Source organism: Leptinotarsa decemlineata, unplaced genomic scaffold (genome assembly GCF_025532065.1).
Source record: "Leptinotarsa decemlineata unplaced genomic scaffold, Ldec_3_MD MMD2_tig00026328_RagTag_RagTag, whole genome shotgun sequence".
Taxonomy (NCBI): Eukaryota; Metazoa; Arthropoda; class Insecta; order Coleoptera; family Chrysomelidae; genus Leptinotarsa; species Leptinotarsa decemlineata.
Genome location: NW_027412688.1, coordinates 29,441,590 through 30,594,272, shown reverse-complemented (window position 1 = coordinate 30,594,272; position 1,152,683 = coordinate 29,441,590). Strand labels below are relative to the sequence as shown.

General features: G+C 35.3%; 12 protein-coding genes and 2 non-coding genes across 17 annotated transcripts; 6 read left to right on the top strand and 8 right to left on the bottom strand.

Annotated features, from left to right (window-relative positions):
* The first annotated feature begins 63,840 nt into the window (after positions 1 to 63,840).
* Positions 63,841 to 69,915, top strand: Dhod (dihydroorotate dehydrogenase 2). 3 transcript variants are annotated; one of them, XM_023156260.2, is made up of 2 exons: positions 63,841 to 63,999; positions 66,336 to 69,915. In XM_023156260.2, the coding sequence occupies exon 2, from the start codon at positions 66,352 to 66,354 to the stop codon at positions 67,504 to 67,506; it is 1,155 nt and encodes a 384-aa protein (XP_023012028.2). In that variant the 5' UTR covers positions 63,841 to 63,999; positions 66,336 to 66,351; the 3' UTR covers positions 67,507 to 69,915. The 3 variants fall into 3 exon arrangements, with proteins under 3 accessions (XP_023012028.2, XP_074038097.1, XP_074038098.1); XM_074181996.1 differs by lacking the exon at positions 63,841 to 63,999 and adding an exon at positions 64,050 to 64,068; XM_074181997.1 differs by lacking the exon at positions 63,841 to 63,999 and adding an exon at positions 64,086 to 64,195.
* A 73,087-nt stretch (positions 69,916 to 143,002) lies between these two features.
* Positions 143,003 to 147,605, top strand: LOC141485524 (uncharacterized). Its single transcript, XM_074182357.1, has 2 exons — positions 143,003 to 144,360; positions 145,860 to 147,605. The coding sequence occupies exon 2, from the start codon at positions 146,538 to 146,540 to the stop codon at positions 147,543 to 147,545; it is 1,008 nt and encodes a 335-aa protein (XP_074038458.1). The 5' UTR covers positions 143,003 to 144,360; positions 145,860 to 146,537; the 3' UTR covers positions 147,546 to 147,605.
* A 15,423-nt stretch (positions 147,606 to 163,028) lies between these two features.
* Positions 163,029 to 182,223, top strand: LOC111503967 (uncharacterized). The gene is made up of 6 exons (XM_023158420.2): positions 163,029 to 163,844; positions 169,862 to 170,376; positions 173,884 to 173,983; positions 176,397 to 176,498; positions 181,651 to 181,806; positions 181,862 to 182,223. Exons 1-6 carry the CDS (start codon positions 163,620 to 163,622, stop codon positions 181,910 to 181,912), a joined length of 1,149 nt encoding a protein of 382 aa, XP_023014188.2. The 5' UTR covers positions 163,029 to 163,619; the 3' UTR covers positions 181,913 to 182,223.
* A 69,283-nt stretch (positions 182,224 to 251,506) lies between these two features.
* On the bottom strand, positions 251,507 to 258,893 carry LOC111503971 (facilitated trehalose transporter Tret1). Its single transcript, XM_023158425.2, is given in 3 exon segments — positions 251,507 to 252,999; positions 253,001 to 253,454; positions 258,720 to 258,893. Coding segments are annotated over 3 exon segments (1,440 nt in total). The 5' UTR covers positions 258,775 to 258,893; the 3' UTR covers positions 251,507 to 252,068.
* Positions 258,894 to 297,369: 38,476 nt separating this feature from the next.
* LOC111503969 (uncharacterized) lies at positions 297,370 to 301,523 on the bottom strand. Its single transcript, XR_012467327.1, has 2 exons — positions 300,764 to 301,523; positions 297,370 to 298,657 (listed from the first exon to the last, which is right to left on the bottom strand). It is a non-coding gene; the product is annotated as an uncharacterized protein (transcript).
* A 1,438-nt stretch (positions 301,524 to 302,961) lies between these two features.
* Ak3 (Adenylate kinase 3) lies at positions 302,962 to 308,652 on the top strand. Its single transcript, XM_023158424.2, has 4 exons — positions 302,962 to 303,303; positions 303,977 to 304,096; positions 306,909 to 307,081; positions 308,351 to 308,652. The coding sequence occupies exons 1-4, from the start codon at positions 303,162 to 303,164 to the stop codon at positions 308,585 to 308,587; spliced, it is 672 nt and encodes a 223-aa protein (XP_023014192.2). The 5' UTR covers positions 302,962 to 303,161; the 3' UTR covers positions 308,588 to 308,652.
* Positions 308,653 to 312,255: 3,603 nt separating this feature from the next.
* Positions 312,256 to 327,124, top strand: LOC111503965 (very long chain fatty acid elongase AAEL008004). Of its 2 annotated transcripts, XM_023158418.2 has the most exons (6): positions 312,256 to 312,415; positions 320,176 to 320,363; positions 324,925 to 325,056; positions 326,097 to 326,339; positions 326,753 to 326,939; positions 326,996 to 327,124. In XM_023158418.2, the coding sequence occupies exons 1-5, from the start codon at positions 312,355 to 312,357 to the stop codon at positions 326,936 to 326,938; spliced, it is 810 nt and encodes a 269-aa protein (XP_023014186.2). In that variant the 5' UTR covers positions 312,256 to 312,354; the 3' UTR covers position 326,939; positions 326,996 to 327,124. The 2 variants fall into 2 exon arrangements, with proteins under 2 accessions (XP_023014186.2, XP_023014187.2); XM_023158419.2 differs by lacking the exon at positions 324,925 to 325,056.
* A 3,987-nt stretch (positions 327,125 to 331,111) lies between these two features.
* On the bottom strand, positions 331,112 to 382,447 carry LOC111503968 (voltage-dependent calcium channel subunit alpha-2/delta-3). The gene is made up of 23 exons (XM_074182077.1): positions 382,137 to 382,447; positions 375,334 to 375,415; positions 373,819 to 373,929; positions 372,124 to 372,276; positions 370,677 to 370,938; positions 368,223 to 368,354; positions 365,311 to 365,573; positions 361,516 to 361,645; positions 352,057 to 352,236; positions 350,446 to 350,729; positions 350,300 to 350,386; positions 348,461 to 348,532; positions 346,624 to 346,698; positions 346,111 to 346,215; positions 342,696 to 342,770; positions 342,297 to 342,478; positions 341,465 to 341,538; positions 339,729 to 340,040; positions 339,082 to 339,221; positions 337,386 to 337,751; positions 337,080 to 337,327; positions 332,263 to 332,494; positions 331,112 to 331,394 (listed from the first exon to the last, which is right to left on the bottom strand). The coding sequence occupies exons 1-23, from the start codon at positions 382,250 to 382,252 to the stop codon at positions 331,341 to 331,343; spliced, it is 3,735 nt and encodes a 1,244-aa protein (XP_074038178.1). The 5' UTR covers positions 382,253 to 382,447; the 3' UTR covers positions 331,112 to 331,340.
* A 71,079-nt stretch (positions 382,448 to 453,526) lies between these two features.
* On the top strand, positions 453,527 to 1,139,292 carry beat-IIIc (beaten path IIIc). Its single transcript, XM_023158843.2, has 6 exons — positions 453,527 to 453,913; positions 957,318 to 957,523; positions 1,022,970 to 1,023,105; positions 1,083,002 to 1,083,178; positions 1,095,960 to 1,096,181; positions 1,130,388 to 1,139,292. The coding sequence occupies exons 1-6, from the start codon at positions 453,868 to 453,870 to the stop codon at positions 1,130,471 to 1,130,473; spliced, it is 873 nt and encodes a 290-aa protein (XP_023014611.1). The 5' UTR covers positions 453,527 to 453,867; the 3' UTR covers positions 1,130,474 to 1,139,292.
* LOC141485496 (uncharacterized) lies at positions 536,751 to 537,602 on the bottom strand. The gene has a single exon (XM_074182308.1). It carries the CDS (start codon positions 537,585 to 537,587, stop codon positions 536,859 to 536,861), a length of 729 nt encoding a protein of 242 aa, XP_074038409.1. The 5' UTR covers positions 537,588 to 537,602; the 3' UTR covers positions 536,751 to 536,858.
* On the bottom strand, positions 548,649 to 549,571 carry LOC141485477 (uncharacterized). The gene has a single exon (XM_074182270.1). The coding sequence runs from the start codon at positions 549,564 to 549,566 to the stop codon at positions 548,805 to 548,807; it is 762 nt and encodes a 253-aa protein (XP_074038371.1). The 5' UTR covers positions 549,567 to 549,571; the 3' UTR covers positions 548,649 to 548,804.
* On the bottom strand, positions 692,451 to 692,522 carry TRNAG-UCC (transfer RNA glycine (anticodon UCC)). The gene has a single exon. It is a non-coding gene; the product is annotated as a tRNA-Gly (tRNA).
* On the bottom strand, positions 697,810 to 699,028 carry LOC141485536 (uncharacterized). The gene is made up of 2 exons (XM_074182374.1): positions 698,928 to 699,028; positions 697,810 to 698,685 (listed from the first exon to the last, which is right to left on the bottom strand). The coding sequence occupies exons 1-2, from the start codon at positions 699,012 to 699,014 to the stop codon at positions 697,810 to 697,812; spliced, it is 963 nt and encodes a 320-aa protein (XP_074038475.1). The 5' UTR covers positions 699,015 to 699,028.
* On the bottom strand, positions 1,073,588 to 1,077,849 carry LOC141485535 (uncharacterized). The gene is made up of 4 exons (XM_074182372.1): positions 1,077,492 to 1,077,849; positions 1,077,244 to 1,077,297; positions 1,077,053 to 1,077,157; positions 1,073,588 to 1,073,709 (listed from the first exon to the last, which is right to left on the bottom strand). Exons 1-4 carry the CDS (start codon positions 1,077,604 to 1,077,606, stop codon positions 1,073,588 to 1,073,590), a joined length of 396 nt encoding a protein of 131 aa, XP_074038473.1. The 5' UTR covers positions 1,077,607 to 1,077,849.
* Positions 1,139,293 to 1,152,683: the final 13,391 nt, after the last annotated feature.

Genomic DNA, 1,152,683 nt, shown 5'->3' with positions numbered 1-1,152,683 from the left:
TAGGTATTTTGGAACAAACTCATTGATTTTCTGGAGATTATTTTGGAGAATTATTTTAGATAAGACAATCTCCAGAAAATCAATGAGTTTGTTCCCAAAATCAAGTTTCTGTTACAATACTGTTTACAATAGTAAAATTTTTTTCGTAGTCCCCATAAAAAATGGGTAAAAAAAATATAACTTCGCTTGGATAACCGTGACTTCAAATCTCGATGTATTTTTTAATGCTGAACAACTTTTTTAATTAACATTTCTCGAAATTTTTCAAAATAAGAGTACTTAACGATTGTCTCAAAATCAAATATTTGAAGGCTTCTCGTATATTACGTATGTTTTACTCTATTTTGTTGGTGCATATTCAGTTTTAGAGGATGCACAAACGTTCATCAAGAGTAACATTTTGTCTAAAAACCCTTAACAAACAAGTTTCCCATGTGGTGCATACTTTGGTGATTACACTGTATAATTTTGTTTTGCTGCATCATGTTTCATTTTGTGAAACTATTGTGAAATTATTGCTCGCCCCTCGTATTTCCAAACTGTTTAAAAACACCGAGATTTTTAACCAAAATAATTATGAAAAAACGTGAGCAAAAAACCGTTGGAATATTAAACTGATTAATGAATGGTAGGAAGTTGAACTAATTTGAACGATCGAAACGCTGATTTTTTCACTGAACAAAAAAACCAATACTACACTCGAATATCTGCAAAAAATTACGAATTGAAATAAATACTCGCCTATCGAGAGAAAATCGTATTTTTGTATACAATTGGTTGAAGTTTCTGTCCTTTTTTCAGTTTCACCAACAGTATATTGGAAACTGATGAATATAAATCTAATCAAACTGATCATAAAACAATTCAATAAATGTATTCTCTGATTTCCAAACTGAAATATGATCGAGTAATCGGGTAATTGAATTCCGAAAAAAACGTCTTTTCATGTTATTTGAAAGCAATTATTCTATTGGGAAAAATTGAATGTGATAATAGGTTATATCAAAACATTATTTTTTATGAACTTTTTTCCATCTGAAATGTCCCAAGAGAAAAATGAAAAATTGTTTTCTCATTTATTATTTCTCTTTCTTTCACAAAAATTATTCATTTTTCACAATGATTGGTGAAAACTCCTTTTTTTCTGAGTGATCCAAAAGTTTTTGTATAGAACATTCAGTGAAAAATTTCATTTCGCTTTTAAATCTAGGGGAACATCTCGTTTTCAACTGAAAAAACCCATATGTTGATAAAGGTTTTTTTTCGAAATAATGGTTTTTCTTCATTAAATTATGTACTGATTGGTTGTACAAGATTTTTTATGGTATGATGCTTTCGACCGAGTTGTAAATAAGAATTCCCAGAGAAATGTTAAGAACTATACTACCATATAATATTTGAACCTGTGAGCACTTCTATATGAACATTTTTCACTACATATAGCCTGAGTAAAAACATTTTTTCCATTAGTTACATAAAAAATTACACATATATCATTTATGAGGGTCCATAGCTCATCTAGCTTCTTATCTAGATCGTCCAGGTTTTAATTCAGCGGGATTCTTTTTCAGATATCTATCGGCTATAATATGTATTGTATTTGAAAAAGAAGATGAAAAAACAAAAGATTGGTAACAATAAAAAAGTCAAGATCTTAACTTTGCCATACGGAGAATTGAGAAATTGAAAATCAAAGCAGATGAAACAATCCAACAACGGTTGGAACCGCAAAACTGTAGTCAACCCCGGTAAATTGTTGCGTAAATTCAACGTATTTTTCAAGATCGAAAATGCGCTATTCATCATAAATTCAATTCGTATTTTACTGTTTCCTATGGGAAAAGAAGAAAATACAAATTTTTCATAGAAATTTTCAAAATTTTATCGATCAGGAGAGATGAGAATTCTCAGAAGAAAACTGAATGAATAGTAGAATTTATGATGTCTTACCTGTTCCTATTCTTTGACTATCAAAATTTGAATTTTCTGGATAAGACATTTTTATACTTCACTTGTATCTATACGAGTAACAAGAATACTTTTCAATCACAATATACTTCCCTGAGCACAATGGTATGAGTCTTTCAAATGTATTGAAATGCTCAATTTATAGAAATCATCCCCACCTGAATTTTCATCCCATAAGACGTAACTAGGAAGTCTATGCCGAGAAAAATTTTACCCGTACACACCCTCGAAGGGGTGTGTGCAGGTAAACTAAAGCTTTGTCCTGCACCTCTCGGAAAATGAATTTGTGTGAAGATTGAATAATCAGAGAGATATTACTTTCGAGTATTCCAGGATTCCTAGAAAAAAATTCTGTGAATTTTACTACTTTATAACATTTCATCCTGTGAGCACTCCCATATGTATCAATTCCACGACTGAGTAAAAACATGTTTTCCATTAGTTACAAAAAAGAATTTTATGCATTTCTCATTTATGAGTGTCAATAGCTTATTGGTAGAATTCTAGCTCCTTATCTCGGTCGTCCTAGGTTCGAATCCCAGCAAGATTCATTTTTCAGACATCCATCATCTGTACATAGGTATTGTAATTTGAGGAAAAAAAAGATAGAAAATTATTGTGCTCATTATGAAAAAAAAGTAAAGTCGATCTTAGTCGAACGATGACATGGTGTAAAATTTGGGGTAGAAAATCATCTTTCTGTTTAAAATCTGTTTTTCCGTTAATCAGCTGTCGCCCCCATAAGAACGACAACTCTCAGAAGTTGAGAAACTTGTGCGAGCTAAGGACTAACGAGGTATTATCTTTTAACGTGTGATTCCTAACATAATTCAGTATTTTCACTACTATATGCCCTATTGGGAAGAACTTGATGCGGCGAGTAGGTTATATCAAAAAATAACTTTGTGTGTACTGTTTCTCCATCTGAAATATTCCAAATGAACATTTTTTTCATTTATCTTTAATCATTTTACGAAAATCATTACTTTTTTACAATGTTCGCTACCTTTTTTTATTTTCTGAATGATTCGGAAATTTTTTAATAAAACATTCAGTGAAAAGTATTGTTCTGATCTCAATCAAGCCTTTTGAAATATCTCGTTTTCTACTCAAAACACTCATATGCTGGAAATAGTTTTTTTCAAACCATAGTTGTTTTTTTTATTGAATTATCTACTCAGGCATGCTAGATTGGTTGTGCAGGATTTTTTATAAACCCATGTTGATGTGACCAATTTGTAAATAAGAAATCCCAGTTTTTAGAAATTGTACGACTTCATAATATATCAACCTATGAGCACTTCCATATGTATTTATTCGACAACATGAGGCCTGAGTAAAAACATGTTTTCCATCAGTTACAAAAAAGAATTTCACGCCCTCCTTATTCATGAGTGTCAATAGCTCATTGGTAGAATTCTAGCTCCTTATCTCGGTCGTCCTGGGTTCAAATCCCAGTAAGATTAATTTTTCAGACATCCATCAGCTGTATATATGTATTGTTATTTGAAGAAAAAAAAAGACAGGAAATTATTGTGCTCATTATAAAAAAAAATTGAATTGAAGGGGTTATATTTTTAGGAGTGATTATAAAAATGCGAGTAGGTTAAATCAAAAAATAACTTTGTATGTACTGTTTTCCATCTGGAATATTGAAAATGAAAAAAAAATTCATTTATCTTTTATCATTTTACGAATATCATCAATTTTTTATAATGTTCGATACCTTTTTTTATTTTCTGAATGATCCGGAAACTTTAGGATAAGAAATTTAGTGAAAAGTATTGTTCTGATCTTAAACCTTTTGAAATATCTCATTTTTAACTCAAAACACTCATATGCTGAAAATATTTTTTTTTTCAAATCATTATTATTTTTTTTTTATTGAATTATTCACTCACGTATGCTAGATTGGTTGTGCAGGATTTTTTTATAAACCCATGCTGATCGTCTGATGTGACCGAGTTGTAAATAAGAAATCGCATTTGAATTGAAGGGGTTATATTTTTAGGAGTGGTTAATTTTTTGGGAAAGAAAGTTTTTGGCTTTCTACTACTCCATCTGATACAAAAAAAGGGATGAGAGAATCTTCCAAAGAAAGGAAGGAAGTAGTCAATTTGAAACTCATACATGAATGTGTAGATCATGCAAAGAAGTAACTTTCAGATACAAACTGAAAGAAAGTCCTCCTGAAACAGCTACTTTCATATAAACATTGAATTACACGAAAGAAAATAATTCTTTCGAAACAAATACTTCTATATGAACACTGAATTATACAGAAGATACTTTTCTCTACTCAGTTTGTATTTCAAACATTTGTTGTGGAATAAGAATCAGATATCATTCACATGAGTTCTACTTTGAATGAATGGTAATAAATTGTACTCACATAGAACAGTGTCACCCTCACTGGTATACACCGATGTTTCGCCTTAAGACACTTGCCGTAAGGCTCTTCAGTACTAAATTGGATAACATTATAGAAAATACACACACTTCATTCATGAATGAATTATTCTGTGATATTCAAAATCCTAATTCATGAATGAAGTGTGTGTATTTTCTATAATGTTATCGAATTTGGTACTGAAGAGCCTTGGTGCAAGTGTCTTAAAGCGAAACATCGGTGTATACCAGTGAGGGTGACAGTGTTCTATGTGAGTACAATTTATTACCATTCATTCAAAGTAGAACTCATGTGAATGATATCTGATTCTTGTTCAACAACAAATGTTTGAAATACAAACTGAGTAGAGAAAAGTATCTTCTGTATAATTCAGTGTTCATATAGAAGTATTTGTTTCGAAAGAATTATTTTCTTTCGTGTAATTCAATGTTTATATGAAAGTAGCTGTTTCAGGATGACTTTCTTTCAGTTTATATCTGAAAGTTACTTCTTTGCATGATCTACACATTCATATATGAGTTTCAAATTGTTTACTTCCTTCCTTTCTTTGGAAGATTCTCTCATCCCTTTTTGTTTGTATCAGATGGAATAGTAGAAAGCCAAAAACTTTCTTTCCAAGAAATCGCAGTTTTTAGAAATTATACGAGTTTTTAATATTTCATCCTGTGAGTAAAAACATGTTTTCCAACAGTTACAAAAAAGAAGTTTACGCATATCTTATTCATGAGTGTCAATAGCTCATTGGTAGAATTCTAGCTCTTTATCTCGGTCGTCCTGCGTTCGAATCCCAGTAAGATTCATTTTTTAGACATCCATCAGCTGTACATATGTATTTGTAATTTGAAGAAAAAAAAGCAAAATTATTGTGCTCATTATAAAAAAAATTATAGTCGATCTTAGACGAACGATGACATGGGGTAAAATTTCGGGTAGAAAATCATTATTCAGTATTTTCACTACTGTATGTCCTATCGGGAAGAATTGAATGCGAGTAGGTTATATAAAAAAATAACTTTGTATGCACTGTTTCTCCATCTAAAATATTAAAAATGAAAAAAATTTTTCATTTATCTTTTATCATTTTACGAAAATCGTTAATTTTTTACAATGTTCGATACCTTTTTTTTATTTTCTGAATGAAAATTTTTTGATGAAAAATTCAGTAAAAAGTATTGTTCTGATCTTAAACCTTTTGAAATATTTTCTCGTTTTTAACTCAAAACACTCATATGCTGAAAAATTTTTTTTTCAAACCAGAGTTGTTTTTTTTCATTAAATTATCCACTCAGGCATGCCAGATTGGCTGTGCAGGATTTTTTTATAAACCCATGTTGATCGGTCTGATGTGACCAAGTTGTAAATAAGAAATCCCAGTTTTTAGAAATTATACGACTTTATGATATTCCATCCTGTGAGCACTTCCATACGTATTTATTCGACAACATGACGCCTGAGAAAAAACATGTTTGCTTAGGAAAATAATTCCATGCATTTATAGTTTATAAGGGTCAATAGTCAATAGCTCATTGGTAAAATTCTAGCTCCTTATCTCGGTCGTCCTGGGTTCGAATCCCAGCCAGATTTATTTTCAGACATCCATCAACTGTACATAGATATTGAAATTTGAAATGATTCAAAATTATTGTGCTTATTATGAAAAATAAATATATAGTGAAAATTAATAAAAAATTGGTATTAATAAAAAAGTCAAGACCTAAATTCTGCCATATGGAAATCGAGAAACTGAAAATCAAAGCAGATGATACAATAGAAAAATTGAATCTGACAATCATTTGCTGCAGCAGTCTCAACCTGTAGTTAACCCCAGTAAATAACCGCATGAATTTGATGTATTTTTTACTATTGAAAATGCCCTATTCGTCGTTAACTTCATTCGTATTTTGCAATTTTTTCTATAGAAAAAAGAATGGAATAAAAATTTTTTATTACAATTTTTAATATTTTCTCGATCAGAAAAAATAATTGTCCAGGAAAAAATCTGATTCAATAGTAGAATCGATGGTGTCTTACCTAATCCTGTTCTTTGGCTATCAAAAGTTGAATTTTCTGGATTAGACATTTTTATATTTTACTTGTATGTATACTGAGAGCAAGAATGCTTTTAAAACACAATGAACTTTTCAGAGCACACTGGTATGAGTGTCTCAAATGTGATAGAATGTCCTATTTATATAAATTACCCCCACCTGGGTTTCCCTCCTATAATACGAAACTAGGAAATCTATGCCAGGAAAAATTTTACCTGGAAACGCCTTCAATAGTAATTATTCAAATTTGGTTTCTGACGTGGAATTAAAGCTTTGTCCTAAACCCAAGAAGAATTCAATTTGTCTGAGGATTAATTTTAAAATTGACAGAGTGTTCATAATTTCGAGAATTTCCAGAAATTATACAACTTCATAATATTTCATCCAATGACCACTTTTATATGAGTATTTTTCACTGTATGAAGCCTGAGTGAAAATATGTTTTTCCTTTTTTTTACAAAGAATAATTTCAGGCATTTATTATTTATAAGGGTCAATAGCTTATCGGTAGAATTCTTGCTGCTCATCTCGGTCGTCCTAGGTACGTTCTTCAGATAACCATCGGCTGTAAAACGTATTGTTTTCGAAGAGAAAAAAAATCGAATGATGAATATTGTGCATTATGAAAGAAATTGATTATAGTTGATCTTAGGTACGAGAGAAGACATGAGACATATTATCAACAATGATAATATAACAAATAGTTGGAAGTCAGAGTTAGGAGTTAAGAGAACCAGATGAAATCCATATTGAAAACCAACTTTTGGATAACCTAAAACGATAAATCATCAGTACCAACTCACCATGCTCTTATACATTTTCATCCAATCTTCTCACAATATATTATACTGAGGTCACTTTAGTTTCTGTTTTTTCTTTTTTATCAAAATTAATTTTTTGACGTTAATGTAACGATTTATTCTATAGTCAAAATTTCCATTATAGTTTTTATTCACTTTCTGAGATCCAAATGTGATTCAGGTTATGTTATGATTATAAAACAATATATTGTACTGAGGTCACTTTTGTTTCTGTTTATCCTTTTTCATAAAAATTATTTTTTTTATGTCAATGTAACGCTTTTTTCTATAGTAAAAATTTCCATCATAGTTATTACTTTCTGTGATCCAAATGTGATTCAGGTGATGTTATGTTTTTTAAACAATATATTATACTGAGGTCACTTTTCTATCAAAATTAGATTTTCGACGTGAACGTCACCCTAAGGTCAGTTCTTCATCAAAATTGTTTTTTTGACGTTAATGTTACGCTTTTTTTCTACAGTCAAAATTTCCGTCATAGTTTGTATTCACTTTCTGAGATCCAAATGTGATTAAGGTAATGTTATATGCATACAACAATATCTGTATCTGTAGAGTAGGGAGGGTGAGTGTAAGCCCACGCACTTAGGCCACATGTGACCCATTGTACATCCTCCCAAGGAGTTGTCCTCCTAGGTCGTCGTCCATCCTGTCCTTTCCAGGAAGGTGAACAGGTCGCTGGGAGACATCTCCTTTATATCGGCAGGTGTAGGCCAAGACTCGCCGAACACACACTCTCTTATTGACGATAACTCCGGGCACTCGCACAGGACATGCCTGACAGTCTCATCTTCCTGTTCACACATCCTGCATAGAGGTGTGTCCACTAGCCCCATATTATGTAGGTGTTTCCTTAGCTGACAGTGGCCAGTCAGAAATCCTACTGTAAGGCGTATATTTTTCCTGGTCATCGCCGGATATTTCTTCGGCGCCAGCTTCCCAGGGTCGCCCAAGGTGATCCTGGCAAGATTACATCCTTTGATTTCATCCCATCTCTTTAAAGATTGAGCATGGGTGTAACATTTGACTAGTTCCGCAAATGTCGAAGTCATCAGGCCGTGGGTGGCGCTTGGTCCTAAAATTCTTAGTCCAGCCGCTTCCTTGGCTAAAGAGTCGGCAATGCGATTACCTTCACTCCTTTCGTGCCCTTTAACCCACCTCAGGATAATGTTATTATCTACCAAGGCTTCGGCTAAATCTTGGTGGCACTCTAGTGCTAGCCCTGAAGTAACACGGTGTCTGTTCAAGGCTAATAGTGCTTGTCTGCTATCAGTGCAGATTGTTATGTTTTTGCCCGAAATTCTTTTCTTGGTTATTTCTTTTGTGGCGATTGAGATACCAGCCGGTTCTGTTTGGACCACGCTGGTATTTCTTTCCAATCCCCATTTAATCCTTAGGCTTAGTGATCTGGAGTACACTCCACATCCTGAACCTTCTTTGGTTTTTGAGCCATCTGTATAAATCCGTATTGCATTTGTAGCATCTGACTCTGTGTTCTGCTTAATTTGTATTTTGTATGGTTTATTAAACACAATCCTGGGTTCAATTGCATCGCTTGTTGCCTGCAGCAGAGGTTGCGCAGTAAGCGCTTCCCGCCATAGGCCCAGCCTCAATTGACCCATTCCTACTTCTAGGTTTACACCAGCCGTGTGCAATCGTACCATGGCCATTAACGCAACCTCCTTAACGTACAGATCCAGAGGGGTCAGACCCGTGATTAATTCCATTGCCGCGGTTGGTGTTGTTCTCATGGCTCCTGTGATGTTTAAACAAGCCAGTCGCTGTATTTGATATAATTTTTGGATGGCCGTTGCTTGTAGAACTTTCAGTCCTCATGCAATGGCTCCATACGTTAACATAGGTCTTATTATTGCAGTGTAGATCCAGGTGACTACACGGGGTGAAAGACCCCATGCGCGTCCCACTGTCCTCCGACATTGCTCATAAGCCACGTATGCTCTTTTTGCTCTACTCTGTAGATGAGAGTTCCATGTTAGCTTCTTGTCGAGGATAATACCAAGGTATTTCACCTCTTCAGAGAAGTTTAGTTGGCTTTTGAAGATTTCGGGAGGTTTTAAGCCCGTTAAACTTCTTTTCCTGGTGAAAAGGACCATCTCAGTCTTCTTGGGATTGATCGACAGTGAGTATTCCTTACACCATGTTTCTATCAATTTGAGCCCATCCTGCGCTCTATCGCACAGTGTGTTTACAAATTTGCCGGTCTGCAAGATAACTATGTCATCTGCGTATGCAATTGTGTAGAAATCATTTTTGTTAAGGTGATTAATTAGGGTATCCAATACAACAATATATTTTACTGAGGTCACTTTTGTTTCTTTTTTTTATTTTTTATCAAAATACATTTTTTGACGTTGATAAAACGCTTTTTTCTATAGTCAAAGTTTTCATCATAGTTTGTATTTACTTTCTGAGATCCAAATGTAATGTTATGTTTATAAAACAATATATTAAAATGAGGTCACTTTTCTATCAAAATTATTTTTTCGACGTTAACGTCACCCTTTTTTCTATAGTAAAAATTTGCATCAGAGTTTGTATTCACTTTCTGAGATCCAAATGTGATTCAGGTTATGTTATGTTCATACAACAATATATCATACTGAGGTCATTTTTGTTTCGGGTTTTCCATTTTTCTATAGTAAAAATTTCCATCATAGTTATTACTTTCTGTGATCTGATCCATATCTGATTCAGGTAATGTTATGTGCATACAACTACATATTTTACTGAGGTCACTTTTGTTTCTTTTTTTTATTGTTTATCAAAATAATTTTTTTGACGTTAATATAACGTTTTTTTCTATAGACAAAATTTCCATCATAGTTTGTATTTACTTTCTGAGATCCAGATGTATTGTTATGTTCATAAAACAATATATTATACTGAAGTCACTTCATCAAAATTATATTTTTGACGTTAATGTAACCCTTTTTTCTACAGTCAAAATTTCTGTCATAGTTTGTATTTACTTTCTGAGATCCAAATGTGATTCAGGTTATGTTGTGTTCATACAACAATATATCATACTGAGGTCACTTTTGTTTCGTGTTTTCCATTTTTATCAAAATTTTTTTTTTGGCGTTAATGTAACGCTTTTTTCTATAGTAAAAATATCCATCATAGTTATTACTTTCTGTGATCTGATCCAAATGTGATTCAGGTAATGTTATGTGCATATAACTACATATTTTACTGAGGTCACTTTTGTTTCTTTTTTTTTTATTTTTTATCAAAATGATTTTGACGTTAATGTAACGCTTTTTTCTATAATAAAAATTTCCATCATAGTTATTACTTTCTGTGATCTGATCCAAATGTGATTCAGGTAATGTTATGTGCATACAACTACATATTTCACTGAGGTTACTTTTGTTTTTTATTTTTTATTTTTTATCAAAATAATTTTTTTGACGTTAATATAACCCTTTTTTCTATAGTAAAAATTTCCATCATAGTTATTACTTTCTGTGATCTGATCCAAATGTGATTCAGCTAATGTTATGTGCATACAACTACATATTTTACCGAGGTCACTTTTGTTTCTTTTTTTTTTTTTATCAAAATAATTTTTTTGTGACGTTAATGTAACGCTTTTTTCTATAGTAAAAATTTCCATCATAGTTATTGATTTCTGTGATCTGATCCAAATGTAATTCAGGTAATGTTATGTGCATACAACTACATATTTTACTGAGGTCACTTTTTTTTAATTTTTTATCAAAATAATTTTTTTGACGTTAATGTAACTCTTTTTTCTATAGGCAAAATTTCCATCATAGTTTGTATTTACTTTCTGAGATCCATATGTATTGTTATGTTCATAAAACAATATATTATACTGAAATCACTTCTTCATCAAAATTATATTTTTGACGTTAATGTAACGCTTTTTTTCTACAGTTAAAATTTCCGTCATAGTTTGTATTTACTTTCTGAGATCCAAATGTGATTCAGGTTATGCTTTGTTGTCACAATAATATATTATTCTGAGGTCACTTTTGCTTCAGTTTCTTTTTTTTTATCAAAATTATTTCTTTGACGGTCATCCAATATTTCTTACAATATATTATACTGAGGTCACTTTAGTTTCTGTTTTTTCTTTTTTATCAAAATTAATTTTTTGACGTTGATGTAACGCTTTTTTCTATTGTCAGAATTTCCGTAATAGTTTGTATTTACTCTCTGAGATCCAAATGTGATTCAGGTTATGTTACGTTCATACAACAATATATTATACTGAGGTCACTTTTGTTTCTGTTTTTTCTCTTTTACCAAAATTATTTTTTTGACTTTGATGTAACGCTTTTTCTATAGTCAAAATTTCCATCACAGTTTGTATTTACTTCCTGAGATCCAATGTGATTCAAGTTGTTATGTTCATACAGCGATATATTATACTGAGGTTATTTTTGTTTCTGTTTTTTCTTTTTTATCATTTTTTATCATCAAATCATTTGTTTGACGTTAATATGACGACATAGTTTGTATCTACTTTTCTGAGATTCAAATGTGATTCAGGTTATGTTATGTTCATAAAACAATATATTATACTGTAGTCACATTTTTATCAAAAATATTTTTTTACGTTAATGTCCATTATAGTTTGTATTTACTTTCTGAGATCCAAATGTGATTCAGGTAATGTTATGTTCATTCAACGATATTACACTGAGGTCACTTTGTTTTTAACGATGAGATTGGAACCTTTGGTGTGAAAGTTGAATAACTTTTTTCAAGATCAATTGCCCTAACACCAAACTGATATTTTTGCACTCGACGCGCGTTTCGCCCTAACACCAAACTGATATTTTTGCACTCGACGCGCTAACTTTGTTGGCGAAACGCGCGTCGAGTGCAAAAATATCAGTTTGGTGTTAGGACAATTGATCTCGAAAAAAGTTATTTACTTTATTTCTGTTTTTCTTTTTTATCAAAATCATTTATTGACGGTAACATAACGCTTTTTTACATAGTCAAAATTTCCATAATAGTTTGTATTTACTTTCTGAGATCCAAATGTGATTCAGTTAATGTTATGTTCATGCAACTTTATATTATAGTGAGGTCACTTTTGTTTCTGTTTTTTCATAATTATTTTTTTGACATTAATTGAACGTTTTATTGTGTAGTGAAAATGTATGTTATGTCATGTTCGTAAAACGTCGGATTACTTTCGAAACATGAAACAGACATGAAACAGACTCTACAATAGAGATTTGAACAAAATCTCCAGAAAAAAACGTTATGAAGTTATAGTTGAAAACGCTAGAAAGAAAATTTTATTTCCCGAGTGTACTTTAAGAATAGTCAAAGATGTATGGAAAAATTAAATATTTCTAGTAAAATAAAGTAATTTCTATTACAGTATCATTTCGAGTTTTATATTAGATACTTAATATGCTACTGAAAAATGTCTATATCATTACAGAATCTCGAAAAAAATGTTAGGAAAAAATGGCCAACAATGAGATTAAAAATAAACACGAGTAAAATTGAAGCTAAAGTGGATCCCAAATTGAAATTCTTTGTCCACAATGTCTCGTATATTCTCAGCTCTATCCAAGCTCCTTCATATTTTTTTTGTTGTTTTGAAATTAGCGAAATTACATGTTTCGATACTTCTGCGGGTAGACTGGATGAATGTAAAAAGTTGAAACTTTCATTGTCTTAACACATAATTCTGAAGTCTATGGAAAAATGAATGAATTGACGATTAATAAAAATAATACATGATTGAAAATACCAGAAAATAACCCAAATATTCAGGCGAGCTATTTGAAACATAAATTTGGTCAAAAAAAAAGAAAAAAAATTATTACAAATAAATATACAATGGGCGAAAACACTGAGTTGTGGAGGAAATAAATCCTTTTCACAAATAAAAATATCTGAATTTGTTAAATTTTTAAACCGTTGACTGAAGACTATTTATTTGTGGAGAAATGAGCCACCGAAGTTCCATTGCTCAGAGCTTTCCTTGAATAATATTTGTTGTCTTTATAAATAGCGATAGCAAAATAATTTGAATTTCTGGAACTCTGACCCGCGATTTCTGAGTAAAGCATGTTTTCGTATTACTACTACTACTATATCAACGGTTTGGCCCTGGAACTATATAATTGTTGAAGTTATGATGATTATGACATACAATTCAATCCATTCATTACCTTTTTTGCTAAAAAAAATGTAAGGTTCGCCAATACACAAATTATTCAATGATGAGAATAGAAATAAATATAAAATTACAATACATCCACTGTATACATTTTTACACATATATACATACACAAATGTACATCAAGTTTCAACTCAATGTGAGCATTCATCAATTGCATATATTGGATTATTGATTCAAGAAAATTAACAAAGATTTCAAACCAAGTTACATCACGACGTTTCGATTGTTAGTATCCACAATCGTCATCGGGTAATGATTTATCTTTAAATTTTTGCTTGTTTTCAATTTTATCCGTTTTTATGTCCTTTTCAATCTGTATTCATTTTTATTCTGTTCCTTGATTACCTATATCGTTCGATTTATTATATTCTCATTTCACGTATTATTGCCTAATATAATTGATATTTTAGCTATTCATTATAACTTCATTTGTTATTTCATAGATTTCGAATCATAGTAGAATCATAGTAAACAATGGAATTCCGAACTAATAAAATTCACGATGGAACATTGTCAACGACTGTCAAACAAATTCACTTCTACTCGAGTATTTTCAGTATAAGTATGAAGATCTCAAAATTTTTTTTCGAGCACATTCAAACAATACTCTTCATAGAAAGTTTTTGGCTTTCTACTACTCCATCTGATACAAAAAAAATGGATGAGAGAATCTTCCAAAGAAAGGAAGGATTAATCAATTTGAAAATAAGCAACTCTATACATGGATGTGTAGATCATGCAAAGAAGTAACTTTCAGACACAAACTGAAAGAAAGTCCTCCTGAAACAGCTACTTTCATATAAACATTGAATTACACGAAAGAAAAAATTCTTTCGAAACAAATACTTCTATATGAACACTGAATTATACAGAAGATACTTTTCTCTATTCAGTTTGTATATCGAACATTCGTGAAGGAATAAGAATCAGATATCATTCACATGAGTTCTACTTTGATTGATTAATTCTTCCTTTCTTTGGAAGATTCTCTCATCCATTTTTTTTCGTATCAGATGGAGTAGTAGAAAGCCAAAAACTTTCTTTCCCAAAAAATTAATCACTTCTAAAAATATAACCCTTTCAAATCACTCTTCATAGCTATTTGCAATTCTACAGTGTCACCATTAAAGTGCGCATCATATTGGAAACTTTTTTTTCGAAAAGTTTCAATGAAGTTTAACTTCGGTACTTCTTTGTGCTTCAAATTTAACTTAAAATAATGCGGCCAACTGCGACCCACTGCGTTCAGTGGGTCGCAGTTGGCCGAATTTTTAATTTGGAAAAACATTGATCAAGTGCATTTCTAAATCGAATTCAACAAAAAGTTACTCAAAAAAGTTGTGTCTAGGGCAATTTTATATCCATATGCCAAATTTTATGCAACTAGGATAAAGTTAACGTTTTGCTTATTTTTGACAGATATCCCCTTTATTTTAAAAAACAAGTTCAGTTAATTGTCATCAATTCATGTATACATAACAAACTCATCATGGAGTTTAACTTTTCCTATACATTTTTACTCATACGGACATTTTTAGAGAGAAATTAAAAATTTGCCAATTAAATTTTTACATGACTGGTGCAAAGTTTCAATCACTTGGCTATTTTCTTAAACAAACCTGCGATTTCGAAAAAGCGGAGGTAACAAAAAAAAATGCAATTTATTATTATTATAAATTTCAAACAACAATGATATCATAGAAAATACAAATGGTTACAAAAAATGACTTGTTGATCTAAATGAGGTTGTCAAACACTTATAGCCTACATTTCAGTATGTCGTCCTCCACGTCCAATACAAATTATGGTCCATCTGTAACTGCATTTTTAATAAATCGGGGATTTTAATTTGCACAGCACTCGCGAATGGTATTTTCCAGATGTTGTATGTAAACAGTCTACTTCGGTACACTTTTTGTATCAGGTAACCCCACAAGAAAAAGTCTGTAGGCGTCAAGTCGGGTGAGTTAGTTGGCCAATAATGTTTCCAGTTACTTCCAATAACTTTGCCTCTGAACATTTGTTGGAGGGACTGTTTTACAGCAACCATGTGATGTATTGGTACACTATCAAGCTGATACCATAGGTCGTATTCAATATTCAAAAGCATATTATCTGAAACTTCACTAACCTCATTATTTGAACGGTTGAGATAACCGACGGATGATGAATTTTCCCTAAAGAAAAATGGCCCAATTATTTGGTCATTAAGTATTCCACACCATACATTAGTTTTAAAGGAATACTGATCACCACATTCAACTGTGAAATTGGGATTTTCTTGGGCCCACCATCAGCATTCTTGAGAACTTACCGTTCCATTTGAAGAGAACGTTGCTTCATCTGTCCATAAAATTTTATACAGAAACTTTACATTGTCTTCTCTCCCTCCTTGAAACCAGAATGCAAACCCCAAATGGACATCAATATCTCTTTCTTTCAATGTGTTAATAAATTTTGGCTTGTAAGGCCAAAATTCATTCTTAAATAAAAATTTTCTAAAATTTATTCTTGAATAAAATTTTTCTAACACTTTCTCTCTTGTAATCGGTATTTTTTATAATATCAGTTATGCTCGTTTGCCCGTGTTCAATATTTTTTAAACAAATGTTAAGTTGGGCCTCGTCATCATATTTACTTTGAGTGTGCTTTTTCTTAAATTAATTTGTTACAGATCCTGTTTCTCTGAATTTCGACATTATCCTTGACACAGTAGTATGTTGAACATTTTTTTCTGGATGCCATTCATTAAAAATGTTAGCTACTTGCCGGTATGGTGTATTCTCACCACATATTAAAACTATTTCTATTCTTTCCTGAAGAGACAACACTACTTCAACAATAACTGTTCAAAATTTGACAAGTAAATCAACAATTTGACACTATCATAGCAAGACCATAGCAAAACATGTCAAGACCTACTTAAAATTTGTATTCAACGTGATTAAGCATCCTTACCGCCTTAGTGTTTATAAATAATCTGTAAATACTGAATATTGAAATTTTAATGTAATTTCAACTCTAGTAATTTTAATAATACTTGTTTCAGTTTTAGAGTTGTGTCTGCTTTTTTAAAATTGAAGGTACTGACGTTTGTTTAAGAAAATAGCCAAGTGATTGAAACTTTGCACCAGTCATGTTAAAATTTTTATAGCAAATTTTTAGATTTTAGAGAAATCTCTAAAAATGTCCGTATGAGTAAAAATGTATCAGAACAGTTAAATTTCATGATGAGTTTGTTATGTATACATGAATTGATGACAATTAACCGAACTTGTTTTTTAAAATAAAAAGGATATCTGTCAAAAATAGGCAAAACGTTTACTTTATCCTAGTTGCATAAAATTTGGCTTATGGATATAAAATTGCCGTAGACACAACTTTTTCAAGTAAGTTTTTGTTAAATTCGATCTGGAAATGCACTTCTTCAATTTTTTCCAAAAAAAAAGTTTAATTTGTTTAGTTTTAATGAGCGGGTATAACATTTTTGTGAACAGAATATGGAATAAAACTCATATGATGGTTCTTGAATAGTCCAAGAGAAGTACAACTATGTCCAATTCTCATTATAAAATGCAGAGTGGGTTAACAGGGCTTTTTGAAATATACTTGGTTTATACAGATTCAAATTTCATTCTGTCATAGATTTTCACTGTATGAAAAAGTGCTCATTCATAAATTTAGTTTGATTATAACTTGACACGATATTTTTCAACGTTTACTTACTCTCCAGGTAAGTTCGTTTCATATTTATGAAAGACCACACAGCTGCATATAAACATTTTGACATCGAACAACCTTATCGTTTAAATCGAATTATCCCCTTTCACCTAATACATTAAACCCGGCAGACTTTCAATTCCTCAAACTAAAAGCTATCAACCATATACCTGCTATAATCGCAGTGTATTGTTAGTCATCCTGATCATTTCTGAAAAGGCTGTAGGTCAACTTAATTATATAATTGAAAATATACACAAATCAGAAAAGTCTAGGGATATTTTTAAAAATGGCAATAATTTTTTTTTGATCGCTTTAGGAAAAAAAAAAGTTGACGGGTGATTATTAAACGAATGTAACTTACAACAAAATTTATTAAATGGTCAAAAATACTGAGTGCGCATATAAGCAAAACTAAAAAAAAATATGTCTCTTCTTTGGCACCCCGAAAAAAAATCATAATACAAAAAAAATTGAAATCAGTACAAAGTATGGCCTCCACGCTGGTTTATTACGGCCCTACATCTATCGTGCATCGACAAAATGAGATTGTCAATGTCTTGTTGAGGTAATTCTTCGTTGAAGCATGTCCCACACATGCTCGATGGGATTCAGGCATGTGTGGGATTCATTCATGGCACTACATCAACTCCTTCGTTGATGAGTCAGTCAGTCACTAGACGCGGAAGTTTTCACCAACAGCACCAGCAAACGGACGGACGATAGGAAGAAGAATGTTGTCGAGGTACTGTCGAGCTGTGAGGGAGCGATTTGGAAAAAACGAGATCGGTTCTGTCGCCGATCATGAATCCGCTCCATAGCAAATCTGGATTCTTCTGTAAACAAAACTGTGGCCCAATCATTTGCATCCCAGTTTTGATGTTCTTGACACCACTCTAATCTTCTACCGCGGTTGCCTCTCGACAAAGGTGGACATCTAAGTGGCCTTCTGTTGTGGAGATCTGCTTCATGCAGTCGATTTCTGACAGTATCACGACCAATGGTTACCTGTTGCGTCTGCTGCAACACGTTAACCAACTCAGGTGCTGTGATTGTCGGTTGTCTTCTTGCGGTTAAGACCAAAAATCGGTCTTGAACTGCAGTTGTAGCGCGTCCTCGCCCTGGATGTTGTTCGGCTTGACTGCCAGTTTCACGGAAACGCCGCCACAATCGACTGATAACACTTTGGGAGACCCCCAAACGAAGAGCTACATCATTTTGTCGCATGCCACCTTGAAGAAGCCCTACAGCTCTATTCATCTCAGCCAATGGTAAGTAATGGCGTTCCATGTTAAAGCACAATATTTCCAGTTTAATTGCTGAGCAAGAACTGCATAGAATGTACAAACTCGAAACTTTCAGATTATTCATTTTAGCCGAAAACCTACAGTTTGTAAAAAACTTGATAAAAGATTAGTTACCGTTTTTGCAGGCTTTGTTCAACCCATAGAAATCTACAGGGTGGTCGAGTGTACCAATTTAATCGAAATTAAACGACATCATGCGTTAATTTTTATGATATTCAGTATGTTATAAAAATATCCCTAGGCTTTTCCGATGTGTGTATTATATGGGATCGTTCATTAAGTGCTTCTTATCTTTGAATTTAAATAAAACAAAGTGTGAGTAAGGTCATGAAAAATGAGAAATGAAACTTTATGTATGGTAAAAAACATAGGAAGTTTCATTTCTCATCTAACTATTGTTAGTTACAAATAAAAGTGGTGAAAAAGTTATCTAGTCACCACGTTTTATGCTGGCCCTAAAAGTTTTTCTCTTCGAAACCTTTTGTCACATGTAAGACTATCTCTACGATGTACTAGAAAGCATTTCATTATCATTCAGAAAATCTTGAAGCTACAAAGATAAGACATGCTGGGTCGAAACTGAATTCCAAAAAGAATTCCATAATTTGAAAGCAAGTGAATTCTTTCAGTCATCTCATTTCATAGGAAAAGATGATCAACCTACCAAAGATTAATTCAGAGAAAGAGCTGGCCTGGTCTGAGCAGTACTCACTCAGTTGAAAGGAAAACAGTTTAAGTCAATGACATCGACTCTGGTCTTTTTTTGAGACAAAAAACTGTTTTTCTCATTGTGATCTATGCTAATGAAAAACAGCGGTGGCCCTACATTATTTTTCAGGCGGTTCAAAATCTTCTGGTTGCCCCCTACGTAGACAGACAGACAGACAGACAGACAGACAGACAGACAGACAGACAGACAGACAGACAGACAGACAGACAGAATTTATTTAATCATGTTATGAATACAATAAATAAATTTATGACAGGTCAAAAAGAGTGCAGATGCACGCTGTACTGGGTACAAAATTGAAAGATAATATACAATTATTATTGATTATTTGCAATAAAACCTAACTGCTAGGTAGAATAAAATATTAGTGCTACAGAACATCACGTGCAAACGTGTAAACGTAACATTTTTTGTCGAATGTTCGTGAGTAAATTTGAAAGAAGACTATTAGAAATTTAGTTTTTCAGTATAAATCTGATATTAAATGTCTCCAGGTTTCTTAATGGGGTTCAAATGCACAAAATAACATGCTGAAGCAATGCAAATGAGAAAATCCCCTACAATTTTCGAATTGAAGGTTGAAGTAGGTATTTTTTGTACAATAAGTAAAATAAACAAATAGTGGTCCACAAATTGCAATAATTTTTCGAACAATATTATTGTGTACAATTATTAAATAAATAATACAAATTTTGCTTTTCATTGAACAATTTCCAGTAATTTTTTTATTGGAAAAAAATTAAGAACCAAGCAGAGTTTCTGGCAATCTTCACTGTAATAGGTTGAGAATTATGTGTTGAATACCGGAGAAACTCAAAAAGGGATAGATAAATGAATACTAAATGAGAAAATAAGTGTGCATACTATTGATTTTCAATGAAATGAATACAAAAACATGAAAAGAAGTGTTCCTATAGCTTTTCGAAATATTCATGGAACTACTTTTTTCTAGGTAAAAACCGTTATATTCATGCATCTGAAAACGTCTTTCAAAATATACACATTAAATATAAGAAAATGAATGTAACACGGTTAGGATCGACTAGATTAGGTCTAAAGTTAGTGGGTCCATACGACCCTCCACCGCAATCCGTAAGGGTTTATTGTGGCTCAATCCTATTCATAATAAACCAAATAAACCCAGTTTGTATGGTGAGTGGTCTTCCAGGTCAGTGAGTGGATGTACGGCTCTGCCGAACTCTAAAAACCTGATTCAGTCCCCAGCGGGGTAGGCACAAAGTATGTGCTCTGCTGTTTCATAAGTTTCCAAACAGAGGCGACACACACTGTCTTCCGACAGTCCGAGTCTCTGCATATGATGATTCAAATCACATTGCCTGTTAGACATCTTAGTTCATCCCGACTGTAGTCCAACAACTGTTTGGTATCAATCTTCGAAGGGTGAGTAAACGCCTTGGAGTGAGCCAATTCTGGAAGATAGTCCATAAATCTTCTAGCCATCCAGGTGTTCAATCTTCGTTTGGTAAAGCACAAATCGATGTCAATGATAGGTTCTGATCCGATGAAGTCGCTTGCAGCGCCTTCCTATTCAAGGTATCCAGCAGCCTTATTGCCTTCCAGCCATGTATTGCCAGGAACCCAGACCAGAGAAAATCTGCTAAGACTTCCTCTCGAGGAAAGTCGTTTTCGACAATTTGCTACCAATTTAGATGGTGCTCAGTAGGAGCCAAGAGCTTCCAACACCGCTTGACTGTACGAGAATATTTTTATTGACTTGTGTATGAGGTTTGATTCTTCCAATCTCTCCGCACACAATTCAATAGCGTGAATTTTCGCTTGAAATACAGTCGCATAGGTTGCTAGGCAAGTTGATATCTCTGTCCTGGGTCTGCACCAGAACCTGAAGGTGTTTTTGATCCATCTGTGAAGCAACAACTATCTGCTCGTAATATTTCCCTCCTCCGGAGGATCCAGTCCTCTCTACTCGGAAAAAGGACTTTATACGGCAGTTCGTAACAAGGTACATTCTTGTATTTCATCACTTCGGACTTCCATTGTCCAATATAATATAAATTGATTTGAAAACACCGAAAAAACAATGAAAAAATCAATAAGGTTAACCGAAAATAACAATTTAATTAAACGAAAAACTGAAATTACAAAGAAATAACATACAAACAACAACCAAACAAATGAAAATTGAAATAATAATGAATGCTGAAAAATAAAAATCAAAAATTATTATTAACAAAAATTGAAAAATTAAAATTAAAAGATTTCAAACCAAGTTATGTCACGACGTTTCGATTGTTAGTATCCACAATCGTCTTTGGGTGACAACTGGACTTATTCCTACGAGATCTGACTATTTATAGGTCGCACGAGTGCTTTCACCTATCCCCTCTTCACTTTTTCCGCTTCATTGGTTTTCAGCGGGAGATGACCGTTTGGCGGGAATTGGTCGTTTTTCGCTTGATTAAAGGTTTCCATATGTTACGTATCTCTCCGCTAACTTGACTAAATGCGTTGTGGGACAAAATATATGCGGCTTCTTTGAATTTTCTCCTGAACCATTGTTCCTCTTTGTGGATGATTTCAGCTTGAGCCCACTTGATGTTATGTTGATGAGTCCAAACATGCTCTGCTATTCCGGATTTGCTGGTTTCTCCTCGCTGTGTGTGTTTCTTGTGCTCAGCAATGCGAATTTTCAATGGCCTCTTAGTTTCACCGATGTATGATTCTCCGCACTCGCAGGGTACCCGGTAAATGCAATTCTTGGAATCGCAGTCCGCGTTTGGTGGCCTGGTTTTCGTAAGGCTCCTACGGATAGTGTTTCCAGATCCGAAGCAGGTCCTGATGTTGTACTTGGACCCAATCCTTCTTATTCTTTCCGATAATCCTCTGATGTAGGTAAATACAAGTACTGTTTGTGGCGGCTTCTCTTCCTTGTGGAGTTCTTGCTGTCTTCTAGCTAAGGCCTGTTCTACCATCACTCTGGAGTAACCATTCCGTTGTAGGTCATTTTTGATGATGTCTAGTTCCTTTGTATTACAGAGCCCAAAAGCACGGTCTAGTAGATTCTTGATGATTCCTCTCTCAGTCGATTGGTTGGATTTCTGGTTCAGATACTGTCCTGTGTGAGTGGGTTTTCGATATACTGATATTTCCCATTTAGTGTCGGTCATCTTCACCAATACTCCTTAGAAAGGCAATACGTTGTGGACTTCCTTCTCCATTGTGGAAGTGACGGAAGGAATCACGTTGTTGATGTGCTTAAGGAAAGTGTCTAGTTCTGCATTCCCATGGTTCCATATCATGAAGGTGTCATCTACGTATCCCAACCAGAATATATATATATATATATATATATATATATATATATATATATATATATATATATATATATATATATATTGGCTATAATCATACATTGGTGAATCTAAGAGGCCATTGAAAGTTCGCAATGCTGAGCACAAGAAACACACACAGCGAGGAAAAACCAGCAAATCCGGAATAGCACAGCATGTTTGGAAACATCAACATAACATCAAGTGGGCTCAAGCCGAAATCATCCACAAAGAGGGACACTGGTTTAGGTTCATCATGCCAGTTAGACATCTTGCATTACATTATTTGCACTTCAGGCGGCTTGTACCGTTTACACAGTGCCTGCATCTTCCATTGCTTGTGTGTATTGGCCAATGAGCATATGAATCAGTCCTTGATGCAGAATCCGGTCTGTCAGAAACCGGACGATGTATAATTGGTACTCCAATATCAAAGCTGGGTCGACCTCTTCTGGCTTCCTTCCCGCAACGAGACAAACCCATCGCAACCTCCAACCTAAACCGTTTGAGAGGTAAATATTTTTGGTTCAAAACTGCACAATCAATTCTATAAAGTAGCCATGCGTTCACAATCGCCACATCTGAAAGATATGCAAATATGGGGAAGTACCTTGCTTTGTGAGGTGTTTTATAAAGACCCATGAGAGCATTCGCTGTCTCAACACCACCCATATGTTTATTATATTGTTTGACAATTGCTGGAGACTTGATATCTGTTTTTTTCCTCGTAATTTTATTGAATCTCTTCACAGTGTCTATGGGCTCTATGCCATATAGAGTACTGCCTAATAAAACAGCCGTGTATCAACCCATTTCACTACAATAATGCCTTTGTCTTTATCGATTTTGTAGTCATAGCATCCTCTTCCTTGTTTCTGTAAAACTCTGTCAGTTTCTATCGGGCAACTAGCAATTCTATTGGCGCGTAGTGTTCCCAGGCTATTTTCATTTCATCCTTGAGATGCAAGAAGAGTCGCAGACTAGCGAAATAGTTATCAAAAAAAAGAGTCGATTTGCTTGGATCATGAAATGATTTTGCTAAAGCAATTACAGTTGCAGCTCCAACACCCAAGTCAAACTCGTTCACCGTAATTTCATTCGTAGTTCCCTTTAAAACATCAAAGGTACTCGAACCTTGGTAGGGAATAAAATCTAATATATATCTGCTTACACCAGCAATAACAAAAAATTTATACCCCCATTTATGGGTTTGTTTGAAGGTGATTGACAATGTTTCATGATGAATTCCACTAGTTCGGACTTCCATTGTCTACTATATATAATGATTTGAAATCCCTGAAACAACTAAAAAAGAAGAATTGAAAATGAGTAGCTGAAAATAATAATTATATTAACCAAAATAAACCTGAAATGAAATAATAGTGAAATAAAATACAAGTAAAAATAGAACAATTGAATAAATAAAAATAAAGAAATGAAGAAAATGAAAAAAGAAAGAAAATAAAAATAAAATAGTGAATAGATTCCAAGTCACGTTAGTTCACGACGTTTCGATTGTTAGTATCTACAATCGTCTTCGGTTGATGACTGGACTGATTTCTCCGAGAGATGACTATTTATAGGTCGTTCGAGTACTTTCACTTATCCCCGCTTTCCATTTTCCGCTTCACTGGTTCCGTGGGAGATGACCGTTTTGGCGGGAGTTGGCCATTTTTCGCTTGATGATGGGTTTCCATATGTTGCGTATTTCTACGCTGGCTTGGCTGAATACGTTGTTGGACAACATGTATGCGGCTTCCTTGAATTTTCTCCGAAGCCAATGTTCCTCTCTGTGCAAAATCTCAGCTTGGGACCACTTGATGTTGTGTTGATGTGTCCAAACATGGTCTGCTATTCCTGATTTGCTGGTTTCCCCTCGTTGTGTGTGTTTCTTGTGCTCGGTAATGCGAACATTCAATGGCCTCTTAGTTTCACCAATATAGGATTTTACGCACTCACAGGGTATCCGGAAAATGCAATTCTAGGAATCGCAGTCCGCGTTTGGTGACCTGATTTTCGTGAGGCTGCCACGGATAGTGTTACCGGATCTGAAGCAGGTTCTAAAGTTGTACTTGGAACCAATTCGTCTTCCTTGCGAGGCTCCTGCTGTCTTATAGCCAAAGTCTTTTCTACCATCGCTTTGGAGTAGCCATTCCGTTGAAGATCATTTTTGATGATGTCTAGTTCCTTCTCGAGACCTTCCTTTTTATTACAGAGCCCAAAAGCACGGTCTAATAGAGTCTTGACGATTCTTCTTTTAGTCGATTGATGGTGGTTGGATTCGTGGTTCAGATACTGTCCCGTATGAGTGGGTTTTCGGTATACAGATGTTTCCCACTTAGTGTCGGTCCTCTTCACCACAACGTCTAGGAATGGCAATTCGTTGTGGATTTCTTTCTCCATTGTGAAATTGACAGAAGGTCTCACGCTTTTGATGAGTTTCAGTTCAGTATTCCCATGGTTCCATATTATGAAGGTGTCGTCAACATATCTCAACCAGACTCGCGGTTTCTTGTGGGCTTCTTCAATGGCTAGAGTTTCAAACCACTCCATATATATGTTGGCTATGACTGCTGAAAGTGGCGAACCCATTGGCAGTCCCTCATCTTGTCCCTCATATTTATTCATTTGTGCTATTTTTACTTGTATTTTATTCCACTATTATTTCATTTCAGGTTTATTTTGGTTAATATAATTATTATTTTCAGCTACTCATTTCAAACTCTTCTTTTTGAGTTGTTTCAGGGATTTCAAATCATTTTATATAGTAGACAATGGAAGTCCGAACTAGTGAAATATCCATTTATGGGGTTTATTTTTTATATACTGACGGAGATTTCCCGCAAGAGTACCCTCATAAGCAACTATCGTCTCGTCTACAGAGTACTGATTTTCAGTGTGGAATTTTCGAAAATTAGACTGTAGTTTTTCCATCAAAGGGCGGATTTTGGAATACCTGTCCGTTGTGTTACCAGATAGATTTTCATTTTTGTTGAAGTGAATATTACGTCTCAATTTCTTGAAACGTTTGGCTGACATCAAACTTGCTATCTGCTCAATTCGGGTGTGATTTGCCCAAAAGTCTTCGAAAGACTATTATTCCCATCAACAATAATATGGATAAAAAATCGGTTATTTCCTTGGCATTGGTGTCTATGGATTCACCAGTTAGTTGTGTACTATACAGGTTACTCTGGTCGAAAACCAACCGGCTCTTTTCCCTCCACAAAAACAACGTAACTATATTGTAACGTAGCCCGCCACACGTCAAACGGCATGGATATGATTTGGGAGGGTTTTGAAGTTGACGTGACCATATGGTTACGTTGACCATTAAACAACATTAAAATATTCAGGGAGTCGCCCGATAAAGGGTTAATAAATGAAGAAAATATAAATTAAAAAAAGTAAATCCGCCCCCCCCCAAAAAATTTAGAATATCTTAAGAACAGTACATCTGTTTATAACCATTTTTTAAACAAATAGAGCTAAAAAAAATGAAAAAACATTTTTATGTAATTTTAAGTAATAAGAATACGAATGAATTTGAATATTGAAAAAAATGTTTTCATTGCCTTAATTGAATTTTTCACTTCTTAACGTATTTGATCATCAATAACAAAATGGAAAAAAAATTCCAACAGTAATCTTTTTTGAAGGCTTCCAAAAAATGCTTCAAGTGAAAAAAAATTGAGATTTTCAGTTTAAAAATTATCAGGGTTTTTATGTATATATAAAACTTGTACAAAATAGTTAATTAACTGAAGTATATCTAATAAAATAATCACAGGAAATTTTTTCCATGGATTTTTGTTTATTCAAGTGTCTGAAAGGTATGTGAATTTTTTTTCTCAATATTGATATTCAATGGGTTAAAATAATTTTTATTGTTTAAAGGTTTGTATCAATCATCGCGTGCGGGTCGCGCACCGCCCAGTTTTAGCACTATTTTCGCATCTAAATTGAAATTATAAATATTAGTCATAGAGTTCCGGAAGGACTTTTTTTAGAAAATTTCCTCCTCTTTGAGAATCTTCAAATTTTGGATGTCTTTAGTATTTCTCTTTCGAGATATTTTCAAAAAACCAAACCCGCCTTTTTTTTGCCAAATCTCGAAAAAAAGTAGTTTTTATCACAAATATTCATATTGTACGAATTTTCATTATTAATTTCTCCATCAACCAAACAGTACTAACATATACATATAATTGAAGTAGGTATTTTCATTTTCAGAGAATTCCGCTAATCCTCAGTAATGCTGATATCTTTGTTTTGGGATATAGGATAATTTCTTTTGAATTATAATTGTTTTCTTTCGTTAATAGGATTTTCGGGAAACAATGTATAGCTCAATGTTTGTCAGGTAAACCCAGAGTACCTATTGATTTGGAACCCTTTCAGATGTAATTGAGATACCTACTTGGTAAAACATTTACGACGAACATAAGCCTTGAAATGATGATTATGAAATGAATATTTCGAAATGAAATCTCAATTGAGAATGGTTTAACAAACCGAAACCGGTCGAAACAAATGAAAAGCTTGATAGGAGTCAGACTTTCTTTATCCTATATTGTTATCTTTCTTAATGTAAATCCCAATGTTTGTCTGGTATTTCCAGAGTAATAAATAGGAAACTACAAATCAGACAAAAATTATTTTCTTTATCCAGAAGTAATACCAGCAGCATCGTCCTGCTGCTGAATAAACGAAAAACTTCTCCATGAATTTTTCAATTAGTCAGTGTGCTATGATTGAAGACAGGCAGTAAAAAAAATCGAAATAATATGTATCTAAATAATATATATTTTTTCAATAAAGTTTGTGGAGATCAAATCGTTTAGGTATAGTTTGTGAAATTACTATGGATCTTCATCAAGTAACGGCTGAATCAATCAGAAAAAAAAATCTAAAGAAATGAACTTCAAATGTTCAAGCCAGTCGCAGATATACCTACTCGCCTATTAGAAAACAACTACTCCCCTAGCTTATACCACGAACGGCGTTGGATTATATCCGACAGGCGTCAGTGAAGGAATCTTCTCAGAAAATTTCCTGCATATGCAATTGACAATATAACTGAAAGAGTGATTTTCAATTTTGGAACACTAGTAGATCAGTTTCGGGCTCCTTAGCCACTCGTCAGTGCAAGATAGTGGCCATTATCGACCCAAAGTCGATAATGATATTCCGTTATTGAAAATTTAAATCATTTCAGAGTATTTCATTCCTCGCCTCAAGTTGGAACGAACAACAAAAATGTCACTCCATCTAGTAGACGAGGTACTAACTAACTGCATATTCGAAATTTTTCCGAGTGAACCAACAACTATGTGCTCTTACTATTTCCTTCTCCCGGAGGATCCAGTCCTCTGTAATTGGGATTCTGAGTGGTACACAACCATTTGTTTTCCAGTTATCTTCCAAGAAATCAGGAAAACCAACCGCCGAAGACGGATCACTCTTCACCACGACAATGCGAGCTCTCACACATCGTCTCAAACAACTGCAGTTTTGAGCACCCTAAACATCGATTTGATGAGTCATCCGCCGTATAGTCCACTTGACACCTAATGACTTCTTTTCATTCCCGCACGTAAAAAGCAAACTGACAGGTCAACGTTTTCCGACACCTGAAGAAGAGGTTGCTGCATTCAGAATGCATGTTTTGGAGGCAACCCTCGTATTGCGATGTTTGAGTGGAGAAATCAAGCAAAATTGACGTACTCTGCTAAGAAACAAGTGTTGTTATATGAAGAAAATGAACCAGCACAAAAATTCATTCTCGATAATGACTAAAATCAACAGAGTTTTAATTGCTACTTCATGCACCTTATTTGCCAGATTTGGCACCCTCGAAATATTCCTGAACTGGAAGAAATGTCTCAGTGGTCAAAGATTTTCCAAAGATGAAGAAGTAATGTCGGCATTTAATGCCTATTTTGAGGAGCAGAAAAGCTTTTATTATGAAAACGGTATCGAAGATATTAAACGTCGGTAGCAAAAATGTATGGAGCTGCAATTAGATTATGTTGAAAGCTGAATACATTTTGGGTGTCACTCAATAACTCAAACTTTTCTAGATAGGCTATAAAGCGATTATATAGGGCTTTTTCGAATATTTTACTAATTGTCAATAGTAGAGCTATTGGTCTATAATTTTCAATTTGATTTCTATCACCTTTTCTGAAAATTGCTTTTATGTGAGCAATTTTCAATTTATTGGAAAATATGCCATTACTAAGCATCATGTTGACAATCAATGTTAAGGGTTTTGAAAGTTTTTGTGCAGTGAATTTCAGTAGTTTTACAGGAATTTCATCGTATCCGACAGATCTGATGTTTTTTTTATAAATTTCACTTTCAATTGTTGGTGTGAGAAATAGAGTTTGATTCGCTGATGGTAAGCTAGCAGGATTTTTTATTTTATTGTTTGCTGGTTTGGAAAGGAGACTAGCAGGGTTATTTATTTTTTGATTCGCAGGTTCCGAGCATTGATTTATGTAAAAACTATTTATTTTATCTAGAACCAGTTTTTTATTTCCGTTTTCTGTATCTAGGTTTCTTTAAATTCTGTCGCTTTCATTTTTTGCTTTTCCAGTGTAATTTTTAACTAGTGACCATGTTGCCTTTCCTTTATTTGTAGCATTTGAAATATATTGATTGTCACATATTACCTTCGACTTCTTGATAACATTTTTCAGTATTTTCAGTATTGTCGGTATTGTTCATTTGAAATAAGTTGTTTTAATTTCTTTTGATAGAGTTTCTTTTTATTTTTACATGATATTCTAATGCCCTTAGTCATCCAGTTTTTTGTATCTTCATTTTTAGTATTAATTTTTTTGGCTTAAATTTAACATTTTTTAGCTTAATTATTTTATTAATGATAATATCATAAGTCATATTTGGATCATCAGTAGTAGTTAATTCTTTCCAATCAAGAGAGTCTATTTTAAGTCTGAATAGCTCCATCTTTGCTTCAGAGAATATTCTTATGCATTGTGTTGCTTTGGGTCTCGTTTCGCATAATGTGGATGATATTAGGATTTGTCCTTCATGATCAGAAAGTGCAGTATTTAGAATTTTTGATTCATAGTGTTTACTTGTAGAGATAAATATATTATCTACAAGGGTATGTGTAATTCTTGTTGGGTCAAATATGGTTTGATGCATATCATAGGTGATTAAAATGGTAAAAAACACTTTTGTCAGTGCGTCTTTTGTTAGTAGATTTATGTTGAAGTATCCGCATGAGATTATATTAAATTTCGAGAATTTCACTAAACATGCATCTAATATTTTACTCAGTAAGTTAAAAAATATTTTAGTGTCCTCTGAGGGAGGACGATATATACATAATAAAACTATTTGATGTGATGCACTTACAACTGACGAGCATTTAAAATGTCCCTCAACATTGTTTCGATGAAGTTCGGCGAATTCTTCACTATAGGTATTTGTGTCTGATTTGTGTTAAATAGAAGTGCGTAGCCATTGGGATTCATACAGTTCTCTTCATGTTCTGTATACCAGTGTTCAGTGAAACATATATGTAAGTTTAAGGTGTAGGTCTCTTAGTAGAACTTCTATCTCTAGTGTCTTGTATTTTAGACACTGGATATTCTGATGGAAAATCATTATTTCAGGACTCGGAGCATTTTTAGGTATCATAACTGGTGTTTTTTTTTCAACAAATTTTCGTTTGGAACCCTTTTTTAGTGAGTGTTCGTGTATATTAAAATTTAATTTTTTTTTTGTTTTACGTAGTCCACTTGGCACCTAATGACTTCTTTTCATTCCCGCACGTGAAATGCAAACTGACAGGTCAACGTTTTCCGACACCTGAAGAAGAGGTTGATGCATTCAGAATGAATGTTTTGGAGGCAACCCTCGTATTGCGATGTTTGAGTGGAGAAATCAAGCAAAACTTGGCGTACTCTGCTAAGAAACAAGTGTTGTTATATGAAGAAAATGCACCAGCACAAAAATTCATTCTCGATAATGACCAAAATCAACAGAGTTTTAATTGCTACTTCATGCACCTTATTTGCCAGATTTGGCCCCCTCGAAATATTCCTGAACTTGAAGAAATGTCTCAGTGGTCAAAGATTTTCCAAAGAAGAAGAAGTAATGTCGGCATTCAATGGCTATTTTGAGGAGCAGGAAAGCTTTTATTATAAAAACGGTATCGAAGATATTAAACGTCGCTGGTAAAAATGTATGGAGCTGCAAGTAGATTATGTTGAAAGCTAAATACATTTTTTCCAAAATTTTTGTGTTTCCTTTGTTGACAAGGGTTCTTCTTGAACCCTCATTAAGTTGATGTATTCAATGATTTTCCCATTTTTCCATATTAAATGACATTCAGTTTGGCTTATTTCAACCGGAATGCACTATATGATAACATGAGACATTAGATATCTTTCACGAATAACCAAGAAAGGTGACGTTAAAATGCCTCATTGAAAAATAGTATACAGTGAAATCAAGAATAATCAACTATGAGGTGGAATTAAAGCACAATGGACCTCAAATTGAAATTTCCCATCTAGATTGTCGTGTACGCTCTACGGTCTATCCAAACTCCATCGCGTCTTTTTTTTGTCGTTCATAATTCACCGAAATTACACATTTTCATACTGCTGCGAAGTGAAGGTAAGGGACTCGAACTCATGATGCTGTCCCTAGCGAGTCGTTAGCATCCTTGCATGCCCCATAACTCGATATATTTATTCAGCAAAAATGTCAAAGTGTACACTGCGTTAATAAGGGCAACAAAAGCGCGATATCACGAGAGTTTATTGAATGAACGAAAATGGATTCTGAAGCAGTGACATTTTAGCGTAAGCTCAAAAGGGCGATGCAAAAGTCATTAAGAGGAACCAACGCCGTCCAACGAAATGATGCGGAATATTCGGAAGGAGGGAATAGAGATGAACGGTAGCGACAGACCGAGTTAAATGAGTCCATGTTTTCTGAATTTATTCTGGCGATTCCAACGCAACTGACGGTTTCCATGATCTACACTCAGCCTTCTTCCAATACGCGATCCCTGACGAGGGAAGACGTGGCGCGGACGTGGCGTGGACGTCTGTCTCTTTCGAGTATTATCTTTGTGACAATTCTAATGCACACCAAATGTAAAGTTTTCACATATGAGAGACGCGAAAGAAACAAATGGCTCCGACTCGTCTGCTCGATATCCTTTCTGTGTGAATTGGCGCTTAGATTCCGACCTGAGTCGACCTTCTCTTTTGAATTTGTGACAGAATTGACTTGTGATGCTATGTTTGGAACCTTTGTTGTAGTAATGAATATTACTGGAGTTTTTCACCAACACCAAATCGTTATTTTCAACACCTCGACACGTGTTTCGATCACCAAGTTATCATCTTCAAGAGGAAGCTCAAACTGGGACAAAACTCCAATAATATTTATACAATTGGCTGATGAAAACCACAGCTTTCCAAGTGAATCATTATTTTGAGAATTTCTCTGAACAGTTTACAAATCCGCAACACGTGTTTCACCATACAATAAATTTCTCAGGCGTGTTCATACTGATTGAACTTCACTTAGTTATTCATATTTATTATTGCCAATAAGTTCAACATAGTAGGAACTTGGTGAAGAGACTGGTGGAGATTGAAATTAGACAAAATGAACCCGAAGTAGTTGACTGTGCCAAAAATTTAGAAATCTTTATTGATGAGAATATTTGGTTTGAAAACCTGTGAATAATCGGGTATGTATGGCATATGATAATCCTCACCTTTTTGGGTAAATAACCTTCCAGAATCTGGAAAATGAACGAAGCTAAATTAATAAAGAATCTGCTGAAGTGAAATGAAGGACAAATTGAAAAGTTCACTCCGAAAAATGACTGTGTAATATAAACAACTGGATAGTCCAATCAGTCACCAAATTGTCGATTTCATAAATTTTGCTTACAAATGAAAAAAAAAAACAGTAAGAAGTTTTGAGTTCTCCAGAAACGGTATTTCAAAGAAGAAAATATCTATTTTTTAGAGTTCGATCATTGCAATGCGATAGCCTGGTTTTGTCTAGTTTTAATTTCGCTGATTCACTGGTCTGGATTCCTGGATATACTGGCCTGGAAGGCAATGAGGCTGCTGACTCTCTTGCAAGGAAGGGTGCTACAAGCAGCTTCATCAGACCAGAACTTGTTATTGGCATCGCTTCAGGCTTTGCCAAACAAAAATTGAACACCTGGATGGCAAGAAGATTCATGGACTCCTAGCATAATCTTCCAGAATTGGCTGACTCCAAGGCGTTTATTCACCCTTCGAATCATGATACCAAACAGATGTTGGACTACAGTTGGGATGAACTACGATGTTTAAGAGGCCATCTTACAGGTCACTGTCATTTGAATCATCATTTGTAGAGACTCGGACTGTCGAAAGACAGTGTGTATCGCCTTTGTTTGAAAATTGATGGAATAGCAGAGCACATACTCTATGCCTGACACGTTGGGCACCAAATCAGATTTTTAGAGGTCGGCAGAGTCGTACTCTTACCATCTAACCTGAAAGACCACTACTCACCATACAAACTAATCGGCTTCGTTGAAAAACTGGGTTTATTTTGTCGAGTGTTATCATGTGTGAGCCACAATAAACCTTTGCGGGTTGCGGTAGAGGGTCGAACAGACCCACTCACTATTGATCAATGCTATGCGAGAGCCTGGTTTTGTCTAGTTTCAATTTTGCCGATTGTTTATAATGTCCAAATCTAACAATAAAAAATTCAAAAAGTGTCAAATTCTTTTCTGAAGTCAGTTTTCGTGAATATGAAAGAATCACCCATACTTTGCTATTATTATCGGTTGATATATGATGGAATTGACCGATACTTGATGAAAATCCATATGAAAACTAATTTTTATAGTTTTTGTCGTTTCCAACAGTTGCAGTTGGAGCAATTCATCAGAATCTTCGCGTCGAGTTAAAAAACTGGTTAACAGTATTATAGTTATATACATTAGGTTATATATTCGATTATAATATTCAAATAGTTTTGTTTTTGATAATATTGAATTATTTGAATACGTTATCATAAGATAATTCAGAATCACAGCAATACACCGTAGTGAATATTGAAAAATATACCGTGGGGATATATTCTAAGAATATATCATATGGTATATTCCATCGACAATATTCTTAGAATATTCACGAGAGAATAATCCATTTATAGACATCCTATGCACATTCTTTCAAGAATAATCCTGCCATATTCATTCAAGCATATTGTATGAATATTGTATGTACATATTCCAAGAATATCATATGAATATTTGGAATATATACATTCGTTTTATGACATAGAGGGAATATTCCATGAATATCTGGTGCTGTGTGGGTATTGAGATATGGAGCTACAAAAACACTTGACATAAAAAAGGATAAAACTTTTAAAACAACCTAATGAAATAAATCCAATGTCAGATTGAATTTTATATGATTTTAAATGCTCCGTGGATTCCACAATTCATTCTAAATTGATATTTTCATTATTTTCTGAAGAATGGTTTACAACAGATACTCCAAAAAGTATTTCCATCCGTGCTTTCGTGCGTTTCAACGTCGTAAATCCAATCATATCTCTTTGGTGGTATCAAAATGTAATAATCATACTGAACGATAATATTAAATGACATCGTGAAAGAGCAATTGAGCATGAAGAGAATTACTCAAGAATCGGGGTGAATGATGCCGGTGGAAGATTTATACGAAATGGAACTTGTGGATTCTACCGAAATGTTGAAAGCGAGTTGGAATAATTCGTTCCCGCAGTGGGGTCGCTGTTAGACACATGGATTTTGGTGGTCTTTTATAAATTTCATTTCAAACTGAAAGGATAGATTGATTTATACAGAAAAAGTTACGTGAATATTCATAGACTTTTGCAAATATCTTCAATAGTGCTGCACATATTAAAAATTGGAAAAAAGATTCTGGAAGAGCAGAATATTTTCTGGAACAATTCGCATCTTTCGAAATTTCAGCACCAAAATGTATAGTTTGAATTGATTGGTAGTAATACGGGCAAAACAGGTTTTTCGGCTTGCACTCGATTTGGTCGCTATCAGAAAAAATGCCATTAAATATGAAATATTATGGAATTGGCCGATACTCGTTTATAATTCATAACGTAATCAAGTAACAATTTATTGCAAGTTTAATAGAAACGAAGCAAGTGTTTCACGTGGATTAAATGATTGGAACGAGAAAATAACTTTTTAAATAGAATTTATTTTACAAACTAGAGACGACTGTCTCTTACGAGAGTTACAAACAGAATGATAATTAATATAATGTTAACTGGATGCTAAACTGCATGTCGAGATAAGGGATTCCTGGAATATCTCTTACTCAGCTGAATCTCCGTGTGAATAGCCGTGTCGTGGGAACTATGACCACGTAACTCGTGTCTACACTGTTTTTTTACTGCTTCCATGATCACTTTTACTATCATCTCTCACATTCAAATCATAAAATGTTTGAATAATGATTAGTACTGTCACATCTTACTGTGGATCTAGAAGTGATTTCGGATTGGGGTAAAAGTAACCAGATTCAATTCAATGCCACAAAAACCCATGCATCAGTTTTCTCCAAGAAGATGAGTGTATCCGAACTGGATATTATAATGTCAGGCCAAACACTTCCGCTTTCCGCTTCAATAAGTTTGTTGGGGGTTGAAATGGACACCAATATGTCTTGGCACAATCATGTCGCTGGAATTGCAAAGGCTCCTCCTCAATAGCTTGGAACACTATTCCAAACCAGAAAACTGTACACACCTATCCAACTTTTGATGCTATATGAAGTTCCGATCAGACCTTCTTTGGAGTATTGTTCTCATGTATGGAGCTCTGCCCCCAAACATACCCTCAAGTCGCTGAATTCTATCCAGAAAAGAGCCATCCGCCTGATTGAAGACGCGACGTGCAACCTTTATAGCCTGGAACATCGAAGAAAGGTTAGAGATTTGTCTCTCTTCTATAGATACTTTCACGGTAAGTGTTCAAGTGACTCGGCACATTTGATTTCACCAAGAGGGGTACACATCAGAAATAAGCAACGGACTGTGGCTGCTCATCGTTTTGACGTTCAACTCAGTACACCTCGATCTTCAGTGTTTAAGAACTCTTCCATCTGAAGAACTGCGTTCATGTAGAATAAACTTCCTGAGAACGTTTTTCCAAATGGATTCAGTCTTCAGCGATTCAAATCCAATGTGAATCGCTACTTTCACACAGGCACCGCTCTGAGAACGCCGTAAAGAGTTTTCTGTAGTGATGGTGTTTTGTCCTTAACAAAAAGTCGAAAATAACCATTTGAATACATTTTCCACATTCAATAAATATAAAGTCAATACAAAATCTTTAGTTATCAACTTTTCGAGTTGATTTTTTTTTATTTATTTGAAAATAGGAAATCCTGATATAAAACAGGTCCAAAAAGGTAAAAATGGTATATAAAAAGTATTAAAATAGTATAAAAATTCTTCTAAGAATGGAATACGTTCAAATCTAATATATAAAAATGAATGTTTGTTGGTTGGTTGGTTGGTTGGTTGGTAAGTGATAAACTTTTACATCGCTCAACCGATCGTGATGAAACTTGACATGTATGAGTAATTTTTCATAGAGAAGGTTTCTAGGCTATCAATTTTTCTGTAACTCACCACTAAATGGCGCTGTAGAACAATTTGTTGAAAGCACTGTTCTATAACGCTGCGAATGCCTAAGTTCGTTGATTCTGATTCTGTCAAAACATTGGAACAGCAGCGATACAGCAACATAGTACTAGTAATATATAAATACAAGAAGCTAAAGAGCTAGGAATAGAAATGTGTTCCTGAGAATATTGTCCCATAACACAGAATAAATCAGGAGTATCCAGAATAGTTAGTTCCATATTACAATTATACTAGGGCATAAAAACAATTATTCGAGTGTGTAGGTAATGAAATATTCAACATATTACAATGTAACACGAAGTAGCACAATGTATACAGAACACATAAAAGCTCGAACCAATAATACAATCCGATGATGTGAAACATAAAAATTAAAAAAATTCCGAAAATTCATAGAGTACGTGATGTAATATACAATATCACCATTAAAGTGTGCACCACATGGAAAACCTTTTTTCCGAAAAGTTTCAAATGTCAAATTTTATGCAACTAGGATAAAGTTAACGTTTAGTTTATTTTTGACAGATATCCCCTTTATTTTAAAAAACAAGTTCGGTTAATTGTCATCGATTCATGTATACATAACAAACTCATCATGTAGTTTAACTTTTCTGATACATTTTCACTTATACGGACACTTTTAGAGAGAAATTAAAAATTTGCTATAAAAATTTCAACATGACTGGTGCAAAGTTTCAATCACTTGGCTATTTTCTTGAACAAATGTCAGTACCTTCAATTTTTAAAAAGCAGGCACGACTCATAAATAAGTATTAATAAAATTATCAGAGTTGAAATTACATTGAAATTTCAATATTCAGTATTTACAGATTATTTATAAACACTAAAGGGCGGTAAAGATGCTTAATCACGTTGAATACAATTTTCAAGTAAGTCTTGACAAATAAAATGCATGCTATGGTAGTGTTAAGTTGTTGATTTACTTGTCAAATTTTTAACAGTTATTGTTGCAATAATGTTGTCTCTTCAAGAAATAATAAAAATAGTTTTAATATGTGGTGAGTAGCTAACATTTTTAATGAACGGCATCTGGGAAAAAATATTCAACATACCTCTGTGTCAAGGATAATGTCGAAATTCAGAGAAACAAGATCCGTAGCAAATCAATCCAAGAAAAAGCACACTCTAAGTAAATATGATGAGGAGGCCCAACTTAACATTTGTTTAAAAGTTATTGAACACGGGCAAACGAGCATAACCGATATTAAAAAAAATACCGATTACAAGAGAGAAAGTGTTAAAAAAAATTTATTGAAGAATAAATTTTGGCCTTACAAGCCAAAATTTATTACCATATTGGAAGAAAGAGATATTGATGTCCGTTTGTCCAAATTGTAATGTAATTTACCAGTACCTATATGCTTGATTTGATGAATAATTTTCACAAAACTAGTTCAGTGACAAATAACCCCAGAGTACTAAATGCAGTTTCTTCAAGAACTCCACGAGGATGATTATGATAGAAGAATAGAGTTTTATAAAATCATGTCTCATCGGGTCAATACCATCTTCAATCTTCTGTCAAACATCTGTTTCAGCAATGAGTATTGATTTTTTCTGAATGGCAATGTTAATAGACAAAAATGTCGCTATTGGAGTGACGAAAACCCACACAATTTTTGGAAAGGGCATACACAACGAACAAAAAGTTAATGTTTGAGCTGGTATTCTTGAAAATGCCATTATTGGTCTATTATTTCTGACAGAAAACTTGACTGACAATCTGTACCTTGGAATGCTTGAAGAGGCTATCGACCGTTTATAACGGATGCAGTAGGTATTGGACTTCAGTATTTTCTTCCCGTCCGTCAGAGGTTGAACGAGAGATTTCCGGATATATGGATTGGCAGAACAGTTGAATGGCCTCCAAGATCACCGGATTTGACATCCCCAGATTCCTTTTTTTGTGGCATCTTGAATCCGTCGTTAATACAACACAACCTTCTGATATTGAAGAACTTTAAAGACGAATTACAGCAGCAAGCCTGTCAATTCCTAGTGAAGTATTCAGTAATGTTAGAGGGGAATTTAAACATAGACATCATTATTGTTTAGAGCAAAATGGATGACATTTCGAACAGTTTATAAGATTAGCGTGAGTAGATTTTATGTTCGAAATATCTTTCTTGCAATTTAAATTTTGTTATGTAAAAGGACAATAACCAACAAGTAAAAAATCCGACGAGTAATACATTTATTCGTGCCATTCAAGGGTTGAAACAGCGCCACCTACTCTTCTTATCATTTTTATTAAAACAATACAATACAATAATGCATCTCAGAGTAGACAAATTTCAATTAAATGTGTAAGTTTAGAACACAAGTTTTTGGAAACTGCTCATCAAAAAATAAAACGCCGGGGTATCATTGAAAGCAGAATTGAACGACGATCAAAATGATGTGCTACTTGACCTTCTTTTCCATTTGAGATTCTAAGGCTAATATCTACCTCTCTTTCGGGGTTGAACCACGAGGCCTATAAAAAGTCCTTGAAAGTGTCCCCCTTGACTATAAAATTGACCTGTTTTTTGATTCCTCATATTATATACTGAAAGGAGATATTAAGGGTGGAAAGTTTTCAAATTGACACCCTATATATCCTTAAGAATTAGATACATATTCCGTGAATAAAATGACTTTCAATGTCCTGCACATATAAACTGGAAACTCAGCAACAAAATTGATGAATTCAAATATTTTCAAACCTATATTGACTGAATTATTTCAACTGGAAATTCAAAAATCGCCAATTCAAATATATATCAATTAGAGGGATAATTTGATAGGTATATAATGAAAACGAAATCATTAAAAACCACCGACGCGAAAGTTTAATCACTCATTTGAAAAATTGGTAGTTATAACTTCGAGCACAAAAAATATTTCGGGTGATATTTCAGCAATTCACGTTGATATGAAGAATAATTATATCAGCAAAATCTAACTAACTTTACATTTTTCAAAACAAAAAAGAGTGAATTTATTTTTTGAACAGAGAGGTACCTACTCTAAGTTCATTATTGAATAATCTGAATTTCAATGTTCTACACGAATATCTTTAGTGAATTTGTATACCTACCAGTTATCATTGACTCGAAGGGGAATGATGATAAAAAACAAAACGAAAATAAAAAAAAGGATTTCTATCCAAACTTTTTGTCTGCATATTTTTCAACTTTTACTCATTCAGAGATCATACCGAGAGATAAAATCACGAAATATTCATCGATAGAACGATCAATATAATTTAACGTTTGAAGATGATTCCATGCAAATGTTGTCTGCAGCTCCGCTTCAGATAGCCATGCGCAAGGTCCAATTTTGGCACACTCTCTCTAACATATCGAACGGTATTTCACGTAAAAATGCTTCAATAATGTTGCTGGTTTATCCCTGTGGACATGAGCCTCAACATGACCCCACAAAAAATAATCCAAAGGCGTTGAATCACACGATCAAGGCGGCCAATTGACGGCCAATTCGAGTGCCGTGTGACATGTGGTACCGTCTTGTTGAAACCACATGTCAGGCACGTCCAATTATTCCATTTTGGGCAACAAAAAGTCGTCAATCATCACACGGTAGCGCTCGCCATTGACAGTAACGTTCCGGCCATGGCCTTTTTGGAAGAAGTACGGCCCGATGATGCCACCGACCCATAATCCACACCAAACAATGACTTTTTCGGGATGCATCGGTAGCTCTTGCAATGCCTGTCTTCACTCCAGATACTGCAATTTTGCTTGTTAACGTATCCATTCAACCAGAAATGAGCCTTGTCGCTGAAGACAACTTTTCGATAAAAATGTGGATCTTCCTCCAACTTTGCCAGCGCCCATTCACCAAATGTTAGACGATGTGGGAGGTCGTGTGGCTTCAATTCTTGCACCAGCTGTATCTCATAAGATTTTACACCCAAATCCTTTCGCAAAATTTTCCACTTAGTGGAGTAACAGATGCCCAATTGCTGCGAACGGCGGCGAATCGACATTTCACGGTCATCACGAACACTGGCGGATACAGCCACAATATTTTCTTTGGTCCTCACACCACGTATGCGTGTTTGTGGTTTAATGTCCAATAATGTCAAAAACAGTGTTGCCAAAAAGATACCAGCAAAAAAATTACTCATTATGGATAATTTCACGAAAAATATTCAAGTGACTTGGCACATTTGATTCCACCAAGAGTGGTACAGTGTCATCTCCAAAGTATGCACCATACTTAATTATTGTTTATTAAGGGTTTTTCGACAAAAAGTTATTCCTGATAAAAGTTTGTGCATCCCCTAAACATGCACCAACAACACGTATTATACGAGGAGCCTTCAAATATTTGATTTTGTTATCTAGATTTGAAGTTGAGGCCATCTAAGTAAAGTTTTATTTTTTCCCATTTTTTTTTTTCAATTAGGGACTACGAAGAAAAAATTGCTAAAACGATAAATAGGTAGCATTCTGTATACGACGGTTATTTCAAGAGTCTTTAATATCACGAATTATACAACTATGGTGTTAACCACGGTTAATATTTTTGAAAAGTAAATTAATTTTGAAAGTTTTTGGTGCAAAGTTATTTTTACTTTTTGTAACACCGAAAATTACTCAAAATTATACAGTATTGCAACAAGAACTTATGATTCAATTATATCAAATAACAAAATATCAAAATAAGACAAGCATTTCGGAACAAACTCATTGATTTTCTGGAGATTCAACTTGTAACACTTATTTTGGGCAAGAAAATCTCCAGGCATTCAATGAGTTTGTTCACGAGTACCTATTTTATTTTAATGTTTTGTGATTCAATATTGATGAATATTAAGTTTTTGTAACAATACTGTATAATTTAGAGTAATTTTTCAACAAAAAATGAAAAATAACTTTGTACCAAAAACTTTCAAAATTAATTTACTTTTCAAAACACGACAGTTGTGTAATCTGTAATATTACAGGCTTTCCAAATGAACCCTCGTATACAGGATGCTGTCTATTTATCGTCTTAGCCAAAATTTGTTTCTCGTAGTCCCTATTAAAAAAATCGGTTGAAAACTAAAACTTCATTCAGATGACCATGACTTCAAATCTAGATGTATTTTTCAATGCTTAACAACTTTTCCATATGGTGCATACTTTGGGGATGACACTGTTCATATCAGAAATATGTGACGGACTATGGCTGCTCATCGTATTGAGATTCACTCAGTACACCTCGAACTCAACTGTTTAAGAACCCTTTCATCTGAATAACTGCGGTTATGTGGAAAAAACTTTCTGAGAACGTTTTTCTAAATGAATTTAATCTCCAGCGATTCAAATCCAACGTGAATCGCTACTTTCGCACAGGCATCGCTCTGAGAGCGCCTTATGGATTTTTCTGTAGTGCTTGTGTTCTGTCCTTAAAAAAAACCGCAACGAATATTGAAGTTCCTGAAGAGTTCCGACACGGACCAAAATATGTTTTCCAGAGTGAACATTCCGGCATTTCATTCGAAATTAATCACCATTGGTTCTTTCATGCTGTAAATTCATTCCTTGGCATTTTCAGATGCCAGGCGCCTGCGAAAATTGTGTTTTAATGCTGAAAACATAGTGCTGTCAACAATGAATGTTTCGCACTTGGAATGCTCTCGCGAGGAAAAAAAGAAACCCAGGATGCTTCGAGTTGGAAGGATTTCATGACTCACAGCGTTGAGTGAAATACAAAGTAGATGTCACGGCGATAATACTCACGAAACCGGTACAACTCCGAAGCGGATTTCTGTAGAAATAAATAGTTTTCTTTCATATTTCAACTGGTGCTTGAGTGTGAAATGAGTTCGGATGTCAGTTTGGAATATTATCTTTCTGATGGGGTGAAACTCAATTGAATGAATATTTTATAATTTATCGTTATACAGTGTCACCAATTAAGTTTGAATTATATTTTTTAATAACATATGCTTTTATTACGGCATACGTTTCTGTTTCGAATTCTACTGTTTCACTACTGTTACTGAATATCAGCCCTTTTTTTTCGAAATTGTGATCCACTGTATTAGATAATATAATACCTATTGGAATATAAGAAAAACTATTTAATACAGTTTATCGTATGATTTTCACTATAAATAGTGAAAATCGTACAATAAACTGTATTAATTAGTTTTAATATGGATTTTTATCAAGTATCGGCCTGTTCTTTTCAATTATATTGGAATATATTTGCGATTTCTTCATAGTACATTTGGCTGAAAATTTCGTAGGCTAACATAACGAAAATATGATGAAATTTGATTTTATAATTCAATAAAGTTGCCATCGAGGTCGATACAATAATTTTTCGGTGCCATTTTTATAGTACGATTTGTCTTAAACGTCAAAATAGACCTCAGTTTCGACGATTACCTCTTCTTTGGTGCTAAATTTCTTTACAGCAAGCATTTTCTTGAGGTCTGAGAACAGGAAGAAGTCGCTGGGAACCAGAACTGGAGAATATGGTGGACGCGAAAGCAATTCGAAGCCCATTTAATGCAATTCTGACATCGTTTTCCTTGATTTCAACACGGTGTACTGTCTTGATGAAACAGCACTCCCTGTTCAAGATAGTCGATGAATATTATATCATGCACCATGATACCAACCGATTGTTCATACATTGTCACATATCAATGCATAAATTTTCGTTTTTATGGTGAAACATCTTTAAACATCGCTCAGAATCATCAATTCTTCGTTGTTCTTGGTCGATTGTGAGCTCGCGCGGCACCCACTTTGAACAGCGCTTTCGCATATCCAAATATTCATGCACGATAGGTCCAACACGTTCGTTTGATATCTTTACAGTCTCAGCTATCTTGATCAACTCTCTTTGTGGCTATCCAAAATTATTTTGTGACCTTTTCTGATGTTTGTTTCATTCATTCATGATGTTTTCATCGGTCATTTTGGACCTCTTTGGGACATCCACTGCGTGCATGGTCCTCGTTGCTCATTTAACCTTGTTCAAATTCAGCAAACTTCTTCTCAACGACACGTGTTTCGCTATACAGTAGCTTCTTCAAGCTTCAAGTTTTATGCTTGAACCCTTGTAGTGAAAATCATAGAATAAACTCTATTGATTATTTTTTTACATATGGATTTTCATCAAGTAACGGCCAGTTCTATTCAACTCTTCTCAACGGTTGATTTTCCTGGTGCAAAGTCCAAATAATATTCATCATGTCAAGCTTTGGCTTCAACAGTATTTCTTTACGCCAGAAATAAATGTTTCATTAACACACAAAATTCCGTTTTATCCATTCTCTTCAAACTAAGGAAATTTGCTCCACTCAATTAGTCAGACAGCTGTGTAATTTATATAAGTGTCTTTCGAAGGTTAAGGTTAACTACAAAACAGTATCGCCATCTGTGCGTTGGCCTACGAACTTTTCATCCCATCTAGTACATTTTCAAAGTGCACTTCTATCTGTTCAAAACCTATTTCTGCTTGTTTCATAGTTTTCTCAGCATGTTTGTAACATTGAGGCGTTATACTGAATGTCCGTAAGTTTTTCATTCTGATATTTCAGAATTTCTTCAAAAAATTTCTAAATGAAGGAATCCAGCACAGTGAGATCCGTTGAGTGGGCAGACCGCCATACTGGACTTGATGATTAAAATTTCCTATTAAGTAATTAAGAACTTCTCTGATAATAGGGAGAGGTACTTCATTTCATTTCAAGTAAGTTCATCGACTGTTGAAGGTGAATTATTGATACTTGATTTCATTTTGATGAACCTAACCTAACCTTACCCCTATTAACTGAATCGAAAACAAAATTGGGCCAATTATTGAGTTTCCAAAAAGTCACTTTGCAACACTCTTTTTGACGAGCATTTCATCAACCAAGTTGGGGTTTTCAGGAGATGAAGTAGACTTATTCCAAACTGTAAATCTCGTCTCCATGAATATCTAGCAGAGTACATTTTCATTCAATGCAGAAGTGATTGAAAACTATATATACTATATATACAAAAATCTGTAAGGAACTGAATGATGGGAAGAATCATTGCATCCGTGAATACTGGAAAGAAAACAGAGGTGGCGAAGGTATCACCAACAGATACAACACAATTAGATCAGTGATACGTTCCTCAGTCAAAACCCGTAGGCTTAATGGATTGAAAGATATTGGCAACACCTGTTCTATGAACAGTGTACTCCAATGTTTATCCAATACGAGATGGCTACTGGAATATTTTAAAAAGGATTAGTACATGAAAGATATCAATACTAATATTTTTAGTAGGGAGGGTACTTTGATCAAAGCTTTTGCAGAAGTTATCAAGGAATTGTGGTCAGAAGAGTCATCTGATAGAGCAGTGAACACAGTCTCCTTAAAAAGTCAGATTCAGAGTTTTGCCCCTCGATTCATGGGTCACGTGCATCAAGACGCCCAGGAGCTCCTTCGTCATCTTTTACCAGGTTTACATGATGACGTTGATAGAATTATTCAAGAACCCAAACCTGCCTTAATGGAAATTAACGAAAAATTGATCGACAGCGGAAAAGCACAAGAGTCATGGCTGATTTATTTGAGTACATATAAAAGATTGTAGATAATTTCGTTGGTCAATTGAAATTCACGATGAAGTGCACACATTGTGGACACTCGACTGTGACCTTCGATCCTTTCTGGGATTTGTCACCCATACCACAAAGAACTGACCAATTGAGTTTATCACAGTGCTTGGATTTCTTCACAAGAGAGGAAACTTTGGATGGACATCAAAAACCGACGTTTTTTCTCTTGAATCTATTTCTGAGGCCTTTGACCATGTGTGACATGAGGGTTTGCTGGCCAAACTTCGATGCTATGGGTTGTCGGATCATTTCTGTGTATGACTCTTCAGTTTCCTGAAAGAACGTTCCCTGCAAGTGACCGTCGATGAATATTTTTCGAATACTTTCACCATCAAGGCTGGTGTTCCCCATGGATCCATATTGTCTGCAACCCTTTTTGAATTGTATATCAACGACTTATTGAGAAAAACCAAGAATCCAATATATTGCTTTGCTGATAATAGCACACTTGTCTCGTCATTCCATTCGAATTCCTGGACATCGACTGCATATCTCAATGAGGATGTGAAAGTGATTTAGAACTGGGGTGAAAGTAACTAGGTTCCATTCAATGCCACAAAAACCCAGGCGTCGGTTTTCTCCAAGAAGATACATGTCTCCGGATATAACCGGATATAATGTCAGGTGAGACAATTCCGTTTTCTGCTTCGATAAGTTTGTTGGGGGTTAAAATGGACATCAATGTGTCATGGCTCAATCATGTCGCTGGAAATGCAAATACTGCTTCTCAAAAGCTTGGAAGACTGTTCCGAACCAGAAAACTGTACACACCTCAGCAACTTTTGATAAAGCTCAGATCAGACCACCTTAGGGATTTTCCTGTAGTGCTTGTGTTTTGTCCTTAAAAAAAACAAATTATTTATATTCGTTTCCAAGAACACGCAGCACATATCCGATTTTTTAGTCTAGAGGAATTTGGTGTCATTCAATACACTTTGAAAAACGGCCATTGAGTTGAAAGAAACTGTCTGAAATTGTTGACCTCGGTACATGACCCTAGATTCTTGGATGTTTTCGAAATTCTGGACCTAGCAAAGTGTGGCAAATGAACAGAGACAAAGGTAACGTCACAGCTCCATATAAATCGGTTTGTTGAAACTAGCGAAAACTTCATCTGTAAAATTTCTACCCGAAATCATCGATGTGTGTCTGAAAATGGAAGATATGAATAGTGGTCAGGTTAAGTGTGAAAAATCATTCTGCTTCAACTCCTGATATCGCCATTCATAATAATATTTTTGGAAGACTAAACAAGGTCACATAGTATTACGCATCTCATATCACTAACGCCCCGAGCTCTGATGGATTCATTTGAATGTTAGAGTGAGATATTACGAGTTTCCCTAATATGCTGTGATATTGCTTTCTATACTAATTACTTTACGTATGCTGACGGTTTCTCGAAGTGATTGAACGTTGTAATAATTGCCGTTAGCATCTACGTTAATATTCATGAATTGAGCCCTTTTCGAGATTGGCTTCATTACTAATATTGAGAGGGAATTTCATGAGCCATTATCGTCCCTTTTGAATAAGCAAAGAAGGACATCATTTATTATCAATAGCAAATTCACAAAGGAGTTTCGAGTTTTATTTGTAGATGGAAATGTGAATATTTTCATTGAAACAGTCAGCCTGTTATATGTATGTTCATTACCCTGTATCATAAATAGTAAGCTAGGGTGGTTGTCATGACGGCAGGTAACAAGAATAGAGGTACAACTAAAAGGTACAAAAACTGTTGGGAGAACTAAAAGATAATAAAGTTTGTTTCCCTTCATTGATGTTTTGAGAGGGTTATAACTTGGTGTCAGAAGTGGGATAATGAAATGTTCTCTTTGAATATATTATTTGAGTGGTTTTGGATCAATACAAAGCCTGAGGTATTCATCTGTTGTTCTACGATCATCAAACTATTCACCCAATTGGTAGGATAATATTTTGAAAACCCATAATTGGCCCGGAACTGAAGTCAACTACAATAAATTTGATAAACTGAACTATATCTCTGAATTGGCATTTCAATGTTATTGCACCTAAAGGTTTAAAAAGAAAATTACTGTAAGTTGTGAAGCAGAGCTTCAAATTTGGAATAGGAATGATTTGTTCCAGATGCATGATGGGTAAACTGCTACTGTCACTACCAGAATCAAGCTCGAATTTCAATTTGCAATTTTCAATCATGATCATTTCATATCATAAATTATTATTTCCTACACGAAATTCATTCAAAAATAATTCGACAGCGGACTCATCTTGCTCTTCGTCCTGAATCCAGCTCATTGTTTTTTCTATCTGTAGACTTCCTCTGCTAACATTTTCCTTCGACCTTGCGGATTGACCTTTTCATCTTTCTTGTAGTAACATTCTTCTGCAAAATGCCCTTTTGCTTGACAAATTGCACAGGTTTTTACACAAGCAGGGCATTTTTGAATTTTCTTTACAGCATCAACTTCTTCTTCGGATTTCATTGTTTTTAAATAGATCAACGATAATCTATAATCATCACTACACTTATATCCGAATCCATTATTAGCCTGAATTGACGATCTCTAATCATTCTTTCTTCATATCTTGTATTGCACTGACGATTTGAACATATAAAATCACATAATCTGGCTTGCTTCATTGGCTCAGTGAGATACTGCTCAATTAACCTTGATTCCCCTTGGACTAGGTTATTGAAATTAAATAATTCCATAGGTATGCTTTTTCTCGGTAGAAAATGATCATCAAAGGCAGCCAGTAGTTTCACAATTGTTGATTTCTGGTCTTCGTTAAACGTATTATATACAGTGCATTTCTTTAACTCAAAAAATTGAAATTTGGGATTGAAAATCCTCCACATTACTCCAGAAAAGTAAGAAACAATTTGGATACTACTTTACCCGGTCATTGGATTGGACGTCGAGGTCCTACAGAATGGCCAGCCCATTCGCCAGTTTTGACACCTTTGAACTTTTTTTTATGAGGCTATTTGGAGCAAAAGGTGTACGAAACTGAACCTGCTTCAATACTGTGTTGGGAAATGTTCCGCGTGAAATATCGGATGGACTGTTCATATTTCAAAAAGTTCAAGGCAACCATTTCGAGCATCTTCTGAACTGACCCCAGGCTTGTTACCTTTTACTGTGTAGTTAAATGTCTATGTATTCAGGCAATTATTGAGTGTTTCGCCATTTTGTAGTAGTTGAAGATATTGACATTATATCCTAGGATTGTGAAGCATTTGTCAGGATCTTCAAAATATTTTTCATTTAATATTTTTCCCAGATGGCGCCTTGTCGCCATCATGAAAGTTTCATCTGTCAATTTCACTTCAGAATAAAATATTCATGCATTAATTTGATTATCCCAAATTTCACTTTTTTGAGTTGACCCGAATCTGATCATCTATTCTGAATACATAACAAAATTCCTTTTTGTGGGTTCCAAAAATGTATGATACTTCCAAACGTAGAGAGAAAGCAATTTAGTTGAGAATGAGGTATTCACAAAGATGTTCAGATAATGCATGTAATATGAAATAGTAACGATGTATAATTTCACTATCATCATCCTCAATGACAGATTTCGAAGTTTCGAAATCAAGCACGTAATTTATTCATAACATTTCGACTTCATGTTACGGAATAGTTGAATCTACTCATATCATGGCGACAATATGTAGAGATATTCATAAACTTTTTGTATTAACATAGAGAAGCAGAAAGCTGGAAAATGCCTTTTCCGAAAACTGAAAAATTTATACTCTCCTAAAAATATATCCCCCCAACGTATTCAAAAAATACAGTCTAATGTGACATTTCCACATTACCAATGATCAGCAAGATCAGTTGGTTCTATCATAGGTATTTCTGAAGAAAACCCCTACGGGATTTTTTGGCCCTTTAGTAATATGCGGTTTTGTAAACCCGTAGAGTTTTGATGGAGAAGTAGAAAGCCAGAACCTTTCTTCACAAAAAATTGATACCTTCTGAAAATATATCCCTTTCAATTCAGACATGCACTTATGAAACATACCTGTCTTTTTCTCTCTCGAAAAATCTATCAAAATACCAAATTCCATGAGTCTTTATTTCCAGAGCAACTTTCATCGTTTTTCAGTGTCAAATAAAAAAAATAATTTGGCAATTTCGTCAAATTCTCCCCATAATATTGCTTTCACGTAGTTTCGAAATCGATCATGTCAAAATTACTCTGATATGACAAGAGTCAAATCAGAAACGAATACTAGTGATTTTTCTAAATCTGACCAAACTATTGCAATAACGAAGTTCTGGAATTATTCATGTCAGAATTACATTGATATGCATTCATCAACTAAAAAGTAATATGGAAGAAAAATTCGAAAAACATTTATGTCATTCAATGATCCCACTAATTTTATTTTGGGACTTTCATCTAACTTCTCTCTACTGGATTCAACAGGTTTTGGAATCCATCGAACTTCATCGAAATCTGTCATTATCAAAATATTCATAAGTGGAAATATATTAAACGACATATCCTTCGAATATTATTTACTTTTACTTTTTTATGATTACGATGAAATTCTGTATAATAAAATTAACTCTGCTGAGTTCAAAGGAGTGATTAATCAGAATTTTCATGGACGTTCCCAAATTGAATTGAATTGAGATATTAAGATAATATAGTTTTCAAATTTGATGCCCTCATAACTTTTTTTATGATGAACAAATTACGACGATATCGGAATAAAAAAATCAAATTTTTCGATATTTCTAATTGAAACTGAATATACAGAATATACAATCGGGCTCATTAGAGAGTACCTACTCTGAAAGAATTCCGATTTTCAATTCTGGAATATCATTGACTTTAGGTCGATGATTGTCACTATCTTGCACTGACGAGTGGCTAATGAGCCCGAAACCGGTCTGCAAGTGTGCCCATTCCAAAATTGAGGCTCGACTCTTTCAGTTGTATTGCCAATTGCATATGCAGGAAATTTTCTGTGAAGATTCCTACACTGACGCCTGTCAGATATATTCCAACGCCATTCGTGGTATTATCCAGTGGAGTAGTAGTTTCCTGATAGACGTCAGTCCATTCAACCTACTATGTAGGTATATGGAGACTGGCCTGAACGTTTTAAGTTCATTTGCTTTAGATTTGTTGACTGCCAGTCTTCAAGCATAGCCCACTGACTAATAAGAAAACTTGGAGTTATATGTACCAACGAAATTTTCTACATTCTTAGAGTTAGTTATATTTACTCAAATAAATCAGCCATGACTCTTGTGCTTTTCCGCTGTCGCTCAATCTTTCGTTAATCTCCGTTAAGGTCGGTTTAGGTTTCTCAATAATTGTATTAACGTCATCATGCAAACTTTATAAAGTATTACCAAGGAACTCCTGGGCGTCTTGATGCGCATGACCCATGAATCGAGGGGCAAAACTCTGAATCTGACTTTTTAAGCAGACTGTGTTCACTGAAAATTAATTCATAATATTTATATCCTGATAGACTCCTCAAATGTCTGCCTAGTGAATGTAGAAATAATTCCAATCGGTTGAGAAATATGTTTTATAGGGGTGCTTTCGTTTTGAATGCATGGCATTGTACCTATAAAAAGAGTTTGTCATTGAATAAACTGATTTCTTTTCTCTATGGAAAATTCCGGAGCTTCAATAATGGGGCCTAGACTGCCACGCCATTGAGCCAACAAGTATTGAACTAGCAACATTGCTGTCAAACGTAATATATTTTGGTAGATATTCATTATCATTATTATAATTTTCATCAGCCCATTTATCTACTTGTCCCCGCGTGTTCAACAACAATCAATACATGAGTTGTACTAGATAGTGAGTTCATTACCGAAGTCAGCATTCGCAGATTGGTTTCTCTCATTTCATGCTGAAAACATCAATCTCCGCGATCATTAATAACATTTAACATTAACCTTTCAGTGTCAGTACGAAATGTGGAGTTGCTGTGTTAATTTACTCCGCCTTTGTTTCGAATGTAGCGTGAAATGCCGAAATGAAGTTTGTTTTTGTGGTTGCCGTTCCGATTGCGTATTTCCAATTTTCTAGAATTCAGTTGACGAAATTCGTTTGTGATGAATATTCTGAACACATGCTTCTGTAACAACCGAAAAGGAATTGATACCGGATAAAATGGGGTTACTTTGTCTACTTTGAAGTTTGAAACATCTGTCATTGCCAAACCATTAATTAGTGTGTTCAGCTAGTTCAAGTAAAACATGGATTGCTAAATTAACATAGTAACCCAAATATACATACGTTATTAAAGCGTAATCACCATGCACATTTGCCTCTATTGGATGAAATGAACAAGCTTCCTTACGCTGGCCAATCAGATTTAACGGCAATCGGCTGGCGGGATTCATTGTTACAGTGTCGAAGTGGCCCGTTTCGTTTCAACGCCTGTGGTGTGTACATGTATTTTGAAGTTTGCAATTTTTGAAATGTCAAGTATTGATACGGTTGAAAATATAAAATGAAATTTCTGTCGTTCTTTAGTGCGACTCTGTACAAGCAGCCTTGTCTGGGAGACCACGTGCACTATGCAAGATAATGTTTTGGAGCACTTAGATGGACAGAGTTAAGTTACAGACCGGCAAACACACATTTCTCTCTGTTTGAAGGTGGTTGACAATGTTTCGTGGTGTATTTCATCAGTTCGGACTTCCTATGTCTAATATAATATGAATTGTTTGAAATTTCTGAAAAAAATTGGAAAAGATTAACCGAAAATAACGATTTTATTAAACAAAACCTGAAATTACAAAGAAATAACATACAAGCAAGAACCAAAAAAAAAATTGAAATAATAATTAATTTCAAGCTAATTTCAAGCTAAAAATCAAAAAATCAATTAAGAACTATTATTGACAAAAAGGGAAAAATAAAAATTGAAAGATTCCAAACCAAGTTACGTCACAACGTTTCAATTGTTAGTATCCACAATCATCTTCGGGTGATAACTGGACTCATTTCTCCGAGATCTGACTATTTATAGGTCGTTCCAGTGCTTTCACCTATCCCCTCTTCCCTCTCTCCGCTTCATTGGTTTTAGCGGAAGATGACCGTTTGGCGGGAGTTGGTCGTTTTTCGCTTGATTAGAGGTTTCCACATATTACGTATCTCTACGCTAGCTTGACTGAATGCGTTGTTGGACAATATAACGCGGCTTCTTTGAATTTTCTCCTAAACCTGTGTTACTCTTTGAGGATGATTTCAGCTTGAGCCCACTTGATGTTATGTTGATGAGTCCAAACATGCTCTGCTATTCCGGATTTGCTGGTTTATCCTCGCTGTGTGTGTTTCTTGTGCTCAGCAATGCGAACTTTCAATGGCCTCTTAGTTTCACCGATGTATGATTCTCCGCACTCGCAGGGTATCCGGTAAATGCAATTCTTGGAATCGCAGTCCGCGTTTGGTGGTCTGGTTTTTGTGAGGCTGCTACGAATAATGTTTCTAGATCTGAAGCAGGTCCTGATGTTACACTTGGACCTAATCCTTCTTATCCTTTCCGATAGTCCTCTGATGAAGGGAAGTACAAGTACTGGTTGTGGCGGCTTCTCCTCTTTGTGGAGCTCTTGCTGTCTTCTAGCTAAGGCCTGTTCTACCATCACTATGGAGTAACCATTCAGTTGTAGGTCATTTTTGATGATGCCTAGTTCCTTTTTGAGACCTTCCTTTGTTTTACAGAGCCCGAAAACACGGTATAGTGGAGTCTTGATGATTCCTCTCTTAGTTGATTGATGGTGGTTGGATTTCTGGTTCAGGTACTGTCATGTGTGAGTAGGTTTTTGATATACAGATGTTTCCCAATTAGTGTCGGTCCTCTTCACGTCTAAGAAAGGCAATTCGTTGTAGACTTCCTTCTCCAGGAATTTCAAATCAATTTATATTATATTAGTCAATGGAAGTCCGAACTGATGAAATAAACATTTCTCTCTTATTTGGTTTGGTTTCAGAGCTTACGAATCAGAGAGCAGGTCAGACTTAGGTCAGACTTATCATACAAGAGGTTTGTAATATAGGTATAATTTGTAGGAAAAGAATAAAATTTTGGAAAATGTGAAATCAACATGTAGGTATCTAATATATACCATCATTAAATCACCAAAAATAAACTTCAATGAATATTGGGAAAAAATGATGAAAATTTATGTTTCTGAGATGAATACTAATGCGTTCATCGAAAAGATCATAAAAGTATAGAACTAGATTCTACGTTTTATATACTTAGATGGGCTAATTGAGTGCTTTGGTCATGAAAATTCAATTTAACGACAAATAACTTTCATTTAATTCAGTGTGTACACTAAATAATCATTTCAACTGACTTCCTGCTGCGAAATTATGATTTTTTTTCTGAAAGTATTTCTGTGGAATCAAAAACTACTCACTATAGATCACTGGAAATGAACTCCATATTGGCTGAAGTTCAGTCATCTCCCCAAATTTTTAAAAATGTTTCGTGTTATATTCCTTATATTTTACCTCACAGAAAGGGTGGACTTGAAAGTTTCCAACCTCAACATGAAGATGGCAGCACTCGTAAATATAAGCTGTTACATTGTGATGTTCATTTGACAGTTACTCACTAAAGTTTCAGCCATTTTAGATGCGCAGTTTTTATGTAAAAGTCGTTTGAGTGAGTTGAGCTCGATTATCGAGCCGTCAATAAATATTTGCATTTGAACGGCAAAACGCCTACGCAAATCAAAGATGAATTCTGTGTATGGGGGCTATCTTATGAAAAAAAACATTACACAAGCTTACTCCGCATTATCAAAACAACGCACCGTCTCACACTTCAACGGTCGCCATAATGAAAATCCACGAATTGCGGTTAGAACTGCTTGACCATCCGCCTTACTTACCAGATCTAGCCCCAAGCGACTTCTTTTTGTTTCCTCATTTAAATTTCGAGCACGGAGGGCACATATTTTCATCAAATGAAGAGGCAATCACCTTCGTGAACAATTATATCGCAGACGAAAACGCCGAATACAATTTGGACGGGTTACAGAGATGGGAGCATCGTTGGGCAAATTGTGTAGAGTTTGAAGAAGACTACTACACAATAGATGAATTTATACTTGAAGTTGGTAATGTCAGATCACTGTTATTGTGACGTATATATCGTAACAGGTTTATTCATCTATTTTTTTTACTTATATTTTCATATGTATGTGTGTATGTGTTTGTTTTACAATGTGTGTCACGTTTTTTTTTTAGTCAAATGACATTTTATAATATTACACATTTATATTATACCTGAGAAATGTGACCTGTCCCATCTAGATAATGTAGCACAAAAGACTAATGAATCTATATATGTATATATATATATATATATATATATATATATATATATATATATATATTTATGTTGAAAAAAAAATTGAAATAATGCCTTTGTTAGGTCGGGAACGTTGTAGACCACCCTCGTATAAGACAGATCGATATAATTAGGACATATTACCTCTGTCCAAATTTATTTTTCTAATCCCAAAATATTGTTTTATGAAATATACGATATTTGCATTCTTCCAAAGGAAATTTATGCTTTCATAAACTCTTCATTTCCTTTAGCAAAGATCGTGATATTATTTTGAACTTTTATTTATCTGTGAAATTTTATGGAACGTTAAATCTCTGAGACGTCTTCCATGGGTTTATGGGAGAGTTTTATATCGCGTGAAATGACTATCTCCCGTAAAGACGACATATATTGTTGAAAATAAACAACGGAAAAGCAAGAAAGAACCGGAATTTTTCTGTGCGAAACTTTAATAATTTTATTTTTCAATGAATAATCACAACTGAGTAGTATGTATTTGAATTTTGAAAAATATTGATTACTCTAGTGATTTGCGGTTGATGGTTCACAATTCTGAAGTGCGACATATTTTATAGTTTTCACCTATTCGAATCTTTGTATGAAACTATGGAAATAGTAAAAGTACAACTTTCAAATTGTTGAAGCATTGAAATACTGTATATTCTTACCATCTCATGGATTGGTTCATTATTAGGAATGTCACATGACAAATGAAGTGTTAACATAGATAGAATTTTCTGGGACTACTCAAAATATTACTAAGAGGATTTAAATTTGAGTTGAAGTCACAACCAACGGATAAATCGTAGTTTTTATATTTTACGCATAATATAATCAATTATTCATGCAATATATCTAAAAATATATCGAACTCACCCAATGTACTCCTATTTGGTGCTTCCTATCTTCAAATTCAAATGAGAAAAAGTGTGTTTGAGATATCATCAACATCTATCATTCGTTTGAAAGAACTATTGATGCCATTATGTGTGGATCCAATTTTTCATGACTCTTGCGCATATATCAGGCTGAATTTGACCAATGGCATTGGTTATGTTGGCTTTGAGGACCGCTGTGGTTTGTGGCTTATTCGCATACACCTGCGACTGAAGAAAACACCACAAAATAAAATCTAACGGGGTCAAATCGCCCAATTTCAGTGACCAGTCCACATCACCTCCACGTGAGATGATCATGCCCTCATCCACTATGGCATGAGCTATGTAGCACGTAGTGCCATCCTGTTGAAACCACATATCATTGGTGTCCAGATCATCCAATCCAAGCCAAAAGAAGTTGAAAATCTAGTGCTTGCTGTTGATAGTGATGGCCTGACAAACATCGTTCTGAAAGAAACATGGATTGATGACGCCGCCATCCCAAAATCCACACCAAACAGTGACTTTTTCAGAATGACTTGGACGCTCTTGGATCTCATGTGGATTGGTATCGTCCCAAATTCGACAGTTCTGTTCTGTTCACGTACTCATTCATTCAGAAATGGGCCTCGAGTGCCTTGGATCCTCCTGCACCCTATCACAGACTGCGGCGATATTTTCAGCATATCTTGCCTTTCATCGACTTAGGGGTGTTGGTCGATCGTTTACTGAACTAATGGACTGAATTTTTCCACTACATTGCGAAAGACATTTTCGGTAGGAAGATTATGCGAACATACAATGAGCGAAGCGCGCGGTACGTTGCTTGATGATAATAACCACCATTTTGATTGAAATCTGTTTAAAATCTGTTTTTCCGTCAATAAGCAGTCGCTTCCATACGAACGACAACTCTCAGAACGACAACTCCAAGGACTAACGAGGTCTTACCTTCTAACGTGTGATTCCTAACACGAATGAAATTCCATGCTGTAAGTGGGACTCAAAAAATGAGGCTGTGAGTGAGGCTGAAAGTCCAAGTTCCGGGAGATAACACTAATAATATAACAACCTGAAGATACCTTATTTCTGAGAGATGTTATGTGAGACTCAAAATTCAAACTACTATCAATGTGCAAGCCACGAATTTTTCTATCAGGTTTACAGGTAATCGCTCGTGACTCCCCTTTTACTCGTTCTAAATCCCACTTGAATGTTATTAAGTTGGTTTCCAAAATATTCAGAGTCAGCAAATTTGCATTACACCTATTTTTGATTGTTTTATTATCTTCGGAAATGGATTGCGCCATCCTTGCGCCAAGAAAATATAGTATCATCTGCAAACAACGTGAAGTTTTCAGAAATATCAAGGCTAGGCATATTGTTGATATAAAATGAAAAAAGAATAGGGCCTGAAACTGACCCTTGGGGAACTCCATATATAATTTTTTTTCCATAACAATATGAACGTGGATCTTCTTCTACAAACTGAGAGAACATGAATTGAAGCATTTCGTTTCAAAGTATCTTCCTGGGAATTCTCAAGTCTCTTCCTGGATTTGACAAGCAGTTCATGTTTTGTTATCATTTGTTTCCATGGGTTTTTGTTATTAGCTTAGGCCTCTTCAGAGATGGGTTAGTATAACATCGGTTTATCCCGTGGGTTGGGCTACCTATCAGGCGCGTCCCCAGGTGGCGGACAGGGGAACTACTAGGGGACTGAAGGCCCTGTCCGGAAAGCCAATGTGGTCTCACGGACGGAGTCGGCGGATTCCTGGTCAGTGGCAGAAATAAGTAGGGTGGGTGGAACTGAAACCCCCCAAAGGCTTTTGCAAAACATGCCACCGTGGACCAGCCTACCCAAGATAGGGTGTAAGAAATCGTGCCGACAGCTGAATGGCCGCAGGGTGATACGCGGTCACAAACGATTCCCTTGGGAAACTAGGCGAAACCTCATTGTAATCAGCCTACCTCTGGTAATGGGGGCTCTGTCAGAGGTGACCAACTCTTCCTTTGCTATTCGTGGGAACACACATGAATGAAACAACAGAAACAATAAAAACAAAAACCAATCCCGAAGCTGGACAGAAGTGCTCACCTCAATCTGAGGTGATGGATGGGGATGAACAGAAATGTCCATCCCAATCTACCGCTTGGAATGAGGCTGGACATAGCAGATTACCTCCAACAGCAAGGGCACTTCCTGTGGAGGGCGCCAAGAGCTCCGCCTTGAATAAAGGCAAGGAACCGGCTGCCCCCGCAGGAAAGCTCCCTCACTTGTGCACCTCCATGGAGGGAACCTCAAGAAGGTTGAAGAAGCCGCGTAACGACAGTAACATCGCTGCACCTTCCAAAACCTTCGCGGAGGCCACCGTGAGATACCTCAAGGTTGCCAAGGAGAGTGTGTGTTCGGCGAGTCTTGGCCTATACCTGCCAATATAAAGGAGATGTCTCTTAGTGACCTGTTCACCTTCCTGGAAAGGACAGGATGGACGATACAGGATGGACGATGACCTAGGAGGCGACTCCTCGGAAGGATGTACAATGGGTCACATGTGGCCTAAGTGCTGTGAGTCTACACTCACCCTCTCTACTCTACAGATACATCGGTTTATTACATTTGGTTTGACATTGTTTCCCTCGTTCTATGTTACTACATCTTGAATCACTAGTAGGTTAGAGGGACGACATTTACGGCCGGGCTTCATCTCTAAGGTGATGTTCTGTCTTTCTTCTTCTCTCTTATGTGCGGTGATCTAGTCTTTTCTTCTTCTGCATTGGTTGTGGTGGTTTGGTCTTCTTCTTATTTCCTGAGCAGTGTGGAGTGGTGTACAATAGCGGTAGTCAGTTGTCGAATAGGGTTGACGTGGTCTCACTTCATGGCCAGATAGTGGATTCCAGAGTATCCATTATTTGCCTGTGTTCCCAGTTTCTTTGAATTCTTCTGGTGGTCTCACTCAATTGTAAGATGTTTTTGAAGGGTATTTTGAGATTTGTTCATTTTCTAATTGTCTACCTTCTGACAAACAATATTTTTTTTACATAAAACCAATCGATACAATGTTAAATGCATTTTGGATCTCTTGTAGCCCTGATCATTTCGGGACAATACTGTAGACGGAGGCCGAAATATAGAAAGCAGTGTCACTGCTGTGTCAGAAATGCCTCCTCATCATCATCATTCTGTAGTATGTACCACTACACAACAAAAAACGACCAATTTTTCCTCTCTTTGAGGTCAAATTGAGAAGAATCTTTCATATTGGAAATCGTTTGAACACGACTGAAATGAAAAATCGACAACCGCTTCTAGCACCAAATAGAATATCCTCGCATAATAAATATTTACTGTTATTGATCTCTGGGTGTTTCCGACAAATAGCCAAAACAGAATCAAATCAGAATCGAAGCATCTGATGTGGGAACGTCCGAATTATCTTTACGGAGTTGCGTTTGAACTCTGTCGGGGGTATACTCAGATAAATTGGACTGCTTTGTAGTGTTGGGGACAGAATGTGTTTGTGTTTACAACGATAGAGTTGAATGAAATTTAATAAGTGAAGCGTTTTGTTGACGAACACGAGCTTTGTTGGAATAGGTTTGGATTTGTTAGAACATTCCAGAGTTACACAACTGTGAATGACTTGTATGTTATGAACTAGAGTTATGCAGAGAATAAATTTCGGAATACTTCAGTTTTGTGTATTATAATCCATAAAAACTCAGTTAAACTAATATTTCAAGGAGGATATAGTTGTGTGACAATATTGTCACAGATAGTGTTCGACTGATTTAGATTGCTCCTATGTGGACAACGTAATCCTCTGGAAACAAACATATGGGGAGCTTTCTTCCAAATTAACATGATTTATCGATCGGTCGTTCGGTAGCCGGTCGGTTCGACGTGGGTGCTTTGTTCACTCACTCAAATCGACCGCCGTGTTGGTCGGTGGTTCGACCCCAGGCTGAACGATCGATTTTCACTTGCTATCGTCCAACCCGTGTTAGGAATCATACGTTGAAAGGTAAAACCTCGTTAGTTCTTAGTTCGCACAAGTTTCGACTTCTGAGGGTTGCCGTTCCTAGGGGTGCGACAGCTGGCTAACAGAAAAAACAGATTTCAACATAACAGATATAATTCCAATGTTTCATTGGTGTTCAAGTGCTAACCTGATACCAGACCTGATATTCTCAATAAATTTCAGTGAATCGCTTAACTATAGAACAAATAGATATCTGAAACTCTTGATTTTACAGTTCTACATTCAATATTATGGTGGACTGCCCATGATGAGAGTCTAGTTGGTTTCATGCACTCCCACGATATGTATATATTGAACGAAAGAGTTTACTGACAAGAAAACGAAAAATTAAATGACGTTACTTCAAATCTAATATGGCCGACGACCCAAGATGACGGACTAGTTTTCAAAGCACCCCTGAGATATGGGAAAAAATGAAAGGTTTCGTTGAAAAGGATAAAAAAACCGAAATAACAGCTGGCGTCAATGTTTTGGTTGTTTTTCGGGTTTCGCTATAGTCTTTGGTTATTATCTTCAAACGTTTCAACTGCAACTGCGGCAGTCATTTTTGGTGCGTGGTCGAAGTACTCTTCTTGACGTCTCAACTGAAGTTTTCATTTCAACCGTGTCATTTATGAGTCTGATTTTTCGCACACTTTCTCTAATGGCGCGTTCACACGTACTTTCAGTGCGATTCGGATGACTACGCTTTTTTATAGCGATTTTCAATGCTGTGTGCCAGATCTTCATTAGATATGTTCTCTCTTCCTTTCTGTTGGAGTTCTCTTGATGTTTGTATATTTCTATGGCTCAAGAATACATTCTTGTTGAATAATGATTCCACGATGGTAGCCTCTCGGTATTTTCGAACATAATCTTGTGTTTCCCGTCGGACAGTGCATGTTCAGCGACTGCAGACTTCTCGGTCTATACCAATCGACAACTCCGCTTGTGCTCGACTAGGCAGGTACCAATTCTTCTTGTCGTCTGACCGAAAGAGACTTCAACACAAGTTCATTGAATCTTGTAAACTCCCGCTGATTTGAGTTGATCTCTGCTGTATTTTGCTGGTCTCACATATTCCGATATTTTTTTCGTTAGTTTGAATACGGTGTTAATTTTCTCTTTCTTTAGAATTTTCCTGATTCTGTTGGTGACACCTTCTATGTATGGCAGAAAGACAGTGGCTTGTGGTTGATCGTCACTTATGTTTCTCTTCTTCTCACTTGGACGCTTAGCGCTGAATATGTATTTTCATTTCGTAGCTGTTGGCATGTAACGCACTCGTTAGGTCCTTCGTCGACGTACCTTTCTTCACCTACTCTAAGCTCTTTTCACTAAGGTGTTGATGACGGTTCTTCGTTTCTGTTTTGGATGATGTAGGTATCGTATGGTATGGTATGGTATGGTAGGTATGTAAGGATCTATCTGTGAGTGTATTCTTCCTGTACATCTTTTGGCCAAGTTGATTACCTTTCTTTATGACTGAAATATCAAGAAATGGAATTTGGAGGTTTTCTTCTAATTCAATGGTGAACTGGACTTTTGAATGAAAGCTAATCAGATGATTTAGGAAGTTCTAAAGTTCTTCTTATCCATGGCTCAGAACAATGAACGTGTCAGTTCTTCGGTTATTTTTCTGAAGTTTGAACGGCTCTTTCTTCAAATTTTTCCATGTGGAAATTCACCACTACTGGGCTAAATGGACTGCCAATGGCCACTCTATTTACTTGTTCAGGAAAGGTTTTATTCCTTCTGAAAATAATTTGTCATTAGTGACTGTCGAAATAAATTGATACCTTGTGGAAAGATATTCTCTATGTAGCTGAGGGATTTCAATAGTGGTATATTTGTGAATGGGGATACAATATCAAAGCTAACTAGAATGTCATTTTGCTCCAAGGTGATCCCTTTCAAATGTTTGTTATAGTTTTTTAGGTACATCCATGATATGGCTATTGTTGCTAGATTCAGCTGTGCAGATGAATGAGAATTCAACATCTAACTTGATCTTGACCTTGGTAATTCTTTCGGAAACGGAACAACGTGTTCCGCTTACCAAGCATCATCAGGAACTGCAAAGACTGAGTCTTATTCATCTCCTGATGATGATTCCTATCAAACTGAAAGAAAAAGAATGTAATCAATCTTTCACAAATTACAAAGAAACTATTGAACAAAGGAATCTTTGGATACTATTATCTTCATGATAGAGTACTGATAACCCTGTTCGTTTCATTTGTATATGAACAATTATGCTTTCAGTTATCAGAATCAACAAACTACTGGGAATGATTTGATTAAAAAACAAACACGGCAGGATTGTTGTCCATTACTCGAATTTAATCATCGCAGTTCGGATTTGAAGAGGTGGACCTGAATTTAGAACCGTTTGTTTGCCTATGAATGATTTCTGCATATTCATTACAAATCATGGGCTGGGATAAGTTACAATCATTCGCAACACCTTCACTTGGAGCATATGAACAGATAAACGTATTGTAGGATTTTGTATGAGGAGTAGGTTAGATATAGTTCATAACTATTCATAGGATGCATGCTTACTAGAAATTGCTAGGGGGACCCAACACAATTGAACATCGGGACAGTTTGATACAATAAAGAAAGCTAAACTCTGCTTTCTACTCATTAATATAATTTTCACTACTTGATTTGGTGATATTTGTATTTATTGCCTAACTGAATATTATAATGAATCGACTGATAGCAATTGCGGTTGACAATGGGTTTAAAGACGAATTAATAAACAAAATGCTTCGAGACGTTTTTCCTATTGATAAGTTAGATAATCAAAATCAAAATTATAGAGCTTTAACGTATTTTGGACAAACAACGTAAAAAGTGGCTTCATTTTTGAGGAAACGAGATGATAAAATTGCATGTAGAACAAATAATACGTTGGGAAAGTTTGTTCAAAATAATAAAGACAAAACATCCAAATTAGAGAAATCAGGAGTATATAAATTAAAGTGTGGAACGTTTCGAATCCAGGAACATCATACGACCTATGTAAATGAGAAAACAAATTCAATATATTCAAATCATCTTCTGAAAGAAAAGCATATCTTTGAAGAAGAGTTCGGAATTTTGCACATAGAAAATAAATGTTCGAAACTGAATCATATGAAAGCAATGGAAATCAATAAACTTAAAAATTCAAACATTTTAATGAATGACCAACTGGATTTGAATAGATCACCATTACTGGACTTGTTCTTTTAAAAACCGAGATAGAATTATTATTGATGTAGATGTGAGGTAATATGCTTCAGGTGATCATGATCATCAGGTACCTTAGATAGAGGTTTAGGTTTTTTTTTTGGTGGTAGGCTAAATATATATATATATATATATATATATATATATATATATATATATATATATATATATTCCAAATAAAGTTTGTGGAGATCACTATTGATCTTCATCAAGCAAAGGCCTAATCAATCAGAAAAAAAAACATTCTGTCAGATTCCAGTGGGACGTTTGATACCCTCAATCACACTCTTTCATTTGGCATTCACAGATATATAGGGCTTTTGGGTACAGCTATTTGTTTATCAGAACATTATCTGTGAAATAGATTCCAGAAAGTTTCTTTTGACAACATAGAGTTTAACTATTTTCCACTCATATCTGTAGTACCACAGGGCTCAATATTGGGTGCCGTGTTGTTATCTCTTCACTCCGCCAATCTTCTTAGAAGTATTCAGCAATGCAACATTCATTGTCATGCGGATGATACCCAAATAAACTGGTGCTTCAACCTTTCAAAAAAATATAATAACCGCACTCCCTTTTTTACATTTCTGAAACTTCATCTGAGAAGAAGGCTATATTTTGAACGTTTTCGATGAATAATTCCAAAGAGTTAAATAATCATACTCCGGTTTACCGCATCTTTGTTACGCCAATGCATTGGATGAGCTGACGTACGTATTTATCTGAAGTGTGACTGCGGTGTTGCCTAAATGTAAAATATTTCAGATTATGATTGTGCAATGACGATTAATTCGATTGTCAGGTCTCATATTGTTTGGAGAATTTCGAAATACAATAACTGGAATTTGAAAATCTGCTGAAATGAAACAATAACAAATATCAGTTAGTATTAATTTATAGAACGGACCATCAATCGAATACCTATAGGTTAATATAATCGAGGTGGATGAATACAGAATTTTTCTGTATTAAAATTCACTGAAATACAAAACACTACTGTAATATACATAGAAGTCCTGGATAGACAATGTTTTTCCTCATTGTCTCTAAGTCTCTGAGTACCTAATTGAAATACCTATCTAAATATCTATGAACACTTTTGTGAAGAAAAAAGTTCAACCATGTACATCTGGAACTACATTTGTCGAAAAATCATTGAAAAAACGACATTTTTGTGATCATGTTGTGCAGCGAATAAATCCAGTGAATCGTCACTTCTATAGGTGATCTCCTCGAATAATTTCAGCATGATGCTGCTGTAAGATGAACGAGAAATTTCTGCGAGACTCTGTGGATATCTTGCATGAATGTCTGTCGAAAATATTTAATATCTAGGGTGGTATAAGCCGAGAAAATAGTTGTTTTCCGACAGGCATTTACCAGAACCTACGCGGTGTAGGAAGCTGATAGAGATGAATATTATAAGATTTTATTTGGAAATATTTATTACTAAAACATAAAATTGGCAACAATGTACAAATAAATCGTTCTATATGGTGACAGGACAGGAACAAGAACCTTCATTCTTTTGACTTTTGCAGATTGTAAATTGAAGGTTGAATTTGATCATAGTTAAAAGTGCGTAGTGACTTTTTTGAAGGATAATAGTGTGAGAAGGATTTGTTGACTATTTAAAAGTGAGTAAAGATTACAACTAGAAGACATGCTGGTGTGCATGTGAATTTAACATAACCTATAAATCCAGTGTAAGGGAACAATCAATTTTTAGAGTATTCAGTCATTTGAACTGTATTATTTCTGTACAAAATGCTTTTCATATACAATGTGTCGAAGATAAGGAGGGCCAGTATGATAAATCGCAAACTGTAAGAGGTACAAGTCAAATAAACTAAGAAAAAGTTGACTATTTGGAAATGTTATAAAATTTGAAAAATTCCAATAATGAAGCTGTTCAGTGAAGTTGTCGCCAAAAAGGTTATCTTATAACTCAATTGTCTATTGTTCGAAGACTGATTAATATGTTCAATAGCCATCTTTTACAGCTTGAAAAGTGGCAATGAGATTTTATTTTTGTTTTTTTAACATCTTCTCAAGTAACATCAGGAAAAAATGCAAAGGAAATTCTCGAATTTCGGTTCTTTTCGAGTATCTCCGGAAATAAAAATGTTCTGAATTTGGAAATGTCAGTTGAATAAGAATACTTTAGTTTAACCGACTTTGTAACCCAGTGACGGCTCGTGCATTGGAGAACAGGGGAGGCTAAAGTCATATAGACTATATACACACAGAAAAGCCCGCCGGAGGCGCGAAAATTTTTATGTTGTTGCACCATTTGTTTAATACTAAAGTTAGGGCATGGCAATACGTAAAAAGTGCATGTGAAGCTATGGACTTTATTTTAGTTTGTGAACCATTTAAATGGCCGGCCATGACCGCAGCCCCATCATAGGTTTTCGCAATTAACTTTTGCCTAAAATTGTAGGTGTCACACGTACGAATTAAAAAATTAAACAAATCGTCAGCTGTGCGCCCAGATGAAACATCATGAAAACCCATAAAACGTTCTACCACATTACCATCTTTGACATATCTAAAAACGATTGAAAGTTGTGATGTACAGGTAATATCGGTAGTTTCATCAATTTCCCATGAAAAAAAAGAAACACTTTCTATCTCTTTGCTTATATTTTCCTTAATAATATATGCCACACTGTCAATAATAAGCTCATTTTGGATGGTTTTTGAGGTGCCCGAAAAACGCTACCGTTTAAAAAAGTGCCAAATTGTGAATCATATTTGCCCCATAACACGAGGTAAATTTTTTAAATCGGAGTATCCTATTTTAGATCTCGTTTGGTATTCGTTTTGTACGGAAAATAAAAGGACATGGTCCTTTTCTTCGGAAATTTGATGCATTTCGTATCCAAAAGGTACAAAATTCATCTACCTCTAATTCTCAATCTCGAAAGAAGAGACAGGATTTCGCATAAGTTTAAGGAAATGGGATGGTTAAGTATGTATAATCGGCTGTTTATAAAATCATTAAAACGAATACAGCTGAATATCTTAATTTGAGGAGAAAGAACCTTATGGATATTCCAATGCATAATAAAGAAATATAAGTTATAGCGATCTCAGATTGCTATAACTACCTCTTTACTGGATATTCTCAATTTTGCATTGACTTTGAATTCCTTCAAAAAAAATTGCTGACACAACAATGATATAACTTATAGTGAATAAAATGCATTTTTGTAGTTTAAATTTGTTCAACCAGTGGTATATTATAAGTATTAATCAATTATATAGGTTAGGGTACTTATTTATAATAAGTAGGTAAATTTTTCATTAATGAATTATCATTATTATATTTTCAGGGGAGTGTGGAAGAATCGGTCAACTGACCTAATTCTACTCCTTTTGTTTTGCAGTCTTCTTTTGGTTAGGTTTCACAGTTCTGTAATTATTCCACCGGCAGACAATAAACAATTTATTATTATTATGTTTGTATCCATATAGTTTTTCTCCATGAAGACAGTTCACTATTACGTGAACATTACTGTAAATGAAGAGTCAGAAACGAGTGGCAACTGAAACGTACAACAAACAAGGTACAAGAAACTCATTTCTACTCACTAAGCTACCACTAATGGCAAGTTATCGAAACTTGTTAATCTCAATTAACGCGTTCATTAGTCCTATAATAGGTAACACATTTTTTCAATTGTGAAACACTCAAGTTTGGAGTGCTGTTTATTTTTTTTTCCAAATTTTCTACACACCCCTAGATGAGATATGATTATATACTGAATTTTTTCTCCTTCATCAATGTGTACCTACCATCACAGCTCGTTTATTTTGTCATAAGTTTTGCAAAACCAAATCAGCAGCTCTCTTTCAAGTTGAAATTTTACATGTCACTCATAAAAATATTATACCAAATTGAAGAATTTTCGTTGTTAAAGTTTCAAAAATATATTTCTGCAAATTCATCTATACATTTTTTTTCCAGGAAAAAGAGCCTGAACATGAGTAGAAAGTTGAAATCCCTCTTCACCGTAACAGTAGCTGGCTATGCGACTTATGGTGTCCTAAGCTTCTGTAAAGGAAACGAAAATTTTTATAAGAACACCATCATGCCTCTTGTTCGTAAAATCGATCCAGAAAATGCGCACAAACTAGCTGTGTTTGCAAGCAAATACAGATTGATTCCCAAGAGTACCTATAAGGATTCCGAAATCCTCAAAGTCAACATTTTTGGTAGACAATTCTCGAATCCCGTTGGCATTGCGGCAGGTTTCGACAAAGACGGTGAAGCGGTGCTTGGTCTACAAGATATAGGCTTTGGATTTGTTGAAATAGGATCTATAACCCCCAAACCTCAGCCGGGAAATGAAAAGCCCCGTGTCTTCAGGTTAGCAGAGGATCATGCTGTCATTAACAGATACGGTTTCAATAGTGAAGGACACGATGATGTGCTGGCCAGGATCCAGAATTTGAGACGAAACGAAAAAGAGTTGGTAGTTTTGGGTGTTAATTTAGGAAAAAATAAAACCTCAGTTGATCCAATTGAAGATTATATGGAAGGCATCAAGAAATTTGGAACAATTGCTGATTACCTGGTCATCAATGTCAGCAGTCCCAATACTCCTGGATTGAGATCGATGCAAAATAAAGACATTTTGAGAAATCTCCTTAGCAAAGTGGTGGAGGCTAGAAATAATCTGCCAATCAAAGAGAAACCGTGCCTCCTTTTAAAACTGGCTCCTGATTTATCCATGCAGGAAAAGCAAGACATAGCCGATGTACTGAAGCAGAAGGAATGTAGAGTTGATGGTTTGATTGTTTGCAACACGACCGTAGACAGGCCTTCATCCCTGACCTCCGAATGGAAAGGTGAAACTGGTGGATTGAGTGGAAAGCCCTTGAAAGACATGTCTACGGAGATGATCCGTGACATGAGCAAGTTGACTGGTAGGATGCCCATAATAGGCGTAGGAGGCATTTCTACAGGCCAAGATGCTTATGAAAAAATTAAAGCCGGCGCTTGTTTAGTGCAGCTGTATACATCGATGGTTTATGAGGGTCCACCAGTTGTTGCCAAAGTAAAGAGGGAACTTGAGCAACTGTTGAAACAAGATGGGTACAAGAATGTATCGGAGGCAATAGGACAGGAAAAGTGATCTATCCAGAGTTGAGTTCCTTCTTCTTCTAGGAGAAATTGAAGAAAGAGTATACACAAGTTTTAAGTAGAATCTGTCGGCTACTTGTGAGACGGAAGATTTGTCATATGGAATTAGAGTCACTTTCGAGATGGAAGATTGGTCATATTGAATGAAAGTGTCAGTTCCGCGAAGGAAACTAATGATAATTTCGGGAGTTGAGAAAGTATAAGATACCAGTCCATATGTTTCTGTACGGTACTTTCTATTTGAAAAATTGTTATGAAAATTCATAAAGTTATTGAGTAAATTAGTTTGTATTGATAACTTATCATAAAATCTTGAAAGTTAATTTATTGATGAGGCTTGAAAATGTTTGTACATTGGTATATACAATTTATATACATTGATGTAAAAATGCGTATCTGCCTATAATTTTTGTTAAAATTCCGACGAATCTGAGAAAAGACATATAAATGAAAGAATGTATATCGAATGGGTAGGATTTTGGTAATTCCAAGGTGAAGTTGCATAAGTGAATAATTTTTTACTTCAATGTCGAATTGTGACAAATGTGAAATTTTTGTTCATAGGTACTTATTTCATTGAAATTGGAAACTTATTCATGTGTGAATTTTCATTGAACAAAATTTTACTTTGTCTATCAAATATGTGATGTACAGTTAGCCTTCATAATTTTGTTGGTAACATAGATCATGAGATACAAATCATTTCACAGAATTATTTTTTTTGTTTTTGTTTGATTCATGCAAAAAAAGAGACAGTAACTCTTGAATTCCGAATGATTGAAAATTATTATAATGATTTTGAGAGAATAATTCTAATGTATTCATGATGTGTTTCATTCAATTGAGAAAACATGATATCAGAAAGACACCTGGTGAATCAACAATCATTTTTGAATATTTCAAGATATAAATAATTCAAAACATTTCATAGTCTTTTTCATACTGAAGTTTTTCTGTTTAATAGTAATTGCCTTGATATTCATTATGTTCAATTTCTGTTGAAAATGATGTTTCAATATCTCTGGTTGCACAAAAAAAATTATGAAAAATTGAGTTTTTGAGCTTATTCAAATCTATATTGAACAAAATTTAAGTCCAAATGGTCAGAATATGTATTCAAAAGTACTGTATTTTAATGTTCACCTCATGAATATGCAATTAGACAACCCTTGCCGAAACAATATAGCTCAGGTAACAGACTGGGAATTGTCTATAGAATTGAAAATAATTGTCCTTTCTTAAACTTCTCTGAATTCCTAATGTTTGCTAAATTCTTTCAAGTAACATAATCCTTAATAATATGGTGGAGTTGCCCAATACTAGATGAAAATCCAACATAAATCCTTAGGTTTATTTTTTCTCTTGACATGACTTGAAAAACTACTGAAAAAAGCTTTCAAATTATTTTTTTGTACAATAAATAGAGCTTGATGTCTTGAAGTCTATGAAATAACTGTGATCAGTTATTTCGTAGATAAGAAGAAGTAACTCAATAATGGCTCGTTGAAATCATTTACAACAATTACGTACTCGTCTGAAAAACTTTATGCAGAATCACAATCTTCAACCTGCAAGCAACTGTATCTACAATGCCTTCTGACATAAAGCAAATCCCCCCTGCCGACTATTCACACAATACAAGATTCCGTTATAAAACCTCTAAATAGTACAGCCAAAAACCAACGATTCTTTGTCTAACTCTGTCCACTAGTATATGCCCAACTTCCCCGAAAAATGGAAGGTTTACCAACATTTAAATTCAAGAGAGCTTTGAGAACTTGGTTCTTAATCATTTCATTTCAACCGATGATGAAAAAATCATAGATGATTGTACTTTTTTTCAATTTATAACGTTCCATTGAAACATTAAGATCCAAATTAGAAATAGCTTCACAAACAGTAATAGTGTAATAGGGAGGGTGTAGTTTTTTCCTGTACAAGGTCAAACCTTAATAGAAACGAAGCTGCATTTCGGTGTTATTTGCTGTTTCTTCTTTGAGTACTGTGTTTAACCTTATCCTACTTCCTCCTGTGGATTTCTACTTACATCCACTGTGATTTTGAGTTCAAAATTTTTTCCCTGTGCTCAAGATGTATACTTACAGAAACTCAAAATTTTCACTTGACTGATACATTAGAATATTGTAACTTGTTCATTTGTAACATAAGAAATCATTTGATTTGATGGACACGTAGTTCCATCTTACTTTTATAATAGCGAATTGTTATGGTTAGAATTAGATATTATACCTTTGATATTACAATTTATATTTATATTTTCATAAATTGATAAATTATATCATTTTCTCACCACTTACAAGCATCTTATTTGCTTCCGTGGGCTGCTCCATATTTATTTGTATATATTTTTGTTTCTTTATGAATATATGTTAAATAATTATTGGCAGATATATTATTTCATTATTTTTTTTATTACTGCTCATCTTAAAAAAAACTCATTGAGTTTAAAAAAATGGATTCTTAGACCATTATAGGTAGTTCTTGAAATTTGTATGTTACACATTTTTATGAATTTTTGGAAATATTTAAATTCCGTTTCGTTATGGAAAATGAGTACTCAATTACAGAACATTTGATATGTATTTTTCTGTATCATTTCTGAAATTCATTTTAAAAAAAGTCTCACACTCCTCTTTATGTATAATGGTGTATTAGGAAAAGGGAGTTTAAAAGTTCAATGAATTCACTCAGAGAAAACATTATATTATATCTGAAGAGGAAATATTTCAGTAGAAAAGATTTTTTGGGAAAAAACTTTTTGGACTTTTCTTCCAGTTTGTGTCCGAAAAAACTTCTGCGTATGATCTACACATCTTTATAAAGATCTAGTTTTAAATTATACTCTTAAAAATAAACTGTTAATTCACTGCGAAGTTTTTCCATATTCAATAAATATTTTTTTCTCGGAATCGTTCCATTTTCCGTGATTTGAATGAATATACCAATAAAGAAAATCGGGAGAAATTGAATTGCTTGATCTATAAAATTGAATATACTGTATATGTTCGAAACGGAGTTTGAAAGTTAATACGTTAAAAATTCACTTCAGTTTTTCAAAAACCCAGTCCTATCTATTATGTTTCATATGGAATGACAATAAACTTCCAAAATTCTCTTTTTTTTGAAAAGTCAGAGATTAATGATGACACTTTTCCAATTCATTTCTTAATAAGTATATTCCATTTGAAGGAAACCTGTTACTTTCAGCTATTTTTTCAATTGCATTTTGGTCAATATTTTTGCAAGACAAATCCATAGGAGATTCAACTATATTAGGTTCGTCTTTGAACAGATAACAGTTTTATTTTAAGGAGTCCATTGACGTCTTTGAACAATCGCATCATTTGTATTTCAGTCAAATTTTCATTTTAAAACTCTTATTTCGAATTAATTTGATAGCTCGTTATCATTGTGTGGTATGACCCATTTTAACTTCCAATAAGAAAGGATTGAAAAGCAAAAACTATTATGTTGTGTTATAATCACAACTTGTATCCTTTTCATTTAAAAATTATCCCACTGAAAATTGGCACATTTATGTTCTCAAAAACAATATTTGCTCCCAAAATAGTCAATTCAAAAAAGCTGTAAACAGAAAAGTTTTGTTCCGCCATTTTTGTTGTGGACGATGGTGAAGAATTATAAGTATTTTTCACTCGCTGAAATTGATCATCTTTCCCACAAATTCAAACTCGCTTCAAAATTACATATTCACCTAGCTGGAAAATTGTGTCCTCATTGAATTTGATGCGCCCCTGTAGAGAATTAATTCGACTTGATGTTCAGGAAAAGTCAATTAACGGGTATTGCCAGACATTTCGTAATTATCGTTCATCTCAAAATTGATCGATCCCAATCTGTGTATCCACTGGGAAACTGGGAAAAGGAGTTCGGAAAATATTAAGATTAATTTTCTGAGAAGCTTATCGAGAAAGATTGATTATTGATTGAGACTTGAAGTCACGACAGATGCAGAGATTTAGTTATAAGAAAATAATGCAAGTGATGAGTATTTACATTTAGTTTTATGATTTGTTGTTTGAATACCACCAAAATTAATTATGTATACGATAACAATATTAGATGCATATCAATAATACAGAGTATAACTGAATAAGTGTAAAACATTCAAGGAGTTGATTCCTCATCGAAAAAAAGCTAGAATCTTTCATATAAAGAAATATCATTGGAGCATCCCTTGTTAAGATACAGCCCCTTAAAGGGGCGCAACCTCTAAAATTTATTTCCAATGTAACTTTTTGTCTTATTATTTGTTTACCATTTTAAAATTCATTTCCGATAGCCTGTTCCATTCTAAACTAAAAATGTCTCTTGGGTTTTTTGCCCAAAATAAACCAGTTCGCAGCAAAAAATTATTTTACGAACAACTATAGACATACATCGTCATAAATACGAACTGGATTTATTGTTATTTTGTAGTTAGTACATGCATTAAACGATTAAAGGGTAATAAGCAAAACTAATTTATTAATAACAAAACACAACATGTAGAAATCATAGTAAATGTTCAATATGTCTACCTTCAGACATTACGCATACGTCTAGACGTCTGCGCATTGAGCCACGTATTCGCTCAAATATTCCTGGAGTCTCTCTGATAACCCTGCACGCATCGATGATGCGGTTTCTTAAGTCGTCTACATCGCGAACTGAAGTACGATAAACCAAATGCTGTAAATTACCCCGAATAGAGAAATCGAGAGGATTGAGATCCGGGGATCGAGCGGGCCAGTTCTGTGGTCCTCCTCAACCTATCCACTGATTTGCATATGTTTCAGTTAAGTGCTGACGTGCTACTCGACTAAAATGAGCGGGAGCCCCATCATGCATAAAAAACATATCCCTTCTGACGCCCAAAAGAACGTCCTCCAGCAGTACTGAACGTATGCCTCACCCTTTAATTGAGGAGGTAGAAAATGAGGCCCAATTAAATCATCCACAATAACTCCGAGACACACGTTAAAAAAACTGCTTTTGATGGTTAGTTTCGACAATAGCGTGAGGGTTTTAATCAGCCCATATGTGGTAATTATGAAAATTAATAATCTTGTCCCGAGAAAAAATACATTCGTCTGTGAATTCTATCGTCTTCAGAAAGTCACAATTTCTTCTGATCATTTCCAGCATCCAATTGCAAAATTTAAGACGGTTCGGAAAGTCTCGGGGTAACAGTGCCTGTACTCGTCGCAGATGGTAAGGGTATAAGAGTTGTTCCTTTAAAATTTGAAATACCGTCATATGATCAACATTTAGCTGGAAAGCAATCTTTCTAGTACTGGTAGTAGGTTGTTCTTCAGTCAAATCAAGTACTGCTTCCTCAAGCTGTGGTGTTCGTACTCATCTCTTGTTTAATATAATTGTAATTTTTCAGTTGATCTCTCTTTTAATTTTTTACAGATTCTTTCATGTATTTCAAATCAATTTATATCATATTAGACAATAGAAGTCGGAACTAATGAAATGTACTGACAAACATTGTCAACTACCTTTAAACAGACCTTTGGATTATTCTCCCAAAATATATAAAAACATCCCTGTAACTGTAAAAGTTGAAATTTGCTTAACATCAACATAATATGCAGACAATCGAATTTTTCACGGTTTTTTGTTGGTTTTAGTGAATTTTCATTTCTTGATTCTGTTGTATGGATTATTCAAATACAAAATTAATTATATTCGAAGGCAAAAACATTTCATGAGAAGTTTTGGGCCTTAACAAGTTATTTCACCGAAACATCCTATTGCAGCTACTGTATTCGCAGTACAAAAACTCAACAATATAGTGTGAACTGCAGTCAATTACCAAAACAATAAAAGTTTAATCATATGAAAATACATTTATTTACAAATCATCACGAAGAACGGCAATATGTACAATTGGAATGACTACATGAAATTATTTTGATCAATCGACCCGACTTCATTGGTACAATTTCAAAATCATATGATGATTTAAATCAAATAAGTACCTCACGATTCAATACGATTCAACTGATAGTGTCATTATCTTCACGGACTGATCTCAACATTTTTTTATTGAAAGAACATTGTGAAACATCAATATTCTCAGTATTCTTATGATAATCAATTGTTAGGTTGAACTATTTCTGTTGTAAGGTTTCAACATATCGAAATAAGATAGTTTATTTTTTTGGTAACTGAATCACTGATCACTTTCAGCTGAATCTTTTGTTTCCAAATATTTTCAATGATTTCAGTTGACATATATTTATAACTTTCAAATGAAATTCGTAATCTTTCATATTTGCCACTAAGATCGTTGATATCAATTTCATTCGAAGGTGCTTAATCTCTACAGCCACCAAATACATTCACTCACTATCACCCACTCCAAAAATAAATAATTCATCTTCTGTCCCTCAGTGTAACCGAGAAATTATCTTGTAGATTTCTTCTCTGGGAATCTTTTCGGCTTCACGATGGTGAACCGGGAATTCTTTGTGGCCAAACCAAGATTCTTTTGCTAGAGCAGCTGCTATGGAAGGGTTCTTGTAAAACGGGTTCAAAAGTTCGTGAGGCAGCTGGGATTCATCAACTGAGTTCTGAACAACTGCATGGTGGGAAAGGTCCTGGGCTTGGGGAGCGGGCACTACCCCTGGAACGGGATACTGTAGTTGGCTGCTAAATGTTTGTGGGAAGAACTGAGTGTTGAAATCTATCAGTGGAGCAGAATCCACTGAAGCAATGGCGATCGTTACTAAGGCTACGAAGAACCTCATGATGCTCTGAAAAAAAAGTTTCTGTTAATTCTCAAGTAACGTGTAACGATCAAAACAAAATCGATATATGTGATTCTCCTAATGTATTTCATTATGAGTATTTCATTATGAAAAATGTTAGAGACTGCATTAAGTTACAAAAAGATCTACATTTTATGAAAAAAATGTTTTTCGATGTTGAAAATGTACCAGAATGACTATATCACTATAGGAAAAACCCTGTTGAAGTTGAATATATATTAAATGGAGAAACTCTTAAGAATTGCCAAGAGGTCAAGGATCTAGGTGTAACATATCATAATGTTTTGTCGTTTGCAAATCATATTCATGTAATAATCAGTTCTTCAGATCGTATGTTGGGATACTCAATGAGACAAACTGAAACTTTAGTATATACTGGTTTGACCTACATTAGAATTTGCTACAATAATATGGTCAGAAGGAAGTCGGACAATACTGCAGAAAGTTGAATAAAGAACGAAACAAGTTTCAGAGATACATGTATTTTAAAAAATATCATACTAGAGCAGATCATATCACATCAGTAAGAAGAATTTCTGGAAAAAAGGCTTACATGTTGTTTTTTCTTTACAAAATTACCCATACAATAATGAATTCTCCTGAATTGTTAGCTTTTATCGAATTCAGTGTACCTCTTCATAGAATAAAAGCTACTTTCAATATACCTCGATTGGTAACAACAACTTGAGTTCCTCTTGCGGCCCTGATTCGACTATACAACAACTTCAATGCATTGATTGATTTGGATTGGACTAAATTTTTTTAAATACATCATGATGGACATGTGATGCAGAAATTGTCAATTTCCACTGTAGAGTTTTGGGCGAAAACCACAAGTCAATTTATATACTACTGATCAATCCGATATTGGAGTTTTTGTTGTTTCGAATGAATTTGATATGTAAGCCGTATCCAAGTTTCAAAAAAACAGTGAGGTTATTGGTGGGCTTCCCAAAATATGTTGATGTCCTGTGACGCTCACTATCATTTCTTGAATATACATGGTAAATGACGTTTGTTTACACGCTTTATATTAGCTCCACCTGTATGTATGTATGTATGTTTGTTTGTTTGTACAGCTTGTCAAATATAGGAAGAGGTTTGAGAATTCTCCCTCTTTCTCTCTCTGTCTCTCTCGCTCTCATAGTCTTCTAACGAACGCACATCAGGTGAGCGGTAACTGAATTCAGAAACCCCTTCCTACATTTCACAAGCTGTAACTCTCAAGCTTCTGTATTTGACAGAAACATCGACATTATTGCCTGATCTATTCGCGGGCAGATTGCGCTGTACATAATTTCCTGGATATATCGACATTATTGCTTGATCTATTCGCGGGCAGATGGCGATGTACGCAACCTTCTCGATATGTCGACATTATTGCTTGATCTATTCACTTTACATGTATTTCTTCATTTGGAAAAAGCATTTTTGTTATTAACACACGCGCCTGCTGCCTTATTATAACCCTCCAAAATTTTGATAAAATAGATATAGTTTAAAAAGACTAAAAAACACGCTTGTATAGCACACTAAACTAAAAAAGAAAAATAAATATAGTTTATAAAACTAAAAAACACGCTTTCAAAGAACATCGAAATAAAAGTTTGAAAATATTTTTTTTAAATAAAAAATACTGGTATTATTGTGAAAAAAGCGTGGGCGCTTTGTGCTATATTTTTTGTATATCAAGTGATCGTCGCTTTTTTCACAATAATACTGATATTTTTCGTTCGTTATTATTTTAAGCTTATTAAAAAAAATAACTTTTCAGTTCGATTTTCTTCAAAAGCGTGTTTTTAAGTTTTGTAAACTGTATTTATTTTCTTTTTTTTTTGAAGAGTGGGGTCCATAGTATCTAACTTGTAACTGTTGTTGACAACAATCGGTTTGATAGAACTGATTATCTGGCTTGTCGCAGACTACATTCGGGAAAACATTTCTATGATTATCATTAACTGGTTGATCGATATCGAATTGATAAACAATGGACTACTCAGTTGTGGAAACCTTCAATCAAAATAACGTGTAGCAAATATTGGATATTGAATCCATATCTATTCCCCAACTGCTCATCAATTCGAGAAATGATTCAATTTCATCGGATAACCCGAGCCGAATGTTCTGTTTTATAGCCCGTAGATAGTTTATCTCAATATATCAACAATGGTGAAATGCAATAAACAGAACAAACAAGTATATAATAGGAAGTATTTCCAATCCGGGATACATACGGAAAATAGTGTTTTCATGTGCAATGTTTCGTGTATCTAGCGGTGATTGCGATGGCTGTTAAAACAAGTAGCTATTTTGACCAAATGATGTGAAGGATAAAACTATTCTAGTTTTGGGCTAAGCGTGAGAGATACTCATACTCAACTTTTCTGATCATTTCAAAACATTCAAACTGGAATATTGTTGAAATTTTGCTTGTAAAATATTTTCGGTTTGAATAATTTTTCTATTTGGAGAATTCTTGAAACTTTGTTTGTTATTTACTATCTCATAAACTATTATCACAGTGCCAGATTCCTAAAGAATAAATAAAGTTTTGAAAAACTAAAAAACACACTTTTAGAGAAAATCGAATTAAAAAGATAAAAATATTTTTTTTAATAAGCTTAAAACAATAACGAACGAAAAATACAAAGCGCCAGGTTCAGTGAATAATTTTATTTTTCAATCTTTTGATTTGATATGTATGTCAAGCACTTCAAATCAAAATTTTCGATTTTTTGAAATATTTGAGTAACTGAATTTTTTAGGTGTACAATTTACGATAAAGTTTTCATTGTTGAAATCCATATTCTAGTTTGCTTTCAAATAATAGAATTAGACTTTGAAATTTATCTCCCGTTTCGTTCAAAACTTTTTTCTGTACTTAATCACGGGTAATCGAAAATATTTAAATATCTAAATATTTCATCTGTGAAACAAAATGTCGCTAGCACTTAGAATTCTTAAAATATGTTTTTTTATTTTGATTTTCTTTCGATCAACCTATCGAGGATGTTACGTACAGCGCCATCTGCCCGCAAATAGATCAAGAAATATCAAGGAGATCACGTACATAGCCATCTGCCCGCGAATAGATCAAGCAATAATGCCGATAATTCTGTCGATACAGATCCCGAGCTTGATAGTTACGAGCAAACAATCATATATACAAACAAACATACATACTTACTTATATACATACATACAGGTGAAGCTAATATAAAGCGTGTGAAAAAATATTATTTTAGATAAATTCACAATTTGACCAGATTGTATAATATTTCATTTAGTTCTTTGAAACGTATCTATAAAACACGGCAAACTTTCGGAATTTGCATACAACAAAGCACTGTATTTCCAATGCCAAACAATGGCATCATCTTTCCTTGTGAAAATGGTTTCGAAAATGTTTCTTGGATCACCATTATCATCACAAAGGTGAGTTTTTCTTCAATATGTACAGTGTCTGTTCAAAAAATAAGGTAAATTTAAATTTTTCGTACGAAGTAGTTCCTCTCAGAAATAACACACTTGTTGTCTTTAATCTTCCCAGCATTTCCGATATGCACTTTCTGCTATGTCCTTGGTCTCTCTCAGCGATTCAATTGTCGCAAAACGCCGTCCTTTCAAAGGTCTCTTCATTCTTGGACAAAAAAAAAGTCGCAACGGGACAAGTTTAGTGAATAGGCATGCAATTGCTTGGTGAATAGGCATGCAATTGCTTGGTGAATAGGCATGCAATAGGTTGCTTAGGCATGATTACGGTGTTGGTTTGTCCAAAATATTACGAACAAGCAATAATGAGGAAACGCTACATTATCCTGATGCAAAAGCCATGAATTATTTTTCCAAAATAACAAATGTTTTCTTCGTATTGCTTCTCGCAAGAGAAGCACAAATTCTACATAATACACCTTTTCAACCGTACTACCATTTGCAAATAACTCCTGATGCACTTCGCCACGGTAATCGAAGGGAACAGTGATCAAAACCTTGACATTTTTTCGAACTTGGCGTGCCTTTTTCTGGTCTTGGCTCTCCTGGGCTTCTCCATTGGGACGATGGAACTTTGATTTCTATGCCCATGATTCGTCTCCTGTTATGACCCTTTCAAGCAAATCTGAATCGCTGTTGACGTCATTCAACAATTCCTGAGCTATTTTCTTGAGACGGTGTTTTCGGTCAAAATTCAGCAATTTTGGATTGAACTTGCTGAAACATGCTGAAAATCTGATCCTGTTAACATTTGTTTGGAATGGGTGTACCACCATAAAAAAAATCATCAGTTAAATGTGCGTAACACAAGAAAATTCAACATTCACATAATTTTTTTAACAGTCAACGTACACCTGTCACTTCTAAGTTTATATTATTACAGCTCGAACTACAATTTCAAGCACTCCTTCATTCGTAGAACCGTTTCCCTGTGTAATAAACTTCCTGAAATAGTTTTTCCAAATGAATATAATCTATAGCGATTTAAATCGCAAATATCGCGCAAGCAACTGCACTCAGAACATTGTGAGAATTTTTTTCTAAGATTTTTGTGTATCTCTATAAAAAATGAATTGATCAGCTACTGCAATTCTATATTTTTTCAGCCTCAGTCTCTTTGCACTTCTGGCAGTAAACTCATCTCTTGATATCGGTTACGTAGTTTAGTTTTTAGATATCCTTCATTCGACTTGCATAGCTTTGTGGGTGTTGCTATGAACTCAATTTAGAACATTGCCAACGTATTCAGAAGTTATTATCTAGTGAATCGAGTTTACCTTGCTTTGTTAGTTCAAATAACAAGGCCGAATTGTCGGAGATTTAGTTACCTTGCGGCACAGTTGTCTCGGATGTTTCCTGTACCGCACCCTTCTATTGTTAATTCCACCAGTTGAAGATTGATTGACATCGGATAAATGTATAAACATTGTGGGTTTTTGCGAATAATTTCCAACCAAAGATTCTGTCGGGTTGGGAGCATATACTGTGCGGTCGAGAATAGTAGTTCATTTCTTAAACTTTTAAAGCAAGGCTCACACTGACAGGGAACATGCCGTGACGGATTAGGTTAGGTTAGGTTAGCTCCAAAGTGAATTTGACCTATTCGACCCTCCACCGCAACCCACAGGGCTTTATTGTGGCTCACACCTGATCACACTCGACCAAATGAACCCAGCTTCTTAACGGAGCCGATTAGTTTGTATGGTGAGTGGTCTTTCAAGTCAGATGGTAAGAGTATGGCTCTGCCAAACTCTGAAAACCTGATTCGGTCCCCAGTGGGGCAGGTACAAAGTATGGGCTCTGCTATTCCATCATTTCCCAAACAGAGGCGATACACACTGTCTTCCGACAGTCCGAGTCTCTGCATATGATGATTAAAAAAACAGTGCCCTGTAAGAAGGCCTAATAGGCATCATCCCTTCTAAAGTCCAACAACTGTTTGGTATCAAGCTTCGAAGGGTAAATAAATTCTTTGGAGTGAGCCAATCCTGGAAGATTCTGCCAGAAGTCCATAAATCTTCTTACCATCCAGGTGTTCAATCTTTGGCAAAGCCAAAAGTGATGCCAATGACAGAGTCTGGTCCGATAGAGCTACTTGCAGCAGCCTTTTTTGCAAAGGAGTCAGCAGCCTCATTGTCTTCCAGGCCAGTATGGTCAGGAATCCAGACCAAAGACAATCTGTTGAGTCTTCCTATCGAGAAGAGTAGTTTTTTTTGGCAATTTGCTACCAATTTAGACGTTGCTCGGTAGAGCTTCCAATCCAAGAGCTTCCAACGCAGCTTATCTGTTCTAGAATATTGTAATTGACTTGTGTATGAGGTTGGATCCTTTCAATCTCTCCGCACACAATTCAATAGCGTAAATTTCCACTTGAAATACAGTCGCATAGGTTCTTAGACAGGTTTATATCTCTGTACTGGGTTTGCGACTGAAAACACCTGCACCAGAACCTGAAGGTGTTTTTGATCCATCTGTGAACCAACAATTATCTGCCAGGACGGAAATATGACGTGAAGTTTCATTTCTCTTTCTATAGTTCTTTTTGGGGGACGCGCCCTGAGGCAGGTAACGGACAGGCTTATGCCGGGGGGGGGGGGGTCGGGACGGGCCAGACACATGCCATGACGTCTTCGCTAGAAGAACGAAAACTTCCAGTGCCTGTTCCAGGTCGTCCTCCCATCCCTGCTCGTTTCTCCTCATGGCTTATATTTGACCTTGGATTCAAACGATCTATGAAGATATCACGAGATATTAACGCGTCTTTACTTCAGCCGTTTGGATTGTAGCTGTAAAAATATGGAGAATTTCGAGGAAAAATTGATGTGTTATCCAACAATACACTGTATTGATTGATTTTTCCGATAAATTATATTACGATGTAAAAGTGAAAAATTGTTCGGCAGTAGGTAGCAGAAAAAATGGAAACGACTGATAGGAACTAGATTATTGTGTTGTTGGTGAAATAGTTTCCCTAACTCTGTAGATGACATTACGTTGTCACGGTACACTACCGACCGAAGAAACGAAATAATTTTTGAAAGCGTCTTTGACAGAGGAAGAACTGACTAACGTCTTCGGTTCATTCGGGATGGATCCCAGCTCCCTTACCCTTTCGGCTGATTTTTGTCAAAGGAGGACAAATGGGTTCATGACTGAGGGGATAGCGGTATAAAGTCCTCAGGCATCAATACCGCCCTTTACGGGATACTCCTACCTGGCTGGGGTGGGATGGGTGAAAAAGCTATTCGTCCGATAACGGAGGACATGACGGCCTCTTTCGTCAGAGTGTCGGGGCCTTCTATATCGGGAGGGGTCGTCTACAGCGTAATCTGTAGCTTCCCCAACTAAGAGAGGAAGAACCGAGCAGGAAGGAAAAGAAGAAGGTGGGAAAACAGGGCACGGCATCCCGCTCCGCCGTATTGCGTGGAGGAGGTAGTTGCTTACCGCAGGGGGGTGAAGTTTCAGGTATGATTTCCATATCAGAATTAGTCCCACCCGAAATAAAAATTGGCTTGTTTTTTGAAATAAATTTTCGATTACACGTCCGTTTCTGACTTACAGGGGAAGTCATGTTTTTGTTGGAACGCCCTGTATGATAGTGGGACGACAGCCGATCGAACTGACGTTGGTGGTTTGCTCCACCCACTCAGTCCATCGCTCTGTGAACCGGTGGTTTGAACCGCAAAGCCGACCGACCGATTTTCACTTCCTATCGTCCAACCCGTGCTCGAAATCACACGTTGAAAGGTAAGACCTCGTTAGTTCTCAGCTCGCACAAAATTCGACTATTGAAAGTTGTCGTTCATAGGGGTGCGACAGCTGGTTAACGGAAAAATCGAATTGAAACTTGTTACTGTCACCCCAATTCGAAATCACTTCTATATCATCATTAAAATATGCAACCTTCTGCTGCTGGTGAAGATGTGCCTCCGTAGCCGATGTTCTGAATCCAAATGGAATGACGAGACAAGTGTGCTATCCTCCATAGTAATTGCTTCCAAATAACGTCATATTTCACCTTCTTTATCTGTATCTGTAGAGTAGGAAGGGTGATTGTAAGCCTACAGCACTTAGGCCAGCACTCAGGCCAAACGTTTTTTTTTCAGGCTTGTTTATGAGTACTCTAACTGAAATCTACACACTCGCTGCTTTATATATAAGTATTATTGCACAATGAACCATAAAACAGCTGAGAAAAAAGTAAATTTGTGCAGAAATAACGATGAAGCATGGTGGAACAATGTGCAGAGGGGACGTGGTGTATGCAATTATTTGTCTATCCTGATCGTCAGGCATATCCTATGCGAGTGCTCGGAGTTATCGTCAATAAGAGAGTGTGTGTTCGGCGAGTCTTGGCCTACACCTGCCGATATGAAGAAGATGTCTCCCAGTGACCTGTCCCCCTTTCCCGAAAGGACAGGATGGACGATGAACTAGGAGGACAACGTCTCGTGAGGATGTACAGTGGGTCACATGTGGTCAAAGTGCTGTGGGCTTACACTCACCTTCCCTTCTCTACAGATACAGATGAAGAAGGTGAAATAAGAGGTTATTTGGTGGCAATTACTACGGACGTCAGCACACTTGTCTCTTCATTCCATTTGGATTCCAGGACATCGGCTACGGAGGCACATCTTCACCGGCAGCAGAAGGTTGCATATCTTAATGATGATATAGAAGTGATTTCGAATTGTGGTGACGGTAACCAGGTTCAATTCAATGCCACAAAAACCCATCGGCATCGGTTTTCTCCAGAAAGATAAATGTCTACGAACCGGATATAATAATGTCAGATCAGACGATTCCTCTTTCTGCTTCGATAAGTTTGTTGGGTGTTAAAATGAACACCAATATGTCTTGGCATGTCATGTCGCTGGAATGACAGAAGCTGCTTCTTAAAAGTTTGGAACACAGTTCCGAACCAGAAAACTGTACACACCTCAGCTTCTTTTGGTGCATTATAAAGCTCAGATCAGACCTTCTTTGAAGTATTGTTTTCATGTATGGAGCTGTGCCCCCGAACATACCCAGAAGTTATTGGATTCCATCCAGATAAGAGCCATTTATACCTGATTGGAGACGCGAACATCACGTGAAACTTTGATAGCTCTGAACATTGAAGAAAGGTTGGAGATTTGTCCCTTTCACGGGAGGTGTTCAAGTGACTTGGCACATTTGATTTCACCAAGAACTACCAGAACTACCCGACGGACTGTGGCTGCTCATCGTTTCGAAGTTCAACTCAGTACACCTCGAACTTCACCGTTTAAGAACTCTTTCATCTGAAGAACTGCGTTTATGTGGAATAAACTTCCTGAGATTGTTTTTCCAAATGGATTTAATATGTAGCAATTCAAATCCAATGTGAAAAGCTACTTTCGCACAGACACCGCTCTGAAAGCGCCTTAAGGATTTTTCTGTAGTGCTTGTATTTTGTCCTTAAAAAAAAGGAGGGAGAACGCCGCATTTCTCCTTCAGAATCATGTCCTGCTCTTTATTTCACGTAAATACAACTGTTTTTTTAATATTTTCCAAAATTCTCATAGGTTTGCCTTGTATTACATTTTCTTCAATGTCATAATTACATATTTCTGAAAATTTTTGTATATTCGAACTTGAGGAGTAGGCTATCAGTTATTAATTTTCTTCTTGTTCAGTCATTATAAAATTAATTGAATATTACCCAAGTAGTAAAACTCAAAATGATCATGTTAATAAACTTTTATCACTATCAACAAACCACACCTGTCCAATTTGTCTATTTTAATTTTCGTTTCATTTTCAACATAGTGGACAGACAATATTATCATATTTTGCTGAAGGTAGTTTTAGGCAAATGTTAATATTACCAATGTCAACACTCATTGAAGGTCCCCACATCTACCCAACCAATCGATATTTCGCTTAATGAGTTCCTCAAGTAAACTTGCAGATTGGAGCATCATTAATGCGACTGAACATTCTCGACCGCACGTACAGCCGAACGTGATATGCCAAGTGGATGATCTTGAGTAAGAATCATTCAGTTAGTGAAAGTTCTATTCGCGGTTGTTATGAGATCGATGCGAAGGATTTGAAATATGTCTATGAATCGATATGCTATTCAACTCGCAGTTTCTGAGGAATGTTTCTGAAGTATTTACTGAAACGTTTCCGCAAACACATGCCGTTTGTGATTATGCCACAATTTGATTATATCAATATTGTGATGTTCTTGAAAACTTCTCGATGAATGGAATAGAAAAAAAATATGTCCTTATACTGACTGGGGTGATATAACCTTGATGATGAAATATATTGATCATTTCTGAGAGAAAAATCACTGAAACACACATCCTATGTATGCGTTACTATTGAGACCAAAATAAAAATCCAAATTGTTGATTCACCAAAGTATTAGGTTGTTCGAAAAAGTTTATCCGTTTCAATGTCATGTTTTTTTGTAGCTCCATATCTCAATAAATATTAATTCTACTGTAATATGGCATTTACTCATCGCTAGAAAATCTTATACTGTATATTTGAATGTTTTGCCTATTTTCAGCTAATTACTATATATTTTGGTGTCGTTGGGCAATTTTTGGCCAGGTTTTTTCCATGAATCCAAATTGAACCAAAGCTCTGCCGAAACAGCCCAAATAAATTACACGGGCATTACACAAAAAGTGACAACCATGTGTCACTTTTTGTGTAAAAAAAAATTTCTCTATTTTTTACAATTTCTTTTATTTATCTATTTTTACGTTTGGCGTTGCCTTTGTTTTTTGGTAGTATTTAAAAAAAATATGTCGTGAAAATTTATTCGTATAAAACAAATTGTTTATTGAATAAATAAAGAAAATATAAATTAAAGTAAGTTTTTCTCAGAATAAATAATAATGTTTCCTTAATATTTATATTTAGTAGCAAAAAAATGTTATTCAACAATATTTATATTGTTGGGCAATTTTTGGCCAGGTTTTTTCTATGAATCCAAATTGGACCAAAGCTCTGCCGAAACAGCCCGAAAAATTACACGGGCATTACACAAAAAGTGACAGCCATGTGTCACTTTTTGTGTAAAAAAATTTTTCTTTATTTTTCACACATTTTTTCTGTTTTTCTATTTTAACGTTTGCCGTTGCTTTTCTTTTTTTTGGAGTATTTAAAAAAATATATCGTGAAAATTTATTCGTTCAAAACAAATTGTTTATTGAATAAATGAAGAAAATATAAATTAAAGAAAGTTTTTCTCAGAATAAATGGAAATGTTTCCTTAATATTCATATTTAGTAGCAAAAAAAATTGTTATTCAACTAATGCGTTTTCAAACAATACATTTTTTGTAAGAAACGATTCTATTTTTAAAAATTAATATTCATCACTGATAGAAATCTCCCCAAAAGAATTTCAAATACACTGTTTATAACAATTTTTTAAACAAATAGAGCTAAACATTATGAAAAATAATTTTTATATAACTTTAAATAATGAGAATACGAATGGATTTGAATATTGAAAAACTTTTTTCATTGCTTCAATTGAATTTGTAACTTTTTAGCGTCTTTGATTAATTATAACAGAGTGGAAAATCAGAATTTTTTAATTTTTTCTACAAGAATATTTTTTGAAGGCTTTCAAGAAAAGCTCCAAGTAGTGATTGAAATTTGAGGTTTCCAGTTTAAAAATGATCAGGGTTTTTATATAAATTTAAAACTTGTGAAAATCAGTTAATTAACCAATGATAACTATAAATCTTTTTTGTTAATAACTTTTCAATACAAATCATAAAATTATAAAACAACAACAAAAATTAATTGGCGCTCCGGGGCGACTTCATTAATTCCAGTGGCGCATTTGCTTTTTCAGCTGCAGGAAAACCCGGAAAGACCTGCAGCACCACATCATCTGAATATCTGGATCTGCCAATGTCCTCTCTCTCATAAAACAGAATGTAGGGGGTCTGGGTCTCTAAAGCATATTCAATAAAATAATTACGGAAAAAATGTTTTCCATGAATTTTCTATTATTCAAGTGTCCAGAAGGTATGTACATTTTTTTTAATTAATAATGATATTTTATAGGTTAAAATAATTTTTATTGTTCAAAGGTCCGTATTGGTCAGCGCGTACGGGACGCGTATCGCTTGCGTTTAGCGCTATTTTCGCCTCTAAATTAAAATTATAAATCAAGGATATTTTTTCAAATTTCGGATATTCGCAAAAAAACAAAAGTCCTCCTTTTTTACAAATATGTTTATAACTGTTGCAGTTTTTTCGAGCACCTCTTGAAATTTTTTAAAATGTTGCTAGAGGTCATTCTGAATCGAATGAGCCCTGGATCATAATTTTTGGTGCCCTTGGACAGAAGTTTCAATAAAAGGAACTTGTGACCCAGAATAGTAGTCTATACCTGCCTGTTGGTCATACCGATTTCTTGACTGTCGAGGAATCGTTTCAGTTTATTTATGATCTGACTGAGCTATAAATAACAGCATATTCGTTCAGAAAACCATTCATGGAAATACCTCCGTTTGTGGACCTTTCAGATATTTGAGCTGAGATCGCTATAGTGCTATCGAAGGTATACTCGTTAATCAAAATTGTTGAAGGTTTAAAAAAGAAGGTTTATTGAAGAATCCCTTTCGTGAGCAACGAAATGATTTTGCATTCAACACCTTTTTCTTCTGCTGTCATTGTTTCATTCACATTGTATACTGTATTCTTGTTTATTGTCTATATTATGTAGGTATGATCGATTTTCACTGCAGAATATACTATGTACAAAAAAGAGGTGATTCAACATTTCATTATTGTCTATTTTTCATTGTCTTTCAGCACGTTTTCTTGATCAGGTTTTTTGTAATCCAGATAGGTAGGCAAAATATATTTAAAATAAGTAACCCATACTGTTTTCCTCATGTTTAAAAGAAGAGTTCAGTCAGAGTAAAAGTGTTAGCACATTCACATATGTTGGTACATACTCAAAACAACAGATTGGAATAACGATATGTCATCATTTGTTTATTCATCGAAAGTGAATCTCGAAAAAGTGATTTGATCTTTCCCAATTAGCTACAATGAGGTTGAATAATAAATATCAAAGTTAAGCGAATGCTTCACGGTATATGAATAGAATGGATATGTTTGCATAATGTGCTATGTTACAAGAAGGACATTTCGTGTTTTCGTAATTTTTTTTTGTTCTTTAAGGTCTTCTAGCAGTTATGTCGACATGTATGATGAAAGGAAACAGAATTTAAATTTGTAGTGAAACAATAAATAACACAATGTTCTGATGTGAACGACTATTCAATTAATTAAGCATGACATACGGGGTGTTTCGTAACTGAGCATGGACATGAAATACAAAACAAATCAACAGTTGAGTACTGCCTGGAAATGTATCAGTAAACAGTGGGTTTTCACTCGTATGTGACACAAAAAACACAATTTTCAAACGAAAATCCTCCACTGACAAAATAAATAGTTATCAATGATGATTACAAGGTTGATATTTTCGACTGAATCCTTCTTTAAAATTCATAGAAACAAGCTCTGAGTCAGATCTATCCTATTTCTAAGGAAGATAGTAATTATTATATAACATTAACTTACTTTGATGAACCCTCGAATAGATCGGGAGTATTCATTATCATCAAGATTTACAATGTTTTTATTATTAAAGAAAACTTAGCGATACTAAAAGCGATACTGAGAAAATAGAAGTTATTTGAATGAAAAGCCAGTTCGACAATTTCAAATCATATCTTGGAAAAGGGACAAGAATAATCGCGATTGCATTCTGAATTCTGAAATGCTCCGAAATCAATTGACCCAGAATTCGGAACTATTGGTCAATGACTAATTAGATTTCAATAATTTCTTTTCGTTGGATTTATTTAATGAAGATGTAATTGGTAATTAAATCTAAGTTGAGGTATTATATGTCCAGTTTGATAAGTTTGTTCTTAAAACGGTGAAAATTTATTATGAAAGAGATATATTGATTATGAATTTGCCGGGAAGTATTAATCATTAGGATTCAATTACTGTATTACATAAAAGCACGAAGTAGAAATTGAACTATGCAATAGCTTTTTCAATAGTAAACGCTCGAGGAAGCTATTGCATAGCAAAACACGTGTCGCGGTTTTTGTAAAACCCTTTATAGTGAAAATCATACAATAAACTGTATTAATTATTTTTTTGGGGTTATGGTTAATTTCTAAAAATGTGAATAATATATATACTACCCTGATGTCCAAGGTGGTAAAATATAAGTGAATTTCAAATTCCCAACAAATTCTAAATTACGAAATTCACAAATGACAATTGAGTTCAGAGACAATATACGAAGTACAGAATACATTTTCCATTCTTTCAACAAAGAATGAAGAAGAAATAAAAGAAACTGCCACAAAATCAGTGGAACAAAAGATATACAGAACTCTAGCCAAACATAAGAACAGTTTGACAAAATTGTACTCCCCCAGTTTCCTCTATGGTGAACCTCTACATTTTTATGGTTCACCAAAACTTCACAAACAAAATTGTCCTGGGGAACCATTTGCCTGTTCAATTGATTCTCCGTATCAAAAACTTGCAGAGCACCTGTGAATTTTGAAACCATTGCATTGTCTGCAGATAGAAACAGTTACATGAAAAACCTTCTAACTTAGTTGAAAAACCTTATCGATACAAATTCCTAACGGTGTGTGTTTGTTTATCAATTTTCAGATCAATACACTACCGAAAAATAATAATGATCTACAAAAATAGAGCAGAAGTGAACGCGGAAGCTATTTTGGAGCTTTTGAAATTGTGAACGAATGAAACATTTTCCACTTCAAAGATGATTTTCATCAACAAGGATTTGAAATGGCATTGAGCTCATTTTCGACATGAATTCTAAGTTGAATTTTTATGGAGCATTTTGAGAAAACGTACATTGACTCCTATGAGAATGACCCAAATACATGGTGGATATACGGAAGGAAAAAACCATTTTCAAACAATATTTACATGAACATTGAGTGCTTAGTTCCATAATGTTATCCAAAACAGTGCTGGTGGGGTGATAAGACAAGTGTATTGTCACGAACCTTTGAAGTACACCATTGGGGATGTTAGTGTTCCATGTACAGTTTGTTATTTGGGAACCCATGAACCGATTTAAAAAAAATCCAAATATCAGTACTTGACGAGCTCTATTCCAAAATGAGTTTTGTTTTATTTTCAAGGCCTACTATCACCTGCTCAATGAGTTGAAGTTTCAAGAAGGGCCTTCAGACATTTTTTTATCGAAAAAAGGGATAGCCCATTCGATTCGAGTATATTTCAAACCTCTATATACCAAGTTTCAGCCCAATATAACATACAGTGCGTTATTTTTATGATGACATATTCACAAATTATTGATTTTTTGACTGATCCTGTATAACAAACTAAACACTTCAAAGAAAAGGTGATGTTGCCATTTGAAATGTGAAACAAATGAAATATTCAAATACGAAGTCCCTAGTTCAACCAAAAATCTAAAGTTGGAAATGTTTTATCCATATCGTTTGATTTTTTGGTATAATAGTCAATTAACGATCATAAAAATACTCCTTTATATGATTTTTTAAACATTTGTCTCAACCAAGTGACATATTTTGGCAAAATTCTCATGGTTTCATTTCATACGGTATATTCATATGATTAGATCAATAAGCCAAGCACTGTTTTTCATAGCAGGTTCAGAAACTAAGTTGTCCCTTTTTTCGTTGTTATAATTTTGACAGTTTGGTATCCTCAAACGCTTTCCACAAGTATTTTTGAAGATTTCTGTATCTGTAGAGTAGGGAGGGGGAGTGTAAGCCTACATCACTTAGGCCACATCCTCCCAAGAAGTTGTCATCCTAGGTCATCGTCCATCCTTTCCAGGAAGGTGGACAGGTTACTGGCACACATCTCCTTTATATCGGCAGGTGTAGGCCAAGACTCGACGAACACACACTCTCTTATAGACGATAACTCCGGGAACTCGCATAGGAAATGCCTGACAGTCTCATTTTCCTGTTCACACATCCTGCATAGAGGAGTGTCCACTAGCCCCATATTACGGAGGTGTTTTCTTAGTTGACAGGGGCCAGTCAGAAATCCTACTGTTAAGCGTAGATTTTTCCTGGTCACGCCAGCTATTTCTTCGGCGCTAGCTTCCCAGGGTCGCCCAAGCTGATCCCGCCAAGATTGCATGGGTGTAACATTTGGCTAGTTCCGCAATTTTAGGACTCACTAGGTCCTAAAATTCTTAGTCCAGTCACTTCCTTGGCTAATGAGTCGGCAATGCGATTACCTTAACTCCTGTCGTGCCCTTCAACCCACCTCTGGATAATGTTATTATCTACCGAGGCTCTGGCTAAATCTTGGTGATACTCTAGTACCAGCCCTGAGGTTATACGTTGTCTGTTCAAGGCGAATAGGACTTGTCTGCTGTCAGTGCAGATTGTTATGTTTCTGACAGAATTTCCTTTCCTGGTTATTTCTTTTGTGGCGATACCAGCCAGTTTGTACCACGCTGGTATTTCTTCCCATTTCCCACTTAATCCTTAGGCTCAGTGATCTGGAGTACACTTCACATCCTGAGCCTTTTTTGGTTTTCGAGCCTTGTTGAAGAGTTATAAAAAGGTTTTGCGAGTTTTCAAAATGTTAAATCTCATCTTAGTTGAATTGAGATTGTGCGTTTAGTTGGTGATAATGCTCGACCAACGAGGTTGGTTGCGTAAGAATTCAACAGAAGACACCCAGATCGTGAACCAATTCACCATACAAATGTCTCCATGATCAATACGTTATTCAATAGAGCTAGGAGAGTAAATGAAACACATGTACCGAGAAAAAGAGGAAATATAGACGGACAAATTTTAGAGTACGTTCAAAAAAACCCAAAAAATAGCTTACGGTAGATTTCACGAGATTTGCAAGCTAGTATATCTGTTAGTAAATCTAAAATACGTACATGTTTGAAAAAATTAAGTTATTTGCTTCAAACCGAAAATCATGCACATGTTAGAAAGAGACAATGAGGAACGAAGGTTGGATTTCTGTTTATTCTGCTAAGATGAGTATTTGATTGACAATAACTTTCTAGGCAATATTCTCTTCATTGATGAGGCGATATTTAGCACTAACGGTATAATGTCCATTCATAATTCCAGGTACTGGGCAAGGGAGATTCCGCCCTGGATGATTAATTCAAAAAAACAATATTCAAAATAAATCAATGTCTGGGTAGGAAGATTCAAAAACCGTATAATAGGTCCAGTGTTTTTTAAACGATTTGAAGAAAAGGACAAGACAAAAGTGTGTGAAATAACATCAAGCCAATTGAGGAAGACCAGCCAGATTTTGAGACGACGTTATGAAAAATGTAAAGAGCTCAAAGGAGGAAATATTGAAATCTCTAATATATGAAAGAGCAGTTTCATTTATCAATTAATTTATTTCCATTGTTAGTAATTTTTCTTGAATTAAAAACAAGTTTATAAGTTTTGAATTGTTGGTTTCAATTGAACTAAAGACAACTACATGAAACGATTACAACCTATGTAACTTCGTAGCTGAGAATGCAAAGTATTATTTCATTGAATGGTTACTTCATCTTTTCTGTACAGCTCATAGACTTTCATACAGGGTCAGTCAAAAAATCAAGGACTTTGAATATTATCATCATATAACTAACACCCTGTATGAGATATTGGGCTGAAACTTGGAATCTAAGTGTTCGAAATATGCCCAAATGGAATGGGGTATCCACTTTTCCGATAAAAAATTCCTAATGGTCTTTTTCGAAATTTCCACACATTTGACAGGTCAAAGTCAGCCTTGAAAATGAGAATGAACCATACCTGTCAACATATGTAGATAGAGCTCGTCGAGAATCATAATATGAAAATGTCATTTTTCAAAATCGATTCATGGGCTCCAAAAATCAGGGTGTTGCGGTTTGAAATCGCACACACTGTATATCACCACTCTTTCATATATAATATTTTTTATCAGAGTCATTTCTGTTTCAATTCCGAAACGATTGTTTGAGTACGAACTGAATCGGAAAATTGATTTTCGTGTGAATGAATGTGGAACTACTTTTTTTCGTGTGATTCAATTATCACGTGGAAGTAGTTATTTTGACAAGTTTTTTGTTTCAGTACGTATCTAAACGAAACTTATTCGTATAATCTACATATCTTTATATTGAGGTTATATGGTTTTTATATTCTTTTTCAAATTATTATTTAGTGCCAAAAAGTTTCTTCTCAAATTTTCAGAACTCGTATGAGACCAACAAACTCCTAAGGTGAAACCATAAGTGTCACCAAAGAAAATCACGAAAATATGCGAAAACTGTAATATGATTAGCTCTGTGAAAATAGATCTATGATTCGACTTGTTATTGCTGAGGCGAGAGGTTGATAATGGAAACTTAAACTGAATTCTCGGAAAACATACTGTATATGTATTTATGTAATGTATACTATCGAATGTGACATCTGGATATTTTATACTTTTGAGGTCTACAGAACTATACATCTCAACAAATGATTTTTTCGGGGTTTTGAGAACGAAAAAAGATTAGTTTCCCAAATGTTCATCATCTCGAAAAAGTTGGGTATATAAATTTTATTTTTTCCATAATTTATTGAATCTGCAAACTATTGTGAATTTGTGAACTATTATTGAGTTATCTGTTTATAATTTGCTGAATTGCAAAATATATTAAAAATCAGTGAAAGGGTTTTTATTTCAAATTCCTCCAAATAACCACTTCGCAAACTATCTAAGAGCCCAGTACTATTTTCAAGAAAAGTGTTTCAATTAAAATTTCAATTATCCCATTAAACAGCAATCCTGATGTGCGAAATCACTTTGTCACAAACATTTCAACGGGACAAAACACAACTGACACTGTTCCGTATTTCTGAAACTGCTTCGTTTCACGTTTTTATTTCCGCAAAGCACTTACTTTTTTCGATGTATCCGTTTGAAGAGTGCACTGAAACAAACGTTGATCGTCTACTGTTACCGGTTTGCATTTCAGGGTTCATTTTATATGGAGAATGTACTTCTTGTAAATCGGTTCAATGTTGCCACACGACAATGTCATGTGAAGTATTCGATATTTTTACTGCAAGGTGAAACTATGTCTATTACTAATCAAATCAATATTTTCAAAGAAACGAAAGGAATCGGAACAACCTATATCATTTGAGAGGAAATAAATAATTCATGATTGAAATTTGAAGAATCAAAACAATAATTATGTTTGAAACTTACGGATAATATTGATTTTTTGAGGAATACGGTGGATAGCCTTCCACGAGCTCAAAAATCAATCTAAATCGATAGAAAATCTTCGCAAGTGAAATGCAAAGCAACCTGAACAATTCATTCCAAAAAGTAATGTAACTGGTATAAACGAAATTATTATTAACGATCAAATAATTGAAAATATAAATCGGTTCAACTGGTATAGATTTCATAGGATCAAAAGTCAAAAATTTCGGATGAAACCCTCTACATTCCTACGATTCATTTGGAAGATTCTACAATTGTATTTCCAATAATATAAAACAAGTGACCATTTACATTCAAAATGGCGGCGTAGGAGCCATTTTCTCCTAATTCAATATAGAATAGAATACAATAGAATTTATTGTTTCAATAAAATACATAGACATAATAAATGAACACAGAGAGTATACTGTGTACAGTAAATACAACGCACCATGATGTGTGTGATAATACAATCCGAACAAACAAATATAACAAAACAATAATACAAATTACTACAGAGTAAGCTCGTGTGTTGCAAACAGTAATACCTTACTTTCAAATATGTCTCTAGTGTAACGTTTATAACTGATGTGTCGCTTAATACAGGACTATGAACTCAGACATAATTATTTTCGACAGAATTTAAGTAAAAAAGAAAAAGAGGAAAATAGGCTGAAAAAAGATGAGGGGTAGAGATGTGTCAGCAAATAGCAGTTGAATATAAAGTGTGTGAGTTGGAAAATGAGAATACAACGATTTATTGTATTGGATGATATACCAATTGCAATAACTGGTTGGAATTCTCAACGATCCACGAAGTTATTTTTGATTTGAAGGAATTGAGAAACTTAATATCCCTATTTGATTTATCTACAATATTGTACAATTTTTAACCGAGATAATTAAAACTGTATCTCGTCAACTTACAGTTGAAGGATGGAACTTGTATATTTTTATCAGACACAGCTCTAGTTGTAACACCATCGTAAGATAATACATTAGACGGTCTTCGAGTTTTGTAGGTGAATATCTATAAGTTTTTGAGGTACAGTTCTGTGACTGTTAGGACTCTGAATTCTTTGAAGAGAAGATTAGATGGGTATCTTCTAGGTTTTCAAAGGCAGATCTTGATAATGTATTTCTGTGCTGTAACCAATGATTCCATAATTGTTTTATATGCCGATCCCCATGCTATTATGCAGTACTGCAGTAAGCTTTGTGTGATATCATAGAACACTGTTTTAAGAGTTACAGTAGTCAGTATATTTTTTGGAAGTTCAATTTATAGATGGTTTTTCTCATTTTTGAGACCAGATTAGATATATGCACTTTCCAGTTTAGTATATGGTCAATTATTATTCCCAGATACTTGGAGTTCTCGACATAGCTGATATTTTGTTTGTTGATATTAATGTTTTGTAAGTTATTATTACTATTGTTTATGAAAGGAATTGCTATTGTTTTGTTAATATTCAAAGTGAGTAAATTTATTCAGTCATTTGCTGACAGACAAGATATTTTGGTTTGTTCGGTTGATAACTTCGGGCCAAGAGTTGCCCACGAAAGTAATCGCTGTATCATCGGCATAAGCAGTGAAATTTTCCTGAATATCTAAAGATAACATATCGTTCAGATAAATAACGAATGAAATGGGACCCAAAACCGTACCTTGAGGAACTCCATAGGAAACAGTTTTGTATTCACTCATCGCACCGTTCACCCTAGTACGTTGGATACGATCGGAAAGATACTTTTTCATGAGGTCATGTCCTGGGCCTCTTATTCCATAACTATATAACTTGTTCAGCAGTTTATAGTGGCTCACGGTGTCAAAGGCTTTCTTTGAATCAAGCAAGACCGTGAAGCTTTTTTGGATCTATGGCGGCATTGTGACATCATCTATAAAAGTATTTTTAAACGATTTGTTGTGGTGAGAAATATACGACGAAGATTGTTCAGTTTTTAAACAAAAAGTTTTGAAAGTTGATTTTTTCACCAATAAACGTACTTTTGATTATTTCTTCGATGTCACTCTTCATTCACCTACTTCAGTAATAGGAAGGGGAATTATTGAAACCTCAACATTAAAGTGGAGATCAAATTCATTTGTAAAAACGTTCCCAAGAAGTTTCTTCCACATAAACTCAGTTCTTCAAAAGAAACGATTCTTGAACAGTGAGTTCGAGGTGTACAGAGTTGAACCTCAAGAGGATGAGCAGTCACACACCGTCGCGTATTTCTGATATGTACCGGTTTTGGTGGAAAAAAATGTGCCGAGTCACTTTTCTTATCAGAGGAGAGGAAATCTTAAAAAAGACTACGGTCGTTCCGTAGTGGTGCATTTTCACCTTCTAAAACCTCTTCCCACTGAGCTCCAAGTACTGAAACCGCTTTTGCATTACTTCGGTACTTGAGCAACTGTGTCACTATTAATGCTTTATACAGTGTGTCGATTTCAAAACTCACAATAGGCTATATCTCACGAACGAAAGCTGATATCGAAAAATACTTGAAACCGTTTCTGGGATAGTAATGGTGAACTGAAGTGACATGAAAGAGAACTCACCCCTTAGCCCCACCTGCCAAAACACAAAAAGTTGCAAACCCCTACTTGTGATACATCATCGAAAAGACTATAAAAATGCTATCCAATGGTATGAATAATAAGTATACAGGGTGAAGCAATAATTGTGAAACTTTGGCTTAAATGAAATATTTAATGAGGTTTTTGTTGAATTGCAAATTTATTAAAAATGTCAATTAAGTAAATGTTCAAAGTGGGTTCCGTTGTTTCGAAAACAATAATACAGCCTATTTTCAAATTCTGCACAAACTTTGGCAAATAGTTGTTCTAGTAATGGCGCGACATGCTTGCGTAATTCTATCTCGCAATTCCCCAAGTGACGCAGGTTGAGTTTTATAAACAACTGACTTGAGGTGACCCCACAGAAAAAAGTCAGGTAGCGCCAAGTCTGGTGACCTCGGTGGCCACTCAATGGGACCCCACCTTCCAATCCATTTGTTCGGATAATTAGTATCCAACCAGTGCCTAACTGGAGCTGCATAGTGAGGAAATGCTCCATCTTGTTGGCAGCAAATCTTCGTCTACAGCTAGGTTGTCTTGGTCGTCCCTTTGGTTCTCTAATTCATGCACAATTGAAGTTTCGAAGGTGTTTTCGTTTTTCGAAGTTAAATGTCGCCACTGAAATTGTCTGGTATGAACAGGGACCAATTATAGCATTGCCTAATATTCCTGCTCAAACATTCTGTTTTTCAGGATATTGAGTGTGACCTTCTCTGAATCGATGCGGATTCGCATCGCTCCAGTACCGACAGTTTTGTTTATCTACATTACCATTCGGCATAAAAGTACATTCATGACTGAAACAAATATTTTTTTAACATTCTCGGTTCAACGCGAATTCTTTTAGTTCTGAGTTCACAAAACTCAATTCGTCGGTCTGGATCATCATCGCCTAGTTCTTGAAGAATTTGTGTTTTATACAGGTGAAACTTATGTAATTCCAACGCCTTATAACAGATTCATGTGAAAGTCCTGATGATGACTTGTTGATGCAGTAGGCTCCATTGCAAAATCTCCAAGGACCTCAATTGGGGTTGCTTCATTCAGTAATCTTGGGGCATTCCTTTTTTTATTTTGCACCGATCCCGTTTCTCTAAACTTTTCAACTGAATCGCGAATGTACACGTGACTTACATTTTTGTCCGGATGCCTTTCATGAAATATTTGAGCTGTTTTAAATAACACTGGTTCTGGGAGGCAAATATGAATATTATCTCCACGCGCTCAGGTATGCTGTAAACAATCGTGACAACTACAGCTGAATGACAGTACAGATTGTACAAATGATGGAAACCAATGACATTCAAAAGTCTCAAACAAACCAAAAATTATTGACTCTGACAGAACCCAAATAACAGATCTTTCCAACTCGTTTTGCAAAAATGGCAAATTTAACAAAGATAATAGTCCGGGAGGTAGCATACAAATAAAAAAGTCATAGTAAGCCGACTGATATTGAAGTTCGAACTGACTTTGACAATGGAACCCACTTTGAACATTCACTAAATTGACATTTTTAATGAATTTAATGAATTTAGTTCAACAAAAACCTCATTAAATATTCCATTTAAGCCATTCCATTTAAGCCATTTAAGTTTCACAATGATTGGTTTACTCTGTACAATTATTATTTATACCATTAGTATAAATATACTGTTTTCAATGATGTATCACAAGTAGGGATTTGCAATTTTAACTTTTTGAGTTTTGGTGTGTGGGGCCTAGGGGGTTGATGGGGGTGAGTTCTCTTCCATGTCACTTTAGTTCCCCCTCACTATCCTAGAAACGATTTCAAGCATTTTTCGATATCAGCTTTCGTTCGTGAGATATAGCCCATTGTAACTTTTAAAATTGACACACTGTATAACCGTCCCAAACACTTTTCATCATGTTGCCTGCACAGAAAATTCTTCCCGTTTTGCGTAAAAATGCAATTCTTGCGTCTGGTCACATTGTACAGGTAAAAAGTGTATGCTCTACGTCGTCCTCTATCTGACAGTATGGGCAATTTGGTGATTCAGCTCTCCTGCGAACATAGTGGTTCATCAAGTTCATCAGAAGGTATTCTGTGTTTGTTTGAAGGTGATTGACAATGTTTCGTGATGAATTTCACTAGTTCGGACTTCCATTGTCTACTATATAAAATGATTTGAAATCCCTGAAACAAGTAAAAAAGAATAATTAAAAAAGAATAGCTGAAGATAACAATTATATTAAGCAACAATAAACCTGAAATGAAATGATAGTGAAATAACCTACAAGTAAAAATATAATAATTGAATAAATAAAAATTAAAGGAATGAACAAAGAAAATAATAAAAAGTGTAGAGATTCCAAGTCACGTTAGTTCACGACGTTTCGATTGTTGGTATCTACAATCGTCTTCGGGTGATGACTGGACTGATTCCTCCGAGAGATGACTATTTATAGGTCGTTGAAATACTTTCACTTTCTCTGCTTTCCATTTTCCGCTTCACTGATTCCGTGAGAGATGACCGTTTTGGCGGGAGTTGGCCATTTTTCGTTTGATGATGGGTTTCCATATGTTTCGTATTTCTACGCTGGCCTGGCTGAATACGTTGTTGGACAACATGTATGCGGCTTCCTTGAATTTTCTCCTAAACCAATGTTCCTCTCTGTGCAAGATCTCAGCTTGGGACCACTCGATGTTGTGTTGATGGGTCCAAACATGGTCTGCTATTCCTGATTTGCTGGTTTCTCCTCGCTGTGTGTGCTTCTTGTGCTCGGCAATGCGAACATTCAATGGCCTCTTAGTTTCACCAATATAGGATTTTCCGCACTCACAGGGTATCCGGTAAATGCAATTCTTGGAATCGCAGTCCGCGTTTGGGGGCCTGGTTTTCGTGAGGCTGCTACGGATAGTGTTACCGGATCTGAAACAGGTTCTGATCATTTTATATAGTAGACAATGGAAGTCCGAACTAGTGGTATTCTGTGTTTGCTGTCACTATCGCGGCAACATCATCCGCAAAACCAATAACTTTTATTCCATCAGGCAACTCCAATTTCAGAAAGTCGTCATATAGAATGTTCCATAGAGTTGGGCCCAACACCGACCCTTGGGGTGTGCCGATTCACTTGAACACTTCCCGTGAAAGTATCTATAGAAGGGAGATAAATCTCCAACCTTTTTCCGATGTTCCAGACTATCAATATTGCGCGTCTCCAATCAGGCAGATAGCTCTTTTCTGGATGGAATCCAGCAACTTCAGGGTATGTTTAGGGCATTGAGAGATAAGTATGATCTGCGAATATCGCAACATTCATATTGGGCATATTATCCATAAAGCTGAATATGCAGTATGATTACACATGAAAAATTCAACTATTTATTGCATAACGACACTTTACACTTCTTTATCATAGAGCTATTGGCCAAAACTCGATAACTTCTGTGAGAATTTCGAAATTTCCATCCAAATTTATTGATTTTTCATAGTGTAAAATGAAGTATATCGATGAAATTTCATAGGGAAGATTTTTTAACATAAACTAGACAAAAAATCCTTGCGAAAAGACATTCTCGCTACTATTCGTGCTATTACTATTATTTTGTACCCTGATATTAGTGAATCATTATAGTGAAATGAAATCGTTTTATGAATGAAGATTCAGTGCACAAATCATTATTTCATATCGATCGTCAATCATTGAGTGAAGTTTTATGTCAATTCATGAACGTAATATGAATATTCAATAGCTTGTTTTTCCAACATTGCATGTACACATGAGTTGTTTATTATTCAAATCATCCACATCGAATGTTCTGATTTAGTAACGTAAATTGGGGTCAGACAGTGATAAACATATTATGACGTATAAAAATAATTGAGCTCAAACATCGTCCCTAAGTTCAGTATGAATGAAATTTCTTTTTCTATTCAAGTAGTGCTGATGCCTTGATGATGATTGGTGATTGAGCTACCATGTTATAACATGTCATTGTGATGAAATTGGCTGATACGTTACGTATTCGAATAACACACCTACTATTGTAATATTTTCACTGAATAGTTTACAAAAACGCAAAAACGTGTTTCAATATACAATTGATTTCTCAGGAGTGCTCATAATGTGCTAGTAAAACAACTGTAATGACTCTCATGTGTGTTCATACTGTATGATCTGTGAATATTAGTGGAGTTTAATTCCAACACCAAACCGTTATTTTCAACACTTCGACACGTGTTTCGATCACCAAGTGATTATCTTCAAGAGGTAGATCAAACTGAAGGTGATTACTTCATGGCTGAAACACGTGTCAAGGTGTTGAAATAATGATCAGGTGTTGGGATAAAACTACAGTAATATTCATTGATACACCAAAGGTTCCAAACAGTGAATCACATGTATGATCTGTGATACAAACTGATTATGAAAAGTGATTTTTTCAACTCCTCCCCTTGGCATCAAACCGAAATTTATTTTGACACAGAATTTTCGAATGTATCGATTTATTACTTTTTATATTGATATTTCAAATTTGATTATGAATTTTAGAATTCATGTTGAATACCTACTTTCAATTCTCTATTGGCAAATCGTATATTGCGGACTCCAAACGACAGATGCAAAGTATAAACTACTATATATTCAGGAGTAATATAAATTCAGCAGAGTTTTTGTGTTTCTCAGATGTCTTGTATTTCTGATGATCAAATCCAATAAACGATTACATACCTGAACGGTTTTCTCTATGTGAGTTCATTTTGAAATCAATTATTACCCCTAAATCGCGTATTTCATTTACGTTTTAAATTGGTTTTGTGTAATTCAATAAGAGAATACAGTTATCATTATCAATGCTCTGTATTCATCCTTTTCACTCATAACTAATTCTATTGCCCTAAGTGTTTCCTTTACCTTTTTCTTCACTTTTTTGCGATTCGTTTTTACCGGCTCTTACTTTAAAAATCTCAGAAAACCCAATAAAATAATTCACACCTATACCAATAACTAGCCGCGATTAAGTATAGATAATTCTTATCAATGAGTCCCCCCTCCATGTCCCCTCCTGGGCTGAGTGCCCCGAGCTGTAATCTTCCCCACACATGTGCAAAACATCCCATCTCGTCCATCCACTCCGCTCCTCCGGAACGGTCCCCAACTTACTGATGGGCACTTCAGCAAGATTGACATCTGACGTCTTTCAATCGGAAATCAGCCTTTAGGTGCTTTTACTTCCTAATCTGAACCTTTCTTCTATCGTGACTTTCCTAACTGAATTTTTGCATGGAGTCCCCAAAAACTAACCGGAGACGAGTGTCTTTATATCGTGAGCAAGTATTGTTTCCCAGTGAATCTGAAAATGAAGTGAATTTGAAGTCGCTATTAGGCGACTGAAGTCGCCTAATAGCGACTTTCGGGGGTGGTCTCTGATTCTGCTTCGTTGGCCTCTTGTGTTTGTTCTCCTCTCGGAATCTGGGGTAATCACTATTTAGTGCATTGTATAGATCGCTTAGCACTGTCAAACGTGTCCTCTGCTTGTTGTCTCAAATATGCGTCTACATAGTGTATGTTCAGGTCTAAATCCTGGAATATGTACCGAATAGGTACATATTTTGGAGCGTTAACGGCGGCCCTTACGCACTCGTTCATAAACGACTGGATCTGTCTTCTTTATGTCCCTGCGCACTGGCCCCAGACAGTGCAGGCATACAGGATTATTGGCTGTCTTTATCATCAGCAGTTTCACTTTCAATCCCATGTTGCTTCTTCGACCTATTATTGCTAATAGGTTTTGTCGGGCAGATCTCTCGCCATTCCTATTCTCTGTTGTACGTTAATCTTTCGGCTAGGTTGACTTCCAGGTATCTAGCTTCGTTGGTCCAGGAAATCACTTGTCCTTTGAAGGTGACGTTTCCTTCCGGGTGTCCCATCCTTCGGGACACCCGGAAGGGTGTCCCGACGCTTGTTGCTGCAAGTATGTTCAAATGATGCAATAGGTAACGTTTGCAATAGAATATAATATACTGAACACTACTTCTATAGAAAAATACCAAAAAATAAACCCAATTGAATAACTAGTCAATAATTGCAATGATATACATATGGAAATTCAATAAACTTCTGGAAAATAATCTTACATTCAACAGAACAATTTCACACTGCAAATGTTACTGAATATTCAAACAAGGAACATCTTGATGTACTGAGTTCGACCCACCGAGTTTTGATCAGTAGTTCTAGGTTAATCCACTCAATTGTCCCAAAAACAACAAGCCTGAAAGTGGATATGATGTGATGTTCTCCTACGAAGATGTTATGTATAGGATCGACGCAATACTGAATCAATTCAAGTAAATATAGAAGATTGAGTCTTCTGCCAATCTCGCATAGATGACGTCTTCGTAGGAGGAAATGTCATCACCTCTACCCCGAATTGCTTGCCTCTATCAGCTTCCGGCCAGTGGTTGAAACCGCTTCACCGCTGAATTGACTGAATGTGGTATTGAAAGGTAATTGCTGAATGCAGCGGCGGATTGAATTGAAGTAATTCAAAAACGCTTCAATGATGGAGATTTTGATTCTTGCACCATCTATCAACAAATTTGCAAATCTTGGTTGAACACCCGCATTGCATCAAGAGCGTTAGACATAACAAAATCGAATCAGTGTAAATATCTAGGTTTCTATGCTACTTGGTCTCTTCTTTTCAATTCTTTCATTCGAACATTGGGGTTTTATGCATTGAATGGGATTGAAGGAAATTTTAGCTTGTGGTAATGGCAATATAATTGGAGAATACTTTGGTTTGAGTGATGAAAATCTAGCGGAGATTGATACTGAGGTAACACAAACTTCAGTTTTTACTAGGATGGAACTTGCAGCACATTCAGGCACACAATAGGTACATTTCTACTCATTATTTGATTCTAAAAATGAAATTCGAACGGAATTTCATGAACTCCGGCATCAATTCAATGCTTCAGAGAGCAGAATCGAAGAGTTCGAGAGTTCGGTAGAAGGAATCGTGACGTCACCAGATATATAAAATGAGGAATTGGCTTAAAATCGCTGTCAGTATCAGTATCTGGAGGGTTTTCTACAGTGATCACTTTCCGCTATTTTAGCTGTCAATTTCCTTGAGTTTTGTTAAATAATGTTCCATTAGCAATATCAGTGATGAAACAAATTATCATTGGTCTACAAAATTTTAACTGTTTTTTGTCACATGAAAACTTATATTAAACTTTGAATCTACTAGGGTCACTAACCAATATTGAATCAATGAAAAAAAATTGACACAACAGGTTTTTGTCTTGACATCAAAGCATATATTTTGGTGAAAATTAAAAAAATCAACTATACTCAGAGAAATTATTACTTACTGTACCATAAATATTTATGATGTTCCTGAACATTTGTCTTCTGGTCCTCCTGAGTTTCCAACAATAATCTGCTAGCATTCCTGGGCTCCATTTCCTTTAAAAATGCTTCTTTATTGAGTAAATGTCCTGATGGAATCTCTTCCCTTGTTCGTCAAACATACGTATTTTTTTGGACACATTACACCCCCAAATTTTACCTGAGATTATTAGTTCCTCTATTAAGTCTTTGTGTTTTCGGCTTTATGATTTCCTAGAAAATTTTGGACAACATTCACAAAACATTTCAAGGCAATTTTTTCCTGGTCATTTAGTTATCCTTCAGAGCTCTCATCATTCATGAGTTGTCGTATTTGTTAGCCTACAAATATTCTCCCTTCAATTTTCCCGTCGCTGAGTTTGGGGAATTTCTCTTTCAGATATAAAAATCCACTTACATCTTCACGCATATCTTTTACAAAATATTTCATCAGACCGAGTACAACGGTGGTAAAAGTATGTCATCAGAGTTCACTACAGGCTTATTTTTAACATTTTTACGCCCTGGAGAAAGTGACTCACGCTTACCAAATTTTATTTTAATAGTGACCTTTTTTGTCTCTGCTATCCCATTCGCAAAAAAAACAGCAAAATTTTGTGTTATCAATATGTAGTCCAAGCAAACAATGAATAACTTTTAAATCGCCACAAATTTTCCAAGCGTGTTCACTCTATTTATTTTTTTCAAGAAGAAACTCATATTTTCGTAAGTCTCTTCCATAGTAGAACCATGAGCAACCGGTACTGAAGGGTGTTTGTTTCTGTTATGCAGCAACACTGCTTTCAAACGAGTTTTTGAGAAATCAAAAAATCTTTATTTCCGTAGACCTAAGGAATGCATGGAAAAAGTCACATAACTCAGTACAATTACAATGAGGTCACAATCATAAAACAACATAATTATAAGACATATTATAATATAACATTTAGACCATAAAAGGGATACAAAAATTAAAATTTAAAATTCCAAATCAAACTGAAAAAATTCATCGAGTGAATAAAATACCTTTTCACATAATAGTTTCCGAACTTTTTGTTTGTCAATGAACAATCGCCAGTGACTTGGATCATGTTCAAAATTCAATAAATTCATCACAATATAAATATTATGACAATGGACTAAATCCTTTACTATAGAAAAGTAAGCTTTTATTTCATCGTCACAATGTCGAAAATAAGAAACTTTCGAAAGTAAATTCCAATCTTTTAATCTAGACCCCAAAAGCTCATCCTTTTTTTTTAGACAAATTCAAATCACGTACTAAATCGTTCAGATCACTTTGTGTTTGCGGTTCATAACTTGGGTCACTATCTTCATTTAACTCATGCGAACAAGTTCTTCCGGACTGGATTTGGAGGCTTAAGCACAAGCAGTTCGGGACTATGTAGGATGGGTCTGTTGGCCGAAGAAAAGTTTGGATCCTGGATAGTATGTTTGGACTTCGTTGTAATGCCTTTTATTTTTGTTTGTCTCAAATAAAAGTCCAACCTAATAGGAGTCTCACACACGTTACACAACATCATTCTGGGACCCAGAATTTATCTTGTTGCTGTACATTAAATCCAAAATATTCTTAAAAGCATTGTTCAATTGATGGGGTGAAATTACGATGCTGGGATGTAAAAGCCGATTCTTCACACACATAACAAAACTATCAGGGTTAGTAGAACACTTTCGTTGCATATTTGCGATGTACCTAATGAAAATAAAATGTATGTTGGCTGATGAAATAGTTATACAGCCGCTCAAATGACGTATGTTAAGTCAGAAATGAATATATAGCTGTCACAAAAAAACTGGATGCCATTGAAACAAAATTATTATATATTTATAATGGGGGTAGACCAACATAAACAAAACACATCACAAAGTTCATATGACAAAAACACTGTTGACCTGTGTTATTGTTGAGTAAAATTACAACTGCATAGTAGGAAAAGCATTTTTAAATCCTTTTTTTTGCATTTCTCAAGTCAGCAATGTCAATGTTCGAACTAATTATTGATAACTAAAATTACAACTGCATACCAAAAAAGCATTTATAAATCCTTTCTTTCTTCAACTCTGAAGTGGTAATGGAATCAATACTCATCACAGAAAAAAAGATAATGGGCACATTAGAGCATCCACAATTCGAAATAAAATTTAAACTCAAGGAATTGTGAATTTTATTTCAATAAAATAACTTTTATGAAATTATTTCGTTTTATGAAATCATTTCGTTCGTGCAATGCATCCTTCATTCAGTGAGTGTCAGATTAACCTAGTTCAGTTCTAAGTGAAAGGGTATTACGTATAAAGAATTGTTTTGGCCTCATGTGATGAGATGTACCCATTACCGGAACCAAATCTGTCGATAGATCTGAAAAAGATCATGTGTGTAAGACGACTTCCCTTGACTCGCTTATTCGCCAAGGTAAGGTCAATCCAAGGTCCAGGAGGTGACTCCGGATTCTTCTGACACACATAGTTGCCGATAATTATCGATGTTCAGTTTCATTCTGAATGGTGCACTCCATGAACAAATATATCAAATCAATTGAATTACTTCGAACCGAAACATTTTTTTTTGGTTCCTCTTAACTGGGTTATTGTTATTCTTTGGCATATGACTAGTTACAAAGTAGGTGTGTTGAAAAAATCGAAATATGCACTTACTTGGAAATATAAGTTTATACATATACAAATACAAAATCAGTGAAAATGAAAAAAAAAATATGATTTTTCATGACATTTTGGAAAGGTAAACTTGTATCTTGTACTTGTCTATTATTCTATCAGAATTGGAAGTTGTTCTTTGAGTTTAGCTGCGCTCAATCTAGAAGATGAACTTTCCAATTTTTTTTATGGATAAAATACAAGCACTACAGGAAAATCCTTGAGGTGCTTTCAGAGCGGTGCCTGTGCGAAAGTAGTGATTCACTTTGGATTTGAATCGCTGGAGATTGAATACATTTGGAAAAACGTTCTCAGAAAATGTATTTCACATAAACGCCGTTCTTCTGAAGGAAGAGTTCCCAAACAGTGAAGTTCGAGGTGTACTGTGTTGAACCTCAAAACAATGATCAGCCACAGTCCGTCGTGTACCTCTGATATGTATCGCTCTTGGTGGAATGAAATGTGCCAAGTCACTTCAACACCTCCAGTGGAAGTATCTATAGAAGAGAGAAAAATCTCCAACCTTTCCTCGATATTCCAGACTATCAAGGTTGCAAGGGTTCGCTTCTCCAATCGGGAGGATAGATCTCTTCTGAATGGAATCCAGCAACTTCAGGATATGTTTGGGAGCGGAGCTCCATACATGACAACAATACTCCAAAGAAGGCCTAATCTGAGTTCCATAAAGCATCAAAAATTGCTGAGGTGGCTACAGTTTTCTGGTTCTGAACAGTGTTCCAAGCTTTTGAAGAACAGATTTTGCAATTCCAGCGACATGCTTGTGCCAAGACATATTGGTATCCTTTGTAACCTCCAACAAACTTATCGGAGCAGAAAGCGGAATTGTCTGTATTGAAATTATTATATTCAGCTTAAAAACATTTATCTCTTCAAGGAAAACCGATGCCTGGATTTTTGTGGCATTGAATTGAACCTGGTTATTTTAACCCCAATTCAAAATAACTTCTAGATCCCTATTGAGGTATTCAACCTCCTGCTGCCAGTGGAGATGTGCATCTGCAGCCGATGTCCTGGACTCCAAATATGATGACGAGACAAGTGTTTCTGTATCTGTATCTGTAGAGTAGGGAGGATGAGTGTGAGCCCACAGCACTTAGGCCACATGTGACCCATTGTACATGCTCCCGAGGAGTTGTCCTCCTAGGTCATCGTCCATCCTGTCCTTTTCAGGAAGATGGACAGGTCACTGGGAGACATTTCCTCCATATCGGCAGGTGTAGGCCAAGACTCGTCGAACACACACTCTCTTATTGACGATAACTCCGGGCACCCGCATCGGACAGGCCTGACAGCATCATCTTCCTGTTCACACATCCTGCATAGAGGTATGTCTACTAGCCCCATTTATGGAGGTGTTTCCTTAGTTGACAGTGGCCAGTCATAAATCCTATTGTTGTGCGTAGATTTTTCCTGGTCATCGCCAGATATTACTTTGGCACCAGCTTCTCAGGGTCGCCCAAGGGAATCCTGGCAAGATTGCATCCTTTGATTCCATCCCATCTCTTCGAGGATTGAGCATGGGTGTATCATCTGGCTAGTTCCGCAATTGTCGAAGTCATCAGGCCGTAAGTGTCACTGGGTCCTAAAATTCTTAGTCCAGCCGCTTTTTTGGCTGAAGAGTCGGCAATGCGATTACCTTTACTCCTGTCGTGCCCTTTCACCCACCTTAGGATGATGTTATTATCTACCAAGGCTTTGGCTGAATCTTGGTGACACTCTAGTACCAGCCCCGAGGTTATACGTTGTTGGTTCAAGACTAATAGGGCTTGTCTGCTGTCAGTGCATATTGTTATGTTTTTACCAGAGATTCCTTTCCTGGTTATTTCTTTTGTGGCGATTGAGATACCAGCCAGTTCTGTTTGGACCACGCTGGTATTTCTTCACATTCTCCACTTAATCCTTAGGCTCAGTGATCTGGAGTACACTCCACATCCTGAGCCTTCTTTGGTTTTTGAGCGGTCTGTATATATGCGTATTGCATCTACAGCATCTGACTTTGTGTTCTGCTCAATTTGTATTTTGTAGGGTTTGTTTGAAGGTGATTGGCAATGTTTTATGATGAATATCAATAGTTTGGACTTCCATTGTCTACTATATAAAATGATTTGAAATCCCTGGAACAACTAAAAAAAGAAGAATTCAAAATGAATAGCTGAAAATAACAATTATATTAAGCAAAATTAAACCTGAAATGAAATAATAGTGAAATGAAATACAAGTAAAATAGAACAATTGAACAAAAATAAATAAAAAAAAAGAAATGAAAAAAAAATAAAAATAAAAAGTTTAGAGATTCCAAGTCACGTTAGTTCACGACGTTTCGATTGTTAGGATCTACAATCGTCTTCGGGTGATGACTGATTTTTTATTTTTATACTAAATGGATCCCTGGGGAATACCCCAGTATTCGAAAGATATCCATCGACGGTCACTAGCAGTCAACGTTTTTTCGGGAAGCTGAAAAGCCATACATGAAAATGAGCCTACAAGCCATACCATCGAAGTTTCGCCAGCAAACCCTCATGCCAGACATGGTCAAAGGCTTCAGAAATATCAAGCGCAACAGCTCTTGACTCTCTATGTTTCTCGATTGCGTTATTTCAAATATGGCTGACATACGATAGAAGGTTGCCTGTTGATCTTTGTTTCCGAAAGCCATATTCATGATCACTCAAGATGTTGAAGCCTTCTAAATATTTGAAGATGTGGTGGTTTCTCCATGATGTTTGATATAACCGATAGCAAAACGACTGGTCTCTGTAGTTATTTGAAATAGTTTTCTTGCCTTTTTGGGGAATAGGCTGAACACGAGTAATTTTCCAACCTGAAGGGAAAACCCCTTTCTTGTAAGATAGGTTGAAAAGTCTGAAAAAGTTGCTTGTGTTAGTGGGTGAAATTGTGGATTTTATAAAATTCTGATTAGTAGCTTCATCTACCGACCCGTTGAGATTGGCAAGCAGTTGAGCCTTAATACTCTGATTATGAAGTACTTTGCGTTCATTTATACTAAGTTTGCAGCTGTTGCGAGCATAAACAAACATAATTTGGTTTTCGGCACAGGTATTTTTGCACCATTGCCGGTAGAAGAGATTTTTGGAGGCGACAGCTTGCTCGTAATTTTCGTTAACCAAGGTTTGCCGTTAGAAAGTAGTTTCATTGATAAAGGAACCGGGGGAAATTTCGGAAATGGTCTTGAAAATCCTCCCATCCAGCTGATCTGTAACGCCAAACTTTGGGCTGCTCAGATCGTTCCTTAACATTTATCGGTAATTCAATCAACACTGAAATGAGTTTGTGATTATAAGATACCAATGGAGACTTTACGGTGACTTTCTGGATTCGGTGTTTGTGACTATTTCAATAAATGAGAGATTATGTACAAATACAAAAAATTATAATTTTTTGATTATGTTTTTTTCAGTTGAAGAGACATTCCAAATTACTGGAATTTTCCAATAATAATTATTTTTATGTTAATGGGAATTCAAATATAGGATGTAAAATATAAATTTCTTTTGTAAAATGATTGGAATTACCTGTCTTGCGAGTTTTCTATATTAATAATGAAGGATTATTCATTACACTCAACAGAACTTCAATCAGCGAATAACTTAATAATAAAAGCTTCATTCACCTTCAAATACGTGTATGTGAAACAAGCGTCAATACGAATTTCTTTCGCCCAGATATTTTCCGATTCTGAGATCGTTTCATATTTCATAATACGAATCGAAATATAGCGGACATAAATAAAAATAATCGCGATATGATACATCCATTTGGGAAATTACCTTCGGAATCTACTCACGAAATTGTTTGTGGTCTGATGGGGATTAGAAACAGAAGGAATTACCTTTATCGGTTGGGAGCAAACGGGAATTTCCATAAGCTTGGGCAATAAAATTTTTGAATTATCAGACATCTGGAACAAGATACTGCAGCATGCCGCCACGTGGAGAAATCGATGATGATAATAATTGCGAATTGAGAAGTATGACTGGGATGATATTTTTTGAAGTTACCGTGGGAAAAATGAGTTTGTCCATAATATGGGTAAAAAAAGTGAAAGAATTCGCTTAGAGAAAAATAATAATTCTTTGAAGTTCAAGGTTTTTATTTGTATTCATCAAATTCTCGTTGCAACTGAATAGAATGACCTTAAAGTGGCATGAAAACAAACCTTTTTGCTATAATTCTTTTTTTCATTCCATCAATCACGGGATTTCCAGAATTTAATCCCAAACTCGCTGTTCATGATACATTGCCGGTAACCTCTTGTTATTATTATTTTTAGATGAATATACATTTTTGGTGTGTGGTTTCGAAGAATTAAATTTTTAACAATTGAAACATTATTTACTGGGAAAAAGTATTTTGCAGGAAGTGCAAGTGGTAGTTGAAATATAAATATTAATAAAGACAATATACGCAATTTAGAAGAATTTGAACCGAATTTCCTACTCAACCAAGAGAAGCGTAGTCCTTCCAAATGATTGAATAGAAGAGAGATTGCATTTCATTAGTTCTGACTTCAGTTGTCTACTATGATATAAATTGATTTGAAATCTCTGAAAGAATCTATGAAAAAATTAAAAAAGATTATCTGAAATATAACAATTATATCAAGCAAAAAATAAAATTACAATGAAATAAAATACAGGCTACAACCAAGAAATCCAATAAAATTGAACTATTAACACGAGATGAAAATTGAAAAAATTATCAACAAGAAATGGAAATTATTAAAATAAAGATTCCAAACGAAGTTACTTCATCACGTTTCGATTGTTAGTATCCACAATCGCCTTCGGGTGACTTATTTCTCCGAGAGATGACTATTTATAGGTCATTTAAGTGCTTTCAAGTATTCCCTCTTCTCTCTCTCCGCTTCATCGGTTTTAGCGGAAGCTGACCGTTGGTCGTGTTCCGCTTGATTAGATGTTTCTATATGTTGCGTATCTCTACGCTAGCTTGGCTAAATGCGTTGTTGGAAAACATACAGTGTGGTCCAACGAAAACTTAACACCTCGAGTTTCCGGCGTTAACATGAAAATGTGGAAAATCGCTCGAACCCGTCAATTTCTGATTCGAGGGGGAACAACTGTTCCACTGTTTTCATCCCCGTGACTTCAACCCCCTAACGGGGGTGAGCACAACCCCTTGATTTTGAATAGGGATGAGGGGTGTTGAGATACCTCATTTTGAAGATCTTATCGTGTACTATCTGACCGTAAAATTTCGCTCCAAAATATCCATCGATAACGACATGACAGGTAAAAGAGTGGAAGAGTACGTACTTTTGTGATTACTTTATTAAATGTTCGAAATGGGCACCATCCACTTCCATGCAGTAATATAAGTTTTGCTGAAAACGTTCACGTACATTACTCAAGATGTCTGGTGTAATTTGACGGCATTCATTAATGATCCGAGTTCGCAAATCATCCAGTGACTCAGGCTGGGTAGCGTAAATCTTGGATTTCAGGTGACCCCATAGAAAAAAGTCCAGTGGAGCCAGATCCGGTGATCTGGGTGGCCACTCAATATGTCCCCTTCTTCCAATCCAGGCGTGAGGAAAATTGTCATCTAAAAACTGACGCACCGGTTGAACAAAGTGAGGTGGTGCGCCATCTTGTTGGAAAATGATCGTTTGATGGTCTTCTGCATTCTCCAATACTTGCACGAGGGCTGGATAAATAGCGTTCTCCAATAGATCGAGATAAAGTTGGCCTGTGAGATTACCGGGTAGAAAAAAAAGGCCGATTATGTGATTTCCATAAATACCCGCCCAAACATTTAATTTTTGGGGGCGCTGTGTATACACCTCACGAAATAATCGTGGATTTTCATCTGACCAATACCGACAGTTATGCCGGTTTACAATGCCGTTAAGGTAAAATGAACACTCGTCCGAAAAACAGATATCGAACATGTAGTTTTGTTTGCAGTTAATTATTTCACTGATCACTTCACAGAACTGGAGTCGGCGATCGGGATCATCCTCATTCAGTTCCTGAACCAATCGTATCTTATACGGATGGAATTTATGTTGTTTCAGGATTCTCATGATTGTTGTGCGTGAAACACCAGATACCTCGGACAATTTCCTAGTACTAACGGTCGGATCCATTGCTATATGACCTAAGACAGCCACGTCCCTCGCTTCGTCTCTTTCATGCACCCTCTTTTTGTTTCCAACTGACCCAGTAGCGTCAAATTTGGCAACCAGTTGCACAACGTAAGCAGCGGATACATTTTTTCCAGGATGTCGTTCGTTAAATAAAGCCGCTGTTGTGCGCGCAGAGTCGTTATTTCGGAAAAATAATTTTATCATTTCCACCCTTTCTTCTACGGAATACACCATTTTAATTCCACTACAAATTTACAATCGCTTGTACACACTTGTACCGTTCTTAACAATTCACGATAGACTAAGGTACAAAAACAAGGTCCGTCTACTTTTTTGGACAAAAAATTAACCACTCAATACCTTTGAAATGCGTCGGATACGAATAATATTCTCGAGATAAATTCCATATTGCCTCTTTCACTATTTTCGCTGTTATTTCATTATCGATGGATATTTTGAAGTGAAATTTTACGGGCAGATAGTACACGATAAGATCTTCAAAATGAGGTATCTCAACACCCCTCATCCCTATTCAAAATCAAGGGGTTGTGCTCACCCCCGTTAGGGGGTTGAAGTCACGGGGATGAAAACAGCGGAAAAGTTGTTCCCCCTCGAATCAGCAATTGACGGGTTCGAGCGATTTTCCACATTTTCATGTTAACGCCGGAAAATCGAGGTGTTAAGTTTTCATTGGACCACACTGTATATGCGGCTTCTTCGAATTTCCCCCTAAACTGATGTTCCTCTCTGTGTAAGATCTCAGTTTGGGACCACTCGAAGGTGGATTGATGGATCCAAACATGCTCTGATATTTCTGAATTGCTGGTTTTTCTTCGCTGTGTGTGTTTCCTTTGCTCGACAATGCGAAATTGATGGAAGGACTTACGTTATTGACGTGCTTCAGGAAAGTGTCTAGTTCTTCATTCCCATGAAGGTGTCGAACACGTATCTCAATTAGACTTCTTCAATAGCCAAAGTTTTAAAACACTCCATATATACGGTCGGTAGCCAAGCGGTTCGGCGTGAGTGCTTTGTTCACTCACTCGAATTGACTGCAGTGTTGGTCGGTGGTTCAAGCCCTAGTCTGAACGATCGATCTTCACTTGTTATCGTCCAACCCGTGTTAGGAATCACACGTTAAAAGGCAAGACCTCGTTAATCCTTAGCTCGCACAAGTTTCGACTTCTGAGGGTTGTCGTTCGTAGGGGTGCGACAGCTGGTTAACGGAAAAACAGATTTTTTTTAAACATATTGGCTATTACCGGTGGAAGTGGCGATTCCATTGTCAGTCCGTCATCTTGCGTGAAGAATTCGCCCTTCAGTTGGAAGTAAAATATAAAATTTTTTACAGATTCTTTCACGGATTTCAAATCAATTTATATAATATTAGACAATGGAAGTTTGAACTAATGCAATGCACTACGAAACATTGTCAACCACCTTCAAACGGAAGAGAGATTGACTTGATAAGTTAAAAAGTAATCTATGGAAAATACTTTCCCCACCAGAACAGATTTTTTGTTTCTCATCCTCATCATACGATAAGCAGTTTCAATCGTCTCCTGATGATTCTAACTTGGTTAGCGAAACGCGCGTCGAGAGGGAGCATTTTTGTTCTGGTTAGGAATAAGTATTTTCAATAGAAATAGATTGATATAGGGTTGTACTGAGTGAAATCCTACATTGATAAAGTGACAAAGTGCGGATTTTTCCTGCATTGACGAGAGGTCATACCACGAAACCGGTCTATAGGTGATCTACTTGAATAATTTCAGCATGGTCCTGCTGATTGAACAAGAAACATCTGCGAAACTGACCTTTGTAAGATATCTTGCATAAATGTATATCATATATAATTTAATATCTAGCGTGGTATTGACTGGGCAAGTAGTTGTGTTTCAGCAGGCATTTACCAGAACCTGCGGTGTTCTCCATTCTGAATTTATTCTTCAATTCCAAGAGTAGAGTATCTCATAGCTTCATATATGTTGAGCGACTGAATTGAACAAATACAAAAGAAATGTAGTTGAAATATTATCCTGATAATAAGTTGACATTCTGAAATTTCGTCACTAGTAATGATATTATTTGCATACCATCAAAATAATGAGAGCGAGACGGAGTGTAACGACATTAGGAACACGATATAGTACACATTGGAAATTCTTTACAGTGGCGTAAGCGAAAATTGATAATCTGACACAAGTGAAGCGAAAGGAAGGAATGGGTAATGATGATATAAATATATGACACTTTCCTTACTGTACTAATAATATGATTCTAGTTAGTCTGAATTATTATACAATAGAAATTTTTTCGTGGTTAATAAACATTTTCTTAGGAATATCTGAATATTCAATTGTTATCTGAGCTGAACAAAGTATATAAAAATGGTTTATATCAGAGGGAATATCAAGAACTTAAAATAATATATCAGGATAAATTGAAACATGCTAAAAAAACTAGCAATGATGATAGAATCTCTTCTGCTGATAATAAAGTGAAAGAATCCTGGAAAATCATCAAGGAAACTCAGACTGGTTATTCTGGCAATGCAATACCTTATCTAGAAAGTACTGAAGATGGGGTCATTCTTTCTGATGATTTTGCTATATGCAACCTTTTTAGTGAGTATTTTTCAACTGTTAGCAGTAGCATATCCAAACCTAATACTAAAAATATTAATTATATGTCATCTTCACATCAAAGTATTTTTTTTATATCCAGCAATTAAGATGAACATTGAACAAGTTATCAAAAAGTTTGTGAGAAAAAATCGTCTGGTATTGATGAAATTCCTGGTGTTGATACAAAAAACGTTGCCAATGTAATTTCTGAGCCTTTGACTCATATAGTTAACTCCACTTTCATAGAGGGGAGGTTTCCTGATATACTGAAAAATGTCAAAGGTTTTGCCAATATATGAAAATAAGGGCTCGAGATCTGACTGTGCATCTTACAGGCCTAAATCGCTACTTAGTCAGTTTTCTAAGATTATTGAATACTGTTTCTATCAAAGATTATATGATTAGTTTGAATCATTCAGATTATTTTCTTCTAGTCAAAATGCTTATAGAAGAAATAAATCCACAGTTGGTGCAATTGATCAACTCATTAAACATGTGTTGGAAATTTTGGAAAACAAAGAGCAGACTCTGGGGTTATTTTTTGATTTGAGCACAGCTTTTGACCTCGTTGACCATGACATACTGCTACACAAATTGCAGTTTTATGGTATACGTGACCCTGCATTGAATTGGGTTAGATCTTACCTGACTGGCCGTAGTCAGCTGGTCTGTGTGAATGGTATTAACTCTGTAAGTGAATGTCACTTTTGATGTTCTCATGCTTTTATACCACAGTTTAATTCAGTCAGTGATTTCCTATGGCCTTGAACAGTGGGGCTTATCAGCTGAAGCTGATGAAGTGTTTGTTATTCAGAAAAAGGTAATCAGAATTCTGGCTGGGGCATCTTCAAGTGCAAACTGCAGGCCATTATTCATTCGTTATAGTGTATTAACAATGCCTAGTTTGTATATTTACCAAACTCTGATATATATAAGAAACAATATTTCAATTATTCCTAGAAATTAGCAAATCCATGAACGTTTCACCAGAAATAACCCTCTACTTTATCAGCCTTATAGTAGATTGACAGTATCGAAGAATCACCACATGTGCTGTGGAATTAAACAATATAATAAGCTTTGTAATGACATTAAGTCCTCAAACATCAATGTCTTCAAAAGGCAGCAGCTCAAGGTTTTTCTACTGCAGAAAGCATACTACTCTGTGGATTCTCCTTGAATCATAATCATAATTTGATTGTAGCTTAGTAATTTTATTTTTATTCAAGTTATGCTTTGTATTTGATTTTTTATAATAGTTTGACCTGTTGTATCAGCCAGTATTTTATGATGATGTTTGCCTAATGTGATTGTAAATGAAAACTGATTCAATGAATGTTTGGTTGATTGTTGATTGATTGATATCATGTATGAATCATCTTGTACTGATGTGATGTGATTCAATGATTATTTTTCATCTGCGAATTTGTCCATCCTTTCTGGCATATATATTGATTTGTGCCAAGCAGTTCTGCAGCTGCAGGTTCAGTTTATAGGAGGGATTACGAAATTGAGCTGAAATTATACGGGAGGAAACTGAAGTAAGCGAAATTTGGTGACATCATTAATGAAAATGTAGACACTTCAAGGTGATTCTTTCAACCCAACAGAAAATTTCTGTTGGATCAATTTATTCAACAGTAAATGGATATATCGGTACATTCTTTGATACATTTTCGAACTGTTCTCAGCTATCCAAAGTTTCCAGAGTTTCAAAGTGTTGAGTTGAACATTGTTGTATTGTTTATATTATGTGGAATGTTGTTACCAAAATTAGCTAATGTAGATCGCGTTAAAATAACATTAAAGTAACATCAAATGTGAATATATCAAAATGTGTACCCCTGTGTATTATGGTTGACGTGTTTTTTATTTTTCCTGCAAATCATTGTACAGGAAGTAATTTAGGGTGGCTCGTTTAAAATGAATGCACTGTGTAACTTCTTCAAATGTTACAACATAGAAAATAAAATAAGAATTGTGAAGTGATATATGAATTCCATTTTTGAAATGTCTTATCAAAAAATCCACTTGTATCAAGTATGCCATATTGATAAAATTTGAATATAGTTTCAATTCAGTTTTATTTCTATTCCTCTTACTGCTGAGCCCCAGTTATTCGATTGTCTTCAAAAAACTTATAGTAAACGGTAAATGGAAAATGAGTTTTCTAAAGCAAGTAGAAAGAATAGGTCCACATGAAACATAGACATTTTCCAGAGCGTGAAAGAATAGTATTTGTTATGAAGTGACATTAGGGTCGAGTGGCAAAGGTTTGAATAGATAGAGAACAAGTCATGTTTATTTGGAGTCGACAGTAGTCGAATTTGAGCACGTCCGTAAATGATCATAGTACGTTTCTATAACGAAAGTATGTCTATTGCTATTGTTTCTGTTGATTGCATTTTCGTCACTCAATGAATATATATATATATATATATATATATATATATATATATATATATATATATATATATATATATATATCAGTCATGAAACGGAATAATGAATGTAATTCTCAGAAGTTGAATTCAATTTGCACTATTACATGTTCATGTTCATGAAAGCAGACTCCAACGACTTGCATGCGCGAAGCCAGCATGAGGGATTGGGTTTGAGAAAGATTGTCAACCTGACATCTGTGGTTTCAGAAGCTTTCAGAAAAAAAAATGATTTTTATGCGTTTTCCACCTGCTACTCCCGTCCCGTCCCGTCCCGTCCCGTCCCGTCCCGTCCCGTCCCGTCCCGCCCCGTCCCATCCCGTCCCTTCCCGTCCCGTCCCGTCCCGTCCCGTCCCGTCATGTCCCGTCACGTCATGTCCCGTCCCGTCATGTCCCGTCCCGTCATGTCCCGTCCCGTCCCCCGTCCCGTCCCGTCCCGTCCCGTCCCGTCCCGTCCCGTCATGTCCCGTCCCGTCCCGTCATGTCCCGTCCCGTCATGTCCCGTCCCGTCATGTCCCGTCCCGTCCCGTCCCATCCCGTCCCGTCCCATCCCATCCCATCCCATCCCATCCCATCCCATCCCATCCCATCCCATCCCATCCCATCCCATCCCATCCCATCCCATCCCATCCCATCCCATCCCATCCCATCCCATCCCATCCCATCCCATCCCATCCCATCCCATCCCATCCCATCCCATCCCATCCCATCCCATCCCATCCCATCCCATCCCATCCCATCCCATCCCATCCCATCCCATCCCATCCCATCCCATCCCATCCCATCCCATCCCATCCCATCCCATCCCATCCCATCCCATCCCATCCCATCCCATCCCATCCCATCCCATCCCATCCCATCCCATCCCATCCCATCCCATCCCATCCCATCCCATCCCATCCCATCCCATCCCATCCCATCCCATCCCATCCCATCCCATCCCATCCCATCCCATCCCATCCCATACCATCCATCCCGTCCTTTTCCGTCTCGTCTTGTCCCGTCCCGTCTCGTCTCGTCCCGTCCCGTCCCGTCCCATCCCGTCCGATCATGTCCGAGCCCGTCCCTGTTCGTCCTGTCTAGTCCAGTTCTGTCCCGTCTCGTACCGTGCGTCCCGTTCTGTACGGTTTCGCTCCGTACTGTCCCGTTCGGTCATGTCCCGTCCCATCATGCGTCATACTGTCCCGTTCCATACCGTTCTGCCTCGTTCCGGCCCGTCCTGTCCTGGCCCTGTATTTTTCGTCCTGGCCCGTCCTGCATCGTCCCGGCTCGTTTTGCGCCATTCCGCCACATCGTCTCCCTCTCGTCTCGATCTTTCCTGTTTTTTTCCTTCTTGTCTTGTCCATTTCTTTTTTTCTATAAATGTATGTAAATATTTTTTTGACCGAACAAAACATTTATTCGAGATATGGTTGAGATATATAATTCGTTGTAGAATTTCGGTATGATTAAGTCAAATAGTGTTGTTTGTATGTGAGAGAGGGTATTTTCGATAGTTTCTATATGAAAATATGCAGGATTAATTTCTTATGTTTTCTAATGTGAATTCTGTATGTTTTGTGATTTCATTTTCTCCGCCCGAGCTGATATTTCGTGTCATTTTTTATCTACCCTCTGACTCCTGACAGACACACCCAGAAATTTTGTAGTTAGAAAAAGCGTTTGTTATTTCCATAGCGTGGCAAAATGGAGTTTCCTAGTTTTCAGATAATCGGCTTCCAGAGCAAAGCGAGTGATATTGCTGAAATTCGATGTCGCTGAATATAACGCAATCAGTTTCCATTTACTACAACTTCACATGAAAGATTATCCCATTGAAACAATTCGCGGATGAAAGGTATAGGTGAATGGAGTAGGAATGTGCTTGAAAGTTGAAATCCTGAGTCAGTGTTCCAATTCGTCTACGACATAATTGTGTGAGATTGAAATCAACTTCAATTTCAGCACTCCATACCAGCGAAATTGGAACTGGATCAAGTAAAACAAATTAATCTTTGAACTTTTGGATAAATATACTTTCAAATCATCAATCAAAGTGTTTGTGGAAATTAATAATTTTTATTGGAAGTTTAATTATATAAAGATGTATTATTGATTTCATGTACCTGATTATTTTTCTAATAATATCATCTTCAGACGTGACACTTTCAACAATTTCTTCATCTTTCAGTTTGTCGACAAGATTTCAATGATACGTTTATTCCTATCCAATTTCGTGCTCATCAAATCAGTTGACAAATCCTGTAGAATTCTATATAATGAAATGTGGCTAATGCAGGTACAATCAATAATGACAATCCTTTTTTTGGAAAATTTCCTTCGACCAATACCAATTTTCCACTAATATCATCAAAATCAGTCCGATGAAACTTCTGTTTGTTTGCTCATCAGTACTTGTTATTTTTATCACACGACTGAAAGTAAGAATTACACTAAGGAGAAAAAACTAAAATAAAATTACAATAAAATGAGAAGTGAGCAAAAAATTTAAAATTGAACAATAAACCTTCAATAAAAATTGAAAGATTTCAAGTCAAATTACTTCACGACGTTTTGATAGTTAGTATTCACATTCGTCTTCGGAAGATGACTGGACTACTTCTCCAAGAGAGGTCATTCGTGTGCTTTCACTGTTTCCTCTCTCCGCTTCATCGGTTTAGCGGAAGATGACTGTTTGACGGGAGTTGATCGTTTTTCGCTTGATTATGGGTTTCCATATGTTGCGTATCTCTATGTTAGCTTGGCTGAATGCATCGTTGGACAACATATATTCAGCTTCTTTGAATTTTCTCCTGAACCAGTGTTTTTCCCTGTGGATGATCTCAGCTTGGGACAACTTAATGTTATATTGATGACCTCAAATATGTTCTGCCAATTTTGATTTGCTGGTTATCCTCGCTCTAAGTGTTTCTTGTGCTCGGCAATGTGGATTTTCAATGGCCTCTTAGTTCAACAGACATAGAATTTGTCGTACAAGGTATCCGGTAAATGTTATTTTTGGTGGCCTGTTTTCGTGAGGTTGCTACTGATGTTGTTTCCGAATCTGAAGCAGGTTCTGATGTTGTACTTGGACCCAATTCTTTTTATCCTTTTCGACAATCCTCCGATGAAGGAAAGTGCAAACACTTGCTGTGACGGTTTCTCTTCCTTGCGAGACTCTTGCTGTCTTCTAGCTGAAATCTGTTTCACCATCACTTTGGAGTACCTATTTCCTTGAAGATCTTTTTTGATGATGCCTAGATCTTCCTCGAGACCTTTCTTCATATTACAGAGCCCGAAAGCACGGTCTGCTAGGGCCTTGATGATTCCTCTATTGATAGACTGATGGTAGTTGCATTCATGTTTCAGATAATGTCCGTGTGAGTAGGTTTCCACTTAGTATCGATTCTCTTCACCAATACGTCCGTTGTAGACACTTCCTTCACCAAGATGAGGGTGATGAAAGTTCCTACGCTGTTAATGTGCTTCAGAAAGGTGACTGCTTCTGCATTTCCATAGTTCTATATTATGAAGGTCTTGTCAACGTATCTCAACCGGGGGCTTTTTGTGATCTTGTTCACAGGTCGGAGCGAAAACAATCGAATGACCTATAAATAGTCATCCCTCAGAGGAACAGTCCAGTCATTACCCGAAGACGATTGTTGATACTATCAATCGAAAGTAACCAGAGTAACTTGGCTTGAAATCTTTCAATTGTTTCTCTTTTTGATTGTTCAATTTTTCATTTTTTGCTTGATCTTCATTTTATTGTAATGTCATTTAAAATTTTTTATTAATATAATTGTTATTTCCAGTTATTCATTTCAATTTTTGTTTCCATTTGTTCTTTCAGGGGTTACAAATCATATTATAGACAATGGAAGCCCGAACTGATGAGAAGACTTTTCTACTGATTTTTTTCACGTCGGTAATTACATATCCAAAATTGAAGTATTAGTTCAAAAACCTCGTTTGATCAAGTGTACAATGGAAAGAATATAAAATAATTGTACTTAGTTCCTGAATTCCCGAATGCACTGACGTGACTTGGTGAAAAATTAAAAATAATGACAGTATGCATAATAATTGTTACAGAATTTTCATAAATTTTACTCAAGATGCGTTTTGCTGCATGGCAGCTTTATCAATTAGACTTCACCAGCCTAGCACAACCTCTACGGCAGCCATAGTGACATACTGCTAGGGTAATATGATCGATGTGACGATATTTGGATGGGCAAGGTACAAGATTCACACCTTGAAGACCGCAGAAATTTTCCATTTGGGGACATCTGTTAATTAGCAATATCAGACTCAGCTATACATCTGTACAGGAAAAGTTTATTTCTCCGTCTGATGCATTTTCTGCTTCTGCTTCTCATAAATTGCTTTCTGGTTACACTAACAAGCCTCTTGGGAAGTTGGACTACTGGATTCAAAACGATTACTGATTGCTATTTGTATGAAATGGAAGTTGGTAAATTTGAGGGTATCCTCTTCAGAGACGAAGTTAGTTCACAATGGTTATTTTGGGTTTGGCCCCACTATATTTTTCTTGGTCTAGTTTAGTATACTAGATAGTGGGCTTCCTCTTAGTCTTTGGACATTGCGATTTATGGTCATGATGATAGTGTGATATTGTCCTCAGTGATTGCGTCGAGTGATCCGGGTACAGTAGCAGATGGTCGGTTCTTGGTAGTTTTGTGGTTCAGAAATGCCTGGAGTGAGATTTGAGGCAAGGTTGGAACACTAGAGTGGCTCCTGATTGGGCCTATTCACTATCAGGAACTCGCTGGCGATCAGATGGATGATCTGGAAATGCTCGGGGATGTCCTCCAAGGCTTCTAAGAGTCTGGCTGGGAAACAGCAGCTTCTCTATGTACAGTTGATCTAATATTACAGAGAGAGAGGATATTTATGGTTGTTCACTCGACTTTTATCTCCTATCTGGACTCCTGCTGACTCTGTAGCAAAGGAGGGTGCTGCAAGCAACTTCATCGAAGCAGAACCTGTCATTGGCATCGCTTTAGACTTTGTCAAACAAAGATTGAACACCTGGATGGCAAGAATATTCATGGACTTCTGGCAGAATCTTCCAGGATTGGCTCACTTCAAGGCGTTTATTCACCTTTCGAAGCTTGATAGCTAATAGTTGTTGGACTATAGTAGGAATGAACTACAATGTCTAACAGGCCTTCTCACAGGTCACTATCATTTGAATCATCTTATGCAGAGACTCGGACTGTCACTGAACAGTGTGTGTCGCCTCTGTTTGAAAAATTATCAAACAGCAGAGCACATACTTTGTGCCTGCCCCGCTGGGGATCGAATCAGGTTTTTAGAGTTTGACAGAGCACTGCTCCTGTTTTGGAGGGAACTTTTTCGAGTTCGTGTCCGAGTATGATTTTAATATCTTTGTAAAATATTTATTTTGAATTGAATTGCTTTCTTTTTGTTTTGGAAAGTTGGCGACATGTCCAGAAATGGATAAATAGAAACCTCAAACAATTTAAGTCCAAAATGATGTACCTTTTTAATTTGAACACTTTGCGGCAAGAAAAATTTCATTTGTATTTTCTAAGAACTTTATCAATCTAACACAATCAACCCAATTTTCATAACTACTGTAAATGTAATTATCAACTAATCACGGGATCGTGAAAACCGAAGAAACTCATGAAATTACTGTATTTCGCGAAGCATGTACCTAGCCAGGAAACAATGTTTCCATTAGTGCTTTTTAATTTCAATTATCGTATGTGCAGCAGTCAAGGTTCAAAGATAACAGGTGTTTTTAACTTTTAACAGCAATAAATTTTGATCATGTACAATTGAACACCTCCAGGAGACTTCAGGAACTTTAAATTGTTCATAACAGGGTGTATGAAGTCATCTGCGAAACGTGGGAAACTTTGGGGTGACAAGAAAACTTGATAATATAAGTTAATTCCTAAGTTTGAAACCGCTCCCGGTTACCTGCGTACAAGATATTTCATTATTATTACGCTCGTTCAGTTTGGCGAATACAAGGAGAGAAGGGGAGTAAAAGATATTTATATTTTTCACTCGTGAAGTTGAAATTTAGTTATACAGGGTATTTTCTCACTACGGTACGAAACTGCAAAGGATGATTTGTTAGTTCGTGAGATACAGGACGTTGAAGATGACAAAAAATATTCATGAAATGTCATTAATGTCCTAACACGGATTTGGTTGAAATATGCTAAATTGCATATCATGTACGCCTGCTTTTAAGACCAGCTGACAGTGTTTTGATATCAGTGAAAGTCAGAATTGTCAATTAGCAGTGATTCCATCATGAATAAGTTTTAGTAACGCTGTAATGGCTGACATGCACTCTATTTCATGGATTAGTAAATGGAAATGCGAAAGAAGTACGGAGAATTTACCGGAACAGATATCTTAACAGACTAATTCCATATATGCTAAAACATTTAGGATGTGAAACTGGGAGTTTTGATAAAAATACAGGTGGTGGAATACCAGAAACTATAACAACGCCTGAACTAGAAGAAGCTATACTTGATGCGATAGAAGAAGATCTTTCAAATAGTACCAGGAAGATTGCACTGCAGCTCGGAGTCGGCCCAGTGAATGAATTACGATTTCTTAGCTATTATTATCATTAATTTTCAATTGTATCATATTTATCAACATCAAACCAACTTTACTGATATTTTCCCGTATACAGTGTTTGAAACTAACGAATCATGAGTTCGTTCACTTTACAACATAATTAGACAACTTTATGTCTCACCGTACAAATGAAAAAAGCAACGTGCAAAAGTTCATCTCTCTTTGCAACGTCCTGATGCCATTAACTTGCGACATGACCGAAATTTCCGAGGATAACGACGCAAAATACTACTGGATGCATCCCGAAGATAATGCGACGGATGCCATTGACGCCGTCTACTGTATTTTCCAAATGGTTGAGGTGGGATTATCATTTGTGCCTGTAGAAAACACGTGTTGTTTATTTTATAAAAAAAACTGGACTCTACGGAGCAATTCCTTGAAAAATGCACCACTATATTTTTTTAAATATATTCGGTATACTTTTCTGTATGTAAAGGAAACGTCTATTTCTCGTTTTCAAAATGATGGACATCTTAGGTTCGTTCCAACCAGCGTCAGAAACAGTTTCTGACAGTCAGGATTCTGCGCAGTAATGTGATTGCGTTCCAACGTGAGTTTCCAACCATTAGTAAACTATCAGTTTTCTGTTCCATCCAAGATTCAAACCTGTTCGAAATCTATCAAAAAGGTTTGAGGATTATCTTCTAACCATTAATCTGACGCATGCGTATTCCGTATTACTGTTTCTGTTTTATGTTCATGCAACTTGCAAACAACATAACCTGCAAAAATTGTTATAAAATAACTTACGTATTTGCTGGCGCAGGAAAAATTAGGAATTCTTCAAGTGAACCTGAAATATGAACATCTTTAATTACACAAGTTAACTATTGCGGTGACCTACTTTTACCTCCCAGTTCTATGTTGATTAGTAAATAGAATAGGGATATAAAATACTGCAACCTTCTTTTACTCTTATTTGCTGATGATACCCTTGTATATACGGAAAACTGTGATTTAAAAGAAGCTGTATAAAATATCAATATATCTTTAAAGAACATTGAATTATATCTACAAGTGAATAAACTCAAATTGAATATCAATCAATCTAAGGCAATGATGGTTACAACAAATTCGAATCAAAGAAATATTGATACTAACGACGTTAATATCAGCATATTCAATAATCAACTCACAATTGTAAATGAAATTAAGTACCTAGGATTTTAAAAATTTTCGAGTGGGATACAACCAGACTATCTTAGCAGATATTTAGTTCGAAATAGTGACATTCATTCATATAACACAAGAAATGTAATACATTTTATTAATCCCGAACAAACTATAAGAGTGGAATGAATTCATTGTTCTTTAAAGGTCTAGCTAGTTTCAATAAGTTACTTGATGAAATAAAACATGTAAATTCCTTTAAAGTATTCAAAAAGTTATTAGAATATATCAAATTGTAATACATGACGCACTGTAAAATTATATACGTATATAAATTATTCATATATGCATAACTATATATTGTATATTAGGATTCCTAAAATAAAGTCTACTACTACTACTACTCTCCAGAAATACACTTGATTAGATTTATTTTTAAAGGTTATGTTGAAATTCCATGCCAAACTTCAGTTGAACTATCAGCTGTTCCAATCAGAAATTTCAAATTAATCAGAAACCAATATTTACCAGACATGCGCGTTGACAACGATTTACAAACTGTTGGAAATCTGTTGGTGACTCAAGGTTGGAACGAACCTTATATTGACGTCTCCACAATATGATTTTTTAGGAACGATACATAGCATCAGTTGAATCATATATCCGTTCCTGAAAATACGCTGCCTGTTCAAACAATGAGGTGAATTTTATTCATCTTCGGAAATATTCATTTAGTCATCAATTTTTATTTCGTTTTCTTCGAATTAGCCCCATTCAGATATAATATGCTGGTATGCTGGCGATTCAGTTTTTATTTTCTCAACCGTCGCAAAATGTCGTCCTTTCAATCTTCGGAACAGTAAAAAGTCTCAAGGGAGCAGTCTGGTGAATACGGTGTCTCAAGCATGATTACAGTGTTGTTTTTGGTCAAAAAATTACCAACAAGCAATGACAAACGAGCAGGTGCATTATCGTGATGCAAAAGTGATGAATTGTTTCAAATAAGAAGAAAGTAATACAATTCATGAAATAATGAAATAACAAAAATTAATTGGCGCTCCGGGGCAACTTCATTGATTCCAGTGGCGCATTTGCTTTCTCAGCTGCAGGAAAACCCAGAAAAACCTGCAGCACCACATCATCTGAAGATTTTCATTTGCCGATGTCCTCTCTTTCGTGAAAAAAAATACAGGGTATCTCCAGAGGCTCCAATAAATTCAAGACATCGCCAGAACACTCAGTGAACTACTATCGTCAAATTTAAACCAGTCTGTTTCGTCTTTGACCAATGCGTAATAATGGACAGATTCAACGCCAGAACCACAGTAAACAATGACTGCATGAAGATTATAATAGTGGTCTGCTAGATTGGAGTGTTCTTCTATTTCGAACCTTCGTCAGAGGTTGAGTCATGTTTGAAGATCATCAAAGTTATTGATAAGTTGACTGGTGCCTCAGCTATACTTGTTTTCTCATAATAGTCGGTTAGTTTGGTTTGGCACATGTTTGGCAATACAGTTGATTATCATCCGTTGAAAGTTCCATTCTCAGATGATTTAACAATAAGCTTTGCACGGACTGATTATCAGTTATATTAGGAAATCACATTCGTTTTTTAAAGTAGACAAGTGAGGGTTTTTCCAGCAGAAGATCTACAAACACAAGACGAGATATACTGTATGGAATCATTCAATCCAGAGCGGTCAGAAGTATTGATTCTGCTATTTTTTTGCTCACGAAGGGTATTCAACAAGAACCCCAAGAATTCGGAGCAATCCTCTCATAGTCCTTAAGTGTATCTAGTGGACTTCAAAGACTCCAGGAAATCGTTTGGTGGGAGAGATGATACATTCTCACGAAACTGCAACTGCACGAACAATTGTTTGAGTTTGGTAAATAAGTAGGAAACATTCTCGTTCTCGTTCATCGTTAAAACCTCGTTCTTGAAATTCCTCGTCATGAACAACACTTGTAAAATGCTAAATTTGCTAAATTATCTAATCCAATTTTCTCCGTAAGATTTCCAGAACAACTGTCCACTGATTCGTAAGGAAGAACATGATTCACAGAACTTGCATCAGAACCATTTCTCAAGTTGAAATCGATCCTTCTAAGTGATGACAGGTTTCGTAGAGGGATCGATTTGGCTCTTGCTTCATGGAGCTGAAAGGTAGTCAGAACCACGAGGACTGCAGCTCATATTTGGGGAGCAAGAATGATCTAAGTACACTGACCGCACTGTAGGGGAGAAATTGAATCACTCACTTGAGGATTACCCTTGATAGGAGACTGATGAATACACAAATATCACGGCTTGTATTGCTTTGTATTGCTTCTCGCAAGCGGTGCATTACTTCGAAATAATTCTCGATATTGATCGTAGAAACTGCTTACGCACTACTTTATGGAAATATTAGGAACCAGTTAGCGAAACCTTGACATATCGCGAATTTGGTGAGATTTTTTGATCTTGGCTCTTCTGGGCTCTTCCATTAGGACGATGTGACTTTGGTTTTAATGTCATGAACATATATCTCTGGGGTCCCACAAGGATCCATACTTGGTCCATCATTGTTCTCCATATACTCTTCCCATATTCTGAACAAAATCCGAGTCTACAATGTGCATCTCTACACTGACGATACTCAGCTATACTATAGTTTCAAGTCTCAAGAACTAGAAAATGCATGTGTAGTTATAAATGAGGATTATGTAAAATTTGATTTCTGTACTACTGAATACCTGCCATTTATTTTCCGGAATAATCAGAGTCTACGAAGCAATTCCATTGAAATTGGGAAAAGACACAGTTTGGTGAATCACATCATAACACAAAATGTATCTGTAGAATTCTTAGTGGGTTGAGCTACCTATCGGGCGCGTCTCCAGGTGGCGGATAGGGGAACGGCCAGGGGACTGGGGGCCCTGTCCGGCCTTACGGGCGGGATCGCCGGACTCCTGGTCAGTGGCAGAAATAAGTAGGGTGAGGGGAACTAAAACTCCCCGAAAGCCTTTGCGAAACATGCCACCGTGGACCAGCCTACCCAAGCTAGATGTGAGGAATCGTGTCGACAGCGGGCGAAACCTCATTGTAATCAGGCTACCTCTGGTAATGCGGGGCACTTCCAGAGGTGACCAACTCTTTCCTAGCTTTTCGTGGAAACACACATATATAGAACAAACAAACAAACAGACACAACAAAAACCAATCCCGAGGCTGGACAGAAGTGCTCACCTCAATCTATGGCGGTGGCTGGGGATGAACAGAAATGTAAACGCCAATGTACCGTTCGGAATGAGGCTGGACATAGCAGATTACCTCGTGATGTAATACAAAGGCGGCGCATTTGCGGCGCCGAGGCCAAAAGGAAGAGGTAGGAGTGGCAGCACCTATAAGTGCACCCTCCTCACCTCCCACTCCACCTCCAACAGTAAGGGCGTCAAGATCTCCGCCTTGAATGAAGGCAAGGAACCGGCTGACCCTGAAGGAAAGCGCCCTCACTTGAACACCTCCATTAGGGGAAACCCAGGAAGTTTGAAGAAGCCGCGCAACGACAGTAATGTCGCTGCACCTTCCAAAACCTCAATGTTGCCGAAGAGAGTGTGTGTTTGGCGAGTCTTAGCCTACACCTGCCGATATAAAGGAAGTATTTTCTAGTGACCTGTCCACATTCCTGGAAAGGACAGGATGGACGATAACCTAGGAGGACAACCCTTCAGGTGGATGTACAATGGGTCACTTGTGGCCTAAGTGCTGTGGGTATACACACACCCCCCTACTATATACATACATACATCAGTAGAATTCTAGAATTGCAGGAAAAAATTTCGTCTTTTGAGATTCATCGCCCTTGGATTATATTTTTCAGTTTCATTGGAACGAACTGCTGTACACAATCAGCTCATTTTCATAATGAGTTTCATTGATACTTGAAATTTTACTTTGGAAGTTTTCAAATTGTGATGAGAAGAACTGAAAAGCCAATTAGTTTTCCACGAAAACTAATTTCTGATAAAAATACTCCTTTGATGAATTAGTAACTGAGTTGAGAAATATCAATTTCACTTACTATTTTGACCAATAATTCAACTCCACTATTCCAATCCTCCCACGGAGTTTTTGTTACCCGTATTTTCATTTCGAGTTGTTTTTCAGCGGAAGTTGTTTATCATATGGTAATTCCATTTTTATTATTTCCTGCGGTTCCAGGAGAACTATATTCAGTTAGTAGAAGTTTTGTATGGAAACTCAATACGGAAAAGCAATTTGGGTATTTGAAGAACCTCAACGTGACTACAAATTCAATCAAGTGAAATGGAAAACACTGTAAAATATGTATTGTTTCAGAATCCTTATTGAAAAGTATCCTAGGTATATAATATCGAATTTGCCGCAATCGTTGGAACAAAAGCTCTCAATTTACGTATAAACACAATACCGATTGAAATAGCTGAATTGCAAAGGAAACCTATTGATGAATAAAACAATTTATTATTATTTTCAGATTTCTGCTGATGAAACTGTAGCACCTTGTACTATTTATATTTATTTTATTTAGCGGATGGCTACATCATAGGTGAGTATGTAACAAAAGCATCATTTTCCATTCACAAATACAAATACAAATATTTTCATTGACTGTCTTATCGCAATCAGGAAATCCTATGGAAAATTGGAGAGTTCCCCATCAGGTGTTTAATAGTCTGTCTTCCAGCGCCGCAGTCACAATTTGGGAAAGGTATCTACCGCTATTCGTCCTTATTCTATTAAGCGTTGTCCAGATTCGTCTTAGTTGTGAGTGCTTCTTCTCCTAGTCTTTTTACTACCGATCAATCATGTTGAAGTTTTCTTCGATGAGAATCTCTGTGGGTATCCAATAAGTGAGCGTAGCCTTGATGGTGCCTGATATGGTACGCATAGCTTGAATGATTTGGGCTTCAACACGTTTGTGCTGCCGATCTGGGCAGCACAAACCGATGTGGGCGCTGTGGGACCCCATGTGGGAATTTATTTCGGGTTCTGAGCTTTGCAGCTGTCTTTATCAGAAGTTCTTCGAAGCTTAGCGTTCTGTCGAGAATGACACCCGAATATTTTGGGTGCATATTGTGACTGAGAAGTCTGCCTTCGGAGTTGATTTCAAGTTGGTAGTTGGCCATCCTGTTGTTGAGGTGGAAGCACGATACTTTCGTCTTTGCGGCATTGGTCTGCAATCTCCAATCGCCAAAATATCTCTCAAAGACAGCCAAGTCATTTGTTAGAATTTACTCAGTTATCTCAAACTCCCTATGGTTTGTGGCGAGCGCCCAGCCATCCGCGTAACCAAACTTCTTTGATGTAGTTTCGGGCATGTCTGCAATGTGAAGGCTGAAGAGCAGGGGAGCAATCACCGAACCTTTTGGAAGGCCATTATTCAAGTACATTTTTTTACTTGTTTTGTCGGACACAAAAACTTGTAAAGATCTGTTGGATAGCATGGCATTGATAACATTAGCCTTCTTTCTGCATGAGATAACTTGCTTCAATTCATGTATAACTCCTTATCGCCATACAGTGTCATATGCCGATGACAGGTTTATGGCAGCAGTAGATATTTTTAGTTTCTTTTGAAAGCCAGTTTCCACATAGTTAGTTAGCGCGAGTACTTGGTCTGTGCAGCAGCGATCCGGGCGACATCCTGCTTGTTCCACAGATATATGTTGCAGTATTGAGGATGTCTGTTTTCCAGTTTTTATTTTGGTCAGGGCCCCCGTGACTTCCTCAAAGGTGAAGGGGCTGGCTCAGGGGCGCAAGTGGATTTGATGGTCTTGAGATCTTTTTTAACTTCATTTGTGTGTGCGGTGTTTTGGAATGATCTTGAGGTAGAAGCCATGTGAGACGCCACTTGGTTTGGCGGTTCAGTGGATTGCTATTGCTGAGCTTTTGAAGTAGGGACAAAGCTTGTCTGCTTAATATTTGAATATCTAGATTGTCAACTGTTTCCATCCATTTTTCATGCCAAGCAGCATCAATGCTGTGAAATAGTTCATCTGCAGTTTCCTGCATTTCATCTTCACAAAATTCTTCGTACAGTCTCTCGCTCTCTTCAGTCCATTCTGGTATATACTATTTCAATTCATCTCTTGATAAACCCAACTCAGCACATATCAAACACAACTCTTAACAGATAAGACAGCTTTGATATTTCTGTATCCAAATTTCATGACCTTGAAAATGACAAGTCTCACCTATATTCACAATTATATTACTGGAGTTCAATCCCAAGACCATAACCTTATCTTTAACACCTCGACACGTGTTTCAATCACCAAGTGATCATTTTCAAGCGAAAGATTGATCTTTCTTTCGAAGAACACGTGTTGAGGTGTTAAAAATAACTAAGTGATCATCTTCAAGAGGAAGAACACGTGTCGAGGTATCGAAAATAACCAAATGATCATCTTCAAGAGGAAGATCAATCTTCCTTCCGAAGAACATGTGTTGAGTTGTTGAAAATAACGATTTAGTGTTGGGATTGAACTCCAGTAATATTTATTAGTACACCAAGGGTTCCAAACAGTGCATCTCAAGTATATTCACACTGAAGAATTGTTCAATTCAACTCTTGATTCAACATCTACTGGTATTCTTATTCACAGTCAGATAATCTACTGATATGATATAATCGTCAGTGAACTTTAATGTTTCGAAGAAATTGAATATTTGACTAGATTACTCAAACGAACGAAAGTAAAACTGATGATATTTCATATTATTCATGCCTATACAACAATTTCTGAGGGAGTATTTTGGAAGGAATTATTTGTATCCTCGAAAAATTCCTTCCGAGGTCTGATGAAATTTTTTTGATAATTCTAGATACATTTATGTTATTATTTGAAACATATTACAAATGACAGAAAATGCAAAACACATGTATTCCAGAACCAGTATATAGAAAGTATTTCGTAAAACTCATTTCCTATTCGGTGAATAACAATCTTTACGAATGCAGAGAATCAAGAAATTCATTGTGTGTGTCAGAAGACAAAAAAAATACGATGTGTTTGTAATGCAATATGTAATACTCATCGTTCGTATCATGATGTAAATATTCAACCTATACTTACTCAGAGTTAGCAAAGACATGCCCGAAGAAGCCATTGTATGACGAAACACGTTTTGCTTTTCTGTGAAACTGTTTAGTAAAAATCTCATAATGAATTGTTTTTTGAATACTTCTAGGATTTTCATCAAATATCGACCGATTCCGCCAAATATATGGTGTTTATTTCTCATCTGAGTGTATCACTGTTGAAACACCTGGTAATGAAGAATATCAGGTTCTTGCTTTTTGCCAGGTAAACATATTTCTCTCACCTTTCGATATTTTTTCCCACAATTTCTTCACCATCCATTTCAGGACGAAACGGTTGAGATGCCCCGCTCATTCCTGCGGATGACCCTATTCCTACCGTTTCCTGCAAGAATTGATGTTTTTCGCACCGTTTGATTCCCGGCCAAGATATATTCCTGTATTATGCGGTAAAACCTTCGTGGCAGCGTGCGAACTGAAAGTCAATTGGAACTTGGGACGTTTTTATTAATGCAGGGACTTTTAAGGGTGGGGGTGAATCTGACTGATTGAAGCTATAGGAAAAAAGAACTCTGAGAAATCGCTACACAACTGGCTTGTTAGTCACTAGGGTGTTTTGGGTCTTTCGCTTTGTTCTCATGTTATTTGTCAAGTTCATCACATTATTGCTTCCGATTTATAATGCTATTTGATAGTATCATTCACGAAAAATCATTGATATTGCCTGATATTAGATGACGGAACTTCATCTCGCTTTTCCTAATATGACTAATAACCAGTCCGTGCAAAGCTTATTGTAAAATCATCTGAAAATGGAATTTTTAACAGGTGATGATCGACTGTATTGCCAAACATGCGTTAAACTAACTGACTGTTATAAGGAAACAAGTATAGCTGAGGCACCAATCAATCTAATAATAACACTGATGATCTTCAAACGATACTCAACCTCTGACGGAAGCAAGAAACTCTTTGGAAGGTTCGAAATAGATGAACATTTCAATCTAACAGACCACTATTATAATATTCATGCAGTCATTGTTTACTGTGGTTCTGGCGTTGAATTTGGTCATTATTACGCCTTGGTCAAAGACGAAACGGACTGGTTTAAGTTTGACGATAGTCGTGTCACGAAGTGTTCTGGCGATGCATTGAATCTATTGGAACCTCTGAAGACACGCTACATTTTGTTTTATAAGAGAGAGGACTTTGGTAAATCAAGATCTTCAGATGATGTGGTGCTGCAGGTTTTTTTGGCTTTTCCTGCAGCTAAAGAAACAAATGCACCACTGGAATCAATGAAGTCGCCCCGGAGCCCAAATAATTTTTATTATTGTTTTTAATTGTATCGTTGTTTCAATAAATATTTAAAATTCATTAACTATATGAATAAATTGAATTTGTCGAAAGTACGTATAAATATATGACGGGCAGTTCAAACTCAATATGTCACTACTTGGTTTGTTGTAAGTTCATTCATCTGCAGAACTAACGAGTAGGGCTGGTCTATGCATTTGAGAATTTTTTTCAAGAAATGAGTTTATTAAAGATGTGACCCTATGATGGGAGACTGGTTAGAGATGTATGATTTTTTGGACCACCATACCTACTGAATTATTGGTTGGAATAATGGACTGTAACATTTTTGAGTTAGAAAAATCTTCGTGGATAACATATTGATGGTTGAGCTGCAGTAATACTCGTAGTATTTATGCGAAGTAGGGAATTCTTTCAAATTATCCATTATGCTAGATGGTAGATGCTTCTCCTCAAATGGTAGAGGCTGGTCTCACCTCACATCATCCAGTGAGATGCAAAGTGGAATTGATTTTGAGACAAAATTCCGTGACTATGCCGTTTGTGTTCGTAATGGTCGCCAAGTTTTTGAAAATTTCAAGATCTTGTTTTAATCTTGTCTTGATTTCGAAACAAGACAAGAAATTTTATGTCAATACCAATATTTCTTGTGAAGAAAACAACAAATCTTGAAATATCTTGACTAACTATGAAAACTCTGAAACGTATTTATTTGTGAAAAAGATAATGTATTTTGACGTAACATAACATATTTTGATTCATTGAGAACTTTATTTGCTGAAACGTTTTACAAAAATGTAAGTTGAAAATAATAAATGATATTTACCTAATACATTCTCTTTACCCTGATTTCGATTCATCCAATCTAAAATACTATTACTTCCACATTCATTCGACGCAGAACACTGAAACTTGCTTCGAAAAACTCTTTGTCAAATAACATTCCATGCTTTGCTTTCAAGTGTCTTTTCAACCCAGAAGTCCCAAAAATTTTCATTTTTAGGAGAACACTTTTATTATGTTTTTGAAAACATGGTATAAATTTGACTAATTAATCATTTTTGTTTTGGCCATTGGTACTGATGTCCAACTAATTTCAAAAAAGTCACAGATTTTTTTTCTGCCTGTAGTACTAGTATCGCCTCTAGTACTACTATCACCACTATTCTGTATTGGTGAATGCTGCTGCTTGTTCCTTTTGCTGCCATTATCGCAGACAGCTAGAGTCTCACTGGTTTCAGTTTTGTCATTCTCAGAATTCACACTCGCACTAGTAGTCGCGTTAGTCTCACTGTCTATTTCATATTCACTTGAACCGTAACGCTTACGTTTCTGTATATTGCTTTTTGGTAAACATTCTGAGCCAGAATCGGAACCAATTGACTCAGCAGACATACTATTTACTGAAGAATCATTATCACTCATGATAAAAAATTAAAGATAATTTTAATATAATGTACTTTTTATCACCAATATTCACACACTCGCATCAGAAATATAACGGAACCGGTACAGACTACCACTTTGTAATATTAAACTTACTTAACTGAACGGGATAAAGCATGCAACACTGGACCGAGTCAAGACAAGATATAAGACGTCAAAAAAACGTCAAGAAAAGATTTTTTTAAATTTCCTAATTTCTTCTCAAGACAAGAAGTTGTTATCAAGACAAAAATTCTTGTATTGCCGACCCCCATGGGTTTGATTTCATACGCGGAAGCAGAACAGAAAAAAAATTCATGAAGGAGCTCTTAGCGTCAAAATTGTTTAGAGTGGAACGTTTTCCAAAATATCGAAAGGAATCTATTTTGAGGGTATCATCATGCAGAAGTTTTTGGAAAACCACTATTTGCATTAGTCATCAAGGACCTTCTGGCATAAGTACACAGGAAGCTAGCATGGGAATTGTAGTTGCTGACAGAGACAGATGCTACTTCAAAACCGATTCTAGCGACATCATATGATTCAACTCAGATATCAATCCGATGCACTAATACTATATTCAACATGTATAGGGTTTTCCAACAGGAAACTTCTGAAATTGATAACGGCATTGTTGAAGCTACATCTGTCAAATTAGTTGTCATTTATTCAGTCTGTTTTGCCACTTTGGACGGATATAACATTCAACAACACGTTCAAGTAATTAAATTGTTTTATCAAAATTGGTGTTCTGTTTGAGCAGCGCTTCGCCGAATTTACGGTCGCCATAATCGCCCTACCAAGAGGACTAATCGCAATATGATGGATAAATTCGATTCCACTAGTTCAGTAAACGGTCAACCAACACCCGTACGTTGATGAAACGCAAGATCTGCCGAAAACATCGCCGCTGTCTGTGAGAGTGTGCAGGAAAATCCTAGGCAGTCGATTTCGCGTAGCTCACAAGAACTTGACATTCTGCAGACCAAAATTTGGCAAATTTTGCGTCCTGATTCGGGTCTGCACCGTACAAAATTCAACTGATCCATGAACTGAAGGAAACGACCATAAATAATGATGTGTGTTCGTTGAATGGGCTCTGAAGCAGTTGACAAGTCACCCTAATTTTCATCGAGAAATCATCCTCAGCGATGAGCCCCATTTCTGGATGAATGAGTATATGAATAAGCAAAACTGTCGAATTGGGACTATACCAATCCACATGAGATCCAAGAGCGTCCAATGCATCGCGAAAAAGTCACTGTTTGGTGTGTATTTTGAGCTGGCGGGGTCATCGGTACATATTTCTTTGAGAACGATGTTGGTCAGGCCATCACTTTCAACGGCGACCACTATAGGTCGATGACTACCTACCAATTTCTGTCGGCCTGAATGATTTGGACACCAACGACATGTGATTTCAACAAGATGGCGCTACGTGCCACACGGCTCATGCCACATTAGATATTATGCACGAGCGACATGAAGGCCATGATCATCTCATGTGGAGGTGATCTGAACTGACCACCGAAATCGTGCGATTTCACCCCGTTAGACCTTTTTTGTGGGGTTTTCTCAAGTCGCAGGTATATACGAATAAGCCACAAACCACAGCAATCCTCTAAGTCAACATAACTCATGCAATCATTCAAATTCAGCCTGATATATGCGCCAGAGTCATGGAAAATTGGACGTTTCAGATGCGTTTCGCCTAAAGAAGCCGTGGTGAACATTTGAACGATGTTACATTCCACAGATTTGTGGAATCACACGTTAAAAGGTAAGACCTCGTTAGTCTTCAGCTCGCACAAGTTTCTCAACTTCTGAGAGTTGTCGTTCGTATGGGGGCGGTAGCTGATTAACGGAAAAACAGATTTTAAACAGAACAGATTTTTAAACAGATGATGGCATCAGTAGGACTTTCAAACGAATAAAATAATCTGATGATGTCTCGCACACACACTCAGTTTTTTTTTTCAATTCAAAGATAGGAAGCGCTCAATGAACGACACTTTTTTACTTGTGATCCACTGTTTGGAACTTTTGGTGTAGTAATAAATATTACTGGAGTTTTTTTCCAACACCCAACCGTTATTTTGACACGTCGACACGTGTTTCAATCACCAAGTGATCATCTTCAAGAGGAAGATCAAACTTCTCCTTGAAGATGATCACTTGGAGATCGAAACACGTATTGAGATGTTGAAATAACTGATTGGTGTTTGATCTTCCGCTTGGAGAGAAACTTTGATCTTCCTTTCGAAGGAGATCACTTGGTGATCGAAACACGTTTCGAAGTGTTGAAATAACGGTCTATACAAGACGTGCATTGAAAAATTCTTAGTTATTGTCTGGTCTGATCATTATACATTCATCATTGTTTATTTCAACGTACCGATAAAAAAGGAAGGAGAATCCTTGAAACATGAATATTTTTTGTGAATTTGATGTTGTTTCTGGAACTTGCTAGCCTTACTACGAGTTAGTTGTAATTTGGTAATGGAAACCGAAATCACTTTCATGTCGTTTTGACGTTTTGAATCACTTTCATGCAATCATCTCTAGGATTGTATGAAGTGAAATGTCAACCTCGGAACAAATTCGGAACGAATTGAAACATATTGAGGTTCGAGGTAGTGGACGGACGTGCCGATAACGTCCGTCCACAAAAAAGTGAGTTTAAATTATATCAAAGAGGTTACGTCCATCGCCATCTGCCCGCGAATAGATCAAGCAATAATATCGATATATCAAGGAGGTTACGAACAGCGCCATCTGCCCGCGAATAGATCAAGCAATAATGTCGATGATTCTATCAAATACAGATCCCGACATGAAATGAAAAGGAGAGTTACAAACGAACAAACATACATACATACAGGTGAAACTAATATATGAAGCGTGTAAAAATCGAAAAGTCTTCCGAACAGAAGGCGACAATGAAAATGTTGAATTGTTTTCATCGTAAAAAAGTTAGACAAGAAAGGGGTGGCAGCATTGCTTCGAGCAAGACCGCTGCCCCCCCTTGAAGAAGATCCATCTTCAATAGGAGCCTGGACAAATGTGTCCGAGTGGGAAGCAACGTCCAACAGAATTAGAGAGAGAGAGAGAGAGGAAGAGAGAGAGAAAAAGCGAATGCAAAATGTCAGTGTCCATGTTTTTGTGTGAATAAATTAATTGTGTTGAATGAAAGAAAAGAGAAAAGATTCAATCGGTACTATATCGATAATTAAAAAAGCTGTTGGATATATAGTTGATTATATTATTGATTTCATTGTCTATAAGAGATGAACATTCGCATTCGACGAATCCATTTTTTTTTCTGTCATATAGAAAAATGAATATGCATATATTACATATTACAGAAACCACCCCTTCAGCTGTTGGGTTTGTAGTTTTCTTGTCTTTCGAAGATTTCAGTTCTTGTGGTCAAATAATGTAGAGGCTTGCTAGATTGATGTGTAAGACATATTTCATTTGAGATAAGATGCCTGTTGCTCATTTCATGTCAACTTATTTTTGTTATCGCCTTTTATATCGTCTACCAAATAATACTCTGGTTCTTAGTTTAGAATTTACAGGAACTGTTTTTATCGAGTTTTTATAATCGAACATAAAACAAAAAATTGTTTCAAATATGACAAACATTCCAGAAGTTTCTATTTAAATATTGGTGGAAGTATTACCTTCAACATATCTGAAGTTCCTCTGCTCAAATGTTCTTGAATATAATCTGACAGTTTGGAGAAATTATCCAGGAAGGATTTGCCTATCACACTAGGGTAAGACCCACCATAATCAATTTCATAATCCCCTATAGGTAATTCCCGTTACCGAAGTGCTATTAGGGTTAATGATATGCAAATGTTTTCGGAATGTCTTGACGTAGATACAGGAGACTGGAAACTTTATCGCCCAATATCAATGAATATCCTGCAGCTTAAGTGCAACGAAAGCCTTGTATTTGATGTTGCAGCGGAAATGCCATTTTGGGGGTTATAGAGCATGAAGGGAAGTGGTTTTATTGCATGAGAATTACTGTACTGACTGTACTGATCTGGTTCTATTTTTCATTGGTTTTATAAATGTTTTATCAGAATATTATTCGCATAGGAAAAGTTTTTAGTATGAATTGGTTTCAGTTGCATGTATTTTTCCCTAATTTTTTATTGAACATGAATATTCGATAGAGAAAACTTTTATGCAGTAATAAAGCTCTATTCATACTCATGAATATTCCAATTTTTCCTTCTGTTGGTATACGTCAATGAAATCATCAAAATTAAAAAATTCTGAAACAATTAAATTTTTTTTGTATTTATTCACAATGAGTTTCTTACTTCGAGTTGATAGTCGCATTTGATGTTAATCATCATATGGGAAAATAGATTATAAATGAGAAATTTCAATATTATTTTGAAAATTGCGGTTTCTAATATTTCATGATTTATTATTTCTTCGAAATTGTTCCTGTTCAAAAATGACAAATGATAATTAACTCCATTGGTCTACTTTAATATTCTGCTCTTAGATATGAAAGACATTATTCATTTAAAAACATAGATTTTCACTGACAATGAGTGTTTTTCAAGCTTGGTATTTTAGAAAATAAAGTTTTTGGATGTTTACTTCCCCACTGACAAAAAAAAGTCCTATGGAAATTGATTTCATTTTGAGAGAATAATGAATTTGTAACACCAACTTTTCATTTCAAATAAAGTTGATATAATAATGGCTATAATAATTGATGAAAAACTTTAGGTACGTATTTGAAGAAATAAAGTTGATGATGAAATCTAATGAACGAAACATCGCATCGCAAATTGGTTCATATCAAATTATAATGAATATGAAACATTATGATCGTTTCACTGCCTTTTTTTGTATCAAAAACGAAATTCGGCAATTCTAGTTTTGGCGAATATTTCAATAACAATCACTAATATTTTCGATCGGAGAATGGATCATTCTGTTCTCCAGAATACGAAACTTTTGTCAAATTTGAAGATAATAGCGGGATCAGCTAAAAAACGACCTCTTTATAAATGAGAACGCTTTATCTGAAAAAATAGACTTGTAGTTCCATCTCCCTTAAGGAGACCCCCGAGGTGCGTTCCATAATCAAACTTCCGTCCGGCATGTTCTCCTACTATTCACCTGAAAATGCAAAGAGAGAAAAATAAAGCAATAAGTATTGAAGTGGGGGTCAAATTTAATTCTTTCACGGAATCCAAAATTTAAAACCATTTGACTTTTAGTCATGGTTACGAAAGCATCACAACCTATTGAAACGAGCTGCAGACGCTCTTAATAACATGAAAATACGAATGGGTTCGAAAGTTTTCTTCAAATCAACGATTCCATCAAGAATATTGTTTGCTTTTCTACAGTTTCAAATCTCAAAACCTTGTGTGAATTACCATCTGTTCGGCTTTGCCAAACTACAAAAATCCGATTCGGTCCCCAGCGGGGCAGGCAAAAAGTATGTGTTCTGCTGTTTCATCATTTTTAAAACAGAGGCGACACACACTTTCTTCCGACAGTCCGACTCTCTGCATATGACGATTCAAATGGCAGTGACCTGTAAGAAGGCCTGTTAGACATCGTAGTTCATCCCTACTGTAGTCCAACAACTGTTTAGTATCAAGCATCAAAGCGTGGAGTGAGCCAATCCTGGAAATTTCTGCCAGGCATCCATAAATCTTCTTGCCATCCAGGTGTTCAATCTTTGTTTGGCAAAGCCTAAAACGATGCCAATGACATGTTCTGGTTTGATGAAGCTGCTTGCAGCACCCTAAAAATAAAAAAGCACCAGAGTCTAAGTGAGAGCCAGAAAACTGTTTGACTTCAGTATATTATAAAAAAGATTTAAAGCTTTCTTTTTCCCTATCTTTATACAAAAAATGTAGGACGGAAGATCGCAACTGAGTTCAAAATTAACTCTTAAATATATTATGTATTTATAAAATTATTACAATGTGTTAAAACAACGATAAAAATAAAATAAATACAACAATAAAAATTAATTGGCGCTCCGGGGCGACTTCATTGACTCCAGTGGCGCATTTGCTTTTTTAGCTGCAGGAAAACCCGGAAAAACCTGCAGCACCACATCATCTGAAGATCTTGATCTAACAATGTCCTCTCTCTCATAAAACAAAATGTAGGGTGTCTCCAGAGGCTCCAATAAATTCAATGCATCGCCAGAACACTTCGTGACACGACTATCGTCAAACTTAAACCAGTCCGTTTCTTCTTTGACCAAGGAGTAATAATGACCACATTCAACGCCAGAACCACAGTGAACAATGACTGCATGAATATTGTAACATTGGTCTGCTAGGTTGAAATGTTCATCTATTTCGAACCTTCCAACGAGTTTCTTGCTTCCGTTAGAGGTTGAGTCTTGTTTGAAAACCATCAGTGTTATTATTAGATTGACTGGTGCCTCAGCTATACTTGTTTCCTTATAACAGTCAGTTAGTTTGGCGCATGTTTGACAATACAGTCGATCATCACCTGTTAAAAATTCCATTTTCAGATGATTTAACAATAAGCTTTGCACGGACTGGTAATTAGTCGTATTAGGAAAAGCTAGATGAAGTTCCAGAAATTCACATAAGTTTTCAGTACTTCTTGAACATTTATCACAAAGTAAACAAGTGAGGATTTTTCCAGCAAAGATTTACAAACACAAGACGAGATGGGTTGTACGGAATCATTCAGTCCAGAGCGGCTGGGAGTATTGATTTTGCTATTTTTTTGCTCACGAAGAGTATTCAACAAGAACCCCAAGAATTCGGAACAATCCTCATGTTGTCCTAACGAGTATCTAGTGACTTCAAAGATTCCAGGAAATCGGTTGGAGGGAAAGATGATACCTTCTTACGAAACTGCAGCTGCATGAACAGTTTTTTGAGTTTGATGAATAAGCAGGAAACATTCCCGTTCTCGTTCATCATTAAAACTTCGTTCTTGAAATTCTTCGTCATGAACAACACTTGTAAAATGCTATTCATGTAACAAGTGTTTCCTACATTATCCAATCCAATTTTCTTCTCTAGATTTTCAGGACAACTCTCTACTGATTCGTAAGGAAGAACACGTTTCACAGAATCTCCATAAGAACCATTTCTTAAATAAAGATATGTAGAGCATGCACATAACTTTATATCTGGGACATATTATCGATAGTTACTTTTTTTTTGGAAGTTCTTCATTTCCTAATTTCTGTTGGTGAAGTAGGAAATCAAAATGGGTATCTTTTTTTTTCGAATCTGTTATCGTTGAAGCTGAATTTTATGTTTTCCAGAATGCGTCCAACAAATAATCAGAATATTAAAACTATGTGGGGTGTCACAAACATCCACAATGTTTGGGAGAAAAGGAACATTATATTATATCTAATATCAGGAAGCAACTCAGATAGTGTAAATCAACGGGATAAACGCCTAAGAACCAAATAAGCTTCTCGGGATATTCGATTCGGAAACTGAGAATGAATTTTAAAATTCCGAGACCCGATATTAAGCAATAAATTCATATTATTGCTCCTCTAAGTCGTTTCAGTTATATTAAAATTGTGAATTTATGCTTTGTTCTCCCATAACATTTTGACGTAGAAATCCTCAGAGGTTTATTATATAGCTTACCTAGAGGGAAAAGATAAAATAATTCATCAATATGACCAATCAGTTTTCTACCGCTTTGATCTTTTTTTCATGGCTTCTTATTTTCGACATCTACAATATTGTTAAGGTAACGAATTCATGAAAACGTTGGTGTATGCGGGACACAGTTTCTATCATTTGTTTTCGAAATTGCAAGCAGATTATGTTAGATACGTGGAAATCTTGTTTGTTGCATCGAAGAATTAGGATTAGTTCACAACATAGTGGTACTACTTCATTTCTAAGATGCATAAAATGTTTTAGATTCTCTGGAACATTTATTTTTCCCCTTGAATATGTGCTAAGTATTTAGTCAACAACAGGATATTCTTTTGCAATAGCTCATTGTGAAGGAGTTGCTAATGTGTATTGACACTAATGTGTATTTATGATTGGCCAAAGGTTGGCCAAACAGTAATAACAAAATGTCAGAAAATCTTAAAACTTATTACAGGTATAGAAGTGAGCTAACCATTGATTTTCAAGGGACAAAGTGTAGTAGTTCCACGCACTATGCGTAAGGAAATGATTAACAGAATTCATTATGCCCACATGGGTATTAATAAGTCCGTTAAAGTTGCTCAAGAGTCGGTATTTTGGCCTTTTATGTCTAGTCAGATAAGACAAGCAGTCCAAGAATGTTCAATTTGTCAGAGATTTGGAAAATCTCAAACCAATGAACTATTAGAAACCCATGATATTCCTACCTTACCCTGGAATAAAGTAGGATGCGATATTTATGAAATCAGAAATAAAAAATACCTTCTTTTGATAGACTATTACTCAAAATACATAGAAATAGTGATTCCACTAGTGATAAAGTAATAGAAAATATGAAAGCAACATTTGCACGACACGGGATACCCTTGACGTTGGTATCAGATGGAGGGCCACAATTCACATCACATCTGTTTAAACAATTTTCGTGTGAGTGGAAGTTCAACCATGTGATCTCCTCACCCAGAAACCCTCAGTCTAATGGTATGGCAGAGAGGAATGTACAAACGGCGAAAAACATTTTCAGAAAATGTGCAGCTGATAAAAAAGATATTCATCAGGCACTTTTATATTACCATAGTACACCAATTTTTGAAAATATCTCACCATCCGAAATTTTAATGTCGTGTAAACTTAGAAAAACTTTACCATGTACAAAATCTCAATTGAAACCGGAAATATACCAACAGTATAATAGGAAAGTTATAGAAGATAGACAGATTAAACAAAAAGCTTACTATAACATTAACAAAAAGAACCTACCAGTGTTACAACCTAATACAATGGTATATGTACAGATATTACCAAATTCAGAGTGGCAACCAAGGATGGTCTTAGAACAACTTAGAAATAGGACTTATAAATTATATATGAGCAATGGGTCAATTTTGAAAAGAAATCGTAAATTTATCAAGTTGGATTATAAAAATATAGCGGAAAAACATTGTTCATTTGTACCAAAACCACCTGTGAAAAGTACTAGAGTTGAGGAGAAACATTATATAGAAAGTTTTAATGATAGTAATATGGAAGAATATCAGGATAGGCGAGAAATAGTTGATGATAATGTAGATTTGTCTAGAGAAGGAGATAGAGATGTAGAAAGTGATAATTCAAGTGTAGAATTATTGGAAAACACTCCCCCAGACATTCTCACTTTAAGTGAGAATAATGGGTCAACATTAGGTGAACAAATATCTGAAAGTTCTGATAGTGAACATAGAGTGATAGATTTAGAACAAATGTTTGTAAACGCTTCTAAAATAACATCTTCAAGTAGAGAAGTGAAACCTGTTAAAAGACTTGACTTATAGGGGAGATGTGAAGGAGTTGCTAATGTGTATTGACACTAATGTGTATTTATGATAATTTGGCAACACTGAAATAAACAGTATGAAACTTACTTTTGTTTACTTGACACTCATCAGTGTGAAATCTTACTTGGAATGAATTGCTGTTTCAGGAGGAGAAGTTAAAGAAACAAGTAGGAATCATCAATCTATCGACAGACAAATTATGGAATTTTTGTCGTTTGTGCATTCAATTGCTATAACACGATGGAAAGTTTCCGAAAGAACATGACCTCTTCCCGAAATTCCTTCAAGAGAGTCATTATTTGAAAAAATTCGTGAAGTAGATACTGTTCAGAAGACAATGAAAGTTACGCCAAGGTGAAATACTTTCACAAGCATTGTCAACGTTTTTTCATATCAATGAACTGTTGAAAAAGTTGAGAAAAATCGGTTCTGAATACAAGGATGAAAAATGCTTTAGGGTAGAGCAAACTACTGACAATGATCTTTTGCACTTTCGTGAGTGATTGATTTTCGACAGAGACCAAGCAATATGGGTTCGTTAAAAGTTGTTGTCGAAATATTCATAGAACTGGGCGCCACTCAACTTCATAGAATCGCAAGTAGCAAACATTGAGACAACTAGGAAATTGAACGGGACAAACTGATGAAAACGTATCCTGTGGGGTTCGTTCGTTATAAGTTATCACATAAACAGTAAAATTAAGAAATTCGTACCTGTATATTATGCACAAACAAATACTCCAGTTCTATTATAGAGGTTGATATATTCCGTGGTACGAAAACTGCATTTTTGCAAGATAAGATCACAATTCAGATAAAAAACGCTTACCTGTATGATCATATGACACTTAACCTCTAGGTTTTTTTCATGAAATAGTTGAAAATTGAAGAAAAAAGAAAGATCCGTATTTCAAGCCATATTCGACTTATCAACCTATGCGATAATGGGGTGGTTGGATATTTTAAAATCTTCCAAATTAGAATATCTATAGTGTGATGCAAGAATTGCATGTACCAGATACCATGTAAAAGAGGCAGCAAGAAATGCAATGAGTCTGCATTGGTGATCAAATCGAAAATAGCAGAACATGTTAAACCCACCAATAAACTGAAATAATCCGCAGAGATAGATACTGGTTTATATTGAATAACGAGGCATTCAGTCAAACTGATGTGAAGATCCATTAGCTATAGTTCAATGGACAGTGGCCTGCCCATGTGATCTATAAATAGTCGAAATGAGCTATTACTCAAAAACAATTGTATGTGCTATCAATTGGAACGATATGACGTAGCTTCATTTGGACTCATTTTTGTTTTTACTTCCACTTCTCCACCTTGCAATGAAACAAGCTTCGTAATGTATGATAAAATATCATGCACGAGTAGGGGAGAGTGGGGTAATGACAGTCAAGGGGTAATCGTGGTCGGTATAATATCTCGGTAACGACGGTAACGCAGATCGCTCTGATCGGTGCTGCCTGCTTGCGGCACGATCTCGAACTACTACTCGAACGCGCGCCATCTTGGCAGTCGTCGTTTGGATGTTGACTTGAGTTGGAGTGTTTTTATGTTGCGCCTCATTAGAAAACCTGTCGTTTAAAGTGCTGTTTTCACACGTTTCACTGTTCCCGCTGATAAACCAATGGTCACACAGTATCAAGGTAAGCCCCATTACTATAACCATTGCTGTTTATGAAGGTATTATAACAGGTTGTTGTTGATTTTTTCTTGTGAAATAAAACCATGCGTTCGGGGTAATGGTAGTCATACTGTTTGGGGTAATGGCAGTCATTATGTCAACTGACCATCATTACCCCATTCTTTATCAATTTTTGTTTTGTATGTTTCAGATGGCGAGGAAGTATATTAGAAAAACTGAAAAAGCTAAGTGGACAGCAGAAGACCTTAAAAAAGCTAAACAGGCTGTTGATAATGGCTTATCAATGAGAAAAGCCGCGGAAAATTTTGGAATACCCTTTAGCACATTACAAGTCCGATTAAAGAGCGGTACTGATTCTGACCCACGCTTAGGCAGGAAATGTGACTTTCCTCCTGCCCACGAAGAAGCTCTAGCTGATCATGTAAAGACACTGTCTAAAATTTTCTATGGAATTACAGCAATAAAGTTAAGAAAAATTGCGTTTGAATATGCAGAAAAGAATCATTTAAAACATAGGTTTAACAAAGACACTAAAATGGCTGGCTTAGACTGGATGTATGGTTTTATGCAAAGACACAAGATAAGTGTTAGAAAACCTGAAGCCACAAGCGTAGGAAGAGCTGTAGGGTTTAACAAACAAGAAGTCAATCGTTTTTTTAGTAATTTGGAAGAAGCAGTTAATAAATATAAGTTCAAGGATACAAACATATGGAATGTTGATGAAACAGGGATAACGACAGTGCAGGACCCTGGTCTAATTTTAGCAGAGGGGGGCAAAAACGTGTTGGCTCCATTACCAGCTGGGAAAGAGGCAAAAACATTACCGTTGTATGTGCCATGAGCACAGGGGGGGTCCTACGTCCCTCCTATGTTCATTTTTTCAAGGACGCGTATGTCCCAGTTGTTGGAAAAAAATGGGCCACCAGGATCAATCTACGGCTGTTCAAAGACTGGATGGATAAATGAAGAGCTGTTTTTAACTTGGTTACAACACTTCGCTGAATTTACTCACACAAGTGTAGAGAACAAAATGCTTCTCATATTAGACAACCACAGCACACATTGCTCCGCTGAGGCCTATGCCTTTTGCAGGGAGAATGGAGTGGTTACGGTTTCCTTACCACCGCATACATCGCATAGGCTTCAGCCTTTAGATGTAGTATTTTATTCACCATTGAAATCTGCATATAAGAGGGAGTGTGATTTGTTCATGAAGTCTAAGAACTTAGTGAAGATAACACCATATGATGTAGCCGAGCTTTTTAACAAAGCTTACTCATTAGTTGCTATCATTGCTAAAGCAACAAGTGGATTCAAAAACACTGGGATACATCCATTAAATCCGGGAATCTTTACTGATGAAGACTTCTTGGTAGAAGACATTCTTCAAAAGAATAAGGACTCGACACCAGTGTGTGTGGAAGATACAGTGATTGCTAATAATAAAAACAACCTGCAAAGACCTGTAAGGTCACCTGCAAAGACTGTTGGTATTAATCAGTCCAACCCTATCCAAGTTCCCATTCAAATTGTTTCTCCTATACCCGGATGCAGCACTTCTACCGATGTGCCAACAAGAGGAGCAAGACCTAAGCAGCATTCAGAGATCCTGACCTCCACTCCCATGAAAGAGCGGCTTGAAGAAAAAAAGAGAAAGAAAGAAGAAAAGGAAAAAAAGTATAAGGAAAAACGAGAAAGAAAAGGTCAGCAATGTGCAATGAAGACTAAGATAAAGAAAGAAAAGGTAGAAAAGAAGGGTACAAAATTTGCTGCGATTAAAAAGCATTCACAGCTACAGCATAAGAACATAAAAAGGACATTGTTTGAATCGGACACAGATTCTTCTATGGATGAAGATGACATTTGTATCGATTAGTCAGAAGATGACATTAGCCTATCGGAAATTGGAAAAGACGTCTGCTTTTATTGTGAAGATACAGGCAAAGATGGTGAAATGTGGTATAGATGCACGTCTTGTGGTTTGTGGGTCCATGCTGAATGCTCTGGATGGGACACTCCCGAAGACTATTTGTGCGATCGCTGCTCAAAGAAGTAGATTTGTAATTTTATCAAATCAACTTGTATTTTAATAAAATAATTGACAGGTTATACCGATAACTCATGATTATATCATTGAAATACCCAATATTTCTCATTATATAGTCAGTAAATTGTCAATGACACCTTCGACTGCCATTACCCCAGGGTCGGGGTAATACCAGTCAAAGCTGATATTTTTTGTTTTTGGTGTGAACATAAAAAAGTTAAGTTATAATTACATTTCAAGTCCTTGGTTACTTAGGAGATGTTATAAGTATACTGTTAAGATTGCTAACATTTCAAAAGAGTGAAACAATCATTTTTTATGATTTTTCCCCCTTAGGTGACTACCATTACCCCAGTCTCCCATATATTTCTAATGTTTATTTCTTGTTTCTCCTTCGAAATAGTAACCATACACCAAAAAATACCCATAAAATAGTAGTCAATCTACTGTTTGTGCTTGCTGCATACATATACTTGAATATTGTCCACAACTTCGTTTAACCTTCGTTTAACACATTATTGATAACTTTTAAATTTTTTCGATATTAGCACTCCTAGTGATTGCTCCGGAAATTTCGGTAGACAAATGCTGGATGATTCAGATGCCCTCTATCAACAGGAAATCTAATTCTGACGGAAGGACATCAATAGAAATTTCATCCGATTGAATAACTAATATATGATCTAATACAGGTATTTCCAAAAAATCTAAAACATCATGATTGTGATACTTTATCGCAAACTGATCTCTACTGAAAATATTCCTTTTTAATGAAATGACATTGCTAGGACTTGGATTGAATCAAATATTTGTATGAATTTGGGAAAAAACTTTTCGGATTTCTACTTTTCCATCTTCACACACAAAAATTGTGGATAAAAATTGTTGTAATTGGTGTACTCCGGATGTGAATACGAAGTACAGCAGGAAGGGCATTGCTGTTCGGTGTTGAAAGAATGTCACAAATGGAACCGGATTTGTTAACCTGTTGTAACTGAGGTTAGTGTTCAGAAGACATCAGGAGCCACTGGGTCAAAGCACCTTATACATTACACAACATGGCTTGCTGAAAGTGAGAAACTTTTCCCAAGCTACCATACTAATTAAAAAAGTCCATGCTTTCTATACAAACTTCCTTTGCTACTCGCCTGTCGTTCTCAAAGATATCACGATTATCAAATTCATGGGATCCTGAGTGAGTCTGATAGTTTGATAGTTCATTTGAAATTTCGAGTGTTTAAGTGCTCTCTAGAAGTGCTATAGGAAGAAATGAACCATTATATCCACATATTTACCTTGATTGAGAGAATAGACAACGTTCGAATCGGCCTATGATTATTCCACTGATATACAACATTTGTTCAATCGAATACATTAGTTTCGACACGGACACTATACAGAGGTTCATAGGAGGTGAGTTGAAACGTTTATTTCAGAATGGGTGATTGAGGAAAACCAGCTGAGCAAGGAAGTATTATACTTTTGAGAAAGGTGGGGCATTTATAACAAACCAGTGCAGGTTCCTAAACTGGATTGATATACAACATAAATAATGATCTCCTTAGAACAAATGTATACTCAATTTGTTTATACAGTGTGACATACTTGAGATGAAGATACCCCTTCATTTTAGTTATTTTTGAAAGCGGAGATTTGATTTCTGGTACAGACGTAGACCTTCAGGAGCCGCACTTTCGTAATACTTAGCAAGAGTGGCAGCCTTAAACAAAGCCTACTGCAATCCCGCGAAAATGGCAAATTATCGATATTTTGCTTCTCGATGGACAAACCAAAATAAATTATTGCAGAAAGTTGTTCAGAAATCCATTCTGACCCTGCATACTGATTTTCAAAGCGACATTCAGAATTTAAATTTTTTTATATTCAAGTCCGATTTTCGATTAATGGTTCAAAATAACAAGCTAACGAAATGATAACAAAGTCAAAATGAATGAAGTGAATGTATTGAAATAACTAAAATTGAAAATTATTATTTTATCAAAGGTGAGTTGATCATTTTTTCAAGAACGGAACACAAGCACTACAGGAATATCTTTAAGGCGCTCTCTGAGCGGTACCTGTGCGAAAATAGTGATTCACATTGGATTTGAATCGCTGGAGATTCAATCCATTTGGACAAACGTTCTCAAGAAGTTCATTCCACATAAACGTAGTTCTCCAGATGAAAGAGTTCTTAAAGAGTGAAGTTCGAGGTGTACTGATTTGAACCTCAAAACAATGAGGAGCCACGGTTCGTCATGTTTTGCTGATATGTACCGCTCTTGGCGGAATAAAATGTACCGAGTCGCTTAAACCAGTGTTTCTCAAACTTTTCGAATTCACGGCTCCCTTATGTTTTTTGAAGGTTCTCGCGGCGCCCCGAACGTAAAGACTACACTAGATATTTAATTAATAAAAGTAGGTAGGTGGCTGTCTGAACGGATTGCATTTTGTAATTAACGATACTATCATATTATCACAGGATTTTTATTAATAGGTATTACTCTCAGTTATCTATGTTGTAAAACGTTGTACCTTCAGACTCCCCGTGGCCCACGGCGCCCCAGTAAAGGTTCCACGGCGCCCCAGGGCGCCGCGGCGCACACTTTGAGAAACACTGGCTTAAACCCTTACCGTGATAGTATTTATAGAAGAGAAACAAATATACAACCTTCCTCCGAAGTTCCAGGCTATCAAGGTTGCAGGTAATATTATCGTCTACAATCAGGCGGATGGCTCTTTTCTGGATGGAATATAGCAACTCCATGGTATGCTTATGAGCAGAGCTACATACGTGAGAACAATACTCCACAGAAGGTCTGATCTGAGCTATATAAAGCATCAAAAGTTGCTGAGGTGTGTACAGTTTTCTGGTCCAGAACAGTGTTCCAAGCTTTTGAGGAGCAGCTTTTACAATTCCAGCGATATGATTGTGCCAGGACATATTGGTGTCCATTTTAAACCCTAACAAACTTATTGAAGCCGAAAGCGGAATGATCTTACCTAACATTATTATATCCGCTTCGGAGACATTTATCTGTTTGGAGAAAACCGATGCCTGGGTTTTGGTGTCATTGAATTGAACTCTAGTTTCACCCTAATTTGAAATCAATTCTAGACCCTCATTAAGATTTGCAACCTACTGCTGCCGGTGAAGATGTATATCCGTAGCCGATGTCCTGGAATCTAAATGGGATGACGAGACAACTGTGCTGTCGTCAGCAGAGCAATATATTGGATGCTTGGTTTTTTCCAATTAGTCGTTGATATACAAAAAAAGGGATGGAGACAATACGGATCCCTGGCAAACATCAGCGTTGATAAAGAAAGTATTCAAGAGATATCCATTGACGGCTACTTTCAGGAAACGTTCCTTCAGGAAGCTGAAGAGCCATACACAGAAATGATCCGACAAGCCATATCAGCGAAGTTTGGCCAGCAACCCCACATGTCACACACGGTCAAAGGAGTTACAAATGTAAGTGCAACAGCTCCTGATCCTCCATGTTTCCCGATTGCTTTATTCCAAATATGGGTGACATACGATAGAAGGTCGCCTGTTGATTTTTGTTTTCAAAAGCCGTATTGATGATCGCTCAAGATATTCAAGCCTTCCAAATATTTGAGGATATGGTGGTTTACGACTTTTTCCATGATTTTTGATATCACTGATAGTAAAGCGACTGGTCTATAGTTATTTGGAAGATTTTTCTTTCCCTTTTTGGGAATAGGCTGAACGCGAGGAATGTTTCAACAAGAAGGAAAAACCCCTTTCTTGTAAGACAGGTTGAAAAGTCTGCAAAATACTGGGGCCAGACACCTTGTTGATATTGAACTGTTTCAAAATTCGCCTAACTAGACACTGTCGGCACTGTGGATTCTAGTGTGGAATAGTGTGTGGTGCCTTTCAGGTGGTAGAATTTAGTCGCCTTCACTAGCCTGTTTCCAGTTTTAAGGAGTTTTTCAATTTCCCCTTGAATATGATTGAGTGCGAATTTACCTCATTCTGATTTCTACATCATAACGGATTCATTATTTAAGAATATTGGTTATTCAGAACCAATAATTGAAAATCAGACATGAATATGAAAAGTAAAAAAAATATCAAAATTAGAATTTTGGGTTGGAATTTGTTATGTAGGGTCAAAACCGATTTTCAAGTAACTTTTTTGAATGACTCATTCTGCAGTAGCCTGGGTTCAAGGCTGTTACCCAAGTTAAGTATTGTTAAAATTGCGGCTCATGAAGGTCTATGCCCTCACCAAAAATCAAATATATGCTTTCAAAAATGACTGAAATACAGGGATTTCTCCATCCTAAGTATGTCACACTGTAACAACTTTTATTACATATATTTGGAAACAGAAAAAAAGTGATTTCCGTATAACTTCTGCTCGTGATTTACACATTTTTGTAAGTACTTCTCATCAATGTATTTTATGCACGTCCGGGCGAAAAGTAGCACTTCATCGTCCGGATTTGCGGGCGTAAAATAGCACTTCAGCGCCCCCAGATAAAATGTACACTCTAAGTAGCTTTCAGCATGGAATAATATGACCAAATTGAAGAGGGCTTACGATATTTAGATTTTTCTAGAAAATAGTCAAGAAGAACCCTCTCTGTGTAGTTGTTATTTTTTACATTATTCCCGTTGCACCACCTCACGAACTTTTCATACACTTTGTGGTACATTTTCTTTGATTTACTTGGCAATAAACTCAATTTCGCATTCTTAGCTACTTCACTTATTTCTGGTGGAGTACAATTCACACATTCTTCAACGCTTGAAGACATTACAGAATCATTTATAAATTATCTGCGATCACAAAAATTTACAGTAAATATGGCTACTAGCCTATAGAATCTTATTTCGAAAAATTGACTGAGTTGCCAATGTAACATTCATTTCATCACTTCTTGATTTATTCTGTTTCCGATATTATATGAATACGCAGCCTCGTGGCAGCCTTGGTGTATTTCTATCGTGTCCTGGATATAAAGAGGTATTTATCTACATGACATCAAATATATCGGTCGTGCATAAAATGTATGTATTTCGAGCGTAATATGCACGCTGCGGTGCATAAAAGACTAATTTACGCCCTTGGTACATAAATAACTATCATTTGTTCATTGTTTCGTACGGAGTTTTCAACTTTCTAGATTATTATTGAGAAGTAGAAAGCAAAAATAAATATAGTTTGAGAAAACTATAAAACGCGCTTTTAAACAACATCGAACTTAAAAGTTGAAAACATTTTTTTTGAATAATCTTAGGACAATAACGAACAAAAATTACTAGTATTTTTGTGAAAAAAAGACGAGCGCTTGATATACAAAAAATATGGCACAAAGCGCCCATGCTTCTTTCACAATAATCAATCAATCAATCAATTTATTTCATGAAAAGCAATTGTAACATTGGAAATTTACGAAGAATAAAGAAATCACAAGAAATAAACAAGAATCCTACAAAAGATAATCTTGTTCTTAGGGATCATTGTTGATTTTATTCACTTATCCTAAAGTTATTATGTGCGGTTTCTCGACGGCTAAGTGAGATTAACATGATAGCTATTAGTGAAAAACTCTACAATGTTCAAAGTGTGGTTAGTATACAGTGTCAGACATAAAGTCCACATCAAATGGGATTTTTTTTTGTTCATCTCTTCAAGCAACGTTTGATATCTCCATTAGGTTGTGCTTTAAAAATGATGCCAAATGACATGCATATAACTTTCCTGTCAAATTTGACATTTTTTCCAAAAAATGTTCAAAAAAGAAGTTATTGCTCGAAATTTCGGAAATCGGTAAAGGGAAAAGATTATTGTTTTTTCATTTCTCACCCATATACCAATTTTCAGCTCTCTATTACAAATTTAGTTTTTTTACAGTTTTGCGAAAATTTGACATTTGCCGATTTCTTAAATTTAGCCAAACCTCAACAAAGTTAGTGCTTTATGCCTAACTTATCTTTCCAACGCATTTTTATTACCAATTGCAATTCTAAATACAACTTATTTCGCAAAAATTTAAAACACCAGAAAAAATTATGCCAAAAATGATGCAAAGTTGATACCCTTTTTAAAAACAGATAAATATTTCACTTCATTTCTACTTTTTGCGAAATAATTTGATACATAAGCATAATTAATTCTAACATCTGTTAAAATAAAGTTATAATTTAAATTAAGAACACTAAATCAAATCGAAACATATGCCTAAACCATGTAAATACCAATAGAAATACAGAATAAAAAGTCACATTTCGGTGTGCCTTCCACCACGTTCAATGCAATCAATTATCCTTTTCAAAACATCTTTAACTGCATTCTTTATACTACGGGGTTTCGTGCTTACAACACATTCTCGAATAACTGCCTCTAAATGGTTTATATCTCGAAAAGATCTTTGCTTATACACCTTTTGTTTTAAGTAACCTCACAAGAAGAAATCTAGTGGCATTATATCAGGAGATCTAGGCGGCCAAAAGTGTTCCATATTGCGACTGATTACTTTGCCCCTAAATATTTCCAAAGGACGCTCTTTAACCACCCTTGTAGTATGAATAGGTGCACCATCACACTGATACCACACAACATTTCTTACTTGAAGGGGCATATTATCAAAAACTTCAGATAGTTCGGTATTCACAAAGTGTAGGTAGTCCGCAGAATTTAAATAATGTCTAAAAAAGTATAGTCCTATAATTTGATCGTTCAATATTCGTCTTAAACGAATATTGATTTTGACATTCGATTACGAAATGTGGATTTTCTTTTGCCCACCACCTGCAGTTTTGCGAGCTCAAAACGCCATTTGAAGAGAAGGTCGCTTCTGTCCATAAAATTTTATAAGAAAAATGATAATTTTCTTCTTTTTCCCCTTGAAACCAAAAAGAAAAATACAAGCGCATATCGAAGTCCCTTTCTTTTAATGTATTGATAAATTTCGGTTTATAAGGCGTAAATTTATTTTTGTGTAAAATACGTCGTACAATCTCTCGGTTAACATCTGTTCTATCTGCAATATCTTAAATACTTGTTTTTTTATGTTCTACGACATCCAAACATATTTTTCTGGTGTTTTAAATTTTTGCGAAATAAGTTGTATCTAGAATTGCAATTGGTGATAAAAATGCGTTGGAAAGATAAGTTAGGCATAAAGCACTAACTTTGTTGAGGTTTGGCTAAATTTGAGAAATCGGCAAATGTCAAATATTCGAAAAACTGTAAAAAAACTAAATTTGTACTAGAGAGCTAAAAATTGGTATATGGGTAAAAAAATGAAAAAACAATAATCTTTTCTTCCTACCGATTTTAGAAATTTCGAGCAATAACTGCTTTTCTGAACATTTTTTGGAAAGAATGTCAAATTTGACAGGGAAGAAAAATCACTTGATCGGTCATATGCATGTCATTTGGCCTCATTTTTAAAGCACAACCTGAATGAGATATCAAAAGTTGCTTGAAGAGATGAACAAAAAAAATCCCATTTGATGCGGACTTTATGTGTGATACTGTATAATGTATATTAAAGTATAAAAGTTATACAACACATTTCACACAATGAATATTAGCAATAAATTCAACATATATAAAGTATGGTTAGTAAGTATAATTCAGAATATATTTCGAAACAAAATTGTACATATATACATTGAGATTGGTAATTCAGTCAATTTATTATTCCCAGAATTGAAGAACTAGATGATACATGTGTACACATATACATATATATTTCCTGTCATGATTGGTGGCAATTTCTCATATCAATAAGATCGTGTATTTTTATTCGATTAACGATATTACGATAATACTAGTATTTTCGTTCGTTATTGTTTTAAGCTTATTTAAAAAAAAATTACTTTTCAGTTCGATGTTCTTCAAAAGCGCGTGTTTCAGTTTTTTTAAACTATATTTATTTTTCATTTTTCAGTATCGTATGCTATAAATGCGTTATTTTTTAGTCTTTTTAAACTAAATTAATTTTATCTTAACTTTGGGATCAATCAGCCTATATAGGTTACGTACAGCGCTATCTGCCCGCGAATAGATCAAGCAATAATGTCGATAATGCTGGAGTTACAAACAAACATACGTACATACAGCTGAAGCTAATAAAAGCACGTTGATCAAAGAAAGTTGTTTTTTTCTGGTAAAAATGTTTATTTCTCTCATAATTTTCAAAATCCCTTCGAAATCTCATTAGCGTCAATACTTACAATTATTGGGCAGACTTGTGCGAATTGAAGAAATTTTAAAGTTTTACTATCAATCTCATGATCGATATCCGTCAGGTGATACCTGTTTTCCGTTTCCTGTTAAAAACTGCCTCTGAAAGAAAACCGAGCACAGTCATCTCTCGCTCAACCAAACATCATCAACCATAATGCCAAGAACAACAACTTCGGACAAAGCAATCATTCGTTCTAATTGAAGTTGTTAGCAGTGGCGACGTTCGCTCTCGATCTCTCCACTGACCATTAATATCTGTTCAATACCACCTGCGGCCCTCAGAATCCGATCAGGTCGCACTTCTGCTGCGTTGCCAACTTGGGAAAAGATATGAAAAGATTCGAGAATGAAGTTTGCGACAACTTGAGAAGAAAACCAAAGAAGTGTTTCAGTCGTTTTCAAACTTTTGGAAGATTATTGATGTGAAACATCTATAGACGCACGTGAGACCGATTGCTGGCGTGTCGACGTATTCCGTGGCGACGGGTCGCCATGTGTAAGCGACTATGCGATTCTCTTCTCACTGGTTCGGCATTACGCTATCTCTCGCCACAATGAGATCGGATTCCTATGGAGTATACAGTTGTGTTTCTGATAGTGATAATTCGGAAAATGAAAGCGAGCATTAAGTAAGTTATATTTTATAATTAAATTATAATGTGAATCAATCTGTGCATCAATCCCGCGAATATTTGGTCTATCTCCAGGGTCAGTAAATGTAAAATATATACTTTCTTGGTAGATTGGAATTAACACAATTTTCATAGAACATAGTATTTTTGAATTAATTATTGATTTCAATGTCATTCTTATTGAAAATAATGCACTAAAATTCTTGCCTCAAGGATACTCTTCATAAAGACTGACAGAATTTTATTTAAAAATCAGCTGATAGCAAGTAGTGCACGAAAGTTTTTTTCATTTGTTATTAACAGGAACATCAAAAAATTATTTGATTAATTAATTAATTTTCCAATGATAGTGAAATTGATATTGAAACATTTAGGAATGTTACTGGAATTTTATCCCAACAACACACGTGTTTGGATCACCAAATCTACTAGTCTCAAATTAATTTTACGATGTTGCCTAATCTAATAGTCAGGTGAATATGATAAACAAAATTTTATTTCAACAAGCTATATAGTAATATTATTATCTTTACTCATTTCTACACTCTCATAATAATAATGGTTTATTAGTTCTTCAGATTATGTCTAGCATATTACAGAACAAGTCAGTATAGTACAGTATTAGTTTAAAAAATATTTATAGTGAATATAGTTAATATAATTATCGATGTAAATGAGTGCATGAACGCATGTAAAAGGACTCAATATAATAGTATTGGTGTGTAATTATTTGTGATTGGTTCTTATTACTATATGTAACATAATACACAACAAGTTACTAGGTGTCAGGAACAGTTTGTTGACGTGAATTTTCGATTATACAAATAAGAGACTCAACTTATGAACAGATTACAAATTGCAGATGATACATAAAAACATCTAAAAGCAATAAAACAAGTGGTTTGATGAAATACATAATATGAAAATATGCATGCATACATAAAATATAAAATCAGTTAAAATATGTGTCTTCCAAATACTCACTTATAGAGTGGTCGCTTCTTCAATAAGATATTTTTGACTACTATTTCGAACTCATTCGAAGTAAGATCTTTTTAGAGGTTTGGTAGATGATTAAACAAGGTTATTGCCATGTAATTTGGACAACGTTATGTTTTTTGGAGCCGGCGAGTTTCCCAAATCCTGAATGAGGCCAGCTCTATTTTAGCATATATCAGTATATGTATGACATACAAATAATGGAAAGTCAGAGCTTACTCTCCTGGCCACTCCGACGATATTTCTAACTGCTCTTTTCTGGAGTTTGAGTACCCTATTGGCCTCCTATATTACTCCCCATACTATGATTCCATATGTCATTACTGACTTAAAGTGTGCAAAATATATAATCATCAATACAGATTCTTCGACGGTCTTCCTGAGTTGTTGAAGGAGATAACAATTTGGAGCTAGTTTTTTGCACACTTCATCAATATAGGTAGTCCATGTACAACGTTCCTTCACATGCAGCCCAAGGAACTTCGTATAAGGTACTTGAGTGGACCAGATATTTTGATTTCTTTATTGTCCTTCAAGACTGTTTGCTCTACATTAGTCCCTGTAACTATGAGGAAGGGTCGTCTGCATACATTATACAACTTTATACAAATGTCATTAATGTATGTCAGATATAGCACAGGACCTGAAAGAGAACCCTGGGAAACCCCTACATCATTTATTGTTTTCAACAAAGTGTGATTGTTTGCTCAAACATACTGCATCCTATTTGTCAGATAACTTTTTAGCCAATCATGTACCACTCCTCTGAAACCCTACAGTTCTAGTTTTGTTAAAAGAATTTCTTGGTTGACAAGATCGAATGCCATGCTTCGATTCAAAAAGGTGCAAACCACTCTGTTACCTTTGTCTCACTCCTCCGAAAGTCTATTTAAAAGCGTCACCATTGCATTTGAGTTTGATTTGCCTTTTTGGAACGCATATTGATTCGAGTTCATTGAATCAAACCTATCCAAGTTAACAACAACGGGCATTTATATACCTGTTGTTGGAATGGTTTTGTTGCAAAATATGATGGGCGACTGCTGATTTTTCTGATTTTCCATAATTTAGGTGCGCTAAGTGTTCCTATATCTTATGTTAATAGATCTGTTGGTGTGTCCAAATATTTTGCATCGCAGTCCTTACATATGATTTTGTAAATTCCAGATTTTTCCGTATTCTCGACACTGTCATTTGCGTTGTAGTGTATATTTACCACTTTCATACCTAGTTCCTTGGAAATCACGAATAACTTTGGAAAGATTTTAGGAAATTCGAAGAACTAGTCGAGAATTCGGAAAATTCTGGAATACACCAAATTTAATGTGAGGACTTTAAGGTAACTATACTTTAATGTAATTATACTATATAGCTTGTTGAAGAGATATTTTATTATCAGATTCACCTGCGTGTTAGATTAGGCAATATTTAAAAATTATTTTTCGGCTAGTAGGTGGGGCAACATGTGAAATTTCAAGACAGATCCAGTAATATTCATTACTGCACTAAAGGTTCACTAGGTTTGTAGAATTGGCCGTTGGTTGCCGTTTAAGTCATAAACTGAAATAAATTTTCACAATTTCATTAAATATGTAACAAGTGTACAAATAAATCAGTAATAGATACAAATAATAATGAAATTCTTGAAAAATTAATTATTGCAAATATTAAGTAAACACACATTCTTTTTTGTATTTCTACCGCCTACCGTGAAAGCTACGGTGTGAAAAATGTCTAGAAATGGAAGTTCTGTAATTATTATCATGAATTAAAGTAGTAACTCATTATTCGATGCGAATGAACTTTCAGAAAATATAGAGTCACTATTAGATGTTTCCAAATATCTGGTTTTCCTGGCAAGTAAAGTGGCAACGTGAACTTTCCGCTAATGGTATCAGTACGTCTTCCAGAGTGGTAAATAGCCAGCATTAATCCAGCGGTTTGCCTAGGATTCATTACTCCAAATCCTGCCAATATAATTTCATTTCCTGAAATGTCTGTTTTTACTTTTACTGACATATATCCGCCTAGATCTACATATAGGATTACATGAAGGATATTGATAATCACAAAATAATTTAAGTATTATTTTCCAGCGCACGTTGCTCAGTAGTTAGTGAAGACAATATGTTCGAGAAATCGAGGGTGTTCCATGGTTATTTGGTTAAAGAAATGATTTATAATTATTATGAAAATAAGAAAAACATGCAAGCATAAATCATAAACATAAAAGTCATTGCATTCACATTTTGAAAGTCTACAATAACGAAGAAACATGTTTGTTTGAAGGTGTTTGACAATGTTTTGTGGTCTATTCATTTAGTTCGGACTTCCATTATCTAATATAGTATGAATTGATTTGAAATCCGTGAAAAAATCTGTAAGAAAAAAATTAAAAAGATTAACCGAAAAATAACAATTTTATTCAACAAAAAACTGAAATTACAAAGGAATAACATGCAAGCAACAACGATAAATAAATAAAAAATTGAAATATCAATACAAGCTGAAAAATTAAAAAATATTATTAACAAAAAATTAAAAATTAAAACTGAAAGATTCCAAAGCAAGTGAATTTGAAAAACTCATGAATTAAACTCAACTTTATTCAGTTCAAACTCGCATTTGTTGTAATAACACATATTGAGGAACATTCTCCATTGTATTAAACGACAGATAACTGAAATTACAAAGAAATAACATACAAGCAGAAACCAAAAAAATAAAAATTGAAATATCAACAAAAACTAAAAATTGAAAAATATCATTAACAAAACATGAATAATGAAAATTAAAAGATAAAAATAAGTTATGTCACGACGTTTCGATTGTTAGTATCCTCAATCGTCTTCGGATGATAACTGGACTTATTCCACCGAGATCTGACTATTCATAGATCATTCCAGTGCTTTCACCTATCCCCTCTTCCCTCTCTCCGCTTCATCGGTTTTAGCGGAAGATAACCGTTTGGCTGGAGCCGATCGTTTTTCGCTTGATTAGAGGTTTCCGTATGCTACGTATCTCTACGCTAGCTTGACTAAATGCGTTGTTGGACAACATCTACGAGTCTTCTTTGAATTCACTCCTAAACCAGTATTCCTCTTTGTGGATGATTTCAGCTTGAGCCCACTTGATGTTATGTTTGTGAGTCCAAACATGCTCTGCTATTCCGGATTTACTGGTTCCTCCTAGCTATGTGTGTTTCTTGTGCTCAGCAATGCGAACTTTCAATGGCCTCTTAGTTTCACCGATGTATGATTCTCCGCACTCGCAGGGTATCCGGTAAATGCAGTTCTTGGAATCGCAGTCCGCGTTTGGTGGCCTGGTTTTCGTGAGGCTGCTACGGATAGTGTTCCTAGATCTGAATCAGGTCCTAATGTTATAGTTGGACTCAATCCTTCTTATCCTTTTCGAAGAAACATGTTATATTCCTCTCCTGATGATGCTACTTGGTTAGCAAAACGCGACTTCAGATACAGTATTTTGTTCTTCTGTGGGAAACATGTTTTTGATAGATTCATTTGAATGAATAAAGTAAAAGTTCAAATTCGAAAATGACTTGCATTGAGTCATGAAACTTCTGTTGTTGATAAAGATATACATTGGTACATATTTGGATGAGAAAACGAGTGTTGTGGCTAGAAAGCGATGAACAGCGTGACGAATACTTCGACCTATGTTCCGAAAAATTCGACCTATGGTACCATTATGGCAATAGTTAGAAAGTTCGGACTTCCATTGTCTAAAATGATTTGGAATCTCTGGAACAGAAAGTAAAATAAAAATGAATAGCTAAAATATCAATTATACTAAGCAATGAAACGTGAAATGAAATCTAAGTGAACTGAATGAAATGATCAAGATAAAAGATGAAAATACTACAGATTAAAAAGAAATTAAAAAAATCGACTGAAAACGATAATAAGCAAAAAATCAAAAATCAAATAATTAAAAATACGATCAAAATAAATTCGAACCAAATTACTTTTCACCGAAAGATGACTATTTAAAGGTAATTCGAACGCTTTCACTTTTCTCCTCTTCCCGCCCTCCGCTGCACCGGTTTAGCGGGAGTTGACTGTTTCCATATGTTGCGTATCTCTACGGTAGCTTGGCTGAATGCGTCGTTGAACAACATTCATGCAGCGTCTTTGAACTTCCTCTCAACCCGTTGTTTCTCCCTGTGGATGATCTCAGGTTGGGACAACATGTTTCTATTCCGCATATTTTTTACTTGCTTTCAAAGATATATGGGCTGATCTTTTTGTCATCTAGAAGGTTCTAGAATGATTCGGAATATTCGGGAGACTTCAAAAGAATTCTACGATATTTCGGAACATCCTGAAATATGCTGGAATATGGTGGAACATTTAGAATAATATGGAAAATTTGGGAACATTCCGGAATAGACTGGATCATTATGAAGCGATCAAAGGAGTAAATGATGTATTACTTTCCATTCATGAGAAAAGTTCCGTGTTTACTTTGAAGGCGTGCTTTTGAATGAGGGCTCTAATTTTTACCTTCTTTAAAATTTTAGATTAATCCAGTACTATCCGAACCATTCAAGAAAATTCCACAACAATCCAGATTATTTCTCAACATTCTGGAATGTCCAGGAATGGTCTGAGACATTCAGGAATAATCTGGAATATTCATAAGCATTCTGGAACTTCCCAAATATATCAGATGAATAAAATGTAAATTTTGCAAAAACAATAACTCTACATTATTACTCCTAGAAAACAGGTGAATTATTGGCGATGTATTTAAAAACTTATTCAAATATTAGGTTGATTCTGGTTAATTCTGAAATTTCTTCCAACACCAAACCGTTATTTTGACACATTGACACGTGTTTCGATCACCAAGTGATCATCTTCAAGAGGTGTTGCAAAAAAACTCCAGTAATATTCATTACTACACCAAAGGTTCTAAACAGTGCACACTGGTTAATTCTGGTTGATTCTGAAAGATTAATTGATACAATATTTGTAAAACGTTTTTTTTGACATTTGATGAAAAGAAGATTGATAATGATGAATTAATAGCTTTTTGTTGGTTAAAAATTTGAATATTTGTGTTTATTGACTTCCAGAGATTCCAGCAGGTTTAATTTTCGTCCCTAATTTTATGTATTCAATATGTCATAGTCCATGTTGAAATCTTGGCTATTCCCTAAAAGGTGGCAAGCATGGGTAGAATTAGTTTCCTTAATTTCGAAACTTTTTCAAGATCGGAGATTTCCGTGACTTCTTGTCATTCGTATATAAACTTCTGGGTACAATCCACAAGATGAATTGTAGACCTCTGACCCTGTAGACCCAAGACAAAAATCGGGAGTCTACAGTGGTATGTATTTACAGAACAAAATATTTTTCAAACGAGTTGAATATGAGTATTTGTAGACCTGAACGATATGAATGTCAAAATGTAACCTCTTCGATCACTTATCTCATCGAAAAATGATCTATTCTGTTAGCAATAATTGTATTCAAGATCTGTTCTTTCCTCAAAAAAATTGTGAATCAAAATGCGTAGAGCAGAGATAGCGAATACCTTTTGACAGGAATGACAATCTGGGTGCCAGCAAAAACACTATTCAAATGGAAACAAAACAATAACATCATGATTCAGACAGTTCAAGGTTGAATCTTACTTTTCTCATAATTTCAGTTTATAATATCATTTCATATTTTGTAATACAATCAATGTTTGAACTTATAGATTCAATATTCAAAAGAATGCATTTAAATTCATTTAACGAATTCGATAATGCACTTGTCAACAACATCAATCATCAGAATATTGACATATTGTTCTTTATTGATGATATCGTGGTAATGAGCTAAGAGAAATATACGTGTTTTACATTATCATTATCGTTATAGTTACTCAGAACAGAATGTTCCTTCGGATTATTCAATCTGAGTTGTGGAATTGAATACATTCGTTTATATATCTTCATAAAATGTTTCAGAAAGTAACAGTGAAACATATGACAGGTAAGAATGCTCTGTTATATAATATAGCAAATGAATAACTCTTTTAATGTAAAATTTGAAGTTGAAGAAGATCCCCTTCGAATTTTACTCGATTACAGTGGGTACACTATTATAAAAAATAGAAGAATACATCAACTTGTTTCTTTCGCATTCTTATCCTGCCAACTGGTAATGATTTTGGCTGGTATATTTTATGGATTTTTGTCCAAAGAAAAGCTCAAACCATTTATTTTGGGCATCATATTCCACTTTCCGGTAAGTCAATCGTCTATAAGTATTTTTATATCGAGATAAAAAAACCTGTTCATTTACCACTATGTCTAAACAATTACTTTTCGAAAAAAATGTTGAAAGTGATATCTTGTATACAGCATCTGTTGTTGAATTTGAGTGGGATAAAAAACAACTAGTTATCCAAATGTGATGTGAATGGAGTTATCGAGTGGAAACGTCATTATCAGAGTTTCAAAAAAGCTCATTCATAGAGGTTGATTTTGATTTTGAAATAGATGTCATTTCATATTTTACAGATGGACTGTCAGATGATATAGGTTAGGTTAGGTCTGAAGTATGGTGAGTGGTCTTTCAAATCAGATGGTAGGAGTACGGCTCTGCCGAACTCTAAAATCCTGAATTGGTCCACAGCGGGGCAGGCACAAAGTATATGCTCTGCTGTCCATTATTTTCCAAACAGAGGCGACGCACACTGTCTTCCGACAGTCCAAGTCTCTGCATATGATGATTCAAATGACACTGACCTGTGAGAACGCTTGTTAGACATCGTAGTTCATTTCTACTACATTCCAACAACTATTTGGTATCAAGCTTCGGAAGGTGAGTAAACACCTTGGAGTGAGCCAATCCTGGAAGATTCTGCCAGGGGTCCATAAATCTTCTCGCCATCCAGGTGTTCAATGTTTGTTTGGCAAAGCCTAAAGTGATGCCAATGACAGGTTCTGGTCCGATGAAGCTGCTTGCAGCACCCTGCTTTGCAGGGTCAGCAGCTTTATTTCCTTCCAGGCTAGTATGGCCAGGAATCCAGACCAGAGACAATCTGTCAAGTCTTCCTATCGATGAGAGTCGTTTTAGGCAATTTGCTACCAATTTAGACGTTGCTCGGGAGGAGCCAAGAGCTTTTAACGCCGCATGACTGTCTTTTATTGACTTGTGTATGATGTTGAAATGATATAGATATGTTATTCCATATTCGATTTGACTAACGACTATATCTTCATTTTCGATTATATTGCTAACAACCCAGTGGCAAAAGTGATATCTGCTGTTGGGTTACTCACGAATTCAGATTATTTTCGAAATGAGATATTTCGACCCCTTTGGGTGCTCACATTTTTTCATATGATCGATACTTGATGAAAATTATAACGTATCAAAAGAAAATTCTTTGTAAGGTTTCCACTTGTTTCGCTACACAGTAGCATCTCTCAAAGATGCTATTGTATAGACATAGACATACTTCATTTGACTACGTTTATGTAAGTTTATATTTGTAACAAGTTTCATTACAAAAATTGTATTTGAATAGTCAGTCGAAAACACTATGATATACAGCATGAACAATCAAACACATCAAAACAATAATAACTTTAAAAGCGATTAAAGATATTGAAATAACTAAATATCTGAACGTTCTCATACGAATGGGGTGAGGTGTCTAAATATTCTGCAATAGTGTAGAAACTTAAGTTGATTGGGAACTGTTCCACGTTTTGATTGAAATAATTGGAGGACATAGATGCAACTCAAAAATTATATAGAATAATTTCGGGAGAGTTATATTCATAGCTTTATTCAAACTGTATCTTAAAGGTCTAATTTGATCTGCATGTCGAGTGTTGTAGTCATGGAAATTTGAATTCAGTGAATATTCACGTTTATTTTTATGAATTTCTACTATTTGTTGTGGCCTACAGTGGTCCCTGTAACCTGCCAACGCAAAAGTTTTAAACGCTTTCTTTGAATACTTTCAGTGAATTGGCGGAGCTGCCCCACAATATTGTACCATTGGTCTAATCAACAAGTTCAAAAACATGAAAAATAGAAATGAAGGTCCTAAAAATATGAGCGATGGCTCATTCGATTCGAAATCACCTCTAGAAAAATATTTTTGAAGGATTTTGGTGCAGGTAAAAAATTGCAATTGTTATTAATAAAATAAGAATAAAAAAATGATATTTGGTTTTTCGGTAATAACTGAAAAAATTTTAATATTTGAGCAATTCTGAAAGTTCGTTAAAGAGGAGGAAATTTCCAGTGAAAAAGTCTCGACTCCCGAAACTTTTAATAGACAAATTACGTGAAAAATTCATATCCTATGTTAATAACTGCCATTATTCAATGTTAAAACAGACATAGCTAATTTATCAATTGAAGAAAAAAATTTCATTTTGCAATAGTTATAAAAAATCATAATTAACAAATTAATAACTTTTTATGAACTTTTATCGTATGGAGTATATTTATCAAAAGAGCTCCACGAAGTTTAAAATTTATAGACCAATTATTTTTTTTATCCCATTATTTATGCCAACGGAGATTGAGAAAAAATTTGTTAGTTAACAATTGAATAACTTTTTGAAAATGATGATAAAACTTTCATTTCTACGGGACTCGATTCATTCAAGTGTTAAGAAGGTACTAGATTTTTTTCAAATTTTAAAAATGACATTTTATGTTATAAAAAAATCATTTCTTCTGATAAACTATCTTTAGCGGCAGCGCGGGCATGCCGTAAGAGCCGCGCAGAACCCTTTTCGCAACGTCAAATTAAAATTATAAATAATGGAGATAGAGTTTCGGGAGTCCATACTTTTCTATCGGAAATTTCCTCCTCTTCAATGAACTTTTTTCAAAATTGCCTAAATATCAATATTTTTTGAGTTATTAACGAAAAACTGAATAACTTTTTTCTTAATCTTATTTTGTTAATAACAATTGCAATTTTTTACCTGCACCAAAATCCTTCAAAAACATTTTTCTAGAGGTGATTATGAATCGAATGAGCTATCGCTCATATTTTTAGGATCTTCATCTCTATTTTTCATGTTTTTGAACTTGTAGATTAGACTACATATGCTATATGCGAGTAAAAGAGTGCGTAATAGGTATTCAACAGAACATCTTAACTTACCACTTCCCTGAGTTGTTTTACAATGAAAATCACACTAGACAATAGCAAAACTCGTGTCGCGGTTTTTTAGACTTTCAAGGGGAAATCTTACACTGAAGTGTTTTTTATGTTTTTTTTTATTGCAACAGTGAATCATTCTTCCTTTCATTGATTTTTCCAGGATACGTGAACTAAATTTCATCACGTTATAATATCTCACTGCAACACAAATATCTGTATCAATTTCTTCCTATCGCTTGTGGCGAGGAAAATTCAAAAATATTTTCCCTCACATCATTTGTTACACCTTGAACTTCAGAGATATTTGTATAGAAGACTTCAATATTCATTAATCCTCTCAACAATTAACAGCTTCACGCGAAATGAATTACAGAACAGAATAAAGGCGGCCATTATGTGTGCCTTGAATAAAACACTATTTTCATTTCATAAATGTTCAAGCAATACAGATATTTTGTTGCCCTTTTTGAATAATTTATATACAATATATGTAAAAGTAGTCAGTAGGTTTCCTGTGGCCGATTCGGTCGATTCAGAGATAAAATTAGAAATTCTATATATTCATGATACATTAACGACGTACGTTTCGGTATTTTCGCCATCTTCACTTATAATGAATATTTACAAACTTTATTAATAACACTACTCTATCACAGTGAGTGTAGGATATAAAATTTATAAAATTGACTTCTCGTACATCAACGATGAAAATAAAATTGAAAAAAAGGAGAAAAATATATAAAGTGGTTTGAAAAGCCGTAAACCACCATATCTTCAAATGTTTGGAAGGCTCCAAAGACTTGAGCGATCATCTAATGGCTTTCGGAAACAAAGATCAACAGGCGATTTTCTATCGTATGTCATCCATATTTAAAATAACGCAATCGAGAAACATGGAGATTATGGAGAGTCAAGAGCTGTTGCACTTGATATTTCTAAGGCCTTTGGCAGTGTATGGAATGAGAGTTTGCTGGACAAACTTCGATGCTATGGCTTTCCGGATAACTTTTGTGTATGGCTCTTCAGCTTCCTGAACGAACGTTTCCTGCAAGTGGCGTCGATGGATATCTCTCGAATACATTCACCATCAATGCTGGTGTTCCTCAAGGATTCATATTGTCTCCAAACCTGCAAATCTCCAAACAAAGCAATATATTGCTTTGTTTGGAGATTCCAGGACATCGGCGGATGCACATCTTCACTGGTAGCAGAAGGTTGAACATCTTAATGAGGATCTAGAGGTAATTTCGAATTGGGGTGAAATTAACAAAGTTCATTTCAATGCCACAAAAACCCAGGCATCGGTTTTCGCCAAAAAGATAAATGTTTCCGAATCGGATAATGTCAGTTCACACAATTTCACTTTTCAACTGCTGGATTTCATTCACAAAACAGCCATCCGCCTGATTGGAGACGCGAACATCACTTGCAACCTTGATAGTCTGGAACATTGTACAAAGTTTGGGGATTAGTCTCTCTTCTATAGATACTTTCACGGAAAGTGTTCAAGTAACTTGGCACACTTGATTCCACCAAGAGTGTTACATATCAGAAATACGCGACAGACTGTGGCTGCTCATCGTTTTGAGGTTCAACTCAGTACACCTCGAACTTCATTGTTTAAGAACTCTTCAATTTGGAAAACGGCGTTTATGTGGAATGAACTTCCTGAGAACGTTTTTTCAAATGGCTTTAATCTCCAGCGATTCAAATCCAATGTGAATCACTACTTTCACACAGGCACCGCTCTAAGAGCGCCTCAAGGATTTTTCTGTAGTGCTTGTGTTTTCTCCTTAAAAATAACTTTGTATTGACATTGAATGAGAGGGGAATAAGGTTTTTGATTTAACTTTTCAAATCTCCCAATGAATTTTTTCTGTTTCTCCATTTTATTTTTCGTCTTTGTATGATAAAATTTCTGTATTTTTAGTTTATCAATATTTCAGAACCTGAAGATGGTAAAATGCCGAAACGTCCTTCCTCACTGTGTCATTGAGAATTACTGTATAGTATTTCTAATTCAATTTCTATATCGACCGAATCTGTCATTGAATTCTACTGAATCGATAAAAACGCCCAGAATAATATATCAAAAACTCACATTTCAATAAGTTGCTCTATCTCATGTCACCGTATACACACAGTATAAAACAATAACAAATAAACGATAACAGCATTTTGTTGAAAACAAGTATGTTACCGATACCCTATTGAAATTTTCGAAGATAATCAGTTATTCATATTAGCATTGTCAAATTTTCGTTCAGCGTTCATCGTTCAGCCTGCAGCTTGAACCACCGACCAACACGGCGGACGACTGAGTGAGTGAACAGAGCACGTCGAACCGACCGACTACCAGCTGCCTCTCATAAAATTTTGAAATATATTACCAAATGAGAAATGTTACTGGCAAGTTGTATCAATCCCTACCAGAATTTTATTTAAATAAAGTAATATTTCAGAGCAAATTTAGTTTTTCCATATCAGATATAGGTACTTTTATTTTTTTTTTGATATATAAGTAACATCAAATTCATTATAACATCAAAAACAACAGTACAAAAATAACACATCAAAACGCTCAAAGGTGCGAACTTGTTTCCTCCTTTTCATAAAAGAGGATGTATGCATTTCCACTCACAAGCTATTTAGGTGAAGTTGGTCATTGTATTGTCATTGGTCATTGTTTTCGTGCCACGTGCCAATATAAGGATGTCTGCAGAATGCTGTATAATGTCTGCTGTAGGTAGAGTGTGATTCGAAAATGCATATAGATCATAACGACAAGGAGTCACATTTTTCTGTTTGAGAGAATCTTTCAAAATGAATGCCTAAAATACGGGGAAACAAATAGATCGATAGAGACTTTGTACATTTTCTTCTTTCCTTGCAACTTGAACACGTTGGTTTTTCATGTTCATCCAAATTTCCTCTCTTGTGAAGAAATCCAAGCACTGTGATAAATTCAATTGGCCAGTTCTTTGTGGCATGGGGAGTGTATATTTCAGGAAAGTTGAAACCTAATTGTTGGGAATAAGCTTGTTCCAATATTCTGTTAGTTTGTTGCTATGAACTGATTGAAAACTTTTATTGTAAAATCATTCGCAATAATGTTTTATTTCAGTCTGATGCGGCCTTCTTCACAAGTGTCGTTTATGGTCATGACGTAAACGAATACAAACATATGGTCTTCGAAAACTGTTCTTGTATAGACTCAGGTGGCCCTGTTATTGAGAAAAAGATCAAAAATGAAATTGGATGGGTGATGAGATTATGTTTTATTCCCCTGTTCCTCTCAATATTGATGACAATTTCATTTCTGCCCTTCGTTGGGGACGAAGAAATATTTCTGTTTCAGATCACCATAATGAAGGAATGGTTTGGAAATTGGCTGGTGGGACTTCGTTTTTTCGTTTACCTCATCTTTGCCCTCTTACTGGGAATAAGTGGTTGGATAGTTGGAAGTACCACAATCGTTACAGGATATATCATTTTCCACTTGAAGTTTCAATTCATTCTTTTGGACAGACACTTTGAGAAGCTGAAAAGTTTGGTTAGAGAAAAAAATGAGGATATTCGCCAGCAGGAAGTTCGAAACGGTTTGAAGAATTTCGTAGAGAATCACTTGAGAATAAAAAAGTAAGTGATGTTTGTTCAAGAAATCTGCAGAATATAAACATTAGAAATTATAATCAGTAATGTATACAAATCTACAGAAAGTTATGTTTTTGTACTTTTGACACATCAATTTTCTGTTTTTCATAACAATGCAGATTGAATAATTTTTTTGCCACATATTTTGCACACTGTTTGAAGTTTGTACTTCATAAAATTTCCATCTAATGTGTATGCTCTTGTTGTGATAACTTTGGATATCATCACATATCTTTTGTTGCTTATGGAAAAATCACATAAATATACTCACTTAAAAAAAAAGGAAAACTTTAATTTTTCTCCAAAAGGTTTATTTTTCTCCAAAAATATTCATTTATTCATCAATTTCCATTTTGTATCACTCAAAGTGATCTTCAGATATAATACACCTATGTCAGCATTTTTTCCGATTCCCAAAGCAGTTCTGATATACACTTTTTGGTATGTCCTTGAGCTCTCTCAATGATTCAGATTTTTCCTCCTCATTCGTCACAAACCGCCGTCCTATCATCGGTCTCTTCAATTTTGAGAACAAGAAAAAGTCGCAGAGGTGAAAATCTGGTGAATGCGATGGCTGAGGCACTGCGCTCGTGCCTTTTTTGTCCGAAAAATTACATGATGCAAGCAACGCATAACTTCAAGATAATACCCCTTAATGATCGTACAACCATGTAGCAAGTAAAATCAGTGAGCAAAAGTTCAACATCTGAACGAACTTGGCGTGCTTTTTTGGTCTTGGCTTTAAAGGGCTCCCCCATTGGAACTTTTGGACTTTGATAGACTTTGATGTCATAACCATATAGCCATCATTCGTCACCAGTAATGACCCATTTGAGCAAATTTGGATCGTTGTTGAGGTCATTCCTGACAATTCCTGAGCGATGCTCATGCGACGGTTTTTTTTCACATTGGCTGCCACACGCTTCATGTCTGAAATTTACGAACAAATTGCATGTCATGAGCTAACCGATGTACGAGAACAATTTTTTTTACTTCATTAACATTTATATCGTTTATTGATATACTAGGGTAATACATTTGTTACACAAAATTTCATGTAAATTTTCTAATCCATTTTTCCCATTCTACCCCACAGGTTGACTTCCCTTTCAAAATACTCAATTTGTTTAACTTATTGGTTGACAATGTTTCGTGATGTATTTCATCAGTTGGGACTTCCATTGTCTAATATAATATAAATTGATTTGGAATTTCTGAAAAAAATAAAAAAAAAAAGATTAATCGATAATAACAATTTTATTAAAGAAAAAAACTGAAAATCGAAGAGATGACATACAAGCAACAACCAAAAAAGTAAAAATCGAAATATCAACAAAAGCTGAAAATTAAAAAATATTGTAAACAAAAAATTAAAAATAAAAATCAAAAGATTTCTACGCTAGCGTAGAAATCCGTAACATATGGAAACCTCCAATCAAGCGAAAATCGACCAACTCTCGCCAAACGGTCATCTCCCGCTAAAACCAATGAAGCGATGAGATGGAAGAGGGGATGGGTGAAAGCACTCGAATGACCTATAAATAGTCGAATATCGGAGGAATAAGTCCAGTTATCACCCGAAGATGAATGTGGATACTAACAATCGAAACGTCGTGACATGACTTGTTTTGGAATCTTTTAATTTTTATTTTCCATGTTTTGTTAATAATATTTTTTAATTTCAGTTTTTTTTCGTTTAATACAATTGTTATTATCGGTTGATCTTTTTTTTGTTTTTTTTTTTTGTCAGGGATTACACATTAATTCATATTATATCAGACAATGGAAGTCCGAACTGATGAAATATTATATTTTCTACCTATGAAACGTTCCTTCAATCGAATTTACACCAGAATTCATCAATTGTACATACCTAGTTATAAAAACTATTTCTATTTCAGTGATTGGATTTTTTCTTCAATTGATATTTATTTTTTGTAATATTAGTTCATTTTCTGTGGAATAGAAGTACATATAATGATCTCATCGTGATACATCAGCTTCTTTCAAAAATTTGTTGGTTTTTTAGTTTTTGAAAGTAATTGGGTTTGTCATATAACATAATCATGAGAAAAATAAAAGTTCATTTTTTTGTATGACAGAATGAATGAAAATAAGGAGAAATCACCTTTCAATTTTTTCTCAACATAGTCTTTTCATGACCATTTCTTATCAATGATTGAATCTACAAATTTTGTGTTTTTGTATATTTCTTGGCATTTTCATCAAAAGTTATCGAATTAGTTGAAATATAGATAAGCCTTCTAGAAATATTCATATATGAGAGTTTATTGAAATTGAGCAACAATGTAATGTTCATCAAGCCAAATGAGGATCCAATCCAAATTATTCTTGATATAATTTTTTATGTTTTCATGACTGTCTGAAATATTCACCATCAGAATTCAGTTATGGACCAGGACCAAGGATGAATCCTTGACAATACGAGTTAAAGTTGGAAAAAACAGTTTTGATTACCTATATGAATTTACTGTCATATAATAAACAAACTCTTCCATTTGAAAAATTGTATTAGAGTGGAATAAACTTCATGAGAAAGTTTTCAGAATGAATTCAATCTCCAGCGATTCAAATCAAATGTAAATCGCTACTTTGTTACAGGAACCGTTCCTAAAGGGCCTTTAGGAGTTTGTCCTCAAAAAAATAATTTCGAAATTATTCGTTGAAATCTTCGATTCCAATATTGGTTTTTTTAAATGATACGAGGGGTTCAAATATTTTTATCAATCATTGTAATCACGCGGTTTCTCACAAAATTCCTACGATCAGTGCCATGTAATATCCATGCGTTTTTAAGAGTTTCAATATATTTCGAAAATGCACATCATGTCTGGAAAAAGTCCAGCTCTATAAACAGTGACTTAAGCTTTTGAGTTTCGTCTAGAGAATCCATTTCTACCTTCAATCTGTTAACCCTGTTATGTAATAAAACATGATGTCCCCCAGTTTTTCGCATAGTGATGCCGGTATATCTTTTTCAGTTTTTTTTAATCTTTAGATGATTGTCTAGCTAATATTTTGTTCTCTGACCAAGTTAACAATTTTATTTTTGGATAACCGTCCAATTGAGCCGTAGATAATGTTGCAAATTTCAAGTTTTTCCGATATTTTGAAACTGATTTTCAAAATCATTTGACGTTTTCAGGACAAACTCTTCATCAAATTTATGTCTAATACGATATGAAAAGCTAAACCTTATTTTCATATTTAATAACTCTCTTATGAATTTGAAAAAATGTGGAAAAATTAATGAGTATGATTACTGGCATATTTTCCTCTATTTAAATATTTTTACAATATTGTAATGCAAAATATCTTTCTTTGCTACATTTGATATTTTGAAATTTCATTTTCTCCTTCATTCAATTCAGTAAAACGCTGAAAATGTAAAGCGTCATTGGATTCAATAGTGTCTTCAGTGATGTTTAACAACATCACTGAAGACAACTGATGATTTTTTTTTTTTTTTAGTTTGTATAAGCTACTTTTTCGGAGACAGGATTTTTACATGATAATTCTCACTCCTCCACTGATATTGGCAGTGGTCGCATTTGTGTACTTCATTAAAACAGTAAGTTCATTTCTTTAAGCATGTGACAAGTATCAGGTTCATTTCCATTTCTCATAAAAATAGCGACTTTCGGGAAATAATTTATTTCCTCAATAAAAGAGCTCCGTCATCCGCCGGCCGAATCGAATTCCTATCATCTGATAAAAATCAACCACTCACGTAGGCACAAATGTTCATCGAATATCGTGAAAAATGAGAAATAAAACTTTTTACCACTTGTATACAAGTGACAAAAAAAACATAAGATGTATTATTTCTCATTTTTCATGATGATCTCCTACCACATCCATTAATTTCTTCATCGAATACAAATTTTGTTTAGTCTTCGTATAATATTAAATGATGATAATAGTTTATACACAACGATATAATGGTATGCACAGGTTGTGAATGAAGTAATACCACGGAAGCAGTACGGAGACTTCTTCCATACATACATCCATACACATGGATTAAGGGGCTATTCCTTGGACTATTCTAAGGATATTTTGTCCTTCGATAATTTTTGATAGGGCGCTATGTTTCGAAGATGCGGGGCGGAAACCAATTTCGACAATAACAATTTTGGTAATTTTAAAATTACCAACGTAGCCGAAATAAAAGTATAGCGTACTAGACTGGACTTACCAAGTGTTCCGTTGGTATCTATGAACAACATTCCGATTACTACAAACGGCTGCAGACATTCAATTTGAACAGTATTTCTCGTAAGTGATCATGTATATGTATCAAATAGGTTGAAACTGATTGACTTTCTATTTGATGTGCATTTTATGTGTTTAATATTTCAAGCCTTGTTAGTGAAGTCCTCTATCATGAATAACTATAGTAACACAGAGATGACTGAGATGCATTTCATTCATGCACTTGCTGATGGCAGTTCATTGGAACCTAGGCGGTGTGAACAATTTCCTAATCGTAATGTGCCCAATAGAAAAATGATAAAATCATTGGAGCGAATTGGAGGATCAGGAAGGCCAATAACAGTAAGAACGGTAGAACTAGAAGAGAATGTGCTGGCCATGATAAAAGAAGATCCAGGTACCCCTACTCCAAAAATTGCAAATACTTCAAATGTAAGTAGCGGGATGATTTGGAACATTCTTAGAGACTCTTTCGTATCCATACCACATTAACGAGTTCAGGCACTTCTTGCACGTATTGCATTTCATCAATGGCTTTTGCATACATTGGGTCAAATCCCTCAACTATTGAAGCTTATTGTTTCTACTGATGAAGCCAGTTTCTCAAGAAGTGTCATAAGTAATTTCCTCAATAACCATGTTTGGACTAAAGAAAATCCACATATGGTGCTTGAAGATCGTTTTCAACATCAGTTCTGGTTGAATGTTTGGGTAGAAATTGTAAGTGTCTTCCTAATTGGACCGCTATTTCTACCAGGAAGACTTACCGGCGACGTATACCGCAACTTTTTGGAACAAACGCTACCTCAGTTTCTGGAGGATGTACCATTGGTTACAAGAAATGCAATGTGGATTATGCACGATGGTGCACCAACACATTTCAGCATTTTGGCTAGAACTTTTTCAACAGTAACATACGGAGATCGCTGGATTGGTCGAGGTGGACTTCACTTGCCTGATCGATCACCTAACTTAAAACCCCTGGATTATTTTCTATGGGGCAGTCTGAAGTCAACAGTTTATATTACTTCAGTGATAGACGTGTAAGATTCTGATGTTTCTGAAAGAGTTCGAGAGTCGATGAAGAGAAAATTGGATTTTCGCATCCAAGCGGGGGGTAGTCATTTTTAACAGTTCTTGAAGATTAAGAAACATTACATGTCATAAATTGTTATTGTTGAAAACGATTACCTTCAACGTTGTTGAGGAGGTGTACCTTTTTTACGCGAAGAAGGTGCGTGAATCAGTTTTTTTTTTTCAAAAGTACCAAAAATATACTGTATAAAAGGTTTGGGCGATTTGAAATGAATAATGATAACTTACGCAGCGCCATCTGAATGTAACATGAAAATTAATACAAAATTATGATTTCTCAAGTCAAAAAACCCTGGGTATTGAATTTTGCGCAAATCAATCATTGTTCGCGAAAGTTATTTTAAAAAAACAAACATAAAAATTTATTTTCAACACCCTGTGATACCGAAGCGAAGCATTTCCGGACACCAGCTTATGATTTTTTTTAAATTTTATAAGGAATACGTCACTTGAATATGAAGTACTTATGTTACACCCTTTAGAGGTCATAAACCACTTGTGGGGCTATCAAATTCTATGGTAAGGCACCAGATCTGAAATGAGAATACCCGGAATTTTTTTTAAGGGGAACTATCCGAGAAAAGAACTGCACTACAACAAAGGGACAGAGACAACATTCTCTTTTGGTCCAAAGATAGGTTGTAATGAATATACGAGTATCTGTTCTATTCTAGGAAATAAGTCCACCAAGTAATTTTAGAATGCTGATTGGCCTTGTAACCGGAGCCGTAACTTTCTGCTCTCATTGTATCAATGGACAACTACTGAGCGATGAGGTATGGTAAATATATCACAAAATTTTCTCAAAAATATTTGGGTTCGGCAGAAATGTTCTATTCAAAAATGATGAGTGTTGATTACATGTGATGGAATTGGACGATACTTGATGAAAATCCATAACAAGACTTCATTGGGATATTTTCACTAGACAGTTCACAAAACCGCAACGATTGTAACACGTGTTTCGCTATACACAGTATGGAAACAGTATAGGAAGCTAGTGTATAGCGAAACACGTGTTGCGGTTGTTTTGTAAATTGTCTAGTGAAAATATGACAATTAAGTGTTATTTCGAGACAAACATTTCATATCAACAGATATCCCAAAAGTTTCAACTTTTGAACGAAAGAATGCTGATGTTTTGAATTTTTTTTCATGATAACAATGTTTTTCATTCAATGAATCAGTGATGAAAATAACAAGTTAAAACTGAAATTAACATAATTCAATGAAATGAGTGAGAAAGTTATTCAGAAGTTATTTTTTTATTACAACAATGACGGAGTAAAATAGATGAGCACTATAATTATTCGATTTGAGGAAAAACAAACATTTTTTTGAGTAAAACATTTTTTGGCTTTCTACTTTCCCAACATCAAAAAAAAATCAGGAAACTTTCAATGGAACGAATGCATGAAATAACTACAATAAAAACTTTTTCGAATAACACGAAATGACTACTTTCATATAACCATCGAATATTTACAATGAAAATCAATTGTGTTTATTGTTGGAGAAGTCAAAAGCTATAAAGAAAATTTGTCAAACTGAAAACACATGGTTGAGCACATAAAAAAACCTTCATGCTAAGAGGAAAAGTCCACCGAACGCATAAAAATGAACTTAATCATACGAATATCATACGAGAAACTATGACGTTCTCCGAAAAGAGAGATTTTGACTTTCTACTTCTTCATCTTGATACCAACAAAATCTGGGAATCTTCCAAAGATTAGATTATACAAAGAAGTAACTCTCAGACACGAAGTGGAGGAAACAGCCCAAACAGATACTTTCATATAAATATTCATTGGCGCAGTAACAAGAACCACTTGAAAGTACATACCCAGAAGGTACCGCAAAGAATATCTTTCTGGATAGTCTCAGAACAACATATATCAAAACTTCCTTGAAACCGGTTACCAGGAAATAACAAATGAGCTTATTCACAGGCTGAATACTCCACGCCAACAAAAGTGGACTGAAACTGTCGAAAGCGTCAACTTTCAAACATCGAGCAGGCAGTCGTAGTCACTACTGAGGAAGCTGGGGGAGATGCACGAAAGCATTGATAAACAATAGGCGTAATCCCAAACAGATAAAAAGAGAACTCAAAACCCTGAATGCCGAAGCCATGTGAACGGAATACTCCTGCCCCTTTTCCATTGAGAAAGTACCAAAGGCCATACAGGATATCACAGCGGAAAAGGCTTCAGGATTCGACAACATCCACCCCGAGTTCCTAATAAATTGTGGTAAATACACCAAATGCTGGTTGGCCAAGTTCTCCACGGACATTATGCATTCTGGCAGCGTCCCACCAGAATTCAAACGCTCTAAGGTAATAGTCTTACTGAAACCATGTAAACCTGCCGATAGTCCAAAAAGCTACAGACCAATCGCTCTACAGCTCGTATCCTATGAACTACTGGGAATCCTTGTCCACAATAGAATCAGCTCAGTTATCCTGAAGGCAATACGAGTTGAGCAGGTGGGCTTTCGGTCAAAATCATGATGTGCAGACCAGGTCCTATCAATTACCACCTATATCGAAGCAGGACACCTATAACACCGTATGGAATGAGGGACCGCTCTGCAAGCTCCTCAGAAAAATTCCATGCAAGCAAATAAACCAACTGATATCAAACATGTTTGGTGATCGGACGTTCGGGTTATAATGAACAACAGCATCAGCTCACCAAAGAAACTTAACAACGACCTGCCACAGGGATCAGTGCTCGCTTCGCTTCTCTTCACTTCATATAGAGCGGATATGCCGGAAACAAGGTTGAACAAGTTCGGGTACGCTAATGACTGGGTGCTAGCAACAAGATGTAACTTTATTCACAACGTATACAACGTATACAAATTACAAATAATATTACAAATAATAATTAAAATTTAATAATATAAAATTACTAATAATATATAAATATTTCTTATCCCCTTTCATATATTGGGACCTTTCACCTAAGCGCAAATGCGCTTGTGTTGTGATAGGTATCCCTTTTTTTAAAAGGAGATTTTTATTCTGTCAGACATTTTATATACATTTGATATTTCTGAAGAATGGAGCTTTCAAGTATATGTGTTCAATATAATTTTTCAATAATAAGTTGATTGTAGCGTAGAAATGATTTTATAGCAATTTTGTATTTCTTTATGTCTATAATATTCCTAGACTCGGGTGGTAGTAAATTGAAAAGTTTTGGGCCAAAGCAATATACAGATTTCTGTGAATGTGTGAAAGTTGATTTCTTCATACAGCTTTTTTGTAGAAAATAAACGGTCCTTCTTACAAATAATTTTCACTAATGTGTTTTGCATTATTTGTAAACCTCCTAAATTTTTTTCAAACGTTCCTCCCCATGCTGTAATGCATTACTTAAGAACAGACTCTGCCAGTGCATAATATAAGGTAAGTATGTTCTTACGGGTTAGGATATCTCTCAGGGAGTAAAATTTGTGAATGAGTTGCCTTAGTCTCTTGATCATATACTGCGTATGCTCATCCCATCGTAAATGCTGGTCAATTATGACTCCTAAATATTTAAGTTCAATCGATTTTTCGATCGTAGGACATTGGCAGATATTTTGAGCGCAATTTATTTTATGTATCTTCAAAAACTTTTCATTTGGTTGGTCGCTTTTTGTTAAAGTGATTGTCATAAATTTTGTTTTTCCAACGTTTAGGCTAAGAAGATTAAAATCGAGCCATGCTTTCATCTTTTTCATTTGATTTTCCGCTTTTCTGTAGACTCCTTGCCATGAGTCCCCTGAGAAGATTATGACCGTATCGTCAGTGTAGGATATAATATGTCCCTGAAAGTTTTTAATTTTACTAATACTATTTATGTATACCAAGAATAGAATAGGTCCTAATACAGTACCCTGTGGTACACTCAATCGAACTATCTGAGGAAATCCTAACGGCAGACCTGGAGAGAAAGGCTAAACACTTACGCAATTGGAGACTCTAGCCAAATGCCTCCAAAATAAAAGTTAGCTGCTTCGACCTCAATAACAAACTAGTCAGAGAAGAGGTTAACATACGATTTGATGGTACCAAACCAACCCACAAAAAATACCGAAATACTTGGCGTGACTCCTGATAAGACACTATCATTCAGAGAACACGTAACTTAAACCATCAAGAGGCTGAAAATCAGGACTAATATAATCTAGAAGCTATCTGGTACCACTTGGGGAGCATCGGCTTCTACGCTGCGCTGCTCCGCTCAGGGATTTGTTGTCTCGTCAGCTGAATACTGTACCCCAGCTTGGCTCAACAGTCCGCACACAAAAAAGGTGGACGTCTAACTGAGTAATATCATGAGAATTAATGCTGGTGTCATCAAGTCGACCCCCACTCAGTGGCTCAAAGAACTTAGCCATATCCAACCCCCAAAGCTGCGACGGATAAACGCCCTTACAGGAGAGTACAAAAAGATCATGGAAAATGAAAATCTGCCAATTCATCAAGACCTTGAGGACGCTAATCACAATCGTATCCACTCCAGAAATCCACCAACTAAAACGCCAAGTGCAGCGATGCCAGAGAAGTTCAACCTGACCAATGCATGTACCCAAGAATGGACCACTCAACAAGGCAATAATATGCCCTGCATCACCCAAAAGCTCCCATGGTTTGACCTACCACGCAGAACCCCGTCCACGCTTAACAGAATCACAACGCAATATGGCAGATGTGCATAACTCTTGCACAAATGTGGCAAACAACAACAACAACAAAGGAATGTCCCACAAGATCCTACAACGATGGACCTGAAGACTTTCTGGTGGGAACTGCCGGGACGATGGATTATATTACCTGAATTGATATTCGTTTGTGAAATCCCAAAGTTTGTTTCATTCCCTTATATGTGTAAATTAGCTTTCAGCTAAACTGTGTATGGATAAATAACTGAATTAATAAATATAAACATTGAGTTACACGAATCAAAACTTATATGAACACTGAATTAAACAAAAAACTTTTTTCTCTACTCAGTTTGTATTCCAAACATTCGTTATGGAATTGAATCAGATATCATTCACAGGATCCCTACACAATATAATAAATGAAAAAGGTAAAATTTGACTTACATGGAACACTAACATCCTCACTGGTAGACATCCGATGTTTCGCCGTAAGACACTTGCCTTATCAGCTTTTGAGCACCAAATCTAAATAACATTATGGGAATGTGTGTTTTCCTCTGATTGCCCTCCAGTTTGTTTGAATTAGAGAGCTGTAAACCCACATTTGGAAATGACCGCCAAGAAAATAACTTGAAACCCTGCATATCTTATCCAACCATTGTTTTGATTTTGGTCCAACAATTTGCTCACTAAATCCCTTCGTGCATGAGGCATAGTAGCTTCCTTATCAGAATGGAAACACCTTCCATCAAAGCTGTAATTGGTTTTCGATAAAGTATCAGTAGTCGTGCTCATTACATGAAGAAATTGAAACCAATTTAATGGCGGTATCTTGAAGAACAAGCTCCATCATATATATTTTTTCTACTGTGAATAAAGTTAATACTATCATTATTATTTCTTTCAGACAGTTTCGACACTTACCTATCCACCACTTTCAATGAATGTTTGAAAATGTTCGTGTATTGAATATATTCCATTTTGCAAAGCACTTTTGCCCGACTTCCTAATGCATTTTTGCTGATGGTATTTAAACTTCAGCAGTAATGTCTAGTTTTCAAGATTGTTCAGTATAAACATCACGAAACCACTGGAAAAATTTTCAAATATGCTGTTTAGTAGAAAAAGACTTTGGTTTTTCTTTATCGTGCTCTAGTTCAAAAGTCAACACCTCAATATCTCAAACATAGCGCCTCCATATATTATCATCTACATGAGAAACACTTCGTATTTTTTATGTCGTTGATGATAAGTAATTTATTTCAGTCCAGCAAACTTCACGAAAAGCTCTACTCTTGCGACTGGATAGACTGGAATGAGTCGAATAAGAAATCGATGATGATAATTCTACCTGCAATCAAAGAACCGATGAAAGCATCCTGTTTGGGACTAGTTGATTTGGGTCATCCATATATTTTATTCGTAAGTATGAATTATATTCAGGTGTAACTAGCAATACAATGCGATGAATTTTCAGGTCAGCAGAGCGATTTATAGTCTACTTGCTGTTGCTGTTACTTTATTATGAAAAAAAAAAACGAATCGAGAAAAAAAATGCCGTTCAATATGAAAGTATTGAAAGCATTGCATCATGGAATTCCAATTGTATTGGAAAAAAAATGTTTAATTTACTGAAATCACTGAAAAACTGAAAATGTCTGCACAACGATACTGAAAATTGCAGTTTATTGTAATGCAACATGAATGAATACTACATAGCTATAGAAAACGGCTATTGGAATTTCATTTCACAAGGACAAGTCCTCTCGAAATAATTTTAAAATAGCACTTGGTATTATATGGAAGTACGTCAAAACGATGGGAAATTGTAGAAACGAATGTTTAATAAAGTTGATGTGAAAAAATCATTTTCGTGTAATTTTATGTCCATATTAAAGTAGTTCTCTTCCGTAAAATAAAATGTTCATTCAAGACTTCGAAGGCATTTTTTCCAGTTTGCATCTGAAAGCATTGTTTGTGGATGATGCATACGGATCTTTATGAAAAGTATTGAAACTTTCTATGTTTTCTACCACTTTATTCGAGACTAACGTTACTGCAGTTTCCTCCTATAAGGACCATTTTCAAAGTTATACAGTAATGTAAAAGTTCAATGTATATGAATTGAAGGGGTTATATTTTTAGGAGTGATTAATTTTTTGGGAAAGAAAGTTTTTGGCTTTCACTACTCCATCTGATACAAAAAAAGGGATGAGAGAATCTTGCAAAGAAAGGAAGTAAGTAATCAATTTGAAACTCTATACATGAATGTGTAGATCATGCGAACAAGTAATTTTCAGACACAAACTGAAAGAAAGTCCTCCTGAAACAGCTACTTTCATAAAAACATTGAATTACACGAAAGAAAATAATTCTTTCGAAACAAATACTTCTATATGAACACTGAATTATACAGAAGATACTTTTCTCTACTCAGTTTGTATTTCAAACATTTGTTGTGGAATAAGAATCAGATATCATACACATGAGTTCTACTTTGAATGAATGGTAATAAATTGTACTCACATAGAACACTGCCACCCTCACTGGTATACACCGATGTTTCGTCTTAAGACAATGTATAATTTTGAAAATGTCCTTATACGACGGCTAAAACCATCATTTTGTTTATGAAAAGTGTTCGTGATAGTTATGTTATTTCTTCTGTTCTCTGAAAGTTCTCACAATTTGGGATAGTAATGGAGTCATAGACCCCCAAGGAGTTTCTTTTCCTCAGAAAGTCATGTTGAAATACTTCACATTCAACAAACAAAGAAGTTATAATTTAGGAAAAAATTACATTGATCCCAAGACTGGAAAAAATATAATTGTAAAGAAGAATTTCATTCTAGTGTGTGAAAAAAATTAGTTTTTAATTCACAATAACAAATTACTGAATTAACATGATAATCTTTCCATTTTATTTCGTGAACTAGGATTCAGAACAAAACAGAAAGGTCAGTTATAACAGTAGCTTCATATTCGATCGACGTCATTATTTTTTGTTGAAACAAAGCGCAATCATGTCTTCAACCATTAGAAAAATTCTTTGGTAATGGCCCGCGATCAGTTGTAACTTCAGTTTCGAAATGACCATGTCTCACGTAACTGCTCGGGCTTTTCAGTTTATGAATGGAGGTTGGTAAAAATGATTGCTGCGTGTCCTATTACGAAAGGGATTGGAATCTGTGCGGCACTATTATTCAAAACAAAAAAAATAAGAACTCAAACTATCTGAATGAACAATCCATTTAGGCTATTCTCTACTCACCTATACTGTAGGTGAATGAACTGACACCAGAAAAGAACTAATCCCCCGGCTAATACCACGAAGGGCATTGGATTATATCCAACATGTGTCAGTGCAGGATTACAGGCGATACTACTGCTGGAATCGATTATCAATTACACAGGTCTGCAAAAAAACACTTTTTAAAAAATTGTTTTGATTTCGTTAACTGATATTCATGTAGTTTTTTGCGCTGATTTCAAAAATGGCATTTGTTTTTATCTATCACGTAAGGTTTGCCTACAAAATAAGGATGAAATAATTGAAATGGTACAAAAAAACGAAGAATTGTGGGTTTATTTTCATTATTCCAACATGAAATTAAAGCAATGAAAATCAATTCAACATAGCTAAACTAAGCATAATAGTGATACACAAGTGTTTGCGAAGTGATTATAAGTCTTTGTAACAACGTTTTCTTTTTCCGTCAAAGCTTCTTTTGGTACTTTTTCGGCTGTGTTCTTGTGAATTTTCCTTTTTTAACATCCAACAGTAGTCTGCCATCAAGTGCGTTCCACATCTTTCATGTCTTGATGGAACCGTTCTCCTTGTTCCTCACTTACAGATTTTCGGGAAAGTAGTCCAGATGTGAGTGAAGGAAATGGACTCTGACACTCATGCTGCAGCCCAGCATTTTGTAGTTTTGTATCAATTCAGCAACGGAAGTTTTCTAGTTTGTGTCTTTTTTGTTTCCAAGAAAGCCTTTTATAACAAGTTTGAATGAAGTCCAGGCATTTTTTTTTTTCATTTCCATTTTGATGACAAAGCTTTCACCTTCAAAAAGTGTTTTATGTCAGTCCCAAAGAAGACTCTTCCTTTTAGTTTAGCATCGGATAGACCTGAAAACTTTTCAGAAAGATACTTGAAACAATCTTCTTCTTTTTCTAATGCTTTCACAAACTGTTTCATTAGCCCCAATTTGAATTGGAATGGTGGAAGTAAGGTTTTTTAGGATCCATTAAACTCTGTTTTTCAACTCCAGGATCAGGACCATTTCTTATTGGTCACACCTGCTGGACATAGTGTTGTTTCCTGTCACGCCTATCCCATTCACATAGGAAACATGTAAACTGAGTGTAAACACTTTGAAATAACTTTCAAGTCTTCACAAATGGTCCACTCATGATCAGAGTAGCTGAGCTTATTAAGAACAAATTCAAGATTTTCGTAGCATTCTTTCGAATGGCCTTAGTGTCCAACAGGCACAGAAGCATATTGGTTCCCATTGTGAAGAAGTACAGCTTTCAAACTTCTTTTTGATGAATCGATGAAAAGTCTCCATTTCTCTGGTACATACGTTATGTTGAACATTTCCACGACGCCGGGTACATTGTTGCAGAAAACTAGATCACCCTCTTGTGTAAAAAAAAAGGCAAATTCCCTTTCTCCAAATCGGTATCATGAAAATGAAACACCGCAGGATAACATGTCTTTCTTTGAGTCGTTCAAGTCTGATTGAGAGAGAAGTTTAGAGTCATTGGTACCTGAATCATAGCTGTCATCACTGTCGCTACTGCTACTATGTGTTTTTGCATCTAAATCGTCCAAAATGTTGTCCAAGGTATCTGGAGGTGAAGGAATAGGCAAGTTAGGTCCATGAGGAACAGGGCGAACAGCTGAACGTATGTTCGTGGGGTATAAAATATACTTTCTGTTTTTTGAATTGAAACCTTGCACTGAACTAGAACAAAAATAACAGTCATCACTGTGATTTTTAGGCTCTCTCCAAACCATGGGTACACCAAAACGAAATTATTTTTTCGAACCTAAAAACCCATTTAATAAGAAAGTTTCAGATGAAATTTGTGACTTATCTATAGGTGATAAAAATTTTCTACTATTTTTTCCGTAATCTGCCCAAAAATACTGTTAAAATCATTAGTTGAATATTCTACTCGCAGACCTGCGTTATTGGAAGAGAGCACACTTGCAGACCGTTTTGGACTATTTCACCTCTCGTCAGTAGAGTCCATCATCGACAGGAAGTCGATGATTTCCCATAACATAACTGTCTGCAAACGAGGTAACCAACCGCATATTCGAATTCCCAATTCCTCTCATAAGAAGGAAATTTCACATATAGTAAGGGGGCATACTTGAAATCTGGTTGTAAATCAAATTATCAGAAAGAACAATTCATTCAGGCCAGTCTCAACTCACCTACACTGTTGGCTTATGGCCTAACAATTACTTCCTCAACCCACCTTACCAACTATGACCTTACCTACCCTAATAAAACCCAGATAGAGGACCAATGAAAATATTTTTTTTTTGTTCAATGAATGTCAATCTATCGAAAACTCTTTCTCCTCACCAGAACAAAAATGCTGACTCCCAAAGCACGTTTCGCTGACTAAGTTAGCGTCAGATGACAAAAAACTGCTGGTTTTAGTCCACTGATTACTGATAGTGATGCTTTACATGTATATGATAGAGAACTATAAACTCTAACTGGAATTTTGGAAAATATCTGGATCACAATGCTCCCAAGCGTCTTCATCTTTATTGCAGCGACCTTTTACAACCATAGGATATTTGGAGGTATCTTAGTGAATATACATGGGTTCTACTTCAGATTTGATTAATTTCTTTTGGATAAATATTGGAATGAATATATAAAGCTGTTCCATGTTTTTTTTTTAATTTTGAAAATAAAAATCTATTTGATATGGATAAATGGTGAATTTATCAATTCTACGAATTTTATATACAATTAGGTATGTCCATCGTAATACTTATCTCTCTGACTTGGAGTATATTCAAAGTGGAAATATATAATAAAGTTTCAATGGTCATAAACAAATATTGAAACTGGCTTTTCGTAAGCAGTTAATGAAATGTAGAACTTTTTGCTACATTTATTGTCGAATAAAAGTTGTGAAGAGTAATGAAAACTACGTTTCGAAAATAACGGTCTATATACCGGGTGTTAGAAAAATATATAGTTTACCAAAGATGTATTTCTAAACAGAATATTTGTATATTTTCATCCGATTGAATCCCTTCAAAATAGTTGTTTTGCAAACTTTGGAGTTTTTTGGGTGTATACTGGGTTGTTCCGAAGTTGTGTCGAAATTGCTCCGCTCCAATTATGACATAACAATTATTACTACGTACACAATCACAAATGCCATAACCTCAATTGTCTTTGCGTGCACCACGACAACAGTCATAATTCAACAAACCGAACGTCGTCAACTTGTTTATTGTTTTATTTCTTCATTTTTCAAATATTTCAATAATTATTCTGCTATTCTAGGTAGGGACAAACCCATCAAACCAAAAATCATGAAATTGGTCCAGCCGTCATAAACAGCATCAAAAACACGATTCTGCGACGTTAGCTATCACATAGTTCATGCCAAAATAGTTTTTCAAATAAAATTATTCAAATTATGATAAATATATTACACATATCATCAATTGTTGTTTTGAACGTTCATTTTTTCCAGACTTGTAGAAAATGGCCATTGGGAAACCCATTCCCAAGAATAATGATCCAGCTAGTTATTCTGATCTCAGAATTATCAGTATACTTCCAACCATGAGTAAAATAATAAAAATAATAATCTATTATCACCATCGCAATGTGGTTTCAGGCAGGCTTTTAGCACGGCTACAGCTCTTGCTACTGTTACACAAGACATTGTTGAGGGATTTGATAAGGGAACTACTGGTACTACTAGATTTTTCGAAAGCATTCGATACCATCAATCATGAGCTGATTTGCATGAAACTCAAATATTATGGTTTTGATAGTGCTGCCTTATTTCTCATCTGGTCTTTTTTACTTGGTCGATCTCAAAAAGTTGTTGTTGATGGTCATCACTCCTCACCTCTTGATATTCTATCAGGAGTACCACAGGATTCCATGTTGGGACCTTTATTGTTCATCATTTATACTATTGACATTATCTCGTCCATCCAGAAATGTAAAATACAGGCATATGCTAATGACATACAATTATACATGCACTTTAAAATCGATGAGTATGCTGAGGCACAAAATCTCTTCAACACTGATCTTGATTTGATCAATGGGCTATCAAGTGAACATGATTTTAAAATTAATCCCAATGAAACAATGATGATGCACTTTGGATCGCAGAAGAATCGTAAATTTGCAGAAAACAATTTCCCTTTAGAACTAGGTTATACTATCTTGATTCCTGTCAATACAGCTAAAAACTTAGGGGTCATGCTTGACACCGATCTTAGATTTACTAGTCATGTTAAAAATTCAATGAAAAAAGTTTATATTTCATTGAAACTGTTATACTGTAATCGTTTTATTTTGAGCCAACCTCTACAAAGAATGCTCTGTGATAGTTTGGTGCTAAGCTATTTCAACTACTGTGACTTCATATATGGGCCATACTTATATGATCCAGATGAAAAAAGAATACAAAAAGTGCAAAATTCTGGTTGCCGCCTAATTTATGGACTTATGATAAACATGATTCAATTTCTGAAGCCTTTAAAAACTCCCGCTGGCTCAATATGAAAAACCGTATGATTCATCATTTGGGTTGTTTTGTCCATAAATTGATCACCCTTCCCCATTCTCCTCTTTTAATACAAAAACTAATTCTGCGTGAAGATATTCACTCAAGAAACATTAGACATAAAAACAAATTAACTATGCCACAACATCGCACTGCACAGTTTCAGAGATCATTTCTTTTTGGTGCTGTAAAACTCTATAATTCATTGCCTGAGCAATTGAAGAGATTCAATATCAGGAAATTCAAATACAAATATAAAAATTATATCTACGATAGTCAGTAAAGTCAACTTTTACTTTTCAGACAACAGATCAATTCAATTGAATTATTTATCAACTATCTTTAGAAGGTAATCACAAATTATTATTTTATTTACGGTTCTCATTTTGTGGTACCATCACTGTTAATTGCTTTTATTTTTGTATGTTTGCGTGCATTATGGAGTGGTGCTTGTTGGTTGAGTTAGAGTAGCTTTGAGCTAGACTTCGCCAAGGAGTACCAGAATCTTCTGTAAACTATTTTCATTTTCAAATATATCTTTGTATTGTTTTTTTGTATCATCAATAAAGCCGATTTATTATTATTATTATTATTATTATTATTATGAAACAATTCATTCATATCAGAAATGAGTATTCTCAAATGTATGAGAATGTTTATTTGAAAGTAGTTGTTTCGATCGTTTATGTTTCTAAAAGTTACTCCTTTGCATTAACTACACATCTTTGAATAGAGTTCATTCTGATCAACATTCATGATTGGATGAGTATACGCAGTATATGACCAAGAGACCAAGGCAACTCATTCAGAAATTGTACTCCCTGAGAGATATCCCATTTTGTGAGAACATGCTTACCTTATATTACGCACTCGCAAGTCTGTTCTCAAGTATTGCATTACAGCATGGGTAGGAACTTTTGAAAAATATCTAGGAGGTATGTTCGTTCCCTACAAAAAAGCTTCATGGAGAAATCAACTTATTCAACTTAAAAATTATCCACTTCTACTCTTTTTACAACAAAGCTAATTACCAGAGAACAACTACTGAGAATGAAACCAGTTTTTTGATGTAAAGATCTGTCCATCTGCCTTCATTCACAATAAGTTACTCAGAGAAATTTGTCTATTACTTTGGCACAAACCTTCTCAACCCACTTCCAGTCGAGTCCAAGAATATTGAAGACATAAAGAAATACAAAATTGCTATAAAATCATTTGTACTTCTGAGAAAGAAACCTGATTGTTGATAAAAAGGTCTGTCCATCTGCCTCTATTCAACAAAAGTCACTCAGAAAGATTTGTAAATTACTTTAGCCCAAACTTTTTCAACTCATTACCACTCGAGTCCAAGAATATTATAGACATAAAGAAATATGAAATTGCTATAAACTAATTTGTACTATTGAGAAAAGTCACTCAGAGAGATTTGTACATTACTTTGGCCCAAAACCTTTTCATCTTACTACCACTCGAGTCCAAAAATATTAAGGACATAAATAAATACAAATTTGCTATTGAATCATTTTTACGCTACAATCAACTTATTGAAAATTTATATTCTACATATTTACTTTTGAAATATCAATTCTCCAGAAATACTAAACGTATACTGTCTAACAAAGTGAAAATATCCTGTTAAATATAGTGTACCTAACACAACACAAGCACACTTGCATTTAGATGAGAGATTCAAATATATGAAGGGAGATAAGAAGTATTTATATTATTGCAATAAGTAATTTTGCCTTATCATACCTGTAATCAGCAATCTGTTCATGATAACTGTTACTGTGAAATTAATGTTACTGTTACTGTTTTTTTTTTTTTATTATTTCAAGTTATTAGCGGGGTTCGATACATTTTATATGTCACATGTACTCGTAGGTCACCGGGTAGGCCAATAGCAGGTCTCTGTCGTTGGTAAGATAGACAATCCAGAAGAATGTGGTTTACATCAAGGTTTGTTTGGCAGGTTTCTCATTTTTTGGTCACATTTCGTTGAAGAAGGTGTTGGTGTGTTAAATTGGTATGGCCAGTGCGGAGCCTGATGATAATCACTTGGTACCTTCTACACATCCCCATATATTGGACGGATTCAGTTTCTGGTTTATTTGCAAAAGCTTGTTATTTTGATATTCATGCCATCTGTAATGCCAACTATTCCATATATACGTCTTATTAACGGGCTTTATGTCTGTATATGGTATTTTTGATATAATTTTGGCAGATGGGTTTGCACTGGCCTCTTTTGCAGCCACGTCGGCCTTTTCATTACCAGGAATGCCTATATGGGATGGGATCCAAACCAGTTCGATATTTTTTCCTTGGAGTCTCATCTCATATAACTGTGTCTTGATGTTCTTGATGTTTTGGGCAGGACTGTTGAATGCTGAAGCTCAGAGAATCAGTGAATATTACTGAATCTTTAGCGTTGCGGTTTGTAGAGAGTTCAATCGCTTCCGCTATGGCATGTAGTTCTCCCGTATAAACTGAGCATTCTGGAGGCATGCTGAACTTATAGATGTTGGTCCCTGATATAACTGATGCACCAACTCGTTCATCTTCATGTGTCGTTGATACATCAGTGTAGAGAATGTTAAACTCACTATACTTAGCTTCCATCTCGAAAAATGTTTGAAGGACTTTGGGGTTGGAGGTAATGGACTTAGGAAATATTGTGAGGGAAGTATTACAGGGAGAAATTTCCACAAGCCAGGATGGTGGGCTTTCTTCTTGAGCTGTTAAAGAGGGTGTTAAAGAAAGAGAACCCATGTTTTTTGACTCGTACATCGAATGGATCTCTAGTACTTCTATTATGTTGCGGATTTCTACCAGAAACTTTCGAAAATGTATGTTCATAAGTTGGATGTTGACTATCTGCAGATATTTTGGATGCATATGTTAGGCTGAGGTATTGACGTTTCGTTTTGATAAATTCCAAATTCCAGATTCCAAATATAATTTTCAGTTCAAAAAAAATTGTATGGAGATGGGAAATGGAGAGCCAAAACCTTTCTTTCTCAAAAAGAAGATTCAATATTTCGTTCGAGCCACCGAATACTTTTCCATTCCATTTCCTAGGTGCAGAAAAAATCCTCTGTAACGAAATTTCCGACTAGCAGTCAAGAACATAAAATTCTGTTGTACATTCGACGCCAACGAAGCCTCAGAGTGCAATCCGGGCTTTCGTTCAATGCTCAAACTCGCAAACAAGCCACATAAGAAATTCCCAGCGCAGAATGGCTGCTTTTTCGCCAGATTTTCTTTCCTCGGTCTCATGCGAAACCGGAAAACTTTTCCAGAGGCGAATTCCAAACTCAAATAGAACCGTAAAAACTGAATGAGTTTATCAAGTTCAAATTGTCCTGTTCTTTTCGGTGAACCTATTTATCGTCCCATTTGAAAACTACTGCTCGGATTCTCATTGCTGCAGTATATTTGAAGTGGCGTTTTTCTACAAGGAATCGAGTGCTGAGTGAATGTAAATATCATTTTCCGAATTGATATTTGAGTTTGAATTTCTGTAATATATACTGAATGGATATTTCATTGTAACTATCCAATGAAAGCTGACTGAGCGGAACGAAATAGTGCTTCCAAAATGTAGAAAGGAATCTAATATGAATTGAAATAGGTATATCATAACTTGAACACTTTTCATGAAAGTATATATAAAAGAGAGACAAATCTCAAACCTTTCTACGATGTTTCAGTCTATCAAGGTTGTATTAATAATAATAATAATATATTTATTGCCATGGGTTTCCTATGAAACATCAGCAACGTCAAATACAAAATTACAATTTACAAACACACATATAAATAAATGAGTAAATACTTAAAATTACATCACAATTACGAGTAAGATGTAAAAATATATATATATATATATATATATATATATATAATAATAATAAGACGTTTATTAATCCGAATTCACAATTACATGACCAGTATAATAATACATATATTTTGTGATATACAGATTAATTGGCCTATTGTCAGCTTTCTGATACGAGTTCAGGTGCTGCTGAGGCCCAGAGGGAAAATGTATATACTGAGACTAAGATTATTATATTTCGAACATTATGAAAACTGTCAGGTGAGTACTAAATAGCTTAATGTTGAGAAAGCTTCTCTTTTACCATTCTTTTGAATGACGCCATCGATTTTGTGAAGTCAGTGATCCGAAATTTATTCAGAAGATTTGCCGTGCAGTATGTGAAGGAACGTTTGAATATCCCTTTCTTATGGGAGGGTATAGTTATAATTCCTCTTCTACGAATATTTACATTATGAACATGGCTTCTAAAGATGATTTTTTTGTGTAAATAAGGAGGTTTTTCGTATTTTAAGATTTTATAGAAGAAACAGGTTGTATGAAGTAGTCTTCGATTATACATATTCATCCAACGTATTTCCTTCATTTTATGCGACACTCTCTGTCTTCGCCTTATACCAAATATCAACCTCACACAAAAATTTTGTAATTTCTGAATGCGCCCGGAATCTCTATTATCTAAACACGGCCCATATATGCTATCACAGAAGTTCATGTGTGAGAGAACAATTGAATCACATAGTTCTTTCTTTGTGCTTTGATTTAGAAATTTTCTCTAGGGGTAGATCATTTTCAAATTAGCATAGCCAATTCTCAACTTTGACGTGACATGCTCCGTGAATTTGAGTTTATTGTCAATTATCAAACCCAGATTTCTTGCGGATGTTCTGAAAGAAATAATCTCAATATCTATACTAATGTTCAAAGATGCCTGCAATTCTTCTCTGATTCTATCATTACAAAAAAGTAGAGCCATGGATTTTTTTGGATTGATTTTCAATAAATGTTCATTTGATATTTCAAAAAGTTTTTGCAGATCATAGTTGAGGGAATATTCTGCTGCTGCAGTAACTGATGGGTTAAAAGAAAAGTATAGCTGCGTGTCGTCTGCATATAGATGATACTTGCAAAAAGTTAATGACTTTACGAACTGTGCAGTATAAATCGCATAAAATAATGGACCCAAAATACTTCCTTGAGGTACACCAGTTGTGACAGCAATCGGCGTCGATGTCTGATTTTTATACACTACTCGCTGCAATCTGTTCGTTAGGAATGATTTTATCAAATCGCAAGCTCGCACAGAAAAGCCGATATGATTTAGAATTGCAAATAGAATTCTATGATTCAACATATCGAACGCTTTTGTGTAGTCCAGGAGTACCAGGATCGTTGCCTTACTTTCGTCCATTCCCCTCAGAACATCATCTGACACATCAGTCAATGCAGAGCTACAGCTCTAACCTGGCCGAAAACCTGATTGTTTCGCTGGTAAATAATCTATCGAGTTGATAAATGGTAGTATTTGAGACTCAATGGCTCTTTCGAGCACTTTCGAAAGAACAGGTAGAACCGAAACTGAACGTAAGTGTGAAAACTCTGATGGTGAACTTATTTTTGGCAGAGGATTGACGAGAGCTCCCTTCCATAACTGTGAAAAATAGGAGTTTTTTATACAAGAGTTAATTATATACGTTATATATGGCACAATAAAGGGGCAATATAGTATTATGAGAGTAATATATCACACCCAAATGCTTTAGACTTAATACCTTTCAAAGTTTGAAAAACAAATTCTTCATTCACCTTCACGAATGTAAAAAAATGTGGTAATTTTTCAGCAGTATATTCATCTAGTAAACTAGTGCTTGGCTGGTGAGAGTTTTTACATGAGTCAACAAAGTACCGATTGAGTGCCTCAACGTCCTGTAGTTTTTCTGGTAATGAAGCATTGTTTTTCTTTTTAATGTTTAGTTTTTTCAGTTCTTGCCATTTTTGTTTTTGATTGAGTTTTTTGAATTTATAGTTCAGATACGCTTTTTTTTCGGCCCTTACAGCAGCAGTGACAAAATTTCTCATAGTTTTGTAATGTTCCCTATGTTCCACCATTTTTGTTAAGCGATAACGATTTAGTGATTCATTCCTTAATTTTTGCATTCTGCGTATATTATCTGTAATCCATGGACTATATGGTTTTCTTTTGTTTTTTACGTATCGAACAGGTGCATGATGGTTGAAAAGTTGCAGTAAGTTATCTGTTGAAAAAATAATTTTCTGTTCTATGTTTTCAATCGAGTACAAAATGTCCCATGCTATGTTTTCGAGGTCCCTCTGAAAACAGAGCATATCTATGTTACCTAGAGACCTAAAACCGAATGAATAATTATGACAGGCTTTCAGTTCTACATTCATGGAACAGTAAACGAGCATGTGATCAGATATATCAAGATCCCGAACGCCAGAATCACAAACATCTTGAGAATTGGTGAAAATCAAATCAATAAATATTGAAGAATTGCCAGCTATTCTAGTGGGTTGGTTGATAATTTGTAATAAACCAAATGTGTCCACTAGATTCTTAAGAGTAACCACATAGTTATCATTATTCATGAACATATTGACATTGAAGTCACCTAATATCATAATGTCATCAGTTTCACTGAATAATTCAGTTAAAGTGTCTTCGAAGTGATTTATAAATTGTGCAAAGTTCGAATTGGGAGGGCGATATATATTTCCTATGATAATTTTTCTATTTGGAATTGTAGTTTCAATCCATATCTCTTCCAAAAAGTCTTTGGAATCCTGATACAATATCTTACATTTCAAATGATTTTTTTATATAAATTCCAACACCCCCACCTCTCCCATTCCGATCCTGCCTGATGAAATCATAATCTTTTATTTGTACTATTTCTCCACTTATACCTTCATGCAACCAGCTTTCAGAAATTCCCAGTTTGTCATATTTGAAATTTTCTAAATGATCTCTAACAATATCGAAATCATTGAGAAGCGATATCACATTAATATGTCCGCAATCAAACGTTGTCAATGAAATTTCAATCAGCAAATCAAGAGATAACAAAGTTTATTGATATATTAGATGAATTAAAGAATACAAGAAAATAGATTTTATAAAGTGCTATCCAGATCGAGACGTACAATCAAAAGTTTGTTTTCACTTTTCTTTATTATTACGAGTCACGATTCTTTTTTCTGTTTGTTTTTAAATAGATTTTCTGTTCGAAGTCGCTTCTTCTTTTTCTTCTTGTGTTGATTTTTCTTCTTCCTCGTCGTTCTCAAAATTCAAAGCTTCTTCGAGAGAAAACTTTTTTCCATCGATTACTAATTTGTTTCCTTTGATAACGCAGCTATTGTACTTTCCTGACTTTTCCAATTTCAATCGATAATCTCTGAGATTTTTGTATTCGTTTCGCTGTGCTGGGGTTAAATCCTTAGAAATTGCAATTGGGCTTCCTTTTAGTTTATTTCCGTTGCCAAGAATTTCTCTTTTTTTAGCATACGAGATTAGTTCTATTTTCAATGGTGCTGATCTTGATTTTTCAAGAAGATGGAAATCAGAAATGTCTGTATTTTCTATATTCACCTCAACCCGCTTTCCAATTTCCGAATATATGAAGTCTGCAGAGATCTCTGTTGAAGGTTTATTTATTCCGAAGATGACTATATTTCGTTTGCGTGATGTTCTGTCCAGATTTTCAATTTCAGTCTTAAGCTTTTTATTCTCTTCTTCGAGCTGTTTAATTTTCAAAGTCTGCTCATTAATCTTATTCAATAATTTCTTCTCGGTGGAATCTATAGCACCCTTGAGATCATTTCTGGCTCCTTGAATTTCTTCCAGTATTCGTCTAGAACTCTCCTCTATAACCTTTTTTATTGCTTCATTCATCATTGACATTCGATGTTAATTTTTACCGTGTGAGATCTCCTTAACTGAAGTAACTTTTTACTGGCGAATGAGTGACAAAAAATTATTGTTTTCAGTGTATCTGTCCAATTTATCAGCGAGCCCAGATGATTCGTAAATCCCCGACCTTTCTGTGTTTTCTAGTCTATCTTTTGGATTACCAAGAAGCTGTTGCAATTTATAAGAAGTTTTATATGCAACTTTCATATTCCATATTGGACTGCAGGTATACAATGTCAGGTAACAAATTTTAGTTTATGAGGATTAACCAGACTAGACTAGGTATCAATTTTCTTCTCCTGAGAATGCTAACTTTGTTGTCGAAACGCGCGTCGAGTGCAAAAATATCAGTTTGGTGTTAGGGCAATTGATCTTGGAAAAAGTTATTCAACTTTCACACCAAAGGTTCCAATCTAATCGTTATTATCAGTTGTATCAATAACAAGGGTATATTTTCAGAAGGGATGAGGTTTTGAGTTTGTTTTTGTGTGATTCAATGTTCATATCAAAGTAATTGTTCCTTAAATTTGTTTTCAAGGAAAACAAGTATAAACTTACCAGCACAAGTTTGAATTACTTAATTCGAACTGAAGTTCAGTTATTATTCTCATCTACGTGAGTTTCATCTGAAAAAGTGCGGTGATGATGATAATTATAATAATAAATCGTTTTTATTGACAACACAGATCAAATATAAATGAAGATGAAATGTTACAGGAGATTTTGGTACTCATTGGCGTACTCTAGCTCAGAGCTACTCAAACTAAACCAACAAGCACCACTCCATTATGAATGCGAACATACAGTAATTGAAAAAACAATTAACGGTGATGCTACCACGGCAGGAGAAAAATAAATGAAAATATCAATTATCTAAACAGTTCATAAATCAAATTGATCTGTTGCTTATTTTTTATTGATTTATCCAATAAGCAAATATTGACGTTACTGACTATCATAGATATAATTTACATATTTGTATTTGAATTTTCGGATATTGAATCTCTTCAATTGCTCAAGAAAAGTGTTTTACAGCATCTAAAAAAATCATTTTTGAAACTGTGCAGTGCGATGTCGTTTTTTTCATTTCTAATATTCACGCAGAGTTAGTTTTTGTATCAAAAGAGGACAGTGGAGAAGAGTAATCAATTAATGAACAAAACAACCCAAATGATGTATAATACGATTTTTCATGTTGAGCTAGAGGAAATTTTTGAATACTTCATAAATGGATTCATACTCACGAATTTCATAAATTAGACGGCAACAAGAATTTTGAACTTTTAGTATTTTTTTTCTGAATCATATAAGTATGACCCATATATTGAGTCATAGTAGTTGAAGAGGCTTAGCACGAACTCTCACAAATTTTTTTATGAAGATTGGCTCAAAATAAAACGATTGCAATATAACAGTTCCAAAGGCATACAGGCTTTTCTCTCAAATCTTCAACATGATCAGTGAATCTACGGTCAGTGCTAAGCAAATCCCTTGAGTTTTTAGCTGTACCGACATGGGTCTAGAGAGTATGACTAAGGATTAACTTTCAAATCATGTTCACTTGATAGATAATTGATCAAGTCTACATCAGCATTAAAGAGATTTTATGCCTAAGCATTCTCATCGATTTCAAAATGCATATATTAACTGTATGTTATCAGCATAACCCTGTATTTTACAATTCTTGATGGATGAGATAATTTCAGTAGTATAAATGATGAATAATAAAGATCTCAAAATGGAACCCTCTGGTACTGCAGATAGATAGATAAGGAGTAGTGATCATCAACAAAAACGTTCAGAAATTTACCCAGTTAGTAAAACCGGATGAGAAATAAGGCAGCAATATCAAAACCAAAATGATGATTTCAAAATTCAACTTCATTCACACTGCCTGATAATGTTACAAAAACTGTTGCTGTGAGAAACCACCAGAAATATGTCCAGATGTACCACATTTTTATTTACTTGGGATCGTTATTCTCATTGGAACTCAATGAATAAATAATGGATATGTTTTCATATTCGAAAAGTAAACCAATTTCTAATCATCTTATTCAAAATTATTGCTCCCTTAAATGGAGGTAATGTTCCTAGCACGGGTTGGACGATAAGCACTAGGGGAAAATTGTTCGGTTGTCGGGTTCAAACCACCGTTCCACAACGAACGAACCACTCATGCTAACCAACTTGTCACTGTCCCTTCAATATCACTAGAATATCGTATAATTCACTGTGTCAGATTAATTTATGAAATATGGTCTTCCATTAGCAAAGTCCGCTATAACATCTCAAAACTGCTGGTTATAGTTCCAAAACGGAGACAGAGAAACATTTACAGAATTTATCGACTGAAAGTATTATTGATGGATCACTTTGGAGTGAGAATGAGTGGACGGGAAAGTTATTGCGTCAGCACTGGATTATATTTGTGGTCAACATAAGCCGCACTGGAGATTCCTCCAAAAGAAAACTTAGCGATAGAGGGGAGAATTATCTGAAATAAAACGTTATCCCAACCATAGGCGGCCATCTGTGTTATGGATGGTGAAATTATTGTCTCGTTGGTAATGATTAGAAAATTATCAGGTTAGATTTGTAGATCAATATTATTTTCTATATTGTTGGTTCTGACTTATACAATATTCACTAACTCCCAATATATCTTCTGATAATAGCTTCATATATAAATCTGAAGCTACTTTTACCTCTATTTCACATGAAATGTAAATCGACACGTTAATACTACCCATAATAAATACTTAATTTCCACACTATACATGTGATTCAAGACGCGTGCTACTACACGGTAGTTTCACAAGTTGGACACTCAGTAGGGCAATTTGTTACAAAACTCTTGAAATATTCGTATAACGTTGAGACAAAGGATGAAGGCACGAAAATGGCGACGGTCGAGCGATGGCGAAGCAACGCGAATGGTGGCGATGACATCTGAAGTATAAGTGACGCGCACAAAATGAGCGGTAGTGAAACGGAGCTATCGAGAGATGCCCGGGCGAGAGAATAGCGACGGCAGGGCAGAAGCAACGAAAAAAACTAGTATGATTAGGTTGATCGCGATTCCAGTTCACCTCAGCTCGTAATAAAGGGTTGAAAATTCACCAAAATCACTTTTCTTCATTTATTGAATGAACATCATCTCTAGTTTATGATAACTACGTTCTTTTATTAGTAAATTTGGCGACGTAAACTTGTGTTACAATGACGTCACGTGTTGCTCACAACTCCACTCCAGTACGACTGACCGACCAAAGTTTTGTGCCCACACAAGATACTTCTCGTCATCGCCCCGCACCACGCGGCGCCACCCTGCGGTCGCCATCGCTTGGCCGTCGCGATTTTCGTGCCCTCAGTCAAACACAATTTGAACATCAGAAGAAGAATTGACGATCATGCTACTCGTACTCAAGGAAGTCTTTACGTTTTTTTCCATAGGCTCTCGTTTTCATCAGAGAAATCGATGATTTTCTCAAATTCAAGGAATACTTTTCACTCAATCATAAGAAATCGTGATATCTCATCAGTTTTTTTTCTCTTTGGGTACGATTTCCATACGAGCTGAAAACTCCACGACTCAATTTCACGGTATATAAGAACTACATCAGGCCTATCAGCTAGTGTACGCCTTAGGATGGAGACTGGATATTTCGGATAATTCATTAAATCGACACTTCTCATTTGCTACCACGGAGTGCTAGACAACACTGGTGTCTGTAGGAGTGTCTGGACCTTCTGTCAGGATCCTCTATACTATATAAAAGTGGTAAAACCATAGAAAGTTTCAGTTCTCTTTTCTCCATTACTCTATACTTGTTACTGGAATTATATCCCAACACCACACCGTTATTTTTAACACTTCTATACGTGTTTCAATCACCAAGTGATAATTTTCAAGAGGAAAATTAAACTCCATTCATTCAATCTTCCTTTCAAAGAAGATGTTGGGATAGAACTCTAGTAATATTCAGAGACTTCTGTATTCATCAAGATATGATGGCAAACTGAGCTGTCATCCTGGCAGGATATGACGAATCCCGCAATAATTTCTGACTTCAGGCAACTTCAAGAGGAAGATTGAACTTCATTCATTCAATCTTCCCCTTGATGATGATCACTTGGTGATTGAAACGCGTATCGAGGTGTTAAAAATAATGGTTTGCTGTTGGAGAAGAACTCCAGTAATTTTCAGAAACCTCTATATCCATTAGGCTACTACGGCAAACTGAGGTGTCATCCTGGCAGGACATGACGAATCCCGCAATTTCTGACTCCTGGCAACTAGAATAGAAGAACAAAAAGATCAGGTGCAAAGCCAAGATTTTCAATGTTGTTGAAGACCTATGCATAGATTCATCCTCATGTTAAAGCGAAAGAGGAGTGTTTTTCGCAGATTTTACTTGTACCTTTTGCTGAACGGGTTTCAACTCGATGACATTATAATGAACATCCTGTTCAGCATCGAAAACTATACCATGTTCATCTACCACTCGAATAGCTGCTTCTAGAAGAAATCAGGTCGCAGACCATGCAAGACAGTCCTGGAATCTGATGACTCTTCGAGTACTATTAAAAACTTTTCTGTTTTGCAGATACTTCAAACACAAAATTTCACGGCATTCCTGTCGTCGAAGTGATTATAATCAGGAAACGAACGATTTGGGTTTAAAGCTTCAATCAATTTTTGGTTTCACGCATAAAGATACCTAGTTCTTTCTTGGCAGTTCCGATCACCAAATCTGTTGATGTTTGTGTTAATACATACCACGAAGAGAGTTATTTACGGTGATTGCCTCATAAAAATGAGGTTTTTCAACCCAAGTACGTCTCTTTGGCATTCAGATGGTGTAAAATGATTTCGTCTATGAGATACATTATTTTGTAATTCTAGAATCGTACTGTTTTGAACTGGACCGTTGCACACTTCGCTATCCAGATTTCAATACCGATAGCATGCAGGTACTCTTTCATCACCCATATAATCGAGTAGATCCTTTTTAACAGAGGCCTACAGTTCAAAATTATCCATATAATAGGTTTACTTTATGCCTCCAGTCTCTGGGAGTTTTGCCACTGAATCCATGAGTTTTTCTCAGGGTAACAGATGAAAATAACAGTGGAACACAGAAAACAGAAAACTGAAAGAATATCTCTTCTTAAAGTGACCCTCTCTTCACTCTGGTCAGGTATCGGTGGGTACTTGCTGATTTCTTCCATCACTATTATAATCATCAGTATTTTTATTTTTATCCTCCAAAGAAAGTAATTGATCAAGTCATGAACCCGAAACTCCAACCCATTTGGTGACCATACCAGCATCAATGAACAATGATAACTATCTACAACCGTGAAGTGAGCGGTCATTAGGTCGAAGAATCGTGTATCCCAGACATAGCGAACGATGAATAACAGCCTTCTGCATCCATCCAGTTGGAGTTTCTGTCATTTTGAGCCGGTATGGAAACACTGTAGATTAGTGATGGTATCATACCACCTAGGACTTCTATAATTAGAGTAATCATGTCTGTAGAGTAGACTGCTTGGGGTATACGGAGTTTAAAGAGTAAATCTCGACACCCATCTATTTTTCAATCTTTTTTTAGAATACATCAGCTTCATCTGCAGCTGAAAACTCCACAGCGAATAAAGTTTCACTTTCATAAGCGGGCCTATGAACTTGGCAACTCTCATTCTCTACAATTATTTCAATATCCACCTTCTGATCATAACACAACACTTATTGCTCATCATTATCATAAGTGGTAGGTGGTAATAAGGCCCTCTGAGGGCAGCGTTATGTCGTTGAATATAAGCTAAGACCGCATATGTTGGATATGCCGATAGCAAATGCATTGGAGTCTCTGTCGCTTCATGGCAAGGCCTGCATCTGGTGTCAGGGGCATCTATGCCCATCACGCAACTAGGGTAAACCACCCTATTGGAGACACAATCCTAGCAGGCTGTGAAGAACCTTTCACTTTACGACTCGAGCCCAATCGACCCAAGGAAAGCAAAGTTATTTGCTCTGATAAGCCGGATTCCTTAATTTTAGTGGAGAAAACGTCATTATAATTATCATTATTTCACGGAAGGTTCAGCTGGTCGGATCCTGTCCCGGTACATTTGGGAGGGCAAGCTAGTACCATCAACCAATGACTACGCTCCACATTGTGGGTTACGTGATCATTGGATCCGAAATCATGTACCTTAAGCAAACAGTATAAGTCAAAATAGCAGATTTCTGCATTATCCGTCCAAGATTTCTGCCGAAGTAGAAATGATCTTGAGATTCAAAAAAAGGGCTTCAATTTTCAAAGCAACCTATATTATCCTACCCCACAACAAATATTATCCTACTCTGATGGCCGAATTGCACTACATAATACTCATCAGCTTTTATTATTATTATTGAAATAATATTAATGTATGAAGATCATTTTTGTTTCTGAGTTCCACCCTTTCGAACGTAGTTTTTTCAATACTATTCAACCAACACTTCATGAAATATAGCAATTAGAAAACAACTGGAATGATTTTGTTCATCTTCTCGTAGTCAGCGAAAAACGTTTTTTTATATCTTTGATATTATCGGTTACTTTTCAACCTCGCTGCCTTCGTCAAAACTTTTCAGATTTCATTTACCAAGATCTTGATTTTTTAAATCTATGAGCTATCAAAGTGTTTCAGTAGGAGTGTTGTTGTTGGTGAACTTTCCAGGAAAAATTAAATAACCTTCTTGATGATTCAAATTTTTTCAGAAAGTTATTGAAGAATTTTGAATTTTTTTCATAAAACTCTTCACTGGGTGAAATTCTCCAATATAAAAATGAATGATACCTCATCTCTTCATGGAAATATGAAGCGAGACCATCACGGTTTCAAGTTGATAACTAACTCTTTTATCGAGAATTTTTGACCATACTATTGCACTCGATAGGTAGACTGAAAAATAGGCAGATGAACGGAAAAACCAACCAAACTTCCAATGTCGAATGAAAAAGTTGGGGTCCGCTCTAATGACCGTAATGTAACTAATTTCCAGAGGTCACAGAACAAAAATGTGTATTTTGAAAACATCTCGATGTCACATTGCCGTAGTGCCATATTAGAGGCAAACCCTTGTAATGAACGCAATTCAACCAAGGACGATTGTCAAATGTGCGCCAGTATTAGTTCTTGCTGTTTTGGGGGGAATTATTTATCAGTCGATTTTTGTCATTCGGTGGTTACTTATAACTTCAACCAACCGGGTGGTTTTTCTTTGTATAATAGTGTCTCAGTTCAGAATGTAAGATTTTCCTCCTGAACCATGCTGCTCCTCTAGCAAACTGATTTCAAAATCCAGACTGACGCTCATGAGCCCAGATATCGTGACAGATCTTCATAAATCAACATTGTGAAAAACAAGTTCTTGTGTATCGGTTTCCCGCGATGTTTGCACTCCGCCGACAGTTAACATCGATTTGCTGTTTCAGTAGAATCTGAAACACGAAAACTCTCTTGGTGTCAAAGGCATTGTGAGTGTTTTTCTGAAGAATAATTGTAGTATTTCATTCAGAAATTGAACTGAGAGAGTTGACTACGAATGCTCGATAATACAGTCAATCAGTATTAATTTTCTATCATGAATATTCCGTTCAAATAATCATTTTAGATTTCGTCAAAACACACAGACTCTTTTGGACGATACTGTCTATTCATGATGATGATTTGAGAAATTTGAATTTGACTCTGGTATCTAAATGAGTCATTTCCATTAAATTGTCAACTATGAAGTCTGCTTTGATTCATGTCTTCACCTAGATAATAAATCAAAATATATAGAAATACCATGGTGTAAGCACTTCAACCCCTCGGACCTCTACAGCACACTTGGTTCTTCTCAGTTTAGAGAGATCCAATGTACTTCGGCATTCCATTCACAAAGACACAAAGCACGTACCAATGTTCACATTTGAAGAAGATTGTTGTTCCATCTATCAACATGTGTAAAACCTTGGATTAATTCAATTTCTCGAGGTGAGAGAGATTGTCAAAACAAAAGCGAATCGGTAGAAACACCAGAGTTTCTATGCATCACCACTTATGGTGAATTATTTATAGTAATGAGTTCTCACAGTGTAGCTTCAAAAGCATATTGGGTACACCAATTCAATTCACAAGCCAACTCATGCCACAATATGCAACATTTTTTCTCTTGTGGGTATACCACTCGATCAGAGTCTTGTGTTTTTTCTTTCATCGATCCCTTTTCATAACTTTCAGCAGATGATTCGGAACCATTTGAATGAATATATAAGGTTTGGATTGCATTGGCCTGAAAAAGAATATTGATAGCAACTTAGACTGGAACTAACCTCACAAATCAAATTTCAATGTCCGGAATATGCTCCGCATTGGCAATTACGCATATGGAAATCAATAATTTTTCAATGCGAAATGGATGAAAGGGTTCTATTCTAGGAGGACAGTTTCCAGTCGAACATATTACTAGTATTCGAACATATTATACTCAGTATTAAATAATACTGAAGGTGCTTTGTTCGCTGATGATTTAAAATTTTATAAGAGAATACAAACTGTTAGAGACTGTGTTATTTAGGTTATTTAATTAGAGAATCATTTAATTTTACCAATGTACATTCCCTTAAAATTTTGTGTTATAGTTTAGTAAGGCCCAAATTAGAATTTGGTGGAATAATTTGGCATGGACAATACCAGACTACATTATTCTTGCTATAAAAAAACCAAAACAAATTTTTGAGATACCTATATTATAAAAAGCATCATGCATATCCCGATTATAATGTAGTTAGAACCACCCATCTTAGACATGAATTCAAAATCGAAGATCGAAGATCAAAAGGTGCTTAACATTTTGATGTTTCTCTTTAAATTATTAATAATAAAAGTAATTCACCAACGTTACTATCTTTACTGCGATTTAATGTGCCTCCAAGGGGAATGCGCTCTTCTGTAACATTTAATATCCCTGTTTTACATAGAACTACTAGAGCTCCTCTCGAAATCATGTGTCGACTAGAAAATTATCATAACACACTCAATGATATAGATTGGCCAATAACTCAAATTATGTTCAGAAACATTATAATCAAACAAATTATTAATTCATCATCATAATGCTAAACTGATTATATTTTTTATTTTCCATCTTCGATATCTGGAATATTCCAGTATGCGGAACATTAGACGAAGTTTTTGTTAATTTGAAGTTAAATTAGGTTTGTTTAAAATTGGTTAGATCAGGTAACGTTTGGTAGAGTTAGGTTAAGGTGGGTTAGGTTTTGGTTGGTTATACTGTAATGAGAGAGAGAAACGTAATCAATGTAGAAATTCGTAATATTATTCTTTTAACAAAGATGAACTCCATCCTCAATAACGTGTCTTCACTAAATTATCAATAAGGATATAAATCTGAATCGAAGGGGTTTTATTTTTAGGAGTGATTAATTTTTTGGGAAAGAAAGTTTTTGGCTTTCTACTACTCCATCTGATACAAAAAAAAAGAGATGAGAGAATCTTCCAAAGAAAGGAAGGAAGTAATCAATTTGAAACTCTATACATGAATGTGTAGATCATGCAAAGAAGTAACTTCTTTGCATGATCTACACATTCTCATCTCTTTTTTTTGTATCAGATGGAGTAGTAGAAAGCCAAAAACTTTCTTTCCCAAAAAAGATATGAATCTCAGCTTCACTTTCAGCTCTCATGTTATTATCGTTAAATTCGGAAAGAAATGAAAGTATTTTTGGATCATTGTTTCATGGCTCATGGGCACATGCAGATATAATTTCATCTTTTTTTTCCCGACAACTAAGCACAATACAACAAAAATTAACGAAATCAGAAAGTTGCTACTACAATTGTTCCAATCTGATACTGATATCCAACAAAAAACATGTCACACAATGATTTTCATTATAAATATCAATCGTGTAACCCTCTGCGATGAGACTGAAATAATTATTTCGAAACTACATCAAAAGAGACTTCTTGATTACTGCTATCAAACGAACCAAGTTTCGTACCATAATTTTCTCCTGAACATTTAGTGCAGAATTTTTCTTATTACAATATTAACATCATGTTACTTGGTTGGAGCGAAGGACAAAAACTATATTTGGGTGCCTTCAAGTTATTAAACATGATAATTCAAATGTCCTCAAGATGCTGGAGTAGTGGAAGCAGGTTTATTAATAATTGCGCAACGCTCATCATTGATTCAATCACATTGGACAGCAGAAACTCGAAAAAATTGAGTGTGAACGTTTGCTATGAACTTCACAATGGATACCTCATTGAGTTATATCTCAACACTGGACTACGATATTTCGATATTCTGCTGAACACCTTGTTCGGATTATTAGAATAGATCCCCTTGTTTGAATGATCACTAATGATAGAGCAACAACTTGGTACTACTTCCCATAATTCGCATAAAGTTACACAACATCTAGATGATACGCTCGCTCAGAGGCTATTAGGAAACATGGGTCCAATGCATTGGCCAAACCGTTTTCCTGATATGATTCCACTTGTATGTACCAAATGCCTTCAGTGCATGTCACACCAGCTATGATTACATTGACAGAAGGCCTTTCTGATATCTTTCAAGACCGCCTCTCACCCTTCTAGTGTTACAAATAACGGAGGTACAAAGCCCATAATTTCCACAGTGTAACAAGCCTCGATCTTGGTAAAAAAGGCTGTTTTGTATCTGTATCTGTAGAATAGGGAGGGTGAGTGTAGGCCCACAGCACTTAGGTCACATGTGACTCATTGTACATCGTCCCAAGGAGTTGTCCTTCTAGGTCATCGTTCATCCTGTCCTTTCCAGAAAGACGGACAGGTCATTGGGAGGCAACTCCTTTATATCGGCAAGTGTAGACCAAGACTCGCCAAACACACACTCTCTTATTGACAATAACTCTGGACACTCACATAAGACATGCCTGTTCATACATTCTGCATAGAGGTGTGTCCACTAGCCCCATATTATGGAGGTATTTCCTTAGTTGACAGTGGCAGAATCGAGAGATCATTGGACAACAAAGAATCCACCCTGGGTATATTCATAGATATCGAGAGAGCGTTTGATGAAACAACCTTTCCAACGAAAAAGGGTGTTACATCGGAGGGTAATGCTGGGTAAATAAAAAATCAACTGAGAATTCTATAATATATTTCTTTCGACAATGTAGACGGATGTAAAGGTGATCACTACAAGGTAGTGGCCAGAAGTATACATATGGTTTACAGTGATCAGGTATGTAACCTTGGTTGGTTGCAAACTTATGAATTGATCACGGTTTACCCTTCAGCATTCTTCAGCACGGTTCACCGTTCCTGAAGATAGCCTGCTTCGGAAGTGGTAAAAATATCATCAAACGTATTCCAAAAACACTTTATTGTGAGATTTTCACTAAATTGTTTTACAAAACCGCAACACGTGTTTCGCCATACAATGGCTTCATCTGGCGTGTCTTTCAACTAATTCTACACATTCAATACTAAATATATATATATAGTTTATGGAGTACCTGAAATCAAAGTACCTGTAAACGAAGTACCTGAATTTTAAGTAGCTGATATTTTACCTGAGTTTCTAACGAATTAAATTACCTGCACTTATGTTCCATTTTCACATTTGAAAAAATATATTCAGTAACGGAGAGTTATTGAGTTCTAATTGATCATTCAGTAAATTACCGGTATTCCTGAATCTATTGATTTCTAAACATTCTAGAAGATTAAGTTTCAAACTCTTCTCTTCTAAATGTAACACCTCGTACTCATGATTGAACTCATGTCCTTCTGCTAAAAGATGGTTTGCAAATGTGGAATTGGTCTTTCTATTTACAAAACTACTCCTATGTTCTTTAATTCGTTGGAAAAATGTTCTTCCTGTTTGGCCAATATACAGTTTTGGACAAGAGCCACAAGTCAGCTTATATACTCCTGATCTATCCGACACCAAAGTTTTGTCCTTATTGTTTTTAATAAATTTACTTAGGTTATTATTCGTTCTATAAGCTACGTTTACGCCTTCTTTCTTCGAAAAACGGGCAATATTCCTGTTTGGTTCCCCCACATATGTCAATGTCTTATAACTAACGTTATCGCATCAACAATGATGACATTACAGGATGATTTCTGTTGTAGGCTTCCGGATGTAAAGCGACGAAGATTCCAGTTGTAGGTGGTTGAAGGGAGAATAAGGAAGATTGAATGTGAAAATAAAAAGGCCAAAAAGGAGAATTTGGTAAATTGGCATGTCTTTTTGTTCATACTCGATAAAATGATCCTTACCGTAGATGATGGATGACCTCATTAGATCGTATTGTGAAAACCGAGATATATTACAAATACCCCCAAGACAGTGTGTATGTTATACTTTCAGATAATATATAATATTATTATCTCGTGTTTCTCTATTTTGGTTTCTAAAATCCACAAATGTTTCGAAATGAATGAAATGTTGCGAACCCGCTCAGAGAAACATAATCAAAACTTCTGCTTGATAAGGTCAAAAGTGAACCTTTGTTTCCCTCGGAGAATAAAATTTTTGTGCCAAGATCGAGCTCATCTGACCACCCTGAAGAATATGGAATTGGACAACAAGAATTGATCAAATAAAGAATAAATAATCGTACAGATGAATTATACTTATCACCAGTACTGAATGCAATTATTTCGTGGAATTGCAAAGTGAATTTACTGAAATATTAGACATGTGTTTGTACTCTATGATGTAATGTTACATAAAATCGTAACAAAGGTTTCCATTTCATTCCACTGTATTTTCATTTGTGGCTGTCTCTGATGGATATGAGTTTTTAAGAATAACGTTGATAATAATGTTTAACTTGAATCAAAATGAAAAAATTATCCGTCCCTTCTTGCACATTCACAACCACCGAATTCCAATATTATCCTTCCAAACATATCCTTCATTTAATCTCGGCGGGATATACCTTTTTCATCGGTGATGCTCGTTGAAGCAGGCGCGAAAAGGGCAGAGGTGAAGCCTCCAGCAATATTTCCCATCAACGATAAGCTGATTGCATTTGGAACAGGATATTAGTTCAGCGAGTTAGTTCCAGAAAGTTTCCGTTGTTATGATTGTTTTCGAATAAACTGGAATTCAGTTGTTGTCATTAATCATAAAGTAATATCTCTAAATGACCCGAATTCTATGCACGGGTGTATTTATACTTCCCCGAATTTGACACGGTTTACGATATTCATTTCTCTGTTGATCCTTCACGATATAAACGTTGTTAGAAGTGTATTTCCAAACCTTCACAGAAATAATCTTGAAGTTGGTAGTGTATTTCAAGAACTCTCGATGAAACATTGTTTGACAGTTTGTTCCAAAAGTTTTATTTGTTTTCATGAGTCTGGAGCTGAATCGGACCTCTTTTCTTGACCAGTACCGGCTATTGCTGACACAATTTTCAGTACATTTATTCTATTTTCTCATAATAGGACTCTGTTGTGATGATTTGAGCCGTTTGCATAAAGTTATTGTGATATTCACACCAGCATCTGACTACTATACAATAATCATTGCCTTTTTTGGAAGGTTTTTTTCCTTTGGGAAGTGCCTAGGTGACTCATTTGTATCCAACCATTGTCCTGAACTTCGAGGCTCATCTTTGAAGCAAAAATCTCCGGAACAATATTTCACAAACCAACATCTAATATTTCGTTCATTAATACTATCATTGTCAAAATGTTTTGGCTGTTTCAGCAGCGCTTCGGTTCGATTCGAACACTTAAAAAAAATGGTCAAAAATGGCTTAACGACATCATATAGTCTCAAGCTGAAAAAATGATCGGCATCAATATGTAGGGTGTTAATTGAGTATGTTCCATAAATTCAACAGACAATTCTTTATGTAATTTCAAGACGAAATGTTCATATAAACATGGGTCCGCAAATCCTTCGTTCTTAAGATAGAGGGTGTTGAAATAAAAATAAAAAAAAGTGATTCGTAAATAACTCAAATATCCTTCACCTAATTTCGTTGTGATTTGGCAATGGTATTTATAACATTAAGGAGCTAATTTAGCCCTAACGTAATTCAATTTACTAGGTCAAGTGGCGTCTCGAGCGGGATTTGAACGAATATTTTTGACTTTAAAATGTACGCCACTGACTTTTGTGCAATTTTTATCATTTCTTTGGAATAAGCAAATAGAAATAAAACTTTTTTGTCTCTTGAATCTTTTTTGTATCTTGGTTAGTTCTTACCATGCACCAACCAAGGTGCGTTTTGCAGCATTCGAATTTCCGTGAGCCATTCCATGACAGAAATGCATATCTGCCATTTCAATGTTACTATAGTCTATTTCAAAAGAGTGTAGAGTAATAAATCATGAAGTGTCATAAAATTTGCCTGAATTTCGTTGCCGTCCATGGGCGTAGGCAAATCTTAGGATTATTGAACTTAATAATTAAAGTAAATTAAAAATTACAGACATAGATAATAATAAAAGGCCATTTTTGGGAAGTAATTTGGTCTAAAACTAAGTACCTACATGTATTTAGGTAAGTAAAATTTCTTAAAAAAAGATTAAGATTAATTTTAGTGGTTCTTGTAAACTTATTTAATATGCAATTTGGGTTCATATACTTGAGCATGATTTCTCAAAAAAGGGTTAACACTTAGTTCCGAGGTGCCATGTCATTATAATAATCCCTTTTTGACCCTGCCCACCAATCATGCAATACCTATTAAACCCAGGTAATTAAGAAAAAGGGTTTAAATATATTGTAATGGTGTCTTAAACATTCGAGTTATAATAGTAATTGTTACTACACCAATTAAACGTACAGTGATATTGTGATATAGAAATAGTGAAAAAGTTATAAAATGGGGACATTTACTCCAAAGAAAAGAAGTGTAAAAAATTCTCCGCTATCTGTTTGCGAAAAAGTTATAATTTTAAATGTATATGATTGCATAAAACACGATCACCCTAGTTTGTCTGTGCAAGAAAGTGTTGAGCGATGTGCCCGAATGACTGGAATTGGACAGTCCACGATTTTTAAATTATTGCGAGAAAGAAAGATATCAGGCCAGGTAAGTCCATGCAAGAGAAAATCAGGAAGACCAATAAAAATCTTAGATGAAGACACCAAATGTGACATTCGAAGAAAAGTTCATTCGTTTTATTTTAAAAAGGAAATACCCACTCTTGAAAAAATATTTATCGAGATAAGCCAAGATAACGATATTCCTTTGATATCCAGAAAACTTTTATGGAAAACTTTAAAAAGTATGAATTTTGCCTGGGAAAAGCACAATCGAAAGGCACTATTACTGGAAAGTGATGAAATTGTTTGCTGGAGACGAAAATATTTGACAACTATAAAGCAGTACCGCAGAGAGCAAAAGAAATTTTTTTATCTTGATGAGACGTGGATAAACGAAGGTTATATAGTCAAAAAAATGTGGCAAGATAAAAATATAACAAGTTCTCGCCAAGCTTTCATAGAAGGCCTTCCGACGGGTATTAAAGTGCCTTCGGGAAAAGGGAAGAGGCTTATAATTGCTCACATTGGAAGCGAAGACGGATTTTTAAAAGAAGGTTTGTTAAGCTTTGAGTCGTGCCGGACGGGAGATTATCATGAGGACATGAATTCGGATGTCTTCGAAGACTACTTCGGGGAAATGTTAAAATTTCTTTCAGCTGATTCGGTCGTGGTTATGGATAATGCAAGCTACCACTCAAGGCGCTTAGAGAAGGTACCAACTTCAGCTTGGAGAAAGCAAGAAATTATTAACTGGCTGTCAAAAAAAGGTATTCAGTTTGAGACGAATTCAGTAAAGAAGGAACTACTAGCCATAGTAAAACAACATAAATCTCGCTTCATGAAATATGCCGTAGAAGATGTAGCAGAAAAGTATAAAGTAACTATGCTGCGCCTACCGCCATATCATTGCGAATTAAATCCTATAGAACTTATATGGGCACAAGTTAAAGGATATGTTGCAAGGCACAATACCACATTTAAAATGAAAGATGTCAAGGTATTGTTTGATCAAGCCATTATGGAAATCACATCAGAAAACTGGCAAAAAGCAATCCAGCATGTTTTAAAAGAGGAAGATAAAATGTGGGAACTGGACAACTTGGTCGATCAGGTGGTTGACCCTATAATTATAACACCAGGGGATGATGACAGTTCTTCGGATGAAGACTATACTGATGTAGAATAATTTTATTGAATTGTAAATATACTGTAGCGGGATAAGCAATCTGGACAGAGACCAGTGTATCAGTGACAGTGACACTTTTGCTTAGGTTAGGGTTTAGAATTAAGGGTAGTCTGAATAATTATTTTCTCGGAAGGTTCTCGAAAATTGTACCTAGTAATCTCTAGAACATTCAATTAGGGTATAAATAGAGTGTTGTTAAACGTTAAGGGAAGTTCACAGTTTTAGTATTGTTCAAGTGTCAAATTGTAATAACGTATCCAGTAAAGTTCTTGTCGTTTTTGTGAATAAATTGATTTAAAGTCCCCACAAGTGTTTCAATACGTAAAGTTCGTTCGTGTGTGTTTGTGAGTATTTCCCGATTTCGGTTCGTATATATATTATTGTTACATTTTATATTTTTTTAATAACACTGTTCTGCTGTATTAAATTTTTATTTCCTTTAATATAATTTTTATGAATGCATATTCTTTTGGCAATTATCCCACTAGCGCGCCTCTGGCTCAGTATTTATCCGTCGATAACAATGAACAAATCCCTTAAAACAGGGTGATACCTACCTGCTCTTTATGAAACGACATAATTTTGCAATGCGGACTAGGGAAGTGACAGAATTTATTGACGGATCACCCTGTAGCGCTTTTGAATACTTAATGAGATTTTATTACTCTACACTCTTTTGAAATAGACTATAAATTGAACCATGTTTTACAAAAATGGTTCGAAAAATAACCACTAAACACACTTTTTATAACAATTATAAATTAAAAGCTTATAAAGTTGACAACTTTGAATGCTGCAATCGTTTTCCAAGGCAACCCTTGATAATTACTTATGGTATTTTCAGAAGAGTGAGAAATTCAATGATGTGGCGGCTAGACGGTTGTATTGAAGCCAAAAGAAGCCATTTTCAACACTTAATTTAGTGCAATTCATTAGTCTAGATCAGGGGTCTCCAAACTTTGAAGCCTTCGGGCCATAATGATTTTTTCAGTTTGTTCAAGGGCCAATTTCTGCCCTTAACAATATTTCTAGACTAGGATAGTCGCAAAGTGCGTGACCTAAGCAAACTTACGTTTTTTTTTTGCATTTCAATTATTATTGTGTATTATGACACTTAACGACATCTAGTGGCGAGTAGTGGTACTATGTATTATCTTTTTCAGCTACCCGCTAGATGGCATTAGGCGTAATTAAATATTTGGAATTACCGCGTTGGTTTGAGAAAGTTCTGGTTCTAGCTAGTGTATTCCGATCACCTCGAGATGGCAGTAATAATTGCATATAAAAAGGCTAGCGGCGCAACTGCGAGTTAGTCTGCGTAGGAAAGGCGAAGGAAGCGAAACTTTCTATTGTGAAATAAAGTAACACCCGTCAATAAAAGTATTTTGATTTGACTTATTGTTTTTATGTGTGATTTGTTAGTATGGAAAAGAAGCGAAAAATCGACAGTGAATGCAGAACGATCCAAGAAAAATGGAACTTTCAGTATTTTGTGATTGAGTCCAGTAATAAGGCGCTATGTTCAATTTATAATGAAACCATAGCTGTTCTCAAAGACTATAACATTAAACGACACTACGAATCGACACATCTTCAAAGTTACTCCAAGTATACAGGAAGTTTGCGGAAGGAAAAATTTGAAGCTTTGAAACGCGGACTCAAATCACAGCAATCTTTGTTTACCAAAGCGAATACTGAACAAGAGTCTGCAACTCGCGCCAGCTTTCGTGTGGCTCTTGAAATCGGAAAACGTGGCAAACCATTCACCGATGGAGAAATGATAAAAGAATGCTTGATTGCAGTAGCTGAAGAAATATGCCTCGAAAAGGTGAATTTATTTGAAAGTGTCAGTTTGTCAGCAAACACCGTCGCTCGGAGGATGCAAGACATCGCAGAAAATATATCATCTCAACTGTCTGACAAAAATAGACATTATGAGTGGTTTTCTAGAAAGGAATAAGGAAGGGTTGCAAACTCAATTATTTAGAATCCTTGGAAATTCACAAGCATAAACATTGCGGGTGCAACCTGTTAAATGACCAAATCGTTTTAATTTACTTTCCGGTTTTTAAATTGGCACATGCGCATTGTGAACTGTAAATTCAGTTACTCAATCAAGTACCTGAATGGTATATAGTAGCGAATGTAATGAATCATTGTTATTTTATTGTTCAAGTTTGAGAATGTCCATATAGGACGAAACTGCAGTAACATTAGTTACAAATAAAAGTCGTAAAAAACATAAAAATTTTCATTTCTCTTTTCAAGTACGCAAAGGATGTTTACAGATCTCAATTACTTGATGAGCATCTTAAATCTCTTTTGATAAATGGTACAAGTAAAATTGATCCACAACTACAAAGTATTGTCGGTGGAAAATCACAATTACATAAATCTCATTAGTGTTTTTGTTTTACTGAGATTCATTTAAATTATTAGTTAGTTATTAATATGCTTGAACTTAGATACTTAAGTTAAGTTTTCTTTGTCATCATTTCTGCCGTTAAATTTTACCTTGCAAGTAGGTGAATAAAACCGAGTAATTATCATTCTGTGTTTTCTTCTTCAACTTATCGCAGCAATAGTAGCAACAATTAGGTAATCATTAGCTGTCACGGGCCAGATTGATGACAGTAAATCATTGGCTGTCGCGGGCCGGATTGATGACACTGGCGGGCCGGATTTGGCCCGCGGGCCTTAGACCCCTGGTCTAGATGTTATTATTATTTAATAGTTGTTGTTATTGTTACATACTCAGTAATGAAGAATTGTAGAACTGATGATTTCCAAAAGAAACATTTGATTCCCCTTATTATTACCTGTGAGGTCCAGGGATATGCAATTAGGTCGACTTTTTTTCTTAAAAACTAAGCAAGATACGAAAAAAAATCAAGAGATAAAAAAGTTGTAATTTTGTGAATTTAATGGCAACGTTGTAGGTAATAAAAATATCTATAACTTTTGTATTCACAATTTTCTTATATAACCTCAAAATTTCTGTGAAAACTTCAAATAAACAAATATGGAGAAAAAACCTACGAGAAAGATAATGATTCAGATGGAATTGTGGATAAAGAACCAATGCAGACTGGAAATAATATTGAAGACACTTAGATCTCCCATAATTTATTTTTCTTTTCATTTTTATCATATTCCCCTTCATTTTTGATGGGTTCAATCCAACTGTTATTTTTTTTGGTTTCAAAAATTATCGACCTTGTATCGCTCAAATGACGGGGTAAAGTATTAAAAACAATTCTTTGTATATAACTTTCATTGTAATGAGTAGCTTCAAATGTTACATTCATCTCAGTACAAAATGATATCAGAATTACAAAAACATATGACATAAAGAGTTCATTGTGTAATTGATTACATCATTTTTCTTTGGAAGTTTCCCATATTTTTTTAGTAAAATGATTTTTGAGAAGTGAATAGAAGATGAACTTCAATTTTATCATTCAAAATGATAATATATTCGAGAAGTAGTGTGTAATTATTCAAAAATGCCACCGACAAATTTGGGTGTTTTGTTACTTTATTACTTTTGAGCAGAGTTCTGAATAAATGAAAGAAAACTTCATTAGTTCTATGTTACGCTAGTTTCACACACACCGATTTCGGACGGCCAGTATAAAATCGACCGATATTTTATTGGTAGCGGGTGCTTGCACACTCACCGGATTTTTATCGGTGAAACAATCAGTTGCTTTGTTGTCGTAATTAGCACGCACTACCAAAACGAAGTTAATGCGTAGTAACTACAATTTCACCGAGCATTCGAGACTGGAATGGTCGGTAAAAAACCGGTGAGTATGCAAGAGTGTATTTAGTCATGTACGCCACTACTTCCCGGTACTGCCGGCGATACAGTGGCAGTGGACGGCTGCTCACCGGTATTTTACCGGCGACGATCACCGGTCGGCGTGTGTGCAAGGTCCCGTTCCCACATGTGGTTCACTATTGGAATTTGGACGACCAGTACAAAGTCGGCCGTCCAAAATCGGCCGATATTTTATTGGTAGCGGGTGCTTGCACACTCACCGGAATTTTATCGGCCAAACAATCAGTTGCTTTGTTGTCGTAATTAGCACGCACTACCAAAACGAAGTTGATGCGTAGTAACTACAAAAAACCGGTGAGTATGCAAGAGTGTATTCAGTCATGTACGCCACTGCTTCCCGGTACTGCCGGCGATACAGTGGCAGTGGACGGCTGCTCACCGGTATTTTACCGGCGACGATCACCTGTCGGCGTGTGTGGCAGGTCCCGTTCCCACATGTGGTTCACTATTGGAATTTGGACGACCGGTACAAAGTCGGCCGTCCAAAATCGGTGTGTGTGCAACTAGCGTTAAACTCGCTGTGTGACACCGCTCCCAATTGATTTTATTTATACTATCAGTTGGATGCTAAAAATGTGTTCACTTTCTGACTGCACTGAATTTATCATCTTCCTCTTCGAGCGTGGACCGTGAAAAACTCACATTTCATTTAATCAACTATTTCATTCCAATCTACCTCGATTATCATCTCTTTAATATGTATGAAACCCAACGACTTCTTGCTGTAAGAGATTATTCGTTTTAGCATTTCTGCTATCGCAAAAAGAACATCTCATTACGTTTATCGTTTCATGAAACCGTATAAACGACATTAGCAATGTAAAGTACAGGTAATGAATACCAGAAACCTTTGAAGCAATTGTTGCGTAAAAAGGAGCAATTTGCAAGCAGGGGATATCTGAATATTATTTACAGAAGAAAAGAGAATACAAAACTTTTCCCGCTGAATGTCTTCATTTCCGAGAAGTTAAGAAACGCAGCGGAGAACTTGAGGGGAATGGCGAAGTTTCGGAGAATTTTTGTTTGATTGAAGAGTTGATTACGAGTTTCCATCTAATTTTCGAGTTGAGTAGCTCATTCGAAAGTACTAATTTTTGATGAATTCTAAAGAATATTTATTAGTCAGTGGGCTCTAGGAAAATTTAGTGCCTTTTTTCCACCCTAAGAACATCGCAGAAATTACCAAAATCTGAATGAATATTCCCTAGTGAGGAGGTTTTCTTCTGATGAAAATATTATTTTTAACAGGAAAATTCGGTGGCTTTTGCCAAATAAGTCGATAGTAGGTACGTACGCATGTCGGTGTTATTTCAGATATCTGTCTGATGAATTTATTCGATCAGCATTCACTATTGATAAAAATTTCAAGGATGGTTTCTCTGAAATCTGATTCTTATCCACAATTTCTGTTTGTCTAACTTGAGAGCTATATGGATTTGTTGTTCAGCTGGTCAGCTGGTCAGCTGACAAGAGTGATCTTGTACAAGCGTTTGAAATTTTCTTGTGGAGAATAATTCACCCTGACCTGATTGACGGTCAGTCAGTCTGCGAATAACTTAGTCAGGTAGGTGAGCAAGACAAATGCAGAATATAAATTAGGAGTAATGTGATGAATATATTGAAGGTGCTCTCCCATGGCTGAAGGGTACTACCTCTGGACCATCTTCTGTAATGTCCTCTAAGACAGCTGAAGAACAAACCAGCAGAGATTCCAGCTGATCTGTGGATATTGAAGTTGTACGATCTTCAAGGTACAAGATTTCCACCTTATTGCCAACAGCAATATTCCCGTATGAGAGCATGTGACAATACATGCAGGTAATTTTCGTCCCCAATTTTGGTGAAGCAAAAGTGATCTACGCAGGGGGGTTTTGTTTTCTCTTCTGCTATCACTCATTTTTATTTGATTGGTAGATATTGGGCTTGTCGGATGCTCAAGGTGAAAGATTCTCATCTTGATGGATGGTCGCAACAACCTTTCCATTTGAGAGCATTTTAAAAGTCAGTAGTACCAGAAGATATATGATCAGAAACATCAGCTGACCTTCTGATATAGATTCTACTTCAATTCGGGAGATGAATAATCGAGAAGTTCTTGATCAGATGCTTAATGAAGAAAGGTTGGGGTCGATTGTTCGACATATAACTGAAAGACACCACGAGTGGCTATGGAAATGACCATGGCAGGGACCCGCATTACCGTGACAAGATTGTCTACAACGAGATTGTGTCTGTTGCTTCGAACATTCCTTGGGTGAGTACGACATTTGAAAGCTCTTAACTCCACTGGTAGCACCTCACCTGTTAGAGTTATTCTAACCTGTTTCACCCGGCAGCTGAATTCTTATATATTTCAACGATTCTTCAGAGAAAGAAGATGATATTATGCTTATTTTGGATGTTATGGTTGAATAGGTATCACCAGACAAAAATTATGTCTTTTATACAATGACAAATGAATGTTGAATTCAAATTGTTAAAACTCTTTTTCAAACAGTTATTCAATTTTCACTATGAATATCCCAAGATTTCATAGTATTACATCATAATTCGATTTATCTTTTCAGAAGTAAACTTAGGTGAGGACCTTAAGGTAGATAAAGCTATCACAATGTAAATCAGTGATGAGGTTAGTTAAGATGAAATGAGCGTCTACAATATTATTCGTGAATAATACTTGACGTTGAATATTCAAATTATCTATTCGGAATAGCCTTATAACATCAAAATATCAAAAGACAGACGAAACAAATTTATCGGGTACATATGGTGAATGTTCAGGTAGTTCTTTTGTCGGTTTTCTGAAACATATTACGCCAAAAATGTTCTTTATCATAGTGGGTGGGTGATTATATATTTTGATCGTTATCGGTGAATCCTTCATCAGAACATTGGCGAGCATTAGTAGCCCGTAGAGCGTGGTTTGTCTTGTATTATAATAAATCAGAAATTTTTTGAGGCTGACACCCTCAAATATATATAGTGCTGCAGCGATATATTGGATGGAGATATATCGTTAATACACAATGAGAAAAGTGAGGATCCAACAACTGAACCATGTGACACACCATACTCTTATACTAGCAGAAGACATGACGAACATCCGTAACTCAAGTGAATCACAAATAATGCACTACAACGAAATTCTTGGTGCCAACTTATCTATTAGATATAACTATATGAAGAGGTTCATCATAAATGAGAAGATTGAAATCATGTTGCTTCAGCTGAGATTGATAAAACTTTTTTTTTTTTCAAGAGTTAAGGATTGCAGTTGAGTCACGAAACATGAAAATTACTAAGGAAGCACGGATATCCAGCATTCAAATATCAGTTGGGTACTTCAATATTTTATTCTGGTGATGGAAATATAGAGTAGTGTTTTGTGGTTGGCTGCTTCAAAATTATAGAGGTAACTCAAATTTCATCAGCGTCATTATATTTTTCATTAATTGTAAAATAACTAATTGGGCCTATATTGTTCCAAGGTCAGTTAACAAGAGTAAGGTGTTTCAAAACAAAATCTAGAGTTTTCTTCACGATTCACCGTCATCAGTTTTGCGCTGGATTAACTTCCAACAAAATGGAACTCCTTCTCCAAAACCGGGACGAAGAAACCAGAAGTGATTGAGATTTGATAGACATGCGGAAACTCTCCTCTTCACATATCATTCACCTATACTAAACCACATTCCGATACACATTATAGGTACTCCGGACATTGTCTTAAAGATTGATTGACATCCGGTAAATGAAAAAATATGAATACGAAATGATGACATGGTGATAATTCAATTCAAAAGCGTGAGCAACAATAAATAACTGAGGAAAGCTAAGCGAACTACTTGTATCAGTTAAATAAAGTCGTCAATGGGAAAATGGGACATGTATTTGAAAGAACTCGAACTTTCAATGTGTGGGTTGAATCAAGAACTGCAATGTAAAATGCACATTCTTCATATGTGGATAAAAACGTGAAATGAAAAATGGAATAACGTGACGAAGTAATATTTCATAATGCCACAAGAGAGGCAGCACGTGTTTGACAGATAAGTATTTGGATTTCTTATTGTTTCGTATCCTAGTTGGGGAAATTCCCTTCTTTGAGGTCTTGTCACGTACGCGGTTCTTCTGTTTGGTATCAAGTTCATTTTGTGACCGAGAATGAAACATATGCTCCGGTTGTTGTTGATCGTTGTTGTTTTTGTCGTTGGGCGCCGACCCTCTCCAGTTTCTGTCTATAGATTCAATTCAAACGTGTTTCTGATGAAAGGTAATAAATATCTTCGACTCTTGGTTTTTATTTTAAAATAAAAACGTAAAAAGTTTCTTGCTGAGAGTTAGAGGTTTGTTTTTACACTGTATGAAAAAGTTATTCAATTCAACATAGATAAATGAAACAGGAAGCAAATGGAAGCAGCGAAATAAAGTAAAATGGAAATAATATAAATGAAGAAATGAACGATGAGAGTTAAAATTGCTTTACTTGTCTATTGGAGAACAAGATGCTCAGTTATTCATTCGAGAAAATGAGTATTTTGAAATGAAATTCTCCAAATATTCTTCCATATGTTAGATGCCTGCCAGACAACAACTACTTTCTCCGATGATACCTAGTTGGACTTCGAATCATATATGGCCAGCAAACCAGTATGTTTGACCAGCATGCCACACACGGTCGAAGGCCTCAGAAATATATAGTGCAACAGCCCTTGAATCTTCATGTTTCTCAATTACGTTATGTCAAATATGGGTGACATACGATAGAAGATCGCCTGTTGATCTTTGTTTCCGAAAGCCACATTGATGAACGCTCAAGATATTGAATACTTCCGAATATTGCTTTCTCCATGATTTTTGATAATACTGATAGCAAAGCGAATGATCTGTACTTATTTGGAAGATTTTTCTTGCCCTTTTTAGAAATAGGCTGAACGCGAGCAATCTTACAACGAGAAGAAAAGACGCTTTTCTTGTAAGGGAGGTTGAAAGGTCTGCGAAATACTGGTGTGAGCTTATTGCCTCACTTTTCAAGTAAGACGACGGGCCCTTCATCAGGACCAGACGCCTTGTTGATATTGAGCTGTTTCAAAATTCGCCTGACTAAACGCTGTCGAGAAGTAATTTCCGGCATTGTGGATTCTATTGTGATAGTGTGCAAATTGTTCAGCTAGTTCACCTACTATACTTTATGAAAGTTTGTTGTGTATTTATCGGTTATTAGCTTGGAGTGGTTTCAGATCTCTATGCAATCTATGTTCACATAAAATGGCAAGATATTCAGAGTTGGCAGATGATGGTTATAAGTTCGAGAATTAGACTTTGGAGATATTTATCTACATGGATCAAAGGCAGAGCACGTTGATCCACTTAGTCGGATTCCATTTGAGGGTTACGTTGGTATTCTGAGTATTGATGTTACTATAGATGATTGGCTTCTTGCTGCCTAACTCCAAGATGATCAGACAACAGATGACAGAATACTATAAAATGATGACAAAGTACTGCATGTTCATGCAGTATCTACTTGGAAAGTTTCATAGAGTTTTGCATGTAAAAGAACATTCCTCAACACCTCAATGCGGTAAGGATGCCACAGGGGAATGGACAGATTGGGAGATGTGATGAAACTATAGGAAACTGCGTAGCTATTATGGGTGCTGAAGAAGAAAATGAAGAATTAGATGAGCCATGGGAAACGTGTCCTTATGCCATGTTGGGCCATCAGGACGTGTCCCTGTGCCATGCTGGGTCGTCAACCACCTTCGCTCATTCAGCCTCAACCAGATTGAAATTATTTGGTCCAGTGGCGTCTCAGTGGGTACCATAACCAACAATATTGGGAAAGAGAAGAACGCCACTGAATACAACTTTCTTATTGCTTGTGTTTTCTTCATATCAAGGTCATGTTCAACCTGCAACATCTGATTACATACACGACTGCAATCGATTTGTCATTGATTGCAGACAAGTTCAAAAATACCTGAAGTATTCCTTATGATGAGAAATTTCATGAACAAGAGCCTTCAGATGACCCCTTAACCCTGCATCCGACACGTGGGGTGTGACATACCCAGCCGTAGAAAATTCCATATAACTTTTGGAAAATTGGCGCCTCAGCGTCGGATATATTCAGTAGCTTCCGCATATAGTATCCACTCTCATATTCACATCTCAAATTAGTTGTCGTTTGACGTATGTTTGAATTATACCTGTTATTAAGCGACTAGGGTGCACGAACCCCCACGTGTCTCTATACGTTCCAAAATTGTGCTCATTCAAAGAAAACTAAATCGAGTAATTTTTCAGATTATTTGATAGAAATAGGTGATTAGAAGCGAGTCCTTATGGGATGAAATAGGAAGTGATGATGGAATTGACGAATCTGGTGGTAATGAAATGAGCGATAATGTTAGCATCGTTAGTGACTATCCAGATTCCGAAGATCGGAGGCGAAACTATGGAACCTCCATTCAAAAGACTCAAATAAAATGGTCCAGGAAGGTTTCAAGATTGCCATCGTGCCCGTGATCGAAATACAAAATACATTTGTAACAAATGCAATAAATTCATATGAGTGAACCATGCAGAAATGTATTGCAAATCTTGCGTAGAATTGGCAAATGTTGATGACCTGTAACTTCTTATGATTTTCAATAAACAATTTTTAACTTCCATTTTATGATGTTTTATTATCTGTTTGAACCAGCAATTTGATATTTATTCAGTGGTTTTATATGCAAAAAAAATCTTCGAGTAAATCTATATTTTTTCCATTAAAAGAACCTATTGTTTTGGAAAAGACGGAATATAACGATTAATTGCTCGTTTTGGTAAATCGAAAATTATTTTATTGCAAAAAGAAATATTACAGGGTAGAATTCTCATAACAACTACGTTGAAATTCAAATAAATGTTGATTTTAACAGAAATATCATATTGGGTTTGTAGACACGTGGGGTCACACACCCCACGTGTCTACATATGTTACAAAAGTCCACATGTCGGACGCAGGGTTGAATTGAAATCTAAGTAATTCATATCGGGACTGCGAGCTGGACAATTTTGAGGTCCTGTAAGTCCAATCCGGCGATCAGTTTAGGTGATGTCAAGATATTTACCAGCAAAAACACTGAAATGAGCTAAAGTCCCGTCGTGCACGAACCACATGTTACAAATACCTGCACTTCTGATAAAATGGGTGAATGATCTCGATTGTGATATGGGTATAGGAGGTTTCTTTTAAGAACTTTCCATACGGTTCTTGTGCTCACTTCTAACTGCAGTGCAATCTTTTCGGTACTATTTGAAGGATCTTCTTATATCGCATCAAGTATAGCTTCTTCCAGTTCAGCCGTTGTTATAGTTTCTGGTCTTCCACCACCTGCATTTTCATCAAAACTCTCAGTTTCAGCACATGGAATTACTCTATTAAGGTATCTGTACTGGTGAATTATCCGTGCTTCTTCGGCATTTCCATTCGCTGATTCATAAATGAAGTGCATGTCAGCTATTTCAGCGTTAGTGAAATTATTCATAATGGAGTCTCTGGTAATTGTCGAAAAAGTTGAACTTTCAGTCGATTATTTAAAAAAATGAAGAACTACAAGTAAGTGGTGTTATTTTTTTCAAGCATTGTTGGCTGTGTTGCCCATTGAAACTCGACAGGACTTGATAATTTCAATCTAGTTACTTACTACTTCAAATAATTGTGGCAAATTTTAACCAAAAAGGTGTAGGTATATCTATGATATTTTATGAATACCATTTTTTAAATTTCAACGCCCTTTATCTCAGAAACGGAAAGACTCCAGACATATGTTCATGATTTTTTTTGTTAAAACGACCTAACGAATCACCCTCTCAAGTTTCTTACCCTAGTTGAGAAACACCCTGTAAAGGATTCTCTTATTGAATTGCTAAAAATAAGGAGAGAAAATGAATATCTTCATTATTTCAGAAGGCCACGATCCATTATCTTCACTCGGAAACCACAATTCAATATTCTGATACAAAAATAGATTTTGAATTAGAATATTGTGGTTTATGCTCTTTAGTTCGTTCAGTTTCCAATAGCATGCCTAGTCTAGTTTCTATGTCACTTTTTCTAAAACATTACTTTCAGATCAAATTACTTTACGAATATCCTGTCAAAACATATACTTAAATTGAAAATAATTCACTAGTGTTGAAACATTTCGAAGAATTTCCAATGCGGGAGTATTTTCATCTGTATTTTACCTTTTTTGAATAGTTGGAGCAGATATTAGTTTTTTTATTTGAACTCTAATGCGGTCTCCTAGGGAATTTTACGTTATGAACTTTCACATCCCACTTATATTCATAAATAGCTTCTTACAATGTTTCACATGCAGATGACTTATTCAGGTCATAAAAATAACTCATTACATTCCATCATCATATGATTCAAACATCCGTCAATCGTAAATTTGAATAATAGCTGTCCCATTTCTGATTGAAATATATCATCCCAATCCATTTATGCTACCAACTCATGTCTATAGTAATGAAAAAAGTAGAGAAGAAACGTGAAAGTTATTTTCAGAGAAGAATATATTTATAATACAGTAATTTGTTGTATTGGTCTCACCTTCTCAAGTTCTGGGAAACTTTCATTAACAAAGAAAAATAGAATCAATATTGATTTGGAATAAATATTTCATCACAAACATACTCTTCATCTGTAAACTTTTTCAACATCTGACGGTACAAAAAAAACAATTCCACTCCAATCAGCCATCGGATGATTTTTTCAACCAAAGTTGAGTAGATTGCTGAGTGCTGAAGTAAAACAAACAGAAATAGAATTGACTGGAAGTGGTCTTTAGTATCGAAATACTGAACTGTGTTCGAGTGGAATAATTTCATTAAACGCCCCTGCTGATCAACAGCAGTTCAGAGACTTTCGCCAATTCAATTCATTTCTTCAGATCGTTTGCTATTTTCCAGAGTCTTATACTGAATTACACACGAATGAAGTTGAGTTGCGAAAGATTCAATTAGAGAATCCATTGGGCGTTGACACAAGAAATTGAAGACCGGAACGTGACACAAGGAATTTGTTAGTGAGAAAATGTGCAGTTTTCAGTTTCTACCTGTATATATGAGTCAATATACTTTCGAGTACAAATCGAGTCCCGATAAGCCCAAAACTTGATGTTAACTGTACACATTCCCAGAAAAAACTTATCAAAGTAAAAAATGAGTTAAAATCGTTATTTTGGCACATCCTGTTTCCTTACTATTCGTGTGAAATCATCAACCAAATTTTTTCAAATATATTTCAATTTAATTTCACAATTATTCTAATTCCTACAGAAAAACTTGGAAGTTCACCGACTTGACAATCTTTTAACAACCTTTCAATATATAAACTGATCACAATTTTGTGTAAGAAATCTACTTCAAAATCGTTAATTCTAGAATAGGTTTTCTACGAAGTCTAAGATTGATATATAGGATGAATTGAGGGATTTATCGTTCCTAACAACAAAAGGTAAAATTTTAACGAAAATAATATTCCAAAGATAGTATCAACAATATCTACCAGTATCAAAAATGTGTGAAATGAAACATTTTTGCATAGAAATAGAAATATTCATTTCTTGACAACAATAACAAATGTATACATTCGTCCAAATAGTGATGTAGATCAAATAAGATAAATAGAATGAAATATAATAGTATAAAAATACGATTTACATGATGAACATACAAGTGAAAGATACATAATATCATAATTAAAGACAAGAAGTATGAACATGTCAGAACCAAAGAACAGGATAGTAATCCCAATGGGTTAGGTAGCTAAAAATCGAAACTTTTCGGATAAAATAATCTTATCGGACAAATTGAAAAAGGACTTAGGAAATCTAAAACACTTAGACTGATTAAGAAAAAGAACTGATGATATTGAAATTAAAATTCACTATATAAAAATGAAAAAAGAAGTGGATAAAAATATTAAAAAAGAAAAACGCGAATTCTACGACAACAAAATAAAAAAATCCAGCAATAAATCCAAAGCAATCTGGACAATCACAAATAATTTTACAGGGAAATCCAAAAAACAGAAACAATTAGAAATCTCTTATGAAGGTCATTTAATCACGGATCCAAAGATTATCGCAGATCTATTTGGCAACTACCTATCCACTGTTATTGAAAAAAAAATGACTGAACATTTCGGAAATAATATATCGAAGTCGTGCACAACCTCCAACAGCATAAGTAATTCCCTTGTATTCATATCGGCCACTAAAGAGAAAGTTGAAGAAGTTATCGCTAACTTACCTAATGAAAAATCTACTGGGTTAGATGAAATCCCGGTTGATATAATAAAAAAGTGTGCTTGTATTATATCACAATACCTAAATTGAACAAGCCCAAACACTCTTATTACAAAAAATCTCCCATCAATGCAGGCTGCCGTTTTTTTAACTGTCTTCCGAAAGAAATAAAATACGCAGGATCCCTGGCGGTTTTTAAGTATAGACTTAGGGAATTCCTTATCAGAGAATGTTTCTATACTGTTGAGGAATTTGAATTATACTTTTACATAGTCTATGTTAGTCATCATTGTGCTTGTTTCGCCCTGTTTGTCAATTAAAACTTAATGACACTGTTTTTGACCTATCCTATCTATTGTTAACAATAGTTGAAAGGATTAATAAATATTTTATTTATTTATTCATTTATTTTTTAATGAGGAAGAGTATTACCTACTCACATGCACATGTAACTACATGATCCAAATAATCATCTACGGGGTAAAACCAGTGCTGAGTTAGATATTTACGGTTCTCAATTTTGAATGATATACAAGACATATTGTCATCTTTGGATTATGGCGAAGCATTAAAAAATTATATGCCCAGAAATCTATAGAAGTTCTGTGTTTTTGTAAGTCTGAATAATGGAGGGCAGAGATCACTGTTTTTCCTTGTATTATGAAAGTGTGTGTAATAGTGAGTTCTTTGATACACTATGTTTTTTTTTCACATAAAGAAGACATCATCAAGTTTCCATTTGAATGATTGGGTTGACACATTTCGAATTTCAAATACCGCATTCGTTAACCGAATTTTTCCATTCATAACCAACAATTGGATTTTATTTCATTCATCATCTCTTTGATATAACACAAATAATAATATTATTCTCCATCTACTCCGTATGATGCGAACATTCACATTGACATTTTCTCTCTGGAATACGAAAATGTCCTGGGAAATCATGGTTTCGGCAGATACAATTACAGATTTCATCCAGTGAGCATATTATTTGATTCATTTTTGATTCTCTTCGTTATACCTCATACAGCCCCGCTAGGGTTCTTCTAAATTTTTCGACTAGTAATATAGATTCAACGAATTCGTTTCATTTTTTCAGTTAGGTGTGTTCATTGCGTGGTGATGATAGTTGAATTCACTGACGAAATGGTATTTAAAAAAATTAAATACAAAATGTGCTGGTGACATATTTCTTCTCGTCTGCAGAAAATCGATGTTTCCCAACTGAGAAACTATCTCAATCGATTACCTCTAGACTTGTTTCTAGGTGCTGAAGAACTTCAATTTGTGTAGCAATATTTGAACTGAAACAAAAATTAGAGTTGAGAAATCGTGCTCAGTTGAATTTTCAAAGCCTCAGGTCGGTTAAATACAAAAGGGATCCACTATCAGCACAGGGGTTTATCGCATACAGTGCACTTGTGGGAATGTATACATCGGAAACATCACAAGAGTAATGGAAAAAATACTGGAGGAGCATGAGAGAAACTACAGACTGGGCCAAACAGACAAGTCAGCTGTGGCAGAACACGCAATCAGTGAAGGAAACTACAGGATTTTGTTTGAAAACACGAACGTTATGATAACCAAGTTCAGATACAGATATTATCACATCAGACTACCTGGATCAATATAAACACGCTTCATGTAATGTACTTGAGCCAAAAACAGGTAGAAGCGCACCAAACTACTTGACGAGTCTACGAGCCTACATAAATACGCGTTACGCAGCCGTAATATCCAGTTATCCGAGATAGTAGGTTAGTTCTCTGATTGATTCGGCCGTTACTTGATGAAGATCTATATTAATTCCAATAATCAAAACATGTTTCGCTAACATACACTCGAGAAAGCTACTGTGCTAGAAGAACATGTGATTATATTTTTTCAAATAAAGTTTGTGGAGATCAAATCGTGAGGTGTAGTTTTTGAAAATATAAGGTTGGGTTAGGTCCAAAGTGAGTGTGTTTACTCGCGAGGGATTATTGTGGCTCACACCTATGACATCGTAGTTCATTTCTACTGCAGTCCAACAACTGCAATATTTTGCCGAAAGCTCTCGAATCTTCTTGCCATACAGGTGTTCAATCTTTGTTCGGCAAACCCTGAAGCGATGCCAATGACAGATTGTGGTTCGATGAAGCTGCTTGCAGGACCCTCCTTTTCACGGAAGTCAGCAGCCTCATCGCCTCTTCCAGGCCAGTATGGCTAGAAATCCAGACCAGAGACAATCTGTTAAGTCTTTCTATTGAGGAGAGTCGTTTTTAGCAATTGTTACCGATTTAGCTCGGCTCGGTAGGAGCCAGGAGGTTACTAGGCAGGTTGATATCTCTTTCCTGGGTCTGCGACTCGGGAACGTACTTTATGAGGCATAAAGTCAGAGGTCCTTTCCAGAATGCTGTGACTTCCAGTGTCAACCACCAGTCTGTTGTTCTCTGTATTAAATTGATTTGTGCAATTGGCATATAGCATTGGCATATTTGTGCAATTGGCATATAGACTTGTGCAATATGCACAAGTCTATATGCAGTCCATCTAGCCTCTCTCTCCAGAAAAATGTGGAGTGGAGGTAGATCTAGAAAGATATCCATGGCCGCCGATGGTGTGGAACTGATGGCACCACTGAAGGTGAGACAAGCATGTCTTTGTAAGCCAGAGAGCTTCGCCTGGGTCTTCGTCTGTAAAGCCTTCGACCACCAGGCAATTGCCCCATAAGCGATCATGTCAGAATGTATAAGCCCCTTAAGGAGCTAGCCACTCGCGCCAGCGAAATGTCAGGAAGAAATTCTAAAAATCCACGGCCTTCAAACCCAGAAAATAGTGATACAGGAAACCACGGCAGCAAAAGCCTCAACCATTTTGTCAATCTTTAGTTGCATAGCACCCCATGTTTCAGTTTGAAATGTATGAATTTGAGAGAAATCTGGAAGAAAATACTCACCCAAGTAGCTCGGTAGTGGTATCTGCAAATTTCTATTGAAGCAGTTGTGGAATTGGGATTCTTAATGGAATCGCTGATGATTCTCATAGATAATTTACATCGTTATAATGTAAATAAATGACGATTTCTATTTCAATTTTCATTTGTCTACACTAATGAAATCTAGGTACCCTATATTCGTCATATCCTAATAAAACTCGTATTTTCCAGTGAAAAATCCACTAGCTAGTATGAAACGCTCAATTGAGTTTTCCGGACAGTAACAGTTCGCAACAGGAAAGCTTCAGACAAATGGTTCACATTCTCGTTAACGACGAAAGGACATACAACCGGATTTTCCGTTCTGGATGCGTGCCGGAAGTAACTGTATCATTGAAATTTTCAATAATGAACCCTACATGGATTCAATCGCCGTGAAATAATAGGTCACCGCTGCATAATACACCGATACATGAATATTGAATGGAAATTTCTCGAACAATGGTCAGTTGTGTTGTGAACTGAACTAGAATAAATAGAAAAATAACTCAATAATGAATGTACTCTATTCCCTTGTGGATTTTCTCAAATAGAATGAATTTTTATGTATAAAACAATTTTATATTTTTTGAAGGGTGGGGAAATTCTAAAGAAAAATCGAAAGCATAAACAAATTATTTCTGTATAAATCCTAGTTATTAGTAAAGGAAATTAATTACACAGAAATAACTTTTTCTTATTCACTTTGTTCACTTTGCTGTGCAACACTACAAGAAGTAATAAAATCATTGAATTGATATACATATTTACATCCTGAAATAGTCCCCAATCTCATATTCTAGAATTTTCAACATCAATGATTTGATGTAATTTTTTCATTTAATGTTTTTCTCTCAGTATTTTTATTTATAATGTCATATTCAGAGAATTTAAAAAATTCTCTCTCCTGGAAATATTTCTTCGCCATTTCCACTTCATATTGTGATATTTGAAAACACGTTATTCAAAAAATGACTCTAAAACTTCTGAATGGCGTTGAAGATGTGGCAGCCATCATAGATATATTGTTTTTTTACAAATATTTGAATTTATTATTAAATTGATCAATCAACAGTTATATTTGAATATTTCAATAACAATAATCTATTATCTCCATCGCAATGTGGTTTTAGGCAGGGTTTCAGCACGGCTACAGCTCTTGCTACTGTTACACAAGACATTGTTGAGGGATTTGATAAGGGAATGATCAGCACTCTGGTACTACTAGATTTTTCGAAAGCATTCGATACCATCAATCATGAGCTGATTTGCATGAAACTCAAATATTATGGTTTTGATAGTGCTGCCTTATTTCTCATCTGGTCTTATTTACTTGGTCGATCTCAAAAAGTTGTTGTTGATGGTCATCACTCCTTCCCTCTTGATATTCTATCAGGAGTACCACAGGGTTCCATTTTGGGACCTTTATTGTTCATCATTTATACTACTGACATTATCTCGTCCATCAAGAAATGTAAAATACAGGCGTATGATGATGACATACAATTTACATGCACTTTAAAATCCATGAGTGTGCTGAGGCACAAAATCTCTTCAACACTGATCTTGATTTGATCAATGGGCTATCAAGTGAACATGATTTGAAAATTAATCCTAATAAAATAATGATGATGCACTTTGGATCGCAGAAGAATCGTAAATTTGCAGAAAACAATTTCCGTTTTGAACTAGGTTATACTATCTTGACTCCTGTCAATACAGCTAAAAACTTAGGGGTCATGCTTGACACTGATCTTAGATTTACTAGTCATGTTAAAAATTTAATGAAAAAAGCTTATATGTCATTGAAACTGTTATACTGTAATCGTTTTATTTTGAGCCAACCTCTAAAAAGAATGCTCTGTGATAGTTTGGTGCTAAGCCATTTCAACTACTGTGACTTCATGTATGGGCCATACTTATATGATTCAGATAAAAAAAAATACAAAAAGTGCAAAATTCTTGTTGCCGCCAATTTATGGACTTCGTAAGTATGATTCAATTTCTGAAGCCTTTAAAAACTCCTGCTGGCTCAATATGAAAAACCGTATGATTCATCATTTGGGTTTTGTCCATAAATTGATCACCCTTCCCCATTCTCCTCTTTTAATACAAAAACTAATTCTGCGTTAAAATATTCACTCAAGAAACATCAGAAATAAAAACAAATTAACTATGCCACAACATCGCACTGCACAGTTTCAGAGATCATTTCTTTTTGGTGCTGTAAAACTCTATAATTCATTGCCTGAGCAATTGAAGAGATTCAATATCAGGAAATTCAAATACAAATATAAAAATTATATCTATGATAGTCAGTAATGTCAACTTTTACTTTTTAGACAACAGATCAATTCAATTAAATTATTCATTAACTATCTTTAGAAGGTAATCACAAATTACTATTTTATTTACGGTTCTCATTTCGTGGTACCATCACTGTTAATTGCTTTTATTTTTGTATGTTTGCGTGCATTATGGAGTGGTGCTTGTTGGTTGAGTTAGAGTAGCTTTGAGCTAGACTTCGCCAAGGAGTACCAGAATCTCCTGTAAACTATTTTCATTTTCAAATATATCTTTGTATTGTTTTTTTTTGTATTATCAATAAAGCCGATTTATTATTATTATTATTATTTTTATTTATTATTTCTATTATCGGATACATCAGTAATTACTGTGGTTGATTGTAAGACCGAGACAATAGATTCATGGTATGACAAATAAGATGGATATATTATATAATGAAATCTAGAAATATATTTCAAGAAAACTGCATTGATTTTTGTTCCATGTCTTGTGATAGAAGTTTACCAAGTTATTCATCTTCGGACGCAAAATTCACATTAAGAAATCTTGCTCAAATCAGTGGCAACGAATAGTAGTTTTCTTCTAATTCTTCAGAGTCGATTCTACCGTAGATGTGGGCTCTCTTGTCCCTGCAGTAATATACGGAACGTTACTATCTCTCTTCCTCTCTTCACTTACTTATACCTCCTTCTCAACTTCCGTTCGCCTTGCCGATCACACTTTTCGTAACACTCTTGTCACGCATTCATCAGCTCACTCCTCAAGTCGAACTCTCGTAAAAAAGTTCTATTTCGGAATTACCTCTATTCAAAAATGTGTAGATTATGCAAAGAAGTAACTTTCAGACACAAACTGAAAGAAAATCCGAAAGGAAATCACTTTCAAAACGAATACTTTTATAAGAACAGTAAATTATACAAAAATCACTTTTCTCCACTCGGTTTGTATTCCATTCCATAACATTCGTTATGGAATAGTATCAGATACTATTCACAGGATTGCCACACAGTATAATGAATAAAAGAGGAAAATTTCCTTCGATGTTTCGCCTTCACACACTTCCTTTGAGAGATTTCCACATTTCTTAAACACAGGAAGGTATAAAACTGAATCCTTTCGTTCCCAGAAAATAAATCTCTCCTAAAAATATACCCTTTCAGTTTTACCACAAACCCATTCTGAATTTTCAGAGGATAATTTGATACCTCTTAAAAGTATATTTTCTGTCCATGAAATGATTCTCAGCCTCATGTCGTCAGTTGTTGGTGATGCACTGAAAAATCCTGAATTTTATTTCTGAGATAATGAATATGTACTCTATAGTTGGAATATCTGTTGACCAGTATGATGAATTTGTATACTAATATATCGAAATGAATTTGATGAAATTGTAGACGAATGAAGTTTCAGTCCATCTCAGTATCGAGTTCCATTTCCATAAACCAGTTCCATAAACCAGATGCTAAAACCGTTTGTTGCTCAGCCAATTACTCAACATAACTACAGAAACGTTAAAAACCCTGAAACTTTATATTGGCAGGAACAAAATCCCGGCGAAAACGACGCCGTTTGTAATTTCACCATACTGACTCATTCCAATTCTGAAATGCAACTCCGAAGTAGGCACTAACTGCTATTTGGATGGAGGAATCGTAAAAGTGAACATCTGCACCCGACTACCATGTATTAGAGTGAATTAACGTGTAATTGTAGGAACTCACGAAACTTCGGACTCAGACGCTACTTCTGACTTGCAGACGCTTCATCTTCAAAGACAGAAGTTGGATCGCTCTTGGATTTGACTGAATTAATTTGTATTGGGTAGATACATACTAGTGTCTTTGAGACATGCAAGTATCTCTGTGAGTTTGTCTTGCAGCAATGATCAGGTTGACGACAACAATTTGAATATATGACTGTTTCATTAATGAAAAAAACGATTTTTGACTTTCTATTTCTCCATCATCGAAAAGAAATGAAAATCTTCCAAAGAAACAAAGAAATTCTCAAGAAGATATGGAGATAATGCACAAAAGTTTTTTTTCAGATACTACATACTTTGCCTGTAACTCACGGAGATTCTCAAAGCTCGAATTTCGATATCTATAATTTTTGGGATGCACTGTTTGGAACCTTTGGTGTAGTAATGAATATTACTGGAGTTTGGTTCCAACACCAAACCTTTATTTTCAATACCTCGACACGTGTTTTGATCACCAAGTGATTCTCTTCAAGAGGAAGATTGAACTGTTCAGTCTGTTTATTCTTCCTTTTGAAGATGTTCAATTAGTGTGATTGAAACACGTGTCGAGGTGAGTATTCTAACGCTACGCTGGATACAGTCCATCGAATTTTCTAAACCCTTAGGTGTAAGGGTGAAGTAGGTACGTGAGGAGTTGTTAAGAAGGCTTAAATGTTTTCCTGAGAATAATGGATGGAGTAATTTCTTGTGCACCCTTCTTAGTTTTTGTAGAGAATATCGTCAATGACAAGAAGGGCGTTGTCATCGACGTCTTTAATGAAGAAAAATGTCAAAAGTACCTTAATATACCATGAGGGTTGAGAGAGAAGCCAATGGAATGACGTAACTTCTTAAGCAACCCTGTTGGTTTCGATTGACAATGAAAAGAATGAATTGAAGGAGAAGAAGTGCCAAAAAGGCCTTGATATAAAAGGTAACCCCTTTGGGGTGTTAAAAAGTGGTCCGATGGAGATTAGCCGAGCCAGGCCTCCCCCACATGATATTCTCTGTGACGCATTTGGTAGTTTATTGGAAATTTAATTGACCTTAGGGGTCGTAATGATTGGCGAGTTAGCTTTCCTTGTTCATCTTTTAATGCCTGAACCACTGTGCATGCTGTTTTTGGCGAGTGCGTTGACTTGGGATGTGGGTTGAGCAAATCGGCCATCTGATACCTGCTTCCACGTAACCCCGCTGGATATGGGAATGACAGAATCACTTCTCGTTTTGTAATTCCCTAACGGAATGGCATTCCAACGATGACTCAATCCTAAGGTGTGTGTATCCGTGCCGAGAGGATGAATGATACTGAGCCTATCAGCTGTTCCTACGGAACCTTGAGATACCGGGCGCCCTCTCGTCGTAGCATCGCCTTGTCACGGTAATGCAGGGCTCTGCCGTGATTGACCTTCCTTTCCTAGCTACTCGTGTGACTTTTATGGACAGAGTAAACTTATAAATTTTTCCTGACGGTGAGTCTACAGAGGAGATGGATGTCGAGCTTACGACTCCAACTGACCCCTCTATAAATTTAGATTAGGAGCGAGAGCGTCTCAACTCTCCAACTTCTGATCCAATAACTGAACCTAAAAAAAAGGTTTGGTGATGCAGCCAGGAAACGACTGAGTCGCCTCCTCAAGAGCGGGGTATCTTATGAAATCGCCTTGCAGCAAATTCTTGAGCGGCGTATGCAGAATCTGTCTCAGGTGGAGGAACAAATCCCCCATGAGCAGGTTAGCAAATGTTTGCGCTCAAGTGATGATTCACCAGAACCCGAGGCAAAAAACCCCTGAACAGTTGAGTCTAAGGCATCGTCAGGTATAGCTGACGTGCAAAAACCCTCATATGGGAAGGTTTTCGCGAGTATCAAGGTGAGAATCTTGCACCTCGACTATCCGACTACCTTATTAACGATGAAACAGCAGAGCATATACTTTGTGCCTACTCCGCTGACGACCGAAACAGGTTTTGAGAGTTCGGCAGAGCCGTACTCTTACCCATCTGACTTGAAACACCACTCACCATACAAACTAATCGGCTTCGTTAAGAAGCTGGGTTTATTTGGTCGAGTGTGAATAAGTGTGAGTCACAACAGATCCTTGCGGGTTGCGGTGGAGGGTCGAATAAACCCATTCTCTTTGGAACTAACCTAACCTAACCTAGGGGTCGTAATTTATTCACATTATAGCTAATTTTGGTCCATTTTATTGATGATGAACCATGAATAGAGCTGTTTTGAGGTTTAACACAGACATTTTGCTGAAAAAAGAAAAAATGAATGAGAGTCGTATTATATTATTTTATTTTTCAAATATATAAAACTCATTCTGGTCATTGACAATCGAAACCAACAGGGTTGCTCAAGAAGTTAGTTCATTCTATTGTCTTTTCTCTCAACCCTCGGGGTATATTGAGGTCTTTTTGATATTCTCTCTAGTCATTGACGATATCCTCTACAAGTGCCCATTTGATTGTTCTCAGGGGTACATTTAGGCCTTTTTAACAACTCTTCACGTGCCTAAGTCACTCTTACATCTAAGGGTTGAGAGAACTCGATGGACTGTATCCAGCTTAGCGTTAGTATAACTACTGAAGTGTTGAAAATAACGATTTGGTGTTCGGACTGAATTTCAGTAATCTTCTATAATTTTTATTGTATATTCCACCACAAACTAATTTTTGATGACTGCGAAGTGAAGCTAATTAAGATGGCTGTGATCTATAAAAAACGATATGAAATCGAAGAGTCCGTAGTTGTGAAGTTGGGCTGAAACAAATTATGCGTAGTTTCAGAAACCATCTAAGCCTTTGGCTGGACTCTGACCTCCGATTCCATAAACATTTGATTTTTTATAAACGAAATAAACAGGATAACTGCATTTGCTCATCATAAGGGTAAATTCCACTACATTTCAGAAAAAATATGAAAATCACAAACTTCGTTCCCTTCACCTCCTTGTGACAACTCATTCAGTTTTGATGAAAAATAAATCAGATCATCTACTGAAAAAATATGAAACATTTTCATTCCAGAATAAAGCTCATTCTCATAACCGTAATGAAATAATAATAAGAATAATAACATATTCAATGCCATGGGTTCCCAATGGAACATCAGCAACGTCAAATACAAAATTACAGTTCACAAACATACATATAAATATAAAAGTGAATATTCAAACAATAAACTCACAAGGGAAATATATATATATATATATATATATATATATATATATATATATATATATAACAGAATAACTGCATTTGCTTATCATAAAGGTCTACCGGTGGCTTTTAAATTGAAATCAATATGGGAATGATCAAAAACTACTTATCTATTTATTTTTGATTCTCATGGAATTATTTTCCAGCAGCTTACCTGCATTGATCTTTCTAGATTTCATATCATTTCTAGAAATATGTGGATTCGTTTTCCGATGGCATTTCAGGTTAGCTTTCCAAATTTCTGCTACCGCAGTTGTCGGTTGATTGGTCAAACCACCAACACTGACATAAAAACTTGGCAAGTTGACTTGGGTGTCACACCAATAGGTGGTTCCACTTATGTGTCACTTGCGTTTACGCAGCTATTTTTATCAAGTACTTTCTTGGTTATTCTCATTTTGTCTTCAATCGAGGACCGCCTGCCCCAGTACTGACGATGCCCAATAGGCTGAAACAGCTGTCTACCGGTGGCTCTTAAATTGAAATCAATATGGGAATGTGATCAAAAAGTACTTATCTATTTATATATATATATATATATATATATATATATATATATATATATATATATAGGTTTATATATATTGGGAGTCACCGGTAGACAGCTGTTTCAGCCTATTGGGCATCGTCAGTACTGGGCAGCCGGTCCTCGATTGAAGACTAAATGTGAACAACTTTTCTTGGTTTTTTTGTTGTGTTCTGAATCATTCAATACTATTTTTCAATTATTTTAAAATTCATCAATGAACTTTTTTTTAATGGTCAGGTTGTGAAACAGCATCTCATCATACTTTATTTCACAATCTTGTATTTTGGTTGATCTATGAATTGAGCCCTATCATTGTTATTATTGACTAAATGAGAGAAAAAAGTCGTTTCATAACTACTACTGCCATGTAAACAGTGAATTATACGAATATACCCGTTTTCCATTCAATTTGTACTGCAAACAATTGCTGTAGAATTAAATTAATCATAGAAACGCTACACAACGAAACACATGAAAGAGTATTGATTCCTCTCTCATTCCTGATGGTGTACTTCAAAATTTCGGTACAACACATTTGTCTTATTACATCATCAGCACCCTTTTGGATTACAGTACAGAAAGAAACCCTAATTTTTTTTCATAACATAACGACTCACCGGCAAAACAACTCTGCTCTGGTCACGACGAAAGTACGTATACATATTCGTACTGCTAGTTGATTTGATCCCAGTCATAAGAATTTCGTGTGAACTGGAGAGGAAATGTTTTTTTCGACATTCTGGTTGAGGAAATAAAATGAATAAGAAGCTTATGTTTTTCTGATGAAAATGCTATTTTGAACATTTTTTGAGTATCATTTTGAACATCAGTGTTTTCAAATAATTTCTGAACTATCAACTCAATTTATGATAATAATGATAATAATCATTTCAAACATTTTTATTTCTAGACGCATTTCTACCGAGGAAGCTACGGTATCAGCGAAAGGTCAAGAATCTCGAAAAGTAGGTGTCCCACGATTTCATCGATTAACAGAAATTGTCATGTTTCGAGGTCTGTTCTTTTTTGCTTTTGCGTAACCAAAATGATTCTTCCGTTTGGTTCGCGTGTGATAAAAAGTGGATCCTCTACTACAACAAGAGACGTTCAGGATAGTGGATGGATACGGGTGAGCCACCCAGGAACTTTCCAAAAGAGAGAACCCACCATCACAGCCAAACCATAACAACAGAGTCTTTCTGAAAGGAAATTGACGAAAGGTATCGAAAATTGCTTCAGAAGCAGTCAGCAGTGGTCAACAAGACAGGTCCGATCTCGCTCTATGACAACGCTCGTCCGCACGTTTAACAAATCACCGTAATATTCAATGAATCCAGCGTCGTAGTTCTGCCTCACCCACCATAATCCCTAGTCATTTTTTACGCACTTCTACTCGAATAACTTTCTCACCGGTATAATCAGACTCACTAATCAGACTCACAAAAACGGGAAAACATTTTTAAACAAGTAATAAAAAGGGCAAATTCTTTAGTTACTGTGTGAATTGGAAGTATTTTTCTATAAATAAAAGTTCAGAAATTATACAGATACTTATCTGAAACTTTCAGAGGCTTGAATCTGCCTCGATAAAAACTGATTTTCTCAATGAAAAAATAAGTAACGTTCAAGCCGAACATTCATATTGTCAACTATTTAGTATATCATTCTCGTACTTTGAAATGGAATGGAATACTTATTAGCCTATAATTTGTCTAGTAGTGATCCGCTTATGTGGTTTCAGGTAATTGAAACAACTTATTCAAACACCCTAGAATCAACAATAATTTCAAGACGGTTTTGAGCTCATATCGTATTAGACAGTATAATATCATGCTGCGATTGTTTGAACTGATTCACTTAAGTAGAATATAATGTTATCCGCAAATATTTTGAGTGGAGTATTATGTTTCCAAATATTTGGGAAAACTGCGTGAAGCTGTCTGGAAATTGGGAGGCTTGGTATGCGTTCGCAGATAATTGTAATGTTCTGCAAACAACGACTTGATTTATGACTTCAAATGAATATAAACTAAAGCAGAATAATCAAAGATGCATTGAGCATAAGATAAATAGTTCCCAAAATAAATAAAAAACCATGTGGCAAACCATAAATAATATCCAGAAAAAAAACTATAGGCCCAAAGATATTTCCATTTTTAGTGGAGAACAAAAGGTGTCATTTATTGACATGGCTAGCAATTTTAATGCTCATGTCACGAAAGCGGAAGAACAAAGAGATTATAACCTAAATTTCATGGAAAATATAGTCACACTTCTGCCCAAACTCCATATTTCTCCACCCAATCAAGGAATATGAGGTTTATGATTCAATAAATGAATTAAAGAATTCCAATGCTACCGGAAGAAATAGTCTACCCTCTGACCTATCTGATAAATCTGTCTATGGAACGAGGAATGCTCCCTGAGAAATTAACAGTTGCAATCGTTACCCCAATCTTCAAAAAAGAAGACTCAAATAGCTATGAGAACTATAGAGGGGTAAGTCTTCTCTCTAGTATATCCAAGTTATACGAAATGAATATTAAAAATCAGTTACTATCGTTTCTCCTCAAAAATGAATTACTTTCGACAAACCAGCATGGTTTCATGCAAAATTAAACCACGGAAACAGCTTTGTATGATTTCATAGAACACATTGTAACAACCTCGGAAAACGAACTACAAATTTGTGGTTTGTTCATCGATTTTTCTAGAGCATTTGACTGTGTGGATCACTATGTACTAATCCAGAAAATGCATCGCTATGGGGTTCGTGGAGTTGCCCAAGATTGAATGAGGTCCTATCTAGAGAACAGGTCACAAACAGTGATAATTCCAGGTGTTCACAGTCAGTCCTTGGCCTGCAAGCAAGGAGTTCCACAGGGGTCTATACTCGGACCACTGCTTTTTCTTATTTATGCGAACGACTTGATATAATACCTAAATAGTATTTCAAAGGGAAATTATAGTTGCATTTGCAGACAAATGTTCTGGTCACTGATTGTAATACATTAGCACTTGCAGAAACAAAAGAATCCATATATGAGAAAATGATGGAATGGGGTGATAAAAATCATTCAGCACTAAATATCAGCAAAACAGCATTAGTCGAATTCTCATTGCAGAACACCACAGAAGCTCTTAAAATATATGAAGATAGCCAACTAGAGGTGACATCCAAACCAGAAACAAAAATGCTAGGGCTAATTCTAGATCATAAGCTCAATTGGGGTCCTCATATAGATTCACTATGTGATAAACTACGAAAGAACTGTTATGCACTGAGATTTATGTCGAATCATTGCGGAAGAGAGATTCTCCTAAATCTGTATTATGCAGCTATTGGCTGTCACCTGCGCTAAGGGATCTTAAATTGGGGTATGAGCTCCTCTGCTGAACGAGTATTCATTTTACAAAAGCGCGCGATCAGAATAATTGCTAGTTTGGGTTGGCGACACTCATGTAGAAGTTCATTCAAAGGGCTGGAAATAATCACAGTTGCTGGTCTGTATATATACGAGATGTGTCTCTTCGTTTATAAGAATAAAGAAAAACTTTGCGCAAACCAGCAAGACCACCCATACGCAACTAGAGCTAGGGGGTTGTTGATAGCGAATCCTCACCGAACTTCCCTCTATCAGAAGAGTCACCTATACCTTGTGCCCAAATTATATAACAAGCTAGATGTTTCTACTAAGGACTCAATGAACATCTGCATATTCAAAAGACAATTGAAAAAATTGTTAATTACCTTTATATGTACAGTGTAGTATCTATCATGTTTTGTTGTTTTATATTTCTATATATATATTTGTTTTTAGTTATACATGGACGTCTTCCTTGTTATTATATGTAAATGTTCATTGTAATGATTTCATACTGTTCAACAAGTGAAATAAATACTATTATTATCATTTCCAAAATCAAAAATAGGTGAGAGATGTATTCATTCAAGGAAAGTTACCTAAATGTCTCACTCACAGGCAATTCTCTCAAAGCATTTCATTCAAATCTAGAAAGTATCATGTTCACACAGTAAAAAAAGGACCTCAACATTGAAACACGAGAACAAATTTCCAAAAATAGTTTTACAATAATGATTGAGGTGAATTTCATACACCTGGCAACTCAACATAGTTTGATGACGATATTGCAACTATTTGGTGTGATAGAAATTATTAATTTCCGGCTCACACCAATTTGAAACATACATTCGGCTGAAACCCATATCAAAATTCCTGGGTTGATGAATATCAAAATGAGAAAGATAACCTTACACCGAAAGGCTATACTGAAGGAGTTTCACCAACTGAACGAGTACTGGTGTTAGTAAAAAATTGAACAATAATTATGGTGGCCATATAACCTGAGCAAAGTTAGGTTACGTTACGTGATGGGAGTTATTGCGGGGGTTAGGAGTTACAAGCGGTCCAAAGCATTGGACTCCTAGTTTCTCCTCAAGAGATTCATTCATCTTGAGGAGAGGATATATACGACAGGCAGGGCTTTTCAGGTAGGCATGAACGAGGAGAAGCAGGGGTCCCGCAAGGGTCGTGCTTGTCCCCTCACTTGTACTCGCTATATATGAGTGATTTTCCTATGCTCGAAGGAATGAAAATGGCCATATATGCGGATGATACTGCTATATATGCCCACTCGTTCTCGAGCCTGGTTGCGAGCAAGCAGATCCAAACTCATCTTGATAGAAAGATCACTCCGTATCTGAAAAGGAATATAGGAATACGATATTCCTCAACAAGTCTAGAACGCAACTCGTAAACTTTCGAAAGGAATGCTTCGAGAGATCTTCGAGAGACTACGAGTGGAGAACGAAAGGGTGGAAGAGCAGGAGTTCACGACATACGTGGGATAACCCATATAACCCCAGCTATATAAAGGATAGGTTCAGCGATTTAGAGAACCTACCCTCTGATTGCTAGGAACTCTATCTTCACAATGGAAAATAAATTGCTGATTTATGAATCTATACTAATATAAATGTGGAAGTTTGCGAGGATGGCTGTATGTATGTTTGTGGATTTTTCACGCCTAAACGACTGAACGGATTTTGATGAAACTCCATAAAAATACATCAAAATAATATGTAGGCTACCATTTACAGAGGTTTCATGTATTTTTTATAACAGAGTCGAAAAAATTTGCAGTTTTCTTCGAATTCGTAAGAATGGATGAGTCCTGCAACACTATTGTCTCACCAGAAATATCTGAAATATCTTTTTAGGTGAATTTTACCCGATCTTGATATCTTGTTCCGTTAAAGGTTGAGGGGTTCATGTTTCGTTCTTGTGAGCACCACTCATACAGTATTTCATCAATTCCAATCGGTCAATGAATGAAACTGGAAAAAATCCCTTCAGTTGATTCGACTGAAAAATTTGTCGTTCATACTTCGCATAGCAAGTTTCTCGTAAATCAAAGATACGCAAATATAGAAAATGCTTCGCTGCTAAAAAATCTTGGGAAACCCACAAACCGATGTCTTTGCAGAAGAATTCGCAGACAGGAGCTATTGAATTAGTCTATGTAGAAAATATTGCAGTGACTATGATATTACATACATTTGTATTGAATTGGTAACTGGTTCTTCCTATGTTGGTACAAATGAAATTTCAGCTACCGGAAATTTTATCAGCATCAAAAATCAACGACTCGAACACTAACCAAAATATCAACTCCAAAACCATCAAAACCAAAGGATTTATTACAATAGAGAATATGTAGAAGTTCCTGCGATGAAATAATGAAACTATCTGTTCAGTAATATTTTCTGACTCCGATCAACATCTACACCATTCATTCTCGTTCAGCACAGCCATAATCTCTTTTGTTCTCCACAATCGTTCGTTAGTTTTGTAACTGCAATATAACCGCAGTTAATCATATGCTATTCATTTTAGGGATGAAAATGTATGCAAAACGAGGTAATTCGTTATAAACGTCCACAACATCTGTACGTTCCTTCTGTAGCGAAATGTAACCAATGTTTCACCAACATTTTATTGTGTGGTAGAATGACCAAAAGTTGGCTTGAATGGGATGACTCGTTTCGAGCGTATCTTGTAATTTGAAAAATGTTAGTGTTTCATAGTTATCCAATTTTTTCCCACGAACAGAACATGGATAGTTCACACATCATATTTAACGTGATTGTTTTCTTGAGACTGATGAAATTATTGAAAAATACGATACCAAAACAGAGTTTTGCAGCGATAAAACACTTCTTTCCAACAGCGGTAAAATATCTAGTCATACAGTGTGTAGAAGCCAAATGTAGTAAATTGATTATTTTGGTTAATGTATATATTTCAAAAAAAAAGTTATAATTTGACATTCTTCAACGTAAAAATGCCACCCCTATCTTCAACCCCTTTCGAAAGACAGATACAATCCCTGATTTTTTAAATGGGAAGTATAGGTTTGTGATATATCGTTTGAAGGGTATCTTCATTCTCTTCCCAAAAATGTTATCGCTTTCAAGTTTATTGCAACAATTGAGATAAAATAAATTAAAATCATGTGGTTACCGAAATTCGATTAAATTCACTCAGAAGCTAAACTGTAATGCACAACGTGATGGAATGTGGAATACGAAAATGAACTATGGACGTTAACGATGTAGATGTTCAAAATGTTGCGCATGCGAACAATAATTTTTGATACTGGAATAATCGGATATGTGTTGAGATGGGAAAGAGCTAACCTAACCTAACCTAACCTAACTTAACCTAACCTAACCTAAACAGACTTGAGCATAAACCTGTGATGAGTTCAGCTTGGAAAAAAATGGAATGCCGTTTTCAATCAAATGGTTTCTAGAAATATAGAAATCTCAGCAAATTCGCACATCCCTTTTTTTTTGGTGACTGGGAAAATAAATAATACCCAAGCTAATTATCTATGACTTTGAAAACTGAATCAAAAGAAGCCAATAAGCCTGATGTGCTTCTCGACCATCAAAGTGAAATGATCTTTGTGAAAGCGTTTCCAGCTCCGTGTGAGGTGATTATTGTCAGAAAAGGGTACGAAAAATTTGTATTTTGATTATTGAATTCCTTGGTGAAATAACCCCTTCCTTCTCCTTTCTCTTTAACCTCAGGAATTCTGGTAGGAAAATGCAAGGCACATGATTCTTGAACTCAATGATTACTAATGGCTAGTCACTGGTCATTGTTTATTGACACCGGCCCTACTGACTCGATTCCTGCACCAAATTTCAACATCGACATAATAAAGATGATGACACTTCTTCATCGAGGTAGATGAAATGAATTTGAAATGCATTCTACTATTCTTTCTTATTTTCCTCACTCTTCTGACACGTCATTGGTGAAATGTTTTATTGTAACGTTAAAGAAGGTGATAATCTTCCCCGAAACGTTACTTTTATAGCCGTAATTTTTCAATGGTTCGATATCTCGTTTTTCCAAGTGAACATAACGATGATAGACGCGAAATGTAATACATTTCTCCATTTTAACTGTGTAATGACGAAAATCAAAACATTCAAAATCTCTCTGAAAACCCTAGTTCGAAATCATGAGAATCATTTAACCATTTTGGGTTCACGGCTGGAGCATGAAAAATATAAACGAATTTAATTTCTTTGGCAGTTTTTAGCACAGTAGGCTGGTCCAACGGATTTGAATTGTCAACATTTTGCGTTCACTTCTCTACTAATTTGTTTTGTGTATTTCTAAACTGTTTTTGAAAGCAGCTTTGCCCCTGTCACTTTATTATTACAACGGCAATGTGAACTATTTTCAATTGAAAATCAGAATGAATAATCAGAATTGCAAAGTAATTTTTGAATCAGGAACTTTGAATGTCTAGTGGTGTTATTGAGTACGTGAAATAGGTTAACTTTCAATCTGAAAGTATTTCTACGAATCCTGCTTCAGGAAGCTATTATAGGTATAACAAAGCGCGTGTCTATGGATTTTCATCAACCCTCGGCCAGTTTCAGTCAATCTGTGTATTTTACAAATAACATTACATTATTATTTATATATGTACGCTATAATGTGAATACGAGGCAAAAATCAGATTTTCATATTCCGTACTGCAAGTACAAAATTTTATCAGACTCGCCATCTGTGATGGGAAAAATAATTTTTAATAAGCTGCCAAAATACATGAAGGAAGGCACGCACCGTTAATGAATTCAGTAGAGAGTTGAAAAGAATTTTAATTAATTAATTTAATTAATGTTTTTATAATTTGGCCGAGTTTTTTCTTTTTTAATTTATGATGATTATAAATGTATTTTTACGATTGATACTTTTTTACTTATGATCTTGTTTATGTATCCTTATTTTATTTATAATTTATATGTATTAATTTATATACACATATATGTACATTAATAGTGCGTGTGCTCATGATTTTATGTATGAAATTTGACAATTCCTATACATGTCTAATGGAAAATAAAGATTATTAATTTTTTTTTCCACCGTACTGTGCGCTGGTCAGGCCCTAGCCCCCGAAGCCCCGATACATTCGGGTGGGCGCGCCAGCATTATCAACCAATGACCACTCCCCACACCGTGGGATAAGTGATCATTGGGTCCAAGAATCATGTGCCCTGAGCAAGCGCAGTGAGCCAAGAATGACAGCCTTCTGCATCTGTGCGGCTAAGATTTCTGCCTTAGTGCGGCAAGCCGGTATGATTTTAAGATTCGAGAGTAGAGAGGACATCATTCCACCAAGGACTCCAATATTCAATATTATTATTATTATTATGGGAAAATTTCAAATCGATGAAAAAAATAAACGAGTTCTTGAAACAAATGGTTGGATATTTTTCATGTACTTAGCTTTCCGTAGATGATTAACGTTCCGACAAATAATTCCTCTTCATACTCAAAACCTAAGAAAACATTGGTGAGTGAGTATATAAAATTGTTCCTATTGATGATTTATTAATAATGAATATTAAAACTCGATTTTCATTGAGGATGAATAACAAATGCTTCATTATCAGGTTATATGATTTAGCTAATCGACTTCATTAAGAAGCTGGGTTCATTTGGTCGACTGTAAATAGGTGTGATCTGTAGGCAACCAAGAGTACATGCGGCCTATTGCATATTGCAATGTAATCTAACGGAATACTATGAATAGACACTTACATATAGCAACGTGATTTGGGACTTGTATCTAATAGTTGTGAGTATCCGAACGAGCTGCACAAGAGTTTCGTTTCTGATATGATGCTGGACGGACGTGCCGATAACGACCATCCACAAAGAACGTGCGCAGACGCCATTGTTGGAACTCAGTTTGTGACTGTCCACCATCATAGAATATGCCACAATTGAAATAAATATTTCCTGAAAAGTTATCCGAAATGGACCGGATGTCAACGTGGGAGTGCTGGAGTGGATTCACACAACACCTATTCTCATTTACGCCGATTAGAGGCCAGAATGGACCGGATGTCCACGTGAGAATAGGATTGCATCATTATACAAAAGATATGTGAAAAAAATCAAGACATCTTCCGAATAGGAGGCAACTTAATGAAAAATTCAAAGTGTTTTTATAATAAAAAAGTTCGACAAGAAAAAGGTGGCAGCAGTGCTTCGAGCAAGACCGTTGTGCCCCTTGACGAAGATCCTGTTAGCTTTGATAGGAGCAGGATGGACAAATGCGCCCGAGTCGAAAGCAACGTCCGATAAACCTACAGAGATGGATAGAGAGAGAGAGATAACTAGCTGTACAATATATGATCATAATGACGGAAGTTGCGTCATTAGTTTTCCCTGCAGCAACAAGTTATAAATGGTGTCAGGTTCTTGAAGAACTTTCGCAACTTGCTGGGTGTAGAACAGAAATAGTGTTTTTCCAAGCTTGTTTCCTTTTCCTCGATTGGACTCTTGTTTACTGATCGGAAAAAAACGTGCTGCTAGTAGTGCCAAAATGGAAAACTGTTTCAAACCTCTCGAGTCGCTTGTGCTAGATGAAAATATTTCAGAAAACTGAAGGAGAAATTCTCAAACATTTTATTCATTTGCAAAGGTCACATATTTGGTCAAGTCAAGGATAAATAGGTGGCGTGTTTTTTATCCCTAGTTGGAGACGACGGCCTTGATTTATTTAATAGTTTGACGTTTGAAGCAAGGAACTGAGAAAGAGAATTTTGAAAATGCAACTTTTCCCTCGACATTTTTTTTGTTCTCTTCGTTCTTCTCTTCCTGATCCAGTTACTCGTCTGACTAACACATAATTCTTCATAAATAACGTTATCTGGTCTCGTTTGGAGACAAGACAAGACGAAACCAGACGGAACCACAGGTATGTGATTGTGCCAAGACATATTGTCAAATATGGAAAATAATCATGAAATAATTAAAATTCATTTAGGCGAATACCTGAATTGAAAGACGTTCCAAACTCAACTTCCATATTACAAAAACACTAGGTATTCAGAATTCTATCTTTTAATATTTTAAGTTCATAAACATCGAAATTGATATGATCACAGGATATAGAAATATAAAACAATATCCAAATACGCAAACTTTGCACATATTGTATACCGAGCATTTTACCTTAGTACAGTGACCGGATCAAAGTTGCAATGTCAGCATATAAATCTTCATAAATATTTAGAGAGGTCAAGACAGTATGGAGAAATTCATTTAGTATCTATTGATCTTCAGAAAAGGTTTCAGCAATGCAGCCCATCTCCTGTTTCTTCAATCCTGCTCTGTGGCAATATAATGTGAGTTTTTGGTGATTTATTGTATTTTTGATTAACAGTTAATAACATTAATAAGCCAAGCGAGCATTGAGTTGCGGCAATATCAATATCAAACTTTCCTGGTTGATTTATATCTTCAATTGAGTGTCAATTTTCATTGAATACTTCTACAATTACACAAACTATTTGGAAGCTTCAAAGTGAGTTTACCTGAATGCTGAAACGAGAACGGTGCAAAATCGGTAATTGGAACATCCCGCGAAATTAAACTAAAGAAGTGAATCACTCCACCATTTGAAATGTTGGTACGCCCGCATTGAGAGAACGTGATATGCATTACAAATCGCATCAGTATCAGTTCTATTTGCAACGTATCCCTGAATACGTTTTTATTACTGCACAGAGAGTGAAATGAAAACGTATTAGTGTTGGCTCCGCTACGTGATCGAGTTATCAATTTCACGTGAAAAAGTTGTATCAAGGGGTTACTGGTGAATATCTCCGTAACTCTAAAAACAGCATCGAAAAGTTTTCTCGTAACGAAATACGGCGCCGACGAGTGAAATCAGACCGTTCTAGCCAAAATGTGTATAATTCGAATCTATGATCCAGTCTGTATTAACGAGGTTAAATGATATGAAGATATTGTTTGTTTTTGAGAAACATAGTTAACTCAAAAAGGCAGAGACAGATTTTGAAGCAAAAACCAATGCAAAACATAGGTATTACTTTTTTAACAGTATCACCCTCAAGTTTGATATTCATCAAGAAGTAGCTCATGAAACGGATTATCGACTTACAAATACTTTTTAACTTTTCTTTCCAATGTAGCGATTCTGTGAATGATATCTGGTTCAATTTCATAACGACTTTCTGAAGTACAAACTGATAAGGATGAAGTGTTCTTCATCAGTTCGATGTTCTTGTACCTAGGAGTAGTAGTTTCAAAAGAATGATTTAATGTTTATATGAAAGTAGTTATTTCCAGTTCGTATCTGAAACTTATTTATTTGCGTGATCGGCACATTTTTTCAAATGATTTATTTTGAAACCTATTGTTCAGTTTGTTTCTTAGAAAGTTTGCCACATTTTTTGTATGGAGATGAAAAAGTGCAATACCAAAACTTTTTATTTCTAGAAAATAACGATTTCGAAAATTATTCCAATCATTCTGGAAGAATTTTTGAATATCCTAAACTCCGTTCAATTACTAGTGGTGGTTTCTGAACATCAAATCATTTATGATAACGACCAATTTAATTTTTCTCACCACTCATTAGGTTATTTCAAAAGTTTTGTCCATTATATATACTTATCACTAGAGAATGTTGTTAGGTTACGTTAGGTTAGGTCCAAAGTGAGTGTGTCTCTTCAACCCTCCACCGCAACCCGCGAGGATTTATTGTATCTCACAACTATTCACACTCGACCAAATAAATTCAGCTTCTTAACGAAGCCGATAAGTTTGTATGGTGAGTGTTCTTTTAGGTCAGATACTAAGAGTACGGCCCTGCATATAATGATTTAATTGACAGTGACCTCTAAGAAGCCCTGCTAGACATCGTAGTTCATCCCTATTTCAGTTCAATAACTATTTGTTATCAAGCTTCCAAGGGTGAATAAACGCCTTGGAGTGAGCCAATCCTGGAAGATTCTGCCAGAAGTCCATAAATCTTCTTGCCATACATGAATTCAATATTTGTTTGGCGAAGTCATGCCTAAAGTGATGCCAATGACAGGTTCAGGTCCGATGAAACTGCGTGCAGCACCCTCCTTTGCAAGAGATCCTTATTGCCTTCCAGGCCTGTAGGCCAGGAATCCAGACCAGACAATCGGTTGAGTCTTTCTATCGATGAGAGTCGTTTATGGCAATTTGCTACCAATTCAGACGTTGCTCGGTAGGAGCCAAGAGCTTTCAATGCCGCTTGAGGTTGGATTTTTCCAATCTCTCCGCACATAATTCAATAGCGTAAATTTCCGCTTGAAATACAGTAGCATAGGTTCCTAGGCAGGTTGATATTTCTATGCTGGGTCTGCGACTGATAGCACCTGCACCAGAACCGGAAGGTGTTTTCCATCCATCTGTGAACCAACAACTATCTGCTCCTAATATTTCATTCTCCGACGGATCCAGTCCTCTCTACTCGGGAACAGTACTTCATAAGACAGTTCGAAGTTGACAGTTGGAGGCATGAAGTCAGAGGTCATTTCCAGAATGCTGTGACTTCCAGTGTCAACCTACAGTCTGTTACACTCTGCATTAAATTGATTTGTACAATTGGCAATGTTCACTAATAAACCTGATTTCTTCAGACATTAGAGCAATCTCCAATAAATACAAATTCAAGTCAAAACTGAAAGAACACGTGGATCAAAACTCTGACATATTGAAATCTGTCTATGAACTGGATTCATAATAGAATTTCTCTCTAAGCTATGAATATAAACTGCATCTTATTGTAGGTAATATCTTGAATTAGTAGAACAATCCAACATCACCTTCTCTTCGAATATTACTCTCCTTTCCACAAGTTTTCCTTCCTTCCAACTATCTGTATCAGTCGTATTTACATTGTCAGTATGAGTCTTTGCTTAATTATGCAACAATAATACCTCATTTATATGTATGTGTTCATGTATGTATATGTTTATAGGTTGATACTACAACTCAAGCTCTGCATAGGTAGATTAGCCTTCAAAATTGTTTATTTTTTCATTCATTGTTATACCATTATGAAAATATGTAATTACCTGAATAAATTTATCTTTCTATCTATCTATATGCAGTCCATCTAGCTTCTCTATCCAGAAAAATGTGGAGAAGAGGCAAATCTAGAAGGATATCCATGGCCGCTGACGGTGTGGTACTGATGGCACCACTGATGGCCAGACAAGCCAGTCTCTGTAATCCAGCTTTTTCTGGGCCGTTTCCTGTAAAGCCTTCGGCCACCAGGCAATTGCACTATAAGTGATCATTGGTCTGAGAATCATCACATAAATCCTATGAATTTGTTTGGGACCTAAACCCCAAGTTATCACAAATACTTCGACAAAGGGACAGTCTGGCTTTGTGTAAAACTTTCCTCAAGTGAGCGTTCCGGGTAAGTTTTTTATCAAGGACAATGCCAAGATATTTCACCTCCGTTCCAAATAGAATGACCTCACAATTGAAGGAAAGTGGTGTTAGATAGTCCAACTTTCTCCTTCTGGTAAAGTGGATTATCACAGTGCTGCTGAAGCTGACAGACATCAGCTTCCTCAGGCACCATCTGTAAACAACGTTCATCGTGCTTTGGGGGATATTAGAAGATATCCTTCCCGATGTGGACCTTGCCAAGATGGCAAGGTCATCTGCCTAAGCTTGTAGATCTACTTTTCTTCTGTAGAGGGCATCAAGCAGACTATTAATCAGGAGCGACCATAGAAGAGGAGATAGTACCCCACCTTGAGAGAATGTTGTACTCGATGCAATAATATTGTTGATATTTTTCCAAATTTTGATTTTCCACCCCTTGCCAGCTCATTTATTTTCATCACCGTATTTAAATCGAACAAAAGCGCTGCCAAAATTTATATCAGGTGAAAGCCAAGGGATTTGTTTGAGGACTGAAACAAGAAATATATCATTATAAATCAGTTTAATTTTTTACTGTGAGCGATATGGAAAGTGAAAGCAGTCAAAGCAAACGCAGACGAATGTTTAAGAACGATCGAAAATAACGTACTGAAATATCTAATCCGTTGATAGGTAAAACTTGAATTAATATTATATGATGGTTAGATGCTCAAAATGTTTGCATCACATAGACTATTATTTGTTCAATTTTGCTAAATGACCCCATGAACTGCCTAAAGGTAATACTTTTTCTGCTCTGTACATCATATTGTATATATGTATTTACCTCCATGTCCTGTGCTAGTCAAACCTGAGGAATCGATCCATCCTAGCACTGTTAATTGTTATTGCCTCGCGCTCGGCCATCATGGATCATTGATTTCTTTCTCAGTTTATGAAATACACTCTATATTAAAAAATGAAATGACAAAAATACTGACAACTTTTTTATATTCACTTTCATTCGATCATATTTAGGTTATGTTATCAAAAGAATAGTTTGATGAAACTCTCGGAGTCTAATGACTTTCCATAACCTTTTAGACCCAATGTCTACGAACAGTATTTCTTGATGAATTTCTGTTTCAATGTCAACTCATGAAGCACATTCGTTTGAATAAACGGGTCAATGAAGACATTATTTTCTTTTCCTTCCTATCTGCTGATGTTTGTCTCAGAATATTTTGAATTTCAGTAAAGCTTTTCCCTTTAGTTTCTGGAACATACATGATAGAGAAAATAGTGCAACAAAAGCACAAGCCTCCAAAAATCCAAAATGGTCCAGGGGACCCCATCGAGTCATTCATGTCATTGAAAGTTTTAGTCGTCACAAATGATACTAGATAGCAGAAACTCGAAGTGGCTGAAGCCACAACTTCCCTCACATTGTTAGGGAACAATTCGGCGGTGAGAGTCCAAGGGACTGTAGATATCCCTAGATTGAAGAATAGAATATAAAGAATGAGTGCTGTTAAAGGGATCCACTGTATCCATTTTGCTTCAACATCCGTGTAGTCATGCAAATGAAAGAATACACCCAGCATTATTTGTGCTACACACATCCCTGCACATGAATATATAGTTAAGGGCCTTCTTCCTGCATTATCCACTAGGAATGGGGAGATGAAGCTAGATACAAAGATTGTGAATCCAACTATGAGCGCTGATATGTCAGGAGATATATTAGTACCAGCTGAATCGAAAATCAACGTCAAATGGTAGGTTACTGCGCAGAAGCCGGAAAGCTCCTGGGCAGCTACAAGAACCATACAAATAATGAAAGCTTTTCTTAAGTTTCTATCTTTGATGATACCTAGAATACTTCCTCTCTCATTCATCTTCAAATACGTTTGAATACTGTGGAGATCTTGTTCGGCATCTTTTCTACCAAGAAGCCTCAAGGATTTCTCCGCTTCCTCAGTCCTGCCAACCTGTGCTAGATAATATGGTGACTCTGGTCCAATGACCACAAACAGGATGAGGAATGTTATTGGTATCACAGCTCGAATTAAAAGTCCAGCTGGCTATAAATGGACCAATTGCGTATGGCATGAAGTTGCCAATGGCCCAGAAAACGTTGAGCGTGAGGGACATTGCCCCCCTGTTAGCATCTCTAGACACTTCTGCTATGTACATGGGCAGTAGAGAATATCCTCCACCAACAGACATCCCTCCTATGAATCTAGCAAAATAGTAGGAATATATATTGCCAGAAAAAGCCAGTGTTAGGAAGGAAATTATATGTGGGATGGCTAAGCATAGAAGGCCTACTTTTCTCCCGAATTTTGCTGCTATATAAACGAAGGGATATGGACCAATGACCGCTCCAAAGTTCAAGAGGGAGCCGATCCAAGAGTCTTCTTCTGATGTTATAGGTCGACCTAGTGGATTTACGGATGTATCGTTGGAGTAGAGTTTTGGATACATTGGGGATGCCCATGTCAATGCGGAGTCGCCTGTGATGGCTAGTAAATCAACTGAAATACAAAAAGGTTTCATGATTTATCATATTCACATTATGAAAAGAGTCATTTGAAACATAAATATGAAACAGAAAAAATAAGCCAATGAACGAGAAACGAAATGGATTTCAATACCTCATTTGAAGTCTCAAATAAAAAAAAACAGCACCCAGGTAGAGAAATTGTATTTTCTCAAATGAGCAGTAACGTTTGGCACGTTAGGATTTTGTGTTCGAAGATATTACCAGAGTGGTAGAAAATTATCTGATGGACCGGAAACATCAATTGAAATCAATAATGAAAGTACTCTGTGGTCTGACAACCACGTTTGCTAGCCCAATTTTCAACGTCGTTTTTGTAGTATTACCAATCGCTGATACCGACAACCGATTTGGCAGAAATGTGGAAGGCTCTCCAAGAATATTATTGGAGACCCAACCCACATGTTCCTAGAGAGGCATAGAATAAAGAAAGATTAACGCAGTTGAACTGCCAGGATTCATATGAGGAAATGGATAGATGAACCACTGCTTCAACTTTCCTTCATTTTATGTCTTTTCAGAAAGATATGTGGATTTGGTTTCCAATGGCATTCCTGGAGAGCTTCCCATATTTCTGCTCCATATTTCTGTAGGCACTAAATTCTCAGAAATATTATTGCACGAAAACAAAAATATGGTTGTCAGGTTGTGATTTTATATATTTCATCTTCTCCTAATTGAATCATACCTACACATGCAGCTGAATGGTCACAAGAACAACGTGTTTTATCCATAAAAGAAACTTACTACTAGTGTTATTTTGTTATAAATCATGCCCAGAAGAAAATAACGCCGGCCGCCACTGGAAACCATAAAACGAGCGTGACGTTGCTAAGATCGCACGAATGCACGCTGATTCCCCGCCACTCGAGAAGCAGCGAGAATAATGCTACCGACTCCGACAGAACTTCAAAGAAATTTTTACGACATTTGATTACAATATTTAAAGGCTAGCCACGAAACAGCCAAGTGTACGTTACAGTGTGGTACGCGAAGTGGTCTAGTGAAGCGATACACATTCAAATAATAGTTGAAGTTTAGTTGAAGTATTTGTTGTATTCAAAGTGAAATAAAGTTAAGTTTGATTATTCAGTGTAGTCAGTTATTGGCCAAACTACGGGAAAAAACATAACATTATAATGTAAACGACGTCACAATGTCAGGTACCTACATTTGTAGGAAAAAGTAAAAAAAAAATTTTATACCAGGGGAAATCCAATGGTTTTGTTTGAGGACTGAAACATGGAGAATATCATTATAAATCAGTTCAATTTTTTACTGTGAATTCTGAGCGATAGGGAAAGTGAAAGCACTCAAAGCAAACGCAGACGTCCGAATTTGTCTGAAAGAGAAAAAACTACTATATACATTGTGTATTGGGGGGTCCGTGAACGGAATGAAAATTTGTTGCATAACGACGTATTTGATCTGAGTAGTGATTTAACTGAAGTGTCGATGAGAAATGTTCACAGAATTCTCAAAAACTTTGAAGAAAATAAAGGTAAATATGATGTATTTGAAGACTCCAAAACTAGAGGAAGAAAACAACAAATTCAGTTTGATGATTGCACCAAATATGCTATTCTTAGGAAATTCCATTTGTTCTTTATCCGAAATGAAATCCCAACCTTAACAAAAGTCGCCGCCGAAATGAGTTCCGATGAATCGATGCCCAAAATATCACGACGTGTTTTATTGGGCACATTGAAGCAAATGAACAATAAATCAATGAAAAAAGGTTATATAAGTACTCTTATAGAAATAGAAGGAATTGTTTTGTGGCGAGAAATTACTTGAAGGTAGAAAGAATGAACCTTGAACCAAACTCGTCATGTTCAATGCCTCCTATTATAGCAGACAATTGGAGCAGTCACTAACAACTGCCTGGCAAAAAGCTAATATCATCAACTGGCTTTCTCAAAAAAAAAAAATCAACATTCGACGATACAATGTTGAAAGCCCAATTATTCAAAATTGAAAGGAAAACTTGACTTTGAAGTGGATGAGGTAAAAGGCCCACCACTGCGAGACAAAATGTTGCAGTTATGGGAAAAATGCTTGAAAACTCATCAATACAGTTTTTTGTATGATTTTCTCTATGAAGAGTTTTACAAAAACCGCTTTTTCGTAAAACCCTATATAGTGGGAATCATACAATAAACTGTGTTGATGAGTATCGGCCAAGTTCTATTCAATCAAAAATGCATTAGACACACGATAAAAGAAAAAGAAAAAAAATGGGATCTCGTCACTAGAATGGACATTGCAATTGAATCATTGATTATTTATTACCTTGAATAATAGCGATCGCGATTATTGCTCATCATCCGACGAGTTTTCTTCAAACGATTATGAATAATACTATACTGTAAGTAATTTCAAGTTCATGTGATTAATTCTTTTTGTGATTATTTGAAGAATTTCACAAATATTCAAGGTAGGTTAGGTTAGGTTAGTTCCAAAGTGAGTGGGTCTATTCGACTCTCCACCGCAACCCGCAAAGGTTTATTGTGGCTCACACCTATTCACACTCGACCAAATAAACCCAGCTTCTTAACGAAGCTGATTACTTTGTAGGATGAGTGGTCTTTCAGGTCAGATGATAAGAGTACGGCTCTGCCGAACTCTGAAAACCTGATTCGGTCCCCAGCGGGGCGGACACAAAGTATGTGCTCTGCTGTTTCATCATTTTCCAAACAGAGGCGACATACACTGTCTTTCGACAGTCCGAATCTCTGCATATAATGATTCAAATGACCTGTTAGAAATCGTAGTTCATCCCTCCTTTGCAAGGGAGTCAGCAGCCTCATTGCCTTACAGGCCAGTATCGCCAGGGATCCAAACCAGAGACAATTGGCAATTTGCTACCAATTTAGACGTTTCTCGGTAGGAGTCAAGAGCTTCTAACGCCTCTTGACTGTCCGAGAATATTTTCATTGATTTCACACACAATTCAATATCGTAAATTTCCGCTTGAAATACAGTAGAATACAGAGATATCAAACTCCTAGGGAGATTGATATCTCTGTCCTGGGTCTGTGACTGAAAATACCTGCACCGGAATCGGAAGGTATTTTTGATCCATCTATGAAACAAGAACTATTTGCTCCTAATATTTCCTTCTACGGAGAATCCAGTCCTCTCTACTCGGAAGCAGTACTTTATAAGGCAGTTCGTAGTTGACAGTTGGAGGCATAAAGTCAGAGGTAATTTCCAGAATGCTGTGACTTCCAGTGTAAACCAACAATTGCACTCTGCATTAAATTGATGTCTGCAATTGGCAATGTGTACAAGTATATATGCAATCTATCTAGCCTCTCTCTCCAGAAAAATGCGGAGAGGTGGTAGATTTAGAAAGATCTTCATGACCACTGACTATGTGGTACGGATGTCACCACTGATGGCCGGACAAGCCTGTCTTTGTAAGCCAGAAAGCTTCGCCTAAGCCGTTTTCTGTAAAGCCTTCTTCCACCAGGCAAGTGTTCCATAAGTGATCATTGGTCTGACAATCATCACATTTATCCAATGACTTTTTTTTGGGACCTTAACCCCAAATTTTACCACAACCTTCGACATGTCCATAGGGACAGTTTGGCTTCATGTAAAAAGTTTTCCAAGTGAGCGTTCCAGGTGAGTTTTTCATCAGGGACCATGCCAGGATATTTCACCCCTTTCTAAATGGAATGACCTCACCATTGAGGGGAAGTGGCGTTAGATCGTCCAATTTTCTCCTCCTAGTAGAGGAGAATTTCACAGTTTTGCTGGGACAGACAGACATCTGATTCTTTAGGCACCATGAACAACGTCCATCGTACTTTGGAGGATATAACAAGCTACCCTTCCCAACGTGGACCTTACCAAGATGACAAGGTCATCTGCGTAAGCTTGTAGATCTAATTTTCTTCTGTCGAGGGCATCAAGCAGACTATCCATCAGGAACGACTACAGAAGGGGAGATAGTACCCCACCTTGAGGGCAGCATCTGGTGACCCAGAACCCAATGGCCTCACCTTGAAGAGTCGTAGTTTCAGTTATGTTTACCTGCATGGCATAGATCCAGCCAGTTATGGTCGATTCTATACCTTTCCTAGCCAGAAATGTTCCTATAGATTTATGTAGTGCATTGTCAAATGCTTCTTCGATATCAAGAAATACAGCAACCGTCAAGGGATTGGGAGATTTTCCCTACAAGGTTGTTTAATTCTGAATCTGTCAAATGATAATGGTACCTACTTTTCTCATGAAACATTCTCACGTTTCATAACTTCATCTCCAAAAGATGAAATTTTTCAATAAAAATAACAGTTTGTCATAAAATCAATAACAAAGATTGTTCTCCTTTTAGCAAATCCATCGGTGGACGCATTGTGTCTTTTTTATATAATTAATATAATTTAATTATCATTTGTGAATATAGTTTTCAAATACTAGCAATACACTTGGAGTCGATGTTTCCCCATCTGTTTAGTATTTTTTCCGTTCGTCACTGGATGAGACAGATCAATGCAAAAACGTCACAGTCATAGTATCAACAACCCGATGTGAAACATCGTGAAAAATTGGGTTAGCAAACTTGAGTATCAAACCACCAGGTGATTTCACTTATATCTCGTTGCTTTCATACAGTAATTATGATGAGGATTTGGCATGATTCTCTACAATTTATCTTCAATCGAACACCGCCTGTCCGGTACTGAAATAGATGTAGGCCGGTGGCTCTTACATTGAAATCAAATTGTAGAATGTCGAATTAGTGTTCATCTATTCATATTTTCATAGTTATTAACAAATAGTTGAATCAAATGGAAGTATCTTTTTTTGTAGTATGTTTCTGAATGGATTTTTATCATTAAAACATGAAAAATTCTGTGGGGGCACCAAATTTATGAATTTCCTAGGGCGCGAAAACCTCTAGGGTGTATTATACAAGTTGCAATTCATACTTTTGAAGACGAGGAAGGTCTTTTACTTTCTCAGTTATTTTGGAAACGATTGAAATTCTTTGTAGTTTTCATTGATTTCACACTTTAATAAAAGAAGATATTGAAAAAATGTGTAGAGTACGTGAGAAAACTATGTTTTGAATTAAGTACACATATTTTTCGAATTTGTAAAAACATCTTCAATGTAATCATAAGTGTAGTACTGATGACAATTTTCAATAACGCCTCAAAGATTTTTGAAACAGTTTTTTTTCTAAATATGAAAATATTGACTTAAAAATTGAAAAACTACTCACCAGTACATACCACTAAGAGAGTGTAATCAAAAAACTGCAGTACTTCAAAATTCATTCTCAGTTCATCAAAATAACTACTGCGAAAGATACGATATCATGAGATTCATATCCTCAGTTGCACAATCATTGAAACTGAATTTGATATGGGTATTGAATACCTGTTCGAGAGAACATCAATCTATATTGAACATTATTCAACTGATTAGATGATATTTTATTTTTATCAACCAACTTGTGTTCGAAAACTCCATGTGAAATATAGAAAAATATTGCAGGTGCATGGTTGATTGGAGATTGAAGACTGAAGAGATCAAATACCAACAGAACTTCAGTCCTCTAAATGTCAAACACCAGAGCTGCAGTACTATTATCGACTGGCATTTCACCAACAAAATTGGCTTTTTTAGGAGATGAAATAAACCAATTCTCAATTCTGAAATTGATCTCTATTTATATTCGCTGGTTCAAGCTCCAGGCTGAAGGATCGATTTTCACTTGCTATCGTCCAACCCGTGTTAGAAATCATACGCTGAAAAGTGAGACCTCGTTAGTCCTCAGCTCACACAAGTTTCGACTTCTGAGAGATTTTGTTCGTAGGGGTGCGACAACTGGTTAGCGGAAAAACAGATTTTGAACAGATTCAAGAGTTCTTCCAAATTTTCAAATAGAAGTGCATGATGAACTGTTTGAATGGGACGTTTGTCACTTTCATAGTTCTCGTGCAACACATATTTCCAGACTTCCAAAACTATCCAATATCTAGTGTCATGTACCAATTTCAACAATTTCATACAGTTTTTATCCATCTTATGACGATGCTTCAAAGCCTGTCAAGCGACAATATATTTTTCTGGTTTCAGAAAACGGATATGTTCTGCGTGTTCTTTGAAACGCGTTTCAATAGCTCGCTTAGTATGACTGATATTTTTTTTTCCATTTTCCAATATGTTGTTTTGAGGGTTGCCTAACATTTGTTGATGTGAGCAAGAAGTCCTGAACGCTAGTTTCAAGTTCACCTTTTTTAAAATGTTATCTAATCCGTCTTTTTTTCATACGGAAGGACAATGAACTCCAAATCAATGTTTTTTTGGAAAGTCGAACATTTACTAATTTAGTGAAGATTGTTATTCTGAGTGAAAGTTTCGGTAAGAATTTTTTGCCGAAGAATTCAACTGCTCACCAAGGACCTGATTTCTTTCAATACCTGATATTCATATTTAAAGGGTTGAAATATAATAATGATAATACTTTTATTGCAAAACGATCAACACATCGTCAACACATCAACACAACATCAGGGACAAGTCAAAATGTATTTATAAAATTTATAAATTATTAGGAATGAGAATATTAAGTTTTTGGCTTTCTACTACTCCATCTTGATACAAAAAAAAGGATGAGGGAATCTTCCAAAGAAAGGAAGGGAGTAATCAATTTGAAAATAGGTAACTCTATACATGGATGTGTAGATCATGCAAAGAAGTAATTTTCAGACACAAACTGAAAGAAAGTCCTCCTGAAACAGCTACTCTCATATAAACATTGAATAACACGAAAGAAAAAAATCCTTTCGAAACAAACACTTCTATATGAACACTGAATTATACAGAAGATACTTTTCTCTACTCAGTTTGTATTTCAAATATTCGTTGTGGAATAAAAATCAGATATCGTAATTCATGAATGAATTGTGTGTAATTTCTATAACGTTATCCATTTTGGTACTGAAGAGCCTTAGGGCAAGTGTCTTAAGACGAAACATTGATGTATACCAGTGAGGATGACAGTGTTCCATGTAAGTGCAATTTGTTACCATTCATTCAAAGTAGAACTCATGTGAATGATATCTGATTTTTATTGATATCTGATTTATTGTTATTGCTCGGATATATTATTTCCTGTAACAATAACCGATGTGTCATCAGCAAGCTGATATACTATCAAGTTTCACTGCTTGAGACATATCATTCACAGATAATTGAAGCAGCTGAAACGGACATCAATGCTTTCAAAAGGTGAGAACTAAATTAGAAAATGTTTTTGAAGGAGCTTTTTTTAAATCTTCAATGTTATCAGGAACGATGTGTAAATGAAAAACAGCATATTTTACTTGGTGGAAAATCTATCGAATTCACATGCCAACTTATTGTGAAGAACTGGAAATTTGCCTTGTCTCCACTTTCATAAAGTTCTTCGTTATAAAATGGTTTGGAAACAACCTCTGAGGAATTTATTGAATACCTCCAACTTTACCCACTTTCATGAAAAAATTACGAAAAAAGTATGTCCGTTGTTCAAAAAAACAAGAGCTAGATTTTCCATATCAAAATATTCAATCACCTAAATAGTATTCTAAATAAACGATCGAAATATTAAAAACTAAGAATAATTGTTGCTAACATATTGTACTATTTCTACTGATTACTTTTCTTCGAATCACCCCTTTAGCATTTTTCCACAGTCGTATTTCATTTCGCATAATGGGAATAGCAGAGAGTTCTTCACAAAACAGTGACACTTTGATAAATCTGATGAGTGCGTAACATTTCGTAGGAAGGGGCGCTTTTATTGCAATTTCTAAAGAAGTTTCTCGAGTAAACTTCAGTATGGCAATGAATGGCTCGGGAAAGTGTTTCATTCTTCGCGACACAAAAGAATTCGTGTTTTAATGTTTCCTTAGGTTCAATCAGGAACACGAATCGAAATCTGTCTGAAGATTAGCGGAAAATTACGTATGGAACTTCAGCTGATGTAAATTCTGATGCTACCCTGAATCTATAAGTTGATAGTAAATCAACTTATAGATTCAGATTTACGAAAACTGTTGGAAACTTCCGAAGAATAACGGAAAGCAACTGATATCAAAAATATATGCAGATCATGACTGTAACTATCATTGGTCTTCAACATAAACATTGCATTACACGAAATAATAAGTCCTTACTGAGAATTAACGCCATCTAAACATAGTCCATATAATCATCGCTAAGATTTAGCGAATCACAATAATTTCTGATAAAGAACGTTTTTTGGCTTTCTACTACTCCATCTTAATTGAGAAAATGTGGGAATCTTTCAAAGAAAGGAAGGAACCAATCGATTTTGAATGAGGTAACTTCATACATAGATGTGTAGTCTTCCTGAAACAGCTAGTTTCCTATAAACATTGAATTATACGAAAGAAACATTTTCTCTCAACAAATACTTTCATATGAACACCAAAATATACAGAAAACACTTTTCGCCACTCAATGTGTATTCTAACATTCATTATGGAATCAAATCAGATATCATTCAAAGGATTTCTACACAATATACTAAATGAAGACACTTGCCTTAGGGCGATGACATAGTAATGACATCGAATTGATTTGTGGACGGAATTTATGAATACAAGGTAATGACTAATTAATAATAATAATAATAATAATAATAATGATAATAATAATATTTATTCACCATTTTTGATACACTTGGGTATAAATGGTAAGTCAGTTGTACTACAGGCTAGTAAAGATGCAATGCACTACAACGCACTAATTTAATTTTTCCGAGTGAACTTTTCAGTTTGCCCTTCATTAGACTCCATCAGTTCTCTGTTGATTAAGTTTTGTTCATTTCTTAGATTGTGGAAGATTATATACCCAAAAGAAAGTAAGAAATATACAGAGTGTTTCTCTAGGTGGCACGAAGATTCAGCCAGAGCCTTGGTAGATAATAACATAATCCTGAGGTGTGTTGGAGGGCACGTCAGGAGTGAAGATAATCGCATTGCCAACTCTTCAGCTTAGGAAGCGGAAGCGAAGACTAAGAATTTTAGGCCCAGTGGCACTTACGGCCTGATGACTTCGATAATTGCGGAACTAGACAAATGTCACAGCCATGCTCAATCCCTAAAGAGATGGGATGAAATCAAATGATGCAATCTTGCCAGGATCACCCTGGGTGACCGTGGGAAGCTGGCGCCGAAAAAATATCTGGCGATGACCAGGAAAAATATACGCCTACCAATAAAATATCGGCCGATTTTGGACGGCCGATTTTGTACCGGTCGTCCAAATTCCAATAATGAACCACATGCCACTGCCACTGTATCGCCGGCAGTACCGGGAAGTAGTGGCGTCCATGAGTAAATACACTCTTGCATACTCACCTTTTTTTTACCTACCATTCGCTAGTTGCACACACACCGATTTTGGACGGCCAGTATAAAATCGGCCGAAATTTTATTGGTAGCGGGTGCTTGCACACTCACCGGATTGTTATCGGTCAAACAATCAGTTGCTTTGTTGTCGTAATTAGTACGCACTTCCAAAACGAAGTAATTGCGTATTTGCGTAATTTCACCGAGCATTCGAGACTGAAATGGTCGGTAAAAAACCGGTGAATATGCAAGAGTGTATTTAGTCATGTACGCCGCTACTTCCGGTACTGCCGGCGATACAGTGGCAGTCTGTTCACCGGTATTTTACCGGCGTCGATCACCGGTCGGCGTGTATGCCAGGTCCCGTTCCCACATGTGGTTCACTATTGGAATTTGGACGACCGGTACAAAGTCGGCCGTCCAAAATCGGTGTGTGTGCAACTAGCGTTACTCAGTTTCAATAGTGCGTGCTAATTACGATTTCAATGGGTGACCGGTAAAAATCCAGTGAGTCTGCAAGCACCCGCTACCAATAAAATATTGGCCGATTTTATAATGGCCGTCCAAAATCGGCCTGATGCACCGGTGAGCACCGGTGAGCAGCCGTCCACTGCCACTGTATCGCCGGCAGTACCGGGAAGTAGTGGCGTACATGACTAAATACTCTCTTGCATACTCACCGGTTTTTTACCGACCATTCCTGTCTCGAATGCTCGGTGAAATTGTAGTTACTACGCAATTACTTCGTTTTGGTAGTGCGTGCTGATTACGACAACAAAGCAACTGATTGTTTGACCGATAAAAATCCGGTGAGTGTGCAAGCACCCGCTACCATTAAAATATCGGCCGATTATATCTGGCAATGACCAGGAAAAATATACGCCTACCAATAAAATATCGGCCGATTTTGGACGACCGATTTTGTACCGGTTGTCCAAATTCCAATAGTGAACCACATGTGGGAACGGGACCTGGCACACACGCCGACCGGTGATCGTCGCCGGTAAAATACCGGTGAGCAGTCGTCCACTGCCACTGTATCGCCGGCAGTACCGGGAAGTAGTGGCGTACATGAGTTAATACACTCTTGCATACTCACCGGTTTTTTACCTACCATTCGCTAGTTGCACACACACCGATTTTGGACGGCCTGTATAAAATCGGCCGATATTTTATTGGTAGCGGGTGCTTGCACACTCACCGGATTGTTATCGGTCAAACAATCAGTTGCTTTGTTGTCGTAATAAGTACGCACTACCAAAACAAAGTAATTGCGTAGTAACTACAATTTCACCGAGCATTCGAGACTGAAATGGTCGGTAAAAAACCGGTGAGTATGCAAGAGTGTATTTAGTCATGTACGCCACTACTTCCCGGTACTGCCGGCAATACAGTGGCAGTGGACGGCTGCTCACCGGTATTTTACCGGCGACGATCACCGGTCGGCCTGTGTGCAAGGTCCCGTTCCAACATGTGGTTCACTATTGGAATTTGGACGACCGGTACAAAGTCGGCCGTCCAAAATCGGTGTGTGTGCAACTAGCATAAGGGAACACCTCCACAATATGGGGCTAGTGGACACACCTCTATGCAGGATGTGTGAACAGAAAGATTAAACTGTCAGGCATGTCCTATGCGAATGTCCAAAGTTGTCGTCAATAAGAGAGTGTGTGTTCAGCGAGTCTTGGCCTACACCTGCTGATGTGAAGGAGATGTCTCGCAAAGACCTAACCACCTTCCTGCAAAGGACAGGATGGACGATTACCTAGAAGGACAACTCCTTGGGAGGATGTACAATGGGTCATATGTGGCCTAAGTGTTTTAGCCTACACTCACCCTTCTTACTCTACAGATACAGAGTATTTCATAATTGAAAAGTGATTCTGAACGATTATGATCCTTGAATCATTTTGAGATTTTTTTTTTATTTCTGAGATACAGGATGTTTGAATTCCACAAGAAAACATTTGTTCCCTAATATCTCTGAAATCGCTTCGGCTATTTCTTTCAATTTTGGTATATGCAGAGTATCCTTAAAAATACGTGGTGAGGTTTACTTAGTGTTCGTCAGTGGCGTCCCTATCAACATTACCTGCCATGTTTGTTTGAAGGTGGTTGACAATGTTTCGAGGTGCATGTCGTTAGTTCGGACTTCCATTGTGTAATATGATATGAAATGATTTTAAATCTCTGAAAGAATCTGTGAAAAATACATAACAATAAAAATTGAAAAAGAATGGCTGAAAAACTAACAATTATATTAAGGGAAAAACTGAAATTACCACGATACAACAACAAGCAACAACCAAATAATAAAAAAAAAATTGAACTATTCACACTAAAAACGTCGTGGAGTAACTTGGTTTGGAATCTATTGATTCTTAATTTCCATTTCTTGTTGATATTTTTTTAATTTTCATCTCGTTAATAATTCAATATTTTTTATTTTTTGGTTGCTGCTTGTATTTTATTTCATTGTAGTTTCAGTTTTTTGCTTGATGTAATTGTTATTTTTCAGCTAATCTTTGTTAGTTTTTTCTTTAATTTTTTATTTTTTTACAGATTCATTCAGGGATTTCAAGAGTTATCGCCCGAAGACGATTGTGGATACTAACAATCAAAACGTCGTGAAGTAACTTGGTTTGGAATCTTTTAATTTTGATTTCTTGTTGATAATTTTTTAATTTTCATCTCGTGTTAATAGTTCAATTTTTTATTTTTTTTGGTTGTTGCTTGTATTTTATTTCATTATAATTTAAATTTTTTGTCCAATATAATTGTTATTTTTCAGATAATCTTTTTATTTTTTTTTTATTTTCTATAGATTCTTTCAAGGATTTCAAATCAATTCATATCATATTAGACAATGAGAGTCCGAACTGATGAAATACATCACCTGTCATATTTTTTATCAAAATCCTGATACGCTTCTTTCCTTTTTCCAATATTTTATTTTAATTTCCCCTTATCTAATATATAAAAATGGATGTTTGATGGTTGGTTGGTTGGTTGGTAAGTGATAAACTTCTACATCCCTCAACCGATCGTGATGAAACTTGACATGAATAAGTAATTTTTCATAGAGAAGGTTTTTAGGCCATCAGGTTTTCTGTAACTCGCAACTAGATGGTGGTGTAGAACAATTTTTTGAAAGCACTGTTCTATAACGCTGCGCACGCCTAAGTTCGTTGATTCTGATTCTGTCAAAACATTGGAACAGCCGCGATACAGCAACATAGTACTAATTAGTACTACAACTACCAAATTCTATGCGGGCGAAGCCGCGGGCAACAACTAGTCTCCTCATGAAGATGGTTTACTGTGAAATGTTTTTGAAAAAAAAAATGCGTTCATTTGCTTCGCCATTCGATACTTTCTCTCATTATTAATTTCACAGTTGTGCTAAAAATAATCTAGGCAAGGTTTTCATTTGTTTCTGTTCAAAATTTCCATACTATTTGTAAATTATGTAGCTTTTGTAATGAGTACGCATAAAAATACAGTTTTTATTATTGAAAACAAAAATGTTATGAACAAAAAATACCGAAATCAAATTAGCTGTTCAAAATGTCCGCTTCATGCAAGTGTGCAAGCTTCAGGTCTTCTTCTCATTGTCTTGGTTTCAGAGATATTAGGAAAGAAAAGATTTTTTGTTGAATTTCAAAGTCCAGTCTCTCAGAAATGAAGTGGTTACAGGCCTATGTTCATGTTCATATGACGATTTTTTTCTTCAAATCATGCAGCATGCAATATTAAACACCCTATAATCATCATTAAATATACATTTTTAGATTGGAATTCTCATAGTTTTTTTATATTGTAACTCATACAGGTATAAACATTTTATATATAAATTAATTTCAGATTTTCTTTTCATATTTTGACCTCTAATATTACTCTGAATGTTTGTATCGTTATATTACTTCATATAAGCCTCATATATATATATATATGTATATCCAAACACAAGCAGTACTGATTTCGTGATATTACTTCATTCATAATCTGTACCTTATATTGCTGTGAATAAATTATTATTATTATTATTATAATAGAACAACTCCTCTCAGTTTGTCCATCATCAAACCCGCACAGATTTTGTGTTAAAGGCAAAAATGAAGAGTCACGGGATGTGAATTAACTCGCAGCATAATTCAGTACTTTTTTGTCTATTTCGCCTCCCATATCGCGATGGATTTTTCAGGAGTCATTTCTGATATAACATCCTCACGTCACTTCTGTCAGGTTACTGAATAGAATCCCATCAATATACAAAATGCGGATGGATTTTTCCTGTTTATTTCTTTTCATTCCCTGGTCCGACGTGCCGTATCTGCCATCTCTGCCCCAACCGGAAAAACCTTTTTCTCATTTGAATATCGCATAATATAAGGAGAAATTGCGGTTTCCCATGTTTACTCGGTGTCTACAGGAATCAGAAAGAAGATCGCACGAGATATGAAGTACATTTTCATAATTCGGTAGTCGTTTATCTGTTTTACGTCGCTCCGTATGACGATCTGACCCCATGGAGAAAAGGCTGCCGCTTCATAAGATAAAAAGTATTTGCTACAAGAGGAAATGTTTCAGAGGTCATTTCAGCTCATATTACTTCATATTGAAAGGAATACATTTTTAGGAGGAATTGACTCTTGGAAATGAAAGTTTTAGCATTCTAATTCTTCATCTTCACACTATAAATATGGAATACTTCCAATGCAACGTTTTCATACTCGTTTCTGTATCTTGAGCAAGAAAGCGGTACCTGCATATGCCCATTTGTAATAACTAGCCCTGAGTTGGTGAGGCAATGGCGATTTTTTGTAGAAATTGTAGAATTGCTGAAGAGGGTTATCAAAAGGGTTACATTCAAGAAATACTGTACTCCTCTTCAATACCCGTCTTTGTAGATCAACTAAGTTGAACTCGGATGAAAGACACTACAAGCATATCAATAAAACAAGAAAAACGGTTCACTCGAGAGTTTCAATAGGGTATTGCAGGAACATAAATAGATAGATAGATAGATTCCTTTATTTCCTTCATTATGACGAACATTTACATTTCGTATAGGAATTGTCAAAGCACATACACATATTCAACATAAAACAAGTAAATGGATAAATACGAGGTGAAACAAATACAAATATTCGCATAAAATATGAGTAATCATGAGGCAAAAAGATTAAAATATTCATTCTGTGCATAAAAACAATGGCCGAACAAAAACGACCTCAGTCTATTTCTGAATTTCGTTGGGTTTTCGGTGGTTTTTATTATATTTGGTGATTGATTGAAAATTTTAGGTCCCATTAATTCAGTAGAATTTTGAGTAATTTTATATTCAGGGGTCTTAGTGTATATTAGTCCCTTTTGACGTGTATCAAAATTATGGATATCACTTTTCAGGGTGAAATCGGTTTTGTTCGTAAACACATAGAAGCATAACTCTAAAATATATATGCACACTAGAGTTAAAAGTTTATATCTTTCAAAAATTATTTTGCAGGAATCTCTATGAGAAATATTGAATATACATCGAAGTATTGCTTTTTGTGCAATAAAAACATTCTTGCTCATTGTTGAGTTGCCCCATAAGCAAACACCGTAATGCAACCCGGATTCGACCTGAGCATAATAAACCTTCATCAGTTGGTCTTTATTAAGAACAACCCTCAAATTTCTGAACATATAAGTTACTGAGCTCAACTTGGATACTAGCTGATCACAATGGGCATTCCAATTTAAATTTTCATCCATATGTATACCTAGAAATTTTGCAGTGTGAGTACTTTGCAGGTTTGTGTTATTGATATTCAGATTAAGTGTTTCGACTTTGTTTTGGTAATTATGAAAATGAAACACTTGAGTTTTTTTGGTATTTAAAACTAGATCTTGATTTTTGAGATATTTGGAAGTCAGAGTCATAACATTTTCATATTTATTAATCAAGACATCTGTTCGTTTATCAGATATAAGTAACGATATATCATCTGCATAGGCATAAAATAGAGGGTATGAAATTCCTCTATCTATATTGTTTATATACAGTATGAAGAGAATCGGTCCCAGGATGGATCCCTGTGACACTCCAGCCTGAACCGTTTTCATTTTGGATGTGGAAGAACAGATAGTATCTCCATAATCAAATTTATGAGACACGCATTGATTTCGATTAGTGAGAAACGAAGAAGCCCAATTGAAAGAATTTCCCCTCAGCCCGTAAGATTCCAGAATATTAAAAAATTTTACATGATTGACGCAATCGAACGCCCTGCTTAAATCACATAAAATTGCAACAGGGCACTCGCCCGCATCAATAAACTTCATTAGGTCATCATAAAAACTAAGTAAAGCAGTCTGAGTTGATTTTTCTGATCTGAAACCATGTTGCATTGGTATTATGAAAATTTATGAATTCCATTAAACGTTCCAAAAACGCGTACTCGAAAACCTTAGAGAAGCTCTGGGAAATAGTGATTGGTCTAAAATTCTCTATGGATGATAGTTTTTTGTTTTTTTGAATAGGAATTACTTTTCCAACTTTCAGAACCATTGGAAAAGTACCAGTTAGGAAAGAGAGGTTCACTATATATGTAATTGGTTCAATAATGATGTGCAATATTTTTTCATAATAAAAACAGGTATTTCATGTATACCCGATGATTTTTTGTTTTTCATTTTTGTAATAATCAACTCAAGCAATTCCATTTCACTGTATGGCTTCAGAAACATTGTGTGTGGATTAGAGTCAAAGCCGATGTTGCTAGGGCAGTTTGTATATAATCTTCTACGTTAATACTTTGTACCAAGACTTGAGGCGCTTCAATAAAAAAGTTGTTGAGTTCAGTCACAATAGAAGAAGGATTTTCAATGGTTTGATCTCCTTTTTTGATAACGATATTTCCACATAATTTCTTACCTTTTTTTGAAAGTTCTGATACGACATCCCACAGTGTTCGAGGGTTGTTGTCAGACATAGTTATTTTCTCCTGACAATACCTTTTTTTTTGTTTCATTAATGAGTTTTATATGACTTTTTTTGTTTTGTTTGTACATTTCAGTTGAAGAACAGTTATTTTGCTTTTGACTAAAAAGATGCTTCAATGAGGAACTAGACTTTTTTATTGTATCATCTATCCAGCCTTAATCTTTACTGTTTAAGTACCTTCTCCGTTTAGGAAAACTAATTTCGAAGTTGTACATGAAAATGTCATGGAATTGACGAAAGGCTTCATCACATTTGTCATATGCATAGATGCAGGACCATGGACGTAGAAAAATAAATATAATAATTTATTTTTCTACATCCATGTGCAGGACCAATTTTCCCTCTCTAAAAGGTTTTTAAAATTTGTAATGTTTTCCTCATTGAAGGATCTTTTCATTTCCGTTTGGTCACTGTATTAAGGAATCAGAGTGTCAATATTCTGAAATTTTCTATTTTTTCCAATGATGGTTTGAATGGGACACATAACAAAGGACACTAAACCTAACAACTTTGATAGAAGTCATACTTCCAGAAACCATCTAGGAAACTCGAAGCTGTTGTTTTACACTCCTCCAAATAGACTTCTCTGATTTTTGAGATCCGAGATTCCGGCAGAAGTAGCCAACTCACTACCATACGTCCAAGACGATCTCTCCGTTATGTCCAATAGGTCGGTCGGTAGCCGGTCGGTTTGACGTGGGTGCTTTTTTCACTCACTCGAGTTGACCGCCGTGTTGGTCGGTGGTTCAAGCCCCAGGCTGAACGATTTTCACTTACTATCGTCCAACTCGTATTAGGAATCACACGTTGAGAGGTAAGACCTCGTCAATCCTGAGCTCGCACAAGTTTCGACTTCTGAGGGTTGTCGTTCGTAGGGGTGCGACAGCTGGTTAACAGAGAAACAGATTTTAAAACAGATTTTTTTTAAAACAGATGAAATTGATTCCCGTTTTACGCATTCACTTGATTTAATGCTATTAGTGGTTCTTATAATTTTTTATTTTTGTGCTTGTATGCTTTTTATACATGTACGCTTCTTATGTCGATGTTGACGCTATTGTCCTTGTTATGATTTTGCCTGACAGAACTATAATACAAAGAAACTGTTGTGAGAAAAATCCCAATTACTCTACGATCAGCTAAACTTCAAAATTTCAAAATTATAATCCACTTTGGAATGGATATCGATAAATACCTCAGAGGATGTAATTTATTATTATGGATGATTCTCAACAATTTCACCGCCATCACACAACAGCTTGTCAAACTGAGGAGTCCACTAGATGTGCGTTCGTTAGAAGACTATTAGAGCGAGAGAAAGAGAGAAAAATAATTCTCAAGTCTTCCTAGATTTGACAAGCTGTACGTGTTCTCTATCTGAAGTCACGCACAGAAAATACCCTTTCAAAAATCGGTATCGGTTCAAAGTTCAGGCAATGCTCCTATCTATTACATCCTCCCTTCATACACAGGACGCCCATCGGTTCCAAGAATGACATTACTGAGAGTGGATGTCTCACTCTACGTCAATCACTATGAAAAACAACTCTATGAATGAACAGAAGAAGAAGAGTACTAGTTGACGTCTGTTTGTATACCTAACCGTAACATGAATGAAAATAGTTAAAATAAATAATATGGTCATCGAATAGGTTTCAGCATTCTGATAATGATTTATTTGGAGTACTGCTACGCTACAGACTGCTCAGGAGAATCTGTGATCTGTGAAAGTCTGTTTGAAAAAATCTGATTTTCCGTTAACCAGCTGGCGCATCCCTACGAACGACAACCCTCAGAAGTCAAAATTTGTGCGAGCTAAGGATTAACGAGGTCTTATGAATTTAAAAAAAAATGATATGTAACAATCTACAAGTCAAAAAGTGTTCAGATTGTATCACAAACAATATGAAACGTGGAAAAATGGAATGTTACACTAATGAAATGAAGAGAGCAATTTTTTTCAAACTAATCCCATTACGAAAGTGTGTAGATCATGCAAAGAAGTAATTTCCAAAAACAAACTACCAACTTGCCAACAATTATATTGGGCATGAATTATTTTGATTGGTTACCTGCCACACAGATTCGAAGTTTTCTGAACATCACATATACAGATGTATCTCTGTAGCTGGTCACAAAATAATTTTTTGCTGCGAACTGGTTTGTTTTGGGCAAAAAACCGAAGAAACATTTTTTGTTTTAAATGAAACGGGCTATCGGTAATACATTTTTAAATAGTAAACAAATAATAAGACAAAAAGTTACATTGGAAATAAATTTTAGGGGTTGCGTTTTCCACCCCTTACAACCAAGGGGTAAACCAAATAAATTTCTGGCTAAGTGTCTTTTCGGTAGTACAAAACGTCAGGTTAATTTCAATATTGTAACTTTTTAGTGCTTGTTAAAAAATTTGTTATACAAATTTTATGTGCCCCCTTCAAGGGGCTGTATCTTAACAAGGTATGCTCCAATGAAAATTCTTTATATGAAAGATCCTATCTTTTTTTCGATGAGGAATCACCTCCTTAAATGTTTTACACTTATTTAGTTACACCCTGTATATGAACAGCTTATTGGAAAAAACCATGAATCCAATATATTGCTTTGTAGACGACAGTACACTTGTTTCGTCATTCCATTTGGATTCCAGGACATCGGCAGCGAATGCATATTTTCACCGGCAGCAGGAGGTATATCTTAATTAGGATCTACAAGTAATTTTGAATTGGGGTGGAAGTAACCAGGTTCAACTCAATATCACAAAAACCCAAGCATGATGTTTCTCTTGAAAGATAAATGTCTCCGAACCGTATATGATAATGTCAGGTCAGACAATTCCACTTTTTGCTTGGATAAGTTTGTTGGGGGTTAAAATAGACACCAATATGTCGTGGCACAATTACGTCGCTGGAATTGTAAAAGCCGCTTCTTAACAGCTTGGAGCACTGATCCACTTTGTACAGAAAACTGTACACATGCTTAATAAAACTCTGAGATCAGACTTCCCTTGGAGTATGGTTCTTATGTATGGAGCTTCGTCCCCAAACATACCCTGAAACTGCTGGATTTGCCTGATTGGAGAGGTGAACCTCACTTGCAACCTCGGTAGTCTGGAACATCGAAGAAAGGTTGAAGATTTGCCTATCTTCTATAGATACTTTAATGGGAAGTGTTCATGTGACTTGCAACATTTGATTCCACTAAGAGTGGAACATATCAGAAATACACGACGGACTGTGGCTGCTCATCGTTTTGAGGTTTAAATCAGTACATCTCGAAATTAACTGTTCAAGAAATCTTTCATTTGGAGAACTGCGTTTATGCGTTCTTATGTATGGAGCTTCGTCCCCAAACATACCCTGAAACGGCTGGATTTGCCTGATTGGAGAGGTGAACCTCACTTGCAACCTCGGTAGTCTGGAACATCGAAGAAAGGTTGAAGATTTGCCTATCTTCTATAGATACTTTAACGGGAAGTGTTCATGTGACTTGCCACATTTGATTCCACCAAGAGTGGAACATACCAGAAATACGCGACGGACTGTGGCTGCTCATCGTTTTGAGGTTTAAATCAGTACATCTCGAAATTAACTGTTCAAGAAATCTTTCATTTGGAGAACTGCGTTTATGTGGGGTAAATTCCTGAGACTTTTTCCAAATGGATTCAATCTCCAGTCATTTAAATCCAATGTAAATCACTACTTTCACACAGGCACCGCTCTCAGAGCGCCCTGAGAATTTTCCTGTAGTGCTTGTGTTTTGTTCTTAGTTTTTCTAATTTTTTGTTTGTTTCTTCTCAGATATTTTTCAGATTTCTATATGAATACATCGACAATAAAATATATTCATTTCCATCTTTTGTCCAGCACACGTCACTGGAATATGAATCATGATGTTTGTATTGTATTGTTTTCCAATAAAGGTCGTTGTAGGTAATTACTGCATTTTTTTCATTTTGAATATCCTCGTCAGCTTGACGATACACGAACTTTCTTTCTATATTTTTTTCTACGCCGAAATTAAAAGACTACGTTTATGATTACAGAAACTTTTTCAATTTATTTCTGTTGTGAAAAAATCTTCGGTTTGCGTTATATTATTCTTCACCTGAGTATTGCTGCGTTCAGAATCGAAAGAAAACAAAGAGAATAATATAATTTGAATCCAGATAGACTAGTGTATTTCAGTTAATTTTCCTAGGGTGAGAATTATCATCTGGCACTGCAGCGCATTGAATGTAGATGTGTTTTCATTCGTGCAAGGTGGGCACTCACTATTGGGAAGTTTTATAATGTTATGAAATTTCAGGGGGGAATGGACGAATTGAAAAGAAAGAACCTGAAGAAAACATTATTGAACCTACACACAAAAATTCGCAACCACTAAAAATAAGAGATATCACCTCAAGGGTAGGCAGAACATAACTTATAATTGCATGTAACGACAACGCAAATCGCCATTTTCAATATCTGTTTTTTTGTTCATACAATTCCGATAACTATTGATTTCAAGAGAAAACCTTTTGGACAGGTTTCTTTCTGAATATGAAACTTTCGTTTCATTAGATCTGATTTTCTGTCCACTGCCGAGAGAATGTTCTGTTAGTGCACCTATTTTCAGTAGAGGCGTCAATGATTCTTTGGGTTTCTAGAACGAAAAGGGAATAGTTAACCACTCTGAAGAAAGCTTGGTGAGAAAATTTCATGTATTTCATTTTTTCTTTAATTCGTTTCCTCACTGCATGAAAAAGATGAATTTGTTGAAGGATTGTTAACGTTAATAGAGTTTTATAGAAACTGCTGCTTTCGAAGCGATACTATAATGAAATATTTTAAAGCTTGCTCGCTGAAACAAAGTTTTACAGAGGTCAAACTGACAGCTATACTTATAAATGAGAAAGTCACGCAGATGAATTAGTGACTGTTGAGTACTAATTCATCTGTTTCTCGGTACTGGTGAGTCCTAGGAAGCTGAAATTTTTTAGAAAGGTGCTTCTTGGATCACAGATGCGAGCTAAGAAGCAGGAGAATTTTTAAATATTTCAACTGGGTAGCCCCCGCCGTGGGGGTAAAATTGTTGCGTTTACATATAAAAATTAACTTTTCATTTTCGGAAGCTGAAATTTTGAAAGTAGGTTCATTTTATGTTGTGGGTGTGCAATAAGCAAGGATTTTTAATTATTCCAACTGTCCTCTCCCCACTGGAGATAAAAGGGCCGCGTATACATATAAAACTTACCTTTTCATCAGTGTTTCTCTTCATCGATATAATTTCGGATGCTGAAATTTCGTATTTGGGTTCGTTTCCTGTTGTAAATGTGCAATAGGAATGTATTTTTGAATATTCCAACTGAGGCGCCAGCCGCGGGAAAAGAGGCAAGTTCATAAAATAAAGTTACCTTTTCATCACTGTTCCTCCATGCTCTTATATTTCCGGTGGATGAATGTATATTTAGTATCAGCATTGCACCCGTGCCGAGCCGGGGCGGATTGCTTGTCCTACGTAACTCTCAGAACCTACTTGTGCATCTTCTCCCAATTTCATCACAACCACTGACCCTATCAAATTGAACTAATGGAATCAGCTACTCAGTATGATTGCGACCAAATATCAAAACTTTACATGAATGCTACTACAGAAAATCACAGTTTTCATTTGATATTATGATTATGACAGTGACTAGATTATGACTATGTAATGAAATCGCCGATAATCGATGAAAATCTAAAATTCAAAAAATACTTTGTGAAATTTCCACTAAACGGTTTAACAAACACCCAACACGTGTTTTGCTATAAAATAGATCATTCAGGCTTGTCTTTACGTCTGAAAATAGCTATTTATGATATGAGTGTTGAAAGTAAGGTTTTATTTTGTAACTGAAAAAGTTTGCACTTTTAACACAAATATCATAAACAATTTTTTGTATGTCCTGTTTTCATAGTAAAATAGATAAATTAGATATTTCTATAAAAACACATTTTGACATCTCTTGTCAGTTAACTATTTTCATTTGAATTGAAGGGGTTATATTTTTTGAAGTGATTAATTTTTGGAAAAGAAAGTTTTTGGCTTTCTACTACTCCATCTGATACAAAAAAAGGGATGAGAGAATCTTCCAAAGAAAGGAAGGAAGTAATCAATTTGAAAATAAGTAACTCTATACATGGATGTGTAGATCATGCAAAGAAGTAACTTTCAGACACAAACTGAAAGAAAGTCCTCCTGAAACAGCTACTTTCATATAAACATTGAATTACACGAAAGAAAAAATTCTTTCGAAACAAATACTTCTATATGAACACTGAATTATACAAAAGATACTTTTCTCTACTCAGTTTGTATGTCAAACATTTGTTGTGGAATCAGATATCATTCACATGAGTTCTACTTTGCATGAATGGTAATAAATTGTACTCACATGGAACACTATCACCCTCACTGGTATACACCGATGTTTCGCCTTAAGACACTTGCCCTGAGGCTCTTCAGTACCAAATTGGATAACATCATAGAAAATACACACACTTCATTCATGAATTACGATTTTGAATTTCACGGAATAAGCTTGATCTGCTTATGTCATCGATGACATCGTAATGACATTCATTCACCTATTTGATTTAATCCCAGCCAAGAGGAATCTTATTTGAATTGAAGGGGTTATATTTTTAGGGATGATTAATTTTTGGGAAAGAAAGTTTTTGGCTTTCTACTATATCTGATACAAAAAAAAGGGATGAGAGAATCTCATTTCAAATTGATTACTTCCTTCCTTCCTTTGGAAGATTCCCTCATCCTTTTTTTGTATCAAGATGGAGTAGTAGAAAGCCAAAAACTTTCTCTCTCAAAAATTAATCACTCCCAAAAATATAACCCCTTCATTCAGAGAATATTGAAATATTCATGAATGAAGTGTGTGTATTTTCTATAATGTTATCCAATTTGGTACTGAAGAGCCTTAGGGCAAGTGTCTTAAGGCGAAACATCGGTGTATACCAGTGAGGGTGACAGTGTTCCATGTGAGTACAATTTATTACCATTCATTTAAAGTAGAACTCATGTGAATGATATCTGATTCTTATTCCACAACAAATGTTTGATATACAAACTGTATAATTCAGTGTTCATATAGAAGTATTTGTTTCGAAAGAATTTTTTTCTTTCGTGTAATTCAATGTTTATATGAAAGTAGCTATTTCAGGAGGACTTTCTTTCAGTTTGTGTCTGAAAGTTACTTCTTTGCATGTTCTACACATCCATGTATAGAGTTACTTATTTTTAAATTGATCACTTCCTTCCTTTCTGTGGAAGATTCTCTCATCTCTTTTTTTTGTATCAGATGGAGTAGTAGAAAGCCAAAAACTTTCTTTCCCAAAAACTATTTTCATGTTATCGCATTTGCTGTGAAGTGGCCGTGTCAGGTGACGCCGAATCACCTGGTTACCAACAAACAGTATCGTTTACAGCTCACGCGTTTTATTTAAAGTCACATTCAAAGTTCTTGTTGATGTTTAATGTCTTGCATAATGAAGAACAATAGTGAGGAATTGTGTGTTACTGACGATATTGAAGAGGCTGCAAAAAGAGCTTCAATTGAATTGTTACTAAAAAAATTGGCTCAGCAGTTCGACATCGCATATTCTGATTTTCTTAGCTAATGTAAATTCGAAAACGTCGAAGAAAATTTCAGCAAAACCGTCTTCTTAGCCCATCTAGAAGAGAAATCAAAAATATGGAATTCGTCAACTTTGTGGAGCAAGTTTTCAATGATAGAATCGAGTGCGCTCGTTGAATATTGTGTTGATACAAGCAAATACTTCAAGGTAATAGCATTCTTAAAGCGCAAAAATTAAAGTTATAGGCCCTAAAAATCAAAAACTCTTACGTTTAAACAAGTCCAGAGGTTTATAAATGAGACGCTAGATGAAAAATATTTGATGATAAAACTTGCTACTATTTTCGGAATATATGGAGTCTGCCAGCGTGAAGAGCTGTGTCATTTATTAATAGAAGACATTAAATTAATGGATAAATCATTGATTGTTCAAATTCCAAATATAAAAACGAAAATAGGTCGTCCTTTTCGCATTGTTGGAAAAAACATTGACTATTTTAATAAAGACGTTGCATAACACTTCTCTGTTACCAATTATCAACTTTTTTTTTAATACTCAAATTATTAGTGCAGTACCAACCCAGCTGGTATAAATACGTTTAGGAGAATGCCCTCTACCATTTCTGAGTTTCTGAACCTACCGGAGCCAAACGAATGTACAGGTCATTGTTTCAGAAGGTCTTCTGCTTCTTTGCTAGCAGAAGCAGGTACAAATATAACCGATATTAAGAAGTACTTCCAGGATGGAAGTCTACAACAGTAGCTGAGAGTTACATTATATTCAATCTATTTCCTATAAAAAGGCTATTGCTGAAAGAATAATCCCAACAGCTAGCTTCAGCGTTACAGCATAGTCCTCTTCACGTCAAGGATTGAATGTTAATGTCCATGAAGTTGTCAACTCAGATAGTTCAAATATATTAAAAGGCTCCTCAACATCGTAAGGTATTCATGTCAGCAGTTGTTCTAATTGTACTTTCCATATTAATGTTCATAAATAATAATGATAATAATGTAATTAATGTATATAATACATTTGTAACAGAATTTAATTATATCTATATCTATTGTTCACAATAAAAGTTCCTTGAAAATTGAATAATTATGTTTTGTTTATTGATATATGGTCGAAAACATATTTCAACATCATCTTTTGATACTCTTGACAACTATTAAAGATTCCACTCCAGATGACAGTTGTAAAAAAAAGCTATTGTATAGCGAAACATATGTTACGTTTTTGTAAAACTATTTATTGGAAATCTCACAATGAATTTTACTGACTCACATCACCTAATGAAAATAGGACAACAATAGTTCAATTCAAACTTCACTTCGAGTTTCAACAATAATTGATATATGATATTCGAAAATTTCAATAGCTTAATCAAAACTTTCATGTAATGACATATTATCAATTGGTATCAAAAACTTATTATGAATAGTAGCAGCTGCATTAAAATTGACAAGAATACGCGATTCACAGTTAACGTTCTAGCTGCTTCAAGTAAGAAATCGGACTTGGATGCCGGCTTTGCGGTCTCATAACAATACATGATACGGACTCGGGTTTCATGTTTTTTGTATGATGAAACCACCTTGTTGTGTTACTTTTGATCAAATGTGCTAAACCTGTTTCACTGATCAAAATGAATATTTCATAAAAAAAACTAGAAATTTAGATTTTCGAATATTTTGAGTCAATATTATCCTTATGGGAAATTTTTCACACAAGGCAATTTTATCCCTCATATACAAATTTAAATCGTTCATGATGCCTGCAGTCCCATATTTGAAAATTTTTCAGTTGAATGAATTATTTCGTAAAAAATGATTGGGGGTTCGAATTTTACCGCTCACATCATTTTCTTAGTAAAATTTCAGAAGTTATACAGGGTCCTGCAACAGTGGCGCGGTGTTCCATATCTCTATTTAGGGAAACTGAAATCTAAATTTCTATAATATTACCTCATTACTCGAGCTCGACAGAATAAAAATATTGCCGGTCACACAGGGTGTTCAATTTTTTCTGGGCGGATCCCAACTGTGTTTTTTCAAACGGCAACCTATATTTTTTATCGTTTTTTCGGTTTCTACATAGAAAATGAAAGACACTTCATATATATCTTCACTTCGAAAATATTGACGGTTGTCGAGATATCTAGCATGTCAGGTTTTTTTTTCCAATATTCGTCACTCAGAATATTTGAAATCATAAAGTTGTGCCAAGTCCAATTGTATTTTTTTTTTGGTCAAATATTCTCAAACGATATATCTGACGTCGACCTGTGATATACAGGGTATGAAAAACCGCTTGCCACATATTGTAAATGAAAATTTGCAGAATCTTCCTTAATTTAAATAGAACACCCTGTATATAATTGATCCATGAGGAGCGTCAACAAAACCTCTACAAATTTCTTTGAGTATTCTCTATGGCTAGGTTCAATAGTTTTTCTTAAAAAAGCATTTTTTTCGAAAAATGGTCGTTCTTCCTATTTCTACGCCATGAACTCGATGAAAGACTTTTTTCAAAACGAAATCCATTTGACGACTGATAAGAATGTACGAAAGATATCTTGTTTCAATTTTGTACATTATAGTTTTTCATATTTTTTATTTATATTTTTCTAAAAATGACAACTCTATTGTATCGCCATAATATCAATGATTTTTTTACTGTGAAATCCATATGTGACGGCTGTGATCGAGATCTATATTATGTTTATAACACATTTATTCTCTAAATAGAACACCGTGCAATTTCTTCATTTGATGCATAGTTTTTGTCCAAGCCTTTTCTTAAAATATCGCCCCATGCCTAAAATTACCTGTTGCTAGATAAATAAGTTTTGAATTACACCGCAAAATGTACGTTTTTGAATAATTACAATAATTTCAATAATCTAGAAGTTTGTGCCATATTTTTTCGGTCTAAAACAACCTTCAGCGAATAAAATAAAATTAAGGATTTGTTGAAACTGGATGTATCAATTATTCTAAACATGAGCGCATCAATCCAGCTACTAATGAAGATAATGAATTGCGAGTTCTTCTTGCTGTTGAAGAAGATCCTAGTAAGAGTCAATGACAAATTGGTGAAATAATGGATATAAGTGAGAGATCAGTACAACGAGTTTTGAAGAAACATCGCTTTCATCCATCTCATACTACTGTAGGTATACCGATTTTGAGAAAAGAGTGAGATTTTGCAATTGGGCATTGGGAAAAATTCGTCGAAACGAATATTTTTTCAATAACATTTTATGATCGGATGAATCGACATTCCATAAAAATAGATTTGTGAATCGACATAATTACCATTATTATTCGACAGAAAATCCCCACTTATTGAGACAGGTGGACTATCAATATAGGTGGTCGATAAATGTCTGGGGAAGTATCATTGGAGAATATGTAATTGGTCCATACTTTTTTCAGGTACATATGAATGGAACAATGTATGTTTTGCCCCTGCTCACTATTCGGCAGAAGTGAGAGATCATCTAAATGAAGTATTTCCCAATAAATGTATAGGACGGAATGGGCCTGTACGGTGACCCGCTAGATCATCAGATTTAACAGAACTGGATTTTTTCTCATAAGGATACATGAAAAATATGGTTTACGTCGAGCCACCGAGCCACCTAGCTTCTTCCGAAAATATGCGACTTAGAATAACGAATGCTTTTGGCAGCATTACACCAGCTGTCTTGCGCAGGATAGAACAGTCTTTCAAACATAGACTTCAGCTCTGCATTCAAGAAAATGGAAGACATGTCGAACATATTTTATAAAAGTTTTATTATCAACCTTCATTAAACTCCTTCTTTTTTAGTTTTGTAGTTTATCAGTTGACAAATTTGAATATCTAGAACTTAAGCCCCGAATAATTCATGAATATACACCATAACATGAAAAAAAATTAGTAATATCCACAATGTTTTTTCATCTAATCTTGTTTGGTTTGATATTGCATGATTTATGGGAAAAATTCTGCATCCAATGAAAAAAATAATTTTCCATTTAGAAAAATGTGATAGGTACAAACATTTATATTGTAAAAAAATATTTGTTTGGACACGCTTTAATGTTAAAAATTGAAACAAGATATCTTTCGTACATTATTATCAGTAGTCAAATGGATTACGCTTTGAAAAAAGTCTTTCATAGAGTTTATGGCGTAGAAATAGGAAGAACGACCATTTTTCGAAAAAAATGCTTTTGTAAGAAAAACTATTGAACCTAGCCATAAGGAATACTCAATGAAATTTGTAGAGGTTTCGTTGACGCTTCTTATGGATCAATAATATATAGGTTGTTCCATTTAAAATAAGGAATATTCTGCAAATTTTTATTTACAATATGTGGCAAGCGGTTTTTCATACCCTGTATATCACAGGTCGACTTCAGATACATCCTTTGAGAAAGTTACCATTGTAGAATATTTGATCCAAAAAATAAAATACAATTGGACTTGGCACAACTATATAATTTCAAATATTCTGACTGACGAATATTGGGAAAAAAAAACCTGTCATGCAAGATATCTCGAAAACCGTCCATATTTTCGAAGTGAAGATATACATGAAGTGTCTCTCATTTTCTATGTAGAGGCCGACAAAACGATAAAAAATATAGGTTGCCATATAATAAAATTGCCTTATGTGAAAAATTTCCCATAAGGATAATATTGACTCAAAATATTCGAAAATCTAAATTTCTAGTTTTTTTATGAAATAATAATTTTGACCAGTGATACAGGTTTAGCGCATTTAATCAAAAGTAACACCACAAGGTGGTGTTATCATACAAAAAACATGATGTAACCCCGAGTCCGTATCGTGTACTGTTATGAGACCTGGGATCTGTTGGGAGACTGTTGGGATCCGTCCAGAAAAAATTTGAACACCCTGTGTGACCGCCAATATTTTTATTTTGTCTAGCTCGTGCAATGAGGTGATATTATAGAAATTTAGATTCCTATTTTCCTAAATTGAGATATGGAACACCGCCCCACTGTTGCAGGACCCTGTATATTTGCACAGATTTCAACTGGATGAGTTCGATGCGCTGGAGTTATAACCGCTCAATATTCTATGTCTTATCAATCAAAGTTACTGATTCAATAGTGCCATTTATTGAGCAGTAACTTATCGGAGTCAACTTTTTAATTAACCCTATGAACTTCAACTGAGTTTTTTTTGATATCGCTGTTAACTTTTTAGATTGTAGAGTGTTGAAAGTCCAGAAAACTCATGAGTTTTTCCCTTATATTTCGTTTGGTCATTAAAAACCCATTCAACATATCTGATCTGAGACAAATGAACACACCGAAAAGGTGGAAGTAAAAGTGGATAAATCGCTTTACCATCGAAACCCTGAACAAAACGTAGTGTCGCTTTCCCTGAAAGAATGGCTATAAAGGGAAAATTATGAGTTTTGTAGGGTCGACGCACAACCACAAGAATATAAACCAAGTGACCCTCGCGAGTTACTATGCTGCCAAGTAGCTTCGGGGGTATAAAATTACCAGTCAACAAAAGTGTCAGAAACTTTATAGCCTCGAGATGATAATTTCCTTCCTTTCCTTCAGAGATAACGATAACGAGTGTCCCTGAAAAGTTGAGTTATTTCTTTGAACCTACTTTGAGTATTCACATCCAAACTTGTCGAATGTTGAAAGCAGGTGTAGAATACCTATTTATGATATGAGTGTTAAAAATAAGGTTTTATTTTGTGAGTAGAAAAGTTTGCGAAACGAGCCTAACGAGTTGAGCAATTTCACGAACAAAATAAAACTTACTTCTAACACAAATATCATACAAAGTTTTTTGTAAAACTGTCCTGTTTTCATAATAAAATAGATGAACTTAATATTTCTCCAAAAACACATTTTGACATCTCTTGACAGTTAACTATTTTCATGTTTTCGCAATTTTTGTGAAGGGGCCATGTCAGGTGACACCTAATCACCTATTTACCAAAAAACAGTATTGTTTACAGCTCACGCGTTTCATTTAAAGTCACATTTGAAGTTCATGATGGTGTTTAATGTATACAGGGTGTAACATAAGTACGTTAAAATATTCAAGTGACGTATTCCTGAGACAATTTTAAGAAAAAAAGTCTATATGAAATTTTGCCCGAGAATGCTTCGTTTCGAAAATACGGTGTGTTGAAATTGATTTTTTTTTTGTTCGCTTTTTGAAAATAACTCCTGCAAAAAATGAGTTATTTGCACGAAATTCGGTACCCGTTTTTTTTGACGTGGGAAATCATAATTTCTTATTAATTTTTATGTAAAATCTAGAGGGCGCTGCGTACGCTGTCATCATTCATTTCAAATTGCCCTAACTTTTTTGACAGTAAACTTTTGGTAGGTACTTCTCATCAAAAAACCATAGACCCTATACCTTTTCCAAGTAAAAAAGGTACACCTCCTCAACAAAGCTGGAGGTGATCGTTTTCGAGATATTTACAATTTTCTATATCGATGCATATTACTTTATAGCCAAATTTGATTTCAATAATGTTTGTCACTCTTCGCTTGCAAATTAAGTTAATTGAATCGAGTAGGCTATGAAAGTTTGTTTATAAAAATAGAAGTTCGCTCTCACATTTTTAACGTTTAATTGACAAATTCGCAGTTCGGAGTGATTTTTTGGTACCATGCCCAACTTTGCGAATGCTGAAATGGCTGATTCGGTTTTTGCATACGGCTTGGGTGACGGAAATTCAAGCGAGGCCAGACGCATCTATCAGGAAAGGTATCCCCAACGCGTGACTTCTTGGGTAGCGACATTTGCGAATCTTTTCCGGCGACTTTCCGAATGTGGAAGCTTTGAAACAAATTCTGCAACTGGACGGCCACGGACTACAAGAACTGTAGAATTGGAGGAAGCGGTTCTCGAAAAAATTAGTGAACATCCAGAGACAAGTACAAGAAAAATCAGTCAAACTTTAAATGTGAGTCACATGACAGTTTACAGAATTTCAAAGAAACAGCAATTATATCCTTATCATATTCAGCGTGTCCAGGCACTCACGCTACGTGATTTCCAAACACGTATCAAATTTGCTCAATGGCTTCAAAGAAAAGTCGAAAAACATCTGCAAATTTTATCGAAAATCCCCTTCACAGATGTGGCTAATTTTTCAAGAAATGGTATCATGAACATCCATAACAACCACATCTGGGCGGAAGATAACCCACATGCGATAAAGCAAACTCATTTCCAAGACAGATTCTCTTTTGATGTATGGGTAGGCATAATTGGGGAGTATTTAATTGGGGTCTACTTTCTCACATTACGTTTGAATGGAGATGCTAACCTACATTTTTTTGGACAGGAGCTTCCTCAACTTATGGAAGATGTTCCCATTGGTCTCCGAAATCACTCTTGGTTTATGCACGATAGCTCCTGCTCATTTCAGTGTGATAGCAAGAAATGTTTTAGATGTAGCAAACCCCAACGATGGATAGGAAGAGAATGCACTGAGCATTGGCCCTCGAGGTCACCGGACCTCAATCCCGTCGATTTTTTTTTGGGACACCTAAAATCACTAGTTTATGATAGCCCCATTGAAAACAAGGAAATGTTGAGGGATCACATCATAGCTTGCTGCGAAACGATGAGAAACACTCTGGGCATTTTTCAACTGATGCGGAATTCTTTGATGAGCTTATATTACTGTTGGAGTCGGCACTTTCAACAGTTGTTGTAATAGTTGTTTCATTAAATTTTTATTTGTTTATTTTCCTAATTAATAACATAGTACTCCTCCGAATTGTGTTTTACAAACTCCGAAATTAAACACTTTCTCATTGAATAATTAGGAAAAAGTTGTTTATTTTGACGAGATCCACCACATACTCAGTTATTGTAATGTTCTCAGCAACTTCACTTAGCGCCCAAGGAGCTAAGTAATATGCATCGATATATAAAATTGTAAATATCTCGAAAACGATCATCTCCAGCGTTGTTGAGGAGGTGTACCTTTTTTACTTGAATATTTAAACGTTCTTATGTTACACTCTGTATAATACATTTGTAACAGAATTTAATTTGTATCTTTTCAAAAAAAATCTGTTTAAAATCTGTTTTCCGTTAATCAGATGTCGTCCCCATACAAACGACAACTCTCAGAAGTTGAGAAACTTGTGCGAGCTAAGGACTAACGAGGTCCCACCTTTTAACGTGTGATTCCTAACACGGTATCTATATCTAATGTTCATAATAAAACTTCCTTGAAAATTGGATAATTATATTTTGTTTATTACTATTTGGTCGAAAAAAAGTCGTGTTAAAAATATTTTTAATATTAGTGTTGAGAATATTTTAAACACACTACTTTGTAAACATCTTTTGATACTCTTGACAACTATTAAAAATGTCACTTTTAATGACATTTGTGACATTTTAATGACAATGTATAAAAATACATTTTTGATGGCAGCATTCAATTTCAGTTCAGATCAAAGGTAGGAATGTGATTTTCACATTGCTTTGTCATGAAAAATTAGGGACCAACATGGTTTCCGTTATTTCCTTGCAAGCACTCCAAAAAAAGATTCTGGTTTTTTTTTGAAAATGTTTGTTAATACACGTTGAAACTTTCAATTTCAGCGCTATTACTCCTTCTATATTGTGTATGCCGACACCATAAAGACACCAGTTTGTTCGCTGTATTTCTACCGGGAAACATTCATTCGCTGAAATACTTATTTTAATTAAAAAACTGTCTAAAACGTGTTTATTGGTCGAAATCGACACATGAGATATCACGAGACCACCTTTTATGTTTGAAATAAAAAAGTTTGTAGTGCCCTCTTGGCGAAGAGTAATGTAACAGTATTGTACTCTTTCTTTTGTTCAACTCTTTCTTCCAGGAAAATGAACAGTTCAATAGTGTGAGAAGTCATCTTTGAAGAAAAACATCTGTGCGAAACTAGGCCCGAATAAATATTACTTCTTTAATTACTCACCATTCCTATCTGACGGATGATTCATCCAATTTTCTTGAGCGAGGAAAGAAACCAAAAAACTGAATTAGTATCTGTCGAACATATTGGAACGTCACCTGCGAACCCAATTTGGAACTTTCGATTTTTTCCCATATTTCCTACGTCAACTTCTTGGCCATTTATCCCATATTAGATCGAGAAAAGTCCCTCACCCGAATATTCCACGGCGACGTGCAATATTCCCTCAGTGTTTATTCTAGATTCCCATCAATCAAAGATGAAATCGATGCCATACTAAGCCAACCGTTGGTTGGAAAGTAAATAATGATTGAGCGATTATTTCGGATGCTAAGGGCGTTGAATGTAATGTTGATGTGCCTTGAAGGAAACTTGGGGTAATAACATTCTGGAGAGGATCAATACGAAGTGACTTTTGACAAGGGCTTTTGAATTTCACTCATTTATTCATTAATTTTTTTAGGAATACAAGCAGGACGAACCCAAATACAGTAATCACATATATATTTAAGAATGTTATTCTAAGGAAGAAAAATGCACCAAGCAAGTAGTGATATTCGAGAAATAAGTTCTCTAGGCTTGTCTTTTATGAACTGTTCAACCCAGCAATGCACCCTGAATTACTTCTTCAGCAGATGGAAGCGCAATGTGGTCATCATGATTTCGAAACAGGGCCAGAACCCACTGTTTTCCCAGAATCACCGTCGGATTAGCCTGATATCCTAGACGGCTAAGCTGGCTAAACCCCATGTGCTACAAGGGCTAACAGAAGAAGTTGAGGATCGAAATATTCTACCTAACAAACAATTCGGCTTTAGAAGAACATATTCCGTCGAACTGGAGGCCCTGAAACTGTTCGAGAACTCCATCTCAGAGCTAAACAGAAGAAAAATTTGCATTTAGTACCCTAGATATTCCCAAAACAGGGCCATAACCTGTTGTTCCCTCAGAATCACCGTCGAATTAGGCTGAGGCTAAACGGCTGAGCTGGCTGAACCCCATGTGCTGCAAGGGCTAACAGAATAAGTTGAAGACCAACAACTAACAATTCGGCTTCAGAAGAGTATATTCCTTCGAACTGGAGGCCCTGAAACTGGTCGAAAACTCCATCTCAGAGCTGATCAGGAGAAAAATTTGCATTTAGTCCTCCTTGATATTCTGAAACAGGGCCAGAACCTGTTGTTCCCCCAGAATCACCGTCGAATTAGGCTGATATCCTGAACGGCTAAGCTGGCTGAACCCCATGTGCTGCAAGGGCTACCAGAAGAAGTTGAATAAATAAATGTTCTACATAACAAAAAATTCGGCGTCAGAAGAGCATATTCCGTCGAACTGGAGGCCCTGAAACTGTTCGAGAACTCCATCTCAGAGCTAAACAGGACAAAGAATTTGTATTTAGTTCCCTTGATATTCCGAAACAGGGCCAAAACCTGCTGTTCCCCCAGAATCACCGCCGGATTAGCCTGATATCCTAAACGGCTAAGCTGGCTGAACCCTATGTGCTGCAAGGGCTTACAGAAGAAGTTGGAGATCGAAATGTTCTACCTAACAAACAATTCGGCTTCGGAAGAGCATATTCCGTCGAACTGGAGGCCCTGAAACTGTTCGAGAACTCCATCTCAGAGCTAAACAGGAGAAGGAAATTGTATTTAGTTCCCTTGATATTCCGAAACAGGGCCAAAACCTGCTGTTCCCCCAGAATCACCGTCGGATTAGCCTGATATCCTGGCTGAACCCCATGTGCTGCAAGGGCTAACAGTAGAAGTTGAAGATCGAAATGTTCTACTTAACAAACAATTCGGCTTCGGAAAAGCATATTTCGTCGAACTGGAGGCCCTGAAACTGGTCGAAAACTCCATCTCAGAGCTAAACAGAAGAAAAAATTTGCATTTAGTCCTTCTTGATATTCCGAAACAGGGCCAAAACCTGTTGTTCTTCCAGAATCACCGCCGGATTAGCCTGTTATCCTAAACGGCTAAGCTGGCTAAACCCCATGTGCTACAAGGGCTAACAGAAGAAGTTGAAGACCGAAATGTTCTACCTAGCTAACAATTCGGCTTCAGAAGAGCATATTCCGTCGAACTGAAGGCCCTGAAACTGGTCGAAAACTCCATTTGAGAGCTGAACAGAAGAGAAAATTTGCATTTAGTCCTTCTTGATATTCCAAAACAGGGCGAAAACCTACTGTCCCCCCAGAATCACCGCCGGATTAGCCTGTTATCCTAAATGGCTAAGCTGGCTGAACCCCATTGCTGCAAGGGCTAACAGAAGAAGTTTAAGACCGAAATGTTCTACCTAACAAACAATTCGGTTTCAGAAGAGCATATTCCGTCAAACTGGAGGCCCTGAAACTGGTCGAGAACTCCATCTCAGAGGTGAACAGGAGAAAAAATTTGCATTTAGTCCTTCATGATATTCCGAAACAGGGCCAAAACCTGCTGTTTCCCCAGAATCACCGCCGGATTAGCCTGTTATCCTAAACGGCTAAGCTGGCTGAAACCCATGTGCTGCAAGGGCCAACAGAAGAAGTTGAAGACCAAAATGTTCTACCTAACTGACAATTCGGCTTCAGAAGAGCATATTCCGTCGAACTGGAGGCCCTGAAACTGGTCGAAAACTCCATCTTAGAGCTGAACAGGAGAGAAAATTTGCATTTAGTCCTTCTTGATATTCCGAAACAGGGCCAAAACCTGCTGTTCCCCCAGAATCACCGCCGGATTAGCCTGTTATCCTAAACGGCCAAGCTGGCTGAACCCCATGTGCTGCAAGGGCTAACAGAAGACGGTAAAGGCCGAAATGTTCTACCTAACAAATATATTCCGTCGAACTGGAGGCTCTGGGACTGGTCGAAAACTCTATCTCAGAGATGAACATGAAAAAAAATGTGCACTTAGTCCTCCTCGATATTCTGAAAAAATGTGGTTTCGTGTATCTCAAAATTGCCAACTTTTGACCAAATATTTATGAAACTGCCAATCTTGCTGTTTTTTGATTCTATCTATGAAAATGAGCTAGATTATATTCATGAAAGGAAAGTAAATGCCAAAGTTACAGCTGACCTACATTCAGTATCTGTATCTTTCCTATCGTTTCCTATTTTTCAAATTCATCTTTCGCGGTGCCACCCCGTAATTGCTCTGTTTTTTGATTCGCTTCATATCTCTCCCTCTCAGTTCTTAAATTTTCATTAATGTTGGAACTGAAATATTAACTTTTCATGAATACTATATGAGCACAAAAGTAAGAAAACAACATAAGATAGCAATTAATCTGAACAAGTTAACTTACACCTACAAAAGATGCAATTTTCGCAAGGTCTGTTTATCTCGGAAGATAATATTCACCTTTCATAAACTGAGAGTTATTAAAAGCTCCCAGACGGAAATCCGTTAAAAACTGAATTATTTCTCAAAACCATCAAGTTGTAGGCAAGTTATTAAACTTGCAAGAACACAATGAGCCCTGATGAGAAAATCCTAAACAGTTTCTTCATCATCAATGACGTTTACCTGATGAATAGGGAGAAGGAAGTAGATTATTGTTTTCTCGGCTGTTTTGTCAATGAGAAGTATTTCCTTTACAAGCAGCAATAATGGTAAAATGTACAATAAAGCAGAATGCTCTACAATTCTTGACTTATATACTACGAGAAAAATCAATCCTTGAATTACTAAAGGCTTGATGAAGTCTATAGAAATCAGGCAATATATGTACATCAATACAAACAATATACAGATTACCTCACTATTTTAATCAAAACAACCAAAGTTAACTATCAAAAGCAGAAAATCAAACAAAATAAGAATAATTCCAAGTACTTATTGCAAACTATGAAAACATTAACAGGGAAAGAGAAATCTCGGAATTCCATAAGCAGTACTGTCCACATTAACGAAAATATATCAGACAAACATAAAACATCAAACATTTTCAATGAACTCAGAAACCGGATACTTTTCTCGTCAAAACGAACGTAACGCCATGTTCATGAAACCTATTAATGTAACGGAACAATGAACGTTCTTAAGAATCATAAATATCCGGAAGTGGACGGAATAACTTCCGAAAATATTGAATTGATTAGCGCATATATCATCAAGAAACCACTGGTTTACCTAATTAACATTATTTTTGAGAAAGGTCAATTTCCTGAAAACTTCAAAACCGCTATCATGAAACCATTATTCAAACAAGGTGACACAATGGAAGTGTTAAACTATAGACCAGCTTCAAAAATTAATACAGTGACAAATTATGTAAAAAAAATAATAGAAAATTAGTTAACAGAATTTTTATAAATTAACAAATCACTGTCTGGAAAGCAATTTGGACTGCCATGAAAATAATCAACCGAAGATACATGATAAGCTCAGAAAAAACTCTAAAATACGACGTACCACAAGGAACTATGTTGGGCCCTATTCTATTTAATCTGTAGATTAACTAACTATTCAAAATAACAACACAAGGCTCCATTTTCAGCTTTGCTGATGATAGGTACTGCGATCGTCTATGAAGGCTCATCCTGGCAGTCCCTAAAAACCAAAGTTGAAAAAGACTTCACAAATGTAATATGCTCCTTTCAAACTTGACTACTCACCATCAATTTTCAAGAAACCTTTTTTCTTCCTTTCACATGCTACAGCGATAATCTCTCAACATATAGGCAACTTGAATTCAATATCGGCCTCACAAAGATCCCTTCAGTTTCCCACATTGAATATTTGGAAATTATGATAGACTGTCACCTCAGATGGAACTGCCACGCAGACTGTGTATCAAAAAAAATGAAGAGCATGGCCAACAGGTTTGAAGTCTACAGATAAATATTTGAGTTGAAATCATGTCAATTCCATGTGACACGCTGATTCAAACACATATAACATACGGTATAAAGGTTTGGGATGGTATCGCAGACACCTACTTGAAATCATAAGAGACATCACAAAAATAGATCTTAAAGATCATACTCCGCAAAAACTATAGATACCCAACGGAAACATTATTCACAGAGGCAAAAGCTCTGGATGCCCGACAACTTTACTACCAATCACTAGTCCTCCACCACCATGAAAACAAGCAAAAATTTGAGCTTTTACAGTAAGCATAAAACACGATTCAAATCCAAAACAACAACCATTCCAAGAATTAATACACGAAAATGTCAAAGTTCGTTTATTTACCTCTGTCCAGTCTTATATGCTGATATACCAGATGATCTCCGTAGAATACAATCATTTGGCTAACTTGTATCTGTAATGTACCTACATGAACATCTTATATTTATATAAAAATAATAATAATAATAATAATAATAATAATAATATTTATTCAATCCCTACAGATCACATACAGCATGATATAAGACATGTCACAAATAAAATAAAAACGAGTGATGATAGTTAAATGTACAATCAACAATAATGAAATATCATAATTTAATAGATTTGTCACATATACATGAAAACATGTATAACAGTCATATTCATACATATGAGCAAACACATTTTCATTTTGCATCAAGAAATTCTTTGATACTCTAGTAACATTTGTCTTGCAAATATACTTTCATTTTTGATTTGAAGTAGTTTTTATTCCGTTGCTCTCTCAGATTTGCGAGAAGATGATTGAAAAACTTTATACCTCTCTATGAGGGGCTTTTTTCATAGAATGATGAGCTGTGTGCAGGAATTCTGATGAGGTCTCCGTTCCTTGTTGGGTAACCATGGCAATGAGAAACTGTTTGATACATCTCAATATGTTGCATAAATAGCATTATACATTTGAAAACATGAATACAAGGAAAATACATTGAAAATATGGTCGACACAATTCATCTGGTTTTAGATTGAAAATGAGTCGAATGATTCTTTTTTGGGAAACAAATATTCTATTTGAGTTACTGGAGCATCTGCAGATGTTGTTAAGTTATAGAATATGTTGCAGTAGATTAGAGCATAATATACATTGATGAGTTGATTGGTATTGAACATATGGCATAGTAACTTGTGTTCACTTTTTTGCTTATGGCATCAATATTATTTTCCCAACTCATTCCACTATCTATATAAGTTCCAAGGAATCTCGTAACTTCAGAAAGATGAATAGTGCTATTTTTGACAACCACTTGAATATCAGTCACAGATCTCCACCTAGAATGGAAATGCATACAGACTGTTTTCTCTGCATTCACTATCAAAAATTTTCTTTCACACCAATTCATGAATTCTTCTGCTGAATTATTTAGTTTTTTTTTGTAGGTCTTCAGGACTATCTGCATCAATGGCCAATGTAGTATCATCTGCATAGAGAACTACTGAATTTGTGATATCTATATTATATTTTTTTGTTACCGTTATCTATCGTCTTGTAATATCTGTGTATATATTGTATAAAATAATAAACTACTCAAGAATCTAAAATACTTTCGCCAATGCACAAGAAAAACCTTCTTTTGGGCGCTTCGTACTTATTTACCACCATTTACTGTGAGCAATAGTTATATTGTATATTTGGTGAATAAATTTTATTGTATTGCAATAGTTCAAGTAACAGATAATATCTACAGAGCTTTATATGAAAGTAAATGTTCGATAGGGATCTCCTAGACTTGGCCAAAGCCTTCGACACCGTCAACCATCGCAAATTGATAAGTGTGATGGAAGACGCAGGTTTCAGAAGAATAGTTGGAGATTTGTTCAGATCATATCTCAGCAACGGGATACAGTACCTACGTGCAGATTGAAAATGAAATGAGTGAACCACAAAAGGTAATAACGGGAGTACCTCAGGAAACTGTTTTAGGTCCGGTATTGTTTTTAATCTACATCGATGGTTTGTTTTCTCTTGAAGCAGAAGGGAGTTTATTTTCATTTGCAGATGATATGGTCATTCTGACGAAACTTCGATTGAGGTAAAAAATAAATCAGAGAAGAATCTAATTAAAATGAAAAACTGGCTGAGTGAAATGAAATCAACATTGAATCTGCAAACACCTTAAACCCTGAATGATATTGATTCAATTAATATGATCAAAAACGTTGGGACGTTCATATTAATGAATAAGTCACAAAATTGAGGTGAATACTATTTACATTGAAACATCTGAAAAATATTCTCAGCATCAAATAACTTGAAACTTTATACTACGGCCTGGTGGAATCCCACATCCAATATGGCTTAGAGGCTTGGGGTGAAGTGTACAGCTGCCATGATGAACCTCTAAACTCATTTCACAAATATTTTCTCAAAATAATTTATTTTAGGGAACGCAATTATCCAACACAAAATCTATTTACAGGGTTCTTTGTTTGCAACGTAAAATTAAAATTCAATTATTCTTCGTTGAACATAATCATCATATAAAATATAGAAACAAACGAAGTTTGTAATCGAGAAAACTGTTAAAGCAATAGGCCAAAAATCACATTACTTCCCTGCTCCCAAACTGTATTCACAGGTTCCTCAATCCATTGGGAATATTAATCATATCTGTTTATTCAAAAGGGATCAAGCTGTGGCTTAAAACTCAATCTAAAAGTGACAGTCAAAAACTCAGTAATAGTATTCATCAATCATAATTTCGTTCAACATCAAAAGAGAAAAAATAAAATAAGTATATGTGAAACAAAAAAAATATTATTTTCAAAAGAAATTGTTGAATTACTGATTTTATATTTATCCGTATATATTTGCTTCCAAAACAAATTATATTGAATAAGGCGTCTTTGGCAATGAATATTTTCTTGTATTGTTGAATGCTTCATTATATTGAAAAATTTTTGCCAAAAAAAATTATCCTATCAAATTTGTCTATTTCTAGTCATGTGTGTCGAAATAACCAATGAAACCATCATTACACTGATCACTACCCATGGATAGTTTTCACGGGTAGTTATCACTTATGTCATGACATTGCTAAGCAACCAACACAATAAAGTTGTTTGACATTTCAGTAATTCAATTTATTTCGAAAATGTCACTTCCTCGCTTTGGTGTTCAAAATGATGCGGCAATTGACAAAATCATTGTCAACGGAATATCATTATACGAATTGTTCTTTTAATAACTGTGTGTTCAATAAATAATTTTGTTCGAATTGCAAAAAATTTTCTCACCGAATATCCCTCGAACATTGATAAATAACTCATAATTTTATCACAACTTCCTCAAGCACGTTATTTTAGGTAACATCCCTCCGCCTTCGGCGTCGGGATGTTACCAAATAACGTGCTTTCGAAAACTGTGATAAAATTATTTCGTTAGTTATCAATGTCCTTGGGATATTATAGCTGATAATTTACTGTATACATTTTGTCATTCGTTTAGTCTCAAGAGTACAGTGGAAGAATTGTCTGCAGAGTCCAACACTTCTCCCTTCATTAGTCTTCATCTATTAGGTATTTTTCTTGAAGAATTGCGTTGTATTGCTCTATATATTGGTAAATAATAAATGTATTATTATTAAGTTAGTATTATGAAATGAATAAAGCGTCTCCATAACAATAGTTTTCTTCATGAATACTGGTAATTCAATTCCTATTACATATACAATATTCTTAAAAAGATTAAATACTCTTTTTAATGTTATTGAACTTGTTTTTAAATATATTAGAGATTTTCTGCGTGCAGAATTATATTATATCAGAGGTTAATATCGCACATAAGTTACGGGTTTCAGTGATCTTCATGTTTACTTACAAAGTTTTTTTGTAACTTATTTTTCGTACAATTTCTAAAAATGAATTTCTGGATTTACGAAGACTCAATCCAAACAGAGTTTTCCGGTAACCCCCGGAAAGTACCCAAAGACTAGGCCAGGAAGAAATACATCTGACAGATATTTGATATGAAATTAGTCATTTTCATTTTTGAAAGTTTGCATGGTTACCGAAACGTTCATGATTTGTTCTCGAAAATGATGGATATGAAGGGATGCAAAACTATTACAGAGGGTGTAATTTTGACGAAAAAATTTGAAACTCTTCAATCCCCTACCTTGTGGAGCCTGTACTGAATGTTGAAAAGTACTATTTTAGTGAGGAACAATGTGAGCATAACCACTTTCCCAAAAGTTATTGCATTTCTTGAAAGGAAGGAAGTTGGCTGTTGAGTAAAGTCTTCAACAGCGTGCATATCAACACGTTCTTCAGGAAAGCACATAGTGAAACGTATCTGATGCTGAAGGTGAATCCAACAAAGTATTACGATTGTAGGATAAGATAGTATCAACTCAATTTTCTTTATTTTGAGGTAGCAACAATTATTTGGTTAGCCGTTGGGTGTAGACGAGAAGAACTGACAAAAACGCCAATTGATCTAAAAAACGACAAGAAAGACATATTGCTTGTGAAAATGCAAGATCCCAAAATACGTATTGAGGAGACTTTTGTTGTAATTATGCAAGAAAGTCTACATTTTGCGACATCTATGAGTCAGAATATAACATTAAAAAAAGATTTCATGTTGAATCTAAATAATATATTCGAATAAATCTGTAGATATATTTGGTAAAGTGGATCTATGATGAGATGGTTCGATGCAAACGCAATTTTGAAAAAAAAAGCTTACGTATATCTATGTTTGGATATTTTTGAAATCGGTCGATGAATGATGGAGGAACGGCCAAGCTGAGACTACTGATATTATAAAAATGAACAAAAAAGGGAATGGGAGATTTCTTGAACCAGAATCTCATATTCGAGTGGAAGTGGTTGAAGAAAATTACTTATCTATTGTTGTATCGTCACCACCTCCCTGTATAGTGTGTTTGTCTGATTAAGTAGAGTTTTTGTTTTCATTTTTTTGTTTATATTCTTATCGCGAGAAGACTGTGGTTTTCTGTCTGCCGCGAGAGGAAGAACATATAGACAAAAGGTTCGATTCCGGAGAAAGAACCGAAAGTGCTCGAGAAAACTGCAGTTGTACTGGAAAAGTGCAGTTTCTTATCTCTCTCTCTCTATTTACCGATTCCTCAAGTGTCGTTGTGACCAAAATCAAGGTAAGGAAATCACAGACACGTTATATTCTCTCTTTTTGATATCATTATTATTGTTAGTTAATTCTCATTCATTAGCACCACTGAACAGAACGAACTACTCGATAATTTTCAAAGACCTATTAAAACAGTACACTAAGTTACCCAATATATAACAATTGTTGTGAGCAGTAGAGAACAAATATAAATTGTCGGGATCAGACGGAATTTATTTAGTAATGCTGCAGATAAAAGACCCCAACAAAAGTAGAACTTTGAATAATTTGATATGATAGTAGGACCCCAGAATCAATGAAGTATCCAAGCATATCATGCATTCAGTATGCATGCTCACCTCACAGAAATGATGAGTATGCAACCATTATGTTCGGTTATGGTAGCAACTGACTGTTCTCAGAAGAGGTTTTTCTACTTTGATAACAGTAATAGTTTGACACCGAACGAGGTGATCACAACTTCGTCACAGAGATTCAACACAAGGATAAACCGATAAATGTGGTCTTCTTTGACGACATTGAAGAACTCGACCAATCAAAGCATCAAACGTTCGCTTTATTCAAGGTGGGTTAAGGTCGGGAACTGATAGATTCATCATGGCCTGCCAGGATGGTGTTTTGAACTTGCTGTCGCCATGTCCATCGTATACGGTCTATCCACCGGAATAACGCGGCCCTAAGAGTGCTTTAGTGCCACCTACGTCTCTTTTAGTGTACTGACGAGATACCAGAGGTGAACCACGCTCCGGGGATATCGAATCCGTTGTGACGATTGAGAAATTCCGAATTTTTCGGAACTAGTCATTCCCCACCCTCAGGCTTGAATAATCTAATGAGCCTGATGTAGTTCTCGACTCGGATTAAATCTGTTAATATGGTTTCTTTCAGTAGTCCTCAGTCCTCAGATATGAAATTAAACTGATTTCAAAATATATTTTCATACATGTAATAAAAAATCAATTAACAATGTTTTTGAGTTATTTCACAAGATATATAACAAAATATTTTCAAGTGGTCTAAGTAGCAAATTCATATTTTCGCGATATTCTGAACTCAACTCATTTCACCGTTTGTTTGAATTGAAGGTGGTTGACAGGAATTTCAGATCAATTTATATTATATCAGACAATGAAAGTCCGGAATGATGAAATACATCAACTTATTTCACATGCAATTATACTACAATAGTAATTGGTTTAGACTAAAGTATTATGTGCCTACTGTGAATATACGCAGAACTCACGCATGGATAACAATGTTTTAACAATGTTTAACAATTTTCTAGAAATATAATTCGTTAAAATGTGGGTGCTATTGCTGTCACATCTTTTTGACTAAAAGCAAAACAATTCCTTTCTCAATATTACAATATTTTTTGATTTTCTTTGTAATGTTATTCATGTTTTCTATGTATATCGAACAAACTTTTATGAGCTGCCCTCAATTGATCATCTTCAACAGCAAACTTGCATGTCATCCATATCATACTCTACTTTACCACAAAACACATATTGGCAAGTGATATTTTTCAGTTTCAATTTTTCTATTACTTCGTCTTCATCTGGCATTTTTTCTTCATCGAAGTATCCAATTTCCACAGTTTTCAAATTGGGAAAATCGTCGAAATTGAGACTTTTATATACGCTCATTTCGAATAAAATTGATTCGAGGGAAGTTAATTGATGGAATGCGTCGTAATCAATATCTGAAGAAGTGGTGTTGTGATGGAATGAAAACCGATTTAAATTAGTAAGCTTCAGTATACTGCTACAGTCGACGTTTCCTATTACATTGTCTCTGATACTTAACCCTTCCAAGTTCAGCATATCATCAAAACAGTCTGTACTGATGTTTCCTATTTCAGAATCGGAAATTGACAGGTATTTAAGATTATTCATTCCTGAAAATATATCTTTGTTCAATTGTTCAAACACACATTCAGAGAAAGACAATGATTCCAGATTATTCAGATGTCCGAAGATGGTGGAACTTGGAATTTTCATGTTGGAAAGAGACAAAGACGATATATTTTTACTGTCCTCGAAAATCTCATTTTTGATTGGAAATTTGCTATTACGAATGTCCAATGCTCTCAGTTTTTCAAGTGGTGAAAATGCTTTAGGGAAACAGTCTTCAATTTCGCAACCATCCATATTTATATAATCCATATTGGGTAGTAGAGAGAAAGTGGATGAGTCGATGACACCTGAAACGAGATCAAATAAGTGCTTGATTAATTATATTATTAACACAATATCTTGAAGATATGCTCCTCATTCGTTCAGCAGTAGGATCTTGTTGAAAGCAATCAAGTGATCATTTACAGACCGGTTTCGATTTTATCAGAACAGGACAGATATGCTCAACATAGCATGCTGCCTGGTATACTAGTGATTCGTCAGAGCCAGGAGCTGTTTTAACTTCAATGAAGTAGTAACAGTTCTATTTCATCAATAAAGTCCCAAATAGAACTTTATGGTAAGAACAGAAAACAAAGGACAATTGGGCCGATAACGACTTCATATTCTAGGGTTGTGAAGTATTCGTCAGGAGTTTCAAAATGATGTGTATCAAGACCCCCCTTTCCTTTTAATTTGTTTTCCCAGATGGCACCCAGTCGCCATTTTGAAAGTTTCATCTGTCAATTTCACTTCAAAATGAAGTATTTATGCATTGATTTCATTATCCCAAATTTCAATTTTTTGAGTTGTCCCGTTCAAAAATTAAAAGAGAAGGGACATTAAAGAAATGCACTGTAGACTACGGTTCAAGCCAGAATATAATAAATTCCGTACACATCACGCACGAAACTTGGTAGAATATAATTCCACACTGCCATCCCTTCACTCCTATGTCAAAAAAAACATTCATCAATGTTTACATGAAACTTCTGATGATATGTATCTAGTTATTTTGGATATATCTATTATTTTGCTTCATTTATGGACTGTCCTGGTATTAGGAATAAAGGAACCATCTATATTTCTTTCTAAGCCTATAAATTATAATCAATCTATTTCATGACACGGTTGATCTATACCTGAAAGATATTAACAAATTTCACCTCACGGAGGGGATGACATTTCTAAGAGCGAAATCAATAACACACATGTATACCAATAAGTAATAGCACACAAGGCGCCCTCTAATGAGCAGACGCCAAAGTTATGAAATACGGTGTAAAGGGTCCTTCTCAAAGAAGCAGTGTGTTTGTCAAAAATTGGACTTTCACAGTGAAATTGAAATGACCACTTGGATAAAAACTACATTTATAATAAATATATTTCATGACACGGTTAATGAAAGATTATTAACAAATTTCACCTCACGGAGAAGATGACATTTCTAAGAGCGAAATCAATAATACAAATGTATACCAATGAGTAATAGTACACAAGGCGCCCTCTAATGAGCAGACGCCAAAGTTCTGGAATACAGTGTAAAGGGTCCTTCTCAAAGAAGTAGTGTGTTTGTTAAAAATTGGACTTTAACACTGAAATTGAAATGATCACTTGGATGAAAACTACATTTATAATCGAACCTAGTTCTATTTTTCGACACTTTTTGTCAGTAGATTTTTTAAATCGAGTAGAAACGATGGTCGTGGTGACCAACATTTTATATGAACTTGACAACACCGTAAAACTTTTTCATAGTATATAGGTAATCAAATTTTCTCTTGATAAGTAATAAAGGACCCTATGAGCTTCATCCTCCCATTCACAGAAGTACTGATAAGATACAATTAAAAATGACACTGCTTGACTATGTCAAATTGGTATTTTTATTTATATTTGCAAATAAATTGATGTCAAGTAAAAGACTTTTTTGCATTATGATCCACAAATTAAAGATGTCAATAGAATATGACTGACAGATTTCGATTCATGATCCGTCTATAAACATGTAAACAAAATTGAGTTAATCTCATTTTTCGCGTCGTTTTTGACAAAACAAAAGTTATTGTGTTTACACACTGGGCTTTCTATGTATCCTTGTCATGAATGAACCATTTTCTTTACAGAACTAACCAATGCCTTAATCATTTATTTTTTCGAAAAATACATAGGTCTATTGTTGCCATTTAAAAAATAATATTGACGAAAATGTACTTTTTCCAGCTTGTTCTATTCCTGTATATCATGACAGACAATGTAATTTTCTACCAATTTTTCTGTGATTTTCTGACATCACCCGAGTTCAAATACGAACACTGCCACCTAAATTCAATATTATAAGTAATTCAAAGAGATTTTCTCCTCATTTGAATTTGATTTACTAATTTCCTCATATAAAAATATAAAGCAGTTACCTGAACAATTTTTCATATCCAACCACTCCGCCCCTGGGTAGATTTCACTATCTCCAAACAATTTGATTGGTTCACCTTCTTTCAATATGTAATTTTCACAGTGTACATGGTGACTTGAAGCACCTAGATAAGTTGTCGGTTCCATTTTTCTCTGTAAATCACTTCAAAAGATACAAAACTAGATAGGTATACGTGTTTTGTTTGCATGGATTATTCATTCTAGTCATCTTCCAGTTTATAATATTGTCTATGTTTCCGGTAACTTGAATCTAAATTTCATATGTATATGAGAAATGTCTAATTTCAATTTATGGTTGAACATATTGCACGGTCATACTGTTTATTCACAAACTATTTGTAGAATCTTCGACATTTCAGGTCAAACACCATTTTAATTCTTCTTGAAAGGACAACGCTTCTTACACAAATTACAAATATTTCACGGTAACGTTGATCTAACCACGATACAATGATTTCGGGTTATATTCTGTCTAATATTCCGGTACCGGTAAAGCTCTTTGAAGTCATGAGTGGGGCCGTTCATTTTGAATAATGCCTAAAGGAATATTATGCTTATTCATTTCATTTTCCTGAGTCTTAACGGGAAACTAGTACTGGGTGTTCGTAGAAAGCAGTATTCTGGCAAGCAAATCATTTACCTTAACTATATGATGACAAAATAATTGGAAATTTGCCAATGAAACATGGATGAAATGATATCTGATAACATGAGAAAACTAACGAACCGAGTGGATTGAAATCCGTGATAACATTAGAAATCATCGTCATGATCATAAGAAAACAAATGCGTTTCGCGAATGTATCCGGAGGTGATGAAACTACAATGTTAATCAATTTATTTGTCATAATTTTGAAGAGAGCATGGGGGTAAATTATGAAACTGAATCTATCGAAAATACTTTTCCCTCACCTGAACAAAAATGATATTTCTTGACGCGCGTTGCGCTAACCAAGTTAGCATTATCAGGAGATGACTAAATGGTTTCTAGTCATCAAGATATAAAACTGAATTCAATGAATCATGATTTTCAAGTTATGGTTCATTAATTTTCACTTTTTTGCTATTTCATTCGCTCAAATGAATTAAACAAATTTTCTACTTCAGTCTAATATCGGTGTTTACCTGAGAAGGTTACATTCACAATGATTCAGAAGCTGGTAACATTTGATTCAACTGAAAAGAGAAATGAAAATTTCTATGTTTTTTACCACTTTTATTTGTAACTAACTGCAGTTTCGTCCTATATGGACATTTTCAAACTTAAACAAGAGTTTATTGTTTAAGTTTGAAAATGTCCATATAGGACGAAACTGCAGTAACGTTAGTTACAAATAAAAGTGGTAAAAAACATAGAAATTTTTATTTCTCTTTTCATCATGATTTCCTACCACATAGTAACGGCTACATCCATCAATTTATTTCATTCAACTTCTTTCTACTCTAGTGCCCTTAGTATTCTTTCTTCAGTAGATGATATAAACTAATATCATGAGTAGGAGAACTTTCCCAAAAGTATTCTCTGAGGATGAACAGAATTAAGACACACATATACATAATAAATACTTAGTAGATACAGAAATATAAAAAAAATTTGAATATCATTTCTTCAAAATCACCACTTCTTCTTTTTTCGAAAAATAAAGTTGGCAGATTTGTGAGGTTCCTAAGTTTCAGTTGACAAATTACCGTTGATAAAAATGCATACTATGTGTTAATTGATACTTTTAAATTTATCAACTCACAGATTATTTCATTTACATTTTTTGGCATATTGATCAGTGATTCAATCAAAAATATTTCTTCAATAATAGAAAGTTTTAGCCAAAAATCTTTGTACCTATGCTATTCATGACTACACTCCTGAAACATTCATATGTTTATTTCTAATTATTTTGGATACATTTTCAGCATGTCCAGATTGTTTATCTTGTAGTAAACTTATAAAGAGACACATCAGATCTTTATTATTCTAAATTATCTGCATAATGGATATTATCCATGTAAATGAATTATTAATTACAACCCTGATATTTTATTTCAGAATTAATTTTTAATGGTATATAGTTCCGTTTTCGGTCACTCAGTCACTCTCGATTTTGAAGCCAGCAAGCAAGCCCTTTATATTTATATATTTTGATGAATGGGCACAAGTCTCCCAGAATGAGACAAACGTCTTTCAATACTTTTGTATGAATATTATTTAAAATTACTGTGAACCAAACAGGGTATTAAATTAGAGATACACGCCACTGACAGTAAAAGAAATGTGTGGTTGGTTCATCACTCCAAAGTTCAATAAAATTTCAGTTATCTATGAAAACAGTTTGCTTTATGTATTTGCATCTCATTTAATGGGTTTGTCTGAAGTAACTAAATATGGCTAATGTATTCAAATCTTTGATTCTTGGAGCCCCAGCTTCTGGGAAAGGAACTATTTCTGGCAGGATAATAAAAAATTTCAATTTGGAACATATATCTAGTGGAGATAAGCTGAGGCAGAACATTCAAAACAAAACCGGTGAGAACCTTTTTATTGTTAATCTTTTTGAAAGTACCTGGTATGTGTGATATTAACCTCAATTCAATTTCTTTATTGAAAATTTTGATGTAGAATTTGAATCTGAAAAATCTCCACTAACTTGTTTACTATTCAATTTTTGACGGTCGACAGTGCCACATGCGAGAATTGCTATATTTTAGTTTTCATTCAGTGTCTATACTCCCGTTTTACGTGAACAAAATTAAATTTCAGTCAACCTTAGATAAACAGGTGTTACACTAATGCGGAATGATTTGAGAGTATGTGTTTCAAAGAAATGTGAATGAGTAATTCCAGGTGAAGAAATATGCAATACTTTTCTGAGAAATTTTTTTAGTTTATTTTGGAATCAAGTTCGAAATATCAAAAGAAACAAGTTCTTTTTTAAGAGTTATTTTTTTTATTTACTATATCAAATAATTTTGTTTTTTTTTATTTATGCTATGGGTGTTTTTCTGCAAATTTTCTGTCTCAATTCGAAATTAATATAGAGATTTTCTGTGAATATCGAATTTAATTATAGATTCAGTTTTCAAAATAGTACATCAAATGATATATTCCAAGCAACCTCTTACATTGATCCTGTCCGAAAAATAAATGATATGATATCGCTGAATATTTATTATGGAATTATTCTTATTTTCATTTCTAGCCATTGGCGTTGAAGCCGAGAAATACATAAAAGATGGCAAACTGGTGCCGGACGACATTATGATAAAATTCATCACATCCGAACTGAAAAAATTGCCCAATCAAATGTGGCTGCTAGATGGTAAGTGACAATCATTCGAAACAACATAGATACAGTTTGTTAAATCTAGGAAGAAAATTGAGAATTCTCATAACCTACGCATTCTCCGACAGTAAACATTAGGGAGAAAGAGAATGGAAACTAGCGCTTGTCAAGAAGGACAATCTCCGTCAAATAATAGAATCAATTGATCCATTATTAATTAATTCATTTATTTTTCCAAAACTCTTACATAGACAATACATCAGTAACATCGCAAGTTTGTAACAGTAGTGACAGCGGTGGGATGAAGAAACGTTTAGGCAAGAAGGCGGCGGGCACAGAGTACAACGGAGAAGATGCTGTGTGATTATTCCAACGCTAGCCCAAAAACTGACAAGGAAAGGTCCATTATTTATGAGCAATAGGGAAAATGTTTGGTCTGTCGTTTCCAGTTGACAGTGTTTCTCAAAGTGTTCTCAAATACTCACCCGTGGCCCACCTTTACTGGGGCGCCGTGAGTCACATAACTACTTTTTGTAGTCTTCACGTTCGGGACACCGCGAAAACCTTCAAAAAACATAAGGGAGCCGTGAATCCGGAAAGTTTGAGTGACACTGAATTAACACAATGGAGAAAATCAGACGGCTTGAGTATGATATATATTTTCCACCTTTTGGTGATCACCTAGTCAGTTTTAGCGAGGAGAAAGAAAGCAAAATATTGGAATAGTGCGATAAATACGAAGTGCGAGATTTAAGAGTTCTGTTCAAAAAATAAGGTGAATGTTCAAATTTCGCGGGCTACGTAAATTCCATTAGCGACATTTCATATTGATACACTCATCTCTAGCATATGTTCACAGCTTCAGTTCTTCAGCATGTTCAGTTTGTTGGTGAGAAACATAAAATTAGAAGTATTTTGCGTGTATGGCGATTTCATTCTATATAAATGGAATGGATCAAAGGATTTGCATCAGATTTTGTGTGAAAAATAGAAGCAATTGCTCAAAAATACTTGAAATCTTGACAGTGGTACACGGTTATTGTTCTCTAAGTCTGAAAAATATTTACAAGTGGTACAAGATTTTCACCGAAGGTCGAGAAGATGTAAATGATGATGCTCGCTTCGGATACCCAGCACATCAACAACCGATGAAAATGTTGGGGAAGTGAAGAAAATTTTCATGGAGAATCAACGAGTCACTATTGATAATACTTATAATAATATCAATATATTTCAGAGAATGGTTTACATTCCATTAAGAAAACATCAAACATAAAATGAAACAACGTTACACAATTCCTACGTAAAGGTTTATAACTTATTTAGATACCTACTTCTGAAGTGAATAAGGTTCTAACTTGAACAAAGCTCTTCGACACCTGTTTTGATTTTTTTTCAGTCTCTCTAACATTTTAAGTCTCTTTGGTAATTTATTGAACAACCTTATAGACGCATAGGGTGGATGCCTCTCTGACACTGTCAATTTGTGAATCGGAAAAGATATATTCATATTGCGCTTGGGATAATTATGACTTGGTCTAGCTTCTGAAAATCTAATATTATTTTTGAATAGGTATACTACATTCTCATAGATATAGATCGCATATACCGTCAAGATATTATTTGCCTTGTAGATTCCCCGGCATGACTGATGAAAGTTCAGTTTAAAAGTAACTCTCATAATTCTTTTTTTAATAAGGAATATATCAGAGGTACTACTGCAGCTTCCCCAGAATATTATACCAAATATGAGTAAAGATTCAAAATTCGCAGAATATATAATTTTTAGTGATTTTTCATGGAGGTAGGAGCCAACTAACAATCTCCGTTCTTATAGATGGGTGTTATCAAAGCATCTTTCAATTGTTCGGGAAAGATTCCATGTTCAAAATAGTTATAATTATATGGCAAATAATACTTGCAACGTTATCTATACATTTCATCTTATTAGAGAAGTTGCTGAGGATATCAGCATATCGGTTGGCTCATGTCATGTTATTTTTTCGGAAATTTTGGGTATGAAGCGTGTAGCAGCGAATTTCGTTTCAAAACTGCTGGAATGTTACCTATTTTACCATTCAAATCAACGCCCAAATATCCCAATGAAAGAGCCTAGGTGAGCCAAGACAAAAATGCATGCCAAGGTCGATCCAATGTCAAGGTTTTGTTCACTATTTTCTTCGATAATCGTAGCGTAGTGCATCAGGAGTTTTTGTCACATGGTCGTACGGTCAATAAGTAGTATTATCTTGAAGTTGTGCGCCGCTTAAGAGATGCAATACGAAAAAAACGTCTTGTATTGTGGAAAAAAAAATCATGGCTGCTGTATTACGATAATGCACCAACTCACTCGTCATTGCTTGTTCGTAATTTTTTGCCAACGTATTCACCAGATTTGCCCCCCGCAACTTTTTTCTGTTCCCAATATAGAAAAGACCCATGAAAGGACGGCGTTTTGCAAAGATTGAGAGGTATGAACCGAATCGCTGAGACCTCAAGGTGCAGATCAGAACTCCTTCGGAAATTGGAAAAAAAGCAGGCACAAGTGTGTTATATCGGGGAAAAACTACTTTGAAGGGGACAAAATAGAAATTGACGGATAAATAAGCATTTTTTGAGAAAAATTATAATGGAACTTATATTTTGAACAGACCTCGTATATTGATTTTTTATCCGTCATGAAATCGTTATTGATGAAAATCTTTTTTTAATTTCTGGGAGTCATTATTTTCAACTCTCATTCCATCAAATTGAAACCACGAAACAATATATATTTTTGATAACATGAATAAAATGATTATTCACTTTTTTTCTACTTTTATAAACTCTGGTCTCTTCTATTCACCAGGTTTTCCAAGGACTATTTCTCAAGCCGAAGCACTATGGAAAGTGGAGAAACTGGACTTAGCAATAAATTTGGTTGTGCCATTTCAAGTTATCATCGACAGGGTGAAGGGAAGGTGGGTACATTTACCAAGTGGTCGAGTATACAATGAAGGATTCAATTCGCCAAAGGAAAAGGTAAGTAGAGATGTGTAGAACAAGGTTAACAAGAACAAAAACTTGCTCACAATTTGAATAAAATAAAATATGGAGCCTATGAAGGTTGCTGAAGTTTCGTCTTCAACTGAAGCAACTGAAGCAGATAAAGTCATAGCCCTCACATACCAACAAGTCATACTCACTTTAGTCTTCCATGCTAGCTTGTCTTCATGGTCATTGCTTCGTCGTTTTGTTCAAGCGTCCATAGTAAGTTTGCAGTGAGTCTACCAGCTTTCCATTTTCTCTAATAATTTTTCTTCAGCGGTATTTTGTGAAACTGAAGTTTTCTATTCAGGCATGCTTCCTTATTTCTTGATTCACTAGTTTTATTCTTTGTTTTTCAGCGTTGTTTACCAGTAGCCCACTCCTGATGTTTGTAAGATCGTTATTGTCTTGAAGACTGTCTGTAGTTGTAATCTAGCACAGCAAAATAATAATAAGAGACACCACGAGCATTCTGGAATAGTCAATAACGAAGGCATTATTGTTGCAGGTCGACGACATGTGTACTTGATGGAAAATACTCAGTCTTTTAGCAAAGATATCGTTCAAACCATTTTTTTTTGAAAATAGTGAAGGATATTTTGACTTTTTTAATATTCAAGTTATGCCAAGCCTAACAACGCCATCCAGTTAGGTTTCTCCATAATAACTTCCTAAAAGGCTCTGTAGTGTATGACTTGTTTTAAAAACCACCTTCATACCTAGTTCCTTGAAAATCTTTCCAAAGTTATTCGTCTATTGGTGGTATGGAAGTGAGATATATTCGTCTTGGTTTTCATCATTTTTAGAAGTCGAGATCTTGAGAAAACGTTACTAGCTGCTATTTTCTGTATTCTACGTTTTTCGGTTGTGAGAGGAAAAGTCAAAAGACGATTCATTAGAAAATTCAGCCCAGTACGTTCGTGCTGGGTTTGTGATGTGAACTGTCAAGAATAAACCTTTACGTGCTTGTTTCTTTTCTAAATAAATCGTATTCTAGCCCTCCATAGAATGCGATGTATTTCAACTTCAGTAACTCGAAAATATCTTCCCGTAACCAATTTTTTGTGTGATTACTAAACAATACCAAATATAGTGTGGAAGTGATTGAAGTTCCTGAATCAAAAATATTTACTTCCCACCAAGAGCAGAGAATTTCTTTTCAAACATTTGATAAGTTGAGAATTTCATAATCTGTGGAATATCTTAAAAAAATCTATGGATGTCTCACATCTTTGATTACGTAATTGATTGGGATTTTTTCAGGGCAAAGACGATGTCACTGGTGAACCCTTAGTCCAGAGAGAAGATGACAAACCTGAAGTTGTACTGAAACGTTTAGAACTTTATGAGCGGATGACGAAACCTGTGATAGAGTTCTACAAGGACAAAAAAATTCTGAGAGATTTCCACGGAGAAACGTCCGACGAGATATGGCCGAAAGTTTTAGATTGCTTGGTGACCTATCTACCGCTGCATATAACTTCTGAGAAACAGAGATAATAAATATATAAAAGCGTTTGTTATTGTTCACATGAATACTTATTACATGTATATTTCGAAAGGAAGGTCAAGTTTGTTGTTTTGTTCATATGGTGACACCTTTTTTTTATTTCTATTCACCATCATCTTCCTCTTCAAAATCTCCTTCAGAAATATTCCTTCCAACTCTCCAAATAATATAAACTGCAATCTTTATTATAAACTGATCATATTATCACCGAAACCATCGTTAGGATTTTGACATGTTCTTATAATATGAAGAAAATACAAGTTTTTAGTTGAATTCGAAATATTTCACACAATTTCATTACTTCAAAAATAATGAACAAAATTCATGCTTCGCTTAATTATGTATCGATATGCTAATGAATGGCAATTACGGCACTTTCTGGAGTAATCTAATCTCTATGTAACTGCTTCGTCACTGTTTGTTTGACGGTGGTTGATAATGTTTCGTGGTGCATTTCATTAGTTCGGACTTCCATTGTCTAATATGATATAAATTTATTTGAAATCCCTGAAAGAATGTATAAAAAATTAAAAAGATTAGCTGAAAAATAACAATTATATCAAGCAAAACACCTGAAAAAGAAATTCAACCAATAATACGTGAAAATCAAAAATTATGAACAAGAAATGAAAATTGAAAGATTCCAAGCCAAGTTACTTTACGAAGTTTCGATTGTTAGTATCCACGATCTTCTTCCGGTGATAAATGGATCTGACTATTTATATGTCATTCGAGTGCTTTCACCTATCCCCCTTCCCTCTTTCCGCTTCATCCGCTTCAGCGGGAGCTAAGCGTTTGGCGGGAGTTGGTGGTGTTCCGCTTGATTATAGGTTTCCATATGTTGCGTATCTTTACGCTAGCTTGGGTAAACGCATTGTTGGACAACATATATGCGGCTTCTTTGAATTTTCTTCTAAACCAGTGTTCCTCCTTGTGTATGATTTCAGCTTGAAACCACTGATGTTATATTGATGAGTCCAAATATGCTCTGCTATTCCTGATTTGCTGGTTTCTTCTCGCTGTGTGTGTTTCTTGTTCTCGGCAATGCGAACTTTCAATAGCCTTTTAGTTTCACCGTGTATTATTCTCCGCACTCGCAGGGTATTCGGTAAATGCAATTCTTGGAATCGTATTCCGCGAGAACATATAGATACTTTATTTGAATGACGTATCGGGAGTTAATTCTGCTTTCATTGTTGAGTATTTTCAGAAAACACCTATAAACGGTACATCTTAAAAATCTGTTTGGAATCTGTTTTTCCGGTAACCAGCTGTCGCACCCCTCAGTAGTCGAAACTTGTGTGAGCAAAGGACTAACGAGGTCTTATCTTTTAACGTGTGATTTCTAACACGGGTTGGAACAGTCGATTATACTAACACCAAAATTCTCCATTTCGAACCAGATTCAAATAAAAGTCAATTTATGGAGATGGCTTCAATAAAAATTAAAAAAAAAAAACAAAAAGTCAGACATCGACAACCTCGGCAAAATTTATTCATTTTTACAAAAAAAAAACTGAATACTTCCTGTAATATTAAAACAATAAAACAAAAAGAATTATTTCACATTGTTCAATGTCAAAAAGTTTTGTGTGTATGTATTTAAAATATGTTATTCCGTTAACGAGCTGTCGCACCCCTTTGAACCACAGCTCCCGAAAGTCGAAACTTGTGCGAGCTGAGAACTAACGAGGTCTTACCTTTTGATGTGTGATTCCTAACAGTGTTTGGACGATAGCAAGTGAAAATAAATCGTTCAGCCTGGGGCTTGAACAACCGACTAACACGGCGGTCGATTTAATTGAGTGAATAAATCATCCACTTCGAACCGTTTGGTTTGGAATTGAATGACAGTTTTCCTCATTCACAGTATACTAGCTGATTGAACATGATGTCATGTTCTCTTTTCCATTCAGAGTTATACTTGCTGTCTACTTCAGTTTTCTTTTTGTTTCGTTGGTTTATCATTAGAATTTTGGCATTGTCTCAATTCATATCCTATCGAAATGTGCTCTTTTAATTTGGATTTTCCTATGTCTTAGTATTTATATTATTTTTATATTTTTTCATTTGATGGGTATTGAATTTTCACCAGTATCAGTCTGATCACACACACATGGAATACTGTATACACAAGTTTTTGATTGTTGGTCTCATTTGACGGTTTTATAGGAGTTGATGAAAATTATCAATAACAGGAGATATTTCATACTAAATATAACTTATCAACATCCAGTGTAATGTGTACGAGGAAAATTTCTATTCAATTTCGAAAGATATATTTCAGTATTTTCTATGAGGATTTTGATAATCAATCTGCTCCTGTCTTCGAAAATGATTAGAATTTGAGTTTATACACAGTTTTTCCTTGACTGATTTTTTCTATTTCCCAACTTTTTCAACAGATTGCTGAAAATAATCAGCGGAAAGAAAAAATATTGAGACACTTCTTCATTTCTGAAGACGAAAGTAGATTTCAGCCTCCGAAGATGACTATTCTATAATTTCCCAGCTTTTTTAAAGGCAAAAGTTTTGAAAACGTAATTTCGTAAGGTCGATAAAAACAGATTTTTCTGCACAGAAAAATTACAGAAAAGATTTCAATTTATGGGATACTCACGGATTTTCGCGATTTTTTCTGAGATGATACTACGTGATGGTTCAGAACACTTTTTATTTTTTGTCGGACTCAATTAGTTTTCGAGGTATAGCCCATCAAAGTTTGTATGATGTCATATTTTCCATTTTTCAAGGAATAAACGATTGCAAATCACATATTTTTTTATTCAATACCTATTTTTCCATATCATCGCACTTTTTTCTATCCTTTTCCATTTACTTATTGCTAAGTTTCTTGAAATTATATTGAAATTCCACAATTTGTCACATGCTAACTCAACTTAACTTAATCTAACTCAGTCTAACCTCACTTTAGAATTTCAAAAAACTGAGTATCCTCAACATCTAACCTGACCTCCGAATTCCAAATGGAACGTATTTTCGAATAGTGGAACTTCTGCAATTTATAAAAAGTGATTTGTGTGCTCCTGACAAATTATGGAATTTCATTCTAATTTCAAGAAACTCGGCAATAAGTGATTGAAAAGGGATAGAAAAAGGTGCGATGATATAGAAAAAGTTGTGTTGAATAAAAAAATATGTGAATTGCAATCGTTTATTGCTTAAAAAAAATTAAAATATGACGTCATACAAACTTTGACAGGCTATATCTCGAAAACTAATTGACTACGACAAAAAATAAAAAGTGTTCTGAATTCCTACCATCACGTAGTATCACCCCAGGAAAAATCGCGAAAATCCGTGAGTATCCCATAAAGTATAATTTAGCCAAATTACATTCATTCAGTATAATCAGAAGATACTCAATTCATTTATATTGTGCCCAGATCTCAGGTTTCACAAAATCTGTAATGGATTTGAATGAAAAGTTGACGGTGATGAAATAAACACATACATCTGTCCATTTGTCATATGCAATCGATTTATTCAAGATTGGTATCCATTTAGCGATTTTTTAAATAAATAGCAGCTCTAAGTTTTTTGTTTCCATTGTACATGTTTCACCGGAAATTTCGAAAATTGTGGGCACGCCACTGCCCTTGTTAATAGAAACTCATATGGCGACAATATTTGTCGAATAGATAAAGAAAAATTAGTTCCTTTTGTTGACTTCCAAGCCAAAGTAATTTGAGGCCAACAATTTTGCATTTAACCCATTTTCGTGTTCAAAACAATAATGGCGCTTGTTCTGAAAAAGCTATATCAGGGATATTTTTGGTTATCTCGTGATTTAGCAGGTAAGTTTGAAATTCAATACAGAAATCAAACCTAAAACGATCGAAACAAACTAAATACTTATTATCTTGTAGGTACACACTCCGATTTGCATTTGCAAGAAGTATCTGTATATGATTCATTAGTTTTTTTATATCTTCAGAATCTTATTTGAATATTCATGATAGTACAAATGATGAAAAAATTCAAAGCATCATAAATGAAAATCAATTCATCACGGAGCGTAGGCTTTCATAGCCCGTGTCTAACAAGTTGTTCGATGTTTCCGGGTTTATTAGCTGTGGTCGACAAGTTTTCATACTTTACTTTTCGTCTACTACTGTGGTAGATATCATCAAGGGCGATGCAGCAACGGTCGAAGTGTAGCAACGTGTATTCGTCAGGAGAACGAAAGATTCATAACTTGAATTGTTTGCTACGTTATAAAGATTCATGACACCTTTTCTTGACAGGTGTATGATAAATTAACTGTTCACTTTCCATGGATGTAGTAGGGCTTTCACTCAACTGAGCGACGGGGCCCAGCTGAAAATGGTGCCGATGCGTTTGTATTTATAATGGAACTAGGTTTCGGATAGCAGACTGCTCCTATTTTCATTTCATTATCATACACAGGTTTTCCCCTCTCCACATATAAAATATAATACAGATAAATACTTATACTGAGTATAAACTGAAAATGAACAATTTGGCAGTTAGGTTAGGTCAGGTCCAAAGTGAATTGGTCTATTTGACCCTCCACCACAATCCGAAAGGGTTTAATGTATCTTAGAACTATTCACACTCGACCAAATAAATCCAGCTTTTCAACGAAGCCGATTTGTTTGTGTAGTGAGTGTTCTTTCAGGTCAGAAGGTATGAGTATGGCCTAACTCCAAAAGTCTGATTTAGTTTCCAGCGGGGCAAGTACAAAGTATGTGCTCTGCTGTTTCATAATTCTCCAAACAGAGGCGAAACACACCGTTTTCCGAGAGTCCGAGACTTTGCATATGACGATTCAAAAGACAGGACCTGTAAGAAGGACTGTTAGACATCGTAGTTGAGCCCTATGTTAGTCTAATAATAACTATTTGGTATTGAGCGCGAAAGGGTGAATAAACGCCTCGAAGTGAGCTAATCCTGGAAGATTGTGCCAGAAGTCCATTCATCTTCTTGCCATCTAGGTGTACACTCTTTGTTTGGCAAAGCCTAAAGCGATGCCAATGACAGGTTCTGGTCTGATGAAGCTGCTTGTAGTACCAGACCAATATGGCCAAGAATCCATACCAGAGGAAATCTGTTAAGTCTTCCTATCGAGAAGATTTATTTTTGGCAATTTGCTACCAATTCAGACGTTGCTCGTTATGAGTAAAGAGCTTCCAACACCGCTTGACTGTCCGAGAATATTTTTACCGACTTGTGAATGAGGTTGGATTCTTCCAATCTCTCCGCACACAATTCAATATCGTGAATTTCCGCTTGGAATACAGTCGCATAGGTTCCTAGGCAGGTTGATATCTCTGTTTCTGATCTATCTGTGAACCAACAACTATCTGCTCTTAATATTTCCTTCTCCCAGAGAATCTAGTCCTCTCTACTCGAAAACAGTACTTTATAAGGCAGTTCGTAGTTGACCGTTGGAGACATGAAGTCGGAGGTCATTTCCAGAATGCTGTGACTTCCAATGTCAACCAACAGTTTGTTCCACTCTGCATTAAATTGATTTGTGCAATTGGCAATGTGCACAAGTCCATATGCAGTCCATCCATCCTCTCTCTCCAGAAAAATGTGGAGAGGAGGTAGATCTAGGAGGATATCTATGGCCGCTGATGGTGTGGTACTAATGGCAATACTAATAGCCGGACTCTGAAAGCCAGAGAGCTTCGCCTGGGCTGTTTTCTGTAAAGTCTTTAGCCACCAGGCAATTGCACCATAAGTGATCATTGGTCTGACAATCATTACATAAATCCATTGGATTTGTTTGAGACCTTAACGTCAAGTTCAACCACAAATCCTTCGGCATGTCCATAGGGACAGTCTAGCTTTGTGTAAAACTTTTTCCAAGTGAGCGTTCCAGGTGAGGACAATGCAAAGATATTTCACCTCCATTACAAATGGAATGAACTCGCCATTGAGGGAAAGTGGCGTTAGATCGTCCTATTTTCTTCTGGTGAAGGGGCAATACTACAGTAATAGACAAGACCTGATGTTTGTTCAGTGAATTCCAAATCTGTATTGCAAAATTCATTACCTAATCTAACAAAACGTACTTGATTGTTCCGACCCTTCTTCAATTATTGGGAGAGTCATGTCCATATCTTGTTGATGTTTGCGCTCTCATCCTTATGGTTGAGATTATTCTCATGTTCATGTATTTTATTGGCCTCTTTAAATGGCCTCGCACATGACATTGCCCTCTGGTTTCATACCGTCCGAAGGCAATGTCATGGCTGCCCTCTGAGAGAGCGTGTACTGCGGCAACTCCTTTTATGCTCAGTCGAGCGTGTTTTGAAGCTTACTTTCGTGATTCCACAACTACACGGTATTTGGTATACTCCTGCAACACCAAATCGATCCCTGGGGTATTTTGCTGTCCTGAGACTATTCTCTATCGTTCTTGTGGGCTTCAAAATTGCTCTAATACCATTTTTGCGAAGATACTTCCAATTCTGTCCATCACACTGCTTATATAGTTTACTCCAGTGTCACCATGGAGTGTTTTTGTATAGATCTTATGGCTCGATTGATTTCGGCCTCGTTATATTCGATAACCACATACATTCTTCAGATGATACATTTTCTCTTGTAGCCGGATCACAGATACGTTTTGCTTTCTTTATCAGAGTCTCAATAACCCCTCTCTTCCCCGTGGCATGTTTTGCAAAGGCTTTTGGGAAAAGCCGCCTCTGCAAAACATGCCACCGTGAACCATCCTACCCAAGTTAAGGTGTAAGGAATCGTGCCGACAGCTGAATGGCCACAGGGTGATATGCGGTCATGAACGATCCCCTTGAAGAACTGGGCGAAACCTCATTGTAATCAGCCTACCTCTGGTAATGCAAGGCTCTGCCACGAGTAGCAAGGCTACTCGTGGGAACACACATGAATGAAACAAAGACAAAAACAACAAAAACAAAAACCAATATCGAGTCTGAACAGAACAGCTCATCTCAATCTAAGGCGGTGGCTGGGGATGAATAGAAATGTCCACTCCAATCTACCGCTTGGAATGAGGCTAGACATAGCAGATCACCTCGTGATGTAATACAAAGGTCAATACGAAAGCGCATTTGTGGGAGATAGAGAGCGAAGGGGGCAGGAGTGGCAGCAACTATAAGTGCACCCTTTTCCTCTCCCACTCCACCTTCAACAGTAAGGGCATTTCCTGCGGCGAGTGCCAAGAGCTCCGCCTTGAATAAAGACAAGGAACCGGCCCCTGCAGAAAAGCTCTCTCACTTGTGCACCTCCACGGAGGGAACCCCAAGAAGGTTGAAGAAGCTGTGTAACGACAGTAATGTCGCGGCACCTTTCAAAACCTTCGCAGAGGCCACCATGAGACACCTCAAGGTTGCCAATGAGAGTTTGTGTTCGGCAAGTCTTGGCCTACAGCTGCCAATATAAAGGAGATGTCTCTTAGTGACCTGTCCACCTTCCTGGAAAGGACAGGATGCACGATGGTCTAGGAGGACAACTCCTCGGGAGGATGTACAATGGGTCACATGTGGCCTAAGTGCTGTGGGTCTTCACCCTCCCTCCCTACTCTACAGATACAAATAACCCCTCTCTTCTCACAATATCGTTCCCAACATCATTTACACCCTGTGAAATTGTAACATTCAAGAATATTAGTGGTATATAATATTCGGTCGGTAGTCGGCAGCCAAGCGGTTCGGCGTGGGTGCTTTGTTCACTCACTCGAATTGACTGCCGTGTTGGTCGGTGGTTCAAGCCCTAGTCTGAACGATCGACCTTCACTTGCTACCGTCCAACCCGTGTTAGGAATCACACGTTAAAAGGTAAGACCTCGTTAATCCTTAGCTCGCACAAGTTTCGACTTCTGAGGGTTGTCGTTCGTAGGGGTGCGACAGCTGGTTAACGGAAAAACAGATTTTTTTAAACAGATATGCTTTTCGATCAATTTCGATACCTCCATCGTTTTTAGTAAAAACTCAGTCTGACTTGACTGTGCTATTCATATTTCATCTTTCTTAAGAATTCATCCGGGCTACTATCTACCAACTCCAACACATGAGGCTGGGAGGAGTTTTTTGTCACTTTTTTTTTGGCGTACAAACATGAATCGGCTTTGCTGATGTGTTGAAAATATTATTGAAGCGCTCATTACGACTTGCAAGGCCTTGTTACACGCAGCGTAAGCTTGCTTTAGTTCACACACTGTACCGTCGTATCCATTCGGCTCTTGCGTATGACTTTCGCGTAATTCCTTCAAAATTACTATACAAAAGCGCCATAGAATCATCAATTCAGAAAAATCGCTTGTTGCAGTAATCGAAACAGATAGAACTAATATGTTAGCAATTAAATAGACTATTCGATGTTCCGATATATAGAATGTTGTATAAATGTTTCAGTTTATGTATCAATTGATATTGGTATTCCAATGAAAGGTTTCAATACTAAGGATTTATACCATCGAAGCTGATATGAATTCATTTGCCATTTGGAAAAATCAGCATCTAGTTGAAAATGAAAGTATCAACCGGAAATATAACATATCCTGTACGAGTGACTATCAACAATGTTGTTCATTAAACATGGACAGTAGAGTGCTTCGTTCGATTTTAATAAATTCTCAGGAAACCACCAGAACACATTTGATCGAACGAAAAAATGGTTTTGTTGGATGTCAAACCGACGTTTCCCTCAAGTTTGAACTTTTCCTGAATGGCCAAAAGAAAACTATGCACTCAATTTGTTAGAGGTAAACATTGATAAGTGTCAAACCATTACGATCGCTAAAATCATAAGTCCAATATTCTTTGAATATACATTGAATGATGTAGCTCTTGAAAGAGAAACATTTATTCGCGATCTGAGAGTTGAATTTGATAGAGAAATTAATTTCAATCTTCAAGTAACAGATATTGTGGCAAAAAGTCTCAAAATGCAAAGTTTTGTGTTGAGAATTTCTACTGATTTGTCAGTAAAACAAAAAATATTTTTTATTGTGCTTTCGTAAGAACCATTCTTGAATATTGTTCGGTTATATGAGACCCATACTATAATGTAAATATCGATTTGATTGAGACTGCCCAAGAGAAATTCTTGAGGAATTGTGCTTTTCACTTTGGTATTCAACAAAATGAATATGAGTACAGTCAACTCTTAACCAAGTTGAATATAAAATCATTGGGAGATAGGAGAATTCCTATGAACTTGAGTTTTCTCTTCAAAATCATAAATAGTAAGATAAACTGCCCAGAACTACTTCAACTAATAGGTAACTTTTCATATCAAACAGAAAGATGCGAGAAATCCAGACTTTTTTCATATGAATTGGTTCCATACCAATTATGCTTTGAACAGTCTGATGCCCCGTATTTTGAAGCTGGGAAATCGATATCACAATAACTCAGATCTATTTAAGAAGGCTATAGCCTTTTCAAAGTTTTTCTTTACCTTACTATTTTGTAAGTACCAGATATCTCACATCTTTTTTCTTGTTAGTACCAGAATTGTTTTATCTTTTAGTAATATTTTTTTTCTAGATATTTTTTGTTTTTTTTTTGGTACCTTGGAAGCTGTCTGACTTGTCCATTTAGTCCAAGTCTTCAAAAAACACTGCAGCCTCTTGGGCTTATTGCGTTTATTCTCCCATCTTCTCATGACACCCATTCAATCAGTCTCGTTCCCTGTACTAGTTTGTACAGGTTCCTTGTTGGATGTTCGTCATATTCTTCTGGACGTAATTTCGTACGTCTATATATTGCCTGCCTCCTGTGATTCAGTGCCTCACATTCGCATAAGATGTGTAGAGCTGTTTCTATCCTTTCGTTGCATAATCTGCAGCTGAGGTCTCCGTTGAACAGCCACATTTTATTCAGATGTCCTCTCAGCGGGCAATGACCGGTTAGTAACTCTGTAATTATTCTTAGTCGATCCACACTATATTGAAATAGTTTTTCAGTTCTTTTCTCGCACGGTTCCCTAATGGAGGTTCTACTGTGTTTGTTGCCAGGTAATTTTGTCCTGTACTCTGTGTGCTTCTTATTGATCCATGTCCTAATCTGGTTTCGTACCAATGATTTTGGTACCCCCAGAGCTGGTTCAAGACCGTGTCTAGAGCATTCATCAGCTTTATCATTACCTGTGATTCCTGAATGCCCTGGCACCCAGTACAAAGTTAATTTGTTCCTGTTTGCAAGTTCATTCAATTCTTCATGGCATTTCCAGACCAGTTTTGATGTCACCTTCGGGTTTGTCAGAGCCCCTAGTGCGCTCTTGCTGTCTGTTAAAATATTGATCCGCTCAGTTCTTTGAGGTTTTAATTCAATTAGCCTTGCACACTGCAAGATAGCATACACTTTCGCCTGAAAGACGGATGTGTATAGTCCTAGCGGATAACTAAAGTTCAAATTTCTATCTGCTCGGTATATTCCAGCTCCCGTTTCATGTTTGGTCTTCGATCTATCTGTATACCAGGTGTTTTTTCCAAACAAATTTTTGGGGCGACTCTTGGTCTTCCACTCTTTACGGCTGTAATTCGGTGGGTTTTTCAGTCTGAATTGGCCCATCCTGGCCTTCGACATTATCACAAAGTATAAAGGAGGTAGATTCAGAAGTGTCTCCAATGCAGCTGTTGGGGTAGTTCTCATTGCTCCCGTCATTCCCAAACATGCAAGTCTTTGCACCTTTCCTAGTTTGTTGATGGTTTTAGCTGGTTTTAGCCCCCATGTTTTTCCATAGGTGAGTCTGGCGAGCATCAGTGCTACCACCGCTTTCCTCTTTATCTTGTCCAAGTGTTCGTTCCAGGTCAGTTTGGAATCTAGAATTACTCCCAGATATTTAACCTTCCCCGACACTTGTATCTCTTGACCTCGAAGTTTCAGAGGTCCGAGACCCTCCGTTTTAGTCTTCTTGGTGAATACTTCTATGGTCGATTTGGATGGCCCTTCTTCTTCGGTCCATTTTATTATAATATTCAGGGCCTGCTGCATGTATCCCTTCACTACATTACTGTATTTACCCTGAACTAAGATGACTAAGTCGTCTGCATAGCGCATGCTTTATACCCATTGTGATCCAGGAGACATAATAGCCCATCCATCCATAACAAGGTTCCATAACGGAGGGGATATAACCCCCCTTGAGGACAGCCCCTTGCTACCCGTGCCACGACTGTTTCCCCTATAATGGTTGTATATACCAATCTTTTCCTAAGCATGCAGTCCATCCACCTTCAGCTTGTCTTGTCGATCCCTCTTCTCGTCGACGCCTGGAAGATTGATTCTGACGACATAAGGATTTATCAATATTTTGTTTTTCACACTTTGCTAAATGGTTTGTAAAATTGTGAACTGTAATGTAGACATCAGACATGAGCATTCAAAAATAATTTGTTGTTCCTCACACTTTGTTAAATGTGTTTTTATAAATTGGTTCTGCCGTTGAATAAATAAATAAATAATTCGCAGTCATGCTATATGCAACCTCGAGAAATATTTCATTAGTGGAATTCACCATTCATGCCACTTCTGTAATCAATATAACTGTTTTAGTGTCAGCCTGTTTCATATATTTTTCAGTTAACTTTCTTTTTCAGATCCCAGGAGCGATGATTTCATTATCTCTTCACCTCTGGCAGCGGTGGCATTAGTATTTTCATATGTATACGCAGTTAAATTCTTAGGACCGGAGTTAATGAGGAATAGAAAACCCTTCAATCTCAAAATACTTCTGATTTTATACAACGTACTGCAAATAGTAGCCAATTTTTACCTCATGTATGAGGTACGTGAACTAATTTCCACATCAATTCACTGCGAAACCTTCCAAACATTTTGATAGAGGATTTTATATAGGTTCCACCTGGGTACCAATTATATAAAGATAATGCAATTCGTATCATATTTTCGGAAAGTGAATACAGAATATGGTGGAAATTTTGACGAATACTATGAAAATTTGCACAAAAAAATTGTATAACTACCCACATAGCAATAGATATTCCAGGTATATTTCATGAATATACATTTAAGGATATTGTATTATGCTATGAATATTCCATGAATATATATATCTTCTGGAGAATATTCCCTGGAAGTGTTCCTGGCGAACCTTTGATATATTTTAAGAATATTCCTTGGGAATATTCTTGGAATATCTTATAATATTCTTAGAATATGTAAGGTATATTCTATTAGGAATATTCCAGGAATAGAACCCGAGGAATATTCATAAAATATTCAGGACATTCTTAGTTTATTGTAGGAATATACAATAGGGAAACACCATAGAATATTCTTTAAATATATTTTATGAATATTCTAGGAATATTTGGAATATTCCAAGAATGTGACGAGTAAACGCTATTAGGCATGTAGGTATATATTGCATTTTGATGCAAGATTCACACAAGTAATAAAACACATAATATTATATTTTAAAAACAATATATATTTTAAAAACAATATACACTGAAATATTTGACGTTTTAACCAATATTGAAAATAAAAAATCTAATTTAAAATATTTATTCACTGAATAGAATATTCCTGAATAATGTCATATTACAAAGATTAGAAATGTATTCAAATTAGGATGTTCCTACTCTCAAACAAATGTATACTAAAAAATATACTAAAATAACAACTCTGTGAATTCATCAGCACTAATTAAAAAACAATAAATATATCATTTCATTGAAAAAGAAAAAATGTATTACATCAAGAAATATGTTAGGTTAGGTTTCTCACTTGAAAAAATAAACCCACAAATGAAGTATTTAAAATTAGTGGTATGATGGGTTCTTCAATGAATTTCACTTACTTAAAGTTATCCAAACTTTGCTCACCAGAATAGTTTTCCTTATATTTGTCCAACAATGCATCAGCCAGTGTTTCAATAGTAATACCTGGAACAAAATGTACATTAACGTTCATTATCACTATTTGAAAGTGGCACAATAAAACTGGATTAAAAATCAAATAGATATTTTTCGCCTAGGTTACTCATGAACATTTACAACATTTTATGACTTGGAGAGCAACTTGCATTGTCTTGTTGAAAAGTACTCATTACGTTTTCAATTCCTTGGCGCACCTGCCTGTACCAGGTACCACTCTGTTTCCTTTTGGGCAAATTGATACTATCTTGAAAACGAGTGATGAAAATTATGAAAACAAATGATACAAAAGAATGTGTCATTCACTTATTTTTCTCTATTGAAGATACACAACTGAAATCACTCTAGTTCAAACATGTACTCAGTCAAACCAACAAATCCCACACATCAACTCTCCTCGTACCTAAAATGAGGTATAGTAGGTTAATCACCATGACTTTACTATCGATACTATTGCATTTTACTTACTTTTCTTAAAGACTGAATATATGCAACTCTCCTGTTTGAAGATCCAAAATCAAACTATTCGCTGTACTGCAAATTGGACAACCCCAAATTATAAATGGTACACTGAACGTGACAGAATTATACCTCGATAATAACACCAACACACCATGCATTACACACGCGAACCTGCCACGTCAACCGCCATGTTGAATCAAATGTCGAATTTAACGCAAATGTACCAAGCATTAAGGGATAGCCGCTTTCGCAGAGCTTATTCGACTGTCGCGCGCTACACTTCAATTGACCAATGAGAAACGTTTACTCCAATTCTTCACTTCCCCATTTCTCTGTTTCCAGGATTTTTCGCTTTGTAATTAAATAATTTCAAATACAAAAAGACAAATAGGATGAGAATTAACCAATTTATTGATGCAATTGGTTCATTTATTGGCCCATTCAAATTTTTCTGTCGTTTCCAACAGTTGCTGTTGGAGCAATTCATCCAGAATCTTCGCGTTGAGTTCAAAAACTGGTTAACACTATCAGGGTTATATACATTAGGTTATGCATTCGATTAAGATCTTCAAATATTTTTGTTTTTAATGATATTGAATTATTTGAATACGTTATTATAAGATAATTCAAAATTCCATTGTATAGAATATTCCAAAATATACCGTGGGGATATATTCTAAGAATATACCATATGGTATATTCGATCGACAATATTCTTAGAATATTCAAGGGAGAATAATCCATTTATAGACATTCTATACACATTCTTTCGGGAATAATCCTGCCATATTCATTCAAGCATATTCTATGAATATTCTAAAGGCATGTATATATTCCAAGAATATTCTATGAATATTTGAAATATATACGTTCGTTTTATGATATACAGGGAATATTCCATGAATATCTGGTGCTGTGTGGGTATATACATGTCTAATTTGACAGGGGATGAGAGTATTTTTAGAAGTGATTAATGTTTTGGGAAAGAGGAGTTTTGACTTCATACTCTTCCATTTCCATACAAAAAATGTGGGACCTTTCCAAATGAAGAAATAAAGAAAGCAATTATTATAAACTCTTTGCAAAGAAGTGTAGATCATGCGAAGAATCAACACTCAACAACTAGTTTCACATCCAACATTGAACTACTCGAAAGAAAAAATATTTTCGAAACAACTACGTTTATATGGAATAAATTATACAAAAATAGCTATGTATGACATGAGTGTTGAAAGTAAGGTTTTATTCTGTGAAACGAACAAAATAAAACTCACTTTAAACACAAATATAATATAAAGTTTTTTGTACAACTAATGTTTTCATAATGAAATAGATAAATTTAATATTTCTATAAAAACACATTTCAACATGTCTTGTCAGTTAAATATTTTCATGTTATCACATTTGCTATTAAGTGGTTGTGTCAGGTGACGCTCGTTAAAAATGTTGTTAATACAAGCAAATATTTCAAGGTAATAGCATTCTTAAAGCGGAAAAATGAAACTTATAGGCCAAAAAAATCAAAAACTCTTACGTTTGAATAAGTCCAGAGGTTTATAAATGAGTCGCCAGATGAAAAATATTTGCCGATAAAAGTTGCTACTATTTTCGGAATATATGGAGCCTGCCAGCGTAAAGAGCTGTACCATTTATTGATAGGAGACATTAAATTAACAAATAATTCATTTATTGTTCAAATTCCAAATACATAAACGAAAATAGTTCGTCTTCTTGCATTGTTGTAAAAAACATTGACTATTTTAATAAATACCTTGCATTACGCCTTTCTCTTATCAATCATCAATGTTTATTCTGAAACATTCAAATTATAAGTGCAGTGCCAACCCAGTTGGTGTGAACATGTTTGGGAAAATGCCCTCTACCATTGCTGAGTTTCTGAACCTCCCGGAACCGAAGGAAAATACAGGTCACTGTTTCAGAAGGTCTTCTGCCTCTTTGCTGGCAGAATCAAGAGCAAATATAACGGATATTAAGAAGCACGGAGAATGGATGTCTACAATAGTAGTTGAGGGCTACATCGATCAACCTATTTCTTATAAAAAGGCTATTGTTGAAAGAATAATCCCAACAACTAGCTCCAGCGTTACAGCATCGTCCACTTCACTTCAAGAATTGAATGTTAATGCCCATGAAATTGTCATTTCAGATAGTTCAAATATATTACAAGGTTCTTCAACATCGCAAGGTATTAATATCAGCAGTTGTTGTAATTGTACTTTTCAAATTATTGTTCATAAATAATATTAATAATGTATTTAATGAATATAATACATTTGTAAAAAAATCATGTTAAAAATATTTTCAACGCACTACTTTGTAAATATCATCTTTTAATACTCTTGAAAACCATTAAAATGACACTTTCAATGAGAGTTGTACAATAAAAATTTTCCTATTCAGTTTGTTCTCCAAAAATTCGTTATGGAATTGAATCAGACATCATCCACAGTATTGCAACACAATATAATATATGAAAGGTGAAATTTTACTAACATATAACACTGATATCCCCAATGGCGGACATCGATGTTTCGAAATATGATACTTGCTTCATTGCTGTTTTAGCACCAATCTGGATAATATTACAAGATGAAGCACTAAATTTATTCATAACATCATAACTTTATGTCACGATTGAGTTGAATCTACTCATGTTATCGATGACAGTACGTGATGGCATCTTGTTTAAATTGAAATGGGCATATCTTTAGGTGAGAATAATTTTTAGGAAAGGAAAGTTTCAAAAAAGTTGAAAATTATTTTCAGTTGAGTATTACTAATCGTTCGATTCGAATAAAATAATTTGAAGGTTTTGCAGTAGTTTTTAATTCAAAACACACTTGAAGTATTTTCGAATGTTTTCAAAACGTTTTTTCTCTGACAGTTACGAATTCAGTTTTTGATAGCTCACCCTGTATTCCACAGACTACGATACTGATAATATGAAACTCTATATAATTACAGGGTGCATGTTCCTATAAGAAAATCGGGTGGTCTTGTGTTCCTGTTGACTACTCTCGAAGTTCTGTCGCAATGGCAGAATTGGGATCGGTTCGTAAATTCTTTTGGTTGAAAATGTTCGATTGGATAGATACGGTAAGGACAGTTCACGTCAATATTTTAAGAAAAAAGTAAAACGAAAAGTACACTATATTCCCACTTTCTTTCAGTTTGAACTCAACTGCCCTTGATCACAATTTACATTTGATTTCATTCTTTTCTTCAGATATTGAAAAGTTGAAATATCTATGAAAATTCGTCGTAAATCCGCCTAGTAATAGTCCTATGACATTTAGGTCAGCACATATTTGCCACTTCTACGTATTATAACTTATTGCATTTAGAATAAGTGACATACTTTCGTATGTTTCCTTCATGGCAACTGAATGTGCTAGATGAATAGGGGGTTTTTTGTTACCATTATGGAGCATAACGGCTTTCAAACTTGTTTTAGACGAATCTATAAATAAACGCCATTCGTCCGGATAACACACCATTTGGATTTACACACATTTTATCCTGCATAGTAAAAAACGAGGATAGCTCATGGTTACGGTTCCCAAATATTGTAACTTTGGTTTTAGTTGATTCCGTTGTTGAAATATAGACCCCAGTAGTTCTCTTTGGAGAAGTGGAGGTCTCGAACTATGTCATTTAATTCAGGTTGTTCGATCAAATGGGGTGTTCTTCTTTTACTCTCGGGAAAATAAGGACCGTCTTTTTCTGGAACATCATACAGGCAAAGCAGATTCGAATACTGGACAAAGCCGCTGTGTTGCCAGATTGCAAACAATTTCCTCCATTTAGGAGAAAAGCAAATTTGGAATGTCGTGTTCATTAAATTTTCATGAAAAAAATCATAACACAAAAATCTTACGTGTTAGGACATTTTTAATATCATTTTCGCATTCAACAAAGAACTGCCTCTAGTATTACAATCGTAAACTGGCTGTAAACTAGTGTATCAGCAAATAATACAGGTTGACGGTGGTAAGTTGAAAAAATAGAAGTGCATTCGTTCAAATCCATATGACATCATATCTTTTCAAAACTTGCTTGGGTATCCTGCTGTGCCATAATTTGAATTTTTCTACTTGTACCCTTAATACTAATCAATAACTACAATTGTTTTTCAGATATTTTTTGTTCTCCGTAAAAGCAATCGTCAAATTACCTTTTTGCATGTTTATCATCATGCAGGAATGGTATTACTGGGATGGATAGCTTTGAAATACCTTGGCGGAGGACACTCACTATTCGTTGTGTTACTCAATCTTCCTGTTCATGGTGTGATGTTCACTTATTATTTGCTGACTACGATCGACAGCAAGTGGAAGCAAAACATTTCAGTGAAACGGTTTTTAACTCAGATTCAAATGGTGAGTTCAAATGATTTATGACACTGCATTGAATTTATGATGGAATTACTTTAGTGATCGTGCTCAATTGCGTATTTGGAGTAGATCAGGGGTCAACTCTTGGCCCATCACTATCCACGATGTATATTCTTGATTCTGGCATAAATATAAGTTCATAACCATAACCATAAAACATAACTATCCATCAGTATGCTGATGACACACAAACTCACTTTAGCTAGGATATCAAACGAAAACAGATCGCTCGAACAGCAGCATTTTCTAAATTGATCAAAATATCTTCGGTGGATCCCTTATAGGATTAAGGTTGCAATTTTGTTATGTGCTGTCAATAAGTGAATTGATTGAAACAAAAAAGACAGTTTTCAATAACTTCTCTATAAATTACTAAATATCCACTTTTATTATTTCAGGTCCAGTTTCTAGGTTTTATATTCATTTATGGACGGATATTATTTCAGTCAAATTGCCCATACCCAAAATTCTTATGTTCTTTATTCGTTGTCCAGAATATGTTCATGTTCATTCTTTTTGGAGATTTTTACCGAAAAACGTATACAGTGAAACCAAAACATCAGGAGAAACTAAAACAAAATTGAGGTATGGCATGCATTCAGTTTGAAATGCCGAGTTAAATTATATTTATGATATTTCAGTGAGAAGTTTGAAGACAGAAATTCCAGTTTCAGAAGCAGCCAGTATTATACATATTGGAGAAATAGAAGCAAAATATTTTGATATATTTGTAAAATGTGATGATTCGTTATTAAATCAACTGATGAAAATGCCTTTTCATTTCATCATCAGAAGAGTGTTCAATTTCATTATTTTGCGTCATTATGGATGGGAAAAGGTACTAACCTCCGGTTAGGGTAACCTCACTTTGACGAAATGAGTTTTATAGACCTGAGAATCTTATCTTTCCACTGAGGTCATAAATGAGATGTCATAAACTGTTCATATTTCTATACTTTCGTTGAATGCCTCAGCTTTTTTTCTTTTCCTATCAATCTTCTCAGAAACATGTACTGATAATATATTTTCATCTTCGATGCATGTTTCAAAAACAAAAGTAATTGATGGCCTTCGCTTCACCCCAGAAGCAGTACCAGTGAATATAGTAAATAGAAAACAGTAGCATCCATAGTAGACCCCTCAGACACAATCAGGTAGAAGAAATAATCATATGATACCCTGCGATTGGAATAAGTAATATTTAGTAATATCTTTCAATTTCACGAAGTCTTCACTGGTCATGAGAGGATGACCACAGGGAGGGGTCTTATCACCCCTTCTCTGGAACATAGTTCTGGATACCCTAATTAATCACCTTAACAAAAATGGATTCTACACAATTGCATACTCAGATGAAATAGTTATCTTGCAGACCGGCAAATTTGTAAACACACTGTGCGATAGAGCGCAGGATGGTCTCAAATTAATAGAAACATGGTGTAAGGAACACTCACTGTCGATCAATCCCAAGAAGACTGAGATGGTCTTTTTTACCAGGAAAAAAAGTTTAACGGGCTTAAATCCTTCTGAAATCTTCAAAAGCAAACTAAACTTCTCTGAAGAGGTGAAATACCTTGGTACTATCCTCGACAAAAAGCTAACATGGAACTCTCATCTACAGAGTAGAGCAAAAAGAGCATACGTGGCTTATGAGCAATGTCGGAGGACAGTGGGACGCGCATGAGGTCTTTCACCCCGTGTGGATCTACACTGCAATAATAAAACCTATGTTAACGTATGGAGCCATTGCATGGAGACCGAAAGTTGTACAAGCAACGGCCATCCAAAAATTATATCAAATACAGCGACTGGCTTGTTAAAATATCACAGGAGCCATGAGAACAACACCAACCGCGGCAATGGAATCAATCACGGGTCTGACCCCTCTGGATCTGTACGCTAAAGAGGTTGCGTTAATGGCCATGGTACGATTGCGCACGGCTGGTGTAATCTTTGAAGTAGGAATGGGTCAATTGAGGCTGGGCAACAAGTGATGCAGTTGAACTCAGGTTTGTATTTAATGAACCCTACAGAATACAAATTAAGCAGAACACAGAGTCAGATGCTGCAAATGCAATACGGATTTATACAGACGGCTCAAACATCAAAGAAGGCTCAGGATGTGGAGTGTACTCCAAGTCACTAAGCATAAGGATTAAGTGGGGAATGGGAAGGAATACCAGCGTGGTCCAAACAGAACCGGCTGGTATCTCAATCGACACAAAAGAAATAAGCAAGAAAGGAATTTCTGGCAACAACATAATAATCTGCACTGATAGCAGACAAGCAGTATTAGCCTTGAACAGACAGCGTGTTACCTCAGGAGTAGTACTAGAGTGCCACCAATATTTAGCCAAAGCCTCGGTAGATAATAACATTATCCTGAGGTGTGTTAAAGGGCACGACAGGAGTGAAGGTAATCGCATTGCTGACTCTTTAGCCAAGGAAGCGGCTGGACTGAGAATTTCAGGACCCAGTGGTACCCACGGCCTGATTACTTCGACAATTGCGGAACTAGTCAAATGTTGCACCCATGCTCAATCTTTAAAGAGATGAGATGGTATCAAAGGATCACCTTGGGCGACCTTGGGAAGCTGGCGCCGAAGAAATATCTAGCGATGACCAAGAAAAATCTACGCCTTACAGTAAGATTTCTGACTAGTCACTGTCAACTAAGTAAACACCTCCATAATATGGGGCTAGTGGACACACCTCTATCCTGAAATTTTATATGTATCAACGCATTCTCTCTAGCGTCACCTTTTAGGGAGCGTAGCATTCTGCTAGTAGAAAAAATACGGAGGATTCGTCCGTTTTTTCGATGAATCTTTTTTAAACAGTTTCCGTTCCAATCACACAAATTTTACGAAAGAATTATATTGAAAATTTTTTGCCAAAAAAATTATCCTATCAAATTTGTCTATTTCTAGTCATGTGTATCGAAATAACCAATGAAACCATCATTACACTGATAACTACCCATGGATAGTTTTCACGGGTAGTTATCACTTATGTCATGACATTGCTAAGCAACCAACACAATAAAGTTGTTTGACATTTCAGTAATTCAATTTATTTCGAAAATGTCACTTCCTCGCTTTGGTGTTCAAAATGATGCGGCAATTGACAAAATCATTGAAGAAAATACACCAAAAAATACTGTCAATAGTAAAAAATACACTTGGATGGAAATCGTACTCTCGAAGAGCTTGCATTAATACTCAAGGATTGGGCGATTAATATGAGAAAAAAGGATAGCACAGAGTTTAAGGAGGCTACTGTTAAAACCGTATGGAATATAACAAGCAAATTATTACAAGAAAAGTATTACAAGGAGTATAATATCATGCTAGACCCCTTTAAAAGTGTTGCATTCAAACAAGCGCGGAATGCACGCGACGCAGCACGAAGAAATTTACAAACAGATCCCACTAAACGCAAAACAAGCTCAGTAGCATTAACTTCAAATGAAATGAGTAAAATTATAAACTTTTGGGATGAAAATACCCCTATAGGACTCCTACGCAAATTTTATCACATAGCAGCGGTGGAATTGGCTTGGAGAGGTGGTGAAGGTGCTGCTTGCTTAGTTGATTATTTTCATATCGAAAAGGACAACAATGGATCTCCAACTAATAGGATAGAATATAATCCAATTTTCAGTAAAACCTGCCAAGGGGGTTCAAAGAACTGCGCCTCTAGCAAATGGTTAGTTCAAAATAGTGATAACAATGCTTGTCCTGTCAGATTATTCATTAAATTATTATCAAAACGAGGCACAAATATCAAGACAAATAGACTATTTTTAAGGCCAAATCGTCACTGGAAGACAGGAAGCGATAACTGGTATGACAATATGCCTCTGGGTAGAAATATAATCAACGGATGGACGAAATCTTCTGCTGAAGCAATTGGCTTGGATACGAAACAGAGGAAAATAACCAATCACTCTAATAGAACAACTGCAGTCAGTCAACTAGCTAAGAGTGGAGTTCAAGAACAGCAATTGTTGAAAATTACTGGGCACAATAATGGAAATTCCATAAAACCTTATTTAAATATTGATCAGGAACATCATAACCAAATAATCAATAGTATGCGTGGAAACACCTATGCAGTAACCGAGGCAAATACAGCAAGATCAACGGAATATCATTATACGAATTGTTCTTTTAATAACTGTGTGTTCAATAAATAATTTTGTTCGAATTGCAAAAAATTTTCTCACCGAATATCCCTCGAACATTGATAAATAACTCATAATTTTATTACAACTTCCTCAAGCACGTTATTTTAGGTAGCATCCCCCCGCCTTCGACGTCGGGATGTTACCAAACAACGTGCTTTCGAAAACTGTGATAAAATTATTTCGTTAGTTATTAATTTCCTTGGGATATTATAGCTGATAATTATTTGATATTGTTTTTTCCCAGTATTCAATGAATGTGCAGTCTGAAACATACGGTTAAGTACAAGAAATTTTATTTATCGATTATCGGTGATGTTAATATGAAAAATGAGGTAAAGTTTTCAATAACTTTCGAAGGTTATTGAAACAACAATAAAAGTGATAATTACCACTCGATATTCCTTGTACAAAAATGAACAGCGTGAATTTTTTATCATTCTTACATACTTGAGAAAAGTGAGCAAACTATTAAAAAATCCAAAGGATTTGAAAAAAAAAATTAAGTTCCTTCAAAGCTGACTTTATCGTCATCTCTTTTTGTAAATGAAAATGAATAATTAGAAATATAGTCGCAGAGAATGAATATTTTATTGAAATCAATGAAACCTGTTAGTCGGATAATTCTTCAACAAAATGTTTGATTTCTAATTTTTATATCCAGCAACGTGAAAAAAATTAGCTCAAAACAGTCAAGAATCTATGTGTAGTCGATTTTCTGAAATAGTTTCATTCTCTTTCCAAACTTCTCATGATTTCTGAGCAAAAATATCCAGGTTGTACGCCTTATTTCAGTGGAATCAGTACCAAGTATGACCACAGTAGAATCTGCTCTGCTGATTCAGATGATCTTCCTGAAAATTAAAGAATGGTAAAATACTTGATCATAGTTTGGAATCTTCATATCACCATTCGTTTGCAAATATATGATACTGTGAAAACGAATTGCGTTAAAGATTGTGATTTCTCAGTAAGCAATTTCGTGAAAATTCACAAAACATCAAATCACTATCGTGGAAATTTCATGAATTTTCACTTGAATCTAATCAAATAACTTTCTAAAATGAACTACATAAAATATACAGATTTTCCAGGTTTTCTAGAAATTTTACTGTTTTCACATAAAATTGAAATATTTCTATGACATGATATCAACGACAATGAAGTTATTTATCATTGAATACAGAAGAAAAAATGTATTATAAAGAAGATTGGACGTCATTCTTGGTAACGAGTTATGTCACATGGACATTTTTCAAGAAGAACGGTTTTGGCTTTCTACTTGTCCATCTTCAGGAAGGAAGCAATCAATTTCAAAAAATTAATTTTTTTCAGAGATTTGTAGATCATGAAAAGAAGTGAATTTTAGACACAACCTGGAGGAAAAATCCTTCTCGGAACAGCTACTTTTCTAAAAATATACCCTTTTCAAATCAATTATATTTTTCAGTTCAAAAAATACTGGGAATTCAAACTTTTCATGTATACTTAACTCAACTTTGATGACTTATTTAATGTGGGAGAAAAAAAAAGGCTTCTCCATATGGAGAAACTAGATATTTATTATTGAACACTGAATTGCTTCTATCTTTGTTTTTGATATATGGTTTGTATATATGATTTGAAAATTTTCAAAAGACGTCTTCACATTAGCGAAATGATGAAATGATTGAATTTCTGTGGATTCCATTGTATTGAATGTTTTCTGTACACAAAACTTACCTTATGATTTCTCTTGTAGCAGTCCATATACATTCTCCTCGTATAGTTATTCTTAGTTGCAATATAGCATGGGAAGGAAATATTGGCAAATGTGGGGGTTTGGTATGTGATTTCTCTAGGCTCAGTGAAATATTTTGCTTTGCTGGATCTATCTTTGCAAGCATCTGCCTCATCGCTGTTTGTAGCCAAGAATAACAGATTGGTATTGGGTATTTTATCAATGACATATGGCCTGAAATAGAAAAATGGCATGAGTAGAGTATTCGGTGAAGAGTCAAATCCAAATGACACAAAAATGATATCATTTGTCTGTGAAGTTTTTCAGCATGCTTCTTCTTCCCTAGTATATAAATATTGAAAATTTGTTGAAGAAGGTATACAACAGTTTGAAATTACCCAAAGATAGTAAGAAATCTTTATAATCATAAGAGATTCTTTAAGATGTATCTGTGGGAAGGGGGTGAGTGTAGGCCCACATCACTTAGGTCACATGTGACCCATTGTACATCCTCCCGAGGAGTTGTCCTCCTAGGTCATTGTCCATCCTGTCATTTCCAGGAGAGGTGCAGAGGTATCTGGAAGACATCTCCTCTATATCGGCAGGTGTTGGTCAAGACTCGCCGAACACACACTCTCTTATTGACGATAACTCCGGATATTCGCATTAGACATGCCTGACAGTTTCATCTTCCTTTTCACATATCCTTCAAAAAGGTGTGTCCACTAGCTCCATATTATGGAGGCGTTTCCTTAGTTGACAGTGGCCAGTCAGAAATCCTACAGTAAAGCGTAGATTTTTCCTGGTCATCTCCAGTAATTTTTTCAGCGCCAGCTTCCCAGAGTCGCCCAGGGTGATCCTTTGATTCCATTGTATCTCTTCAGAGCTTGAGCATTGGTGAAACGTTTGACTAGTTCCGCAATTGTCGAAGTCATCAGGCCGTAGGTGCCACTGGGTCGTAAAATTCCTAGTCCAGCCACTTCCTTGATTGAAGAATCGGAAATGCAATTACCTTCACTCCTGTCGTGCCTTTCAATCCAACTCAGGATAGTGTTATTATCTTCCGAGGCTCTGACTGAATCTTGGTGGCACTCTAGTACTAGCTCTGAGGTGAAACGTTGTCTTTTCAAGGCTAATAGGGCTTGTCAGCTATCAGTGCAGATTGTTATATGCCAGAAATTATTTTCCTGGTTATTTCTTTTGTGGCGATTAAGATACCAGCCAGTTCTGTTTGAACCACGCTAGTATTTTTTCCCATTCCCCACTTAATCCTTAGGCTTAGTGATTTGAAGTACACTCCACATCCTGACCTTTCTTTGGATTTTGAGCCGTCTGTACATATGCGTATTGCATTTGTAGCATCTGATTCGTGTTCTGTTTGATTGGTATTTTGTAGGGTTTATTGAACAGAAATCTGGGTTCAATTGCATCACCGGTTGCCTGCAGCAGAGGTTGTGCAGTGAGCGCTTCTCGCCATAGGCTCAGCCTCAATTGACCCATTCCTACTTCGAGGTTTACACCAGCCGTAGGCAATCGTAACATGGCCATTAACGTAACCTCCAGACCAGTAATTGATTCCATTGCCGTGGTTGGTATTTTCCTCATGGCTTCTGTGATGTTTAAACAAGCCAATCGCTGTATTTGATATAATTTTCAGATGACCGTTGCTTGTAGAACTTTCGGTCCCCATGTAATGGCTTCATACGTTAACTTACGTCTTATTATTGCAGTGTAGATCCAGGTGACCACACGGGGTGAAAGACCAAATGCGTGTCACACTGTCCTCCGACATTGCTTATAAGCCACATATGTTTTTTTTGCACTACTCTGTAGGTGAAAGTTCCATATTAGCTTTCTGTAGAGGATAGTACCAAGGTATTTTACCTCTTCAAAGAAGATTAGTTTGCTTTTGAAGATTTCGGGAGGTTTCAAGCCCGATAAACTTATTTTCCTAGTGAAAAGGACCATCTCAATCTCCTTACACCATGTTTCTATCAATTTGAGCCCATTCTGCGCTCTATCTCACAGTGTGTTCACAAATTTGCCGGTCTGCATGATATCTATGTCATCTGCATGTGCAATTGTGTAGAATCCATTATTGTTGAGGTGATTAACCAGGATATCCAGAACTATGTTCCAAAGAAGGGGTGATAAAACCCCTTCCCGTAGATATTTCCTCATGTCCAGTTCTGTCACGGTGATATTTTCTACATTGATACTTATTGCTCTACTAGAGAGCATCTTGAGTATCCATTCTCCCACTACATCTTTAAGACGTATATCCCAAAAGATATTCTCGGTTAAATTGCAATTTTTTCCCACGATCATGATATTATTCACTTCACAATTCAAAGAATTTGTGAATTTCAATAATTTCATGTTAATTTCCAGAAAAGTTCTTTGAATAATTTTAGGGCAATTTCTGTGTTACCAGTGGTTGGAGTTGATCGAATTTCTTGAGAGAAACATGTAATTCAATGGTTGGTTTAGATTTCAGAGGGCAAGAAATACAGAGGCAATAATTTTGAAAATCAAAACTGAAAACAAAGGAAGGAAAATAATTATGTTCAGTGATTTTAGACCAAGGCAGGTTTCCATTAACCGTTAACCAGCTGTCATACCCCTACAAACGACAACCCTCAGAAGTCTTAGCTTGTGAGAGCTGAGGATTCACGAGGTCTCACCTTTTAACTTGTGATTCCTAACACAGGATGAAGTCCATCATAAAATTTGAATGTAAACGCTTCGAAATGGTTTCAAAAACTTTCGGAAAACGGGCAACAAATGATGGAAATTGCGAGTAGTGGAAGCTTGAAACAATGTTTCTCCTACAGTTACCCCACGGAGCATATTCATTTCAACTTCTGAAAATTTCCATTTAATATACTATTGTAAATCATGCCCCAAAGAAAATAACGCCAGCCGTTACTGGTAACCATAAACCAGTTGTGACGTAGCTAAGAGCGCGCGAATGTACGATGTTCGCTGCTGCTCTAGATGACACGAGAATAATGCTGTCGTCTTCGATGGAATTCCGAGCAATGTTCCGGGGCCTTCGATTGACAAATATAAGTGTCATCCACTCGCACATCGAGTCAGTCAAGTGAAAATTACAGTGCGGTAGGCGAAGCGATCTAGTAAGGCGATAGATAGTCTCAGTTGGAGTGTTTGGTGTATTCAAAGTGAAATAAACTTAGGTTTGATTATTGTTCAGTGTAGTCAATTATTGGTCAACCCACGGGGGAAACGTAACAATACTCTACTCTGTTTTACTATTCAACTTTCCTATTGGTCAAAACAGTGTTTATATTTGCCTTCACATCTTTCACTGTATCAAACTCAGTTTCTTTCAATGCTTCCTCCGCTTTCGGAAAAATGAAATAATGACAAGCAGCTAGTTCTAGTTAGCACAGTGAATAATCCATCATAGGGATTCCATGCTTGGCCAAAAAGAGATCAGTGCTGCTGTATGGACTGGAACATTGTCCCGATGAAACATCTACGAATTGCTCCTCCATAGCATTGGTCGATTTCTTTTCACTTTTTCATGGAGAGTAGCTGAAACCTTAAGATGATTTCTTTCATTCACCTATGAATTTCATGGATGTCGATAAAAACAATGGGGTTCTGTGAGTGAGTCATTTTCGATGCCATCTTTTGAAACCGTTTTTCATGACATACATTCATCCCCATATACGTTTAATAAGAGAGAACAGATCTGGAAAGTTGACGTTATCACCCTGCTGACTTGGATTTATTTTCTACTTCACGATGGAGGGCAGATACAAAGTATAATACTCACAAAAGCTGTGGCACAAGTGAAAAAGCTAGTGAATGGAATTTGAAGGAGGTATGTCGGGCGACTTGGCAATATGGCATTTGACCTTGAGGCTAGAACCTAGTACTTGCAAGCGTAAGGATCGTCAAAATCGTAAGATTGAAAAACCATAAGGATCACAGGATCATAAAAATAGGAGAATCGTAAAAAGCATACGATCATAAAAAAGCATAAGAACCAACCTCTTATATCATGAAAACAGAAATACATTTGACACAAGAAAGAGATAGTCTTCGATGTGTCTGGCTGTAGTGTGACTATTACAAATTCCTTGATTTTCCTTTTTTGGTTTCTGGAAATATCATTTCGATCAGAAGTTGTTTGGTTCAGTGCATTGAACCCTGGAGTGAGACCTTGTATTCCGTTATCAATCCTATTAAGGCCATAATTGGAAAGAGTAAATTATTCCAAAACATTGACATTCTAATTTCTTCATACCTCGATCATTTATTTTCAACAATGATTCAGAATTTTTTGGTAATCAATTCATTTCAAGGTTGGAGATGCAAAACCCTATTGATAATCTCAAGTAAACAATGTTTCTTTTTCTACTGGTATTATGGAAGTGTCTTTTATCCCAGTATAACTCAGTTGGTCTACAGTGACAAGTGTAGAAAAGAGATACAGTATTCCTGGTAACTTCTGTAGATGGCGTCTAAATAATAGTTTTCAATTTGGTAATCCTTTTCAGCACTTATGACTGGATTTCCATAAAAATTAAGCATCGACCTGCGCATTTTCCTCCGCAAATCAAGATTTAGTGATTCCAACTGGGCACATGCACCACTTTCTTGTTCAATATCAAGAACCGAGTGGGTAACGTTACGTAAACCAGCCAGGGAGTATATAGAACATCACCATGCAATTTATCTGTGATTTCTCATTAAAAATTACTGATGTTTTTGAAGAGAGCTAGTTTCAACAAGATGGCTACTGTTAACTGAATTATCATGGAAAAATGCATAGTAAAACCGTACTTACCAACTACATACAAACTTGATGCCTGTCCTGAAGGGACTCGTAGGAAACTTCTGGTGTTTATTCACGTTGAACAGATATCTTTCCTGGTCGCATGGGGTCGGTACTGTTTTCACAATCTCTAGTTTATTGAAAGCTATCATGTCTGGTTTGTTACTTATATATCTGGTATCATCAGATACTACCAAATTTATGAAAAACAAAACCAAGTTCACCAACCAATTTTTCACAGAGGCAAAATGGTCCAGTACCTGAGAACATATTGAATTGTGCAAATGATTGGTAACAGACAATTTTAAAAATACTCACGATAAACACAGTGGAAGCTGTAGTGGGTTTGGATGTAGCAGCGCTTCTAGCGGCTGCCTCTTTCGCTGCTTTTTTTGCAGCAGCCAAATTTTCAGCTGCTTTTTGCTTTCTCTTCAGTACTCTTTCCTCTTCGGGCAAAGGCTCGGGAGGTTCTTTTTGACAGATAGCTTGATAATCAAACATTCTTGTAGTGATGTAGACGCCATCTTCTATCAAATCATTCATGATGTCTGGTCTTATGTCTCCTAGATATCGACCTATGTACTCTGGTTCGTCGCTGAGAACAATGTAGGCATTGTTATCCAGTATGTAACAGTCTAACTCCTCCTGCTTGCATGTTATCCTGCATTTTTCATCACTTCCACACTGGAATTTAGTGAAAGGATCGTAATCTGAAGAAATCGTATCAGTTTTTTTGGCAAGCAAGTGACTTGAATTTATAGCAGTATGATGAATTTTCGTAACTCTCGACCGACGTACTTTTTCTTTCCAGATGAAATGATCAGATAGTTGAATTATTTAAGAAATTATAATAGTAGAAAAAAATTCAATATGCTTTCATTTGCATTCATTTTTTTTTTAGTTTTTCAATTTCCACAACTACACAAACAGTCTTATGCTTCTTCCATAAGTTTTTTGAAGTATTTTTTGGGAAAGAAAGTTTTTGGCTTTCTACTACTCCATCTGATACAAAAAAATGGATGAGAGAATCTTCCAAAGAAAGTGTTCATATAGAAGTATTTGTTTCGAAAGAATTTTTTCTTTCGTGTGATTCAATGTTTATATGAAAGTAGCTGTTTCAGGAGGACTTTCTTTCAGTTTGTGTCTGAAAGTTACTTCTTTGCATGATCTACACATCCATGTATAGAGTTACTTATTTTCAAATTGATTAATCCTTCCTTCCTTTGGAAGATTCTCTCATCCATTTTTTTGTATCAGATGGAGTAGTAGAAAGCCAAAAACTTTCTTTCCCAAAAAATTAATCACCCCTAAAAATATAACCCTTTTTTGAAGTAGTTCAGAAACAAATCGTTCACCAAATTGTATAAGATCTATACTGAATCAGTGAATCACTTTTTCCTGTTATTATCAGTGATAACTCTAATATAGTTATTAAACTGCGAAAACGGACAATTTTTTACCTTCCATACGGAAATTTATAAAAAGGAAAGCTACATGAATTTTATTTATTTGAAAGATGTTTGAGGATGATTTATAAGGAAATGGTGTTTAGGAAAACCATCAGCGTTAACTACGTGAGACATCATTATTCATAAATAATTCCAATCTGTCTTCTAAATCTACAAATAATGATGTTTGGCTTCAATTTCTTCTTAATTTCACAAAGAAAATGTGATCTGTACCATAAAATGTTATCTGTTGCAGTAGGAATAGTAGCTATTTGGGGAGGTATTCGGGGATGCCAAATTCGCACATTGTTTCTTTCCGTCAGCTAACATTTCCAAGCTGCAGTATTGCCAACTTTCATATTTGTTCCTCTCAAAATCACCCATAACCATGAAAAAATATCACAAAAAATGAAGAGTGATTATGTTGATTCTCCTACAAGTCCTCAACAATTTCATCAAAAGATGATTGATCGTATAAAGAACCTCATTACATATATCCTTGAAGACATACAATCTTTCAAACTTGTACTAATATAAATCATATTCAAATATCATCTGTTTCCTACCTTTGTAGTTATCTCATTGTATATTTCATACATTTCTCTATGATTGAACTGCAAACCAACAACTGCCACTGGAGTCTTCAATTTTCCTTTTGAAGCAAAAATTGCTTTCGTGCTGGAAATCATCGTATTGTTTTCATATCCTGGAAGAAGTTATCCATATTTTCATATATAACATACACTGTATATCATGTAATGGAAAAGTAAAGCTATATAGGGTGTAACTAAATAAGTGTAAAACATTTGAGAAGGTGATTCCTCATCGAAAAACAGATAGGATCTGGAATACTCCCTCCCGAAGAAGCTATCAAAGATCCAGGGGTGACGTTCGATAGCAGGTTAATTATTAATTAATTTCGATTCACTGAAGACCATATTATCCAAAATTGAACAAACCATCATCTAGCTTACTGTCTTCATTTCATGTTATTTACAAATGATAATCAATTAATATGTCATCTTTTTTTTCTTAGTTCAATCATATATGTCAAATCCATAATATGTCAATATATTGTTATATAATATATATAGTTTAAGTAGCCTTTATTTATACTGCATTATTATATTATATATTGTTCTCTAAATGGATTAATCTGTTGGGAAATACATTTTGTTTCTCTTTCTTTCCACAAAGTTTACAAATTACTCACCAGAAGTTTCGAACGGCACAGAGTAAATGAATATATCTTCATTCTCAAAATTCAGTTCCACAGCCCTTCTATACCAATCCTCATCGATGGCTCTGTTGTTCATCTTAGCAAAGCTGTCTTTATCGGTTTCTTGGATGTGGTCTTTATCTACGAAATTCCTCCACCTCGTCAAGCCTGAATAGGTGGCCAAGAACACTTTGTGTACTTGATAATCCAAGATGTATTTGTCATCTTCTCTTTTGTCAATTCCTCCATAGTCGTCAAACCATTTTGTTACTTCCATGTCGTAGTATAAAGATTTCAGGAGTTCGGCTACAAAAATGAATCATCTCATCGTTTGTTTCTCATCAGAAGTGATCAACACTATATTTTTTCCCATGTGAGCAATCGAGGTTACGTAGTTAGAAAGTTAAATTTTTCAAGTATGATATTTGAAGGTTACTCGGAAAATTTGAAATATTCAACTTGGAATGGTATCGCACATCAAGAAGGAAGAGAGTTTCAAATGATGATACTTTCTTTCAATACAGTTTGGTGCAAATTCAGTACTGCTGCTTTTAATGAAGTTGCACATACTTTCACAAAATAGTAGTACTTTAACTCTGATTGATGATGCAAAAAAAATTGAGATGGCATATTTGAAATTTTGAGTGAAATGTCTTCTTGTGATGAAAATCTGTAATTGATTTTGTTTTGGCTCTGAATTGTCATCGATATAGTCAATTGAAACAAAAATGAAATCTGTACAGAACATTGAAGGGACCCAAGGGAACCACCCCTTGAAAGAATTTTGGATTCATCTGGACTTGTCAAATACTTCTCAGCAGGAGCTTTCAGGTGAGGAGTTTCTAATTTTTTATCCATTTTGTTCTTTGAATATCCCTGCTGAACAGTCGGGAGAGTGAAGTCAGGTGACCTGAAACGCCTTTAAATAAAACCATGCATTCCTCCTGATGGATCACTGAATTTCAGATTAGCATTAGCAAAATCAAGAAGTCATAACTAATCAGTGAGTTGTTTCTTGTTTTATTTGATCATGATGTGTATCAGAACGAGTGCTGAGAAAATAATCTCCGCTTGTTACATCCATTGGTGGTTAAATTATATCCAATTTCGGCGATTCTTTCTTGAGTTAGAAGCCTCACCGATTCAGTGATCAAAGAACGAGACAGGATCTTATTTGAAAGGATGACGCAATTCAGTAGCTTACAGTATCTGTTCAGATACTCACATTTTTAAAATACAGTTGGAAAACCTTTCAGTAACAAGGAATTACCGTCCAAAACTGGAAAAAAAATTATCAATATGATCAATAGAACAACTGGAGTCCCACAAGTTGAACTGGAGTCAGATAGGAGTCAGTATCAGGAAGTTACATCAGCATTGTTGTACTCTATACGCTCTTTACAGAAAGGAAGCCGAGGAAAACTTGATACACAATTACTAAATTCTAGACAACTGGTAAGATATAGAAATATTCAAGCATGAAACAGTTTCAACAGGTACGATACTCCTAACCTAAATATAACATCCACTTTGGCACTAAGCTTCTATTATATTTGTTTTGATAGTTTTTGAATGATGAATGTTTCAAATCACCCTCCTTTAGTTATTTAAGATGTTTCTAGATACTGAATAACTTGCCACTGAAGCCCTCAAAAACTGTATAGGTATCAGTAAGTCATAAATCGAGTATTGTATTTGTAGTAAGCAAAATGAATATATCAAGAACTTACATTTCTCGTTACTGCTGAAAGCGTCTCTTATTTTATCTTCAGGAGTAGAACCTCTACACCGTTTGCAGTATACCCTGTAATAAGGTGAATATTATGATGTTCAGTTGACGAAAATAAGCAATATTGTTATTATCACAGTCGAAATATTGTAATTCCTTGCAAACATCTGTGAAGTTTCTTATGATTTGTATATTTCAACATTGAGTTTTCAATTGAAAAGACATTCGTTCTGAAGTTTCTTGATTGGTTTCAATGAGAGGAATGTGTGACCATTTTCCATAGTGATATTAGATATTGAATTTTGAAATATATTTTTGGGAAAAAAAGTTTTTGGCTTTCTACTACTCCATCTTGATACAAAAAAAGAAGGATGAGGGAGTCTTCCAAAGAAAGGAAGGAAGTAACTCTATACATGGATGTGTGGATCATGCAATATACAAAGTATTTCAGTGGTTCAACATTTTTTATTCTGAATGAAATTCCAATTGTTCCAGTAAGTTGTCTCCATGATACATTTTCATTCAGAATAATACCAAGAAATTCAGCATTGAGAAAGTATTTGATAGTTTCACTATGGAATTTGATCGGATCTGGAATATTTCAATCGATTATTTTTGAAGTCATTCGATTTCCGGTGGTATTTGGAGTGACTTCAGATGATGTGCAAAATTGTAAACATCAAGTACACACATTGAATGAATATTGAGAATTGTGAAATTGCTGTGAATTGAAAAATTCATTATGAATCTCAATGCAAAATGAAAATTGACAGATACCAAGTCGTTAATTTATATTTTTTGTTTTGTCAATGAATTTATCATTTTATATTTACCAATCTGGATGTGCTTTCCATAAAGACGATGTAAGTAGATATGAAGTTGACTCCACTGGAGGATATTCGAGTTTTGACTTAATGACGATGTCGAATCCATATTTGTCTGGAAGAACCACCCCCAGAGTGAAAGGACCAATCGGAGAAAAATAATAATGCCTTTTTGCTAACATGACGCGTCTCTAAAATAATAACTGTTGTTTTAGTCGTAAACAAACTCGGGATATAATGCAAATACAAAACGGAAAGGAAAATTCACAACAAAAACGATATCCATCATTAGAACCACGTGGAATAGAAAAAATGTAACAGCGAAATCAATGAATCACATTTTTCATTCTACTCGAAATTTGCTATTCCTATAATATATGAACATTGGGATTCCAAAACAATACTTACATTGTCGTCGAGAGGATATTTCACGTCAAATGTTACAGTAGCACTTTCATTCTGGTTGACAAGCTTTTCTCTGAACTGCAACAGAATTTCGTTGAGAATGTTATGCGATCTACTGATAATTACTGAAATAAAACAATTCATAAACTAGAATTTATTTGAAAAATGTTTTCTATCACAGAAAACAAGGTTTTTTCATAAATGCCACGAAATTTGGCATCTCTCCAATTAGTAATTTGTAGGCGGCTCTCACATTAAGTAAGCAATTTCCGGAGTTTCATGTATTTCAAATGAATTTTATTTGCATTATTACTATAACACTTACCAATCAACGGATGACTTAATATATAGAGTAGTTAGAAAAATAAACCAATGGTGTTGAGTGCAACAAAAAAAAGCTCTCATTCAATAATCTGACGATTTCGATCTGAACTCGCAGCCATTATTATAATATGCAAAAATATTCGCCATTTTAAAATACTCGAGCGCGTCAGATTGAGATATATATGGTTCATCTTTATGTTTTAGACGTGCTGTCTCATAATCTGACGATTATCTAAAGGGATTCACTTAATCTGACAAAAACAATATTTTTTATAATTTGTTTTCAATTCATTGAACTCAATTAATTGAAAAGCCCAGGAAAGAGCATGCATATAAATTAGTGTATGTTTTTTAAGTAGAATACTTGTATTTATGAGAAAATTATTTTAAGAAAACGCTCAAAAAATTTAATTTGTTATAATCAATTGATTTATTAATGAGGGAAAAAGAAATGAAACATTCTTTGTTTTTTATCACTTTCATTTGTAACTAACGTTACTGCAGTTTCGCCCTATGAGGACATTTTCAAACTTATATATATTATATATTGTTTGAAAATGCCCCTATATATTGTATAAGTTTGAAAATGTCCTTATAGGACGAAACTGCAGTAACGTTAGTTACAAATAAAAGTGGTAAAAAACATAGAAAGTTTCATTTCTCTTTTCTTCATTATGATTTCCTACCACGTAGTAACGGCTTCATCCATCAATTAATTGATTAATTAATCATCATCTTCATCACGAACGAGTCTCTGTGATCAGCTGTGATGGCGTCATGGCAACAGAATTCAGAGTGGGGACGGAGTGAGAGAGTAATAGATAGAGAAAAAGTGAATAAAGAATAGAGGAATAGAATGAATAGAATGAATAGGAATAGAATGTATCACACAGCTAAACACATTAAACTTTATCGGAGAATTTTTGTGGAAATCGTCAGATTATACATTTTTCGTTTTCCATGAATTATTTCCTTCAAAATAAAACAAAAAAAAAGACTAAAAGACTAAGACTGAAAGACTAAAAGACTAAAAGACCCAAATACTAAAAACCTTAAAAGACTAAAAAACAAAAATACTTAAATACTGAAAGACTAAAGTACTAAAAGACTAAAAGACTAAAAGACTAAAAGACTAAAAGACTAAAAGACTAAAAGACTAAAAGACTAAAAGACTAAAAGACTAAAAGACTAAAAGACTAAAAGACTAAAAGACTAAAAGACTAAAAGACTAAAAGACTAAAATACTAAAAGACTAAAAGACTAAAAGAGTAAAAGATTAAAAGACTAAAAGACCAAAAGACTAAAAGGCTAAAAGACTAAAAGACTAAAAGACTAAAAGACTAAAAGACTAAAAGACTAAAAGACTAAAAGACTAAAAGACTAAAAGACTGAAAGACTGAAAGGCTGAAAGACTAGAAGACTGAAAGAGCAAAAGACTGAAAGATATAAGAGATATAAGTGAGCGGATATAAACGCAGTAGTGGACCAGTGAACTATAGAAGTACGTTTACACTCGTCAGCAGAATAACCTCTCTTAGGTTAGATCTGAGTTTTGAATATGATACCTCGAAGATACCAAACTTAATGATATTTGCGTATTTATTATACTTTGAGCAAATTCTGTCAATGGGGGATTTATGTTAATTGACATGAAAAGTAGTTTGTCGCGGACGAATACCTGGCAGCGGAACATAAAAGCAGATTTGACTGGTGAGAAAGATGCTATCTACATGGTCATTCAAAATTTTTCCTAAGAAAAGTATACTCTTTATAACTCTTCTGTTTTCCAGTAATTCTATGTGGAATTCATCTCTGATCGGTCCATACGATATGAAATCTGGCGAATGTCCGTATTTTTTAAAATACAAACTATTTCAAAAATGTATTTTGTATTGTTTCTGGGATCTGCTTTGATTTTTTTTGTGGTTTGATTTCCATATAATACTTGCATATTCTTTTACTGCATATTGTATTAAACAAATATTTCATACTGTTTATGTTTTTGAATTCGTAAGGGGTACATTTTAAAAAACCTCAGTCTTTTATTAGCTTTAGTAGTAATATTTTGAAAATGCCAGTTGAATTTCAGGTCACTTTGGAAAAGGACCGTGAGGTCACGTATTTCTTGAACTCTTTTTGAAATTGCATTCTGCATTATAGGTATTTAAATGTATATACCATATATCTCAGTTTTTCGTCATATTATTTATATGCGTGTTCCACTTCAAGTTACTCTCAAGCGTAATACATAAATATTTAACTGTGATTTGAGTTGTACTCTATCATCTGATATTCGAACATCTATAGATGAATAGTTGGGTAGCTTGTGAAAGGTGTATACATGGTTGGACCGAGCACTGTTCCCTTGGGAACCTTATATCTTATAGTTCTGTTAGTACTCATTTCATCATTAATACTTACGCATTATTTTCGATCTTCAAGATAGCTTTTCATCGATCGAAGTGTAATCCCTCTAAATCCGATGTTCTCGAGGGTTTCTAGAAAATCTAGATGGCTGACAGTATCAAACGCTTTTGCGAAATCAATGAATAGACAAATGATGGGCTCCTTCGAATATAAAGCGTTTCTCGTAGATTTTAGAGATATTTGAGAGAATCGATATGAGCCTGTAGTTTGATACAGCAAACCCGTCTCCTGATTTATAAATTGGTTTGATTACAGCAATTTTTAAGGAATCAGGAATTATTCCACTCTCGAGAGATTTGTTTATTAAGTATGTAAAGGATTAAGCAAGACTATGAACATTCTTTGAGTGTGCTCGATCCAATTTCATCCATCCCTGGTGCCTTGTTTGATTTTAATTCTTTGATGAATTTAATCACTTCGTACTCCTCCGCAGAATATTTCCGACTCACTTGATATTTATTCTCATATTATGAATAAAGTCACACAAAACCAATGTGAATTGCAACCTATATGTTATTTTTATGTATAAACTGTATTCATGCGAAGTTTCATTTAAATCCGTTCAGTCGTTTAGGCGTGAAAGAGCCACAAACATACATAAATTCATCTTCTTAAACTTTCACATTTATAATATTAGTATAGACTTATATGGACACTGAATATGTACCTTCACTATAGAATCTCCAAATATCCGTGGTTCATTTTGATCATTCAATATTTCTACCTCCAATATGTCCACCCTGTTGAAGGTTGGTTTGAGAATGTTCTGGAACTGAGAATAAAAACAATAAAACTCTTATATTTTATTCACCAGAATAGTCAGAATAGTGCTTCTGAGAAAAACAAACACGATTGGTAAGTATACTTTTTCAACAGTCTTAGCAATTGTGTTTGTTATCATTACCATTTTGCCAATATTAATATATTCATGATCTGGGACATCAAATTTCAAAGTTATGTTTCATTTTCTGGATAAGTCAGCGACAGAGCTAAAAAGAAAAATTTTAATGTAATGCAAACTTGTAATTCGTTGATTGGATACTTTGGAATTAAGGGTACCAAAAAGTAAAACGGAAGTAATTTTTTTTCATTTTGGCAAACTGATCACTACAGAAATCGTAAACAAAACCTTTTTTAACAAAATTTCCCGATGAATGTTTTTGTTGTATTCTGTTGTTACCTCTGCTCGGTGGTCTGGATGGAACAAAACATATCCATTATTTGTGACGATGAAAGCATATCCATTCACACCCAGCTGAAAAAAAAAATGAACACTGTAGAAATCATTTATAATACATAAGGTGATAACGTTTGAATTCATAAGACTAATTAATATAAAAGAACAAAACCAATTGGACAAAAGTCTTTTTTGGAATTGAAAACTTCTTATGGGAGGTATATGATGGAATTGTCGTTTCGAAAAAACACTTTATTGTGATATTTTCACTAAGCAGTTTTACAAAAACGAAACACGTGTTTCGACATACAATGGCTTTTTCGGGAGTGTCTTTAGTGAAAACACGCCCGGGCGTGTCAGTCCGAGGTAGTGTCCATCATCAACATGAATTTGACTGATAGGGGTCAATCTATTAACCTACATTGTAAGTGTGTTGAGACTAGCCTAAACGAATTGTTCTTTTGGATAATTTAATTTATAGACAGTCTTCAACTATGCCCCCTCACTATAAATGAGGTTTTTTCCTTAAACGAGGAATATGCGGTTGGTTACCTCGTTCACGGGCAGATGGGGCGATGAAAAATATGTTGTTTGTCGTTCTCTTCAGCTCAGTTTGAGGATTGAAAATCTGAAAGGAGTTCGATTTTAGAATATCCTCAGTTAAAAGGGGAAGGAGGCCAGGCTTCAACCTGAATAAAATCAAGATGATTAACGTCATTTTAGAATATGTAATATCATAGACTTCATGTTGATGATGGACACCACCTTGATCTGACGAGTGGCCAAATAGATTGAAACCGGTCTGCAAGTGTGTTCCAATAATTGAAAATCGATTCTGGTAGTTGGATTGCCAACAGCATATGCAGGAATCACGTCTGTGAAGAATTTTGCACTGACACCTGTCGGATATAATCCAACGCCCTTCGTGGTATTAGCCAGGGGAGTAGTTGTTTTCTGAAAGGTGTCAGTCCATTAACTTTCAGTGTAGGTGGGTTGAGATTGGCCTGGATGAGTTGTTGTTTGAGATAATTTGATTTACAGTCTGTCTTCAAGTATGCCTCCTTACTATAAGTGATATTTTTTGAATTTAAAAAGTGACTAACAGGGTTACCAGAAAAGTTTCTTTCTTTCTGCACCGGTATAGAGTTCTCCATTACAATCTGATCTGATATGAAACAAGTGTTTATATGTACATTGTGCAGAAGACTTTTAGAATTTTCAATATTACAAAGATCTAGTATGGATATCATTTCTCTTATGTTTTTTACTGGATATAAAACTACATTGAAGATGATGCTCGCATGACAAAATATATCTTCATATGAGACACATCCGCCTTATTTTCCTATATTTTGAGGGTTCACAAACTTTCGTGATTTTCTGTTTACCAGATGATTTTTCTCATTTTTCGAATTATTGAGAGTTTTACTGAATATACCCGGAAGATCTAAGTTAAGTTAGGTTGGATTAGTCGAGGATTCATGAGGTGCAGATTTATAAGCCACGGTGATTGAGACATATTTAAAACATATCTAAACAGCCTACTATAGTGGTACCATACGACATTTAGACAATATTTTTTTGACTGTGATGTCCAGGAGAATATGAATCTCCGCTGTGGAAATATCCCAAGTGTAAAGTAGCCATAATAAACCCTTGCGGGTTGCGGTGGAGGGTCGAATAAACCCACTCACTTTTGACCTGACCTGAGCGTCAAGTAGCACAAGTCTAATTTGTATTACGAGTATTCTTCACAGTAGAGTAGTGTGTTGTCCTGAATGACACTCGATCGTGAATGGAGAATCTCAGTTTAACCCAATGAGCTTTTCGAGATACTCACCCGCTCGAACGGAATCAATGCTTTGAAAAGATGGAGTGGGACGTCAACTCCGGCTACCCCGACAAGCTCATACTGAAACGAAAAATGTAAAGTATAAAACATATTGAAATTGAAAAAAAATTTGAGACGTTCAGTTTGTTGGGTTATTTCGGTTGTCAGAATGTGAGGAAAGGAAATTGAGCTATGACAGTTGTAACAGTTTGCGCATGGATATTTCTTTTTTTTAATAATAGAAGTAAAGTTAGTTTTATCCAACACGATGCTGCGAGCAAGAAGATCAAATCTTTCTCAACAGAACCATGATGCAAGTAGACTACGGAATTCTGTAAATCAATCCTTTGTAGTTAAGAAATAATTCGCATGAAAGAAGCACGGTGTTCAATGTTGCCATCAGTTCTACTCTTTTTGCCAGATCTCCTGTTCAAAATCTTGATCTACTTTTCCATTATTCCAAAGTCAACATCTTGTTGAACCAATTTATTCTCAATAATATTTTACTATCTCGACAAAAAAATCGACTGCTGAGGATGAAAATTTCGTAACAAAACAGGACATGTTGCTATGACCCAACTTCACAAACACAATATAAACAAGTTAATTCACAGATGATATCATAATACATAAGATATCATCGAAATTTCTTATTCGTTTGAAAAACCTATTGATGCTATAACGCCAATTGAACATTGTTCAAATATACGCCAAATATACGCCACGGCTTATTTGAGTGGAGTGCACTCGGAACTTCCAATTTTAGATGACCCTGGCGCATAAATCAGGCTGAATTTGACTGACGGCACGGGATATGTTTGCTTTGAGGACCAATGTTCTCCAATGTACTCCTGCGACTCAAGTAACCCCCACATGAAAAAATCAAACGGGATCAAATCGCACCATCTTGGTGGCCAGATCACATCACCTTCATGTGAGATGATCATGCTCTCACATCGCTCGTGCAGCATATCCAATGTGTGTGGCACGTAGAACCATCCTGTTGAAAGCACGTGTCGTTGTTGATGCCGCCAGCCCAAAATCCACACCAATCAGTGACTTTTTCGGAATGCATTGGACGCTCTTGTATCTGCTGTGGATAGGTATCGTCCCAACCTCGACAATTTTGTTTGTTCACGTACTCGCTCATCCAGATATGGGCCTCATCGCTGAAGATGATTTTTCGATGAAAATCAGGGTCAGTTACTAACTGCTTCAGACCCCATTCAGCGAACACGTCGTTGTCTATGATTGTTCACCTCAAGTTCCTGGGTCAGTTGAATTTTGTATGGGTGCAGGCTCAACTCATGACGGAAAATTCTCCAAGTTGTGGTTTGCGAGAGGCAAAATCGACTGCCTCGGATTCTCCTGCAGACTCTCACAGACAGCGGCGATTTTTTCGGCAAATCTTGCGTTTCAACGTACGGGTGTTGGTCGATCGTTAACTGAACCAGTGGACTCAAATTCATCCACAACATTACGAACAGTCCTGTCGGTGGGGCGAGTATGGCGACCGTAAAATGGGCACAGTACGCGGTACGTTGCGAGAACAAAACAATCATTTTGATAAAACAATGTCATTATTTGCACGTGTTGTTGTATGCTCTATCCGTATCTGGTGATTTGGCGAAACATAGTAAATAAATGACAACTGATTTGACAAATGCAGCTTCAACAACATTGGCGTTATCAATTGTTAAAGTTCGGAATGGCTTGTTTGAAGACCCCATATAATTCAGCCGATGATTTCACTGAATTTTAAATTATCCTACGTCAGTTTGAAGTTTGACTGGTTAGCTAGTTGGACATATTGAAAAATAAACATTTCCAATAACAATCATATCTCACCTCGTTCTCTCGTCTGCCATAAACAGGTAAGGACACCGTTGTCATATATTTATAATCCATAGTCTCGTTTTGGTATTTCATATAGTCCTGTGAAAAAAAATACTGTGAAGCAAGTTCAGGCTGTACAATTTAGAGGCTGTACTCACATGAGTCTCCTTCAGTAACATATAGTCTTTGGAGGTCAACACTTTATGCTGCCTCCAGAAATCTCGCTTGACGTGATCGAGAAATACTTCTCGCTGGCGAATACCTTCAAATTTCTTCCACAGCCAGTTAGAAAGTCTTCTATCTGCCAAATCCACGTGGAGGTAACTCCAAATGTACTTCTTGGACTTTTTTCCAGTTAGATTGATGGGGCGTGACATAACATTCAAGTAGTTCAGCATTTTTTCTCTGATGTCTCCCATGTATGTCATATTTGCCCAGTAACCTAAAGAATATAACCTGATGTTAAACGAAGGAAAGCTGTTAAACATCTATGCATATTTCTCAAATTAATAAATATAGTTGAAAAACTAAAAAAAACACGCATTTCAAGAACATCGAACTAAAAAGTTGAAGATAAGTGTTTTTAAAAAAAGCTCAACACAATAATGAACAAAAACTACTAATATTAGTGTGAACAAAGCGACAGACGCTTGAAATACAAAAAAAATGGCACAAAGTGCCCACGCTTTTTTCACAATAATACTAGTAGTTTTCGTTCGTTATTGTTTCAAGCTTATTTGAAAAAAAATTTGCAACTTTTTAGTTTGATGTTCTTTGAAAGCGTGTTTTTTAGTTTTTCAAATTATATTTATTTTTCATTTCTCAGTTTCGTATGTTATGAAAGCGTGTTTTCAGTAGTGATATTTTCCAATTCGGGATTCCGAATATCAGCTACCAAGCCCAAGGCAGCAAGCGCGCCAAGGAAGGTTATAAAAAAAGGCAGCAGGCGCGCGTGTTAATAAAAAAGATACCTCTTCCGAATGAAGAAATACATGTGAAGTGCGTTCGAATTATATCAAGGAGGGAACGTACAGCGCCATCTGTCCGCGAATAGATCAAGCAATGATGTCGATATTCCAAGGAGGTTACTTACAGCGCCATCTGTCCGCGAATAGATCAAGCAATGTTTACCGAACTGAACGAAATAGATTTTTTTACTCTAGGGCTGATTATTAATGTAAAACAAATTATGTATTCAGTGGAGAATTTGGTCCCGAACAAGTATATTGTTAGACTGATCCATTTCTTGAAGGAACGAGTAATATTTCATTGGAAAATCTATAACATGAAATTATGATGAATTTATGCACAAAAATGTTCTATTTTCGAAGTAATTTTGCCTCTGTCATCATCAAAATAGCAGAAAAAATATAAAGTTTTCAAAAGTTATTTGTCGTTGACATTGAGGTCATTGCAATAAGTTCTTAGACAAAATCGACTTGAATTTGGCATTTTTGGAGAAACCTATTGTTGGAAAGTCGAACCGTCATCTTTCGAATGAGATGATCGATTTTCGAAAGCGAATGAACAAAAAATAGGAAATCAAAAGTCTTTTTTCAATGAAGCTAGATTCATCCCCCATTCTCATTGGAAAATTATGAGATGATAATACCGATTTGATTTGTTGAATGTTGAATTTTATAAACGAATGTTGATCTGTATTTTTTCTACTTTGCGATGCATTTTCAATGTCCCACTCTGTATCGGTGAAGAATTATAGACTTTGGAAAATATTTTTTCAATTTTTGTAATAAAAATATATGCTTTACCCATATTGGTGCAAGCTATCCATTCCAATTCTTTGGCATCGTTGATGTCATGTCCAATCTGATAAGTAAAGATCCTCACTGGATAATCTTTTTTCCAATTTCGTTCCACGAATATTTCTTTGATATAATCATAGTCAATCCCTTCTGTCATCAACATAATCGCTTGATTGCACCTAGCACCTGAAATTTTTGAAATTATTCTCATATCCCTGTCTTCACAAGTCATGAAAAAAAATCATTTATATAATATTCATTGCTTCTGACAAATATTTCACAACCCCAGAATATGAAGTCAATATCTTCACCTACTACAAAATGACGGGACGTTACACATTAATATCGATATTTCTAGAAATATTCCTTTTCATCTGCCATATGGCAATTCTAACAACTCGATAGGGTTCGTTAAGTTATTTTTTGTTTATAAAAATGACAAATGACAGTTAGAATATTCTATCCTATTGAATTCGATGTGGATATTGTATTCCAACAAGATGGAGCACCACTCCAGACTAGTAAGAAACTATTTGGATACTACTTTTCCCGGTCGTTGGATTGGCCGTCGAGGTCCTACAGAATGACCAGCCGGCTCGCCAGATTTGACACCTTTGGAGCATTTTATTGGGGCTATTTGAAGCAAAAGGTGTACGAAACTGAACCTGCTTCAATATTGGATATACGGCAGAGAATAATAAATATTTGTAGAGATATTGACGTTACTGTGTTCAAAAATGTTCGGCGTGAAATATCGGATGAGCTGTTCATATGTCAAGAAGTTCAAGCCAACAATTTCGAGCATCTTCTGCACTGATTTCAAGCTTTTTACCTCATATTATGTAGTTAAATGTCAATGTATCCAGACAATTATTAAAAGTTTCGCCATTTTGTAGTAGTTAAAGATGTTGACATTATATTTTAGGGTTGTGAAGCATTTGTCAGGAGCTTCAAAAAGATGTATCACAAGATTTCCCTTTCTATTTTTTCCCAGATGGCGTCCAGTCGCCATCTTGAAAGTTTCATTTGTCAATTTTACCTTAAAATAAAGTATTTATGCATTAACTTCATTATCCCAAATTTATATTTTTTGAGTTGAGCTGTTCAAGGGGGGACATTAAAAAAATGCACTGTATATTCACTTTCGGCTTTCAATGAATTGCCTGAACGAATGAAAAACTGTAATGACTTCATGAAATTCCAAATATTTTCAGGAAAGAAATGGAAAAATTTGAAATATTCACCATCAATATTTTTTATAATCAATTAGTGCTTTCTACTTTTTTTATCTCTTTGTATGTTTTTGACAACCACGCATTTGTCATCTATATCAATTCATGAATTTCACAAACTACACCTAAACGATTTAATCTCCACAAACTTTATTGAAAAAATAAATTAATCACTTGATTAATGATTATTCACTTGAAAAAGCTAATGTTTAGCGAAACAGGTTGTGATATATTTTTTCAATAAAGTTTGCGGAGATCAAATCGTTTAGGTGAAGTTTGTGAAATTACTATGGATCTTCATCAAGTAACGGCCGAATCAATAAAAAAATTGATGAATTGTCATACAGGAATGGTTTCATACCAGCCTAAGTCCTGTTTGACTAATCATGATATCAAATTTAAAACCTATAGGCAAGATCACTTTTGCTATTGAAAAAGAAATTGTAATGTTATGTGATGTTATCTCATGTTATGTATGTACGAGGTCTGAATTTTCATTTTCATGAAAAATATTTATTCATTCAAAAATTTTTATTTTGTCCTTCTTGATTACGATACACCTGTGCCAACGTTTTCTTCAATCTTCAAAGCAGTTCTGATATACATTTTTTGATATGTTCTTGAGGTATCTCAGCGATTCTGTTTTCATCTCCTTAATTGTCGCAAAAAACCGTCCTTTTATGCGTTTCTTCAGTCTTGGTAACAAAAAAAGTCGCAGGGGGTTAAATCTGGTGCATACGGTGGCTAAGGCATGATTATGGTGTTGCTTTTGGCCAAAATATTATGAACAAGGTGTTCATAATTTGTATCATCAGGTGTATTATAATGATGCAAAAGTCATAGATTGGTTTTCCACAATACCGTACGTTTTCTTCGTATTGTTTTTCGCAAGTGGCGCATAACTCCAATATAATTAATACTCCTTGTTGACATCACCACCATGTGGAAAGAACTTCTGTGTCATAGTAATCGAAGAAAAGAGTAAACAAAACCCTGATATTTGATCGAACTTGGAGTATTTTTTTGAACTGGGCTCTTCCATTGGGATTATTGGACTCTGGTTTCGATGTCATAACCATTTACCTGTCATAACCTGAGCGATGCTCATGAGACGGTTTCTGTGGATAAAATTCAACAATTTAGGAACGAAATTCGCTGCCACACCCTTCATGGCTAACATTTTATGGCATCAGCCAACCGATATAATAATTACCTCAATAATTCCTCTGATAGTGATTTAACGATTCTTCGTATCAATTAGCTTCACTTTCTCAACGTTTCCATCGGTTGCTGATGTGCTTGGGCGTCCAGAGCAAACGTCGTCATTCACATCTTCTCGACCATCTATGGGAAGCTTGAAACACTTGTTAACATTTTTCTAACTGAGAGTATAATCACCTTTTGACACTGTCAACATTTCAAGTGTATTTGAAGTCACCTCCATTTCATACAGAAAATTTTATGCTAATTTTCTGATCCACTTTTTTCTATAGCAAAAAATCGCCAAACACGCTTAACACTTTTCTCTCACCAACAAACTGAACATGCTATATAGCTAAAATTGTGAACATATATTCGAGACGATAATACAGATATAAAAAATGAAAATATCGTTAATTGAATGTAGGTAGCTCGTGAAATGTCACCATTCACAGACCTCGTATGTATATGTGAAAATGGTAATTGTAGCGGTAATGGACAGCAAAGTGCTGGTTCAGAAAATAGTAAACTTGACTTTATTTTTAAACTCAAAAAATAAATTAAGTTAAAAATCGGGAAAGACTTCCACCTACCTGATGAAACCGTTCGGAGCGTCTTCGTCAGCTTCTGGAAGGCTTTCAAACTTGCAAAACGTAAATAATAAGCGGGTAATAATAATAAGCGGGTATTCACGAACGAAAAACAACTTCGTCCCTTGCGGTGGTCAATTCAAGACTAACTTCTCTGCTCCATCTCGCGCATGTGTAGAATCGTGGAAGTCATTTCATCAGCGCGAAATATTTGAATACAAGAACAATTGAAAAATAAAAAAAAACAAAAGAAATTTGCTTCGACCATAATATTATCAAGGTTTTAACATTTAAGGACATACACAATAAAGAGAACTGTAACATTCTCCCCACTTTTGTTGAATTATATTCAACAAACTAAGCAGTGGTAAGGGGACACAACTTGTTAACAGGTCTCCTATAAATACCACTATCGGTTTTGACTGTCGCTACTCGAGATACTCCATCCAAGCCAGGATACAGATTTAAAACTCTAGCGGTACGCCACTGTAAGGGCGGCATATCATCTTGCTTTACTAAAACTAAATCACCCACCCTCAATGGAGAATCAGGAGAAGTCCATTTATTTTTTTGTTGTAGAGTACTTAAATATTCCTGGTGCCATCTGGCCCAGAAATCAGCATGCATTCTCTGCAATAATTGCCATCGAGATAGACAATTTAATTTCAAATGTTTTAAATCATAATCTGGAAGACAAGTTAGGGGTTCTTTCGTTAAGAAATGCCCCGGAGTTAAAACTGATAGATCGTTGGGGTCCGTACTTAGCGGGTAAAGTGGTCGAGAGTTCAATAACGCTTCAATTTGAATTACTAATGTATGTAACTCTTCAAAGGTGAGAATTTGAGAACCAATTACTCTCGCAAGATGAGTTTTAAAAGACTTAACTCCTGCTTCAACTAAGCCCGAAAAATGACTACCAGTTGGAGGATGAAAAGACCAGATAATTTTCTCACTTTCAGTAACGTTTTTCATTATTTCCAAAATATATTTATTTGCTCCAACGAAATTCCGTCCGCAATCGCTAAATACATGAGAACAACGTCCACGTCTCGCCATGAATCGGCGCAAACCCGCCAAAAAAGCTTCCGTTGTCATATCCGATATCATTTCTAAGTGTACAGCTTTCGTAGCAAAGCAAATGAAAACACAAATATAATATTTGAAAGTTCTAGCTCCGCGGATTCTTACTAATGTAATATTGAACGGGCCACAAAAATCGACAGCGATAACCGAAAACGGTTTTACTTGTGACACTCGAGTTGCGGGAAGATCCCCCATAGGGGGTTGTAAACATCTAGGTTTGAGACGCCAACATTGAAAGCATTTACTCAAAACCTTCGAAATCGTGCGACGCGGTGACAAAATCCAAACATTTTGTAATAGAAGAAAGTGTAAAGTTTGCAATCCAGGATGTAAATTCATTTTATGCGTATGTTCAATAATTAAATCAGTTAGTCTACTCGAACTTGGTAAAAGCAATGGGTGCTTTTTATCATAATTCAAAAGAGAGTTATTCAATCTGCCACCAACCCTTAAAGATCCGTGTTCATCAATGAACGCGCTGAGTTTTCTCATATATTTAGGCAGTGGTTTATTAGTTTTCAGTTGTGAAATTTCATTTGCAAATACTGATGATTGAGTGAAATTTACTAGAACAACAAGGACTTCCTGTAATTCGACTTCACTAAAACTATGTCCAACTACTTTCTTTAGCGGGTTTTTCAAATTGTAAATAAACCTTTTAGCATATGCTAAAATTCGTTTGATTTTATCTAATGAAGAAAATCTATTTAAAATTTCTTCCAAAAAATTTGCTTCAGTAAAAGCTATCAGAGTTGATTTACGTTCTTCCTGATCATCTATACATATTTTGAATTTTTGTAAAGGCCACTCAGATTCTGGCTTACATAACCATGGTGGACCAGTCCACCACAGCGGATGATCAACTAGGTCTTTAGGAAGCAAACTACGAGATGCACAGTCTGCGGGATTATCCTCGGAGGTCACATGACGCCAACAGTTAGGAGAAATATTTTCTTGAATCATAGAAATGCGGTTTGCTACAAAAGTTTTATATTTGTTAGGATCAGACTTCATCCAATGTAGAACGATTGATGAATCGGTCCAAGCGTAAACTTGGTCAAATTTAATTTTAGTTGAATAAGTTTCCAAAACGAAAGCAACTAATTTCGATAATAAATAAGCAGCGGATAGTTCAATTTTAGGTATTGACAGCGGTTTGGTTGGAGTGACTTTCGATTTTGCACTCAGAAGTGATACTGAAATGTTATCATTCCTAATAACTCTTACATATAAACAAGAGGCATATGCATTCTGTGAACCGTCACAAAATGCATGTAATTCACATCTCATAAAATTAACGAGCTGAATGAAACGAGGTATAGCAATTAGCGATAAATTCGGTAACTGAGTTTTGAACTGTACCCAATTATCAACAATAGATTGAGGGGGTCGATCATCCCAATCTATACCTTGCATCCATAATTGTTTCATTCTCAACTTAGCACACAAAGTTACCGGCGATAAAAAACCGAGAGGATCAAAAATTCTACCAATTTCTGATAGAATATTACGTTTATTTATCTTGGCCTCTACAGCATTAATAGTGTAAGAGAAAGTATCCAACGAAGGGGTCCATTTCAACCCTAAAACCTTTATCGTGGATTCCGTTTCTTTATCTAATAAATAACTCTCATTATATGAATAACCTTCAGGTAAGTTTTGTAGAAAAACTATATTATTACTTGACCATTTTTTCAAATGAAAACCACCTTTTCTGCACAATTCAATCAATTGTCTCTGAATTTCTAGTGCTTCATCTAAGGAGTTACAACCGCCAATAACGTCATCAACATAAATGCTATCGGATAATAAGATTCGGGACGCCAAAGGAAATCTCAAACTTTCGTCATTGGCTAACTGTGCCAAAGTGCGAAGAGCAAGCCAAGGACTGCTTACAACTCCGAAAGTAACAGTACATAGTCGATATTCTATTAAAGGTTCTTGGGGAGTAAATCTCCAAAATAATCTCTGAAAATCTCTATTAGCGGGATTGATCAAAATTCTAAGGTACATGCGACTGATGTCCGATGTAAAAGCAATGGCGTGTAAACGAAAATTCAAAAGTATGGCTGAAATATTTTTTTGTAATTTAGGTCCTTTCATTAATACATCGTTTAGAGAAAAATTATTTGAACACTTGGTGCTCGCATCAAAAACAACTCTGACCTTTGATGTAGAACTGTCTGGCTTGAATACACAAGTATGTGGAATATAATATGAGGGAAAAGCATTTAATTCGGAATCTGGAATTTTTTCCATATAACCTGATTCGATATACTCTGAAAAAATTTTACTATATTCAACACACAAGTCCGTTTCGCGATGTAAACGTTTTTCCAAACTAAAAAATCGTCTAAGAGCGATTTCCCGAGAATTTTCGAATTTTAAATTGGATGTTTCTTTGAAGGGAAGAGATACCATAAATCTACCAGTATCTGTGCGGATAGTAGTTTTCAAGAAAATGTCTTCACACATCTTGTCCTCTTCAGAAATTATTGGCTTATTAGGAATCTCCTCTAATTCCCAAAACTTCTTTATTGCGTTTTCTAATCGAGCCATTTCGACAATATTCAAAAACGAATTTACATTTTTTTGTTGAACTTCACCCACTTTCCCAAATAAAATCCAACCAAATGATGTATTGAGAGCGGTAGGTAAATTTTCGTCACCTTTAATTCGTCCGTCCAAAAGAATTCTTTGAAAAACATCTGCACCTAACAGCAAATCGATTTGTGCGGGATTGAAAAAATGCGGATCAGCTAAATTTATATTTTCAATATAATTCCATGAAGAAGGATCTATCGAAAATGTAGGCATATTTGAGCTAATATTTTCCAAAACAATGAACTCTAGTGTTAAAGACGGTTGACTCGATGATAAAGGTTGAATAGTACAGTTGACAGCGCCTAGCGATGCTTGAGTGGTCATGTTTCCGATACCGAACACAGAAATTGACGACTTGAAAACTTTCGATCCCAAACGATTTACGCATTGCTTCGAAATAAAATTTGCCTGCGAGCCGCTATCGACCAGCGCTCGAACAACGTGTAAATTTCCTCGGAAATCCAAAATTCTCAATTGCACAGTAGCTAGTAATACACTGTGCTGATCAAGGTTCGTGGTAAGAACTGCAGGGCCGGAGTCAGGATTTGATATGTTCGAAGAATTTGCAATATTACGACTTGCAGATTCATTTAAATTATGTGATTCAATATTTGATAGCGGTTTCTCAAAATGTAGCGTGGAATGATGAAATGCTGATTGGCAATAGCGACAAGTGTTAGATGAAGAACATTTTTTCTTAGAATGTGTATGACTCAAACAATTTGTACACCATTTGTTCTGCTTCACAATATTATACCGTTCTTTGGGCGATTTATCTAAAAATGAGGAACATTTATGAAGAGCGTGTTCACTTTTACATAAAGGACAATATCTGTTTCCAGAAACTTGGGTGTTTGCTATGAACGAGGATGAATTTCTGGAACTAGAAGGTCTTTGATCGCGATTCGTACGAAAATTTTTATGTTTAGAGCGGATAATAGCTAATGATGACGCTTCGTAAGCCTTACAGTGATTGGTCAAAAAATCTATCATATGAGAAAAAACGGGATTCGTTATTGATTTAACATTAAGCTCTAATTCATAGCGAGACTCAGTAAGAGGATCTAACCTTTTCTTGAGCATGTTACAAAGAATGAAATCCCAATGTTTCGTTGGATAGTTTAAAGCCTCAAGCGCTGCAACATTTTCTTCGAAAATATCAATCAACTTTCTTAGTTGAGTTGGATTTTCGACTGACATGTGAGGGCTAGATTCAATTTCTTGCCAATAAGCATTAGCTTCAATTCGCGGATTGGAGTACCTTTTTATTAATGCATTATAAGCAATCATATAGGTATTTTCCCTAAGCGGTGTACAGGCAATTACACTTCTCGGTTCTCCCTCCAACACTGAGTGTAAATAAGAAAATTTTTCAATGTTTGAAAGAGATGCATTATTATGCACAAGTACATTATAAAGATCAATGAATGACGTGAAACTTTTGACATCTCCATTGAAAGTGGGCAACTTCATCTCAGGAAGTTTTGCTCTGGGTGCGGTTGGAGTATTAGGAGTGTTATTATTAATGGAAATTGATTGTTTCGTTAAATCTTCGAATAAATCAGAGTAAATAGCCTGTACAGTAAAAAGTTCCTTTTCAAACTCTGTACGGACTGTTTCTTCGTCTGCTAACATCTCACTGGTTACATCATCACTGGAGCTCAAACTACTAATAATATTCAACTGGTGTTTTCCGAAATTAACAACAATTTCTTCCAAAACTTTATATCGTTGGCGGAACTCTGAATGAATATTGTAATCAGTGAGAGCCACATCAGCGACTCGTTTTAACTCTGACATTCGGTTGATTTCCGTGTTTCTAAGGGCTTTTAATTTTTTAATTTTATCACTCATTTCTGTGTTTTGAAAACTTTCGAAATAATATGAAATACCTTTATATTAATATTCAAGAATAAAGTGAGCCCGTACCTGTCAACACTTTTTTGTTGTATCTAAGGAAGTCGACTCACCAAAAAAATGACAGCAATAAAAACGCTCTCGATTCAATGGGAATAACGACGATGACCTTGAAATATCTTGAAATAAGATGATCGAAGCAACTTTTTAAGTAAAAAATAATAAGAAAACCAATAATCTTGGCTCGATAGGACCAAAAATGTAGCGGTAATGGACAGCAAAGTGCTGGTTCAGAAAATAGTAAACTTGACTTTATTTTTAAACTCAAAAAATAAATTAAGTTAAAAATCGGGAAAGACTTCCACCTACCTGATGAAACCGTTCGGAGCGTCTTCGTCAGCTTCTGGAAGGCTTTCAAACTTGCAAAACGTAAATAATAAGCGGGTAATAATAATAAGCGGGTATTCACGAACGAAAAACAACTTCGTCCCTTGCGGTGGTCAATTCAAGACTAACTTCTCTGCTCCATCTCGCGCATGTGTAGAATCGTGGAAGTCATTTCATCAGCGCGAAATATTTGAATACAAGAACAATTGAAAAATAAAAAAAAACAAAAGAAATTTGCTTCGACCATAATATTATCAAGGTTTTAACATTTAAGGACATACACAATAAAGAGAACTGTAACAGTAATCAAAGCAAAAACACTTTTTTCACTCACTCGAAATTCAGGTAGCGCCATCTTCATCTCCTGAAGACGCCAACTTGGTTGGTGAAACGCGTATCTCTGGTGTTTGGGAAAAGTGTTTCATACTTAATCTACGCCAGAGATTCCTTTTTCACGTTTCAATAACAATAAAAGTGAATAATCAGTATCACTCATTAGAAATCTAACTTACTTCTTTGTGTGTGTCTGAAATTCTCCAATATATCGAATGCTTTTTCGATCCCAAGAGATAAATTGGCGGCAAATTCTTCTTCATAAACTGGTAGATATTCCCTCAACAGTCGCAAATTCTCTTCGTTGGCCTGAAAAAATCAAATGTTCAATTCCTAAAGTGGTAAGGTAGGTTCTTACAAAAAAGGTTAAAGTTTATGATATGCCAGAGAACAAAACCTACAGTGCTCAATGGATACAGAAACAGTCGAAACGGATCTGGGATACTAGACAAGATCTTAAGTTTTTTAACCCGAGGAACAAAATGATTGAGTGAGCACTAAGTAACCTCCAGTATATAGCTGGAGAAACTAGAGAGGTAAAAGTTCAATCTTAGTATAATAATGATAATACGAATGGTGAGAAACATCTCCATCATTCCTTGAAGAGTACACGCATGCTATCGGTATGAAATTCGGAATAGATAAATGTGCAATGGTCCATCCCAAAAGAGGACGATCGGGGACTACGAAGAGTGTGCGGCTCGTAGATGGAAGCACCCTACGCCATTAGGATGCGTGAGAGACGTAAATTTACTTACCTCGGGGGGGAACAATACCACTCACAAGAGGTAACAGCAGTGAAGAACTCTCTCCGCGGTAAGTATAAGCACAAACTCCGACAGATCTGGTCATCAAAACTGTTGGGGAAAAACAAAGTTGCTGCAACAAATATACTTGCCGTTCAAATCTCACTTCACTCATTTGGAGTAGTGAAGTGAACTCAGGAGGAGCTGTATCAACTCGACGTAAAGACCCGAAAAATAATGCATCTCTGTAGGAGTTCGCATCCCAAATCGTCCGTTTCACGTTCGTACTTCTATCGACAACAGGGAGACAACAGCTGGTGAGCTCGGTTTAGTTCTCGACATTGAACGAGGTGTTCACAACTCTGTCACAGAGTTGAAACCCGTTCAGCAAAAAGCTCATATGAAAGATGTAGAGATCACCTCACTTCTGCAGATATACAAGGATAAGCCAATGTATGGGGTCTTCTTCAATAACATTGAAGACCTTGGCTCAGTTCGATTGGGCTGAAATCGGAAACTGAGAGGTTCGTCATGGCTTGCCAGGAAGGTGTCTTCAATATCTTAGTCTACCGCAGTCGCGTGATGGGAATAGAGGTTCCTGACACAATGCACTTGCTATCAGCATGTCCAACATATGCGGTCTCGACCTATATCCATTGACATAAAGCGGCCTTAAGAGTGCTATATTTCCATCTACGGAACTCTTATGGCACTCTTACGCTCCGGGGGATATTGAATCCTTTGTGGGGAACGAGAAGTGCCGAATTTATTGGAACTATGTGTTCCCCACCCTCAGGCTCATATAAGCTAATAATCCTGATGTATTCCTTCTCGACCACCTGAGCAAGACGATATTTGTCGTGGATTTTACAGCTCCTAGCGAGACGAAAAGAGAAGGAAAAACGGATAAAATATCGATATTTTCCCTTTGAACTCCGCAGACTCTATCCAGACCACTCTGATTCTTGGGCTCCTTGATGAAATGATGCCCTCTCTATTCTCGTATCTTGAAGTCATACCGGCTTGCCGCACTAAGGCAGAAATCTCAGCCGGACATATGCAGAAGGCTGCCATTATTGGCTCACTGCGCTTGCTCGGAGCTCATGATTCTCGGACCCCATGATCACATATATTCTACCAAAAATGAACAAGATAATCATATAAGCCATATGGTTTTATAGTTTTCTCGTGATGAGAGTTTATTTTGAATCAAGTGCACAAATACTCAATATAACATTGAAAAATTGTGATCAATCAGTCAATAACTTCAATAACAGAAACAGTAGTTACAGACAGAAAACTTAGTTATCTTCGTTTACTCAACAATTGCTCAGGTTAAATTGCTGTTTGGAATAGCTTGATTGACAGTGGCAGTGAAAAAATCTCTTTTGTTAATCAGAATGTATTTACTTCTCTTCTAAACATGTAAGAACGGTTCATATTTTTGATTTTTTCTTGGGATATTTGGTATAAGCATGGTCTGAGATATGTTGCGTTTCTTTGTCGTATGGTTTTGTTACATCGTGGTGTAGAGGTTTCCTTTTTTCTAGTATTATAGGAGTGAATAGTTGGTTCTATTTTGATGTTTTCTTTTTTCACATCACTGAGTGGGCTTATACGAAAAAGTTGTTGGAAGTTACTGAGATTGTCTCGCAAAGTCGTGTTACTGGTCGTTTCAATTTGATTTACCAAATGATTCGTTATTGAAGGGTCTATGATTTCATCAAACATATTGTAGTAGAGCCTTCCGCTTGGAATTTCCTCAATGATTGAACACTATTATCAACAACTAATTTAATGTGCTTTCATGTATATCAGAATAATACAACACTGATTTTTTTCTCGGTGTCATCGGCATCGATTACATCGGTCATTAGCCTCGTGTCCTGGGTAGGCAATGTTAATAACTTGCCGAGCCACCTAGGGAGCATCATGACTATGCGCAGTCCGTCAGCCATGCAATGCTGCAGAATTATTCCAACTTCAAATAAATATATTATCTCGAGAAAAATATCTGGTCCTGGTTTGGACCACCTTCCAGTCGTGAGTACTGATTATATAAATACGCTTATACTATAAATCTATACAAAAATCTAAAAATGCATAGCTCATTAATAATACCTGTATTAAAATTCAAATGAACTGTGAATTGCGCTTCGATCTGTTATGTGAAGAAATGATTTCATTATCTAATATACATTCAATGAATTGACTATGTTCACATATATTTCACAGATCTCCGACAAAAACTTTTGAATTTTTGATGCCATGTATACATAAAAATGTTCGCTTATTGTTTTTCTGGGACAAAATGTATAAACATTTGTTTCGATTTTCATAGTTATACTTTCATTCTTACAAACATATATTGAAATATCTTAAACATATACTTGCCTAATTTTCAGTAATTTACTCTCAACGGAAATACTATACGGAGGAAAATTCCAGCGGAGATGCAAGTCTACATATAATCAAAAATATTTTATGTTATTTTCAAATTGTATTTGTATATATTCTCTCCTGATATTACCAACTTCATCTTTGAAGTCTTATATTATCTCCATAATATTGAACGTTGGTAACGTATTTTAACTGTTAATTGTTTATATTTAATCCAATTGAATACTTTTCTGAGATCACTATTTACTAAGATTACGAGAATTGACCAGCTGACATCAGTACTCTTATATACGATAGCTGTGCCGATAATAAAACTTATATAACTGCACCTTCTTTGTTTAGAGTAGTAGAATATAACTTATCAGGTGAACACTCGTATCAAGTTTTAGTTACTGGTTTTACTATATTTCGACTGACGCTGAGACCTGAGGATGATTACATCAAGAAAAAATTACGTAGCATCCGAACAGATCCTTCTCTGGACCAGCAAACAATAACCTAGAATCAGAACAGTCCTGCCAATCGAGTCCGCGAGGCCAAATATATTTGAAATGAGTTGTCATCAAACGAATCTGGAACAGAACAATCTACTACGTCTGTCAAACTATTTGAATTTCTAGTTATGTCTGGTGACAAACTAGAAAATACTGATTTTCCAACTCATTCAGCAGCAAAATTATCTTATTTTTCACTTTACTGTTCAATTAACTGTCCTTCTTGATATTCCGTTCTGCTTCTATACAGTTTATATATATTTCAAGATTCCGACTTTTCATTAATTAGCCTCAAATAAAAATGAGTCTCACTTTGGAACAATCAAACACTCACCTGAAAAAGAGTGTCATTGAAGCATTCCACAAGGGGTTCCGTAGTGTTGGTGAAAGTGTAAATATTAACAAAATCGTTGTCATTGAGAGTATCGAGAATTTGATTAACAACTTGTATAGCCACAGCTCTCCTCGTTCCTTTAGTCGATCCCGATCTATCCAGGAGGATAATGATATCTTTGGGAGATGTGAACGCTTCGGTGTACCATGTTCTTGTGCGGAAGTCGTAGGTTTTATCATATTGTTCGTCAGACCACTTGATTGCTGAAAGCATTGAACAATATCATGGTTCCAATAAATACGAAATTCAGTTCAATTTCTAGTGATAATATGAAACTCATTCGACAAACTGACACCAACATCCATATTTTTCCTCAATCTTACCATCACCAAGATATTTCAATGGAATTCTGATACTAATACCAATGATATACTGTGTAACCTTGAGAGTGATATGTGAATCTACTGTCGTCCATTCATTAGGTTAACGGACCAAAGTTGTTGGAGTTTGATGAAAGTTTTCAAACGTCCCAAAATCTTTGAATCATAAAATGATAGCACTGCAATGCAAATATTTCGTTTATGCCTCCTAATTTTCCAGATTTATATCGGGTGGGCCGGCCATTTACAGCGTCTTCACTCCAACCTCGTAGCAGAAGGATGAACAACCCTTGGAATTGTAATAGGGAATAGGGGGCGAGTCGTACATCGTTAGAAAGATCTTGGAATTCTCTAAACAATGGTGTGAATCTTCTTCAATTCGGACGTATTCAAAGGAGTTTTTTACTATAATTAACTTTTTCAATATTGTCAATAGCAACAAATTGTTGTACGCCACTGTTTAGTTGAAATGTATTTGGAACTCTTTCATTTGTTTCTCAAGCTAATTATTTTGTTCATTTCTTAGTTCTTCTTTGATAAGAGGACTATTACAACTGTGTAATGGTTAATAATGCTGTTTCTATTTCTCATTTTTATGTTAGAAGTGATATCTACATTATTACTAGTAATGAGTGCCGTGAAGTGTTGCTGAAGAAACAATGGATTACACAACTGCAAAGATGGTTGAGATGATTGAACTGTACTATGGAAATAGACGTTGTGCTGCGAGAGCCGCTGAACTGTTCAATCAACAACACGGTAAGAATGTGTCGCGACAGTATGTTTCCGATTCAGTTGCAAAATTTTGCGCAACTGGTTGTGTAGCGAATAAAAAATGGCAAATCGAACCACCAGTAACAAATAAGGCGACACAAGTGGCAATTCTGGGTCATGTTGATTTTGACCATACTTTGAGCATAAGGAAGTTAAAATTTGTTTCCGCGATGTCACGAACTAGCATTCGGTGTATTTACAAAACCCACAAAATGAATCCTTACAAGATTAAATCAACGCAAGAACTGGATGAAGATGATTTCGATCAACACTTGCAATTTTGCGAGTTGGTTAGTGAACGAGCGGTGGAAAATCCACATTTTGTTATTTTATGTTATTTTTTTCTAAATAGTACAGTTATTCGCCATAATTGTCGCTATTGGGCTAATTGAATTCCTCACATTTTCCATGAAGTGCATACTCATCGTCCACAAAAATAAAATATACGGGCTGGAATTTTTGGTGCCCGCATTGTTGGCCCATTGTTTTAAGAAGGCAATTCAATCGGACGAATCGATCTGGAACTTCTGGAAGATACTATTAATCCCCTTCTTACTGATATTATTGAAAATGACCACAATTATCGGGAGGATCTGTTAATTTTTGGGAAAGAAAGTTTTTGGCTTTCTACTACTCCATCTGATACAAAAAAATGGATGAGAGTATCTTCCAAAGAAAGGAAGGAAGTAATTAATTTGAAAATAAGTAACGCTATACATGGATGTATATATATAGATCTGTTAATATTTCAACAATATTTCTTCCGCTATATGCTCTGCCTATTCGGCAGTATTTAGATCAGACTTTTCCGGATCACTGGATTGGGAGGCGGGGCAATATCGAATGGCCACCACGATCACTAGACCTTTCGCCGTTAGATTTTTTTCTGTGGGATCATTTGAGAAGCAGAATTTACTGTAATTCTCCTGCATCACTCGAATATTTACGGCAACGAATAACAAATGAATGTCGCCAAATCACTTCAGAAATGCTTCACAATGTTCGAAAACGTTTCCAGCAGCATCTCTATTATTGCATGGAGCTGAAGATGCCAATTTTGAGCATATGCTAACATGAGAATAAAGTAAGTGATATCAACTCTAAATTTAGTATGGTTCGTCCAAATTAAAAAAAATGTATGTACACCATTGTTTAAGGAATTCCAAGATTTTTCAAACGATGTGCGACTCGCCTCCAGTTCTCTATTGAAATTCCAAAGGTTGTTCACTCCTCTGCTCCGGAATTGAAGTGATGACGCTGTAAATGAAGAAAAAAAACTGTACCCCTCCCAATAAAAATTGACCTGTCTGAGCGTTTTTTAGGATTTGCAAGATTAGTACCCAAAACCTCCATGTCAAGTTTTCGATGGCCCACCTTGTATATAGTGCTTTTCCTTGAGAATATTCATTAACTGGGCCTCACCAAATCATTGTGACAGATGAAATGTATATCTTAATCAGAATAACAAATGAATTATTGTATCTGACTTGGTATTGTATATGTATAGTGTATTGTATTGTTTAGGAAGCTTTTGTATTATGTAACACGTTTTGTAGTTTTGTTTACTGTCCAATAAAAATATGAAAATGAAGTGGTTTTTGAATAACTTATGGATTTTCATCAAGTATCGGTCAAAACCATCACATGACAAATGCATATTTTTGATTTTCCATCAGGTCAGTCACAAATGAATAAGAACGGTCAAAAATAAACCAATAAATTCAGAGAATCTGTAGAGGTGAACGAATTCAACGTTACCTGGAAAGTGTCGCATGAATCCCTTCGGACTCGCGAAATATTGCCATGTCAGAGAAGAATCATTCGCAAGATTTTCTTTGAACACCAAGTCCAAAGCTTCTGACCACCGCAAACCTTCCAATACATGCTGCTCTGAAAAAAGAAAATTGAATAAATACACAAGATATGTTTATAGTTACTTCAGTGGATACATTGAACTGGCAACCTATCGAAGTCTTCTGAAACAACAACTCTGATGATCGTTTCCCATTTTTGTTTCATTTCTGAAAACATGAACTCTTCTGCAGAGGAAACAAATATTCATATGATATCAGAACAACATATGATATCGAAACATATTCATTCTTCATCCTTTCCGAGGTATCAGAGTATTATTTGTACTTGCAAGTTGATTCTTCCAATATATTATTTTGTTGCACCTTCTGTCGGAGGTAATGAACTGAGTTGTATAGTATTTTCGAAATGTCAGCGTGCATACTGGTACGTTTGTGAATCGTTTTCATTCGAGATATTCACAGTTTTGATGTTTTGAAATTGACAAGTACTTTTTCACTTTTGTCGTCGACTACTGTCCTATACTATATAATTTGAAATTAATGATTTTTGTTGAAAAAACTTTTCATAAGGCCTTATTGAACAATTGAATGATCCACATTCCTTATTGCTTGATTACGTCGAAGGTCAAAAGTGAGTGGATCTATTCGATCCTACACCGCAACCCGCAAAGGTTTATTGTGGCTGTCTGCTTTACTACCAACAAATAATATTTTAGGTCAAGTTTTTGGCAGAGTAGAATAATGTAACATATTTTTAATAAACAATTGATTGGAGTATAACCATTTATGATTATTCAAGTATTTCTATTAGATGCTTTGGCTCCATCATTATTGAATCCATACTATTGTATGGTTTGTTTGTTATTGATAAGCTCATTTCTGAAAGATTTATCGAAAATCATTTTCAGTATTTGGAAAATTTGTTTCATATATGCAAAGCTTGGGTAGGTTCTGAAATGTATTGAAGGCACAGTTTGCTAATTTTCTATTGTTATAAAAAAATTACTTATATTATTTTGTTGTTCAATCTATAAAATTAGCTACACCAAATGTGTTCCTCATGTTTCCAACGACGACACCCTATTTTTTTTGTTAGAAACATGGATTGAGAAATGATCCCAACATTCATTTCCAACGACCGGAAAACAGGAATTGGGCTTTCTTATCATTCTGCTGCTCTTCCATACCTCACGAGATATGTGATAACAAAAATAAGTTGCGTGTTGATATTTCCGACTCTTTTGTATATGAACCAGGCATTTTGCATGGTGACATGCACCCTCAAAGTAAACAGGCACCACCACAATTTTCCAGAGTGGATAGCAATTCTGCTGTTTTTATCTATTAGATTTTTTCTAACATAATATTTTTATATTTGCCAATTGAATGTGATGCATACGAACGATTTCGTTTTGCTAAAACTTTTTACCTATGTTAAAGGTTCATACAGCATGTTAGTAGTTATCTAACTGCGGTTCTAGATATAGTTCATCGAGTTCTCTCAACCCTTAGCTGTAGGGGTGCCATGAAGGCTTAAATGTGCCCTCGAGAACCATGGAATGACGTGAGTTCTTGTGCATCCCTGTTAGTTCTTGACCAGAAGAGAAGTGCCAAAAGGTCCCAAATGAACAATCCTGAGGGGTGAAATAGAAAACATTGGAATGGCGTAACTTCTTGAGCAACTCTGTTGGTGTAGATTGTCATCAATGACCGGAAAGGGTGGCCGAAGAAGTGCCAAATGGGCCTTGGCATTCTCTTTGGAGTGTGTGATTTGTATAGAGAGTGTTTCCCTGACAGGGTAGTGTTCCGATACAGACCAGCCGAGTCACGCCTCGCTCACATAATATTCGTTGCGACGCATTTGGTTGTTTATTCGAAATTGATCTTTGGAGTCGCCATAGTTACTACGTCTTTGTTTCCTTTTTTAATATAGTATTATTACAGTATTCCACTTCGTAGAATAACCAATCTACATTTTTCTGACATCTTTTCGAAGAAGCCAAGGGATTTCCTTTGAATGCGATCTTCCTCAGAATACTCTAGGTAAATATTTTCAATGTCAATGGTATCATCGGCACAAGCCGACTCCAATGCTTGCTGTAGGTGAAAGCTCTTCGAAAAAAATGATGAAGATGATTTGGTGGTGGTGGGAAGTATGGTGGGAAATATTGATTCTTTTGGGGTGTCATGCGGATGCTCATATCTATCTGGTCGTCATTTGGGATCGTCAACATTAGACCTGGCTCGACTTTGTGCTCCACAAACAGAATGAAAAATATTAATATAATCCATCTAATAACTCAACACCACATTCGTTGATTCCAAGGCCCGTTAGTTTGTTTGTTAGTTTGTTAGTTTCCACTACCAAATACTGAAAGTTTCACAAAAAAATTCTTACCTCTTTGGTAGACATTCAAGGCTAATTTAGCTATACTGAGCTTCAAATTGACTTCGCTATCGAATTTGGGATCATATTTCAGAGGGAGATCCAAATAGTGCAGTGGTGGTTGCTCTTTCTCTGGCAAATTGTCGCAATTGCATTCTCTAGTTCTCTCATTTCGTCTTTGTTCGAATAACTTTTTTCTTCTTTCGTAACTAGAGAATATATTATTTGTCAACTTGGAGATATTTGGTTGTTCGCATGTCCAGTGGCATTCATTCTAGAAAAATGAGTACATATGACAAACATGATGTGGTATTTTTCAAATTCTTTCAATAAACGTTTCCCCTTACATTGGATATAAAAACGTTTCTGAAACTGAACGTTACTGAATCTGTTTTAAAGTATACGTTGACATGAATATATTATTTTAAGCATATCAAGTAACAAACCTTTAACTGTATTCCACCAAACAGAGATGGAGATATATTCAACTGACAATGTTTCAAGAAATTTTTCGATCAGATTTATCAGTCCTCTGTGTGAAATTGTCTTCATGATAATAACTGAACAATTTCATGAACTACACCACACGATTTGATCTCCACAAACTACAGTTATTCAAATCACTGTTGGTAAAGCTACTGTGTTAGAGAAACATGTTGTGATATATTTTTCGAATAAAGTTTGTGGAGATCAAACCGTGAGGTGGAGTTTATAAAATTACTATGGGTCTTTATCAAGTAACGGCCGAATCGATCAGAAAACTAAACAATTTTCACAAACATTTAATTTCAAAGCGCGTTTCGCCACCACAGTAGCTTCTTCTACCGGGGCCTCTGACAAAAGCCAATAAAGTGAACTTTCATCACAGCACCGCTTTTGAAAATGAACTGAAGGAGGTTTCAAATGTTTTTTGAACGAAACGTACAATATCGAAATAAATGAGACCCATTTGAATCAATTGACTTCTTTTCTGAGTTTTTTGGTTGACCGTCTGTTTCTGAGTTATGAGGGTGGTGAAATTCCGTTGATTCGCCATGTATTTTGTTGTGAATCATCCCCTAAAAAAATAACATCAGCCGCCGCTGGTCGTCATGAATCAATTGTGACTCACTCAACTCAACGTGCGCTCGCGGCCGTTCTAGAAGTGGCGTTGCTTCGAGAATATTGCTATCGGCTTCGATTGTCATGTGTTTATAAACGCTACCTACGAGCATATTGATATAGTGAAGTTTCGCGGGCAGTGCAGTACAGAGGGATCTAACAAGGCGATAGACGTTTGAATGATAGTTGAAGTTTTAGTTGATGTGTATTTTGTTATATTAACAGTGCAATAAAATTGAGTTTGATTATTGTACACTTTAGTCAATCATTGGTAAACACACGGAAAAAACGTTTCAATATCAAAATAAGTTGTGAGAAAAAAATTGATATATTGTTTATGAATTTTTCATCAAATTACTGTTAAAATTTCGTCGATCAATTCCGTTTCTCTTTCTGGATAGTCTTCCGTGCTAGTTAGGTTGTCTGCATTGTAGAAGTGATAGGATGAGTTTTCGAAGATTGGTTGGTCACTTCTATGATAAGAGAGAAATTCAGCATACTCCGAAATTTTCTGAAAAAAAAACAGTTATTTACAGGAGGCTGATGATATCATTAAGATTAAAATGTAGTATTCAACAGGAGGCGAATGATAATGGTATTTTACCACTGGATGTTACAATGTGTGACAACTTGGAATCTAACAAAAAAGCTGAATCCTGAAACGCTTTTTACCAACCAACTTATCATCTTCTTCATTTTCTGAAGAGGCCAATATGATTGGTGAGACGCGCGTCGAGAAAATTATTGCATTTAGGATGAATGGAAAGAGTGCTTGCTTTGAAGATCACTTTTCCAATTTCCATAGTAATCAGGCAATAATTGACGAATGGTTGTGAAGAACAGTTTTCGAAAAAATTAAAATATTTGAATACTATATTCTTTTTAGCGGATTGTCTGTACTTGTTCATCTTTCACTGCCTGAACCACTGTGCATGCTGTTTTTGGCGAGTGCATTGGATTGGGATATGGAGGTTGGGGAGGAGGCTTAATCCTGAGGTGTGTTTATACGTGCCGAGAGACACTGAGCTATCAGCTGTCTTTCTGGAACCTTCGAGATACCGGGTACCCTCTCGTCGTAGCATCGCCTTGTCACGGTAATGCGGGACTCTGCCGTGATTGACCTTCTTTCCTTGACTAGTCATGGGACTTTTTTGGACAGAGTAAACTTAAAAATTCTTTCTGACACTGAGTCTACAGAGGAGATGGATGTCTAGCTTACGACTCCAATTGGACTTTCTGTAAATTAAGATCAGGAGCGAGTCTACAGAGGAGATGGATGTTGAAATTACGACTTCAACTGACCTCCCTGTAAATTTGGATCAAGAGCGAGAACTTCTCCACTCTCCAACTCCTGATCCAACAAATGAACCTAAAAAAAGGTTTGGTGTTGCAGCCAGGAAACGACTGAGTCGACTCCTCAAGAGGAGGGTGTCTTGTGAAACAGCCTTGCACCAAATTCTTGAGTGGCGTACGCAGAATCTGTCTCAGGTGGAGGAACAAACCCCCATGCGCAGGTTAGCAAACGTTTGCGCTCAAGTGATGATTCTCCAAAACCAGAGGCGAAAAAGCCCTGTACGGTTGAATCTAAGGCATCGTCAGGTGTAGCTGATGTGCAGAAACTCTCACATGGAAAGGTTGTCGCGGGTATCAAGGTAGCGATCTTGCACCTTGACTATCTGACTACCTCATTAACGATGGAACAGCAGAGCATTTACTTTGTGCCTGCCTCGCTGAGACCGAATCACGTTTCTAGAGTTCGGCAGAGCCGTACTCTTACCATCTGACCTGAAAGACCACTCAAACTAATCGGCTTCGTTAAGAAGCTGGTTTTATTTGGTCGAGTGTGAATAGGTGTGAGCCACAATAAATCCTTGCAAGTTGCGGTGGAGGGTCGAATAGACCCTTCCACACTGGACCCAACCTAAGTATATTCTTAAAAATCAACAGTCAATTGATTGATCAACGTCGAATGATATGAGAGAGGTTGATTATTCAATGTTGAAATTACAAAAAATTATTTTCAAATTCACTTTTATGTATCGTTCATACTCACCAATACAGCGTATTGCTTCTGGAGCATCATTTTTTCTATGTCTAGTGCTATGTCTCCTACAATATCAGCTACATCTTCTTTTTTCAACTTGTTTTCAAGACTTTTGAAACTCTATAATGAATGAAATATTTTGCAATCGATTTCAAAAATGGAAATTATGTTTTGAACAGAAGTCATGCAAAGTAATCCAGTTTTCTCTCAAATTTGATGAAAATGAAAACTACACCGGAGATACCTTGTTCTTGTGCTGGAAGTTATTCTGGTGAAACCTCAATACAATCAATAGTACGTGAAAATAAACTTCAGAGTCATATGAAAAATAGACGATTAACAGAATAAAAATTGTAAAAAAAAAAATTAAAATCAGACGAGCTAACATCGAGTTAAATGGAACGAAAAGAAAATAATTGCCAATGAACAACAAGCTAGGAGACAAGGATCAGCTCATTAGAAATTGATCGTAATCAGCTATATATTCTGAGAAATGATACGGATAGGTGCAAAATTTAGATAGACGAAATATTAGAGAACACCAGCATGGCTCTAGTTTTTCAGCTTTTTTTGATAGGCAGAATTATTGGCAAAAAAAATCAATAGAGTTTATTCTATGATTTTCACTTTAAGGGTTTTACAAAAACAGGGACACGTGTTCGCTATACAATAGCTTCTTCAAGCATAACTGAGAGTTACTTCTAAATTACAACCCTATATACTATAACCTAGTACCTATTCGTCAACCTAAGTAATAAATCTACCTGAAAAATATACCTGAAAAAGTCAGGTATCAATACATTTTTCGAAAGTCTACCTGGAAATATACCTAACTATTTTTACCTGCGTATGAACAGATTCAATAATGGCGAATTATTCAATTCAGTTTGATCGTTCTTAAGATGATGAGAGTTTTTAAATTTGTTTATTTCCATACTCTCCAACAGATTAAGTTTCTAACCTTTCCTCTGAAAATGGAGGGGTTTGTATTAATGGTTGAACTCATGTCCCTCTGAGATTAGATGACTGGCATATGTGGAATTTATTTTTCCGTTCTGAAAACTATATTTGTGTTCCTCAATGCGGGTTTTGAACATTCTTCCAGTTTGACCTATATATGGCATGGGTGATTTGTTGATTGGATGTATGGTTCGAGCCGAGGGGCGGAACGAATGATTTTTACCTACATGTGCTATAAATCGCACGTTGAAGGGTAAGGCCTCGTTAATGCCCAACTTGTACAGATTTCGACTTTTGAGGGCTGTTGTTCATTCAGAGGCGACAGTTGGTTAATGGAAAAAAAAATTCCACAAATATCCGTTACGGTTTGTTTTTTTTAAATTGTAGAAGATAAATGTCTCCAGCATGAAGATCGTCGATGAAAAGCAAATAATATCCATAATGAAACTTCCATCAAACAAAATGAAAACAAAATTGAATTCGTGTGATTCCACTCAGATATTTATATTGATTATGGATGTTATGATTCCAGAAATTACGAACTACAAAATGAATGCCACTTACCAACTTCACTTTATCATCCCTGGTCATTTTTTTACTGACGTCTGTTAATTTGACTCCAATTTGGTGTGACCACATTTTCACTCTATAAAGAAACATTGACCGATCAATCAAATCAATCTTTAACATATTGAAAGTCGTAAACGAAAATAGTTCTTATGGAACTAGTGATCTGCTGGATATCAAATACAGATTCTAGAATCTAATACTCTATTTTTCATGAACTGGTCGAACGTACCAAAAAGTGTATAATCCGTATGAAGCAACAGGAAAAAGTTACATAAGGTAAGTTCTCAGGTACAAGTTTTGTTATTGTACTGATGTTTTCTTTGATCTAAAGTTATTTATTGAAATTGTTAGTGATTTGTTAGATTCACAGATGTTTAGACCATATTTAGCCAAGGCAGATATTTGACATATACAGGGTGAAACTGAATAAGTGTAAAACATTTAAGGAGGCGATTCCTCATCGGAAAAAATATATAGGATATTTCATATAGAAAACTTCATTGGATCATCCCTTATTAAGATACAGCCCCCTAAAGGGGGTACATGTATTTTTTTCACAAGCACTGAAAAAGTTACAATATTGAAATCAACCTGACGTTTTGTACTACCAAAAATATATTTGTCAGTAATTTATTTGGTTTACCCCATGGTTGTAAGGGGTGGAAAACGCAACCCCTAAAATTTATTTCGAATGTAACTTTTTGTCTTATTATTTGTTTACCATTCAAACATTTATTTCCGATAGCCTGTTTCATTCTAAACAAAAAATGTGTCTTGGGTTTTTTGCCCAAATAAATCAGTTCGCAGCAAAACATTATTTTACGAACAACTACAAAGATACCTCGTCATAAATACGAACTGGATTTATTGTTATTTTGTAGTTAATACATGCATTAAACGATTAAAGGGTAATAAACAAAACTAATTTATTAGTAACAAAACACACAACATGTAGAAATCATAGTAAATGTTCAATATGTCTACCTTCAGACATTATGCATGCATCTAGACTTCGGCGCATTGAGCCACGTATTCGCTCAAATATTCCTGGAGTCTCTCTGATTACCCTGTACGCATCGATGATGCGGTTACTTGAGTCCTTTACATCGCGAACAGGAGTACGATGAACCAAATGCTGTGAATGGCCCCAAATAGAGAAATCGAGAGGATTCAGATTCGGGGATCGAGCGGGCCAGTTCTGTGGTCCTTCTCGACCTATCCACTGATTTGCATATGTTTCAGTTGAATGCTGACATGCTACTTGACACAAATGCATCATGCATAAAAACATATCCTTTCTGACGCCCAAAGGAACTTCCTCCAGCGGTACTGGATGCACTCCTCTTGAAAATTGAGCGTATGCCTCACCATTAAATCGAGGAGGTAGAAAATGAGGCCCAATTAAATCATCCCCAATAACTCCGAGCCACACGTTAAGAGAAAACTGTTCTTCAAGATCAGTTTCGACAATAGGGTGAGGGTTTTCATCAGCCCATATGTGGAAATTAATAAAATGAATAATCTTGACCCATGAAAAGCACATTCGTCTGTGAATTCTAACGTCTTCAGAAAGTCACAATTTCTTCTAATCATTTCCAGCATCCAATTGCAAAATTCTAGACGGTTCGGAAATTCTCGCAGTAACAGTGCCTGTACTCGTTGCAGATGGTAAGGGTATAAGAGTTGTTCCTTTAAAATTCGGAATACCGTCATATGATCAACATTTAGCTGGAAAGCAATCTTTCTAGTACTGGTAGTAGGTTGTTCTTCAATCAAATTGAGACAGACCGTAAACGTAATGCATATCAGCCATTTCCTTATTTGTGTATGCCATTTTAATAACAAGTAAATTATTAAAGTAACAAATCAAAAACAGAATAACAACACACAATTAGTATCAATTCAATTTCTAAAATTCAGAAACTGACAGCGTCATACCAATTTAATTATCACTATCGCTAATAGCTAGATAGATCGCTAGATAAATTAGTTTCGTATTTTCGCATTTATGACGATGTATATCTGTAGATGTTCCCAAAATAATTTTTTGCTGCGAACTGTTTTATTTTGGGCAAAAAATCCAAGAGAGATTTTTTATTCAGAATGAAACAGGCTATCGGAAAAAATTTCTAAATGGTAAAAAAATAATAAGACAAAAAGTTACACTGGAAATAAATTTTAGGAGTTGCTTTTTCCACCCCTTACAACCATGGGGTGAACCAAATAAATTTCTGGCTAAGTGTCTTTTTGGTAGTACAAAACGTAAGGGTAATTTTAATATTGTAACTTTTTTAGTGGTTGTTAAAAAATTGTTGTACAAATTTCATGTACCCCCTTTAACGGGCAGTATCTTAACAAGGGATGCTTCAATGAAATCTCTTTATATGAAAGATCCAATCTTTTTTTCGATGAGAAATCACCTCCTTGAATGTTTTGAAGTTATTTAGTTACACCCTGTATATTATGGAATCGGCCGATATTGGATGAAAATCCATAACTAACGTATTCCAAAAACACTTTATTATGTAATTTTCACTGGATAGTTTCATTATTATTATTTAATTAAGACATTAAGACACGCCCGAGAAAGCCATTGTATGGCGAAACACGTGTTGCGTTTTTGTAAAACTGTCTACTGAAAATCACACAATAAAGTGTTTTTAGAATAAGTTATTTGACATATAGGTATAATTCGACTCAGGTAATTAAATTTTCTAAAATCAATTCAAATTATATTCTCAACTTTGAATCAATAATAATCAAAAGCTGGTAGCTATAATACTGCCAATTAATGTTGTTGTTTTTACAGAACCCAAAGGAAAAGAGTGCCAAAGAAAACCTTGAAGAAACGTTGATAGTCATCAGGTACGTTTTAGGCATCAACAAAGCCTCACTAATATTCCATTTGAAATTTGAAAGTTTGAGTTAAGGTACACGTTAACTCTCAAATAGATTAGTTGAAAACAAATTTGTTGCGATATTTGTAGTTCGTAATAAAAATTATTAAAAAAATCAGATATCCATCAGAAGTTTCATTCAGAAAAAAATGTCATTTCATCTTTCAGACAAACATTCTATAAGATCAATACCTTTTACATGAAACACATTTTGCAACATCGGTATATGAATATATAAATGCTTTAAAATTGCTAGGTATACTTTTCTGATTGATTCGGCCGTTACTTGATGAAGATCTGTAGTAGTTTCATTAATTGCACCTCACGATTTGATCTCCAAAAACCTTCATTTGAAAAATATATCACGACATACTTCGCTAACATTCAAATAAAGGTTTGTGGAGATCAAATCGTGAGGTGTAGTTTATGAAATTGCTAGGTAGAGCAACTGTACATGTAATGCAACTACACTTCATATGCACTCGTATTAGTTGTGAAATTTACAATGTAATTCCGCGAGAAATTACGAAGTTGAGTTCAACAGCAAAAAAACATTACAAAATTGGATATTGAATAATACTGACGAAATTGAAGCTTTTACGGCTAGCTTCAATGTTTTGGTTGGTTTCCGAGTTTTGCTGTGGTTTACTTTGGTTACCTACAATTTCCAAACGTATCAACTACAACTGCGGCAGTAATCTTCAGTAGTGTGGTCGAAGTACTCTTTTTGACGTTCAGTTGAAAAGTTTCGAGACTGTTACCAAAGAAGACCACGGCAAAACCCGCCAAAACCAAAGGTCGGTTTACAAAAAATGAAAGAAATGAATAAATGTATCAAGAATAGTGTTATTTTTTGAGTAAGAGTGGAGTAAATTTTGCAGTGTGTCTGCAAAGTATGGAATATATTCGATAATTCCAAAACAAAAGGTCATTTTTCAAAAACTTGAAACATGTCGATTTCAATTTTAATATTTTACATTTTACAACAAAATTTCATTATACAGAGTGATCCATATTGATGTGATGACATCATCGATAATTTATTAAATGCAACATCCTGTATTTGGTGTTAGTTTTAGAAAATCCGTAACGAGCTGATTCCGAAAAGGTATGATACTTGAGGTCTAACGGACAGAATTTGAAAGATGTGCGCTTAGAAAATAAATTTTATTGATATCTAGTAAAAGTAGTAATTAATTAATTATTTTAATTTAATAATAATAATAATTGATAATTCAACAATGGGAAAGTAATCCAGTAATAAAAACATGACGTTATTTTAAATGTTCGAACTGTAGTCCTTGATGTAGTTGACAGTAACCGTGCTAACAAGAATATCTTATTAATTTCAAATAACTAGGCAGCTAGTTTTTTTGTTACTGTAAAATGTCATTATTTCGATTGATATTCAGTAACTGTTAAATATGATTGTAGCTGTTGTATTAATTCGTGAATTTTCTGTAGTATTGCTCCGAATTAATTTGAAGTAGTAATGAATTTAAGTGTAAAGCAAAAAATTGAAATACTTATGATGATTGGCTATGGAGACAGATCGCAAACTCTGATGGAAATGTATAACTTATTTAATGAAAAATATCCAGAAAGACGCATAACGCAGTCAGAAGTAAGTAAGATTGAAAAGAAATTTCGAGAAACTGGTACAATTGAAAATGTACGCAAATCAGGTCGTCCTTCTGTAAATGATGATTCAAAACTAGATGTTCTACTTGCTTTTGAAGAAGTGTACACTTCTATTCGTAAGGTTAGTCATGATTTCGATGTCAGTAAAACAACTGTACCCAAAGTATTCAAATTGGAAAAATGGCATCCCTTTAAAATCGAACTTCTACAGGAATTGAACGAGGATGATACAGATAGAAGAACAGAATTTTGTGAAGCCATGACGGATAACTGTCACCGAGACCGTCTCCTCGTAATTTTTTTTTTTTTGATTAAGACACTTTTACATTAAATGGTGGGATCAACCATCAGAATTGTAGGTAATGAGCCAAAGAAAACCCCCACTGGATGCGTGATCATCATACACAATACTCGCAGATGGTAAATGTATGGGCTGGCATTGTAAGAAACAGAATCATCGGACCCTACTTTTTCGACATCACTTTAGACGGGCCAACATACCTTCAGTTTTTAAGAAGATATCTTGTACCTACTCTGATTAATATATTCCCCAGTAGAATTAATCCTGGAAATTTTGATGAAAATTTATGGTTTCAATGGGATGGTGCGCCTCCACATTATGCTGTAGATGTTCGAAAGTATCTCGATCAAATGTTTACGAACCGATGGATTGATAGACGTGGACATACTGAATGGCCAGCGAGGCTGACAGACTTGAATCCGTATGATTAATTTATGTGGGGTCATCTGAAGAATGTTGTTTATAAAACGAAACCAGAAAATATTCAAGTATTGAAAGAGATAATTCGAACAGAAATAACAATATTTCTCGAAAAACCATAACCAAGGTTCAACAAGAATTTATTCAACGTTGAGGTTACTGTCAAATACAGCAAAGACTACAGTTCGAACATTCAAAATGAAGTCATATATTTATTACTGGATTACTTTCCCATTGTTGAATTGATAATCAGAATAAAATATAAAATAATTAATTAATTTCTACTTTCATCAGATATCAATAAAATTTATTTTCTAAGCGCACAACTTTCAAATTCTATCCGTTAGACCCCAAGTGTCACACCTTTTCGGAATCAGCTCGTTTTGGATTATCTAAAACTGACACCAAATACAGGGTGTTGAATTTAAAAAAAATACCGATGACGTCATAACATTATTATGGATCACCCTATATAATGAAATTTCGTTGTAAAATATAGAATATTAAAATTGAAATTGACTTGTTTCAGGTTTTTGTAAAATTACCTTTAGTTTTGGAAATATTGAATTTATTCCATACTTTGCGGACACACTGTATAATTTACTTCACTCTTACTCAAAAAATATCACTATTCTTGATACATTTATTGATTTCTTTCAAGAACAATAACTATTAACAGTTGATACATAATCGTTACTTCTCAACCCAGTCAAACACTAGTGTTCACTGTGTTTGATTGGGTTGAAATATTATGCATGTACAATTTTTTTTCATATCTGAAAATTTTCATTTAATATTGTCCATTTGTTAATAAATTTGAATTTCAAATAAACATATTATTTTTTGTAAAAATATGCTTGATTCCGTACCTCATACTTGCACTTCATAAGTTTTTTTCGACCCAGCTATTTCAATATATATATATATAGGAGTGAGTCATCTGAATATCCAGAAAATTTTATTCCAGTTACATAAGAAAGTATGTTTCTCAAAGAAATTGGACGTAATATGTATAGCAATTGAGTTCGAAACAAGTGACAGCTCTAGGTGATAGGAAAATACAGAAAAAAGAATACGCATTCAAAATGAAATATTTTACAGCATTGATTTTGTTATCCAATAGTTGAACCTCAGCCAGTAGATAGTCCCCTCATGCAGGATGTATTCAAGAAAAATTGCGAGGTATGGATAAACGAGGTTTTACTTTAGAACGTGCGATTCCTAGCATGAGAAAAACTATAATCCACTAACCTGGAAAGAGAATCGCTTGTGGAGAGGGGACTTTTTTGTTCTCGTGTGGAAAAACAACAATAGATTGACAAATTTTCATCTGAAATCACATCCATACAGAGTAAATGTTCCTGTATGAGATTCTATAATGCGAAATGTTTAGTTTTGGTGGTTTTAACCTTCTCTGAAATGAATTAAAATTTTCTGGAAATCATTTAGTGATACCCAGAAACCCAGTCGAATCAATCCCTTCACAATAAACGAAATTACCCTAAAACAACTTTGATTATTGTTACTGGTATACTTACAGTTTTTTGACATCCTCCATTCTTTTCAACTTTTTGTCAACATTATTTCCATCACTGCTCACAAACAAAAACACCATTAGGATAAATAATAACAATTTGTTTTCGGTATCGCCCATAATGATTTCCGAATTTGCGACAAAACGGCACCAGTTTCGAAAGAGAATAAGTTTTCCTATGCGAACGAGCGCATGTCCTATAACTTTTGGAAGATGCCAGAATGTCTGGATACACAGCAGAGTGTTTGCAAAATCTGGATTCTGTATGGCTGGTGTGATAGTACAGATATTATACGGGAACGCAATCACTTTTGAATCGATTATTTTGTCGGAAAAGAAAGATAAACCCTAAAGTTTTTTTTAACAAATATTTGAAGTGAGCAGACGTTTTTTCAATATATAAGAAACCGCCAACATCAATGAAACATTTTCGAATCTATTAGACGAGCCATAACTTCTAGAATATTGAGTGTATCAAAATGAAATTTGGAAAAGGTGAATGATATGTGAATAGGAGAGCTTCCACATATTTTCCACTCTCGGGTCACTTCCAATTTCAGAAACTTAAAATCACGGAGTTTTACTGACTATACAGAGTGTTTCAAATTCGATCCTCACCATTGGAATCTCGGAAGCTATGAGAGATACGAAGATGGTTGAATTGAAGCAAAGTTGCGCATTTACCTGACTAATAATATGCCGATGAGAAAGTTCTGAAATTCCGAATATATCCGGAGATATCCGAAAAAAACTGAAATTTCGGAAAATGGTTTTTATCTTTGTCTGGCTTTATTTTTCAAAGGATTCGGAAATAAATTGCACTTCCACATTGCCACTTCTTCCCTGCTACATAATGCTGTTTTCAGAGTTGCTATCCGACGTTTCGTCTTCCGGCCACCATCATCAACTTTATTTTTTCTTATGGGCGCTATATTCGATTCTTTCTGTTTTTAATGAACCACATTTTACCTTTTCAATGATGTATCATAAGTTGTCATTTTTTTGCGAAAAATTTGAGATATTGAAAAAAAATTATTCTTACTATGATAGGCTTTGAAGAGAAGAGAAATTAAACTTTTTATGTTTTTTACCACTTTTATTTGTAACTAACGTTACTGCAGTTTCGTCCTATATGGACATTCTCAGACTCATACAATAAACATAGATATACAAAAATGTTTATTGTATAAGTTTGAAAATGTCCGTTAGTTACAAATAAAAGTTAGTTACAGAGGAAAGTTTCATTTCTCTTTTCTTCATTACATTATTTCCCTTACGTAGTAACGGCTACATCCATCAATTTAATAGGCTTTGACTTTGATGTTTCTGAATTTGCCTTTCAATTTGTTACACTCAATACAGGTTAATGATTAAAGAATAATGGAAAAAACAAATTACTTTCAATATCTCTTCAGACAGTTCTGCTTCCCTCGTCAGGTTTTCTTCTGTTTTAGTCAAATTATCGGCATTATAGAAATAGTATGTGGAATTTTCAAAAATGGGCTGCTGGTTTCGATGATATGAAAGAAATTCTGCATATTCTGCTATACTCTGAAAAAAAAAGGTGATATATATCACTTCCATTGGCAGAAATGAAATAATTGTTCGACTTTGAATTTAGTTGAGTCAATTTCATTTATAAACAAAAATTGTCTTGAAGGTGAGCATAATCAATACATTTTCTTAATATAAAATAATTGACTTTGAGTATGTGGGCGAAATTCAATGAAATTATAAGACTCAAATTAGAATTTCAGGAGGATTTGAAAGGGCTACAAATGATGTTTAGGAAGTAGGTTGGGTTAGGTTAGGTCAAAAATGAGAGGGCCTATCCATTCTTCCAGAGCAATCCGCAAGGGTTTATTGTGGCTCACACCCATTCAAACTCGTCCAAATAAACTCAGCTTCTCGACGAAGTCGATTAGCTCATATGATGAGAGATTTTTTAGGTCAGATGGTGGAAGTGAGGCTCTATCAAACTCTAAATACATGATTCGGTCCGCAGCGGGGCAGGCACAAAGTGTATGCTCCGCTGTTTCATTATTTCCCAAACAGGTCTTCCAACATCTGCATCTGCATCATCTGCATATGATGATTTAGACGACAGTGACCTGTAAGGAGGCCTATTAGACATCGCAGTTCATCCCTACTGTAGTTCATCAATTGTTTGGTTTCAAGCTTCGAAGGATGAATGAACGCCTTAGTGTGAGCCAATCCTGGAAGGTTTTGTCTCATTGCGTCATTGCCTTCCAGGCCAGTGCGGTCAAGAATCCAGACCAGAGACAATTTCTTGAGTCTTCTCATTGAGGAGAGCCGTTGTTGGCAATTTGCTACCAACTTAGACGTTGCTCGGTAGGAGCCAAGAGCTTGACTTTCCGAGAAAATTTTTATTGACTTGTGTTTGAGGTTGGATTCTACCAATCTCTTCGTACACACTCCAATAGCATAGATTTCCCCTTGAAATACAGTCGTATATGTTCCTAGGTAGGTTGATATCTCTGTCCTGGGTTTGCAACTGAAAACACCTGCACCAGAGCCGGAATGTGTTTTTGATCCATCTGTGAACCAACAACTATCTGCTCTTGAAATTTTCTTCTCACGGACGATCCAATTCTCTCTATTCGGGAAAGGTACTGTATAAGGAAGTTCGTAGTTGACAGTTGGAGGCAAAATGTCAGAGGTTATTTCCAAAATGCTGTAACTCCCAGTGTCGGCCAGCAATTTAGAGTACTCTGCATTAGATTGCTTTGTGCAATTAGCGATGTACACAAGTCTATATGCAGTCCATCTAGCCTCTCCAAAAAAATGAGGAGAGAAGGTACTTCTAGAATGATCTCAATGGCCGCTGATGGTATAATACATATGGCACCACAGATATCCAGACAAGCCTGTCTCTGTAGCCAGAGAGCTTCGCCTGATCCATTTTCTGTAAAGCCTCCGTCCTACAGGAAATTAACCCATAAGCAATCATTGGTCTGACAAGCATCACATACCTATATTCAATGTATTTGTTCGAGACCTGAACCCCAATTTTTCCCACAAATCCTTCGACATGTCCATAGGAACAGTCTGTATTTGTGTAGAACTTTTTCCAAATGAGCGTTCCAAGTGTGAACAATGCCTAGATATTTAACCTCCGTTCCAACTGGAATGACCTCACCATTGAGGGAAAGTGGAGTTAGATCAACCAACTTCCTCCTCCTGGCGAAGGGGATTATCACAGTTTTGCTGGGGTTGACAGACATCTGCTCCCTCTAGCACCAACAGTGAACTACATCCATCAGGATATTCCACACTTCTCTCCATTCAGAAAGTAACATCAGAACCTATTGATGCCTTCGAATGAAATATCTGGCAGAATGCCTTTGTAGAATGAAAAAAATGTGAATATTCCATTACTTTTCATCTTGAACCTCAGAAATCGATCAAATTTGGAATTTGATCACAAATTTTCAACTGAATCTTTCAAATTAGGATTTGCCAATTTTAATCATTTGGGATCATTTGGGATGGAGGATTCTCAAATCCTCTTCCTGGATTACTGTAGGTGGATCACATTGAAGCTCATCTTAGGAACGAAATTTCGAAAAACACCGTTTTAGTACAATTTGAATTCGTAGAACAAAATTGGTCGAAAATCGCTTAACGACGTAAGCTGAATAGGGGCTAAAAATTCAATTTTGGAAAAAAATATACGGCAAATACGGAAAATATACATAGAGTACAAAATTCTCTACCGATCAGTATATCATGACACAGTACAATAAACTTTTATCAAGATATGGAGTTGGAGAAACACATGACATTAAAACGGAAAAATCTTTTGAAATAGCCAATAATTCACATACCTCTACAGCTTGTGCCTTGGAGTCCATCATTGACCTTATATTCAATGCCATCTCGTGAACAAGAAGTGCGGCATCCTCTTTCACTAGTTTCGAATCGAGACATCTGAAACTCTGGAAGTTCATACAACAAGGATTAGGTAGCATTTGAAAAGTTTTCCAGCGATTCAATGCACTAGAAATATACATTCGATTGAAATGAATATAAATCAGTGATCGTATTTTACATGAATCTTAAATTTTTCCTTTCAAAAGTGAATATTCTGATGCAATTTCATTATTTCTTTTTTTTTCTGGAAGCAATTTCAACGTTTGTTCTTTAAAAATATTTACAATTACGTATTTTTTTAAAGGTTTTTGCTCACAAGAAAATGTTTTCGTGTATGACAATTTCTAATAATCATTTCAAATCATTTTCCTAAAAAAAGATAAAATGTTGAATTTGCATATATTTCAAGTTTTGAATAATATTAATTCAATGCACAACTATATCATATATACAGTGTGTCCAAGATAAGGATCCTAAGCATGGGAATCTCAGTACCTGTTAGAGATACAGCATAGGTTAAATTAGGAAAAAGTTGTGATCTTTAAAGCTAATTTACATGCCGTTTAGAAACTTGAAGAATTTTCATGGCCTGCTGAGATATTTGGGAAAAACGAGAATTTGATAATATCAATTTTATTTTTTTCTGACTTCATTTGAAAAGATATCAAAAAACGAATAACACTTTTTTATTGGCACTTTCAAGGTACTACACGATGGTATTTTTAGTTTTTATATCCAACGATTCGTTTTCAAAAAACCATCATCAACTTTATTTTTTTAAATAGCCCGAAAAAAAAGTACACCCTGTATCTGATTCCATTTTTTATTACGAATTCAACGATGTAACACATGCCATTGTTTTCTTTTTAGTTTAAGGGAAAATTGCATTTTTTCTATTTCTAAATAGTTATAGTAGGTTATTAATGATTTTTTTAAAGTAATGAAAACAACAAAGAATTTAACGCATTTTTTATTTAATTCAAAGGAGGTGTTCAAACAGGTTTCCGTTATTTTCCAAACATAAGTATGATCTTCTAACTGTAGAACTTAAAACATCACGTAACATCTCTGGTGTAATACTGTTAAATGCGACAGTTACACATTCTCGTAACTGCTGTTCAGTTTCAAAAGAATGTTGGTAAACCCGGTTTTTAACAAAACCCCATATGAATAAGTCCGGAGGAGTCAAGTCAGGGGATCGCGCTGGACAAGACACTTCACTAAAGGTTCCAATCCACCTTCCAGGAAATCGCTGCGAAAGATACTCTCGAACTTGTCTAGAATTATGTGCAGGAGCACCGTCTTGTTGAAACCAACAGTTATTGACCTGTGCTTCTCAACAACTGCTTGTAAAACATTATTTTGGGCTGCAGGTTTTTCCGTGTTTTCCTGCAGCTGAAAAAGCAAGTGCGCCACTGGAATCAATGAAGTCGCCCCGGAGCGCTAATTAATTTTTATTGTTGTTTTCATCGTTGTTTTACAATGGAAATTTTTGACTCAATAACCATAATTTTCCATATGAAAATTGTCTTCATATTTTTGCAAAGAATATCTACCGAAAAAAGCAAGTTTAACAAGAATTGTGATTCTCTTCAGAAAATTCACAGTGTTATCTATCATCACTACTCAGTATAAAAAAAACGTTTCCCGCTGTCTGTCCGTATATATGCTTAGATTACACAACGGATTTTGATGCGAGTTTTTTTAATAGTTAGAGTAGTTTAAGAGGAAAGTTTATATGTATATAACATGCATAATATATTAGTGTGGTTTCTGATGTGATAAATATACTTTTTGCGAGATTAATGTCAATATTATCGAAGAATAATAGCGCCCATCTCTACTGCTGCACATCTCTTAATATCGGTAATGCAGTTTGCTGTAAGAATGTCATATCAATATGTCAATCACTAGCAACGCTGTTTTTGCTGTAAGTTGTAGTTGTCTGATGTCTGTCATTTTTAGTTTAAATAAAAGTCTTCACAACACATTTTTCTTGCCTATAATTCAGTATAATCAATACTAATTCTAACAACAAATCTGTTTGAAAATCTGATTTTCCAATAACCATTAAAGTTCGTGGATATCAAATCGTGAGGTGTATTTTATAAAATTACTATGGATCTGTTTAAAATCTGTTCAAAATCTGTTTTTCCGTTAACCAGCTGTCGCACTCCTACGAACGACTACCCTCAGAAGTTGAAACTTGTTCGAGCTAAGGATTAACGAGGTCTTACCTTTTAACGTGTTATTCCTAACAAGGGTCGGACGATAGCGAGTGAAAATCGATCGTTCACACTAGAGATTGAACCACCTACCAACACGGCAGTCAATTCGAGTGAGTGAACAAAGCAGCCACGTCGAACCGCCTGGCTACCGACAGATAAATCCAAATAATGTATTACAGAATCGTACACTTCAAAAAGGTCTACAGAAAAGTCTTTGATTGTATATGTATTTTGCTTAGAGATAGCCTAAACTAACTATTTTTCATCTTTTACTTTTTCACGAAGCGATTTTAGGCAATAGAGAATCCGAAGTTCAACACAAATTTGGGCAAAAACTCTCCAATTGCTAGAATGTGTATTTCTTTCAACAAATATTGTATCAACGTAAATGTTTTATCTATAACGTTGAATTCCTTTAAAATAACTATAAAAAGAATATTCAACACATAGCAGAATAATGAATAATTAGTTAGTATGTACGAAATTCATTGATTTATTAATTTTTATTTTTTTTTTATCTGTTGACACCGAGTATCTCTGTAACCACTACTATCAGTGGATGCTTCTATGGGTATTTACCTGTTTGTATCCCAAATTTTCAATAAATAAATAAATGCTTGTCCAATTAGGAACCTCAAATACATTTTGCATTCAATATTATTGTCAGTTCAACTCTCGAAAATTTTTCTTCAATTTTGTTCCATGATAAAAGTTCCCCAGTAGTAATAGCGTGATAGAAACGTCCTGTTGCCACGTATTAATATATTTACTCGAAACTTTTGTTTGAGTATCAAGTATTGGTTATTTGAACTTGATGTATACATATCTGCCTGCCTTTGTCCACATTAGTTCGTTGCAAATAATGTATGAAAACCAATTTTGAAGTTATTACACACCAGTTGGTAGTGATGTTTCTAAATATATCCTTCTATATATAAATTTGATATAAATTTCAAGCTTAGAGCTTTGTTGTTAACTCTTTGGCTATTTTTTCACCCCTTCCCTTTTGAATCCCTGTAGAAAGACATATTTTCCTTACTCACGTCCAGCCCTGACACAATAATCGACCAACAGCGTAGACCGAGCTACTTTTTGGTAGTTACATAATTACCAATGTAAGTTACAATATGGCTCACGACAGTGAGATGTTTCTGTAAGAAACATTTGAACTCATTACTATTCCATTTCATTAAGTGTAGCAAAAAAAAAGCACAAAATTATTTTTTGTCTAGAAGAAATTACGAATTTTCAAGAAGGTATAACAGTTTTTTTATCATTTTGGATTTATCATTCTCACCTCTTTTACGGTATCTTCTTTGGTCATTTCTCTACTCAGGTCAGTCAATTTGGCACCTATTTGGCTAGACCATATTTGTACCCTGAAACCAGAATAAAATGAATATTCACTATAAACTGGTGAAACATTTTAACACGTATCAAATGTAACGAAATATTATTTCACTCTAAGAAAACACGGGGAATGTGCTGAAATTTCAGATAATTCAGAATTGTAATCATATTCATAATGTCATCTTCTGTAGGACGGAATATTCAGCATCAAGACATTAACGCAGATATTCTTTCGCAAGAAATCGATATTTAGTAGACTAGTTGGCGTCGGTAAGCTTCCCAAATAAGTATCTCAATCGTCTCCACAGGAACAAATGGGAAAGTTGTTGGTTTCTAGTTGCTTGAAATATAGGATCTCTCATTTCAAGAGATGCCACAAATTATTTGAATAAATGAAAGTGAATTGCTGGAAAAATGTTATATTTCTCTCGTTTCATTCGAATCTTTCAACTATAATTCAGACTTCAAATGATTCACAAGATGTCTGTATCAGTTACAGAGGTTCAAATTGTAAATGGAGATCCGAATGTCTGAATTCCTCAATGAAATACGTATTGGGTGAACTCTGCTGTAGTTTTTCGACGATGCACATCTTCCACAAGTGTATAAAAAACCGAAAGAGTACTTTTTTTTACATTTTATTTTCAATCGAGGATCGCCTGTCCGGTACTGACGATGCCCAATAGACTGGAACAGCTGTCTACCGGCGGCTTTTAAATTGAAATCAATATGGGAACCCAAAATAGTACTTATCTATTTATCTTTTGATATTCATGGAATCATTTTATAGCAGCTTTATTGCATTAATCTTTCTCGATTTCATATCATTCCTAAAAACATGTGGATTCGTTTTCTGATAGCATTTTAGGTTAGCTTCCCAAATTTCTGCTATCGCAGTTGTCGGTTGGTTGGCCAAACCACTGACATAAAAACTTTGCACACCAATAGGTGGTTCCACTTATGTCCTGCTTGCGTTTACGCAGTTATTTTTATTTCTAGGACCGCCTCCCGGTACTGATAATGCCCAATAGGTTGAAACAGCTATATACTATATATATATATATATATATATATATATATATATATATATATATATATATATATATATATATACAAATATGAAAGTTATTGAGTTTCTTGATATAGAAACAGAAGTTAATATCGGACATAGCACTCATGAAAGTGGCAAACCATAGACACGTGTTTCGGGCTTTTGGCCCATCATCAGTATGGTGCAGCCAAGTGCAAGGATGGGCAACACTTGTTTACCAAAAGATAGAAATACAAATGCACAAACCACTGACATAAAAACTTGGCACACCAATAGGTGGTTCCACTTATGTCCTGCTTGCGTTTACGCAGTTATTTTTATTTCTAGGACCGCCTCCCGGTACTGATAATGCCCAATAGGTTGAAACAGCTATATACTATATATATATATATATATATATATATATATATATATATATATATATATATATATATATATATATACAAATATGAAAGTTATTGAGTTTTTTGATATAGAAACAGAAGTTAATATCGGACATAGCACTCATGAAAGTGGCAAACCATAGACACGTGTTTCGGGCTTTTGGCCCATCATCAGTATGGTGCAGCCAAGTGCAAGGATGGGCAACACTTGTTTACCAAAAGATAGAAATACAAATGCACGGAGCCACCAACAGGAGCCAACCGCACATTTGTGGTTTCACTTGGTAGATCTTGTGTTTACAAGAAAACTATCAAAATCACCACGGAGGCAGCTATAGCTACTTGCGTGACATCCGGGTAGTACTGTCATCTTCTAGGCACCCTTCAAACTAAACTGGTCATCCTGTCTTAACTCAGGTATTTCAGGTACTTTAGGTAAATTTGCCTGTATTTGTTCTGCATCAGGTACTCTCCTTTGTGTTAGATCTTCACTAGGAATGTGTATGGTTTTGTTTAATATATTGAATGTGAGGTCTTGTTGTGTTTTGATTTGTACTTGTTCCTCGATAAGTGATTTATGACTGTCAAATTTATGGATGTTCAAGTTTTCCCAAATGTCCATGCGGTTTCCCTTGTTGACTTGTTGTATGAGTTTTATGTTCTCTGGTGGGTGGAAATTATGTTCGTTTTGTATGGCGTGTGTTGCAAGGTTTGATTTATATACTGTTGGATTTATGTATGCCTTTTTGTGCTCATTGTACCTTTGGATCAGTTTTTTCTTGGTTTGGCCGATGTAGAATTTGTTGCAGTCCGAGCATTGTATACTGTATATCCCGTTTTGGTCTTTGTCTTCTTCTTTTTCATAGTTGTTTATTTTTTGTGTTATCTTCGTGTTCGGCTTGTATGTGATGTTGATGTTCAGTGGTTTGAAGATGTTTGTTAGTTTTTTGGTTTGGTGTCCTATGTACCCAATTGCTGTCCATCGTTGTGTTGTTTTGTCTGTTGGGGTGGCATGATCCTTGTTCTGTATTTTTTGTTTGATTCTGTTTTCTAGTTTATCTATTGTATTTTGGGTGTATCCGTTTTCGTTCGCTATTTGGTATATGATTTTCCGTTCTTTGTTTCGGGCTTCATTGCTGAGTAGTATCCTTAACATTCTATATATGAATGCGTTATAGGCAGCCATTTTGTGTGATGGTGGATGGTTTGAACTTGCGGATATGGTGGAGCTTGTTTGTGTAGCAATTAATGAACATGTTTCGCTCCTTATATTTTTAAGGTGTTTCCATTTGAGTTCACATTGAGACAATGAAAATTTGGTTTATTTTTGATGTTACAGCTGAAGAATGAATATATTGTGTTTTTTGAAATTTATGGTGAGGCTCATATCATCAAACAATTTCCTTAAATTCCCAAGGTCATTTTCTGCTATGGTTTTGACTCCTTCCCATGTGTTTTGAGTATACTGAATAGTTGTGTCGTCCGCAAAGGAAGAAGCGATGTAACCTTGTGTTTCGTTTTCTAGTAGTTCATTCCTGTACATTGTAGAACTATTAGGTCCGAGCACAGTCCTTAGCGGTATACTACATTCAGTTAATCTTGGCTCACTTGCTGCCTAATAAATAGGATTTCAGTAATTCTGATGTTATTCCTCTGCAGCTGTAGCCTTCTGATACATTGAGAAGTTTTTTATACTCCACGGTATCGAAAGCATGATCGAAAAGAATTCATAAATTTCCATCCATTCGATTAATGAAGATGAAAGTTCAAAGTAAGACGAATTTGATGATTGTAAAAAACGAATTCAAAATATTATTTTTGCCAGAAACAAATAGATTCAAATTATGCTCCACAGTCCAATTCTCGATGAAGTCATAATAGATATTTCTACTTACAGCTTTTTTACCTCCTGCATTCGATCATATTTATCCAGATATGGTTCCCATCCGTGTGCACACAAAAACAAAATGAATTCAATTTTCAACACTATTTTGACTCTCATTATATCAATTAACAACATCTAGCAGGAGGTACTGCTCCACTCACAATGTTTTGTCTGAGTTGAAGTGTGACAAACTTCATCAAGACGCCAGGTTTTGCAGACGAAATCTAATTTCCTGGCTACGGCCATTCATTGAGTATTCATACCCTGTTTGTGTTTACATATTCCTCATTTATTGCATAATTAAGTCATTGTGTATCAAAATTAAAACAAGGCCGATCCATTGGACATTGAGAAATGAAGACTGGAATAAAAAAAGTATACTCTACCTATTCATTCCTTGAGATCATTGTACATTATATATATTTGGGAATAGTTTGCTGAAACTTCCCCATTGTCATACAAAAAAAATGTACAAAACTACCAAAGGAAGGAGGAAAGCAATTTATTTAAAAATAAACCCTCCACGAGAATGTGTAGAAAAAGAAAAAGCGTTCTCTAAACAACTACTTTCATATGAACATTGATTCATTCAGAAAACATTTTCTTCTATTCAGTTTGTACTCCAAACATCTGTTATGGAATTGAATAAAACATATTTCACTTTCACGGGAAGTGTTCAAGTGACTTGGCACGTTTGATTCCACTGTGAGCGGTATATATCAGGAATACGCAACGAACTGTAGCTGCTCATCGTTTTGAGGTTCAACTCAGTATACTCCAAATTCACTGTTTGAGAACTCTTTCAGTTTGAGAACTGCGTTTATGTGGAATTAACGTTTTTTCAAATTGAACTAATCTTCAGCGATTCATATAAAATGTGAATTGCCACTCTCCCACAGGTACCGCTCTTGAAGCGCCCTAAGGATTTTTCTGTGGAGCTGGTATTTCGTTAAAAAAAAACAGTATAGTGTATGAAAGAGATGAAACTCCATCGCTCATTGTTTTGTTACATTGTACCTACTCGAATCTCCAACCTTTCAAAGTTAAATTACCCACTTCTCATGTACGAGATTTTCACCTTGCATCAATTCTCAATATTCATTCATGAGTATGATGAATGAAAGATTATTGAAATTTTCCATTCAAACATATTCAGGCTATTCACTGTGTCACATAAGGGGAACTGAAAAAACAAAATAGATATAAAACATGCACTGCATAAATCAATTATAATTTCCATTTATCAATGATTTTGGATCAATTAATTTTGGATTTGAATGATAAACCTGGAAAACATTGAAAGTTCATGTAATTTCTGTTGGAAAAAATATATTTCTGAATGAAACTATCGAAAACCATAACTCAAATTTGGAGTCCTTTCGATTTTTCCATTTTTCACTTCCTTATCATGTAAAAGTTTTTTTTACAGAAGCATAGAAAGGCCACATCATTTTTTTAAGTTTCTTGTATAATTCAGAAATCAAAAGTAGAAATTTTGACTTCAAAATCGAAATTTAGTTTTCAGTCCCAATACTTCGACTTGTTGAGTGGACTTTTCAAATTGTGAAGTCCAAACTTTGACTTCATGAGCCTGATGTTTAAGTTACAATGTAAAATATTTGACTCTTAGAGTCCTCAAGACTCATCAGATTGTCTCTGGTCTAGATTCCTGGCCATACTGGCATGGAGGATAATGAGGCTACTGACTCCCTCGCAAAGGAGGGTGCTGCAACCAACTTCATCGGTCCAGAACCTGTCATTGGCATCGCTTTAAGCTTGGCCAATCAAGAATTGAACAACTGGATGGCAGAGCCGTACTCTAACCATCTGACCTGAAAGATCACTCACCATACAAACTCATCGGCTTCGTTACGAAGCTGGGTTTATTTGGTCGAGTGTGAATAGGTGTGAGCCACAATAAACACTTGTGGGTTGCGGTGGAGAGCCAAATAGACCCGCGCTCACTTCGCACCTAACCTAATAAGTTGAGAGGTTGGGGAGCTTTTTTGAAAACGCTACCTCAGTAAACTCATTCGTAACAGAAAGTCATAATTTCATGAACGAATTGAGTTTTTTTTCTTATAATATTATCCATATTTGGTACTGAAGGGCCGATGAGGCAAGTATTTTTCAGCAAAACATCGGATGTCTACCAGTGAGGCTGACAGTGTTCCATGTTAGTAGAATATTACTCATTTTATTTATTTTATTGTGTAGGAATTCTGTGAATGCTATCTGATTCGATTCAATACGAATGTTTGGAATAGAAACGTATAATTCAGCATTCATATGTAAGTATTTGTTTCGTGTAATTCAATGTTTATATGAAAAAAGCTAATCCGAGAAGGCTTTTTTCCAGTATATGATTGAAATTTACTTCTTCACATGATCTATATATCTTTGTAAAGACTTCATTTCTTAAATGAATTGCTTCTTTTCCTTTCATTGGAAGAATTCCACATTCCTTTATATAGAGATGGATATGTATGTAAATCTTTCAAGGATAGTTCAGTAGGCTCATTTCAATGTTTAAAAATGTTCACATGATGCGGTAATTGGAGAGCTTTTTAAACGGTTTCGATATTATTAAGCGTGCCGTACCTCAAGCAAATTGAGATTTGTGAATAATTTTTTTTAAGGTGGTAATTATTAGTCACAAGTCGATTAGCCATAAGTTTTCCGAAAATGTTCAACTTCCATATATTATATTTTTTCAAGAAATAATCTGATTTCTTGTGAACGATGTCAATTAAAGTCAATTTTATTGGAATGTTAAAAACATAGAAAAATTGTAACCCAATTATTGTTCAATTGATCTGAATCAAGGTTATGCGTTAAAAACATTATTGTTCGATATATTTGAAATGAAAAATAAAAATTGGCGGAGCGAACAATTCGAAATTTGTGTTGGAATATTGCAGAACGGGTCTAGTTTTCAAATTTGCATTATTGAATATTTCAATATGTTTTATCGATAAGATATGAAAATACTAACCGAATATATTTTAGTTTGGGAAGAACCTTGTATTTTTGTTGATAAAAACTTATTTTCAGTCCCTGTCTTTAATAGAAGCGAAAATTATTATTTCACTTGATTACTGTAATGAAGGTCTTCAAAATAATATATATTTTAAGATTTTTTGGCGCTGCCCTATCTATCGACTAATGTCAAAAGCTCAAACAGCTACAAAAATTGAATCAGTTTCAATGAAGCATATAGAAGAGAAATCTTCATACAAGTATATAGAAGAGAAGGCAAACAATAATTCTTTTCGCATATAGTTTTGCTTCTCACTGATAGATGTAGACACATGCCACGTTTTTACAAATGCATTCAATTTTGGGTTTCCAATTATTTTGTAAAAGTTATTTTCACTTCATGATAAAATTACGTAATATATGTGGTTTCCCAGGATAACCAACAGAAAAATATCCCACTGAAAAAAGTTTCCCAATTGACCTGTTTGAAGTAAGAACATACAGTTACTGAACAATAAACAAATGAATGGTTTAGTTATGAGTTATTCAATCGTGGAGTAGAACTTTGAATCAATATACCAGTTGGTAAAATTAGTCTAAAATAGTAAATGATGCATATAGCACTCTAATGAACTGAAGTACTCTACAAGACTGTGTATAGTTGTAAGGAACGATATAAATATGTGTGATAAGTTGAAGGTCTACCAGCAAAATCATCATTTGTTGCCAGTGTGATATCATCTCCTACTATAGTCACTGCTACAAAAGTCCCATTGATATCTAGAGGAATTCTCGAATTTATTCAGCCATATATTTTTAGAAATATCACTGTAATTCTACATTTCCATCAGTATCATCGAACTGTGCCATTGATCGTCGGACCAACAGAGGTAAAACACCAATATTCGATATTGAATCATAAGATTCATTGTGATACAAAATTATCTTATTCAACATTCACAAAAGTCATGTGGTTATACCAGTTTTGTGTCCTATAGACTTACAGTAATTTCAATACAGGCGTTGAACAGAATTGGTAGACCGATCTATGATTTCCAAGAAATGATTAATAGTAATAAGTTTCAATTATGGTTTAGAGGTTTCTGGATATTATACTTAAATTGATGGTATTCAAGAAAGAGTTTCAATTAAAGTTGTCACGGTATTCTCAAATCGAATCTGTTGTGCATTTTTGTATTGGCAATCATGCACAGTTTCAATTGTTCGTCGCAACTATTCGAAAATATGATTGATTCCATTTGTTTAATTTGATTAAAATAGGGGCAGCGATCAGAAGAACGATTAAATGAATGCTCAACTTGGCCATGGGACTCACGTATGATTCGAAAATAATGACACACAGATGTCAAATCTATGACTGTCAATTTATTCGTTGTTGGGAAATAGCGTATTATAGCAATAAACCTTTGTTTTGGTGGCTCAGCCTTCAATTTTCACATCATTACATCAGTTTGAAGGAAATAATCACCACAAAAGTTTGATATATTTAATTTTTCATAATTTCGAATGATTCTGTTCTGGTAAATGGAAATTATTATTATTATTATATGCGATATCAGGCAATGGAGTTCGATTTGCAAAAAAAATGTTATAAATTATTGATATTTCAACTTTTGACGATGATTATCTTCACTTTTCGAAATATAATATATTAGAATTGAAAGGGATGTGATTTAAGAAGATGTTAATTTTTTTGAAATAGGGGTTTTGTCGTTTTACGTCTCTATTTTGATTCAAAAAACATTTGGAGGTCTTCCAAAGGAAATGTTCAGAAAGTAAACAGTAAACTACGATGTGAATGGCGAAGAGTTGAAAATATGGTGAATTTTTTAGATCATATGCTCAAAACTTTTATTCATAAACTGTGGGGTTCTCCAATTGGAAAAATGTTTCAAGAAAAATCATCTACTCGATAGAAAAACTATAGATAGATCTCTGTTAGTGATTAGGCTAAATAATAGATGTAGTTTAAAAAACTAAAAACACGCTTTAAAAGAACATCGAACTAAAAAGTTACAAATATTTTTGTTTAAAATAAGCTTGAAACAATAACAAACGAAAAATACTAGTATTATTGGTAAAAAAGCGACGAGCGCTTGATATACAAAAAATATGGCAAAAAGCGGCCGCTCGTTATTGTTTTAAGCTCATTAAAAAAAATTTTCAACTTTTCAGTTCGATGTTCTTTAAAAACGTGTTTTTCAGATTTACAAACTATATTTATTTTTCATTTATTAGTTTCGTATGCTATAGAAGCGTGTTTTTCAGTCTTTTTAAACAATATTCATTTTATCCAAACTTTGGTATCAATCAGCCGTATATTGTTTATATTGATATTTTTTGATTCCGAAGAGGGAGCCTGATCAAAATCAGCTTCCAAGCCCAAGGCAGCAGGCGCGCAAAAAATACTTTTTTTAAATAAGGAAATATATGTAAAGTGAGTTCGAATTATATCAAGGAGGTTACGTGCAGCTCTATCTGCCCGCGAATAGATCAAGCAATAATGTCGATATATCAAAGAGGTTATGTGCGGCGCCATCTGCCCGCGAATAGATCAAGCAATGAAGTCGATAATTATGTCAAATACAGATCCTGAGCTTAAGAGTTATAAACAAAGAAACATACCTACCTACAGGTGAAGCTAATATAAAGCGTGTAATAATAAAAATACATTTTGATTTGTGTTTTCACTAACTACTGAAGGGCATACGATTGATTAGCCTCGCTAATGCAATATACCAACCAACTAACAATCTATTGGTTTTTTTGATTGTTTTCAATTTTTTTACTTTGAAATATCAAAGAAGAAGTTTTCTGTATTGTTTTGAGAGTATATTAGGCTTTCAGAAATCAATTTGATAACAATCGATTCGTTGACGATCCAATAATCTGAAATACATCTACTAATTAGCAAGTCATTTCGATTATTTCTTATAGCCCTGTAGATCTGCCGATGACATACTTAACACGAAAGTTCATGTTCACGTAAATAGTCAATCCGACATCGAATATTGTCGACGTTAATTGGATTTTCCAATTGTGGATACCATAAATACTACAGTGGTGAACATTCATAAAGCGCATGATATCATTGTGTTTAAACTAGGGTGCTATATAGAACATTCGTATTTTATGATCATTGATCTTTTCATGAATCGAACAGAGCCGTAGGTCAATATAAAAAATTGGATTCGCCTGTATACAAGTCATACAAAAAATATATCAGCAAGTGATCTGGAAGTAATACTTTGTTATTTCTTGTTGAGTTCATGTGAAAATTATTTTTCATGACGACTATGTGATATATTCAATCAACTATAGAAAGGTATCAGATCTCATTCGGAAATAAAAATGAAAAAAGATCCGTAGAAATTGGTTTCATGATTTGATATGAAAGGGTGGATTTATGACATGCAGACATAAATGAAAAAAACTTCACTGAAAACAAGGGATCTTTCTTTAATTGCGTTTTTGCCATTCAATACAAGGAATTCAAAACACATATTCTGCAAGTACAAAACGAAGGAAACATATTGTATGAAGACACCACTTTATGCGGATCATATCAATTAATGAGAATTTTCGAGCCGAACAAAAAATATTGTATACAACCACAAACTCTTTGCATATTAAACGGAGAAAAACTGGGAAACAATAATAACCCTAATTCCATATAATTCCAAATGAAACAACACGATTCAGTTTCTCGATGTCTGTCAACACTTTGAACACAACAGCGTATTTTCCTAACGAAAATTCTTGGGGGCGATACTCCTCCGTCACTCGGTGTGGCAAAAATGATACTTTCTCACCCAAATCCAACAAGCACCTCACCAAATTCACCTTTCACGATTTTGGCTGTGAATATTCTCTGCGGCATCTCCACAGGCAAATCTGCTACTTTGATAATTCGCTTCCTCTTCACGACCGAACTTGCAATCAATTTTTGTAAATCCATCTGCGAAAGAACAAAAATTAAAAAAGTTTATGTTTTGAATTACAAATAATAGGAACACTGTCTGGAACAAACGATGACATGAGGAACATTTGAATGAAATCATCCAATAGAACATATCGAGAAAAAATTTGAAAATTAAATGATAATTCAACAACTCTCACGACTTTCAATTGAATCACATTCAAGTCTGCAAACTGCTGATTGATTTTCATTATCATATTACGGACGATGAAACTTTTGTCTTGAATTTATATTTGTTTTATTTATATTTACATAGGAATGTAGGCTTTGACGGCTGGCATCAGTATTTTGGTTGGTTTCCGGGATTTGTCAGGGTTTTCTTTGGTGACAATCTCCGAACGTTTTAGCTGCAACTGCGGCAGTCATCTTCAGTTGCGTGGTCGAAGTACTCTTCTTTACGTATCAACTGAAACTGAAGCTCGTAATGCTGACGAAAATACCATTTTTCTACCTGCCGACACAGGAAACGCAATACTGATCTTAAACACCTCGGACTACATAAGCAAAGACAATAACCATGTCAGTCAAGAAACGTACAGAATGTCACAAAAATAATCAATAGAGTAAATCTTGGGAAAGACCAATCAAAAATTATGATCAATCCAAAACAGCTTCATAAGTATTACTGCTGGGAGATTTTCGAAATAACATTTTTTTAAAGAAAGTTTGCTTTACTAGGGTTAACAACAAGCAATATTTCGTGACTCAGAACCTTTTCAATTCATTAGGCTCAGGGTTACCAGAGGCTGCCCTCAAGGTGGGGTACTATCTCCCCTTCTGTAGTCGCTTCTGATGGATACTCTGCTTGTTGCTCTTGACGGAAGAAAAGTTGATCTGCAAGCTAATGCATATGACCATTTCGGAAAAGTCCACGAGGGATGGGTAGTTTGTTATATCTTCCAAAGCACGATGGGCGTTGTTCACAGTTGGTTACTGAGGGAGCAGATGACTGTCAACCCCAGCGAAATTGTGATAATCTCCTTCACCAGGAGGAAAACATTGGACGATCTAACACCATCTTTCCTCAATATTGAGGTCATTCTATCCGAAATGGAGGTAAAACATCCTTGATAAAAAACTCACCTGGAACGCTCACTTGAAAAAAGCGTTACACAAAGCCAGACTGTCCATATGGACATGTCAAAGAATTTATGATGAAACTTGGGGTTTAGGTCCTCAACAAATCCGTTGGATTTATGTGATGACTGTCAGACCAATGATTACTTATAGTATAATTTTACAGAAAACGGCCCAGGCGAAGCTGTCTGGCTTACAGAGACGAGCTTGTCTTTCAATCAGTGGTCCATCAGCGGACCGTCAGCGGGCATGGATATTCTTCTAGATCAACCTCCCCTCCACATTTTTTTGAAGAGAGAGGCTAAATGGACTGCATATAGACTTGTGCACATTTCTAATTGCACAAATGAATTTAATGCAGAGTGCAACAGACTGTTGGTTGACACTGGAAATCACAGCATTCTGGAAAAGACCTCTGACTTCATGCCTCCAACCGTCAACTACAAAGTGCCTTATGAAGTACTGTTTTCGAGTAAAGAGGACTGGATCCTCCGTGAAAAGGAAATATTGAGGGCAGATAGGTGTTAGTTTACGGAAGGATGAAAAACACCTTCCAGATCCGGTGCAGGTGTTTTCAGTCGCATACTCAGGACAGAGATATCAATCTGCCTATTAACCTATGCAACTGTATTTCAAAGGAAAATTCAAGCTACTGAATTGTGTGCGGAGAGATTGGAAGAATCCAACCTCATACACAAGTCGATAAAAATATTCTCGGACAGTCAAGCGGCGTTGGAAACTGATGGCTCTCACCGAGCAACGTCTAAATTGGTAGTAAATTGCCGAAAATAACTCTCCTCAATAGAAAGATACAACAGATTTTCTCTGGTCTTGATTCCTGGCGATACTATCCTGGAGGGCAATGAAGCTGCTGACTCCCTTGTAGAGGAGAGTGCTGCAAGCAGCTTCATCGTACCAGAACCTGTCAGTGGCATCGCTTTGGGCTTTGTCAAAAAAAATATTGAACACCTGGATGATAAGAAGATTTATGGACTTCTGGCAGAATCTTCTAGGATTGGCTCACCAGAAGGCGTTTATCCACCGTTCGAAGTTTGATACCGAACAGCTGTTGGACTACAATAGGGATGAACTACGATGTCTAACAGACCTTCCAACAGGTCACTGTCATTCGAATCATCATATGCAGAGACTCGGACTGTCGGAAGACAATGTCTGTCGCCTCTGTTTGTAACATGATGGAATAGCAGATCACATACTTTGTTCCTGCCCCTCTGGGTACCAAATCAGGTTTTTGAAGTTCGGCAGAGCCGTTCTCTCACCATCTGAACTGAAAGACCACTCACCATGCAAAATAATCGGCTTCGTTGAGAAGCTGAGTTTATTTGGTCAAGTGTGAATAGATGTGAGTCACAATAAACATTTTCGGGTTCCGGTGGAGGGTCGAATAGACCCATAGACTCACTCACTCAACCCAACGTAATATTTGCCAATCCAGTCTTCCATAGTTGCAGACTATTGTCATGTAGGAGTTCGAAGCCTTGAGACTACCCTGCAAGAAAATGTTCGGATCAAAGAAAAAATAACAGAAGAAAGAACTACAAGAAATTAATAAAAAGTTAGGATTCCTAATAGATAAGGACAAGATAGTGGTCCTTTGATTTCTATTATGTTCCCCTCAGTTTGTTTCATACCATAAAACACTTGATGCAGGTATAGTGATTAATTCATTCTGAATAACAAACGTCTATGTACGGGGTAGCTGTTTGTACGTAATGATATTAGGATCAAAGACAATGAAAGTGTGTTTTACCTGAAGACTTATTAACTTCGAATCTGATCTGGATTTTCTCTGGAGAAAAATTTTCACAATCTTCAAAACTCCCAAACATATAGGAGAAACACTTTTCCAGAATTACAGAAGGGGTTAAATTTTTTGCACCCTGTATATATACACAATCGCACTACTGAAATAACAAGGAAATCTTCTCGACATGATGGGAGTTTCCCTATTTCAAGTAATTTTCAGTGAAAATCCTTATGTTTTCGTATCAACTTGATCATTACTATCGTTGATCACGGGCAAGTTTAACAAGAATGCTGTTTTCACCCAAAAGCTATCGGAGAAATTAAACTAACTCACGTGCAATCTCAGGAGGACACGTGTGTTTACGATTTATGGTGAAAGTTGGTTATATTAGTGGTGAGATTAAACCATAAAACGGCTCGTTTCGCAGTTTACTCACTTGTTTTGTTTTCCCTCCTCTGAATTTCTTAGCAGGACATAAGATATTTATCTTAGCATTAATTAAATGCCAAGAGCCAAGCAGTTGCTCGAACAAAAATTCAATTAAAACTATATTAGTCTCAGGCAGGCAATTTTCTTTTCCCGAAACATTGAGGTAATGAACTTTCTGTTGGCTCAATTTTGTATATTATTTTCGAATTCCCAAAAAAAACTATGCAGGATGACAATTTCGAAACTGTTTTTGAGAAATAATATGAAAAATATATCAATTGTTTTGTTATTGAGGATTTTGTATCGACTTGATTATCTATTGTACAGTTGATGCCACAAACTTTATTTGAAAAGTATGTCACTTCAACTTCAACAGTATCTGAATCACTGTTGAAGAAGCTACAGTGTTAGCGAAACATGTGATATATTTTTCAAATGAAGTTTTTAGAGATTGAATCGTGAGTTGTAGTTTATGAAAAGATGTATATGACATGCTAAAGGTCCCCTTTCCTCTCATACAGACCTACGACTTTGTAGGTACGTGTGGCAGATAACCAACGGAAAAACAACAACTAACCTAGCTAATGCTGCGCAGAGAGATGAAGTTAAACCATCAGGAACCTGTGCAACGTCTTCGACTTGAAAGATTCGTCGCAAGTTAATTCCCACTATGAAAAGCAGAAATTGATTTCGTCGATCCGACCAACCGGTTTCGGGGTGATTGCTCAATTATCAGTACCGTGTGAACCGTCTGTGTATCATGGCCAAACAAATATAATTCCAGCTAGTCGTAAAATGTCTCTGTAGTCGATTCAGTGGGAAGTCCACTGCGCCACCTCCAGACAGACCCAGGAAATAACTCCACAAGCATACTCCGTGGTGTTAACCATCTGAGTATCACGACCAAACCCCCTCCCATGCCCCTTCCCAGGTTGACTGCCCTGAAGTAGAAGCTTCCCCCCAGCTAGTTATCGAGGAGAACCCAATACCCCAATCCATCCACCCTCGCTCTCCGAGCGGTCCTCAACTTACTGATGGGCAAGATTGACCTCTGACCTCTTTTGGTCGAAAGTCAGCCTTCAGGTGCTATTCTTTCGCGATCGGTTAAATGTTTTGTCTTGAATATTCCTAACTGAATTGTTAGGCTATTGTTATTAGCGTCGAACGTTCCTCAGTGAATCTGAGGAGGAGTGAATCGCGGAATTGCTATGCTGAGCCGCCTGACGGCGACTCGTGGGATGGGTTGTGTTGGCCTCGGGTCTTTATCCCTTTCTCGAATCTGGGGTCATCCATGTTCAACGCACCGTGTAGATCGCGTAGCGCTGGGTTGTTGTGCGATCTGATTCTATCGAACACGCTTTCTGCGTGTTCTCTCATATACACGTCCACATATTGCGTGTCCAGGTCTAAGTCTGTGTATATAAATCTGTTGGGGATATAGTACGATGTGTTTATGGCGGCCCCTACGCTTGCGTTCATAAACGACTATATCTTCTTCCTTCTTCCTGGGGCACTGGCCCCAGGCATACAGTATTCATGGGCATGAGAACGGTCTTAATCATCAGCAACTTTATTTTCAACCCCATGCTGCTTCTGTGTCCTATGATAGGTGTCAGGCGTTGTCTGGCGTGTCTAGTTGTATGTGAGACTGAAATGTTGATTTCCTGTCTGAGATGACCCCCAGGTATGTCGCTTTGTTGGTCTACGGAATCTCTTGTCCGTTGAAGGTGACGTTGCCTTCCGGTTGTACAAAGCTGCGAGTGAACAGTATCGCCTGACTCTTGTCAGGGTTTATACTGATCTTCCACAGGTTGGCCCACTCCTCTATTCTGTCTGCCTGTTGCTGCAAGTACCTCGTGACATGCGCTTGGCTCGTGGATCTCGTCAGCAGGTCCGTGTCGTCCGCGTAGAACGCCAAATTGTTGAAGTTGTTATCTGGCTTGGGCACGTCCGCTGTGTATACGGAGAAGAGGTGTGGCGAAAGGACTGCTCCTTGCGGGACCCCTCCTTCCAGTAGTCGAATTGTTGATAGTTCGTCTCCTACTCTGCAACGGCATCGCCTGTCAGCTAGAAAAAACTGAATTAATTTTACCATTGGTTTTGAATATCCAAAATCGATCATTTCGGCCAGTAGTCCGTCATACCAAACTCTATCGAACGCCTTGGAGACGTCTAAGAAGATAGCTCCGGTGTTATATATTTTGCCGAGGTTGAAGCCTTCGGTCACGAAGTCTACTACCCTCAGGACTTGTAGCTCTGTCGAGTTTTCTGATCTAAACCCGAATTGCTCATCCGGGAGGATTCCTAGCTCTCTGGTTTGGTCTTCGAGTCTCTTCAAGATGACACGCTCCGCCACTTTGCTTATGGAAGGAAGTGAGCTAATTGGCCTGTGATTGTCTGGGAACAGGTGGTTTTGGTTGTTGGTGATGGTTGCTATACTCTTGTGCGGTAGGACTTTCAGTGCCCGGTTTGTTATTCGGTCCGGGCCTGGTGCTTTCCGAGTGGATAGACGTCTTAGGATGTCTGTCACTTCCTCGGGAGATGTCGGGGCCAGGGGTTGCGCGTTGTCCGTTCGTTGTCTTAGCCTTCGTACCGTTCTTTCCACCTGTCTCTCTATTTCGTCTATCTCGACCGTGAACGGGACGTCATTCTCTTTGCACTGCCTTTCGAAGTTGTCCACGAATGCGTCCGCCTTCTCCTGGTGAGTGTAGCTAGCCGTGTATTGGCGGATATGACTGTCGAGGTCCATTCCTGAGTACTTTCTGCATTCTCCATGCAGACTGGTCTTCAGTGTTCAGTTCTTCCAGACGAGTGGTCCATTGTCTTTCTCGGATAGCTCTCAGTTCTTCTTTTAGTATCCTGTTGGCTCTTTGCATGCATCTTCTGTCCATAGGTGCGCGTATCCTTTGGTATTGTCTTTTCAGGCGTCTTCTTATTCTGATAAGTTCCATCGTTTCTGGTGTGAGCTGCTCTTAGACCAAATAAATATAATTCCAGCTAGTCATTGAATCTCTCTGCAGTTGATTCAGTGGGATGTCCACTGCGCCATCTGCAGACAGATCCAGGAAATAACTTCACAAGTATCCTCCATGGTGGGAATCGGAATAATTAATAATATTCCGGAGAGGTGCATGCATTATGACATACTGAAGATTGCCCCTTTCCTCTCATGCAGACCTACGACTTTGTAGGTACGTGTGGCAGATACCCAACGGAAAAACAACAACTAACATAGCTGATGCCGCGCAGAGAGTTGAAGTAAAACCATCAGGCACCTGCGCAACGTCTTCGACTTGGAAGATTCGTTACAAGTAATTTGACACTATGAAAAGCAGTAATTAATTTCGTTTGGTCGATCCGACCAATCGATAGACCGGTTTCGGGGCGATTGCCACATCATCAGTACCCGTCATGGTCTCTTCAGAACAGTGTGAACCATCTGAGTATCACGACGAAACAAATATAATTCCAGACAGTCATAGAATCCCTCTGCAGTTGATTCAGTCAGATGTACACCGCGCCACCTGCAGACAGACCCAGGAAATAACTCCACAAGCATACTTCGGGGTGGGAGTCGAAATTATGATTAATATTCCGGAGAGAAGCATTATGACATGCTAAAGGGTGGCCCCTTTTCTCTCATGCAGACATACGACTTTGTAGGTACGTGTGGCAGATACCCAATGGAAAAACAACAACTGACCCAGCTAATGCCGCGCAGCTATGTGACTGCAGACCACACAGAGAGATAATAAAACAGTGTTTTATTATAGATGGAAGGGCTGATATGCCCTTCCATCTGGTTGTCTTCTTTCGAGGAACTTCTCTTTGTAAATCCTAAACGCAAGGATGCAGTTCCGTCACTTTCCCTCAAAGCATAGACCATTTGCACCATATCATCCAATACACAATTCATAATGAAAATATTTTAAACTGCACGCGTAAGAAACTTCAATACATGGCGTTATTGAGAAATTCCGAGATTCATTTCTTGATGTCAGTGAAGGGTAACTAGGTTTTTAAAGAAAAAAGCAGTTTAACTATTCTTTAGCTTTTTTACGCATTTCTCACCGTTGAAACCACTGATAACTATCACTAGATGGTATGAAAAATACGTTTAGTTTGAATATTCATAAAACAAATTCAAGTAAGTGAACGTAAGAAAATACATCTTTTGTGGTTAAAATAATTAATAATAAAACTTGGCATAATTTGTAGAATATCAGTTTTTTGTTCAGTATACCTCTGCTTGAAAATTTTGTGAAACGAATGAAAAAATACAGGGTGTTCCATTTGAAAAAGTTCAATTATGTATTTTTATGTCGGTTTTACCGAGCACCCTATATATTATTTCCAAGAGTTGAGATTTAGAAAGTATCATAGTGATGTTGACTATTTATTGCTAAAAAAAATCCACTCAATTGCTGTAGACATGCGGGTGGTGAATTAAAAAGTTATTGTCTGCAAAATAGGGTTTTCTGGGATAACTTGGCAATGCTGCAATGGAAATTTTTTAGCTCGCTAGAGAGCTAAAAAATATGGGAAGGAATGACGTATTCATATACTGGGTGTTCCATTGAAAAAAATATAACTTTGGTTGGCCTTGCTCGGTGAATCACCTAGTATGCGAGAAAATAATTATTAAATGATAGTGTTTATTGATATATATGACTGCGAAAAAAAATTGATCGGTTCGAAAAATTGTTTCCTCAGATAGCAATGCACCGAGAGAATCTTGTTGACTCACCCTGTACTTTGTAGGTACGTTTGAAGAGAGAGAGTTATTTTGGGATTCCATTTCAAAATATTCATTTTGTGATGAGACAAGTGTTTTGCCTCGAAATCTTTTATATTTTATACTACAAAAATTCGTTTCAGAACATTTTTTCGAAAGTGTTTGGAAGTGAAAAATTTTCATTTTCATAGGCTCTCGTTGAATATTTCTTCACATTCAAAATATCATCTTTATTGTTATGTCGTATGAATTATAAACCATAAAATTTGAGGTCAGCACCACAATCAGAGATTTGACGTTTATCGTTCCTTGACCTACCAACTTGAATATTACAATTTTTTTTGTACGGCGTTTTTTAGAAAAAAATCCAGTCGTGAATAGTATTAATGAAAGCTGCACAAGTGATTTTGGCATCCTACCCATCACCTCGGTTCAACGTTATCACTTTTCCATGATTTTTACGTACACAACCAGCATGAGGCTCAAACCCACTCTCTACCTCACAACTATGAGAATCATTCATATCTAATATTTAACAAATGACCTCCAAAGAATGTAATGTGAGCTTGCGTTCTATAACTTGAATTGATGAATGAGCTGATCAGATAGAACCTCTCTGGTTCTATTTATCGTTAGACTCGACACCAATGCTAGATATTCAAAGTAATTGCGAACTGTTGATGATGATGACTTCGGTCATTGCTTTTCGAATAGGTCTCCAAAGAAGAGCAATTTTTCTTTCTGTTATCCTCTGAATAGACGGGGTATAATGGGCATCTCTGTTATTGATATGAACCGATTTCAGCTTTTTTCAAGGAGCACTTCAGTTCTCCTCTCTAGCGGTCCAATACCGGGTAAATACTCTACATGAATCTTACTCCACTTCCGAATCTGGTCCATACGGAATGTTTTCGTATGTCCACAACTAGATCAGGTTTCTTATATGGAGCTGATGATCCGTGTTCAGCAAACTGGTTGTCTGTATCCATTTATTTCGGTCCGTCAGTTTTCAAGGTCATCTAGAAAGTTTAGTTGCAGAAATGGAACACAGATTGAGCAATATGCTGTTACAAACATTTCTGCTCGCTCAGTTTAATCCAACTACCAATATTCGTTGTCGTGATTATTTTCGCTTTCATCATACTTAAAAAAGCAAGTTTTTGCACTGCATAGTGTATCGATAGCAGACGTTCGTTTAGCTCCATGATTTTCACGTACACAACTAGCATTGGGCTCAAACTCACTCTCTACCTCACGACTATGAGAATCATTCATCTCTAATGGTTAACATATTACCTTCAAAGAATGTTATATGCGCTTGTGTTCTATAACTAAAATTGATGATTGAACTGATCAGTAACTATCCCCTTTGATTCTATCCCAGTGGAAATTCCTTGGATGCAAATCTCGTACAACAAAAACAAACGTTCTGTCCACCTACCCGTTCGGAATCAGAATGCATGCACATAAGCCCTTCCGTGAAGGTGGCTGGCCACTCTGGCCAGCTTAACGCAATAACTAGCCGCATATACACGTAATTATCAATCATGAATACGGCTGTGATGGTATTGGTTACTCAGATTATGAATAGCGTTACTATAGATAATTAATTGGGCCGCTTGTGTGCACCTACGGATATCCGCGTGGTAGATTATGGGTCTTTTGTCTTCTGATATATCAGCATCGGAATTAAAGGTACCGGCAGGACACACTCTGATGCGTGCTGCTTGTCAGCGATATGTACCTGCTCTTCTCTAAAGTTCGTGATGTGATGAGTTTCTCCAGTTCTGAAAGGACTGAAAGTTATAGGCGATCTCTTATGTACATTATGAGAGTTGTTTGAAGGTGGTTGACAATGTTTCGTGGTGTATTTCATCAGTTCTGACTTCCATTGTCTGATATAATATAAATTGATCTGATAACCCTGAAAAATCAAAAAGATTAACCAAAAAATAACAATTTTATCAAACAAAAAACTGAAATTACAAAGAAATAATATACAACAACAACCAAACAAATAAAAATTGAAATAATAATAAAAGCTGATGAAAAATTGAAAAAATCAAACATATTATTGAAAAAAAATAAAAAAAATAAAAATTAAAAGATTTCAAACCAAGTTATGTCGCAACGTTTCGATTGTTAGTATCCACAATCGTCTTCGGGTGATTACTGGACTTATTCCTCTGAGATCTGAATATTTATAGGTCATTTGAGTGCTTTCAACTATCCCCCCTTCCCTCTTTCCGCTTCATTGGTTTTGGCGGGAGATGACCGTTTGGCGGGAGATGGTCGTTTTTCAGTTGATTAGAGGTATCCATATGTTACGTATCTCTACGCTAGCTTGACTAAATACGTTGTGGGACAATATATACGTGACTTCTTTGAATTTTCTCCTAAACGAGTGTTCCTCTTTGTGGATGATTTCAGCTGGAGCCCACTTGACGTTGTTCCGATAATCCTCTGATGTAGGGATGTACAAGTACTGGTTGTGGCGGCTGCTCTTCCTTGTGGAGTTCTTGCTGTCTTCTAGCTGAGGCCTGTTCTACCATCACTTTGGAGTAACCATTACGTTGAAGTCATTTTTGATGATGCCTAGTTCCTTTTCGAGACCTTCCTTTGTGTTGCAGAGCTCGAAAGCACGGTCCAGTAGAGTCTTGATGATTCCTCTTTTAGTCGATTGATGGTGGTTGGATTTCTGGTTCAGAACCTGTCCTGTGTGAGTGGGTTTCCGATATACAAATGTTTCCCATTCAGTGTCGGTCCTCTTCACCAATACGTCTAAGAAAGGCAATTCGTTGTGGATTTCCTTCTCTACTGTGGAAGTGATGGAAGGCCTTACGTTGTTGTGTGCTTCAGTTCTAGTTCTGCATTCCCATGTGTTCCATACTATGGAGGTGTCGTCTACATATCTCAACCAGACTCGTGGCTTCTTCTGGGCTTCTTCAATGGCCAAAGTTTCAAACCACTCCATATATGAATTGGCTATAACAGGTGAAAGTGGCGATCCCATTGGCAGTCCCTCATCTTGCGGAGTGAGGAGAATCACATCGGTGAAACTAAGATGCCATTGAAAGTTCGCATTGCTGGGCACAAGAAACACACACAGCGAGAAGAATCCAGCAAATCCGAAATAGCAGAGCATGTTTGGACTCATCTACACGACATTGAGTGGGCTCAAGCTGAAATCATCAACTGGTTTAGGAGAAAATTCAAAGAAGCCGCGTATATGTTGTCCAACAATGCATTCAGTCAAGCTAGCATTGAGATACGTTACATATGGAAACCTCTAATCAAGCGAAAAACGACCAACTCCCGCCAAAACCAATGAAGCGGAAAGAGGGAAGAGGGGATAGGTGAAAGCACTCGAATGACCTATAAATAGTCAGATCTCGGAGGAATAAGACGAAGACGATTGTGGATACTAACAATCGAAACATTGTGACATAACTTGGTTTGGAATCTTTCAATTTTTATTTTTTCATTTTTTGTTTATAATATTTTTAATTTCCCCAATTTTTTCCCAGCTTTCATTAATATTTCAATTCTCATTTATTTGGTTGTTGTTGTTGTATGTTATTTCTTTATAATTTCAATTTTTTGTTTGATAGAATTGTTATTTTTGGTCAATCTTTTTGATTTTTCAGGGTTATCAAATCAATTTATATTATATTAGACAATGGAAGTCCGAACTGATGAAATATTATGAGAGTTGTTACTGAGTAGAAGGAAGCGGTTTATCTGAAAAAAAACAGTTTTTAATTTGAAGGAGGTTTGAGATGGAATCATTATATTATATGGAAAACTAAATATGGTAAGTTATACGAATGCGGAAATGGCGCAAATGCATTACGTATATGGCCTTGCCGATGGTAATGCAACAGAAGCCAGGCGCATTTATCAGGAAAGATATCCTAATCGTGCCTTACCAGATAGCCGAACCTTTTCAAATATTCATCGTCGACTTGGGGAAACTGGTAGTTTCAAGAAAGAGACTCCGGAAGGTAGACCTCGTGTAGTAAGAACTCCTGAAATTGAGGAAGCGGTGAACTCTGGATATTTGTCATCAAATTGTTTGGCGTATTTTGGTTGATTTTTTGTTATACCCATACCATATTTCAAGAGTGCAGGCATTACTCCCCAGAGATTTTCCACAGCGTCTGAACTTTAGTCAGTGGTATCTTCAAAGTATTGCACTAAATCCGCAGTTTGAGACACAAATTTTGTTCACAGACGAAGCAAATTTTTTTCGGAATGCCATTCAAAATTTCCATAACAATCATGTGTGGGCTGAAGAAAATCTCCATGCAATAACCGAAACCCATTTCCAACACCAATTTTTGCTTAATGTATAGGCAGGAATTATAGGTGATCATCTAATAGGCCCATTTTTTCTACCAGGACGCCTTGATGTCGTTCTTATTTACACTTTCTCGAAGAAGACTTACCTGGGTTATTGGAAGATGTGCCACTTGCGTTAAGGAATCGAATATGGTACATGCACGATGGCGCCCCTGCTCATTTCAGTGAAATTGTCCGAAACCATTCAAATACAGTTTATTCTAATCGTTGAAAAGGTCGCGGAGGACCTCAGCAATGGCCAGCAAGATCCCCCGATCTCAACAGTTTGGATTTTTTTTATGGGGTCACCTTAAAACTCTTGTGTATAAAACTCCCGTTAATACTTTAGAAGATTTAAGAGAGCGAATAGTTGCCTCGTGTGAAACTATACGAAATACGCCGGGAATATTTGAACGGGTGCGTAATTCCATGCGTAGAAGGGCGGGAGCATGCATACTAAGTGCAGGTGGCCACTACCAACAATTTTTATAATCAGTTTTGGTATTATTACTATTTAACAAATGTGTGCTATTCGTTTAGACTTACTGTCACAAAATAAAATAAAACTCATTTTTGTGAAAAATTTATTTTTTTGCAGATTATGTTTTCAAATATTATTAGGGAATTGGTAATGCGTTATGAATCAATTTACAGATTCTCATTCATTTTAGAATTGATCTAATTTCTTAATTTGCTTTCTGTCGATTTTTATTTTTTTGAGTGAAAATCATGCGTCTGACAAAGAAATACCAGGAGATCAATTTTTCTCAAAAATAAATGAGGATTTTAAAAATGATTTTATTTCGAAAAGAAAGCATTGGCGTAGTACTTTTTCCCCAAAAATATTCAATGCGAAACCCGTAGGGATGCCACTGTTTGAAAAAATACAAATTTGTGTACATTAGAAAATGCGCCTTGAGGCATGGAACATATGTACTAAATATGCCAAAGATGTCTACAAAATTATCTCAGTTGTTATAAAAAAACTGATTATTTTTGAAAACTTTGCCACCCTGTATCTCAAAAGTTAAGGCGTTTAGGACATACGTCCATGAGAAGTTTTTTTCTTAAAATAGGTCTAAGAATTACCTCCTTGAATATTAGCATGTGTTTAAGGAACACCCTGTATTTTCAGATATTGGAACATACTTGCAGACCGTTTAGGGTTGTTTGGCCATTCGTCATTGCAAGTCAGTGTCATGACACAGTCATGGTCTGATAGGTGCCAGTCCTTTAACCTACAGTGTAGAGAGTTGAGACTGGCCTGAACGAATTGTTCCTTTAAATGATTTGATTTTTAGCCAGTTTTCAAGTATGCCCACCTGCTATATGTGAAAAAAATGCTATTGTCGAAATTTTTTTTCGCCCCGTATCTTCGAAACAAAACTACCCATCGAAAATCATATCCTAAGAATAGTCCAAAGAATAGTCCCTTAACTTTTTGCCGCATGTTTAATAGTCACCCTGTATGAGTGCTTTTGAACTGAATGTGTATTGAATCAGTATTTTGGGATACAAATCGTTGAAATCTAAATAATCTGGTAAACGAAATTTTCGTCAAATAAACCTTTCTCCACAATATGCAGTTTATCCCTCGTATTGTGACACAGCTGTCACAATCGTTCCTGCTTTCGTGGAAAAAACTCAGTATAGAAATGAAAAAATTGACTGCTACGCAAGGGGTTTATATAAAAGAGTAATCTCGCTGGTGAATTAATCTATTCGAGATGATAAAATCCCACATTATAAAAAGTAATTCGGCCTGTACTATATCTCACTTCGACACCCTCTTGTAGATGATTAGTGGGCTGCTGGGGGAAGCTCCCCGTGTAACAGACGGTGAGGTAAGGTGGGTAGGGGAGAATGCCTCAGTCAGCGAATCCGGCGTATAATAGCGGTTGTTGAAAGAAGCAATCTCTTAAAGAGTCAATCCCTCATATCCCAACCCCTTGTAATTCTAGACGGACGGAGTAATTGGTATTTGATACAACGCATATTTTCCGAGAATGATATTGATTTTTTTGTTGTTGATACAACGATTATGTGTCGATACGGAAGAGAATATTCACTCTAAGATTTTGACGGATTCACTGCAATTCCATGGGGTTCAATACGACTCACATCTTTTCAAGCTCGAGCAAGTTAGGGCCACAACGAAGAAAATCAGTTTATCTAGTTGAAGATCTTTCAGGCAATGGTGAGCGTAAAACTCTACCAACAGAAAGAGTTTCTTCTTATGATGGAACAGAAATCAATGATCTTTCAGTTGGTCTGTTGAATAACGTAGGTCTTCCAGGTTGTGATTCAACAAATATTTGATATCGTTATATGGATGATGCATATATGCTTCGGAATGGATCAGTCCTACTTGAAATGAGACACCTTCTGCAGTTCTATTATATAGTGTTTTCAAATATCAAAGCATTTGCAAAGAGAGGTTATGTTCTGATGAAGTACGAATGAGTTAGTAGTTTGATCATCCTCCAGTGTGGACAGGAATCTAGACCATAGACAATTTGATGAATCTTTCTATTAAGAATAAAAAGGCTTCTCAGTTTGTATAGTCAGTGATCTGTCAGGTCTGCAAGCAAGTGTTGAACCCTGACAAACTTTTGAAACCTAACTTAGCTGCAGCGTGGCAGACATAGGATATGTGTTTTGCTGTCGAATTATTTTCCAGAGATAGCACACAGTGCAAGTCTCCGTATATGAAACGACAGTGTTCTATAAGTGACCCTGTTAGAGAACGTAGTTCATCTATGTTGTAGTTTAACAACGATTTGAAGAATTTGTGAATGCCGCAGAATGAGTTGATTCTGGTGGGATCTTCCATCATCCTAAAAATAATCCTGCAGATTAGATGTTCAGTGTTTATTTGGCCAAGCCTGGAGTAATGTAGGTGACAGATTTTGCTCTGCTCTGCTGTAGTTTCGTTACAGGCCAAGACTCTGAACTAGAGACATTTTCTTGAGAAGTTTATTTTGGCAGTTATCTACCAACCGAGACGTTACTTGCTCTCCTTTTTCAATTGACTATTACCAGGAAAACAAGGTCAAGCAGAAGTTCGTATATCTGAAAAGATTAATTCGCTCATAGGTATTACAAATGAGTCAATTACTCAAGTCAATTGATGCGTAGTAACTATATAGTCAACAAGGTGACTCGACAAACGTTGTTGTGCCCTATAAATTATTTCTATAGGGTATCACAATTGATGCCAAATGAAAAAAATATTCATCTACTTTCCAACTGAACACAAAACATTTCATAATCATCGGTACAGCCGTTTTGTAGAAGTGCGATCACAAACACCGTAAAGTGTTGCCAACTGGATGAGCTATAAAGTTGCTACACATGGACCAAAATTCCGCTACACTGCTTCATATTTCGCTACGTTCGTATATCTGACGCCATCAGTTCACGCATGTACCCTTTACAAAATCAAATACCACAGAACTTACAGTTTGTAGTTTGTGTAACGTTCAGATACCACAAAACTGATCTGTCACTAAATAATGATTTTGAGAAATAAAAATTAGTTTATCAATTTGTTCACGTACGTATAATCTAACTGAGCAAAGTTTATTTTCGAGTGTTTTTGTATTTTTTTGAACGTCCTGTTCCCAGCAATGCCAACTGCGGTAGCCACTGTTTTTTGTTCCATATAATTTACAATACTCGAGACAGTCGAGACTTTCAGTTTCAAGATATTGGAGGTTATTACAGGTGTTTTCTGACGTTTAATCATATTCGGGCCTGTATTCAAAACCGATTCGTAGTGACGTCATTAATATATAAACTATAACGATCAAAATAAAGCAGAAACTGACAACTGACGTAACGAAACGTCAAATTCCGTCTCAAAACCAACCTCACTCTGATTTTCAATCATCATGAATACGTTTCAAATCATAGTTGATGTGACGTCATCGTTTCTATGCCAGAAAGAATGTATTAAAATCACAAACGAATACATTTTGGATACATGAGCGCCAGAAAATACCTATGATTTATGATTGAAATGTCGAAAAATATTCTTCTCTTCTTTCATCATGTAATGGCCTCAGCTACTAAGACTATAACGTATTGACTGTGCATTCAATTATTCAAGTATCAGCTGTCGCCTTCGAGTGCTGTTCACTGCCTCTTCTCCCGTTTTTTTTTTAAATATTGATTATTTCTAGAAAAATCCGCTACTTTATGTTCAAATTCGCTACGCCGCTACCATCGAGAAAATTTCGCTACAGTAGCGGATTGACTGACTGACACTCAATTTTTAACGTACAGCCGAAGCTACTGAACCTTGAAATATGCAGGTAGGTTCATTGTATAGTGTAAATAAGCAGTAACACAAAACATCTTTCATCAAAGAACTGACGACATTTAAATCATGTGTAGGTACTTTTGTGCTATATAATATATACAGTAATATTTGGAAATAGGACGTGTTTATTAGTTGGCATTGGTATTAGTGACCTCAATAGCTATATTATGAATGAGCATTGATTTTTGTGCATGATGCATTTGATAATGCAGAATATTCCAGAGGTCACTAATAAATACCATTCGACGAAGACCAACGAGGAGGCTAAACACTTCTTCGTCAGGTTTGGAAGGAAAATAATTACAAACTGAGCAGATGTCCTTCTGAGAACACAATATGTATCCCATCAGACCCAGCAAAAACATTTTTGAATTTATTTGGGTGACTATTGTCAGAAGAATTCAATAAATCGAATAATTTATCAAATTTTTCAATAACGTCTATTGTTGCCATGGCATCTGCAGGAAGAGCCCCCAAACTCACATAAGTATTCATTGCACTAGCTACTGTGTTACTAAGAACTTGGATAGCAAGTTTGACTTTGATTTTTTCGAAATTTGTAGGACAAATATGTGAAGATGTGATTTTAGCTGCACATCTATAGGTTTGTTTTTTAACTTGCTGAAAAAACATGTCTATGAAGGACCGTGATGTTTTATTTTCATCAAAACAAACAACGTTTTGCATCAAATTATTTCTCGTGGCTTTGATCAAATGACATGTATCAAATAAATATATAATATTCCCGTCACCAACTTGAAACTTGCAATTACTAGGTGTGACACCAAGATTATTAGATAACTGAATAAAACCAGCTGTAAACAATTTTGATATGCACTCATCAATCACACAATGTAGTTCTACAGCAGAAAACTGTGTATTCACAAAAAAATATGGTTTTTGCTGTTTCCAATTATTTTATAGTCCTCTCACCATAATAACACAAGCATTTTGAGCAAGTAACTTTTCTTTTCTGCCCTTTCCAATATCATGTAGCCCAACAATCTCATCACGACCAGTATGGCCTGTCCTTATTTAACATGGTTCGTGATTTGATCTTCAGAGATTTGAAAACTGCTTCATTTTGAAAACCTAGTTTTAATGTGAGCTTTTGAGCTAATTGCCCCAAACAACATTTTGTTGGAACACAGAACAATTTTCTCATGAAATGATATGCTCGAGGCCCCAAAAAATTAAGTGTTAATGCAAATTGTTTGTGTTCGGTGGAATACCTTGTTGCTGACGGATGTAATTTCTTCAATTTGGCTTGTGTTTTGACAATTCCTGATAAAGGTTCACTCAGAAACTTGTTATACATCTCATTGAAGTCCTCTAGAGTCGGATCTCTCTCATGACTGGATGTTTTCATGCATTTTTTCCTTGTCATAGCTCTTAGTTTCTCATGCAACTTCGTCTTTCTTAAAGTTCCACAGCTCAAGAATGCTTGTGTTTAAGTAACAGTTGTTGGAGAGATGTTACAACTTGAAGAAGGTGAAGAACTTTGACCTGGGACTGGTGATATAGTGATATATAATTTGATAATACTCTTGATCTACCCTAATTTCTTTTCAAACTGGTACATACATCATGGGTGTAAAGAAATACATGAGTTTTAAGAAAATCAAAATAACCCGACATAGAATAATAATTGATATTGTTTTCTTTCCTCATATTTCATAAAAACATACCTGACATAACTGTAACAGCTGGAGGAGAAGTTATGATTTCTGCACGCATGACGATGTTACTACGATGTTACTTGTAATGTTCAAAAATAACAAATAATCATGCAGAAGATATTACAATCAATATGTAAACTTGGGACACAATGTAGGTATCCGTATCCGTCAAAAAAAATGTACTAAGAACATGCAAAATGGTACTCACCATCCAAGACAGCAATTTTCTTAGGAGGTCCTTCGCAATTATCATCATTGATAACTTCCAAGAAGTGCTTAGTGGCACTGTGAGGAAATATGGATGGAACTGCATTTTGGAATAGATGTTCACGAGTTCCAGATTGAGAAATGACTTCTTTGGCAAAATGTTTCTCACATACCCTAAAACAACCACGAACAACACAAACTGTTCCTCGTTTGCGAAAGATTCTTCTGTATAAAAGATATTTCAGCTATTCACAAATTTTATTATATTCCAATAGTTACTAAAATAAAAGTTGTAAACAATAACAAATGAACGTTGAGTGGAAACTGAAAAGTGAGGTTGAAGTTAAAACCACCTGTAACTGCACATGCGTATGAAAACTAGGTTCTGGCGGCGGCCTAGCTTTCGCATCTGTATTTAATCTGTGTTTTCGGTGATGGCGCTTCTTTGCTTAGACCGCCCCTCTACCCCCGAGCATCGTCCCCCGTCGTCTTACAGTAGACATGACGCGTAATAGCTATCTGCGTTGCGTCAACTCAATCTTATTCTGATAACTTTCAAACGATATTCATTGTAAAAAAAAGTATCTATTTCAATTGTGTTTATGACTCAGTATTTTGCATATAGTGGCTACCACATAAGAGGTGGATATTCATGCTATCGCGACTCAATTTGGGTTGAATTCTCCACGACTAAAATGCTTATTACGTGTGGAGTTACTTCCCTTCAATCTTCCACACATAAATCAATAGCGTATGCTCTTAAACAGCCAATACTCCTTGTAATTCCAGAAGGGCGTAGTAATTGACATTTGATACAAAACATATTTGCCAAAGATAATATTGGTTTTCCTGTTCACGTCATGTTGTTACATTGATTGTACGTCGATACTGTAGAGAACAAATATTTTCAGGGAGGGTTATTAAAGAATTCCCGCTTGAATTTCCTGAATTTCGAATTAGTGTATAAAATATTCAGAATGCAAATTAAACCTGCGGTTGTGAGTTTTCCTCATGTTTAGAGAGGCCGCCACAAAGATGAAACAATATTTTTGGGAAAAAGTTGGGAGTTAATTTATACACTTGTTTCAGCAGGAAAACTGAATTTATTTCAGTTGTGCGCATCATTTTGTTTTGTCGACATGAGTTCTTTTTTTCTATCACTCACACCGTGTTAGGAATCATACGTTAAAAGGTAAGACCTCGTTAATCCTTAGCTCGCACAAGTTTCGACTTCTGAGGGTTGTCGTTCGTAGGGGTGCGACAGCTGGTTAACGGAAAAACAGATTTTAAACAGATTTTTTTTTTTTTAACTCTCACAAGTTCTTGATGAACAAGTGTGAAAACATATGCCTATCACTTCTCAACTCGTTTTTCATTGACTTCATTTCAATTCTAAAGAAATTAACTTTAAACGTTCACGCCAGTCTCGAATATACCTACACAGTAGGTTGAATGGACTGACGCCTATCAGAAAACAACTACTTCCCTGGCTAATACGACGAAGGGCGTTGGATTATATCCGACAGGCGTCAGTGCAGGAATCTTCACAGAACATTTCCTGCATGTACAATTGGCAATACAACTGAAAGAGTCGACCTTCAATTTTGGAACGGGCACACTTGCAGATCGGTTTCGGGCTCATTCACTGCAGGAGTCTTCACTGAAGTTATTCCTGCATATGATGTTGGCGATACAACTGCCGGAATCGATTTTCAATAAATGGAATACACTTGCAGACCGGTTTCGGGCTGTTTGTCCACTCGTCAGTGCAAGGTAGTGTCTATTATCAACAACATCCAGCAGTCGTATCACCAACAGCATATGCAGGAATCACTTCAGTGAAGAATCCTGCACTGATACCTGTCTGATGTAATCCAACGGCCTTCGCGATATTAGCCATAAAAGTAGTTGTTTTCTGATAGGTGTCAGTAAGGATTAAGTGGTGAATGGGAGAAAATACCAGCATAGTTCAAACAGACCTGGCTGGTATCCTAATCGCCACAGAAGAAATAACCAGGAAAGGAATTTATGGCAAAAACATTACAACCTGCACTTATAGTAGAAAAACCCTATAAGCCTTGAACAGACAACGTATCACCTCAGGGCTAATACTAGAGTGCTACCAAGATTCAGCCAAAATCTCGGTAGATGATAGCATTATCTTGAGATGGGTTAAAGGGCATGACAGAAGTGAAGGGATTCGCCTTGCCGACTCTTTAGCCAAAGAAGCGGCTGGACTAAGAATTTATGGACCCAGTGACACCTACAGCCTGATAACTTCGACAATTGCGGAACTAGTCAAATGTCACACCCATGCTCAGTTCCTAAAGAAATTGATGAAATCAAACGGATGCAATCTTGCCAGGATTATCCTGGGTGATCCTGGGAAGCTAGCGACAAAGAAATATCTGGCGATAACCAGGAAATATCAACGCTTAACAGAAGGCTTTCTGTCAGCTAAGGAAACAACTCCATAATATGAGGCTTCTGAACACATCTCTATGCAGGATGTGTGAACGTGCAGATGAAACTGTCAGGCATGTCCTATGCGAGTGTTCGGACCGAACTATCGATATAAAAGAGATGTAACTTAGCGACCTGTCCACCTTTCTGGAAAGGACAGGATGGACGATGACCTAGGAGGACAACTCCTCAGGAGGATAAACAATGGGTCACATGTGGCCTACACTCACTCTCCCTACTTTACAGATACAGATAGTTGTCAGTCCCTTACCCTATAATGTAGGTAATTTGAGACCGGCCTGGACGAATTGTTCCTTCAGATAATTTGATTCACAGTCTCCAAGTATGTGGAGTTTCCTTCCTGATACTAGGAATTGGTCAAATTCGGAAATGTGGTTGATTACTATGTTCTCGGGCAGATAAGGCGATGACAATCATGTTGACTGTCGTTCGCTTCAGCCCAGTTCGAAAAACGATACCCTGAAAGGATTTCGATTTTCAATTATGGTAAATCATCGACTTCATGTTGATGATAGACACTACCATGCACTGAGAGTGGCCAAATAGCCCGGAACAGGTCTGCAAGTGTGTTCCAATAATTCAAAATCGATTCCGGCAGTTGTATCGCCAACATCCAGAAATGCCGGATATAATCAAGTGCCCTTCGTGGTATTAGTCAGGGGAGTAGTTGTTTTCTGATAGGTGTCAGTCCCATAACATACAGTGTAGGTGAGTTTGATCTGGCCTGAACGAATTGTTCATTTAGATGATTTGAAATATTTTGTGTCATTCGCAGGACGATAATCAGAGTAACGTTCAAAGAGAAAAATGAAGTATTCAATTATTCATTTCAGATTTCATTGAAAAACTCTATTTAAATTTCCTTGATATATCTCACATTATTCTCTAATTCCGTCCTTATTCTTCATCACGACTCCAATCTCCATTATATGGGATATATGCATCCATGTTCAAAGGTTCATATCACAATAATAGAGTAAATATTCAGTTGGTCCTGCCCTATTAGTGTCATATTCACCTCGAGACTATGGAACTATATTTCCAATCAACGTAACAAACCTGCCATTATTCGAATTGGAAACAATTTCACAATGTCATCGTGCATAAAACAGTCTCAGAACAACTGGAAAACTCAACTTTATTTTAATGGGAATCCAAACCAAAAGCATTTTCTTTCCACCTGGGATCTGAATTTAATCACCCTTGGCTTAATCTTGCTGTAATAGCAGAACGCAATCAGGTCTTATTATAAAAATTCGCTTGGAATGAATCGAGGAGAAATTTCATTTCGATCGAATGGAATGAAATTTCTAGAGTAATGACTCTATTTGAAAGAAACCCGGTTAACTCCTTCTTTTCGCATGCAACTTCAGTAACAATTCCCAAGTACTCTTGGTCGAGAAATGTACTGTTCAGAAAGAGTTTATTCAATTTCTAGAGCGAGATTCGGAAAGATAGCTGAAGTGTCGTACAATTTTCAGGTGAGTGAACACATAAACTTGAAATAAAGAATATTAATAATGACCAGAATACAAAAAGACATATCTGTGTTATAGTCTATCCATTCCCAATTGGAACGACAATAAAAATAAGAGTACAGTCATAAACATTTCTTGCCTATGGCCCCTAGTCGCCCAGATAGTTAGTAAAAGTGCTATCAAATGTGTAGTTGAGGAATAAAGGCTCGGCTAGCTGGACTAGCTGAATACTAATTTTTTGTCCGTTTCACAATATTTCTTCATCAGTGCCGTGTGTTCGTGGGGTTGGGAGAGGTAGTGAGTGAGGTAGAGATCAATTACCCTAATACCAAACTGATATTTTTGTACTCGACGCGCGTTTCGCTAACAAGGTTAGCATCTTCAGGAGAAGCAAATTGATATTGAATCTGAAGACAAGGGTTAACTGTTTATATACCAAACGTTTTTTAGTCCGATGTAGACTTTGTTTGTAAAATGAACTAACTAGTGGAACCACCACCTGCAAATTAATTTGTCAACAATAGATTGAAAAGCGGAAAAATTTATTTGCAGGTAGTGGTTCCACTAGTTAATTACCGAAAAATCAATTAGGATAATCATCATTTAACAAACAAATTCCACATCGGACCAAAAAACTTCAGGTATATAAACAGCTAACCCTTGTCTTTAGATTCAGTATCAATTTGCTTCTCCTGAAGATGCTAACCTTGTTAGCGAAACGCGCGTCGACTGCAAAAATATCAATTCATGAATGCTTGAAGAAGGAAAACTGTCACACTTCACAGAATGCTATTGTGAATAGAATATGCGAGTTAACGAAACAATCTCGTTCGACAGTTCTGTGAGTTAATAAAATAGGGGACATCATTGACCATGCAATGAAACGAAAACAAAGGAATGGTGCTACAAAAGATGTGATTCGGCGAACAATTCATGGTATATACCAAAAAAATGAGGAACCAACCTTGGAATTGATTTGGTATAAATTACTATATGAGGTGTCTTATTGTCTTGTGGTTTCAAATATAAAAATCGGATGGTCATAATGGAATCGACACGCATTGTTCAACTCCGACAAGAATATTTGAGGCGAATGAAAAGCTACCAAGAATCCAGAAGACATATAATCTACCTCGACGAAACTTGGTTTGACCCCCATGATGTTGTCAAATATGGCTGGGTAGACGAAACCCAGTATTGTGCTTCGAATACACCTTCTTCAAGGGGAAAACGTGTTATAATTTTGCATGGCGGGAATGAAAGTGGTTTCGTACCTAACGCTTTGCTTCTGCCGGCCAAAAATATAAAAGATTCGTCTGCTGATTACCACGAAGATATGACTGCGGCTTTATTCGAAACCTGGTTCGGTGAGCAGCTACTTCCAAATATTCCTCCAAACTCGGTTATTTTTATGGATAACGCTTCGTATCATTCTCGGTTATTGACTACAATACCAAATAATAACACAAAAAAAGCAGATATTGTTGATTTCATGGGAAATCATGACGTGGAAATACCCGAAGAGATTCCAACGAAAACAACGTAATTTTAAAAAAGAGTATACTATTGATTCGATGTGTGAAACACGTGGTCATATTCTCGTACGTTTGCCTCCAGACTGTTGTGTGTTCAATCCAATTGAAATAGTTTTGAACCACAATGAAAGAAAGCTTGCGGAAATGTAATCAGTCACCGACTTTGTATGCTGTAGTGTTTGACAATATAAGGGGAGTGGTGAATGAAGTAGGTAATAATGATGTGTGGAAGAACAATGTGGCCCACGTTATAAAAGAAGAGAACAAATATTATGTGCAGAGTTCCAGAAATCTGATCGTTATTCAACCCGATGATGATTTCACCTCATCCGAATAAAGCGAAGAAGAATTTTGATTTTTCTAGCAATTTTGTTGGCCTCTATTGTTTTGTAAATATATGTTAGACGAGAATTCGGTGTGATTATTTGTGTTTTCATTTCAGAGTTTACGACTCGGAAATCAACTACCGTGAATTTCGAAGTTTCTCATAATTACCCATGGTGGAAAGATTCAGTTGAGATAACTTTTTCATGGGGTGATCAATTGCTATGATTGTAAGAATGAATAACTGAAAAACTACCGCTGAAAAATAATATGCCGACGCCTATGTCGAGGCGGGAATTCCTTCTGTGTGCTGTTCCAATTGGTATTGAAAATACTATACTAGCCTAAAGAAATGGAATGAAGTTATTTTTCAGCACTTCAAAAAAAAATTCACCTCAAAATATTCATATTTGGTTTTGTGAGTAAGAACCAGCCTTCAACAAAATAGTCAGGGAATGTAGGTTCATTGGTGAAAAACTGACACTTGCGAATGAGTCAAAAATTATAGATCGCTAGGAAATACTGTTTGGAACGGAAGTTGCTTGGAATTAGACACAATGTAAAAGCAATCTGAATTCGAATATGTAGGAACATCGGTGCTATACTTTATGCTCTGAAAGTAAAACGTAATGAATGCTCATTTTAAATGTAAAAAGTTAACAGAGTCAATGCACTGACACCTATCAGAAAACAACCACTCCCCTGGCTAATACCACGAAGGTCGTTGGATTATATACGACAGGTGTCAGTATAGGATTCTTCCTGCATATGCTGTTGGCAATACAACTGCCGCAATATCATTTTAATCATTGGAACACACTTGCAGACCGTTTTCGAGTTGTTTGGCCATTCGTCAGTGCAAGGTAGTGTCTATCATCAACAGAAAGTCGATGATTGAAAATCAAATTCCTTCAGAGTATCATTCCTCGAACTAGGCTGAAGCGGACAATTGACGAAGGGTTTTTCATTCCCCCATCTGTCTGTGGGCGAGGTAATCAATCGCATATCCGAAATTTGCCCAATTCCTCGTATAATAATAATAATATGCCTTTATTCTGTCAATCTAGAATACATATAGCTGACGTCAAAGGCGAAGTTCAAACAAATGATTCGAAATTACTGATTTGTTCTACCACTTAACCTCACACAACCTTAACATTATGGAATATGCCTATTATACAGAATTTGAAAAAAAAATTGTAATAGGAACTCTCAGCAACTTAGGGATCTGAAATGTATTATTTGGTTTATTGCTTCCACAGAACATTTCATAGTAGTACTTGAAACTATTCACATTCAATTTTTAAATTTTGTTTGGAATACCGTTGTACACGTAGCCTATTCGGTAAGTGAAGGACCGTTTAAAAAATTTATGATGGTGAATTGGTGATGTTAAAATACCTTTGAATCGAATATTGATTGTATGAACATCGGTTCGAAATAAAATTTTTTCATATTAGTAAATCGGAATCTTTGTTATGATTATTCTGTGAAATAAGCACGCCATTCACTGAGCCAAAACGGCTCTGATACGACACGGCTAACCTACACCTGCCGAGGCCTCTTTTTACAACACCCTCTGGTCATTGACCATCACAACCCTCTGGTCATTGACGATCTACAAGAACAAGGGTTGCTCAAGAACTTTATCAACACCACCATTGTTCTTCGCCAACAAGGCCTTTTTGACACACCTCTTCACCCCAAACAACCACACCCCTTACACTCTCGATGGACAGCTCGATGGCATGGTTACCATTGTATCTAGAACCACGTTAGCTATACTACTATCTGTATATCGAAAAGCCTCTCACACAGGACAGTATCTGAACCAGGAATCCAACCACCATCAATCGACTAAGAGAGGAATCATCAAGTCTCTACTAGACCGTGCTTCCGGGCTCTGTAATATAAAGGAAGGTCTCGAAAAGGAAACAGGCATAATCAAAAATGACCTTCAATGGAATGGTTTTTCCAAAGTGGTGAAACAGGTGGAACAGGCTTTATCTAGAAGACAGCAAGAGCTCCAAAGAGAAGCCATCACAACCAGTACTTGTACTTCTCTGTATCAGAGGATTGTCGTAAAGGATAAGAAGAATTGGGTCCAGGTACAACATCAGAACCTGCTTCAGGACCGGAAACACTATCCATAGCATCCTCACAAAAACCAGGCCATCTAAGGCGGACTGTGATTCCAAGAATTGCATTTTCCGGATACCTTGCGAATGCAGATAATCATACGTCGGTGAAACTAAGAGACCATTGAAAGCACAAGAAACACACAGCGAGGATAAACCAGCAAATCAGGAATAGCAGATCATGTTTGGACTCATCAACATAACATCAAGTGGGCTCAAGCTGAAATCATCCACAAGGAGTAACACTGGCTCAAGAGAAACAAGACGCATATATGTTGTCCAACAACGCATTCAGACAAGCTAGCGTAGAGATACGCAACATATGGAAATCTCTAATCAAGCGATGAAGCGAAGAAATGGAAGAGGGGATAGGTGAAAGCACTCGTATGACCTATGAATAGTCAGATCTCGGAAAAACAGGTTCAGTTATCACATGAAGACGATTGTGGATACTAACAATCGGAACGTAGTTAAGTAACTTTGTTTGGAATCTTTTGGTTTTTTATCTTCATTTCTTATCAATAATTGATATTTCAATTCTTTATTTTAATTTTTTGGTTGTTGCTTATATTCTATTTCATTTCAATTTCAGAATTTTTATTAAACTTTTTTTAATTTTGTTACAGATTCTTTCAAGGATTTCAAATAAATTTATATCATATTGGACAATGAAAGTCCGAACTGATGTAATTTTCAAGCAGTTAACTATATATTTTGAATTGAACCTTAACCTACATTGACTCACTGCAAATTATCACAAAAGTTTTCTCAAGTACCTCCCATTTCACTGTCTTTAAAAAAAACGGAGAAGCCCTACGAATATTCATCTCTATTACTCCCCGCTATTTTTAATTGCCTTCTTTAATTTTCGGTCCAGATCATTACATTGTGGAAGGCCTCACAATGAGCTTGTCTCTAGGCGGCAATAGCTGCGTCCAGCTTGCTCGGAAATTCCGGAAAATTAAAAACACAAATTCGTTCGTTTGGTATTTATAAAAACCGCTTGCCGTAGTGAACTCGGTTAACTTTTTAATTAGATTCAAATTTATCGACGATTGTAACGTTCAATGCAATCCAATGTTATTGAACGCTCGATGCTGATTTTTATCCAAATAGAATCAGCGTAGAATCATGATACAATTGGAAAATATGCCTGTTCAACAATTAATTGTCAATGATTGATACAATATATCGTTCACGTCAAATGGATTAAAATGATCTTTGTTATGGGTAGAAATGAGATTAACTGTGTAGTACGATTCGGACTAAAATGACCATGGAGAAAATATAACAGATAATAATCAAACTGAAGCAGATGTTATTGATGAATTTTCAGTAATGGCTGCTGGTGTTATGATGAATCACATCTGCCGCTGATCACCATATAGTAACTATTTTTTTGGTGGTGAATTTGGGAAGTGTCTGGATTGGTCATCAATGTCGAACTACTATCCTGGTGGATCCACTTCACATCACGGATGACGATCCGATCCAAGGAAGGATCATTTTGGTTGCGCAAAAGCAAAGAATGACAGACTTCGAAACGTGACAATTTTTGTCAATCGTTCAAATCATAGGGCACCCACTTTTCGAGCTTATTGACCTGGGAAGTTAACAGGTCTCACACTCTGTAACCTATCTAAGGCGTTTGACTGTGTCTCACATGAGCTGCTGCTAGCAAAGCTCAAGCACTATATTTTAAAAGGAACCCCATTGAATCTCTTGAAGTCCAATTTAACCAACCGTCAACAAGTGGAATCTGTCAACGAAACTACTTCGCTAAGGGCTCGTACTGATCATGGCGGGCCACAGGTATCCGTAGTTGGGCCATTGTTGTTCACCATTAATGTCAATGATATATTTCGTTACTTGTTTCCGTGTTTCCGAATATGTGTATTGCATTTGCTGAAGACACTTCAATAATAAATTCGCATTATAGTCGACTTGTACTCAATGAACTTATGGCGACTACATATTCTCCTCTAATATAAACATTTCGAATGGATCCACTGCTAAACTTCTGGGGATAACTCTCGATGATGAATTAAAGTGGAATAGCCACATAAACCATCTATGCAATAAACTGTCTAGCCAACTATTTTTGCTGCGTAAACTGAAAAATATTGTGAATAAAGATATGCTATTGACTACATACCACTCTCTCTTCCATTCGCATATAAGCTATGATACCATTTTATGGGAAAATTCTAGTCAGGCAACAAGAGTATTCAAAGTTGCAAAAAAGAGCATTGAGAATAATTTAACGTACGCGCTACGACCAACCTTGTAGGCCATTCTTCATCAAATATCGAATAATGCCACTTCCTTGCATCTATATACATCAAACCTTTATTGAATTGCACAAAAATAGAGGAAATCTATAGTTGAACTCAGACTTCCACAACTATCCCACCCGAAATAATAGTCAGGTGAGACCAAACAGGTTCAGACTGAAAATGTCTTCTTAGAACCCTCCCAACTTGAATTTGTACAATAAACTTAATGTAGGCCTAACAAAGCTCAGCATGTGTCTATTTCAGAAAAAAATCAAAGAAACATCGACTGAACATTGCTTTTATTCAATAGAAGAATACATGAACTCCACAATTCACTAGTCCATTGCTATACATTCACCTTGTTTTTATATAGTTATTTTTTTTATTTTCACATTTATATGTGTACTGTTACTGACCTACTACTCGTGTAAGTTATTCACAGTGTAGTCAATAAAGTTCACTACACTTTACTTTACTTCTAATATGCTCCATACCTTCATACACCACATGGAAGCTGACGGCCAGTTCTTACGTCATCCCACGCACCGTTTGTCAGTCCCCACCAGGGTCCTCTGAAGCGAGGCAAAAAATTTAAATTTGGGAAAAATTTACAACATTAATATACAAACTACAAAATCATCTATTGACCAGTATACACCACGATAGAGTATAATAGTTATTTATGATAATATGAATGTCAAAAGTTATGTTTTATTTTGTGAGTGAAATAGCTTGCGAAACGAGCGTAGCTACTCGAGCAATTTCATGAACGAAATAAAGCTTACTTTCAACACAAATATCATACAAAGTTTCATGTATAACTATCCTATTTTCATAATAAAATAGATCTGTATCTGTAGAGTAGGGAGGGTGAGTGTAAGCCCACGCACTTAGGCCACATATGACCCATTGTACATCCTCCCTAAGAGTTGCCCTGCTAGGTCGTCGTCCATCCTGTCCTTTCCAGGAAGGTGGACAGGTCACTGGGAGACATCTCCTTTGTATCGGCAGGTGTAGGCCAAGACTCGCCGAACACACACTCTCTTATTGACGATAACTCCGGGCACTCGCACAGGACATGCCTGACAGTCTCATCTTCCTGTTCACACATCCTGCATAGAGGTGTGTCCACTAGCCCCATATTATGTAGGTGTTTCCTTAGCTGACAGTGGACAGTCAGAAATCCTACTGTAAGGCGTAGATTTTTCCTGGTCATCGCCAGATATTTCTTCGGCGCCAGCTTCCAAGGGTCGCCCAAGGTGATCCTGGCAAGATTACATCCTTTGATTTCATCCCATCTCTTTAGAGATTGAGCATGGGTGTAACTTTTGACTAGTTCCGCAATTGTCGAAGTCATCAGGCCATGGGTGCCACTTGGTCCTAAAATTCTTAGTCCAGCCGCTTCCTTGGCTAAAGAGTCGGCAATGCGATTACCTTTACTCCTGTCGTGCCCTTTAACCCACCTCAGGATGATGTTATTATCTACCAAGGCTTTGGCTAAATCTTGGTGGCACTCTAGTGCTAGCCCTGAAGTAACACGGTGTCTGTTCAAGGCTAATAGTGCTTGTCTGCTATCAGTGCAGATTGTTATGTTTTTGTCAGAAATTCTTTTCGCGGTTATTTCTTTTGTGGCGATTGAGATACCAGCCAGTTCTGTTTGGACCACGCTGGTATTTCTTCCCATTCCCCACTTAATCCTTAGGCTTAGTGTTCTGGAGTACATTCCACATCCTGAGCCTTCTTTGGTTTTTGAGCCATCTGTATAAATCCTCATTGCATTTGTAGCATCTGACTCTGTGTTCTGCTTAATTTGTATTTTGTAGGGTTTATTAAACACAAACCTGGGTTCAATTGCATCACTTGTTGCCTGCAGCAGAGGTTGCGCAGTAAGCGCTTCCCGCCATAGGCCCAACCTCAATCGACCCATTCCTACTTTTAGGTTTACACCAGCCGTGTGCAATCGTACCATGGCCATTAACGCAACCTCCTTAACGTACAGGTCGAGAGGGGTCAGACCCGTGATTAATTCCATTGCCGCGGTTGGTGTTGTTCTCATGGCTCCTGTGATGTTTAAACAAGCCAGTCGCTGTATTTGATATAATTTTTGGATGGCCGTTGCTTGTAGAACTTTCGGTCCCCATGCAATGGCTCCATACGTTAACATAGGTCTTATTATTGCAGTGTAGATCCAGGCGACTACACGGGGTGAAAGACCCTATGCGCGTCCCACTGTCCTCCGACATTGCTCATAAGCCACGTATGCTCTTTTTTCTCTACTCTGTAGATGAGAGTTCCATGTTAGCTTCTTGTCGAGGATAATACCAAGGTATTTCACCTCATCAGAGAAGTTTAGTTGGCTTTTGAAGATTTCGGGAGGTTTTAAGCCCGTTAAACTTCTTTTCCTGGTGAAAAGGACCATCTCAGTCTTCTTGGGATTGATCGACAGTGAGTGTTCCTTACACCATGTTTCTATCAATTTGAGCCCATCCTACGCTCTATCGCACAGTGTGTTTACAAATTTGCCGGTCTGCAAGATAACTATGTCATCTGCGTATGCAATTGTGTAGAATCCATTTTTGTTAAGGTGATCCTTTGTTTTTTGTTAAGGTATCCAAATATATCCAAATAAAATAGATAAATTTCATATTTCTATAAAGACACATATTGACATCTATTGTCAGTTAACTATTTTCATGTTATCGCATTTGCTGCGAAGTAGCCGTGTCGGGTCACGCCCAATCAACTGGTTACCAACAAACAGTATTGTTTACAGCTCACGCGTTTTATTTGAAGTCACATTTAAATTTCTTGCTGGTGTTTAATGTCTTGCATAATGAAGAATTATAGTGAGGAATTGTGTATTGTGAACGATATTGAATAGGCTGCAAAAAGAGCTTCAATTGAATTGTTACCAAAAAAATCGACTCGGCAATACGACATCGCATATGGTAATTTTCTTAGCTGCGAAGGAAATTTCAGCGAAACCGTCTTCTTAGCCCATCTCGCAAATACAAAAACGAAAATAGTTCGTTCTTTTTGCATTGTTGAAAAAAACATCGACTATTTTAATAAATCTGTTGCATTACGCCCTTCTGTTATCAATCATCAACGGTTTTTTGAAATACCCAAATTATAAAAGCAGTGCTAACCCAATTGTTGCTAACCCAGTTGTTGTAAACACGTTTGAGAAAATGACTTCTATCATTTCTGAACCTCCCGGAACAAAAGGAATATACAGGTCACTGTTTCAGAAGGTTTTCTGCTTCTGTGCAATTCAGGAGCAAATATAACGAATATTAAGATACACGGAGGATGGAAGTCTACAACAACAGCTGAGGGTTACATCGATCAATCTATTTCTTACAAAAAGGCTATTACTGAAAGAATAATCCCAGCTATAACAGCTAGCTCCAGCGTTACAGCATCATCTTCTCCACTTCAAGGATTGTATGTTAATGCCCGTGAAAGTGTCAACAATAATAATTGTACTTTTCATATTCATGTTCATAAATAATGATAATAATATAATCAATGTATATAATACATTTCCAACAGGATTTAATTGTATCTATATCTATTGTCATAATGAAACTTCCTTGAAAATTAAATGATTATGTTTTGCCCGTTGCTATTTGATCGAAAAATATCGAGTTAATATACTTTCGACACTAGTGTTGAAAATATTTTTAACACGCTACTTTGTGAACATTATTTTTCAAATCTCTTGACAACCATTAAATCTTTTAATGACTTTCAACGACAAATGTACAAAATGAATATTTATCGATTCATAGAGCTCTCAAACCACATAACATTGAAATGTACAAATCATTTGAAACAACCACGATTTGATCCCTTCTTCATAATGAAGTTATGTTTATTCCCACATGCTATCAAGAAAAACATGTTTATCGCGGTAATGCTTATATAACTCAATGAAACTCTTTGGAAGACAGCGAATCAACACTCGAACAGACCCTGCATTCCAGAAAATCGAGATAATGACACAAATGTGGCTGAACCTGACTAAATTGCAGTCAGAGAATAATTCACAACAATATATTACCATGTTACCATGTCGGTCACTATGATCAGATTCGCGAAAAACTGTGTGGTGAATAGTTTTCAGTTTTTTTCTGTCGACAAGTATATTCAAACATGGAAATTTTTCCTTTTTTTTCATTCACAAGTTCACAGTTTAGTTGTCACTTATCCCCTCAAAGTATCTACAGAAATTATGTCAGCTGATTCAGTAGATTATTCTGGGAGACCAAGTCTGCCTAAATACTGGTTTGTTTGTATGATTGCTGAACGCGAATGAGTTTTCGAATGATGTTGCGCTCCAGTACGAATAGATTCTGCCCCATTATGACGAGAAAGAACCTTAAAAGATGTATCAAATGAAGTTTTTCAATTCGAAAATGAAGGTATCAACTTTTTGACGACGAGTTAGGCAATACTATTTCTTTTTCCGATCTCGATATGTTGTTCCTCTCATTGCGTGAGAACGCAATTATTTACGTCGAAACTATTTTCCTCTAATTCTTACAGAAAATGTTGTTCAATTGCCTGAATTCAATTTTTTGATTCAAAAGTTTCATTTCAGAGGATCTCTCGAACGGGTTGTTATCTACTAGCTTCTCCAAATGGAATACTTACCATTCTGTCTCTAAAGCGCATTCCAAATGTAATCAGGATCCAGTGCGTCGAGGAATTCATCTCCGTCGCTGCATCCTCCAGCAGGATATTTCCAAAGTGAAGAAGCTACCGTTAAATGAGGCGTGACGTGACAGATGGCGCCACAGTCACCGAACTGCCCTAGAACTTTACTTTGTCGCACTTTTTTATTACCCATCTCAAGCGCTTTATTCACACAAAATACGCCCGACACAGACCCATCTCATTATTTTGAATGCCTATTACTTTTTGATGACGACGAATGGGGAGGGGCGACGCTTAGAACACAACGCGAGAGCGATGATACATTTTAAGTGCGTAATCTTTTGGATGATATTGTTAAAAGGGGTTGAGGTTCATGCGGTAAAGACTATCTGTAGGAAACGTGCTACATTCGATTTTTCACAGGGGAGGATAGTGCGAATTTCAGTATTCAAAACTCCGGTATCTTTGAAAGAATTATTTTTGGCCGTCACCAGAGATAGCCTACCGTGTTCAATAAACATACAATGAGTTGGAAAAAAGATAGATGTTTTCTCAGGATGCGTGTTGAATAGATTCAACTATGTAGTATTTGTACATATGTATGTATGTATGTATATATGTATGTACATATTTTCTACGGAGCCACAGATATCTACGAATAACCTGTCTTTTAGACAAAAACCTTGTGAATCCACTAATAAAACAAAAAAATTCGATTTACTTACTATTTGTCTATCTCAAAATTATTTCCAATTTGACCGAAAAGTTAAGTCATACAGTGGATGAAATTTTCATGGATGACAAAGAGTATGAAATCCGTAAGAATCAGTCAACTAACAGTTTCTTGAACTGGTACAGATATACTTAGATGATATCTTAGTCTATTTCACTGGTACAGATAGGCAGTTAGGTAAGTTCGTCGAATATGTCAATTCCATTCACCCGTCGATAAAATTCACCACTGAAAGGGAGGTGAATAATACAATGAATTACTTTGAATCAATTATTACGAAAAATAATACTTGAGATGATTTTACTTTTTTCCACAAACCATTTTATGTAGACATTTGGCTTTGCCAAAGAAAGATTGACCACCTGGACGGCAAGAGGATTTATGGACTTCTGGCATTATCTACCAGGCATCAAAGTCAAAGCCTATTCATTTATAGAAATGTCAAAAGTTGTTTGTAATTTATAGCCACCTCATCAACGTACCTTTATTGAATTGTGAAAATACTTAATAATTTTCATGGCTCACTAGATCGAAAAATGAACCGAGCGTCTTAGCACTTAAAATATCAAGTATGGGGTATCATTGGATTCGGAAAATTGTGTAGATTTCAAAAATGTAATGATTAACAGGGTGTTCTATTTGGAAATTAAACGTTGATAAGATTTCCGTAAAAACCAGAAGTTGAAAAAAATCTCACACTACGTCAAAAAGTGCCTCTTTGTAAGCATAATCAATATTAATAGTTTCGTAAAATAGGTGGAAGAATAAAGGAAAAATGGGGGGTGTACCATAAGTCTGTGTCACACGGTATATAATAAGAATTTATTTTTTTTTCAATACCTCCAACTTTTCGAGAAGGAATAATAACTTATGATACATCATTGAAAAGGTGAAATCTGGTTCTATTCAAAACAAGAAGAATCCAATGTAGTGTATATGAGAAAAAATGAAGTTGATGGTGGTGGCCGGAAGACGAAACGTCGGATAGAAAATCTGAAAACACCAATATGTAGCAGGAGAAAAGTGGCAATGTGGAAGTGCAATTTATTTTCGAATTCTTCGAAAAATAAAGCCAGAAAAAATAAAAACCATTTCCCGAAATTTCTGTTTTTTCCGGATATACCCGGAATTCAAGAACTTTCTCAACGATATATTGTCAGGTAAATGCGCAACTTTTTCCCAATTTAACCATCTTCGTATCTCTCATAGTTTCCGAGATCCCAATGGTGAAGATCGTATTTGAAACACCCTGTAGAATAGTTTGTGGAAAATTGCAAAACCGTCACCTTTTTCAGTAATACAAGATAGTTTTAGTAAATTTTTGCATCATTGATCCTCATTTCAATGGTGAATTCAATTGACGGATGAGTGGAAATGACAAATTCGAAAAACATTGTCAACTGCCTGTTAAACATTATGGGTGATGAAAATGATCCTCATATCACTCCTGGAATGACGTCCTAGGGAGCTGATCTGCAAATAATAATCACTGTATCGTCACCACCTCCCTGTATAGTGTGTTTGTCTGATTAAGTAGAGTTTTTGTTTTCATTTTTTTTTTGTTTATATTCTTATCGCGAGAAGAGTGTGGTTTTCTGTCTGCCGCGAGAGGAAGAACATATAGACAAAAGGTTCGATTCCGGAGAAAGAACCGAAAGTGCTCGAGAAAACTGCAGTTGTACTGGAAAAGTGCAGTTTCTTATCTCTCTCTCTCTCTCTATTTACCGATTCCTCAAGTGCCGTTGTGACCAAAATCAAGGTAAGGAAATCACAGACACGTTAAATTCTCTCTTTTTGATATCATTATTATTGTTAGTTAATTCTCATTCATTAGCACCACTGAACAGAACGAACTACTCGATAATTTTCAAAGACCTATTAAAACAGTCCACTAAGTTACCCAATATATAACAATCACCACAAAATGTATTCTGCTGTACATGAAGTTCACTAATTATTTTCGGTGATGGAAATATGAGCATATTGATGAAAGTAGACAAAAATATTTTCAGTATCTTCTCACAAGTTGAATGTATAGGAATTACTGCAACATGTTTCGGTAAATATTCGTTTTGAGGGCACCCGGCGATTTTGAAAAAATTTTTGAGTGTACTTACGTATTTTGATGCGTAGCTTACGAATCCGGAAGAAAAAAGCGACGCTCTTCCCTATTTACAAAGTTACGGCCCTTCAAATTTCAGAAAAGGGCAACTTTTCAGCCATCTTTTTCACGAGACAAACTATTCAAAAACACAAGCATTTATTCACTAGGTCATCTTTACACCTAATTCCTCCTTCCTTGACACTTTTCACTTCAACAATCAACAATTTTCCAATGAAAATGTTGAAAAATTTACGGAGCTGCTTTTTGGTTATATATATTATTATTACGTTTTGAAGTTTTAATGGCATAGTTGGTACGACTGATGCGAGCATTCGTTTTTAAATTAAGTTTTTTGTAAGAAAAATGTTGATTGTTGAATTGAAAAGTATCAATTGAGGAGGAACAAGGTGTAAAGGTACCTAGTGAATAAATGCTTGTGTTTTTAAATAGTTTATCTTGTGGAAAAGAAGGCTGAAAAGTTGCCCTTTTCTGAAGTTTTAAGGGCCGTAACTTTGAGAATAAGGAAGAGCGCAGCTTTTTTTCTTTCGGATTCGTAATCTACGCATCAAAATACGAAAGTGAACTCAAACATTTATTCAAAATCGCTGAGTACCCTCAAAACGAATATTTACTCATGTCTCTCCATTTTCTGACATTCGTGACTGCTATTCAGTTCATCTTCATTCATAAAAATTTTATGAACATAAAAATTTTTTGCAACGTTTTCAGTATCCAGCTGAAAACAGAACATCAACAACATAATCAGCAATTACTCCTACCAAAATTTTTTTTTCCTTTCTGTAATCGGTATGAAAAACAGACAACCATTATCAGTATGTTTTCTGGGACGGGGTTAAATTCCCCTCCTATAACAATAAAGCTGATAACGTTCCGGTCGAACACAGATAACCATATCCCTTGCTTGCTATTCATTATCAAAAGTCAGCAAAAAACAACGAAATATCCCAATCACCTTTCCATGCGATACAACCAACCCGTATCGAAAAATCCTGGTCTGAATTTACGGTTGCAATGTTACAAGTTTAGTTTATTCGACAGCAGTAGGTTTTTATTGTTTCAGCTGCGTTACCGCATAGAATGATTTGGTTACCAATTCGATACAAAATTATAAAGGTGGTGATAACCTAGATTGTAAAAACAATTCGGGCTTTTCACTTCTCCGACATATATACAGAAGGGAACTCTCACTGAGCGTTTCTTATCTTTAAAGTCAAATCAAATATAGTGTATGTGGATATCATAGAAATTTTTAATTTGATACCATTATGTGTTGAATATAATATCGTTCAAATGACCGCCGTGACCTCTCTGGGTGTTGCGCATTCAAAACGTCGAATTTTACATGAATCTGTTGCATAAATCAGTCTGAATTTGACCAATGGCATGGGTAATGTTGGCTTGGAGAACCGCCGTGGTTTGTCGGTTATCGCATTATCGCATACACCTGTGAGTTGAGAAAACCTCACAAGAGAAAGTATCAGATCATCGAATTCAGGCCAAAAGCAGTTTGATAAGGCTAAATTTGACCTATGGCATGGATAATATTGGTTTGGAGAACCGCTGTAGATTGTGGGTTATCGCATACATCTGTGAGTTGAGAAAACCCCACACGCGAGATGATCATGACCTCAAATCGCTCGTGCAGAATATCCACTGTAGCCTGAGCTGTCTGGTACGTAGTGCCATCGTGTTGATCATCCAGATCATCGAATTCAAGTCAAGAAAAAGTGTAACGAATGAAATTGCACAATCTCGGTAGCCAGTTTACATCACCTTCATATGAGATGATCATGATCCCAAATCGCTCGTGTATAAAATATTCAATGTGCCCTGAGCTGTGTGGCACGAAGCTCCATCCTATTGATCATCCAGATCATCAAATTCAGGTCAGAAGGAGTTAGATCAGGCTAAATTTGACCTATGGCATGGGTAATGTTGGCTTGGAAAAAGTTTCAAGGATCAAATCAATCTCGGTGAGCAGTTCGCTCGTGCAGAATATCCAGTGTGGCCTGAGCTGTGTGACACGTAGCGCCATCCTGTTGAACATCCAGATCATCAAATTTAGGTCGAAAGGAGGTAGATCTGGCTGAACTTGACCTATGGCATGGGTAATGTTGGCTTGGAGGACCGCCGTGGTTTGTGGGTTATCGCATACAGCTGTGAGTTGAGAAAACCCCACAAGAAAAAGTATTATGGATCAAATCAATCTCGGTGATCAGTTCGATCGTGCAGAATATCCAGTGTGGCCTGAGCTGTGTGACACGTAGCGCCATCCTGTTGAACATCCACATCATCGAATTCAGGTCAAAAGGAGTTTGATCAGGCTGAATTTGACCAATGGCATGGGTAATGTTGGCCTGGAGGACCGCCGTGGTTTGTGGGTTATTGCATACAGCTGTGAGTTGAGAAAACCCCACAAGAAAAAGTATCAAGGATCAAATCAGTCTCGGTGAGCAGTTCGCTCGTGCAGAATATCCAGTTTGGCCTGAGCTGTGTGACACGTAGCGCCATCCTGTTGAACATCCAGATCATCGAATTCAGGTCAAAAGGAGTTTGATCAGGCTGAATTTGACCTATGACATGGCTAATGCTGCCTTAGTGGACCGCCGTGGTTTGTGGGTTATCGCATACAACTGTGAGTTGAGAATATCCCACAAGAAAAAGTACTAAGGATCAAATCAATCTCGGTGATCAGTTCGCTCGTGCAGAATATCCAGTGTGGCCTGAACTGTGTGATACGTAGCGCCATCCTGTTGAACATCCAGATCATCGAATTCAGGTCAAAAGGAGTTTAATCAGGCTGAATTTGAGCAATGACATGGCTAATGTTGGTTTGGAGGACCGCCGTGATTTGTGGGTTATCGCATACAGCTGTGAGTTGAGAAAACCCCACAAGAGAAAATTACTAAGGATCAAATCAATCTCGGTGATCAGTTCGCTCGTGCAGGATATCCAGTGTGGTCTGAGCTGTGTGACACGTAGCGCCATCCTGTTGAACATCCAGATCAACGAATTCAGGTCAAAATGAGTTTGATCAGGCTGAATTAGAGCAATGACATGACTAATGTTGGCTTGGAGGACCGACGTGGTTTGTGGGTTATCGCATACAGCTGTGAGTTGGAAAAACCCCACAAAAAAAAGTAGTAAGGATCAAATCAATCTCAGTGATCAGTTCGCTCGTGCAGGATATCCAGTGTGGCCTGAGCTGTGTGACACGTAGCGCCATCCTGTTGAACATCCAGATCATCGAATTCAGGTCAAAAGAAGTTTGATCAGGCTGAATTTGACCTATGACATGGCTAATGTTGGCTTAGTGGACCGCCGTGGTTTGAGGGTTATCGCATACAACTGTGAGTTGAGAATATCCCACAAGAAAAAGTACTAAGGATCAAATCAATCTCGGTGATCAGTTCGCTCGTGCAGAATATCCAGTGTGGCCTGAGCTGTGTGGTACGTAGCGCCATCCTGTTGATCATCCAGATCATCGAATTCAGGTCAAAAGGAGTTTGATCAGGCTGAATTTGACCAATGACATGGCTAATGTTGGCTTAGTCGATCGCCGTGGTTTGAGGGTTATCGCATACAGCTGTGAGATGAGAAAACCCCACAAGAAAAAGTATCAAGGATCAAATCAATCTCGGTGAGCAGTTCGCTCGTGCAGAATATCCAGTTTGGCCTGAGCTGTGTGACACGTAGCGCCATCCTGTTGAACATCCAGATCATCGAATTCAGGTCAAAAGGAGTTTGATCAGGCTGAATTTGACCTATGACATGGCTAATGTTGGCTTAGTGGACCGCCGTGGTTTGAGGGTTATCGCATACAATTGTGAGTTGAGAATATTCCACAAGAAAAAGTACTAAGGATCAAATCAATCTCGGTGATCAGTTCGCTCGTGCAGAATATCCAGTGTGGCCTGAGCTGTGTGGTACGTAGCGCCATCCTGTTGATCATCCAGATCATCGAATTCAGGTCAAAAGGAGTTTGATCAGGCTGAATTCGACCAATGACATGGCTAATGTTGGCTTAGTCGATCGCCGTGGTTTGAGGGTTATCGCATACAGCTGTAAGATGAGAAAACCCCACAAGAAAAAGTGTAACGATTCAAATTGAAAATTCCACACCAAACAGTGACTTTTTCTGAAGACATTAGAAGCTCTTGAATCTCATATGGATCGGTATTGTCCCAAATTCGACAATTCAGTTTGTTCATGTGCCAATTCGCCCTGATATGTGCCTAATCGCTGAAGATGATTTTTTGATTGAATTAGGGTGAGTTGTCAGTAGCTCCAGATCCCATTTAGCGGACACACGTCGTTGTCTATGGTCTTTTACTTTCAGTTCCTGAGACAGTTGAATTATGTACGGGTGCAGGCCTGAGTCACGAAGCGAAATTCGCCAAGTTGTGGTATGCAAAAGCCAAGTTCTGTGAGCGAGGTGAAATCGACTGTCTTGGATTTTCTTGCACACTCTCAGAAGAGCTGCTATGTTTTCGACAGATGTTGCATTTCGTCAACTGACCCGGTTGATGTATGAACCTCTGAAGAAGCTTGCCACTCAACGTCCTTCAAACCCGAATAAAAATAGTGACACTGTCTAAGAACTGTTTCGATGAAATTATAGTCACTAATACTGAGATGGCGATACCCATCATTGTGGAGAATATAATAAGGTGAAACGAAACAGAGAAATAGGTCAACTGACAAACAAGAATAACCTTCAACGATATTCGAATGAATGAAATAAAAACTGTTACATCCACAACAGTAACTTTAGACATAGAAAGATATTTCGAAGAAACCGATAAATGTCCCCCTATTTTTACCTTTATTCCCCAACAATAATCAATCGCAGACGATAACATTCTGGAATACACAAATCATCCAGTTTCATTCGCCGCAACAAGAAATATTCATTTTTACGACTCACGGACGATCAGATGTATATTTATTCAAGCATTTTCAATTTCCCCTATTTGGACTACTATCGGTGAATATATCAGCACAAAGCAATATACAATATACATCTTAGATGGAGATGGCGCCAGATGTGCCACATCCATCATTTCTTTCATATTTGGCCAACAAAAACGCAGCGGGACCTCATGAGACGATTAAAGGGAGTTCAGATTTGCGAACTTCCGACCTGCTATGGGGTGGGATTTGATTAGGGGTTGGCAATTTTCATCTAGTGGTCGTTAAAATCCAGAATTTTTTCCAAATCTTAGATTTTTTTACCAAAATACAAGCACTATAGGAAAATCTTCGAGACGTTCTGAGATCGGTGCCTGTGCGAAAGTAGCGATTCACATTGGATTTGAATCGCTGGAAATTGAATCCACTAAGGTGAAAGTGCCTCGTCGATGGAGATGATTTTTTCTGTGAAATCACTATTCACTTCTGTTCTATTCAATCAACCATTTGGCGTATTCACGATGGTCAATAGGCTTCAGCTCTTGAGTCAATTGAACCTTGTGAGCGTGTTAATTCAAATCTCAATTCAAACTTCGCATCAGTGATATTCGTGAGATGTTGAATTGTTGAGCACGCGACATGTCGAGGTCCACGTCTCTTCTGCCATACTATCGTGAACAAAAGCAATATTTTCTGCAGCATGCACAGGTTTTCTCACCTTTCCTACAGACCCGGTGTGCTAAAATTTGCTTACAGTTCTACAGTTGGTTGATTATGCTGACCAAAAGAAATATGAAGTGCACAAAATGCATTTTCATTTCACCGCCCATTTTTGTTAAAAACTTCAACAATTTCAATGGGCTGCTCCATGATTGCATTTGTCAAACACTGAAACAAAAAAATGTCGAATTGAGTTTTGCATAAAACTTGATGTTGAGGTGTGACTCACAATTAACATCGTGCATTATTATTGGACCACCCTCTATTTCCACCAGAGGCTGCCCTCAAGGTGGAGTACTATCTCCCCTTCTGTGGTCGCTCCTGATGGATAGTCTACGTGATGCACTCGACAGAAGAAAAGTAGATCTGCAAGCTTGCGTAGATGAGCTTGTCATTTTGGCAAGGTCAACGTCGGAAAGGATAGCTTGTAATATTCTCCAAAGCACGATGGACATTGTTCACAGGTGGTGCCTGAGGAAGCATATGTCTGTCAACCCCAGCAAAACTGTGATAATCCCCTTCATCAGAAGGAAAAAATTGGACGATCTAACGCCACTTTCCCTCAATGGTGAGAGAACGGACGTGAAATATCTTGTCATTGTCCTTGATAAAAAATTCAACTGGAACTTTGCAAAAGTTTTACACAAAGCCAGATTGAACCTATGGTCATGTCGAAGTATTCGTGGTGAAACTTGGGGTTCAGGTCCCAAACAAATCTATTGGATTTGTGTGATGATTGTCAGACCAATGATCACTTATGGTGCAATTGCCTGTTGGCCAAAAACGCTCCAAGGGAAGCTCTCTGGCTTACAGAGACAGGCTTGCCTGGCCATCAGTAACACACCGTTAGCGCCCATGAATATCCTTCTAGATCTACCTCCTTTCCACATATTTTTCTGGAGAAAGAGACTAGATGGACTGCATATAAACTTGTGCACATTGCCAATTTCACAAAGCAATTTAATGCAAAATGCAACAGACTGTTGGTTGACACTGGAAGTTGAAAGCTCTTGGCTCCCACCGAGCCATTTCCAAATTGGTAGAAATTTGCCAATAACGACTCTCCTCGATAGGAAGACTCAACAGATTGTTTCTAGTCCGGATTCCTGGCCATACTGACGTGGAAGGCAATGAGGATGCAAGCAGTTTCATCGGACCAGAACCTGTCATTGGCATCACTTTAGGCATGGCCAAACAAATATTGAACTCCTGAATTTAAGGAAGATTTATGGACTTGATACCAAACAATTGTTGAACTACAGTCCAACAGGCCTTCTTACAGGTCACTGTCATATGAATCATCATATGCAGAGACTTGGACAGTCGAAAGACAGTGTGTGTCGCCTCTGTTTGAAAAATGATGAACCAACGGAGCACATACTTCGTGCTCACCCCACTGGGGACCAAATCAGGTTTTTAGAGATCTGCAGAGCCGTACTTTACAGAGCCGTACTCTGACCTGAAAGATCACTCACCATACGAACTAATCGGCTTCGTTAAAAAGCTGGATTCTTTTGGTCGAGTTCGAATAGGTGGGAGCCACAATAAACCCTCGCGGGTTGCGGTGGAGAGTCGAATAGACACGCTCACTTTGGACCTAACCCAACCTAACCCTCTATGGTTGTTTTCCGAACTGACACTCATTCAAATTAAAGTTGTCATCATTATTTATCGCAGTTGACAACACTTTTAACGATCTTTTGTCGTGTTCCACTTAATTTTTCCCCAGGAGCTGATTTGACGAGAAAGGGTAATCTGAGGAATTCGAATCTTCGAAAGAGTGTTCCAAAAGTACAAAAAGTTTGTTCATGAACTAACATGTAACAATCTGTCTGAAATATTTCGATGAAATTGTTTTTCTAGACAGAATATATTCTTCTACAAAGCGCAGCCGCTTTCAATAAAATCGGCTTTCTATCGACAATGACCCTCTCAATTGGATGACGGTAATAAAATACACGACAAATTGTAAAATTAATCGCGCCCGCCAGATAATTATTCAATTAGGCTTTCTCATCCCATCGAATTAAAACCTTTCTACAATTCGAGACAGGCGTCTCTCAAATAATTATCAAAGTCGACTATCTTTCGTTTTTAAGTCTGATTATCGCAATTTCTTCGATTGCTTTCAGTGACAAACGGCGAGTCTAAAGAAAACTGTAGGATAGTGGGAGGGGGTGAAATTTGAAGTTGTGACATGAAAAAATAGTCTGGATCAGATGAAGTATCTTCTATTGTTCGTGACTGATGGCTCTGTTGACTCGTCAACTGTTGATGATTCTTTACAAATTTACATCGATACTTCGCCTCCCGTTTCGGTTACTTTGAACATCAACTCAGATCGACCTGTTTCTACCTGAGTTAGGTTAGGTTCGGTCAAAGATAAGTGAGTCTTTTCGACCCTCCACTGCAACCCACAAAGGTTTATTGTGGCTATTCACATTCGACCAAACCTGTTTCGGTCCCCAGCGGGACAAGCACAAAGTATGTACTCTGCTGTTTCATCATTTTCCAAATAGAGGCGACACACAGTGTCTTCCGACAATCCGAGTCTCTGCTTAGGATGATTCACACAACGTTGTTAAGGAACTTGGCTTGAAATCTTTTTTGACTTTTCACTTCATTTTTTCAATCTTTTACTTATTTTCATCGTATAAAGTCACTTAATTTATGTTTGCTCATTTCTCCAGTTCACGGCGCTTCCTGATCTGTTTAGATTTCACTTTTGGATTGATAAATGTCTTTCCTACGTAAAGCCTGGTTACCTATGAAAATATTGGTCTGCTATTTTGTTGTGGCTTTGAATTATTGTTTGCATACGTAGTGGCATCAATTAATATATACATAAAATGCGTACGTGAAACTATACAAATATATTGACTGGCGGTGAAAATTTCCCAAAAATCATAGAAATTACTGAAAATCTCTTTAAAAAAACAAAAGAATGGTTTGATAGCAACAAATTAATTCTTATCGAATCAAAAACCCACACAGTATTGTTTCGCTCAAGACAGTTGCAGTTGGAATGTCCACCGACAATTAAAATAGTTACAAAAGACAGAGAAATAACATCAAAATCAAAGTTTCTTGGTTTATATATCAATGAATTTCTGACCTGGTCAGAACATATAGAAGATCTATGTATGAAACTCAATAGGGTGATATATGCTATAAGATCTCTCAACAAATATCTCCATCCAAACTTAATGAAAATAATATATCATTCCAGCTTCGAATCGGTGGCAAAGTACGGAATTTTGTTTTGGGGATGTAGTCATGATGTTCAAAAAATTTTTGTAATACAAAAAAGAACCTTACGGGTTATGTTAAACATGGCCTACATATATATATATATATATATATATATATATATATATATATATATATATATATATTTATATATATATAAAAAATAAATAGATGAGTACTCTTTGATCATTCCCATATTGATTTCAATTTAAGAGCCACCGGTATACAGCTGTTTCAGCCTATTGGGCATCGTCAGTACCGGGCAGGCGGTCCTCGATTGAAGACAAAATGAGAAAAAACCAAGAAAGTACTTGATAAAAATAGCTGCGTAAACGCAAGCGAAACATAAGTGGAACCACCTATTGGTGTGACACCCAAGTCAACTTGCCAAGTTTTTATGTCAGTGTTGGTGTTTTGACCAATCAACCGACAACTGCGGTAGCAGAAATTTGGGAAGCTAACCTGAAATGCCATCGGAAAACGAATCCACATGTTTCTAGAAATGATATGAAATCTAGAAAGGTTAATGCAGTCAAGCTGCTGGAAAATAATTCCATGAAAATCAAAAAATAAATAGATAAGTACTCTTTGATCATTCCCACATTGATTTCAATTTAAGAGCCACCGGTATACAGCTGTTTCAGCCTATTGGGCATCGTCAGTACCGGGCAGGCGGTCCTCGATTGAAGACAAAATGAGAAAAAACCAAGAAAGTACTTGATAAAAATAGCTGCGTAAACGCAAGCGAAACATAAGTGGAACCACCTATTGGTGTGACACCCAAAAACTTGGCAAGTTGACTTGGGTGTCACACCAATAGGTGGTTCCACTTATGTTTCGCTTGCGTTTACGCAGCTATTTTTATCAAGTACTTTCTTGGTTTTTTCTCATTTTGTCTCCAATCGAGGACCGCCTGCCCGGTACTGACGATGCCCAATAGGCTGAAACAGCTGTATACCGGTGGCTCTTAAATTGAAATCAATATGGGAATGATCAAAGAGTACTTATCTATTTATTTTTTGATTTTCATGGAATTATTTTCCAGCAGCTTGACTGCATTAACCTTTCTAGATTTCATATCATTTCTAGAAACATGTGGATTCGTTTTCCGATGGCATTTCAGGTTAGCTTCCCAAATTTCTGCTACCGCAGTTGTCGGTTGATTGGTCAAAACACCAACACTGACATAAAAACTTGGCAAGTTGACTTGGGTGTCACACCAATAGGTGGTTCCACTTATGTTTCGCTTGCGATTACGCAGCTATTTTTATCAAGTACTTTCTTGGTTTTTTCTCATTTTGTCTTCAATCGAGGACCGCCTGCCCGGTACTGACGATGCCCAATAGGCTGAAACAGCTGTATACCGGTGGCTCTTAAATTGAAATCAATATGGGAATGATCAAAGAGTACTTATCTATTTATTTTTTGATTTTCATGGAATTATTTTCCAGCAGCTTGACTGCATTAACCTTTCTAGATTTCATATCATTTCTAGAAACATGTGGATTCGTTTTCCGATGGCATTTCAGGTTAGCTTCCCAAATTTCTGCTACCGCAGTTGTCGGTTGATTGGTCAAAACACCAACACTGACATAAAAACTTGGCAAGTTGACTTGGGTGTCACACCAATAGGTGGTTCCACTTATGTTTTGCTTGCGTTTACGCAGCTATTTTTATCAAGTACTTTCTTGGTTTTTTCTCATTTTGTCTTCAATCGAGGACCGCCTGCCCGGTACTGACGATGCCCAATAGGCTGAAACAGCTGTATACCGGTGGCTCTTAAATTGAAATCAATATGGGAATGATCAAAGAGTACTTATCTATTTATTTTTTGATTTTCATGGAATTATTTTCCAGCAGCTTGACTGCATTAACCTTTCTAGATTTCATATCATTTCTAGAAACATGTGGATTCGTTTTCCGATGGCATTTCAGGTTAGCTTCCCAAATTTCTGCTACCGCAGTTGTCGGTTGATTGGTCAAAACACCAACACTGACATAAAAACTTGGCAAGTTGACTTGGGTGTCACACCAATAGGTGGTTCCACTTATGTTTCGCTTGCGTTTACGCAGCTATTTTTATCAAGTACTTTCTTGGTTTTTTCTCATTTTGTCTTCAATCGAGGACCGCCTGCCCGGTACTGACGATGCCCAATAGGCTGAAACAGCTGTATACCGGTGGCTCTTAAATTGAAATCAATATGGGAATGATCAAAGAGTACTTATCTATTTATTTTTTGATTTTCATGGAATTATTTTCCAGCAGCTTGACTGCATTAACCTTTCTAGATTATATATATATATATATATATATATATATATATATATATATATATATATATATATATATATATATATATATATATATATATACATATATATATATATGAATGCTCAATATATTTTTTCAAAAATAAAGATAACTTTTTGACCTATAATATTTCACACGGGCATGAAACAAGAAATATCATGTATCCATTACACAGACTCTCTATAACAGAAAATAGTCCTCACTACATGTGTATAAAATTTTTCAATAAATTGCCAGCTCGAATAAAATCAATCAATGGCATCAGCAAATTCAAGAAAGAAATTAAAAAATTTATTATAGAAAATGAACCATATAATACTGGTGAATATTTTAATTGTAATTTTCCCAGCTGATAGGCAACTCCATATGTCTTCAATATATGTTTATGAATATTTTTGCAACATATTTTATATCTACTTTATTATTTAATTTTTTTTTTTTAGATTTCATATATACAAATGTTCAATGTTTTTCTCTGTGACGCCTTTTCATTCTATGTCTTCATTACTGCTTCAGCTGTATTAGTCTGCATTTTTTGAAATAAAGTATATTATTATTATTATTATTATTATAGTGTCAACATTAAAGTTGTTTTTGATGATTACAATACAGTTCGTACTGAAGCGTCAAAATTTTTGGTCCACCTAAGTTATTCAATTCTGCTTGGACATTTTCTGTCATCAAGTGCTAAAGCTATCAACAACAATACCATATCAATATTGCCTGCTACAACAACTATATCAGGAAAGTTATCACGAGTATCTATTGCAGTGATCTACGTCACTACGTTTGAATTTGATCAATGATGATTTCAGTTACCTTTTTCATTGAAGGAAACTGATTGTTCTATCTATATTTTCGCGTTTTCTTGGATATTTCTCTTCAGTTCAGGTTGACATCATTTTCATCATGAAAAATTTCAACGTTGGTTCCATAGTTATACAAATATCCGAAGTATTCATTACATGAATTATTTTTTATAAAAATATCACACTTAATGTACAAGCAATAATTTTGTCTCCGCTGCTGATGACTTTCCAGAAAAAAATTATGTTGATTCGATTCACACGTCAGAATAGAAGTAAACATATGAGGTAACTTCAGTATTTCATTTTCATTTTCAGCAGGATTTTCAAATCATTTTTTTTATATGCTCGTTAGTATTTTACTCGGATGAAGAATAGGCCAAGCAACGAAATATTAACGTTCTACTTGTTTTTTGATGAAGGAAATTAGTATTGCTATTCAACGTGGCAATGCTGCTTCGGTTCTAAGAACTATTTCTTCCCCACATAATTCTGATGAGATCATGCATTGCCCTCATTCCAGTACATAACTGAAATCTCTTCGAAACAAGCCGATACATGTGTATATTCATCAGTCTCCTATCAATGTTAGTTCGCAAGTGATTGATCCACCTTCTTCTTTTTCAATGCGGTCAGTGGACTCAGGTCATTCTTGCCCCCCAAATCTGAGTTGCAGTCCTCGGTGAACTGGTTTCCTTTCAGTGAAAGAGCTTCATGAAGCAAGAGTCGAATCGATTCCTCTACGAAACCCTTCTTCACTTGGAAGGATCGATTGCAGCATGAGAAATGGTTCTGATACAGATAATGTAAAACATGTTCTTCCTTTCAAATCAGTAGACAGTTGTTCTGACAATCTTGCGAAGAAAATTGGATTAGATGATTCAAGGAACACTTGCTTCATGAATAGCATTTTGATGAATTTGAATGAAGTGTTGTTCATGACGAAGAATGTCAAAAACGTGGTTTTAACGATAAATTCAGTTGCAGTTTCGTAAGAATGTATCATCTCTCCCACCAAGCGCTTTCCTGGAGTATTTGAAATCTACTAGATACTCGTTAGGACAATCCGAATCCTTGGGGTTCCTGTTGAATACTCTTCGTGAGCAATAAAATAGTAGAATCAATACTCCTGACCGCTCTAGATTGAATGGTTCCGTACAGTCAATCTTGTCTTATGTTTGTAGATCTTTTGCTGGAAAAATCCGCACTTGTTTACTTTATAGTAAATGTTCGAGAGGTAGCGAAACCGATTTTGATTTTCCGGAACTTCAACTAACGTTTCCTAATAAAACTGATCACCAGTCTGTACAGAGCTTATTGTTGAACCATCTGAAAATGGAACTTTCAACGGATGATGATCAATTGTATTGCCAAACATGCACCAAACTGACTGACTATTATAAGTAAACAAGTATAGCTGAGTCACCAGTCAAGTAAATAATAACACAGGTGATTTTCAAACATGATTCATGACGGAAGCACCAAACATACGGAGATTCGAAATAGATGAACACTTCAATCTAGCAGACAACTATTATAATCTTCATGCAGTCATTGTTCACTGTGTTTCTGGCGTTGAATCTGGCCATTATCATGCATTGGTCAAAGACTGGTTTAAATTTGACGATAGTAGTGTCACTAAATATTCTGGCGATATCTTGAATTGATTGGAACCTCTGGAGATACCTTACATTTTGTTTTACGAAGGAGAGGACATTGGCACATCAAGATCTTCAGATGATGTAGTATTGCAGGTTTTTCCGGTTTATCCTGCAGCTGAAAAAGCAAATGAGTCACTGGATTCAATGGTGATGCCCCGGAGCGCCAATTAATTTTTGTTGTTCCATAATTTTATGATTTGTATTCCTTTCTTCTTATTAAAGTTCTTTTTTACTGTTGAGTTTTCATGTTATTTGTATAATTCATAAATCTGCTAATGTTATTTTCTGGTGAAAACATTTCAACAATTGTTTTCCACTACTCCACCCGGAGACTTGTATAACAGTAATACTCATACAATTCTTCAGGATATTTTATATGAATATAGTGTCTGTCGCTTTATCTTCCACTGCCCGATTGTGAGAAATTGGGAAATAGATTTCTACTATATGATTCACCATTACGAGAGGCTGTCTTCATGTCAAACCGGGTCACGTAGGTATTGAGGAGATTGAAAAATGCGCTATAAATATCCATTCTGTGAAGCAGGTCAGATACTGTAACAACTTCAATCTTCGGGATGCTCATATTCGTGGAGAAAGACGTGTGTCATAAGGATATCCGTCGACACTATTATTAAAATTTCAAAGCCTCTTCAACAAATCGATCTCAGTTTTTCCAAGATACCGAGGATATTGAGCGATAACGAAAATATTTTTGTGGTTACAGATATGAGTAATTTAAGAATGTTTCTTATCTCATTAGGCATATCAAGTCTGTTGAAGTGATGAATTATTAATTTGAAATAAATATAACACAGGATATTTTTGGGGTTATGAATGAATAGATGCAATCAGACAAATATAAATTGATTATCTGATCTGACCTTTCATGTCACAGGAGTTAAGCTCTGGTGTTCATAGATTAAATTTTTATTATTTGCAGTTTTACTGTTCGATGTGATTCAGGTTTGCGATGCAGAATACCCATCATTTTTCGAATTCACTCAATTTCACCTTCAATTCGTTATGTGTATTGCAACGGTCCTAATTCATTATTACTTATGAGTTTAGGAATTTAGGTTTCTATGACTGGCGTCAATGATTTGGTTAATTTCCGGGTTTTGTCATTTTTTAAGGGCTGAACACGAGCACTATTATAGGATTCCCGTGAAAGTATCTATAGAAGAGAGATAAATCTCCAACCTTTCTTCGATACTCCTGACTATAGAGTTTGCAACTGATGTTCGCCTTTCCAATCAGGTGGATGGCTCTTTCTGGATGGAATCCAGCAACTTCAGGGTATGTTTGGGTGTCCATACTTTTTTTCATGTTCAACGAGAGCTGTGTTGAGTTTCTTGGAGTCACTCATGTGTTCTGAAACTCGTGTTTTGAGATACCGTCTCGTTTGAACAACATAGCATTTGTGACAGCTCTCACAGTCCAATTTGTACACTATATTGGATTGTATGTCTTGTGGTGCTTTTGTTTTTTGTTTTGGGAAAACATGCTTTCCAACTGTATTTTCATTTGAAAAGGCCACTTTAATTTATTCGGTATTGAGTAGCATTCCAAGTTCATCAAATACATTTTCTGCAAATGGAATTTTGTGATATTTGGGTTTCACCCCTGTATTTTGGGAGGAGAAACTTCTTTCTTTAATTATTTTTTTAATAAGGGCTCTAGGAAAATTATTGTTCAATAGGTAATTCTCAATTAATTGGAGATTTTTGATATGGAATTAAGAAATGGCAATTTCTCTTGTTTTCAAATTCCTAATAATGTTAATTTCACTCTGAAAATTATGTTCCGAAAAATAATTTAGAAATCTCTCAGAAAAGTTGGTTTATGATACCAGATACCTTAAATTCGGTTTGCATCTTTGATTATTTCAGTATCTAAAAATGCTAACGAATTGTTGTCTTCCATTCTAGAGTAAATTTTAGTTTTGGATGAAAACCAAAACTTACTAAATTCGAAACGTCGGAAAAAAAAATTGATTTTTTAAGAAAATAATAGACTCTGTTACACAACCAAAGTTTTTTCAGAAAAATTATTGGATCACTGAACTAGTTAACTCAAATCAATTTGTTGAATAAATTAGGTGACGTCTTTGAAAGTTAGGCAGAGAATATGCAACTACTTCCAAATGATAATTGAATTATACAAAAATCAATTTTCCGTGTTCAGTGTATTTTATTGAGTTTTATCATTATCTGGTGTTCCACAAGGGTCAAATCTGAGACCGTTGCTCTTCAATATCTTCATTAATGACATTGCATATGTTATAGATGTATATTTCCTTTTTTATGCTGATGATCTAAAACTATACTGCCTCGTTGAGAACATGTATGATTGTGTGAACCTCTCAGCAAACGTAGGACGGGTTGTAGAATGGTGTTATCGAAATAACTTGTCGCTAAATCGGGATAAATGTAAGGCCATGTCCTTCAGTTCAAAAACGAACATCTTGATCATTGATTATTCAATAGAAAACGTTTCCCTGGTGAGACCAGAAACATTTACTGATCTTGGCGTCACATTTGACACTGCACTATCATTTAATAGGCATATCGATAATGTTGTAACCTCCTCCTGTCGTTTATACGGAATAATTGTACGTTACAGCAGTGAGTTCAAAGAATCTTCGACTTTAAAAACTCTATTCTATGCTTTCATAAGATCAAAGTTAGAATCTGCGTCTGTTGTGTGGAGCCCCTTTAATCAATATCATATAGATAGGATAGAAGCAATTCAACGACGATTTTTAAAACTGCTTAGCCTAAAAACTGATGACATTTATCCTCCAATAGGAACAACCCACTCTGAATTGCTACAAAAGCATAAATTTTTCAGTCTCGAAAAAAGACGTGAATATTATAGTGTTGCACTAACCTATAAAATTATCAAAGGCTAAGTGGGCTGCCCAACATTACTGGAAAAATTTAATATTTGCATTCCTAGAATCTGTTTCAGACACCCGAGTACTTTCTATATTTAGTTGCAAATTGTCAGATATAAAATCCCATTTCCTAATATAATTGTTTTGTCACCTATTATAAATATAAAATATGTAGTCTTTATTAGTCACTTGTGATGTATTTATTAAACTCTGTTATTTCCTGTTTTGTAATTGGGCGATGTCCTGTAGAGTATTGTATCACAAATAAATAACAAAAAAAGGTACCGACAAAAATAAAACCACTCTACTCCTCAAAAACAAACTGTCCACCTGAAACAAGGTAATTTTTCATCGGTGTATGAACTATTATAAATGATGTAGGTACCCCTTTTAGGAAACATTCGAAAACGGCACCCGTCTATATATAAATATCATTAGGGCACCAGTAAATATAACACAGACCACCATAAAAACATCAATAACATATGAAGACCGTGAAATCTATCAAGCCCCCTATTAAAACATTTACGCGGCTTCGGAAACCTTTAATCCAATTATTGAAAGGCAGCTGGCAGACGTTTTTTCCTAAAAACTCCGCTAGATGAGTCACTGAACCTACTCCAACATACCCTAATTAAGTAGTTTGATCATAGTGTATTAATTGCAAAGTATGCAGTAGGGTGCAGAGTCACGATCAGCCTCGACTTAGCCCGACTTCGCTCGAATCCGTTCTAGTGGGAGTTCTAAGTTGGCGACGCCAGTGCGTTTTCATCCGTCGTGACGCTGAAGACGGCCGCTATTCAAATTTGTGCGCGAAACACGCATTCGTAGACGACGATTGTTTTTGATAATTTTCGAAAGCGCAGCGTGCTTGATTCCTGCCAGAGGTGATACTTGAGTTGCATTGGGATCGGAGAGGTTATCTTTCTTCCGCGATAAATCTTAAATACCGCAATTTGAATACATTTCGTTAATATTGATGGACTATGTGTTTTAAAATACTTGTGTTGTGTACATTGCCAATTTGATTAAGTGCCAGCTGGTGTGGATTCTGGAGTTGAGTTGTGATTAAGAGTAAGGAATTTCCGACAACATGGAAGTGAAGTTTTTGGTGTATGTTATCGCGCTGATTGTACAAGGTGCGTTTGGTTATTTTATTTCATACCATTAATCGAAATTCCGATTTCAAAATATTTGAATAAAATTTTGTTTTGTGTATTTATAAAATTTTATAAATATTTAACCTACATACGTAACTAATAGGAACGTATCCAATAAAATGAAATGACTATTGAAATGTAGTCAAAAATAAAATTTATGAAAAAGTAGACTTGGATGAGTAACAACAAAAATTTCTGGATTCATGATAATGTCAGATCTATTATTGATGTGTTGATCTAATTTTTGTAGCACAAAAATATTCTGTAGTATATGAGTATTTTCGTTTGAAATATATTATAAATTGATTTGAAATCCTTGAAAAAAAATAAAAAGATTAACCGAAAATAACAATTTTATTAAAACAAAAAACTGAAATTACAAGGAAATAACATACAGGCTACAACCAGAAAATAAAAAATTGAAATATTAATAAAAGCTGAAAATTGAAAATATTAACAAAAATGAAAAATAAAAATAAGTTCGTCAAACCAAGATTCCAATCTTTTAGTTTTTATTTTTTATTTTTCATTTTTGTTAATAATATTTTTTAATTTTCAGCTTTTATTATTATTTCAATTATTCATTTCCTAGTTGTAGCTTGTATGTTATTTTCTTGTAATTTCAGTTTTTTGTTTTAATAAAATTGTTATTTTCGGTTGATCTTTTTATTTTTTTCAGGGATTTCAAATCAATTTATATTATATTAGATAATGGTCCGAACTGATGAAATGAGTATTTTCGGTTCAACATTTTGTCATCTATTTTGATCTGGATTCTCATAATTGATGTCAGTTTTTCGATCTGAAACATAAATTTGATGAAAAATATATCAATCTCTCTTTCGAAAAATACCAATTCGAAATAAACGATTATAATTTTGCATATATCAAAAGTGTGAAACTTAAAGTGGAAATGAGTGGAATTGAATTCATCCACAGAAAAAACAAATGAAAAAATATTTATGAATCTCTTTAAATTCTCTCATGGTAAAACATGAGAAACGTTTCTACTGAAAATAACTACTCAGGTGTATTGTCTGAAACATTCAGGTACAGTGTCACTTTTCTAAATAGGTAATTATTTTTAACAATGCAATTTCAATGGTTTGCTTAATAATTTTTGGAATCTTCATTGTGAGAGAATGAATTCGTTGTCATATATTTAAGAGCTCTGAAAAAATTTGAGTGAATCAACATCAGAAATATTGAAAATATTGAAGTTGAAAACCAGTTTTTTTGCTAAAAATTCCAGGGAAAAAATTATAATGAATGACAAAACACAAGCACTACAAAAAAAGGAAGGCGCTTTGAGAGCGGTGCCTGTGCGAAAGTAACGATTCACGTTGGATTTGAATAAGTTTAAGTTTAGGGTCTGTTTGATCGATTATCATTTTCGAAAATTATTTCTGTTGTTGAAACCGTGAATGTTATTAACTGGTTCACAAAAATTTATTCATTTATACTAAGTACATTATTACATATGGGCACTACTTAAATTTGTGCGCGAAACACACCCTTGTCGTTCATGATTATTGCCGGATGTTATAACTTAAGTTGCATTGGGGTTAAAGAGGTTATCTTTCTTTCATGATGAATCGTAAATACCCACTGTAATTCGAAGACATCACTTTATTAATGAGGCATCAAGTGTGTTGAAACATGCGTACATTGCCAATTTTACTTAGTATTGTAATGTGATGTGGATGCTGGAGGAGGTGGATTTTATTTCTTTCTTCATCTTTTATCAATCCTTAACATTCAAATTAAAGAAATGTCGAGAGGGAATTCATAAAATCACGAGTCTTGAATATTTTGGTCTCAATTATCAAAACTAGTCAATTCCTGACCAAGAAATTTGAGCTGAAAGCGCTCTTTTATGTAACCAACAAAAATCATATAGAAAATGAAGTAGATTATCTTTAAAATTGAATCACAATTTTGATCAAAATAGCCTGTTGAATGGAGAATGTTCCGCCCGACGAAAATCAAGTAGTTTTCATAAAAGAACTCTAAAACAACGCATTTTGAACTTATCATTTAAACCTTTTTCTTTAAAAAAATATTTGAATGAAATAATGCATTCAACATTTGGAGAGATTCGTTTCTATTCCATCATTTGGCAACATCGGCTATAGCTAATAAAGGACAATGAATCTGTTACCTGAATGAGACAAACAAAGATGACATATTTCAGAGGCGTGCTGTTCTGTTTACTTATGTTCCGAGTTCCAAGACATTCTGTGACATATGACATTTTGTACACCTTACCTATCTTCCTCTATATGAATAAATAACAAAACAACTGTTGTTTATGTGGTTTGTGGAGGTGGTATTGAAGTATAATTTATATGTTGCCTTGATTGTTGATTTATAAAAATAATTTCCCTCTTTCAAAGTGGAATATCTAGGTACGTATATATTATTTCAACATGATATAGGCGCTGTTGCCAATATGTAAATTAGAAACCAACATTTGAAACATCAATTTGAATACTTTTCGATGTGAATTTGAGAAACTCATGAATTAAACTCAATTTAATTTTGTTCAAACTTGCATTTGCTGTAATAACCCAAATTGATGAACATTCCCCATTGAGGACATCGACTACGGAGGCACATCATCACCGAAAGCAGGAGGTTGCAAATCTTAATGAGGATCTAGGAGTGATTTCGAATTGAGGTGAGAGTAACTAGGTTCAATTCAATGGGTTGAAATGGACACCAATATGTCTTGGCACAATCATGCCGCTGTAATTGTGAAGGGTGCTTCTCAAAAGCTTGGAACACTGTTCCGAATCAGAAAACTGTACACACCTCAACAACTTTTGATGCTTCGTAAAGCATCAGTTCAGACCTTCTTTGGAGTATTGTTCTCCAGGGTTTCATACCCTGGATTCAATCCAGAAAAGAGCCACCCGCCTAATTGGAGACGCGAACTTCATATGCAACCTTGATAGCCTGGAACATCGAAGGAGATTTGTCTCTCTTCTATAGATACTTTCACGGGAAGTGTTCAAGTGGCTAGGCACATTTGATTCCACCAAGAGCGGTACATATCAGGAACACGCGATGGACTGTAGCTGCCTATCGTAATGAGGTTTAACTCAGTATACCTCAAACTTTACTGTTTAAGAACTCTTTCATCTGGAGAACTGCATTTATGTGGAATAAACTACCGGAGAACGTTTTTCCAAATGTATTTGATCTTCAGCGATTCAAATCCGATTTAAATCGCCGAAGGATTTTCCTGTAGTGCTTGCGTTGTCCTTGAAATGAAATATGAATAAAATACTTCTATAGAATAGAAATGCATCATCAGAACGAACACAATATTATAAATTTCATGTTTTCTGAATCTTGTTTTCCGAAATCATTACTGTCATTCTCACTTCGTCCGTAAAGAAATACCGCAAATGTATCCATGGTATACAGATGTGAAATTAATATGAACTTTAATCAATTTACAGAATGATGAATTGGCATGCAAACTATCCAGATCATAAATTCAAAGAGGGTCAGCTGACAATACAAATTGCTCTTCTGGATTCTGAAATGTGTTGGAAATGAAAAAAGCATGTTGATAACTTATACTCTCGGTAAATATACCTAGGCATATATATATAGATTCTCATTTGAATTGGGAATATCAAATTAATTATGTAATTGAAAAGTTGCGATTCATGGTCTATAAATTCAAAAACATATCTAACATCACTAATATAAAATATCTAAAAATACTGTACCATGCTTTGGTCGAAAGTCATCTTTCCTATGGAATCATTGCATGGGGAGGAGACTCAAAAACACTTATCAATAATCTACAAAAAATTCAAAAATGCATTCTTAAAATGATATATAAAAAAACCGCCAGAATATCCGTCATGTAGCCTATATAGAGAAAAGACGATTATGAATGTAAGACGGATATTTGTTTTTGCGATCCTCTTGAGGCAGTATAGACATTAATCGTCGTTGATACCTCTTCAGCACCATTACAACACAAGGCATAAAACTAACGCTGTGATACTCAGAACTAAAAAAACGAAAAGGCAGAAATATTATACTTTTTTGGGATCAAAACTTTTTAATGAGCTACCGCTCGAACTCAAAACGATCAACTCATACGAAATGTTCAAGAAACGGGTCAGATCTTGGCTGGTCACTTTTCCGCCAGAAACACTGGAAAGCTTTATAGCTACAAGTAGCGTATGTTATAGACTTGCATGAGGTGTTGCTCATAATATAATCTGCAGATATAATTATTTGGATGTAATTATTGTAATGACATTAGTGCCAAAATTTTTCTTTTCTTTAATCTGATATGAAGTTCAATATTTTAGAAAGGTGACATGACTTAAACTTTTATAATCTTATTCCACTTTAAATTGTTTAGTCTTTGGTTTGGATTTAAAATATTCTAGTATTAACAATTTTTAGATTTGTATGTTTTTATATTTAAAAAAAATTAGAGAATATTTGTACTTTAACGATGTTCACGTCTAATGTTCGGACAAAGATTTCATATCACGCTCGGAATCATTTCCTTGTGGTTTTTTTTTCTGTTTTGTTCATTTTATGATTGGTAGAATTGAAATATGTAATGAAATAGTATGAATAAAACATTATTATTATTATTATTATTATTATTATTACCGCGTTCGCCACGTTCCAAACGAATGTAGGTTAGTTCCGAAGTGACCCTCTACCGCAACCCGCAAGGGTTTATTGTGGCTCATACCTATCCACACACGACCAAATAGACCCAGCTTTCAGATCAGATGGTAAGAGTACGGCTCTGCCGAACTGTGAAAACCTGATTCGGTCCCCAGCGGGGCGGGCACAAAGCATGTGCTCTGCTGTTTCATCACACACTGTCTTCCGACAGTCCAAGTCTCTGCATATGATGATTCAAATGACAGTGACCTGTAAAAAGGCCTGTTAGACATCGTCGTTCATCCCTACTGTAGTCCAACAACTGTTTGGTATCAAGTTCCGAAGGGTGAATAAACATCTTGGAGTGAGCCAATCCTGGAAGATCCTGCCAGAAGTCCATAAATCTTCTTGCCATCCAGGTGTTCAATCTTTGTTTGGCAAAGCCTAAAGCGATGCTAGACATGTTCTGGTCCGATGAAGCCGTTTGCCGCACCCTTCTTTGCAAGGGAATCAGCAGCCTCATTGCCTTTTAGGTCAGAATGGCCAAGAATCCTGACCAGACACAATTTGCTGAGTCTTCCTATCGAGGAGAGTCGTTTTTGGCAATTTGCTAAACAAATGCAAATCCGTTTGTATAGTGTAATGTGAAGATGACAAAAATAAAAGGAAGGATAAAAAAAGAAAACAAATGAAACGGGAAGGAAAAATGTGTTTATGTGAATTCTCACATAACTCATTTATTGAATGATGGAAAATTAGAAAAAAATAAAAATGAAAGAAAATAAAAAATGTATGAAATGGTAGAAGAGAAAAATAAATAAAAGATTCAGAATAACCAAATACCATCCTTCAGAAATTAGGACGTGTGTACTATGCATCTTGAAAAAAAATTGAAATATTGTTGAAATTTCAAAATTTCACATGTTAAAAAAACTGGCAAATGGGTTATTCCAACGCCATCACACACACACACACACACACACACATACAATATCTTCCGAATTGAGTTATAAATCAATTGTTAGTTTTCTCATTGTTTTTTTTTATCCGAAACAAACTCTCCGTCACTAATTTCAATCTTATTCTCGATTTTTTTCACAGTGTTAGTTCTCATCCTAGTAGAGATTCATATAGTAGAACTGTCGACATTTTCAATTTCATCAGCTTATATCTAGGTCTGAATGATTCAACATTGATTCACTACTACAGTTTCAATTTCCGATGTCAGATCAATAAATGAATACTGCCAGAAAAGGTATTGGTTCATTTATGAAGGTGGATACACGCATTCTATCTTAATATTTTTTCGTCAATACCCATTTTTCAAAGCATCAATTTCAACTAAATGAACTTCATTCAAAGCCATTGAAACACCGGTGTTTCGAATTAATTATATTCATCAGTCGTAATGCTTCTGGAATTTTTTTAATATTTTATATATTGCTTCAACTTCGAAATCATGAAGCTCGTGATGAAATACATTCTTCTCTATCGAGAGCATCAGGTTCCAGAATCATTATTTCAGTTCCAGTTGATTTTATCTGGAAAAACGACAGAGAAATGTTGAAACAATTGCTGGGTTGTCTCTACTTCATTGTTTCCTTCGGCTATCATCATTATCCCAAACTCTTCTTTGTCATACGTAACGTAAACCCCTGAAATGCCGACCAGTCCTAATTGAAAGAGCATTTTCCAGGTAAAGGATAATACAGCATTTCATAACGATCTGTTTTACTATCCTCATTAGTGACATTGAAAATATCAATCAATTGCCTTTCAATAGTGGCAGAAAATATTTGAACTCGTTGAAAGTCAGTTTTTCTCTAGTTAATAGCAATTCATATAGCACGGTTCAAGTCTGAATTACGATGTTGAAGCATGATTATAATGATAAGGATATCTGGTATCTGTAAAGTAGGAAGGGGGAGTGTAGACCCATAGCATTCAGGCCACATGTGACCCATTGTACAACCTTCCGAAGAGTTGTTCTCCTAGGTCATCGTCCATCCTGTCCTTTCCAGGAAGGTGAACAGGTCACTAGGAGACATCTCCTTCATATTGGCAGGTGTAGGCCAAGACTCGCCGAACACACACCCTCTTTGGCAACCTTCAGGTGTCTCACGGTGCACAAGTGAGGGAGCTTTCCTGCAGGGGCAGCTGGTTTCTTGCCTTTATTCAAGGCGGAGCTTGTGTCCTTGCTGTTGGAGGTAATCTGCTATGTCCAGCCTCATTCCAAGCGGTAGATTGGGGTGGACATTTCTGTTCATCCCCTGCCACCGCCTTGGATTGAGGTGAGCATTCCAGTCCAGCCTCGAGATTGGTTTCTGTTTTTGTCGTTTCTGTTATTTCATTCATGTGTGTTCCCACAAGTAGCAAGGGAAGAGTTGGTTACCTCTGGAAGAGCCACGCATTACCATAGGTAGGCAATAAGTCAATTTAACTTCAAAATAAAGGATTAATGCATCAATTCCATTATCCCAAATTTCAATTTTTTGAGTTGACCCGTTCAAAAAATAAAAGGGGGGCATTAAAAAACACATTTCAATGAACTATATTACTACCTGTAATACTAAATAAAATATGAAAAGAAACTACAAAGAAGTCATGTTCCACTTGCTACCCTAATTGAAACTAATTGTAGGTACGACACTGGCGGCAAGGGGCTTATCGTAATCCAGTAGTAATTTAGTTGGGAGAGTCTACACCTGTGCGATCTCTTGCCATCACATTTGGCGCTTGCTATAAGTTCTCAGTCCGATTGTCTGCAACAGGCCCGTGAATAGAAAATAAATTTTACATGAGCAGTGACTCACATAATCTAAGTTTTAAGTTTGTGTTGAGCAAATCACGATTTGAAGACAGCTGCCTGAAGACGTTATAAAAGTTTGGTTTAGATAGTTGGGAGTGAAGTGAAATTCTGGATCAAACCACAAATTTTTTATCTAGGTCACTGAGAAAAGTGTGTCATTTTTGATGCGGACTTGGTGAGCTCTCTGTTCTTCTTAGATCCAAACATATTATTGCGATTCATTAGGATTGAGCTTGAGCTTGAGCGGGTATATGCGTTCATATCACAACAGGATACAAAAATACGAACTAGAGTGGATATATGACAAATGAGTCAAAAACTGAATAGCCTACTCAACTTTTCTCATTCCCAACATATTCCTATGTGGGCAGTGCTTGTTTTGAGCAATGATCACTGATTTACTCAGATACTTTTCTCAATTTCATTCCTATGTGGGCAGTGCTTGTTTTGAGCAATGATCACTGATTTACTCAGATACTTTTCTCAATTTCAGAATTCATTGACTAGAGACTGAACAGGATTTTCTATCTTAGCTGATGGGTTGGAATGTTGAATCCGACTATCGAATGTTATCCTGCAATTTTTTTTATATATGTATCATCTAATAATTTTCGAAATCTTTAGTTCACCATCAGTAAATGTCAATAAATCCTCTTCTCGTTTCTGAATCCAGTGTACAGAAAAAATAAGGTTTTTTTTATACATCATGAAAAATCATTCGAAAATGTCAAAAAATGTACGAAGGCGAGACATTTACATTTTCTGAAAATATATTTTTGAATACTTTATTATGGATTTCTATCAAGTATCAGTCAGTTCTATCATATTGGTAGAATTTTGACTTAGGATTCCGAAATGTGTTAGATTCCAAGTTTGAATTCGGGAATCAGTGTTATTTTTTCAAAATGTATGAGAATTTTACGCTTTCCTGTGAATGATGAATCAGGTTTGTGTATTCAACAACAGTCATAGTAATTGGATTTTTGAATTCACGATAGAAAGTTTTTGGGAGGACTAGTTATTGAATAACTGGTTCTCTGAAATAACTAACATATAAATATCTCTTTGACATTCAAATATAAATAATGGGAATCCTGGAAAGTACCTTATCTACATTGGGGAGGACAAACAAACGTGAATACTCTTTCATAGAATATGCAATGAAACATATCGTTCTATATAGTTTTTTTTTCTTTTACAAATGAAGAAGGAAGACAAAACATTTAACATTTACGTTTGGTCAGAAAAGCTCTCATTTACTTAGGAAAGCTCTCATTAGAACGTTTGACAGTTCATGTTGTTTGCATGTTGTTTATTGAGAAGCCTCTATGGTTTCAATTCATCTTAACTACCAAAATAACTGCTTCCACAACTGATACGAAACTCAAAATTGCCAAAATTGAAGAATCAAAAATTTTATATGTTTTCACAAAATAATCAAAGCATTTTTTCAAAATGACCCAAAACTCTAACTTAGGATTTTCACTTTCAGTGAACTTTAAAAGTAATAGCAATTCGACATCAAAAGGTAATGTTGTCCGTCGCAGTAGTCGTATCATTTCGTTTCAGTCACTTTGTGCCAGTTTGTGGACTCATATCGAGTGCACAATGTAGGCAAAAAATATTTTCAATAAATATTAAAACCTCCAAAACTACTTCTTTTCATGAATCATTCGTTTATATTTCACGTTAATGTTACTCTCAATAATTGACTTCTCTCTGTGGAGTTTTTTGCACGTATTGTGAAATATATAAACTCAATTCGCCTGGACATCAATTCGAAGACTGATCGGATAAAAGGTTTGATGGATCTGATTCTTCAAGGGTTACCCTAAAAATGTTGGGTTCTGAACTCCGTGTAAACTTCCAAGGTGAACTTCCAATCAACGTTATTGATTACTTGACTCTTCGTGAAGTCCCTAATGGACCATTTTCCTTACACATCTCATTCGTTCCAGTCAATAACCTAAGTTACTCAGGGGATTTGAAAATATGTATTGTGCATGTATTTCAGTTATACACTATTCTATAGGTAACCACAATAACTTAGGGAGAGCAGAATGAATACTAGTTTATCAGAAAATATCTTGTGGTATTGACAAGCTGACAGCGATTAAGTATAAGATAACTCAAAGAACACCAAAACGTATAGGACCCAGCATTTACAACTGTTTACTAAATATCTGAATCTAAATTTTGATTTTCATTATTAGGAAACCTACACAAACAAGCTCCACCATACCCGCAAGTTCAAACCATCCACCATCACACAAAATGGCTGCATATTACGCATTCATATATAGAATGTTAAGGATACCACTCAGCAATGAATCCCGAAACAAAGAACGGAGAGTCATATACCAAATAGCGAACAAAAACGGATACATCCAAAAGACAATAGATAAACTAGAAAACAGAATCAAACAAAAAACACAGAACAAGGATCAAGCCACCCCAACACACAAAACAACACAATGATGGACAGCATTTACGTACGTAGGACACCAAACCGAAAAACTAACAAACATCTTTAAACCACTGAACATCAACATCACATACAAGTCGAACACGAAGATAACACAAAAAATAAACAACTATGAAAAAGAAGAAGACAAAGACCAAAACGGGATGTACAGTATACAATGTTCGGACTGCAACAAATTCTATATCGGCCAAACCAAAAAAAAAAACTGATCCAAAGGTACAGTGAGCAGAAAACGGCATATATAAATCCAATAGTATATAAATCAAACTTCGCAACACACGCTATACAAAACAAACATAATTTCCCCCCACCAGAGAACATAAAACTCATAAAACAAGTCAACAAGGGAAACCGCATGGACATTTGGGAAAACTTGAACATCCATAAATTTAACAGTCATAAATCACTTATCGAGGAACAAGTACAAATCAAAACACAACAAGACCTCACATTCAATATATTAAACAAAACCATACACATTTCTAGAGAAGATCTAACACAAAGAAGAGTACCTGATGCAGTACGAATACAGGCAAATTTACCTAAAGTACCTGAAATACCTGAGTTGAGACGCTCTGACCGTATAAAGAGGCAGACGACAGGATGACAAGTTCAGTTTGTGGAGTGCCTAGAAGATGACAGTACCAGCTGTCGAAAGCGCTCGCAGATAATTAATAGAAGATATAAAGCTTCAAAGCTTCAATATATATATATATATATATATATATATATATATATATATATATATATATATATATATATATATATATATATATATGATGATGTAGTAGAAAGCCAAAAACTTTCTTTCCCAAAAATTAATCACTCCTAAAAATTTAACCCCTTCAATTCAAATAAGATTCCTCTTGGCTGGGATTAAATCAAATAGGTGAATGAATGTCCTTACGATGTCATCGATAACATGAGCAGATCAAGCTTATTTCGTGACATCAAAAAATCGTAATTCATGAATGAATTGTGTGTATTTTCTATAATGTTATCCAATTTGGTACTGAAGAGCCTTGGGGCAAGTGTGTTAAGGCGAAACATCGGTGTATACCAGTGAGGGTGTCAGTGTTCCATGTAAGTGCAATTTATTACCATTCATTCAAAGTAGAACTCATGTGAATTATATCTGATTTTTATTCCACAACGAATGTTTGAAATACAAACTGGGAAGACAAACGTATCTTCTGTATAATTCAGTGTTCATATAGAAGTATTTGTTTCTTTCAGTTTGTGTCTGAAAGTTACTTATTTGCATGATCTACACATCCATGTATAGAGTTACTTATTTTCAAATTGATTACTTCCTTCCTTCCTTTGAAAGATTTCCTCATCCCTTTTTTTTGTATCAAGATGGAGTAGTAGAAAGCCAAAACTTTCTTTCCCAGGAAATAAATAATTTGAATTTGGATTTGCTCAGCGAAACTATGGTTCGTGTATGGCTACTGTAACAATAAGTGGTACGCCTAATCATGTATAACATCTTCAGTTTACAATTATGAATATAACCCAGGCTGAAACATTTTTCTTGTTCACTGTCACTTCTAACCTAATCGCCAATTTGAACTTCGAACTGATTTTCGAACTGACTGACAGATATTTGAACTAACTTATTCTCTCTGCAACTGTCCAAAAGTTTATTAAAAATGTTTACTAATTCTCGGAGTGATTAATGGTACAGGCATAAAGAATCACACTGAGCCCAGGACAAATGAAATGTCAATTGAAGCATGTTAGAAAATTTCTATCCGATCAGTTCATCTGTGAATAATACTCGTAGTAGCAATGCCTCTTCATGCAACAGCCAGTTTTGCCATACGACTAGCTGAATTCATGAGAGGCTGCATATTACGTGGATTTTTTCCAAATTTACTTCTTCAGTCAAGATCAGCTTTCTCGACTGCATTTTCCTATTTTCAAAAGAAGTTTAGTCAACCTCGACTTCTAGTACAATATAAACTAGATGAAAGTATAGAATAGCTTCAGGTAGTCGTTATAAAGCTGACAGTATGTTTATTAAAATGATGCTGGGTCGAATGTGGATTTTACGTCAGTAGAAGCATCTGAACAGTGATTAACTTCCAAAGTATAGGCCATCACGAAGCATAAATTTGAGAGATAATTTGTTGAATCAACGCCATGTGCAACACAATCGGAATTTATAGCTGCGTGTTTGGAATACCTGAGCTTTGTGGGGTGGTTAGAGTTATCGGCATGCTGAATGAAATCTGTTTCAAAATCATCAGTGTAAATTGTCACTGATTCGATAGAATAAAGCTACCCGCTCACCTACGAATCTCAAATACTTCGTTTTTAAGTCGAAGACAGTTTCGAAAATCGTCTTGAAACTTTTAATGCTGCAAAACAGTTAAAGATTATAATCAGAATGATAAAAAATATACTGACAAATTTGTCAACTGACAAATAATAACTTCAAAAGGTACTTGAATAACAGCTTCTCAAATCTGGATATACAGATTGAACATGAAAAATGCCTCATACAGTGAATAATGAATAGTAACAGTCCTGGATGTGACCATTGTGGAATTACAGAAATCTACGGATCTAGGGCTTTCTGTTGGACAATATCACGAACATACCACTTGAAATAGTTGATCAAATCAGAATATAAACGATTTCAGAAAAATCTGTGTAAATAATACACAGATATTGAAACCCCTGTTGAATTATTTACGTGACCGTTGTTGATTGATCTTGCCAGAAAAACATCAAATTTATTCAAAAAACTCAGTTTAAATTCATGCCCAGAATTATAGAATTTGTTCAAACATAATAACTTCTGCTCGCGACTTCATCCGGGTGAACAACAGAATATAACAAAATCACCTGAGTAGCAAAATCTCACTGCGGCTTTTTTTTTACTATGTATCTTTCGTCACTACTTATAATTTCATAGACTAGTTCGAAACGAATCTTAGACTATTTTGTTGTTGATTAAGTATCCTCAAAGCATCACCAGTTTTCGAATAATACATTGTTGAAGTTTTCATACTGACTTATAATTTTGTTCTAGATAAAACACAATTCAAAATGCAGTTTTCTGCAGGTGAATTCTGAAAAACTGTTGAGTAGTTTTTGGGTTCATTCATTACAAACAAATATACAAGAAATCAAATATTGTCCCTCCATAACATTAGTTTGGATCAGTTCAGATGAGGACAGACCAAATAACTATGACATATTAGACTGAATGTGGACAGAAATCTCCTTCAACTACAACCGCAACTGACTGCTAGTGAGTGAAGTTCCAACATCCCTTCTTGAAGTTGGGTTTGACAAATTATTCTGCGTCAACTCTCATTTTAATTTCCTTCCACTCGAACATTACCTTTTTCGTTCTACTCAATCTCTGATCAAATTCCAGTATGTCATCACAAAAGTTTGTCGAATTTCAAATGAAACCTGAGTTATTCGCAAACTTCTTCAATCGACACATCCCTGACACTAAGTATGATTCTCTTCTGAAGAATGTGTCTCGGATTCCTGAGACGAAGCTGGGTCCTCTTTTCCAGTTAATTCCATGAGTTTCAGTGAATTATATCCAGCTCTCCAGTTTCATTTCACGCCGGTGAGAGAAGAGATTAAGTTGTTTGGCATTTTGTGTCTGCTCTTTTTACATGGTGAGACATCAACAGAAGTAAGGAGGAATATTTTGAAAGTAGGATAACAGTGAAATATGAACAGCAATTTTATTATTTGAATATCGGGTTGGAGGTTGGCAAGTCCATATGAAGGAGTCAAGGCTGGAAAATAATGAACAGTTTTGACTGTTGTTCATCTTTCATTTGGAGAAATATAGGCAATACAGGAAAATGCAAAATATCACATATGCAGTGGAAATAATCAAACTTTAGAAATGGTGAACTTGTCGACAACATAATTCTCAATTGCTTTGTTTTTTCATTAATTGATCTTACTCTTGAAAATGATCAATTGGTGATCAAAACACGTTTCGGAGTGTTAAAATAACGGTTTGGTGTTGGGAAAAAACTCCAGTGATATTCAAAGATACGGTTAATCAAACTTTTCTCTATGCCATCCCATTTTGAAAATAACTCTAGATATTCAAATATTGTATAAACACGTTAATTCATATTTCATATCAGTGGCGGATAATGAAAAATCAAATTAAATTAAATTAAAAAAAAAAACCTAATGGATGGTCATTATGACTCCGAATATTTGAAATGGTGACAGAATACAAGATATATCAATGATTATTGCGAATGAAGATATTTAGAATGTTGCATCATGTATCCATCAACATGATTCATAAATCTTTTATGGTTGACAAAGACACTCAATGAATCATGAAGATAATGAATTGATAGTGAATGCACTGAAGAAGAACGGAAGGAATAGAAACGGGTGAATAAACATAAGGAATGATGAATGGAAATGATGAATTGAAAAAAATGAGTTAATTTTGTATCCGATTAATATAAAAATCCGTTTCAAAATTCAGTTGGTTTACAACAGAGTGCAGTTATCTGAAATGAACTCTATTTTGAAAAATCCCACGCACGAAGTATGAAATTGAAAATGTTTTTCAGCTCTCAAAAACTGAAATGGTTACTTCTCGAAATATATTCAGTATGGAAAGTTTTCAATGCAGTCGAAACTTTTTGGATCACTCGTTGATAGCTAACCTATCGAAATACTTTATTTGTCTACCATTGAGAGCAGGTAGCCAGATTTTATCATTGTTGTGGCTCCAGTGCATCGACTTAATGAGTTTGATGGTAAAGGGCTTCAGTTCCATGTCGATAAGTGCTACATCCTCTCTGTTCTGATGAATCATTTCTCGTAATGGAACTGTTTTGGCGTGTTTGTATATTCTATGGGCATTGATGTCTTAATTTTTTTGTCCGAAGGCATTTAGGTATCGTACCGGTGTCACAACACTGTAATAGAAGTTTCACTAAACACAGCGTGTTAACTTTTTCTTGTGGAGTACTTCCAGACGTGAATTAAGGAAAAAGAAAATACTTTCGTTTGATTTCTACTCAGTTTATTATTTTTTTGACCGGTTTCGGTTAGTTAGACAATTCTTCAGTTTCTGAAGAAGACTCTCAGGTTCACAAATACGTCGTGCTGTCTCAACCACTCTGTGGACCAATGTACCATGGAGTTTGTTTGGATATGTACAGCCGACCGGATTTTGTACGGACTATACTACTTATTACGAAACTGAAACAAATCCTGGGGTAATAGGCCACGATCGAAAAAAACCTGTAGTCCTAAACATTTCGTCTGCTACTGCGGCAGACATATTCAGTGAAATGTGCGTTGACTGCGGGAATGTACGTAATAGCACAAAGTCTCAGTAATAACATTCGTTTGAGACCTCTACCATGAAAGCCTATATTCTAAATACCTGGACTGAAAAGTACCGGGCCTAAGAAACACAACGCGTTCAAAATTGGTTTCATTCATCAATGTAATCTTCATCAAGCGCCGCTATAATATTTCAATACCACTTTTGTAGAACGATTCATCTTTCGCCCCAAAGTAGGCCTCAGTTCGAACAATAACCTCTTCATTCGAGCGGAATTTCTTACCGGTGAGAATTTTTTATGGTCTACGAACAGTCAGTAGTCGCTGGAAGCCAAATCTGGAGAATATGGTATCTGAAGGAGCAATTCGAAGCACATTTCATACAATTTTGCAATCGATTCCATTGATTTCTGACAATGTGCATTGTTTTGATGAAGCAGCACTTCTTTTTTCCAAATGGGATTGTGTATCCGCAATTTCGGCCTTCAAACGCTACAACAACGCTATGTAATATTCACTGTTGATAACAATTTCCTTCTCGAAATAGTCGATTGATATCACACCACGCATATCTCCAAATACCGAGGACATAACCTTGCCTGCCGATTGTTGTGGTTTCAGTCGCTTTGGACGAGGTTCACCAGTTGCTTTCCACTCAGATGGGGATCGTTTCGATTTCGGAGTGGAGTGTTGAATACACATCTATTGTCATATACCGACGGTGAAATTCAGGTTTGTTATGTTTGAACATGGCCAAACACTGCTCAGAATCATCAAGACGTTCTTGTTTTTGGTCAACAGGGAGCTGGCGCGGCACCCACTTGGAACAGGTGAAATGCTCATGGAATATGGAACCAACACATTCTTTTGATATCTTTACAATGTCAGCTAACCCACGCAACTTCACTTTTCGATCATTCAAAACGATGTAGTAGTTTTTTATATGTTGTCTTGTGTTACTGCCTCATTTGGACGTATACTGCGTTCTGCATCATCGGTGTCTTCACGACCACACTTGAAGTCAACAAACCAACGTTGAATTGTAGTTTCTCATAGAGCGGAGTCTTTGTAACACTTTTCAAACCATTGCTTAGCTTGAACGGTATTTTTCCCATCAGGAAGTAGTGTGAAATCAAAACAGAAAATTATTTTTGATCCATTGTTTTGAAAATAACGAAAGTAGTGTTACTCTTGGCACAATAACTCACGAACTCATGAGTGAAATATTAAATTTCAACAGCTTTCTTTTGGAGGTTAGTACTAACTTAACAAGCGATGTATTTTATTCTATTAATGAATGAATCGAAGAGGTTTTGTATGGAAGTGTTGAAATAAAAAAATAATTGCAAAGCGCTTTCGACTTTCGCTATCATCAGTGCTCACCTGAAAGTAAGTTATCTAATTGAAAAGAAAATTATTGTGAGAACTAAAGTTTTTGAAAAATATTTTGAGCTTATGAAATTTAGGAAAATTGTTTATGATTACTTACTTGTCAGGCAACAGGAATTGTCAAAAACGGGGACATAGTACATTTGTAATATTTGATTTATATAAAACAAACTAGGCTGATAACCACCGAAATTCCTTTTTTTGGATTGAGGTTCAGTCAAAGTATTATATGAAAGAAGGGCAACATCAGACAGAATGTGTCAAGTCAAGTGTCATGTTGAAAATAATTGTACCAACTTGAGGAGAGATTCGTTATGGATTTAAAAAAATTATTTGTTGTTGTGGATAAGCCAATATAGAATAAAATATTTCAATAATAAACTTTTTTAATTCATTTAATTACAATTCATAATCCTTTCATGAAGAGGAAGTAAATCTCTGTTTAAGTTTACTTGAGTATTCAAATAGAGATCATTATTGGAAAGTTCTTTGGAGATCTCCAGCTCTTTTATTATTCTATTAATATTTGCCGTGTTGTACTCGTTCAGTTTTCCATCCCCATCATCAATTTCATTCCTCTTGAACGTAATATCTACCGCACGTGACATTATCGGGAAACCTCTCCTTTTCGGTATAACCCTGTACGACAGATGCAGGTGTCACGGTATTCTTCAGGATAATTTATCTCGCGGCGATTATCTCGGGCAGACAGCCGGCGCAACACGAGAACAGTTGAGTGTTTGTATACAAAGGCGATAAAGGGCAGTTGCCAGTCGTTTTGTATGGCGGATGCCCTCTTGTGCTGGCACGTGATCAGAGGCAGGTGAGACTTAGAAAGATAGATCCGTGTAGACCGGTGAGTGAACTCTGAAATCGCCAATATTTACCAAGATTTATTGATTGGAAATGGAGGTAGGCTTGAAAGCAATTGTTTTCCGATCAATTTAGACACCCGAGGGTATAGTCGAAGTAAACGATATTGAGCACAATTGAAAATGGCGGCACTCTCAAAGACCAAAAACATCATTACATGGAAATGAATCGGCTGCAGGCTAGTCCACGTGGACTGTAGAATTGGCGGTTCGTATTGGATAATTTTTACTAACCGAGTTTTATGATTGGCTGAAGAGTCATAAAATTAAATTCGAAGTCATGTTACGGTGACGAATAGAAATCGGGGAATGCGGGGATAGTTGTCGCCGTCGTGTTTAGTTCAGGAACTGATCGCAATTTGAATGTGGAAATTTCATATTGGTGCAGTTATAATTACTTGAAATTTTTGTAATCAGTTTGAAATGTGGCGTCCTTGGACAAGTACTGATAGTAATAACGAGTGTGATAACATTGCAGACTTTTTCCAGCGTAGTGATTCCAATAGCGTAGGTGAACAATGCAAAAAAGAGATACCAGTGAATAAGATTCGGATGCACTTGAGTATTGAAACATGAGGGGTATATTTTAATGTATATACGAATCTTCATCCCAAGTTTGGTTTCGAAGGAAACAAACTATTACAAGCAACATCGGATTTGACCGAAATTCCTTTCTCACCTCTACGTAAAATAGTCAAAAACAAACCTTATGAACACAAGACGCCATGTGATACAGGATCACCGAAACCTTCAGATATGCATCTAATAAAATTATTGAAAAAACCAATATAGGACATTGAATACTTCCGGTCATAACGTGAGCTGCTGTGACAAAAATCTTCAGAATTGGATGAAGAAACTAGGATTTGGATCTCAAATTATAAACAATGGGCAAGCAGAACAAGGGAATGCAGAAAATAATATCACGAAAAGAAGAACTGATGGTTCGAGAATGTGTACGCCTAACATACCTGCAAATGAAAAGATCGCGACTAATCATTGTGCGATGCAAATGAGGAATAGGATGGGTTCCGAACACTTTGAACTCGTGTGGAAATAAACTTGAGGACAGCAATGTCGACTATAATAACAAGGAAGCTAATATTTTTGAGGAATGATTTGAAAACACATTTGGATGCGAATAGTGTAATAGTTCTTGACAACGCTTTTTATCATTCGCGACAGTTCATCAAAATGCCGAATAAAAATTCGAGGAAAGATGAAATACAGTTTTTTAATAAATAACAATTTGTATTATAAAGATTTCTATACCAAAAACCAATTATTTGAAGTTTCACAGACAAAAACATACAGTAGTTAATTCACAGTAATATTGTGAGAAGTTGGAGTGATTAGCTGAAAACCTATCTCCCTGTTGGAGTTTAGACTGAAAAGTCCCTAAGGATCCCTTTTTTAATAGAATGTAAGCATCATTATTGGAAACCGTGAGAGATACAAAGTCGGTTGTATTTCAAAAATGCTGCCTATTCGAGAGGCTATTTGAATGATGTTTCAAAATTTCAAAGATTCGAATTACTTTCGGAGATATTCGAAAATCGAAATTCACCCATTGTTCTATGCTATTTTTCTGACGTTATTTGAGGGGAATCTAATGAACCAAAAACGCTGCATTTCTTATATGATATATATGCAGGTTCAAATAGTTCTGTCCTCGCGTTGAAATGTTTCTGTTTATGAATAATGAAAATTTGTCAAAATTGTATCTGTTTTTGTGTTACGTATACCTTGACGCGTCTCAATCTGATTCAAGAAATTACAATTCACGTGGCTACAATGATACAATGTGAACAAATTTCAACAGAAATTCTAGTAGAACCCCTGGTTCTGTCAAGATATGATCGTTCAAGGAACGAACGTTCATTTTCAAGTGTCAGATGGAATCACGGAATATTCCCGCTCATAAAACTACCTGGTCGGAACAAATTAGTCATAATGGGTCTGACGCACGTATGGCGGAAGGAAATAAATGCACTTCCGATTACTGATTACTGAAGAACAACGTGCCTTTGGTTTCGACATTTCATAGGGAAAACGTAAAACGCTGAAACTGTTGGAAGTAGTTCAACTAGAAAATTTATTAAATGAGGCATGACTGCAACGTCGAGTAAATTATTTTTTGTATTTATAGGGCGCAGTGCTCTATTATTATAGTGAGACATCGGGAAATATAGCTCGCAGAGCACATGGTTTGATCAGGTTAGGTCGATTTAAAAAAAAAACATGGCCCAATAGATAAATTTGTTCACTGGACAACATACATTAGGACAATTATACAACTAATACAATTAACATCGATGTACAGTGCATTTCTTCAATGTCCTTCCCCCTTTTACTTTTTGAACGGATCGAATGAAAAAATTGAAATTCAGGATTATGAAATAAATGCATGAATACTTTATTTTGAAGTGAAACTGGCAGATGAAACTTTCAAGATGGTGACTGGGCGCCATCTGGAAACAAAAAATTAATGGAAAGGAGGGACACATCATTTTGAAACTCCTGGCGAGTACTTCACAGTTTCAGCAATAACCTCTCCATTTGAGTGAAATTTTTCACCGATGAGCCATTTTTTGGGGTTTGCGAACAGCCAGTGGTCGCTGGGAGCCGAATCTGGTGAATACAGTGGATGCGGAAGCAATTCGGAGCATAATTCATGCAATTTTGCAATTGTTTTGATTGGCTTGCAATTCCAAAAAACCTTTACAGACGAATAATGTTCTTTCGGGCGTTTTGGACGAGGTTCATCAGTTGCTTTCCACTCAGATGATCGTTTTGATTCCGGAGAGTGAATTGATGGATGCATGTTTTCTCCACTGTCCACATATCGACGCAAACATTTTGGTTTGTTATGTTTGAACATGGAAAAATGCTACTCAGAATCATAAAGACGTTTTGGTTTTTGGTCAACAGTGAGCTCGCACGGCACCTACTTCGAACAGATCTTTCTCATAGTCGAATGCTCATCCAATATAAAGCTATCATGTTTTTTTGATATCTTTATAATGTTAGCTAACTCACGCACCTTCACTTTTCGATCATTCAAACCGTTCAATTGTTGTTTCCGTTGGAGTAAGGTCCTTATAAACATAGCTTCGGTTGAACGGTTTTTTTCCATCAAGAAACAGTGTTGAATTGATACAAGAAATTGTTTTTGATCCATTGTTTTGAAAATATCATAAGTAGTGTCACTTTTAGCACAATAACTCACAAACTTATGGGTAAAATATCATGAATTTCCAACAACTTCCTTTTGAAGTTTGATACTAACTGAAAAAGCAGTGAATGTACTAACGCCATCTATGTATTGGGCCCTAAACTTTTCAGCCCCGGTAGTACAATATTCAAAGTGAAATTTACGAGAGAATGCTAAATACATACTCTGCTCAAATGCAAAGCAGACGATATTTCTGAACGTGAAAAATGTCTGACAAGGAAATCCAAGATATAAGAACTTGAGTACTGCTGGATTTCAGCAAAAGTTATATTTGAATTAAATAATGCTGTTATCCCTTATCTCTTGTTCATATGATGATCAAGAGTACACTACACAAACCAATCAACAGACTCAATAAATTTCCTGAGTACGTGCCAAATGTTTTTACATTGGGTCCATCCATATATGAACTCATAATATGTGATGTGTAGCATAATAGTAATAATAATAATGATCGATTGCAGTATTCAAAAGACATAAAAAATTGAGAGATCACTCATAGTGTGTCATGGAAAATGACAAAAGCAAATTATGTATTGGAAATCAAAAACTCAGTTTTTAAAAAAGAAATCGATTCCACATAAGACTCAAGAAAGCCGTTATTATATCCAATCCTTGCTAAAGAAGTTGAAACTTCAAAGTCACGAAGACGATTTCTGGCACGACCCCAAGAATCCTACCTACTGCGGCAATTATGTATCGGAAATCGAAAACTGAGTTTTTAAAAACAAAATCGATTTCACATAAAACTCAAGAATCGTTTATTCTTTTCGAAAGCAGTACATAGAATGAATATTCATAAAGATAATTACTGAAGAGATTCGAAATATAACGAGTTTGCACGTAACTAGCAGAAACTACGAAAACTTGTCAAGTTGGTTAATTTGTGATTGGTTTCTCGCGAATCTTGTGGGAAGTATTTCAAACAACTGAATTCATTGAAGTAGCTGATATTTGACTGATTTTCAAGCACGCGCATGATATGGACTAGGGTCATTTTACACTTTCATGATAAGTAGGATCTATATAGGTCCTTAGTGATTTTTCAGGAGGAGCATTTTAATATTCATATTTATTCTTTTTCGCGAAGTATCAGACTTGAAGTCGATCCACTGATGGAACGATTGTAAAAACGATGAGTAAATTTCAATGTTACAAAGAATATTTTAAGTTAGTTGATACATCATTTGATGCATATACTGTCTATTTGAGTAAGTCTCTTCTTTTCCTAAACCCTTCCATTCAGTTCTTCTTTCAGAATTCATCAACTCAAACTTTCATAATGGCACCTCCACCAATTTCTTCGAAAGATTTGCAAGATCAGGAGCCTTTGGATTGGTGTTGATATAGAAAATAATATTCTTCAAACTCACAAATTTGACTCACTATATGATTTTCTATTACTGTCGAGAAAAATCATTCAATTTTGGAAAAAACTCGTGTGTGGTAGATTGATGACTGCTAAAAAAAACTTTTCTATTTATAATAATATCTATCACAAATATACAGTTTCATGTAACAGACGAATATAAATGAAGTAATAAACAGGAACATCTGTTAAGAAAAATAAATCATCATCGAAATGAAGACAGAAACATACTAAACTTTCGAGGAAATGAATATATTATTGGTAGTTTATTGTTTCTGAAAACAAATCATACAGTCACCCCAGTGAATAAAACATTTTTTTTCATTTATTGCTAAACGATTTAGACAACTCTTTTAACCAAATTCATCATGACTACTTTGGATTATTTGAACGTTCGAGAAAGTCAAAGTACATGCAATTTTTCTCTGTATAATATCACATGAAATGGTATTATGTCATCATAGACAAAAACTTTTAGTCATCTCCTGATAATGTTAATTTGGTTAGCAAAGCGTGGGAACAACAATTTCATTTTGTTGAGAGAAAACTGTTTTCGAAAGACACGTTTCACGCAAGAAGTTCCAGTTTACACTTATCACGAAAACATTTATATTGATTGATTATGTTCACACATTTTTCTTTTTTATTTGAGGACAAAACACAAGCACAACAGAAAAATCCTTAAGGCGCTTTCAGCGATTCATATTGGAGTGGAATCGCCGGAGATTAAATCCATTTGGAAAAACGTTCTCAGCAAGTTTATTCCACATAAATGCAGCTCTCCAGACGGAAGAGTTCATAAACAGTGAATTTCGAGGTGTACTGAGTTGAAGCTCGAGAAGATGAGCAGCCACAGTCCGTCGCGTATATCTGATTTTCGGTCTTTGTGGAATCAAATGTGCCAAGGCACTTGAACACTTCTCTTTGTGGCATTTAATTGAACCACTCCAATCCGAAATTATTTCTAGATCTTCAATAAGATATACAATCTCCTGCTGCCGGTGAAGATGTGCCTCTGTAACCAATGTCCTGGAATCCAAATGAAATGACGAGAAATGTGTGCTGTCGTCAGCGAAGCAATATATCCGATTTTTTTTCCAATAAGTCGTTGATATACAATAAAAAGAGGGTTCGAGAAAATCGAGAAAATATGGATCCCTGGGAAACACCAGCGTTGATGATAAAAGTTTTCTAGAGATATCCATCGATGGCCAATTGTAGGGAACGCTTTTTCAGGAAGCTGAGGAGCCATACCCAAAAATGATCCATCAAGCTACAGCAGCAAAGTTTGGCCAGCAAAAGCCTTAAAAATATCAAGCGCAATAGCTCTTCATTCTCCTTGTTTCTCTATTGCGTTATTTCAAATATGAGTGACATACGATAGGAGGTCGCCTGTTTCCAAAAGCTATATTGATGATCGCTCAAGATGTTGAAGCCTTCCAAATATTTGAGGATATGGTGGTTCACGACTTCATCCATGATATTTGATATCATTGATAGCAAAGCGACTGGACTGTAGTCATTTGGAAGATTCTTCTTGCTTTTTATGTGAATAGGCTGAAAGCGAGCAATCTCTCAACAAGAAGAAAAAACCCTTTTTTTGTAAAACAGGTTGAAAAGTCTGCAAGGAAGAGTGTAGGGAACCAAAACCTAATTGTTTTTTCTCAACAATTTAGTATCATTTGAAAATGAAATTACTATTGAATTATATGATAGAATCGGCCGATACTTGATGAAAATCCATAACTAACGTACTCTGAAAACACTTTATTGTGTGATTTTCACTTGACAGTTTTATAAAAACGCAACACGTGTTTCGCCATACAAAGGCTTCCTCGGACGTGTCTTAATAACTAATTCTACACATTCGATGCTATATATATATATATATATATATATATATATATATATATATATATATATATATATATATATATATATATATATATATAATATATATTACAATGTAGGTTTTCACGGATGGTAGAATATGATGTGTTGTTACACCTCTCGAAGCGAAGCAGTAACTCGTCTTGATAATGCCATCTGAGATGATGGCGAAACGTCGACTATCGAATAGTACAGAACGGAACGAACACCCGGAAGAACAACACATCATTTAATATATATATATATATATATATATATATATATATATATATATATATATATATATATATATATATATATATATATATGGAGAGATATTCAATTTTAATTGATTATTCAGTAAATTACCTGCATTCCTGAATCTATTCATTTCTAAACATTCTAGGAGATTGAGTTTCAAACTCTTCTCTTCTAAATGTAACACATCGTATTCATGATTGAACTCATTTCCTTCTACTTGAAGGTGGTTTTGCAAATGTGGAATTGGTCTTTTTATTCACAAAACTACTTCTATGCTCTTTAATTCTTTGGGAAAATGTTCTTCCTGTTTGGCCAATATACAGTTTTGGACATGAGTCATAAGTCAGCTTATATACTCGTGATCTACCCGACACCAAAGTTTTGTCTTTTTTGTTTTTAATAAATTCACTTAGATTATTATTCGCTCTGTAAGCTACGTTTACGCCTTCTTTTTTTCAAAAAAAACGGGCAATATTCTTGGTTGGTTCACCCAAATATGCCAATGTCCTATGAATGACGCTATCGCATCTTGAATATGGGTAGACCAGGTCCATGGCTTGCTTTTGTAGTTTTTTGGAAAGAATGGAGTTTATAATATCTACCTTATAACCGTTATTAACCGCGATTTGTTTGATAAAATTCAGCTCTTTCTGGAAATCCCTATCAGGCAGTGAAATATTCAATAATCTGTGAAGCATACTATTGAATGCAGCAACTTTATGCTGGCAAAGGTGTGTGGAGGAATTATGTATGTCCGTGTACGATGGTTTGTAGAAAATTGCAAATTCTTGTTTATTGTTATTTTTCGTAATGGTTAAGTCAAAGTATTTTATTGAATTTTTTACTTCTCTCCCATAGAGTATGAAATCCATAATAATCAGTTAGTTGACAGTTTTTTATACTGCTACAGATACGTAGATGATATCTTAGTATGTTTTACTGGTACAGATAGGTAATTAGGCAAGTTCATTGAATATGCCAATTCCATCCACCCGTCAATAAAATTCACCACTGATAGGGTGGTAAATAATTTAATAAATTACCTTGACTTAACCATTACGAACAATAACGATAAACATGAATTTGCAATTTTCCACAAACCATCGTACACGGACATCATCATACATAATTCCTCCACACACCTTTACCAGCATAAAGTTTCTGCATTCAATAATATGCTTCACAGATTATTGAATATTCCACGGTCTGATATACAAACTGATTTGTGGCTCTTGTCCGAAACTGTATATTGGTCAAACAGGAAGAACATTTTCCAAAGAACTAAAGAGCATATGAGTAGTTTTGTAGATAGAAAGACCAATTCCACATCTGCAAACCACCTTTTAGCAGAAAGACATGAGTTCAATCATGGAGAAGATGTGTTACATTCAGAAGAGAAGAGTTTGAAACTCAATCTTCTAGAATGTTCAGAAATCAATAGATTCAGGAATGCGGGTAATTTACTGAATGATCAATTAGAATTGAATAACTCTCCGTTACTGAATATTTTTTCAAATGTGGAAAATGGAACATAAACTCAGATAATTCATTACAAACTTAGGTAAAAAATCAGGTACTTGAAATTCAGGTACTTCAAATTGTAGAATAAAGTATATATATATATAACATTGAATGTGTAGAATTAGTTATTGAGACACAACCGAGGAAGCCATTGTATGGCGAAACACGTGTTGCTTTTTTGTAAAACTGTCGAGTGAAAATCACACAATAAAGTGTTTTCAAAATACGTTACTATTGAATATTTTTATTCCGGCTTTGGATAAATAGGTTTCAGTGAAAACAACTCATTTTGATAACGTAAACTGGCTAATGGTACATTATTTTTAATCAGTTGAAACGGCGTTTAAATAGATTCAATTTTGTTTTCGTGGATTATATGATTCAATTTCATGTAATGTTAACTTTCATTGAACAAGTCGCTTATCATCATTTTTATTTATAATGATATGATATTGGAGAAGTTCGTGCAGGGTCATTTGCTCTGACAAATTATGATTGAAAGATTGTTCGTTCAAGTTTTTCAATTAGGACCGAATTATAAGAAAAGTGGTTTTCGTACAATTCAGCGTTCATATAAAAGTATTTTTTTCGATATTTTCTTTTCGTGAAATTCAATGTTTATATATTATGACAAGATCTGTTTCGAGAGAGTTTTTTTTACCAGTTTGTGAAAGATATTACTCTGCATGATTTACACATCTTTCTATGAAGTTGATTTTTTAAATTGATTCCTTTACTTCTTTGAAAGATTTTCAAATTTTCTGTATCAAGATGGAGAAGTATAAAGCCCAAAATTCAATCTCTCCTAAAATTATACTATTTCAATGGTTTTTTATATTCGTGATATTTAAGTAAAAATTGGAATCTTGGTAGACTGAATGAATATTTACTCACAAGCTTTGGTGGATTAGAATTATATATCAAAATACTCCTTAGTTACCTCAAATCCTTTTTGCATAAGATAATCATGTAATTCTTTCTTAGAGAGCTGAAATGGAGTTAGTTTTCATTCACAAAGAATGATGAGTGAAGTAACTGATGAATATATCAACATATTTGTAGATTTCTTTACCACATGGTCGTGAGGAGGATATTTTCCATTTTGCTGAAGTTGAAATGAATCAGAAAACTACGTCTATTCGACTATTTTTATAGAGATGATGATGATTGGATTTGAAATTCAATGAAAAAAATTAGAGGGTTAGCGTTGGTGTTTCGTCCTATTCATTCAGTCGACCGCTATGTGAAACGGTGGTTCAAACCCAATGTACGGGCAATTGATCTCCAGAATCGCATGAAAATAAAGAAGATCCTGGTAATCTTCGAAAAACAGATTTTAAAGAGAACTCATCGAAATAGTGGGAATGAAATTTGAATTGGGCAAGGTTCTTCATATCGATACATGTACAAGTTAAGTGCATCTTCTACTTTTAATGCAGTTCATTTCTTTGTTGATCATTTTTGGCGATATTTCACGCTTAAGAAAATTATTGTATAGCGAAACTTGTGTCACTTGATAGTGAAAATCATGCAATGGACTGTATTGATTAGTTTCAAATGATTTATCGAAAACTTATCCGTGTATTTCATAATTCACTTTTCACTACATTTTATAATGATTTCATAATTGATGTCATATTTTCGGCATGACTAATTTGAAAAAAATGACACCTCTGCTACATATACGAAAAGAAATGGTAAGTTCTGTTACATCTTTGAGTATAATGTTTCACCAAATAGCCAAAAAAACAGTACAGTTTCAAGTGAAATTCCTTACCTGAGTCAATGTTAAGTAACCCCAATAAATTACTCACAACTTCCTTTTCCAATTCAAGTTTAAAACCTCACAAAAAACTGAGGATGTCCTCAATTGATATCACCCGGTATATATAATGGAAAGCGTGGTCTTCGAGACGGATGCTTGCGGTACACCTATTTTCATTTCACCTCATTGTTCAAAACCTTTGAAATGGATTTTGATTTCGAATGATTTATTAATTGAATTAAAAATATAGTTAACATAGTAAGCAGTAGTGTTGGTAATGAATTATTCTCTATTCTACTTGAAGAATTATTTAATGATCCTTTCCATTCATGTTCATTCGACGGAGTGTGTTAAATGGAAACACACAAAAAATAAAAACATCGTTCCGAATGCGTATCAATCGCTTGCATATAGTCATTACTTCTGACCATAATTAATGAGAGTCAGTGGATGAAATATGTACATGGCCGTTTAATCTTTTTCATATCAGCCATCCTCGTTCCAGATTCTATTTGAACAACTGATTGATTGTTTACATTGGTATGGATTAAACACGATATTGAAAAATTCCATTGTTCTGAAGTTCATTCCATTTATTGGGAAACATTGCTTCATTTCAATATTTGAATATAGATAACTGTAATTGCGAACAATGGTAACGTTTTACTCGGTCGGTTATTTCAAATGATGTAGGCAAATGATAGTAGAAAAAATTGTTTGTTCTGAGGGTAAAAACAGTTTTCACAAACGGTATTCAACGTGATTCAATACAAATAGGAAAATGAAATATCCTCAAAACAGTCAGAAAACATTGAATTCTCTTGAGTTATAAACCTATATACAAAATGTATTTCATCAGTTCGGACTTCCATTGTCTAATATAATATAAATTGATTTGATAACCCTGAAAAAAAATCAAAAACATTAACCGAAAATAACAATTTTATTAAACGAATAACTGAAATTACAAAGAAATGTCATACAACAACAACCAAACAAATAAAAATTGACTGTTAATAAAAGCTGAAAAATTGAAAATATGAACAAAAAATGAAAAAATAAAAATTGAAAAATTTCAAACCAACTTATGTCACAACGTTCCGATTGTTAGTATCCACAATCGTCTTCGAGTGACAACTGGACTTATTCCTCCGAGATCTGACTATCTATAGGCCATTCGAGTGCTTTCACCTATCCCCTCTTTCCTCTTTCCGCTTCATTGGTTTTGCCGGGAGATGACCATTTGACGGGAGTTAGTCGTTTTTCGCTTGATTAGAGGTTTCCATATGTCACGTATCTCTACGCTAGTTTGACTAAATATGTTGTTGGACAACATATACGCGGCTTCTTTGAATTTTCTCCTGAACCAGTGTTCCTCTTTGTGTGGATGATTTCAGCTTGAGCCCACTTGATGTTGTATCGATTAGTCCAAACATGCTCTGCTATTCCGGATTTGCTGGTTTCTCCTCGCAATGTGTGTTTCTTGTGCTCAGCAATGCGAACTTTCAATGGCCCCTTAGTTTCACCGATGTATGATTCTCCGCACTCGCAGGGTATCCGGTAAATGCAATTCTTGGATTCGCAGTCTGCGTTTGATGGCCTGGTTTTCGTGAGGCTGCTACGGATAGTGTTCCTAGATCTGAAGCAGGTTCTGATGTTATACTTGGACTCAATCCATCTTATCCTTTCCGATAATCCTCTGATGTAAAGAAGTACAAGTACTGGTTGTGGCGTCTTCTGTTCCTTGTGGAGTTCTTGCTGTCTTCCAGCTAAGGCCTGTTCTACTATCACTTCGAAGTAATCATTCCGTTGAAGGTCATTTTTGATGATGCCTAGTTCCTTTTCGAGACCTTCCTTTGTATTACAGAGCCCAAAAGCACGGTCCAGTAGAGTCTTGATGGGTTTTCCATATACAGATGTTTCACATTCAGTGTCGGTCCTCTTCACCAATACGTCTAAGAAAGGCAATTCGTTGTGGATTCCCTCCTCCATTGTGAAAGTGATGGAAGGTCTCACGTTGTTGATGTGCTTCAGGAAAGTGTCTAGTTCTGCATTCCCATGGTTCCATATTATGAAGGTGTCGTCTACGTATCTCAACCAGACTCGGGGCTTCTTCTGGGCTTCTTCAATGGCCAAAGTTTCAAATCACTCCATATGTTAATTGGCTATAACAGGTGAAAGTGGCGATCCCATTGGCAGTCCCTCAACTTGCGTGAAGAATTCGTCCTTCAGTTGGAAGTAGTAGTTTCGTACACAGCATCCTAGTAATTCCATGATTACTTGTATTGGTGAGTTTGTTCTATCTTTCAGGTCCCCATCTTCGGATAGCTTCTTCTGTATGATTTGAAGTGTTTCTTCGACAAGAACGTTGGTGTAGAGGCTTTCCACGTCGAAACTGATCAGTTGATCTTGCTCTTTGACATCGATTTCCCCTAGTAGTTCAACGAAATGCCTTGATGATGTTTTACCTTGCAGTGGTTTAATTATTGGTAGTAAAAATCTGGAAAAGTTCTGAGTGGCTGAATATCTGGAGCTAATGATCGGTCTGAGTGAAACATCCTTTTTGTGGATTTTGAGTAGCCCATACAAGTGAGGGTGCGGTGTTAGCGATGATCTCTCTTTTTTCCGTAAAATAGACTTGGTGAATGTTATTTCTTTGTGATTTCAGTTTTTTGTTTGATGAAATTGTTATTTTCAGTTAATCTTTTTGGTTTTTATCAGGGTTATCAAATCATATTATATTAAATAATGGAAGTCCGAACTGATGAAATACACCACGAAACATTGTCAACCACCTTTATACAAAATCATTGGACGGACGAAATATTTATGCAAACAAATCAACATCCTCTTCATTATAAAAGTACAAATCCAACCACTTCCTGAATGACCTGAAAATGTCGCTATCTACTCAGAGATTATACTGTGTTTTAGAAATTTTTAAGTAACACTAGTTTAACACTCCTCAATGCCACAGATAAAGCGGACAAGTTGGAGAAATCTGGAGTTCATAAGCTTTTAAGTATCCGGAGTGTAATAGTATGTATATGGGATAGTATATGGTCGAAATTTCTTTAACCGGTATGCCGAACATGAAAGTTCCTTCAGACAAGGTAAAAACGATTCGACATTTTCAAACCATTCCTTGTCATGCAACCACAAGTTTCCGAATCTAAACGATACGGGAATTTCGCACCACGCAAGGAAGGATTGCAAACTCAATTATTTGGAATCCTTGGGAATTCATACGCATTAACATTGAATTACATGTGATATGAACACTGAATTATACTCAAATCACTTTCCTGTATTTACTTTGTTATTATATAATATTATTTACTTTGTTTCTACACAAACCATTAATCGAAAGAGGTGAAATTTCACTAACATGGAACACTGTCATCACCACCGGTAGACATCCGATGTTTGGCCGTAAGAAACTTGCCTTCAGTATGTGGATAACATTATAAGAAAGATCACATGACATCGTGACGACGTTCATTTTGGGAAAGAAATGTTTTGACTTTCTACAGAAAGGAAGGAAGCTATCAAGATCAAGAAAATAATTCCATACAAAAAATTAACCTTTCCTCAAAATGTACCCCTTTTGATTCAAACTAGATTCCTTTGGCTGAGTTTCAACCAAATTAGCATGAATAAAGCAAATTCATTCCGTCACATAATATCGTGATTTTATGAATGAATTGTGTATTTTTTCTTATAATGTTATCCATATTTGGTACTGAAGAGCTGATAAGGCAAGTGTTTTACGGCGAAACATCGGATGTTCCATGTAAGTGAAGTTTTGATTATTTCATTTAACATATTGCGTAGGAGTTCTGGTAATGATATCTGATTCAATTCCATAACGATTTTTATTCTGAAGGTGAATCACTTTGGCATGCTGCAATTAATATTGCTCCTCCTACAGATAAAAAGAAAATACAAAGTGTATGGGACCGACCTGAACATTATAACTGATAAACTTCTGGAATCTACAAGTGTATACGATAAGGCTCGTCTGAAAGCAGCAATGATCAAGGAATCGGGTGCTTGGCTGAATGCTTTACCTGTAGCATCTCTTGGAACACTATTAGACGATGAATCTTTCAGAATAGCAGTAGGACTTAGGATGGGTTCATCTATTTGTGTTTCTCATACTTGTGTTTACGGTAGTATAGTTGATGAGAAAGGTACACATGGTTTCAGTTACAGGAGAAGTGCAGGGCGTACATCTCGACATCACCAAGTGAACGACATATTGAAACGAGCTATGTTGTCAGCGGATGTTCCTGCAATTCTGGAACCCTTAGGTTCCAGTCGAGATGATGGTAAACGACCAGATGGTATGTCTTTCATACCATGGAAATACGGTAAACCTGTGGTATGGGACTTTACTTGCGTTGACACGGTCGCGGCTTCCCATCTAGCCGAAAGTTCCAAGTCTGCTGGAACTGCAGCATTGTCTGGCGAGAAATTGAAAAGGAAAAAAATACCAAAATCTTGGAAACAACTATCTGTTTCATCCAGCAGCGGTTGAAACTTTTGGTGTTTATGGCCCGGAGTCTCTGTTATTCGTTCATGAACTCGGAAGGAGAATAGGCCAAGCAACGGAAGATCACCGTTCTACCTCTTTTTTGATAGAAAGAATTAGTATTGCTATTCAACGTGGCAATGCTGCTTCAGTACTTGGAACTATTCCTCCTTCACATAATTTTGATCATGCATTGCCCTAATTTCAGTACGGAACTGAAACCTCTTCGAAACAAGCCGATATATGTGGATATTTATCAGTCTCCTATCAAGATTAATTCAAAAGTGATTGATCCACCTTCTTCTTTCACAGTGCGGTCGGTTGACTCAGGTCATTCTTGCCCCCAAAAAATGAGTTGCAGTCCTAGTAGAACTGGTACCCTTTCAGTGGAAGAGCTTCTTGAAGCAAGAGCCGAATCGATCCCTCTACGAAACCCTTCTTCACTTGGAAGGATCGATCGCAGCTTGAGAAATGGTTGTTATGGAGATTCTGTGAAACGTGTTCTTCCTTACGAATCAGTAGAGAGTTGTCCTGAAAATCAAGAGAAGAAAATTGGATTGGATAATTTAGGAAACACTTGCTACATGAATAGCATTTTACAAGTGTTGTTCATGACGAAGAATTTCAAGAACGAAGTTTCAATGATGAACGAGAACGGGAATGTTTCCTACTTATTCATCAAACTCAAACAACTGTTCATGCAGCTGCAGTTTCGTAAGAAGGTATCATCTTTCCCTCCAACCGATTTTCTGGAGTATTTGAAGTCCACTAGATACTCGTTAGGACAACAAGAGGATTGTTCCGAATTCTTGGGGTTCTTGTTGAATACTCTTCGTGAGCAAAACAAAAGCAAAATCAATACTCTTGACCGCTCTGGACTGAATGATTCCATACAACCCATCTCGTCTTGTGTTTGTAAATCTTTTGCTGGAAAAATCCTCACTTGTTTACTTTGTGGTAAATGTTCAAGAAGTACTGAAAACTTATGTGAATTTCTGGAACTTCATCTAGCTTTTCCTAATACGACTAATTACCAGTCCGTGCAAAGCTTATTGTTGAATCATCTGAAAATGGAACTTTCAACAGGTGATGATTGACTGTATTGTCAAACATGCGCCAAACTAACTGACTGTTATAAGGAAACAAGTATAGCTGAGGCACCAGTCAATCTAATAATAACACTGATGATTTTCAAACAAGACTCAACCTCTAACGGAAGCAAGAAACTCTTTGGAAGGTTCGAAATAGATGAACATTTCAACCTAGCAGACCACTGTTATAATAGTCATGCAGTCATTGTTCACTGTGGTTCTGGCGTTGAATTTGGTCATTATTACGCCTTGGTCAAAGAAGAAACGGACTGGTTTAAGTTTGACGATAGTCGTGTCACGAAGTTTTCTGGCGATGCATTGAATTTATTGGAGCCTCTGGAGACACCCTACATTTTGTTTTATAAGAGAGAGGACATTGTTAGATCAAGATCTTCAGATGATGTGGTGCTGCAGATTTTTCCGGGTTTCCCTGCAACTGAAAAAGCAAATGCGTCACTGGAATCAATGAAGTCGCCCCGGAGCGCCAATTAATTTTTATTGTTGTTTTTATTTTATTTGAAAATATAATATCAATGAAATGTTTTCATTCCATAACGAATGTTTGGAATACAACTGGAGAGAGAAAAAATGTTTTTTGTATAATTTAGTATTCATATGAAAGTATATGTATCGAAAGTATTTGTCTTTTATGTAATTCAATATTTATATGAAAATAGCAGTTTGTGTCTGAAATTCACTTCGTTGCATGATTTACACATCTTTGTATGGAATTACTAATTTGGAATTGCTTCCTCCCTTATTTTGGAAGATCTCACATTTTTTGTATCAAGTTGGAGAAATAGAGAGTCAAAGCCTTTTCTTTCCAGAAAAATTAACCTCTTCTGAAAATATACCCCATTCAATTCAATCTCCCGGAGTTTGAGACATTGGTATGCGTTGTGTTTGAGAAACATATTTTTTATGAAACATATACCATCTAAACGGCAGGTTGAAATTTCTCTGAAAATGTGCAGTTTATACCAGAAACTTTCATTAGATTGTCATTATTGCCTGAAAACTATACGAGTACTACATGGATGAAAATTTTGCAGTAAAATTCACCCTGGTTATCATCAACGATTCAATTGTGCGCGAATCCTCGTAATTAGTCCCCTGCAAGTTATTGGAATACAATTCAATTGTCATAAAGGAAGAACTCGGCCTCATTAAATCGACAAACGACTATCGAGAACGACTATCCTACCCCAACTCACGCAACATTCCATAACTTCCGCTTCGGGAAATTCTATGGCAGAATGGGAGAGTAAATTATGCTTGAAATTAATGTACCAAAAATAGATATAACTTGAATTTATGACTGATAGTATGCTGTTTCAGACGGAAATGTTGTATCAAGTTTTACGTCTCAGCTAACTTTTGATGCAAAATCTCGAAGGAAATCAGGAAAGCGTTTCATTTATGGTAAACACCACTAAGATGAGCAACGGCGAAATGGATTTTCCAATGTAATGTAGAAGTTTTCGGAACTAATTCACTGTGATTTCCACTATGAAAGATTTATAAAATGGCAATATTTGCTTCGATATATAATAGCTTTCTCAAACAGGAATCATAAATTATCCATGAATTATAATTCTTTCAATAACATACTAGATTGAACTATGTGGAAGAAGCAGATATCATTTTCAATTCAGTACTAGAATAATCATTCTATGGAGACTGAAAATGAATATTTGAAAATGATTTTCATCGTCATTAGATATTGTGAATATTTGAATTTTAGTTATTTCCTATTTTTGTCTTCTCATGAATTTCAAACCTGTCAATGCTTTCAAAATTTGATGAATTTTCATGACGTTTCAGACATTCCGCGTTGTTTCTGTTACAGATAAACGGAATGAATTTGAATTATTTTGATCTAAATAGATAGATGTTTATTGAGTATGGTATATAAAAGTACATTAGTAGCAAGTCGGTGATACAAAATGTAGAGGAACAGCATAACCGAACAAAAAACATATATAAATTAAAAATAACAGTTGAATAAACAGAAAAAATGATTAATAAAATGCACGGAAAAATAATTGAATAAAATATACATACAATTTCACAAGGAAAGTGAACATAGAATGTGCATAATATTATCAAAGTTCAAGCACTGAGATTGTGGCAACATATTCCTCTGTACTATTAATACTTTGTTTCATTAGAAAGTCCTTGATCTTTGTCCTTGGTTTTTATAAATTCAACCGGTGAGGTATCAAAAGATTAGCCCCACGAGTATTATATCCGTGAAATTGGGAGTTGGTCGAAAATCTATCTATATTCTTGTGTATTTTCAAGAGTACCTGATAAATAACAATAGATGGTAACGTCATAATGCCTAGTCTTCTCAAAAATGACCCACATGAATCGCGGAAACCTACGTTCGATATAATTCTTATTGCACTTTATTGAAGCGTGAAAACTTTTGTGGCATTGGGGAGAATGGGGCATGAGAATGACAAAATGCATATAATGAGCTATACTAACGAAGTTTCTCAATTGCCGGAGTAATAAAACGTATTTTGAAAGCTTCTGGTTTGAAACCTTTATATGAGGTGACCAGGTCAAAGCATCATCAAGAGTGATTTGAAGTGAATTAACAGTTTTGCCCAGAGAAATATTTTTATTTGTCGAGAAAATTATTTTTTGTGTTTTTTCCTCATTGAGTCTGAGAAAGTTCAAATTGAATCACGATTCAGCTAGTCTTTTTGCAAGTGGCATGACTGCAAGCAGATTCTAACATTTGTTGTATCATGTGAATCAGCATGAATGACACATGTGTTATAACATTGGAAACTTCAACGATTTCAAAGAATTTTAGTTGACTATGTGTGGTAGTTGACTAACTATGGTTTTGGCAACGGTAGTGAAATATGAATTGGATTCGTGTGGAGCAATCACGTCAGTTGCGTTGCAGTAACATCATGAGCGAAACGTATAAAATATATAAGATATCAGAAATTTTGTCTTTTATTTCTTCAAAATCCATATATTACATCGATACGTGAAATTATCATGTTGATTTTTCTCTTTTGACCGAAGTGTCAATTCACTACAGATGAAAAAGCAATCGCACGAGAAGAGCGCCGTGTACAAAGTTGCCAGCTCCACTCTTTCCGCGTTATATCTCCTGTTTTGCCTCTCAAACTACTGTTCAAGGGCTTCGGAGTGGAAACCCCGATTACTTTTCTTATCGATGATTGAATGACTGTAGCAGAAATTACAATATATGTTGTGTGTGAATACTACTGAAACTACTAGGACTTCTGATGATGCCAACTTGTTTTGTGAAACAATTTTCGGGAGACAGCATTTTTGTCCTGTGAACAGGAGCAGTTTGTGAACTGCAGTTTGTGAGCAGTTTGTGAACAATCAAATTACGTGAAATTATCATGTTGATTTTTTTCATTTGAATGAACTGTCATCCACTGCAGATAAAAAAGCAATCGCACGAGAGGAGTGCTGTGTCCAATGTTGCCGTGTCTACTGTTTCCGCAGTAGATCTCCTGTTTTGCCTCTCAAACTACTGTTGAAGTGCTTGAGAGTTGAAATCTACCTATGACCCCGATTACTTTTCATATCAATGATTGAATGAGTGTAGCAGAAATTACAATATATGTTGTATGTAGATACTACTGAAACTACTAAAACTTGTGATGATGCCAACTTGTTTCGTGAAACGCGCTTTGAGAAACATCTTTTTTGTTCTGGTGGAGAAAAAGTGTTATAAAATAGAAGCAGTCCCAAGTCCCAAGCAGTCAAAAAATATTCAAAGCGTTCTGAACTGAAATTGCTATCATATTGCCTGTTCCAGTCAATACTCAGTATTTTTTTCCGGTGAAATTTCGTTTGGTGAAACGTTTCTGAATGATAATTTTTTGCTACATTTTGGCTCAATAATTCCAATTGATATAAACGACCTCACCTATTCCATGTTTATGTTTTTTGAAACTGTTCATTGTTCTCATTCACAATACCCTAACATTCAAACCCCTATAAACACCACCCCAATAAAATCGAAAACATCGGAAGTTGAGAGCTCATTCGGAAAGTGGGATTGTACAGAATTTAAATCCGCGATAAAATTTCTACTCGATTTAACTTCCAACCGGGAAGAGCTTTGAATAAGGCTTGATTGCATTCTCTCATTAAATTAAGGTTAAGACGAGGGTAAATTAATTTTATATTCCAGGTAGTTAGGAAAACTTCTCAGACTTTTAATTGCAATAAAATGAAGAGAAAATTCAGAATTGGAAGTTTCATTGCTTGCCATAATTTGCTTCTGGAGATATTACTGTAAAGAAAATTACCTTTCGAATAATGTGGTATTAGAAATATTAGCTTTAAGATGATTCGCAGCTACTAGGTTTGACAAGATTGCTTTAAAAATTGCTGTATAATGAAAGTCTGATAAAACCTACTATAACTTCTGCTGAGGAGAATTTTCTTTATTTTTAATTGAAGACACGACTTTGCGGAACAGTATTTTTTGACATCATGGAAAGCTTTAACCGACATCTTACTGATATTTTCCATCAGAAGTGAATTCGTTATTAGTTCTAGGCGGTTTGGAACTTTATAATTGGTTAGTATTTCAACGGTTTGTCTCGATTCAGACTTCTCTTCATCTTTTGCAATAGTGGTATTGGTCTTAGGTTAGGAATAAGAAAATTGTGGGTCGCCACGAGTTTTCAAGTAGTTACAAAATTGTGTTCCAATTTTGTGTACACTAATTATTTTGCTCTTTAAGACATCCTCAGTATTTCTACTTAATACAGAATATCTATTGCACATCTATATAAGTTTTCATATTGGTTCCTATGAACCAATAATGAATATCCTTTTGTAATCTTGAATAACACTTCGAAAGGATATCCACGAAAGGTCTAGCTTCAAACCATATGAAAAAGTCTTCACTATGTATTCACCACAAGTTTCAAAAGTAGGTAACTTTGCCAATAATAGTTATTTTTTCAGGAAACGATATCGAAAATGAGTAAAGTAGAATGTGCCTTTTGGAAATGAAAATTAGTTTTTTCACTGTCCTTTCTTATACAAGTTCATCACTGTTAAAAAATATTTCCATCGTTGTCTCCTAGAGATAATGAATATCACTGAAGTTTTTTTCCCAACACCAAACCATTATTTCAACATCTCTAAGCGTGTTTCGATCACCGAGTGATCATCTTCAAGAGGAAGATGATCACTTGGAATATTGACTTATATACTAATCTTAAATTAATTTCACAATGTGTCCTTGTGTAATAGTCAGGTAAATCTACTAATTAATTTCACAATATTGCCTTATCTACCAGTCTCAAATCAATTTTAAAATGTGTCCTTATATAATAGTTGAGTGAATCTTATAATTGAAATACTATTAGCTACGTAAAATTAATTTCACAATATTGCCCCATCTACAAGTCTTAAATCAATTTCACAATGTGTCCTTGTGTAATAGTCACGTAAATCTAATAATTAATTTCACAATATTGCCTTATCTACCAGTCTCAAATTAATTTCACAATGTGTCCTTATGTAATAGTTGGGTGAATCTTATAATTGAAATTTTATTAGCTACGTAAAATTAATTTCACAATATTGCCCTATCTACTAGTCTTAAATTAATTTTACAATAGTCAGGTAAATCTGATGAACAGATTATTATTTTAACAAAATATATATATTACTATTTGGTATTGGTCCACCATCGTTATTCACAATATTGTTATGATTACTTATTTCTACACTCTCATAGGCATCTAGATGCCTGTTGTTGTTAACTTGTCTAACTTATCTTAATGAACAGAAATCTATGGAATGGTTTCGTTGCAAAATATGACGGGCGACTGCTGGTTTTCCAGGTCTTTCTTATTTCAAGTGTAACAAGTGTTCCTTATATCTTATTTCAATAGATCTTTTTGTCTGTCCATAATATTTTGCATCGCAGTCCTTACATTTGATTTCGTAAATTCCAGACTTTTCCGAATTCTCGACATTGTCACTAGAACTTCCTAGAAGGCTCTGTAGTGTATGACTTGTTTAAAAACTACCTTCATACCTAGTTCTTTGAAAATCATTCCAAAGTTCTTCCTGTATTTGTAGTATGGAACTTGGACATATTCATTTTGGTTTTGGTCTCTTCTTAAAGTCGTGATTTCGTTCATTCTTAACCTAAATTTCTTCATTATTATGTCATATACAATAACCCTCGAGAAACTGTTAGTGGCTGCTATTTCCTGTATTGTACGTTATTGTTGTGTGAACCTCTCATGTTTTATAGGAAAGGTCAAAAGACGATGCCCTAGAAAATTCAACCCAGCACGTTTGTGCTGTCCATAGTGATCTGAACTGTCAGGAATATACCTGTAGGTTCTTGTTTCTTTTCTAAATACATCTTACTCTTACCCTGCCTCTTTTTAAATAAGATATAAAAAACACTTATCATACGTAAAATATGGAAGACCTGTATAACACCATCATATTTTGCAAAGAAATCATTCCATAGATTTCAGTTCATTAAGATGAGAGTGTAGAAATGAGTAAACCTAATAATATTATGAATGACGATGGTGAACCAATACCTAATGGTATAGTATATAGCTTCACCTACTATAAAATTGCCGGAACATTTAATAGTTTCCTGAAAACAAACACATTAATAACGATATTTCTAGAAATATTCCTTTTTATCTGCCATATGGCAATTGGTATTTTTTGTTTATAAAACCGAAGAAAAATGTCAATACGACAATGAACATCATTATTCAATCAGTTCTCATTTTGTTTTCGGTTTCACTAGTAGAAAGGAAAAAATTGAAGCGATTTTCATTTACGGGGCGTCGCGTAACTTTCACGAGACCGAAAGGATTTGCAATGAACGTTTTCCGAATCGTCCTATATGTAGAAAATATTTGGGGAAACTTGTATCGAAATTCTCAACTACCGGTAGTGTACATAACAAACAGCCCTCAGGTTATCCGTCCATTCCGGAAGATCAGCAAAAGCAAATAATTGGTGAGATGGTAGTAAATCCTGGAATAGGTATCGTCCATACAAAATTGAAATGGTGCACCAATTAACTGAAGATGACCCTGACCGAAGAACAGAATTCTGCGAAATCATGACGGAAATCATTGCAAGGCATACTTCCTATCTCCACAATATTTGTTTTAGTGACGAATGTATATTTTTTCAAACGGGAATGTTCACAGACAAAATTGCCCTAATTGGAGTGATACCAACCTTCACGTTTTCCGGGAAATACACACCTGATATCCAAAAAAAAATAAAGTTTAGGCAGGAAACCATATTGGGAAACCATACTGGGAAACCATATTGTAGGACCTCTATTTATTGCTGGAAACTACTGTTGACTCTTTCATCACTGAAATCATCGAGCGAATCCTAATGAATTCAATATGGATATTGTATTCCAACAAGATGGAACACAACCACATCACTCGAGAAAAGTAGGAAACTATTTGGATAATACTTTTCCCGGTCGTTGGATTGGCCGTCGAGGTCCTAAAGAATAGCCAGCCCGCTCGCCAGATTTGACACCTTTAGACTTTTTTCATGGGGCTATTTGAAGCAAAAGGTGTACAAAACTCAGCGTGCTTCAATATGGGATATACGATAGAGAATAATAAATATTCTGTTCATATATAAATAGTTCGAAGCAACCATTTCGAGCATCTTCTGAACTGACCTCAAGCTCATTACCTCATATTTTATAGTTGAATATCAATGTATTCAGGCAATTATTAAAAGTTTCGCCATTTTGTAGTATTTGAAAATATTGACGTTTTGTTCACTATTCTAGAGTTATGAAGCATTTGTCAGGAGCTTCAGCAATATGTGTCACAATACCCTCCTTTTCATTTAATTTTGTTTCCAGATGGCGGCCAGTCGCCATCTTGGGAGTTTCATCTGTCAATTTCACTTCAAAATAAAGTATTCATGCATTAATTTCATTATCCCGAATTTCAATTTTTTTAGTTGACCCGTTTAAAAAATAAAACGGGTGGACCTTAAAGAAATGCACTGTATGATGTGTGTATTTTATTGTCTATGCATAATCTATGATGTTCATGACAAGCTGTTCGTCATACTCTAAATTTCAATCACATTTTGTTTTTATTTTCTGAAATGTCAGAAATTGGTACTGTCCATTATTCTCAAAATGAAACTTTTTTTCAACTCATTAAAGAAAAAACTCACCGGTTCAGCAAGAAAGTAACAAAATGATATATAACGGAAGATCAAAAGAAAACAACAATCAAGATTTCTGAAATGTACCAGCAATCATCTTCATATATGCAGGAGGAAGGAGACGTTCTCTCCGTTCAGTAAACCTCCTTCATATCTGTCACTGCATACCACTCGAATATACGACCTGACTGGAAAATCAAATATTCCCGACACTTGTTTCAGCAATATCAGACGAATGGAAGCAATTTCATTTCCGAATGCCATCACCGTGTTTCCTTGCAACTTCGTCAAATTTTATTAGTGGCGGGGATTTATTTTCAATCCGTCGGTTGTGCGTGAACCTTCCCAAACTCAAGCTCGAAACTTTTAAATTGGTTAGTAGTTGAGTGAATTGTTTTAAAAGATTTATGGTCGACCGAATTCGGTCTAACTCATGTTCAAAACTTGTTTTGAAGAACATCGAAATCGCATTTTTGTGGAGGCCATTCATTCCTTTGAGGATCAAAGTGAGCCTGCCTGTAGTACGAGTGGAGTTTATCAACAGAAGTAGTTCGAGGCAAATTCTCCCGATAGAAATAGACGAGTCGTGAATGAATCATACGACACGAAGTACTTCATGAGTTTCTCAGAATAACAACAAAATTGTGGAGGGCAGGAAAAAGTTATGTAAATACAAATGGGAAATTTTCATTAGTTCGGACATCCATTGTCTACTATGATTCTACTATGATTCGAAATCTATAAAAGGATAAATAAAATTATAGGGAATAGCTAACATATCAATTATATTGAGCAATAGAACGAGAAATGAGAATACAATGAAAGGAATGAAATAATCAAGATTGAAATTGAAAATGACTACAGAGTAGAAAAGAAATGAAAAGAATGGAATTGAAAACGAGCAAAACCCAAAAATTAAATTGAAAAATCAAGTTACTTCACGACGTTTCGATTGTTAGTATCCACAATCGTCTTCGGGTGATGACTGGAGTATTTATATGTCGTTTGAGCGCTTTCTTCTATACCATCCTTCTACTCTTTGCTTCACGGGATTAGCGGAAGTTGACCTGTTGGCGGGAGTTGACCGTTTTTTGCTTGATAACAGATTACCATATGTTGCGTATCTCTACGCTAGCTTGATTGAATGCGTCGTTGGACAACTTATGTGCATCTTCTTTGAACTCCAGCTTGGGATCATTTGATATCATGTTGATGGGTCCAAACATGCTCTGCTAATCCCGATTTGATGGTTTCTCCTCGCTGTCTGTATTTATTGTGCCATGCAATTCTTTGAATAGCAGTCCGTGTTTGGTGGCCTGGTTTTCGTGAGGCTGCTATGGATAGTTTTTCTGGAACTGAAGCAGGTTTTGATGTTGTACTTTAACCTAATTCGTTGTGGATTTCTTTCTACATTGTGAAAGTGATGAAAGATCTTTCACTGTTGATGTGCTTTAGAAAGGTGTCTAGTTCTGTATTATTATGGTACCACACTGTGAAGGTGTCGTCAACGTGTTTCAACTAGACTTGGGACGCCTAGTGGTCTTCTTCAATGGCCAGAGTTTCAGACAACTTTATATATATGTTAGCTATAATTGGTGAAAGTCGCGATTCAATTGGCGGTCCCTCATCCCTCATTTTACGTGAAGAATCAATCCTCCAATTGGAAAAAGCAGTTCCGTATACATCATCCTAGTAATTCCATGATAACTTCAATAAGTAAGTTCGTTCGATCTTCCAGGTTCTCGTTTTCGAATATTTTTCTCTGTATGATTTGAAGTGCTTCTTCGACAGGAACGTTGTTGTTGAGGCTTTCCACTCAATCTTTGATTGCACCTAGTATTTCCACAAAATGCCTTCAATTTTTCACAAAATCTAAAGTTTTCACTTGTAGAGGTATTATTGGAATTGAAAGTCTGGACGTGTTTGGTGTAGCTGAATCTTTGGAACTGATGATCTCTCTGAACGGAACACCCTTCTTGTGGACTCTGTGTAGTCCATGCAGGTGAAGATGAATACAAAGATTCACACGTGTCCCCAATTTTACCAAAGTCGCTTGGGTGTTGAGGCATCTTTTATGAACAGAAGGAAACAAAGTCGCACTTTTGAGGTGATTTTTTGGTAAATTCATTTATATTTCGTAGTTCTAAAAAAATTTATTCTTATTCCTGAGATAAAAAAGTGGATTCAGAAAAATTTCAGATCGACTTATCATACTTGATTCCGAGGAATAAATTGTTCAAAGCAATCTTTCGTACCAAAATACCTTTCGCAGTTGATTGAATTTTAGAAAGGAAATTTGAGCAGAAAGTGACAAAAAAAGAGGGGTCGTTGAATGCAAGAAAATGTGTTCACAGGCGAGAAGTAGTGGTCTAGTGCCAATTCACATAGTTTTATTCGGCCTTTATCAAAAAATTGTGACTGAAGTGATTTGCAATTTTCAATAGGGTCAAGTTATGCTTACAAATGGTTTTGAAGTTATGAACAATTTATAAAACGGAAAAAGAGATTTTTAAGGTAGTCTTGCAATAATTTTCGAAATATTCGCACAAAAATTATGTTGAGAAAGACCGCATATATTTTTCAAATCAGTAAAGAATATGAGTCATGCATTAAACGAAACCGATACGCGCTAATCACTCTTCAAAATTACTGGCTAGACGTGAACACTAAATTATTTTTCGAGTTTTGAGAGAACATCTATCATCAATTCCAAATAATATCTGTCCAAATTTTTGATACAATGTAAAGGCTGTATGTATTTCAAATATTCACAAATTCATAAAGGAAACCGATAAAAGGTTTTCCTGGATATACTTTTCTACCCAGAATTCTTTTGATGGGTATGAACGGAACAGTTTTATGAAATAACATTTGATTGCCTCGGGCAAATATTTCCACTTTTCATTGTGGTTTTGCTATTTCTATACGCTTGGTGACGACGAAAGAACATAGGAACGAGAAAAAAGTCAGAATTATGAGGCAGTGTTGATCTTGTTGGCCATATTGCTAATTCAAATTGAATTCAGTTGAATATACACTGACAGATATATTATCATTGATGTGTGCTTTCCAGGGAATAATTATTATGATAATGTTGCAAATTAATTTGTTAACAATAGATTAAAAAACGGACAAATTAATTTGCAGGTAGTATTTTCACTAGTCAATTACCGAAAAATCAATTAGAATAATCATCATTCAACAAACAAAGTCCACATCGGACCAAAAAACTTTAGGTATATGAACAGCTAACCCTTGTCTTTAGATTTGGTATCAATTTGCTACTCCTGAAGATGCTAACCTTGTTAGCAAAACGCGCGTCGAGTGCAAAAATATCAGTTTGGTGTTAGGGTAATTGATCTCTAGGAAAAGTTTTCAACTTTTACACCAAAGGTTCCAATCTCATCGTTCAAACCGATTTTTGTGAAAATCTAGGTGTTTTTGGGTACTTTCATCAATATGGCTTCCTGGAGACCTTTTGAAACAAATTACGTGAACATTACGTGTGAGGAATCTGTATCAATCGACAGGGATCCAGAATTTGAAAATAAGGACTTACATGTTCAAGTTCAGCGATTAATTTTGAATACTCATGAAAACTTGAAGAAGGAAAACTGTCACACTTCACAGAATGCTATTGTGAATAGAATATGTGAGTTAACGAAACTATCTCGTTCGACAGTTCTTCGAGTCATTAAAATAGAGAATGTCATTGACCATGCAATGAAACGAAAACAAAGGAATAAAAAATTCGCAAACGATGATGGTGCTACAAAAGATGTGATTCGGCGAACAATTTATGGTATATACCAAAAAAATTAAGTACCAACCTTCGAAATTATCTGGTATGAATTACTCGACTATCCCGATTACAATTACAAATCTTTAGAAACTCTACGGGGTGTCTTATTGTCTTGTGGTTTCAAATATAAAAACAATCGGATGGTCATAATGGAATCGACATGCATTGTTCAACTTCGACAAGAATTTTTGAGGCGAATGAAAAGCTACCAAGAATCCAGCAGACATATAATCTACCTCGACGAAACTTGGTTTGACACCCATGATGTTGTCAAATATGGCTGGGTAGACGAAACCAAGTATTGTGTTTTGCACACTTTCCTCAAGGGGAAAACGTGTTATAATTCTGCTTGCCGAGAATGAAAGTGGTTTCGTACCTAACGCTTTGCTTCTGTCGGCCAAAAATATAAAAGATTCGTCTGCTGATTACCACGAAGATATGACTGTGGCTTTATTCGAAACCTGGTTCAGTGAGAAGCTTCTCACAAATATTTCTCCAAACTCGGTTATTGTTAAAGATAACGCTTCGTATCATTCTCGGTTATTGGCTACAACACTAAACAATAACACCAAAAAAGCAGATATTGTTGTTTCATGCGAAATCATGACATGAAAATACCCGAAAACATTCCAATGGAAAAGGTATTACTGGCGACCATGAAACAGCGTAATTTTTTAAAAAAGAGTATATTATTGATTCGATGTGTGAAACACGTGGTCATATTCTCTTACGTTTGCCTCCATACTATTGTGTGTTCAATCCAATTGAAATGGTTTGGTCCACAATGAAAGAAAGCTTGCGGAAATGTAATCAGTCACCGACTTTGAATGTTGTGATGCTTGACAATATAAGGCGAGTGGTGAATGAAGTAGGTAATAGTGATGTGTGGAAGAACTGTGTGACCCACGTTATAAAAAAAGAGAACAAATATTATGTGCAAAGTTCCATAAATTCGATCGTTATTCAACCCGATGATGATTCGACCTCATCTGAATATAGCGAAGAAAAATTTTGATTTTTCTAGCAATTTTGTTGGCCTCTATTATTTTGTAAATATATGTTCGACGAGAATTCGATGTGATTATTTGTGTTTTCATAGTATTTTAGACAAAATTGTATTTCAAAATCGAATCATAAAAAGATCTTTCATAATATAATGCTAAGATTCTTGAGTTTAGTGGTATACTGAAGCCAAACTGAAATGTTTTCAAGTGTCAGAATTATGAAAAATTTCTACACGCAATAACAGGCTATGATACGACATCTGTATTTTTCAGGGGGGTAAAACAACAGTTTTTGAATGTTTAAAGGACAAGATTCAGTTCAATGTACTGAAGTTTCATAAAAGAATAATTGAACTCCACAAGAAGTTATTACCAACAGAATTCGCATTCTTTTCTCTATGTATGGAGAAAACTACGTGCTTGGATAAGTTTCGATACGCATGTTTCGTTAAAAATACTCGAAATGAAAAAAAAGTCCGGCTGCTCATCAACATCTTTCACGGGTACATTACCAAGTTGAAGTCTGGCTTGATCATCAGCTAGACCCAAGAGACTCGGGTTGGAAGTTGGTCGACATTATACCAGACCAGTTCATACTTTACTCTCACCAGCACCGAAAAAACTGCTAAACACATTTTTTTGGCACTGGAAAAAGGGATGTAGTGATAAATGTGGTTGCAAAGAAGTTGGATTGTTTTCTTCTCTAGCATGTACAAATTGTTATGGCCGGTCTTACTCCAATATTGAATCATCAACAGTTGAGGGTTCGTTTGATACCAACAAGGAGACATGTGATGTATCACTATTGAGGCAATTCACTTAAACCCAGAATGAAGAAGAAGAACAAGACGAAAAGAAAGCAAAAGAATCAGATATTCTTTTTTCAAATAACACTGATTTTATTATTTTCAACCTGTCCCAACATATTTGATAATCAATTGTTCCAAATTGAACAAAATCACGACAGATCAAATATTAAATGCTATTTCAGGTAGGCAATCGTAAAGCCAGTTGGTGTTCTATAGTGATAAATAAATGAATCTTATTTTAACTGTGTATTTGCGAGTAACCGTCCATTGCCAATGCCCTGTATCGTCCATTTATTTTACTCTGCATCAGTGAGAGTTTCATTATACGAGCAACATCCTGATTTTTTCTGACCAACCACGAAAAAACCCTGAGAGAAAAATCCGATTCTCTACACACTTTTCTCGATAAAACACGCATTTCACCAAAAACGTTGGAGGTCAATCTAAATATCAGAATGTGATTTGAATGATTCAACCTTTCAATATCTTCACTGGAAATTCATTGAATTTAGTTCAGTTATAGGCATTGCTTATTTCTTTTCAACTCCCATCATAACTTCTAAGCTCTAAACTTTGAAACGCTTCTTGTTTTCCGATGTCACATCAAAAGGAAAATTGTGTCTGTAGAATGGCAAACAAAGCACCACTCTGTTCAGACAAAACCGAGACTTCGATGAATGTAACACACTGGGACTAATGAATCGAATAATTTGATTGAGTTTTCAGTAATTAGTAGGTCGTTCAGTTGATTAAATTTGTTACGGCCTGTTAGGTACACAATGGCTTCGCTGTTAATTGATATTCATGTTATTCAAGTGAGATTTTCTTTTCACCACAAAACATTTTTGGAATTGTCTATTCATACTTTCTCACTGCCAAAATGCTTTGATGATAAACATTAGGTTACGGTCATAGACAGTTTTTATGACATTTATGAATGACTTGGAAATCAAAAGTGAGGTGGTACTTTTTTGCCTCGCAGTAATATATATTTTGATAGTGATCGCCAGAGGTTCGTTCAGATGTGATATAATCGATATCGAGTGAAAAACGTAATTTCGGATTCATGAACATTCCAAGATACTTCCGCAATTTGATTCGTTGGTATCTTAATGGTTTATGAACATTAACATAAAAAATCCATTTGATGATTACCCTGTCGCTTGTTCAGAGATATTGGAATTGACTTAATTACGTAGGCAACAAGTTGAAAACTTTGTATTTGTTTGAAGGTGATTGACAATGTTTCGTGATGAATTTCACTAGTTCGGACTTCCATTGTCTATTATATAAAATGATTTGAAATCCCTGAAACAAGTAAAAAAGAATAATTAAAAAAGAATAGTTGAAAATAACAATTATATTAAGCAACAATAAACCTGAAATGAAATGATAGTGAAATAACCTACAAGTAAAAATATAATAATTGAATAAATAAAAATTAATGGAATGCAAAAAGAAAATAATAAAAATAAAAAAGTGTAGAGATTCCAAGTCACGTTAGTTCACGACGTTTCGATTGTTGGTATCTACAATCGTCTTCGGGTGATGACTGGACTGATTCCTCCGAGAGATGACTATTTTTATAGGTCGTTGAAATACTTTCACTTTCTCTACTTGCCATTTTCCGCTTCACTGATTCCGTGAGAGATGACCGATTTGGCGGGAGTTGGTCATTTCTCGTTTGATGATGGGTTTCCATATGTTTCGTATATCTACGCTGGCCTGGCTGAATACGTTGTTGGACAACATGTATGCGGCTTCCTTAAATTTTCTCCTGAACCAATGTTCCTCTCTGTGCAAGATCTCAGCTTGGGACCACTCGATGTTGTGTTGATGGGTCCAAACATGGTCTGCTATTCCTGATTTGCTGGTTTCTCCTCGCTGTGTGTGCTTCTTGTGCTCGGCAATGCGAATATTCAATGGCCTCTTAGTTTCACCAATATAGGATTTTCCGCACTCACAGGGTATCCGGTAAATGCAATTCTTGGAATCGCAGTCCGCGTTTGGGGGCCTGGTTTTCGTGAGGCTGCTACGGATAGTGTTACCGGATCTGAAACAGGTTCTAATGTTGTACTTGGAACCAATTCTTCTTATCCTCTCCGATAATCCTCTGATGTAGGGAAGTGCAAGCACTGGTTGTGACGGCTTCTCTTCCTTGCGAGGCTCCTGCTGTCTTTTAGCCAAAGTCTTTTCTACCATCGCTTTGGAGTATCCATTCCGCTGAAGATCACTTTTGATGATGTCTAGTTCCTTCTCGAGACCTTCCTTTGTATTACAAAGCCCAAAAGCACGGTCTAATAGAGTCTTGATGATTCCTCTTTTTGTCGATTGATGGTGGTTGGATTCGTGGTTCAGATACTGTCCCGTATGAGTGGGTTTTCGGTATACAGATGTTTCCCACTTAGTGTCGGTCATAGTCATCTCTCGGAGGAATCAGTCCAGTCATCACCCGAAGACGATTGTAGATACCAACAATCGAAACGTCGTGAACTAACGTGACTTGGAATCTCTACACTTTTTTATTTTTATTATTTTCTTTTTGCATTCCTTTAATTTTTATTTATTCAATTATTATATTTTTACTTGTAGGTTATTTTACTATCATTTCATTTCAGGTTTATTGTTGCTTAATATAATTGTTATTTTCAACTATTCTTTTTTAATTATTCTTTTTTATTTGTTTCAGGGATTTCAAATCATTTTATATAATAGACAATGGAAGTCCGAACTAGTGAAATTGAAAACTTTGTGTTTCTGTACCGTTAGAAAACCGCTCTTGTTGGAAAACTGATTTCGAACATGATATACAGGGTGATAGAAATGAAGCACCCTCATAATTATTAGATGGAATAAGAGTTTTAGTTCACAAAGAAGCATTCGTGATACTTTACGAAAAACGCCCAGTATGTGTAGTTTTTTAATTTTTGGGTGAGATACTTTTTCCAGCGGAAATTCGTATAGGTGATTTTTTCTAGAACATATGGTGAATTGAAATGAGTATATTTTTTTAGGATGAAGTAGTTTTGTGGAAAGCAGCTTTTTAACTTTTCACTTCTCGATATTTTTACAGAAAACTTATATCGTTAAGTATTTATTTCTATCAAATTGAATAAGATGTATGACGTACTGTCATTGTAAGAGAAGTAGATTCATCTTTTCAGGTGAAAACGTTATATTATGAACAGAATGTGCTTTTTTGTGATTTTGTCGAAAACGGTACTGATGAAGTGATGAAACAGGTGTCTTTTTCCGAAACTATCATGTCAGTGAAATTTATTATCGATTTTTTTTCTCTCCTTGGCAGATTCTTACAGTTTTTGTTTTATGGTGGAAGAATAGGAAGTCATAACACTTTTTTCATACGGAAAAAATTATTTTTCGCGGAAATCTCCACGAACGCTTTATTTCCAAGATGCAAGGTGTTGAACTTTTTTTTTCTTTTGTTTATCAATATAGTGAATGTAACGTGGTAAACAATCCTTTTTGCTTCTCCAGTGCATAGCGCATTAGTTGTTTTCATCGATGATTCGTTTTTATTCCTGTCCTGAAAAACGAAGGATTCAATCACTCAGGGATTGAAACTTACACGCCTGAAGATGCCACTGTATGGCTAAACACGTGTTGTGTTTTTGTAAAACTATTCATTGAAAATCTCACAATGAATTGTTTTTTGAATACGTTGGTCACGGATTTTCATCAAGTATCGGCCAATTCCATCGTGTCTGGATTGAAAATGTATCAGTTTTAGATGTTTTACTCCACACAAAACTGAATGTTACGGGAAACGTATATAAACGTATGTATATTTTTTGGTAATAGTTTTGGTGAAATATGTCTAGAGCCGCCACTGGGTTCCCACCGCATTGAGATCACTGTAGATCTGTTTGAAAAATCTGTTTTAAGTCTGTTTTTCCGGTTATCAGCTGTCGTCCCCATACGAACGACAACTCTCAGAAGTTGAGAAACTTGTGCTAAGGAATAACAAGGTCTTATCTTTTAACGTGTGATTTCTAACACAGTTGCAGAATCATCCCAGCTTCAACCAGATGAATTCTTTCGAGGCAGAAATCGAATCCACGGCCTTAAGATCGTCAGTCGAGCGCACTACCACCAATTCCAATATCTTGGAATGTCATGATTAATCCTTCAGTTTCCGACTTCAACCCACTCGACTTGAAGAAAAAGAAGGTCAGGTGATTTGAAAGGCCGCGGTCTTCAATATTGTTGAAGAATACCCCATGTATCGAGTTATCCAGATGTTGCCGCAGGAGTTGAGTGGTCTCTGTGGGTTCTATGTGGGGAACAGGTTTCAATTCGGTAACAGAGTTGTTATTACCTCGTACAGTTTCGAAAACCGAACTGAGTTCATCAACCACTCAGCAGGCAGCTTCTTCGAAGAATTCCTGCTCTCTCATGGTTGCGGACTAGGCAGAAGAGGGAAACCAAACTCCTAACTTCGTCCAGAAGCCCCTCTATTGTCGGTGGAAGTGCAACCGTGGAACAGACGACTTTGGATTTTCATTATTATTATCATCATTATCATTATTCCTATGTATCCATGTAGTTGCCTATTAGTAGTAAAGAGTGCAAAACATACTGTTTCAAATTTCATATCAGTGACATGTATAATTTTTTTGAAGAGGTGTTCATAATTACTCGAAACCAGAATTAATTTTCAGAAGACTTGATTTCAACAAAACATACGTAGTTCACAAGACCTAAAGCAGGTCCACCTAAGGATACCTGGTGATGGATCACAAACTTGTTTATGCTCAGGTTTTACCCAGTCGTGTTTATTGAATCACAATTATTTTCAAATTCATGAAGGTACAATTTGGTCGTGTTGATCGATTTAATCAGATGAAAAAATTGTAGGAGAATTCTATGACAAACTGATATTCAATTTGTTATTCAAACTCCTGTTTTCAAACTAGATAGATGAACACTGATGGCTGTGTCTGAGGATCAAATTTTATGGCAAACTTGATGGTGAAAACCGCATATCGATATCTATCATCGTTTCTGAGTTACAGAATGTTTTTAGAAAATGTGAAATTTTCGAAAAGTTTCTGTAACTTTTTTCCCGCTAAAATTAATTGTTGAAAACATTTCCAGAGCATTTTTTCACGTAGAACTCAATGGTGTGAAAAAACTCATCATTTCGAATGAGATATCAATAGTTATTGTTGGAAAACTATTTTATCAATGAAAAATCGTATATATTCCTGCATATTTCTTCTGTTTTCCTGAAACTACTTGTCCAAAAATGTAGCACACTTGATTTTTTGCTAGAGCCATCTTTGAAATAAAGAGCTTTGAGGTTTTTTCATGTAGACTTTGAAACTCACACTTTGATCAAGTAGGCTTTGGAAGATGCGGTGATGGAACAGAATGCAAATCTTTACTGATAGCTGTCAAATTTTCATTCAAGCAGTGAAGAAGCTCTTCGCTTAGTGATTTTATTTCAATTTCCAAACACATTCGCAAGGAAGTATGAGAATTATGAACAATGGGATATGACAGTCCGGGAAGAAAATCGTCATCGCCGATTTCAGCCAATTGTAAAGTAATTTGAGAGATGTTTACCTTAAGTTGAAATCGATACACACTTCTAACACTGTTTTCCATGTAAAATATAATATCATTTTTGAATTCGCTGAATTCCGTAATGTATGACTTCAGGTGTCGGTCTGTCAGTGAAATTATTCTGATGAGAGTTGTGATCTGTTTCAAATAGCCGATACTTAGGATTAATGTTCAACTTTGCATTTAAACTTTTCTATTTCATCTTTAGGCCAATATTACAATTCATTTCAATATATCTGAATGTTTTTTACCAAGAATGTAAGATAACTGTAATAGTTTGTTTTATACAAACCAGGGACATTGCAGGAAAAGCAAGCAATTTGTACCACGAGATGTATCCAGAGAGAAGACAACCTTTTAGAGACATTTTCGCAAGAGTGCGACACAACCTTATTGATGATGGTCAATTTGAAAAGAAAAGGCCAAAATTATATGAATCTAATAGGGATAAGAAGTTGAAAGAAATAGTCGTTTTAGGAGCAATTGAAAATATTCCTAAAACACAAATTCAAGCCATAGAAGACCAGAAGATATCATCAAATCTGACCAGGGGATTTTCAACGCTGTATGGCTTTCTGTCAATGGTTCCTGGAGAGTTATATCCAGGTGCATGATTTTTCTTTGAATTGTATTTGGACAGACGAAGCTTATATGAGCAGTGCCGGCATTTTCAACTGCTATAATTCTAACACTTGGGCACAACAAAATCCTCATTCCATTGTGTAGCAGAAAAGGCAAGGAAGATTTGGATTTAGTGTATGAGCAGGTGTTCACAGGGGTAGGATTATCGGCTCGTTCATTTATAAAGGCACTTTCACATGTCAGGTATATAGAAACTTTATGGCAGAATATTGAACACGTTTTTGATGAATTGCCAATAATGAAGCTCCAAACGCCTCATAGCACTGCAATTTTCACCGATTTTTTTGCTGCAGATTTTGGTAATAATTGTGTAGCCAACCAAGAACTCAACTGTTGGCCAGCCAGATCACCGGACTAAACGCCTATGGACCAATTCCGACCAATTGTATGAACTAATTGGAAGCGGCAGTGATGCAAAGTTTTGCTATTTTTACTATTATTGAACTAATCAAATCGGCAAAAAACGTTCACATTGTACGAGGCCTTCTGGAACATATTTTAACTAAAAAATAGTATGTGAACTTATGGTTTCGATTCGTTAGATCCTGTCTCCATTTCACTGTCAGTTTCAAAACTAGTTATACATTAGTTTATAGGTCAAGTCATCGAAAATGACAACAGACATCACTTTAGGGACTACTGATTTCTATATGAATATCTATCTATGAGATGTTTTGAATATATTTTTTCAATGTACAAGGTGGGTCAAGTAGATTCCTTCGGTCTATTGTTATCAAAAGTAACAATTTTTCGAGCTGTTTAATTTTTCGCAGGCATATCCATAAATAATATCTTTCAAAATTACAGACATAATTAATCTTTTTCAAATGGAACACCCTGTACTTTTTAATTCGTATGAAATATTTGTGGGAGAAGTTGATTTGACATTTGGATCACCTTATCTGACTGAAATATATTTCATTGTTTGTTACTTATCATTATTATTATTATTGTCGAAGTTGCATCCACTAGTAGTAGATATAGTACGAATCATTATCAGTTTCTTTAAAACTATGCGTTACAATTGAACATTTCTCAGAATCTGATAGCTACTATTGAACAATTTCTTTCTGTATATATCCGCGTCGTACAGAGCCTACTTGATCAAAGTGTGCGTTTCAAAGTCTACATGAGAAAAATTCAAAAATTCTGTATTTCAAAGATGACTCTAGCTCAAGTGTGCTTCACATTTAGAAAAGGGTAAATTTTGGCTCTATATACATGAATATACAGGATGTCTCATAAAAAATTTTTTCCGTCAATACCTAACTATTGATATAGATATATTTATTTGATCATGTTATGTATAAAATACATTTATGACAAGTCAGAAAAACAAATGGGTGCAAGGTACAAAGTTTTCTATGAAATAAAATAAACAGTAAAAATTTGTAACAAATTTACAGGATACATTATAACATATTCAAATTAAGTGTGGAGGTTCGGCGAGCATCTTCCTTGCGTCAAAAGTGTGTCTATGTTCATGTTCTGAGTGCATTATACAATTCAAAATCATAGGAGTTTTTTTGTTATTTCATCAGCCTGAAACGTTGAGGTCTACTAAAAATGTTGTTACGTGTATCATGATTGTGTTATCCTGATTGCTTGGGAAACAGGGGGACCCTTTTGTGAATATCTAATAGCCTTGAGTGAACATACAAAGAAGGCACCAAAATTCCATGAGTGATGAATGATTCACGGCAAGAATCCGATTTCAGCAGAGCTTTTTTTCTGTATTGTAAAAATGCATCACTAGAATTTCCCCAAAGTAGAATACCGTAAGAAATGTAGACTGTATGAGCGAGCAAAATACTATTTTCAACGAAGTGAAATTTGTTATTGGCTTCAGCTGTCTTAGTGAAAATGAGACACTCCATAGCTTACTTTTCAAACTTGAAATGTGGCTTGACCAATAATGTCACACACTGGAATTCAGGTAATGGCAGAGCCATAGAAACAATCATGTTTTGTGATATTTTCTTATTCATCATGAGTTTGTGGACACTGAACCAGTGCTCCGCTTTTTCTTGTATTTCCATACACTTATCAACAAGAACTGAATAATTCATAGAAGGGTATATCGAGGTTGTATCGTTAGCAAATAGTACACTGTGACATGGCTCCATATAGTTGTAAAAATCAATAATGTGAATAACGAACAGAAGCGGGCCCAAAAGCGATCCCTGCGGTACACCTAGGTCAATCAGCCTCAGCTCAGAAAATGTATTGTTATGAAACACTCTCTGAAAACGATTAATCAGGTAAGTTTCAATCAAACCTAAAGGAGTACTTCTTACACCAAAATATGACAGTTTTTCGAGTAAAATGCAGTGGAAAACACAGCCAAAGGCCTTTGACAGGTCCAATAGTGTGACCCAAACAATCTTTCCGGTCTCAAGTCCCTCAACTATGCCTCTGACAACACTCATAGTAGCATTGGTGGTAGAGTAGTTTTCGCGGAAACCAAATTGATAAAAACAAAAAAAATTGTTGATTTCGAAATATTTGGTGAGTGTTCTCTTAATTGATTTTTCAATGATTTTTGAAAAGATACTTATAATAGAAATAGGTCTGTAGTTATCGACAATCTCTTTGTTACGCTTCTTGTGGAGAGGTATCACTTTTGAATATTTGAAAATGTTAGGAAAATTACCTGATTCAAAGATTAGATTTATCAAAGTGGTAAATGGTAAAATTGATATCTCATTTTGAAATGCTTCAAAACTGTTTTCATAGAAACAAGGAATTTTTGACGAGAAAAAAGTTACAGAAACTTTTCGAAAATACATATTTTCGAAAAACATGCTGTAACTCAGAAACGATGATAAATATCGATATGCGGTTTTCACCATTGAGTTTGTCATAAAATTTGATTCCCAGGCACAGTCATCAGTTTTTATCTATCTAGTTTGAAAACAGTAGTTTCCCTTTCGAAATATCCAATTTGGTCCACTCTGTATAATAATGGATATCTCTATTTTGCTGGCAGTCCACTTTCGAATAGACCGAGAGAGATTATAGGAACAAGGGAGTAGTAAACACTCAATTTCCCTCTGAAATGAGGTTCTGTCAGCCATTCATAACCTCAAAAATAATTACCTCTAGAAACCCCAGTCCATGCAGCCATATCGGTAAAGTGGTGGTATCGAACAAGTGACACCTGCCCGCTGGATAATGAGCAATTTGAAGAGAACCGCCTGATGACAATTTCCGCTTCAGCAGATTCATAGTCCAGGTAGCGTAATCTCCAGAGTAGTTTGATGACTTAGGGAGTCAGATGAAGGATGTGGAGCGGGAGCCATAATGACACTGACACGAAATACGTACTGACCCTTAGTAAAGATAATAATGAATATATTATGTTTCTTATCATTTTTATTTTTTAATGAGTATGAAAGTATTTATTATGAATTTCCATTCGTAATGTAATAATAGTATCTCAGCTAAAACCTTTTACCTACCCCATCTTGTTACAACTAACTCAAAATCACTCATAGTAGTCAATTTTTATTCTGAGGTTGAGCTCTTTCACCAAAGACACCATGCTTCATAATACACAACACAATTCCTAATTTGAATGGATTCACTCAACCCATAAAATCAAATGAAAATTAACTTTCAATCGATCTTTTTTGAAATAAAGATGCAGCATCAAAGGAATTCTGCCAAATGTAGCTATTCAGAAAATCCAACAAGTTCTGTAGTAGATGGTAAACTGAACAATAATTGGTAAAAACCTATGGAATGATACTTAGTGCAAATTGACAAGTGAAAACCATGAAAATATCTAATATAGAAAAAAAATTATCTATATTCATTCCACACATGTTTGATTTTCAAATCATAAACCTCAATGAATATAAACGGGGTGATATGGAGTTGATCATAAAGTAATAGGTTGAGAAGTTGATTTGTTTTTAACTTTCGATTCGTATTCTGCCGCAACAATGAAAAGGAGTACAGAACTTATAAGTAGGAAAAGTTCAAGGACTTTCTAGAAAAAGAAAAATTATTCAAAATTAATTTCTTTGCTGACGACAGCACACTCATATTCACATTTGGATTCCAGAACATCGGCTGCGCATTCACATCTTCACCAGCAGCAGGAGGTTGTATATCTCAATGAGGATCTAGAAGTGAATTTGAATTGGGGTGAAAGAAACCAGGTTCAATTAATTGCCACAAAAACCCAGGCATCGATTTTCTCCAAAAATATAAATGTCTCCAAATCGGATATAGTAATGTCAAATCAGACAATTCTGCTTTCGGCTTCTAGAGCTGCTGGATTCCATCCAGAACAGAGCCATCCGCTTGATTGGAGACGCGAACATCACTTGCTCCTTGATAGTCTGGAACATCGAAGGAAGGTTGAAGATTTGTCTGTATTCTATAGATACTTTTAAGGAAAGTGTTCAAGTGACTTGACACATTTGATTCTACTAATAGCGGTACATATCAGGAATAATAATATTATTAATAATAATGAGACATTACTTCTGCGGAAACACAAGGATAAGTCAATGCATGGGGTCTTCTTCAATAACATTGGAGACTTTGGCTTATCAAAGCGCCTGACGTTCGCTTTTCTCAGGTCGAGTGGGCTGAAGTCGGAAACTGAGGGGTTCATCATGGCTTGCCAGGATGACGTCTTCAACACCTTAGTCTACCGCAGTCGCGTGATGGGTATAGAGGTTCCTGACACAAGGTGCAGGGCCTGCCATGAGGCGCCCGAGACCCTAATGCACTTGATATCAGCATGTCCAGCATATGCGGTCTCGGCCTATATCAACCGACATTATGCGGCTATATTACCACCTACGGCACTCTTACGGGGGATATTGAATCTGTTGTGGGAAACGAGAAGTGCCGAATTCATTGGAACTATTCGTTCCCCACCCTCAGGCTCATACAAGCTAATAAGCCTGATGTGGTCCTTGTCAACCACCAGAGCAAAACGATATTTGTCGTGGAGTTTTCAGCTCCTGGCGAGACGAATATCGTCAGAAAAGAGGAGGAAAAACGGATAAAATATCGAGATTTTCTCTTCGAACTCCGCAGACTCTATCCAGATCACTCTGTCAAGATGGTTGTTCTGATTATTGGAGTCCTTGGTGGAATGATGCCCTCTCTACTCTCAAATCTCAAAATCATACCGGCTTGCCGCACTAGGGCAGAAATCTTAGCCGCACAGATGCAGAAGGCTGTCATTCTTGGCTCACTGCGCTTGCTCAGGCCACATGATTCTCGGCCCAATGATCACTTACCCCACGGTGTGTGGAGTGGTCGTTGGTTGATAATGCTGGCGCGCCCTCCCGAATGTATCGGGGCTTCGAGGGATAAGACCTGACCAGCGCACACTACGGTGAAAAAAAAAGAGACATTTAGCAATCCGAATTCACAATTACATGACCGGTATGGTAATACATATTTTTTGTGTTATACACATTAATTGGCCTGTTCTCAGCTTTCCGATACGAGATCAGGTACTGTTGAGGCCCAGAGGGAAAATGCATATACTGAGACTAAGATTAAGATTATTATATTTCGACTATTATGAAAACTGCCAGTTGAGAGCTCTTTTATCATCCTTTAAAATGACGCCATCCATTTTGTGAAGTCAGTGATCCGGAATTTATTCAGAAGATTTGCGGTGCAGTATGTGAAGGAACGTTTGAATATCTCTTTCTGATGGGAGGGTATAGTTATAATTCCTCTTCTACGAATTAACATTATGAACATGGCTTCTTAAGATGAATTATTTGTGTAAAAAATAAGGTTTTTCGTATTTTAAATTTTTTTAGAAGAAACAGGTTGTATGACGTAGTCTTCGATTATACAAATTCATCCAGTTTATTTCCTTCAGTTTATGCGACACACTCTGTCTTCGCCTTATACTAAATATCAACCTCAAACAAAAATTTCGCAATTTCTGAATGCGTCCGGAATCTCTGTTATCTAAACACGGCCCATATATGCTATCATATAAGTTCATGTGTGAGAGAACAATTGAATCATATAGTTATTTCTTTGTGCTTTGATTTGGAAATTTTCTCTGGGGTAGATCATTTTGAAATTAGCATAGCCAATTCTCAACTTTGACGTGACGTGCTTCGTGAATTTGAGTTTATTGTCGATTATCAAACCCAGATTTCTAGCGGATGTTCTAAAATAAATAATCTCATCACCATACTAATTTTCAAAGATGCCTGCAATTCTTCTCTGATTATATCGTTATAAAAAAGTATAGCCATGGATTTGTTTGGATTGATTTTCAATGAATGTTCATTTGATATGTCAAAAAGTATCTGCAGATCATAGTTGAGGGAATATTCTCCTGCTGCAGTATCTGATGGGTTAAAAAAAAATATAGCTGCGTGTTGTCTGCGTATAGATGATACTTGCAACAAGTTAATGACTTTCCGAACTGTGCAGTATAAATTGCATAAAATAATGGACCCAAAATACTCCCGTGAGGTACATTAGTGGTGACAGTAATCACCGTCGATGTCTCATTTTGATGCACTACTCGCTGTAATCCGTTCGTTAGGAATGAAAAGCCGATATGATTTAGAATTGCCAATAGAATTCTATGATTCAACATATCGAACGCTTTTGTGTAGTCCAGGAGTACCCGGATCGTTGCCTTACGCGACGGACTGTGGCTGCTCATTGTTTGCTCACTGTTTGAGAACTTATTTGGAGAACTTATTCTCAGAAAGTGTATTCCACGTTTATGTGGAATCTTCAGCGATTCAAATCCAATGTGAGTCACTACTTTCGCACAGGCACCGGTCTAACAGAGCCTCAAGGATTTTCCTACAGTGCTTGTGTTTTATGCTCTAAAAAAAAGCTGTTGAGGGAAATAACAGGAATATTCACATAGATATACAGTGTGGGCCACTAAGTCTGCAACAAATGGGAAACTTTTTTATTATCGATTTCTCAGAAAATTTTATTCCTGACAAAAGTTGGTGCATGTTCCAAAAATATACAGAGTGTACCTGAAATGGCTTTATGATAAACACCATATAGAATAGGCCACAAAATATAAAGTTCGTTCAAGAGTAAAGTATCCTAATTTAGAAAAATATAGAAATATGTTTGAGAAAGAAGTTGCTCAGAATTGAAAGTTATGTTCAGATACGAAGTCATGGCTTCCTATTCGAATTTCTTTTCCTTTGGAAAATTTTGAATTACCTCCGTATGATACATATTTTTACTATTTTGATTTGATATGTATTCGAAGTAGCCACAATCAAATCAGTTTGGTGTATTTTTTATCAAATTGAAGTGAATTTGTTAAATTTACTTGGATTTTTCAATTTTTTTTTAGGTGACCGTCAACTTCATATTTGTTGCAACGGTATTTAACAGAACTCTAGAATAAAAGAAAAATTTTTTTTGGCGAGGCATATACTTTAGTAAATAAATGTTCATATGAATAAACTGTCAATAAAAGTATAAAATTTCTGACAACAACGCCTCAACTAGAACAGTTATTGAAAAACAATCCAAAATATATCGTGGATAGCCATGAACAAAAAACACATACACCCTAAAACACTACTGTAGTTTGATAGTGTGGCTTCTTGAACCTTGCCTGCAAAACGTTTTAATATTTGTCCTCAATTAAAAATGCCTCGCCCAGTATCATAAACGTTAACTGAAAAGGCAGAATAAGTTTTAATCTTTGGTGATGGTTATAAAACAATGCGCGAAGCTGCAAATAATTTTAACGAGCCGCATCCAGACAAACAAATTTGCTATTCAAGTGTAAGAAGAATTTCAAAGAATTTCAAACAGACCGGCTCACTAGAATATAAACATAATACGGAGCGTACGAAACCTGTATGCACAGAAGAAAACCAGCTTGACGTACTTCAAGTAGTAGTAGAAAATCCTAGAAGGTCCACCCAAGAAATTAGTGATTATACCGGCATAAAAAAAACCTCTGTGAAGCGTATTCTCAAGAAACATAAGTACCATGCTCACAAACCTACATTAATTTGTACATTCATATGGATTCAGAGTGAAATTAATGTATTCTGTTTGGAGATGAATCTACTTTTACAACAAATGGGGTTCTATCATCACAAAATTGCAGATGGTGGTCAGATGTCAATCCAAATTTCATTATTGACAACAAAAATCAATACTTACAGAAAACGAACGTTTGGTGTGATAATAGGTGAGTTTTTGGATGATATGGTATTAGAAGAACGGCAAAAGTTATGGTTCCAACATGACGGATGTAATGCCCATTCTACTAGAAACGTTTCTCAGTGGCTGAATAGGTCATTTTGTAATAAATGGTTAGGACGAAATACCGATCCTTGATGGCCTCCTCGTTCTCCAGACCTCACTCCTCTAGATTATCTCTTATGGGGATACTTAAAACCAAAAGTCTACAGAGATAGCCCCTTTAATAATGTTGATGAGTTTGAAACTACAATACGAGTTCATTGCAGAAATATTACCGCTAATGTGTTGCGATCTACATTGAACGAATTTTATGAGCGAACAATTAGATGCATCGAAAGAGAAGGTGAAAATACAGAGACGCTTCGATAATTTTTATTGTTAGCACCTGTTAAGTTGTTAAGTTACCTACTGTATTTTTCTGTACTATCGCTTATTGGTTCTTTTTTGTTTATGGCTATCCGCGATAAATTTTGACAGTTTATTCATATGAACATTATAGTTAGTAAAGTATTTGTCTCGTTAAAAAGAGTATTTGTTTTATTCTAGAGTTCTGTTAAATATCGTTGCCACAAACATGAAGTTGACGGTCACCTAAAAAGATACAAATCCAAGTAAATTTTACAAATACACTTTAATTTGATGAAAAATACCCCAAACTGATTTGATTGTGGTTACTTCAAATACATATTAAATCAAAATAGTAAAAATATGTATCATACGGGGGTAACTCAAAATTTTCCAAAAAAAAAATCTGAATAGCAGGCCATGACTCCGTATCTGAACATAACTTTCAATTCTAATCAACTTTTTTCTACAACATATTTCTATATTTTTTGAAATGAAGGTACTTTACTCTTGAACGAACTTTATATTTTTTGGCCTATCCTGTATGGTGTTTGTCATGAAGCCATTTCAGGTACACTTGATATAGTTTTGGAACATGCACTAACTTTTGTCAGGAATAATTTTTTTTGAGAAATCGATAATAAAAAAAGTTTCCCATTTGTTGCACACTTAGTGGACCATACTGTACAGAAGGGAGTTTCTGTTATCAATCAAAGCTCATAAATATCAGACTGAAGGAACTATTGTAACAAAAAATTGGAATATTAGTTCACTGCACTTCAAAATCAGTTCAAGTGGCCTGCCAATGTGCAAGAAACTTATCGATAGTACATACATTATTTGATTTGAAAGGGTTATATTTTTAGAAGTGATTAATTTTTGGGAAAGAAAGTTTTTGGCTTTCTACTACTCCATCTGATACAAAAAAATTGATGAGGGATTTTTCCATAGAAAGGAAGGAAGTAATCAATTTGAAAATTGATTATTTTCATCGATGTGTTTTTGAACCTTTCCGCCCAAATTTCAGATTCTCTTTATATACTCTCCGTCTCCTAATTTTTGAAAACTCTGTGATAATGTGAGAAATAACACGGAGAGAAATATTTCAAATTTCAATCCATCGCTATCATCCGTATATTCATCTCCAATTCATCTCTCAAAACACAACACAGAAATCCGTAATCACTTTTATTGTGCTCGTGACCCCTAAATGGGAAATTGAAAAAGGCTCGTAGAATTCCTCCACGCTGACTAAAATTGACATCACAAAGAAACAACCTTATTGCTTTTTCATTTTATGTGAAAACTCCCAATTAAGTTGCTTGAAATAGGTCAGAAAAATTGAGTCCTTTGAGTACGTAAATGGAAAAGTCTCTCCATACGGTGTTTCGAGCTTGTGAAAATATGAAAAGTGAAATGACTGTGAAAATGATACGATGAGAAATGTCCAGTAACGTTGAAACTCCGCTTGATATCGAATTATGCTCATTATGTGAGTTGGGAAGTTATGCATGAACAATATGAACATCCTCCCAAGAGTTTTGTTTTGTAGTTCGTTACAACTGGATGTAATTTCACCGGTGAAAAGCATTTTCTTTCCATTATGCAGTCACACACGATTCTTCTGTTTTGATATTTCATGCCACTGTTTTCTGTATGAATTTTTGCGATAAGGTTATTGAGATTTTAATGTAAGTAACTCAATAACAGTTTTATCAGTATTGAAAAATCATCCATCCATATTGATCCATTGGTTGTTATTTTCCAAAATACGATTTTTTTCAAAATGACGAACTGTAGTCTATCTAGAGATGTCTGAGAGTGAAATAATTACAAGAATGCAAACATGCCTGTACATCAAAGAAAGCAACATAGTCGGCTTGAGCAAGTTGTACTGCAATTCATCCACAAAGTCACTGAGATATTTCCACCCGCTATGACCTTTGAGGACGCCGCTGAGGAGCCATTCAAATAGGGACTTGCGACAAAGAAGAGTGTTTATCATATATTAAATATAGTAATAATAGGCATCGGACTGAGGGTATTATTATAAATTTTCCAATGATATATTCTGTATGATGTGAAGATGATTGAAATGTCGTGAAAACTAATTTTGTTTGAATTTTTAATTCTGAGGACAATTCATTTCTGAAGTGGTTTTTAATTTAGGATTGTTGCTTTCTACAGATCTATAAATAATTAGAATCATAAACTTGAAAATGAATTCAAATGTAGAAAGGACAAAAAATTAATATATGTGATAAATTTTCTTTTTGAAGAAAAAATCTGATTTATTTCGGGTTGAACCACGCCTAAACTTTTGCATTATTTGACGTTTCGGCTTCGACTTTGAAGCCATTTTCAAGAAGAAGAAAATTATGGCTGTTCTGGGGGACATACTTTAGGGTCTTGATGTTCTGGTCTTGTCAAACCTTCGAGACGGTATGACCTTCATTAACCTATGTTTCATCCAAAAAAAAAACGTAGGTCCTCCCATCATTTTCATAATGGAGAAAGAGATCCAAAACGAATTGCCATTTTTAGACGTATTGGTGAAGAGGACCGACACTAAATAGGAAACATCTGTTTATCGAAAACCCACTCACACGGGACAGTATCTGAACCAGGAATCCAACCACCATCAATCGACTGAGAGAGAAATCATCAAGACTCTACTACACCGTGCTTTCAGGCTCTGTAATACAAAGAAAGGTCTCGAAAAGAAACAAGGCATCATTAAAAATGTTCAACGGAATGGTTACTCCAAAGTGATGATGGAGCAGGCTCTAGCTGAAAGACAGCAAGAGCTACACAAGGAAGATAAGCCGCCACAACTAGTATTTGCACTTCCCTACATCAGTGGGAACACTATCTGTAGCAGTTGCCACCACCAAACGCGGACCGCGATTCCAAGAGTTGCATTTACCGAATACCCTGTGAGTGCGGAGAATCAATTATCGGTGAAACTAAGAGTCCATTGAAAGTTTGCATTGCCGAGCACAGAAAAAACACACAGCGAGGAGAAACCAGCAAATCTGGAATAGCAGAGCATGTTGGGACTCATCAACATAACATCAAGTGGGTTCAAGCTGCAATCATTCGCAAAGAGGAACACTGGTTTAGGAGAAAATTCAAAGAAGTCGCAATATATGTTGTTCAACAACGCATTTAGCCAAGCTAGCGTAGAGATACGGAACATATCAAGCGGAACATGACCAACTCCCGCCAAAAGGTCACCTTCCGCTAAAACCGAGGAAGCGGAGAGAGGGATTAGGTCGAATAACCTATAAATAGTCAGGTCTAGAAGGAATAAGTCCAGGCATCACCCGAAGACGATTGTGAATACTAACAATCGAAACGTCGTGAAGTAACTTGGTTTGGAATTTTTTCAACTTTATATTTTTTCAATTTTCATTTTTTGTTATTAATTTTTGAATTTTTTTCAGCTTGTGTCGAAACTTTCATTTCATTTAGTTTTTTTGATTGTTGCTTGTATGTTATTCCATTGTAATTTCAGTTTTTTGCTTAATTAAATTGTTTTTTCAGTTAATCTTTTAAATTTCTTTTCAAACAAACTTGAAAGAAAAGGTTTACCCAGTTTCCAGGCTTTCTTCTACAATCTCTGATCTTTCTGCTTTTTCAATGTTGTTTCCCAAAAGTGAAGTTCAGCTTTTGTAATATTTTCCATAATCTGGTTGTTTTCCTTGAGTTCCTTAAGAAATCTAAAAATTGTCGATCTATTGACACCGGTCATAATCGCACATTTTTGCACTACTTCTCTTACTTTTCATTTCGAGAAAATTAAAAACAATAAAAATGTGTTTGGAATATGTTTTTCCGTTAACCAGCAGTCGCACCCCTACGAACGACAACCCTCAGAATTCCAAACTTGTGGGAGCTAACGACTAACGACGTCTTACGTTTTAACGTGTGATTCCAATATTCAACTATTCTATATCTATACATTGTGATGTAACGTATGTTAGTTTCAGGAAAGGAATTGGCCGATATCTAATGAAAATCTATGAAAAACATGATTGATACATTTCATTGTAAATTTTTTTCTGAATAGTTGATATTAGTCCAGTATTGAACAACGCCTAACAAAGCTGCTGTATAGTGAAATACCGTGTTGTAATTTTGTGAACTGGTTAATGGAATACCCACCATAAATGTCTCGAATACGTTTGTGATGATACTATAAAATTGGCGAAACAGTAGATAAGTTATCGTGAACAAGTAACACATCTATTTTCTTAATGAATTTAATTGCAGTTGCACCGTTCCTTTTATTTTCCTCTATTCAAATTCGGCAATAAATTCTGTACTGGATAATTAGACAATATATTCAATTCAGAGTGAAGAGGAAGTCAGAGATTAACTCCAGAAAGCTGCCACGACTGTAGGAACCGAACTCGTGTTGGCTTTTTGTTCGGGTCTACACTAAACTAAATTACTTGAAATCCCGACATGTTTAGTTAATCACCAGAAACAAACTTTGTATCAGACATACCAGTAATTCATCGATGCTATCAGACTTTATTGAAACAATAGAGGTCGTCGCTTAGCCGGAGTTGCAGATTCGAATCTGTAATTAATTACTCTGAATTTGGCGAGAAACTCGTAGTCATACGTTTTACCTGTGACTGTCAAACGATCGTTTATATTTGGTGATGTCCAATAACCGTAACTCAAGTAGATGGATGTGAAGGGCTTTTGTAGAGGGATAGTATGATCAATTCCAAGTTGAACTTCATAACTAACATTACAGTTCTGGAAATAACGCAAAGATAGAAAATGTTTAACCAAAATGTAAATAGTTCAGCTGTAATTTCCCTAATAGTGAGTTTTTGGTACCATGCGCGAAAAATTATTGCTTTATTCATCATCCAAGAGTTCAAAGTGTGAATTCAAAAACATTTTTTATATTTTATTCAGTGAAATGTAATTTTTGGAACTATTGAAAACTTTTTTCCATACAACAAAAATAATGTCACTCAATTTGCATTTTGCTAACCAAATTTCATTATCGGAAGATGATTAAAAGTAAATTATATGAATGCAAAAAGACATACATTTTCAATACTCAATGAACCAATAAATTGTGATATGGGTACTCAATTTTCCTGAGAAAATGAACGATCAATTAAAATCTGTTGTTATTTTTCTTTAATTTTTTTAAGAATAAAGCCAGCAGACAAATAAACTATAATAAGATCGCTCGAATCTACGAATTAAGCATAAAAATGGACAATAATATTTGTTTTGATAACTGATATAGTACAAGTTATATCTAAATATAATTCGAAATAGAATTGAACGAGCTGTATTTTCAAATGATTTTCGAATGCTCTTGAACCCTAATATAATAAATCAATTATGCATTCATGCCACCCACCGATAAATAAGAAATTCAACGTTACTGGTATATTAGCCATATTGTCATTCGTATGCCACAATGTGCTTTTTCTGATGTCAATGGTTTTCACAAACTTCGTATTTTTGTTAAAATAATTTCAAAATAAATGTTGAGCCCAGTTTTGTTAAAGCTAACTCCCGACAACTTACCTAGGGTCGATTTTGAAATGATCGATGAATTTTACTTGAAAAATTTGCAATACTTTGGTGCCGAAATGAAGAATGTCGTGGTATGTCGTGAATGGGTGGTATATATAGAGGGTCCCTTTTATTTATATGACATTCATTTCAGACTTTGTCTTTTATCGAAGGATGGAAAGTTTTGATTCAATTTTTATTTTATCTCGGCCAAAGAGCAGTATGGTGACTGAAAAAAGAAGCAAAAATATGTACAGTGAAATGTAGAACAACTCCAGAACATATCAATCCAAAAATAACCTGAAAAAACATTTTTCGTAACGTTGTTGTTATTGTTGTCAATACATGGTGTTGACAACTATAACAAAAAAAATCTGTCTGTCAAATTGGATCATCAAATCTGTGATTGGATATTAAAAACCAATACACTTGGCAACTCCGCTCTACAAACGATCAATTTTATTGGTCAACCGACACGCGGCCAATTTAAATTCTTGCTTTTCGAATTATTTTTTTTCTGCAAATATAAAGAGATTTTGGGACCGATTAGGCTTGATAAAGATAAAAAACCCTTAACTCGATCAGTCTATAAGCAAACCAGTATCATTTTCCATAGCATGGAACAACCCCATTTTCTATCATAATGAGGGTCCCCATTTGGAGGTTGTCGAATTATTTTATAGTATTATTCACTGTTGTTATTGAATTCTTCTACCTGATTGAATATTAATGTCAACCCGATTATGGTAATCAATATTCACCTGTTTTCCAGAAGTGACTACTACGTAAAATAGTGAAAAATCGACCGTGTGGTATAAGACTATCCTGTTTGACCTGTTTGAAGGTGGTTGACAATGTTTCGTGGTTTATTTCATCAGTTCAGACTTCCATTGTCTAATATAATATAAATTGATTTGAAATCACTGCAAGAAATTAAAAGGATTAACCAAAAAATAACAATGTTATTGAACAAAAAACTGAAATTACAAAGTTATTTCTCGTCGTTGTTCATAGAACTCATTTCGTGACTTTTGATATCGTGTTCCCTTTGCAACAATTTCAAGCATTGCTCACCTATTATGAACCTTTTTTTCGAGTTTTTAGGCTGTGATCTGCAGGTATTTATGCTCCACATTTCATCTACTATTGCGGTATACGTTATCAATGGCGATGGTTTATATGAAAGAACTATAAATTTCATTTTCATTTCATTTCATTTTTCATTTCGAAGTTAGAGTTTCGGTTTTTCTGAAAAATCGAGGATATATGAAATTAGTAATGAAATTAATTTCGAAAAGTGAAATTTTGGAAGTATCTCCGTATATACTTGACTTTTCACAAAGAAGAAGGCTGAAAATGTATAATTCTTCCAAATGAATCAAATTACACGACTGATTTGATACAAACATTCCAAAAGTATATTTGAAACAAATTCGTGAAATGTGCTAGGTTCACCATTGATAACTCAAGAATGGCTATAACGGTTTTTAATTTTTTTTATTTGTTGGATTCATCAAGCTTAAATTAAACTGCAGGATATAAAAAATCAATCCACTGACAAGGAAAAAAAATCAACAAGTGAAGCTTTAGTGTCCAGTGTTGTCTGGTCTACTGTTTCTGCAGTATATCTTCTATTTCAGCTTTCGAGCTACTGTATTACTGTTTGACAGTGAAAATCTATTGATTACTCGGTTAATTTTCTATAATAATCAACTTAACACAACATTTATCAATTCAAAAGCTGTACGAATTTGCCAGATCAGTGAGTTGAATAATAAAAGCATATATTTTCCAGTATTTTCAGTAATTTTAGAAGCTAGCTTTGAACTTTCAAATGCATCACATATTGTATTAGATCTGACTTTATCAAAAACTGAAATTTAAAGAAAAGTATTACAATAAAAACTAGAATGAAAAACAAAAATCCTCAGATGGAGATGAACACAGTAATATAGGAACAAAGAAATAGTTGACATACATCCTGATGTCGAGACATCAAACTATAATAAAAACAAAACAAGTCTTACTAGTAATACCTGATTGAAATAATACATTGAGAAAATTAATAAAAAAGGCAGTAAAGAAATCAAATGGTGGATCCAAATCCGCCTTCGCCACGTTCAGTATCTGTCAATTCCTGTATTTCCTCTAAAACTGGGTAGTAGATATTTTCGCAAATGAGTTGGTCTATGCGATCTCCTGATCTGACCTCAAAGTCAGTATCAGAATGGTTGAACAACACAACTTTTAGGACTCCTCGGTGATCCTCGTCGACTACTATCGGCTCCTATGCCGATAAAGTGTTTCACAGCCAAACTCGATCTAGGTGCAATCCTTCCATAACATTCTTCTGGGAGCTAAATCTTCAAACCGGTATCCATAAGGGTTTTACTCCTCGCCGGAACGGTTATGTCGAAGGCACTCCTCAAGTCGTAGCCTGCAGCTTTCAGGAAACTCTGACTCGGGATGTACACTACACCATTTTGTTTTGAAGCATTTTGTTATTATTCTGTTCTTTAGCCGAAAAAACACGTGTAATCTAAACCGGCTGATGATAGCTTTCAAAACTGTTCGTATACTTCAATAAATCGTGGGCAGTTACAAGATGACAAAAAAGGAAGAGCCTGGAATTTACGAAATAAGCTATGAGAATCACGATATAAAGTATATTGTTCAAACTCTAACATATTGTTCAACTCTGTTATGTCAACACTGACATAAAAACTTGGCAAGTTGACTTGGGGGTGTCATATCAATAAGTGGTTCCACTTATGTTTCGCTTGCGTTTACGCAACTATTTTTATCAAGTACTTTCTTGGTTTTTCTCATTTTGTCTTCAATCGAGGATCGCCTGCCCGGTACTGACGATGCCCAATAGGCTGAAACAGCTGTCTACCGGTGGATCTCAAATTGAAATCAATATGGGAATGATCAAAAAGTACTTATCTATTCATTTTTTTAACCTTTCTATAAGAATATATTACAGGAATTTGTCAATCATGATATGAATATGGAGTAATCAAATGACTATTTTGGAATTGAAAATTATGATTTCCTTGTAAATATATGAAATACTTTTTTTCCAATAGCAGCCAGAATATTACGGTAAGCAGAAAAAATATTTATATACGTTAATTATTCGCAACACAGCAACGATTCCCCAAAATTCAGTCCGAACACCATCACAAGTATCAATTTCCTCGTCTGGCAGCGTTTGTTTGCTACAAACCGTTCCGGGGGATAATTTGAATTGCAAACAATGAAGGGCTATTAAATGTCCCCGCAAAACTGATTGGAATCGTATATAAAAGCTTTTGTATGTATATTGCGGAAATAAATAAAAATGGCCCGAACCAGCAGCAACGGGCTCAAATAAATTATGTTAGTATGAAATTAAAGCCGTTCGAAATTACTTCGTTTTGTCATTTATTAACGACGATATATCAATGTGGATATTCAGGAATTTAAAAGAATCGGGATTTTAAGGAATTAAACAAGGAAACGGATGTCGGAATCGTTACCTGTCACAAGAAAAGTTTTATTTTTAACGGCGTTGAATTTATATCCGCATGTCGGTTGTCTCTTGAAGATATACTATACTTCTCAAGTAATAGTTCATATTATGAAAGAAAAAAGTGTGGAAGCATTGCAGGTCATTTAATTTCCTCTTTTGGTAAATCCCACTACAGAAAATCATTGGTTTTGACACTGTTGGACGAACACAAAATGATGTGGAGCACTGTCCTGCTGGAAACGTGAGAAATAAGATACAGGAGGTACATAAGGTTCACCTTATTGTTATTCAAAACAAATGGAAGTATGTCCGATGTGGTCTGCAGCTTTCCATACCTGACATTTCGTTTGCTACTGTGGTAGACATTGCCAATAGCGAAGCGGAAACGGTCTAAGTGATCTACCTTGCTGCGTCACCTGAAGAAATCATATAACGAGGCCGAAATCATTTGCGTCTCACGAACAGAAACACTCCAGGTGGAGCAAACGGTTGATGGAATAATTTTTTTGACCTACATAAACAGACGACTCAATTGAAGGATCCCCAAAAACAAAGAGTTAGGCCCGTTTTCAAGCCCTTAAGAATGATAAAGAATAGTGTCAGGTCAGCAAATGACCCCAGGGATCCTTTAAGTACCTCAGGAATATACAGAATGCTGTATAGTTATGCTTCATTTCGCTTCGAAACAACGAAAAGAAGAGTTGAAACGCATACTCTGAATAGCCTCGGATACTATCCGAGGCTATTTTGAGAGTCCATAGAAATACAATAACATGACAATAAACTCAAAGATAAGGATGAGAGCTTTAACAACAACAATACATAGACACCGGCACTTATCAACACAAAAATTCTCCCAATTATTGAAGAAGGGTCCGACCAAACAGGTACAAGAGCAGTCAGCCTTCCGACATCTAGTCCTATTTTAGAATCGAAGAGCAGATACCAACGGACACACGCACCAATGGATAAAATGAATGTGCACAGAGCCGGCAGAATCCAGCAGCAAGAGCTTCGTGCAATTCAAGAACGACAATCGACAACCTGTCTGAAAGAACTCAACACCGAAGACCAGTCTGCATGGAGAATGCAGCAATTTCTTAGGAAGGGACACCGACAACCATGTTAGGCTATAAACGACGAGCAAAGAATCGTCTACACGGCCCAAGAGAAAGCGGAAGCATTTGCTGAGAATTTTGGTAGGAAGTGTAGAGAAACTGATGTATCGTTCACGGAAGAAGTTGAAGAAATCGAAAACCAGGTCGAAGAGATGATACGAAGGATAAGGCGGCAACGAAAGGACAACACGCAACTCCTGGCACCGACATCACCCGAGGGAATGAAAGGCATCGTGAGATGCCTAGCCACTCGGAAAGCTCCAGGCTTGGACCAGATACCAAACCGGGCACTAAAAGCCCTACCAAGGAAGGGTGAAGCGGCAATGACGATCATCATCAACGCTATACTCAGACTACAGCATTTCCCGTACCCATTCAAGGAGGCAACGGCCATTCAAATCTCAAAGCCAAACATGAACGACTTATTTCCCGATAACCATAGGCCAATGAGCCTAACCCCTTTCAAAAGCAAAACTAGTCATCTTGAAAAGACTAGAAGACCAAAGCAGCGAACTGGAAATCTTACCAAATTAACAGTTTGGTTTCAGATCCAAACACTAGACAGAGTTACAAGTCCTGAGGGTAACAGACTATACGACAGAAGGTTTCAACCTGGGCAAAAGATACCATACCGGAGCTAATTTCTTAGACGTCTCCAAGGCATTCGACAGAGTTTGGCATGACAGACTTCTGGCCAAAATGAGCAATTTCGGCTAAACGAAACAAATGTTAAGACTAATCGAGTCTTTTCTAGCCGACAGGCGACGCCGCCGCAGAATAGGGCAAGAACTCTCAACCATGCGACTACTGGAAGCAGAAGTCCCACGAGATGCAGTCTTTTCACCACACCTCTTCTCGGTACACACAGCTGACGTGCCCAAGCCTAAGAATAACTTTAACAAGTTGGCACTCTAAGCGGACGACACAGCTCTACTTGCAAGATCAACTAGCCATGCGCAAGTTACCAGTTACTTGCAACAGCAGGCGGACAGTTTGGAGGATTGGGCCAACCTTTAGAAGATCAGCGTAAACCCTGACAAGAGTCAGGCAATACTGTTCACCCAGAGGATGGTACACCCGGAAGGAAACGTTACCTTAACGAACAAGAGATTCCGTGGACCAAAGAAGCTAGATACCTGGGAGTCACCCTAGACAAAAGATTAACATTCAGGTCTCACGTACAGCAGAGAATAGTAATGGCGAGATCTGCCCGACAAAACCTATTACCAATAATAGGTCGAAGGAGCAACATGGGACTGAAAATGAAGCTGCTGATGATGAAGACCGTACTATTACAAATAATCCTGGCCCGCACTGTCTGGGCCAGTGCGCAGGGACATGCAGAAGACAGATCTAGTCGTTTATGAACGCGTGCGTAAGGGCCGCCGTAACCGCTCCGACTAGGTAAATATTCCGGGATCTAGACCGGAACATACACTACGTAAACGCATATATGAGACAACATGTAGAAGACGCGTTTGTCAGAATTCGAGCGCACAACAGTCCAGCACTACGCGATCTATAAAATGTACTAAACAGTGATGACCCCAGATTCTGACAGAGGGACGATCACAAGAGGCCAACGAAGCAGAACCAAAGACCACCTCCGAGAGTCGCTATCAGGCGCGACATAAAGACACCCGTCTCCGGTTAGTTTTGGGGACCCATTGCAAAAATTCAGTTAGGAAAGTCACGATTAAAGAAAACATTAGATAAGAAAGTGAAAGCACCAAAAGGCCGACTTTCGACTGAAAGAGGTCAGATGTCAATCTTGCTGAAGTGCCCATCAGTAAGTTGAGGACCGCCGCGGAGGAGCGGCCGTGAACGCCTACACGCCATGATCATATGGAAGTTTGTCTCTCATGTATGATTTTTTTATTGAAGAACCCCTAACTCGTTTTGAGATACCTGCAACAGAAATGAAATGAATGATTTCATTGATTTAATCAATGGGATGAAAAAATGAAAATGGAGAAGTAGAAAGCCGGTTTTCTGTCTTTTCTACCTTCTACTACAAAAATTACAAGTGAAACACCAAAAAGAGCAGATACAGTGGCTTCTGTGTTCATTCTGTTATGAATGAGAGGGGAGTAGTATTAAATAATCGGAAAAATGAAGAATACCAAAAGTTTTACTTTTTTCAGTACTATTATTACAGGAAATCATCATGAACTATTCTAGAAAGATGGCCATGATGCGATGTATTTTTCCGGTATCATATCATCGGTGGATGACGTAGTTAGACTAAGTGTCCTGGTTTAGGTTTAATTCAAAAAATCTAGTTGATTACCAACAAACTGTTACGTTAACCTCAATTTGTTGAGATTGATTGATGATCTACGTGCACTCTCAACAAAATTGTCAATGAATATAATGAAATATACTTTTACTGTGTTGGAAAAGTCGTGCAAGAGTCCATTTTAATCTTCATGAAGAGCCTTCTTTCTTTGGTTCCCCTGAGTAATTCAAATAAATTCAATATTCACTCTTTCCATCTCGATGAATAAGTTTTCTCTTCCCAAGTTTGAAATATTTCCAGAACATGAAAGCTTTTCAAAGGGGTATAAATATATTTCTTATTCAACAAGTTTTACTCAGCTCGTTTTCATCAAGATGAGATTCGAACAAATCAAACTCTGAAAAATATATCGCTGGAATCTGAATACTTTCCAGTTAGAGGTATATTGTTTCTCAGAAGAAAAGCAATTCTTCATTCTTGGGAAAGTTTTCTCATGGGTTTCGATTCTTCCAAACTATGACGTCGAAAACTTATTCAGGATTTGGTGAAAAACCAATTGAGAAAGGATGCTTCGAGAATTGAACATTGTAACATTGTGGTAGTTAGGAATGAGTAACGGTATATCAATTTTGAATATATTCAGAGAGAAAAGGAGCTGAAACCGCACGAAAATATAAATATTGTTACGGCTTTTCTTCAATTAATAATTTTCTACTACCGGAGTCCTGTAAGAATCTAATCTTGGTCCCTCATCATTTTAATTATCCCTCAACGATATATGCAACTCATTAACTTGCAATAGAATGATATTTTCCAATGATTTGAAACTATATGCGTATACAAAACATTGAGATGACTCACCATTCTTTGAAAGCAAATTGATTTCTTACGAGATTGGTGTCTCAAAAACTATCTTCATTAAAATATATCCAAGTGCAAAACTGCAATATTCAGTCAAAAATTCCGATGTCTTTACCATAATGATATTATTATATCGGGGAATACTTACTTATAATAGTAAGGATTTAGAATGTTCTGATCATCAACTGATTCAAAGAATACAGTTCGGTAGGGTCAAAATTAAAATTTGGATCCACAGCATAGAATGCCATATACATTCAGGCACATCAGCTTTTCATAGACTCGTGAAGAAATTGTCAAGATTCCTTCATTTCAGAATCACCGGGACATGTGATTATTCTGGTCTGTGTATTCGATTTTGTATCATCAGAAAAACGAAGAAATCAGAAATTCGTATCATTTTCTCATCATCTATCGAATGGCAAGATGAACTGTTCTGCACCAATATTAGAAATTGATATCGTTGTTTAAATAATGTTTTCTGGGAAAAATTATAGAATTATAGAAAGATTAGCACAAATCAATCTGATGTTGAAGTTGTCAATCAACTTGATGATTCTTTATATCAATAAGTTTGTTGCAATATGTAGGAAATTGAAATAATTCTCTTGCCAACTCGTAACTCGGTGTATATATAAACGTTCAGGAACTTATTTTTTCTTCATATAAAATGATAGTGCTTTGCGAATGAAAATATATTGGGCATTAAATATATTCATTATTATCATTGTATACGTAATCATTTATCGAACTTCCTTTTTTTCATTACTGGAATATTCGAATTCCAAGGTTGTCTCTCGGGATTAATTTTGAAATATCAAGACTGCGACTGACATAGGCAATTAGTTTCTCTGAAGAATTAATTACTCTGATTACCATTTCATTCAGAATGAACTGAAATGAGTAATGAGTTGACGCGATCCCGTTAGATTGATATTTGTCTGGAACTATGTAATAACTCAATAAGAGAGTGAGAAAACGTCATTAAGAACCTTGTTGTTTGAGTTTTATGTCTTCGATTTTATACTCAAGTAGCGATTGGACCCGACTTGGTATCGGTAGCAGAACATATATGCATAATTTTTTTTCATAGTGCCATCAGTTTGTCCAGGACGTGCTATTGAAGATAAGAGAATTGGAATTTCTAGAAGAATCCAGAATATCCACAAATTTCCTGGAACATTCTGAAAGGTTCAGGAATAGTCCGGAACATTCGGGAACATCCTGGAATATCACAGATCATAGTGAAATGACCAAGAAAGTTATCTGGGGTTGTAGCCCCAAGAGAATTGTTTCCATTTTTACTTCAAGGTTGTTCGGAAGTTAACATTCTAGAGCATATTAGAAAATTATAAATTATTAGAGAATGTTCGAAAAGAGTCTGGATTATAATAGGTCATTGTGGAACACTTCAGTATGGAGTTGAATGATGTGGATTGTTGTGGGTCATTGTAGACCATGCGAATCCTTCTCTGAATGTGTAGATCTCTCATTTTGTTAGTGTTTGTATAGAGTCAACCCCTGTCGACCTCTTTCAATTTGAAATTCATCATTCCATTCCAAATAGCATGTAATCCTATATTGACTTCCTGAACGATGCTGGGAACCTCATCAAGTAACTAGTAACTGATAGTAATTGAAAAAAGTTCACTACCATACAAGGGGTGGATGAAGCATATTACACATTTCTTCAGTGCAAACGATTCATTCAAATTTCGTGAACCTAATTTTGTTATTATATATTGCATATTTCAGCAAAAGAACATTATTATTACTTTTTTCAACCTGAGTTTGCGCTGGTCATACAATTCTTTCGAAGTCCCGATACATTCCTGAGGGCATGCCTGCGTTGTTGACCAAATACCAGACATTACAATGTGAGTTGAGTGATTATTGGGCCCAAGAATCATTTGTCCTGAGCAAGCGCAGTTAGCTAAGAATGACAGCATTCTGCATTTCTCCGGCTAATATTTCTGCCTTAGATTTGAGAGTAGGGAAGTCCACCAAGGATTCCAGTAATCAGAACAATAATCTTGATAATTAATTTGATTTTCCTTTCCTTTTTGAACGATATTTATTCCGACAGGAGCCCTCGACAAGAATCGACTTGCTCTGGTGGTCGAGAAGGAATACATCAGGCTTATTAGCTTGTATTAGCCTGAGGGTGGGAGCGAAAAATTCGAATGAATGAATTCCGTGAAAGTGCCGTAGGCGATGAATATGCACTCTCAGGTCCGCGTTATGTCGATTGATATAGGCGGAGACGCATATGCTGTACATGTTGACAGCAAGTGAGTTAGGGTCTCAGAAGCCTCGCGGCAGGCCCTGCACCTTGTATCAGAAATATCTATACCCATCAAGCAACTGCCATCCTGGTAGGCCATGATGAACTCCTCAGTTTCTGACTTCAACCCAGTCGACTTGAAGAAACCGAAGGTTAGGCGCTTTGATATTGTTGAAGAAGACTCCATGCATTGGCTTATTCTTGTGTTGCCACAGGAGTGAAGTGATCTCTGCAGCTTTTATATGGCCCATTTGCTGAACGGGTTCCAACTCCGTGACAGAGTTGTGATCACTTCGAAAACTATACCAAGTTCATCAGCTGCTGGGGCAGCTACCCTAAGGAGAAATGCTCCAATTCCTGCTCACTCATGGTCACGGACCATGCAGAGAATGGGTTACGAACTCCTGACGACTTTACAAGTTACATTCAGTACCATTCTTTCATGTGTGTACAAAGTGCAATGGACGATTTGGGATGCAAACCCCTATGTGGGTGCATCTTTACGTCGATTTGATACAGCCGAGTCCACTTCACTACTCCAAACAAAGAGGGTAAGATTGAAATGGCAAGCATATTCGTTGCAGCAACTTTCTTTTTTCCTGAGAGTTCCGATGACCAGATCTTTCGAAGTTTCTGCTGTTACTTGCCGAGCTAAGTATACGTCTCTCCGGCATCCAGATTGTGAAGGATGCTTTTATCTACGAGCTATATATCCTCTCCGTAGTCTCCGTATCGTCTTCTCTTGAGATGGACCGTGGCACATATTTGTGTCCCAAATTCCATACCGACAGCATGTGTTTCCTTTCTCACCACGCTCAGGGAATGAGGGGTATATTTTGTTACAGAAGCATAAAGGTCAAAATCCTTCTTATGAAACAATTCGGTTTCCAGGGTTGCCACAGTTATATCTTCGAGTATTTCTGAGCGCAACGAAAAATGGCAATAGATACAGAAGAGAAGGCGACTGACGGAATTGCCCTGAAATACACCCCTTCTGAAAGTGACCACCCTGTTTGGACTCTAGCTTGACCAGATGTTGAGCGAGTCCGCCAGAGTGGTATCACATACGATGTTGTATCAAATGCCATTATCATTAATTTTATTTCTTTCATTGTTTTTATTGACAAAATGATTGAGGCTTTCGTGGACGAGATTTCAGTTTCACGTGTCCCTGAATTGTTATTATTATCATTGTTGAATACTCAGCAGAAAACTTCACCAATTCGATTGATTCCACTGTTTAGGAAAGTCAGTATATCGCTTGATAACTCAGGAAAAGCAATAAGAGACACCAAAATCTTATCCTCACAAAATCCCCGATTCTTTTCAGAAATTATTCGAACCCGACTATCTGAACTGAAAAGTTCAATGTTTATTCATTGAGAAAGAACTACATCAAACATCTACCAAATGATGTTTCAAGTCATGTCGTGTTGTGTACCGGTTTCCCTACAAAAGCAGCCACCTTGTATTCTCCTTCGAATAGGTCTATAAAAGAACCGGAAGTGAAATATCTGGGCAATCTAGCAAAAAGCTCCACTGTTATATTCATGCAACTTTACCGAAGCTTTCGGGACACAAAGGCCTGGTATTGAGGAGATCAGGGGCTGGAGAGGCTCTTGTGGAAACGTGTCAATGTATAAACCCTCTCACACGATATTGTTCTAGTGGCTCTCTATAAATACTTTACATTATTGCGTTGTAGACTGCTATAAAAACTAAAAGGGACGACGTTCGAACAAAAGATGAAGGGCACTCGACTTCGCTGCCCTAACAATTAAAATAGCTCCATAAAAGTATATGGCGAGAGATATTGCTGAATGCGTCTTCACTTGACGATTATGTGACGGAGGGAATTGTGAACATTATTGTTATTGCGAGGGTTCTGGATTTCATTAGATGGAGAGACTTTGTATGTTTCATTAAATGGAGGAGAAACTGATTGATTCATAATGGAACTTCATATAAATTACCTTAAATTTGATGAATTCATATCGGGGTGGGATGATGGAAAGATTTGGTATAAAGAAATGTTTCACACTCAACTGAATAATGTCAAATATGGAAAATAATCATGAATTAATTCAAATTCTTTCAAGCGAATACATGAATTGAAAGATGTTCCAACCTCAACTTCAATATTCTAAAACAAAAACACTCAGAATTCAGAATTCTTCTTATATTTCAAGTTCATAGAGATTAAAGTTGATACGATCACAGAATATAGAAATATAAACAATCTCCAAATACGCCAACTTTGCACAGATTACATACTGAGCATTTTACCTTAGTACAGTGACCGGTACAGTACAGACCGGTGCAGTTGCAATATCAGCATATGAAACTTCATAAATATTGAGGAAGGTCAAGATCAAAAGGACACAGAATTAAGAAATTCATTCAGTATCTATTGATCTTCAGAAAAGGTCCAGAAATGCAGCACATCTCCTTGTCTTCGATACTGCTGGGTGGCAGTGTGATGTAAGTTTTGCTGATTTATTGTATTTTTGATTAACATACATGATGTTGTATACATCGACTTCAGTAAGGCCTTTGTTAAGATTAGTCACAAAACTTTATTAAAGTGACTTGCTGAAGTCGATATGAATGACTTTTTATTGAGATGGATATGGTCCTATTTGAATAACTGGTCACAAATGGTGGCCATAAATGGATTTACGTCACTCCCCTTCACGGTATCTTCCGGAGTTACTCAAGGCAGCCATTTGGGTCCCTTATTCTTCATTATATACATCAAAGAAATCACTAGTTGCTTTATTAAGTGTAAATTTTCACTATCTGCCGATGACTTGAAAATCTATCACACAGTAAAGTATCCACATGACAGCGGAGAAATTCAGGAGGATTTGAAGCGTCTCAAAAAATTCTGTGATGATAATGATTTGTTTCTCAATTCACAAAAATGCATGTCAATCTCATTCTCCAGGAACAAAATATAATCAGAAATAATTATTACTTTGAAAATCACGAACTGAAATCAGTTTCAAAAGTTAAAAACTTGGGAATAATTATGTATTCGGAGTTGTCATTCAATTCTCATATAAAAAACCGTCAATAAATGTAATGGCATTATTGGAATCCTTAAAATAAACTGTCAAAATTTCAGAACGGCGAAACCTCACCTCAATTTATATTATGCATATTATATACATAGTAGGCTCTGCTTTGCATCGGTTGTTTGGAATCCTCAGTACCACATAAACATAGATCGTATTGAGCGAGTCCAAAACAAATTTATTCGCTACATTAGTCACAAATTAAATTTTCCAATTACGAATAGCGATTACAGTCCCATTATGCGCCAATACAATATTATGGCAATGAAGGATAGAAGAACTGTTACGGATCTTATCATGATTCTCAAGTTGATTAGTACACTAACCATAGCTTCATTTCAAAATCGAGTTCAATGTTCAGGGTAGAACGTTGATGTGTACAGATTTTTTTAAGTTAACTTGCACAAGGACAAATGCTGCTCAAAATTCACCACTTTATAGAATGCTTGAAACCTTTAACGGAATTTGCAATGATATTCAATACTCTGAAATCCCTTTAGACTGTTTCAAACGCAGGATGAAAAAAAATTTCATTGATAAGTTGTGAACATTTCTCTAGTCTCTGTCACTCTTATAAGAATTATGTTATTTTTCGATTGTCTAATGTAATTTACAAAAAATTAAAATTTACATTCTTTTTTCTTGAAGCCCTCTTGAACTAAAATTACAAAGTGGGTTCTCTTGTTATTCTGCTTGTAACCCTTATGTTGGTAAATAAATTAATAAACATTTTAGTGTAAGTTTATTCCTGAAGTATTTTCCCTTTTCGTTATAATAAATATTCAATTGAGTTTCTGAATCTGTTTTAAAAATCTATATTTCTGTTAGTCAGCTGTCACCCCCATACGAACGACAACTCTCAGAAGTTGAGAAACTTGTGCGAGCTAGGGACTAACGAGGTCTTACCTGTTAACGTGTGATTCCTAACACGAGTTTCTGAATGAGTTCTTTCATTATTTTGATGAATAATGAATGAGTGAAACAGCAAATAAAATCCTCTCTTCAGTAATCCAAGCGAGTACTGAGTTGCGACAACAATAATCTTCAAGAAATCAGGATTGTGAGATTTTGAGATCAGTCAAAATGAGAAACTATTTAGGAAATCTGCAAAAATCACACAAAATACCGTAATAGAATCAATGAGCTGATGAAACTCACAGAAAATGAATACCCCAGAAAAAACTTGAAGATGTGAAAAAAAATTCTGAAATTCATGGATGGTTATCAATGATTAATTGGTTGTTTCGAATGTTTTGTCCGATTTTACGTCATATCTCAATGAATATTTATTTTACTCTCATGTGTATACTGATCTACAATTTTTATGCTGATAGAATTGATATGTGTTTCGTTGGTAAATGTGTACTGATCCAAATGGCACCCATTTGAAATAGACTGATAAAAACAGACGGAACTATCGAAATGATAAAAAAAATTGAATATTTTGTGGAACTGATGTTAGATGATAGATGTCCATACCAAAATTTCCATAAAATGCTGCACTCCAACATTTAAGATGAGAAATGGACGATTGGATCTCTGATTGTGATTCAGCCTAACAACATTTGAACAGAATGCTTCGGTAATAAAAAAAATTATGCAACTGAGAATATGGCGAATATGAAAATAGTTGAATTGGTCAATTTTCTACAAAATTTTTGGAAACGGTTCTGATCAGCTCGAATTCACCCGCATGATCTTTCATTTCTGGCAATTAGTTTTTAGAAAGAATTCGATAAGGAAACTCAAAATATAATGTTTTATCCAAAAATCAAGTCGTACTATCATTTGATACCCTTCATATTGGCGATTAATAAGAATGAAAGAAAGGTCAATGCATTGATATTCAAAACTTTTGTATGAAATTAGTTTAGATAACGAGTCTTTCGAATGAAATTTTTGAGTAAAATGATGTAATAGACACTGTATTGCAAATACATGTTTTGAAATTGTTTTAAATACTTGTATTCGAAAACTGAGCATTTGATCAATCAAAACAGTATCGAACCCTTAATTACCAATTTTCTTCGGAAAGAAACTTAAAAATTTGTTGGTTTTTTCCAATGTGGTAGCATTCGAAATTTCTACTGCCATATATTTTTGTGTGTCTAGTTTTTGAAAACAGCTGTTGAAATACTGTCATTTTGAGAATACCAGTTTGGGTTTCGAATGATTTTATTTTCCTTGAATATTTCCATGGTTATAATTATCATTCGAAAATTCCTCATTTCCCCAATAGATGAATGAAGGTTTCACTATAAGTTTTATATAGAACTACTTTTTCGAAAAATAGAATGAATTATACAATATTTCTCATCAATAATCTGTTTTTAAAACATTAATTCCTTTGTCACCATTTTCTACCTGAATGTCGGTTTTGAAAGGAATAATTCGAAATAATTTTTAAGCTTTATTTGTAAATCAACGTAAAAACCAACGAAAAACATCAACAATTCCAACACCCCAATTCCTGATTCACCAGAAATGAAATCCAAAACTGAACCTCTAGTGTTTTCCACTGGAAAAGCCATGCTCCGAATGTCCATCATGACCACCCTTCTTTCCATAGTCGGAATGGTGGGAGTGGTGACTTTCATGACCTCCGTGTCCTTTGAAGCCCTTGTGGTCATCCTCGTAGTGACCTCCGTCGGAAAATCCTTTCTTACCGAAGTGATCGTCATGGTAACCACTTTTGTGGGAACCACCCTTCTTGTGGTGTCCAGCTTTGCTTCCGTGATGTCCGTGGTGGGAACCATATTTCTCGTGGTGTCCATCCTTGTGGGCATCGTCATAGAACTTGTGATTCTTGTGGTAGGCGTCTTTGTGTTCTTTCAGGTGGTACCCCTTGGTTTCCTGTCCTTTCTTGTGGCCCTTTTTCTCGCCGAATTTGCCACCCTTGTGGTGATGTCCAGAAGCGTGATGGTCGGAGTAGTGTCCTCCTCCTTCATGATGTGACTTGTGGTGTCCCCCTTTTTCACCGTGGTGACCGGCTGCATAGTGTTTTCCGTGCTTCCCGTGTTCTCCCTTGTCGTGATGATGGGATGTTTTGTATCCTTTGTCACCTTTCTCACCGTGGCTGGAATGGTGATGCTCGTGACCTTCATGACCACCCCCTGACTCGTGGTGGTGCGATTCTGCTACTGCTAAATCGAACTCTTCTTCTTCTTTGAGCACGGCTCCCTGGGTAAGGGCTGCTAGGAATGCAACACCCAAACAAAACACCACCACCTTCATGATGACTTACTACACTTGAGAACTTGTCAGCTTGTACTGATTGATTTTTCGTCTATTATTGTATTTATATTGTGTTGGTTGCTTCACTTTTGTTTGTTAAACGGACGTTTCGCTCCAATGAGTTGGCGAGATGCAATGCAATTTCATTTGTTTTTGTCCTCCGCGGGTTTGTGCAACTTAATTCACCTAGTTTTATGTAATTAGATTGGGGATTTGGCAAATGGAACTGGTAGAGGTGTTGCTCCATGTCGCAGTTATTAAAGTCATTTTGAAAGTAATTAGCGTGATGTTTAATTTGCGTAAGCTGTGAAGTTTCGGTCTGACCATAATGGGATTAGGTAGAATTTGTTGTTCGTTCACGTGTGCATGTGCATATGGAAATGTTTCGTGGTTATTCCAGTCGTTAATTCTCGTTAAAATGGGGTAATGTCAATAGAATTACTCAAATATTGTTTCACAGAGACAACGGCAGTGTTCAGAGTGACGATAGATACATAGACATATTTTTGGAAGACAGTATGATTTTGCTGTCGATTGAAACATTATTTTTCCCGAGAGATGTTACTTTCGGAAGATTTCAAAAATTTTCCATCAATTTTCTTTCGTCGATAAATATGAAAGTCCGTTTCTCTCTGAAATGAATCAATAACTGAATTTGGCCACAATCCTAATGAATTTGGATGGATTTTAAATAGATTCATCATCTTCAACATGTCAGTTGAACATTTTTTCGACAATGTTTTTCAAATATTTTCAAAAAAGTAATTTCTCATAACTTAAAGTAACTTTGTTTCAAGAAAAATATTAATCTGGCTTTCTACTTCTTTATCTTTATGCAAAAAAGTGTGTGGATCTTCTGAAGAAAGGAAGAAGAACAATTGATTTTAAAATGAAAACTATATGAAGATATGTAGAACATGCATAGAAGTAACTTTCAGACACAAACTGAAAGGAAAGGCATGTTATTTTCAATGACATAGATGTTTCGGATTGATGCACTTGTCTTATTACCTCCTCAGCACCAACCTGAATAACACTACAAAATAAAGCAGCCAATACATTCATAAAATTACGACCTCATGTCACGGAATGAATTGAATCTCCTCATGTCATTGATAATGAAACATAATGAAAATAATTTGTCAATTTGATTCAATTTTCGGTGAAGAATGGGTTGACTTTCTTCTTCTCTATTTCATAGAAAAAAATGTCTTTCATGTAAACATTGAATTACACGGAGAGAGAAGTACTTTCGAAGCAGTTACTTTTATATAAACATTAATTATAGAAAAATACTTTTTTTACTGAGTTTTTACTCCAAACATTCGTTATGGATACTACTGGAGTTTTTTCCACTGTAAAATCATATCAACAAAACATGTAGGACGTGACATTGAATGTGTGACTGTGTTACAAGTGTCAGAAGGAGAACTATTTCAATTCGTTACAGAAGAACACATCTATCCAATATATTTTTGCGGAGGTCATTCAAAATATGGAATTTATTCTTTATGAAAACCAGGATACATCCATAAAAAAAAAAAACATATTAGCAAGGTATGCAGTATATCTACTGTGTAGATGTGCAGGTCTAGCGATCAATCTAGAACACTTCCAGGTTTGCTGGTATTTTTTTTTAGATTGAGATAGCGGCAATTTCATCAGATATAATTTCATTTAAAGTTATATCTATGTGTGGATACTTATACGTTATTCATAAAATATGTGATAGAACACACTTTTTTATTCATTTATTTCTTCCGAAAGTGAAATAACCCCCTTTTTACGCTTGAAAAAGCTGTTGTATAGCGAAATACGTGTCGCGGTTTTTGTAAAACTGCGACACGTGTTTCGATACCCAAGTAATCATCTTCATATTATCTTTATACCAGAGATATCTCTTCTAGGTTCTTGTGATTTAAGTGTTTATGCCTATGAGAGTGTAGAAATAAGTAAACATAATAATATTATGAATCAAGCAAGTACCTAAGTAGGTAGTCTCAATTGTGATTTCGTCGGGTATATAAATATCAGGATAAGAATGAACTTCTAGTAGGTAATTGACTATGAAAAATCTACTATGTTAGCGAAACATGTCGTGATATTTTTCAGATATAAAGTTATGGAGACCAAATCGTAAGGTGTAGTTGATGAAACTATTAACATCATTCGTTGAAATTTTCTATAGATTCAATTGTTCACATTACACAACTAGTTTTTTCCAAGTAAAAGGCAATATTCCAAAGTGAGTAACATTTTTATCGTCTGTCATCATAAAATCCAACCATAAATTAGAAATGGCTTTATTTATTTTATATTCTGAATTGTGGAATATCAATATCGTCAGATATCGGAGTTGAAAAATAGAATAATCAAAGTGCTGAATTTTATAGAATTGGCCAGAATCATTACTTGGAATTGTCACTTTTAGTGAATTTCAAAAGTGAATTAATTCTTCGATTAGAATATTCGAAGTGGTCGCATATCGAATGCACGCACAACTTGAAGAAGCATGTGTATTTTTTCGTGAACCTATCTTTAATAATTTCTCGTATGTCACTTCTTATATATAATTTTGTAACAATCGCAGTATAGCCTTCTGATCTCATTCTTGAAATGTCTTTGATACTATTACACATGCTGTCATCAATTTGATGAGAAAAAAGAGTTAGGTCACCCTGTATATCGAATGATTATTTTGAGGAACAGCAGAGTACATTGAGACACTTTCCAACATTCCGCCACTTTCTTCACGAGCAAATTCACTTCTATAGTTTTTTCGAACGTGAAACTAATTTTGGGTGGATCTACGTGAATCCTAAAACTTGGAAGTTATTGCTCACTGTTCAAATGAATGAGAGATGATACTCTATTGCTCCGGTGAAAGAATTTCAAAGCAAAATCTGTCAATGCCATCCAACGACATCTCAATTTCTGTAAATTATATTTGTGTAATAAATTTCGAACATCTAACTGATACAACGAGACGTTGTCTTCCGATAACTCAATTATTATTACATGGTATAACAAATTGATTGGGTTATTGTATCGAGATAATCTTGTTATATAGAAATTAAGAGACCTTGAGTCCCCTTTATGAGCTCCAACCCTAATTCCAGTCCTCTGATATTACGGTATTGCAATTTGTAGTTCATTGCACATTAAGATATTTCGAAGTGAAGTTGTTACTTTTTTTCCCTCAAAAATATGTTTTGGAATCTGCTGAAAGAAAACTTTTGCCAACTATTATAAATAAACTGCATATCATCAATATCTGCTTTGGAGACCAGCAAAGGGTGATAGTGTTGTCATACAAACTAAAATCAGGGTTGTCAATTAGCAGGTATTCCATCATGAATAAATTCACTAACACTGAAATGGCTGACATGCACTTCATGTATGGAGTGGCAGATAGAAAAGCGAAAAAAGCCAGGACAGATATTTTAACAGGGTAATTCCATGTACTGAAACATTCAGAACACTAAATGCAAGATTATGTGAAACTGGGAATTTTGTTAAAAATGCAGGTGGTGGAAGACCAGAAACTGTGACAACGCCTGAACTAGAAGAATCCATACTTGATGCGATAGAAGAATATCCTTCATAGTACCAGAAAGATTGCACTGCAGCTGAAAGTCAGGCTAAATAGTTCAAAAAGATACCTCCTATACCCATATCAGTTTTACAGGTATGTGATTCATACGATGGCACACATTGATACCAAGTATTTCTTTTACGGACGAAGCAAATTTTTTACGAGATACTACTATGAACTTTCCCAATGACCAATTTTTAGCAACAATTTTCGCTGAACGTTTGGGTAGGAACGATTGGCTCTACCTAACAGAAAAATATTACATGAATTTCTGCGAGATCATGTACCTATTGTGTTAGAAGTGCCGGTAGTTGTAAGAGGCAACATGTGATTTATGCACGACGGGGCCTCAGTTCTTTTCAGTGTTCTTGCTTGTCAGAATCATCACCTACCCTAATCGCTGAATTGGACGTGCAGGACCTCAAAATTGGACAGCTCACAGTACTGATATGAATCATCCAGAATTCTATTCATAAGGTCATCTGAAAGTTCTTGTTTACTCTAGAGTGAATGACCCCAGCAATCGATCAATTGACAATTGCAATGTCATAAGGAATCCTCTAGGTATTTGTGAACGTATCAGAAATTCAATGACAAATCAAAAGTTGGATATTTAGCTCATTCACATCAATGTCGAGATTGTTCAATATTAATTTTTTGTTTTTATTTTATGTTGATCATGAATAGTTTTTAGAAGTGTTTTTTTTTCCAAAACTGAGCTTGATATGAAGAAAACACAAGGGACGAAATAAATTTTTTCAGTTGTTCAGTCTAAAAAAGTAAAAAACTACAAAAAAGTCAGTGGCGTTCTTTTTTTACCAATAATGTTGGCTCTGGTGCTTACTGAGATGCCACTGGATTGACAATTATAGCTGTTTTACCTAAATGAACGCCTTATTACTTCAAATAACTGTAGCAAATTTCAAACAAATCGGTGTGAGAATATTGATGATATTCTATAAATACCGTTCATCTTTAAACTTCAACGCCCTGTATGTCAGCAACTTCGGACATAAGTTCATCAAAATTTTCTTCTCAAAATGACGTGACGAATCACCCTCTGAAGTTTCGTCATGTAGTTAGGAAATACCCTGTATACGTATTATGTCCGGAGTTGCTTTTTGAAAAGAAGTTTCCCCAAGAATGACTTTCTCAATTTAATTTCTTATAATTGAGCTACAATGGATTTTTTTTGTCAGTGATATTTTTATAATAAACTTATGTTACGTACCTAGGCTGCATTGTTGAAATAAAATAAATTTTAACATTTTTCTTCATTACTTATGTTGATGCTTTTTTTTCTGACATAGTGAAAAGTTTTTATATTATGAAATTGTTTTATTGATTTTCATTTCGATTGTTAATGGCGGTGGCGGTGTCAAGGTGGAATCGTGAAAGTATATTTTCATGACGGAGGATGACAGCGCAGGATCGTGAATTTGTTTCGTATGACTAATTTCCTTATTATTCTTCTGAAAATGGTTTTTCTACGGATGCTATACAATGTGCCACTTTTCTCATCGCTTTCATATTTATCACTGCGTGAGAACAGTGATAAATATCCGCCATTACAGTGAGAAATAATTTCTCACTGTTATCACGATAACCCAAGTCAGTCATGAATTGTTACATGTCAGATTGACATGACACGTTCTCCATGTTGATAACGTTACACCGACGATTCGCGTGCAATATCCAAGTAGCCCATTGGCGGCGTTTCCATAATAACAAAACCGAAAAACTGCATAATTTTTGCTGTCAACTTACCCAACGAAAATAGTTTTATTGTTGATTCTTATAGCAAAAACTGTTCAGATTTATTAAATATTGAATATAATGAAATACAAAGATTTAGAGTTGGTAAATACATCTCCAGAAATTGTTCAGTGAGCAATAGATGTTTGCAATAATTTGCTACCAAGCACATCAAGAGAAAAATATGAAATCGCTCACAGAAACTTCATGGACTGGAAAATGAAAGCCAAAGTAAATTCTTGTTTCGAAAATACCTTGTTAGTTTATTCTGAAAAGTTGTCAAGAAGATTGAAATCATCAACATTATAGTCTCAGTACCTACTCGAAGCCAAGGAGTACCTTAATTAATAAAAACTGTGTTGATATATCAAAATACGTAGAACTACGTGCATTTTTAAAACGCAAATCTAAAAAATATGCTCCAAAACACTCAAGAATTGATGACATGGAAGATCTTAATTCGGCCCTTTTAATGAAATTACCCGATACCAAACCCAAGGTTCCTACAAATTTGTGTCAGTCACAAGAGAATTCTATCAAATTTACAAAAAATATGTGAAGCTTCGACCATGCACAAATGAAACACGTTTTTTTTTAAATTACAAAAATAGTAAAAGTACGGAATAGCCTGTGGGGAAAAATGAATTTGGCACCATGACGAAAAAAATAGCGAAAATTTTGCAATTACCGAACCCTGAGTTATATACTGGCCACTATTTCAGAAGGTCATCTGCCACTATTTTAGTTAATGCAGGGGAAGATCTTTCAACTTTAAAACGCCATGGGGGTTGGAAATCCAGCAATGTTGCTGAATCTTATATCGACAACTCTAGCTAACAAAATGAAAATTTCAAAAAGTAGAGTAGAATCCTTTCAGCCTTCAGCGCATTTAGAACTTGAACACAACAATGCTGTGGAAGCTCAGTACGTTTCCCCATCAACTTCAACTTCGACCGCAGCTAATATTTCAAAGACCAAAAACATGTTGAAACAAAACGACGTACCAGGAATTACTTTACAAAATTGTTGAAATATAATTGTTAATTACTATTTTGAATGAAATATAAAAATGAGTTAATGACATACAAGTATTATTATTTATCTATTTCAATTTTCAATAGTTGAAAACAACGCAACCGTTGAAAATGTACCTACAGTGTACAATGCGTGAGAAAATGACATATTTCTCACTCGCTTGATTAGCGCTCGTGAGAAATATGTCGTTTTTCTCACTTATTGTACAATATACTAATGTTTATTGGCTGAATGAGTTATAATAATGTATAGTATAATTGATTTAGGTCATTTATGTTGGTTCTGTTCATGAAGTGAGTATTTTTTTTATGATTCCAATACAAACAAAAGAATAATAAAAGGAATGATTCACATTATTGGGAAAATAAAAGCTAATGGTCAAGAGTTACAGTCAAACGTCCCTGTAAAGGCTTGAATCTCATGCTTTTCGCATCTTTCTCGACAACAACTGCATCGAAGATATAAATGTCTATCCATTAGCTGGGCTGAAAAGTCGAGACAGAAGTCATCGAATTCCTGTCAGGCATGTGTATTGATTTTCCCATTAGTAGAACGTCGTGGATTCTTTCAAACAATGTGTCAAGAGAAATCTCGTGAAAAATGTTATTATCGAGTAGGCCGGGATATGGAGAAAGTAGAACAGCTATTGACGACTTTATATGAGGTGTGCGAAAAGTTATCCTGCTCACTTGTTACTGAGAACTCAACTCGAGAAGATTGATGTTTGTTTTTTGAATGGGTTGGATATCTGGGGAAATCAAAAGACTGACTGATGTTTCTCTGTAGATATTGATTTCTCCAAACTTAATGTTCAACTGTAGGGTATAAAACGGTTACAATTTGAAAGAAATTTCAATCCTGCTAGAGACAGCTGTAAAAAGTACACTGGTTTTGTAACAATAAACTATATTTTTGAGTATTTACATGAAATTTCATCAAGTACGGGTCAGTTCAATTCAATTACTATTCTCTCTATTTCATTAGTATACTGAATACATATATAACAAGCAATTCACATTGTTTAAAACAAAATAGTCTGTGTTGATTTTATGAGCAGATATTCATCAATATGAAATAGCAAAATACTACTAATATAATATTAATTAATATTGACGTCTCTGCTCAAAAATTCCCTTTGAAAAGGTACAAAACGTTTTTCACTTGATATTTTTCAAAGCTGTGAATGAACTTTGAATATATTTTTTTTCAAATAAAAACAATGATAAAGGTAATTAGCAACTCATTGCTTCAGATACCGATTATTACCAATAATAGGTGTTTCGAAAATACACTTTCTAACGTGAAAGTCATAAATTCCATCATTTTTTTAGCCGTTTTCATCTTCCTTGATGAAAATGAAACGAAAAATATCTTTTATTAATTCATATACCATAGAGGTGGTTCATTATATCACGGTAGCATTATATCACAAAAATATGGTCAACAAGTGGAAATCAAATTTGTCACAAACAAATCCAAAATAGTTGACGAAACAACAACTCAATTATTCAATTTCTGAACTGTAAACTCTGTCCAACTTCATTACACAAAAATATTATCGCTTTCAAGTTTATTGTAACAATTAAGATAAAATAAATTATAATCATGTGGGTACCGAAATTCGATGAAATACACTCAAAACTTATTGTAATATAGATCAAATTATCTAAGAACAATTCGTTCAGGCCAGTCTCAACTCCCTACACAGTAGGTTAATGGACTGACACCTATCAGAAAACAACTATTCCCCTGGCTAATACCACGAAGGGCGTTGGATTATATACGACAGGTGTCAGTGCAGGACTCTTCACAGAAATATGATGGAATCGGCCGATACTTGATGAAAATTCATAACTAACGTATTCCAAAAACACTTCATTGTGAGATTTTCACTAAATTGTTTTACAAAAACGCAACACGTGTTTCGCCATACGATGGCTTCATCTGGCGTGTCTTTCAACAGAAGTTATTCCTGCATATGATGTTGACGATACAACTGTCGCAATAGATTTTCAATTATTGGAACACACTTGCAGACCGATTTTGTGCTGTTTGGCCATTCGTCAGTGCAAGGTAGTGTATATCATTAACATAAGATATCTCTAAAAAAGTGTAAATAATTTCTGTGGCAACGTTAGTTCAAAACGGTTTGTCAACTTGTGTTGTGTGTTACAACATTAGTTGTCAGTATTTTAATTCAAGATTAAAGTTCGTTAACTTCAAGTCTGACAAATGATTAGATTAACGGAAATACATAAATTTTCTGATCGATTCGGCCGTTACTTGATGGAGATCCATCGTAATTTTATGAACTACACCTACACTACACGATTTGATCTTCACAAACTTTGTGTTTGTGAAGATCAAATCCTGAGGTGTAGTTTATGAAAAAAGAAAATGCATAAAATAATAATTTTCCAATTGATTGCTTACGGAGATAAAACCCGAACACAATAGGAAGTAGCTCGCCTATTTCATGAGAAATTTCCTAATTTACCGCCCATATCTCAAGGAACAATGAGCAGTTTCGCGAGCTTGGTCGTGTGGGGCAGATAAAAAAGCAGCTGCCAATGCAATAAGTGATGAACTCAAACTAGATATGATGCTTGAGTTTGAGGAAAATCCACATACATCGAGTAGACAGGCATCCACCACATTCAATGTTAGCCATACATCGATAGTAAACATAAATGAAAATAAAATGCCTTCCTATGAAATAATACCTTCTCAGGTGCTCATGAAAGACGATTTTGTTGAAAGAACTTATTTTTGTGAGCAAATGATGAACATATTGGATAACAATATCATCCAATTAGGAGACGTTATGTTTTCTGATGGGTGTATTTTGTCTCTCAACGGTCATGCTAATCGGCAAAATTGCCGCTACTGGTCATCGGAAAATTCTCAATGGATGAGAGAAGAACAAACGCAATACCCTTGAAAGGTGAATAATTGGGCAGGGAGTGTAGGACACCATGTAATTGGTTCCTTTTTCATTGAGGGCAACTTGAATGGCGATAATTATTTTGGAACTACTTCAAAATGATGTCCTTCCTAGTTTAACAAATGTATATCCTGATTGAGGAAACTCTCAAGTTACAGTGAATACGATATGGTTTCAACAGGAAGGAGCACCACCACATTATCAAGTTGATGTCCGGCAATACCTCGATACAACATTTCCTAATCGGTGGATAGGAAGGCGAGAATCGATTGAATGACCAGCGCGATCACCTGATCTTTCATCATCAGATTTCTTTTTATGAGGATAAATAATGTTAAAAGACAGTTTTATTCGAGATAAGGATATTGCCAAGACGTTCGCGGTGAACATTTTGAACATCTACTTCGTTAACATCCATAGTTCTTTTTCGTATTCTACATTTCATTGCGTTTTGCATTACATTTCAGTTTTTTAGTGTATTTTATCGAATTTCAGTAACAACATGATTTTAGTTCATTTTATTTTAATTGTTACAATGAACTTGTAAGAAATAATAATTTTGAATAGAGAATGAAGGAACCTTTCACACTATATATCACAAACCTATAATTGCCATCCAAAAAAATTGGGGGTTATACCTGTCATTCGGAGGTGATTGAAAACAGGGGCATTTTTACTTTGTAGAATGTCAAACTATAATCTCCATTTGACGTGTTTCGGGAATTTTTTAAGTATACAGTAACCGAAATAATGAATTTATTCCATGGCTTCTACACACTGTATGTTTATATATAATATACTCTCCTACTGAATTATACAATAAATATAACAACTATTAATCGATTTATTTATTGTCCTTTCAAATATCAGAATTTTATTCCCTCATCGATTCTCAGCACTTCACAAGTATCATTTAAGACATTCTCAGTGACATTCATACATATTATCGAAATTGTGAAATCAATCCACCAAAATTTCCTATAATTCCCAGAATGTAGTATGAATTCATTATTATTTGCATCACCAACCACAGTACAATAAACTCATGTTCAGAAACCGCAACTTCGCCGTCGTATTGTTGCAAACATTCTTTCAAAATATCAAATATTGAAATTCAGATTTAAAAATTTGTTACCAATGAGTTAGCAAGGCGTGAAATCAAATTATGATCGTGAAGTCGATGACCGTATCTTGTCATTTGTTTAAGAAAATTATATACAGGAGGTGCAGGAAAACAAATATTTTAAAGAAAATTTCCTGATAAGAACTACAATATTGAGAAAATAATTTTTCGTAGAGGCTGATGTTCATAACATCATTCAAAAACAATAATTCCTTGAATCATCTTGAAAATTTCAAATAAGAGACAAAAAGAAAAAAATATTTTGCTGCTTTTTCGAAAATTTTTCACACATTTTCTCATGAAGTCAAAAACAAATTTTTCATATATGCGAGCCAGGTTGTTACTGAAATCACATTATTTTCTTTTTTATTGTATACTCATCGACATCAACAGAATAATAATCTTATTGAAGAATAGAAAAATATTGGTATTCTGTTATTGTTCCATGACTAACAATCTTCACCACAGCTCCTGCAATTTTTTAATTCATTTATCTATTCTCGTCAATTATATTTTGAACAATTTCTGTATCTTTCTGTAGAATTGTTGGATGATCATCATCATTATCATACAAGACATGCGAAACAAAACATTGAAACCGTATATGGATATCATTATAATAATTTATTAGAATCCTCGTGAACAACAAGAAATAACAGACAACAATAAACTCAACAACAAAATCTCCACTGTGTATCAAACTTTAAATTAATAGTGGAGATCAAAATAACAGTCGCCAGAGATAATATACTTTGCCATGGATACTTAGTGTTTCTTTCCATGCCCATCAGAAAAACCGTACTCCTTTCCTCCTTTGTGTCCTCCTTTCTTTCCATAGTCGGAGTGGTGGGAGTGATGACTTTCGTGTCCACCGTGTCCTTTGAATCCTTTGTGGTCCTCGTCATAGTGTCCTTTGTCAGAGTGTCCTTTCTTACCGTGATGGTCATCATGGTACCCGCTTTTGTGGGAACCACCCTTCTTGTGGTGACCGGATTTACCCCCGTGGTGTCCGTGGAAGTCCCCGTGTTTGGAGTGGTGACCTCCTTTGTGATAGTCATCGTAGAACTTGTGCTCCTTGTGGTAGTCATCCTTGTGGGACTTGTGGTGATATCCGGTGGTTTTCTGACCCTTTTTGTGTCCCTTCTTCTCTCCGAACTTGCCGCCTTTGTGACTCTTTCCAGAGGCGTGGTGTTCCCCGTGGTGACCAGCTTCATCGTGGTGAGATTTATGGTGTCCGCCTTTCTCTTCATGGTGACCCGCTGCGTGGTGTTTTCCATGTTTACCGTGTTCACCTTTGTCGTGATGGTGATCACTTTTGTAGCCCTTGTCGCCCTTCTCTCCATGATGTTCGTGATGTTCTTTGTGTCCCTCGTGACCGCCTCCCTCCTCGTGGTGGCTAGAGTGTTTGGACTCAGCAGCTTCCAAATCTGCTACGACCAGAGAAGATGACTCGTCTTCATTGATGGTTCTGGCCCAGGCAAGACTCACAATCAGGCAGAAGCCTGCACAAAGTAGTATAACTCTCATGATGAATACACTGGCTGTACTGATTTCAATAGATCTTCGGATTCTCTTTATACTCTTTTCGTTTTGTGGGTTAGATTGGCGTATTTTATGGTTGGTTGAGTAAAAAGCTTATTCAACTGAATTCGATGAGGTTTGTACTGTTTTTTGTTCATTAGTTTTGTTCAATTCGTTATTTATGTAACATACTTTCACTGCAAAAGTGCATTCGTAAGATCGATTGGATCATTCTTCGGAAATATGAGTATTAGGAATGTTGACGATAAAGTTATACGAGGTTTGCTCAGAATTGTACTTTTGAATACTTGAATTGTAATTCTTCATGAATGAGATTATTACTTTTATTTTTTTGTTTCTAATGTATTTTTGAATTCTGAAATAGTTTGTAAGAATTCCCACAGAGAAAATATATCAACTAGTTTTGCTTGAGAAGTGGTATTTTCGATATTTCAACTTATATCTCAATTGATGTATATGGATGGATTTGAGAAATACCAAATATTTGGCGTATTATTGAAAAACATATCCTCAAATATGAAACAATAGAAAAGTGGCCGACATACTCACAGATGTTTGAGCACATAGTCATACTATGAAAACGCTTGAGGAAGCTATCGTACTGGCTAATTCCATCACATATTTATATGACACTATCGAGTACAAAGTTTACAAATCATTCAATGGTATGAGAGCAATAGTAAGTATCTCAACATACTCTTGAAAATTCTATAGATCTATTTCTTTCCATTTTTTCCAAGGAATTCATGGAAAATTCAAAATCCATCAGCAAAAGTAGACATTTCTTCAAATTGAAGTTTGGTCAGTTTCATCTAGAAAATTTTCTTGTTTGACGAGTTAGATCCATGCTTGTGTTGAAAATAGTCCCCAGAAGCGATTGTTACTTCGAAAATACTAATATATGTATGTCCGTTTGTCTATTAAATTCTGTTATTTATCATACCTCAAAACAGTTGAGATACTATTCTGAAATGCCGTATTTATAGAATGTCAGGTAATTGAAATCTTATCATTTCCAAAAATATTTAGAAAATGATATTTTGGCGATGTTTCCTCAAAAAAAGCGTACAAACAAGAAAGTAACATTTTTTTTCTTCGATTTCAATTGTGTAGAGAATATCAGCTTCGTTCATCTCAAAGAGAAGGGTCGTTTAGTTTTTTCGTGAAGTGTAGTTCAGTGTTCTAGAGTTTCGGCTCTCAATATGTGTAAATTCATTCGTGGAGACTGCGAATACTGCATTTCGTTATATATAGGCCAGACTGGCCGCAGTTTCAACCAAAGATTCTAGGAGAATTGAAGAAGTTACAGACTGAATAAACGAGATTCCATCTACGCCAATCGTCTCCTAGAAAATACTTACAATTTCACACAAAATCTGAAAAATCTACATTCAACCAGAAAGTGTGGAACTGAATATATTAGAATCTATAGAAATCAAGAAAAATCTTCCTATTGAAAACATCAGATTTTTATTTATAATTCCTCAGTCATCAATACTTTTATTAGTAAATTCCCTTGATGCCTTTCTCTACCCACGGGTATTTATGGAGATGATAACCTAGGTTAGTTTATAACTTGCTCAGGAGACGACATAGTGTGGCGTAACAGCTGTTAGCATTGAATAATGTTGTGTGAATTGTGAAGTATTATTTTCACTGTACCCATTCAATGAATAGTTTAGGAATGTTTTGAATTATCTGAAACTTAGAAAAAAAAAAATTCAAATTTCCGGGGGGCAAACATATGAAAGAGAAATTGAATTGAAAAAATATATCTGCATATAAATCAATATTTTCGTATTTATGATACACACGCTAAAACTTTTTCATACATAGATATCGCAGGTCTGCAAAACAACTTAAGAAAAAAATGTCTTGATTTCGTCAAGTGATCTTTATGTAGTTTTTTGCGCTGATTTCAAAAATGACATTTGTTTTTATCGACATTTGTTTTTATCTATCACGTAAGGTTTGCCTACAAAATAAGGATGAAATAATTAAAAAAGTACAAAAAACCGAGGAATTGTGGATTTATTTCTATTATTTTAACACGAAGTGAAAGCAAAAAAAAACAATGCTACATAGCTCAACTAAGCATAATAGTGATACACAAGTGTTTGCAAAGTGATTATTATAAGTCTTTGTAAAAACATTTTATTTTTTCGTCAAAGCTTCTTTTGGTACATTTTCGGCTGTGTTCTTGTAAATTTTCCCTTTTTTAACATCCAACAGTAGTCTGCCATCATGTTAACTTTCCACCGACCTCGGTATCCGCGTTCCATTTCTTTCATGTCTTGATGGAACCGTTCTCCTTGTTCCTCACTTACATATTTTCGGGAAAGTAGTCTAGATATGAGTAAAGGAAATGGACTTTGACAGTTATGTTGCAGCCCAACATTTTGTACTTTCGTATCAATTCAGCAACCAAAGTTTTGTAGTTTGGGTCTTTTTTTTTTCAAGAAAGCCTGTTATAAAAAGTTTAAATGAATTCCAGGTATTTTTTTTCTTTCATTTCCATTTTAGTGAGAAAGCTTTCATCTTTTAAAAGTTTTCTTATGTCAGGCCCAACGAAGATTCCTTTTAGTTTAGCATCGAATAGACCAGGAAACTTTTCAGAAAGATACTTGAAAAAATCTCCTCCTTTGTCTAATATTTTCACGAATTGTTTCATTAGCCCCAGTTTGATATGGAGTGGTGAAATTAAGATTTTTTTAGGATCCACTAAACTTTGTTTCTCAACATTTTTGACTCCAGGAATAATACCCTTTCAAATTGGCCACACTTGCTTGACAAAGTGTTGTTTCGCGTCACGGCTATTCCATTCACATAGGAATGGGATAGCCGTGGAAAGTTAGTGTAACCACTTTATTGACCTAGTAACATGGAAATAACTTTCAAGTCTCCACAAATGGTCCACTTATGAGCAGAGTAGCTGTGCTTATCAAGAACAAATTTAAGATTTTCGTAGCATTCTTTCAAATGGATTGAGTGTCCAACAGGCACAGAAGCCTATTGGTTCCGATTGTGAAGAAGTACAGCTTTCAAACTTATTTTTGATGAATCGATGAAAAGTCTCCATTTCTCTGGTTCATACGTTATGTTGAACATTTCCATGACGCCGGGTACATTGTTGCAGAAAACTAGGAGACCTTCTTGTGTAAAAAAAGGGACAAATTCTCTTTCTCTAAATCGTTGGCATTAAAATGAAACACCGGAGGCTAACATATGTCTTTCTTCAAGTCTAGAACCTTAAACATCTGCTGAATCCTTTGGGAGGCCCAGATCTCATACTGAATCGTTCAAGTCTGATTGAGAGCAAAGTTCAGGGCCAAAGCTGTTTCTGGACTTGATCAGATGATTGATGAAACCATATATAAGAACCATATATAAGAAACAAAGTAGCTGCATTTATTAGTATGCTGATACATAAGCTCAGGTCATTTCATTCATCACATACGACAGTGAGACCCTTCTACACGCTTACAAAATGTACATATGACCGAACCTGGATTACAAAGTCACGATCTACTGTACGCTCCCCCTAAAACAATCCCACCGCGTCCTAACAACCGAGAGAGAAAAATTCTACGTAACACACACAACCTCCCACATTGTTACCCAGCACAAGACTTATATAACTCAATGAATCCTACCCCAATCAACCTCAGATTTCAAGAACTCCAAGAACGATATGCCACCAGATCGCCGAACAGTAACAACACCGATACAATCAACGAGCTGACCACATCATGTACACCCCTTGGAGGCTCCAGAAGGATACCTAGAAGCACCCGTTTCCCCCATCCAGACTTCTGGGAGCAATAGAAAACTAGACGGAGCAGATCCAAGATATTTTGAAGGAATACCCACTGGAAATCAGATAGTGAAACACCAGAACTAAGGAAAAACTGTCTACCGCAACGGACTCGGTTTACCTTAACGGAAAAAAACTGATGAAACAATATAACTGAGAACAAAACTCACACATCAACCCCAACCCTGAAGAGGCATAAGCCTGAAGTAGGGCCCGCCTCATAATCCCAATACAACCTTACTATGTTATTACCCAAAATTGAATAAACGTTTTCGACTTGACTTGATATTCATTACAAACTTAGGTACACATCAAATATTAATTGGCTAGGTGAAATCCATTTACTTGAAATTCAGGTACTCCTGATTGTAAAAAGATATATAAAATATATAGTACTATATTGCTGCATCGCTGCTGTTCAAATGTTTTGACAGAACCAGAATCAGAACGAACTTAGGCGTGCGCAGCGTTATAGAACAGTGCTATCAAAAAAATTGTTCTACAGCGCCATCTAGTGGCAAGTTACAGAAAAATTGATAGCCTAAAAACCTTCTCTATGAAAAATTACTTACACATGTCAAGTTTCATCACGATCGGTTGAGCGATGTAGAAGTTTATCACCTACCAACCAACCAACAAACATATAATTTTATATATTAGATGTGTATTCTGTTTTTGTAAAACTGTTTGGTGAAAAAATGAGCAGGGATGGTGTGAGAATTACAGGATACTCATAGAACATTGTTCATTTAGTGGTCATGTGAATAAAATAGGGCTGTCTATTGGATACCTCAGCTGCAGGCAATGCAAAAAAGAGGTCAACAGGTGATGTTATTAGAATATTAGGCACTGGCTCCCAAGAGGCAAGGAATTCTATGTCAAACTGAATCAAGATCTGAATAATATCACAAATATTGTTACAGAGCACAAGATCAGTGGAATGAGTACTATGAATAAATGTCATAAGCCTGCAACGCTGCAGTGCGCAGGCTTATGCAGTACAGAAATAGGCAAGTCAGACAGATTTCAAGTCATAAATATCAAGGTTATGATCCCCCACGTTTTGGTTAAGGTGACAAATACAAATGGCTAGTCTTGAATCCATTCAGAAATCTTTTTGACATTGACTGACCGATTTTAGAAGCTTGAGATATGATGCGAGGCAGGACTCAGGTGGAGTGGGCATAAGACACGGAAAAGAGTTCATTAGTTGAATTTTCTTCAAATCTCTATGTCAGTTTTCGCAGTAATCAGTAATTTATCCCATTACTCAGCTGAGTTGATCGAAATATTGTTTCGATCAAAGTAGTACTATTCATTGTCAAATCTAAAAACTTAACAAGCAATTTTGTTTGTGCCTGTAGTCGAGTCATTTCACAGAATGCCTTAAAACTTATTGAAATTTCGAACAACGTGCTTTTTATTAACACAGAAATAGACTTTAAGAATCTTTCCACATTTTCTCTTTCGAAACATTTCATACAAACTCGAGTCCCCAAACTCGGAGATCAGCAATAACGATAAGTATTTCCATATTCCCGCCCTCAGAGTAGAAAAATTAAATTTGTCTTCACACCAAGGATATCCCAGTTTCAATTTTCTCGGGAATAGACGAGTTTCCCGCATTTCACGCGATAATGTGATTATCACAGAAATCTCAAATTTGCTTTTACCCGCTCGGGATGTCTGTACTAAACTACTGAGCCAGGTGGAAAACTCCGAATCAGCCACAGTCCCGTCAATGAATTCAGTAAACAGGCAATCTATCTTTGAGAACTTCAGCGTTGATACTCATGATTTATTCATTGTTCACTGTTGTTTTTCAAATTGTTCAAAATCAGAAGTTGAGTCAAATTTTGATTTATGTTTATTCAACAGGCAGACCGACTCTAGAATCAATGATGCTATAACCATTAGTATTTTGTTACTTGTGAAAATATCCCTGCAAGACGCACGGGGTCTAATTTCATATATGTACCTAATGGCCCTTCTTATGAAATGAGCAATTCATTGAGGAGCGTTGAGTTACACATTCCCAAAAAGGTATTTCATAACGAAGGTGAGAATCTTAAAGAGCCTAATATGCCATTTTGGCAGTAGCAGCAGGTCCTAGTTCAATAGAAATTACTCTCACTGCATAGCAACCGGAAGATATCTTACTTTTAAGTTGTTCAACATTATCATCAAATTTAAGATTTTGTCTACGCAATCTTTTTTTCCTATTACATCTTTGCCTAACATAGGTTCATTAATCGAGCATCTGTAGAGTAATAAATGTGTTTTTGTCTGTTGAAAAATAATTTGTTCGCATCGCACAACTCTTTCTTTCAAGTCTGTAGTATTTATTTTATATAGTTCCTCGGTCATCTTGCCTTTCCATATTACGGTGGTATCATCTGCAAAGAGAGTGAATTTCCCAGATATCTCGACTTTAGTGAAGTTGTTGACATATAATAGGAAAATATTGGGGCTAAGCACAGATCCTTGGGGAACTCCTGACTTGATTTCCCTCCTATTTGAAAATTCCGCTGTTTTAACCATATGATATCTTCCTAAGAGATATGAGTAGAACTATGGCATCCATACAGCTAGAGTTTTCTCGGCAGTATCTTTGTTAGATCACAAAGCACTGTTGCTGTTGTCTCGCCAGCATTCAGCTCAGAATAAACTTCACAGAGGAATGAGGAAATTAAATAATTCGTTTTTTTGTTCATTCTGAAAACCAAACTGATTTTCACTAATTATATTATGCAAATTCAAAAATTCTAAGAGACGCTTCTTGGTTATTTTTTCGATAATTTTGGCATTTTGGTATATTTTATTTTGAACAACCATTGGAAAAAGTAGAAAATTTCAGAACCTTCACAATCTGATTTCTTTATCTAGAGACAATTTATGTTCAATACTTATACTTCAGTATTTTCATTCTTTCAAATAGTGGGTAGGGATGCAAAACCCTATTGAAATTCTCAAGTGATCAGAAAAGGGAAAAATCATTCATAGTTCTGATTCAATGTATATGTTATTCATGCAAAAACAAAATTCATACAGTACTCAATGGAACCTTAGAAAAAACACATAATTCATATTATTGTGATCATTATGAATTCGTTGAATTCATACATCAATGTACCAAATAAACAATCAACTACAAGTTTTTACCTAATGATAGTACTCGTATACAAACTGATAGATTGAAATTAGGTATTTGTGATGCACTGTTTGGAACCTTTGATGTAGTAATGAATATTACTGGAGTTTTATCCCAACACCAAACCATTATTTTAAAACCTCGACACGTGTTTCGATCACCAAAAGGTTCATCTTCAAGGAGAAGAATGAACTGGGGAAGAGTTTAGGCTTCCTTATGAAGATGATCACTTGGTGGTTGGAACACGTGTCGAGGTGTTGAAAATAACAGTTTGATGTTGGGATAAAACTGCAGTATCTGATCTGTAGAGTGGGGAGGGTGAGTGTAGGCCCATATCAACAGATATTCACATCTGATAATCTTGTTCATCAACCAATAGTGGCAAATATTTCTGTTGATATCTGTATTTTTAGAGTAGGGAGGGTGAGTGTAGGCCCACAGCACTCAGCACACAGGTCATTATTCATCCTCCCGAGAAGTTGTCCTCCTAGGTCATCGTCCATCCTGACCTCTCCAGGAAGGTGGACAGGTCACTAGGAGGCATCTCCTTTATATTGGCAGGTGTAGGCCAAGACTCGCCGAACACCCACTCTCTTATTGACGATAACTCCGGACACTCGCATATGACATGCCTGACAGTTCCATCAGGAAGCATAGAGGTGTATCCACTAGCCCCATATTATGTAGGTGTTTCCTTAATTGACAGCGGCCAGTCAAAAATCCAACTGTTGAGCGTAGGTTTTTCCTGGTCATCGCCAGATATTCCTTCGGCGCCAGCTTCCCAGAGTCGCCCAGGGTGATCCTGGCAAATTACATAAAAACAAACAAATTTGTGAATTCACTGGTTGATTGACGTATAGAAAAATTTTCACATATAGTCAGTGGGCATACTTCAAGACTGGCTATAAATCAAATTATCAAAGAACAATTCGTTCAGGTCAGTCTCAACTCCCTACAGAGTAGGTTAATGGACTGACACCTATCAGAAAACAACTACTCCCCTGGCTAATACCACGAAGGGCGTTGGATTATATCCGACAGGTGTCAGTGCAGGATTCTTCACAGAAGTTATTCCTGCATATGCTGTTGGCGATACAACTGCCGCAATAGATTATCAATTATTGGAACACACTTGCAGACCGGTTTCGGGCTGTTTGGCCACTCGTCAGTGCAAGGTAGTGTATATCATCAACATAAAGTCGATGATTTCCGATAATTGAAAATCGAATTCCGTCAGAGTATCATTCCTCGAACTGAGCTGAAGCATACAACAAACAACAGGTTTGTCGTCGCCCCATCTGCCTGTGAACGAGGTAACCAACTGCATGTCCGAAATTTGCCCAATTCCTCGTATAAGGAAAGAAAACTTTCACATATAGTCAGTGGGCATACTTGAAGACTGGCTATAAATCAAGTGTGTTCCAATAATTGAAAATCTATTGTGGCAGTTGTATTGCCAACAGCATATGCAGGAATAACTTCTGTGAAGAATCCTGCATTGACACCTGTCGGATATAATCCAACGCCCTTCGTGGTATTAGCCAGGGAAGTAGTTGTTTTCTGATAGGTGTCAGTCCGTCCATTAACCTACTGTGTAGGGCCTGAATTGTTCTTTGATAATTTGGTATAAAAAAATATTTGATTTAAATCAGTATTGGTCTTCTGAATCACATTATTTACAGGCAAATACACCCTTCGGTAATTTGAGAATATATGTGGAATATTTTTTAAACTGAGGATTTATATCTCCATTGCTCCCCAAAACCTAGAACATTATGATCTAATGTAGTACCTGAAATGTTCATATTTTTCACACCAATGACACATTCAAATGAATTGATTTCTTTACTTGGGATCAGTTTTACTGGTTGTAGAATCTAAGAGTCTTACCACTAACCAAGTTAAGAGAACATTTACTATATCAATGGAAAATTCAAAATATAATCATTATTTTTCACTAATAATTTGTATTCTGATTAAAAAATTAATGAATCAAAACATTTTTAATTTCAAATTGTTTCATAAAATGTGAAAAATTTGCAAATTCTTAAATTATTTTGAGAAAGAAATTGAGAAACAAAAGAAACTAGAATGTGATTTGATTGTAGCATATAGAATGAAGCCAATTTTTTCCCAAATGGAAAATAGTGATCTTTAAGTGGCTTGAAAAAAGAATAAATTCTGAAGTCGATATGAATGAGTTGAAAAATGTAGTGTGATTCAAACAGAATACTTTTTGAAAAGTGTTGAATGAGGTTTGAAGTTGTATCAGAATATTATTTATTCATGAATATATTGAAAATATTAAAGATAATCGATAATTAAATATTTTTTTTGTAACATTCTAGTTTTCCTGCAGAACATTAATTGGCACAATTTATTGAAGCCACACAAAAATAAAGGTGATATTGTTATTTTTTCGAAAAATATTTTTCTGTGATTGAACAATTATAGATCTATGTCTATGCTTCAAAAGGTTTTTGAATTCAAATAATGTAGAAGGAAGAAAACTTTTCATAGAATTATTTAAAATGAGATCTGTTTCTGAGGACACTCAGAAACAGATCTCATCAGAAGAAAGATACTCAATTCATTGAACTATAGGTAACAGGGTAGACGGAAAATTCCAAACTTTCCACTCATTACTACGAGTTACTTTTGCCTATGTCGGAATTGGCGCTAGTTAATAAGTACCTATGGTTTTTTCGCATGACAAAACGAATTAGTTGAATGAGTCTGGTTTCGAATAAATGGGAAAAGTTAATCAACCTTTCTTTCGATTTCGGACACAGTAGGTAATCTAGGGAATTGGTTTCGTTCATTTTTTATGATGCGAAAGAGTAAACATGCAGGGAACTTGGTAAAAGTTGCTAACTATATTGGTTTGGTTTTTATGAGTCGATGTCTTGAAACTAATCCGTTGAAAGGATATATTTTTGGGATTACATCCGAGATTGTCTGAGATTGAGTAGTATAGAAGCAAGAAGTAACATTTCGAAAGTGTACACGATCAGCAGCAAGATCTATACTGGGCGCTTCATCTTGGCGATCATTAATTTGAATAACTTTTACTTCCAAATGAGCTCATTCGGGCTAATTTAGATTTTTATTGAAAATTATATGTTGAAAAAGTAAATCATCTCGCAAGTATTCCACAAAGTTTTCCGGTTTTCATCGCCCGCGGGATCGCCCGCGATACATTTTGACGTCACACCAGGCAACGAGCTTCGAGCGGTGGCAACCGGGTCTGTAGTTGAAGATTATGAATCGCTGTCATCGCCGCCAGCACTCCCTTGTCGCCGAGTCGACTGATGTGACGTCAAGTTTGACCACATTCAACTATTAATTTGAAGGGGATGATAAAGAGTGGATTTTCAGATTTCTTGCAGATGTACTATTTGAAACATAAACTTTCAAATGATAGAAAAAATGTTGAATGAGCCCATTGAACCTATATTCAGTAGTTTATTTATGTTCCATGCCTCAACACAGACACTTTTCCTAAAACAGAATGATAACTAAAAGCTTTTCAGCTGCTTGCGAACCGTTTGACTTTTTTAATTATTCCAAACCCTTTAGATAATATTGCAGGTTCATCAACTCTTTCTTTTTACATCCCTTCTGTTTACAAAATTCATTTCGACAATGTTGACATCTATACTAGTGACTCGTTGGATTTTTATCTGATTCAACTGGACCTAATTCCAGTTTCCTACGAATTGTTTGCCTCTTGTGATCTAGTACTCAACTTTGGCATACATCCTCTATCTGTTCTTTTCTTGCATTTTCATCAGCTTGCATAATTAGATCACTTTTGCTATCACTACAAAAACTGGATAAGGTTCAACAATTTCTTCGATGTTGTTATAGGTGTAGTTTTCACAGCTCTCGTTATTTTCAAACAATCATGTTTTGGTCCTGGGTTCAAGTGTCACCTGGTTTGAGCTCTCACATTTTTGTCTTGGTGCATCCGGCTTGCATCTTTCCAGGCCAGCCTATGATCTGATATGACTTTGAGATATTCAAACCTTCCCTATCGTTGAATTTTTTCACCTCTACCATCAGTTTGTAAGGTAGTTAGTTGTACATCTACTTTGGTCTTATTGGTAATCATATATGCATTCTGAATAAGCTCAAATTCAGTTCTTGTTTGTTGTCTCCTCCCTCATTATATTGTAAATTTCATTTCACACTATGATGAATGTTAGTCATCCATCTAGCCAAGTATTTCATGTACATCATCATGATCAAGAAGATGAAATAGCTTTTTTAATGAGAGTTTGCATAACAGGGAAGTCAATTCTCTTCTGAATACAGTTCCTTGCTCCCACTGAATCAGTTCGACTAATCGAAATCCCAGTGTCGAAATCATGATCACCACAATGGAATGTCAAAATATCGTTAAGTACCGTTTCCTTACTCGTTTCTTGATTCATTGCAAAGTTAGAATTACCAGTTCTTGATTTGCGGAGGCACAGGCCACAGGTCAGTCTTTGATTTCCAATAGAAATCCAATCATAAGTGCTGAAAAGGGTTACCGATTTGAAAACTGTTATGTGGACGCCATCTACAGAAATTTTCAGAAATACGGTACTCCTTCCCAACACTTGTCACTGCAGACCAACTTAGTTACACCAGGATAAAAGACATTTTGAGTATACCAATTGTACAAGGAATACAGTTTACTTGAGATTTTCAATGAAGGTGATAATATACAAAGAAATTATGAAATAATGAAAACTCGATATTGAATTTAAACCAATATTATATTAAGAATTCTGAGTTCCCAAGTTTTGAAATAAATTACACTTGCTTCAACAGAAAAAATAACAGTTTACAGAATCTCACCCCAGAGATCAATGCACCAAACTCTACATCTCCTGATTCCAGAAAACGTCAAGACAACTCAAGGCTTTGATTCTCGAGATACAAGACTGCGACAGTCTTGAGCAGTAGTCCTATGACCTATGCTTTTACCTGCCAGGTCTTGAAAGTTGAAACTTATTCTGATGGGTGATTTTCAAAATGTCTAATTAAATCTCCAATACGTGCTCTTCATGTGAAGCCAGGCACAGAATAGACCCTAGTAGATGAACAAGGCGGATTCTTTCGCAGTTACTTTCAATATATTACGTTGGTGTAGAGGCTAAGTACAGTTCGAATCTCATAACTATAAACTATTTTTAATTAGGATCACGTGAAAAGGGGGCCTGAGCTGTGATGCAGAGTCCCAAGGAGGCCGAGGGGCAGAGTTCCACGCTCTCCGATACTCATTCCATCCTGCGTCGAAGACGTCACACATTTCACCCACTCCTGTTTGAACCAAAAATTGCAAAAAGTTTAGCTCTATAAGAAAATACATGGGATTTTGAGCCAGAATCCGCCTTGTTCATCTACTGACCCTTTCAAAATTTCATCCATTACACATAGAATCGGTTTCAGTCCCCAACCCCGGCAGTGTTATAACCTGTGACATCAAACATATACACAGAGTGCGTCCACTGATTGTAAGTATGACATCATTGAAAGAAGATATATATGTCGGTACCTACCTCCCTTTCCACACTACGGCATTTACTATGAAAAACAACTCTATGACTGAACAAAATGAGAAGAGGAGTTGTTGTCTATTGTCTATTTGTATACCCAACTATGAAATGAATAAAAAAGAACGAATTAAACAATATGGACTTTGAATAGGTGTTAATTCTGATTGTTATATGTTTGGAGCAATGGTGTAGAGTGCTCAAAAGATTCCCAGATCTGTGAAAATTAAAAATAAAAATTTTTAATAATTGATATGTTACAATTCTTGATTTAGCATTGAAAATGATGTTTTTTCGTGTTCATATTCTCTCGCAAACAGTATAAAATGAAAATTGTAAAAATGAAATGTCAAAATAGCTAAAATTCAATATGTAAAAAAAATCGTAGATATTTTTCTCTCCGTTATTCCAATGGAAAGTCACAATTGGCATCCATTAATTAACTATGCATTTCTACTGTTTTGTGAATTCCAGAATAATGCATACATACTCATACATAATCTGTTCCATTTGTGATCCATGAATACACCACAATGACATCATTTCAAAATAATGAATGGCCTCCTATGAATCGAATGTCCTGGTAATTATCAACTCCCAATTCCATTGTCTCATGATTCTAGTTGAAAAGGATTGTACTCACATGGATTATACATAGTCTAAAGGTATTCAACTTTATCACAGTTGATTATTTCAGCATTGAACCTTCTGTATACTGGTTGATTTGATATGTATATTCTGAACTGCAGGACCATACCAATGAAACTTATTTGGATTAAAATGAAATTTAGTGAAAGACATCTTCAGAAGTATAGAGAAAAATATATTTTCACACACCATGAATAGTGCAGTGGAATTTTTTCAAGAGCAAAACACAAGCACTACAGGAAAATCCTTAAGGCGCTCTCAGATCGGTGCCTGTGCGAAAGTAGCGATTTATCTTGGATTTGAATCGCTGGAGATTAAATCCATTTGAAAAAACGTTTTCAGGAAAATTATTTCACATAAACGCTGTTCTCCAGATGAAAGAGTTCTTAAACAGTGGAGTTCGAGGTGTATCGGGTTGAACCTCAGAACCATGTGCAGTCACAGTTCGTGGCGTATTTCTGGTGGAATCAAATGCGCCAAGTCACTTAAACACCTCCCGTGAAGGTATCTATAGAAGAGAGATAAATCACCAACCTTTCCTCAATGTTCCAGGCAATCATGGTTGCACATAATATTCGCGTCTCCAATCAGGCGGATGGCTCTCTTCTGGATGGAATACAGCAACTTCGGGGTATGTTTGGTGGCAGAGCTCCATACATGAGAACAACACTCCTGAGGAGATCTGATCTCAGCTTTATAAAGCATCAATAGTTGCTGAGGTGTATACAGTTTTCTGCTTCGAAACAGTGTCCCAAGCTTTCGAGAAGCAGCCTTTGCAATTTGAACGACATGATTGTGCCCAGACATATTGTTGTCCATTTTAACCCAAACAAACTTATCGAAGCAGAAAAACGGAATTGTCCTACCTGTCATTATCATACCCGGTTCGGAAACATTTATCTTCTCATATAAAATCGATGCTTGGGTTTTTGTGGCATTGAATCACTTCTATATCCTCATTGAGAAATGCAACTTCCTGCGGCCGGTGAAGATGTGCTTCCGCAGCCGATGTCGTGGAATCCAAATGTAATGACAAGACAAGTGTGCTGTCGTCAGCAAAGCAATATATTGGATTCTAGGTGTTTTTCTATAAGTCATTGATTAACAATAAATAGAGGGTTGAAGACAATATGATCTCTGGGGAACACCATCATTGATGGTGAAAGTCTTCGAGAGATATCCACCGACGGCTACTTGCAGTAAACGTTCTTTAGAAAGTTGAAGAGCCATACACAGAAATGATAAGACAAGCCATAGCATCGAAGTTCGGCCTGCAAACCCCCATGTCACATACTGTCAAAGGCCTTAGAAATACCAAGCGCAACAGCTCTTGCCTCTTCGTGTTTCTCTGTTGCGTTATTCCAAATACAGTTGACATACGATTGAAGGTCATCTGTTGATCTTTGTTTCCGAGATGAAAGATTAACAAACTAACTTTTCACCTTTTCTTCGGTAATGAGGTCATACAAAAATGAATTCTTGCTACCAATCCATATATTGATTTGTTATCATACTACTTGTTTGTTGCTCCGTCTGGTTATTAGTGACTGTAATGTTTATTGAAATAATTGTAATTTCAACTGAAAAATCCGTTGACCTATTCAGATGATTCTCGACTCAATATAATGTGACCCAAAATACAAGGCCATTTTGTCAAAACTATGGGCAGTACTAGATTCTGCTTAACTGATGAAAATTCATATTATAGTTAGGAGGGTTATAGTACAAATGAGTTGAATCTACTCATGACGTGGATGACAGTACGTAGACATTCATTCGCTTATATGATTCAATCCCAGCCATCTTTATATAAAGATGGAGGAGTAGAAAGCCAGAATCCTGTTCTCCCAAAAATTAAACGGTCGAAAAAATATACTCCTTTGAATTCAATTACAATGTGTTCTTTATATAATATCTTATTTAATCAAATGACAAATGGTTATTAGGTTGAGTTAGGTTAGGTCCAAAGTAAGTGGGTATATTCGACCCTCCACCGCAACCCCCAAGGGTTTATTGTGGCTCACACACTCGACAAAATAAACCCATCTTCTTACGAAGCCGATTGGTTTATTTAGTGAGTGGTCTTTCAGGTCAGATGGTAAGAATACGGTCCTGCCGAACTCTATAAACCTGACAGAGACCCCAGCGTGGCATGCACAAAGTATGTGCTCTGCTATTTCATCATTTTCAAAATAGAGGCAACACACACTGTCTTCCGAGTCTCTGCATTTGATGATTCAAATGACAGTGACGTGCAAGAAGGTCTGTTAGACATCGTAGTTCATCCCTACTGTAGTCCAACAACTGTTTGGTATCAATCTTCCAAGGGTGAATGAAAGCCTTGGAGTGAGCCAATCCTGGAAGATTTTGCCAGAAGTCCATAAACCTTCTTGCCATCCAGGTGTTCAGTCTTTGTTTTTCAAAGCTCAAAACGATGACAATGACAGGTTCTGGTCCGATAAAGCTGTTTGCAGCACCCTCCTTTGCAAGGCAGTCAACAACCACATTACATTCCAGGCCAGTATGGCCAGGAATCCAGACCAGAGACAATCTGTTGGGTCTTCCTATTGAGGAGAGTCATTTTTGGCAATTTGCTAACAATATAGACGTTGCTAGGTAGGAGCCAAGAGCTACCAACGGCGATTGACTGTCCGAGAATATTTTTATTGACTTGTGTATGAGGTTGGATTCTTCCAATTTCTCCGCACAAAACTCAATAGCGTAAATTACCGCTTGAAATATAGTCGCACAGCCTCCTATGTAGATTGGTATCTCACGCATACATTATATGAAGCACAAATTGTAATCAGTTTAGGAGATGTTCATTCAATGAGTTGCAGACATACTTTGGTATTCTTTCAAGGATTTCATTAGTTTTCTTTCATTCTTGAATTTATATATTGATGATTCTGAAACTCCCATCATTTACGAATATATTTCTATCAGAATCTCAACAGTATGCAAAAGATTTATGTGTATGAAAGCGTCATATATATTGAAAATGAAAATTATTTCGTTAATCACTTCTGCTCATTCCTTTCACTGGGGAGAAAACGGAAGTTGCTATTTCAATTCACACACCAAGTATAATTAACTAGTGAAAGCACTATGAGATTGAATCAAATCATGACATCATTCTCTTTTCCAGAGAAAATTGAAATTATCTCAGGTATGTCTGATTCAATCAGGTAAGCTATGTAGGTATGGGATACATTGAAAAGTTCTCTCATAAAAAGTATTGAAGATTTCAATGGAAATTCAGAAGTAAAACCAGTTTTGGGTGTTTGATAAAAAAATTAGTTGCTGAAGCGATATTTTTGTTACGCACAGTATACGAGTACAATTATAGAAAGTCTGTTGAGATTTGCTATGTCAAATAATACAACATTGATTGTTCAAAATGAATACTACATTTTTCACTTTTGAGTGAAACAATTATGTACGCTTACAGAACAGTCACTTGAAACTGATTCATTACTCCGCTGCTTGAGAAACAAGACTACGAGGGTTCAATGATTTCAGTTACTTCCTCAATTTGAAAATTAAGGGAATGATGTGAAACGAGAAATTTTTGAAATGCCCAATATCCTCAATGAAATCTTATGTTGTCTTTATAATCATAGCAGTGCACGTACGAATAACATGTTATACATTGGTGAAGATTTTCCACAACAACAAATTTCAACCGACACTAGCCTATTATATACTTATTTCGTCGCAAGTTCCGAGAGCAATTGGATTAGCCCTCGACTTGAATGGGGGAATTTTGCTGCCCAAAAAGAGCAGGATTCTCGGTGTTTCGGTAACGGCAGACGATTAATTAACCCCCTTTAGCATGCAAACCGCATTATTCTTTCGGGCTTTTAATGCAGTCCGACCCTGTTCCGGCGGCGCGGCGCTACTTTACGATTTTAACGAACCGTGTCATGACAACATTTCCATATAAAACGCGGCTTGTTGCGAGGCAGGGGAAAGTTCGATGTGATGAATGCCGTCATTAAGTGTCTGTCGACCTGCTCTTCTGGTGAAATTATTTTGTATATTTTGTCAGGCAGTCGGGCCAGGATGTAGTCCGGGAAAGATGAGGGGTGTAGAGTAATCCAAATCAATCAATCAATCAATATATTGATTTGGTTAATCATAGACATACAGACATACATAAATATATTTCCATATGAAACATGAAATTTGTAGAAAAATATACAGTAGAAGAGTAGAAGTTACATAAAAAGAACAACACAATAACATGAAATACATTCATGGATGTAGCCGTTACTACGTGGTAAGATATCATAATGAAGAAAAGAGAATTAAAACTTTCAATTTTTTACCACTTTTATGTTACTGCAGTTTCGTTCTTTAAGGACATTTTCAAACTTATACATTGAACTAACAATGGTTGGTTACATTAGCCCTTATATAGCACCTCTGTAGGTAATAATAGAGGCAGTTGGCTTGATTGAGTACCTGAATTTTATTTACTAGTTACAATGCGGATATGCTAATTTGAAAACCGTTGAGTAAACTATATCGATTTGATCATTTAACAGGTTGCACCCGTAATGTTTATGCTTGTGGATTTTCAAGAATACTAAATAATTGAGTTTGCAACCCTTCTTTGCATAGTGCAAAATTTCCGTAGCGTTTAGATTCGAGAACTTTTGGGTGCATGCCAAGAAATGGTTTAAAAACGTCGAATCATTTTTCCTCAGTCTGAAGAACCTTTCATCTGTATCTGTAGAGTAGGGAGGGTGAGTGTAAGCCCACGCACTTAGGCCACATATGACGCATTGTACATCCTCCCGAGGAGTTGTCCTCCTAGGTCGTCGTCCATCCTGTCGTTTCCAGGAAGGTAGACAGGTCGCTGAGAGACATCTCCTTTAAATCGGCAGGTATAGGCCAAGACTCGCCGAACACATACTCTCTTATTGACGATAACTCCGGGCACTCACACAGGACATGCCTGACAGTCTCATCTTCCTGTTCACACATCCTGCATAGAGGTGTGTCCACTAGCCCCATATTATGAAGGTGTTTCCTTAGCTGACAGTGGCCAGTCAGAAACCCTACTGTAAGGCGTAGATTTTTCCTGGTCATCGCCAGATATTTCTTCGGCGCCAGCTTCCCAGGGTCGCCCAAGGTGATCCTGGCAAGATTACATCCTTTGATTTCATCCCATCTCTTTGAAGATTGAGCATGGGTGTAACATTTGACTAGTTCCGCAATTGTCGAAGTCATCAGGCCGTGGGTGCCACTGGGTCCTAAAATTCTTAGTCCAGCCGCTTCCTTGGCTAAAGAGTCGGCAATGCGATTACCTTTACTCCTGTCGTGCCCTTTAACCCACCTCAGGATAATGTTATTATCTACCGAGGCTTTGGCTAAATCTTGGTGGCACTCTAGTGCTAGCCCTGAAGTAACACGGTGTCTGTTCAAGGCTAATAGTGCTTGTCTGCTATCAGTGCAGATTGTTATGTTTTTGCCAGAAATACTTTTCTTGGTTATTTCTTTTGTGGCGATTGAGATACCAGCCAGTTCTGTTTGGACCACGCTGGTATTTCTTCCCATTCACCACTCAATCCTTAGGCTTAGTAATCTGGAGTTCACTCCACATCCTGAGCCTTTTTTGGTTTTTGAGCCATCTGTATAAATCCGTATTGCATTTGTAGCATCTGACTCTGTGTTCTGCTTGATTTGTATTTTGTAGGGTTTATTAAACACAAACCTGGGTTCAATTGCATCACTTGTTGCCTGCAGCAGAGGTTGCGCAGTAAGCGCTTCCCGCCATAGGCCCAGCCTCAATCGACCCATTCCTACTTCCAAGTTTACACCAGCCGTGTGCAATCGTACCATGGCCATTAACGCAACCTCCTTAACGTACAGATCCAGAGGGGTCAGACCCGTGATCAATTCCATTGCCACGGTTGGTGTTGTTCTCATGGCTCCTGTGATGTTTAAACAAGCCAGTCGCTGTATTTGATATAATTTTTGGATGGTCGTTGCTTGTAGAACTTTCGGTCCCCATGCAATGGCTCCATACGTTAACATTGGTCTTATTATTGCAGTGTAGATCCAGGCGACTACACGGGGTGAAAGACCCCATGCGCGTCCCACTGTCCTCCGACATTGCTCATAAGCCACGTATGCTCTTTTTACTTTACTCTGTAGATGAGAGTTCCATGTTAGCTTCTTTTCGAGGATAATACCAAGGTATTTCACCTCTTCAGAGAAGTTTAGTTGGCTTTTGAAGATTTCGTGGGAGGTTTTAAGCCCGTTAAACTTCTTTTTCTGGTGAAAAGGACCATCTCAGTCTTCTTGGGATTGATCGACAGTGAGTGTTCCTCACACCATGTTTCTATTAATTTGAGCCCATCCTGCGCTCTATCGCACAGTGTGTTTGCAAATTTGCCGGTTTGCAAGATAACTATCTCATCTGCGTATGCAATTGTGTAGAATCCATTTTTGTTAATGTGATTAATTAGGGTATCCAGAACTATGTTCCAGAGAAGGGGTGATAAGACCCCTCCCTGTGGACATCCCCTCATGACCAGTCCTTTAACTGTGATGTCTACTACATTAATACTTATTGCTCTGCTGGAGAGCATCTGGAGTACCCATTCTCCTACTACCAGAGGTACATTCCTGGAGTGTAGTTGCTGGGTAATTGTTGGAAAGGTTGTTTTATCAAACGCTCCCTTAATATCTATGAATATACCTAGGGTGGATTCTTTGTTGTCCAATGATCTCTCGATTCTGCCAACTACATGGTGAAGGGCCGAATCAGTAGACCTTCCGGGGTATATGCATGCTGATTTGGATGAAGTGGGTTGTTAACAAGTACTTCATCTCTTATATACCGCTCACATAGCCTCTCTATGGTTTTTTAAACAAACGATGTGAGACTAATTGGTCGGAATGCTTTTGGTAGGGTGTACATGTTCAGCATACCGTTTTTGGAAATTTCGATCACTTTGTCCCACATAAACACTTTTACACTTCGGACACTTGAAACTCCAGATTTCTCCAACTTGTCCACCTTATCTTTGGCATTGAAAAATAAATAATAATACCTGGCATGTGGTCTGAATGCCACTTCTACATTGTTTTTTCTGAAGAAACCCGCAATTATCTTTGTTCTTTTTCCAAAATATGTCAGAGTTACTCATTTCTTGATTTCTGGTTGCTTGTCCTGAAGGTATATTATTCTGTAGGTAAATGAATTTACGGCTTTGTTTTCTAACTAACTTCTGGATAGTATCTGCGTTGAAACAATTATTATGACTTATCTGTGTGAATATATCAATTTTCATAGCTAGATTGTTAGCAGACAAAGACAATGAGATGCTTCGTGCAACATTGAATTGCAGGCTACTAATTTATGACTGGATGGAAAAAATCGCTTGGGATGGTAATGTCTGTATAGCTAGGTTTTCTGAAAACATTGAACTCGAATTTATTCTAATTGTGTAATGGTCCGGTCTAAGAAATGAATCTGTTTCTCTATCTCTGTTTCGAGTGTGAACTGAATGTTGCATTGAGAATAATCATGAATGTCACAAATTGGTTCAGCTCTCGTGTAGTACCTCTTAAACAGGTTGAACTGTAGGTTACTCTGTAGGTTACTCTGCGTAAACGTAGCTTACAGAACTAATAATATTATAAGTAAATTTATCAAAAACAATAAAAAAACTTTGGTGTCGGATAAATCAGGAGTATATAAGCTGACTTGTGGCTCTTGCCCAAAACTGTATATTGGCCAAACAAGTATATCATTTTCTCATAGAATGAAAGAGCATAGAATTAGTTTTGTAAACAGAAAGACCAATTCCACATTTGCAAACCACCTTTTCAACAGAAGGACATGAGTTCAATCATGAAAGCGACGTTTGAGTTTGAGTATGAGAGTTTGAAACTCAATCTTCTAAAATGTCCAGAAATCAATGGATTCAGGAATTCGAGTGATTTACTGAATGATGAATTAGAATTGAATAATTTGCCGGTACTAAATATTTTTTCAAATGTGGAAAATGAGACATAAGCTCATGTGATTCAATTCATTACAAACTCAGATAAAAATCGGGTACTAGAAATGTAGTTACTTACTTCAAATTGTAGAATAGGGTACTTCAAATTATAAAATAAGGTATATTCAGCATTGAATATGTAAAATTACTTAATGAAGATAGGCTCGAAAAAGCCATTGTATGGCGAAACCCGTGTTGCGTTTTCGTAAAATCGTTTACTTACAATCTTTCAATAAAGTGTTTTTTGAATACGTTACTTATGAATTTTCATCAAGTATCGGCCAATTCCATCATTTAACAAATTAGGAATTTTTTGTACGCTGTGTACTTAATTATCAGTTCCGAAAGTTTGTTATTCTGGCCAAGAGGAATTCAATATAGACTTTCTCAAAAGAAAATCAGGTCGTTTGAAAATTATTATCTGTTTTTATGTGTATATTCCAAACTGTAATATTTCAGTGATCACTTTTTCAACTCGAAATGAGTGTATTTGAATCAGTTCATTTTCGTCAGCGTAATCATGAAAATTGAGTTCACGGAATGAATGCGACGAGGGCTGTTTTTGCCTGTTCCTGATTGGCGACTGTTGAAGATTCTACCAGTGAGAATGTTATCGAAGTGCTTAAAAAGCTATGAGTCGGTTGGTAAGAGATCTGGGCAGTATGGTGGGTGAGGCGTTGTGAACCAGGATCGATCCTGTTCACAGTAAAAAAAAAATCTCAAAGTGAAGAACATCATCTCAATTTAAAGAAATCTTGCTCTCCTATATTCATGAAAAAATATTATTATAAACTGGGAAAAATATTCTCTCAAGTTGAATTTGAATCATTAATTCAAATGGACTGTATAAACGCTTCTTTCAAGTAAAACAAAATATTCCACCAATACATTTCAATAGAAATCATCACATTAGCTCAAGAGAAGTGAGTATGCATTCTTTAGTGCGTGAGCAAAATGAATTTTGGGTTTTGAAAGAATGATATGTTAACTTGGAACACTATTTAAATATCTCCAAAAGAAAAATTAATTGTTTTCCTTTGAAGAGAAGCATTTTTCATGCTTCTCTTCATTGTATAAATGAAATAAACTCATTTACTTCATCAAATATGAACTCATGCTTCTGTTTATAAACTGTCCCTCTCATATGTCTTTAGTTACTTGAATCCAAAGTATCTCATCTGTAACATGAACAGCTATATAAGTGGTAAGGGAAGAAATTAAATAATACATTATATATTATGATTGGTTTATTTGAAGCAATTCATAAATATTATCTTGAAAAAGCATATGATAAAAAACAAAACGTATTAGATAACTAAATTTTCTTTGCTAATCTTTGCATAAATATCATATTCCAACCTCACACTATTGAGAGATCATACAGTTATATAAATAACAGAAATAAATATAAAATCAGAAAACATATATAAAAAGAATTGAAATATCCTTGACAAATTGCAAATAAAATAAAATCGAAGCCTATAAAAAACATTACAACCCAGACAAGAAAATGAATACATTTATTAGTAATTTCACACATCATATAAAGTATTTAAAACTAGATGCCATTCTGGTAAATAACATTAAGAAAATCACTATCGTCAACAAATTCTGCATTTTGCTTTTGGTTATCCACAATTGTCGGAACTTCACTTGGATTCTGAAACGAAAGAAGAAATCAGCACCCTTAGCCACTATTTCAAATATCTAGAAGGGTAGAACTATGAAAACAGCTGCCTCTTATTCAGAAATAAAACATTTTTTTCAGTAAAAAACTGTTTGAGTGGGTTTATTCCGTTAACCAACCCAATTGTTGTCCGCATACGAACGAAAACTCTCAAAATTTTAAACTTGTCTTAATGTTTAACATACGATTCCTAGCAAGTTGAAAGATACTTAAACAATCCTTGATCAGAAATAAATAATCAATTTAAAAGATGTTCCTCAAATCTCTTTGAAGTGGACAGAAATCTTTTCAGAAAAATTGCCTTTCAAAAGCGTTATAGCAAATCAAAGTGTTCTGTAAGTATTATTACTCGTAGAGGAAAATATACAATGTTTCATTTGAAAAATTCAACTCATGATCACACAAACATACTTAAAGTTATGTGATTCGCTATTAAAATACAAACATTAACTTTTTTGACGTTTTTGAAAATTATGATTCCTCCTCTAGTGAGTTTGGTAACATTTCTACATATTTCTCACATTCCTTGTGGAAATATATTGGAAATATATTGAATAATTTCAAGCTGAGTTGGGAATATTCAATTTCTTTCCAATGAATGAAATAAAAACATTAATTTCTGAAGTGATTACAGAAAGCAAAGACGTTTCAGAACTCAACAAACATTTACATATTGAAATCAGAAAGTGTCTGTCATATGTAGGTGCTTTTTATACCTATTGGCGCCTATTTTGATAATTTTTGTATTATAATTCATTGTCGAAACTATAAGTACCTCTCTCGTTCAATAAAAAATGAATTCGGCCTAAGAGATTATCAAATATCATGCAGATAAAATGCACTCATTTAAAACAAGATAAAAGATATATTCAAAACAAGAGATTGACGAATCAACGTAGAGGATTTTTCAGTTCAAATTGATATACACTTGCTGAGCTCGGCAAATGTAATAATGCATGTTTGAAAAATTGTATAAGACCCCAGTGTTGTAAAATCTGTTCCATTGTGGTAGATGAAAAATAATCGGAAAAGAATTGCACTACCTACAGACACATAAAACACTTCCTCCTTAAAATCACAACACACCAACGTCACTGTTAGTTTCTCATAATACTAAATATAAATTATTTTCAATAATATCTATGTTCAAATAAAACAGTTTTTTTTCAAACTGTAGCCAAGCGGTAGCCAAGCGGTTCGGCGTGGGTGCTTTGTTCACTCACTCGAATTGACTGCCGTGTTGGTCGGTGGTTCAAGCCCTAGTCTGAACGATCGATCTTCACTTGCTACCGACCAACCCGTGTTAGGAATCACACGTTAAAAGGTAAGACCTCGTTAATCCTTAGCTCGCACAAGTTTCGACTTCTGAGGGTTGTCGTTCGTAGGGGTGCGACAGCTGGTTAACGGAAAAACAGATTTTAAACAGATTTTAAACAGACATATTTTAAAAAAAAACCCTGTTCATTCTACACAAAAATTCCTGTTATCTTCAGTGGATCATAATGTAGTTTTGTAAATAGATTTATAAAACTATTGTTATAAAAAAATTGAGTTATTTGAAGGGATACAGTTTTGAATTGAAACAAACAATATGTTCTCAGGTCAAGTTGATATTGCTCTCCATTTGGAACAGTTTATTTTTCTCTTTAAATTGGTGGTAGATTTTGAGATGATATTATATTTTCTTGATTCCAAATACTTTATCCTCGTAATGATATAATCAAACGAATGATGTCGTCGAAAGGCCAAGAAATTTGATTTCTTCGTTAAAGAAAGTGTGATTTCCTTGTGGAACATGGCGCTGTTGGCATGAAGTATTAGTTTCTCCAATAGAGAAACATTTCAAAGCAACCTATGATTTTCTTCGGAAGAAACACTTTTTACTGTGTTCTATTGACGCATGACGGATTTATTTGTCGATTCCCTCACATTAGAAATCTACTGCGATGGTTTGGCCCGGTTGCAGAAATCCATAGCGAATTATACTATTTCGCCTCTGGAATGTGCCTGGGTGGTATCCTGAGCGTCTTTTGTTATCGTAGAGGATCCACTTTTTGAAACACGTGATGATTCTATCGCAGAAAAAAAGAAGAACAAACCGCAAAGCTTGTTAAAACGTGGTGTATACACTTTTTGAGCATCGTGGTGAATCAATACGGTTAAAATCATCAAATTTCGCATGGGAGCTAACGCTCAGTTTTTCCGTCATCACACGCAGCAGTTTTCACAAGGGTCCTAGAAATCCTTGTTCTGGATTACTATTGTTCGACCACTTCGGGACTCATCTTCGAGAGCGAAACTCTCCGGAACGAAATTTCGCAACCGATATTATCATTGTCAAATGCCTAATTAGTTTTCCGGTGCTTTGGTTAAATTTGAAGTAGGAAAAAATTAGCCAAAACATGACATTAAAACGGACGAAACTTTTGAAACAAACTAATACAAACTCCTTTGCCAAAATGTGAAAATCCAACTGCATTATCTCATTTGAGGCCAATTAGCATACTGCCTATCCTATCTAAGGTGTTCGAGCGGATTCTGAAAGATCAAATTGATTCTTTAGTAAACAATAATAATTCAATAACAAATTTTCAATCTGGATTTCGTACATTCTATAGCACCACCACCGCTCTTGTCAACATCACCCAATATTTATTCAAAGCAACTGATAATAATGAAGCAACTGCCATGGTACTCTTGGACTACAGTAATGCATTCGATACATTAGACTACAATATTCTGTGTAGGATAATGTAATTTCTCGGATTTAGTGAAGGGACTGTAAATCTATTGAAAAGTTACCTCAGAAATCGGATTCAGTCAGTATGTCTGGATGGAAAGTGTTCTAGTGCTTCACCTGTTGATTATGGAGTACCTCAGGGCTCTATCCTTGGCCCAATTCTGTTCTCTCGATATCTATCTAACTTCCATAAAATAATTGATCATTGCACAGTTCATCATTATGCAGATGACACTCAGTTATATTATCGATTTCCTCCAAGTAACTGGCAGGTGGCAATGGAAAAAATTAACAGCGATCTACGAATGTTACTGGATCTATCTATAGCCCATAACCTGAAATCGAATTCAAAAAAATCTCAGCACGAAACACGAAAGACGGGAAATAGAAGGAAAAATCGAAATCCAACTTGGGCAAGACTCAAACAATTATAGAAACCAAGAACTTGCGTTTATGGCTAGATGCTGATATGAGAGTTCACGAACATATAAATTCACTTCGTCGTAGCTCATACAGTATCTTACGTCAACTCTATCAAAGTAGAGATATTATGACTTCCAAATTGAAGTTGAAACTTTGAGAAACCCTCATATTGTCTAGACTGATGTAAATCACTTACAAAAAAAACCAAAACAATTGCATTCGTCTTTCTTATGGTGTGAGAAAATTCGACAATGTATCCCCCAAGTTCGAGGAGTCAGGTTGGTTACCAATTGTTGAAACCTGGCAGTTCCACGTACTCGTCAATACACCTAAATTTATCATTTACAAAAATCCAAATTATACTCATGAAAGATATAAAACTTTCAAATCAGAGAATAATTCGAGGAAACGAAACCGTCACACTTTTATTATTCCAAAACACTTGACAGCCTGCTTTTCTCATAGTTTTATTTACAACTCTATCAAACAATTTAATGCTCTGCCCAGTGAATTTAGAAAAAGCTGAAAACATATCTGAGGTCTTCTGGATAGATAAAATATTCATGTTATGCCTTGCTCATATGGTTTTCCCTTTGTCTCACCTTTGTGTATGTTTTGCCCCCAGGTTGAGTTGTAAAACAGCCTCGGCTGAACTCCGCCCATTTATTGTTATTATTATTATTATTAAACTATGCATATATCATTTTTTTATTCTATGGTTGATTGTTATTATCAATACCTGACATTGCTTCACAGCTATGAATTTAAATTAAATATAAAGCAGTGAGAATTCTACCTTTCTTCAAATTTCAATCAAATGATATATTTTTCAGGTTTTATAAACAACGTTCAATTATAAAATGAAAGTACTCGCAAGTTGGCAAGAAATTGCTATTCAACCAAGAAAAGTAAATGATCATTCTCTGCGACCAAGAAAGACAAAATTGAATTTACTTTTCTCGTCAAGAATCGAGCTCGTATATTAATTTCGGCTCACTTAAAATTAAGCCAGCGACCGCCGTAAAACTTAATAAGAGTGTGGGGTTATTAGTGTATAAAGTTTCTGTGTAAAACCGCACAGTAAAGTGAATTGAGGTCGGCGTTGAAAAAATTCAGGAAGTGAGAACATAACACAAGAAAATTGAATGTGCATGACACCGTGAACCGCAAGGGGCTCACTTCTCGAGATGAAATGGAAGTTTAATGGAATTACTCTTGGTTTAAAAAAGTCAGGCTTTTTTTCGGAAGCAGTCACTCATCTCCCGCCAACAAGAAAGCAACTCCCTGAGGGTTTTTTCATCAAGTCACAAAGAGTCAACAACAGAGTTTGATTTTTTGTCATTGTCCAGGATCGGAACGGCCCGTATCGACTCCAAATGTAGTGCAACTGAAAAAAATGAAACACTATCACAATCAATTGCAGACATCCGATGTTTCAGATTCAGACACTTGCCTTTTTGCTTTTTCACCATCAATCTGGATAACATTACAAAATGAAGCTCTCAAATCATTCATAAAATTAAGCCTTCATGCGACCATTATTTTATTTCAATCATGCCTTCGCAGAAATTTAGTAGACATATTATATATTTTTTTTTTCAAACGTGGTTGAGTGGGAGAATAGCGCTTTGCTAAACTCCGCCACCTAAAATAAAGACCATTTATTATGATTATTATTATCTTAATCATTATCTTAATCTTAATCTATCAGTTCATACTTTCAATATGATATAAATTGATTTGAAATCCCTGAGAGAATCTATAAAAAAAGTCAGAGGATTAGCTGAAAAAATGACAATTATATAAGGCATAAAGAAAAAAACTGAAATTACAATGAAATAAAATACAAGTAACAATCAAAATTAAAAAAAATTGAAGTAGTAACACGAGATGAAAATTAAAAATTATTAACAAGAAATGAAAATTAAAAATTGAAAGATTCCAAACGTCACGACGTTTCGATTGTTAGTATCAATAATCGCCTTCGGGTGATAACTGGACTAATTTCTCCGAGATCTGACTATTTATAGGTTCAAAATACAAGTAGCAATAAAAAAATTAAAAATTGAACTATTAACACGAAATGAAAATTAAAAAATATTAACAAGGAATGAAAATTGAAAATGAATAACAAGAAATTAAAATTAAAAATTGAAACATTCCAATTCAAGTTACTTCACGACGTTTTGATTGTTGGTACCCATATTCGTCTTCGTGTGTTAACTGGACTTATTCCTCCGACCGTTTGGCGGGAATTGGTCGTGTTCCGCTAATACTTAATGAAGAAACTATATATAGCTCCATCTATGTGTTAGGCACGAGACTTTCCAGCCCATGTAGTATATGAAAAAAATATTTGAGAATATTTTTGAGAAAAGAACTGTTGCTACAAATATGGAGCTGGTGGTTATCTAAACAATTCTAAGAAAATTTTGTGAATACTTTTGAATTTGGCTTTTTATGACTTTTTATTGGAGCCAACCCACTTCTGATAAGTACTATTTTGTTGTACTCATAATTTGGAAATGAAGATATTTCGAAACAGGATGAATTTTCTGTGCATATTGAATGATTATAGAATACAAATAGAGTTTGGTTATATTCAAATTTGATTGCTTTTTGCTTAGTTACAGATAACACTGTATATCCAACATGATCTTCCTATAGGACGTTGATCTAAGTACCATTTGAATATAAAATCGGTACACTGTTATTCTCATAGAATCAGCTGATTAAAATCATGAAACCCTTTCTTTACCCTCCGGTATTTACCCAAACGAGTATCCAAAAAATATCAGACCGTGTTGTTAGAGTCCTTTCTGATCCTTAAACGTTGACAAGTTGCTGTCCACTCCCAGCCCAAACGACAGCATTATTCCCCAAGGTTTCCTTCCAACGAAACGTTTGGAATATATAACCATCGAGCCAATAGGATTCCTTTCAGATTCTAAATTCGCCCGAGGGTATCAAGATACACTGTTGTCGGGAGACAGTACAATTGAATAAATAAGTGACGTCCCTGACGAAAGCTCGGTCGCAGAAAATCCTTCTTCATTTCGCTGGTACATTTTATTTTCATTCACATGCGGATATTTCCGCATGAGCGAGATATTTTTACAGTTGAGGATGAGAAATGGCTCTATAGAGATTTTGGAGTTGTCTTGCTAATGGGGACAATGATAAAAATAACTTTCAAAGGTGGAACTGGCATAAAGATGGTTACAGATCACAGAGAAAACTGTTTTGATCCAATACGACGTTTTGATTTATTATTGAACCATAATCGTGAGTTGTGAAGAGATACACTCCTAATCAGTATGTATAGTGTGTTTCATTGAGCGCTTCCTATTCTCAATTGAATAAAACGAAGTTTGTAAAATATCATCTTACACATATAGTTGGTGTCCAGATATTCCAATTCAGGCAAAAAGGAGTTGGCATTTATCGTCCTAAAGTGCTCGCTGTTGACAGTGATGGCGTGGTCAACGTCATCTGCCAATATATGGACCGATGACGCAGCCAGCCCAAAATCCACATCAAACAGTGACTTTTTCGGAATGCATTGGACACTCTTGGATCTCATGTGGATTGGTATCATTCCAAATTCGACAGTTTTTTGTACCCATTCATCCATTAATGGGCCTGAAAATGACTTTTTGATTATGATGATTAGGGACATTTGCCAACTGCTCCATAGCCCATTCAGCCAATACATGTCGTTGTCTATGGATCAGTTCCTGGATCAGTTGAATTCTGTACGGGCGCAGGCCCAAGTCACGATGCATAGTTCACCAAGATATGGTCTGCAAATGACAAAAATTTTTAGGAGAGTTCAATCTTTGGAAAAGAACGTTTCGGCTCTCCACTCCTCCATCTTCATACAGAAATGCTCGAATCTTCCAAAGTAAGACAAAAAGCAATCAATTTCAAAATAAACTATATCTCATTAGCAACCGTGATTATTTCACTTTTCTTTGTATCTTGTGTGAAGAGGTTCATTTTGCGTCACTCCACCGATGTCTCATTATTGAGGCCTGTTCTTCTCCACCTCCTATACTGAATTTGTTCTCCAGCAGAACGACGAATGCGTCAAAACCTAATAATTTACATCCATTGCAGCCAAGAAAAGTAAGTAACTCGTCTATTATAGAGCACAAATAAGCCAGCACTAATTCCTGTAGTCGAAACCATTCACGAAATTTTCCCCTTGCTAAAACGTTTGTTTCATCTCCAATGATCTATAAATATGTGCAATCTATTTCGTCTACATCAATATTTAACTATCAATTATTCAACTATCAATTAAATCAGCTGAAAGATGCTATTTACTTCATAATTCATGAGGTTTTTCATATCTCCATCATTTGTCTTCAATTTTTCAAATGAATATATAAATTGACTTCAAATAATAACGTATTATCATTGTAATCCGATAATACATTAGATAGGTTCAAAAACAATCGATTATTGTATGTGTCAACTACCCATTTATCAAAATCCCCTGACATCCCATCGACCTAAATATCCCTGTTCACTGACTATTCGATAAACTACTATGCTCTGAAATCTTGACTGATTCTCTATCTGTTTATTGATGATCAATATTACTTGTATCTATTACAAATATTTCTGGTTTCTCCAAAATGACAAGGGAATAGCTAATAAATGGTTGTTTTGATGAAGTAAAATTCCGAAGGGAGTTCCGAAACTTTCCATAAAGAGATACTCATAATGTTATTTGTGAATTTATTTTCAAGAATGGCATGAAAACTGTGATTTAGAGTCAGTGGGTAATCGCTGTTATGAAAATTCTCAAACTTTTCAAGAGAATCTCACATTATTTAAAATCATTATTAAACATTTTCATTTATAGTTTCTCCTACCGTTCCTTTAGAATTCTATTCAAATTTGTTTTAAATGTGTACACGTGAGAAATTCACAAATGAAGTTTTTTGCCGCAAGCTTATAAGAAGCTTCCAAAATTATTCGAGTAAATAACGACCATTTCTCATGGGTAGTGTTTTATACTCCTTCTCTGACTCATTTCAGGAATATTCCACAACAAGATTGATTTTTGAGGATATTTCGAATGAGAGTAATTAAAAATTCCACGCCAAAAAGCAACCTGAAGGAATATTTCGAAAACACCGCCTGATTTTATCATTCATTTCGACTTCAAATAGTTTGAAAATTGGTTAACTCAACAAACTAATATCATTTTGTAATTGAATGGTGAACGTTAGAAAAATATCAATTTCTCCCACATTACAGATGTCTAGTGTGTTACACTCAGTTTCACTTTCTGAATACATACCTAGGGTTCAATTCACACCAATTGTTTCATTCACTCAAAAGAAAAACTAGTAAATATTTTTCAATTTTTTTTCAGATTGCTTTTTGGTTTAGCATTGATTAATTTTTCATAAACTCCACCTCACGATTTGATCTTCACAAACTTTATTTGATAAATATATATCACAACGTGTTTCGCTAACACAGTAGTTTTATCAAGGGATTTGAATACTTCAAGTTGTTTCTTACACTAATATTTATATACTACGGGTAACCATAATTGGGACTACCTCCAAAAAAATTACCTAAACTTTAACCTAAGGTACCTCTTCAATTACGATCACCTGAAGCATATTACCTCACCTCTACATCAATAATAATTCTTTCTCTGTTTTTAAAAATCAAGTTCAATAATGGTGATCTATACAAATCCAGTTTCAAACCTTTATTTTGTATGATTTTCTTCTGGAAGATGATTTGAGTATGTTGAATTTGTATTCTTATTTACATAGCTCATATGATGTTCCTGGATTTGATTCCTAAATGGTCTGCCAGTTTGACCAATATATACCTTAGGACACGTTCCACACTTTAATTTATATACTCCTGATTTCTAGAATTTGGATGTTTTGTCTTTATTATTTTTAACTAACTTTCCCAACAAATTTCCTGATGTCATCTGATATCATCAAGCAGATTGCGGTTAACAATAGATTTAAAGCCGAATTAATAAACAAAATACTTTCCAAAAAAGTCTACGCAAAAGCGGTTCGAGACGTTCTTTCTATTGATAAGGTAGATAATAATCGAAATTATAGAGCTTTAACGTATTTTGGACAAATATTGGAAAAAACACCGGAAATATTGAAATTACATATAAAACAAGTAATATTTTGGGAAAGTTAGTTGAAAATAATAAAGATAAAACATCCAAATTTGAGAAATCAGGAGCATATACATCAAAGTGTGTCATAAAGTATACATTGGTCAAACTGGCAGAATATTCAGGAATCGAATCCAGGACAATCATATGAGCTTTGTTGGTAAGAAAACAAGTTCAACATAGTCAAATCACCTTTTAGGAAAAAATCATATCTTTAACGAATAGTTCGAAATTTTGCTCATAGGAAATAATGGTTTGAAACTGAATCATTTGGAAGCAATTGAAATGATTAAACTTTAAAATTCAAACATTCTAATGAATGACCAACTGGATTTGAATAAATCACCATCATTGAACTTGTTTCCTTAAAAACCGAGAAAGATTTATTATTGATGTAGAATCTTATTTCGAATATTCTAGATATGTCATAGAGAAAGTATAGTATTCTACTCGCGAGTAATGGTCATTACTCTCTCGAATAATTTACAACTCTCGCCTTCGACTCTCGTCGATGTACTTCATTCTCGTAGATTATGAAGTTTCCCAAATTGATTTCTCTATAATGCAATTTACAATAGACGCGGTATTGCTTATTCATCATTCTATTGACCAATAACTGTAGAAAGCACATTCGAGCTGCCGTTCAAAACATTTTTCTTTGAAAAATGTTGAAAAATATCTCTTCGCTAAGTTATTCATTCAATTAGGTATTACTATTTTGTAAATAAAATTTGGTTTCCTTTTTACAGTTGGAAGGAAGATCCCTTATGTATTCGGAAACATTTCTTCAATCAATTTTATAAATATTTATTCAAGATGTCCATTCAAAGAGTAGTAACTTTTCAATTCAATCATTTAGAGAAAACATTTTATCAAAATTAGTAAACACGTTGATCCTCTTCTTTCATAACATTGATCAGTTGACAGGTATACATAATATGTTTTTACAATAAATATGTGAATATGTTTGTGACATGATTTTTCACATATGAAACATCTAATTCACATTTATTCGTTTTTTGCCTCTCTTTTCTGCTTTACTTTCTTTTTCTTCTGCTTCTCTCTCTTCTTTTCTTTTTTTTCTTCTTTCTAGTTTTCATTGAGCAAATGAAGTGTATTAATATAAGTTATCTCCTACTGGTTGGATGGAAGAGCAATTTCTGCCTTGATTTATCATGCGCAGACGTTGAATTCTGCAATTTGTTAGGTTAGATTAGTACTGTTTTACTGAGTAACCTTTCAATGGAAGCATTTATTATTATTATTTTCATTTTTTTTTTTTTTTATTATTTTTTTTTTCACCATAGTGTGCGCTGGTCAGGCCCTATCCCCCGAAGCCCTGATACATTCGGGAGGGCGCGCCAGCATAATCAACCAATGACCACTCCCCACACCGTGGGGTAAGTGATCATTGGGTCCGAGAATCATGTGCCCTGAGCAAACGCAGTGAGCCAAGAATGACAGCCTTCTGCATCTGTGCGGCTAAGATTTCTGCCTTAGTGCGGCAAGCCGGTATGATTTTGAGATTCGATATTATTTTTTTTTTTTTTCACCGTAGTGTGCGCTGGTCAGGCCCTATCCCCCGAAGCCCCGACACATTCGGGAGGGCGCGCCAGCATAATCAACCAATGACCACTCCCCACACCGTGGGGTAAGTGATCATTGGGTCCGAGAATCATGTGCCCTGAGCAAACGCAGTGAGCCAAGAATGACAGCCTTCTGCATCTGTGCGGCTAAGATTTCTGCCTTAGTGCGGCAAGCCGGTATGATTTTTAGATTCGAGAGTAGAGAAGACATCATTCCACCAAGGACTCCAACAATCAGAACGACCATCTTGACAGAGTGATCTGGATAGAGTCTGCGGAGTTCGAAGAGAAAATCTCGATATTTTATTCGTTTTTCCTCCTCTTTTCTGACGATATTCGTCTCGCCAGGAGCTGAAAACTCCACGACAAATATCGTTTTGGTCTGGTGGTCGAGAAGGACTATATCAGGCTTATTAGCTTGTATGAGCCTGAGGGTGGGGAACGAATAGTTCCAATAAATTCGGCACTTCTCGTTCCCCACAACGGATTCAATATCCCCCGGAGCGTAGGGCAACACCGGTGTCTCGTCAATACCGTAAGAGTGCCGTAGATGGTAATATAGCACTCTTAGGGCCGCGTTATGTCGATGGATATAGGCCGAGACCGCATATGCTGGACATGCTGATAGCAAGTGCATTAGGGTCTCAGGCGCCTCGCGGCAGGCCCTGCACCTTGTGTCAGGAACCTCTATACCCATCACGCGACTGCGGTAGACTAAGGTGTTGAAGACACCATCCTGGCAAGCCATGATGAACCCCTCAGTTTCCGACTTCAGCCCACTCGACCTGAGAAAAGCGAACGTCAGGCGCTTTGATAAGCCAAGGTCTTCAATGTTATTGAAGAAGACCCCATGCATTGGCTTATCCCTGTGTCTCCGCAGAAGTAAGGTGATCTCTGCGGCTTTTATCTGAGCTTTTTGCTGAACGGGTTCCAACTCGGTGACAGAGTTGTAGTCACCTCGTTCAGAGTCGTGAGATTCGATATTATTATTATTATCATTATTATTATTATTATTATTATTATTATTATTATATCAGCTAAATCAGCATGAAAGGGTCCACCATCCGATTGTTTGATTAAATGTACTTCACCTGTTCTACAAAAGTCCGTTGCGTTTTCCCGTGTGATCAAGAAATTTTGAAAAATGACAAATCTTATGTACAATTGACATTATCAATTGTACATAAGAATCTCTTTCATAAACCATTATTACTGAAACATCATTACAAATATTATGATTACTTTAAAAAAATTCTTTGCCCTACTTGGAAAAATATTTCGCTAATGATATATTTTTTTCAGGTGAGTTGCTGAATTCGAAACTGATGATTACCACAACAAGTGTAACCTGGTAAGAAATTTGAACATTCAATGAAAACTTTCATTCTACAGTTGAATAATTGAACAAAAAATGCTCCTACCTACTGCTCATTGTATCAAATTTTTGAACCGATACCACCTGCCAAAACGAATCTAGTGACATTGGAAAGTCATTCAATGCGTTTTTTCTTTCAATCCATTGCTAAGGAAAATGTTCATTCCAACAGAAAGAATTGAGGCATAAGTACCGTTGAAACAGAAAATAAACTTGATCATTCTATTGATTCAAATCAAAATTTTTCACCATATTGAATAGAAAGAAAGGGATTGAATGGTCTTCAGGTCACCTGATTTGAACTCCCTTGATTTTTATATCAGCTGAAAAGTGAGATATATAGCGGAATTGGAGAATTGGAAGACTAAGAAAAGTAGGTCGAGCGCTTTTAAATGAAATTTTTATGGTTGTCTATAGAAGTGATTGTCACACCCGCTGGAAGGTGAAAGTCGAGCAGTCAAAAATAAGGAAAACGAGCTGTGTGTATGAAATCCTATCATATTTTTCGATACCATGGATTAACCCCAAGCAACTATTTTGGAGCTTTTGAATTCGTTTGATATAAATGCAGTTTATACAACATCTCAGAAATTCAACCTGGATAACACTTAAGAGTTACATAGTAAACTTTAAATTCTTTTATTGAATAACTGTCCATTTTGATAAATCAGTTTGTGATTACAGTATCTTGGTCAACCCACAAAGCTAGATTCTTAACTTTATCAGAAAGTGTTAAAGGACCCCATCCAATGTGAATTATATCAAAGTAGTTTGCAATAAATTTTTTTCTTGCATTCTTTCCATCAAAAACAAAAGCAATGATTATTAGAAAATTGCTCGAGATTATATAGAAAAAAATTTGAAGCACTAATAGCCTGAGAGTATTCTTCAGGTTTGAATGACAAATATAATTGTATATCATCAGCATAATAGTGCTGCATGCATGATGGGAAGGACTAAGGAAAATTGCAAGTATATAGACTGAAGAGTAGGGGCTTCAATACTAATCATTTTGGTACTCCTTTAATAATTTTAAAAAAATTAGCACCATACAGTACTGAGTTCTGTTGTTTAAATAGCAGGATAGTAGTTTGGAAACATTTCTGCTGATCCCTACGAAGTTGAAAAAGGCTTAAATTATTCTGTGATTGAGAGTATCAAATGCCTTAGAATAATCTAGTAATATCAAAACAAATACTTTTCCTTCATCATTAGCATCAATTATGCCGACTGTAATTTTTAGAAGGGCCGAAGTGTAGCTATGACCTGGCCTAAAACCAGATTGGTTATTTTGAATTTGGTTAATTTTTATATTATTTAATTATATCATCATCATTTATAGTATCGGTGTCATTCATTTGTTCCGGTAAATATGTACTATTTTGTCCAAAGCTCATCACATTTTTGAGAATGGGCCAAATTTTATTTGTCTGGGAGGTACTTCGTTTGATTAGTAAATGAGCCTTTTTATCTCTTTTCACAGCTGAGGTTACTATGCATACCTACCAACATGATTCAAATAACTATTGCAAGACCCAATTGAGAGCATGATTCAAAATTTGAAATTCAATGACTTTTTTACTTCTTTCACGGTTGCCAAATTATATGAATTCAAAATTCAAAAGTATTTCAAGTAACCCTATTTCATGATGTATATTTTTTACCATGTAGAAGTAGAATAATAACGATATTGGAAACAATGGTAACTTTTCACCATCTCCACCTCAAGACATTTTTCATTCAATATCGCCATGGAAACGTCATAATCATTTCAAAGAGGTGACGATTTTGTGTTCAAACGAATACGCAGAACGTGACAAAATAGCAATTACACTCTTGTTTCAACAGCATTCACGTTCACTTAGAATCAGTGTTATAGACGGGGAAATTTTTCTCAATTTCTGTGCATTTCTGATTCATTTACTATATAACTACAATAAAAAAATACACTGGGATATACACTCACACATACAAAACTCAGTAACACAGAGAAAAAACAAACAGTTGCATTCATAAGATACCTTATTTTTGTAGTGAGAGTTGTGTTGGTGATAATTCAATACCATCATGAAATGAACATAGAGATTTCATCAGAAATAGACCACAGGTTCAGAATTAAGAAAAATATATGTTTAAAATATGTTTTTCCGTTAATCAGCTGCCGCCCCCATACGAACGACAACTCTCAGAAGTTGAGAAACTTGTGCGAGCTGAGGACTAACGAGGTCTTACCTTCAAACGTGTGATTCCTAACACGGTTGCAGAATCATTCCAGCTTCAACCTGATAAATTCTCTCGAGAAAAATATCTGGTCGAAGCGGGAATCGAACACACGACTTTCCGATCGTGAGTCGGACGCACTACCACCGCGGCCAATTCCACAATTCCAATTGTTCGAATACATTCTGAAATAAAACGGTGAATATGGAGTTGATTGCTATGTTAATAGACGAGAGCTCAAAAACTTAGCACATATTCAGCACACATATTCCAAAAAGCTTGTCGGAAATTTATCAAACTCTGCTAGTCGTCTTGAAGACAGATATCGATAGTATAGAAACTACAACAGACTGATATCCGAATGTTTCGGAAGTCAATCAACGACATTGACACATTTCAGAACGCCTTGTATATCTGTCGAAGAATATGAGTTTGTCCGAATTTTGGAGAAGTAGAGTTTTGAATCTCACATTGTAGTTGATTTAAGTTGTATGTGAAAAATACTTTATATTATTTATGCATTAAGACATTTCTGAATTATACAATGAATAATGAAAATTCCACTGAATAATGTAGTTAGCTCTACTAATGACTTCAGGACTTTGTTTTCAATCAAATAAGAATAACATGAGTCAATAAATGCAAATTGCGTAATTCCTAATGACTAGTCTGTAATGTGTGTATGCATGTTAGTCATGACCTGTATCGTTCATTTATAATTCAAATATAAAATAGGTTTCTTATCTAATATAATGATGTCTTTGTGTTTTTATCATAGTGTGGAATTGATTAACAAAAAAGATAAACTTACAAATAACTATCCTAAATATATTCGAGAAACAATTATTTACATAAGCTTGACCCTACACAGCAAAATTCAATATATTCATTTACAGATAGTTTGATGAATTTTGGGTTTTTGTAGAGTTATTGACAATAGTTTCATATTATATCAACATATACTGGGTGATCCAATTAAAATCAAACTAGTACAATCTCAGGTGCTCAGGTGCTCAGTTTGTGCAAAGTTTGCGTATTTGGAGATTGTTTTATGTCTCTATATCCTGTGATCGTGTCAATTCTGATATCTATGAAGTTTGAATATTGAAAGATGGAATTCTGAATACTGAGTTTTTTTGTTTTAGAATAATAAAGTTGAGATTAGAACATTTTTCAATTCATGTATTCGCTTAAATGAATTTGAACTATTTCATGATTATTTTCATATTTGACAATATTTTTGTACCACTACTTTCATCCTCCTTGGCTCCGGTGACGAACTCAACTCGATACCTTTCTACAGAAATATTCCCCGTCTATTTGTAATGAAGAAGCGGGCCTTTGAACACGTTCAACCAAACAAGATGACTAGAATCCTCGAATTCCCTGAATAATGCCTGAAACAAGGAACAAATTGGAATTCATCATTACAGTCATAATAAACGTGAAACTCTTCATTAACCGCATACTGTTGGGAAATAAATATATATTTAAATGTATGAAGATATAATGAGAGAAGAGGTGAGCACAGGAACTACAACCTACGTATATTCATTTCATTTCCCGCTTATTCAGGACCGAGTCATACCCAAGAGGCAAGTAAAGGAATTAACGAACTCTCATAGCAAAAGTAGGGATTGAAATCATTTATAACAATTCGTTAACGAATAATGTGATAAATCTAAGTTTGCTTGAGTAAGAAGTGCCAAATGTTCAAGTCTCATTTCTCTTTTGAGTGATTTCAAAGCTAACAGTTTCCCGTTGGAGTCACTGAGGAAGAGAGAGAGATGGTGCCTTCGACAATAACGTTTGATCGCTAAAAATGCAAATCTTATGATTCTCTGGTCAAGTTAATACAGGTAACGCTCAAAACATCCGTGCAATCTCGAGAGACATTCAATATGATCATGGAAAAAGCATTTCTTTCGCTGTGTGCGATTAATTAGAGAAAGTTGCACAGGCAGGAGTTGGTGACTCGAGCACACTCAAGTTTGATTATAATAATAATACTGATACATTTATTTCTAATGGTCCACGCACACTAACAGAAAAATATGAAAAATGTAACATACAGGAAATGTGAAAATATATGAATGTATCATTTATGGTTTCACACGTGGTTTCACATATCAATCGTGGCATAGTGTTTGGAAAAGATATGGCAAAGTTGGTAGATTGGTGACCTCATGAGTAAATTGATGCGACTGGTTGGATTGAAGAATACTGTTTGTTGGCGTCAGAATAACCCAGGAAACGAGCAATTGATGTTTTTCAGTGAATGGGGACAGTCAAGCTGCCCTTTCATGGAAAATGAAGTTTTTGCTTTCCTCCCCCTCAATATTAGTATGGAAAATTGAGGAAGCTTCCAAAGGATGGAGTAGAACAATTCATTCAACGAATAAACTCTTCTAAAAAATGTGTAAGCTATAGATAGATAGCATTTTCAGAATAAAGCCCTCTCAAAACAACTACTTCCATATAAATATTGAATCACACGAAGAAAAGCGCTTCAAAAACAATTACTTTCATATGAACATTGAATTAGAGGCTATCATGCATCGATTCGAAGTCAAGAAAGTTTGAAAAAGCGTGAAGTTATAACCTTTCGAGATAGTAACCGTAAAATCTACTTCAAACATCTCCTCCGAACCAAACGCATATGGTAACCTCGTTCAAAGGCAGATGGGGCGATGACAAACCTGATGTTTGTTGTCCGCTTCAGACTAGTTCGAGGAATGATACTCTGAAGGGATTCGATTTTCAATTATCGGAAATCATGGAGTTCATGTTGATGATAGAAACTACCTTGCACTGACGAGTGGCCAAACAGCCCGAAACCGGTCTGCAAGAGTGTTCCAATGATTGAAAATCTATTTCGGCAGTCGTATCGCCAACAGCATATCCAGGAATAACTTCAGTGAAGAATCCTGCATTGACACCTGTCAGATATAATACAACGCCTTTCGTGGTATTAGCCAGGGAAGTAGTTGTTTTCTGACGGGTTTCAGTCCATTAACCTACAGTGTAGAGAGTTGAGACTGGCTTGAACGAATTGTTCCTTCAGATGATGGTCATTGAACTGAAGACATTTCAAACTCATTGACACAGTTTATTGTATGAGTGTCATCATAAAGAATTTTATGAATATCGCAACACTCAATCTATTGTATAGCGAATCAATTTTGTATATATAATCATTGATCAACGGATTGAACGGATTCAAATATAACTTAAGAAAAAGCTCACAGACATTCATTATCTTATTAGAATTTTTTGTGTCGTTACTTTTTTTCTGAGCTGAAATGAAGCAGTCTTATATTTGCAACTGAAAACAGGTTCCAAACCGCTCCTGCTCATACAAATTCACGATTAGAATCGCGTTTCGTTCCTTTCGGATTTATAAGGCCCTTGTAGTAAAATTGAATAAAGAGCTAGGAATAATTAGTGACTTCTCTGAGCTCCAAGACTTTCCGAACGTATAATTAGAACATGGTCTATAAATTAGGCAAAGAAGCTGCGGAATTACAATCGGTACATGTACAGAATTCTGTCAGTCTGGGTGGGGCGCCCTAACTTATTCCGGAAACCGTGAAAGAGATAAGTTGTTTGAATTCATTAACGATGCGGTGGGCTTATTCCGGAATATTTAATTTGACTGTTGTGCCAACTGTTCTACCTACTTTATGTAGGGGTAGTGCGTGTTTATCATATGAAGCCAACGGTGCAAGTCCAGGGCACCATACGGAGCAGATATGGGTCCAGGTGACAGATGTGTCTGGGCATATCAACGTTTCAGAACAGACCAAATGACTCATTACGTTTCAAAACTCACTGAAGAGATTAATTTCGTTTCGCTATACGAAAGTTATACAATTGATTTTAATCTGTTTTCAATTGTCAGTAAAAAGGGATTAGGTACAATTATTTTATCGACAAGTTGACACAGGTAAATACAGACATATTGATCATCCTAGAGCGACAGAGCATAATCACCTGGTAAGTATAACGAGGAGCTTTAGTACTCAATTTGATCGTTAAGATATTGGGAATTTTTGTACTCATTGATTTCAATGCGTTGAGTTCATTCTCCCATTCTGGAAGCTGTTCTATGTTTATTATGCGTTCTTTAAATGTTCTTCCAGTTTGACATATGTATAACGTCGAACATGAAGACAAATAATTCACTCCTGATCCATCCGACACCAACTATTTCTTTGTTATTTTCAACATGCATGCACAAGTTAAAATTGGTTTTCTACGTATCTATGTTTTTATTGATCGGAAAAGTAGAAACCAAAAAAAAACGTAAAAATGATAGAAAAATCGATTTTTCTTCTGAACAATTCTTTTTCGATTTTGAAATCTGTATTCACTTTAAAAATTTCACCTCAATGAGTGATAGTTTAAATTTCTTTTGACACGAGTATAAACACTAGATATGAAATATTGAGTCCTCCACAAAAAACATCATTTGAAAAATATGAATTTTATCATATTGAAAAGTCCTTGAATAATGATTTTCGTTCAAATATCTACATAATTTCAAAATTCATTCACGAAAAACCAAAATGAAAATGAATTTTCAGCATCCTGTATCTCTAAAATGAAGGCCTTGGGGACCCAGGCTTATATGAAATTTTTATCTTGTAAGTAACTGAGGAATCTTCCTGTAGAATATCGGACAGTTATTACATAACATCGTGTATTCATTGTAGTAATCCAGAGAATGATATTTGATACAATCTCATCACGAATGTTTGGAATACAAACTAGATAGTAAAAAGCGTTTTTTATATAATTCAATGTTCATATAGAAGTGGTTGTTTCGAGAGTATTTTTTTCGTGTAATTCAATATTCATATGAAAGTAGTCATTCCGGGATTGCTTTTTGTTTCAGTTCGTGTCTGAAAGTTATTCAAGAAGTGCGCAAATGAACTCGCACCAGTATTTTGAAGACTTTCACAAGACAGGGGTGTTTTCATTCTTGTTGGAATATTGTAGTTGTGGAATTGGACGCGGTGGTAGTGCGCCCGACTCACGATCGGAAGATCATGGGTTCGATTCCCGCCTCGACCAGATATTTTTCTCGAGAGAGTTTATCTGGTTGAAGGGGGGATGCTTCTGCAACCGTGTTAGGAATCACACGTTAAAAGGTAAGACCTCGTTAGTCCTTAGCTCGCACAAGTTTCTCAACTTCTGAGAGTTGTCGTTCGTATGGGGGCGACAGCTGATTAACGGAAAAACAGATTTTTTTTTAAACAGATATGGCTCACGTCCAGGCTATTCCCAATAAGGGCAAAAATATTCCAATTGACTCTAGACCACTCGCTTTGCTATCAGTGATATCAAAAATATAGAGAAAGTCGTAAACCACCAAATCCTCAAATATTCAGAAGGCTTCAATATATTGAGCGATCATCAATATGGCTTTTGGAAACAACAATTAACTGACGACCATCTATCGTATGTCACCCATATTTGGAATAACGCAATCGAATAACATGGAGAATCAAGAGCTGTTGCACTGGATATTTCTAAGGCCTTCGACAATGTGTAGCATGAGGGTTTGCTGGCCAAACTTTGATGCTATGGCTTGTCAGATCATTTTTGGGTATGGCTCTTCAGCTTATTGAAATAACGTTCCCTCCCGAAAACTTCCACCATCAACGCTGGTGTTCCCCAAGAATCCATATTGTCTCCAACCCTCTTTTTGTTGTATATCAACAACTTATTGAAAAAAAAAAACAAAAATCCAATATATTGCTTTGCTGACGACAGCACACTTGTCTCGTCATTCTAGGTGGATTCCAGGACATCGGCTACGGAGGCACATCTTCACCGAAAGCGGGAGATTGCATATCTTAATAAGGATCTGGAAGTGATTTCAAATTGGGCTGAAAGTAACCAGGTTCAATCCAATGCCACAAAAACCCAGGCATCGGTTTTCCCCAATTTCGCTTTCTGTTCCGATGAGTTTGTTGGATGTTGAAATGGACACCAACATGTCACGTCAACACAACATGGCACAATCACGTCGCTGGAATTGCAAAAGTTTGGAACACTGTTCCGATTCAGAAAACGGTACACACCTCAGCAGCTGTTGTTGCTTCATTTAGCACAGATCAGACCTTCTTTGGACTATTGTTCTCATGTAAGGTGATCCGCCACCAAACATAACCTGAAGTTTTTGGATTCCATCTAGAGAGTAGCCATCCGCCTATTGGAGACGCGAACATCGCGTGCAACCTTGATAGCCTGGAAAATCGAAAAAAAGTTGGAGACTTGTCTCTCTGCTATAGATACATTCAGGAGAAGTGTTCAAGTGACTTAGCACATTTGATTTCCCCAGAAATACGCGACGGACTGTGGCTTCTCATCGTTTTGAGATTCAACTCAAACTTCACTTCACTATCCAAGAACTATTTAATTTGGAGAACTGCGTTTATGTGGAATCAACTTCATGAGTACGTTTTTCCAAATGGGTTTGATCTCCAGCGATTCAAATCCAAATGTAAATAGCTACTTTCGTACAAGCACCGCTTTGAGCGCCTTAAGGATTTTTCTGTAGCGCTTGTGTTCTGTCCTTAAAAAACTCATTTGCATGATCTACAAATCTTTGCAAATAGTTTATTCTAATAATAATTGTTTTATACCTTTTTATGGAAGACTTCCATATTTTTTAAGATGATGGAGAAGTACGAAGCTATAACATTTCTCCCTCAAAAATCAAATGAAATATATATCAAAAATTATTGAGTTGAATCAACGAATCCATGGAATAATTACAGCTGATACTTTGTTTACGATCTGCGTCCTGCAAAGCATGACCTGTTAAATATGAACAACAGAAAATTGTTCAGACCGATTATTTCAGTATAACTAATATTTCTGTTTCCTGACCAACTGATGTTTATTAATAATCATATCGCGACCGGCGCATATTGTAAACTGATATAAAACATAATTTGGACTAATTTGACAAAGTTCGATTTCATTATAAATCTAATCAATAATTTATTTGGATTATGTTGATGACATTGGTGATTAAATTGCTGGGTATTACGAAAATTTAATGATGTGATTCTGTTTGTTGTATTAACCACTCCATGCCGTAAACGAAAAATTTAAAAAAACACATTCAATTCGGTAAAATTGAACTAATCAACTTTGGTGAACTTTTTTGAAAGTTTCAGAATCCAATCTTTTGTTGGGATATGTCGTTCATATTTTTCATTCAACAATATCATCAATTCAATTCAATGAACGATTCGGAATGAACTCACTTCAGAGTGGAGTCGCAACATGATTGTTGACAAGCCTCCAAAATCGAGACTTGTGCTAGCTGAGAAATCATGAAGTATCACTTCCAAAGGTGCAAAGAGGGATTTTTTCAATGAAGCAGAGATCAGCTTAGAACTGTTACAGGGCCACCTGAACAAAAAAGTGGTGTGCAACGGGGACCTTAACTCTAATGCGACAAAGGAACAGATACAGCTAGTCATAGTGTATGTAAATGTGGCGCTAAATCACAGGAGGAAACAGTTCGTAGAGAACTCAATTTATGACCGGAAAATACGACATACATCCAGCAAGGGATCTGTAGGAACTGATACAGGGCACAAGATTGCTGAAATGAATGTTATGTTTTTCATGATGGGAAATGAGCGCAGTAAGCCTCAAATAGCAGAAACCCAAAAATCGAAGTAGCCACATCGAAAATCCTTGTGATCCCATTTTGAATATGACTCGAGGCCATGCTAACTACACAAGTTTAGGCTTCGGAATGAAGCCCATCGGAATCATCAAATATAAAAATTTCAATGCTGAGCCGATCAATTTGAAAAATAATTCATAGAGTTTTCGAGTGGGGAAATTCATATCATGACTGTATGTCGCTTATATCTGGCAGAATGATTATTACGATTCACTAAGTTCGAATAGGATCAATTAACTAGTTCATCATCTGTGGGAAAGTTAGTAAACTACTCTGGAATATCCAATATTTCAAAGTCACCCCTTGGGTATGTATAAATGTATTTCCTATATGGAGCGGCGCGTTATTGTGAACCACCTCCGTTCTACACCGTTAGACCGGAACTGTATCGGCAGAGCATGAACCTGTCACAAAATACAAGGACTGAGGTACGCGCCATAACTGATTTATTCATTCCCCGAGTCAAAAATCTGGAACACAGCGCCATCCGGGCTCATGAGCGACGATCCAATGGAATATTTGATTAAAGACATGGTCTATCGCTCGGGAAATTATTGATGGAATTCAAAATCAATAGTTGTTTCTGTCACAGTGTAATAGAATGAAACATGGACTTTGGTTTACGTCTCGAAACTGTTTCTGGTGTGATATACTCAATGAAAAACTGTTAATTATTTGTGATATGGAAAAATCTCCAGACCAGTTGATTAGTACGAATACATTTTGATGAACTGACTCTGAATTGAATTTCAAGTTTGGAAGATTCCAATCTCCACAGTTTCTTTCATAAAAAAGGCTGCCATGGAATTTACAGTCGTATCATTCAATATGGCAAGTTGATGTTCTGAGAAAAACAAAATCTGTTGAAAATAAAAAAAAGAATGATTTTTTGCATGCAACACTCTCCACGGAATTACCAAAACAGAAAACCTTAAATAATAAAACCAAAATCTGGAACGAAAGAGCACCTTCTGAATTTAGGTTCTCAATTTCTACTAACCCTCCCAAAGCATCGTAGGACTTTGTTTCGTTAATCATTCATTCACATCATACTATGGTTTCACACTTAAAGCCTCTCAAAGCATTTGCGAGTATAAAAAACTCCAATTGAATGCAATGAAGAAAAATTCATACTGCCAATGGAATCTTCAGCAAAATTGGTTCAATTTGTAATGATTTTTTGCAGCCGTTTCTATTTTTTTCCGTTAAAATTGCTGTTTATATCTTACATTATCATCTTGAACACAGTTGTATTATGAAAATTACTGGAGTTTTTTTCCCAACCTCAAATCGTTATTTTCAACACTTCGACACGTGTTTCGATCACCAAGTGATCATCTTCAAGAGGAAGATTAAACTGTTTTATCTTCTTCTTGAAGATGATCACTTGGTGATCGAAACACGTGTTGGGGTGTTGAAAATAACGATTTGGTGATGCGAAAAACTCCAGTAATATTCATTACTACACCAAAGGATCCAAACAGTACATCATTAGTTGTGTTATGGTTTCCTCTGAGATGAAGATCTAACCTCGGATGTTATCACTGTTACTAATGATCAGGACAGTTTTTTACAGAGGAACTGATATCATCGTGTTTGCAATGAAGCAGCCCTCATTTTGATATATCCACTGATTGAAGAGATGTTTATTTCAAGAGGACTCACATGTATATGTATGCCAACCCATCAGTTACGCCTGGAAAGAAGTAGTCAACCCAACGATTCAATATTCTATAGGATCCATACTTTTTGACAGATGTGAACTTTGTGAGAGTAACAAACGGGTGTAATGACGAAAAGTCATTTTATAATTTTCGATTCATCCTTGTTATTCCAGGATTCGTTCAGCCAACCCGCTAGAGGTCCATTTTACAATATACTGAATTGAATATGAAGGTTTTTTTATGATTCAGATCTTGTCCGTTATATCGTTTGCCCACTCATAACGTTCGTTATCACTGCAGGCGAATCATCAGTTGCATACCACCAACCTTTCCAGATGAATCAGTTGTCGGACCTCTAACCTCATGTTCCAGGAGTTCATCAACATTTCTACAGGATAATTATTCATACAGACACATGTCCAATGTTCAGAGCGTGCCTTTCATGTTTTCAGATGACGAAAATGTCATCCACGTAACGTTGCCACAAGGACGATTTTAATTCAAAGGTGTTGATTGCTTTCTATTCAAATTGTTCAATGAAGTAATTGGCTATGACTGGGCTGCGTGCACTTCCTATCGCCACGCCATCTAGTTGTTCATAGAAGTTTCCCTCCATTGAAAGTAACTCTCGTGAGATATGCTCTGGAAAATCCGACAATATTACTCGAAAACAAGTAGGCTAGCCCCCTCAGAGAGTCTTTCAGTGGGACATTGGTAAATAAGGACACAACATGGAAGCTGATCAGAATATTCGTCGGCTCTAGAGTTAAGTCTCCAGTTTCATCAACGAAGTCTGTCCATTCATTGACGTAGGAGTTTGTCTTTTCCTCATGAGGCTGGATGAGTAAAGCTAGATTCTTCGCCAGGTGGTAGGTCGGTGAGCCTAGGGCACTGACTATTGGTCTCAGAGGCATGTTACTTTCGTGTACTTTCGGAAAATCGTAGAGTTTGGGTGGAACGGCTCCAGTTCTGACAATGGTTTTTGACAGCAAGAAAGTTTTAATGCTTTTTTAACGTTCCTCAACCTTGTTTCTGCTGGGTCTCGTTTGAGTTTGCGGTAGAATCACCGTAGCATTTCCCTTGTCTGCTGTAATAATCGTGATACCATCATCAGCGTTCAAGCTTTTCAGAGCTGCAATCTCTCTTTTTGGGATGTTGCATTTTGGTAGTCGTGTTCAGCTCAGAATGTTTGTTATCACAATCCTGATTTCTTCCACTTCATCATCCGGTAGATTCCTGATTGCTGTTTTCGTACTAGAGATGATTTCCTCGTTTGGTACCTGGCACGGCATGATCGCAAAATCACCGCCTCCTGCTAAAACTGAAGTTTTGTCTTCAGTGAGAACCTGGTCTGTTTGGTTCATGACAACTCTGAACATGTGGGGCTGCTGAACCTCTAGGCCTTCACTTAGTGGATTTTGCTCACTATGTCCCGTTCATTTCCTACTTTTAAGTACGATATGCCATCAAGTTTGTTTCAGTCTTCAGGTTTCATTCGGTTGCCACGCTCTAGGTGTGATTTCAGCAAGGCATTGTCCATCTTCGCTATCTGACCCGTGTATGGTGAATTCGTTCACGGTGGAAGGCTCTTTCACTTATCGAATAAATTCGATTTGCCTGAGCTGATTTGAAAGACCGTTTCAGTTTCATGAAAGTTGGTATGACGTTCTCCGTCTCCGGGTAAATGTGGTTTATGTTCCTACCTTCATAAAGTTATCAAGTTGGTTGTATAGCCTCCTCGTAGAAATGTTTAAAAAAATTGTTGGGGCTTTTGCGGCGAAACCGCAGAGCTCTCACTTCTGGATGCACTTAGTCTACCGGTCCGATTTTACACCAATTGGTTTGGTGAGATATTATGTTATTTAGTGAACACTTCATATCTTCAGCCTTGAAAATTATCGTTATAACTGATAATTTCCATTGGTGATTCCATATAATGTATTCGTCACTTCCAGAAGTACCCTTTGTTTCCAATTTTGTCGTCATCAGTCATTCAATAATGATTTTTTTGTTGAAGAACTCTCAGTTATCGTTGTCTCTTCTGAAATGTAAAAAGAGCACCAATCTGCAAAGTTGTAACTCTTGTCCACCGAGTAGAATGAAATTATCTTTATCCCCCAGCGAATTATGAAAAAGTGAAACCCAAAGCTCCGTCTGGAGTGAACAACCCTTCAGTGAGTAGTCCTCCGAAAGTCATAACTCCTAAGAACCTGTCAACACTTTCCGCTGAAAACTTTTAAATTAAGTTTGCGCTGATATCTGAGTGACGCTCTCGCCGTATTTAACAATTACAACATCTCATTCTCCTACCGGGGAGAGAGGTGTGGTCTCCCGATTAATTAATGTGGAACATCCCCGGGACAAAGAGTTGACATCCCGTTGTTGGAACATAAAAACGGGAGCACATACCGTGTAGAATGCTTCAGCTACGTTTTGAATAATATTACCGACAAGGATATGGCACATCATATGATATTACCCGTCAAAAAACATTTGCGCAACGAGCGTGATATTGTTTTCCATTGTATGAACAGGACCGGTTTATATGATGATTTGGAAGTTTGGTTATTTGATAGATTAGATTTTTCAAGAACAGAGCACAAGCAATAAAAGAGAATCTTTGAGCCTCTCTGAGAGCGAAAGAAGGGATTTACGTTGGATTTGATTCGCTAGAGATCAAATTCATTTGGAAAAACGTTGTCAGGAAGTTTATTCCACATAATCGCTGTTCTCCAAATGAAAGTGTTTTTGAACAGTGAAGTTCGAGGTTTACTGAGTTGAACCCCACAACGATGAGCAGCCACAGTCCGTCGTGTGTTTATGGTATGTACCGCTCTTGGTGGAATCTGAAGTGACAAGTCACTCAAACACATCTCGTGAAAGTATCTATAAAAAAGAAACAAATCCCTTACATTTCCTTCGATGTTCCAGACTATTTCTAGCATTGAATCGAACCTATTCACTTTCATCCCAATTCGAAATCACCTCCAGATCCTCATTAAGATATGCAACATTCTGCTGCCGCTGAAGATATGCATTCGCAGCTGATTTCCTGAAATCCAAATGGAATGACGAGACAAGTGTGCTGTCGTCAGCAAAGCAATATATTGGATTTTTGTTTTTTTTTCGATAAATTGTAGATATACATCAAAAAGAGATTTCGTGACAATATGCATCCTTGGGGAACACCAGCATTGATGGTAAAAGTATTCCAGAGTCATCGACGGCCACTTGTAGGTAACGTTCTTCCAGCAAGCTGACAAGCCATACACATAAATACACTGAATGGAACAGCAAATGGCCAACCTGATGGTATATAATATATAAAAACCTCCAAAAAAGGATCTAAATAATATTTTGGTTCACAGAAGAGTCATCATGACAATGAATGAACTACTCCAAACAATACAGATAACATAATAATCACTATTAGAGACGCCATAGGATTGACAGAAAACGAAAATCTCGTTTATCAGTAATGATCGAGTGTCTTAACGATAGTATGTATCAAAACTTGAAAATGATCTATTGTTTCTTTCAAGGGACCTCGAAACAAAAAACGAAAATTTCACTGCAATGAAAAATCTGTGACTAGCGTTACAATCGGAATTTAGAAATTTACAACATCAGAGAATCGATTGACAACAAAAAACTAAACAATTCTAATGTGTAGGAAGGATATTTGATGATACTCACTCAATCTTGAAGATAATTCGAAGATAACAAAACTCCACAAAAAGTATAAAAGCACCGTGTTTTCTTCCTTTACGAAATTTACTCACTTTTTCTGCTTCAATAGATAATTGCAAAGCAAAAAAGCTTTTTTTGTCCTCATTTTTCTTCCGCTGAAACACATTTCTTTCACAATTGCAATTGTATCTTCAGGTCAAACTACTGACTGGTACTCGAGTTTGACCTCCATTCCCAGTTCGAATTTATTTTCCATTTTGGGAAATTGAAAAGTATGAATTATTACTTCTACTCCAAATGGAAAATATAGTGCTTATGATGTTTCGAAAATTACAAGGTGTGCTATGGCTCTTCTGACGAGAGAACTGTGATATTTTGTGACCTAAAGTTAACGCCTCAATCGATCCTGTAATGACATAATGCGTGTCCGGCTCAGCATAGATTCAGCCAACGTATTATTGACGCATTCTTGTTTGGATGAAATTTTGCTTCCTCATTCAAATGAAAATGAAGAATAAGGAATTGTACATTGAATATGATGGCAAATTACTAACGAAAGTCATATCACAATACCACAAAGTTTGTCGAACAATTTCTATTTTTCAACAAAAATAATGTTATTAAGTGAAACCATAAGGGTGACCTGCATATTTATGGCTGGTTGCTTCATTTGTATTACTCCAAATCAATAAAGTTCGAGTTCCAAAAAGGACATTCATTTCAGGAAATATTTCGTCATCATACTACCAAAAATGTGTGATTGATGATTTTTTTACTTTATGGTTATTCATGATCACTCAATTGAAATAAATGAAAAACACTTTCGTCTAAATGAATCAAACCACAAGATAAATGAATATAATCTCAAAATCCTACACATATGTAACAAAGGGAGAAAAATGAATTTGTTCTAGGCCATGGAAATTAACAAATCAATTTAAAACCAGAAACATATACCCCTAAACGAGCAACTCGATTTATGTAGATCTCCTCTCTTTAATGTATGAGTTTAACAACCCCCAGAATTTTCTGCATGGAATTTTAAAAGTTGGTTGGTTCGCCCAACTATCTGTCTCTCAAATACCTGTTCTTGCAGCATACCTGAAAAGTCTAATATAACCGATATTTCAAACTTCAGATTTCAGTTTTTTACATGATATTGGGGTCAAACCCAAAACCGGTCGGATAAATAAAATCTACCACTCGTTTTTAGACAAAAGTGTTTTTTATTCATTCCATTTGAGATATACTACCATGTCCTCTTTCTCTGAGTGGAATCAATGATTTGACAATTGCAGTGATACCTTTAGTTCTGACTCAGGTTTAACCTCTTTTTTTGGTACAAAAATGTGGCAACAAAATTGCCTTTTTTTTGACGCTCACAAAATATGATTATCAATACTTCACTTTGTATACCAATTAATGCATAAAGACCCACAACTGATTTGAAATATTTAATTGAGTGCCAAAGATTCCAAAATTCATCAATTTGAACATTGAATTGAAAATTATTTCAGCATCATACACAGATAGCGAACTTGTTACGATGTAAACCTTGAATATTTTGTCACCGGAAGCTACCGCCTCAACCGGTCCTGCATATGAGATATAGAATATTCGTCCTTCCATAGCTGCAGCCGACATAACATGGACGTATTCTTGTTTGAGTGAACTTTTGACTTTTCATAAATATGTAGAAGATACTGAATGAGAATTGTACATTGAATATGATTATGAACTATTTTCATTCTGAAGCAGCGAACCGATTTGTGGTTATACGAATATACAGGTTGTTTCACAGTGATGAGGGTTTTGTTCAGCGATGATTACGTTTCGATAAAATGAAAGTTTGGGGAACTAATTGAATATGGACAATTTTTTCTCTCTCTCTCTCTCTAAGGCCGGTAACATACTTCGCGATTTCCGAGCGATTTTATCCAGCGCGGTTTCCGAGCGATTTCTCATTTTTATGCCAACCCCTGCATTTGAATGGAACATGACAGTGTTTGTGATTGACGTAAACTTCTATACGTTGGCAAGGGCTACCAAGTAGAGGGAGAACCTAGGTAAACGAATGGGAGCTGACAGTATTGGCTATTTCCGAAAGGTTTTTTCAGTTGCGATTCGAGTACGGAGGTGAAAACTTCATTTTGTAGCGTAGACAATCACTCTTGTTCATGGGAAAAAACGGGTATGTGCTACAAGTATACATTTTGTTCCCATGGTGCAATTTTTCTGTAGCAGAGGTCCAACAATTGCCACAAGTTTATCGAACGACTTTACGGACATTCGGTAATAGGTGAAAAACTTGTCTGCATGTTCTCTGATTTTTTTGTAGAAAACATTTCCATTTCCATTATTGGTGGTATGGGTGAACGTCTTACCTCTTTGGGTAGCGTTTTCCAGCAAGAATGCCATCTGCTTTTAAAGTGCAAATGGATAACATCATTCGATGGTGAAATATCGCAGAAGCAGCAGACTTCATAGTGGTTGCTTTGAAGGTGCGAACGATAGTAGACGACAACAAGAAGATATTCCGCCTCCAGTCAGAAATCCGGACTGCCGGGAAATCGCCCAGAAATTGCGGGTGACAGTGTCCACGATTTCCGGGTACTCACTGTAGAGATTTTTACTCAGCAATTTCCGCTCGGAAACCGCGCTGGGAAAAACCGCTCGGAAATCGTGAAGTATGTCACCGGCCTAATACTAACTTGCAGATTTATTGATTTGGTATTATAGTCAAAACTTGTCTTGGTCGAAGCAACAAAAAACGGAAAATCAAACTTGATAATAGATGATAAAAATGTTGTTAAGTTGTAATGAATGTGAGAGTAAAATTCCTAATTGAATTCGAAATATTCAGGTGACAGTGAAATATATAATTGGTATATTTGTACCTATGATACAGTCTGTAGACTTATTTTGATTTGACTGATAATAACCCTGAATATTGAGTGACACAAGCCTAATAGAAGACTAGAATCACTTCGAATTGAATAAATCTTTTGTATTCTCCCACAAATTTCAGTAAAGTTACTCACCACTATATGTATAATTCAAGTGAACAGAGAGAAACTATACCCTTCAAGTTCAGCTACACATTAATATTAAACAGCTGCCTGCTTTTACTATTACTGAATAATTTTTCAACTGAAATAACCGTTTACTTTCAGTTATATCTGAGTTTCGCCAGAGTCAATAAAAAACTCCAAGTAATCGTGTTATAAAATTGACGAAAGCGAAAAACACAATTCATTAACTACTACAAAATATTGTCATGAATTAAAATAATTTTATCAAATGAGCAGAGTTTGGCATTCAATGATCGTGGTGGTAACAAATACGGATTTAAAAATTAACTCAAAACTCTAAGAAACAATTTTTATCAACGGTTCAATTCTGATTTTTTCATCACAGAAAAATCCGGGTATACTCATGAAAGATTACTATGAAATTGTGTATTTTTGGGAGGACAAAAAAATTAAAAACCACCAATGAAGTCGTGTTTATGAATGCACTATATAGAACTTCACCGCTGACTCTATTTTCAGAATTAATTTTCGAAACTTCACATGCAAATTACTGTGTACTTGAACTTTTGATTAAAAATTCAATGGGCAGATTAATCACCAGTGAAATCGATGGCGCTGTAAAGCACGACTCCGGCGTAATACTATTTTCATTCCAAACGAATTATTAAAACTCCGCTTAAATCCCTTGTATCATTTATAAGCTTAGCTGTCACCATCATAAATATGTTTTATATTATGATCATGAATGAAGCGGTGACGAATTTAAAAAAAAACGGCTCCTGTTTGAGCTAGGATTATTATTTTCAAAAACACGTTCCAAAACTAACATACTTTTTTGGGAGACATTTGACGGGTGCAAAAATGAAAAAATCGATGTTTCGTTTTCGAAGTTCGGAAATTCTAGTTGAACAAAATTCACTAATGGAAATCTCTCCTAGGTCGCGTCCAGGACGTCAATTTCAACGATAAATTTTACCGGTTATTTGCGAAGATTTGCAATGTCGCGCAAAAAAATTAATTTCCAATTTTTGTGTGAGTAAAGGAAACTTAAATGAATATCTATATCTCATTAGGAAACTCAATAATTGACAATGTTCAATTATTTCGATCTGTTAGTTTCGTTTTGCTTGTATTTAGATCCGAAACATCTCGAAATGATCGTATCCATGAGTTCTACAAAACCTAATGCTTTGGAAAGGCTACCTAAAAAAGGTTGAAACAGTATTGATAAACTGTTTTCTTGTCATATCCGTTTCAAATGGAATATGTTTCATCAAGTTTTTCGTAATGATTTTATATATTGAACCCTACTAGCTTAAATAATGTCGTTAATGTATTTCTCGTTTTGGCTAGCACGCTTGCATTAATACAGACATATTCAAAGACGGATATAAATATATTGAATTCCGAATAAATAAGTCAATGTGTGTAACCGTTTGCAGAGCAAACGGTTACATATTGAATTGTACACTTTTCAGGTGAGCATGATAACTGATAATTTCTTCATGACTCATTGCTACAAATTAATTTTTAATATCTATCCGTAGTCTCAATGAATGATGAACTATTCTATCCTGTATAAAGCACACTTTTTTTTCATTCGACAGTAGAAACATACAAAATAATGAGAGTCAGGAAAAAGAAATGAAACAACTTTCATTTGGAAAATAGTCATGATAGGTACATACATACTCAATGGGAGGTGTTTGTTTAAAAATCTGGAAGGTCATTTCGACGATAGATTACTTCCTGAAACAATTTTTCGAATAAAATATATAAACCTCCACAATTTCTACACGTATGTATCTCTCTCTCTCTCTCTGATATCTGTATAGTAGAGTGGGTGAGTGTAGACTCACATCACTTAGGCCACATGTGACCCACTGTACATCCTTCCGAGGAGTTGTCCTCCTAGGTCATCGTCCATCCTGTCCTTTCCAGGAAGGTGGACAGGTCACTAAGAAACATCTCCTTTATATTGGCAGGTGTAGGCCAAGACTCGCCGAACACACACTCTCTTTGGCAACCTTGAGGTCTCTCACAGTGGCCTTCGCCACTACGAGAGAGCTTTGGTGAGGGAGCTTTTCTACAGGGGCAGCTGGTTCCTTGCCTTTATTCAAGGCGGAGCTCTTGGCGCCCGCCGCAGGAAGTGTCCTTGCTGTTGGAGGTGATCTACTATGTCCAGCCTCATTCCAAGCGGAAGATTGGGGTGGATATTTCTGTTCATCCCCAGCCACCGCCTCAGACTGGGGTGAGCACTTCTGTCCAGCTTCGGGAATGGTTTTTGTTCTTGTTGTTTCTTTTGTTTAATTCATGTGTGTTCCCACGAGTAGCAAGGAAAGAGTTGGTCACCTCTGGCTGAACCCCGCATTACCAGAGATAGGCTGATTACAATGAGGTTTCGCCCAGTTCTTCAAGGGGATAGTTCGTGATCGCATATCACCCTGCGGCAATTCAGCTGTCGGCACGATTCCTTACACCTTAGCTTGGGTAGGCTTGTCCACGGTGGCGTGTTTTGCAAAGGCTTTTGGGGAGTTTCAGTTCCCCTCACCCCACTTATTTCTTCCAGTGACCAGGAGACCGGCGACCCCGTCCGTAATGCCACATTGGCTTCCCGGACAGGGCCTCTAGTCCTCTGGCCATTCCCCTATCTGTCACCTGGGAACGCGCCCGATAGGTAGCCCAACCCACGGGCTTCACGTATGTAATTCGATATATTATATTGGTAGAAACATACGGCATTGCTACAAAAACACCCTTTTGTAACTTAATAGCATGCGTGTATTCAAAAACATGAAGAACATCTGAAAGAGCTGTTACATGATCAATTTGTCTCATTGAAAGAGTACTGCAAATGCATTAAAGATCGATCAATTTTGTACTAACCTTCGAAGCTTCCGAATACAACTATAATATCGTACATTCTCAGCCACTAACGCTGAGTTCCTTGAAAGAAAATAACAACTGATTTACTTTTTTTTCTCTTTCTAATAAGATTGTTTAGGTACAAAGATTTATTCCGCATACAGTGTTCTTGATTTTCTTGTGTTTGTAATAGAGAAGTAAGTGACCACTAGGACACTTAATTATACCTAGAAGAAATACACACCGATATTATAGGAGTAACATTACACAGCTGTTAGTTCTACCCACTTGTTGAAATTCGGTCGTATATTCGATGTTATGATTTGAAGTGATTAACCCTAGTTTTCAGATGTCAGGCTTAACATTCTTGTACATTTTGTATGTGTACATTTTGTATATTTGTATATATATATTTTTTATTGTATATATTTTATAAACACCACAAAAAAATACCTTAAAAGTGTATGAAGAATAGTTAATAAAGAACATTTTGATTTTGATTTTGATTTTGATTTTCTTCTCATGATCGAATTGCTATTTGCCTTGAAAGGTGGTCAGTAACCGAAGGTCATTTTTGCCAACCCTTAAATCTAAAACTAGTATCGATAATGCGTGGTTTCGTCAATTTTTCATTGGATTTCGGGATGTATAGAAGTTGTGGTAAGTTGTCGTGGTATAGGTTGTCGTGGTAGGTATCAGGCAACTTGCGAAATTCTGACATGTCCGTTAAATCGAGTAAGTTTCTTGGTTGTGGTCTATCGAGCTGTTCGGAGTTACTCGAGAGTTGTCGTGAACGCGTATTGCCATTTAATGTGTTGTGGTCTGGCAACGACTATGAAACTCAGCGAAGTTTCCGGACAACACCGGCGCACGACACCTTCCTGTTGGTGGGACATTTCCGCCTACCTGAGAAGAAGAGAATTGGACAGAAGTCTTGACCACACGTGAGTTCCAAACGGCCATATTCTTCAAGTGAGATTATAGTTGTTTTCTCTATCCACTGGGAAAGGTGGGATCAATAGGAGAATCATTGCCCACAACCACCATCCAACAGGGCTGCTTAGGATGGGTCTCAAGAGTCTCAAGACATTATTCTTGCTTAGGACGGGTCTCAAGAGTCTCAAGACATTATTCTTGCTTAGGACGGATCTCAAGAGTCTCAAGACAGTATTCGTGCTTATGACGGGTCCCAAGACATTATTCTTTTTAGAACAGGTCTCAAGACATCTCCTCTAGACCGGAGAAGCAGGGCACTGCCTGTCCCAAATTTCCCTTCTCTCTTAGACACCAAAAAGTAACCTATAGATTCCTGTTCCAAAGTATTGAGAGCCGTCAAGTATAATTATATTGTGGAGTGTGCGCTTATCGCTATGCTAGTATTTTCTACATTACACTAGTCGAATATTTTCAATATCTTAAGCCCTTCTGGCACTTATATTGAGTTTATATACACAGTGCATTTTTGACTCCTTGGACATGAAGATACCCCTTGTGAGCTGCGGTGATCACCTCGGTAGGGTAAAACGCGTTGTTATAATAAGGTATTATTTGAAATCTGTGTACGCAGATACAGGAGTGTATTTTTTTAATTTTTTTTATAAATTTAACATTGTGGTCTCCGAATAGAAGGGAGTACAATTTTCCTTTTTTTATTATGAGCTCATTTAAGCATAGGTCGAGGAAGTAACCATGCTAGCCGTGTGACTTGTATTTTTTTTTTCAAAGTGAGGCACTATAAATATTTTTTGTTATCTCACCCTTCAGATCAATTTTTCCAACTCCCCTCTTCAAGGGATCAGATCACCACGTAGCAGAGAATTTTGAAATTTTGAAGACTTGTGTGTTTCTGAGTAAGAGAAGGTTCAAGTTCATGATGGAACATCGAATATAAATGATATGTACCCGAATAATGACTTTTTATCACTTTTTCTCAACTTGACTCCTGCTTGACATGGTAATAAATCCGTTGTGTCAATATCCTGCTCACCAGACAGGCGCATTCACCAAAACTATGCTATCGGAGTCACCAATCTTGAAGTTTAGTTGTTAACTTCGTCACAGTTTCAGTTCAGTTTTTCCTCCATGAATCTTTGTATTCTCTATTCCAACTCCATATATCTTCTTTCCCTTAGTGAGTACGTTTATAAAAATGTTTTCACAGAAATAAAAACATCCATTGGTGTGTGATACAAGTTGTATATAGTGGAGTGTTTATTCGACTCCACCTCCGATTTGAGTAATGAAAGCATTTTCAACCATTGCCCTATATTTTTTCAATTCAATTTTGCTTTCATTTATGTCTGCATACCGCGAATCTGACGAACTTTCTTTCATTGAATGAAATTCATTAGAATATGTTATTCCTTCAGGTCAACAGGTCATACACCTTTCTGGAAATCCGAAATTTATGTACCACCATTCACGAAATCATTGCTGGAGGATAATCAACAGGGTTCCTTATCAGAACATTCGAAAGCAATTCCTCCTAGTTTACTCACAAACCTCAAGTAAACATCAATACTGTTACTCGCTTTCTGACGCTTCCTATTTTTCACCACTCTCAAACGTAATCATCACGTTGACTTTAGGAATTTCTCCTTTTACTGAGAATCTTCACTCGGGATGAAAATTATCCTTCGTCGCCGGTGGGTAATGTCTTCAACAGGCAATCAAAGTAAATAAAGGGGAGCGAAATTCTGTATTCCCATCGGTCATGATACACGAGAAGGGGAGTAATTTTTGGAGTGATGAAATTTGGGGTATCGTGTTTCGGTACTTTTGATTCTTTTACGTTTCTCTTCATTCCGAATGGATGTTAGACAAGGCATTTTATTTTAATTCATGATGATTGCGGTTAATGGCATTGTGTATTGAATTGATAATTAAAATGAAGTTTTTTTTATGGAGGTGTACAAGCACTGAAAGAGGTTTCCAAATCGTTCTTAGAGTTTGTGCGAGAGTACAGATTTACATTGGACACAAATAGAAAATTTCATTACGTCATCTTTCGAATGGAAGATATCTCAAAGAGTGAATTCCGGCAAGAGAGGTGTTGAGTTGAACCTCGAAGCAATGGGCAACTATATTTCGCTACCTATTTTTGACATACTTCGCTCTGGATTGAATCAATCATTCGCGATGTGATACCAGAAAACGCTGTTTCGACCCTCTAAGGCCTAATCAGTGGTGTTATGCTGAAACAAGAATGCAATAGAAAAAAAAACTGACAAATAATGGGGAGAAAAACTAACGCCCGTATCCCCAACTTGCAGACCCTCTCTAGTAAATACCCTCGTGTGCAGGAGTATGCACAAGAATTCCAAGAATGCGTCATATGGATCGGATTGCGGATAATGTAAAAGCTTTGTTTTTCGTGTGTAATACGGTACGGTTTTGAGAACAATATCAATCCGGATATTTCATACTTTATATATATTTTCATACATATCATGTGAGCTATCTGTGAAAAAATGAATTGAAATTTTATTTTCCTCAGAAAATATTCAGTTGTTCATCAATTTATATTCTCTCCTCTTTGACTTAGTCACATAACCTCAACCTCCAACATGTATTTCGTTGGTTATTAGGCTAAGTAGTTCTATACAAATCAAATTTCACAAATGTACTATGCCTTCATACTTACTTCGATCCTTCCTGTTGTCTGACGAGTAATTACACATCAACGAGTTCCAAATTTCATAACCTCAAAATTCAAATTTACATTTTCACGAAACTTTCTTTTCAATTAGAGTATTTACTGGCAAGTGAGCACTGATGATGACGAAAGTCGAAAGAGTTTTACAATAAGATTTTACAATTATACACTTCTATACAGAATTGTTCAATATATTCAAAAGCGTACAGACCATTTTGTCTTATTTCATGTTCAAAATACAGGGTGTTTCAAATTCGATTCTCACCATTGTTATATCGGAAACTATGAGAGATACGAAGATGGTCAAACAGGGGCAAAGTTACGCATTCACCTGACTAACAATATGCCGTTGAGAAAGTTCTGAAATTCCGAGTATATCCGAAAATATCTGAAAAAACCAGAAATTTCGTAAAATGGTTTTTATTTTTTCTGGCTTTATTTTTTGAAAGATTCGAATATGAATTGCACTTCCACATTGCTACTTTTTCCCTGCTACATAATGGTGTTTTCAGATTTGCTATCCGACGTTTCGTCTTCCGGCCACCATCATATACTTCATTTTTTCTTATGGGCGCTGCTACATAGGATTCTTTCTGTTTTGAATAGAACCAGATTTTACTTTTTGAATGATGCATCATATTTCATCATTTTTTTTCCAAAACTTGGAGACATTGGAAAAAATTAATTCTTATCATAATAGGCTTCTACTTTGATGATTCTAAATTTAACTGTTGATGTATTACACTCAATGACATTTTGTTATTGTACGAGTCATTGAATTTTTGTCAAAAAATGGCTTTCACGAATGAAAAAAAAGAAATATGACACAAATTTATTACAAATACGATAGAAATTTATTTAAACTTGTATCCCGAAAAACGACAAAAGAGGTGAATATGAGGTATATTAGACATTGTGTCATTTTCAATTGAAATAGAACTTTGAACAGATAACAATAATTAACTATAATGTAAAGACAAACGTAAATTAAAGGAAATGCTCAAAATGATGGCCTTCTTTATGATAACACATCTGTGCCCTTCTTCGAATATTATTCACTGGACGATTAACTTTCCTTCTCCTCAATCTTCCGAACTCTCTACCAATGCTGTGTTGAAGGCCCTTAATATTTTTATATTTCCTCTGACCATGAACTCTATTTTTTAGTGTACCCCATAAGAATGTATTCATAACACTTAAGTCTGGAGACCTTGCTGGCCACCTCACCGGCCCATTATTCCCTATCCATTCATCACCAAACCTTTCAGTTAGGTAATTAGATACTCGCCTGGTAGTGTGCGGTGGAGCACTATCTTGTTGAAACCAGATGTTATAATAAGTCAAAGGTAGATAATCCAAATAGTCTTCGAAAATCGACATTTAAAACTGGTGACAGGTTTCTTCATTCAGATTTTCGTCAATAAAGGACCCACAATCCTATCTTTGTAAATTCCTGCCCAAACATTAATACTAAATAGCACTTGATGTCGAGTGGGGTTGTTTATGCTCAAAATGTGTTCGTTATTTCGGTTGAATATCCCACAATTCGTAAAAGTGCTTTCATCTGTCCATATCACATTTTGCAGAAAAACAGGAAAATCAGATCTTCTTATTAGCCAATTACAAAATTCTTATCGCCATTCGGGATCACCTGGATGCAGTTTTTGAGATATGTGTATTTTGTAACATTTTAAACTGCTTTTTGGTAGATGTTTCCAAGCACTTGGATGACAAATATTTATTTCGGAAGAAATTTGACGTGTAGATTTCCCCGGGTTCATGTTTATCTGCAAATTATTGATTTTTATTGAAAAGAACACAATGTCTAACTTACCTCATACATACCTCATTTTTCAGATTTTTTTCACTTTCCTGGTACTTTCTGTCTGCGTATTTTTCCCTCGGCTTTTCGAATGAACCATGTGGTACATGTAGTACAAGTTTATATACATTTCCGATGTCCTAACACTGTTTCTATCGTATTTGTAATAAATTTGAATCATCTCTTTTTTCTTCATTCGTGAAAGCCATTTTTCGCCAAAAATTCAATGACTGAATTGAAACTGAAAGTCAAATTTAAAAACATCGAAGTCGAAGCCTATTATGATAATAATTAATTTTTTTCAATATTTTTAATTTTTCGAAAAAGAATGATACATCATTGAAAAGGAAAAATCTGGTTCTATTCAGAACAGAAAGAATCCAATGTAGCACCCATAAAAAAATTGATGATGGTGGCTGGAAGACGAAACGTCAGATAGTAAATCTGAAAACTCCATTATGTGGCAGGGAAAAAGTGGCAATATAGAAGTGTAATTTACTTTTCGAATCCTTCGAAAAATAAAGCCAGAAAAAATAAAAACCATTTTCTGAAATTTTTGTTTCTTCCGGATATTGTTTGTCAGGTAAATGCGCAACTTTGCCCCATTCCAGCCATCTTCGTATCTCTCATAGTTTCTGAGATCCCAATGGTGAAGATTGAATTTGAAACACCCTTTATATTAATTTGACACTTGAGGAAGATGAAAGTGATTGACTCATCATCATTTTGAATCATTGACATATTTTGTTGGTTCATTTTGAAATTGCATATTCAGCAGTGGCGTATCAACAATATTGTTTCGGGAAGTGACCTTGTTTCGGTAGAGACACGCAAGCATTCTTGGACTTATTAATATGAAATAAATTGCGATCACAGAATACTTGGAACGTGAGAAAATGTGTTTTTACTGAACTTCCTGAGATTGAAAAACAAATCGAAAACGAAAAAATTTTTTTTTTTAATTTGTCTGTGAAAATTGGTGATTCTTTTAATCACATATAATTTTTCTGTCTAAAATTGAATAGAAGGTCTCGTTTCCACATTTAAGATTCACCCCATTTCCTCTTTTCTCATCGACCACTTATGTGCCGATAATAATTTCTTCTTCTATTCAACTGTCCACATTGGCCGAATAGTAATCCTCAAAGACTTAAACAGACTATCGTTGACTAACAAAAACCTACAATTCTCGACAGGTAGATTCGTGAGAGATGGAGGCGACTCTCAAAGAGACAGATGACAGATCTATGTTGGGGTGTTCGCGGTTAACAGAAATCTGTTACACTGTAATCTGTCACCACTAAGTACTTGGAATGTGCGGTTCCCTCATAAATTCGTGTTCCCATCACAGCAACTTCTCGTCTTTTTTATGTGCCCGTTTTTTTTAAGCTACACATCGTCTTCAACTGTTTTCTCAGGTCGGTTATTTATGTCCACCCTCAGGAATTGCCACTGAAAGAATGCGTCATTGAAAAGAACGATAAATCAGCCATAAACTGGGAAAATGATCATACGTCGATGATGAAGTTGTTTTTCTACAAAAATTGGTTCAAATAAAATTATTCAGAAGGGGATGCTGAAATTTGATTTATTTCAGCTGGTGTCACTGTAACCATTCAATTAGTAATATTTGATGTAACGGTTGCCTCGAACACATAATACAATTTATTCCAGAGGAAGAAATGAAAATCAAATTAGTTTTCCACACTTGACCTCCGCTGAATAATAGAATGTAATGGAAACTCAATTATTCAGTAGAATGAGACGGACTAGTGAATACGTGAATTTCAACTGAAACCACTTCCCGTTCAGATCAAATGTCGCCCAGTTGGAATGACTAGCTCTTGATTTGCGGAGGTAAGGGTGCAGGTCGATTTTTGATTTTTGTAGAAAATAATTTATGAGTGCTGGAAAGGGTTACCATTTGGACGCCATGTACAGAAGTTTTTAGGAATACTGTACCCATTGTTGATTGTACTCAGTTCGGACTTCCATTTTCAGATATTATATAAAATGATTTGAAATTCCTCGAAGAACTTCAAAAAAAAAATTAAAGAAGAATATGTGAAAATAACAATTATATTAAGCAATAAAACCTGAAATGAAATAACAGTGAAATAAAATACAAGTTAAAATAGAACAATCGAACAGAAATTGAAAATAAAATAAAAAAATACGAGATTCCAAGCCAAGTTACTTCACGACGTTTCGATTGTTAGTATCCACAATCGTCTTCGGGTGAAGACTGGACTAATTTCTTTGAGATATGACTATTTATGGATCATAGGACCCTTGGTACATATTATAAACTTATCGTTCCAAACATGCCTCGACAATGGAAATAATCAATCGTAACACCAGTCTATAAAACGGGTAAAAAAAACCAATTGAACAACTACAGGCCGATCTCTGTCATTAACAATTTTGCAAAGATTTTCGAACACTGCATTAAAAAAAGATTATTATCATTCTTTGATGAACATTCCGTCATAACTAAACATCAGTACGGCTTTCTGAATAAATTATGCACTGAAAATGCCATTATGGACCTTGTTGAGAAGGCTGTCGATGCATTGGATGAGTCGAGGAAATGTTTAACCATATTCCTTGATTTGGCCAAAGCATTTGACACCGCATCCCATAGTCTACTAATAGAAAAAGTATATCGAGTGGTCCAACGAAAAGTATGCACCTTGCTGCTTTTCTCCTTTTTCTGAAACTTAACACAAAAATGCTAGGACACATTTAAGATGTATTTTTCTACCTGTGCCTTCAACCCCCTAGCGAGGGTGAGTAACAACCCTAAAATTTTAAATGGAAAGTGGGGTCGAGTGATATATCATTTGAAAGGGCACAAAATTGTCTTTCCAATGACCTAATTTGTTGCATTTACTTGAATAGTTATAAAAAAAGCAAGAACATTTACTCGATATTTTTGGTGTTAATGAAAATGCGGAAAAACGGCATTTTTATCACTACTACATTCCTCAATTTCTCTCGTGCGTTTTTTGTTTCAAATAACAACAGCAGATAAGTGTACAAAATGAATTTAGGCAAACGTTCATTGATTCAGTTCGGTTAACTTGAAATTATTTCAACTTTACTGTAAAAATGGTTCATTCAATTCATAAACGAGTTGAAATTGTTAAACTTTATTATCAACATAATAGTTGTGCTAGACTTACTGCTCGCCTCTTTAATAACAGTCATCCCGGGAAAAATGTGAATGATTCGTACGTTGCCAAGTTAGTCCAAAAGTTTGTCGATACCGGATCTGTCTGTAATGTGAAACACCAGCTACGGAAACCGATCAGAAATGAAGAAGTGGAAGTCGCTGTTTTGGGACATGTTGAATTGGATCATACTCAAAGTACCCGTCAGCTTGCTGCAGCCTTAGGTGTCTCCCGTTCGTCCATAATACGGGTTTTAAAAGCCTGTAGTGTTGGAATACTCGGGAGGTGGAATAGCTCCCAATATCATCTCTGCGTGTCGATGAAGTGGTTATTTGAAAACCACTGTATTCACATTAATCAAAGTTTTCACCATGAATAGATCAGCAATTTCCTACAAATCAAAATCTGTAACATCCAAAGATGGTACTAACATCGACAAACCGCCTTATTCTTCATGTATTATTATTATTATCATTCTGACACTTGACGAAACAGAAATTTCTCATCTTTCTGTATTCAGGTGATCTATTTTAATATTGATTATGATGTAGCTGTAGAATTTCTTTCTTTATTCTAAGTTGCCTCTCATGCTGATTACAAAAATGATGAATGTGGTCCAAGCATCACAAAATCACTAGATTGATAAGTTATATTTTTATCAATAATAATAATAATAATGGGTATAGAGGTTCCTGACAAAAGGTGCAGGGCTAGGTGCCCGAGACCCTAATGCACTTGCTATCAGCATGTCCATCATATGCAGTCTTGACCTATATCCATCGACATAACGCGGTCCTAAGAATGCTATATTACCATCTACGGCACTCTTACGGTATTGATGAGTCACCGGTGTTGGCCTACGCTCCGGTGGATATTGAATCCGTTGTGGGGAAAGAGAAGTGCCGAATTTATTGGAACTATTCGTTCCCACCCTCAGGCTCATACAACTATCAAAATGGTTGTTCTGATTATTGGAGTCCTTGGTAGAATGGTGCCCTGTCTACTTTCGAATCTTAAAATTATACCGGCTTGCCGCACTGAGGCTGAAATCTTAGCCGGACAGATACAGAGGGCTGTCATTCATGGCTCACTGCGCTTGCTCAGGGCACATGGTTCTTGGACCCAATGATCACTTACCCCACGGTGTGAGGAGTGGTCTTTGGTTGATAATTCTGGCGCGTCCTCCCAAATGTATCGAAGCTGCGGGGGATAGGGCCTGACCAGCGCATACTCCGGTGCGCTAATAATATTTATTTGACTACTTCACATAAATACAAAAAAAATACAATATGTTTGTAGCAAGTCATGTTTGGCTTTACATTTGAAATTTACAAGTTAAAATTTACACGCAAACATCAATGGTCACATATATGTAAAAACTTTGAATATCAAAAAAGTAGTTAGTGACTTGTGTGTTACCACAAAAATGTTTTTTATCGACCTTTTTTGGGTAATTGTTACCTTCCACAATCTGAAAAAATATAAAAATTATAATGGAGAATTTTATACAAGTGTAGAAGAGCAAACTTTTTAGTTTACCCATATAAGTTACTGCGTAAAAATCAAAGTATTTTTCACAAAGAAAAATCTTCTATTTATCAGTAACTTGTCGTATTTAACAATTTTGCCTATCAAAAAAATTATTAAGAAATAATACTTATCTTTTACGTTTCGGAGGCCAAAATCTGCCTCCGTCTTCAGAAATGGATAAAAAATTCGAATATATACGCAGTTATTCCTTTTTTGATAGCTTATTTCTTTACTTTTTCGACAGATGTCAAAGAAGTTTTGAAATATGAAATTATGTCAATGTTATTGATTGATAACTGAAACATTCGATGTAATACAAGGTACTCTCCGATATCAGTTTGTTGCCATTTCGCCACTATCCAAAGTTTTCTTCAAGATGGATAGCCAAGTACGGTCTATTTCTAAGGAGATATTCGAGATACAATTCTCTCCAGACATGAGAATATACGCTGATTCTTTTAGCTTACGTCTCTTAGAATGAGGCTCATTGGTAATCTTTCTTGTCCTATTCCATTCCATCCGATGTTCACCGTCTGATTTTAAAATGTGTTCTGATAATTTCGATCTTGTCAATTGTCTATTTCTTATATAATCTCGATGTTCATTCTCACGCACTTTCAATGGTCTTGAGGTTTCACCAATGTAACTTTTAATGTTAAAATGAAGAAATGCAACAATGTAACACTGAAGAAAAAACAAAAAATTGTATTTATAAAATACCTTGTTCTTGTGATGAAAGTTACATTTTTTCCTCCACAAAAAATGACTTTCGTTGAATATCACAAAAATGTGTTCTGAAGTCATCGACAGAATAGAAGCAATGCCTCAACAAATAACTTTTCAATATTCTCTTGTAAGTGTTCAGACTGAGTTCTTTGAAATCTTGTGGCAATCGAAATATTGTACAGAGAGTAATGTTTAGAATTGTTTTGCGATAAGTGAAGACGAAATTGATTTATTCTTATGTGGTTAGCATTTCGTGTGTTATGTTCGTGGATATGACATTGTTTCGCCAAGGATGAGAGAGCACTATCTTTTCATCATCATCGTCGTCGTGGTTATCGTCTTCTTCCTCGTCCTGGTCATCATTGTCATCAGAGAAGTAATTAATGGAAAATGAAATTCATCTTTCGGAAATGTATTACTCAACCTCCATTCTTGAACAAAATAGGGAATTTGATACGCCCTCTCAAAATGTTTTGCAATGGTTTTCGAACAAAACTCACCGCCGCAACATGGAAACTTGTCATGTTTTTATTTGTGGAAAAAAATCGTTTTCTAGGTTTTTTGATGAGGAGTCTTGGAGTTGAAATCTCCAAGATGATTCATCTACACAATCCTCTACGGCTAATATAGAATAAAGAAAATAACTTGAAAAAGGTTTCATAAACCGAAAACGGTCGTAACAAATAATAAATTCAGTAGAAATTAGACGAAAGTTATTTTCTTTATCCTATATTCAATATGAATTTCTACACAAAATGACTAGGTCATGAATCGAACAAGCCTATGGCTAACTTAATTGTCATGCAGTCTTTGCTTTCACTCGCTTCTGAAATTCAATTCCCATGATTGCATTTAACTTATCGCCCTTGTCACCGGGAAACAGAATACTTCCAAGAAGAATAATAAAGCAGTCAAATGGACCGTGAGTTGCAGGAAAGATATCAAATAACCGGATTATTGCAACTTTTCGTGCCAAAGGCAGCGATACGACCGTATAACCCGTCTGCTTTGTGTGCGGGTGGGTTTCATTTTATAATTAGTAATGGTACACCCGGCAGTTATAAAGCTACACTGCGTGCCATCAGGAGGGAGGACAATGTTACAGAGTAATCAGCTTGACATTTTAATCCCGCTTCGGTCGACCAGATATAATATTAGCAGGTGGATTCCGTTCCTGCTGAATCGTTTGTGAAACAGAAACAAGCAATACGTTTCTCTGTATTCAACGTGCCGTATAGAAGTGGAATGAAATGCACTTTTCAGAAATTTGGGTAGCATAAAGTTTGATTTGAATTTTACAAGTAATCGATGTTTTGAGGAAGCGCAGGCCAAAGTTTTTTGAAACTTGGGCAGACCTCGTCAACAACTTGCTGGACAACCATTACAAGCTATTTGAGATACCTGGACACTGATGAAGCAGCCTATATGTATTGGACTTTCATCTGTTGACCAATATAGCCTGTTTGATTTCATTTACATGGGTCACTTTCTTTAAAAAATGCTAGATTACACAACACAACAAAAAAATATTTTTTGAATGTTTCCTACACTAAATTAGTCAATTTCTACTAATTTTGGGGTGATAAAAACGAAAATAACAATGAAAAATTTTTATTAGCTCTGGTTTTTGAGATACACAGTACTTAATCTCAAAGAGTAGTTATACTATACGTGAAAAGTGAAAGTACATAAAACAATATTGTTATGTTTCTTTTAGAATATTTTAAGTACAAAATTAATAAAAAAAAAACATTATTCTTAGTGTTTTGACAAATAAAAGAAGTTTGTACCACCAAATTTCAATTAAGTCCATCCGATTCATTGTAAGATCGCTGTCGTTTAGCTTGTCTTTTATAAAACACTTCTGGAGCATCCCTACACCCAGACCAGCAGTAGTCTGCAAGCATTGCTTCATTTCAACGGCCCTGATATCTCTGTTCCATTAAGGCAATGCCTTGATGGAATCTTTCTTCATGTTCGTCACTCACAGCTCCACAGTTTTGTGGGAAGAAATTAAGATGAGAGTGAAGAAAATGAATTTTTAAGCACATGTTGCATCCAAGTTGGTGGTAAGCTTGAAGAAGCTCTTTAACCAATGCTGTGAAGTTATCATCTCTTTTGTTACCTAAAAACCCATGTACAACCCCCTTAAAGGCTTCCCAGGCTCTTTTTTCATTTCCTGTTAAAATCATGTCAAAAGCAGGATCATTTACGATTTCACGGATTTGAGGCCCAATAAAGATGCCTTCCTTGACTTTAGCATCGCTCAACCTGGGAAACTTTGCTCTCAAGTACTCAAAAGCTTGTCCTTCCTGGTCCATGGCCTTCACAAAGTTTTTCATTAGTCCCAACTTAATATGTAATGGGGGAAGGAGAACATCATTAGGATCTACAAGAGGTTCGTAAACTACATTTTTCTCATTAGGGTTTAGGTCTCGTGTAGGCCAGTTCATTTTTTTATAGTGAGATTTTCTATCCCGACTGTCCCACAGATACAAAAAACAACAGTACTTGGTGAACCCTAATTGCATTCCTAGGAGTATAGCAATGACTTTCAGATCACCACAGATGTGCCACTTGTGTTGTTCATATTTGATTGATTGGAGAAGTGTTTTCATATTTATATACGTTTCCTTCATGTGAACTGCATGACCTATAGGAATAGAGGGTAGCTGATTTCCATTATGCAGAAGTACAGCTTTGGAGCTTAGTTTTGAAGAGTCTATAAACAGTCTCCATTCAGATGGAGTGTGATCCAAATTCAAGCAGTCCATCAAACCATTAACATCATAACAAACTACGAGGTTTTCTTTTTTCTCAAAAAAAGGAAGCAAATCTTTTTGACGCTGTCTGTACTGAGATATTTTCACATCATGTTTTAGAAGATTCCACTGTTGTAGTCTTGACCCTAACAGCTCAGCCTTTTCCTTAGACAAGCGAAGATCTCTTATAAGGTCACTCAACTCTGCTTGACTAATTCTGTGCGGATCACTAGACCTATCGCTTACCTCAAAATCAGGGTCATAGGATGTAGAAGGATGGGTTGCTCCTTCTAAAGTCTTCATCACCTTCCTCTAAAATTTCATAGTTTTGGGGTGGAGAAGGGACTCGCAAATTGTCTGAGTGTGGTACAGGCCGAAGAGCAGATGGGAGATTAGGGTATTTAACCGTTCCTCTTTTCTTCATAGATAAACCTTGCTTAATGGGAGGAGTTAAGCAGAAATAACAGTCGTCTGTATGATTGGTAGGCTCACGCCAAACCATAGGTACTGCAAAAGCCATTGCCCGGTTTTTATTTTTCAGCCACTCTCGCAATATGACGGAACAAGAATTACAACATATATGAGGAGCCCATGATTTATCTTGGTCCCCAACTTTCACACCAAAATAATGTTCATAGGCTGTCTTAACGATACGTGTCATTTTACGTTTCTGAGCCTTAAATGTTATTTCACCACATATATAGCAAAAGCTATCGACAGAATTCACACACTTTCGAGGCATTTCAGATCAGCACTTAAATTAATTTAAAAATCAACTTCACACGATAATTTCAATAGCAACCACGTGCGTACAATTGACAAACTCACATAGGTTATGTTTACTACTTAAGAACAGCTGATGAGAGGGGTGTTATGTAAACAAACATGTGTACCAACTGTTGGTGATGAAATATTTCATTTGTTGAAAACTCAATATACATATATATATAATATAATGATACTATATCTTGAAAACAAGAGCTAATATATAATTTTTATGGTCACTTTCGGTTTTAACACGTGGAAATACATTAAAATCATCTAATTTCAACCCCGAAACAAAAACTTTGTTGTGTTGTGTTATCGCTGTTCATGTGACGGTACAGTTATCTTTGTAATTATTTCAATCAAAGAAAGAGGTAGAGATATCAGTCAAGTTCATCTACCCCCATACAAATCGAATCTTTCAAGTCAGGTAATAGAAATGAAACCACGCCCAACACCAATGAAATGAATTAGGAAACATATGAGAAAAATTATGGCAGTAGCCAGCCACCCCTAAATTTTCACGACACAGCAAGGCAAGTGATTTCGAATGCGTTGCCACAAAAAGACTTGATCTGAGAATCGAACTAGACTTTCGGAGGATCCATATTTGGGGCATCGCCGAGTACCAGCACCTATTCCTATCGTTGTCCCAAGGACGGATGACAGACTTATTACAAGTTTTGAATGAATCTACACGCAGGGGTGAGACTAGCCTCCATGATGGCACATGGCCGGACTGGTAGTGTTCCAACGATCCTAGCCCAACGACACACTCGAACGCGCACTGACCTACCTACAGCCCTAGCACGCGAAGAGGCTAATAACCCCCCGGGTTCAGTAATGTTCAAAGCCTCTGGCGCCCAGTGCAGGGGTACCCCCCACGTAGGTTGCCAGATCGGAGTACCACCAGATGTATTGTACCGTTGGTGTAGACTAATACGTCGAAGGGGGCCTCTTTCTTGGAACACTTCCCTCAATGGGTCCTTAGACCGTGTTGAAACCAAGTTCCTCAAATTCTTTGAAATGACATAAATAAAAAGTTCTCAATCAGTCGAACTAAAAAATTCGATTTTGTTTATAATTTCACGCTCACAACTGAAAAGTTCTATTCATGGTAACGGTGCTCTCCTCACAACCGGGTCCTTAGCACAACGACGAAATCGAGCTGAAAAGCTCGATAGGTATTTTTTTTTGAAAAAAATGGATCCATTTGGATCCACTCAGGATGATCATCACGGATTCTTTCAGAAAGCAATTCTTTTGTAAATAACTTCCCGAACATTCAATTGCCAAAAATGCCACCAATGCTTCTCCTTTGATACAATTTCAATCTTTATAAGTGCCCAAGCGTTTCTATATCTGCGTCCTTTATATTAAACATTCACAATAACTTTTTCGTTAACTCTTTAATCTGAAAAATTCCTCTTCAACCGCCTTCACTACTTCTCGGCTAAATCTCGTCGTCCACTTCATATAAATCAGGTTGGAGCGTGGTTCCTTTTCACTCCCTTTCAACACTGTATTTGCCGGAAAGACCAATGGTTCAAGACTCAATGTGTTGGTTTGCGGTATAGAAGGTTCCCGACCTCTATGTTGACCTGGTCCTATGCATCCTTTCCTGACTGTGGTGTTTCATGAAGAAACTATTCATCTTTTACGAAAGTCGTGGGGTCTTAACTCAGCTGAGTGACGGGGCTTCTGAAGCGCGATTGTGGTTACCTGTAGTATATAAATATGAATGTAAGGATGCTTGGATGTATTAATCATTTGAAAAAGCTAATGTTTTAGCGAAACATGTTATGATTATTTTCAATAAAGTTAGTGGAGATCAAATCGTTTAAGTGTAGTTTGTGAAATTACTATGGATCTTCATCAAGTAACGGCCGAATCAATCAGAAAACTAATATACAATATTTACAATACATATATAATTCCCCCACATGCGGGTGTCAGGATAGGTGTACAAGGCAGGAGGATGACTGTACTGCTGAGCCCAAGAAGACAACAAAAGACACGCTGCCACATGTCTTACGGTGGACAGCAGATTTCCCAGTGGCCCAAGAAGACAACAAAAGACACGCTCCAGCAGGTGTTGGCGGATGGCTCTCCACTCAACAGATTTCCCCTTCAGTCTGTGACGTCTCGCTTTCTGTCGAAACTCACGCGAAAGTTCTCCTTGCATTGCCATTTTGATACTCCTCATCTCATTTTAGCAATGCATGCTAGTGTAAGTTGTCCGGAACCTCCTGAAAAAAGTTCATGAAAAAAACAGGTCAGAGTAATTTGGCTATCACGCTGAAGTGTGAATTATCTTATTGAATTTTCCCATGAATTAAACGCCATCGCACTCGCGTCCCTCACGGAAGATATCCGATGAGTCATAGATCAGTCCGTATTTACGGGGCTGACCACGATAACTCCTGAGCGCTGTGAAAAATAATGTTTCGAGAGTTACTGGGAACACATTTCCTCAGCTCAGCTCAGATGCATTGATTCTGTTCTGAGATTTCGGCCAAGAGATATTTCTCATTCATGAGTATTCGCCGAAAACTGAACCCGCTCTAGATTCTCCTCGCTGACCAAGAAAAGACTTAGCGTTTGATACTCGAAGTTACCCTGTAATTTTCTTTTTCGTGTTTTGTTTGTCTTTTTGTTGGTGTTATCAATAAATGTCATTATTTGGTAACGCTGTATCCATCTGATAAATAATTCACCTATCACAAGTCCTGACATCAACGAAGGTTGCATATCAGAATGATAACACATTGAGGAGTAGGAATTGAAAACCTCAAAGTTTTTGTTGGAAAACAACTTATGCGGTAGTCATTATTTTGGCGATTTCACAGCCACTTAACATGTATGTAGCGTGATATTCGTATAGATTGCTCCCCAACTCTGTTGGAAATTTAGTCGTTAACGTTCACAAACAACTCAATTTTGAACCGGTCTCCTCAGGCTATCCCAGCTCAAGTTCCAATTTGTCAAGTTTTCACCTTTCAACTTCCCAACCGAAAACATCCTGACGAGCATGCATATTTATCAATCCACAAACGGCATTATCATCAAAATAATGAGTGTGTCAACTTGGGTGTTTACCAAGAACTTTGTGCTCGGTAACAGGATGATAACTTAATATAGTGTCCCAATTAGCAACCCTGTCTTGTTAGTACCGAAGAAAATTATCTCGCTGGGGCACGATTACGCCTCCGAGAGGATTACAAGTACACAGTTCTCGCGGTTGAAGGGTCTCTAAGCGTGACAAATCCTTGGCTACATAGCTAGCGTTTATCATAACAACTGCCAATGTGAAATTTGAGAGGAGCTCAAGTGCTTGAATGTATAATCTGACAAAATACTCCACTATATATATATATATATATATATAGTGTGGAGATGATCAGTTTCTCTCCCCTCTTAAGTTTTGAACGGAGCAATATAACAATCTCAGTAAAAATTTGTAAGATCAAGAAACATATTTGGTAATTTTTCACGGAAAATTCAATGATCCAGCATCACTCATTGCAGAGCGAGTACTATCAGCTTTTATTTCAAACAGAAAGGGGTCTTGTGACCCTAAGCTCTTTTTGTTCATAGAAGTTACACTTATGTAGCCCAAAATAGATCCTTGCGGTACACTTGTAACTTTTTTTCGTTTCGAAAGTATTTTGCTGTCGTGTAATCCGAAGTTCATTTGAAAGTAGCGGTTTCGACAGGGCTTTCTCTTCCAGTTTGTGTATGAAAGTTACTTCTTTGCATGGTCTTTATTTAGAGTTAATCAAATTCATTGCTTTCTCTCTTCCTTCAAAAGATTCCCACATTTCTGTGTCAAAATGGAGAAGTGGAAGGTGAAAAACTATCTTTCCAAAAAATTTGAGCAAATTGTGACATTGAATATCAACTATATATTATCATCAAGACTACCACAAAATGGATGTTTTTTCAGTTTCATCAACTTATTCACCTTATTCACCTGATAGTCCCATATAACAACAGAAAATCCGGAAAAAAAATCAGTCATTATTCATACTTTGAATAGAACCAGAGAAGCGAAATTTATTTTGAGAGGTGACATTTACGTAACAGCATTCAGCCAATGTTTCAATAAAAACCCGCATTATAGCCGTGTCTTTTGTTTCGGTTTAATATGGTTAGCCATGCCACTGTAACAGAACAAAACCTCTTTATGGCAATCCATTATGAAGAATCGGCATCAACGCTCGGATGGGTGTCGAGAACGAAAGTCAACGCTAATCAAACTAAAACTGATGATTGAATAGAACTGGCCGATACTTGATGAAAATCCATATTAAAAAACTAATCAATACAGTTTATTGTATGATTTTCACTATAAAGGGTTTTACAAAAATCGCGACACGTGTTTCGCTATACGAAAGCTTCCTCATGCTTGAACATGCATGAACACATAATATACAGGGCCACTTAAATTCGAGTGTATTTCTGGTGATTTTGTAAATGGTGAGAAATAGAAAGTTGCTTAGATTGTGGTAAAGTTGTCTATTTTCGAGTAATATTGAATAACTCCCAATATGTACTCTAGCTCTTTCAGTTTAGGAGATATAATGTATTTAGATACTCATAATTGGATAACTTCTTCAGATATCAAATTTGTCAATAATTGTTTGCAGTTTCTTGTGTGATATGATTATCCCAGCTTAGATAATAATCAATATGGATCCCCAGATCCATCAATTTTTTACACAATTCGAAGAAAATAGAGTTCTATTCGAATGTTGACTCCTAAGTTTTGAAGAGACGGAATGTTCAATTCATAACCGATGAATGACTCAATTTTTACTATGTTCACAGTGATTAGTTTGTTGATTCATCACAAATCCTGTAATATCAACACTGTTTTCGGGAAAGGGCAATCCATTGAAATATGTATCGTCTACTTTAACAACTTGATGCACATTCAATAAGTTTTTTCTCCGACGAATGTAAAAGTGAATGTTGACAAAGAGTATCAAAGATGAGCTGTCAAATCAACCTGTTTCTGAGTGATCTTTTGAATAATTCAGGTAAATGTGTTAAGGAAGAGATTCACCTATAATAATTGACGTCGGTTTCATCCTTTTTTCTTTTGATGATATAATGAAAGACTATTTCAAAACCGATAACCACAAACTGATTATGTTATAACGTGCTGATTTGTTCCAATCTAGTCCTACGACCGCTCTCTCATTTATTAATTCATGAATGAGATCCCAATTTTTTTCCCATTCATTGGAAATGCACCTCTCCGGAATATTAATCATTATTCCGACTCCCACCCCGGAGTTTGCTTGTGGAGTTGTTTCCTGGTTCACTGGCCACCTGCAGACAGGTGGCGCAGTGAACATCCCACTGAATCAACTGCAGAGAGATTCTATGACTAGCTGGAATTATATTCCAATCACCCCGTACGCCGATGACACGGCTCTTCTCTCATCTTCCATGGGACGAGAGCTCGGCGTCGTCTACATGCAACGAGCATTGGACGACCTCGAGCGCTGGTACCTCGATTGGAAGATCCGAGTAAACCCGGAAAAGACCATGGGAAGATTACTATCTTCTCCGGCCTGAAAAGTGGGAATCTCTGGAAGGGAGATTGACTGACAAGCGCGGGTAAAGTACCTCGGCCTTTTAATAGACCGTAGGCTCACTTGGAACCCGCACATTATATACGTCAAATCTAAGATCGAGGGTCGGATATCCAGTCTGTACCTTCTGATCAATAGAAAGTCAAACATGAGTTTAAACAACAAAATTACTATCTACAACACGATGTTCAAGCCTGTCATCATGTACGCTTCAGGCGTCTGGGGACAAGCGGCTCCGTCCAACATTTCCATTTTGGAAAGGTTGCAAAATAAGTTAATTAGGATGATTGTGAATGCTCCTTGGTTCGTGCGGAATGAAGCCATCCGCAGAGATTTGCAGCTGCCTTCCATTCGGCAATCCATTCAGTCGAGGAATGAGAGAGTTTTGGAAAAAACGGAAAATCATGAAAACCCGTTAGTTAGGGAAGCCACAGATTATGCTGTAGACGACCCCTCTCGATATAGAAGGCCCCGACACTCTGTCGAATGAGGCCCTCATGTCCCACGTTAAAGGATGAATAACTTTTTTATCCATCCCACCCCAGCCAGGTAGGGGTATCCCGTGAAGGGCGGCACTGATGTCTAAGGACTTCATGCCGTCATCTATCAGTTGTGTACCCATTGGCCCCTCTCAAGGCCAATAATCAGCCAAAAGGGTAGGGGAGCTGGTCTCCAAACCTGGACGAAATCAGGATGACTCGTCAATCACCCCGAGCGGCTCCGTCCAACATCTCCATTCTGGAAAGGTTGCAAAACAAGTTAATAAGGATGATAGTAAATGCTTCTTGGTTCGTGCGGAATGAAGCCATCCACAGAGATTTGCAGCTGCCTTCCATTCGGCAGTCCATTCAATCGAGAAATCGGAGAGTTTTTGATGACGCAGAAACTCATAAAAACCCATTAGCTAGGGAAGCTATGGATTATACTGTAGACGACCCCTCCCGTTATAGAAGGCCCCGACACTATGTCGAATGAGGCCCCTATATCTTCCGTTGAAAGATGAACAACATTTTCATCCAATTCACCCCAGCCAGGCAGGGGTACACCGTGAAGGGCGGTACTGATGTCTGAGGACATTCATGCCGCCATACCATAACACCCACTTCAGTCATGACCCGTTTGTCCTTCTGGCAAACATCAGTTCAAAGGGTAAGGGAGCCAGGCTCCAACCTGAATAAAATCAAGATGACTTCCGCCAATCACCCCGAAACCGGTCTATCGATTGGTCAAATCGGTTGTATTACTTTCATATTCAGAAGCAGATTATAAAACAATAGCGGTGACGTCTATTGGGTGATTTGAAAGTGATTCTGTATCGACAGGGCTGGATATGAAAATGATCAATTATTCCAATATTGAGAGTTGGTATGGTAGCTGTCAGTTTTTGTAAAAATGTATTCTGTGTTGAAAATATACAAACACATTTCGGAGATAGATGAGCGGGATGACAGGGTGAAGATGCTACTAGAAATGGATAAGTCGCTACAGAAATCCCATTGAGATATATATCACTCTGATATTTTTCAATATAAATATTTCTTGCCATGAAGTTGGCCAACCACAGAAGTGAATTTCACAACAAAGACAACACTCGATGTGATACCTATGGATATGACCTCTGGTCAATTGATATGATAATATTTTCAATTGAAGTTCTGGAAGCTTCTTTCAGAAAGCAAAAAAAAAATAACTAACACCATTTTGATTATATTCCAATGTAATGAGTTTTCTCATAATAGCAATACCAAGAACTTAGAGATTGAGCAAGTGTTTATACCAATATTTCAAAGTCAACAATCCGGTCGAGATTTCGAGAAAAATGTTGAGATCTAGGAAAAAATTTGGAGATCTCGCAAGATTTCAAATAAAATTTGAAAGTAATCCACGCTTTCGTAGTTTTATGGGTTACATTTGATTTTACTTGCGAGTATCTTTTCCACGCCGACAAATCCCAAAATAAATTCGTTGGATTTGTCTATCTTAGAAGTTCACCATTTACAATTTCCCATTGGGAAAACTATTAATCGAAAAGAAAAAAAAAGGCATTGAAGAGAAAAGTTGTAACTCGCATTCTCTTTCTGAAAAGTTCATCAACGATGTTTTGTTGTTTCCAGTAGATTTTGAATTTGTATTTTTTCAGTTGATGAGTATCTACATTCAACAGCTTGCTATTCAATACTTTTCAACGAAAACAACATAATTATAGGAATACTCATTCGTTCATACATATTTCGAATTCATCTTTATTAAAAGTATAGTTTTGGGTACAATTGTTGATTGTTATTCTTCGTGAAAGAATTATTTGTGAACATGAATTGTTTTAATTATTACATGTCATCCTCTGAAAGTGATAATCATCCAGAATGGAATTCAGCGGAAGTGACAAGAGCCGTTCCTCGTGTATCAGTTCGTGTAAGTGAATTGAAGATTGAAGTGAAGTGAAGATTGAATTGAAGTGAAGATTGAACTTAATGCCATGACACGTCAAAATGCCATTACCTGGGCGATGCGTAGAAACCTACTCCATGGTTCATATAAATGCAGGATACATCGCGTTTTATGAAATTTTTCATTAATAAAAATATTGTGGTCAATTCAGATGTTCACAAAAGGAAAGAACTTCCCCACATAGGTACTGGTAAGGTTAGGTTTCTAATGCTTTTCTAGCCATTTTGATCAATTTTTAAAAGCTTTCATTCAACTTGACTCGTATGTATGTTAACAAATCTTTCAAGCTCAATTTGACCCATTTCCTGGTATCCGATTGACCTGAAATTTTGCATGCTGGTCCAGAACAGATGACAATGCATGTTAATCATAAACGTGACCTGATGCTGCTGCCAGGATCGGCTCCGTACGAGAGATCTCCTCAGCGGTAAATAGCAGGGACACGAAATTTTGTATACGCATTCGTTTATGATAGGCAGTTGGTAGGTCCACCATGAAATAGATGCTACATCCAGGGTTGGCTTCAATGAAAAAATATATTTCTAGAAAAAAAATATTAAATCAAGCTTTTACCTTTGAATACCTACTTCCCGACTCTAAAAAAAGACAATAAATTATGTAGTAGGTTGTGAGAACCCATATTTATTTGCATTGTGATGAAATAATTGCACAAGATAATCTAATATATTGTACTAGAAAAAATGATAATATAGATTGAAATAAATTAAATTGAATAATATTATAGCATCTGATATAAACAAGACTGGGGGGTTGCCTAAAGAGTTGGAAATATTTGTGGTGGCCAAGGTGATGTTGCGATACAATGTTGATGTATCTAAGAGTCTAGTGAATGGTGTCATCGGTCATATAATAGAAAATATAAGGCCCTGTTTCCGGAGAGCACAAATGTATGACAAGGACATTCCATCAGTCCGTATCGACTTCGGCAAAGATGGGATCCACGTTGCTTTTATTTAAGTCCCTAAAAAGATCTACATATTCAGTCAGATGAAATTTTAGTAAAATTTTAATTTTCAAACCCGATAAATCCTATATGTGCAAAAAAGTTATTCAAGGTTAAAGTTCCACATTTTAAGAATTGACGGCACTTTTATTTAATTACAAACATTATGAATTGCTAACAAGTTCAGTAGGTGCCTACCTAATTACAAAATTTCAATTACAAATTGAAATTAGCACGACAAGCTTTTATTATAATTTCAATTCTGTTAAGTCGTAAATGAATGTGGTTGATGTGATTTAAAACTTTATTTTGATCTTTTTAGGGCACCTAAATGAAAGCTTGTCTTAAAAGTTTTTTTATCATCATTTTATTATCAGAAATTTAAAATAAAAATTGACCTTTCGCCCCTCCACGGCACCTTTTTTTTCACTTATCATCCTCTATTAGGTCTACTGTGATGATTTAATGTTTTATTTAACCTTCAACAGATTGCTGACTATCATTTCTAGTTGAAATACGGCTGACGTGAATATTATATACAAAAAACATATCTAGAACACCCATTACAAAGTTTCTAAATGAACCAACATCTTGTGCGACGTTGCCAGTCCTTTCATCTTTGTTTAGTGTAGGCCGTGACGGTAATTGAGACGTCGAACTCGTGGACCACCGAGAGGCTATAAGTATCAAATTCATATCGATTTAGCGAGACTGTGACGCTGGTTAAGTGGCAGAAATCCGAGAAGAGCGATCACCTTACCGTTATTTTGTAAACACTGGTTACGGTGGATGACGATGTCATTATCGGCGACGTCTTTGAAGTGAGAGTGAATTACAGAGTGCTAGGCGGAACGAAATCAAAGGAGAAAAAGTAGTGCTTGCAGACTTTGTAACCTAGTTCCTTTCTATTTTTCATCTTTTGTCGGATAAAAAAATATTTTTACATTCAACCCTTCCAGGCTCAAAACTATGAATGAGATGTAACTCGATTTCGTTAACACCTAGAGACTTTTTGAAGAGGGATTGGCATACATTGCAAAATTTGAGGAAACATTTGGGAAAATAGTTGTTCAATTGTGAAAAATATCTCAAAGAATAGTAGTGATATCTGGTATATAATAATAATATAATCTAATAATATGTATTTGCAAAACAAAATATAACAGATTTAATGATAACAAAGAATTGCAAACAAATACTGTTGACACTCTATAAGTAGAACACTTGTTTCCTTTGACATAGATATTGAACAGAATTGGTCCCAGAATTGTACCTTGTAGAACACCTATCCTAATGTTTTGTGGTTGCTTGAAATATCATCAATTTTTACTATCTGTGTTCTATTAGAAAGGTAACTTTTGAATAACTCACAGGCATTTCCCCGTATTCCCATTTCGAAAGAACATCCTCAGGGAGTGAGAAAATTTCTTCCAGAACTGTACCAATAATATTCATGTTTTGGTTATGAGATTATACTCGTAGGGATATTGCGAAAAAATTGTTCGATTGATGATAGCTTCCTCAACCGTAAACGCGTGTCGCGGTTTATGTTAAACCCTTTATAGTGAAAATCATACAATAAACTGTATTAATTAGTTTTAATATGGATTTTCATCAAGTATCGGCCAGTTCTATCCAATTATTTCAAATAATATATGAAATTTCGTTGAATGTATGGGTTACACCTGGGTATGGATTATCAATCATGTACATCTCAAATACATTAAATGGATATGCTTAATGAATACAATGAGTGAAATCGGAGGGCTATACAATTCTTATAATTTTAGTGAGTTGTTGGCAAGAGAGCTAGGAAAAGCTGTATTGCAAATTTAAAATATTTTGATAGGCGAATGATACCAAAGTGAACAGTATGCATTTCAGAAACGGTTTGGGTTTCTTTGTGTATAACTTTTCAAGGCAGTTTTGAATTTTTGTATACCGTTTTAGTTTTCAGGTCTTTAGGAAGAGATCATATTGAAAATGTATTTTCCTGAAAAGTGGAATTTGTAATGTTGTGACTATACTTGACCTTGTTTTATCAATTTCTAGTTTTCTGAATTCACCGATGTTTGAATAGACCCAGAAAAAATCTAGTTATTGTAGTATTAGTATTGATTATTCAGGTCAATTCAGTAGAAATTAGACAAAAGTTATTTTCTTCATTTTACAAAAAAATATCACTCAGACGTTTGGACATGAATGAATAAAATTCCGCCAGCAAAACATCTCACCGCAAATTTTCAATTAACTATACTTTTGTCAATAGGTAATTCTGTTGTTGAGAGTTACCATTAAAACTCAGCCGAATCTGATATTTTTTACTTCTTGAAACTATCATTTGAAAGTTTTCAGAATGATCCCCAAGAGAAGCAATGAAAAAAATGTAATCACTCCGTTTTAACCAACAATTGAAAGAAATCAGTTTCATCATGTCTTGATAATGCTTACTTGATTAGCGTAAAGCGCGTCGGAAGCGAATGTACAAAATTGAAATTATTAATGGAGCAAACTAAGCGTTTTTATTATTCGCATTATTTCGTTTTCTTACTGCTGAAAGCTACCCAATGGGAATGTTTAAGCTTATCGCCCACTTGTCTGGCACTGTACGGTCCGTCCCGTCCCGTCCCGTCCCGTCCCGTCCCGTCCCGTCCCGTCCCGTCCCGTCCCGTCCCGTCCCGTCCCGTCCCGTCCCGTCCCGTCCCGTCCCGTCCCGTCCCGTCCCGTCCCGTCCCGTCCCGTCCCGTCCCGTCTCGTCCCGTCCCGTCCCGTCCCGTCCCGTCCCGTCCCGTCCCGTCCCGTCGCGTCCCGTCCCGTCCCGTCCCGTCCCGTCCCGTCCCGTCCCTTCCCGTCCCGTCCCGTCCCGTCCCGTCCCGTCCCGTCCCGTCCCGTCCCGTCCCTTCCCTTCCCGTCCCGTCCCGTCCCGTCCCGTCCCGTCCCGTCCCGTCCCGTCCCTTCCCGTCCCGTCACGTCACGTTCCGTCCCGTTCCATTCTCATCCCGTCCCGTCCAGTCCCGTCCCGTCCAGTCCAGTCCAGTCCCGCCCAGTCCCGTCCCATCCCGTCCCGTCCCGTCCCGTCCCGTCCCGTCCCGTCCCGTCCCGTCCCGTCTCGTCTCGTCCCGTCCCGTCCCGTCCCGTCCCGTCCCTTTCTATCCCGTCCCGTCAAAATACGTATAGGAGTGGAACAATGGAAATGAATGGACAACCGCCCACTAGCCCGGCGCGGCACAGTCAAGAGCTTCCTCCGCCGGAAGGGATTCCAGTTCTTCGATCATGTACGGCAAATAACGGTACGTGCTGTGACGAACTGGCCAAGTGAGCGCGTCGCCGGTCAGCGCTTGCCAGCATCAACTTGTCCAAAAGTGCCTGGAAAGTGTCTGTTTCCTAGTCTTCTTTCAGGTCGCTTGTCTTCTTTTGATTAATGGGATGGACCCACTACCTTCTTTTTCGTGACTATTTTCCTCTACATTCAATAATGCGACCACTATAATGACATCTTCGTCAGAACTGCTAGTGATAGACATGTTTCTGTCACCGCTCGATGTAAAGTGAAATTCCCTTGAAATTGAACAAACAGCACCTTCAGTATACTTATTGTAGCTGAACAAGTGGGCGATGCTACTACCCGTCGCCATAAGGCGACGGACAGCGTCGTGCTGTGCTGTGCCGGACAAGTAGGCGACAAGCTTTAATGACACTTAAATCCAATTTTTGATTGATCCTATTTGAAGATTCCCAAATTGATGAAACCGTTTTTCATGAAATGTTTCATTATTTTAAAAGAGCATTCATCAATAAACCACTTTTTGCTGCTAAATAACAATAATCACAAGACAGGAAAACAATTCACAAGACACAGGAAAAAATTCACAAGAATCATCAATAGACAGCTTCTAGCAATAAGGAAATAAAATAATAGGAATGATTGAAAAAATCGTCTGGTGCTGTATTCCCTTTCTCAGTTTTTATTTCAATATTCTTCAAAGTGGGTCATTCTTTGGAGGTCATTGGAGTTTTGCAAGTAAGAAAATTTCAGTAATTAGAAAACTTCATAAAATTTCGAAAAAATTATTGAGTGGTGAATAACTCTTCATTCACTTGATATTCACATTTATTAGAATTTAATGTTTTAATGTTCTTCAACGTGGGTCATTCTTTGGAGGTCATTGGAGTTTTGCAAGTAAGAAAATTTCAGTAATTAGAAAACTTCATAAAATTTCGAAAAAATTATTGAGTGGTGAATAACTCTTCATTCACTTGATATTCACATTTATTAGAATTTAATGTTTTTTGCTCAAGTATTTACTTCGGTCAAGACATACAAAATGACATTTATTTTGTGGAAAACCTTCTGTTTTTTGAGATCTATCTTGAGATTTCAGATGTCTCAAAGAGTGTTTGGACTGTTTATTGAAAACCAGACTATTATTTCATTTAACTGTTAAAAACACCTTGATGAGTGACATCTTAATCATAATATCCGATCTGGGAGGACAGGTTTTCGATAAAAAGGCACATGTGAACTACAATCCGCCTGTTAGCACGCCTCTTTCCAACTGTGAAATACGTTATATTTACGACAGTAGATTTCTACAATATTCGAAGTTTGTTTATGGGGTGAAGTAAAGGGTTGATGAACGATTAGTCAAAAATATCGATTCCCATTAGGGTTGACGCAGGAAATAACCTTGGCATTTCAAGCAGCGACATTTGGAACAAGCTACACGTTGTTTGTCCTGTTAGAAGTTTGTCTTGCTGCTGGAAGTGAAAGATCAAAAAATATATATTTTCATTTTGAGAACTGAAAACCATTGAAAGAGCAGGGTTGAGAGGCAATATATAGGGATATTCAAATTCGTTTCTGTACTTGGGGATCTCGTAAACGATGAGAGATAGAGTGTCGGTTCAATTGTAGCAAAGTTGCGTATTTTAGAGACCTATTCAATGATGTGAAAAAATCGAATATAGCTCTTTTGGTCCTGGAGATATACAGGAAAAAAAATCTTTAATTATTTTTTTGCCTATATCTTCTTTATTCGCAGGCAAATTGAAAATCTGTTCACATTTTGCTATGGGCACTTGATGTGGGCTATCAGAATATGTCCATGAATCTATTATACAGGGTGTCATCTGACTTGGGCCACCTCCATCTTTGAATTTTTAAATACGGACCTGTATTTTTTGTTGTAGTTTCTGTATCGTAGACGTTCATTTCATACTGAGAAATTGAATTTCATTTTATATTTTGGGATGTTTCGGTAATATTCGATTATAATTGGGTGAATTATTTCCTTTTGAATAACTGCCCTGGAAATTGGTTGACTGAGTTGAATAAAAACACAATAGCAACTTTAACGTCTTCCTATGTACCGTAGAATTTTTACAGAGTTTTTTTTTTTCATTTTTAGGTACCTATTCATATTTTTTCCATTGCTCTGAGCATTTTCTACAATGAACTTCGAATAAGAAAACCTTTTATGATTATCTGAAACATATCTACAACAAAAATATATTATATGTGTTTTGATGAGCAGAAAAAGAAATGATAGCAATAATAATATCCGAAAAGAACACTGTAATTATAATGAAAATTCGAAACTTTATTGTTTCATCTTCAGGACTCTGAAGTATAAGAACAAGACATACATATTAAAATAGAAATTCACAAAGCAGCTCTGTTAGAAACATATCACAAATTATGTAATATAACAATTGTTAAAAAATAATAAACGTTTTGAACACTTTACAAAAAAACAACATTGAGCACTTACATTTAGGGCGGCTTTCCGAGTTGAAGAGTGAAGTGAATAATTTCGACATAAAATATAAATATCCACTCCTCCTCAAGGAAAAAATAACAAACTCATTAAAAAATTTGTGGAGGAAAAATACCTAGAAAAAAAAATTGGTGATTACCTAAAGTGCTCAAATGGAATTTTGCCAAAGATATATTTTTTACTCAAATTACACAAGGAAAATATTCCATTACGCCCAATTGTCAGTTTTATTGGATCACCTACATATAATTTGAGTAAATTTTTAGATGGTCTCCTCAAACATGCATTTATAAAAGATGACCATTACGTGAAAATTCGACTTTGTCGATCAAATGAAAGATGTTATCGTATCAGACGACTTCATTTTGCTATCAATGGATGTAGTATCTCTATTCACCAACATACCAATAGATCTAGTACTAAGTCTCGTTAATGAAAAATGGCATTTAATAGAACTACACACTACTTTCCCTTTCGAAACATTCATTGAGTTATTCCAGTTCGCAATGAGTAACAGCTATTTTAATTTCAATGAAGTTTTCTATAAACAGATTTTCGGCCTAGGAGTGTGAAATTGTTTATCACCAATTTGCTCTGATATTGTTATGTGTGACTTACAGAATAAATGTCTACGTCAATGTAATTTTCCGATATTTTTTTTCAAAAGATATGTTGATGATATAGTTTTGTGCATAGAAAAAGAAAACTTAGATAGAATGTTAACAACATTCAATAGTTATCATCCCAAACTTCAGTTCACCGTTGGAGAAGAAAAAAATAATAGAATTGCTTTTCTGGATGTTTTGCTGATAAAATCCAACAACAAAATTATAACTGATTGGTACCATAAACCAACATACTTTAAAATATTTATAAACTACCACTCTATCCACCCAATGACACAAAAAATAAACATCATCAACAATCTCAAATACAGGGCTACACATTTAGCACATGCGAATTTTAAAAACCTAAAACTAATAGAAACTATGTTACTCAAGAATTGCTATCCTAAATCTTTAATTAAAAAATTAGCCTTGCAGAACATTGCAAATCGTCCCTTCATACTTTTGATTTTGAATTAGTCAGTATAGGACAAGAGACGATATTAAAAAAAAAGACTCCTGAACGAAATGATTGAAATAACAAAACATGCGTTAACAAAAGGTCGGATATTGAAAACTTACACACCTCATTTTTCAATCTAACAGAAAAAATCAAACAATAACCAACTTTGGAATCATCAACCAATTGCTTTTTCCAAATACAATTCTCATCTCATTCATGGGTTTTTTTGAATTATACAAAACGATTTACAGACAGTTCAGATTGTTAATCCCTTCGTGTCTGTGTCAACGTCTTTCTGGAACCTGTGCACGTATTTATATTTTATGTCGAAATTATTCACTTCACTCTCGGAAAGCCGCCCTAAATGTAAGTACTCATTCATCAATGTTGTTTTTTTGTAAAGTGTTCGAAACGTTTATTATTTTCTAACGAAAATGATTTAACGATTGTTATATTACAAAATTCATTTTGTTTCTAACAGAACTGCTTTGTAAATTTCCATTTTAATATGTATGTCTTGTTCTTATACTTCAGAGTCCGGAAGATGAAACAATAAAGTTTCGAAACGTCGACAATTTAGAAATTGACCCTGAAATTTTTTTCAGGGTTATCAAATCAATTTATATTATATCAGACAATGGAAGTTCGAACTGATGAAATAATCCTTTTCGGGTCAGGTGATTCTTTGCGAAATTTCCAGAAAACCACTTCAAACTTTTTGTCGACTCCTTCAAGCTTTTTCTCAAGCTCCTCTTCAAATTTTTTTTCAATCCCCTCAAACTTCTCATCGACTGCTTTCTCTAATCCCTCCTTTGTTTCCTGAAACACTTTTCCAAATTCTTCCTGAATAAATTCCTGTACCCTCCCCTTTACTCACTTAGAAAGATTTCAAATCTTCTGATAAATGAAGGTACATCCGATTGTCTTTTTCCTTTCCGTGTTAGGAATCACGTTGAAAGGTAAGACCTCGTTAACCCTCAGCTCGCACAAGTTTCAACTTCTGAGGGTTGTCGTTCGTAGGGGTGCGACAGCTGGTTAACGGAAAAACAGATTTTAAACAGATTTAAACAGATTTCTTTTCCTGTTTTTTCTGAATATTCACCAGCAAGTATCTGTCTTTTTCCTGTTTTTTTGAATATTCACTAGCAAGTCTCTGTATTTTTCCTGAATACCTAGTAGTAATTCACGATCTTCATTTTGATGTTATTGTTATTCCTTCCTTCTGGGTTCATCTTCCTCTCTTCTGCGAAGCAAAGCTTCGAACATTTTCCTAAATTCTTCCATCTCGTCGTAATCGATACTACTTGTTCCACCATACATTTTCAGTCAATTATCCAACTTCTGATACCAAGTGTTACGTTTTTCTTCGCGGATTGACCAATAATTGACTACACTGAATAATCAAACTCAATCTTATTTCAAATAAAACATTTCAACTCAAACTTCATCTATTATTCGAATGTCTATCGCCTTACTAGATCGCTTCGCGTACCGCACTGTGACTTTCACTTGACTGTGTCGATATGCTCGTGGCTAGCGTTTATACATAGTAATCGAATACGCTGAAAAATTTCGCCGGAATTCCATCGAAATCGGTAGCATTATTCTCGCTACATCTAGAGCGGCAGCGACATCGTACATTCGCGCTCTCTTAGCTACGTCACGATTGATTAATGACCACCAGTGGCGGCCGGCGTTATTTTCTTCAAGGCTTGATTTACAACAATACATTGTATTCAAGACGTGTTTCGCTGAAAGGTAACTTCATCAGTTGGACTGATAACAGTCCATCTAATGAAGGTAATATCCAATGAAATACTCGGAACTGAAGTAGCATAATAGCAACAAAACGAAAATTGTTGCTATTGAAGCGATGAAGACCTGCGACTTTTGAGAAAAAATCATACACAATTTATAGAGAAAGTAAATGTTTGGGCTGGTATTCGTGGAAATTCTATTATTGGACTTCATTCATTGAGGAAAATCTAATCGGAGAGCGCTATTCAAATCTACTTGAAAAAATAATAGACCCTTTGATAACAACTAGTTTGAAAATTCAAATTGATGCGACTGATAATTTGTTTACAAGACGACTCCATTTACTTTGAACAAAATGAATTCACACACTCATTTCCATCAGTTGGATTGTGTGAAAATGATATATTTCCTGGCAGATAGACTAGTTGGAAAAGATCAAAAGAATGACCACCACGATCACCTGATTTATTGGGTCTACATTTATTTCTATGGGATCATTTGAAATTCACTGTTCATAAAACATGTTGTATTTCAGAACACCTGATACCCAATTTCTGAAAAAAAGAAGAAAGAAGAAAAAGAAAAAGGAAAGTATGTGTTTTTTTTTTAAAAAGTACTCGAGCGATCTTTAGCATGAGGTATTTCTCAACCCCCTACCTATTTCAGATTTTTGAGATAGTTTTCGCATATTTCTAGATTTTCTACAGGGACCGAAATATAGTGGGTGTAATTTTGGCACGCTACAAAACATTTATTTCTACCAGTGTTAGATTCACAAGTTCGTAATATCAAGTTTTTTGTTTTGTATTAAACATGAAACAATACGTATTTTTCAAGACCAGAACTCATTTTGTATAACTCAAAAATATTTCTCATAGTTTTCCGTCAACTCAGGATAATCCATATCTGGGAAGACCTGTTCACTGACGGAGACGTGATTTTCATTGAAGAGCGTAATTACTATGGATCTAATTGTTTTCTACTCCACAGTGAATAATTATACTAACGCCCTTTTCTGTCGCATATGGGAAATGTTTCCTCAACAAAGTTCCTCTGTTTTTGTTGGGTAGTTCGCACAGAATTAGCATTTGATGTGAAATAGCTTTGTGAATAAACGATGTTCCCAATATAAAGGGATATTCAGAAGGAGTTTCCAGAAGGAAAGGAAAGGGGTCCCAAATTATGCTTTGCGGAGGAAGCGCCTTTGTATAACTTGAAATATAATTGTATAGTTAATCGACATGAAGAGCCAACAGTGACTGGATACAATGAGATTATTGTTGTAATTTGAAATTGTCTACATTACGTGTGGCTTCCTTGTTTGGGAAAACACAAATCTGAGGTCTTTGATCGTCAGAAATATTTGTTTGTGAGCCAGTTCCATGAATAATTGTGCGGAACAACTGAATGTTTTTTCTCAGTGTATGAAGAAAAATGTTGGTTTGTATAATGTATACAAATTGATGAATGGAATATACGACATGTTTTGTAATTTCATTTTACAAAATGAAACTTTCATGACAAATAAATAACTAGATACGTCGAATGTGGTTCCTATATTCCCTAGCTCAAGGGAGAAAACAGTTGAAATAAGATATCCAATGAAAATTAACTTCTGGTGACAAATTTCAGTCTTAGAATCCTTCAAATCAGTACATATCATTACACGGCTAAACTATTGAATAGGACAGATTACTAATGAATTTGTCATTTTTTTCGTGAATGAATCATAAATTAACGCAGTAACTTATTCAGATAAAAGTTTGTCCTTTCAAACCTGTAGCTCACTTTCACGTTTTTTGATTTCATCATTCAAAAAATTACTCATAAAAGTCAATGAAATTCCAGATTTTCTCCACAAGAAATCTATTTCTGTATGTGCATCTTTCGCAACTATTCAATAAGTGAAGATCTCACTGATCGACTCTGATTTTTACTTTCCTGAATATAGGCCAATTGATTCTTAAATGTTCATTTCCGTTCGTTTTGTAGCTGTCATTCCTCAGTTTTTTGGTGGGGGTTATGATCTAGATCAAATCTTTGTACTTACTGGCTCAAATTAATAATCACTTAAATTAGGAGTTATGTTACTAGCGACAGCTGGTTAACGGAAAAACATACAGAACAGACAGACAGATTTTACATTCTTTCAGATTCCACATACTCTTTCCTCTTGATGGTCAAGTAGACAAACAGAATAGGTCGGTCGGTAGCCGGTCGGTTCGACGTGGGTGCATTGTTCGCTCACTCGAATTGACCGCCGTGTTGGTCGGTGGTTCAAGCCCTAGCCCTGGTTCAAAACAACGCTAGTCAGACGGTGCGACATGAACATATTCCCGTCCATGAACTGTCATAAATTTCAAAAATTAATACATCAACAGGTATTCACATCTGATAATCTTGTTCATCAACCAAACTATACTATGAATAGTGGCAAATATTTCAGTTGATATCTGTATCTGTAGACTAGGGAGGGTGAGTGTAGGCCCACAGCACTCAGGCCACATATGACCCATTATAGATCCTCCCGAGGAGTTGTCCTCTTAGGTCATCGTCCATCTTGTTTTTTCCAGGAAGGTGGACAGGTCACTGGAAGACATCTTCTTTATATCGGCAGATGTAGGCCAAGCCTCGCCGAACACACACTCTCTTATTGACGATAACGCCGGATATTCGCATAGGATATGCCTGACAGTTTCATCTTCCTGTTCACACATCCTACATGGAGGTGTGTCCACTAACCCCATATTATGAAGTCGTTTTCTTAGTTGACAGAGGCCAGTCAGAAATCCTACTGTCAAGCGTAGATTTTTCCTGGTCATCGCCAGATATTTTTTTTGGTGCCAGCTTCCCGGGGTCGCTGAAGGTGATACTGGCAAGATTGCATAATTTGATCTCATCCCACCTCTTCAGGGATCCAGCATGGGTGTGGGTTTGGCTATTTCCGCAATTGTCGAAGTCATCAGGCCGTAGGTGCCACTGGGTCTTAAAATTCTCAGTCCAGCCGCTTCCTTGGCTGAATAATCGGCAATGCGTTTACCTTCACTTCTGTCGTGCCCTTCAATCCACCTTAGAATAATGCTATTATCTACCGAGGCTTTGGCTAAATCTTGGTGGCACTCTAGTACTAGCCTTGATGTAACACGTTGTCTGTTCAAGGCTGATATGGATTATCTGCTATCAGTGCAGATTGCTATGTTTTCGCCGGAAATTGCTTTCCTGGTTATATCTTTCATATCGATGGAGATACCAGCCAGTTGTGTTTGAACCACGCTGGTATTTTTTTCCATTCCCCACCAAAACCTTTAGATTTTTAGTGATCTGAGCCTTCTTTGGTTTTTCAGCCTGGAGCAGAGGTTGCGCTTCTGCGCAACCTCTGGATGAGTAGCGTAATGAATAGTAATAACCTCACGTGGAGATTTGTTATAAATTATCAAAGGGACGGGAATGTTTGTGATTACGTGGGTTATATGAAAATTGGAGTAAAAATTAACTATCATTATTTGTATAGGTGACTTGTTTATATTTTGAAATTCATGATAAATTCAATGAAATGAATGAAATCCCTTTTTTTTTATTTTCACGACCGGTTTCGGATTTTACCCCTTTAACAAGTATAGTTAGTTTTCCTCTTTGATAATGGGATAAACTCGAAGCCGGTCATGAAAATAAAATAACTAGTGGAAATTAGACAAAAGTGTTTTCATTCATTTCACTAAAGTGAAATTTTAATATGTTATTCACTACGAAAAAGCTTCTGTGTGATAGTGAAACATGTCGTAAAATTTTGAAAATCTAATTTTGTGAAAATAAAATCGTTGGGCACAGTTAATTTGCAATGACTGGTTAATTGAGTTCCTTTCTATGTACTTCCTTCGTTCATTGCTGATGTCTGTTTAGGGTCAGGTAGAATAACAGACATCAATTTTATTAACTGAATCAATTGAACATCGCCCTTTATTGGATTTATTTTATGGCATGTATATTTATTTTGTTGGTAATGAAGGCCTTCATTATTGCCAAATCTCCCTACTCGAACCCAAACTATAACATATTTTCTGATGAAAATTATTCTTCTTTTTGTTTGCTTCATAACAAATATCATACGATATGTGTGATTGATGACTCAATTATTTTGTGGAAGTTCATAGTCACTTTAATTAATAAAACACTTTTGTCTAATTTCCACTAGTGCTTTTATTTCTATGACCGGTTTCGGGTTGTTGATTAATTTATTTATTTATTGAGAAAATACATCCAACAGGTCATGAGACCCAATCACAGAAGTACCTACATGTTAGTCCTGAAAAACAAAAATTAAACATAAAACGTAATCTACATTGGCATTTCATACCATGTAACATTATATCAGTTATATAGTGCATTATATATTGCTTTCCTAAACTGAGATAAGGGTAAAAAGACTATATCGATGTTTTGTAGACTATTGTAGCTTCTACACACAGATGGCAGCGGACAGTGAAAGTGGTGTTGTGAGTTAGGTACGTCGATGTAAAAAGTTATATGTGTCCTGGAAGTTATATGAGGAACGTTGAAATTCAATGATGAAAGTAAAGTAGAAAAGTTGATTTGATTGTGTATAATTTTGTACATAAAAATTAGGTCCTTAATTTGGCGGCGTTTTTTAAGTGATGTATAGTTGAACTCTTCCAAGAGTGAATCACAGCTATGTTTTCTTGTGGGGTAAGAACCATGCTTTTTCAAGTAAAGAAATTCCAGAAACTTTCTGTACAGCTTCAATACAATATATATATATATATATATATATATATATATATATATATATATATATATATATATATATATATATATTCCTTGACAAGGATTCCATATGGAGCTACAATATTCCTGTTTGCTTCTGACCAATGAATAACATATAGAGCTAATTGCCTCTATTGATGAGAATTCTTTGCTATTACGCGTAACAAATCCTAGCATTTTCATTGCACGGGATGTTATTTGTTCAATATGTGTTATTTTATCCAATTTGTATTTATATATTTGTCCTGGGGATTTCCTTGCAAAAGTTATAATTTTTCATTTGCCTATGTTTAATGATAGTCCATTTTTCTGACACCAATCATGTAACTCAGAGTAGTCAATCAGAGTAGTCTTCAATCTCTAATCATCAGCAAAAAGTCGTTTTTAGAGTTGATACTATCAGAAATGTCTTTAACAAACAGAAGAAATAATAGTGGACCCAAGTTTGAACCTTGAGGATCCCCGGAAGTTGCATCACTAAGATATGATTTCAGCAGATATTAAAGGCTCCTCGAAATGCCTATGCTTGATAATTTCATGAGCAACTGATGATGTAAAACCCAATCAAATGCTTTGCTGAAGTTTGTATACATCACATCAACTCATTTACGTCAGTCCAATTTGTCAAAAACATATTATGTAAAAATACAAAGGTTTGATGCAGTGCCACAACACTTCACAAAACCATGTTGGAATTACATTATCAAGTATAAAACTAGCATGTGAACTCTAAATACTAGGTTATATGGGGAGTTTTAGGGTAACCTATAAGGCGAGGTAGAATGAACAAGGGTGCCAGTGTTGAATTTTATAGTTGGCTTTTTCCTTCATTTTTTTGGGAAGGCCAGTTCCAGGCGCCCTAAACAATCTCGTAAGATTTAGAAATTGAATGGTTGATTTCCTTCTTTGAAAAATTTATACATTTTTTTATATGAAGATGGAGAAGTGAAAAGCCGAAGTTTTTCCCCCCAAAAAATTCTGATCTTATGTGAATGATTCAATTGCATTTCTGAAAGTTTGAATCAATTTAGTGATTCCCACCTTAGTTGGATTTGTTCGTAGTTGGAAAGTTTACCGTTATTTGTTATCAATCTCAGTAAAACGAAAGGAAAACATAAGGCTTCAAAATCCTTTGAAATCATTTCAAATCTGTGACACTCACTAGATCTCAATAAAAACCTATTTCAGTAATGGATTGATTTGAAAGAGCATGACTGAAATACTTACTATGTCACCGTCAAAGACAAACCATATCAAATACGTCCTGAAAAATTTTCCATTGAAACATCTTTTGTTACACTGACCTACCAATATATATTTGATGCGCATCAAGTTAATGAAACTTTTTGACTGACCTACAATCATTTATGTGTACATGTACGAATTTCAAAAATGACATTGATGGAGTGAAAGGTTTTTCCGTTCCAATGAACCCCGGTAGTGATTCCACATAATGGAAGTAAAGTGTAATTGCTATCGTCCTACGAGACTACGTTTCTGTTTGAATAACCCACAAAGGAATGTTGCAAATTGCAGGATTATCATTCAGCATCGACGAAATCGCTCTGTTGGATCAATGAAAAGCAATTCTGGGAATGAGTCGTTTTGCTTAATGAGGTCAGGGTGTCACAGAAAGTCAGGCGGGTGTATTTACTTTATAGATATGTATTCAGAAATCCTCAGGGAAGATGATAGAAGACATATTTTATCGATTTCATAATGCAAATACTTTCATTATTGAAATACATTGATGATGTCGTTTCCTGCAAAAATCATTTCGAAGATCAGAATGAATGAAATTGAAAGGGTATATTTTTAGGAGAGATCAATTTTTGAGAAAGAAAGTTTTTGGCCTTCCACTTTTTAATCTTGATACAAGATATGTAATCTTTTTTCCTGTAATTCAATGTTCATATGGAAATAGCTGTTTCAGAAGGGCTTCTTCTTTCAGTTTGTGTCTGAAAGTTACTTCTTTGCATGATCTAAACATCCATGTATGGAATGATTCCTTTTGAAAGTGATTGCTTCCTTCCTGTTGTATCGGTTGGTCAGATCGACCAAACGAAATTAATAACTGCTTTTTATAGTGGGAAATAACTTACGACGAATCTTCCAATTCGAAAACGTTGCACAGGTGCTTGATGGTTTTACTTCAACTATCTGCGCGGCATTAGCTGGTCACAAAAAGGATTTGAAACCTTATAACTTCTATTTTATTATCTGCAAGCATATTTCGACAGCTTCTCGTGCTATCATCATCTAGGCTCTACTAAAACTACTCAAACAAAGTTCGAGTTGAGCCTAGATGATGATAACACGACCAGCTGTCGAAAGCGCTAATTAAATAGAAGTTATAAAGCTTCAAATCCTTTTTGTGACTAACATTAATATTAAAATACTGAAAATGAAGGAAAATTATATATATTATATATATATATTATCTGAGAGAGCTTTCGACAGTCATCTTCTAGGCACTCCTCAGTTTGAGGTACCTATTCATATTTTTACATATTTCCATTGCTCTGAGAGTTTTCTACAATTAACTTCGAATAAGAAAATCTTTTATGATTATCTGAAACATATCTACAACAAAAATATATTATATGTGTTTTGATGACCAGAAAAAGAAATGATAGCAATAATAACATCCGAAACGAGCACTATAATTGTAATGAATATTAAAATGAAGCAATTTATACACACAAAAAAATTAATGGCGTAATAAATGTTCGAATTGGAGTCCTTCCATTTCGAGACAAATAATGGACCAATAAGATGGCCTGCAAGATCAACAGATCTTCCTACTTTGGACTATGTTCAATGGGGGACATTGAAAGATAGGATTTACGCTGCCAGAGAGATAGAAAATGTGGAAGACTCGAAATTGAGGATTTTGAATGATTTCGCAGCAATGCAGCAAATAATATGGATAACCGAGTTCAAAAATGTCTCGAAATGGAGGGACTCCAATTTGAACATTTATTGCGCCATAAATTTTTTTTGTATATAAATAACTTCATTTCAATTTTCATTACAATTATAGTGTTCGTTTCGGATGTTATCATTGCTACCATTTCTTTTTCTGCTCATTAAAACATATATAATATATTTTTGATGTAGATATGTTTCAGATAATCATAAAAGGTTTTCCTATTCTCATTTAAGTCAGTCAACCAATTTCCAGGGCCGTAATTTAAAAGGGAATAATTCACCCAATTATAATCAAATATTACCGAAACATCCGGATATATAATATAAAATTCAATTTCCCAGTATGAAGTGAAAGTCTACGATCCAAAAACCACAGCAAAAAATACAGGTCCGTATTTAAAAATTCAAAGATGGGGGTGGCCCAAGTCAGATGACACCCTGTATAAAAGATTCATGGACATATTCTGATAGCTCACATCAAGTGCCAATAGCAAAATGTTATCAGATTCTCGATATGTCTGCGAATATAAAAGATATAGACAAAAAAATAATTTGGGATTTTTTATTTTTTTCTGTATATCTCCAGAACCGAAAGAGCTATATTCGATTCTTTCACATCATTGAATAGGTCTCTAAAATACGCAACTTTGCCACATTTCAACCGACACTGTATCTCTTTCGTTTATGAGATCCCCATGTACAGAAACGAATTTGAATAGCCCTATATATATATATATATATATATATATATATATATATATATATATATATATATATATATATATATATATATATATATATATAGAATAATTATTGACTGGATTAACTATAAATCGGTTCACTTCGTGACGTTGCAGTCAATAGCTGGGCCGTTACAAAAAAAACTCTTTATTATATGTCAAGCTTTCGGTATATTTCACACCTTCGTCAGGACAATAACTATATATATATATATATATATATATATATATATATATATATATATATATAATTTGAAAGGTCAAATTTAGTTGACTGGTTATTATATAACTATAAATTATTATTGATTTGGGTATTTCAGTCAATATCAATAGTTTATATTTATATATATATATATATATATATATATATATATATATATATATATATAGATAGATATATATTCATATATAATATAAAATCTCAGTCAAAAAATCAAAAATTAAACTCTGCTTTACTTTGAATGTGAAGCTTCTTCAGGGCCTATAATTTAATGAGTTGTGAATATTTTCGCCATTGAATAACATTACAAATCATACTTACAGTAAAAATGAGCGAAAAACAATAAATTGAACATTAAATTGACGAGAAAGTTGTACATGTATATGATTTTTTGTGGGTTTGACAAATGTCATACCTTCACATAAATGTCATTTTTCAATGGGTATGATGATTTCATAATTTTTGACTCTGGAGAAAGAGTTATTGGTTGATACAATTTTCATTATTATCATGTTTTTGATGTAGTTCCAGTAAGTTACTGTATATATACTGCTGAGATTATCAATGTCAGTTTTCTTATTCATACAATCAGAAGACTTAATAATTTCAACCATTTCAAGAAAAAGGCGTTTGGAAATATTTTTTTCTGTATGCGAAACTTTGATATTGGAGTAATTTGGTTTATGTTCTGTTTCTATAGAGTGTTGTGCTAATGCACATGATTTCTTATTAAGCTTTATATCACTTTCATGTGAAGTTACTCTATCATTAAGAATTCTAGATGTTGTTCCAAAATAATTCAAGTTACAATTGTTACAAGGAATGTTATAAATCACATTTGACTTCTTTGTAAATATTCACAACTCATTAAATTATAGGCCCTGAAGGAGCTTCCCATTAGAAGCGAAAGCTTGGCAAAGTAAAGCAGAGTTTGATTTTTGATTTTTTGACTGAGAGCTGAGAGACCCTGTTAATCTATTTTACCGTATATATATATATATATATATATATATATATATATATATATATATATATATATATATATATATATATATATATATATATATATATATATATATATATATATATATATATATATATATATATATATTATATATATATATATATATATATATATATATATATATATATATATATATATATATATATATATATATATATATATATATATATATATAAATATATATTCCCATGAAGTATTGTTGCCTTCATTATCTAGGGCTATAGAAACCAGAAATGCATCAGCAATTCTTGTATTCGACGTAAGTTATAGTTTCAAGAAATTCACATTTTTGGGAAACATTCATCAATTGTAGTTTGGGTTTCCATGTGCATTAAAGAGGTCGGCATCACAATGAGAATGACATTTGTTTTTCAGTGGAAAGAATGTGCATCTGAAGGACTCAGTTTCTATGTGAATAATCCAGCAAGAAATCTTGCAAATTGGTATAAACCTTCAGAATCGATGAAATCGCTTTGTTGAATTATTGAGAAGCAATTCTGTGAATGAGTCGTTTTGCTTAACGAGGTCAGGGTGTCAAACGAATTTGTGTAGCGGGTCTATTTACTCTCAAAATATGTATTCAGTAGGGTAGTAGTTCTCGGGGGAGAGAATGCATTTGACGCTGCAAAGCGGGCCATAGGAATAATATTTTTTGTTTGCATAGGACAGACCAATTATATATCCGGAAGCCCGAGCAACCTGCTTTTGTTGACAGAAAGAACATTCAAATATTTTTGAAGAGAAAGTTGCTTGCAGTGGAATTAATGAAAAGTCTGATATATCGTGTAATCATATAATCAAAAACATATCATTTTAGTGTCAACTCCTTTTTCGAAGATTTTTCTACTTTTTTGAAATTTGATGATTTCATGGTAACTATCGAAACTATCGAAATAATTATAACCAGGTGATCCTTCCATCAAAGCTCAGATCTGGAAAATTCAGAAACTCACTGAAATTTTTGATTATCATTTCAATCATGAGATTTGTGGTCAATTTAAAAACTCACTAAAATTTTCGATTATCAGTTCGATCATGAGATTTGTGGAATTTTCACTGAACTGCGTGAAACTGCAACATAAGTTTCGCTAAAGAATAGATTTCTCAGGCGTGTTCATACTGATGATTTTTTCAACTTATTTTCTGAGCTGCGGTTCCATAAACTGATCATTGAAAATCTACCAATATTTCATTTGAATACGTAATGAACTTTCATTAGGTATTGCCAATTCCATCACAGATGTTAATATTCAGATGATATCTCTGATGTTGGTGAGTATTACTCAATATTGTGATATCAATCATTCTCAATTCATCACTTAAAAAATTTGCAAATTTGAGTCTGGAGGCAGATTAAAATTCCTGAATTCGGGTTAATCATGGAAGTTCTCTTTGTTCAAAAGTTCATTCGACGAAAATTCCAACTCTAATCACCGTTATTTCAGGCACATTTCTCCAACACCGTAGCTTCCTTTGTAGAAATGAATATTACACACTGGGCTACAATTTTCATATACTATCTGAGCTGAAAAGACTCAGCCTCAACAGGCAGATGGCGCTAATCTTATTGCATTCACCAATTTTTCAGTTAGTACTAACATTCAATAAAAAGCTGTTTAAATTCCATGATATGCTACGAGTGATTGTGATGAGAGTGATACTGTTGCTATTTTCAAAACAACGCATCAAAAACAATTTCGCCTTTTTTTGCTTTTTGGAAAAACTACCATTCCAGGAAAGCAATGGCTAAAATAGTGTTATGAAGACTCCGCTCTATCAGAAACGACAAATAAACGTTGGTATGCTAACTTCAATCGTGGTCGTGGAGACACTATTGATGCAGAACGCAATGGGCGTCCAAATGAGGCAGTAACACCAGAACACCTTAAAAAATCCATAAAATCGTTTTGAATGATCGAAAAGTAAAGTTACGTGACATTGGAATGATATCAAAAGAACTTGTTGGCTTTATATTGCATGAGTATTTGACTATGAGAAAGCTCTCTTCGAAGTGGATGCCACGCGAGCTCACTGTTAACCAAAAAAAGAACATCTTGATGATTCTGAGCAGTGTTTGGCCATGTTCAAACATGGAAAACCGGAATTTTTGCATAGATATGTGACAATGGATGAAACATATATCCATCACTTCACTCCGGAATCAAAACGATCATCATTTGGGTGGAGAGCAACTGGTGAACCTCGTCCAAAGCACCCGAAAGAGGAATACCATCAACAGTGAACATTATGTTGGAGCGTTTGGATGCCTGAATTGCAAAGAAACGATTGCATATGGCAAAGAAATAAAAGTTGTTTCATCTAGACAACGTACCGTGTCACAAGTCAGTCAAAACCATGGCAAAATATGAGTTGAACTTCCAATTGCTCCTACATCCACCGAATTCACCCGATCTGCAGTGACTACTGGCTGTTCGAAGACTACAAAAAATGCTCACTGGTGAGAAATGTTGCTCAAATGAAGAGGTTATTGCTGGAACTGATGCCTATTTTGAGGTGGTATCGAAATGTTAGAGCAGGGCTGGAATGAATGTGTCGCTCTTGATGGAGATAACGTTGATGAGTTAAGCCAATTTTGAACAAAAAAAGCCTGTTTTTTTAGACTCGGGATTTCAGCCCATGTAGTAGTTATAACAATAGTAGGTGACAAACCTAATTGGTTGATAGTAAATGAGATACCAGGGAGAATTCGTGAAACACTTACAATCTCAGTTCTTGGACAGCCGGTAAATTTTGATATAACAGGCAAAATTTGTAAAACAATTACAAATCTCAATTCGTTTAAATACCTTTGAAGGGAATTGTGAGTGGTCAGATTTCCTGTTGGTCTGTCAACAGGGAATCTGTGAAAGTTTGCCCTAATTTATTTCCAGAAACACCATCAGGTTAAACTTCTGTCCCTTACCCACTACAAGAAGTATGTCGTACATAGTGTTGAAATTGTAATCGTTCTTCAAAAGGTGGCACGTATAGGTGGCATTGGTCTTCTCCAGTTCAACTGTCATACAAAATTTTCTACGAAATCATGTCCGCAATAAATGTCTTTGAATTAACGCACTGTATTACCTTGTTCATCTTAGAATTTTTTCGCTGCCGCACGAATATTACACTTGGTTAACGCAAAGACCCATTTTTTCACGTGGCTTAAAGTGTCCCCAATTACTAGATATTCAACACTACTTGGAAGACCAACCGGCCGTTGGTATGTGTCAGGAAATTTTTTTCTGAGGGTTATTCGTGGTATTCCATAACATTCAAACAGGCCTACCACTTGCAATGGCATCCAGTGGCATTCGCCAGATCTTCATCGGTATAGTTTCTGTAACAACGGGTAGTGTCACACTACTATCCACATAAACCAAAAACAAAGAAAAACCGTGGTGCAAAGTAGCCCCATTTGACGGTACATCAGGAGTTACATCAGTTACAAGTTACAAACCCGAGTTCGCTTACCCAGCATCATTCAGGGATAGAGTTACATCCGCTGTTCCAGACGCGACGACATGCTAAGTCTACAAAACTGAACTTATAACTTATAAATAATTTGATAATAATGCATTCTTGTTACCTCACTTGAACTGTAACGATGTATATGTTCAAAAAAAAAGTATTTTCATAAATCGCATACGTAACTGGCGCAGTCGGTAGGATGAGATGTGCCCAACAATCGAGGTTACACATATTTGCCACGATCATCGGAATCTACAAAAAGACGATTTTATAGCAACCCTTATCAAAGTAACCGACAATCCAAATTGCCACCCCGCCGGAGTCTACGTAGCCAACCCCACCATGAAACCTATCTCCAGTCAACACGTATTAGTAATTTCAGCTGAAAAAACCTCTGAAAATCTTAGAAACCTGCCAAAGCGATGAATTCACACTCATAGGAGAACCCAGCCTTGTTGAAATACCATTCAACTGCGAAATCACAATCGGAGATTTCAAATTATGGAACAAAAAATAAATTGTAAGAGGCCATCCTCTAACCGTTCCAGAAATCAAAATAAACAAGATTGACTCTGAAGAGTTGGAACCCAGAAAAATTCACCTGATATCTATAGACCTGAAGAGAATTCATGAACTTCAAGACGATGCCACGTTTCTTCAAATCCAGGACACAAAAGTAATTCACCATGCAGTCTCCAGTTCTGCAAGCATCCTTACAACCTAGTTGATGGTTGCTGCCGCTGCTTTCGCAATCTGGAAATTTTATAAGAAAAGAACCACCCCCATGAAAGAGAAAGGACTCGTCTATACCGAAAATATCGAAAACAAACCAGTATCCCTCTTGTTTTCATTACATACGCTGTTCCAGACGCGATCACATGCTAAGTCGATAAAACCAAACTTATAAATTATTGTTAATTGAATAATCAAGCAATCTTGTTACCTTGCTTGAGCTGTAACGTTGTATTTGTTCAAAATAAAGTATTTTTTAAAAAAAGTATTTTCGCATATCACATACGTAACTTACACTACATCAATTTCTCTCGTATAATTACTTTCTATCTGCTTCCCTATTATAGAAAAGAATGATTTACTTCTTCACAGACAATTCATAGATCCATAGAAAACGAAACAATTGCTTCTCGAATATTTATCGCTTCCTTGATCCTAATGGCATCGAAGATGAAAAGAACAGCTTGCATGTAAACATATCTAGCGAACGGGAATCACACGAGGATTTATTCATGCGGAACCACTACGGAGTTGGCGAAATAAACTCAATATTTCAACAGCCGGCGCCGATTTATGAGTGTACATAAATATCAGTCTGTTTCAATATTTGAAGCTGCACCTGATTTATGCATTTCCAAGCAACGATACTCCGGAAGATGGATTGGCCCCACTTGCTAGGCAGGGGACTAGTTTTAACCCCTCGTTCGAATACAGGAATATAAACACGGTAATATAAAATCTAACTTTCACTTACGATATTAGTTTCAAGCACGATTTTATTTTGGGGAACTTAACTATAATGAATCAATGAAAATGTATAGGGCTATTACACTGAAACTTTACATTATAATACTCGTTAAAGTGTTCTTTGTCTAAAATTGTCTAGGATAAAAAGAGTGTTTCAAAAATGATAAGAGTGAAAGTTCACTTTAAGCTTTTTTCGTTCTCGTTTGTATTTTGAAAGTTGCTTTGTCTTGAATCTGAAATTAGGTCGGTATAATATTATAATTACACAATTGAAAACTTCTCAGGAATAATAAATATCCATCGCATATAAATGTTTTTTCATCTGAGGTAGGGAATTTGGTCCATCAATTTACGTTCTCAGGAATTATTGTGGAATAAATCACGATCTGATATGCAACAATTTTCTGGAAAAGGTACAGAAGAAGTGAAACTTGAATTTCACCATTCTGAACTTAACGTCATCAGAAAAAAATTAAAAATATTGTGAGGAATTCAAAAACACAAAAAACGGAGTACATTTATAATAAGATAACCTTATGAATTTTTCAATATTCAGTGATGGGTTCTATAAAAAAATAATGTTCTCCAGTGGGGGCTCTATTCCTGGCTATACAGCTATATGATTCACGAATGGCAAAATCTAATCTCCACAACCTCAAACCAATATTGTTCGATAAATTGAATCAATTAAATGATTCGGCAGAATAGTCATTGTTATCAAATTATTGATACATTTACTAATATTTCAGCATTCTATTCGAAAAGCCAATAATATATTACATTGATTTGAAAGTAGTGTGTGAATATACACTTAACGGGAAGTGCAAGAACATGGAAAAAAGTGCAAGGAAAATATCTGTAATCTTTTCAGTAATCCTAACCCTAAACCTAATCTTTCTGAAGTTAGATTATCTATCAACCATAATTTCACATTCTTTCTTGGACCAACAACACCCAAAGACATTGAAGACTTGGTCGGTCACTAGCCAAGCGGTTCGGCGTGGGTGCTTTGTTCACTCACTCGAATTGACTGCCGTGTTGGTCGGTGGTTCAACCCTAGTCTGAACGATCGATCTTCACTTGCTATCGTCCAACCCGTGTTAGGAATCACACGTTAAAAGGTAAGACCTCGTCAATCCTTAGCTCGCACAAGTTTCGACTTCTGAGGGTTGTCGTTCGTAGGGGTGCGACAGTTGGTTAAAGGATAAACAGATTTTAACAGATTTTTTTAACTATATTATGAAAACCACACGTAAAGAAGCTCAAGGCATAGATGGAATTTCCGGGAAGACTATAAAATTAATCTTTCAAGGCAGGAATCTACCCAGAAATGTTGAAAACATCAAAGTTAATCCCGATTTACAAAAATAAAGGATGTAGGAAGAACATAACAAACTATCGCGAAAGTACCTAATTTATGTTAATATTTGTATGTAAGTGTGCCCCTGTATGAATATTGTACTTTCAAAATAATTTATCGAATTTCTAATTTTTTAAAAATTGATTTGCATAACATTAATAATGTGCTACTAAGTGTAATATGACTTGTCATATCCAAGCACAGCTTGGCTACAAATGGTTAATAAAGATTCTGAATCTGTGTCTTTAGACACATTTTGATGATTTAATATTCAGTTGAATTGAGGAAGCTACTATATAGCGAGACAAGTGTCGCGGTTTTTCTAAAACCCTTTTATCGTGGAAATCATACAATGAACTATATTGATTAGTTGTTTCTGAACAGTTATTTTCACAGTTACAAATTCTTACAATGCCTTCACTTCATGTAATGCAAATTACTGTAAATATAAAAAAACAAGGGGCTTTAATGTTATTAAATAGTTCTATTCACAAATATTCAACTAGAAAACGTGAAAATGTACGTCAACCTTTCTCCAGACTTCATAAATACGTGGAAGGTAACGTATTTTATTCTTCAGATAAATTTTTGATGTAAGTGTATGTGCATTATTATATTATCTTATATTATTACGAGCAGTGATGTAATGTTTAATGTTCTGTGATTGTACAATTGTTTCTTAATTTATGAACAGATGGTAATTCTTTTCAATATATACTTAATTTTTGTTTGTATTTATGTAACTTTTATTGTTTATTGACTTTTAATATATACTAATATATTATATATATATATATATATATATATATATATATATATATATATATATATTTATAATATATTTTGTATTTGTATTGCTGTAGCTTGTATGTTCTGTTATGTCTAGTCCAATAAGTTTACATGATGCGTATTTTATACATTTTTATGAACTTCGGTGATGAAAAAATTTGATTTCATTTGATTTGATTTTTATCGACATGTAGAATTGGAGAAACTGCCCATATACTATTAGACTCTTGAATAGTACGCGCATGACACGAGAAACTCAAGAAACCATCTACAGGGTGTTCCTTAAACACATGCTAATATTTAAGGAGGTAATTCTTAGACCCATTTTGAGGAAAAAACTTCCTATGGACGTATGTCCTAAACGCCTTAACTTTTGAGATACAGGGTGGCAAAGTTTTCAAAAATAATCAGTTTTTTAATAATAACTGAGATAATTTTGTAGACATCTTAGGCATATTTGGTACATATGTTCCATGCCTCAAGGAGCATTTTCTAATGTACACAAATTTGTATTTTTTCAAACAGTGGCATCCCTACGGGTTTCGCATTGAATAATTTTGGGGAGAAAGTACTACGCCAATGCTTTCTTTTCAAAATGAAATCATTTTTAAAATCCTCATTTATTTTTGAGAAAATTTGATCTCCTGGTATTTCTTTGTCCGACGCATGATTTTCACTCAAAAAAATAAAAATCGACAGAAAGCAAATTAAGAAGTTGCTTCATAACGCATTACCAATTCCCTTATAATATTTGAAAACATAATCTGCAAAAAAAAAATTTTCACAAAAACGAGTTTTATTTTATTTTGTGACAGTAAGTCTGAACGAATAGCACAAATTTGTTAATTAGTAATAATACCAAAACTGATTATAAAAATTGTTGGAAGTGGCCACCTGCACTTAGTATGCATGCTTCCGCTCTTCCACGCATGGAATTACGCACCCGTTCAAATATTCCCGGCGTATTTCGTATAGTTTCACACGAGGCAACTATTCGCTCTCTTAAATCTTCTAAAGTATTAACGGTAGTTTTATACACAAAAGTTTTAAGGTAACCCCATAAAAAAAATCTGAACTGTTGAGATCGGGGGATCTTGCTGGCCATTGCTGAGGTCCCCCGCGACTTATCCAACGATTAGGATAAACTGTATTTAAATGGTTTCGAACAATTACACTGAAATGAGCAGGGGCGCCATCGTGCATGTACCATATTCGATTCCTTAACGCAAGTGGCACATCTTCCAATAACCCAGGTAAGTCTTCTTCGAGAAAGTGTAAATAAGAACGACCATCAAGCCGTCCTGGTAGAAAAAATGGGCCTATTAGATGATCACCTATAATTCCTGCCCATACATTAACCGAAAATTGGTGTTGGAAATGGGTTTCGGTTATTGCATGGGGATTTTCTTCAGCCCACACATGATTGTTATGGAAATTTTGAATGGCATTCCGAGAAAAATTTGCTTCGTCTATGAACAAAATTTGTGTCTCAAACATTGGATTTAGTGCAATACTTTGTAGATACCACTGACTGAAGTTCACATGCTGTGGAAAATCTCTGGGGAGTAATGCCTGCACTCTTGAAATATGGTATGGGTATAACAAAAAATCAACCAAAATACGCCAGACAATTTGATGACAAATATCCAGAATTCTAGCGATCTTCCTCTTACTCGTCTCAGGATGTTCCTCAATTTCTTGCAGCACCGCTTCCTCAATTTCAGGAGTTCTTACTACACGAGGTCTACCTTCCGGAGTCCCTTTCTTGAAACTACCAGTTTCCCCAAATCGAAGATGAATATTTGAAAAGGTTCGGCTATCTGGTAAGGCACGATTAGGATATCTTTCCTGATAAATGCGCCTGACTTCTGTTGCATTACCATCGGCAAGGCCATATACGTAATGCATTTGCGCCATTTCCGCATTCGTATAATTTACCATATTTACTGATATTCAGAAAAACAGCGGACTACTAAAATAACTTCAATAACACTTCAAAATCAATCAAAATGCGCTGTGACAGTTTTCAACATCAACACCTTACTTTAAACCAACATCAATATTAGCTACTGACGTTTGTACATACAGAGAATTCGTTTTTTATTGCTATGGTGGGTACGCTGTTTTTTCTGCTTTTAATCTTTCAAAGAAATCACATATCGACAAACTCCATATTTCCAAGAGGTGCAGTAAATAAATTCTGCTACACGTCATTTATTCCAGGATAACTAAATTTATGTTTTCAAAAATTATTAAGCGGTGCTGCGTTATGACGTAATTTTAATTGAGAACAGTGCATCTGACAACAAACAAATAGCTTTTAGATCCCCAATTATTTTGCAACAAATCTGATCTCTTAGTTTGCTTTCAGTCGATGCACGATACCGTATCAGATTTTTAAGGAATTTATCCTTAAGTAAGGCGATTTTCAATTTTTTGAGCGAAAACCATGCGTCGGACAAAGAAAACCCAGCAAATCAAATGTGCTCAAAAATGTATGGAGATTTCAAAAATAATTTTTAATTCAAGATAAAGCAGTGGCGTAGTTTTTTTTTCGCCAAAAATATACATTTCATAACTCGTACGTACGTCACTGGCAAAGAAAATTAAGAAAATTGTGCAACAGAAAATGCGCCTTGAGGCATGAAACATATGTACCAAATATGCCAAAGATGTCTACAAAATTATCTCAGTTATTATTAAAAAACTGATTGTTTCTGAAAACTTTGCCAACCTGTATCTCAAAAGTTAAGGCGTTCAGGACATAAGTCCATAGAACGTTTTTTTTAAAATGGGTCTAAGAATTACCTCCTTCAATATTAACATGTGTTTAAGGAACACCCTGTATATTCAGTACTAGTAGTACCTACCATTGCCATATTTTCAGTGAATGAAAGTAGTATTATTTCCTGGAGAGAAGCTGGTTGGGTATTATTATTTTCCATCGACAGATGACAAACATTTTGATTTATATGACACCAAAAGTTTTCAGAAACCAGTGTATTGTATAGTGTAAACGGTTTCAGGATATACTAACAATCAACAGTATGTGTTTCATTCATATTCTGGGGTGAGTAGAGCAATAATGAATTTAGTTTGTAGTTTCGTGAACATGCATAATGGATGTTCATGATTTCTAGAAACTCACAACATTTCTGATTGGAATTGATGATGGTTCTGGAATATTTGTAAACAACTTGAGTGGTTGAGACTACACGGATAGTCATTATGTTATTCTTTGAAGGAATAGAACTCAGAAGGAATCGAATTCAGTTAGTAAAAGTACGTTTTCCATTTCATCTCTACCTTTTTAATTTTAGATTCAGGAATTATTTTAAACGAAAAATGTGATTAAACGGAACAGATCTGAAGGTTCCATTTCACAAGTCGTCCAGTAACGAAAGTATTTGCATTATCCAATAAAACATGTACCTGAGTTTTCAATCAGCTATTGCTATCTCATCGACATCGACTATATAATTGTGAAAGGTGAAAAAACTCAAAGAAGGTCGATGAAAAACTGATTTCCCTCCACAAAAAAATGACGCTTGTTCAAAAAAAATCATCTCGCACAAGCATATGAATCAATCCTTCAAACACACGTTGAGTATTCTGTCTTCACACTGTCTTTTTCTAATTCGAATCAAATGTATCATTCACAGCGTTTTGTTGATGTCCAAAATTTCACAAAGTTTGCCTCATCTACAATTATATGTTCTACTGTAGCTCCACTGTAGACGTCACTAGAAATTATACTGGTGTGATGTTTCTTAATATCCTTCGAAATACATTTGACTCTTCAGTGAAATAAACCATCATAATGAAGTTTTCGTTTGTCTCATTCGAAAAATGAATGTTATCCTTAAAATAATAGCAGATTTTCGTCGATGAGTTACTTATATTGGAAAATTAGAATTGCTGAATTATACAGAGGATACTTTTCTCTACTCAGATTGTATTTCAAACATTCGTTGTGGAATAAAAATCAGATATCATTCATATGAGTTCTACTTCAGATGAATGGTAACAAATTGCACTTACATGGAACACTGTCACCCTCACTGGTATACATCGATGTTTCGCCTCAAGACACTTGTCCTAAGTACCAAATGGGATAACATTATGGAAAATACACACAATTCATTCATGAATTACGATTTTTTAATGTCACGGAATAAGCTTGATCTGCTAATGTCATCGATGACATCGTTATGACATTCATTCACTTATTTGAAAAAAATAAAACTTTCTTTCCCAAAAATTATTCACCCCTAAAAATATAACCCCTTCAATTCAAATAAGATTTGGCTGGGATCAAATCAAATAGGTGAATGAATGTTATTACGATGTCATCGATGACATAAGCAGATCAAGCTTATTCCGTGACATTGAAAAATCGTAATTCATGATCGAATTGTGTGTATTTTCTATAATGTTATCCAATTCGGTACTGAAGAGCCTTAGGGCAAGTATCTTAAGGCGAAACATCGATGTATACCAGTGAGGTTGACAGTGTTCCATGTAAGTGCAATTTGTTACCATTCATTCAAAGTAGAACTCATGTGAATGATATCTGATTTGTATTCTACAACGAATGTTTGAAAAACAAACTGAGTAGAGAAAAGTATATTTTGTATAGTTCGTTGTTCATATAGGAGTATTTGTTTCGAAAGAATATTTTTCTTTCGTGTAATTCAATGTTTATATGAGAGTAGCTGTTTCAAGAAGATTTTCTTTCAGTTCGTGTCTGAAAGTTACTTCTTCGCATGATTTACACATCCATGTTCATTATTTTCAAATTGATTACTTCCTTCCTTTCTTTGGAAGATTCCCTCATCCTTTTTTTTGTATCAAGATGGAGTAGTAGAAAGCCAAAAAACTTACTTTCCCAAAAATTAATCACTCATAAAAATATAACCCCTTCAATTCATATTTTATATATTTTATGTTATTCAACTATTCAGTCATGAAAACTGAATATGATATGACAGTTTTAAAAAATTGAATTGGTTAAAATAAAATTGAATTGGTTAAAATAAATATGATATTTAACCCATACACATGTTTACTCTCGTGGAAAGTTCTCCAATTTATTTTACATAAATAGTTCATACTACTTCATCAATTTATGATTCTCTGCCTTCTTAAGACTGATCAATATTATTTTCATTGTTATTGATATCAGATTTGCTGGGCTGTTTTGCATAACTTTGTTGTCAAGTATTTTTTTTATTTTCTCGTACCCTTCGACCATAAACCCCATCAGGAAACACTCATGATTTTATATCTATAAGAACTTATAAATAAGGGTCTCTTGATATATACCGGTTGTTAGGCACAAAACCCATCAAACACTTCGATGATAAATCGAGAATAAACACATAATAAACGGACGAAAATAAATATGTAGTGGATGGCAAGGAGGCATATGGCAAGAGGAGTATTAATCATCAGATATTGAAGACATTTTTGATGCGTTTGCTATTTCCGGAGATGATATATGACCAACCTCAACGAAAGATCGGTTGATCCAGATGGATGGGATGATTCTGTGGATAAACTCAATGTGTCAAAATACAAACTGTTCATTTGTGCAGCTGGTAACCAAATTTCATTTATGAATTAACAAATTCAATGACAAAATAATTATTTTTCAATTATAGAACTGACATTTTTCGATTGTGCCTAAAGTTTAAGTTTAGAAAAATAACAAGTTACAAAGGCGATAATAGTTAGCTACAAAAGCAAGCCATGTAGCAGGTCTACCCAAATTCAAGATGCGATAACTTCAGTTATAGGACAATGTTATATTTAGGTGAACTCAACAAAAATATTGCTCGTTTTTTGAAGGAAGAATGCGTAAACGTAGCTCACAGAACGAATAATAGTATAAGTGAATTTATTAAAAACAATGAAGACAAAATGTAAGTGTCAGATAGATCAGGAGTATATAAGCTGACTTGTGGCTCTTACCCAAAACTGTATATTGGACAAACTGGGAGAACGTTTTCTTAAAGAAGTAAAGACCATAGCAGTAGTTTCGTAAATAAAAAGACCAATTCCACATTTGCAAACCACCAGACATGAGATTAATAATAAATACCTACGACGTTTTACATTTAGATGAGAAAAGTTTGAAACTCAATCTTCTAGAATGTTTAGGAATCAATAGATTCAATAATGCAGGTAATTTACTGAATGATCAATTAGAATTGTATAACTCCGCGTTAATAAATATTTTTTCAAATGTGGAAAGTGGGACATAGGTTCAGGAGATTTGATTGATTACAACTCAGGTACTTGAAATTTAGGTACTTCAAATTGTAAACTTAGGTATATGAAGCATTGGAAATGTAGAATATAGTTAGTAAGGACACGCCCGAAAAAGCCATTTCATGGCGAAATTCGTGTTGTGTTTTTGTAAAACTGTTCAGTGAAAATCTCACAATGAAGTGTTTTTTGAAAACGGTGCAACAACTAGTTTGCATGTCTGATGAATATGCAAGTGCTTCTTCATAGAATGTTATTGAAAACAATTTCAATTTTTGTTTCACTTCTACAAATTGAAGAGAAGTTAGTTAATTTCATTACCGAAATTTCATTCCCTAGTCAACTTATTTACGTCATCCCACCAAAACAATCATGGTAGAGACATCTCTCCGATTTCAAATTTTTTCAGGAGTCGCACAGCTAAAAAATCTTGGAATTACTCTGAGAGGAGTGTCTGTGCAGAAATGGTGATTCACGTTAGATTTGAATCGCTTAGGATTGTGTTCATTCTGAACAAATCGCCTTTCTTTCGATAATTTTTTTTTGGAAAGTATGGCTCGAGGTATTTCGACTTGAACCTTGACTAGATATACAACTTTAATTTGACGTATACTTTTATACAGCATTCGTTAGAATCATGATTGGATATTCCAGGCTATCAGAATTGAACAGAACCATGGTATTTTTCTGAATGGAACATATCACTCTCAAGGTATGATTGGGAGCGAAACTTTTTATATGTGATCAATATTCTAAAGAAAGTTTATTGAGAGCATTGCACAAAAATAATTCGATCTGAGCTGTGGACCTCTTTCTAGGTCGAAATATTATCAGTTTTGGTCGCTGCATTTGTAGTTTTTTCGTCATGTGTGACCCTGACATTATTATTCCCGGTTCCGCTAGATTTACTGTTTGGGTTTTCTTGGCATTGAAGTGTAATTGATTATAGTTGATGCAGTCAAAATTTTCTCTCTGATCTTTCTGTTATCTTGAGAAATGTACTATTTCAGCTGATTTTCTGGTATCATAATCGAAATAGAAGACAAATGTGATATCATCAGCAAAACAAAGTATTAGGTATCTGGTAATTTTCAATGTAGGTTTATTGACTGACACCTGTCGGAAAACAACTACTCCCCTGGCTAATACTACGAAGGTCGTTGCATTATATCTGCAGTTTACTGCAGTTATTCCTGCATATGTTGTTGGCGATTCAACTGCCGGAATCGATTTTCAATTATTGGAACACGCAGACAAGTTTCGGGCTGTTTGGCCACTCATCAGTGTAAGGTATTATCTATCATCAACATGAAGTCAATGATTTTCCATAATTGAAAATCGAATTCCTTCAGAGTATCATTCCTCAAGCGAAGCGAACGACAAACAACAGATGGCAGATGGGGCGATGACAAACATGTTGTTTGTCAATCGCTTCAGCCTGGTTCGAGAAATGATACTCTGAAGAAAATCATCGACTTTATGTTGATGATACTACCTTGCACTGACGAGTGGCCAAACAGCCCGAAACCGGTCTTCAAGTGTGTTCAAATAATTGAAAATCGATTTCGGCAGTTGTATCGTCAACAACATATGCAGGAATAACAATATTCTTCGTAGTCTTAGGCAGGAGAGTAGTTGTTTCCTAGTAAGCATTTGCTCAATTTCAATGTGTAGGAACGTTGGGAGAGCTGAATGTATAGAAATCCATTCAGGATATGTGTTCTCCTCATTTTCTTCAGATCTTTGATATCACTGGTAGCGAAGAAACAGATATTTTTCCTTTTTTTTTTAAATGGGCTACACTTGCACGATTTCGCAACAGAATGGCAGAATGCTTGTGAATGTATAGTGAATACGAAAATTTTGCCCTATGGAAGCAAGAGTTGGAAACTCAATTATTTGGAATCCTTGGAAATTTATGAGCATTAGCACTGCGAATGTAACCTATTAAGTGACTCGATTTTGTCTACTGGCCAGTTTCTAGTCTAGCATACCCATATTGTCACAGGTAATAACAATTCAGGTACTCAATTGAATTTAGGACCTCTGTTATCAACTCCAGTGATATAGATAGAGATATATGAGAGTTAACAATATCAATTATTTCATTCGTTTAAAAAGGTCCGTGTAGGACGAAACTGCAGTAACGTTAGTTACAAATACAAGTGGTATAAAAACATAGTAAGTTTTTTCCCAATTTTCATGATCTCCAATCACGTATTAACGGCTACATCCATGAATTCGAAGGGCAGAATCCATTTTTATTGAAAGACAGGTTGAATAGTCTATAGAGCATGAACATAACCAGTAACAGAGGCTTAGGTAAGTAATTATGATCTGCTTCAGACGCCACAGAATTAGGAAAATGAAAAACTCAAGCTACTGAATTGACTTCACTAATAAAATCTGGAAATAATGTTCAGTCAGTACAGTATTTCATTCATTGCATGTCTCATGTTCAAACTGAACAGTATCTACGAGAGGGAAGGAATTCATTAGATAGTTTTTCGTTCAGTTCATGTGTATCAACATAATTTTTTTCACAAAACGCAAGCACTACAGGAAAATCCTTGAGGGCTCTAAGAGTGGTGACTGTGCAAAAGTAGCAATTCGCATTGAATCGTTCTAGTTTATATCCATTCGGTAAAATGTTCTCAGAAAGTGTATTCCACATGAACGCAGTTTGAGAGTCCTCAAACAGTGAAGTTCGAGGTGTAGTGAGTTGAGCTTCAAAACGATGATCAGCCACAGTCGCGTATTTCTGATATGAACCGCTCTTGGTGGTTATTTGTATCTCGAAAACGAATGATTTTTCGATAAACATATTATAGAGAAAGTTGTTCATTTCGACGAGATCCACCACATAATTGGCTTTTGTAATGATTTATTTATGATACATACATATTGTTCCACAGAGTATTACCTACTTTCCATCCATTTCTAATGAGTGAATAGAAGAATAGAATGCTGTAGTGTCACTCTCATTTCTCATGATTCGAATCGAGAATAAATTTCTGACGAATAAAAAAATCCAGTAGTACTCAGCAATATCTACAAAAAATCTAAAACGCCGCTTCTCTATTATAAATATATGGTTCAAAGAATTGTTACAGTAAAAGTTATTCCAAATCAACTGATAGCTCATATATCTTCAAACGAGGCGTTCAAAGAAATGCATACGAACTCGTTACTCTCAAGGAACTTTCTGATGTAGCGCTGGCTGTCCTTTCATCTTCCCTATTTCACAATTCACGCTTTGATACCTCTAACTTTTATATCGACTGCTGAATTTATATTCGCTATCGACGTTTAATAGGAAAACGGCCTCTAGAACTTTCGATGTATTGACAAATATTTATATTCATAATTTTTTTTTGTGCTTCTTTTAAAAGTTTTTTATCACTATTTTATTTTATATTTTTTAGTTTCAATCGTGAGTTATCGATCAATACGGAGAGAGTCATTCGAAAGAAAATCTTAAGAAACGGCAAAAACTCTTATTAGGATACACTATATTATATAGAAGTAGGTAGATACCTACTCTTTCGGCATAACTTATAGAAGACTTAGCTTGTTATATTTCTGTCTATTCATTTCATTGATGGGGTCATTATTACATGGCCGAGTCCCAGTGTAATTTTTCTATTAGGACGCCTTTGGCGTTTCAAGTTAACGCTTTCATTGGCAAGTTTTTCATTTCATTTCAATTTCTCTTTCTCTAACCTTCTTTTCCTTTGTGTTGATGTTTCTTTATTTTCCATGGTGTTCCCACGAGTACCGAAGAAATATTTGCCAACTCTCCCAGACCTTCGTTTAGCAGGGTGAGAGCTAATATAGAACAGGGTGCGCTTCGGCGCCCTGAGGTGATACGTTTACGATATCATCCTACACCCTGATGCCACTTAGTCTTCGGTACGGCCTCATCTTGACTTAGGTGGTGATTTGGTGAAAGATGCGCCACAGTTTCCAGCTTACAGCTTACTCGTTCCTGACGGAATACCGTTTCGGGTTTGATTTTGGAGTTTTCCTTCTTCTAGACGGGTTGCAGACCAATGATAATGACGTCCATCTCACCAAATTACACAAGTCGTGATATACCTTTTGTGCCTGTTGCTCACATTGTGTAATGGACCCTCTCACTCTGGGAACTTAGAGGGTAGTAGATAATAATATTTTTTCACAATGCAAATAAATATGGGTTCTTACAATCTACTACACCATTCATTGTCTTCTTTTTAGAGTCGGGAAGTATTAGGTATTTAAAGGTAAAAGCTTAATTTTATTTTTTTCTAGAAATATATTTTTTTTATTGAAGTCAACCCTGGATGTAGCATCTATTTCATGGTGGGCCTACCAACTGCCTATCATTAACGAATACGTATACAAAATTTTGTGTCCCTGCTATTTACCGCTGAAGAGATCTCTCGTACGGAGCCGATCCTGGCAGCAGCATCAGGTCACGTTTATGATTAACTTGCATTGTCATCGGTTCTGGACCAGCATGCAAAGTTTCAGGTCAATCGAATACCGGGAAATGGGTCAAATTAAACTTGCAAGATTTGTTAACATACATAAAAGTCAAGATAAATAAAAGCTTTTAATAATCAATAAAAAGATGACTATCGCATTTGAGTTTTATCAAAACAATCCACTACGAAAAAATCCGCAATGGCTAGTTTGGTCCCTTATAATTTTGTAGTTGGAAAGCTATTTGGATGGATACGATATTATTTCTTATCAGATAAATATGTCACTTACTTCAAAAACTCCATGCACATTACAGACTTTTTCCCTATTGAAGCGAGCTGACAAACTGATAAGTCGTAGTTTTGTTTTTTGTTTCTGATAAATAGGTACTCAACTATTTAAAATCCAAAGTTCATGGTTGGAAACTTTTTCATTTGAGTGAATATTATCTATGTATCTATTATTAGTATGAATTAGAGAAAGTCTACCGATCTTGCTCTGGTATCAGAAATGAGTCCTACCTAGACAAAAACCATCTTCGAATAGTCCGCAACGTTTTAGAGCATGCTACAACATTAAAAACTGCCCTAGATATTCTGATGATTCCCTAAACGTTCCAGACTATTTAGGAATACTTCAGAATTTCACGGAATATTTTGCTATATTTTGAACACTCTAAACCATTATGGAGTGTAAAAGAAAATTTTGAAAGGCGAAAATTCCACAACTTTCAGTTGGAAATGGAAATCTCATCCAGAGACGGGGGGTGAAGGGCTACCGAAACATATAGTGTTGAGGTAAATAGTCCTTCCCTCTCCTAACCTACGAACTGGGCAGTATACCGAGATCTGACGAAATTCAAAGTTCATATTCGAAACACGGAAAGTATTCAATTGACTTGGCACGTTTGATTCCGCCAACAGCGATACATAAAAGAAATACGCGACGGACTGTTTATGCTCATCGTTTTGAGGTTCAACTCAGTACACCTCGAACTTCACTGTTCGAGTATTCTTCCATTTGTGGAACTGGGCTTATGTGGAAAAATTTTTCTTAGAAGGTTTTTCCAAATGGATTTAAATTTCTATCGATTCAAATCTGATGAGAATCGCTTTAGCACAGACACCGCTCTTAGAGTGCCTTGAGGATTTTCCTGTGGTGCTTGTGTTTTGTTCTGAAAAAAAAAGGGAAATACCATTTTTATGTCAAAGCTATTTTCCAAGTTTTTTGGTCGTGTACTACAGGTTTTTCTGCCTGACATTTCATTTACAACTGCGGTAGACATTATTGAAGGCGATGTAGTGCTCGAATTGATCGAGTTGTTCCCAACGCAGAAACGACCATGCTCCCCCCATGCCTCCCGGAGTTTGGTGCCCTGAGATAGATTCTTCCCCACACGATTATTGTGAGCAGAAACTAGAATCTCGTTCATCCAGCCCCATTCATTTCTGTATGGACCTCAACCTGCTGATGAGTACTTCAGCAAGATTGACATCTGACCTCTTGCGGCCGAAGGTCAGCCTTTAGATGTTTTCACTTTCTTGATCTGTTTGTTGATTTCATTTGTCGTGATTTTACTGAATATAATGTATGCATGGAGGTCCCCTCAACTTTAACAGAGACAAGTGTCTTTCGGTTGCGAACTGAATTTGTGTCTGAGTATCTGTAAGAAAATGTGTTTTAGTAATCTGTTTTTATACAAACAGGAGCCACCTGCAAGCGACTCTCGGAGGTGGTCGTTCTGCTTCGTCGGCCTCTTCTGAGATCGTCCCTGTTAGCGTTTTTTTGGGTGTACCTGTCTCTGGGTGAGCAGTATTGCTTGATCCTTGTCAGGGTTTATTCTGATTTTCCATTCCTCTAATCTGTCCGCTTGCTGTTGCAAGTATCTAGTAACTTGAACGTGGCTAGTTGATCTTGCCAGTAGAACTGTGTCGTCCGCGTAGAGTGCCAACCTGTTGAAGCTGTTCTCTGGCTTGGGCACGTCTGCTGTGTATACCGAGAAAAGGTGTGGGAAAAGTACTGCACCATGTGGGACCTATGCTTCCAGAAGTCGCATGGGGGAAAATTCCTGTTTTACTCTGCAGCGGCATCATCGGCGTGCTGGAAAAGATTCGATTAGTCTCACCATTTGTTTCAAGTAGCCCAATAGCACATTCTGGCTAGTAGTCCGTTGTGTCAAACTTTGGAGACGCCTGAGAATATCGGTTTGGCGTGGTTTGCTTTGCCCAAGTTGAAACCTTCTATCGCATAATCTACTACCTTCAGGACGCTGTTGAGTGTTCGCATCTGAAACCGAACTGTTCGTCTGATAAGATTCCCAGTTCGCTGGTGTGGTCCTTCAATCGTTTCCAGATGACTCGTTCTGTCACTTTGCTCGTGGAAGGGGCCAAGCTTGTTGGCCTGTGGTTGTCCGGAAATAGATGATTCTTCGGCTTCAGGATTTCCTCCTTGAACGGGTACGGGAAATGTTGTAATCTGAGTATATCATTTCATGATATTCCTCATTGCCGCTATACCCTCTCTTGGTAGGACGCTCAGTGCACGGTTTTGAATTTGGTCCCTGCCTGGTGCTTTCCGGGTAGCAAGGCCTCTTACGATGGCTTTCACTTCCTCGGGGGATGTCGGTGTCAGGGGTTGCGTGTTGTCCCTTCGTAGCCATCTTATCCTTCGTACCGTCTCTTCTCAATTTTTTCAACTCCTTCCGTGAACGAGACATCATTTTCTCTACACTGCCTTTCGAAGTTGTCAGCAAATGCTAACTGCATTCTCCATGCAGATTGGTCTTTGGTGTTGAGTTCTTCCAGAAGGGCTGTCCATTGTCGGTCTCGAACTGAACGCTGCTCTTGCCGCAGGATTGTATCGGCTATGTGTATGCACCTTATGTCTATTTGAGCGCGTGTCTATTGGTATCTTCTCTTCAGGCGTCTTCTGATTCTGATAAGCTCCATTATTTCCGGTGTAATGTGGTCCTGTAGATAAAAGCGCATGGCTGGGACTTCCCGTAGGCTTCTCTCTATGGATTGGATGATTGCCTGTTGCAGCTGTGTTGTGTCGGTCTCCAAGCCGGTCTCCGTTTCGATACGAAAAATGTCTCCTATTACGTCGTGGACGGTACCTACGCTGAAATTTGTTCCAGTCGATGATTCTCTTTGTTGGTTCATCTGGTTCCATATCGCCTATTTCTACTGTGAATAGGAAAGTATTGTTGTCTGACGAACCTTCGTCTTGTATTTCTTTCTCCGATGTAGGGAAGTTTTGCAAAATCGGGACGTCGAGAATGTCTGGGACTTGGTCTTCTCTTCGGTAGAACGCTGGGGCTTCTGGGGCGACTACCGCGGTGTCCTCGAAAATATCATGCTGAAATTCTTCTCCGGTTATATATTATCATAGGTGGGCGTGTATTTATTTTTCTCGATTGGAAAACCTGACTTAGTTTGTGCACAAATAAAGTATGTAGCCAGATTTTATTAATGTTCATTGCCTCTTCTCTTCTATTGAAATTATTTCCGTGTTTCTGAATTTTTATTGCCTCTCTATATATTCTTGGATGATGATTTGGAGCTTCATCAAGTATTAGTGTATCTTCGAATAAAATAATTTGAGTGTCTTTTTTGTTGGGAGCATGTTTGGCTGCAGCTGATTTGTCCGAGGTGACAAATTCTCTTGTATCCAGAAAGACGGGTACCTATACTTATGGTTCCAATAAAGTCCGACTTGCAGCTATAAGAAAAGTGGTAAAGGAATCCTATTCTAATATAAAAATCCTACTCTATTTGTTGTTCATTCTCTCACATATTGGGAAAATATTAGAGTCAGTAGCAGGTAGTAAATTATCTTATGAAAAATGTTATATTGACTAAAAAAGTAAAATCAGTAATTGATTCATTGAACATCATTATCTAAGATGATGGTTCAGTCATCTCCCGATGATGCTGACTTGGTTAGCGAAATGCGCGTTGAGAGACTTCATTTAAATTTTGGTTGGAACAAAGTCTTTTCAATTCAAATTGAAAGGGGTGAATTCCAGGAGAGGTCAGTTTTTGGAAAGGGAAGATTTTGACTTTTTTCTTCTCAATTTCCAGAAAATTGATACATATTCCATTTTTGAGAAAGAAAGTTTTTGGCTTTCTACTACTCTATCTAGGTACAAACAAATGTTGGAATCTTTCACAGAAAGGAAGGAAGCAAATAATTCGAATCAAAGTGTAGATCTTGCAAAGAAGCAACATTCAGGCATAAGCTAAAAGAAAAAGCTTTTCTGGAACCGCTACTTTCATTGAATTGAATTGAAAAAAATACTTTCATGTGAACACTGAATTATTCAAAAAATACCTTTCTCCACAAAGTTTGTATTCCAAACATTCGTCATGGAATTAAATCAGATAGCATTCACAGGATGTCTACACAATATACTAAATGAGGTAAATATTTCACTTACATTGAATACTGTCATCCTCACTGGTAGATATCGATGTTTCGCCGTAAGACACCTGCCTTAGGGCTCTTCAGTACCAATCTAAGTAATACCATGAGAAAAAATAGTCACTCCTGAAAATATAACCCTTTTTTGAGAGCTTTCATTTTCAAAAACACAATAAGAAAGATGGAAGCTCAGTCATCCGAGAATATAAATGACATTCAAATGTCCAATGGCATCATAATTCATGATGTGAAACTCATTCACTTTAAGGCGAACTCATCACTTTGTTTGCGTATGTCAACCCGCTCTTGATTGAAATGTTCCTGAATTTTCCAACTCGAACAATGTGCCTTTGTTCGTGTATCATAGTTTATGGAAATGATGACCAGAATTTCTCGACCTTGGCCAATCTGTCAAACAACCCGACTCCGTATTATGATATTAATCGTGTATATGATGTATAAATATAATTTACATATTTCACTTGGGGTTGAATAACTACACGTTGGGAATCTGATAAGGGAGTTCATAATTTTCTTATGCCAACACGCAATGGTGTCGAATTTTAATAGCCTGCTATGAATTATTTCCATAACAGTAATTTTACGTCATAATCTACGCCAATTACATGAAGAACAGATGTGACAAAATCATCAATAATTTCGTGAATTTTGAAAAATGAATGAAAAAGGAACGATGGAGCCAAACACTTCACTGAGAACATAAATATTCCATTATCTATTTATAATTTCAGGACCCGAATTTTTCTGAAGTGAGAGAGTGGAAGCTCAGGAACTACGACTGGAGTAGAAATATTTGGAATAGGTATAAAAGAAACATTTCAGTAGCAGATATTAGAACAACCAAATGAATCTTCATATAATAGGACTATTGGTCTACTTTAAAAAACACAATAATTTCTCGATATGCTAGAACATAAATTGCTGATTTGTCTAGGTTTCTATCTTGGACTCGTCAACAATTCCGTAAACCTTATAACAATTTTTCTATCGAAATTGAGATAGATAATAAGAATTCAACAACAAATTCAGTCAATTCACACGGTCAATTCCATATGCATCTTCTTGTACCATTTTTTTGATCATAAGATAATAATAATAATGATTTATTATTTACCATAACATAAAATATTATTCAGATCACATAATGAGGTAAATAAATGGATTGTGTTAGATCTTAAAACAAATTCTTCCACATAAACCAGAACGAAAATAAATAATAATTTTTTAACTATAGATACACCAGGATATGAATAGAACTCAAATATAATTAAGGAAATATTCTATAAAAAAATCTTGATCTATTGTTTCTCAAACAAATGTTTTTTGACATTTTTTTTTTGAAAGTGTGAATTGATTTAGACAACTCTGGAACATCCAGGAAATTGCCATGAAGAGATATCTGGTAGGTAGATATTTTCTCAAAATGTTGTCAACCTAGAACCTCTCGAGGTATTTTGGGTGAAGACACTCTAATGGAATTTGAAAAATATATCATATAACGTCACCTTTTGATCAACATCAAGAAAGCGTTTCATGTGCTCAGTTGAAATGACTAGCTCTTGATTTGCGGAGGCAAGAGCGCATCTCTTCTCTCGATTTCTAATAGAAATTCAATTATAAGTTGCTGTCTTTTTGACGCCATCTAAAGAAGTTTCTAGAGATACCATACTCCTTTTCGATACTGTAAACCAACTTTGTCACACCGGGATACGAGACACATGCAGAACACAATAAAACAAGGAATACGGTCTACTTTGAAGTTTCAATAGGGTTTTACGTTTCCAAATTTGAAGTGACTCGATTAACAGTAATATTTTTAATTCATGTTAGAATTGAATGGTCACTGAATAAAGAAATCAGATTGTCAATATTTGTAAATAAATATTAAGTTCTTTCCAACGATGTCCTCAATATGAATAATAACAAAGTACCCTAGGGTTTGATGCATTGAACCTCAAAACTACTGATAGACATTATATTTCCAGAAACCACCTAGGAAACTCAAGGCTGATTTTAAAAATCCTCTTAATAGAGTCTTCTGATTCTTTAGACACGTGATTCTGGTAGTCTTCAGCAGTAGTCACCTCAGACAGAATCTTTGCAGTGTAGCCAGGCACGTCAAGACGATCTTCCTGTATCCAAATATTTTTATTCTTGTTTTTATGCTACTATTGGTTCTCATTATTTTTATAATCATATGCATTTTACAATTTTTCATGATCCTATGATCTATATGCTTTTGTGACCCTACGATGTTTATGCTTTTCGCCTGGCAGCAGTGTAATGCAAAAAAACTGTTCCGCTTTTGAAAGTTATCCGGATGGATGATTTCCACAGATTTTATTTGAATCACCATAACGTCTTCTCTATACGAAGCTAAGCACAAAAGAGACCCTGTTAAATTTTCATCCTTCACACACAGAATCGTTATAGGTTCAAAGTTCAAACAATTCTAGGATTCGTTACATTAGTCTCTTCAGACATATACACAAAATCCAGCAGTTCTGAGTATGACATTACTGAAAGTAGATATATATCTCTCTCCTCACTCTACGTAACACTACACTATGAAAATGAATTGTATAACGGAACAAACGAAGAAGAATACTAGTTGACGTCTATTTGCATAACTTACCGTAACATGAATCTACCGCTACTCGTTAACTAGAGTCTGTATACTAACATGTCTATCAATTCACTTTTTTCCAGTTACTTTTAGATTACGGCATGCAAGCCAACGTTTTAATGTTACAACATTGTTATCCTTTACAGTTGCAAATGTTAGTTTTGCTCCAGGAACATTTTCTTCTGTTAAAAACATTCTTAAATATTACTGGAGTTTTTTCCAAACACCAAACGTTATTTTCAACACCGCGACACGTGTTTCCTCGATCACCAAGTGATCATCTTCAAAGAGGAAGATTAAAACTAGGAACGGTTTCTAGTTTGGGCTATTGGGGATTTCTTCGACTAGATACAACATCGACCAGATATATAGAAATTGAGTCAGATGGTAAAACAAAAACAAACTCCTGTCTGCTGTTGTCTATTGTTGTGCTTTCCGTGAGTCATAGTAATTTATTTTACCTTTTCAACAGTTTCCCATGAATATTATGAACCCCTCTGAAAAATTAATCTCACAAATTCATAATCAGAATAACTCAAATGGCAACTATCCTCAACAATAAACATAACCAATGTTCAACATTTTGTTTCGGTAATATGCTAGAATCTTCAGGGAAATGATTACAGGACATATTACTTAAAAAAATTTGAATAGAAAAATCGATATTCACTTGTTTGATATGAATCTTTGAACAATTCGTCAAAGTTGATAACAGTATGAGAATATTCGATTCGTGCAAGATCAAAGAGAAGTCCAATCTGTTTTGTTCAGAATCCCCATCAAGGTCTTCTGCATTATTTGTACATAATTAGGGTGAATGAATGTATTATGCGAAGAAGGATTATATTTGTTGCAGGATTTCATGCCTTCATAGTCTCCTAGACAGTACCCCATCACAAAGTTTTGCTGATGAATGATTAATTGGGAAAGTTGTTTACCATTTCATGAGCCCTTCTGGTAATTGACGCTGATCGACTTTGAACTAGATTAACCTGCCAAAAATTGTTATGTGATGAGTGTATTCAAAGTCTATGTCTGCCTCAAATAGGGTTGATATTTTTGAATAATTCATTCAGAGAATATTTAATTCAATACGGAGGCTCAAACACTTCAAAGTGATTTTCAAGTGATTTTTGTTTCACGAGTTTCACGGCCGGATATAAGAGTTTCAGCGAAAGGAATATTGATTCAAGGCCTCAACGACTTAAGAGGATCAATATTTTCATAGACAATCAGGCTGCACGTGGGTCACTGACGAACCCAAAAGCGACATCGAGACTGGTCTGGAAATACCATGAAGAACTAAAAAAACAAAAAGATTGGAAAGGAATAGATTGACTATATGGAAAGACACTCAGGCATCGCAGGCTACTCCATATATAGGCTCTAGACCAGCTGTCGGGAAACAGCTGTGGGGGACCAGATTGATGGATAGGTCTATAAAAAAAACCTAAGAAAATTAGGAAAAGACATCCAATAATACACACGGGAAAACCCTTTTCAAAAGAACCGAAGAACTGTTTCAACAAAGCAGGAATCGCTTTGAAACGATTACAGGGCTTCTCAACGAATACGGTTCATTGAGAGGACACCTGCAAAATAGAGGCTGTACAACGGATACTCTACCTCTAGGTGATGCAATAAAGAGACCGACAACTCGTTATATTTCATGCAAATATGAGGCAATGCCTTACAGAAGGCAAACAATTTAAAGACCATCCAAATGTCTAGAGTAATATGACAACATTTTGGAAATTGGTATCATGAAAAAAATGGTAGAAAAACGCAATGAGCTCATGAGACTGCAGTATTCCACGAAGACTTGAAAACATTGGTCAGACGACTCACATATAGTAGAATAAAACTCTAAGTTATATGAAGCAATTGAGTATCTTGAAACGCAAACATGTACTCACATAAGGAACTCACATTAGAGAACTCAGCGTATCTATCCAAGGCGATGAACATTTATGAACACAAAAACTGTTTCAACAGAAAGAAAGAGGAGATCAACAATAATAAACCCGTGCGTGCTACCTGTACTTTACTACAGGTATCAGCTCATTCAATTTAAGCAATGGGAACGATGTCAATCTGACCACCAACATAAAAAGATTCGAAGAACCAAACCTTCCTCTAGTACCTGCTTTGGGAAAATTATCAGAGGCAACACCAATATTATCTGTATCCAGCACCGCTGGATTATCTGTATCCAGCACCGCTGGATACAGATAATACAACTACATCTCAATACTTGATAACCTCGGGTGTCTAGTTCTACTCCACATTTGTGTTGAACAGAAATATGGTACCTTGTCGAAGATTTACAGCTACTCGAAAAGATTCATTGTCCAATAAAGGCAGTTCAGTTGTTGAATTTATTCAGGAACTGAACTGAACTTCGCCCTTCATTTTCATAAATCTTCTGTTGGTGTATTACCTCAATCTTGTTTTTTTACATATTATTTTTTATTTTTCATTTTTTCACCGTAGTGTGCGCTGGTCAGGCCCTATCCCCCGAAGCCCCGATACAGTCGGGAGGGCGCGCCAGCATTATCAACCAATGACCACTCCCCACACCGTGGGGTAAATGATCATTGGATCCGAGAATCATGTGTCCTGAGCAAACGCAGTGAGCCAAGAATGAGAGCCTTCTGCATCTGTGCGGCTAATATTTCTGCCTTAGTGCGGCAAGCCGGTATGATTTTGAGATTCGAGAGTAGAGAGGACATCATTCCACCAAAGACTCCAATAATCAGAACAACCATCTTGGCAGAGTGATCTGGATGGAGTCTGCGGAGTTCGAAGAGAAAATCTCGATATTTTATCCGTTTTTCCTCTTTTCTGACGATATTCGTCTCGCCAGGAGCTGAAAACTCCACGACAAATATCGTTTTGCTCTGGTGATCGAGAAGGACTACATCAGGCTTATTATTATTATTATTCAACCAAGCGCCTGCATGTTTTGTTGACACTGCTTTCATACGTTCCTTTTCTATAGGAGATTAATCAAGTGTAACAAATTTTTCAAGAAATGTTTTACCAGAGGTATCTCTCAGGTTTCTTGAACATTTTTTTTTTGGTATTTGGTACTTCTAGATCAGTTGGTGAGATCCATAGTTGCTCGGCCTAAGTATGAAAAAACTTGTTGAAATTAGACAAAAGTGTTCTTATTCATTTCAATGAAGTGACTATATGGTCCTCAAGATTATAATACTCTCAATGATCTAGGCTTGTTCCATAGTTATGCAGGAAATGATATTATAAAAAGTCATATTGCAAGTTAGTCCAACGCCACACTGTAAACAATGCATACATCGAATTCTTTTCGGAGCGTGAGTATTGAATACAAACACATTTTTGGGAAAAAAGTTTTGGATTTCTACCTTCAAAATAAACTATTTAAAAAAATGTGTAGATTATGCGAGAAGTTGATTGTGGAAATTATAGCTATCTTCCTTTTTTTGGAACATTTTCAAATTTCTGTGTACGTGGAAAACCAATATCTTTCTCTCTCAAAAATTAATCACTCCTGAAAATATACTACTTTCAATTTTAAACAGTTTGTATTTGATTCACTGGACTGAAAAACATTGCGTTGATTCAACATTTTGAAAAATTTCAATCAACTGGAGGGGAGTTGATTTGATTACATTACTCGTATTTCAAGAGCTGAAATGTAGCTGATAAATATTTATACACCGTTTTTCACTAATTAAAATTGGTCTATCAATGTACTCCAATATTTATATGTGATCTAATCAGGAGTATATCAAAGCGGGGGTAATGAATTAATACAACCAATTTGTATATAAATGTGGACATCATCATGTATTGATGTTATGGAGAACAACGTTAATTTTGACTGTTTGAAATTTGAGAAATACCAGATTTCAATACCGAATAGTGTAAAAATCCTACAATCAAGCAAACTCTATGACTTTTCTGACGTTTGTGCGATTCAATAAGCAAAAATCCACGTGAAGCACAGTTGATATCTCAATAAAATTTCAATATTTCAAATTCAGGTTATAATATTGAAGCATACATTCCATTGGATAATATTACAAAAAAACTCTCAAGACTAATTGACGTATATTAGAAACTGACAAAACTGTTTGCAACATAAAAAATATTTTACTACTTCGTACTTCCATTGTCTAATATGATATAATATGATTTGAGTTCTCTGAAAAAACAAATATAATTGAAATTGGAAAAAATGAATAGCTGAAATAACAATTATATTTAGCATTAACAGTGAAATTGAATTCCAATAAAATAAAAATAAACAAAAAATGAAAAATTGAACAGTCTCAGATCCGTAAACAACCTCCGTAGCAGCCTCACGAAAACCAAGCCACCAAACGTGGACTGAGATTCCAAGAATCGCATTCACCAGATACCCTGCAAGTGCGGAGAATCATACATCGGTGAAACTAAGAGGCCACTGAAAGGTTGCATTACTCAAGATGGGAACATCCACAGGCAGGAACATTGGCTCAAGAGGAAGTTCAAAGAAGCTGCTTATATTTTGTGCAACGTCGCATTCAGTTAAGCTAGCGTAGAGATACGCAACATAAGGAAACCTCTAATCAAGTGGGAACATAGTCACCTCCTATTGAACCGGTGAAGCGGAGAGGGAAAGGGAATAGGTAGAAGCGTTCGAATGACCTATAAAATGTCTCGGAGAAATAGTCCAGTCATCACTTGGAGATGATTGTGGATACTAACATTCGAAACGGCGTGCAGTAAATTGGTTTCAAATGTTTTTAATTCTTATTTCATTTTCAATTGTTCAATTCTCAATTATTCGCTTGTTTACATTTCATTGTTATTTCATTTCACGGTTCATTGTTCAATGTAATTGTTATTTTCATTCTTCATTCCATTTACACTGATTGTAAGAGCAGGAATTGCACTTTGCCCTTTTGACTCCGGGAGTACAAATCTCACCAACAATCAGGTAATTTTTGAATATTTTTGAATGATTTTTAGGCTGCCTCTTGTTATTGAATTTGATGATATCACTCATTTTCATTTTATTGTAATTTCATTTCACGGTTTATTGTTCAATATAATTGTTATTTTTATTCTTCATTCCATTCACACTCATTGTTAATATTTTTAGACTGTGTCTTGTTATTGAATTTGATGATGTCACTCTCATTCGGGAAATCTCTCATAAATGAACCTCATTATGAAATATTCCTGATATAAAGTAGAAATGCAATATTTTATTTGGGATGAATGGTCGCTCGAATGATTATGGGGGAATGAAATTTGGATAGCTGTATCTGACATTGAATAATTTTATCAATGATTTTCATCAAGTATCGGTCAATTTCGTCACATACATCATCAAATTCACTATTTCTTCGAAGTCAGTCTTTCTGGCATCGATTACTATAAATATCCCGATTTAATGTATCCAAATGGAACTAACAACCCTAAATTAAGAGTGATGATAAAATGGAATGAAATCTAAAGTGAAATTGGTAATTGCGCCGTTGGTCCAGGGTAAACGATAAATCAATTATGATTTTTCCCATTCGATCCGTCTAGCAGCAAAAACAATTCGAGGTTTGATTGGCTTCGCTCTGTGTATTCGGTACGCAAATCTGTTGGAATAACTTTTCGTTCCATCGACGCAATAAGTGTAATTAGTTTTTTCAATTTTGGGATGTACATTGGAAAGAGTAGAATACATATGTAAATGAATTGAAAAAGTATATTTTCAGAGCGAATAATTTTTGGGAGGAAAAGGTTTTGGTACTCTACTTCTTCCATCTTCATAAAAAACAATATGGGAAATTTCTAGAGAGAGCAATGAACCAAATAATTTCGAAATTTTCAGAAAGATACGAGGTGTATGACTTCATTTTATTTGTTGTATTAGTACAATGTTTATAACCGATACATATAATCAAAGTGTGATTGATCTTTGTCTGTATAGAATAGAATAGAACAGAATAGAATAGTTTATTGGCTACGTGATACATTTGAACAAATATTTGTAGCAAGTCAAAACACAAAAATTTATAAATATTACGTCATATATACAAATAAAACCATCATAATGCTTGTATAACTGAACAGTGTACATAATAATGAAAACAATCAATCAACTAATGTTAAAAATGAGAACAATTGTTACTCACTCAAAGTCACATGAAATATCTATGTTGTATAACATGTATTAATCTGTAGAATAAAAAGAGTGATTCAAAAAAATGATTTCAGTTTTTGCTTGAAACAGTAGAAACTGAGTTGTTTTATGTGACATGATAACTTATTATATAATTTCAAATTCAATGAATTATTTTGGAAGGTATTTGAGGAAGATTATTGTTGGTGCTCTTCATCTATGAAATAATAATAATAATGTCGCCTTTATTATTTCATAACCAAATCAAAAAACACAATATAACTTATATATTCAACTTACAATTGAAATAAAGGGCGAAGTTCATCGTTCGTGATGAAATACATCACGGAAAATGTTCTAACACTCAACTCTGTGAAGGGAACAAATAAAAAGAAGAGAAAAACAAAAATAAAACTGTGATTGTTATATATATATATATATATATATATATATATATATATATATATATATATATATATAATGATATTATAATATAAATACGAATAAACACCTGAGTTTACTTCACCTATTCCTTACAAGAAACTAATAATTTGATTTAATTTCAGTCTAACGAATAGTTTTTATATTTAGTTTTGAACGTTGTGAAATTTCATTTTTTGAGAGGGTTGGGGACAGAATTATACTTTCGACAAATTTGGTACCTGAAAGACCGCCCTAACACTTCTGTTTTGAATTTTGGCATTGCAATCATATTCTTATATCGAATAATCATGTTATGGATGTCCGTACGATATGTGATTTTCCTATGAAGATATGAAGGTTTTTTTGTTACAATTATTTTATGGAAAAAACAGACAGCGTGAAGTAACCTTCTTTCCTCCCATGTTCAGCCATCCGATTTCTTGAAGCTTATATGAGATTCTATGTCGCTGACCAATACCAAAAATAACCTAAGCCAAAAGTTTTGAACTTTTTGAATCTTATTTTTATTTTGATTGGTTGAACATGGGCCATAAAGAACATCCGCATAATTGAAATCTGAAAGCACCAAAGATTCACATAAAGACTTTTTCACATAATGAGGTAGAATATGTCGGTTACCATTAATGATTTTCAGTGCAGAATAGGCAAGTTGTAAGAGTTTATTTATGAATTTTTCGAATCTCAGATCTACATCCATCAAAACATCAAGATTTTTTGCTACACTAACAATATCTAGTGGCTCATTTCAAATGCAAATATTTACAAAGTTTTTCACTATGGAACGGTGAAATCTTGTACCAGAGATCATTTCATTTCATTTACTAGGTTTTATAAATGAACAGTGGTCCGTTGCCAATTCAACAAATCTATTTATTTCTGCATTGAAAATGTCACAAGCATTGTCTGCCATTTTCGCCGAAAAGCTGTGATGTACTTGAGTGTCATCAGCATATAAATGCACCTCACAAGTGTGAAGAGTCTGTAGTAAGTTGGATGTATATATAGAGAACAATATAGGGCCAAGTATGGATCCTTGAGGTACCCCTGATTTGAGATATAAGGTATCTGAGTTGTATTCCTCTATACTGACCAGTAGCTGTCTATTTTTCAAATACTCCTTCAGTAGCAGGAAAAAAAACGTTAGCAGAAAAAACATTATAATCGAAAATGTTTAATATAAAATTGTGATTAATATTATCAAACGCCCGGTTGAAAGCTAGTGGGAATAACACCGTACATTTGTATTCATCTATTGCTTTCATTATATTATCAGCAATATGTAGAAGGGTGGTTGAACAGCTATGCCCTTTCCAAAATCCCGATTGAACAGTAGGCAACAGAGAAATGTTCAAAATATGGTTTTTAATTTGAAACTCCATGGCTCTCTGCAGGATTTTGACAATACAGGCAGGATATTGATACCCCTCAGATCTTTAAATGCCATTAGATTTTCTGTTTTAGGCAGATCCTTCACATTTGATATTTTCCCGATAGTTGGGCAGACATTCTCAATCAAACAGAAATTTATGATTATGGGTGAAATAGGGTACGATATCAGAGCAACACAGCTTTATCAGCTTAATACTCAACCCATCGCATTCTTCAGCGTTTGTTCTTATTTCGCAAATAGTTTTGTAAACAAACAAATCGTTAATTTCGTCAAAATTGAATTTAGTATCAACCCATTCCTTATTTTTATAAAAATTCAATAAATCTTGCGGTGGTTCATTTTGTGGAACTGATTCTACAAAATACTTATTCAATTCCTGAAGTGAAGTGTTATCAAATTCATGGGCAAAATGAGCTTTTTTCTCTTTCTATCTTTTCTACCACTTTTATTTGTAACTAACGTTACTGTTATTATATAAGTTTGCCTATAGAAATTCAAGTGCCTTTGTAATTTTTTTGTCTTAAATTTTTGAAAAAGATCTTGGTTGAAGGCTTTGAAGCTCCTGTATGTACAGAGTTTGGAGTCATGTTGCTTTTCACGAACTCTCAACTTACAATATACTATATCGTGATCAGAAATGTTGTGAGAACATTCAGAACAATGATTTTCAGAATTTTCAATGACCCAACACAAAATTTGGGTGATTTATAATAACACATTTTGACAATAATAATTCTTATCATCGAAGAAAATGTGACAGATAAATACAACACAATAAAATTAAATATGTGGTCGTACAATATAGTTAATGGATGAACTGATAGTTTCACTGATGTTATAACCCTGTGTGTATAGGTGAGAAAAAAAACGTATAATGAAAAGTAGATAATTTGTGTGAACAAAAGTACTTGAGAAATAATAAGGGCAATCAGATCGGTGACAGAATAAATTACAGTGGATACAATACAATAATCAAGGTGATTTTCAGGGTCATACTAATATGAAATAAAATTAAACACAATATAAAGTTCAATAATTGAGTCGAACTGGCCGATATTTGATGAAAATCCACATTTATACTAATAAATACAGTTTATTGAATGATTTTCACCATAAAGAGTTTTACAAAAACAGTGACACGTGTTTCGCTATACGTAAACAGTTCACGTTTGAGGAAGCTATTGAATAGCAAAACACGTGTCTCGGTTCCCTTCTGAGGGTTGTCATTCATGAGGGTGCGACAGCTGGTCAACAGAAAAACGGATTTTTGAACAGATTTTGTCTTGTACCAAAGAATTTAGTAAGTACAAGTGAGTTTTCTTTGTTTATTGTCGTCATTATCGTCATTGTACGGTGTACACTTGCCTTCTGTCTATTACACGTGTTTCAGAGTAACGGAAATCGTTTTAGTATCTTGCATCTTTCTACAAAATCATCTTGAAACATTTTTTCAGAGACTTTCACCATTTTCAGGTGATTTCGTGATGCATTTTTCCATGCTATGAGTTTTCACTATTTTTCTCAACATTTTCTTCTGTTCAAAGTCTCGATAGGGAACGAATTGTTTGAATTTGAACAATAGCCAATAAAATATGATATATGCCCTGTTATATCTCAGGTTTGGATCTAGAAAAAAACCTGACTATTTAAGGCTTCATAAATCAATGATAGATAAGTACATGAAAACATTTCGTTGTAAGAAAATCTGGGAAATTCCCAGAACTGAGGTCCTAGTATGTTCTGAAATCATCCGTTTCGGAAGTGTTCCACCTTGTCAACTTTATGGTACTTCTCTCTCCCCGAAATGGCTTGTTCACTGAATATTTTATTGGATCACACCAAGATACATATTAGAATGTATAACTTCCGCCATGTAAATCCTCACCTTCGACCCTCAAAGGGTTCAAATATTCCGCTGTCCATAGACAAACATCGAAAACCATTTAGGAAATCCATTTGTATCCTGTTTTTACCGAAATCCCATTAACCTACATTTGGCCTCTCCCTAAACATCTTTAATAAAATTATTCAAGTATGGATGAGAGTTCGGGTTCAGTATATGTATATTAAAATCCATTTGGAATTCATAGTGGGATGGTTACAAGAGTACTCGGTCAAGGGACAGTATAGTTGGCAAAGTGCTGAATCTCGTTCGTCTCCAGAGGCGTCACATCGTCTCCTTCTTTACCGATAATGTGACTATGGACTTACTGGGTTTCTTTATTTTGTTGATTTCAACAACATTTTTCTAACAGTGCGGTAATTTTTCCATGAAGAGATATCTATCACATGGGTGTGAGGGTTATTTTTCATATTGCTATATCTGTTTCCGCCGGAACTGACCTAAGCCTCCTCAAGTGTCAGAAATCTGAATTTTTGATATGCAGTGCGAAACTGAATACACCCCTTTCCCTACATAAGCTTTGTCACTTTTTGATGAGGCGTGCGATAAAAAACTGTTTTTCCCAATAGAAAGAGGGATCTTGTGATACTTCTTTCAATATGTTTATCAATTCCCTATTCAACACTTTTTCATTTCGGAAAATCGGATAGTCTCTCTAGAGTAATTTACAGTTTTATATTTATATTAAAAATTTGCATATCTCCTGTTCATTCCAATGAATATATCATAATTCAAAATGTTCATCATTCACCTCTTGTTCAAAAATTTGTTCATTTATGGGTCAATTTCGTCACAAGCACTTTTTTCTACCGAAGAGTTCGTAAAAAATTGAGATTATTCATCGTACACCTCACATGTCTCGTGAAAAACATCTAGTGGCATCATATCAGGTGATCTAGGGGGTTTTTCTGAGGGTCCATGTCTATCTGTCTACCAGTTTTGATAATTGACAAACTCAGATGTATCTTCAACTGATCCTACGTTTCACCAAGATCAAATACTTCTTCATTACGACTGGCTGTTTCAAAATAGGCTGGATGAAACGTGTTATCTTAAATGTACGATACACAATCAAAGTCCATCTCACAACTCGTGGATGGATAAATAGGTGCCATCAACGTAATTTCCCCGGGCACATTTCTCAATATAAGAAATAAATCAGTTGAGAGACTTCATTATAATCAGGATGGGAATGGTGAACGTTTTGAACACTTAATGAATTGAACTAGAGTAAGTTTCAGATACATTTTTTTGCAATTATGCTATTTAACGCTTGTTTGCAGATTTTCAAAGACGAGTATAAAACTGCTAATGACTCAGAAAATGCTGAATCGATTCCCAAAAATCAGGAAATATTGTACAGAGAATTTGAATAATAAATGAATGAGGTGTCACATGAACCCTCTTTCCATTGGAAAAAAATGTTGGTATTGCCCTCTCAGCGACAACGTATGCAACACTATCGACTTTCTATGAGAAAAATTAAAAATAATGTTTCTTCACTGAAATTTTGTTATATCTTGATATCTTGTCCGTACTGTATAACCGTGTTTTTGATGAAAACAAAATTTGTTAGCAAAGAATTCAAATCTGAAGACTAAACGCAAGAATGGATATTCTAACATAACACAAAATTAATATATAGCTCTTCAACCAAATCGCAATGGTACATATAATAAGACCTGCATCATTTAAGGTTCAAACCATCTCTGAATACTGTATGGAGGAGAGATACATACGTACTAAAAAATAAATATTTCGAAATATGCATCTCTTTCAACTACCTACACCATAGATTCTGTTGAACGCCTGCCGGAAATTAACTACTTTCCCAGCTGATACCTCCCTGGATATTGAATTATATCCGCCAGAGATTTATGCAAGATACCTCATAGAAGTTAGTCTCGCAGATGTTTCTAGTTCATCCAGCAGCAGGACCATGCTGAAATTATTCGAGTAGATCGCCTAAATACCAGTTTCGATTGCAGGAAATATCCGACCTAGATAGCAAAGTCTCGAAAGTAAGGAAAGCGCAGAGAATGAGTACAATGGGTATGATGATTATCCTGCACTGTTGCTGTTTGGGTCTGATAGTTTCTCCAATGATGAGAGATGATACCTCGAAACCAGTGATCTACTAGAATGATTTCAGCATGATCCTGGTACTGCTAGTATACAAGGTGCCATACATCGATATTATATTGAGAGTGACATCGTTTCAATTCCAACTGAACTGACGTATTCCAAATATACATTTTGCTGTCTCTCCTGTATAAATAATCTTTTTATGTCGGTATTATTTTGTTCTGACGTACTGTATAAATGGATATTTATACACATATGTAACATTCTGTATTTCGCTAATACCCTATCTTCAACAGTATTTTCTTGAGAGTGAAAAGTATAATTTTGATTTGAACAGTCAATCTAATGGAACATATTTCTATTTTCAGGTAAGGAGTTGTTAGCTGAGCCAAAAATCTAGGAAAGCCTTTTCAGTAAGTGACGTTGCATATATATCAACAAAAAACTAGTATTTAAATGAAAAAGTCCGAGGATAAATAAACTGTTAATTTATTCAATGTCAACATATTGGTAATGACAATAAAACAAAGTTATCAGAACAAGGGACTGTTGAAGCTTCATGATGTTCTAAAGTTTTGCCCCTACTTCATTTAAATACATGTTTGCTTATCAAATCTATGGTCAAATCATTATTTGACACTGATGATTCAGAAGTCTATCCTGTAGATTACAAAAATCACATTATTGTGGCTGAAATGGATGAAATTTACATATAATATCAAGACTCATGGTTGGTTCACAGATTAAATTTTTTCTTCATTCAAAACTAGTGCCTGGCAAATTCTGTTCGATTCTTGAAACAATGTATTTCTGATGATTAGTGTTCTTTGGAAGAAATGTAAAATTTCAACACCAAAAATAAAATGAAAAAATATTTCTGTCTCACCAAGATCACCAACTCAAAGGAAGTAGAACCTCTGAAATTCCTCTGAAATGTTGCAATGTTCAAATAATAAAAATTATGATGTCAGCAATATGACCGAATAAATATTTCACAATAGCAAGATTATACTTGGAGCATTCATAACATCGAGACTGGTTCTAGGAATACTGTCGAAACCTGGGAGTTGGCTCTACTCTGGATACCTGAACAATCAGAAATCACAGCCTACCAAAAAGCTAATGAGTGTTGAAGGCACATCTTCAGTTCACGGGTTTCCAGAATCTTGGGTACGAAACCAACTGAAAAATGCGTTATGTACGCCATTTTTTCTAATATTGCGTAGGTAAAAACGTTAACGTTATATACTCAAATACTCTTCAATTGAATTGTTGATGTCATTGAATTGAATTGAGGATGTCATAAAATAGAACCAAAATTACATATATCTATTGACACAATTTGAGCACTTCTACTCGTGGAATGAATTTTTTTTAAAAAACTTCAGTAAATGGAAAATATTGAAAAGAATATATTAACTTTTCGAAATATTCTGCATATTTGAATTTTCACACTAACAAAGTTATCCCTATTCATGCTATATATCTCTTCTGGGTACGTGCGTATTAAGTGTCTTAAATTAATTTCACAATATTGCCTCATCTACTAGTCTTAAATTAATTTAAAATGTGTCCTTGTGTAATAGTCAGGTGACTCTAATAGTTGAAATATCATTTTATCAAGCTATATAAAATTAATTTCACAATATTTTTTCATCTGCTAGTCATCTAATAATTAAAATAATATTTTGAAAAGCTATATTGGTCCACCATCATTATTCATAATATTATCATGTTTACTTATTTCTACACTCTCATAGTTATCTAGATGTCTGTTGTTAACTTGTCTAACTAATCTTAATAAACTGAAGTCTATGGAATGGTTTTTTTGCAAAGTATGATGAGCGACTGCTGATTTTTCAGGTCTTTCATATCTTCAGTGTGCTGAGTGTTCTTTATATCTTATTTTATTAGATATTTTTGTCTGTCCATAATATTTTGCATCGCAGTCCTCACAGTTAATTTCGTAAATTCCAGGCTTTTCTGAATTCTAAACTTTGTTTTTTGGAATTCCTGAAATTTTCTGTAGTGTGTGACTTGTTTGAAAAACCTCCTCCATACCTACGTCCTTGGAAAGCTTTCCAAAATTCTTCGTGTATCGGTGGTATGGAACTGAGATATATTTATCTTGGTTTTTGTAGGTTTGAAAAGTCGTGATTTCATTCATTCATAACCTGAACTTTCGCTTCCTTATTATTTTATCTACATATCGAAAAACCGTTAGTGAGGTGTTCAAATAACAGTTTGGTGTTCGGAAAAATCTCCAGTAATATTCATTACTACACCAAATGTTTCAAACAATGCATCACAAGTATAAAATAGACTCCCAACTATAAGTTTTCATATAATTTTTGTCATTCTGATTCTTTAATTTTGAACTGAGATAAAGAATTCATCTTTCAATTTGTTAATGAAATATTAATAAGTCAGCATGAACAGAAATAGCATATGATATACGTCCGTAAGGTATTATTGAAGAACTAGTTTATGTTTCGAACTCGTTCTATAATAAATCACTCACCAAACTTATAGTATGGTACCTTTTTTTGAAATCGCACAGTAATGAAGAAACTTATTATCGACGGTGTTCCATGATTGAAAATGAAAATTGAATAGACTGTCAAAATAATTTGATACTTCATTTCTCCGTTTTCCAAAATTTTCCCAATGCTTTTTCTGGAAACGGAGAACTGGAGAGTCTATTTTAAAATGAACAACAGAATTTTAATTATTACACCACATATCCCAAATGTAATTGTTGTGAATTGAAAGGAACCGTCCAATATTTGATGAGAATCCTTATCCTGTTTTCTCAAGCACAATCATGAGAAAGTTTTTGTATGCATCGTTTGCAAACCTTCATATTGTGAAATTCACAATAAATTACAGAAATATTTTTTTTCTTTTTCATCGAATATATTATTGATTCATTGTAAATAATCTTTATCAAACAAAAGAGGTGTTCATGAAAGGTGCTGCTTCTTTCCCTCCTGTTCATAAAAGAGGACATATGCCTCATTGCTCACAAGTGATTTTGGCGAAATTGGGAACACGTGTGAATCGTTGTATTCATGCCATGTGCCACTATATGGGTGTCTGCAATATACTGTGTAATGTCCGTTGTAAGTAGTCCCACTGTGATTTGAAAGTGCATATAGATTATAATGACAAGGAGCCACATTGTCTGCTGCATAACTGCTCATATCTAATCCATCTGAAGGAAAGTCAATGGAAACATTCAATTTGCCTCTGAACCTTTCCGTTGGAGAGAATCTTTTCAAATGAATTACTAAAATACGGGGAAACTTATAGATTGACAAGGACTTTGTACATTTTCCCCTTTGCTTACACATTGGTTTTTCGTCTCCATCCAGAGTTTCCTCTCTTGTGAAAGAATCCAAGCAATGTGACAAACTCACCAGATCTTTGTGGTATGGGAAGGGACAAATCCCAGAAAGGATCAAAAGTTACTGATGAGTGTCCACAGTGTGTGCACTTCATAGTGGATTTTAATTGACCAACGAAATAGTCTACAATCTTGTAGTTGTTGATATTCAAATATCTCTGCCAGGACTCTTGTACTTTTCCGTTATCGCTCAAGTTTTCGTCAATCTCAGTTAACATTGGTTCAGGTTTCTCAATGATTTTGTTGAGGTCCTCATGTAAACCTTCTAAAAGATATCGAAGGAATTCGTGGGCGTCTTGATGGGCAGAACCCATGTATCGAGGGGCAAATCTTTGAATCTGATTTTTGAAGTAGACTGTGTTAATTACTCTATCAGATAAATCTTCTGACCATAATTCCTTGATAACTTCTGCGAACGATTTGATTAAAACACCTTCCATACTAGAAATATTAGTATTGATATCTTCCATGCATGCATCCTTTTTTAGGTATTCCAGCAACCATCCGGTGTTTGATAAATATTGGATTATACTGTTCATGAAACAGATGTTTCCAAAATTTTTTAAACCATTGAACCCAAGAGTTTTGATTGAAGAATGTATCACCGATCTATTTGGGGATGCCACAAAAAATGTAGAGTCCAGAAAAAAAAACTACCCGTTGAACTCCGGTTCTCTCAGTTCAATGGAAATTGTCAAATGAGTATCTACTGTTCGTACAGCGATCACTGCAAACCCCAACAACAATACGATTTATCGGCAAAAAATTTTTTACTTTTCATTGACGTTAGTACATTAGCAAAAATTGACAACATTTCTGACAGACATAGTATTTTCAATATAAAAAAGTATTATACAGGGTGGTTTGTGACAAAACTCAAAATATATTTTTATACATTTTCATAACATTTTACATACAACTTTGAATATCACTCTGATTTCCGCTCCCTACTCCACTGTTTCGTAATCCAAAATTCAGCACACTAGTTTATGCGGTTTAATCGAGCATATAATGGCATCCCTTGCTGACTGACCACCCTAGCCCGTGCGCCACTTGCATCAACTTTGAAGTGGATAATATGCAGAGTTTTACTGCCATTAACTCGCTATGCAGGAATTGGGCAAATGGGCGCCGGCCTGGGTTTCGAGCACTCTGCCAAGATGCGTGCTGAAGTGGATTGTCGAGATGTTTGATGCTTTGTAAATATCGAGTACGGGATGATGGTGATTTCGAGAATTGATTGTTGTAGAGGAAAATCATGGAGAAGAGAGTCGAACGTTTCTCTTTTCAGGAGCCGTCTGAATTATATCTCCCTCGTTCAGTTTTCAGAAAGTAACTTCATGTGATTTTATTACTTCATTTTATTGTTATTATTGATTGTATCCTGGTTGAGTTTGTGAGTCGTCGTAATATGAATTTTCTCCTGATGTTCTGCTAACACGCGTTACTGGCTTTTCTTAACGTGCTTCCGTCTTGGATGTTGAAAGTATATTACTGTACTGCTGTGTTCTTGACCAAAGGCCATTCTGAATGGGATGTTGGGAAGAGCTGAGACGACGACGTAGTAGCTGTAGCAATATGATGGTGATAAGGAAAAGGAAATCTGGACGAAGCGCTGTGGTAATGTCTTCATTCTGGCGAAAATTGATGTATTCCTGATATACCTCAACTGGCGCTAGTAGATAAACGCATCTGAAAAGAAAAACTAAACTTCTCTGAAGAGGAGAAATACCTTGGTACTATCCTCGACAGAAAGCTAACATTGAACGCTCACCTACAGAGTAGAGAAAAAATAGCATATGTGGTTTATGAGCAATGTGGGAGGACAGTGGGACGCACATGGGGTTTTTTACCCCGTGTGGTCACCTGGCTCTACACTGCAATAATAAGACCTATATAAAAGTATATCAAATACAGCGACTGGCTTGTTTGAACATCACAGGAGCCATGAGAACAACACCAACCGCGGCAATTGAATTAATTACGGGTCTGACCCCTCTGGACCTGTACGTTAAGGAGGTTGCGGTAATGGCCATGCTACGATTGCGCACGGCTGGTGTAAACCTCAAAGTAGAAATGGATCAATTGAGGCTGGGCCTATGGCGGGAAGCGCTTACTGCGCCTCTGCTGCAGGCAATCAGTGATGCAATTGAACCCAGGTTTGTGTTTAATAAACCCTACAAAATACAAATGAAGCAGAACACAAAGTCAGATGCTACAAATAAAATACGTGTATATATAGATGGCTCAAAAACCAAAGAAGGCTCGGGATGTGGAGTGTATTCCAGATCACTAAGCCTGAAGATTGAGTGGGAAATGGGAAAAATACCAGCGTGGTCCAAACAGAACTGGCTGGTATCTCCATCGCCACAAAAGAAATAACCAGGAAAGGAATCTCTGGCAAAAACATAACAATCTGCACAACGTGTAACCTCAGGGCTAGTACTAGAGTATCACCAAGATTTAGCCAAAGCCTCGGTAGATAATAACGTTATCCTGAGGTGGGTTAAAGGTCACGACACAAGTAAAGGTAATCGCATTTCCGACTCTTTAGCAAAGGAAGCGGCTGGACTGAGAAATTTAGGACCCAGTGGCAACTACGGCCTGATTACTTCGACAATTGCGGAAATAGCCAAATGTTATGCTCAATTCCTAAAGAGATGGGAACGAATCAAAGGATGCAATCTTGCCAGGATCACCTTGTGCGAAACTGGGAAGCTGGCACCGAAGGAATATTTGGTGATGACCAGAAAAAATCTACGCTTAACAGTAGGATTTCTGACTGGCCACTGTCAACTAAGGAAACACCTCCATATTTCAAGGCTAGTGGACACACCTCTATGCAGGATGTATGAACAGGAAGATGAAACTATTAAGCATGTATCATGCGAGTTTCCGGAGTTATCGTCAATAAGAGAGTGTGTGTTCGGCAAGTCTTGGCTTACACCTGCCGATATGAAGGAGATGTCTCCTAGTGACCTGTCCACCTTCCTGGAAAGGACAGAATGGACGATGACTCGGAGGACAACTCCTCGGGAGGATGTGCAATGGGTCACATGTGGCATACGTGCTATGGGCTCACACTCACCTTCTCTGCTCTACAGATACAGATACAGAATTCGATGATCTTCCTCGCGGAGCGCATGTTCCGCGCTAATGACTCATCTGTCTGTTTCAATTTACGATCCCCTTTATGCTCTTTCATCCCAATATTCATAGTACTCTTTGTATACTCAAACATAAGAACTTAATATGCGATATTTATACCCCCATAGCTGACAGTAGGTTCGTACGACCTTTGACCAATCGCAGAAAATTATTTTTCTTTCTTTTCGGTACCAAGATTATTATCATTTTGTTTTCACATAGAATTTGTTGTATTCTGACCGTTATTCTGGGAATGGAGGCTCTTCAAATCGATGTTTGATCACCCGAGTTCTGACGGGAGAAAACTTTTGGTTTCAAGGCCTTATCAATCCCAGATAACGTCTATTCATCGATTGTAAGGTCTGTCTGTCTATATTTTCTGGATGGTAAAGCTAGCCACGTGTAGGTTCTAGCAAAACGTCGGAAAGAAATTCGATATGACAAATGTCCTCAAATCAGACAAAAGATATACATACTAACATTCATAGTTTCGATAAAAAATTCAATAAGATCGAACTATGTAAAAAATAATCAAATGGTAAATCTAACTTGCCTGCACCACAATTTCGTGGCTAAGTATAATTTCAATAATAGTCTCATCTATAGTGAGGGAGACTGACTTGAAGACTGACTGAATATCAAATTATCTAAAATCTAAAAGAACAATTCGTTCAGGTCCTCGATCATGGAAAAAATATATTGTTTGTCGTTCACTCCAGCCTACTTCGAGGAATGATACTATGAAAGGAATTCGATTTTTAGTTATGGGAAATCATGGACTTCATGTTGATGGTAGACACTATACCTTGCAGTGTCGAGTGGCCAAATAGCCAGAAACCGGTCTGCAAGTGTTTTGCAATAATTGAAAATCGATTCCAGCGGTTATATCGCCAACAGCATATGCAGGAATTACTTCTGTGAAAAAAACTTGCACTGACACCTGTCGGATATAATCCAATACCCTTCGTGGTATTGGCCAAGGAAGTAATTGTTTTCTGATAGGTGTCAATCCAATAACCCACAGTGCGGGTGTTTTGAGACTGACCTGAACAAATGGTTCTGTTACATGTGGTTGAAATTTTTATTACTTTCCAAACAAACGAAAATCAAAACCACAATTCATTTATAATTCTCAATTCAATAGAAATTAAATTGCTTACGAAAAAAAGTGTTATCATGTTCAGAAATGACCATTATGATTCGTAAACTTGAAATATTCGTGAAACAAATATTTGAAAAATTGAAAAATTAAGAAGAAATAATCATAAAGAATTAGAAATATTTTTGCAAGGGTTTTTTCAAATTATTAATTTTTCTTGATGAATGGAAAATAATAAAAAAAAGCTGCGATGGCCGGGAATCGAACCCGGATCAACTGCTTGGAAGGCAACTATGCTGACCATTACACCACCATCGCACTTGGTTAATGTCTGAAGATACATGTTTGATAAGCAATTTTTTCATTTGTGAGATAGGTAATATTCTATATTATCTTTAAAAAAAAACAGCAAATTTACTCGAAGCTAGTATGAATTCATGAATTTTCATGGAATAAACGATTTGGAATACAAACTGAAATGAAACGGTGAGATTTTTAAAAGGAAAACCATTATTATTTATTAGCGATTGTCCTGACATTGCATGGTTGGTAGAATATGTATAGGTACCTTCATTTTCATCTGTCATTATAACAGCTTCCAGAATGTGCAACACTGTGGAACATTCCTCGAATGCTGGGGAATGTTATGGATTATCTTTCGAAACCTTTTCTGAATAGATGGCGTAACCCATTCGTTGAAAATTCATATAGAGATTTGAAATACACACTAAAAATTATATTTTGAATATAGCTATTTGGCCCCACTGGACGGACATATTTCCGTGTATCCTTCTCAAAGTTCTGGTCTGACAGATCAAATCACATCTCTATAAAGTATCTCAGAGTCGTAAGAGGCTTTGAGGAAACTAAGTATCACTCAGATCTCAAATTTTCAAATGGTTGATAAAAGCAACTACATTTTTCAGCCTGAGGAATGTTTGTGGATAGTCTGAAACATCTCAGGTTGTTGAGAAACCTTCGAAAACAGTCTCAATTGCTTCGAAATGTTCTGAAAAATCGTAAACATTTGTTTGGGTGGGGGTTAATTTTTGGTTGGGCAAGACCCTTCAAACTCTCATGACCTCTGAAGAGTCTCCCGAAGAGGCATAAGCCTGTAGCAAGGCCCTTCAGAACCTTATGTAATAATATCAACACATTACCAAAATAAATTGTCAATAAACGTCTTGAATTCGAACCTCTAATGATTTGAGCTCTTATCAACACTCTGATCAGAGCGGGATACCGCAGATAGTAACTTATAATAATAATAATGACTATGGGTGAAATTCGCTTGAACAAAAAGTTGTCAATATATTCCACTTTTTCTTCATCTCTCGAAGACGCCAACTTAGTTGATGAAACGTGTGTTGAGAAGAGTATTGCGGTGCTGGTGTTTGGAGAAAGTGCTTCAATTCGAAATTTCAAATGAATAAGTAGCCTAAATCCAACACGAAATAAAAATACGAACTTGACGGATCTATGTATCAGGTCGCTTGAATTTATTTTTTCGCGCGACTGTTTTAATTTTGTGGTAAATCCTGAGATGTTCATCAGGATAGAAATATGTGAAGGATAATTATACACGAAATGCTAATATATCCATTCGATGAATAATATTATTTCCATATAAATGACTTCCCACATAATTTTGACCAGCATTTCAAATTTGTTATTGACTCGGTCGTTACTTGATGAAAATTCATAGTATTTTCACAAACTACACCTAAACTCAGTGAATGACATACTCACTACGAACAAGTTATTGTGATAGTGAAAACATGTCGTGATATTTTTGAAAATGAATTGTTTGTAAAGATCAAATCGTTTAGGTGTAGTTTGTGGAATCATTATTTCAAACTTCGAAATTGATATTGTGAGCTGTAGTCATATGCTTCAGTTATTTTTGTTGTAGACCTACAAAAAAAACAATACGAAGCGAGTCATTTTCTTACATCTCAAAGGGATTAGGCAGCGTTTTCCTTCAAATCTCGAAGAATATCACCACTGGAAAAAGTAATACAAATCATGAAATTATGAAACAACAACAAAAGTTAATTGGCGGTCCGGGGCGACTTCATTGATTTCAGTGGCGCATTTGCTTTTTCAGCTGCAGGAAAACTCGGAAAAATCTGCAGCACCACATCATCTAAAGACCTTGATCTGCCGATGTCTTCTCTATCATAAAGCAAAATTTCTGGTATCTCCAGAGACTCCAATAAATTCAAGACTTTGCCAGAATATGACTATCCTCCAACTTTAACCAGTCCGTTTCGTCTTTTCCAGCTGAAGATCTTCAAACACAAAGACAAGTACGAAATCATTCAATCCAGAGCGGTCAGGAGTATTGATTCTGCTATTTTGTTGCTCACGAAGAGTATTCAACAAGAACTCCAAGAATTCGGATCAATCCTCTTGTTGTCCTAATGAGTATCTATTGGACTTTTGAGTTTCTAGGAAATCGTTTGGTGGGAAAGATGATACATTCTTACGAAACTCCAACTGCATGAACAATTGTTTGAGTTTGGTGAATAAGTAAGAAATATTCTCGTTCTCGTTCATCGTTAAAACCTGGTTTTTGCAATACTTGGTCATGAAGAACACGTGTGAAATATTTTTCACATAGAAAGTGTTTCCTAAATTATCTAATCCAATTTTCTTCGCAAGATTTTCAGGACAACTGTATACTGATTCGTAAGGAAGAACATGTTTCACAGAATCTGTATCAGAACCATTTCAAGCTGCAATGGATCTTTCCAAGCGATGAAGGGTTTTGTAAAGGGATCGATTCTGCTCTCGCTTCATGGAAGGTAACCAGAACCACGAGGACTGTAGCTCAAATTTGGGGAGCAGGAATGACCTAAGTCCATTGACTGAAAAAGACGATATCGACTACAACTGATTTTTTTGTTATCCAATGACAATAATTCATACACATCATCCTCACAATGGTGAACACGTATTAATCAGTTGCCATTTCATGTTTAATGCTATTCTTAAAACTCATCTATCTTACAAATTCCAATATTTCACATCAAATTTCTATCTACAACATTCATTAATGGACGTTGTACATCTCATTAGCAAATCAAGTGGAAAAATATGCAAACGAATATGAATCCACTGAATGGAAACGATCAAAAAGGCATTTCACAAAGAGAACTTCTACTTCAGCATCATCGTGGTATATTTATATCCAATAAGTATCTCAAAAAAGCTCAGAGAAAGAAAATCTTTTGTCCCACAGGACCCCCACTGAAAAAGTGGATGTCAAAGTAAATTTTGTTACAAAGACGTCAGATTTAGAGCAGAACGGAAAGCGACATTTCCTTTCTTGTTTACTCAACTCAATATCCCGGAACGGCAGGAAAAATTGGAATATTTTAGTCTGGAAGCCGAAGAACTATTGACTTGCTTAATGAAGGAAAGACAAGTTGATAGTTATTTTTTGGAATGATTGATTAGTAAAATACCTCAGTAAGAATTTTCATTTGATTTTTTGTTTCAAAAATGTTATGAAACGAGTTATGAACAGAATGAGTATATTATAGGATGTGATCAAATCTGAATGTTGATGACATCGTTCATTCAACTCCTTTTTTTGTTCGATAAATCAATGAATATGGTATAATTCACAAAATGTATAGAAAAAAAAAATACTTAAATTTTTTAGTATACTCATCAGTGTGATGAGATGTATTGATAAAATACTAAAAATACTATTCGATAGTGAACTATATGAACTAGTGAACTATATGAATCTATTTTTCTGGATTTACACCGTTAAATTCAAAACTTCTCATATAATAATATTAACAAAGCATTCGATGCATGTCTAAATCATCTGGCATTTCGATATAGGGTAGACTGGGTACGGTTGTGACAATTTTTATTTGACAGCTAATAATTTCGTTTGGATTAAAGTTAGAAACATGGAAGATATTTTATATTGTAAAGCGTACATTTGGCTAAGTAAAAACATTATGATTTTCTTTCTATGTGACATACATAACACATGGGAACAAGTTATAGAACAAAAGGGAAAATGTCACAACCGACCACATGCCAGGGGCGGTTGTGACAGTGCATGGGGTCGATTGTGACAGGCTTAAATAATACCAAAATGATCACCAATAACTTTTATTATCTGCAATATCGAAGTTATACTTTCATTTACTACTTATTATTACGAATAATCATAGTACAAACTATAATCAGTCTTAAATCAGTCAAAGTCAATAATCAGTACAAACAAAATAGCAATTAGGTAATTCTTATAAATGCTAAGTATCACAAGCAACTTATTTAATAGAAAAATATCTTTCATTCTTAACAACTTAACAGTCACTTCAGAAGTTACCATATAATTATTTTAATCTATATCACATTCAAAGTTTTTTTTAATTAGGAACATTAGTCTTACTTTACTAAGAGATGCATGGAAATGTTTTTATAATATCTTCAATTTTAAATTAGGAACGCAAATTTTTTGTAGTCATCTAATCGGAGTCCTCACAGTTGTGGCAAATATAATGACGACTACCATCTGTACACTCCAAGTGGGACCATAATTTACATTTTCCTTGGCATTGTATCCATTTCTCGCCAGATCTGCTATCAGAAAATTATCCCACGCATACCAGACAGAAAGACTCCTCCTCATCAGATGACATTGGTGTTGGAGTTTTCTTAGGTTTGTTGTCTTTGTTTTTCCCCTTTCCCTTTCCCTTTCCTTTTCCTTTTCCTTTCCCTGTTGATTCATTGAAATTTTTCTTCACCTGTTTAGCCTTCAATCGTCTTTCTTTTTCTTCATATTCCCGTCTCACTGCCTCTTTTTCAGGGGTGTCTGTGTATATGGTTGATTTTTTGGTTCTGCGGCCGCTTAATTTTCTTTGAGAAGCCTTTGGGAAAGGCCGAACAGTATCAGGGCAAAATACAAGCGGTATGGCCGAGGACGACGTAGATGGCTGATCATTGATTTGATTTCCATTAGAAAATTCGTTCAAAATAGAAGGTGAAAGTGGTGGTGTCTCATCATTAGGCCCAAGATTGTTCTCTTGTACCGAAATGTCTAATAGTCGTGGTACAGGTGTCATTTCTCTGCTAGATGCACTATCGTTTTCTTCAGAGCCAGGATTTCGTCTATTATTTGCAAAAGATGACTCAATGTTATCGGTGGATCCACTCGCAATGATTGGCCTGTCAACTTCAGCAGATGATGTTGTAGGAATGTCCTGTCTTGTATCTGGATTTGGTCGGTCTGTTACAAAAGATGGCGCAAAATCAATTTCATTAAATAGGTTACGATTGAATGGAACAATTCCGGTTTTGCAAAATCCAGCCTGTATATTGGCCTGTGTCAAAGCTAGAGGCATCGCAGTCTTTAAGACTCCTGGAATATCATAGATGGTCATTGTTTTTCCAGGGTGACTTCGCATACAGCCATCGCAAGCAGTGTTTATAGCTTTTTTTAATGGGCCGAAGACAGATCTATCCAGAGGCTGTAGTTTGTGGGAGCAGTGTGGTGGAAACGAAAGCAGAGTGATCCCATGTTCCTTGCAAAAATCTAAAGTGTTAATGTGGACATGTGAGGAGTGATTATCTAGAACTAGCAAGACTCTATGTGATAGTGAAGCATCTTAAAGTGTTCAAGAAACACTAAGAACGAAGCATCTTGCATCCAGCCTGAAGGATTTGCAGTTCCTGTCGATCCAATGGGCCCGTCTCTAACAAAATGATCTTGATATCGAACCCGAAGAAATATAAAGAAAGGTGGCATAGTATTTCCCAAGGCATTTACTGCAAATGTAACAGTGACCAATGTCCCTCGTTCGGCTGAAGTAAGAGCTCCCACTTGCCTTATGCCACGTCTTGCTACTACCTTATCGGGCTTTTGGACGGTAGTGACGCCTGTTTCGTCAACATTATATATATCTTGCGGTTCATAGGTGTGCCTATCCAAAACAGTTTGCAAATTGTCATAGAAAGCTTCCACGTTTGTTTTATTAAAGCTTGTTGCTCTGGAAAGGCTAGTAGCTTGAGCTACACGAACAGAGAGCGAGGGATTCCTGTTCATAAATGAACGGAACCATTCTTCACCAGCCATCTCATTCTCAACCCAAGTCGCAGGCCGCTTAAGATCATATTTAGTTGAAAGCTCAAAAGCTAACTTTCGCACTTCTTTTGGGGAGAGACCAAAATATATTTCAGCACAGCGTGTAATATATTTTGACAGCACTTGTTCTTGCCCTTCAGAGAAAACTTTATTATGTGCAACATACCCCATGCTGATGTTGTTTGTATCTTCGTCTGCGCCAGCTGTATCACGTTTATTAATGTACCGCAACAAAGACATTCTATTAACTTGATGCATTTCTGCAGCACCTCTTATCGAAGTTCCTTTTTTTACTGCTTCGTAAGCTTCCTTATATTGATTTAACATAGATTGACCCCTTTCCGTCTTCCTCAAGCGTTGTCTTGGCATCTATAAGAAAAAAAAACACTTTAATTTTGTCACAACCGTACCCAAAAAAAATGTCACAACCGTACCCAAAGAACGCTTTCGCAAAATAACAATAACTATGGCAATACTAAATAAAGAATGTTATAAAGTAACCACAGGTATTTAATCACTAAAGTATATATAATAAACATATGAATAACATATTTCGCTATCTGTACATAGATAACAACAATCGTTAAATTAAATAGAATGAAAATACTTACTTTTGACTCCCAAAAAGCAAGGAGGGCCTCTGCTAACGTACACGACGCGCGCCGGCTGACGCAATACTGTGCGACACGTTCTGACATGCAAGGCGCTCGTCTTTCCCTCCCCGCCCCCGCGTATTCTTTACAGATTCGGTAATATTACGACTGTCACTACCGTACCCTGGCACAACCGTACCCAGTCTACCCTACCATGACCTTTTACGTTGGTTACTTTCTTATCTGTACAGTAGAAGTCATATTACTGTGGTCAATAATTACAGATCGAATTCTCAAGTAGTTCTCCCAAAGTAACCCATGGATCTCTGTATTTATCAATGTATACACATAAATGTCAATAAGAACATCCATTTGGACTCAAGTCTATTAATATCCAATGATTAATATCACCAGTTGAGTTGATCACCTTTTTAAGGTTATTGTGATCTTATTGAAACGATTTTGATATTTATGGATGATATGTTAGTGTGAGGTTATTTCCATATACAGGTATGGATTGACATGGATAACACTTTTTCTCATTGACAACGGCTTTTTAGTGAATCTTAAACTTCTGAACCATTACAAGTACAAATGAGAAAAAGATGTGAAAGTCATCAGATGAATACTCAATAATATAAGGACTAAGATGTACATGGACACTACTGAATGTTATTGAGAATTTGCCAACTTATTTATGAATGTTGAATCAAACACGGTTTGATTATTATGAAGTTCATCGAGAGAAAGCTTGGTGAACAACAGTGAGTCGTTCTAGATTTTTTCCGTTTTGTATCGACAGATTTGAGATAGCTTGCACATTCATCTAGTTTTATATTCATATGAATGCAATGTAGAATCTTTGTAAATTTCTACAGATTTCCAACTAAGTTCCTGTAAGAGAATCACGTCTCAGTTACTTTGTCGGAAATATGAACCCACAAAACTTATCTCTCACGGATACTTGATAAATATGGCCTGTCCCCCTGACTATCACCATTCATCCACAACATCGGCATCGGTAAGAATTTGTGACAAGAACAGATCCTGAAATGAATTTGGTTAACGAATCTTTAATTTCGTTCGGCAGTTTCTGCGGGTTTTTGATTCGATTCAGAAAGATGGGAGAGTAATATATCTGAAAGATTTATATCTACCAAGGGCTGGGGTAATAGCGATTTTTGCGAGGAAATAAAACTCAGGAAATGGAACTTTGAAGTAAAACGAGTTTGTCAGTTCATGGCCAATAATCAAAACAGGAAAACGGTTTATTTCTGTGATTGCAAAAAATAATAAGAAGCTGAAGGAACAATTTTGTTATGCATATATTCTTTATGTCTCTTCAAAATCATACTCATTACTGGAAAAATTTATTCCAATTTTACATTCATAAACAGTGCTTTTCTTTAATGTCCCCCCCTTTTTATTTGTAACCTATGGCGCTGAACGCAACTTTGTCGAAAATCGAACAAACCGCGAAAAATCGGTTTTTTTCTAAAATGTTGGTGATAATTGTGGTGATAATTGTGGAATTGGCCGCGGTGGTAGTGCGTCCGACTCACGATCGGAAGGTCGTGTGTTCGATTCCCGCCTCGACCAGATATTTTTCTCGAGACATATTTGTGATGTTGGTCTAATGAATAATCCGATTCTTTTTTTCGTTTCAGTTGTTGACTGGCGGCTGCCTATAACGTCAGTGCCGTTTGAACTCAAAATCTACAGAATGTCTGATTCCAGTCCCAGCCTGGGTTTGTGTAACGGACTTTAAGTGAAGGTCAACTGCACCTAGTGACGGAAAGTGGTGTATCAACCGTTTTTGCGTCGAGTATTTTCCTTAAGAACATAGAATATATCAGCGTTTATTAAAGGGCGTATATGAGATATATATATATATATATATATATATATATATATATATATATATATATATATATATATATATATATATATATATATAGAAATACGGAATAATGTTGGGGATGCAGTCAAAAATGCTGGGCTGTTGTTTAAAGAATACTCTTTGTTATATGGTCGAGCTTTCCAGAATGTTTATTCCCTTTATCAAGACATTAACTTGAGGTTATATTAAAAAGTCGAAAATTTCACTGAGAAACACAAAAAAAATCCTTTTCATTATGTAGAAAAGTGTCACACATTAAAATTTTTTATGGTTTAAAGAATATATATATATATATATATATATATATATATATATATATATATATATATATATATATATATATATATATATATATATATATAAAATTTATTCGGAAATAACATTTAGAGGATTTGAAATTTTAAATTTTATTTTAACGGCCATGCATGGCACCTACTAGTGGCGTGGTAGCAACTCTACCATAAAAAATTTTAATGTGTGACACTTTTCTACATAATGAAAAGGACTTTTTTTGTGTTTCTCAGTGAAATTTTCGACTTTTTAATATAACCTCAAGTTAATGTCTTGATAAAGGAAATAAACATTCTCGAAAGCTCGACCATACAACAAAGAGTATTCTTTAAACAACAGCCCAGCATTTTTGACTGCATCCCCAACATTATTCCGTATTTCTCCTTAACTAGTCAGTCAAGACTACCCATCGCTTTATATATATATATATATATATATATATATATATATATATATATATATATATATATATATATATATATATATATATTCACAGTGTTTGTCAGATAAAATACAACTACGAACAGTCAAAACTCGCTTGTTTGGAAAGTATGAGAAGGAAATTTTGATCGTTGGGAGACCCTTCAAACACACGACTGTTTTGAAAACACAGGTCACAAAATTGTCACTAGTGCATGGTATGACGTAAAGGCTCAGATTCTCAAGCAAAAGACTACGCGAGGTGAAAGCAGCTGCTGAAGTCATACGAAAAGATATACGGTGGCAAGTGTAAGATACGATTTAATTCACACCATCCGACGATTTCTTCCAGAACTCATTACCTACTGTTGTATTTATTTTTTTTACTTCATCATTCGTAGCCTAATGAAAGATAGACGATATCAGAGATGAAATTGTTTAATTTCAAAACTGACTTTTATTTTTGAAACATGTGTTCCATGTGGTCGGTCGATAGCCAAGCGGTTCCGCGTGGGTGCTTTGTTCACTCACTCGAATTGACTGCCGTGTTGGTCGGTGATTCAAGCAAGTGAACGATCAATCTTCACTTGCTATCGTCCAACCCGTGTTAGGAATCACACGTTAAAAGGCAAGACCTCGTTAATCCTTAGCTCGCACAAGTTTCGACTTCTGAGGGTTGTCGTCTGGTTAACGGAAAAACAGATTTTAAACAGATTACATACATGAGAATTTATCAATTCTTCTACATTTCTCTCCTTCCCCTTTGAGTTGTTTATTTCAATGTCTTCCTAGTTCATTCTCCACCGTTAAACATCGTCGTTCACACTTCCCATTTTCTTTCACAACATCCCATCATAAAAAGCTTCGATGGTATAATCAGGGTCAAAATTAAATTAATCAGAAAGACGGAATTCCAAAAAATTGGGAAGTTCGAAGAAAAAGGTAAACTTTGAAAGGCTTAATCTCGAAAACTATTGGGTCTACACAGACAGTTCTAGTATCATATTGTAGAAAATTTAGTCTACTTCAAAAACATACAGAACAAGTTTTTTCCAAAAATACTCCTCCAAAATTTTAATCGCCAAAATTTGAAAAACCCGATTTTTTCGCGGTTTTTTCGATTTTTGACAAAGTTGTGTTCGGCGCTCGAAGTCACAAACTTGGATTATTCATTGGGCCAACATCATAACGAAGTCTGCAAAAAATCAGAACTACCGCATTTGACCCATGCTGTGATGTACAAAGTTACTGGACTATTATCGCTGTTCAAAAAGATCTGAGCCGAATATGTGCAAGATATTCTCTTTCGTTTTGGAAACGTATAGATATATTTCAATAAAAAACATATCCCTGAAGATTCTTATCTCGTTTCAAGTATCAAAGCGTGACATCGCCCTACAAGAAAAACTGGAAACTGAGTATTCAAATAATTGAAACGCGTTGTCTGCTGCCTGGCTAACCAGATCGTCTGACATACTCACCGACAGCAACGTATCATTTATTCAAAGCGTGTTGCAACTCACATTTATGCGAGCGAAGAAAAGTCGATATGGTTTTACTGGAATCACATCGTTTCATGTATAATTTGGTGAAAATTCGTTCAGCAATTCCATTTCAGTTGAATACCGAATGAATTGTAGTGTACTTGATGGGTTTCTTGATGGTTTGAGATTCAGACCGCAAATTAGATTGTGTATTGAATAATATATAGCAACGATTTATAATGGGTTGTTAGATTGAGATTCAATGTGTAGCAGGAACAGATATCAAGATATTGATGTTGATTTAGTATCAAGAATATACTGTAGTAGAATTGGTATGTGACATGAAGATGTCGATAATTCTTGACACGAGTTATTTGCATGTTCGGATGTTTGTTTGAAAGTGGTCTTTCATATTGAATTTTACTAGTTCGGACTTTCATTGTCTAATATATTTCGAAATCTATGGAAGAACAAGTAAAATCTGACTGTGAAGGGTCTAAAAGTGATCATGGCACTGGAAGTCCATTGTATATACAAGAAAAATATTATTTCTCAATCCCACCTTCCCAATAAGACTTCGATTCACACAGCAGAGGCTTATGCTATACTTCAAGCTCTTTTGTGGGTTAAACATAATGGCGAAGCTAGTGCAGTCATTTTATCGGTTTCCAAATCTGTACTTCTCTCCCTTACCAACTACAAAAGACATATCAATGAAAATTCACTCATTTTTGAAATTATGAAAACTTCAGAGTACTTCTTCAGTAATGAGTAACGAAGTTACTAATTTTTCCAGTGGTACGGCAGGTAGAAACAACTTTTTTTTGTGTTTATGCTATTGCTCCGTTATTCATTTGACCTCGACTGAATGAATACCTTCCTCGATCAAATTGCCACTCTATCGCGATAAAAATCCCAGGTCGCCAATGCGATTTGCAACTCTATAGCGATAGGAAACTGTACTATGCCAGTTCGCCAATGAGATTTGAAAATCATACGTTATTTGTTAATACACCGTACCACCGATGGAGGGCACAACTCTCCCATCACCGGACACCGCCGTAGAACTTTATTTCAAATAATCTCTAGAGCATTTACTAATACCGAGTGATCAATTGTATTGATATTGTTGATTATTTTATTTTGAAGAAGGCCGTGTGCTGAACACACTTCATATTGATATTGTTGATTATTTTACTTTGAAGAAGACCGTGTGGTGAACACCCCACATTCTGATTGATTAATATACCGGGTGTACTATTATATTGTTGTTATAATTTGTCGAGGACCGCGTGCCGAACACCCCTCAAGTTGATACCACCGTATATTTGCTGGTTATCTGTTTTGAACTGAGAATCACGAATCCTCATATAAGATCTTTGAATGAGATTAGCACTTGTGCTTGCGCACTGTTTGCCGTAGTCTGTCGATGCTTGGCATGATGAATGCGTAACCTTTGTCCGCTTTTTTCCGCTTGTAAAAAAAATAATAGTAGGTTGATTTTTCTTGATACCTGTATTGATGTGTTGAAATAAATTTGATAACGTTTGATTTATTTGTTTCATTTTTCTTCTAACTAAAAGCAGCAGGTACCCAGGATTCGAACCCACGACGGCAATTAAAGCCTGCCGTACTGGCTACAGTTGATTAAGTCAATACCATAGTGACCCCTGGTGTATTACATTTCTTCACTGACGCTGCCCGGAGCTCGTGGAGCACACCACGCGGAAAGCTGGCGCCCGATGCAGCCCGTGACCTGAACTCGGCCACCAATCTAGAATTGATAACAGACATCAGCTCCCCGCAAGATATAATCTCAGACGTTAGATATGAAATACACCAAATATAAACTCGAATCAAGTAGGTATGCATCTACTATCATTGATAATTTTATTGGTAATCAATTTGAAATTTGAGAGTTTCTACTACTTGTAAGAATGAATCATCGTCATGGTATATTGAAACCAAGTGATTCAATGATCAGTCAGTTTATTATTATCAATTTGTATTTTAACATTCCAGGGATGACCAACCTCTCAACCAGCTCAATTTTTTGCATTTTTGCCAACGTTCATGATACTTCTTTTCAATTGTTTTCAATTATGTCCTTCGACTGAACAATAGACCACAATTAATTTGTTTCAATTATTGATTTGTTTGTAAAGATAATATTGGATTGCTTTGTTCTGTAAAAAACCCTTCAAAATACGATGAAATCATCCTTCATCGTAGCTTTTCAGTTTACTGAAATAACGTTCTTTAGAGGTACCCAGAATGATTCCCTATCTGATACCCAAACCACTCCTAGCGATCCTTTCTTTCCCAACCTCTCTTTGTTATTCATCAACAATCAATTGGTAAAGATCAACAAATCCGAAATTGTGATTTCCTGGTGATAGAATATGTATCGATTTTGGGGGGATAGATACCAAATAGAATCCAATGCCAGGAAAACCTGGCTATCAGTTTTTTCTGAAATGGTGAAAGTGGCAAGACCAGAAATCATTAAACATGGATTCCACTTACTGGAAGGTTGATAATCTGGGTGTCAGAATAAAATAACAGTATGTCTTGGCACAATTATATTACTGGAGTAGCAATGATACCTGTATTGATGTGTTGAAATAAATTTGATAACGTTTGATTTATTTGTTTCATTTTTCTTCTAACTAAAAGCAGCAGGTACCCAGGATTCGAACCCACGACGGCGACGGCAACTAAAGCCTGCCGTACTGGCTACAGTTGATTTAGTCAATACCATAGTGACCTCTGGTGTATTACATTTCTTCACTGACGCTGCCCGGAGCACGTGGAGCACACCACGCGGAAATCTGGCGCTCGATGCAACCCGTGACCTGAACTCGGCGTCAAAGTGACCCGTAACGCGTAAACAGCGTTACAAACGAAATTGACATTGTTTTCATTTGGATTAAAGGTCACTCGGGTATTGCCGGAAATGAAAAAATAGGTGTGGCAGCGAAAGAAGCCACCAATCTAGAGTTGATAACAGACATCAGCTCCCCGCAAGATATAATCTCAGACGTTAGATATGAAATACGACTAAATCCGGGGAGACTCTGGAAAAAATTCCCTTCTAAATAAAAAAATTATTATTCAAGAATCCACCCCACTATCCCTAAAAGTATCCCCCACATAGACAATTTCAACTTTTCAAGATTTTACGCCACTAACATCACACGAATGAAAATGAACCATGGTATCGATTTTGGGGGGATAGACACCAAATAGAATCCAATGCCAGGGAAACCTGGCTATCAGTTTTTTCTGAAATGGTGAAAGTGGTAAGACCAGAAATCATGAAACAGGGATTCCACTTACTGGAAGGTTTATCTGCTGGGTGTCACAATGAAATAGTATGTCTTGGCACAATTATATTACTGGAGTAGCAATGTTAACCTCTGGGACTCACATCCTATTCATTCTCATAGACTGCGAATATTTATCAGGAAAAATTCCATCTGCAATCTCCATAGCCCAAATCGTCATAATCATCCATAGAGACCACATCACTGAAATTCAATTGAAATTTTTGCTACGTCACTGACAAAATGCAGGTTTATTTTCATTTCAATTATATTATTTCTGCATAAGACGAAGATCTTACTCTGAATATCTTTGGGGAATTTCATAACGCGTTCCTTCAATTTCTTCCAGGAAAAATCACAAATTGAAATGAATACGGAAAACAAACAGATATTCCACATCGTGAACATCATATGTCTTATACTTTATGTTACATTTCCTAAGTAGTTTGCTAGAAGGAAATCTCTCTTACATCGAGCATATTTCTGGGACCTTTTATCATCCCGGATATATTATATATTCTTTCAAATGTGGAAATAATAAAGACGATTATCATTATCTTGAACGTTTGGAATATTAAAGGTAATTGGATATTGCGTTGTCACATTCAGAAGAGTTGTCAGCTTTTGTTTGATTCTATTCCGTCCACTCTATTCGGATTTCATTCGTATTTCATTGTCCTTTCCGATATCCTGAATGCTTCGGGGATTCTTTCTCCCCCATGCTGAAATTATTCAATTGATTTTGTGTGCTTGCTTAGCCAATTATAAAATGAACATTGTTCTGAAAAGTTTTGATTGAGTTCACAAAATTTTCAGCAATAGGTTATTTGAGAGGCACTCGGTTGGAATGCTCCACAATGAAATACCACAACTGAACCTTGAAAGAGTGGAATTGCAATACGATGGGGCAACAGGTAGCTTGGGATACATTTCTGGTCAAATTTTGGATACGGTATGAGAGGCAAGCAGGGTTACATTCTGGACAGGCTGCACTTTGCGATTTTGACAAGTACATTACGAACCCGAAAGTGAAAATTGGCACTCTTCTTACAACCCTCCACAGTTTATAAAATTGGAACTGCTCAAATTTCTTTTTGCACACTATAAAATATGAGAAAACACAAATGTTATACTTCCCGACGTTTCGATTAGTATCCATAAGTGCCTTCAGTTTATAGCTAACAATTGTTACAAAATTCAAAATGAGAGAAAGAGGAGGAAAAAATAACTATACTATTGTAGTTTTCTTTCCCAAAAAATCAATATATTCCGACAATATACCATTGCCAATTGAAAGGAAGTATTTATATTGAGGTAAGTATACAGTTTGCTTTTCTGTTAACCGATTGGACAAGTAATGTTACACATGTGCACTTGTCAGTTTACAAAGTCGTGACACATGTTTCGCTGAACAACAACTTTAGGCGTCACATCACTGACTAAACAAATCATTTTTCAAATCGAATTAATATGAAATGACTATTAGTACCCGACACATTTTCACCTGTTAAGCTCATTGCATAAAACATTTACTCTTCTCATTAAAATGGAAAATAATGAAAACAAGTATTACCCCTTATCTCATTTCACCTACTTTGAAGATCTATCCTACTTACTAATTTCCCCATTGCAAACTGAAATAAATGAAGAGAAACAATTTAAATCCATTTGACCATTGAGCTATGATTGCGAATTCCTAAATCCATTGATTTATATGCATTTCTAAGCATTACAAATGTTGAATCGATTTTTTCATTCAAGAACCTACGTATATGTTCTTTTATTCATTTGGAGAAAGTTCTTTCGGTTCGGCCCGTATAAAATTCAGGACAAGAACCACAAGTCAACTTATATACTCTCGATCTATCCGAAACTAACTGGAGTTTAATTTTCATCGTTTACAATGAATGCACTCAATTTATTATTTTTGCTGAAGCCTACGTCCAATTCTTCGTTTTTAAAAAACGAGCGATACTATTAGTATGATCACCAAATCAGAGTCACATAATGTTCACAATATTTTTTTTAAAATCGGATAGACCTGCTTCAGAGTTTGTTTGTGCAATTCAAAAGAAAAAATTGAGTCAATAATATGAACTTCATCACCGTTGTTTCGAAGGCATCTGGCATTTTGTTACCTTAACAATTTCAAGCGTTCCTCGCCTATTCTTTGGCCGTTCTGTATGGTATGTTGAGCAACACATAAGAAGATTTTTGAAATGAATATCATTACATTCGTGAATTGAATAATTGTATATTCCATGTCGGACAAATGGAGCATGCCCAGAAATCCCTTGGTGCCCGTAAATAGACGTATAATTTTGTAAAACAACGGCAGCACATCGTTCCGTAACCCCAGGGGCTCGGTGGTGTGGCATAATGAATTCTTCGCTGGCGTTGACAAATCACTGCAGAGAGACAAACACTACAAGCATAAAATACGATAAGTTGGATATTGCCATACAACACGATGTCATTGTGTTTCCTATATTTTGATTGATTGAGAATATGCGTGATTTATTCTTGCAGCGGAGCGGGTACGCTCCGTGCCATTCTACACATTGCTATTCGGTTTTGTTCGATCTTTTCTATATAATATGTGACTCTATGCTCGATTGACTAAAGTTATGGTCTCATTATCATAGGTGGTTTTGGAATGTACACAGCGTTAGCTTTGTGATACTCCAGAGCTATTCAGTTTGACATCTGACGTTAACCTCATCAGGGATATTAGCACATATGTGTACATTACTTCAATATTGCTTCGAATCTGCCCGGAAGCAACTGTTGGAGCCATTTGGTCCTCTTTCTGATTTCTTAAAAGAAGTATGGGTTAAGAACCTTCGTAGCCGACAAGTTGCCGGCTACGAAAGTTCTTTACCTGTTCTGAGGTTGAATCCATCAGTTTCTTTCCTCATTCTGCTGATATATTTGTCGTGTTTCTGAGGAATGGGGAGTAAATGAGTGTTTGGATAATATGAGAAGTCTGAAACACTTTTCACAGAATATAAATTTTTTACATGTAGACATCTGTACAATGTATCATGCAAGATATGAAACAAAATTATCGACTGTACATTATTTGCACAATACCAGATTCAAACAAAAAACATCGAAAATCCCTCAAGTATACAGAAGTTCATAAATTGAGTGGGCATACTTGGAAGCTGGCTGTAAATCATAATAATCAAATTCGGATTATATCCGACAGATGTCAGTACAGGATTTTCGATCGAAGTTATTCCTGCATATGCCCTTGGTGATACAACTGTCGGAATCGATTATCAATTATTGTAACACTCTTGCAGACCGGTTTTTGGTTATTTGGGCACTCGTTTGCAAGGTAGTGTCTACCATCAATATGGAATAGATGATTTCCGAAAATTGAAAATCAAATTCCTTCATAGTATCATTACTCAAACTAGGCTGAAGCAAAAGACAAACAACATGTGTGTCCTCGCCGCAAGTATGCCCACTCAATGTGTGAAGTTTTATCCATCATACGGGGAACTGCGCAAATTTCGGTTATGTGGTTAGTTACCTCGTGCACAGGTATGTGGAACGAGAAAAACATATTGTTCGTCGTTTGCTTCAGCCTTGTTGGAGAAATGATACTCCGAAGGAATTAGATTCTCAATTTTCAGAAATGATCAACTTCATGTTGATGGTAGACAGTACCTTGCACTGACGAGTTGTCAAACAGCCCGAAACCGGTCTGCAAGTGTGTTCCAATACTTGAAAATATATTGCGACAGTTGTCTTGCCAACAGCATATGCAGGAATAACTTCAGTGAAGAATCCTGCACTGACACCTGTCGAGTATATTCCAACACCCTTCGTTATATTAGACAGGCAGTCTTTTCAAAGTTCATAGATTTTTCAACGCGAAACAAATTCTGTGACAACTTTTTCCTCACCCAATCAATTCGTCCCTGAAGAGGTTAACTTTCGACCACTTTTCGAAACATATCGATTCTTTTTGGGCACATGACTCCTCTTTCGTATGATTCTGGCAAAAAATGTGATCAGGTGAGGATTTTGACGAATACACAGGTCTTGATCACCCATTTACGCCCCAGGCCAAACTCTGAAAGTGCACCCCTACGGAAACTGATCAGAAGAAGAAAATGAAATTTAATAAAAATGAAAATTATTAAAAAAATTCCAAACCAAGTTACTTCATGACGTCTTCAGGTGATGACTGGACTATTTCTCCGAAATATGACTATTTACAGGTAATTCGAACGCTCTCACCTATCTCCACTTCCCTCTCTCCGCTTCACCGGTTCAGCGGAGTTGAACGAGAATTGATTGGTTCGAGAGGAAGTTCAAAGAAGGTGCATATATGTCTAAAGATGCATTCAGCCTAGCTAGCGTAGAGATATGCAACATATAGAAAACCTGTAATCAAGCGGGAAAACCGGTCAACTCTCTCTAAATGGTCAACTACCGCTAAACCGATGATAGCGCTCGAATGACCTATAAAAAGTAATTTCTCAGAAAAATAGTCCAGTCATCATCCGAAGGTGATTGTGGATTGTGAAGTAACTTTGTTTGAAATTGGTTTAATTTTTTTGTTTTTTTCTGCACAGTTCCTTCTTTTATCCTGATTATTCTATTCGTTCTATTGTATTTCCATTTCACGTTTCATTGTTCTATTTAACTGATATTTCAGCTATTCATTCTAATCAACCTATTTACTACGTTTTATATTGATATTTTAGATTTAATTATGAATGTTAAAATTATATTGTTTATTTTTCCATTGAATGTTGGTTGGAAATAAATCATTCGAGGAAAGCAAATTATTTAAGAAATCCGTCCGGTACAGTTCGAAGTTGGGACATGTGAATAGGATGTGAATATTCACCGCTAAAGAAAAATTGTCACATGAGCATAATGGATTCACATCAATGCCTATTTTTGCCAGATGTGCAGGGAACTTGAAAAGTTGAAATTGTCTATGTGGGGGATACTTTTAGGGATAGTGGGGTGGATTATTGAATAATATTTTTTTTATTTAGAAGGGAATTTTTTCCAGAGTCTCCCCGGATTTAGTCGTATTTCATATCTAACGTCTGAGATTATATCTTGCGGGGAGCTGATGTCTGTTATCAACTCTAGATTGGTGGCTTCTTTCGCTGCCACACCTACTTTTTCATTTCCGGCAATACCCGAGTGACCTTCAATCCAAATGAAAACAATGTCAATTTCGTTTGTAATGCTGTTTACGCGTTACGGGTCACTTTGACGCCGAGTTCAGGTCACGGGTTGCATCGGGCGCCAGCTTTCCGCGTGGTGTGCTCCACGTGCTCCGGGCAGCGTTAGTGAAGAAATGTAATACACCAGAGGTCACTATGGTATTGACTAAATCAACTGTAGCCAGTACGGCAGGCTTTAGTTGCCGTCGCCGTCGTGGGTTCGAATCCTGGGTACCTGCTGCTTTTAGTTAGAAGAAAAATGAAACAAATGAATCAAACGTTATCAAATTTATTTCAACACATCAATACAGGTATCATTGCTACTCCAGTAATATAATTGTGCCAAGACATACTGTTATTATATTCTGACACCCAGCTTATCAACCTTCCAGTAAGTGGAATCCCTGTTTTATGATTTCTGGTCTTGCCACTTTCACCATTTCAGAAAAAACTGATAGCCAGGTTTTCCTGGCATTGGATTCTATTTGGTAGCTATCCCCCCAAAATCGATACATATTCTATCACCAGGAAATCACAATTTCGGATTTGCTGTTCTTTACCAATTGATTGTTGATGAATAACAAAGAGAGGTTGGGGAAGAAAGGATCGCTAGGAGTGGTTTGGTATCAGGTACCTCTAAAGAACGTTATTTCAGAAAACTGATAAGCTACGATCAAAGATGATTTCATCATATTTTGAAGGGTTTCTTACAGAACAAAGCAATCCAATATTATCTTCACAAACAAATCAATAATTGAAACAAATTACTTATGGTTCATTGTTCGAAGCACATAATTGTAAACAATTGAAAAGAAGTATCATGAACGTTGGTAAAAATGCAAAAAAATGAGTTGGTTGAGAGGTTAGTCATCCCTGGAATGTTACCATACAAACTGATAATAATAAACTGACTGATCATTGAATGATTTGGTTTCAATATACCAACTGCTTTGTATCGAATCGTCTATGTTTCTTGAATATTATTTTAATAATTGTATTTTGAGTGACTTGTACGTTGTCCAATATATTAGTAAACATTCCGCCCCATGCTGCTATGCAGTATCTTATGATTGATTCTGCTAGAGATTTATATATCAGCATCAGATTTGATCTTGACAGAATATCTCTCAGGCTATATATTTTGTGAGTAAGTTGTCTAAGTCTTTTCACAACAAATGAAGCATTTACATCCCATCTGAGATGATGATCCAAGAATAAACCGAGATATTTGAATTGGGATACTTTTTCTATGGTTGGACATTTACAGAGTACTTTGTCACAATTTGACACGTGGATGCTTAGTTTCTGATTATCTGGCTGATTACAGCTTATAAGAGAAAAAGTCATAAACTTTGTTTTCGAGATGTTTAAACTAAGAAGATTATCGCTTAACCAGGTTTGTAAACTATTTAAGCCTTCTTCTGTATCTCTGTAAACATCTTTCCATGTTTTGCCTCTATACACTATGGCTGTATCATCAGCATATGATATGAGGCGACCTTTGAAATTAGTAATATCAGCAATATTATTTATATATATCAAAAAGAGTATAGGGCCCAAAACCGCTCCCTGTGGAACTCCCATTGAAACATCACGATTCACACTCTTTTCTTTACCCACTTTCACACATTGAGTTCTGTGGAACAAATAATTCTTCAGAACATCAAAGGCGAGTCCACGAATACCATAGTCATATAGTTTATCAAGAAGCTTATTATGTGAAACTGTATTAAAGGCTTTGGCCAAGTCCAAGAATACCGCTAAACATTTCTCCGAATTTTCCAAGGCCTTTGTTGTTTCTTTGAAGAAATCTAATATTGCTGATTCAGTGCTACTCTTATTGATGAAGCCAAATTGTCTGTCAGTTATAACTTCATTTCTCTCAAAAAATTCAACCAGTCGATTTTTTAAAATATGCTCAAATATTTTGGCAAAATTGTTTATCACGGATATTGGTCGATAGTTACCTAACTCTGTTTTATCTCCAGATTCAAAAACGGGGCTCACTATGGATTCTTTCATTTGTGTTGTGCCTCCCTCAAATATCAAGTTGATTATATGAACTAATGGTTTTAATGAGTAGCGATGGTATTGCTTTATGAATTGTGTTTTTAGTCCGTCTGGTCCAGGAGCACAATTGTTTTTCAATTTAGAGATAACTGTTGTGATTTCATTTTCGTTTGTTGATGTAAGGTAAATTGTTGGGCCAACAGATTTGTCTTTCAGAAAACCCGGTGGTGGAGTTGATGTTTTATCGATTTTTTCTGACATTTTTAAACCAATATTCGTAAAATATTCATTGAAAGCTTCTGATTTGTCCTTGTTGTTTGTTAGTAATTTGTCAATTTTTTTATATCACCTATGTTTTTTTGTTTACTCGGTTTATTACTTACTTCATTTATTATTTTCCATGTTCTCTTATAGTGTTTTCAGTTAGTTTATTCTTATAAAATTTATTTTTAGTTAGTCTTATTAACTTATTCAATTAGTTTCGGTACTGCTTAAATTCGTTTTTCAAGACGTGGCTGGAATTTTTGTTTAATTTTGATTTGAGTGTGTCCCTATGTTTTATGGATTTTATTAACCCCTGTGTGATCCAGGGTTTTATTTTATATGATTTTTTCATACATACAGTAGTAGATGAATACTTACTTGATTCGAGTTAATATTTTGGAAAATACTGTTATCATACTAATTATAGTGATTGATTTATCTTTTTCATCATGAAAGTGCATGAAACAAAAATCAGTAGTATGGGTAACATCGATCTAAAACCACCCTTTGCCACACTATTAAGCTATAAGTGTCTTTTTTTGAATTTTGAAAATATTTCGGCATAAAATTCATTAGAAAATTCAAATACTTCTCTCAGATTTCCGAACAAAGTTTTGTATAGTTTATAAAATAGTAGGTATTTTTTGTTTGTTTATTATTCGTACTTGGAAGAAAGAACGAAAAACATGGCTGATTCTGACGCTTGCGGACAGAAAAAAATTGTTATGAAAATACCTATTAGTAATCCCATTAGTAATCCCTGTGTCAAATTACCTTGAAATATCGATTACAATTGCTAGGTTAGGTCCCCTTTCATGAGAATTGAATGAGTTTCATATGTTTTTGTAGCTTTCATAACTCGAAAGCTAATAACGAATTTGGAAGAATTATTTTGCGATCCATTCAATAAGAACATTCATTGCAGACTCCTGATGAAGATAAATGCTCCTGAAAAAGTTTGGCTGGAACGAAATATATTCATTTGACTCATTTCATACAGAAATCTTGTCAAAATGGAATTATATTATATACATTGTGAGCATAAAAAGTCTCCCCCTTTCTTTACTCTTGAATGGATCAAGAGGCAGGTCTTTGGAAATGAAACGTGGATGTCATTTTTGGAATAACTGTAAGTTGAAAAAATGAAAAATTCACGTTGAAGAGTCCCTCTTCGTGAGCATATCTAATACTCCAAATTTTGTAAAAATAGCTGAATTACTGAAGGAACAAGGAAGGTGTGACATAAGTCTGTGTCATCCGGTATATCTACCATGGTTATCAGCATTATTGGAAAGACTCAAATCTACCTGATAATTTCTTTGATGGCATCCATGTAAGTGCATCTGTAACTGAAAATGAAATAATCATAGTTATATCCAAGCTTGAGAATATGTGCTTTCCAGGTCCAGACGGACTTACTACAGAAACGATTGAATATATTCACCTCTACATTATAGAACCTCTTATTCTTTCCATTCCAGTGAAAAGACTCTATTGTTACACCTATTTTCAAAATCAGTGATCCAAAAAACTTAGTAAGTATAGACCTATTTCTCTTATATATAATTCAGCTGAAATCTTTGAATATTGCTTCAAGAGTAGACTGTTTAAATATTTCAGGGAGCATCATGGTATAACAGATCGTCAATATGGCTTCATACAGAATTCGAATACTGAACAAATCATCTGTGTTTAGCGATTTTTCTAGAGTTGTCCAAAACATTTGATACTGTGTCTCATGATACATTGTTGGAATTTTCTTGAAAAATATCGTATTAGGGAAATATCCCCACAACTTTTTCAATACTATCTAATTGGCAGAACCCAACAAGTTAAAATCGGTGGAACCCAAAGTTCACCGTCAATCCTATCGATTGGTGTCCTTCAAGGTACAGTATTGGGTCCACTATTGTTCCTTGTATACATAAACACTATGTGCCGCATCAATAATTCTTAAGGTCATATCCTATGTGGTGATAATGCATGATACTGCATTGATTTTGAAAAGCAACAACTGAAATGAAACTATTCACACAACTGAGCAAGAGTTGTGAAAAACTGGATTATGGTTAAATGATAACGAATCAAATATTTTGGTCCAAAATTTTTCAACCTTTTTCCTGAAAACCTAAAAACTATAAATGGTGTAAGAAAAATCCTTGAAATATCATATACAAAGAAACCCAATCCGTTTCTAAAACGCATAATGTTTCACCTTTGCTATCATTGGTCTATCATTATATTTCAAATTGGAAAGCAGCTTTTTCTATCTCTTCTACCAACAACTCACTCAAACCACTAGAATTGAATAGCTCTCCGATTTCACTCATTTTATGTATTTGAGATGTACATGGTATATAATCTTGCTGAATAGTGAAAAGTTGATTTATGTATTAAATGGAAGAACAAATGGAAATGAAAATGAAAAAAAATCAGTAGGTGAATACTGAATCCGCCCCTGTCGTAATTACACGTTACCGACGTTGCTTGTCGGTGAAAATGAGTTTCCATCATCGGTTAATGATGAAAAATTAATTTCGCTGAAAGGACGGCACAATGAAAGAAGTGGAATTCTGCGATAAAGAATGCGACGACATTTATTTTATGGAGAATAAAGAAAGGGCATTTCCGAGACTGCGAATACTGTCGGCAATAACCCAGTGATCGATTGTTGACGCAGAATATCTACAATGGCCGATGAATCATATTCTTTTTCACCGGGGCCTTAGGAGTACTTTTCAGTGATTACCGTTTCCTTCGCTGATATATAAGTCCTGGAGAATACTTTTTCATTTCCGGTAAAATAACAATAGACATGGAATTCTGGATACTGAATTCTGGTTGGCCTCGCTCGACTTATTTCTTTTTTCTCGTTTTTCAATTCGTGAATTCTCGTAGCTTTTGTCATGGGGGGATCAAAAGAGGATATGAAGACAACTGAAAGCTACTTTGGAACGTTTCTTGAACTGCAGACCCGTCTTCACTGTAAGATACAAAGTTCACCTATTTCTCAGAACTTCAGTACTTGAATATCTGGGTTGGTCGGAATATGATGATGTTGTTTGTGAGGAGTCAGAGGTTTTCTTCTGTTCTACGAAAACGCTACCCCATCTCTTTAATTTTTCTTCGAAAGAAAAACACAAGCACTCCAGGAAAGTCCTGTGCGAAAACAACGATGGCACGAAACCGCAGTTGGACCCCTGATGGTGAATCCGCTTGTTTTGTTTTCGACCCTTTTTTCGCAACCAAGTGTTGCCCATCCTTTACACTTGGCTGTACCGTACTGACGAAGACTAAATAGCCAGAACCACGTGTCTACGGTTTGCCCACTTTCATATGAGTGCTTGTCCATAGAAAATATATATATATATATATATATATATATATATATATATATATATATATATATATATATATATATATACAGATATATATATATATATATATTATTGAGTGTGTATGATATAAATCAAAAGGAGGAAATCGTGGACATGACACGTGTCCGCGGTTTGCCTCCATATTTCTTGAGTGTCATGTCCACGATTTCCTCCTTTTGATTTATATATATATATATATATATATATATATGAAAAAACGCACATCGGAAAAATATTTACTATACTAATAAAAAGCAAACGAATGAACTACAAAAACGGCTGCACATGATCAGGTGAAAAATATCCAGGGAATAATTATGTTCCATTTCTTTCACAGATGTTGACAAAAAAACCTTTTAGAAAGTTTTGATAAAAAATGAGAAACTGGAATGCGATTTTGTTTTGTTGAGTGGTGCGTTGTCATATGACTATCATTGTATTGTCAATATTCTATAGGATATTTTGAATTTTTTTGATATGGCCGAACAGTTTACATTCAATGAATATGCAGATATGCATGTATTTTATGGACGAGCATTTTGTAATGCTGCAGAAGCTCGTCGTCTGTATTCCGAGCATTTTCCCAATCGAACGGTACCGTCAAGAGAAACATTCGAGCGTGTCGATCGCAGCTTGAGGGAGACAGGTATGTAATAATTGATAATTAATTTGAGCACGTTGTTTTATTTCGATATTGAGGCTCTTGAGTTTCGTTAGTTAAACGTGTTTGCATTATAAAAATTCGTTATGAACATTTTACCTATCATTTCCATTTTCCTTAAAAACTATTATTTTCGAATAATGGTAGACATATCAGGATAAATGTTGTTGAATTAACGTTATCAATATTATTTCTGCTTTGATAATTATTCATTTCAAATAATGGTGAACGAGCGGGTTTGATGTCGTCGAATGAAACTACATTTTTATCAAGACTCGTTGCTCCGATCGACTTTCCACACGAGTACTTTTATTCATAAAATTGTGCAAGTAACCTCAATTTGTTGAAAAATATTGAAAAATATCTGTCATTTCAAAGTTTTGGGGTGTGGACCATCGGGGGTAGTCCGTTCCTGACTTTGTAGCAAAACAACTGACTCCTGCATGAAAGCTCATCGAAGGAATTCATTTGTTTAGTCAATTACCAAAATTTGGATGATTTTGAATATTCGCTTGAAAAGTTATCAAAAGTTATATATATATATATATATATATATATATATATATATATATATATATATATATATATATATATATATATATATATATATATATATATATATATATATATATATTGTTATGATAAGTTTTTTATAAGATTATTCTGTTTTCAAAGTGAAAGATTTTCATATTTTAATTAGTTAAATGTTAAAAGTTTGCATTTATTTTGATAGTTCGATGTTAAAAGTTTTTTATATTATTATTAATTTGATGTTAAAAGTTCACATATTTTGTTAGTTCAGTGTTGAGGGTTTGTGAAAATCAAAGTTATTCTTAGATATTCAATTTTATTAGAAAGCCAGATACTTTACCTTTATTCAAAGGCAAAGTTGTGACTTATCAGTATTGGAGTATTTCAGATCATTTCCAAACAGCACAACTAACCAGAAACCATCAATCATCGGGATAAATACACTGAAAACAGTAAAGACATTAATACAACATAATAACATACAATAAAACAGATTTACACTACAAATTAATAACAAAAATTCAATTAACACTGACATCAGGAATTTTATCTGAAAAATGGTAAGAACACTCAGTACATGATTTGGATGCAACTAAAGAGTAGCCAATCAGATTGATAAATTGAAAAGGAGGTGTTAACTTCTGAAAAATGACGAATTTTGGATTCAAAATTAGAAAAATTCAAAACTAAATGTGATGAAATGTAATCAAAATTAATCATTATTAGTATTAGTGAAAATTGGGTAACAGAAATCATACATATAATATGTGTGAACAGTGAAAAGTGTCAAAATTGAAGAAATTTCAAAATTATTGTCATGAAGAGTAGCAGGCAGGAAAATTTTGTCTGGTTGCGAGGAGTGAATCAATAAAAAGGGGGAGAGAAGCTTTTGAATTGTCCAGACGCGAATTTTTTTGAAGAGCTGTTTGAAATAAAAAGGGAAAAGAAAGAGAAATGGCCGGTTTGCATGTTCTTATCAAAAAAAAAAACATCAATAGGAGCCAGAGTATAAATAATAATAACGAGAAAGGATACTTACTGGAGATTTTAGAGTGTCTGGAAGAATTCAAAATTCCAATCAGGGGAAAACCAATCCAGTGAAGCTGTACCAGTTTTGAGGTATTACAATATCATTCATAATTCCCAATCCATAAGAAGAATACATTTTTGAAAATCTTGAACAATTCATAACCTCCAAATCGAATCAAAAGTTTTCCAGTCACAAGGAACTTCCAGTGTGAAAATCACAACTTCTGAACTTTTATTTACCAACGAACTTCATCATTTTATTTACAAGAACTATTATTGGATTTAATATTACGAAAATTTGAAAAATTCACTGACATTTAGCACAGATATTTTTAGAATCGTTTCCCACGCACGAACCACAGACATCTTAAGTTTTCAAGTAACTAATTTGCCGTTACACGTAAATTTAACTATACGGAACACAATTCTAAGAATATTTTTGTTACAAATTTAACATTTACTGAAACATTTCTTAGCATTAGGTATTTTGGCGCAGTTTTTAAGTTTGGTTTAATATATATATATATATATATATATATATATATATATATATATATATATATATATATATATATATATATATATATATATATATATATATATATATATATATATATATACATATTACTTTTATCAACTTCAGATTCAATTGAACTTCCCTGTCTAATCTCCTACGCACAGACTTGATCATCTGCATGTTTGCCCATTCATTCCCCTACTCCGGTTATCTTCTTCACTGTGTCATATGTATGTACAAAAATGTAAAACAAGAGGAGAATAAATTATTATTATTATTATTATATGTCTATCTGTCAAATGTACCTCACTGTAGCCATTTTAATATCCATAATGATGATTACATATGATGAGAAAATTCGAAATCTATGAAGAAAGCATGCTAATCATTTTCATATCAGTACTTTGAGTACCACAAGCATTTCTAGCACATTATGATCGCTCTTTACATCGTACAATGAACCTTTTTTCCTGATTTTGGGATACGTGTATAGGTTTTTGAACGATTCAGACTGTTGTCGAATATTCCTGAAAGTTCTGGTATGTTATGAACTGTTGTGGAAAGCTCTCGAGTACAAGCAAATGTTCTGAATTGTTCAAGAATTTTTTTAGCTCATATTAAAAGCACGCCCTTCAAGTAAAAACAAGAACACTTTTCTTGGTTTTGTGATAGAGATATCATCTGAAAAATTCCAAAATGACCTGGTAAGTATGTTCTAAATTATTGTGAAATGCTCTCGAATGTTTTGAACAGTTTGTCTGGCTGTCTATTTGAAATCTGTTTTAGTGATTTATAGAGGTTGGAACTTATTAAAATGGAATTAGCTTGAATACACTCACTCGTACTTCATCATTTATGCTTCTGACACTTCTCTGGGCTGCTATTTTGAACACGGATATGATACAGAATCCAAATTCAATCGGTTTTTCTCCCATCGAATGGTGGCGATGGAGTTATGTGCAATTTTCAGCTAGTAATATTCCATTTGCAATCAGTTCACATTTAAACTTTATGAAGCCTTTCCTCATCTATCCAGACAAATAGACCTATTCTTAGCACTCGTTGAATTTTTCAACCATACTTTATTGTAACATTTTCATCTGACTATTCACAAAACCCCGACAAGTGTTTTATTATGCAATGATTTTTTCAGGCGTATTCAATAATAACGCGGTTTAGTGAACTGTCAAATGAGAATCTCACAATTCATTGAAGTTTTACTGAATTCATCTACTTGTACTTTCATAATGAAGATATGTGCGACATTTAATATATAAAACAAAGTAGCAGAATTTTTACTATCAAACATTCGAAATATCAAGACTCCGTTATATTACGAATCAATCCACTGCAGATGAAGATCTTCACTTTTTTGTTGTCACATTTATTTTTTATATTTTCCAATTATGATTGATTCAGTTCAATTTTCCACTTGAATAAATGCCATTGTGTCCTCAGTTGGCTGCCCTTCGCTGAAATATGATACAATGGCATATTTCCGAGGCTTCCTTGACAAATTCATTATCATACCTTCTTCATTTTTTTTTCCTTTTCATTCTTCCAAGATTCCTGTTCAGAGGGTATTTTCACAATATCGATGTTTATGTTTCTTTGTAATTGATAAAGGCGGGTCGCTGATTTCGCGATATTCGAAAGGAATATACAATTGCAAAGGCGGTGAGTATTCATTATTCAACAGACTTAATATTGGCAAAATACGAGTCAGCTTAATGCTCTGTACTTGGCTATGTCAGCGATAAGTGATAAAATAGTTGAAAGCCCTGGTTAGGATCACAATTCGAAGATATTTAAGAATACGGTCAACCTGTATGTCAAATTTAATGAAAAAAATTGTCCTATAATGCTAGATTCTAAAATACTACTACTTCTTGAATAGTGTTAGAATAATTGAGAATGGCGTAAAAACCGAAACCTTGGTTGTATTAATATCAATACATTAAGTAGGTGGAAAATAGACAAAGTATTTTATTTCTATATCTATATCATTTAATAGTAGATTTCAAAAAATGTCAAAATGTATCGAATATATGGAAATTGAACCATTCAGTTGAGGAAATTGTCATAATATTGATTGAATTTATCGAATGATAACACACCATAATTTTTGCTTATTCTCAATATCTTGTAAGAAAGCATATCTATTCATCATTATGTCACTATTGAATCGCTTCAATATATATAATATATAAATAAATAAATATATATATATATATATATATATATATATATATATATATATATATATATATATATATATATGATGTGTTGTTCTTCCGGGTGTTCATCCGTTGGGTACTAATTGATATAATGATCAGTTTCAACGAGTGATTTGATTTGATACTCAAATGCACTCCACTGAAGGTGACATAATAACCCGTATTCTGATGTAATCTCTTGTTTGTAACTTGCTCGCGATGAAAAAAAACAGAGTTGACCTGGTTTAGCATTATAAAACATCTTATACAAACTGAGGCAAATCATAACGAAATTTACAAAATTTCGTTTGAGCACCTCGTTTTTAGACCCTCGTTAATCCCCAGCTTGTACAAGTTTCGACTTTTGAGGGTTATTCTTCGTAGGGGGGGCAACAACTGGTTAACGAAAAAACACATTTCAATAGAAGTAGAAGCATTCATTACTTTTCGCTATTAGAAAACAGTATAACATGTTTGATTTGAAAGGGTTATATTTTTAGGGGTGACTAATTCTCGGAAAAGGAAGTTTTTGGCTTTCTACTGCTCCATCTTGATACAGAAAAATGTGGCAATCTTCCGAAGAAAGGAGGGAAGTGATCAATTTTAAAAGAAGTAACTTTATACATAGATGTGTACTTCTTCGAAAATTAATTACTTCCTTCCTTTCTTTGGAAGACTCCCACATTTTTCAGTATCAAGATGGAATAGTAGAAAGCCAATAACTTTCTTTCCCAAGAATAAGTCACTCCTAAAAATATAACCCTTTCAAATCGAACAAGATTCCTTTTGGCTGGGATTGAATCAAATAGGTTTATGGATGTCATTGAGATGTCATCGACGACATAAGTAGATCAAACTTATTCTGTGACGTAATTTATGAAAGAATTGTGTTTTTTTCTTATAATGTTATCCGGATTGGTAAGAGAAGTGTCTTACGGTGAAACATCGATGACTACCAGTGAGCATGACAGTGTTTCATGTAAATGAAATTGGCTGTAAATGAAATTTGTTTTGAAAGAATTTTTCTTTCGTGTGATTCAATGTTTATGTAGCTCTTTCAGAAAAACTTTTTCTTTCAGTTTGTGTCTGAAAGTTACTTTTTAGCATGATCCACACATTTATGTACAGTTACTTCTTTCAATATTGATTACTTCTTTTCTTTCTTTCTTTATCAAAAGGGAGTAGTAGAAAGCCAAAAACTTTCTTCCCCAAAAAAGAGTATATGAAAGAATGTAAAAAATCAGAACCATATCGATTTCATTCATTTGAAGAAATATAAAAAATAAACAAAAAATTATCATATGATAATCAATTATGAACCGCATCTTCTCCATCAACTCATTTCATCCTAATTTAAAACCGCCTCATACAAATATTGATATTAGATATGAAATATTCCCAAACTTCTCAAGCTTCAAGCAGGAGCCTATCATCTTCGAAAAAGTGGAAAACTGTAGGCGTCTCCTAAACTCGTAAATAACTTGTCGAAAATAAACATTGATATTGCTGAAGCATCATCAAACTTAGCGAAATATCAGAAATATCGAGGAATTCAATTCCACCAAAGTTTTCCACATCTTTGAGCAAAGAGAATGATACACAAAGTTTTGATTTAATTTGATATTACGAAGTTTCGTCAAAATACTCGAAATATTGAAGGTGGAATCTGTGCTGTTCTTCTTTCTTTTTCCACCGATCGGCAGTGAATTTGAATCTACAGTGTGGAAAATAGTGCCCTGTGGAACACTCCTGTTCGAATGAACGTTACAAACGTACTGTTAATATTGTTGATTTTTGAAGTTTTTGTTTTTGTGTAGAAGGAAGTATATGAAAATATGATGGACAAATGGTGAAGTTGCAGAACGATATGATGAGCATGAAATGTCCTTCAGACAAGGTAGATAAAAACTATTTGATGTATTCAAACAATTCCTTGGAATGCGATCACAAGTTCTCAAATCTAAACGATACGGAAATGTTACACTATATTGTCAATTATTTCAGTTCATTGTCTTTACTTCAAAATGCTCTTGTAGAACGGTGCTGCAGTGACGATAGTTACAAATTGAAGTGGTGCAAAAACATAGGAAGTTCAAATTTCCATTTTTCATAATGATCTTCTACCATGTAGTTACGGCTACATCCATTAATCAATCAAACATGAACCGTTAAGTACACCACTTATCTATAATAGATTGGGCTATTTACTTTAATAACATGGACGTGAATTACCTTTCAAATTGTATGGTTGAGTCTTACTCGGCAAACTTTGAAAACATAGTTCCCTTGAAAAAAATTACTGAAAACAATAAACCTACAGTATCGTGGTATGAAAGAAATGAGAAAAAAACTAACTGAGATAAAATCCATTTATAATATTAGCAGAGATAACCACCATTGGAATATCTATAAAAATGTGAAATCTGACTATAAGAAACAATTAACATATTTCAAAAAGAAGAAGAAAGAAATCAAAAGCCTGTTGGCGAATTGTGAACTATGAGAGGAACAAAAATAGACTCAACCACTTAGATATGGATATAACCCCAGATGATTTCAATAACTTTTTCATAGGAATAGCAGAAAATATAATTAACTCTTTACCGCAAATATCAGACTCTCAATTACTTCAATTCGAAAAATTTCCGGCCCCCTCGAAGTCATTTTTTTTACACCAGTTACATCTCAAGAAGTACTGGATACTGTAAACTCTTGAAAAATTTCAAAATGCACAGATTTTTACAACCTGAACAGTAGAATATTAAAAGATACCATTGACATACTATTACTACCTTTAACAGAGCTCATCAACTCAATTTTATTCACTGGTGTGTTTCCGGATGTTTTCAAGTATGCAAAAGCTATATCAGTTCATAAGAATGGTGACAAAGCACTTCCTGATAACCATCGTCCGATTTCGATAATTTGTATATTTTCAAAGATTCTCGAAAAGATAATCAAACAGAAGTTATTGCTTATTTCAAGATAAATAACTACTTCCATGATTCTCCATTTGGTTTTCGAAAAAACAACTCGACTACTCATGCAGTGATGAGTGTTGTGAAAGATATAGTTGAGGCGATGGACAGAGGACATCATCCATCAGTAAACCTATGTGATTTGTCGAAAGCTTTCGAACGTGTCTCTCATGATATCCTTCTTCAAAAGCTGAGTTATCATGGACTGGGAGGAGATGCTCTAAAGCTTTTTGAATCTTTTCTAAAAAATCGCTAACAAGTTGTTGAAGTCAGCAATGAGAGGTCAGAGTTACTAATATACATGGTGTCACACAGGGTTCGGTCCTTGGACCGTTACTGTTGATCATTTACATTAATGATTTGCGCCAATTTCTGTTGCCGGAAAAGTGTACTTTGTTTGCTGATGATACTACCCTGATTATCTCTCACTATGACTATCACCAACTACCGATGTTATCACTGGCGTTACAAGAAAAAGCCAAATATTTGTTTCGGGCTAGTAAGCTACAACTTAATAATAGAAAAACCCAGAATATCACATTTTATACAAATAATTCTCTCATGGAGGACAATAACGTTAAATTATTAGGAAAAACTATTGTTAACAGACTTTGCTGGAATTGTTATATTGAACAACTTAGACATAAACTTTCTGGCACGCTATTTTTACTTCTGCAGCTGAAGAGATATGTTAATCATAATACACTGAAAAGTACCTACATGCTATTTTTCATGCTCAAATGAGTTACGGTATCATAATGTGGGGTAACTCCTCAAAGTCACTGCAAATCTTTCGACAACAAAAAAATAAGATAATAATTTTAAGTTGTAATAGCAGAGAATGATCATAAATATACTCAACGTGGCAATCTTTATTTGTCGCTAGTATGTCTTTCTAGATATTATAAATATATCTTTATGTATTTTTAATCTAACTGACTTGCTATAAATGTACTTTTGTAAATAACGTAGTTGAATAAATATTCTATTCTATTCTATTTAATATTTCTTTGCTGACGACAGCACGCTTGTTTTGTTATTTCATTTGGATTCCAGGACATCGACGGCGAATGCACATCTTCACCGACAGCAAGAGGTTGCATATTATCTTAATGAGGATCTAAAGGGATTTAGAATTGGTGTGAAAGTAATCAGATTCAATTCAATGCCACAAAAAACTAGGCATCGGTTTTCTCCAAAAAGATAAATGTCTCCGACCCGGATATAATAATGTCAGTTCAGACAATTCCACTTTCTGCTTCGATAAATTTTTTGGGGGTTGAAATGGACCAATATGTCTTGATACAATCATGTCGCTGGAATTGCAAAAGCTACTTTTCAAAAGATTGGAATAATGTTCCGAACAAGAAAACTGTACACACCTGAGCAACTTTTAATGCTTTAGAAAGATCAGAACACCCCCTGTGGAGTATTGTTCACATGTATGGAGCTCCGCCCGTGAGCATTTCCTGAAGATGCTTTATTCCATCCAGAGAAGAGTCAGAGATTGGAGTCGTAAACATCACTTGCAACCTTGATGATAAAAAAAATAATTCATTTACTTCACTTGATAAAAAGTACATAACAGTGGATAATTCTATCAGTACAATAACAACGAAAACGTCATAAGATTATGTGCTTTTCATATATACATATATTCACACACAAGTATTCATCTGAGTATTTTAAAAGAATTGCGATTAAAAGATGAAAAATATATGTAGATATATAAAAGTTGCGAAAAACTACAACAGTAAAATTGAGGGTTATGGTTATAATTAAAAAGTTTAAAATAATGGTATAATGTCGAATAGTGACAAGAATGTTAAAAAAGACAAAAAAAACACCTAATCTAAAATTCCTCAAGGGTGTAGCAATTTTTTCCTAAGAGCAGCTTTCAGTCTTGATTTGAAAATATTTGGCGCATTATTATTAATAAGTTTTTAGAGCGGGTCGGGTATTTATGCTGATTAGATATAAAATGATGACCACTCTTGTACATGTATATGCATAATTCATAAATATAAATACCTGCAACAGTGAGTACTTCGTTTTCTTTGAAAATGTTTCTACACGATTGCCTCCATCCTATACAAGCAATAGTTCTGATGGCGAGTTCCAAAGAGAGGGATCCAGGTGAGCTTGTAGTCAAGTGTAAGGCTTAGCATCTTTGTTGTTGAGCAAGATTCAACATACAACTCCACGTTCTCATAAATGTTCAAATTGTCATGAGCAGAATTCAGCGAGAATTTCATTAATGATGTTTTCGTGATATTCAGTGATAGCCTGGAACATCGAAGAAAGGTTGGAGATTTGTGTCTCTTCTATAGATACTTTCATGGGAAGTGTTCAAGTGACTTAGCACATTTGATCCCATACGGTACATATCAGAAATCGCGACGGACTGTGGCTGCTCATCGTTTTGATGTTCAACTCAGTACACCTCAAACTTCATTGTTTAAGAACTTTCTCATCTGGAGAACTGCGTTCATGTGGAATTAACTTCCTGGGAACATTTTTCCAAGTGGATTCGTACAGCGATTCGTACAGTCACCGCTCTTAGAGCGCTTCGAGGATTTTTCTGTAGTGCTTGTGTACTCAAAAAAACCGTATAACTGAAATGCATGCATGACAACTTCAGCCTCACCCCAGGTTTCATTCTGAATGATAATCATCATGAAATAAATCTTCAGGTGAGGATTGCCGTGCTATACTATCGGATTCAGCGGAAAGTAATGTTACTTTCGAGATAAACAGATGCAGACCAGGGAATTTTTGGGTACACAATAGGGATGTTATGAAAGAATTGGCCGATACTTGATGAAAATCCACCATGATGTATTCAGATAACGGGTGTTATTGTTCAGGCATGTTCGTTTCTGAGTACGCCTGAAGAAGTTACTGTTCATTGAAACATGTGTGACGGTTTTATGAACTTTGAAGTTGAAATTTCACGACGTTTGATAGAAAAACTAGTTGCCAAAGAGCTGGCATGAATTGAAACAAATCAAAAAAGTTTGGAAATGTGAAAGTACATATTTTCATAACACCCCTTACATGAAAAACACCCACCAAAAGCAATCTACAGTAATTTTCCAAGTTCATAGCTACACGTTCGTCAATTGTATTAGTCGCTGAAAAATGGCATGATGTGTACCGAATTCGAGGTTCAATTATCATAAATTGTTTATTCCATTTCCAACGATTATGCCCCAGAACGCGATTTATGTTTCAGTCTCCATCACAAATCGCTTTTCGTACGTGCTCACAATCTGATCCTATGGAATCTGTCTATCAGTATTCATAATCATGATTATGCATATCATAATAACAAGGAAATTATATTTCAAATCGTACGAGCACAACTGACATATTCTACAATTCCACATAACTGATTCTGATCGCTAGGAAAGATCTCATTTCTACATAACAGTTTGATTTTGATGGGATTTTGATGAATGAAGTTTTTCCATCGTCTCTATTTCCAAACACAGATAGTTTTTGAATGTGTCCTGAAAACATTCCACACTTTTTCAGTAATAATATAAACTCAAAAATACTCTACGGTGGATAGATTATTGAAAACAAATGAAAATGATCTAGAAATCTCCAGAAAATCAAGCAGAGGTAGTTTCCCCATAAAGTTTCACAAATGCGTCATCACTTTAAAGAAACACCGAGGAAAAATGATTGTTCTAATCAAAAAATGGATACTACTGTCTAAAAAAAATGTACCCACTGTAACCCACAAAAATTTATAGTATACATCAATTGAATCTCGATCAAAGGGGTCCAATTTTTCAACACTGCCAATTTGTTGATTCTGTAAATCATCTTTCAGGTCAGATTACAAGGGTGAAACTCCACCAAACACTGAAAAATTGATTTGGTTCACGGTCGGGCAGACATAGAGTATATGTAAAGAAAGTAGTTTCTCGTGTTATTATTACCATTTCAAAAATCAATAGACATATCAGATATATTTAAAAAACTCAAAAACAATGCAACAACCAAATTTTCGAGACATAAACATAGAACGACATGAAACAAACGAATGGCTCTATCTGTGATTCTGATGAGGTGTTGTCTGACTTTCAATAAATGACAGAAAAAATTAGAAATTGGAAAGAAAGAGACATTGCTATCCAAATCTGAATTCTATGACAATGATCTATTAATTGAGAATTACCTAGTGAAAAATGATTTTTCTACGGAAATTATTAAAATAATAATCCAAAATACAAGGTTGAAACCTAAATATCACAAAATTCCATTTGAAGAAGAAATATCTGATAAATTTGGAATGCTACTGAGTACCGAACAAATTTAAGTGGCCTTTTCAAAAAAAAAATACAGTTGGAAAGCATTTTTTCTTGAAACAATTAACAAAAAAACCAATATAGTGTACAAATTGAACTGTGGAAGGTGTCAAAAATGCTATATTGGTCAAACTGGATGGTATCTCAAAACACGAGTTTCAGAACACATGAGAGACTCTAACAAACTAAATATAAAAAACCCCACAGCTCTCGTTGTACATGAAAGAAAATACGGACACATTTTGGTGTTGATGTTGTCTCAAAAATTTGTTTGTAGCAATATTCTTTATTAATGTATCTAATATATCTAATGGTTTCCAAAATAGTACTATCAACATGGATGAACTACTTTTCGATGGGTAGTTTAATCAAAAATCTTTCTTGAGAAAAATTATTGGATTGCCAAACTAATTAACTAAAAGAGTATATGGTTTGCTGTCTCACAATCTTACAGTGATGACATGCATTGACATAATGACACAGATAATAAAGCCCTGTGATTAGACAACATAGGTCATCCCTGCTATTATCTGACAGTTTTTTGGTGACCTATTTTGTAGGTATCCAGTCACTGTTGGGCAGAATCCTTAGCAATGGAGCTGCTCGCAAGAGAGTCAATAGCTTCATTACCCTATGTCAATAAGACCAGGAATCCATAACAGAGAAAATTTGTTGAATATCCCTATCGGCAGGAGTCATTCTGATGGTTTACTAATAACCAGGACTTTACTGAATGACAGCCATATATTTTCTGAACAACTCAGTATGTGTACGTAATGTATATGAAAATGGTTTTCATTAATCTTTCCACACATGAATCAATTACTTAGATGTGCACCTGAAATATAATCACATGAGTTCCTAGGTAATGAAAACCTGGGAAAATTTTTATCCGTCGGTGAAACAACAGCTATTTACTATTTCCTCTACCGCTACTGAAGCCCTCTGACTTAGACATTTCTCCCAAGTCTCCCGAAAACCCTGCAGCTTTATGGGCCTATCATTTTCATGACACCCACTTCGAGAATCTTGTGCTCTGTACGAGTTTGTATAGGTTTGTTGCTAAATGAACGTCATATTTTTCTGGACATTGTTCAGATTGTCCATGGATTATTTGCCCTACTGTGATCCAGTGCCTCACATCCACATGAAATATGTCGAGCTGTTTCTGTCCCTTAGGTGCATTGCCTGCATGCTATGTTGAAGCAGTTCTTCTGCTGTCTTCTGAAATGACCCCTTCATAAAGGTTTTCCCGTATGTGTTCACGTGTATGTTTTCCCAGTGATCTTTATTTTTGAAACGCTAACCGCGAAATCTATGTCGAATATGTATTTTGTTCTCACCTTGTCCGAGAGCATGTTTGATGTGCATTCCTCCACTCATTCCGGAATGTTTATTCTTCCCGATCCCATTTTACTCGATGAACTTTCTAGTCTGAATGGGTCCACCATTGCTTCCCCCATAAGATGCAAATGAAGTAGATTCAAGAGTGTCTGCAATGCAGCTTTAGCATCCATTGCAATTAATCCTGTAAGTCTTGATTAGTTTGTTGAGATTGGTCGATTGTTTCATCTTCAGCCATCAGGTTTCAGATGCATATGTTATCACCATGGCGTAGAGACAATCCATCATGTCTAGTTCAAGCCGCTATGTATTTTCCTAGATGCGTCTGGCCAGCGTTAGTGCTACCATTGCCTTCCTCTCAATTATTTTCAGATCAGCTTGAGATTTAGTGTCATTTCCAGATGTTTGTTCTTCCCAGACAGATTTATCTCTTCCCCTCGAAGTTTCAGAGGTCCTAGGCCCTCTGCTTTGGTCCGTATGGTTAATGTCACTATAGCCGATATCGTAGGGCTTATGTTCAGCCCTTCTTCGATAAACATTGATTGAACTCATGAAATTCATAAAAATTCATGAAAAGTCTCCCACAGAGGAAAAAACATCGATTTGTTTTCTGTATTTATTCAATAAAATTTTTAAATCACATGTTTTTTTCAAATAGATGAAGTTTTTCATAATATCGTTGTTGAACTTGATTTTCCAACACCTGAAATTGTTTCAATGATTACATTATTGATTTGATAAGTTCTATAAAATCAGTCGTCGATTTCTGAAATTTCTTCTTGACGTGCTAGCTAGCAAATCAAACTACCTGAGTCAACATGAACCCGCTATACACAATTTACCTAATCCAAGTACAGGTATTAGCACTCTACCTGAATAAACTTCGGAAGAATCTAGCCACTCACGCCAGCGAAACGTCAAGAAAAATTCCTAAATATTGACGGCATTCAGACCCGCGAAAGTCTCAATCATTTTATTATTCTTCAATTTTTACTTCAATGGCATATCATCAAAACTATAACACAGGTCTACAATGAAAAAATTGTAGGATGTTTAACTAGTGATTTCAACAGTATTTTGTGTGCAGATTACGGAAGAAATAGAAAAAAAATAATCACCTATAGATAAGTCACAAATTTCACCTGATATTTTCTTATTAAATGAGTTTTTAGGTTCGGTATGGGTTCAATGTTTCTGTATTATATAGCATATATAAGCAGTAAATTGAGTCTGAACATACGTTCAGCTGTTCGCCCTGTTCCTCGTGGAACTAACTTGCCTATTCCTTCACCTCCGGATATCTTAGACAACATTTTAGACGATTTAGACGCAAAAACACATAGTATAGCAGTAGTGACAGTGATAACAGCTACGATCCAGGTACCAATGACCCTAAACTTTTCTCTTAATCAGAATTGAACGATTTAGTACAAGATCTGGGCCTCCCAAAGGACTCAGCAGAAGTTTTAGGGTCTAGACTTAAAGAAAGACATATGTTAGCCTCCGGTGTTTCATTTTCATGGTACCGATTTAGAGAAAGGGAATTTGTTCCTTTTTTTACACAAGACAGTGACCCAGTTTTCTGCAACCATGTACCCGGCGTCATGGAAATGTTCAACATAACGTATGAACCAGAGAAATGGAGACTTTTCATCGATTCATCAAAAGGAAGTTTGGAAGCTGTACTTCTTCACAATGGGAACCAATATGCTTCTGTGCCTGTTGGACACTCAGTCCATTTGAAAAAATGCTACGAAAATCTTGAATTTCTTTTTAATAAGCTCAGCTACTCTGCTCATAAGTAAACCATTTGTGGAGACTTGAAAGTTATTTCAATGTTACTAGATCAACAAAGTGGTTACTCTAAGTTTCCATGTTTCCTATATGGATGTGATAGCCGTGACAGGAAACAACAGTATGTTAAGCAGGTGGGTCTTAAGGGTCTTATTCTTGGAGTTAAAAATTATGAAAAACAAAGTTTGATGGATCCTAAAACAAATCTTACTTTCACCACTACGTATCAAATTAGTGCTAATGAAACAGTTTGTGAAAGCATTAGACATAGAAGAAAATTGTTTAAAGCTGCTATGCTGAACTAAAAGAAGGAGTCTTCCTTGGGCCTGATATAAGAAAACTTTTAAAAGTTTAAAGCTTTGTCACTTAAATGGAAATGAGAGAAAAAATGCCTGGATTTCATTACAACATGTTATAACAGGCTTTATTGAAAACAAAAAAGATCCAAACTACAAAACTTTGGTTGATACGAAACTACAAAATGTTGGGCTGCAACATGAGTGTCAAAGTCCATTTTCTTCACTCACATCTGGACAACTTTCCCAAAAATCTAGGGGCTGTAAGTGAGGAACAAGGAGAACGGTTCCATCAAGACATAAAAGAAATGGAACGCAGATACCAAGGTCGGTGGAATGTTAACATGATGGCAGACTATTTTTGGATGATAAAAAGGAAATATTCACAAGAACACAGCCGAAAAAGTACCAAAAAAAGCTTTGACGAAAAAACAAAATGTTTTTACGAAGACTTATAATCACTTTGCAAATACTTGTGTATCACTATTATGCTTAGTTGAGCTAAGTTTGCTTTTGCTTTTTCCTCATGTTAAAATAATAAAAATAAATCCACAATTCCTCGTTTTTTTGTACTTTTTAATAATTTCATTCTTATTTTGTAGGCAAACCTTACGTGATAGATAAAAACAAATCGCTATTACAGTAGCCTTTTCGTGGTGAATAACAATATGTTACGTTATGTTATGTTATGTTATTTTATGTTGTGTGAAGATCAAATCGTTAGGTATAGTTGAATTTCCTTGACGGAACAGAAAATATATCCACACAAAACGTTTTATTAGAACGTTCCCCGTATTGTTAACAGGTGCCATAAAATATTTCTCGCCTAATCGGAACGAAATTAAATCTATCGATCTAAAGGCAAACCGACTTCGGTGATAACCCTCGCGGCCAAAGCAGATGCAATCAGTAATTTGGCGAATTTTACTAAACCAGGTGGCAAGAGGCAGATGTCTTTAAATAACAGCAGATGCTCTGGCACACTCCCACTCGTACTAGTGATCTCATATAAACGAACTACAGATGATTGATGGGTCTTTTCCATCTGATGACTAGAAATTAATGCGGCTCCGAGGTAATTGATTGAGTAAAAATATTTAAAAATGCTTCGTGATTGCCTGTTAATATTCCCTCAATAAATGATGAATTGCCATGATGTTTGGAACTGATAACTATTGATTTCATAACTGGATAGAAGGTGAAATTCAAATAAAAGGTGTGAATTCCAGCGAACGAATTGGATAAGAATTTGATTTGGATGTGTTTTTCTATGTTGACATGTCTGTGTATTTATCATTACTGCCAGTTGTCTTCGAATGTAGTCGTTTGTGTTTTTCGAATTTTATTAACTGTATCGTCGTTTGCTTCATTTTTATTTCTTTTCTCTCATCATTCAGCTGAAATGCCATAAACAATTATCATGACAACAGACAGAAATGACATTTGAGAAAAATTCAATATGTTCTACATGAAATCATTATAAGATATGGTCCATTATGAAAAAGTAATCAAACAGGAAGTATTATAATGATTGCATCTGAACAAGTATCTTCATTGATGATCATTCTGAGTGAATGAAAATCGAATTAACGCAAAAGTCTAAATTATCAGTGCAACGAACATTGATGACATTTTTGAACTTGAGAGTCAGTTAATTCTTCTGTAAAAATCCTGAATAATTTAATAAGTGGTCAACTTTTGATAAAAAAAGTTGGAAATAATGTTTGTGATGAGATTTGCGGTCCCCGTCTCATAAAAGGATAAAAAAAGGGCCACTAATCGTTCCCGTTACCAAGATAGCAATATAGTGTGCAATTAATTTCTGCCAACCCGTATGTTCATACACAGATTTAGCCGTAATGATTGGGATGTTATTCAAGATATCAACAAAGTTTTTCTCATTTAATATATATTCATTGTTTGATATGTGAAATGAATAAAAAGGCAGATATTTATACGTGTAGGGAAAGGCTAATTTCCGTTGTATTCACATTTCATTTTTCCACTTCTCATGTCATACTGTTTGCGAGATAGTCTGAACACAAAGAATAGTATATTGTGTAACAAGTGCGTGAAATCGACTTTTTTACACAAGCGTGGAATTTGCAACACGAGCCCTCAGGCGAGTGTCGCAAACAACGCGAGTGTAAAAAAGTCTTCACGCACATGTTGCACACTATACTTTTTCTACGACCATACAGAGAAAATTAAGCACCATTAGTTTGAAGAGCTTTATTGAATTCCACAATATTTAGTAAGTACCTATTAGTATATTATAAAATTAACAATTATTTCTTATACTGAGATTATTATTTTTGGTTTTTATTCTGATGTGGAATAATAATGATTATTAATAGTAATATTGGAACCTGTGACCATTCCAAATCTTACACCTGCAGCATTTGATTTTTCTATTAGTGTGTTTCTTGACTTAGAAGTTAAGATGATAGAAGTAGTGGCGATAGGGGCTGAGGAAATTTGATTTTGAGGCGATAAAATTTTATTTGCCACATCAATTTTCTCAGTAATTGAGTTTTCTATATAATGCTCTGCCACTGCAGAGGATTTCCAACCTCCATGTTTTTTTAAGGTAAGCAAATCGCCTCCAGCTTCTACTAATAACGTGGCGGATGACCGCCTAAAACAGTGGCCTGTATATTGTTCAGTATGAGGTAAATTTAGGTATTTTGCGATTACCGAAGGAACTTTACCAATTTTATTTATACCAACGATCTGGCAGGTACATTTTCCACCTTGATAATTAATAAATAATTTTTTTTCTGCGTATTTTTGCGGACGGAGTGCCGTATATTTTCGGTATAATTCAAGATGTTCCGTGATGGTAAATTTTCTTGAGATTTTGGTTTTTGTATCATGGACGTTTACTATGAGTATTGTACCTAAATCTTCAATATCATCTAATTTCAGTTTATACAGTTCATCTCATCTAAGAGCTCCAGCAAGTCCAAATATTAGTATAACCTAAAAGAAAAAGAAATTACAATATAGAAACTAAAAAAAGATTATGGCTGTCAGAAATCGAACCCAGGTCCTTGGGCGCGCGAGGCCGACGCACTACCGCTGAACCATTCGTATTTACAAATATATGTGTGAAAACGCGATTCTCAACGCCCAATTTAAAATAATTTAGAAGATCATAGTTAGATATCACATTAACACAGTTTTAGATAATATATCTGATTTGGCCAACTATACTTATTAGGATCTACTTTATTTATAGATATTATTTTCAATTTATTTAATACTACCGTGAGACATTAAACTTACCTTGGTCAATAAAAATTTTTCGTCAGGAGCTTCTTGTATTAACTTCAGTATTTGATCTTTCTCCAAAACTCTGGATTTTTTGGGAACGTATCCCTCACTCTTCCTTTTAAAAAAAGCACGTACCTTAGCATAGTCAATATTTATGTTTTTTTTTTTAATGCTGATGGTACTTTTTAGCATTGAGAAATTACTCCAAAGTGTTGCTGCCTTAAAGTTCTTGGACAATTCTGACAAATATGCCAATATTACGTTTTCAGAAAATGAATTGATATTCTTTATTTTCCTCCATGCCATGAATTTCTCATACGTATTTTCATACACGCTCAATGATTTTTGGGGTAATAAAGTCTTACTAGCCTCATTGGCTGTATCCATAACATCCGGCGGGGTACTTCGTATATCTGAATGACCAGAATCCATTATAATATAATGTTAAAATATTAATAATTAACTCTCAACAATGAGCTCACTACAATAATGATCAAGCTATTTTGACAGTTTATTTATGACTTATTGCTGCTCTTAAACAAAAGATGCACTAAAGCCGCCTATCAGCGAAATATTCATGTATTAGGTCTTATGGACAGACTACAATGTATTTCTTATGAGTATATTTCACGCACTGGTAATAAAAACACTTGAATGTACCATGTTATTCTTATGGGTTTATTTCACGCCTTAGGGCGTAAAAATAATTTCACGCACAAGGGCGTGAAATTACATTTTACGATTCTTGAACGGTGTGTGAAAGTACTATTTCACGTACGGGAGTAGAAAAACCATTTTTTTTGGCAATTTTGAATTGTGGATTGTAACATACCCATATATTTGAAAACAATATTTTCACAGATTTGGGATTCTTTTGAGCAGTCTGTATGTGAATAACATAGAGTGAGAAGTGAAGTGTAGGCAGAAATATAAACTTTGAGTTATGTCATACTTAGAATCGGTGTGTATGTCGCGAAGGACTAATGGAGGTAACAGGGGGTAGCATTGCCTGAACTTTGAATCTTTACCGATTCAATGTGTGAAGGATGAAATTTTTTAAGGATTTTTTGTGTGCTAGGCTTCATATAGAGAGCACGAAGTGACAATTCAGGTGAAATTTTTGAGAGTCATCCATTAGAATGAATTCTTAGTTTTTGAGTTCTGCTGGGCAAAAAAAATATATTGAAATCATAATAGCACAAAATCATGAGAAGCGTACAAAACTAAAAGATTACAAGCATAAAAAGCACACAAGCACAAAAAATTATAGTAAAAAAACCATTAATAGCATAAAAACAGTAATAAATTGAATACAATAAGGGCTTGTCTGAAAAAAATACGTCTGAGGTAGCTACTGCTAGAGACTGTCGGAGTTCTGGATCTCAGGAATCAGAAGATTCTATTTGAATAAGTGTGAAACAACAGCCTTTAGTTTTCTTGATGGTGTCTGGAAATAGGATTTCGATCAGAATTTGTAAGGATGATTTCAGAACGTTGACAGTGTGATTTCTTTATCCAGTGACAATTTATGTTTCAGAGTGATAAATAATTCAGTATTTTAATTCATCCATTTCAAGGTTGGTAATGCGAAACCCTATTGAAATATTCACGTAAACCGTAATCCTTTTCTAATTGGTGTGTTTAGAGGGTCTCGTATCCCTGTGTAACTAAGTTGGTCTACAGTGACAGGTGTTGAAAAGGGATACGGTATTTCTAGAAACTTCCGTAGATGGCGTAGAGCTTTCAATTTGGTGACGATTTTTAGCACTGATAATTGAATTTCCATAATGAATCAAGAACCAACCTCCGCCCTTGCATCTGCAAATCAAGAGCTAGTCATTCCAACTGGGAACAGGTACCTCTCTCTTGATCTATATCAAGAAACGAGTCAGGAAACGGTAGAACCTAAACCGAAAAAAGCATTCAATTCCATCAAAATGGTTTTTTCAACTATCATCCTTTCTCAAATATTCCATCTGAATCCTAGAGTTTCGTTAAATATCGAAAAATTCCATCTGGAATGTTTTAAAGCTCTCAAGTTGGCTCACTTCTGGCGTGTATTTGATTTCACAATACACATCGGAAAGGCTAAAACTTCTGATATCACTTCCCTGCAAGTGGCAGTATTGGGTTCCTCATTCGGATCGTATTTTCCGGGGCACTTTGTAGTTGACCTTTCCTATTTCTTTTATCTACCCGCATTGCAGCTGAACACTAGAATAACATTCAGAGTAACTGATTGGAACTTACCTTTCGGTGCCTCTCTCTATTGATTTCCACAATAAACATCGAAAACGTTTTTCCTAAATCCCTCTCTTTTCCGAGATAACTGTACGTCAGTGGCGTACAATTGGGAAGGCGACTGCTACTGCCACTGGACAAGAGTGCTGAATTATCGTTAAATATGGTTCAGTTATTAGATCAGAAGTTTTTCATCAATTCTTTGATATTTTCACCTTACAAAATCTGAAAATTTAAAAAATCATTGACATAAAACTCTGATTTTCTTCCACGATGATTCTGTTCAAAACCTAGCCAAAAAGTTTTACATGACAGGGTAGTAGAGATTCTGCCTAAAATGCTACCTACTATCATTCTGAATCAATGAAAATTTCATCGGTGGAAATCAGTTGGAATATAAAAGTGGAGGTGGAAGAATTCGAGTTTTAGAAAAAGAAACAAACATAGATTCACACCACAAAATGTCTGTGCTAGAAATCACATTCAAAAGGTAATACCCCGTTAATCTAAACATCGCCCATCTTTTGAGGATTGTCGTTGTCAGGAAGCGCGACAGCTGGTGAACGAAAAACAGATTTCAACGAGTTGTCAAAAACTGAATATATAATGCAGAAAAAAGTTTTCAGGAGGTAAAATGGATCATGAAGGATTGGCAGCAGTCTACAGTCTGTTCCATATAACTCAAAAATGGATAGATACCAACAATTGTGACAATAGAATTCCGATTTGTCGTTTTCACAAAAACTAAATACTTCTAAAAATGCTCACTGGAAAATAACGTTCAACATAATAATATTCGTGTCTTTTGAAAATTTTATTGCTTTCGATTTTCGTGTGATGCATTTGAATGTTTCTGAAAATATCATTCGAATGAATTCCATCAGTTGTCTAATGGTCCAGTGAAATGCATAATTCGTTAACAGAGGGACGGAACATAATCATTTTATTTTTCTCCATGAACATTGCCCACATTTTTGTTGATGTGATTTGTTTTGCACTTGTGGTCCACCTTGTGGATCACTGTGGTCATATCTCAACCAATTCACGCAAGAACATCAACAAATTATACAAACAGACCTTCTTCTAACACTCCGTCCTTCAGTAGTTTTCACCTCGTAGGTTACCTCGTTCACTGGCAGATGGAGCGACGACAAACCTCTTGTTTGTTGTAGTCTTCAGCTTAGTTCGAGGAATGATACTCTGACGGAATTCGATTTTCAATTATCGGAAATCATCGACTTTATGTTGATGATATACACTACCTTGCACTGACGAGTGGCCAAACAGCCCGAAACCGGTCTGCAAGTGTGTTCCAATAATTGAAAATCTATTGCGGCAGTTGTATCGCCAACAGCATATGCAGGAATAACTTCAGTGAAGAATCCTGCACTGACACCTGTCGGATATAATCCAACGCCCTTCGTGGTATTAGCCAGGGGAGTAGTTGTTTTCTGATAGGTGTCAGTCCATTAACCTACTGTGTAGGGTGTTGAGACTGGCCTGAACGAATTGTTCTTTTAGATGATTTGATTTATAGCCAGTCTTCAAGTATGCCCACTGACTATACGTGAAAGTTTTCAAATGAAACCAAATAAAATACAATTAAACGGATCAATTTCTTTCGGAATCATAGTTTCCGGAAATATTCTCTAGCACTCTTTTCGAAGAAAACAACTTATGGATAGACTCACAAAATATTCGAAACCTCTGTGAAGGTACGTTGATAGTTTGACTTTTCAAAAAAAACAGAGGTTGTAACATTCCACTTTTCATGTTGTACTGTTTTCGAGACACCAAAACACCATTTCACTATTTTCAACTTTGACTGTAACATACCTATCATTTGAATTTTGATTCATGTAAACTACTCCCCTGACTAATATAACGAAGGGCGTTGGATTATATCCGACAGGTGTCAGTGTAGGATTCTTTACTGAAGTTATACCTGCCGCAATAGATTTTCAATTATTGAAATATATTTGGAGACCGGTTTCGAGCTGTTTGGCTACTCTTCAGTGCAAGGTCAACATAAAGTAGGAGATTTCCGATAATTGAAAATCGAATTCTTTCAGATTATCATTCCTCGAACTAGGCTGAAGCGAACAACAAACAACAGGTTTGTCTTTGCCCCATCTGCCTGTGATCTACGTAACCATTCCCATTATTAGGATAGATTGAACGATGAAATTTACTGAAAAAATTAAGCAGAACAAACGATTCAAATGTCTTGATATTTCAATATCAAATATCTGGATCATCTTAAAAGAATTGTTCATTGAAAGAAAAACATACATATAAAAAGCTCAGTATTGATAAAAGTCATCAAATGAATGTGGACCCATTCACCAAAAATATTCGAAACAAGTACAAACTTTATAATTTCATCCACAAATCAGAAAAAAGAAAACAACAGCTAAACAGCAACAACAACTACTAACACATTATTTTCAACGACAGCAATAAAACTCACTAACTTTTTTGTTTTTTAGTTTTGGAAAACAGAAGAGAAATCGGGTGTGAATTAAATTCAGGAATGTTTCTCAGGACTCAAAATTATCATTATGATTACATTGATTCAAGCAAATTCAAGAACATTGTGTGGTCAAACATATACTACTACAGAAATAATATGAAGAAAGAGATATAGAATAATAGAATTAGCTGAATATAACTCGACAAGAGTTTGTACATATATAATGAATTGAGATAATATTAAAATTCTGATAGATTAATTCAACAATCCATGAGATAAAAAGAAGGCTTACACAATATTGATGAAACTGAGAATATGATGAAATGTCTGAATAATTTCACTACCTTTCATAAAAATTCATGTTTCTGAAAATCTATTACGTTTAAAAACATGTTTCTATTTCAGAGAAGCAGAAAACGAGCTATCATAGGAATACCTTCATTTTGTATTTTCAAGTTTAAATGACCTCATGCTCTGAGCTGAGATGGTAATTTTGTCTTCGAATTTAGTTTGGGCAACCACCATGAATCTGATTATGCAGAATTGCCTCTCTACTTTCGTTCCTGATGTGAATCGTACATAATGAAGAAAACCCTCATTGATCCTCAGTTAGCGAATATTTATACTTCAAAATGTTTTTGTTCATATGAAATCGACAGAGCTGCTTGACTGAAAAACTGATTTGATTAACAGTAACTAACTTTTTCCTAGTTCAACTGACTTTCTATCTCTTACGTTTTTGAATTTACATGCCAGCCCTCCTTATCTTCGACACTCTATATGAGGAGTAGAGATAATTCTTCAACTCTGAATTGAGTATTTGAATAATCCTTGAGGAAACTGAAAGAAAGTTTGCACAATATTGAGCAAGGCTGAAAATACTGTTGTAAATCATTCCCGAAAAAAAATAACGCCGGCCGCCACTGGTAACCATAAACCAAACGTGACGTAGCTAAGAGCGCGCGAATGTACGATGATTCCCCACCACTCTTAGTAGCAGCGAGAATAATGATACCGATTTCGACGGAACTTTGGCGATATTTCTACGGCATTCGATTACGATATTTAAATGCTAGCCACGAGGATATCGACACAGTCAAGTGGACGTTACAATGCGGTACGCGAAGTGATCTAGTAAGGCGATAGACATTCAAATAATAGTTGAAGTTAAGTTGAAGTGTTTGTTGTTATTGAAGTAAAATAAAGTGAAGTTTGATTATTCAGTGTAGTCAATTATTGGTCAACCCACGGGAAAAAAGGTAACAATACAATGACATATCTGGTGAAATTTCACATCAACTGTCATTCTCAGTATCAAATTTGCGTATATGCGTATATGTTTGGGAGATATTGAACTGTCTTTTTCGAACCATTCCTACTGTAACGTTCCAAGTCTTTGAGGATTCTAGAGAAAAAAATAGATGGGATTTAGGAAACATCTGAGTTGATTCAATATTTATATTCGTGACTATACATGATCTTTTATATTTTCTCTGGAAGGTATTTCGACTACGTTACTGTTCGATCCAATCTAATACCAACCATCAAAAGAAAAAAGTTCAATACTGCCCCGAATAAAAAGGAAGTAAAGCTTTTTCGACGCTACAAAATAAATACGGACCAACATGTGAGTGAAAAAAGGCTCTTTCGATAACATATCGGACATTCTGGTAACATAAAGTCGCCAGAGGAAATAGGTGTTGATGTAAAGACAGTCTGTCAATCTATTGTGTCCCACAAGGATTTCATTTATTTTCTTCTCGTGAAAGAGCTCCGATAAAGCGACAATTGACTGACCCTTCCGGCACAGGCAGCCGAAAGGTTCGATTTCTTCAACGGGTCGCTGGTTACATTTCTCGGCTCATTGACAATGAGGCATTCATCGGCGTTTTGCTGGAGTGGATTTCATTATTGCTGTGATTGTAGTGGGGTTGTTAGGGAAGCTGTAAAAGAAATCGTGACTGCTAGGGTTTGAAATGTCAGAGTTTTCGAGAATACATGCGAAGTTTACAATTCTTAATTGTTGAACATTTTGCGTGTTCATGTTGGCAATTTTCTTCAATATTTCAATGTTGGTTACACTGTTGATTTGGTGCGTGAATGAAAGTCATTTGCATTCTGGCTCGTATAACTACAATGTGATTCAAGCCCAAACAACCGGCAGAATTGGCCGATACTTGATGAAAATTCATAACTAACATATTCAAAAAACACTTCATTGTAAGATTTTTACTATATAGTTTTACAAAAATGCAACAAGTGTTTTGCCATACGATGGTTTCTTCGGGAGTCTCTTTACTTTACTAAAGACACGCCCGAAACACGTGTTTCGTTTTTGTGAAACTGTCCAGTAGAATTCTCACATTGAAGTGGTTTTTGAATACATTTGTTTCTCCTTGCTCGTGAATTTCCGGTGGGTGAATTTATGTTTGGTATCAGCATTGCACCCGTGTGTAGCCGGGCAGGTCGCTAGTCTAATGGGAGAGAGAAAGAGATAGAGAGAGAGTATGTGTTTATTATCCATGATACATGACCTTATTGACAGACACTGGTAAAAAGACAACATGTAAATAACTACCTCCATATAAATATACAATTACATAATTACATGAAAATAATACCTACATATAAATAATCACATTTCGGTAAAAGTACACATATAATATTACATATGAGCACCATCAATTTCATATCGTTTCGTCATTAAAATATTCTGTCAGATTGTAATAGGCTTCAGATGCAAGTCTTTCATGTAACTTTTTCCTGAAAGTTTCGAAAAAATCCATGTTCTTTATATCTCCAGGAAGTTTCTGACATATTTTGACACCGACGTAAATTATTGAGTCTTTGATCATGATCAGTGTGTATAAACGACTGTTCACTGTAGCAAAAAATCTAACACCTGAGACCTAACCTTGCTTTTACATGAGAAGCAACATCAAGTATTGTTGACAGAGGTATGAGGATGTTCATCTCTAGAATTCATGGGGGAAATATACACTTGTTCATATCCATGTGATATGAAATGCTCCTGAGGTTTTCCCAACAGAACGCATAATATCGGTAGTTATCTGTAGCACAGAATATAGTATCCTATGTCAATAGGATACTATTAGCTACCGGGACTTTTGTAAAATTTGTTCAGAAGGGAAAACCAAATAGTATAGTTTTCGTAAAAAGTACAGATGATGGACTTAAAATGAATATTTGTTTGAAGATGGTTGAAATTGTTTCTTGGAGAATTTTGGACATTGTCTTATATGATATAAAAAGATTTGAAATCTCTGAAAGAATCAATACAATTGGGAATTTTGAATATTGTTCAAACATATTGAAGAAGAAAGTGATTTAAATATTTTATTGAAACAACTATAAAAATAAAATAAAAGCTACAATGAAAATTAATTGGCGCTCCGGGGCGACTTCGTTAATTCCAGTGGTGCATTTGCTTTTTCAGCTGCAGGAAAACCCGGAAAAACCTGCAGCATCACATCATCTGAAGATCCTGATCTAGCAATGTCCTCCCTCTTATAAAACAATTTATAGGGTGTCTCCAGAGGCTCCAATGAATTCAATGCATCGCCAGAACACTTCGTGACACGACTATCGTCAAACTTAAAACAGTCCATTTGGTCTTTGACTAAGGCGTAATAATGATCAAATTCAACGCCAGAATCACAGTGAACAATGACTGCATGAATATTATAATAGTGGTCTGCTAGGTTGAAACGTTCATCTATTTCGAACCTTCCAAAAATTTTCTTGCTTCCGTTAGAGGTTGAGTCTTATTTGAAGATCATCAGTGTTATTATTAGATTGAGTGGTGCCTCAGATATACTTGTTTCCTTATAAAAGTCAGTTAGATTGGCGCATGTTTGGCAATACAGTCGATCATCACCTGTTAAAAATTCCATTTTCAGATGATTTAACAATAAGCTTTGCATGGACTGGTTATTAGTCATATTAGGAAAAGCTAGATGAAGTTTCAGAAATTCACATAAGTGTTCGCTACTTATTGAACATTCACTACAAAGTAAACAAGTGAGGATTTTTCCAGCAAAAGATTTACAAACACAATACGAGATGGGCTGTACGGAATCATTCAATCCAGAGCGGTCAGGAGTATTGATTTTGCTATTGTTTTGCTCACGAAGAGTATCCAACAAAAACCCCAAGAATTCGAAACAATCCTCTTGTTGTCTTAATAAGTATCTAGTGGACTTCAAAGACTCCAGAAAATCGGTTGGAGGGAAAGATGATACCTTCTTACGAAACTGCAGCTGCATGAACATGTGTTTGAGTTTGATGAATAAGTAGGAAACATTTCCGTTCTCGTTCATCATTAAAACTATTCGAAAGTAATACCAATCATGAAATTATAAAACAACAAAAAAATTAATTGGCGCTCCGGTGCGACTTCATTGATTCCAGTGGCGCATTTGATTTTTCAGCTACAGGAAAAACCGGAAAAACCTGCAGCACCACAACATCTGCTGATCTTGATTTGTCAATATCCTATTTTTCATAGAATAAAATGTAGGGTGTCACTGGAGGCTCCAAAGAATTCAAGATATCGCTAGAATATTTAATGAGACGACTATCGTCAAACTTGAACCAGTCCATTTCTTTTTTGACCAATACGCAATAATGACCAGATTCAACGCTACATTGAAGTGTCCATCTATTTCGAACGTTCGTAAGAGTTTGGTGCTTCCGTCAGCTATACTTATTTTCTCGTAATAGTCAGTTAGTTAGGCGCATGTTTGGTAATACAGTTGACCATCACTCGTTGAAAGTTCCATTTTCAGATGATTTAACAATAGCTCTGCACGGACTGGTTATCAGTCATATTAGGAAACGCTAGTTGAATTTCCAGAAAATCACATACGTTTTTGCTACCTCTTGAACATTCACTACAAAGTAAACAAGCGAGTTTTTTCCATTTCAATTTCAATAACATATTATCAAGCAAAAAACCTCTGAAATTGAATTACAATAAAATAAAATACAAGCAACAAATTGAAAGTTGAACAATTAAGCAAAAACAGGAAATAAAAATAGAAAGATTTCAAGCCAAGTTACTTCACGACGTTTTGATTTTTAGTATCCACAATCGTCTTCCGGTGATGACTGAACTATTCTGCCGAGAGATGACTATTTATAGGACATTCGAGTGCTTCCACCTAACCCCTCTTCTCTTTTCCTGCTTCACCGGTTTAGCAAGAGATGGCCGTTTGGCAAGAGTTGGCCGTTTTCCGCTTGATTATGGGTTTCATATGCTGCATCTCTACGCTAGCTTGGCTGAATACGATGTTGGACAACATATATGCGGCTTCTTTGAATTTCCTTCTAAACCAGTATTTCTCCCTGTGAATGATCTCAGCTTGGGACCACTTGATGTTATATTGATGAGTCCTAACATGCTCTGCTTATCCCGATCGCTGGCTTCACCAATATAGGATTAGCCGCACTAACAGGGTATCCGATAAATGCAATTCTTGGAATCGCAGTCCGCATTTGGTGGCCTCATTTTCGTGAGACTTCTAACGATAGTGTCAAGAAGAGTACTTCGACCACGTCACTGAATATGACCGCCGCAGTTACAGTTAAAACGTTTAGAGACTGTAACCAAAGACGGCCACGGTAAAACCTGGAAACTAACCCAAACAAAAATAATTTTATTGGTGAATGTGATTGGATAAATCTCGATATTCAAATACATAATTTTCATAAACTGGCTGAATTTCGAGTCACATACATACCGTAATCATAAATAGCTAATTTTGGTAAATTATTGTCCTAAGAGACATGACAAAAGCTCTTTGAGGCTATCACTTTCATAACAGCAACTTTAGTACGTTTATTGGGTCGTATAGTTCAAGCTGATGATTCCACAACTAAACTCGATTTATTTTATAGCCCATACTTTGATGTTACTTATTGTGTTATCTTCGTGAATTTCATACAAGAGTATACGTCGAGAAAAGGCCGAAAATATAAATTCCACAATGTATTTTTATTGGGTAATAAATAATGCATACATCCAGACAGAAAAAATGGAAGCAACGGAGTATAATTTCGAATAGAGCTTTTCGGTACTCAATTTTAATATTCCTTTATGCCTCACTGAAGTGAATTATTAACGAAGTGGATATATATTTTCATAGTGGAAATTGTACGTGGAGCGAGGATTTATTTTTTCACAGTACGTTTTATTAATAGACGAAAGAAAGTGGAGGACCTTTTGAAAGAAATTGTTACATTTACAAATACAAAAGGTAAAGAAGATATTTCCCAGAAAGGGAGTGATAATTACGTGATATGTAGTGTGAAACATTTCTTGGTATAGGAATATAGGAATTATATTTAAATTTTAACCTAATTAATATTTATAACTTCTTACATGATGAAAAAAGAAAATTATGAATCAATCTTTTTATTAAAAAATATCATTGAATATATTTATTTTTATTGAAAGTAAAGAAATTGAATAAAGGGTACAAAAACTACAATTTATAATTTTGATCATCTTCTTCCTCTTCATCGTCGTCTTCTGGCTGCTGGTAAATTTCAAACTGGTCTTCATTATCGTCTTCAACGACATTTGTCACAAGTTCTTCCATGATTTCGGGGTCAAAGGTTCCATCTTCGTTAATGTCGCTCTGATATGGTAGAGCATTGAGACAACCTTGCCCATTACATTGGCCACAAGCTAAAGAGCATTGCAAGCCCGCTTTCCTGCACAACCACAACCACTCTTGCAGTTGCAGAAAATTGTATTTAGCAAATCTTCTGGAACAGGTGGTGAAATTGTCATGATAGGCTCCAGAAAATCGTTTCGCATTGCCCAACCCCATACCTGGGGTTCCAAATCATGTCCTAACTAAGTTTGAACTTGATAATCTACACGATTGAAATGTTGATGAGCATCTGCACTTGTTGGTGGAATATTTGAAAGATGCACAGGTTTATTAAGTTTTGTAGACTTGACGTAATGCATATAACGAAGATGATCGAGACTTTTCACAGATTTCGGAGCATTATAGACTGCCAATAAGGTTTGAGTTCCACTCTCTAATAATCTCTGGGCCGAACAATTTTCTTCCTCAAATGCTGCGGCTAGTTCATCCAAATTTGTCAGTTCCTCAAAAACTTTTAACAATGATTTTTTCCCTTTTTAAAAAGCGCAGAAGTTGTGTCACAGCCACTTAATGCGTGCAGAATGAGGATAATTATCAAAACTTTTAGTCGAGTATATCTCCGTTTTTACATTACCTTTCCCAACTTTTTTGAATAAAATTTCTTGTTCGCAAGACAGTGTACGCCCAATCAAAATGACAAGTAAATCAATATCTTGTCCTATTATAACTGCAGTTTTTTTAGACTTTGATTCTTCAATTGCAGTTTCAACAATAAGAACATCTGCATCATCTCTGGCTTGTTTAGTACTAATATTTGCAGCTTGTAATTTTCCAATTAACATATTAATGAACTTATCTTTGTTATTTCGATTTGATAAGAATTTTTCTTGAGTATATGGTACAACCATTGTTTCATCGAAACAAACTTCATACATTTTTGAAAGTGCAGCAGGTCTTCTCTGCTGCTCCATAGCTTTTACGTTCTTACTGTAGTCTGAATATCCGTCAAATACAACAATTATTTTGGAACTGTAATGCCTTTGTAAATAATTCATGTATTTCTCAAAAATAATAGAAAAAGTATCTTCTCTGCTCCATACAACATGATGAAGAAGATATCCGTCATCAATAATCAACGTCACATTATTTTCATTGAGAACAAAATCAATTGGGCTCATGTTATCATACAATGACGATTTTGTTGTTTTTCTCATGCCATCATTATCAAATAAAGCTGTTGGATACGGACTCAATTCATATTGAAGATATTCTTCAAGATAACTTTCAAATTGTTTGCTGACAGTAATTCTTTGGAAGAGTAATAATGGATCCACTGCAACTTTACAATCATTTATTTTTACAGATTTGTTAACACTGGAAAGCGGCATTACTTTTTCGGACCGTTTAAACTTTATTTCATTAAATGATAAGTCGGCGATCTTCTTCATAGACTCTAATACAATTTCGTAATCTCTGTGGCAGTTAATTTGCTCATTTCCAACAATTCCAGAAGCTATCGATATTAACTGCGAAGTATTTGGAAAAAGATTATGGAGTTTAAACCAATCAAATAGTATATTTACGTCAGCATTGTCTTTTTTCACTCTTGAGTCTCTGTAATCTACGTGTTGCTCGGTCGACTCCAAGGAGATATTACAGAACTTCTCCATTTCCTCACAAATAGTATTTGTGGCGTACATAGCATATACCCATTTACACAAAACACTTTCTTTCGTACTTCGACCATGAGATACTCCTCCTTCGGTTTTCATGGATTTCATGAGACTTTGTTCGATGACCATATCTGTCCATGTACCTGAATTATATTTTTCTATTCGTTTCACTGTGAAAAATCCATTTCTGAAATTCTCATAAGTTTGCTCATCCATAGTTTCTTCCAGCTTGAGCGTATCTTGCAGATACAGGTGGGCTGATTTTGCATATAAGAAGTGACCACTGGCGTGAAAATATTGCAGCATTCTGCACACTGCATCAAGGTGTTCTTGGAAAAGCCCAAGTCTTTCAGTATTATTGAATAGATATAGATTTAATGCATGAAGAAAATGATAAAATATAATATATTAGTTGATAAAAATTGACAAATATTTATAGTCATTGATTTATCGATAGTTCATCAACTATATATGGCGCGTTTTCGACCGGAGGCACCGGTTGACCTGAAGTGATGCTGTGACCGCGCGCTATCCGGCCTCTATCTCGAAAACGGTTCATCGTATAAAATTTTTTTTTAACAAAATTTGTAGAGAATTTTGTATCCTACAATATTGATAATCAATACAAATAGCAAAAAACCCATAGGAAATGGGATATTTCCAAAAAAAGCGCAAAAAACCGATTTTTGTGACCTTTTACCTTGAAATTTAATAGTTGCTTACACCCTACCATATGTAGGTTTTGAGACTTTTAGGGTGTCAATATACAAGTTTTTTCAGATTCTTACCTGATTTAAGCTTGAATAACTGGATTATTCGATGGTAACTTGCGCAAGAAGAACTACTAATATAGTCATATATCAACAAATCACACACATTAATTGTACATATGAAATTTCTCTTGAATCATTATATCCATTGATTGACACCGTATGAAAATTCGTTCTGTATGTTTTGAGTTCATATTAATAATACTAAATTTTCTTTATTTGATGAATGGAGTTTAGCAAAGACCTATTCTTCCACTAAACGACTTTTGAAAAAGAACTCCACAAAAAATGGCAAAATATAAAAATTATTTCAGAACAAAAGTGAAATGAATTGCTAATGTTTATGTTCAGATCATAGTTTGACTGATCAAATAGGATCAGTTCAAATTTCACTTTTGAATAATGCAGGATCGTTCATAGATAGTGCTATTATGAATCGAAATGTCAAAATTATTATAGAATCTATAGTTTCTTGCATGTATCTGATATGTAGGAAAAAATGTTTCATGCAAATAAGTGGGTATCAGTTTTTGTATCAGTTTGTGAATGAAACAAGCATTTTTGGCTAATTCAACTGATTGAAGGGGTCAGACGATATCTGTAATTCAGGCTGAATATAAATCTGATACAGTTCTTTCTGAATTCTTGCAGAAGTTGTGGAATCGAGACAAGGGCCATAGACGACATCGCAATAATTGAACATAGATAGAATCAATACGTCTGAAAGGGTTGATTTTGAGTGGCCTACTAAGATAGTGTATGTTTGAATACAAATGTTTCAGTATACCATACTACCTTCGAACGAGAGTATTGACTTGATGAGGTTGTAGTCTATAGTCCTGAGCAGACGCGGCGTATGGCGTGGGCGGGGTGGGCCACCGTCCACGGCCTCGCGATGCCAAAAATAATTTTGAAAAAGTATGAGTGGTCCAAAATTCGTATATATTTCTTGGTCAAATGAACTATATTATATTATAGAATTTATTGATTGAAACATTCTCATCTTTGTCGTTTCTGATCATTCGTTTTTATTCAGTCTGGCAACATCACTTGGCGTTAAGCTGCTATCGCGAGGAATACCTGGTCAGAGACCTCGGGACTTCCCCTTAATAAGAAAATAATCAAAGTATCGCATGTTAACGGAGACTCGATTCATGTTCCTATATTATAATTTCCGTTCCTACATTTGATGTTTGAATAATTAATAAAGTCACATAGTTTTGAAACGATAACAAGTGTTTAATAAGTAGAAATTCGGATTGGGCAGTAAAGAAAAATAATTACACCTGTGTTTATTTTATTCACCAAGAAAATCAGGAAGTATTCATTATACTTACGCTCATAACTAACTACATAACTCATAACATAAACTACAGTTATCCGCTAGGACCATACACATCCGTCTTTCAGGCGAAAGTGTATGCTATCTTCAGTGTGCAAGGCTTATTAAATTGAGACCTCAAAGAAATGAGCGGATCAATATTTTTTTAGACAGGAAGAGCACACTTGAGGCTCTGACAAACCCGAAGTTGACATCAAAACTGGTCTGGGAATGCCATGAAGAACTGAATGAACTTGCAAACAGGAACAAATTAACTTTATTCTGTACACAGGTAATGATAAAGCTGATGAATGCCCTAGACGCGGATCATCAACTTCATATATAGGTCCTGAACCAGCTCTGGGGGTACCAAAATTATTGGTAAGAAACCAGATTAAGACATGTACCAATAAGAAGTTCACAGAGTACTGGACAAAAGTACCTGGCAACAAACACAGTAGTACCTTCATTAGGGAACCGTCCGAGAAAAGACATCTGAATAAAATGGGGCTGTACAACGGAGACCTCAGCTGCAGATTATGCAACGAAGGGATAGACACAGCTCTACATATCTTTTGCGAATGTGAGGCACTGAATCACAGGAGGCAGGCAATATATAAACGTACGAAATTACGTCCAGAAAAATGTGACGAATATTCAACACGAAACCTGTACAAACTAGTACAGGGAACGCGGCTGATGGAATGTGTGTCATGAAAAGATGGGAGAATAAACGCAATAAGCCCAAGAGGCTGCAGTGTTTTCTGGAGACTTGGACTTAATGGACAAGTCAGACAGCTCCCAAGGTACCAAAAAAAATAACAGGTAGACACGACAAAGAACTTCATAATATGTAGTCATGTATTTCTGCGACATTTCAACGCGATTTTAATAAACGCACCCAAACGTTCAGAAACATCCATTCGATAAACAGAAGTAGGTAGTCAATAAAGCAACCGCTGCGGGTATATTCCGAAGACTATTGAAAACACCGTGGCAGTAGCGAACCGATGTTATTGCGGAAAATAGTTAATTGTTTCCTTCTCTATCCCCAGTGTAGAGATACAGAATGGAAAGATAAATATAAACCACGATAGGTTTACTCATTTCGGTACTTCACAATAACATCTATATTTACTTAATCGAACTCCGAGTTGTTTCAGCCTGATAAATATATTAATCTCGAGAGGTTTTGTTGTTTATCCGCATTGGTAGCAGAGTTGATGAAAAGTGAAAGGAAGATTCCGTTCTCTGGGAACGAATGATTTGCTTCCTCTGCACATTTCTGCAGTTCATAGCGTTATATTTTCCTATAGGGATGAAATAATTTGTTCGGTGTTGAAAAGTTACACCATTTTGCAATGTCCTGGGGTGGTCCTCTTTATAATATTTGAAAGATGTTTAAGTTGATGTAGGAAATGTATATAAACTGTCACATTACTGGCAGTCTTCTGAGATATGACTTTTTGGCAATGAAACCAATTTCATTCAGATAATTCGAAATCAGTTAACAACTTGATTTTTGCTGCCTCTACCCTGGAAATAATTCAGGGCCCCATTTTGTTATTTTAGTCAGGTCATGTTAGTTAGGTCAGTTGATTGGTAATGTAATTCAATACTAGTATAGATTGCTGCAGAAAAGCTACAGAACTGATAATTCAACATCAAATTAGTTATTAACAACAAATGATTTTGATAACGAGATTAATGAAAAAAGAACTTACTTTTTACAGGAGTTACGAAACAATTTTCCAAATAAGTGGGATATGATAGTGAAATATATAATTACAATCAGACAAATGAATGTACAATAGGAAATTTGAAAATAAGACAATGCGAGAATACGGAAAATTGGACAGATTGCAGAAAGAAGCATCCTCCATCATCTGGATACCAGAGAAAAAAATATTCACGTTATGATGGCAACAAGACCTGTTGCAGAAGGTATTTGCAGTGGACTAGTTACGGTTAGATCTTCAGGTGTTTTGGTTTCTATTGTCTGTATGATCTATGATTATGAAAAATGGTTGCACTATTTCATAATGGCTCGATTCCGAACTGAATGAGTAGAAGAGATGACTGAATTGAAAGCTGTTGAGGAAAAAATCCACATGAATGCCCTAGAGATAGATCAAGTTTCGAGACTATATACAGATAGACGTATGGAGATTACTTTGATAAGACCAAGGGGGTGATTATGGCCTGCCAACATGGTGTCTTCAAAGTATTGGTCTAACATAACAGCTGACATCATATACCCAAACTCATACGGCATTTACGTAACAGTATTCAGGGCATACTTTACCTGTATGGATTACGAGAGGTGCCAAATTCATCAGAAACAACTTGTTCCACGGTTTCGATTGGATACAAGCGGATACCCTTACCACCAAACAAAAATGTTCATTATTGAGCATTCGGTATTGTCCAAAAAGATGGGAAAGAAAGATGGAAATTTTGTTACTCAATCGTTGGAATCCACATATCATTCCTGAAAGTTTTTTAATATTAATATAAGTCACAAAAAGGATTTGAAGCTTTATAACTCCTATTTGATTATATGCGAGCGCTTTTGACAGCTGGTCGACAGCTGAGTAGTTTGAGTAAAGCCTAGATGATGACAGCACGACCAGCTGTCGAAAGCGCTCGCATATAATTAAATAGGAGTTATAAAGCTTCAAATCCTGTTTGTGACTTATATTAATATTGAAATACTGAAAATAAAGGAGAATCAATTGCATCATTCAAAAAAAAATCCTGAAAGATATTTCTGATTATAGTGGAGTGATAGAGTTACTACTATCCAATCTCCACCCAAAACGCTGGTAATTTCACCAAGACTAATAAACATCCTTTCTTTTTTGAATCGTCAAATTTATTCAAGAAATAAAGGGTGAAGAGCATTTGGAGAATGGTGTAGTTTCACAGTTCTATAATTTTTCATTATCATGATATTCGTGACCTAGTTATATGAAGTTTTCTTGACCTTTGAACAACTTTTTTTTTTCAAATTGTCAAATATTTGAAAGTCGAAATGTGGTGGTGCGTCTCTCAATAATACAATTTTTCTATGATTCCTAGAATTTCTAGTTTGAAAAGTACCTACCTATCTTCGATTTCATTCAGCTTCAATCGGCTCTTTTATAACTGTGGATCAATATATTGTAATATTTTGAATTTTATTTTTTCCAATAATCAGTAGGCGATACTTGAAAATCATTTGTTTTTCGTAATGATGGAGTAATGAAATGAAGTGATTTTTCCCAACTTTGAGTGCTGATACCTTTTGCTATATTCTGACCGGAAAATTCTCCTCGAGATGTTTTTGAAGCAGTTTGAAGCCTGATTATCTGTTCTTTTCCTAGTGTCGTGTCCCAGGGTTTCTTCATAGTTTTTAAAGCCACCTTCAATGATTCGAACTTACAGTATTTCTTGAATATTTTGGCTTTAGGTTCTATACTCAATTGTGATGATTTTACGAACTCTTTAAAGACGGGTGAGTTTCTTTTTCTTCTCCAAATTTGTATTTTCATTGAGTGTGAAGGATGTATAGGAAAAAATCCATCCCTTCGGTTGCTTCGATGGTACACAATGTGCTCTCAGAGAAAAACGTGGACTTATTGAAATAAACATTCGAAAATCCCATTTCTCCAGAGACGAGCTGATAGATCATTATTCAAACAAGGTTGTGCACGAATCGAAGTACTTTCAAGAGTCTACAACAACAAATAGCGCATGTGAATAGTGTGATTTGACATTTATTGCTCCATAAATATATTCGGGATAAATCCGACAATCCATCTTACAAGGGGCCGTATGTCAGGGAGCAGATAAATTCATACTTTTCCATTTTGAGTTTGAACCGAGATTTTCATATTCGGCGATATTTCTTCATATTTACATATCCCATAAAACGAGTCCTGATATACGGGAGCAGATATTTCTTGCTATATTCGTTGATGTAGGATAACAGACCTGCTGCGTGCAATCTTTTCCCATGCGAATATCAAGAGGCATTTTTATTAAAATGGACTAATCTGACGTTTATATTGCCTGGAAAAAAACGAATATGGATGCTACTGGATGCTCCACTGACGCGACTAGGTATTGTTGATACTGGTGTGAAAATGTTAAAAAATTGGGTGAGATTTCTCCAGAGTGAAAACAGAACAGTAATCCACAACATGTAGTAACTCAAATGTTTCTGATCTGACAATAAAATTGATCTGATCTGAAAATTCAGATATTTTTCCCACGTTTTCGGAAAGTATCGAATTTGTGGAGGTTAATTGCTAATAATAATATAATATAATATAATATTCATTTACCAAGATTTCAAATCAATTTTACAATATATATATATATATATATATATATATATATATATATATATATATATATATAAATATAACAATGGTGAATAAATAAAAGAAAGGAAGACCCACAAAAGTAAAACTTGTGCGTGGACAGAATATTTAAATGTGTAAAGTAAAACAATAATAATGATGATGCATATAGAGAACACTCCTAAGTTGGACAATATTATATTAACAATGTAATAGTACTAATACTTATTGTTGTGAATGTAAGTTTCTGTATCATTCTGTACAGTAATGGATATCAGTTTCTTCGATGATTTCCACGAAAAAACAGAAAGACCCACAGAAACCTATGTTGTGCGTGGGGTTTTTTCCTGTTTATTCGTAAATTTTGTTGTTTAATGTAGAGGTATTGTATAATTTTTTCAATATTGTAGTCAACATAGGGGAAATAACCCTTTAATTTTCAACTAATTGTTCTGCACTCTTAATATATCGTGAATTACTTTTCTGTCTAGATTAAATGTGTACGATTTTAGTTTTCTTCTGATTAAAGTGATAGAGTTGATGTGAGTGATGAGATCCTTTAAACTTTTATGTAAGAAGTTGAAAACCCGAGGTGCGAGGTAAGTATAACATCGTTGTCCTACCGCTTTTTTTGAGGATTTCGTACGAATATCAGAATTGCTTCTTTGTCTTGTTGTGTATTTATGTTCTAGTGTTTTCAGTTCGTGGTTGTTTCTGTATAGGTTAACTAAAATGCTATAAAAAATGATTGTTTCAAATCGAAACATTTCGAATTCTTTATATAATTCGTCTGTAGGATACCTATATGGTCTCATGAATATTCTTTTTAGGAATATTTTTTGCAAAATTTTAATTTTTTTTAGGTGGATATCTGCTATGCCTCCCCACCCTAATATACCATATTATAATCTTGATTCTATTAATGCGTGGTACAGAACTTTCATATGGTGAGTATTTAATATTAATGAATCGAAGAGGTTTTGTATTAAAGTATCATAAGATACTTTGACTGAACCACATGGCCTGAATCCAAAAATGTATTTTCTTGGCTATAAGCCTATTTTGTTTTATATAATTTAAATATTACAATGTACAATTCACTTATCTTGATACTTCCTGTTGCCTGACAAGTGAGCACTGATGATGACATAAGTCGAAAGCGCTTTACAAGAATTTTAATATATTATACACTTTAATACAAAACCTCTTCGATTCATTAATTCAAATAAGTGTATTCAGCTTTTCCAAATCCTAGTATTTAATATTTCCAACAAATATTTGAATTTTGGGTGCATGTACCTTAGAGTATTAACGATATTCTGAGCGTGTATATACCATCTCAAGTGTCGATATAATGTTATTCCCAAATATTTATAACTCATTGTGGAATGTATAAGTTCGATTGTATCATTTCTTTGAATTAAAATCGTTTCATACTGAGGTAAATTGTTTTTGTAGATGGCAAATGGCATAAACTTGGTCTTGTCATAGTTTACTGTGAGGTAATTCTGATCAAACCATTTCAACACACTTTCAAAATCTAACTCGATTTTGCTTTTCAGGTTGTTTCATGAATCATCTTTGTATAACACAACTGTGTCGTCAGCAAAGCTGTAGATTTCTACTCCACAATTCAGGGTAAATATTTAATTCACATAAATAGTGAAGAGAATAGCTCCTAAGACGGTACCTTGTGGTACTCCACATGTGATTATCTGTTGAGTGCTTATTTTGTCTTTAATTTGTACTGACTGTTTCCTATTTGATAAGTAATTTCTGAGTAATTTGAGCACGATACCCCTAAATCCTAATTCCTCCAAGGCACCTAGAAGCAGTTCATGATTGACTGTATCGAATGCCTTGGAGAGATCGAGTAACATACCAATTGTCATCAATCCGTCTTCCATACCCTCGTATATTTTTGATGTGATTTTCACTATTGCATCCTGGGTGGATTTTCCCTGTCTGAACCCATACTGTCTATCTGAGATCATTCGATATTTATCCAGATATTGTGTCATTCGACCTTTTATTATTTTTTCAAAAATTTTTGTTATATTCGTTATGAGTGACACGGGTCTTTAGTTCTTCGGTTTTATCTTTTCTCCTTTTTTGAAGAGAGGTTTTACAATGCTCAGTTTGAAGTGTGAACAACAAATTCCAGTAGAGAATATTCTATTGATCAGATGTGCCAATGGAGTTGAGACTTCTTCTGATATTCTTTTGAGCGTTTCGGCGGTGATCGAATCGTACCCGGGAGTTTTTCCATTTTTTAGTGAATCAATTGTTGTCTTGATTCCTTGTTCCGTAGTGGGTGTCAGAAAAAACGAATTTGGGACTGGTTCTCTTTCAGGTGTGGGTTCAAGTGAGGGTGTTATATTTTCTGCTAGAGTTTTCCTTACATTTATGGAATAGTTGTTGAATATTTCAGTCATCTTCTGTTCATCTTCGACTATATTTCTATTTTTTTCATTCAATTTTTGATATCTCTTGTTTTGGATGGGAGTTGTGTAGAGTTTCCACAGTGTTCCATAATGTTTTCGTGTTATTTTTATTTGTTTCTATCTTTTTGACATAGTACTTTTTTTTGTAGTTTCTATCAGTCTGTTCAGTTGATTTTTATATGTTACATATTCTTTTTTGTACTGTTCGGGATTTTTAATATATTTTTTATATGATTTTTCTTTGGTATTTATAGATTTTACTAGGCCCTCTGTTATCCAAATTTTCCTTTTGATTAATTTTCTCTTGAGTTTTATTTTTTTAGTGTGTTTTTCTATTGTTCGAGTTAATTTTTCTGTAAAAAGTGTCATTACTTCTTCAATTCTTGTTTCATTATATACGGTTAACCAGTTTGTTACTAACAATGTGGTAAAGTGGTCGGTGATTTCTGATTTGATTATAATTGGTAGGCTTTCTTTTAGTACGTATTCTGATTTTGTATTCAAAAAAATATGATCTAAACAACTTGATGAATTATTTTGTACTAATATATTCTCATTTCTCAGTTCAATAAGTTGAATCTATGGTATCGGTTTGGAATTTGGATTTTATATTCATGTCAGAATATCAAACAATTTTTGTTTGAAGACCTTAAAAAAACTGTTACATCAGAGTCTTCTTTCTGGGAAGATGAACAAGATGAACATCTCTGTTGAAAGGAAATAATTTCATCATTTGGAAAATAGTAAAAGAGTCCTCTCTATTCAACTTATTCATTCATTTATTCAACAGGTAATCCTCAATTTTTATACAATATAGTAACCTCAGAAAGTTTACTATTCTATTATCTATGTATCTAATAGATCAACCTACATAGAGAAAATTAAAATAAAATTGTGATTAAAAAAAGTCTTATGAATTCATAAATCTGGAAAAAACTAATTTTCTTTGTTTTAGCTGCAATTCATCCAATAATTGTCCATTTGAAACTCTTGATGTCGGCAAACAAGGAAAAACAATAAAAATAGATTCCCTGAGAGAAATCAAATACTTGAGCGTCTACATAGATAGAAACTTAAGGTGGGACTCTCATATAAAATATACATTGAAAAAATTGCAAACAATGCTTCACAACTTCCGTTCCTTGAAAAATTACTTACCTCACAAAGAACGTAATCAATTATATAGTTCCCTAGTATAGAGCCGTTTGAGATATGGTATAACAGCATGGGGATCAGCTCTGCGTGTATACCTCAATCCGTTAGAGGTATTACAAAGGAGATTCATGAAGTTGATCAGATCTCCTGTATAAAGAGGGTGAAGTTATGGATATCAGACAATTATATTACTATTGTACAAACGTGAAGTATCATTTCAGAAAAAACAAAGCATCATCACGAAACCACGACTATAACACACGACATCGCGACCAACTAACATATCCTACTGTTAAAAAGTCAATTTCACAAAGAGCATATTCTTTCATGGCAACTAAATTATATAACACCGTACCTCACAAAATAAAAAATTCTTATTCCAAACCAATATTCAAAAAGCAAATAAGAAAACACATTCTCGAAAAAGATAAGTTAGTCTTAGTCAAATATATCCCAAAGTTGTATCAAACTGTATTGTGAGTAGCATAATTTTTTTAATATTGCCAAAGATTTTATCTATTTGTACATTAATATTTTATTCTTATAAAACGTGTGATATTTGTCTGAGGTTTTATCTATTTTCCTTACTTTTTGTTTGTCTAGTATTTAATCGGCCTATTTTACCTCAAGCCGAAATATAATTTGCTTAACTATAACACCAAATTCACAAAATTTTATAAAATATTTTGTAGTTTCTATTCCATGAAGGCCATACATATTTTTATACAAATATTTATGTACTTACCTATTCTTTATAACTTTTTGCGAAATAAGAGCTGTGCTCTAGTCGCCAAACCACTTTGTTCACATATTTTGTTTTAATTGTACTCTAATCTGTATACGTTGTGAATATAGTTATTATTATTATTATACCACGTCAAGTATATCTAAGAGTGCTAAGATGTGAAAAAAAAACAATATCGGTCCCATTGGCATTCGATAGAATTCTGGTCAAAGGAGAATGTTTTCCATAATTACACCTATGAAAGTCGAGACTGAAAGCTTGGTTGTTACGTGTCCTTCTCGGGGGAACATGCAGATTGACTTGACAGAGAAGAATTGGGCAATTGATTTCGTCGTTCAACAATTTATGTAGGAATATTATATCTGCATGTGCCCGTCTCGTACTGAGTTTGAGCAATCCAATAGTAGAGCGAATTTCAAAGAGCGAATGACTTCTAGCTGGCATGTTCATTTTGTAGGCAACATATCTAAGACATTCATTCTGAATTTTCTCAATATCATAACTGTGGTTGAAGTAATTTGATCAATCACTGATCTAACCAATGCAAAGTATAGTCATTGATAGAAAAAATGTTGGTATAATCTTCAGTTGTTCTGCATAACATTTTCATCGCTTTGTTAGATATGTGTTCATACTGTAAATGAGAATCCATCTTTTGTTATTCTGGTAGCTCAAGATTTTTTCAACTGATTTTATCAGTAGCTCCTTCATATATGTTCAAAAATTGTTCAAAATTCAATTTTCGTTCAACCAGCTGCCTTTCCCCCTTGAACGACAACCCTCAGGAGTCTAAACCGATGCAAGATAATAATCAAGAAAGACTTTAACGTGCTAATCAACTGGCTGTTGCCTCTTAATTTCCAATATTTCAAAAAATAACAAAGAACATCGAACTTAACAAGTTTGATCACTACTGTTCTTAAAAAATCATGAACTGCCTTATTTTCTAATGAGTTTTTCGTGAACACAAATCATTGGTATCATCACCCCGTGATATGAATCGCGAAAACGGTACTGAAAAAAACATAACTTCTCCAATTGATTCTCAACATTTATGAGAAAAATCTCTTGGTATTCATTATGATAGATATTACTTCTTTTCCAAAAGGTCTTGTGAGTTTGAGAAATATTCGTTGGGACGAAGTTTTAAAGAGGTTTAACAGTTGTATTCCACTTCGGAAAATAATTGAGGATAATTTTTGGAACGACAGCATGCATTATTAAATGTATCGCTCAGAGTATTGGTACATGGGATATTTATTCTTCACTCACAGCTTTGTTCACGACATGGAGCTGTTACTAGTTGACAACCTTTCTCTTACAAGAAGATTTCAAATATGCAGTCGAGCCACGTTGAAACTAATCACGTCCAATGCACACTGCTGTTTGTATTGGATCTTTCCTGCACTGGCGAGAGGTTATACTTCGAAACCGGTCTGTAGGTGACCTACTCGATTGGATACATCATGATACTACTGATGAATGAACTAAAAACATCTGCAAGACTGAATTCTGTGAGGTATATTGCATAGATGTCTATAGGATATAATTCAATATCCAGCGTGGTTTTAGCCGGGAAAGTAGTTATATAGGTACTTTGGGAAACGTAAATGTTTTGAGATTTTCATTCGAAATTTTCATTCTCTCAAGAAATGTTTGGGAAATGATAGTTTGGAAAACTCAATTCGTACCTGTAACGTTTCAGATTAAAATCAAACTATTTTTTCAATTCCACTAATCGATAAGTCTCTCCCAAGTCTCTACTTTGAAGTAATCACATTTTCGTTGTGTTGGGTTCACCTTAGAACAGCTTAAACTTTTAAATCCTGTTTTATTTGAAATACGCTACATCTAGTAGATGAAACTGGTTAATAGTTCTACTGACTTCACAATAACTTTATATTCGATGAAAAGTCACGAATTATGTCGGAAAAAATCTCATTTACAAGTTCGAACTGATTGAAGTCAGAATTCAACAAAATTATGAGTTTGAATTCAACAGAATTCAGAATTTGAAGCTGGAATCAAACAAAAATTTTGATAGTGAAGTCGGAAGTCGAAAGAAGTATAATCATTGAATTTTTACTTCAGTCTCAGCATACAGTTTGTCTTCAAACTCGAAATTTATTGAAATTTTGTTTCTGGAATAATTTCGTTAAGAACACCTCTCATTTCATCCATCAGCTCTAAATGAACTGCGGTTATGCAACGTATACTTCAAATTTTACGACTTTTTACGAAAAAAATCAAAGGGCGTCATATAAGGTGAACAAGTGGGCCATTTACAAGAACTTTGTCTACCAAGACCCCGGTTTGGATATTATTCATCTAGCCACCTTCAAACCAGCTTCTCGAAATGGGATAATTTCATCTTATCGAAACCGGTTGATTGTCAGACGTGATCCATTTGGATGATTCACCTAAAGTGAGGTGAAACGTGATATTTAGAATGTATGATACACAATTGTAGGTTATTTCAGACTTTGTGGATCGACGACGGGCTACTTTCGATGAAATTACTCCAGCAACATTTCATACTGTGAGACATCAATTTGTAAACTTCATTGTTGACAGGTAGTCAATGGTGAACATTTCAAAAATTTATTAGAAAAAAGTGGAGGTTGATATTGTCAAAACGAATATAAAACTACCAATCACTATGGAACGCCTGATCTAATTTTCAATAGTGTACAAGTAATGGATGGAGAATTGTGATACTTATGATACTGAACCCCCCACTAAAATAATTTTGCAGCGCCCTTTCGGCGAAAGTGATGCAACAAATACTATTATCATCATTATAAAAAAATAAGAAAACGATGCCTCATCCTTGAACTTATGATATGAATTGGTTCCGTTGAAATTCAACATTTCACGTTTATAGTTTATGTGTTCGCCTAAGAAAGGTACATAGTGTACGAAAACAATTTTTCAAGAAAAACGCTTTCAAAGTTAATCAGTGTATTACTACTATGTATACGCTTTTAGTGAGGCATTAAGCCTTTATATCATTGTTCTGGGTAGGGAAGAGTGTGTATGAAAGAGCCAGTTATGAAAAACATAAAAAAAAGTTGACGTCAGGTTATGGTTATTGAATAAAATTGCTTTTTGTGAATAATTAGTTCAATAGTCATGGTTATCGGATAAAATGAGATACAATGACAGAAATATGGCAACTTAAAAAAAAATGGAAATCGTCTCTTTCAAAGCAACATGTGTATGAAATAGCTGGGCATGTGTTATGAACGAGTCGGCTTCCTCTTTATAAAAAACCGGTCTTTCAGCAAATAAAAATTACTTAATAAACTATTTATCTGTTTTATAAGTCTTATCAAACTGTTAAATTGCTTATTTCTATTGAAATCACAGTAATTATCAGTTTCAAATCATGATACTACAATATTCTTGAGCATCCTAATACAATTATATATATTTTTTTTCAAATCAGTCTCCTTATGGAATGGATAACTAGAAACATTTTTGGCCAAAGAAATTTGTAACACCTTCAATACCAGAAGACTCATGTGCCCAATCATCACAAATCTCTCACTGGTACCATTCTACTTTGCTCTTAGAATTATCTTCATTACACACAATACGATAATTTGTATCTTGCTGTAAAATAATCTTCTTGTTTTTCAATTTCGATAGATACATTTCCATCATCTGAGCTTGTTAATGAGGAATCATCGTGCAAAGGAATGTTAGCGCTGTATTCACTGGACTCATTATGTGCCTTGGAACTTAATTAATTTATATTTTGTTTGGTTGGCATTTTCTCATCACCAACTCTTCCAAGTTTTTTTTTTCCTCGTTTTATTTTTTCTGAAGCTGTATTAGGTCTGTCGGTCACATATGATGCAAGGACAAATCGTCAGAAAATATTTTAGAATTTAAGGAATATATGCCAGTTTTGATGAATCCTTGAGTAACATTTTGTAGGCTGAAAACTGCGCAATTTGGTAGTTTTTGGTGTATTGAAAGAGCTAGTTTTTGTGCCATGAAAGAGACGGCTCTCTCAAAGCCTACACAAATGGCTTTTTCAAAAGATTTTGTCATTTGAGGTGTAATCTCAAAATACAGCTATTTCGCGTAAACATTATGACATCAATATTATCGTAAAATAATGCTGAATATATGCGTAACAATACAACATATTAATTTCATCAACTCATGCTGCACTTTTCTTTGTAAAACAAATTCAGTAAACGCAGACAAACATACTTTTTGGTTCTAAAATCTTTGATGTGGTCTACCGAAGCCATTCGTCTTCGCAGAACTGTCAAATGTCAATGTTGCCATACAAACATTGAAATTAAATTATGGTAGAATTTCGGTAAGTGGTAGAAAATCACATCGACTCTTTCAAAGCCTGGCTCTTTCATATACACTCTCCTCTATCAGTGACGTCATTCTTCCAATCCGCGATGTTTATTCACATTGTAGTGTGGCGGTAGCTTCAGTTATCGAGTATGTGATTGAACTACAGTGCAGCTGATTAAGGTAACCTTTTCTAAAGTAACCATCTCGTTTCTGGCTTTACTATCTTACCACCACAAATATGTTCTTTCAGTTCCGTAATTTTCGTGAGTATTTCATCGTAAATTATTGATTTTCATAAATTCTATTTTAATAAAATAAACGCGAGTAACGACTTTGAAATAAACATGTAGTTTTCGGTAAATAGTTGGAAGCAGTTAATGAGATATACGATACGGTATGTAATGAAGATGAATGAATCTTCTCCAAGTTCTGGTTTGAATATTACATCAGAAAATTGTGAAACGGAGTATGTCGAGTTTGAGGAGAATTCGAATATCATATCACTGGATAGTTCTCGTATCAGCATCGTAGAACTTGAAGAATCTGTCGTACCTGTACCTTTTTCAGCGAATGGTACTGAAGATACTACCCGAAACCATCGTTGAGTCAGAACTCTTTGACACCCTATGTATCTTTTTTCGGCACATATATTGAAAACAACCTTGAGTCCTCGTGTCGACTTCACTTAAAATCTTCACACAATAATTTTTGAGTATTCTTACAGATTGAATTTTGAAATTTTTTTCTAAATGTGATTATGTCCCTCTGTCAAAAGGTAGCGTGAATTAGTTTTCTCATTTAAAATACTGCTTTTTTGTTCTTATATATATTAGAGCAAGTCCTCTTCTTTTTACCAATGAGATGTTTCGAGCATAATCAAAAGTCAGTTGATGTAATCTTGATCTATCCGAAACTGCAGTTATATTTTTCTTGTTTTCAATAAAGTTGTTGATAACATTATTGATTATGTGCTCTACGTCCAAATCTTTCTCATTCAAAAGCAAGCAACATGATTGTTGGAACAATCAAAGATGTCCTACGACTCTTATGATGTTTTTCTTAATTGAGTGGACCAACTCAACAGTCACCCTCTTAAGATATTGTTCTTGATAAAACTAAACTACCCTGAATATGAGAATGCTTGTATCATTACAACTGAAAATATTCCATTTTCGCTTAAACTTCCATATTCAAATACCAAAATATAACGTCATAACCGAACGGAAACACATCTAACGGATAAAGATCGTCATGAAACCTTTCCAATAACCCTGTGAGACGTGATCCCTTTCAATTCTCTTGAAGACGTTTGGGACATCCCTCAACAAACGATCTTACAGATATTTCCAATAACAAACAGAAGCAGTTCTATTGTTTCATCTCCTTTCTCGGAGGGTCGTGAGACTGGAGATGCTATAAATTCACTATCATTTCGTAATATATTTAAAAACACGTTGATCGTGTTCAATATTCCTGTAGCGAGATAGCTGCATAAAGCCCAAGGGATTTTGGAAATTCCAACCCCTCGATCTGGAGTAACTGTACTAAATGTTCTATCGAGAATATTGCCTTGTGTGGCGTTTCTTTGTAGAACTCTTTTGTGCATTATGAATACAGGAGTGACTATTGTTCATTGCTTTTGTCGAAATAAAAGACGTACAAGTTCATTTGATAATATTATCAATAAGTCATATTATAACCGATGTATAAATGAAGTGAAACAACATAGTTCGAATATTTATTGTAAGAACTAAATACTATGCAGCATCATCACATCTGCCAACACCAATTAATGAAAACCTCTGACACTTGCCGGTATTTTCAGAATTCTGTGTCTGTGACTTACTTCACATCTGAATCACCAAACATAGCACCAATACCAGAATACAGGAACACAAGCGTTGCAGCCGCAATCTGGAGAAATACGCAGTTGCCAAACATTTTCTAGTAGAAACAAATCAGGTAATGAAACACGAAGAAACTGATGTTCTGTTTGATTTAACGACAACGTAGGAAGGCTATCGAGTTCTATAAGCTCCAATAATTTTAGCAAAAAAAAAGAAGGTATACGAGTCAACAGAACGTGGTATCCGGTACTCAAGAAAACCAGAAATGGACTCTCTGTCAACAACGTAGACCAATCCGAACAACCTAGTTTCAGTGCGGACCAATCAGAATGATTCAGTAGAGGTATGAACCAACCAAGAGGGCGCCATCGCCCCTCATCCTCAGCCCAACCACCATCTCACCATCACCACCACTCTTGAAGTAATAAATACAAGGGAACACGTAGCCCGCCAGTCAGTCATTACTAAGACTTCGAGATATAACCTTCGTTCTTGTAGACAATGCACATACCACTGCTGAAGTAGTGGATGCGTATTGTACTTCGACCACGGATTTTGTTTTCTTCAATAGATTCGGGAACTCTGTCTTGGAATGAATCTATCAAAAATGTATGAAGATAGTGTTTTCGATAGACAAGGATATGATAATGATTAAAACGGACAATGAAGTAGAAGTAACATCATACCGTTGATTTCTAGAAGTAGCAAAAAATGATCAAAAGAAAATATATCGATCGGACATAATCACGAATGAACCAATGAAAGACAGTCATGAAGGAAAGGAGTAGATAATATACGAACTGATCTGGATGAAGAAAATAGCTGAAAAAATGGAATTCGGTCTGAGCGAAACATCCTTTTTGTGAATTTTTGTGGATCATTAGCTCCAGAGATTCAGCCACTCAGAACTTGTCCAGGATTTTACTACCAATAATTAAACCATTGCAAAGTAAAACATCATCTTTTGTGAAAAATTCAAGATATTTCGTTGAACTACTAGGGGAAATCGAAGTCAAAGAGCAGGATCAACTGATCAGTTTCGACGTAGAAAGCCTCTACACTAACGTTCCTGTCGAAGAAGCACTTCAAATCATACATAAGAAGCTATCCAAAGATGGGGACCTGAGAGATAGAACAAACTTACCGATACAAGTAATCATGGAATTACTAGGATACTGTGTACAAAACTGCTACTTCCAACTGGAGGACGAATTTTTTACGCAAGAAGAGGGACTGCCAATGGGATCGCCACTTTCACCAATTATAGCTAATATATATATGGAGTGGTTTGAAACTCTGGCTATTGAAGAAGGCCACAAGAAGCACCGAGTCTGGTTGAGATACGTAGACGACACCTTCATAATATGGAACCATGGGAATGCAGAACTAGACATTTCCCAGAAGCACATCAACAACGCAAGTCCTTCCATCACTTTCACGATGGAGAATGAAGTCCACAACGAATGGCCTTTCTTAGACGTATTGGTGAAGAGGACCGACACTAAATGGGAAACATCTGTATATCGAAAACCCACTCACACAAGATACTATCTGAACCAGAAATCCAACCACCATCAATCGACTAGGAGAGGACTCATCAAGACTCTACTAGACAGTGCTTTCAAGCTCTGTAGTAAAAAGAAAGGTCTCCAAAAAGAAATAGGCATCATCAAAAATGACCTTCAACGAAATGGTTACTCTAGAGTGATGGTAGAACAGGCATTAGCTAGATGACAGCAAGAGCTCCACAAGGAAGAGAAGCCTCCACAACCAGTACTTGTACTTCCCTACTTCAGAGGATTATCGAAAAGGATAAGAAGGATTGGGTCCAAGATGACATCAGGACCTGCTTCAGATCTGGGAACACTATCCGTAGCAGCCTCACAAACACCAGGTCACCAAACGCGGACTGTGATAACAAGAATTGCATTTACCGGATACCCTGCGAGTGCGGAGAATCATACATCGGTGAAACTAAGAGGCCATTGAAAGTTCGCATTGTTGAGCACAAGAAATACATACAGCAAGGGGAAATCAGTAAATTCGGAAAAACAGAACATATTTGGACTCATCAACATAACATCAAGTGGGCTCAAGCTGAAATCATCCACAAAGAGGAACACTGGTTTAGGAGAAAATTCAAGCAAGCCGCGTATATGTTGTCCAACAACGCATTCAGTCAAGCTAGTGTAGAGATACGTAACATATGGAAATCTTTTATCAAGCGAAAAACGACCAACTCCCGCCAAACGGTCATCTCCCGCTAAAACCAATGAAGGGGAAAGAGGGGATAGGTGAAAGGTGAAAGCACCCGAATGACCTATAAATAGTCAGACCTCGGAGGAATAAGTCCAGTTATCACCCGAAGACTATTGTGGCTACTAACAATCGAAACGTCGTGACGTCACTTGGTTTGGAATCTTTCAATTTTCATTTTTATTTTATTTTTCATTTTTGTTAATAAAATTTTTTAATTTTCAGCTTTTATCAATATTTCAATTTTCTTTCCTGGTTGTAGCTTGTATGTTATTTCCTTGTAATTTCATTTTTTTGTTTTGATAAAATTGTTATTTTCGGTTAATCTTTAATTTTTTTCAGGGATTTCAGGTCAATTTATATTATATTAGACAATGGAAGTCCGAACTGATGAAATACTAACAGCATTATTCATACAAAGACCATTATTTACTTCAGACCCCACAAACGATTTCGATGAATTTTATATTATTGAATTCATCATTCAAAAATGTCAAAAAAAATTTATACATTCCTTGATAACAAATATTGAGAAGGTGATTCGAGTTTTAAAGTCACATGTTGTTTATGAAAAAATGAGACGGAGGATTAGAGGTTAGATTAGTTCAGGTGAGGTTCAAGTTGGTTTAGGTAAAAGTAGGTTATGTTTGAGTAGTATCCAGCTAAGGTGAGGTTTTTTTTTGTCACATTTTGATAGGGATGAAATAAAAACGCCTCTCTTACACAACCGATTTGGATGATATTTTCATTCTTTGATTCCTTATTCAAAAATGAAAAAAATAGTTTTCCATGAAAATTCCTGATGATGAACATCAAAAAAATTATTCTAGTTTCAAAGTTGAATGATTTGTCCTTGGGAGAAAATTCCTACTGAGAAAATGAGATAGATGATAAAGGTTAAGGTAGTATTGGATCGGGTTGGGTTAGGTTTGTATTGGATTCAGTTAAGCGATATATTTTGGACAATTCGTGTTCAAAATAGTTTAGGAACAGTGTAATTCATTTCAGATGTCTTTTTCCAGAAGTTTACCCATCTCATAAGTTAATTTTCACCACCACCCCAACGTAGAAAAAATATTTCAAAGATTAGATCATCGGTAAGGATGAAAACTGAAAGTTCAGCAATATCTACTCAGCAAGTGGGTGGGTTTGTTTTCGTAGAAGCTGACAGTTTTTCCGTCAGGAGAGTTCTAGGTGTGAAGAAATGTTGATTCTGTCTACCCAAAATGACACACTCGGTGTAAGAATCGAAGAAGAATCTAACGCCTGAAGCGAAATTTATTCACCTCACAATCGTCGCGAGATAAATGTTTCCAAGAGGAGCCGCTCCGAACGTCCTCCATAACTTTTTCATTTCAGCATATTAAAATGCATACAGGAACACACAAATCATACGGTGGCTCCTCTATATGAGAAAATAATAAGTTGGAATGACTCCGAATAGAACGAAAAAGTGCGAAGATTTAGTGGCAGTACTTATTCTGCGAATGATATGAACCAGCAAGCTGGAGTTCCACGTGCATGACACTGCTCAATTTGCATTTTGAAATATTACGTATGGGAATATGTTCTTGCATATTTATACTCTGCTCGAAGCGTTTTACCAGAGCTTGTTGTGTTACTCAATATTTCTAGCAGAATATGGTCTGTGGAACGTTATGAATTTGAATATAATTCATAAATACACAATCTCAATACGTAGTGAAAAGGATATTTCACGTTCGTAAGCTTGCGGTGACACGTTTTTAAGAAGTCTGTTATGGTTTTCAAAAGTGAATGAGAAATTCATAAAAATCAAGGAGAACACTTTGACATAATGTGTGCTCAAAAAAAAGTCTGTGACATGAAATTCACGTGCGTGAATTGAAACGAATTTTGTAAGTACAATATCTCAATACGTAATAATAATAATAATAATAATGATAATAATAATAGCGTTAATTGCCCAACAGTTTCCCATTTACAGAGCAAAACTAACATACTTGAAGGATTAATACTATTTGATATAAAAACATAAATGACTTATAGGTACGCACGAGACTTATTTTTAATTTCACAAATACTGCAATAAAAAATATCGATGTTAGTAGAGAGCTTGTTCGCATTACGACACATCAGATCGATTGGTGATTTCAACATTAAGTTAGTTTGTGCCCTTTTGCATAAAAAAGTATTGATGTGTCTAGAAGATATTCTTGGAACAAATATATTAATTTCTAATAATGGTATAGGACAATCCAAATTGCCATTCTAAACCTACAAAGTCAAATCTGCATAGCAGATCAGAGTAATCACAGATTCTTGGAGGTTAAGTTCCGGTCATTCTAAAAGTAAGAAAATTCAAAAACTTCTTTTGGACTCTGCAATTGCCGATGTGTATTGATAGTATATGGGATTCCATATAGGGGACCCATATTCTAGTTTTGGCCTCATCAGACTGAAATACAGAGAGGTCAAGGTTAGCATATTATGAAAATTTTTGCAGTTCCTTATTGTAAAACCGAATGTGTGGTAAGCTGAATTTATAATATGATCAATATGGTAGTTGAAAGCTAGTTGATGATCAAAATAGATTTCTAGATCCCTAATATTCTCAGCTCTTTCCAATATAATGTTGTCGATATGGTAAGGAAATTTTAGTGTATTAAGTTTTCTACTGAATGTAACAATTTTACATTTATATATATTCAAATGGAGGTGATTCTTGAGACACCAATTTTGTAAAAGATTAATTTCCTTTTGCATAATGTTATAATCATCTAAACAGTTCATAGATGTATACAGTTTCAAATCATCAGCAACCAATAATTTATTGCATGTTATTGAGTTGCACAGATCATTAATAAAAAGTAAAAACAATAAGGGACCAATATTGGATCCTTGCGAGACTCCGCTGGTTGCTACATACACATCTGAAGAAAAGCTGCGATAATATACTTATTGATCACGTCCGCTAAGGTATGATTCCAAAAGTTGACAATACATTTCATTGAAACCCATGCAAAAAAGTTTTCAAATTAGTAACTTATGGCTGACCCTATCGAATGCTTTAGTTTCCGTGTACACCACATCTACTTGCCCTCTGCGGTCTAACGATTCACAGGAATATTGATCAAAAATAGCTAAATTAGTAATTATGGATCTAGAGTTCACAAAACCATGTTGGTGATCAGATATATGTCGAGAGGATTGATAGATACGACTCTGCAGAATTGCCTCCAGAAGCTTGTTGTTGTTTAGGATTGAAATACGTCTATAATAATTGGTGGTGGTGCAGGTCTTCATTCACTAACGCAATAAATTCTCGGTTCACAGCACAGTCAATATTACTCATTACTGAATCTAAGAGTGTGTCATATTCATTCATAATGCGGTAACATTGTTTCATATTGAAGCATGATAACATATTTGTGATTGTGAGAGTTTTTCTATCTTCCATATCACCAACAATAAAGTGTGTACAATTAAAATCTCCCAAGAATAAGAATCTGTCGGAATTCATTCCACCCCAACCTTCTACAACTTCAATAAAATTATCAAATTCATCTATTGTTCACGATGGAGGAATATAAACAATGACTACCAGAAAAGAACAGATTGACATAGTGCACTTACAAGCCAAGAAGTCAATACTAGGAAAGTTTTCTTCCAATTTGGAGGTGTCAACAATTTCACAATTGATATTATTAATATCGATAGCAAGTAATACTCCTCCACCACTACTTGGTTGAATTTTCGATCCCTACGATAGATTTCATAGTTATCAGGAAAGAGTTCACTAGATTTAACGTCAGATTACAAACGTTAGGATAAAAAATGTCTATCTTGCTATTGAGTCTCCTGACATTTTGGTAATGAGCGGATATTGTGTCATTTTTTAAACTGTTGGGCTCAGTACTTTATCTTGCAGTTGTTATCATTTTGCTTCTTGGTCCGATCGGCCAAGAGGCTGATGTTTTTGAGATTTAGTTTGGATTTTATTAATTTTGAGTTCTTCAGAACTTTTCTAGCAATGTCATCACTTTCAAGAATAACTTCAGTAGGACGTTTCTTGGTCTCAGAACAGGCACCCACTCTGAATTGTTTGATATTGGTAACTGAAAGCTCCGTTGATATAGTACTCAGGACCTCAGAGCCAGTATTGAGAAATGATTTCCTCAAACTCCATGCCATGTGAGTTGGCAGTTGAAACTTGTGAAGTATGGGGAATAGTTGACTCAAAAAAGTCATATCTTCATCGTCAGCAGGAGGTTGCATGTCTTAATGAGGATCTAGAATGATTTCGAATTGGGGTGAAAATAACAAGGTTCAATCCACAAAAACCCAGGCATGGATTTTCTCCAAAAAGATAAATGTCTCCGAAACGCATATAATAATATCAAGTCACACAATTCCACTTTCTGCTTCGATAAGTTTGTTGGGGGTTAAAATGGAGTTAATATGTCTTGAGACAACTGATTCAACCTGTATCATGTTTGCAGATGACACTACTATCTTCCATCAAAATATAAAAAATATAAATCAAAATGAATGAAGCTACTGAAAAAAAGCCAAATGTTGGTTTGCAGCAAACAGTTTGAAACTCAACGCTAGTAAAACAAATCGTATGACATTTTCTTCACAGGCAACAAGTACCAATAAACCTACAAATCTTTTAGGAATTTTTCTAGATCTCTGAATTGGACGTTTCACATCGAGAGGCTCTGCTCCAAGCTTTCAAGCTCCATTTTTATTCTGAGACAACTGAAAAATATCATAAGTTCTGACACACTAATGAATATCTACTATGCTTTTTTTCACTCTCATATTTCCTATAGAGTAATTTCATGGGGTAATGCATCCGACTCTGTCAAAGTATTTAGGCTTCAAAAAAAAAGCCATCCGAATTATTGCTAATGTTGCCTTCAGAGACCATTGTAAACCTTTATTTCAGACCACAGAGATTCAGATTAAATGAATCCGCTAATAATTCTCTAGATATTGCTCTCTACAATAAATTACCATCCAGTTGGAAGATTCTAGATATGATTCGCTTCAAATAAAAAATTAAAAAGATTTCATTCAGAAAATGGGTTCTATTCAATTCGTGAGTATATGGACACACCTGTAGTTGTAGTTGTAGTTGTAGTAATACCTGAAATAGTTATGTTATTGATTCCATGTGGAGTTTAGATATACAGGACCTTACAAATGTACATCTTTTTGGATCTGCTATAAGTATACATTGTATTTAGGTAGTTAATAAAGTTATCGATCTATATATCAATCATGTCGCAGAAATACGCAACAAACTGTGGCTACTTATATTTTTGAGGTTCAACTCAGTACACCTCGAACTCCACTATTCAATAACTTTTCTATTTAGAGAAATGCGTTTATGTGAAACAAACTTCCTGAGAAAGTTTTTCTAAATGGATTCAATCTCCAATCCAATATGAATCACTACTTACACACATGCACACACAGTCTTGAGAATCTTCCTGTAGTGCTTGTGTTTTGCCCTCAAAAAATAGGCATAATTCAAAAAATCATAAAATTGAAACAATTCATGATAGTTGAATAAATGAAGAAACACTTCATAGGGAATGAGCCAAGCTTCCATACAGGATGATTTTGAGTGTCATCCAAAAGATGTATTCCACCACAGGTTGTCTTGAATCTAGATAAATGTTTCACCTCATATAAGTGTATGAATCGGGTTTTGTTCTGAAATATATTCGATGTGACTCAATCTGAAAGAAATATGGAAATTGGGCTAATATTAAAAAGTTATTTCAGATCGGGATATGTTTAATACTGAATATTATCTAACAACGAGCAGTACTTATTACAACTCGCAACAACAAAAATAAAATAAGAAATAACAGAAAAACTCAACATGCCAGAAGGAGGGGGATGTGTAAATAACAGTCACGAAGGAAGTCTTGAACTTAAGAATAATACGCGTAGATCTGGAAGGTTCATTATTTGGTAATAGTGACAATAATTCTGCGGAATTCATATTGTTATCAATATTTTGATATACAGGATGATTCAAAAGTACTTTGACAAACTTCAGGAGGTGATTCCTTTCAATATTCTAATATGAATTGTCCAAATAAATAAATGTCCGTAAACGCTTCGTTTCCAAGATACAGGATGTTGAAGTTTCATTTTTATTTTCGTTGTTTTCAAATAACTTTTTAAATACTGAACTTAATTAAACGAAACTTGGTAATAGGAGGTTTTTGAGGTGTCGAATTCGAACCTGATTCCTCTTACTCGTAGGGGGCGCCACCTACACGTCTTTTTCTTTTTTAAAGATTCATAACTTTTTTGGGCGTTCTTCTAGCACATTTTTCAGTAAAAAAATCGATTCCTCTATCATATCTACGTAAATAGGCTACCCTTGTTACTAGTCGCTGTAAGCAACCGTTTTCTAAATATTTGGACTTGAAAACATCAAGTCGATTATTTGATAATCGATGCATGTTGAAGTTATTACGAATATTTTCCTTTCTTCACAAGAATGCTTTGGAAATGAATTTGACGTTTTACTCGTTTGAAGAGGTCATTACTGTTGGGTACGTTCCTTTATGACATCCTTAAGCGAAATAGTTATTTTTGTATCAAGGGTGCATAATCAGTATTTGTTTTAATAAAATTTGCAAGAAATGTCAACATTTTATTTCAGGAAATTTTTAATATGTAGAATAAACTAAAATACACGAAACTAAATTGTATTCAAATAAATTGTTGGAAGTGTCCACCTTTAGCGAAGATACAGGCAGTCAGTCGTCTAGTCATTGAATCTCGTACCCGCTCAAAAATTATTGGTGTGTTTCTTATTGTTTCACAGGCGTCTACTATTCGATTTCTTAGATCTTCCTCGTTCACTACTAGAGTCTTATAAACTAGTGACTTCAAATGTCCCCAAAAATAAAAATATATCGGGTTTAGATCTGGGGACCTTGGTGCCCAAGCCTGGTTAGGTTCTTCTACATCCCTACCGATCCATCGATTTGGATAGACTGTGTTAAGGAATTCCCTGGCTACAACGCTAAAATGGCCGGAGCCCCATCATGCATAAACCACATGCCGATACGAATTTCTAATGGTACATTCTGAAGTAGTCCCGGCAATTCATTTTCTAAAAAGTGTCTGTAAGTTGCGCCATTCAGTCAGAGCGGAAGAAAGAAAGGACCTATCAAGTAATTATCAATTATTGCCGCCCATACATTCACAGAAAATTGATACATATTATAAATATCAAAGAATGGACTTCAGAGATACTATATTCTAATCTACTGCGTAGTTTAACCATTCTGCACTCTTTAACTTCAAAAGTTTAACAGCGTAATTCAAGTTCTACCTGTTTTCCACTCTAATAGAAAAATCTGAATTTTCAAATTAAGAGTCGCTTTCACATAAAGCATATACCTACCCTAATCGTAAATATTCGTGCAGTTTCCATTCTTCGTGCATTTGACGTTATGATCCACAACTTTGGTAACTTTTCTACCAATTACAATGTTTGCTGACCACAACGGAAAATTTTTATTTTCCCAATTAACGGGCGCAAACTCGAAAAGCAAGCACCATAAATTAAATTTTGTTCTCTTTGTGTCGGTTTGTACTATTTTCCGCGCTCCCGTTCTATTATTTCCCGCTTTGTGCTCCGTCAAAGGACGGGCCATAACTTAAAATGCAAATTGAGTTGTGTCAGGTACGAGTAAAGCGTGATCTAACATGCATCGAATTCAGATGATTTGAATGTATCATGTAAGTTTCAACTCTGAAAAGGATTCATGGCATAACTGGGCGACGAGTAACTAGCACTACTTAGTTCAGGATGATGAACTGAACATTTGAAACTTTCTGTTTCTGTTTTTATGCAGGAAAACGAAAGCACGTTGAACAGTCGTTTCGGATTGACAGAAATGTTGAAAATATACATTTTTTCCAAACACCAGAACAGCAATACTTTTTCCAGTCTACGTCATCTTCTGAAGATGCCAAATCTGTTGGTGAAACGCTCGTCAAGAAGAGTATCAGTGTAAAAAAAAAGTTTTGGCTTTCTACTTCTCAAAAAAAAATGTGAGAATCTTTAGAAAAAAGGGAAGGAGGCAATTAATTTCTAAAAAAGTAAGTCTAACCAAGATCTATAGATCATGTAAAAAAGTAACTTTTAGACACACACTAAATGAAAAAGCCCTTTCGAAACAGCTACTTTCATGTAGAGATTGAATTACACGAAAGAAGAAATACTTTAGAACAAAATACTTATTCTACAAACACTGAAGTATACAAAAAACACTTTCCTTTATTCAGTTTGTATTCCAACCATTCATTATGGAATCGATTCAGATATCATTCACAGATTTTTTATACAATAAAGTGAATGAAAGAAGTTAAATTTTACCTACGTCGAACACTTACGAACATTATTACAAAAAAACTCAATGAATTTATAAAATTACGACTTTATATGATGAAATGAGTTTGATATACTCATGTCATCGATCACAGTTCACATTCATTCGCTCATTTGACAAGGTTTTCGTTACTGTTTTCTTCGATTACCGTGACATACTGCAAAGAGTTCTTGGCACAGGGTCATATGGACAATGAAGTTCATTATCTTGAAGTTTTGCGCCGCTTGCGGAAAGCAATACGTCCGGTATTATGGAAAAAACAATTCATGGCACGATAATGCACCTTCTCGCTCGTTATTGCTTTTAACACCATAATCATGCCTCAGCCACCATATTCACTAGATCTGTCTCCCTGTGACATTTTCCTGTTTCCGAGATTGAAGAGACCCATGAAAGGACGGAGTGCATATCACAACTGTTTTGAGGAATTTGGGGGTGCAAAATAGGTATTCGATTAAGATCTATAGTAATTTCATTCGATCTCCACAAACTTCTTTTTTTATATCATTCCTAACAAAGTGTGATATCTTTTGAAAATTAATTTTGTGGAGATCAGATCATAAGGTGAAGTTTATGCAAAATATTATGTGACTGTTTACTATTTTTTTTTTCCAAAATTCATGGTGATAATATCAAAAAATTCAATCGGACTCTATTGCTTCATCGATGTGATTATTTTTTCAATCAATTTCGTTTCTTTTCAAAAACAAATCTTCAGAGGTTAAATCAACCATGATATGTGGCCAGTTCGGATTCAAATGACAATAGATCATTTTGCCTCGAAACACATTGAAGAATTTTACACTGATTCTTCAAAAATATACCTTTTCAATTTGAACAAGAATGCTATTGCTGGGAATGAATGTCATTGTCATCGGTGACATGAGTAAGTATGAGAAACATACTTTTTGGAAAATTATATAATATCGGTATAAGAGGATGTCTCCTAAGTTATATCAACTCCTACATGGAAAATAAAAAACTAATTGTAAAATTTAAAGAATTGCAATCGGACATGCATGACGTAACTCTCGGTGTTTCACAAGGCTCTATTTTAGGCCCACTACTATTTTTAATTTATGTTAATGATTTACCAAATCATATTCAATATGGTGCCACCACTTTGTATGCTAACGATACCACTGTTACTGTGTCGGGTGTTACTGAGGAGGAACTTTACCACTAAACTTAGCTAACGCTTGAAGAAGTATATGCGTGGTGTCAAAAAAATAAACTCATTTCAAACCATTTCAAACGGTTTTTATGAATTTTAACCTTAGGAGACTATTAACACCTGGCTGTAAGCTCGTTTTATCCTTGGCACCTTTATAGACAGCAAGTTAACATGGGAACCACACATTGACCACCTCTGCAAGCTGCTTAATAAAGCTTATTTTGCCATTTTACAGTTCAAAGACATAATTGCCAAACAGGGTCTTTTAAGTGTGTACTAGGCTTTAGCTTATTCACATATTTCATTGAATATGTTAACCTGGGGACGATCGAGTCATTTACAACGCGTCTTCGTTGCTCAGAAAAGATTACTGAGACTAATTTTCCATATTTCTATACAGCTTAGATACCTGTATAGAAATTTTTCTGTATAATAATATTTTTACGGTACCTAGTATTTACATCTGTGAATGGCTGGTGTACGCGAAAATTAATATAGGTACTTTCTTTTAATACCCCTGCGGAAAGGCACATGTACGATACACGATATAAAAAATTATTGTCGATACTTGGGCATGAAAGAGCTGCATTTAAAAATCTCTATACTTGTATTATTTTATTCAAATATGTTCCTTTGTCAATCAGAGATAGGAAGTTATCTTCTTTAAGGAATGAAATAAAAAAATATTTGATAATGAATGCTTTTTATAGTATAGATGAGTTTATAAGAAGAAATAAATGACCTGTCAAATTGAAAATATGAGGAATGAGGAATCTAAATTATTTCCTCATTGTGTAAACTTTTTGTGCATTGTAAATATTTTGTTTTGTCCCATATACACCTGTTTTTTTGTGAATTTTACAAGTATAAGTTATATTATACAATCATATTTTTAAAATATTTTTATGTGTAAAAATGTGACGATTCAGTTTTCAATCTGTCTGTTCATCATTTATTTTCTTACATTATTCCATTGTATTTATTTGATGTGCCAAATGTACACTATTGTATCAAATATTGGTAGAGTCGTTAGTCGATGGATATCTCTTGAATACTTTCACCATCAACGCTGGTGTTCCCCAGGGATCTATATTGTCTCCAACCCTCTCTTTATTGTATATCAACGACTTATTGGAAAAAATCAAGAATCCAATATATTGCTTTGTTGACGACAGCACATTTGTCAAGTCATTCCATTAGGATTCTAGGACATCGGCTACGGAGGTACATCTTTACCGGCAGCAGAAGGTTGCATACCTTAATGAGGATAATAATAATACTTTATTCACGAATAAAAAAATGAATAAATAGTACACACAATTGCAAAGTAATTGAATAAAGTAAGGCAAACGATAAGTGATGCATCACTTGTTTCGTTAATAAATAGAGAATAACAAACGATTTTTTTCTGGAAAATAACAGGTATGTAAAATAATATAATAAAATAAAGTAGTAATAGTATATACATAACAATAATGGTATAAAACGATATATCCGTTTGTCACAATTAATTTAAAATTGACATGTAAACAATATAAAATATAAAATTGATGAATAAGTGACATAAAACAAAAGACAACAGAGATTAAGTCTATATAGATACTAAGATATACATTTCAGTTTTTTTTTTTTTTTTTTTTTTTTTTTTTTTTCTTTCCTATGTAACATAAATTGTACTTTCATGAGACATACAATATGAATCGTGACATGATTTCAAATTAAGTGTGGTTTATTAGTAGCTTTTTGTGGATTTCAATGTTTTTCTATTAATGAATTGATTTTACATCGATCGTTTTCCAGTATGAATTCTTTAAGTTTCTTTTTAAACTTCCATTTGCTAGGAATATTTATAATTGTTTCAGGTAGGCTGTTATAACATTTGATGGAAATGTATGAATATGCTCTTTGGCACAGTGATTTCGTTACAAGCGGGAGAGGGTGACTATTTTTATTACGGGTATTATAATTATGCTCAGGCAGTTCCACTCGATATTTATCATTGAAATGATACTTGAGATTCACACGAAAGTAGAATAGTTGGCGGATGTCCATTACTTGACAATCTTTGAATAATTGATTGGAGGAGTACCTGCCATTATTAGATGTAATCAATTTCAATATTCTTTTTTGAAGGATCTCTAACGGATTGATGTGGATCCGAAGTGCGCCACCCCATACTAACATGCCATATCGCACATGACTCTCTACAAGGCCATAATACAGGATTTTCAATTGCGTATATGGCAGGCATTTTTTGAGGATTTTAAATTTATATATGATGCACTGTAATTTTTTAACCACATAATTGATGTGGAGGTTCCATCTAAGATGTCCGTCAATAATCAACCCCAAGTATTTCATTTTATCAACAGATTGAATAGTCAGCATACCGTCACTAGTTTCTATTTCTAATTGTTGAAAAGTTGGCATGCCCGACTTTGTAGCACTAAAAGGTAGATAGTGGGTTTTCCCAAAATTCATGGTTAGTAGAAGGTGGTCGAAATGCTTTTTTATGAAAGCGAAATCTTTCTGTACTTTGAGTTTCAATTCTGCCCATGTTTCGCCCCTGTAGAAAATTGCTGTGTCGTCCGCATAACCTGTAAATTCCCCTTCGCATTTAAGTGAGAATATGCTATTGATGTATAGATTAAACAAAATAGGACCCAGGACTGTGCCCTGAGGAACACCATATTCAATCTCTTTTTGATTGCTCAGCACGTTAGCCACTCTAACGACCTGTGTTCTCTTGCTGAGATAGCTCTTGAATATTTTCAAACAGTTTCCTCTTATACCTAGATCCTCCAAAGTTTGTAGAAGTCGCGGATGACTGACTGTATCGAATGCTTTGGTTAAGTCGATAAACAAGCATATGCATGGTTTTCCTTCATCTAAGGCTTTATAAATTTTATTAGTCAGACTTAGAATGGCATCTTCGGTAGATGTGTTTTCTTTAAATCCAAATTGATTTGGAGAAAGGAGTTTGTATTTTTTTATGAAAGATGTTAACCTATTCTTAAGCAATTTTTCAAATATTTTTGATAAATGCGTGATAAGGGAAATTGGTCTGTAGTTATTTACCAAATTTTTATCGCCTTTTTTGAAAATAGGAACCACAATAGTGTTTTTGAATGCCTCAGGCCACACCCCCTTTTCAAGGCAATGATTTATAATATGTGTAAACGGCTGTGTGATTTGAGCTGTGATCGACTTGATCACTTCAGCTGAAACGTCATCGCTTCCCGTAGCTTTCTTGTATTTCAGTTCTTTTATTATTGCGTATATTTCCTCTTTATACGTAGGCATTAAGACTAGTGAGTTGGTTGAAATTGTTCTTGTTGGCGCATAGTTAGGGACCGCTTTTATTCGGCTAGCTAGAATTTTTCCCGTTTCAGCAAATGTTTCATTGAAATGATTTGCTATCTCCTTGTTATTCGTTAATAACTCACCATTATTGTTCTTTATCGATAGAATGTCGTTCTTTTTTTTCTCGGTACCAGTCAGTTCTTTAACAACGTCCCACATTTTATTTGAATTATTCGCGTTTGTCTCAATTTGATTTTTATAATATTTATGTTTAGTCAAATCAATCAAATTGCTTAGTTTATTTTTATACCTTTTGTATTCATTTTTCAACCTGATCTAGATCTAGAAGTAGTTACGAATTGGGGTGAAAGTAACCAGGTTCAAGTCTTTGCCACAAAAACTCAAGCATCGGTTTTCTCCAAGAAGATAAATGTTTCCGAACCGGATATAATAATGTCAGGTCAGACAATTCCTCTTTCTGCTTCGATAGGTTTGTTGGAGGTTAAAATGGATACCCCTATGTTTTGGCACAATCATGTCAAGGGCTGCTTCTCAGAAGCTTGGAACACTGTTCCGAACCAGAAAACTGTACACATCCGAGCAACTTTTGATGCTTCATAAAGCTCAGATCAGACATTGTCTTACGTATGTCCTCAAACATACTCTGATATTGCTGGATTCCATCCAGAGAAGAGCCATCCGCCTGATTGGAGACCCGAACACCACACGCAACTTTGATAGCCTAGAACATCGAAGAAAGGTTGGAGATTTGACACTTTTCTATAGATAATTTCACGGGATGTGTTCAAGTGACATAGCATATTTGATTCCACCAAGAGCGGTACATATCATAAATACGTGACAATCTGTGGCTGCTCATCGTTTTGGGATCCAATTCAGTACACTTCGAACTTCACTGTTTAAGATATCTTTCATCTGGAGAACTGTTTTTATGTGGAATAAACTTCCTGAAAACGTTTTTCCAATTGGATCTCTTACGATTCGAATCCAGTGTGAATCGCTACTTTCACACCGGCACCGCTCTGATAGTGCTTTAAGGATTTTTCTGTAGTGCTTGTGTTTTGTCCTCAAAAAAAATTATTCGATGAATTGAGTGTTTTTTCTCATAATATTACTCAGATTTGGTACTAAAAACCTGATTAGGGAAGTGTCTTGAGCCGAGACATCGTATGTCCACCAGAGAGGATGGCAGCGTTCCATGTAAGTGAAATATTACTTCTTTCATTCACTGTTGTGTAGGAATCCTAAAACAAAAGACGCGTTGCAGTTTTGTAGACTGTTCACAATAAAGTGTCAATTAAATACAACACTTCATATTCTCAATGTTCAAGATGTAGGTAAGATCTGTCAACTATATTGAAGTTCAGAAAACCCCATAGAAATATCTCCCGGGCTGTTTTCCGATCACGGTTTTTTCGATGGCATACTTACAACTTTAATACCTCCACTCGAACAAACCGTCAGATGTCAAATATAGTGAGAGCGTGTCGGTAACGTATAGCGCGAGTCCGGACTTGTATGGCTTTCACGAATTGTTACCTTCGACCCCACAGGTTTTCCGCTAATAGGCCTCTCGGCCTTTTTCCGTCAGTCGTACCCTAATAAATCCACTGGGAATAACTGACAAATTACCACTTCTTCCAACAACCCTGAATAATTCTCACAGACGAGACCAATGGAGCATCCCAATTTTTTATCGTGTTTATACAAGTGGCTGAAGATTGAAATGGATAGTTTATGTTTATTGGAATAGCTTTGAAGGACAAAACATCTGAAAGATGTTTTTGTCTGTTTATTTTCGTAAAGCATATATAGTTCAAGTAAACGATATAGTGCATCCTACCTTACAACAGTTTCCTTTTAATCAATAATCAATAATTGAAATATATATAATAAATATTTCGTGTATATATATATATATATATATATATATATATATATATATATATATATATATATATATATATATATGGTTTTTGGTTTTTCACATTTTGTCTCCAATCAAAAAGTACTTATCTATTTATTTTTTGATTTTCATGGAATTATTTTCCAGCAGCTTGACTGCATTAACCTTTCTAGATTTCATATCATTTCTAGAAACATGTGGATTCGTTTTCCGATGGCATTTCAGGTTTCGCTTGCGTTGACACGGTCGCGGCTTCCCATCTAGCCGAAAGTTCCAAGTCTGCTGGAACTGCAGCATTGTCTGGCGAGAAATTGAAAAGGAGAAAATACCAAAATCTTGGAAACAACTATCTGTTCCATCCAGTAGCGGTTGAAACTTTTGGTGTTTATGGCCCGGAGTCTCTGTTATTCGTTCATGAACTCGGAAGGAGAATAGGCCAAGCAACGAAAGATCACCGTTCTACCTCTTTTTTGTTAGAAAGAATTAGTATTGCTATTCAACGTGGCAATGCTGCTTCAGTACTTGGAACTATTCCTCCTTCACATAATTTTGATGAGATCATGCATTGCCCTAATTTCAGTACGGAACTGAAACCTCTTCGAAACAAGCCAAAATATGTGGATATTCATCAGTCTCCAATCAAGGTTAATTCACAAGTGATTGATCCACCTTCTTCTTTTTCAGTGCGGTCAGTGGACTCAGGTCATTCTTGGCCCCAAAAAATGAGTTGCATTCCTCGTAGAATTGGTACCATTTCAGTGGAAGCGCTTCTTGAAGCAAGAGCCGAATCGATCCCTCTACGAAACCCTTTTTCACTTGGAAGGATCGATCGCAGCTTGAGAAATGGTTCTTATGGAGATTCTGTGAAATGTGTTCTTCCTTACGAATCAGTAGAGAGTTGTCCTGAAAATCTAGAGAAGAAAATTGGATTGGATAATTTAGGAAACACTTATTACATGATTAGCATTTTACAAGTGTTGTTCATGACGAAGAATTTCAAGAACGAAGTTTTAATGATGAACGAGAACGAGAATGTTTCCTGCTTATTCATCAAACTCAAACAACTGTTCATGCAGCTGCAGTTTCGTGAGAAGGTATCATCTTTCCCTCCAACCGATTTCCTGGAGTCTTTGAAGTCCACTAGATACTCGTTAGGACAACAAGAGGATTGTTCCGAATTCTTGGGGTTCTTGTTGAATACTCTTCGTGAGCAAAACAATAGCAAAATCTATACTCCCAGCCGCTCTGGACTGAATGATTCCGTACAACCCATCTCGTCTTGTGTTTGTAAATCTTTTGCTGGAAAAATCCTCACTTGTTTACTTTGTGGTAAATGTTCAAGAAGTACTGAAAACTTATGTGAATTTCTGGAACTTCATCTAGCTTTTCCTAATACGACTAATTACCAGTCCGTGCAAAGCTTATTGTTAAATCATCTGAAAAAGGAATTTTTAACAGGTGATGATCAACTGTATTGTCAAACATGCGCCAAACTAACTGACTGTTATAAGGAAACAAGTATAGCTGAGGCACCAGTCAATCTAATAATGATGATTTTCAAACAAGACTCAACCTCTAACGGAAGCAAGAAACTCTTTGGAAGGTTCAAAATAGATGAACATTTCAACCTAGCAGACCACTGTTATAATATTCATGCAGTCATTGTTCACTGTGATTCTGGCGTTGAATGTGGTCATTATTACGCCTTGGTCAAAGAAGAAACGGGCTGGTTTAAGTTTGACGATAGTCGTGTCACGAAGTGTTCTGGCGATGCATTGAATTTATTGGAGCCTCTGGAGACACCCTACATTTTGTTTTATGAGAGAGAGGACATTGTTAGATCAAGATCTTCAGATGATGTGGTGCTGCAGGTTTTTCCGGGTTTTCCTGCAGCTGAAAAAGCAAATGCGCCACTGGAATCAATGAAGTCGCCCCGGAGCGCCAATTAATTTTTATTGTTGTATTTATTTTATTTTTATCGTTGTTTCAACACATTGTAATAATCCAGAATAAATTTCATATATATAGCCTATTGGGCATCCATTGATATGGAAGTGTCCAATCTCCATATAGTCTTTTTCAACTAAAATTACTTTTTCAATCCTTTTCTGCCAGCCTTCTTCGGTAATATTAGATACTTCTTCTTTAACTAGCTCTATTACATTTTTATCAAATTTTGGAAAATTATTTTAACGCCTGATACTTTGTTTCAATTTTCCCCAAATCAACTCGATGGGATTGAAAACATAAAAATAGGGGGGAAGTATCAGTATGGTGTGTCCATAATTTTCGGCAATACTCTCAAGGGCATACACTTTTTCAAATGTTTTTGTATGTGAAACTTCAAGAAGTTGATTTTTGATATAGTTATCTTCAAAATACAATTTGTTATTCATTGAAAAAATTTGTATTTCATCTATCTTCGAATTTTTATTCAGTATTTTGGTGAGCTGTCGCGAATGATAGGAAGCGTTGTTAAGAAGTATTACACTATTCGCATCCAAATTTGGGATCAATGTGTTTTCAAACCATTCCTCATAAATATGAGCTTCCATGTTCTTATGATAGTCAACATTGCAGTCCTGAATTTTTTTCCACATCATATTGAAGAATTCGTAATCCATCCTTTACTTCCTTCGCAATTCACAATGATTAGTCGCGATCCTTTGTTTGCAGACATGTTGAGCTTACACATTCTCGAACCATCAGTCCACCCTTTTGTAACTGTGTCGTAAGTGTCATACCAAGTTTCGTTCAAATAGAAAATTTGCCGTTGTTCTTGTCTATATTCAGTTATTTGTTCTAAGTATTTGTCACGCAATTCCACTATTTTTCTGCTTTTCATAACTTCTTGACGTTTGTTTATTATTTCAAATATAAATCCTAGTTTCTCTATTCAATTCTGAAGAGTATTGTCACAGCAGCTCGCGTTATGGCCGGAATTATTCAATTTCTTCCTGATGATTTCAATTGTAGGAATCTCATTGCTTTTGTAACAGTGTATTGTTTTTTTAATGATTTTATCAGATGAATATCTGAAGGTTATGGTAATCCCGTATCACATCGCGTCTTGCGTTCATGAGGTTTGTTTTTGACTATTTTACGTACAGTTGAAAAAGGAATTTCGGTCAAATCTGATGTGGCTTGGAATAGTTTGTTTCCCTCGAAACCAAACTTGAGATGTAGATTCTCATATACGTTTCAATATCTTTCATAAATTTCACAAAAACAAAAGTATGTCTACAACAAATAATTTCAATAATGAGTGGTTATTTATATCTACATAAGATGAGAACTCAACGGAAATGCAACTTAATTTTCGAAGTGATGCACGCTTTCTTCTTTACGTAGGTTGCATACGTATTTAAGGACGTTCAAATTCATTTTGTTTCACCTCAGATTCAGTTTCAATTTCAAAGGAATTAATATAATTTCCCTCTGAAGAGCTTTCTAATTTTCACAGTTATTATTAAGATACCTAAAAGATAGGTATATGCCATCGCGAACTTCTTGGTAAATCTATATCAGGGGAACAATATGTAGATAGTTGTTCTGTTAAATCTTAAAGTGATGATGCACTGTTTTCGATGAACGATCGCCGTTTTTGCAAGCCGCCCCGACTTTGCATGCATAACATCATCAAATTTCAACCAATCCACAAACATACTTAAAAGAGAGATGTGGCGAGTGAACTTTGTTTCGTAATATGTAGTGACATCAGTATTTTTCTCGTTTGTTTTTTGACTATTGTTGAAACACGAAAAACCGACCTTCAAGCAATAAGGTGACAAACTATTATTCAAAACCCTGAAAAATATCAACTATTTATTTTTCTGAACTCCTTATTCCACAAAAAATAATGTTGGATTGGGTCACTATTCAACTAGTTTTCATGTTATTATAATTTTCATCAATTCATAATTTTCTTCTCATAATGACTGATTATTTTGAAAATTTGCTGCTTGATTTGTCGAATACTTCTGTTCAAGGTGACTTGATTGAGATTCTAGTAATAAAACCGATTACAGTTCTACAGTTCTATGAGTGGGGATATCATCAAGAAGCTTTTTCAGTTCGACTCTATTTTGTATTTTTTGTACAGATAACATTTGAATATAGTTTTTATGGAAATGCAGAACATACTGATTTGAATTGTGAAAGAAATATCAAGGTACACTGTTAATGATTTTTGTTACAAAGTTGACGGTATTATTTCGACAGAGGTGTGATTCTGGGGTAGAATAGGTATTCCAATATTATTATAATTCATTAGTGTATTAGCTAAAAGCATATTTTTCATCGAACATAAATATTTTTGCCTCCACTTGTCAGGAAGATAGAGCTTTGCTACGGGTTATTTCCTGGCTCAGATGAATGTTTTCAATACATTAAAAATCCACGTGATTTTACTTTTCAGGTCATGACGAACAAATGTAAAGCGCGTTCCTGATCTGACATTCCCAAAACCGTGAATACTAACATGCTGAATCGATTTTTTTTGTGATCAACTCTGTTATATGTAGTATAGGATGGCTGTGAAGATAAATATTGCCTATACAACAGCGGGTATTTTCGCCCAAATACAAAAAAAAAAATATCACAATATGTGTATTGACAAGCAACATGCCTTCTTCGTCGTTTCTTGGATCATTTGACATTTTTGTTAGTTATTTATGTCTACACGCAGCGGCTAACACAATAAAATTGTTGTTACCTGAAAATAAAACGAATTGAGTTGATACTTCTATATCCTACAATAGTTTTTTTTTTTTTCCTAAAATCGCCGTTTGCATTTGATATGTCCAATTATTTGCTTTCCTATAAGCAACATTATTCTTTTCAAAAAATGCGATAACATCTGAAGAATTGGCTGTGTTTACATTTCTGTGTCAAATAAGTCCAAATCACATCCTCTGTAATAGTTTTGCATTTCTTCATATACATCCATTTTGATAACAAATCAAAAACCTTTTCGTATCTGGACTTTGATTTTTCAGGCTATACTTGTGCTGTAGCAGCAGTTGCGGCATTAGAAATTTCGTTAGGCGCATTTTTAAATTCACTATCGCTGCTGCTTTACACAGTTTCTTGCGATGATCATCTGTGTTTATCAAAACTCTTCCTATGAGGATTTCCATATTTACCATGATAACCAGAATGTGATTCTTCCTGGCTCAGTCCGGGAAGTATGCTACTTTCTTAAAGTTCCATCCCGGAAATGAGTACTTCTGGCCGATTGACGAAAAAAGTGGATATTTGGGTTTGTTTCTAAAAATTCTGTTTATTCACTGGTCATTTCTCCGTTTCTTCCAGAAAATTATATTGACAAATATTTCTGTGACTTATTTCGACGTGTTTTTACTATACACTTCTGACGAACAACTCGTGTCCATTTTCAGTCAATTGCAATTTTTCTTACCTAATATGCATCATTTACCCAAAAAAATATTTTTCGGAAGCACACATTGGCATTTCTTAACTATAAAATAACATGACAGCACTATAACATCTATAAAAGCAGTGTCCTGATTCCAATTACCCAGTTCTGAAAATGAATTTGATTCGAAATGATGGCTAGAGGACAGTGCAATACAAGTAAAGTAGACCCAATTCTTCACTATGCAGTTGTAAAAGAACGTATCAATTATATCTGTGAATTTATTTTTTTATCTGCTCTCGGAAGTCTGTTTCTATTTTCGGTCTACTGTTCCGGCTATGAGGACTCAATCCATACCCTGTGCATTCATCAAACAATTGATAGGAAATGAAAGTCGGATGAGCCTGTTTAGATTTCACAAGTTTCCTGTTGCTGTCTGGATTTTGGTTCCAAATAAAGTATCTAATAATATCATAGGTTTTGAAATATCATCAAAATAAGTGTACGAATTCGCTGCTACGTGAAAATATTCATTCAGGGTGTTCAATGATTTTGTTTGCTTAGTATTATTTGCTAATACGGAGAATGTAATAATTCTATACATGAAAATACAGGTGGTGTATTGAAAACCAAACAACAATTATTATTTCTTCATAGTCAAATTCGATTATGAATGATTTCTCTTTTTGAAACTTTCTACACAGTAAAAACGTGTAGTCAATTTTACCTACAAAATGACTCAAATTTAGTAAAAGCAAGTGAAACTTTCTACACAGTAAAAACGTGTAGTCAATTTTACCTACAAAATGACTCAAATTTAGTAAAAGCAAAAAAAACGATAAATCGGTAAAATCAAGAAGTGAAGATCTTATTCCAACCAACAAAAATAAATTTTGTTGCGATTAGCGAAATATCTTTTAGTTGATTTTCTTTTAAGCATTGTCAAATCAACACAAAGATATGTGGTTTTCACAAGCTGAAGTTCTCTTCACACTCTTCAGGTTAATTTCTGTTAATTAGTAATTTTGTATAATCTGAAATTAACTTTTGTAACTTCAGAAACTTTTTTCCAGATCAATATACTTATATCATGTAAGGAATCACACGTTAAAAGGTAAGACCTCGTTAGTCCTTAGCTCGCACAAGTTTCTCAACTTCTGAGAGTTGTCGTTCGTATGGGGGCGGCAGCTGATTAACGGAAAAACAGATTTTCAAACAGATTTTCAAACAAATATTGTTGAATAGACAAATATGTTTTGCTTAGATAACAACTTTAAATTTTGTACTAACTGTGAAGTTGAAATCAATCAACGCGAAATCTATGTTAAATCAACAACAAATTTTTGCTAAATCTGCCAATGAGCCTGTTGGTTCAACAGGAATGTTTCATGGTGGAATTTTGACAAATTATCTAGTTAGAAATGTTTATGAAATTGGTACTACTTTGTCTAGGAATTAAGCTTAGTGAACAGAAAATTATTGTCGTTTCTACAAGTCGTTGGTAATGGATTTACTACTGTTATTTGTTAGCTGCTCAACACATTTTATTAAATGAGCAATCTCATTCTATTCAAATTTACTCTCAATCAATTCGTCAACATTCGTATGTATTGATTTACCATAGACTGGAGAAGATTTAAATTTGACACTTTGCCACTCGAACCACATAAACTGCTTGTGCCTGAGAGAAATAGTTTTGTTCATAGTTTAAAAATGATCAAATCAATGACGTGAATGTTTGAAATAATATTGCTTGGATTCAAATCTCATACAAGTGAATTGGATCAAGGGCCCAGAATTCACTATTATCATCGGGTATTGAGTCATGAAATGATGTCCAGAAATGAGTTAATGACCAAATTCGCTTTGAAATAGATTGGCATGTTCTCCAATCAAAATATTCAAATAGGATACCATACCATAAGAAATAACAAGGTTGAATACGATATCTATTATATCTATATCAAAGAGTTTGAAATATCGGCCATAATGAGTTATAAATTTTTCATTAATGTTCGTGTAGCTCTTTGGCCAATGCCTTTATTATCTAAATTGATAGGAAATTGATGGCTTATCTGCCATGTCAATGGATCCGTAATTGAATGAGTTTTCAGTTGTTGATGGTTTCCAATGTATTCAGCTTTTCACTGATGATGAATTTCAAAAACAACTTTATTCATTTTTTCGAATTTGATACAGTGCATATCAAGAATTCATATCTAATGACCAGAAAATTTTCTGTGAAGCTTCCTGCACTGACGCCTGTCGGATATAATCCAACGCCCTTCGTGGTATTAGCCTGGGAAGTTGTTTTCTGATAGGCGTCAGTCCATTCACCCTACTGTGTAGGTATATTCGAGACTGGCTTGAACGTTTAAAGTTCATTTCTTTGGATTTGTTTACTGCCAGTCTTCAAGCATAGCCCACTGACTAATAAGACTAATAAGAAAATTTCATCTTGAATCATGGTAAGTGTTTCATTTCCGTCAAAGATTGGAGTTACATTTCCATTCAACTGGATGGAAGTTTTAACCATTGACCTTTCGGTACGCCCAATTGTCTCAGACTATTTCCGCTTCCCTCAGATATCGTTTTGAGTGCAAATGCCCCCATATTTGTTAGTGGTTCGTGAAATGAGGCGGCGTGTTCAATGACTAGTAACGCACGCTATCGGCAGCTGGACATCCAACACCAATTTACTGATCATTCCGATATTTTTCAGATAATTGCTCGTGTAATTCGTGAAATTGGAAACAACGCTTCTCTTCGATTTCGGTGTAGGCGAACATCGAGAGAATCGTGGAAAAAAAAATTACACACTTGAAACCAATTTCGCTTGGTTTTTTATCTTAAAGATATGTATTTGTTGAAGAGTCAGATCATATTTCATTCAATAGCACTTTGAAGGTCATAAAAATAACAGATATCTAAATCTATTTATTTCCGTGGTCTATATGAAATCAATATTCTTCGATTGACGATGATTTCATTATTAAATTTTCAGCAGTCATTGTTCACTGTAGTTCTGGCGTTAAATCTGGTCATTATGACGCATTGGTCAAAGACGAAACTGACTGGTTTGAGTTTGACGATAGTCGTGTCACTAAATATTCTGGCAATATCTTGAATCAATTGGAGCCTCTGTAGACACACATTTTGTTTTCTGAAAGGGGGCACATTGGCAGATCAAGATCTTCAGATGATGTGGTGCTGCAGATTTTTCCGTTTTTCCTGCAGTTGAAAAAGCAAATGCGCCACTAGAGTCGATGAAGGCACCCCGGAGCGCCAATTCATAATTTCATGATCTGTATTACTTTTTTCCATAGACGCAATTAGGAATCAGACATTCAGTGTCGACTTTTCAGCTTCTTTTCGGAATGCTACCATTAGATTTGTGTTTCAACCTTCAATTGAGGCCTTGAAACTAATGGTTTTGAGACCTTTTTCAACTTTCATGAATCCTTGAAGAAAACTCTAAAAATCACTTCCGGTATTTGAATCAATCAAATGATTGATGAAGAGAAAAATAAATGTTAAGGATTCAATTTGATGTGGAGATACTCAACGTGTTTTTCCATACTTACTTTCATATTCACGCTTTTGTGACAAGTCTAATTGACACCTCTGGCTAAAATGAATCTTCTGAAATCACTGTTCCCACACCAGAACTGTATACAGTATTTTTGCTAATCGAGCCAGCATTATCAAAAGATGACTTCTGATGATGATAACTAACGCATCGAAAGACAGTATTTTTGTTGTGGTGTAAATTAAGCTTCCAATAGATATATTCACTTCCGTTGTATATCTAGTCTGACTCCTTCTGAAACTTTTTGAGAAGAAATTTTTCGATGTCTCATTGATTCTGGTTCTATATTTTTTATATTCAGCTTCAAGTACTCTTACTTTCAGTCTGAATATATGCTATAATTTTCTTTTTGATTTTCTCTTCTTGTTGCCTTCGTCTGTGTATATTTTGTTCAAACAAACAATTTTTATTATCCCCTCGTTGATATAAACTTCATTTATTCGTGAATTGCATTAAACTTATTTTGTTGTGTGTAGTGTGAAGAACTTTGAAAATTTCACGTAAATATATTTAATGAATTATATCAACAATATGTTTGAATAATATGCTAGAGATAAACGAAAATGATGTGTACGTCTCTTCGACTTGTAGTGGACTGTGTCGGGCCGATGTGAAACTCCTTCCTCGCCTCTCCCCGCTCCGGCTCAGTTGTAACTGTCTGAAGTGGAATGTGGACAGGGGCGTAATTGGCACAACATATTTTGTTTATGAGTTTTTTAGTTTTGTACCTATTTTTACGCTTAGTTAAAAATGAAATTTCATTCGGATATGCTGCCCTTATTTTTTTTTTATTCTGCTGTAGCATCCGCCTTGAAACTTAGCTTGACCTTAATATGCTTGAATATGATCTGTCATCAAAGACCCTCAGACGGTAATAATTCATTTTGACTGACCCCAATATCAAAATCAGAGGGGGAATATTATTCTACTTAATCCTCGTTATTGCCCTTCGATGAAAATTGTATCGACAAAACATATTTTCTACATCAGAGTTGTTCCTTCCGTTTCGGTGCCCCAGCATCTTGTTCAGCATTCCCTGTCTGCAAGATTCCTTTCATAACTAGCCTAATCTGCATTCCTTGACAGCCCCAGTAGTCGGATATTCTAATGAGCCATCTAACATTTATGAGGAATGTAGAATCCGTGTTCAAAACAACTAGACGCGACTAAAAGCTATGCTCCGACACATAAATGTCTACGCAGTGGTCATTTCCAGATTAATTATTGAAGGGGAACAGTTTCTGATATAATTCTATCTGGATTTCGACCCCATCGAGATGGCTTGAATGTCCCCATTTAAACAGTCGCGCTCCAGGGGTCTTTCTGGCATTATAGACCCCTCTATTGCGTCCCAGAACGAATGTTATTCTGACGGAGAAACGTCTTTTTATCATGATAACTTTATTGAAGGGTTGCAGTACATATTTTGTAATGATGGTTGGTTTTTTTTATAGTGGTTTTGGTGAAATAAAAAAGGTTGAGAATATAATGAATAAATAATTCATTAGTAAATTATAATACTTAAATATAAAGTGAAGTATACGGAGTACAATATACTTTGATGAATAAACGGATACTTCCACTGAAGGTAAAACCCTGTATGTGAGTAGAGAGTAATTACAGAACAATAAATATAGTTTTGAAAAACTAAAAAACACGCTTTCAAAGAAAATCTGACTAAAAAGTTTAAAATATTTTTTTAATAAGCTTGAAACAATAACGAACGACAAATACTAGTATAATTGTGAAAAAAGCGACTGGCGCTTGATACACCAAAAAATAGCACAAATGGCCCACGCTTTTTTCACAATAATTCTAGTATTTTTCGTTCGTTATTGTTTCAAGCTTATTTAAAAAAAAAAAATTAACTTTTCAGTTCGATGTTCTTCAAAAGCGTAATTTTTAGTTTATTAAAACTATATTCATGTTTTACTTTTTAGTTTCATATACTATAAAAGCGTGTTTCTTAGTTTTTTAAACTATATTCATTTTTCACTTTTCAGTCTGATTTATTGTCAAAAATATTTTTTTTTAGTTCTAGTCACTAGTATTATAAATCTTCAACAGACGGCGCACGAACATGAAATTCCTCTCAAACTCCTCTTAATAAAGTTTGAGTTCTTAAATTCTATAGTAATACTGAGATGCAGGTAGTATAGTGAGTCTTCAACAGAGGGCGGACAGTTGCAAAAAATTTGCAGTAGTAATAATTTAAAGTTTTATTCAAAAAAAAATCTATTTTTCAGACAGATTCGATATGTATGTCAAGCACCTTAATTCTAATTTTTCAATTTTTTAAAATATTCAAGTAACTGAATTTTTTAGGTGCTCAATGTACAGTGTTGAAATCCATATTATGGTAATTGAGACAATTTAAATATCTAAATATTTCATCTGTAGTAAAAAATTTCGCTTACACTTATAATTCTTAAAATCCTTCTTTTACTTTGATTTTCTTTTAAATAACCTTTCAAGGATGTTACGTACAGCGCCATCTGCCCACGAACGAATCGAGAAATATCAAGGAGATTAAGTAGAGCGCCATCTGCCCACGAATAAATCAAGCAATAATAATGTCGATAATTATATCAATACAGATCCCGAGCTTGGGAGTTACAAGCAAACAAACATACATGCATACATAATAATATAAAGCTTGTAATAAAAAAATTGAACTATTATGACATTTGAAAATAATATGAGAAACATATTAGGATACAGATATCAAATATAATATAATTGTGATAAGTTCCAGTTTTGTATAAATGAAAACTACAATAAATTAGGACAATAAAGTGTCGCTGAATAAAATACATTCAATATAAAATAAACACAACAAACATCTGAAAGTACAATCTTCATATAATTAAAAGCATCCAACATTTTTCTTTACTCTCCTATAATTTTAGGTATTTTCTTTCTTTTAATTTCTATTAGGAATATTTTCAAATGTTTCTTGTATTTTTTGAGAGAGGTTTCCGTTTTCTAAATGTCCAGCAGGCACTCGAACAATTTCGGAGCTATGTAACTGAAACTTTTTTCTGACTGTTTTGTTAATTTTTTGAAAAACATACCTATTTTTCTATATCGTACCGTAGGAATGGGTGAGTACTTTTGATTTTCCTTTGTTCAAATATTGTTTAATAAATACTTGTTCGGTATAGAGTTATTTAATGTCTATTACTTGTGTTTCAGAGTAAAGGGAATCACTAGAATATCTTAGATCTTTCTGTAGAATCATTTTGAGGAATCTTCTTTGAGAGACTTCTACCAAATTCAGGTAAGTTCGTGATACACCTCCCCACTCTATGATCCCATAATTCAAATGAGTTTCCACTAAACTTTTGTACATTTTTTTTATTTAAGGTCTAGATAAGATATGAGTTTCATAAAGCTGAATAATATGAAACGTAGTGTTTCCACAAGATATGATATTCATGCTCATTCCATCTCGAGTGTGAATCTAGAAATATACCTGAATGTTTTATTTTTTTCACAGGTTCAATTTTTAAATCTTGTTAAATGGTTAAATTTTATTGGAGAAAAGAAGTGTCAAGACTACTGAATGATAAGTAATGTGTTTTTTCAATGTTCAACGATAGGAGTCTACTGTCGAACCATTTTTTTTTATTTTCAAGTCATTTTCTGCTTTTTTTTATATCATACCAATTTTCAGCCGTGTAAACTATCACAGTATCATCTGCAAAACTGAGTGTTTGTCCATCTTTTTCCTGTAGAAAGAGGATGTCCATATATAATGTAAATGACATAGGCCCTAATACCGTCTCTTGAGGTACTCCGCATGTTATTGTTCCTTCGGTGATTGTTATATTTCCAATTTCAAATTTTGAATAAGTTGTAGACTGCACCTCTGATGCCAATGTCATGCAGAGTAGTCAAAAGTATGCCGTGGTCAACGGTATACAATACCTTTGATGAATCTAAAAAGACTCCTATGGATGGTATTTCCTGGTGCGGACATGCATAGACACTATTTGTTAGCGCGTGAGTTGCGTCCTGTGTAGACTTATGTTCCCTGAAACCGTACTGTGAAGTAGACAAGATGAGGTATTTGTTAAGAAATTCATTAAGTCCAATGTTCCATGATTTTTTCTATTATTTTACTTGAAGATGTTATAGATGAGATTGGTCTGTAATTTATAATATTTTGTCTATCTCCTCTTTAATGTATGGGAGTGACAACTGATAGCTTGAAAGCATCAGGGAAATGACATAATGCGAAAGATTTATTCATTATATAAGCCAGAGAAAAAACACAAGCACCACTGAAAGGCGCTCTGAGAGTGGTGCCTGTGCAAAAGTAGCGATTCATGTTAGATTTGAATCGCTGGAGATTAAATTCATTCGGAAAAACGTTCTCAGAAAGTTCATTACATATAAACGCAGTTCTGTGAATGAAAGAGTTCTTGAACAGTGAAGTTCGAGGTGTACTGAATTGAAACTCAAAACGGTGAGCAGTCACAGTCTGTCGCGTATTTCTGATATTAGGTGGAATCCAATGTGCCAAGATACTTGAACACCTCCCGTGAAAGTATCTGTCACTCTTTTCGAAACTTGCTGACAAACATCATCAAATGCTGAATGTGATTGCATCACTTATTGATTAATATTTCTAGCGAAACGATAATTTACCAAGCTCGCTCTCTTGTATAATTCAGCTGTTTATGATACCAAAACTGTAGTTCAGTTTGTCGAACAGGAAACATATTTCAAAAGCTTCAATTAGGCGTTCCAAAAATGACAGAATGGAATATCGGAAACAAAGGAAACGCCTAAACCATTAACCGAACCCGAATGCACAATTCCTGTACAAAAATCGCTTGAAAATAAACCCGTTAATATCTGCCAGAAAAAGTTATTGGTGTTCGTCAAGAGGGTGTTGACTTATTGGAGCTCAAAACGTCGTAAAATATGTTACAAAATTTTTTCGTCAATATCAAACAGGAGTTGAAACAAACCGGACATGGAATCGGGAAAATAATTAGACATGGTATAACAAAAAAAAGGTTTGATGATATTTCAAAAGTAGTTGACGATGTTATTGAATTCATTGAGTCACATGAAATTTCAACGAATTGATTCCGCTCAAAAACGCATCAATCGTGATCTTCATACCATCTTTGATATTTCATCAGCTCATAAATTGAAGTTAAACTTTAAAAGGTCGGCAGTAATGTTCTTTGGACCGAAAAGATTGCGAGATATTGTTAAAAATATTCTTTATATCCATATAAATGGTGACGTTCTGCCTTTGTAATTGAAGCAAAGAACTTAAGCCTGTGGTTTGATTCTGAACTGCGCTTTACAAAATACGTTAGCCATTTGATTTAAACGTATAAAGGCAACTGTTGCTAAATCGGGACTTACCTACTCACCAAACAACTTAAACTAAAATTATGTGAGGCGCTAATCATTTCGAAAGTTTCATATTGCCATCGTATTCATGGCCCTACATTACTTCTGATCTGATTCCCTTCGTCTTCAACGAATCCAAAACAGTTGCCTTCGTTTTTCTATTGGAATTCGAAAATTACGACCATATATCACTGGTCATGAAGAAATCAGGTTTGCTGCAACTAGAGAAACACAGGACACTGCACCTCCTCACAAACAAAAAAAAATTAAATTCTTTCTCGAATATTAACAGCTTTCCCACTAGAAACAGGTCGGTGCTGGTCATTCCTGAACACAGGTCTTCTGTTTTTACTCGCAGCTTCTCATACAATGTAGATGAATTCTACAATATCCTGCCCAGTGAATTCAGATCCTACACATCAAAAAACTCAGCAGAAGACTCAAAATGCATTTAATTGAGCAGTCCACTTTTCTCTTACTGACCGTGGCTCATTTGTCCTCGCAAAAGATATCTATTTCTAATACTGTGAAAGTATTCATGGAAGAGAGACAAATCCACATGCTCTCTTCGATGTTCCAGGATATCAAGGTTGCACGGCATGTTCGCGTCTCTAATCAGGCGAATAGCTCTTTTCTGGATGGAATCCAGCAGGGGCGGAGCTCTATACATGTGAACAATATTTCAAAGAAGGTTTGACCTGCGCTTTATAAAGCTCAGTTCAGACGGAGAGTCGTACAATAAAATATTCAAATATCTGAAATATTTTTCAATATGATTTGAAATGTATGGAAAAACAAATATGATCATAATGATGAGTTGAAATATTAACAATATATAAGCAATAAAATGTGAGATGAAAATAGAATAATACGAAAATGGCAAGGAATGAAAATAAAAAAAAAAATAAAATAAGCAAAAAATTACAAGAAGAAATGAAAAATATTTCAAATCAAGTTACTATAAGATGTTTCGATTGTTGGTATCCACCATTGTCCACCATTGTGAGATGACAACAATTCCTCAGATAGATGACTATTTATAGATCATTCGAGAGCTTTCACCTATTCCCTCTTTCCGCTTTACCGGTTTAGCTGGAGTTGACCATTCAACGGGAGTTGGCCGTGTTCCGCTTGATTATAAATTTCCATGTGTTGTTAATCTCCACACTAGTTTGGCTGAATGAGCCGTTGGACGAATAATATGCAGCTTCTCTGAACTTCTTTTTAAACACATCCAGCCAAGCTAGCGTAGAGATACGCAATGAGCGAAAAAACAGTCAACTCTCGCTTGACCGGTGAATGCGGAGAAATAGGTCAGTCATTACCCGAAGACGGTTGTGGATTCTAATAATAAAAACGTCTTAAAGTAACTTGGTTTTTTCAAAAACTACGCTTCACGATTTATATTTACCTCCACAAACTTTATTTGAAAAATATATCCAACATGTTTCGCTAACACAGTAGTTGTATCAAGTGATTTGAATACTTCCAGTTGTTTTTCACACTGATATTCATTTTTTACAGGTAACCATATTTGAGACTACATTTAAAAAATCATCTAAACCTCCACCCAAGGTTCAATTATGATTACCTGAAGCATATCACCTCACATCTACAGCAATGATAATTCTTTTTCAGTTTTTGGAAAAACAAGTTCAATAATGGTGATCTATTCAAATCCAGTTGGTCATTCATTAGAACGTTTGAATTTTTAAGATTATTAATTTCCATAGCTTCCAAATGATTCAGTTTCAAACATTTATTTTATATGTGCAAAATTTCGAACTCTTCGTTGAAGATATGATTCTCTTTTAGAAGATGATTTGAATTTGTTTTCTTATGTACATAGCTTGTATGATGTTCCTGGATTCGATTCCTAAATGTTCTGCCATTTTGACCAATATATACCTCAGAACACGTTCCATACTTTAATTTATATACTCCTGATTTCTCGAATTTGGATGTTTTGTCTTCATTATTTTTAACTAACTTTCCCAACCTATTACTTGTTTTATATGCAGTTATAATATCTCGTTTCCTCAAAAATGAAGCCACTCTTTCCGTTATTTGTCATTTTGATTATCTACCTTATCAATAGGAAAAACGACTTGAATCGCTTTTGCGTAGACTTTCTTGGCAAGTATTTTGTTTATTAATTCGGCTATGAACCCAATGTTAACCGCAATTTGTTTGATGATATTACGTTCTTTATTGAAATTATCTATTGAAAGAAGATCATTGACTAATCTGTGAATCATGCTATTATAAGCTGCTACTTTGTGTTGATGAGGATGAGTAGAATCCTAATGTATAGTAATATTATCCGTATAGGATTGTTTATGATAAATTGATTGAAAAATCATGTTTGTTGTTCATTCTACTAATTGTTAAGTCCAAGAAATTGATTGAGTTGTCTGCTTCTGTTTCAATAGTGAATTTATTGTTTTCATGAACGTATCAAAACGTCATCCACGGCATCCATATCTATGCCAATACTAGAAATTCTTAATCAAAGGATGTTTGAAGATCGACTTCTCTAGATTATCCAAGAAAATTTCTGCAAGTTAGGGGCTTAATGGATTTCCCATAATTAAACCTTTTGAGGAAGAATAAATATTGTTGTAGCTAGGTTTGTGATCTCTTTTTCTGCTTATTTCTTTATTTTTTCATTTCTCTTTATTCGGTGGTCATTTTTATCTTTTATATCAATTATTCCATTCATTTTCACATTTTACTGCTTGATATAATTGATATTTTGACTATTCATTCTAATTTCATTTGTCCTCTCATAGATTTCAAATCGTATTAGACAATGGTCCGAACAAATAAAACTCACCATAAAACATTGTCGATAACTTTCATACAAATCTGAAATATATCGGTTTCCTATAACAAATATGAGTAACATTCTAAGTTCTATTGTGGATATAAAAACCATAGTATATAAATTATTGTCTAGGTTGATGCATAATCGAATTAAAAAGAAACAAAAAATCCCAAAGTTTACTGAAATGCGGAGAAAAGAACCGCAACTGTCGAATAACTCGGCCATTCTCCCTTCCGCAGTCGAGTTTTTGTTTGTCAAACAGGAAGAATATTTCAAAAGCATCAATTACGATTCGTAAAAGTGGCAGTACGCAACAACGGGCACAATGGCAACAGTTAACACAATAACCCAGACCGGTCCCGTTGGTATGAATCGGAAAAACTTAATTTTTCAGAGTACTTCCGTCTATGGAGACTTCTTCCGGGCGGGACTCTAATTTTCGGCAGAGTACAAAGCTCGTAATTAACTTGCGGATTCACATGATTTACGCAATTAGCGGCGCGGAAAATAAAACCCTTGTTTTTGTTTCTGAACGCGATTTGAGGGAGCGGTTCGTTTTTATGTGACTTTATGACTATGGACTAATGAAGTAGTAACGCATCAGATTGTTGATAGCTTCTCACGTCAATGGATGAGAATAATCATTATTGTTATTGTTATTATTATTATTATTTACAGGTCAAGTGGGGTGAAGTCGGAAGCTGAGGGGTTCATCATGGCTTGCTGAGATGGTTTTTTTGTGGTGATATTGAATTGTTTGCTCTGTTTTGACGCTATTGGTGAGAAAATATGAAGAATTGAACTGCAATGTTCTGATTTTTATCTCATGAAGAGGATGAAAATTGTTAGGATTTTTTTGTGATACTTTTCCATTCTCTTCAATTGTGATTATCATTGATTGTGATAATAATAAAAATAATATTAATTTCATAACGTATACCTCACGATTTGATCTCCACAAACTTGAAAATACTATGGATCTTCATCAAGTAACGGCCGAATCTACCAGAAAAAAAAATTATTATACCTCTTCTTTTACCTCGTTATTATGGTGATTGATTTCCATAAACGCTTACATGGTATTATTTGACTTGACACCATCAACGAATAAAAATTATACTCTATTCTAATAAAGTTTTCTAGAAAAATATATCCGATTCAACTCAAGAAATGATATTATTGGTAATGTGAACGAAACTTCAAAGAACACATACTGTTATCAACTCCAAAACAAGCGCGAAAAACAAATTCCCAACAAATTCTAAGTAATAAACACAAGTTCCGCCGTCAATCTTTGAGTGCTCTGTCCTATGGAATGAACTTCGAAATGTTCTAAGATTAAAATTATCGTGGCCGGGGATATTACTGAAGACACTTGCAGTATGCAGAAAATTTAATGTATTTGACGACGTTTGGTGCTCTATGCCCTCAAAACCTTCGGAAGCAAACGGTTGTCATTTAGATTTCCCTAGGAAATTTGCAGTGCCAGCAGAATTGGAAATTTCAATTGAAATGGCTCCGTCGAATGTGGTTTTATCTGATGGTGCAGTTATGAGGGGTCATTTTGAGTGAGGATGAAGTGCAATGAGAGAAGATAAACCCTGAATTATTTCCTTGGGAGTTATAAGAAATGTAATTCCAACTTATGGAAGGACATCTCGAATGACACTTCTACTAGCTAAGATTTCTGGAAAACACTCGTTATGATTACGTTAGACAAAGAAACTGAAGTTTTGTATTTTCATAATAATAAATATCAAATTTCAGAGTGGAGAATTTGGTGACATTGGTAAATATTACCAATACTTCGATGTTTCGATCACCAAGTGATCATATTCAAGGGGAAGATCAGTTATTTATTATACAAGGGAAAAAAGTATTAGATTTTAGCTCGAGGTTGTGTCGAGAGCTAATATCTAATATTTTTCCCGTGTATAATACACAATTTTTTTCTATGACGGAAAAAAACGACCATTCTATATTGAAAATAACATATTATTACAATATGTTGAAGTCAGAAAATTATTGATGTAAAATTTGAATTTTTAAACAGGTTGTTATTGCTGTGATTTGATTAAATGTTATTATCTTGGTGACACTCCATTACTAGCCCTGAGGAACACTTTGTGTGTGCAAGGCTACTAGGACTTGTTTGCTATCAGTGCAGATTGTTATGTTTTTGCCAGAAATTCCTTTGCTGGTTATTTATTTTATGGCAATTGAGATACCAGCCAGTTCGGTTTGGACCACGCTGGTAGTTTTTCCCACTTAACACCTGTACTGATGGTTTCTGGAAATTGACAACGAAAATTGGCTGATATGGAATGCAAAAGACATTGAATGAGAAATACAAGCCAAGAGATCCAAAAAAAATTCTCCATGCAGCTATATATCAATGTGACACCAAGTCTTCTACTTCGGACAGTGCAAACTATTTCGTAACGGTTCTTGATGGTGCTACTCATTTTACTGAAATCAACCATTTTCGACATGAATATGAAGTATTTGTATTGTGATTTCTGACGGTGGAGAATATTTCAATTGAAGTTTCAACAATGTATCGACACAGAGTCACCATTTTGAAATACATGATTTTCTACAAATAATAAGTCACTGACAAGACGTTTCAACAGAAATACCGTGGAAGGAGCTAGGTCTCATTTAGTGGATACCTCGTCAACAAAAGTCCAACTAAAATTGCCGTTGATGTACCTGGTCGCAAATCGGGTGTGGGTGTATTTCAGCACTGCCAAACGTTCTAAACACTTCATTAGCTATTTATGTTCTGTGTGCTACCGATTCATCAACACACCCTTCAGCGACCGTTGATAAATTCCAACCGCCATGTTTCTTCAGTCTCATCAAGTCTCGCAAGATTCAACTGAAAGTGTAGCAGACGATCTTTGAAATGAATAACCTGTATATGAATTGGCATTTTCAAGTTGAAGAAAATTAGCCAATCAGCTTCAGGTACCTTATAACTGATTGCTACCCACAACCTGATTGATACATTTTCCATTGCGATATGCATAAAACAGGCGGCGATCCTTTGCTGCTGCTAGACGAAGGGCTATGTACAGTCGGTAAAATTTAATACATTCTTCAGTAACTGCAAATCTCCTTAACAATAACGATGAGATTGAAACCTCTGGTGTGAAAGTTAAATGACTTTTTTCGAGATCAATTGCCCTAACACCAAACTGATATTTTTGCAGATAAGATATTAAATTAGGAGAAGGCGAATTATTGGTATCGTTCGATGTGAGTTCCTTATTTCCAAGCGTCCCAATATCACAAGCTCTAGAGTGTTTGAGGGATCTTCTGAAATCGAACAACTAGCAAATGAAGCTGTTGAAGAATACATTCAACTCACCAAGCTTTGCATGGATCAAAATTGTTTTCAATATAATGGCTCATATTATGAACAGCGCGAAGGAACGGCTATGGGTAACCCATTGTCTCCATTTATAGCGAACCTATTTATGGGTAGGTTTGAGACGGAAGCTGGAAAATAGCTCAGTCACTTCCCTAGGGTCTGGATCAGGTATGTTGATGACATATTCGCTGTAGTGGATACAGGGATAACCAGAATCGGGAATGTCCTTTCAGTACTAAACAACAGGTGTAAGAGTATGAAATTCACATATGAAGTAGAAAAAGAACGAAAGTTGCCGTTTTTAAATGTATTGGTCATAAGGAACGAACAGAACAAAATAGAATTTGACATTTACAGGAAAGACACGGGCACTTTCAGATACATTTCCAATGACTCGAATCATTGTCCACAACACAAAATGGCGGTACTGCAATTTCTGGTACACAGGTTAATAACTTTTACTTTAAAGAAAGATAAGTACGACAATGAAAAGAGACCGATTCGGTATGTAACTGAAGCAAACGGTTTTAACCCAGATATAGTTGACAAGATAATTGGAAAATGCAAGTTTAGGGAAGCACTTCGTAAATCTTTTCAAAAAGAGAAATTACATATTGGACTTCAGGTATACAACCCCAGGTAACAAATTTTAGTGTATAAGGACTAACCAGACTAGACTAAGAATCAATTTTTTTCTCCTGGGGATGCTAACTTTGTTGGTGCGCGTCGAGTGCAAAAAAAATATCAGTTTGGTGTTAGAGCAATTGATCTCGAAAAAAGTTATTCTACAAATCTCCTGTTTTCATCATTCTTTGTTTGCTTGAGTTTCACAATCAATAACATTCCCGAATCTTCAATATCATCTAATATTACCTGGCTGATTTCACAATTCGACAAGCTCCTGCAATCCCAAATACAATAACAACCTTGGTCATTAAATAAACTTCATTGGGAGGATTATTTAAAAAGTCACTAATATGTTTTTTTTTTTTTTGGGAAAGAAAGTTTTTGGCTTTCTACTACTACCTAACTACCAGTTAGGGTGACAGTGTTCCATGTGAGTACAATTTATTACCATTCATTCAAAGTAGAACTCATGTGAATGATATCTGATTCTTATTCCTCCACGAATGTTCGATATACAAACTGAATAGAGAAAAGTATCTTCTGTATAATTCAGTGTTCATATAGAAGTATTTGTTTCGAAAGAATTTTTTCTTTCGTGTAATTCAATGTTTATATGAAAGTAGCTGTTTCAGGAGGACTTTCTTTCAGTTTGTGTCTGAAAGTTACTTCTTTGCATGATCTACACATCCATGTATAGAGTTACTTATTTTCAAATTGATTACTTCCTTCCTTTCTTTGGAAGATTCCCTCATCCCCTTTTTTTGTATTAAGATGGAGTAGTAGAAAGCCAAAAACTTTCTTTCCCAAATTATTTTTTAAGGTTATGTTGAAATTCCATGCCAAACTTCAGTTGAACTATCAGCTGTTCCAATCAGAAATTTCAAATTAATCAGAACCCAATATTTACCAGACATGCGCTTTGTCAACGATTCACAAACAGTTGGAAATCTGTTTGTGACTCAAGGTTGGAACGAACCTCATGTTTTATATCATGAACGCATTGCATACATTTTGTTGTGAACTATCCCCTCGAAACGTACTTTAAATTTTTTCATCTTTGAAATTGAATGGAATGGAATGAAATTGATGTAAGCAACGTCAGTAAGTTAAATTCTTTCTTGCTTTTCGAAATCGTGCGCTTCCTAGAAAACTCTGCAGCCAATAAAAAACGGCCCTCTAAAAGGCGATATACATTATCCGTAGCAGTACATTTCTCCTCATTACGATACAAGTCAGGTGGCTTATGGAATAAAAGCATAGTGTTTCTTGATTTATGCGGCCCATTCCCTCTGTGAATATTTCATTGCGTTACAAATGGCTGTCGTTATTATTATTTCACCCTAGTGTATTTCGACCAGGTACGGCTTTAATTGGCACCGCTACCAATACTAACTGGGATTTATTTCACTTTCAACACCACTTGTCACTGATTATATTACCGGAATGCAACCCATATTTATCAGTGTTTACGACTGGAACTGGAACTGTCAACGCTGTTTGTCGCAGAACATAAAAGTATACAATGCCATTAATTTTGTTCAATTTCAGGAATAATGTTATAATTAGTAGATTGTTACTGAACTATCTACTACCGACTTGGACGATTTGAATGGCCAGTAGATAAGTGATGAATTTAATCGTACATCCTTGGGTGAAATATGAGAGTCCTTGTAACAAAGAATGTCTCCTGTCTCAGTGAAAAGGGTTAAGAAATACTATTTTTATTTGCAAAATTTGAACAATCCATCAACGAGGTCTCATTATTCAACAAACAATTTACAGTAACCCACAGAGAATAAGATATTCATAGAATATTCTTGGAATATATACATGCCCTTAGAATATTCATTGAATATGTTTGAATGAATATGGCAGGATTATTCCCAGAAGAATGTGCATAGAATGTCCATAACTGGATTATTCTCACGTGAATATTCTTAGAATATTGTCGATTGAATATGGGGTGGCCAACTTGATTAGACATAAAATATACTGTTTACTGACGAAACCCTGTGTGATCTACCTCTCTCGTACTTCTTGAAATCCTAAATGAAACAGCATAATGTTAAGTACACAATCATAAAATATTTTTTATTGAACAGTTTTAGGAATTCCTTTTCGTATCACATATGAGATTGTTTTCTCAAATTTACTTAATACTTTGGATTGGAAGTCTGAGTTGATGATGTTAAATCAACATTTATAGGTCCTATCTATTTATTAGTGTGAGCATGGCGTCACAGTATCTTCCACTAGTTTAGCATAATCTGGTTTGTAGTTGGAAATTGCCAACCTTAAAGAATTCAATGTATGAGCTTCTGTCAAGCAAGAACAGTGTTAATTTTTTGTTTGTTTTGAGTAGGAAAATGCTGACTCACATAAATATGTTGAACCAAAACACGAATGAAGTTGTTCAACATTGAAAACCAATGCCCAGAAATCTCAACCTGAGGATGACCTTGCTTTTAGAAATATGTCGCAGCGCAGAGTAATAATTTCGTTTTGTAACATAATGTGCTCCATTCGAATTATATCTGCGAATTTTGTAGCCACTTCATAGATATCACTATGATCAATGGAATCATCAAACGAATAACTTATGAATTGAACCAATTTCTCAATTTTTTTGAAATCACTAAAGCGAATTTCGAAGTCTGTTATCACTGCTCTAATTTCTGTCGTGTACTTCTCAGAAATGAAATTGTTGGTAGGATGTTTTTCCATATGATCCTTGATGTTTACAAATTGTTAAAATTTTGTCTTCTCTATGTCAACTATCATAGACGCTGTTTGACTTTGAAATGTTGCAATAGAACTCATCATTTCTGTTAATGTTTTATTCTTGCCTTGTAGATTCAGATTTAATGTACTCAGTTTTCCAGTAAAATCGGCCAAGAAAGCTTAATCACATTGCCAGTCCAAATCACGTTGCGTAGTCTGGTCTATTTATTTATATTTTTTGCCTTGCCACGATCGACTGGACTAATGGTCGCGATCAACCGGTCGATCGCGATCGACACCCCTGGAATATACCAAATGGTATATTTTTAGAATAGGGTATATTTCGAATTTTTCTATACGGTGTATTACTGGAATTTTGAATTATATTACGATAACGTATTTAAATAATTCGATAATATTAAAAACAAAAATATTTGAAGGTTTTAATCGTATGCATAACCTAATGTATATAACCCTTATAGGGTTAACCACTTTTTGAATTCATCGCGAAGATTCTGATGAATTGCTCTAACTATTGGAAATAACAAAAAATTCGAATGGTCCAATTAATGAATCAATTGCATTAATGAATCGTTTTATTCTCATCCTATTTTTATTTTTGTATTTGAAATTATTCAATTACAAAGCGACAAATCCTGGCAACAGAGAAACGGGGAAGTGAAGTATTGTAGTAAACGTTTCTCATTGGTCAATTGAAGTGTAGCGGGCGACAGTCGAAGCTCTGTGGAAGCGGCTGCCCCTTAACGCTTGACAGCTTTGCTTTGATATCGACAATTGGTTCAACATGGCGGTTGGAATTGGTGTTATAATCAAAATATCATTTTCTCATGTTTAGTGTACCATTTACAGTTTGAGGCTGTCCAATTTGCAGTACAGCGAATAGTTTGCTTTTGCATCTTCAAACAGTATAGTTATATATTCAGTTTTTGAGAAAATTGAGTAAAAGACAATAGTATCGATAATGAAGTCATGGTGGTTAACCTACAATATTTTGATTGAAGAGCTTAGCCGCGCTGCACTCAAATATAGACTGAGAATGAAAGTACTGTTCATATGCATTCCGTTCTCAATGAAGATATACCAAAATATTTGCTCAAACCCTCTGCAGCTTCGTGTTATAATAAACCAGAAGTATATTTTCGAAAAAGTTGATTCCATATTTCCAACATTCCCACTGATATGTGATTTTATGAGGTGTAGAAGATAGTGAAGCATCTAGTTCTGTCTCCGAATTTGGGTCTTCCAGTATTACTTTCAAGTCATTCCGTGATTTTGATAAAGACGACCGGTTGAAGTGATTTTGTCTTTGGTAGTTCATCATTGAGAATGTGTGTATCAGATGAAAGAAGTACGGCATTCTGATGATTTCAAGATTTCAGCTTGCGGTAACTCGAACTAGCTCTCAGAGACCTGAATGTATGTGCACTGACTTTTTTTTAATTTGATTATCCTTTGACTATATAAAATGATTCAAAACTCTGGCTATTGAAGACGTCTTCAAGAATCCTCGAATCTGGAAACACAGAACCAAACAACCTCAGAGTAAAAAAAATCAATCAAAAATCAAACTATGTTTTATTACCTAAGATCTGAACATCTTATTGGCAAAGTCTAGTAGAGTAAAACATGTATATGGGACAATTAACAAATATAAACTATAAAATAATGCTTAGAGACAAGAGCAGAGAATACGGACAGAACAATATTAAGCCCAACTGAACAGATACAAATATAAGAACATGAATTTATGAATATTAGGTAAATGTAAATATATAATGCTTCATAATAAACACTGATAGCCATTTTGTATTGGTTTCCATAACTTGTTTACACGAAGCTACATGAAATTACTCGATAGAGCCTTGGTAGAATTCGTCCACACTATAATATTGCCTCTCAATAAGGAATCCTTTTACTTTCTTTCTGAATTTCTTTTCATTATATATTCGCCTTGAATTAATGAAAAGGTAGTTCAATAACTTCTTGCTATTGAAAATAATAGAATTTTGTGCAAGGGCTAGAGAAGGTATTGGAAGGGAAACGGAGTAAGACTGACGTGTACTATATAAGTTGAGGTGTTATTAAATTGATTTTTATATTTTTTGTGGATAAGGCACACTGCTTCCAAAATGAAAAAACATACTGAGGTCAGAATGTTTTGCTTCACAAATAATGGGTGGCAAGAATACCTGTATAGCCAGCCTTGCATAAATATCTAATGGATCTTTTTTGTAGAGAGAATACCATATTGAAACGAAATTTTGCACAATTTCCCCAGAAACAAATTCCAAACAAATTCAAAATAGGGAAGATATTTCAAACTGAATTACAGTTTTAAGACTCAATCTCAGAGACAAACAAGTAGTATGTATATTTCAATAGAAAACCAACTCACACCAGACAGGAATCGTTCAGATATCAGTCGATTATTCATTCAGTTCCTCAGAATGAAAAAATTGTCAATGGAAATCTGTGCATCATCAAGGTGTTTATAAAAAGCTCTAAGTAAACATTGGCCAGAAGACGATAATTCCTACAACGGAAGATTGCTCGCGTGCAGCTCATTCTCAATAAGGAAAAAAAATCTTTCAAATAACTATAGATCAGTCGCTTTGCTATCAGTGATATCAAAAATCATGGAGAAAGCCGTGAACCACCGATGCCGTGAGCGATCATCAAAATGGCTTTCGGAAACAAAAATTAACAGGCGACTTATTTGGAATATTTGGAATATCGCAATCGAGAAACATGAAGAGTCAAGAGCTGTTGCGCGTGGCCAAACTTTGATGCTATTGCTTGTTTTATAATTTTTGTGTATGGCTCTCTAGCTTCTTGGAAGGACGTTTCCTGACCGTCGATGAATATTTCTCGAATACTTTTACCAGCAACGCCAGGGTTCCCGAGGTATCCATATTGTCTCCTACACTCTTTTTATTGTATATCAATGAATTAATGAAGAAAAACAATAATCAAATATATTGCTTTGCCGACGACAGAACACTTGTTTCGTCATTCCATTTGTATTCCAGAACATCGACTTCAGATGCACAGCTTCACCGGCAGCTGGATGATTATATGTCTATAGGGATCTAGAAGTGATTTCGAATTGCGGTGAAAGTGAATAGATTCAATTCAACGCCACAAAAACCTAGGCATCGGTTTTTTCCAAAAAGATAAGTGACTCTGAACCTAATATAATAATGTCAGGACAGAAAATTCCGCTTTCTGGTTCTATGAGTTCTATCAGACTTCTTTAGGAGTATTGTTCTCATGTATGGGGCTCCGCCCCTAAACATACCCTGAAGCTGCTGGATTCTATACAGAAAAGAACCATCCGCCTGATTTCATACACGAACATTACTTGCAACCTTGATAGTCTGGAGCAATGGTCGCCAACCTGTCGATCGCGAGCTACCGGTAGCGCGCGGAGGCAATTCTGGTAGCTCTCACAACGATTTTAATTTAAAAAATACAAACTGCAAAAATCAGAGGAGCTTCCGAAAATTTCACAAAAAAATTTAATTGTCATAATATTAAACATAAACAGCGGCAACGTTGCGGTGAGAGATCTGCCGCTGACGCCATCAAGCTAGAATCGGCTAGAACCGACCAGCCGGACCAGCGCGTTAGTGTTCGAGAACGATCTGGATTGCTTTGAACGGGATGAATACGCACGGCGCGGCGACATTGCGCTCAGTTTAAAACTGAACGCGTAATCAACGTCCAGCGGTTTGGTTAGTTGAGAACAACAAAAATAATATTATGGCAAGCAGTTGTAAGAAGGTAAAAACATACCACTTTCATTCGGAATGGAAAGAACAATTCTTTTTTACAGAAGTTGAAGATAAAAATGTGTGTTTGTTATGTAATACTTCGGTCTCCGTTGCTAAAAAAGGAAATATTGAGAGATATCATAAAACTGTACATTCTAATTTTGAAAACTCATCCACTACATTCTGCCGCCAGAAAGGAGAAACTGAAACAGTTTAAAAAGCAGTTAATTGGACAACAATAAATATTTCGACAAAAATAAGGCTGCAACTGAAGCATCGTACCGTGTGTCCCAGATAATTGCACAAAAAAAGAAACCTTATGAAGACGAGGAAATGATAAAACAGGCGTTTTTAGAAGCTGCTGATTCGTTATTTGCCAACTTAAGAAATAAAGACGAGATAGTTTCAGCTATAAAATCGTCACTGACACTGCCCAGATGGCCGTGTTCGTCAGGATGGTTTTTAGTGATTTTACGATTAAAGAAGATCTTTTGAAGTTCATTCCACTGAAAGGACACACTAATGGACATGAGTTGTTTTCTCATTTAAAGAATATTATTTCTTCCGAGAAAATTCCAATATCGAAAATGGTAGGCTTGACAACCGATGGCGCTCCAGGTATGGTGGGTTGTGATGAGGGTCTGGTGGCGTTATGTCGTAAAGATGAAACTTTTCCGCCATTTCTCTGTTACCACTGCATTATCCATCAGCAAGCATTATGTGGAAATTTCCTGAAACTAAACAACGTTATGAAACTGGTGGTAAAAATTGTGAACAAGATCAGAGTAGAGGACGTGTGCTGAAACGTTTTAATGATGTCCTATCTGGCATAGTTCAAATTCTCAAACAACGCGATGAACCAACTCCGGAACTAGAAAATTCAATATGGCTTAGAAATTTTGGTTTTCTCGGGGACATTACAGAGAAATCAAACGAACTTAATTTGCAGCTTCAGGAGAGAGACAAATAACTAGCGGAAATGATTTCTGATATAAAAGCATTTATCAAAAAGCTGGAGTTTTGGGAACAAAACCTAATTAACAGCGATGCCAAGCATTTTCCTATTATGACAACAAATATCATGTAGAAATAGTTTTTACCCTGAAGAATAACTTTAAAAATCGTTTTAAGGTTTTCAATGAAATGGCTTTAGTAGCGCAGTTTGTTGTTTTACCCTTTATGGAAATCAATATCCAACAGTTTGCAAATTGTGTTATGCAGAACTTTGGCGAAGACATCGCTGCAACAGAAATGGAAGTCATTGAGTTTCAAAATGATATACCCTTAAAATCGTTAGTCTCAAGTACTGAATGTATCTGGCCTATTGTATGTAAACACAAATATTCAGTTCTATGCCGTGTTGCCTTGAAAATGAAAGCATTATTCAGTTCAACCTATTTGTGTGAATCTTCTTTTTCCAATATGAAGTTTATTTAGAACAAATATCGCAATCGACTTACAGATGAACATTTGGATAATTGTATTCGAATGGCTGCATCAAATTATACATTAAAAAAATTATCGATGAGTCTAAGTGTCAGCCTTCTCATTGAACGTGCTTTTTTATTTTTCAATGTTTATGTTCATGATAGTGCGTTAGTTTTTTGTTGTTATTATTAACTATTTTTAAATCATACGTGACATGACGTGGATGACATGGATGAAAGTTTGTGTTTATTTTTCAAACACCTTCGTTTGATAGGTAGGAATGTAGCTATGAACAAGTACGTACTAGTAATATTAGTTATTTTGTTATTAGTTTAATATTAGTACCTATGTATTATGTATTACCAGTTGAATAGTAAAATAAATACATATAATAATAAATAAACTGTGGATTATTTCATTTACGTTGCGTTACGTGGCTTCCGTGTGGGTAGCTCGCTGTTTATTCCAAAATTAATAAAGTAGCTCAACACATTGAAGAGGTTGGCGACCACTGGTCTAGAGTCTAGACTATCGACGAAAGGTTAGAGATTTGTCACTCTTCCATAGATACTTTTGAAGAAGGTGTTCAGGTGATTTGGCACATTTGATTTCACTATCAGCGGTACATATCAGAAATACATGAAAGACTGTTACTGCTTTTCGTTTTGAGGTTCAACTCAGTACACCTCGAACTTCACTGTTCATGAACTGTTTCATTTAACGAACTGCATTTATGTGAAATGAACTTCCTGAGAATGTTATTTCGGATGAATTTAATCTCCAGCGATTCAACTCGTGTATTGTTACTTTCGCAAGTCATCGCTCTTGGAGCGTCTTAAAAATATCCCTATAGTGCTTGTGTTTTTTTCCGTGCAATTAAAAAAACCAGTTTCAGATACGGACACATTCCGTAGTCGCCTCATGAATACCAAGCCACAAGAGCAACTTCAATGGCAAGTTCAAAAGTTTTATTGCCGTAATATATATATCAATTCGAGAACATTTCGACAGTGCTCTACTACCAAGGCTCAAATGAAGAATCCACCCCGAGATTGACAGACGATTTACATTTTCCTCAATCTATCTAGGATCTGATTGGTGGTCAGACTGCGACAACCTTCATCATATGAATCTACTGTGGCGTATTCCAGAAAGATGCCTTACCATAACTGTAGGGTACTAGCTGAAAAGTCATCTACGGCATACATAATGGCATATTGAAGAAATTCTAGTTGATTGGTGGAGATTGAAGTTTTCTGATGTTCAAAGTGTGATATTACTTCTCAATCAGCCAGTAACCTTTCCATATGAGGGTGTCACTGAATCAGCTGTTCTTGACGATACTTCATATCTACACAGGTAGGACTCTCCGGTTCTGGTTTCGATTGATTAGCGTCTTAGTGTGAGCAATTGTTGACCCGCTCAGCAAAAGTTTGCTTCTGTCAAGTCAGGGTGCAGGAATCTTTGATCATACGGTAAAACTTGCTGGAGTGCACAAAACCGAAACATTGCACGGTATCGTACCATTAGAAATTAACCAGGGTTCTGCCTCAACATATCGTTTATCTCTATTTCATATCATTGATAATTTAAGGACTTTCCAAATAACTCTGAGGGAAATGTTTTTTCGTTAACCAGCTGTGGCTTTTCAACAAACGATATCCGTCATGGGTCTAAACTTGTTCGAGCTAAGGATTAACCTTACCGTTCAAAGTGAGATTCCTAGCACTGATTCTGATATTTTCGCGCCAGTTTTCTCACCACTCCTTCCATTTATTTTATCTCAGTTCCAACCTGTTATTTCCTCAGGAAATTGAAAAAAAAATGTGTTATCAATTATTGGGTACATGAACCAAGATTCATTCCAGGAGCGAAAATAGTAAAGTGGAAATGACCCATCACATAGAAATCAGTTGAAACAATTTTAGGAAATATCCAGAGGCGACAGGAGAAACTGAGTTTTTGAATAGAGCATTTTTCATGAATGGAAACAGAAAAAATAAATGTTGTATAGTTCGGAAGTTCCACTGCAAATCAGCCCCAATAATTATTTCAACTGAAACTCTCAGAACGAAGGTTACTGTTAGGCTCTCGAGGGTAGGGAAATTTCAGGCATTAAAGATCAAATGCAAGTAATAAAAGTGGATTAGTATGAGGTCTCCATCCATAATCTCGATTCCGGAGTTCGAGAGCGTAGTCCAGTGGAGAATCCTCTATAATCCTTTTCTCTCGTTTAGCAAATCCGATCACACTTTCCCTACCTTAGTGAACTGTTCCGAAACTTTCCACTCTGGCATTTCCCTGATGATCAATCATGGGTGTCAAAGTACTGCTACGTTTAAAAACTGAATTAGTTCCGTTGAAGAGTCCGATTCGGTAAATTAGTTTTCAATTAGTGAGATCTCACAATATTTTGAGCTGAATAGAGTTGGAATACTTATTGGAGTTATTCCTCCGAAGTACAAATGGAGTATTCATCCTATGTTTTCCTTCCAGGATGGTTCGAATGTTAAAAGACTTTTGATAGGAATGGTTAAATCCAAAATATCAAATTAGTATTTATTGTAGAGATTTATGAGTCTTTTATAATAACTTGAGGAGGGCCTCTTTTTTTTCAAAATAAGAGGGGTCAACTTCTGATATTTATAGTCTTATAGGGTCTTATGGGGTTATTCTCTTTATGTGTTTTTATCAGGCCATTATAGTCCAAGGCAAGAGGGGTTCATTTTGCACTATGCAAGGAAGGGTTACAATCTCAATTATTTAGAATCCTTGGAAATTCACAAGGATAAACATTGCGGGTGCAACCTGCTAAATAATCAAATCGATTTAGTTTACTCACCGGTTTTTGAATTGGCACATCCGAATTGGCTTGTTTTATGATTTTTGGTTCATAGTTCACTTGATAGAAATTTTAAATTGAAAATCAGAGCAATTTGTTTCATCTCTCTAAGTACCGTAGTTTTACCGTAATTAATTTTTAAAAATCGCATGTGGTAGGGTGGTGACGTCACGCCCCTATTCCCACTTCTAGTTCGATTGACCAATAGGAACAATAGAAATAATCAACATTGCCAAATCGTCAAATTTACGAAGCCTATAATTATTAATTTAATTATGGAAGTGTATATGAACCCGTTGACGTTTCAATTGATGAAAAATTCTCCACATGGAATGAAATTCACACAAAAAATCATGTTCGCAAATAAGTTCTATATCTAAAATCAGTACACAAAATCGATAAATCACAAAATATTCACCTTAACTATGATTTTATGCATTATTTAACAATATACAGCACCAAAATATAGAGTAAACAGAATTAACTCTAGATTATACTTTCTGTGGAGAATACTTGAGATTGAAATAAAAAAACTCTGTCATCAAATTCAATATTTTCGTTCCCCTTTCTTTTATAATCACTTTTTAAATGATTTCTATAAAGTTTTGGAAGAGTAGAAGAATTGTAGTTCTTTCTTTTCAATACTTTCACCAACTTTTTCCTCATCATTCAATCCTTTGGGAACCTAAACTCATTATATGAAACAACTCATCTATAAACCATTGCGCTTTCTGTTTTCCTGTGCCTTTCCCTACAATTAAAATCAGCACAAGAATGCATCATATTAATATTCAAATATATCTCTAAAACACTTTCAAAACATACACAAACGAAACTCGATGAAAAAACGAATTGTTTCTATGCGAGCTGTCAGCTAAGAAACTCAATGTTGCAAAAACAAGCAGAATGGATCCGATATGACATACATTTTCAATGCCGAATGAACCAATAAATTGTGATATGGGTACTCCATTTTCCTGAGAAAATGAACGATCAATTCATTCATTTTTCATAAGAATAAAGCCTGCAAACAAATAAATATACAATAATAAGATCGCTCGAATCCACGAATTAAGCATAAAAATGGACAATAATATTTGCCTTGATAACTGATATAGTATAAGTTATATCTGAATATAGTTCTGAATAGAATTGAACGAGCTGTATTTTCAAATGGTTTTCGAATGCTCATGAACCCTGATAAAATAAATCAATTATGTATTCATGTCACCCACCAAAAATAAGAAATTCAACGTTACTGGTATATTAGGCATATTGTCATCCAGTCAGCCAGCGCCCTCTGTAGTGTATGCGATAATGTGCTGTTTCTAATGTCAATGGTTTCCACAAACTTCGCATTTTTGTTGAAATAATTTCAAAATGAATGTTGAGCCTAGTTTTGTTAAAGCTGACTCCCGACAACTTACCAGAAGTCGGTTTTGAAATGATCGATGAATTTTACATGAAAAATTTGCAATACTTCAGTGCCGAAATGAAGAATGAAAAATTGAAAAGGTAGGTGGTATATTTAGTAGGCCCCTTTTATTTATATGACATTCATTTCATTTTATCTCGGCCAAGGAGCAGCATGGTGACTGAAAAGAGAAGCAAAAATATGTAAAGTGAAATGTAGTATTACTCCAGAACATGGCAATCCAAAAATAACCTGAAAAAATATTTTTCAGAATGTAAACTAATGACACGGATTATGCAGCAAAATAGGTACCCGCCGAGACCTACCTTTTACAAAAAAACGTTCTGTAATTATATAATTGTAACAGTTGTATTCACACCAAGTTAACAACAATAACAACAAAAATGGCCTCTGTCAAATTGGATCATCAGATCTGTGACTGGATATTGAAAACCAATACACTTGGCAACACCGCTGGAGACACGATGAATTTTATTGGTCAACAGACACGCGGCCAATTTAAATTCTTGCTTTTCGAATTGTTATTTTTTCTGCAAATATGAAGAGATCTTGGCACCGATTAGGCTCGATAAGTATAATATACCCCTAACTCGATCAGTCTATAAGCAAACCAGTATCATTTTCCATAGCATGGAACATGCTATGTAAACTGTAAATTCAGGTACTCAATCAAGCCAATTACCTCTATTAGTACCTATAGGGGTATTATATAAGGGCTAATGTTAGTTTATTGTATAAGTTTGAAAATGTCCGTATAGGAGGAAACTGCAGTAACGTTCGTTACAAATAAAAGTGGTAAATTACATAGAGAGTTCCATTTATCTTTTCTTCATTATGATTTCCTACCTCGAAGTAACGGCTACATCCATCAATTTCACCTGAAAGGCGTACTTTTGAAGATACGAGGGCTGGAAATTTTGCTCTCTAGGAAGATCTAGAACAGATCAGAGCATCCTATAGTGTTCGAGGAAATCTAATTCTACTACATCCAGAAGTATTTCGAAACATCCAAAATGGTAACCAGTTAGTTCCCAATAATGTGGAAAGTTGCCATTTTCACGTGAAAGGGGTGCTTTTGAAGATATAAGAGCAAAAATTTTTGTCTTCGAGTAATTTTTAGAGCAGTTCAGAACAATCTAGAGTACAATTCAAGGCATTTTTAAATATTCCAAAGTATACTCTATCATTCTGGAATATTTTCCAATGTCCTGGAATAGACTGGAACGCCCGGAAACATCCTGGAACATTCCAGGTCATTGTCAAATCGACTAATTCGAGAAAATTAGTGAACCTCATCTCCTGAAAATGCTTCATCTTCTGAAGACTCCAACTCATTTGGTGAGACGCGCGTCGAGGATAACGTTCCACTTCTGGTTATTGGGAACAGTGTTCGTTTCAAATTCTTGCCAATTATGACGAATTAACCTCATTTCAGTATAAGAGTGGCTAGCATCTTCAGAAATGTATACAATCTAGGTTATCTCCTTTGACTAAGGTAATTTGGTGTGCTAATACGTGTAGCTGGTCGACCTTCCCTACCTGCCGTCATGCTGTTTGCTATTCTTGAACATCTCAGATTGAGATTCCATATTCGGTTGAGGTTCACGTGTACGTGCGTATCTACAATATCACTAGGGTCACAGACAGAATTGGAAAACTCTTGGGAAAACACAACTTCAAAATGGTTTTCAAACTCACCAAGAAGATACAGGTTGACAAAGACAAGAAAGGCCCACTTCAGCAGCAGAGGTAGTAAATACTTAAAAAATGCAATACATACCAAATGAAATTGAAATAAAAATGGTGCATGGGTACAAACTATGTTAAAATGCAGGATATAAAAGATAGAGTGGACATGAAAAGTAACAACATAGAAGCTCCTTGAAAAGTAATGATAATCTATCGTTAAAATATTCATCCAAAGTATAATAGGATATATCAGATAAAAATTGTTTGACTAACTTCCTGGATTGGAAGTCATTCATATTGGCAGATCTTATGTCCATAGGCAAATGATTGTACATTTTTCCACCGTTGTAAAATATATGTTTTTAGTTGGCAGAGTGAGTTTCAGAGTGTGTCTGCTGTTTCGGGTATTATAATGGAAAGAGGATGCAGCAAAATTTAATACATGCTCATTTATTAAACACAGAGATTCCAGATACAGTTACCGTTAGAATATTATATTTTTTTAAGGAGTCTCTAGGTTTGAGGTTTCCTATATACCTTTTTGCCCTTTCTGTAAAATTAGTAGACTTTTGAATGAAGTTGGACTGCATGCTCCCCAAAACGGTAATGAATTTGTTTTAGTTAAGTTAAAAGATAAAATGTTTGAATCACACCAAATTTTAACTTTTTTCAAGTCGGCAGAGATCATTTTGTGCAACTCACAAGTGTTTTTATTATTCCAAAGTATGGTAGTGCCACCTGCAAATGAGGTGAACTTCCCAGAAATATTGAGCTTGGTGATGTCATTGATATATAATAAGAAAAGAATAGGACCTAACACAGAACCTTGTGGAACTCCAGAATTAATTTCCCTTTTTTTTGAAGTTGAGTTGTTTTAACCATTTGCGTCCGTTCGATTGAGTAGAAATCGAACCATTTGTGAATTACTTTTCTACATCCATAACGGTGGAGCTTTCATCATTATTTTGTGATCAACGCAGTCAAATTCCATTGACATGTCACAAAATACTGCGGCAGTCTTTTCACCGACATTTATCTCAGAATGAACTTTATACAGAAATGAGAAAATAGCATTGTGCGTATTTCTATTATTCTGGAAGCCGCATTGATTTTCACTGACGATGTTATGCTTATTTATGAATCCGAGTAGTCGTTTTTTAACCAGTTTTTCAATGATTTTTGTTATGGTTGGTATGAGAGATATAGGGCGGAGATTAGAGGTCTATGGCAAAAAAGCTGAAGGAGCATGAAAGAAACTGTAGACTAGGTCAAACGGACAAGTCGGCCGTGTCGAAACACGCACTCAGTGGAGAAAATCACAGACTTGTCTTTGAAAACACGAAACTAATTGCCCCAAGAAGGGATACCATAGACGATTGGTACGGAAGGTAATAGAGATCCAATAACACATGGATAATTTCAACAGGAAAGAAGAAGCTGTGAACCTCCACTGACTATGACATTCCATGTTCGCCCACCAGCGTAACTTCATGAATAAATTCCAAAGATCAACAGCCTTCAAAATAAAAAAATAGTGACACTGAAAACCTTGACCGCGATAGCCTCAACTATTTTATGACCTCATTTCGTTTTCAATCTATGAATGAACACATACATTTTCATTAGAGTTGACTGTAGTACATATTCAGAACGAACGGAATCCGGTGACTGAAATGCGTGAAATCGCGACCAGCAGATGCAATTCCATTATCAAGCCACTCAAGCCGAGACTCACATTATCCGCAGAGTAATCAAGCTCACATTACCCGCGAAGTAAGTATAACAGAATTTTCATGAAAGTGAAATAAAACTAATATTATGTAAAATAGTATAAAACATAAGACGGCTATGGTAATATTGTTTAATTAAGTAAGACATTTATATTCATAAGGCCCTACTTACCCTCTGTGTTCATTATGTCGTCTGCGATGCAGCAAATGAATTTTTGAGTATATGAGGAAAGGTTCATCTAGTAGTTTTCAGGCGGAATCGCTGCAGAGGAATTTCGTGGAATGAAATGCTGCTCTTCTTTGTAGGGTAGGAACAATGGGTTTATGAGAATCATGCTGGCTGTGATTTGAAAACTTCATTGGTGTTTTCATGAAACATGAAGAAATAATAATATGGGAATTTTTTTGTTTTCATAAAATGGAGAATAAAAATATGTTCATTTCGGAATTCATAATTCTGGGAATTCGTTTCATTATCTACGAGCATAATATCTTATTCACATTTCAGTGGAAATAATAGACTCTTTGCAAAGCTACTCATAGGATTACATTGTACATAACTTATGAAATACTGTCTATCCTACCATTTGTGTTGAAAATCAATTTGTATTCACTCAAGTGCCATAAAAACATTTCATTCATCTACTTATTCATCTTTGTGTGATCTGACCAATTTCTGAGTGAAATTCAATGATCACTTTGAAAAATGTTGCTTCAGAACTCGCAAATGAAATAATAAAAAACCCGAAAAAAAAAATCACAACAAAGAAATCTAAAGAAATGAACTTTAAACGTTCAAGCCAGTCTCGGATATACCTACACAGTAGGTTGAATGAACGGACGCCTATCAGAAAACAACTACTCCGCTGGCTAATACCACGAACAGCGTTGAATTTTATCCGACAGGCGTAAGTGCAGGAATCTTCACAGAACATTTTCTGCATATGCAATTGGCAATATATCTGAAACACTTGACCTTCAATTCTGGAACTTGCAGACCGGTTTCGGGCATCTCAGCCACTCGTCAGTGCAAGATAGTGACCATCATTGACCTTAAGTCAATGATATTCCATAATTGAAAATCGATTTTCAAGTCGATGCAAGATGCAATCGTGAATCTGCTTTCAAAATATACAAATTAATATATTCTAAAGAATCCGCAATACTCGCATCTTTATTCATCAGTATTGAGAAGGCTTTTGACAGTGTCAGCCACACAGATTTATTGAAAGTAATGAAAAATATTGAATTTGAGGGTGGAACTAGAACCTCCGATATAGAATAAATGCAAAACAAGCACTTCTTTCAAACAACAGAACTACAATACTCTTCTCTAATCGCTATTCCCCAATCAAGTTGAAGTCTTCAGGAGATGAAGTAAACTGTATTTTCCGCCTCTTGAAGATGCCAACTTCGTTGGTCGAACAAACGTTGAGAAAAGTATTGCAGTTCTGGTGTATTGGAGAAATGCTTGTTTTAGATCAACAAAAACCAGCTGGGTATTGTTCGGTTGGAAAGCTACGGTTAGTGAGTAATCTCTGAATATTCTTATGGACAATTGACAGAGGTATTTTTCTGTTCACATCTGTTTTTCCCTTCACCAGCTATTTTCTCCTCATGAACGTCAATTCTCAGAAGTCAAAATCCGTACGAGCTAAGGATTGAGGATATATCCCTTTCCAACGTATCACTTACCGAAAGCGGTCAGTAATAATGATATTTGCCTACAATTGTGAAAATATAAAAATCATTATGAAAGCTTGAATACGATGTGAGCAAATTTCTGGCAGCAACTTCCATACAACATTGTTGTGAGTCCAGGCTCTTACTGGCAAAAACCCTTCGAGATAATAAAAATGTTATTAGTAACTTCAGAGAATATACTATGTATATGTATACAGCACCTACCTGGTTACTGATCTGGAATTTCTCTTGCCATCATACTTCTTACTGTCCATTTGACTTTGGAAAACTTCTTTTACTTCATTTGTTTGAACCTTTTTGCAAATAACAAGAGACCAGAGTCATTTCCAAAATTCCGTCTGTTGGCGATCTTCTCGAGTCGATGCTATTTTTCCTGCTGTACTTTGTTCTAAGAGCATCATATTCCTCCACTTCATTTGTTTGAACGTTTTTGCGAATAACAAGAGAAGCCACCCCTTCTCAGAAGAATCCGAATTTTCTATACTCGCACAATATAGAAATTGTTTTTACAAACTTGCTGACGTTCTTCACCACCGTAAGTTCTCCTGACAAAGGTCTCAACTAGATTTGGATTCTTCTGGAAGTACTATCGACAATCTTAAACTGTAGCACACCTATCAATACAGTATATATAGTTGAGTGGCTACCTAACCTCAAGTATTGATACATCTTTTTATTCTTCATCTAGTCGATTGAAATCTACACTCCAATCTACTTTCCATATTTCTCTAGGGCTTGTCGATTCTCTAGATTGATCAGTCAATCGATATCTGCCCATATTCAGCAAAGTGTAATCGTTTTGTATTCTGCTATTCATATAGCACTTCCAGAGCTTCCACAAATTCAATAATGACTACGGTCTAGAATGTTATGGAGTATCTTCAGTATCTAACCTCGTAGCGCCAGTGCTGATGCAGTGTTTTTTCGCTATCGTCATGTTATGTTAGCGTTGGCTGCTGTCTTGTATTTCAGTCGAAACACAATGAATGGAAATCGAAAGTTAATAGGTTCAAACTTGCCAATGTTTTATTGCTGTCCGTGGCTATTGGAATATAGGTGTACCCAAGAGGTACCAGCTGACTAGTCATGTGAGGATGCTTGAGTTGATCCTTCAATTGTTGACCTATTCATTCAATTTTTTGTCAAAATTTTTCATGAAACTCCAGGTTCCTACGTGGTCTATAAATGTATGCTGGACTTAATTAATATCAATTTCTACTTTTCGTAGAATATTTTCCTGGAAATTTCATTGGGGAGTAAAACTTGTTACTTTCCTAAAAGCTGAAGCATATTTTATTCTTGACCTAGTCGTTCTTCTTTCGTTTCTCTTGTTTCATTCCAACGTCTCTTCTTCTGATTCTCTGTTACGTTTTTGTTCACTCAGTTCTCGATTTCTTCTTTCTTATCTCTTTAACTTTTGTGCGTTTGTCTCGATTTTCTTCCTCTTCGTTCATTGCTTTCGAAATCAAGATAACAATAAGGTTGCCTCTATTTTGTAGTAATTATTCGCTCGAATAATCATTGCAACAAGCCTCGATCTTAGTGAAAATGCGTGTTACATTCTTGAAACTGAGATTCGGATGCCGTAGCTCATCGGAGAATTGTATAATATATTCTCTTCGACAATGTAGATGGTGATCACTACAAGCTTGTGGCTCAGAAGTATACTTTTGGTTTACGGTTTTCTCTTCAGCATCCAAGTTGTACCTTTATTGTGTGTGACAGATTCAGTTTGGTACCTGGGTCCTATGTATGTTACGAATATATATGAGGAAAGATCTTACTTGTTATGGAATGTACGAATAGCCAAGTCGACCAGCCAGCAATACGATATCGGTTCTTCGTTAGTGGTTTAGCCAAATAATAGCATTGTTTTCCAAAAATATCCTGCTCCTAGAGTGGTATAAATGTTACCCTTCCAACAATGAGAACATTACAGGATGATTGTTGTTGTAGGCTTCCGGTGGCAGAATGAGGGAGATTTCTGTTGTAGGCTGTCGGAGGCAGAATAGGAATGATTGAGGGTGAAAATTAAAAAAGACCTGAAAGAAGAATTCGGTCAAATTGGCATGTCCTTTTGTTCATACTCAAAAAGGGATCCTTACCGTAGTTGAAGGATGGCTTTATCAGATTGAACTGTAGAAATCAAGGTTTATCACAAATATCCTCAAGACAGTCGGTATGTTATACTTTCAAATAACAATTAATAATATTTATTCGTGTTTTCTATTTTGGTTTCTAGAATCCACAAATGTTTTGAGCTGAAACACATGCCCAGGAAAAGATAACCAAAACTTCTGCTTGATTATACTAAAAAGTTAACCTTTTTTTCCTTGAAGATTAGGATTTTTGTCGATCTTATCTGATCACCCTGAAGAACATAGAATTTGATAACAAAAAATTATCAACGGAAGAAATGAATAATTATACAGGGTGGTTGCTATGAATTTATTGTCAGAGAAATTGAACTCATTTCCAGTATTGAATGCAATTCGTTCATTGGTATGTATGTTTTGTAAAATATCAGAATGAATATACTAAAATATCTAACGTGTGTTGGTATTTCATTTTGGAATGATACATTGAATCATAACATCATCACACACTTGGGTATCAGACGATGCTATTTTCGTTTCATATACTTTCTTTTCCGATAAATTGCTTCATGACTTCGAAGAGATTCTTAGTGAAACAAAATCTGAAATGTTCAATGTAGAACTTTGAGGGCCACGGTTCTTCATGACGTCAAAAGAGATCTTTTTATGAATTTCATGATCTGAAAATAATTTCTCGTTCTGAAGGTGAAAATTAACTTTATCGGTCAAGTTTGTTTTGCTACTTCAGAGGTACCTCCATCTCAGATATTGAAAGTTATGCAAGATAACTTATCAGAACTGAAGAAATATTTCTGCTGCGCAATATTGGAGGAAAACTTTTTCCTTTGACTTTCAATGGAAATGAAACTGAAGAATTCGTTTCGAAGTCATTTTTAATGAATACTCTATCAGAAATATGGTAACCCGTTCATGTAACCCGTTACATGAAACTTCTCTCTTATAGTCAGGAATAAAACATCAAGGAAGCAACATTATTATAATTCCCTATGCGAAAAGCTCATAACTTCCAAGCAGCGAAAACCATTATTTCATTCTTGAGTTGTATATTCAGAAGATCAAAAGCCCTGCAGGCTGTGAGCTTGTTCGGCAATTTGTTGTTTAGTAATTGTTTTACAAAGCACAGGTGTTACTTATTATCCAGCTATAACGGTGGCCTTAATTTACATTTTGCGTTATCATAAATTTACATGAATTTTCCATAAAAAGTGTATCTATCCCGCAATGTTCAAATTCGCTTGAATTCGAGTGAGGTATATCGGAGGGAAATTAATGGTGGTTTTTTCCTAAAATTTATGTTTTTGAGATACATGGACTGGATGTTTTTCGAACGGAACTGTTACCAAATGGTCCATATGATATTTTTAAATTGGTCAATGTTTTATTTTGGAGCAAAGGAATTATAATTATTTTCAGTGAAACATCTCATTTCGGTAATTTTCAAGTTGATGAAATTGAAATGACATTGTTTTGTATCATACTCCATCTTCAGTCAGCATCCCAAACTCTTTTTGTCATTGGAATGAATGACATTTTCAAAATCACAATATTTCCTCAGAGGCACGTATCTACCCAAACGATTCTGTTATGTATACAGAAAGTTATAAATTTGGCAATTCAGTTACTACGATATGGAGGTATATTCTTATACTAGATATGGAGCAGGGGTAAAAAAGATCTCGTCTCACCTTTTCAACGAACAGTTGTCGATATTTTTCATCATGAAGAAAAACACCAACAATATATCGCTCGCCGGCGACAATAGTGGCACAACTCAAAAAAGATAGAAACGAAACAAAACACATGGAACAGTTTAAAATTTGATGTAGTTTCATGCATCAATACTGGCATAAAATTAGTTCAGATAATTTCTTCGAGAGGGCGCATGTTTCATATGGATTTCCACGTCACCGCCACCACAGCTGTGCCGCCACTTAAGTTGCATCTATACCGGTATATTTTCAGCTTGGAATCCTTCAAACCTGGCGAGTCACTCGTAGGCTCAGGGGGAAGAAGACTGCTCTCTCCCCCGCCGACAAGACGTTAGCCTTTGCAGACACGATGGAACGTCAGTTTCAACTTAACGTTGACGACGATGACGACATCGATCGCGATATGCTGCTGGAAGACCGGGTTCACCGACTCCTCAGGAAAGATGATGACGACGACATCCGTCCGGCTTCTATGGAAGAGCTGAAGGGTCATATCAAGGCTGCAAAAGCGTCGAATACCTCTTAAGTTTAATCAACAGTTCGTTGGCTCTCAGACACTTCCCTAGAAGGTGGAAGCATGCGATCGTCGTCATGCTCCCAAAACAGGGTCAGAACCAGCTGTTCCCGCAGAACTATCGCCCGATCAGTCTACTCTCGTCGGCGGCTAAGCTGGCTGAAAGAGTCGTTCTGCAAAGACTCAACGAAGAAGTTGAGGACCGAAATGTTCTGCCTAACGAGCAATTCGGCTTCAGGAGAGATCACTCCACTGAACTACAGGCTCTAAGGTTGGTCAAGAATACCATCAGCGAGCTCAATATCAATAAAAAGGTACATATCGTGCTTTTAGACATCTCAAAGGCCTTCGACCGAGTATGGCACGAAGGCCTTCTACACAAGCTAAACGCGCTCGACCTACCTCGGGGCCTGATCCGGTGGATCGGGTCTTTCCTGAAAGGCAGAACTTTTCAGGTCAGAGTAGAGGGCTCTCTGTCTGACAACAGAGAGATCCTCGCTGGAGTGCCACAGGGGGCCGTGCTCTCTCCGACGCTGTATTCGCTCTATACCAGCGACCTGCCTAGGTCCGAAAGAGTGAAGATATCCCTGTACGCCGATGACACGGCTCTTCTCTCATCTTCCATGGGACGGGAGCTCGGCGTCGTCTACATGCAACGAGCATTGGACGACCTCGAGCGCTGGTACCTCGATTGGAAGATCCGAGTAAACCCGGAAAAGACTCAGAAAAGTGAGAATCTCTGGAAGGGAGATTGACTGGCAAGCGCGGGTAAAGTACCTCGGCCTTTTAATAGACCGTAGGCTCACTTGGAACCCGCACATTATGTACCTTAAATCTAAGGTCGAGGGTCGGATAGCCAGTCTGTACCCTCTGATCAATAGAAAGTCAAAAATGAGCTTAAAGAACAAAATTACGATCTACAACACGATGTTCAAGCCTGTCATCATGTACGCTAATGGCGTCTGGGGACAAGCGGCTCCGTCCAACATTTCCATTTTGGAAAGGTTGCAAAATAAGTTAATTAGGATGATTGTGAATGCTCCTTGGTTCGTGCAGAATGAAGCCACCCTCAGAGATTTGCAGCTGCCTTCCATTCGGCAGTCCTTTCAGTCGAGGAATGAGAGAGTTTTCGAAAGAACGGAAACTCATGAAAACCTGTTAGTTAGGGAAGCCACAGATTATGCTGTAGACGACCCCTCCCGATATAGAAGGCCCCGACACTCTGTCGATTGAGGCCCTCATGTCCCCCGTTAAAGGATGAATAACTTTTTCATCCATCCCATCCCAGCCAGGTAGGGGTATCCCGTGAAGAGCGGCACTGATGTCTAAGGACTTCATGCCGTCATCTATCAGTTGTGTACCCATTGGCCCCTCTCAAGGCCAATAATCAGCCGAAAGGGTAGGGGAGCTGGTCTCCAAACCTGGACGAAATCAGGATGACTCGTCACGTATATTTTCAGTGTGCCGATGAATATTTGAAAAGGTTCGGCTATCTGGTAAGGCACGATTAGGATATCTTTCCTGATAAATGCGCCTGGCTTCTGTTGCATTACCATCGGCAAGGCCATATACGTAATGCATTTGCGCCAGTTCCGCATTCGTATAATTTACCATATTTATAAATAATAACATTTCAAAATCAATCAAAACGCGCTGTGACAGTTTTTAACACCAACACCTTACTTTAAACCAACATCAATATTAGCTACTGACGTTTGTACATACAGAGAATTCGTTTTTTATTGCTATGGTGAGTACGCTGTTTTTTCTGCTTTTAATCTTTAAAAGAAATCACATATCGACAAACTCCATATTTCCAAGAGGTGCAGTAAATAAATTCTGCTACACGTCATTTATTCCAGGATAACTAAATTTATGTTTTCAAAAATTATTAAGCGGTGCTGCGTTATGACGTAATTTTAATTGAGAACAGTGCATCTGACAATAAACAAATACCTTTTAGATCCTCAATTATTTTGCAACAAATCTGATCTCTTAGTTTGCTTTCCGTCGATGCACGATACCGCATCAGATTTTTAAGGAATTTATCCTTAAGTAAAGCGATTTTTAATTTTTTGAGCGAAAACCATGCGTCGGACAAAGAAAACCCAGCAAATCAAATGTGCTCAAAAAGGTATGGAGATTTTAAAAATAATTCCTAATTCGAGATAAAGCAGTGGCGTAGTATTTTTTTCGCCAAAAATATACATTCCAAAAATCGTACGTATGCCACTGGCAGAGAAAATTAAGAAAATTGTACATCAGAAAATGCGCCTTGAGGCATGGAACATAAGTACCAAATATGCCAAAGATGTCTACAAAATTATCTCAGTTATTATTAAAAATCTGATTATTTTTGAAAACTTTGCCACCCTGTATCTCAAAAGTTAAGGCGTTTAGGACATACGTCCATAGGACGTTTTTTCCTTAAAATGGGTCTAAGAATTACCTCCTTTAATATTAGCATGTGTTAAAGGAACACCCTGTATATATGCAAATGATCAAACCACTTAGCAAGGTCTCATGTTGAAATTTCTATCTGAGAGTAGTTTATTTGATGGAGTTCTTAACTTTTTGAATCAGTTGTTGAAGTACTGAAGATATCTTCATTATTCCGAAGTTATACCAAACCAAGATGGAGTGATCCAACCGAAAATTCATTTTCAAATATGAAATTTTTTAGTAACTTTATCTCACCCATGTTTAACGCCATGTATTTCATCAAGTGAAGTTGTTATTATGAAAGATAAAATAATATTCAGAAAAAATATCAATCAACGAAGTGGACTATTTAATGAGTTGATTCATTGCTTTCACCATTTCATTGGTTAGTTTTGACCAGCCGATAAACGGAACTTATGTGATTTGATGTATTCTAAATATGAAGTTCTGTTGTTATGTTGTTCTTTCATATACAAAAAACCGAATCAACTGGTTAGCTATTAGAGGTGGTATAATATACATTACCAGTATCTTAAAGATCATGTTCAGTTCATATTGTTTTTTTCAGAAATTTAACATACATTGTTTGGTATTTTGTTGATGAGTCTTGCAGCACAGAACATAATCACGCAGTTGATATATTTCATATATTACAAGCGAAGCAATTCAGTTGCAAATTGTTGGATATCAAGTATGTTCTGAGTATAAGCGAATTATATATACTTCAGTTTCGCCCTTTTCAGTTGCCATGAGCGTGATGGAGTTTCTTTGAAAATGTAGAAGAATTCGATTTTATAGCCTGTTTATCAGCCAGTTTGTTTCCGCTGATATCGATGTGACAAAGAACCAAAAAGTTATGTTAGTGGTTATCCTCTTCGCTTCCGAGTGATGCATTTATATAACGTAGGCGTATATTCTGTATATTTCTCCATTAGATTTGTTGGGGTTGGATGTTTTTTGAACTGTTCAATTGTGTTGTTAGTCACAGTTTCAAATGCTACGCCTTTATTTATCTTCGGAGCGTTCGTGAAGAATCGTGAGCCAATATTTTCATTCATTATTCGCAATTCAAAATTATCCCATCGGTAGAATTAAATGAAAAATATTCACATATATTTACAATCATTTCAAATATTCTCAGCACTTTTCCTGTGCACATCGAAAATAACAAAAATGAATCTATACCTGAATTGTGGTGAAATATGAAAAATACAATGAATTCAACACTGGATTTGGCTTCTTGGGAATTGTTATATTCGAATGTGCAATATCCACTTTCCATCATTTGCATCTATCTTCGATTCCATCATTCGTTATGAAAGTCCTTTGGTAATGTGAAAATTTAAAACCCGAATAAGTGTTTATAAGTGTTTTTGTTTGTCCAAATTTTCTACGAACTATTGTAATATCGAGATGTTTTTCAGACATTACAAACGTTAGGATGCATCATTGAATAAACAAGTTTCAATACAGTATTATTGGTGGCCATAAAAAGGTAACTCTGACATCGCTATCTATGAGCCGGTCCTGTCCGAAGAGTAGAGTTCATGAGGCCGAGGTGAGACTGGGGTGATCAAACCAATCCTCTTTCAATTAAGTGGGATTACTATTATCCAATCAGTGCTAGCCAGAATAACATAGTCCCTTGTCGAAGTTAACTTTCCACAACTAAGAAAACCTCATATCTTCGTGAGCTCACAACTTTAATAAATGTTTTGCTGCTCGTCCTTAACGTCTTCTATCGATTTTATTCGCCGTAACTTTAATTAAAAATTGGTTTCTATCTCATGTTGAATGGTAGGGACGGTAATTGCTTTCTCGTTTTCGATCGAGGGGGTATGATCATCGAAATTTTCATTACTCTTCACTTTCAAATTAATAATTAAAAAACTATTGATATTTTCGAAGTTTAGTTCTTCTCACTGATTTAAAACCTATGTTTAAATCACTTCTTTGAGGAAAAAAGTTTTTTCGCTTTCCGGTTCTCCATTTCCATACAAAAAATGAAACATCGTCTGTGATGTTATTTATGAAAGTGCCCAATTACAGTTGTTTTGTTACGAAACTTCTTAGTCGGCCATTGAGGATGATTAAACAAAAAAAACTTGAAATGAAATAAAAATAAATTAAATTGAGTGGGGTAAATCTAAAGTCCACATTGACGAGCACCAGAAACACACACAGCGAGGAGGAACCAGCAAATCGGAAATAGCAGAGCATGTTTGGACTCATTAACATAAGATCAAGTGATCCCAAGCTGAGGTTATCCATAGGGAGGAACACTAGTTTAGGAGGAAATTCAAAGAAGCTACATATATGTTGTCCAACGACACATTCAGCAAAACTAACGTAGAGATACGCAACATATGGAAACCTCTAATCAAGCGGAACACGACCAACTCTCGCCAAACGGCCAGCTTCCGCTAAAACCGATGAAGCGGAGAGAGGAAAGAAGGGATAGGTGAAAGCATTCGAATGACCTATAGTTCTCGGAGGAATAAGTCCAGTTATCACCCTAAGATGATTGTGGATACTCACAATTGGAACGTCGTGAAGTAACTTGGCTTGAAATCTTCTGATTTTTATTTCATTTCAATTGTTCATTTTTTTGCTATAATTTAATTTTTATTGTATTTTGATTTCATTTCAGGGTTTTTTGCTTAATATAATAGTTATTTTCATTTATTCGTTCTTAGAGGGATTTCAAATCATATTATGATATATTGAATATAGATTTGTGCGATTGTAAATTATACTTATTCGCAGATTATACTATCATTAATATTATGGGGATAATATTGATAAACTAGTAGGAAAACTGAACCAACACCTCAAAATAAATTTTGACTGGTTCAATAATAATATAGTTGTCAACATAAATAAATTTTAATACATGATAATAAAAAATAAACGAAAAATACAAGAATTAATTGATCGCAATATTCAATTTGACGGTAGAGATCTATAACATTTGTGAAATATTGAATTGATTGTTGAAAAACTTACCTTCAGGGAGCACATTAATTATATTTCGAAGAAAATATCTAAGAAAATGGGGTTTGCGTATAGGATAAGCAAAACAGTAACTCAATACACCAAACAATTGATATATAATAGTATAATAAAACCCCATTCTGAATACTGTTCATTTATACTCTTTATGGACAGAGAATCAAATAGTCATAAGGTACAGATTCTACAGAATAGATGTATGAGATTTTCACTAAATTCCAACAGATATGAAAATGTAAACAGAATGCGAATAAAGTTGAATTGGCTGACAATTAAAAATTTAATTATGTTTCGTACAATGATTTTTATATACAAACATGCTACCAGAAAATAAACAACAACATATAAACAACATGCTACCAGAAAATTTGTCTATAAACCTACAGTTTCGCTATGGAATACATATAATACAAGCCAAAAAAAAACACATATACAAACTAACCTGATGTGCACGAAAAAACGTATTTTAATGCAGGATTTGTAACATATAACTACCTACAGATTCTATCAAAATGTCTAGTAATATGAATATTTTAAAAGTAATCCCTGCCAATACCTATATATTGAGCAACTAATTCCAATAAGTGTATAAAGAGACTCAACTATTATTGCTCTCAGCAGTTTTGAGGTATAAGAAGCCCTCTGCACATTTCATACTATAATATATCATGCCCTGTTTCTAACACAGCTATTTTGAATTGTAATTAAATGAAAATCAGTGTTTCAGTTTAGTTTTTTCTAATGTTTATATATTGATGCTAACCTATTTTAGTAATAAAACCATATTGTATCAGCAATGCTGAATATATGAATAAATATAATCGTCATATTATATCAGACAGTGGAAGTGGGAAATAATGAAATTCACCGTGAAACTTCGTCAATCAACTGTAAACAAACATTCCTATGAATATTATCTGTTACGATTCCATAATAAATGTTTGGAATCAACTTCCTCCCATTCACTTTGAACACCACATATTTTCTATGATTCTATCCATAAGAGCAATTCACAATTCATTATATGAATGAGTGATTATATGAATCACACTGACATATAATACTATCATCTTTAATAGATTACTTCAAAATTTCGGAACAAGAGAACCTGTTTCATTACCTTATCTATACCTTTTTAGATATTGTAAGACACAGACTTAGTTTTTTGCACTCAATTTTCTCCTGAAATTTTTGTATGAAAATGGAGAAGTGAAAAGCCAAGGAGCTTCCCATTCAAGAACATCATAAACTGTACACCAAAAATCCCGCAAAAGTCAAATATTTCTTTTTTCTGCAAAAGAGATTTTTTCAAGTTCATTATGGATATACTGTTATAGACCATAAGTTAACACAAAATTTTTTCTCATGTGATACTTCTACAAAATTGTAGAACTTTTATAATTCAGAAATACTGGCCCTGTACTCTACAGGTAATTATGATAATAATGCCACGTTTTTCATACGTTCGGTTAATATGGAGATGCTATCAACTTTCTTCGTTTTCAAGGACACCTTACCGCTGTCTAGCTATTTTCTGAAGTTGTTGGACTTGATCTGCCAGTTTTTATGTCCACGATTGCGAAGAGGACAAAATACTCTAGTTGATAGTTTTCGTTGGCTGGATATTGCTTTCAAGTTGTGTTTCTTCAGGATGCTCCCAGCACGGATACTTTGATTTCCTCTCTCCTGGTTCCTTTTGCTTGCTCGATTTCGACTGCGCTATACCCATTTTCTTCGAACGCAGTTCCACTTTTATCAATTGTCCCCAAATTATACGAGTATAACTCAGCTGAATTTGAGCGGTCGATACTATCCAGGAGAAAAACCGGAGAGAAGTAACTTCAGCAAGCCTTCAGCATCACCTTTCTCATTATAGCTACGGGTTCTTCTTCTTCTGATCTACAAAAAAGTTTGAATATCCAACTGTCTTAACACAAAAGAAATTGTTGCTTCGAGAAAACTGACAAATCAGCTGTGGCCAACCATGTAGTCAAAAGAGGCACACATATTATCTCGTTCATAGAAACATAAATATTGGTTAGAATTCAGAATTCCTATTTGAGAATATATGAGTAGTCGATAAAAATTCAAAACACCAAGACAATTTCAATCGAATGAACGATGCTTTCATCATAAATAAAATCTTACCATCTTATCATCGATAAGAACGAAGTCTCCCTGCCTCTTCGTCTTCGATAATGTCTACCGTAGTTGTAGACGAAACATCAGCTTTCAAAACCTGCGAACAGGCCAGCAACCCCGAAAAATATCCTCGACAGAGTTATCTCCGGCAGTGAAAATTCACACGATACTAGATTGATAGTTGAATAACACATACTTTTTTGTTGCAGGTAAGCAGTTATTGAACAATGGTGAAATCCTTGGTACATTACTGAGTGAGTATTTCTGAAAATGTAGTGTTGAGTTGCCATGAAACTCTTTCGAGAAAATAGGTGAGCATAAAAAGTTCAAGACAATGATTCAATGTAGTTCAACTGAACTTTTGAGCATGAACTATAGTTATCTGAAATCATAAAATGTTATTTCCGAAGATCATTTTCTCCCGAACAAATACAAAAATACCAGAAAGAGCACATTTCCAAATATTTATGGATGAAAAATCAAATATCCACTTCCGATCATTGAGATAAGCTCACTGTTTCACATACTTACGCCCTCTTCAATTCTGGGTGACGTTACTAGAACAGAGTTATTATGTCGTACAGAGTTATTCAACATTATAGTAGTTCTCTATTATTTTTTTGAATAGTTTCTGTATTGACAAGGAGCTGGTACTCCAAAACCGATCTATCGATGGTTGTCCCGATCAAATGAAATTATTTTCTTCTTTTCATATACCGGGTGTCCCACAGACCAAAATTCCATTTTTCAAAATAGAACGCCCTGTATATCATCACATATTCAGATGCTACGTTGAATTCTGATATCATTTCATGTTTGGTTTTTGAAATTCGGTTACGGCGTTTTTGAGTTATTGCACTTTTCCTGGGTCATTTCTTTCTACTATAAAGCATCGTCATCATACGAGATCTGTTAGAACTGAAGATTTAGAGATCAATGTGTTGGCTTATATTATTATTCATCCACATGTTTCTATCCGTACTCTTGCAGAAGAAGTCGGTGTGAGTAAATCTAATGTACAGAGAATTCTGAAAGAAAATAAATACCACCTTTTCAAAATTCAGTTGGTACAAGGTTTGAAACCCACGGACTTTGAACGACGACTTGAATTCATTGCTTGTATTCAGGTAATATTACATGAAAGTCCTAACATATTCAGTCAAATTTTGTGGAGCGATGAATCGCGATTCCACAATAATGGAGTTGTGAATCGACATAACAGTCACTATTGGTCTCAAGAAAATTCCCACTAGGTCCGCGAAAGTAATTTTCAAACTACTTGGGGTATTGATGTATGGTGTGGATTGTTCAATGGCCGCATCATAGGACCTTACTTTTTCAATGAAAATCTCAATGGATTGCGATATTTACATTTTCTATAAAATGATTTGATCCAGTTGATGGAAGATATTCCCATAGCAGAACGACAAATAATTTGGTGACAACAAGATGGTGCTCCTCCTCACAATTCACAGGTTGTTACTGAATATCTGGATAGAACGTACCCAAATAGATGGATTGGTAATAAGGGTCCAATTCGGTGGCCGGCTCGTTCCCCAGATTTATCACGGCTTGATTTTTTCCTATGGGGTTATTTAAAAGATATTGTTTTCACTACTCCCCCTTTGAATGTGGATGATCTGAAAATGAAAATTCGACTAGCGTGCAGTGATATTACGCCTGATATTATAAGAGCGACTTGTACGAGAGAAGTGATTCGACGTTTCGAAGCCTGTATAATATCTATGGGTATCACTTTGAACAATTTTTATGACTTATTTCTAGGTACCTACCATTCTTATGAAATGATTTATCAAGTTATATTATTTACATTGTAATTGATTAAAGATTTGTTTTCGAATACACCTCTTTCAATTTCGCAATTGTTTCATATTTAAAATGATTCCTGACTGAATTCCACAACTCAAAATTGAAATCATTACGTCGAACACCCAAAATTTTGACTAATTTTCATGTGATCTGATGCAGAGAGAATAATTGTATGAGATATTTTTAAAAATAATAGTCGTTCTCAAGACTTTACATTTTAAGCAATAACTCAACAACGCCGTAACCGAATTTTAAAAACCAAACATGAAATGATATCAGAATTTAACGTAGCATCTGAATATGTAATGATATACAGGGCGTTCAATTTAAAAAAAATGGAATTTTTGTCTGTAGCACCTACACCAAACACCCTGTATATTTAAAAATTATATCAAAATATAGCTCTCATGAACTCCTAGAACTTTTGTATGAAACATTTTTGTGTATCTCCTTCAACAAACCAGATATTGCCTGTCACATAAAATGTGGGACACCCGGTATAGGAAGTTACTTACAAAGAATCTTTCGAATCAAAGACGTTCACAGGTGCCTGATGATTTTAATTCAGCTTTCTGCGCGGCATTAGCTGGATTATTTGTTGTTTTTTCGTCGGGTATCTGCAACATGTCCCTACGAAGTCGTAGGTTCACATGAGAGGCAAGTGTAAGCTGTTGTCATCTGAACTTGAGCATGTCATATGCACCTCTCCGAAAGATACTCATCTACGTGAATTAAATAAAGATGTACGAGTATATACTCGTAATATAAATACTTGAAGAAATAACGAAATCGACAGCCTAGTTCCTGAGTCACACATCACTCAAAGTTCGATGTAGCAAGAACCTCTTGAAGTTCTTGCTAGATCGAATCTAGCAAGAACCTCAAGTAATCCAAAAAGATTTTAACTACTTTAGAATTCTTTTCCTAATATCTGAGATTTCTTTATGTTCCCATTGTATGTGACTGCATTTCATTCTATGTGAATATCGTTGATCGCTTTCCGACTCTTCAACCTATTTCTAAACATATTTCATTTCTGCTAATCAGGAAAATAAACGGAAAAAAATTACTGTTAATGAATTCTTATGCAACTGATAATTTGATTCATTTGAAATCTAACCATTCACCCAATTTCTATATTTCTACAAATTATTGTCAGTATCTCATTGTTCATTTCAAAATATAGAATCCTAACAGAAGAAAATACCATATTTGCATAGATTTCAGTTTTATTTTCCTCCAGATCATATGTTGTATTATGATACAAGCTGTACAGGTGAGTCAAAAATATTAGGAATATATGGGTTTCAAAAAGTCACTGTCCTAAACTGGTTGTATCTGTCCTGTACTGACAAGAAGTAACACTCCAAAACTAGCCTGTTCGTGATAACTTCATTGCTTTCTTCTAATCAGGAGCTTTGGCAAGGATTTCGTTAACGAGGACAGTTTCAACAAAGTCCTCCTAATGAAACTGAATGTTCGTCATACTCATCGCCAGGAAAGTAGTTTTTCCCAGTTCCTACTATATAGAAACTTCGAGGGAGGTACATGTTTTGGATCTTCATCTGAATAATTCATTTTAATGGCCACACAATCATTGGAATGATTTGAATATTTGATGTTTTCCTAAGGGAACTTTGACTCCATAAAGATGAATGTATTTTCATCAATTGCAATTTTTTCTTTTCTAAGAATACGGGTAAATTATATTCTCAACTACATTATGCCGCAGTTACCACATTCTAAACACATCAATATTCAGCTCTGTATAATAATAATAAACAAATTAATATGAATGAGAGCTATTTCCCAGTGGAAGAATCGATTCGTAATAAGCTGTTCAAATATCAAATTAATTTCCAATATTAATCAACACCCCAATCTCTTTGAAACACAACATCGAAATAAATTGTAATCGGATGAAGTTGACACCAAATTAATTTCGATTCCCCAGCAAGTTTGACAAACGATTTTAAAATGAATACTGATTGTATTGCCTATTTTGATTATGACTGGAAATTTATAGTCAAAAATACGGCGGTGGCAGGATTGGTTGTGAATAAATGATTTTGAATCAACGTTGGTTTCATAGGAGAGGTATTGCAGTACTCCTGACGAGTAATATTGGAGAAAAAACTTCTTTTCAAGTTTTCAACATAACATTATCTGACGAAATATGAATTTTCAAAGTGAAAGGCCATGATTAATATGTAGAAAACGTGAACGGAATAATGTTTGCATAAATTGATTCTAGTAGATAATTGTTATTATTTTGAAAGTTTTATTGAGGAAAAATGAATGCAATGAATTCAATCTTATCAAGAGAATCATCAAAATTCTACTGAAATTAGATCTTCACATACTTAAGTTCAAGATATTTCTTTCGAATGGCACTCTTTCCTAATTTGCAACTTTTCACAATTCAATTTAGCTTGTGACTTTGGAAAGTGGGTATCATATAATCTAATTGGAAGAGTTTACGTGAACTTTTCGATATTTGTGATGCACTGTTTGGAAACTTTGGTGTAGTAATTATTATTAATGGAATTCTATTCCAACACCAAACCGTTGTTTCCAACACGTCGATACGTGTTTCACCTTCAAAAGAAAGAAAAATCAAACATAGTCTAGATACAATATTGGCCTTATTTATAACAGAGAAACCTCTGCTAGATACCCGGGTCTGAAATATCCAGAAATCAATTTCACTGTTGCCTTATCTACTAGTCAGGTAAATATGATAACTAAAAATATTATTTTAACAAGCTATCTAGTTCTTTTCGATAAATGAAATGATAAATTGACATCACTCCCCACCGAAAAGATACAACAACTTTTTTCAAGCAGAAGTAGGAATTAGTTTGCTTGGCATTCCAGTTATGTATCTGAGTTTTGTTAATTTTCGGGGATTGTATCAGCCATTTCTTACCAATCAACTGTTTCATTTTTTTTTGTGGGCAATATGAAAACAAATGATGAAAATCATATTGCCGAAAGAGTTCATCGCGAAAAATCTTCAAACTGTTCACCATTTACTAATTGACAATAACGAAGGATATTTACAAATTAATTCATTACAAAATGGAGTCAACACTCACTTCAGTGTAATTCACTGAATCTTCAAAATCCCTTACTATTCACATTCTTGGTATTTCGGAATGTTTCTGCTCATTATGACAGGCTGATTTCAGTGTGACTATATTATAAGTATAAGTGTGACCCACTAGATCACCTGATATGACGCACTTGAACTTTTTTGTAAAAAATACAAAATATATATTATAAGACAACGGCAGTTCCTTTCACGACTCATTAAACTAGTTCTTTTATACTTTCATTCATAATATTCTCACAGCACACTTTTTGCCCAAGTGAAAATAATTGCTTGATGTGCGGCTGGATGATATTTCATGCGATGAATCGATTGATACCAGCAGTGCCATTCCCAAAGCAAGTCCGCAAAAATGAACAATCAGAAATGAAAAAAATTGGTTTTTGACAAATTCAATTGAAGCTTACTCGAATACCTAACCGAGAATCCTCAATTTTATCCTCCTCATTTTCAAATAGGTCTAGTTATATTGGACATGGCAAAGCCATTGGAAAGCAACAAATTTTCAATAGTTTTTCTATCACACCAAAAAGGATCTACAGCAATACACTAGTTTTCCACATTTTTGTGCCACTCTAAATATAATATAACAGGATTCTTTTTTCGAATTCATGTAAAAGAAATATACAGTTTGTAATTAATTATTTCGGTTATTGTACATATTGAAAAAAAATCTCGAAACACGTCAAATGTAAATTATAATTTGACATTTTTCAACGTAAAAACGCCACCCCTACCTTCAACCCCCTTGGAATGACAGGTATAACCCCCAATTTTTTGAATGAGAAGTATAGGTTTGTGGTATATCGTTTGAAAGGTTTCTTCATTCTCTATTCAAAAGTGTTACTGCTTTCAAGTTGATAGCAATAATCAAGATAGAATAAACTGAAATCATGTGGTTACCGAAATTCGATAAAATACACTAAAAAACTAAAATGTGATGCAAATCTGAAGGTTTAGTTTTGTTCACATTGCTCCTTACATATTCCCATAAAAATAAATCTAATGATGATAGATCAGGTGATCGCGCTGGCCATTCAATCGATCCTCACCTCTCTATTCACCGACTGAGAAATGTTGTATCGAGGTATTTCCGGACATTAACTTGGTATTTTTGTGGTGCTCCATCCTGCTGAAACCATATCGTATTCACTAGAACTTCACGGTTTCCTGGATCAGGATATAAATTTGCTAAATTTGGAATGACATCATTTTGAAGTAGTGCCAAATGATTATTGCCATTCAAGAAGCCCTCAATTAAAAAGAGACTAATGATATAGTTTCCTACAATCCCTGCCCAAACATTAACCTTTTGAGGGTATTGCTTGTATTCTTCCCTCATCCAGTGAGGATTTTCCGTCGAACACTAACGGCAATTTTGCCGATTAGCATGACCGTTAAGAGACAAATTACACTCATCGGAAAACATAACGTCTCCTAATTGAATGATATTGTTATCCAACATGACCATCATTTGCTCACAAAAATAAGTTCTTCTATCAAAATCGTCTTCCATGAGCTCCTGAGTAGGTATAATTTTATAGGGATGCATTTTATTTTCTTTCAATATATTTACTATCGATGTATGTCATGTGAAAGTAGATGTTTCGAAAGAAATTTGTTTTTTTTTCAGTTGCTATTTGAAAAAAACTTCAGTGTACATATTTTGATGAAGAGTTTTCATTGTGTAGAAAGCAAAGGGGATTTCCTTACAAATAAACTGTCCATTTTCTCTTATTCGATACGCATGTTACTAATACTTCATTGTGGATTACAGAGTTTCAACTATCAATGATTTTTATATCAGAATCAACCAAAAAGATGTTTCGGTGTTTTCGTATTCAATATTTTGATGGATACTATCGATTTGAACGGGTTGATTCAATCAAAATAAGATGAAATAATTCACCCCTATCATTAATATAATTTACCCCTATCATTGTCACATTTATTACTTAACAATTGTTGAAAATTTTGTACAGGATTCCATAAGTTTCCAATGAAATATAATCCTTCTCAACGCGTTGGTATTTTCACCGGAAAAAAATCCCTCGAGTCAATAAAATTGCGTTTTTATTATTTCTGTATTCTACCAGCGAACTGCCTGTTTCGGAATGAAATTATCATTTCTGCTGTTAAAACTTTGGAGAATAAATTTTAAATTCACCGACAAATCACTACAGAATTTACAAACTATCGGAAAATTATTGTTCTGCTTATATTGCGTGCTACCGTTAACAAATATACATGCAATCCTTACGATTGTTCACCTCAAATATAACTTGAAAACAAAGAAATATTATCGGATGGATCTCAACTAGGTGCACGAAAGCACTGTCCTTTTATATTTTCTGGTGTCTAGACAGTGGAGATTATAAACTTCAACATGTTTGAATATTATTGGAGTTTTTCCCAACATGAAACCGTCATTTCAACACTTCGACAAGTGTTTCGATCACCAGGTGATCATCTTCGAGAGGAAGATCAAACTAGTTTGATCAAACTCCAGTAATATTCATTACTACACTGAAGGTTTCGAACAGTGCATCACAACTTCAACATGTTTGAAAAGATGGTGGTGAACAGATTGATGGAAAAAAGCCCTTGTAGTTTTCTTTTTCAACAATGAAATATAAGTAATAATCTTTATTCAAAAAATAGACATCCTAATATACAAATGGTAATATGATTGTGAATATTAAATAAAATTTTAGACGAAATATATAATATTATTAGATGTTAGATATAGTATTAGATATAACATGCGAAAATAAGAAAATGTACTAGTGGGAAAATGGACAATGAAAAGAAAACAATAGATGCAGATCTTAATCTAATAATTCTGTGATCGTATATATTCCATAAGGGAGTGTTTAAATTGTTGGAGTGAATTGCTTTTTTTAATGTTGTTAGGAAGTTTATTATAATTCAATAATCCCTTATGAAATAACGAGTTCATTGTTCTTGAGAGACTAGTTCTTGAAACCCACAGGTCACTGCTACCTCTTGTAGGATAGTTATGAATTTGATGGTTGAAACTGATAAATTCATTGAAATAAGGTGCTATTTGACCAGTAAGTATTTTAAAGATGAAAATCATTGAAAAATACTATAATCTGTCTTTTATTGTCAACCAGTTCAACGCGTCAATCATTGTTGCAATAGGAGTATATTTGTTGCACTTTAACAGTATTCGCATACCTCTGTTTTGTAGTTTTTGTAGCATTGATATGCAGTTTCCGTCAAGCAGAAAAAGTAAACTGGCACAGTAATCAAAATGCGGTTGAATTATTGATCGGTAAACTGTTAAGTTGGATTGAAATGTTAGTTGACGACTTATCCTTGTAAAGAAAAACATTTTTTTAGAAATTTTGTTGTAGATGTATTGAAAGTGTTTTTTCAGATTCAAATTGTTGTCAACTATGAAACCCAGATATTTATATTCTTCAACAATATCAATAGATTCACCATATATATATTAATATTGATTGTATTCTTATCAATTGAATTATATTTAAATGGAGTTGTTAATATCATGGCTTTCGTTTTGTTAACATTTAATTTAAGTTTATTTCTGTTCAGAAAGACTGTAATATTAAGTAAGCTCATATTTAGTTTGCGAATAGCATTATCTAAATTAACATCACTTGCTGCGAGTAGTGTATCGTCTGCAAACAAATTTATGAATTCACAGTCTGGAATATAGTTAATATCATTTAGGTATAGTATGAAGAGTAGGGGACCTAATACACTACCTTGCGGTACTCCAGTATTAATATTTCTTTCACTCGAAAATACATTGTTGACTTTCGTACATTGGGATCTATTGACTAAGTAACTTTTAAACCATTGTAATACATTGCCAGAAATACCATAGTATTCTAATTTAGAGAGAAGGATTGAAATGTCGATAGTTTCAAAAGCTCTTTTGAAGTCTAAAAATACTGCCACTATAAATTTATTTTCGTCAATTAATAGTTTCCACTTGGACAGAGTAAGTTGGAGGGCAGATTCACATGAATGCTTTGATCTGAATCCTGATTGATATTCCATTAATAAATTGTTATTTTCAATATATGTACTGAATTGGTTATATACAGCTAGTTCTAATACTTTTTCAAGTGGTGGTAAAGTGTTTATTGGGCGGAAATTGCAGACTTCATTAGTATTTGTAACCTTAGGTACTGAAACTATAGTACTTAATTTGAGCTTTTCAGGAAATTGACCATTTTTCAAAGATGTATTTACAAAATTCAATATAACATGACCTACAACTTCAAAAATACTCTTAAGAACTTTATTGTTGATAATATCAGCATTGCATTTGTTATCTAAACTAGATATGATTGTTCTTAATTCTTTCATAGTAAGCATTTTGAATTTAGATAGTTTGCATTCGATTACTTTGAGATCTATACATGACCAGGGTTGGGAATTAGGAATAGTTAACCTGATGTCTTGTATACTTCCAATGAAAAAAATATTGAACAATTCGGCCTTATCTCGATTTGTGACTGCTTTTTGCGCATCAAATATTATTTCGTCTGGAATGAGACTATTGTTGGGTTTGATCAAGGATTTGAGAGTTTGCCACATTTTTTTAGAGTCAGATGAACACTCATCAATATTTCGTTTATAATATTCAGATTTTTTAGATTTCAATAAGTTAACTACTTCATTTCTATAGCTTTTATATACTAACCAATTATACTCTTTATCATGAACGTTTAAGCTATTTTTAAAATTTCTATATGCCCTATCCCTTTTTCTTGTTAAATCATGAACCTCGCCATCATACCAGGGCAATTGGTTTTTATGAGGGCTGAAAGATTTCAAGGGAGATATGACATTGACGTGTGTTTTGATATTATTGATTAAATTAAAATAAACTTCGTCAATATCACTCAAGTTCATATTCCAGGTAGAATTCACCAATATTTCATTAAGCATTTCAAGGTTTTTTTGGCTGAAGTTTCTATAGAATTTGGTGACTGGATAGTATGATGGTTGAGTGGATTTAATTGAGACCGTAACAATGTTATGATCAGTGATTCTGGGAATTTCATGTACTAAACACAAATTAACAGGTGAAGAACTCAAAACGAAATCAATCAATGTACTACTAGTATTAGTCACTCGTGTTGGTTCGTTAACTAATTGCTCAACACCTAAGTTTGAAATAAAATTTCTGAATTTCTGCACCGATCTGTCATTAAGTTTTAAAAGATTCAAATTGAAATCACCTATTAATACACATTTACCTTTTTCATTGAAGATATTTTCTGCCCAGCTCTCAAAATGATCAAAAAATGAATCAAACGTGGAACTAGGTGAGCGATATAAGCAGCCTACTAATACAACCTCGTTATGAATCTGAACTTTTATAACTAGACACCAATAAGTCACATCTATAATAATATTCTTGATAAACTTGAAATTGATGTCATTACGCACATAAATTACCACTCCCCCTGAGTGGCGGTTTGCAGAGTCACATCTCACAATTTGATAATCTTCAATGTTGATCTCAAAATCTTCAATATCTTTGGTAGTTCGAGCCTCACTGAGCAATATAATTGAAGGACGACAACGAACTATATCGTGAACTAATTGGTCATAATTCGCTGGTAAACTCTGAATATTGGTGTATATAATGTCTGTATTGTACGGTAGGTGTTTTTTTAGAGGTGTTTAAATGACGGTTTGGTGTTGGGAAAAAAAACCAGTAATATTCATTACTACACCAAAGATTCCAAACAGTGCATCACAAAAAAGATGTATGAGTTGAGCACAGTCATCAGTCTTTCAGATGCAATCGTTAGGGAAAATAACTTCTTTTGAAAGTATAGATGATGACATTTTCCCTCACGGAGACTTCATCTATGGGACCTATAGAAGACTGATTCTACAAATATATTGAATAAATGAGGCTCCCCAAGATGGTTACTTTCAGAGCTACGATATTGACAGTTGAAAGAGATTCGTCCTCCGCTCTTCACTGCTCCAGCTCCTCTACTTTCCCAGGCTTGTTCTTCAAAGAGAGTTGAGACCACCAAAGCATTCGAGGTTTAGTCTTGCACCACTGATGGCGGTTCGGAACGTCGCTGGCTCGAGTTGGATCCCGAATGATTTGAAAATAACAACATTTAGATGTTGATTTCATTACTGATTAATATGATTATTACTTATTATTCATATTCAAAAATGAAAGGGATTCATTTCATCGAATATGCCAAGTATCAGTTAATAAACTACTGTAGATCATTTCATAATAATCATCATCAAATGGATTGAAATGTATGATTTTTTTTTTAATCTTTTTCTTTTTTTCTTTTCTCTTTTTTATTTTGAACATGCATGGTTTTTGTTCTAGATAATACTTACGGTTACTGATTAGAATATGGAACTCTTGTAAATGGTTGAGACTTTTTAGAGCTCTAGTTATATATGTGTATATGGGTGTATATGTGTATATATATATATATATATATATATATATATATATATATATATATGTGTGTGTATATATATATATAGATATATATATATATATATATATATATATATATATATATATATATATATATATATATATATATATATATATGTGTGTGTGTGTGTGTATGTATTTATATAAGTATATATATATTTTTTTCTTTTTTGTTCTCTCTTTTCACTGATGTATCTGCTGCTGAATAAAGATTATTATTATTATTATTATTATGAATGATTTCTCACCATACTATAGAAGACATGTTGAATATTCCACCACTCTATTCCAATCTTTCGTAATATTTTTTCATGTTCATCGAGGAGTATCCTCCGGTGGAGCCATAAAAATATAAATAGCACCAGAGTCGATAAGTGCGTCTTTGGAGGATTCATGTTATCGATAGCTATTTGTTAGCTTTCCGCTGTACTCAACAGATGACATGAGCGCCTTCTGGGATTTGCACAACGTCTCTTTATTAATCGATTTTGGTACAGTATTGGAGCCGCGGGAGCAGTTACTCTTTCATTCCATCTAATGCCGTTTTCTCATCTAGATGTCACTGTGATATATCTTTGAATCTAACAGAAATGGATTTGGGACTCATGCATTTCGATAGGTTACATTGAAGAGATTGTTTTAACCTTCAAATTACATTTGTAACCAATTAGCGAGGGGTTACGTATTTCACCTTGAGGAAAGATAGTAATAATGATAATAAATAATTTATTGCTTGCTGGTAGAATGGTTACAGAACTGAAACATAACCTGAAGAAAACAGCAAAATGAAAGGAGTAGTGTTTGAAGGTGATTGACAATGTTTCATGATGATTTTCACTGGTTCGGACTTCCATTGTCTACTTTATGAAATGATTTGAAATCCCTGAAACAACTAAAAAGAAGAATTAAAAATGAATAGCTGAAAATAACAATTATATTAAGCAAAATAAACCTGAAATGGAATAATAGTGAAATAAGAAACAAGTAAAATAGAACAGTTGAACAAAAATAAATAAAAATAAAGAAATGAAAAAAGAAAATGAGAAGTTGAGAGATTCCAAGTCACGTTAGTTCACGTCCTCGGCTGATGACTGGACTGATTCCTCCGAGAGATGACTATTTATAGGTCGTTCGAGTACTTTCACTTATCCCCGCTTTCCATTTTCTGCTTCACTGGTTACGTGGGAGATGACCGTTTGGCGGGAGTTGGCCATTTTTCGCTTGATGATGGGTTTCCATAAGTTACGTATTTCTACGCCGGCGTGGCTGAATACGTTGTTGGACAACATGTATGCGGCATCCTTGAATTTTTTTCTAAACCAATGTTCCTCTCTGTGCAAGATCTCAGCTTGGGACCACTCGATGTTGTGTTGATGGGTCCAAACATGGTCTGCTATTCCTGGTTTGCTGGTTTCCCCTCACTGTGTGTGTTTCCTGTGCTCGGCAATGCGAACATTCAATGGCCTCTTAGTTTCACCAATATAGGATTTTCCGCACTCACAGGGTATCCTGTAAATGCAATTTTCGGAATCGCAGTCCGCATTTTGTGGCCTGGTTTTCGTGAGGCTGCTACGGATAGTGTTACCGGATCTGAAAATTCAAGGAAGCCGCATACATGTTGTCCAACAACGTATTCAGCCAGGCCAGCGTAGAAATACGTAACATATGGAAACCCATCATCAAGCGAAAAATGGCCAACTCCCGCCAAACGGTCATCTCCCACGGAACCAGTGAAGCGGAAAATGGAAAGCGGAGATAAGTGAAAGTACTCGAACGACCTATAAATAGTCATCTTTTGGAGGAATCAGTACAATCATCTCCCGAAGACGATTGTAGATACTAACAATCGAAACGTCGTGAACTAACTACTTTTATTTATTTTTCTTCAATTGTTCTATTTTATTTGTATTTTATTTCACTATTATTTCATTTCAGGTTTATTTTGCTCAATATAATTGTTATTTTCAGCTATTCATTTTTAATTCTTCTTTTTAGTTGTTTCGGGGATTTCAAATCATTTCGTATAGTAGACAATGGAAGTCCGAACCAGTGAAATTCAAAAGGAGTAGTGTTAGGACAGTTGACCGATTCTTCCACACTTCCCTAAAAAAAAAAAAAATCACTAATGAATAATCTACCTAATAATGATATAGTAAATACACATAACATATAAAAATAATTGGTACTTATTATATACCACTGATTAAACAAATATAAACTATGGAGATGCATTTCATTTTACAGGTTATATCATTGGTGGGTCAATAATTTTTTTTAGTCTTTATTGAAGAAACTGAAAAAAATCTGTAGGAATTTGTAAAATATCAAAAAAGAGATTAGCTGAAAAATAAAAATTATATCAAGCAAAAAAACTGAAATTACAATACGTAATACGCTAGCTTGGCTAAATGCGTTGTTGGACAACAAATATGCGGCTTCTTCGAATTTTCTCATTAACCAGTGTTTTCCTTGTGATTTCAAATTGAGCCCACTTGATGTTATGTTTATGAGTCCAAACATGCTCTGCTATTCCTGATTTGCTGGTTTCTCCTCGCTATGTGTGTTTCTTGTGCTCGTCAATGCGAACTTTCAATAACCTCTTAGTTTCACCGATGTATGATTCTCCGCACTCGCAGGGTATCCGGTAAATGCAATTCTTGGAATCGCAGTCCGCGTTTGGTAACCTGGTTTCTCAAATCTGAAACAGGTTCTGATGTTATACTTGGACCCAATCCTTCTTATCCTTTCCGACAATCCTCTGACGTTGGGAAGTACCAGTACTGGTTATGGCGGCTTTTCTTTCTTGTGGAGCTCTTGCTGTCTTCTAGCTTAAGCCTGTTTCTCCATTACTTTGGAATAACCATTTCGTTGTAGGTCATTTCCATCGATGCCTAGTTCCTTTTCGAGACCATCCTTTGTATTACTGAGCCCGAAAGCAAGGTCTAGTAGAGACTTAATGATGCCCCTTTTAGTTGATTGATGATAGTTAGATTTCTAGTTTATATACTGTACTGTGTGAGTTGGTTTATTCGATTGCCCCTAGTAGTTCAACGAAATGCCTTGAATTTTTTACAAAGGATGATGTTTTTCTTTACAGTTGTTTAGTTATTGGTAATAAAAATCTGGACAAGTTCTGAGTGGCTGAATCTCTGGAGCTAATGATCGGTCTGAGCGGAACATCCTTCTTGTGGATTTTGGGTTAGTTAGCCGCCTCACTTGTATGGACAAGTGAGGCGGCTAACTGTGGTGTAGCGATGGTTTTAGCGATGCTCTCCCTTTTTTTCCGAAAAAGAGACTTGGTTTCAATGTCTGGTATGACTTCCTTTCAATTGATGCAGTAGGGTACCTTACGTGTATTTCTTTCTGTTCGTAGAGATCAGTATCCATCACGACAGTAGTAGCGTTTCCCTTATCTGCAGGTGAGATCTTCATTTTGTTATTCGAAAGTCCGAACTGATGAAATGCACCACGAAACATTGTCAACCACCTTCAATTTGACAACCTAGGCTTTCACAGAATATGACTTGATGATATTAATAGGTTTGTTTCAAAACAGTAGTGACTTTTGTTTTCATATTGATTGAAAAACGAATTTTTGTTTGGTATATATTTTCTTCGAATATTGACTAGAACGAATTCTAGCACTTCTGAATGCCAAACCACAGAGCCAGTTCAATTTCACTGAAATATGAATTTATCCACTGAGTAATACGGCGACAATGAAGTTTGAAAAAATAAAAAACACGCTTTTAAAGAACATCGAACTAAAAAGTAAACAATATTTTTTCAAAATAGGCTCAAAACAATAACGAACGAAATATACTAGTATTATTGTGATTAAAACGACAGGCACTTGATATACAAAAAAACTGCGTGGGTGCTGGATATCAACTAATCTTGGTTTTGAAGATCATCTCAAGGAAGAATCCAGAGGTCAGCCATGGACATTCAACATTTTGAAGAATCACCATTAACTTTTCAACCTTTAACTAAGATTCCAGATCTAATATTTTCATACCGACAGTTCCAGTTGTTATATTCAGAGTATAGAAATAGATTTGCATGATTTATAATGCCTCGGAGATAAATTATGTTCCACCCCACACTGTATTAAGCGTAGAAGAAAATAAATCATTGGTTTAATATACATTTTCCACATACATTATGGTAATGGATCGTACATCGTAATTTGTGCTTGTAACTTATTTCACGTAGGAGTTGTTTTGATCGTTATCATCAGTTGGATAAAACTATTTTGATGGATTGTGGATCATAAATATTGATCCATAGATAGAAAGGTAAAGGTTTTTGCGACAACTGTAATTTTCAACAATTTGCAAATTCCAAAAAAATATATTTTAAACAAGTTGATTGCTAACATGCCGATTTTGAAAACAAATATAGGGACCGATCACGCAACAAATACTCAACTAGTGAAATGGATAGACAGAACAGGAACGGGTTTAGCTATCGCTTAACCTGTTCTGTCGATTAATTATTGTTGATGAAACATTTATCACACCTATGGAGAAACAAAAATACAATACGTAACTGTTTTTTTTTTCAAATAGGTAAACCTCATGACGAGCTTCCATATGTATTGAATTGAAATTGAATGTCTTTCATATTTTCTTCTCACTGTAGGATTCCCAAAAACAGTTTGTTCAACATTATAAAATACATTGCCAATTTGGATATCGAATGAACAACACTAGGAAAAACTGAAAACCATATCTTCCTCGAATGAAATATTACGTTTCTCATGAAATACGGGTACATCCAGAATCTGTCAACTAGGGCGAATACTTTCATTATGGCATAATGTGAAACTGAAAACATCTTGCTTTTTTATAAATTTGAATCACCAAATCATAACAATGATTTTAATAACATAATTTATGTATTTTTCATGAATATTCAGAGAACGAGCTGCAAACTGGTTTGAAAATCACCCATCAACAAATATATCAAAAACAGTGTTACTATGATAAACAGGGTGAGCTACGAAAGACGTCAACTGGATGAAATGAAACAAACGATTATAAATTTAGAAAAACATATTACAGACATTCAAGGAGTGAATGACATCAAATCAAATAAGCATGTTTGAATAAAATATGGCCTCCTTTGTCACCATATCGCATGTAACAGCTATAAAGAAAGGACCTGATATCTGTTAATAGATATATAGGTTTGAATTAATCAAAAATGTCAATAGAACTAGCGGTTATTAAATTATTTAGAATTTCATAATACCGCATGGATGTTGAAAATGAAATGAACGAATTTTATTCAACCGAAATGAATCACCTCTGAAATAAAATCGGATCTCATGTATGTAATTTCTCTTTTATCACGCTTTGTGTGACAATGGGCTTTTGATGCGGTTTTTTACTGAAAATGATGAATAACACAAGCGGACATGCGTTATGCTATAATTTTTAATTTTCGTCTCATTCAATGAAATAAAATCAACTTCAGAAACTGGTTATTACAGAGAACTGAATTATTGAGAGGACTCAAGATTTGAATCTCGGTAAGATGCAAAACTTCAGTATCAGAGATTATTTTGTGTCTATGTCGATATGACAACTGCAAGGTGCTGAAGTTCAAATATAACATTTCATGTTAATTTTGGTACCTTATCAACCTACATATTCTCCTAGGACCTATTACGCATCTCCTACGGTTCATCAGACATTTTCTGCTTCACATCATAATTGTTTATTCCAGTGGCGTCTCTGCAATGAATCATTTCAAAAAGGGAATTGAAACGACGCCACTATTCTGTGAAGAAATTAGCCAATACTTGATGGAAATACATAACATATTCAAAAAAACACCTCATTGTGAGATTTACCACTAAACAGTTTACAAAACGAAACACGTGTTTCACCATACAACAGCTTTCTCAGACGTGTCCATACTAAATGAATTTATTCTTATTATTCAGTGGGCTATGCTTGAAGACTGGCGGTAAACAAATCTAAAGAAATTAACTATAAACGTTCAAGCCAGTCTCGGATATACCTACATAGTAGGTTGAATGTACTAACGCCTATGAGAAAACAACTACTCCCCTGGCTAATACCACGAAGGGCGTTGGATTATATCTGACAAGCGTTAGTGTAGGAAAGTGTGCCCGTTCCAAAATTGAAGGTCGACTCTTTCATTTGTATGGCCAATTGCATATGCAGGAAATTTTCTGTAAAGATTTCTGCATTGACGTCTAAAGGATATAATCCAACGCTCTTCGTGGTACTAGCCAGGGGAGTAGCCTCGGAAACGGTTTGAACTATTTTCATGAAATTTTATATGTATATTTGGTAGGTCTGAGAATAGGTTTTTATTAATTTTTCAAACCCTTAAGTGATGAGGGTGTTCCACCTCAAACAGTTTTTAAATTTTTTCAACGTAGTTTTTGGTTTAACTTTTTTATGATGTGTCATCAAACTGTGGCATTTATTCATAATAGTGTATTAGAAAAAAACATGACCCTCAATTTTCAGCTTCCTATCACCAAACCCTGTTTTTAATGGCCATTTTAGCAATTCAATCATTTTAACCCTGATCATTGATCACAGATCAGTTATTTCCACCAGGTGTCTATCAGTGTCACTTCTAACTCAGTAAACAGCAAGCACTAAGGGTTGAGAACGAAGCCAGTCTCACACACACAATGAGACTTCTTTGACTCCCTACACTATAATTGTTCATCAAACGAGCATTGATATAGTTTGCGATGCCGACAGAGTTTTTAAACTCATTGGAGTCGCCAGGCATGCCATCGCATAATTTACAACTGAAGGTTGTATCGCTCCGTTATTTGAATTTACCACGGCTGTGCAACGGCAGACGATTTGTCATTAAAAATAGTGGCAAGTTCTAAGGTGAAAATATATTGATACTACAACTTTTCATTTTACTTACAGATATGCGAATTCATTTTACACGTGTGCAATTTCAATGACATGGCCTTCTAAATACTCAATGATTCATAATTTTACCCGAGTCTAGGTGATAACTCGCTGTGAATCCAATTCTGTCGGTAGCCGGTCAGTTCGACATGGGTGCTTTGTTCACTCACTCATGTCGACCGCCGTGTTAGTCGGTGGTTCAAACCGCAGGCTGTATGATCGATTTTCACTTTCTAGGTATCACACGTTGGAAGTTAAGACCTCGTTAGTCTCGCACAGTTTTCGACTCCTGAAGGTTGTCGTTCATAGGGGTGCGACAGCTGGTTAACGGAAAAACATATTTTATACATATCAGAAAAAAAATCCCATCAACAATTATCACAATGAAATGAAGATTCAATAGAGGGAAAGTATTTGATTCTATTTGGTCATTCGGTGAATTTTCAAGATCCTCAAATTTTGAAATTATGAAATAACTATGGATCTTCATCAAGTAACAGCCGAATCAATCAGAAAAAAATTCTCGAATCAATGGATTTTCAAGCATTCCAAAAGATTTAGTTCCGATCCTTCATCTTCCTTATGTAACACGTCATAGTTGTGGTTGAATTCACGCTATTCTGCCGAAAAATGGTTTCAAATATAGAATTGGTTCTCATTTTCAATAAACTAATCTTGTTCTCCTTCACTTATTTGTTGGAAGAACGGTTTTTCCTGTTTAGCCAACATAAAGTATCATATTGTGAAGATAGAATTGAATACTATTCTTCTGATCATTGTTTTTTTCAATGTGGGAATTGGTAATTAGTTCATATCAATTCAATGAGTTTATAGTTTTTTTTCTGATGTTTGAACTTTGAATTGGTGTTTACCTAAACTCGGGTTGAATTATTGGTCACTTAGTAGAAAAAAGGTCAAAGTTTCGAATTAGTATCTTATATGAATCACTATTCAGGTAGTATGAATACGCCTGACGATGCTATTGTTACGTCGTTTCAAGAAAAAAAGGTTGATGAACATATGTCCGGAGTTGCTTTGTTTCTGAAATACAAGGCGTTGAAGTTGAAGAAAAACCGTAATTGTAAAATATCATAAATATCTTTACATCGATTTGGTTTGAATTGAATGAGTCGCTTATTTGACACTAACTAGATTGAGTTCCATTATTTCCGACTCCCATTGTCTAAAGTGATATAATTTGCAATCTCTGAAATAGAAATTGAAATTAGAAAAAAAAAGCCAAATATAACAATCATATCATGAAAAAAACCTGAAAAGTATTACAGTAAAATATAAAATTGAGCGAAATAATGAAAATTGAACAATGGAAATGAAATAAAACCTAAAAATCCAAAGATATCAAGCCAAGTTAGTTCAAGACGTTTCTATTGTTAGTATCCACAATCGTCTATGGGTGATGACTGGACTTATTCTTCCTATAGATTACTATTTATAGATCATACGAGCGATTTCATATATCCCTTTTTTTTGTGCGTTTCACCGTTTCAGTTGGAGATGGTGGGAGTTGACTGTTTTCCGCTTCACTGAGGGTTTCCATATCTTGCGTATCTCTACACTAGCTTGACTGAATGCGTCTTTGGACAACATATATGCTGCTTTTTTAAAATTTATCCTGAACCAATGTTTCTTCTTGTTCCCGATTTGCTCCCAGAAGTTATTTATTCTCTCTGGTCGATCAAAATATGTGGAGCCGAGACAGCTACATGGTTCGTATTACGAACTCTGAGATAGAAAAAGAAACGTTTTCTTAATCTATTGAAGACGTGATAAAACGCGCGTCTATGAGAGTGTTGCATTCCTGGTGATACGGAAAAGTGCTTATTTTGGATAAATTCTACAACAGAGGTTCAAGTTTTACTTTTCATTTGAGTTTCTTAAAAACAGTCTTGGCATTTTTCAAAGAGTCTATGAGTCAATGAGAGGCATATTCATTCACATTCGACTATTACGGAAATCAATTTCAGTTGAAGCAGTGACTTATTTATCTTTTCGAAACGATTCTTTGCAAAAAAAGTATTTTGAAAAAATATGTGAATATTGGCGAAGGCGCTAGTTAGCATATGATGGTGTTTTTGTCACATACCATAAATAGCAATAAATTAGGAATCCATTCAAATTTGTTTTTCCTTCAACAAGCTGTCGCTCCAACCATTGGAGGTTTAAATGCGGGTGAGTTGAGGATTAACAATATCTTATCTTTGGAAATTCATGTTTGAGTAAACAAAGAACGGATCAAATCTGAATTTTTAATTATCCATCAATATCTGATGGAAAGACGCTGGACAATCCTACCCTGAGTTACAGAAATATGTATAATATAACTTGGTCAAAAGCCAATTAGTTAGCGTGACTGCTTCATTTTACCCATTCGATTAACTGGTATGTAAAGGTTCGAGTCCAACTGTGGAATTTTGAACTTTCACTTCGTACCGTCCTACACGCGCTAGGAATTGTACGTTGGGGAGTTTAACCTTATTCATCCTCAGGTCGCACAAGTTTTTACTGTTGACTTGCCCTTCAACTCTCAAATACACGTCTCATTAAGAATCATACCTGGTCACCTTCCAAAGAAACTCCAGAATATCTCAATTTGTATGCACTGAAAATATTCCGATATTTTTTTCAAACACTTCAAGAAAATTTTTTAGGTGCAGTTCCTCGGGTCAGGAGTCAAAACCTGAATTCAAAATTGTGGGTAGTTTCAAAACATGGTTATCCACGGAGAATTGAACGATAGTCTATTTTCAATTTGATTACTGCCAGAACAGACGGAAGATAGAGGGAAATTGCCCTCTAAAATTCCGAGATGAAGAGATACAATTGTCAAAGAAGATGAAATATCTGAAAATAACTCAAATCATCTAAAAAAACAATTCGTTCTGGTCAGTGTCAACTCCCAACACTGTGGGTTGATATCAGAAAACAACTACTCCCCTGGCTGATACCACAAAGGGTGTTGGATTATATACGACAGATTATATATCAACAGGTTTGTCATCGCTCAATCTGCCTGTGAACGAGGTAACCAACCGCATATCCGAAATTTGCAATTCCTTATATAAGGATTGAAAATAACACTGTCAAAATTGTGGGTGAAGTGGTCTATTAGCTGTAGATGCGTATCTAAGTTTTCCTGTTAGGTTTCACTTCCCACAAACTGTTTTGCACAATCTTCAATCTGAAAAAGTTCTGCAGTTACTTTCAGCAGATTCATGAATCCCCACTATATGCGTCACTGCTGCTATTTCCGCCCTCCAGAATAGCCGGTTAAAATTAAATTGGCATGAACCTAGAAGGAGACAAGTTAACCAATTTGTCAGTAACGTAGCTAACACTCGAAAAAGTTAGTAAAGCCCTGGGGGGTGATGATAAGTGAAAAGGTGATCGCAATGAAGTTAAAGTAGTTGGAAATTCCGTCTAGTGTCACCCCTGCGACGTGCCCGTGTAGCATTTGACTTTTCCGACTTGGAGATGCACGTCACGTCAGGAGCCACGCCGGGTCATCATTGAAAGGAGCTCCAGGATGCCTCAATTTGTTCGCAGTGCAATAAAACTCCGCCCCGAAGTTTGGTTGTAGGTTGTTATTTGCTTGAATAAGTTTCAGATAGTTGTGCGAGTAGAATTCGAGCTATTATGAGTCGCAATTGAGGACTGCATTTATTTCACTCAGATGTCACATGCTGGCTATTCCATATTTTCGAAGATTGAATAAGAGAGAAGAACATTGAAGATGCAATATCTCATTATACTGATAATATCTGTTAGCCTGTCGAGTGTTCTTTCAACTCAAGTTTCATAGGAGTCCAAAATAGTGTTTTTGAAAATTTGTACGTGAAATGCTTCTTCATCAACTGAAAATATGTGCAATATGACACTGATTTATTTCATAGTGGAGTCGAAGTGGTCACATACATATCCAAAGAAAGTAGTCGATATTGAAGCTGGGCTGATTCGAAAGCTGTATTCCAATTTGGTACTGATTAATATAGTTCAAGCGACGGATATCTAATATATAAAAATGAATGTTTGTTGGTTGGTTGGTTTGTTGGTTGGTTGGTAAGTGATAAACGTCTACATCGCTCAACCTATCGTGATGAAACTTGACATGTATAGGTAATTTTTCATAGAGAAGGTTTTTAGGCTATCAATTTTTCTGTAACTCGCTACTAGATGGCGCTGTAGAACAATTTTTTTGAAAGCACTGTACTATAACGCTTCGCACGCCTAAGTTCGTTGATTCTGATTCTGTCAAAACATTGGAACAGCAGCGATACAGCAACATAGTACTAGTATTGTATAAATATTGATTGATAAATAATGTAGTTACATTATTTTTAATTCTGAACCCATTCACCAGTCATTTTCATATGAAGTCACAGAAATATTAATTAAACATTTCAATATAAGTTTAATGTTTGCCTACTCTATCATAGAATAGTCTTCTTTCTTCCTCAGCAAGTGAATCATCTGATGAAAGAAATCAAATAACCAAAGTGCTGCGATGCTTGTATTCTTACTTTGGCGAAATGCAAAGTCATCATTTTTAATAATATCTTTTTTTTTTCACAGATCTGAGATTCTTCTGAGCACTCTACAGTAGTACTTCAAATGAATCAAAATCAGAATGTTGGACACCTATTCAGAATTCCCTATTGTTTATTTCGATTATTTTTATGCATGTTAGGGTTACTTATACAAATAGACGTTAACTAGTTATTTCCTTCTTTCTTTCAGTCATAGATTGTAGTGTGGTGTAACGTAGAGTGAGGTATAGTTCAAGTGAACAATATAGAGCAACCTTCCTTCCAACAGCTTCCTTTTATAACATAGTTAGGGAGCTAACAAATTTCGTTATTCAATTTGTTGTACGGTCGAGCTTTCGAGTATGTTTATTCCCTTTGTCAAGACATTAACCTGAGGTTATAGTAAAAAGTCAGTCATGACAATGAGAAAAACAAAGTTAATACCCTCCATCATGCATTATTTTATTCAAACATTCAAAATTTTAAAAGTATTACAACTTGCCGTTGTTCTTGTCTATATTTAGTTATCTGTTCTAAGTATGTGTTACGCAAATCTGATGTTGCTTGTAATAGTTTGTTTCCCTCGAAACCAAACTTAAGATGTAGATTATCATATACATTGAATCATACTCTCTGTGTTTCAATATTCAAATGAATCCGAATTTTATTCACTGGTCTCTCTTTGTCGCATTGTTCAAGCCACTCTTCGAACAGATAACAAAAACTTTAGGTAATTATAACTGCACCAATATCAAATTTCAACACTCAAATCGCGATCAGCTCCTGAACTGAACACGATTTCTATTCGTTACATGATTTCAAATTTATTTTTATGACTCTCCAGCCAATCATAAAACTCGGTTAGTGAAAATTATCCAATACGAACCGTCAATTCTACAGTCCACGTGGACTAGTTCGCTGCCGGTTCGTTTCTATGTATTGGTTTTCTGCCCTTCAAGAGTGCCGCCACCTTTAAGAATGCACAATATCGTTTACTTCGACTGTACACCCATTTTATTCTCCATAAAATTTGTTTCACTGACGAGCGGTTTATATCTATTATTCACTTGTTGAGTAGTGTATGAAATATTAAACGCTGACAAATCCACTTGTAACCGAAAAATATGGAAGGCAGTAGTCTTAAAAAAATGAAACTGTGACGCTAAATGCACACACACCGATTTTGGACGGCCGATTTCATACCGGTCGTCCAAATTTTAATAGTGAACCACATTTGGGTACGGGACCTGGCACCAAAAGTGACACTATTGGTTTGAGCTACACTTTGATGTGGGTGTCTCCATCTATCAGAGATGAATTCCAACATTGTTGTTTCTGCGTTGAGAAAAACTTGAGCACTTTGACCATTACCTCATCGCCTTCAATGTATGCCGCAGTAGTAGACGAAATGTCTTCTGCTGCAAACCACGGTTGAAAAATACGGAAAATAGCTTCGACACAAGATAAACCCAGCCGTGAAAGTTTACGCTCTTTGAAAATGATCTCACTCCGGAAATTCACAGTAAGAATAAAACTCCTTTTCAATACTTGCTATTGTGGATTAACTTGTCTGTATTAAGAGGAAAAGCACTCAGAACATACAAATAAAGAGTGTGAAGATAGGTCACTCGGAAGGTTGGATGAGTTTTGTAGTGAAAATTGAACTTTCGTTAAGATTTCGTTGAGATTTGTGATATTTGGTTTCTTAAACTCTGAAGGGACCATTACACGTTCATTAATGAAGTCATCACCCGGAAATAATGACATTAATAATGAACGTGTAAAGTTTAAAAACTGAAATGATCGCAAGTATTGAAGCGGTGATGAAGCGTATCCGGATATTTTGATTTTTGAGCATCATTCTTCTTAGCAGAGGAAGGAGATAATGTCAGCAATAATATAATCGTATGAAGCGAGGGCACAGAATATCGGAACTACACAAAAACGAATGTACAGCAATTGAAGCAATTCCAATTAAATACAGTAAATTCAATGAATTCGATGAAGCGAATAACATCTCTCACAATGAAGTGTTATGTTAATGTGTTGAATTACCGCACCAAATATTTTTTACTGAGATCCCATATATAGTATGCAGAGATAGTTCGTTTCAATATCTAGAAGAATCGAAATAAATGATTTACTGAGCATGAGTTCCATTTTCTTACCACAGATTTATTCAGCTTCATATTCCTTCAAGGAATATATTGGGCATCACGTTGTTTAGATTTTTTTCATGTTCATTTCCATAAATTCACTGTGACTTTCCTAATGTAGGTCCTTTTTACTGCCAAGACTGTCGATAAGCCTGCTCTAAAAATTCTCGGAATGATTTTCCCCAGTTCAAGTATCAATATCCTTCATCTGTGACCCTTTTCTTGGAATTTTCTATCCGAACTTATGCGAAACGAAGGCAGATTCAATAAAGCCGATTCGGATTATTGTGCACTTATTGAAATTTCTGCAATTTTCTTTATGGATTGGGAGAGGCGAAATGAGATCCATATCCTACGTCTAATTAGCTTTTTGCTGCTAAATACCGAGAAAATAGTGAAATTGCTTCCTATCACTTCGAAATAAACTAATGAATGAATTCAGATTTAGGATATCTAGTTACTAGCGAACGGACTAACTTGCTATGAAGGAAGTTCCCGTTGTTACCAGAAGAGAATTCTTTTGAAGATGAAAGAATTGAAGGTTTCGCCTTATAGAAAGTTCTGTGGAACCGTTCGAAACATTCGGGATGATTTAAAGGCATTCCATAATATTCTAGAATATCCCGGAACATTCTGGAATGTGACAGAATTCTCGGGAACAGTCTGGAATTCCCTAGAAAATCCTAGAATATCCAAAATAATTTGTGAAACGATCAAGGGTGGGGTAGCAGTCTTTCTCTAATCCATAGAGATGGTTCTCATTTTCATCTGGAAAGCGTTCTTTTGAAGATATATAGACTTGAAATATTGTTCACTAGAATCTTTCAGAACATTTGGAAGTGTTCGAAAGGAACCTGAAACTCTGTAACCTGCCAATCAATGGTAGCTCTCTAAACTGCATTTAAGATGAAGGTTTCCATTATTTCCAGAAGAGCGTGCTTTTAACGACATATCGGCTGGAGTTTTCACCTTCTATAAATTCCAAAATAGTCTAGAATATCGCACTCCTACGAACGACAACCTTCTGAAGTCGAAACTTGTGCGAGATAAGGACTAACGAGGTCTTACCTTTTGACGTGTGATTTCTAATACGGGTTGGTCGATAGCAAGTGAAAAATCGCCTGCGGCTTGAACCATCGACAGACACATTGGCCTATTGACTGAGTGAATAAAGCACCCACGTCGAACCGCCTGGCTACCGACCGAGGAAGTTAAAAATATATTACAGTCCAATAATTCTCTAGTCCATTTTAATCCCGAACTTCCTATAAATTTGATGGTGGATGCTTCAGAATTTGGAGTTGGGGCCAACAAAAGAGATATAGTCAAATAGACAAAGAAGCATAGAGCATAATTTTTGGAGTTAAACGATATTATCAATTTTTGAATGGACACATATTCACCTCAGTAAGAGATAATAAGGCTTTCTAATCAATATATTTGGTCCAATACAAGGAATTCCTGTTGTGGCTGCAAATAGACTACAAAGGAATGCTTGCTTTTGAGTAGATTTAATTTCGATATAAAATATGTTCTATCTAGCAGAAATATTGCCGATTTCTTGTCTAATTTATCGTTGAAAGAAGTTGACAATGAAATAACTAAAGACATTTACGAAAGAAAACGAACAAGAGGAAGAAATGATACTTGATGATAGTGACGATGGCATAGAAGAAGAGATTAGAGAAGAAGAAGCACTAGAAGCTTCTATGAATGAAATTAGTAAGCCTTTGGATGCAATAACAGAAAATGATAGGGTGTTAGTGTGCCTCTCAGGAAAAAAGTCCAAAAGGTACTATGTTGGCCAGATCATACGTGCTGCTGATAGCGAATATAATGATTTTGAAATGAAGTTTACCAAAAAAGTTCCTACTTTAGATCCTATGTCTTCTTCAACTTTTATATGGAGATGCCCTGAAGAATATGCATTTATTGCAAGAGAGGACATCATTCTTTCACTCCCATCATCCTACTTGGAGGTTTAATAGAATTTGAAATAGACTTTTCTTCATATAACGTAGAATAGTTCTTAGTTAATTTCTGTAAGACGAAGTTAAATCTTCATTCTAAAGATGAATAAAACGAAGTTTTGCTAAAATACGACTTTTTTCATTTCGACACTTACACAGTAAAATAATTTTTTATGTACCATTTTGTTGTACTATCGGAATAATTTGTCTATTGTGTTATTCAGTGTATTAAGTAGTTTTAAACACTTGCCCCACATAATTTTAACTGTATAACTATTTGAGATACAAACCAGTTACACACTTGCCCCAAAAGTCTTGGGAAGTGTGTAGTATGAACCCTGTTTGAAAAAAAAACCCTATAAAATCCAGGACATTATGTTTAAGAAGTTGTTATTACTACAACAAAAACCTTAAGGTCCATGAAGTTCACAGAAATAATAAAAACAATATTATTTGTTCAATCACATTTTTTGATAATATCTTTTTATAAATTATTATATATTTACTACACTGTTACCCCACTTCACCTTAAATGAATGTCATATCATGATGAAAGTGCCGTATGGTGAGTTCAGTTATGTTGAGATTATTTGAAGTATTTTGACGATTGAAGTTAGAATAAATCTTGATTTTGAAGGATATATACTTTAAAAGTCGAATTTCGACATTTTCGAAGTTTTTAATGTCACATTAGTAGTATTGAAACCATGCAACTGAGGCATATTCCAGTGCTGATCTAACTAAAGATTGATATAAAGTTGTAGGGTATAACATGACAACTCTTCACACTTTTCTTCTTTTTGCAGAAACATTATTAAAGTGTCTTTTGAAGTTCAGTTATTGATCTAAAGTGATCCCAATGTCTCTTATTTCGTTTACACTGTCGAGCACTTTTCCATCAATATCATACTCATACTAAAGATAATTTTTTTATTTGTAAAAAGTGATGACGTGACATTTCTTTATGTTCAGGTACAAGTTATTTGTTAAGGGCCAATCATATTTAATTCATCTGCAAATAGTAAAAACTGGGTATACTGTAAACAATTTTCAATGTCATCAACAGATAGATTGAACAATAATGGTCCACAATGTTTTTCTTGTGACACACCGGAAGCCACAGGAATTGTTTCACAAATGTAATTATTAATTCTAACCCACTAGAAACGTTGTGTGAGAAAGCTTCTCATCCAATTTAGTATACCAATACCAAAACCCAAAGCTTTCAGTTTTTCCAACAATAACAAATGATTTACCCTATTAAATACCTCCGAGAAGTCGGAGGTATTTGATAGGGTAACAATTCTCCAAGGCATGTAACAAATGGTATTCATATGTTATAAGATACCAAGATCCACAGATTTTGAATATGTGATTACTATGCTACCAGTGTCTGAAAAAATATGACAAATTCGATATAAAAGAAAGGTAGGAATGATTGAATATATACTAGCATTGTACAAAAACTCAATTTTTCTTTCGACCTAAATTATACTTTTGTATACTAGTTGAATATAAACAAACAAACAAAACGTTTTTCGTTATTTGAATTGAAGGGGTTATATTTTTAGAAGTGATTGATTTTTGGGAAAGACAATTTTTGGCTTTCCACTACTCCATCTTGATACAAAAGAAGATGAGGGAATCTTCCAAAGGAAGGAAGGAAGTAATCAATTTGAAAATAAGTAACTCTATACATGGATAGAAAAAGAAGTAACTATCAGATACAAACTGAAAGAAAGTCATCCTGAAACAGCTACTTTCATACAAACATTGAATTACACGAAAGAAAAAAATTCTTTCGAAACAAATACTTTCTATATGAACACTGAATTATACAGAAGATACTTTTCTCTAATCAATTTGTATTTCAAACATTCGTTGTGGAATAAAATCAGATATCATTCACATGAGTTCTACTTTAAATGAATGGTAACAAATTGCACTTACATGGAACACTGTCATCCTCACTGGTATACATGTATATATGTATAGAGTTACTTATTTTCAAATTGATTACTTCCTTCCTTCCTTTGAAAGAATCCCTCATATTTTTTTGTATCAAAATGGAGTAGTAGAAAGCCAAAAAATTTCTTTTCCAAAAAGTTTTTTGTTATATTATGAAAGTCATAAGATCATTTCAGTATCCATTTTTCCTTATTGGTTACAGAATATTTGCAAGTTTTCAAGAAACATTTCGCTGTTATGAAAAATCAGAAGATTTTGAATAAATGTTTCATCAGTGAGCAACTGTTGAATTGAACGAAGAGATATACAACTGTTCATGTACAATGTAACTCACCAAAGGTGGAAATAATACTCGTATGACCTGTTGCAGATGATATATCGGTGTTTTGCATCCAGTGTTTGAGTTGTTGAGATACACGGAACAATTTCACTCTGATGTTACATTACCTAACACTGAGTACACACTTGACATGCAACGAATCAATTACACTATCACTGTGTTTGAGTCGGAAATCACGCTTGATGGCTGCTTGTTGACGTTGAGAGTGGGAACAAAGGGAAGGCCATTTCATGGCACAACAAACAGGCATATTAACATCTTAAATGATTCAGACAGTTCTGTGGCTCAAACTACACAATTTCTTTCAAGTTCCAGAGACACATAAATCGAAGGTGAAAATAAGTTATTCCTATTATTTTTTTTGAATTTTTTGCATAATTCCACTGGTTACTTCCAAATTCAACACACTGTAAATATAAAGGATATGATAATATACATATAGTACAGACGGGAACAATGTCTCAACTTTCAACTTTTGAAAGGGACTTGATACTAAGATCGGTTACATGAATAGGAACTTTTCTTGGATATTTCGCGATGAACAATAACGATAGTCAAATTCCCATTGCCTTCATTTTTTGATGTGAAGGAAGGCCGTCTTGGGTATGTCGTTCAATTGATCTGTGAATTTTCTAATCGATAGTGATAATTGGTGGTTCTTGAGTGATTGGCAGTTCCATATACTTTTTAAGAATCTGTAAATACAGTGTCACCGATAAAGTCCGCATCAAATGGGAAACTTTTTTATTTATCGTTTTATGTGAAATTTGATTTTGGCAGTAGATTTTGCTTAAGAAATGATGTCAAATGGCGTCTACAAAATAGGTCACGTGATTTCCTTAACCTGTCAAAATTGGTGTGTGGGTAATTTTATACCCACACACCAAGTTTCAAACCCATAATAAGTATTTTATATTTTCACTATTTTTCCGCACTCCTGCTTTTTCTACTTATCAAAATTTAAGCACACCTGTACTAAATCATTTATTTTAACTGAACTCGTCACCGAATTTCTTTTTTTGTAATATAATAATATTTTAAGAGCCTCTTTGATGTTAAAAACGAATTTTGAAAAATAAAAGTTGTCAAACTTGATGCAAAGTTCATCTAGTTTCAACGGGGCTTTCAAAACTATACAGTACTTGAGTTTTTTAATGAGCAAATGGCCTCAAAATATGAATTAGAACAAAACGGAACATTAGGAAACATCATTTCGTGATTCTTGAAGCCCATTCAATAAAAGAAAAAAACTCATAGTATTTACATTTACCTACTCCGCTAACAACACTAATTTAAAAAAACTGGGTAGGCTGTGAAATAATATGAAACTACATAATGTGTTTTAGAAAACGTCACTGTCACTGAATAAATTAATGCCCGTTAGTTCAATGTAATGTATGAAAATTAAAATAATATGTTATCTTTACAAGAAAAAATTGAAATTGTGCTAATTTGTGGTGAAAACACATTGCATCGACAAGTGGCTGATATTTTTAACGCAAGACATCCTGGTAGACATGTACAGCAATCCACTGTAAGTAGGATTTTAAAAAAATTTAAACTGACTGGTTCAGTTGAAAATACTTTTAAAAAACGTCATAATCCATCACGCAATAATGACAGTTGGCTGTCTGCCTGGATGTTATCGAACAGGGAAAATCAAGTATTACCAATATTGTAGATAGAACTGGCGTTAAAAGAGAAAGCGTAAGAGCAATTTTACATAAAAATAAATTCAAACCCTACAAACCCAAATTTATAAATACCTTAAAGGAAAGAGATTTCGATGTTCGACTAGATTTCTCTTTCTGGTACCAAGGAGAAGTAGAATTAAACAGAAAATTTCCTTACAAAATCCTATGGACCGACGAAGCTACCTTCACATCGAACGGCGTAGTCAGTTCCCAGAATTGTAGGTGGTGGGCTCAGGAAAATCCTCATTTTGTGATAGAATGTCGGGACCAATATTCATTTAAAACAAATGTGTGGTGCGGTGTTTTAAATAATCAGGTAATGGGACCATTCTTTTTTAGACACAATTTAACTTCTCAGGATTATGTGCAATTTCTAAATACTGAGATCAGTGATATAGTGGACAATATGCCGGTTGAAATAAGACACAGTCTGTGGTATCAATGTGACGGGGCTCCTATTCATAGTTCAAGACAAGTCAAAGAGAAACTATTAGAAATGTTTAGGGGCAAAGTTATTGGGCGAAATATGGAGCAAATATGGCCGCCTAGGTCAACAATAAACACTCTAAGATATTGTTTCCTAATGTTCCGTTTTGTTCTAATTCATATTGTGAGGCCATTTGCTCATTAAAAAACTCAAGTACTGTATAGTTTGGAAAGCCCCGTTGAAACTAGATGAACTTTGCATCAAGTTTGACAACTTTTATTTTTCAAAATTTGTTTTTAACATCAAAGAGGCTCTTAAAATATTATTATATCACAAAAAAAGAAATTCGGTGACGAGTTCAGTTAAAATAAATGATTTAGTACAGGTGTGCTTAAATTTTGATAAGTAGAAAAAGCAGGAGTGCGGAAAAATAGTGAAAATATAAAATACTTATTATGGGTTTGAAACTTGGTGTGTGGGTATAAAATTACAAAAGAAAATGTTTTTATCCTTTGATATTTTTGGATATTTTGAAGAATAATGTCATTTTTTGATGTTTCTTTTTTTAAATGTCAATTTTGACAGGTTAAGGAAATCACGTAACCTATTTTGTAGACGCCATTTGACATCATTTCTCAAGCAGAATCTACTGCCAAAATCAAATTTCACATAAAACGATAAATAAAAAAGTTTCCCATTTGATGCGGACTTTATCGGTGACACTGTATATAATAACTTCAGTTAAAATTTTATTTAAACCTCACTCTAGTTGGTCCCAATACATGTTCGAAATATTCACCATGCACTTTCTATTAACAAGTTCACTTTACAAATATTCCGAAATATTGCTTGGGAAAATTCAAATGTTATACTAGGTTAGGTTAAGTCAGGTCAGAAGTGAGTGAGTCTATTCGACTCTCCACCGCAACCCGCAAGGGTTCATTGCGGCTCATACATATTTACACTCGACCAAATAAATTCTGCTTCTCAACAAAGCCGATTAGTTTGTATGGTGAGTGATGTTATAGGTTAGATGATGAGAGTACAGCTGTCTTCCGACAGTCCGATTCAAATGACATGTGTGACCAGTGAAAAGGCCAGTTAGACATCGTAGTTCATCCCTACTGTAGTCCAACAACTTTTCGGTATCCAGCTTCGAAAAGTGAATAAACTACTTGTAGTTAGCCAGTCCTGGGAGATTCTGCCAGAAGTCCATAAATCTTCTTGCCATCCAGGTGTGCAATGCTTGTTTGGAAAAGCCTATAGCGATACCAATGACAGGTTTCTGTCCAATAGAGCTACTTGCAGCACCCTGCTTTGCGAAGGAGTCAGCAGCCTCATTGCCTTCGAGGCCAGTATGGTCAGTATCCAGACCAGAGACAATCTGTTGAGTCTTCCTATCAAAGAGAGTCGTTTTTGGCAATTTTCCACCAATTGAGAGATTGCTCGGTAGGAGCCAGAAGCTTCCAACTCCACTTGACTATCTGAGAATATTTCTATTGACTTGTGTATGAGGTCGGATTCTTCCAGGCAGGTTATTAGGTAGGTTGATATCTCAGTCCTGGGTCTGCGAATGAAAACATCTGCAACAGAACCTTAAGGTGTTTTTGATCCATGTGTGAACCAACAACTATCTGCTCTTAGTATTTCCTTCTCCCGGAGGATTCAGTCCTCTTTACTAGGGAACAGTAGTTTATAAGGAATTTTGTAATTTACTAAGTTATACTGAGTAAACATACATTCATGAAATAAATAGGGTAGCAGCACATTTAAACGATACAGAGCAACCCCTATTCTGACAGGCCGGTTCGAAAATGCCTTGATGAAATCATCCGGAACGGTGAATAGGTACACCACATGAAATAAAAAGTCGTATCGAAATTCAATTCAATTCCGTGTTATGAATCACACGATAAAAGGTAAGACCTCGTTAGTCCTCAGCTCGCACAAGTTTCTCAACTTCTGAGAGTTGTCGTTCGTATGGGGGCGGCAGCTGATTAACGGAAAAACAGATTTTGAACATTTTTTTTTCTCAGTCATATCACATCACAAACTGGTTGGGAAAATTGATTGTCGTGAATTTCAAATTACATAACGAATATTGTACTTTATCTTTCAGTTAAAAGAAAACTCCAATTCAAGATCTACTTATTTTCATATCTACTGATATAATATTCAGTCATTTCTTTTCGTTCTTCGGAGATTTTCCATTTTTCACAATATGATTGAGAAGTAGAGAACCGAAAGATTCTTTCTGTGAATGTCATTTAGTCACATACAAAAATTAGCAGAGGTGCGAGTCGAATATGAATTTCCCAGTATACATACACCCTATACTGCTTAATTTTTTTTTGTTGCACAATATTCGGCAACGGCAACATCTGCAATCATCTTGGGAACTATATTTCCTTCCATTCAAGTTTCTACAACGTTCCGGCCATCACGCGTGTTAGTGAGGGTGGATAATGAACTCAATTAGAGATGAAGTCCGTAACCACCCTTCCATGCAGCTGGTATAATACTAAACTCGGATGACTTTTCGTTCTCGGCTCCAAAATATCCAGTACCGGATCTAGTTGATTTGTCTCTGAAATCATCATGCCCACAAAGTGCAAATTGGTTTTTGCCCTGAAAATATTTTTGACTGTCTTTTGACATTCTTATGTTCTCACAACAAGTAATGAAAATATATCGAAAATAGAAACATCAATAACTATTATGTCTTCGTGGATCATTCGAGTACTTTCACCTATCTCCTCTTTCCTCTTCACCGTTGTCGCGGGAGACGATCGTTTGGCGAAAGTTGGCCATTTTTCGCCCGATTATGGATTTCCATATGTTGCGTATCTCTATACGCAGCTTGGCTATATACATTGTTGGACAACAGGTATGCGGCTTCTTTGAATTCCCTCTTGAACCAGTGTTCCTCCCTGTGTATGATCTCAGCTTGGGACCATTTGATGTTATGTTGATGGGTCCAAAATGCTTTGCTATTCCTGATTTGCTGGTTATCCCTCGCTGTGTGTGTTTCTTGTACTCGTCAATGCAGGGTATCCGGTAAATGCAATTCTTGGAATCGCAGTCCGCGTTTGGTGGCCTGGTTTTTGTGAGGCTGCTACGGATAATGTTTTTGGATCTGAAGCAGGTTCTGATGTTGTATTTGGACCCAACTCTTCTTATTCTTCACGAAAATCCTAGTGATGTAGGAAAGTGCAATCTTTGGTTGTGACAGCTCCCCTTCCTTGCGAGGCTCTTGCTGTCTTTTGGTCAAAGTCTGTTCCACCATCGCCTTGGAGTAGTCATTTCCTTGAAGATCATTTTTTATGATGTCTAGTTCCTCCTCGAGACCTTCTTTCGTATTACAGAGCGCAAAAGCATGGTCTAATAGAGTCTTGATGATTCCCCTTTTAGTTGATTGATGATGGTTGGATTCGTGGTTCAGATACTGTCACATGCGAGTGTGATGTTTCCCACTCAGTATTGGTCCTCTTCATCAATACATCTAAGAATTGGGATTCGTTGTGGACTCTCACCTCTATTGGTAGTTTGGTGTAATAATTGAATTAAGGGACCTTTTCCTACCTGTCTTCAAGCTGTTTGCTATTCACCGCTTTTTTTTCTGTTGAAATTATCCATGTGTTTGTAGATCTTTGTTGCTTCCCGTACCAGTCGGCTCTGGTAGGTATCCCTTGTTGAGGGCAATTAGTTAAGTTTTTTTTAACAGAATCCTCTGGTTTCCTTTACTGAGTGAACACAAGTCGGCTGTGGTAGAACACGCACTCAGTGAAAGAAACCACAGGATTCTGCTTGAAAATACAGAACTCATTGTCCCCAACCAGAGATACCACGGCCGACTAGTGAGGGAGGTAATAGAGAGATCCACGCATATACGGGTAATTTCAACAGAAAAGAAGAAGCCGTGAACCTCAATCGAATATGGAATCCCATTCTGAGAAATTCAAAAATAGCAAACAGCATGACGGCAACTAGAAAAAGTTCAATGAATATTACCTCAGTTCTCTTCTACCTGAGTAAGCAAGAACACGCTTTACGAAATTAACCTAATGCAGGTACCGGTATCAGCACTCCAAACTACGCGTAACGAAGCCGTGATATTCTGTCATCGAATATTACTCAAGATTTATAAACTAAAGAAGTTATCCACTTGCGCCAGCAACGACCTTCAAACCTGGAAAATATTGACAGTAAAAACCTTGGCGGCGAAAGTCTTAATACTTACCCGTTCAATTTTCCAATATCTCTTTTAGTTTTTATAATCACTGAAATTAAAAAAGAGTTGTTTTCTGTGCTTTCATTTTATATTATAGTTTATGCCAGTTTTGCATTCAGTCAAGTCAAAAACTGAACAGATGACCCGAGTTCGTACTCAGTATGATAGTCTCCCAACATATTTATTCATTAGTAAATTTGCTCTGAATTCCAAAACGGTGTATCTGAATGTATAATGAATAGAATAGTTTAGGTTCACACTGATGCAGCTCCTCGAGTCATGCACAGCTTCCATTCGAGTTTCTAGAAATGATGAAAATACCGTCCCTGTATAGGGAGCAATCATTCACCCCCTACGAGTATCTTAAGTTGGTAATGACGGTGCACACAAAGCAACACAGCGGAGAAAATTGTCGTATATACGGTCGGAGGAAATCCGAGTTTTCTTTATTTTCTGTTATTCTCCCAGCTCCAGACGTTGGAATTGCTTCCTTAATTTTTCATTTGGGATGCACCACTGTTCTCAAATGAAATTGAGAAAAAGTGTGGCAGTGTCTTTCTGATCTTCTCCCGAATATCCAGGATATTTGTTTTCTATGGTCACACAATAAACGAGATTATTGATAATAATAAGAATAATGCCATTTATTCATGAATCAAAAAACAATCTATATAAATGGGTGAATAAATAACTGGTATTCGAAAAGTAACTTGATACTTGTTTCGAAGTGGTGATAAAAATACATTAAATACAAAAAAGATATAAAGAATCTGATATGAAACATAAAGAATTTATAAAAATCTTACGAGTCTGAACAATTTCCATTTTTCTTTAACATATATACACTTTACATATTTGTCTACACACCTAGGAGTCCATTATACATAATATTCAGACGCAAACATACAATACATAATAGGATATAGGCATAGTAAAATAACTGGCAATATAAAACAATATCTTTGTCAAAAAGATTTTGACACAAAAGGTACAATATAAACATTCATTTGGCGCGCTGATATTTGGGCCTGATCTTTTATTCAATGATATTTCATGCGTTCTTGAAGATAATGCAAGCAAGGGTAATATATATGTATACCTGAGGTGGGTGGGAAAGAACCACACCCTAAATCGGTACTACCAATCAGCCTTCCTGTTAGAAGGAGTTGAGAGGATACTGAACGAACACATCAGGAGTGTGGCATTATATGCACCCCCCTGAATAACCACCAGTATGCTTATCAAACCGGCAAATCGACAGATTTAGCATTAAACAACCTTGTAGAGAAAATGTCCCAGTCCCTTGACAACAAGGAGATTGCGGGTGCTGTATTTCTCAATTTCGAAGGAACATTTGACAATGCACTACCTAAATCTATAGGCTCATCTCTGGATAGAAAATGGTATGGAACCGAACATAACTGGCTAGATCTATGCCATGCTGGTAAACAGAACTGCGATTCTTCAAGGCGAGGCCATTAGGTTCAGGGTCACCAGAAGGTGACCTCAAGATGGGATACAATCCCCCCTTCTGTGGTCGTTCCTGATGCCTGATGCCCTCGACAAAATAAAAGTGGATCTGCAAGCTTATGCAGATGACCTTGCTATTATGTCAAGGTCCACGTTGGGAAGGGTAGCTTATGATATCCTCCAAAGCACGTTGGACGTTGTTCACAGTTGGTGCCTGAGGATGCAGATATCCGTCAATTCCTGCAAAACTGTGATAATCCCCTTCACCAAGAGAAGAAAATTGGACAATCTAACCCCACTTTTTCCCAATGGTGAGGGAACGGACGTGAAATATCTTGGCATTGTCCTTGATGAATAACTCACCTGGAACGCTCACTTGGAAAAATTTTAACAGAAAGACAGACTGTCCCTATGGAAGGATATCGAAGGATTTGTGGTGAAAATTGGGGTTTAGGTCCCGAACAAATCCATTGGATTGATTGTCAAACCAATGATCATTTATGGTGCAATTGCCTAGTGGCCGAAGGCTTTACAGAAAACGGCCCAGGCGAAGCTCTCTGGCTTACAGAGACAGGCTTGTCTGGCCATCTATGGTTCCATCAGTACCACACTGTTAGCGGACATGGAGATCCTTCTAGATCCACCTCCTCTCCACATTTTTCTGAAGAGAAAGGCTGGATAGACTGCATACAGATTTAAGAACATTGTCAATTGAACAAATCAATTTGATATAGAGGGCAACAGACTGTTGATTGATACAGGAAGTTACAGCATTCTGGAAATGATTTCTGATTTTATGCCTTCAACTGTCAACTATGAACTGCCATATAAAGTACTGTTTCCGAGTAGACAGGACTGGATCTTCCGGAGAAGGAAATATCAGGAGCAGATAGTGTTTGGTACAAAACTGCACTGTTGGTACAACACCTGCACCGGAACCGGAAGGTTCCGCAGTCGCATACTGGCCGGGAAGGCAAAGAGGCTACTGACTCCCTTGCAAAGGAGGGTGCTGCAAGCAGCTTCATCGGACCAGAACCTGTCATTGGTATCATTTCAGGCATTCGCCAAAAAAAGATTGAATTACAATGTCTAACAGACCTTCTTACAGGTCACTGCCATTTGAATCATCATATGCGGAGACTTGGACTGTCGGAAGACAGTGTGTGTCGCCTCTGTTTGGAAACTTATGGAACTGCAGAGCATATACTTTGTGCCTGCCCCGCTGAGGGGTGGGTATTTAGAGTTTGGCAGAGCCGTTCTCTTACCATCTGACCTGAAAGACAACTCACCGTAGAAACTAATCGGCTGCTTTAAGAAATTGGGTTTATTTGGTCGAGTGTGAAACTGTGTTAGCCACAATAGAAACTGGCGGGTTGCGGTGGAAGGTCGAATAGACCCACTCACTTTGGATCTAACTCAACCTAACCTAGATATTTGAATTTGTACATTATTGTTCGGAGTTTTTTGTTAACAAAATATTCACATATGATATGGAGAAAATAACTTTCGTCTAATTTCTACTAAGATTTTCATTTGTTGCGACCGGTTTCGGGTTTATTAAACTATTCTCAAGTTTACTTGACAATAGTTTGAGGATCCGAAACCGGTCGTAACAAATGAAAATATCAGTAGAAATCAGCCAAAAGTTATTTTCTTTATTTTATATTCAATATAAACTTCTACAAAATAGAATAGGTTATTATTCGACCAAGATTATTAATTTCACTCAGAGACCATATATTTACTCTCCGCTCAGTTTGAAATTTGTGAAATATAAATTATACTCACAGATTGACATTTTGTTGTAGAGACTTTTCCTTGGCTTGTAGGTCCAATTTTTGTTTACTCGGTAAACTTGGTCTGGAAGGAAAGTTGAAATGAGGAAGTATGAACAATTTCATAATTTCGTCAATCGAAAGAACCAGCTAACTGAACCTAGCACCGTTACAGTACACACACTTGATGTGCATTGACAATAATATGATACTGAACTACTGTGTGTTCACTTTTTGGCCAGCGAAAAAAATACAATGTTGCTGGACTGTACCCTTTATTTTTTTCCTACTGAACTGAAAATAAAAAAGAGAAAACAACATGAAAGAATGATTTTCCATGAACTGAATGAAATTGGTCTACACTTGATGGAAATCCATATTGAAGCTTCTTTATGCAGCTACTGTAAGATAATTATTATGAGTGGTTCGCTGAAAAAATTGAAGGCTACCCAAACAGAGTTCAATAGCATCAAAACACTTTTCCTAACAGCGATAATGCTGGCAGCCAAGAAATTAACTTCACGCTATCGTTATTCTAGAATCATTCGTAACTCTCGAAGCCTATTTATGTCATTCTCACAATTTCAGTCTCACTGTCTTAACAAAATTGAGCTAGTGGAATTAAAAATTCATATATGATCGTGTCTAAATGTTGATAGTTTGCATGAATGCCCCTACAGAAATTCACAGGTGTTTAAGTTGATATTATGAGTACGACAGTGACTAGATCCTAACTCTTCTGAAACAAGTCAACTAAATTTGTGAATCAATGAAACTCACCAATAGAATGAACTTCTGAGAGTTGTCGTTCGTATGGGAGCGACAAATGATTAACGGGAAAACATATTTTTTTTAAACAGATACAAGAGACCGGAATGAAAACAGAATTGCCTCATTTCACTGATTCACATAATTTTCACATAATTTTGAAAAAAATCATACAAGTTTGTAGTTATTTCTCACATTCAAATTTTGAACAATTTCGAAAATGATTAAACCACTCGCAGTAATTTGAAATTCCGGATAATGTTCATATGCGAGATGGAGCATAAATCATGCAGTCGGGCTTCCTTAATTTGTTGCTCCATAAATACCTGTTCTTTTCGCAAAATTACCTTGAAAGCCGGTGTACACCCCAACATGCGGTTGCAATATATCTCTATCATATAATAAGCAGGGTAACTTATGGCGCCGTGGCTTCGTGTTGAGGGATAAAGTCTCTAATCTCGACAAAGGGTCTAATCCAGTAACGTATCGGCCGAAAGTTGTTGAGTGGAACGTATTTGGGAGTTATGGGTCTGCCTCAGTTTGAAATGCGTGAAATTAGCGAATGAAAATACATATAAATAATTATCGATTTCCAAGTTTGATGTTTCATTGGAATGATAGTTTATGTCTCTGTAAATTTTCATCTCGTGAAGAACAAACGAGTGAAATCGACTTGAAATTTCCATCAATAACACAGGTCAACAGTGTTTTTGTCACATGTACTTTGTGATGTGTTTTGTTCATTTTGGCCTACCCCCATTATAAACATATAATAATTTTGTTTCAATCATATCCAGTTTTTTTTGTGACAGCTTTATAGCCGTTTCTGACCTAATATACGTCATTTAGGGGGCTGTATAGCTATTGCATCAGCTAACATACATTTTATTTCCGTTAGGTACATCGGAAATATACAACGAAACTGTTCTACTAATCCTGATAGTTTTGTTTTGTGTGTGAAGAATCAGCTTACACATTCCAGCGTCGAAATTTCACCCCATTGATTGAACAGTGTTTTTGAGAATATTTTGGATTTACTGTGCAGCATCAAGATAAATTCTGAGTCCCAGATAAATGTTGTGTAACGTGTGTGAGACTCCTATTAGGTTGGGCTTTTATTTCAGCCTAACAAAAATAAAAGGCATTACAACGAAGTCCAAATATACTATCCAGTATTCAAACTTGTCTTCGACCAACAGACCCATCCTACATAGTGCCGAACTGCTTGTGTCGAAGCCTCCAAATCGACCACAAAGTCGGGATTCCAGTCCGGCAGAACTTGTTCACATGATGAATATAAAGATAGTGACCCAAGTTATGAGCCGCAAACTTCGAAAAAACCGCACTTTTTGACACAAAGTGATTTAAACGATTTATAACGTGATTTGAATTTTTCTAAATAAACAGGCTGAGCTTTTGGGGTCTTGACTAAAGGGCTGGAATTTACTTTCTCCTGATACGAAAGTTCTTTATTTTCGACATTGTGACGATGAAATAAAACCTTGTAATAATATTTATGTTGTGATGAATTAACTGAAATTTGAATATGATCCAAGTCACTGGCGACTGTTCATTGACTCATCAAAAACTAGTTTGAAAGCATTGTTGCTGCATAACAGAAACGAACTCCCTTCAGTGCCGGTTGCTCATGGTTCTGATATGAAAGAGACTTACGAAAATATGAGATTTCTTTTTGAAAAAATTAAATACAATGAACACTCTTGAAAAATTTGTGGCGATTTAAAAGTTATTTATTATTTGCTTGGACTATATGTTGAATACACAAAATTTTGTTGTTTTATTTGCGAATGGGACAGCAGAGACAGAAAAAGTCACTAATAAAATAAAATGTGGATCAAGCTTGAGTTACTTACTCCAGGCCGTAAAAATGTTAAAAATAAGCCTTTAGTAAACCCTGATGACATACTTTCACCACTGTTGCACTAGGTCTGATGAAAAAATTTGTAAAAGCTAAGCGCAAAGATGTCAGTGGATTTTTATATCTGAAATAAAAATTCCCCAAACTGAGCGGCGGGAAAATTGAAGGGAGAATATTTGTAGGCTAACAAATACGACAACTCATGAAGGATAAGAGCTCTGAAGAAGAACTGAATGATCAGGAAAAAATCGCCTGGAAATGTTTTGTGAGTGTTGTCCAAAATTTCCTAGGAAATCATAAAGCGGAAAACACAAAGACTCAATAGAGGAACTAATAATGTCAGATAAAGCTTTGGGGTGTAATGTCTCCTAAAAAATACGTATGTTCAACCCTCATCTAGATTTGGGTGCTGTGAGTGACGAACAAGGAAAGAGATTCTATCAGGACATTTACTCAATAGAGAAGCGTTATCAATGAAAATGTAGCCCAGGAATGCTAGTATAGTTTATTTTTGTAATTTTCACCAAAATATATGCTTTGATGTCAAGACTAATATCTGTTGTGTCAATTTTTTTCATTGATACAATATTGGTTAGTGACCCTAGTAGTTTTCATGTGACAAAAAAACAGTTGAAAGTTTGTTGACCACTGTAATTGGTTATGCAAATTCCATTGGGTTTTGAGAATTATACTGAAATAATAATGTAGAAAAGAGAATTGAAACTGTCTATGTTTTAGCCACTAAAAGTGGTAAAAACATAGAAAGTTTCAATTTTCTTTTTTTCATTATGATTTCCTACCACGTAGCTGCATCCATCAATTTATACTGAAATGGATTTGAATTTTCTGTTTCAATATCTACAAAACCACTGAAATTATTAGAAATTGTTGAATTCTATATTCATTCATTCAAAATTCATTAGAATTTTTGTCAAAAGTGATAAATGTTAGTACTTTTTGATGAAAAACCAATAATGTGACATCACTCACCGCCAAGAAAGCCCCATCATTTTTTTTCAAATGGAATGGGGAAACTAATGATTTGTGATTCGTATAGAAGATATTCTCAATTCTCCAAACGAAGTCCTTCACTTTTTTGTATAGCAGAATCTATTCTGTGTTCCTTCGTACTGGTGAGTCCCAGAAAGCTAAAATTTGGTTTATAGGTGCTTCTTAGGTCAAAGATGCTCACTGGGAGCATGGGAGGGAGAATTTCTGAATATGCCAACTGGAGCACCCCCGTGGTGGTTGAAGAGGCGTGTTTACATATGAAATAACTGTTTCTCCGTACCGCTATATTTTCGGAGGATGAAATTTTATATGTCGGTTTAGGTTAGGTAAGCTCTAAAGTGAATGGATCTATTCGACCCTTCACCCCATCACACAAGGGTTTATTATGGCTCACACCTATTCACATTCGACCAAATAGACGCAGCTTCTTAACGAAGCCAATTAGTTTGTATGGTGAGTGGTCTTTCATGTCAGATGGTAAGAGTACGCCTCTGCCGAACTATAAAAACCTGCTTCGGTTCCCAGCAGGACAGGCACAAAGTATATGCTCTGCTATTCCATCGTTAATGAGGTAGTCGGATAGTCAAGGTGCAAGATTTCCACTTTGATATCTGCGACAACATTTCCATATTAGGGCTTTTTAGGGCTTTTGCACGCCAGCTACACCTGACGATACCTTAGATTCAACAGTGCAGGGCTTTTTCGCCTGTGGTTTTTGATGAATCATCACTTGAGAGCAAACGTTTGCTAACCTGTTCATGGGGGTTTGTTCCTCCACCTGAGACAGATTCTGCGTACGCCGCTCAAGAATTTGGTGCAAGGCGGTTTCATAAAGTAACCCGCTCTTGTGGAGACGACTCAGTCGTTTCCTGGCTGCACCACCAAACCTTTTTTATCAGGTTCATTTATTGGATCAGAAGGTGGAGAGAACCAGCATTGCACCCGTGCACAGCCGGGGTGAGTCGCTAGTTATCGATATTTGAATTTGAGACTAGAAACTACCCCATCCTTTGTAAGATATTTTCAAATAAATGGTCAGTAGAAAGAGAAAGCACTTAGTAACATCGTGTGAAATAGATATAAATTTCAATTCCATAAAACAACAGCATTTTATTACAACCTTCTTAGTATTTATCTGATATACAAAAATCATTTGAGCAGATGTTCAAAATTTTCTTTCACGTTTTGAAGTGTTTCTGAGATAATGCATGCACAACATTTACTAATCCTGTTTGTGAGTTTTCGTATTGTATCATGTTGTGTATATAACATGAACATTCAATTTATATCACGAAGGAAAAATCAAGAGGAGTCAAATCTGGTGAAAAAGCAGGCCATTCCACATATTGAGCGTATCAATCCGTATGCACGAGAAGATACTTTTGATCTAACCAGTTCCTTGGAGGACTGAAAAAAATTAGGGGGCTCACCTTTTTATTCAAAACCAACTGGATTTTCAAATTAGACTTTATTGTTGGTCACAATTTTTCAAAGTCGTGAGTGGATGAGGTTTTGAATGATTATCAAATATAATCACCAATCAGATTTTTTTTTCAGAGATACAGGACCAACAATACTCCGCCCAGGCATATATTTTATTAGGAGGTTGAGTTTAACCTTCCCGAAAATTATGTCGGTTTATGTTTGACCAGTACTGCATATTTTGGCGATTTGAAAAAAAGTAAATTTGTTACTGAAACAAATACTTCTTACCCACTTTCGATGTGCAGTTTGGACATTAACGTTTGGATATTAACCCACGAAACTTCATTCTTCTGTCAGGTCTATCTTCATTCAATATATGTGATAATTCCGGTTTATGGGCGGTGGAACTTAGGTCTTCTGAGAAATTTTTTGACGCTGGTTGTTGAGACTATGTTGTTGTGAAGTGCATGTAAAGATTACTTACTACAGTAGCAACGATTTTTGTTTCTAGTACGAGAAGCTCCACTAGCTCTTGCTAGTGGAGAGATTTTGGGGAGTATGGTGGATAAGGCTATATCACTTTCTTGATATATTCTGAGCAAATCGGATCTTAAAGAGATCTTGCACTGAATAGTAGTTCTGATCCAAGAAAATAAAGACCGGCTTCGGCGTAAATAAGGATTGCTTCTGCTTTTCCCTCCTGGATTCGAGGCGAACTAATTTTGAGGATTTGAATGAAATAAAATGAAGTGAATTATCAGTATCAATAGTTACAGCCGTCAAGCTAACAAAATACTCTTTGTTACTAGAGTAACATGGTGTGGATCTCATAAACATCGTCTATCACAAAAACTCCTGAGTTGGATTGAAAACAGAAATGCGCCTCTCTACAAATACTTTGAATTAGTTTCCTCCTGAAACGATCAATTTCTGTGAACAATAACCTTCTCTTACACATTACAAACTTTGGAGGTATTTGGATTCTCTTTTGGTTGCAAATTTATGAATTATCATACTTCCTAGTTTTCAATTCTTTCATCAATAACTTCGCAATCGGTTATTCGAATTCGGAACGAGCGAATGCTCTCCCTACTCTATTTATGATAAAACCCTCTCTGAACAAGTGATATCATTGACATCATTGGCTTACCATATCAGAAAGTACCAAAATGATTCCCTCATATAAATTTTATCCGACTTCGATATCTTGCCCCGTTCTCAAGTTAAGGTGGGTGGACTATCTACGTTCGCACTGTATAATAATGCTAAACTCGATTATTATCATTTGAGAATTTCTAAAAATGTTTTGGAAAGTAGAAACGTGGTCAGGCCCACTTACGTTCGACCTAACTTAACCCGATATATCTTCATAGAAGTCCCTATATAATTGATAGCCATAATCGATTATGGGTTCTACGAAGTCCATTAGGTAACGTTGAAATTATTCATAAATCTTAATTGAGGAGTCATTGAGTTGATATTGAATATATCACTAATAAAACGAGAGACGACAATCCCTTTACTGAATTATGTTATTGGCTGAATAAACATGGAATAATGGCAGCCAACAGGTGAACATGTTGAATTTCTGTAAGTTTCCTTTGCGGCAACTCTAGGACACCTGGGAGATCGTTCTTGAACATCCTAGTGAATTGAATGAGCGCCATTCACACAAGAGACCCTAGGGAGAAGTAGAATTGACGGAGATGATTATGTATGAATAATCAAGGGAGAACTGAGGGAGACTAATTTTTGAGCAATGAATATTCAGTTCCGAAGATTATCTGGATTATATCTATAACTTTAGTGATGTGTAGTATATGATTTTCGTTCATATCTGAAAAGAAGAATCAAGCAGTTGATTTTTCTGATAGACTTTCATCGAGTTCTGATAAATCATTGTTCATGAGTGTGTGAGATACAAGAAGCAATACAAATGAGATGAAAGAGTATTTACATTATGACATTATTACGAACTGAAGGTACTAATTCAAATATAGAATTGATAATCATTCAGAAAATCACACAATATGATTTGGAACTTCTCAACTTGCTTCAATCTACGGTGACACCAGAAATTGATAATCATTCAGAAAATCACACAATATGATTTGGAACTTCTCAACTTGCTTCAATCTACGGTGACACCAGAAATTGTCCATTATACTTGGAGATTCATAATCTATTTTTCAATTTTGGCGGAGGTTTATATCAATTGTTTTGGATTCATTAGTTACGCTTATCAAAATAAAGGTACTTTTGAGTGACTATACGCAAATTACTAATATATTTGTCACATTTTTAGATGGGGTGATAAAGCAAAAATATCTAATAACGATATGTTCAATAAAAACAACATTCATTACTGGATTTTCTAAAACTATATCACTTGTGAAAAAGACGGTAAATGAGAGATGAAATAATGTAAAAGAACAATTGCAATAACAGCTTCAATTTTCTCCAAGTTAATTGAGTAATCAGTGTAATCGGTATTGTGTGATTTCGACCAAAGTCAGACATTATCAAAAATGTGTAGGTTTCCGCATTCAGTAATTTGATATACTGTTGTCCGGGTTCAACCGCGTCTGTAATTTTCATCGTTTCGACGTTTCGGCTCCTACTTTGGAGCCATTCTCAAGAATCACTTAGATTTGTACTTACATGACTCGGGACGAAGTCGTAATCTCCCTTGTCCCTAAGTCGCGTTACTAGTTCTTTATTTGCTGTGTTCCACTCTAAGTTCGTACTGGTCACTCTCTTGTTCGGGGCCCATATTCATGTTGTTGTAGCAGGTATCTGGTTTGCCTGACCGGGTACCTGGGTTATTTTCAGGTATCTTGCGTGACATCAAGGTTCACCATATTTGGGGTAGTCTGTGCGAATCATCTCGCTTGTTAAGGCAGTTGGGGCGTTTTTCAACTTCAATTGCTTCCCGAATTATCCTGGCCTGAATATTTTTTTCCGTAGCAATGATCTTTGTGTTTCTGAAGCTTATTGTGTGGCCTGTTTCCTGGTGGGGTTTGAAGAGAGATGATGCTGGATCTGATTTGCGAACAGCTAGTTCATTTTTGGGAATTCAGTTGGACAGTGTGATGATGGGACTTGGCCTTGAGGTAGCGGTTATTATGGGTAGGTTTTCGGTAGACCGTGTGTGAGAAGTAGTTGGTGGACTTTGTGATGAGAACGTCCAGGAAATGGGAATGAGTTATTATTTTCAAATTCCATTGGGAACTTCAGGTCACGGTTGGAGTTGATGTGGTTCGGGAATGCATGAAGATCTTCGGATCCATGGGGCCATATGACGAAGACATCATCTATGTATCGGAGCCAACACGTGGGTTTTGAGATGAGACGTGTCAATGGTTGTGGTTTCGTCCTCCATGAGAGGTTTGCAAGGACTCCTCTCTCTCTCCAGTCCTTGCAAGATCACTTAGATTGCTATCAAAAAACATAACAGATTCTTCTGAGAGTCGAATATGTTTCAGAGCGGAATGATTCTGGATATCAAAAGCTTTCGAATAGTCTAAGAGAAATAAAACAGTCGATTGCCTGGAAGATACGATCTGTCACATTCAGAAGGGCTGTCGCGCAGCTGTGTTTTTCTGAATTCAGATTGAGTGTCCGGTAAAATATTATATGTTTTCAAGAATTCCACAACTTGATCTTTCATACTTCTTTCTAATAATTTTGAGATAACGGGTAAAATGCTGATTGATCTCAGGTCTTTGAGCTCACTGACAACCTCACATATCGGTAATGGCATTACATTAGCCAATTTCCACTGAGTTGGATATACTGAATATTCAATGCAGAAGTTCAAGAGGTGAGAGGTATATTCAATTTTGAACGGACAACATAATATGATGAATGTTGAGACCGTCAGCACCTGCAGCCGTTGTTTTTACTGCCATTAATTATATTGTCTAGGAATCCTGTGAGTGATATCTGATTTGATTTCATGCGAATGTTTGAATACAAAAGAAATAGAAAAAAGTGTTTTTCTCATAATTCAGCGTTCATATAAAAGTATTTGTTTCTAAAGAAGTTTTCTTTCGTGTAATTCAATGAAAGTATGGGAATATCTGTTTCGAAAGGGCTTTTCCTTCCACTCTGAAAGTTACTTCTTTCCATGATCTATACATTTTTGAGTTAGTTTTTGAAATTGATTGCTCCCTTCCTTTCTTTGGAAGACTTATACATTTTTGATACCAAAATGGAGAAGTAGAAGGCCACCTAAAATTAATTTCTCCTAGAAATTTTCCATACCAATAAATCAGAAAACACTTGTGATGAACTGGTTGAAACTTTTGTTGTTGGGATAGAATTCCAGTAATATTCATATCAGTAAATGATTTTTCAACTCAATTGCCAACGTAATACAAGTTGATTAATTTCGTCAGCATGAACATATTGTGCTCGGAAATCAATGATATCGACGATTGCCGTTTTTGCTTGTTCCTGATTGGCGAAGGTCCTACCGATGAGAAAGTCACTGGGGTGGTTGAAAAGATAGTAGATTGGCGACAGTATGGTGGAGTATGGTGGGTAAGGCTGAACTTCTACGCTCATTTCGTTTGATTTTCGGACGGTGATTTGTGAAACGTGCAGACGGGCGTTGTTGTGGAGCAGGATCGGACCTTTTCTGTTGACTAGTGCCGACTGCTGCTGATGCAATTTTCGGTATATTTCATCGATTTCCTCGCAATCGGACTCTACTGTGATTGTTTGGCCTGATTGCAGAAAGTTATTGTAGAAAACACCAGCCGTTGACCAACAAATAGTAACCATGGTGGGATTTTGCCTTTGAGAAGTGCCAAGGTATCTCATCGGTGTTCAACTTTTGTCTCTTGTGATTTGTTTTCCTTTCCTCAATTTTCCTACATTTCCCCCATTGTCGTTGAGGTCTTCTATTATTTCGTTACTATCAGCTATTTTTTGATTTAATGTGATAACATTGGCTATTAATTGATGGATGTTCATGAAAACAATTCATTTTTAAATTTTTTCAAACAGTTTTTGAGAACTCTCAGAACATTCAAAATAATTTTGGATTTTGTTGTTACAGTCCCCTCCGTTCTATAAATTTAGGTTTGATCTAGTTTTTTTAAGGAATTGTAGCATTTATAAAACATTTTCCTAGTTGATATGATTTTTTTCTCACCATTGTGAATCCAATTGTATCTTGTTTTCAGCATTTTACTCGTTTTATTTTACAATTTCAAGCTGAGAATATTTTCCGGATTTTGGCAAACTATTTATTTTTTAACATAGATCTTCATGACGAAACTTCTTGTTTATCTCGTCAGATATATTTCACCGTATTTTTTTGTCATATCTTTTCCATTCATCTTTTTTTATCCGTTAACGTTCCAAGATACTTTTTGGCGAATTACCCTTCGATATTTCCACCCCCCGATGAAACTATCAAATGTTTTTTCAGTCACATATCAGTTCTCCATGAATCTTCAAATATAATTGATAAGCATATATGAACTCAAGAAGAAATATCTATTATCTGGCCTTTCATAAAAACATTTTCTGATCAAGTCCACCTCTGATTTCCTTTAACAAAAACAACCCCTACCCTGATTCATCCCTTGATGAATAATTTGGCAAACCGAACTGAGTAGTCTACTAGTATTGGATTGCATGGCTACATTCATTTTACGACTCCTGAAATGATATATGGAACCCTAGCAGGAATCATAAAACCCTAATTACCATTGCCATTTACTAGCCGGAAACAGCTAGAGTGTGAGGCATAAATCACAATGGCAATTCGAAGGTATATTGTTTCATAATTTTATCCAGCTTCTGTCATTTTTCATTCTTATGGAGATATATGAATGGTAGGACGGAAGGAAGAGTGATCAGTTGCTTTGAAGCTGGATATAGTGCGTATTTTCAACAAGTTGAATATCGTAAATGATTGTTTCGAAGCTGAAACCTGTTCACGCCGACTGGAATATATACAGTGTGACCCATTTTTAATGGAAACACCCCCCTGAAATTTGAATTTGTAAAACGATTTTAATAATTTTTTTTCGAATGTCAAGTACTATATGGTCTACCTTGGGACAAAATTTGAAATATTTATTAAAGTTTCAGGGCATACTACGATATTTGTTCTCAGTCGAAAATCGGGATTTTTTATTAGCGATTTTTTATTGAAAAAATCACTACGCCACTGGATTCAGAGTGCCTCTAAACAGGTGTGACAAGAATTTTATGAAGAAATATTCATTATTAACAAAGTTATGACAACTTAAAAATTCGAAAACTCACACAGCTAACAGTCACAATATATAATTTTTTTATGATTCCAACAATAAAGTGCCGCCAGATGAAAATAAAAACAAATAGCGTAAATATTTTTAATGAAAATAACGGAATTACATTCACACACCTCAACTAACACTGAAGCAAAAAATTTTAATAAACTTAACCAAAACTAATTATTGAAATGTTTCGATTCAGTGCAACAATTAATTCTAACTCATATTCTAGTAGCCTCTACTAATCCACCACGTATTTCGATACATGTGACGTAGCGCTTACGAATGTTTCTGATTACGTTCCTTAGTTCTTGAGGGCTAATATCTGCACATACCTGTCAAATTCTTGCACAAAGTTCATTTCTATCTCTTGAGCAGTTTTTGTAAACCTTTTGTGTGAGAAGTCCCCAGAGAAAAAGTCCAAAACTGTGAGGTCTGGAAATCTGGGTGGCCACTCTATAAACGGACTACTACGGCCTATCCATCGGTTTGGAAAATGTTCGTTAAGCTATTGCCTCACAACTCTGGCATAATGAACTGAACACCCATCTAACTGGACAATTAAATTTGATCGTTTATTGGCAGCTCGTGAATAGAATCCCAGAATTTTGTGTTTAAAAATTCTAGAAACCTCTGCGCATTAATGTTTTTCTCAAAAAAGAAAGGACCAATAATTCGTTCGTTCAATATCCCACACCAGACGTTGATTTTTTGGGAATACTGGCTTTTACAGTTTATTACTCAGTTGGGATTATCCGCTGCCCAATAGTGACAATTCTGTGATGACACTACTCCATTTGTAGTGTCCTAAATATTTTTTAGGACATTTCTATTGTTTAAATATTCCCCTTGGACCATAAACCCCATAAACAATATTCCAGGCGTCTTGCTTCGTCGCCTTCTTGAAGTGTGTGAAAAAATTTTGGCTTGAAAGGTTTAATATTCTTCGCCTTGGGACATCTCAGAATAGTTTCTCGTGGAGTATTCAAATCTGAAGTGGCATTTTTTATACTGGCATTAGGATTATTTCCGAAATAATCTAAAATGATTTGATCATTCCTGTCATTCCTGTTTCTTCTTTGTACAGGCTTACTTTTCAACATCATTTTTGATTCTTCACCAGTTTCATTGAATATTTTATTTATTTTATTTACCGTACCGCAGCTAATACGAGGACGATCTGGATGTCTCTCATTAAATACTCTGCAAACCTCTCTAGCACTTCTAACGTCATCTCCTGAAAGGCGTACAATTTCAATTTTCTCTCTTACGCTCAATCTTGCAGCCAAGACAAAATAATTCAAAGAACTGTAAGGTGAATATTGTTGACAATAGTACACTTAAATCTTTCACAAGTGTCAAACTGTTATATCATTTCCATGGCAACTAAGATTTAAATTGAAATATTAGGTCTTAGTTTTAGTTAATTTGCGTGAAAACTTGAATGTAATTCCGTTATTTTCATGGAAAATATTTACGCTATTTGTTTTTTTTACATCTGGCGGCACTTTATTGTTGAAATCATGAAAAAAATATTCTCATGGTTATATCTGTTGATATAGGCTGTTTTTTGTGACTGTTAGCTGTGTGAGCTTTCGAATTTTTGAGTTGTCATAACTTTGTTAATAATGAATATTTTTCCATAAAATTCAGGTCACACCTGTTTAGGGTCACTCTGAATCTAGTGGCTTAGTGATTTTTTCAATAAAAAAATCGCTAATAAAAATCCCGATTTTCGACTAAGAAAAAATATCGTAGTATGCCCTGAAACTTCAATAAACATTTGAAATTTTGTCCCAAGGTATAAGTTTTAGTACTTGACATTTCAAAAAAAAATTATTGAAATCGGTTCACAACTTCAAATTTTAAGGGGGTGTTTCCATTAAAAATGGGTCACCCTGTATAAAAAATTGAATTTTTCCAATTTCAGCATATAAACAGGGATATTCAAATGTTGAATAACCAATAAATCATATTGAATATTCTTGTCTAGAATACTCTGGTTCATAGAACATTAGAATCAGACCTTACACAAATTCACAAAATTATTAAGGGTAGTATCAATTCCCCAGAACTTGTTGAACTTATAACTCCAAATGTGAACCCAGAACAAGAAATACAGAAATCTACAGAGAGCCCTTTCATCACAACAACTTTGGCCAAGATGAGTCTGTTGGTAGGTACTTAGAACTATTCGATCCTTATTTGGAATCATTCGAAAATACTGTGAAAAATTGTAATTTATAATTGTCCCTACATTCAGCTGATAGTTGAAGATTATTGTTACAGTCTAAAGTTGTTGATTATGTTGTAAAAATATGCGATGCCGCCAATAAATTATATTGAAGGATTAAATGAATAAATTAATATTGAACATCAATATGGATTTCGTAAACACAGAGATCCAGAGAGAGTAACTCAATAGGTAATATTTTACGTAGGTAATATTTAACGTTCTACCACCAAATCGACGTGAAGTTTTCGACCCTGTTGACCATTCGATTTTATTGAAAATGTTAGATAGTATCGGAAATAGGGGCGAAATTCATCGTTGGTTGAAAGTTTTCCAGAAAATCTTGAGCAGTATGAATATGCAAAATAATATCAGCCATTGTAGATATTCAACACATGTATTTTCACAGGACCTTCATTGTTTCTGATATATAACAATTTTATTTTATCGTTGAAGTTAAATTAGCATTAATAATTGTAGATCTAACCTTGATTTTATGAAACACAGAGTTGTAACTCAAAAAAAAGATGTATCTATTCGATAGCCACAATCCAATTCAAAATTGATGAGAATATATATACAAACCAACAAATTTCTTCATTCTCAAATATAATGAACATACTGAAGATTTTTCTTAAATCGCCTAATATTGGTATTCTTCATTGAATACTGAATCTTTTGACATTGTGAGCCATAAAAAATTACTGAAAAAATTGAAAAACTATGGTAGAGAGGTAACATTCACATTACCAAAAAGTTCGCATTGGTGAGACTTCGAGTAAACCAATGACTGTCACATATGGAGTACAACAAGCAACTGTATTGGACCCTCTCCTGTTCACTCTATATATAAATAGCTCACTAAATATGAAAACTGAAGGTTAAACTCTCAGTTCCGCAAACGACATCGTTATTTTTTTTATGAATCTAAGTCGTGGAAATCCTTGAAGTCCGAAGAGGAAGATGATTTTGAAATCATAGAAAATAAAGCTCAGATATGATACTTTGACACTCAATTCAGAAGAAACAGAAGTGCTCTTCATATTCGAATGGACTTCTTGATATGGGACCTCTGATGATCGGACAAAACTCTCAGATTCCTGAGGCTGAATCACTTAAATATTTAGACATCGTAATTGAGCAACATCTTGAATGGGACCTTCAGATAAAACATGTAGTGAATAAGTTAGAAGGAATGCTTTTTAGATTCAAATATACGAAAGACTTCCTGGATATGAAACATCTCAAAATACTGTACTAAGTCTTTGTCTAAACACAACTGAACTACGGCATTATAGGTTAGAGTGATGTGAAAGGCAGTCACTCGGAAAACTCAAACATGAATCACAGATGGATTTCGAAGATCATATTGGGTGAACCAATGATATTTCGAAACAAACAGCCGTATAACGAATCAGGTTTATTTGATGTCAGACACAACTTTTTCGATTAGCTATGATCCTCAATATGAAAATATAAAATACCTTTTAAATTTGTGGCTCATCAACATAATACTAGAAGTGAAGATAATTCGTTGACGTACCACACTACGATGAAAAAATAGGACAGTGTCATTGTAATTATCTGTCAAAAAGACTACATTTCTTACTCCCTGTCGAAATAAATAACATGAATGATATCAATCTCTTCTGGAAAAAGACAAAACAATGACTATAAAATCGATGAAGAGAAGAAATACATGATTTTGTCAACCAGAAAAATTATTCGTGAACTTCTTCAGGGTGATGAATTATTTTGGTAAATCTGTTATAAACTATATAGTCGAATATGAATGGACATATTATCATAAATTTCAGATAACATTCACAAATTTTTTCTCACTTTTTACCAGATATCGCCGTTCAGAGACATTTTATATTTCAGTATTCAATATTTGATGGAATTTATAAATGTTATGAATTTCATCACCAATGTACTATCCTTCATTGTACTATTTTTATTGATAATATTTCATTATATATTTTATTGTTAACTATCTACAGGTCATGTACAAATGATAATTTTACTGAAACTTGAGCTTCTGTGACAAACATTGTTTATTTACTTCTACAATCCTGTGTAATTTTTTGTTATTTCATTGACATTTACTGAATAAATATATTGTTATCATTATTATTATCATATTATTGAATTCATCCCAAATATTTGACGAACATATTCCATAGTTCCATATTCTATACTGAATGATATTCAATTTCTATATATGGGGATCAGCAAATACCAAGATTCTTGAGCCGTTGAAAATGAAATGTATTCATAAACTTCCACACTCCAAACCAACTGAAAATTCATATGAACCGAGAAGGTTATTTAATTTGTATTCACTTTATAAATTGGCAAGTTGTTCATTCATCCACCTCACTATTATAAATGAAAAATACAGCAGTATGAAATTCACAGAAAATCATTTTATTCATAATTATCACAGAGAAATATTTCATCCAAGCAGACCAAAAACGGAAATTGGGAAACGTTGCATCTTGCATACTGATGTAATAATTCATACTGAGCTGCCAGCTGAATTTGAAAACATAAAATATGTCCTAAAATTGAAAATATTCCTGAGATCATATTTATTAAATGTATAGTATTTTCATATTCTGTCAGACATATATTGGGTTTTATTATAAACAACCAACTTTTAAGTGAGGAAAAAGTTGAATCACAACATTCACGGTAGAAAATCCATTAAACGACTTATACCTCAGATCCCTTGGTTTATTATTGACTGCTACTTTATCGTTCTCACCAACAGATGATACAATGTGAATATTTTAGGCATAAGTATCAACAGCTGATGTTTGGAAAGTAGGTGGATAGGTCAATTCCATCGTCCAGGGCAACCCGCGGAGATTCATTGTGACTCACACCAACTTATTGAAATCATCAACGTCATTGTTTTAGGACAAGTATTGATAGACTTTATGTTTTTCTATCAAATACAGTTACAATAACGTACTTTGTATGGAAATATAATATCAACCCACCTGAGAAATTTGCTTCAGATATTTCACGTGTAGTAATCACTTGAAATTCATCACTGGTATTTTGAAAGTCATCTTCAACAAACTGAATTCCTCTGTAAATCATTTCATTATGAAATATACTGTTGTTCTTAGCACTTTTTTATTTCTTTATTGTCTTTCCGAACGGTTTTATTCAGCTTGTCCTGTTCGTTTATTCGTTTGGGTCTGACTACCTGATTAATATATTTGGCATACTGAAAAGCATTTTCTGCATTTCACCATCATGATGAAACTAATATTCTGAGTTTTATGTCTTGAAACTGGTATAAACGAATGTTGCATGACGGATAATTAGGATTCACGCAATACTTTGTATCGACTGCAGTGTCCATTGAACACATTTAATGTTTTTCTCTTTCCTATTGCACGAGAAAGCTTACCAAATTTGTGTCATGAGTTTTCAAATTTCATTAAAACATTTCTGATTCTTTTTTCTTGATCTTATTGGGGTCACAAATTTTCGAATCTATTCTGAGACACTAATTCCATTGAAACATGGTTCGAGTTCTACACTTCTCAATTTCTGAAAAAATAACAGGAGTTCCATTTTTCTTTTGTTTTTTAGGAATATAATTTATCAATGTTATTAGCATCTCGCATTTCATTGGTTCGGACTTCCATTGTGATATAAAATCATTTGAAATCTCTGAAAGAATCAATGAAATTAAAAAGATTAGCTATAAAAAAAATTATATCAAGGAAAAAAAACTGAAAGTAAAATGAAATAAAATACAACCAACAAATGAAAATTGAACAATTAACAAGAAATTCAAAATAAAAAATTTCAAGCTAAGTTACTTCACGACGTTTCGATTGTTGGTATCTATAATCGTCTTCGGATGATGACTGGACTTATCTCTTCGAGAAGTGACTATTTGTGGGTCATTCGGGTGCTTTCACCTATCCCCTCTTTCCTCTATATGCTTCATCGGTTCTACAGGGAGCTGACCGTTTGGCGGGAGATGGTCCTTTTCCGCTTAATTAGAGGTTTCCATATGTTGCGTATCTCTACGCTAGCTTGGTTGAATGCGTTGTTGGACAACGCAAACCATTGTTCCTCCTTGTGGATGATTTCAGCTTGAGACCACTTGATGTTATATTGATGAGTCCAAACGTGCTCTGCTATTCCTGATTTGCTGGTTTCTCCTCGCTGTGTTCGGCAATGCGAACTCTCAATGGCATTTCTTTCATGCATTTCTTGAAATCGCAGTCCGCGTTGGGTGGTCTGGTTTTCGTAAGGCTGCTACGGATAGTGTTTCCAGATTTGGAGCAGGTTCTGATGTTATACTTGGATCGTGTTTAAATCTGTTTGAAATCTGTTTTTCCGTTAATCAGCTGTCACCCCCATAAGAACGACAAATATCAGAAGTTGAGAAACTTGTCTTACCTTTTAACGTGTAATTCCTAACATGGTTGCAGAATCATTTCAACCAGATAAATTCTTTCGAGAAAAATATCTAGTCGAGTCAGGAATCGAAACCATGACCGTCCAATCGTAAGTCAGGCGCACTACCACCGCGGCCAATTCTTCTTATGCTTTTCGACAATCCTCTGAGGTAGGGAAGTACAAGTTCTAGTTGTGACGGCTTCTCTTCTTTGTAATGCTCTTGTTGTCTTCTAGCCAAAGTGTATTCCACCATCACTTTGAAGTAACCATTCCATTGTATGTCATTTTTGATGATGCCTAGTTCCTTCCCGAGACCTTCCTTTGTATTACATCACCCCAAAGCACGGTTTACTAGTGTCTTGATGATTCCTCTCTCAGTCGATTGATGGTGGTTGAATTCCTGGTTCAGATAGTGTCCCGTGTGAGTGGGTTTTTGGTATAAAGATGTACCCCATTTATTGTCGGTCCTCTCCACCAATACGCCAGAGACTGGCAATTCGTTGTGGACTTCCTGCTCCATTGTGAAAGTAATGGAAGGTTTCACGTTGTTGATGTGCTTCAGGAAGGTATCTAGTTCTGTATTCACATGGTTCCATATCATGAAGGTGTCGTCAACGTATCCCAATCAGACTATTGAATGGCCAGAGTTCCAAACCACTTCAAATAATTCGTCTTGTTTCAGCTAATCTTCATGATTTCATTGATTCTTTCGAAGATTTGAAATGATTTTTCATAATATATTCATTCATTCTCTCATTCTTTCTGACTCCACCGTATAGGCTCCTAACACTTCTTTCCTTCGCAATCAAATATTCTTTACACTCGGCTGGTGTAAGTAACATTTGGTACGCTAATCTATATTTCCTCCTTTTCTCTATATTCAATTTCATCTCTCATCAAACTGATACAAAGCTGGTTACTCTTTTTTCCCAAATTCCGATCTCTCGAAGACTATTTTCACTTTTTCCGAGAAACACTAATTCATCTCAATGAAGCAATTGCTTCCAGAGAGAAATTTTGAAAGTTTCAGCAAATTAATAAGAGTCATCGACTTGATGTCATAATTTTCGCAGATGTCAAAGTTGTTATGAAAGTTTGGGGGGAATTTTGTGAAGCTGATATTTCGGGTCAAAATAATGAGGGGAGGATCCGAAGATTGAACGTCTGGTATCCAAGGAAATTATGAAAATTCATGATGTTTAGATTCTTCTAGTAAACTTGATCTGGTGAAAAAATAGTAGTTTCTCTATGACTATTCAAAACAGCATCATTTATGTGAACGGTTCTTGTTGAGGTAAAATGACACATAACTCACACCTTCCAACAAGTCAATCACAGATGAGCAACTTCATAACTTCACAATTGTGTTTGAATTAATTTCAATTGCAAACAGGCTTTGATGATTGAATTCTTGAAAATATGTTCTCAGATGTGAGTATTACGACTGAACGAATATAATTCAAGCTAGTTGTTTCCTGGCTCTGTCTGCAGGTGGCGCAATGGACATCCCTCTGAGTCAACTGCAAACAGATTTCATGACTAGCTGGAATTATATTTGTTCACTAGTGATACTCAGATGGTTCACACACCGTTCTGAAGAGACCATGCCCGGTACTGATGATGGAGCAATCACCCCAAACCGGTCGTATGGACCAAACGAAATTAATTTCTGCTTTTCATAGTGGGAAATAACTTGCAACGAATCTTCCAAATTGACGACGTTACACATGTGCCTGATGGTTTTACTTCAACTATCTGCGTGGCATTAGCTGGGTTTGTTGTTGTTTTTCCGTTAGGTATCTGCCACACGTACCTACAGAGTCGTAGGTCTGCATGAGAGAAAAGGGGCAACTTTGAGCATGTCATAATGCACCTCTCCGGAGTAATTATTATTATTTTGACTTCCTTGAATAAATATCGTGAATACAATTGCCAGTTTTCACGCCAATATTGGTAGATGTCTTTACTTTTAATCGTTTGGTAACTTTTTTGAAAAACTGAAATGTTGACTACCTAACTCCAGGGACTTCCTTCTCTGATCGCGACAGAGGAGGGCTGTGATGATAAAGACCGTCCTCCAAGGTAGCACATGGATGTTGTGGTAGGAGAGGGGTACAAAACGCCAGTAACCAGGCTGGATGTCGACGGATTCGATGAAGTCGTCAGTGTGATAATAGATGTGTTATTTGTGAAAGTCAAATTGAGGGGGCTGGCGGCCTTCTAGCACAGAAATGAAGTGATTTTATAATATAATAAATGAATGATGAAACTTACGATGGGAGCATTGCCTCAAGTAAGACAGCTGCGCCCCCTGATGAAGCTTCTGTTCACTATGAATAGAAGTAGTCTGTTCAAATGCGCTCGACTTAGAAGCAACGGCTATATAAATCAAAGAAGAAGAAACTAACTTCAGGGTATGAGTTTTTCGTAACGCTTCGTAAAAATGTACTTTCGTGATTTTTTCTAATGCGCCAAAAGAAGTATAACTTCAAAAATACAAGTATTACAGATCCGAACGTTTGATTACACCGATTAGAAGATGTCAACATATTCCATATTGCATTATTCCAATTGACATTTTCATGATTAAAATCATTTTTAGAACCAATGTCCACAATATGAAACTCAGATTCAAACATCAAATTTTCACACCCATTATTCGTTGGTCTTTTCCTTACATCATACGGCTCTGTAAACGATATTTTCACTCATTTTCTCTCAAGGACAAAACACAAACACTACAGGAAAATCCTTAAGGCGCTCTCAGAGCGGTGTCTGTGCGAAAGTAGCGATTCACATTGGATATAAATCGCTGGAGATTAAATCCATTTGGAGAAACGTTCTCAGGAAGTTTATTCCACATGAACGCAGTTCTCCAGGTGAAAGATTTCCAAAACAGTGAAGTTCGAGGTGTACTGAGTTGAACATCAAAGCAATGAGCAGCCACAGTTCGTCGCGTATTTCTGATATTTACCGCTCTTGGTAATGAATTCAATCTTCTTCATTTAGAGAGAAACTGAAAGCTGATTCATTTGAAAACAAGTTTCCCGAAACACTTTTGTGAACTTGTTATTTCTATTACCATTTCTGAAAATTGATATTACTTATCCTCTTTTTATCAACTTCAATTATGTTTCATTTTGATATATTTGAAGTAATCTCCAGAATAGTGTGTGATGAAATTACTATGATATGAAACAATTTTTTTGGTAGATCTGACAATGGCGAATGTTCCTCAATTTGAGTTATTACAGCAAATGCAAATTTGAACAAAATAAAGTTGAGTTTGATTCATGAGATTTTCAAATTCACTTCGAAAAGTATTCAAACTGATGTTTCAACTGTTGGGATTTGTTCCTAATTCACATATTGGCAACAGCGCCTATATCAAGTTGAAATAATTTATACGTACCTAGATATTCTACTTTAAATAATAAAAATTATCTTTATAAATCTACAATGAAGGCAAAATATAAATTATAGTTCAATACCATCTCCACAAGCCACATAAACAACAGTTGTTTTGTTATTTATTTATATAGAGGAAGATAGGTTAGGTGCACAAAATGTCATATGTCACAGAATGTCTCTGAACTCGGAATATAAGTAAACAGAACAGCACGCCTCTGAAATATGTCATCTTTGTTTGTCTCATACAGTTAACAGATTCATTGTCCTTCATTAGCTATAACCGATGTTGCCAAATCGTGAAATAGAAACGAATCCCTTCAAATGTTGAATGCATTATTTCATTCCTCTTTTTTAAGTATTCAAATAATTAAAAAAAATTCAAATGATAAGTTTAAAATGCGTTGTATTAGAGCTCTTTTATGAAAACTACCTGATTTTCGTCAGGAGGAACATTCCCCGTTATTGTTATTATCATTATTGGATATGCAACCTCATGATTTGTATCTTGAAATATTCATCAGATTGTAACAGAATGAATGGAAACTATTTTCCATTACCAAGGAATTGAATCATCGACCGAACAATAAGACTAACATTAATTCTCATCTCTCGACGTCAGTTCAACCTCGACCTAACCACCCTCAAAGGGTGCACACCCACAACAGGAAGCACTTCACGACCGCAATAGTGGAAATCCACCCGCTCTATGATTCAGTGGTTTATGTGAGTCAGTCTTCCTATATGGCATGCACATATTACCGTAGATGGAAGGGATATCTACCCATGCCGAGTTAGGGGATTGCAAAAATGATAAGCCAAAAATGGAACATGAAGATAAATGTGACACAGAGAAAAGGACAGGTTTGGACTCGTCTGAAATGATTTTTTCTGTGTGATGTAGTCATATATAAAATGATGTCAAACAGAGTAGTTTTTTTTAACTGCTGGTTAACAATAATCATTATATGTACAAACAGTCAACACAGTTCATGTTCAGAAGATGTAAAATAATGATATCAACAGAAAAAACCAAATTTCATTGAATTGAATGACTTTATTTCTATTCGAAACATTAAGATTGCAATAAAAACACAATACTAGTACGATTTCGATAGTCATTACATTCAAAATATATTTCATGTCAGTACAATACAATCTAATAAAATAAATCTTTTCATTCTTTCTTTGTCTTTCAACAAACAAACTCTATACAAATCATTACAGAAAATAAGATTGTTGAATAAAATGTCATTAAAAAGATAGATAATAGCTCAATAGGCCCAATAGGCTACCAGTCTGCATACTTGGAATAAAATAGAATAGAATAGTATAGAATTTATTTCACTACGTTACATACGAAAATGTTTGTAGCAAGTCAATACAATTAATTGAATTCAAACGCCGGGGCACTAGAATATAAGTAATGTATAAATAAAAACATATAGATTATAAAAGTTCGATAATGTTACGTAGTTGTCAAAGTAATCAAGTCATGGAAGATTCACGTAAGTGTTTCAGATATTCATCTACAGAGTAGAAACAATGTTTCAAAAAACACTTTTTCAGAGCTTTCTTGAACATGGACAAACTAAGGTTTTTATACTCCTTGGGTAGGTTATTATAAAGCGTATAATCAAGACTATTTTTTGAGATTTATTTAATCGAAAATAATTCGTTCGAATTTTATCGGCATGCCTGTGAATATCCAACTGTTTCAAGAGACAGTTCGACTTCTTCTTCATTTCAATGAGCGCATTGAACAAATATATACTTGGTAAAGGCATTATTTTCATCTGAATAAATAGGGGTTTGCAATGATCACTAAAACCGGCTTCTGCAATAATTCTCATTGCTTTTTTTGTAGTTTGAAAATTTTTTCAGCACCAGTAGAATGTAAAAGTGTAGTACATAATTTACTTTTAAGCTGTTCAATATGACCTACCCAGCTGAGAGTGCTGTCCAAATATATGCCCAGTAATTTAACAATGTCAACATTAGATGTGGCGTTGCTGCTTGAAAAATGAAGATTCTGTGACTTTTCACTATTTAGTTTGAGACCATTTGCCAAAAACCAATTTTCAGCCCTATCATCCACCTCTTTGGATGTTCTTGTGAGTTCTGACAGTTCTCTATCTGAATACATAAATGTCCTATCGTCGGCAAATAGTACGGTGCTAAATGGTTGCATGAATTTACTGATGTCATTAACATAAATTATAAATAGCAGGGGTCCCAAAACTGACCTCTGTGGAACGGCATACTTTATATGTTCAAATTTTGAAACTTTGTTGTTTGCACCAACGGCTTGATATCTACTTGACAGGTATGATTTCATAAGGGAAAGTGCAAATCCCCTCTCTCCATAATAGCTTAGTTTTTCTAATAGTATTTCATGAGAAATGCAGTCAAAGGCCTTTGAAAGGTCACAGAGCTTAATTGCTGTGAGATTACCTTGCTCAAGACCCTTGACTACATTAGTGACCACGCTAAGAACAGCCTGAGCTGTAGAACAATTCCTGCGAAAACCAAATTGTCAAAAAAGTTATTTGCCTCAAAATATGCATAAATACATTGTTTCAAAATTTCCTCGATGATTTTAGAAAGTATAGATATGATGGAGATAGGTCTTTAGTTTTCAGCTAGACTTGGATTACCATTTTTAAATAGTGGAAGGACTTTAGAAAATTTGAATGCATCCGGAAAAATGCCGGTATTAAATATCAAGTTTACAAGTAGGGTGAAGGGTTACAAAATAATGCTGGTAGTTTCTTTAATAATTGTACTATTTATTTCATCGGAGTCTAAACATTTAGAATTTTTTAGGGAGATTATTGCATCTCGAACGTCTTCTTCAGTGACTGGACCAAGAAAAAACGAGTTACAGGGCGCTGGAAAGTTTCTGAAGTTCAGAACTTCTTCCTCTTTCATAGTTGGAAGAGACTTTATGATGTTTTCAGCAACACTAGCAAAGTAGTTATTGAAATAGTCGAGGGTTATATTGCATGTAGAAATACTGTTTTGTTTATTTCTTTCAAAATTCATCACTTGCCAGTATGATTTTGATTTATTTCCCGATAAACGTATGAAATCATCATAGGCTAATCTTTTAGAATTTTTTAGTTGAGCCACAAATTGCCTTTATGGAACAGTTTTTCCATACAAACTTCAAATTACACGGAAGAGAAATAATTTCGAAAAAAATGCATTTTTTATGAACACTTAATTGAACGAAAAACACGTTCCTCTATTTTTTTGTGTTTCAAACATTCGTAATAGTATCGAATCAGATATTAATCACAGGATTCCTAAACAACATTATTGATGAAAGAAGTGAAATCCGATATTTCGCCGTGAGACACTTGCCTTATCAGCTCTTCAGTAGCAAATACTGATAATAAGAAAAATCACTCAATTCCTTCATAATTACGACTTTTTGTCACGAAGTGGTTTGAACCCATCCATGTTATCGATGACAGTACGTAAATAACATTCATTCGGAATCTTGTTTAATTGAAAGAGTATCTTATCAAGAAAGAATATTTTTTGGTAAAGAAAGTTTCTGGCCTTCCACTTTCCCACCTTGATACATAAAATGTGGGAATCATTAAAAAAAAAGGAATCGAAGTATTTCAAAATATCAACTACATACAAAGATGTGTAAATCATGCAAAGAAGTAACTTTCAGATACGAACTCATATAAACATTGATTTACACGGAAGACACTTTCTTTCGAAACAATTACTTTTATATATAAAAGAGAAATTCAATTCATACTCCATGTTATGTCTTTCCTCTTTGTCTTGATGCTCTGTTAATTTTGAGTTACTTTTTACAAGACTATTTCCATTGTATGTTTTTAATGACAAATATATCATCGGTGTGAATAAGAATTTGATTTTCTATACACTTATGTATACATCTCAATTTGATGAAGTTTGAAAGTCTGTCATGAGAAGTATTTGTAGCTGCTCTGAGAGAAATACATGTAACTGCCTTTGGTTTTCAATGCTGTACGTAATTTTGATCATATATCAAATATGACGAATAAATCAGATTGTATGAAATCAAAAAAGTAAGAATTCCCCATCTGTTAATCAATACCTACAAAATATCAGATACCCAAACTTTTTCTTCATGGAACGAAAATCCTTTTGAAATATAATTACATTGAATTCAGGTCATCCAGGATGGATCACTCCAAAAAAAGACTTATTTTGTATCTACACTCAATCATACATTTCCTCGAATCAAGACCATTCATTCAATCATTGAATTATTTTTACTACTAGTGTTTTACCACTGAATGTTCAGCGCAAAAACAGCTCTTTCAGATACTTCGCCTTTTCACAAAAATATATTTACATCTCTAGTATTGAGGTAAATGTTATTCCGTTCGTGATTGGAGACCACCCTTAAAAATTCCCAAAAACTATGATTTCTCAATTAGTGGTTCACTTTTCACATTTGTTAAAAATCCAACAAAACGAATTATTGACAGATAAGTGTTTCATCTAGTCCTGGCCTGGAATTGCTTCCTCCGGCAATATAACAGATACATATGTAGAACGAAACAATTTCATTAAATGCTCCATTTTGATTGACATCGGGGTTCGGAACATGGGTGGGTGATAAATTAGACAATGGGGTTGTTCTGCAATTTTGAACGATGTTATCATCTTGCAGCTTGCAATTTTTCAGAACAGTTGTTAATCTAATCGATTATTTCAATATATTCAAACTGAATGTGTTTTTGTTGGTGAGGTCTTATTGGCAAGATTGTTTATTTTTTCCTGAAAGAACTGAGTGAACATCAATTATCACGACTCCTGAAGAAAAATTTTGGGAACAACTGTCATTAATTTCACGAGAAATTCAATAACTCCAATCTGAATTGTTCTAACTTTTCCGACTGCTTCATTCAGAAAGAAAGTCGATTCATCATTGCAAATGATTTTTTCAACAATTGCTTTGGTAAGTATATCATCTACACTATTTCACAGAATAGACTCCTTCTATTGGTTTCCTCTTGCCAAGTTCGTGAATCAATTATACTCGTTCATAATATCATTCCGAAATTTTCCTTGATAATCGTACTTCAGCTTCACCTCGATAATTATTCCGAAACTGCCGTAGTCATCCTCTTCGGTGTTCAATCAACCCTCACAAACTATACAGGCTGATTCACGGTGGATGGCACATTAGACGTTTCTGGTGAACCAGACAACGGATCACTTTGAAAATTCAATGGAGGGCATATGCGGACATTCTCTAGCCAACTAAAATATTTTCGGCAATGCGGTGTTGCCGCTTCTATTAGAAAGCAGTAGCAACTTTGATTTTTCAAATGGAACACTCTGTATATAATATTATTTTTGGAATCTCCAATAATTGCCCGACAACTTTTCTTGATATTTCCCTATACCTATCTATTACCGTTTTCGAAATAAAAATTAATTTCAATTTTTTTCTTCGAAAATCATGACTTCTAAAAATGCCGATATCTTCCAGTCAAGAAGTACTATGATATCAAAATTTGGTTTGGAGTTAGGTGATACTTGGACACTTCCCACACGTCAGCCTAATCTCCGTTACTTCAATACAGGGTGGTAAAAAAATACAGATTTCTCGTTTGCTTGAAAAAGTTGCTGAAATTTGATTATTTTAAATAAAACACCCTATATATTATTGAAAATTCGGAAAGCTGCTGAAATTTGCTTTCTTTCTATGTATATCATACCTATACCTAACTAGTCAAGTTTCGGACTTATGAACATTTATTTGTGAAAATGTCCCTTCAGAATGGTATTTCCATTCGGAATTTGGTAAGCAGGCCATGATTACTATTTGACAGTAGCGTTGTGACATTCTCCTAATAATATCGACATTTTCGTCACTTCAGAAGTTGCAAATACCTTCAAAACGATGGAACAAAACTATTCAAACGAAGTTCTTATGAATTTGTTCATTATTTTTGGACAGTGTGACAAAATTATCAGCAGAACATGTAGAAAGTTCAATGAAATGTATCCGAATCTACCGCCAATGAACCTCAAGAAATTTATACGAATTCAGAACAATTTCAATATGTTTGGATAAACTTTAAAAAAGCACCAAGAAACTTGGAATTGGAAATATTGATATGAATAATTATAAAAAAGTAAAACAATCATGTGGAATATTTCAAAATATGTTCGAATCGCTGGCCGTTCACTCCCAAGCACTTTAAAATGCGGGTGTTGACTGCTTTCGTGGTGGCAGATCTGATTTCATTGGGATCCAAATCTTCAAATGTTTGGGCAATCCTTTCTAACAATTCATCTCTCGAACGCACGGGTATTTTGTAAACTTTTTTTTCAAACATTCCCCACAAATAAAAATCTAATGGATTAAGATCGGGTGATCTCGCTGGCCAATTCCATGGTCCCAAGCGCCTCATCCACCGATCGTCAAATAGTCTATCCAGTTCTGCGCTCACTTCTCTTGTGCAATGTGCAGGAGCTCCATCTAGTTGGTACCAACAGTTTCGATAATCTTCGAGTGGCAGATTATCCACGAAACTGTCTACAGTATTCTCCAAAATATTCAGGTAGCTTCTGGATGTTAATGACTCCTCGTATATCACGTACCTCAATTTGTTGTCCATCAACATGCAGAAGACATTAAAACTAAATTTTTCTTGAAATCCGGCTTATTTTGTGACGTGAGAATTTTCACTTGACCAATAATGACGATTTTTTCTATTGAAAATCCCTTCTCTCGAAAATTTCGATTCATCAGTCCAAATAATTTTATTTAAAAAAAGTGGATCTTCTTGAATGCGTGTCAACAACATTTCACAAAATTCTACTCTCTGTTGAGGATCTTGAGGCTTCATTGCTTGAATTTTAGTGAATTTATAATCATGCATTTTATGTCTTCGCAAGATTCTTTGAACCGATGAATATTTTATACCCAAATCTTCTTCAGCACTTCTTATCGATGACTCGGGAAATGCGTAAAAATATGCTAAGACATTAATCTGGTTGTCTTCGAAAGTTACGGGTCGAGGCAAGTTTCTTGGTGCTTTTAAAGTTGATCCAAATGCATTGAAATTGTTCTGAATTCGTATAAATTTCTTGAGGTTCATTGGCGGTAGATTCGGATACATTTCATTGAACTTTCTACATGTTCTGCTGATAATTTTGTCACACTGTCCAAAAATAATGAACAAATTCATAAGATCTTCGTTTGAATAGTTTTGTTCCATCGTTTTGAAGTTATTTGCAACTTCTGAAGTGACGAAAATGTCGATATTATTAGGAGAATGTCACAACGCTACTGTCAAATAGTAATCATGGCCTGCTTACCAAATACCGAATGGAAATACCATTCTGAAGGGACATTTTCACAAATAAATGTTCATAAGTCCGAAACTTGACTAGTTAGGTATAAGTATGATATACATAGAAAGAAAGCAAATTTCAGCAGCTTTCCGAATTTTCAATAATATACAGGGTGTTCCATTAAAAATAATCAAATTTCAGCAACTTTTTCAAGCAAACGAAAAAACTGTATTTTTTCACCACCCTGTATTGAAGTAACGGAGATTAGGCTGACGTGTGGGAAGTGTCCAAGTATCACCTAACTCTAAACCAAATTTCGATATCATAGTACTCCTTAACTAAAAGATATCGGCATTTTTAGAAGTCATGATTTTCGAAGAAAAAAATTGAAATTAGTTTTTATTTCGAAAACGGTAACAGATAGGTATAGGGAAATATCGAGAAAAGTTGTCGGGTAATTATTGGAGATTCCATTTGAAAAATCAAAGTTGCTACTGCTTTCTACTAGAAGCGGCAACACCGCATTGTCGAAAATATTTCAGTTGGCTAGAGAATGTCCGAATATGCCCTCCAGTAAATTTTCAAAGTGATCCGTTGTCTGGTTCACCAGAAACGTCTAATGTGCCATCCACCGTGAATCAGCCTGTATATTCTTCCAATAATTTTTCATGAGAAATGATGTTCTTGCAGGCTGGACTTCAACTAAAGAAACATAATTCATAGCGATTCAAATTCAACGTCATAGCCAATTTTACACAGCTCTAAAAAAATTTGTGATTTGTAACTTTTTCACTGTATTCATTAGAAATAATACAAAATAGTTATGTAATTTAAGATGTATAACATATAACAATTCAATAAAACAAAAAGAACGAATCGATTCGTGAAATTTCAACAGAATAAGAATCGACGACTTCTGTTTTCCATATTTTAACAAATAGTCCCATCGAAATTCCATGGACAATTTCAATGACGTTTCAATTCTTATTCATTTATTCGCCCCATTCGATTATTATTTTGAATTCAATAACCCCATACCCAATATATGGAAAACTGATACTGAGCAAAAGAATAAATTTCTGTTTATTCGAGCAAAACAATATTTTGCCATGCGAACCGAAACTTGCTTGTTCTGTAAATATTTGTGTGGATGTTGATATAAACCATATGCAATCAATACACAATAAAGCAGGAATATTTCGATGTGGTTTTCGTTTTGGTGAGTTTTCTAGATATATTCTCATTCTCCTAGTATATGATTGGTGTTATACATATGGTTATATGAAAAAAATATTCGACAATGAAAACTTTGTTTGGGTTTATGTTCCATTTCATGATGAGTTTTCCTTATGATTGTATTTGCAAGTTAACTCGCAAGTTACTGTTTTCAACATATTTACATTTTCACCGAAAAACTTCAACGAGTTTCATTGCAAATTGAAAAAATTATATGTAATTTTTTTTAGTGGGAGGATTCATTTCAGCTGAATAGGAATTCTTTTTAATTCTATCGCCTCATAAAATATCTTTTTATTCATTTCAGCATTTGTCTTCATCATTATTCATTCTGTTCTTCCTCTGAAATTTATACTGGAAATCTTTTTTATGTCAGATTAATTTCCTGATTATTATCATCATACTGTATAAATAACTTCATGGCTAGCACCTGTAACCAGAGTTTGGAAACAATCGTAAGTCACACTAATTTCATCAACAGATTTAAAGACAGACAGACAGTTATGAATCTTTCAGTAGTCAATAAATTAGAAGATCGACCAACTAAGTTTATGAGTACATGAAAATTACCTTCTAGTTCTTCTCACTTCATCATCAAGCAAGCAAGTAGTTACTGAAAGTAGGGAGAGTACATATTTCATCGATAAACACCCAATTGATCATGAAAAATTCGAGGAGCGAGACGTCTACTGGGTCCGAGCAACTTCCAACGACAACTTCCAGTTGATATTTCCCAACAGCAATTAACTTCTGTGTTCCAGTTGTGTAACCAAGTATAAGTTTCATTAGCGGAAACGGAAACTTCCGCATAGCCAGTTTTCCATCGGAAATTCCCTAATCGAGTGTTCAGAATTCAATACGTTGTTGAAAGCGGTGGGCTCCGGAAGTATATTCAATCTTTAGGACAGTAAGTGCAATGATAATCATGGAATAATGTATTCGTGAATATACTAACAATCCTATATTGAAACGGTGGAATGAGAATTATTGTCATTATTTTTCTCCATAATGGTAATAGATTTTTCAATGAGATACTGAATGATTGGACATTTTTCAATTATATGAAGATAAGCTCTGAAACCACATACTTCGATATCACTGCATGATTATTCCACTGGTTCACTTCGCTTACTATCGCTGAATATATAAAACTGATTTCCCCTCGTAATCAACAGAAACCTTGAGAAATCAGTCAAAATCCAAGGGTTGCTTAGCATTTCAATTGTCCGAAATGAGCTCAGTTTCTTCATCAATCGAGTAATTATATCAACCTTTGAAACCACGGAGAAATTATCACAAACTCAAACTTTTTTCAGTTGAAAATGGAAGTTATTGAAACCTATGCAGTAGCTGTTGAATTGTTATTGAATTCATGGTAATAGTTCAATATACAGCCCTATTTTGTTCGTATGTCCTCCTGAAAAAACTAAGTTGATATGCAAATTGATGTTATTACAGGAACATATTGGGACATCATCCCAAAGATGCAACTTGATTCTTTATGAAGCGATATAAATTATTTATTTTTATCATCATTCAAAATACGTTTGTTTCGATTTAATATATGTTCAGTATTGTCATACTTCAGATATCCAATGCTACATATAGCATAGCAAGAACATCTTATATGAGACTTACTGTGAGTTGATGAAAGTATACATTTTCAATTTGAACAATTTTATTTTCGTAATAATAATATGAATAGAGATCCAACAATTGATTGTAAGTTGAAGTTATAAATGAAGTCAGTTCACTGGAATCTACATTGCAAACCAGCATTTCATGAATCTGGAAAAAATATCGTTTATACTAACAACAATGCCGTAGATTCTATATGAGAATTATCATTTTGTACTGTAAACATAGGCTGCAATATATATTATATAACAATGTGAAATCTGATACTGGAATTGTTAAGCATGGAGTACCTCAGGGATCCGTACTTGGTCCTCTTTTATTTATTGTTTACATAAATGATCTTCCTACATATATTGATACAGCAGATGTTTTTTTTATATGCCGATGATGCAACTTTTGTCATAAGTAACCAACAAGTGGGGAAACTAGATCAGTTGTCATGTGAAACACTGACAAAATGCGAAACATACTTTAGCGCTGATGTTCTATGCTTGAACGCAAATAAGACTCAGAAAATAACCATCCCAAATGTCTGACGGTGACAAAGAGGTGTATCTACTAGGATTCCACCTTGACAACAATTTAAATTGGAATGGACATACGACATTATTATGTAGAAAACTCTCAAGGTGTCGCTACGCATTGAGAGGACTAAGGAGTTTAGTTTGGAACGATGTGCTGAGAACTGCATATTTTGGCATGACTCAATGCCACATGAGCTATGGAATACTGATATGGGGTGCTTTCTCACATGCAAGTGAAGTACTCATTATCCAAACAAAGATAATGAGAGATTTAAAAAAAGTTGATTTCAGAACACATTCTAAACCAATCTTCATGAAATGGGTCATACTTACATTACCTTCCATGTATATACTAGAAGCAGTATTGTTTGTACATAAAAATAAAAATGAATATAATAGTGGCTCCAGCATTCACAATTATGATAGAAAACACAAAGATATAATCAGGCTACCGAAGATGCATTATCAAAACACAGCCAAACAAACGGAGTTTCTTCCCATAAAAATATATAACACTCTGCCTAGTGAGTGGAAAGACCTTCATATCAAAGAATTGAAGTTCAAAGTAAAAAAAATCACTTGTCAACCAAGGCTTCTATAAGATTGATGAGGTATTCAATTGTCAGTGGACCAAATATATGTACCTATATGTGTGTATGTATGTGTATTTATATTGTGAGTCATAACTATTGTAAGATTTTTTTATGTACTCTATGTATATTTTTTATATTTTCAGTATGACGTACCTAAGCAAATTTTATTATTGTAGATATTTTCTAATGTAACAGAAATTGTAATTTGAGGTCAATAAAATTTCTTTCTTTCTTTCTTTTTTCATGGAACACTGTCATCCTCATTAGCGGAAATCCGATGTTTAGAAACAAGACACTTTTCGTATTGCCTGTTCAGCAGCAATCTGGATAATTTTCAAACCATGTGATTTTTGCCATTGAGGATGACAGTGTTACATATAAGTGAAATGTTACCTCTTTCGTATACTATACTGTGTAGTAATCTTGTGAATGATATTCCATAACGGATTCCCATAACGGATGTTTAGATTACAAACCCAAAAGGAAGAAGTGTTTTTTGTATAATTCCATGTTCATATTAAAGTAGTGGCTCGTATGATTCAATGCTTATGTGAAAGTAGTTGTTTCTTGCATGTTCTACACGTCTTTGTGAAGATTTCAAATTGAAATCATTTGCTCTCTTCGTTTCTTTGAAAGATTTCCATATTTTTTGTATAATGATGTTGAAGTAGAAAGCCAAAACCTTTCTGTCCCAAAAATAGATCTGTTCTGAAAATATATTCTTTTTCTTAATTCTTTTTCATCATATTCCGTAATTACATCACGTTTCCCAATTATTTTTTTCATTATCATGTTTTATGCTGCAGACATTTTGGTACACGTTGGAATATCTAGGCTTCTTCAAAAGGTGAAAAATGTTCAGATTCATTCAGTGGTCAAAATTTCTATCATATTCATAATGGATTGGGATTGGGATTGGTCCCCCAAAAATATATTATGGGAATAGACGTTTTCATACGAATACACAAAAAATGGTTGTCTGAGTGACTGCAAAAAAATTTTGATATCTACACAGTTTTGAATATTATTGCAGTTTCATCCCAACACCAAACCGTTATTTTGATACCTCGACACGTGTTTTGATCACCAAGTGATCATCTTCAAGGGATATAATTTATGTATTTCCATGATTCAAATATCTAATAATGCAAAGAATAAAAACCGATTAACAACGGTTTGGTTGGTATAGAACTCCAGTGATATTCATTACTTCACCAAAGGTTCTAAACAGTGCATCACAACTATACAGTTTTGTTGTTTGTGACGGCTTAATGCACTAATACCCAGTATAGAATCAGGAAAATTTGCAGAGCGGCTTCGAATGGATTTCAAGATTCGTGAATATCTGAGGCAGACTGTCTATCGAAATTACTTGAAATGGTTCAACCCATCGATCAGTTTAATAACATTCCGTACGTAAAATTTCGTTAATTGCTTTATTGCAACAGAATTCACCCAAATATTTTGGCACAGTCTACCTGACTCTCAAATATTTGATTTGATCGTTTTGATAGTTCCAATACGTTTCTGGAAGGGTTCCAGACATATGATATGAATAATTTCCTGGATGAGATTCAACGTGAATTCAAGCAATAGCATTATATTACTCGAGCAATGAATCAAGCCCCACGTTCAATATAGCAGATTGAATTGCAGAATCCTGCAGAATGGTATCACATTTCCAAAGTGATATATAAGATGATAGGTGAAACCTGAGGAATATTTACTGGTTTGTTGTTCAATTCGATATCTGTTCGTTGCAGTGATTCTTCTGGAATGAACTACAATTTTGCTATGAAACAATATGAAGTAGCATTTATGAGCTTCAACATCCTTGAAATGAAAAAAACTTTCTGAAACAAATCGAATATAAATTATCACAGAAACACCTACACCTGTGTTGTTGTTACTTCGAATTGATGTAGAACAAAATATGTGCAACTGCAACAATATCAATTCAATATTCTTTGAAATCAAATGAGAATTTCTCTTATTTCAATCTCTTCAGATCAAATTTCTGTCTTTTATTTCTTTCATTCATTTCCTTCCTTTTCTACTCCACCTTTTTTTCTCCTCTTTGGGTCCTTTCTTTCTTCTTTTCTGTAGTTTTTCTTTCCTTCCTTTCCTTTTTATCTTCATCTTCTTTCTTCCTTACCTTCCTTTATTTTTTCGTTAGTGCTTTCTGTATTTTTTCTTTCCTTTCTTTCCTTTTTGTCTTCATCTCCTTCCTTTCTTATCTTCCTTTTTTTTTGTTACTACCTTCCGTTTTTTTCATCCTTTCCTTTCTTTCCCTTCTTATTTTTTCGTTTCTTTCCTTTCTTCATCCTTTCATTGTTTTTTCTTTTCGTTATTCCCTTTCTCTCCTTTCTTTCATTTTTGTCCTTCCTTTCCTTTCTTTCTATTCTTTCCTTCCTGTCCTTCCTTTCCTTTCTTTCTTTTCTTTCCTTTCTTTCACGTTGATGCAGGACACGTTGATGTAGGTTGATGACAAAATAAACCATAAAATACCTGTTTGGGTTTCATTAATATTTGTCTAAACCTTCTGAAATCATACTTGAATGATTAAAAACAGTATGTCTCATACAATGGATTTTGCTTACTGAACTATAGTGCAACCAGTAGAGTTCCCTAAAGTTCCAACGAGACACTAGGTTGCAATAAGTTGATGTTTCCAGATGATTTATAATTGTTTCTGTTTCTAATTTAGATGAAATGTCAAGAAATGAATTTGATCTATTCATGTCGTTGATGACATGTCTAATGTACAAAAAGGCTTTACATTTTTTCTAGAGTCTCTGTCCTGGTGTTTTGATGTATCATACCCAATGAAAAAAAGTAAAGTTGAGAAGCCTAAAAACTCAGGGATAACTAACGATGTTGTTTAAGAAGGCAAATGTTCATCTATCTGATCACCAGTTATAAAGAAATCGATGCCCAAAGCATACTTGTATATAAATAAGATTGAAAGAACATAAAAAAATAATTCAACAGAGTGAAATAATAAAACGAAGGGGACATGGAAAATAATAAATAGCGAACAGGGGAAACCAATACACTTTGATGCTGGGAAGCTGGGCATTACTTCAAACTATAATTCAAACTCAGTTGGGAATGCGCAAAATACATCTGAATTATTTGCTCAGTACTTTTCAAACACTGCTACATCTATCATATCCACCAACTTTGGACAGAATTTAAACATACCCTGCACCAGTAGTACGAATGTCAGTATCCAACACCCCTTTGATAACAGCCCCCCTGTATTAGAATCTGTAATATATGATGCTCTCGGATCAATGAAAAATAAGACGTCGACAGGCATTGATGAAATATCAATAATCACAGTAAAAGATATAATTGATCCACTTACTTATTTGATGAACCAGTCTTTCATACAAGGGTACTTCCCAATGGAATTCAAGAACGTTTCCGTAATTGCCCTATTCAAAAAAGAATATCGTGTTGAGATTGATAACTACTATGCTCGCTTTCAAAATTGTATGAGACAATTGTAGCCTCCAGAATAAGGGAGTATGTAGAAATCAACAACATAATATGTAACAACCAGCATGGTTTCAGGAAAAATCGTTCCATAGAAACAGCCTCTTATTATTTCCTCAGCAATATATATTCCAACTTGGATGCCGGTAACTTTGTTATAAGTGTATTTTTCGACTTGTCGAAGACATTCAACTCTGCGTCATGGAAATTTCTGTCTAATAAGTCTAATGTATTGAGATGGTTGGGCTCCTATATGGAGGAGTGCTGTATGTCAGTCAAATATGGAGGCACCATGTCAGATTAGCATACTGTTAAACTAAGCGTTCCGTAAGGCTCGGTTTTAGGACCAATATTATTGATTATATTTATCAATGATTTGCCTGAATATGTGAGAGACTGCCACATAACGATGTTTGCAGATGACACCACTGTTACAGTCACTGGACATACTATGGACGACGTGGTAACCAAAATTTGTAACATCATCGATAAACTCACTTCTTGGTGTGAATGCAATCGCCTAGTCTCAAACACCTCAAAATCAGTGACAATGAAATTTAATAACAGAAATAATAATACTCAAGATGCAGTGTTCTCCATTGATGAAATATATATGTCACAAGAGGTAAAATTTTTAGGAACAATTGTGAATGAAGCCTTGAATTGGAACTCTCATATTGATGGTATCTGCAAGAAATTCAATAGAGAATTTTTTGCAATAATGCAGATGAAAAACTATGTAGAACAGAAAAGTTTGATCAGCATCTATTATACAATGGCTTTTTCACATATTTCCTTGAACATCATGTCTTAGGAGTGCGGTTCGGATTTCAACAGGGTGTTTATAGGACATACACGTATCCTAAGACTGATTTTTGACATGGAATATCGTGTTGCAAACAAGTGTTCATGAGAATGAAAATGTTATCTGTCCCAGTACTGTATATTTTTGAATGTGTAGTTTTTACTAGAAAAAATCTTACTACTCTTACAACTAATGGATCCTCTAACGATTTTTACACACGTCATGCTAATCAATTGAGAATACCCCTCCACAGGACAGCTAAATTCCAAAAATAACCTCTATATAATGGGATCATCCTATATAATAATGTATCAACTTCAAATAAAACTCTGAAATCCAAAAATGTGTTCTATCACCGTGTTAAATCCCTGCTCATTGAAAAGTGTAACTATAGTCGTCAGGAATACCTAAACGACAATTTAATGTAGTTATTTTCCAAATGAGTCTAATGTGAATGTCATAAATGTTATTTATCAGTGTTATAGTATGCCTTTTGTTTTTAAATAATATGCCATATATACATATTGCACCCATTGACGGAAATAAATTATCAATAATATTATTATTATAATATAAGATATATATTACTGACAATTGCTGTTATAAGTATGTTCATATTTTTATTCTGTTGTGTTTTTACTACATATAGTTTTTATAGGTTCACAAACTTTTTTTATACTTCATTCCACCTAAGGGTAAATGGTTTGATTTATTGACGTACAATATGTATATATTATACCACAGTGGTTTAATGAATTATTATTAATAATTCAGTCATTGGATTAAATCTTCTAAAAATATACCCCTTTCAGTATAAGCAAGATCCTTTTCACAAACTACTCAACCGAGTATAAAAAATTCTTACACTTATAGAAAACTACATTATCAGCGAGTAACGTAATTTTCTATACCGCTGCCCGATTTTATGTGTAATGAGTATCATCAAGGTGCGTCTATAAGTTACCGGATTACTTACGTGTTATATTATATTCAGACTGATTCGTTTTTTATGCAACTGCCATTACGAAGCCAGAGCAAGTCATCGGAAATCGAAAACTTGTAAATCGATTTCAAAATTCGTTTCAACTAAATAATTCAAATGTTTTATAGGCTACTTCTTATCTAGTATACTTACTGGATCGGAATATACGCGGCCTAGTTGGTTATATTCATAGTTTGTGCGGGAAAAGTTGCGGCTGAAAGCAATTATATATAGATGAATTATTTGGATACTGTAGCCTTGGGGTTGTGATACATTCCAACTCTGGAATGCTCAAAGTCCTAGTAGAATGAAATTGAGCACATACATATCGAACTTCCATTAAAAGTTTGAGCATGTATATTTCCCCCCCATCTAAAACTTCTGATGGAATCTCTATTGATGCACACTGTATATGTAGTTAGAACATTATGAACATAATTCTCTAAAGTTCATTTATTATTTTCTGATTTTGTTTTAAAAAAAAGTTCTGAAAACTATCTAGTGGTTGTTGCCGTAAATGATGCATCAGTTGATGTGGTTGTTGACGTTCTGGCAACGTATTCGTTTGCCTCTTCTTCTTTATTCAGCATTGTTTGAATAAAAGGTATAACTGAATTCACTGACGTAGAAAACATCCAGAATAAATCAATTCACTGTCTCTCCTGATGACGCCAACTTGGAAAGTACAACACGCGTCGAGAAGAGTATTGCTGTTCTGGTGATTGGTAACAGTGCTTATTTGGAATTTGTTCAGTTCATAAAAATGGATAACAAATACATATTGTTGTGAATGTGACGATAATTTCATTTTAAAATGTTTTCATTCTGATTAGAGATGGTGTATACATAATGAATTGCAGCAATGGCCAAAATTGTGAAGCAATCTCAAAATGAACAAAACAAAAAGAAAACTGTAGGAAATAGAATGAACTGAGAATATTTAAAAAATGAATTTGATCTTCAGTATTTCAAATCCAACATGAATCGCTACTTTCACATGCGCCTCAAGGATTTTTCTGTAGTGCTTGTGTTCTGTCTGATCAGCATCTTGAGAAAGGAAACTGAACTGTAAAAATTTCATTTTGGGTAAAATTGTTCATCTAAAGTAACCCTATATTCGTTTGATATCGATAGGTATCGAATTGACGGTACTACACTTAAGAGGTAGCTTTCGTTTCATGATACTCATTCAGTTTCAATTGAATGATTCCAGGTATGTGAGTAGAATATTCAAAAACAAATCATGGAATTGTACAATACATAGCATTTATTTCTACAAATCATAAATATCGTTCGTCAATGATTATATGTCCATACAGCATTTTTCACAATGAAATATTAGAAATTGTTCACATAGAACAAAGGAATATCTTGTCCTAAAGAAGGATTTCGTTGGGTGGGGGCTTGTCTCGGCACATCACACCCGGCGTTCCAAAGCTCTTCTCGTCGTAGCGGCCTCCTGGCCCGAACCTCAGGGATTTCGAGGTCCATTCTCAGTCGAGGTAGGACCCTGGTTTTTGTTGTAGCTCTGATTAGCTCGTTTCGAGCTCTCATTTGCTGGCCCCGCCATGAAGACTCCACCGTCTACAGGGAAGCCCCTGTAGATGGTGGACGGTGGACAGGGAAGCCCCTGCCCCTGATATGGATAAAAGGTTTCGATGTCCTGGAATGGTCTCAACTACGTTGATTCGATAGCCCAAAGGACTGATTTAATGTTGGCTTGACCCCCCAAGTTAAATCTCGATACACCTAGGCCAGTTAACACCGCAAGGTTAGCCTGTTGCGTGAGTCTTGGTAACGTTAGTAGGGACCTACTCTTCCTGCGTAAAATTTTGTGCCGACAGGAACCTGGACAGACGAAGATATGGTTAAACAGTTCAAAAATAAATCCAATTGGAAATTCTCGAAGACTACAAAACACAATTTGTCCCTCAAATAGTCCTGAAAAGAACCAGAGACTCGAATCCTTCCAAATAAATGAAAGTCCAATATCGTAAAGTTTTCTCTATTTAGCTTTGATAAAAACTAGAGAATCGAATTCATTCAAATAACTTCAGTAGAAGCTCTCCAAATAAACTCCTGCAGAAATCACCTTCAAATAATCGCAAAAAACAGCCAGCAAATCTCAATAGTCAGCCAGGAATCACAATAATCGCTTAAAGAATGCTTTTCAAGTATTCTCAATTCAAAAAGTATCTGCCTTCAAAATTCAAAAACCCCAATATTTATCCATAACTGAATGAATTTTATTCGGTCAATCAAATCGCTTGAAAAACCACACTTTGTCTCAAAACACAGAAAGTTCATAAGATCATCCGATTTGCTCTCACCCAATCAGAAGTCTTCTGGCCCGGAAGATAATTTGCCTACGTGCAGATTCAATGTAAACAAAGATCGGCCACTCTCGTTAATGGAATCGGAATTTGCAAAAATTTGACAAAAAATATTTTCAATTCTTTTTGGATATCTTTCAACTGTCTGAGCCGAATTCGATATTCTCATTTCTTCTGGATATAAAATACGTTTGAAAATTCAATGTTTTTCAACACAAATCTAAATAAAATCTTACCCTTTCTCGTTAGAGACGTGATCAAGGTATCAAACGAAAGCTAATTAGAAGACCTATCGATGTTCTTTAGAAGAAAGCATGATTTCCTCGTCTAAGTAACTGAAAAAGCCATTTTTCGCAAAATCAACTTTTTTGCAACCCTTCCTTGCATAGTGCAGAATTTCCGTATCGCTTAGATTCGGAAACTTGTGGTTGCATGCCAAAGAATGATTTGAAAACGTCGAATCATTTTTTCCCAGTCTGAAGGACCTTTAATGTTCAACATACCGTTTTTGGAAATTTCGTCTGCATTGTCCCACATAAACACTATTACACTCCGGACACTTAAGCTTATAAACTCCAGATTTTTCCAACTTGTCGACCTTATCTTTGGTATTGAAAAGGAAATGAGATAACCTGGCATGCGGTCTGAATGCAACTTCCACATTGTTTTTTCTGAAGAAACCTGCGATCCTTTCTGTTCTTTTTTCAAAATATGTTAGCGTCACCTGAGGATATATCAATCTACAAGTGGTGATTTTCATTTCTGGTGAAACAACCAGAAATCAAGATCACCACTGGCAGATCAATATATCTTCAGGTCAAACAACCAGAAATCAAGAAATAGGTGACGCTAACATATTTTGGAAAAAGAACAGAAATGATCGCAGGTTTCTTCAGAAAAAACAATGTGGATATAGGGGCATACAAGATAAATGAAGTAATTCAGAACCAGCCATTCTCCTTATCAAACAGTGGAGAAACCTGCATAAAAAAAACTATACAACAAAAATAAGAAATAATGATCTTGTTTTCACGAAAGCTGATGAATCGAATGCCATAGTTATCCTTGAACGAAAAGCATATGTTCAGAAAATTGAGTCAGCCATTTGAAATGAAAACTTTACTGTCATCAAGAAGGACTCGACGAAAAATAGTCAAAATGAACTGAAAAATTTCCTCTTAGGTACTAAAATCATTTTCACAGAATCAGAGAAACGGAGAATCCCTCTTGCCCTAAACTGTATGGCCTGATAAAAACACATAAAGAGGATAACCCCATGAGACCGGTAGTTTCGTATATAAATAGTCCGGTAAGAGAACTAGGAATACGTCTTAACAAGTTGTTCAAAAATATTACCAATTTCGTCCCACCTCACAGCATTAAAAATTCACTGACTTTAGTAGAAAACATAAGGAACCAAACCACGCTACATAATTCAATTTCAGTTTCATTCGATGTAAAGAGTATGTTCTCCAACATACCGTACAACGAGTGTGAGCCCCTTATTTTAGACATATTAGATCAGCCCAAGGAGACCATATCACTTCCTTTGAAGTTTTAACAGCTTTTGACGTGTGCCTGAATCAGAGCTACCTACAGTTCAACAACAAATTCTATAAACAGGATTCGGGTTTACCAATGGGCTCACCCCTTAGTCAACTTTTAGCAGACATATTTATGAACAACTTGGAGACCACGATAGTAAACTCCGACCTGGGTAAAAAACATATTCATTTTTGGTACAGATATGTAGACGATATTCTTGCCTGATTCAGAGGAACTACACGACAGCTGAACCAATTTATGACATTCATGAACAATCTCAATAGCAACATTCAGTTCACACTCGTTACAGAGATAGAGAAACAAATAAATTTCTTAGACCTGGCCATTACACACAATCAGAATAAATTCTAGTTCAATATTTTCAGAAAACCTAGCTATACAGACATCACCATCCCAAGCGATTCTTTTCATCCAAACAGTCATAAATTAGCAGCCTACAATTCAATGCTGCACTGCAAGAGTAACTGTAAATTCAGGTACTCAATCAAGTACCTGAATGGTATATATTAGCGAATGTAATGAATCATTGTTAGTTTATTGTTCAAGTTTGAGAATGTCCATATAGGACGAAACTGCAGTAACGTTACTTACAAATAAAAGTGGTAAAAAACATGGAAATTTTCATTTCTTTTTTCATCATGATTTTCTCTAACACATAGGAAATGATATTCCACAACATCCCTGAAATGAGTTATGAAAAAATGTATGAAGAATTGACTCCGTACTTTTTTTATCTTCAATATAGCACGATTTCAGGGATGACAGGTCGATGTTGAAGAATGTCTCCGCAACAGACCAGATGACGAAAATTTGATCGGTCTGTTGATCTCTAGATGACGTTTTCGTAAAATCAAATGTTCATACTCACTTATGCTGGAGTAGTTCAAAACTGGCAGATATTCAAGTGAAACTTTGTTGTGAGATTTACACAATATAATATGCACACATTGCACAAACTTAACACCTGTTTTCAATAAGCGTTTTCAGTATGAAACACGTGTTGCGGTTTTTGTAAGCTCTTCGGTGGAAATGTCACAATAGAAAGTTACTTGAATACAAATTGGCTGATCTTGAGAAATCTATCCACTTTTCATTTTGTTCATAACGTCGATTATTTGTTTGCTATCAATATTTTCTGATACCTCTCAGCAACATTTCACAATCACTGCCTGAGATGCAGCTTCATCTTCAGAACAGTATAAAGCATATGTTTCAGAAGCAATATGATGAATTTTATTTCAGTTCCGGCCTTTAGTTCTTTCGAGAAAATTGTTGAAACCACCTCTGTTACTTTAAAAGTCAACAAAAGTATTTTTCGCCGCAAACACAACGAAAATGTACATAATAATTCCATTAAACAATTTCCTTCCCATTGTTTCCCAGAGAATAAAAAAGTCTTCTCCAAAAAGATGTTTTGTGAAGGAGAAACATTTTCTCGGGATCCCTTTGAAACTTTTCCTTTGATTAAACACTCACCAGTACCTTGAAGCGTAATGCAAAGGGGAAAATAATTCATAAAACTCATAAAACTCTTTCTGAGATCACGTATTCGGTATAAACATTTCTAGTGAAGTGGTTTAGGTGCTTCTGGAAATAATTACATTTTGTGAGAGATGTTTTTCATCAGCGGAATATATGAATAGGGTGACAGTAACGCCTTATAATGGAAAATGGTATATCATGGCTTATCAAAGACTTCCGTTTCATCTTTGATATTTTTGTAGAAATGAGAGTAACACGAATTCGAACAAAGTGTGCCCGTGACATTATTCACTGGATATAAATTCGAGGATTGTTGATGATGTACAATAGAGGTCGACATAACGAAATATCCACAAAACTTGAAATGAAAGGTATTATTCATTGAGTTGAATAAATCTAAAACAAATTTTGTACGAGTTAAGCCATTATAATTTCTTTACCGAAAAACTAACCTAGAACCAGGCAATCTGATTGTCTGTATATTGATTGACTAACAATACTCATGAATATCTTCTACGAGCAGCTCAAGACAATAACTCAACCTAATACAGAGTGATTCTTTCACAAACTTTGAAAAAACTGCAAAAGTATTTTTTACGAAAAGCAGCGTTTTTTCTAAACCCTCAAGGACCCATTTAAGGTCATGAATTTAACCTAGTTTCCCAATTTTGCACAAACACAAATTTCAATACGCAAAATTATAATCATGTATCCCACAAATGCGGAGAAAATTTCAAACATTATAAAGGAATTGAAAACAAATAAAAGTCCAGGGAATGATGGCATGAATACGCAAATGTTGGAAAATATTTCGGAGCTAATTGTAGACTCTCTCACCCACATTGCCAATGCGTCCTTAGAAAACGGAATTTTTCCTGATATTTTGAAAATTGGTGTCGTCAAACCACTATACAGAAATGGAGATAGACTCAAGATTGTTAATTACAGACCAATATCATTAATTTTAAATATAGCAAAAATTTTAGAAAAAATTATTTAAATAAGATCAAATGGACTCCTTAAAAAATTCAACCTTCTCGCAGAACAGCAGTACGAATTCAGGGAGGGGAAACAGACAGAGAATGCTATATTCACTTCAACATTAGAAATTCACAAATCGTTGGATTTATCAAAACCTGCATTATGTATCTTTGTTGACCTATCGAAAGCGTAAGATACTGTTTACCATAAAATACTCCTCGGGAAATTAGAAAACATCAGCATACGGGACAGAGCATATGAACTGTTTTATTCCTACTTGAATAATTGAAGACAAATAGTTGACATCGATGAAAAAAAAGTAGTCCGAGAATAATTACTTACAGAGTTCCGAAAGGCACGATTCAACACTATTCATTATCTATATAAATAGTTTATCAAACACACATTTCGAAGGAAACATTCTCAGTTTTGTTGACGACACAGCAATCTTTCATAATGCGGATACATGGCAAGACCTTAAGATTTCAAAAACATCATGAAATGGTTTCAATATAACAAATTGACATTAAACGTAAAAAAAACAAAATATCTACCATTTACCTCTTATGCCAATAAACTACCAAACATAGGTCCATTAATTATCAATGAAAACTTGTTGATTCCAGAGAGTACCTCAATTAAATACCTTGGCCTAATGATCGATCCACACATGAAATGGAATTCACACGTATTATATTCAACTGAAAATTCACGAGGATTTTTGTTTCGCTCAAAACTATCGAAATAATGGCTCAAAATTCCAGATATGACTACTGTATATTATGCTCTGGTTCAATCGCAACTCTCTTATGGTATTATATGTCAGGGAGGTATTAGGGATACCCACTTGAGATGTCTGGATACTTTACAGTATCCAGCCAAACAAAATAAAAATTAAACCAGTGAAACATATGTATAATACCCGTAGAAAAGCAAATGAATATTCAGCTCCAAGATGCTGAAAATTGGTAGGTTGAAGACACTGTAATTATGATGGCCCAAAGAACTGGACCATAGTACCGGAAGGAATACAACTCATTAATAAACAAAATAAATCCAAATTCAATAAAGAACTGAAAAGTTGGCTCAGAAATTCTGATCGAACTCTGTTTCATCAAATTATTAATCAGCACACTTTCTAAAAATAAAAAACATTATTTGTGGTTTCTAACTTACTAAATGACAATGTAACTTTCATAAGTGAGAATAAACTCAAAAGTACTCAATTTCAATTCCATCATGTCCTTATGTGTTTCATATTATGTATATAGTTCATATTCAGTTCATTACGCTAATTTATTTTCAACAGTTTATATCTATTCATTGTATAGAATACTCTTGCATACATATTCTTTAGTTTAGTCATAATTTAGAATTTGGCAATATCACGCACATGGAACATTTTTTAGAAAATGTTGCTTCTGTGATGCCTGTGTTTATTTACCGAATCTCTGTTATATACATGTGATATGTATGATATGGTGACTAAACATTATTATTATTATAATGATCATTCACTTATAAGATATTTTCTGTAAGTGGTAAAGATGGTAAAGATGGTATTCACACAATGAAAATTGTTGCTGTCAATTCACAGTCAATTCACACAGGATATGCACGTAATATCACATTACACGTTTTCCTGAAATGTATTTTGGTATTACATGTAGAGCGAACGAAAAATTTATGTTGAATAGACTGCGAAGATAGAACGAATTATCAGGATGATGTGTACGAAACTGCTATTTACAATTGAAGGACGATTCCTTTACGCAAGATGGGGGTCTGCCAATCGGATCGCCACTTTCACCGATTATAGTCAACATATGAAAGTCTGGCCATTGTGAAAGCCCACAAAAAGCCTCAAGTCATGTTGAGATACGTTGACGACACTTTCATAATATGGAACCATGGGATTACAAAACTAGACACCTTCTTGAAGCACATCAACAACGTAAGACCTTCCATCACTTTCAAAATGGAGGAAGAAGTCCACAACGAAATACCATTTTCGGACATATTGGTGAAGAGGACCGACACTAAATGGAAAACATCTGTATACCGGAAACCCTCTCACACGGGACAGTATCCGAACCAGGAATCCAATCATCATCAATCGACTAAGAGAGGAATAATCAAGACTCTGGTAGACCGTGCTTTCGGGCTCTGTAATACAAAGGAAGGTTTCAAGAAGCAACTAACCATCATAAAAAATGACCTACAACGGAATGGTTACTCCAAAGTGATGGTGGAGCAGACTTTGGCTGGAAGACAGCAGAAGCCTCACAAGGAAGAGAAGCCGCCACAGCCAGTACTTGTACTTCCCTACATCGGAGGATTGTCGTGAAGAATAAGAAGAATTGGGTCCAAGTATAACATCAGAACCTGCTTCGGATCTGGGAACACTATCCGTAGCAGCTTCACGAAAACCAGTCCACCGAACGCAGACTGCAATTTCAAGAATTGTATTTACCAGATATCCTGCGAGTATGAAGAGTCCTAAATTGGTGAAACTGAGAGGTCATTGAATGTTCGCATTGCCAAGCACATGAAACACACACAACGAGGAGAAACCAGCAAATCAGGGATAGCAAAGCATGTTTGGACTCATATATACATATATAAAAAATGAATAGGTAAGTACTCTTTGATCATTCCCGTATTGATTTCAATTTGAGAGCCACCGGTACTGACGATGCCCAATACTGACGATATATATATATATATATATATATATATATATATATATATATATATATACAACTATTCTTTTTATTTATTTTTGATACACTCAGGGATTTCAAATCATCATATTAGGTAATGGAAGTCCGAACTAGTGGAATTCAATACTAGATTAGAGAAAATAACCCTGAGCATTTTTGTTTCTAGCTCACAAATGAACTTTCCCACTTCATCTTCATTGGTAGGTTCTGAAAGTGATGGGATCAATTGGTTTTGTTCTACAATTGGCGATAGTGTATACTCCATTTCATTAGCAAGATCTGGACCTAATTTGTGAAAATACTTTCGTTTATCGGTTGTAACAGATTTTGATTGAATTTTTCCGATTTTGATTCCGTTCATTGTATGTCATTTATAGTTTTTCAAAAAAGTTTTTTATGACTCATCATCATACCGATGAAAATTAGTCTTCCACATTATGATGAGAACGTCAAACTTATTCTTGTATTTTTCGAATTCCTCAGAAAGTTATGAATTAAATTATTATATAGAATGCTCCAATTTTACTGTAATTTCTGTTATTGATTTCGAAACGTTTTGAATTATGATTATTTGACAAAGTACTTTCATTATCGTGGCTATATTCGTGGCTGTATTCCAATAAAAAAATATAATAATCGTTTATTGTTGACTCTAACAAAACATTTTTGGAATAAGCAACTTTTTTCAAAAATGAGTTTTCAACTCTTGATGGAATTGTACGAGTTGAAAAAAAAATTGATTTTCCAGAAATATTTTGATATTCCGCAATGCATCCAATATTTACCATCAGAATAGTACTTCTGTGCTTCCCCTTGATAAGTCAAAATCATCTTTTGCACACGATTTGCGGATTTTGTTGAAATCATTGAACACATCGTAGGCGACCTATATATTACCAGTATTTCTGATATTGACTTCTGATAAATGACGTTCAATTTCAGGCATTTTTCCGAAACTATTGTAAATCATTTCTAATGTGTAGAGGCACTTTACCGATCCTATTTATGTCTTTCTTATTATATATAATATTATATTCTCGAAACTCTCTAGAGTAACATTTTCAACATTGATATTTTCAGACATATTTTTAATTTTATAGTGGAATAACATTTGACATCAAAATATCTTTACATTTCTCATATTTCTGAGCAATTGTAAAAGGAACTTTTTTCCCGATTCGAAAGAAATCGACCACAACCTACTAACTTTTCTGATATCATCCTTGCGAAATGTATTATTCCATCATTGTACCCGAAAGAAATTATCCTTTACAGAATGCACAAAACTCAGTGAATAAAATATTCCATAAAATGTGCCAAGTGCAGTTAGAAGCCACTCCACAAAAGACACCACAAATAAATCAAATGAAATCCCCTTTGAAGAAAAGTCTCGTCTCCTCTTCAGCATTTATTTTCTTCTTATTTATTCTTTATCTCCATGCTTTTGCTTCGCTGAGCATTCAGGGGTACTTTTTATGTCGCGAAATACCTATTATGCCCAAGACGGATTCTTTGCTTTTATACACCGTCTGTTACGAAACAATTTGTGACATACGTTGATGAAATTACTTTTGTTGGCGGCATACGAGTTGTAAAAATGACAAAACACAGTAATTTCAAACGAAAAACAGATTGATTACTAAGAAAAACACAAGTATAATCCCCAAACGTTTCAACTGCAACTGCGACAGTCATCTTCAATGGCGTGGTCAAAGTACTTTTCTCGACGTGTCAACTATTTCGGTTGACACGTCAGTTGGAAAATTTGGGGATTATAAGCAAAGAAGATCACGGCAAAACCCGGAAGTCGATCAAAACATTGACGCCAGCCGTGAAATCTTACATTCCGATAGTATTGTTGTAAATCATGCCCTGAAGAAAATAATGCCGGCCGCCACTGGTAGTCATGAACCAATTGTGACGCAGCAAAGAGCGATCGAATGTACCATGTTCGCTGTCGCTCTAGATGTAGCGAGATAATGCTACCGACTTCGAAGGAATTCCCGAGAATTTTCTACCACATTCGATTACGATATATGAACGCTAGCCTTGAGCATATACACACAGTCAAGTGCAAGTTACAGTGCGGTACGCTAAGCGATCTGGTGAGGTGATAGACATTCGAATAATAGTTGAATTGTTCGTTGTATTCGAAGTGAAATGAATGTAAGTTTGATTATTGTTCGGTGAAGTCAATTATTGGTCATCCCACGGGGATAAACGTAACAGTATTATTAATAGTTTTGTCATGAAACTTAGAAAACTAATACTTGTTTAGACTGAACTATTGAAATGTGGGACGATGAATTATTTTTGGCTGCTAAAGACATGAAATATTTTTTTTTCAATTGAAAGTATGCTGATTATTTTTCACTTATTCCAATGAAATTCCAATGAATATTACCTCATCAATAGTAGGTATACTATGAAAATGAAAACTATATTTCAGGTTCGATGTTCAGAGTAATTCCAAAATAGTTCCAGTTGCAAATCGTTAATGTCTACATCTTGAACGGTCTCGAAGGGAGGAATAAAACTGGATGTATCAAAAACCTTCTGGAAAAATAATACAATACTGTACAAAAAATTATAGAAAACTTCCAAAGAAGATATAAATCAATAAAGTTTGGAATGAACTGTTCGCATGGATGTGTGGATCATCAAAATTAGTTACTGTGGACTGTGGCTGCTCATTATTTTGAAGTTCGACTCAGTACACCTCGACCTTCACTGTAAGAGAACTCTTTCATCTAGAGAACTGCGTTTATCTGGAATAAACTTCCTGGAAACGTGTTTCCAAATGGAGTTGATCTTCAACGATTCAAATCCAATGTGATACGCTACTTTCACACAGGCACCGCTCTGAGAGCGTCTCAAGGAGTTTCCTGTAGTGCTTGTGTTTTTGTCCAAAAAAGTCCGTTTTTTATAATAATCTGGGTGTTTGAATAAGTACAATTGTCCAATTGCTTTCGTTTGCTTTCAAATGGAAAACATCTTCCTTCAATTCTTCAGAAATATTTCTCCGTGTTTTGATACATACATTCTTCTCAAAGTTTGAGATGAGTTACCATAAGCAATAATTTCATCAATATATTAATAATTTATTTATATTTATAAAAAAATGTTAAGATAACTTTATACCACCCCTTTTATCACAGGAAGATTTCCTTGTAAGTGGAAATCTTCTATCGTCATGGCACTCCTCAAAGGTGATGATAAGCGTAACGTTAAGAAATATAGACCTATTAGCAAACTATGCATTTCCGGAAAATTGTTTGAAAAATTAATGCATAGAATCATTTTAGATCATGCACAAAATAAAATAATAGTACAACAACATGGTTTTTTCCCCTGTAGATCCATTGATTCTAATTGAATCGAGTTTACAGATTATGTGTTAGAGATTATGAATGATCATATGCAAGTAGATGTGATCTATAATGATTTCAGCAAGGCTTTCGATAAAATAAGTCACAACTTGATCATTGAAAGACTCTCGGAGATCGGGATAGATCAGCATCTTCTGGTGTGGATATCGTAAAACATTACAAGAAGCCATCAAGTTTTGGATGTTAACGGTAACCAGTTAGAACTTTTTGTGGTTACATCAGGTGTACCACAGGGGAGTCATTTGGGACCATTACTTTTTATAATTTATATTAACAATATTGTTGAAATATTATAATATTTCAACTTTTTGTTATATGCCAATGACCTCAATATTTATCGAACCATCAAAGAAATCCAGCACTGTGAGAGATTGCAAAATGATCTTGAAGCATTTGCAGAAATCTGTGGCAATAGTAGCCTATACTTAAATCTCGATAAATATCACAAAATAACTATTACCAGTAATAGAAATCCCATTGATTTTCAATATCAAATAGGAAATCACACAATCAAAACAGTTAATGAAGTACGTGATTTAGGAGTGATAATGGATTCCAAAATGATTTTTAAATCCCACATTGAGAAGACCGTTAACATGTCTTATCGTTTATTGGGTTTCATTATAAGAAATACAAGACATTTCAGAAATGCAAAAACACTTCTCAGTCTATATTACTCTTATGTATATAGTCGTTTGAACTTTGCATCTGTCGTTTGGAGTCCACAATATTCGATTTACCAACAGAGAATTGAAAGTGTTCAAAATAAATTCGTCAAACAATTGGCGCGTAAAAGTGACATTCCTATAATCAATGGAAATTTCCGTCCAGTTTTCAAAAAGTATTCTTTGTTGTCTCTTACAGAAGAAAAATGTCAGAAGAATGCTGTACAAATTATTCAATTACCGTGTCGATTGTCCTACGTTGATAACAAAAATTTCATTGAATACACCTTGCAGAGATTTGCGAAACCATGATCTCTTTGCAACCACATTTAGAAAAACCAATTCATGAAAAAACTCTCCTTTATGTAGCATTGTCAGATCCTTCAATACTCATTGCAATGATATTGAAAAACTGAGGTTGCCTTTCCTTACATTTAAAAAGAATATGGAATCTATTTTTGTTCATAATCAGTTATCGGTTCTTCAGGTACTGGTTTTTTTTAATTTTTTGTTAATATTCATTACTAAATAGTGCAATGTACTCAGCATTCATATTTTGTTTACTCACTATCTTTCATATGTAGAATGAGGATATTTTTTGGATTTATTCTGTTTGTATCCCTATTTGTGTGATAAATAAATGAATATCTCCAAAAGAGAATTTGTAGATGAAGTATCTATCAAGTTTATCTCCAGATGTTTGAAATATCTATTTAAAATCTGTTGTTCCATTAATCAGCTGTCGCTCCCATACGAACGACAACTCTCAGGAGTTGAGAAACTTGTGCGAGCTAAGGACTAACGTGGTCTTACCTTTTAACGTGTGATTCCTAATACGGTTGCAGAATTGTTCCAGCTTAAACCAGATACATTCTCTCGAGGAAAATATCTGGTCGAGGCGGGAATCGAACCCACGGTCTTCCAATCGTGAGTCGGGCGCACTACCACCGCGGCCAATTCCACAACATGTTGTTCATTTGATTGGTAAAACTTCCGTCATGGGGAGTATTCTAGTTCTCAGTGTCATTTTTTTTCGGCTTCGAAGGCCGTTATTTTCGAAATCTTCCTGACGTTTCGCTAACTCGAGTGGCTAGCTTCTTCGGAGGTATGAATATTCTGATGACTGAAAATGATGGTTTTGTAATGGGTATTCATGCTGTCTGGTAGTTTGGAGTGCTAATAGTTGTACCTTAATTGGATAATTCATCGTTAACATTCATTGACGCTTTTCTATCTGTTGTCATGCTGTTTGCTATCCTTGAGCTTCTCATAATGGAATTCCATATTCGTTTGACCGCTTCTTTTTTCTGTTGAAATAGCAGTTCTGTCCTGCAGTAGGTATTTTGGCCTAACTCTATATTTTTTCCTCACTCATTAGGTTCTGATATTTTTTGTGCTCTATAATATAGCATTTTCTTCATTCTTATTGAGTCTTCCTTCACCTTTTTTCCAATAGATCTAGTTTGAGTCATCACGTGATGATACTAACACGTTTAGTTAAACAGGCATAGAGAAACACTGCTCTATAGTTCAGTTGCGAGGGAAGAATACTCTGTTAGATTTACTACACGACATAGATTCAAATTTCATCTATCAAATTGATCTGGGACTTTTTTTCATTCCCTACCAACATTCCCTATCGTTTGCATCAATTTTTCTTGCCTCACTTACTGAATTAAATCTCATAGTATGAACTCCTATCTTTTCAAGAATATGCAAACCTGAAATGCAGACGCAGTAAATAATAGTTCAGAGACAGATAAATCATCGAAAATTTATGGGGTCTGAACTTGATATGGAAGGAAAAGGTTCGGAAAGGAGATTAAAGGCAAAGATCCGCTCCATGTAATCTTATTTCCAGCATGAATATTTTCCGTTCGATAGTGTATCCGCCTTCGGAGAAATCGGCTTGCCTTGTCTTAAATTATGTTGATTTCCAAAAGTTGCTAACGTGGGTTTAGTGTGCTGAGCCCCTTTTCTACACACTTCTCTTTATGGCATCATTGTGCCGAGGACAAACAAGAGGGATGGAATTTCGTTTCTTCCTTGCCGAAATAGGTAGAATGGAAAAATACATTGAATCGACAAATGTTGCCATTGATACACTGAAATTGAATTTGAATAATAGCTCGAAACTTTTGACAGAATAATCTGCTGAAATACACGTTGTCATTTGAATCTCTCAGGAACAAATGCTTGAAATCATAATGGAAGGTAGAACTAGATCATCTGACCTTAATGAATCTAGAACAAGCATTTTTCCAAACACTTACTACATGGTCGCGGACTACGAGACAGTACATTGACATAACCTTCAAGTTTGAAGTGAGGTGAAAAATTAAAAATCAGTTCAAAAATATCTATCGAGGAAATCAGTAGATATCTTATGAAAAATTAGTTGAAAAAAGAACTGATGGGCAGAAATACATTGAATCAATACTGGGAATTAGGTTAGGTTAGGTTCTTATGTAACAAAGAATCTGACTAGTTGTCTAGACATAAATTTCATATGTGGGGGATAGAAGAGTAAATTATGTCAGACCCAGATCAGCAAATAAGACAGAAAGTAACATTCTAGGAAAATATTCTCGACAAAATACGAGGTATGAAGGAACCATCAAAGAGAGGAACCACAGAAGTATGTACTGTTTAAAAAAAATCTGTTTTCCCGATAACCAGCTGTCGCACCCCTATGAACGACAACCCTCAGAAGTCGAAACTTGTGCGAGCTAAGGATTAACGAGGTCTTACCTTTCAACGTGTGATTCCTAACACGGGTTGGACGATAGCAAGTGAAGATCGATCGTTCAGACTAGAGCTCAGAAAACCGAAGCCTCACAAAGTAGAGAATCCATCACAACCATTGCTTGCGCTTTCCTATTGGGACCGAGTATAACATCAGAACCTGCTTCAGATCCGGAAACTCTATTCGTAGCAGCTTCAGAGAAACAAGGTCACCGAACGCGGACTGCGATTCCAAGAATTGCATTTACCGGATACCTTGTTAGTATGACAAATCCTATATCGGTGAAACTAAAAGGCCATGGAAAGTCCTCTTTGCCAAGTACAAGAAAAACACACAGCGAGGAAAAACCAGCAAATCGGGAATAGCAAAGCAAGTTTGGACTCATTAACATCACACCAAGTGGTCCCAAGATAAGATCATCCACAGGGAGGAATACTGGTTTGGATAGAAGTTTGAAGAAGCTGCATATATGTTGTCCAACGACGCATTCATCTGAGCTATCGTAGAAATTTGGAACATGTGGAAATTTGTAATCATAAACATTGTTAACTATTTGCAAGCAGGAAACAGTTTAGTGTAACTGGAGCTCAATATCTCACAAAGTAGTGGAAAACGTGTTATATTAGAATTATTCAAGAACCAAAGTTAATTTATCGAATTCCAAACACTATATTCAGATTCTGAACCGGTTGTGGAATTAACAAAAGCACTTGTATCAGGCCAATCACCAAACGAGCAAATAACGGAATTACCGGGGAAATATACTCGGAAAAAACTGATGTTAAGCCCTGAAATATTGAGACTCATCTGAGGAAAGACGTGGGAAAGTACTTCAAAAGATCAGGATTTGGCTGAGTGATTGCAAATAATGGAACAGAGAAACATAAACTTCTCAACTTTTCATAGGAATATGAGGCTCTGAATCACAGATGACAAGATTATTATGAACAAAAGTGAAATCACATCCAGCAAAATATACAGTTGATGACATATTTCCTTACGATTTATCTATGGGGTCGATACCATAGAATCAATCTTCGAAGTTCAAAGATGAACAAGGCTACTCAAGGCAGACAGCTGCTAAGCCAATCTTGGACATTGACCGCAAAAAAAATTCATCCTCTGTCTTCCACTACAGCTTTCACTGTTAGGCAACTAGATGATCCACCTTCACTAAAAGGTAATTTCTTGTTAGGGAAATTGAGAGATACAGCTACTGATGAGATCTTGATGGGTAGTAACAGCGTTGTGTTTTGGATCACTAGTTCATTTAGTTGCGTTGTAGTAAAAGCTGCAGCGGAAGACAGTTACGGATCTCATTCGGCAGTCGATGTCGAAGCGTGGCTTTGCAATTAACTGACTTGGCGAGCTTCGTTCATCTTCAATTTTCGAGGATTGAGTCTGATATCGATCCCATAGAGGACATTTCAGTGGAGAGAAATATAATCACCTTCACTCTTAGGTTTGTCTTCCTTCAGACAGTTGAGTGGTTCAACACAGCACCACTGATGACACCTCCCACGAAACGGAGCTGTCTGGTGTTCGATCACAAGTCCAGCCGGAAGATTAGGTATCTTGTACATTCTGTAAAGGACTTGTACAATATAATAAAGACAGCAAGAATTCTGCCTTGGAAAGGTAAAAGTACAAATGGGTGATAAGCACTGTTATACGGAGTATGTTCCGTGGTGTGAGAAATGGAAATGTTCATGACTTGAGGGGAGTGGACGAGCCTGGGACTTGGGAGAAATGGACAAACCAGTCACTTGAGAGAACTGGAAAAGACATGGAGCAAGAGAAAATGATGAAACTACAAACACACTCATCATGATGCCAAAGTTATGAAACTCGATATTATAGTGAAATTTTGAGAGTGTCAAGTTTTCAACCCTAGTTTATTCACCTGATTATACTAGTAAACCGCTCACTCAATTTTATTTTTCACAATCCCCGATACCGTGAAACCAGTATTTATATTTAGATCCTGCCGAAGGATTACGACCATTCAATTAAAATTCACAGAATACGTGTTTCTCCATAAACACCCGTTGATGAGAAACAGGCACGATGGACACTCCTAATCCGTAAAGTGCTGCATCATGTAAACTCTTCAAATTTGCAAACGACCCCCGGTTATTTCTGCGGTAATCCCCTTCTCGAAATGCAAATTATCTGCGGAATTGATTAAATCAAAACGATCGGAGGTTCATTCTGTGTACCGTTCTTATTAGCATGGCGAATTCGAAAGCTTTTTTATACTTTGTAGTATTTTTTCTCGACGAGTTTCTCCCGCTGATTAGAGCGGAAAAAAAACGCGGAACCGTGAAATCATTTGAAGTCGAATGCGAAGTGGTTTTTCAGGAAGTCGGGGTTTTGATAGAAACTGGATGGTTTATTAATTGAAGTGGCGGAGACGTAAAAATTTTGGATGTTTTTATCGATCGAAATTCTATTGTTTTTCTCCGTATTGAAATAAAATTTTTCCAGAATTTCCAACTTGAAAATTACTAAAGGAAAATGAATTATTTGTAGTTTTTGTGAGGTTCATAGCGATAAAATTTGATTTGTTCAATATATCACACTTGATTTATCAAGTTTTTATCTTGTAACAACAGACATACCTAGTAGTATGCTTTCAGATGAGAGTTACTTATATTTAATTTGGTATTGAGAAGAAAGCTTTCCAGAGACCAAATATTACTGTTCAAATGAAAATTAATATAATTAATTGGAACCGTACTCAAATCAGTACACGAAGAAGTAGATGTTGATATAAAGCTTCACTTATAGGAAAAACACCAATTGCATTACGAATGTAAGTGTACAAAGTCGAACAATGAATTTCGTGTAGTTCATTTTTTTCATATCTTCAATTTCCTTCCCTCTTTGGACTTGTCCAATTTGGGAACATGACATTGAAGATGACTTTTATTTTACTTACTTGACGGAAAGCCGTATCATTTCTTGTAACTAAAACCTCTCTCAATTTCAAAAATAAGAACTTCTGAATGTACCCCAGATTTTTTTTTCAATAATCAGTATATTGAATTCACATGCAGAATTTCAGACAATACTTGAAATTTGAACGAATATAGAAATATAGAGCATTTCCATCGAATAAGGAAATTTTTCAACTTCTGACTATGAATATACAGGGTCATTCAAAAGTACTTCGAAAAACTTCAGAAGGTGATTCCTCACAATATTCTAATATGAATTGTCCGAATAAATGCATGTCCGGAAACGCCTCGTTTCCAAGATACAGGATGTTGAAGTTTTATTTTTATTTTCGTTTTTTTCAAATAACTTTTGAAATACTCAACTTAATCAAACGAAACTTTGTAATAGGAGGTTTTTGAGGTGTCGAATTCGAACCTGATATTCTTATTGCTCTCACTCGTAGGGGACGCCACCTACACATCTTTTTCTTTTTTAAAGATTCATAACTTTTTTGGGCGTACTTCTGGCACATTTTTCAGTAAAAAATCGATTCCTCTATCATATCTACTAAATAAGCTACCCCTGTTACTAGTCGCTGTAAGCAACCGTTTTCTAAATATTTGAACTTGAAAACTTCAAGTCGATTATTTGATAATCGATGCATTTTGAAGTTATTACAAATATTTTGCATTATTCACAATAATATATATATATATATATATATATATATATATATATATATATATATATATATATATATATATATATATATATATATATATGTGAGGTGAAGGGAACCCCAAAATGAAATAAAAGATAGTTCAGTTTGATATTGTCCAGACCAGAATAAAAAAGTTATTTCTATCTGAAATTATGAAAAAGTGACAATGATTTTTTTAAATTTTCCATAATATTAAGGAACGAGTTTTATCGAAATCAGTAGCCTGAAACCTCTTTCATGCTAGAATTTTCATATAAATAATTATTAATTTGATAATGATATATATATAGTTAGGTATAAAGTAACTTATATGAAATCATATTAATTCTTCCTAACCTTTTCAAAAGTGTAACAAAATACAGGGTATTTTATTTATGAAAACACAGTGTTGACATGTCACACTTTTTGGAGCCACCGTGTAACTACAAAATAACTTTTTTCTGTAGCTTCAATCAATATACATATAATGGAATTGAAAAATTCCTGAAAAAATACAGGGACCGTGTCGTATGGGGTGCCCCACCCTGTATATAGTTGGTTCATCACCAATCAACATTTTTACAATCGACTCCATACTATATAATTTTTCATGTTCAAAATTTTGGAAATTTGTAATCACTATAATCACACTAACTGATTTTTCGTACTGAATGTAACTTTCATTGTAAAACTCGAATCTCTTCTCGAGTTTATTGTTGAAGTATTGGTTTCCTTTGTTGAAACTTTCTAATTTCCACCTGAATTCGCCTCTGATAACGAATAACGAATCAATTATAATCCTTCTTCGCTTGAACGGAGTAGGAGATTACTTATTTCAGTATGTCTGGGTGTATTCAACTGATGATTGATTACTTAATTCAATTATACTTTCAGTCCATGAATTTCAAGCGTGAAACTTTCGTCAAAGTTTTTGTATCTAGCAGTGTCTTACGGAAGAAAACATCAATCTAGTTGAGTGCTTATGAATTATTCAAACTGACGAAAAGTAGCTTTCAATAAATCGATAATCATCAGAAAAAAGTAAATTAGCCGAGTTTTGAATGCGACCGATCCATGTAGTCAGTAATATCGGGAATGGACAGTTTTTGATTAGAACACTACTCCAGTTTTTCATCGAAGATATATATTTTATTTGCTTTCATGAAATGCTAGCAAATCCATAAAACAGCTTTCACATAGATTCATTTGTTTCCTGATGATAGAATGAAAAATTATCGATGTTGAAAGCATAAGAGACTAAAATTATGCTGATGTTTTGATCATCGAATCAACTTTTGAGCAACTGACTGGGCATATCTTATTTGTCGAACTTGCCATAGCCTTCAACCTGGAATAGGGGAAACGCGAAACACCCTGAACCGTTTCCTAAACCACTTGAACGCCCAACACCCGAGCATAGAATTCACCATGGAGATTGAGCAAGACCAACGGATGTGGTACCAGACTGACCCACAAAGTGTATCGAAAACCCACACACACAGATATATACTTGCACGCACTATCGAATCACCATCCTAGCCAAAAGAGAGGAGTTATCTCCACTCTAACTGAACGGGCTCGGAGAATATGTGAACCAGAACATCTGAAGAGGGAACTGAAATACCTGTAAGTGACCTTGAGATCGAATGGGTACAGTGCCTCCGAGACCAGACGAGCCATGAGACCGAAGGGCAACACGGTTCAGAAAGCGAAAAAGGATCAGATGGTTGCACGCGCATATCTACCGTTTGTACCTAGGGTCACGGATAGAATTGGAAAACTATTGGGCAAACACGACATCGAAACAGTCTTCAAACCCACGAGGAAGATACAACAAAGCCTCAGGTCGGCTAAAGACAAAAGAGACCCATTATCAGCAGCAGGGGTCTATCGCATTCGATGCACTTGTGTAAAGGTATATATTGGAACCACCTAACGATCCATGGGAACAAGACTTAAAGAGCATAAAAGGAACTGCAGACTAGGCCAAACAGACAAGTCAGCTGTGGCAGAACACGCACTGAGTGAAGGAGGCCACAAAATTTTGTTTGAAAACACAGAACTAATTGCCCCCAACCAGGGATACCATAGCCGACTGGTACGGGAGGCAATAGAGATCCACAAACACACGGAAAATTTCAACAGACAAGAAGAAGCGATGAACCTCAATCAAATATGGTATCCCATTTTGAGGAATTCGAGAATAACGAACAGGACAACAAGCAGCAAGATTGGCAATGTTCCAGGATCTAGTGCAGGTACGAATACAGGTACAAATGCAGGTACAAATACAACTGATTACCTGACAAGGCATAAATACGCTTTACGAAGCCTAAAAGGTAGTCATCAGACAGCAAGCCATGATGGTTAAACCTCTGAAGAAGCTAGCCATTTGCGCCAGCGAAACGTCAGGAAGAAATTCCGAAAATCCACGGCTTTTAAAATTCGAAAAGCAATGACACTGAAAACCTCAGCCGAGAAAGTCTAAACCATTTTGTCAGCTTCAGTGTTACTTCGAGATAAGTTGAAAAAATTCCCAAAAATTCACCAAACGAACTATATTATGGGAATTAAAATATTTCAATAATTCGCAAAACCTACCGTGTGACTCACAGAAAGAACAGGTTAGGTCGACATGAATTTTGTAATCAATTAAAATCACTCAGAACGAGGTTATTGCAATAAATTGACTTTTGTAGCTCTACAGTTAACTGTGTGGATTACTGAGAATATTTCAACAATATTCCATTTGATCCCGAATGATTTTTGTTGCCTTTTCCAAGTGAAATTATCTGTTTTGACACGAAATTATCGGTTCACGATATGATACTGAACAGGTGTATATTTTTTTCGACTACTATATAGTTTTTATTGCCTCTGTGGAGGATGGATCAGAGGAAGGAATGAGTCAGGTTATATTCCTTTCTCTGTTCGAGCTGAAAATCAGCAATGATGATTTCAATACTTCATCTAAAACTACAACTGAAAGAAAGAACCAAAAAATATCAGTTCGCTTTCCAGTCATAGAATTGCAGCTGAGAATCGTCAGGACGAAGCCATCAGGTTCGTGGGCACCAAAGACTGACCTCAAAGTGGAGTACTATCTCACTTTCTGTGGTCGCTCCTGATGTATAGTCTGGTTGATGCCATGACAGAAGAGAAGTGGATATACAAGCTAAAGCAGATGACCTTGTCATCTTGGCAAGGGTAGGGTTGCTTGTAATATCCTTCAAAGCACGATGGACGTTGTTGAGAGTTGGTGCCAGAGAGAGAACATGTCTGTTAACCACAGCAGAACTGTCATAATCCCCTTCATCAGGAGGAAAAAATTGGACGATTTAACACTGATGGGGGTCATTCCATTTGGAACGAACGTGAAATATCTTGGCATTGTCCTTATGGTAAAACTCACCCGGAAAGCTCTTAAGGAAAATTTTTTACAAAAATCAAGAATGTCGCTATGGACTTGTCGAAAGATTTGTAGGAAAAAGTTTTACACAAATTCAGGATGTCCCTATGAACTTGTACTTGTGGTAGAACTTGGGATTCAGGTCCAGAAACAATCCATTTGATTCATGTGATGAATGTCAGACCGATGATCGCTTATGGAGTAATTGCCTGGTGGCCGAAGGCTTTACAGAAAACGGTTCAGACAAGTTCTCTGGCTTGTCAGCGGCCATGGAGATCCTCATAGATCTACTTCCTCTCCACATTTTTCTTTAGAGAGAGCCTAGATGTACTGCATATAGACTGCAGACAGACACAAATCAATTCAACGCAGAGTACAACAGACTGCTGATTGACAGCATAACTCACAGCATTCTGGGAATGACTTCTGACATTATGCCTTCAATTGACAACTACGAACTGCCAAGTAGAGAGGACTTCTGGCAAAGTCTTTGAGGATTGGCTCACTTGAAGACTTTCATTCACCCGTCGAAGCTTGATAGCAAACAGTTGTTGGATTGCAGTAAGGATGAACTACGATGTCTCACAGGTCACTGTTACCTGAATCATCATATGCAGAGACTCGGACTGTCGGAAGACAGTATGTGTTGCCTGTGTTCGAAAAATGATGAAACAGCAAAGCACATACTTTATGCCTGCCCCGCTGGGAACCGAATCAGGATTCCAGAGTTTGGCAGAGCCGCTCTCCTAACATATAACCTGAAGAATCACTCATCATGCAAACTAGTCAGCTCCGTTCAGAAGCTGGGTTCATTTGGGCGAGTGTGAATAGGTATTAGACACACTAAATCCTTGCGGGTTGTGGTGGAGGGTCGAAGAGGCCCATTTACTTTTAACCTGACCCAACTTGATCTAACCTATACAGTCGTCACTCGAAGACGATTGTGGATACCGACAATCGAAACGTCGTGAAGCGACTTGGCTCGAAATCTTTGAATTTTCATTTCTTCTTCATTATTCAATTTACAATTTTTGCTTGTATTTTATTTAGTTTTACTGTAATTCCATTTCTGGGATTTTTGCTTAATATAATTGTTATTTTCAACTATTCATTTAATTTTATTGATTCTTTTGGGTTTTTCAAATCATTTCATACCATATTAGACAATGGAATTCTGAAATGAAGAGAAATTTACCCATACAGTTTTCATTGCCTTTGTGGAGAATAAATGAGAGAAAGGAATAAATCAGGCTTAAAATCAGCAATGATTATTTGAATACTTCATTTGAAACTACAGCTGGAAGAAAGAATAAAAAAATATCAGTTTATTTTCCAGTCATATAACCTTTCGATACACCCACAAATTAAAATCTCCTCCAACCACATTTTACACATGAAAAAATTGTCGAACCACAACACACAAAATAAAAACGAGTTTTTTGGATCACGGTCGACATTCATCGAGGGAAAACAGACGAAGGGTTATTCAAATAATACAGTTCCATTCTTCGTAATGTGAGCCGGGCAGAGTTTTTTCGTAGTTTAATTCAGCATTAAATTGTCGGATTTGGTAATTTCGAATATAGGATCTGGCCTTCTGGTGTATTTTTCCCTTTCGATTGGGGAATGAAAAAGTTAAAAACAGTTTTCCGAGTCTTTCAGCGAACGCCGCATCAGTTAATTGAAATTTCAAGGGATATCATGGGGCATAATGTTTCCTCATTGAGCGTGAACGGGTTTCCAACAAGCACGTTCCGTGCAGAAAAGAATGTCATCGGAAAGAGGTGAACGGAAATTAAGCAGTTTGTTTTTAATTACAATTCCCGCAGTCAATTCATTCATTGTATCTTTTGGAATTATTCAGATAAAGTTATCTTCTGAATGAATCAACATATTTGGATGACTTAGAGCTGAACCAACTCTAAAAATAGTGGACAAAATATGACTTAAATGACATTTCCATAGGCGAAAATATTTATACTCACTGATACTCATGCTTTTTTACACACTTTATATTAGCTTCACTTGTATGTATGTATATACGTATGTATGTATGATTGTTTGCATGTTTGTGTGTAACTCTCAAGATCGGGATCTATATTGACAGAATTATCGGCATTATTGCTTGATCTATTCGGGGGCAGATGGCGGTGTACACAACTATCAATTATTGCTTGATCTATTTCCGAACAGATGGCGCTGTACGTAACTATCAATTATTGCAATCAAATCAAATCAAAATGTACTTTTTTGTTGAAGATGGAATCTCATTGACAAAATGTTACTATTCTAAGAAATATAAGACACATAACTTAAAAGATATTGTCGAAGATAAAATATCGATGGAAATAAACAAGTCAAAGAAAAATCCCAATTCTATTCTCAACGAACAACTTGATCTAAATAATAGTCCTCTCCTGAATCTATAATCCAGTTCCCAAAACCTATATTATATCAAAAGCTTTGTTTTGTTATGTTCATGGATGTTATAGATATACAAAATGTAGGTACCAAATCATTCATGATAGGATAGGCAACTTAGGTATAAATTACTCAGATTTAAATGTAATAAATTGAAAATGGTGTAATAGCTGACACTAGTTAACAAAAAAGAAATGTCGTGGAAAATAGACAAAAGTTGGTTTTTGCAGTGTATCCTCACTTACTATCATCACCCATGTTTTGCTTTTTTATTATCATCATTTCTATTGATCAAATATCATATTTCAATACTCATTATCCTACACCCGATGAAGGCAAATCCAAAAACAAAAAATTATGAAAATTGGTCCAGCCGTTCTTGAGTTCTCTTATTATTATTATTTTTTTCATTGATAAAAAAATCATAAAAATTGGTCCAATTGTTATTAAGCTGTTTCATTATTATTATAATTATTTTTCTTGATGAAATATCCTATTTCGATACTTATTGTCCTATTCTCGACAAAGACAATTCCAAAAAGACAAAAATCATGAAAATTGAGCGTTTCTTGGACTTCCACAAATAATTCAGTTATATAATTGTTATGGAAAATACCTACTCAAATTATAATTGAATTCTATCGTAATTTATATCGATAACTTCTTGAATAACTTAAAAAAATGAAGAAATGCTCAATTATTTTTTTATTAAAATATATTCCAGATATTTATGATCGTGGAAATTTAAAGAATCGAATAAAAATTACAAGTACTATAACTCCTTCTTTTTTTTCATCGTCGTCTTCCAACCGCTGTAGTATTCCAAAGTTCTCTTCTTCAGCGTCTTCAACGACATTTGTCTTCAGGTCTTCCATGATTTCGGAATCAAAGGTTATGTTTCAATTGACATCGCTCTGATAAGGTAAAGCCTTGCACATTACACTGGCCACAGAAATTCGTAATGCATTGATCAACTCCATTCCTGGAGTTCCAAATCATTCCGTAACCAAGTTTAAACTTGATAATAAATAGATTGAAATGTTGGTGAGCTGCTGCACTTATTGGTGGAATATATGATAACTGCACAGGTTTATTCAGTTCAATAGACTTGACGTATCGTTTATCACCAAGATGTTAGATACTCTTCACAGATTTTGGAGCAATATAGGCTGCCAACAATATTTGAATTCCATCGTCAAATAATCTTCGAGCCGGACATTTTTCTTCTTCAATTGCTGTTGTAAGCTGATCCATTTTCGGCAGTTTCCCATATGCTCTGAAATAAGTTTTTTTCTCTTTGAGAAAGCATAGTTATCAATGTATCAAGGGCATAAAATAGGCTTTTATGGACCGGACCACCGCCTGTATTAACACGCCTAGGTCCATAAAACTAAATTACAATATTTTATGCACGACCAGTATATTTGATGTCATGTAGATAGATACCTCTTTATATGTAGAACACTATAGAAATACATCAAGGCTACCGTGAGGCTTTATATTCATATCATATCGGAAACAGAATAGATCAAGAAGTAATGGAATGAATGCTACCATGGCAACTCAGTTAATTTTTTGATTACTGATAATTCATTAGTGATTTCGAAATTGATTCAAGCGACGAAGAAAGTGTGAATTGTACTCCACCAGGAATAAATGAAGCAGCGGAGGATGCGAAATTGAGTTCATTGCTAAGTATAATTCAGATATATGTTTCAATAATTTTGCATCAATTGAAACCATCCAAATCATAGATTCTTATCGATATGACTTTGAAATTCACTTTAGCGCCGGGCGATAAAGTAGTTTGCGGGCGCTAAAGTGCTACTTTACTCCCGCAAATCCGGGAGATAAAGGGCTACTTCACGCCTCGACGTGCATAAAGAATGATGATGAATATGTATTTATCGAAAATCAATAAACTTTATATGGCATGTTATTGACCGGGACTACCGGTTGACTTCAAATGATTTTCTAATCGCGCGCTCTCCGCCCTCTATCTCAAAAACAATTCAACTTATAAAAAATGTCTGAAAAAAAAGTCGTAGGGAATTCAATTCTCTACAATATTGAAAATGAGTATCAATAGGAAAATGAATATTTGCAAAAAATTGATTTTTGCAACCTTTGACCTTGAATTTTAATAGTCGCGTAGACCCTACCGTATGTATTTTGAGACACCTTTGTTCGATCTCCAAATCTTGCTATCGAAATTATAATTATTCGAACAGTGAATTGTGAATTTTCAGTATTTAGCCTAGAGTTGCCAGATCTAAAATTTCTACAACAAAACAGATTGTTCCATTGCATTATTTTCATTTTAACTTTATGTTAACTAATCTTGTTCAAGTTAATTAGTTTTTCATTATTCTCGAAGGTCTCCCAATCGGGGTTTTCCAGTTGGTCTTCTTTTTCTAATCAACTTATCCTTGTATGTATTAAGTATTCATATTCACGATAAAATAATTGTGGATTGAAACAACTTTCAATGATGTAAAAATAACAAGTGTATACGATTTCATAGCTGGATATCTCAAATGCCAATTTAGACTGAGATGACTGGAGCATAAATAGTCAATTTTCCTATAAAAGGACGAATTCAATGGAACTTGACTATGTAGAATAGTTTGATGTATCAATTCAACTGGTACACCAGTAGTGAAGCACTGGTGAATAAAATTTATCGCTTGGGTATTGTACAAACATCATCATAGATAGTAAATAATTTTCAGTCAGTATATCCATAATTTCAAATCCTGAAAATTGATTTTAAAATCAGTCAAGTTCAAAAAGAATGAATTATTTTGTAGATGCAGATTCATGTATTTTTTAATTCTCTGTCAAGAATGGAAATTGGGAAATTTCATGGAATGTATATTTTTTGAAGAGTCTACACTATACAATCCACTTCTCTTTCAAAAACATCACTCAGTTAGCCAGAGCATCCTAATCAATTAAGATACTAATCCGGGATGAATTTTTTTCCGACTACACAAATCCCCTAATCTTCCAATCCTCTTCTTCAATCACCTTTTAACATCAATAACAAACCAACGGTGCTCACAATCTTCCGAAGGATCCTATGGAGGATTACGATACCATATTCTGGGAAAGTCTCACGGAGGAAGTCTATCATAATTAATTCGTGTTGGTTTAGGTATGCTTAACCCAATAATAAACCCTTACACGGCTTAATTTGATGCCTGTCGAAAGCGAAGCGAATTTATTGGACATATAAATTTGATGTCGACCTGTTGGAAAGCAGGAAAGGACGGCGAATGAGAAGCGGAATAATAATAACGTTCAATTTGAATACAGTTTTCGTGCTGGTGAGACTGATCAAGATGTAATTATGAACATAACCATGTTTTGAGTATAACCTCTAAAATTTGCTGAATATTCAAAGAATATGAATGAATGGGCACTTAAATCCAATCGAGTCAAATAAACTCATTATGAGTCTTAGCATTGCCGGTCCCCGCAATATGCTCAGAAATCAACATAGAGAAGTGAAACCATGAAAGAATTTTTTTGCTGATACTAATCTCTCCTCAATATTCCACTTCTTCAATTCAAATACAAAATTCAGCAACAATTTCATGAAGAGTTTGAACATGATTTCATATTCATCTGGATATTAAAACCACTGTCTTCGAGTTCTTTAGCCCAGTTCAAAACTTCTGTTTTTATTTTGCACTGATGAACTCAGATTCCCTCAGATCTGTCTATTCTGTATGCATGTCTCTAATAACAAATTCTTGGATATTCATCTCGAATTTTTCATAATAATATTATATAAAATGATTTGAAATCCCTGAAAAAATCAATATAAATAAAAATTTGAAAGAGTAGCTGAAAATAACAAGTATATCAAGCGAAAAAAACCCTGAACTGAAATAAGAGTGAGATGAAATTCAAGTAAAACATAAAACAATCAAACAAAAAATATGAAACGAAAAATTAGGAGATTATTTCACGATGTTTAGATTGTTAGTATCCACAGTCATCTTCGGGTGGTGACTGGATTAATTCCTCCGAGAGATGACTATTTATGGGTCATTAGAGTACTTTCACTTATCTCTTCTTTCCTCGCCGCCGGTTTAGTGGGAGATGGCCGTTTGGCGGGAGTTGGCCATTTGTCGCTTGATTATGAGTTTCCATATGTTGCGTATCTCTACGCTAGCTTGGCTGTATACGTTATTGGCATACATGTTGTATGCGGTTTCTTTGAATTTCCAGTGTTCTTCCTTGTATATAATCTTAGCTTGGGACTACTCTATATTACGTTGATGGGTCCAAACATGCTCTGTTATTCCTGATTTTCTAGTTTCCTCTCGCTGTGTGTGTTTCTTGTGCTAACACACACGAGCAGGAATATCAGAGCATGTTTGGAAATATCAACGTTACATCGAGTGGTCACAAGCTGAGATAATACACAGGAAGGAACACTGGTTCAGGAGAAAATTTAAAGAAGCTGCATACATTTTTTTCAACATGGTATTCAGGCAAGCTAGCGTAGATATACGCAACATATGGAAACCCATAAACAAACGATAAATGGCCAATTCCCGCCAAACGGTCATCTCCCGATAAACTGGTGAAGCAGAAAGAGGAGATAAGTGAAAGTACTCGAATGACCCATAAATAATCATCCCTCAGGGGAATTAGTACAGCCATCACCGAAAGACGATTGTGGATATCAACAATCGAAAGATCGTGAAGTAATTCGGCTTGAAATCTCTTATTTCAATGTTTTATTTTCTGTATTTTTTTTTATTTTCCAATTGTATTTTATTTCACTGCAATTTCATTCCAGGGTTTTTTGTTCATTGATGTTGTCAGATATTCTTTTCAATTTTTCATTTGTTTTGGTTCATTCAGGGATTTCAAATCTTTTTATATAACATTAGAAAATGGAAGTCCTAATTAATGGAATTCATCATGGAATATTATCAATCACCTTCGAAAGGGTTTCTTGCTTCCGTCAGAGGTTGAGTCTTGTTTGAAACTCATCAGTGTTATTATCAGATTGACTGGTACCTTAATATACTAATATAAAATTCATCCAAACTGTTACTGGTAACAACGGGTTCTCAATCAATATATTAGCTAGCGCTTTATGTCTGTACCTCACCATACTGTGTATCATCTAATTCAGATGAAAATAAACCACCGAACTGAATAGTTTTCTTTTCATCACAAACGGGAAAACGTGCTCTTTGTGAAAGTAAATGAATCATCAATATCAGAACTCTTTCGAATTGCAACAAGTGCATTCTCCATTGCGAATGGCACGGCATTCAGACTCATGTTCCGTGAAAAGGTCATTAAACAGAAATAATGGAAGCAGCGCATCAATCAGGAAAATTTCAATTTACATCAATCATTTCTGTTTCGGCCGCGCTTCCGAAAATGACATGAAAGGACATCTGTGCCCCGGTATAGATTTCCGATTTCAGTAGTGTATGGGTTCACTTTATCAGTTTCCCAAAAAAACTTTTTCCAAATTCAGATGTGCCCAATGTACACATTTATTTGAATTCAGGTGAAATTGTTTCCTATTGTAAGACTGTTGTGGAAGTTAAACCACTTGAAAGTTCATATTAGATGAGTTCTGATTTGTATTTTCGTTGATTTAAAAAAATGGTTTTGGCTCTATTCTTCTCCATTTTTGAGAGGAGTTTTTTTTTCAGTTTGTGTCTGAAAGTCACTTCTTTGTAAGATTATTTGGAAGATTCCCAAGTTTTTTGTTGAAAATGAAGAATTAGAAAGCAAAAACCTTTATTCTTAAAAAATCAATCTCTCCTAGAAATATACCCTCTTAATTCATTGAAGTTAACTTCTTCAAAGACTTTAGGTCTCTCAAATACAACTGCAGGTCTATCACACACATTAATGTTCTCTCTCTACTTTGATACAACTTTGAATATTTTTGTGGAACGTAATATGCTTCTCCTATCCACCAAAGAAGATTTCTGCTATATAATTCAACATATAACTTTACATTCTCATCAGTTGTGTCTGTAACTTCCTCTTCTCAAAGTAAAAATAATTTTCAAAATATTCACTCATTCCTAGGTGAATTTGATTCCTCTTTTCTCGAAATAATATCGAGCTATAGTTTATTCATTCATCCATTCAATGTGGCTACTTATCATGATCCATATGCACTTTTAAATCACTGTGGGACTACTTACAGAGAGAATTATACAGCATACTGCAGACTCCAGTATACTGGCACGTGGCACAAATACAACGATTCACACGCGTCACCAATTTCACGCTTGTGAATTTATGTGATTTTGGTGAAAGCATACTTCGTCTTTTATGAAAAAGATGGAACAAAATCGCACGTTTGAGATATCCTTTGAGATATCCAAGGGAAAGTGTCTTCATGCTCCTGTACCAATATATTCGATATTTAAATTCAAATATGTATTTGTATACCTGATAAGTTGAATTTATATTGTTTCATTATAGTTTTGCATATAAATAAAAAGTTGGCATCTTCAGATGAGAATTATTTGTTTGGTGATTTGAGAATTATTACTTGTTTGGTGATTGGGAAAACTGCTTATTTTGAATTTATTTTATACCAGAGGTTTAGTTTTGTCTTTTATTGCAGAAAATCTAACACAGAATCCTTCTTAGCTCACCAAAATCAAGTCAGGCGTTTATTGTGTTCACCTTCTGCGAAAATTTATGAGGCATTGATTGGAACCTTTGGTGTAGCAATGAATATCACTGGACTTCTATTTCAACACCAAACCGTTATTTTTAACACCTTGACACGTGTTTCAATCACCTAGTGATCACATTCAAGAGGAAGATTTTCCTCTTGGTGTTGAAAATAACGGTTTGGTATTGGGATACAAGTCCAGTGATATTCTGCGAGAATATGGTCTTCTTCACAGGTTCCCATATTCTCTTCTGAAAATATGGAGACTATTCTTCAGTTTGAATTGATGTGCTGCAAATGTTTATTTCAAATTGATCTTAAAGGAAATAATCTCAACTAGGTCTGGCGACCTAGATGGTTCTGTCTGTGATCATCCGCCATCTGTTGACCCATCACCTGTGATTTTTATTTTGGTTAAAGTCAATTTCATGGTAAAATAGGAATTTCATCTATCAAAACCGTCAATATTCTTCCAAGAAGATGCTGTAATGATATCTATCTGCTGTCTTGTGAAGGAAATATGATTCAATCATATAGTTACCACATATTCTAGCACACACATCAACGAGTAACTTCTTCTGATGAAGGTATTTCAAAATTGCATATACATTTCCTCTAGACTAAGAGTATTTTATGGTTTTTGAAAGACAAAACTTTTTTGCTGTCTACTCATCCATTATCTTTGAAAATAGTATCGGAAACTTTCCAAAGTGGCAAAAAAATAATCACCCAATGAAATATTTTTTACAAAAGTGGAGTTGATGCACACAGGAATTCCTTTGGAAGTGTTTCATGTTCTTGTATTGTTTCGTCCTCACCATCTTTTGTATTTTTGATAACTCTTTTCCAAGCTGTTTCCGTGTCTTGTAAGTTCCCTTTATTGCGCGAAAACGCCTGTGAATTCAATTCTCCGAAAGAAGAGGTCCGCGCATTCCGACTGAGTGATAGAGAAACTCCAAGAGTCGATTCATGGCCAACGGAAAATTGCTCGCAGCTTGATGAATTTGTGTCCACTCTTGGATCTCCGTATCAAGATAGGAAATCACAGTCCCGTTCAATATCTTTTTTGAAATCAGTACAATCTTTAAAAAAATCGTTATACCAGCAGACATTTGGACTTCACTATTCCATCGAAAATCAAAAAGTATAGCAATGGAGAAACAGAAAGCCTAAAAGCTTTTTCTCAAAAATTAGATTTTCCTTTGAATTTTTGGATGTTCTTGGAGAAATCGGGGACAAAAATTCGAGTATTAAATTGACAAAAGTTCGTTTGTAGTGAACAGTCTCGGGAAATTAGGGGTTGAAACCAGTGGATGTTTCAGGTATATCGTTGAAAATGATGATGCAATCGACAATAAACCTTTCTGAAAAAAAAATGAAACATTTACTGAGGTTCACTTAGTGTGGTCCAAATTTATGGAATCGCCCTATACTTGATGGGAATTCATAACTCATTCAAATAATACTATATCAGGAGATTTTAACTGAACAGTTTACAAAAATGTAATGAACTGCTCTTTACAAATTTGCAAAGAGTATGCATTATATTCAAGTGATTTGGAGTTTTTCATACTGCTACACATATGTAGATGATATCTTAGTCTATTTTACTGGTTTTAGTCTTCTCATCCACATCGTTTCAGACCTGAACACCCCATCCAAAACGCACAAATCGAACTCCTTACGTGTATTTTCCAGAGTATCATCTCTTCCTATGATACAGTCGCCATCCTCCGCATTTCATTAGATTAGAAGCCATCGACAAATACAAGTTAAAGTCGAACAAGCCCTGTCCTCTCCTCTCACATCCAAATCCGGAATTCCTCAGGGCTCAGTCCTAGCCTCTTTCCTATTCTTAGTCTATATTCACGAGGTCACCTCCACTCAATAAATCTTACAATATGCCGATGATACGATCCTCCACTCCTCCGCCGCTAATACCCGCATCTTACAAACACAATACCAAACAATGATAAACCACTTCGAGCACTGGTGCAACAAGTGGCGCATCATAATGAACCCCTCCAAGACCCAAACCATCCTATTCGGACATACTAATACCACTACTCGACCCAGACTAAGTACTAACTACTTGCACCTCAGACTGTTAGGAGAGAACCTCCAACTTCAGGACTCGGTGTCTTACTTGAGGGATTACTTTCACGGGTACCCTCAACTGGGAGACCGGCCTTAGAGGAACTCTGGACAAAGTCCGGAGAAGATCCAATCTCATATAAGCTCTGAGAGGCAAGCTCGGTAGATGCGACAGTGAGACTCTTTTACACACGTACAAAATGTTCATAAGACCTATCTTGGATTTCAAAGCCACTGCACGCTCTCCCAGAGACGAACCCACCGCATACTAACAACCGAGAGACGAATCCAACGTAACATCCATAACATCCCATTCCAATACTCCTCTGAAGATTTATTCAATCGAATAATTATTACCACAATCAACTTGAGACTTCAGGAACTACAAGGACGATACGCTGCAAAAACCATGAGAAGCAATAACACCGCTGCCATCAGAACCCTCACCACCCCTTGGACGCTGTGTGGAGGACCTAGAAGAATACCAAGGAAAAAGCTACCGTTCCCCCCAGCCCAACTCCTGGGAGCAGTGGGAGACCCAATGGAGTAAATCCAGGACATCCTTGAGGAGTACCCACTAGCGATCATATAGAGGACAGCGCACAGCCTGGAATACCCTGAAGTCCCAGGCATACTTCCCCCGGCACAACAAAAATCCGAACGTCAAGAAGAACAACAGCCATTGACCCGGACACTCCAACCAATAACGCAATCACATATTCTGATAATTTTAATTTAAGTTATTTGTAAAGGAACCCAACCCTGAAGAGGCATAAGCCTATAACAGGTCCCCTCCTTATATCATTATATACCTATGTAACTCATACTGTCAACCACAAATGAGTAAACATCGTAATCGTACTGGTTCGGTATGCAGTTGGGCAAGTTTGTCGAATTTGTTAATTCTATTCACCCAACATTTGAATTCACCATTGAAATGGAGGTGAATATTTCTATGCATTTTCTAGGCATAACTATCACCCTCATCAATTTTCCACAAACCATCTCATACGTACATTGTCATACGTTATTCTTCAAAACATCTCGATCAACATAGTAGCAGCTTTCTATAGTATGTTTTACATGCTATTGAGTATTTCACTGTCGGAAAGTAATTTTCAGAAAGAACTGAATTTTATCGAAAAAATCGCTGTCATCAACGGGAACAATGTAGATATTATCTACATTGTGACCGTAAATCCCACTTTAATAAACAATGATAAACGTCATAGGACAATAACATACTTTGGTAAACCCTCCGATAACTTTCCTCGTTTTTTTAAAAGAACATAATTGGATAATCACCAATCACAGAGATAAAATTTCAGTGTCGGATAGTATATAAGTTGACTTGTGGTTCTTGCCAAAAACTCTATATTAGCAAAACATAAAGGAACTTTTCTCCCAAAGAATAGAATAACATAGGAGTACTTTTTTGAATGTGAAGACCAATCTCTTGACAGGAGTGCTCAGAAATATATATTAAAATAGATTTGAGAATTGTGATGATTTACTGAATGACCAATCAGAAGTTAATTCTTATCCCCTTCTGAATCTGTTTCCTAATGTATTAGTTGTAAGTCTATTACATATTCATGTAACGCGGTGGTAGAATTTCCTTTAATGATGCTTAAAAATTTCAATTTGTTCTAACCTGAACTCAGACGAAGTTATCAGTCACTTAGCAGTCATGATTTGAATTTTCATTACACACAAATTCAACGAATTTGTGAAATTTTATTTCACGAGGTTTTTGCAAACTGTCAAGGGATGATACCGTCACCCAGACTTCCAGATGCTATCAACGGAAAGCACTGACATTTAGTACATAAGACCCAGAAACTGGGTTTTAAGATATGGAACTGGTAATTTCGAAGACTTGAAAATAAATAGATAAGTGGTGGAGGATCTTCAAAATGATTCAGTGCCAATGTCATTCGGATGCCTCTGGTAAAAATAAGAAAGGTTATCAAACAGAAAATACATTTCGTATCGTAAAACATTCATACAATGTTTCACAAAAACAACAACAATGACTTTCATGAAAAAACTTTTGAAATTTTCCAAATATTTTCTTGATGACATTTGTTTCAGGGTCTGTTTAAATGATACCCTAAATTTTCAGTTTTCAGTTGATTGTAAAACTCATCAAGTATTAATAAAATGGCACTTTCAGAAAAGAAACTCCAAAATCAAAGTATTCGCCAAACTCGCTCATGCCCGATGTTAACGTCATAACTTATTCATCTCGGAAAATGTGAAAGCATCAACTGAAATCCGAACGCGCAATACTCATAAGGATTCCTAACTTTCCTCGCTTCCTGCGAAAGTCTCAGGAAAAACCATAAACTTCCGATTCCATCTTGATGTTATTGTCGGAGCTTATTCCGGAACAGATGAACTCCGCAAAGTTGTTATTCTTTTGTCTGGGCTGTATTAGGGGCATTACTCACTTCTGGGATTTGTAGCCAGTATTAATCCAAGCGAATTTAATCTGAGGAAGTGCGATCGAGTTATTTGAAGTCGAAACGCGTTCGAGTTCGTTTTCCTGTTTGTCGTTTCAGTTGCTCTTTGCTCGGTGCAATACTGACACAGATTGGGGAAATTGGAAAAGTTCAAAGAACTTTCAGTTCAACGGTTCGTTTTCTATTAAGTAACAGGTTATAACATTCACAAATTTGTAACTAAGAAGCTCCAATTACACTCATTTCGTTTGTTCACATCCACCCAAAACTTACTGATAAGATTAATTTTGTTTTTTTCTATAGAAGGTTTCCAAAAGCAAGACACGTGTTTGGCTATACAATAGCTGAATTTTATCAATTATTTTCCCGAAACATTATACCTTGACCGGGCCGTGGATCCATAATTGATTATTTATCAATTGGTAATCAATGTAATAATCATCTTTCCAGGTAGTTACAAGATTATACGTATTCATCCGATCATACCGTAGATCAGACTATTTTTATTAGAAAATGAAATATTTCGTTCTGAAAAAAATTATTAAAATATTGCTTGAGAAAGTTATTCTATAGCGAAACACGTGTTGCGATTTCGTGAACCTTTCAAACTAAAAACCAGAAGTGAGTTTTGGTATGGATTTTCATCAAGTATCTGCCAATTCCATTCGATGTTTCATATTAATTCTGTTTCAAACTGCAGGAATCATTCCAGTGGACTAACTGTTGAAGAATTGTTGACTTTTATTCGCTACTTGAGGGCCATCCAACTTCTGTTTAGAAAAAATCTGTTTTTCCGTTAATCAGCTATCGCCCTCATACGAGCGACAACTCTCAGAAGTTGGGAAACTTGTGCGAGCTAAGGACTGACGAGGTCTTACCTTTTAACGTGTGATTCCTAACACGGTTGCAGAATCAGTCCAGCTTCAACCAGATAAATTTTTTCGAGAAAAATATCTGGTCGAGGCGGGAATCGAACCCACGGCCTTCCGATCGTGAGTCGGGCGCACTAACGCCGTGGCCAATTCCACATATGAAGTCTTGTATGAGATATACATTTTTTATTCATTTGAAATACCTATTGATGTTATTATGTGTCCGATATAACATCGTTCAAATATCTGTCACGGTTTCCAGCGCATCTGGAACGTCCAATATTCCATGACTCTAGCTAAATTTGATGATGTGGGTTATGTTGACTCTCAGGACCGCTGTGGTTTGTGGTCCATTCGCATATACCTGCGAGAAAATCCCACAAGAGAAAGTCCAACGGGATCAAATCGAACGATATCGGTGGCCAGTTCACATCACCTCCACGTGAGATGACCATGTCTCCAAATCGGTCGTGCAGGATATCCCATGTGGCAGAAGCTATGTGGCAAGTAGCGCCGTCGTCAAAGTTGGTAATCATTGACATTCAGTGCTCGCCGTTGACAAAGATGGTCTGGCCAGCATCGTTCTCAGAGGAATATCGACCGATGACGCTGCAAGCCCAAAATACACACCAAACAGTGACTTTTCGGGATGCATTGGACGCTCTTGGATCGCATGTGGATTAGATTGTCCCAAATTAGACAATCTACACCTCTAGGTGGATAATTACATCACAACAAAAATGTACAAATTTGAAAAACTTTCTTTGAATTTCCTCTAGCGTGTTATTAGTGCATTAGAATATGGATACCACACACCCGAAGCATATTGTGTAGCCTCTGATGCAATCTTATCAATATGTGTGTCGGTGTCGACAATATGTTCCACCATTCCACATTTTTCCAATCCTATATTTTCTATTTTGTAATCATTAAGAACAATTTTTCATCATTCAGATCCAGCATATTTTTTGCACAAGTAATTAATTTTATTCAAAACATCAAAAGCACAATCATACAGAGTTCTAATTCCAGATTCAGATCGTTCATATCATCAACTTACTTCTTTCTCTCAATAACCACCATAAGAGAATCGGCCTCCTGATAAGGGAAAATAGCGACAAACCCGACAACCTCACAAGAGAGTGCTGAAATTCTTATGGAAACTCACTTCTCAGGTTCTGCAATCTGCTAGTGCAGTAATGTATGAGGACAATATGGGATGGGCTATATCGGGCTTTTCCCCCTTCAAGTCACCAGGACCTGACGGTATAAGACCAGCCCTTCTTCAATGGGTATTGGATATTCTCATACCTCACCTGATTGGAATATTCAGAGAATTTCTAGCTCTGAGGTGTATTCCCAGTAAGTGCAGAGAAGTACGAGTAGTATTTATATCCAAACCAAGTAGGATGGACAACAAATTACCAAAAGCATTCGAACCAATTAGTCTTACATCGTACATGAGAGATCAGTTCACAACCCACTTTATTCAAATTAGCATGCATATACTCCGGGAAGGTCTACTGATTCGGCCCTCCAACATGTGGTTGGCAGAATCAAAAGATCATTGGACAACAAAGAATCCATCCTGATATATCAATAGATATCGAGGGAGCGTTTGATAAAACAACCTTTTCAACAATCACCCAGCAACTACACTGCAGGAATGTACCTCTGGTAGTAGGAGAATGGATACACAAGATGATCTCTAGTAGAGCAATTAGTATCAATGTAGAATATATAACAGTGAGAGGACTGGTCATGAGGGGATGTCCACAGGAAAGGGTCTTATCACCCCTCCCTTGGAACATAGTCCTGCACCTCAACAATAATGAATTTTACACAATTGTATATGCAGATAACATAGTTATCATGCAGATCGTCCAATTTGTGAAGACCCTGTGCGATAGAGTACAGGATGGGCTATTAGAAACATGTAAGAAATACTCACTGTCGATCAATCCCAAGAAGATCCTTTTCACCAGGAGCCATGAGAACACCACCCGGGGCAATGGAATTATTTACTGGTCTGACCTCGCTGAACCTATACGTTAAGGAGATTGCCCACGGTTAATATGAACCTCGTCAATTGAGGCTGAGCCTATGGCGAGAAGCACTTATTGTGCAACCTCTGCTGCAGGCAACTAGTGATGCAATTGAATTCATGTTTGTATTTAATGAACCCTGCAAAATACAAATAAAATAGAAAACAGAGTCAGATGCTACAAATGCAATACGCATATATACAGACGGCTCAAAAAACAAAAAAAGCTCAGGATGGGGACTGTACTCCAGATCACTAAGCCTAAAGACTATGTGAAGAATGGGAAAAATACCAGCGTGGTTCAAACAGAACTGGCTGGTATCGTAATCACCACTAAAGAAATCACCAGGAAATGAATTTCTGGCAGAATCTGCACTGATAGCAGACGAGCCCTATTAGCCTCGAACAGACAACGTATTACCTTAGGGCTAGTACTAGAGTGCCACCAAGATTCAGCCAAAGCCTCGGTAAATAATAACATTATCCTGAGGTGGGTTGAAGGGCACAACAGGACTAAAGGTTCTCGCATTGCCGACTCTTTAGCCAGGGAAGTTTCTGACCTAAGAGTTTCAGGTCCCAGTGACACCTATGGCCTGATAACTTCGACAATGGTGGAACTAGCCAAACGTCACACCCATGGTCAATCCCTAAAGAGGTAGAATAGAATCAAAAGATACAGTCTTTTCTAGGGTCACCCTGGGCGTCCTTGGGAAGCTGGCTCGAAGAAATATCTGACGAAGACCAGGAAAAATCTACGCTCAACGGTAGCATTTCTGACTGGCCACTGTCAACTAAGGAAACACCTCCATAATATGTGGCTAGTGGACACACCTTTATGCAGGATGTTTGAACAGGATGTGTAAACAGGAATGAGAGAGTGTGTGTTCGACGAGTCTTGGCCTACACCTGCCGATAGAACGGGGATGTCTCCCAGTGACCTGTCCACCTTCCTGGAAAGGACAGGATGGGTCACACGTGGTCCCTAAGTGCTGTGGGCCTACACTCACCCTCTCTTCTCTGCAGACAGAGATAGGTGTATTAAAATATGGAATACATACAGCAGGATCATATTGTGTAGCCTCTGATGAAAGTTTATTGATATGTGTGTCAGTGTCCACTAGATTTTTTATTTTTACACATTTTTCCAAGCCTATATTTTCTATTTTGTGATCATAAACAACGATATGAAAATGCAGTATTCACATTTTTCATCATTCAGATCTAGCACATTTGTTGGCATCGATAATTAATTTCATCCAAATCACGAAATGCAGAGTCCTAATTTTAGAATCAGATCGTTCATAAATGGGAGAAGAAATAAAGTACCCAACACTTCATACTTCATTTTATTGAATGCTTCGAAAATATCGGTGTGAATAACATCAATTTGACCCCTTTCATCTATGTTTCCTTTCCTTTCTAGCTTCAACCAATCACACATGACGTTTAGATGCACGACTTCGACAAAAAACATGTGAATCAGATAAGTAGGCATCATCAGTCTGTTCAGATGATGCCTACTTATCGAAAATTGAAAGAGGCGTTTCTGGAATTTTTTCTCGAGTTAAGCCTTTCCTATAATCGTATGAAATCATTGAACGAAAGCCTTGATGAGTGATTACTGTTTCTCCATTCACTTGTTTTTCTGGAACACTTACTGTCAACTAAGTATAATTTTTGAGGCTTCAATTGATTGTAGGGTGATAAAAGAAACGAATTTCACCAATAGTTGTAGAACCTATATTACTATAATATTATCCAGAATTCGGGTGTTGCCCTCAACCGACTCCAATGAACTAATATTATGATTGCCCATTTACATGGAAGGATGTGGAAAACACAATTTTAATACATTTCTCCCCAGCGAACACAAACTACATCGAAATACCCACGATCCAGAGATAACGCTGAATGACTAAAACAATCTACCATGCTGAACTTCCTAATAATATCAATAAATTCAGTATGTTAGGTGGTTTCGGAGTTAAGTTACTTGAAATATACGGAAAGTTCGGGCTTCTGCTAATGAAACTTACGCCCGGTTATACACCAGGAATGTGAAGAGTTCATTAATGGGGTTGGAAATTGTGAACTGGAAAGATATCGTCAGTGGCACGAAATGTTTCTGGTATATGTTTCAGAGGATGATGTTTCATTTTGTTTCATAAAATCTACGTTATTTCCAGACGAATCGTTTGAGAAAATTTTCACTTCCTTAACTAATTTGGCTAGAATTGAAACTGGTTCAAAATGACATTCAAGGATAATTCACAAAATTGGTACCTTTTCATTTGAACCCTCCGGCCACAGTTTCCTTTATGTTTGATGCTACAGTTCTTGGATGGCAATCAGATGAAGATAATAGGCCTTGTTTACACCAAGTTACTTTGAATACCCTTCACCAGATATTTACCTAACAGATATTTTTCTCTAGCTCTCAACACATGGAGAATATTTTGAAGGATATAACCACAGATGATTCAGTGAATAAAACTTGAAGAATCTCAATTGTAAATCTAGAAATTATTGAAAGCAATACCTCAAGATCCCTAAATTTCATTATTTTATATTACCGAAACTTTGTTATTCAGCAATAAGGTAAACGTCCCAGTTATCGGAAACTTAAGAGCAAAGTTCATGTTTGACCATCTGAAAAATATATACATAAACATGAACAATGTTGTAGACTATGTCAATTTTTTCTAAATTTCATTACCTATAAAGAGAATTCTTATGATATGATGATATATTTTTTAGTTATTCAATATAATTAAAAACGTTTAGTAAAGCAGGAATTCCCAGATATCGGACACCTAAAAATGTCGAAGTCCTGGTTACTGGACTAGAAATGTCCCAATTATCGGACAAGTGCAATTCATATATTAAACAATCACATTTTTTTAAGCAAAACATTCATAGAAAAACATTTATAGAAGTACACAACAGATAAAAAATACAAACTTAAATATTCTTCTCAAAAACAAGAGAAATAAAAAACAAGACTAATCTTAGAAAATTTACTTATTTAATTCAACTTAAAATTCTTCAATTTCTCTATAAAATAAAAACCTTTTTTATTAATTACTACAGGCTTTTTAATTTTCGATATCACATGGTCTCTTTGGTAGTTTAATATATCATCTTTAATAGGCCATTTCCAGTTTGGGCCACTGGGTTCCATTGCTTTCACGGTATATTCTTGGTCTTCCTTTTCTATACCAATAACACATCCTGGAAAATAAGCTTCATCATATTTAACGATAACATGATCTCCTATACTAATATCAAAATCGTTTTCAGTATCGCTATCCAACATTGTCTCTGTATTTTGATCTGTATTTTCCTTTTTTGTTTTTTTGCAGATATTTTTAGCTTTGTCATATTTTTTTTGCTGTTCTTTCTCCAGTCGCAATTGTTTTCTTTGCTCCTTCTCCTGCAAAGCTTTATTCTTTTTTTCTAATTTCCGATTTTCATATTCCCGCCAGTCGTCTGATATAACAACTGCCGGTACTTTCTCTTTTAGTTTTTTGGTTACTTTTTTTTGCTCTTCGGGTGGTGGTTTCCAAAATAGAGCTTTTTTAAATGGTGTTGGGACACTGAAAAAGTTGTCTTTAATATTTTCGGGTGATTTATGAAATGTTTCGATAGCGTACTTAGATGAGTGATCTCTTGACTCCGAAGAAGGACTCTTATGTCTAATTTCTGAAAGATTAGCGTCATCCTGGACACCCTGGATCGTTTCGTTGGTTATCTCAATCAGTGGCTGTAATATTTCTTGTATATTTTCATACGGTCCTGACTGTTTACTTTTCGTTTCATAACAATTATTGGAAGTGTCATTAGCAGAGAGGTTACTTTCCAGCAACTGATCGTTGGAAAATATATTTATGTCTAAATCTTCCGCAGTAAAATCCATATCACCTTCGTCGATGAGGTTTAAAATAGACAGATTGTCCACACCTTGTTCATCAGTTAAACCTAAAACGTCTTTGGTTTTACTTATTTCTGTTGTTAAATCTAGTTCTTGGGGAGATTCCACTATAGTCGCCTCTTCTATTTCATTGCCTAATGATGTATGAATTTGATCAATCTGCAATATGTGTATTTGTGTTCTCTGAACTTCTTCTGTTTGTGACTGTAATTTTGGTTCATGTTGCTGAGGTACTGAATGTATTTTTATATTTGTCAAATCACTGTTACTATAAGACGATGACGTTGTTCTGCTTAAATGCTGCCAAAAATAAAATAAATTTGTATCTTTAATATCACCTTCCCATTTAGGCCCGGAGCTATTGAAAACCTCTATTTTTTCTTCGTTATATTTTTTAAAGATATCCAGCACTAATTGGGCATTAGATTTGTCATCGTCATTTTTGCTGCTCGTTCCAGTCAAATTGTTTTTAAAATATTTTTCGAACCTGATACTATTTGGATCAAATGGAGCAAGTCCGCATGTCCTAAAGCCATTTTGTATGATAACAGGTGAACGATCTTGTAACTGGTTAATTGCTTTTTCCAAAAGGGGTGCAAATAATTCTCTGGAAAGCTTGGAACCATTATTTTTCATTCGCCATTGAGTTACTGTCTTTTTCCAACCTAACCCAACAGTGAGCTGAATGTTTTGTCCTCCATACTAGCATCAAGACTCAATATCTCAGAAATGTCGCCTTTCACTTGGATATGGGAACCTTCATTACGGATGAGGGGTAGAGAGCTATCACATCGAATATGTCTCTTGTCGCGTGTGTCACGTTGTTCTGGGATATTGCGGAATTTTTCAAAATGTTCCATACTATTCCTGCACATTCCAAGATGTTTCAGAATATTTCCAATATTATTTCTCTTCATGGACAAGCTGATGTGGTACTATGTCCGAAAACTGATATGTTCTGCCATCCATACAGAGCCGGATCGTGTTTCTAGTTGTAGATAAATGAGATGTAGTAAAAAATATTACCAACTTTTGAATTTTCTATGACGAAATTGTTTTCAAAAACAAACAATAATTATCCCAACAGCTTTTGTGAAGATGGTCACTTAGTTTTCATTTGAGAATATTCATGTCCTATTTCATTGATATCGAGCTTGGAAAAATTTTTCGAAAAAACCTTACAGAAGAGGTTGGTTTCATTTTTCGAAAGTTATGATATTTTATCGAGTAGACAATATGGTTTTCGTAAGGATAATTCAACGTCTGATGCAATTGCCAGATTGACAGGGCTGATAAATAATGAAATTGACAAAAAATCCTTCTATCTGTGTCTTCATCGATCTGGCAAAAGGTTTGAACATCGTTGGCCATTCAAAGCTACTGACAGTGCTCTCAAATATTAGCATTAGAGGAGTTGCTCATAAATTATTTGAGAGTTATTTATGTAACAGGAAACAATGCTTCAATATCAATGAAGCTATGATCAGTTATCAAATGATTACATATGGAGTGCCTCAAGGTGCTGTTTTGGAACCAACTCTCTTCAGTCTTTATATCAGTTATCTTTTCAAACAAGATACGTGTGAGGAAATTGTGAGTATCGCGAACGACACTGCCGTTTCCTGCGAAGGAACTGACTGGACCACTCTCAAAAATAACATTGAGGTTGACTTTCAAAATATAATAACGACAGACAGACTTCTGACAATCAATTATAAAAAATCCACTTTTTGCCGTTTACATTCCACTTTACAAATTTACCGCCATATAAATACACTGGAAATACAACATGATGACAGAACCCTTCTGAAAATAGAGTCCTTCAAATATAACAAATTTTCACCCCAAATTTTTGGATATTTCCAAACAGTTTTTTGCGTAAGTTGATTTGAAGTATTTTCAATAACTTGACGGAACAATATATTTACTTTTGGTAATAAACACACAAAAAAACTGACAAATGTAAAAACCATGATTTTTGGTTTTATTGTTGGAATAATCCATTATACTGGTTTACCAGTTATTGGATCAATTGTATCACTCTTATGGAACGAAGATATCATCAGCACATTCTTTCTCTTTCTGGGCCCCTAAACCCTAAAATGGAGAAGCCTACTGGACGATTTTCAGTATATGTTGAAATTCGCGGCAGTTCTCTTTTATTGCTTTTTACCAATACCAAGGTTCATTATATTTTGCAGAAACTAACAGACCACCGTCGTGCATCGAGTGTTTATATAAAATATCTGAAAATACTGTACCATGCTTTGACCGGAAGCAATCTCTCCTATGGAGTCACATGTATCACATGGAGCCTCAAAAATACTCATCAATGATCCACAGAAAATTCAAAAGTCAGATATTGGTTTTTGCGATTATTTTGAGGCTGTATAGACATAAATCGTCGTTGGTACCTATCACAACACAAGACATTAAACCAACGCTGTGAAATCCAGAATTGAAAAAACGTAAGAACAGAAATGTTACACTTTTTTGGAACCAAAACTATTTAATGAGCTACCGCCCGAACTCAAAACGATCAACTCATACGAAATGTTCAAGAAAAAGATCAGAACTTGACTATTCACTATTCCGTTATAACACTAGAAAGCTTCATAGCTGCAAGCAGAGTATGTTATAGATTTGCATGAGGTGTTGCTCATGATATAATCTGCAGATGTTCTTCTGATATAATTATTTTAATATGATTTTAGTGCCAAAATTTTCCCTTAATCTGATAAAAAACTCAATATTTTGGAAATGTGAGTTGATTGAAGCTTTTACAATCATATTTCACTTAAAATTGTTCAGCCTTATGTTCGAATTTTAATCTCCTAGTATTAATAAATTTTAGATTTATATATTTTTATATTCAAACAAAATTAGAGAATATTTGTATTCAAATGATGTTCATGTTATATGTTTAACCAAATATTGATTTGGTTTGTTAATGAATCGTTCAGATTCACATCGTTTTATGTTTAAACAGATCAGGAGAACATTTGTATTTGAGATGATTGTTCACGTTCAATGTTTGCACAAAGAATTCATTTTCTTGTGATTTTTTCTGTTTTATTTATTTTCTGATTAATAGAATTGAGATACGTAATGTAATATTAGGAATAAAACATTATTATTATCGTTGTTATTACTCCTTATTTATTCCATTGATCATGAGAAATAATCTGAAACACTTGTACTAATCCCTATTTACATAAAAAATCGGCTAATTTTATAAAACGTTCACAGCACATTCATATTGTTTCAGGTGGTCTAACTCTCCACCTAGCGGAACTCCGGATACCAGCCCACGCCATTCGAAACCAGAGCGCTAGATTGGAGTGCCACTTCGACTTGGATGGAGAGACACTGTACTCTGTCAAGTGGTATAAGGATGGCAATGAATTTTACCGTTATGTCCCGCGAGATATGCCACCAACGCAGACATTTCCGCTCCCTGGAGTTACAGTAGATGTGAGTTCTTGTTTATTTTATTGTTTTTTTTTGGAGGAAACTTTGAGTGATTTTACAAAAGTGGCCATTCCTAATGAGGATGAGGAAATCCCAAGCAGGATCCAAATCTGATTTCTTTGAAATATATATACACAACTCATTCCAATCAAGTAAGAGCGATGACATCTCTTATGAAGTCGCCATCTATGGAATCGTCGAAAATTAAAAATGAACGGGTAGCTTCAATGTATTCGGGCTCTATTCTACCACTTTCCATCTATTTTAAAACAGAATACACCACAAAGTTACTGTATAGTGATTTCAAATAAGACGAGTCACTCAGAACAAGTCAATTGATATTGAAATAGAGACACGAGTTGAAAACTATTGTATAGTGCTTTGAGCTTGTGATAAGTTATTTTACGATTATGACTTTGTCTTAGACGGGTGTTACCTGCTCAGTTTGGCATCAGTTCAGTCCATGACCTTGATCACGAATGAACTGAAGACAAATTGATTGACCCATGAACGACATCACTCACCCGTCATAATTAGGAATGATAGAATAATGTCGTCAATGAGTCAATCAGTTTGTCATCAGTTCATTCATGAACAAGGTCATAGACTGAACAGATGCCAAACTGAGCGTGTATCGCCCTTTTTAGAGTAAACCCAGAAGCAGACCCAGTAAGTTGAAGATATTAACGGATATGGCAGATGAAATCATCTACCTGAATAAAACTTTTTACATGAAACCATGCTTTTCTGAATACCCATTTGTTCTTCTCATGAATCGTTAGCAATTCGTTCATTTCACTACAGTTGCTATGGTGAACTGTACAATAATTGAGTGCGGGAAAAGCATATACATAGTATAGATTCATCAAAATATCCATAGTGAAAATTCAGCGAAAATTCCAAATGACGATTGAGTACTCCATTCAAAACAAAATCAATATAAGTGCTAGACTCAATTGATAATCAAGAACAAGATAAAACTAATACGACAGTATTAGTTTCATTTAATACTGTTACTAATACTACAGTATAAGTTTTATCATGTTCGAGAATGTCTGTCAGTATCAATGTCAAACTTCAGAATTTCGTCAAATTGAACGTTCATTCTTATTGTTGTTGAGTTTATTTCTGATTTATTGATTATTGAATATTTAGTTCTACCTGTGAATGAACAAGTGAAGCAATTTCAACCGTGATAACTGAAAATATAATGTGCAATATTAGTTTCTAAAATGAAGAAAGCGTAATTGAAGTCTTTTGAAGAAATGATTCAGTTATTAAAGAGTTTAGACATTGAAATATACGAAAAAAGGGGTACTTCCTGAACAACTGCTATTATATGAAAATTGAATAATAAAAAAATCACTTTTTCTATTCAGTTTGTACCCCAAACTTCGTTAGGGAACATCCGTAACATGTCCGTCATTGCCACGTAGACCATGGAAAATCAACTCTTACCGACTCCCTTGTATCTAAAGCTGGTTTTATTGCTGGAGCTGAAGCTGAAGAAACCCGATTTACTGATACCAGGAAAGATGAACAGGAACGTTAGGGACGGTCGGTCGGCAGCTGGTCGGTTCGACTTGGGTGCTTTGTTCACTTACTCAAATCGACCGCCGTGTTGGTCGCTGGTTCAAGCCCCAGGCTGAACGATCGATTTTCACATGCTATCGTCCAACCCGTGTTGAGAATCACATGTTGAAAGGTGAAACCTCGTTAGTCCTTAGTTCACACAAGTTCTGGCTACTGAGAGTTGTCGATCTTAGGGGTGCGACAGCTGGTTTACGGAAAACAGATTTTTCCTAAACAGATTAGATCATAGTAACGCTACACCATATGATAAGTGAAAGAGTTATGAAATAAAAATCCACTTACATCCTCGAATGTCGTGCTCAAAATAGTTAAAATACAAAGTGAATAGGTGGAAGTGATCCTCTCATAAGTCAATGTTCATATGAAAGTAGCTTGTAAAGTACTTTTTTTGCTGTTATCCAATGTTCATGTGATAGCAGTCATTCAAAGAGGGTTTTTTCCAGTTTGTGTCTAAAAGTAATTTTTATTCATGCTTTGAAATAATCAATTTTGAACTGAATTGCTTTTTCTTCTGGAGAAGCTACAAAGTTTTTGTGTTGAGATGAAGCTTTAAATTCTCTATAATAAATCACTTCTGAGATCAAATGGACAGCGGTCATCAAATGTAATTCCTTCAAACATTTTATAGGTATATCTGTTTTGTGTATTCAAGGGCTGAACGTCAATCGTACATACAGTAGTTGTATTTGTCGAACAACAATGTGTTTATTGACTCTATTTTGATAAATCTCAATAAGCTGGCGTTTACACAAACTAAATCTGTTTGTGTGTGATGCCATGTAGACACAAAGCAAACATTAGATTTGAATGGAACCGTACCTGTGCATCTAAACAATTGGATGATTGATAGTATCACTTTGAAACAAAGGAATAGTAATTGAATTCGATTTCCAGATACATATTCAGAAGTTTTCTGGACGAAATTCCTTTAATTTTTTTTAGTATATGAAAATTTAACCATATCGTCACTTATTTTTAAAGTACAAAGTGAATCTATTATTGTCTGATAAAAACAAGAATTGGCCGATACGCAAACGTTATAGCTACTTGCGAAGTATCTGTCATATAATAGTTTTTATAGGACAGCTACAGATATACCGAAATTTTGCCAATTCATTTCGTGTTCTATAAAACTGTTCACATATGTACTGCTAAAATCTGTTGAAAATAAATCTGTAACAATCTTTTTGTCCGTTTACCAGCTGTTGCCCCCCCTACGATCGAAAACTCTCAAAAGTCGAAACTTGTCCGAGCTATGTACTAACGAGGTCTTTTTTTTCAACGTGTGATTCCTATTACGGGTTGCACAAACGTGATTCAAATATATTGGTGTCTAATATATTTTTGAGTAAAGTACCTAATGGAGAAGTAAACTTCATTGACTACATAGTTCAGGAGACACAAAATTTATAGGACTTCATATTGATTAATTTTCGAAATGGAACAAACAGATTGATTATACAGCTAACAAACTTAGCAAAATTTCGTATGGACTAAGGGTGGTTCACAAATATCTCAACAAAGAGTCGGTAAAAATTTTATATTTTTCCAATTTTGAGTTTGTAGCTAGATATGGAATCATATTTTGGGGAAGCAATAGTGATATAAATAAAATATTTATAATTCAGAAAAGAACAATCAAAATGATGAGTGATTTGAAGTATAATCAATCGTGAAGAAATGTCTTCAAGAATAACGGGATAATGACGATATATGCTCTTTATATTTATGAATGCTTAATGTTTGTATTTAAAAATAGGCATCTGTTCTTTAACAACTTTCATGCTCTCTATACATAGGTTAACCATAATAGAAAAAACTCCTCATTACATGTCAATGAAGCTATACAATAAATTGCCTGATCGAATCAAAAATTTGAGGAGTATAAAGAAATCTAAGAAAGAAATGAAAAAATATTTAATAGATTCAGAACCATTTAGTGCTAAATAAGCACCCCAATACTTCAAATTACTGTAGCAAATTAAAACTGAATCGGTATAAGGATATTTATTATATTTTACGCTTACCCTTTTTTTTTAGGTTCAACGCCCTGTATCTCAGAAACAAAGCAACTCTTTGACATATGTTCATAAAATGACCTACGGGATCACCTTCTAAAATTTCGTACAGTAGTTATGAAACACCTAATATATTATAACTAGACTATAAACACCCTGAATATTTATTCAGGGTTTTTTATTATACTGTACTGTTGTGTCATTATTTCATTATTGGAATGGAGAATTTTTGTTTGATGATTTGGCAACATTGCTCCTCAGAAGTTTTTTACCTGCGAAATGATATTCATTCGAGAATCAATGAACTAAAAGAAATTTGTGGGGAGTGGATGAGTCCGTTTCATATTGTTTGAACTACTAAGGGAAAGCATATATAGTTTTTCAGTAAAAGTCAGTATGGCGTGCTTCCGATCCGTTATTCATCAGGTTATACGGTGGTGTTTTCCCTAATTCATCCTCTCCTTTCCAAAGCCGTTTTCAGCACCATCAGAAATCGAGAAGACAAATTACGGATTAAGTAAAGGCAAGAACTCATTTCATATTTCTCACAGAATATTATCGAGATATTCAACGAAAGTCATTTTTTATAAAGTTTTCCATTATAATTTTTATATTTTTTCAGATTGTGGAAGGTAACCATTACCCAAAAAAAGGTCGATAAAAACTGATTATCGAGATGTTCTAGAAATAAACAAAACATGTTGGTTCTCGAGCCGGATTGAGTAAAATTTCAAATAGTTCACAGTTTGTTTGAATCGTAACCCTACATTCAAAAGGCGTTCTACGAAAAATACAAATGAAATTATTGTTTATTCATTTCACCACATCATGAATATAATCTTTCTAGAGAATTTTCATCCCACAGGCATTGTGTCGCTTTTTTACGGTTTTTTTTTTGCTGCTAGTCCGCACCTTCACGGGTTTAGGGAGGCGGTGTTGTCAAATGTACTGAAAAAGTAATAGAAGCTATGTAAAGCTCATTTCATACCTTGAACATTGTGAAATTGTTTCTCAGATAAAAAAATATAATAGATTGTTTTGATATTCGGAATGGGAGTTACTGCAGCGGAAAGACAATTGAAAATGCTTACGGCTGAAAAAGAGTCATCATTTTCAATTTTGCAAAACCTTTTGGATACATCCAAATCAATGAAAAATGAAACGGGTAAGTCTAGGTTTTCAGCCTTATATAAGTCGATGTATTCAACGAAAGCGGATTTGATTAAGGTTATTGACCATATATATGGAGGATATTTTTGATGTAGATGATGCCTTCACACCAAATTATGCAATCATTCAAAAAATTGATGAAATTGTTGTTGATGAATGTGTTGTTACATTCATTTTGCTGCTGCAATATTTTGTGTTTTCTTGAAATTTTGAGACTGAATCATTTCAATGTGTGAGTTTCGTCTATAAAACTTCGACATTCGTTTTGGCGTATTCAAGATATCATCGAAGAAGGTACTGTAAAATGAAAAGAAATTACGGTTTTGTTATCTGTTGAATATGAATTCCATAGATTCTTATGAGATATTTACCAACTGCAGGTTCTACGTCACCTCGAGATATTATCTGCACCGACTCAAAATTATTACGAATCAAGTCACTGCTCTCAGAACTAATTATTTTTTTGTTTCATCTCTGATGAAAGATATGAAAATGCCTTGTTTTCTCTATCGAAAAATCCATAAGGAAATACACTTACGATCGTGGACACAAACACCGTTATTAGCGAAAATTCAGAACAGCCTAAAACACGTTCTTCCTTGCATCCATCAATTTCTAACTCCCGCAACCACACACGATCGAACGTCGTAGTCCTCCAAATTAGTATACTTTCTGTATCCTTGCGCATCGTAGAAAGCGTCCTCAGGATGGCACGACACCATTAGAGATTCAGCAGAAATTTTATTGCTGACTGAAATAGATCAAATTGCGAACGGTTTCCCTTCCTATAAACATGAAACTTGGCATTCGTGTTCGCTGGCATATAAAGTTGACGACGACGACCCAGAACTGCAAACAATGCCTGGAGAAGCTCGCGTCCTATTGAAAGGTCGCAGTAAAGAAACTCACCTACATGCTTATCGATATAGGAAAGGGACTCAGACTGAAACTTACAAAAAGATTCCATCACAGAAGCGGTTGAAGAAAATATAATAGCTGTAACGGAAAGGCAAATGATAATCTGAACTTCATTCTGACTGTTTATGAGCAGAATCAGAATGGTCTTGTTTCATGCTATGGAAAATGATACTGGTTTGCTTATAGACTGATCGAGTTAGGGGTATATTATACTTATTAAGCCTAATCGGTCCCAATATTTCTTTATATTTGCAGAAAAAAGAAAAATTCGAAAAACAAGAATTTGAATTGGCCGCGTGTCTGTTGGCCAATAAAATTGATCGTGTCTAGATCGGAGTTGCTAAGTGAATTGGTTTTTGATATCCAATCACAGATCTGATGATCCAATTTGACGGACGCCATTTTTGTTGTTATTGTTGTCAGCTCGGTGTGAATATATCTGTTACAATTATATAAATACAGAACGTTTTTTTGTAAAAGGTAAGTTTTGGAGGGTACCTATTTTGCTGCATATTCCGTGACATTAGTTTACACTCCGAAAAATATTTTTTCAGGTAATATTTGGATTGATATGTTCTGGAGTAATTCTATATTTCACTGTACATATTTTTGCTTCTCTTTTCAGTCACCATACTACCTTGGCCAAGATAAAATAAAAATTAAATGAAAACTTTCCATCCTTCGATAAAAGACAAACTCTGAAATGAATGTCATATGAATGAAAAGGGCCTACTAAATATACCACCTACAGTTTCAATTTTTCATTCTTCATTTCGGTACCAAAGTAATGCAAATTTTTCAAGTAAAATTCATCGAACATTTCAAAATCGACTCTTTGTAAATTGTCGGAAGTCAGCTTTAACAAAACTAGGCTCTATATTCATCTTGAAATCATTTTAACAAAAATAAGAAGTTTGTAGAAACCATGGACATTAGAAAGAGCACATTGTCGCATACACTAAAGAGGGGGCTGGCTGACCGGATGACAAAATGGCTAATATACCAGTACCGTTTAATTTCTTATTTTTTGGTGGGTGGCATCAATGCATAATTGGTTTATTTTATTAGGGCTCATGAGCATTCGAAAACCATTTGAAAAGACAGTTCGTTTAATTTTATTTAGAATTATATTTAGATATAACTTGTACTATATCAGTTATCAAGGCAAATATTATTGTCCATTTTCATGCTCAATTCGTGGATTCGAGCGACCTAATTATTATATGTTTATTTGTTTGATGGCTTTATTCTTAAAAAAATAAATGAATAATTACAGAAAATTTTAATTGATCGTTCATTTTCTCAGGAAAATGGAGTACCCAAATCAGAATTTATTGGTTTATTCGGCATTGGAAATGTATGTCATATCGGATCCATACTGCTTGGTTTTGCAACATTGAGTTTCAACTTTTTCTTAGCTGAGAGCTCGCGTAGGAACAACAAATTTTTTCATCGACTTCAGTTTGTGTATGTTTTGAAAGTGTCTTAGAGATATATTTGAATATTGATATGATGCATTCTTGTGCTGTTTTTAATTGTGCGGAAAGGCACCAATAAACAGAAAGCGCATTAGTTTATAAGTGAGTTATTTCATATAATGAGTTCAGGTTCCCAAAGGATGAAATGATAAAAAAAATTGGTGAATATATTGAAAAGAAAGTACTACAATATTTATTCTCTTCCAAGACTCTATAGAAATCATTTGAAAAGTGACTATAAATGAAAGGGGAATGAAAATATTTAATTTGATGACAGAGTTTTTCATTTCAACTTCAAGTATTCTTCACAGATAGTGTTATCTGGAGTTAATCCTGTTACTGAAAGTAAATTTCATCATATGAATAATGGTTTTATAACCTCAGAAGCTTTTGTTAGATCAGTTCGAGTACAATCAATTCCGTCTATACTTCACCTCATTCAACCTTCCTCTCAAGTTTTGGAAGATTGAACAGATTACCCAAGCCTATAACGCTTGAATTTAGTAGCTATATTAGAAAGAGGTATGTATGTAGGAATCGGTTTTTTTCATAATAAATTGCAGTTGTACAGATTGAGGATTGTAGAATGAATTAAATATATGAAATGATTCTCTAATCAAGTTTGCTATATTTTTGATTTTCATAACTGTATATTATTGAATACTGCATAAAATCATAGTTTAGGTAAATATTTTGTGATCTAACGACTTTGTGTACTGATTTTAAATATAGAACTTTTTCGCAAACATGATTTTTCGTGTACATTTTATTCCATGTGGAGAATATTTCATTGATTGAAAAGTTAACGGGTTCATATACACTTCCTTAATCAAAATGATAAATATAGGCTTCGTAAATTTTACGATTTGGCAATGTTGATTATTTCTATTGTTCCTATTGGTCAATCAAACAAGAAGCGGGAATAGGGGCGTGACGTCATCACCCTACCACATTCGATTTTTAATAATTAATTACAGGAAAACTACGGTACTTAGAGACATGAAACAAAGTCCACTGTTTTTCAATTCAAAATTTCTATCAAGTAAACTATAAACCAAAAATCATGAAACCAGCGCATTGGTCATTTCTACTTCAACTCTATATATTATCTGATATGAACTCATATTACACCTTATTTTTCTTGTCATTGTGTGCACACCTCTAGAAAATAAAAGTATTATCATCGTGTTAGGAATCACACGTTAAAAAGTAAGACCTCGTAAATCCTTAGCTCGCAGAAGGTTCGACTTCTGAGGGTTGTCGTTCGTAGTGGTGTGACAGCTGGTGAACGAAAAAACAGATTTTTTTGTTTTATTATCATTCTCCACTGAGGTTGCGTTGGTCAAGCCCCTCTCCACGAAACTACCCTGTTAGGAATCATACATTGAAAGGTAAAACCTCGTTAGTCCTAATCTTGCACAGGTTTCGACTTCTGAGGGTTGTTGTTCGTAGGGGTGCGGAAAAACAGAAACAGAACAGATAGGCAGATTGAGATGGGTGCGCCAACATCATCAACCAATGATCACTTTCCGTACCCTGGGATGAGTGATCATTTGGGCCCGAGAATCATGTGCCCTGAGCAGATGCAATGAGCCAATAACGTAGTATGGAAAGCCGTCATGATTTCTGGATTTGAGCAACTCCAATAATCAGAAAAGTCATCGTAACAGAGTGTTCCGGTTGAGTCTGCGGAGTTCGAAGAAACAAGTTTGATATTTCATCCATTTCTCCTCCTCTTTTCAGATGACATTCGTCTCACACGTCACCATGAATATCTTCTTGCTCTAATGATTGAAAAGAACTAGATGAGACTCTTTAGCCAGTATGAGCCTAATTTTGGGACATAAAAAATCCAAAAGATTCATAGTGTTTACTGTTAAGATTCGGCAAGTCCATTTTTTCTTCAATTTATCGTGAACCAGCACATACAGATATTATCATTCATAATTCGTCCACCCACCCATATCATCACAAAGTATCAGCATTCATCAGTATGATCCACAGACTGATAAATGTTGTTCGATGCGATTTTCAATGAAGAACTGAATATAATAAAACAAATAGTCGTCAACAGTTATTACGATAGCAGTTTAATACATTCTTCCTTATCAAAAAAATTATACAGTCAAGCTTTGAAAAAAGGTCACCCAATTCGAAGAGATGAAGATGGAATGATTAGAACCTCAACCTAGTTAGGCCAACCCACTACGAATATTTCGAATTTTCTGCACACACCTCAGCAACTTTTGATGCTTCATCAAACTCAGATATTCTTTGATTATTGTTCGCAAGTATGGAGCTCCTCCCCAAACGTACCCTGATGCTGCTGAATTCCATCCAGAAAAGAGCGTTCCGCCTGGTTGGTTTCGCAAACGTCACTTGTAACCTTGATAGTCTGATACATCGAAGAAAAGTTGGAGATTTGACTTTCTTCTCAGAAAGTTGTTTTTGATGGTCATCACTCCTTACTTCTTGATATTTTATCAGGAGAACCACATGGTTCCATTTTGGGACCTTTATTGTTCATCATTTATACAACTGACATTATCTTGACCATCAAGGAATGTATAATACTAATATGCTGATAACATACAATTGTACATGCACTTTGAAATCGATGAGTATGCTGAGGCACAAAATCTCTTCAACACTGATCTTGATCTGATCATTGGGCTATCAAGTGAACATGATTTGAAAGTTATTCCTAATGAAACAATGATGATGCATTTTGGATCGCAGAAAAATCGTAAACCTGCAGAAAACAATTTCCATTTAGAACTAGGCCATACTATCTTGACTCCTATCAATAAAGCTTAAAACTTAGGCGTGATGCTTGACACTGATCTCAGAGTCATATTGGAAATTTAATGAAAAAAGCGGTATATGTCATTGAAACTGTTATACTGTAATCGTTTTATTTTGAGCCAACCTCTAAAAAGAATGCTCTGTTATAGTTTGGTGCTGAGCCATTTCAACTACTGTGAATTCATATATGCCCCATACTTATATGGTTCAGATAACAAAAAATACAAAATGTGCAAAATTCTTGTTGCCGCCTAATTTATGGACATGGGTATGATTCAAGCCTGAAAAACTGAAGCCTTCAAAAACTCCCGCTGGCTCAATATGAAAAACCGTATGATCCGTACCGTATGATCATTTGGGTTGTTTTGTTCATAAATTGATTACCCTTCCTCATTTTCCCATTCCAATACAAAAACTAATTCTACGTGAAAACATTAACTCAAGAAACATTAGACATCCAAACAAATTAACTGTATTACAACATCGCACTGCACAGTTTCAGAGATCATTTCTTTTTGGTGCTGTAAAACTCTATAACTCATTGCCCGAGCAATTGAAAAGATTCAATGTCACGAAATTCAAATACAAATAAAAAAATTATATTATCTATGATAGTCAGTAATGTCAACTTTTGCTCATTGGACAAATTAATAGATAACAGATCAATTCAATCATTCATCAACTCTCTTCAGAGGGTAATCGCAAATTATTATTTCAATTTTGTTCCTTATTTCGTGGTATCATCACTGTTAATTGTCTTTCATTTCTGTATGTTCGCGTGCATTATGGAGTGGTGCTTGTTGGTTGAGTTAGACTTCGCCAATGAGTACCAGAATCTCATATAAATCATTTTCATTTCTGAATGTATCTTTGTATTACCGATTTATTATTGTTATTATCATTATACTTTCATGGGAAGCGGTCAGGTGACTTAGCACATTCGAGTCCACCAAGAGTGGTACATGTCAAAAATACTCGACGGACTGTGGATGCTCATCGTTCTGAGGTTCAACTTAATACATCTTCAACTTCATTGTTCAAGAACTCTTCCTTTTAGAGATCTGCGTTCATGTGAAATAAATTTCCTGAGAACATTTTTCCAAATGGATTTAATCTCCAGCGATTCAAATCCAATGTGAATCACTACTTCCGCACAGGCACTGCTCTTAGAGTGCCTTATGAATTTTCCTGTAGTGCTTTTGTTTTATCTTGAGAAAGAATGAATACTTCTACGAGTATTTTCTGATTTGAACACATTTTATTTCAACAGTAAAAGCTGTCTAGACAACTCCAGACTTCTGGAGCTATACCTTTTTATCTGCCTGCGAACCTTCATGGAAATATAATAAAAAAATTGATACACTGCAGACAATACTTCAATTCAACGTTCAACCCAATTATTTCATTCGACTTATTGAGTTCCCAATGCATATTTCACTATTTTCTGACAACGTGCTCATTGAACCTTCTATCCTGCTCGAACACTCTCCAACGTTCCGTTCTCGAGCAAATAGCTTGTAGTTACTACGTGTAAATTCCTGCAGCGAAATTGCCGTAATAGATATAACGCATTGTAACCCCCAAAGTACCAAAGCTGAGATATTAGCGCAGTATTTCTCTTCTTACAACATCCTCTTATCATAATGTCTTCTCCGTCGGGAATATCTCATATCTGCGTAATACCAGATTTAATTTCCAGTTTCCTCGATGCCGGAATGACTGAATAAATATTCTGAAGTCGTTACTTTCAACGCTGTTGTCTTAGGTTTTCTCTCGTCCTCTTTGGATCAGGGAAAGAAGTTTATCGATTTTCCCTGTTTATGCTCTATCGGGAAATATTTGTTCCGTGGTTGTTGACGAAACTGGGATAAAACATCACAATAGGTAGCTTTGTAGACACGCATAATATACGATCTTATGCAAGCTGAAATTGTCAATGTGATTGCCCTTTCAGATGGTGGGTGGTTGAGTTCACATAGATGACATTGATAATTCCATGAATATCGATTTTCAATTGGACGATTTCTCAGCAACCTTCTATACTTCCAATTTTGTATGACGATATTTTTTGTTCCAGTTGATCCAGCTTCATCAGTTTGGTGGGTGGGAGAATCTAAGTTGATAACGTTGACAACTCAACATTTCGACCTAAATCGACTGAATTTCGACATCAAACTAAAAATAACTACTCCAAACTTGAAACTGAAATTTTGAGAAATCAAAATTATGATATTCAAATTGACGTTTCGACTCTAATCTGGGAATTTCGAATTTATAGTCGAAATATCAAAATATTGAGTTCAAAGCCTCATTTATCTTTATAGATCCCATAGATAGCGCCCTTGCTAGAAATTATGACTTCAAACTTGGAATTTCGACTTTAATAATGGAATTTCGAAATTAAAGTCAAAATTACGACCGGTAACTCAAAATTTCGACTATAATTTTGAAATTATAACTTTGAACTCAAAGTTATGACTTTGAATTGGAAAATGTGTTTCAATCTGGATATTCGGAATTCAAGTCAAAATTCTCAGTTTCAATTTATTAAAAACTTTATTGAAAAAATCATTAGGCCCTTCTGCGCTTCCCTAGTCTGTATCTTGTCTGAGAAAGAGGAATTTTTTCAATGGTGTTACCAGTGATTTGGTACTTTTAGACCATCAGTGACGTTGACAGCTCCATAGTTATCCTGTTCTTGATTCTCAATCGGTCATCATTTTCTCAGCAACCTTTTCCACTTCCGATTCTGTCTGTCTGTCTGTCTTTTTCCTAAGAGAGATGGACCTTTTTCAATCATTTCAGCTACAATTGAGTTTCTCAGAGTAGTGGAAAACCCCATGTTAATGACGTTGACAGCTTCGTGGTTATGCTGTTTTCGATTCTCCATTCGTCATCTTTTTCACAGAAACCTCACCTCACGATTTTGTCTGTCGATCTTCCGTCTGAGAAAGAATAACTTTTCCAATGGTATCACCGTGGAAAAAGTCATGTTGACGACATTGATATCGCCATGGTTACCCTGTTCTCTATCTTATATTTGTCTTATTTTTGTCCATGAAAGAGAAACTTTTCCGATGGGATCATTGTTGATCTGGTATCTTTAGACTAGTTGGTGGAAGGAAGAATGTTGATGACGTCCGTGATTACCGTGTTTTCTACCCTCAATATGCAGGTGGTGACTTATATAATAAAATACCGACTGATTTTAAATCAATTGAAAGTCCTTCAGAATTTAAGAGACAATTGAAATTATTTCTCTGCAAAAACTGTTTCTACAGTATTGATGAATTTTTAAACTACCAGCAATCTGTTTCCAATATTTATTTCCATCTGAAGGTAGTTGCACTATTTTTATATCTTAAGTTATTACCCTTATTATTATTTGTGTTTGATTGTATTGTACTATTTTTTGACATGTTCTATCCAATCTTTTTTGGATAACAGAATGAATTTGTATTCTATTCTATTCTATTCTATTCTATTCTATTCTATTCTATTCTATTCTATTCTATTCTATTCTATTCTATTCTATTCTATTCTATTCTATTCTATTCTATTCTATTCTATTCTATTCTATTCTATTCTATTCTATTCTATTCTATTCTATTCTATTCTATTCTATTCTATTCTATTCTATTCTATTCTATTCTATTCTATTCTATTCTATTCTATTCTATTCTATTCTATTCTATTCTATTCTATTCTATTCTATTCTATTCTATTCTATTCTATTCTATTCTATTCTATTCTATTCTATTCTATTCTATTCTATTCTATTCTATTCTATTCTATTCTATTCTATTCTATTCTATTCTATTCTATTCTATTCTATTCTATTCTATTCTATTCTATTCTATTCTATTCTATTCTATTCTATTCTATCATTAGACATAAATTACATAAAAAAGAAGTCTGCAGTGAGAATCCTGTGAACTATCATCTAAAGGTCATAATATATTACGCAATGAATTTATATCGCTTCAAATATCGCTTTTTGAAATGGACTTCAAATATGATGATCGTCAATATATTCATCAACTCTCACCTTCAATTATTGGTTCAAATTCCATTATTTTAATGATTATTATTATGGAAGTGGAAATGATCTCTGCCATGAGGCCTGAAAATAATGTTACGATGCATGAAATATCCAAATGTTTGTTCATTATCGGTTTTTAAATAATATGAAAACGAGACTTCATGGTTTCGAGTATTAAGAAAAAAATACAAACTTTGAATAATCAATACGTGTTTTCATCAGTTCAATGGAAATCATGTGATGTGAGATATATCAACGATGTTGAGAGTTCAAGCAAATAATTCAACTGATTGAGCTTTTTGTATCCTTAAAAACTGTCTTCTGTATGTACCTGACATAACGTTGTTTTGGATTACTCAAATATTTGTTCATTTCCTGTTCATAAATGATCAATCCTAATGAAATAGCTAGATTTTGCTAAAAAAAATACTGCAGAATATTACTTTTATAAATTGTTTTTTCAACACTAAAACTGTAGCCTAGGCAGCATCCATCATATCAAATCCAGAAAATCCGGTACACCACAATGTTGTAGCACAGCGTTTCAAAATTGTTTTCGCAAAAAAAATTAGAGCAGACTCTCCTTTTTATCTAAGATATAACCAGTATCTTTCGAGTCTCCTTCTCAAACAACCAAGTACTTTCTCCATTTCCAATACACTCAATATTCCTCCTGGATATTCCCTCGAGCCAACATTGGATATGGACTGCTACAATTTGACAAAAGTAATACAAATAATCCCAAGATGATCAATATAATATCCAACCAGCTTCTGGAGCAATACGAAGACTCGTCTCTATTATACACTGATGCATATAAAACGGAAGATGGAGTGGGTGCAGCTTTCACCAGCTCTGATTTCAGCTGCTCATTTAAATCATCGAAAGAAAACATAATATTCACATATGCTATTTGGAGAGCATTAAAGTACATAGAGAAAGCAATTACACAACTATACACCAATCATATCATCTTGCTTCTGAAAAACATATTTTCATCCAGATTGTGTGGGTCCTTTCACACATTGGCATAGTAGCGAAAGAAGCAATTACTGACCCGCTAAGGGTATATCTAGCAAATCAGGAATAGCAAGTAACACTATAGTCACTATAGTGACACTATAGTCACTTGCTATTCCAGATTTGCTGGTTTCCCCTCGCTGTATGTAAATAGCAGAGCAAGTCAAGTCAAGTCAAGTCAAATCAAAAATGTTTATTGAGCTTTAGGATAAATACAAAATATTGTGGAAGTGTGTTTTGTGTGGGACCCTGCTATAGGCTTATGCCTCTTCTGGAGTAGCAGAGCATGTTTGGACCCATCAACATAACATCGAAGGGTCTCAAGCTGAGATCATACACAAAGAGGAGCATTGGTTTAGGAGGAAATTCAAAGAAGGCGCCTACATGTTATCCAACAATGTATTCAGCCAAGCTAGCGTAGAAATACACAACATATGTAAACCCATGATCAAGCGAAAAATGGCCAACTTTCGCCAAGCAGTCTTCACCCACCAAACCAGTGAAGGAAAGCAGAGATAAGTGAAAGTCCAGTCATCACCCAAAGACGATTGTGGATACTATAACAATCTAAACGTCGTAAAGTAACTTGGCTTGGAATTTCTTTATTTAACTTTATTCATTTATTTTTATTTTTTGTTCAATTTGTTCCATTTTTACTTGTATTTTATTCCCGTATTATTTTATTTCAGGTTTTTTTGCTTGAAATAATTATTTTTTGAGCTATTCATTTTTATTCTTGTTCTTCAATTGCTTAATTCTTCTTTTTTAGTTCTTTCAGGGATATCAAACCATTTTATTTAATGTCACTCAATGGAAGTCCGAACTAATGAAATTCATCATGAAACATTGTCAATCACTTTCATCAGTTCGGACTTCCATTGTGTATTCTAATATAAATTTATTTGAAATTCCTGAAAAATTATCAAAAAGATTACCCGAAAATAACAATTTTGTTTGAACAAAAAAACTGAAATTATACAGAAATAACATAAAACCAAACAACAACCAATTAAATTAAAATTGAAATATCAATGAAAGCTGAAAATAAAAAAATGAAAAATAAGAATTGAAATTGAAAGATTCCGAACCAACTTATGTCACGACGTTTAGATTGTTAGTATGCACTACCGTCTTCGCATGATAACTGGACCTATTCCTCCGAGATTCGACTATTTATAGGCCATTCGAGTGCTTTCACCTATCCCCTCTTCTCTTTCTCCGCTCCGATCGGAAGATGATCGTTTGGCGGGAGTTGGTCGTTTTTCGTTTGATTAGAGGTTTCCATATGTTACGGATCTCTGAGGAATGAGTCCAGTTATCACCCGAAGACGATTGTGGATACTAACAATCGAAACGTCGTGACATAACTTGGTTTGGAATCTTTTAATTTTAATTTTTCATTTTTTGTTAATGATAATTTTTAATTTTCAGTTTTTATCATTATTTCAATTTTTATTTTTTTTGGTTGTTTTTTGGTTTCATGTTATTTCTTTGTAATTTAAGTTTTTTTGTTCAAATAAAATTGTTATTTTCGGGTAATCTATTCAATAATTTTTCATGAATTCCAAATCAATTTATATTATATTAGAAAATGGATGTCCGAACTGATGAAATACACCACGAAACATTGTCAACCACCTTCAAACAAACAATTGTCAATCACCTTCAAACAATAGATGACATATTAGGAGATGAATGTGATATTAATAATCAATTAGCTTTCCTCAAAAATACCAATTTGTTACATACTTTCATAAACATGTAAATCATCTACAAGTCGCTAATGACCCTAGAGGTCGATGCGACTGTAAATAAATAATAGACCTGTTTCATCATAATAGTTCACTGTATTCATGTTCAAAACATTTTCTTTTCAACGTTCCGAATACATCAACACAAATACAGAATTTTTTCGAATGAAAAATTAGGCATTTACAGCAGCTCAAGAAAAATCAGTTTAAAGATATTTATGATGTTCAAAATTTCATCAAATATTCCAAGCGTGAAAAAAGTTCTTATTTAATATTTGTAATCAAAAGTCTTTCGTAACATAATTTATAATTTGGTCCATGAGGAATCAAAATGATAAGGAAGCGTTCTCCCTTTCTCTTGCCGTTGAGGAAGGAAATCATCGAGTTGGCCACTCCACCTTTATCGGAAAATATTTGTTTTCGATTGTTGAGGTGGTTTAGATAAATTTCGGTTTGTTTGTTACCAAGCAATTGCGTGTTTGTAATATCATGCTATCATCAATTCAATGTTCACTCAATGTGGTGGTAATCTGCATGGAAAATTGTGTTTTAATATTTTATGTGAGATGAATACAATTGTGGCGATATCAGAAGCGAATATCATGCTCCGAAGGTTATATTATAACTGCTGTGATGATGCCTAAACCGTATTTTTACGAATCAGGAAATGAAAAATTAAATAAAAAGTAATGGGTCAGATAACCAACCTGAATTCCCATTTTCCCGCATACACTATAATGATAATAAAAATAATTTATTTGCCCATAATATTTAGATGTACAACTGGGTGAGTAACAATAATAATAGCAAATGAAATAGAAAACCCATAAAAAGTGAAAACAAGTGCATGGGTATGCTATTAAAACATAAGTCTGATTTATAAAATGTAACAATAAAATAAAAATAATAATAAATATAATAAAAGTGCATATATGTATATATAAAAGTGTATTATATACACTTTATGTTCAGATCAAAGGGATATACAATTATAATAAAATATAAGGTTTGTTTGAAGGTGGATGACAAAAATTCGTAGTGAATTTCATCAGTTGAGACTTCCATTGTCTGATATTATATAAATTGATTTGAAATCCCTGAAAGAATCTGTAAAAAATTGCTTCCAGGGATTTCAAATCAATTTATATCATATTGGACAAAGGAAGTTCGAACTGATGAAATAAAATATAACACTAGAAGTTAATTTATTACGGGAATATAGGTGAAGTTGGGCGCCCACAAAGATATTAATTTTTTTCCTTCATTTTCATAAATTTCTTTTGATGTTCACAAATATAAGCAGTATATCAATCAATCTATCATGCTTTATTGTCCAAGAAATCCTTATCGACAAAACTAGTGAAACTTTATGAAGTCAACATTGTTAAAGTTTTGAAAAAATATTGCAATTATAATATACTTATAGTGAACTATCATTACGGGGTTGAAGAATGTACATATACGAATACACATACATAAAACTATATACAGGGCTTTTCATGATGAACGTTAATTAGACGTTTCTGACAAACTAACGGATCAACTTGAAAATTTCACAGTATGCATAAGCCAATATGACCTACACGCCTAAATTATTTCAGACGAAGCGGCGTTGTCGCTTCTACTATAAAGTAGCGGCTTCTTTGATTTTTCAAATAGAACACCCCATATATAATATCATATTATGATTCATTATCACTTTTTCAACAAATTCATATACTATTTCCCTATGCCTCTCTATCACCGGTTAGAAGATATAAATTAATTTCGATATTTTTTTACCAAACATGAACTTTTATAAATGCTGATAATCTTGAACTCTCTTACACTAAAACGATCAAACTTGAAATGGAGTAGAGTGATACTATGAGGATCTTCACTTCGAGTCATATCTTCATTTGACTCATACAGGATCTTCAAAAAATGCAGATACTTTGATCTCATGAAAAAATGAGTGGAACTCAATTTTTTCAAATGGAACACCCTGTATATTTCAACATTTTTGAGCTCTACATCCAATTTTAGATTAACTTTGTTCGGATAATACTATTTCTATTTTGAACCGTTTTCGAGATAAACTGTTTCAAACGGAAATTGACATGGTTTCCTTGTTCGTCACTCATTTTTGTAAACCAGATTTCATTTGATGTTTCTCAATTAGTCAAAGATAATATAATGAAAAGATAATTATTAAAATACTCCTCAACCATCGAATGGAACTTCTCTTCGAACAATAGTTTTATTAACGCTGAAACACGAACTGAAAATAATAAACCCATAAATTATTGAGTTAATTTAATCGTCAGTGTATTTCAGGATATGTTCAAACTCACCTCCACCTCTCACCTCTACTTAAACAAACATGTAAACTCTTCAAAAGATTGTCATGTGTAACGCTTCTGATCAAGTCTGGAGTTAAACTATTGAAAGCAGTTGTAACTCTCGATTTCATATCTTCCATTGTTGTTATTGGGGTAGAGTAAACCATATTTTCAATGAAACCCCACACGAAATAATCTAATGGATTGCATGTGGTGATCTAGGAGGCCAAAGAAAAGGTCCATTATTACCAATCCATCTGTCTTCGAAGATTTCGGTTAAAGCTTCGCTGACTGAATGAGAATTATGGGGTGGAGCACCATCCATTTGGTACCATACACGTTCTCTTCCTGGTAAATCTTCATATTTTGATGCATTCAAATTATCATCATGAAACTCGATATAAAAATTTGACTCATCCTTTATGGCACAAAATACATTGAATTGCCATCTTTCTTGAAAACCCCTTTGGCGGACAACATGGGGATTTTCTGGCGCCCAATAATGACTGTTGTGTCTATTGAAAACTCCATTTTTTGTGAACTTGGCCTCATCTGTCCATATGATATTGTCAAGGAAATGTTCATCCTCTTGAGTCTTGACAAATAACCATTCAAAGAATTCCACTCCACGAGGTGAATCAGTCTCTTTCAAATGTTGGACACAGTAGAATATTTATGCTTATTAAGAATTCGATAAATTGTCACGTAGGGTATACCTATCTCCCTTTCAGCCTTGTGCAGGGAAGCATTTGGAAATGCATGAAAGTATCCCAAAACTGTTATACCATTGTCATCATCATCCACTTCAGTCTTCTTACGAATGATTTTTGGACGGAAGGTTCCATTCAACCTACAGTTTTTTAGTAGTCGATTTATCACATTATTATTCGGCTTCGGAAGTTGTGCATATCTTTCATGAAATACTCGGCATGTTCTACTTGCAATTCTATTGCACTCACCATAAATTATTAATAAATTCAAGAAATCTTCATTACTGTAACCTAATCTTGACATTATTCTATTATGATTGGTAGCTATCACAATCAGTCAAAACCACCAACGAAAGTCTGACGTTAAATAATTGGTTTATTTATTTTTCCAAAGCACACTATTAAAAAATATTAATGTGTACTGTTGTACGTTAGAGACCAATACCTCATTGTATACAAATTGTAACTTTTTCTAAGGTAGGTACATACCAATTTCGAATTGACTGATCTAAGACAGTTAAATACTGGATCAAAAAGAAATATTACTAAGTATCAAAAAAAAAGTTGAATATCCAAAATAAGTTATGAATTCAAAAAACGAGCAAGAAAACCACGTCAGTTTCCGTTTGAAACAGTTTATCTCGAAAACGGTTCAAAATAGAAATAGTATTATTTGAACAAAGTTAATGTAAAATTGAATGTAGAGCTCAAAAATGTTGAAATATACAGGGTGTTCCATTTGAAAAAATTGAGTTCCACTCATTTTCTCATGAGATCAAAGTATCTGCATTTTTTGAAGACCCTGTATGAGGCAAATGAAAATATGACTCGGAGTGAAGATCCTCATAGTATCACTCCACTTTATTTCGAATTTGATCGTTTTAGTGCAAGAGAGTTCAAGATTATCAGCATTTATAAAAGTTCATGTTTGGTAAAAAAAAATATTGAAATTAATTTATATCTTCTAAACGGTAATAGATAGGTATAGGGAAATAGTATATAAATTTGTTGAGAAAGTGATGATGAATCATAATATGATATTATATACGGGGTGTTCCATTTGAAAAATCAAAGAAGCCGCTACTTTATAGTAGCGGTTTCTAAAAGAAATAAACAAGGTACAGTAAGAGGTCGTGTGAATTTGCCTCACATACTACCTGACAGCCTTTTTTTGTAGAACGAATACTGAATTTAATAGTTGTTGACTACAAAAGCCCAAAATGCAATTCCATATAGCAATTGCGACCCTATCAAGAAAAAATACACAGTTCTGACTGAGGGATGATTGAGTTTGTTAGAAACAACTCGAACTGTATAGCAGCCAGATGCTATTTTCTGCATAAATCTGTTATATGCTCATCAAAATTTCAATTCATCATTTATAAATACCCCTATTCAAAGCAGTTCAAGTTAAATGCACTGCAAAGTTTTCTGTGTCTCTATGATGTTAGGGTTCAATTCATATTAAAATTGTTATCTGAATTTCTCTTTGAAAAATTTCGAGACTTTGTTCAGGGGGCTAGTTTGAAATCCATACCTTCAACTTTTTTCAAATAGAAAATGACCATTGAGTATTTTTATTTCATTTGGGATTTTTCTGTTAAATATCGAACATAGATAGAAGAGGAATCTTTGGTTTTTTGTACTTCCATCCTTTAGTATTCTGGTTGTTTGGTTTTTCAGTCGGGTATTGTATGGATGGTCTATTTGGGGTAGTTGATACTTGTGTTGGTGATGGTAAGATGCAAGATTAAGAAAGTATAGGTAGTTGACGGATTGTAAATAGCTCACATTATTGAAGGAGTTTATCTGACGAAAAACTGTTGTTTTTGTTATACATTATCTTTATCAGCCATTTTTGTGTCACTTCTAGGTTTTCAATATAATTATTAGTCTGAATTGAAGGGGTTATATTTTTTAGGAGTGATTAATTTTTGGGAAAGGAAGTTTAAAGTGGAACTCATGTGAATGATATCTGATTTTTATTCCACAACGAATGTTTAAAATACAAACTGAGTAGAGAAAAGTATCTTCTGTATAATTCAGTGTTCATATAGAAGTATTTGTTTCGAAAGAATTTTTTCTTTCGTATAGTTCAATGTTTATATGAAAGTAGCTGTTTCAGGAGGACTTTCTTTCAGTTTGTGTCTGAAAGTTACTTCTTTGCATGATCTACACATCCATGTATAGAGTTACTTCCTTCCTCTGTTTGGAAGACTCCCTCATCCTTTTTTTTTGTATCAAGATGGAGTAGTAGAAAGCCAAAAACTTTCATTCCCAAAAATTATTAGTTATCCCACCCCAAACAAATATGCCAGAGTATATATGTATTTGGGCTAAGCTTGCATAAATTATGTTCATTTGTGGCGAGTCGAATAATTTTTGATAAAGTTTGAATTTTGTTATTAAAGATCTCAATTTTTAGTTACGTATTCAGCGTATTTGTGCCATCTAAGGTTTTGATCTATAATGAGGCCTAGAGTGATCATCTTGAAGATGATCACTTGTTGATCGAAACACGGGTCGAGGTTTCAAAATAACGGTTTGATGTTGGGAAAAAAACTCCAGTAATATTCTTGAATTTTCATTCAAAAGCTGAGAAAATATCGTTTTTCATTTCTCACTACAGCAAGTTCTATGATATTATTTTCGCAGATGATGTCGTTATGCCTCCATACTGAACTGAGAGAAAATGGCTACTGAGCCGCCATTTCGAAAGGAAGGGATCACCTGTTTTGAATGATTGAAGAAAGAATACCATCTGAAATTTTTGAGTTGAGTTCATTTCGGATTGAACCAAAATTGATTTTCAGTTGTATGTATAATGATTTCGTTTTCGTCCGGTATATAATATTAATAATGATAATAAAAATAATAATAAAAATAACTCGACGTAAAGACCCGAAAAATGATGCATCTCCATAGGAATTTGCATCCCAAATCGTCCGTTCCACGGTTGTACTTCCCCCGACAACACGAAGGCCTGTAAAGTCGTCAGAAGTTCGGATTCTCTTCTCTGCATGGTTCGTTACTATGAGTGAGCAGGAATTGGAGCATTTCTCTTCAGGGCAGCTGCCCGAGCAGCTGATGAACTCGGTATAGTTTTCGACACTGAACGAGAAGACCACAACTTCGTCACCGAGTTGGAACCTGTTCAGCAAAAAGCTCAGATAAAAGCCGCAGAGATCACCTTACTTCTGCGGAAACACAAGAATGAGCCAATGCATGGGGTCTTCTTCAATAACATTGGATACCCTGGCTTATCAAAGCAACTGACGTTCGCTTTTCTCAGGTCGAGTGGGTGGAAGTCGTAAACTGAAGGGTTCATCATGGCTTGCCAGGATGGTGTCTTCAACACCTCAGTCTACCGTAGTCGCGTGATGGTTATAGAGATTCTTGACACACGGTGCAGGGCTTGCCGCGAGGCGCCCGAGACTTTAATGCACTTGCTATCAGCATGTCCAGCATATGCGGTCTCGGCCTATATCCATGGACATAACGTCGGCCCTAAGAGTGCTATATTACCATCCACGGTACTCTTACGGTATTGACGAGACACCGGTATTGTCCTACGCTCCGGGGATATTGAATCCGTTGTGGGGAACGGGAAGTGCCGAATTTATTGGAACTATTCGTTCCCCACCCTCAGGCTCATACAAGCTAATAAGCCTGAAGTAGTCCTTCTCGACCACCAGAAAAGAGGAGGAAAAACGGATAAAATATCGAGATTTTCTCTTCGAACTCCACAGACTCTATCCAGATCACTCTGTCAAGATGGTTGTTCTGATTATTGGAGTCCTTGGTGCACGGAGCACTACGCTTGCTCCGGACAAATGATTTTTGGACCCAATGATCACTTACCCCACGGAGTGGGGAGTGGTCATTGGTTGATAATGCTCGCGCCCTCCTGAATGTATCGGGGCTTCGGGGGATAGGGCCTAACCAGCGCACACTACGATGGAAAAAAAATAATAACCGTCTTCATTATTTTCAAAAAATATATAAAAAACACAAGATTGAGAAAATACATCAACAGAAAATTTTTAAAACAAAGGGCACACTGAACTGTCAATATATACAGCTAATGCGCATTATGACATCAGGTATAATTCTCATCCACCAAGATATTTTGTTGAAATCTTTTTGATCGATTTTTGTGCAATTTAATACGGTGAGTTGGAGACTAATTGAATAAGGATTCGCTACTGAACACATTTCCATTTATGATATCATTAGCCTTCAATTTCACCGCAACAGAACATTGCAAACCCTGCCTTTCGAATTTGGACAACGCCGAATTGACTGGCACTTCAATAGGGTTATTAAAAATTATTAGGTCCAAGCAAGGACCAACAACGCACTTAAGCGTCTGTTCATTTACGCCTGGGAGATGTTATTTCGGGTAACTACCGCTTTCAATTGTTATTAGGTATCCGATGTTTTTCACGTGTTGATATTTCTTCATCTTGAACTTCGTTCTATTCTATATTTCATCGGAATCTATTGAATTGTTTGAAATTTCATATCAACTGTTTTTTCAAAGGTATTTTCTGTTGAGGGATCAGTGTTTTCCTAAACGTCATCATCAGACATCAAAATCTGTGAATGCTCATAATATAGTTTCATGAAGAATGTTTTCAAAAAAACTAATCAATACAGTTTATTGTATGATTTTCACTATAAAAGGGTTTAACCCAATACAATAAACTGTATTGATTAGTTTTTTTTAATGTGGATTCTCATCAAATATCGGCTGTTCTATTCAATTAAAAATGTTTTCATTGAATGAAACCCAGGATAATGAATTGGAGACGTACAGGTTGGTTTACCTCTTTATTGACGGAATTAGTAATTTGTTTCCTTATTATTTTAACACTTGTTCAACCCAGATTCTCAGATCATTTAATCAATTGAAACATCATAATATTACTGACCAAAATGTCGTTTTGGTTGGGTCTGAAGTGGGTGACTTCCAGCCTCAACCTATAATAACTCAGAGTCGGTAATCATAGTTGAGGGATACCTACTCTGGAAGGTTCATCAATTCTGTATCCAACACTGTAACCCTTCTGAGATCACGACTGAACAAAAAAAATCATAAAATACTCGACCTGAGCTATTGCTATATCCTTATCTTCTCATATTCCTTATATTCTGAAGTATATCAAGTACCAGAAGTGAATTTCATTAGTTCGCCATTGCCTAATATGATACAAAATGATCCTAAAATCCCTGAAAGTATTGATAAAATCAAGTGAATAGTTGGAAATAACAATTATATTTGGCAATAAAACCTGAAACGAAAATACAATAAAATAAAAATAATGTCTTACGGCGAAACATCGATGTATACCAGTCAGGATGACAGTGTTCCATGTAAGTGCAATTTGTTACCATTCACTTGAAGTAGAACTCATGTGAATGATACCTGATTTTATTCCACATCGAATGTTTGAAATACAAGCTGCGTAGAGAAAAGTATCTTCTGTATAATTCAGTGTTCATATAGAAGTATTTGTTTCGAAAGATTTTTTTTCTTTCGTGTAATTCAATGTTTATATGAAAGTAGCTGTTTCAGGAGGACTTTCTTTCTGTTTGTGTCTGAAAGTTACTTCTTTGCATGATCTACACATCCATGTATAGAGTTACTTATTTTCAAATTGATTACTTCCTTCCTTTCTTTGGAAGATTCCCTCATCTTTTTTTGTATCAAGATGTAGTAGAAAGCCAAAAACTTCCTTTCCCAAAAATTATTCACTCCTGAAAATATAACCCCTTGAATTCTAATCAAAATACAAATTGATTGACTACAGAGTAAAGGAAAAATTAAAAAGAATGAAAATGAAATCAAGCAAGCATTAAACACAAATTGTAAAATTGAAAATATTACAAACCAAGTTACTTCACTAAAGCCGTCACAACCAGTGCTTATACTCACCTACGTCAGAGAATTGTTGGAGAAAATGAAGAAAAGTGGGTCCATGTACAACATCAGAATATGCTTCAGATCCGGAAACACAATCCATAGCAGCCGCACAGAAAACAGGCCACCAAACGCGGACTGCGACTTCAAAAATTGCTTTTGCTGTATACCCTGTGATTGCGGCAAACCTTATATCGGTGAAACAAAGAGACATTGGGAAGTCCGCATTGCCGAACACAAGAAGAACACACAATGAAAAGGAATCAGCAAATTGGCAGTAGCAGAGCATATTTGAACTCATCAACATAACATCAAATGGTCCCAAGCTGAGATCATCCACAGAAAGAAATACTGGTTGAAGAGAGAGTTCAAAGAAGCGGCATATATGTTGTCCAACGACACATCCCACCAAATCATTGTAGAAATACGCAACATATGGAAATAAGTAATCGAACGGAAAACGTTCAAATCTTGTAAAACGGTCAAGTCCCGCCAAATGGCCAACTTCCACTAACCAGTAAAGCGGAGAGAGAAAAGTGGGGATAGCTGAAAGAGCTCGAATGACATATAAATAGTCATCTCTTGAAGGAATAGTCTAGTCATCACCCGAAGACGATTGTGGATACAGATAATCGAAACGGGCGAAGTAACTTGGTTTGAAATCTCTTCAATTTATTTTTGATGCTCGCTCATCTCATTCATTTTTACTCTGTTGTGTTTTTTTTCTGTAACTTATAATTTTTTTTTATTTATTCTATTGTATTTACATTTTAGGTTTTATTGCTCAATAAAATTGATATATTAGCTACTCATTCTAATTTCATTCGTTTTTTCATAAAATTTGAATCATAGGGAAATCATATCAGACAATAAATGCCAGAACTGATGAAATTATTGAAACATTGTCAACCACTTTCAAACAAGTACTAGTAAGCTAGAGCACCTTTTAGTTCCTTTCCGTATATTATCCACAGTATGAATTGGAAAATCTGGGTGGTAATTCTGTAGAACCTCTATATTCAATCCATCTACACAGTAAGTTATTAATGAGGAACTGAAAACTACCCCATTTCCCAATAGACGATCGAACTGAATGCAGATCCCAAGTATCAAGCTTAGCATCTGCAAATTGGAAAATCATATATCATTCCAATGTTCCAAATATCTTGCCCAACATTCGGTTTTTTCTTCAAGATAAAACACAAGCACTACAGGAAAATCTTCAAGGCGGAACTAGTGATTCACATTGGATTTGATTCGCTGGAGATTAAATCTATTTGGAAAAACGTTCTCAGGAAAATTTTTCCACATAAACGTTGTTCTCCATATGGAAGAGTTCTTGAACAGTGAAGTTTGAGGTGTTCAAATTAAATTCGCCAAACAATTGGCGCATAAAAGTGACATTTCTATAATCAATGGAAATTTCCGTCCAGTTTTCAAAAAATATTCTTTGTTGTCTCTTACAGATGGAAAAATAATTCAGATATAATAATGCTGTACAAATTATTCAATGAACGTGTCGATTGTCCTACGTTGATAACAAAAATTTCATTGAATACACCTTGTAGAGACTTGCGAAACCACGATCTCTTTGCAACCACATTTAGAAAAACCAATTCAGGAAAAAACTCTCCTTTATGTAGAATTGTCAGATCCTTCAATACTCATAGCAATGATATTGAAAAACTGAGGTTGCCTTTCCTTAGATTTGAAAAGTATGTGAAATCTATTTTTATTTATAATTAATTATTGGTTCTTCATGAACTGTTTTTTTTTACTTTTTTGTTAATATTCATTACTATAAATATAGTGTAATGTACTTAACATTTATATTTTGTTTACTCATTATCTTTCATATGTGAAATGAGGACATTTTTTGGATTTATTCTGTTTGATTACCTATTTGTGTGATAAATAAATTGAAAAATAAATAAATAAATACTGGGTTGAACATTGAAGAAGGAAGAACACCTTTATTGTAAGATAGGTTGATGTGTACAAAATACTGTTGCGAGTTCATTTGCGCATTTTTTAAGTACGGTGAAGGGCATTTGAGAGAATCGAATGTGAAATTGAACGACGAGCAGTGATGTACACCAGATCTAGATTATCAGGCATAATCTAAGAAGATTTCGGAAAATTCCGTCGAAATTATCTCCGTTCAATTTGTGAATCAGTTTTATTGCTACAACTTAGTCAGAGACTAAGGCAACGAAGACTAGAACTGCAACATTATTGCCTTCGTTATTGACTACTCTTGAACGGTGATGTCTATAATTGAAACCACAAGTTTATATGAATGTATGTAATACTTCCATCCAATACATATTCATGTCTCACATTTTAGCCCGAATAATTCTTCTTGAACGCAAGAGCAAAGATTCTTGAAGATTTTTCATGTTTGCTGTAAAAACACACTATTTCAATTCATTCTAAAACAAACATGAAACAAAAACTGATTATCGGAATAGTGGGTGATCTGAATTCAAACAAGGCAAAAATTGAAAAACCTACTAATAGAAATCACATTGTTCATCATTGTTATATCTAAATGAATTGGATACAGAATTGAAACATCATCAAATCATTTGAAATTTTTTGAAGGAGAGGGGAGTGGTTAACAATGGTTTGACTTTTATGTAGAAATGCATTCTCCTGAAAACTGAAGTTGACATATTTCACAATTTTTCCTCAGCCTACATTATTCAGCCTACTTATTCAAGGTCGTATATATGTAGAAAATGTGCAGGCGAGATTGAGGTATTCAAACCAAGAGACTCGCTGAGCAAAACGTTAAGCAGTACGCCCCTGGCAAGAAGCAAAAAATGATTGATGTGGTAATCCAGGAAGCTAAAACTGCGGTGGAGGAGACTGTGAAGGACATCCTCAACAAGTCGGGAGAAGAAATTGAGTAGCTGAAAGACGACCTGAATAAAACCATTTTCCTTGAGGAAACCAGTGAAGCGGATTCAGAAGTAGTTAAAGGAACCAGCATTGTCGAAAATGCACGCTTTATGTTGGCTAGGATTGGGGAGATGGTTGAAACTATACAGAGGGCAACTAGGTACTCCGGAGGAAAAATTCAATTCAACAGAGATGAACAGCTGACAGTAAGCAACAGCCTGCAACACTCAGCCTGAGTGACACTCAGAATAGGAAGCAAAATGGCTCAACTAGAAATGAGGGAGTACTTGTTCAACGAGAGAGTGGAAGAATTAGAGAGAAAAGGTAAAAATATATGACAACGAAAGGAAGACATTTAGAGCAGCGGGAGTGAGATTGGAGGTTATGGTAGATTGGATGAACCGATTCGGGGAAGAATGGAAAAGTATGAAGGCGACAGTAGAGAATTTCATGAAAGGCAAACCCAAACCGATTTAAACAAAAAGAAGGAAAACTTCGGTGGAGAGGACGACACTGATGGAAAATACATCGATTGAACCGAGCGAAGTAGAAGGTACCGATCGGTTAACTATAACCGGAATGAACATGGACATGGACTTTGACGTCAACTTCCAGAAAGCGATAAGAAGTCGACACAAGAGAAGGAAAGTCTGAAATAGGGGTGAGCGAACATACTCAAGTGACATCACTAGAACAAAGACACAAAGATCTGAATGGACTACGCCAACTGCACTTGGGGAAGAGATCCCAACATTTTGGGATACACAACTGGGGTGCAGTAACAATATCTGAAGAGCGATTCCAACTTTTCATAACCATATTAACAAAATCGTTTTCAATTCCAGTTTGAGTATATTTTTCACTTCAATGACACATTATGTCGGATTACTTAACCATTGGTATTTATCCGTAACCTTCGTTATCGACCTGATTCTCATATGTCACTGGTTTTCAATTAGAATGTAGCAGAATTCTTGAAACCCTACTACTCCATCCCCCCACGACTTCAAAAATCGGACAAAACCGAATTGGCCGCCACAACAATGGGGATATTAAAAATTATTAGGTCCCAGCAAGGACCTCTAACACACTCCTGCGTCTATTCATCGACGATCGAGAGATAACATTCCGGGTAACAGTAATTTCAAATTGTTGTTACCCTACGTTGTTCAAGTGTTGATATTCCTGCATTGGAGCAATTCCAGATCTCTCTTTCGCCTTTGTACTTCACCACCACATTCGCACTACATAACAAGAGCGATAGACATTCTCTGAGGTATGGTCGGGGAATTGGGAATTGTAATTCATGCGGAGATCAGGTAATAACAGGCAGTTGGGAAACAGCGAGGAGTTGTGGAAGTTTGTCCATTCACGCTCCACGGGCATTTACATTTCGGACTTTCCTGGACAAACATTGGTTTTGATTCAATTAGTCTTGATTGGAAGAGGAGAGGATCTCCTATTGCTTGAAGGGATTTATGTAATTGTTCCAATATTTTGATAGAGACTGTGTTCTTTTGTTGATTTCTCTTGACTTTTTGGGTTTTTGACCTTCCAAAGTCTTGAAAATTTGATGAAACTAGGTCGGCAGAGAATCTGATTGAGTATACGAGTACAATGAAAGGCAAACTGAGGAGTTCACCTCGAAAAGTAACTGAGTAATATAAACCTCTGGAGAGTCGGTGACTTTCTGTACCATATATTTGTAAAAAGCTAACGTTTCCAAAGACTTTCTTGGCTTTCACTCCTCCATCTTTATACAAAAAATTGTAGAAAACTTTCAAAGTAAGGAAGCAACTGAGTTCAAATAAACTCTCCACAAAGTTGTATAGATCATGCAGAGAAATGATTTCCAGATGTAAAATGGAAGAAAAAGCTCTGATGGAACAACTTCTTTCACATAAACATTAAATTGAAGTGTAATATTTTTGTGTAATTGTTACACGAAAGGAAATGTACTTTTGAAACTACTTTTTTATGAACATTGAACTTAATTAGACATAATTCATAGGAAGAACGGACTTCAAAACTTCAGAATGAAAAACTTTCCTATTGAATCATGAGCAACTATCTCGAGAATATTACCAATGAAGCACTCATTTCATGAGTGTTTCATGTCATTCATATTACGATGACAGTATGTAAAGACATTCATAGATTTATTTGATTTGATCCCAGTCGTAGCAATCTTGTTTGAATTAGAGAAGGTATTTCGGAGGAATGATGAGGTTTTGAGGAAAATATTTTTCATCATTAACTTTTTTTTGGAATATCCGAAGATATAGTATAATATATATGGTTTAATATATATAAATTAATTGGAGCCACGGGGCGACTCGATTGATTTCAGTGGCATATTTGCTTTTTCAGCTGCAGGAAAACCCGGAAAAATCTGCAGCACCACATCATCAGATCTTGATCTGCCAATGTCTTCTCTTTCATAGAATAGAATGTAGGGTCTCTTCAGATGCTTCAATGACTTCAATCATCGACAGAACACTTAGTGACACGACTATTGTCAAACTTAAACCAGTCGGTTTCGTCTTTGACCAATTATTGAAAATGACCAGATTCAAAGTCAGAATCACAATGAGCATTGACTGCATGAGATTATGATACTGGTCTGCTAGATTGGAGTGTTCATTTTTGAAGATTATCGGTGTTATTATTAGATTGACTGGTGCCCCAGCTATACTTGTTGTACAAGAGGTACTTCATATATTCAGGCACCAGTTTTGTATGTGAAAATTCAGTTGAATCTATGTTTGTATGATATTTTTCATAAAAACCCCATTCAGGCATTCACTCCGAATGACTCTATGAACATTTTCAACACGGTTCTAATAATTTTCAGCACTTTGTGATAAATAAACACATTTGCCAGATTTTCACTAATTAGTTTTCCAAACCGCAACACGTCTTGCACCATATGGTTACTTCCTCAGGCGTACTTCTACTGACGGAGCTCTACTCAATCATATTATATGATATTATATGATTCATGTTATATGATAATATGAATCAAATAATCAATAATTTACATAATAAAAATAACCAATACTTTCATCTATGTTTCGGTATCAACCTTATTTTTGAGGAATCGGCATCTTCAGGGTATGCTTGGGGGCGGAGCTCCATACATGAGAACAGTACTCCATAGAGGGTCAGATCTGAGCTTCATAAAGCATCAAAAGTTATTGAGGTGTGTGAAGTCTTCTGGTTCGAAACAATGTTCCAAGCTTTTAAGAAGCAGCCTTCGCCATTCCAGCGACGTGATTGTGCCAAGACATACTGGTATCCATTTTAACCCTCAACAAACTTATCGAAACAAAAAGCGGAACTGTCTGTTCTCACAAAATTATATCTGGTTCGCAGACATTTATCTTCTTAGAGAAAACCGATGCCTGGGTTTTTGTAGCATTGAATGAAACCTGATTACCTACACCCCAATTTGAAATCCCTTCTAGATCCTCATTGAGATATGCAACCTCCTGCTGCCGGTGAAGATGTGCATCTGCAGTCGATGTCTTGAAATGCAAATAGAATGCTGTCGTCAGCAAAGCAATACAGGGTGTAACTGAATGAGTGTAAAACATTCAAGAAGGTGATTCCTCATTGAAAAAAAGACAGGATCTTTCATATAAAGAAACATCATTGGAGCATTCCTCGTTAAGATACAGCCCCTTAACCCTTAATTACTCGCGCTGGTGTATTTTGTACACCAGCGCCAAATTTCTTGCCACCATCGAACGTAGAATTTTTTTGTGACTCTAGACTCCCATCTAACCTATGTCTAACATGTCTGGGATGTGATCGATCAGTTATACGCCGAACGCCCGACTGAGCTGTGTGTTTATACGTAAATTTTGACGCGTTGTCACGTTGGTGCCTAGAATACACCGCGCGGGAAATAGGATAAATTATGTAAGTATTCAATATTGTTTACAAACACGTTAGTTTTATTGTGCGATGGTATAATGTATGGGTATTTTCCGACATCTGAAAGTTTTCTCGCTTATTTTTACGCTAAGTTGATTTATTCATTCATTCATTTTTCATGATTTCAGGTCTTCTATTCCCATAAAAAATCCCAAATGCCTAACGGAGGAGAAAATGAGGGCCTACTTAGAGGCTGGAAGTTCAGATGAAGAATTTCTGGGCTTTGAGGAAGATGACGAAGATGAAGAGATGGTGGTTACTCAAAGTGACCATGACAGTACGTCAGAACTAGAAGGTAGTGACCGTGAAGATGAGATTTCTAGTGAGACTGATGGAGATGAAAGTGCCGATGGGGAGTTTTTCTTTGGGAAAAATAGAGCTATAAAATGGCAAAAGACACCTGTTGTGCGTAAGTTTGCCAAAACCTCTCACAAAAACATTGCCACGTCCTAACCGTTGTGCAATAAATATAACAAATGAACTTGACGCGTTCCAAAAATTCTTCACAAATGAAATGATTGATGATATTGTATTGAATATGAATAAATTTGTTGAGAGCTAACACACAAATTATTCCAGAGAACGAGATGCCAAATTGATTACAAACAATGAACTGTTGGCTTTTTTTGGTCTATTGTTCTTATCCGGATTGAAAAAAGTCAATCGTACGAATTTTCACGAACTCTGGATGCAAGATGGGACAGGCCTTGATCTCTTTGCAGCGTGCATGAGCTACAATCGTTTTCTATTTATTTTATCTAAAATTAGATTTGATGATAAAAAAACGAGAGATGAAAGAAAAAAATCAGATAAATTGGCAGCTGTTCGGAATATATTTACTGAATTTGTAACAAACTGCAAACAAAATTATCGTCATAGCGAGTACTTGACTATTGATGAAATGCTAGTTCCATTTCGGGGCCGCTGCAATTTCATACAATGCATACCCAGTAAACCGGCAAAGTATGGATTGAAACTGTTCGCACTATGCGTTGCCAAGACGTATTATACTTCCAACCTAGAAATATATTGTGGGCAGCAACCAGATGGACAATACAAAGTAGGAGGAAAGAACCGTAATTTGACTTGTGATAACTGGTACACCAGTTGTCCACTTGCAATGGAACTGTTGCAAAAAAAAATCACACTTGTGAGCACTCTCCGGAAAAACAAGGCTGATATTCCATCTGAATTCCAGCCGCATAAAAAAAGAGCTATAAAATCAGCTCTTTTTGGCTTTCAAAAAAATTTGATGATGGTTTCTTTTGCTCCTAAGAAAAATAAGGCAGTTATATTGATTTCAACCATGCACGATGATGATGCGGTGAACCCAAATACACATAAGCCAGAAGTTATCCATTTCTACAATGACACCAAAGGCGGTGTTGACACAGTTGATCAGCTTTGTGGAAATTACTCAGTTTCGCGTAGAACCAATAGATGGCCGTTGTGCATTTTCTTTCATTTGCTGAACATAGCTGGAGTGAACGCACAGATTCTATATAATGGAACACATCCTGATAACCCGGCAAAAAATCGAAGAACGTTTTTGAAATCAATGGCTTTGCTTCTAATGGAAAAACATCTTGCCGAAAGATCAAAATTGAAAAACTTACCAGTGAGGATCAAACTTTTATTGACCAAGTATAACCAAGCCAATGAAGACGTAACTCCTGCAGAACCACCTCAAAAAATAAGGAGCCGTTGTGTATTATGTGGACGCTCTAAGAACAGAGTGACTACAATGAGGTGTACATTGTGTCGAAATTTTGTATGCAAAGAACATACTACAGCTGTAATAAAATGTCAAACTTGTCATAATTTAGGCCACGATGAGGAAGCAGAAGAAGATTGAAGGCTTTTTGACATAGATTTTGCTTTTTTGTCAGGTTTTCAACATGATTAAAATGTTCGTAAATACTTTATTTGCATTGTTTAATCTAAATTACCGCCAACAAAAAAATTGCGTTTTCATTTCACCTAAAAACAAGTCAAATTAATGGTGGTGTACAAAATACACCACGCGGGAAAAAGTTCGAATAAATTAGCGCGAGTAATTAAGGGTTAAAGGAGGTACATAAAATTTGTGTAACAAGTTTCTTCACAAGCACTGAAAAAGTTACAATATTGAAATTACTCTGACGTTTTGTACTACCGAAAAGACACTTAGCCAGTGATTTATTTGATTCACCCCATGGTTGTGAGGGGTGGAAAACGCAAACCCTAAAATTTATTTCCAATATAACTTTTTGTCTTATTATTTGTTTACCATTTGAAAAAATATTTCCGATAACCTGTTTCATTCTTAACAAAAAATGTATCTTGAATTGTTTGCCCAAAATAAACCAGTTCGCAGCAAAAAATTATTTTACGAACAACTACAGAGATACATCGTCATAAATGCGAACACAACATGTAGAAATCATAGTGAATGTTCAATACGTCTACCTTCAGACATTACGCATGCGTCTAGATGTTGACGCATTGAGCCACGTATCCGCTCAAATATTCCTGGAGTGTCTCTGATTACCCTGCACGCATCGATGATGCGGTTTCTTAAGTCCTCTACATCTCGAACAGAAGTACGATAAACCAAATGCTGTAAATGGCCCCAAATAGAGAAATCGAGAGGGTTGAGATCCGGAGATCAAGTGGGCCAGCTTTGTGGTCCTCCTCGACCTGTCCATTGATTTGCATATGTTTCAGTTAAATGCTGACGTGCTACTTAACTAAAATGGACGGGAACTCCATCATATATGAAAGACATATCCCTTCTGATGCCCAAAGGAACTTCCTCTAGCAGTACTGGATGCACTTCTCTCAAAAATTGAACGTATGCCTCACCATTTAATCGAGAAGGTAGAAAATGAGGCCCAATGAAATCATCCCCAATAACTCTGAGCCACAAGTTATGAGAAAACTGTTCTTGATGGTTAGTTTCGACAATAGCGTGAGGGTTTTCATCAGCCCATATATGTGGTAATTATGAAAATTAATAATCTTCTTCCGAGAAAAACTATATTCGTCTGTGAATTCTATCGTCTTCAGAAAGTGCCAATTTCTTCTAATCATTTCCAGCATCCAATTGCAAAATTCAAGACGGTTCGGAAAGTCTCGCGGTAACAGTACTTGTACTCGTTGCAGATGGTGAGAGTATTGAAGTTGTTCCTTTAAAATTCGAAACACCGGCATATGATCAACATTTAGGTGGAAAGCAATCTTTCTAGTACTGGAAGTAGGTTGTTCTTCAGTCAAATTAAGTACTGCTTCCTCAAGCTGTGGTGTTCGTTCTTCTCGATGGCGACCACAATCCTGCGTTCTTTTGTCGAATGAACCATATTCTCGTAATCGTTGATGAAGTCGAGCAAATATTCTATGTGAAGGATGTTGTCGTTGAGAATACATTTCAGCATATCTTCCAGAAGCTTCTAACCCATTCCCCTGCGATAGACCGTGTATGCCATTTTAATGACAAGTGGATTATTAAAGTAACAAATTAAGAACAGAACAACAACACAAAATTAGTATTAATTCAATTTCGAAAATTCACAAAATGACAGCGTTATGCCAATATAATTGTCACTATCGCTAATAGCGACCTACTAGATAGATTAGTTTCGTATTTTCGCATTTATGACGATGTATCTCTGTAGTTGTTCGTGAAATAATTTTTTGCTGCGAACTGGTTTATTTTGGGCAAAAAACCCAAGAGACATTTTTGTTAAGAATGCAACAGGCTGTTGGAAATAAATTTTTGAATGGTAAGCAAATAATAAGACAAAAAATTACATTGGAAATAAATTTCAGGGGTTGCGTTTTCCACACCTTACAACCATGGGGTAAACCAAATAAATTTCTAGATAAGTGTCTTATTGCTGGTAAAAAACGTCAGGTTAATTCAATATTGTAACTTCATCAGTGCTTGTGAAAAAAATTGTTATACAAATTTTATATACCCCCTTCAAGGGGCTGTATCTCAACAAGGGATGCTCCAATGAAATTTCTTCATACGAAAGATCCTATCTTCCTTCCGATGAGGAATCACCTCTCTAATTGTTTTACACTTATTCAGTTACACCCTGTATTTTGAATTCTTGTTTTTTTCCTACAAGTCGTTGATATACAATGGAAAGAGGTTGAAGACAATATGGTTTTCTAGGAAATACCATCTTCGACGGTTGAAGTATTCGAAATATATCCATCGATGATCACTTGCAGGGAACGTTCGTTCAAGAAGCTGGGATGCCATACACATAAATGATTCGACAAGCCATAGCATCGAAGTTTGGCCACATAGCATCGAAGTTTGGCCAGCAAACCCTTATGCTACATTCACCTGACTAAACGTTGTCGAAAAGTGATATTTGGCAATGTGAATTCTAGTGTGGGAATAGTAGGTGGTGCCTTTCCCAGAAAATCGACTGTGAAGTGGGACGCAAATTGTACAGCTAGTAGATTTGCTTTTTCTATATCTGTTGTTGTAATTGAACCATCTGTTTGTGATATCAGTGGAAATGTGGATTTTGTGAAATTTTGATAAACAACCTCAGCTACCGACAATAGGGATTTAGACCCATTGGGATTGGCAAGCAGTTTACCTCGAATTCTCTGATTGAGAAGCCTTTTGCTTCCATTTATTTCAAGTTTGCAGTTGTTGCGAGCATCAATAAACGGTTATTGGCACTGGGATTCTTGCGTCACTGCCGGTAGGCTAAATTTTTGGAGGTGAGAGCATGTGTTGTTTGCCGTTAGAACTTCTTTTCATTGAGGAAGGAATATACGCATCCATGGATGATAGTTAAAGATGTTTTGAAAATTTAAACATTATGAAGGAAATTTCACAAACTCATTGAATGGACATTTAATGAACTAATTACCAATTCCTTACTTGAATATGTTATGGATTTTCATCAAGTATCGGCCGATTCCATCACAGATCATCCTTCATATAACCCCAGAAGAACAATAAAATTTCAACTTCAGAGAAAAGTGCGCATTTATCAGTTCGAAGAGAAATTAATTTGGATATCCAAGATGGGTTTCAATTTGAAAACTAAAACCATAAATACGTTTTCCCGACAGTTTTGATGAAAATACTTTTAAGGATGCTTTCAGCGCGTAGCGAACGAGTATGAAGCAGAATATGATTGTTGCTTCGACTGTAAATTATCTTTATGTTTTTCTCGAAGTTTCCTTTAGACATAAATCAAAATTTAGCGAAGGCGTACTCGAGGAGAAGCTCGCTTAAGGGATAACGAATTCTAAAAGTGATTCATTTCCATATATAATTAAAATACCACCAATACACGGGTGCTTCCCATATAAAAGAAAAATTGCATCTTGAATGCCTTTTTAGTATAATGAGATGGCTTTCGACATGGAAAGCAGTTTTATTAAAAATGTTGAAGAAAACAGGTGAGAGTTGTTATTTTTCTATTGCTGTATGACTACTAGGTTAACTAACAAGGTCCTATTTTTCAACGTGTGATTCCAGAGAAAGGTTCCTGTGCATAATCATTCAATTATTTATGTGAATTTGTTGAAATCTGAAGAAGTTATGAGAAGTCGATGCTATACCCATTTTAATGTTTGAAGTAATAGAGACGTTTATTCTGGTTATCAGTTCGATAGTTACCTTAAGCATTTTATGCATATTATAATTGCCTTTTATTCTGTATAACTTGATTTAATATTTAAATACTTTCCGCAAAATTAAAACATACAAGGAAATCAACCCAAGTGGCCTGACAAAACTGATGCAACACGCGTGATGTGAAATGAAAGGCAGAAAATAAAGTCAAAAATTGGCGATAAGAGAAAATTAAATTTTTCTTGATAAAGTTCACTATTCGGCTGATTTTGAGAATCTGTGAGAGAATTATATTCTCCTCAGTAGATATTTTGTTGTAAAATTGAATTTGGGTCCCACCAGTTCGTAGATCCAGCCTGTTATAGGATGAACATGTTTCCATCTACATACACGATCAACGGTAAGGCAGTTTCACTAGTTTGGACTTCCACTGTCTAATATATAGAAGGATTCGAAATCCCTGAGACACCTAAAGGAGACAATTGAAAAATGAATAGCTGAAAATGAAAATTATACGAAGCAAAAACCTGAAATGAAATAACAGTGAAATTAAATAGAAGTGAAGAAAATAAAAATACAAAATTAAGAGATTCCTAGACACGTTAGTTCCCGACGTTTCGATTATTGGTATCTACAATCGTCTTCGGGTGATGAATTTTATTTTTTCTTTTCTTCTTTCATTTCTTTATTTTATTTAATTTTTGTTCAGTTGTTCTATTTTTACTTGTATTTTATTTCACTGTTATTTCATTTCAGGTTTTTGCCTAATATCAATTTTATTTTCAGCTATTCATTTTTTAATTCTTCTCTTTTAGGTGTCTCAGGGATTTCAAATCATTTTATATGGTAGGACAGTGAGTTTGCAGCCAAAGGCTCTAGTTAATCAAAGCCATTACTTCTACATCAACTCGATTTTGCAGGCCCTGATCGTATTTCCACCACTCTATAACTCACTGAACAGTCTTCGAACGAGAGAATGAAATCTACCCCGATTATATTTTGAACGTGTCATTTTCTGGAACAGTTTCCTCACCTACCTTCCTACCCGAAAGACGGGAGAGTGGATAAAAATTTCAAGAATGTCCAAGATGTTTCAATCAACACAGGCATTCCATTCGGTCCGACGTAGATTTATAAAATGTTGCATAACATGCAGACTGACGGATCAAGAGTAGACAGAGATGCAGAAGAGTTTCTAGGTTTTCTTTTGAATAGATTCAATGATGAAATGTTTGAGCTAGAGGAGTTGGTTGGATATAATATTGTAGATGAAAAATCTCTCGCTGACTCTGTTTTGAGCAATTATTCAAATAATAAATGGGACATAATGAAATCGAAAAATAAAGGACATCCAACCAGAAGGATCTACTTTACTAGTACACCGATAAGTGACATCTTCGGGGGGCAACTAAAGTAGAGCATTCATCGTAACGGGGACCACATTACTGAGAATATCCATCATTTTCTCACCCTGCCACTCAACATTGAGAAGACTGTTAGAGAAGCGCTCAAGGTACTCGTCTCCACGAACAGTTTAGAGGGGCTGACTTCGTCGAAAACAAACGGGAAGGTCGAAGCAAATTATGCTCTGCAAACTTCCCTTCATCCCATTTTGCATCTGAAGTTTTTCGAATACAGCCATGACCGTTGCACAAAGATTATCAAGGCTTTGGATTAAGAATTCGTCTTGAAGCTTGATTCGACATTGGTATCTTCGAAAACGTAGTCTCCAACAAAGAAGCAATACAAGCTATTCGCCGTCGTTTACCACAAAGGCAAAAATGCCAACATTGGACATTACGTGACCGATGCCTTTCACGTCGGCTCCAACTGCTGGATAAAGTACGACGATTTTTCGGTTAAGGCCGTGCAGGAATAATACTTACTAAAAACCCAGGTAACGCGAGTTGCCTGTTTGCTGTTCAACAGGAAAAGCAATAGGATCCAATCTAAATAATTCCCCCTGGGAGGATGAGATCGCTGCTTTCAGGTAGGTAGAGTTCAGCGTCTGGACTCTTACTGAATTTCTCTTTTGAGTTTTTATCGAATTTGATTTTTTGTTGGTTTGGATGAATTTTCAATTCTTTAATTTTGTTGTAATGTGAAAATTGTACTGTATAATTCAATTCACTCATTATAAATCTTATTCAACAAAAAAAACAAAAGAAAATATTATTTCGCTTCAGAAAAGTAGTTTATTGATTTTCAATTTTCATTTATATATATATATATATATATTTATATATATATATATATATATATATATATATATATATATATATATATATATATATATATATATATATATAGAGAGATTTTATCGATTGTGTATGATACAAATAAAAAATGTAACAAATAATGGACATAACACTCCAAAAAGGGGGGCAAACCTCGGACACGTGTTTCTGGCTATTGTCCTCATCAGCGCGGTGCAGCCAAGTGTAAAGATGAGCAACACTTGTTTGCCGAAAGCAGGAAACAACATAGACGCACGGAGTCAATAACAGAAGCCAACCGCACATTTGTGGTTCCAGTTAGAAGACCTAGAATACCCAGGCTACATCTAACATGACCACGTAGGCAGCTATAGCTACCTGCGTGACATCCGGGTCCAGGATATAAATACAGAGAGAGATTTTATCGAGTGTGTATGATACAAATAAAAAAATGTAACAAATAGTGGATATAACACTCCAAAAAGGGGGGCAAACCGCGGACACGTGTTTCTGGCTATTGGCCTCATCAGCGCGGTGCAGCCAAGTGTAAAGATGGGCAACACTTGTTTGCCGAAAGCAGGAAACAACATAGACGCACGGAGTAAATAACAGAAGCCAACCGTACATTTTTATTAATTTTTTTTCTAAAATTTTTGCAATGTTGGTAATCAGAGGAATTGGTTTATAGTTTTCCATCTGTAATTCATCCTCATTTTTAACTAGTGGCTTCACGAGTCCAACCTTGAGCAATTTTGGGAAGTAACTCCTATCAAAACAGCAGTAAAACAAATAAATCAAGGGGATTTTTACCTCATCGGATATATGTTTCAAAGTTTCTGCTCGTGAATGATCGTGATCAGTCAATTGTTTTTGGTTCTAACTCATGATAATTTCGTTTACTTCACTAGATCTCTATTGGACAGTTTCCTTGTTTCACACTTGAGTGTGAATAGTCATTTTTCAATTGAAAATTGAATAATTCCAAAGTGAAAATGGAATGTTTTCAATATTAGGTATTTGGTATAGTTTTCGACTGATATCAATCCCAGGAAATTCATTTTTAGGCAGTGAGTGAATGATGAAATGTTCTAAATATTCATCAAGAAAAATTCAAGTGAATTCGGAACTCGACTTTTATTAAAATTTTGATTTAGTTCTTTGGAGATTCAATAACTTCGGAGTGGTAGTTGCTTCTTAAAAATAGAACAGTATCAGGTGACGACTAGAATAATTTTGAAATTAGTCATTCACATACTGTTGAAGTCGGTGATAGTAGAAAGAGTCAATATTTCTACTGAACATTATTTTTGGTTAAGCATACAATTCTTCATACCCGCTACTGATTCATCGCTAGTGCAAAACTATTCAAAATATGGAGATATAACCATTGAATGCATTCCAGAAGCAGTGAAGATAGTCGGATATGACAGCAAGAACAACAAAACTCTATCGAAGTTAGAGACAGTTTGGGAAATGCATCGCTACATTCATAATCCCACAGGAATTGGAGAACGACTTATTTTGAATTCGAAATAAGAGGAAATAGTCATGTATAGACGGCGGATATGGAAATACAGAAATTCTATATTTATCGTTAGTTTCGTTCGATGAATTCTCGGACAATTGAGTACTCTTGGGTATTTTCCGATGATAATGGGAAAAATGCACTTTCGACTGTACTCAGATTCGATCGAGTCTACCGGGAACATTAGGGAATTTTCAGTTATTTCCTGGCAATTTGTTCATAGAAGAGTAATGGACAAGCTCGAAACCAAAAACATCAATTAACCTTCAATGTATTCATAAATTCATTGAACTACAACGTTTACAATGAGTATGGAAGGCTGAAGAAAATTCATTATAACGTATAAAAAAACACATCCTAATGTGAGAATCTGAAAGTTTTCAAAACCGGTGTTTCGCTATACTCATACGATATCATCTTCGGGCTTTACAATACTGTTCGTTCAAATTCTGTGTTGTGTTTTCGTAATAATCATCATGAATATCAACATCTGCCATATTTCTGCATGATGTATTCGTTACCTGAATTATTCACAAATGTAGGAACAACTCATAAGCCTGGAGAATAATGAATAACAATAATTCTTACCTGAGTAATTTACCTACTTTTAAGATCTTTCCTGAATATCAATTTCCACGTTGCAAAATAGTTTAATGAAGGGACACAATTGACACTATTGAATATAGGATAGCAAAAACTAACTTCTGTCCAATTTCTACTGACATTTTTATTCGTTTCGACCGGTTTCTGTTTATTTAACCATGAAACCATTCACTTCAAATCCATTTGAACCTCTGAAAAATGAATAGGTCATCAATTGAACAAGTCAAATCTATTTAATCATTGAGCAATGATCTCGAATTTTTTCATCTATTGATTTCTGAAAATTCCAATAGGTTGAGTTTTGAACTTTTCATGCAATACGACATAATCGTGATTGAACTCGTGTCCCTCTGCTAAAAGGTGATTAGCAAATGGTAATTTGGTCTTTCTCTTCAAAAAAGTATTTCTACATTCTTTCATTTTTTAAGAAAAAGCCCTTCCGGTTTGTCCGATATAAAATTTTGGACAAGAACCACAAGTCAACTTGTGAAATCCCGATTCATCCGACATAAGTTTTTCCTTCATTGTTTTCGATGAAATTGAAAATAATTTCGAGCTAGGCAGTCTGTGAACTTTCCAATGTGTTTTTTGAATACGAAAACTTTTCTCATTTGAATACAAGGCCGCTCTAATGGAACCAGATGTCTCAAAAAGTGTTAAAAATCAACCTGAAGCATGAAAGATAGACCTGTACCTCTGACTTAGAATAACTTTGAAACAAGTACTCTTCCCAAATAATATTCTTGATGTGCGTTTCACCAACTGAGTTGACGTCTTCAGGAAATGAAGTACAGTATACGAGTAAACTTCATCTTCTGATTGATTCAATATGAAACAGATCGACTTGAACATCATTTGGAATTGAAAAAGAGATATTTCTAGGAAAGATTCGTTTTTGCTAAAAAAACTTTCAGGCTTTCTACTTCACCATCATTGAACAAACAAGAGAAACTTCCAATGAAAACGAGTGAGTGATCACTTTCAATAGAAACTGTTAACAAAAATGTATAGATCATGAGCAGACGTTTCTCAAAATAGAAAGCTTTGAATTCGGTATAGGACCAGATCAATGAAATACAGTGGAATGTTGGTACATTCAAAGTCGAGCACGAAACAAAATGTGAAACAGAAAAAATATAGAAAAAGTACGGTTTGTTAAATTGGAAAATTATGGATTGTCATTGGGTTCAAAGAAGTTTCTCTGAACTGCTTCTCCTGCTCCTACTGGATCCCATCCTAGTTTGCATAGTTTGCATAGGTATTACTTTCTTGATTAGTTTCAATTGAAATGATCAATACGGAAAAATTGATAAGTCTCAATTATAAGTTTATTCAATCACCACTGAGTTATTTTTCAGTGTATTCCGTGTTTGACTTCATTATATCCATTGTGGAACATAATTTTGGATTATCGCTCCCAACATTTTCAGACAATTTTAATTAATTATATTGCTGTTCTTCCAAGCGATTTCATTTGGATTATGGAAAATTATACATCACAGAATCATTTGAAATTTCAACAATATCTACTAAATATTACACAATGTTTCAAAATAAGCACTCAGTTTGATGTTCTGAATTATTATGCTTGAATCAGCTTTTATATTGGTGGTATGAATGAGAAAATTTTTATCATCACGTATTTCATCTGAATTAGAAATGTATAACATTTCATTATCAAAGCGTTTGAAATACTCGATAGTCAGACTGAAGAATTCTTCCTGGTTGAATTTGGTTTTCATTTCCACTTTCATAGACTTGAGTTGAAAAGAGTTTATTTTTAGGTGAAACCAGTTTTTAAAAAATGCTTTCTACGTCTTTATCATCGCATAAAAAATCTGGAAAATTTCTTGGGAAAAGAATGAATGAAATTACTGATTGAAGGATTCTTCCTGGTTTAATTTGGTTTCCATATATTAAATGGCTATTTATTTGGATAATTTTAGAAATGGTGGGTATGAAAATCCAATCGATAACATTTTCACTTTCATAGACTTCAGTTGAAAAGAGTTTATTTTTAGGAGGAACCAGTTTGAAAAAAAAATTTCTACGTCTTTATCATCGAACAAAAAATGTGGGAAATTTCTTGGAGAAAGAATAAATGAAATTACTGCATTGGAGAATTTTCATAAAGATATGCAAAGCATGCATTGAAGTTCCTTTTGAAAATAACTACATTCACGTGAACATTGAAATATATGGAAGAAATATTTTATTGTATTAGTTTGTAAATGTCCTTGTAGGACGAAACTGCAGTGAAGTTTTTTTTGGTACCTTGGGAGCTGTCTGACTTGTTAATTTAGTCCAAGTCTCCAAAAAACACTGCAGCCTCTTGGGCTTATTGCGTTTATTCTCCCATCTTCTCATGACACCCATTCCATCAGTCTCGTTCCCTGTACAAGTTTGTACAGGTTCCGTGGTGGATGTTCGTCATATTCTTCTTAACGTAATTTCGTACTTCCATATATTGCCTGCCTCCTATGATTCAGTGCCTCAAATTCGCATAAGATGTGTAGAGCTCTTTCTATCCCTCCGTTGCATAATCTGCAGCTGAGGTCTCCGTTGTTCAGCCCCATTTTATTCAGGTGTCCTCTAGGCGGACAAGTAACGTTAGTTACGCAGTAACGTTAGTTACGAATACAAGTGGTATATAAACTCAGTGAGTTTTATTTCTCATATTTAAAAGAAATAGTCGTTCCAAAACAATCACTTTCATTATTCTGAAATTCATGAAAATTCGTTATGGAATTGAAACGATAAAAATGAATATATGGCATAATGTATGGAAGAATATTGGAATAGAATTCCACTCACACAGAATACTTTAATCCTTGATGGTGTGATTCGAAATTTCCTTTTTTTTTGTGATGATAGAGAAGACAGAAAGCATTTCTACCAATAACCTTCCATAGATGCGTCATTTAAAAACTTTTGTGTAATTGAGTTACATGGAATCAATATTCATTTCCACTGTTTCAGAACAATATTTCAGATATATTAATTAGTCTTTTTATTACAAAACATAATGCTTCTCTCTAAACCTATTTGATCATTTTCATAAAATCATGTAATAACTCAAACGGTATTATTCAAAAAGATAGTGTTGAAATAAACAATTGCCCATAAATAGGTTCAATTCAATACATGAATAACCGACATCAAATCTACATTTTTTGCTGATTATCCACGGCTGTTGGAATTGAATTGTGGTTATCAATAACAATTATTTATTACCAATATTCATTGAGTAATTGATACATTTGTGTCGCTACTATTTGGACAGATTTGGTAGAAAAAACTGAAATCAATTTCATTATTTCATTTTATCGAGTGTTTATGAAATAGCTTGTGAAAACAGAATCAATGGATTCCGTTTCTGAGAAGTACAGAAGTGGTCAATACATAAAATGTATTCATTTATGATTTCGCCAGAAGATTTGATTGTTGGGTTTATTAAATTTTGAAAGCGAATGGACGTTTCGACAAAATACTTGACAGAAAAGAGGATGTATAACTGTCCACTGCTTATATTCCTGTAGATGTGAACTATTCTGTGGATGACATGTTGAGAAAATGATATTAAGGTATGTGATAATTCCACAAAAAACTTTTATATGTCAATTCCAGTCACTACTTCATGGTTTTTCGAAACGGAAAGGTCAAAAAAGTATAAATATTTTCTATAATACAAATTCTTCAACTTCTCAATTTTTCATCATTTAGGGGGCCTTTCTCTCGAGTAGTGAAAATATTTTACAAAAAAAGAATTGACGTCACATTGGCCTAATTTTCCATTCAAGTACATGTCTGATTGAAATTCACATCTGTGTATGTCGCAAGAAACTTCTTATTTTTGGTTTGAAAGTGATAGTGGCCGCACCATATCAACGTTTGATTTGAGTTGATATGAATTTTTTTTAATTGAGCTTATTTTTTCAGAAATTTGATTTTTGAATCACCTCTTCCGGAACTCTCACCTACAGAGTAGAGCAAAAAGAGCGTATGTGGCTTATGAGCAATGTCGGAGGATAGTGGGACGCGCATGGGGTCTTTCACGCCGTGTGGTCACCTGGATCTACACTTCAATAATAAGACCTACGTTGACGTACAGAGCCATCGCATGGGGACCGACATTTCTACAAGCAATGGTCATCCAAATACAGCCATATCAAATACAGCGACTGGCTTGTTTGAACATCACAGAAGCCATGAGACCAACTGCGGCAATGGAATTCATTTCTAGAGCTTACATTGAGGAGGTTGCGTTAATGGCCATGTTATGATTGCGCAGGGCTGGTGTAAGCTTCGAAGTGAGGATGGGTCAATTGAGGCTGAGCCTATGGCGAGAAGCGCTCACTGCGCAACCTCTGCTGCAGGCAAACAGTGATGCAATAGAACCCAGGTTTGTGTTTCATAAATCCTACAAAATACAAATGGAACACAACACAGAGTCGGATTCTACAAATGCAATACGCATATGAAGGGTCAGAATGTCAGAAAGGTCAGAATGTGGAGTGTACTCCAGATCACTAAGCCTAAAGATTAAATGCAAAATGGAAAGGAATACCAGCTTGGTTGGAATAGAACTGGCTTGTATCTCAGTAGCCACAAGAGAAATAACCAGGAAAAACATTTCTGGCAAAAACATAATACTCTACACTGATAGTAGACAAGCCCTATTAGCATTGAACAGACAATGTGTTCCCCAGGGCTAGTACTAGAATGCCACCAAGATTCAGCCAAAGACTCTGTAGTTAATAACATTATCCTGAGGTGGATCAAAGGTCACAATAGGAGGAAAGGTAATTGCATAGTCGAGTCTTTAGCCAAGGAAGCGTCTGGACTAAGAATTTTAGGACCCAGTGCACCAACAGCAACACCAACACCAACAGACTTCGAAAATTGCGCAACTAGCCAAACGTTACACCCATGCTCAATCCCTTGAGAGATGAAATGTAATTAAAGAATGCAGTTTTGCCAGGATCACCCTGAGCGCTCCTGGAAAGCTGGCGCCGAAGAAATATCTGGCGATGACCAGAAAAATTCTACGTTTATCCACTTTCGGCATTTATCCATCATTGTATTTCCCATACCTTCTTCTAAGTTTTCTATACTTTCTGATTCATCGAATCAGCTACGAACTCTCCACTGAAATGTAAACATTAATGTGCACCAGTAACCATTGTGTTTGCATGAGCCAGATAATCCTCTTAAGACCTTACGTGATATTCCCATTCATCTCCTAGTTTTACACGAATTTCTTGTGAAAGCAACCCGATGCTTGTTAATACACGTCCTTGATGAGGGGATGTATCAGGATATAAACAACGTGAGACTATATTAGATGTACCATCAGGAGATTTACTATGAAATGGCAGTTATAATGATTATAATCCTACTGTTTTCTATGATGAAGAATTGGGAGGACGTTAACTACAAGCGTTTCATGATGTAGATACTATAAATGATATTTAGGGTTAAATTTATCAGAAGTAGTCGAGCGGCATTTTTCTGGCTGAAATGAAAATCAACATCTGCTGATTCTCTTGTTTTTACCTATAAAAAACAAAATCTGGTCACCATCGAAAGTACTATTTTGAAACCATATTCCAATAAAAATAATGGTAATAATATTGATTCACCATTTACGATAAATAGTGTTTATGTAGTAGATTCGATTTAGATTAGATTGTCTTCAGCCCATGGTGTCAGCCCATGGCCTGATTCACGGCGACCTTTTCAGATCTATTGTGATGTTCCTTGGCTATTAGAGCTCATTTTCCAGCTTGATCTTTTCGATAAGAATCCACAGCCTTGACATTGACCCCTTCATATAGCTGGCAGCCTTTGGTTTTCCTTCCCCGCATCTTGCGTGTCTCAATCTTGCAATTGCTTCGCATTCACAGAGCACATGCAGTGTGGTTTCTTCCTCTTCTTGACAGAACCTGCATTGGGTTTCTTCTGTCAGACCTATGTTGCTTATATGTTTCCTGAGTCGGCTATGTCACGTTAGTAGACCCATTACTACCCTTACAACCTCACGGTTGTGGTTTAGCAGGTCTTCCGTGAATCTGGGCGATGGTTTCTTCATGAACTCTTTCGTCTGACTCATACCTGAGAGCTTATTCCACCAATCTATCGATTCGGCTTGCATCTATAAGTTTATGTCCGAGTTCCCAAGCTAGAGTGACCCTATTTTGCGTAATCAGTTCCTTGAGTGCGTTCTGACAGCTTCTCACCAGTCTTGAGACGACTTGACATGAGCTGGGCGTCTCAATTGCCGCCTGGCTGTCGGAAAAAATGACAATGGTTTCATTACCTCTCCCTGGAACACAGTTGCATAATGCCCGAGGCTGAGTGCGATTCTTGTCTTTGCTCTGCCTCCGTATACAACGGCTTCCACTCCTTCTTGGGTCTTTGAGCCATCTGTTTACCAAGTTTCCTCCACTTTTACCAGTGATACGTTTTGCCAGTCCTCTCTACTTGTTATGATCTGTTTGAAAGTTGTACTGCGGAACTGTGTTATCCACGGGCATTCCTAGTATTGGGTCTGCCTTCAGTTCATTGTACAGTTTCAAGTATTCTGCACCATGTGACTGGCTGATTGGCGTTGACCCCTGCATTAGGCTGTATGTCACCAGTCGAGCTTCTCTTTGTATTTGGTAGGTCAACAAATAAACACACGTTTTGCAGTACGTCATTTGATGAAATGAAAAATTTCAAATTAAAATCAAAATGAATATCTGCATATACAAAGATGAAGACTTTCGCAAACTGCTTGCAGCAGTCATAAAAAGGAGGTCATAAGTCTGAACACTGTAACTGACGCAAAAAAAAAGATTTAAACATCACAGCGATTAAAAGTCTCATTATTCTTCTTTGGAAGTATTCTCTGAATATTCCTTACGGCTGTGGTAATATTTGTCCAGTAATGAGTTTTTGTTTTTCTTACTTATCATAGTTTCGTAATTCAACCTTTTTATAGAAAGCTGCAGTCCGTTATAAAAATGGCATTGTACAATGAAGATTTTTTTGAAATGGTCTTATGTGAAGGGACCATCAGAACAGTAGTATGGCGTGTACTTCTCAAGTATATGTACAAATCAAGGTTCCTAATCACAAAAACGACACATTTCATATTGCGAGTGCAATCAACAAGCGTTCTCTTTTAAAAATTGGTCTACAACTTTCTCGGTACCCCAGATTGAATATTAATTTCATCAGTTGTTTCTGAGGGATGAAATTCCTTCGTACATCCTCAAGCTCTTATGTTCAAACTGATGTGGGAGTATAAATTCGCAAAATGAACATTAAGTAAACCAAACCTATCCAAACAATGTTTCAACTGTCTGGTTGAAGAATGAGCCAAACTGAGTTCACTCTTTGTTTGAAACTACCCCGGTGAGCTTCTCATCTGAAATGATCGGTTAGTTTTATGTCATTTGGAGTGAATAAATCACAAAAAAAATCCCTTTGATTCCGTCGATACTGACTTATAGTTATTTGAAATTCGTTTGTTACGTTGATACCAACTACTAAATTCGTCAATAAATGGATTGATTGTAGTACCGTCGATATACATAGTTATATGAGAATCTGATATGAATTCAGACAAGGCCTTGATAAAAAATCAAGAATATCGATGGACCCAAAACAGATTCTTGGAGAACACCTAGTTTTACATCAGGAGGAACCGATGTTATTTCATCACTCATATAATATTTCTGCAAGTTACCAGTACCAAATGAAAACAAAACTGTTTTTGATTTCATATTTCTCATTCATTTCTTATTAGTCAATGGGCTATGCTTGAAGACTGGCAGTAAACAAATCTAAAGCAAATGGAACTTCAAACGTTCAAGCCAGTCTCTATATACCTACACAGTAGGTTTAATGGACTGACGCCTATCAGAAAACAACTACTCCCCTGGCTAATACCACGAAGGGCGTTGGATTATATCAGACAGGCGTCAGTGCAGGAATCTTCACAGAAAATGTCCTGCATATGCAATTGGCAATACAACTGAAAGAGTCGACCTTCAATTATGGAACGGGCACACTTGCAGACCGGTTTCGGGCTTATTAGCCACTCATCAGTGCAAGATAGTGACCATCATCGACCTAAAGTCAATGATATTCCACAATTGAAAATCGAAATTCTTTCAGAGTATTTCATTCCTCTTCCGAAGTTGGAGCGAACATCAAAAATGTCACTCCATCTAGTGGACGAGGTACTAACCAACTGCATATCCGTAATTTGCCCGATTCCTCTGAATAAGGAGAAAAAACTGTCTTATTAGTCAATGGGCTATGCTTGAAGACTGGCAGTAAACAAATCTAAAGCAAATGGAACTTCAAACGTTCAAGCCAGTCTCTATATACCTACACAGTAAGTTTAATGGACTGACGCCTATCAGAAAACAACTACTCCCCTGGCTAATACCACGAAGGGCGTTGGATTATATCAGACAGGCGTCGGGCTAATAAGCCCGAAACCGGTCTGCAAGTGTGCCCGTTCCATAATTGAAGGTCGACTCTTTCAGTTGTATTGCCAATTGCATATGCAGGACATTTTCTGTGAAGATTCCTGCACTGACGCCTGTCTGATATAATACAACGCCCTTCGTGGTATTAGCCAGGGGAGTAGTTGTTTTCTGATAGGCGTCAGTCCATTAAACCTACTGTGTAGGTATATAGAGACTGGCTTGAACGTTTGATGTTCCATTTGCTTTAGATATATAACTCAGTTGATCGAATCATGAAGTTTCTATTCGAAATATTTTGTCCTAGACATCTCTAAACGATTTTTGTATTATTAATGGGTATTTTGATGCATTACGTGCTATCCATCAATAAGTGACAGAACTGGTTACTACAGAGGCTGGTAAATTCTGCATTTTCTTTCAATTCGGCGCTGTAAGAAATATCTAAAACTGAAGAACAATCGAGGCACAGTGGAAAAATCTTCATCTCAATATATTTTTCTATTCATTTATCCATTTATCTGTCTATTCAACCATCTTTACATCTACGAGAGAAATATCCCAATTTTTTCCTTTTTCAAATATTTATCTCCTTTCCCTGTCTTTTTTTTGGTATGTATGATGTCTTTCATGGTTTCTTATGTTACTCTCTATCCTGTTTCTCCTGAGAAAGGAGACGTCATCATGTTTGTTGCATCAAATATAGTTAGGGTAATTCTATGATATTGTAATCGGTTTTTTCCCCATCTGTTGCACGAGAAGGGGACGTCTTTCACATCATTAACGTTTTAACAGTATGGGTACTTGTCTGAACCTGTTTCGGCATTTGAATGGGTATTTTCTATAACATCCATGCTTTGAGAGGGACTGTGTCGAGAAATAGTCCATTTCGACATTTCTCCTATTCAGCTACACCTGAATATCGAGAATAGTCCAGCGTTCATATCATGCATCATCCTACTGAATCTGATTTTTCCTAGCAAGTTGTTTCGATGTGCCATGGTATGTTTTCATTTTTTCTCCTAAAAGCAGTTCTATGAAGAAAACCTTGCCATAACACCAATATCAATATATCACGATATAGTTCGGTAAGCACTACATATCTTGATAAATATTATTCTTCGAATTTTCGCAAGTTTTGACGACAGATTTTTATATTCAACGACGTTTTTTTACGCCCGAGCACCATCTAGCAATTTTTAGTGACATACATTTACAGAGAGTTTTTTCTTTGGTGGAAAACATAAGAGGACAGTCATTACTTTTTTGCTTTTAGAATTATTTTATTGATGTCTTCTGCAAAAGTAGGCTCCATGTCTACCCATATTCCTGGATATTTCACAGTTCAGTGTTACCAACATGTTTTTAACAACGAAGTGTATGTGACATTTTCCTTTCTGTTGTTCACAGTACTGTTTCAGCTTTTCGTGGAGCTGTTTGTAGCAGATATTCTTGCATCCAATTCGCTACCCTTTGTAGTCCTGTTTTTGCTTCGTTTTTCGGTGTGCTCGCGTTCTTCGCAGTAACTACCACATTGTCGGCATATTTTATAGTTGTGATCATTTCCGAAAGATCGTCATACAAGACGTTTCACAGGGTTCAATACAGATCCTTGTGAAACTTCTCTGTTCAGTTGCACCTTCTGCTTTTCGAAAAATTCTATCCGACAGTTTGCTGTCTATTCTTCTCCTGTGCAAAACATCTAGGATGAGATGCTGGGATGCGTTATTGAAAGCATTCTTGACATCATTACACAACTATCCAACAATCCATTTATCTATCTATCATTTATCAATTTATTCATCTATCCATCTATCCGTCTATCCATCCATCCGTTTATTTGTATATTCATCTACCCATTACATTTTTAAAATTTCAAATGGTCTACTAATATACAAATGAAGTACTGTAGATTCGAAAAATCAGTTTTTATTTCCCGAATTTGCAGAAGGAAGCATGTCTCGAATATTTGAATGAAAAAATTATCATATCGAGTGACTCTGAAAATACCTCGACGAAACGAAGACAGCTATTCTGAATACGCTGTAGACGAAGAACATCCAATTGTCTCAAAGCAGGTCCAAACAGCTGCCTGAGGACGTTATAAGAAGTTTGGTTCAGATAGCTGACATATTTAGTGAAGCGAAGTTCTAGATCAAACCATAATCCTAAGTTTTTCATCTCTGTAACGGGGGAAAGTCTTTCATTTTCGATGCGGACTTGAAAAATTGAGTTGGTGAGCTCTCCGTTCTTCTTGGGTCCAAACATCATTATTGCAGATTTATTAGGATTTAGCTTGAGCTTTTGGGCTAAAGTATAGTAATATCCGACTGGGCAGAGGTAGAATCACAAGGCGGAAAAGAGAAATATAACTGCGTGTCGGCATAGTGATGTTTCCTGCATTTTTTGACAAACTGATGAAAATCGCAGGTGTATAAGCTGAAAAGTGAGGACCGAAAGATAGATCTTCGTGATACATTCTTTGATACCGGTAGAACATCCGATACAACTCCATCCACAAAAACTCTTTGAGTATGATGTTTCAGATATTTTCCTGAAAGTGACACTGCTTTCTGAGAAAACCCAAAGTAGACAAGTTTGTTGCACAAAATCTCGTGATCAATAGTGTCGAATGTTTTGCTATAATCCAGAAGTACTGAACAAGTCACATTATCGTCATCTGCAGCTTTAAAAAGATCTTCAGTAATTGACAGACCGTGTTGGTAGTAAGTTGTGATCTGAAGTCTGATTGAACGGATGTTAAAATATGATTTTCATTGACATACTGATCTTTCAGTATCAATTCCACTACTTCAGAGGAACATGGGAGGATTGCAATTGGTCTCAGGTCAGGAAGGGCTGTAGGTGAGTAACACTTAGCAATATGGATAACCAATCCATCTTTCCGAAATTTTGGAAATTGGCAACTGGTTATGATGGAGTTTATGAGGAAGGAAGAATGATTCATCAAAAAAAATGCAATTTTGTGGCATATTATCCGGTCTGAACCAGAAGCATTGCTCTTAACGCATCTTAGGGAACTTCGAACCATCTCAATGATGACTGCGGTAAAGTGAAAATAGTATTCAAGATTTTCTCAAATCAACATAACAATCTAATGAGGACAGTTGGTATGTAGATCTGATAGGTTGAGGTATGGAAATGAAGTGCACCTGCCTCGTGATTTCATCGTAGTATCATTAATTCAGTTCAGTGAAGAGCTCCCCTACAAGGAGCAATTTTTTTCAAGAACGAAAATATTTCAGATGCACAAAACTTGTTGAGAATGCAAAACATTCTCTATGAAACATATTTTCTGTCAATGATTTTTTTATATGAACAGTATTTTTATGAACCTTTTGAAGGGTACTTTAAAACAGCTTCAAAAAAACTTTAAAAAAAGCTTGGTCAAGTGTTCATTTCACTCGCAAGGTGGGCGATCCCGATCTGAAATTAGGCAACTCCGGCCCTGCTTTGGCAAGGTTTAGGAATAAAATACGGTTGTTTGCGAAAACACCAAATATTTTTCGAACAGATCATTAGGAAAAAACATCTCACGACCTTAAAAGGAAATGGTCTAATTGAATAATATTTGATGGAGTCCCTCTACGGGAAGCTTTTGTGGATGAGCTGCGGCGCTCCAAAAAAAAATATCATTTCATTGGGAACAAACAGATACATCATTCGGCACTTAGCGCAACGTACAAACATTTTCATTATGGGTGGGTGTGCAAAAAAAATCTATTACTGAATGTTGGATTTGAGAAATGGGGTCGAGTGATTCATTTATCATTTCATGTTTTGCAGGAGCAGGAGAGTTGAGTGAATCTACTAGGGAATTCAAAAAAAATAAAAGTTGAACATTCATTTTGTATAATGTATATTTCCATTCAATTCAAAATGCATGAATATAAGTATAAGATTTTCCAGTGAGCGCTTTCTATCTTGAAACTCAAATGTGTGTGAGATGTCATCGAAAAATTTCAGTTGTTTACAAGACCTATTTGAAATATGTGGAATGGATTTTATTTTGTAAATGAGAAAGTAACAGATGAACTTATGACTTTCCAACTTATTACTTCATTCTCTGACAGTCAACAACATATTCTGTTTTTCATAACAACTATAAACAGGAGCTCAAAAATAACTCATAATGAAGATTCAACACTCTCTTTCATTTGCCATTGACTTCGGAAATGAATGATTGCGAAATGAATCGAAACAATGATGAGGAAACAATAAAAACACGTAGCGATCTCGATTTTTCACTTAACGGCCATATCTGGTGGCAGCTGGGCCTTGGCCGACGTCTTTTTCCTACTTTTTGAAGGTCTACTCATCATTTTCTTTCTCGTCCTTCTTTTTTTTTCGTTCTGCTTTGAAAATTCGCAACCATCTGGTCGTGTGGCGGGAGTTGGTCGTGTTCCGCTTGATTAGAGGTTTCCATATGTTGCGTATCTCTACGCTAGCTTGGCTAAATGCATTGTTGGACAACATATATGCGGCTTCTTTGAATTTTCTCCTAAACCAGTGTTCCTACTTGTGGATGATTTCAGCTTGAGCCCACTTGATGTTATGTTGATGAGTCCAAACATACTCTGCTATTCCAGATTTGTTGGTTTCTTCTCGCTGCGTGTGTTTTTTTTGCTCGGCAATGCAAACTTTCAATGGCCTCTTAGTTTCACCGATGTATGATTCTCTTCACTCGCAGGGTATCCGGTAATTGCAATTATTGCTGGTGGTGGGCTGGTTTTCAGAACAGAGATGATACATGTCTTCTTTCGGGCTTCACCCTGAGAAAAAACTATAACATTTTAATTCCTAGTCATAAGTTAGCCAAGGTCACTAATGGACCTCATATCATGTCAATAAAACTGTACAAAGCTCGCAATATCCATTAAAAAATAACTAGTGTAAAGCTCTTTGAACAAAAAGTTCGGAAACTATTATGTGAAAAGGTATTTTATTCACTTGATGAATTTTTTCAGTCTGATTTGAAGTTTTAAATTTTAATTTTTGTATCCCTTTTATGGTCTAAATGTTATATAGTATATCTTATAATTATGTTGTTTTATGATTGTGACCTCATTGTAATTGTACTGAGTAATGTGACTTTTTCCATGCCTTCCCTAGGTCTACGGAAATAAAGATTTTTTGATTTTGATTTTGATTTTTGACTGCTACGAATAGTATTCCCAGACCTGAAGCAGGTTCTGATGTTATACTTGGACCCAATCCTTCTTATCCTTTTCGACAATCCTCTGATGTAGGAAAGTACTAGTACTGGTTGTAGCGACTTCCCTTCTTTGTGGAACTCTTGCTGTCTTGTAGCTAAAGCCTGTTCCACTACCACTTTGGAGTAGCCATTTCGTTGAAGGTCATTTTCGATGATGCCTAGTTTCTTTTCGAGACCTTCCTTTGTATTGCAGTGCCTGAAAGTACGGTCTAGTAGAGTGTTGATGATTTCTGTCTTAGTCGATTGATGGTGGTTGGATTCCTGGTTCAGATACTGCCCCGTGTGAGTGGGGTTCCGATATACAGATGTTTCCCTTTTAGTTTCGGTCCTCTTCACCAATACGTCCAACTATGGCAATTTGTGTGGACTCCATTCTCCACTGTTGAAGTGATGGAAGAACTCACGTTGTTGATGTGCTTCAGGAAAGTATCTAGTTCTGCATTCCCGTGATTCCATATTATGAAGGTGTCGTCCACGTATCCCAACCAAACTCGGGGCTTCTTGTGGCCTTGTTCAATGGTTAGAGTTTCAAACCACTCCATATGTATATATTGGCTATAACCGGTGACAGTGGCGATCCCATTGGCAGTCTCTCATCTTGCGTAAAAAATGCGTCCTTCGGTTGGAAGTAGCAGTTTCGTACACAACATCCTAGTGATTCCATAATTACTTGAATTGATAAGTTCGTTCTATCTTCCAGGTTCCCATCTTCAGATAGCTTGTTCTGTATGATATGAAGTGCTTCCCCGACAAAAACGTTGGTGTAGAGGCTTTCCACGTCGAAACTTATCAGTTGATTCTACTTTTTGACTTCGATCTTCTCTAGTAGTTCAATAAAATGCCTTGAATTTTTTTACAGATTATTTCAGGGATTTCAAATCAATATATATCTTATGAGACAATGGAAGTTCGAACTGATGAAATGTCCCACAAAATATTGTCAACCACCTTCAAACAAACCACCTCAGTTTTCTTCTCCTTCACTATTATCTCCAGATACAATTTACAGAGAATATAATCTCTGAATCGGTCAAATTAGTTCTCCACGTTTCCATTTAACTCTTGCTACTCTTTGGATCCCGTCTCTTTCAGTCAGTTATCAATGAAAAAAATATCATCTACTTCCAGATTTCCTATTCGTTTTTGACCAGTATGGAGCAATTCTGCCAAATACTCTTTCCTGAATCGACTACGTGAACCTTCTCTCAGCTTCTGAATATAATTGAGTCTTCTCATCAAAAGACGTCTATCCGGTATAATTGAATAGAACTGGGATACTTGATGAAAATCCATATTAAAAAACTAATCAATATAATTTATTAAACTATAGTTTATTAAACTATATTGATTTGTTTTTTTTTCTATCCGGTATCTCTGAATCTCCGTATCGTAGTTTTTATTGAGAAACATGGATGGTGTTATAGGCACGAAATCTTTTTCATCGTCAGATACGTATGTCAGTGGTCGAGAGTTTATAGTTACTTCGCAATCACATAACACAGTAGTCATGAGTTCTTCATAATTAATTGGGGATTTGCCAAAATTCCACCGCAGTAGCTCATCTATTATCATATCATTCGCTATCACCATCCTCACTACCAAGGAGCTGACGGAGCCTTCAATATTCACTTCATTTTTATTGACTTAGCTAGTAGTAATTGTACAGAAACTATTACTTCTAATGTGGTTCTGTGAAGTATCGATTGATATTCCACCACTAAGTTGTCTCATGACATCACATAAACTTAAAAAAATCAATTTGTTCCAGTCATAACTCAAATTGACCTGAATTATTGCTTGGCGATGTTTCATTCCATTCCATCGAAACTCTATCATAATCCTCCAGCTCACCAATAATCTTGAGTTTCTTCGTTGTGGACATTGATTTTGGTCAGGCTACTCGTTCAGTATTCAAAATCGTAGGATGACCTTTTTTCCGTGATGAATGTAACTCATATATTATATCCTCTAGACATTAAATAACTGTCTCGTTGAAATGCTTGAGAACTTCGTCTTCGTGATCATCTTGTGTTTTCATTTCTGTTGGATTCTTGATTCCAATAACATCCGCTATAGAAATTCTCAGTTGTCCCCGTCAGAATGATTCTAAGAATAATTGAATTTCTTTTTCAAAGTCATAAGTTCCTGTATCACTCAGTATAATATTTTCATTTTTCAAATATTCGATTACAAATAGATCACCGAATTGCAAATATTTTGTTGTTCCACTATTAATATATCCTTTTTGGAACAACCAGTCGGAGATTCTATTCTGATTATATATATATATATATATATATATATATATATATATATATATATATATATATATATATATATATATAAATATATATATATATATATATATATATATATATATATATATATATATATATATATATATATATATATTTACACTTGGCGCGGTGCAGCCAAGTGTAAAGGTGGGCAACACTTGTTTGCCGAAAGCAGGAAACAACACATATGCACGGAGTCAACAACAGGAGCCAACCGCACATTTGTGGTTCCAGTTAGAAGACCTAGAATTCCCAGGCTACATCTAACATCACCACGTAGACAGCTATAGCTACCTGCGTGACATCCGGGTCCAGGATATAAATACAGAGAGAGATTTTATCGAGTGGGTATGATATAAAAATCAAAAATGAAACAATTAGTGGACACAACACTCCAAAAGTGGGGCAAACCGCGGACACGTGTTTCTGGCTGTTGGCCTCATCAGCGCGGTGCAGCCAAGTGTAAAGGTGGGCAACACTTGTTTGCCGAAAGCAAATGTGCGGTTGGCTCCTGTTGTTGACTCCGTGCATATGTGTTGTTTCCTGCTTTCGGCAAACAAGTGTTGCCCACCTTTACACTTGGCTGCACCGCGCTGATGAGGCCAATAGCCAGAAACACGTGTCAGCGGTTTGCCCCACTTTTGGAGTGTTGTGTCCACTAATTGTTTCATTTTTGATTTTTATATCATACTAGAGTCCTTCAGAAACACCTTGTACTATGTGTTCTTCGGGTAATTTTTCACATAGTAAATCAGTTGCACATTCGATTAATATATATTAACTTCGAGATCCAGAATATTGCATGGCTCTTACAAATATTTCTTTATTATTTGTGACAATTTTGACAATAAGAAAAGTTACCTGTCAAATAATTTTCAACTTTGTCTTGGATATCTACCTTTTTACTCACGACGTCTCTAATCACATATAACTCAGAACACAAAAGTGTATAATGCTTTTTTGAGCAAACATTCAACGGAAAATTTAGAACTCTTGTTGGTATGGTAGGTTTTCAGACAAAAAAAACGTATCTTTTTTTTACATTATTGTAGCTTTTCTTTCGTCAATTGAAAGTTTTTGAGCCTTCAAACAGTCTTGAGTTGCATGTGATGTCGTATCACAAAATAGGCAATAGATTTCATTACCTTCTTTTGAATAATATTTGGTATTCACTGTATAAAGGGCAACAGCGGTATATACCGCTGTTGTATATATATATATATATATACTTTCGAATTATACTTTGGCATATTGTTGTTTCTAGTATGTTCTCTGTCCTTTCCAAATCCCTTTCATGCAAGGTTCAAACGCTTTTCCGATTCTACGTCAGTTTTCAGGAAATTCAACAACAACAACAAAAAAAAATATAACCCCTTCAATTCAATTTCAAATAATTACTATCTTTTGAAATTCCCGAATCATTCCGTTTTCAATTTTCCATGTCAGAACTGCGATCATTGGTCGCTCTTAGATCTCACGTGGATTGGTATCGTCCCAAATTCGACAATTTTTCATGTTCACGTACTTATTCATCCATAAATGGGCTTGTCAATGATCGTTTACCTTCAGTTCCTGGGTCAGTTGAATTTTAATCTAAAAGAAATATTGTTAGCTAGTAGCAGCCTCATCTCGTGAATAATGCCGACATATAGGTTAGGTTAGGTTACTTCTGAAGTTAGTGGGTCTATTCGACTCTCCACTGTAACCCGCAAGAGTTTATTGTGGCTCACACCTACTCACACTCGGCCAAATAAACCCAGCTTCTCAACGAAGCCGATTAGTTTGTATGGTGAGTGGTCTTTCAGGTCAGATGGTAAGAGTACGGCTCTGCCAAACTCTAAGAACCTGATTCGATCCCCATCGGGGCAAGCACAAAGTATATGCTCTGCTGTTTCATCATTTTCCAAACAGAAGCGACACACACTGTCTTTCAATAGTCCAAGTCTCTGCATATGATTATTCAAATGACAGTGACCTGTGAGAAGGCCTGTTAGATATCGTAGTTCATCCCTACTGTAGTCCAATAACTGTTTGGTATCAAGCTTTGAAGTGTGAATAAACGCCTTGGAGTGGGAAATCCTGGAAGATTCTGCCAGAAGTCCATAAATCTTTTCGTCATCCAGGTGTTCAAAGTTTGTTTGGTAAAGCCCAAAGCCATGCCACATGCCATTGACAGGTTCTGGTCCGATGCAAGGGAGTCAGCAGCTTCGTTGCCTTCTAGGCCAGTATGGCCAGGAATCCAGACCAAAGACAATCTGTTGAGTCTTCCTATCGAGGAGAGTCGTTTTTGGCAATTTGCCACCAATTTAGACGTTGCTCGATAGGAGCCAAGAGCTACCAACTCCGCTTGACTGTCCGAAAATATTCTTATTGACTTCTGTGTGAGGTTGGATTTAAACAGTCTCTCTCCGCACACAATTCAATAGCGTGAATTTCCTCTTGAAATACAGTCGCATAAATTCCTAAGCAGGTAGATATCTCTGTCCTGGGTCTGCGACTAAAAACACCTGCACAAGAACCAGAAGGTGTTATTGATCCCTCTGTGAACCAAAAACTATGTGCTTTTAATATTTTCTTCTCCTGAAGAATCCAGTCTTCTCTACTCGGGAATAGTACTTTATAAGACAGCCAGTATTTGACAGTTGGAGGCATGAAGTAAGAGGTCATTTCCAGAATGCTGTGACTTCTAGTGTCAAGCAAAAGTCTGTTGCACTCTGCGTAAATTTATTTGTGCAATTGGCAAAGTGCACAAGTCTCTATGTAGTCCATCTAGCCTCGATCTCCAGAAAAATGTGGAGAGGGGGTAGATCTAGAAGGATCTGATAGGCCGCTGACGGTGTGGTACTGATGGCACCACTGATATCCAGACAAGCCTGTCTCTGTAAGTCAGAGAGCTTCGCTTGGGCCGTTTTCTGTAAAGCTTGTCGACATGTACCTTGGTAGGAATAGATTGACTTCATACTAGGTATCATAATTCTCATATGATATCACATCTAATCAAAAATACTGGTTAATATGGCGAATACGGATGATCAAAGGATGGTACAATAACGTAGACCTCAGCTGCAGGCGATACATTAAAGTAACAGAGATAGCTCGTCACATTTTATGCAGATGTAAGGTACTGAATAACAGGAGTCAAACAATTTATGGACGGCCAAAATTATGTTCAGAAGAATATGATAAACATCTATGGCTATGAAAAGTTGAAGAATTGATTCGATGGTGAGTAGTTATCAATTATTGTGATCGTGTTGGGAAATTCTCAAGGTAACAGCATATTAAATAGAACCTTTTGCCTCAGATATCCTTCCCACCTTTGCCACTCAATAATATGAGAGCTGTCGATTGCAATCTAGGAATCTAATCGTTCAAAACATCAATCTCCCTGCACGAAAGTCCGCAGAACGGTGTTCGACTATTAAAACATGATGCAATCAATTTTACCAGCCGACTTCCTCACAAGTATTCGTGATGTATCACTTGACGCTCGAACACTGTTGACAGAAATTGGAAATAGATTGAATATCGACCTTTTCGTGTTACATATTCTTGAGTTTCTATATAAGTTGAGAACGAATTCGTTTGTTCAGGCGGTAGGCGTATGTCGAAAGTTTTCGTTGGAATTTGAGATCAAAATTGTATATTTTCCGTTTTTTGACGGATGAAAAAGGATATAGTCCAGTGAATAAAATAGATATGTTCAAAGAGAGTGGGTTATTCAACGCCTCATACAACACACAGGAGTTTTTTGTTGCTTTCCACGGTTCAGTTGCTTATTCAGCTGCAGCGAATCTGGCACAGTGTATGTGAAATTTTGTTTCATAATCTTTCAAAGAGAAATGACACGCACTGTACTGCAATACTCTAATTATGCTCATATGATGACTGAGGCATTAGTCCCCTACTGACTTAGGAGTTTTTGAATGACAGTCAGGTGGTTTCAGAGCTGTTTCAACAATGAGGAATTGAGATCTTCGAAAAATATCACGAAATATTATTGAACTATTCGTCACTGACAAGAAACAGATAATTTGTTTGATATAATTCACAAACGATTATCCTAGGGAATTGTTGAAAAATTAACCATGCATTAGTTAGCTGCCTAACTATTTTATTAAAGGGGAACTGGTCGAAGGTAGGGGGCACTATATCTTTTACTTGGACTATACCTCTACGGAGAAAATGTAAAAAAAAAATTGATACGGCTGGTAAAATGATTTTGCGAAATGAACTTATTCTCTTTCAACATGATGGTGCTTCACGATACTGTGTCAGACAGTGGCTGAATGACAAATTTCCTGGAAGCTGAATTGGTTGAACAGGAGCAATGGAAGGGCCACTATAATCACCAGACTTATGTAATGTAGATTTACTTCCATGGAGGCACGTGAAATCGATAGTTGAAACACCTACTTGAAATTTCAAGAAAAAATACTATCTTCCTGCAGAGAACTTCACGAAAAGTTTTTTGGATGTTGGAGAGGACATTGAGGGCAAAATTTATTACTGTTTGAATTTTTTGTTTTATTGCAAAACACTCGTTACTTGGGTATCTTCACGTTTTACATAATTTGTCCAAAAGAAAAGGTCAAGTATGTGTTATTATTGGAAAGTTGGCTAAACGACCTTTGAAATGAAGTGTAACTCATTCCTCTTTTCTATTGGAAATTTTTGATTTGTGTCCGCCTCTGCTGAAAGCCTAATGAAAATAATTTTTTTCTTAAATAGTGACGACTATTTGAGGTTAGATAACAATGCAGGCGTTAGTCAACCTGTTACTAATTACCATCGCCCGAGTTATAGACTCTTTCATGTATGACTCAGAAATAAAAAAAACAGTACCTGACCACATGATGAAATGAAAATTCAATGAAAGAGGATGTTCACAACGCTGAGGTAATATTTTTAGAATTATGTTTTGAGTATGATCCATAATCACTGAAGAAGAACAGAAATATTAGCGATACATCTTCCTAACGGGATGAATAGCTCTGTTAGGAAATTTATACAGCTTCCTGGGTAATTTCTCGAATGTGATATGCTGACTATGCAAGAAAATTACTGCAAGCGCGAGATGAAGCGAAGGAACTAATTCTCCATTATGTTCCTAAAACAAAATATTATAGTACAATCGATTTGGATTATTTGGATCATCAGATCCGAGGAATTCATATCATACATACGGAGTGTATTGGCCAAATGGAATTATTCCTAGAATCAATTATTGGGGAATTGAATGGATTTACGCCATCTGAGAAGTCTAGAACCTCACTACATAAACTGTTCGGACTTCCTAAAAATCACAATCTAGGAAAAAACGTGCTCTTATTGAGTGTGCCATTAGTATCTGTTCGTTACATTTTGAAGAAGAACCTCATCATCTATACCAAGCTCTACATGCAAAGGTTTACAGCGCAGGAGATCAAACGTGTCTTACAACCTAGAAGAAATATTTCATTTGAATTGAAGAAAAAGTTTTAGGGGAGATCAGTATTCTGAAAAAAAAAACTTTTCGGTTTTGTACTCATATATTATCGAACACTTCTTAAAATTTTTTTTTGTTTTCCAATTTTTTGATGGTGATGAAGTAGAAAAATGAACAACTGTTTTCTCCCGAAATATTTCAACTTAAAGTACGAACCAGCCAACAATTGTAGGGACAAGTTACCTACTTCACATTAACAAAGTCACAAATTGCTTTGGAAACCTTATCCTAAGTTTGTAGCTGTTGTTTCGGTACTGGAATTTCTGCACTACTGCCGGTAGGCGATATTTTTGAAGGCGACAGCTTGCTCGCAATTTTTGTTGAATGGTTTGCCGTTAGAAGGTCACTTCATTGAAAAAAAAATGTATCCATCCATGGATGATTGAATAACGTCCGTGACTTCAGAAGCACAAGTTGAAGGATGTTCAGAGCTGAAACAAATATCTAGCCACTGGAAATTTTGGAAATGGTCTTGAAGACACTCCCATTCTGATCTGTAATGCCAAACTTTGCACGGGTTAGATTGTTCCCCAACATTTATCGGTAATTAACTCGATATTGAAATGAGTTTGTGGTCAGAAGATCCCAATGGAGACCTTATGGCGACTGTGTAAATTTCTGGATAGGTTGTTAGAGATCGATCCAGAAGACTAACATATTCTCCAACACGGTCAGAAATCCTAGTTGGCTCATTTATAATCTGAGTAAGTCTGCTGCTCATTGCAAAAGCCTCAGCTTCGCGACCTTATTCGTCGTTGATATTTGAAAATTTGAGCCATTCGATATTGTGGATATTGAAGCCACCGAATATGGAAATTCCGCCACTGGAAAGATTGATTTAGGTTGAAACGACATATCAAACAGTTCTTTAGAGATAGATCGTACTTGGCTTTCGATTTCAAATAAATATGGCAAAATTGCAACAAATTGATGTCAGAGAACCTTTTGTACTACATCGAATGTTTATATAGCCATTTAAGATCTTCGACATATATATTACATTTCATCTTGAAAATAAAATTTTGAGAATAGAACAATTTCCGAAAAATCTTCTCGATAAATGATTTTTGATTCTAATGACGGTATAATGCCCTCCATACTTCAGATTCTGGAAGGTGAATGAACCTAGGAAAGGTGAATGAAAATTCTGATATTCTTACAGGAATGACTTACGTGCAATAAAACAGACACAATATATGATCATGAAACCGATTAAAAAACTCATACAAAAATTGGTATACAATTTTGTATGCTGATTCTTCATTACATCAATAACATTTTGTCACAAACTAACACTCCTCGTATATCGAATTTATCTACCCACCTCTACTATATTTTCTGATCGAAAACCGCCGCTATTCACAATGCGATGAAAACGGCGATTACTCAACTGACTGACAAAGCTATTTTCTTTTTCAGATGCACAACTCCACAGAAAGCGTAGTAGTTTTGAATTCAGTTCAACTTTCTTCGACTGGAATATACAGGTGCGAAGTTTCTGGAGAGGCGCCTTTCTTCGAAACTGTTACTGAACACCAACGGATGATCGTTGTCGGTGAGTTTTCTTTGTATAAGTCAGTGGCGTACCTCCATACCAAAAAAAATTATAGAAACAAATTGAGTTGATACAACCTGTGAATGAAAAGGCATCAACTCTTTTTATACTAATATAATTGTAAAATAAATTGATGGATATAGCCTTAACTACGTAGTAGGAAATCATAATGAAGAAAAGAGAATTGAAACTTTCCATGTTTTTACAACTTTTATAAAAGTGCAGTTGGCATTTAGTTACTGTATTTTGAAATAAAAAATATAAATTACTAGTTGTTATATTTACGTACAGCCGAAGCTACTGAACCTCAAATATGCAGGTAGGTTCTTTGTAAAGCGTAAAGAAGCATCAAGGAAAAGAATCAGAGATTTCCATCCCCAAGGATGAAAAATGGAGTTTCAAAGATTGAATTGAGGTTCGTCAGTTTTGAAGTTGGAAACCTGAAGTTTTTGGTTGATAAAACAAGAATTAAACTATTTGTTTGAAATAGTGTCTCGCGGAGTTTATTGTCACAAACCAAATTCTATGTGGGCGAAGCCGCGGGCAATAACTAGTTCTGTATACAGTATGAATACTACTGAATTCGAACGAAATGTCCCACCAGTGAGAATTTTTTTGGGGTCTGTGAACGAAAAAATTGCATTTTTCATTTTGTTTAGCCTTACTGAAATCGTTAATTTTTATTTCACCTGTGCCTATTTCTATTGACACAGTTTATGCACTTTCACTTGTAGAATACATTTTTGTGCCAACTTTATTGAATGAAAAATGTTGGAAAACTATAGAAAAAACTCCTTTCTATCAATTTTCATATATTTTGCCCAACAAAAATTGGTGTTTCATTTTATTGGACCTTATAAATTTTCATAACTATTAATATTCTCTAGATATTTAAACGTGTTATATGCATTTTCCTCTCAAATTCAGTGAAAGACAAATATAAGAAAACTATTATTTTCAACTGCCAAGTAAAATTCATTCATTTATGTATTACCCAAACAGGCTATTTCAGCCTGATTACTTGGATAAATAAGGTGAATTACAAATATTTACATGAAAATATTATCTTATATTATATTTACTACCTATTAGTCAATGCCCATAATTGTAGGAGATGAACTAAGTCTAAAATTGTGGAGATGTGGAAAGTCAGTCTCAATTACTTGTATTCGATATGTCTCAAACAGTTTCAAATACTTGGATTCAATATGCAGTCTAAAACATTTTTACGATAAAGTGCTGGGGGTGAGGTCCAGTCTAAATCAATCAAAATGTTGAAATTATTAGCTAATTTGAGAATGTAAACCAGTGAGTGGTGCCCTTGCTGGATTTGCTATTTTTTATATATTGAACATGAGAGTAGAACGTGTTCTACGAGGAGGAATGTTGAATGGAATCGCATTAAGAATTTCTGAAGAGTTATTTCTATTATTTATCATTTTGTGCAGAAATATCATACAGTTCAAGCTCCTTCTTTGTTCCAAAGATTATATTTTCAATTCTGATCCCAGCTGATATGTTCTTATGGTATTAAAATCAGGCCAGACATGATACTGTTTCAAGTATGAATATCTTAGTAAATCATTCTGGAGCTTTTCCAAGCCATATAGATACTTTTGATATTCCCCGGACCTAATAATTGAAGCAAATTCTAGTTTAGGCCTCACCAAAGAATAATATAGTAGCTTAATCGTATGTATACTCGAAAAGCATGATGCCCGCCTGATCACAAAACCCAGAATTCTATTGGCAGATTTTACACTTTTTTTGATATGACTAGAAAATGAGAATTGTGAATTATATGTTACTCCAAGATCTTCTACTGTTCTTTCTAGGACCTCTTCATTCATTTGATACGCAAAAGTAATTGGTTCTTTCAGACGAGTTATTGAGAGCACCGAACATTTTTTCAAATTAAAGTATAATTTATTCTTCTGACTCCATTCCATATTAGAATCAATATTCTTCTGGAGCCCTATCACAAACTGTTTTTACTTGTTTGAATAACTTCAAATCGTCAGCAAAAAGTAAGCAATCTGAAAATATTATAGAGACAGAATGTTATACCGGACTCACATCGTAATACTATTACTCAACCTTCTCTCCAACTTAAAATCAGTGTATCTGACAGATAAAACAATGGCAGTTTCTAGCACCCCTCAAATAATGTAAAACGATATGCCTTGAAGCTGCCTGATTTTGGAAAATGCTGACGTACCCGTCAGCATAGCAATACCCCGAGATTTTTGTTGAATGGACTGCAAGTTACAGGGAAAGCTATAGTAGTCTTTGTCTAAGAACAACGAAGAAATTGCATTTGACCTAACTTCAGACAGTATCAGGTGTCGAAAAAATTTAAAAATCCACCCCCAAACCTCCTGTCCAAACGTTTGTGGGAGTTGGTATAAAAACAATATCAGATTGGGGATCAACCCCCTCAACTTGATGGAAATTTTTACCTCGATAATCATCCTAGGGGATGAAAAATTAGGTGCTAGCATATATAACTTTCTTAATGAACAGATGGCTTTGTGCACGGCAGTCACAATTTAAATGTGTTTTTTTCATTTCTCCATTTGTTCGAAGTTGAAATTACGATATCAAAAGGGACACAATTTCGAAAAGGACACACAAGTTACGTTCGATCATTGATACAATGGGGGATGTCTTGAATAATTGTTATTTAACATATGACGTGGTCCCAGAAGTACCCCAAAAAACAAAAATTTTGAAAAAAAATGTTTTTTCAACATAGTCTCCAAGTTTGATAACTATATCATGATAAGAACTGTTTTGCTCATCAAAATATTCATTAAATGCTGACATCACTTACTCATCGTTGACCACTGGGTCATTTATTCTAGTTTGGGGAAAAAAAATATTCTAGGGGACTGAATCTGGCAGATAATGTACATGAGATATCAATTCAAACTTCAATTCACTAATTCTGGTCATTGCGCTAATAGATTTGTGAGCTGGTGCATCGTCTTGATGAAACAACATTTCATCCTTAGCTAACTGCGGCAATTTCTGCTTGGCTGCTTCAGTCGAATGTTGCAATAAGTTCGCATAAACTCGCTGTTGATAGTTTTACCTTTTTTAATATGATCAATGGAAATATTCCCTCCCCAAAAAACCGATACTATGCACTTGTTTGCAGATGAAACGGTTTTGCCTTCTTTGGAGCTGAATCTTCCTTTTGAGTCCATTGTTTTGATTGTTTCTTTTGTCTCGGGTGTGAAGTGATGGACTTATGTTCATCCATCGTTATGAAACGATGCGATAATTCTACTTTGTTGCTGTGAAGCTTCGCTAAATATCAATTGAAACAACTTGCACGCAGCTTTCAGAGGCTGTACGATTCATATCACTTTTTGAAATATCTACTGAGTCTGCTAGCTCGTGCACTTTGAGTCAATGATCATTCAAAGCCGCTTCGTATATTTTTTTCAAGAGTCATCACCTCATTGATCGACCACTGCAATGCTCGTCTTGGCAGCTCGTACGAACTCGTTCAAAGTCTTCTACCCGATATTTTGCTAATGTAAACGAATGAGCAGACTCACCCAGAGTATTATCCAGTTCAGCTTTCATATTCGTTGGGCTGAAGCCTTTCAAATAAAAGTACCACAGGTCGATCACCAATTTTCTCCATTTTCACAAATTCACCAAAATCTTTCGCTAATGATGACTGCCAAACAATTACTAATCAACGCAGCGTCTTCAAACTTGAAACATCTACTTTGTAGATTGTGTACTTTCCAATACAACTACCGCCATCTCTAGGGCAGGCCGGGTATTTTGGGACCCCCTACGTATATCGTCAAATAATCCTGCCTACAAGTTTACTTCATAATCTATTCCAATAACTTTTTGGCCTTTTGAGTTTCGAGTAAAAATATCTCCTGGGGTTCTTTCTGAAATCCACTATGGATATATATTAACGTTGAATCCTCGTGAATATTCAAATTTGTTTTGCAAGAATCCCGTTCCTATTAGGTTTTCCGTTGAAGGAATTAATATATGCAAATTGGGAAATTTTCATGGAGTAAAATAGAAAACATATAAATTACCTTGTTTTCACAGAAAATTTTTAAATCAGTTGCGGAAGAAATAGGAATCTCGTCTAGAGTGGATTGGTTCAGAGACTTCGCTTTAATTAGATTGCGCGAAATTGGAATCTGAAGAGCAGTATATCAGAGCCGCAGCTGTTTTAATTCAAGAAGGGACGAATAATTTGATCGAATTTTCAATATATTGAAGGTTCGAACATTCGAAATCATAGGATATCAAGAGTTTGAAATAAGGAAATATAGTAAATCTTCTTCAACCCCACAATCCAGTCGAAATATTCCCAATCAATTAAAATTGGGAGTGCTGCCAGAGAAGTGCTCGACCAAGCAAGAAGAATATCAGTTATTTTGTCATCGATCAATAATATCTTCATCTATTTTCTTCAACTGAATATTTCAGAAGAGGACTGGCCTCAGGAATTTTTTTTCAACTCTTCTTCAAATTGCAAAAATGTTATTCGAAAGCTTTCATGAAGCAATGGCATGATTTGATTTTCAATTGATTGTCAACTCCAGTTTTGTGGATTGAGTAGCTGCCTAGCCAGTATGAGTGTTGATGAGTGGAACCAGATGCGGAAAACGATAAATAAGAACTCTCATTGAATAGAACTGATCGATTCTTGATGAAAATCTGAATTAGAACTGATTGATACATTGCAGTGTATAATTTTTACTACAGAGGGTTTTACAAAAACCGCGACGTGTGTTTCGCTATACAATAGCTTCCTCGAACGTAAACTGAAAGTTACTTCCAAATTACAACCATTTTATGCTCTTACAGCGGGTTGACTGTACTTGTTCATCTTTTACTTCCTGAACCACGGTGCATGCTGGTTTTGGTGCGTGCATTGGTTGGGGTAGTGAAGGTTGAGCAAATCCTCACATCCCCAGCTGTCTCTATGGAACCTTCGAGATACCGGGCGCTCTCTCGTCGTAGCATCGCCTTGTCACGGTAATGCGGGGCTCTGCCGTGATTGACCTTTTTCTAGGTACTCGTGGGACTTTCATGGACATAGTAAACTTGAAATTTATTTCTGACGCTGAGTGTTTAGAGGAGATGAATGTGGATTTTACGACTCCAACTGACCCCTTTGTGAATTAAATTTAGGAGCGGGTCTACAGAGGAGATGGATGTCGAGTCAACGACTCCAACTGACCTCCCTGTAAATTTTGTTCGGGAGAGAGTCTACAGAGGAGATGGATGTCGACTTGACGACTCCAACTGATCTCCCTGTGAATTTAGTTCAGGAAGGGGAGCTTCTCAACTGATCAACTCCTGATCCAACAACTGAACCATATCCAACTGAAATAAATATTCCTGTAACAACTACTTTCACGCGAACATTTGATAGCATGAAACAACTGCTTCTATATGAACATTTGATTATACAAAAGACACATGTTCCTATTTAGTTCATCTTCTGAACATTCTTCATAGAATTGAATCAGATATCATTCATAGAGTCGCTACATTATTTAATATATTGTAGTAATGATATCAAATTCCATTCGAATGGAACATAATTGATAAAAGTGATTTTCATATAATTCAATGTTCATGTGAAAATATTCTTTTCGAAATAGTTTTTCTGTATCTGAAAGTAACTTTTTTGTTCAATCTACAAATCATTATGAATTTATGAATTTTAAAAGTTTTTTTCACTCCGGCAGTTTTTCACAATTTTGTCTATGAAGGTATATAAATAGGAAGTCATTCCGTATATGTCTTCTACATTATTTCAAACATGGCTATAGATACTGAAGCATTTTAAATAATCAGGAATTTTGTTAAGATTGTTCTGAGTCACTTTGAAAGATTTTTCTTAGACTTTTCCGTAACTGAACATAGAGTGATTCGTTAGAACATCACCTACACCTATTTTTTCAGAATATATATAGGCAAAATTCCATACTGTTGAATGTCAGTTACTTAGTTTCAAATTTTAAGATACTTCAGATAGTTTCGTGTTTGAATGATGTGCATGTGGGCTAACAGTCACTTGCAGCCCCTTATAACGATGAACTTATCTGATTTCTGTTCTATACTAAAGAACTCAACACCACGAACTTTGAACATATACAGTGAGTTTTGACAGAAAATCAGCGTTGAATAATTATAGTGTGGAAAAATTCGTCCACATCAAAGACAATGAAGTGAAATTGTTGTTAATATTCCGGGTTCCTTTGATGGGGGAGGACTTGTTCTTCCAAGTAAGGGTATGTAATTTGGTGTAAATCCGACGAAGGAAAAAAAGTAAAGGATGAGAGAAGGGTAGTTGCAAAAAAGATTGAAAAATTACGTTAATCCTCAAAAAATGGTCATCGAAAAATTGAAGAAATGAGATATTTCTCATCTAAATGCAGACCACGGCAATTGAGTCGTGATACTGATTAAAGCAGTTGTACCTAAGAGAGATGATAATTCAATTGAAAATGGTTTCTATGATGAATCACGAAAATACTCAAGTGTGAAATTGTATCAGAAGAGACACACTTAAGAAGTTACAGAACTTGATCATTTCAATATCAGTCAGAAATCTGCAAAACTTCAATGCTGTAAAACTCAAAGCAAATCGTTGAGACCAATTGTCCCCATCTGCATTCTATATTACAATCTAGTATAAGCAATGTACATCCACACGACAAAGTTACGAAAAGAAGTAGTTTTATACTCCAAAAACAACCGGTTATTTTCATAAAATCAAGTACCCAATAGGCAGATAAACAGCTCACACAAATGTAAGTATAACTTCAATATAAGTATAACATCAATGGTGTCTACAAACAGCACGAGGTAACATTAATACAAAACTTTGAACTGTGTAGTCAAAATCGCACAATAAACTGATTCTTGAATAAGCATTTCACTTTAATGGACTCAAATTTCTTGTTTCAATTTGTCGCTGATTTGTTTTTGTAATCTCATTGTTTTTATATTTCCCTTGGTATTTTTCAGTGAATCAATTGAAATTTACTTCATTTCTTTGATTCGTTTACATCAGGGATAAGCTATCACATGAATAGTAAATGTTGTAATTTTGGGTAACATTTATGGTGAAGGTGTCGGGTGTCACAGTTATGGCGGAGGCAGCTGTTTGTATGCCAGCCTTTGTACGGGGAAAGATGTGTCAAAAATCGAAAAAAAATTAATGGGAAACTCTGTTGAATGCATGCTGAAATCTATATAGATTACATCAACTTGACATTTATTATCCAAAGATTTGGATATGAATTGGGTGAAGGTGCAGAGATTCGATATAGTTCCTCTCTTTTTCATAAAGCCATTTTGAATTCTGATATCGATTTTTTACATGTGCATAAATGAAGTCGTATAAAAGTATCCCAAATATTTTAGAGAATATAGAAATGAGTGCAATCGGACAACAGCTAGGGATTTCTGATTTCTTTCCTGATTTGTGTACCGGACAAATTCGTGGAACTTTCTACTCCTCTGGAAAATCCTTTTTTTTCATTATGTCGTTGAAGATAATGAATAGAGGATATTTCAGAATATCAATATGTTTTTTGACAAGTTGGCGAGGTATAATATCCGGGCCTCATGTTAGTTTATTTTTGAGTTTAGCTGCATTCAGTATATTTTCTTTCGATATGTCATCAATAATTATTAAATTCATAAGTTTTGGGAGATTGGTGTCATTATAATCACGACAGTCTGTTGAATAAACACTTATAAAATGATTCGAGAAAAAATTGACAATTGACTGACTAAAAGAAAGTTTTTCAACACTGTTAAACTGCCTTGACTATACGTATGATCAGAATCCTTGCGTATTATTTTTCAAATACATTTCAGAACTTCTAATACATTTTTCATAATCCATAATCCCAAGTTCTTGAACTTGCACAAATGGAAAAGTGATTTTTGGTTTGTAAACTGTTTTGTTTGGAAAGGTTTTGAAAACTGTTCAGTTCACAATGAAATGTTGAATAAAACAATACTGAATCATAAACATTGATTTTACTGTTAAATAACTCCGTGACTTGTGAAAATCGTATGACAATGTTTTCAGTAATTTTCGAGTTTAATGTGTTGAGTGAAACACCGTGGGAGAAAACAAATAATGAAGAGATCAGATGAATGATGTGATAAGTTTTATGAATGAACGATTATCCTACTTTTTTCTAATAATTCATTTATAATATGAACTAATAGTGATGCATCGTAACACCAGCAAAAAATATTAAAAATGTCCTGGACCCTCCCAACCTCTAAAAAATATACCATGTATGCATAGTAATTGGATCATTTCGAGTTCGTATCAGATTACGAACACGAATATAATCAAATTTAGATGAGAGATTAACCCTTATTTGCCGACCGTTCGCAATGAATAACAGTTTTATTTCATTGGAATTGCTCGATTATTTTTATGGCCAAGGAACAAAAAGTACACCCCGTTAGAATTTGAAATTTATTACTCAGATTGGAGTCGGTATTTCAGAGTTTCATGCCCGGTCAAGATTATCTGGGTTTCCGAAGAGAACCGCATCGTTTTTATAGTTCCAGAGTGAGTATTAACTTTTTTAAACGAGATAGTGCTTTGTGAACTTGATAAATGCTCGTTTTTCATCAAGATCATAAAGGCTCTATTTGATTGTTTTATAAGTGATTGGAAATGTTCTTGATTTTTCTATTTCCGTTTTCTTGTTATTCTCTGATCTGACCATTTCTTTCAAGATTGCGGAAAATACTGTAGATTATGGGCTTATCCTTTTTTTCCATCCATTCTCCTCGAATATGAACTCAGTGCACCAATATCTGCGAACAAATAGTCCTAATATTCTTACACTCACAGAAATCAATATTAGATTTTCAACAAACCCCGTCAATTTTCTATATCCCGTTTACGATTTCCACTCCCAATTCAGACATTACTTTGGAATATCCATATTTATCAGAAACGACTTCTTCTGTCAACGAGAGGAAATACTGGAAATACAAAACTTTGATGTTATGTGGTTTGAAATAAAATTACAGAAATTCATTAAATTCATAAGCTGCGTTTATCGACCGTCAGCGATATACAATACAGGGCATTATTTTCTTCACCTGCAAATACTCTTAACTTCTGCAAATCAATCCTATGTCTACAATATTAAATGACTCAGATTCTCAAAATCAATGACGAACAAGGTCGCGAAGCTGGGGCTTTTGCAATGAGCAGCAGACTTACTCAGATTATAAATGAGCCAACTAGGATTCCTGACAGTGATGGAGAATATGCTTGTCTTCTGTATCTATACATACTGTAGTGCCCTTTAGATGAATGTACATATCCCATGTAAAGATTCTTTCATAATGTAATGGTTGAAATTGAAAATTGATGAAGTGTTCACTTTAGTCTATTGACCGTCCTGTTCTAATTCAGATTGTCAATTAACAACTCGTCGAAAGGCGATATAGTTTACAATTTATACATAAATATATTTGCAATATTGGCAAAATATGGTTGACCTATTTCACTAGTTTGGATTTCCATTGTCTACTATATAAAATGATTTGAAATCCCTGAAACAACTAAAAAAGAAGACTTGAAAATGAATAGCTGAAAATAACAATTATAATAAGCAAAATAAACCTGGAATGAAATAATAGTGGAATAAATACAAGTAAAATAGAACAATTGAAGGTAAATAAATAAAAATAAAGAAATGAAAAAAAAAATAATCAAAAGTTGGGAGTTTCCAAGTCACGTTAGTTCACGACGTTTCGATTGTTAGTATCTACAATCGTCTTCGGGTGATGACTGGACTGATTCCTCCGAGAGATGACTATTTATAGGTCATTAGAGTACTCTCACTTATCCCCGCTTTCCATTTTCCACTTCACTGGTTCCGTGGGAATTGACGTTTGGCGGGAGTTGGCCATTTTTCGCTTGATGATGGGTTTCCATATGTTGCGTATTTCTACGCTGGCTTGGCTGAATACGTTGTTGGACAACATGTAAGCAGTTTCCTTTAATTTTCTCCTGAACCAATTTTCCTCTCTGTGCAAGATCTCAACTTGGGACCACTCGATGTTGTGTTGATGGGTCCAAACATGGTTTGCTATTCCTGATTTGTTGGTTTCCCCTCGCTGTGTGTGTTTCTTGTGGTCGGCAATGCGAACATTCAATGACCTCTTAGTTTCACCAATATAAGATTTTCCGCACTCACAGGGTATCCGGTAAATGCAATTCTTGGAATCGCAGTCCGCATTTGGTGGCCTGGTTTTCGTGACGCTGCTACGGATAGCAGATGAATATTCATTGTCTATTTTTGTAATGAGTATGTGTTCTCTACGTGATAGATAGTTACTTCGCGAACTCAATACGTTACCTCACTGTGAAACGGTGGAATTCCCCCAAAAAAATATTCTGGTTAACAGTCTCAGATAATCACTGCAGGTCTGAAAACATTGCCATCGTATACTTGCCTTCACCAATGTTCATTGAACGTATGTCATATCTCGCAAAAGCGTTTACACAAATTATTCATCACAGTTATGTAGTAAATTGTGGTATACTCTTTCATTTAGACTATATGTTGAAGATTATACGATGTTATATAGAAGTTGGGAACTTCCTAACATTTTTGCTTCACTTCCTCTCTTCATCATTAACAAAAAGCTCATGATTCCACCGTACGTCACCATTTGAAAACTTAGGGCTTCAGCACATCATTTTGGTATTTCAATTCACCGCTGCTGTCACCAGACGTGAATTCCTCCACATCAAATTTTGGATGTCAAGACAATTCCAGAAGAAGGTTGAATTCGGCCTCCTGCATGAAGAGAATGTCTTTAGTTGCAGTGGCGAATGACCTCAAGAATTCACAAACACTTCTTTCTGAGAGGTTACAATGCTAGGTTCTGAAATAAAATACGGCTTTCAATCTGATACTACTAGAGACAAAAAAATTACATGAACGGAACAGAAACCTAGAAAATAATAAATCAGTGGAAAGAGATGATATACTTCAATATCAATTATACTTCTTACTTTGACTGAAATTTCTAGTTCCTCGCACCTATCGAAAAACGCAAATTTCGTGACTTCACCGTGATCTCTATACAGTGACTGTAATACGTAGCTTGACCGACCCTGACGAATCGCTACCAAACTATGACTCAATTATTAGATCCACTCTGTATACCTGTTTTAGGCAATCTCCTTCTCAAGATTCAAATAACGGTTATCACACATGTACCTACAGTAATCTCACTGCCGCCTTTCTAGATCATACCGGATAATCCTGTCTCGGCACTGCTCAGCTCATCAAGGTAATCCTATAGGTTATGGTTGAGTCTTATGGTTGAGTCTTACTCGGCAAACTTTGAAAACATATTTACCTTGAAAAAAATTACTGAAAACGATAATCCTTCAGTACAGTGGTATAACAACTCGCTGAAAGAAATGAGAAAAAATCTAACTGAGATAAAATCCATTTGTAATATTAGCAGAGATAATCATCATTGGAATATCTATAATAATCTAAAATCTGAATATAAGAAACAATTAACAAATGCCAAAAAGTGTGCAAATAATCGATTTATCGCTTCCTCGGATAACAAATCAAAAGTCTGTTGGCGAGTTGTGAACTATGAGAGGAACAAAAATAGACTCAACCAATCAGATATGGATATAACCCCAGATGATTTCAATAATTTTTTTATAGGAATAGCAGAAAATATAATTAACTCTTCACCGCAAATATCAGACTCCAAATTAATTCAGTCAAAAAATTTCCAGCCCCCTCGAAGTCATTTTTTTACACCAGTTACATATTAAGCAGTACTGTATATTGTAAACTCTTTGAAGAATTCAAAATGCACAGATTTTTACAACCCAAACAGTAGAATAATGAAAGATACCATTGACATGATATCACTACCATTAACAGAGCTCATCAACTCAATTTTATTCACTGGTGTGTTTCCGGTTGTATTCAAGTATGCAAAAGATATACCAATTCATAAGAAGGGTGACAAAGCACTTCCTGATAACTATCATCCGATATCGATAATTTGTATATTTTCAAAGATTCTCGAAAAGATAATCAAACAAAAGTTGGCAGCTTATTTTGAGATAGATAACTACTTTCATGATTCTCAAATTGGTTTTCGAAAAAAGAACTCGACTACTCGTGCAGTGATGAGTGTTGTGAGATATAGTTGAGGCGATGGACAAAGGACATCATGCATCAGTAATCCTATGTGATTTGTCGAACGCTTTCGACTGTGTCTCTCATGATATCCTTCTTCAGAAGCTGAGTTATTATGGACTGATAGGAGTTGCTCTAAAGCTTTTTGAATCTTACCTAAAAAATCAAGTTGTTTAAGTCAGCCATGAAAGGTCAGAGTAAAAAACCACCATACATGGTATCCCACAGGGTTCGGTCCTGTTGCCGTAAAAGTGTACTTTGTTTGCTGCTGATAACCCTGATTACATCTCACTATGACTATCAGCAACTTATACTTTCAGAAAAAGCCAAATATTGGGTTCAGGCCAATAAGCTACAACTTAATAATAGTAAAGCCTAGAATATCACATTTTCTACAAATAATTCTCTCATGGAGGACAATAACGTTGAATTATTGGAAATAACTGTCGATAACAGACTTGACTTGAATTGTCATATTGAACAACTTAGACTAGAACTTTCTAATACGCTATTTTTACTTCGGCAATTAAAGAGATAAGTTGATCATGATACACTGAAAAGTACCTACTTTGCACTTTTTCAGGCTCATATGAGTTACGGTATCATAATGTGGGGTAACTTCTCAAAGTCACTGCAAATCTTTTGACTACAAAAAAGGTCCTGCGAATAATTTTAAATTGTAAAAGCAGAGAACATTATCGTCTTTTTTTATTCGTTCTCCTCAACATTTCATCGCTACCTTCCTCATAGACATACATAGACAAACAAGAAATTTGGTAACACAATCTCAAGTACATTCCTATGATACAAGATGATCAGATTATATCAGAACTCCCAGGTACAGGCTTACAGGCTCCCAAAGAAATTCACCAGACTATCATGTGTAACATATATTACCATCTGATATCAATATAATTTCCTTTCAAAAAAAGATTGAAAGATTTCTTTCGCAGCACAGCTTCTATTCAGTGGTTGAGTTTGAAAAATATATGCAACACCTTGAAGTGCTTCTTTGAATACTCCTTTCAGATACCATTCGCTCGACTCTGTTTTCTCAGAAGTGCTCTGATAAATATCATCACTATTTTCATTTTTTATATCAGAATGATCATGAATATACTTAACGTGTGAATCTTTATTTGTCGCTACTATGTCCTTCTAGGTATTTCAATATATTTTTATTATATCTTCATGTATTTTTGATCTGAAATATAATATAAATATACTTTTGTATATAACATAGTTAAATAAATATTCTATTCCATTCTATTCTACCAATGAATCGGAGCACTTCAATTGTATCATTCTTATACTCGGTTTTGGCGTACGAAATTAAAATTTATTCTTTTCAATAAGCTGTTCGAGCTCCGCTCAGACACCCTTTTAATCCCCTTACGAGAGAAAATACTTAAAATCGCGTCAACCGCCCGGTTTCCCTATTGAACTCCTTTTTTTGACTCAAAAGGATTCGCGGTTAGCAACTTAATCGCGAGAGATTATTTTTTTATCTGAATTGATCTCGATTAATCAGCCTCTGGCTTTCATTTCCAGCAATCGGGCCCAACGTCGTTCAACAAAAAACAATTTTTCGCTCAGCTGAGAAGTGTCTAGATCACCGTTTCCCAAACTTTTTTGGACCCACCTTCATTGAGTATTTTTTTTCGCGACCCACATATTGAATATTAAGTATAATTATTATTTCTAATGATACTTTCATCGTGAAAATTCACTATTGAGGAATACACCTCTAAAAGAAAATGGTAAATATGATATAATTGAAGAAAAAATATAGTACGAAAACAGACTTGCAATTCAGAATCTTAAAACTAAAGAAATATAAAATGTGAAAAAATGAGACATATGTTGTTGATGTAACTTGTGGAGGTGGTGCTTACGATTTACAAGAGATTCGCAGGTCACTTCTCACACAAAACCTATTTCTATATTCATGTTTCGGATATACCTAAGTGGAAAATGACCTCTCACACAAATATGTGTTTGAAAACCCCATCCGTTCTTTTAAGGCTATGTTCGTAAGAACTGGATACTCTTTCCCAGCCTTCATCAAGACCCATAGTTTAGGAACCACTGCTCTAGATACAAGGTCTGAAATCTGACATATTTTCGTATCTCCTTTGTCTGCCCAATAAGATGATTATATCTTCAACTAAGCGGTCTATTGACGAATCACAGGTGGTTTTCATAAACATTTCTCGACTGATTTATCGATAGCCGATAACTTTTTTCGTCGACATTGTCATTAAATTTCATAAGGCGTGAGCTTGAAGTTTAAATTTTTGAGGTAAAATTACCTTTTCTATTCTCGATATGTAGCCTTTGGTTACAGTTATTCATTGATATTTTCGAAAAGAATCAGTTTTGAACGCCCTCCTAAACTCCATCTGTGAGAAATTATGTAAAATGAAAAATACGTCAATATCATTACTATAATTATCATTTTGGATGGAAACAATCACTAATAATATGACATACGCAATGCGGAAAAAATTAAAGGGTCACATCACTGTTCCGCCACTGTGTGACCCTTGTAGTTGAATATGCAGGCACTTTCCTAACCAAACTTTTCAAAAGCTTTATACTTATCCAGGAAAAATAAATACAGCGAAGAAACAATGTCTTCTCGACTTTTACCAGGAGTTCTCTCACTGCTGTTAAACACTTAAAGTTTCACCTCACTTTAAAATTCACTCTCAGACTCCTGTCATTCTGGGACTGAAAGCAGAGGGATATCTGAAATGAGTCGAGCGTTTTAGTGTCAGGAGAAAAGCTGTATATTTATGGGGATTTTGAAAGAATCATTACGTGAGGAGTTTCACTTGAAAAATTACAGTCAAGCATGATATGTCAGGGTTCAATTTCTTCTTGGACAACTCTAATTATGATAAGTGTCTCTAATTATTCAGTTAGACATTACTCACTGAATCGAAGAAATGGAGTGAAAATCGAAACCATCAGTGACATTTGTTTTTGAATATGACATTTGGTACAATATAACTCAAGCAATGCGAAAAAAAATAAAAGGGTCACATCAACGTTTCGCCAATTTTGTAGTTCGAAAGCTTTATACCTCACTGGAAAGTATATGCTTCTAAATTTTTGTTGACGAGATAATTAGTTCCGGCTGCTATTCCCGAACATAACCTCAAAGCTGAGCCCTTTAGGCAACCTACCAAATAGTATATTCTATCAACATCTGTTAAAGACAAATTATCGTATATTGAATTCTTAAAAATGTTTCCCATTTCCTAATGTGTCCAGAAAAATCCGGCAATTCAATTTCAGGTAATCGTGGTGCTACTTGAGATGAGTGCGTACTAAATGTGCTGTTAGAAGAAGCTATATTTTCAATTCAAATAAAAGCGGTAGTTTCTTTCGTCACAGCTCCTTGAGTTGAAATATCCGAAAAACTCATTGCGATTATTCAAAACCACACCAATTTCAAAAAAAAATCAGTTTAAGGAATTCAAACAATTTGATCAATGAAATTCAATATATCACACTCCCGGATAATGCCAAATTGATTTCATTCGATGTAAAGAACCTGTTTTCTAGTATTCCTTCGAATGAAACGATTACTCTGGTGGAGAATCTATTGGACGAAAACTCTATCAATCCGGTAGTGATAAATGAAATATTAGAATTGCTTACGGTGTGTTTGTCACAGAATTACTTCCAATTCAATGAAACTTTTTACTAATCCTGCAAAGGTCTAATAATGGGAAATCCACTTAGTCCTATTCTGGCAGACATTTTCATTGACGATATGGAAAGAAGAATAAACAGTAACCCACTGGTAAGAAGTTTCGTGTATTGGTATTATAGATATATGGAAGATATCCTGATATGTTTCATAGGAATGAAAAGACAGTTGACAAACTTTTTGAAGTTCATCAATTCTCTCCACCATTCTATCACATTCACAATATACATGGAACAGGACGAGTCTATACATTTTTTGGACTCGACAATAACAAAAGTTAACAACAAAACAAGATTTTTCAATTCATCGTAAACCGGCACACACAGATATTATTATTCATAATTCATCCACTCACCATATCAGCATAAGGTAGCAGCTTTCAACAGTATGATTCACAGAATGATAAATGTTCCCTTGTCAGAGGCAAATTTCAATAAAGAACTGAATATAATAAAGCAAATAGCCGTCAACAATGATTACGATAGTGGTCTGATACATTCTTTATTATCAAAAAAGTTATAAAGTCAAGATTTGAAAGAAGTTTACCCAATTTGAAGAGAAGAGGAAAAAAGTTATAGAACCTTAACCTACTGAGGCCAACCCACTACAAATAGTTCAGATTTTCTGCACAGCAAAGGTGTAAATACTACTTTCAAAATCAACAACAATTTAGGCATGCACATTAAGAATAACAAAGATGAAAGTCCAGTTTCAGAAAAATCAGGAGTGTATAAATTATCGTGTGTATCATGTCCGATGTTTTATATAGGTCAAACTGGAAGAACGTTCAAATCCCGCATAAAGGAACACAAATATAGTTCTCAGAATGGAAAAATAAATTTCACATATGCCGGTCATTTAATCTCAGAGGGACATGAGTTCAACCATGAATACAAACCCCTTCATTTCCAGAAGAAAGGTTTGAAACTTAACCTGTTGGAGAGTATGGAAATTAACAAATACAAAATCTAACAACATCTCATGAACGATCAAAATGAATTGAATAATTCACCATTATTGAGTTTGTTCGTTTGTAGGTAAATATAGTTAGGTATATTTACAGGTACACTATTGAAAAATTTATTGACAGTGTTAATAAATTCACACCTGATCTTTACAGGTAGATTCATCATTTAGGTTAGACGATTAGGTATTAGGTAAGAGTATAAAATGGTTGTAATTTAGAAGTAACTCTCAGTTTATGCTTGAAGAAGCTGTTGCATAGCGAAACACGTGTCGCGGTTTTTATAAAATCCTTTTATAGTGAAAATCATACAATAAACTATATTGATCAGTTTTTCAATATGGATTTTCATCGAGTATAAAATTTTTCTTCGCATTCGTCAATATCACACAGCACATTTCCTCAGTAACTTTATGAGCAGAAAAATGTTGGAATAAAATCTTCAACCTCTGAACTTTCCTTATTAACTTCATTTACTTTTTGTAATAATTAAATCTCACCATTAATTCAAATGTTTTTTTACTGCTGGATCATTATTCTTTTTTGGAAAATCTTATAAATTAGTAAAAAATTATTCAATTTTTGAGGTCAAAACTTTGACCTTCCACTCCGCAACCGTACCTCCTGTCATTTGTGTAATAAACTAGTGAAACTCAAACAAAAAATCCAATAAATGATTGAGCAAAACTCAAAATCAATCTGCACCTCGTACTGAATCCAACAAATGATTTCAGGTCAAACTATAGATCGTGATAATGAAGAAAGCAATAAGTTATCGCTACCCGCGATTACTTTCCATTAGTAAATTACAGTTTGTATACGCCAAAATTGTTTCTAATTTCTATTGTGATAGTTCAAAATGAAAGTGAATAGACAATTACGAAGAGGCACCCAAAACCCCTTTTTGAAATGGAACCGACATAAGAGACTAGCAAATATGTTGCAAATATTACCTAAATCGGTTAAAAAATTCACAACTTACTCGAAAAAATGTCGGTAGTTCCTTTCTTCCACCGAATACGTTGGCACTTGGGGTAAATAGAAAAATAAAGTGGGAAAATGAAGGAAATATGAACTATAATCGAAATATCTTTCGAAAATTGTTTCCAAAGGAACCAATAACTAAATTCACATGTATCATGAACCGATGAAAACAATGATAATAATAAAAAATAATGATTTTAATATTTCTTAAAAACTTCAACTTTGTTGACTTCATAAAGTTTCACTAGCTTTGTCAATAGGGATTTCTTGGAAAATAATGCATGATTGATTGATTGATTGATGAGCTCAGTGTTTCATTGAATCAAGAAACATACTCTCTTTACATACCAATACGGTTCGTTTTCTTTTTAAAAAATGTGCGGTTGCCGAACTGTATAATTTGTCCCTGTATTTACAAAATTCGAACGATACGGAACATCATTTGTTTACTGAATTCAACGAAAATGTATAAATAATTGTAAACGATAAGTGATTAAACAATTGTTTCGAGACAGGTAAAACACGCGAGACAAAAATGAAAATGAAATGCAATGTTATATAAAATGGATGTCAAGCATAAACGTATTCAAATAAATAATCAGTATACATAAACGTATTCGAAAATAAAAACCTTACTGCGAGTTAGACATGAGTGGTTACAGAAAAGGATAAAATTTTAATGTACTATTTCCCAAACTCAACCCAACCTGAAATCAACCCATTCTAACAGACATATTTTGAGTCAATAGTAAAAAAATGATATGTAATACATAAGTCTTATCACCGGGTAACTTTGTCGATACTGTTCCTAGTCCTGCTCAACTGCAGTCTACAGGTATTACATAATTTACGTTCACGTTTGATCAAAAGAAACAGAAGTTGGCAACATTAAAATTCGGTAGGGTGACTGATTATGTAATCTTTAATCAGCTATTACCACCAAAAGTGATGCATATCTCTATAATGAAAAAAATGTCAGAGCCAATATCCATGATTTGAAATTCAGGTTCAAATATCAATTGTACACCCCAGTTTATCAAACTTTGCTTCATAGTGACTTCATTTCTCATTCCATCCGGCTCTACAATCGAGTTCTCCACACAATGAAATTACTTTTATCTCCTTCATTCATGAAGAAATCGGAAGCTGACTTATTCAAAAATATGTTACCCGAATTTCTTTCCTGAGCTCATTATTCCTATTTCTGATTCCATTTCCAAACTAACCTTCTTTCCTTGATGGTATCGATGATTTATTTTGATATATGTAACATAATCTTTGGAATTGGTAGATCTGATTTTCCATTCTGCTATTCGTTATGTTGTCGGCTCGGTTTGTTTGTACTTTTTTTTTCATTTTTTATGTATTTACTCACCCCCGACAATAAAAACAATTAATGATGTTCAAATTATCGGAAGGTGAAGCTGCAAACTACGGCGTAAAACGAATCCAAAAAAGCGCGTTTTCTTATCACTAGAAATTCAATACTCTTTTCCTGAAGACTCCAACTTGGTTGGTGATTGCAAAATGTGCTCGTTGTGGAATTATTATTATTGAAAAATTCATTGCCATTGCCACTTTCAGAATAACATAGGATAATTACATGAATGATACTGCTACTGACATTTTTTTTCTACAATTTTATCAATAACAGATGATCTTGAAGAATCAGAAATGAATTTTTTTCACCTTTCTTTCAAACAGTAACATTGTTCCGATATATGTGACGACAGTGTTGCACGCTACCGTTTGCTCCCTCTGAATTGTCTTGTTTTAGTGGTTTAAAGTGCTTGAAAATTTTTGAAATTTACACCAGTCATTGTCGACTAAAAGAAACTCTAAAATTGTGTAACGGTGAGTCTGAACATAGTTTTGTATAGCAGATAAGTCTATAATCAATAAAATAGCCAGCAAGACATTAATTTGTTGTGCGCAAAAACTAGAGAAAAAAGCTAATCTTTATCTTCATTCACATCAATAAAGTACAGAGGAAAGAAATTTAAATATAAATATTCCATTATACCAGGGCTATTGATAATTCAAGAATGAATGAAGATCAAATTTCAAAATTATTGAAGTCGTTTGAACTCAGCAATAGAAAAGTTGTACAGGAAGAAAACGAAAGGCAATCAAGAAACATAAAGGAATACATGAATAAAGAAATTTCTGCAATTTCTTTTAAATTTGAAGAGGAACTGGAAAAGAAAGGTCGAGAATTCGAAATAAAATACAACGATTTGAAATCTAAGTATGATAAATTGGAGAAAGAAGTGAGAAAAAATTATATAATAATCTTTGGACTAGAAAGTTCAGCAGATAATCTAACAGCAATTGTCATTGACAAAATAACTAATTTGTTAGAAATACCACTTACTCTTAATGACTTAAATAACGTTTTTAGGGTTGGAAAAGAGGGCGACAAAAAACCAATCATTGTCAAACTATCTTCGTATCTGAAAAAAGTAGAAATACTCAGAAGTTGTAAAAAACTTCGAGGAACTAATATTAGTATATCTGAAACATATACACCTGAAGAACAACAGGAAAATAAAATATTATATAAACATCTGAAATTAGCAAGAGAAAAGAATCTCACCGCCTACATTAAAAACAGAAAATTATTAGTGAACAACACGGAGTACACCGCTCAACAACTGGAAGCTGGAGTGGAAATTACGGAGTTAACTGAAGAAGAGTTCACAAATCGAATATCTAAGGGAAATAAGAAACGAAGTAGTGCACCGAATACACCAACGCTCACCTCCTCGCTATTCAATATAGATGTTCAAGAAGTTATTGGAGTAGAGAAAATATCGGGCCCAAGTAAAGCGAAATCTTCCCAAGAGACTGAATTAGTTAATAAAATAAGACAATCAGCACGAATAAACAGTGATAAAAAAAACTCTTGTTCCAATAATCCTAAAGTGAATTTAAAAAACCTATAAATTAGAAATTCATATTATAAATTTTTTTAAAGTCTTGTTAGTTTTTATGGAGTTTATGAGTTCCTATCAATTCACGAATTCCAACAATAATTCCTGATAGAATATCAAGCAAATATTGTAAAAATTTATATAAATCTTGCTAGTTCTATTTACTTACAATTTTTGTATCATATCAGGATGGACCCTTTTATTAGAGAGTACATTAATGAGCCCATATCAGCTCAAAAAATTGAATCTTTAAGAGATGCCAAAACACACATGACTGCAGGTGATTTAAAAATATTCCATTTGAATATTCGCAGTCTCATGAAAAATTTTGATGAACTTCTGATATTATTAGATCAGTTATCAGTAAATTTTGATGTTATCATTTTGACAGAAACGTATAAACTTGAAAATCCGAATTTTTTCAAAATAAAGGGGTTTCTTACATTTTATAATGAGGGTCAAATGAATAAAAATGATGGCATAATGGCTTTCATTAAAGACAGTCTAAACTTTACAACAAATAAGACTCAAATTGGTGAAATAGAAGTCATCAGAATTTTAATTTTGAATGAAATGAAGATATCGATTACAGCCATATATCGCTCCCCTAGAACGTGTCCAAAAATCTTTAATTCTGAACTAATTGAATACTTAGAACAACAAGAGCAAAATGATATTGATGTTATCACAGGAGATCTGAATATAAATCTATTGGATGACAACGATTATGTTGAAGAATATAAAACTATAATGAGTAATTTCGGGTACGATTCTTTTATAAATGATTATACTAGATTGCCAAGCCATAGTTGTTTGGACCATTTCTTCGTGAGACGCAAAATTAAGAAAATACACAATAAAATTGAATCTTTCATAATTCGATATAATATAACGGACCACTATCCCATTGTTCTCACAATAAAATCTCTATGTTCACCTAGTGTATGTCGAAGTGATATCTATAAAACATACATTGACTATCATCACCTTAAATTAGATTTGAGAGCACAAAATTGGAACGATATGTACTCTCAAAATCATGTAGACGAAATGGCTTTAATATTCATCGAAAAATTGAAATATTATATAGGAAAAAACACAAAAACTGTAAAAATTAAAAGGAAAAATGTACATAAGAAAAATTGGCTCACCCCGGCAATACTCAAATCCATAAATGTGAAACAAAAATTATATCAAATGTCATTGAAAGACCCAACTAACACCGATTTGAAAGAAACATATGTATCATACAGAAATAAGCTTAACAAAATCGTCAAGGTAGCTAAGAAAACATTCTATTTACAACAAATTCAAAAGAGTAAAAATAACTCCAAAGCTATCTGGCAGTTTATTAAGAACGTGTGTGGGGAAAATGAACAAAAAAAAGTTATTGACAAAATAGAATTAGATGATGGGTCTATCATCACAGAGAAAATGGAGATTGCCGATAGTTTCAACAAGCATTATAGCGAATTGGGAGAAAACTTAGCAAACGATATACCAGACTCTCAAAATTATACAGTTGAATCTGTCAATCTGGAACACACAATGTACCTATACCCTACCAATGAGCTCGAAATTATTGAAACAATAAAAAAATTAAAACCAAGAAAGTCACCCGGATATGATAATATCCGATCAGAAACTTTGAAAGAAGTAGCGAATGAGATATGCTCTCCGCTAAAAGTTTTGTGTAACAAATGTTTCGACTCTGGGTGTTTTCCAGATGTTTTGAAATATGGATTGATAAAACCTTTATATAAAAATGGAGATAAATCAAAAATCAGTAATTATAGACCAATTTCTTTACTGTCAAATGTTTCTAAAATTTTAGAACGATTAATAAAAATCAGACTGACTAAGTTTTTGAAGAAATTTAACTTATTGTCGGAATTTCAGTACGGTTTTAGAGAAGGCAGATCAACCGAGGATGCCATTTATAAACTAACTACAGTTGTGTATAATGCTCTAGATAAAAAAATACCCATACTTGGAATATTCATAGACCTCTCTAGGGCTTTTGACACTGTATGTCACAAAAATCTTTTACGAAAGCTGAATGACTATGGTATCCGTGGGAATACATACGATCTTTTGTCCAGTTATTTAAGAGATCGTGAACAGAGTGTTGAAATTGATGGTGTTCTGAGTATTCCCAGAACTGTAACCTATGGTGTTCCTCAAGGCACTGTACTGGGGCCACTTCTTTTCACTATCTATATGAATAGTCTGTTTTCTTTGAAAACCACAGGTCGAACTGTCAGTTTCGCCGATGATACTGCCATTTTGTACACTTCTTCAACTTGGCAAAATATGAAGCAAACCGTTGAAGAGGATTTTCCAAAAATTTTGGAATGGTTCCAATTTAATAAATTGACTGTTAACTACAAAAAAACTTGGTACTTACCATTCACGTCTTATATTAGCGGATTACCGAACCTAGGTCCTCTCAAAGTAGGTTTGAACAAACAAATCCCTTCAGCAACAACGGTGAAATACCTTGGTGTCACGATAGATCGACATATGAAGTGGGATTTACATATGAAACAACTTCTCAAAAAATTAAGAGGGTTTCTTCCGAAATTTAGATATCTTAAAGAATTTATGGACATCGGACAATTAAAAATGATTTATTTTTCACTAATACAGTCACAACTTACATACGGAATTCTAGGATGGGGGGGTGTTAGTGATTGTTTTACAGAAAACGTAAATGTGATTCAGAAATGGATTCTTAAACTAATATTTGGCAAGACACGTAATTATAGTAGTGATCTCTTATATAAAGAAGCTAAAATCATGGATATCAGACAACTTTTCTGTATGAAAATATTATTATTCATTAAAAATAAAAAAATTTCATTACAAGTTTTTGAACATACTCATAATACACGAAGTAATTATTCTTTATTTTTACCCCGATGTGACAAAACGATCGGACAACGAAGTGTCAATTATCTGGCACCCAGAATATACAAGCAAATACCTCATGAGATTCTGAATATTGAGAAATTTAGAAAATTCAAATTTTTTTCAACTGAGTGGATTCTCAAGACGGAACGTAATATTTTCAGTAATATTATAAATTCCAAATGAGTATGAAAAATGAAAAAAGAGTACCTCCTGATTATGTCATTTACCGAAGTGTGAAATTTACCTAACATGTGACTTATCAAAAAACCCAAATATGACTTTACCCGGATGTGTCATTATATCACGTACAAGCAGTTTGAACTGCTTCTGTGATTTTTCTGTTTATTTGTTTTTCTTGCATGTGTTATATTGGTTTTGTAATATTTTATTTTATTATGCAAATAAACATTATTATTATTATTATTATTATAGTATGTAGAAGTCGATTTTAAATTACTCCAGGTGGGCTATTGCGAGATTTTGGTACTAAATGAGTGAACAACCATTGGAAAACTGATCTCATTATTTTGGGAATCATTCTTTACTTTCTAACAAACAGTAAACATAACATTTTCATATAGATACGCCATTACCGTGATATAAAATGAAAGAACAAACAATGTAAGTGAACATATACTAGGTACGTATCAAAAAGAAACCCATTTCTAGCAAAAACTAGAACAGAAAAACTCTATCTAGGAGGACTAAGTGTCCTGTGGAAATAAATACTTTGGAAAAACTTCGAAATATCGTTCTCTCAATACGCAATTCTAGACGTGACGAAACTCATACACAGATTTTTAGAATCTTGTCTTTATCTCTTTATAGAATTGATTGAGGCATTTGACACACTCCATTATTGTTTGTTCCTAGATACAAAGAACAAAGGAAAGAGAGTCAATTGTTCAATATACCTTTTGACAGACACGGGCGCATTGTTTTTAAATTCAATTTAATATAGTCATAATCTCAGCGCAAACCGATGTGAAATGTTAAAATTCTCTAGAAATTATACTGCACTATTAGATTCAGATGTTCTTCGGACTCCTCATTGACATTTCTCGCTAACCTACTTCCAGAAGATCAGCACGCTCTGATGGACAACGACCCAGCTAATTCCCAACTATCAAGCGAATTCCTGCAAACTTCTGTTCCCGTTATTTATTATTAATAATGGCGTAGCGGAAAGTTTGGCGTGACAGATGACGAAATGGCAAAGGATCACGTTAGTCAAGATCCGACATTAATAAGTGAACATCGCCGTTAGCAGCGTGAATAATGGCTCTATCCCGGTAGGAGAGCATGAGCCAACCAAGCAGGATTATTCCAGATTAACATAAGACACAGCGAGGCTTTGCGTTCGCTTGGCGTTGAGTAATTACCAGCAGTGTTTTCTTCCGGTGATTTTTTTGAGCTCTATGTTCTGCTCCGTTTCACATCCAATTCAAAAGACTCTAATCCTTTCAGAAAATCATGCCAATTCTGCGGCGTTCTCTTTGATTTACCTCGTTTTCACAAATGAGCTGAAATCGAGATAGAAATAATAAGTGAGTATGAACCATTGAATGATGTATTATAACTTAGCTGATTCAGCGTTGACAGTCAAAGTCTCTTTATATGATGAAACATTCGACAATGAATTGGTTATTTTCTGTCAGACAAACCTAAACATTTCAGTTTGGTAGCACATTTTGAAAAATATATGCATTTTTTCAAACGAGCCAGTCCTGGTAGATTTCTCAAAGAGTCTCAAACTCTTCTACATTCTAGGTATTCAGTGTTCGTTTTAGAAAACCTGAAGCAAAGCCAATGATAGATTATGGTTGCAGCGCTTGCTAGCGAGAGAGTCAGGAGAGTCGTTATCTTCCAGACTACTATTGCCAGGAATCCAGATAACCAATTTGTCGAGTTTTTCCATTGACGATAGTTCACTTGCAGTTCACTACTAGCTTGAAAGCTTCTTGGTAAGAGTTGAGTTCTTCCAAAGCCGCTTGGCATCCAAGAATTCGTTTTGTCAATCTCTGCACACTGAATCGAAGGCACAGATGTTTGACAAAAATATGGTTGCATACTCTTGATATTTCTGTCCTGAGTCTGCAATTGTATACGCCACACTAAAATCTGAAGGTATTTTTGATCCATCTATGATTTAACAGCTATCCACTCTCAGTATTTCTTGCTGTCGGAGAATCCAGTCTCCTCTACTTATTATAAGCACTGTTACAGTATCTGCCAGTGATCCGTATTATATAACTGGCAATGTGCAGGATTCTGTATGTGAATCTATTCAGTCTCTGGTCTGACATGTAAGTTCTTCATGAAGTATTATTCATCATAAAATACTCATCTCAAACCTACACTTTTCACTTCCTCACCAAACAGAATAACCTCACTGTTACAGTACAGTTGGACCATATGAATTTCCCTTCCTGGTGGAAGAAACTGTCACAGTTTTGCTGGGATCTTCAGACATATTCTTTCTCCGACATTTACCATAAACAACGTCCAATGTAACCTGATACTTTTTCCAAAATCGTCAACATTGCCAAGATAACAAGGTTAACTCTATAAGCTTGCAGATCTACTTCTCTTTCGTTCAGAAGTCTAGGATATTCTATTTATCAGGAATGCACGGAGAGGGATAGTAACATGTCTCGAAGCTTGGTGACTTGGAACCTAATGACTTCATGTTGAAAAGCGTTATCAGATCTCTTGTTCATTAGCATGGCACAGATTCTAACAGTTATAGTCGATTCAATGAATTTTTTAGCCAGATCCCACACAATAGATTCAGGTTCCAATAAATATGGCCACCACAATCTATTTTTTGTTGAGAGGTAGAGAACTATCCAATACGTCATACAACAACACAAACCACCATAAGTTCATTATCAACTTGTCGCGACAGAAATAATAATCCACTTCCGAATAGTGACCTATTCATTCAAAGTCAAAGTCAAAATTTGCTTATTGTCTGAAGATTAACATCTTACTGACAAAGCTTTGTTAAAATAATTCTAGAAACAAATTCACACTTTATAACTAAAATTGATTGCAGTGTTGTCAGAGTACAAGCATCCCAGAAAGGAATTCCATATCGCAGATGAGATTCTACGAGAGAGTGATATGTTACTTTGGCAGCAGCAAATCCCAACTCATAAGATGTCAGCCTCACAGCATAAGACCCTGAGGATAACTTTTATTTGAGACTCTTGATATGGTCTTCAAATTTCAAATCAGTGTCAATGGATAGTCCCAGAAATTTGGTTGATGGTTTATTCTCAACAAAAATGTTGTCAATTTTCAAATTGCTGTTGTTAATTTTTTTTTATATTGCTAATATCATGATTTATTACTGTTTCAAGTTCAGAGGGATTTTGATCATGCCATAAAATTGTAGTGTCGTCAGCGAATAGTGTGAACTCTCCTTTAATATCAATAGATGTCAGATCATTCATATACAAAAGAAATAATAGTGGACCTAGGACTGAGCCTCGTTGAAATCCACAGTTTATTTCTTCTTTCTCAGAATAATTAGTCGTTTTAACAATTTGACTACGCTCAGATAAATAAGATTCAAACCAATTGAGACTTACACCTTTCATACCATACTGTTGTAATTTCCGAAGCAGTGTATCATGACTAACACAGTCAAACGCTTTTGATATGTCACAGAACACAGCAGCTGCAATCTCTCCATCATTTAATTTGTTATATAGACTGTACAATCATGAAAAAATGGCATCATGAGTGTTTTTTCTACTCTGGAATCCAAATTGACATTTGTTTAGTATCTGGTTTCTCTCGAGAAAATCAACTAGTCTTCTCTTGACTAGTTTTTCTATAATCTTTGCAAGTGTTGTTATTAAAGAGATAGGTCGGAAGTAAGAAGAGATGCCATATCTCCACCTTTATGAAGAGGAATAACAATAGACGTTTTGAGAAAATTTGAAAAACTCCTTCTTTATATGAGATATTCATTATGTCAACTAGTACTGATAAATATTCAAGGAGATGTCGTCAATTCCTGAAGTGTGTTTATTTTTCATCTCCCTAAAAACTCCTTTTAATTCTGAGAGCTTTGTGTCATATAGAATAAAATTATCTGCTATATCAATATGAATTAAATTATGAAGTGGATCATACGGAATGTGAATATTTTCAGTTAATTTTTCTCCTATCATGCAAAAATAGTTATTGAAATCGGTGGATGATAATGGAGTGTCCAAGTTTTGCTTTCTAACTTTTTCCCTGGGATCATTAATTATCTTCCATGTTTCTCTTGACTTATTGCTCGCTTTGTTTGTTCTGTTAGTATAATAAAGAGTTCCAGCTAGTTTTATGGTGTTTCTATACATGCAGGTGAAATACTTTAAAAAATATGCGGATGATGTGAACTTTCTAATGTATTGCAAGCAACGAAAATGTATTGCAACACAACGATATGTGTTTCTATAAAAAAGAAGAAGGTTCAATGAAATCATTTGAATTTGAATAAACGTTAGATATCTCTTCTGCATTATATCTGAGAGATGTCAGAGTAGTCATTACAAGTGTTGATAGTTTTTAAAGAAATATTGCATCTGGTAAAAGTTAAAAATTGTTTTACATTTTCGAAAACAGTAAACTTACTTCCTTTAACTTTGTTATCAATTAAGCATCTTAAAGAGATACTGGAATTATGTTTTTTAAAGTTGAACACTTGCTTCAACAGCTTTCTAATAATGATTTGGTCTATTTGTGTATGACGTTCAGAAATGAGTGAAATATTCGTAATCTTACATAATGGTAAAATTTGTTTTAGAGCAAGGTACAAGTTTTTATTATTACTAACATCATTAGTAATGAACATAATTATAACATAATCTTCTTGGCCATAGTCCAAAGTGTCAGCAAAGAGGTTACCTGTTAAATGCGAAAGTTCACAATCGGGTTTTGTCTCTTGCTTTTATTGAATATTTGCTTCCAGTGGAGTGCTTCAAGACACAAGAAAAGTTTTTAACATATTCGTCCCCTAGTATTAGTATTTTCTTGGAGGAATTTATTTATTTATTTTTCCATTTTTATTTTACCAACATTATTGTCAAATAGATCGACTATTCAAATACTCCCAACGCTTCGAAAAAGTTTACCGCTGTCTGAGTATATGTATATGGCAGGAAATTTACCAGGATCTGAATTCAAAATTCCTCATGGCTCCACGTTTCTTTCTCGACTGAACACCTGTGGGACTTCGATTCAATCGCTGGCAATTGTGCCCTCCATCGGTTCGAAGGGAATCGACAAATAGGTCTTTTAAAGTTTTTAATCAAGCGACTTTTTATTGCAGACTGATTGGATATTCGATTCCTGATTAAATTCCCGTAGATTTATTATAAAATCTCGTGAAAAAATTAATTCGAAAAGGATTGTAGATGCGATGATGTCGTCGGTGATTTGAAATATTCAATCACTAATGACTCCATTTAGAATATTTTCATTACCGCCTTAAGGGTTAGTATTTGCCCCGGAGTGGATCGAAACTTGTATATTCGAGAGAAAACCCATTTCGTTTCATTTTGGGAAAAGTATTCAAAATGAAAAAACAAAGTTTTTTAATGGAAGTGAAATTTTGCTAGTCACTGAAAATCTAATCTAATCCACGTCAGGGCAGCCACAAAAACTGTTCTCTGCCAAACTGAAACTGCAAGTTGGGACTTTCAATAGTATAATGCTTTCCATAGGTTGATCCAGACAAAAATCAATTGAGAGGCCTGTTGGGAAACATGTTGCATCCCTGCTGAAGTCTAACATTTGTTTGGTATCATTTCATGGAAGATATATAAATGACTTCAAATGTGCTTATCGTGCTTGATTTAGCTGAAAGTCCAAAACTTTTCTGTAAATGGAAGACAAGTGGCCACTCAAACTTGAAAACACTCAAAGAAACGGTTGATCTTTGTGTTTCTGCACTCTCAGTCATTTTGACGTATTTCTCATACTTGAAGAGAAAATAGTGTGGACTAGGAACTTTCGAAGAGGTCCTTTGTAACTGAAGTGAAGAATGACTCTATCCCGGTAGTAGATCATGTGCCCACCAAGCAGGATTATTCCAGTTTCACATAAGACACAGCGAGGCTTTGCATTCACTTGGCGTTGTGTAATTACCGGCAGTGTTTTCTTCCAGCGAATTTTTTGAGTTCTATATTCTGTTCCATTTCACGTCCAATTCAAGTATTTATTTATACTTCCAGGATATTCCAGATTGTGATTGGAAGAACGATTTTACCAGATCTGAAATGACTTTTGCATATAACCCCAATCTACTCGAATTTCAAATAGCTGATTTCTAACTGATTTGATATATTTTGTGAATGGTCATGTCGATGTACTTTAGTGTTGTGAAATTGGCCGCAGTGGTAGTGCGCCCGACTCACGATCGGAAGGCCGTGGGTTCGATTCCCGCCTCGACCAGTTTTCTCGAGAGAATTTATCTGGTTGAAGCTGGGATGATTTTGCAACTGTGTTAGAAATCACACGTTAAAAGGTAAGATATCGTTAGTCCTTAGCTCGCACAAGTTTCTCAACTCCTGAGAGTTGTCGTTCGTATGGAGGCGACAGCTGATTAACGGAAAAACATATTTTTTTTAAACAGAATAATCCTGTACGAGAATTATATTTTTTTCATACCTAAAAAACAAAAGTTGACATTTATCTTCGTTTATTGTATTATTATCATCTAAAGTACTTTCATTCGAATGAGTTCGAGAAGTTATTGAAATTGGGTTATTCATTTTGCATTTTTACAGTTTTTTATCTCTTCCAAACCTGTACCCCATTTATTTCGATTATATGTGTTCTTCCTCTGATCTCTTCATTGACACTAACATAAACTCACCAACTAGAGTGTATGAGAAAATTTCGACACTGATAGATTCAATAATGTTCACACAAACATAACTTATATCCAATTCTGGAGTCATAGTTTCTGATATATCGGACCACGATGCGGTTTTTGCAGATCTTGGTATTTCGAAGCCTGAACCTTTCATGAAATACTGTAGAATTTTAAAAAATGTTGATATAAATAAGTTTTGCTCCGAACTAGCGGATATACATATATATTATACTGAAAATGAAGATGAAAAACTGAAAATATTCAATGAATCTATCCTAACAGTAATTGATCGTCATGCCCCAATGTGGTTATTAAAACTAACAAAAAAACCTTCTCCATGGTTAAACAATAATCTCAGAGAATTATTGAACCTCAGAGATGAAGCAAAACTAAAATACAAGTCGACTGAAATAGAGGACAATTTTCTTCAATATAAAAATCTCCGAAACATTACCAACACTTCTATGAATCATGAAAAAAAGTTCATTCAACCGTGTTTGTGCCAATGAACACCAGAAACAACTATGGAAAGGGCTGAGAAACCTAGATGTTACAAGCAGAAAACCTTACGTTGCAATCCCAGAAAATTTAAATGACGCCAATCGGATCAACTTCCATTTTGTAAACAGTGTCCCAAATGTCAATAATGACAACAAAGAACTTATTGAATTTTATAATAACAACTCATTCACGAATCAGGACGGAAATAATTTCGAATTTCACCTTGTATCTGGAGAAGACATTGTAGATGCAGTAAATTGCCTGAAAACTAATACAACTGGAGTAGATGGCATTGATATGACAATGATAAATATATGCTTTCCGATAATAAAAAATGCTTTATTACATACAGTCAAAAGCTGTATTGTTGAAATTTTTTTCTCAACCCAAAACAGCTGATATCTTAGACTACAAAGATCTTAGACCCATAAGTATTCTACCCTACATGTCTAAGTTATTGGAACGCATTTTGAACAAACAAATCAACTTTGCTCAAAATAATGGATGACATGCTGGCAGCAACAGATACAGGAGACATCTCGTTATTGATCTTACTGGACTTCAGTTAAAGTATTCGACTCATTTCATCCAGAAATACTTATATCCATGCTCAATTATACTGCCTTCTCTAAAACAGCCGTTAAGATGATGCAGGAATATTTCACAAATAGGCATCAAATGGTGAAATTCGAAGACGAACTATCTGAATCGGTGAGATTAATACAAGGTGTTCCGCGAGCATCTATACTTAGGCCTTTGTTTTTTAGTTCATATACCTTAATTATACTGACTGAGATCAATCTCTGTAAGTATCATGGTTACACTGATGATACCCAACTTTATGTATCGTTCAAACCAGAATTGCTGAATGAAGCTGTTGCTAACATCAATACTGAACTTCAAAACATTTATGATTCTTCTGTGAAACACGAACTGCAACTGAATCCTAATAAAATGCAGATTCTTATGTTTGGTCCCAAGTTTTTATGCTAAAGGAATTTACCTCAAGTAAATATTTCTCTGAATGGTATAACTCTAAATATAGTACCGAAGGCAAAAAATCTTGGCTTGATGTTGGATAATAATTTGAAGTTCAGAAATCGAGTTTCATTATATATTCAGAGAGCTTACGCGAACTTAAGATTAATTTACCCCCACCGAGCATACCTAAATACTCAGACAAAAACAAATTTATGCCAGACTCAGGTTCAGGAAATTATATGTGACATGGGATGATACGAACTCTGTAACATTCAACGTAGACATAGGAGTTCCACAGGGCTCAGTTTTGGGACCACTCATTTTTCTGATTTATATCAATGATTAACCTCAACATTTAGGTACAAAATCAATATCTCTTTCTGCCGATGATACTGCAGTCTCGGAAGGAGCTGATAGTCCTACGGAACTACAGTCGAAACTGAACACAATAAGTCGTAAATTTACGAAATAGTGTCTCACAAATAATCTGATAGTCGATGCCGACAAAACGGTGTTAGCCTATACAGGTTGATATAAATAATGTCACTATCTATCCACAACATTTTTAGGACTTCATATAGATTCTGGGCTGAGTTGGCAAGTTCACATAAATTATGTTTGCAAGAGAATCAACACCAGTTTTTACGTACTGGTACAACTTAAAAAGGTTATGAATGAAGAGCATTTCTTGAACATTTACTATGCAATGGTTTATTCAGTACTATCTTACAATGTGCTTTTGTGGGGAGAAGGGATTAACATCAGTCGAGCATTCATCAATCAAAAAAGGATAATACGTATGTTGTATGGTCTTCGACACACAGATTCCTGTAGACCCATTTTTAGGGGATACCAATTTTGACACTACCATCTATATGCATTTATAATTGTCTAATTTTTGTAAAAAAGAAGGAGTCTGAGTTTGAAACAAATTCAAAATGTCACAGTTACCCAACAAGAAATGGAAATCTGATTAAACTGCAGCAACATCGTACTAGAATGTTTCAAAAATCACCACCTCTAGCAGGCTCCAAGCAATTCAATTGTCTTCCTTCAAATATAAAGAGTATCCCATCAATGTCTACTTTCAAACGTAAAGTTGAAGAATACCTTTTAGAGGGATGTTTTTATTCTATCAATGAATATTTTGAGTATACTTCCAAATAAATGTAATCAATGTACTGTAATCTCTATGTTACACATCTACATATTTTTTTCACTTGACGTTTCCTATATCATTGTTGAATGATCATTTCAAAGGAATGAAACATTATTATTATTATTATTAATAAAAGAGCAGGATTCGGCGTATTGCACACGCTCGTCTCCTGAATTTCAATGTATTTTTCTTTGTGTACTTTTTTTTCACCTTGGTGAATAAAAGACATTATTATTATATCAATAAAAAACTCTCATTTATTTCCAGAAAAATGGCTTTTCGTTTCCCATCTCATTTGAGTGTAGATGTGCACACCACTTCAACGTTTTCTTAAATCGAAAATATGTGTAATTTTTTTGTATTGTCTATCCCCTAAATTCGATCACTGAGCACTAGTCTGAAGACTGAGTTTTATTGATCCTAGAGCTTGTATATTTTTTTCCATCCAGATATCTCTTTTACTGTTAACTTTGAGATCTTGGGCGATTTCAGCAATTCAAGTACAGGATTTCCCTCTGAGAAATCTCTTTATTCATGTAGACTCAACCTAGATACACTTTTTTCTTGGGAGATTCTTTCCTGACAAATCACTACTTATCTCGATATTTTTGTACATGCACCAAATTATCTACTTCAGGAATATAAGATAACATTATCATATGTGTTATTCTATTGAACCTGCCTTCTCTAAAACTTTGCAAAAGCAATTTTGCTCATTTTCCTGTACCGGAGAAAATATCGAATATACTACTTGAACGAAACATATTCCATTTACTCTCATATGTTTGTTTATATATCAGAATGGAAAACGGAAAACTGGAAACGCGTCAACCCAGGGGATTCAAGTGTGCACAAAAACGTTATGTATAGCGCCATATTACATGAATGCTTCGATGCAGAACATGTTATCTGAGTCGTTTTTTTTCTTTTCGATCACTCAAATCGAAAACCGGAGTTTCTACTGCATGAACTGTACTCACATAACATTGTAAAAATAAAGGATTCCAAACGTATTGGAGTTTGGAGTTTATGTAAATACCAGGTTAAAGTTCAATTAAAAAATGTTGAGCTGTTCAGTATGTTGAACAGGGTGGTGAACACTTTTTGATTATTTTCAATGCTTGAGTGGAGGTGATTTCCGATTTTATGAATATCTTACCTTCAGTCTGTCGATTGCAAAGCTGGTGATGTCTGGAATTTTTCAACTAGACTCCAGACCTCACCAGAAGATGGCAAATGGGACTTTGCCGAAACGTTGTGAGGATAATCCTTATGGGAATAAAATACATAGAACACGGAGCGAAACCTGAGAAAACAGCTCATCATACTTTGTCCTCTACAAAAAAGGGACAAAATAATGCTATAATAAAAAATTTGCTACAAAAAAGCCCAACTTATTGGTTTTTGTAGCTTTGTAGCTCTTCGATGATAATGATGATAAATAATAATAAAGATGCTTCCCAAGTTTTGTTTCTAACTAGTCAGCAAAGACTGCCCTTCAACTATACAGGGTATTCCATATTCGATGGTCAATTACACGTATCTAGAGAACAACAAAAGATGAGAGTTTCAAATTTTGGTTACCGATGTAGAGGGCAGTAATCTATCGTTTGAAAATATTTTAATCGCTGCATTGTTGCCACATCTACATGTAACAGACATCAACTTGAAAATTGTAAATGGAACATCCTATATATTAAATAATTTTTGAATTCTGCATCGAAATTCAAATCACTTCTATGGACCATGTGTCATGTGAACCATTACTTATGCGAACATACCTCTCACCGTTATTGAAATATCATTTATTTTGTAATTTTTTTTGGCGAAAACATGATATTTTCAATATTTAATATCGCACGAATTAACTGATATACTAAACCAAAATTCTGGCAACATTGAGATAAGATATGGTGGTTGTTATTTCAGAACGAAACTAAAATTTTATTTTATACAGAGTGTCTGAAATATACGTCTCAAATTGTACCTTTGATAAATGATCATAACTAATTTTTATCAAATGGAATACCCTGTATATTATTCAATTTTAGAATTTAGCCAACCATTGTGAACAGCTTTGGTGAACTATGTCCTATACCTATCTTCGACCGTTTATGAGATATGAACTATTTTTGAAAAATTGCGCCTATTCAAGCATACCATTTCCAATAAAATTAAAAATCAAGTGCATAATACACACATTCTCAAAATTTCAGCAAAAATGACGTAGGTCTCGGGCCTTCGAAAATTCACTCGAAGATCCAAACTTTTTGAAAAAAATTATATGGAGTGATGAATCACAATTTTCACGTGAGGGAATATTCAATCGTCGAAATAATCACTTCTGGGCTTCAGAAAATCCCCATTTCATTGGAAAAAGTGGATTCCAACAAAAATGAGTTTTAATGTTTTTTGTATGCTCATGGATGATAAAGTTTTTATTTGCATTTATGGAGAAAAGTTGATTTCCGAAAAATAATTACATATTCTGAAATCGACTATGAGCGATTTTCTGGACAATTTGCCCCTGAACTTGTCTTGGAATTGTTGGTATCAGTTGGTATCAGTTGAATTAGATGGATGAAGCTCCTGGAAATTGCACACGTGAAGTGAGTAGGGAACCAACCGATATGTTCGAAGATCGGTGGATACGACGTTTGGGTCCATGGATTTGGCCGCCTCGATCACCGGATCTGACTCCCTTGGATCTTTTTCCTCTGAGGAACAATCAAAGAACAGGTATATAGAACATCTATCAATACAAAATAGGAACTGAAAGATCGGGTTAGATGTGCTTTCGAAGAAATCGACCCGTCGGAAATCCGGCAGAGCCACGTATTAACATCAATTCATCAATGTTTACAAGTGAATGGTCAGCATTTCAAGCACCTGAGCTATTTAATTTTTGTCATGTCACTATCAAATGTCAAATAATTGCGATGGTAGTTTCACAATATCATTTCTTGTTTTTTGTGTAAAATTATTTTTGTTATCAATTTATTATCAGATATTACAAAACACACATAACTTTCCCTCACCAGAGGACAGGAAACTCACAAAACACGCCAATAAAGGAAACCGTATGGACATCTGGGAAAACCATAAATTTAAAAGTCATAATTCACTTATCGAGAAACGAATATAAATCAAATTACAACAAGACCTAACATTCAATATACTATACAACACAATACCCTTTCCTAGAAACAGTGAACCTAGAAAACATTCAACACAGAAGATGTTACCTGATGTAACCCAAATACAGGCAAATTTACCTGCAGTACGTGCCCTAAACCGCATAAAAGAACAAATAAGAAGATAAAACGTTTAGTTTGAGTAGAGCCAAGAAGATGATTGCACAGCCTGCTATGGAAAGCACTCACATATAATAAATAGAAGTTATGAAGCTTCATATCCTTTCTGTGACATATATGTTAATATTAAAATACTAAAAATAAAGGAATATTACTTAATATTCTCAAAACATTCAAGAAGAGACCTAGGATTTTGGAGTAGGAAGTAGAAAACGTAGTCTGGCATTGAATAGAGGAGAAACCAAATATATAGTCCCATAGTGAATCAATATGAAAAAGCTACTGTAATAGGGAAACATGTGATATATTTTCTGGAAATAAAGTTTGTGAAGATCAAATCGTGAGGTGAAGTTGTCAACGTCAGCTGAGATAAAAGCATACGGAACAATAATCAGACCAACAGTACCATATCCATGTGAAACAAAAACTCTCAAAGAAAAAATACGATGGTGAAAGATTTCAAAGGGGAGTATGAAAGAGGAGGAGGATGGAGACTGGCGAAGATGAGCGAAATAATGATGAAGACATATGGAAAACTTGGAAAAATACAGAAAATATGAACATGGAGAATTAGGTGACTGTGACATATTCTAAAGACGCCAAAAAAATATACTAAGAGTAAGTACCATAAAAAAGAAGTAGGAAAGAAAAGAAGGAACAGACCAAGAAAAAAATAGTTAGATTCAGCCTATTCTCTCTGATTATATTTTATTCCATATCCACGAAAATGTTTGTTACATTCAATAACATTATTCAGGAGTCGATGAATTTTTACATTCGCCCCAATTCAGGCACGGGTCGCAAAACTTTGTACGGAACTGCCATAATAAACTCTTATACTTGAAAATATATTGAGTTGATGAAAATTATAATCGAGATATATTTGTAGAAATCGTTTTCTTAAAAAAATAAGTCAATAATAGAAACTTTTTATCTGTCCATTTTTTCATCCACGCAATTAATCCGTTTTTATTCAACCAAGTCCTCTTCATCCAATATACAGATTGAATCTTCTAATGTCCTTTGATGAAATGATGAACACATTGAAATAGGGTCAATTAGAATAAATTATGTATTCAGCGATGACACTTCATGTAATGGTTCAATCAGATTTCACTATTTGTGCCGAGAATCAAATCACCTAACCGTGTGAGAGCTTTTAATTACTTGATTATGCTGTTTATTGACCATTCCACCTAGTTGTGGTTTTCGCAGTGACGATAAACTTCAACTGGAGTAGTTGTTGATGGCGATTGCCCGTATAGGTGAAATTTTATTATTGGTGAGCGTCCAAGCGAATGGACTGATTACTATATTGAAGTTTCAGTACTTTCGTCAAGAAGACATCAATGACAAATTTCATTGAAGCTATACATATATCAAAAAGTATCTTTCTTTTTATTGTTTAGGGGAATATCGTTTTGCATAAAAAATTTTGAAGAAAATATGAATTATAATCATTATAATTATAGGAATCAGATCTTCACCGTCTAATTTTAGTTCTGTGAATATGTATTTTATTTCATTTTCAATGAATAATTTAGAAAACCAATCAATTTGGGACGTATCTGAACACTTTTGCGAAAGTAAAATTCCAGGATATAGTCAATAAGAATAATCATGGAATAAAATGAATACAGATCGATGAAATGCAAAAAGATAATGCTACAGCCGCCATTTCGTTGGCGAGGACTTAACTTTTTGGGTTCTCCCAGTATCAAAAAAAAAATTTTCACGTATTCATCTTTGATTCATAACAAATCATCCTGAAAACTATGAATATACTCAACCACAGTTTCAGCCAGATCAGATGAACAGTATTTTATAGTACTTTTCCAACAAGTAACTGGCGTAATTCCTAAATCCATCTGGTAAAACGTTCCCAGGAAATTCATTTCACATGAACGCAGTTCTCCAAATGGAGAAGTTTTTGAACAATGAAGTTCGAGGTGTACTGAACTGAACCTCAAAACGATGAGCAGCCATAGTCCGTGGCGTATTTCTGATACGTACACAGTAAAAATTATTTCGTTTAAAGATGATCATAGGTTGCTTTGAAATTTTTATCTCTATTGGAGAAACTATTACTTCATGCCAACAGCGCCATGTTCCACAAGAGAATCACTCTTTTTTTAACGGAGAAATCAAATTTCTTGGGCTTTCAACGACATAATTCGTTTGATTATATTATTGCGAAGATTAACTATTTTGAATCAAGAAAATATAATATCATCTCAAAATCTACCACCTATTTGAAGAGAAAAATGAACTGTTTCAAATGGAAAGCAATATCAGCTTGATCTGAACACATATTGTTTGTTTGAATTTAAAACTGTATCCCTTCAAATAACTCAATTCATTGTTCTGAATCTATATACAAAAATACACACATCGGAAAAGTCTAGTGATATTTTTAAAAATGGCAATAATTTTTTTTAGATCGCTTTAGCGAAGAAAAAGTTGACGGGTGATTATTAAACGAATGTAACTTACAACAAAATTTATTAAAAGGTCAAAAATACTGAGTGCGCATATAAGCAAAACTAAAAAAAATATGGCTCTTCTTTGGCACCCCGAAAAAAAATCATAATACAAAAAAAATTGGAATCAGTACAAAGTATGGCCTCCACGCTGGTTTATTACGGTCCTACATCTATCGTGCATCGACAAAATGAGATTGTCAATGTCTTGTTGAGGTACATTTGCCCATTCAGCGATTAAAAGCTCTCTCAATTGAAACGTTGAGTGGATGTTTCCCATATGCGGAGTAATTCTTCGTTGAAGCATGTCCCACATATGCTCGATGGGATTCAGGTCCGGTGATTGTGCTGGCCATGGCAATATATCCACACCTTCGTTGGTGAGCCATTCAATCACTAGACGCGCGACATGTGGACGAGCATTATCGTGCATTAGGTGGAAGTTTTTACCAACAGCACCAGCAAACGGTCGGACAATAGGTAGAAGAATGGTGCCGAGGTACTGTCGAGCTGTGAGGGAGCGATTTGGAAAAACGAGATCGGTTCTGCCGCCGATCGTGATTCCGCCTCATAGCATTACTGTACCACCTCTGTATGTGTGGACTTCCTGGACGTGTCTCAAACGTTCATTATTTCCAGGTCGTCCCCACAGTCTTACTAGACGAGAATCTGGATGAAATCCAAATCTGGATTCGTCTGTAAACAAAACTGTGGCCCAATCATTTGCATCCCAGTTTTGATGTTCTTGACACCACTCCAATCTTCTACCGCGATTGCCTCTCGACAAAGGTGGACATCTAAGTGGCCTTCTGTTGTGGAGATCTGCTTCACGCAGTCGATTTCTGTCGGTTGTCTTCTTGCGGGTAAGACCAAAAATCGGTCTCGAACTGCAGTTGTAGCGCGTCCTCGCCCTGGATGTTGTTCGGCTGGACTGCCAGTTTCACGAAAACGCTGCCACAATCGACTGATAACACTTTGGGAGACCCCCAAACGAAGAGCTACATCATTTTGTCGCATGCCACCTTGAAGAAGCCCTACAGCTCTATTCGTCTCAGCCAATGGTCAGGGTGGTCGAGTGTACCAATTTAATCGAAATTAAACGACCTCATGCATTTATTTTTATGATATTTAGTATGTTATAAAAATATCCCTAGACTTTTCCGATGTGTGTATATTATGATAGACTGAAGATAACAGGAATTTTGTATAGAATGAACAGGGTTTCTTTTAAAGAAGTATTTCATTCATTTCAGTTTGAATAAAACTGGTTTATTTGAACATAGATATTATTGAAGAGAATTTATATTCATTATTATGAGAAACTAACAATGTAGAACACTGTTCGCGTTGTATGTATTGGAAAGTGACGTTGGTATGTTGTGATTTTAGGAGGAAGTGTTTTATGTGTCTGTAGGTAGTGCAATTCTTTTTCGATTATTTTGTATTTACCATAATGGAACAGATTTCACAACACTGGGGTCTTACACAGTTGGAAGATATTTTCATGGGTAAGTATTATAATTGGATAAAATTGAGGTGTTTTGGTTACTTGAGAAAGAAACTCCGCTATATCAGTAAGTAGGTACTGCGTTGTATACCTAGTACCGAAGAGAAAGTGGTAAACTTTGACAGAAATTCTCAACTTTGCCCTAATTTTGCGAAAATTATATCAATGCTTCATAATTAATGTTTCACACATGCATTATTACGTTTGCCGAGTTCTGCAAATGTATATTAATTTGGACTGAAAAATCCCCCACGTTGATTCAAATTCGCCAATCTCTTGTTTTGAACATATCTTTTATCTTGTTTCAAATAAGTGCAATTTCTCTGAATGAAATTTGATTTTCTCTTTGACCGAATTCATTCTTTATTGAACGAGAGAGGTACTTATAGTTTCGACAATAAATTATAATACAAAAAATACCAAAATAGGCACCAGTAAGTATAAAAAGCACTAACATATGACAGCCACTTTCTGATTTCAACATGTGAATGTTTGTTGATTTCCGAAACGTCTTTGCTTTCTGTAATTACTCCAGAAATGTTTTTATGTTATTCATTGAGAACAAATTGAATATACCCTACTCAGCTTGAAATTATTTAATATATTTCCTTTAGGAATGTGAGAAAAAGGTAGAAATATTACTAAACCCACTAGAGGAGAAATGAGAATTCTCAAAAACGTGGAAACAGTGAATGTTTTTATTCAAATAGCAAATCACATACCTTTAAGTATGTTTGTATGATCATGAGTTAAATTTTCTGAATGAAACATTTTATATTTTCCATTGATTCTCTAATAATACTCACACTTTGAATTCTTATAACGGTTTTGAAAGGCAATTTTTCTGTAAAGACTCTTGTCCACTTCAAAGGGATTTGAGGTATGTCTTCTGAATTGACTATTTATTTCTGATCAAGGAATGTTTAAGCAACTTTTAACTTGCTAGGAATCGTATGACCTTAAAAATTTTGAGGGTTGTTAGTATGCGGATCTGAGAAACAGCTTTCGCAATTCCAGCGACACGATTCTGCCAAGACATATTGGTGTCCACACCGAAAAACAATATTGAGCGAAGATCTATTTACTTCATAGAGAAAAATCCAAAATTATGTCTTGGAATCCCAAAGTACTCTTTATTTATTATAATAATAATAATGAATGAATTTATTGACAGCTGAAATAACATAATACAATATGGAGAAAAACAAAATACAAATTTGTCAATAGGATACAAGATTGAACAGAGTTCATTCTTCCTCTTGCACCTTACAAAAAAAAATGAAAAAGATGAAAAACAAAAAAAATAACACAGGACCTAAAATGAAATTGGAATTATGATAGCGGATATCGGCGGATATCGATACAAACATAAGGATACTACAAATATTTTAGCTATGGCCCACAAGATCCAATGTGTCATAGAATATATTCGGGTATTATTGATTTTTCAGAAGGTGTTTTTTCAGGCAGTACCTGAAACTGGAAACAGATTTCGACCGAAAGGAAGGTGGTAGGTTGTTATAGAATTCAGCTATCGTATATGTAAATGACCTTTTGAATAGTTCTATGGAGTGTCTAACAACATGGATCATTTTGTGCCTGATGTTCACATCATGAACATCAGTTCAATAAGTTATTTTGTTATAGAGGTAGGCAGGTGTTCTATGGACAATAACTTTATGAAATAATGTCGAAGAATGAAGAGTCCGCCTATCGTTCATTTTCAGCCACCTAGCTTTTTTGAGTGTATGAGAAATCGGTTCTCTTTTCTTGATACCGTATGAAAATCTCAAATAAGAGTTTTGAACTCTTTGAATTCGTTTTTGCTCATTTTCATTCAGAAAATAATGATACACTACGTCACAATGATTGAAAATAGATAATATCAACGAATCACAAATGAGTAATTTGGTTTTTAGGCTCAAGACATGCCTATGAGGATGTTATACTTTCATTTTCCCCAATGCTATTTGAATCAATGTTGAAGTATGTTTTTTGAATTTGAGGTCATCATCGATACAAACTCCTAGATTTTTAACCTGATTTACAACCGGTGAAACAGTGTCATCAATTTTTATGATCAGATCTCTAAGTTTTGACCTTGCGACTTTCCTTCCAAATACAATAGACCATTTGGAATTATTAACTTCCAGGGCATGTTTCTTCGATACATTAACGAATTGATTCAAATCGTCATTAATGATATTTTCTCTTAGCTGTACAGAGTCAGGAGTAAAAGAATAATACAACTGTGTATCATCGGCATACATATGATATTTGAGTTTTTTCAAACAGGTTCTCAAATAGAAGGTGTAAATTATGTAGAGGATAGGTCCAAGGATTGAACCCTGTGGGACACCTGAAGAAGTATTTTTGAAATCTGACATGTGGTTCTCCACTCTAACAATTTGTTGTCTATGTGGAAGATATGAGTCGAAAAATTTCGAAGTGCTTTGACAAAGTCCATTATAATGTAATATAGATCGAAGTAGTTGATGATTCAATGTATCGAAAGCTTTGCTGAAGTCGATCAATATTAGGACAGTGATTTCGTCTCTATCCGATGCTGCGACGATATTATCTAATATGTTCAATAAAGCTGTAGCACAGCTTTAGTTTGGTCTGAGACCAGATTGCATAATTAGAAGTACATTGTTGTTGTGAAGGTGGTTTCTCAACTGTTGAGCACTAGCCTTTTCCAAAATTTTAGAAAGAAATGGAAGAAGACTTATAGGACGCAAGTCTTTGAATTCCTTAGGTTCTTTAATTTTGGGTATTGGTACCACGATAGACTGCTTCCACGTACTAGGGAAAACTTTCTTCTACAAGCAAAATTTCATAATATGTAAAATAACGGTCACTATAGGTGGACAACAGAGATTTAAGAGAAAATTATCGAGATCATCTTTTCCTTTTGATCTACTTTTTATTCGTGACATGAAGGTTAACAGTTCATCTTCGGTGATCAATGTCAATTCAAGAAATGATGTGATAGAATCATTCACATTATTACTGTAAAATTGTTCCAGATTTGGGTCAACCTTATTACACCGTTGTTGCGAAGCAATAAAAAAAACATTCATGTTGTTAGGATCACATAAATGGGAAAGAAGATTCAATATATGTTTTTTATTGTGAATATCGAATTTTTTAGTTCCAATCAAAGATCTCTAGAGTTATTATGGTTATTATAATAGAACTTTTGTCTCATAAATGCCAGTTACCCAGAATTGATATGTACATTACTTTGAAGAAAATTAAATTGAATTGACGATGGCAGCGATTCATAATCTCCAACTACAGGCCCCGTTGCCACCGCTCGAAGCTCGTTTGCCTGGTGTGACGTCAAGATGTACCGTGGGCGATCTCACATTTTCAATTACTCTTGCTCAGTTGTTAATTGACAGAAACCGAAAAATTTTGTGGGGTACTTGGGAGATGATTTACTTTTATAAAATATAATTTTCAATAAAAAACTGAATTAGCCTGAATGAGCCTGAATGAGCTCATTGAACCAATTGTATTGAACCGAACACTGAATATTATGCGGAATTTACCACAATATTTCAATGAAAACCACTGCCAAATCGGTTAAACTGTTTTCCTCGAATACCTCCCATATATCGACAGCGATCAGTTACATTTTTATTACAGGTGATAATCTTGAAAGAAAGCATATCACAATTTCAAAGTTGGAGTAGTTGAAAACTTCCAGATATTAGTTCACATTCGAATTTGAATGTGTTTCCTCCTGTAAACATATTCAGTAATATTTCAGTCAGTATTTCAACCAATGGGACGAGATGATATATTCAAATTTCCATAAAAATCAAAATTAACCATAAGTACTTACATTTCTATAGATTATACGCAGAACTTCAAACATCAAGCTTGTAATGGACCTTTCAAAATAAAAAAATATAATCTTCATGAACTCCTCCACAAGTTCAAAAAAATTTATATCTGTAGTAACATCGATAAAATAAACTTGATTTCGTCTGAAAATTCATTCAACGTTCTTTTACGATTTTCTATAACATTTTCTGGAAGGAAATTATCGATTATGACAAGTTCTTCAATTGACACATTATATATTCAATAATATATACTTTGACGTATTTTTGAGTACCAATAAACCGAAGAAAAAAAGACAACAATACTGAAAATAAACTTTTTTATTTGGATCCGAAATTTTAAAGAGCTGTAGCATACCAAAATCATAACAAAAACCACCCAATGAAACGATATCGAAAAGATTGCTTCAAAATGGTTCATAATCCTAGACTATAAATTCAATGACAAAATTCGGAGCCTAACCAAATAAAAGCACCTTTCGGTACTGGAAAACAATTGAATGAACTCAAATGAAATTGTGTTATTTTGGGCTATGAAAACAGTGTTTTGAATTCATCCCAAACCGCGTCGGTTTCAAAGTTCGTATAACTCTGAGTTCTGCAAAGAGGAGTTTCACTAATTTCGGTTTGCGGTGACAATATTGTTTTATCGCCTTTTGTTCAAGGGTTGAGGGTGTGTGAACTAGGTACCGTTTCGTGATATATTTCACTTTGTAAATGAAATCATCGAGGCCAGTTAGATAATGAATTGGGAGAGAAATCGGAAATTCATTAATTAAATGAATAAACAGAGAATAATATCATCAGATGCTACATATTTGTTGGACTATAAAAAAAATAAAACTAATCATTTCAAAATAAGTCTGAAGACTGAATCGAGAAGAGATAAAAAATAAATATTCCGAAATGAAATCTCCCAACCTACCAACATAGTAGGTTCTGGTGAATGCCTGTAGAAAAACAACTAATTCTCCGGCTAATACCACACTGGACATTGGATTATATCCGACAGATATTTATGCAAAATACCTCCCAGATCTTAGACTTACAGATGTTTCTCTTTCATCCATCAGCAGGATCACGTTGAAGTTATTCAAGTCGATTACCTACTGGAGTTAAAATGGACACCAATATGTCTTGACACGATCATGTCCCTGAAATTGGAAAGGTTTCTTCTCAAGGGCTTGGAACACTGTTCTGAACTGAAAAACTGTACTCACCTCAACAACTTTTGGTGCTTTATAAAGCCCACATCAGACCCTATTTGGAGTAGTGTTCTCATGTATGGAGCTCCGACCCAAACATACTCTGAAGCTTCTGGATTCCATTCAGAAAAGAGCCATCCACCTGATTGGAGATTGGAGAAAGGTTGGAGATTTCTCTCTTCTATAGATACTTTCACCGGAAGTGTTCAAGTGACTCGGCACATTTGATTACACCAAGAGTGGTACATATCAGAAATACGCGGCGGATTGTGGCTGCTCATCGTTATGAGGTTCAACTCAGTACACAACGAACTTCACTGTTTAAAAACACTTCCATCTGGAGAACGGCGTTTAAGTGAAATAAACTCCCTGAGAACGTTTTTCCTAATGTATTCAATCTCCAGCGATTCAAATCCACTGTCAATCACTAATTTCACACTGGCACCGCTCTGAGAGCGGTATTTTCCTATAGTACTTGTGTTTTTTCTTAAAAAAAACTGAGCTTCTGCCATGAAACTCGATATGGAGATGGAGTATTTTGATTTTTTTACATCACTGTGAGACGATTTTCCTAATGAAATAATACAAGCGACAAGAAAGAAACATTTGCCAGCTAAACGAAATTCCTACTTCAACTTCCTTCGAAATTATCCTTCACATTTCACATCATAAGCTCTTCAAGAAATTGGAAAAACTGCAACCTCCTGACTCAATTGCGAATTTAGATCAAATATTTCATGACATTCATACCAACAGTCTTGTTTGTTAGTTTGTTAAGATATTTTCAGAGTTTCATCTGGAATCGATTCTCCCTTGTGTTATACAGGATCTCCAGTCATGTCCTAAGCAATCTCTGCCTTTTTTTTGCTTGGCACCTGAAAAATTAATTATGAAGATATCTTTTCTTTTGGTATTGAGCAAATAGCTATTAATTGAGTAGCACCGTTGTTTTTCTGGACCAAACACTGCACTACTGAAGCATTCTTCATTTGCTCTCTCGGCGACTTATTTTCTCAACGTATTCTCAGATCTTTTTGCGAACGTAATTGTATACACCTTAGCATGAAGTATTTTGTCATTAATCCCTAATGTGGGCACGTTCTGTTTTCTGAGACATTTGAAAAAATTGACCTGTTATCTGAAGGACCAATTTTTTTATGTCAGAGGGCAATTTTTTTTTCATAGGACTTGAGCCTTTTGCAGACATTCAAAAGGCTCAAGAATGTCTGCAAGTTGACAACTTGCAGACATTCGTAATACAAGTTGGCCACTTTAATTGCTAATTTCTGCAGTCTGCAAAAGGCTCAAGTCCTATGGAATTTTTTTTTAAAAATGTCCCCTCAGAGAAGTGACAATTCTTCCCATCGGATTTACGAATCTAACGGAGGCCGTACTTCGGCCAACATGTGTCTCATTTTTTTTATTACACGCTTTATATTAGCTTCACCTCTATGTATGTTTGTTTGTCACTTTGTTTGTAACTCTCAAGCTCAGGATCTATATTTGACAAAATTATCGACATTATTGTTTGATCTATTCGCGGGCAGATGGTGTTGTACGTAACTAAAAAATGAAAAATAAATATATTTTGAAAAATTAAAAAACACGCATTTAAAAAACATCGAACTAAAAAGTTGAAAATATTTTTTTTAATAAGCTTAAAACAATAACGAACGAAAAATATTAGTATTATTGTGAAAAAAGCGTGGACGCTTTGTGCCATTTTTTTTGTATATCAAGCGCTCATGCTTTTTTCACAATAATACAAGAAATTTTCCGTTCGTTATCATTTCAAGCTTATTCGAAAAAATATTTTTAACTTTTCAGTTCGATGTTCTTCAAAATCGTGTTATTTAGTTTTTTTCAACTATATCATAGGGACCATTTGAAGCAAAAATCTGTAAGGACACATAGCCAAGAACATACAAACGAATATAGGCACTAAAAAATAAAATGAATGAATCGGGTGAAAACTTATGGAAAATTTGGAACGAAATGAAAGAAGTAAATTATGATACCTCGCATCACATTAGTACGCAAAATTTCAACTTTATCAATGAACAAGGCAGAAAACAAACGGATGAAGAAGTAGCGATCGAGTTCAATTACTATTTCATAAATATAGGTGAAATTATGTTAAACAAAATAATTGATAAAACAACATTTTCTCCTATAGAAAACAAGAATAATATGAGAAATTCGCTATTTTTCCACCCGATAACTGAAAATGAAATCATAAAGATAATATCTGGAATAAAAAATAAGACTTTTCCTGGTCCTGACAAAATTGCGGTATCATCAATTAAAAAATATCACATTTATCTCATAAAACCATTACGCTTTATTCTGAACTCAATTTTTCTGTGTGGAAAATCCCGACTACCATGAAAGAATCCATCACAATCCCGATTTATAAATCTGAAGAAAAACAAACAACTATAGACCCATAACAGTTATAAACAATTTCGCAAAAATATTTGAAAAATGTTTAAAAAACAGATTGGTAAACTTTTTCGACAACGAAATCATTTTCAACTCCCAATATGGATTCAGGGAAAACTTATCAACAGAACAAGCCGTTTTTGAACTAACAAATAAGGTATTCAACTGCTTTCAGGATCAGAAAAAGTGTTCAGCTGTATTTTCAGACCTGGCAAAGGCGTTTGATACCGTTGAACATAACATACTCTTTCAGATATTGGAGGACGAGGGAGTAAGAGGCATTGCATTGAATTTATTCGAAGAATATTTTCAGACAGAATGCAGAGCGTAAAACTAAATGAGTCTTATAGCGATCTACTGCCTGTTACCAGGGGTGTACCACAGAGAACTGTCATGGACCTCATACTATTTGTCATGTCAATAATATTTTCAACATTAGAAATTTCGAAGGGCATCCAACGTCTCACGTTGATGATACGGCTTTAGCTTTCGTAAGTGAAACATGGATCGAAGTTAATGAGGAAGCAGGAATTGGCATGAAACAAATTCACTCTTGGCTAAGTACTAACTTTCTGAGCCTCAATCTAGACAAAACAAACCTCATAACTTTCTCCTCTACAAAAAAGATCAATCAAAACAAACAATAATTCCTATACACAAATCAACTTGCTCAGAGAATTCTAATTGCTTTTGCCCAGAAATAGATGAAATATAATCAACCAAGTACTTGAGTATTGATCAATCACTACGCTGGAACGAATATGTAAAATATACGGTGAAAGACTTATTTATAAATTTTATCAAATCCGAAATATTCTTAGAAAAGACGTTATGTTACTGGTTTATAACGCCCTGGCTGAGTCAATCATATGCTATTGTATCATTGTTTGGGGAGGATAATGTTTAGGAAAACTCGAAGATATTCAACCGAGTCCTTATATGAAGAAACTGGCCTATTTAACATAAGAAAAATATATGCCTATGATTGCTTAATATGGACAATGAGTAAACTCATTAACATAATTTATCACACGCAATATACAGGAATGATGGCAAGCCAAGCTATAAATATACCTCGTTGCAGATTGACTTACAACCAGAAATTCGTCACTTAACTTGGTCCTGAACTATACAATCAGCTACCTACACATATAAAATATATCAAAATCCACAAAAAAATCAAAAAAGAAATGAAACTTTTCATTAAAAACCATTATAATCAACTGAAAAATATCTTTGAGAACGACTGAATCAGAAACCTCCATCGATGTATACTGTACCTACATATGTCTCTATTCAAAGTGTTTTCTAAAACTATGTTACATTTTTGGTATATACCTATATCTTTTATGTTAAAATTTAGCAGCCTGAGGTGCACAATACAAGCTTAGCATATTTGACCTCAGACTGCTAGGAATAGAATATTCTGCATCTTTTACTTAATATGTATTTATAATAACTTTGTAATATTGATATCGACCTGAATAAAAATATATCTATCGCAGTTTCAACTGCAACTGCGGCAGTCATCTTCAGTGGCGTGGTCGAAGTACTCTTCTTGAATGATGATTTGATGTTGCTATTCAACAAAAAAGTATTCATACAGTTGCAGTTGAAACTTTTGAAGATTATAACCAAAGAAGACCATGGCAAAACCCGAAAACCCAGCAAAACATACTCCACCCATTTTGCTGCTAGAACTTCAACTTCATTTTTATGATTTCTAAACGTCAGTGGCAGGTGAGCTGCACGAAGTGAGTGCTAGCTGCACGTTCATTCTTTCACACATTGATGGATGGAAACAAAACTAATTTATATGGCTTCATATCCAACCTTTCCGTGACCTTCAACTTTGAAAATGACTTGAAGATCTTTAAATAAGTTCTAAGATGACCCAAACTTACCTGCCTTCAATGAATCGACTGAGTCAGAGGTGAATTATTGATGCAGGTACTATGCTCCTGCATATTGGATTTGAGGGCTCAATAACTGAAGGAAAAGCACAAGCGATATTTTAGCGAGATTAGTAACTAGTTCGCTTCTAGGCATTCTGCTTTTCTAGTTATCAGATCAAATTTGGATACACTTAATGTCAGTTGGAGTAGGAAGAGTCTTTTTTTCTGAAAAACAAGCTTTTTCGAAGTTTCTGTTGAAGCCAGAGAGATTCATCCATCATTTTGCTTTTGCAAAACGTTTTGTGTTCATAAATAACTGGATGTAACAGTTCTTTTGATGAATATTTACTTTCTATATTGAAACTCAATTTTCTTCTTCGCAAAATGGTCATTCCGATGGAGCCGAGTTGAATGGGGGGATGGTTGTAATATTCCTGTCCTGTAGATATTTTTGACGGAGTTTGTTTTTCATATTAGGTATCCGTCTCACACCTATTTTATCCAGTGTATTCATTTTCAACTGACTGCTGTTCTGTTGAAGTAGTTCCTCGGTTCTTTTCTCTTGTTCACACAGTTGGCTTGAGATTGCATCACGGATTTGATGGTTTGCTTTCCATTTTGTGTGGTTATTGAATGTCCTGAATCCCAACACATGGTCAATCTGCTCATGATTGCCAATCTTATTTAATCGTCGAATCTCTCATCAAGACTCAGTTCCATTTCGAAACTTCTTCGTGCCTTTCGCTTTATGTAGTCCCGATTTTTCATTTCTCTTATTCAAAGGATTATTTCAAAAATGAATTTTCATTCATGAGTATGAAATCAAATGTTCAATAGTTCAACCACAAATCTGAATACCTCAGTTTCTGAACAATATATGGATATTTTCAAGTTCACATTTGATCTATTCCTTCGTGCTCATGTACATCCACTCGAAGAAACCTTTAAATCACCTTATCTGAAATGGATTTTCACATCCATCTGAATACTTTCCCCGGGATCTGGACTTTAACCAGCTGCTCCAGATTCCAGGAAAATTCGGACGCTATTTGTAGATATATGCTGGACAGAAGTCGAAAGATAAGGGGCGTTTTTCAGACCTTTCAGTTACTGAATTTATATGGCTTCCGAAATTTTCTTTCATGTAAAGAAATTACTTTTGCTACATATACGTTCAAGTCAAAATAGATTTTAAAGAATAATTTTTTCGTTAGAAAGGTTTTTTTATTTCTATCTCTTTCTAACTGTAGCGAATTACATTATTGTTATTTTCAAAATACCATATTTTATATTGTTGAAACTAATACACCATATTTTATACTGTTGAAATTAATACTTGTGAGGAAAATTTCCTTTGAGATACAAAAACGTAGCGATCATGTACATATTATTTGATATGAATTTCAGACCTTGGTGATCATTTTGTTTGCCATACAGTTGGCACAACGCATTAGGTCAAAAAACATGCAATAGCATCATTGTGAAAGATGTAGAGAACAGATCTCAATCGAAATCAAAGCTTGGTTCTGTAACGAACCGCCTTTGGGAGCCTCATTTATCTTTGATATTCGAGTATTGGAGCTTCTGTTGATTCCATAGATAACTTTTCCGTAGAGAAAGGAAAATTCTTTGAGTGAAGTTGAATCCAGTTTTGCACATTCACTGATGGTACCTATGTCGATCGAAACAGCGCTGTCTGGTGCTGGATTACAAATGCTTCTCATTTCTTTCGCTCTATTCCAAACTTTACCAGGAGTCCTTGTAGTTTGCAGTGACTAGAGTCTTGCGACTCATTACAAAATCTATCTCTGAGTTAATAACCAAGATTAATGAAAACATGATTACTGATGTGTATGAAGTCAAAATCATTGAATTTCTAACTTTCTCAATCAGTCTTTCAAATAGCTGGTCTAGCTAATATTTCAGCAATGAAAGTCTTGGTGTTCATTTTTCGTGGCGAAAACAACTAAACTCGTTTGATCACTGCACTATTCGCCGCAACTACCGCTTGACTGCGTGGCTTGCACAAAACAGCCACACATAGAACGGTAACGGCAATGTTGACGACAGAACCTCTTTTCTAAGTGCCTCCAGTGTTTGGCAGCCGAACCTAAGAAATATAGCGCGAAATTCAAATAGTGGCTGTTCGCATTTTACTTTTTTGTTGGAACTTGTCCTAGAGATCAATTACCCTAACACCAAACTGATATTTTTGCACTTGACGCGCGTTTCGCTATCAAGGTTAGCATCTTCAGGAGAAGAAAATTGATACTGTATCAATTTTCTTCTTCTGAGGATGTCGAGTGCAAAAATATCAGTTTGGTGTTAGGGAAATTGATCTCTAGGAAAAGTTTCAACTGTTACACCACAGGTTCCAATCTCATCATTTATTGTTATTGTTGCTTCACTACCGGTCAGGTTTTGATTCCACAGAAATCATCTGGAAAAAACCTTGACCAATCAAAAATATCAACAAGTGAAGCAACAATAAATATGTGAACTGAATTCTGTTTAAAAAAAAATCTGTTTAAAATCTATTTTTCCGTTAACCAGCTGTCGCACCCCTACGAACGACAACCCTCAGAAGTCGAAACTTGTGCGAGCTAAGGATTAACGAGGTCTTACCTTTTAACGTGTGATTCCTAACACGGGTTGGACGGTAGCAAGTGAAGATCGATCGTTCAGACTAGGGCTTGAACCACCGACCAACACGGCAGTCAATTCGAGTGAGTGAACAAAGCACCCACGCCGAACCGCTTGGCCACCGACTGACCAAGCGGTATCAACAAGTGAAGCAACAATAAATATGTGAACTGAATTACCTCAAATTATGACCAACCATATTTATTTTCAGTAAATGTGGTAATGAAACTATATGAACTCAGTTCAAAATTTATTGGAAATACGTAAACCTCAACTTAAACTAATATTTTTTCAATAAACGATTCTTTTTCTTCAAAAATTTTTCATGAGCAGACAACATAATTGGATCAATGAAATCGCTGTTTGTCTGGGTGTTCAAAAACCTAATGAATTTTTTATCTTTTCCCCCAGTAACCAAATTGACTTTTCTACACCAAAAATACAAACAGCATCTAACAATCAGATGACACAGTTTTGAATCATTGTCAGAATGATCTGGACAGTTGACTAGGTTAAAGGATAGTTGCTCCAGTATTATTTTTCTCAAAATTTGTGAAATATTTCTAAAATTACACAAACGTGGTATCAAGTAAAATAATCTAGTTACTGATTGGGAAACTAAAAAGGTTAAAACTGTTCCTGGTTTTATCAATTTTGATTTTGGATACTGTCTTCCTTCAACAAAATCAAGATCCTGATCATGATCCCTAAACAGCATATTATTTTTACAAAACGTGCATGTAATGGGACTTCATGATTTTTTTGGTGATATATCCAGATATGAAAGTAATGGTACACCTCCCTATTTCAGTTCTTTGATACAGATTAATACTGGCTGGAAGTGGGATATTAATGTCACTTTCCGAAGATTGCACACTTTGCGAAGGGTCCACACTTTCTGATGATCCTGTTACAAAATAACGTAAATTGTCTAAAGCTCCCTCACTGGCATCTTCTTCACAGTTACAAAAAATTAGCTTCATTCTTATTATAGACTTTTTCATTTCCAGAAAACTATTTCTCAATGTTCAAAAGAAGATGTCCAAAAGTAAACTTTTCCTAGTTTTCGAATAGTGATTTCATTTCAAATTGGTAGCCATATAGTCTCTGTACATACCTTGTGTAACGCTTATTCTATTCCTTGTTGGTGTCCGGAAATGACTTTCTTGCTCTTGCTCAAAAGTGGAAGTTGATGGCTGGTTTATATAGCTATTATCACAGCTTCCATGACTTGAAAAATTACATGAATATATAATTTCTCTTTTTTTCTTTCATATATTGTGTAAAATGAACAAATTGGTATGTATGATGAACATTCCAAGATTTTTCTATTCATACCTTGGGTAACACTGATAATTTCATTTATGGAAGGTGTACCAAAACAAATTTCTTGCTCAGGTATGGAAGTGGAGGGCTGACACATGTCCTCATATTGTTCTTGGCCTATAAAATGAAATTGCAGCATTTGTATGGATTTTTTTCTATAAACTACATATATTTTGGAACTACAGTTTTACAATAATTCTTACCTGCCACAGAAGACCTACTCATTCTTGCCATACCTCTTGGTTCTTCGATAGTTTCTGAAAACATGTAGAACACTATCATTCAACCACATGATAACATATCTATTTTTCTGCAAATTCATATAGCAATACTTATGGTGCACTCGATAAGTGGTTAATCTAATTGTTGTTTAATAATGAGAATATGATGAATAAGATATATAAACTAGAATTGCAAGATATCGAAAGGAGTAAGGATTATGCTTACTGACCAGGAAGAAATAAAACAGGTACAGCATGTCGTTTTAAACCTCTTCTGCTTATCTTCAACAGCGAAATGTCTGTCACAAACTCGTGAGTTACAATAAATTGTCTCATGGGGTACATTGAAGAGTTCTTTATTGTTTATATTCTTGAGCCAAACATCGAAAACATCGGAGTCATCTTTGGGAAACCGATGTTGACTACTCTTCCTATCCTCACAAGAAGGAACGCAGCACTTTTTTCGATATCGTTTATGTTCGGAAGTACTCATTACGATAAATAAAAATATGAAACTGACAGTACACAAGCAAAAACACAATTTGAAAAGGAAAACAGTCCCAAACCATATTTATACATTATTATCACAATAAAACTAACGGACGTCTTACCTAATTTAAGTTCATTTTTTTTCTGTAAACAGTAATTTGAATCATTCGCGCGCAGAAGGTACGTGATTCATTACAGAAAACTGGAGAAAACCCCGATAGTGTCGCCATCCCTGGTTTGGCAGCCGCGTAACATATAACCAAGTGTTGCCATTTAACTTACATTTCTATGTGTGGCTGTTTTGTGGTGGCTTGCGCCGTACTGATTTATGTCTTTGTTTTACTCACCTGTCGCGCCGAAATTCGCCCACGCGGTTCGCTTGGTACATTTCGCCGGTCGCTTCACCGGTCGCCGTTGTGCATGGCTTCATAAGTACATTGCTATGCGTATGTTTCAGTCGCTAGACGGTTCGCTGTTCGCACCGGGCGAATATTCGTATCGGCGAGGGTTCCGTGGCCAGGCTGTTAAAGTTGCAGTCACCGACTCCGAATTTCAGTACTACATTTTTATAATTTGCATACCTTCGTTCGCGTACTTTTCAATGATGAAAATGTTGAGTTTACTAAAACAAAGAAAAGTGAAATAGTGCGTTCACAAATTAAATTTAAAGTTGTCAAGTACCTATTGGAAAACCCTTTATATATAAAAAAGGAAACGCTGAGCCTTCGAAAATATACTGTTATGGAGAAACTGTGGTGAAAAAGTAACCCTGTTATGAATGTATTTTCATTCCCTGCTTCTGGATCCTCAGATGTATTATTCGGAAATCCTTTTTATTGCACATCTACGACATAAAACAAGCTACATACAAAATTTCAGTGTGCGAAAATTCAGCGGTATGGAGAAACAGTGATGAAAAGGTAATTTTCTTATGCACTTTCATCCCCAGTAGGGGCGCCCAGGTTGGGATATTTGAAAATCCTTCATTATTGCACATTTACAACATAGAACGAACCTACATACAAAATTTGAACCTTCGAAAATATAGCGGTACCGAGAAACAGGGATGAAAAGGTGACTTTATTTTATGAACGCACCTTTTTCCTCCCTAGCTGGCACCCCAGTTGGATAATTTGAAAATTTTTTCTTATTGCACATCTAAAACATAAAACGAATCTACATACAAAATTTCAGTATCCGATAATATAGCGGTACGGAGAAACAATGATGAAAAGATAATTTTCATATGTGAACTCGACACTTTTATCCCCAGCGAGGCGGCACCCCAGTTCGAATATTCAAATATCCTCTCTTATTGGAAATTTAAAATGTGGTACAAACCTACATACAGAGTTTCAGCCTTTGAAAATATAGCAGTACGAAGAAACAGTAATTAAAAGGTAAATGCCCCTTTTACCACTACTCGGGGGGGTTGGAACATTTGTGAAAATTTTTTTTGGTGCGCATCTAAGACCTAAGAAGCGCCAAATTTCAGCTTTCTAGGACTTACCAGAACGGAGAAACAGAGATGAATGAGTCAGTGTTAAGTGGGTGACTTTCACATTTATATGTATAGATTCGATGTATTTTTCATATCACTGCCCCTGTGTCTTTATCGGATTTCCGTTGAGCAATTCGAATAATTTTCTACAGTAGTCATGAATATATAGTTTCAAAGCAAACTTAAACATTTCATCTGATTTTTCTAGTGCCTTCAACGAACTATGATTTAAAATTAAACAATTTCTTGTAGGGTAATCGCTGGGTATCGAACAAGTACTTGAGATGAATGGTTTCTGTTTTTTCTCGTAGCTCTGAGGAAGCGATAAATATAATGGCGAAACGTCAGCAAAGACATAGATGTGGTGTTGGTTTGGTGAACATGGCAACATGGCAACCAACCAAGAAGTTGAGCAAGAATTGCAGCGTTTGAAAAAAGTCGATTTGATTCGTTACATAAGTAATCGACAAATTCCAAGTGACAATAATTTGAGTGATAATGTTTCTTATTTCATTACCAGCAAGAATAACTCTGAATTTTTGACAGATGTAGTTATATATCCACAAATCATGATAGTGACAACATTGAGGTTATGGCACTGAAGTGTGACCTGCAATAACCGAACTAGAGGCATCAGAAAGGCTCATACGTGAGTTAGAGAGAATAGTGTATAATCAGCAACAACTTATTGCCATTAGATGCAAGGCCGTCGCCATGGTGGGGTGGAAGGGGAGCCTCCCCCCTGCTTTTTCGACTTGGGAAAAAGTTGGGAAAGAGTTGAGAAATTTGGGGCAGTGAAGAAAATGGAAAAATAATAGTAAAAAAATGAATAAAAATAAAAAAAATGAGGAAAAAAAAGGAGGGAGAAGAAAAAGGAAATTACCAGGAGAAGGTTGGGATTTCCCATGCATAACTTGGAGATCCCATACTTTGAAATTCTGAGTTGTTTGAAAACTTCAAAAAAGTTTAATTTCTCCCGAGTAAGGAAACAGTCCTGAACAGTCCACAAATTTTGAAGTGATAATTTTACAGAATTTACAACTTTTCGCTGTTTTTTCGACTTGGAAAAGTTGGGAAATTTTGGGCCGTGAAGATAGAAAAAATAATAGTAGAAAACAATAAGCACAATATTATTTCAAAGTGTTATTTCCTTTCATTTGAATTGAATATTCCTATACATGGTGGATATAGTGGAAGACCAAGGACCTTGATCCAAAGTAGAATAATTCCCATTATTATTTTTATAATTACCAAAATTTATTTTTGCTCGTGCATATTCTAACGGGCATAAGCATTCAGCCAATCTTTGGGTAGCTGAGTGAGAAAATTAATATATTATAGTAGTAACTAATCCCTCGGCTTTCATTTTTTTGAAAGTTGAGAAATTTTCCTGGGGAAAATTTGGATTCCCTCCCCCCTGGTTTTTATTTTTGCTACGGCCCTGATTAGATGGTAAATTCTTGAATAGTCACAATGATAATGAAGACTGCGCAGTTGCAAGCTCCCCTTCAAAATCCCAAGTTCCTAATAACCAAATGAAGGACAATGAACAAAAATCTTTTACTGGTACCAAGAAAGATATTGTGTACGATAACGCACAAAATTCGATAAAACCTGGCCAAGGAAGTTCTCATGTGAGTAGAAAGAAGGTGGGAGCCGCTATTTTACGAGCGGAAACGCAGTCAGCTCAGCCATTTCACTAATATAAATGACACAGCCAGTCATTCAGAAGCTAACGCAGATGATTCGAGGGAACACGGGGAATGGCAGACCATCTCGTCCCAAAAATCTAGAACATGAAGAAACATTTTTGGAGAAAACAGTAAAAAAATCAAAGGTGTCCCGAAGTTTCTTCACTTGAATGTGAGCAGAGTGGATCCCGCAACCACAACTCAAAATATGATATAGTAGTCTGGAGTTTTTGTGTATAGCTGAGATAGGTGTTAAGGCGGCATTTTTAGACAATATAGTCTTCTCAGGTTTCACCTTGAGAAGTTTTTACCGCAGACATATAAAAAAATGTGGTAGATCAGCTATATGGGCACGAAATGATATAAATGTAAAATTTATTATTGTCCAATACCCTGCGATGCCCCTACAAATCAAACTACTGGACCCAATTCCAATAGAGAAAGCCTTTTTACCAATAAATTTCCAATATATTTCTACCAAACCCTATATTTTATTGTCACATATCATTCCAAAATGCATACAAGACATGAAAATAATATTTCCAATCCGCCATTGTACTAAAACTCGTTTCATGATCGTTAGGAAGGAAAATAGGAGAATCGAATGAATATAACGAGGTCTTGGGGTTAAATATAGCTTTAGGCCATCTTAACTTCCTTAATATTAGCTAACATCGAATGGGCCGAACATTTCGCATGCAATGATTTACAATCGTACAGCGAGCTTTGTGAATCCAACGCTGTTCGTGGATCCTTTTCAAAATAAAAATAAAAGTGGGAGATTTCAATATAAATTTATTGTGGATCGTGCATTCATTCGGCTGCTGATGCTGCAATAAAATTGAGAGGATTCGCTATAATCTCCTTTATTGGGGATGGTAAATATGTTTCCGAAAAGGATGCAGATGTCTGGCAATAATACTTTTACATTTCTGGGTTTTTATTTCTAAAAAATCGTTTGATTATGAATATGGAGCTGTATCATATTTGTTTCTTGTAATGAGTTATTGTCAATTCACAATGGCCAATACAGGGTGAATAATAACAATGATATCAGCAATCAACTGGTTTAGTTATTTTATTTATTTATTTGAAAATAGGAAATCCTGATATAAATACAAGTCCAAAAAGGTAAAAATGGTATATAAAAAATATTAAAACGGCATAAAAATTCTTCTAACAATAAAATACGTTCAAATAATATATAAATACAAGAAGCTAAAAAGCTAAAAATGAAACTGAAAAGAAAATTTCTGCTCCAGTTCCTTAGAACACACGTGGGATTTTCTATGTTGACAACAATTGAATTTGATATTATAACTAAATATTATGTTTTTGAACTTATTGAATTTAAATTATGCTATAAAATCAAATAACGTTGTATTGAACAAAATAATTATTATGTTCAAACAAATAAAGCACTTGTTCAATAACTGGGCGTTTGTTGTTCATTTATCAGGCTATGGTGTCCATTCATTGGGTGTTTGGTAGTTTCTGATCTTTAAGGGATTTTAATACAAAAATTATAACAAATTGCATATGTTTATGATATATAGGAATCACGAGTTAAAAGGTAAGACCTCGTTAGTCCTTAGCTCGCACAAGTTTCTCAACTTCTGAGAGTTGTCGCTCGTATGGGGGCGGCAGCTGATTAACGGAAAAACATATTTTTTTCAAACAGATATCGATTATAAACACAGTGAAGTTGTAATAAAACTGATCACACAGAAATTAATCTAACGAGAAAAATAAGTTATGGTTCTAGAACGTGATAACTATCGTTATTCGTTCATTTAATGGACTGGTGACCCTATGTGAAGGATTTCGTCGATACTTGATAAAATACATAACGTATTCGAATGACAATTCGTTGTGAGATTACCACTAAATAGTTTACAAAACCGCAACATGTGTCACTATTATATTTCATTCAATGAACCGATCCGGCTACCTGATGATAATAAAAACCATCTTTTTTTCTATGCATTGATTAGTCTTGAGTTTCTAATTAAAAAATTTTTGGATATAATCAATTCTGAATATACTATTTTTGTTTCAGCTCTTCCCGAGGAGGGTCCAAAAATAACAGGCGGGCGTCCCCGCTATCAAGTTGGTGATACCGTTAAAGTAAATTGCACATCTGGAAAATCTAAGCCAGCCGCCCAATTGGACTGGATGATCAACGGAGAACGAGCAGATCCAAAGTTTCTGAGAGGACCTGAAACTGTGGTCCTAGGTGAGATTTTCTAAATTCAGTAATACCCAATTATTTTAATTTCGAATTTGTATTCAAAGTTTTTCCGTCTCACTTTCGAAGTTACCTCTTCGAAAGTGAGACGGAAACATTAAAAACTAAGTTACAATTTCATAGAATGGATGAGACTTCTTACTATCGGGAGTTTGAGAGAAACTCGTTCCTTCATAACAATCATTACTTGTTGATCATCTTATGATGATCAAACAGTATAAATTTAGATTGATTTTGGTTTTTGAATTGTACAACAGCATGGTGCAATTAAGAATATTCATTTTAGGTTAGTCACGAATAAACGTGATCACATAGATGTGTGTGAGCATTGCCAAAGATACACAAGCTAAGTCTATCAATGAGACCTATTGTCTCCTCATTAGATGCCTCTAACAGTAAATTAGCTCACTTCCTTACAGATATTTTGACAATGGCCTATGACACAGAAAATAGTTTTCACATAAATGATTCTTTCCAATTTAGCGAATTCATTTATAATTACAAAATTACCCCAGACTATGTGCTGGTAAGTTTCGACGTTGTATCGTTATTCACCAACCTCCCATTTCCGGTTATTGTAGATTGCGTTAGCAGAAAGTGGACACAGTTAGAAACTGTTGCTCCTTAAAGTAAAATTATACTTCAAAATATTTTTGACTCTAAGTTTCTTATCTTCAATAATTCTCACTACAAACAAATTTTTGGCACCCCTGTGGGATCCACAATTTCTCCAATTCTAGTTAATCATGTTTTGGATGAACTCAAACAAAAATTAATAGATTCAGTTACTTTTGAAATACCATATGTGAAAAGGTATGCAGATGACTTGATTTCAGCTTTACCAGCAGACAAAATAAATCATCTGCTAAATATTTTCAATAGTTTCAACGAACATTTGCAATTCTCAGTCGAATATTCAGAGATAACGAAGGCGTTCTGGTACCGTAAACAAATATGTAGTGTCAGGTACATCAACTATTATTCATACCACCCACATAAAATGAAAATCAACATCAACTCATCAAGTTATCACATCCAATCTATAAACAAGAAAGTTTAAATCTACTCAGACATATTCTTTATGAAAATTCCTATCCCCGTAAATTAATTAACAATATTCTTTTTAACTCCCATGGCCTTGATAATTCGAGTGGTAGGAATTCCGTGAAACCCATGAATTAGAGTGATACAACAAATAACCTTCAAAATAATACACAAAATAATACAGTTCCAATTTATAGATCTCTTCACTACATTGAACAACTTACTAATAAACTCATTAACATTTTCAAATGTTCAAACGTAAAAATTGCAAAAAAGAACACACTAACTGTGTCTAAACTTTTTTCAGAAATGAAAAACCCCATTTAAACATTCAGACCAATCGAGCAATATACAAAATAAGTCTAATGGAAAGAATTACGTCTCATAAGAGTGACATCAGATGTAACAAACTTTCTTGTGCGTTGACCGAGCATGCCATAAAACAAAATCATTCCGTAAATGTTGATGATACTAGGATCATTGACGTCAAGAAGAATGCATTGAAACGTTCCTTTCTGGAAATGATCCATATACAGAGGGAAAATAATGCAATGAATAAAAACTGACTTTGATAATATTAGTTCCATTTACACATATATACTTGAATTGCACTTTGGAAAATGTAACATCACACCGAACAATTCAATAGAATCCACTCAGCATTAATGGTTATCATACCAATTATAGTCCATAATGTGTCACATTGTAAACACGAAACTGATAGTTCTGTCAAACAATCATCATGTTCCATGACTCCCACAGCAGATTACGTGATCGTTGTGAACTGTCAGCTTCATGGATTAATAAAAAACATTGGGCAGGCATAAATAGACACTGGTCACACGTTTATGTGATAACGTTTATTCGTGACTAACCCATAACAAATATTCTCAATTGAATCATGCTGTTGTACAATTAAGATTTCAATCTACAATTAAATGTAGATTGAAATCTAAATTAAACCTACAATTATACTGTTTGTTTTGCATAAGATGATCAACAAGTATTGATTGTTATGAAGGAACTAGCTTCTCTAAAACTCACGATAGTAAGTAGTCCCGTTCAATCTATGAAATTGTAGCTGTGTTATTGACTTGTTTACACTTTTTTAGTAAGTCCTGAAGAAGGAAACAAACATTTTCGAAAGCTTGACGTAATACCAAAGAGTGTTTCTTACTCCCTGGCATCCTCAACACTGTCTGCAACCTCACAAACAGAAATCACATAATGGTCCAGAAAAGTCCAATGTGATATCTGAAACTTCCATATGAACTATTTTTTGGCTACTTGAGTCATTCACCCCAAACTTCCACTGAAAAAAAAAAGGTTTCTATCGTACCGAAAATAATAAAAAATATGTGATAGAATTGACTGATATTGAATTGGATGTGAAATCTAAAACTCATCAAATGTACATGTGATGAGTGATTACCAATTTCCACATTACAAAAGAGATTCAGTGGTGAGTGAGAAGGATTCAATTATATAAGGTCATTCAATAAATTTTCAGAATTCTCAAATCTACTCATTTCTAAGCATTTCGAGATATTAAGCGTCAAAACTTTTTCTTCCTAATGTAACATGTCATAATCGTCGTTTAACTCATGGTTCCCTGCCAACTGATAGTTCGAAAATGGTCTGTTGGTCTTCACATTTAAAAAACTTGTCCTATGCTCCTTGATACATTGGGAAAAGTTTCATCCCGTTGGACCAATATAAATTTCTGATCAGGAGTCACAAATGTAGATTATGGGTTCGCCAGAGCATGTCGAAGTACTATCTCACTTACTACCGTTTCTTGGAGTAGAATAGAACTTATGAATAGCTTGTTTTTGTAGTTCTGGGAAATAATAGGGTCGATAATATATATCTTCTCCATAACCATTGTTGGTACTATTCTGTCAGCAAATTTTATAGTAATCACCCTGCGATTGTTGGCCAAAGCACTGAAAACACTATCCGGAATTCTTTTTCATTCAAATATTAATTCATATGGTGATTCGTAACTAAATAAATTCGTTGGAAGGTACTGAAGGATCATTAAAACTTTTTCTTCCCTCTGCTCTGAGGTAATAACTTCATATCATACACCCAGTATAGAATTGAATTGGCAGATGATCCAATACATCACTCAGAGCCTATTGGAGTGAAGCACAAGTGTTCCAGTCGCCATGCCAACTCGACTTCGAATGTTTCCTAAATCAAGATAATGCTTTTTCAACGGTCAATATTGTATTCTCTGGGCGAAAAAAACTCACACAGATAATGGCCAACAGCCCTTAACTTTTCCTCTTCCCGTCAATTCCCAGACCCATCTGAACTCTAATAAAACTTCTTTAATCCGATGACCAGTTTAGGCCAATTCCTTAAGGGGATGTTCTAGTTCTGTAAAATAGAGAAAATGAACGGAAAAGTTTTTAAATAATCGAAATAATACCGTGGAGTTATTCGATAAGCCGATTTTGAGAGTTTCTGTGTTTTACGGAATACAGGTTCGACTATCCAAATACAGGGTGCTATAGTTTCAGTAACGTACTATTATTTGTTTTTATCACTTTGGTACGATATCAAATATTTTGAAAGAAAGTAATATGCATATTGTATGCATCAAATGGTTTTTTTCTGAATGATATGATTTTATATTCTTGATAGTGACATCCGAGCGAGATTTATACTGAATAATTTGAAAATGGAAAATAAGTATCAGGTTTTTCTCAAAATAGAAATCATTTTTGTGAATCCCGAATAGCCTCGGAATGAGTTCAATCAAATATTAGATTTCTCCACCTCCTGCAGATATGCTTATTTCTGCTATTTTTCATGGACTGAGCTGTTGGAAACCAACATTTTGTAATTACCCCACAAAACAAAATCTCTGTAATTGAGGTCCAGTAACCATGCTTGTAGCTTTTTGTGACCTATTGGGTGAAAATTATGAATTTGATGCGAATATTCGCGGTAAAGACCCGTCGTGCAGGAGCCACATTTAACTTCTTACCGAAAAGTAAAAAACTGTCATTTAAAAAAAAATCTTTCACTAAACATTGTTTTATAGCATTCTTAGAATAATCACATTACGATTTCATTTGTTGATTTACGTGATTTATAGCATCAACATTCATAAGGTCTTCCAACAGAAAATTCCGTACTTCAACAATTTATAACGGCCATTTTGTGGAAGCTACATCTGTCAAAATAGTTGCCATTCATTCAGTCTATTTTGCGAAATCACCCTGGATGGATGGATCTTCCATCCAACAACACGTACAATACTATTTGGATAACGTACCGCGCTCTTTGCCCATCTTACGGTCGCCACAATTGTCCTTCCGAAAGGACTATTTGCAATTTGGTGGATGACTTTGAGTCTATCGGTTCAGTAAACGTTCGACCAAACCCTCACGACGACGAAACGCAAGTTCTGCTGAAAACATCGCGGCAGTCCGTGAGAGTATGCAGGAGAATCCGAGGCAGTCGATTTCGCATCGTTTAGAAGAACTCGACCTTCGCAGACCACAACTTGACGAATTTTTCGTTGTGACTTGGGCCTGCATCCGTATAAAATTTAACTGATCCAAGAACTGAAGGTTAACAAACATAAACAACAAAGTGTGTTCGCTGAATGGGCACATCGGAATCATAGTATCGTCATACCGTTAATGCTCAAATCAAATGGGCAGAAATCCTTCCGGTATTTAGGACCAAAACTCTACATTTTTCTTCCCGAAAATTTAAGATGCGAATCAAATCTAAAAAAGTTCATGACAAATATTAAATTATTTGTCAAGAATATACCACGAGTAGAGATGCATATACAAATATAAATTTAAATAGTTGCTTCCACGATTGTGGATATATATTTTTTATTGATTTGTTTGTAGTCTGGAACCCTTATAATTAGAATCTCCCTATCCATTGATTGTTCAATTCATTTATATCATGTCCAAATGTGTCCAGTTCATAATTATGTTTTTCATCCATACTTAGTACCCCATTCTTATCTGTATCTAGTACTTATTCCAATAGATTGATTGGTTTTATTTATTTATATTCTGTTCTGAATTTATATCTCAGTACTTAATTCAATGCATGAATCTCATTCAATGACAGATTCAGTATTTTCATTCCTTACACACAGGCAGTTTTATTATTATTATCATTAGTAATAGGAAAATTGTGAAAATTCTCATGAATAGTGTTTTTAATATTCATCAAGTAACGGGTCAGTGTATTCATAATTGAATAAAACGAAAAGATTTTTTTTCCTGCGTGTCTCCAGCTGTTTTGAAAATCTTCACTCAATTCTGAAATAGTGATTGTACAAGCATTTCACAATTATGTAAAATAGACAGAATTGAGATATTTCCCAAGCAAAACAATTCATCTATACAGGACACCTTCCACACACCAGAACAAAATGACAGTCACTTGATGCGCGTTTCGCTTACCAAGTTAGCATCATCAGGAGATGATAGTTTGAGTCACTTCATAACATCCTGAGCTGACGAACATCCACAAAATGAAAATCCATGATTTACAAAAGGCATGCTTTTATTATATTCAAAATACGAAAGAGTTGAAATGTATTGCATAAACTGTGTGATTCTGGAATTTTGGAGATGGAAGAATGAAGTGATCTACAGGGTACATGTAAATGTTTCAAGAATACTTGAAAGTATAAAGAATTATGAAAAGTGAATTCGTAACGATGTCCCCGAATGGATCATCACATTTCTTCCTTGCTTCATGGAAGTAAAACATCTGCAAAATTACTAAATCATTAAAGTAAGTAACACCATTCGATCAAATCTAAAATAATCAAGTTCAAGCTGATACAAAAAAAAAATCAGGACATTCTTACTTACAGGTGGTTTGTGTTCAGAGAGAATACTCGTGCTGCACTGTTTGGAATCTTTGGTGTAGTAATGAATATTACTGGGGTTTTTTCCCAACTCCAAACCGTTATTTTAACACTTCGACATGTGTTTCGATCACCATATGATCATCTTCAAGAGGAAGATCGGTTTGATCTTTCTCTTGAAGTACTTGAAGATGTTCACTTGGTGATCGAAACACGTGCCGAGGTGTTAAAATGATGGTTTGGTGTTGGAAAAAACTCCAGTGATAATAATTACTTCACTAAAGGTTTCAAACAGTGCAGCACAAGTATTCTCTCTCAAGATAAACCACAAATCGATTGCAATCAGTAAGAATGATTATGGAGTTAATTGCCTACCTTTAAGCAAGAATGTCCTCAATTTTTTTGTTATAGCTTGAACTTGATTATTTTAGATTCAATCAAATTTCAGGAATTTATCAGCATCTGAAAATATAATAGGGATATTTTCGTTAACAAATTTTGGAAGAACTGAATATACAGCCCTTAAGAAACCAAATATCTGCTTGTATTAGCCTAATTTTGGTGAGGACTCACGATACAGATTTAGTTCCGTTGACCTGCCCGTTATTATGTACTCGTGGTGCACTTTTTGGAACCTTTGGTGTAGTAATAAATATTACTGGAGTTTCACCCCAACACCAAACTGTTATTTTCAACACCTCGACACGTGTTTCAAGAGGAACATTGAACTGAGTTTGATCTCTTTTGAAGATGATCACTTGGTGATCGAAACACGTGTCGAGGTGTTAAAAATAATGTATGACTGCGGAGCCCTAGGAACAGAAGATTGTCCTTGTGGGTAATGAATCATTGATACGACTAATACGAATTTCTATGTAATATTTGGCAATGGAAAAATATTCCACCGAATATCTAGATAAAAGAATCAAAGAGTCAAACACTTGCTTCGAAGAGTGAGAAAAGCACAAATAAAAACATTCTGCTGTGCATTTCCTGTGAAACTGTTTTTTATTTGATATTAGCAGAAGTGGAATATTCAGTCATCAGTTCGTTACGAAATGTGGGATTTTTTTTTTGAAATTTTTATAGTCTTATACTGATTTAATATATATACTATAACTGAAGTTGAAAACAACCGCTAGACGCACCGTTCATGATGAAAATATTCAGAGGTACATATCATTGTAGTTCATATAAACCATATTCATTTAAAAATCTGCGTTAACTCGAACCACCTGAATTTTCAATATTTGCCTTGGAATATGTTTTTTTTATGATGGAATTTGTTTAGTTGGAATTGAAAGTTCTGCAGCTGTTGTTTGTTTCCATTTCATCCACAAATATTTTTTGTCATAATGAAAAATCCCATTTCACCAGAAAATATTTTACAGTTTTTTCACTATATCGATTTCAATGTTGGTTGAATTTACTCGAATGTATTCATGTGCATGAAAAGTTCGCATTGATATTGAAAAACTGAAAGAGAGGTATTGGAACTGACTCATTCGTTATTCAACAAACTCAACGTAGGTATTTTCACTATTGATTATGGAGTTATGGAGTTATTCATAATCAATGCAAAGTTTGTTGTTGTTGAATTTTCCTAATTGTCTCTGTTTGTGTCCGTATTTGAATTAAAATTTTGAATAAATGGCAACTGACTTCTATTGAGCATTCTATAAACACCCTCTCGCTTTCTTACGTATTGTTCCACAGTATATAGTGTATGGCTTTCCTCTTATTTTAATCATATTCACTTCATCTTCCAGTGGATTACCTGGCTCCCGCTGAAATACAATACAATACAATTTCCGAAATGCAGTTGATTAGTGAAAACTACTCCAGTGCTCATAGACACTTGCTTTCAATTATCTCAAGCAGTTCATTCATAGAATATGTCTTGCTAGATATTTTCTCTTCAGTGTGTTCCACATCGATTTTTTCCATAATCTTTATCTAGGAATAATAACAATAAATCGGTTTATTGATAGTACAAAAAAACAGCACAAAAATACGTTTGGAAATGAAAATAAGTTACAGGAGGTTCTGGTACTCATTGGCGAAGTCTAGCTCAAAGCTACTCTAACTCAACCAACAAACACCACTCCATAATGCACGCGACCATACAGAAATAAAAAGACAATCAACAGTGATGCTACCACAAAATAAGAAACATAAACAGAAATGATAATTCGTAATTACCCTCTGTAGAGGGTTGATAAATAATTTAATTTAATTAATCTGTTGTTTATTAATTTGTCCAATGATCAAAAGTTGACATTATGAGTATCATAGATATAATTTTTATATTTGTATTTGAATTTTCTGATATTGAATCTCTTCAATTGCTCGGGCAATGAATTATAGAGTTTTACAGTACCATAAAAAATTTCTCTGGAAGTGTGAAGTGAAGTGAATCATACGGTTTTTCAAATTGAGCCAGCAGGAGGTTTTAGAGGCTTCAGAAATTGAATCATACTTACGATGTCCATAAATTAGGCGGCAACAAAAATTTTGCACCTTCTTTATTCTTTTTTTGTCTGAATCATATGAGTATGGCCCATATATGAAGTCACAGTAGTTGAAATGGCTCAGCACCAACCTATCACAGAGCATTCTTTTTAGAGTTTGGCTCAAAATAAAACGATTACAGTATAACAGTTTCAATGACATATAGGTCAGCATTTTTCATTAAATTTTCAACATGACTAGTGAATCTAAGATCAGTGTCAAGCATCACCCCTAAGTTTCTAGCTGTATTGACAGGAATCACGATAGTATGATCTAGTTCTAAATGGAAATGATTTTCTGCAAATTAACGATTCTTCTGCGATTCAAAAGGCATCATCATTGTTTCATTACGATTAACTTTCAAATCATGTTCACTTGATATCCCATTGATCAAATCGAGATCAGTATCGAAGAGATTTTGTGTCTCAGCATACTCATCGATTTTAAAGTGTATATATAACTGTATTTATTTTATTTCTTGATGGACGAGATAATGTCAGTAGTATAAATGATGAACAATAAAGTTCACAAAATGGAACCCTGTAGTACTGCTGATAAAATATCAAGAGGTAAGGAGCGACGACCATCAACAACAACTTTTTGAGATCGAACAAGTAAATAAGACCAGATGAGAAATTAGGCAGCACTATCAACCAATATTTGAGTTTCATGCAAATTAGCCCATGATAGATGGTATCGAATGCTTTCAAAAAATCTGGTAGAACCAGAGTGCTTATCATTCCCTTATCAAATCCTTCAACAAAGTACATTAATTTGTAAATAAACAACTCTTTCAAAAATTTTACTCATGGTTGGGAGGATAATGATAGATCTGAGATCAGAATAACTAGCTGGATCATTATTCTTTGGAATAGGTTTCCTAACGGCAAATTTCCACAGGTCTGGAAAATATGAACGTTCAAAACAACAATTGATGATATGTGTGATATATTTATCTATAAACAGGCTACAAAGCTTCAACAATCTGATTGAAATATCATAAACCCCTGAAGCTTGACTTTTGATATCATTCGGGATTTCATGAATAGTTTTTTCAGTAGCTTGAAATCGCACACAATATGTCTTGATTTATCATTTTTTCTACCATCTAAAAACTCATTTGTCACCTTTTTGATTCATTAGAACGAAATAATACGTATTCTCATCAGCTGAAAGGAAATGATTCGATATGAGACATTTATGAAGTTCAGTGTTTCACTATATATTTCAGTCATCTTAGCCAATAACTAACGTCATGAAGGTGGCGATCATGTTAACATAATTTATAAATCAGTTTTATGATCATCTCATCACCAACGTATTTGCTCAGAACTATTTCGAACTATTTACAGACGTCACATGAAAACCATCATATATTGCAACAACAATATATGATGGTTTTCATGTTTCAGTCATATTTTGCAACAACAATGTTTTCCACTTAACTTCCTCTCCAAAATACCCTTCACACACATATCAGTAATTAACTTATTATTGACTTTCTTCGCGCTCCTCATTTCTCTGTGAATTGGGTATTGAATCAAGTTTATTTTTCCTATGTGTTTTTCTGATACTGAGTATTCACCTGAATTATTATATATACAGGGTGTCCCATATAAAACTACGCGGGCAAATGTCTAAAAAATAAAAAAGAATATCGTTATTTCGTGAGAGCAGATAATTTTGGTGTGAGAGGATCCTTTTATTCACGTAGAGATCCAGCACTAGGCGTCATCCGTTGGGACGTGGCGACATCGACGCCATTTTTTGCAAATGATAACCCAGTACCTATTTTCAATTGGTTTTTGAATTCTGCATTGAATTTTGAATTCAGCCATATAGCACACTTGTAGTTTTCCTTGAGTTCTGATGAAAAAAGACAATTTTATTGCGTATTATAAACAGGGTCATGAATAAGTCAAAATAAATGCAATAATGTATTTATCGATCTGTCAGAAGACCTGTCCGTTTTGACGAAAGTGTATTTTTTGTATTGGTTTTTCGTAAAATTAAAAAATGGTTCAATTTTCAAATGCAGAAAAGTTGGATATTATATGTATTTATGTCGAAGCAAGAAGGAATTCAAAAGAAGCAGTGAGAATATACGCTAATCGATATCCTGACAGAAAATTACCGTCAGACAAAACATTCGCTGGCTTAGCCAAATGTTTGGCACGAAATGGATATTTTAATGAACCAAAGCGAAAAAACCAAAAAACGGCTACTGATGAGAATCACAGTGTTGCAGTGCTAAGTCAAATGGTGTTGGAACCATATAGTTCTATCAGATAAGTAGCAATGCATTGTAACATTTCGAAATCGTCAATACAACGTATTTTGTCAAAAAACAAATTCCATCCATACAAAATACATTTGGTTCAAGGACTACATCCAGGTAATAATCTTCATGTTACATTTTTGATAACTGAAATATATTTCCATATTCAGGAGATGCTGATAGAAGATTGAACTTCATTGCATGGTTGTCCACCCGTATTCATAATGATGATCAGTTTCTGAAAAAAATATTATCCGTTTTAAAAATCTCTTTCAAAATATGTTTTTCCGTTAATCAGCTGTAGCCCCCATACGAACGACAACTCTCAGAAGTTGAGAGACTTGTGCAAGCTAAGGACTAAAGAGGTCTCACCTTTCAACATGTGATTCCTAACACGGTGATGTGATGGAGTGATGAAAGCCATTTCCATAACAACGGTATAATAAACGAACATAATTGTCACTATTGGTTTGACGTGAACCCTCATTAGGTACAAGAAACGAGATTTCAATCTGTGTGTGGGGTGAATGTTTGGTGAGTAATCATTGATGGTTATTTGATAGGACCTCATTTTTTCGAAGGAATTCTCAATGGGGATAGTTACTTGGTTTTTCTACAACATGTGTTGGCGAATCTCTTGGAGAATTTACCAATACAAACTCGACTGAATATGTTGTTTCAACAATATGGGACACCTCCACATAATAATAGAATAGTTATCCAATATTTGGATGATACTTTTAATGAGAAATGGATTGGAAATAAGGATCCAATACCATGGCCAGATCGAAGTCCAGATATTATTCCACTAGATTTCTTCTTGTGGGGATATATCAAAGACTTAGTTTATATGCGACGTCCAAAAAATGTAGAGGATTTGAAAAATAGTATTACAAATGTTTGTGCTTCCATTACGCGAGAGACGCTTTTAGCTGAGACGAATCGGGAATTACTAAAAAGATGCAATATGTGTATTCTACGTAAAGAAAGGCAGTACGAACACTTACTGAAATGATTCTTGTTATCACTAATTGATTTTGTTATCATCATGTTAGTCGAGTTATGGCCAAAGTAACACATTTTTTGGTAATTTGAAACATTCATTTCAATTTGTACAGAAATACGCAACTAGATGAAATTGAACAGAATGAAATCATAACTGATGGATTCATTTTATTAAACTCGTATTATTGCATTCATTTTGACTTATTCATGGCCCTCTTTATGATATGCAATGAAATTGCCTTTTTTTCAGTATTCAAGGAAAACTACAAGTGTGCTATATAGCTGAATTCAGAATTCATTGCAGAATCCAAAAACGAATCAGAAAATCTAGGTTACTGTTTAAAAAAATTGGCGTCGGTGTCGCGACGCCCTAATGAGTGGCGCCCATTCCTGGATCTCTTCGCAAATGAGTGGACCCTTTGACATCGAAATCATCTGCCTTCACGAAATATGAATATTCTCCGTCATTTTTCAGATATTTGCATTATACAGGAGACATCCTGTATAATGATGATTATCAGTATTATAACGTTTGTTTGAAGGTGGTTGACAATGTTTCGTGGTGTATTTCTTCGGACTTGTCTACTATAATATAAATTGATTTGATAACCCTGAAAAAAAATAAAAAAGATTAACCGAAAATAACAATTTCATTAAACAGTAAACTGAAATTACAAAGAAATAACATACAACAACAACTGAGCCAGCAAAAAGCTGAGCCAAGTTATGTCACATATGTTGCTGACATAACTTGGTTTGAGATCTTTCAATTTTTATTTTTTAATTTTTTGTTAATGATATTTTTAATTTTTCCAAATTTTTCAACTTTTATTATTATTTCAATTTTTATTTGTTTGGTTGTTGTTGTATGTCATTTCTTTGTAATTGCAGTTTTTTGTTTAATAAAATTGTTATTTTCGGTTAATCTTTTTTGACATTTTTTCAGGGTTATCGAATCAATTTATATTATATTAGACAATGGAAGTCCGAACTGATGAAATATCACTATTATAGTTATTATTATTATCATCATCACTTTTTTTGACACCGGTCAATTTGATATGTTTCAGGTCGAGAAGGTCTCGAGTCGTCCGTTTTGGGTCTGGAATTCATTGTGAGGCACAAGCATTTCAAGAAAGGCAACATGAAGTTGAAATGCCTCGCGACTATCGCCTCCCTCTATCTAGTTAGCAATGAAGAAAGCGTGGAGGGGGAACGGCCGCTAAAAGCGGCTGTTTTGGAGAGCCGCGGAACTGCCGCCCCTTCGGGCTCCCGAGCGGATCGGGTTCAAGGTAAATAGACTTTGTAACGATGTTCGGTTTGCCATGGTTTGTTCAAATATTTCCAGAGAACTAATGAGGAAGCATATTTGATGAAAACATACAAAAAAACATTGCATTTTCCTTCGAGATATCATTATTTCATAAATACTTCCAATATCTCACGTTGGTTTCGAGTCTAAGGACATAGCCTATCACGTCAATGACCAGCATTCAATTCTCCGATCTTTTTTAAATTCCCAATGACGTGTGCTGAGACATCACAAAGGTGTGGAGAGCCGGAAAAAGTGACAGGTTAAGGAAATCGCGCCACGTGACTGGATGGTCTGTCTCGTTGAGGGATACGCCTGGTCGTCTATTTGAGTTATTTATGTCCACAGAAAATTCAAATCTCCCGCCACGATGTTCTGAGATGTAGAAGCGTGTGCCCTGATTAGCTGGCAAGCTGCGTTACAATTTGGGGACGCTTCGTGACTATTTGGTACACTCCGATTGGTTCACCGCTTGGTGACAATTTGGTGTACTCTGGTTGACTGGGTGATCTGTCTGCCTTGTATGGCGAGCTAAGAGGCAACCTGGCTGGTGTGATGACGTCACAGTCTGCCTGAATAAGAGTTACACCTACTCATCTCTCCGCATAAAATTCAATAGCGTAAATTTCTGCTTGAAATACAGTCGCATAGTTTCCTAGGCAGGTTGATATCTCTGTCCTGGGTCTGCGATCAAAAAGACCTGCACCAAAACCGTTGCAGGTGTTTTCGACCCATCTGTGAACCAACAACTAGCTGCTTTTAATATTTCCTTTTCACAGAGGATCCAGTCCTCTCTACTTTAGAAAGTACTTCATAAGACAGTGCTTAGTTGACAGTTGGAGGCATAAGAGGTCATTTCCAGAATTTTGTGACTCCCAGTGTCAACCAACAGTCTGCTGCACTCTGCTTCAAATTGATTTGTGCGATTGGCAAATGCACAAGTCTATATGCAGTCCATCTACCCTCTCTTCCCAGAAAATGTGGAGAGGAGGGAGATCTAGATCTGGTACAAGTTATAAAAGTAATTCTTCGAAATCAATTTTAATGTATATTTCACCTATTTTATGTATTGATTCGTGTTTTTTTTTTAAGTTTTCAGTTCCTATTTCAACAGAGTGACGATCAAAATCACAATAGACATTCATAAATTCAATGATTTTCTCACCAATTACATGAGAGCCACAAACCTTATAGCCTGCTTTTAAGGAGACAATGAGTAACTTCCTAGTTGCATCACCAAGCCTTCAAGCCTGCTATCAATCAAATCAATCAATCAGTCAAACTGTACTTTATTGTCCAAGAATAATTATTCTTATTGACAAAGTGAGTAGATAACAATGAAGTGGATATCCACTGTACCCAATACATATGATGTATAATTATATATACAGTGCTAGTCAAAAGTCCCCTCCCCCCCTCGTATCTTTGGAACGGGTATACTTATAATAATGAAATTTGGAGGGTGGAAATAAACGGATGTAGGCTTCTCAACTGGTCATAACAGGTGACGCAATAGTCATAAATGACGTCACAAGGCCACTGTGACCAAAAATTTTAAATGGGTCCCGATGGCAAGTGATAGCTCGTTTGAAAGGTATTGAAAATACCTATTCAGTCATACCAATTTTGTTTGGGTTTCGGCTGATTTTGATTGATAAATTGAAGAAATACGAAAATTATTGTTTCGCATTTAATTAATAAAGATTTTAAAGTACGCCTCTGGTTCATTGTCAAAAAGGTTGACGTGTTTGAATTATCTACTTGTCAAAAGTGTTTATACCTTGAAAATTTACCTAAGCTATTGTTTAACGAGATGTTTAAGTGTTTACATAGGCAAAATGGTACGTACTGTAGCCGACAAAGTAGCAGCTATCTTAATAATTGGTGAATGTAGAAACAATTTCCATGCAGCGGAACGACTGTTTAATGAGAGGTTTCCCGATCGCCCTATATCGAGGGTTTATTTGAGGGAGCTTCTTCGGAAGTTTGAAGCATCAGGTAGTGTTCAAGATGCCAAACGATCTGGTCGACCAACAATTAGTGATGACAAAAAAATTGACATACTTGGAGAAATGGTAGTGAACCCTACTTCTTCCACAGCCCAAGTTGCGTCTATCTGTGAAGTCAGTCAAAGGACAGTACATAGGGTGTTGGCTAAAAACAAATTTGGTGCACCAACTTTCAGATGATGACCCCGACCGAAGACTAGAATTCTGTGAAACTATGTCCGATAAAATGAACCAACAACCAGGCTACATACATACAGACAATTTGTTTTAGTGACGAAAGTACTTTCTTTCTCAATGGAAATGTTAACACTGAAAATGTGAGGTATTGGAGTGACACAAATCCTCACATCTTTCGTGAAAAACATACTCAATTTCCAGAAAAAGTAAATGTTTGGGCAGGTATTTTGGGAAACCACATAGTTGGGCCTCTTTTTCTCAATGCTAACTTAACCGGTGAATTGTATCTGGAGATGTTACAAACTGATATTGAGGCGTTAATTCTTGAAATTCTAGAAGATAATCCAGATGAATTCGACAACTTGGAAATAACGTTTCAACAAGATGGTGCTCCTGCACACTATTACGGTGCAGTAAGACGTTACCTAGATGAAGAATATCGTGGTAGATGGATTGGACGACGAGGCCAGCTCGGTCACCGGACCTTACACCATTAGATTTTTTTCTATGGGGGTACTTGAAATCTATGGTTTACGCTACAGCACCTGACAGTATTGCCATTCTGAAACAACGAATTGTTGAAGAATGTAGGGCAATTTCCGCTGACACACTGGGACGTGTACGACAAGAGTTCAGCAATAGGATGCATTACTGCCAGGAAGTAGATGGAGCACATTTTGAACACGTATTATAAGAACTGGTTCTTAAATCTTTATTAATTAAATGCGAAACTATAATTTTCGTATTTCTTCAATTTATCAATCAAAATCAGCCGAAACCCAAACAAAATTGGTATGACTGAATAGGTATTTTCAATACCTTTCAAACGAGCTGTCACTTGCCATAGGGTCCCATTTAAAATTTTTGGTCACAGTGGCCTTGTGACGTCATTTATGACTATTGCGTCACCTGTTATGACCAGTTAAGAAGCCTACATCCCTTTATTTCCACACTCCAAATTTCATTATTATAAGTATACCCGTTCAAAAGATACGAGGGGGGGAGGGGACTTTTGACTAGCACTGTATATATATATATATATATATATATATATATATATATATATACAAATAGAGATTTTATCGAGTGTGCATGATATAAATCAAAAATTAAACAATTTGTGGACACAACACTCAAAAAAGGGGGACAAACCGCGGACACGTGTTTCTGGCTATTGGTCTCATCAGCGCGGTGCAGCCAAGTGTATATATATATATATATATATATATATAAATAAAATTTCCATATAAATAAACACAACCATGACAAATAGAATGATGACATTCTATGATTGTGCAAGAGTTGAAGATATTACAGGGAGGAGAATTGATGCTGGTGAGTCATTTTTTTTCTTCCTTATAAATTCATCTCGAAATCTGGAAAATATTTTGTGACAGTTGCTGAGAGTTACTGTCATTTAGATGTCATCCATCTGCTCAGGTTCGGATATTTTAGCTGGAACTGGAAGGTCTATCATGGCAGAGTTTTTCGGTTTCTCGGTTTTGTTAGTGACACTGACTAAACCCAATGTTACACATATTTTCGGCATGGATACACTCACTTCAGAATCATGCGTCATCTAGGCATTTCTCACCTCCACACGTGGTGGTATTTTACCGCCCCTTGCTACGGCAACGCTGCTGAGGCATTGTAAATGCTTCGACTACAAAATATAAATTTTCCAAACGTATTCCAAAATCACTTTATTGTGAGATTTTCACTAGATTGTTTTACAAAAACGCAACACGTGTTTCGCCATACAATGGCTTCATCTGGCGTGTCTTTCAACTAATTCTACACATTCAATACTAAATATATATATAGTTTATGGAGTACCTGAAATCAAAGTACCTGTGAACGAAGTACCTGAATTTTAAGTAGCTGATATTTTACCTGAGTTTCTAACGAATTAAATTACCTGCACTTATGTTCCATTTTCACATTTGAAAAAATATATTCAGTAACGGAGAGTTATTGAGTTCTAATTGATCATTCAGTAAATTACCCGAATTCCTGAATCTACTGATTTCTAAACATTCTAGATGATTAAGTTTCAAACTCTTCTCTTCTAAATGTAACCCTCGTACTCATGATTGAACTCATGTCCTTCTGCTAAAAGATGGTTTGCAAATGTGGAATTGGTCTTTCTATTGACAAAACTTCTCCTATGTTCTTTAATTCGTTGGAAAAATGTTCTTCCTGTTTGGCCAATATACAGTTTTGGACAAGAGCCACAAGTCAGCTCAGCTTATATACTCCTGATCTATCCGACACCAAAGTTTTGTCCTTATTGTTTTTAATAAATTTACTTAGGTTATTATTCGTTCTATAAGCTACGTTTACGCCTTCTTTCTTCAAAAAACGGGCAATATTCCTGTTTGGTTCCCCCACAATGTCTTATAACTAACGTTATCGCCTCTTGAATATGGGTAGACCAGATCCATGGCTTGCTTTTGTCGTTTTTTGGAAAGAATGGAGCTTACAATATCTACCTTATAACCGTTATTAATCGCGATTTGTTTGATCAAATTCAGCTCTTTCTGGAAATCCCTATCAGACAGTGGAATATTCAATAATCTGTGAAGCATACTATTGAATGCAGCAACTTTATGCTGGTACGGGTGTGTGGAGGAATTATATATGATAATGTCCGTGTACGATGGTTTGTGGAAAATTGCAAACTCATGTTTATTGTTATTTTTCGTAATGGTTAAGTCCAGGTAATTTATTGAATTATTTACCTCCCTCTCAGTGGTGAATTTTATTAACGGGTGGATGGAATTGGCATATTCAATGAACTTGCCTAATTGCCTATCTGTACCAGTAAAACATACTAAGATATCATCTACGTATCTGTACCAGTACAAAAAATTGTTGGCTAACTGATTATTATGGATTTCATACTCTATGTTATCCATGAAAATTTCCGCCAGTAAGGGACTCAAAGGATTCCCCATTATTAGTCCTTCATTGCATGAAAAGAATTCTCCGTCAAACTGGAAATAATTTTGAGACACACAAATGGTGAGTAAATCAACAATCTCCTGTTTTATCAGTGGATTCACGTGGTTTTTGTCTAAGAGACACTCCACTAATCCAATTGTTTCAGTTGGCGGGATACTGGGAAATAAATTTTGGACATCGAACGATATTAATTTTGAGTTATCTGGGAGGATTACGTCTTTAATATTATCCACTAATTGATAAGAATTATTTATACTAAATTTAGGCTTGAAATTGGTATAGGTTTGGATCAATGTAATCAGGATTTCTGAGATTTTAATAGTAGGTGCCGTTACGAACGATACCACTGGTCTAATCGGGAAATTGGTTTTATGTAATTTAATAAGAGAATACAGTTTTGGTGGTTGTGGATTCATGATCAATGCTCTACATTTATCCTTTCCATTCACAACCACTTCTATTGTTTTGAGAGTTTCCTTAACCTTTTTCTAGTACATAGTTGTCGGATCCTTCCTCAGAATCTCGTAGCTTCCTGAATTAAGGAAATCTAGAGTTTTTTCTATGTAGTCCTTTTTATTTAATGCAATAACCGTTCGACCTTTATCTGCTCTTGTAAAAATCACTTCATTATCTTTAAGTTTTTGCTTAATTGATTTTGCAATTTTACTTTCTCTATCAGACTGAATTTGATCAACCGGTTCAGATTTCAAAATTTTTGCCGCAACATGTTTATTATAACTACAGGTACCTCTCAGAGCCAGCTCTGTTTCTATACCTAAACATTCTATAGTCGTAGAATTAATATATGGTTTTATGTTATGACTGTGACCTTTTTCTAATAATCTCGTTTCCTTCAATGCAAATTTTGTGTCGGATAGATTTACAAATCTGTCGAAAAACTTATGATTAGAATAGTTTTCCAAACTTTGGGCCTGTTTCTCGATGAGTTTAAACTGAATCAATCGTTTCCAAATTTCAAAAGCTATCTACTGCACTCATCTCAACAGATGAATTTTGAGAGGTGGGTTTCAATCCACATTTCTAATTGAAGAATATCAAGCTAGAGCTATTTTGTAGTTGTGGTTTACCATTTGCTTTTTTTGGTAACGAGTATTTCTATTCAAGAACCTCCGTTGGTTGCAAATTTGATAGTTAGTGCTTTCCAACCTTGTGTTTGGGAATAGAAAAAGAGTTTATGATCATTTGTAAACAAAAAGCTGGTCGATGTTTTTGATATCATCAATTCAATTACATTATCAAACGTGCTATGTCTTCTATTGTCAAGTCATTCAAATTTTCGTATTCAATGTTAGTTTTGTATGAGTATCTTCGAAGTTAGTACCACGAGAGAATACACTTGAACTTAGCTCATTCTCAAAGACAGTGAACAGGCAGTGTAAATATTATTGATGTTATGGAAATTTAGATTTTTCATTCAACATACATTATTGTTCTAACAATTGTCTTAAAAAGTAGTTGGTTTTTTGCCAATATTACGACCTTTATTGAATTTTTTCTCAGGGCTCGGAATGAAGAATAAAAGTATTTTTTAAACATCAGCCATGATGTTTCACGAATGGCATTGGAATTTATCCAACAGGCGTCAGTGCAGGAATCTTCACAGAAAATTCCATACCAATTGGCAATACAACTGAAAGAGTTGACCTTCAATTTTGGAACGGGCACACTTGCAGACCGATTTCGGGCTCATTAGCCACTCGTTAGTGCAATATAGTGGCCATCATCAACCTAAAGTCAATGATATTCCATAATTAAAAATCGGAATTCCTTCAGAGTATTTCATTCTTCTTCATAAGTTAGAGCGAACAACAAAATGTTACTCCATCTAGTGAACGAGGTATTAACCAACTGCATATCCGAAATTTGCCCGATTCCTCTGAATAAGGAAGAGAAACTTTTTTATTAATCAGTGGGTAATGCTTGAAGACAGTCAGTGAACAAATCTGAAGAAATAAACTTTAAATGTTCAAGCAAGTTTCGGATATACCTACACAGTAGGTTGAGAATGGACTGACGCCTATCAGAAAACAACTATTCCACTGACTAATACCATGAACGGCGTTGGATTATATTCGGCAGGCGTCAGTGCAGGAATCCTCACAGAAAATTTCCTGCATATGAAATTGGCAATACAACTGAAAGAGTCGACCTACAATTTTGAAACGGGCACACTTGCAGACAGTGCAAGATAGTGACCATCATCGACCTAAAGTCAATGATATTCCATAATTGAGAATCGAAATTCTTTCAGAGAATTTCATTCCTCGTCTTAAGTTGGAGCGAACTTCTTCCAAAATTCTAATGAGTAATCGTGAACTTTATGCAGGAATATATATGCCAATATGTTGTTCAAGTAGAGACTGTTGTGATATTTTTTGCACTAATAAATTTTTTCCACTCCCCTACTATTTATCAAACTCTTCCATCGGAATTTTTCCAGTATCCAACGATAAATAAGAGAAAAGAAAAAAAGTTCGAGTCAACATTTTTATGGTTTCTCGGTATAGACGACAACAATCCAGGAACAAAAGGTACAATAATATTGGATGGGAAAATACAAAGCTTTTGTGTTCCACGTTGAAAATAAAAACCCAGCAGGCTTCATTGACTGAGAGTGAACATTTATTTCTTTGTCCCTGGAATCCACAAGTCCGAACTGCAGATAAACAAACTTTGTTCTGTACGTTTTATTAGAGGGCTCAGCATCCAACTTTATTTGTCTTGAGAACTAAATACGTGTACCTACCTACGTCCGAGGTAGTTCGAAAGATCTAGTTCATGACGGCCAGGCTTTACTAAATTATATTGATGAACTGTATCGAAATGAAAAACATTAAAAATGGTTCATTAGAAATGGTTTCAACAAAAATGGGATGATTATCGAAAAAACCATTTTTTAATAATAAACAGCAAAATTTTGGTTGAAGAAAGATATAAACGATATTGATATACAGGGTATAACATGAGTACGTTAAAATATTTAAGTATCGTATTCCTGGGACAATTTAAAAAAAATCTATATAAAATTTTGTCCGTAAATGCTTCGTTTCGGAGGTACAGGTGTTTGAAAATAAGTTTTCATTTTCATGTAACGGCTGGAGGGCCCTGCGTACGCTGTCATTATATATTTCAAATTTCCTAACTTTTTTGACAGTAAACTTGTGGTCCTTTTCACGAACAGCCCAATTCCCACACCTTTTCCAAGTGATAAAAGGTGCACCATCTCAACAACTCTGGAGCTGATCGTTTTCGGGATATTCACAAATTTCTGTATAGATGCTTATTACTTAGCTCCTAGAGCGCTAAGTTAAGTTGCTGAGAACATTACAAAAACTAGGTATGAGGTGGATCTTATCAAAATGAACAAATTTTTCATTTAAGATATTTATCGAAAAATCATTCGTTTTAGAGATACAAGTTGTTGAAATTTTTCAAAGCATCATTGGTTTTTGTCGTGAATTTTTTGCAATTTCAGTTATTTCTATCTCAAAAATAAAATATTTCTTGATATACATTCCTTGAGAAAAATTTATTTATTTAGACGAGATCCACATCATAACTAGTTTTTGTGATGTTCCCAGCAACTTCACTTAGCGCCCAACGAGCTAAGTAATATGCATCGATATAGAAAATCTAAATTTTGGAAAATTGTGGAAAGTGAGGGCAATTTGAAATAAATAATGACAGTGTGCGCAGCGTCCTCTAGATGTTACATGAACATTATTAGGAAATTATGATTTCCTACGTCATAATAAACACAGGTACCAAAATTCGTGTAAATAACTTCTTTTTGAAAAATTGTTTTTGAAAAACGAACGAAAAAATTTGCATTCCAACACCTTGTTCCTCCTTAATGAAGCACGTACAGACACAAGTTCATAGAGACTTTCTTTCTTAAAATTTTCTCAGGAATACGTGTCTTGAATATGTGAAAGTATTTTTGTTACACCTGTATAATAACATGGGTTTTTGCGGCTGGAGTCACGATTGAGTCAAATCAAACTTTTCGTCTGCTACTGCGGTAGACATTATATATGCGTTAACTGCGAGGATGTAAGTTATAAATTGAAGTCTCAGCAGCGACTGATGTTGATGTAGCACTACGGAATAGCCCCAATAGACTTGTTCATAGGAAATTGAATCATATGCATTATTGGATTGAAAATTCATATATCTTCCTAGTGGTATTAGCAGTTTGAAAGATTGGACGAGGCTCTTCCTAGAACTGTACTTCTCAACTTGTCTTCAATAATATCAAACTGTATATAATATCTATGAAGTACGGGGTGACCAGACTAATAATATAATAACTGAAGACAGCTTGGACTTATTTCGAAAGGTCACTTTGAATTAAAATATAACTGATTTCCATGATTTTTTTTCTGTGTCTAGAGCATACCCCACAAGAGAGCTTATGTGATACTGTTTCTGTTTTCAATTTGTTCCGTTTCATTCCTCATAGTATGCCTCTGTACGACGAGATTTCATCACAGATTTCTACAAATCCGTCTTGCTAGAATTTATCAGTCATTTCTTCTTCATGATTCAATTTTTTTTTCACTAATTTTCCACTACTACTTGATCATGCTCACACTTTCAGAAGATCTGCTGGATGGTTAGATTTCCAAACTTTTCATCGCCAAAAGACTCTTTGAACAACTTATCAATACTTGTGTCACGAAAGTATGCTTAAGGGAACTTTCAGTGATGAACCGTGATTCTTTATAACTTGTGATCAATCTGTCACCTCTGAAAATATAGCTTGCCGACAGTATCATAAAAATTTCAGTTCCAAAAATGGGTTTGTTCATACAAGCAACAAATGCCAATTGAGACAAAAGTAGAGGACTATTATTGTACTGCTCACCAGTCCTTGTGCTTCTTCAATTTCTGGCTAGCGGCCGAAACCGTCAGTCAAAATTTCGGCAAATTCTGATATATCATACGCAACTGATACTATAACAACATCGAATCAGAATCAAATTCCTTCAAAAAACAAGTTGTGAGTTTTCAATCTGATTAACAAAGAAAAAGTGTTCAACATTTCTGTCGCACCCAAAAAAGTCTAAGAAAATCGTGACAGTTTTGTAAGTTGTGAGGCTTTCGCAGCTGAAGTCCACTATAGAGGTATCTTTTGTCAGGCTCAAAGAATACATATTATGGAAATTCTTCTAGTTGCTCCACTATCAGTGTGAACAATAATCATTCAGGAAGCTATAAGTTGATCAGCATATCCTTCAACATAATAACTAACGATTTGGAAAGCAAAAATCAGCAAATGTTTCCTTTTCCCTTGTCACTTCGAAATGATACAGTCGAGGAACATGCTCGACTGTATCATTTCGTATCAAAGCAAGCACTCATATGCTTGCTTTTTTCAAGGTCTTTGATCGTATGCGAGTTCACTAATGAAAAGTAAATATTCGACTTGAGTATTGTTTCTGTTTCCTGACATTGGTTTACTGATTTCACAACGTGATCAAAAAGATACCGATGATGCAGAACGCAGTGGACGTTCAAATGGAGCAGTAACACCAGAAAACGTTCTGAATGATTGAAAATTGAAGTTGCGTGAGCTATCTGAAATTGTGGAGACATCAAAAGAACGTGTGGGCTTTATATTACCTGAGCATTTGACTTTGAGGAAGCTCACTGTTGACCAAAAACAAGAAAGTCTTGATGATTCTGAGCTGTGTTTGGCCATGTTTGAACATAACAAACTGAAATTTTTGCCTTGATACGTGACAATGGATAAAACATGGAGAGCATACTGGAAAGCAAATGTGGAGAGCAACCGTCCAAAGCGCTGGAAGGCACAACAATCGGCTGGAAAGGTTATGACCTCGGTATAGAATTAGCGGTATAGAATGTTCCAACATTTATAGACTATCTTGAGAATTGGAATATCATCGATAGTGAATATTAGGTAGCGTTATTGCAGATTTGAAAGCCGAAATTGCGAAGAAACAATATTTGTCGATCAAAACAATGGCGAAACTACATAAATTGAAATTCGAATTGCACCAACATCCATAGTTTTCGTCTCCTAGCGACTAGACCTCAAAAAATGCTCGAATAAAGAGGTTATTGCTGAAACTGAGAACTGGTAGGAGATCATTGAGAAAAATGAGACATGGAACGTTTTATGTTTTTTAATCATTTTTATTTTCTCCTAACTTCACTGCAGTTCCCTCTTATAAGGACATTTTCAAACTAATACAAAAAATACAAGTGTTTTGTATTAGTTAGAAAATTTCCTCATAGGACGAAACTGCAGTAACGCTAGTTACAAATGAAAGTGGTGAAAAAATATAGGAGGTTTTATTTCTCATTTTTCATCATAGTCTACAATTTCTCAAAATGTTTTCGTTGATCCAATTAGACTTTTCGATGATATCGCCCACGTTCATGAAGCTCTATTCCTTAGTATGCCTTGAAGCTGCTCGATTCTGTCTGACAAAGACCCAAATTTTCTGTCACATTACAGTACGTGTAACGGATTGCTTGTTTGAATGTGATTGACAATGTTTCGTGGAGCATTTCATTAATTCAGACTTCTATTTTCACAAGGAAGAGAAGCCGCCACAGCACTTGTACTTCCCTACATCAGAGGATTGTCGGAAAGGATAAGAAGGATTGGGTCCAGGTATAACATCAGAACCTGTTTCAGATCTGGGAACACTATCCGTAACAGCCTCACGAAAACCAGGCCACCAAACGCGGACTACGATTCCAAGAATTGCATTTATCGGATACCCCGCGAGTGCAGAGAATCATACATCGGTGAAACTAAGAGGCCATTGAAAGTTAGTATTGCGAGCACAAGAAACACAAACAGCGAGGAGAAAGCTGTAAATCTGGAGTAGCAGAGCATATATGTCATCCAACAACGCGTTTAGCCAAGCTACTAGCGTAGAGATACGCAACGTATGGAAACCGATAAAGCGGAAGAGGGAAAAGGGGATAGGTTAAAGCCCTCGAATGACTGATAAATAGTCAGATTTCGGAGGAATATGTTCAGTTATCACCCAAAGAAGATTGTGGATACCAATAATCGAAACGTCGTGAAGTAACTTGGTTTGGAATCTTTCAATTTCTGAATTTCTTGTCAATGATTCTTCAATTTTCATCTCGTGTTAATAGTTCTTTTTTTTGTTGATGCTTGGATTTTATCTCATTGTAATTTCAGTTTTTTGCTCAGTATAATTGTTATTGGTTAGATAATCTTTTCTAATTTTTTACAGATTTTTTCAGGGATTTCGAATCAATTTATATCATATTAGACACTAATGAAAGAGATAACGGATTGATGTCTAATTTTTGTGAGATTCATAATAAACTGGACTTACACTCACCCTCCATACTCTGAACTGGAAATTATTGTTGGCGAAAAAGATGCTGAGCCAGACAAATCCAACCGATCAATACAAACAGGATTTTTTTCTACTTGAATGGAAAAAACCACTTCTTGTCCCAATATCCTCATCGATAAAAAGATAGGATCCTTCATATGAAGAAATTTCATTGGAGCAAAATAAACCAATTCGCTACAGTACTGGCATGCATTTCTCTTAAAAATTAAACGTATGCCTCACCATTTAATCGAAGAGGTAGAAAATGAGGCCCAATTGAATCATCCCCAATAACTCTGAGCTACACGTTGAGAGAAAACTGTTCTTGATGGTTAGTTTCGACAATAGCGTGAGGGTTTTCATCAGCCCATATGTGGTAATTATGAAAATTAATAATCTTGTCCCGACAAAAACTACATTCGTCTGTGAATTCTATCGTATTCAGAAAGTCACAATTTCTTCTAATCATTTACAGCATCCAATTGCAAAATTCAAGACGGTTCGGAAAGTCTCGCGGTAACAGTGCCTGTACTCGTTGCAGATGGTAAGAGTATGAGAGTTGTTCCTTTAAAATTCGAAATACCGTCATATGATAAACATTTAAATGTTCTTCAATCAAATTGTGTACTGCTTCCTCGAGCTGTGGTGTTCGTACTTCTCGATGGCGACCACAATCCTGCGTTCTTTTGTCGAATGAACCATATTCTCGTAACCGTTGATGAAGTCGAGCAAATATTCTATGTAAAGGATGCTGCCGTTGAGGATACATTTCAGCATATATTCTAGAGCCCCTAACCCATTCTTCTGCGACAGACCGTAAACGTAATGCATATCAGCCAATTCCTCATTTGTGTATTCCATTTTAATAACAAGTGAATTATTAAAGAAACAAATTAAGAACATCACAACAACACACACTTAGTATTAATTCTATTTCAAAAATTCACAAACTGACAGCAATTTAATTGTCACTATCGCTAATAGCGACCTACTAGATAGATTAGTTTCGTATTTTCGTATTTATGACGATGTATCTCTGTAATTGTTCCTAAAATAATTTTTTGCTGCGAATTGGTTTATTTTGGGCAGAAAACCGAAGAGACATTTTTTGTTAAGAATGAAACAGGCTATCGAAAATAAATTTTTAAAAGGTAAACAAAAAATAAGACAAAAAGTTACATTGGAAATAAATTTTAGGGGATGCGTTTTCCACCCCTTACACCCATGGGGTAAACGGAATAAATTACTGGCTAAGTGTCTTTTTTGTAGTAGAAAATGTCAGGTTAACTTCAATATTGTAACTTTTTCAGTGCTTGTGGAAAAAATTGTCATACAAATTTTATCTACCCCCTTTAAGGGGCTGTATTTTAACAAGGGATGCAACAATGAAATTTCTTTATATGAAAGATCCTATCTTTTTATCGATGAGGAATCACCTCGTTGAATGTTTTACACTAATTCAGTTACACCCTGTATAGAAATACCGGTAGCAAAAACGATGTGAACATTTACACGGGCATTAGTTAAATGAGTTATTGCAACAAATCAGGAAAATTACTGATCTAGGTTCCACCTTCAAAATTTTGAGTGATATTTCGATGTCATTTCCTTATGATGCTAACTTGGTTAGCTGAACACGCATTGAAAAACAGGATTATTTACTGCTGTCAGGAAACTGTTTTCGATAGCTAGAGGTTCCAATTCTAACTATCAGTTTTGCCCTAAAAATTTGGGGATCAATTCATCGACTCCGGATTCATCCGACAATATACTCTTTTCCTTTTGAAGAAAAGAGAATTGAAACTCTCTATGTTTTTTACCACTTTTATTTGTAACTAACGTTATTGTAGTTTCGTCCTATGATGACATTTTCAAACTTAAACTTTTCGTTTTCATTATTTTTGATGAACTATTTCCTATGCTTCAATTTACTTCAGATATGGAATCTTTTAGGTAGGTTTATCCAAATATGTCAGTACAATCTGACGAAATGATGTACTGAAACATAAATCCGATTAAAATATCTTGAATTCGCGTGGCACATTTTTCAAGCACTCACAGTCAACTTGTGATAAGTATATGTATTATTCCGAATAAATAACAGGATGAGTTGGAATCCATCCGACCACGACAGCATATTCCTGATTTCCTGTTCATTCAAAGTTGTGGATTTCGTTCGCCTCAGGCTATACTTCCCCCGTTCCTGGATTGACTAACAGGATGTAGAGCAGAACAGAAGAGGAAAATCTGTTACAGTAATCCAATAAACCAATTCTTTTATATTTCAGTCTTTTGAGGATGTCTCGGAAGTAAGAATGCTTGTCGATAAGCCTGGATCACATTAATCTTGTGAGGAAACTGAAAATAAAAACACTTCAATTCATTCACTGCATCGACTCTGATCGAATTCGTTTTCTATAGCTATTGTTCTCTATAGTTCGTTCTGTGTACTGTAATTTCGAATTTATTTCCGGATTCTTAATTTGAGTGAGTCACTGAACATGCAATAGATGAATCGATTTGTCTTATTGTCAGAGAGTAAAAAGTTTGTTCTCGCATTGAAGTTGGATTCAATCGATGAATACTTATACTACTACTGAATATTTCCATTTATTTTTTAAATGAACGGAGCAGGGCATAAACCAGTATCTGTGACCAGACTCTCTGAAACTTGATTGATAATAATGCTGAAAGGAACTGATTACTCCATCATATTTTTGTTTTCATACATCTACTGATTTATCTCCACCATACCTTTGGAATTCGAAGAATACTACTTGCCCTATATTGAAGTGATATGATGAGCTAACCATCTACAAAATTCACTACAGTTTCAACATTATTTTCGTTCAACGGATCCGGATCTGGTCCAACTTTTTAACGCTTGACTGGCACCCATAAACCAAATCAACTCATCAAATCAACACTTCGTTTCTCATGAATTCACCTCCAAATTTGCTCACTACGATTGGCATAGATGATAATTGAATTCGGGAACCGACAGGTTTTCCCACTTTCAATTAAAGAGAATCGAACAGTTATTAAAGCAGCTCATTACTCGTTCCATGCATAGCATAAAACATGAAAGTCGTATATTAGTTTGCGGCTTCTATATACGGGAATGGTCGATGTTTATCGATCGTGCGTGTTCAATAATTGAATCCCATTAGTTAATTCACAGGAAAATCATTTGCCATTCTGAGTAGTAGCAATGCTGAATGGATAACACCTATCTTATGTCGTATCATCTGTATTACCAATCCAGTTAGGTACTTCTTTGTACTGTAAACTATAAACAATTCATTCGATCTAATGCTATCCAGCAATCATGTGTTCTTTGAAAAAAGTCAAAATATGAGATTGTTTAAGAATCACTCCGAATTTGAAGCCGAACAAATATAAGATCATGGGTTGTACTCAAGCTACCTCCATCAAAAAAGATCTGAGGAAGGTAACTCAGAGGTGTCCTCAATACTGTTTTTGTGAGGTGTTCATACCTGTGTGATTTCCAAACAAGTAAGTCCTTGCATTTTGTCTAGTTCATAAATAGTGGTGACTTTTTACAGGAATCCATAATTTTTTTTGTGATGCAGTGTTTGGAATCTTTGGTGAAGTAATGGGTATAACTGGAGTTTTTTTCCCAACACCAAACCGTTACTTTAATACCCCGACATGTGTTTCGATCACCAAGTGATCATTCTCAAGATGAAGATCAAATTTTCTCTTGAAGATGATCACTTGGTGATCGAAACAGGGTCGAAGTGGTAAAATAACGGTTTGGTGTTGGCAAAAACTCCAGTAATATTTAATGCATCATTGTTCGATATACACGCAGTTTTTTCAACTTTCCTTCAAATCAATATAAGATACGAATGATCTGAATTCTGGGTCAATCAATTTGGTCACTTTTATTTCCAAATTGTTGACTTGACCTTGCTGAATATTCCCGTGTTCGCCTGTTTGAACATTCCATTGTTTCTTTGTATCACGAATGTAGGCTTTCGTTGGTAGTGTTTGGCAAATAAGTTTTCCGAAAGACTGCTACTGTTCATGTTTTCAACTTAGGAGTGAAATCCAATTCTCGTGGTATGTGCCGTGTTTGTTGGGTTTTCTCTTCTAAGACTCAAATCGTCGTTTTTCCAATGTCTGTTCTACCAGCTTTTTGAAAATATTTCTTGGTCCATCTACTGATCAGAAAAATTGATTTCAAGCTTGAACGTGATGAAGCTATGCTGTAGAAGGGTGCCGAATTTTCTCACAATGAAACAAAACAACATTGTGAAGATGTTTCAATCCGATATCAGGCATTATTTCATAGTGATAATGCTGAGTTTTTTCATATAATCATGAATGAGACATGATTCAAAGACTCCACATAGCCCCACTATGTTTCCCTCTTGGTGAATGCTACTCTAGTTGATTCCGTGAGGTTTTTGTTCAGACCTTCTATATGGGTCCATTAAGTTATGATATGCGTCTCTTCACTATATTTATTTGCTCTGCACGGTAATGACCATGTTTTCCAAATATTCCAGTAATTTGCGCCTACTATTGTATAGAATAACAGTGAGGACAAAACTCTTCCAAATAACTGTGACTCCTCGACGCCTGAATGATTGATTCCGAAGTCATAATACTCAAGGTGAGAAAAGGTTCAGACGGTACTTTACCCTCACATTTCAAGGTATTATAATTGATTTAAATATACGTAAGATATACTGCGACGAAAAAAGTCAATTATTACTATCATAATTATATCGAAAAAAGCAGCTCAATGCACTTCCTTGTTCTTGTGAGCATATTCTACTTTTTCGGTGACCCGGTATAAAGCTGTTGCTGCCGATATACCTGACCTATAAGCATATTGATCTAGATGCAGGAGTCTGAGAGACGATTTTACCAGGATGTTGAATGAAAGTGGCCCTGATCAGTTTTCTTGTTTTCATTATACAGGGTCTTTCACGACGAGCGTTCGATAGGAATATATGGAGAATGAAGCAAAATAAAAACTTGAAATTGTATGGTTTTACAAAATGGCCTTCTCGACTGAAATATTTTCAACTTCCGGTCCCTTTCCGTTATACCGGAAGTTGGGGGCAACTTCCTTATTTCATATGGACACCCTGTATTTTATTACATTTTCGAATTTCTCAGCATATTTTAGGCCCACTTTGTGTAACAATGCCTATGCCCAAATTTGTTAGTTTCCGAGATATTAATTTGTTTCTGAAAAATTTGACAGTTATAGCACCACTCCGAAAAAATCATAACTCATAGACAGTAACAGTAGATGATATGAAATTTCACAGAATCACACCTTAGGCATCAATTCATTAACAACTTCATCGAATTTTCGAAAATAATTTACAGGGTGGTCGAAATTTCCACCTAAAACATAACATCGTGAAAACTGACGAAACATTTTTTGAAATGGAAACCATGCACTATTTTTTTACTACGAAAAAAATATATCAAATTTATGACGAATATCCTACACCTAAAATACACCCCTGGCAAGATATATCCGATTTAGGGAAATATTTGAAACGTAAATCATTCGAAGCAATACCAAACCAAGAAAGCTTTGAAAACACATGAACTAATAATAACTCTGTCGTTGGTGGAAGGTAACTCAACATGAAAATGGACGGATTGAAATAAAATACTATCAGAGAGATGAATTTATGAAAGCTCTCAGAACCCTTCGAACAGATGAAGACGTCCAAAGGCGTCAGGTCTGGAGAGCGGGGAAGAAATTTAAATGATCCATTGTAGCAAAGCCACTGATCTTCGAACATCCCATTCAACAACCCAACAACGATATCAGTACTATGTGCAGGGGCTCCATCCATCTGATACCATAACTTGAAACGGTATTGTTCAGAAACATGTCTTATGGATTCACCAACCACATTCCTAATTATATGCGAATATCTATCGCTATTCAAATCCTCTTCATAAAGATATAAACATAAAATTCGGTCTTCCTTTATGGCGCAAAAAACATTAAAACTGCATGAATCCTGGAAGTTGCGCTGGCGAACTAGCTTTGGATTTTCTGCTGCCCAAAAATGACTATTATGGCGGATGTACATACCATTCTTTGCAGATTTGGCTTCATCCGTCCATAACATGTTCTTCATGATCTCAGGGTTCTTCTGTATCTTGATGAGAAACCATTCACAGAATTCCACTCGTGCAAGTAAGTCGTGAGGTTTCAGATTTTGTACTTGGTGATATTTGAAGGGACGCCACTTATGTTTGATTAAAATCCAGTTTATTGACGAACATGAAATCCTAAGTGACTTTTTTGTGTCTTTTAAATTCAGGAAATTTTCATTAGAATACCCCAAACGAGACCTTTTACACACAAATAGAAAACTACGGATACACGTCAATTATATCGCATCAAATTTTGACAAATTTTTTGTAACTTCATTTTTTTTTGAAAGCTTTCTTGGTATGGTATTGCTTCGAATGGTTTACATTTCAAATATTTCCCAAAATCAGATATATCTTGCCAGGGGTGTATTTTAGGTATAGGACATTCTTCATGAATTTGATATCTGTTTTTCGTAGTATCCAAAAATGATAGAATAGTGTATGGTTTCCTTTTGGAAAAATCGTGTTTCATCAGTTTTCTCGATGTTATGTTTTAGGTGGAAATTTCGACCACCCTGTAAATTATTTTTGAAAATTTGATGGTCCTGTTCATGACTTGATGCTTAAGGTGTAATTTTGAGAAATTCCACATTTTCAAGTGGTGCTGTAACTGTCAAATTATTCAGAAAAAAATTAATATTTCGAAAACTAACAAATTTGGGTATAGGTATTGTTATAGTACAATACAATACAAAAATGTAATGAAATATAGGGTGTTTCATTTGAAATAAGGAACTTGCCCTTAACTTCGGTATAACGGAAAAAGACCGGAAGTTAAAAATATTTTAGTTGAGGCCATTTTATAAAACTCACTCCCACGAAATTTCAATTTTTGATTTTGAATCGTTCTGCATATATTCCTAACGAACGCTCGTCGTGAGAGACCCTGTATATTCCAAAGCCAAACTTGCTCTAAGAATCAATCACAATTTTTCAAGGAAAATTCGAGTTCTTTGCGGAATGAGTTTATGGTACATTTGATCTCCATATCTACTATTTTCCTTGCTACCAGCCAATCCTCCCTAGACACCCTTTCAAGGCCCTTCACTTCTGAACCTGTTCAGTACACTTTGTGTGTGTTGCAAAACATAAACGAAACCTCAAAATCAGTACCGAAACTATAGTTATGTGAAAAATAGCATTCATTATTGATAAAAAAAATTGCATTCATCACGATGGGTTATTATCAATTATCAATGAAAATACAGATATTACACAATAACAAAATACAATATATGATATCATTCTTTATTCTTCGAAAAAAAACACAAGCACTACAGAAACATCCTTAAGACTCTCTCTCTCTCTCAAGGGCAACGAAAAAGCTGATTCATTAGCACGAGAAGGAGCACTACGATCCCCCATTGGCCCAGAACCCTTTTGCGGTACAGCAAAAGCGCTGCGGAAAACTTGTAACAGCAACTGGAAGGAAAAACAATCTCAAAAAATGGTGGAATAAGGCGCCGGGTATGAGACAGGCCAAAGAGTTCATTAAAGAGCCATCGCCAAAATTCACGGAGTACCTACTAAGTTTGAATAGGCGATCAACTAGAGTTCTGGTCAGGCTAGTGACGGGACACTGTAGACTTAACAAACACATGAACAACATCGGACTGGCAGACACAGCCCTATGCAGGCTTTGCCAAGAGGATGAGGAAACCTCCGTACATATACTATGCTATTGCGAAGGTCTGTCAAGGATAAGGTTTGCAACATTAGGGGAGGAAAAATCGCAACCCTCTCAATATATGGGGAACTTGAGGTCTGGCCTATGGAGTCTAGTTACAAGGACGGGCCTAGGCAAAGAACTCTAGAATACATGAGGGCACACATAATATATCTGCAAAGGTTGCAGTGTAGTGGCTGTTCAGCATAGAAGCCCCATATTAATCTGATATAATCTAACAAAATACAATATATGATATCATTCTTTATTCTTCGAAAAAAAAACACAAGCACTGCAGGAACATCCTTAAGGCTCTCTAGAATGTAGTTCTCCAAATGAAAGAGTTCTCGAACAGTGTACTGAGTTGAAGCTCAGAACGATGAGCAGCCACAGTCCGTCGCGTATTTCAAATACGTACCGCCCTTGAAGGAATCAAATGTGCCAAGGCACTTGGAACATCTCCCGTGAGAGTGTCTATAGAAGAGAGACAAATCTCCTTTCTTTAATGTTCCAGATTATCAAGGTTGCAAGTGACGTTCGTGTCTTCAGTCAGTCAGGCGAATGGAACCCTTCTGGATGGAATCCAGCAGCTTATGAGTATGCTTAGGGGTGGAGCTCTATACATGTGAAACTTATTCCAAAGAAGGTCTCATCTGAGCTTCATAAAGCATCAAAAGTTGCTGGGGTTTATACAGTTTTCTGGTTCGGAACAGTTTTCCAAGCTTTCAAGGAGTAGCCTCCATGATCATGTCAAGACATGTTGGTGTCCATTTGAACCCCAGCAAATATATCTATTTTCATTTATTTATTTCTTTATTTATCAAACGGGTAGTCCCAAATACAACGTGTTATAAACAAATTAGTGAGATCTCAACTTAAACAAAGATAATAAATTCGAATAATAAATAATACAATATAAAACGCAATACAAGAATATAGTGATAAAATTACAGTACCATTTTGTCATGGAGAAAAAAGAAAAAAAGTATGTAGAATCTTAAACTGAACTGAAAATAATAAATACATATCACATATCACAATAATAATATGATATATAGTATATTAACAAAACAATATAATGATGTCTTGTTTCAGGAAATAATGCGACTCAGTTCAATTTTGATGGTATTTGCGGAACTGCTAAGATATCAACCTGTTGATACTCATTTCCATTTTTGAGCATTCGAGTAACAGAAGAGAAAAAACCATAATTTGTTGAGTGGAACGGTATTTCAAATGTTTCGGTACTGACTCTGGTCTGTCTGTAGACATTCAAATTAATTAAAGATAAAATCTTTTCACAGTTGATGTTGCCAGTTACAATTTTGGTTGAAAAACATACATCTGAAATAATTCTTCTATTCTTTAAAGATAATAGATTCATCTGATCTCTAATATTGTTGTATGCATATTCTCCTCTTCTTAGACCTGACTTGTATGCACAGTTCCTCAAGAAAGTGTTTTGTACAGCTTCAACTTGGTTAATGTGTATCTCATAATATGGGCACCAAATTATTGAAGCGTACGTCAATAGTGATCTAACTAATGAACAATATAACAACTTGAGAGTGTTCAAACTGAATTCCTTACATGATCTATTGATGAAGCCCAACATCTTGAGTGATTTAGCTATAATATACTCATTATGAGATTTGAAGTTCAATTCACGATCGAACATAATTCCCAAGTCCTTTATCACTTATTTCCTATTAATTGGTATATTATTGATACTGTAGTCATGTAGAACAGGGTAAATTATTCTAGAAAATGTTTGGCAAAAACATTTGGATATATTCAAATTCATTTGATTCATAACACACCAGACATAAAATTGTGACAAATCTTCTTGTAAGAGTGAGACATCGTTTTTAGAAGAAATTAATTTGAATATTTTCACGTCATTAGCTAAAATCAGTACCTCACTATGTTTTACAATTGTAACTAGGTCAATAATAAATATGTTGAATAGCAAAGTTCCACAGTGAGAACCCTGAGGAACACCCGAAGGAACAGGAATTGTGGATGATACACAGCCTCCTATTTTTACTATATGGCTTCTACCAGATAAGAAACTCTGGATCCATTGCAAGATTGGTTCATAAAAACCTAACGAATGCTTTAGAAAAATATGTATAGAGTTAACCTGTGATCTTTTCTCCAAAGCACCTAATATGTAATTTTCATGAAGAAGTAGGTTTGTCACAGGTTTATTAGCAACAAATCCATATTTCTGTGGAGATATTAGACTTTTGCATTGCCAAGTCATATGCCTGATTACTAAAAAGTAAAAAAAAATGGGTATTTCTGATTGGGTGCAAACAGCTTTGTGATTGGTAATAGCATCTTTTGCCTCTGATTCATGTATAAGTTTAAGGAAGCTTTTTTTCCAAAAACCTGGCAAAATACCAGAGCTAAGAGATAAATTAAAAAGTTGGGTAAGCAAAAAGCAGACTTGGCTATCATGAGATCATTATATCCGGTTCGGAGATATTCATCTTCTTGGAGAAAACCGATGCCTAGTTTTCACACCAATTCGAAATCACCTCTAAATCTTCCTAAAGATATGTAACCTCCTGCTGCCGATGAAGATGTGCATCCGCAGCCGATGTCCTGGAATCCAAATGGAGAGACGAAACATCATTCTTGGAATTCTGAATTTTTTTTTCACACGACATATCAACAACTGATAGAAGTCTAACTGAAACCAATGTTAACGGATAGAATTATGATACTGGATTTGTTGTGCAAACACATACCAGAAACGTTATTCGAATCTAAAGTTCCCTGTAGTTTTCAAAATAGTTGGTAATTCATCAATAAAGAGTGCTTACTTAGCTCTATAAGAAAAATATTAGCATATTATTATCTCGTTTTGAAAAAATTATCATGAGCACATTGTTTGTGATCAAGATTCTTTGGTAACGCCGTCCTATGCTTACAAACGTAATAATTATAACATTGAAGCTACCACAAATTTGATATTTTTCTCTGTTAAAAATGTTTATTATAATTTGAAGCGAGCAGCAAGCGTATTATTGTCTAATGTGAAGGGGGTCCGATTATGCTAAATTTGACTGTTGACATATTTGATGTGGAGTCATTGACTCGTGTCTCATTCATGAAGTAATGCCTAATATCCAATAGAAACATAGTTAAAATACAACACCCTTCTTCGGCACAGCTATCTCATCTTCAAGCTTTCAATTAATGTTCAGTAAATAGTACAATATTTGGACAACATCCTAACTATGTCAGCCTTGGCAACGTTTCTTCCACCACCTCATATTCATGAAGTATTCGGAATAATTCTGCTTAGACGTTCTATCAAGGAACTGTAGAAGACACAATTATCGTGAATATGATAAGAATTGAACATTTCTATCTGGTGACCTTCATCCCTATCTTTGTCATAAACACTGTATAAAAGCCAAATGGAATATATTCATTATTTCGATTACTGTATATAATTGAGAAAAAACTCCGAAACACGTCAAATGTAAATTTTAATTCGACATTCTTCAACGCAAAAATCCCACCTCTAGCTTCAACTCACTTCGAATGACATGTACAACCCCTAATTTTTTTTTCTACACCTGTACTCTAACATACACTTATATGACCATAATCCGTTCCATAATGATATCCATTATGATACAGATTTTTCATAACGATACAGATTATTAACCAATTCAATCAAGAATCCTGTTCCTTTGTTTGTCCTAGATTCTAACCTAAGTAACTAATTGCTTTATTTGTCAAAATCAGTTTTCATATTACCTACCTATATTATCAAAATGTCTGAAAACAGCGATATAGAAGGAATACCATCGACTCCAATATTTATAAAAGATCAGATTAATTACAGTTGTTATATTCAATATAAATATAATTAGAATCTTTATAGTTTTCATATATCCATGATAATACCATTAAGTTTGTGTTTTTTTAAAAAATATGAGTAAATTACTGTAAATGTGTTCAATACAAATATAATATTTATAGTTTTTCATTATTTATCGGGTTTAGAAAAAATAGCGTATGCAACTCTCATGTAATGGTTATTAATACACTCGCATATACCATACAAAACTCGCCTTCGGTTCGTTTCGTATCCCGGTTAATGCTCGTGTCTTAATAACCATCATTACATGATCGTTGCATAATATACTATAATGGGAAATATAGGTCTGTGATATATCGTTTGATAGTTCTCTCCATCCTCTATTCTATTTATTTCAACAATTGAGATGAAATAAATTTAAATCATACGGTTACACTAAATAAATTTAAATCATATGGTTACACTGAAATGTAATGCAGAACGTAATGAAACTTAGAATACGAAAAAGAAATATGGATGTTAACGAAGTTGATGTTCAAAATGTTCATCGGGAACGTCTTGGCAACATCCAAATTTCAAATTAGCATGACTGTTAAGAGACAAAGTAAACTCATCAGAAAACATGACCTCTTCTAATTGGATGATATTGTTATCCAACATGTCCATCATTTGCTCACAAAAATCAGTTCTACTATCAAAATCGTTTTGCATGAGCTCCTGAGTAGGTATCATTTTATAGGAATGCATTTTCTTTTCTTTCAATATGTTTACTATCGATGTCTGGCTAACATTGAATGTATTTTATGCCTGTCTACTCAATATATGTGGGTTTTCCTCAAACTCAAGCTTCACATCTAATTTGAGTTCATCACTCATTGCATTCGCAACTGCTTTTTTATTTACCCACATGACCAAGCTTGCGAATTTGCTTCTCTTTTTTGCTAATCGTTCTTTGAGATATGGGCGGTAAATTAGTGAATTTCTAATGAAATAGGCGAGCTACTTTCTATAGTATTCATCTCCGTAACCAATCATTTGTAAAACTATTATTTCATGCATTTCCGATAATCTAACCATTTATCAGACTTGAAGTTAACGAACTTTGAACATGAATTAAAATACTGATAACATATATCATACACGTTGACAAGTCGTTTCAAAGTAACTTAGCCACGGGTAGTATTTACAGCTTTTCAAAGGATACCATCTGAAAAGAACATTGCTGTGGTTTTTGCTCACTTTTTATCATCAATACCTCAACATGAAATGAGTTTTGAGTATAATGCAAGAAGTTTGAGTGTATTTTATCGAATTTCGGTAACCAAATGATTTCAATTTATTTTATCTTAATTGTTGCCATAAACTAGAGAGCGATAACATTTTTGAATAGAGAATAAAGAGATCTTTCAAACAATATATCACAAGCCTACACTTCCCGTTTGAAAAATTTGGGTTGTACCTGTCATTCAACGGAGGTTAAAGGTAGGGGTAGCATTTTTTCGTTGAAGTATGTCAAATTATAATTCAAATTTGAAGTATTTTGGGATTTTGTTAAAATATGTACCGTAACCGAAATATCCAGAATTTCAATTTAGTTCTTTTATTTTACTAAAGCAATATTTTCTGGGAGTGAAATTTTTTAATAATATTGGGAATATTTTTAGCAGTCCTTCCAGAAATCGCTTTGGCGGAAAAATAGTGAGATTTCAAAGCCAAATTGAGTCACCTCATCTACTTGATGAAATTATTTGTATCAACGGAATGAATGTTCAAATCAGCTGCCATCCTTAATCTTGAGTTCCAGATTTTCACGTTGATCTTTTCATTCTATCCATCAAAATACATTCCCACCTCAAAATTTCAAGTTCAAGTTCAGAACCCTCCAGTGAGCTATCCCTCTTCTTTCCCACGTTTCAAATTTTACCCTTTCTTTTGAATATTGATTGTACACAGGGACAAACTGAAAAATTCACAGATTCATGTTTTATTGGAGCGGTGCCAAACGTATTCATAAATAAATTTCCTGCACTGCACCATCCACTTTCTCGGGAAATTTACGACGAACAGGATGGCCCAGTTGAAAATTTCTTTGGGGTTGCCGAGTATGTCACGTATCGCGGATTATTCTGGGGTCGTTGACGTTCTCATAAAAAAATTATTACATTAGAGTGAAACCGCAATCCAGATCGACAGAGAAATTGGTGACACGTGTGAATCATTGTATTTATGACATGAGCTAGTATACAGTTGTCTGCAGTATGCTGTATAATGCTCTCTGTAGTCCCACTGTGATTCGAAAGTGCATATAGATCATAACAACAAGTAACTACATATTCTGCTGCAACATTGTCCATATTTAATCCTTCTAGAGAAAATTAGCCTCTAAATATTTCTGTTGGAGAGAATATTTTCAAATGAATTACTAAAATATGGAGAAACTTGTGGATTGATAGTGACTTTATGCATTTTCTCCTTTCGTTACATTAAGAACACGTCGCTTTTTCATTTCCATTCAAAGTTTCTTCTCTTGTAAACAAATCCAAGCATTGCCACGAACTCAAATGATCGGTTCTTTGTGGTATGGAAAGAGACAAATCCCAGAAAGGATCAAAGGTTACTGATGAGTGTCCTCAGTATGTGTATTTCATCGTTGATTTCAATTGACCAACGAAATTATTTACAATCTTAGATTTATGCATCTTCAAATATGTGAGCCATGACTCTTGTGCATTTCCGCTGTCGCTCAATTTTTCATCAATATTCGTTACGCAGTAATCAAGTGACAATTTTACATTAATTATATCGAAATCACAGCCAATGAATCTAACACGTATAGTGAGTTCTTAAATACAACTGAAAATTTCTGATGGATTACTCAACTGTCAGCTGTCAACCAGTAGCAGGGGCAGCGTGACCACATTTCATTTGAGAAATCACCTACAGTGTCATTGAAAATCTACTGAAATCTACTGCAATATATTTGAAGAGAACGAGCATAGTGAAAATTTGAGTTTTCGACCACTAGGTGGCGTTTGTGAAGAAATTTGAATAGCATGACTGAATCTAGAAGGTCCTGGCCTGCCTTGGTCTTCTTACGGGTATGGCCAATGGACGTGGTCTAATACTTGGAATAGCAAGTTGTTTTCTAGTTGGTTCTTTGTTGTTGATTATTTTGAACTCTTGAAATATTTCAAATATTAGATTTCAAGATTCAAAAACAAAAATGTTTCCATGTTGGGAATGAAACTTTGAATATTTTTGAAAGTTTGAAAACGAAAAGTGAAATGAGGTTATGTATTATTATCTTCTTCTTTCTTTATTCGGAGGTTGGAGATATTCAGAAAACAGTAACAAACAATCGGGAAATGGATGTTTTATGATTTGTATCAATTTTGTGTTCTGTGTATTGAAGCGGGCAGAACCCAGAAACAATGAATTCATGTATTTGCTGCAGATGTCGCCTCTTACACTGAAATGAAAATTCTATCGCCAAGGCGGCTAATCCAAATCTATCGAAATCTACCGGTAAAAATTCATCTACTGTAATTTTTCAATTTGTGTTGAAAATCTACCGAAAAAGTAGAAATCTACCGCATATGGTCACCCTGAGCAGGGGCTACTCGAAGTCATATAGAAAAAAAAATTAAATTTGGAATTTTTATAATTTATCTCAGCAGCGTTTGTTATTTTTCTTAATAAATAGTGGTGTGCTGTTCATAATAATTAGACATGTGAAAAATATTTTGTTTTAATAATAATAAACAAACATACGGAGCATTTCTAGAGTAATAACAAAATACAAATTTCACCCGTACCGTATTCAAATGCACTAGGAATTATATAAATTAGACTTCCATAGACGAATCGAGTTTGTCTATGCGTTCTGAACAAGTTTAGTGAGGATAAACATTTTCTGATAAATCTACTTTTCATAAGAATAGCTTAGTGAAAAAACACAGCTTCCATCATTATAGTGATGTGAATCCTTATTTTTTCCGTACTTTGAAGCACCAGAATAAATAGTAAGTTAACGTATGGGAGAAAATTATTGAAACACAAGTTATAGAAGCATAATCTTTCGATGAGAACTTGAATGTTCAAAATTTTTTTATAATTTTCACGAGATCATCTGCCTGAGCTTCTGGAGAATGTGCCGCTGAATATCAGACAACGGATGTGGTTAAAATCGGATGGATCTCCACCATATTTTAAATATGTGCTTTCTGAATAAATGGATTGCTAGGGGAGGACCACTAAATTGGTCAGCGACATCATCAGATTTGACTTGCTTCGATTTTTTCCTATGGGTATTCTTCGAAAATGAGGTTTACGACACTCCTCCAACCACACTCGATAATATAAAGGAGAAAATAAGGGCTGCTCTTTGAAGAGTGACTTCCTAAATGTTATTGAATACTAAGCAGTCTTCCATAGGGAGAGAGTGGATTTTTGTATGTTCCTCATTTCGAGTACCTGATTTGAATTCAACACATTTGTGTTTCATATTTTGTTTTTGTGTCAGTTCAATAATAAAGAATGTATAGTCTGTTTGATGAATTTATGTCCGAATAATAATGAAAATATAACTTCATTTCAGTGAACAGTGAATATTTTCGAGGAAGTGAAGTATAACAACCGTCAATAAATTCTTTGAGCAAATCGAAGGAATGTCTTTTCAAAGCTATCTTGATTCGAAGAATGCATTGAAACAAGATTTATTATTAAAAAAAGCCGATATCGGTGAAACTATTCAAGTATAAAATACTCCAAAATGAAAAGAGAGGTAATCGAGTTTTATATTGTTCAGACCAAAAAAATACAGGGTGTTCTATTTGAAATAACAAAGTAATATTTGTCCGAAATTATAAAGAGTGATAAAGATTTTTCAACATTGTGTATGATATTGAGGAACAAGTTTTATCGAAAAAACTAGCCCTAAACCTCTTTCATGCTCATTTAGAATTCGAAGGGATAATTTCTATACATTTCTATAATATTTAATTTCCTATTGTACCTAGCATTTTCATGGAAAAGTCAATGAGTCAAGAACAGGTATAGTTAGGTACACCTCATTCGAAATCATACTATTTTTCTCTGAAACATACAAAGGTGAAACTAAATATAGGGTGTTCCATTTAAAAAAACAAAACTACGATATGTCACACATTTTTGTGTCACCCTGTAGACTCCATGATAATTTCCGTTTGCAGCCTTAATCAATATACATATACTGTAGAAATTCCCGAAAAAAATCAATAGTTTGGTATACAGAGACCGTGTCGTATGAGGTGCCTCACCCTGTACATAAGCCATTGTGATTGAGATTATAGTTAGTAAAGACACGCTTGAAGACGCTATTTCATTGTGAAACACGTGTTGCGTTTTTGTGAAACTGTTTACTGTTAAATTTAAAAGTGTTTATTTGATTGTTTCCTTGAATTGTAATTTCATGTGAAACTACAGTGCCAATGTTGACAATGTCAAATGACAAATGAATATCACAATAATTATCAATAAATTTTCTGAAAAAACATTGTATTTCAAAATTGATGAAAATCGTTTTGAGAGCCACTTTTTGTCTTCGACAATTGTCCAATATAGTTCGACGTTTCAGAAATCGAAGCAAGTTGCAACAATCATTTTATACGGTGGTCAATTTCATTGCAGACGCCTCCGAATTCCGCTTCTATCTCTCTATGTCAGAACTTCTTGACTTCAGTTTTTTCCTGCGGCCGTTTATCTCTGCCCCACGTATTCTTGGCACGTCACTGAGTAAGAGTTACGAGAATAGCGTATTATCTAACGTTGATAACATTGTTCTAGTCTTGGAAAACACATGTGCTTGCTATCGTTCCATCCTGAAGCTGTCCCTCGGATCACATTCTCTGTTTCCGTATAATTTGTACGGGGTGGGTGAAGCTTTTCATCTTGTGACGAGGTAGATAAAAAGACGGCCAGAGTTTCATATGAATTATATATCATTCTCAGATACTATATAACAAATTTACGGTTGACTGTTGGATTAATTGTTGAAAGGAATCTGTTTAAAAAAATCTGTTTGAAATCTCTTTTTCCGTTAACCAGCTGTCGCATTCTACGAACGACAACCCTCAGAAGTCGAAACATGTGCGAGCTAAGGATTAACGAGGTCCTGCCTTTCAACGTGTGATCATAATGTATTTTTCTAAGAAGCAAGTGTGCTTTACACCACACGACTGAAGTGGACTTTTTTTAGCTCCCCCCTTCATTTTTTGAACGGGTCAACTCAAATTGATAGATAAAACTTTCCATCTGGGAAAAAAAAATTAAATGTGAAGGGAGATCTTGTGACACATCTTTTTGAAGCTCCTGACAAATGCTTCACAACCCTAGAACATAATGTCAATATCTTCAACCACTACAAATTGGCGAAACTTTCAATAATTGCCTGAATACGTTGACATTTAACTATATAATATAAGGTAATAAGATTGAGGTCAGTTCAGAAGATGATCAAAATGGTTGCCTTGAACTTCTTGACATATGAACAGCCTATCCGATATTTCAAGCTGAACATTTTCGAACACAGTTAATATCTCTACAAATATTCATTATTCTCTGCCGTATATCCAATATTGAATCAGGTTCAGTTTCGTACACCTTTTGCTTCGAATAGCCCTATGGAAAAGTCCAAAGGTATCAGATCTGGCGAGCCGGCTGGTCATTTTGTAGAACCTCGACGGCCAATGCAATGACCGGGAAAAGTAGTATCCGAATAGTTTCTCACTTGTTTGAAGTATTGTGCTCCATCTTGTTGGAATACAATATCCATATCGGATTCATTAGGATTCGCTTCAACGATTTCAGAGGATCAACAGTAGCTTCCAGCATATTCAAATACAGTTCCCCTATTGAATTTCGATCAATAAATAGAGGTCCTACTATATGGTTTCCCAATATTCCTGCCCCCACATTATTTTTTCTGGATATTGGGTATGTGTTTCTCGGAAAACGTGAGGGTTGGTGTCACTACAATAACGGTAATTTTGTCTGTAAACATTTGCGTTGAGAAAAATGAACATTCGTCACTAAAACAAATATTGTGAAGATAAGTAGGATGCCTTGAAATGGTTTCCGTCATGATTTCACAGAATTCTGTTCTTCGATCAGGGTCATCTATTCATCAAGGCTCTACTCAAACAACAGTTTGAGTGGAGCCTTGACGATGATAGCACGACCAGCTGTCGAAAGCGCTCGTGTATAATAAATGAGAGTTATAAAGCTTCAAATCCTTTTTGTAACATATATTAATATATGATTCGCATGAAAAATAAAAAAACACGTCAACCATAGTATTCAGGGGGGCACATTTTTGACATTTTGATGATGTTACGCATCATCAGATGCTCCATGATGAACATATTTCAACAAAGTATAAAACATAATGTATGAAGCTTATGGTTCGGGAGCTACAAATCATTTGAGTTTAAAACTCAAACTCAAGTGCAACACTTTTCTTGGCTCTCTATTTGTATCTAATAAAATACACTCCCACTTCCACTATAAATAGGGTTAGCACCAGTTCACACCTGAAGTGGGGTGTGACAAGTACTTTCTTTTACTCAACCTACTGAATCTAATTATTACAGGGCAAATTTACATGTTATGAAAGACTACAGTAAACTTGAATTGTCTCTAGAGTTTCGATATACAATAACAACACACCTGATGAAAGACATCTTTTCAATTTGAATTTGAAGGAAGGAATGGACAGATTTTTCAAAGTATTTAGGATTTTATTATATTGCTTAGTGATGATATGCAAAGAAGGCGATAGAAACTGACTCGTTGAATGCTGTCCACTAGATTTGAATCGTACGTTCAACTGGTGAACATCAGTCCAGAAGATTATTTTTTAATAAGGATATGGCTTCTTTGTTTGCATAATCTTATGGAACAATGTGCAGGTATGAATAATTTGTCTACTATAAATATAGAGCCAATCGATATCCCTCAGCGGCCCGGATACTTGATCACGTCTTTTCAGACCTTGAATGAAACGCACATATGAGAAAAGAGTCTAATATAAAAACAAGATTTTCCAAATTGTCGAACATACAAGGGTATTTACTTCGATATGGATGTCCCAGAAATTGTGGCATCGATTGCGTGCCTTTTTTCAACCAAACAAAACAAAATTGAAATGGATTTAGAGGGATTCATATTGAGATGGGATTGGAAAGATACCGTGACGATGAATTCGATATCTGAATTCAATTAGAAATTAGCTAACGGAAGATTTTTTCCTGAAAAGAAAATACAATTCTGTGTATCTGTGACAGAAACTGAAAATGATACAATTCGGGAACTCTTATGTATAGATGGTGTATAGAACAGGTCCCAATATAGAGCCTTGTGGGACTCCATTCTAGGTTTTGAATCAATTCTATGCCAGAGGTTTCAGTTTTACCTTTCATTCTGTTAATTAACATGCTCATCAACTTTTTGAATCCACGTGTGAACATTCTCCACTTTGGCTTTACTGAAAACAGAATATAGGGTTGGGGTTGGGGTTTCAACTGAAGTTGGGTAATGATGTGATTGTTCTGATGTTGGTTGATAAGAACCGCACTTGCCCATGTGACTCTTAGATATAAGAAACCCCCAATAAATGCTTAATTCAAATATTACGGTTTTTCTTGCAATGATTAAGTCATATCTAACGAATCGAAAACAGAAGATAGTATCAAATGAAAGAAACTCTGACTACGTTGAAATTGAAGCGGAGTACCACAAGGAAGTATTCTCGGTCCACTATTTTTCATTATTTTTACCGCTGATATTCTAAAATCCATAACCGCTCGCAATGCATACGCATATGCCGATGATACGCAGTTATTAATCAGTTTTTCTGAAGAAAACCTGAATGATGCACAGAATTTGCTGAATGATTATCTTGAACTTATATTTGGAAAAAGTGCCTCTCATAACTTGAAATTAAATTCGTCCAAGTCAAAAATATTAGTTTTCTCACCAAAACTCAATACGATTTTGTACATACAAATTTGGCAGTTGCTATCAATGATGTACCGTTTATAGCCGTTGAATCGGCGAAAAGCTTGGATTTAATAACAACGATCTCCGTTTCAAATCTCATGTAAATAGTGTTCTTAAAAAAACTTTCACTTCACTGAAAACTCTTTACAGCAACCAGTTTATTCTCCATGTAAATTTGCGCAAGACTCTGTGTGAAACCCAGTTTACGTATTGTGATTTTCTGTATGGTCCTTGTCTTGATAATGAATTTAAATATAAGAATCAAAAGGTTCAGAATTTTTGCGTACGATTCATTTACGGATTACGTCGGTATGATCACGTATCTCAAAAATTACGAGAGTAAGAATGGCTCAATATGGAAAATCGTAGACGACTTCTTCTATCCATGTATGTTCATAAAATGATGAGAAATGAAAATGATATTAATCGAAGGAGATTTCTTCCTAGATCTCATACACATTCTATTAATGTAAGGGACAAGGGCTTACTCACGATGCCACATCATTCGACAGCTACTTTCCAGAGGAGCTCCACTTATACTGCTATTAAAAATTTCAATTCTATCCCTATTCAGTACAGGGACTCAAATTTGAGAGCATTTAAAAAGTTTATGACAGAATCTTTACTATCTGCACAGTGAATAATGTACGTAAATGTTGGTCGAACAAACTTAGTAATGTCTGATTTTTTTGTTAGTATATTTTAATTTTGTAATTTATAGGGCCATATGGTATTATCAACTTCAGATCAGCATCAGGGGGTTAGATGTAAGAGTAGCCGAAGGCTAAATCTCGCCTCGTGAAGTTCAAGCAAGAAAGAGATTTTCTTGTATTGTTTCTTCGAATTATGTGATGATTTGTAATCTCTACATGATAAACACGATATTATCATCATTATCAATATAATTTTCATTGACTATCTCGATAACATCACTAACATCATTTTCATCTTGTTACAGCTGCATCAAGCCGAACAACATCTCATAATTCTCATGCTTCGTTCCTACTATTCTGCTGTATCCGCCTGTTTATGTTTTTGAGATAAATCTTCCATCGTTGATGACGATGAAAAATGCTTCGGCAAGCCAAAGACTTTGAATGTGAGTTCAACTCTGAATGTGAGTAATGCTCTATTAATTCGCTGCTTTGAACATTCCCTATGTATATTTGAGTTTCCATAAGTTTTTGGCGATGTAGTTTCATATGGCACTAATTGGTTTTTTGTAAACTATATTTTTTCTACGGCGAAAATGAAATGAGACCAAATCAATAATAGTCATGATGGAAAAACAAAATAACTTTTTTTGAATATTTAAACAAGTGATGCGAATATTGTGAACTTGTAGAAAATTGTGTTTCAAATGAGCAAATCAAACGACATGGGTGAAAATGGTGAGTACTAATTACACAACACAACAAAAAAATATTTTTTGAATGTTTCCTACACTAAATTAGTCAATTTCCACTAATTTTGGGGTGATAAAAACGAAAATAACAATGAAAAATTTTTATTAGCTCTGGTTTTTGAGATACACAGTACTTAATCTCAAAGAGTAGTTATACTATACGTGAAATGTGAAAGTACATAAAACAATATTGTTATGTTTCTTTTAGAATATTTCAAGTACAAAATTAATAAAAAAAACATTATTCTTAGTGTTTTGACAAATAAAAGAAGTTTGTACCACCAAATTTCAATTAAGTCCAACCGATTCATTGTAAGATCGCTGTCGTTTAGCTTGTCTTTTATAAAACACTTCTGGAGCATCCCTACACACAGACCAGCAGTAGTCTGCAAGCATTGCTTCATTCCAACGTCCCTGATATCTCTGTTCCATTAAGGCAATGTCTTAATGGAATTTTTCTCCATGTTCGTCACGCAAAGCTCCATAGTTTTGTGGGAAGAAATTGAGATGAGAGTGAAGAAAATGAATTTTTAAGGACATGTTGCATCCAAGTTGGTGGTAAGCTTGAAGAAGCTCTTTAACCAATGCTGTGAAGTTATCATCTCTTTTGTTACCTAAAAACCCATGTACAACACCCTTAAAGGATTCCCAGGCTCTTTTTTCATTTCCTGTTAAAATCATATCAAAATCAGGATCATTTACGATTTCACGGATTTGAGGCCCAATAAAGATGCCTTCCTTGACTTTAGCATCACTCAACCTGGGAAACTTTGCTCTCAAGTACTTAAATGCTTGTCCTTCCTGGTCCATGGCCTTCACAAAGTTTTTCATTAGTCCCAACTTAATATGTAATGGGGGAAGGAGAACATCCTTAGGATCTACAAGAGGTTCGTAAACTACATTTTTCTCATTAGGGTTTAGGTCTCGTGTAGGCCAGTTCATTTTTTTATAGCGAGATTTTCTATCCCGACTGTCCCACAGACACAAAAAACAACAGTACTTGGTGAACCCTAATTGCATTCCTAGGAGTATAGCAATGACTTTCAGATCACCACAGATGTGCCACTTGTGTTGTTCATATTTGATTGATTGGAGAAGTGTTTTCATATTTATATACGTTTCCTTCATGTGAACTGCATTACCTATAGGAATAGAGGGTAGCTGATTTCCATTATGCAGAAGTACAGCTTTTAAGCTTAGTTTTGAACAGTCTATAAACAGTCTCCATTCAGATGGAGTGTGATCCAAATTCAAGCAGTCCATCAAACCATTAACATCAGAACAAACTACGAGGTTTTCTTTTTTCTCAAAAAAAGGAAGCAAATCTTTTTGACGCTGTCTGTACTGAGATATTTTCACATCATGTTTTAGAAGATTCCACTGTTGTAGTCTTGACCCTAACAACTCAGCCTTTTCCTTAGACAAGTGAAGATCTCTTATAAGGTCACTCAACTCTGCTTGACTAATTCTGTGCGGATCACTAGACCTATCGCTTACCTCAAAATCAGGGTCATAGGATGTAGAAGGATGGGTTGCTCCTTCTAAACAGTCTTCATCAACTTTCTCTAAAATTTCATAGTTTTGGGGTGGAGAAGGGACTGGCAAATTGTCTGAGTGTGGTACAGGCCGAAGAGCAGATCTGTTTAAAATCTGTTCTGTTTAAAATCTGTTTTTCCGTTAACCAGCTGTCGCACCCCTACGAACGACAACCCTCAGAAGTCGAAACTTGTGCGAGCTGAGGATTAAAGAGGTCTTACCTTTCAACGTGTGATTCCTAACACCATCTCCCATCTGATTCCAGATGGGAGATTAGGGTATTTAACCGTTCCTCTTTTCTTCATAGATAAACATTGCTTAATGGGAGGAGTTAAGCAGAAATAACAGTCGTCTGTATGATTGGTAGGCTCACGCCAAACCATAGGTACTGCAAAAGCCATTGCCCGGTTTTTATTTTTCAGCCACTCTCGCAATATGACGGAACAAGAATTACAACATATATGAGGAGCCCATGATTTATCTTGGTCCCCAACTTTCACACCAAAATAATGTTCATAGGCTGTCTTAACGATAGGTGTCATTTTACGTTTCTGAGCCTTAAATGTTATTTCACCACATATATAGCAAAAGCTATCGACAGAATTCACACACTTTTGAGGCATTTCAGATCAGCACTTAAATTAATTTAAAAATCAACTTCACACGATAATTTCAATAGCAACCACGTGCGTACAATTGACAAACTCACATAGGTTATGTTTACTACTTAAGAACAGCTGATGAGAGGGGTGTTATGTAAACAAACATGTGTACCAACTGTTGGTGATGAAATATTTCATTCGTTGAAAACTCAATATACATATATATAATATAATGATACTATATCTTGAAAACAAGAGCTAATATATAATTTTTATGGTCACTTTCGGTTTTAACACGTGGAAATACATTAAAATCATCTAATTTCAACCCCGAAACAAAAACTTTGTTGTGTTGTGTTATGTAATGTTAAACCATATTATTTTCAGTTGTTACTGAGAAGTCTGACGAATCCTTTTTTCTGTTTCAAATCTAGAAATATTTGACTACCAAATATAATAAATTTGATATTGGAAACCTCCTCAGTTTCAGGGAAGTGAAAAACCTGAAAAACAAGAAAAATGATGATTTTCTTAAAATCAACTCCTGGAAATACTATCATTGGTGTAACACCTGGATGGCAAGAAGATTTATCAACTTCTGGCAGAATCTTCCAGGATTGGCTCACTCCAAGGCGATTATTCACCCTTTGAAGCTTGATACCAAACAGTTGTTGGACTACAGTAGCGATGAACTACGTTGTCTAACAGGCCTTCTTACAGGCCACTGTCACTTGAATCATCATATGCAAAGACTAGGATTGTCGGAAGACTGTGTGTGTCGCCTCTGTTTGGAGAATAATGGAACAGCAGAGCATATACTTTGTGCCTGCCCCGCTGGGGACCGTATCAGGTTCTAAGAGTTCGGCAGAGCCGTACTCTCACCAACTGACCTGAAAGACAACTCATCATACAAACTAATCGGCTGCGTTAAGAAGCTGGGTTTATTTGGCCGAGTATGAAGAGGTGTGAGCCACAATAAACCCTTGCGGGTTGCGGTGGAGGGTCGGATAGACCCACTCACTTTAGATCTAACCTAACCTAACCTATATCATCGGTGAGTTGAATTTTTTGGACACAATGAGTTTGATCACCTCGAATCATTTTTGAGATTCCAATATCAAATGAAACAAAAGCTGGAATGATCTGAAAATTGAAATCTAGTGATATTCTGATGAATAATAAACTATTTCAAATCCGATTACTCAGACTTAAAATCTTGCTGGAATGACAGTAAAAATATGTAGATGAAGCGTAATCCTGTGTATGTTGCTATTTTTTCTGAAAAATGAATGAATATACAATGAAATTTGAGCGTTCTTACGAAAATACCCATAGAGCATAGAAAGACTCCACGAAGTATGGCAAAAATACTCTAATTTTGACAAAAATATGGGTATTGCTACCAGAAAGAAAATCGTATGAACTATTGGACTGGTTCCATTTCATTTTGCTCTCGTATTCTCGAACTTTGTACATATCTACATCCTTCAATGTTCAAAACAATCATATTACTAGTCGTCATCCTACTGAAAGGAAATAAGTGTATTGTATAAATTTCTACATAGAATAAGAGATATTTCGAAAGTATATTAGCTTAGATCTCGCCTATGAATTCAGTTACGAGAACCTGTTGATATTCTTTTAAATTTTTGTATCTTTCGGTTTTCGAATTTTTCAAAAACTAAAAAATTACTCCAATTACTTCCAAAGGAAGTAGAAAGTCATCTTGTCTATCAATAATTCATCCCTGAAATGAATTTCAGAATTTTGCTCATCAGGAATTGGAATAGAGTTCACAACCGGGTTGATCTCAATATTAGCTCCTCCATTCTAAGCACTGTCAAATCTGGCTATTCAAAAGGCATTACTAGAATACTTCATTTGATAAAATTAGTAATATTCTTTGAAAGGAACCTATTCAGGTATTTCACTAAATATAATACCAAGGAATATGTAAGCCACAGTTGGTACATATTCCCGAGATCTAAGCTTAAAGTTTTGAGCACTGATTGTATTTTGTAAATTTAATATGTCATATTTGTAACCAGTTGTCATAAAAATTGCTAGGTTATTCTTTTATGAAATACTAACAATGTCTCATCATCTGTATGATATTTAGTGGTTGAAAAAAAATATATATATATATTTTAAAATTGAGTGAAAATGACTTTGGCCGGCAAGATTTATTCAAAATGTTCCTATGGTAGATAGAATAATCATTGTAACGTTATAGGGCTGTGAATGAGATGAAAATTGTTTCAGTTGAATATAGTTTACCTCATGAAATGGTGCAATGAATCGCTTTGAGAAAATTGAAAACTGCATTGTTGATATAACCAGTCATATTTTAAGAATTGAGAAAACCATATATGTGGAGCTTTTATAGACTTCTTCATTGAATGAATAGGATTTACTAAATATCTGGAAAACACCTGTTCCACGATGTATCGTACAAATCCTTTCTCAGTCAAACCGGCTACTCTTCTATCTCAAGAATCCAATGGTCAAGTGAAGTGTTCTTCACTGGGTATATGTGTTGGAATTCATCTATATGGAATCTGGTGAATCTGGTGGCCACTTCACTCTAGTAAATTTCTTCGTTTTGTTTAATTTGAAAATTGCCAAACCACAATAGTGGAGTGATATGTTACTGATATCGTACATATTGGAATCTTAGAATTTTTTAGTTGTGGAAATTAATTGTCCGAATATGAACTGATGATGAATTATGGCATTTTCTCGATCTCCAAATTGAAGTTACAATATACAAATATGAATTTGGAGTAATGCTCATTCATGTCAGCAGCAACAAAACATTTCACCTGATGCCGTTTTGTTTGGGCAACGAATGAGAAATAATATCTCAAAAGCATAGTTTGAACCATATTATAATCAGAAAAGAAGATCAAAATAATAAAAAAATGTTGTATATTACTTTCTGATTGATTTGGCCGTTACTTGATGAAGATCTATAGTAATTTCACAAACTACACCTCAGGATTTAATCTTCACATACTCCATATATCAAGACATGTTTTGATATCACATTAACTTTTCCATAGAAAATGACAGCGAAATGAAGTTTGTGAAGATTCAATCATAAGGTGTTTTTCATGTAGTTGTATATAACTGTGACTCTGAAATTCTCTTGAAATATTTTTTATTCAATACAAATTATATTGTGATGAATTTTATTTTATATTGTATCACATACACAATTTTATGTATTTCTATTGTATTCGTCAATATACTTGGTACTATCAAGTGCACTTGAAATACGGAAGATTAGTTTCAAAAAATTAGTATCAGAAAGTGGATCTGTTTAAAATTTTTCGTTTTGCACGAAAACTCAGCTAAAAAATTCATTTTGCCAATGAGTTATTCTGAAACGGTTGTTTTCTCTTCCCAAGTTTCAAAAAAAAAATTTCTGATATATCCAAGGATAGGATTGAAAAACCATGTTCAAATAAAAGTTTTTTCCGAAAACTTCATCTGGACTCATTGTTGTTGACTGAAATTTTTTCAGATGAAGTTAATAGATATAATTTTCTGATTAATTCGGCCGTTACTCGATGAAGATCCATAGTAATTTCAAAAACTCCACAAACTTTGTGTAGATCATATCGTGAGGTGTAATTTTTGAAATTAATAGATATAACACATGCAATGTCTCAAAAACTGCCAGATATAATGAAAAGATGAATAACACCTTTGTTTCATGATTAAATTCTATACAAAAATGTTTATTCTCCAGAAATATCAGGCTTTGTATTCATGAAAAAAAATTCCATTACAACGAATTTATTCGAAATAAACATAGATGTGGAGTACCAAAAGATTTTTCAATCTCAACGTGATTGCTTTCATAATTGTACTCCAGAATATTTTGAATGCAAGTGATAGTTTTCCTATACTCTTCTGAATATTATGACGGAAAATCATTTAGATGGTTCATTGAGCTGTTCCAGAACTTGAATCTACTGTAAAGGTCCATTTTTCTTGATATTTCCATTACTACCGATATATTATATCATTGTCTAATTTAGATATTTTGATAATTAATTAATCACAAAATGGGCCTTGTGCACTTGGGAGTTTATGTTTGATAATGGAGAAAAACAATGATGAGAAAATGCAAACCAACAAATGAACATTTACAATTATGGTAATGAAGATTTTTATAGGAAACATTTTTATTATAAATTGAGAACGCAAAGTTTTGAATTCGGTGACTTCTAAAAAAAACCGAGAACCGTTCTTCTACAGAATATCATAATAAATACAAAAAGGCATTTCAATTGCTTCATTGCATTCCCATTTTAAAAAGAAGAAATCAATTATTTTGACACCATTCACCTATTCAATGAAAAGTTTTCGCCGATAAAGGTACAGGTACAGGTACGACATATTCTCCAAGTTCTACGATGCTGAATAGACAACTTCTCAGTTGTGTATTACTCAAATTTTTCTCAAAATCAGCGTACTCAGCATGATGAAATGGTGGTGATGAGATAAAAAATCTTGAAATGGAAAGGTTACTTCAGAAAAGGTTACTTTGATCAGCTGCATTGTAGCCAAATTACAAACTCGATAACTGAATCTACCGCCACACTACAACGAGAATAAACACTGCCGATTGGAAGAATGACGTCACTGATACCCAGACCAATTATATAAAGACATTACACCCCACTGAAGGTGTGCACATAGTAGTAATACACTGCGGAACTTTGAACGCGTTTTCCTACACTATGTCCTTTTTTCGGTGAACACCACATTGAGAGATTTTCTTGATGAACAAGATTTCATCATAACTACATCATTCACCAAGTTAATTTTATTTTTATTCAGCATAAGGCAAATATATGAGAAGCGATGATTTTTGTAGAAAGAAAGAACAAGTTTTGTAGACAATTAATGAAACAAAATTGGGGTGATTATTCATTTCATCGTGCTATTGGTAGTTTTGGAGATATTATTAGAAAAAAATTGGATATCGAATAACAAAGATTTCCACAAAAGAAATATTTAGATTATGTGTTTCATGAAAGTTTAGTAAAGAAATAGCTGGCTGCAATATTACGACTAGATGTTACTTTTTTATGCATGATTGTCTGGAAAGAATATATAATATAACATAGTCCATATTTGCTAACATTATAAAAAATCATCCTGATTTTGCCACGATAAAAAGTAGCAAGAATATTTTCAGGCGTCTTCATATCATTAGATAGTTTTTAATAGATATTTTTGATAGAAGAACAGTTTTTGAATCCAAAATCTTGCTGGTCCAACGTCATATTTTATGTATGAAAAATCCCTGTGATCACGAAATATGTTTGGCAGACGCCAAGAATTGTTAATTATTAGTAATTACTATAAATGTGTAAAAATACGAAAGTTTATTTTGTCCGAAAACTGGTGTAGTTAATTGATTAGTCAGGCTGATAGATTGGATATAGTATAAAAACCAGCAAAAATCGTCCATGAAATTTTGGAGAAAATGGGGTGTTTTATTGAATGAAGAATCTGATTAACGAAATTTGTTTTGTGTAGCGGTGCGCTTTATGTCCACGTTTTTTTCACAATAGTACTAGTATTTTTTGTTCGTTATTGTTTCAAGCTTATTTAAAAAAATATTTTCAACTTTTCAGTTCGATGTTCCTTAAAAGTGAGATTTTTAGTTTTTTTAACTGTATATATCTATATGAAAATCAATTTCACAAAAGCCATTCAGGAAAGGAATTCACCTCCTTTGCATATCAAAGTCACTTTTCAGAAATTGAAGATTTATCCCATTTTACTGTTTCATGTTCTGTACGATATTTGGTTAGGAAAAATCCCAGTAGAACATTCTCAAATGAATTATCTAAAAATAATGGTAAACTCCATATTCTATCCCGAAAAAATCAAAATCATGAATTTTTGACAGTTATCAAATGAACCCCTAATTATTCAGCACCATTTGCGATCTACTTTAGCTCATGTTATATTTTCCAAAATATCTCTTATATATCATCAACATCATAACAATTTCTTGATAATTCCGCCATTATCTTCATACGTGAAGTAAAGGGTCCTCCGAAATGTTTCATAGTTTCTACCATGATTGCTGGTTTTCATATTATATGAATATACTCCTATCGATATCGAATGTAAATATATAAACTGTATAATTGCTGTTTAATATCATAATGTTTACCGTGTCAACTGGAATATTATGCATTTTGAATTCGCATGATGTTTCACTTGTCAAAGAAATCTCAATTTTGAATAACACTTAATGTACTTTATTTGAATAATAAAGAATCCAAATTATATATTCCGTTTTTAACTTTCAGCTTCACGCTTTTAGCTTCCAAGCATTTTTTGAGTATCACAATGTGATATTTGATAGTAATACCCGATCCCAGACCATCCTTAAGAGAATATAACACTGATGTTGACCCGACGTGTTGTATTTCTTATATTTGATGTTGGGTAAACCATCCATAACATCTCAAGGAACAAATTCAGTATTATAGCAGCCCCCAGGCCATCGTTAGCACCAATAAAATTGCTCAGTTTCGACGACACCCACGGAATCCTTTTACAGCTATCACATGCTAATTGGATTTCCAGAACATATATAGAAACACTATAAAACCAAGAATTTCACTAGTTCGGACTTCCATTGTCTACTATATAAAATGACTTGAAATCCCTTAAACAACTAAAAAAGAAGAATTAAAAATCAATAGCTGAAAATAAGAATTATATTAACCAAAATAAACCTGAAATGAAATAATAGTGAAATAAAATACAAGTAAAAATAGAACAATTGAATAAATCAAAATGAAGAAATGTACACTATCCGAAGCAGCCTCACGAAAACCAGGCCACCAAACGCGGACTGCGATTCCAAGAATTGCATTTACCGGATACCCTGCGAGTGTGGAGAATCATACATCGGTGAAACTAAGAGGCCATTGAATGTTCGCATTGCCGAGCACAAGAAACACACACAGCGAGGGGAAACCAGTAAATCAGGAATAGCAGACCATGTTTGGACCCATCAACACAACATCGAGTGGTCCCAAGCTGAGATCTTGCACGGAGAGGAACATTGGTTTAGGAGAAAATTCAAGGAATCCGCATACATGTTGTCCAACAACGTATTCAGCCAAGCCAGCGTAGAAATACGCAACATATGGAAAACCATCATCAAGCGAAACATGGCCAACTCCCGCCAAAACGGTCATCTCCCACGGAACCAGTGAAGTGGAAAATGGAAAGCGGGGATAAGTGAAAGTACTCGAGCGACCTATAAATAGTCATCTCTCGGAGGAATCAGTCCAGTCATCCGAAGACGATTGTAGATACTAACAATCGAAGCGTCGTGAACTAACGTGACTTAGAATCTCTCCACTTTTTATTTTCATTTTCTTTTTTCATTTCTTCTTTTTTATTTTTATTTATTCAATTGTTTTATTTTTACTCATATTTTATTTCACTACTATTTCATTTCAGATTTATTTTGGTTGATATAATTCTTATTTTCAGCTATTCATTTTCAATTCTTCTTTTTTAGTTGTTTCAGGGATTTCAAATCATTTTATATAGTAGATAATGGAAGTCCGAACTAATGAAATTCATCATGAAACATTGTCAATCACCTTCAAACAAACTATAAAACCAACTTGATCGACTCTTTCAAAAGCGATAACTCCTTTGAAAAGTCATCACGCATTCAAAGTCCATCTGAATCTAATGGAGTGAGGTAAACATAAAGAAAACTCACCTCTTGTGTGATGAAACGAATTTGATTGTTACATGTTTGTCTATTGTTATAGGCCGTGAGTGCAATACTTGTAATGGATATCTGATAACCTTATTATAATATGATATAAAGAAATTAATTTTCACTGAGAGAACAAATTGATACGAAATTTTCAGGAAAATGATGTGTAATAGGTCTGGAAACATGACGAGTCCTACTAATTGTGAATACTGAAAAAACATCAATGATCATCACTGCTGTTAGTTTTGAATACGTTCAGTACAACTATTTTCTAGCAAACTTAGAAATGCTTTCAATTCCCAATAATGAACAGGAAGTATGTATTCCTTATACTCTGTGATGAAGGATTGCTATGGAATTTGAAATGTATACACTGGTTCATATATCATCCTCATAAAATACAATTGGGTTATTATTGTTCTATGAAATGGAAAAACCAGTGCAATCAGACTCTCAAGTTGAGCTTTCTAATCGAGAGATATTCAAGATCGGTTCCTAACCTTCCCGTCAAAGGAAGAGAAGGTTGAGAAGAGAGAATAATTCGAACTGCCCGACTTGCTGAGATCGAGAAAAATCAAGCTTGACCCTAGCAATGCCTCAATTTCACCCTTGCGTCTTGATTACTTTCAAGTTAGTTTCTAAAACATATGTGGCATTAGTTAATTTGTCATTAACTCATATCAAAGAGGCGTAATATATTTCTCATTACTCAAATTGCTCATTTGAAAGCAGAAATTAGGGGAATTGACATTTATAATAAGGGAATTTTGGGATTTACTGAAGCGCGGCAGATTAATATACAGGGGGATACCTTGTAACCGGTTAAGTACCTCCACCACATATGAGCCCCATATATAAGGCCGCCTGTGAAGGATAAAGGATCAGATTTGTAAAAAAAAATTGATCATCAGAAATTCTCGAGCGCATCAGATTAAGGTAGGGTGAGTTAATTACCTGATAAAAAGTGTATATGCCAGTAATCTGACAATTTGAGAGTGACGTAAAGAAAGAGGAGGGCAGCAAAGTTGTAAAAAAAAACTTCATCTCGACATTCTCGAGCGTAGCAATTTTTTTTTTTATTTTGACGAAAATAATTCAAGGATATCGAAAAATATATAATCTGACGATTTCCGCAAGCCGAAAGAGAAAAATTCGTCAAAAAAGTTTAATGCGTGCTGCTACGTGATGCCTTTATTTCCCTCTCCGCGTTTCTATTCTTTTTTACTTTTTCTCTATCTATTACTCTCTCATTCCGTCCCCACTCTGAATTCTGTTGCCATGACGCCATCACAACTGATCACAGAGACTCGTTCGTGATGAAGATGAAGATGATGAATAATTATTGAATTGATTGATGGATGTAGCCGTTACTACGTGGTAGGAAATCATAATGAAGAAAAGAGAAATGTTTTTTACCACTTTTATTTGTAATTAACGTTACTGCAGTTTCATCCTATAAGGACATTTTGAAACTTATATATTGTGTAAGTAACTGCAGTAACGTTAGTTACAAATGAAAGTGGTAAAAAACATAGGAAGTTTCATTTCTTTTTTATCCATTAATTAATCAATTGATTATAAAAAACTAAATTTTCATGAGCATTTTTTATTTTATTATTTTTTTATAAATACAAGTATTCTACTTAAAAAACATACACCTATTTATTTGCATGCCATTTCCTGAGCTTTTCAATTGATTAAGTTCAATGATTGAAAAAAATTAAAAAAAAAGTTTTCTGTCAGTTTAGGCGAATCCCTCTACACAATCGTCAGATTATGAGACAGCACGTCTAAAACATAAAGATGAACCATATATATCTCAATCTGACGCCCCTGAGTATTTTAAAATGACGATTTTTTTTGCACATTATTATAATGGCCGCGAGTTTGCATTAGATCGAAATCGTCAGATAATTGAATGAGAGCTTTTTTTTGATGCACTCAGAAAATCTGACGCGCTCGATAATTTTTTTTTCCATTTTCAACCCTTACGTACATCCACCCACATCATGCAAACGATCAGGTTAACATAACAATATTATTAAAAATACGTAGAACATTGATGGTATCAATATCTGACGCGCTCGAGTATGTCCATGCAACATTTGTTTTTCACATATTTAATAATCTATAGTAGCTTCCCCCACCGATGAAAAGGTATATATTATATAACATTTTTTTTTATCATCTAAGCTTTGCAACCTAATAGGTCTCTATGACGCTCGAGTAAATTCCCATTTTGCATCGTGAGCTCCCCTGCTATTACGGATATATTTTCCTGCTTCCTCCTGTAAGTCTATTTTTGTCTTGAATAAGAATGTACGATTCAATTTTTGAATTTTGTTTTGAAATGGACAGTTCAATCGACAAATACACTATTTTAGCCTTCCCATACCTTTTTCGTATGATCCTGGTGAAGTTGCTTATATATTACAAGGTGTTTTTCGAATTGTTCTGAAAATTCCACATCGAAAGCTCATTTACAGTCGATGTCCTGGAATCCAACGGAAATGACTAAGAAGTAAAACACAGGCGAGAATGGTTCGATATTGAATTTATCTCGCTTAGAAACCATCTCGTCTCGTGAGAGAACCTCACGAGACGGACTTCATTCCATTCATATGAGTAGAATAGAGGCAGGAATTATTTGACGTCGAATCTTCCTCACTTCCAAACATTCTAGCCCTGTCGGAGAACCAACAATCATGTAGGAAGTGGAACAGAGGCAAAAACGTTTCAATTTCGAATCTCTGTCATTTTAAAAGCTTTTCGTCCTGTTTATATTGAATGCAACAGAGACGGAAATATCTCCAAATTGAATCTTTCTCACTTCGAAACATTCTTGCCTGGTGAAGAAATTCAAAACTCTCATTGTTCTTGGAGCTCTAATCGTTCTCTTCAACAGCCTTTATGCGTATGTGGAGGACGAAATCATGAAGTTGTTTTATAGAGTCGCAAAATTTTGGTTTCGTCAGTTTTTTTCATTCCCAGGGGAATAATGATTACAATATCCTTAGAACTCAACTTTCACTTTTTTGTAACAATGAGTAAGAAAGTTGCCACGATGTGTGATCAAAAAAATGTATGAAAGCCCCGAACTCTCCTCATAATATTCCAAAGTCATCAGCTGACAGAGCGTCCTTTGTGATGACCCTATACGTTGTTGAAACGACAGGCGCCTTCTAAATTTCCTCCGCTATCAAAAAGTGATGGAATATCTGTCAGACAAATAGGCGCCCCGTTCTTTCAGTAGCGACCTGGATGTTGTCCAAAATGAATTTAGTCTGGATGGCGTCTATTGAAATATTTGTTGACCCAGATTCCTGCTCTCATTCACAATGGATACAGTCCAAGATTACGCTTTTGAGCAATTCAAACTATGTCGTTATGAATGTCTTCTCATTACGAACACATGTTTTTCATTCAGCATAATATAGAACTTGATCTTCACTTTGGCAGTGAAAAACTATTCTTTGATAATCCTTTTCTATGAAAATTTTAATTTTTCCTCCATGTGCAAAGCATTTACTAGACAATGTCGATATTGAAAATAATGAGAGTGTTTTTTCAAAAAACATTCAAAATATTGTATTGAATTATGGAATTGTTGTTAACATTCAAGTGAAAATTCAATTATGAGACTGAGTTTGTGGAATAGCATTTAGTTTTTTAACTTGTGTAGCATGTACTATGAGCCGCAGTCAATTTGATTTGTGTGATCTAAATCTTTCCTAATGATTTGTTTTATATTTTTCAGTATGTATCATGTTTCGAGTTTTTCTCATGAATTGACGAAGATATAGAAAAAAAAATAATATCTACAAGATTTTGATGTTTTATGATAAAAACCCCTACTCATCTTCTGTGAATGAGATTTTATTTTGTATCAATGGTGTCTCTATACGAAAATTGTTATTCCTACTCGTTAGTATCATCTGAAATATATTGTAGTGTACCTAATCAGTAAACTAGTTAATTGAACTTTTTTCTCTTCATCGTATGGTCAATACCTCCCTTTGGAAGTTTTCCATAGTTTTTTTGAACGATGGAGAAGCGGAAAAAGAAGAAGTGTTTTCCCAAAAAACTAATTCCTTCTAGAAGTATTCCCTTTTTGATTCGAAGAGATTTATATCGTTCTTTAAAACACTTCATAACGCAGCACTTGAAAGAGTATAAGTATGAGTTTTCATTTCAAATATGAATCTGTTTTGTTACAATAACAAAATTATCAGTAACCTGAAAGAGGTCTGTTAGTCATTGTTTCGATCAATATTGAACTACGGTGCTATCGTTCACAATCTGCGAGGTTAGGTAGAAAAAAACGATAGACGATAATCACTTAACAGAGAATTACGTATAACTCACACTATTGAAGGCTCAGGATATGGAGTGTACTCCAGATCACTAAGCCTAAGGATTAAGTGGGGAATGGGAAGAAATACCAGCGTGGTCCAAACAGAACTGGCTGGTATCTCAATCGCCACAAAATAAATAACCAAGAAAAGAATTTCTGGCAAAAACATAACAATCTGCACTGATAGCAAATAAGCACTATTAGCCTTGAACAGACACCGTGTTACTTCAGGGCTAGCACTAGAGTGCCACCAAGATTTAGCCGAAGCCTCGGTAGATAATAACATTATCCTGAGGTGGGTTAAAGGGCACGACAGGAGTAAAGGTAATCGCATTGCCGACTCTTCAGCCAAGGAAGCGGCTGGACTAAGAATTTTAGGACCCAGTGGCACCCGCGGCCTGATGACTTCGACAATTGTGGAACTAGTCAAATGTTACACCCATGCTCAATCTTTAAAGAGATGGGAGGAAATCAAAGGATGTAATCTTGCCAGGATCACCTTGGGCGACCCTGGGAAGCTGGCGCCGAAGAAATATCTGGCGATGACCAGGAAAAATCTATGCCTTACAGTAGGATTTCTGACTGGCCACTGTCAGCTAAGAAAACACCTACATAATATGGGGCTAGTGGACACACCTCTATGCAGGATGTGTGAACAGGAAGATGAGACTGTTAGGCATGTCCTCTCGAGTGCCCGGAGTTATCGTCAATAAGAGAGTGTGTGTTCGGCGAGTCTTGGCCTACACCTGCCGATATAAAGGAGATGTCTCCCAGTGACCTATCCTCTTCCTGGAAAGGACAGGATGGACGATGACCTAGGAGGACAACTCCTCGGGAGGATGTACAATGGGTCACATGTGGCCTAAGTGCGTGGGCTTACACTCACCCTCCGTACTCTACAGAACTCACACTGTTGCATCTTAAAGCGACGAAGATGTTGGAGAAGTTATCATTAGCTCAGACTTCAGTACAGAGGCAGTCAGTTATAAAATTTTTGTGGATCCCATTTCAAGCTGATATCGATGGTAATGAAAAGGCAGGCAAATTAGCGAGATTAGTCATGATTCTGCTGTCCTTTCATTCTGCTGTGGAGAATAGCCCACAATGATAGCTAACCCTTTCATGAATTCATCCTTACTGATAACTAAAAGTAGCAATGAAACAATCCCCTATTGAAAAGTCTCGGTCGAGTCATCCACTATCTGCTACGCATTAGTCATATCAAGTTGATGCTTGGATGCATGGGAACCTCAAACCCGGTTGAATACATCTCGAATGTATTCCTTATCAAAATGTTTTTTGATTCGAAACAAATTGATTATATATTTCATGTTCCACTTCGAAGCATCACAGTAATGTAGTAATAAATACAGTTGATACAATTATATACAGTGTAAAATATAATTCAGTATGGATTGATGAATAGAATTGGATTTTCTTAAATTTGTAATTATTTCCTGTACTATTGAAGCTTCAGAAAAATTGTATTCAACTGATTTGCACACTTTTCTGAGAGGAACAAAAATTTTCTACGGGTTTTCAAAACGTAATTGACTGAAATGTAGGGAGATTCGACGTGGAGAGTTATTCTAAAAGATATCGCACCGATTATGCTGTACCCACGGATAGACAAATGACAAAATTTCTTATATATTTTTTTTTAGATTTCAAACAATTTACGCGTTACGCGAAGTCACCGTTTGTCTGTCTCTCTGAAGAAAAAGTTGGGTAAACACCCTGGGGACCACCCCTTAGATCAAGTATAGTGTATACGAAGTCAATCCGAATTGTTAGTTTAATGAATAAGTTTGAAAATGTCTTTATAGGATGAAACTGCAGTAACGTTGGTCACAAATGAAAGTGGTAAAAACATAGAAAGTTTCATACTTCAACTAAATCATGTAGACACTCCCATATGCTTATTGTCAGAATTCATTCACTATCCTTCTGTATTGTGTGAGTAGTTGAACTGTAAATATACTGCAACGTCACATATTTCATTGTGAACGAAATGTTGGCTTTCCAGATATAACAAATATCTAAAATATAATAGTAATCGAAACGGGTGTATAACCTAAAAAAAATCACCTATTGAATGTGATTGAACCTTCATTAAATTTTTTGAACAGCCTTCTATTCTGTATTCGCATTTCTTAGGTTCCTCAGATGCTAAATTTGTTGCAAAGTGCGCCACAAAATATTTCAATGTTTGTTTGAAGGCGACTGACAATATTTCATGATGAATTCAATTGGTTCGGACTTCCATCATCTAATATCGTGTTGAGGTGTTAAAATAACGGTTTGGTGTTGGTAAAATACTCCAGTAATATTCATTACTACACCAAAGGTTCCAAACAGTGCATCACAAAAATGAACCTCAAGTAATTTTTTTTATTGAAGAAAGATATAATTTGGTAACAGTGAAATGATTTCAATTCAAATAAAACCCTGTAATTCTTTGATTTCACAAATCCAAGTCAACTCTGAAATAATTTTATTTGCATTTGACCTCTGCCGACTGAGATGATTGAAAAACTTCTATCGGTTTCCTTTCAATGACGTAGGCATATTTTGTCTTTCCAGATATCACTGAAATCTAAAATATAATAGTAATCGAAACTTAGTATGTTCAAATATTTCTCAATGGACATCGTGTCTTGAGAATTTCAATTCAAACCAAACCAAAACAATAAAATACACAAAATGTCTCAAAAATGAATTGAAGGGGTTATATTTTGCATTTGACCTCTGCCGACTGAGATGATTGAAAAACTTCTATCGGTTTCCTTGTCTTTCAATGACGTAGGCATATTTTGTCTTTCCAGATATCACTGAAATCTAAAATATAATAGTAATCGAAACTTAGTATGTTAAAATATTTCTCAATGGACATCGTGTCTTGAGAATTTCAATTCAAACCAAACCAAAAAAATAAAATACACAAAATGTCTCAAAAATGAATTGAAGGGGTTATATTTTTAGGAGAGAATAATTTTTGGGAAACATCGATGTATACCAGTGAGGATGATAGTGTTCCATGTAAGTTCAATTTATTACTATTCATTTAAAGTAGAACTCCATATCGAATGTTTGGAATACAAACTGAGTAGGGAAAAGAATTTTCTGTATAATTCAGTGTTCATGTAAAAGTATTTGTTTTTTCTTTCGTGTATATTTATATGAAAGTAGCTGTTTCAGGAGGACATTCTTCCAGTTTGAGTCTGGAAGTTGCTCCTTTGCATGATCTACACATCCATGTATAGAGTTACTTATTTTCAAATTGATTACTTCTTTCATTTCTTTGGAAGATTCCCACATTTTTTTGTATCAAGACGGAGTTGTAGAAAGCCAAAAACTTCATTTCCCAAATCTTAAAAATGTATTTCAATTCATTAGTCAATGAAAGAAAGGAGTTAATTTTTGAACATATATTCTATGTTTCACTTCAAAAGCTCAGACTTATGAAACCTTGTGAATCGACAACACTCATAGGTGAAGAATAACGAGGTCTTACCTTATTGAACGGGTTGAATAGCAAGTGAAAATCGTTTGTTCAGCCTGCGGATTGAACCACCGACTCACACATCGGTCGAATGAGTGAATAAACAAAACATCAACGACAAACCGTTTTTCACAACAAACATCTCCTACGAACAGTTTCAAACGGTCTGAGAAGTATTCCCTGGAATATACTAATACCGTGCTTGTAATTCCAAGCACACCTACCCTAATTTCGAAACCAGAGGAATATCTCTGGAACTTTAGAAGACATATAAAACCAGAACTTCAGCCATTTCTTTTCATTTCGTTTCAGAGTCTGTAGAAATTCGAGTAGTAATTCTCAAAATCAGTATGCCAAAGGAGTTATCGTTTGGAATATCTTAAGACTTCAAACCCCAAATTTACTTTGTTCGTGCTACTTCGCCATATCTCCTAATCTGGGAGTGACTATTTTTGTTTGTACCACTGAAACTTTCACCTCCCAATGAACGTTGGAATTGATATTACTGTCTACTTCCAATTGATAACTGAAGGAAATATTCAGTACACCTCAAACTTCACTGTTTACGAACTCTCTCCTTTGGAGAACTGCCTTTATATGGTAGAGACTTCCTGAGAATGTTTTTTCTAAAGCGCCTTAAGAATTTTTTTGTAGTGCTTGTGTTCTGTTCTTGAAAAAACCGAAAAATGAATTTACACAAAAATCGATTGAAAGTATAAAACATGATTGCGTTATATTCAAAACAGAATGATTTTCAAAGTTATTTCATTTTACTTTAATTTGCTGTTCACTCAAAGTTCTGTTCGACTGTTTTCTAATTTAAAAAGCGACTTTTTTGTCAACAATATAATACTTTGTTGAAAAAATGAAGTGAATAGAAAGAGGAACTTTTATTGAAACAACGATGAAAATAAAAACAACAATAAAAATTAATTGGCGCTCCGGGGCGACTTCATTGATTTCAGTGGCACATTTGCTTTTTCAGTTGCAAATTTTTCTCACAATGTAATGTTATGTAAGGTTATGTTTATTCACAAAAGAAGTTATACATATTTCTCACATATAATATACATATACATATGAATAAATAAACAGGGTAATCACTGAAGCTGAATTGGGTACAGCTTGTGCGTGATGATGATGTGTAGAATTTTTTCTATTAAACATGTATAATTGCAGATGTTGCAGAAAAGATTCCAATGAAAAAGGTATTGCTGGCGACCATAAAACAACTTAATTTCAAAAAAGAGTATATTATTGATTCGATGTGTGAAACACGTGGTCATATTCTCTTACGTTTGCCTCCATACTATTGTGTGTTCAATCCAATTGAAATGGTTTGGGCCACAATGAAAGAAAGCTTGCGGAAATGTAATCAGTCACCGACTTTGAATGCGGTAGTGCTTGACAATATAAGACGAGTGGTGAATGAAGTAGATGATAGTGATATGTGGAAGAACTATGTGGCCCACGTTATGGAATAAGAGAATGAATATGTGCAAAGTTCCATAAATCCGATCGTTATTCAACCCGATGATGATTCCACCTCATCCGAATATGGCGAAGAAAAATTTTGATATTTCTGGCAACTTTGTTGGCCTCTATTATTTTGTCAATATATGTTTGACGAGAATTCGGTGTGATTATTTGTGTTTTCATTGTATTTTAGAGTTTTCGACTCGGAAATCAACCACCTTAAATTTCGAAGTTTTTCATAATTACCCATGATGGAAAAATTCAGTTGAGATAACTTTTTCATAGGGTGATCAATTGCTATGATTATAAGAATAAATAACTGAAAAACTACCACTGGAAAATAATATGCCGACGCCTATGTCGAGGCGGGAGTTCCTTCTCTGTGCTGTTCTTCTGGTATTGGAAACACTATACAGGGCTTTTCATGATGAGCGTTAATTAGCCGTTTCTGAAAAACTATTCAACGGATCAACCTGAAAATTTCACAGTATGCATAAGTCGATATGACCTACACGTCTAAAATAGCGAATTCTTTGATTTTTCAAATGGAACACCCCGTATATAATATCATATTTTGATTCATTATCACTTTATCAACAAATTCATATCCTATTTTCCTATACCTATCTATTACCGTTTAGAAGATATAAATTAAATTCGATATTTTTTTTTACCAAACATTAACTTTTATAAATGCTGATAATCTTGAACTCTCTCGCACTAAAACGATCAAATTTGAATTGAAGTGCAGTGATACTATGTGGATCTTCACACCGAGTCATATTTTCATTTGCGTCAAACAGGGTCTTCAAAAAATGCAGATACTTTGATCTCATGAAAAAATGAGTGGAACTCAATTTTTTCAAACAGAACACCCTGTATATTTCAACATTTTTGAGCTCTACATCCAATTTTAGATTAACTTTGTTCAGATAATACTATTTCTATTTTGAACCGTTTTCGAGATAAACTGTTTCAAACGGAAATTGACATGGTTTCCTTGTTCATCACTCATTTTTGTAAAACAGATTTCGTTTGATGTTTCTCAATTAGTCACAGATAATACAATGAAAAGATAATTATTGAAGTACTCCTCAACCATCGAATGAAACTTCTCTTCAAACAATAGTTTTATTAACGCTGAAACACGAACTGAAATAATAAACCCATAAATTGATGAGTTAATTTAATCGTCAGTGTATTTCAGAATATGTTCAAACACATCTCCACCTCTAATTAAACGAACATGTAATCTCTTCAAAAGATTGTCATGTGTAGCGCTTCTGATCAAGTCTGGAGTCAAACTATTGAAAGCAGTTGTAACTCTCGATTTCATATCTTCCATTGTTGTTATTGGAGTAGAGTAAACCATATTTTTAATGGAACCTCACACGATATAATCTAATGGATTGCCATCTGGTGTTCTATCTAATATCGTGTCGAGGTGTTAGAATAACGGGGTAAAATACTCCAGTAATTCATTACTACACCAAAGATTCCAAACAGTGCATCACAAAAATTAAACACTTTTTTTTATTGAAGAAAGATATAATTTGGTAATAATGAAATGATTTCAATTCAAATAAATGATAATAATAATAATTATAATCTCTTGATTTACTCAGATTGATTTGTATAACCACAGGAGCAGAAGTACAAATGAAAAAGAGGAAAACGTCAATGTACAATATTGATGTGATGTCTGGTTTTCTAGTCTAGTTTTCTAGTCTAGTTGAAAAAACCAGACATCACCAGAAGATGGCAAATGAGACTTTGCCGAAACGTTGTGAAAATAATCCTTATGGGAGAAAATACACAATACACAGAACACGGAGCGAAACCCGAGAAAACAGCTCATCATATATATATATATATATATATATATATATATATATATATATATATATATATATATATATATATATATATATATATATATATATATATAGAATAGTAGTTTTTTGGGGATTCGGTCTGATTAGAATAAATATTTACTCTTTTTAGCTGCCCGAGCTTTCGCTAATGTTTATTAGCTTTATCGAGGGCTGTAATATAAAAAGGACATGATAAATATATATATATATATATATATATATATATATATATATATATATATATATATATATATATATATATATATAAAACATAATAACGGATAAAACAGAATACCTGTGCTATTTGAGAATATTCAATTTGAAAATTTCAATTTTGAAAGAAGTCTTCAACATCAAAATGACAACTTTTTGACATTGAATAATGTGAAATACTTTTTCAAATTTTTATTATCGTTCATTATGGGGATTTATACTGTGTTACTATTACAGGATGTATTCAGATTTATATTTTTTGTTAGTAAAAATGAATAAATTTTGCTGAGGTTGTCGATGTCTGTCTTTTTGTTGATATTGTTTTCTTTAATTTTTTAATATATATATATATATATATATATATATATATATATATATATATAAATATATATATATATATATACATACACACAGATATACAACATATACATATGTATACCACATGAATATAATAATATATAATTGTTTCCTATACACGTATAGTATTGGATTACAAATAAAAGTCATCAATA

Excerpts from the sequence above, each read along its gene's own strand:
- Dhod (XM_023156260.2), top strand. The coding sequence starts at position 66,352 with ATGAGTAGAAAGTTGAAATCCCTCTTCACCGTAACAGTAGCTGGCTAT.
- LOC141485524 (XM_074182357.1), top strand. The coding sequence starts at position 146,538 with ATGTTCATTTTTTCAAGGACGCGTATGTCCCAGTTGTTGGAAAAAAAT.
- LOC111503967 (XM_023158420.2), top strand. The coding sequence starts at position 163,620 with ATGAATAACTCTTTTAATGTAAAATTTGAAGTTGAAGAAGATCCCCTT. Across the intron at positions 163,845-169,861 it reads GCATCATATTCCACTTTCCG|TCTGATGCGGCCTTCTTCAC; the intron begins GTAAGTCAATCG and ends GTTTTATTTCAG. Across the intron at positions 181,807-181,861 it reads GTCATCCATATATTTTATTC|GTCAGCAGAGCGATTTATAG; the intron begins GTAAGTATGAAT and ends ATGAATTTTCAG.
- Ak3 (XM_023158424.2), top strand. The coding sequence starts at position 303,162 with ATGGCTAATGTATTCAAATCTTTGATTCTTGGAGCCCCAGCTTCTGGG. Across the intron at positions 304,097-306,908 it reads TCAAATGTGGCTGCTAGATG|GTTTTCCAAGGACTATTTCT; the intron begins GTAAGTGACAAT and ends TCTATTCACCAG. Across the intron at positions 307,082-308,350 it reads TCAATTCGCCAAAGGAAAAG|GGCAAAGACGATGTCACTGG; the intron begins GTAAGTAGAGAT and ends GGATTTTTTCAG.
- LOC111503965 (XM_023158418.2), top strand. The coding sequence starts at position 312,355 with ATGGCGCTTGTTCTGAAAAAGCTATATCAGGGATATTTTTGGTTATCT. Across the intron at positions 320,364-324,924 it reads ATTTTTACCTCATGTATGAG|GGTGCATGTTCCTATAAGAA; the intron begins GTACGTGAACTA and ends ATATAATTACAG. Across the intron at positions 325,057-326,096 it reads TGTTCGATTGGATAGATACG|ATATTTTTTGTTCTCCGTAA; the intron begins GTAAGGACAGTT and ends ATTGTTTTTCAG.
- LOC111503968 (XM_074182077.1), bottom strand. The coding sequence starts at position 382,252 with ATGGGCGATACCGAAAACAAATTGTTATTATTTATCCTAATGGTGTTT. Across the intron at positions 342,771-346,110 it reads TTGGAGATTCTATAGTGAAG|TTCAGAGAAAAGCTTGTCAA; the intron begins GTACATATTCAG and ends ATTCTGTTGCAG. Across the intron at positions 337,328-337,385 it reads CAGCTTCCACTGTGTTTATC|GTACTGGACCATTTTGCCTC; the intron begins GTGAGTATTTTT and ends ATATGTTCTCAG.
- beat-IIIc (XM_023158843.2), top strand. The coding sequence starts at position 453,868 with ATGGAAGTGAAGTTTTTGGTGTATGTTATCGCGCTGATTGTACAAG. Across the intron at positions 1,083,179-1,095,959 it reads ACCTGAAACTGTGGTCCTAG|GTCGAGAAGGTCTCGAGTCG; the intron begins GTGAGATTTTCT and ends GATATGTTTCAG. Across the intron at positions 1,096,182-1,130,387 it reads CCGAGCGGATCGGGTTCAAG|CTGCATCAAGCCGAACAACA; the intron begins GTAAATAGACTT and ends ATCTTGTTACAG.
- LOC141485496 (XM_074182308.1), bottom strand. The coding sequence starts at position 537,587 with ATGAAGGTGGTGGTGTTTTGTTTGGGTGTTGCATTCCTAGCAGCCCTT.
- LOC141485477 (XM_074182270.1), bottom strand. The coding sequence starts at position 549,566 with ATGAGAGTTATACTACTTTGTGCAGGCTTCTGCCTGATTGTGAGTCTT.
- LOC141485536 (XM_074182374.1), bottom strand. The coding sequence starts at position 699,014 with ATGTCAGAACGTGTCGCACAGTATTGCGTCAGCCGGCGCGCGTCGTGT. Across the intron at positions 698,686-698,927 it reads TTGCTTTTTGGGAGTCAAAA|ATGCCAAGACAACGCTTGAG; the intron begins GTAAGTATTTTC and ends TTTTTCTTATAG.
- LOC141485535 (XM_074182372.1), bottom strand. The coding sequence starts at position 1,077,606 with ATGTACCCCATGAGACAATTTATTGTAACTCACGAGTTTGTGACAGAC. Across the intron at positions 1,077,298-1,077,491 it reads ACCTGTTTTATTTCTTCCTG|AAACTATCGAAGAACCAAGA; the intron begins GTCAGTAAGCAT and ends ACATGTTTTCAG. Across the intron at positions 1,077,158-1,077,243 it reads GAGTAGGTCTTCTGTGGCAG|GCCAAGAACAATATGAGGAC; the intron begins GTAAGAATTATT and ends TTCATTTTATAG.